The following is a 1153433-nucleotide window of genomic DNA, read 5'->3' on the forward strand; positions in this document are numbered from 1 at the left end:
TCCTCCTTTGAATGTGGGCTGGACTTAGTGACTGACTTGGGATGGTGGGCAGACTTCCAAGACTAGGGGCATAAAAGATGCGGCCTCTTGCTGTGCTCTCACTAGTGGAATCCAGCTGCCAAGTCACTTGGACACTCAGGAAGCCCTTGGGGGAGGCCTGCATGACAAAGAACTGAGGCCTCCTGCCAACAGCCATGTGGGAGAGTCATCTTAGGAGCAGATTCTCCAGCCTCAGACCGGCCTTTAGATGACTTCAATGCTTACCGACATTTTATTGCAACTACATGAGATACCCTGAGCCAAAACCACCCACATACACTGTTCTCAAATTGCTGGCCTACAGAATAACACAGTTGATTCTTGTTATTAATGGCAGTTATGCTCTATAAAATCACCAAGAACACTGACTTTTTGATTACTGAACCATTGCTCCCAGAGGAAAGATAGGGTTCCTGTGAGCCTCACATTTTCAACTTATCAATACATAACCTTGTTTTACATGTGTTTCTGTTTAAGCCACCTTATTTAATATATACTGTTGATTAAGTAACAATGAACTCATGGCCAACAGCAATATAACTCACATCTGAAAAAAGCTTATCTAACATATTTTCTCCATAAGGCATATCATAAGGCCTTCTGGTGCTTAAGAACACTAGACATCACTTAAACCCTACACTTAGGGCCATTTTAAACAGATCACCAACAAAATTTCCCAAAATGTGAAGAACAGGATGCTAAAGAGACTGCAAAAAGAATATTTGTTTAGAGTATGAGAGCTGAAAGAAGGCAGAGCGTCACTTTGTTCAGCCTTGCTGAGAATGTGCGCATAGGGCAACTCTCAAGCTCTCACTTTTCACTGCCATGCACTTATCTGCAAATGATCACGACAGCACTCCAAGTATTGATTTGGGGATTAAAATGAATTTTAATGAGTAGGTAAGTTCACAAAAACAATGTATGAATAATGAGGAGTCACTGTAAATATCTGTTGGTTTAGGCTGTAAGAATTGGGGTAATTTGCTCTGCAGCAGGAGAGAAGTAATACACATATCCTAATATGCATAATATGATGCCAGTTTTTGCAGAATAATGATTTAATGTATAGCAAAAGTTCTGTAACCAAAAAAACCAGTATAAGTGACTTGGGGTAGGTGGAATTATGGGTGTTCTTTAAGGGCCTTACTTTGATGGCATTTCCTGATTTTTACTGAAATAAGTATGTATTACTTTGTGATAAGAAAATACAACAAAAGTAAACATTTAAAATTTTATTGTTAGAGGTTTTGTTCCAATTAGTTCTCACTAGACAATTATTTTGCAGTAAATCCTATATTGTTAGACATTTATTTGACCTAATCAACCCCTTTTTGGACATTTAAATAATCCATCTCATGACAAAGTAGATTAGTTTTAGCCAAATGGTTTGGGTCACATGTCATAATAGGTACTCTATCACCCCCTCTTGTCCTTTATTTTCAACTTCCCCTACCTGATTCCTTCCCAGATGCGCTCAGATCTCTCATTAAAACAAACAACACCCTCTTTCCCCAAGAATGCCTACATTCATTGCTTCCCCTTCCTCACTCTCAAACTCTGGGTCTGCTGTAGTCCACCTTCAGCCTGCATCATTTCAGAAATACTGTGCCCCAGTTTCCTGTGGCCAAGTCCAGTAGGTCTTCTCAGGCCCTTGACTACCCTAGGCCTTCCTCTTCTTGCCTGCTCCCTCCCTCCTGACGCCCTCTGCCTGGATTTCCCTGTCCACACACTTTCTCCCTGTCTGCCTAATCCTCTGTGGCCTCTTTCGCAGGCTCTTCACAGCCAGTGATCTTGGGGCTGTAGATGCTCTTCTGTCCTCACTCTACACCCCCTCTCCAGAAACCTCTCACCCTACCGCTTTGGTTATGTCGGTCTGCTCAGGGCTCCTCCCACCAGGTCCCAGCAGCTCCCTGATGCTGCACCCCATCCCCAGCCTGCATGTCAGCCATCTGCTGGGCCTTTCACTTGGATGTCTCAGTGCACCACATGCTCAGCTTGTCCACACAGGGCCTGTCATCTCCCTTCCCTAGCCTCTCTAGTCTGTTCTTCCCAGTCCCCATTTCAGTTTCTCATGCTAGGATTTTGGAAGCTACTTCCCTGTCTTCCTCAGACTCCACACAGTGCCCAGCACTCAGAAGCATTCAGTTAATGTTAATTTAATGAGTTTAATCAACCACCAAGTCCAGCTGATTCCACCTTCTGAATGACACTAAAACCAGTTTACCGGCCCCCACTATCTTCTGTTTGTCTGTTACTCCATTAGACTAAGGAACATCTCAGGGGCAGTAGAGCTGTGAGCCCAGGACACCTTAATTAGATGCTACTGGAGAATGAAATCCAGCCTGCTCTTAGGGCACCAAGAGGTGGGACCTGGCGCAGGGCTTCCCCTCCCGCCTCCCCAGACCCCACCCTCCATACTAGGGTAGAGGCACCTATGAAGCCGTAGATCCTCAAGACTGCATCAGAAGGGGTCACCTGTTACTACACATTAAGGCAAGATGAGGTCCATTCGAGCTGAGTCTGGTCCAGCAGGCTGCATGTTCAGCCTTCTCTTGGCACAGACTGGCTGAGCCCAAGGGAGATGCACGGAGGCTCTTGCCTCCGGGAGGCACCCCGACCCCGCATCCGCTGTGCTACCACCCATCCCGGGCTGTGAGCTAGGAGAGGAGGACCAACGAGGGGAAGGAGCGGAGGGGCGGTGTGCATCACAGAGCTGTGGGGCCAGTGAATACGGCTAGGGCCTGGGGGAGGAGGGGATGGCCGGTTTTCTCACTGCTCGTAGACTGCCCTGGGGGCCGCCTTGCTGGCTGGGGCAAAGCAATCTTACTCGGTGGAGACCCGAGGGAAAAAAGCCCTGTTGTGGCTCTCGACGCTTGGGAGCCCAGCAGCTCTAAGGAATTGTAGTTCCTAAAGCCACCAGCAGAGGGCGCCTCCAGCCTACCTCTGCTCCGTGTGGGGAGCGGGGAGTAAAACAAGATGGGAAGGTTCTGACAAGCTACTGAGTGTGGGGAGCAGGAGTAAGGGAGAGTGAGCCGACTTCCACGTTTCTCTCAAGCATGACATCCAAAACTCAGGAATACAGGAGAGGAGCAGTGTGTTGGTAGTCACGGTGAGCGAGCGAGGTTTGAAGCCATGGAATGTGAGGTCCTGAGGGACATCCTCTGGCAGATGTGCACTGGGCAGTTAGTATACAATTCTGGAGCTGTGGGGAGAGGTGAGGTTAAAGATGTAGATTTGGGGTCATCATTGTGTATGCTGAGATAGCCCAGGGAGCATGAGAAAGGAACAGGCCAAAGGCGGAGCCTCCAGCGCATGAATATTTAAGGGCCATGGAAGAGAGGGGTGAGCTATCAGGTAGGTGCCTATAATAACCAAAGGAGAGTGCTGTGGGCGCAAGGAAGAGAGTTTAAATGTGAATGAGTGACCCTTACTATGCTGATGGACAGTGACTGTAATGGGGTCTGTGGTGGGGGCTTGATAATGGGGGGAGTCTAGTAACCACAGTGTTGCTCATGTGATTGTATATTAATGATACCACAATAATAAAAAAAAAAGTGGATGAGTGTCCCCATTGCCAGCACCCTAAAGAAGAAACTTTGCCAGCTGGGTCCCATGGTCTTTTATGAAGCATGGTCAGAGAGCAGGAACAGAGAAAACCAAGAGGCTGGAGGGAAGGTGAGGCCTTTAGCTAGAGATGCCAAGTACCTAACAGAAACAGTACATAATGAAAAATAGAGAAAGAAAATCCATGGGCTGAAGGGAGGTCACTGTACTGGGGCTTACAAAAAACTGTGGGGCTGGGAGTGTGAAGGTTCCAGAGTTGCTCCAGAGTAAAAGAAAATTGAGGTGGGGAGAGAAAAAGAGGCTCTTGGAAAGTACATTCTAAAAGAGTACAAATAGAAATTTTGTTTTGATTTCTATTTGGAGGCCAGATAACACATCTGTCTGGAACACACCTTTGAACTACATAGGACCTCAGCTTTTATTACAATTAATTAAGCTTTAGAAAACTAGAAATAGAAAAATCTTCCTTAACCATGACTAAGGAAAACTCCTAGAAATCAATAGCATACTTAATGGTAAAATGTTGAAAGCTTCCCCATTAAATGTAACACTGAGATACAAATGTCCACTTTTGTTACCATTAATTCAACATTGTATAGAGGGTCCTACTTTGACAAGACAAAAAGAAAGTACAATATTTGGAAAGGAAGAAACCAAAAAAATATCCCTATTTGCAGATGTTGTTCTTATGTACCTAGAAAAGAGTTAACTGAAAAACTGTTATAACAAGAGAATCAAGTAGCCAATACAAGATCAACATACAAAATCAATAGTTTTCCTATGTATCAGTAATAAGTGATTTAAAAACACGAAAGTCAAAAGATACCATTTCCAATAGCAACTAAAAACTACAAAATGCTATACATATACATTTAAAAATAAAAGGGTAAATTTATATTTTACACAATAAAAATGAAAAATATTAAACTTAGGATTTAAATTAATAAAAAAGTACACCACCTACACGAAGAAAATTGTAAAACCGTTTTCTCATTACCTAAGAGAAAAGAAGAAAAGCTAAACAAATGGAGAGACACACCATGTTCCTAGGTGCTGTTGTCTAGTATTTTGATTCTGTTTTTAAGCACCATGAATTAGGCACTATTAGAATTATTTTATACAGACAACATTTGTTTACCTACATGTTAACCATTTTCTTTGCTCACCATTCCTTCTTGAATCTCAGACCTTCCTTCTAGGATCATTTTCCTTTTACCTGAAAGAAAGAACATTCTTTAGCCATTCTTCAGTATGGATTTATTGGTGCTAAACTCAGTTTTTATTTATCTAGATATGTCCCTAATTCACCTCATTCTTCAAAGATAGTTTTGCTGAATATATAACATTAGCATGACAGTTTTTTCCCCTTAATCCTTTGAGTATATTATTCTGTCTTGTTTTCCACTCTTGCTGTTGAGAGGTCTTTGTCACTTTGTTTCTTTGTAGGTGACAGGACTTTTCTTTCTGATTGCCTTTTAAAAATCTTTTATCAAGGAAAATTTCAAATGTATCTCAAAATAAAGAGAAGATTTTAATGAACTTCCACATTCCTAACACCTGGGTTTAACAGTTAACATTTTGTTATTACTGTTTCCTCTCTTCTGCCTACCCTTGCCTGGGTATTGTTTTGTTTCTGCTGGAGCATTTAAAGCAAATTCCAGATATATATGGACCAGATTGTCTTTGATAGGTAAGGATTTTTTGCTTTATTTTTGTTAATTGCTTAATATCTTTGAATTCCTCATGCATGTTCAAATTTCCCTGATTGTTCCAGAAACGTCTTTTTATAGTTGGTTGATTTGACTCAGCACACAAAGTGCTGTCTCTGCATTTGGCTGATATGGCTATTAAGTCTCTCTCCATCCGTTAAGCCTCACTCCACCTCCTTTTTTATGCCACTTATTTTTTATAAAAACAGGCCATTTGTCTTACAGAATATTCCACAATCAGGATTTAAGCTGATTGCTTCCTCATGGTGTCATCTCATTTGTTCCTCTAGCTCCTGTATTTCCCATAAATTGAGTTATAGCTACAGCCTTGATTAGATTCAGGTTAAATTATTTTGGCAAAACCCTGTGATAGGTGGCACTGTGTATCTCTTATTGCATCATGCCAGGTGGCACACTGTGTTTGGCTATTAAACTTTGATATTAAATTCATCCATTACCGAATTAAGAGGCACAAAATTGTGACTTCCCAAAGATATCATTCCTTCTCCATTTATTAGCTGGAATTTATCTATTAAGGACCTTTCTTCAACTCCTCGACTGAGAGGCAGTTAATGTCCTATCAAGGTGCCTGATGGGTGTGTGCGTGTGTCATTATCAAATTATGGAAGTTTATATATTACATGTGCTTCAATAAAATGTCATTATTATTATTATTATTGATGCTGAAATTAGTCCCTCTTTAGCCAATGTCCCTTCAAGTTGGCTCCTGTGTCCTTTTCCCCTAGTAGCTGTTGGCAACTTCCTTACTTTATGACTTGGTGAGAGCTCCCTGGTTCATCTTGTAGATTTCCTGCCCTAGAACTGGGATCAGCTATTTCTTCAGAGAGGCCTGATCTCTGTTAGTGGGAAATGGTGTTTACAGAGAACAATTTGGTCCCTCACGGTGCTATTGCTATTGGGTTGTCATTTCTTCAGAGGAGAGAGCTGGAAAATACACATTGTTTAAAAAGAAAAGTAAGACACAAGTTCATATCAATATTTCCAATTCAATTTTAAGATCACAAGAATTTTAACTAAATTTAACAAATGCTAATTCCTGGCTGCTTTTACCACTCTCTGTCCTTAGTATTCTTCAGTTTCCTTATAAGCATCTGGGTGGATTTTTTTCTATTTATCTTGCTTCATATTATATTGGGCATCCTGTATCTGCAGGTTCATATATTTCATTGGTTCTGGAAGAGTCTTCCTTTACCTCTTCATGTATTGCTTTTCCATGTATTGCTCTTTCCATAATGACCTTCTGGGATATCAGTTCAACAAATGACAGGCCTTTTTATTTTATACCCCATAGCTCCTAAGCCCTCTTTCTCATTTTCCATCTTCTGTTTCTCTTTGTTGCATTTTAAGTAATTTCTTCAGCTCTTTCTTCACTATTTCTCTTTTCAGCTGTGTCTAATTTTTGATGTATTTAGGCTTTTTTATTGTGGTATTGTTTATTGGTGAAAAACTGGAAGATTAATTTTATCATTAGGTGAATAGTTAAGTAAATTATTGTATGTATGTAAGTGAATATTATGAAGTAATTTACATGGTATTTATAAAGTTTTAAAAGTAGTGTACAAAGAAAAACAAAAAAAGAGGGATTGTGACAGACTAAGAGAAATTTAAGAGACACAATTACTAAGCGTACTCTGTGGGCCCTAATGCCAACAGATTAACTATAAAAAGGCATTTTTGAGATGGTTGGGGAAATTTAAATATGATCTAGTGTTAGAGAATTCCAAGGAATTACTATTAATTTTGTTAAATGTGATAATAGCATCATGTCTATGTAAGAAAATATCCATGTTGTAGAGATGTATTAAGTCTAGAATTTATTTCAAAATACTTAAGCAGCAACACACACACACACACACACACACACTGAGGAAAAGATGAAGTAAATGTGACAAAATTTTGGTAATTGTTGAATATGGGTAACAGGTTTATGGCAATTCATTAAACTGTTCTCAGGTTTTAAGATGTTTGAAATTGTCCATAATAAATTATTTAAAAATCTCAAGGATAGTATTCTCTACTGTTAACATTTATAAACTCTCCCAAGTCTTACTGTTAGAAAGTGCTTTTATAAATTCTACCTGAACAGTTTTTGCTTAGTCATTCTTATTCATCTCTCACACTAATAATACTTACTAATTAATACTCTGTAAGATTCTCAAAATATCATCACTTTCAGATTATTGCAATAAAACCTTGCAAGGTAGATATTACTGCCATCATGCAAAAACAAAAACAAAACAAAACAAACTATGTTCTCGCTTTCTTCCACGTGAAGACCAGTAAAACATCTCACCTAAATGTTCTTTTTTTTTTTTTACTTTCCAGTGTAAGGCTCATGTCTGAAAACATTAATCCTTTTGCTGCCAGCTTTCCAACTTAGCTAGGGTTTTTGTTTCTTTGGCTGTAAAAGTCATACATGCCCACTGTACAAAATTTTTATGACTCATAAAAATATACAAGAGGGAAAAAAATCACACTTAATCAAAATGCCCAGACTATCAGCATTGACTATCATTGTAATATATTTCCTTCACTCTTCAAAACATATGGTCTTATTAAATAATATTTATTACATGTGTAAAATATAAGGAATAAAAACAAAGCAAATGTTAGTGGATCCACCACCCAGTCAGTAAACCCAAATTTTTGAAATCCCTGCTGTCCTTCCCAGATACCAGCACCCCACATCCTTGATATTTAGATGTTTTGAATTTTGTGTCACATCTTTTCTTTATGGTTTTCCCACATACATGTTAAGCAGTTTCATACAGGTCAACCGTGTACCCATTCCTAAACTATATATTGTTTTATTTAGTTTTGACTTTTCTATAAATCATACTGCATGTATTTTTGTGCAGTTTGCTTTTTCGCAGTCATGAGATTTGTTTGTGTTGATTTGTGTAACTATATGGCATTTGTTTTTCACTGCTTGAATATGTTGATGGACCACAGTCTTAACTATTTCACTTAGAAGGTATTATACTTTTATTTCTGTGCATAATTTATATGTAACTGAGATAAAACTGTGTTTATAATTGATACTTTTATTTTTTTCTTGCTTTTATTTTATTTTTGAGAGTTTCTTGTTTCCAGTGAGCCCAGCAGAGTCATGCTTTGTGTGGCTTCTAGTTGTTTTGTAGGAAGGCCCTTCATAAGTACCTAGTAGGCCACACTCCTGGAAGTAGGAGCCTACAGCACAATTTGGTAGAATTAAAACGTGGAAACAACTTGCATGTCCATCATTAGGGTGACAGTGTAATACATTATGGATCATCACTACTATGGAATAGTTTTAATCAAGAAGAGATGGATTTATGTGTGATGATGTGGAAAATTTCTAATATATGTTGGTTAAATGAAAAAGCATGTGTGGCATGATCCAATTTATAAAAATAGTCCAGGTCAATGTATATGGAGGTAAATGAATAGAAAAAGGCCTTGCAGCATCCCCAGCAATCTGCTGATAATAACTACCTCTGGGGCAAAAGGAAGCTGAAGTAGAGGTGGGGCTGAGGGTGAGTTTTACTCTTTATACACATCGATATGGTGTGATTTCTTCTTCCTTTGGGCATGATGAGACTGTACTTACATATCACTTGTGTAAATTCTCTTTTAAGAAGGAAATTGCATGCAGGGTCAATTGCCTCAGAAGGGCCAAGGAAGGAAGGCAAGAGTCCACCGATGTGGCAAGACGGAGCCTAGCGGTGCTTCAGGAAGAGCTGCTGGACAGGTGCAGGCCAAACTGCAGGGGTGAGGTGAGCTGGACAGGGGCCTACAGCAACCCCACCACCAAGTCCTGGGCTCTTGCGGCCCTTCTCTCAGGTTGGGATGCTAAGGTTCGTCTCTCCGCACTCTTACGTTTCCAGAAAGACTGACAGCTTCCAAAACTTACCTACTTCCTTTACCCCCAACCCTGACCCAAGATGCGCCCTGTCCTTGGTGGGGCTATTCCCAGAGTTGGAGATTACTGCTGGGCACAGCCTCTCCAAACAGCCCCACACACTCGTGCTGGCATGGCCAGTGCAGCTCTCGGGGGTCTCCACTCTGAAGAGGAGATTTGTCTGGAGTCTTTTGTCTGCCTCCCGGCCCTCCTCCCAGTTTCCTGTGGGCAACCTCTTAGGCTGGGCTATTCCCACATCCTTGCCCAAAACATGGGCAAGGAGATTGGTCTGAATCCAATTCGTTAAAAAGAAACATTATCCTAATCCATAAATAATTATCGATTGCCCTCAGAAGAAAATCCCAAATCTTTAAATGGCCCATAGGTCCTGGCAGGGTGGAGACGGCCTTTCCCTCTGGGCATCCCACTCTGTCCTAGGGCCACATCAGCCTTTTCTTATTGTCGTTGGTGCTCCCAGCAATTCCCTACCTCAGGCTTTGCACAAGCCCTTCCCTCTTTCCGTCCACTGTTCTGGGATTCCTTTCCACTTCTCATCTTTCTGTGGTCTTGCCTAATGTAATTTCTTAAGGGAAACCTTCCCTGTCCTCCCTAGGGAAATGGAAGCCCCCCTGAATTCCCTATATGTGTCCCCATTGTAAAAGCCCTATGATACAGGCTCCTATAATCTATATTTTTGGGTATTTGCTGTCTGTCTCCCTCCTGAGAGTTCCTCCGCTCATGGAGAAGGCTTCTTGAGAGACTGTCTTGTCCCACATTGAGTGAATCAGTGAATGAAAGAGAACCATTTACAAAGATACTTCTTCCCCTTTTTCCCCAACGATCCAAAATATGCAGAGCATCTTCCAGTTTTATACCCTTTTATTTTAAAATAGTATATTGACTGTATCTTCACAATTTGCTTAACCAAAAGGCCCAAAACTTTAGTGTTTTTCTCAAAATAAACAATGTCAGTCACCAAAGATGAAGTCTGGCGACACAAAGAAGCCCTGAAGCTTGGAGACCATAGCTGGTCCTGGACAGGACTGATGGCCAGAGGGCCTTGGGGCCACCATCCCCCAGTCTCTGCAGAAGCCAGTTTTCCTCAGCAGAGGGCCAGTGGGGAGGCCAGCTCTGACAGGAGGGAAGCCCAGGCTACAGCCCCTTTCCTCAGTGGCCTGCTGGGCTCACGGCCTTTCTTCTGACCTGCTGGGACTGCTTTGTCCCTGTTAATGGATCTTCAGACTCCACCCCAAGGGATTTGCTGTTTTAAATCATGCAGAAACCCTTATACACAGTTTGAACACTTGTGTGAGGATTTCCACAGGGTAAATCCCTAGAAATAGAATTGCCAGGTTAAAGGGATGACCCATTTTGAATTGCTGATCTCTCCAAATAGGCTGTGCAGGCTCATACCCACATGCAGGTGTCCTTCGTCCCCCACACTGGGGATTGCTGCTCTATTAATTTACAGTTTTAAACTAGTAGTGAGGTAAAGCATTTTTCATATTTAATTGCCCTTTGTACTTACCCTGTGAACTGTTTGCTCAAATTCTTTGAGCAATTAAGATACAAAAAATAAATATAATAAATATACTCCTGTATTTTATTCTAGTACTTGAGTGGGGATTTTATGTTTAGATCTTTAAGCTATCTAACATCATTTTTTTAAGAGTTGGAACTCTAACTTTATATTGAATATTTATTATTATTATTTTTTTATAAATGGAGAGTAAAGTTGTCCTTTTCCTACATATTTGCAATACCATCTTTATCACAGATTAATTCTTATGCATGTGTAAGGCTATTCCCAGACTTCCTCTCAGTTCTTCCTGATGCTATTTGCCTATTTCTCCCTCTATTCCACATCATTTTAATTATTGCAGCTTTATAACATATGCGTGGTACCTTAGGCATTTAACAAATACTTATTACTCTCTAAATCTATTCTTTTGAATATACTTTATAGTCAATTTGTCAAGTTATTTTAAAACCCATTGAGATTTTCATTTCTTCTACTTCCAAATTATTTAAGAAATTTTGTTTTAGGCATACCTTTTATTGATTGCATATGTTTGCATTTTTTGAAACCATATCTGAAAGTATTTCCTTTTAATTGACAAGTTTCTCCTATTCAATTATTGTCCTATAGTTTGATTTAGTCTTGTCATCCTATATAATTTCAGATTGCTTTTTATAGTCCCTTGTTTTTCATCATTTGCTTTCTGGTCTGTGCTTTCTTTGTTGTTTCTCCTCACCCCCAAGAATTTGAAAAATGTCTAATTTTTAGGTATTAACCTTTATCTTTTTACTCTTAAATAAATATCCTTAAGCCTGTGTAAATCCAAAGTCATTCCTCTTAGAAAGCAGAAGAGCAAGCAGACAGAAAATAGAGATACTGAAGAGCTAAACAATACAACTAGTAAATTTGATCTGTTAGACATAATAGAACTTAACACTCGAGAATTCACATTCTTTTAAAGCACAGAACATTTAAATTGGCCATAAAAGGAGCTGTAATACATTTCACAGAATCAATATCATATAGACCATATCATTAGCTCATAATGCACTAAAAGTAGAAATTAATGACAAAAGTAAGGCTTAATAGCACATGCCTCTTGCAATTTTGCTGGCTCTGCCAACCACTCTAATCTTCTCTACATGCCCCTCCCTCATGGAGTGCTTGATGGCTCCAGGAAACTCAAAATCCTCACTCTGCACAGTAATTCAAGCTTTCCTGGGAGCAGGCTCAGCAGCCAAACTTTCTTCATCCAGAACCTATCCAGGTGCCCAGCAAATACAAAAGTGTCATCTTCTGATTTACCAGGATCTGCCTTCTGAGTAAGTTTTGGATGGCATCTTCACAAACAACCAGTATTTACTGGTTTTCTATTGTCCCCATCGCTGTGAAAAATGAAAAAAGAAGCAACAAACACTGTGGTAATTCCCTCCTCTTCTCTACTTTCCTCCCCCACTTTTTGAGCAAAATTTATGATTTTTGTTCATTTTTTAAATCAACAAATATTATTGAGCACCTGCCACATGCCAGGCATTGTAGGGGAAGCAGATGATAAAGGTCAGCCAGGCAGATGTGGTGCCTGCTCTCATGAACCTTACAGTCTAGCCGGGAGAAAGACATAAAAACAAATAGTTACCCAAATCAGTGTAGTGTTACCCCAGTGGACAGCACTGAGAGACTGTGGGTAAGGAAATTCTACCCAGCTAGGGAGTTCAGGCAGGACTGGACTGCCAGAGGAATATCAGAAGAGTAGTAGAAATTGTCTTGGCAAAGAGGAGGGAAGAGTGCCAGGCAGAGGAAATCGCAAGTGCAAAGGCCCTGTGGCAGAAGAGAGCAAAAGTAAAATACAAGTTATTGAAAGGAGGCCAGCTTCACTAGGCCATGTGAGACAAGGAGAGGTTGCAGAGGTGAGTTGGAATCAGGTCATTTTAGCCTTGCTGGCCAGGCCAAGGATGACTGACCTTGTTCTAAAAGCAATGAGAAGCCATTACAATTTTTAAAGTTTTGTTACTGTTAAATATAACACAAATTCATAAAATCATATAAAGCAAATATACCAATGAAATCTATCAAGTAAACAACACAGATGGGAAGAAACTAAGAAGACTTGATGATTAAATGCAATGTGGGATTCTGGTTTAGATCTTGGAACAGAAAAAATTATGTTAATAGGAAAACTGGTGAAATCTGAATAATGTGTGCAGTCTAGTTAATGATATTTTACCAATGTTTGTTTCTTAGCTTGGACAAATGTACCTGTAAAATGTTATCATTAATGGCAGCAGGGTGAAGGCTATGTGGGAACTGTCTGTACAATCTTTACAACTTTCCTATAAGTGTAAAATTACCCCAAAATAGAGAACAATTAAAGCTGACAAGTACCAAAAACATCTTCAAATCCAGAAAATAATGTGATTTTTAAACTAACTATTCTATATGCTTCTGTAATAATTTTCCCCTACTTTTTTAGTTTCACTTGACCATGCCTTCATATAATAATGATTTTGTAATATATTCTAAAGATTAAAAAAGGTAATTTAGTCTTTTCTTAAAAATAACAGGTAAGCCAACATCATACTTAACAGCAAAAAGCTGAAAGCTTTTCCTCTAAGATTGGGAACAAGACAAGGATGCCTACTCTCACCATTTTTACTCAGCATAGTTCTGGAAGTTCTAGCCACGGCAATCAGACAACACAAACAAATAAAAGGCATCCAAATTGGTAAGGAAGAAGTTAAACTGTCACTGTTTGCAGATGACATGATATTATACATAGAAAACCCTAAAGACTCCACCAAAAAACTATTAGAACTAATAACTGAATTCAGCAAAGTTGCAGGATATAAAATTAATACACAGAAATCTGTTGCATTCCTCTACACTAACAATGAACCGATAGAAAGAGAAATCAGGAAAACAAATCCATTCACAATTGCATCAAAAAAATACCTAGGAATAAACCTAATCAAGGAAGTGAAAGGCCTATACTCTGAAAACTTCAAGACACTCATGAGAGAAATTAGATACCAATAAATGGAAGTACATCCCATGCTCATGGAAAGGAAGAATTAATATTGTCAAAATGGCCATCCTACCTAAAGCAATCTACAGATTCAATGCAATCCCTATCAAAATACCAACAGCATTCTTCAATGAACTAGATCAAATAGTTCTAAAATTCATATGGAACCACAAAAGACCCCGAATAGCCAAAGCAATCCTGAGAAGGAAGAATAAAGCTGGGGTGATATACTCCCTGACTTCAAGCTCTACTACAAAACCACAGTAATCAAGACAATTTGGTACTGGCACAAGAACAGACCCATAGACCAATGGAACAGACTAGAGAGGCCACATATAAACCCAAGCATATATGGTCAGTTAATGTACAATAAAGGAGCCATGAACATACAGTGGGGAAATGTCAGCCTCTTCAACAACTGCTGTTGGCAAAATTGGACAGCTACATGCAAGAGAATGAAACTGGATTATTGTCTAACTCCATACACAAAAATAAACTCAAAATGGATCAAAGACCTGAATGTAAGTCATGAAACCATAAAAGTCTTAGAAGAAAACACAGGCAAAATTCTCTTGGACATAAACATGAGCAACTTCTTCATGAACATATCTCCCTGGGCAAGGGAAACAAAAGCAAAAATGAACAAGTGAGACTATATCAAACTAAAAAGCTTCTGTACAGTGGGGAGGGCTGTACAACACAGAGAAGACGAGTAGGGATTCTGCAGCATCTTACTATGCTGATGGACAGTGACTGTAATGGGGTTTGTTGGGGGGACTTGGTGAAGGGGGGAGCCTAGTAAACATAATGTTCTTCATGTAATTGTAGATTAATGATACAAAAAAAAATGTGTCCTTCTGCACACATGGGAATAGTATCCAGCCTTAAAAGGGAAGGACATGCTCACACCTGCTACAGTGTGGTTGGACTTTGAGGATGTGGTGCTCAGTGAAGTCCCGTCTGATCCCACTTCCAGGAGGTCCCCAGAGGAGCTGCATCCACAGAGACAGAAAGTGGACGGTGGGGCCGGGGGCTGGGGGAGGGGGTGGGGGTTAATGTTTCATGGGGACAGAGCTTCCATTTGGGAGGATGGGACGTTCTGCAAATGGAGGGTGGGGATGGCTGACGACATGTGACTATGCTTGACACCCCCTGCTGTGCACTCAGAAATGGTTATGATGTGAATCTTACGCTATGTGTATTTTGCCAAGACTAATAAATAAATAAATGAATGAATGAATGAATACAAAAAAAAAGCTTTTGTACAGCAAAGACACCATCAGTAGAACACAAAGGCATCCTACAGTATGGGAGAATATATTCATAAATGACATCTGATAAGGGGTTAACATTCAAAATATATAAAGAGCTCACATGTCTCAACAACCAAAAAACAAATAATCTCATTAAAAATTTGGTAGAGGATCTGAACAGACACTTCTCCAAAGAAATCAGATGGCCTATAGGCACATGAAGAGATGTACCACATTGCTAATCATCAGGGAAATGCAAATTAAAACCACAATGAGATATCACCTCACACCAGTTAGGATGGTCAACATCCAAAAGACAAGAAACAACAAATGATGATGAGTATGCAGAGAAAGGGGAACCCTCACGTGCTGTTGGTGGGAATTAGTTCAATCACTGTGGAAAGCAATATGGAGGTTCCTCAAAAACCTAAAAATAGAAATACCATTTGACCTAGTTTTTCCACTCCAGGAATCTACCTGAAGAAAACAAGATCCCTGATTCAAAAAGACATATGCACCCCTATGTTTATTGCTGCACTATTTACAATAGTCAAGATATGGAAGTAACCTAAGTGTCTGTCAATAGATGATGGATAAAGAAGATGTGTTAAATATACACAATAGAATATTATTCAGCCATAAAAAGAAAACAAATCCTACTATTTGCAACAACATGGATGGAGCTAGAGGGTATTTTGATCAGTGAAATAAGGCAGGCAGAGAAAGCTAAGTACCAAATGACTTCACTCATTTGTGGAGTATAAAAACAAAACAAAACTAAAGGGAAAAAATAGCACAGGCACACTGACTATGAAGGACTAGTGGTTACCAAAGGGAGGGGTTGGGGAGGAAGAAGGTGACTAAGGGGCACTATAATTCACAATCACAATATAGGTATATCGTGGGGAAAGCAGTACAACATGGAGAAGACAAGTAATGACTCTACAGCATCTTACTACACTGGTAAACATTGACTGCAATTGGCTGGGGAACGGTCAGGACTTGATAATATGGGTGATGTTGAAACCATAAGGTTGTTCATGTGAAAACTTTGTAAGATTGTGTATCAATGATACTGTAATAAAAAATAAAGTAAGGTGTACTGTTTAGGGATCACACTTGGGAATGTGTTAGACAGACATACACAGCTCAGGTCCCCTTATGGACATGTCTCCTGAATTTCCTCCCATCTGTGATGGTTATCATGACCTTGACACTTTTGTAGGGTACTACTCAGGTTTTTTAAGGATGTCCCTCAATCTGGATTTATCTGCTGTTCTTCTCTTGGTTAGAAAGCAGCCATGAGTATTCAGAAAGACACAGAGGTGAAGCACCCACCTCACTGCATCATGTTGGGGGTGCATGCTAATAACTATGACTTATCACTGGGGACGTTAATCTAGATCTCTTGATTAAGGTAGTGTCTGCCAAATTTTTTCATGGTAAAATTACCATTTTTCATACTCTGTTCTTTGAAAGTGAGTCTCTGAGTGCAGTGACACTTAAGGAGAAAGGAATTAAGCTCCATTTCTTGGTGGGGACAGTGTATGTATTATTTAGAACTCTTCTGTAAGGAAGATTTTTCACTCTTCATTTACCTTAATTCACTCAACCGTTTATTGATAACACTATAAATTCATGGATTTTTATTTTATGGGTTATAATCCAATATGCCTATGATTATTGGATTGATCCTGGATTTATTTTGTGGCTCAAATTGTTCCAGCTCAGGCCATTGGGAGTTCTTTCAAGCTGGTTCCTGTGTTGTTTTAACATTACCCTCCCCAAACTTTTTCTTTTCCCTGAGGACTTCCCTATTGTCTGGTGTTACAAAATGATCCAGGCTAATCTTGTATTTCCCCTGCCTTAGTCCTAGAACCAGCCATGTTCCAAGAAGCCTGGCTTTTTACTTACCATACTTAGAAAGCATGATCTGGGTGCTGGATGTGCTTATTGCTATTGGTATGTTTACTGTTTTTTTAAAATGTGTTTTTCAAGTTTTTAGGTGCTCTTCCAGCTCTTTTTTCCTTGCTTGCAATTTACTTTTTGAAAGAATTGGATTATTTATTCTATAGTTTCCACAGCCTGGATTTTGCTGGTTACATCCTTGAGCTGTTAACTTTCTCTGTCCTATGTAGTTCCTATAAATTTATAGTTGTTTCTAGAGGCTTGATTGGATTCGACTACTTGATAGGTAGTCTTGTTCTTAGGAGGCATGTTCTTCCATCAGGAGGCACATAATTCCTGGTTATCTCTTTTTTGGTATGATGTAAGCAGCCATTGATAATCACTGCCTACATCCATTCATTCATTAAGGGCTGTGAAATGATGATACTCCAGTTCAATTCAGTTATTCCTCTTTCATTCATTTGTTGGAACACTTCTATAAAAAGATAACACAGACCGAGGGTTAACCATGTGAGGATGCAATAAGAAGACGGCCACCTGCAAGCCCAGGAGAAAGGCCTCAGAAAAAAACAACTTTGCCAACACCTTGTTCTTGGACTTCTAGCCTCCAGAACTGTGAGAAAATAAATTTGTGTTGTTGAAGTCTGTGGTATTTTGTTATGGCAGGCTTAGCAAACTAATACAAACTTGCTGAGTGGGAGGTGTCTATGGGAGGTTTCATGGCATTTGTAAGTGTGGATCTGGGTTCAGGAAAGAGGACTGAGCTGGAAGTAGACACAGGGGAGTTGGGGACATACACAGGGTGTATACTATGTGTGTAAAAGTGAATCTTGGGGAGAATCTGAGAAGTGAAGAGAGAAGAGGGCTGAGAAATAGACCAATGTTAGAAATAGGAGAAGAGGAGCCCCTGAAGGAGACCCAGAAGAATCCCAGAGGCAAGGAGTGGGTTTAGGGGAGCTTGGAGAAGGGAATGCTTACTACTAAATGCCAAAGAGGTCAAGTAAGATAAGGAGTGAAGGAGGGCATAGGGATTTTCAATTTTTAATGGGGTGACAGCAGGGAAAGCCAGGCTGCAGTGGTTTGGGGTGAATGGAGAAGTGAGAGTATCAAGACTAGGTGGCAAATCATGTTCAGAAAAGCTGACAGAAAGGAGAACATGGTGTAGGCTGCTAGCAAGAGGGAGTTTGATGTTTCCTGCTTTTATTGGGAGTGACTTGAACATATTTATATGATGAGAGGAAGGAGCCAGTGTATGAAAAATAACAGAAATGAAGGGAATGGCAGCCTGGACTATCCCAAGGCATAGATAGGGAAGTTAAGCACACAGGGACATGTCTTCCACCGTAGGCGGTGATTGGTTTGTTGGTTTGGTATAGGAATCTGGACATGAATATGCATGTACATCTTTTTATGAGGATGCAGTTTTAAATTTCCCCTGGGTATATTTCTTTCTAGGAGTGAAATTGCTAGGTCATATGGTAACTCCCATTTTTAATAATTTGAGGAACTGTCAAACTGTTCTCCAAAGCAGTGGCACCATTTTACATTTCTACCAGTAACTTATGAGGATTCCAATGTCTCCACACTCCTGACAACTCATTATCTTTTTCATTATACCCATTCTAGAGGGTGTGAAGTGGTGTCTCACTGTGGTTTTGATTCGTATTTCCCTAATGGCTAAAGTTTTGGGTTTCTATTTAATGAGCATACTGGCCATTTGTATATCTTCTATAGGGAAATATCTATTCAAATCATTTGCCCATTTTTAAGTTGGGTTATTTGAATTTTTATTCTTGAGTTGTAAAAGTTCTTTATATATTCTGAATACTAATACCTTATCAGGTACATGATTTGCAAATATTTTCTCCCATCCTTCAAGTGGTCTTTTCACTTTCTTGGTTGTGTCTTTGAAGGAAAAAAATTTTAATTTCGATGAGCTATAGTTTACTTTTTCTCTGGTTGTGCTTTTGGTATCATATCTATGAAGGCTTTGCCTACCTCAAGGTCATGAAGATTTACCCCTATAGTTTCTTCTGAGTTTTATTGTTATAGTGCTTACATTTAGGTCTGTGATCTATTTTGAGTTAACTTTTGTGTATGGTCCTTGTGAAATATCCAACCCAGCACCTATTGTTTGCTGGCAACCCTTCATCTTCGGTATAATTTTGAAAGTTGGCTCAGGGCCCTTAGATGTTTAAAAAACATACATCTGAGCTAGTTCCTGGTCAAATTGAATTGTGGATTCCTGCACTTTTGGAACTTTAGATATTTTGAATCACTTCTGGTGGTTGGGACCCTTAAATCCATTGGATTCAAGTGGTCTGTTGGTATTTTATTTACCATAGCACCATGCCTCAGTGGAATTCCACAAGAGTTTTCAATGGGCCATAGAAAAGAAGACATGTCAATCAGGAATTTTCCTTCTCATCTTTAAATGGATTTTTCTTTTTGTCAGCTTGTTCGCAGTAGATCCCAGTGGTTCCCAGAGGACAGTAACAGATGTACCCATGAGGCAATGAAACACAAGTTGCTCTTTTGCTACAGTGGTGGGGAAGGTCATGTTTAGGGTCACAGGTGGAAACTATCTCTGTGAAGAATGCTCCTTACCACCCCCTATATATAGTATACAGTAGATCCACCCTCTATGCTTGTCCCACCATTGCCACATTTCATTAAACTACAAGGAGAAGCATCACACTGGCCAATGGTGCTCCCAGCATTGGGGTGGCTCTCAGGATACCCCAGGCTTCTGAAATGGCCATGCTTCTTAGTCCACACCTGAATAGTGACAATACAACTTAGACAGTTACTGAGTACCACATTGAATCCCTTTGTGTTTGTCAAAATGTCAGGCAGTCCAATCCAGGGAGATCTCCCTGTGCGCTAGCTGAGACCTCAACCTGCGGGAGGGTTCTTGACTCTGATCAAGAAAGAACTCACGAGCAGGTCGAGCAGGTACAAGCAAAGAGTAGTTAAACAAAGCAAATTATACACTCTAGAAAGGAGTGTATGCATGCTCCAGAGGTGAGCAGCCAGCAGCTAGGTTTTGATAGGAAATGTGTTGAATATGTAGAGGCAATGTGTTGAATATGATCAATCTGGGGAGTATTGTCATCTTAACAATATTGTCTTTCCATCTGCTAACCTAGAATGTCTTTCCATTTATTTAGGTCTTTGTTAATTTCTTTCAATGATGTTTTCAGTGCACAAAGTTTTATACTTCTTTTGTTCTATTCATTTCTAGGTATTTTTTGGTGTTCTCATAAAATGGAATTATTTTCAATTGTTTATTGCTAGTATGTAGAAATACAATTGATTTTAGTATATTGATCTTATATCATGTAGCCTTGCTGAACCCATTTATTAGTTCTAATAGTTTCTTAATGGATGCCTTAGGATATTCTATTTTGAAGATCATGCAATCTGCAGGCAGAAATGGTTTTACTCTTCCTTTCCAATCTGGATGGCTTTTATTTATTTTTCTTGACTAATTTTCTTGGCTAGAGTAGCACAATGTTGAACAGAAGACATCCTCATCTTATTCCTAATTTTAGGGAGTATAGCATGATTTTAAATGGCTGTTGTTTGTAATGATGTCAGTTTTTCTCACAATTTCTCTCATAATTCCAAAAAGAATTAGAGTTCATGTGGATGAATGCACAGGTGAGAGTAGGTATAAAATCTTTGAAAAAAAGAAATGAGCGAAGATTTGCTCTTCCATTGTAATGAAGCATTTAAAAGGCACTGACAAAATTTAGATCTCAGTGGACTAGAATACAAAGTTCAGACTGTCTACAGTATATATAAGAATTTATATGTGAAAACCATTGGCAAAGGGATAGAGGTTTGCAATAACTATAGGGACACTTGGATAGCTGTTGGAGGACAGAAGGTTAGGTTTTCACCTCAACTCATTCGCTAAAATAGTTTCTAGAAGAATTTAAAGGGAATAAAAGAACAAAGAAAAAGCCAAACAACTTAAAAACTAGAAAAAATATGAGTATTATTGGACCTGTGAGTGTGGAAGAACTTAAGCTTAAAACAACGGAAGAAATTTAAGGATTTGACAACATAACTTACGTCAAAACATATTTGCAATAGATATAAAACATAAAGTGTCACTATTCTTAACATAGGGTTAATATAAATAAGAAATTAAGGCTTCAAAGAAAAATGGGTATAGAAAGCAGACAATTCAGAAAATAGACAACTCATTAAAAGAGGAAATACAAATGACTGACAACTGAAAAAGAAGTTCCATCTCATTGGCAATCAAAGAATTACAAATGAGGCCAGAAGGCATAAGCTTTTGCTTTCAGCAAAGAATTCTAAGATAATACTCATTACTGCTTAGTGTGTCTTAGGTCAGCTCTCACACTAACCGTGTGAGGCGACTTCCTATTTTTAGGCTCATTTTATAGATGAGGAAGCTGAGACTCAGTGGGGTTCAGTAATTTACCCAGGCTTATAACACTGGTAATGGCTGGCATCAGGATTTGAACCTAGGCCTGTGCAACTCTGGTTGGGGTCTAGAGTTGGTGAGGGGTCTAGAGAACAGACTCAGGAAGGAGAGGTGAAGCACCAGGGAAGGTAGGTTGAAGAGCCCGACAAATATATTTGAAGTGCCTGTGTGTAAGGGTAAGCGGGCTTTCATGGTATCGTGGAGAGAAGCAACGGGTGGAGATTACACAAAGGACTACTCTTTACAGCAAGAACTGTTTCCAACGGGCTAGACGCCCAGGAAGGCATGAGCATATCCAGCCCTGGAGGACAGAGGAATCTCAGGGTTCTTCGTTTAACCCTCAAGGCAGGCTGTAGGGGGTGGGGGGCTTAGGTGGCCTCATCTTTTAAAGGCGGAAATACCTCTAGGTGGCCAAGAACTCCGTGTCTTCAGTTTCTGCTCTCTTATCAACCAGGAACAGCTAGTGGATCTGCCCTTCTCTTCTAGGGCCCAGTGATCTGCAGGGGGCCAGGTCTGGCTTCCCTGCCCTCTTACAGCTGCTATCCTGGGACACAGCAAGAAGCCTGAGCTTGCCACACTGCATGGGCCAGGGCAGGAGGAAGGAGAGAGTAGTCCTGCTGAATTTTCTTTTGCCCTTCCCTGAAGACTTGTTACTCTGTTGGGAGGGGGAGGTAGGTAGGTGGGAACAGGCAGTCCAGGCATGTTGGGGGGCTAGGAAACAGAAGAGAATCATTAAAGGAGAGTGAGTGGTAAAGATACCTTCATTTCCCAAGTCCTTGGGGAATCTCTTCTTAACGTGGGGGCATCCTGATTCTATAACCTTAGGTAAGCCTTCAGTGATGACTTCAGTGATGTAGTGCTTAGATAACCAACAAGCTAGTGAGAGAGCAGAGTGTCATAGGTGGTTACTCAGACCTGAATTCAAGTCTAGTGAGAGAGCAGAGTGTCATAGGTGGTTACTCAGACCTGAATTCAAGTCCAGTCTCTGCAATTTTCCAGTCAGAAACTGGGAGAAAATTACTCAGGCTCTCTCTACTTTAATTCCTCATCAGTGAAACTGAGGATAGCAAGTAGCACTTGCCTTAAATGGTTGTCTGCAGGGGTAAATGAGGTAGGACACATAAAGTAAATGGTAGAAACACAATTCCAAAGCCTACTGGTTTAACCATTATACTAAAGTTGCCTCACAACCACAATGCATATAAAACAATAACATATAGTGCTAAGACTGGAAAGAAAAACAGCAACTTGTAACAGTGGTTATTTCTGGATGGTGAGATTATGATCTATTTTTATTTTCTTTATATTTTTTCAAATTACTTTTATAATCAGAAAAAAGTTGTATATGTTCATATTTCTTGAGATCATTTGTGATGGTCTCCACTGCATTAAAATCTTTGACAAAATTTTAGCATGTAATCTCAACAACTGTTGAAGTAGGAATCATTATTCCCATTTTCTAGATGAGGAAATGAGGCTGAGAGAGGTTAGAGAGCTGGTTTAATCATCAGGTCTTATTGCTGCTCCATGGCAGAAAGCCAAGATCCATAGGCAGATCCATTGGCTGTCTCCACAGCCAGGTGCTGTCCACACAGATGGTGACCATGGGGCTCAGTGGCTGGGCTGCCTCCACCAGTCTGCTATCACAGAGTTAAGGTGAGAGGCTGTCAGGATTGGGGCCCATGGTGGGTGTGTACCCTGGGTTTCCTGGGCTTGGTGTACTGCATTCCTACATCCATATTCCTGCGGGGGATGCCCTGGAGAGTGAAGGTTTTGGCATAGCCCTCTCACAGCATAGGAAGCCAAGTCTCTCCTAAAAGAAATGAAGGTTTCTACTATGAAGGTATCCAACAGAGGAGCTAAAAATAGTAGGATAACCACACCAGATTAAGGGAGGGAACTGGGTGTGAAATACATTATTTATCATAGCAGGAAGACAGATAATGGCTAGGCCGGGTAAATCCAGATATAGGTATGTAAGCATTTATGTAGAGGTACGAAAGACACAGCAGGCCTGAAAAGACAAGTGACAATTCGTGGTTATTTCTGCATAGAGGGGAGGAGAGTGAGTTTTTTACTTTGAATCATAAGGGCTTCTGTCCTATTTTATTTTTTTAGCTGTGTGTTATGTTTTATTTTTAAATTATTATTTTAAAAGTACAGGCTCTGAAAGTTAAGAAAAAAAAAAAAGCACAGGCTTTGGGGTCATCTCTGTTGATTCAAATCCTGCCTCTGCCAGCTACGGATCTTGGGCAGGTTAACCTCTCTAAGCTGCAACTTTATCTTCCGGAAAATAGGAATAAAAACCATACTCACCCCACAGCTTTGCTCTGAGGATGAAATGAGGTAATGCATATTAAGCACATGGAGCAGCACTGGTCGAAATCCAGAATCTATAATTATTAACCATTGTTATCATTATTAATAAAAAACAAAGCGTTCAAGTAATACCCTGGGCTTTGCCCACAGCACACAGTAGGCACTTACTGGGTGGAAATAATTGTTTAAACCCCTCACCAGTGCCTATAACGTCCCCCAATCCGTGACGCATGAGCCCCAGCGCTCCGAGGGAACACTTAAATATTGATGTAGTTACTCATTATTTATCATCTGCTTTCCGCTGCAGGGCCGGCTGAGGCCTTCCGCACCGCGGTCTCCCGCATCAGGGGAGCGGCATCTTACCCGCTTCCCGGTCGCCGATGCGGGAGAATCGCTCCGGGTTCCCGCAGGCACCTTCCCCGGCAGTGACCTGCTGGAGATAGGGGAGCGCGGTGGGCGAGGCGCGCAGCGGGAATCTGCATCACCCTCACCTGTCCGCGCCGAAGGGATGGCAATCCCAGGAGGGGCGGCTGGATCAGTTTTAGGGCAAGGGCTTTCGGCAGCAGGGACTTTGGGGATGGGGCGGAGCACGCGGAGCGGGCTTCTCACCCCGGGCGGAGGATGTAGCGCAGCCTGCGGCAAGGTGGGGTTTGGAAGGCCCGCAGCCCGGGGCGGGGCCAAGGCGGAAGCCCCGCCCACCCCGCTGCAGAGGCCGCGCGCCCACCCCCGCCCCGTCTCCAGCTCCAGGCCGGCCTGCGGCCGCGGGACAAGAGAACGGCGGTCCGCGGCCGCAGCATTGCTGCGCGGCCGCGCGGGTCCGGTCGCGGGTCGCCGGCCGCTGGGCGGAGCGAAGGGCGGGGCGCTGACGTAGCGGCCGGCGGCCGGCGGCCTGGGAGGCGGGGAGGCGGGGAGGCGGCTGCCGGCTCGGCCCAGCCCAGCCCAGCGCGCAGCTGCGCCGGCCGGTAAGGCAGGCGGCGGCGGCGGCGACGCTCAGAGTTGGCGCCTGACCGCCCTCCGCCGCTGCTCAGTTTCTCACTTGGTCCGGTGTCGGCGGCCCGTTCGGCCAGCCTTCCCCTGCCGCCGCTTTCCCCACCATGGCCCTGGTGCGGGGTGCCGAGCCGGCGGCGGGGCCCTCCCGCTGGCTACCCACGCACGTCCAGGTGACCGTGCTACGGGCCCGCGGGCTCCGGGGCAAGAGCTCCGGCGCGGGCAGTACCAGCGACGCGTACACGGTGATCCAGGTGGGCCGCGAGAAGTACAGCACGTCGGTGGTGGAGAAGACGCCAGGCTGCCCAGAGTGGTGCGAGGAATGCTCCTTCGAGCTGCCACCCGGCGCCCTGGACGGCCTGCTGCGGGCTCAGGAGGCTGACGCGGGCCCGGCGCCCTGGGCTGCGGGCTCGGCCGCCGCCTGCGAGCTGGTGCTCACCACCATGCACCGCTCGCTCATCGGCGTCGACAAGTTCCTGGGCCAGGCCACCGTGGCACTGGACGAGGTCTTCGGCGCAGGCCGCGCCCAGCACGCACAGTGAGTGAGGGGCGCCGCGGGCGCGTCAACGGTTGAAAGCCTCGCCGGGCGGGGCTGATAGGAAAGCAGGACCCCGAAGGCTGGCGGGGCGGGGCGCCAAGCCCTTTGCCTCGTGCTCAAGGGCGTAAACCGACAAGTTGGTTCTTCACATTTGGGGTCCCCTCTAATCCCTGCCGGTGCGCAGTTCTGTGCTTGGCCGCTGGTGGGTCCTTGGTGGCCTCGCCTTAGAGGTCGATTGTCAAGTAAACTTAGGAATGGGATCCAGACGTTCTTGGACTGTGTGCAACCTCAGGAAGGAAAATCTTTGGGCCATTCTTTCGGCCCCGGGCGTCTCTCCTTTTCCTGGAAGGGGAGCGGAACTGCAGGCGCTTGCCCCAAGCTGGGCCCACAGGGGGAAAGAGGGTACAGTGTTAGCCTTGAGGGCAAGATTGCACAGAGGTGCCCCACCAAATCTAGAGACTATGGAGGGCATCAGCTTCTTTCCTGGTACTCGAATGCCCTGTGCTGCCTGGAGAGGACCCTGCCCCTCTGAATCCCTGGTCTAAGAACAGGAGAACCTCCTAACTAAAGGAGGGAAACAAATTCGCCTTTAATTGTCCTGTGTGTACTGCTGAGGTGAAAGCTGCAGCTTGGTTAAAACAGCAGGAGATAATCTAGTCACTTCTATCTAGAAGGGCCAGTGGTTTTTTTTTTTAATAGTTTATTTTGGCAGCTTTTAACCTTTCTTATGTTTGAGATCAAGGCTTCAAACTTGAGCCCAGTTTCCTGTTTGGGGCTTGGGCAGGATCTGAAAGCCCAGGGCTGACAACCTGCTGTGGATCACTGGAGAGGTGGACTGGATGCCTCCCCTGGACCCCGTGGGCCCTGTTTGGGGAGCGGAAGGGTATGAAGGCAGGGGTGTGCCCTTGGTGGGGACAGGTATGAAAAGGTTTGTCCTAGTGGAAATGGCATCCAACTGAGTAAATCTAGGAAGGCTTGCTGGAGGAGAAGGATGAACCTGGTACAGATCCAAATGAAAGCAGGATTTGGATAGAAAAGGATCTGACCTTGAACATTTTCAAAAATGTGGGTAGGGAAGGGCCTTCATGGCTTTTTGTGGTCTGGGATAGAGGGTGGGTTAGCACAGGTGGGTTTCTGGGCAGGGCTGTGACCTGGCTTCATCTCCCCTCTCCTGGCCTTCTCCCCTTTCCTCATGACTAGCTGTTTGGTTCCTGTGGTATCATGTGGTAGAGCTTGGCCCTTGTTTTGTTTTTTTCCTCCCCTTTTCTGTCCTCTTCCTCCTTCCTGGCTCAGGGAACCCGAGGGGCTGGGGTGGAGTGGGAAGTCTCCTGTGGCTCCCTTAGCCCTTTCTTTTTCCAAAAAGGCTGCTGCCCCAAATGCAGTCCACTCTTTTCTTCCCTAATTCTTCAGCCTCCACCAGCTAATCTGAGTAGTGCCTGAGTAGATAACACATCTCAGGGACTTCTAAAAAGTCTCCCCGCTTATGGGGAGGGGTTTCTGTGAGCTCATCGACTTGGGGGTGGGGGGTGGGGAGGGAACATTCATGTTGTTCTGCCCTTGCTTTCTTCCTGGCCCCAGGATCATCCTTAGCTATGCATGTAGGCCCAGTTGGGCCTGTTTTCAGCCAAGGACAGCCCCTCTTGGAGAATTTGACTTGCCATCCTTGATCTGAATAGGAGCCTTAATTTACTTTATAGAAGTCATCTTTTCCACCAGGATCTTTCCACACCCGCCTGGCTGCCTTTCCTCTGATGCACTGACCTGGGTTATTTATAGAATCTGAAGGGGGCAGGAGAGGAGAGGGGACTTGTGGTAGGCAGAGGAAGTTGGTGAAATTCGCTTAATCCTCTAGTACCTGGATGTAAAAGCATGTCCACTGACAGAGGGCTAGGGCTGCTGCTCCCACCCCAGTCCCCAGTTCCCACTTCTGGCTCTAATGGCCACTCCGGGTGGCATTTCCTGGAGCACACTGGTGTGGGCTGCTAAGAGAGTGAGTCTGCACATTTCTTAGTGTGGAGAGGGCAAGACAGAGAAGACCGGGGTGTACCGTCCTCAGCTCTGGATAATGGTAGGGAAGAACAGTATCTGCTCTTTAACTCTAGGATCCAGCTGTGGTGGTCCCAAGGAGGACAGATGGCAGCCCTGTGTCACCAAGACAGAACCTGATGGAGGAAGGGCAGCCTCATAGTTAAGAGGAGAGGGCTGTGGTGTTGCATGGAACAGATCCCAGCCCCAGACCTTCTACTGTATGGCAAGTCAGGGAAACTCTTGGTGCCTCAGTTTTCTCATGTGTAAAATGGAGCTAATTCACACCTTTACAAGGCTGATCTAAGGGATGAAATGAGGATGCAGTAAAGGTACCTGTTGCAGTTTCTGGACACAGTTGCTGGTCAGTGAACGGCAGTGATGCTAGAAGGAGGTCCTGGTAACAGTGTCTGGTAGTTCTGAGCTGGGAGATGTACCTTACCCTTGAAGAGCCTCTCATGTGATAAGGAGAGACGATACTGAACTTAGAGCCTGGGAAAGCCCAGGACTATGAGTAGCAGGGCACACACAGAAGTATGAGAGCTCCTGACGAAATGGCCTGGCCCTTTGCAGCCCTCCACCATTCTCTTTGCTGCTAGGGGGTTAAGAGCTAGGGCTGGGCTTGGGAGGCCTCTGCAGTCCTGAAGCCAAGCTTGCAGCTTTGCAGCTCTCCTGCCCGGCAGCCTCCAGGAGCTGCCCTGGACCTCTCAGGGAGGCATGGCAGCATGGTGTTTAAGAACCTGGAGACTGGAGGTTCACCCCTAGTCCTGTGACCTACTAGCAGGAAAGTTACTTACCTTGTTTGCTCAGTTCTACAGAGGTGACAATAATAATCATAAGACTTGTGAGATTAAATAATACAGTGTCTATAAAAGCCTCAGTATAGGTCCAGACCCATAGCAAGCTTGCAAAATGTTTGCTGGGGTCACCCTCAGGGCCTTAACTGTGTGTGGTGAAGGTGCTGGTTGGCGCTGGGTGTGAGGCTCCTCAGTAGCGCCTGAAACTCCTTTGTCAGGGAGGCTCTGTGAGGTAAGGGATTTCACGGGAGGCTTCCAAATAATTGAAGAAACATTATAACCCGCTCCCCTCTGTGTACATAACTGTATAAAGCCATACCTGGATCACCATGGGTCTGGAAATGCTGAGATACTTCTCCACTATTTTTTTTCTGACTTTTACTTCCAGCACCCTTCCTAGTACTCCCCAGTGGGTGTCTGTGCAGAGCAAAACAGTTCCTGCTATAAAGAACCCCTTCCCTGGGCCTGTTGGATTGATGGTTAGAGGCTGGCCCATTGGGAAGGCCAAGTCTGTGGGTTTGATTTGAGCGGGGTCCAGTTTGGTCTTTTTTCATCACAAAAAGTAACGCTGTTGTGACCATGGACAGGCTACTAATTTGGCCGTCTGAGAGGCTGTATTGGCCCTGGTCAGACCTGTGCTGTTGATTTTATGGGGGAGTCTCCAGGGGGCTTGTGGCCAAGGAGGACTTATGTTTGAGTCCAGAGCCTTCTGCATGTCTGCCGGCCTGAGACCTTCTTGAGGAGGATGGGTTTGGGGAACCTGGGAGAGGCACCTGAGGGAAAAGGTGGCCTGCTGGCCTAAGGTTGGGATGGTCTTTGAGGATTTCCACCCACCCCTTAGCCACCAGATGGCTTGCATGTTCCTGTTGTAGGCAAGTGATGCATGGCCCCACAACTTTCTTCCCACTGGTTTCCAGATGTGATGGCTTTTCAGACAGCAGCTAAGGCCACAAGAGTCCTTGGCTTCAGCTCCTGGTCCAATCCCAGTCCTGGAGTTGGAGGCCTGTGGGGCTGCTAGGGAAGTCAGTTTTGGCTGCCAGGAAGGGTGTGGCCATACTTAGAAACCACTCATTAGCACAGGGAGGGTCCATATTCCTTAGTTATGGGGCTGTTTTATTTGGGGTTGCTGGAGCAGCAGTGTCGTGGGGAGTGGGGAGGGGTAGGACGTGACTCCTCCATCAGACTGGGCGGCTCCTGGCTGGCACAGCAGCTTCCCCTTCCCTCTGTATCTGGTCCTGGGTGGGAACCTCCAGTTCTCCTCTCCCTGTAGGCAGCCCAGAACAGGTAGAGCTCAGTAGGTCCTCCATTCTGGGTGACCTTGAGGGTTGTCCCTTTCCTCTGATGGGTGCTGCCCAACCTACTTGTTGCTGCTCCTCTGGTGCCATCACGCTCTCGCTGACACTAAATGACTGCTCTGTCCTTGTCCAGATGTTTCCCCTGCCCTTTCCACCCTGTACCGGGACAGATAATTAACACAATGACAGCAACTCTCTGCTCTCTGGGAATTAGTACTCTGTTTTTCCCTTGGGAAGAGCCAGGCCTCTGCAGAAATGTGTAGTCCTGAAGAAGCTTTGCCCTTTCCCGCAGCCAAGAAATAAAAACAAGACCCCAGTGTGGCTCCTTTATGCCCCTGGCAGTCGGTCAGGGAAGAGTCTGATGGCTTTGCTCTTACTGAGCTGGCCCATGACCCCTCAGGTTATTTCTTCCCTCAAAGGATGGCAGCCTTGAGGAAAGCTGGGCTTGGCAGCTCATGGGTGAGGGGCCGGGGCCAGGCCTCTGCTCCGTGAGCAGGGAGCAAGCAGGGGCTCTGTGAGTTCAGCTCCCAGGAGGCAGCTCTTCAGAGGAGCTGCGTGGAAGAGGGGTTTTGTCAAGGCTTTCTCTACCTTCAGCTGACCCTGGGGGTGAGGAGGGGAAGCACATGGAATACTAATGTCAGAGCTAGAAGAGCACTTAGACATGTGGAAGTTGAGGCTGGGGTGTGTGTGTGTGAGGCATGCTCTTAGCTACTCAGCAATTAGCAGAGGGTGGGGCTCTGTGTGGTTTCTGCTGGGCCCTAGCAGCCCACGGAGCTGTAGGATTTAGGGTAAGGAAGAGATGGCATTTGGGGCCCTGTGTGCATTGGAGTTTCTGTGGGGTTTTAGTGAGAGTGGGACATTTCATCTGGGATGGGGTGGGGGCCTTAGGGCTAACCTGCAGACCTCTGGGCAGTCTAATCCAGTACATCCTGGGCAGAGGCTGAGAGGGGCCACTGGGGGTGGGTGTTCAAAGGAGGGGAGGACATGGGCACCCCAGCCCACATGCCTGGAGGGTGCAGTCTTTTTTGGAGGATGGACCCCCACATGTGGAGGAAGGGCCAGAGCCAGTGCTGTGCTTGGGGGCCTAGCCAGGGAACACGAGATGTTCGGAGCAAACAGAGCTGCTGGGCTGAGCTGTGGTCAGAGAAGGCTTCCTAGAAGAGGGGACACCAAAGACCTGTCAGGCTGGCCCTCAGAGAGCCCATCTGCTACCCCACCTTCTCTGAGTTCCCGCGACAGCATGTAACACTGTTTTTGAGGATTGTTATGGCCTTGTTGGTATCATTTATTAAGCCTTTTCTAGGTGCTACTGCCGTCCTAAGGACTGGACTTACATTAGGTCACAGTAACCCCTTGAGGTATATGTACTGTTGGTGTGTTTAACAGATGGGGAACTGAGGCACGGGGGGGTGAAGTGACTTTTCTAAAGGCACACAGTACATGGCAGAGTCAGGATTTGGATCGAGGTAGCCTGGCTTCAGGTCTCGTGCCCTTTGCCCCCACTCCAAACTGCCATCTCTGTTTTCCCCTGTGTCTTCTACGATTCAGTGCTGGCATAGGACCAAGTACTCAGCAGCTGCCCTCCTGAGGGTTCTTTTCTCCTCCCCAAGCCAGAGATGGTTAGGCTTAGGGGCTCTGGAAGCCTGACCTTCTTAGACTCCTGTATGAGACCTTGGCTGACTGGGGTCAGGGCATTTGGTCTGCAGCTCCGTCTGGACCTGTCTGTCTCAGGGTGGGCATGTTGCCTCATTCTTTGGGAGGGAGGGTGTTACTGTCACCAGAGTGTCTCTCAGGAGTGGGGGAAGGCCTGTCAAGCCCTGCCTTGGCTGTGGCCCTGCCCCCACCCTAGGATTCGCTCCCATTGGCTTGTGTAGTAGAGCAAGACTTGGGAGCATCAGCAGATACAAGACTTCCTGAACTTCCCTAAGACATCATGCTTGTCTTTCTGTGACAGACACCCTGAGCCACCCAGCTCCTCCTGTGGCAATATAGCCATTTGCCTTTTGCCTTTCCTTTTCCCTTTTGTTCAACACATAGGAAGCAATTACTGGGCAACCACAGTGCCTAGGTCAGAGCTTTGGAGGAAATGAGAAAGAAGTGTATAGCCCCTTTCCTAAAAGGGTGAAAATACGTTTGCAGTAAGACTTAACAAAGGAAGCATAATTAACCAACAAAGCGGCATCTAAGTGTGAGAGAAGGAAAGGGGCAGAAGACAGATGGACTCATCAGGGTTGGAGTGATGGGGGGGAGGAGGGACCTTGAATAACAGTGATGGGGGCTGGGTGGGTGTCAGGAAAAGGAGACTGCCCCTCTAGAAGGGCAGGTGAGTATGTAAGGCTGAGCTGGGAGATGGAGTAGAAGGGAGACTGGCTTAGTTTCCATGTGTCTTTCTCAGCAAAACAGCCTGACTTCCTTTACTTCTTTTTTTGATTAGTACACAATAAAAAATCTCCCTTGCCCCCACCTTGAACCACCCATTCCTCTCTTCAGAGGCAACTGCAATATCAGGTCTTATGTGGCCTTCCCAAATTATTCCATGCATTCAAAAGCCAGAGTGTTATGTGTTTTCTTCTCTCCCTCCCCTTTTGTTTGCACAGGTGCTGCATTCTCCACAGGGGTCTGTACCTGTGACCAGCTTGTACCTACTTTTGCACATAGGGAACAAAGTTGCCTGCTGTGACTGAGACTCTGGCAGCGGGGATGGGCCATACTCAGCTCTGTCCTCCACAACCGAAGGCTTCTGTTTGCGGTGACTGGAGTTGGGAGCAAACCTGGGAGGGGTTCCATAGAATTTCTCCCTTGTCCTGCCCCACTGTCCACTGAAGCCCCCCTGGAAGAGGTCATCCTGCTGGTCTCTCCTTCCGCCTGAGGAGGGTCATTGCTGTCGGTCCTGGGCCACCTTCCTCCCATGGGGCCAGTAACAGCTGTAACATCCCCTGATGGACAGTAAAGCCACGTCTTTGTGTGTGGTTTAACCTACTTTTCAGAGTGCTTTCCTGGTGTCACAGCATTTGGTCACCTTCCCCGAGGGCAGGCAGGGCCTCCCCCATTTGCACAGATGTGGACTGGTCTCAGGAGGTAGAATGACCTGTCACGTGACTTGTTAGTGGCAGCCAGATTTCTGACTTCCAAGCCCCATCGTTTTTCCCGTGTTTTGCTTACATACTTTTGGTCGTTATCTGTGGTGGTTAGACTTGTTTTCAGGCATTTTTATAGATACTACTCTGCGAGGTGAGTGTCTGAGGCAAGCTGATGGTGATGGACCTTTGGAGCCCACAGCAGCAGGAGGAATGAGGACTAGCTTAGATGTTTGTGCCCAGGAGGAAGGGAGGCTGGCCCAGGCTGGGGTCCGAGGTGGGTTGAGCCAGCCATGCCCATGGAGATGGGTAACTAATGAAGTGCTGGTTCTGGAGGACTGTTGGTGCCAGGCACAGGGCCAGAGTAGGTGATAAGAATCATCTTCTGGCCTGCTAAGAGGCAGAATCCTGTCCTACAATTGTGTCTGGCTTGCAGTTTTACTATAGGTAACAGTCAAAGGGTGGGTTAGGTTGTGGGTTTGGGGAGCAGGAGAGGATTAGCTCCAGGCCGCACACCCCCTGTCTGATAGCATAAGGGGGACTGCACAAGCCAGGGATTCAAGAGGAGGGAAGGCGTCTGGGTGGAGGAGACTCTGGAGAAAAGGTTCTCCACCTGTTTCTCCAAACTCTGAGCAATAACAGCTTTAGTTGGCACTTGTCCCTGCCCGGAACTGGCGTATTTTATCAGGTCTGTGTTGTGTTGTCCTCTCCTTCCCTGCTTTTACAGAGGTGAAGTGGCTGGATGAAAGCTGTTTAATGAGTCAGATCCAGGACTAGAACCTGGGTCTCCTGCCTTCCAGTCCACTGGGCTTTTCCCACTATGCCCTTAAAATGTTTATTCAGCTTATTTTGGGGACTAGCAGAGCCCTGCCAGTTCCATCTCGTTTATCCAGCAGGTGTTAGAAGGTGTCCACGTATCAGACCCTGTCCCTGGGCCGTGGGCGACAGAAGGTGAGTAGCGGTCCCTGCTGTCAATAAGGAGTGAGCACGCAGGGTGGAGGGGCTCTGCAGGGGCTACCGGGAGACTGAAGGGGCCTCGCCCTTCCCCACTGCTTCTGCCCTAGTTTAGAAATTTTTTTTTTACCTCTTATAGCTTCTGCTGCCCTTTTTTTTTTGATATCGTTAATGTACAATTGCTTGAACAACATTATGGTTACTAGACTCCCCCTATTATCAAGTCCCCCCCACAGACCCCATTACAGTCACTGTCCATCACTTCTGCTGCCTTTTTATAAACTAAAAGGCCAGTTTGTTGATTTATAACGGGAAATAGCTGCCAAGGCATAAGGAGTTGCTCAGGTCAGCCGGCCCCAGGACCTACCCTGGGTGGTTGGAGCCAGCTTGCAGTGGTCTCCCTGCCTGGCTTCTCTGCTGTCCCATGCTTTCCTACAGCACAGTCTCCATTGGGTCCTGTCCTTGTTTTGTACCCTGTAGCACTCTTCTGGGCCCAGAATAAAGGTACAGTTCTTCAGCTGATATGTGGGGCAGTTTCCTATCTGCCCTGCTGCCTGCCCAGCCCTAAATCCGCATCCTTCCACCTGGAATGCCTCCCTGCCTATCCTTGCTTCTTTCCTACCCAGTTCAAAGCCCAGTATAAAGGCCACATCCTTCACCATGCCTCCCCTGAATCATCTTTCCACTACCCTTTAACGTCCTGTGCATTTTTGTGGTGTTGATCACTTGCCTTTATTTATGTGGCTATCTTATGTCCCCACCAAGATGCATCTCAAGGACACTCTCTTGTCTCTGACAAATAGTTGAGAAATGTTTTGAGTGGAGGCCTGGCTGAGGCCTTCTGCTTGGGTGGGATTTCACTGGTGAGATCCCTGTGTCTCTATGAGAATGGTGTTGTCATTGTGAGTGCCGGGATCCCAGTGCCAGGCCCTGTGTGGGGCTGTGGCCATGAGCAGGTGGGGCTGAGCTCACAGGTCAGCACAAGGCTCAGAGCCCAGGAGCAGGGCTCCATCACAGGACAAGGAGAAACAAGCCTACGTCCTCCCCTAGGTCTACCACCTGCCTCTGCAGGGATCTAATAGAACCACGCTGTTAGGCCCAGGTGGGCCCAAAAGGAGACTGTAAGTGAGTCAGTGCCCCTCAAATGCTTCGATATTTACTTCCAACCATCTCCAGCAGATTCTGGTGCTTTTTAAAAAACATAACCTGATGCCCTTTTGCACACACACACACAGTCCACAGTTCCTTAATACTCATCCAGTAGGCAGTCTGCTTTCAAATTTCCCTGGTATCAGAACCATCTCTTCAAAGGTGGTTTGTTGAGTTGGAATCCAGGTAGGACCCCATACTGAGCCTGGTTGTTAGGTCTCCAGTGTATCGGTTCCCACTCTCTTTGTCTAAGACCCTTACCTGATGGAGGAGCTGGGTCACTTGTCATTGAAAATACCCCACATTGTGCTCTGGCTGATGCGTCCTCCCCCATGGAGTGGCTGACCCACTACATGGCCACACCATCTGCAACTCACTGTCAGTGAGGCCCAGATTAGCCATGGGTTCTGGGTCGTTAACCTGACCCAGCCACCACGAAGTTCCTCTCACCCTTTCTCCCAGTGCTTTTAGTATCCGTTGATGACCCCAGTTTCTAGAGTTCCTAGGTCTCCAATTCTGTCTTTTCTCCCGTATCTGTCAGGATTCTAGCGTAAGGAAGAGCTTCTTGCCCTCTCAACTGTTCGGTTGCTATACCCAGAATTTGCAGGATGGCACCGTTCCCTCAGGAATAGCAGCAACGGCCCATTACTTTTCAGTTAGAGATGACTTTCAAATTTAAGATCATGGTAGTGTGCATGATACTAGTCATTTACATGGCAGGAGCTTCCTGCAAATGCAGAGATGGGGCAGGGCCTCCTGAGCCTGGGGGGTGGGGGTGGAGGTGGAGTGGCAGGTCTCTGAAGGCTGCAGGCCTTTTGAGGGCAAATGATTTGATCTATACAGCATCGTTTGAAATGGCCAGTGGCAGGCCTGGGGGCAGAGAGTGCTATGGACAGATATTTTGGTGTTTTCTCCTACAGTTTTCCCCAACATTTGTGTTTTGAGTTGCGTGTCTTCTCCACTATGGATCCCTGCAACCCTCCATTTCTACTAACCCTAGGGAAGCTGGAAAGGAGAGGCCAGGAAAGGAGAACTGGATCCGTCTGTCTTCCTCTGCATCAGTTGGCTCTCACTTTCCCTTCTGGATCCTCCAGCCAGTATATTGGGCAGCAAATTGTGTCATCTAAGGGCCTCTTGGCTTCATTTGTCTCAGGGGGTGGGGTTTGATCCTACCACGTCAACTTTGCAGGCCCCTCCTGCCTAGCGTGGTGGTAGCTGTTTACCAGCCTGAGGTGAGGCCCATCTCTGTAGAGGTGGGGGCGGTAGCCCCAGCCCCAGCCAGAAGGAGAAGCTGCAGATCTGGTGTGTTGCCACTTCAGCAGGTGAGGACCAGCCCAGGGAAGTTGGAGATTATGGTACTGGGGGCATGATCAAAACTAGCTCTGGGAGCAGCCTGCTCCCTCGCTGGCAGGTGCACTTGGCTGTTTTTGTTTCTCTGGAATCACCTTCATTGGCATGCAGGGTATCTGAGGGTCAGACTGAGCATTGTAGCATGACGCTGGGAGTCTCAGGACCTTTGGCCAGCTTCTTCCCAGCCACCAGGCCCCCACATGCCCCTGAATGGGAGGCGGGGAGCAGGGCCTGCCCTCTGCCTTGAGATCTCAGCCTGGGTGCCCTGCAGTGGAGCAAGAGGGAAAGACCTGCTTTTCTGTTGCCATTGTGCCCCCTCTACTCCAGAGCAGGTGTGCTTGGCCCTTTTTGTGCCATGGACCCCTTAGGTATCTGGTGAAGCCTGGGGACCCCTTCTCAGAACAAGATCCTCAGATATATAGGATTACAAAGTACACCAATGGCTTTAAAGTACATTTATCAATATATTAAAACGTGCTAAACTAACATCTGCCTTATCACTGTATTAAGTAATGTGATCCAGTGGTGGTATAATAACTTTATCACTGGTCTTGTGAGGAGAGCAGATGTCTATTATCCCATATTATAGAAAGGTGTGGTAACTGAGGGGTTGAGAGAGTACGTGACCTGCCCAAGGTCATCAGCTGTAAATGGTGGGACTGGGACTTAAACCCAGGCAGCTTGGCTCCAAAGTCCATGTTGGGAGCCACGCTCAAAGTGTGCCTCCCACATGCACCTGTTAAGAGGGCTAGAGAGATAGAATTTGGTGTGTTGAGTGCTGAGTATAGTGCCCAGCGCACCGTAAGTGCTCAGTGAAAGGTGTACTTGTTAATGGTGATAAGATCAGTGGCCTAGTGATAGGCTAGAGTGGGGTCAGCACCAGACTTCCATTCACAAGGTTGGGCACCTTCTCTCAGGGGAGTTAATGAGACTCTTAGCTCAGAGATAGGTGATGAGGGTCTCAAAGTTAAAGAAGGCACCCTTTTGGGACTGGTACTGTGGCTCCTGCCCTGGTACCAGGAGGCTCCTGTAGAGAGTGGTAGGCAGGGAGAGCCTTCTTGGCTCTTTGGAAGCTCCTGGTCTCATGGGTAAGACTCACAGGTTTGTAATGCTGGAAATGCTACAAGATTGTTCAGATGTGATCAGGGACAAATAAGTTCTAAATCAATTCATAGATTAATTTAATTCATTGAATAAATATTTGAGAGTCCTAATCACTATTTCAAATGCTGGGGAAGCAGAGATGAGCAGCATAAGTTGCTGACTGTATAACTGGGGAACACAGATGTTAACCAGCCGTGTACACATACTTCCTTTTACTATGTGGAAAACACACACACACATAGTCAGGTAGTGTTAAGTACACTGAAGAAATAAAAGGGGCAGTTGCAGATGGGATGCACGGGCAGGACTGAGATCTGGTGTGAGTGAGTGGGTGCACCACAGCCTGGAGATCTGGGCCTGTGTCTTGGTCAGAGGGGAAAGCAAGTGCAGTGACCTTGGATGGGGACAAGACTGATGGGTTCAGAGCAGCCAGGACCGAAAAGATGGGACATTTCTGCCATGCTGAGGAACAGGTGTAATGTGCTCTGTTGTCCCCTGTTCGCTGGTGGAGCATGGATGGCAGGGAGGCAGGTAAGCAGGGACAACAGTGTGCAGCAGGGAGGTGGGGGTGGGCTAGGCTAGAGTGACAGCGGTGAGGGGGTTGAGTGCTGGATATAAGTTTCGGGTAGACCTAATGGAGTTCAACGTTGAGATGTGGCGTGAATGAGAAAAGCAGCAAAGATGGCTCCTGGGCTTGGTGTCTGAAATCAGTGATGTGTGGGTGCTCAGCAAGGGGCACTGTTCTTTGGGTCACAAGCCAGGGTTTGGACTGATGAGATTTCCACACAAGGTGAGAGTGCCTGGGTCTGTGGGGGGGTCTGCTGAGTGTCTAGCCCTGTCACATGCCTCCCCAACTCTGAGGGGGCCTGTGGGCCTGCAGAAGCATGGGCTTCTCCTGGGGCTCCCATGGCATCAGATCCACATGTTAACCAAACCCAGGGATTGTTTTGCACTTGGAGAAGCGCTGATGTATGTCACTCCTAAAGAGCAGTGTCTATAGCTGTGCATTTCTCTTCAGGGGCAAGGAATTTTCTCCTACTCTTCTTTTCCTAATGGTGCCCATCATGTCTTAGCTGCAGGCACATCTGGGACAAGTCCCAGATAATGATGTTCTTTGTCCAAACCTTGTCTCCCGAGCACGTGCTGCCTGGGCCTCAGGGAGTTCGGGTGCCACAGATGGTGCGAGTGCCGAGGTAGGTGCGGGGCGGGAGCTGCAGAGAAGGGAGTGCAGGTGGGCAGTGGACCTGCTGCAGCTGAGGAACCTGGACTTGGAATGAACAGGTGTCAGGGGGTTTGGGGCCAAATCACTATTTCTCCTTTTTTCTGGGGGAGAGTGCTGTCAGAAGTGGTTTTGTGGCAAGGAGGTCTCATTCATTTTAGCCCTTTCTATTTCTAGGATGAACTTCATGGTGCCTGCCCCTCCCCTCTGTGGGGGTTCCTCCAGTAAATAGTCTCCTCCTGGGGGAGGGATGAGCATTTCAGGGTCAGTCCTCAGAAGAAGTGGGTCCTCCGGACTTTGGAAGGCAAGCCTTCGTGCGGCAGGGGAGAGGCGCAGGTTTCTCCTGGGTACTACTTGTCCTTGAGGGTGAACCCGGGTGCAGGGAAAGTTGTTCTCTGATCTATGAAGCAATGAGCAGTCAGGGGACCATCCCACTGTGGTTCTCACATGGGGTCTGATGAACTCAGTCACCTGAGGAGGGTCCCCTCCACTTAAAAATGAAGATTCCCAGGCCTGGGGCTTCCATTTCAGTAGCTTTCACATCATATCGTGGTATGAGTGGATATGAAAGAGGTCCCACACTGGTATCCGGTAGGTTTAGGTGCCTCAGCCCAGAGCTCTGAAGATGAGCTTGTGTCCTGAGCTACCATCTAGCTGGGTTGGGGCCTTGGTCAAGTCCTGATGGAACTGGCAGGGTCCCAGGCATGGAGGGGAGTGACAGGTCAGGCCTTAGTGGGGGCCTCGGAGTTGGTGTTCCTAGGGCTTGCAGCAGCCCACCCAGGAAGGCTGAGCGTGTGGACTGTCCTTACATGTTCTCTCTCATTGCAGTGAGAGAAAGACTGGGGTGGGACGGGGGTGGCTGCAGGAAGAACCCAAACTCCAAAACCAGAGGCCAGGGCTGGAGGCTCTGCTGCTGCTCCTTGGGGCGTCTCTCCAGAGTTGGCCCGGGGCAACTGAGGGTGGATATTTGTTAAAAGAGCCAGCAGATTCTCTTCAAGGTCAGGCACAGTGCTTGGCATTAGAAATTTCAGAACAAGAGTCCCTGGAGCTGGCAGCTGGGGGAGGGAATGATGAGACTAAACGGGAAGTGTTGGCTCTGTGCTGACCAGGCTCCACAGGTCGTCATCATCTCAGCAGCCCCCAGGGTGGTCTCGCCACAGGATGGCTGAGGAAACAGAGGCTTAGGGAAGTGACCTGCTGAGTGGAGGTCACGTGCCAGGTAGTGGTGGGGCCAGGGTGTGTGCCCAGGTTGCAGAGCCAGCTCTCAGCCACCATGCATCCAGTGAGAGATCTGAGCAAGGGTGGGCAGAGCAAGGGGCAATCGAGAGGGAGTGTGGGCAGTGGGTACCTGAGGGCTTGTAATGTCAGCTCTCCCTACAGGCATTATTTCTTTACTTTGCAGCTGTATGTCATCGGGTTACTCAGCATCTACAGAGAACACAGTCCACCTGGAGAGACCCCAGGCACCTGGGAATGACAGTGCCAGGTGGTTATGGAGCAGAGTGTGGCCAGATCTGGTTTTAGGGTTGGTTTGGTTTGGAGTTTGTATGCCTGGTCAGGAAGAGGAGGCTTTGCACAGGCCATGAGGGTGGCAGTTGCGAGGAGGTGGGACTTGAACTGGGTCACAGGACCCTGCTATTATGTTCCCTGTGGAAGCCTCAGTTTGTAGGGATGAGGTGCTCAGAGCCTGTTTGCTCTGGGGTTTGCTGACTGTGAGGCTCTATAAAGAAAAAGCCTCCATGGTTTCACTGAGGGATCGTTAGCCCCCATGGGGTATGTTTGTTGGCAGTGTTCAGCTGGGGGTGAGGGCTCCTGGCCTCCATGCCCCAGCAAAAGCTGCCTATACTCACCCATTCCAGTTCCTTAGGGTGGGTTTGGGCCCGGAGTCCATATGCTTCTCTCTTGTAGCCCCTCCCAGGATCTTCCTGGGCTAAATGGGGCCCAGTTCAAATGGGGAAAGTGACCAGAGTTTGTCTTAGTCACTGTAACACCGTGCTTGGCAAGTCCAAGGTCTCGGGGGCCGTCCAGACAAGCAGGAGGCGGGAGGAGGCAGGAGTAAGGGGTAGAAGGGAGGGGTGCGGCTTTTGTCCAGGAGCTGGTGGTTTTGTGGCTTTGCCACCATCTCAGCCTGTGTGGGCAGCACTCCAGGGAGGAGGCCTGCTCTGGCCGAGCCTTAGGGACACCTGAGGTGCCTGGACTGCTAGGGAGATGGATGGCTGACAGCAGCTAGGGGTCCAGAGGCAGGTGCTGACCATTCCAAACCTCACTCTGCTCTGGTTGGGGGAGTTGCCAAAAATGGTGAGCAAAGTCTTTTCTTTCCTCTTCTGGCCTCCCTGAAAAGCAGCCCCAGAGAGAGGGCCCCAACTGCCCTGGGGAAGAGCAGGAGAAGCAAAGGTGACCTTCTGGGGAAGGGGGCTGGGGAGGGCAGAGGACCTGAGCCTCACCTTGGCTGGCGACTCGTCCTCCCTTCATCCAGGAGGTAGGAGGGAGAGGCGAGCAGCTGGTTCTGTGGCTCACGCCACTCAGGAGGTAACACGGGAATGGGCACTTTCTTGTCTCTTTTTCCTATAATGACAGTAATATATGCCCTTTATAAAAAATTCAAACAGGACAAAAATAGCATAGGCAGTGATAGTCCCCTGCAGCCTCACCCCCCCAGAGATAACCACTACCAGTGCTGTGGCATGTGGAGCATGACCAGCTCGGGCCAAGGGCCCCTGACCTTCACGCCCCAGCAAAGGCTGTCTGCTTACTGATTCTGGTTATGGAGGGTTTGTTTGGGGCTGGAGTCCCTACACTTCTTTCTTGCCCTGACCCTGCCAGGATCTTCCTGGGCTAAATGGGGCCTAGTCCAAAAGGGGAAAGTGACTAGGGCTTGGCCTTTTAAGAGTTGAAGGGTCAGGCCCATGGTGAGCATTAGGTTGGGAAGGTAGGTATATGAAGATGACGCTAGCTGATCTGTCTTTCTAGTAAACCTCCTCTTCTCCTTCTAGACTCATTCTCACACACATCTCTTCAGTCTGTCAGTCTCTTTCAGCTCCTGGCCCCACGCTTTTCCCTCCCTGCCCCTGCTTATTTTAAGAACAGGGAGATGGGCACACACTCTCCGAGCATGGCCCTGCATCCCTTTCTTGTGCCACCGTCTGTCCTGACCCAGCCTGCCCAGGGGGTGGTCTCAGTTTAGGAAGGAAAACCCTCAGTCCAGGCTCACTCTGCTCAGGCCGTCTAGTGGGTCACCAAGGAAAGGCCAGGTGCACAGCCATGATGGGTACACAGGGGTTTAGTCATGACTGACTCTTCCAAAGGGATGCAATTGGAGGTGCCCCTGGGGAGATCTTTTTTTTTTTTTTTTTTAGTTGCAACATTAAAAACCAGCACCACCACCACTGCCAAGCCCTTAACAATGATGTCCTTCTGGATATTTGGGACTTTTCATACAGAAGATCTCCCCACTTCCAACCCTTTTATGCCATGAGATACTCAGGGAGCTGGTGCTGTGGAGTTGGCAGGTCTCAGGTAGGGGATGACTGTCATAGGGTGACTGAGGCATGTGGGGTGTGGTGTAGTGTGTAGTGTATGTATGGTGTGGGGGGCTGTTTTTGTGTGGGGTGTGTGTATGCACCCAGTGTGTGTATGTAAGAGTCCTACAGTGACCAGTCCAGCTATATCCACTGGGCTTGCTTCCACTTATATGCCCAGTTGGCTGGGTCTAGACTTCTAGGCTGGAAAGCTTTTCCCTCAGAATTCTGAAGGCATGACTCTATGTGGTGTGCAGTGCTACTAGTGAGGACCTAATGCTCTTCTAATTTGTGAATGTATGAACCTGTTTCCCTTCTTTGGAAACCTTCAAGGTCTCTTTTTTATACCTGGCTTTCTGAAACCTTGCAGTAATACCTGCTGGCTGTGTCTTTGTTCATTGTGTTGCATATTTGTGAGCCTTTCTGTGCTAGTACTCACGTCCTTCAGTTCAGCAAAACTTTCTTGTATTACTTCTTCCATAGTTTCTTGTTCTTTGTGTTCTCTGCATTCTCTCCTACTCCCCACCCCTCTCCTTTTAAAAAAAAAATTAGTAGAGTTTATTTTTTATAAGAAAAGTTTTCAGTTTACAGAAAAATGAGTGGAAGGTACAGAGAGTTCCCATTTACTCCTTAACTGCTCCCCAGTTTCCTCTATTGTTAGCATTTGCATTAATCTGATACATTTGTTAAAACTGATGAGCTAATATTGATACATCATTAGAGCCTATAGTTTATACTGTAGTTGACTCTTTGTGTTTTATGTTCTATGGTTCTGACAAATATGTGATGACATGTATCCACTGTTACAGTCTAAGACAGAAGAGTTTCACTGCCTCAGAATGCCCTATGAGTTACTGACTTTCAGGTTGCTTAGGTTTTTTTCTTGTTTTGTGAATGGAGAGCTTCCTAAGCTCCTCACATGGGAGCAAACTCCTCTCTTTTTCTTTTCCAGTTATTTGGGGTAAATCTCCTTGGATTGACCTCTACTAATTGTCTCAGCATTGTCCTTCTATCTTATGGGAGATTTCCTGCAATATGTGGAACACATCCTTTGAATGTTTTATTTCAGCTCTTATATGCTAGGTGGTTATGCATTCTGGGTGCTGGTGTGAGAAAGGGGGCTAGTTTTGAGTCACTCCTGTGTTCAGCCCTGCAGCTGACCCCATCATTTGGGCTTGGTGTCCCTAAGTCCAGAATCTCTCTGGTTCCGTTTCTTTGTGGAATCTCTGCCCACATCTGCCAGAGATGGGGTAGAATGTAATCTGGCTGAAAGGAGTGGGAAGGGGACCAGGGGGTATCTGGCTGCCTTACAGATGCTGTACAGTGTGCTCAGCCAGGCAAAATCAGATCAGTCATCCCTGCCTTCTCAGGCCTCCTAGGAGTCTGAGTGGTTAGGGAGGAGGATTTAAGAAGCGGAGGAAGGAAGAGCTCTGAGCACACCCCTCCCCGAGGGTTCAATGGTCAGGATTTTTGTTTTGTTTTGTTTCCACTTTATCGCTCACGTGCAGAACTTGAGGTGAGCCTGGACCTTCAGCTATGTGCAGAGGAGAGGCTCAGAGGGGTGGGGACTCAGCCTGACTGAGAAGGACAAACAACTGATACTAGGGGTCTCTCTGGGGGTGTATAAGGGGAAGCACGTGGGCTTTGGAATAGTGCAGACCTCGCTGTCAGTCTTCCCTCCTACAGGCTGCTTGCTCTTGGATGAGTTACTTTACCTCTGAACCTCAACCTCCTCATCTGTGAAATGTGGGTAGTGTCTCTGACCTCCCAGGCTTGTTGCGAGGCGTACATGGGAGTGAGATGAGAGCCCCTGCACTCCGCCGCAGCACACACAACATACTCAGCAGCCATGAGTGCTCTTTCCTTTCCCTGGGCCTTCTGCTGAAGGCCCATTTGTGCCATTCTCAGCTGCTCCTCCATCTTGCAGAGGTGTTCCTGGTGGGGCTTCGGGTGAGTCAGTGTGTGGGTGAGGTGTACATGTCAGTGTGTATGTGCACTAGTGTTCCTGTGTTCCTGGCCCTGGGCCTCTGGACCTCTGGACATGCTGTTCTGTCCTGGGCTTACTGGCAGCTCAGAGCAGAGCTTTGGCTAGAACTGTCAGAGGAGGTGATGTAAGGGAAAATGTGGATATCTGCCTATACCAGGGGCCTGGAGATGTAAGGGTCCCTCCCGGACCCAGCCTCACCCATCTGGGCCTCAGGGTTTCAGATATAGGGGGTATCGGGCAGGGGGAGGTCTCTGGGCTCCTGGGAAGGTGCTGGGGTGAGTGGGTGGCACAGTGTGGCAGCTGCGCCAAGGAGCTTCCCCTCCTCAGGATGTGATTTTCTCCATCATGGGAAAGTTGAGGATAGTGTCTCAGCTGTGCCTGTGGCTTGGAAGGCATGGCCTATGTGTCAGAGCAGGAGCCTTGGGGAGGGGCTGCTGTGGCCGCCAGTGTAGGGAGGGGCTCTGTGGTGCCTGGCTGCCTGTGAGGCCAGGCCCCCTGTGCTTGTGACCAGAGCACTGCCCGCTCCCCCTCTTCTTTTTATTTTTTTTAATTAAGGTATCATTGATATACATTCTTATGGAGGTTTCACATGAGCAACATTGTGGTTACTACATTCACCCATATTATCAAGTTCCCCGTCACACCCCTCTGAAGTCACTGTCCATCAGTGTAGTAGGATGTCACAGAGTCACTATTTGTCTTCTCTGTGCTACACTATCTTCCCCATGATCCCCCCACATGATGTGTACTAATCATAATACCCCTCACTCCCCTTCTCCCTCCCTCCCCACCCCTCCCCTTTGGTAACCGCTTGTCCCTTCTTGGAGTCTGTGATTCTGCTGCTGTTTTTTTCCTTCAGTTTTGCTTTGTTGTTATACTCCACAGATGAGTGAAATCATTTGGTACTTGTCTTTCTCTGCCTGGCTCATTTCACTGCTGCTCCCCCTCTTCTTGCAGGTGGTACAAGCTGCACTCCAAGCCCGGCAAGAAGGAGAAGGAACGTGGGGAGATCCAAGTCACCATCCAGTTCACTCGCAACACCTTGAGCGCCAGCATGTTTGACCTGTCTGTGAAGGATAAGCCAAGGTCCCCCTTCAGCAAGATCAAGGACAAGATGAAGGGCAAGAAGAAGTTTGAGCTGGAATCCGCCTCCGCCATCCTCCCAAGCAGCGCCCTGGAGGACCCTGAGCTGGGCAACCTGAGCAAGATGGGCAAAGCCAAAGGCTTCTTCCTCCGCAACAAGCTGCGCAAGTCGTCCCTGACCCAGTCCAGCACCTCGCTGGGCTCGGACAGTACCCTGTCCTCCACCAGCGGGAGCCTGGCCTACCAGGGCCCTGGCGCCGAGCTCCTCACCCGCTCGCCAAGCCGCACCAGCTGGCTCTCCACTGAAGGGGGTGAGCGACCAATAGGCTGTGCCTCCCTGAGGGGCTGAGGAGGGCAGACTGACCCCTCAGGGCAGCAGGGGAGGCCCAGCCTGGGCTTCTCTGTCCTGTGCTCACCCTGCTTGTGCTTCTTTCTCAGGCAGGGACTCTACACAGTCCCCCAAGCTGCTCACCCACAAAAGGACCCACAGCGATGAGGCCAGCCAGATGCGAGCGGCTCTTCCCCGGGCCCTTGTCGACCTTCAGGGCCATGTCGAAACTGCCTCCCGCTCTTCTCTCTGCGTCAACGGGAGCCACATTTACAATGAGGAGCCCCAGGGCCCCTTGCGGCACCGCAGCTCCATCTCAGGCCCGTTCCCACCCTCCAGCTCCCTGCATTGTGTCTCTTCCCGGCCCTCTGAGGAGGGGCCTCGGTCTGCCGATGACTCCTGGGGCAGAGGCAGCCGCAGCACTGTCAGCTCGGAGCTGGTGCCTGGACAGGAGGGGCTGAGCTCTCAGGCCAAAGCATTGGCCACTGGAGCCAGCTGCCCCACAGACGAGGAGGGGACCCGGCTCCCAGAGGGGAAGCCAGTGCAGGTCGCCATGCCCATGGTGGCCTCCTCTGAGGCGCTGGCGGAGAAGGAGGGAGCCCGGAAGGAGGAGCGGAAGCCCCGGATGGGCCTCTTCCACCATCACCACCAGGGGCTGAGTCGGAGTGAGTCGGGGCGCCGCAGCTCCCTGGGGGAGAAAGGGGGTCTCACCCTAGGGGCCTCCCCCCACCACTCGTCCAGCGGGGAGGAAAAGGCCAAGAGTAGCTGGTTTGGCTTGAGAGAAGCCAAGGAACCAACTCAGAAGCCCAGGTACGTCCTTGGATAGACAGCTTTGCTCCTTGGGGAGAGTGCTGGGGTGTTTGCCGCCTGGACCCCGGGGCAGGGAGGACAGGGCAGGTGGGGTCCTTGGGCAGGCTGCTGGGGCTCTGGCTTTGCATGGTTGAGCGGGGGAATGCTGTCTCCCTAAGTCGAGGCTCATTGCTGGCACGCGGACACAGGTGAGTTGCAAGGGCACAGCACTTGAGGGCCTTGCAGACGGGAAAGTCCAGCTCCTCAGGCATGTGTCTTGCTTCATGAGTTGGCACACCCACCCCTGAGGGAGGTGGAGGAGCAGGAGGAAGGCAGGGAAGGCCATCTGTATGAATTCTTTGCTTCGCTACATGCACCTCTCGCCTTGACTTCAGGAAGCCCGGCCAAGGGGAGAGGTGGGAACTGCACCTCAGCCTTCTTGCACCCTCTTAGCTGCCCCCTCCAACCCTGTGATTGCGTCTCTGAGAGATGGCAGTCAAGTAATTGGTGTTCCCACCCATCTCCTCATACACTCACCCCCAGTTGCTCTCCTGACCTGGCAAAGGGCTGTGGACAGCCTCCCTGAAATCTGTGGCCCACCCTCTGTCCTTGGAGACCCCTGGAGCTCTGACCATCTCTGTAGTCTCTTGGTCTTGGAATATGGCAGGTGCTGATGACAGCTGCTGTTTTGAATGTACTGAATCCTACCAAGAGAGGGATGCAGGAGTCTTTCAGCTCAGCCTAGGTAGAGGACCTAAGAGGGTTTTCATACCATTTAGGATTCTGCACCCAGTTCCATTGTGGTGGTTGGGGGTTCCCCACACATCCAAGGAATTCTTCACACCAGCTGGATATCCTACAGCTCAGCTCTATTCTGACACTACCTTACAAGATCACAGCATCAGATTCCATATGGGCTCAGTCCTGCAGAACTGCCCAACTGCTTCTGATGCCAATTACAAGTCCAGGTCATCACCTATGCTACCCCAGCCAGTTCTTACTCGGAGGTTCCAGTGACCCCCCCTTCCTTTGTTCATTTAGCTTGCTAGAGCAGCTCACAGAACTCAAGAGAAACATTTTACTTACTAGATTATAGGTTTATTATAAAAGGATATAACTCAGAAACAGCCAGATGGAAGAGACACATAGGGCAACGTATGGGGAAGGGCGAGGCGTTTCCATGACTCTTCCTGTCATGTCCCTCAATATCCATGTGTTTACCAACCTGGAAGCTCTTCTAACCCTGTCCTTCTGGGTTTTTAAGGAGGCTTCATTACATAGGCAGGAGTGATTAAATTGCTGGCCACTGGGGACTGATTCAGACTCCAGCCCCTCCCCAATCCCAAGAACTCTGGGAGTGGGACTGAAAGTTCCAACCCAGTACTCATGCTTGGCTGCCTGGCTGCCAGCCTGACGCTTCCAAAAGTCATCTCATGAACATAAACCCAGTTGTGGTGGAAAGGGGCTGGTTATGAATAAGAAAGTACCTATTTTACCTTTAAGGCTCCAAATTGATTTTAGGAACTGAGGATAAGAGATGAAATATTATGATTAAAAGATGCTCCCATTGCTCTTATTACTCAGGAGATTCGAAGGGTTTTGGAAGCTGTGAGCCAGGAACTGTGGGCAAAGACCATCATCTGAATGAGCAAATATGTTTCTTACAATCACAGTATCACAGCCCCTGCCTCCTGCTTGGCCCTTTTGCCTTCTCCTAATCCTGAGTCAGAGAGGCTGCTGAATTGTCCAGCGGTGCCCAGGGAGGGGATCCAGGCATGGGCCGTAGGAGCAGGTGTCCTCCCTTCCCAAGAGCCTGGGGCCAGCCCTGGGCAGGCAGCATCTGTGTCAATCCCAGCAGGTGTGGCAAGCCTGCTGCTCCTGTTCTTTCAGCAAGTCTGCCCCTCCTGCTTTGCTGGAAATACGGGCAGGACATGGGGTAGGAAGCCTGGGCACAGTGGTAACGGGTCAAGAGATAGGCAGATGGTCCCTGAACCTATTCCCTTGCAGAGGGGAGGGGACTCCTGAAGTCCTTGTTCTTCTCTTCCCTTGTGACACTGTGAGTCTGGGGAAGGAGTGGAAGGAGTGGGGAAATGCAGGGCCTCTATAGATTGGGCCCTGTATGGCTGGCAGCCCTCTGTGTGCCTCATGGACAGGTGTGTGGGGTGCATCAGCCCTTTGCCTCCCCTGCTTAGTATATCAGCTTCTGTTCCTACTCCCCAGCCCCTACTCACCAGTACCCAGAGAAACTGCTGGTCACCTGCAGCCCAGGGGAAGCTTGGGAAGAAGAGGATGGGCCTTCCTCAGATGCTCAGACTGAGCCTGGTGGCCCTTTGACAACTCAGAGATATTTGTAGATGGTGGGGCAGGGAAGGTGGCAGGAGACCCGAACAGGGCATTTGCTGGGAGGAGCTGGGGGCCTAGGTCAGCACGGGCGCAGACTCCAGGCTCAGTGCTGCTGCCTGCGGGGTGTCTCTGGGCCTTTTCCGGGTAGAGTAGATACTGGGGAACATGTCCATTAAGTCATTGCTGGGTGGATGCCCAGGCTTTGGGCTCTGAGCCCTGTAGGCCGTGACTTTGTCACTGTCTGCTGTCACCCTCCGTTTTCCTTCTCCTCTTTCTCCATGTCTCCTAATGGCCTTCAGAGTCAATAGCCTTTCAGGTCACTTGCGGACAAAAGGGAGCTGAAGTTTTTGTCCTTCTCATAGTTGAATTCTAAGTTTGTCCTCAGAAGGATGGAAGGCATCCAGGGCATTCCTGCCCTCCCTGGGGCCCTTCGCTGGTGCAGGTTGCAGGGGCAGTTTCTGTGGCCTTGTATCCAGGCAGAAGGGGGGTGGCTGATCTTTGGGGAGGTGGCCTGGTGAGGTGTGAGACCTGGTCAGCATCACCCTGGCCCTGTGTGCCTTGAAGGTTGGGATGGCTGGCCTGAAAGAAACAAACTACCCTTGGTGCTTACCCAGAAGGCTTGCTTTAGGGCTTTTGAGGAGAGAATGGGACCTGAGCTAATTGAGGCAGGAAGCTGTAGACTAAACATCCTGAAATGGAGTGACTGAATGTAGCTGCAGGATCCCCATCTGGAGTTTTCAGATGCCTGTCCACTGGCCCAGAGGTTTGGGGTGCCTTTGCCCTGGGGCCGCAGTTGCAGATGGCTGGGCATTCCTCACTAGGAAGGGCAGGGGCGCCCTCTAGTGCTCCCCCACGGCACTGATGCCCCTAGGAGAGGCCCGAAGCAGTCAGGATGTATTAGGTGGGTGCAGAGTATCTCGAAAAAAGCTGCTCTTCTTTGAAAAGGTAGTGGATGGATAAGAAGGAGTGAGGGTTGAGAAGATGGTCCCCCTGTTCCTCCTGACCTGGCCCCCGTCTGCCAGGTCTCGTAGCTGTTTTCCTAGGGCCCTACAGTATATGTGCGTGGTGGGAGTTGGGGAATTGAGACTAAGGTTTGGGCCACGGACGCCTCCCTGCTCACCAGCCCTGCTCTGAGCCATTCATCCTAGGCTGCGGCACAGCCTACCTCATGTGTTTGAGGACTGTCAAGACCATGTGTGTGTGATTATCTTTGTGTGTATTTAGGGTATAAGCTTCCTGAGGGCAGGTCACCCTTGAGCTCCCCTGCCCCCACCCCTCACACTAACCAGAGAACCCTGTGCACAGTAGGGGATCCAGTATTGGAGGCAACCATTGTTTTAATTGGGGGTAAGTGTGGTACAACATACAGGTGAGTGTATCGTGATGGCCATTAGCAATCTCTTCTCAGCCCCTCACCAGGCGTGGTAGATGAGGAGATAACAGTGAGCCTGGGTGTGTGGTGGCTCCTGGAAGGGCTTGGAATCTCAGTGGAGTAAATGAGCTATGATGGGGGTCCAGTGACTTAGAGTTAGGCCATTTGTCCTATTTGTGCCTGTTTTCCTGGCATAGTTAATACTGCCTCTTTACTATATTGAACATATTCTGATTGGGAAGATAAGCTATGTGGTCTCCCTGCTACAGCTTCCAAGGCCCTGTGTGTCACCTCCTGGGCCCAGATGATGGGAGAGGATATGTCCAGTCTCCTGGACACGTTTCCTGGACGTCGGGCACATCTCAAGGACACGAGGAGATGGTACCTTAGGAGAGATGACTGAAGGGCATATTGGCTGGTGGCATATGCCTCAAAGGCTGGCTTTGATGTTTTGGGGGACAGCTGGTAGAGGGCCTTTTCAGATTCACATGCCATCTCTGGGACCAATAAGTGGAAATTACAAGGATGCAGCTCATCTAAACCTAAGGAAGAGCTGTCCACCAGTTCAACCTGGCCTCCAGCTCCAGAGGTGGTCTCATGGTGCACCGAGTTGCCCAGCAACAGTAGTGTTTAAGCAGAGGGCAGCTTCAGAGTGAACTTGTGATTCCTGCTGAAGAGGCAGGTTCATCCAGTTGTAAGGTTCCTGCAGGCCCAGAAATTTTATTCCCTGGGGTACAAGGGGCAGAGACACTGGACTTTTTATTTCTTTACCCAACTTTTTGTCCTAAGGAGAAGTCAGCATATGTTGAAGCTCCCACTGCGTGGAGGGGGGAATGGCACTGTGCTACGCCAGCACAGTGGGCTCTGTCCTCAGAGCATAACCAGCAGAGATAACCACACATGGGAATGTGTCTCTGATCTGTGCTGGGTGGAATGGTAGGGAGGGGACATTTTTAAAGTGAGAAACCTTCAGAATGTGCACCTGGTATGGACAAGGGCAAGGGAGGCATTGAGGGGAGGGAACTCTGGGGAGTCCTACTGGGTAGGAGGGATGGACAGAGTACTCTTAGAGGTGCTGCCAGCTCTGGGGAGCTTGCCAGGCCTGACACCTTGGAGTCTCCTCCTCCAGGGAGAGCTCTTTGCTGGTTCCATACCAACGGTTTGTGTGTACCTCTGGGGAGCTGGTGGGGGTGGGGTTGCCAGCCTAGCCTGGGGTTCCCAGCCGCCTTCCCTGCCATTGTCCTGCCCTGCAGTTCTGACCAGCTAGGCTGCTGCGAGGCTGCAAGGGTGAGTGGGGCCAGGCCAAGGCTGAGGGGTACAGAGCTGAGCTAGGTGCTTTTTAATGTTGATGGAGCTCTCTTCCCTCAGACCCCTCTGGCTACTTGTCATAAAGGCAACTGCAGAGAGAGGTGACTCAGAGTACCCAGCCCTGTTCCTGAGGGCTGAGTGCTTGGCAGGGCTGGGCTGGGTCTGGTGTGGGTGCTTCAGTGGTTGGTTGGGGGCTGAGTGTAGGGTCGTGACCTCCACCATGTGGTACATTGCTCTCCTTGGTCCCCAAGGTAGGCATGTGTTCCTGGGCCCTGGGGCCTGTTTGGAGGGATGGGGGAAGGGATGTTTGCAGGGCTTTGGACTCTGGGCCCAGGATTCTCCCTCTTACATACCTTCACCATGTTGTGACCATAGTGGCAGAGTGGTACTGGGCAGCCAGGTGGGGTGTGAGTAGATAGGACTCTTTATCTCCCTCTCCCTCATCTCTAGGTGGTTGTGTGGGGCTGAGAACCCACCTGTGGATGAGGAATTATTGTAGGGCAAAAATAGGGTCAGGAGAGTGTCTGGAAGCTAGATTCTCGAGAGAAACCCAGGGGTTTGGTACTCAGCTGTGTCCTACCTCTGAGGCTGGGCTCAGTCTTGTAGCCTGTCTTTGGAAGCCACCTTTGCTGCAGGCTGAAGTGGACTCCTTCCCACTGACTGTCCCCAGTGTTTGTGGACAAGCTGGTTTTGCCTCTGCCCAGCTCCTGCTGGGCCCTGGGTTCCTGGAAGAGTCCCAGCAAGCTCCAGACTTCTCAGCCTCGCCAAAGGGCACATGCCCCAACCTGTATTCCTTGTGGGCTTCCTGGTGAAGCCTGGCTTCTTCCACCTCAGGGCTCACCCCCGGTATTTTCCCACGGGAAGAGCAGCATGAGCACAGGAATTCCCTGCGATGTTTCCACTGGACCGGGGTCAAGGGATGAAGGTCTTTGGGCGCCCAGATCAGGGGCTGGGAGACGGCGTGGAGAGCAGGCTGCCAAGGTCTGGGTCTGATGGGTGGGCTCAGTTGCGAGGTGGCTGCAGACCACTGTCAGGCTGTTGAACATGGGTGCAGAGCCCCACTTTTCTCCTGTGCTGGCTTTCTGGCCTTCTGTTTGTATCCCACAGTTGTCCTGGGGAAGCCCAGAGCTCTAGTTTCAGAGTCTGCCCTTGTCCACACCCCCTGGCGTCAGGTGCGCCATAGAAGAGGTGCAAGCACAGGGGCCGCTGGCGCCTGGAGGGACAGGAGGCATCCACTGTGTTCTCACCCAGAGTGTTCTCCAGCATCTGTGGGAGAGTGGGGTGTCTGCGTGGATGGGTTTCCTGGGGGAGCCGGGGACCTGTCGGGGGGACCCAGGAGGCCCCTGGTGACATCCAGAGTTCCGGCTGCTGCCTCTGCTCCCATATTCCAGCCTTTGCCTCCCCAGCAGGGGCTGCTTTCAAGGCTGGCCCACAGCTGCCCTTGGTCAGGGCCACCGTGGTGGCTACTGGGCTGTGGGGACTCCTGACAGTCGACGTCCAGCAGTGTCTTTCTGTCTATCTTGGCTGGTTTTAGTACCCCTCCAAGAAATGAGGGGGCGTCTCTTTAATTGACACCTTGTACCTGATGACAACCCCACCGTTAACTCCTGTTTCTGCAAGGGATCACAGAACCCAGTCTGTTTCAGGAGTCAGAATGCCAGGCACCCTGGTGGGTCCTGTTAGTGCTGGCTTGGTCCAGCCAGACACCTAGGCCTGGCCTTTCTCTGGTCTTTCTATCCCCTCCAGGCCAGCTGCTATTTTCAGTCCCGTCTCTCAGTCTGTAAGGGCACGTGAGGCCCTTCTGAGTGGTACTTCAGGTATAAGTCTGGCATCGAGTAGAAACCTCAGTGTGGAGAAGTGGGAAGCACACTTAGTTTAGGTCGGGATCCTGCCTGTAAAATGGGATCATTGCTCTCTTGGGCTGGTGTGGGGTTAAATGAGCTCTGTCCGGCATCCTCCTCCTTGGGTAGGGCCTAATGATGTTACGTGCTTCTCTCTGCCTCCTGGCGCACATGCCCGAACTCAGCCTGGAGGTGTGTGGCACCTGTCCCAAGGCACGGGGTGGGAGGGTATGGTATTCAGCAGGGGCGTTTCCAGTCTCCGCGTTAACCAGGAGGCTCATGGTTTTGTCTCCCTCCACAGCCTGGACGTGTCTCCTCAGGTAGAACCTGGCCCAGCTGCTCTTCCTCACCACCTCCCTTGCCCCCCCTGTGCTCCAGCCCCCCCTACTCCTGCTCCCAGCGCTGCTCCCATGCTAAGCACTAACCTTTTTGCAGCCGCCTCCCCTGCTGCAGCCACGGCCGCCGCCCCTGAAGCCACCCCGTCTGGATTCTTGGGTCTCACCAACCCGTTCCTCACCTCCTTGCAGAGCAACCCTTTCTTCGAGGAACTCTTAGCAGACATAGCACTAAACTCTCCTTCACCTGCTCCCTCTCTCCCCAGTGCCTCGAGGGCCAGCCCCACCCCCCTGGCCTCCCCTGGGAAAGCCCTGCCTGAGTGGGACGACGCCTTCAACATCTTTACAGCCAGCAGGCTGCATCCAGAGGCCAGGAGCGAGATCTTGGCCCCTGCAGGAGTGGGGCTGGAGGCGACTGGGCTGCAAGACCCAGGCCCTGGAGCCATGACAGTGAAGGCAGCTGAGCCCCAGGGGGGGCCTGGGGGAGGAGGAAGAGGTGTGAGCAGCATGTGGCTGGAGCTCAGGGTTCCTTTGGACTCAGGACTGGACTACCAGAGCACGAGTGCGGCCGATGCGGGGTCCCTCAATTCAGTAGGGGCCGACCTGCCCTCCACACCAACCCAGCTGTACCCGAGAGCCTCAGATTCTGAGGTGGACAGAGAGCCACCGGCCCCAGGAGAGGAAGCAGGGCAGAGTCCAGTGGACAGTGCGACATCTCTGTTTAGCTCTCCAGAAGTGATCAGTGTGCGCGAGAGGTTGCCTGGCCCAGAGGACGCCCCTGAAGGCCAGGACCAGGGGGTCTCCCAAGGCGAAAGCCAGCTTTTGCATGAGCTCAATACAGTTGGCGATGCCTGGCCTTGGGATGTGGTCACCATTTCTCCTGCAGCTGAGATGTCCTCACCAGTCCGTCCGGGAGAGTCTGATGAACCGCCTCCTCCCCAGGTGCAGCCAGGGTCATCAGAACCTGTGAGCCCCAAGGGCAGTGAGGGGCTCCCCCACCTGGAGCTGGAACCAGGGCCCAAACCCAAGCTGCTGTTGGACAAGGGACTGCAGCCCAGCAGCCCACCTCCTAAGCCACCGCGCCTCTTCACACCTTCAGATTCCAAGGAGGAGGAGGAGGAGGAAAAGGCCGAAGGGCTGAGTGGCAGGGGGGCAGAGACAGGAGGAGAAGACACCTTCCCAAGTGTGCTGGCTGCTGGTCCCCAGGAGACCAAGGAGGAGGGCCGGAAGCCGGGGCGGCAGTCTGATAGCTGTCCTTTCGGAGCCGCGCTGAGTGGGCCAGGCCTGGAAGACCTAGTGGAGGATGCCAGCCCTCCTGCGTCTGGGTCCTACCTGTCCATGCCCACCAGCTTCCCTGAGGGGCCTGCCCCCGGACCCTGTCACTCAGAGAGCTTGGCTCTTCAGAGTCAGCAGACCCGGGGGACTCCAGAGAAGGGAGAAGGTCCTGAGACTCTGGAGGCCCAGAGCCAGGGGCCAGCAGGACAGGGGCTTGAGCTCCTGTCAGGCAGCTCCCAGCAGGCTGATGTGTGGGCCTCGGAGGGGGATGCCTCCTACCCCTTCTTGTTTCAGGGGAGCCAAGATCCCCCCAGCCTCCCGTCCACATCCCCACCAGGGTCCAGGGAATCTTCCATCTACTCTGGTCCAGAAGAACTACCCACCCCCCCAGAGCCTGCCTTCCCACCACCCCCTCTCCCGTCCTGGGCCAGCCACCACCACGGGGCACCCAGTCCACAGTGCTCTCCCCTGCCTGGAGCCCAGCCCCTGACCTCTTTCTCCCCACCTCCTGGGGAGCCAGCCACCCCCACTGGGAGCTCCCCTGCCCCACCTGGGGAGGATCGCGCTGCAGCCACCCCAGCCTCCCCGCTTGTGCTTCTGCCCTTGGAGACACGACCAGCTGAGGAGCCACAGCCCAGCGCCAGGTGAGCAACCACCTCAAGAAGAGGAGGAAGGGTAAAGGGGGGCAGGGCAGCCCAGGGGCTGAGGTATTCACAGTCCAGCCTCAGCCTCTCTGGGGGCGGATGAGGGGCTCCTTCACGCTGCGGCAGGATGGAGCGGGCTTTGAAGACATGAGCATTCTGTGAGACTTTTCTGAAGCCACCTCTTTCTTGGGACCTTGGACAAGTAGAATATCCCTACAAGCCAGGGTTTTGGGGGATAACACTGATGAGGTGCAGGGAGTGAGGAATGGGGTGGAGAGAGGTGATGTCGGCTGGCAAGGTAAGGGGAATGGGCACTCGGACACTCAGCTGCCAGGGGCTGGGTGCCATTGGCAGTGATGCTTGTCAAATGGGGACCTTGTCGTCCATGGCAGGTCTCTGGGGGACAGGCTGTGGGCAGAGAGCCAGAGGAGGAACCAATACTATGGTAGGAGAGGAAAGCCAGAGCCACGATTTGAAGACAAAAAGAAAAATGAAAATGTTCCTCATGAATATGACCCTCAGAAGAAAGGGTCTGTAGCTCCACTCGTGGTGGAGCCTCATGGATTGGCGCTTGTGACCATCAGGGGCGGTCCTGATGTACTTAGTACTGTGCTGAGTGGACAGTGGACGCCTGTGTGGCCAGGATCACTGTGGCGGTGGTCTGTTATGGAAGAAGTATGAGGCCAGGTGGCTGGGGAGGGCTGACCAGGACTGAGGTCTCTGGGGGGTGATGGACTATGACTTAGCAGGGACTGTGAAGTCCAAAGGGATGCTAGTGTACTTGGAGGCCTGAGTGAAGAAGTGGCGTGGAAGGGGCTGATGCCTCTGATTGGCAGGGCAGAGTAAGGGCCTGGGGAGCAGGACCGGCTCCAGTGCTGGAGCCTTGAGTCAGTTGGCTCATGCATTCAGTCACCCAGATTCACTGAGCATCCACTGTGTGTCAGACACTGAACAGAGATGGAAGACACCCCCCAAGATATCCCCAAGGAGTTCCCAATCCAGTGAGGAAGATCCAAGTGAACCCCGGGCTGATGTATGGGAAGGGGGTGGGGATGTATGCGAAGCCCAGGCTGGTCCGGCTGCTCCTCCAGTGGTAGCCGTGAGCTGCTCCCAGAGGGGAGAGGAGGCGGTTACAGCTGCCCTGCTCTGCTGGCAGCGTGCTGAGCTGGCCCCACTGTATCTCAGCACCAGCTCTAGTTGCACCACTCTGGGGAAGTTTTATTCTCTTCACAGTTGGCCTCATGTCTGTACTTGACATGTTCCTTACATCTGAAGTGGGTGGGCCAGATAGAGTAATCCCCATTTCTCAGAGGAGGAAGTGGAGTCCACCAGAGCTGCAGAATCCAGGGCCCTCCGATGTATGGGAGCAATCAGACTGAGAACCCAGGACTCCCATCTCCTCAGGCAGGCTGTTTACATGCACACTGGTACTCCTCCCTCCACAGGCATAGCCCGTGGCATTAGAACTGCTCTTAACGTACCCCCATCCCGAATGCAGAATCCTAGGTGGAAAGGAAGGACTGACATGCATTCTTCTCCCTGCTGCCTGCCTCTGCCTGGGCTCTCTGCTGCTCTTCTTTGGTTATAAAACTGAACCCACGGCATTATCCTGAGTAGTAGAGCTGGGGCAGTGGAATTCAGGGCTTCCGGCTAAGCCATTTTGCTTCCTGCTTCTGAACGGTCCAAATCCTCTGTGAAGTAAGCATGAATTTTAAGAGGCCCCCTAAGGACAGGTTAGTTGATTTGGGGGCCTAATGCTTGCAGTTTGGATATGTATGTTATAGGTACTGCGTGCTGGGGGATCCCAGAGGAAGGTCACCTTAGCTTGAGAGAATCAGGAAAATTTCCCAGAGGAAGTGGCTTTGAAGCATGAGTTAGTAGGCCAGCGGGTGAAGGGCAGTGTTCCAGTCAGAGGAACAACTTTGTAAGAGCCTGGAGATGAGAGTGAGCAGTTTCCATTGGTTAGGGTGTATGGGGGAGTGGAGGGCCAGGGGGAAGGGCGGGGGCCAGATTGTGCTAGAGATTGTGTTTTCTTACCCAGTGAAGGCTGTTTAAGTGTTGGAGGGTTGAGAGTATTATCCCACGACAAAATGGAGGAGTGTTAGAGGTGGGCAGGACCCCACAGGACTCCACTGGAGCCGCTGTGGCCAGAGGGAAGGTTAGCTAGCATCTGCTTGGAGAAGGGGTTTGGTCACAGGAGAGAAGGTGAGACGGTAGCAGGGCTTGGTGTTTGCTAAGGTGGAAATTGAGTTGGGGATTTGGAGGGGTTCCCTGCTTTCTGACTGGGGTCGTGGGAGGCCGATGGTGCCACTCACACTGGGAGAATGCAGGAAAGAGCCAGCGTGGAGGGGAGTGCAACCTGTCAGAGGTGCCCCCAAGTGGAGCAAGGCAGCCTGCAGCTGTCTTCTGGGTCTAGAGTACTGGTGAGGTCCAGGCTGCAGGGAGCTGAGAAGCTGGAGGGGAGAGAGCCCATGGGCAAACTAGCAGTTCAGACTGAGAAGGGGCTGTCAGTCAGAGAACCAGACAGAGGTCTTGGGGGGAAATAGGGAGGAGAGCAGCCCAAAGAAAGAAGGAATCCCAGTGTCACCTCCACAGAGAGGTCAGCGTGTACAGAATGGGGTTGGTGGTCTCCACAGGAACAGGTGATGGGCTGGTGGGACCAATGTCCTGTTCTAATTGGGTTGAGAAGTCAACAGAAGGTGAGCCCTCTAGAGGCAGAATGTAGTCTGTCTGTCCTGGAGAGGCGGGGTGAGAAGGAAAATGTGGGGCATGACTGAGGGTGATAGCTGGGCAAGACAAGGCCAAGGGAGGGTCTTAGGCCTGTAAATGAGGATGGAGGCAAGCAAGCAGCAGGGAGGGGAGGGGTAACCAAGCATCCCAGTTTGCCCAAGTCTTTCCTGATGTTAGCACTGAAAGTCCTGCATCCTGAGAATCCCCAGTCCTGGGGAAATGGAGAACCTGGGAGGTTTGGTAACCCCTGTAGAGAATGATTACAGCATAGAAGAGGGTTTAGGGACAATGGACCAGGGGATGTGGCCCTGGCACAGACTGGGCATAAGTGCAGAGAAGTTTGTAGGACAGCCCTTTGCTGTCCCTGCAGAGGGGTGAGGTCATCTGAGGGAATAAAATGGGGGAGGGGGCAGGTGCTGGGGTAGGAGCAAGGAGGAGAGAAAGGCTGCTGAGGAATGCTGGGTGTAGCTGCCCTAGGGCCTTGGCTGTGTGGTGGCTTTCTGTCCAGCAGACCTCTTGGCCCCATAGAGAAGGTGGCCCCACCATTCCCTTGTGTCGCTCATCCTTCCCTATAATGCTTCTTCCATCTGTCTCTTCAGTCCCCACCCTGTGAAGCCCCTCAGTGCTGCTCCCGTGGAGAACAGCCCGGACAGGAAGCAGCCCCGCTCCAGTCTGAGCACAGCCCTGAGCAGCGGGCTGGAGAAGCTCAAGACGGTTACATCTGGCAGTGTTCAGCCTGTGGCTCTGGCTCCTCATGTTGGCCAGGCCGTGGACACCAAAAGACTGAAGGTGAGGCCCAGCAGGTGCCAGGGGGCATCTGACCAGATATGTGGTACTGTGTAGAGAGGTCAGGAGCAGGGTGCTGGGCAGGGCGGAGCAAGGAGCAAGGAGCAGGCCTGGCCCCGGATCCCAGAGCCCTTCAAGGCCATCTCTGGCATTGAACACAGGCAGCTCCAGGGGCAGTTGAAACCCGGCTGCTGGAGGGCAGTAATCCTGAGGCTGTCCTGCCCTGCTCACTGTCGTTCCATCTGGCTGCAGGACTCAGGTGTGCTGGACCAGTCAGCCAAGTACTACCACCTAACCCACGATGAACTCATCAGCCTGCTACTGCAGCGGGAGCGGGAGCTGAGCCAGCGGGAGGAACACGTGCAGGAGCTGGAGAGCTACATTGACCGGCTGCTGGTGCGGATCATGGAGACCTCACCCACACTGCTGCAAATCTCCCCTGGGCCCCCTAAGTAGCCCTCCTTATCCCCACCCCGAGAGGGTCGGTGTGGACCTGTGGCTCAAACAGACTTGAGCCCTCCATCCCTCCCATTGAGCTGTCTTGCCTGGGGTGGGGTGCAGTCTGTCCTCTGCCCTCACTCCTTGCTCTCCTTCCCTCCTGCCTCAACCAGGGCTGCTGGAAGGGGGGCCCTTTGGAGTCCCACTGGAGGCATCAGGTTTCGTATGCAACTTGTATGTCTTTGGGAGCCCTAGGTCCTTCCCACCTACCTATTTTCATGTCCCTTAGCTTTGGGGGCTCTGGGGAACTGGAACAAAGAGTTTAGCCTTCAAGTCAAAGCATAGGAGATATGCTGCACTTTTAGGTGGTATCTGGAACATACTTAATTACCCACAAGAATGATCAGCCGTTTCTTCCATGGCTACACTCTTGCCCTCTTCGTCTCCTTCCAGCCCTGGAGGGCCCCTAGTATTACTGGGGCTGAGGCAGGAACCATGCTGCCCATCTGTGCATTTTTGACAACCTGGGCACCTACCATTTAGCCTTGTGTATGTTCCCCTGAGAGCAAGGAGCCCAAATGGTCTAGTCTCCTCTTGGCCGTGTCCCAAGTCTGTCTGTCTCCACCTGTTTGTGGAACAAATGCGGTGTGGATGGGGGGAGTGGTGTGCACTTGCTAGGCCCCTCCCTGCCCTCTTCTGACCTTTCCATGACTGTCCTGTGTGAATGTGGGAGAGCTGGGATAGGTGGGGGAGAGTGCCTCCCCATGCACCCCAAGGGTATGGGCCCCTCCAGCCTCAGGGCTTTGTACTGCTTATGTTTGGGGATTAAGCCTCCATCTCTGTTCTCTTTGCTTGTCCAGATGCCAAAACTCCAAGCTGCTGGAGAGTTTGAATTTTTGGAAACCCATTAAAATGTGCCTTTTGTGGGTGGGGTCAAGAGCCTCTGGATATAGACCTCTCCCCTGTTCGGTGTCTGTCCCTTCCTCCCTGTTGGGCACAGGGGGCTGGATCTGTCAGGGCTCTGGAATGGAAAAGGAGGATGTGGGCAGCCTGCTGCGCCCTCTGCCCTTCCCCTAGAGTTAATTTCAGTTAAGGGTCTAGCCAAGCTCAACTGGCTCCTTAACCTCCCTGCCATCTTCTCTTCCCTCAACCCCAACTGAGGAGGATCCTAGGATTAAATAAAAACCACATTCTGGAAGTGGGAGGTCCCACTCCACCTGTACTTAGGAAAAAGGCTTTGTTGCCCTCCCATCCATCCACAAGCTTGTCCCTTCTGCCCCATGGCCTTGCTTGGCTTGGCTGTAGTGCACTTTGAACCAAAGTGTCTGTCCTTTGGCCCAGCCCCTGGTTTGCTTGCAGAAAACAAGGCAGCTTCCGCACAGCATCTGCAGGGAACCTTTGGTGGCTTGGGGCACCCTCCTTCTTTAGCAAAAGTTGTAGGGCTATAAGCTGCTGAAGGAGGATACTTTTGGCCCAATGAGGAGGTGAGAGCTCCTCTGAGATCACCTCTTCTCCATGAGAGGCCTGTGGGGTCATTCAGAAGGCCTCACAAGGCATCATGTCTGTGTGCTGTTACCTGCCAGGACGAAGCAGAGGAACCCCACATATGGGTCAAAGCCCCTGTAACGTTAACCTACCTTAAGGTCCATTAAAGCTGAGGAAAGTATCCATGGGGTTCTAGGACTTCGGGTATACTTTTTGGGGGTCATTGGGGATTGGATAGGTATCTCTTCTCAGGGAAGGGGGTCACTCTACTTGGTATTTCTCTGGGCTCTAAGCAGTCCCAGCCCTGACCCTATTCTTCCACTTATCATCCTTGGTGGCGGCCTCCAAAATGCTCAGAGCAGGGATGTCCTCAGAAGAGGTTTGAGTTGAAGCCCAAGGTTCTTGTTAGATGTTTCCTGCTCCTGGCCACACGTTTGGAGGAGACATAAGGTGGGGCGGGCAGGAAGCAGTCACAGTTCTGCTTTGCTGTTTGTCTTCCTAGTTGTAACTCCTGTTTATAAAAAGCTTGTTCTTCGTGTTTTGAACACTTCATAAAGAATAAAATGTTCACATACTGCAGGTGGCTCTGTTGTGTTGTTTTGATGAGCATATAAAGGAAGTGTCCTGGGGGAGAAGGCAGGTGATGGGCTCTTGGACAACACTGCCTCTGTGCTGATATCAGGGACAACAACACAGGCTGGACCCAGTCTTTCCTCATTCCCAGGATACCCGCATTTATTGAGTACTGTGGGAGAATACCGAGGGTCAAAGACTTGAATCCTGTTCTCAACCTACTTAGTCTAGTAGGGAAAGAAAGGGAAGATCAGGATACAGATGATTTTTCATAGCTAGCTAGAATCTCTAGATGTAAGAAAGATGTTTCTTGTGGCTCAACTATTGAACTGACTGTAAAGAAAGACATGGGCGGACTTGAGCCAATCCTATGTCTGGCCACCAGATTAAGGAGACCAAAGTGGGGTTCCGTAAGGTCAAAAGCAAGTATTTCTGCTGTCCTCTTGGGTGAAGTAGGCAGCTTCCCTTACCTCTAGTCTGGCTTGCTGACCAGGCAATTCAGCTGGGAATTTTCTACTCTGTTCTGCAGTTGAGTGTGTTTATTATCCCTGCTGGTGCCTTGCTTTACAATCTGCAGTACTCCCCTTCACCTAAGGCCCTTGTGTTTGATAAACTACTGAACCCGACTCCCCACTGCCTAGGAATTAGGCTGGGAAGGGATCTTGCCTGGTTGGCCGAAGGACATGGAGGCTGCTAAGGCCTTAAGTCCCTGTTAATTACACAGGCAACAAATAAAAGAGTCCCTGCTCTGAGTCCTCCCATGCCTGGCACTGAGGACTTAGCAGTGAATCAAAAAGTCACAACCTCCTGTACTGTGGACCTTACAGTAGGAAAGACAGATAATCAAGACCGTGGATAATTGCAAGGGCTGCAAAAGATAAGTGCTGGGCGCTACAAGAAGCATTAAGTGGATTTTGTGGAAGTAGGGCGATGGATTGGGAGGGGCACTGCTTAGGCTGAGGCCAGAAAGAGAGCCACTTTAAGGCGAAAGAAGCCTGGGTACAGAAAATGTTGAAGGGTTGGGGAGGGCCCAGCATGCTACAGGAATCGAGTGTCAGAGTGGCTGGAGAGCACAAGGGGAAGGGCAGAGGGGGGACAGAAGAAACTGCAAGATTCCTCAGCGCAGCTCCTTGCAGAATGCCTTTCGAGATTAACCCGCTCCGCCTGGAGTCCTATTCCATCTCGTCCCATCTGGTGGGACCCGCTTGAGTAGGGCTCTTCTGGGCTGCAGCTCCAGGAGCGACGCCCTCCACAGAAACTCAAACTTCTAGGGGCAGGTAACCAGAGAGGGGTCCACCCCGTGGCCCGTCGGGACCTGACAGTCGTACACGCACACTCTTCCCGGACTGCAGATCCCTGCAAAACGGGAGGCGGGAACCGAGACGCGGTCTGAGTCCGTGCAACTCTCCGCAGTCCAGGGTTGTCAAGCGCTGTAAGGAGAAAAACTACACTCCCCACAACCCCTTGCGCCTCCGGCTCGCTGCGGTTGCTTATGGCCAATCGGGAGAAGCAGCTGTGGCGGGGGCTGAGGAGGGACATTTTAAAAGGGCCGGAGATTGCGGGCGTCAGTGGCCATGGCGGATACAGCGACTACAGCAGCGGCGGCGGCTAGTACCGCTAACGTCTCGACTGATGCACCTCCTTTCCAGCTGGGAAAACCCCGCTTCCAGCAGGTGAGAACCGGGCTGTGGTCTGAGGGCCGACGGGTGGTACAGGGAGGGCAGGCAGATTCCTCTCCAAAATTTCCTTTAGCCCTGAGGTCTGCGACCCGCGGCCACCAGGGAACCTGCAGCTACTGCCTCAGGAACTGCGGCCATTCCCATTGGTCAGCGGAGTGGGAGAGGACTCCCACCCTGGCTTCTTATTGGGCGTCTGTGCCGTCACCTCCCGGCTGCCGGAGCCCTCCAGCCTTTCCCGCCCGCGGCGCTCTGCGATTGGCCACCACGGCCGCGGCCGGGGATCCTGGGCACCCGGGTCCAAGCAGCATCTGCGGGGTTCCTTTGGGCGGTGCAGCCCGCCACTCTGGGCGGAAAGTTCGAGTCCGGCCCTGGATGGGAAGTTGGCGTGGCCGAGATGCCTTCCAACTTTTTACCCCGGTGGGCACTGATATTGTTTCCGAGCTGCTGGCAGAGCCTCCGGGCAGCATCCGCATCCCGTGGTCACGCTCCCGAAGCCGGGCCCACGATGCACTAGGGGTTAGGGCCGCGAGCCGAGTGTTGCCTGCGGCCCGGCGACCCCTGTCCTCTCCGCCGGGGGATTCGCTGACGCAGCGGGTCGACCGGCTGGGGTCCTGCCGGGGATGGAGTGAGAATGTGCAGGGAGAGCCGTGGAGCGGAGGAAACGCTGTGTCATCCCATGGGGCCGCGGGTCGCTCGGAGGGTCTTCGTTGCCGAGAACCCTCCCCAGCCCCCTCCCACGGAGGTACTAGCCGCCGCCGCTGCTGTAGTCGCTGCGACCTCCGCGGAGGCTCTCCCGCACCCGGGTCCTGGGGCCGCCGAAGGCTGCGCTCTGTCCGACCCGGTCGGGCTCCTCCGGGCACGGTAACAGTGGTCCTTTAGTCCCGGGACCCCCGACAGGGCATCACTAACTCGCCCTCGGCGGCGGAGCCGGAGATCGAACCCGCAATCCGGATCCAGGCAGGGAGGGGCGGTTCCCACGCCGCGGGCCGCCGCATTTCCTCCGTACTCTGCCTCCAGCGCTGAGGAAACCGAGTTTTATTAGGGAAGCGGCAGAGACTTGGCTGAAGTTAACTGAGCTTGTTTTGGGCGGGGGGCAGCAGAGCCAGACAGAAAGAAGTTTGCAAGAAGAAGGGAAATTGCACGAAGGTCGGTGTTGTGAGGGTTTTTTGTTTTTGTTTTTTGGTGGTGGTAGGAGAGGGACTGGTTGCAGCAAAGTGGTGCATCGAGCTTCGCTGGTAATTAAGGAACTGTGCTCCACACCCTCCTGAGAAAATGTTCCCACTGTTTTTAAACAGGACTTTGATCTCTAAAAAATAAGCCATCTCAGCATGTAGGTGTCTGAGTCGACACTGACTGGCGTCTTCCTGCCAGTGTCCGGTGCCACTCCAGGGCGATACCATCAGGGGTGCCTTCGCCTAGACTTGAGTGACCCTTCATTGGCTGTCCCCCTGTACCGGCTCTCCATACACATTCTACTCATCCTTCAAGGCTCCGTCAGGCCCACCTCCTTGGGAAACACGTCTGTCCTTCTTCCCCTGGACCAGATCACTGACTTCCTCCTTCCACCTCTTTGGCCACCCTGAACGGGATCCTCATAGGTCAGCCTTTACTGACAGTCTGCTCTGTGGTCCTTGGCATTCTATGTGGTTACTTGGTGTGCAGTACACCTTTGGATGAAAGGTTGACCTTGCCCTCCCTTGTTTCCATCTTGCCCTGAGGTGGAGCCAAACAAACAGTGATGTGCTAAATTAAGAGTTGTGGGTTGGTTTTCTTCCTGTAGCTCTTCAGGACATTTTGTCACACAGCAAACACTTATTGAGAACTTTATTGACTGAGTCCTTTGCTCAGATCACCTCTGGGAGCCATAAATGCACACCTGAGACTACTCCACCCAGGCAGCCGTTGCTGGTATCTGGCACCATCCCTGAGGGCAATAAAAGTGTGGTGCTTGCTTTTGAAGTGCCCCTCCTCCAGCACGGTGACCTTCATAAAGCACAGTGTGTGTGATTCATCCACCTTAAGGAACTTCTCCTTTTCCCTCCAAACCATCCTCTCCCACACACTTCTCTCCTGTGCAGGCAGCCCAACATGCCATCCAGTTGACTGTGTCCAAAGAGACCTGGCAGTCACCTGTACACTTCCCTTCCTCTCCCTCAACTTCTCAATACAACCAGAGGCTCCGAGTTCTCATCTCTTAAAACAGCTCTCAAGTCCACCGGTCTCCACGGCTGAAATTCTAGACCAGTTCCCCATGATCTCTCTCCTGAGCTGCGAGGGAAGCCTGAGAGTGCTCTCTGCATTCACGCTGGCCCCATTCCAGGCCCTCCCTTTTCTGGAGGCAGTCCTCAGGAGGTGACTCCTGCCTCCAACGCAGGTCTGATCAGGTGACTCCCTGCCACCCACACACACTTAAACACCCTCCAGTAGCTTCCCCTGCTTCAGAGACAAAGACTTCACTTTTGAAAGGGCCCCAAAGGCCTGTATGGCCCATCCCTACTGACCGTTTCTTCCTTGAATCCAACCTCCACCCACCATCTCAAACCATCATACTGGTTGCTTTCAGCCCCTCAGACCCTGAGTGGTTCATAATCCAGGATCCATTTCTGGAGCTCACACCAGGGATGCCACCAAAGTCTCTCGATCCTCACTGAGTCTCACCACTTTTGTGAGACTGGGTGCCAAGGTCTTTCCGTACTCCTTGGAGTCGCCCCAGGGCCCTGCTTCCTTTCACCCTTCAAAGATCTCCCTGTGCAGCAGGGCAGGGGGAGAAAGGACACCACACAGCATCAGAGGGTGGACAAAGATGACTTGCCTTCATGTGCTTTGGTCTGTGACCATCTTTCTCTGCATAGGATGGTGATGATAGCCAAACATTGTTCCAGGCTTTTTGTGTATTAACCTATTTAGTTTCCACAACTGCCCTGTGAGACATGCACAGTTATAGGGGAGAAAACTGCAGCACACAGATTAACTTTCTAGGCAGTCTGCCTCTGGAGTCCATGTTTGTTTGCTTATTTGCTTATTGTCAACTCTTATTATGGAGGTTTTCAAACATACAAAAGTGGAGACAATTGTCAGTGAACTCCTAGGCACCCATCATTCAGCTTCAACAATTACCAATGTAAAGTCAATCTCAATTCAGCTACATACCCCGCACCCCCAACCAGTGAGTTATTTTAAAACCCAGCCCAGATATCCCATCATTTCATTGTACCTGTTAGTAGGTATCTCTAAAAAATAAAGGACTTTTTTGTTTAGTGTTTTTTAGTAATTATTTTTTTATTTTGGAATGATTTTAGATTTATAGAATTCAAATGATCCAGAAAGCCTGTGAAGCCCTGACAGTTTCCGCTAATATTACCATCTCATGTTACCAAGGTACACTTGTGCAAACTAAGAAACCAACTTGGAACATTATTATTAACCACACTCCAGACTTACTGGATTTCACTATTTTTTATACTAGTGTCCTTTTTCTTTTCCAGGATCCCACATTACATATAGTCATCATGGCTCCTAAGGTTCCTCTGGTCTGTAACAGTTTCTCAAACTTACCTTGCTTTTTATGACTAACGGTTTTGAGAGGTACTGGTTAAATATTTTGTAGAATGTCCCTTAATTTGGGTTTGGTGTCCTACTCATGGTTAGACTGGAGTTATGGCTTTGGGGGAAGAATATCACAGAGGTGAAGTATCTTCTTTTTCACTGATATCAGAAGGTTTTTTGATAGTTTTAACATAACCACAATACCATTAACACACCTGAAATAATTATTTCTTAATATCATCAAAGGTGATCAAATCAGTCACTATTTGTCTTAGTCCATTCGGGCTGCTGTAACAAAATACCAGAGACTGAGCGGCTTAGAAGCGACAGAAATTTATTTCTCATAGTTCTGGAAGCTGAAAGTCCAAGATCACGGTGCTAGCAGATTCGGTGTCTGATAAGAGCCAGCTTTCTGGTTTCGAGCTGGAACCTCATGTGGCAGAGAATGGAGGGATCTTTCTGGGGTCTCTTTAATAAGGGCACTAATTCCATTCATGACCTTATCACCTTCCAAAGGCCCCATCCCCCAATACCATCCCCTTGGGAGTTAGGATTTCAACATACAACTTTTGGAGGGGACACAATCATTTAGTCCATTGCATTAGTCATATTTCCCTGATTGTCACATCATTTTTTAAAATAATTGGTTTGTTTAAACCAGGATCTCAGAAGGTTCACATATTATATTTCACTGATATGTCTCCTTTATGGCTTCTAATCTATTGATTCTCTTTCCCTCTTTTTTTCTATTTGTTGGATTATTTGGTGTGTAGAATTTCCCTCATTCTGAATGTGGCTAGATGGTATTTCTGTGGTATTGTTCAGCATGTTCTTCTGTCCCCTGTCATACCTGTAAACATGAAGGCCATGCTTGTAATCACTGCCTTATATTGCCTCACTGAGGGGAGGAGAACAGCAGGACAGAACCCTGGGAAGCTCTCTTTCCTCCTCCTCTGCTTATTTCCTCTCCTGAACTTGTTCTTTTTTTCTCTTCAGTTCTCAGACACCATTTTTGGCAAGCCAGGGCCCCAGGGTAGGAAACAAACACACATGCTTCTTCCCATTTGTGTTCAGTCTGTCTAGAAATAAGTTTTATTTTGTTTTGTTTTTGAACTCCCTTGCTCCTTTGGCAAACTCACTCATCAGCTAAGATGATTGGAGTTATGGGTACGCTGTGTGTGCTGGGTCCAAATTGACCGAGGCCTGTTGTGGCAGAGCAGGTGGGTTGCACAGGGCTCTCTCGGGGGCATGGGGAGCTTGCTGGTCAGGAAAGGGCATTCTGCACTTCAAGGTTGAGAAGACTGTGTGGGCTGATAGTGGGCAGGCAATGGGGAAATTTCTCTTATAGTTTACTGGAAATAAAGTTGTAAAATGAAAGTGCCTTGCAGGTAGTTATGTGTTTTAATCATTTACATCCTAATGGCCAGAGAGTGACTGTTTCCCAGGACTCGGCCTGGGGCTGGCTTATGGTTTGGACAGGGTCAACACTGTCTAGTCCAGTGGCACCCAACCCCTCCTGCACGTTTAGAATCACCTGGGCAGGTTTTCAATCAGACACTGATGCCTGGAGCCCATCCCAGGCCAATAAGCATCAAATCCATGGGTGTACAGTCTCTTTTTTGGAATACCCAGGTGATTCAATGTATAGCCTGGTTGAGGACTATCAAGATGGTCCAGCCTTTCTGCATCTGAGCTGTAGGTACAGTGAATATTTTATTCCTGACCCAGAAGAGCAGTGATTTCGATGTCTGGGGATAGGAGGGTTGTCAGGTTCTTCTTGGGACTTTGCCTTCAGCGGCTGCTCCCAAGGTCTGTTCTCCCCAGGAGCTGCAGAGGTGTGGAGGCTGCAGTCTTCTGCAGGCCCCGAGCCCCTCTGAGAACTAGCTGACTCACCTTTCTTGTGAAGGGGAAGACAGAGTCATTTGGCTGATTCATTCTTCTGGTAAAGAACAAGGGAAGGAAAAACATCCACTTACCGATCAGGTAAAGAAAGAGGCTAAATTTTGGAGGGGGGATAAAAGGCCATACATTTAAAACTATTGAGAAAATAAAAATGAACTCAGACTGAGAAAGTAATTTATCAGGCTGGGTGGACAGACACATAAAGTCACCTCCCTACAAAGAAACGGAGTTTCTCACAGGGACCATCAGTGGCCATGAAGTATCTCAAGGACTTCCTTCTCTGAGTTGACCAGTCATTCATACTCACTGAGAAAGCATTCTCCAAGGTCAGAGAGTGCCAGTAACTTTGCTATTTAAACTTATTAGTAGGAATGAAACATCCCTCTCTCAACTGGTGGGTCTAAGTCACTTTGACTCAGAATTAACCCAAGTGCAGAGCTTGAAATGAGGAGTTTCTGGACACATTTATCTTGATTTTGTAGATCCCAAGAAAATCCTGTTTATACTTCTCAGTCCAGACCCATGTGGATCCCTTTCTTCTTTGCTTTGCTTTGCTTTGAGCCTATTAAAGTACCACTTGATTTAAACTTTACTCCACCTTTCCCCAGAATTCTATATTAAGTCGGTTTTTCTCTTTGTTTGGTGAAGTGTCCCATACTTCCTCTGCTGTGTGCCTCCCTCATCACTGAAAGTCAGTAAACCTGAGTGTCACACACACATTTGTCCTGGGGGGGTCTTAGGTTGATTGGATTAGGGCACTGTCATTGGTGCTTAGCATTTCCAGTTCAGAACCCCCTTCTTTAAATCTTACTGTTTCCAAGTGTTTATTGAAAAGTTACTTCTGGAGGACCCTTTAAATATCTCAAACTTACATGACCAATAAAGAACTTTTATTTTTCCCTTCATGAAATCAGTACGCTTCTTGCTTTCCTTAGCCTGGTTAATAAGCGTCAGTGTCTAACTGGAAATCCAGACACTGTCCATGACTCTGTTCTTCCTTGTTTCCCCAGCCAGTCAGCTGTGCTGTACTCCCAGGACCTAACACAGTGCTAGGCACACAGTAGGTCCTCAGGAGCAATTTGGTGAATGAATGAATAAACTACACAAATCTGGTAGTTTTCTCCTCTTTTCCTTCCTCCTTTCTTCTCTTTTTTTCTACTACCTTATAAGATTGTTTAGGGCTTGGGATGGATCTTTATTTCTGTATACCTTGCATTTCTCAGCACAGTTATTTGTACATAATAGGTACTTACGCATACAAATTGAATAAATACAATAATATAATTCCCCAGGGAACTACAGTGCTCATTCTAAAAAATTATCAAAACATTCTAGGCAAATCTTATCTGTTGCTGGCCTTGCCCTGTTTTTCTAAAATGTCTTATTTCTGACTCCAGCCTTCATGCCTGTGAGCTCTTGCTGATACCTTCTCTGCTTGGTAAATCGTCCATTTGCTTGTCACAGCCCCTCTGGGAAGCCTAGAGGTTCTGAAAGAAATAACCTGTGTCTTCACTGCACTTTCTGATACCTCATTTAAGCACTGATCGTAGTATTTTGTAGTTATTTATTTATTTTTTGTCTCTCTCAATGTACCAGGCTTCTTGAGGGCTTGTTCATGGTGGTGTTCCCTGAGCCTAGCCCAGAAGGGGTTATATATAGATGTCTATGGAGCAAAATGTGACTCTTTCCCAGTGGCAGTGGTGGAGAGTGACACAAGAGGGCCAGAGGGCCGGGACAGTATGAAGACAATGCCAGACCACAGGGGAAGTCAAAGCTAGAAGATTCCACTGGACTGTCTTCAAGAAGTTGCTTCACCCAGGCCCTCACCTGCCCCTTGCTCATCCTCTTTCCTCCTTGAGGTGCGGCCATACTGTTGTCCCTTTTACATCCTACTCTTCCTTCAAAGCCCAGCCTGCTCCATTCCCTCTAAGCAGCCTCCAGGCCATAGGCTGCTTCTCCACCCACTCATTCATTACTGAGGCAGTGTTTGTGGAGCCCCTTCTAGGTGTGGGACCCTAGACCAGGAGCCAAGGAAGGCACAGGAAGAATGAGCCTATAATCAAGAAATATATTCATTTTTATTTTAAGTTTAATATATATTTTAAAAATAGAATATTGCTTCTATATATTATAGATAATGCTGATTTTTTTCATTTTACAAGCAATTTAAAAAGAGATAAAAATCATACCTATTCCTATTACTCAGAGGCAATCTCTGTTAACATTTTAATATATTTTCTTCTAATTTTTAAAAAAACCTAGTTTTATGCTTTTTATTTTGAAACAGTTTCAGTCTTATAGAAAAGTTGCGAGAAGAATTGAGAGAACTTCCATATGTACCCTTTGCCTAGATCCATCAGTTTTTAACATTTGTCACATTTCCTTTATTATTCTCCTTGTCTAAAAGTGATCATAAAGTCCTGGAGCATAGCAAATATACATGATATCATCAAGGACATCTTCAATCTGTAAATAAAATAATAGTACCTACATTTCCAGATTTTACTGCTGCCCTGTATATGTTACGCGTTATGTTTTCTCACCCATGTGAGAGTAGGTTATATTCATTTATCCCTTAATACTTCAGTGTATCATAAGAACAAGAACATTCACTTACTTTTCTGTGTAGACCACTTAGGCCTTTATAACAAAAATACTTCAGACTGGGTGGCTTATGAACAGCAGAAATTAATTTCTCAAGGTTGTGGAAGTTTGGCAGTCCAAGCTCAAGGTACTGGCTGGTCCATAGATAGCCATCTTCTCTCCAGGGTCCTTGCATGGCGGGAGGGGCAGGAGCTCTCTGGGGTCTCATTCATAGGGGCACTAACGCCATTCATGAGGGTTTTACTTTCATACCTAATGACCTCCCAAGGCCCCACCTCCTAATACTATTGAATTGGGTGTTAGGATAACATGAATTTTGAGGGGGACACAAATATTCAGTCTACAGCAATAACCTTAGTATAGTTATTATAGCCAGGAAATTTAATATGGATACAGTCCTTTTATTAATCCATGATTCCTATTCCAGTTCTGTCCATTGTCTCAGTAATGTCCTTGAGAGCATTTTTCTAGGATTCAAACCAGAATCACACGTTGCATTTAGTGTTCCTCGGTCTTCCTTTGTCTTTGTGACACTGACGCGATGCAGAAGGCTGATTAGTGTATGGGATGCTCCTCAGTTTGGGTTGGTCTGAATTTTCTCACGATTAGATTCAGTCCCTGCAGAATACTGTGTGAGTGATACTGCAAACTTCTCAGGGTACCTGGAGCACATGGTGTCCATCCACCCCTCATCAGTCTGTTGAGCATGTCCTCATCATTTTGTGGGATAGCTCTTCATTACTTTACAGCACAGTGAAACGTACTGGTCTCATTCCGTGCCTTCCCTGCCTCAGCTTGGGAATCAGCCACTTTTCCAAGAAACCCTGGTCTATTAAAGACCAGGATCTGGATGTCACTGTGTCTCTTTGCTATTCACTTAGTATCCACCTAAGTCTATGTTATCTACTTGTCAATATATTAAGTTGGAATCATCCTGTTTATGTGCATTTCACCAAATCATAAGCTTTTTTCCATGTCATAAATGTATGAAAACATGATTTTAAATAGATGCATTGTGTTCAGTAATATGTATGAACCATCATTTATTTAACCACCCACCTTTTAAAATAATGCCTCGTTGAGCATCCTCAGCATATACCTATGACATCAGCCTTGAACGTCTCTGATTATTTCCTTAGACTAGATTCTTAGAGGTGAAATTTTGTCAGGACCAGAGTAGATTGTGTATAAGTGAAGAAATGGTTTAGGCCATCTGAGTTACAAGAGGTTAGAAGGAACTATTTTAATTAGGAATGGTGCTGATGCTTGATCTGGTGTGTGAGGGGCAGCATGTGATGGATGGAGTAGGCGGGGAGAGATGGAGGTGGCTCTGGGCCAGTGTGTAGAGGCGACTTTGAGGAGACCTGGGACCTGGTGTAGGGTATTTTTTGGGAGTGGAAAGGAGCAGAAGTTGGCTCCAGGGTCTGGTGTCCTAGTGAGCAGGAGGAGGGAGTGTGGAGGCTCAGTTTCTTCCATGGTGCGGGGGGTGGGGTGGGGGGGGGGCGCGGGGCGGCGGAGGGAGCTGCGAGGCTCCAGGGAGAATCTGGGGCAGAGCCTGGAGGGTAGCAGGCATGAGCCCTCAGTGTTTGCAGCTTTCCCCTTTGTTCTCCAGCTTGGCGCCCTCTCTCTTCCCCTTGAGCTTGGCTCTGCCTGACTGGCTTTGCCCCTAGGGCAGAGGGCCCAGCATTGCTCCATTTCCTTTCATTGTGCTCTAATGCCTGTGGCCTGCTTTGCACAAAGCCCTCCTTTTCCAGGGCCCCTGCTCTGGGCAAAGCTACGGGAAGTTGGCCCCTAGTTCTGGGCCTTGCAGCAGCTCCAGGGCTAAGGATGAAGGGGGAGCCATGGTGCTGGAGCTCTGCCTGTGGAGTCGGGGGGCTTCCCCTGGGGGCAGAGCCTGAAGAAGGCAGGGAGGCCATCTTGGGAGAGTGTTGGGAACCAGAGCTCACCTCAGCCTGCGTGCTCCGTGGTGCTTGGCAGCTGCATAAAGGATCTCAGGGTACTGGGGCAAGAGGGGGAAGAATGGGAGGCACCTCAAAGAAAAGCTGGGACGGTCACTGTCTTCATGGTTTTCATGAGTTACTTTAGAAGCTCTCAGACTTGGGAAAGCTGCCCTTGGGTCATGAAACGCAAACCTTATGGGCATTCATTCCCCACATGGGGAGTCTGGGGACTGTGGGACCCTAATAGTAAGGGTGGGTTGCAGGGCGGGCCCCCCAGTTTCTGGAGGATGGGGCACTGCAGCTGATCTCTTCTCTCCCACCCCTCCTGCAGACCTCCTTCTATGGCCGCTTCAGGCACTTCCTGGACATCATTGACCCTCGTACGCTCTTTGTCACTGAGGTAAGTCATGGCTGTCCCTCTCAGTGGAGGCCCCTTGGCCTTTATACCTCTTGTCACTTCAGAAGATCCATGGATCATCAGTGTGTATGCTTTGTACATATTATCTCATTTAATTTGGATCTCACAGCATCCCTTCAAGGTAGATATATATCATTATTACTATTCACATTTTAATGAAGTTATTACCTGGTACATGAATGACATGCTCATTACAACAGTTCAAACAGTACAGAAGTGTTTAAGTTGAACAATAAAGTATCTTTTATATACTCTCTCTACCCATTTCCTTCCTCTCATAGGTAATGTTAGGTTTATTAAGGTATAATTTCCTTTTGTATGTAGACCATTCTATGAGTTTTGACAAACATATTCAGCCATATACCCACCACCACAATGAAAATGTGGAACATTTCTAACACTCTAAAATGTTCCCTCATACCTATTTATAATTGATCTGCCCTGCCCCCACCCAACCTCTGACAACCACTTGTTTTCTGTCCTTATTGTTTTCCTGTTTCTAGAATATTATATAAATAGAATCCTACAGTAGTTAATTTTGTGTGTCTGACTTCTTACCCTTAGCGTAATGCTTCTGAGATTCATATATATTGTTCTGTGTACCAATAGTTCATGACTTCTTGTTGCTGAGTAATATTCCATTGAAAGGATGTTCCAGAATTTGTTTATCCATCCACTTGTTGATGAACAGCTGGGCTGTTTACAATTTTGGGCAATTGTAAATAAAACTGCTATGAGCATTTTGTGTGTGGATGTATGCTTTCATTTCTCTCTAGTAAATAACTAGGAACAGATCACTAACTCACACAGTAAGTATGGAAAGTGTATGTTTAACTTAATAGGAAACTGCCAAACTGTTGTTCAGAGTGGCTCTACATTTTACATTCCCATTGGCAATGTTCCAGTTGCTCTACATCCTCACCAATACCTAATATTGTCAAATTTAAATTTATGTCGTTTATTTCAGCCATTATAAGAAGTGTATCTATAGCCTTTGTATGCATATTTACAAATGTGTGTAGGAATGCATGCATATATAAAATAGCAAATATTTATTAAGCATTTACTGTGAGCAAGGCAGTGTTGTAAGCATTTTATATGCATAGGTCATCAGATTAACTCAAAGCAACCCTCTGAGGTAGATACTGTTATAAGTTCCATTTTACAGATGAGGAAACAAAGAGACAGAAGTTAAGGCTCATGCACATGGTGCTAGCCAGTGGTGGAGCCAGCATATGAACCCAGGTAAGCTTGTTTCCAGAACCTTTATTCTTAGCCAGTTTGTGTCCTATTCAGGTAACTCTCCCAACATTACTCAGCTGGCAGAAGGCCAGAGCTCCTGCCCTGGGCCCCCCCTATCCCAAGGAAAGTCACTGAACCTCCAAGTCAGCTGCCTGAGTTGACAGCACTTCTCTGCACATCTCCATGTTGAGCATTGGCTTGTTTCAGCCCTGGAACTATCAGCTCTGGGAGGGAAAAGCCATGATGGAAAGAGACAACAAGGACCTACACCCATCCCCACTGTGCCTGAGGCAGCAGCCCAGTAACATGAAATGTCGGAATTACCCTGATAACGTGATTTCCTACTGCATCTAAGCAGGACAAAGGGCCCAGGTTGCACCTGTATCTAGTTTTGCACCACTCTGTAACTTTCCAGAAAGGTGCAAAACTAGATACAGTTGCAACATAAACCCCAACATAAATCGCAGGGAAAGGAGGAAGTGGAGATCCATGTTTAACTCAAAGGATAGAGGTGCTACTGGAAGACTGGGGCACATTGAGAGATAGGGGAGGAAGACTTAGGCAGTGAGGAAGCATTTCAGTGCTCCCCAGTTACCATGAACAGGCAGGAGCTTTGAGGATGGGTTGGCAATATAGGGCAGCATGTTACCTATGCCAGGGGGCTCACACCTTCTCTCTTCTCCAGCCCACCCTCCTCTTCATTCCCAGACCATTTCATTCTGCTGCTTTCCTCCGGTATCACATCTTTCTTCTTCAGGTCTTGCATTTTGAAAGACCCTAACATTCTTGTACATTTCTCAACCCTTTTTGGCCTGTTATCAGTAATTGAAATGTCAAAGCAACTTGACTATTCACTGACTAGGAAATAACCAATCAACAGCCAACAGCAATTTTAGCATGTTTTTCAAATTTTGCATGTTCCCTCCTTTTATCAAAGATTCTGATAGGCTTCCCAGAATGATCCATACCTCCCCTCCTTGCTGCACCCCAGTCAAGGACTATTCCCAGCACTACCTGCTGGCCTTTCAGAGTTTCTGCCCACTGAAGCTCTTCTAGGCTCCTCAAACTGTGGAACAGCCATGGGTGGTGGAAGAGCCGTGAGTGGGGCCTTCAGGCCCTCACTGGTTCTAAGCATTTTACATGCATTGGTTCTAGTCCACGCTTAAGCCACCTGCGTGGAAGCACCGAGAAATAAAGCACCAAGGAATTAGAAGCACTGAAAGGGAAGAATCTGTTACCTGAGCCCCTCCCCCATGAACTGGGGCACTGCCAGGAGGCCCAGGCTCCCTGTTCCACTGGGCTCAGTCCACAGACCATGGTTCACGTTTACAGAACACTCTTTGTCTCCCATGGTCTTTGGATGGTGTTCTGGGAGGGAGTGTGGGGAGATAGCTGCACAGTTGGAGGGGATCGGGACAGGCCTGTCAGCCTGTGAGGGTGGGAAGACAGTCGAACACATGGAGCGATTGTTCTGGAAGCTGGAGGTTCCCCAGATGGAAAGATCCTGAGCAGGTTGAGCTGTCCAATGACCTGCTTCTGAGGGGCATTAGCTGAGTCGATGGATAGACTCGTCTTAAGAGAATTTTGCAGCTACTTGTTTATAATTTATAACTGACCAGGCTTTAAAAAGATTCCAATCCTTCTTTGTGTAATGAGGCAGAGGAAATTTTATTCACTATTATTTCTCTCAGGAAGAAGGCTGTCTTTGTTCTAAGAATGTCTTGAGCAAGGCTTCAGAGTAGGAGGAAGTTGGTCTGCTTGACAGAAGGGAAGAACTGTGCTCTTTGATCCTACAAGAGAGAGGAGAGAGAAGGCAGAATAGGGAAAAAGCAGTGGGAAGGAGAGCAAGGAACCAGGCTGAGCTGAAAAGCCAGTGGCTGGGGCTCTTTTGAGATTGGTCAGGCCTCTGTGCAGTGGAAGTTGTTGCCATGTCACACTAATGTCCCCTCCACTGTCATTCCAGGGAAGCTGTCAGTAAAGTCTGCCTAGCTCACAAAATTTCTGCAAGAGTAGATTATTTGGTAGCAGGTCTTGAGTGGCTGTGAGTCTCCTGAGGGTGCCATGTGTGCAGGATCAGGCTCAAGGAAGGAAACCACCAGGAGCTGGCAGAAGGCCCAGCTTTGACTTTCCTCATAGGTCGTGGAATTCCATCTCTATCTCTAAGGTCAAGGCTGAACCAGCTGACATCTAAGTTACTGTTACTTGTGGAGAAGATGAAAGGGCTTTGCTATTCTGAAGTCAATAATATTTAAGGGAATGAATGGTTGACAGATTACAATTTTGAAGGGCATAGAAAACTAACTGAAATAGTGTTAATAACACTAAGTCATTACTAGTATAGGTGTAGTAGTCTAAAACTTATTGGGGTGTATTGTAGGGTAGAATAAATAAGTACTTATATTTATGAACCAGGGTTCTTATCATGGGAGTAGGGAGATACAAATATAGTGTAGGGGAAAGATTCATGTGGTGTATTTGAACTGGAGGTATCAGTGTGAACTCATGATTCACACACACACACATTTACCAATTCTGTATTTCCCAGTTTCCTGGCTTTCTTCACTGAATGGGCCTAGAAATGATGATGCCCTGGTAATAATGAACACAGCACTCAGATGCTGGTTTCTAAACACTGCTACCCACTAAGAGGAACCAGGGCTTCTTGGAAAGATGGCCAGATCCACATCTGGGTCAAGGGAGATTGCTCTGGAAAGTGAGAAAGTTCTTGAGAATGATGGAGACACGAAAACTGGCTTGAAGGGAAACCCACTGGCCACATTTGGGACAGTTTGAGCATTAAAAAGAATAAAAGCAATGGATTATAATACATTGAATAATAATGATGATGATAAATCCATGAGTCCATAGTAATACTAAAAATGTAGGACGGCGAAGCTCCCCTTCCCAGAAGAATGCCAGCTAATAAATGTAGAAGGAAATAGCCATAGTGTAACCCTCAGTGAAATAACTGAATCCATCCAGGATCACTAATGGATAATGCAATTTCCATAAAATGAAAGGTTTGGGGAAGCAGGATATTCATATGCTCTCAAGTAAGTACCACCCTGAAGATTACTTAGCAGTTACAAAGGGGAAGAGGTACCTTTACACTTGAGAGCTTGGAAGCCACCCATTTAATAGGTGACCAAGCTTCAGCATCACCAACAATGAGGTCAACGGGCTATGCCTCCTGATGTGATGTGGCTCTGTTAGTATCCCTAAAGACTGGTGTCTGTGGAAGTCTAAAGAAGAAAATAAAAGCTATTCATACTCCCACCTGCCAGAAATGATCAACATTAACATTTCGGTGCATGTGTATGTACAAAATAAGGGTGATTTATATTATATATTATATGTAGAGAAAAGCATATATGATATATATGTTTACATAATATGTATACATGATATATACTTTTTTGGTATAGCATATCATGAGCATTTTTCCTTGTTATTAAATGTTGTTTCAAAATGTGTTTAATTACTGCATAGTGATCTATTATGTGATTATTTTATAATTTAATTCCTAATTTTCTCTACTGTTGACCATTTGGGTGGTTTAAAGTTTTTTGCCATTATAATATTATAATAAATATCCTTATATATAAGTCTTCCCATATTTCTCTTTTTTGCCTTTGGATAAATTCCTAGAATTGGGATTTCTAAATGAAAGACATTTGAAGTCTTTTGATATGTACTGTCAGATTGCCCTGCAGATTGTTGCAACCTGTACCAAGATTATATCCGTGTATACTCTCAATCGTAGTGAGTGAGGGTGTCTACTTACATGCATTCCAGACAAAATTTAAATATATTTAATAAAATTTTTCGTTTAAAAATACCCAATGTTAGTACCTTTATACACTTCAAGTTCTTGCCCACTTGTATACATTTTTGGCTTATTATATTGAAGATGGATTTTTTATTTGCGTTTTTCCTTCATTTCCTAGTCTTTGTAATTTTTCAAAATCAAGTGCTATTATATAGTATAAACAGCCATCCCCATTAGACTTCTAGATCTAACAGGTTGTTTCTTCTCTTTTGCTTTCCTTCAAAAAACAGTCTTGGCCATATCACTTTTCACTTCTGCTGAATTAAGTTGTTAGAATAAATTCCCAAAAGTAGGGTTTCCAGGCTAGAAGCCATGATTGTTTTTGAAGTTCTTAGGATAGTTGGACAGATTTATTTTCTAAAGGGGTGTACCACTTGGCATGCTTACAGAATTCTACTGATTTACCTCACACAGGCCCCCTGAAGGTGATCAGAGGTCAGCCGCAGGGAGAGCAGAACTTCTCCCCATGTGTCCCTGCTTTCTCCTCCCCTTGGGCCACCCAGAGAGTGGCTTGTGGTTGGTGGGAGCCAAAGACCAAACTCAGTACAAATAACCATAACCATGACGGGGGGTCGCAGGACTGCTAGTAGGGGACAAGAAAGGAGTTAGGAAGGCTTGGGAAGACAAGAGAAGGGCTTGGGACTCTGCCTGAACATAAATCATTAACTTTGGGCCCCAAGTCACACTGCTTGGGGGCCAGTATAGGAATAGTTCAAGCCCTGGGTGCAGACAAGGTGAGAATGCATGACTCTGACCTTGACAGATGCAAGACTTGCCAGGTGAGAACAATTGGATGGTGAATAGTCAAGGTATGATGTGACATTACCTGCTGGCCCCTGCCAGCCATTCCTGCACTGTCTTCTCATGCATACCCCAATGCCAAGCCATTCTCCCCAACCCTTGACACTACTTTTTTCCCCTTTTTTAGTTCTGCAAGCTTTGCAACTCCCAAACTCCCCACTTTGCCTGATATGCCCATGTTTCAATCGTACCCGCTTTGTCTGAACATGCTGCTCAATTTCTCTGTGTCAGGCCCGGCCTGACTTGAATGAGAGTAAAGAAGACCCTTCCTTTTCTTACCTGGGGTGCCCTGCCCCAGTCGGTATCAGCTTTGAGGGGATGCGGGCATTGATGTGGTTTCTTTGGGAGACCACCCTTCCCTCAGTTGCTGTCAAGAGGACAGGAGGTTCTTCCATGCTGACCTTGTAGAAATGGCTCAGGACTGGGATTGAAGGAACTGAGTGTTTCTAAGTGCCACCCACTCGGTCTGTGGCCCTGGACATGGAAATGCCCTTCCCTCTCTGGCCCCAGTTGTCTCAAGGAAGGGATAGCCTACATGGCTCTACGATAGACATATGCAAAGGGGTGTTCTTATCCCCTGTGAGCAGGACACAGTCTCTTGGAATCCTGGGATTCTGTAAAACCAGCTTCACCATCAAGGGGCCTTGGCCAACTGCTTAGAAACCTGGTTTCCGAACCTGACCATATCCTTCACCTCTACCCCCAGCAGCCTCAATCATTCATTTTTGTTAAATCCCCATTTTGCAGGGGTCCTGTGTTGGTGATGGGCTTGGGGTGAGCTGGTCCCAAGGACCTGCAAAGGTGCCCAAACTCAGTCCTCTGCTCCTCACACTTTGCAGTCTCTGCCAGGTAACCCGGGCACGCAGGTGGCAAGTGGCAGGGTCTTGGGAGAGGAGCAACCTAAATGCTCTCTGTTCAGAGGAGGGAGGGAACATTTCTGGAAGATTCCTGGCAAAGGTGGCATTGTGCCTTGAAGGACAGATGGGATGGTGATGAGCTGATGGGGAGGAAGGGTGTCCTGTGAAGTGAGCAGTGTGAGCAGGGTCAGGAGGTGGAACACAGGTGGGCCTGGTGGGGGGGTGCTCCCTTTATTAGAAGGGTGTGACATATTTCTGGCACCACCCACATCCTTGCCTGGTGCTGTTACTCCCATCATATATGTAATATATTCGATATTATTATAACAAGTTAAATGTTTAAATCAGTTTGACCTCCCTCCTTAGCCAACCAGGGGTTACACTCAGTCTGCATTTAGCTGAGGGGTAGGGCTACGGCGCCCTCCTCCCTCACAGGAAAGATTAGTTGTGCTTCTGATGGCTCTTTCCCCAGCTTTCCCTTTTGTGCCCTTCTCTCCCTGTGTCTCTCTGTCCCCATTCCTGTCCTGCCTGGCCTCCTGCCCCCTCTGGCCACCACCCTAGCTCTCCATGCATGTCCCTTGGCTTCCTTCTCCTTCCCCTCAGGGCCTTGTGGCAGGACTCTTGGGGCCAGGTTTCTCCTCCATTCAAATTACCTCTCTAGGGTCAGCTTTTCCAGAGGGACTTTCTGGAGATCATGCCTCCTCCATATAAGGAGACACCCTCCTGGTGACACTTTTCTGGCAGGCAAGCTAGAGGCAGGCAGGCCAGTGATGGAGTCTGAGAAGCAGTGACCTGCACCATCCCTCCCCCTGTCCCAGGCCTGTAGAGAAGAGCCCACAGCCTTGTCTCTGGGCCTGGCAGGACCCCTCACCATCTTTGCATTCAAGGTCTGGCTGCCTGTTTGTTCCTGGTCAAAAGACTTCCTGCAAACTTCACCCTGCCCCCACCCCTCAAGGGCCCAGGGCTCTTCCACCAAGCCTCACAGTGCGTCCTGCTGAGAGGAGGGTTTAAAGCAGGGAGGCCCTCCTCCCAGCCCTCAAGTCTCCCTGAAGATGGCCCCCTTCTCTGCAGTGAGAAGACCAGCCCCCAAGCAGCCAGCCTTCCCGGCCTCTCAAGACAGCAGCCTGGGCCTTGGCTGCACCACAGAGGGGCCTGGAGCCCCAGCCCCTCAGCCTCTGACAGAGGCCCTGACTGAGGGTCAGTAAGGCCCCGAGGCGGAGAGCGTTCTAGCTTCCCTCAGTCCTGCCTTCTCAGACTTGTCTTGAGGAACTTGGGTTCTAGTTCTCCCTCAACGCACGCCAGGATCAGGGCTCTTTGGAACTTACTTTGTGGCAGGAGGCCTCCCTTTGATGACCGTGTAAAATGAGATGGAATCTGGCCACGTTGTTATAGGAACTCAGGAGAATCCCTGGAGTGGGAAAATAATGAGAACACGGGGCCATTCAGTGCTCGGCACTGAAAAGTAGGGCATTCATTGTCCAGGTGCGGAGGCTGGGCCTGGATGGGGAGCTGGCGGCATCACTAGGAGCTTTTGAGGGGCGTGGGGGCTGAGCAAGGGTCTGTAAACTCTGGGTTCAAATACTAAACTGCACACTTTCTATCAGTGTGATCTTAAGCAAGTTAAACAATCAACATGATCTCATTTTGCTGCAAAGCAAATTTATTCTATTTAGAAGGAAAAACATCCTCACTTTTGCAGGAGTCACCTCCATGGTATGTTTACAGGTGACTTAAAATAATTTTTTGTGCTTTTCTATATTTTTCTCAAATATTCTCTGAACACCGTGGATTAACTGGTGGGGTGGGGAACCCTGAAAACACAAAGCTGTCTCCACTTTGGAAGCAGATTCTGGGAACTGGACTCTGGAATTTTGGAACTGATATGCATACATTTGAAAGGGGAGGAGCAGTACTTCCCAGCAGTTAGTCTGCTCCCAAGAAAAGTTTTCCAGGCTCCTTAATGCCCCTGGTTAGACCAGCTCTGGCCATAGGTACTTCCCACAGAGCCCTAAAGGGTCAGGGTGGCCTGGCTGGCTTGTCCAGGCTGTTACAGTACCTGAGGTGGCTGATCATTTCCCATAGGCTACAAGGCTGTGCTGCCAGCTGGCTCAGCGGATGCCTGTCACCCCACTGGGTGCCCTTCCTGCTGCTGCATCCTGCCTTCAAACCAAGGGCTTATGGGTGGTCTCTCCAAGGTCCCATGCTCAGCCAGCTTCGTCCTTCTATTGCAAGGGGAGGAGGGTGGCTTCATTGGATTTCTTCCCCCACACTGGGCATCCCTTATATCTGGGTTTTTCATCTAACCTTGGCATGGCTGCCTTCTAGGACTGCTGTTTCTTGTTAATTTTTTGAGGTACATCATACCTGTGGTGAAATGCACAAATCCTAAATTTATGGTTTAATGGATTTTGACATATGTTTATACCCATGTAACCACCACTCAGATATGGACACATTACCCCAGATTGTTCCCTCATGCCCTTTCCAAACCAATACTCACCCCAACAAAGGTAACAGTATAATGACCTCTACCACCATAAGTTAGTTTTGCCTGTTTTTGAACTTGATAGACATTCTTTTGCTTCTGGCTTCTCTTGCTTATCATTAATGTATATCAGCCTTCTATTACTATGTAACAAATCATCCTAAAATGCAGTGCCTTAAAATAACCATTATTTTGCTCACTGATCTTCAGTTTGGGCAAGGCTTAGAGGGGATGGTTTGTCTGTGCTCCATGCAGCATCAGCTAGGGTTGCTTGACTGGGAGCAGGAGGGCCCATTTCTAGCTCCTTTCCATGGTGGACAAGTTGGTGCTGACCATCAACTGGTGGCTCAGCCAGAGTTGTGGGCTGTGGCCTCAGTTCCTACCCACATGTGTCACTCCAGAGACTGCTTGGGCTTCCTTACAGCATGGTGGCTGAGTTCCAAAAGAGCTACCAATCCCAGAGAACAAGGTGACCTAGCCTTACCTCAGCTGTACTCATCTGTTGAGGCTGTCGCAAAGGCCTGCCCAGGATCAACAGGAAGGGACATAGACTCTATCTCTTGATGGGGATGTCGGAAGGTTCTAGAGGAGCACAGGGGATGGGAGATATCGGGGTGGCCATCTCTGGAATACATTCTGCCACATTACATCTGTGAGATTTACCCACATTGTGACATGTGTTTGTAGTGTGCTTTTACAATTGCTGTATCATGTTTCATTGTGTGCATATCCTGTCTATTTACTTATCCTGTCTATGATTGACATTTGAACTGTTGGCAGTTTGCGGCCTTTGGAATAGTGCTGCTATGAATATTCCTATACAAATATTTTGGTGGACAAAGGCTGCCATTTATTACTGTGGCAGTCCCTTAGTTTTTGATATTTTTAAAACAGTACAATTCTATCCTCTTTTTTTCCTTCTCTTCTCATCAGTTACTGTAGCTGTGTGTACTTTAGGTATGTAAATCTCTGCTAGTGTCTTTAAAATGTTGAAAAGAAATTAGATAATTTTTACATAAATATGTTCTCTTTGTGAAAACTTTCAATGTTACAATAAAAATTAAATTTTCTTCTGACACCCCTTGCCAAATTTGGGCCCATTCCTCCTACCTACACTGAGGCACCTCTTGTCACCAATTTTTTTGGGTTCTTCATCTAGAGGTTTTTTTGGTGTTTTTTTTAATGCATTTACACATATAAATATTCCCATAGAAAATAGTGTTTTCTAAGTGTGTGTGTGTTTTGTTTGGTATAACAAATGGCATCATACGGCTCTGCAATTCATTTTCTCATTCAACAAAATATGTTGGCGATATGGTTATGAAATCACAGGTAAATCTATTTCACTTTCTACATTGCCAAATAATGTTCCATGGTATTATTATACCACTGTCAGCCATTTCCCTATGGAAGGACATGTAGGTGGTATCCCTGATTGTTTTGCAAGGGAAAAGAGTTACAGGGCCCTTAGATCTATGCCACTCAATGTCCCTTTTCTTTCCCCTGCAGAGGCGTCTCAGAGAGGCTGTGCAGCTGCTAGAGGACTACAAGCATGGGACCCTGCGCCCAGGGGTCACCAATGAACAGGTAACTCTGCTGGAGGCTGGGAGGGGAAAGAAGGTGACAAATTCACAACCTTTTCCCTGCAGCCAGAACCACTTCCTTACCCTTCATTATCCACTTCTCCTCTGCTTCATACCCCTGTGGACTTCTGGCTTTTGGAGGAGATGGTCAGGTCTCTCCCATGTGTTGGGTCTGGGGAGAATCATGGAGGCAAATAAGGCTGGAGAGGCCCAAAGGCAGAAGTTTGGTGGAGCTGACATGTGTGTCTCTTCCCAGTTCCACATTCAGTGACATCACAGTGGTAGCTTGAAATAAGCCATGTGGGGGTATTTACACATGGAAATTGGCTGTGCTACAAACCAGGACTTCTTCCCCCAGAGAACCAATTTTAAACATTTCCCAGCATATCCACTACCAAAAGTTCAAGTTGAAAGTGGGAAAGATGGGGGAGGATAGTGGGGATTAGGCTAGGACACTGTAATTCCATTTTTGTTTATAGCGTGTAGGAACTTGTACTAGAGCTAATTGAAATGTTGATGGTTGTGTTTGGTTTTGAAGAAAGGTAGAGGGATGTAGTTTAGGGCACTTTAATGATTATAGAGACTGATGGTTAATGTGCCAACATTTTTCTCTCTGTTCATAAACTTTATTTCAAAAACTTAACATTTAATTTCACTTTTTTTCCAAAGTAATATGTGTGCACAGTTCAAAAGGCCAAATAGTACGAAAACTCTTCAAGGAAGAATAGTATGCTGCCCAACCCTCTCCAATTCCCATTCCTGTTCCCCAGAAATAAATATTTTTAGCTGTTACTTCATGTAGAAGTCTGTATTTCAAACTAATATGCTTACCTATACTGCTATTTCTCAACTTGTTCTTTTGTGTTATCTATCACAGTAGGTGAGGATTCAACTCTCTTATTCACCTCCATAACCACACTTCTCTCCCCAGACTCGTCATCCTTCCCTATGATTTTCATGGTTTTGGGGGTCTTTGGTTATTCAGTATTCATAGTTAAGGCCTCTTTTTTTTTTTTCTCACTGGCATAGTTTTCTTTGCACCATCTCTAATTCTTATTACAACCTCTACTAGCTTTTTGATATTTTCAGTGCTTTCTTTCAATATGAAGACTCCTGTCCTTCAGTTCCTTCAATTTTTTTTTTCTTGAAATTTTCCTTTCTGGAGCCCACCTCTTCCAGCTCCAGGCCTTCCCTTGGTGTATACCTTCATTTTGGTGGAACGCCTCTTCCAGTAGCTTCCTGAATATGGAGTAAATGGAAAGAAAATTTGAGTCCTTTTGTACCTGGGTGTAATTCTGCACTCGGCCTTAATTGATAGTTTGAAGATAATTGATAGGTTGAAGAGAAAATTCTGGGTTGATGATCATTTTCCTTCAGAGTTTTGAAGACATTGCTCTATTGTATTCTGGCTTCTATTATGGCTGTTGAAAATTTCATGATATTTCATTCCTGTTTCTTTGTAGGTAATCTGTTTTCTATCTTTGGAAATGTTTAGGATCTTCTCTATAAAATTTATTTCTGAAATTGCAGAATACTGTGTCTTTTAAAATTCATTATTTTGGGTTCCTGGTGACCCTGTTCAATCTGAAGACACCTATCTCACAGTTCTGGCAAATTTCTTACACTGTTTCTTTGACAATTTCTTCTCATTCTGGAACTCCTCTATTAGTCAAATATTTGACATCTTCTATTGACATTCACATCACTCACATTTTCTTATCTTTTTTTTCCTTCTATTCCATCTGTCCTGTCTGGCTTTGCAGGAAATGCTCTTGAGTTTATTTTCAACAAGTCTATTGAATGTTTAACTCCAGTTGGTATAATTTTAATTTTTAAGAGCTCTTTGATTGTTTCTTTTCTTTACTCTTTTTCATAGAATCTGATTCCTGTTTTGTATATACAGTATCATCTCATCTCTCTGCATTCGGCAAGCCAAGTGTGGGAAGGAGGCTGGAATCCCAGTTTACCTCACATACTTTCATTAGTTTCCCTGCTTTTAGCCTCATCTACTCCCTCCTTCCACTGTCTTAGTGTTTCCAAGGCCGGAATCACTTGGATTCAGTTTCTCCAGAAGGATGATAAGCCTCCAGCACCAGGGGGATGCAGCTGAGAGCAGTGAGAGTGGTCTTGCTGTGTGGGGAGGCATGGGGTTCTGACGGCTTTCAGGAGAGGCTTTCAACCAACCCCTATGTTTAGCCCTATGATTAGTTCTTTTTTTCCTGGGATGCCTGATCTTTCCAAGTTTTGAACTTTGCTGGTGTCCTGGGGGCAATGGGCTAGCTTCTTAAGCATGCCCTCTGCAGGCATTTAGGGGATGGCTTCCTTCTCTCTGTTTGGAAGAAAATTAGGTGTGAGAGGGGTGGATAGAGAATAAGACCAGTAAAGCCCACTAAAAGAGACTCAGAGAGTTAACCAGATAAAAAGAGAGAGCCAGAAAAGACTCACAGAGTTAATGACTTAATCAGTTGAAGCTCCAAAGGCCAGGAGTAACTTCGAATGTCCAAATATTCCCCAGGTAAAGAAATGTATCGGAGTGCAGCCTATGTCTTCATTGTGTCCATTAGATCATGCCATTGTAAGGTTTACTTTAGCCTGCTAAAAGGCTCAGTTTATTCTTTAACTTAACCTACATGCTCTTTTTTTCCTCCTCCAGCCCCTAATCAAGTAATTTGCAACCTGGGCAGGAGACAAGCATCATGATGAATTTTTCCAAACAAGCCCAGATATAAACAGCATAGTAAGAGCAGGAGAGAGTTCATCTTAAAGCTAAGATTCCATTTCAAGAGCCAGAAAGTTAGGAGGTAAGATTCCTAACATATTCTTCAGCAAACAGACAACAACTCAGCCCACCATGGGGGCAGGACAGGCGGTCTTGATTGATATGGTCCCAGAGGGAAGCTGCTGTCCTGGGGAGGAACCAGATCAGTAAATTTCTTGTGTTAATTTTGAAGAATTACCTAGAAGACTGATAATGGAAGAGAAGACACTTAATTTCTCTCATGAAAGATAAACATCTTGAGACCACTTAACAAGTCTATACCCCCTAGCCCTTTGTCACATTCTTGAAAAATCCTTAAAGAGGGGAGCCCCCACCTTTCAGGGCGCTTCCTCTTTGAGGATGCCCGCACTTGCTAAGTGCATAACTTCAAATAAAATTTTTATTCTGCTTTACCACTGTGTTTCTGCCCTTCAATTCTTTGTTGTAGCAGGGGCAAGAACCAAGGAAAATAAAGAACTGCTCCCTAACATCTCTACTGTCAGTTACTAAAACTCATTTTCCATCCAAACACATGTTGCTGTCCCTCCTCTGCTGTGGTTTCCTCTTCTGTTCTTTTGGTAACTCTGTGAGGCACTGTTCCTGCTTTCTTCCAGCACCTATAGGCACAAGCCCATGCTGAGGCCCTGTGCTGCCAACGGGCTGAAGTTCCCCCCCTCCCCAGTCCAGTTTGGTTCACTATGTGTTCATGGAGCACCTACAGGCCGGTTTTGGTGCTAGAGCCTGGGGCAAGGAGGAAGCTGGGTGAGAGTCTTGCCTCATGGACCCCCCAGAACAGTGAAGACACATAGTATTTTGGGAGAGCAGAGGAAAGAGTAACCAACTCTGACTAGGGGTGTCTGGGAGAGATTTCTTGCCTGAGATTTGAGGGGTGAGATGGGCCGGTGAGGAGCAGGCACTGGGTCGGAGCAATCCAACGAGGAGGCACATCGTGAGTATAGAGAGAACAAGTCCCTCCACGGGAAGTGACAGGCGGGTGTGCCCACCACCTGCAGCCTAGCAAGGTGAGGGGAAGGCAAATGCATGAGCGGATGCGTACCGCAGCCAGATGTCCTTGTGCAGGGCCCAGGGGAGTGACGTGAGATGGCGTAGTGCTTGGTAGGCAGGGTCTTCTCCAGGCGTCTGCGCTGCTGGCTGAGTTGGGGGAAACCATCAAGCAGGGAGAGCAGGCTGTGACCTCGTCTCAGCTGTGGGCCCTGAGGTGCCTGGGTAGCATGACCTGACATGCCCCTCTCTAGGCCAAACTGGTCCTCAGACCCTTGCAGTTCCTCTTGGATCTGTCAGGAGTGGGTCACCTCCAGGCCCTTCCTGACGCTGTATCTGCTCCCCCTCAAGCTCCGCTCTGTCCTTGCTGAGGTTGGCCTCTGGCACTCCTTCCAGCATCCAGAGTTTGGGGAATGAGGCCAGATTTCTCCTCTTTCCTCCCTTCAGTAGCTTAAAGCTGCCTGTCCTGTTTTCTGGGCCTCTTTGTTTTCTGTCCTGAAGCCCCCATATGCCTCTAGGGAGCTGGCAGGAGAGGCTGAGGGCCTTGGGGGGCAGAGGGCTTGGCACTAGCTGTGCTTCACAATTCTGGCTCATGCCAGTGATGCCTGCAGTGTCCATTGGGGTAGCATAGTGCTCTAGGTGTCAGCCTGCTGCTGGGTCTGATAATAGGCAGATCCACCCCCTCCCTCCCTTTCTTGCCCTCCTGGCTCCCAGAGCAAACAGCAGCTCTCACGGCTTCCCTCTGTGGCCCTCATCTGCAAAGCCACACCCTGCTCTGGTCTCCACAGACACAGGGGCAGAGCAGGTAGCTGATGACATTCCAGCCCAGGGCTTGAGGAAGCCTCAGCAATCTGGAGTTAAGGACAGTCCCCCATTCCTGGTCCAGGCTGGTGTGCTCCTCAAGGGTCATGTGTGTACCACCAAGAGGCCCATGGAGTTCTTGATCTGAGTCTGGACAGCAGCCTCATCTGCTCCTGGGGCCTGTGCCTGCTCTGCTGTCCTGTTTTAGGCATGTCGGTCAGCAGCCGTGGCTGCGTTCTGACACTTGCAGGCTGTCCTGATGTCATAGGCAGTGCTGGATAACCTGAGCACCAGTTTTGTTATCTAACCTGCCTCTGGTTATGAAATCTCCTTAGGGGATTTGCTAGTTTTTCATTCACACTTGATGGCTATCTTTTGGTCTCCTGTTAGTGAGTGACTGATGTCTCCTTTGGAGACTGTTAATGCCTTAAAAGGTTGCTGCCCCAGTGAAAAATTAGTCCTGAGGATAAAATACAAATAAGCATAATTTACCCTTTGAGCTTGACAGGTTAGAAATTTGATGTGTGGTCTCCTGTTCTGTTCTTTTGGTAACTCTGTGAGGCACTGTTCCTGCTTTCTAAATCCTAATAAAGATTGTAGCTATTAGCTAAACGACAAAGCCATAGGTAAGAGCAAAAATATCAACAGAGGCAGGTAAGATCCCACACTGTGCTGTGTGGACTTCATGGGCCAGGGATTTGTTGGAATGGTTTGGCATAGATGGAGATGGATGGGGTTAAATATTGAAGACCTCCATGGTGATGAGCCACCACTCACTACACGCTCACTAAGAACCAGGCACCATGCTCAGTATTAGCACTTCACACATATTATTTCAATTAATCTTCACAAAAACCTTATTTGGTAGGTACCTGTATTAACTCCATTTACAGGCCAGAAAACTGAGGCTCAGAGAGCTTGCATTACTTTTGTAAGGTCACAGAGCTAGTATGCAAATGGTGGAGAGTGAAATCGTGAGAGGCAGGGTGTGGTCAGAGGAAGTTGGCATTTGTGAAGGTCTTGCAGCCCAGTTACCCCTGTGTGGTTCATGCTGTCAGTCCAGACTGTGAGCATCTGCTGAGCACTCAGGATGTAAAAGGTGCTGCGGCAGGTGGGCACTGAAGGGGAAATAAGCGTATGCCCTGGTTCCTGCCCTCACACAGCCAGCTCCCAGCACAGGCGAGGTGACCGCACAGAGGCAGATGGCTAGAGGCCAGGCTGGTGGCTAAGCCATGTGGACTTAATGCTAATGGAGGTAGGGGTGCAGCTGGGGGAGAGGCCTGGGGATGGAGGTGATGAGGAAAGGCCTGTGGAGGGGGAGCACAAGAGGTTGGAGGTAGAATGGCAGGAGACAGCAGTGGCCCAGGGAGGGACATGCACTTTAAGTCACAGATCAAAGCCAAGATGCAGAGTGGAGTGGAGAGAGAGATGAGAGAGCAAGGAGAGACGGAAAGAGAGGGATGGAGAGAGGGATTGAAAGAGGGAGGGAGGAATGATGGGGAGACATGAGATTATTAGAGAATGTTGGGGAGGCTGGCAAGTTGCAAACCAGATTGTGAAAGTGTTTGAAACCCAGGTGGAGATGCTAGGTTTGTTGTGTGAGGCAAGAGGAAGCTACTGGAAGCTCTTGAGCAAGGGAGTAGCATGAATGTGCGCTGTGCTAGGATCAGTCTGGTAGAATGCCAGGCTGATTGGGGAGGGGCGTGTGAGGTTAGGGAAGCCAGCTTGGAAGCTCCTGGCATGGACAGGAGTGAGGTGAGCAGTCTCTGGGAGCCGCTGTGGGCTTCTGATGGTGGTTCTTGCCCATCATTCCACATTCCACAGAGGCTGGGGACAAGTCTGCCTTATTAAGTGCCTACCCTGCTGTGCTTGGCCTGACACACGCGTACAGGCCCTGTGCAGGATGGATTCTGCCTGTAACCTGCCGAGGAGAAGGGCCAGCCTGGATGCAAGAGATATCCTGCAAGGCTTCTCCTCTGGCTGAGCAGAGATGGGCTCAGCCGTGTTTGGCTTTGCCAAAAAATAGCAGAGAAAATACCAGAGTTAAAAATACTTGCACCCCCAAATCTCTAGGTATTAGCAGGGGCGTCAGAAGCTGGCTGAAAGAAAGACTTAGCTAATATTCCCTCTCCTTAGCCTGACTCCTAGCCTTAGACTTCTGGATCCTGATTACCTTGCCCCTCTGGGCTGGCCCCCAGGTTGGTCCATATCATTAGCACAGAACAGGCAAGTGATCAGTATTAGTTGAGGCATTTATATGATGCGCCAGGTGTTGTACTGGGTATTATAGATGCATCTCTGGGCTGGGCCACTGAGGTGGCCTCCTGGGTGGTCTCCTCATTCTACCCTGACCCCTCTCTTCATGCCCAATGCCGCACTTAGAGGGACCTGTGAAAAGACGTTACATCATTTGTTCCTCTATTCAGGGCTTCTCAGCCTCAGCACTGTTGGCACTAGGGGCTGGCTTGTCCTTCCATGTGGGGCTGCCCTGGGTGCTGCAGGGTGTTTAACAACCTCCCTGCCTTCTACCAACTAGATGCCAGGAGCACCCCCTCACAAGTCATGACCACCAAACATTGCCAGCTACTCCCTGGGTACAGAAGCACCATGTTAAGAACCACTGCTCCAGTAGAACCTCTCTGCTCAGAGTAAAATTCACAGTCCTTGGCACAACCCACAGATCCTCCTTTCCTCTCTGACCTTGTCTCCTACTACTCACCTGCTGATTCAGTCTACTCCAGACACACTGGCCTCCTTTGCTGTCCCTCAAACATGCCAGGCAGGCCCACTTCTGCGTCAGGGCCTTTGCACTGTCTGCGCTGTCTGCCAGAACAGTCTCCCACCAGATATCTGCATGGCTTGCCTCCTCCAAGTATTTCCTCCAAAGTGACCTCAATAAAAACTAGCTTGACCACCTTACGTATCTCTGTAAACTCATCGCCGCTGCTAGCATGCACTCTCTGTCCTACCTTGTTTTACTTTGCCATGTTTCTTGAAGCACCTATCCTTCTAACGGATCAGAGAAAATTTATTTATTTATTACTTACATTGCTTTGTCTCCATTAGCATGTAAGTTCCATGAAAGTTGAGATCTGGGTCTTCATTGATGTATTCCTGGTGCCTAGAACAGTACCCAGCACATAATTGGTGCTCAATAAATATTTGTTGAATAGATGAATTTTCTCTGATATTCTTTGATCTTCAGTAACCTTGAAAGTAAATATTCATATCCCCATATTGCAAATGAGGAAGTGGAGGCTCAAAAAGATTAAGTAAATTGCCCCAAATCTCATGGCCAGTGAGTGGCAGATCTGGAATTCAAATCTGGGTTTGCCTCCAGGGTCCATCCTCTTAATGGAGAGAAGCTGCTGTCGGAAGTCCCGACTGTCCCGACTGCTGCTGTGTGCGATGCCACAGGATGAGGGACAAGTTCTCTCTCCTTTCGTATGTCTATAGAACTGGGGGGTACCTTCACCCTACATAGACTTGCATATGTACAAATTACCTGGGGGTAACCATAGCAACAAAATTAATGGTGAGGAATAATGGGATTGGCCCGAATTATAAATTAGGAAGATTTTTCTGTACGTTTTATGGAGACATCCTTTGCCTTACAGAAGGATCCCCTTCAGGCGCTCTGTTTAATTACCTTCTGGATGTTGTTTTAAATAGGCTCTGTCTTCGCTGCCTTCGGAGGTTTGGAGAAGCAGCTTGGAAGGAGGCAGAGGGGAAGGGGAGAGAGCCAGGTGGGGGGGCGGGGCCCAGGCAGTTACTTCCCCGTCTGGGGTCTGGGCACTGGGGTATGCCCTACTCCGCTGCCCACAACCCCCGAAGGCCGGGCTTCTCCTGAATCACGTCTGGGCCACCCCCGCCCCTCCCTTGGTCTCCACTGGGGTTCTAGTAGGTTCATATGGCAGCTCAGTTGAGACAGAGGCTATTTCTGCAATCAGCTAACTTCTGCATTGTTCTAGCCACCTCTCACCCACACTGCTTCCCTCACGCTGCTTTTGTCCTCATTCCCCAAGTTGAGAAATCAAGCAAGTCTCATACCCACACTAGTTTGTGGCTGTAGCCAGAAAGTTCCAAGGGATTAGGACTGCACATTTTTATGTTCAGTCAGGGGTGCAGAGGGAGATGGGTGAGCATAAAGGAAACAGGTCACGCCAAGAATTGTAGCTTAAAGTACAGTGGCTTCAGGGGGCTGACAAGAACATGCCAGAAGCTCTCTGTCCTAAATGTTCAGTGTGGACAGACTGTCCATGCATCCCTTACGGCCTGCCAGGTGCCATGCTGGGTGTTGTAGATGTATCCCTGGGCTGGGTCACAGAAGTGGTCTCCTGGGTGGTCTTTTCACCCAGTGTGGTCCTCACCAGTAAACTGTTTGCAGGATTGATTTGTGAGACTTCAAACTAACAACCAGCTCTTGGTTTCTGGGTAGTACCTGCTGCTGTTTCTGCATCCAGCATCTGACTCATGAGTTCAGCAGGTCCCAGAGAAAGACCCAGGCCCAGGGACTCAGACCCAGGTCCTCATCCTGCTCTCTCTACAGGCTCAGCCAGGCAACATCAGACAGGAAAGGACCCTGGAGAGACTTGTTTCTACCTCCTGCCCCTTCTCTTGCCTGATTAGTTTACAAAAATGAGGTAAGGCTAAGATGTGTGGTGACTTGTCCAGTAAGACCGGTGAGTTAGAGGCTGAGCCAGGGCCCCAAATGTATGACCTGACTATTGTTATTGCAGCCTGCAGATGGGATGAACCCAAATGAGATCAGGCCACGACTAGGAATTTTAATTTACAATGGCGAGGTTCCTCTCACTTCACCCAAACACCTCTTGAGGCAGGAGCAATTCCAAATGTCACGAGAAGAGCCTCAAACACAGTTTTAGCTCTCATTCCTTCCTCTCTCCTCTGGGAAGGCTTCCCCAGTATTATGGGAGGCAATTTCCTACAACCCCACATGGGTTACCTTAGTTAGGTCATCCTAACTGCTATAATGAAAAGATCAACAAATGTACTAGTTCCGTTTATTTCTCACCTATGTAACAGTTTAGGTTCCAGGTGGGCTGGGGTCTCTGCTCCACAGGATCATTCAAGGACTCACGTTCCTTGTATAATGTTTCTCCGCCATCTCCTTGGGGCGTCCTCTCTGCAAGGCCCAGGTTGGGCTCTAGCCACATCCTTGCTCTGGCTCACAGGAAGGGGACAGAAAGCATGGAGGGGCCTCAGGTGCTGGCTGAGAGAGGCACAACTCAATTCCCCTCAGCTGCCCCTGGGGGACTCAGTCACATGGATTAGCCTACTGCAAAGGAGCCTGGGAAATGTAGTACAATAATCAGCTCCCTGCACAGGGCTGTTCTATTCCTATAGAAGAAGGAGCATAGATTTTGTCGGACAATTAGCAGTCTGTGCCACAGAGGTCAGTAAAGAGCTTAGAAGTTGTATACCCTATTTCTGTTCTAGTGGTTATTCTTAAATTTTTTACAATTGTTTTTGAATAGGTAACATATGAACAGTCTACAGAATTCTAAAGATATTTAAAAAGTAGAGAACAAAAGCCAAATTTCCCTTTTCCTGTCCCCCGACTGCCCACTTCTTCCTAGAGTAACGGTTAGCTTCTTCTGTATGCTGCCAGAGATGTCTGCTATATTTATCCTTCTCCTTTAAATGCTAATGATATAATAATGACAACTCTAGGGAAATTCACTGGAGCATCATGATTGTAACAGTAAAGATGGGACAGTCACAAAAGGACAAACAGTGTATGATTTCACTTATAGGAAATATCTAGAGTGGTCAAGTTCACAGAGACAGAATGGTGATTGCCAGGAGCTGGAAGAAGGGAGATTGGGGAGTTAGTACTTATTAGGTATAGAGTTTCAGTTGGGGAAGATGAAAATGTTCTGGAGATGGATGGTGGTGATGGCTGTACAGTGGTGTGAATGTACGTAAAGCCACTGAACTGCCACTTAAAAAATGATTAAGCAGTAAGTTTTATGTTATATATGTATATTTTACCACAGTAAAAAAAGGGTGGGAAATAGCCTGAAAGTCCATAAACAAGGTACAGTTTACAATACATGAATTCAGGGTTTCTGTTAGGAAGAGTAAGGCTGCTCTCTCTGTGTTAATATGGAAAGATCCCCAAAATATATTAGATGCCTCAAGGGGCAGAATGGTGTGCACTGGTATGCTAGCATTTAGGAGTGGGTACATGTGGTGGTTAAGAGTAGGGCCTCCAGAGCCAGACTGCTTGGGTTCAAATCCCAGTGCTACTGTGGGGTTTGGAGCAAGCCACTTAACCTCTCAGTGCCTCAGTTTCTACATCTATAAAATGGGGGATACACTAGTCCCTGCTTCACAGGGTTTTTGAGGAGATTAAATGAATGAATGATGTGCAAAGCCTTTAGAAGGGTGTCTGGCACATGGTGCTTGTCACTAAAGTGACTGAGTGAATGGGATGAATGGAAATCTGAGTCAGAAGTCCAGCTGTAGTTCTGGCTGCACCTGAGAGCTTGGGCATGGCTCTGAGCTTTGGTTTTCACATCTGTCCTATAGAATCAGGTTTCTTAGTGTGAGAATCAAATAGTTAATGAGAGGGAATGTGCTCAGCAAGATAGAATAGCATGGAGTTATCAGGCGAGGCTTTATCTTTGCCCCTTATTGTGGTGCTAGCCAGCCTGGGCCATGCGTGTAGCACTTGGGAACATGTCTGTAAGGAATGGGTTCCTGGCCATGCCTGCTGACACCGTGCTGACCTTCTGCCTTTGCTGATGAGCCAGCATCTGCCTGACTCTTCCACTCCCTGGGAGTGGAAAAGGCAGTCCTTGAACCTGAGGGACACGGACATGGCCGTGGATTACAATGTGGTGCTGTTTAGCTGGACTTCAGGATATCTCAATTAAACATCTGTATTAGTCAGGGTAAGCCAAGTGCTATAGTAAACAGCCCCCAGATTCCAGGGATGCCCACAGCAAGGCCGGCCTCTCGCTCCTGTCAGAGTGCAGTGTGACTCAGGGACCTGGTGCATCCAGGGATGGGGCTCTCTTCACCTCATGGCCTTGCCTCTTCTAGGGCCTTCCTGGGCTTCCCTGGCCTCCACGGGTCCTCCATGGGACGCTTGGGGGCCAGGCCTGGAAGTGTCAGACATCACGTCTACCCCCTGTCCCTTAGCCGGCTCCCAGTCACATGAGCCCACCTGCCCGTGGGGGAGGCTGGTACGTACTGGCCTAGCTGTGCATACTCCAAGGCAAACGCCAGCTGTCGGGGGGCACCGAGCACCGAGGTCCCTGCCCTACCTTTATAACAAACCATTTCCTGAGGCACAGAGAGAAAGTAATTTGCCCAGCACCACACATTCTGTAAGGGATTTGGACACAGGCCTCCCTGGTTCTAACACCTGTTCTGATTGGCCAGTTTTTCCTGCTCAGGCTGTTCAGCAGAATCATGGGGGATTTTTTCTTTTCTTTTTTTCTTTCTAAGAATTATAAGAAGAGATCTTGAGGTTTTTTAAATAAAATTTTAATTTTAGATGAGGCTTAGATTTGCTGCATACCTGGTGCTGTGGGAGATGCTGGGGGTAGGCCTCTAGGAGCTGGACTGTGAATCCACAGGGTCAGGGGACCTGGAAATGGAAGATTCTGATTTGGGATGTCAAGAGTCATGCCCAGGGCCTGGAGTCACACCTCTGACAGTGATGGGACTTGGGGGTGCACTTCAGGAAAGCACCTTCTGAGAAAAGAAAGACCAGCCTGTTGTATTTTTACCTCTTGGCTGCTATGCTCTCTCCTACCTTCTGTGGCTAATAGTCATTCTGCATTCAGCTCCCTCTGTTCCCCGATTATTATTTTTTTAAAAATCTACTGCTTCTAGATATGTCAAAGAAATAACCAATCTTCCCATGTTTTCTTCTGCCTGCTACTTCTATAGCTTTTCTTCTTCCTTCCTAATTACAACCCTTCAATAGAATTCGTGCCTCATAACGAAATTACCAAGTATCATAATTCTTCCAAGTGGTAAAGATACCTCAAGACAAATGCTGGGCATAAAAGACACAGGGCATAAATCTCCAAAGAAGGAAAAAAGCTAACCTTTTCAAACAATATTGCTTCTCTCTCACTTACCAACTTTACATTTCCCTGTATGGCCCCGGAAGATGACTGGTTAGCCAGAGACGGGTAAGATTCCTCAAGGGAGGAACAACCTAAGACAGGCACAGTCGCAGGGGGGCCATCAGGTGAGAAATTGGGGATCAACAGAGGGGAGGCTTAGAACCTCACCCCCCCTGTTTTGAGAGAAATCTTCTGCATCCGTGGATGTTTTGTTGCCCTTGTCTAGCTTGGATTAATACTTAGTCTATAGGCACACACCTGATCATCTACATTTGCCCTCTTACAGCACTAAACTATGTTTTCTACCTTTATCTTGCATCTACCTACTACTTCAGCATTTTATTAAATAATAGTAATAATAAAAAGGGAAAAATGTGGGATTCACATATAAATCAAGTATAAAAATCAAACAGATATTCATATTTGACCTGATTGTTTATAGTTCATAATGCATGATCAAAACCGAAAGTTTCTGTGATGACTGCCCTTGTACTGTTCACCATGTAAGAACTTATTCACTATGTAGAGAATTTGTTCACCATGTAAGAACTTGTTCGTTATGCTTCAGAAGATTGGAGACTGTTGAGAACTAGGCTTGGGGTTGATTAATGATTGTGCATTGAGTCCCCTATACAGAATTTTATTGTTGTTAACAACCATTTGATCAATAAATATGAGAGATGCCCTCTCAAAAAAAAAATCTACTGCTTCTAATCTAACTGGGTCTGGAATAGCAGACAATCAAATATATTTGGAATCTATCTAAAATAATAATTAGTCTGCAAATTAAGGCTTGAGGGACTCTGCTATGAGTAAAATGCATATGCTATTATATATCAATTTTAAGTTCCTATTTTTGTTACCTTCTGAAGCTTAATTTATATTCCAGATAACAACTTTGTCATATAAATGAAGCATAACTGAACTATTCTGTTAGAAAACTTTAAACCTCCACTGCTGGTCTCATCCTCCCTCTTCCTCACACCTTTCTTTCTCCATTAAAAATGCACTGGCCTCTGCCCACAGTGTAAATTTTTATTTACCATGTGTTTTTGATTCTAAAAGTCCTATTTTATCACATTTTGACATCTCTTAAATAGGATGAATCTTTTCATTGATGGGGGTCTTGGCATATACCATAGTTTTCTTTCTTACTGGTACAGAATAGTGTGTCTTAGGATTAAGGATGTCTTAGATTCAGTGAAATACAGTATTTATATCATTTGAAGGAATTGACAAATTGTTCTGTGTCTCCAGCCTGTCCCCCTTGCTGTGCTGGAAAGAGACAGTTTCACCACTCATTCTAAGCAACTTTCTTCTCTACAACCTTCTTAAATGACAGAAACAACAAGAATAAAATGCCATTGACAATAGTAAGCAGTTATAAAGTGCTTGCTGTGTGCCCAGCCCTGCTCCAGGCACTTTTCATACATTCAGCACTGTTACAGACACAACTATTATCCCCATTTTACAGAAGAGGAAACTGAGGTCCAAAGGGAGAAGTGGCGAAGCCAGAAAGCCAGGCGGTGTGTCTAGCTCTGAAACAATCATGCAGCACTGCCTCTAGCGATTCTGGGAGACAATTGAAATATCTTCATTTAAATCATGGCTTCTTCTGTGAATCCTTAGAATCAACTGTGGGGTGGGGGTGGGGTGGCTTTAGAAAAAGCTGGAAGAATGCTTAAAGTAATTTTACAGTGCAGCCAGAGCTGAGAACCCTTGGTTTAAATGGTCTGTGTGAGATTCCCAAGCTCCACTGTCCTGGGGTCCCTGATGCCACACCCCCAGGTAGCTGCCAGACCTGAGATGGCCAGGACAGTTACACCCTTTGGGGCTGGAAGTCTTGGATAAATCATGTGGCTTTGAGACCTTAACTTGATATGTGCTTATAATTTTTGTTCTTTTTTTTCTCTCTCTCTCTCCCTTCCTTCCAGCTCTGGAGTGCACAGAAAATCAAGCAGGTAATTCAGTTTTGGATTCTTTTCCTTTCCTGCATGATCTCTTGGACCCTGCCCTGCTCTGTCCCAGGATCCAGGGCTGTCCTGTGCTCAGTCTCTCCCCTCCCGTTTGCTCCCAGCCTACTCATCTCGTCCTTCCTCCCCAGAACTCGGGGCCTGAGTTTCTGAAGACTAGAGCTCAGGCCAGCTTGCCTTTCCCAGGGCCCCTAGACACCTTCCCTATGGGCTCCTGTCACAAAATCCTTATTACGGGCCGACTGTCTGCCGGCATGGGGCACAGAGGGCCTGCAGGGCAGACACGGTCCGCTCTCCCCTCTGTTCATCCTTGAGCATTAGTTAGGAGGCGCGCTGTTTGTGGCCCATTGTTTGTTTTTTTCTTGCCCTGAAAGGTGAGAAAAGACTGACCAGCCAAAAGGCAAGATAACAGCCACTGGTGGTCTGAGTCTTCCTGGAGACCTGTCCTTTCCCTCTGCCTTCCCTGCCCTTGTCCCATCACCCGTGTGCCCATCCTGTGCTCTGTTCTTGGCTCTTGCCAGGCTATTTTACACCCGGACACCAATGAGAAGATCTTCATGCCCTTTAGAATGTCAGGTAAGCCCCTGGGACCCTTCGGGTTCTGCCCAGCCTCGAGCACTTTCTGTGGGTGGGGCTCCCAGAGCGTAGGGGTGTGCTGGCCTGAGGAGGCGAGGGGCTTGTTGCACACACAGCCACACCTGCGCATGCGCAATCACCTAGGCTTAGCCATTCAAGTCTGGCCAGGCCTCAGAATCACCGACGAGCCATCCGCCTTTTCTGCCTGAGCAGTTGTGGTGGAGTGGAGGTCTCTGCAGGTGAATCTGGTGCCCCTGCCCGCAGTGGCAGTTAATCCCAAGGTAACTCCCTGGTCTTTGATCAGGCTATTAACCTGCCCTAAAGAGAGAATGCACTGCATTTGCTCTGCCTTACACACTGGGAAGGAGAATCCCCCTTCTGTGGAGACCAGTGGGTGGGCGTAGGGTGGCAGAATGGATATAAGATTTCTGCCCCCGGGAAGCCCCGCCCTGTGGTCATGGAGGCACAGCTCTGTAGGAGCTTCATATCCTAGAAAGCACTTGGCACACTGCCTGGGGTAGGTGGTTACCCTGCCTACAGTTCCACAAGGCTGCAGGCCCTGCCCGGAGTCACACACAGAGGTCAGACTCACAAGGGTGTTGATGCCTCCTCTGTGCCATTTCTCAGTGCACCGCCCCTGAGTTACAGGGTACATGGAGGGCTGCTGCCTGCCTCCTCCACAGGTCCTCAGACATCCAGACAAAGTGTCTCTACCAGTGGGTCTCCATCATTTGAGTGGGCCAGTCAGGGTCCCCACCCCCAGAGAGCCTGATATCATGGCAGAGAGAGAATAAACAACCATGCGGCATGGTTGTGCTGAGCGGGGCAGGTAGTGAGCCCTGTGACCCCCGGCTTTGCCGTGAGCAGCTCCAAGGCATCGAATGCTCCAAGCATCTTACAGCTGTGGCCGTAGGTGCTCCCCAGCCCTGCACAGGCCATATCAGGCCCTCACCTCAAGCCTGGCTTTTCTTGTAATTCTCCAGTCAAACTTTAGACCTCTTCCCAGAGGGATGCAGATAGGAGAGTGATGCATTATGTGCACACTCTAATGCACACACTCAATGTGAACCACCTCTCTAGGAGTAACTCAGATGAGCATGGTTCTCTGTTGTCTGGCCACCAGCTGACCGGCTGCCATAAGTCAGAGGTTGGGGACAGGAGGTTGCCCATTGACAGTAGTGGGAGCAGTGGAGGGAGCCTTGCCATGGTCCATGACCGTGAGCAGTGAGCCCACGCTGCCCAGGGCCTGGCTGCACTTCACACCAGCTCTCTCTTGCTCTACAGAGGACATCTAGACAGGAAACAAGAGATTTAAAGAGCTCTGGCACTTAGAGGTACACATCTGGGGTGGGTAAAGATTTCCCTTCCCAGAAACGGTCATGATGCTGAGGAAGTGAGGGTATGTGTTAGAAAAACGAGCTGTGAGAACTGTCTGGCTAAAGGGGAACAGAGAGACAGAGGCTGGGGGACACAGAGGAGCCCTCTGTCCTGGGGAGAGCTGAGCGGAAGATGTCTGGGGGCTGGAGGTGCCTCCTGCTAACTGATCTGAGCCCCCTCATCAGGGCCATTAACAAAACAAGCATAGAAGTCTCTTCCGGTATCTCATTTGAGGGGTGCGTGGGATGCAGTTGGGTGGGATTATGAGTTGACCCTTTTCTCTCCTCTCTCGCAGGTTACATTCCTTTTGGGACACCAATTGTAAGTAGTACCCTATAATTTTAAATGTATAACTTTATGTCATTTCTAAAATTCTAGAAAAAATTTAATTGTATAATTTTTCTAAAAAAATTTTAATGTATAAAACTTTACATCATTGTTCGTAAATATTTGACTGAGATGTTGATTTAGGATAAATTCTTGGAGGGGAATTATTGGATAAAATGTCATATCAAATAGCATAATTTTTTTAAAATTCCCTTGATGTGTATTGCCAGACTTCTTTTTATAAGGCGTGCCAATGGTGTCCACCCAGCACACAGCTTCTAACTGCTTTCATCCCTATGTATTATCCATCCAGAGTATTATCGCTAGGACTTGCTAATTAAAGTTTTCCCAAAAGCTTGGGAAATCAGGAAGTAAGAGTGCCTTCTCAAAACTAAAGCTTAAATTAAACTCAGAAAGGATTCAGTATTCTTTTTGTTCACTTTTGGAATCAGGGTTAAGTTTACTCTTAATGTTTTTTATATTAGAGTAAAAGAGATGTACAGAAAGTTGCATTCATCATAAATGTACAGCTTGATGAGTTTTCACAAGGTGTGCATATCCAAATAAATGCCACTTAGAAAAAGATTTAAGCATATCAGCATCTCAGACACCTCTTATGCACACTTCTCGGTCACCACCCCCGAGGGAATCTTCCCTGACTTTTCTGACTTCTTTTGATATATCCTGGGTTTGCTTATTATTGAACTTTAATATAAATGGAATCATCAGGATGAATTTTTTTTTTGTTCTGGCTTCTTTGGCTCAAAATTATTTGTTTTAGAGATTCATCCTTGTTCTCATATGTAGTCTTTCTTTCTTTGTTCTTTTCTCGTTGCTGCATCTTATTCCATTGTTATAACTGTATCATGATCTCTTCATCCCTCCCTCCTATTGTTTGGTGGTGACCATTTGGTTTTTCTCCAGTTTGGAGTTCACAACATAGTGCTGCTTTGAACATGACTGTACAAGTCTTTTAGAGCATGTATACCTCATTTCTCTTGGCTTATACCTAGAAGGCTAGAGAGAACAACTGATGCAGTGATACTAGCTTTAGAAGGGAACTTTGTTAATTTAATAGAGGGTCTATCAAAAAAAATCCCAACTTTATAGCAAGCACTATTCTTTTTTATTATTATTAAGATATCATTGATATACACTCTTATGAAGGTTTCACATGAGCAACATTGTGGTTACTAGATTCCCCCATTATCAAGTCCCCACCACATACCCCATTATAGTCACTGTCCATCAGCATAATAAGATGCTATAAAGTCACTGCTTGTCTTCTCTGTGCTATACTTCCTTCCCTGGGGGGCATGGGGAATATAATATATTATGGCAAGTACCATTCTTAAAGATGAAACAGATGAAGATAAACTCTGAATGTCTGGGACAGGGTAAGAATGCCTGATAATATTTCTAGGCAACATTTTCCTAGGGTACTAGAAAGTACAGTAAGACATGAAAAATAAATAACTAGTATTAGAATGGGAAAGGAAGAAACAAGATCATTCATGAGAATAGACAAACTATTAGAACTACTGTTTTAAAAAGATTTCTGGATGTAAGACAAATATATAAGGAAAATTGTGTGTCTATGAGCCTATAACAGACATCTAGAATTTTTTTTTTTAAAGAGAGCATTTACAATAGCACTTCAGACTGTAAGGTACCTAAAAATAAATTCAAGAAAGGATATGCAAGGCCTTTATGGAAATACTTACAAAAAGTTATTGAAGGACATTGGAGATTTAAATAAATAAACATACATTATCTTGGATAGGAATACTCATGATCATCAAGATATCAATTTTCTTAAAATTAAAATCTGTATTCAGTATAATTCTAATCAAAATCCTATTTTGCTGGAACTTGATAAGTTGGTACTAAAAATTATATGAGCAAGCTATGGGCCAAGACAGCTTTCAAGAAAAAGATATGGGAGAGAACTCATCCGATCAAATAGTATAAGACAGTTTGGTTTTGGTATAGGGATAAGCAAATAGACCCCATGGAACAGAGTAGAAACCCTGGAAACATGCCCATGTCCATATGGAAACTTGATCTTTGAGAAAGGCAGCATTACAAATCAGTGGGAAAAAAAGGATGGATCGTTTAATAAATGGAGCTAAGATAGTCGGCTACTTACATGGAAAGAAAGTTAGATCTCACTTCATACACAAAACACATTTAAGTATGAAAAGAATATATTTTCAGCATTGTTTATAAAAGCAAAAAATTGGACTGAAACGTCCATTAACAAGAAGATGGATAAGGAAGTCATGGTTTAGTCATACAATGAAATACTTAACACAGAAAAGAAAATAATGAACAAGGGCTACATTTTTCAATATGGATAAATCTCAAAAACAATGTTGAATGAAAAAAAAAGGAGGAGAGTAATAATGCTGTTTGACATCATTTATATAATGTTTGAAAATATGCAAAGCAATATCATATAGTTTGTGGGTGCATTTTTCATGTATCTATAAAAACATTTATGGAAACTATTAGCAACATATTCATGGTACTATTTGCTTCTGGAGAGAGAGAAGGCAATGGAGTCTAGAAGGAGAACAGGAGGTGCTTCATTTGTATTTGTCATGTTTCATTTTTTTGAAAGACAGAATTTTCAGAAAAAATTCCACAAAATGATAGATTTGACAATAATGGATGCTCATTATATTTTTCTCTAGGCTTTCTGTATGCTTGAAATATTTCATTTTATACATATATTTTAAATATATATTAACATGTAGAAAATTATTTACATCTCTATCCTTACATAGTTTCCTCCAAACCATTACATTGTTCTGAAATAGGAGAAAGGGTTAGAAATTTCCCTCCATTATTGTGTGTGTTGAATTTTCTTGCATTTCTTGTAGCGTAGATGTATGTATTTCAGTGTAGTGTGTTCATGACAGTTTTATCTTCCTGATGTTACAATCTCTCTCTCTCTTATGCAAACACAAATGCATACATGTGTGCATGCACACACACACACACACACACACACACGAGTATCCCTGTTTCAATTAATATTGTTGCCTTGAATTCTGCTCTCATATTTATATTTCTGCTATTTCTACTCTTGTTTTACTTGCCTTGTAAATCATTGCTTATGCCTTTTATATGAGTGATATTTAATTACTTTGTCGTTTTGTATTATATGTCTCTTGTAGACAGTCTATAGCAGAATTTCACTTTTTTACCCAGTTGGTGAAACCCTGTCTTTACTTTTAATAATAAATAGAGCCAATTCACACTTGTGCCAATTCACACCTAGTTACTGTGACCACTTAGCCCGGTCATCAAGTTGTTTCTTGGTTTGTTTATTAAGCTTTTTTATTGTTTCTCTTTCTTCTCCTGATTTGAACTAGAGTGATCATTTTCATTGGTCCTTTGGTTTCTTAAGTAGTTTGAAAGAAGAACATCTTAATTCTCTTTAATTACCATTCTCATCTATAATATTTTACTGAGAGGTTCTATTATATTTATCTTATCAATATCAATAGTTGAATAATAATTATGACCTTCCCATCTCTTCCCACGTAGGAAGAGACTTTAAACATACCATTTTACTCTACTCCGTGTTTTACTGTTTCACCTGTACAGGCCTGCCAAGATTTTGAAAATAATCTGAAATCTCATCAGATTTTGGAATCCTTGCTTAACACCTGCATTAAACTTCACAATTATTTAGGGTGTGTGTTCTTTGTTTGGTTAGAGTACTTCTTTAAATAATATTCAGAGTCTGGGCAACACATGTTCTTACTCCTCGCATATCTGGAAATGTCTTTTTTTCCCCTCTCACACATTTACCATAGTTGGCCTGATTTTCTTTACTGGTGAACCTCCCTACTCCCCTTGAGATCCTTTGGTATTTTTTCTCTTTATCTTTGGAGTTCAGAAATATCCTAAGGATTAAAACAAAATCTCAGTATATTTTATAAAATTATACAAGTAATACATGAATATGTTCTTTGGAATTCAAAAATACCACCAAGAGCCTTTTAAAGACTATTTTAAAAGGTATACAAATAATACTGAATATGTTCTCTGCACTCAGAACTCAAACAATACAAAAAAAAAAGTAAAGATTCCTCTGATAACCCCTCAATCCAAAATCTGTTCCCAGAAGTAACCTCTGTTAAAAGTCTGAGGTGAACTTTCAGCTTTTTTTCTAGGCATTTTCATACATATGAATCACCAATTTAATTTTTTGCTGTTGTTTTGTATCTTTTCCATTACAAATAAAACAATATACTTACCTACAATTAGCTTCTTATATACTTAGCAGTTTACCTACAGAAAGATCCATTTCATTCATTCATTCATTCCTTTTTAGGAAGCAGCATTCTTTCCCCTAGTGATGGATCTAGGCTATTCTATTTGCTATTAGAAATAACAGTGCTGTGAAAAATCCTTGTAAAGCTCTTTCTGCACAAGCATGAGGATTTCTCAAGGGCCCACTCTAGGAAGTGAATTTGCTGTGTAAATGGCTATGTGCATTTAAATTTTTCATAGCTATTGCCAAATTTCCCTTTGATTGAGTTATATTTTAGCACACCTTTGTTAACAGTTATTCATATTTTTAGTGTTTTTGGCCAATCTGCTGGGAGAGGGAAAGGTAGCATCTCATTATGGTTTTAATTTTTATTTTCCTGAACACCAAAAAGATTGTGCTTCTTTTCATCTATTTATTGGCCATTTATATTTCCTCCTTGGTGAATTACCTGTTCACATCCTTTGTCCATTCTTCCACTGGCTGTATTTTCCTAATTGACTTGTAAGATTTCTTTATATATTTTGAATTCTAATCTTTTGTATATATATTACCTATCTCTTCTCCCAGCTATTTTCTCTTTACTCTCTGGTGTCTTTGTTGTAGAAAACTTTTAAATACTGATGTTTTTAAATATAATGAGCTTTCCCTGGATTGATTTTGACTATTTTCCCCACTCTCGCCTCCAGCTCTCTTACTAAAATAACTGGATTTGTGAGATTTTTGTCTAAGAATGAGCTCTTGGTTGTATTTATCAATTCTTCTGATTTCATTTTCTAATTAATTCATTTCTACTTTTGTTTTTATAATATCTTTTTTTCCTCTTTGGTTTATTTGTGGTTGGGTTTTTTTTTTTACTTTTTGCCTTGAATGCTTAATTTATTTATTATCATTCTTTCCTCCTATTAAAAGGCTTAGGGCTGTGAATTTGCTTCTGAGTATATCTAATATCTGGCTATATTTAATACATTTTCATATGTAGTGATTTATGTTTTTATGTTCTAAATAAGTTTGAAATTATAGTTTCAAATCCTCTTTAATCAATTAGATAGTCAGAAGAACACATTTTAAGTCCCAAGTGACTGGGTTTTAGAAAATGTATTCTTTTGTTATTACTTTCTAGTTTATCTTATTTTCAGAGAAAGTGACCTCTACAGTTCTGCCATTTGGAATGAATTATGGTTTTTTTTGTAACATACTATGTGATTATATCAATTAGGATTAGGACCATCTGCATATAAAAAAAGGTCAAAATAACAGTGGCTTAAACAAAATGATTTGCTTCTCTCATGTCAAGGAAATTTGGAGGTAGGCAGATGCTATCAGGAACCTCGAGTTCAATTTTTCTATACCATTCTCAGTGCTGGCTTCTATCATCAAAATTGCTTCATGGCCCAGGGTGGCTGTTGGAATTCTAGCCATCACATCCACATTACAAGGAGGAGTAAAAGGATGTACCTCCAAAGTGAGTCAGTTTCCTTTAGGAGCCTTCCTCAAACCCTTCTTCAAAGTTCTGTTTACATTTCATATAGAATTTAGCTGGATATATAGTCAATTCCCACCCTTAGGGATTCTGTCCATAAAAAAGAAGGGAAGAATCTGCCATAGTAATTTTTATAAATATTCCATCAACACTTGGAAAAAAGAAGATATATCATTTATATAGTAGTATCATCTCTTTGCTGCACCAGAGAATTTAAAGTTGGGGCTCATTTCCCCATAAGAGGCCAACTAAACCCTTATTAAATTAATGGCTGTCATCAGCTGGGATGAACTAGCTGATCCAAGGGATGATAGCCTGTTTCTAGTTCATGAGATGTTACTGAGGACACCCCAAACTTTGCCACTCTCCTCTTCCTACCCAAGACCAAGTCTATTTTTTGAGGGTCACGTGGCATCCTGGGAACATGAGTGCTGACACACTCCATGCTGTTCGGGCTTCACTGCTGAAAACCAGGTGCTGACAGTGTCCTGTTGGGGTGGATCCTCTCCCTGCCTGGAGCCAACACCCCTCTGAGTAAATGTGCAGGTATAAGGCGAGGATGCCCCAGCCTCTGAGATCATGTATGGACACTTGACTGAGGAGAATGCATAACATGACTTGGGACATCTCCCAGCAGGCTTCAGCGGTAGCCCAAAATGACAATGCTCACCTAGCCCCAAACATTCTTATCCCAGGACTCAGGACAAGTGGCCCAGGTGAGAGACTCATTGGTCCCACTCCCTTGCTGGCCACTGCCTTGCCTTGAGTAGAAGGAGCACTGTGGCCATTTCAGCACCTCCACTGAGGTCTGCTGTGGGGAAAACAGAAGTTCCTGTGATCAGAATCCTCACCTGACCCTAAACTACTTGATGATGTAATCTGCCTACTGCTGGGCTACTGCTCCCACACCCATAGGCAATGAACTATTACTGACTGAGTCACTATATAAAGAGCTCTGCTCAGTGCTCTGGGTGGAGGCAGAGATGGAGGAGGAGTGCAGACCTGCAGACTGCTGGATGCAGACATGATTCTAGTGCTCGACCTACTGCTGTGAGAATAAAGCCAGGCAGAAACACTTTTACCCTCAAAACGTCCCACTGTCATCTCTCTGTCTCACTGAATCCATAGTGAACTTACCTGGGCCTGAAACCCTCAGGCGAGACACCTGCTCCCACCAGTCACATCAGCTCCCTGAAGGCCTTGCTTTCACTTGGAACATCTCAGCAAACACCTGGTCTGAAAGAGTGTGAAAGTTTCAGTCCATACCTTAGGGGAGCCCCTGGTGTGATATAATGCATAAGAAATAAAGACATGCAGAAGCCACTAAAATGCTTACCAAAATAGAAAGGGGGTGCCGGCGAATGTGCAAGTAACTGGGTCCCTGAGTGATGAAAGGAAGGGGTGAGGGAGGCTGGCAGGTGCCTCTACTGCAGTGCTTCTGGAAGCAACATCCAAGCTGCCTCCTGCCCAGGTGAGCATCCTGGCTCCACGCTCACCTCCAAGGCTGCCGCTCCCACCTTGCCTGCGAGTAACCCTGTCCCTGCCCTGCTCACTCCCCAGAGCTCAGGAGAAATAAGCTGGTTTTCTCCCAGAGGCTGGTGCCAGTTTAGTCAGCAGATTTCACAGATCCACTGGCACCCATGTAGTGTCTTATTTTAAGCTTAACATTTGAAGATGGGAACTTTTCCCCCTTTGGTGTGTGGCAAAGAGATCCCAATTTATATATAAGCATGGTAGCTAAGCGAGTACATCAAGGCTGTTCCCCAGGCGAGGGGAGTTCATGGCTGCCCTTCATTGGGAACCTTCCCAGAAGAACCTCACCAGCTGTGGTAGCTTTTTACAATTGGCAGCTCTGTTTCCAGGTGTGCAGCGCTGGCCTTTATAGGCATGTGTGGCTGGGGAGAGGCAGGGCCAGTGTTCTGGCACCTGTCCTAGCCTCTCTGAATTTCCTCATCTGCCAGCCTATATCCTGCACCCTTGGTTACCATAACATCTCAGAGGCCAGGACCTGGGCTTCTCTCGTGGCCCTGAGGCTCTCCCAGGTAGCATCTGGGCTTCACTGTTCAGCCCAAGCTCTCCATGACTCTGCTGTCCTCCCACCCGCCCCCCCCTCATTCTGGAACTGTGAGAACTCCAGGCCCCAATCCCCCATACCCAGCTAGGAGACTGAAGGAGGGCAGGCTGGCAGAACACAGTCAGTGAGTCCCAGGCCTTGGGTTACGTCCAAACCAGATTTCTGCCTTGGGACATTCAGAGCTTGGACTCTGTACTCTGAACCCTCTATTTTAATACTGTGGATCATCACGTGGACTTAGAACCCTCATTTTTCAGAAGGTGCTGGGGTAGGTCACTTCGTCTCAGGGAGGAGAGGGTGGACCGGAGATAGCTCCTTTCGCTTGCCAATTTGGTTGTGTCCCGGGGCCTCTGACATCTCCAGCCCCTCCGCATCCCAAACTCTGCTTTTTCACACATTTAAATCCCAGTCCCACTTTTCTTCCTGGCCTACCTCCATTGTAATTGGCCACTAGTCATTTTGGCCTAGTTTATACCATATAAGAAGGGTTGCTCAGTTAAGCTAGAATTGACCAGTCAGGGACATACATTCATTTGAAGAAAGACATTTTCTTTGGTTGAGATCTTTTAAATAGCAGCACCCCTGAAGTGTTACTTTTCAGATCATTAGCCACTTAAGTCAGAAGATGGAGACAAAGTAGAAGGAAAAAGCAGGCAAATTGTTGTGTATGGGGGCCTGTGGCAGCCTTTCAAAAATGCGGAGGAATATTTTAGACTTGAGCAGGTCAGTGGAAATGGTATGATGCCCGGGGACTGTTGCTGTGCCAGTGAGGACTCCCAGTTACGTGGGGAGTGAGTGTCACATGTCACACCCATCTGACAAGAGCAAGCCCGAGCAAGACAGGCTTTAAAGGGATGGACAACAGGCTTTTAACTGAGATGGATACTGCAGAGAAGGTAGGCAGGGTGCTGGGGGAGCCTGTGACAGGGAACTTTCACCTAACCTCATCTTAAGGGTCAGGGAAGGCTTCCTGGAGGAGGTGACAGCTTAGCTGAAACCTGGTGGAGGAGGAGGGATTAACCAAAGAGAGATGGCGCAGTGGGCAACAGGGACAGTTATTTTTACCATTGTGTTGCCGGGCAAGATTGTTCTGCACCCAGCAGTCTTCGCCCTGTTTCATCACCAGTGGCTCTGACACACACTCTGTTTTCTCTCTGAATTTCCTATACTTTTAAAAAGTCTTTTTTTCTACTATCACTTGAGTCAGTTTTGTATGGACAGCAACCAAGGGGTGGTGGGGTTGCTCAGTTCTTTCTGAGTCCCAGCATCACAGCTTACAGCATGGTGACCTGTGGCCTTGCTCCCCTGTCCTTGTCTTCAGCTGTTCACATCCCACTTCTGGCCAAGCAGACTGGGGTATATGGGGGCACCTCTCTCCCAGATCGAGATCTCATCTCTGCTGACATTAGATAGAATACTTTGAAGGAGGAGGACCGAAGTGAAGATGTGATTTTTCTTGTGAGCTAGTTGCCATCGGCCCCATTCTTGATTCTGTTGTGAGCCAAGCAAGACTCAAACACAAACTTCCCTTCTTCCTGGACTGGCCAGGGTGGCCCCAGAGTTGGACTAACGATCACTAGGTGGAGTGGGTTGATAAGCTAGGCTTCTCAGGAGCTAGTGTCACTAGCAAAGACATAATTCATGATGCATTAGTAATGCCTTCACTCTTTATGTGGTAATCCCTGTCTTAAGCAGCTATTGTTACTGTAGTGCTATGTAACAAACATCCACAAAATTTCAGGGGCAGCCATAAACATTTCTTGTTAGGAATCTGCAGTTGCCTGGGGTTTGGCTGACCTAGACTGGGCTTGGACTGAGGCAGTTCTGTTTCTTATTGCAGGTCAGGGGTCAGTGGTAAATCAGCTCCTCATATCTCTCCTTCTTCTTGGGCCAGGTCAGCAGTCAGGGTGTGCCTCCTTCCGGCAACAGTAGAAGCACAAGAGGGCCAGCAGACACACACTAGACCTCTGTGGCCTTGGCTCAGACCTGGCACACGGCCACTGCCTCCCACAGGCTATTGGCCAAGCAATGCCGAGAGCTTGGAAATGCATTCCTCCCGTGACGAGGGTATGGATGCTGGGAGGAATGAAGAATCTGGGCCAAAACTCAATCTGCCCCCTCTCCAAAGGCCGACACCCCCTGCAATTTTATCTTCATAAAAGGAGTAAGAAAGAGCCATCATAGGTTTTTTCCCTGGTCAACAATTAATCAATGTTCTTAATAACAAATAAGTAATGTTCTTCTGGTGTGTAGTGTGGGCCCAGCTTTGTGCTGAGTGCTTTGGGGGACATCAGAGAGAAAAGCTCTGATTCTACCTTCAGGGCTCACTACCCTTTGATGGATAAGGCTTGTGTTCAAAGACAAGATGGGGCAAGGTGAAGCTCAACTGTATAATGCAGACTGGAGTTCAGGGAAAGGGAAGACCAGCAGAGACGAGAAAAGAATGGGCCACGAGGAGAGGAGCAATGCCAGTAACTGAACACCATGCAAGCACTTTCTGCATGCCAGGCACTGTGCCAGTTTCTTCCCATGCCTGCTTCCTCTCATGGCCATCCAGAGAAGTACTAGGATTGTCCCCATTTAACAGATGAAAAAATGGAGGCACAAAGAGCTCAACTAACTTGCGTGTGGTCACACTGCTGATAAATTCTAGAACCAGGATTCTCTCTTCCTGCAAGCAGAGACTCTTAGTCGCCAGGGCTCCTGGCCAGACACCTGAGGGGAAGGGGAACAGCAATAGCAGACAGATGTGTGAAGAGGACAACCGCTAGGGGCAGGAGCTGTGAAGGGGTCCCAGACGTGTTCTGAACTATAAATGGGAGCAAAGATAGGATGTGCGATTTGGCCAAGGTCCTGCAGCAAGATAGGATGGCGGCTGGGCTGGAAATTCTGGCTGTTGGCTCTCCCTCCACTTTCCCTGGTATCAGCCACATTCTGGGCTCTCTCCTCCCGTCTGCGCGGACACGCCTGAAGCTTTTCCCTCTTGGAAGAGGTGCAATCCACTGGCAATGAAGCCGGGTGGACTGGCTCCCTCTCTCTATCCATCTCTTTCCTCCATTCCCCTGCATGTTCTGGAAAGGGCAGCGTGGGGGAATGTGGGCAGGTTGCACCAGAGATATACATCTGAGAACTGAAGGAACATTTATTTTTAATTTAGACTTAAAAAGAAAAAAGGAAGTTATAAAATATCTGCTCCTGCTCCTGGGATTGTGCAGATGGTGCTGCGTGTTGCCTAATAGGGAATGGGGCTGGCACCCGCGTGCTCCTGCCCCGCCAGGCTGACTGCAGGACCTGAGAAGTGGGATCCCTGTTCCCCTGCCTCAGCCTCAGATGGCTCCCCTGGGCCCTTTGTAACCAATGTAGCATGTTCCCCTGCCTTCTAACCTCACCCTCCCTGGACTCCTGTCTGCTGAGTTCACAAACCCCCTCCTTCAATGGGGCTGGTCTCTCTGCTCTTCCTACTCCTGTGAACACACACACACACACACACACACACACACACATACACACACGCATGCACATCTCAGCTCCATCCTACCTCTGCCTTCAGACAGATAGACCGAGCACACTAAGCTCTCCCTTCTTGAACTCCTCTTTGGATGTTAGGATTTGTCAGCTTTACACACACACAAGTATCTGATCAAAACATCTTGTAATTTTCATGTCCAGGTGCTATAAAGGACAGTCCCATACATTTTACCATTTGGTCTCTGTGTTTATCATGGTTGAGTATCATATTCCTCTTTCCCTGTATTCTCCTCTGCATGGAACTTGGTGCATAGATGCTTGAAAAATAGGCATGGGTGTGACTCTTTCTTTGCACTAAGGGGAATGAGCTAGAGAATGAGCCCCTAAAATCAGAGTCGGAGCCCCCAAGCTAAGAAAGGGAGACCTGACTCTTTCTCTAGCTTTTTGTGAAGGCTTGGGCAGATCATGGAATTTCTCTAAGCCTCCATTTCCCCATTTGCCAAATACAGAAAGTAATCTTTATTTTGTCTAAACCCAAGTTATAATAAGGATCATGGTAAATGACATAAGGGGAAATGTTTAGCAAAATCTGTCAATTAATCAGTCTCCTTTAGACATAAACATAAGGAGTCAGAAGTGCTCAGCATGGACATCAGACCTATAATAGGGCAGGAAGTTGGGACAGAAGCTGTTGGGGTCAGCTAATAAGGTGAAAAGCTCCCTGGTTACAAGCTGTGTGTATGTGTGTGTGTAGAACATGGTGGCCTGGGTACTATGGTTTGTTCAGAAAAAACTTGATATCACTTCTTAAAAATGCATGCCACCAGAAAGAACAAGAGAAGATGAAAATGAAACAAGAAAGCTTAGGGAAGGGAAGAAGCCAAGAGTAAAGTTAGGGCATGAAATCCGTGCAGTGAGGATCTATACACTTGGCAGATGTGGGCCATGGAGATCCAGCTTGAGCTTGACAGTCAGTGCAAAGAGAGACACAGCCAAATGCCCAGTGTCTTCAAGACAGATTCAAATCAGATGCTCAGAAGCATAAATTTATAACCTGAGACCAGAAAAAGTTCCCCCAAGAGGATTCATAAAGGGGACTCTGTGGTGTCATGAGCAGTGAGTGTCCTGGACAACAGCTATCTGGTAAATACAGTGAGTCCTATGGAGCTGTACCTTATGATGCTTCTGGTGGCCCAAGTTCAGTTCAGGGGGTGCAGTGGGGGAAGACAAGACATTGCTCAAACACACCCATGTTATATAAGCTGACTCAGGGGGTGCAGTGGGGGAAGACAAGACATTGCTCAAACACACCCATGTTATATAAGCTGACAAATTAGGGGGAATAATATGCTGAGTTCCCAACAGTGAAGAATGGCTTTGTTCCTCTGGCTTTGGGAGGCAGCCAGACATACACATGTGTACACATACATCCCCATGTGCACATACACACACACACACACACACACTCCCCGGCTCATGCTGTTCCCAGTTTCAGGCCTCTCTAAACTCAGCTTCTTCTCTGTGGCCTGCTCCCTGCTCCTAACTAGGGGTGCAACTCGGAGGAGGTCCTAGGTCCCCAGGGATATTTCTCAGCTGGGCTGGGGATGGAATTCTCTTTATAGGCAATGGGGCTATCTCTATTGACTTTACACCAACTACTTGGAACTGAGAAAAGAATTTTAAACCAAGATAGAACCTCCAAGGTCAACCCCTTCACTCTATAGGTAAGAAAGGAGGGCCCCAAAGGGAACTGTCTTCTGCTGGAGATCACAGAGAGGTGGAGACTAAGATCCAAGGTCTCCTGATTCTCACTCCAGTGCCCTATGCTGTCATTGCAAAGAAAATGCAAATTGAGATCTCATTTCAGGGAGACGAATCTCCTAAGATAATCCTCAATAGAGCTGTGGAATGGCTTTACATTACATGATTTTATTCAAACTGATATGGGCCAATAAATATAAATGTGTGTGTGTGTTCACTGTTTTAAAACATTTTAATGTTTAAAACATGATTTACTAATGCTGCTGAGGATGTCTAGAATTTGATTTACTGCATAGTATTGAATGTTTATACTTGCTCCTTACAGAAATTCTTGCCAAAGAGCCATTTTATCTACAGGAATAATAAATAAGTCAATATGTGCACATTTTTTCCATATGCAGCGGTATTTGGTAAATGTTTTTTGCACACAAGCACTCAGAAGGGAAACTTGAGAGATACACATGGACCCCGGAAGTCCAGAGTTTGGCCAGTGTCAAGGTCAGAGGTAATCTTGACTCAAACCAAAAAAAGCAGAGTCAGTGAATCTAGCTCTCCGGGGTGCTTGGGCCTTGGGGATGATGGAGGTGATGTGACCAGACTTAGCTTCTGTGTGTATTTGTTCATACAATGGTTCATAACTCATTCAACAAATATTTAATGAGACATCTATGTTTTATTCGATAGCTTAAACATGAGGGAGGTTTTGCTTCATGGGGCTCACAGAGAACATACATAAAGCCCCCCGATTGTATTTGTAAAGTACTTAAGGCCACTGAAATGGTTTTTATGTAATCCTCACAAAAATCCTATCAGATGGCTCAGGTGTGAGGGAGCTGAGTTTGAGTGGAAGTGAGGAAGTTCCTTGTGTTGACTTGTTTTCATTGTTCTCCTAACCCCAGTTATGGAAATAATGCATGTCCATTGTTAAAAAGAATATAGAAATATTCACAAGGAATGTGCGGAAGTACCATGTTCTCCGCCCTCCAGAGACATGTCCATGCTATGCTATAGACTTTTTCATGTTTGGAGATACGTATTTTTACATATCTGGGCTTATGGTTCTACCTACAGTGAGATCTTTTCATTTACGACAACGAGATTATGCTGTCATGTAATTCCACAACCTGGTTCATTTCCACCCTGCACTGTCTCTCTGTGGGCAGCAGAGAGATCTGGCTCATTTGTTTGTGGTGGTGTCATTTTTTTATTGAAAAGCTAAAGCCATTTCTTCTGCCTTCTCCAGCTTTTCCTCTCTCTCTCTCATAGGTGGTTGGTCTTCTCTTGCCCAACCAGACACTGGCATCCACTGTATTCTGGCAGGTAACAGTCTCCCGGCAAACAGGGGGCTCCTCAAGGAAGGCCCCAACAGGTGCTGGTTAGAACTCCCTGCCCAGGTCTACTCTTTCATCCAGGCCCCTCTGGGAAAGTCATCCCACTTCCCACCCCTCCACTGGGAGAAACCCAGGACTCTGGGCTGTACTGAGCAAGTGCCAGCAGCCCCTGTCTCAGGCCATTATGTGCCATTCTCACCTTTGCACAGAGGTGATGAGGGCTGGGCCAGAGCCCTTGTCTGGATAGCTCGTTGGTGACTGCCCACTCTGCCCCTTGGCTGCTTGTCCCATGGCCAGGGGCCCCCAAGGCCCACAGCCTCATCCAGATCTGTGGGGAAGGTAAATCCACCCAACCCCAAGGGAGAGAGCTGGGTGAAAAAGTATCACGTATCACAGACCCTGGGGTCTGCTCTTGGAGACAGTCTGAGATGAGGCTCTGCATGTGTGTGTGTCCATGCAGAGAAAGTGGGGCCTTTGCGAGAAAATGTTAGTCTTCCCTGAACAGAGCTCCTATCAGTGTCCGTGTCTGGGTGCTGCCAGGGGTGCAGGACACTGGGCTGGGATATGTTTGAAACAGGTGCAGGGCTGTCAGTCATTCCAGGGGCCTAAATGTCTACCTTCTGTTAGTATCACGGGGACTACACTGGATGATGTGGCCAAGGCAGGAGTGGGTGGGACCAGTGTCCTGGTTTGCCAGAAACTGAGGGCTTTCCCAGGTTTTCAGTGCTAAAGCCAGCACAGTCCCAGGCAAACTGGAATGGTTGGCCTTGCTAACTTGAGGGATGGGTGGAACCACTTGTGAGCCAGAGACAGCCTTCCACATCTTCTGGATGGGTCCAGGCCTGGCTTCCACACCTTCCCTGACTTCTCCCCTCCATTGCCTTTCAGTGGCTGAACCAGAGTCACAACGCTTGTGTCAACTATGCAAACCGCAATGCTACCAAGGTGAGCTGGGCCCCTCCTTCGCTGGCAAAGCTGCCTCTCCCCTTCTGGATTCTCCCACACTTCATCCAAAGGCAGTGAGAGGGGAGGGGGATTCTAGCTCCCCTTTGGGGAGGAGAAGGTCTGGACATTTTTCACCTTGGGGAAGCTGGCTTGCATGGTAGTAACCTGAGGGTCTGATACTCTGAGGATGCAAGGTAGTTAAAGGCAAGTTCCTCAGCAGTTTCTTAATTTTCTACATTGTGACTTGGGATATATTTCTATAGAAATGTTGAGCAACTCTCATCTACTGGCATGATCCTGTGGCTGAATGGGTAGACAAGGCCTGTGAGAGGCAGCCTGGCTGCGGCCAGCCTTGTCACTGCCATTTCCACCCAGGAGTGTTTCAGCTGCCACGCAGCCCCCTGTGACGTTTAGTCTCCCTAAACCATATCACCACTCCAGCCCTTGCTGTTCCGTGCCTCCAGACAGCCATGTCTGCCAGTGACCATTCTAGAACAGAACAGAAGTGTAGTGGGTCCTTCTGTGTCTTCCTGGACATTGCTGCCTTGTGTTGCCATGTATAGAACTGCACTGGGGGAGTCCAGGACCCCTTTGGCTTCCAGAAGGACCTCTTCCTTCTCACCTGCCCCTCTGGGCTGCTGGGCAGGAATGACTCCTGCTGGCTGGGGCTGTTTGCAAGTGTGGAAGCTTTGGCACCTGGTGGGCCTGAAATTCTGTCTCTGTCTTCCAGCCTTCACCTGTGTCCAAGTTCATCCAGGGCTACCTGGGAGCTGTCATCAGTGCTGTCTCCATCGCTGTGAGTACCCCCCCTTCCTCTCAGTTCTGCTGTTCTGTAGCTGCCCCACTCAACATCTTGGGCCAGACCTTCCCTGAGGGTCAGGGTCAGGTGAGGAGCGTGGCAGACAGGAGTTTCTGTGGGTGAGCTGTGGGGTCAGGCTCTCTACACAGAGAGGAGAGTAGACCCTGGTGACATGTTAATAGAGCATCAGTTGGAGAAGAGGTTCAAAGGTGAGGCAGGGCCCCTAGGCAATGTGCAGGGGTACTCACTCCGGCTGAGGGCAGGATGTCTGTGTCTACAGGGGCCCATGTTTTCCCAGCACTCTCCTGGGAGGAGCTGGTCTTCATGCTTTGTCACACAGCTGATGTGGGAGGTGAGGGGCTCAGGAATGAGTGCACAGTTGGCCCAAATGCTGGCTCCCCTTGGCTCTTTGCCTTCGCTCCTGGGGCACATGATCTTAGCTATGTATTCACATATCCAGTCCCTCCTAGAGTCTTGTATGCTCCTCAAGACGGTGGTGACAGGCCCATTTTGAGTCCCACAGGACTTTGAGATTAGAATAGCTATTAAGTAGGGGAGGTTTGTAGACTGTGTGACTGTAAGCCTGGATCTCAGATGAGGGCAGAGGGCAGGTGGACAGCAGGGGGCCTGGGCCAGAGCCAAGGTGGCAGCTCAAGCTCCCAGAACCTTGGCTATGCTCATCCCACCCTTGAGCCCACCCTTGCCCCGTCCATCTGGTCTTTCAGAGAGTGAGAGATTCTGGCTAGGAGGTGTTCTATAGCTGACCCCAGAGGGCGAGGCGCTTTACCATTTTGTTATTTTATTCATTGCAAAATAATTACATGTAACTGGTAAGAAAAAAATAAGAAATTGCAAATTTTTAAATTTCACATGTAGTGGAAGAATTCACATATAACAAAGCTTTTGTAAAACCCACTTTCCTCATCTTTCCTGTGTCATTAAATAAATATAGTAACTGCCCACAACTATGTACTAACCCATTGTGCCATCATTGATTCACTTATTTATACAACACCATTTAGTTCAGTGTTCCTCAAAAGTAGGAATTTGGGATTATTCTGAGATGACCTCATGTACTCTGTTCCCATGCAGCCTGGGTCATCTCCAAAGAGCTGTTTGGAGACTGGGGTCCCCACTGCATGCCCAAGATTGCTCTCTTTCCTTGAATCCTTGTCTTACTCCAAGCAAGAAATCAGACATTGCTTAATCTATTTAGATGGCTGGCCAAGAGATTGTTAACCCCATCCTGGTGGTCTGCAACCCAGCATGAGATTGCATTTGGGATCACACTGATTGGAATCCCTGATTCTGGGGGGTTGCTGGCCAAGGTCAGGGGTTCTTGTGAGAGACAGGAGAAGACTCTGTCACCTCGTCCTCACACCTTATGACAAGAGGAGCCAATGGCTCTGCCTAGTTTGGCAGCTTGAAAATTCCATTTTCCTTCTTTGTGATTTAAGGGTGAACCAGAGAATACCTGGGAGGAGGATCCACACTGAGGGACATAGTGAGTGGCCCTGACTGGAAAGGGATCATTGTCTTCAAGGGAAGGCCACCTTCTGCAGGCCTTGGGCTCCGGGAATGGGAACACGGCTTCTTCCCAGGGCTCTGGGCTCTGTGTCCCTGGTCTGCAGTGTCCCACCTAGGGGCCCCCAGTCATTCCATCCCAATTGCTTCCTAGGACCAGGCTAGCTTGGATTGTGGGGTGGGGGGTTCTGATGCCCAAGCCTTGGTTACTGGGGACCTGGGGTCCTCCAGGGCTCTCAGAGCCAGGGTCTTACCTGCCGGGACTGGGGGCCTCATGCTGGCCTGTCGTGGCCCCCAGGTGTGCCTGTGCTGGGGACATCTACCTTCCTCCTCTTGCTTAGCTGCAGAGCCCTGGAAAAGGCTTTCCCCTGACCATGCTGCCCATACTAGACACCTCTGTCCTTCCCATGCACTCACTCAGATATGCCGTGTTCTGTCCTGTCATTGTTCACTGGAGTACAAGTTAACCAGCGACAGGCCCCATGTCATCTCCCCCACAGAAGGGGGCGAGGAGCACTGCTCCATAAATACTTGTTAATTAGGTTGCTGATTGATTGCTGGCCTCTGGAGGCCCCTCTCACTCCCATCCATGAGTCTCAGTGGTGGCGGCGGCATCCCTCTGCCTGACATCTTCACACAGTGAGGGTCTAACTCCGGCAGATGGAGAGGAGCTTCTGACTTGGAAAATCTGCAGCTTTCTTGCTTTTCTTTTGTGTGTATAAATCACAAAACCTCCATAGAAAGGGGCTTTATTTTATTTCCCTTTCCCTTGTTCTCTGAAACCCCAGGCCCTGAGGCCTCATTAACTGATCTCTGCTTCAATTAGTGACAAATCCCCTCCCAGGGAGAGCCTGTTAGGAGGAGATGACCTGTGAACAAGTGTCCTGGCCCCAGTGGTTGGCCCGGCTCTGGCATTAATTAAAACGAGTCCCTACAAGCAGGCGGTGGGGTGGGGGCTGACAGGCCAAGGGCAGATCCCAGGGACTGAGGATGAGCTGGGGTAGAGGCCGGGCCCTGGGAGCCCAGCCTCCTCTCCGGACTTCTCCCTTCCCTCAGAAGAGCCAGAGCTCTGACCTTGGCCAGCAACCCCTAGAATCAGGGATCCCTAGTTTGCATGGCCCCTGAAACAGTCTCATGCTGGTTCCAGGACCATCAGTGTGGGGTGAGCAGTCTTTTGGTGAACCCTCTAAATAGATTTGGCAATGTCTGGCTTCTCACTTGAGAATAAAAAAGAAATTTTGTCTTTAGTTATTTTTGAAATCTAACAGTTTGCTGTCTTTTAACAAAGGAAGCCCCTGTCAGTCCTCACTGCGTCTTAGTCTGGGAGGTGGTGATGTGTACTCTTGGGGTCAGCTCCTGCCAGGCACTGGTGGGCTGACCCATTCACTCCCTGCAGGGGTATGTGCATACCTGGCACTTTGCAGGCGCTGGGGTGGCACAGGTTGGTGTGTCCTCCCAGATGCTGAAAGGGGAAGCTCAGGATGTTCTGTGGCATAACCAGAATTATGATAAGGTGACCCTTGGGTGTGGTGGGAGCCAGTAGAGGGGTCCCTAACTCACAGAGGGCTGACTCCTACAGGACAGACCAAAAGAGCTGAAGGCAGGGTTGGCTGTTCCAGACAGAAGCACAGCATGCAGAGGCACACAGGAGAAGGAGAGCATGACAGATTCCAGAAGCTATCGGAACATGAGTGTGCCTGCCATGGAAGGAGTGATGGAGATGAGGTGGTGATAATGCAGGGGAGGAGCAGGGCCAGTGGAGAAGCACTATGGGTGCCTGCTCAGGAGTCGGGGGCTGTGTCAGGAACCCTGCCTGGGCTCAGGGACCTGGGTGTGCAGGTAGAGGGGGCTGGAGGAGAGTTCGTGGGGCTTGGCAGGCCTGGCAGATGGACTGCCCTCTGGGACACAGGGCCTGCATGGGAGCAGGCCTGGAACTGGAGAGGAAGGCTCAGGGCTGAAGTCCTGCATGGCTGGTCAGGGGCTGGTGAGTGGGGCCGGGTATGAAAGCCGCCTCATGCCTTGGCCTCACACGCCTCACCTGTAGCCAGGCTTTAGCTTAGTCTTCCCCTCTTGGGGCAATGATGACCTCCATTCCCAAAAGTTCTAGGCCCTGGGAGTGGTTGAGGGGCGGGGGGGCCTTTCTATATAGGATATAGTTAATGTTAACTTTTACTAGACACTGGAGTGCAAGGAGTTATCCCAGGGGATCCCTGGGCAGAACCCCAACACCTCCCAGTTGCATACTGGAAGCTCCATGTGCCCATGTCAGTAAGAGTGGCAAATAACCACAGTAATCATAATGGCTAACACTTACAGAGTGCCTACCATGTGCCAGGTACCGTTCAGGTGCTCACCTCCATTTACAGAAGAGGAAATTGAGGCATGCTGGTACAGCCAGTGGCAGAGCTGGGATTCAAGACCGGGCTGAATCACACCCTATTCTGCTAACGCAAGCACTGCTTAGCCTTCCTGCTCCCGCTGTGACAGAGGAGGCAGGAAGAGCCAGTGTTCTTGACTTCCAGGCTGGAGGAACTGTTACCATGGTAGACAAGCCCCTCCCCAGGTTCCTCAAGAACAGTGGGGACTGGAAGAAAGTCTGAGAAGCTCTTTAGGTATAAAGGGGTTGGACCCTTCGTCTACCTTCATGCTTGGTTCTTGGGCCTGAGCTTTCTGGTCAGAGTCAAGTTAGCAGCATATATTTGTCCCTGGTCCAGAGTGTGCCTCACCTCATGTAAGAACACATCTGGCAGGCTCTGTGATCCAGGTTGCAGCTCAGTCCCTGCTGTTCTTCTCTGGGCCTCATGGAGGTAGGAGGCCAACAGCCTGAAACCCCAAACCAGACTGTTGTCTCACTGCCTTCACTATGAGTGCCCTCGGGGTTGAGGAACCCACTGCGTGGACACTGTGGCAGAATCGGAAGTTTTTCAGAAGGCTGCAGGTGGTGATGTTGGCAGTGGTGAGTCCAGCATGAATGTCAGCTCTGCATCTGCTCTGGGGAGGACAAGTTGACTCCTCTAACATGGAAAGACTCTGATACAATTGGTTTTCCAGCAGGCCTCTGGGGGGCATAGTTCAGAGGTCAGGGTTGGTCACTGTGGCTAGCAAACAAGCCATGCAGCCACAGCTGGAGCTGACCGGTGTTTTAGCTTATGTATGGCTCTGTTCCAACCACCCTTTGCTCCTGAGCCTGTTGCCAAGCAACAGGCTGGCTGGGGTTGCAGGACAATTGACCTCCACAGAGGGTCATGGGTCCCCTTCGTTAAGAATTTATGATACAATGGTCGCCCTCTGGTGGGCAATTTTGGTACATCAGAGATACCTTTACTTGCCCCTGCCCTTAGCCCTCCAGGGACTCCACAAACAAACCCCTGACCATTTGGTTGCATCATTATCCACCACCCAAGAGCAGATCTGAGTTCTGACCTCATGCCAGCTCTCCTTCCAGGCATGTTCCCTCCATTGTCCTCCAGGGTGCCTCGGCCCCCGTATGGCAAGTGCAAATAGAACCCACAAGCTGCTTCCTAAGCTCTGCTGAGCCCTCTTTCCTTCTCACCTGGCTGTCTCCTACTCAGCCTTCAGGGCTCAGTCAGGCATCCCCTTTCTCAGAAGTCTTCATGCCCCGGTAGCCACTCCCTCAAGGCCCCTCATCCTGGCAGGGGGGTGAGCCATCTCTCAGGTGGACAGCATCAAGCACCATAGGGCTGTGCTTGCCAAGATGGACAGGAGTGACTGCACAAGACAGGTCTCCTCTGCAGCTCTTCTCCTCCTGCCTCAGAAATCATTCACTTGGTTTAGTCTAGAGACACTGATTAAGCATCAACTCATTTCACCAGGCACCAGCAATTCAGTGAGGAATAAGAGAGACACGGGACCTGCACCCAGCACTTAGGGCCTACAGGAGAGAGAGATACTTAGTAAAGTAAAAATAGTTCTGTGCAACTCAATTTTTAAATTATATACACGTATTACTTAAATTCCTAACATTTAAGAGGGTAAGTAAATATATACTTAGAGACTGTGATAGGTCCACAGAAGGAAGAATTCCAGGCTATCTGAGAGACTGTAAAAGGGAGCCCTAGGTTGAGAGGAGGTGACTCTGAGGGCCTGACGTTTAAGCTGAAAAGTGAGGAAGCCAAGGGACCTAGCTTGAGGGAGATGAGAGAAATGGAGGGAGGGAGGGAAAGAGAGAATTTGCTCACAGGAGGAGCGAGGCCCGGAGTCACATGGGGTATGTGGGTCTTTAAGTGCAGTGAGAAGCCATTGAAAAGCAAAAGTCAGTTATACCCATTTTTAGAAGATCATTCTGTCTGCTGTGTAGAGTGGATTGGAGGGGGTCAGAGTTAGGAGGTAGGCAGCTGTCCAGAGAGGAGAGGTGGGGGCTTAAGGCAAGAGGTAGGAGCAAAGAGAGAAGTGGCTGCATTCAAGATACCCAGGAGCTAGAACAGGTGGCTCTGCACAGTGGGCAGTATATGGGGTGGGGAGGCTCCTGTCCAGGTAGACTCAGGTTTGTAGCATGAGGAGCTGAGCTGGGGAAGGGAGAGCACAGGGCATGGGTGAGAAAGAACAAAGGTCTGCCTTTGCAGTACATGCCAGGTAGAGTGCCTGAAGCCACTCGAAAGAGAAGGCCATGCAGGGGACTTGATGCAAGATATGGTCTAGAGTTGAGGACACAGCCTGGGTGAGAGAGGGCTGCAGGGACTGCTCAAGCTCCATCCAAGGTCTCCTTGCTGGCTTGGCAGAAATTGGGTTGCTGTTGGCCTGGGAAGGACTTCAATGCTTAATGGGACAACTACCAGCCGCATACTCATGATGCTGAACTTCAGGGATCTCCCCGCCCAACCCAGTCCTTGGTGCTGGTCAACATGTTATCCGCACTACGGACAGTTCTCAGGAAGCTAGTCTTCCCTCCTCTTGGCAAATTCACAGGCCTGGGGGCTGGAGCTTGGTGAGAAGTGGCCAGAAAAGGGCCACTGCTTTCTTAGACCAGTACTGGTGCCCCACACGTCCTGGGCTCTTGCTTCTCCCAGGACCCCCACCTGCAGGCCACATGGGGAATTCTTGTGCAAAACCCACACCCTGTTTGTTTTCCCCTCCGTCAAAATGGAGCCCCTGTTTGGTTAATTTCTATTTTGTGGCTTATTTGGAAGCTGTTAAGACAGACCCTGGGGGACCCTCAGCAGTAATTGTTCCATATCTCATTATCTTTCCCGAACCTGATTATTAGCTCAGATTTTTCTGATTGCTAGCTGCTGTTCATGATGAGTTGTGTGCCATTAATGCCAGCTGGTTCCCTTAAATAGGACCCACCATGCCAGGGAAAACGAGCTGGCATTCAGAGCCACCAGCCACTTGGCTTTTTAATTGTAATGGGTTTCACCAAATGTTCCAGGCCAAAGGGCCCCTGAGGAATCGAACAGACAGCCTCCCAACCCTGCTCTGCAGCCCACCCTGGCTCCTCACGGGCTGCGGCCATCCTTGCTCCTGGGACAGTAAGGCCTGGGCTGGGGGCTGAGGGAGGAGCTGGGGTCAGTGGCCAGTTGCCTCTCCTGTACGGGCACCTTCCTGCTACCAGGCATCTCATCAGTGGGTGAGGGGGTAACCTCACTGGCTCCTAGCCTTCTACCTGCTCTGCTGGTCCCCAGCCCCTTTCTGGGCTTGTGCATTTTGGCCTTGCTCTCAGAAATGTAAGTGTACCTCACTAAATCTCACCCCGTCCAGGCTGGGGTGGCCTTGCTCTCAGAAATGTGAATGTACCTCACTAAATCTCACCCCGTCCAGGCTGGGGAGACCTGGTGTGCTTTGGGAAAGGGAAGACCAGAAGAGACCAGGGACCTTCACATTTTCTCTCCTCTTTCCTCCTCCCTGCCCTGGGCTCCCGCCTGGAGTGGGTCAGACAGGCTGGGACACTCACTCGGGGCTGTGCTAGTCTGAGTGTTCCCCACAAGCCAAGCTGTGGCTACAATTCCTCCTGGCTTCCTACCCCAGTGTAGCCCTGCCCACCCCAGGATGCTGCCAGGGGAAGGGGCCCAGCTGCCCTCTGCTTCTGTAAGGCTCCCACTCCCCACCTCCTCCAGCACTTCCTGCATCTTTCCAAATGTGAGGGGTTTTGAACCCAGACTTTCTAGTGCCGGGGCTGGGGAGCATCAGTTAAGGTCAGTTCAAGGACCCTATCTTCCCTGACAAGAGTTGCCTTCCACTGATCTGGGCCCCAGCCCCTCACTGGTCTTTTAAGGGAGGCTTTTACTATGTAGACCGCCAGTTTTAAATAGCACATTAGATATTAAAGCACCCCTCACTAAGCTGAAGCTTGAATTGGAAAATAAACAGCTCAACAGCTAAGAACAAGGCTTTGGAATTAGCAGACTCCTGGGTTTAAAACCTAGCTATTCCCACTTCGTAATAGCTGTGTGTCGTTGGGCAAAGTTGGCTGACTTCTCTGAACCTGTCTGACCTTCTCCGAATCTGTAAAAAGGGGCAACATGCACTATCTAAAAGCCTTGTAGTGGGGATTTAATTAAGACATTTCATGTGATGTGCTCAGCACATGGCTTTGCGGCTCCCCCTTCCCTCTCCTCCTCCTCCATGACTAAAGCCCTCCTGCAGGTCCTCTGGCCTCCCTCCATACTTGCCCTCTCTGCACTCTGTAGGAACACATTCACTGGTATTTTGGGGGCAGGTAGGGACAAAATTTCTGAGTCACAGAAACAGTCACTCACTGCTGAGAGGTGGAGAGACCTGGTCTTGATGAGCTCCATCTGCGTGGCAGGGGCAGCCTGGCAGCAGGGTGCTGTGTAGGCTGGCAGCTCCCCAGCCTGCCCTGTCATACCACGAAGTGTGTCCAAGTGGCCATGCGTCTCCCTGCCTCCTAGTCTTCCCCTGAACAAGCAGAAAGGTCAAAGATTGGATTCTGAGCATCAGCTTGTGGCCTCAAATACAGACCAGAAGCCCAAGAGTCCAGCTGGATTTGCCTGGCAGCACTCTGGCTCTGTGGGGTCTGGGGCTGCCCAGGGATTGATGGGCAGGCGCTTCCTGTCTTCCCAGTCACTGGACCATTGCTGCCACCCTGTGCCCTCTTTCTAAGTGCCATTAGAGGCCTTCCCAGCTCTGCACCTTCCCCACAACCCAGAAGAGCCAGGGCTGCAGGTGCAGGGTGGCCTGCCCTCCACCAGGTATACCGGAGATGAGGGCAGGCTGCCCAGGCTCCCTTAGGCCAGGAGTCCTGTGGCAGCCCCTGTGCCCCTCTTCCCAGGAGAGGTCTACAGGGCAGAGGCTGGCTCTGTCCTCCCGTCTTCTGGTCTGACCACATGCATCTTCTCTTTTCTCTTTCCATGCCTGTGCTCATGCTGCTTTCCCCACAAAATCCCATTTCCTCTGTGTAGCCTAATCCTTCCATCCCCTCCTCCAAGAAGCCCCTTTCCAGCCTTTGCTGGTCTCCGTCCATTCATTTATTGGTTCCTGTATTTATTCCTGTCATGAGGTTACTGAGCATGTGCCATGTGCCTCCATGCCCTGAGTGCTGGGCACACAAAGATGAAACAGGTATGGTCCCCCCCTCCCAGTCCAGCAGGGCCACCAGACCCATGGATGGTGTACTGAGTGCTGGGAAGGAGGGACTGGCCATGTGTGAGGGGATGACTTTCTGCCTGAGAGAGGGGGCATCAGTCTCATATAGCTTCATTTATTGAGGCCTCACATGTGCCAACCTCATGCTAAACACTTCACATACCTTCTATTAACAGAGCCCTGAGATGCTGTAGACATCACTATCCCTTTTACAGGCAAGGAAACTGAGGCAAAGAAAGGTTAAATGACTCCCACTGTTTGTAAGTGATCCTGGAGGTGGAGCTCAGAGGTGGGCCTTAAAGAACAGGTGTGGACTGAGTAGAGAAAGGAAGGCATTCCTAGCATAGGGAACAGCATGGGCAAAGGCCCTGAGGCCAGGAGCTCATGTATCATCTGAAGAGCTGCAAACTGGACTCATGGAAGGAGAACATGGGGTGTCAGGGGAGCAGGGAAGTGAGGTAACAGAGGCCAGGACTACTACATGAAGGGAACTTCACCTTCTCACACCTGTGTTGGAGGAACTGGTGGTGGCGGACAGGACTGGACGTATTCTAGAAAGACCAGGACAACATGGGGCATGGGCCGGTGTCTGGGGCCTGGTGAGGGGAGCGTGGTCTGAGTGAAGGTGGGAGGTGGGCCCAGGATGTACACTGCATCCCTGTCCTGCTCTGGGCTGCCCTGCTGAACCCCATGGTCACCTGTGGGCAGGCATGTGCAGCTTGCTCTCCTGAGCCATTATGGCCTGGCCAGGCTCGTCCCCAGGCCTACAGAGGGGCCTCAGAAAGGCTGGAGTGGGAATGAGGGGTTCTTACACATCACTTATTTGCAGATTATGTATTCTAACAGCAACCACCCACCATTCCTTTTCCCCTCCCCAGAGGGTGTGTGTGTGTGTAGCTGATGCTTTCCCCTCTCCCTGTCCCTTACTAACGGGGCTGGCTGGGCATGGGGCTTTGAATAGCCACACTGGAGCTCCGAAGCATCAGGCAAGGATGATGCTGAGGATTTGGGCCTGGGGTGCAGTTGTGGGAGAAGACGGCGCTGGTTCTCTCTGCTCCGGCTCTGGCCTGCCCCTTCCTCCCTCAGGCGGCCACAGCACCACCATGTGCTCTGTTTTCTCTTTCGAAGGTGGGCCTTAACGTCCTGGTTCAGAAAGCCAACAAGTTCACTCCAGCCACCCGCCTTCTTGTCCAGAGATTCGTGCCATTCCCCGCCGTAGGTAAGACATGGGGCACAGGGATGCATGTGGCCCACCCAGGTGTGTGGGGCTGTGGGGCTCCTGGGAAACTCGACTGCCCCTCCACACCTGCTGAGCTGGAGGGGCTTCTGGCTGGGGCAACTGGAATGAAACGTGTGTAGATAGAAAAGAAGAAAGGAGGACTGGGGCCCCACTGACCAGCTCTGTGCCCGAGATTCTTGTTTAGCAATGGAATTCTTCACCTGGAGCCCCCAGAACCCAAGGGTCAGTAGATAGAGTGCAGTGAATCCTGTGAACGTGGCTGGGGAAAATATTTATGCTGATCTCTATCTAAAATGTAGCCCTTCCTCCCATTATGAATGTAGATAGGAAACCAGAGTAATAAGGAGGACCCGTGACTTTGTCCCCAAAAGAAATCACAGTTATTTTCATGTCCCATTACCGTTGTTACAGAGAACTTAAAATATCGTTTAATGCCCAACACTAATTCAGAATTATGATATTCATTGAATCCACTGGTAGGACTTTGTTCTTAATCCACTAGTTAAAAAGCACATCTATTTCTTACTTTATCACCATGGAAAAACTATTTTGATAAATTATTTCAGTATAATCCCTTTGTCATCCTGTGTATTTTGTTTTATGCATTTAGTTGGAAAGGGGTACGTAGACCTCACCAGACTGTCACAGGGGTTCCCAGCACAAAAGGAGGTCCAAAGCTCCTTCTTGGTCAAGCTCCCAAGCCCACACCTTGTTGGAGGAGAGGGTGCCCCAGTGGGAAGTTTTGTAAAAGCAATACCTTTGAAAGAAGCATGAGGCAGTGTGTGATTAGGTGTCAGAGAAGGATAAGCCAGGGCTTGAACCATTCCCTGAGCTCCCCATCCAATGCCATCCCAGGAGGGTCATGAGGTTCTGTGACCACCCTGCTGCCAGGGCTCAATCTAAAGAGCCAGGAGGCACACCCAGGCTCATGGTCCCCATTCTTCACTCCCAGTCTCAGCTTCCTTATCTGTAAAATGGGGACACAATACCTACTTTTCTACAACCCAGAGCTGTGGAAGATCAAGTGAGACCACAGACAAGCTTCCATTCCTAGGAAAGGGCTTTTTGAAGTCCCCGTGAGACAGTGGGAGACCATTACCAGGCAGCCCCACCTCCTCTGTGGCCCAGAGGCTAATGAACTCCCAGGACCAACCACCCAGCTGAGCCTCAGCCAATCCAGATAATTGCTATAGCAACTCCACACTTTTAATGAACTCTCAGCTATTTCTGGCATGGGCCACTAATGGAATAATTCTTTAGATCTGACTTTGTTAAGGGGCCTAATTGAGTGAACACGGCTGCCGGTACCGAGTTCCTCACCATCCGGGGCTAGAGAGTTAGGTGCAGCCTGAGAAGAGGACAGCTCCCAGCTGCATTGGACTGGATCTGGGACTTGGCCGAGCTGTAATCTGTCCTTGAGCCAAGCTTCAGACAAGGACCTTGCCAGGGGCCCATTCCAGTCCTGCTCTGTGACCATCTGGCTGTGTGACCTTGGGGGTGGTCTTAACCTCTCCAGGCCTCCTTCAGGAGGAGACTCCCTGCTTTTAGGTTTGACCCTTTCTTCCAACCCCACCTGAGACTTTCTGATCTGTCCGTCTTTGGGCTCCAACCTGAGTCCCCTCCTGTGCTCTTGTAGGGGAGGAACCTGAAGCCACCTTGTACTGGTCCAGCCACTGTTGTGTCTTGAGATCCTGTGTACCCATAGCCAGTTGTACACGTTGAACACAGCATGGTTCACAGCCCTGGTGGTTTAGCTCACCAGCATCCTGAGAGGAGCAGACCCTTTCTGGCTGCTTCCTCAGGCCCCCTGCCTGCGTCCTGGCTGTGTGGCTGCCTGTGACACCCAGCCCCAGTCTGTCCTCCTCTACTTGCAGGTTTCCGTCTCTCTCACCTACAGTGTCCATCCAGGCCCGTCCATGAACGGGCACTTACTAATGCCCCTGGTCGATGCTGACCCGGTGGTCAAGATAAACAGGCATGCCCCTCATATTGCAGGGGCTAAAAAAGCCTCTCAGGCCATCGTGTAGACCCCGCTGTTTGCCTCCCTCCACCTTAGCCCCAGGCTTACAGCACCTACAGGCCGCACTGCATGCTGGCATGGCCTGGGTCACACCGGGCATTCACCGCTGCTTTCCACTGCAGGCTAGGCCAGACCGGGCCGAGCCACCATGAGGGGACCAGGAAACTTGCTCAGGACTTGCTTCCCTCACCCCTTCGGACCCCTGGCCTGATGTGGAGATAGGACTTATGGAGCCATGAGTGTACATGGGAAGTAGGTTGAGGCAAGTGGACGTGATCAGATTAAGCGTTGGTTGCTGGGATGTATGTATGTGTGTGTGTGTGTTGTGGGGGAAGCAGAAAGGGGTCTTCAGGGTGAGGGAGGGTCCTGAAGGGGCCTGTGTGCCCCGTGCTGAGAGGCCCTATCCCCACTCTCCATCCTAGACAGACTGGGAGCCCAGATGCCAGGGAACAAGGAGGCTCCCGGAAGTCAGCCACTTCTCCCCGCAGCTCTGCCCACCTCCCACCTCCTCCTGCCCTGCCCCAGGCTGAAGTCTGGGAGGTCGGCCCCTTCTGCTGTCCAAAAGCGAGGCCTGAGGCTCTGGGAGCAGGAGCCAGGCTCCCCTTCCCAACCCCACTGCCCCGACCCCTGGCGTCAGACCTGACTCTGCTGCAGCCCTTTCCCACTAGGACCTCCGAGCAGCCATGGAGGGACCCCTGGGTTTGTAGGGCCCAGTACTGCCTGAGGCTCCTCTGCTTTCCACATCTCTCCCTACAGGCCTCTGTCCCCTCAATTCTCTGAATTCTCTCTGTGAGGACTCTAAGGCAGAGTGCGTCATCCCCATTTTACAGACAAGTAAACAAATTCAGACTCACTGAAAGTTATCCTGAGCTGGCCAGCGCCCAGGCCTCAGAGGCCCAGCCCAAGGCCATTCCAAGACCACCCGGGACATCCCTCAGCCCTGCAGCCGAGAAGCTGAGGGATGTGGTCTGGAGGTCCCAGAGCCACTCGGCAGCCCCCTGGGAGCACTCCGCCTCCAGGCTCACCCTGGCTTGCCAGCCAATCTGTATGCACGTGTGGGCACTCAGTGCGTGGGAAGCCCCGAGGACGCTCACTGCAGCCACTTCTCTCCCTCGAGGCAGTTTCAGAGCCTGGCTGTGGCCTGGTCTAAAACCGCAATCATGTGGGAAATCTCAGTTTCTATTTATACGTGGAGATGTTAAGGAAGACGGTGAGCCCAGGAGCATGTGTGCTGGCATCAGAATCGATTGGGGACTGGTAATTAATTTGTTTAGACCTTAATTAATTTTCCAGTTCTTTCTTATTTGTGGATTGTCACGCTTAATTGTGTTCAGGAGCTCAAGCTTGGAGCAGGCCCTCCATTAATTGACGTGCAGTTGCTGTGAGGTGGAAGTTAATGGTTTGGGGAGCTGGGCAAACAGTGTAATTAAAGGTCAATCGAGGAGGCATTGGAAAAATACACACACCCCAGGTCCAACCACCAGTCTCCACGAGCAGAGTCCATTCCATGGGAGGCAGGCCCATAAACAGCCTTCCTGCAAGCCCCTGGGCTGGGTCTGGGGAGTGACCAGCAGGAGGGAGTGGCAGGTCCCAGGTGCCCCAACGGGTACTGGAGAGATGAATAGACACACCTTGTCAGGAATGAGTGGGATAGGGGCTTCAGCAGGGAGCTGAGAGGTAGAGAGCCTAGGTGTCACCTGGCCAGCACAGCTGTGGCTCTGTGTGTGTATGTGTAGGGTGTGTGCGTAGGGAAGGAGGCCTGAAGGGTACCCCAGGATGCCTGGCTGAATCCACACAGAGCAGGGGACAAACACTGTCATGTGTTCATAAAGACCGCCATCTGGGCTTTGAGCTTCTGGTGGGAGAGGCCGGAGCCTCAGAACCAGCCAGCCAACTCCTTGCTCAGGGTATGGGCTGCCTGCATGGGCCAAAATGCCAGCCTCATCAGCCCTTTGCAGGGAAATGACTTCTTCCTGCACTATCCACAGCAGTCCCTTACATTAAATGTCACAGGTGATTTCATCGCCTTGAAAAAACATCATCTGCATTCACCAGCAAGTCCGTGAATTTGGGAGGCGGTCTGCTATTCATTCACACCGATGTGCCCCATGTCTGTGCCACACCACATTCCCCTTCACCCCCAGGATCCTGGTGCCATTGATTTCCCTTTTGTTTCACTGCTCCTCCCCTGGTGCACAACCCACATTGCTTGCCTGATCTGGGAGGTGGCTCCAGCGGCGTGCCCAGGTCCCAGAGGCCTGTCCCCAGGCCTGCTCCTCTGCCATCCTTTGGCCCCTGTGATTAGGAGACAGAGGGGTGCACCACTGTCACCTGTGTCCTGGGCCTCATGACTTACACTCCCTCCAACCAGGTCTATGGTAATGTGTCTCCTCTGATGGCCCACGAGTCCTTTCCTTGACCTGGCCCCTGCTCACACCCCACTGCAGCTGTTGTGAATCTTGTGACCTGCCTCCTATCTCTCTCACTGGGCCTTCACACATGGCCCCGCTTGCCTGGAGTCCCCACTCTTCTGTGATACCTCAGCCCCACTGCCTGCCTTCCCTTAGCTGTGAGGCCTTTGTTTCTTGGCTCAGACACCACCTCCTGCAGGAAGCTCTCCCTGGTAGCCCCAGGCAGGGTTAGACTACAGCACCTGTGGGTGTGCCTCTGTCTATCCCAGAACTGCCTTGTGCCAGTTCCAAGTCTGCCTCCCTCATCAGACTGTGCTCCCCAAGATAGAGAGTGGATCTCCTTCATCACCAGCCCCCAGAGCCTCCCCCTGTGCCTAGCACACAGTCAGGTGTTCAGTGTGGGTTTGTTAAGTGATCAGATGAGTGTTTTGACAGAAAAGTTTTGAAATTGGGTACCTGCAGTGGAGCCTCACCCTGGTGATATTGGTGACCATATTCTGTGGCTGCTTGGACATTTATTCTGTTTTTTGTGGGTTTTTTTTTTCATTTAAAAATTGTTTTATGAACATTCTGTTTTCTTACATGTTTTCGCTAGCACTGTCAGCTACTCTTTGAGTTGGTAGGCCTGGGCTGGATAACCAATGGGCCGCCTTGACAGGTCATCCTGGGTGCATGCTCCAGCCTTTCTCATATGGGTCTGGAAGTTGGGGTGGCTGGGCTGGTGGGCAGAACTTGGGGCAGCTTTGGAGCTCCTATGGGCCCTGGTGTGTGTCAGGCCCCGAGAGGACCTGAGCAGTGGGGCCAGTCTGCGGGTTGTGTCCTGGGCTCTGCCTTCGGTCTCATCCCAGTCAGTTATTTTATTACTGCCTTGGCCACATGTAACTGCTGGTCATATTCAAGGAACAGGCACAGCAACATCACAGAGTTTGTGAATTCACAGGCAAGAGTCCCAGGATCCCAGATCCCACAAGGTTTGGTATAAGGCTTGCAGCTGCCCAGGTATAGGGGTGCCCCAGACCTGACTTGGCCAGAGCCCTTAGGATAAAGACCCAGGGGTGTCGGAGGCTGTATGCTCAGAGCGGTGCATAGTGTGGTGTGTGGCTCTGATGAGGCTCACTCACACCTCATATACATTACTAGAGACAGTGACCAGACCAATGGAGTGTTAGTACCGGATTCCACACGTTAAGAATAGCCCTGCTAAATGGAGGCCCCATCAGAGTAGAAGGATCTTCTGAAAAACTGACAGTCTGTTACTGGAATGAGCTGCTTGACCCCTCAGTTAGGAAAGTGTCCAAGGAACACTTCCAAAAACAGCCTGGCTCAAAAGTTGTGAGGGGCACTTGTGTGTGACCGAGCCACCTGTTGCTGGCCGACTTGCACAGGACCTGGCATACAGTAAGCACTCAGTGAATACTGACTGAATGAGTGGCCTTTCAATTCAGAGATTTTATAATTCCTGAAATCCAGAAGGCAGAGAAATCCAGAGGTAGAGAAGGTGGGGAAGCACAAGGGGTTGTGGGGGGGATCCGAATCCTGGACGGCAGGGCCCGTTGGGGGAGAAGAGGGGCACAGGAAGGGGAGAGCGCACGCTGGGGTCTCAGGTATTGGCTTAGAGGCTGCACTTTATCTTATGGCTTATGGAACCACTGAAGGATTCCAAGCGTCAAGGGAGAAGCTGTGATTAAAGGGAGCTTTCTAGAAGTTGAATGTGTTAGCAGGAATCTTTTATTAAGAAGAGATCCTGAATTTCAGAGTCAGACCACACCTAAATTTACAGATTGATTTTTCAATCCAGAAATTCCCAGTCCTGAGTCTATGACACTTCAAAATAGGTTGTGAAACCCTCCCAAAATTCTCAAGTTATTTAAAAGAAAATCTGTGCCACATAGCACTGCCTCTCAGGTGGAATAATGGGGAAGCAAATATTAGGGTGTCCATCCTCTTTTCATAACCATCATTTCTCTAAAGGCAGAGGGGCTATATTCTAGTGCAATTCACAGGTGTGAGTATACATGGATGTGTGAGTGTGTGTTTAAAGAGGTGATGTGATACACATACATGTCCACTTATAAATATCTAGAGAATGTCTGGATGAGACATGAGAACTTGGCTACAGTAGTTATCTCTGGGGATGGGAGTAAAGATAAGGGTCAAGGGTGGTAAGGAGACTTAGTTCTTTTTATTTATCCTTTTACATGATTTGAATTATTTATTATGTGCACATGTTACCTACAAAATAGAAGAAAGAAAGAGAAAGTAGAGTCAGAAGAACTTTGTCCAATGTCAATCTGGAGCCAGGATGTGAGCTCAAGTCTCTTGGTTGCCACTAGAGTGTTTTTTAGTTTTGTTTTAATAAAAAGGGTTTTTTAGATTATTATAGAAAGATAAACAATTTTAATTCTCTCTCCAGAAGTAAGTTGGGTACATATCCCTCCAAATTCAAGTAAACATCTAAAAGTGTAGGAATTTCTGCCTATTTATTGTATCTATATATAATATAAAAAAGCCTATACAAATATATATTTAATATGAATGAGATCATACTGCCTATACTCTTCTGTAAACTACTTTTTAACATCACAAAAAATTTTGGATGTCTTTCCATGGCAGTCATAAAATTCCAACTGATCCTTTTTGACAGCCACAATAATTCATTCCATGGCTGTTTCTTAAAAATTATGAAATATTATTTCAAACACATGGAATATTATAGGAAATAAATAAAATTTTAGATTCAACCAAAGCCTTCTGTGGCTTCCATCTTTTTTGATTCTTGTCTCCTCCTCTCCCAGGGAAAGGCTGTTGACTCACATCCTCCCCATTTGTATTTTTATATTATATCATGTGTGTATACACCATTAACTATAAATTGTGTTCTTTATGTGTTTTTTAAGTTTACATTAACTGTATCATACTGTACTTATCCTCTTAAAACTTGCTTTTCATTGTAGTTTGGAGATTTACCCATGTTCATATGTATTCATTCATTTCAGCTGCTATAGGCATTCTACTGCATGTCTACTCCACAGTTGATTCATTGGGGACATTTCAGTTGTTTCTAGTTTCTTCCTATTATACATAGTATTGCCCTGAACAACCTCATGCATGTGTCCATGTGTACATGAGTAGGAGCTTTTTCAGGGCAGAGGTTTTCAAACAACCATCTCAGGAACTTTAAAATAAATGCAGAGAACTGGACCCCTCAGATGATGTTTCAACTGTGCAGCCAATGTTGACAATCACCAGTCTAGGGCCTGTACCTAGGAATGGAATGGCGATGTCAGAGGACATGCACATATTTAGCTTTACTAGATATTGTCAGATAAGCATACTGGCTTTTACTCCTCTTGCAAGGTTCGAACTTATTTCTCTACATCCTCTTCAACATTTGGTATTATCAACCTTAAAAATTTTTGTTCATCTGAAATTGTTCCTCATTTTAATTTCATTTTTCCAATTCTTTATATGAGAACCTTTTCTTAACTTTACTAGGCATTTGGGTTTCCAAATAGGAGAGGAAGAAAGAGAAAAAGAGATTCCTACTTCATACAAAAAAATAAATTCCAGATAGATTAAAAACCTAAATGTAAACAGGAGGCTCTACTTGCCACCTCTTCCTATATGAGGGGGGAGCCTTTCCAGAAGTCCCTTACAGGCATCACTCATTGGCTAGGATTGGTCACATGCCCTTCTTAAATCAATCTCTGGCAATGGAGGGATTAGTACAATTAGTTAAGACTAATCTTTTGGGGATAAAATAGCTGTTGAGAGTCAAGTCACCATAGATTAATGTTAGTAACCCTTTGTCTTGTATAATGAATATATTTTCTGAGTTTGCTATTTCTTTTATTCTTTTTACTTTTTTATTTTGGTATCATTAATCTACAATTACTTGAGCAACATTATGTTTACTAGACTCCCCCCATCATCAAGTCCCCCTCACATACCCCATTACAGTCACTGTCCATCAGCATAGTAAGATGCTATAGAATCACTACTTATCTTCTCTGTGTTATATGGCCCTCCCCGTGCCCCCCCTGCATTATGTCTGCTAATAGTAATGCCCCCTTTTTCCCCCTTATCCCTCCCTTCCCACCCATCCTCCCCAGCCCCTTTCCCTTTGGTAACTGTTAGTCCATTCTTGGGTTCTGTGAATCTGCTGCTGTTTTGTTCCTTCAGTTTTTTTTTTCTTTGTTTGTATATTCCACAGATGAGTGAAATCATCTGATACTTGTCTTTCTCCACCTGGCTTTTTCACTGAGCATAATACCCTCTAGCCTCATCCATGTTACAAATGGTAGGATTTGTTTTCTTCTTATGGCTGAATAATATTCCATTGTGTATATGTACCACATCTTCTTTATCCATTCATCTACCAATGGACTTAGGTTGCTTCCATTTCTTGGTTATTGTAAATAGTGCTGTGATAAACATAGGGGTGCATATGTCTTTTCCAAACTGGGCTGCTGCATTCTTAGGGTAAATTCCTAGGAGTGGAATTCCTGGGTCAAATGGTATTTCTATTTTTAGTTTTTTAAGGAACCTCCATACTGCTTTCCACAATGGTTGAACTAATTTACATTTCCACCAGCAGTGTAGGAGAGGTCCCCTTTCTCCACAACCTCTCCAACATTTGTTGTTGTTTGTCTTTTAGATGGTAGCCATCCTAACTAGTGTGAGGTGATATCTCATTGTGGTTTTAATTTGCATTTCTCTGATGATTAGTGATGAGGAGCATCTTTTCATATCCCCTTTGGCCATCTGAATTTCTTCTTGGGAGAAGTGTCTGTTCAGATCCTCTGCCCATTTTTTAATTGGATTATTTGCTTTTTGTTTGTTGAGGTACATGAACTCTTTATATATTTTGGATGTCAACCCTTTATCAGATATGTTGTTTATGAATATATTCTCCCATATTGTAGGATGCCTTTTTTGTTCTATTGATGGTGTCCTTTGCAGTACAGAAGCTTTTCAGCTTGATATAGTCTCACTTGTTTATTTTTGCTTTTGTTTCCCTTGCCCAGGGAGATATGTTCATGAAGAAGTTGCTCATGAGTTTGCTATTTCTTGTATGGTTCATAAATAGATATCAAATGCCATTATTTCTCAATTCTAAGATTGCCGCAGTATAAGAGGCATTCATATAATAGCCTTTCAGAAGAGGAAAGGACTAGAGTTCATGTTCATTTGAAGGAATAAAAAAGCCTGAAGTACACCTTCAATTCAAGTCACTTTCTTTAATGCCAGAGTCTGAGTCTGAGCCTTCTTCACATTTCCATTTCTCTTCTGGGCATTGGCCGTTAGGCACAGCCACACAGGCACCACTGCTTTTTGGCATCCCTGCTTCTAATCTTGACCTTTTAGCCCCTTTAAAATTGACAGTATAATTTCAAAGCATGTAAAAGGATATTGGGAATTTTTTGTCTGTATTTCCTGTTTGGCTATACTTAGGGCTTCATTTTTTTTTTCCTTCACTCAGAGGAAGAAATATTCCTTTAGTTAATCAGCTTCTTTAGGAAGTTTCTGACATATTGATGCCGAAGTGTAGGATCCAGGATGAGGTTACACCATTTCCTACTGACTTTAAATTTTTTCTGATCTAATCTAAAGAGTTTGGTAATTTCTTTTCACTTTCTAGACAAGTAAAGCATGGTTATATTCTCACTGTAAAAATTTAAACATAGAAAAATTTATGGTAAAAAAGTGGAAGTCCTTCAACAGCCCCTCACTCTCCTATTTAGTCCCCTTCCTACAGGATCACTGTGAGGTGTGAACCTTCCAGAACATTACCTGTGCATTTATGGGCACACGGATGTGTGACTACCAATTATGGGGTTTTGCAAACATACTGTACATACTCAGTAGCTTTTTTCATACAAGTTTGTTTTGGAGATCTTCCCATGTAAGTCCCTAATGGTGGACATTTAGGTTGTTTCTAATTATTTGCTCTTACAAACAGTGCTATAATTAACAGCCTTGTAAATGTCTCTTTGTGCATATGGGCAAGCATTTCTTTAGGGTAGCTATCTATGGTTTGGCAATTTCTGCTGCCTTTAATTGCATTGCCTGGTATCTGGCAGACGATCTTCTGCATGTACAATAACTTTTCATGTCCGTACTCCATTATAGCGTAAGTTCTAAAAAGATGTTTTAGGCAACAATTAGGAATCTAAGTTTAAGTTCAAATTCTGTGTGGATTGCCATGGGTAGCTGGTGACACTTGAGTGAACCGCTATGCATGGCTCAGTTCACATGCACATGCCATTGTGGTGGGGGGAGAAGGCAAGGTTTCCTCCCCCCCAACATCTGTTGTATGACACATCACAATTTCTAAAATATTAAAATATGAGAAAGTGCATCTTAGAACCAAGGAGTTACAGTATTTTGTTTCCCCACCTGAATTCCTCATTTCTTTCCCCCACCCTTCCATGTTTGAATGATCTTTTTCCCTGCATTTTGATACAACTACTTAACCACAAACTCATTTCACCTATAGTGGGTATGTTTCTGGACTAATAGCTCCTTGATCCTCTTGCCTTTTCCTGAGCTAGTCCAAGCTCCCCTGTCTCTTCCTTTGGAGACCTTTTTTGCGCATTTGTCTTTCCGTCTACTGCTCTTTCTTCCTCCCCACCGCTGTCCCTCTTACACAGGGTGCTTCATTAGCTGTTCACAATCTGCATGACTTTGCATCACGATGGGTCTGATGTGAGAACATCTGTAGCAGTCAAGAGCATATTTTTCTGAGGACTTGACACTGAGCTTGCCATCCGTGTGAAGCAATCTCTCTCTCTTACATTCTCTCTCTCATCCCGTGACATCTCCCAGCATAGCTGCTCCAACATCAGTTATGCCTGAGTCTTGAATGGTGTCAATCTGAGCTGAAAATGTGCCAGCTTTCTTAACATTACCACTAACAAACTGCTTAATTAACCTGCTGATACTGTCAATAATAGATCTTGCTGGTGTGCTAGAAAGGAGACCCATGGCCCACATTTGTGCTCTCTCTCTTTTTTCATTTGCTTAGCTTCTCAGTGTCCATGCCTGGGGAGCTGGACTTGCCAAGAGTGGGATGGGAGGGACCTGGGAGGGTTTGAAAAGAATACCACAGAAGTTCTGGATGAGATCATGGAAATGAAATCATGGAAACAGGTTGGTCTTCTCATGGCTCAGAGGCAGAGATGGCTAGTAACCTGTGCATATGGCAGGTGCTCAGCAAATGAACAACCAGTGTACACAGTCAACGGAAGAGATTATAAGGCTTGCAATCTGAGTAGGCAGTAAGAACTGTGGGTGTTCTGACGGAGGAGCCTGGAGGGTGCGGTCATTACTAGGGCAGCTTTTAGGGTATTCTCTTTTTTCCATCTGGGGCCTTAGTTAAGAGGGGGCTGTTGTCACCCCCAAATGTGTCTGGAAGAGCTGAGGGGAAGGAGGCTGGACTTTCACTTTCTTCCATTCTTTATGTTTTGTCCCAAGTGGTTTTGTATTTGAACCAAAGCCCTGCTCTGTCCTGCTGTGGGTATTCGGAGATTGCAGAGAGCAAACAAGATGCCAGGAACCTGGGGCTGGCTGGTCACCACCTCTGAATCTGTGCCTTCTCTTCTCTTTGTCTGTCTCACACACACACACACACTAGGGGCTAGAGATACCTCAGCCATCCTGGCTTCTCCTGCTCTGATGTGGGCATGGGTGCAGAGGCTGACATTCCCTGTGAACTCAGCCAGGGTCTAGAGATCCCACAGAGATGCTAAATGCAGCCCCTTCTTTTCCACCCAGGAAGCTGGGTGAGGGCAGGGGTGGTGGCTGCTTGGAGCCACAGTGTGAGCTGGCAGCTTCTGACTTTAAAGCAGATGCTCACCCCTGAACCACATCCCTGAGCCTTGCTTTGCCTGCATCAGTGACGGTGGTGTGGTGGTGGGGTCAGGGGTTCTCAGAGGTCAGAAATGGACTCCTTTCCGGGCAGAAAGCCCCAGAGTTCTCTCCAATGGTTTGGTTTGGTCTCCTGGAAACTGAGGGCCTGGCAAGCCCCAAGGGTTCTAGTGATGCAGAGCATTCCTGCTGCCACTAGAGGGCGTGTCACTAACGTCCAGGCCTGGCGCTAGCTTCTCAGGCCATTCTGGGGCCCTTGCGAGTCCTGAACCATGGGGGTCCCCAGGGCTGGCAGGAGACGACCTCTGGAGGTGAAGGAGGGGGAGAAAGGTGCAGAGCCAGGATTGGAACCAAGCCCAGCCGGCTGCAAACCCAGGCTCCCAACCTCTCATTCACCTCAGATTCACCTTCTGACAGTGCCCGGATGCATGAGGCAGGTGTTTCTCAGTGTCAGCACTAATGACATTTTAGAACAGATAATCCTTTGTTGTGGGGCTGTCCTGTGCATTGTAGGGTGTTAGCAGCATCCCTGGCCTCTACCCATTAGATGCCAATTGTGACCCCTCATCCCAGGTCATGATAATCAAAATGTCTTCAAACGTTGCCCTATGTCTCACAGAATCACCCCCCGGGGGGTGTAAGACATGTGAGCATACCTGCTGTGGGGACACAAGGGTCCCGATGCAGAAGAGGGCTGCCCATGGTTACCACTGCAGTTGAATGTCGTGTGGAAACATGAGAGCTCCTCAAAGATGGCATATGTGCTGTAAATACATGTTAAGACTGTATTTGGTCTCCTGCTTTTCTTCTCCAAAGACTGCTGAGCCTTTCAGTCTTCCCCTCTGTTTAATCCACCTCCCCACTCTGTTGAAGCAGGAGACTGAGGCTCAGACTCCTCAAGGGTCTCCGACCACCTCTAACCCACAGAAACTGGGACCCCAGCTGCGAGCACCCTGGATGGCTATGCTCCCTGGTGTTGCTCAGGCACCAGGATTATCTGTGTCCCCCTCCCACTCCACCTGCCTGCTAAGCCCTGCAGCCCTGCAGCTCCCCAAACCCTTTTGCTCCCCCCCCCACTGGAGGGAGTGGGGAAGCAGCAGGTGTTGATGCTAATCAGCGTTCACAGCCCAGAACTGCAGTCGCTCCCAGGCTCACACACTCCCCAAAATTAAACACTCATTATACAAAATTAATTGACATTAATTAGCAAAAATTAAAACTTTAAACACAGCAAGGCGCTTTTGGGGGAGGAGTGAGGCAGGCAGGCCCCACATTTGTCACCCCCCACTCCCCACCTGCCCACCATCCAAAGTCCCCCAATTTCCATCCTGAAGCAGGGCTGGTGGAGTTCAGGCGAGGTCAGCGCCTGCACTCAGCCCCGGCCCAAGCCCAGCCATGTGAGTACCAAGCAAGAGGAGCAGAGGAAGGCTCCTGATGCTAGTCAACAGCTGATGGGGTGCCCCCCAAACTCTGGTATCCAGTGTTTAACTAAGGAGCCAGGAACCCTTTCATCAGCTCAGGTTGCTATGATCTCAGGTGACATGGGAGGCACGGCCAAAGGAGGGAACCCACCATCTGAACCAAGAATGTAGAAGGTCTGCTTGTAGCTTTGCCTGACACCCTCATCTCAGAACTCTCCTATCCCCTGGATCCCCATAGAATTAGGCACTGTAGCCTTTCAGCTCTGTTCCACTTTGCTGTGTGACCTCAGATAAGTCACTCCCTCTCTGAGCTTCAGTTTTCCATCCATATGATGAGGGGAAGGTGCTGGGTGAGCACTGAGGTTCCTGCCTGCTCTGGCACCTGCTGTCAGAGAAGCAGATCTCAGGGAACTCGATTCACTCTGAGGCATGAAGGGCTGAATGCAGGGGGCTGGCATTTCAAGAGGTTGCCCAGAAAGGCAGCCCAAGGGATTACATCAGGCACCTGGGGGTGTCTTCAGACCAGAGAGCCCTCCCAGTGGGCATCTACTTCTACCTGTGTGGCTTTTCCCCAAGGAGAGGAAGCCCCTTTGATAACTGGTCACTTTCTAAGCCCTGAATAGTTTTTCTCCCTCCCTAACACCTCTTATTTTCCTTTGCTCAGGACCCCCAAATCCCTCACCAGGCAGATAGGCAGATGTGCAGCAGAACCACACCTTCATCTACTGCATTTGAACTTGGCATTTACCCAGAATCTTTGTTGCTTGGGGCAGGGAAACTTGGGTGGGGCCCAGTCACCTTCTCCACCAGGTCCAGCGCCATCCTCCCCCCTCACTCCTGCTCCCTGCTCCCCCCTCTCTCTCCAGCCAGTGCCAATATCTGCAATGTGGTCCTAATGCGCTACGGGGAGCTGGAGGAAGGGATCGATGTCCTGGATGGTGATGGCAACCTCGTGGGCTCCTCCAAGATCGCAGCCAGACACGTGGGTCATCTGGGGGCTCAGGGGGCTGGTGGGGAGGCCGGCAACAGGGATGGGGTTTCATTCATTGGGGGCTTCTGTACCCTTGATCTCTCCTCCTCACCTGGCCTCACCTCCTATTTCTGAGCCTTGGGCCTGGGAATGTGGCCCAGCCATGCCTGTCCCCTGGGGCAGTCTCTGACCTCTCTCTAGTTGTCATCTCATCACCACTGTAAAATGTCCCTTCTCTTGTCCCAGCCCCTCAGGACCTGACTTCTGTGATCTGCTAATTGGTGAGGGCAGAGGGGACCCTCAGAGCTTTCTTTACCCCTCCACAGGGCCTAGGGCCCTGCTCTCTGCCTTCGCTGTCTCTGGGGTGAGAGGAGAAGGCTGGGGGGTGGCTTGTGGCTCTGAGCTAATAGGCACTCTCTGCAGCTGGTACCTCACCAGGGAGCGAGAGCGGTGGAGGCGGAGGGTGCAGGCTCTGGGAGGCCCCAGCGCAGCTTGGGAGGAAAATCTTCTTCCAAGAAGGGCCTCTTCCACCTCTGGTTTCAAAAGAGGCTCCCACTCCAGCAACTTAATTTTTAAAAAATCCCAGTCTGTTTGTACATCTGTGCTTTCTCACCCTTCATCCTAGAGTTGATAAATGGCTCATTCTTGTCTGGCTTCAGGGTGCCCGAGCCTCACCTCTGTCAGGACAGCCTCCTCTATAGCCCTCTGACATCCCCGTCCTCCCTGCCCCGCTGATCTCAGGGGGAAGGACACGGCCTGTCCCAGGCTTGTGAGGGGCCAGAGGCCGGTGACAGCCTCGCTCCTCTGTGTCCTGTGCTGGTCTGGAGCCTGCGCTATTCCCACACTACTCGGGAGACTGGAGGGACCCTCTCCCAGGACTTCCCAAGCTGATCATGAAGGACCCACGTTCCTGAGAGAAAGTTTCAGCCCTGACCCACCCATCATCAAGGGAATTTGGCCTCCATTTCCTACCTGGCTCCACCCTCCTACCCAGCCTTAGACTTTCCCAAGTTGCTGAGAGGGAGCAACCACGATAGCTCCTCCTCGCGGTCCAAACTACAGCAGAGCCCACGCTCTTCTGCGGCCCTGGGCTGGCCTCGGCCCGGCTGGGTCAGCCCCTCACTGTCTGGGAAAGACGCCAGGGACCTGTGGGCTGTGCGCATTCCTGCAGCCTTCTCTGGGGACAGGGGACCCTGGAGTTAAAGGAATGCCCCTAATGATTATCAGAGTGCTGGCCTGCCACCGAGAGCGCCTAGACTGTGCACCACCAGCCAGGAATCCCAAGGAGCCCCTGAGCAAGGCCCACAGACGCCTCTGGAGAAACTGAAGACACTCAGCCAAAGCATGACCCCTCACACAGCTGCCCTCTGGTCACTAAGAAAGACTCTCATCCACAGCCCGGAGACTCAAGTTCTTCCAAATCTTTGTCTTTAAGGGATGTGAAAAAAGAGAAAAGTATATCCCAGAATCTCTGTCCTCCTTTGGCACCCTGAGCCTCCCTGGGCTTGGCAGGCCCCAGCTATATTTGCTCTGGCCCTTCAGTGCCTGCTTTGTCTTTAGAGCATCTCAAGTCTTCTGTATGCGTCCTCCCCCACCCCTGTGCCTGCCCCCTGGGTCACCTCCCTGGGCACAGACCCCTTACTGGCACCGCTGCTCTACTGCCACCCCTCCCCCACACATGGCAGGTGAGGGGGATCTGCTCTTTTCAAATGAGCATGCTGGGAAGATGGGAGTAGCTTTTTCCTGCTGTTTGGAAAAGGGATTCATGAATAGTTTCATGAATTATTCCACTCAGCCAGATGTGCTTAGCAGCTGTAGGCACACTTAGCGGCTCCGGGGTGGGGTCTGCTGCTAGGCAGCTATCCCCCAACCGGGACCCTGCTCACCACAGCCTCTGCCTGCCCCTCAGGCCCTGCTGGAGACGGCGCTGACACGAGTGGTCCTCCCCATGCCTATCCTGGTGCTACCCCCGATCGTCATGTCCATGCTGGAGAAGTGAGTTGAGAGAGCCGGGAGAGAGGGGTCTCCTAGCTGGAGGTGGGCGAGAGGGAAGGGCCTTGTCCTGGCCCAAGACAAGGGACAGGGGAGCAGCTGGCAGCCCGCCCCACCCCAGTTTGTTCACTCTCCCAGCTAGAGCTCTGGAGTCATTCCCTGAGAATGTGTGGGCTTTTACTGCACAGGACCCTGTGGTAGGTGCGGGAAGGGGTGGACAAGGCTGGCCCAGCCCAGAGTAGCTGCTGGTTCTCGGGCACGCATGCCAGTGAGTGTGTGCATGTGCTCTTATCAGTGTGAGACCTTTGTGAAGAGAGAGGCTGGGGCGTGTGGCAGGAGGACCAGATCTGGGGCTCAGGCATCCACCAGGGGGCAAGTCACTCCCTCACTTGAGCCTCAGTTTCTCCATCGATAAAATACAAATTGTACTACTCAGTGGGATCTACTGAGAATACATATTTGTCATGACTGTAATGACGTAAGGGAATGCAATATTAAGAACAATGATAGAGTGATTCTATTAATTAATGAGTGTGAGATTGAACCGTGGAGCTGGAAATGCTGCTCAAAGGACCAGCCGAGGGGAGACTGAGGAAGCAGGGCTGGTCTTCCTGTAGGTTTGGGCAGGACCTGAGGATTACAGTCAGTCTAGGAGGATGACAAGGAGCAGGAAAGTGTTCTAGGGGCAGGCAGCTAGATGAAGTATGGTGGGAAGAGCAGATTTGGGCGGGCAGACCTCTGGCTCATGTAGGTGAAGGTGAGGAGGGGACCTCTCCCTCCCTCCTGGAGGTCCAGCCTGGGAGAGGCTCCTCAAGGGAGCAGCTGGGCTTCGGGACAGTGTGGGTAAGGACAGGATTGGGGGCACTCCATCTGGAGCCTTGGGGAGGGACTTTTCCCCAGTTTGAGGACCTTATTATTCCCACAATACGAATTATAGTAACAGCTAACATTAAGCACTTACTGCACCCCAGTCATCTCTCAGTCAAGTCTTTGCCCAAATACCACCTCCTTAACCACCCCATTGAGGAGATAACAGCCACCATCATGCCCTCTCCCCTCACACTGCCTTATTTTTATTCCCAGCAGTTATCAATATCTGAGATTCTTTATCTCATTGTTTAATATCTGACTACTCCTCTAGAATGTTATCTCCTTGAAAGCAAAAGTAAATTCCTTTTGTTTACTGCCCTGCACAGCATCTAGCACAGTTCCTGGCACACAATAATGCTTAGTAAGGTTTGTCGAATGAATAAATGATCTCATTCAACCATCCCAACAGTGCAATGAAGTAAGTATGATGTTGCCATTTTAGTGATGAAGAAAGGAAGGCAAAGAGAGGGTATATCATCTGCCTACACTCATACACTAGGAAGTACCAGAGCCAGGAATGCTCCAGGAATACCACTGCAAAACTGGGCTCTCGCTACCACACTGGCTGCCTCTTGGGTCTTCAGATCATATCATATAACTGGTGTGCCTTTGGGTCTTTCCCTGTGTGGAGATAGGGGAGGAACAGATCTGGAGCCTGGCCTCAGGCAGCCTGTATCTTGATAAAGGAGTTGGGCATGCCACACAGATGTCAGCTGCAGGTAGGGCTGGGCAGTGTGTGAATGGGCCCAAGCGACCTTGAGGAGAGGGAGCATTGTATCATGAGCCCATCACCAGGGAGGGCTGGTCCAGAGTGGAGGAGCTGCTGCTGTCTCTGAAAGCAGGATAGGACTTCTAGGCAGGTTGCGAGCTGGTTGTGTGGACATGGAGCAGTCCCACCCAGTGGAAGCAAAGCACGCTGGTTGGGACCAGCTGATGAGGGGCTCCGTGTCCCGCCGAGGAGATGATCCCTTCCTCAACCTAGAAGAGTGGAGAGCTGTGGCGGGGAAGGTACCTGAGCAGGGGCGTGGCATGTTGAGTCCTGGGATTTAAGAAAATTAATCTTGTATTGAAGTTGCAAAAATAAACAGATCCTGGGAGAACAATTGCTTATGTGTAGCTGCCTTATGAACTGAGTGACTTCAAGTACACACAAGGGGACCACTCAGCAAGTGATCTGTGATGGCTTCCCAGTTGGCATCTGAGTTGGGTTTGCAGAAAGTGGAGTGATGGTTAGTGTCTCCTTGGCTTAGGGACTTAAACTACTTCGGGGGGAATGGGAGGTGGTGTAGGACTGTTTTAGTCCTGAACCTCTCCAGCCTGGGATCTGCTCAAAATCCAGGCCACCATATGTCCGGCTCAACTCAGGACCTGAGGGAGCCCCCGGGGGTGGGCAGTTAGGTTGGCCACATGGTTCTCCTGACAGTCCTGAACTTGGTTGGTCCATCCCTGACATTCCTCAGAGGCTCTCCAGGAAGGATGAAAAGGCCAGCCTGGCTCCCCCAGTAATGTCAAGATGAGCAAGACCCAGTTTGTGCCCTTAAAGACTTACTAACCTTGCATGTCTCTGCGGAACCACAGGATGGTGTGTCGGGCAGGGAGGCTAGTGTAGCAGAGCGAGCTGAGACTCCTGGTAGGCAAATGAAATCTGGTTCCTGCTCCACCACTTTTGGACCAGATTGGCCAAAGACACTCCCTTAGCCTCAGTTTCCATATTCTCCATTATTGGAAAATAATGACACCGCCCTCCTTCGCCACATCGTCTGCTATGTATTTGCATTTTGCGCATCCAGCAGGCTCTTGGCTCTTTGCAGGGGCCCACCAGCACTGCATAGTCTTTCCACGCAGGGGCGCTAGTGGCAGGGCCCCTGCTGAGGGGAGCTAATGGAGGAGGCAGCTCCCCCAGCCTTGGGGAGCCCAGGTCGGGTGAGGGAGTCAGGACAGCCAGGGAAAAAAGACAAAAGAACACTTACAAAGCAGCCTGCTTGCAAATTAATGGAGTGCAAACTAAAGCTGTGCTCCAAGTGCTGAGGGAACGCACAGCAATGGGGAGACAAGCTGTTGTGTGGGGCTGGGCTGGGGCCCGGCTTGCTTCGCCCCTGGCCTCAGCTTACCTGCTCTGCGGAGCACAGCATGTTCAGGTGTCTCTGGCTCTGAGACCAAAAGGGAAAGAGTAGCAAGTCATAAACAGGGGGGCCTCTGCCCCTGGCCCAGAGCACCAGCCTTCCCCACACACTCACACACACACACACTCTCATACATACCATGCCCCCACTCTCTATTTCACCTTCCTGAGGGCTGAGGACTCACATCTAGCTTCAGTGGCCTGAGGAGGAATAGGGTTTTAGACCCAGGCTGGGAAATCCTCCCCCTTCCATATAATTCCCCCCCCCCCACTGCCCCCGGCTGATAGGCAGGGGCGGCAGCTCTCCCCTACCCCAGCGCAGCATCCTTGGCCCTGGAGTCTGCCTTCCCCCGAGGCTGGGCCTCAGCTGGGCTGGGGTTCAGGCCATGTCCTCCACAGTGGTTCCTAAGGCCGCTCCCCAGCCTCCCTCTTTCCCTGGGATCCGGGTCTTTCCTTTCTCCAGGCATTCGCACATCTCTCCATCTGCATATTTTAACTCCCCCAGCTGCCTTTCCAATCCCTCCCTGCCATTTCCCTTTCCTCCCCTCCCCCTGTCCTGCTGTGTTCACTCTTCTGCCTGCTCTGGGCTGGGACTTCAGCCGCTCCTCTTTGGCTGCAGTCTCGGCCTACCTCCTTCCTAATTAGGAGCACGGGCCTGCAGTTTCCTGGACCCCGTTCCCAGTGGGGGCTTCGCCCTGAGGGAGGAGCTGAGAGTGCAGTCCCATAGCCCCGGGGTCTGTCATCGTCCCACCAGGCCTGAGTCCATGGCCTACCCCTCACCTGCCAGGGATGGAGCATCCCTTTCTCCTAGTCACCTTCCTCGCCCTCAGTGACCCGAGGGCTGTGCTTGCAGGGATGAGGAGGTCCCAGTCACTGTTCCCTGTGCTGAGGCAAGAGGGCAGCTCTGCCCTCCACAGCCTGGTCAGAGCCTGGGCTCCAGGCCGAGTGTGCAAGGCTGGAGAGGGAGCCCGTGCGTCCCGGCTCTGTGTCCTATTGGACAAATCAATCTGCACTGGAAAGATCAGCTGAGGCTTGTCTCAACCTTACTGCCGGCCCCTCCGTGACTCCTGTGGAAGCCCAGGAGGCCATGGGCTAAGTCTTTGGAGGGTAGGAGGCTCACCTGAGGTGAAGGAGAGGATGGGGGGTGCTGGGGCAGAGGTCAGATAGGTTTGAGCTTGATTTAGGTACCTTTGTTCTGCTGCTCTTGGTCCAGTGGAAACTCCTCTCTCCAATAGCTCAGTTCAGGCTTAGTTCAACAGCTGGACAAATCTTGGGGTAGGCCAGTGGGAAGGGCTGGAGGACAGTACAGACGCCAGGAGCCTCCCTCCTTCTGTGCGTAACAAGAGCAGTAAGAACAGCAGTGTAATGTGCAATTACTGAGCATTTACAGTGTCCAGGTCTTTTACTTGCATACACTTGACAAGTATTTGGATCTTTATTGGTACCTTGGCAGGAACATCCTGGGCCAGGGTTTCTCAGAAGTGTGGTCTGGGGATCACCTGATTTAGACTTACAGAGGGTTATTTAACATGCAGATTCCCAGGTATAGTAGCAACCGAATTAGGATTTCGTAGGGGCAAGGGACACTTGGGGTGGGAGGACTGTATTTTTAAGCAGCTGCCTAGACACTAAAGTTTGAGAACTACCACTCCCAATTTTGCTGTTGACTCAAGACCAGGTGGCCAGGTGCTCTGGGTATTCCTGTCCTGGGAGGTAAAGGGTTTGCCTGCCCCCATACTGAGGCTGTTACCCCAGGAGGTCCTCTCCTCTGCCTGCAACCACAGCCAGCCCTGCTGCAATGGAGTAGGGGCAAGAACCCCAGTTATAACCTTTCCATACCAGGAGCCAGTCACAGTCACGTGCAGGCTGATGCAGTTACCAAGGTCTGATTTAATGTCCACTCAAAATCCCCTGGCAAGTAGTCCAAGCCTACATCCTGCTAGTGCATCTGCCCCAGGCTTCCCCAAGGAGTCTTGGTGGTCTTGGCGGTCTCCACTAAAGGCCCTGCTGGATTATACCCAAAAAAGTTCTGATAGACAAGGTATATCTGCCAGTGAGTATGGCCCTACTCTGTCTGGAGATCCCATTTTGTCATAGAGCTGGGAGGTCCAAGGCCTGGAGGGAGGTTTTTTGTACACCTCTCCTGCCTGGGAATCCTGCCGTGGAGGGTGGGTGCCAGCTGTGACATGCTGGTGATGAGCTGGCAAAGGGCTCCAAAGGCAGGATCTGGGAGCAGCATGGAGTTGTAGCACTCTGGGGGAGCCAGGTGTCCAAGCAGCAGCCCTGCCTGCCTCCTGCACACTTGGCCTTGGATAAGTCAGTGCCCCCTGGGGATCAAAGCTGGCCAGGCGGTCAGTAGGTTGTGCTCTGTTCCCATTCACAGAAGAGGATAACCCCTCCCAGCTTGTGTACATGAATGTACATGTGTATGTGTGTGTTTGCATGTGTGTGTGTAGCTTGTCTCCTCCCTTGGACTTGTCATCTACTCTGGTCTGTTCACTATTTCATTAAGAGCTGCTTCTGAGGACCATTTTACTCTGCTATGTGTTCCCCCAGAAGCAGGGGCTAACAATCTCCTCTATCATCTTCCCCACAGGTGGCCTTCTTTGCACAGGACTGGACACAAGGTGGGGTGGGTGCCCCACAAGTGTTCATTTATGATTTATGGTTGAAAGTTCAACCAGCAATGTCCTTCAGGGCAGGGCCTGGAAAGAGGGGTGCCCACCGGGGAAGGCCCCAGAGACGGAACTCCACCATAGGTAGCTGCAGGCAGGCTAGCACTGGCCCTGGGACTCTGAGTGGGACCCAAGGTGCTGCTACCAGCCAGCTCACCCTGACATCAGTCTTACGGAGCTCCCTCTTTCCCTCTCCCCAACAGGACAGCTCTCCTGCAGGCGCGCCCCCGGCTGCTCCTCCCTGTGCAAAGCCTCGTGTGCCTGGCGGCCTTTGGCCTGGCCCTGCCACTGGCCATCAGCCTCTTCCCACAGATGTCAGAGGTCAGTGTGGGGAAGGGCTCAAGGGCAGGACAGGGATGGGGGCAGTTTGGCCATTTATCAACAAATGCTTATTCAGTCACTGACTGCTTAGCACTGGGCTAGACGCTGGGATTAGAACTGTGAATGAGACTGGCCCTGGCTCTGACTTCTCAGAGCTGAAGGTCAAGCAGTGAACACAACAATTAAATAGGGACAAGCAAATGGTGAGCAGTGTTCGGTTGGGAGAAGTTCAGCTGGATGTGGAGGAGACAATAGGGGGACCAAACTGAACCTAGAGAGAAATGGCATTTCATGGGGCCTGGAGGATGGGCTGCAGTTGGCCAGGTGAGTGGGGACGAGGGGACACGTAGGCTAGGGTCACCTGGTGAGGAAGTTCTAAGGTGAGGCAGCACACAGCACCTTCTAGAGCTGAGAAAAGTCTGCATCGCAAGCTGAGAGTGGAACCAGGTGAGGTGGGCCAGGTCAGGGGGACCAGGGCCGTGTAGAACTGGGAAGTTGGAGCCAAAGCAGAGAGGAGAAATGTCATCAGAAGGCCTAGGCAAAGCAGGACCACAGCTCCTGATTGTGAATGATCCCCCATGGCTGCGTTGCGAAGCTGGGTTGGAGCTCTGGAGGAGAAGGAGCCATCAGGAGGCGGTGGCGGGCGTCCAGTAAGAGATGATGGCGGCTTGGACCAGGCTGTTAGCAGTGGGCTTCGAGAGAAGTGGGTCCTTTAAGAACATTAGGATATGATGAAGAACTGCATGTGGTGGGAGAGAAAGAAGCCTGCAGGATGTGTGCTTGGCTTTCTGGTTTTGAACACCCAGGCAGATGTAGGTACTAGTACTTAACAAATGGGGACACAAGGATGCACAGGTTTGAGGGAAGACAGTGGGTTGAGTTGGGTAGACGCATGGGGTTTGAGGAGCCTGGGGACCGTGTGAATGGGGGTATCCCATGGCAAGCTGGCTCTGGATCTGAAGTCCACGAGAGAGGCCTGGGTTGGAGGGACAGATGTAGGGTCATTAGCATTAAAACAGTAATGGAAGCAAGGGCAATGGGTGGGATCCAGGGGGGTGCTGGGGGAAGAGAGGTCCCCAGGGAGGGGCGGTGTCCGCGGACCCATGGCCAGGGCCGAGTGGGAGCAGAGGCTGGGGGACCCCCTCAGTGTCAGACCCTCCTGCGAAGTGAGGTTCCCTGAGGCTTGTGTCTGAGGCATGAGGGCAAACGCTGTTCTGGGGCAAGGCAATGGGGTAGACTGCTCAGTCCAGAGGCTTGGTGCCAAGAAAAAGAGAAAGAGATCCACAGTGCAACAAGATGTGGGAGCAAGAGACGCTTTTATTTCCCCCTTTTTTATATGGGAGAGACTGGAGCTTGCATAAATGCAAAAGGAGGCACCAGGAGAGAAGCAGAGGACACTGAGAGGTGGAGGAGGATGGGGAGAGCACGGTCCGTGAAGCGGGGCTGGGGCAGAGCACAGACCCAGGATGCCAGCCTTCACCCACTGCAGTTGAGAGGCGGCAGATGCAGTGGGGTGGGGCTCAGGTGTGGGGAGGTTAAAGAAACTGTTCTGATAGCCTCTGTTCTCAACAGCAGGCAGAGAGGAAGGAGGAGAACAGAGAAGGGGAGGGCAGAGGTCTGAGGACCGTGGAGGAGGTTCAGAAGGGACAGTAGGAGAAAAATCTGACCATGGAAGCCAGAGGCCTGGTAAGCATGCATTAGGGCAGTGGAGGGGACAGCTGAGGAGGACACCAGTGTGTGGCTGTGGCCAGGGCCTGTCTACCAGGGGTGCTAGAGGCCTGCTCCGGGTGCCACCGGGCTCACCTGGTATTTTTCATATGGCTGCATGGGGCATTTGGAAGGCCCATTAGCAGAGCCCAGAGCCCAGAATCTCAGCCAGGTGAGATGAAGGTGGGTGAGCAAGCTGAGTGGGAAAAGTGATGCTTGATGGGGAGACAAATCCCAGGGGGTCAAAGAATGAAGGTGGCATTTGGAGTCACTAAGCTCATGGGAAGGTGGACGCTGTGGCCACAGACTGGCACTTTGGAATTTGTGATTGCAGGGCTGAGCCTGCAAGTCCTCCAGAGGGGTGGTGGGAGGGATGTGGCTTCCTGGAGGGAAGTTGGGGGCAGTGAGAATAGGGCACTAGGGTGTCATACCTGGATGGGGAGGACTGGAGGCCCAAGGTCTTAGTGTAGGAAGGTAGTGACCCAGCCTCCAAGCCCCGAAGTCCTAGGAGGTGATGGCTGGAGTCACTTCCCTCCACTGAGCCCCTGAGTTTTAGGAGGAAACTATGATGGGGCAAGGCTCCTGTTTTCGGGGGCCAGGGCACACTGGCATGGGAAGCTGGGTGTGTGGTATGTGCCAGCAGTCCCCTCTGGCCCAGCCTTCTCCTGAAACTGAGGATATCCCTTGTGCCCTCTTCCCCACCCACCAGCGAAGGCTCAACAGCTTATTACCTGATGCCTGGGGATGCCAAGCTCCAGGTTGCCTGGAAGTTCTGAAGATGGGAGGGAGGTCCTGGCATCCCCATCCTGGAAGAGCTGGGCCTGGCGCTCCCCAAGGACACTGCATCTCTCTGTACAGTCGGGCTGAGTCCAAAGTTCTAGGCGAAGGTCAAAGTGCTTGTAGGCACCACTGTGTTTGGCTGCTTCAAGTTGCCCTTACAGCTCCACCTGTCTGCCTAGAGGAGGGACCCAGGGCTGGGAAACCCCGTGGACAGAATCAGAGACTGTCCCATTGGAAGGATTTTCAAGGCCATTCGGTTTGCAGCCTCCTGGCTCTGTGGGGGAGATGGAGGCCCAGAGCAGCCAAGGAAGCAACCCCAAGTCCCAGAAGCCAGGGGCTCATGGCCGAGGAGACCGCAGAGGCCCACTCCCAGTCCGGGGCTCCCAGGAAGTGCTGTGCTTGCTTGTTCTGGGAGATTTTCTCTTTGCCTGGGCAGGGGCAGTGGAGAGAGGAGAGAGCTGGGGGCCGTCCCCTGGTGAGGAGGAGGCTACGAGTACCATGGGTCTTGGGCTGCTATTCCTGTGGGGCCAGTGCTGGAGAGACAGCCACCATCCCCCCGCTGGGCCTCTAGCCTGGGCTGCAGGAGGTGGTCTGAGTGAGCGGCCCTAGCTTCCCAGAGGCTCCATGTCAAAGTCCAGGCTCTGCTAGTCCCCATGCCTGCCTCAAATAGGCAAGGAAGTTAGTTCTTCTGGGTGTCTGGCCAAAGTTCCTCTCCTTGCAACCCATGACTTTTTCTTGAGGTTGGGAAGAACATAGTCATTGCATATTAAGTCTATTCTCTGGGAAAGGAGGGTAGGGATGTGGTTTTCAGAGCTGCCTCCTCATCTGCATCAAACCCAACAGGATGCAGGTGGGCCTGGGCATTCTGAGGTGTTTTGAGGCCTGTCTGTGACCTATGGCACCAAGGCCATCAGCCAGTTGACTGAGAGGAACGTTGTTTCCCCCATTTCATCCTCCCAATTAATTCTAATGAGGTGCTGCTTCTGCGTATGAGGATCATGTCTCACATCTCAGAAGCCAGTGGGATTTGCCACAATAAGTCTGGACTTGCTTGGGCTGACCCACCTTGCCAAGAGCCACCAAAGTTGTCAACAGGAATAATAGCTGGAACACTAATTAATTAATTAAGGGACTTGGAGATAGAGTTTAGGAACTTGTTCCTAGAATTGCTGGCCTGCCGTGACTGGTGTGGGGTTTCCAACCCACTAACCCCAGAGGTTGAGGAAAGAACTTCAGTCCCCCCTTCAGTCCCTGGGAGAGAGTTTTGTCTGCTCTTTTCAAAGTAGTAATTCCACCTATTAAAATGTGCTAATTTTAAAGTTAAAATTGCAAGCAATAATAGCTACCATTTGCTAAGCACCTACTAGGCCAGGCAGCAGGCTGGAAACTCTACATGCCTGATTGTATTAAATCCTCCTAATGCCCTTCAAGTCCGAAGTATTATTGACTATCAAGGGATGTTACCTAGACAGTTAGATGTGCATGTCTCAGACACTGGGGAGAAATTTTGGTTGGAGACATGGACCCTTTGGTGCATGGTGGGGGACTGAAACCGTGAAAGGGGTGAAGTCACTTTGGGAGGAAGAAAAGGCATCAAGAAGGTACAGAAGCTGCCAGGGGCAGGGGGAATGGCTTCTGGGCAGTGAGTTCAGGGGCAGCCTGGAGATTGGGCCACAACATAGCCCAGGCCTTCGACCGGGTCTGTGGGTCCAATAAGTAGAAGGCCTAGTTGGCTATGGTGGGGAAATGGGGGCCCAGAAAATGATAGTCTATGAGGTAGGTACCAACATTATTGCATCTTTACGAGTGAGGAATCGGAGGCACACCACGATGGAGGGCCTCGCCCAAGGTCTGGGCCGGTGCTGACAGAGCCAGCTCTGTAGCCGTGAAGGATTCCACGGCCCTCCCTGGGCCACCCCCACCTCGCTAGAAAATGAGAGGCCAACTTTACGCTTTATCAGTGGGAATAGTCAGTAGTTCCCTGCTAATTTATCAGGCGGAACATTTCAGCACCTGAGCCGGCCCCCCTACCCTCTGTGGGAGTTCATGTCCACTGCACAGGGACCTTCTGCAGTAGGTTTGTGCTTTTGTTCTCTAACCCAGGCTGGCAAGGAGGGAGCAGAGGGGGTATCCAGGGAAGTTCTTTAGGAACCTGGTGTGGGAACAAGGACACAAGGCCTGGCCTCCCTTCTAGGCCCCAGTCCTGTTGCCCTGCAGGGAGCGTGGGGTCGGCCTTGGTAACCCTGTGACCTGCAGGTTAAGGCTGTGGGGCCGAGGCCCACGTGGGCCACAAGGATATGGGGAGCCCATCTGTACCCAGAATCTGTTCCTTACCCCACAGACACTGTGGAGCTTTCTTCTTATAACTGGGAGGGCCAAGTCCTGACCCCCTGGTCTCAAGGAGCCTCGGGTTTGGTGGGGAGGACAGAAACCCAGCAAACAAGAAATGTCAGGAGAAGGGTGTTTTGAAGAAAATAAAGCAGAGGGCCATGCCTGCGCAGGGGCGGCTCAGGGTCAAGCATTTGTGGAGGCCTATGGGGCATGTGGGACCTGGTTTATGGCCCTGCTCTCTCTGAGACTGGGGCTCTGAGTGTCCTCCCCCAGACACACACACACACTCTGGTGCCTTGGGTCCCTCAAGGGAGATGTCCAGGGTCCAGTCTCTGGCCCCGTGGGCTTGACTGCCACATGAGGCTAGACAAGGGGATGGTGACTGTCCCTCCAACTCTGACAGCCGGTGTTGCCCACCTGGAAGCGCTTCCAATCACATTTAATGAACCTCATGTCTCCCCCGGCAAGAAGTGGTACCTTGGCCAAGTCCCCTCCCCACGTCCCTGCCTGTCTCTGTCTTTGTACCTCCTTCTCCCTTCCTCGGTTCCTCTCAGGCTCTCCCCCACCCCACCCGCTCTCTTTTCCCTCACTATTCCCCCGGGAGCTCGGGGGCTGGGGAACGGGGCTGTACATACAAGCCGGAGCCATTGTTCGACAATCTGTTTTTGTCTTCATCCTGTTGGCAGGCGGCAGGAGAGGAGCAAAGGGTTAATGAGGCACTGTGCAGCGGATTACTGCGTGCAGGGCGAGCCGGTGTGGTAACAGGGAGCTAATTAGGAGCAGTTTAACAGGAGGAAAAAGTGAAATCTCCTCTTCACCAACTGTCAATAATTAGCTGATTTGGTGAGGTTGAAATATGTCCACAGGAAAGGTGGGGTTTTTCTGTGGATGAGTGAGGGGAGCAGGAGTGGGGGCCGCTGGGATTCTGCCTTGTCCTTAGGTCACCCACTTCCGCCAGGCCCACCCTCCTCCCCTCCTGCTGGCATCCCTCAGTCTCAGCTGTCAGTATGACCTTGGTCTTAACCTCAAAGACCACAGTTTCCCTAGCCAGAAGACAAGGCATTGGAACTACATTTTTTCCTGGCTCTGCCCTTTAGGATCCTGGAAATGAAACCATGAGACTGGGTACTGGTTCTAGAGTCAGAAGAGCTGACAGCAGGCTGTGTGACCTTCAGTCACATGCTGACCCTCGGGTGTCTTGTCTGCAGCACAGGTGTGCCCTCTGAGAGCTACCTTCTGGGGCCAGGCATGGCTGGACAATGGGGCCCAATGGTGATGGGGAAAACCTGGCCTTCCCTGGAAACAGCCTTGTAGCCCCAGGCCCTCAATGGGCTCCCTCTGGCCCCCAAGCAGCAGTAGGGGCTGGGGTGGGAGCACAGGAAAGATGGCACTGCAGACCTCCATGCAGTGGGGGGCTCCCTGAGTATGTGTCTCCTCCCTGCACCAGCTTTGCAGGGACAGAGTTGGAGCAGGGAGTCCACTTCACTGGCAGCCAGTTTGTAGCCTGTTGGGCCTGTTTGCTTTGTTGGCTTGCCCTGAGCTTGTGGGTTTCTTGGCTCCTGCCCTTTAGCCTTCCCTGACACCTCAGCAGGGGACCCCCAACCCACCCTCCCTCTGCCCTTCCCTTTGTCCCTCTAGCATCTGCCAAACACCTTGACTAGAAGAAAAGGCATCTTCAGAGTCCCCCAGGGCTTCCTGTTCAGAATCTCCTGTGTCAGCCCTGACAACCCCAACCCCTCCCTCTCTGCCCAGCCCCCCTTACTTCTGCCCCAGAGGGTCCAGAGCACCAGAAGGCAGATTCCAAGGAAGGTAAGGCCCTTGTCCTGTCCTCACACCATTCATAAACCACATTTTGCCCTGGCCGCAGAGAGTGTCTCCTAGAGGCCACACCCATGCTGTAGATGCACCTGAGGGTCAAGCTCAGCCACCCTCCTCACCCCCTAACTCCTAACCCTCCCCGCTCCCACTTCAGAATCAAGAGACAAAGAGGCACCCCCTCCCTGTATGGGAAAAGAATGTGGGTATCCCGAACCTCCACCATCACTCTCTCCATCACCAGTCCTAAGGAAAATCGTGGTTTTAATGAACTAGGTCAGCTGGGAGCGGTGACCCACCAGAAGCAAACGTTTCCTCCAGCTTGCCTCTTTCTCTGAGAAAGCATTTGAACTCCCTACCAAGAAAGGGAAAGAGTTGGGGAATGAGCTCAGGTCTACATTCAAGCTGTTCTAGAAACAACCACTCCTCCAGGAAGTCCTCCCTAATGAGCCCCACCAGGCTCTCTCACCTCACACATGTAGACTGTAGTGCTGTGGGTTTCCTGTGTCCCATCTTCCTCCCTGGGACAATAGTCCCTTCTCCCCTGCCTCGACACATCTACGACACATCAGGTGTCCCTAAGGCCAAGAACTGGCACTCTTTATGAACACCTAGTGGAGAGTGCTGCTCATCTGGACTCGCCGTGGCTTCATTAGTTCCTGCTTCTCCTGCTCTTCCAGGGCTGCTGTGAGGCCAGAGGCAAAGTCTAGAGGTCACTGCGTCCCTTCTGAGTCCACAGACATCTACCACCTCCCAGAGTAGGGGCCTTCTTCCCTCCAATCTCAAATCCATCTCCTACTTTGCTTGGAGATGTTTGTTTGGGGTTTTTCTCATTTACTGGTTTAATCAGTCCCTATCGAGCTCTGAAGTGGGCTATTTTTGCCGTCAGAAATCTGCTGCCTCCCCGCCCGCTGCTTTCTTGGCGTTTGCCCACAGGACCCCCCAGGAGGATGGATGGGAATGGCAAAGCCACTTGGAGCCCAGGAACGCCCACGCCACCTGTCATATTGCGTGTTCCCCACAGCCCCACCCCAAACCTGTGCATGCACATAGGCCCACGCACAAGCACACACACAAACATGCACACTTATGCCCCAGTGACAGGCCTCAGCTGGGCAGCTGCAGCCTGACCCTCCTTTGTTCTTTCTAGGACCTTCTAGAATGCCTAGCTGAATTCAGGACAGGGAAGGGGGAGGCTCAGTTGTGTAAAGCTTCTGCTGAGAGGATTAAAAGCATTGCTATGTATGAAGTGTTTAGAATATCCCAGGCCCACAGCAGGGGTTCAACCTTGTGACCTATGAGGAGACTCCAGCAGCAAGATGGGGCCTGGGTGCTGGAACAGCCACAGAGTTCTGTCTTCCTTACACAGCATCACGTATGTTTTCTAAGCCTCCAAAGGGCTCTCCATCTATTTCTTGATAATATCTTCATCCCACCCCCAGAAAGTAGAAACTTCTCACTGCACATGTGGGGAAACTGAGGCCTCAAGGCTGAAAAGATGGAGGACAGAGAATGATTCTGAGATTGATCCACCAGAGGGCACCCAGGAATAGTGCAGGCTCCACAATGGGAAGGGGGCCTGAGCATCCACTGGGTGCACACTGTGCAGGGGAGTTAGAAAAGTATAAGACAGGAACCCTGTACTTGGGGAGCCTTGGCCCAGATTGATTCAGCTTTTATGTAGGAGCTACTATACACAGGACACAGAGACACTGAGCTGCGTTCAGTGGCTCACACTGGGGTGAGGTAAGGGACTGCCACATTGACATACGGTCACTGTACAAATTGGCCCATGACTGGGATGTGATAGAGATGAAACTAAGTGCCATGGGCATTAGAGGTGGCAGCAATGGATTTAATCTGAGAAGATTGGGGTGGGGCAGTGGTTGCTCCCTGGAAGAGGCAGCCTTAGAGGCTTAGGATATAGCTAAACATACAAGGCACTAGAAATAGAAAACAGCCAATGAGTGAGGAACCTGGAGAAGGTCCCAGAATGCCTTGAGTGTCCAGCTAAGGAATCTGACATTCACTGGGAAGGCAGTGGGAGCTTAGCCAGAACCAGAAACCTGGCCCGGGGTGTCCAGGCTCAGGCCTCAGCTGCTCCCCAGCCACAATCCAACATCCCTGCCTTCCAGGACACTCAGGACAGCTTCCCCAAAGACGGGGTGTGGATGTGTGTGTGTATGAACAGAACCTGAGGCCTGCCCAGCCCTGGAGAGAGGGTGGGAAGTGCTGCCCTGTAGGTGAGCTGGTTCCAGGCTGGGCAGAGGCCTCAGGCCTAAAGGGTCAGCCAGGTGCCGGTGTTGGACCCTGTGTCAATGTTGCCACTGCCTGCAGACCTCAGAGGCCCAGAACCCTGGCCAGGAGCAGGACGCAGCTTTGAGCCGTGTCACAGGGTCATGCTGCACACCCCACCCCCTAGCCCTACGCCTTTCAAAAGGAGACAGAAAAGCAACCAGAAGAAAGGCCAGGAGGAGGAAGTTCTTTGTAGTGGGTAAAAGTCCCTAAGAATGGGGCACTGGCTGGGGATCCAGTTTCCTGTTTATGTCTCTCGGCACCTTAGCTCCAGGTTCAAATATGTAAACTATCTGCTGGCGGCCGGCTGCAGGTGTGTGGAGGCAGAGGTGGCCCCAAACGCATTCCTGACCCTGGCCCCTCACCCATGGAGGAGCCAGGAGACAGGCAGAGAGCTCAGGGTTAACCCTTCCTGCGCCACTGGGGAAGGCCCTGGGCTGCTGCAGCCAGCAGGCCTCAGGGTGCTCAGGAGGGGCTGTGGGTACTAGAACTGGTGCTTCATTCTTGCTGCCTCTGACCTTGGCTGCAACCAGAAGTCTGGGGCTGTCTGCGGTGAGGGGCAGCAGGGTCTGGCTGGGTCTAGAGGTTGGCACTGAGGCCCTATCATGGGGGACTTGGATGTGGGTAAGGCTGTCTGGGAGCCAGGGTGCAGGTTCTGTCTCAAAGTCAGGGAGTGCTAGCACGGCAATATCGCTTCTGTGCTGGCAGGATGGGCATGTTCCTAGGAGGCCCAGATCTCCTAGGTACCCCTAGTTCTTTGGGGTGGGGGGATCCTCAACCAGTGCTGATTGATAACTTCAGCTTCCTCACTGCTCTCTGCAGCCCCCACCTTCCTGGGCTCTGGCTCCACATCCCAGACACCCCCTTCCCTCAAGTGTGCCTGCTGACTGGTGGCCAGGTGCCTGGGGAGGAGTCCCAGGTGAATGAGGGACCCATGGGGCTGGCAGTCTGGGATGGGCCATCCCCGCTCCCTGTGGCCACTCCTTACCCTGCCCCCTTTCTCCTCCTCACCTCTCTCCAGAGGAGGCCCCTCAGAGCTTCTCTGTGGCCAGAGCCTCAGTCTACTACCCTGGGGCTGCTGCCTTGGCTGTAGTGTGCTGGTGACCGCTTCCTGCTACACCACTCCTCCCACAGGGCCTTGGCACCTCCCTCCCTTCACAGCCCGCCTGCAAGCCACTGTGGCCACCACATCATTTGTTCTGTTGATGGACCACATAAAGCTGACTTCTGTTCCTTACCTGTCAGCCTCCCAAGCAGCAAGGAGACCTCAAGGGAACAGCAGAGCCCCATGTCCCTGCAGGGCACTGGGTCACCCTCACCTAGTGCCTGAATCGCACTTACTTACCAGCAGGGCCCCGGATGTCCACATTTTTGTGGAGGAGCCTCAGCAACCCCACACCTCAGAGAGGTGATGTTCCTATGGCCCTACCAGGCACAGGGGTCCCGGCCCCAGCTTCCTGCTGAGACCAGTTGTGAGGGCCCCCAGTGGTCCCAACACCCATGAAACCTCAAACTGGTGGGCTATTAACTCAACCCCCAGCCATGGCCAGAGAGCTGGAGGGACTTAATGAACTGCCAGGTGAGTTGGCCGAGGATGGAAATGAGAGGCTGTGACCCAGGCCAGCACCCAATGGAGGTTCGCAAAACTGGACTCTGGAGGCACCCAATCCTGTTGCCAAGGTCAGAGCCTTCTGGACCTCATCAGGACCATTCAGAGAACGCAGCCTGGTGTCTGGCTCTGTCACTGCTTCCGCTCCTTGTGCTGGTCCCCCAAGGCTGCTGTCATGGGCCTGTTCCCTTCACCCACCCCTCAAACGTGTTTGTTTCCCAGGACTGGCACCCTCCCCTTCCATCTGCTCTCCTGGGTGAGCTCCCCCACTCTGGGGGCTCCAGCTGCACTCACATATCCCAGGCTTGCTATCCCGCCACGACCCCTGCCCAGAGCTCCAGAACCCCACCCTGTCTGCTTCTCAGGCCTCTCCACCCAGGGACTCCACATGGCCAAGCCTGAGCCCCCCCGCCCACCCTGACCCCCGCCTCCTGTATTCCCTGCCTCTGAGGATGGCGTCACCAGCCTCCCCAGCTCCTGAGCTAGAATTAGGAGTCATCCAACGCACAGTCATCCTCGACACCTCCCTCTCACCCCCACGTGGAATTGGTCATCATCTCCTGTGGTTTCATCTTCAGAAAGGATCCCCCGTGCCCACCCTCCTTGGAGCCCACTGGCAGCATCGTGGGGCAGGACCTGGTACCTCTCACTGGTTCCCATGGCTGTCCCTCACTAACCCTTCCAGGCCATCCTCCCACTCACCACCAGAGAGACCTTTCTAAACCAAAGTCAGGATCATGGCCCACCCCAGCTCAGAGTCCTTCCAGGGCTCCCTATTACCCGAGAAAAAATGCTGACACCTTCATGTGACAGTCTCTACAAGGGCCTGCCTGCCTGTGCCACCCCCACCTCCATTTCCTGCCACATTCCCTACATGCCCAACATTGCCCATGCCAAACAGGCCAGGCTGGCCAGCTAACACGTTTCCCTTCACCCGGCAAGGCAAGCTTTTCCTGCTTTCTCATATCAAAATCCTCCATCTTCTTCCTGCCCACCTCCTCTGAGAAGTCTTCCTTCCTGTTCTTCCATCAGTATATGGCAACCTTCACCCCCTCCCCAGTTTCCATGGCACTTCGACTCTCTGGGATCCATCTGCTTTCATATCTGACTCCTCCCCTAGACTTGGAGTTTTTCAAGGGCATGGGCTTGCCTTGTCCATCTCTATGTGCCCAGCCCTGGTGAATGGAGTTGGCAGCTATAAACATCTGCTGACTGGAGGGCAACTGAACTGAAATGAGAGGAAAGGCCTTGAGTGCCAGCTCTGTCCCCAAGCTTCTGCTCCTGAGAGCCTTAGCCACCTTGAGCCTTCCCACACCTGCGTCTCCCTTATGCATCCCTCCCACCTGCTGCCCTCAGCACAGTGGGGTGACTGGGGAAGCCCAGGGGTTGGGGCCTATGTCTGTGACAGCCTCCAGTGGGAGGGTGAGGCCTCCGTCTTCACCCAGGCCAGCACTCTTCAGGGAGTGGGCCGTGGCCCTGGCCCGTGGTCCTCCACCATGGTGGTGAGCAGCCTCTCCGATTTTAATGCGGGCCTCAGTGCTTCAGTGAAAGCCGGCATGGGAAGTTGCTAATAATGGCACTAAAATAAAATATGCTACATCTGTTATGGGTAGCAGAACAAAATTAGCTGCTCACACCTCTGACATCCAAGATGTCTTAACTTAAAATACTCCTTGGCTTACTTTACATCATTTACTGATTATATTTAAAAGAAATACAATTTTGCAATTACTGTTCTTACAGTGTGATATCTATGCATCATTTTCCTTTTATGTTTATATATTTCTCCTTCATTAGTGCAGTCTGAAGGGTGATTAGGATTCTTCAAACATTTTACAGAGGTTAAACGTTGATTAAGATTTAATTATTACTGTAAATAGCTTGGAATGACATATGGTGCAAAAGCCTGACATATGTGCATTTGAATAAATGAAGTGCTATTTCCCAGGATGCCTCAGTAGCTGTTTAACAGCTTTCCCGAAGGGTTATGTTACACCTCATGGTAAGATTGCTGGGATGTTATATTTTGTTGGTTTTTGCAGCTGAAAGCTAAGAACAGTTTTCCAGTTTTTTAAAAACATTGAATATTTTAAATACCTAAATTGTTTTGCACAAATTTTTGCTAATTTGTCTAACTAGGTTAAACATTTTCAAAAGCATTTAGATTTTTAAGCGTGGGCGCTGTGCATTGTGTCAGTGGCAGCGTGGGGACGAGGGGAGCTGAAGGGGTGGAGGGGACTTGGAGGCCAGCAGGGGTGGGGAGGGAGGAGGTGGTTTGAGGAGAGGGGGTGGGGAAGAGCCCTGGGCCCTGAGCCTAGCTCTTGTCTCTTTGGCCCTCTCCCATGGCTAGAGCCTGGGTATTGGGGTACCATGGACTACAGGGGAGGGTCCGCCTTCTCCAGAAACTCTACCATGCCCACCAGCTCTAGTCCACACTGAATTCCCTCTTGTCTGGCCTCTGACATGCATGGCTTTGGCATGACTGAGTTCTCTGAAGGCACAGCTAGTCTGTGGCACCTTCTGCCTTCTCCCAAGGGTTGCCATGTCTTGACATATAGCAGGTACCTGGCAAATTCAGCTGAGCTAAGTTACAAGGGCCTGGCATGTCCTTGACTCTGCCTAGGGTGGATATCAGGCTGAGTAACCCCAGGAGGTAGCACCTCTCTCCCCTCCTCCCTCAGGCTGGGGGCTTAGGCGTCCCACTGGCTCGGTTCCTGGAGCTGTGGACCAACATCTGGGCTGCTGTGGAGCCTCCAGGGAGGCCATCCTCCCAGTGCTTGTCTCTCTTCTTTCCACTCATTTATTCAGCACTTGCTGAATACCCACCAGGTGCTGGCTCTGGGCTTTAAGGGTGCAGGGATGAACAGGGTCACACACCCCATTCACTCCTCACAGAGCTGACGTGGAGATGGGGAGATGAGTGAACTGTCAACCTCTAAACCACGTGATACAACTCATATATAAGAAGTGCAGGGAGCTGGGGGGCCCTGAGAGGTGGCCACACCCAGCCTGGGTGATAGAAGATATCTAAAGCTGAGACAGATTTGGGGAAGTCTGAGGAAAGTGGGGTGGGAGGAAGAGAGGAAGTGGCAGGGGGGCCGGCTCAGGCAAAGACTCAGGGTGGAAAGAGCCCAGTGTTTCTGAGGCACTGAGGTAAGCAGGTGTGTCCCATGTCTCCAGTCCAAGGGGCAGGCAGGGGATGGGTTCCTGAGGGCAGTGGGGCCGCTGAGCCATTGTATAAGGAAGAGAGGCATGCCCGGACTCACGGCTGGGAGGGCTCACGCTGCCCGTGGTGGGGTGGTCTGGGTAGCTGAGACTTGAGGGCAGGGAAGGAAAAAGGTGTGGAGGCACCACAGCACCACTGGGTGGAGGTGTGGGGAGCTGGGTTGAGGCAGGGGGAGATGTTGACTTCAGTTTCTTTTTAGATGGGTTAAGTTCAAGTGCCTGTGAAACATGTATAAAAAGGTCTGGAAGGCACTCCCTGCAGGCCCAAAGCTCGGAAGCAGCATGGGGAAGAGGGCCCAGCCAGACCGAGCCCCAGGGACCCTGAGAAATGTCACCAAAAGGAGGGTGGCAGTGACCTTAGAGAGAAAGATTTTTGTGGAGTGTAGTAGGAACAGAAGCCAGATTTGCTGTGGGTTGAAAAGTCAATGTAGACAATGCCTTAGAGAAATCAGGTTGGTGGGGTGTAGAGAGGGCAAACAGTAGCTGGAGCATGACCTGGGGTTAAAGGGATGTGTTAGCCCTGGGAGGTTCTTGTCTGCGTTGAAATGCTGATGGTCAAGAGTCAGTGGACTGAAAAGGTGGGGAAGAGGGAGAACAACACCAGAGTCAACTCCCAGAGTCAGTGGCAGGGAGGTGGAGCCCAGGGGGCTGTGCCTTCTGAGGGTAGGGACAGCTGCAGTGGGGTGGCAAGTTGGCAGGTGAGACGCAGTGTGGACACAGGTGGGTCGTGGCTGTAGTGATGTGTCAGTGAGGTGTTCCTTCTGATGCCTTCAGCTTTTTCCCTTGAAGTAGGAAGAAGGCTCATCCGCTCAGGGTCAGTGGGGAGCTGTGGGGCTGGGGGTGGCTGAGAAAAGCAGAGAAAGCTTAAGGTGCCCTCTGTGGAGAATGGGAGAGGCAGTTGGCTGGGCAATGTGCCTGGGGTGGGGGTTCGCTGGCCACCTGATGGTCCCACCAAAATCAGTGACAGTGAGTGCTGAGTGGTTTTAGGTGTTCAGGCTCAAGTGGAGAGATGGTGGGTGCATGTTTGGGTTCCTCCAAAGTAGGACTGCCAGTTAGTCTGGAAGGACCTTTGGGCTGGCAACAGGCTGTGATGGGCCCTAGTGCCCAGATTGGTTGGGGGTATGTGGGGGCTGAGCTCTAGGGAGTCTGGGGCCTGAGGTCTCAGTGGTCCAAAAATAGGGTGAGTGAGTGGGGTGCGGGAAGGATAGGGCCCTGTGGTCTGCAAGAAGGTGGGGTTGGATTTAAGGAATCTGGGTGGAGCAGCCCTGGGTGGTGACCAGGTCGTGGCCCTGGGAGTGCGGTATGTGTGGTGCAGTGGACAGGGTCCTTGGAGTTGAGGGAGAACAATTCAGAGGCCAGGGTGTAGGATGTTCACTCACATGGATATGCTGTAGGAGGAACAGATTAGAGTTGGGTGGGAAGGGGTACTGAGAGCCTCTTGGCTGCAAGGCAGCAAAGAAGGAAGGTGTGTCAGTAGGCGGCACACCTGGGCGCTGGCTGGAGGTGCAGAGGCAGAGGGGGAGGACCATGGTCACCAGGATAGTCCTCACTGCTACTCCCTGCCTCCCCACTCCCCCTTCCCTCCCAGTCACCTCACCTCCCCGCTCTCTGTTCTTGCTCTTTCCTCAGATTGAAACCTCCCAGTTAGAGCCTGAGATTGCCCGGGCCACCAGCAGCCGGACAGTGGTGTACAACAAGGGGCTGTGAGTGGTGGCCGCCCAGCCTGGGGATGGAGCGCTGTCGGGCTGGGGAGTTGGGGGTGGGGACAGAGTCTCAGGGGACTTACCTGCAGGAAGGGGCAAGCTGACCCCACCAGTCCTGGGCCACCTGGGGGAGTACTGCACTGCAGTGTAGGTAAACTAATCTATTCACATGCTAACATAAGGGAGAGGAACGCTGACACATTTCCTGTAAAAAATAATCAAGTGCATTTCTGGGCCTTACCTGGGGTTGTTAAAACTCTACTCAGCACAATTGTGTATGAAGCTGAAAAATTGTAGTGCCCATGGGGTAGAATTAGGATCCTTTTATACTTTGTTTTCTTTTTTCTTTTTCTTTTTTATCAAAATCGAGTCTGAGCCTTGGTCACAGCTGCCCAGATGCAGCAGGTAGACCAGTGGTGGGAGTAGGATAGGCCTGGGAGCTGGTTGGTTTGGTTTGCTGGGCTGGCCTTGGGTGGGGCGGGTTGGTGGTCTGAACCTCACAGGATGAACCAACGATGACTAAGGCCCTCAGGAGGTGGCCCAGGGAATCAAGGAGCACTGGAGGCCTCCAGAAGTTTCTGTGGGCAGCTGGCTCTGTGTGGCTGGCCCTCATCCATGCCACACCTGCAGAACCAATCCCTCTGCACGAAGCCCAGGGCTATACTCCGGTTGGGGGCTACTCTTCATGGAGCCCTGATCGATTTGAGGCTCCTGAGATGACCCAGCCGCAGGCAGGAAGCCCCAGGAAGGAACAATGTTTGGCGGGAACTTTGGGCCTGCACGTCAGCCTCTGCAAGAAGATCCTTCTTCAAGTCATCAGGCTGAAATCTGCGCTGTGGGGCTAAGGGTGGGGCTGGAGCAAGGCTCCAGTTCCTGCCAATTCCTGAAAGGGAGGAGACCAGATTTCTAGGCACCCATTGGACAGGCAGCATGAACCCCGCAACTGCGGGCCCCAGCATGGGCACTGACAAGCTGGGTGACCTTAGATGAGTCCACTCCCTTCCTCTGAGCCTCTGTTCTCTATCCGGAACCAGAGGACTGGATCGAAGGGTTCCCATGAGCACTTCCAGCTAGATCTCGTCTCGGCCTGTCCTGCTCAGATGCTGATTATTCTGAGCACATCCCCAGTGTGCACACTGGACTGGGAAAGGGGCAGGCCCCTTTGGGAATGGCCAGCAGCTGGCCTTAGAACCTGGACATCGCCCTTCTGTATGTGAGCCCACATCCTGGAACACCTGACCTTTGCCAAACATTTTAGAGTTCTGAAGGAGATAGTACGGATGTCTGGGCCTGAGTGTGAGGCCAAACCTGCACGCCTCTCACCCTGCACTGGCCTCCAAAGATGCTGCTGCTGCTTCCTGCCCCACTGCCGCTTCCTGCCGGGCTCCCACCTGCTGGCCAGGGCAGAGAGCCCTGTGGGAGTTCTGCCCAGGAGAGCAGGGCCTTGCATCTGAAAGGCCCAAACAAAAAGGCAGCGTGGGCTTCAGTGCGCCCTCTGCCTGACCCCAGACAGAATGGACCCCTCCACACGCAGCCAGCCGCAGGGACTCCTTCCTTGGCAACTCCGCCTGGAGAGAGAAGGTGCCAGAGGGTAATGTGCACGTGCAGGAGGAGGCTGGTGCAGAGCAGCAAGGGCGCAGCCATGGGTGGCTCTCGCCATCCGCAGAGCAGGGGTAGTGTGGTGAGGCAGGTCTCCCACAGACATTGACACCATGTACCCCTCAGAAGCCCTGCTGCTCTCACCTCCCAGCCAGGCCCTATTACCCCAGTTAGGGTCTGCAGGATGCCGCCCTGAGGGCCCCCCTCTCATGAGGAGCAGCCCAACCTCTGCCCATCAAAGAAGGCAGAGCAAGCATGGAGGACAAAACAGCAGAGAGAAGGGGCCGTGGTGTTGGAGGGGCAGGTATTTTTGAGCTACTCCAATCATAATGGGACTGTGCCAATGACCAGGGCTGGGCATGTCTGGTTCCTCTTTTGAAAGCTCACTTCAAGCTCACCCTGCCCCACCTCTCATCAGGTCTTTTTCTTATGCACTTTACCTTGGGACCAAAACTGCCCACCCCAGCCCACTCCCACCCCCTCCAGAGGCCTGGCAGAGGTGGGCTGTCTCCATCTTCCCACTTTGTGCTGGCTTCTCCTGCCCAGCCCCAGCCCTGTGGCCTTGGCATCTCATAACCTACTTACTTTGTCTCCCGGGTGATTTCCGTTCATGTTCCCATACAATGTCAGGTTGAGCTAAGTGAGTTCCTCGGGGTGGGGATGGCAAGGATCCTTATAGCTCAGGGAGATGGTGACAGACATTCAACGGGCCATGCTGCTAAGCCCTGGAGTGGCTGCAGAAAAAAACATGAGGGGAAACTTGGCCAATGTCTATCCCCCACTCTGCTGAGGCCAGAGGAAGGGAGGCTGAGCCAGGACCCACAGTCAGGGTGGGGTTGGCCCAGCTGTGCCAGAATACAGGGCATAGCAGCAACTGGTTCTCCAGCTTTTGGTATACCTGCCCAGCCTTCCTCTGGTCACTTCAAACATCCCCTCAGGCTCAGGACCTCCTCCTATTTTCAGAGAGCAATCTGGAGGCGTAGGGACAAAAGCCCAGGATGTCAAGATGGCTGCTGGGTCAAGATAGCTGACAGCCCCCTTTCCACCTTCTGTCCTGGGCATCTGGCCTGAAAGAAGGGTGGGGTCCTGAGAGAAGGGTCCAGTGGGCAGAAGCAAGGTGATTTTCCAGCCCTGGGCCAGTGTGAGCAGGCACCAGCCCACATGCCTCACCCATGCCCAGGGGACTTTGCCGTGTCTTTTTAAACTTCTCAGAAAATTTCTCAGTCTCTGTGATTTATGTAATACTAATGAGCTGTGGACAATAAATGATGGATTTAAAGTATCAGGGCTTGGCTTTGTGAATTGTGAGTGGGAGAAGTGGGGGTCTGGAAACAGTGGGAATAAGCCAAGGGCTGCCTGAGGATTTTGTGGGGGACCCGCGGGTAAGGTACAGACCCAGGTTCCAGAAGGGATCAGGCCCACTGGGAGGCCCACAGGGAAGGGGAGAGGACTGGAGAGCATGCAGGCAGGAAGCTGGACAAAGGGGGCGCATTGAAACTCCACAGGAATCCCTGTACAGAGCAATTGCTGAACATTAAGGGCCCCACTGCAAGGAACTTGAGTAGGTAAGAGATTTTGGTAAAGTCTCATCCTATTTATATCCCGGGGACTGGGAGGGGCAGAGGGAGAGGTGAGGGTCATTCTGGGCTGCCTGGGGGCCAGCACAGGATTCACAGGCAGGAGACATTTGAGCCTAGTGGAAAGGGGGCTGATGCCCTGATGTCTGTGGTGTGCACGGCACCAACCCTGGGAATCCTGTCCCTTCCTAACTCCCCACAGTCCCTCAGGGCCAAGCCTTGGCTGCCTCCTTATAGCTCTGGCTTCTCTTCTTCCAGGTGTTCCTCAGAGTTCCTCAGGGTGTGGAGCCTGACCTCTTCTCTGGGACCTCCAAGCATCTTCTATCCCCACAGGGAGAAGCTGGTGGGTTCCCAATCCAGGGAGACCGTGCAGTACAGGTGGGGTCCATGGTTGACGTCAGGCAGACAGACCTAGGTTACAGTCCCAGACTGGCCCCAGCATAACTGTGACTTCTAGTCAGGCACTTCCTTTTTCCTCTCATTCAGTCAGTCAGATGCTTAAGGAGCATCTTCTCTAGCACACACAGCCTTGGTGTCCGTAGCTGTAAAATGTCAAGCACAGCATCATTCTCTGGGCTGGTGTAAGGATTGGAAAGACCAGTGAGGAACGCACCCAGACTCTTGTCTCACGCCTCCCAGGTGTCAGGAGGGCTGCTGCCTCCCCTCGCCTGGGCAATGGGCCTTCCTTGAAGGGGGGAGGAAGGAAAGGAATGGGGGAGGGGTCTGTTCTCAAAATGATACTTCTAGGTCAGTGGGCTTCTCGTCTCTAGGGAATTTCTTTGCTAAGAGCCCCACCAGCCACAGTCCCTATCCGGGCGGAAATCCTTGACTCTCAGGACAGACACAAATCCCTCCTGGGAGCTATTTGTTGTTTTTAGCTGGTTTGGGGGCTCAGCTCCTGCCCAGCCCAGAGATCATCAACACTCCAGGAATGTGGCTGCCCGGCCTCGTCCCCACCCACTGGCCCCTGGGGCCTCCCTGCTCCTTCTCAGGCTGTGACTAGAAGAACAGTCAAAATGCTAGAAGATGAGGGCGTGATGAGTGACCTCCCCTGAGGCCTGGGGGGACCTGGCCTCCTTTTGAGTGGAGCCTCCCTCAGTCACTGAGCTGCTACTGCTCCTGCCATTTCACCCATCCCCTGCCACCATTAGTCCCCACAACTGGAAAGCCTCAGCCTCTCCCCTCAGATTCTAAACCACACACACTTCCCTGCAGTATCAGGGACCTTGGGGAAGTGGCCAAGACGTATTTACTCTGCGCCGCATTCTGAGGCGGCTGCTGGCGGCCTTGTCCAAGCTCAGTGCCCAGCTCCTTCCCAACAAGAATGCCTCTTCAGCCAGAACAAGAATGTGAGCCCCCCCTTACCCCAGCACCCTGTGCTCTGTGGAGGGGTAGATAGAAGGAAGGGGAGAACCAAGAGGGAAAGAAAAGGTAGACAGATGGGCAGAGAGAGAGGCACCAAATGCCCGCCTGGATGACCCCGTGCAAATCCAGGGACGGAGCCAGCCCCTGGCCCCCTGAGCCACATGCAAGCATGGCAGAGGGAGCGACAGTGCAGCAGGGCCCTCACTCACTCCCGGGGTGAGCTGCCAGAGCTTGGCGCTAGAGATCAGGGTGGATGTAGGTGTGCAGCCGCCACAGGGCCAAGGACAGCTGGGAGCCCCAGAGGCTGTAAGTAGGGGAGTGGATTCATCTGGCAACAAAGGGGAGTGTGGCGTCGAAGTGGGCAAGACTGCTGAGGAAGCCAGGGAAGAGGCCCCTGTGGCAGCCACAGTGAGGGAAGATGGGGCCTGGACCAGGGGGCAGGACGGGGAGAAGGGAAGACAGTCAGGACTGCTCTGCTCTTGGTGCCTGAGCGTGGGGAGATGGCCTCGGGTTGCTGGTGCAGGCAGCTGAGGACACAATAGCAGTGCCATTTCTCAGAGCTAAGGACCAGAGAAGGAAGAACAAATCTGCAAAGAAGGGGATGTATTCTGTTTTACAAGTTGAGGTTCCCATGAGACAAGTCAAGATGTTGGGAGACAACTGGGTGTGCTTATCTGGAGTGCAGGAGGCAAGCTGGGACTGGGTATGTTGATTGGCATGTTATCCAATTATTGAGAGTGCCTGGAGCTAATGGGATGGAGGCAACCCCCAGTGTGAGGGTTGGGGGGCAATATATGCAGTAAAAAGAGGAAGACCTGGGATAGAACCTCGAGAAGTCCCCACTTCTAAGGCCTCAGCAGACAAGAGGTTGCTAAGCTCAGCCGTAAGAAAGGTGTTATGGGCTGCATTGTGTCCCCCAAATTCCTATATGGATGTGCTAACCTCCAGTACCTCGGAATGTGACTGTATTTGGAGGTAGCCTCTTTAAAGGGGTAAATAAAGTAACATGAAGTCATCTGGTGGGTCTTAATCCAGTAAGATTTGTATCCTTATAAGAAGAGGAAATTTGGGTGCAGACACCCAGAGGGAGGAATGCTGTGTGAACATGAAGACAGGCCAAGGAGAGAGGCCTTGAGGAAACTAACCCTTCTGGCACTTTAACCCCAGACTTCTAACCTCCAGAACTGTGAGAAAATTAATTCCTGTTGTTTAAGTGCCATTTTATCTGCAGTGCTTGGCAGGGCAGCCCTAGCAAACTAATATGAGAAGATGAGAGCGTGGCATCCCAGAGGACAAGCGATGGCAGTGCTCCAGGTAGGAGAGGTTGTCCATGTGCTTAGCAGCTGAGTGTTAAAGGAAGATGAAGTCCAAGGCCTGGCCCTTAGAAGGACCTAGAGAGAATGGTGTCAGTGGAGCATGATCAGCCCAAAAGCAAGACCGCCATGGGTTGAGAAGTTAGCAGGACTCCCACTGACTGCCAGTGTAGATAATTCTTTAAATAAATTTGGTTGTGAGTTGGGCAGAGAGTCACACAATGACTCAGGGAGGGCTTTAGAAGGGAGACTCTTGGGCAGGCTGGAGCTCTAATGGGCAGGAGTGGAAGAGATAGAAAAGCAGGAGAGAGGAAGAGCTGCCCAGAAGGGAGGTGCCCCAGGGGGTGGGGAGAATCCTTGGCCAGAGGGAGAGAGGGGTCTGGGTGGCGACAGGAGGCAGGTGGAGAGGATGGCTGGGATGCAGGCACTGTGGCTTTGAGGGTGGGGAAATGGGCCGGCTTCTCCGGCCCCTCCAGGTCCACTCTGGCCCCTCTCCCCCTGCTTGCTGTCCCAGCAGGCTCACTCATAAGGACTTGCCCTCTGGCTCCTGCCTTGGCTTCACCTTGGGGGTGGCTGAGAAGTGTTCATTCTCCATGCCACATTCTGGGGGTCACCAACAGGAAACTGGAGGATGAGACGAGAGTGAGACTGGGGGGTTTATCCCCCTGGCCTCTCCTGCAGTCTGTGGCCTCTAGGTACTGAAGGCCACGGCTCCTGTTTAGGACCCTCTCCATCCAGTTGCCCCCCGGGTTCCGGTAACTGCTCCTGCTGCTTGCCTCCTCAGGCCTAAGAGCCATATGGGATCCCCACTGTTGCTAGCCTTGGGGTGCTGCAACATTTTTTGTTGGTTTCCCAAAATTTGTTTCTTTATTCAACTCTCCTCAAAGTGCCCTGTTTGAAGGGACCATCTTTTTTGGCCTGGCCCCTGACTGATGTGAAGGCATTCTTTCCCAGGGCTGCTTTCCTCTCTCTGAAGATGGAATTAATGTCCTCCACTGAAGGCGAAGTAAGGAAGAGTTCTGGAGAGAAGGGCAAGTGTTTGAGACATCTCCTGCGGAGGGTGGAAGCAAACTTACCAGCAAGGATGAGGCCTCAGCTGAGGCTGGGACCTTGGACTTCAAGGGGTTCCTTTTATCCTCACCGGTTCAGCTGCAAGGGTAGATGGAAAAATGGGTTCAAGAGCACTTGTCATTTTGCCAGGCAGGTGTGACTAGGGAACTGTGGGACAAGGGGATGTCAGAGAGAGAACAGAGGATTTCATGAGGTCAAAGCACGGATGTAGAGGAAAACTGAGGGCGTGAGTGGGAAGAACATGCAGTCCGACAGGAAGGGACATGTGAATGTTGATTTGAGAGAAGGCACAATTCTGGGCTCTGAGAAGCCCTTGGGGTGGGTGGCGATGAGAGTAGAGAAGCGGGGCTGGGTGCTTGGTGGGTTGTCCATGCAGACACCAAGGTCTTGGGGAGACATGACCATAAGCTGGTAGCCACAGTCTTTGACAAATGAGGGGGCATGACTGGGACTTGCAGCCACACATGCACAGCCACACACCCACACCCGCCCACACAGTCACACTCTCACACACACGCCCACAGCCCTCCCAGACTCTCCCAGACACCCTCACATGCACTCACCCTCACACACACCCTAGACAGCAGATGGGGTGCTCGGGTAATTGGTTAAACCTGTTCCCGATGTCTGGCTCCGCATTGGCAGCGCCTGTCTGACAGGAAAGCTGGCTGGGCCTGCACCGCTCAGCCTGCTGGCCTCCCTGCCCCTCCCCCTGCATGGCTGCCCTGGAGCAGGGGCTCCAGAAGAGGCCTATGGGCCCTGGCCTGGCTCCCTTCTGGCAGAACCCAGTTCACTAGATGAGGGTTCCATGAAGCCCCACGGGAAGCCGTCACAGCACCCGGAGGGAGGAGCTGGTGTAAGTCAAGTGCAGAGATGCTGAGAGCATGAGCCGTGCTGCTGTGGAGCCACAGGGACTAATCCCGGAACGTCCCACAGGCAGGGGATGTGTAAAGGTGAGGCCCATGGCATAGGCCGGGAGCAGGAAGAACTCCCCTGTGTTCCTCCACTCCAGCCACATTCCAGCCAGGGCAGCTTGGGGTTCTGGCAGGTATCAGATTCCTGAGCCCACTGGGCTCTGTGGGGCAGGGAGGCCAGTCCAGCGGAGGGGATAGGACTGAGTCAGGGTCACTCAGGGGAAGCTTGGCGGGGCAGCTCCTGTGCACCTGCCCTCACCCTGCAGGGCCCTGATCTCAGGCAGGAGCAGTCGGGGGAGAGAAGGGGGCACCTTTCCACGGCTTTTCCCCTTCCCGGCTGCATCTGTGTCTCTTCAAGAGAAACTTTGGTTTGTTCCCTGGAGAGGGCCCAAAAACTCCCAAATTAGCAAACCTGGCAAGCCCTCAGCTCAAAAAATAGTTCATCCTGATTCCATGTTTTTCAGGCTCACAGAAGCCTTTATTAATGAAGTCACAACACCAATATTTACCGTCTGTGGGGAGAGGCACAACACGGGGGACGGCTGGGAGTGCAGCGGGAACTCCCGGTCCGCCCCTCGCAGGCCTGGCCCCGGGAAGACTGGCAGGTTTCCTTGGGTCCTTTCCAGCCCTTTATCTGGATGACAGGGGGTGCTCTGCTGTGATCTTCCTACACCCCCTCCCCCAGCAAGTGAGAGAATCTTGAGAGGAACAGCTCGCCCATTCCTCTGCCTGACCTGGTGCCACAAGGATGCCTCCTCGTCCTCACCCACTGCGTGTGCATGCTCCCCACAGGCTAGCCCACCTGTCCAGCAGTGAGAGAGTCCACCTCGACATTTAACTTGGACTTATCCAGGTTAGGACTTTCAAGATAGGAGGGACACAGTTTCCTGGCTGATGGGGGCTGGTGCAGGAAGAGAGCGTTGGGATCCAACAAAGCCCTTTGGTGCCTAGCATTGACTGGATCCAAGTGAGATGTTGACAGTCCCAGCAGAAGGACACTGTGCTTGGATCCCTGCCTGTGCCCCAGGCAACAAGGCTGGGCCTTTGACGGCTTTCCAGTGACTGCCACATTGATCAAGCCCCCAGGACATTCCAGGAGCCCAGAGCAGCATTAGGAGAGGCCAAGCACAGGCAAAGCCCCTGGCTCAATGGAGGACAGAGAAGACAAGGGCGAGACTGAAGCAAAGGGCACCAGGAGCAAAGCCAGAGAGGCCAAGGGCAGAGGGAAATGGGGGCGGAGAGGGAGGCCTAGGAAGGAGGTGACATGGTCCTATTTGGACTCAAGGACGAGAACCCTAGAAGGACTCCTAGAGAACCTTGAAGGGCTCCTTTCAAGTGGGCCTCATCCTTGACATCCACACAAACCTCATTATGCCTACCACCCTGCCCTCCCCCCCAGCCCCCAGAAGCCATGTACACTATTTCCCAAGGTAGAAGAAACCTTGCCCATTTTGCCAAGGTGGGCAATCCTGGAGGAGCTGAGTCAACTATGGATGTGTTGGGTTGTGGTGCCAAGGGACATGGAGGGCAGCAGACAGCTGGCAGTGGGCTTGGTTGGGCTGTGGCTCAGCAGAGGTTGGCTGGAAGTTTGGACCAGGGAGCCCAGAGAAGTCCTGGAAGTGGGTACAAAGCCCTAGGTGGAGGGCGCAGTGAGGAGGCAGGAGGAACAAGGACTGACCCTGGATGGACAGGGGAGATGAGTCATGGACAAGACTAGGGGGCACTCAGAGAAGCAGGAGGTGAAGGTGTCAGTTACTGGAATGAAGGCAGGTGGGGTGGGGCATCAAGGAGTGAATGGCGGGAAGATTGGGGTGCAGATGAAGCCAGGTGGGAAGCAGTTGAGTTTGGCTAGAGGGAGGTGGCCACAACTATGGTTGGTGACTACCATCGGCAGCAGCAGAGTGGTGAGGCAGAGGCCGAAGAGGAGAGGGCTGCAGAGCACTGGGGAGGTGAAGAAGTAGAGGCAGTCTGACATTGTGAGGGAAAGGATGTCAAGAAGACAGGTTTTGCTTTTTGGATGAGGGAATCCTTGATGTGTGACAGCGGGAAAGACACGTGGACAATTGAAGGGCAGGTGAACTGAAGGGTTGAGTGGGCCCTGCCTTGCAGCTCTTTCCCTGGCTGGGAGGCCCTGACCCTTGGGGACCTGTTGCAGGCTCAGCTCTGAAGCTTTAATCTGCACAAGGGGGTTCTCCATAAACAGAGTGAACATTCTGGTGTGACCAGGATTTGCGGCTGGGACTGTCAGCCTCTGTGAATGGTGCCCCTTCCACCCAGCCCCCAATATTCCTATTTTTCTGTTTTTTTTCTTTTCCTCAACTGGGGAAGCCACCAGACTCTGTAAGCATGCAGAGGTGCACACACTCTCTCACCTCTGACCCACCTGGCCTGATTCTCACTGATCAGTAAGTTTGGAAAGACCTGAGCATAGTCTTCAAGACACAGGTGGACCTTCCCTATGCCTAGCTGCTTTCTCTTGCTGTAGAGTTGGAACTAGAGACCATGGTGAAACACCAACAAAGAAAAGGAGTTAATGGATTGAGTCCCTAAAGGCCCACCCTAGGCTCCCAGACCTGGGGTTGGAGCTGAATGCCCATGTCATTAAGAGAGAGACTTTTATTATTCCCATAGGGAAGGGAGACACAAAGGGATCACTAAGAACTACAGTGGGTGCCTGTAAAATAAATTAACAGAAATGCATCAAAACAAAAAGGAGAGCAGAGAAATGGAGAGTGGCTGGGAGGCTGCAGTGTCTGGTGGCCTGCGCAGGCAGGCAGGCAGGCTCTCTGCGGAGAAGGCCAAGCAGTCCCGGGCCTCAGCCAGCCCATTTCTTGTCCCTCCATCGGTGGCAGCCCCAGGCTCCAAGCCCTGTGGGGCAGTGACTTGAGGCTCTCCCCGCAGCCTGGCCAGAGAATGGCCAGAGTCCAGCCGGGCCCACCCGAGGGGCCTGGCCAGCAGCGAACAGCATTCTGCCCTCGTGGATGTGTGGCAACTGCCCACCCTAGTCATTGGAGGTGACATCGATGTCCTCCCCGTTGGCCTGCTTCGTGGCGATGCGCCACCGATTGATGTGGTGGGAGCCCTTCTTCTTCTGCTCGGACTCGGGCCCCTCCTCCTCCAGCTTCTGCCGCTTGTACTTTGTCCTCCGGTTCTGGAACCACACCTTCACCTGGGCCAGGGAGGGAGGGGCACAGGTGAGAAACACCCAGGAAGCCCCCAGAGCAGCCACTGGGCCTCGGCACCCAGGCCGAGCTGGGAGCCAAATGGCGAAAGCGAGGCCAGGATCCTCTCCTCTGGCCAGGTGCCACCTGGGTCTGGAGGACCTGCTCTTCCTCATGCAAATGTGGGGTGCGGGACAGAGAAAGGACCCGGAGGGCCAGCAAGGGCAGTTTTTGATCCCTCTCAAGAGAGGGAAGGGAGGGGTATGGAGCTGCTGAGCATCCTGCAGCCACAGCAGAGGGGCTCCCAGGCTCTGGAGTCCATCTCTACCGGTTTCTACAGAAGAGCTAATAACTGGTCCTTCACAGCGCTGATGTGATCAGTAAATGAGAGAACATACAAAAGCCATTGCTTGGGTCCCAGTGCGTGCCCTGAGGGTCTGACATGGGCCCCACCCCCTGGGCTGCCCCAGGCATCATGCGGCACAAAGGCAGAGCCAAGTGGTGAGGGCCACACACGGAGGGCAGGCTCAGACAGCCAGGGCACTCCTGGGGCCACGGAGCCGGCTGCTCAAGGCTCTAGCTCACACGCCGCCCAGGTCAGGCTGTTTCACCCAGGGCCCCGTCCCGTGGCATCAGGTGAGGTACTCCCCAGCTGGCATCAGAGGCAGAGCAGGATGGGTGGGGAGCCCTAGTCCCTTGGGCACCAGCTCCTCAGGGTACTCAGAAACCCACCGATGAAGCTTCACCCTCCTTAGACACAGCAGTGTCTGCAGCCCTGCCTGGAGACAGCCCACTTAGATGTGGAAACAGTCACCCAAGGAACGACTGGGAGAAATCTCAGGCAACAGCAGTGAGCTCCTCTTTAAGCACAGAGACCCCCCAATTTCTGTGTCAGGCAGTGAGAACCCTGATGAGGAGAGGGTTCAAACAGAGACCAGACAGCCATCCTCTGTGATGAGTGGGCGGCGTTGCCATGCTAAGCCCACCCTCTCCAGAAAGCCTCTCTAGATTTAGTCCCATCTTTAATCATCCTCTCTTCTCTCTCTTCCTCCAGCATTTGCTCAATATCCAGAACACAGCACTTAATATCCTCAAGTGGGTTATCTGGGGGGTCGCCCTGGCTCCCTAGCTAGTCTTTGCACTTGAGGACTGGGGTGAAAGCCTCACTCCGTGAACTCCCCTGACTGACAGTCCTTTACTTGTCCTGGCAGAGTCAGGCCATCCACAGAGTTGGTGGGGTTGGATCTGGGTGCGGATCCTTTGCTAAGTTCTTCCTTTGGGCTTCAGTCTGTCATCAGCAGGAGAGATGCTTTCTGGGGCCTTGCAGCTCTAGGGCACCTCCTGGGCTTTTGCTCTAGAGGGTCCCTGGGGGAGGTGATGCAGAGGGAGGAGGGGCACGAGGCATGGATGCTTTCCTGGAAATGACAGCACATTTAAAAAGCAAGTAGGTACGTATTACCAACTGCAGCTGGGGCACCTGTGCTGCCCATGCCAGTGGTGAGTGGAGGGTTGTGAGTGGAATGACAGTGAGCACCTGGGTTTTGTTTGAGCACTTTGGCAGCAGTGACTGCTAAGGGAGATCCTTGAACCCTAGGTAGGGCCAAGGGCAACTCTCAGGAAGACTCCCCGGTCCAGCCCCTACTCCCTGAGAATGGGTGAAAAGCACAGGCCTCAGCCATAAAGCCAGCCGATGACAGCCAAAAGCAGGCCTGGCCTCTGAGCCCAGGGCAGTTTCCCACCCAGGATGGCCTACTCACGCAGTTCCCAGACACTCCCATCTGTCCCCTCCATGGAGCACAGCCCCTCCACAGGGTTTCCATGGCACCATCTGCCCTGCCCCTTGGTTTTAGAGCTCAAGGATGGAGTTGGGGGTGGCCAGTGCTCAGGGCTATGCCAAGCAGCCAGCAGGAAGGAAGAGATGAGGTACCCAGCCTCGGTGGATGCTGTGAGGAGTGGGTCTTCTTCCCTTATTTCCAGGGAAAGATTCAAACCTCAGGTAGACAAGGGAGGAGAGCAGATGCTGTGGGCATAGGGCTTCTGGATTCCATGCCCACCTTTCCTTGGGCACAGGACAGGCTGGGCCCTGGGTGGTTCTGGGCACAACCACTTGGCAGCCAGCCTGGCCCCTGCCCCCACTCTGGAGCCTGCTGTGACTCTGCCAGCTAGTAGGCGGATGAGCTTGCCTCACCTCCTATACAAGGCATGTGTGTGACTCAGGCCCAGATCCAGGGCTGGGGAGGTATTTCTGAGAGACCAAGGGGATGGCCAAGGGCACAGCATGGCCAGCCCGGTGATGGAGTGATCCAGGGACAACACCAGGGACAGAGGGCCCCTTTTCCACCTTCTCCCTACCTTCTAAGAAGAAGACTCTCCCATAGCGGTATGGGTCCAGCCTGCTACCCTTGCCCTGCAGTACCAGCCTGGAGAAGGAAAGCTTGGATGGTGGAACTTCAGCCAGGGCTAGCTTCCTAGCACACCAAGTGAAAGGCGATTCTGAATATTTTTACAGTGAAAATGACTGGGGTCAAAGAAGCAGCTCTCTAGAAAGAGGACCTAAACCCTCTGCCTAGGCAGCCTGGCAATTTTCTGAAGAACAGCTTTGGGCTGACTGTCCAGATGCTGTTTACAAAGGCTGTAATAATAGGGGGATGCTATGACTTAATATCAGTGAAAATGGCAGGCTGAACAATTTGGGCACGATGTGATTACAACCATGGAAAAACAAAATCTATGCATAGGGAAAAAAGACTAGAAGGAGATATACCCAAATCATAGGTGGCATTTCTATGTTCTTTCCACCTTTTTGACTTTTCTTTATTGTACTGCTAACAACAATTAAAAGTTATATTTTACTTGGAAAAAGAAAAGGAACTGGGCTCTGAGCATAGTAGGAGATAAGACTGACATCTCATGACCTCTCTAATTCACTCAGGAAATCTGGGGTCATCCCAGAGCCCCTTCCCTACAGGACAGAGGCCTGGGAGAGGAACCAGGTCACATGGTGTGGCTCCAGAGTGGGACCCGGCTTTTGGAGGCTGTACTTATTCTGCAACTGCCTCCCCATAATAGATGCACACTAGCCCCTAAGGCGCAGTCTGGGTGTCAGCCAGAGGAACTCCTCTCCCATCTTGGACCACTCTGGGTTTGGGGAGAGGTTCCTTGTGCTCTCCCAAGACCCCACCTCACCAAACATCTCTGTTTTTCAGATAAGCCAGATCTTTCCAAGATTCTCCACTTTGCCTGAGTTACCCTATCTGGAATGCTGTCACTTAGCCTTTAAAACCCTACTTAGATGTTCCTGGCCTGGACGGGCCCCATCACCTGTCTGTACTTCTTTAGTACTTCTCACGGTCTCAGTAACAGTCACCCCAGCAGTGTGTTAATTTATTTGCTTGAAACTCTGTCTCCTGACCAGACTATGGGAATCTGGAGAACCAAAGCAGTGGGTTAGTCCGTTTTGATGCCCCAGGGGCACGTTTCAGGTCTGGGCAGCCAGCTGGGCAGAGGTGAGGTGACCTATCCCTGTGTTCTCTGCAAGAGGTGCCTGGAAGTCAGGAGGCAATGGCAGAGGGATTGAGGTCTAATCAGAAAAAGGTTTGGGGAAGTAACTCCTGGAGAGATGGGGTCTTTTCTTGGTTCAGTTTAGTGGGCACTTCTACAAGAGGGTCAGTTCTTAATTCTCCATGTTGTATGTTGGATTAACCCCTCCTAGGGAACATCTGGGCAGGGAGATCCACTGTTGGTGGGAACAAGGATCAACATGAGTCAGGCAGGAGGAAGAAGGTGCTGTGTATGAATGAATGCATATTAATGTATTAGAGGAATGATAGATGAATGCATTAACAAATGAAGGTGTATGTGTATGAATGCATGAATGGATGAGATGAATGAACTAACAAACTACAGCCTTAGCCAACATTTCAGACTTTACTTTTGAATAACCCATTATTTGAATGAAACAGGTCTGTTCCCTTCTTTCTCACCATTCCTCAATATTAGCCCATCCCAAACAAAAGGGTCTGTGGTTCCTGACCCCTTTATACTATCTCTAAGGGATTCAAATACCCTATCAGGGAGTAGTCGAGTCTTGTAACTCTGACACAAGAAGTTCCCATAGCCTGCTGTTATCTTTTCTGCTTTAAGTCTGTGTCCTATTCTGTCATCCTTAGACACAGAGAAAGTCCTCAGAATAGAGACCTGAAGACATCAATCAAGCCAACCCTCAAACTTCTCCCTGCCCTGTCCACTGGGGATCCATTTCCTATTATTTGATCTTTTGAGCTGCTCCCACCCTCAGGTCAAGCCCAATGCCAGGCTAAATTCAACCCTTCCATAGTCTGGTAAACTCAGCCGAGGTCACCCCTGACTCCCCGCAATCACACAGCTCTAACTTCTCCTAAGCCCTTTGTTGCCTCCTCTCTCAGAGCATCCTGGATGCTTATGCTCACTCTCCACGAGACATCACAAGATTCACCTGCCTCCTCAGGACCATGCCCTTAGAGAATCACTGCAGTCTCCCTCATCTCCCCTGCCCTCTCCTGACTCCTGGGACTGCAGAGGTTAGGAATTCTTGGAGAAGAACCAAGACTTAGAGAAGGGTTGAGTCTATCTCAGAACACACAGTGGGCTAGTAACAAAGGTCTCTGGACCTTTCCTTAAAACTCAAGTCACTTGGATATCTCCCTCTTATCCATTCTCCAAAAAGCAGATCATTTCAGAGTGGGAAGGACCCAAGAAGTCCCCTTACCACGCCCCTGGGAGGAAAACCCATAGACAGGTGACCACACACTTCTTCCTTCTAAGACCTCCCTACCTGCTCTTGGGCCCCAAGATGGTAGACAGACTTGACAGCTCCTGCTCCATCTTAATCTGCCCCTCCTTTCCTTTTCACCAACCTAGAATCCTGTGCATCCCCCCAAGCCTTCCAGGCCCAAGGCCCCCTGGGAGCTCTCCACCTATGCAGGTCTCCCTTGACCTCCTCCAGCCCACAGCTGAGACTCCAAGGGGACTCCAGTCACAGATTCTGTTCATGTGCCACAAGTGTACACACTTTGCATTTAGCCCCCACCATCAAATGAGGAATTCCCAACACTAAGGACTACATTTCTGTACCTTTTTTCTCATAGCTCAGTCCAACTCAAAGCCAGGGAAGGTCAAGACACACCTCCTGAAGTGTTCAGAACTAGAAACATGGACCAGTCAACCAGCCTGCAGCAACCAATGCTCTCTATCACTGCCCTTAAAACTAACACATGCTCAGAATCATACAAGCTGTACCCCTGCCATATATACATGTGATATTACCTGTTGGGCATTAATCACATCAAGCTCATACGTGCCCACACTGTGAGCATATACATGTTACACATATCCATTACACACACACACACACGCATGCACACACGCACTCACGCTCATGGTTCTGACCTGACCCAGGCCTGGATCTGCCCCACCAGTCACCAGGACTGAAGTTTAGATGGGCATCACCCTGATCAGATTCCAGGGCTCTACCACAGCAATGAATAACAAGTCCCTAGAGCCAGAAGGGAGAAGTAACCCTTGCTCCGGGCTCCTCCCTCCACTTCCTGGATTGACTCGCAGCCATCCCAGCACAAATATCCTACTCCCAACCAAACACAGAGCCCCTGCGCCAACAAAGAAACTCCTGCTCACCTCTCAACACTCCCTGGTAAAGCTTGGAGTTCTGCATTAAGACCCACACACTGATTTGCTTAACCTTCCCAGAAGTTTTATCCATGAGGTGGTGGATAATACTAGATTATTTAGATCAACAATACAGATGAAAGTGTAAGGGAAAGAGAACAGAGGGTTAGGGAAGGAGCAGGGACTGCAGAGGGCAAGGGAAATGACTGATAAAATTACTGTATGGATATGTGTGCAATCAGGAGGAATTTGCCCACTGACTCAGTACATTTATAGAGCATCTACTGCTCGCTGGTCACTAAGCTGCCCTGGGTACAGTGAGAAATAGGGAGACTTGACCTCTGCCTCCCAGAGTGGAGATGCTCAGGCCTGTTCATCAGAATCACCCACTGAGCTGTTTTAAAAACTCTCCCTGGGTTCCTTTTCCTTTTCCTGGAACTGCTAAGAGACTTTTCAGAGTGGGGCCTGGGAATCTGTATTTAAAATTTTTTTTGCGAGACAGATACAGCCAGTCTGCAGAGTGACATTTGGACATGGCAGGCAATTAAACAACAGCAGAGTCTATGCATATTATGATATGTGGGAGATACACTGTGAACTCTGAGAACTTGGAAGGATTATATAGAAACACAGAGAAAAAGAACATAGATGAGCCAGAAACTCAGGACTGGAAAGAACCCTGAGTTCATTTCATTCAATCCTACCAGTACAGCAACTGAGGCCCAGAAAGAAGACAAAGCCAGAGCTGATGAGATGACAGACAACCATTGTCAGACATACAAACATACTGTCAGTTGAGAATCTTTAGAGATGGACATTTGAGGTGGATGGTAGATACACAGAAGATAAAAAGAGAATAGATGATGAAGAGATAATCAGCCGTTGTGTAAATAAGTTATTGTTAGGGAGAAGATTTCAATTAATAGAAAATAGGAGATACAAATTAACCAGCTTTGGGGAGGCAGTTTAATGAGAGCAGACAGAAATACATGGCTAGATATAAAACAGCTAGCCATGAAGGACAGATTAGAGAGCTCTGAGAGACAAATATAGACAGCAACAGTGGAAATAGATGGCAGTGGGCTGATGGGAGCCACTGATGTTCGACAAATAGCTGACAGCTGGAAATGACAGGTAAGCTGACCTGGTAAATACTGAAAGATGGATAGATAATTAGTTAATTATATAGCCCAGATAAAAATGATAAGTTATAAGAGGGCCAGAAAGATATTGCTGATGATGAAAGAAGGAGAGTGGATGTGGCAGAAAGAACACTGGACTAAATCAGGAAACCCAGGTTTGGATCTTATTGTAGCACTGACTTGACATAGGACTTTAAACAAAGGGAAAGGATGGACTGGGGATGAGAATTAACATTATTTGGATTCATATTATGTTCCTTTAATCCTTGCACAATGTGTTTTCTGGATGAGGAAACCAGAGCTCAGAAAGGTTGAGCAACTTGCCCAAGGTCACACAATATGTTCACAGGGAAGCAGATAATGAAACTGCATCTGCCCTCCTGCGGAGCTCTACCTGGTCCATCTCTGTCTCAGACTCCTCACCTGGAAAGACAGGCCTCTACAAGGAGGTTTCTCAGGCTCAGATCTTCCATAGTTCTATTGTTTTTTGTTCTATATACTAAAACCAGCTCACATATAGATAGAATATGAGTTTTGATGGTGACGCTGGGTACATTACATTATTCTATCTGGTTTGTTTTAAATATATGTTTGAAACATCTTACAATAAAAACTAAAGAAACAATCTTTACATTTACTAACACATTGTTAGGAGCAAATATCGACAGGCAGTTAAGTTCAGTTTGAAAGAAGATTAATTAAAAATGCTCTAACTGAGCTAAAAAATTGAATTAAAAAATGACATTATTTCAACAAGTGTTAATCTGTGGGTGGTTAGACTATAAAGTGTCTTGTTTTGTCGCAATTAAAATTTAATAACTTACTTTTTAAGTGAATATAGCTAATTACTGTTTAACTACAAACACCATTCTTAACCTGACACCTTGTTTTAGACAACAGTTTTAAAACACTGTTTGCCACTAAGGAATAGGGGGTATTATTTTATTAACTTGTTTTTTTAAACATATCTTTCTTAAAGACATTAAAAAAAAATTAACTCCGTTGTTTCGTAAGCTTTATCTCTGCAGTTAGAACAGCCCAGCTAACAAATCTGAATAAGCACGCGTCTTGCAACGGAGACGGGAGCAATGCATTGGTTAAACGGGGAATCAGACGACAAATAGGACAATAGATACCAAAATGACACGCGAAGAAGGGCGATGAGGTCGGCCACAGGGAGCTGGGGACGCTCTGAGAGTTTGGAAACCCCCACGAGGCCCCCTTCCAATCCAGACTGCCTTCCCGGAGACCCCAGGCTGGCCCGACTTCCCCAGCTGGGGGCCTTCTCACAGTCGGGGACTAGGGTGGAGAGTGGTGGTTTGGTCGGGGCTAAAACGGGGAACGGGAAATGGCGGGGCGCAGGAGTTGCTGGGATGGTGAACCGACCTCTTTCGCTTGCAAATCTGGGAGCTGTCAGGGCGGAAGGCAGTTAGGTCTCCCGAGGCCCAGACAGACCCTGAAAGTCGTCTCCAGGTCAGCAGCCAGCCCGTCCTCCTCCTGATGGACCAAGAGCTTAGGCGGTGCTTCCAGGCAGCTTTTATTTACGGCAAAGTCTTTACTTAAACAAACCCAAATCTGCCTCCCTAAAACTCCCATGTAGTTCTTTTAAAATCTTATCTTAATTATCAATTACAAAAATAACACCCGGTGATTGTATTTCATCTAGTTCAAACACCTCCAATACCACTGAAGTTTATTTCCTCCTCAACTCAACAGGCCTTTCAAGCGATAGAAACAGTCCCTGAGTCTCCAGAATCTACCTTCCCACCAGTCCAGGCCCCTCAGAAACCCGCGCGCACACACCACGGGGTCCAGAGCCCCGCCAGCCATCCCGGCGCAGAGATCAGTGCCTCCCTCCGACCCCAAGCGGGGCTGGCCCCTCCCTGGCTAATCCCCTCTGCCTCTGATGTTTATAGCCTGAGGACACGTGGGCTTCCGCCCCACACCACGGCCGCTGGTGGGCAGCCGAGGCCGCCGCCAGCTCTGCCCATCAACAGCAGCAACGCCAGTGCGGGTAAGGTCTGGTCATCCCACAAAACCGTGGACGCCCCGTTAGAGTGTTGGGAGAAGGGCCCAGTAATCACAGGACTGAGACTGCCCCAGGGCACTCTGTGCCACCGCGAGTGGCTGTGCGCGGACTCCACGCCAGGCTGCCCCCCCACCCCCCACCAGGCCACCCGCCGCCTCCTGATAACCGAGCTTTGGAAGAGGACTCGGGATAAGCTTTGATCACAGCCTCCTCGGTGCTTGATAAAAGTCTCGCGGCCTCTGCAAGTCTAAACACAGTTGAAGGGAAGGGTCTCTAAAGACCAGCTTTGCGGGAGCGCCTCAGGGGTGGCTTTTGGAACCGGGCTGAAGGGAGCCCCTGGGAAGGCTGGGGCAAGCCTCGGGCCGACTCGGCCCCCGCCCGCCCCCGCCTCCACCCGGGCTCCCCGGGCGGAGCGCGGGCGGGCGGGGGTGATTGTTACCTGCGTCTCGGAGAGGCTGAGACTGCCGGCCAACTGCTTCCGCTCGGCGCCCACCACGTAGTGGTTCTTCTCGAAGGCGCGCTCCAGCCGTAGCAGCTGCGAGGGCGAGAAGGCCGTGCGGATCCGCTTGGGTTTGCGCGCGAAGGGGCCGTGCAGCAGCAGCCCGTCCTGGGGCACGTCGCTCGCTGCGGCCGCGCCGCCGCCGGCAACACACGCAGGTGCAGACAGAGAGAAGGGCGCCGTGAGCCGCAGCCCGGCCGCCAGGCCGCCCCCGGAGCCCGTCGAGCTCAGCCCTCCCGACACGCTCGCAAGTCCTTGAGCTCTCCGGTACCCTCTCCTGTCCTTGACACCTCCTCCCCTCCCAACACACTTCTCCGCCTTTTTCTTTTTTGCCGTCCCTTAATTCTACTCCCCTCCCCAACACCTCCTTGTACTCGGAGAGCTACCCGGTCGCGGGAAGCGCAGAATCGCAGCGATGCGATCACTGTTGGGTGCAGAGGTGGGCCCAGGCCTAGTGAGGCACCGACCAACCCAAACCCACAGTGCCTGGAGCAACCTAAAGAAGCCAGGGGTGGGAAATCCCTTAACTCTCTTTGTCCACTTGTCCTGTCATATCTCCCTCACAGTGGACCAAGAGTGGAGACAGAGCTGGGTGTGAGGAAGGCAATAAGGGGAAGAAGGGAGGCTGTCCGGTCCTCCCATGCCAAACACAAATACAGGAACCAGGGGTGTACAGAAGGAACTCTCCACATCTTAAAACAGCCTGGCAACTAAATGATCAGGCTACTAGCCCTTTGAAAATTCCTGCCAACAGGCCCAGGTTCTGCCTTGCAAGTGGTAAGAACAGACCAGAGACTAGGTCAACAGCCAGGCAACACCTAGAGGTCTAAGAATCAGGCTTCTTTCTCCTTTTCCACCTGTCTCCCCCAAGGCCTTTTGGCAGAACCCTCTGCTCATAGGTGACTCTTACTACTCTGGTGGGAAAAGGTCTTGTTTCATCCCTGAATAGGCCCCTGCTGAAGAAATGTGTAAGTAATTAGATTTCATCTTTCTCTCTAATATAGATAGATATAGATATATTGGTTTCTGCATGGGCATGTGTAAATATATGCTCCTGCCACCCTACTGTCTTTTCCTCCTATCTACCATACACAAATTTCAAAGAGTGTGACTCTCTTGGTAAATGTTGACCATGATGTGGACTGACTCAACTCTTAACATTCAGGAGATTGGGCTGGATGAGGCTGGGATGGTGGGGTCAGGAACTACAATAGCCAAAGCATACTTCCACCCACAGTCCCAATCTTAATGAACCCCCCACTAAGCCCTCACACAATCTGGCTTGGCTGCACATGCTGAGAGATTTGAGACAGGCTCTGACATCACCCTGGGATTCTCGTGCAGTGGCACATAGCAGTCAGTCTCCTGCCACACCAGCAATGCAGAGCCCTAGATAAAATGTTTTGACATAGTCAGCTATTGAGATTGACTGATCCAATTAATTTCTTCAGAAATGGCCACTGGTTTGACTCAGTTTGACCTGTTGTTTTGTTCTTAAGATAATTGTTTGGATAATTCAGTTGAGATCTCCTATCTCTGGAAATATCTCTGTAAATGAAGCAAGGGCACATGAGTGAGATGCTGTTGCTAAAACTCTCCAGGTAATTGTTACTGTCCCTCTGCTGCTGGAAATTGCCTGACATGACTTTCTCTGAGTCCCTGGGCTTTGGACACCAACACAGAGGAACTTTATTGCTGAGGTTTTCTGCGAAACTGGGTTGCCTAGGAATAAGGGGCTTGTGCCTGGGGGAAGACAAAATCCCCTGACAGGGATAAGCCACTAACTCCCATCACTTTATCCATTTCAAGTGGTTGGATCTGTGCCTCTACACAAGGGAGTGGGATCACATTATAGGGAGATGGTGGGGCACCACCCTGCCCATAGGGCTTTTCAAGTTCAGGCTCTCAGGCCTGAATGAAGGAAGAAAAGTTTAATTTGTGGCAGAGGACACAGGTAGGTGGTGATCAGGGAGGTAGTCTGGCAAAGAGGGGTAAAAGGGGGAGAAAAGAGGAGCTTAATCCAGGTAGGAATAGAATTAAGGTCTTGAGTGGTGGCTGGTGTGTTAGAAAGGTGGTAGATGTGGGTGGGAAGCAAACACTTCTTGTTGATGTTAAAATAAATTGTTTCCCAAAACAACAACGTTCTGAGCCCAAGTGAGGTCCCAACAGTGTGGCAAATGAGCTGGAGAAGGAGAGAGAAAGCCTAGCTTGTCCTAGTATTCTCAGGGTTTGGCCTCAGCAGCTCAACTGGCCCCAGCTGGTCAGAAGTGACGGCAGCATGGAGAGGCCCCAATATGCGTGAGGTAGTCGGATCAAAGGTGTGGCCGGCATTGAGGGGCTGAGAAAGCAGGACAACAGTCTGCCTTAGTGGGTGTGATTTGGTGGCTGTTTTGTAATTCTGTGATGGTGGGGGATGTTTGTGTGGTAGAGTTCTCTGTATTTGTCTTTATAAATACAAAGTGGGGGATGGAAACAAGCTCTTCTGCCCTTCTGACAGACACATGCCCCTTTGCCTCAAGTCTAACTCTTTTAGCGGAAATAGGTTGTTTGGGGTCTGCCTCACTGAGAGAATGGCCTTGGTTCATCATTAGGTCCTGTTGGGGCAGACAGCATATGTCCTGCAATCTGTGTCCACAGTCATTTGCAGAAACAGGGGTCTTTCTGACCCAACCACAAAGATAAGAGGGCAGGAAAAAATAAGGTGCTAAAAAGTGATGACACATTTGATTTCAAAAGAAGCAGGGCTTTTCCTTGTAAGAAAGGACCTTTAGTACAAAACTAACCATCTAGAGAAACTGATCAATAGCTACATGTTTCTGTAGGGACAAGGGTGCTTGCTGCCTTTGGTGCCTCAGTGCCTCAGCCCCTCTCATTCTGACCTTTGTGGGGGAGAGCGGGGGGGCCTCAGCCAACTCTACTTGGCTTCAGTTTGGATTCAGTTTCACTTAACTGGCCCACAAAGGCAGAAAAAGCTTGAGGCTGGGATGCGGTGTGGCCTGTTTCCATGCAATAATTCTGTGAGAGTGGGCAGTCAGTTTCAGACAAGGCCAGGTGGAAAAGTGGAAAGGGGCTGGCTTAGCCTTCTCTGGAGCTAGGAACTGAACCCCACCCCGTTTTCCTGCAGCCTCTCACTTCGAAACTCTTCATGGCAATGGTTGGGAACTAGCAAATACAGACTCTCAGGAATGAGGTTGCTGGAGGTGGGAGTTAGAGATCTGAGACTCCCAGGACTCGAGCTGCCTTACTTTCTGGGGAGGCCGAGTTGAGCCAGGGGCTCTCGGTGGGATGGTGGGGCAGAGGAGCCCGGGGCTAAGAGGGGGAGAGGCTGGCCAGGCGGCGGAGACAACCTCATTCCCCCTCCTCCTGCCGGAACAAAGGCTCCCTTTGAAGCACCGGCCCATTACCTTCGCCTGTCCCAGAGGGCTGGGTCTCCAGCGGCCCCCACCCAAAGCTGCTCCCCGGCCTGGAAAGTTCTTGATGTCCGGGAAATAGCACCGAATTGCGGCCAACTCTTGGTCTCCACCGGCTCCTCCCCTTCAAAACCTAGAAAGCCGCCCCCGGCTTCAGGGTCCAGCCTCCTGGTCCGGACCATTACGCACTGGTTTTTCCTTGTCAACAGCCTTGCTCAGCGGAGCAGCCGCTTCCCGGCGCGCCGGGACTGCGCGGTCAGAGAGCGCTGTGCGCAGAGCGCAGACATGTTTCTTTTCGTTTGTGTAGGGTTTCGTTTCTTGCTTTAAAACGGGGCTGAAATGAGCATCGCAGAAACCCGGTTCTCTAGAAAACGCGGCGCCGGAGGGTCTGAGACAGCTCGGCTCGACTCGCAGCTTCCAGGCCCCGTTGGGACCTCAGGGCGCACAGCAGCCGGGACGTGCATGGATCTGCCACGACAATGACTGACCCCGAAGCCCAAACATCTCAAGGTTCGAAAAATCTTTGCGGTGCCCAGAGGATTTCCAAGTTCGAAAATGAGACCACATTTGGCTCCATTTCCGCGTCCAGACACGGTTCTTGGGAGAAAAATCCAACCGTTTTTGCAACTCGGCTACGTGCCCGCCGGCTCTGATGGCTCAGGAAGCGGCGGCAATTTCCGAGAGGATTTTGAGGAGGACTTATCCGGCCTTGCCTGGCTGGGAATGGCCAGAGTCTGAGCTGAATCTCTCTCGAGGCGCCCGCAGCCATGGGTGCCCCGAGCCGGCGCTGGCAAGGCAGGTAGCTCGAAAGGCTACGTGGAGGCCGTGGGGCTCGGGGTCCGAAGCCGAGGGCGCCGCCAGGGAGGCCATTTCCGTATGAGCAGGGACCACACAGCTTAGGACGGGCTCTGCCCTCTCCTTCGAGCCCCTGTCCCTGTGTCCTAACCTCAAAACTCTCCGCTGCCCAGGCCCGAAGGTTTACAAACAGCCGCGACTTTCAAATTGGCCGGTCGTTGCCAGGTTTCAAGATCCAGGCCAGGCACTGAGCCCATGGAGGACCAATGTGGTTTGATAGGTTTTGAATAAAACTTCATCAGCATACATGGATTTTGACTGATTTCTTGCCCAAAGCGGCTGACACCATAGGCTTTTTCCCCCCCAAATGATATGAGCTAATCTTTGAAATCCTCAAGGGAGACAAGTTTGCTCCACAAAAATTCTTGTTCAAATAATTAAATTCTCTTATTTTGTGGGATCTGCTGGGTCAGTATCTACTGGCCAGATGGGACTGAGAAAATTGTCTGACAAACTGGACCCGGGAAGGTCGCTTTCTGTCAAAGAGGTTAAGCAAGTATAGCTGACGCTTCAAGAGATCATCTATTACCTAGATAATTGTACCAAACATCCAATTTACTTTGTGTATAACCGCTTTACCCGTCAGATTTGCTCCAGGAGCTCAAGCTCTAATGCCGTGTCCTTCTCATTTGTTTCTCTAAAGCCTAGTTACCTAGGTCTTAGTCGTAGAACCTCATAAGGCTGTGGTCGGGTTAACACTAACAAAATAAAACCAGGAACTAAAGCAAATACAGCACAAATTAAGGTCACTCTTAAAAAAAAAAGGAAAAACAAAACTCCAACAAATTCAAGGAAGAAAATGAACTCAACAGATCTCTTTTTCTTTAGGAAAAGTAAGATAATTGAAACTTTGTGTGTGTGTGTGTGTGGCCAGTGGGCCAACTGCGTTAGCAAACTCATTGCCCTTGCAGACCCAGAGACCACGACTGCCTACTACCTCAAAAGCTCTCTGCCCCCGCACCTTGCCTGGGAGGAGGGCCGTTGGTCCCCCAACAGCCGGGTGGACTCCGAGAGTCGGCAAGCGGGCGGAGGAAGCCGGTTTGCTATTGCAAACCTTCTCAATCCTGTGTCCGAGAGGCCCGTGTGACTTGGAGAAGTCGGGCCGAGATTGCTGAGAAACATCGCAAGACGGCGGACCACTCTACACTCATTAACTCTCCAGTTTGGCCTCCCTACCGCCCTTTCTTCCCACAGACCCAGGGCACGGGGGTGGACTTTGCCCTCCTCCGAGGCACCAGGGAGGGTGGATCCCTGGGAATTGGTGGTGGACGTGCGAGCGAAGTATGGTCCCAGGTTCGCCCGGCGCTGCGCTCTCTGGGCTGGGACTGGCTCAGCCCGAGAGAGATCAAGACAGGCCGCGGGGAGGACCAGAAGAGGTTCCAAGGATGCGCCCGGGTTTGGCGTGCGGACCGGCATCATTCTGGGAAAGACTGGAGGTCCCAACCCGGCTCTTTAGGAGGGACCCCAATGTGGCAGAAGCGCGAGTGGATCCGGCACGGCTTTTCCCAGCTTTGGAATCGGCCTCTGCGGAGCCTCAGCCTTCACGCAACAACTTCTAAAACAGCCCCGCGCATCCCGAGCCTCCCCGGTGCCATGGCAGCGAGGGCGCCGACCGGCCGCTTAGGCGGGCACAGCGTGGGCACTCACCCTGGAAGCGGTGGCCGAAGAAGCGGTTCCGCAGGACCCAGGGATAGAAGTGCAGAGGGTCCCGGTGCTGGGCGCCGAAGAAGGAGTGAGGGGGCTGCAGCGGGGAAGCGCCCAGCTGGTGTGCCGGGTGCACGGTCAGCGCGGGATGGTTCATGGCCTCGGGGAACACGAGCTCGGGCCCACCGTAGAGCGAACGGCCGGCGCCCGCGGCGGCGGCGGGGAAGCCGCTCACGAAGGCTGCCTCGGCCGCGCCAGGGTGAGGGTAATTGAGTGCCGTGGGCCGGAGCGGCTCCTCTGAGGCGGCCGCCGCCAGGGGATGGGAGCCGGTGCCTCCGCCGCCAGTGCCCCCGCCGGTGCCGCCGTCCTTGGCCACCAAGGACTCGATGGTAAAGCCGCGCTTGGCTGTGGGCTGGAACATGGTCGCGGCCGGCAGAGCCGAGCGAAGCACCGGGCTCTGCGGAGCGCTCCGCGTCCTGGCGCCGCCGCGTGCGGGGTGTGCACCCAGCCAGGCACATGCACACACGCCAGCACCCCTCACCTCCCCCGCCCGCCCGCCCGCCCGCGCTCAGCCCCTGCCGGCGAGGCAGGCACGCAGTGGCGAGGGGAGTACTGGCGAGAGAGTGAATGCAGAGTCGGGCAACCGCGCACAACTAGGAGCGCCGGCCTCTGCGGCCGAGAGGGCAGCTCCCGGCGCGGGCTCTGGCGCGGGTTCCGTGCGAGGCAGCGAGCTGCTCTTGCGGGAAGCACACGGCTCCCTCCCTCCCGAGTCCAGCCAGGACAGACCCCCGCCCCCGGTCGTCCCAGCACAGCCCGGCCCGGCCTCAGTCGAAGCGCTGCGAGGCGCAAGTTAGCCGGCACCTGCCCGGTGCTCGCCCATTGGCCACCGCTCACCTGCCCCGAGGTGGGGGGCGGGGCGGGGCGGGGCGGGGCGAGGGACGGCGGGTGGGGATGGAGCCAGCAGTCGGAGGCAAAAACCGGAGTGGAGCCTTTGCGGGGCGATTTGGCCTCCCCCACCTCCCAGCACACAGGCACCCACCCCTCGCCGCTGCCTTCTAGCGTCTCCGCCCTTTAGCTGAGTCTGGCTGCCGCCTCAATCGCCTGTATCCACGCGGGAGCTGAAGAAGGCGTCCGAAGGTCCTGGGGCTTGAGAGAAACTCCAACCCCACTCCCCAGCGTGCAACTCAGTTGAACCCTCTGCAGTTCATCCCAGGATGTCGTTTCAGTTCTCAATGAACTGGAACTTGGATCTGAATGGAAGATGTGTGTTTGGGATCCAACAAATAGGTTCTCCCGAGAACCAGTTCCCTGCACCACTGGCCTCCAGGACCCTCCCATTCACCCACCATCCCTCTCCTGGGCCTCGGTCAGAAGCCAAGGCCTTGTTGATGAAGTTTCGAGTTTTCTTGGTGTTACCGGGAACAGCTCCAGAAAGGACACGCTTATTTCTTTTCACAAGGCGCCAGGCCGTGGACAGTGAGCAGAGTCGCCGGAGCGGTCACGCTGCAGCCCTCAAGCCACAGGCTGCGGGGGGTAGAAGCGCCTCTTTACGCCCAGTAACAGCAACCGCGGCCGGCTCGCACCAGGACGGCGGGTCTTGGAGTGGGCCAGTCTGCTTTCCTTGTCTTCTCTGGTCATGGGGCTCAGGTGCAGGCTGGCCGGGCCAGGCCGGGGCCTCGGGGACACTGACTTAAATTGGAGCTACCCGACCAGTCGACATGGTTCCCAAGAAGACACACCGGCCGTCTCGGAACGCCCGGTCGCCTGGCTTCCCCTGACCCTCACCCTCCTTCCACCCGAGGTGCAGCGGACACCCTGCTCTGGACAGTGTCCATTTTGTGCAATAATTCCCCCAGGCCATTGGCCCAGTACTTCCTAACTTTAACCCGGGCCTTCCGGGCCGCAGGACAACACGGCGCTGAGGCCTAGGAGGGCGGTGGGCGGTGGGCAGTGGGTGGTGGTGGGGAGGCTGGGACTGGGACCCAGCGCGGAGGGGACTGCCACGAGGGGACGGCAGCGCGTTCTGCTTCCAGGCCACAGCCGGCCGGGATCAGTCATAGCTGTCCGGCCGCGGCCTGGGTGCGCTGATCCGGGCTGGGTCTCCCAGTGCCCCAGGGCTAGGGGCTCCACGGAGCCGCGTGACTCTGCAGGGATTCCAGGCCGGGTCTTGGGAGCAGCCTGCCTGAGTGCCGGGAGCCCTGGTAGGGGAGAAAGCTCCCGGCGCCCTCGTAGTCACAAAGCGGGTTAAAGTCTATTTTCCACTCGACTGCTCCGAAAAGCCCCCGCGCGCCTATATCGCTCCGGCCCCATTGGGCTAGTTGGGGAGGGGGCGGCTAGAGAAAGGGAGGTGAGGTTACCGCACCCTGAAGTCCTTCGCATCCTGGGCAGCCCAGGGCCGAGCACTGAGAAGGCGCCCCAGAAATGCCTGAGGAAGAAATCGTTACCGAATCCGTGACGAGTGCCTATGCCTCTTTTGCTGGCCTGTCTAGATCTTCCTGGCTGTCAGTGCTGTTCGCTCTTTCTGTCCCCTTTCAGTCTCGGACTCTACTTCCCCTCTTTCCTGCTTCCCTGCTCCACTGCTCCCACCCCCGACTTTTCACTTATTTCGTTTTCCCTCCTTTGCCCTATCTTCACTCTTGGAAAAGGGGAAACTCCGCTGACTGGGGACAGGCCATATCACTCAGGGGGAAAGAGTGTGGACCTGGGCAAAGGCACAGGACAAGATTTTTGTTTGGAAGGCGATGGCAGGGGATTTTGTTGGAGCAAGATCTCCACAGGGACTTGGGTTCAGCTGGATAAGCATTGCCTGGGCCTGTGCTCTGCAGCGACAGACCAAGTGCTGGGGGCTGCGATGGAGGAGACTGGAGCCAGAGCAAGTTAAACCCGGCCCCAGGGCCTTGAGCCCATAGCCAGAGATGAACCCCACACGTCCAACAGCAGGCCTCCACCTCCTACCCCACCCCCAGCCTAGCCACGGCCACCAACTCGCTAAACTGGACAGGCGGAGGATCTTGGAATCTACCGGGCCATTCCTAGGCTTGCATCTACACTGGCCAAATCCACTTTAAATTAGCATGGCTCTGGGTATATATGTTCCTATCTCAATCGATGGGCTTTTATAATAGCAACACCTCCCTTTGTTGTGATGTTTTGGAAATGCTTTGACATCCAGCTGTCATTAATCCCATTTTACAGATGAAGAAACAGACCTCACAGTACCAGTAACTTGAGTCTGGTCACCGTCTGGGTTGTGCTGGGACAGCCCAGTGGTCCTGGCCTGGCTGGGGTTCCACCCCTAGCCCCCGCCACTGCAGGTGACTCTCCAGAGACCCCATGTTCACAGGGTCAGAGGTGGGAGGCTAGGGTGCTGGGTTATGGGAGTTCTGCCTTCATCTTGCCTCTCCTTTCCCTCTCCCAGCGCTCCTTCTCTCGCTATCCTCTCCTGTAATTCCCTAATGTCCCTCCTTCCTTTTCTTCCCTCTCCAGACATTTACCCTTTACCCGTTACCTCTATTTCCGCTCCTCCTAGGGTCTCTCTTCCTCTGTTGTTGTTTATGTGCAGAAGGTTAAGAGAAGAACTTGTCAGCCTCAGGGGGTCTCTAAGCCTGCCCGAGATCCAGCATCCATGCCCTCCACCCAATCCCAATCTCTTCCAGCGCCCTCTCCCCTGCCCAGTCTCTGCCAAGCTCTTGCACTCTCCCCTTCCCCACCCTAGCTGATTGCTACACGAATGTGTGCCCTCCTCAGTCTCAACCAAAACCTCTCCCCCCACCACCTTGGTTCCCCAACCCTCTTCTCCACCTTCCAGTCCTCCCTGCCAGGCTGCTGAGTTCTGCCCAGTCCTCAGAAGCAGCATGCCTTCCTCATGCTGGTGCTGCAGTCCCACACCGCTGTGGGCTGCTTACCTTTCACTCCGCACCACCTGCCCCCACCACCCTGGACCACCCATTCTAACTCTGGTTTATCATCATATCCCACCCCACCCCCCACTTTCTGGAATAACCTGTGTTCAAATCCTTACTCTGGCATATACTAATGGCAAAACCTGGGGCCAATAATCTTGCCTCAGCTTGCACATCTGTGAAATGGCAACTTCTGGGAGGATTAAATGAGATAAATAATTCACTTCTGCACAGGACCAATGCCTGACTCCAGAGAGGTACTCAGTAAATATTACGGTCTCTGCCTTTGCCCATGCAGGAAATTTGGGAATTGTCCACAAGTCCTCATGCTCTTTCATCCTCTGCATCCAACCAGCCACCAGGTCTTGTAGTCAGGCACTTCTGGAGTCTATTTCTGCCTCCCTTTCTGCTTCTTTGATGGCTAACTTTATTCTTCACGGCTCCGTTCAGCACCCCTCCCACCCCCATTCTTTCACCACTCTGTTGTTGCATTCACCTGCAGAATGGAATTGTCTGCATCTGTGTCTGTCTCTCTCACTAGACCACCCCCCCCACCCCCCACCCCCACCTCAGTTGGGAGGTTGCGGTGTACATCCTGACCGCCGGCACAGGCCAGGCAATGTTCATCCAACAGAGCCCTGCTCCTGTGGAGAGCCGTTCCAACAATATTCGCAGCCATCTCCCCACCTTCCTCTCCAGCCCAGGTTCATCTTCATGTCTCCCTGTCCTACAAAGTCTTCTGTCCTCATGTTTCCTCACTTGGTTGACATTGTCCTCTTCACCACCAAACTTCATGAATTAGTTTTAGCCTTTCCTCAACTTCCTCATTTCCCCTTGACTTAATAAGCCTTTGCAACCTGCCTTTCAGCCCCATCACGTTAAGGAAGTGGCTGGCAAAAGCTCCCAAACTTTTGTTATGGTGATAACACTTGTGATTACGAAGACAAGAGAAAGAATAAGCACCTTGCGGAGTTAATGTGCGATGAAGGAGTTGCAATCCCCACCCAATAGGGTGGAGGGGTGCTAGTGCACTGTAAGCACTTGATACACATCAGCTATGATTTTATGGAGCTGTGCTCACCAGTATGCAAGCCATGTGGCTATGAGGTGCTTGAAATATGGATGGCCCTCACTGAGATATTCTGTAAAAGTAAAATACACAGCAGATTTAGAAGGCTGAGTGTTAAAAATATATGTATCATTAGTATTTTCTGTGTTGATTACATGTTAAAATGATAATAGTTGGCCTATATTGGGGTTAAATCAAATCTATTAAAATAAGTTTTATCTGTTTCTTTTTACTTTTTAAGTGTGGCTACTAGAACTAGAATGTCTCTTACATTATAATTCTTTTGAACAGAATTGTTATAGAAAATACAGATAATCCAAAAGAGGAAAGTAAAGTAAATGGGTGTGGGGGAAGGGAAAACAGAGATCTTAACCACTATCACATTCTGCCACCCAGAAACAGTCATCACAAAATTCTTGCAGTATATCCTCCTACTTCTTTCTTCCTATTTGTGCCTATCTTAAAAGGGGTGGTGGGGGAAGATATCACAAGGTACATAGTTTTGTAACCTGCTTTTTTATCTTTATAACCAATCACAAGAATATTTTTATTCATTAAATATTCTCTCTTGTTGGACATTTATGCTATTTTATACATTTTAACTATTTTCAACAAAATTTCAGCCAAATGCCCCATAGCTGTATCTTGCTGCATGTCCATGAGTATAATTTTTCTATGTAAATTTCTAGAAGTATAATTTCCAAATATGCAATATTTTTATTCTTTTGATCCATATTGCCAGTTTGGCCTCTGGAAATGCTGTACCCATTTATTCTCTTACAAGCAGAGTTTAAGGGTTTCTCTTCATTCTCTAAAATGTTGCTCAGGATTCTTTATTTCCAAATTCCAGTCTTTTGTAGTCATAATTGTCCATGGGCTCTTCAGGATTTAGCTGCCTTCAACTCCCTGTTCTTTTGGAAACTCTCTGCCCTTCATTTTCCTAGCAAGGTACTTGCCTGGATTGGCTACTTCTGGAAATTGCTCCTTTGTGGGTTCCCCTTTCTTTTCTTAACTGCAGGGATCCACTAGTCATCCTTGTCTGTTCTATCATTATTTATTCCCACAGCCTCAACCCACACCTTGATGCAGACCCTTTATGGGATTGTAATACCAACTCTCCATTTTTCCCAGATCAAGTCACTAATTAAAAAATGCTTGTGAGATGCCTTCCTGGGGTTGGGGGTGAGGGGTGTCCCACAGGCTTCTTAGACATTCACTGTACCCAAAACTGAGCTCAACCTTCCCCACCAAATATGTGCCTCTCCCTGGCTCAGCCTCTCCTGATAACTGGCTCACCTTTCTCCAGAATGTACAGTCTCAGCTGTTGAGAAACATCTGTAATATCTTCCCCTTGTCACTGCCCTGAGGAGCCAGTCTTTTCATTCATTCCTTTCTTTCTGTAGCCTTTGCCACTGGCTTCCTGCTGGCTGTTGTTTCCTTTCCCTGGTGATTCTCTTACAGTAACCATTTGTGGTCTCTCTTCTCTACGGTTCATCTTACACAAAGCTGCCAGATTTCTGCAATACAACTCCACCCTGTTAAAATGTGTTCACTCAACTGTGGGATCCAGGGCAGTTTCTTTACCTCTCTGTGACTCAGCTTTGCATGGAGATAGTATTAGTACCTGGAGAATTGTTGAGAGAATTAAGATGAGGTAGTTCATATAGAGCTCTTAGCACATAGATCACGCCATCCTAAAGCCTTAACTATTAGTGTCATCATTTCCAGTAAAGTTCAAACTCCTTAGCTTGACATTTGAGACCCTCTGTGAGCAAGTCCTCACCTTTCTAGCCTCATGTCCTCTGTTCACCTTTGCAAGGCCTGCACTGTGGCAATACTGCCACCAATAGGGCATTCAATCAGATACTCCTTGTTCCCTGTGGCTCTCTGTGCATGCCCTACACATTTTCTCTCCAAGCCTTGCTCAAAAACGTTACTCCAGCATATCTGTCAACCCAGCTTCTAAGAGGAGGAAAATTTTAAGTGCATGAAGTCAATTAGATAGAATGCCAACTTCACGAGAACTTCATTTATTTTATTCACTGCTGTGTTCCCAACACCCAGCCCAATTGCCTGGTATATAATAGATGCTCATTAAGGATCTGTTGACTGAACATATGAATTTGAGAAACCTAATTTAAGGTTATGTTTGTTCTAAGACAGTGTAAAAATGTAAATTTTGATCACAATAGAATATAAAGAAGAGACTGTCCATGCCCTGTGAAGTTTGCTGTAAAAGCAGAGTTGGATCTGGGCCTCATCTTGGAAGATTTCTCCTGCAGAGCCTCCAGCTGATAGGAAATGAAACCCAGACACTTTGAACTTGAGCTTTGCCCAATAATTGGCTAAACTCTTGGATGGGGAGGACTATAAATAAAAAAGTCCAGTGTGTTTCTATATTGTAAGATGTATGAACTCAGAGCAAATATCTCTCTTTTCTGGGAAGACCATGCCATGTTTTTGCAAAGATAAGCCAAAGACTAAATTCTTAAATGGGGCAATTTGAGATCCCATGACTCAGTGTTTTGTATAATAATATAAATATCTTCTCTATAATGGGATGTTATCTTTGCAGATTATGGTTACTTCAGGGAAATGTTTATTTTCAACATATGGGTCTAGGCTGCTCTTTCCCTGAAAATTAGGGCCCTTGCTTGGGAGTGTGCATGTTTTTGATTGAAATAGCTCTCCACGGAACTGGAAAATGAGGAGCAGGCAGGCCTCTGTTTTCACTTTCCACTGGCAGAAGGGTCGTGACCAGAATTGCCAAAGCCACCCTGGGCTATTTATTCTGCAGAATGCCCATTCAGCACTTCAGTCCATCAGGGATTCCCAGGCTTTGGGAAACATACTCAAATCAGATGATTATGTAGTGGTAGATTGACTCAGTGGGGCCTGAGGCAAGGCTGGCCCCTGGAAGTTCTGGAAATGGACCCCCTTTGGCATCCAGTAAGACAGCAGAAGGGGCTAGAAGGGGGGCACTAAGAGAGCAGGTGAGATTTGGGCTGAAGCTGGGAGACAATCTCCCTTCCCTAAAACTAGAGAGGCTGAACCTGTGAAAGGGAAAACCTAGATCCTGCTATTGCATGGATGGGACTATCAACCAGCAGTCATCTGCGTCATGCAGTGAAAAACTAAGCCCTTTGATATAGCTCAATGTCAAGACACTTCAGCCAGCCCACCCCTACCTGACTTAAAAGCAGAGTTGACATAAAAATAGAGTTGGATCTAGGCCTCATCTCAGAAGATTTCTCCTGCAGAGCCTCCAACCGGTAAGAAATGAAAACCAGAGACTTTGAACTTGAGCTTTGCCCAGTTTCTACCAACCTGCTCATCTTCCTGCCTTCCCAGTTTTCCACTCATACAAATTTGTTTGTTCATATCTGAATTTAACAACTTTGCATTACTCAGTACATATGTCCTTATTCTCCTTCAGTTGTTCAACAATTTGTCCTGGGTCATTTGCATTTCTTTCTTTGTAAATGCAGTCATTAAATATGATACCAAATTTATTTCTAATAATACGGTAGACTAAATATCTAGAGAACCTTCCCAAGAATCCTTTTTATTACACTTCGGCTTTTTATTATAAATACTTCCAAACATACATAAAAGTGGACAAAATTGTATGATGAACACTCATATACCCTGTCACCTAATTATAACTTTACAATTATTAATCTTTTTCCATTTTGCTTCATCTCCTTTCCTCTGAAGTACTTTAAAGTAAATTACAGCCATCATGATGTTTCACTCCTAAATATCTCACTCTCTGGGCAACTCTTTTTAAAAAACCAAGACTTTATTATGGGAAATTTTGAACACACTTTGTAGAGAGAATGGTATAATGGATCTCTACACGTTTATCACTCAACTTCAAATATCAATCTTCGCTAGTCTTAAAAACATCTTTCTGAATGATGGCTGAGCTGGCACAAAAATAAGAAAAAATTCTCAATTGCCCAGAAATTATAGAAAGCTTGAATTGAGACAAGGAAGTGCAATTTGAAGTGCAATTGTGTTGGAACAAATTCCAATTCGCTGGTGGCCCAGAGAATAAAGGGCCACTAGTGAGAGGGACAGAGAAGAGAGAACAAAGCTTGGGACAGAAAATCAGATCAGAGACCCCTGAAAGGTGATGTCCTTATTGATTGAATGAAAAAAAATTCCACCCTCATAAAGGGAGGTGGTGGACTATGTGTCTGGCTTAGCTTTGGCTCTATGTGAAGGAAAAAAAAAAGAAAATATGTTTTCTTGAGCATTTCTAAACAAAGCCCACTTTACTTGAATTTGGGGCCCAAAATTTTAGGAGACCCTAAAGATTCCAAGCTTAAAATTTAGTATCCACTGGCAGAAGCAAACAAGTGTATTTATCCATCTTCTTTAGAGGAATATACTTGAAAGTTAAACTTCAAATAACTCCCCAGACAGAATTCCAAGGGGGATAAGCTCACAAACAAAAATCACAGAATACACAGGGAAATAAACTACCATGAGAGTTAGCAGAAACTACAAACTGCAGAATCAGACCTGCTGAGACAGTATATATTAGAATTAATTTATAGATATAGAATACAAAACATATTTATGAAATATGTAAACATATCAGATATAGATTATAAAATAATATTTAATGTTTTAAAAATAAACATATTTTTAAAAATCCTGAAAAATACCTAGCATGGATGAAAGATGGGACAACTTTGGAAAAGTATTTGGCAGTTTTAAATAAAGTTAAAATATACTCATTCAGCCATTCTACTCCTGGGTAGATATCCAAGAGAAATGAGTGCATATGCCCCCATAAAGGCTTTATTCATAATCATCAAAACCTTGAAACAATCCACATGCCCATCAACAGTAGGATGAATAAATAAATTATTAGATTCTTACAATGGAATGCAATACAAATGAATAAAGGATACATGCAATGACATGCATAGACCTCAGATATATTATTAAGTTTATAGAAAGGTAGAATAATGGTTATCTCTGAGGAATATTGACTGGAATGTTCTGAGATCCTACAAATGTTCTGTATTTTAACATTTTAGCATTTACATGGGTATACACATATGTAAAAATTCATTGTGATGTACACTTAAGATTTATGCATTTTAATATGTAAATTATACCTCAGTATAAACAAAAAAGACCCAACCAATTTGGAAAAGTACCAAAGAGAAATACAAACTGTAAACACTGAAGCTAGAAACTCAGTTTATAAGTTTCAATTTATAAGCAGGTTAGACATAGCAGGAAAGAGAATTCATGAACTGAAAGATCTGAAGAGTTGAAGAAATACAGTACAAAAAGAGGCAAAGATGTAAAAATTCCCAAGAGGCCAAGGGATACAGAGGGTTGTGTATGAAAGATTATATCTGATCAGCATTCTAAAAGTAGAGAATAGAGGTCATGCAGCAAAAGCTTCATTTGAAGAGCTAACGTCTAAGAATTTTTAAAAAGTGATGAATGATACAAATTCTTGGATTAGGGAAACCCATTGATTTCCAACATGATAAGTAAAAATAATAGCCACATGTGGACAATGTAATCATTGAACACCTAAGGAAAAGAGATCTCAAAAGTAGCCAGAGAGAAAAGACAGATTATTACACAGTGAAGACAAGTGACACTCAGCAATGAATGCCAAGGGAGTGGGATGTACCTTCAAAGCATGGAGAGAAAATAATTTACAACCCCAAATTGTAATTCTAACAAATTATAGTCTTTTAAGAACAAGAGTAATACAGAGACATATTCAGGCAAATAAAAAATGAAAAGTTCTACCAATTGACCCTCACTGAAAGAATTTCTGGCAGAACAAAAATTACTGCAGAAGGAAAGCCTGAGATGAAAGGTGATTGGTGAGTAAAGTTAATATAATAAATATTGGCTGATTTAAAAATGGGCAAAAGACTTGGATAGACATTTCTCTAAGAAGATATACAAACAGCCAATGAGCACATGAAAAGATGCTCAGTATCAGTAACCATTAGGGAAATGCAAATCAAAACTACAATGAAGTACTACCTCACACCCATTAGGATGGCTACTATTAACAAAACAGAAAATAATGAGTATTGACAAGAATGTGAAGAAATTGGAATTTTTGTGCACTATTGCTGAAAATGTAAAATGGTGTCACCACTGTGGAAAACAGAGCAGCAGTTCCTCAAAAACTTAAAAGTAAAAGTACCATATGATTCAGCAGTTTTCCTTTTGGATATAAATCCAACATAATTACAGGCAGAAGTTTTGAAGAGATATTTGTACACCCATATTTATTGCAGCATTATTCACAATAGCTAAAACGTGGCATCTGTCAGTGGATGAATGGATAAGCAAAATGTGGAATATACATACAGTGATATTATTCAGCCTTCAAAAGGAAGGAAATTTCACAATGTGCTACAACATGGGTGAGCCTTGAGGACATTATGCTAAATGAAATAAAGCAGTCACAAAAAGACAAATACTGTATGCTTGCATTTATGAGGTAGTTAGAATGGTCAAAAACATAGACAGTAAATGGAATGGTGGTGGTCAGGGACTCAGGAGAGGGAAGACTAAGGAGTTACTGTTTAATGTATATAAACTTTTAGTTTTGCAAGATGAAAAGGTTTCTGGGGAATGATGGTGGTGCTAGTTGTACAACAATATGAATGTACTTAATACTACTGAACTGTGCACTCAAAAATGGTTTAGATGGTACATTTTATGTTATGTGTCTTTTACCACAATAAAAATAAGTTAAAAATAAATATGTACACAAATAAATAAAAATTAAATAAAATGATGGCAACAGTAAATAGTCTGTGTCACTTAAAATATATCTTTACAACAAAAGAAAAACTTAGCAACACTGCCCCCAAAGATAAATATTAAATATATAAAGCCTTAATGTTCCTACAAATGTATGATTTGTAGGACTAAAAAAATGGAACTAAATATTCAATAATAGCACATAAGATGGGGTAGAGTGGTGACCAAAGTTAAAGCATATTTGGATCATGTATTTCTCTGAAGGAAGGTAAATGTAGTGATTAACTTTAGACTTTTGGAAGTTAAATATGCCTGACTAAATGTCTAGGGTTAATCACCAAAGGAATAGAAATAGGGTATTACTTTCAAATGAGTAAAAGTAGAAAAAAAGAGTTAAAAAAATCTATGATAGAAGATAATTCAATAACAATGAAAGTTTCTTAATAAAAACAATAATCAGTGGAAAAATCCTAAATCCATGGTTTCTAGGCCATAACAGTAGTACGCCACTAGGCTGAAAGAGCCCTGCTTTGGGACATTAATCTGGTTAGAAAATAACTGAGAAAACATGGAAAGTGTCATAACAAGAAGTGTTAGAGAATCTGTCATTGGCATTCTCTTCCTGGAGATGGAACACAATCACTGAGCAATTCTAAATAAATACTTAAATCACAGGAATTTAAAAAGTGATGTCAAAACAAAAGTTTGAGTTTCTATTTTTCACAAAAATTTCAAAGAGTTTGCCATCAAATTATGATGCCAATAGTATTGTGAGCAGTAATCAACTATTTTACCCTCAAGAGTTAACCAGGGTTGTCATGAGGACTGGTATAGACACATTTCAAGCCAAGATTCTGTACATGGTTTGAAATTTATGAAAGAAAATAGTAGGCCTTCTCAATCCAAAACTACCTTCAAAGTATCAAAACTTCAAGGCAAATTAAGATATTCTTTCAAAGCCTTTGTAATGAGATTGTTGGAACAGAGCCTTAAGAAAGATGTGCTATTCTTTTACCCATTCCAGTTTTTTGGCTAACAAAAATTCAGGGATAAAAGAGCAATTAAAACTTGAACATAATACTGGGAAATTTCAGAAAACCAGAAAAAATGTGAAGTGCATTTATATTGTTATAGTTTTATAGTAGACATTAATTTTTTTGGTGACATTGTTTCTATAAACTATTACCTGGTTAACTGAAATCTAGTGAGGAAAATAGAATGTATCTAATGTTGAAAATATTTTATTTTGGGAGAACTATGCCTATTAGGGTCATAAGGAATCTGTTTTGTTAACAAAGGCAAGTGTTTTGAGTTGGAAATCAGAGAAATACAAAGAGAACTTACACCTAATTTAAACTGCTTTCTACAAATTGTGCAAACACTAGGAAACTAGGGCAAGTTACTTAACCTTTGAGAGCCAGTTGCCTTTTCTGAAAAATGGGAATGTATCATGGGACCTGCCCTAGAGTCATTTGGGAGGATTCAATGAGTATATGAATGTAAAACACTTAGAAGAGTGCCTGGCACATAGCAAACATTTAGAATTATCAATAAAACAGTAAAGATGGACATTGTTTCCATAAATTACTCATGAGATACAATAAGACAACTGATGGTATAATGATACTAAGCTCAGAACCTGTGCAAGTTTCCTGCAGAAAATGTTCCAAGTCGTCCTAAGGAAGCATACATTCACAGGCATCATGCGAATGGGTCAGATTGTTGGGAGGCTCTTACACCGGATTGTTATAGAAGCTGATTTTAATAAAATACACATTTTAATAAAATACACGGCTATGTCTACACAGGAGCTGCTGACACAAGTGAAAGATTTAATGTTGTTGCTGCAGCGTTTACGGAGGATGAGCCAAGAGCTTCGTACACACATTGTCATGCATATCTTGGGGATTTAATGGTGTTGTTGGGATATGAAAGAACTCCGCAGTGATCTCAGTACTGTCAATTCTTTGTATGACACTATTCATGCATCTCTGAAAAGCTGGCAAATTTTCAAAACATTTGTAAGCGGAGTGAAGGCATAACATCCAGGAAGCTCCAAGGTTGTTGAAAACATGTTGGATGGGTTGGTTGTGACTGAGGGACTTCTGCAGATTTTTGAACATGGGAAGTTGTATCAACTTATTCCTGAAATGCGCAGGTGGCTGGTGCAGTGAGGCCTTGGCTGACTTTGGTTTCCAAATTGGAATTCACCTTTTGTTTACACATTTTCACAAATTTTAAACAATGGGCTAGGCTTTGCATGCAATTTTGTTTCTAAAGAGTTTCTAATTGAAGCTATAGACATTTTTCTCTTTGCTATCAAGTTAGAAGCAAAATTTCATAGTTTATCATCTGAGAGAAGTGATACATACTTCCAAACCATTTGGGACAGAACAGATAAATTATGCCAAAAAGTAATCCCCAAAGGTTTCAAAGTGGGAAAAAAAATTGTTTTAAGGGGAAAAAAATACATGGTAATTCAGGTAGGATATTTCCCCTACTACATTAGAAAATCAACTTATAATAAATGTTTGCTTCCAATAAGTAGCAGCCATATTACTAAAATTGTGCTTTCAAAAGCCAGTAACAGCAAAATGAAAGAAATTTGAAAAACACTGCTTCAAGCAACAGTATATTAAATGAAGGAGCTAAACCCGTGCAAGAATTTTTGGTGTGCTTGCCTGCCATGACCACACCTCCACGAATACCCTACTGTCCTGGGTGAACCACCTGGCCTTCCCTCTGGTCACAGTTGAGTGGACTGAGATGGTCACCATGAGCTTATTGGTGACCTTGATTTGGGGCTGGGTTCAAACAATGAGATTCTCTCTTGGGCATTTGGACTAAGTGACACAGAAGGAAATGACACTTGGTAATGGGCAGAGGGGCAGGGAGTGCACAAAGCAGGGAGGCAGGGACAGTACCTGGAGTCCCTGAGGGCAGGGGCTCAGTGGGAGCCCAGGGCAGCCATATGGAGAGGTCATCCTGGCTTTAATCCAAAGGTCTGTTGTACTTAAGGTTTGGAGCACAGCCTGTATCGTGGAACTGCCCCACCAGTGTCTGTCTCCCCTGAGCAGCTCTTAAGTCTTGTGTCTTGTTATGTCATGCCCCCTACAGTAGATGTTCACAGGCTCCTTGGGAAGTGGATTCATTAGCTTAAAGGACCGATAGGAAATCTGGCCAGGTGAGGGACATGGTGAGCATGGAAGGCAATGCAGGTGAGGACTCTTGGCCTCTTACCAGATCCCCTGGAGGTTGGCCAGAGTACTGGTGGCACCAGTGGCCGGGAAGGGGCCAGAAGGAAGGCCTTGAGACAGTCCGGGGAAGTTTCTGGACCCTGGTGTTAAGGAGAGTGCCTGATAATGTGGATAGTCATCTCCTGGAGAGTGGCTCATGTAAGCCCCAGGTCCTGGCCCGGTGCCTCAAAGACACCTGTCATTCTGGTCTCATCGACTCCTAAGAGAACATGGGCCACCCAGCTAATTGGTGGCCCTGCCTGCACTCACCAGGCCCATTCCCTGCTCAATGCTTTTGCCCACAAGATTCTGCCACCCAGCATGCCTTCTTCCTCCCCACCAGTGCCAACCCTGCACAATCTTCAAGGCCTGTTCTAATCTCACTTCTGCCAGGCAGTCCTCCCACCTTCCCTGCGCTGAAGGATGCCCTTTGGAGTCTTCAAGCCACCACTTACACTTGGATTTGTGTAGCTCAGGAAAGGCATGTGGCAGGGACCCAGGTCTCTCTGGAGCAATGCCTTGAAAAGAACAAGATGGGATGGGTTCTCCTTACCCCCTTTTGCTTCATTCCATGGCCCACCCCCAAAGACAAAGGAGAGTCAGAAGAGGCTCCTTTCCCCACCATCCTGTTGGGGTTTCCCGTGCTCCTCCACCCACATGCAGGAGCCCCTGGCCCAGCTGTTCTCACATCTGCCTCCAATAGGCTATGGCCAACCCACTCACCTCACCCAGCCCTGGACACCCCTGTCTCTGCCCCACGCTGCAGCATGGTCTCCTGGCCCCAGCACCTGGCAGCCAGCTGCCCATTAATGAGCACATTAATCTCAGGTGTGGTGAGCCCAGGACACTAGGTAAGCTGGGGTGAGCCTCTCCTCCTAATGAGCTGCCTAGGAGCTCTCCTGGAGACCCTCCTCTTTCTCCAAGGATCATAGAATTCGTCCTCTCTCAGCTGCACCACTCGGTTTGCCTTCCCTGGCCACCATGCTGCCAACCTTGCTGTTCCCGTGCCCTGTTGTCTGACTCTAGGTCCTGACCTGTCTGACGTCCTCAGTACTGGCACTGTGACTGGCAGCGTTTCTGGTTGCTCAGACAGGAACCACAAACAAGGCTAAGCCAAGTTTTCTCTGGCTGCAATGGAAGCCCCATCTTACTTCCTTCGGTGCAATTTGCTCTTTCTCCAGGAAGCCTTCCCTGACTACTCTAAATCTGACTCACCTGGATCTGCCAGTTCTCTCCAGAGAAGTCTGAAACCCAAAAATAATTGTATAACACATGTCCATCTTTTGCATCTCTGTGGATAAAAGTGAAGGTTCCTATGGCCAGGATTTTCACCTGACCCTGGTTGGCTTGCTTACTACACACATGTGGGCAATTACATTGTTACTGACTCTATATAAAGAGCTCTGCCCAGTGCTCCGGTTGACATGGTGGCATGGCCACAAGGCTGTGTGGCTGCAAGAGAGCAGAGACTGGAGTGGTGGCAGTGCCGAGGACAGAGACTGAGACTGCTGCAGGGGCAGAGACCAGCTTGCAGACTCTCTCTGAGTGGATGGGATTCTAGTGATTGACCTGCCACCGTGGGAATAAAGTTGGGTATAAACCCGTTTAGCCCAATAATGTTCCATTGTCATTCCTTGGCCTCACTGAATCTGTAGTGAACTTCCCCGGGGCTGAAACTCATTGACAAGACAATCTCTACAAGACCTTTATAAATATATAGAATGGTGTGATTATATGATGTACTTTTCTGATATTCAGCAGATGTTTACTGAGCACCTACTGTGTACCAAGCATTGTACTTGGTGCTGAGGAGAAAGCAGTGTGCAAGACAAAACATGGTTTCCCTTCTCCTGGACCTTAGCAGGTAGCATATTGAGGTGGAATAGACCAAGCAACCAGACATTGCTGTACAGTGTGAATGGCAGGCAGGAGGTGTTTTAGGACCACATGGCAGAAGCACAGTATCAAAGATGCCAACCATTTCTTATTCAAGCCAAACCCCCATGTGAGCCCAGTCACATTCTGTACTATGTGAATGCTGCCCACCATCCCACCTCTCCACAGTTCATCGGCCCAGGATGGACACATGGTCCTCAGGCGCCAGTCCATGGCCTGGCCTGTGATCTAGAAAGGGGCTCACTGCCAGAAATGTGAACTAAGAGACACAGAGGGAAGTTGCAGTCAAACATGGGCCTCGCCCTTGTAGACAGGGCTACATGCACGCTGAGGTCACAAGGGAACCAGGATGATGTGTTCAGGAGAGAGGGAGGGGAAGGAGCTGCCCGGCAGAGAGACCCGGTGGGCTCCATTCCCACTCACTGGGCATCCGGACAGCACATCACACAACCCCCAAACCAAGGTGACCAGCAAGGCAGACCCGTAGGCCAGGCTTGAGCAAAGAGCGGGATAGGCAAGAAAGGCTGCTTAGCTCCCCTGGAGAGGAGTGTGAGTGGGACAGGATTTCTAGGAGGTATGAATGTCAGTCACGGTGTAAGACCTCTGAAGGACATATAGCTGCAGCCAACCCAGCATGAGTGAAACTGTAGAAATTTAAAATTGCAGAACTACATTTGCTTTGAGCAGAGTGCCCTATGCTATGGGAATATTTCAAAATGCAGAAAAGCAAAAAGAGCTAAATAAAAATTCCTCAAAATCTAACTACTCAGATACCATTATTTTAAATGTTTATTCTTGATTGAGCTTTTTCTAGATACAAAACATTGCTTTATGACTTTCCAAGCACTGTTTTATTTAACGTTCTCAACCCTATGAGATGCATACTCTTTTTAACTCAACCTAACAGATGAGGAAACTGAGAGACAGTTTAAGTACATTGCAGAATAGCAGCTTGAATCCAGCCAGGTGATAACCAACTCAAGTGATAGCCAGTGTTATAATTTTTATGTCCATATTTATGGTCTTTTAAAAGAGAGCATAAATGAATGTGGACTCCTTTTCTGTTTCTTTTTACAAATATTTTGTGAAAAACTTTCAAGTCACATCTAGTCATACTTTATACATTTAATGTCACTCAAGTAACATACTTACATTAGAGAAAGTAAAAAATACAGATGATTTTAAAGAGAAAACCAAAAATCATTTGCAATCCGGCCACCTGAAAGACCACTGTTTATATACAGGAGTCTATCTTCTATTCCTGGAAGGAATTTAGGATTAGGAGTAAGGCTGCTGCTTCTAAACAGGCAATGTCACCCAGGGAGTATTTTAATGAGCTGGGAAACCATGTCAGCATTTGGCAGGTGAATTATGTTTGGAACCTTGAAGAACACTTCTGGCTGATGTAGGTGAGTATGTTCCAGATGGTAACATTAAATGTTGCACGGTCTCTATAAACACCCTGGTTGTAGCAGAGAGAACGAGGCAAGGGGTCAACAAAACTGGATTCTCCTCTGGAGATGCATGGGTTGGGGAAGTTATTTCCTGTCTGAGTCTCAGTTTCCTCATCTGTATAATGAGCTGCTACAATTCTAGGAGTGCGAGAATGTCAGTGGAGTTCCACTTCTGGGATGTCTGCTGCATTTGGGACGATTCCTGACACAGTTCCCACTCAGCTTTGGCATGAAGAACAGAGGGCCGGTATTATGAAAGGGTCTGGGGTCAGGGAACACCAAAGGCTTAAGGACACCCAAATGAGGGTGTGAGCTCTATTTTCCTGGAAGGCTGGGCCAGCCAAGCCGATTAGGGGCCTGGAGCAGCTGTGGGCCGAGGGAGGCCGCTGGGAGTGAGGGGATTCAAACTGCTCTTTCCCACCCTCTCCCCCACCAGCCTGTTCTGTGTAAAAATTCCAAACTCCCAATCAAACCCCCTTCTCTTTTCTCCTTTCATTCACCTGCCCATCTTCCTCTCCTCTTCTCTCCTTTTCTATCCAAACTCATAATTAATCGCTCAAGGCAAAAGTAATGAATGTTAATTGGCCATCTGTAGGAAGACTAATTAAAATCTACCACGCTGGGGTTTCAAACATACCTATAGCAACGGAGTGAATCGGGAATGAGGCGAGGAGGGACTGAGGTAACAGCTGAAAGACTGCAAAACACCATTGGGCTTAGGTGTGAGGGAGCGACGCCAGAGAGGGCCCGAGATGCTGCAGAGAGGGAGGGAGAGAGGGAGAGAAACTTCCTTGATTTACTCCCACCACTGCAGGACCTGGCATTTTGTTGCTGTTCCATTTTGTATTTAACAAACACACTGACACGTTTCCTTCTCACTGGACATGGCTTAAGGGGTGGCTGGAGTTTATCAATACACAATTGTTGTTCCTTAGTCATAGGCCTGAAGACACCCATTTATCCAGGAACAGCTGCACTATGTCAAAATCACACACACACACACACACACACACACACACACACACACACACACACACAGGCTAAACCTCATGCACAGCTTTGCATAGGTTCCTGCTTGCAAGGTAATGCCCTGTCACATGTGCACACTTGCGCACCAGTTATAAACTGAGAGCAACCCGGGGATATGACATGTGATCACACAATCACACATAATCCCATGTATACACACTGTTGTATGCACATGTGGTTTAAGCATATAAACCTAAAGTTATTCAAATATAAATGCAGAAATGTGCTTATAATAGTTTACACTTATATACATATTCAACACAATAGTCCTATAGGTAAGTGCATATTTACACACCCAAACCGTACTTGCATGCACACACTGTTATCTGGCAAGTTTTGCATTAAAACATGCATACACAAGTACACAATTACACAAACTCCTTCTCCGTGCATAAGTGAAGCCAAATACTCAGGTGCCTATATGACTAGTATCAATACTAAGGTAGCACAATTACACACACACTGAGACCCAGGCAGTCCCATGTGTGGTTCATATACTTCTGTTAGACGTACACACAGACTGGAGCCCCAGGAGAGAACATACCCCTGATGACGGCCTCTTTTCCTGAAAAACATAGGGCTAGAGCCACAGATACAAGGGGTTAGCCTCCTCTCCTCTCTCAGAACACTGGGTTTTGAGCAACATGAGCACCCGCAGCCTGCTCAGAATGTCCTGTCCAACCTTTGGGCAGAAAGGATTGTAAATCTGATGAAAGAGTAAGAGATGGCCTGGGAGTCAGGAAGGGCTTTGATGAGGCTGGTCAAGGGTGAGGCTGCCAGCCTGCGGGTTGGGTGGCAGGGCCTTTGACCCTATGTATCTTGAAAGGGTCAGTTCTGTGGGTCTGGGAAGGCTTGTACTGGGTGGACATGGCATTGTGGAAGAGCCCTGACACAGGGGCTGGGTCCCCTTGAACAGGGTCCCTGTTTCTCATACTTAGAGTGAAAAGGCTGCCCTCCTTTCTGGAGTTTCCAGGGTCTCCTCCTCATTGCTGTAAAATCCCTTTATGATGAACTTAGACTAAAGCAGGAGGGAGTGCAAATGCAAAGAAGAGCTTCCTGACACATGGGGGTGGGGGGTGAAAACCTGGAAAGGGTCACAGAGAGAAAGAGTGCAGGCTCCTACCCAGGAATGCTTGCAAGGAAGGGCTAAACAACTTAGTGTCCTCAATCTTTGTGCCAACCCTCTCTGCCCCTGGAGGCCCAGGGTCTGAGGTTCTTAGACCAGACAACCTGAAGCTCAGAGTTAGTGCCCAAGGCACATCCTTAGGTCCAGCAGGGAAAGCAGCTGTGAGAAGAGCAGGCAGAGGAGGGCAATGTCCTTGGTGCCCCGCAGGGACCTGTATGTTGGGTGCATCCCTGGAAGTTGGGAGTCAGCCACAGAAGGAATTTCCAGCTGTAATAAACGCGCTGAAAAGAATCTCTGATAACCCCAGGGGTCACATCACACATGAGGCCAGGTGCTCATCACCACCCCTCTGGGACCCAGGGGGATTGGCTACTTTACATCCTCACCTGCCACGTGAGGAGACCCAGCTGCTCCAGTTGTCCAGGGCCACACGATTGTTAGTGGCTGAGTCAGCCACAGAAGCCAAGTCCAGTGAGCTATCTTTTAGAGCTGGGTGGTCAGGGGCCTCTCCCTGTGTTGGAGGGGAGGAAGCAAGGCCTGCTTCTCAGAGCATGGACTTCCTGGAGAGCCTCTGGGCCCTCAGGAATCTCCCTGTGCCAGGCTAAGTCCTCAGAATTCTCTGGGAGGAATAGGAGCGTGTGCGCGCGCACACACACACACACACACACACACACACACACACACACACACTCTCACACTCACACACACATGCGCACACCCCTGTGACAGCTTCTACATTTGGAGCTGACAGATGTGCAAGGTAACAGCTCGGCACCGCCTGTGCAGCTGAGGCCCTGGCGTCGCGAGCGGGATTATTTCCAGTGAGGCTCAGGGCGACTGCGTGAGCGCACGCCTGGGTGTGTGTGAGTGTGCCTGTGAGAGAGAGTGTATGAGTGTGTGTGAGTGTGTAGCTTCTCTCGAGCTCTCTCCCTCCATCTAAATCTGTCTCACTGTATTTTCAGATCTTTCTGTCTCTGCCCATTTTCCTCCGTGTTTCTCCATCTTCCTCTCGCTGTCCTGCTCACCCTGTTTCAGCCTCGCTGGTCCTCACTATGTCTGTTTTTGTGTCTTGGCCTGGTTGCTCCAGAGAGGAGAGGAGACCTGCCTCCTCTCAACCCCCTCACTTTGCCCTGGTCCCTTTCCAGTCTCACGCAGGCAGGCCACAAGAATGGATCCTTAAAGGAAGCCCATTTTGTTCTAGGTAACGATGTAGCTGTCCCTGCCCTGTCCACAGGGCTCCTGGTCAGGGAGATGGGGTGGGGAACTCTGGAGCTCTTCTGGGCTAAGAGAACAGCCCCCCAGCTTTGGTCACCATCTTCAGGCCCGCCTTCTCCTAACGAGCCAGCTCACTCTGACACTCATCATTGTGGGCAAATGAACATTTTAGAAGTCAATAGCGCAGGTCTCCTTTGCCTCCCAAAATTTCCCATCTCCCTCTCCATTTGCCCAAATCTCACTGCAGACCAAGCCTAGCTATGGCCCCAAATCTGACCTCAAATCTGGACTCACAGTGACCCTGACCCTGGCCACATATCAATCCTTAATTTTGACCTCAGAGAACCCTAACCCCTAACCCTGACTCTGTCCCCTGAACTTCTCCTTCTCGGAGGAGCTGCCTCCTTTGATCTCTGCCAACATCTGTGCTCACAGCTCACTTTCAATACTCTAGTCCAAGTGGGGACACCCCTAGAGACACCAAACTGGATCTGGGTGAGGATGGGGCTGTGGGGAGTGATTTTTTTTAAACTTACCAGTTATTCTGGCACAGGTGAGCCCCGCCCTCTTCCTCAATACACACATTGAGGCTTTCCTTTAGTTTGAAACCCCACATAGAGATGCCTGAGCTGGGTAGAGGCTGTCTGCAGAGAGGAGACCTGATATCTAGGCAACAGTTAGCACAACCAAGCCCTTTGAAATGCTTCACGATACACCTGGCACTGGGCCACTACACCATTTTCACTCACTTGCTTGTGTACTATCTCATTCATTCATTCATTCATCAAACACTCAACAAAGCCTCAGTGGGTTAGGTCTGGGTAAGGTCTGTGGGATATATACAGCCTCTTGAGTCTGAGACCTTGGGTCCCTGGGGTCAAGCTGGGGCTTGGAAGGGCAGGGCCCAGGCAAAAGTCCTCTGTAGCGGCTAGACCAAGCCTTGAACCAGAGTATGGGCCAGACAGATGCTTGCAGCTGCAGGAGGAGGCCCCAGGTCTGGGCACGGGGAGTTCGGCCCCTTGCTTCCCTGCTCTGGTGTTGGGGATGGGAGACATGGGCCTGTGGGCTGACAGATCACTATACAGCTTCCAGGTCAGTCAGCTGGGGCATCACTCTGAGTCTCTGGGGGTGGGGCGGGGCACCTCAGGGGCAGATTCCCCAAAGGGAAAAAGGAACTTCTTCACCCTCCCTCCTCCTGTCCACCAGGCCCTCCAGGGCTCTCAGCGCTCACAGGCTCGCTCACAGGCTCACTCACAGGCTCACGTGAAGGGCAGTTAGGCCTGAGGGGAATGCACGAGAAAGGGAGAAATGGAGACAAAGGGCAAAGTAGGGGAGTCTTGCTGGGAATTAGCAATAATTCCAGGTGGGAATGGGGAGGTGGGTTCTCTCCTAAAGCCTGAGGGAAAATCCAGCACTCAGCTCTGCCTTCCAGCCCTGCCCGCAGAAGACCTCGGGATTGGCTCGGGGGAGCATGGATGGCTCACTCCCTCTTCTCCTCAGCTACACTGTAAATAACCCTCACCCGCTGGCCTGATCCTGGCCTGATGCTGCATGGTCCTCAGCTAACTTCTCTGCAAGCTGCCTAGTGGCTTCAGGTGCGCTCCCTCCTCCCAGACACCCCAGGTCACTGAGAGGTGCCACGGGGTCTAGAGAGGTGTCACCCCATGGGGTCCCCACTCTGGAAGTGCTCTTCACCTATCTTCTGGTTGCCCCAGGGGACCCCAGTGGTGAGGGAGCGCTGCCGGGCACTCCTGGGCATATTTGCATGGGGGTGTGTACATTTGCTACAGGAGTGGGCATTATACATACATACGGTAGCAGAGGAGGCCACGTGCTATGGGGAGACACTGCATGAAGGAGGCCAAAGGCAGTATCCCAGAGCCCAGCTCTCTGAGACGAGATGTGGGGAGATGCTAGCACAGAGTATGTCCCCGAGGAGTGGTTCTGAGCGGGGAGGCAGGAGCAGCTGGACACCTCTAGGCTTGGCTAATAATGGAACTCAAATACCAGCCTGCATTGTATTCACAAGATAAAGGACAGGAATTGGGGGGTGGGGAGGAGGCTTCTGCCCAGCTTAGTCCCAGCTAGTCATGCTCACAGACAGACGTGCTGGAGCTCCCTGGGATGGGTCTGCAATACTCCCCTCACTCCTCTGCCCCTCCCAGTTTGGCTGCTGGCCCTCAGCTCAGGGGTATTACACACAACCTAACTGCCCAGCTCGTTCACACCAAAGACAGCCTTGTTTGTCTTTTGGCTAATCTGAGGCCCAGCTCGACCTGGCAGCTGGGCATGTGCAGGCATGTATTGTGTATGTGCTTACATGTGCTCCTGTGTGTGCTAGCCAAGGCCAGGCCATGCATGCTGGGAACACAGATGGTTAGCCCCTGGAGGCTGGCAAGAGGGTCCCTGCACCTGTGGTGGGGGACACATGGGGAGGCTGAGTCCAGGCCAAGGGGCAAGGCCCGGGAAATCCCTGTGGCCAGAGCCCATATGTCACTAAGGGCACCACACGGGGCCCTTACTGCCCCAGGGGCCTCTAAGAGTCCAAAAGCCTACAGTACAGGGAGAAAGACAGGACTAGGGTCATTCTCAAGGCTCTTAAATCCCTGGGCTCAGAGGGGACGAGTGTCAGGCATGGGAGGGCCTCGCCACCTCGTGGGGACATGTGGTACTCCAAGCCCTGGCCAACCAGCCCGATGGGGAAGGAGGGAGCCCACCCCGACAGGGCAGCCAAAGGAGACTGTGTGCTGACGGCCCTCACTCTCCCATGGGAGCAGGAGGCAGGCTGAGGACATCTGTTCAACGCCCACCATGCAGAAGGGGCAGCCCAGGCTGGCGTAGCCCCTCCTGCAGAGGCAAACCTGATGCCATCAGATGCAGCCTGACCACGTTTGAAACACCTTGGGGAAAGGTTTGCAGAAAGGAATATTACAGCTCACCTGTTCTAAGGAAACTGAAGCCCACAGAGGCAGAGTTGCCCTGCTCAAGATCCTACAGTGTCTCTGTTACAGAAGGAACTGGGACTGAGGGTATATTTTCCGGTGGGTCTGGTGAGCCCAGGATGTGCTGTCCAAACTGAACCCCAGCCTCACGGAGGCCCAGAATAGGGGCAGCACAGTGAGAGTTCTTGCTGCAGGTCAGCAAGGGGGAGGGCATGTGGGCCACATGGAGGAGATGTGGATCCAGGTGGGGTTCCAGGATGACCTAGATCTTAATATTGAAAGGCAATAAGTGTAAGTATCTCTGGGGCATTTACTGCAATGTGAGCACTGTGCTAAATATTCCAAACATTAAATCATTTGAGGGAGGCACCATTATAATCTACATTTTCAGCCCAGAGAAGCACTTTGCCCTGGGTTACCAGCTGGTGAGTAGCAGAGCTGGGATCTGAACACAGTGAATTTGACTCCAGTGAGGGCAAAGTCTCTGCTGGGTGAAAAAATGCATGAGTTGCTCTTTTCCTCCTAGGGAACCTCGCTGGGCAGGGCCAGTTTGGGCACAGCACGGGCCTCCAGTAGCAGGAGCTACTGTGGCTTCTCCAGGAACGGCCTCAGTACGCCCTCTGCTGCACGCAAGGAGCGGAGAGCGTTCCCTGCTGCAGGATCGGATGAGGCACTGAGTCCGGGAGTTGGTAGGCAGGAACCATGGTGTCTCCTCCCACGTAAGGGCCAGGGGCTCCCAGCGGGCTGCTATAGACCGCCCCCACTGTGAGCGCCTATCTAATAACCCACAGGACAGGTTTGGTCAAACCCCTGGTTTCTCAGGGCTTTCCTGTTGGAATCTTGCCCACTTCTCCCAAAGGCCACCCCACTGAGGACCAGGACCAAGGGCCAGATGGACATTGCCAGGAGGGCCCACGACAATCGCTCCCGAGGAGCTGGGATCCATTCAGAACATACCGTGTGGGCAAGGGGTAGAACTGGGAATCAAAGAGAGCGAGGGAAAGGACCCCTCCCTCTGGCTGAGTCAGGGCCCGAAGGCTGGATACCACACATAGGTCTAGGGTGGGGAAAGGGTAGTACAGACCAGGGTCAGTATAGGCAGAAGCATGAAGAAGGGACAGGCGCCTGGGCACTGTCCATCTTGGCCAACTATGAACCTGGCTTGCCGCTGCGTGGGGCTCAGTGAGAAGAGGCAGGCAGCCCAAGCCAAGTTCCCAGGAAATAAGGACAGCACCCCATGTCTGGGTTAACTGCCCCAGGTATGCCCCCAGGGCCAGCAAATGATGGAGTTAGACATGGGTCCTCTAGTAGAGGAGAAAAGATGCACAGAGAGAGGACAATCCATATTTTATTTGTATCTGCCTTTAACATAAACTCTCGGGGGTTCCTTCTCCACATCTACGGAATGGCAGTATGTTCTGGAGGGAGGAAGCATCAGAATGAGGACATGAAATTCTATAGAAGGTCCTGCTACCCCGGGAGAGGGGCATCTCTGTGGGCAGGAACTTGCACTGTGCTCCGTCCCCTTCAGGCCATCTGTGAGTCTATATCAGCCTTCTGATTTAACGCTAACGGACCCCATGGACTGGCCATGGGCAGGAGACCCAACCTCCTCTCTTCAGTGTTTCAGCTTCTTGTCCTGCTCTTCCCATCCCTCAAATTCTATTTCTGGTGAGACAGAACACCACAATCATACTTCTCTCTCCCCAGCCTCCTCTCAGCTCAGAGCGGTCACACAGACTTGTGAGAACTGGGAACTCCAGTGACCCACGGCCCTCACAGCTGGCGGATCTGAGGGCAGGATAGTAAACATGAGTGCTTAACTGGGTGAGGCAGAGCTGGCAGTGCCACTGGCAAGATGTGGGGAGGCACAGGGCTCCTGGGTGTGCCTGGAAGAAGGCGAGGAAAGCTCCAGGAAGCCGAGGATGTGGGCTTATTTGTCATAGAAGTCAACATGGGCTCCAGACTTGAACACATCCTCTTGCAGCAAGCTTAGCAGTTTCTGGGCTGATGCCCTACAATCCACAAGCTGTCCCTTTGTCTTCAGCTCCTGCAGACTTTTCCGTAAGTCTGGGTCCACGGAGGTCTCCCGGGCCAACTGCTGCATGTCTGTGTCCAGAGGACCTAGGGGATGAAGAGCAGGTGAGAGGACCAGGCTGAGGCAGGGGCCCCTGCTATGTGTATGGAGTTGGGTAGAGTCAGGTCTGGCCAGAGAGAGAACCTCATCTTGTCTGACAAGTGTGGTCAGAGTCACCAAAGGCTCCACGGTCACTAGCGAACTCCAGACTCAAATTCCAATGCCCACTGACAATGGTCTTTCCAGACCTCCATGTCTAAAACCAAGCTTATCGTCTCCTGTCCAACCTGTACGTCCTCCTGACTTTTCCATTTCTACTGATGAAGCACTCTTATGTAATCAAAACTTCTCTTACCTTTTCTTCCTCCCTCCTCTGCTCCCAGAGCCAACCGGTTACCAGGTAGGACCCTTCTACTTCTACACACCCTGATGATCAGGCCCTTAGACAGCCCTATATCCCTGCTTCAGGTCCTCTGTAACCCTGTTAAATTCACCTTGCTAAAACATCAATGGGGTAAGCAAAATGGTGGCATAGGAATTTCTGGCACTTTCCTCACCACAGGAACATCAGTTTGAACAACCAACTGCTCACAAAATTACAATTATAATAGCCAAGTATTCTAGGTTGAGAGATTACACTACTTAGGTAAGGCATAGATATAAGAAAGGATATATTGAGGAGTGTAGGAAAGATAGTCACACTACGCCCATGACCACCCTCTCAAGCCAGGCAGCCTAGTGCAGAGACACCCTCCTTGTGGAAGAGAGTAAAGTGAGTACCCAACTTTCCTGGGAGCCGAGAGCCAGCACACCCCAGCACCAGGCCCAAGGGGGCTCCCAGACTCAACTAAGCAGAAGAATCACTGAACTAGACAGGTCATTAGAAATCATCCATCAGAGGAACAAGAAGAAAAAAAGAATGAAGAGTGAAAAAAGTGAAGAAAGCCTATGTGAATAAAGGGGTACCACTAAAAGAAACAATCTATGCATTATTAGGGTCCCAGATAGAAAAAGGAGCAGAAAGAGTTTAAAGAAATAATGGCTAAGAACTTCCTAAATCTGGGCCCCTGGCTCCCATGAACCCAGGCCCCTAGTTTACCTGATGCCAGCCAGCTCAAACAGCCCCAGCACTCCCAAGTGTCTTCCACAGCACCAGGTAGCTCCTGCGGTACTAGGCTCCCATGAATCCAGGCCAACTCACCCTGGTGCCTGCTGGTCCTAGCTGCTCCAGCAGGCCCAGGCTCCCAGAGGGTCCCAGTGAATGCAGGCCCCTGATCCACTTCAGCACCAGCTGGCTCCCATGGCCTCAGGTGGCCCCCAATGCACAAGGCTTCAGTCAGGCTCCCATGAACCCAGGCTCCTGCATATCCCAGCACCAGCCAGCTTCCATGGCTCTACATGTCTCCTGTGGGCCCAGGCTCCTAGCCAAGCCCAATGTCAGAATGACCACAATGGACCATGAATCCAGGCTTTCGAACCATCCCAGCAATGGGCTGTCCAAAGACTCTGGTTGGGTCTGCAGCAGACATCACCAGACAGTCTACCCAGCATCACTGCAAGGGATGACTGGTAAGGGGTTTCGCCTACCAAGGTCAGCCTGTAAAGACTGGAAGAGGTGCCTGCTTCTTCGAATACACAGACACCAACACAAGGCCAGAAGGATCATGAATAATCAAGAAAAAATGATACCATAAAAGGAAACTAATAAAACTACAATGACTGGCTTGAAAGAAATGAAATCTATGAACTGTCTGACAAAGAATTTGGAATAATCCTCTTAAATAAGGTCAGTGAACTATAAGAAAACATTTAAGACAACTAAAGCAATTAGGAAAATAATGCATGAACAAAATGAGAAGTTCAACAAAGAAATACAAACCACTTAAAAAAAACCAACCAACCAAAATACTAGAGTTGAAGAACAGAATAACTGAAGTAAAGAATACTCAGTAAGAGAGTTCAATAGCAGACTCAACTAAGCAGAAGAATCACTGAACTAGACAGGTCATTAGAAATCATTCATCAGAGGAACAAGAAAAAAAGAATAAAGAGTGAAAAAAGTGAAGAAAGCCTATGTGAATAAAGGGGTACCATTAAAAGAAACAATCTATGCATTATTAGGGTCCCAGGTGGAAAAAGGAGCAGGAAGAGTTTAAAGAAATAATGGCTAAGAACTTCCTAAATCTGGGGAAAAACTTGTACACCTAAGTTTTGAAGCAAGTAAGGCACCCCAAAATTTCAGCCCCAAATGATCTTTTTTCCCAAGACAACAGAAGTAGAGAGTTTCATTGATGAATTCGTCTGTTTTTATGTTGATACCATACTGTTCTGATTACTATTGCTTTGTAATATAGTTTGAAATTAGAGGGCATAATACCTCATTTCACTTTTCTTTCTCAAGATTGCTTTGGCTGTTTGGGGTTTTTTTGTAGCTCCACACAGATTTTAGGGTTGTTTGTCCTACTTCTGTAAAAAATGCCACTGGAATTTTGATAAGAATCACATTGAATCTGTAGATCGCTCTGGAAAGTGTGGAATTTTAATATTAATTTTTGCAATCCATGAAAATTTTTCCAAATTTATTTTTATCTCCACTTTTTAAAATTTTTATTATCTTTTTATTTTTATCTTCTTCAATTTCTTTCATCAATATCAATGTCTTACAGTTTTCAGAACACAGGTCTCTTAACTCCTTGGCTACATTTATTCTTAGGTATTTTCTTCTTTATGATGCAATTGTAAATGGGACTGTTTTCTTAATTTCTCTTTCTGCTAGCTCACTAGTGTATAAAAAGGCAACTGATATTTGTGTATTGATTTTGTATCCTGCAACTCTACTGTATTCCTTTATTAGTTGGTAGTTTTGGGGTGGAACTTACGGTTTCCTATATATAATACTGTCATCTTCAAATAGAGACAGTTTTCTTTCTTTCCAGTTTGGATGCTTTTTATTTTTTCTTGCTTAGTTGCTCTGGCTTTGACTTCCAAAACTGTATTGAATAAAAATGGTAAGAATGACTCCCATGTTGTTTCTGATCTTAGAGGAAAAGCTTTCAGCTTTTTACTATTGAGTATGATGTTATGTGTGGGCTTGTCATAGACAACCTTTATTATGTTGAGTACATTCCCTCTACACCCACTTTATTGAGAGGTCTTTTTTTTTTTATCACAAATGAGTGTTGAATTTTATTAGATATTTTTTCTGATTATCTATTGAGATAATCATATGGTTTTTAGCCTTCATTTTGTTGATATGGTATATTGTATTGATTGATTTACCATCTTTGCATTCCTGGAATAAATCCCATTTGATCATGTTGATGATGGTGCATGGTCCTTTTAATATATTATTATATTTGTTTTGCTAATAATTTTGTTGAGGATTTCTGCATCTATGTTCATTAAGGATACTAGCCTATAATTTTCTTTTCTTATAATGTCCTTGTCTGGTTTTGGTATCAGGGTAATGCTGGCATCCTAATATAAGTTTGGAGAGTTTTCCCACCTTTACATGCATTCATTGGGAATGCCTTCCAACTGCTGATATGGAAGCAGCCCTCAAGGTCAATGTCCAGGTCAGCCACATCAAATAAAGTCATTTCTGGCACGCCACCAGAAAGGAATTGCTCCCTTCTTGAACTCTTTCAGGCACTTTCTGTTCTTGCTACAGGAACCACAGTACCTTTAATTTGGGAGTTAATGGGCCTCAGGGACAAAAAGTCAAGGAACCTCAGGATTGGAAAGAGAACCACCTCCTGATCCTCGAATTTTTTCAGCCATCTGTGCATTCCTGGTTAAGTGGAGACTTGCTACTTTTCCAAACAGCCCATTCCAGCTTTGGAAACCTGTTAGAACATTCTTCCAGAGAGTAAAATGAAAACCCAGCTGGTCACAGGGTTCATTTGGGTCCCAGGGACCTTGAAGAAAGTTCAATTTCCTCTTGATGCCTAGGGTAGCCCCATGAGTACTAACCAGTCACATGACATTCTGGAATCTGTTCCATTCCTGGTTGTGGTTTTCATTTTCTCACTTTTTTTTTTTTTTTGGTATCACTAATCTATAATTACATGAGCAACATTATGGTTACTAGACTCCCCCCATCATCAAGTCCCCACCACATACCCTACATTTTCTCACTCTTGACTTAGTCCTAGTCTGAACTCAGAGTTGGGTGCTGAGTTGAATGTTAGCTGCAAGAATAACTGTGTATATGTTAGGGAGAAAGGGAGCACTGGGTGAGCATGAAGAAGTAGAAAGAATGCCGAACATGAACTTGGGAGGCAAGGTTTGATACTGGCTTTGCCACATCTGGGCTTTGGCCAAGTCATTCTACCTCTGTGCCTCCCGAGTTCCAAGGGGAATAGAATATTGGATCTACTGTTAAGTTGCTCAGACATTATACAATGGCTATGGCAACACCTTCTAATCGCAGCAGCTTCAAGCCTAGAATAGAAAGAAGTCTCACTTTAAAGAAAGGGACATATGACACCATGGCAGAGTGATGAGAAACCATACCAAGTGTCACAAGCCCTCTACCCTTTACCTTTCGTGTGGACAGGGGCCCTGTATTATCTATCCCAGCACTGCGCAGTATTCTAGCACAGTTTAGCAAGGGATGGTCAGCATTCAACAATGTCTGTCTGCTCTTCATTCAACTATCATTCACTGCAGACTGACTCTGCAGTAGGGCACTTTACTAGGTGCTGTGGACATACAGGTGAATAGCGCATAGTCTCTGCCCTCAAAGCTTTCCTATCAAGAGAGGGAAGTAGAAAAGTGTACATATGAAGATAACACAGTGTGGCAAGTACTATATAACAACTGGAAGTGATAGCAATTGGACAATAGTTAGGGATCATTTTCACATATATTACTCATTCAGTCTGCCAGACTGCCCTGTTGAGACAGGTAACATCTTCTCTATTTCACATGAGGAAATAGGCAGACAGGCCTGGAATTCAAACCCTAATCATCTCTCAAACTAGTATCTCTGACTTCTAGCCCCATCCTCCAGTCAAGGCAGCTCCCCACTCTCTCCTTACCCTCTAACTACAAGTCCCTGCCCCTGCCAGCTCTAACTTCCTTGGAACCTGTATGTCCCTTAAGGAGTGATGGGTTATGATTTAGGGACAATATACTCTGTGGGTTCTTTCCTGGAGGGAACAGACTATGTCCCACCAGTTGGGGGACAGGATTGGCAGTAATGCAATTGCCACCTACCTGGGGCATAGCTCAGCACCCTCACACTAGGTTCCTCTGCGGCCAGGACCTGGAACATCATGTCCCGGGCAGCCTTCCCTGCACAATATAGTACCCATCCCTTGAAGGGCTGCAGGGCACACAGGGATGAGATGTTAACCACAGTCCTGCTGAGGCCAGGACTGTCTGGGAAGGTCTTCAGGATGCTGGAGGTCAGGCATAGCGTGGAGGTCAAGTTCAGAGCCCAATAGTTGTTCACTTCAGCTGGGTCATCCAGGTTCACGAAGCCTTTGGACACATCCCCAAGAGTGCCTGAAAAACCAGACCTTAGGAATCACACAGTGCAGTCAGGGCTTTCTCAGCCTCCTACCCTCTCCAAATTCCTCCAGACACCCCCTTCCCATCCAGACCTAGAGGGTGCTCCTTCTAGTGGTTCTGAAGATGCCTCCCTCTTCCCAGCACTATAGACAAAAAGACACATCTGGGGAACCACTCACCCAGCCTGCGGACAGCGAAGGCAAACGTCCTGCTTGTAACTGGGGGAGAACACTGGGGACCATTTCAGAAGAATTTACTTCTGCGGGGAGACTCCATGCCCTGACTCAGGCCGCCAGAGGGCGCCGAGTAAGGCGATCAGGAAAGTTCTACGAGCGTGTGGAAAACCTGCAGTGGGTGGCAGGCTTGAGCTGCCCCAACGACACCGGCTCTTCCTCCACATCTCAGATAAACAACCAGGTCTTTCGGGTGCCTTTTCTAACTCCTAGGGGTCAGCTTTACAGTTCTCAGCGATGGAGGAAATAAGAGGGTGGAAGAAAGGGGCGCTGGGCGGTATTCGAAACGCTCAAACCAAGTGTCCGCCCTCGCCTCCGTAAGTCTTACCCGCGTTGTTGATGAGCAGCAGTCGCTGCAGCCCCTCGGGCCCGGGTAACCCTCGCAGGGTGCCGAGCAGCTGCTGCACTCCGGCGTCGGTGCCTAGATCGACGGGCACTCGCACAACGCGCAGGCCAGACTGCTCGGCGCCCACCTCGGCCTCCAGCTGCCGCAGCGCCTCATCGTTGCGGGCGGTTAAGACCAGCAGGGAGCCGGGCGACAGCAGCCGAGCCAGGAGCGGAGCCAGGGCCCGGCCGAAGCCGCGGGAGGCCCCGGTCAGCACGCACACGGTGCGCCCCAAGACGCCCTCCTTGCGGCTGCCAGCCTCCATGCCTCAGCCAGCGGCCGGTGGGCGGGCGGACCCGAGGGCGGAAAGCGGACCCGGCCGCCAGGGGGCGGAGCAGTCCCGGCGGGAGGGGCTGCGGGGGGGAGCAGGCGGAAGCCCCGGCCCGCGGAGAGGCTTCCGGCCACGGCCGCCCGGGACTGGTTGCTTGGCGGCTGGTGGCGGAAGTGGAGGCGCGTAGCTGTCGGAGTGCACGCTAGGGCGCTAAACCGGAGGAGCTGGTATAGCCGCCCCCGCGGGAAAGCCTTTCCCCGGCCTGAGCCTGGCCTCATTCCTTGTCCCGCAGTCTCGCACCTTCAGTCCCCGGCGGGGACGTATTTTCCCAAGTTGTGCCCTCCTCCAGGTCAGGCCATCTTACTCCGTGCTGGATATTCCTGTACGTGGCCTGCAAAAGCCCCGAATGAAGGCCCTGTCATTATAGGGCTTGGGGAACTCACCGCCCTCTAGTTAACATGAGCTACCTCCCAGGGAACTACAGTCGTCCCTCCAAGTGATGTAAAAACCTCTTTTACCTTACTAGGCTCTGGGCAGCTTGGTGCGCGCCCTATTCCCTACCGCTCTGAGATTAATGTCTATTCCCGCCCCTGCAGGTGTGTGTGCCCAGGATTCTGCACCCACTCAAGCTACACTCTTCCTAGTTGGCAGTACCATCTACCCCCAGCTTCAAGTTTATGCAGACTATCACCTAAGTGTGTACTTCCAGCCTGTGCTTCAGAAAACCCACATTTCCATTTTTTTTCAAGGAGAGAGGAAAGATGGGAACGTTGGCAGACAGTTACAAATCTTTAAAAGCAGTGTCTTCAGACTTTAGCAAGGGCGGTAAGTAACCTCTGAACAGAATAACTCCTCACAGGGCTGTTCTCTCCCTTTGAGGGTAGAGAGCAAACTGGCCTTTCAAGGTGCCTGGAAAACTGCGTTTTGCCTCCTTGTGCTGTGGGCTATTATTACTTGCACAAAAACAATTTGGGAGGAAACTTTTATTTTGTCAGTATAAGTGCCTTTACCACAAACTTTTTGTAAAAGGTACAGTTCAGACTATACATCACTGTGGAACATAGTATAAGAACAAATCAAATTATCCTAATGTTGTTACAAGCTAAGACATTCAGTGCTATAGAGATGAAGTGTACATTCAAGGAAATTAAGGGGAAAGTATAAAATTGAATTTGAGTTGGAAGCCAGAAAATTGTAGAATTTATTGCAATTTCATTTATACAGTAACACCAAAAACATATTTTTCTCTTCTGAGTGCATTAGTTCTCCAGCACCCATAACTGACCTTTTTAAGAGTTTTCCTGCCACAATGGCAGAGATTAAAGTAGTACCCAGATAAAGTTTACAGTTGTGTTTTGTTTGGTCCAAATAGGGCTGTTTTTTTCCTTTTAAATTTGGGAGATTTTACATAGTATCACAATTTCCAGCTTCTTTTGAATAATGGAAAGGTCTGGCAAACTGGGTTCTGAATGAGTTAAGCAGCATCACCTCTTGGGAAGGAGGCTGGCTGGGTACTCCAGTTTGCCAAGACCCTTACCACCCACAGGTGTAGGCACTGCATTTCCTACTCTTGATGCAAAGCTGAATTCTCACCCAGTGGCGATGGTCAGAACATTTAATGGCCAGGGCTTTGTGCTGGAGAGGTGGGCCTGGGGAGGGGTGAGGAGAGTTTTGATATTTTAACACAGATAGGGTTCTTGTGTATGTGTACATGATTTAAGCTGCCCTGCTTTTTACTAACAATGGAAGATGAAGATTTATTTTTTAATTTTTTATTAAAGTATTATTGATATACACACTTAAGAAGGTTTCACATGAAAAATCAATGTGGTTACTACATTTACCCATATTATCAAGTCCCCACCCATATTCCAATGCAGTCACTGTCCATCAGTGTAGTAAGATGCCACAGATTCACTATTTGCCTTCTCTTTGCTACACTGTTTTCCCAGTGATCCCCCACATCAAGTGTACTAAATATAATACCCCTCATTCCCCTTCTCCCTCCCTCCCCACCCACCCTCCCACACCCCTCCCACACCCCTCCCCTTTCGTAACCACTAGTTCCTTCTTGGAGTCTCTGAGGCTGCTGCTATTTTGTTCCTTGAGTTTAGCTTCGTTTTTATAGTCCACAAATGAGGGAATCATTTGGCACTTGTCTTTCTCTGCCTGACTTATTTCACTGAGCATAATGTCCTCCAGCTCCATCTGTGTTGTTGCAAATGGTAGGATTTGTTTCTTTCTTATGGCTGAATAGTATTCCATTGTGTATATGTACCACCTCTTCTTTATCCATTCATCTACTGATGGACACTTAGGTTGCTTCCGTATCTTGGCTATTGTAAATAGTGCTGCAATAAACATAGGGGTGCATATGTCTTTTTGAATCTGAGAAGTTGTATTCTTCAGGTAAATTCCAAGGAGTGGGATTCTTGGGTCAAATGGTATTTCTGTTTTTAGTTTTTGAGGAATCTCCATATTGCTTTCCACCATGGTTGAACTAGCTTACATTCCCACCAGCAGTGTAGGAGGGTTCCCCTTTCTCTGCATCCTCACCGGCATTTGTTGTTCCTAGTCTTTTTGGTGTTGGCCATCCTTACTGGTGTGAGGTGATGTCTCATTGTGGTTTTAATTTGCATTTCCCTGATGATTAGTGATGTGGAGCATCTTTTCATGTGTCTGTTGGCCATCTGAATTTCTTCTTTGGAGAAGTGTCTGTTCAGCTCCTCTGCCCATTTGTTAATTGGGTTATTTGCTTTTTGGGTGTTGAGGCATGTGAGTTCTTTAAATATTTTGGATGTTAACTCCTTGTCAGATATGTCATTTACAAATATATTCTACCATACTGTAGGATGCCTTGTTGTTCTCTTGATGGTATCCTTTGCCATACAGAAACTTTTTAGTTTGATGTAGTCCCATTAATTCATTTTTGCTTTTGTTTCCCTTGCTCAAGGAGATGCGTTCAGGAAGAAGTTGCTCATGCTTATATTCAGGAGATGTTTGCCAATGTTGCTTCTAAGAGTTTCATGGTTTCATGACTTATATTCAGGTCTTTGATCCATTTCGAGTTTACTTTTATGTATGGCATTAAACAATAATCCGGTTTCATTCTCTTGCATGTAGCTGTCCAGTTTTGCCAACACCGGCTGTTGAAGAGGCTGTCATTTCCCCATTGTATGTCCATAGCTCCTTTATCATTTATTAATTGACCATATATGGTTGGGTTTATATCAGGGCTCTCTAGTCTGTTCCAGTGGTCTATGTGTCTGTTCTTTTGCCAGTACCAAATTGTCTTGATTACTGTGGCTTTGTAGTAGAGCTTGAAGTTGGGGAGCATAATCCCCCCAGCTTTATTCTTCCTTCTCAGGATTGCTTTGGCTATTCAGGGTCTTTGGTGGTTCCATATGAATTTTAGAATGATTTCTTCCAGTTCATTGAAGAATGCTGTTGGTATTTTGATAGGAATTGCATTGAATCTGTAGATTGCTTTAGGCAGGATGGCCATTTTGACAATATTAATTCTTCCTATCCATGAGCATGGGATGTATTTCCATTTATTGGTATCTTCTTTAATTTCTCTCATGAGTGTCTTGTAGTTCTCAGAGTATAGGTCTTTCACTTCCTTGGTTAGGTTTATTCCTAGGTATTTTATTTTTTTTTGATGCAACTGTGAATGGAATTGTTTTCCTGACTTCTCTCTCTGCTAGTTCATCATTAGTGTATAGGAATGCCACAGATTTCTGCATATTAATTTTGTATCCTGTAACTTTGCAGAATTCAGATATTAGATCTAGTAGTTTTGGAGTGAATTCTTTAGGGTTTTTTATATACAATATCATGTCATCTACAAACAGGGAGTTTAATTTCTTCCTTGTCAATCTGGATGCCTTTTATTTCTAGCGTGCCATGGCTAGGACCTCTAGTACTATGTTGAATAGAATTGGGGAGAGTAGGCATCCTTGTCTTGTTCCCGATCTTATAGGAAAAGCTTTTAGCTTCTCACTGTTAAGTATAATGTTGGCTGTGGGTTTGTCATATATGGCCTTTCTTATGTTGAGCTACTTTCCCTCTATACCCATTTTGTTGAGAGTTTTTTTTTATCATGAATGGATGTTGAATTTTGTCAAATGCTTTTTCAGCATCTATGGAGATGATCATGTGTTTTTTGTCCTTCTTTTTGATGTGGTGGATGATGTTGATGGATTTTCGAATGTTGTATCATCCTTGCATCCCTGGAATAAATCCTGCTTGATCATGACGGATGATCTTTTTTGAGGTATTTTTGAATTCTGTTTGCTAATATTTTGTTGAGTATTTTTGCATCTATGTTCATCAGGGATATTGGTCTGTAATTTTCTTTTTTTGTGGATTCTTTGCCTGGTTTTGGTATTAGAGTGATGCTGGCCTCATAGAATGAGTTTGGAAGTATTCTCTCTTCTTCTACTCTTTGGAAAACTTTAAGGAGAATGAGTATTAAGTCTTCACTAAATGCTTGATAAAATTCACCAGTGAAGTCATCTGGACCAGGGATTTTTTTCTTAGGTAGGTTTTTGATTACTAGTTCAATTTTGTTGCTGGTAATTCATCTGTTCAGATTTTCTGTTTCTTTCTGAATCAGCCTTGGAAGGTTGTATTTTTCTAGAAAGTTGTCCATTTCTTCTAGGTTATCTAGTTTGTTAGCATATAATTTTTCATAGTATTCTCTAATAATTCTTTGTATTTCTGTGGTGTCTGTAGTGATTTTTCCTTTCTCATTTCTGATTCCGTTTGTGTGAGTAGACTCTCTTTATTTCTTGATAAGTCTGGCCAGGGGTTTATCTATTTTATTTATTTTCTCAAAGAAGTAGCTCCTGCTTTCATTGATTCTTTCTATTGTTTTATTCTTCTCAATTTTATTTATTTCTTGTCTAATCTTTATTATGTCCCACCTTCTACTGACTTTGGGCCTCATGTGTTCTTCTTTTTCTAGTTTCAATTAATTGTGAGTTTGGACTGCTCATATGGGATTGTTCTTCTTTCCTCAGTGTTGACGGCTGCTGACTGATCAGGATGATCAGTTTGCTGAAGATTGGGGTGGCAGTGGCAATTTCTTAGCTTTAGATGACAGTGAAGTTTGCCTGATTGATCGACTTTTCCTTTCATGGACGATTTCTCTGTTGTATATGATGGCATTGGTGGCATTTTACCAACATGATAACTTCTTTCAAAATTGGAGTCAGTCTTCAAACCCTGCTGCTGCTTTATCTTAAGTTTATGTAATAATTTAAAAAATCCTTTGTTGTCATTTCAGCAATCTTCACAGCATCTTCACGGGGAAGTTTCCACCTATAGAAGCCATTTTATTAGTTCATCCATATGAAGCAGCTCCTTATCCATTCAAGTTTTATCATGAGATTGCAGCAATTCAGTCACATCTTCAGGCCCCTCTTCTAATTCTAGTTCTCTTGATATTTCCACCACATCTGCAGTTACTTCTTCCATGGAAGCTTTGAACACCTCAAAGGGTTGGAATCAACCTTTTGCAAACTTCTGTTAATGCTGATATTTTGACCTCTTCCCATGGATCATGAATGTTCTTAATGACATCTAGAATGCTGAATCCTTACCAGAAGGTTTTCGATTTTCATTGCCTAGTTATATCAGGGGAATCACTTTCTAAGGCAGCTATAGCCTTATGAAATGTGTTTCCTAAATAATAAGACTTCAAAATCAAAATAACTCCTTGATCCATGGGCTGCAGAATGGATGTTCTGTTAGCAGTCATGAAAATAACATTAATCTCATTGTACATCTCCATCAGAGCTCTTGGGTGACCAGGTGCATTGTCAGTGAGCAGTAATATTTTGAAAGGAATCTTTTTCTGAGCAGTAGGTTTCACCAGTGGGCTTAAAATATTTAGTAGATCATGTTGTAAACAGATGTACTGTCATCCAAGCTTTATTATTCCATTTATAGAGCACAGGCAGAGTAGATTTATAGCATAATTCTTTAGGGCCCTAGGCTTTTTGGAATGGTAAATGACCACTGGCTTCAACTTAAAGTCACAAGCTGCATTAGTCCCACACAAAGTCTTGGGTAGAGACACCCAGAGAATCAGATGGATTAGTGGAAGAACAGAGGGATGACTAGGTGACTAGATACATGCTAAAGCAGTTATAATAAATTGTTAACAGTAAAATATAGCAATTCCATTCCTAGATATCTACCCAAGAGAAATGAAAACATATGTCCACAATGAGTCATTTGAAAATGTTCACAATAGCCCAAAGTTGGTAATAATTTAAATGTCCATCAACTGGTGAGTGGATAAACAAAATGTGGTATATATTCATATGATGGAATGTACTCAGCAATAAAAAGGAACAAAATCCTGATGCATGCTACAACATAGGCAAACCTCATGGAAGAAACCAAATACAAATAACTACATATTGTATGATTCCATTTATATGAAGTTTCTATAAAGAGCAAAACAATAGGGACAGAAACCAAATCAATAGTTATCCAAGACTGAGGGTGGAAGCAAGAATTAGCTGCAAATGGCATGAAGGAACTTTTGGGGGATGAGAGAAATGTTCTAAAACTGGATTGTGGTGATGGTTGCATAGCTGTAAGAGTGTTACAGTTTTAGATCTTAAGTTTAAGTTAATTCATTTTGAATTAATTTTCTGAATTATTTTTTGTATATGGTGTGAGGTAAAAGTCCAACTTAATTTTTTTTTTCTTTTTTGGCCTGTAGATATCCTGTTTTCCTAAAATACTTTGTTGAAGAGACTGACCTTTCTCCCATTGAGTGATCTTGGCCACCCTTGTCAAAAATCAACTGGCCATAGATGGGAGGATTTATTCTGGCCTCTCAAGTTTATTCCTTTGGTCTATATATCTATCCTATGCTAGTACCACACTGTTCTGACAACTGTAGCTTTATAGTAACTTCCTTTAATTTGTTCCTTTTCAAACTTGTTTTGGCTATTCAGGGTCCTTTGAAATTCCATGTTAATCTTAGGATGGGGTTTTCCATTTTTGAAAAAAAAAAAAAAAAAGGCAAAAAAATGCCATTGGGCTTTTGATATGGATTACATTGAATCTGTATATAAGTTTTCCAGCCCATGAACATGGCATGTTTTTCCAATTTTTTAGGTCTTCTTTACTTTCTTTCAGCAATGTTTTGTAGTTTTCAGTGTGTATCCTTACTTAACTTTATTTCTAAGTATTTTCTTTTTGATACTATTTTAAATGGAATTGTTTTCTTAATTTCCTTTTTGGACTGTTCATTGCTAGTATATGAAAATGCAGATTAGTTTTATGCATTGATTTTGTATCCTGCAACTTGGCTCACTTCATTTATTAGCCCAAGTGTGTGTGTGTGTGTGTGTGTGTATGTGTCTGTCTGTCTGTATTCTTAGGGTTTTCTACAGATAAGATAATGTCTTTGTATAGAGATTAACTTTACTTCTTCCTTTCCAATTTGGATATCTTTTATTTCATTTTCTTGCCTAATTGCTCTGGCTAAAACTTCCAGTACCATATTAAAGAGAAGTGGTGAAAACAGGCATCCGTGTCTTTTTCCTGATGTTAGGGAAGAAGCTTTCAGTCTTATACCATTAAACATGGTGTTAGCTGTGGGGCTTTTTTTGTATATGGCCTTTATCATGTTGAGGAAATTCCCCTCTATTCTTATTTTGTTGAGTGTTTTTATCATGAAAGAATGTTGGGTTTTGTCAGATAATTTTTCCATACCAGTTAAAATGGTCATGTGGGTTTTTCCCCTTCATTCTATTAATGTGGTATCTTACATTGATTAATTTTCATATGTTGAACTAACCTTTTATTCCTGAGACAATTCCAGTTGGGCATGGTTATAATCCTTTTAATGTGCTGCTGAATTTCGTTTGCTAGTATTTTGATGAGATACTTGCATCTATATTCATAAGGGATATTGGTCTACAATTTTCTTCTAGTGTCTTTGCCTAGCTTTGGTATCAAAGTAATAGTAGAACAACACAATTCCAAGGTAATAGGAGAGTAACACAATTCCAAGTTTGACTTAAAAGATAAATACTCTTTGTGTTGTATGCAGAGAAAGACAGAATATTTTATATTCACAATTAGAGAATACCTGTTTTTTAATTACCCAAAGAGCATTTATAAAAGTGCATCATATATGTAAAGATCTCTGTAAATTACCCAAATTCTCTTAAGAAAATGTAACAAAATAAAAAAAGTCCTAAAATGATTTTTAAAAAATCACTTGAAATTCTAAAACCACCTTTCCAAGACACTCATTTCAAAGAAGAAATAAAAATCTATTCATAAAATAGTAAGTGAAAACACTACTTAGTATGCTAACAAAACTCTTTCTTAGAGGAAAATTTATATAATTAAATATTTTTTATTAGAAACCAAAAAAGAAAAACTAAATATTCACTTTATATTAGTTAAGGATCTTTGCAAAAACACAGAAATTAACTCAGATAAAACAGAAAAAAATAAAATTTTGGTCCAGTTCACAGCATTGAAAGAGAAAGCGGAAAAACCAGTTCCAAAAGGGGCAGGAAACCCACGTGGCTCTGGGGTTGCTTCCTGAACCATATAACAGAAAGCAGTGAATCAGCTATAGGATGAATCAGCTACTAGATGAATCAGCTACAGCTGTTTCCAGTCTTATCATTTTGCTTAAGATTTTGTTGCCATGGAGAGAACATAAAATTGGCCTAGGTCAGGTTTCATGTCTATTTTTTAATCTAGAAAACTTCAGTGAATCTTCATTCATCTTTCACCAAATAGTTTCCAGTAGGGAAAGGTTAGTTCCTCAAGAAAAATTAGGGTAGTTTATCAGAAGAAGGGGCAATTGATATGGAATAGCAAAAACAAGAAATTGTCCATTACTCATTTTCAGGAGCTAGATTTTTGCTAGAATGTTCACTATAGCACTTATTTATAGTACCAAAAAGCTATGAGTTCTCAGTGTTAACTGAATGGCTAAATAAAATATAGCACAGTTAAGATGGTCTATGATGCAGCCATTACATAATCATGTTTTGGATTAATATTTAAAGATTGAAAAAACTCACTGTGGAAAAATAGAATAAAATGTTTATGTAAAGACACTATGAATTAAGTTTAGTTTCAAAGTTTTATTTATGTATGTAACCAATACCTGAACAAAATGCACCAAAATACAAATTCTTTGTGTGTGCGTGTGCCACATCCTAATACCCGAACCTATGAAAATAACTATATTTGGAAAAAAGATCTTTGTAGATGTAAATGTAATTAAACTAATGATTTTGAGATGAGATTTTCCTGGATCATCCTCAGAGGCCCTAAATTCAATGACCAGTGTTGTTAGAAGAGAAGAAGAGAAGACACAGAGAAGGCCGTGGCCATGTGAGGACAGAGATCAGATGATGCAGCCACAAGCCAAGGAATGCCTGGAGCTACCAGAAGCTGGAAGAGGAAAGAAATCATTCTCTCCTGAAGCCTCTGAAGGGAGTGCAGCCCTGCTAACACCTTGATTTTAGAATTTTTCTCGCTAAGTTGTTTTAAGCCACCCAGTTTGTAATTTGTTACAGTAGCCTTAGGAAACATATATATGTGTGTGTGTGTGTGTGTGTATATATATATATATATATATATATATAACAGTAATCTCTCTATATATAGGTAGATAAGGTATATTTCCCTAAAATTTCTATTGAAAAGTATACTGTTTTAAAATGTGGATACAGTGTCCTCCCTTATCCACGGTTTTGCTTTCATGGCTTCAACTATCTGTGGCCACCTGCAGCCTGGAAGCAGATATCTGCCTTCTGACAAAATGTTATAAGGTCAATAGCAGCCTAAGGCTAAGTCACAATGCCTAGGTCATTCATGTCACTTTATCACGCAGGTATTTTATCATCTCACATAATCACAAGAAGGGTGAGTCCAGTACAATAAGATATTCTGAGAGAGAGAGACCACATTCACACAACTTTTATTATAATATATTGTTATAATTGCTCTGTTTTATTATTAGTTATTGTTAATTTTCTACTCTGCCTAATTTATAAATTAAACTATCATAGATGTGTATGTGTAGAGAAAAAACAGTATATATAGGGTTCAACACTATCAAGTTTTCAGGCAACTAAAACTTGCCTGGAAGTTTTAGGGGGTCCTGAAACACATCCCCTGCAGATCACGGTATAAAGAAGGCTCGCAAATTTAATGTCAGACGAAATAAGACTTAAGCAAAAACATTAAATGTGCCTATATTCTCATGGGCAAATTCTCTGTAAGAATGCTGACCACTGTGACTCAGGGAACCCCTCCAGCCCATTGTCCAGTTCACTGTTTTGAACGCCTAGGCCCTTGTGCTGTCTTCGCACATCCTTTGGGCATCTATTTATGGCTCCTTCCCACCTCCTTCCTTTTGCTTGGGTGTTGGGCTTGGCTGGGTGGACTGGTTTCTGGTTGCATCTCGCTGGTCTCTAACACAGCCTTGGTTTCTGCCCTCTCTGACCCTAGCATTCAGCATCCTGGATCCCCACTTCTCTGGGTAGGGGGAATCAAACATTCACAAACAACGGCTATATCCGCCTTTCAAGTGCTCATAGTACACGTGGAGAGATAATGAGTAAAAACCGACAGTAACACCCGCGTCACGTGTGAATTCCGATACAGCGTTAGCGCAATGATTGTTTTCTACTCTCTTAAGGGCTACGATAGGGATTAAAGTTATCTTTTAGCCTGATTACCCAACAGAGCAGACGCCATCTAACCGGGCAGATGCGGCGAAGATGAGCTCTCTTGAGAGTACCAGGCAGGGAGAGGACCTCTTGCAACAGTATCATCATCCAAAACCACCAGCAGGTGGCGCCAATTTGCCACCGAGACTTGGCGGCTCCAGTCCGTGCAGCTTCAAGGCGAGCACCAGGATTAGACGCTGCGTGGCTCCCTGGAGAAGGGCTCTGCCTTCTGCTTTCTGCTGACAGGGTAGAAACTCCCCAGGAGTTGGGGTATGATACCCCCAACCCCACCCCTCCTTAAGGATGTGAGATCTCAAAGTAGAGATTCTCTGGGAAGTTCGGAGAGGCAGCAAGCTTTGCAGAAGTCAGCCCACAGCAGCCTAGGTGGTGTCAAGACTGTCAAGGGACTAGGGGACCTGAGTATGCAAAGGTGGCTGGACGAGGGCTGGCAGAGTGGAGGCGCCTTTGAGGTCTGGGCCAGAAGTGCATGTACCAAAACTGGGAAGTGTGGGAAACAGGCCATTAAACTAATGTCGGCTTCGTCTATGGCAGGTGACAGGCCTGGGAGGGGAAGATGATGTATATCTCAAGGGATGTCAAAGTGGGCAGATATTGGCCACAGAACATTCAGATGAACCTCCCTTAATGCTACAAAGGTTCCCCCTTACTTAGATGCAGGCACCTGCCAGAGGGTGGGAAGGGAGAAAACCATAACTGAAAATCTTGAAAAGCTAGAAATGAGTTTGCCTCGAAGTGACTAATATTTGTGTGGTTGGAGGATTTAAATTTTTAATAGCTGGTAGGAGTAATAGTCAAAATACAGGAAAAATTTTGTAATAGAAAAGGAAGGTTATATTTTGTTCTAGCAAACCTGAATCTGTGGCCCATGAAATGCTTGTCAGATACAAATATTGATAAAAATTGATTGTATATAAGAAATCTTAAAAATTTCCCAAAGCAGAAATTGTGCCTTTTGTAGCCCCATTGTAAAAAATAAATATGTCAAAGCAAAACAAGAAAGCTTAGGCATTTGGAAATCATAAAAGGGGGGAAATTATCCTAAATAACCCTAGAGTCATGGAGAAGTCAGGATTATAATATCAAATTATTTAGAGAAAGAATAAGTAAGAAAATACAACATACCAAGTCTAAGATATATGGACAAAGCTGTGGTTTCAGATATAAATTCACAGCTTTAAATGCTTTTGTTAGCTAAAAGAAAGAATTAACTAAATATTCTACTTAGAACTTCAGAAAAACAAACAGTTCTTTAAAAAGGAATAAAATAACTATGAAAACAAACTAATTAGAAAAAAGAACAGAGTTATTTTTTAAAAACTAGGGGACAAACTATGAATTAAAGAGAAAATGCAAAATTCACACCTCTTAGCACTTAGTCATCTGTCTCAGCAGAAGGTCCCTTCCTCCCTCCAGTTTGCCCACTGTGCCCCTCCAAGGAGAGTCACAATATACCCTTCCTTGAAGGTGCTAGCTCATCGCACAAGATCTAAAGTAACTTTTAAAATCCTGAAGTGCCCATACCTACAGAGCCCAGAAGAGATAGGGGAACGGTCCTCCTTGAGGATGAGAGCAAGACGATGTGAGTGACTCTGACCCATGGAAAATGCTTACACCTGTGTGTGTGTGTGTCTGTACAAGGGAGGATGTGTGTTGTTTTCTTTCAATCTAAGAAATATTCTCAACTGTTGAATCTTAGTCTCAGAATCCAATCCCAACAGAGGAGTACATATTTTATGCATTCCACATACATTATAAACCAAAGTGATGGGTGCATTATAAACAAAAGATTTTGAATAATTCAAATTGTGCTCCCAACATTTCAAAAAGAAGAAAAGGCTTCCAGGAGGGAACTACCCCGATTTCAATCCTCTTTGTCCACCTCTTTCATTCATCTGTAATAACTGACCACCATATACCAGGGATTCAGGGACAGTCATTATTTCAGTCAACTTCTCACTGTGTGGGAGGTACCATTACTATTCCCACTCAGTCGTAGGATTACAGCGGATTACACAGATGGATTACAGCGACTTGTCTTGCACTACACAGCTAGCCCAATGCAGAGCCTAAATCAGCTTAGTGTAGCTTCCAAGACACTGTTCTTATCATTATGCTATGAAAAGCATTACAAATACTTTTATAATGAAAGTATTTTTAAGTATTTCTAAAGTACTTCTTTCTCCCATGCTTTTAAAAGTATCTTTTCTCTGTTCTGGTTGTATGCACGTAAAAAATAATACGTATGCCTGCCTTGGTCTTTTTTGGCCCTAGGTATGACCTGAATCAGAAGCCCAGTGTAACCCAGGACCTGGGACACTGTGTGTGGTATGACTGCCATAAGGTGGTAGCAGAATCTGAGGCTTTTCTACTGAAATAAAGTCCAGACTCCTTGCCTTGCAAGAATCTGCCCAGGTCAAGGAGCCCTCCTTATTCTCATAACCTTTTGGTCTCTAGTCTGGCCTCAGAATCTGCTTTTCATCATTCTGCAATGCTGCTTCTCATAAGTGAGCACACAACATGGGCTTGCCTTAAAACACCACTTTTGTTAACACACAGATAATTTTCTGTACTTGAACCCTATTCAGGCTATAACTTACATGAAACAACTACCCTTATACTAAGTGTTGTAGAAATTTAGTTTTGCAAAGTGTTTATTTTGACTTGTTAATACCGTAAGATTTTCCTGATTTGCCATCACATCGTGTTTCCTAAACTTTGGCATCTAGCCTCAAGCAAAATCCATGGACTCTCAGATCTAGCTAAATCTGAGGGTCGGAAGAACCTCCCAAGTGTGAGAAGGCTGAAGGACTCCTGGAGCTGCCCTGGCTTTGCTGAGGTTTGGTAGACTTGACTCTATCCACTGTTATCATCTGCTCTTCTGAGACCTGGCATGAGTTTGTAGTGGTATATGCCTTTTCTTTTCTTTCTTTTTTTTTTTTATTAAGCTTTCATTAATATACACTCTTATGAAGGTTTCACATGAATAACATTGTGGTTACTACATTCACCCATACTATCAAGTCCCCCATGTAGTCACTGTCCATCCATGTAGTAAGATGCCAGAGTCACTACTTGTCTTCTCTGTGCTACACTGTCTTCCCCATGAACCCCCCACACCATGAGTGCCAATCATAATGCCCCCCAATCCCCTTCTCCCTCCCTCCCCACCTGCCCTTCCCCACTCCTCCCCTTTGGTAACCGCTAGTCCCTTCTTGGAGGCTGTGAGTCAGCTGCTGTTCTGTTCCTTCTGTTTTGCTTTCTTTTTATACTCCACAAGTAAGTGAAATAATATGGTATTTGTCTTATTCCAACTGATTTATTTCAATGAGCATAATACCCTCTAGCTTTATCCATGTTGTTGCAAATGGTACAATTTGTTTTCTCCTATGGCGGAATAATATTTCACTGTGTATATGTACCACATCTTCTTCTCCATTCATCTACTGATGGACACTTAGGTTGCCTCCATGTCTTGGCTATTGTAAATAGTGCTGCAATAAACATAGGGGTGCATATGTCTTTTTGAATCTGGGATCTTGTTTTCTTTGGATAAATTCCTAGGAGGGGAATTTCTGGGTCAAATGGTATTCCTATTTGTAGTTTTTTGAGGAATCTCCATATTGCTTTCCACATGGTTGAGCTAATTTACATTGCCACCAAAAGTGTAAGAGGGTTCCCCTTTCTTCACATACTCAGCAACATTTGTTGTTCCTTGTGTTTTCCTAACTGGTTTTCCCAACTGGTACCATCCTAACTGGTGTGAGGTGATATCTCATTGTGGTTTTAATTTGCATTTCCCTGATAATTAGCGATGTGGAGCATCTTTTCCTGTGCTTGCTGGCCATCTGAATTTCTTCTTTGGAGAAGTGTCTGTTCATATCCTCTGCCCATTTTTTAATAGGGCTATTTGCTTTTTGGGTGTTGAGGCATGTGAGTTCTTTATATATTTTGGATGTTAACCCCTTGTCAGATAGGTCATTTACAAATATATTCTTTCATACTGTAGGATGCCTTTTTGTTCTGCTGATGGTGTCCTTTGCTGTACAGAAGCTTTTTAGTTTGATGTAGTCCCATTTGTTCATTTTTGCTTTTGTTTCCATTGCCCAAGATGTGTTCAGGAAAAAGTTGCTCATGTTTATATTCAAGAGATTTTTGCCTACTTTTCTTCTAAGAATTTTATGGTTTCATGACTTACATTCAGGTCTTTGATTCATTTCAAGTTTACTTTTGAGTATGGAGTAGCCAATAATCCAGTTTCATTCTCTTGCATGTAGCTGTCCAGTTTTGCCAACACCAGTGTTGAAGAGGATGTCATTTCCCCATTGTATATACATGGCTCCTTTATCGTATATTAATTGACCATATATGTTTGGGTTAATATCTGGGCTCTCTATTCTGTTCCATTGATCTATAGGTCTGTTCTTATGCCAGTATCAAATTGTCTTGACTACTGTGGCTTTGTAGTAGAACTTCAAGTCAGAGAGCGTACTCCCCCCAGCTTTATTTTTCCTTCTCAGGATTGCTTTGGCTACTTGGGGCCTTTTGTGGTTCCGCATGAACTTTAGAACTATTTGTTCTAGTTCGTTGAAGAATGCTGTTGGTATTTTGATAGGGATTGCACTGAATCTGTAGACTGCTTTAGGCAGGATGGCCATTTTGACAATATTAATTCCTCCTGTCCTTGAGCATGGGATGTATTTCCATTTATTGGTATCTTACTTAATTTCTCTCATGGGTGTCTTGCAGTTTTCAGGGTATAGGTCTTTCACCTCCTTGGTTAGGCTTATTCCTAGATATTTTATTTTGTCTTCCTGATTTATCTTTCTGCTGCTTCATCATTAGTATATAGGAGTGCAACAGATTTATGTGTATTAATTTTGTATCCTGCTACTTTGCTGAATTTAGTTATTAGTTCTGGTAGTTTTGGGTTGATTTTTTAGGGTTTCTTATGTACAATATCGTGTCATCTGCAAACAGTGGCAGTTTGACTTCTTCCTTACCAATCTGGATACCTTTTATTTCTTTGTGTTGTGTGATTGTTGGGGCTAGGACCTCCAGTACTATGTTGAATATAAGTGGGGAGAGTGGGCATCCTTGTCTTGTCCCCAATCTTAAAGGAAAAGCTTTCAGCATCTCACTGTTAAGTATGATGTTGCCTGTGGGTCTGTCATATATGGCCTTTGTTATGTTGAGGTACTTTCCCTCTATACCCATTTTGTTGAGAGTTTTTATCATGAATGGATGTTGAATTTTGTCAAATGCTTTTTCAGTATCTATGGAGATGAAAATGTGTTTTTTGTCCTTCTTTTTGTTGATGTGGTGTATGATGTTGATGAATTTTTGAATATTGTATCATCCTTGCATCCCTGGAATAAATCCTACTTGATCATGACAGATGATCTTTTTGAGGTATTTTTGAACTCTGTTTGCTAATATTTTGTTGAGTATTTTTGCATCTATGTTCATCAGGGATATTGGTCTGTAATTTTCTTTTTTTGTGGATTCTTTGCCTGGTTTTGGTATTAGAGTGATGCTGGCCTCATAGAATGAGTTTGGAAGTATTCCTTCCTCTTCTACTTCTTGGAAAACTTTAAGGAGGATGGGTGTTAGGTCTTCATTAAATGTTTGAAAAAATTCAGCAGTGAAACCATCTGGTCCAGGAGTTTGTTCTTAGGTAGTTTTTTGATTACCAGTTCAATTTCCTTGCTGGTCATTGGTCTATTCAGATTTTCTGTTTCTTTCTGGATCAGCCTTGGAAAGTTGTATTTTTCTAGAAAGTTGTCCATTTCTTCTAGGTTATCCAGTTTGTTAGCATATAGTTTTTCATAGTATTCTCTCTTAATTCTTTGTATTTCTGTGGTGTCCATAGTGATTTTTCCTTTCTCATTTCTGATTCTGTTTATGTTTGTAGCCTCTCTTTTTTTCTTGATAATTCTGGCTAGAGCTTTATCTATTTTGTTTGTTTTCTCAAAGAATCAGCTCCTGCTTTCATTGACTCTTTCTATTGTTTTATTCTTCTTGATTTTATTTATTTCTTCTCTAATCTTTATTATGTCCCTCCTTCTACTGATTTTAGGCCTCATTTGTTCTTTTTCTAGTTTCATTAATTGTGAGTTTAGACTGCTTATATGGGATTGTTCTTCTTTCCTGAAGTAAGCCTGTATTGCAACATATTTCCCTCTTAGCACGGCCTAGTGTTGAGTTGTTTTCATTTGTCTCTATATATTGCTTGATCTGCTTTTATTTGGTCATTGATCCACTGATTATTTAGGAGCATGTTGTAAAGCCTCCATGTGTTTGTGGGCTTTTTTTTTCTTTGGATAATTTATTTCTAGTTTCATACATTTGTGGTCTGAGAAGCTGGTTGGTACAATTTCAGTCCTTCTGAGTTTACTGAGGCTCTCTTTGTGGCCTAGCATATGATCTATTCTTGAATATATTCCATGTGCACTTGAGAAGAATGTGTATCCTGCTGCTTTTGGATGGAGGGTTCTGAAGATGTCTGTTAGGCCCATCTGTTCTAATGTGTTGTTCAGAGCCTCTGTGTCCTTACTTATTTTCTGTCTGGTTGATCTGTCCTTTGGAGTGAGTGGTGTGTTGAAGTCTCCTAAAATGAGTACATGGCATTCTATTTCCCCCTTTAATTCTGATAGTATTTGTTTCACATATGTAGGTGCTCCTATGTTGGGTGCATTCATATTTATAATGGTCATATCCTCTTCATGGACTGACCCCTTTATCATTATGTAATGTTCTTCTTTGTCTCTTGTTACTTTCTTTGTTTTGAAGTCTATTTTGTCTGATAAAGGTACTGCAACACCTGCTTTTTTCTCCCTATTATTTGCATGAACTTTTTTTTTCTGTCCCTTCACTTTTAGTCTGTGTGTATCTTTGGGTTTAAGGTGAGTCTTTTGTAGGCAACATATAGACGGGTCTTGTTTTCTTATCCATTCAATAACTCTATGTACTTTTTGCCACTGCAGGCTTTAGATTTGTGGTTACCAAAGGTTTAAGGGTAGCTTCTTTACTATCTAACAGTCTAACTTAACTTACTTAGTACACTATTTCAAACACAATCTAAAGGTTTTTTTTTCCTCCCTTCTTTTTCTTCCTCCTCCCTTCTTTATATATATTAGGTGTCATATTCTGTACTCTTTGTGTATCCCTTCACTGACTTTGGGTGCAGTTGATTTAATTTTGCATTTGCTTAGTAATTAATTAGTCTGCTTCTTTTAGTGTGGTTTTATTTTTTCTGGTGACAGCTATTTAGCCTTAGGAACACTTCCATCTATATCAGTCCTTCCAAAATACACTGTAGAGATAGTTTGTGGGAGGTAAATTCTCTCAAATTTTTCTTATTTGGAAATTGTTTAATCCTCCTTAAAATTTAAATGATAAGCTTACAGGGTAGACTATTCTTGGTTCAAGGCCCTTCTGTTTCATTGCATTATATATCATGCCACTCCCTTCTGGTCTGTAATGTTTCTGCTGAGAAGTCTGATGATACCCTGGTGGGTTTTTCTTTGTATGTGATCTTTTTTCACTCTCTGGCTGCTTTTAATGCTCTGCCCTTATCCTTGGTCTTTGTCGTTTTAATTATATGTCTTGGTGTTATCTTCCTTGGGTCCCTTGTGTTGGGAGATCTGTGCACCTCCATGGCCTGAGAGATTATCTCCTTCCCCAGACTGGGGAAGTTTTCAGCAATTACCTCCTCAAAGATACTTTATATCCCTTTTTCTCTCTTCTTCTCCTTCTGGTACCCCTATAATGTAAATATTATTCCGTTTGGATTGGTCACACACTTTTCTCAACATTCTTTCATTCCTAGAGATCCTTTTTTCTCTCTGTGCCTCAGCTTCTCTATATTCCTGTTCTCTAATTTCTATTTCACTTACCATCTCCTCTACCTCATCCAATCTGCTTTTAAATTCCTCCATTGTATATTTCATTTCATATACTGTATTTTTCAAAGTTTTTCTCTCTTTCTTGAATTCCTCTGTGAGGCCTTGAATATTTTTCTGTAGCTCTGTTAGCATGTTCATGATTTTTAGTTTGAAATCTCTTTCAGGGAGATTAGTGATTTCAGTTTCACTTGGCCCCCTTTTTGGTGTTTGTGGGATTTTGGTTTGTACCAGGTTCTTTTGATGTTTCATATTTGTAATGAATAATATGGAATAATAACTTTGTGTAGGCAGTGCCCTCTAGTGCCCAGAAGCTCCACTCTCTGGAGTTGCTCAGCCCCTGGAATGATGTTGGTGGTTGCAACCAGATGGCACTGGTGCCTGCTGGGATGAAAGCGCTCTTTCCTACCTCCTGGCTGCAGTGCCAGCCTCCACTGCCAGGGCCCATAGGCTGAGCACACAGGGAGGAGCCTCAGTGCTACTCCTCTGTAGCTGCCATAGGTTGGGCCACCCTCTGGCTGGCCTGGTGCAATGGCATGGGTAGCAGGTTTGCCAGCTGATGCTGCCTGGGAGGAAGGAGAGGCAGGCTGCGTATCATCATGGGGGGCTTCAGGGCTGGGTCATCAGCCAGGAGGATGGAGTGCCTGAAGCTTCCTAGAGTTCCCAACGTGCTGGGCTGAGTGCATAGGGACAATTTTGTCCACCTGTGCTTTCTCCTGAGCAGCAAGCTCTATGTTATCCTTCCACCTTTAGCAGCGTTCTCTCTGTTGGGATGTCTCTCAGAATGCCTACCTTTCTTTTGTCCCTGAGTGGCTGGTTGTGGGTACCTTTTCTCTACAAGCAGCTGGAATCTCAATCTCTCAGAGTATTCCTCCTGTCCTAGCTTTGCAACCCCACTAATCTCCAGAGCACCATGTAATGTAGGTTCATGCACCCAGAGCAGATCTCCAGGGCTGGGCATTCAGTAGTCCTAGGCCTGCATCCCCTCCCTGCTTTGTTTCTCTTCCTCCTGCTGGTGAGTTGGGGTGAGGGAAGGGCTTGGGTCCCCCTGGATCGCAGCTTTGCCACTTTACCCTTTTCTGTGAGGTCTTCTCTTTTCCCCAGATGTAGGCAATCTGTTGCAGCCTTCTTTCCTGTTGCTTTTTCAGGATTAGTTGTATTTGCTATATTTTCATATTATATGTGGTTTGGATAGGAGGTTTCTAGCTCACTTCTCAAGCTACCATCTTTAATCCTCTGCCTGTGCCTTTTCTTTTGTTCTGTGTTTTATGAACACTTTACTGGGAAGTTGAAAGAAGCTGCACTGAGGACTGCTAGCCAGAACATCCTTTCGAAACACACTTGGGCTAAATTTTTTACTGATACTGAATCTGAAGCTTGGCCTGCCTAAGCATGCTAGGAAGATAGAGCTACAGTCAAAGAAGCCTCCCCTCTCCTTTCACTGTTCCCCATAATGCTCACTCTCACTGCCTTCAGGAAGGCTAGTGAGGTCTGTCTAAAAACAAGTGTTTATGGCTCTGGAAAAGACTATCAGGAGGGTAGTCTTAGAAGGAAAAAAAAGCCAGAAGGGTTATCTAGCATTGTTCAAAAATAATCCTGCCTGCTTCCCCTATGTTCATTCATGGCCGAGGATGAATGCCCTTGTGGCCCCTTCTTTTCCGTGATGCAAGGGCTCCCTTTGGTCTCTGCCCCTGACCATGATGCTCTTCCATGACAGCTAGTGAGTCACCCACCCACAAAGGTCCTTGTCCTCCCTGTAGCCCTCTCATGAGGTCTCAGAAAAACATCTGGGAGCTTTTGCTCTTGCAGTGTGGGATTCACAGAAAGGGGGTGACCTGCCTTAGCAGTGGAGACCCCACTCTAAAGGTTGGGGGCCACAACTGTGGCAGTCCCTCCCACTACTTCATCTCCCCATACCCATTGTCCCAGCTCCTGACAAGCCTGTAGGCATTTTTGCCTGTCTGTATTTGGCAGTTGAAGCAAGTGACCCCAAAGTGTTACAGTTATTCAACAGACCCCTTATAGGTGTGAAGGATGAGGGGGAGTAAAGAGATGGGGATTGCAGTAGATGGAGGTGTACCCCAGGGTCAGGGACCATGTGAGGGACAGCAGAGGTGGCTGGAACTTGGACAGTGAGGAGGGAATGGCATAAGGTAAGGTTAAGAGGTCAGTGAGGTTAAAAGTTTTGGCTTTTATCACAGTAGCAAAGGGGAGTCATCCATTCAAGGGTTTAAAACAGATTAGTGATATAATATGATTCATATTCTAAAAGATGAGCTGTCCATAAAGTGATTTAGAGCAGGAAAGCATGGTAGGAGGATATAGCTATGATCAAAGTGAGAGATTATGGTGACATGAGGATGATGGCAGTGGAGAGGGAGAGAAGATCTATTTAGGATCTTGGGGTAAGGAATGAAAGATGCATTTCTAGCACTAGGATATTTTTCTGTGCTCATGCTCATCCTCCCATACAAACTCACACCTGCATTTTCTTTCATGCCACCTTCCCCATTCACTCCATGTGCTGCTGCTTTGCACAAATGCTTGGTTTCCAACAGATGCCACATCTCTATTGTTCTTTTCCTGTCAGTCCTTAGAGGGAAAGTTTTCTCTGTTAGTCATCTCAGAGGGAAAGCCAGCTGGTTCTGGGTAAGGAGATCAACATAGGATAGAGGAGAGTGAGATAGTAGGGTGTGGTCACTGTAGCTCAACAAACCTGTGATCTCATCTAGCCAGGCCCTGCCTGAAAGCCCTGGAGAAAAGCTAGCCAGCTGCTCCCCTGTAGACCTGGCTCCCTGGGTCCTGGTCCCTAGAGAAGTTGCACCAGAGTGCCACAGCAACGGTGGTCATGTGACAGACATAGGCCCCTCCTCCATGCCCCAAGGTCTCAGTGCACCACAGGTGTAGGGAGGTTTGGGAGCAGGACCCCTGAGCTTTCAAGCCAGGGCTCTTAATCAGGTGGTGACAGACACAGAGGAGGTGTGGTGTTTTTTTGACTCCAGCCCTTCACAAAGGGCTAGTCTAGCTCAGCCCAAGGGAAAGGATAGGGGGCTATGGTTGAGAAGGGAGGAAATGTCTCAGGCCACAGAAGAAGGAGCCAGGTGCCAAGAGTGGGGGGTAGCCCCTGGCCTCCAGGCAACAATCAAATTAAGGACGTGCCCAAAAATCAACAGGGCGGGGGGATGGGGACATATCAGAAGGACACAGGAACCAACCTAAAGGAGCTCCCAATAGCCAACGCTGGCAGAATTTGAGCAATAAAATAAATGATGTAGTATTTATTACTTAATAAATTACTTATTCAAAACATGAAAAGTACTCAAAACATAAAATAAATACACATGCATCCATAGTGATAAAAATACATGTTTGAATACATAAGTAAATGATGGGGGGAATCTTCCTTTCCCAATAATTTTATTTAACATATATAGATATTTCTACCTCTGAGAGGCAGAGCCTAGTTCCCCTTCAAAACATTGGGGTAGACTTAACGCAGTGTTTTGGGAAAATCCAATCCAGGGAGACCTCCCAGTGCACTAGGTGAGACCTCAACTAAAGGGGGGGCTCCTGACTCTGATTGAGAAAGAATTCATGAGCAGGTCAAGCAAAAGTACAAAAGTACACTCTCAAAAAGGGATGTGGGCATGCTCAAGGGGTGAATAGCACAGTGGGGTTCAGGTTGGGTGGTCTTACAGCTGGAGTTTAAGCAGAAGGTGGAATATTCATCAGTATAGGTAGGGTTTTCTTGGAATAGGAAGGGGATTTCTGGGAAATGGGGTGATGTTCTCTTTTTGTCCTTATATGGTCTGCCTTGGAGCTGTCATGGTGCCAAGGGGTGTGATTTTTAGAATGCTAATGAGCATATAATGTGTTTTGAGGTGAAATCAAGGTCAGCTTTTCTTCCACGTTGGAACCAGTCAGCTTTAGCCACTCTACTATCTATATTCTTACTCCCCACATCTCTTGAGAGCAGTTTAATGGAATGTTTAGAATGTAAACAAGCATCCAGCTGAATGTAAACACCAGCCAAAGTCCCCAACCCCCTCCTTGCTCATGTCTGGCTATCTACCTCCTATAACAAATGGATTCCAAAGAACAGAGTTTGGAAAGGGAAAAATAGTACCATTACAGAGGAGGGACGCTGTCTTAACCCACGTGAGATTGAGGCACACATCACCAGTGATGTGGTGTGGATTTATGTGCCAACCACTGTGATGCAATGGGAAGCCCCTTCACCTCTGTGGTATCCTTTCCAGAGACTCATAACCCTGGTCTATCCAAACTGATGGGTATCCTGTGAAATACCTGGCCAGTATTGCTCAGAACTATCGAGGTAGTGAAAAACAAGGAAAGCCTGAAAAGCTGTCACAGATGGGAAAAGTCTAAGTAACATGATGACTGAATGCAATGTGGTATCCTGGATTAGCCTGGGGCAGAAGGAGGGCATTACTGGGAAAAACCAGTGAAATCCTAGTTAACAGAAATATGCCAATAATGGTTTCTTAGTTTTGACAATGTACTGTGTCACCCCAAATAAAGAGGGAAACTGAGGCAAGATCAAATGACCGGAAATTTAGTTTGTTTGGAAAGAATTGCAATTTGGGAAACACATGCTGTAGCAAGCTATAGGAAAGTCCACTGATGGTTTGGGATGGGCTATATTTATAGGCAAGGAGTGCAAAGAGGGGAAAGTCTAGCCAGAGTCCAAGTTGATTGGCTTACAGATGAGGAGAAATTCTTGGCAGGTGTTCATCTAACAGGAGATAAGTCTCAGTCTTCTGGAAATCAGGCACTTACAGGAACTCAGTCTTTCAGTTTTTAAGTTCCATTCTTCTGAGAGCATATGCATGATATTCTGTGTTCATATCCTCTCATTCCATTTTAGGTGGAAATCCTTTCACACATGGAATGTAAAATGATAAATTATGAGAAACTGAAACTGACTGAGGAGTAAGTAGGAACTCTGTATATTTTAACAATTTTTCTCTAAATCTAGAATTCCAAAATAAAAAGTTTATTACAAATATGTATTTAGGGGGCTATTGATTCAGTATATAGTGAGCTTTCTCTTTCATTTTTACTGCTGCATAGTACTCCACTGTATGGATTTAGTGTAGTTTATTTAACCAATTTTCTACTGATGGACATTGAAGTTGTTTCCAGTCTTTTTGCTATTACAAACATTTATACCTGAATTATGTCATTTACATATATGCAAGGATAGCTGTAGATTAATTCCTAGAAGTGCAGTTGTTGGATTAAAAAATATTGGCACTTGTCATTCTAATCAATACAGCCAAATTGCCTTTCCTAGAGGTTGAACCAATTTATGCTTCCACCAACAATGTGGGAAATGCCTCTTCCCCTACCCCCTTCCAATATTGGTTATAATCATAGAAGTTGTATAGATTGGAGGTTCCCATGACCCTCTCCTTGGGTTTCATTAATTTGCTAGAGCAGCTTACAGAACTCAAGAGACCAGTTTACCTACTAGATTACTAGTTTATTACAAAGGGTACAAATGAACAGCCAGATGAAGAGATAAATCACTTAGCCTGGAAGGGTCCTGAACACAGGAGCTCTCATCCCAGTGGAGTCTGGGGTGCATCACCCTCCTGTCCCATGGATGCTTTCTGGTTCATGAAACTGGAAGCTCTCCAAACTTCATAGTTCAGGTATTTTTCTAATAATTCATTATGTAGGTACACATTGATTAAATCATTGGCCATTGGTGCTTGAACTCACTCTCCAGCCCCCACCTCTCCCTGGATGATGGAGGTTGGGATGGAAAGATCCTAATTGGTTGGTTGGTTCCCCTGGAGCCTCCATCCTTAGGTTGCTGAGGGGCTTTCCAAAAGTCACCTTATTAACATAAACACTGATGTGGTTGAAGGCTTGTTATGAATAACAACATACCCATTTCACCTTTATGGTTCAGGAATAGAAGACAAAAGATCAAATATAACAAAAGATAATCACATTGCTCTAATTCCTTAGGAAATTCCAAGGGTTGTGGGAGCTGTGAGCCAGGAACCATATACAAAGACCAAAATGTGTATTTATTATAAATCACAAATTATTGTTGGGCAGCTGCGTTTGGGGAGGTCTCTGCCTGCACACTAGGTGAAACTTCAACCTGGACAGAGGAGGGTTCTTGACTCTGATAGAGAAAGAATTCTTGAACATACTTAATGAGGTGAGGAAGGAATTCATTAGAGCTAGAGCGGTAGTGAATGGCAGCAGCTGTGCAGGCAGTAGAGCGCAAGGAAGAGCAGAGGGAGGAAAGGGAAGTTCACTGAACTGCTCGGCATAGGGCTGGTCCCCTGCCAACTCCAGAAGCCAGAGTCACCTGGCATCCAGTATCGCTTGAATCTGCATGGCATGGGACCTAAGCCCCTGCCATCCCAGCATTTTGGGGAGCTGCAGAGCACTGAATGGAATGAGATTATGTTTTGAAATTCCCAAAGCAAAGAAAGGAGGTTTTAGTGCAGGTTAGTGAAGAGCATGATTGTACAGCTGCAGTCCTGTCTGGGTCACCTCCCAAGAGGCTTGAAAGAGACAAAACAGTAAGTTGAGCAGCAGTAAGTCTTTATTTAAGACAAAGTACACACTCGAAGAAAGGGGAGTGCAGTCAACTCAGAGAGGAAGGGTGCTTAAAGGCTTAGAATTCTTATTTTTTAAGGATTTCAAGAATGGGGCAAATGGCCCAGGGAACATAGCCTAATATGTGCTCTCATGATGTCTCTCTCTAGTGAGAGAGATATTCTGTCCTAAATATTCTATAAGATAAGCTTAACACAAGGAATCTGTTGATCCTGTTCTTCAAGACAGTGGTTACCCTCAAGCAGTAGAAACATACCATTTAGGACAGCTCGCCCTGCCTTAAGATGGGGTCAGTTGGCTAAATACCATGAAGTATGTTAGGAATATTACCTACTAACTCCCTGGTTTTTTTTTTTTTTGGTCTAATTAATCTACTGTTACATGAGGAACATTATGTTTACTAGACTTCCCCCATCACCAAGTCCCCCCCCCACAAACCTCATTACAGTCACTGTCCATCAGCGTAGTAAGATGCTGTAGAATCACTATTTGTCTTCTCTGTGTTGCACAGCCCTCCCCATGCCCCACCCACATTATACATGCTATACATGTTATTCGTAATGTCCCCTTTCCTCCCCCCTCCTTTGTCCCTCCCTTCCCACCCATCCTCCCCAGTCCCTTTCCCTTTGGTAACTGTTAGTCCATTCTTGGATTCTGTGTTTCTGCTGTTGTTTTGGTCCTTCAGTTTTTTCTTTGTTCTTATACTCCACATATGAGTGAAATCATTTGGTAATTGTCTTTTTCTGCCTGGCTTATTTCACTGAGATAATATCCTCTAGTTCCATCCATGTTGTTGCAAATGGTAGGATTTGCTTTCTTCTTCTGGCTGAATAATATTACATTGTGTATATGTACCACATCTTCTTTATCCATTCATTTGCTGATGGACACTTAGGTTGCTTCCATATCTTGGCTATTGTAAATAGTGCTGCAATAAACATAGGGGTGAATCTGTCTTTTTCAAACTGGGCTGCTGCATTCTTAGGGTAAATTCCTAGAAGTGGAATTCCTGGATCAAATGGTATTTCTCTTTTGAGCTTTTTGAGGAACCTCCATACTGCTTTCCACAATGGTTGAACTAATTTACATTCCCACCAGCAGTGTAGGAGGGTTCCCCTTTTCCACAACCTCACCAACATTTGTTGTTGTTTGTCTTTTGGATGGTGGTGATCCTTACTCGTGTGAGGTGGTATCTCATTGTGGCTTTAATTTGTATTTCTCTGATGACTAGTGATGTGGAGCATCTTTTCATGTGTCTGTTGGCCATCTGAATTTCTTTTTTGAAGAACTGTCTGTTCATCTCCTATGCCCATTAAAAAAATTTTTGTTACCATTAATCTACAATTACATGCAGAACATTATGTTTACCAGGCTCCCCCCTTCACCAAGTCCCCCCCACAATCCCCATTACAGTCACTGGCCATCAGCGTAGTAAGAGGCTGTAGAATCACTATTTGTCTTCTCTGTGTTGCACAGCCCTCCCTAAGCCACCCCCCCCCCACATTATACATGCTAATCGTAATGCCCCCTTTCTTTTTCCCTGCCCTTATCCCTCCCTTCCCACCCATCCTCCCCAGTCCCTTTCCCTTTGGTAACTCTTAGTCCATTCTTGGGTTCTGTAATTCTGCTGCTGTTTTGTTCCTTCAGTTTTTCTTTGTTCTTATAATCCACAGATGAGTGAAATCATTTGGTACTTGTCTTTCTCCACCTGGCTTACTTCACTGCGCATAATACCCTCAGGCTACCTCTGCCCATTTTTTAATTGGATTATTTGCTTTTCATTTGTTGAGGTATGTGAGCTCTTTATATATTTTGGATGTCAACCCCTTATCAGATATGTCATTTATGAATATATTTTCCTATACTCTAGGATACCTTTTTTGTTCTACTGATGGTGTCTTTGCTGTATAGAAGCTTTTCAGCATGATATAGTCCCACTTGTTCATTTTTGCTTTTGTTTCCCTTGCCCAGGGAGATATGTTCATGAAGAAGTCACTCATGTTTATGTTCAAGAGATTTTTGCCTATGTTTTTTTCCAAGAGTTTTATGGTTTCATGACTTACATTCAGGTCTTTGATCCATTTTGAATTCACTTTTGTGTATGGGGTTAGACAGTGATCCAATTTCATTCTCTTACATGTAGCTGTCCAGTTTTTCCAACACCAACTGTTGAAGAGGCTGTCATTTCCCCATTGTATGTCCATGGCTCCTTTATCATATATTAATTGGACATATATGTTTGGGTTAATGTCTGGAGTCTATTATGTTCCACTGGTCTTTGGGTCTGTTCTTGTGCCAGTACCAAATTATCTTGATTAATATGGCTTTGTAGTAGAGCTTGAAGTTGGGGAGCCAGACCTCCCCCACTTTATTCTTCCTTCTCAGGATTACTTTGGATTTTCAGGGTCTTTGGTGGTTCCATATGAATTTTTGAACTATTTGCTCCTGTTTGTTGAAGAATGCTGTTGGTAATTTGATAGGGATTGCACTAAATCTGTAGATTGCTTTAGGCAGAATGGTCATTTTGACAATATTAATTCTTCCTATCCTTGAGAATGGGATGTATTTCCATTTATTGGTATCTTACTTAATTTCTCTCATGGGTGTCTTGCAGTTTTCAGGGTATAGGTCTTTTACCTCCTTGGTTAGGCTTATTCCTAGGTATTTTATTTTGTCTTCCTGATTTTTCTTTCTGCTGCTTCATCATTAGTATATAGGAGTGCAACAGATTTATGTGTATTAATTTTGTATCCTGCTACTTTGCTGAATTTAGTTATTAGTTCTGGTAGTTTTGGGTTGATTTTTTAGGGTTTCTTATGTACAATATCATGTCATCTGCAAACAGAGGCAGTTTGACTTTTTCCTTACCAATCTGGATACCTTTTATTTCTTTGTGTTGTGTGATTGTTGGGGCTAGGACCTCCAGTACTATGTTGAATATAAGTGGGGAGAGTGGGCATCCTTGTCTTGTCCCCAATCTTAAAGGAAAAGCTTTCAGCATCTCACTGTTAAGTATGATGTTGCCTGTGGGTTTGTCATATATGGCCTTTGTTATGTTGAGATACTTTCCCTCTATACCCATTTTGTTGAGAGTTTTTATCATGAATGGGTGTTGAATTTTGTCAAATGCTTTTTCATCATCTATGGAGATGAAATGTGTTTCTTAATTTTTGTATTTTTGTACATTAATCTACAATTACATGAAGAACATTATGTTTACTAGGCTCTCCCCTTCACCAAGTCCCCCCCCCACATACCCCTTCACAGTCACTGTCCATCAGTGTAGTAAGCTGCTGTAAAATCACTACTTGTCTTCTCTGTGTTGCACAGCCCTCCCCGTGCCCCCCCCACACTATACATGCTAATCATAATGACCCCTTTCTTTTTCCCTGTCCTTATCCCTCCCTTCCCACTCATTCTCCCCTCCCACCCATCCTCCCCAGTCCCTTTCCCTTTGGTAACTGTTAGTCCATTCTTGGGTTCTGTGATTCTGCTGCTGTTTTTTTCCTTCAGTTTTCCTTTGTTCTTATACTCCACATATGAGTGAAATCATTTGGTACTTGTCTTTCTCCACCTGGCTTATTTCACTGAGCATAATACCCTCTAGCTCCATCCATGTTGTTGCAAATGGTAGAATTTGTTTTCTTCGTCTGGCTGAATAATATTTCATTGTGTATATGTACCACATCTTCTTTATCCATTCATCTACTTATGGACACTTAGGTTGCTTCCATATCTTGGCTATTGTAAATAGTGCAGTGATAAACATAGGAGTTCATATATCTTTTTCAAACTGGAGTGCTGCATTCTTAGGGTAAATTCCTAGAAGTGGAATTCCTGGGTCAAATGGTATTTCTCTTTTGAGCATTCTGAGGAACCTCCATACTGCTTTCCACAATGGTTGAACTAATTTACATTCCCCCCAGCAGTGTAGGAGGGTTCCCCTTTCTCCACAACCTTACCAACATTTGTTGTTGTTTGCCTTTTTGATGATGGCGATCCTTACTGGTATGAGGTGATATCTCATTGTGGTTTTAATTTGCATTTCTCTGATGACAAGCAATGTGGGGCATCTTTTCATGTGTGTTTTGGCCATCTGAATTTCTTCTTTAGAGAACTGTCTATTCAGGTACTCTGCCCATTTTTTAATTGAATTATTTGCTTTTTGTTTGTTGTGGTGTGTGAGCTCTTTATATATTTGGATGTCAACCCTTTTTTGAATCCGTCATTTATGAATATATTCTCCCATACTTTAGGATACCTTTTTGTTCTATTGATGGTGTCCTTTGCTGTACAGAAGCTTTTTAGCTTGATATAGTCCCACTTGTTCATTTTTGCTGTTGTTTTCCTTGCCCAGGGAGATATGTTTAAGAAGAGGTCACTCATGTTTATGTCTAAGAGATTTTTGCCTATGTTTTTTTCTAAGAGTTTTATGGTTTCATGACTTACATTCAGGTCTTTGATCCATTTCGAATTTACTTTTGTGTATGGTGTTAGACAGTGATCCGGTTTCATTAGATTACATATAGCTGTCCAGTTTTGCCAGCACTATCTGTTGAAGAGACTGTCATTTCCCCATTGTATGTCCATGGCTCCTTTATCGAATATTAATTGACCATATATGTTTGGGTTAATGTTTGGGGTCTCTATTCTGTTCCACTGGTCTGTGGGTCTGTTCTTGTGCCAGTACCAAATTATCTTGATTACTGTGGCTTTGCAGTAGAGCTTGAAGTTGGGGACCGAGATCCCCCCCACTTTATTCTTCTTTCTCAGGATTGCTTTGGCTTTTCGGGGTCTTTGGTGGTTCCATATGAATTTTTGAACTATTTGTTTCAGTTCATTGAAGAATGCTGTTGGTAATTTGATAGGGATTGCATTGAATCTGTATATTACTTTGGGCAGAATGGCCATTCCAACTATATTAATTCTTCCTAGCCAAGAGCATGGGATGAGTTTCCATTTGTTAGTGTCCTCTTTAATTTCTCTTAAGAGTGTCTTATAGTTTACAGGGTATAGATCTTTCACTTCCTTGGTTAGGTTTATTCCTAGGTATTTTATTCTTTTTGATGCTATTGTGAATGGAATTGTTTTCCTGATTTCTCTTTTTGTTAGTTCATTGTTAGTGTACAAGAAAGCCACAGACTTGTGTGTATTAATTTTGTTTCCTGCAACTTTGCTGAATTCCAATATTAGTTCTAGTAGTTTTGGTGTGGAGTCTTTAGGATTTTTTATGTACAATATCATGTCATCTGCAAATAGTGACAGTTTGACTTCTTCTTTACCAATCTGGATTCCTTGTATTTCTTTGTTTTGTCTAATTGCCGTGGCTAGGACCTCTAGTACTATGTTGAATAACAGCGGGGAGAGTGGGCTTCCCAGTCTTGTTCCCGATCTCAGAGGAAAAGCTTTCAGCTTCTTGCTGTTCAGTATGATGTTAGCTGTGGGTTTATCATACATGGCCTTTATTATGTTGAGGTACTTGCCCTCTATGTCCATTTTGTTGAGAGTTTTTATCATGAATGGATGTTGAATTCTGTCAAATGCTTTTTCAGCATCTATGGAGATGATCATGTGGTTTTGTCCTTCTTTTTGTTGATGTGGTGGATGATGTTGATGAATTTTCGAATGTTGTACCATCCTTGCATCCCTGGGATGAATCCCACTTGGTCATGGTGTATGATCCTCTTGATGTATTTTTGAATTTGGTTTGCTAATATTTTGTTGTGTATTTTTGCATCTGTGTTCATCAGGGATTTTGGTCTGTAGTTTTCTTTTTTGGTGGGGTCTTTGCCTGGTTTTGGTATTAGAGTGATGTTGGCTTCATATAATGAGTTTGGGAGTATTCCATCCTCTTATATTTTTTGGAGAACTTTAAGGAGAATGTGTATTATGTCTTCTCTGTATGTCTGATAAAATTCCAAGGTTAATCTGTCTGGCTCGGGGGTTTTGTTCTTGGGTAGTTTTTTGATTACCACTTCAATTTCTTTGCTCGCAATTGGTTTGTTTAAATTTTGTGTTTCTTCCTTGGTCAGTCTTGGAAGGTTGTATTTTTCTAGGAAGTTGTCCATTTCTTCTAGGTTTGCCAATTTGTTAGCATATAGGTTTTCATAGAATTCTGTAATCATTCTTTGTATTTCTGTGGGGTCCGTCGTGATTTTTCCTTTCTCGTTTCTGATTCTGTTGATGTGTGTTGATTCTCTTTTTCTCTTAATAAGTCTGGCTAGAGGCTTATCTATTTTGTTTATTTTCTCAAAGAACCAGCTCTTGGTTTCATTGATTTTTTCTATTGCTTTATTCTTCTCAATTTTATTTATTTCTTCTGTGATCTTTATTATGTCCCTCCTTCTGCTGACTTTAGGCCTCATTTGTTCTTCTTTTTCCAATTTTGATAATTGTGACATTAGACTATTCATTGGGGATTGTTCTTCCTTCTTTAAATATGCCTGGATTGCTATATACTTTCCTTTTAAGACTGCTTTTGCTGTGTCCCAAAGAAATTGGGTCTTTGTGTTGTTCTTGTCGTTTGTTTCCACATATTGCTTGATCTCCATTTTAATTTGGTCATTGATCCATTGATAATTTAGGAGCATGTTGTTAAGCCTCCATGTATTTGTGAGCCTTTTTTGCTTTCTTTGTGCAATTTATTTGTACTTTTATACCTTTGTGGTCTGAAAAGTTGGTTGGTAGGATTTCAATGTTTTTTTTGAATTTACTGAGGCTCTTTTTGTGGCCTAGCATGTGGTCTATTCTGGAGAATGTTCCATGTGCAGTTGAGAAGAATGTGTATCCTTTTGCTTTTTGGATGTAGAGTTCTATAGATGTCTATTAGGTCCATCTGTTCTATTGTGCTATTCAGGGCCTCTGTGTCCTTACTTATTTCCTGTTTTGTGGATCTATCCTTTAAAGTGAGTGGTGTGTTGAAGTCTCCCAAAATGAATGCATTTCATTCTATTTCCTCGTTTAATTCTGTTGGTATTTGTTTAACATATTCTGGTGCTTCTGTATTGGGTGCATATATAACAGTTATATTCTCTTGTTGGACTGACCCCTTTATCATTATGTAATGTTCTTCTTTATCTCTTGTTACTTTCTTTGTTTTGAAGTCTATTTTGTCTGATACTAGTAATGCAACATCTGCTTTTTTCTCCCTGTTGTTTGCATGAAATATCTTTTTCCATCCCTTCACTTTTAGTCTGTGCATGTCTTTGGGTTTGAGTTGAGTCTCTTATAAGGAGCATATAGATGGGTCTTGCTTTTTTATCCATTCTATTACTCTGTGTCTTTTGATTGGTGCATTCAGTCCATTTACATTTAGGGTGATTATTGAAAGATATGTACTTATTGCCATTGCAGTCTTTAGGTTCGTGGTTACCAAAGGTTCAAGGTTACCTTCTTTACTATCTTACTGTCCAACTTAACTCACTTATTGAGCTATGATAAACACTGTCCGGTGATTCTTTCTCTCCCTTCTTATTCCTCCTCCTCCATTCTTCATATTTTGGGTGTTTTGTTCTGTGCTCTTTTGTGTTTCCTTTGCCTGCTTTTGTGGGTAGTTGATTTTATTTTTGTCTTTAGTTAGTATATGGTTGGTCTGCTTTCCTTGCTGTGATTTTATTTTCTCTGGTTACATCTATTTAGCCTTAAGAGTGTTCCCATCTAGAGCAGTCCCTCTAAAATACCCTGTAGAAGTTGTGTGTGGAGGCGAATTCCCTCAACTTTTGCTTGTCTGGGAATTGTTTAATTCCTCCTTCATATTTAAATGATAATCATGCTGGATACAATATTCTTGGTTCAAGGTCCTTCTGTTTCATTGCATTAAATATATTATGCCATTCTCTTCTGGCCTGTAAGATTTCTGTTGAGAAGTCTGATGATAGCCTGATGGGTTTTCTTTTGTAGGTGACCTTTTTCCTCTTTTTGGCTGCCTTTAATACTCTGTCCTTGCCCTTGATCTTTGCCAATTTAATTATTATGTGTCTCAGTGTTGTCCTCATTGGGTCCCTTCTGTTGGGAGTTCTGTGTGCTTCTGTGGCCTGAACAGCTATTTTCTCCCCTTGTTTGGGGAACTTTTCCACAATTATTTCTTCAAAGACACTTTCTATCCCTTTTCCTCTCTCTTCTTCTTCTGGTACCCCTATAATGTGAATATTGTTCCATTTGGATTGGTCACACAGTTCTCTTAATACTGCTTCATTCCTGGAGATCTTTTTATTTCTCTCTGCATCAGTTTCCTTGCATTCCTGTTCTCTGATTTCTATTCCATTAATGGTCTCTTGCACCTCATCCAGTCTGCTCTTAAATCCTTCCAGCTATTGTTTCATTTCTGTAATCTCCCTCCGGACTTCATCTCTTAGCTCTTGCCTACTTCTCTGAGAATCCATCAGCATGGTTATGACCTTTATTTTGAATTCTTTTTCAGGGAGATTGGCTAGGTCTATCTCCCCGGCTCTCTCTCAGAGGTTGTCTGGACTAAATTCTTCTGCCTTTTCACAGTGATAGAGGTAGCTGTAGGATGGTAGTGCATATGTCAGCTGGGAGAACAAAGTTCTTTCCTGCTTACTGGTCCCCTTTCCCTTCTCCACTGCCTGGTAGGTTACCCACAATCCTGGAGCAGGTTCTGGGTTAATCCTGTAAGCTGCTGTGGGCAGGGTCTCTGTCAGAGTAGCACAGAGCCCTGCGGGGAGTGGCAGGTTCGCCAGGTGCACTCTTCTGTGAAAGCGGCACCCTTGCCAAGCAGCTGTGTACCAACAACGGCCTTTGGGTTTGGCCCGGGAGGTTGTGTGAGTGGCTGCTGGGGGTGCAGGTGCTCCCGGGCTGGTCCTCTGCTGCTGCCACCAGCTCCCACGAGCCACTTCCGGGCCCCTCTGGCACCACCACAGGCTCGTGCAGGCCGCTCTTGTCCCCCTCCGCCGCCGCTGCTGTGGGCTCATGTGGGCCGGTCTGTCGCCGCTGCTTGATGCCTTGACTTTAACCCTGTGAGACCCATTTCAGACTTCTGACTTTCAGAACCATAAGACAATCCGTTTGGGTTGTTTCAAGCCACTGAATTTGTGATAACTTGTTGTAGCAGCACAACAAGACATAGTAATTGTGGTATGATTTTTATGTTTTAGGAAGTTGACTCCATCACCTCTCCACTACTGAAGCCTCAAAGCACTTGCATCTATACCCCACTCCCTGTTTGAATGGATGACTATCCCTGCCCCCATGAGAAGCCAGTGGTAACTTCTAAAATGATCGTCAGAAAAACCTGTTTGTCAAGTTGAGCTGAGATTTTGACTCCCTGCAGTAAAGGAGAGCACACTCCTACTGCACTCTTAGTAGTGTCTCAGAATGGGGACATGAAGACAGGATATTTCTAGAATTGTAGGCTTGGGGGATTTCAAGGTGGGTTTTGCAAGGAGAACTGGCTAGGACTGAACAGAGTGCCCAGCAGATTTGGAATGGTGGGCATGTGGTGAAGTAGTCAGTGAGGAATGGTATGAAGCAGTCTTGATGAACAAGCCATGTTAGTTGGTCCACAAACTTCTCTCCCAGGAGCAGGTATTCCTGGATTACCTGATAAATTATTTTACCAGATTTCAGTATTGTGTTATATGAGGACAGGAAAGTATTATGTGTGTAAAATTGTAATATTTCCAGAATATCTCACCTGTCTTTAGTATATCTGCATATCAGTAGGTGTAGAGAGGTGAAAAGAAATATGACTTTAGTGCATTTGCATCATTCCTCAGGTGTGGAGAGAAGCTCATCTCCATATCAATGGGCAATTACCTGGGCAACAGAGGGCTTATCTGTACCCGAGAGGTGAGGGGAGGGCCAGTTTTGCTTCTGCTGGAGCAGGAAAGAGAGAAGGGCCTGGACTTCAGTTTATAAGCAATTTACGGATTTTAAACTTTATTTTTTCCTTTGACTGATTTCGGTTGTAGAGGTATTTTGCCCCAGGATTTCTTTTCCCTAGACTTAACAATTGTTAAATATAGGAACATGGAATTATGTTCTTTAAAAAAAAGAAACATGCCCAACCATGGTGTCACTTTCTCTAGGCCAACTCACTAAACTGGGGATTAATACCAAACCTAATTGCAGTTGCAGTCTCCCCAGAAAGGTAGTCAGTCAGGAATTTTCTGGTTAGCATTGATAAGATAATGTCACAAGTATCTTCTCCATCCTCCAAGGGAATCTACCTAACAAGTAAGAAGCTTTTGTCCCCAGATAAAGGTGACCTCACCCCAAATAATCCTTTTCTCCCCCTATTTATGACTTCCTTGTCTTGCCCTTAAAATCTTCTCCCTTACTGTTGCCCTTTAGGAGCATCTCTCTACTTGCTGGGGGTGGATTCTGGTGGGCTTCCCAATTCATGAGTCACTGTAACTCCAGGGGTAAATTCCAGGGCAAAATACTTTTGAAACCAAAATCAGTGAAAGGGAGAAATAAAGTGGGAGACACCCAATTATTGTTTACAAACCCATCATCCACTTCTGCTCTCCCGTGTCTCTCATGACACAGCTGCAGGAAAAGGGAGCCCACCCAACCTCTCTGGTTCAGATACGCCCTCACTTGCCCTTATAATTACCTACTGATATGGAGATGGACTACTTCTCTCCACCCCTTGAAACACCTATTGATATGGAGATGCACTAAGGCCAGGTGAGAGATTTCTGGAAATACTGCAATTTTACCCACAGTCACTTAATAAAGCCAATTAGATCTTCTCATTTACGTGGACCAATTTTGGTTTTTAGCAGCATCAATTCTCACCAGAATCTCCACTTGTGGTCTGGATCTCATTCCTTCTTTTTATTCAAGGACTTCAGTCCTTCAACATTGTCTTTCTCTTTAGCATTGTCAATTTTCCCTCTCCAGTGGCTCATTCCCATCTTGAAAACTAAACTAAACTAAAATTCTCCCCACAGGCCCCTTTGACATCTGCCCCATTTCTGTTTCCCTTTATAGAAAAATCTCTTGAAAGAGTTGTCTGTGGTTATTGTATTCACCTCACCTTCCATTCCAGCTGTTTTCCCACCTTTGCCTTAGAGGCTCCCACCACCTTAGCCTCTCTAGGTCCCCAGAATACTTTGAACATGTGTCTGCTTCAGTGCTGTGCCCTGCACCCTTTGCCCTTACTTCTTCCCCTCGCCCACCGTCTTTACACAGCTGCTCCTCCCTGTCCTTCAAAGCTCAGCTTACATGTCACTTTCTCAGAGATACCTCCTCTGGCGTTCAATCAAGAAATTACCTGTGCAGGATTTATTATGTCACTCCACTTAAAAAAATATTTATTTTTACTGTGGCCAAATATAGATAACACAAAATTTATCATTTTAACCGTTTTTAAGTGTGCATGGCCATGGCATTAAATGCACAAATATTGTTTGTAACATCACCACCATCCCTTTCTGGAATGTTTTCATCTTCCCAGACTTAAAACTCTGTTCAAGAGTTTCAACTTCCCAGACTTAAACAATAGCTTCCCATTCTCCCTACACCCCCAGCCTCAGGCAACCACTATTTAATTTCTGTTTCTATTATTTGCCTATCCTAGGTACCTTATGTAAGTGGAATCAAGCAACATTTGTCTTTTTGTACTGAGCTTATTTCATTTAGCATAATGTCTTCAAGTTTCAGCATATGTTGGAACAAGCTGTGTCCATCTGTTGATGGAAATTTGGGTTGTTTCTACCTCTCGGCTGCTTTGAATAATGCTGCTGTGTGCAAGGTACATGGTGTGTGCAAGTATCTTGAGTTCCTGCTTTCAATTCTTTTGGGTGTATACCCAGAAGTGGTATTTCTGGACCATAAGGTAATTCTGCTTTTTGAGAACTTCCATAATGGTTCCCATAGTGGCTACCATTTCCAATCCCACCAATAGTCCCAAAGGTTCCAATTTCTCCACATCCACACCAATACTTGTTATTCTCTGTTTCTTTGATAATAGCCATCCAATGGGTGTGTAGTGCTATATCACTCCATTTTAATTCTCTGAATAGCCCTTGTAACTTTTCTCCCCCAGTTATATTGTAAATACCATAAGAACAGGGATCTTGTCTCTCTGGTTTACTATTGTATGTCCAGCACCTCTTATGAGTGTGGCAAGTAATATCAACAACAGTGATAATGACAATAGCTGCAACCAACGCAATAGTCAACACCAGCAACTCATTTGTATGTGCCAGGCATTGTGTTATGCCAAGAGAACAATCCTATAGGAGAGGTATTACTAGTATTATTACTCTGGTTTTACAGATAGTAAAACTGAGGCACAGGGAATTAAGTAACTTGCCTAAGGTTACACAGTTAGTGTCACTGTGCTTGCTTGAAAATATTTTTTGAATAGAAGCAAACGAATGAGTGATGGGGGAGGAGGATCATAAAGAAATGACTTGTTAGACTATTGTAAAAGTCCTGGCACAAGATGGTAAACCTAAATCTCTGGTAGTAGCAGAAGTGATGGACAAAGGGTTGGGGGTGGATCCCAGCCACTGTGGAAGTAGAATCATTGATAAGATTTTGTGGTGTAAGTGTGTATTCAGGGATGTCTCTCTAATGTATAAGAGAATGAGATTTAGCAGGTTGAGTGCATAGGCTATGAGAGGGGGCTTAGAGATTGACTTGAGGAGATGATGGATGGACGAATCCAGAACACTCCTGATCACACTGTACATTATGGTACTTGATTATTTTCAACTTAGCACATTATTGTATTCTGTCTTTGTCATGTTTTGTATTTGGCGGAGGGCAGAATAATGTATTGAGCCGCCACTTTGCCTTTCTTTTCCTTGATTTCCTTTTTCCATTCCAGGGAGGCAGTCTGGATTTGAATGCTGTTTCCTCAGAGCCATTTGCATGGCAAGATACAAATCAAGGTAGTCAGCTGGAAGTGTAAGTTCCATGAGGGGTTGATACTAAGCTACAGGGAAAGGGAATGTGCAGTGTCTGAAGGCATAAGGCTGAAATGGAGAGAGGGTAGAGGGGAAGGAAAAGTTCTCCAAGATCTGGGGTACCAACATATGGGAACCGTGGCCTTTTCCCTGGGTACACCCTGCAGAGGTGATAAGACAGGAGAAAGGAATGGCTGCCCAGTACACTCCAGGCGCCAGATTACCAACTCCACAATGCTTCCTAAGGGGAAAGGTGGTTTGGAGGCTGGGAGCTACTTCATAGCCCCCCCCGAGGGCTGGGTCAATGAGCAGGTCAGTTGAGGGGCTCCCTGAATGTTCTGCTCCAGAAAAACCTTTCCTTCCCCTTGGGCCTTTGCTCAAACCTGGGCTGAGACTAAATTTCCACTAACCAGAAAGTTGAGGGTTTGAAGGTAGATCTATATGATTGAAGGGAATTAAAGTAATGTACCCTTTCTTGTATAGTGGGGAAGGGTGTTCCCATTCTGGGGCAATTCCTCTATAAATCTGGTGAAACCAAAGTAAGTCAAGGAAAGGGCAGGTTGGGAGAAAGGCTTTTATTTCTTACAGCTTACTTGGGATTGCTGTCCAGGTTCCCGTCAGTCCCCTCTGGCCACAGCGCATACTCTCCTTTCCTACCCACCTCTTTGGCAAACACCAGACCAATTGCATACCAGGAACAGAGGGGAGGAGAGAATGGCTGTTTCCTCTCCACCCCTTACCCTGCATCCACCAGAGGCTCTGTGTGGTAAGCATCCGCTGATATGTAAATGATAAGGCTGGGTGGGAGATTCTAGAAATTCTGCCATTTACTCCACACTCAGTTTGTATAGCAAAATTTAGAAATGCTTTGTGTGTGCTAGTCAGCTTACCCAAACAGATGAGATGCTCCCTAAATGCAGGGATCACTTTTATTGTTGATTTGGTCAACAAAAATTTAAGCTTTTATGATGTGCCAGGTACTAAGTATACATTCAACAAATCAGACATGGTCCCTGCTGACTTGGATTTACAGCCCAGTGAGGGAGAAGGAAAATTAAAAAAAGAAACAAACAAATCTATAATTATAAATTGGGATGAACTCTATGAAGGAAAAGAATGTGGCATTTGACTTAGCAGCAGAAGAGCTGGTCCCTAAGCCAGTGCTGTCACCAACAGAGGGTCGCAGGCACAGCGATGCAGGTGTCAGCCCCTCTACTGGGGCAGCACCTTGACCAAGCCCCGAGTCCCTGGGCCTGATGCAGCTTTCTGTAATGGCCAGGCTGGCCAGATATTTCCAATTTGGACTTTGAATACTTCAAACCCCATGCTCAAATTGTCAGTCACATTCTGTTTGTTACAGTTTCTGAGGAGATAACTAAGCTAAGTCCTACTACTTTTGACTCATCCTCCGGGTCTCAACATAAACATAAATTGCAAAGCCAAAGTGATCAAGATTTTGGTGTGTCTTAGGGACTGAAAGAAATGTGGCAGGCCGGGGTGGAAGAGGAAGAGCAGTGCAACATGAAGCTGAGGGTGGTCAGAAGGAAAGTGCAAAGGGCCTTGGTTTGAGTTTGGATTTTGTTCTAAGAGCAATAGCAACCACGTGAGGATGTTAAGCTGAGGGGTGCCTGTTTAATTTTTGTTTTAAACCATATCCCATAGTGCCAGGTATTCAGGTAAATGACTGTCTATTCTGTTGTTTGATGATTACTTGCCAAATTGAATTAAACTAGGGGTTGATGGATGGAAGAAGAGAATTCCTCTATAGGGATGGTTTCCTTATGGCTAACAAATACTAGCAAGTTAAAAATCCTAAAGTTCAGGATTGAAGCCCTTTTAAATTTCCAAGCACTTAAAAGTAGAGCAACCCTGTGACAGTCAGATCCTGGAAAAGATGACAAGTTGCCCTAATTTCTTCTTGCTCAACTTCTCCCTTTTTTGGTAATTCCTTGTGTTTCCTGGTGTATCTTGGTGTGTCAGAGATTCTGGGCTGTGTATGTATGTGTAGAGCAAAGTACTAAGTGAAGCTTATGATTATAGGGGACAGGGAACTTAGGGTGAGTGACAGGAAGGAAAGCTGCTCACACTTGAAATGAGACCTCTAGGCAGGGAGAAGGACCCTCACAGCTATGATAATGATCACACAAGTTGTTTCAGGAAGGAACATGTGGATGAGGTCTGAGTCCCTTACTAAACCCCATGGGGACATGGGTTATGTCAGTATGGTTGTGGCCTTAAGGGCCTGGCAGAGCAGGGGCCTAGCATCACTGCCCAGGGGACCCAGTGAGCTCAGACTCTAGGGAGGCCTCCTCATAGCCTCCGAAGATGCTGGAGCAGCAAACATGACCAAGAGAGCCCTGGAGGCTGAGCTGTTTGCATCTGTTGTTCAGTTATTGCTCTTTTCCTCCCCCCTTTTGCCAGCATAGAATCCTACCCTAGCACTGTGGAGGGTGATGGAAGGAGCATTGATGCTCTGCACCCAGGAAGCCTTAGGCCTAGTGGGGAGATATTTCTTCCCCTGAGAGCCATCTGCTGGGACAGGCCCCTGCCCAAGGAGCTTGTGGTATAGTTGGAGAGACAGATTTGAAAACTAATAAAAGCCATAAAACATAGTGTATGAGCTTTGAGGTTAGGTTTGTCTACTAACCTCAATTGCTTACTTATTAGCCATCTGACCTTGGGCAAGTTATTTAACCACACTGGGCCTCAGTTTTTTCATAAAACAAATGGAGACAACAATTTTTGTCTTGTAGCAGGATGATTGTGAAGATTAAATGAGAGAAATCATATTATATTCCTGGAACCTAGTACACAATAATAACAAGGTCACACAGTGTGACAGGGACAATGCAGACTCATGCATTAATAAGAAATAGAGATATTGACAAAGGATCCATCATCAACTGCCTGTATTAAGGAAGGGAAGGCTTCTCTTCACAGAGGAAGGTGATAGAAGCTGTATCTTAAAGAACAACTTCACCAAGTAAGCAAGGAGGGGGAAGTGGAAGAGTATTCCATACAGAAGGACCAGAATAGTATAAACAAAGACTGAAAAAAGGGACAAGCAGTTCAGTTCAGCTCATTTCAGCTCAAGGTACATGAACTAAATGCTTTCTATTCCAGTTCCTTTGCTAAATGGCTGGGGCCCCAGAGGTAAACAATAGTATCAACATTTATACTTATTTTAAGTGCTTTGTTTCCATTAATTCAATTCAACCCTATGAGATAGGTACTATTATCATCCCCATTCTATGGATGGGGAAACTGAGGCATAGAGAGATGAATAGTTTGCCAATCACACAGCCAGAAACAGGTAGAGTCAGGATTTTAATTTATACTGTCTGACTCTAGAATGTCCTAATTACTCTGCTATAAGAGACTGAGCTATCCTGAGGGAAAAACAGTGGTAAAATCATGTGGTAACTTTTGGGACAGATGTATACACAGGAGGCTGAAAGCCCAGTGGGGAATGAGATCATACAGCAAAGACTCCCCATAGGAGAGGGTGACTTTGCAGTTGAGTCTTAAGGAGTGAGTGTGTTGTTCCAGGTAGAATGAACAATATTAGCAAGAATGGCAAGTAGGCTGGTTATCATAGTACTGTTATGAGTTATGAGATTGTTTACATGTCCTGGCTATTGTGAATGATGCTGCAGTGAAATGGGAGTGCAGGTATGGTCAGGGAAGTACACTCCACTCGTAGTAGGAGGAATGGCAAAGTTACGTGGAAGAGTGAAGAATTGAGAATAATGAACTTCGTTCATCTAGGCCTGCCTCCTAACAGTTAATGAAGACTTGGGATAAGGGTATGAAAGGAAGCCTGCTCCCCTTTTCTTCCTATTTCCTGGCTCCATTCAGCACCTGGGGTCAACACTGTCAAATAATGGATAGAGGTGAGGTAGGATGAAGGCTGGAAAATGCCTTTGGATTCAGCAATTAGAAAGTTTAGGACCTCCTTTGAAAAGTTGTTTCCTTGGAATGCTTTGAGTTAAGACATTAAGGAACAAGTGGAAGGTGAAGAGAGAGAATGCATGTAAAATACATTTCCAAGTGGTGAAGGGAATGGAGGAACTGGAATAGCTCAGGGAAGCAAGGTTGAAGAGAGGGATTTTTTTTAATTTTAATTTTTTCTAACTTTGTTGAGCTCTAATTGACATATAACATTGTATACATTTAAAGTATACAAAGTGATGACTTGATACACTCATGTACTGCAAAATGATTACCACCATAACTTTAACTAATATCTATATTACGTCATATAATTACTATTTCTTTTTTGTGATGAGGACATTTAAGACCTACTTTCTTAGCAAGTTTCAAGTATATAATACAGTATTATGAATTATAATCACCATGCTGTACATCCTCAGGACTTACTCATCTTATAAATGGAAGTTGTATCCTTTGACCAACATTTTCCCATTTCCCCATTGCTCATTCCCTGATAACCACCACTCTACTCTCTCTTTCTGTGAGTTCAGCTTTTATAGATTCCATAGGTAAGTGATATTATACAGTGTTTGTCTTTCTCTGACTTATTACCCTTAGCATAACACCCTCAGTATCATCCATGCCATTGCAAACGGCAGGATTTCCTTCTTTCTCATGGCTGAATAATATTCCATTATGTATATATATATATCTCACACCTTCTTTATCCATTCACCCGTTGCCAGACACTTGAACTGTTTCCATGTCCTGGCTATTGTGAATGATGCTGCAATGAACGTGGGAGTGCATACATCTCTTTGGGGTCTTGCTTTCATTTCGTTTAGATAAATACTCAGAAGTGGGATTGCTGGATCATACGTTAGCTCTATTTTTAGTTCTTTGAGGAACCTTCATATTCTTTTCCATAGTGGCTGTAACAGCTTCCATTCTGACCAACAGTGCACAAGAGTTTCCTTTTCTCCTCTTTTCCAACACTTGTCTCTTGTCTTTTTGATGATAGCCATCCTAACAGGTGTACAGTTATTTCTTGTTGTGGTTTTGATTTGCAGCTCCCTGATGATTAGTGATGTTAAGTGCCTTTCATGTACCTGCTGACCATTTGTATGTCTTCTATAAAAAAATGTTTATTTAGTTCTTCTGCCCATTTCTTGACTGAATTGTTTGTTTGTTTGATTTTTGCTATTGAGTTCTGTAAGTTCTTTATATGTTTTTGGATATCAACCCCCTTATCAAATATATGATTTGCAAATATTTTCTCTCATTTGGTAGGTTGCCTTTTCATTTCTTAGTTTGATATAGTCCCTCATGTGTATTTAAGGAGCTTTGTTCTGGTGTTTTCTTCTAGGTAGTTTTATAGTTTCAGGTCTTACATTTATGTCTTTAATCCATTTTGAGTTAATTTTTGTGTGTGGTATAAGATAGGGATCCAATTTCATTCTTCTGCATGTGGATATCCAGTTTGAAGGGAAAGATTTTTAGTTGGAAAGACTCAGGCATGCATTTACTGACCAGAGTAAAACAGAGAAGGGAAGATTGAAGGTATAAGATAGAAGAGAGATAATTGTGTGAAATTTTCCCACAGGAGAAGTTGACTTTGGAAAGTGATATAGGTCCATGTTCCTCTTACATAGAAGATGAGGCGTTGGATGTAAAGATGGTGAAAGAGAGGGAAGGTAAAGTTTGATAGTGGATGGTGGTCTTTCCAATGAAGTGGGAGGCAAAGACATCTTCTAAGAGTGAGAAGGCTGGGAGCAGGGCTAGGATTTTAAGAACAGAGGAAAGGATTGTAAACATGCTGTGCACAGAAACAGATGTCAAAGGATGGGTGAACAGCCCTAAGGGCCCAAATGATCTGAAGCAACACAAATGTGCAGTTTTACTAGTTGCCACACTCACAGTTTTTTTTCCATTATAATAGAAGGGGGAGAAATTGGCAATGTGGGTACGGTGAAGATTAAGATGTTAAAAGAAACTAAAATATAATCAGAGAAGGCTTAGTCAAATTGATGGCTCACAGGACTACTTGCGGTGGGTAGCTATTAACATTTATTCTGCCAAGCCTATGCTAGGCTCCTTACATTATTTTTGATTCTTACAAACTTCTGAGTATATATTATAAACTCCATTTTATATATGAAAAAACTGCAGCTTAAGGAAGCCAAGTAATATACTCATATCCACCTGCTGATTAATGGAGAAACCAAGGGTGATACTCTGATCTCTCTAAATTGGACACTTGGATAGAAGGAAATCCAGGATAGAAAGGAAGAGATGCCAATAGATGATATAGAAATCAGAGATGAAGATCAGGATTAGAATAATTTGAGTCCCCTAGAATTAGGCAGATGAAGAGGTGGATGGAAAAAAAGGCACAGAGAGAAATTTGGGAGTTTGTAGTCTTGTGGGTTACAGCAGTGTTTTATAGAATAGGGAAAAATACATAAATGTATTGCCTATGTGGCCTGAGGAGCATGGCTGTGATAGTTGGGATCCCTGAGGCCAGAGCACTGGGTGGGTTATCCATGTTGATATTGAAATGCCTCCTCATGATGGTGGAGAGGAAAACTGTGAGCCAAGTGGTAAAATTACTGAGCAATATGGACATTAGTAGTTGACCATAGAACAACTTGATGCCCTAGACTTCAAAGGAGAGTTGAGGATTTAGGGTGTTGCAGCAGGAGTTTAGAAGTGGCGGTGGGGAGTAGTGAGAATGTTGATAAGGTAAATTTACTGATGCAGGAGAGGAAGGAACAGTTTATTTAATGTGAGTAAGTGGAAAATGGTGGTTTTGTGAAGATATTTTCAAGGTAAATTGTAAGGGGTCTAAGACACGATACAATCCATTAGACTAATGTGGAAGCAGATGTAGAGAACCAAAATGGTTTACGTAAGCTCACACAATAAACTCCTGGCAGTGGAGGATGTGGGTGGGACAGTATGGCTAAATGGTTAGTAAATGGGCCTTCGAATCAGATGGACCTTGGTTTGAATACCAGTTCCATCATTTACTAGTTGTGAGATTTGACATATTACCTAATCTCTCAGGTTTCTCATCCATAAAATTGACATAATATTTACTGCAAAGGATTTGTTGTAAGGATTTAATGATGCATGTGAAGTGTTTACTTTGTGTATTGTGCCTGGCACCCAGAAAGTGCTCAGTACTAATGCCGGAAAGAAATCAAAGGCCCTCTGACTCAGTCTAGTGCTTTTCTGGTCCTTTCACACAGATGTGACATTCTCTCTATTTAGAGAGCATTCACATTAGGCAGGCCATCTTCACTGGAGCTTTACTACACCAGTCACTCCAGACTCACACATACTTGTTGGTAACATGTGAGATTTCTGGCCTCTGCGGGTGCTCAAAAAAACTGCTGACAGGAGCAGAAGCTACTTTACTACTGTACATACCTGGTCTACATACCAATCTGCTTCTTGTGATGGATAAAAAGTTCTTTGCTGAGTGAAATGCTAAAATAGGTGCCTGAAAGGACCTGCTATCATGTATTTCAAGAGATCTTCACAAATATGAAAGCCCCCATACTCTCACTACTCCTGCATCTGTCTGGAATTGTTTAAGCATGAGTAATGGAATAAAATGAGGACAGCTAGAGATTATCTGGAAAGAGACAGGTTTAGCAACTTGCTCAGTTCCTAGCAAACCAGGACTTGTAATCCATTCTTCTAACTATTGGTTTGTTTATTTTTAAAATGTGTTTTAAGGAAATAACTACTCTTTTTATTGAAAAAGTAATACATGCACAAGGGTAAGAATTCCAAAATATATACATAATTAAAAATTTTTCTTCCTATTTTAGGTCCCTTCCTACCAATCCCTCTCCTGGCTGCCACTACCTATTAACAGTTCCTTGGGTATCTTTTCAGAAATATTCTATGTAATATTTTATGTATATATAAGCATATATGTGAATATTTATTCTTAAAAAAATCCAGAAAACATATATATATACTGTTTCAGTCAACACTATAATTTAGAGACAGTTTCATATTTGAATATATAGAGTCTTTTCTCTTTCTCTTTAACAACTGCATAATAATCCATGGTATGGCTGTAATAGAAATTATTTAGCTTCACCTTCCAGTTTGGTTCTTCTTACATACTTTTCATTTGTTGATGGCAACGCCATTCTCCCAGTCACTCTGCTCCAAACCTTAGAGTAATAGCCAAGGTCTTTCTTCTCCATATCTAGTAAATCATGCCAATCCTGCTTTTACATTTGTCCAAAATTTTTCATCCTCATTGCCATTTCTCTGGTTTAGGCCTTAAAATACCCTATAGTGTTTTGCCATCTCCAAATTTTCTATCTCTGCCCACCTTGCACACTTAGTCTTGATCAAGTTTTCTAATACCAAGATTCTGATTGTGTTGCTTTTCTTAAAAGCCTTCAGTAGATTCCCATTTATTGTGTTGTGTTAAAACTAAAGCAATGATCAATAAATATGATTTTAAAATTTTAATCTGGGGAGTTTATGAAATGAAGATGCCTGGATCAGAATGCCCAGATGTAGGACCTTTAAAAAAATCTTTATTAAAACAAAAGTTTCAAGGTGCTTCTGATGCAGTTGGTGGTTGGAAGCAGCCCACTAGAGTAAAGTACAACTTTCTCAGCCCAGTATTTTTCTCAAAGGTATCTTTACAGACCCATCTTACTACTCTTACTACTACTTCTCTACACACCAGTGCAAATGACATTCTCGCTGGCTTTCTGGGTGCTCCTTACACCTTCCAGTCACACCTTTTAACCTATGAGGCCAGTCTATGTATCTGCAGCCTGAAGTGATCCTTGAACTCAATTCTCTGAACCGGTTTACACCACATTCTGCCTTATCTCTTACTTTTGGGATTTTCCAGCATTTTCTCCCTGATAGCTTGTAAGATCATTGTCTGCCCCAACCTAGTTCAATCTTTTTTATTATCCTTGCATACAGAGCCTTGACACTTTGTAGCAAGGATTCTAAACAAGAATTTGTAGGATTAGTGCCATTGCCTGACTTGATCACCATTACCTGTGTTGCACAGTAACAGTGTCGTTACCTGCTCCTGGCTTACAGCCGGTCTGTCAACACGTACGTACGGACTCAATGAATAAATCAGCGGGACCCGGCCCATCAGTGCCCGGACAACTACAAGCCCCAGCGGGCATTGCGCATAGCGTAGGCAGTCGGGATGACACAGAGGGCGTGCCGAGACTGAGGGAGGGGTCGTCCTGCGGGTGTCCGGGCTGGCGAGGCTCGGAACCTGCGGTGTGCGAGGGAGAGAAAGGTGAGCAGGGCCGAAGGAGCGGACGCGCTGCAGGCGCCTCCAGTTTATGGATCGGGGTAAGATGGCGGAGGCGGAGAGCCTGGAGACAGCGGCGGAGCACGAGCGGATCCTGCGAGAGATCGAGAGCACCGACACGGCCTGCATCGGGCCCACGCTCAGGTACCCTGGTGCTGGGGCCCCGACGGGCGGGACGGGAGGCTGGCTCCGTTCGCGCTGTGCGGCGGCGGGCCGCCCGCGGGGCCAGCGCCGACCCCTCCCTTCGGAGATCCTGGCGAGCGACCTCCACCTTCGGCGAGGCGGGTTCCCCTCCGCATCCCGGGCGTGGGGGCCCCTTCCCGACCGCCGGCGCCCACGGCTGATTCTCTGGAGGCCCCCTTTGCCTCCCTCGGGGCTGGGGCAGCCTTCGTTTATCCGAGGCTGGCCCCGCACCGGACCACCAGATCGCGCCCACAGATGGTGGCTTCTCATCAGATCTTCCCCCTCTGGACATCACCCTTCTCCTGCTCACACCCCGTGCTGCCCTGGACAGAAGTCCTGCTCTGTAGACAAGGCAGAAATTGACCCCGAGATCTGTTGGTCGGAAATTAAGCTCTGGCCTCCTTAAAATCACAACTACTTCTCAGAAAGGAGTTCCTGAAAAAAATCTTAGGCCTGGGAGGAAGTTTCCCTCAACCCGCGCCCCTCCCAAGGGAGCGGGTGCTCGCTGAACCCTTGCCAGTAGGGCGACCTCTCCCAAAGGTACAGCTTTAACGCTGTGGAAAAGTAACCTTCCCTCCCCCACCCCCATTACCATTACTTTGTCCACACAACCCCATTTTTTTCGTAGATGCCAAAACAAGTTCCCACCTACCTCAATTTATTGTAGTTAACAAAAGTTAGGTACTACTTACCTTGTACAGTGCAAGACATTGAGCGATTTACGAATGTAACTTATTCAAACCGCAAAACAATCATATTAGGCAGGTACTGTCATTACCCTCATTTTACAAATGAGGCACAGAGAAGTTAAGTGATTTGCCCAAGGTCACGGAGAAATTAAAGCGGGGGAGTCGCAATTACTATTCATTCAGTCTGGATCCAGGGTCTGCGTTCTGTTGTTCTGCCTCAACTGGGGATTACTGTATACCGGTACTTCCTGTCACTAACCAAGCCCAATTTCGAGCTGCTTTTCCCTTTCTTGGCCGTTTAATAGTGCCCTAGAACTAACTCATCTGCATCTGTCCTGTAGTACCTTCTGATCTCCACGCAGAATAAATAGGTGATACTTCACCCACCTTCTGCTGTACTGGGTCACTACTCTTGCCGTCAAGAAGAGTTGTTACTCGCTGCTTTTTTTCCCCCCTTTGGGGGAAGTTGCCTCGTCAGTGTTTGAAGGAGGCGCAGGCTGGACTCTACTCCTTATCGCCACCTGCACAGCCTCCTTCTCCAGGGCACATTGTTAGCACGGTTCTCCCAGTGCCACCCCTGGAATTGACCATCCTTAGTAGTTTGCCTTTTGTCCCTTATTACATTATGATTGTGACCATCATGTTCCTCTGTTTTCCCGTTTTTTTGAGCTCTTAAAGGTGAATGATCCTTTCATTATCTCACTTTTATAGAAACTAAGGACTACCAAGTATTCCAAGTGCACTGTTAGTAGTTACTAATATTTGGTTTTCATAAACACACTGTTACTATAGTTACTGAGGCTGTTATTTCAACGTCTGCTAGGAAATGTGGCTGCTGAGCTGTAGTTGGCAGCCACACAGGGCTCTCACTGGAGCAGTTGGGATTACCACAGTTTTTATGAAGGATTCTTTATCAGAACACCATCAGTGTTATCTTGAGTTGGTTGTGGTCTTCAACTGCTATCATTCTTGGTTTATATAATACATAACTTTAATTCAGTATTATTGATTTAGTTTTTGTGATTTATTATTATGTTAGTCCTCCATTGAATGGCAATGCTATTTATTCAACTGATTTTCTGTAGTTTTCTAGTATCTTGATTTAAGAATAGTTACATTTTGGTTACCTATTCTCCCTTAATTTACTTCATGGTTATCACTGAGTTCTTTTCCCACTGGAAAGTGGGATTTTGTGGGGGTAGATAAAGGGGTCTTTTGCCCTAAAGGGAATATGGTTAAAAAAAAAAAAGGGTCTGAGAACAACTGCACTTTTCTACCAGTTATAGTTGCTTTTCCTGATTCCCTGTATCATTATTAAAGGCTTTTCATTTTGGATCCACGCTGTCTTAGAAAGATAACCCTAAATCTTTCTATCAGATTCAAGATCAATCACCTGAACATCCTGTAATGCAAGTAGTACCCACTGTCATTGTCTTTAGTCTAGCTTGTTCTAGCCCATAATCATAGGGGATGATCTCACCTTTTTTCCTTATCTCATTCAGAGGCAGCAGCATGCACAGACTAGATGTTTCAGATCCCCTGCCTTAGCCTATATCACCTCCACCATCATCATATGTTTTCCCATCAGCGTCATTAGGCAGGTTTGATTAAGGCAGTAGTCTCTCTTCCCTAACTTTACCCTCAACTGTAAATCTCAAACTACTCTACCCCTCTTCATAGGCTTTCCTATTTCTTTCATCTTTTAATGGAAGTCACCAGATTTTTCATTTTTAAGTCACCAGATTCTAGGTGTTCCTGAGATAGGTTTTGTAACTAAAGAGGAACTAAAAAAACAGAGAGTAATACAGTAAATAGATAGCAGATTATAAGATTAGTATACCCATCCCTAAAATTCCTGCCCTTCACAAAAATCCAGTTAGCTACATTGCCTAACCAGACCCTTTCCTTTGCCAATGAATCATTACTTGCTTTCTTTCCCTGCCTTGGTACCAGATCATTTGTCCAGTGTTACCCTTTTTTGTTTGAGGAGCCATAGTGGCTTGACTTTTTCATTATATAACTATGCTTATTTTAGTCTTAAACAGATGCAATGCCTGTCAATTCTCATCTATCATAAGGGAGTGCCTTTCCTTTCTGCACTGTAGTTCTGAAAGGCCCAAGCATATCCACACATATAGAGGCTGTTGCCTAGCAAATTCTTTTGGGAAGGCAGCCATCTCTTCCTTTGTCTTCATCTGGAAAATTATTTTGTTAGCTTCAAGACCTCATTTTGATGAAGAAAGAGGCCCATAGGATATTAGGGCTTGTCTTGTTTTTAAAATAATATTGATTCCTTCTTTTTAGTGCTTATGTTAAAATATTGATCACCAGTCACTCATGAACAATAGCTCTGTATTTTCAGTTTCAAATCCTATTTCTGTATCTCTAGTTTTCTTTCATATCACTTAGTAGAAGTCATTTCTTCACTTCACTCTCTAGGTACTAGCAATTAACATTCAGTCTTAATTGCTATGTAAGATTTTGTTTTTAAACTTTTTAATTTAACAGTGAAACACATTATCTTTAAAAAATAGCTTTGTTGAGTGTAACTCATAATATCAGCCACTTCACCATTTAAGTACGCATATTAGTGGTTTTTAGTATAATCACAGAGTTGTGCAACAATAAACACAATTTAATTTTAGAACATTTGTATCACCCCAAAAAGAAACCCCATTCCTATTTAGCAGTTACTCTTCATTTTGTCCCCTTTTTCCAGGCAGTCACTACTTTCTGTCTTTGTGGGTTTAGACATTTTGTATAAACGGAACCATCCTCTCTGTCTCTGTCTCTGTCTCTGTCTCTGACTCTCTCTCTCTCTCTCTATAGTGTGTGTGTGTGTGTGTGTGTGTGTGTGTGTGTGTGTGTGTGTGTGTGTGAGACGTAACATAATGTTTTCAGGGTTCATCCATGTGGTAGCGTGTATCAGTACTTCATTTCTTTTTATTAATAAATGGTATTCCATTATATAGATATACCACATTTTATGAAGTTGCATTTCACTGTAGTTTTGATTTGCATTTTTCTGATAGCTAATATTTTCATGTACTTATTAGTCATTTGTTTATATTCTTTGGAGAAATGTCTATTCAGATCCTTTGCTCAGTTTTTAATTGAGTTATTTATCTTTTTTATTGTTGAGTTATAAGAGTTCCTTATATATTCTTGGTATGTCTTATAAGGTATGTAATTTGCAAATACTTTTTCCATTCTGTGAATTGTCTTTTTATTTTCTGGATGGTATCATTTGCTGCACAAAAGTTGTAATTTTGAATTAGCCCAGTTTATCTTTTCAAAATTTTTTTTTTGTGCTTTTGGTATCATGTCTAGGAAGCCTTTGCTTAACTAACCCACAATCACGATTTGCTCCTATGTTTTTTCTAAGAGATTTGTAATTCTGTCTTTTACATTAAGGTATGTGATCCATTTTGGGTTAATTTTTACATGTAGTGTAAGGAAGGATGTCCAGTATCACTCTCTTACATGCTGATATCCAGTTGTTCTAGTACCATTTGTTGAGTACTGTCTTTTCTTAACCCAGTTATATTCTTGGTTGATTTATCTTGACCTTTTTACCATAACATTTATATTCCTTGTTTGTGGCAGAAATGTAACAATCAAGACCCTGTCATTGTGTTTGACTCTGCTATTCAGCTTGATCTCCTTTATTGAGTGTTCTCATCTGGGAAGTTTACTCTGAGGTTTTCAGCTAAAGGTTTTCTCTTTTTAGCTCAATTGCTGCCTTCCATTTCTGAGGTTCCTGTGTCATAAGAATGATGTGATTGCTTGATTTATCTTGGTAAATCAAATCACTTTACTTTAGGGACTGATTCTTGTCTTACCTTAATGGAATTGTTTGTGTCATATTACCCAGTCTTAAGATTACCATAAAGTGTATTAATGATAGAATCTTATTTGTTTTAACTTTTTCACTGTTAAAACATTATAAAAAATTTGGAAATCATATTAAAAATTACCTATAATCCCATAACACCACTGCTGTTGTTTTGGTGCATTTCCTTGTAGACCTTTACTTTATATATTTTGTTGTTAGCTGTACTCTTGGTGTAGGAACAATTTTCTGTCTTATTTAATTGTTTGTGAAGCTGGCTCTTACAGAAAGCAAGTTGGGGGCTATTTTCAAAAGCTCAATGTCATTTGATGATTAAATATGGGGCCTTTTTTCCCCATTTACTATTCTGTGCCTTTGGCCACATGGCTTTGTTTTCTGTCCTTCTCCCTCCACTGTTATCTAAATTGTACATAAACCAGGTAATCATGCCCTTTGGTTCATGACACCTTCTCATTATTTGTCTGTGCATGGACCTCTTTAAGCAATTAATTAGTTAATTTTTATAAGCAACTTACCACCAGAGTGGCAAATTTTTCTCATCTATAACATGGGGAAGATACCACCTACATTGTTCTTCACAGTACCTGTTAGGTAGTAGTCAGTCAGGTAATGTGAGTCATCTTCTGTCTTTTATCCTGGAGTTTGCTTTGTGGACTTAGTTATTCCTGTTTTTGAAGTTATGTTAGTTAGTGGTTCTTGGCCTTTTTTTTGGCCTCTACTCACATGTCTGAGGGATATGATATTTATCAATAATAAGACCCCAGGTGTGCTTATTTTAGGATAGAGAATGGAGGAGATGATAGGAAATAAATTTATAAAAGCTGTTTTGGTGAGTCTGTTATACTCCCGACTTGACAATCAATGAGGAGAAAGAAATTATCTCCCATTGTTGATTGCTTGTTTTTTAGTAGTAGCTCCCTTTTAAAAGTAACACCTTTAAAGTCAATTATAAATATAATGTAATGACTTTTAAAAAGATAGAAAAAGCCATCAACAAAAAACTTAATTCTACCACCCTGTTACAATTCTTATGTTTGTATATTTCTTTTAATGTCTTTCCATATGTACTTTATTACATTAGGTATTATGTTGTGTCTTGTTTTTTCAGTTAACATATTATATATAGTTTGATATGTTGCTATGTATTATATAGCTATATCATTTTACTGGCTTCATTCATGAATTTAATTATTCATTCAACACGTATTTATTGAGCAGCTTTTATCTGCCAAATACTCTTTTAGGCTCTGGGATACAGCAGAGAACAAAATGGACAAGTGCCTATCCTTGTGGACCTTACGTTCTAGATAGAACACTCCTAGAATAAACAAATATATAAAGTAATGCTGTTTAGTGCTTAGTGTTAAATATGAGGGGGTATTGTTTTCAATTAGGTGGTTAGAAAAAGTTGTTTTTGTAAAGCTTTGGCTAGAGCCAAGGAACAAGCCATGTGGCTCTCTCAGGGAAGCCCCTTCCAGACAGAGGGCACAGTTAAGTAAGTGTGCAGACGCTCTGGAGAAGTGTGATGGTGGGAGTTCATGGTAGGAGATTAGTCAGGGTCCAGATAATGTGGACTAAGAAGAATAATTTGATTTTATTCTGTTGTGGGAAGTTACCAGAGAATTTTGAGTAGGAAACCGACATACTCTAATTTAGGTTAAACAAAGAACATTGTGGCTGCTGAATGGAGGTGGATTAAGAGAGGAAATAGGGAAACCAGTCAAGTCATATTTGCAGTAATAGGACTCAGGAAATGGTAGTAGACGCAATAAAGTATTGGCAAGGAGGTGATGGAAAATAGTTGTATTTAGAATATATTTGGAAAGTAGAACCAAAATGATGGATTTATTTTGAGGGTAAAAGAAAGAGAGGAATCAGGGTTATTCTATAAGACTCTTGTAACTGGGTCTTACCTAAGTGAGATTACCTAAGTAATACCGAAGTAACTTTGTGAATGGTGTTGCCATTTATTGGGATAGGGAATAAAGGGGGAGGAACTTTATTTTTATTTGCAGCACTTACTTGTCTAACATAATTTTTGATTGTTTTCTCTACTAGAATGTGTATTCTAGGAGAAAAGGAATTTTGTTTCTTTTTTTGTTACTGTATCCTGGGAATCTAAAGGTGGTCCTTAATAAATATAATCCTGAATACAGGTGGTGCTCAATAAATATTTATTGAAGAAATAGAAGAATAAAAGAATTGTACCACCAATTGTCAATTATCTGGGAGCTTATTTGCAGATTAGCTGTCTTAAAAATATCACTGGGGTTTTGAGAAAAAGTAAAAATGAAAATCTTGAGACCTTCAACATATCAGTATTTAGTTTTTGGAAGTATGTATAATTTTATAGTTCCTCATTCTTTTCTTCAATCAAAAGTATAATCTAAAATAATTACCCCCTAAAACCTCATTCTTCAGTATTTTGTGAAGTGTCGCTAAATCTGCAAATTTATGATAACTGTAGTGATTAAGATGTTATAATCCAAGTGCACAGTGTATAAACAAAGCTTAGCATTGGGCAAAAAGTTAAAATTGTACATTTGGGAAAAAAGAGGTTGGTAGCATTAAATAGCATTATAATATGGAATAGGAGAATGAATTTTTTGTTGTTTGATAAAGAGAAGTTAGGTTTTGTTTTAATAAACTCATTGAATTTTCAGGCAAATTGGAAAAAATGAAAAAAGAAAAAGCCCTCTTGTAGCTGATAAGACAGTGCTGACTTGGATCAGTCAGCAATGGGCTCTCTGATTTTATTTGAGTTAAATAAATAAAAATATTCATTGAAGCTCTTTCAGTGGAAGGTTTTTCTGATGTGTTATCTGATAATTAGATTTAAATCTCAGAAATAGTAGTAGTCACAGAAAGAAGTTAAATGGGAGTATGGCATTTGGCAATTATCTCTGTGTTGAATATCAACGGTTTATTATCATCCGATCAAATACATCATGCTATTGAAAATGATCTGGAAATCTTACCTACTATAACTTTGGAAATAAGCAAATAGGCAAATTCTCTTTATTTCTCTGGGTTTAAAATATTTTACTTAAAAAATTGAAAGAAAAGGATAGGAACCATAGATCTAATAAATATTTTTCACTTCTATTCCATTTCCCCATTTTTTAGTTTGTTTATTCTTCCATTGCATTTTTAGTGCAAATGTAGCATATATGCTTTTATTTTCTTCCCCCTTTTATAAAATAAGTAGTATAGTATATATTCAGTTCTGAAGCTTAGGTTTTTACTTATCAGTATACTTCTGACATCTGTCCATATGAGTATGCACAGACAGTCCTTGTTTTTTTTTTTTTTACATCTGCATAGTATTCCATTATGTGACTGTACTGTGTGTGGTTTATTCAGCCATTTCCCTATTTCTGTATGTTTGGTTTATTTCCAGTCCTTTGCTGGACCAGCAATGAATAATCTTGAATATTTGTCATTTCTTATTGTACATCTCATATTGTATCTATACGATAGATTCCCAGAAGTGGGATTGCTGGATGAAATGGTGAATATATCTGTAATTTGGTAGGTATTACTCTCTGTAGAGATTGTGCCATTTTGCTCTCCCTCTCACAATCAATAAGAGTGCTCACTTCTCCATAGCTTTTTCTTTTTTTTTTTTTTTTCTGGCCCTGCAGGCTTGCCTTGGGGGCAGCCCTGGCTTTACAACTCTCTTTCCTTTCCCTCCCTCAACTCCATTCCCTGGTTTAAGATGATCAGGGCACCTCCCCTAAGTCTGGCTAATCAGAATCCCTTCCTTAAGAATTTGGGTCTGAGACTGGTGCCTGTGAATGCTTAAGCCCTTCTGCCATTTCGAAGGAGCCTTGAAGTGGAAGAAGAAAGAAGCAGGCATGCAGATGGGAAGCAGTACTTTGAGTACCTGCTTCTGCTGGCCATTTGCCCTTGAGGCTTGTCTGGGGACGCTGAGAAGTACACCTGTATTGTTACCTACATTCCTCTGGCATTTTTTACTTTATCACAGTTGGTACTTGTTACTTGCTACCAACATAGTCCTAACTAAACATTCCCTTAGCAAAGCTCCCTCTGCCCACACCACTTCTTTTCTATAACTAGTTAAGTCAGAAACCGTAATGTGCACAAGCTGCATACTTAACTTTTTTAAAGCAATCCATAGCTTTTTCAGCAAAGTGTGTTAGGCTTGATTTTTTGCCAGTATGATAAATGATGAACGGTAATTCAGTACAATTTTCATTTGCACTTTTCTTATTGTGAGAGTGAACATTTCTTCATAAGTGTAAAAGGGCTTTTGTATATCTATGGGTATGTGTGTGAGTACTGTCTGTTCATGGCCTTTGCTTATATTTCTATAAGGTTGGTATTTTTTTTTTTAATTTGGGAGCACACTAAAGAAACTTTGATAGTTACACTTTGCTTAAATACATTGGGAGTATATAAACTTAAGCTATAAAACAGGAAACATTTTTTTTTTAAGGAATGAAAGCTTCAAACCTGCCTTTTCATTATTTTAATCATAAAGGGATATGAAATATTTGAATTAAGAAGAGTTCAGCTAACAAATAGCAATAATGAAATACTTTAAAATCTTGGCTATTTTTAAAAAGCAATTTGTGATGTATATCTGTAAATTATATTTATATTATATTTTACATTTCTAGATATCTGCAGAATGGTTAAGTATTTTTCTTTAAATTGCAGGTAACTTAAAATTAATATTTCTACCACATTTTGACTTTTTTTGAGGAGTAATTTAGTCTTAACTGGGTTTTTGAGTTATTCTCAATTTTCTTCCCCTCTTATTCTAATTGACAATTGACTTCTTTCTCCTCTTTTTCTTGTATAGCCTCTTGCTTTGTTTTAGAAAGGAATTGATGGTTTCCAAAAATCTACATGGTTTAAAAAATACACCATAATAGATACATCAATGGTGGTGAGGAAATTGGGGCAAGGGAAAACAAAGGTAGGAAGGAGAATATGAAGTCCAGAATGAGAACAGTTAAAAGATTCATATTTGAAGGCCTGTATATTTTGTAAAGGTAGGCCATCAGTTTGGCTATAGGCATTCCAGCAACTACTACAAAAAAGAGACGTGCTGTCTTACTTGAGTTATGGTGTTATAACATTAAAAAGTAGTTACATAGGAGAAGTGTGGCTATTCTTGGTTTTTGAATAAGACCAGAGAACTGTTTCTCCCATATGTCCTCCAAAGAAGGCTCTGTATAATGTTAACTTTAATATCCATATAGTAAATGCAGCAATATGTGACAGGCTGTTTCTTATATTGTCCTTTAGTGAAAGCATATAGTGTAACCAAAGCACAATTTAGTAAAAGCAGTTCTGCAAGGGAGCCAAAAGAATGCAGTTTTCTGCTGGTTTTAGCTTAATCAAGGCATAGGTTTTATAATACCTACAGTGGAAGTTGAAAGTGCATTATCTACCCCCAGTCCCAGCTTTTGGATCATAGAACTTGGAGAAACTCATGAATTCTATAGACCCTTTCCTTAGTAAAATGCATGTGTCCAGTCTCCATGATTTCTAATCTGGAAGGGAGCATGTACACATTGGTTAATTCTTCTTAAGTATTACTTTTAGTAGTAAAATATTTTTTTCTGTGGAGAAACCTCAGAGAAATTTATTTCAAGTGATGAATTTTGTTAAGAAATGAGGAGGACAATTTCTGAGCTCTTCAGAATCCATCCAGGCATTGAGGTAGCTCAGTATGTTGATGGAGGACTGTGCCAGTCCCAAGGTGAAATCCATTTGGCGTGTTAACAGTTGACTCCTCTTCCTGCCTGGCCTCCAACCAACCAGCCAAAACCACAAGGCAACAACAGTCTACCCAGAGAACGTTCTTGCACAACGCTCCTCCCTGACTGGGAGATGGGGAGAGGTAGCCATTTTGCGTAAGGACAATTATTTGAATGGTTTTTGACTTTTCATCAGAAACCATCAAGGCCAGAAGACATTTTCGAAGTGTTAGAGGTTTGTCTCGGGCTTTTGCAAGTTGAGTAGCTCTCCACCAGTAGTCAAGGCTTTAGGTAGGTAACAGCTATCAGTGGGTTAAAGGAATTTTTTTTTTGCCTTTTCCCCTGACTATATCACTGTCTGTATGATTAGTTAAGTACAGAGTTGTACGTGTAAAAGTAAGTCAGCTGTGGGTTGGATTGGTATCTTATGAAAGTTGAGGAACGTTAATGAGCCACCTGTTCCTCCAAAGGCAGTGGAGTGCGAGAGAACACCCGAGCTGAGGGCCAAGATTCTTCCCTAGAAGTAACTGGAGGGACCTTCTAACACTGAAAGAACTGCCATTAAAGCCACAATAATTTTATTTGGAACAATCTTACATTTGATGTTAAAAAGAAAAACTGACCTTGGCCTTTCAAAAAATTTGCCAGCAAAGTAATTGTTGATATTTTGCCTTAAACTATATAATTTGGAATATAATGCCTGGAAGATGTATGCCTTATTAAAAGGTTATTTATGTGAAATGTCTGGAACCTACTCAGAGGTTCTAGATTTATTATTTTAAAAAAGTTGAGATATGTAAAAAAGTTTGATGTAGTCTGATGTGTTCATCTTTTATTTTGTTTCCCTCGCCTGAGGAGATGTGTTCAGGAAAAAATTGCTCATGTTTATATTCAAGAGATCTTGTCTGTGTTTTCTTTTATGAGGTTTATGGTTTCATGACTTACATTCAGGTCTTTGACCCATTTTGAGTTTGCTTTTGTGTATGGAGTTAGTCAATAATCCAGTTTCATTCTCTTACATGTGGCTGTCCAGTTTTACCAACACTGGTTTTTGAAGAGGCTGTCATTTCACCATTGTATATCCATGGTTCCTTTATCATATATTAATTGACCATATATACTTGGGTTTGTATCTGGGCTCTTTATTCTGTTGCATTGATCTATGGATCAATCTATGGTGTTCCAGCACCAAATTGTCTTGATAACTATGGCTTTGTAGTAGAGCTTGAAGTTAGGGAGTGTAATCCCCACAGGTTTGTTCTTCCTTCTCAAAATTGCTATGGCTATTTGGGGTCTTTTGTGGTTCCAAATGAATTTTAGAACTATTTGTTCTAGTTCATTGAAGAATGCTGCTGGTATTTTGATAGGGATTGCATTGAATCTGTAAATTGCTTTAGACAGGATGGCCATTTTAACAATGTTAATTCTTCCTGTCCATGAGCCTGGGATGTATTTCCATTTATTGGTGTCTTCTTTAATTTCTCTCATGAGTGTCTTGCAGTTTTCTGCTAGTTCATTGTTAGTTTATAGGAATGCAACAAATTTGTAATTAATCTTGTATACTGCAACTTTGCTGAATTCAGTTATTCTGATAGTTTTTTGGTGGAGTCATTAGGATTTTCTATGTATAATATGATTTCATCTGCAAACAATGACAGTTTAACTTCTTCCTTACCAATTTGGATGCTTTTTATCTTGTGTTGTCTGATTGTTGTGGCTAGGCCCTCTAGTATTATGTTGAATAAAAGTGGTGAGATTGGGCATCCTTGTCTTGTTCCCGAACTTAGAGGAAAAGCTTTCAGCTTTTCACTGTTAAGTGTGATGTTGTCTGTGGGTTTGTTGTATATGGCCTTTATTATGTTGAGGTACTTGCCCTCAATACCCATTTTGTTGAGAGTTTGTCTCATGAATGGATGTTGAATTTCGTTGAATGCTTTTTCAGCATCTATTGAGATGATCATGTAATTTTTGTCATTTTTGTTGTGGTGTATGATGTTGATGGATTTTCGAATATTGTAACATCCTTGCATCCCTGGAATAAATCCCAATTTGTCATGATGGATAATCTTTTTGAATTATTTTTGAATTCAGTTTGCTCATTTTTTTGAGTATTTTTGAATATATGTTCATCAGGGATATTGGTTTGTAATTTTCTTTTCTGTGGTGTCTTTGTCTTGTTTTGGTATTAGAGTGGTGCTGGCCTCATAGAATGAGTTTGGAAATATTCTCTCCTCTTCTACTTTTTGGACTACTTTAAGGAGGATGAGTATTAGCTCTTCTTTAAATGTTTGATGAAATTCAGCCTTGAAGCCATCCAGTCTGGCACTTTTGTTGTTAGGTGATTTTTTGATTACCAGTTTGATTTCATTGCTGGTAACTGTTCTGTTCAGATTTTCTCTTTCTTCCTGGGTCAGTCTTGGAAGGTTGTATTTTTATAGAAAGTTCTTCTTTTCTTCTAGGTTGTCCAATTTGTTGGATATAATTTTTCATAGTATTCTCTCATAAGTATGCCTGTTTCCATTTCTGTGGTGTCTGTCCTGATTTTTCCTTTTTCATTTCTGATTCTGTTTATGTGTTGTAAACTCTCTTTTTTTCTTGATAAGTCTGACTAGGTGTTTATCTATTTTGTTTATTTTCTCAGAGAACCAGCTCCTGGTTTCATTGATTCTTTCTATTGTTTCATTCTTCTCAATTTTATTTATTTCTCCTCTGATCTTTATTATGTCTGCCCTTCTACTGACTTTGGGCCTCATTTTGTTTTTCTTTTTCCGGTTTCATTTATTGGGAGTTTAGACTGTTAATTTGGGGCTGTTCTTCTTTCTTGAGGTAATCCTGTATTGCTACATACTTTCCTCTTAGAACTGCCTTAGCTACAACCCACAGGTTTTGGGGTGTTGAGTTGTTATTTTCATTTGTCTTCATATATTGCTTGATCTCTGTTTTTATTTGTTCATTGATCCATTGATTATTTAGGAGCATGTTGTTAAGCCTCCATGTGCTTGTGGGCTTTTTTGTTTTCTTTGCATAATTTAATTTATTTCTCATTTCATACCTTTGTAGTCTGAGAAACTGGTTGGCACCATTTCAGTCCTTCTGAATTTACTGAGGTTCTTTTTGTGGCCCTGTATCTGATCTATTTTGGAAAATGTTCCATGTGCACTTGAGGAATTTGTATCCTGCTGCTTTTGAGTAGAGTGCTCTGTAGATGTCTGTTAGGTCCATCTGTTCTGATGTGTTGTTCAGTGCCTCTGTCTCCTTATTTTGTGTCTGGTTGTACTGTCTTTTGGTGTGAGTGCTATGTTGCAGTTGCCTAAAATAATTGTATTGCATTTTATTTCCCTCTTTAATTCTGTTAGTATTTATTTCACATATGTAGGTGCTCCTATATTGGGTGCTTAGATATTAATAATGGTTATATCCTCTTGTTGGACTGACCCTTTTATTATTATGTAATGTCCTTCTTTGTCTCTCGTTATTTTCTTTGTTTTGAAATCTGTTTTATCTTATATAAGTACTGCTACTCCTGCTTTTTTCTCTCTATTATTTGCATGAGGTATCTTTTTCCATCCCTTCACTTTCAGTCTGTGTATGTATTTGGGTTTGAATGCGTCTCTTATAGGCAGCCTATAGATGGGTTTTGTTTTTTGTTTTTTTTTAAGTAAAATTTTATTTTATTCTTTCATACAATTATTCTTAAAAATTTTTTTTGATTTTAATATCACTAATGTACAATTACATGAACAACACTATGGTTACTAGACTCCCCGTATTATCATGTCTCCCCCAAATGCCCCATTACAGTCACTGTCCATCAGCGTAGTAAGCTGCTATAGAATCATTACTTGTCTTCTCTGTATATACTGCCTTCCCCATGTCCCCACCCCACTACATTATGTGTGTTAATCATAATGCCCCATTTTTCCCCTTATCTCTCCCTTCCACACATCCTCCCCAGTCCCTTTACCTTTGGTAACTTTTAGTCCATTCTTGGGTTCTGTGAGACTGCTGCTGTTTTGTTCCTTCAGTTTTTTGAAAAAATTTTGTTATCATTAATCTACAATTACATGAAGAACATTATGTTTAATTGGCTCCCCCCTTCACCAAGTCCCCCCATCAACCCCATTACAGTCACTGTCCATCAGCGTAGTAAGATGCTGTAGAATCACTACTTGTCTTCTCTGTGTTGTACAGTCCTACCCATGCACCCCCGCCCACATTATACATGCTAATCGTAATGCCCCCTTTCTTTTCCCCTGCCCTTATCCCTCCCTTCCCACCCATCCTCCCCAGTCCCTTTCCCTTTGGTAACTGTTAGTCCATTCTTGGTTTCTGTGATTCTGCTGCTGTTTTGTTCCTTCAGTTTTTCTTTGTTCTTATACTCCACATATGAGTGAAATCATTTGGTACTTGAAATATGCCTGGCATATTTCACTGAGCATAATACCCTCTAGCTCCATCCATGTTGTTGCAAACGGTAGGATTTGTTTTCTTCTTATGGCTGAATAGTATTCCATTGTGTATATGTACCACATGTTCTATATCCATTCATCTACTGATGGACACTTAGGCTGCTTCCATTTCTTGGCTATTGTAAATAGTGCTGCGATAAACATAGGGTTGCATCTGTCTTTTTCAAACTGGGTTGCTGCATTCTTAGGGTAAAATCCTAGAAGTGGAATTCCTGGGTCAAATGTTATGTCTATTTTGAGCATTTTGAGGAACCTCCATACTGCTTTCCACAATGGTGGAACTAATTTACATTCCCACCAGCAGTGTAGGAGGGTTCCCTTTTCTCCACAACCTCGCCAACATTTGTTGTTGTTTGTCTTTTGGATGGTGGCCATCCTAACTGGTGTGAGGTGATATCTCATTGTGGTTTTAATTTGCATTTCTCTGATGACTAGTGATGTGGAGCATCTTTTCATGTGTGTTTTGGCCATCTGAATTTCTTCTTTGGAGAACTGTCTATTCAGCTCCTCTGCCCATTTTTTAATTGGATTATTTGCTTTTTGTTTGTTGAGGTGCGTGAGCTCTTTATATATTTTGGATGTCAACCCTTTATCGGATCTGTCATTTATGAATATATTCTCCCATACTGTAGGATACCTTTTTGTTCTATTCCTGGTGTCCTTTGCTGTACAGAAGCTTTTCAGCATGATATAGTCCCACTTGTTCATTTTTGCTTTTGTTTCCCTTGCATGGGGAGATATGTTCATGAAGAAGTTACTCATGTTTATGTCCAAGAGATTTTTGCCTATGTTTTTTTCTAAGAGTTTTATGGCTTCATGACTTACATTCAGGTTTTTGATCCATTTCGAATTTACTTTTTTGTATGGTGTTAGACAGTGATCCAGATTCATTCTCTTACATGTAGCTGTCCAGTTTTGCCAGCACCATCTGTTGAAGAGACTGTCATTTCCCCATTGTATGTCCATGGCTCCTTTGTCATATATTAATTGACCATATATGTTTGGATTAATGTCTGGAGTCTCTATTCTGTTCCACTGGTCTGTGGCTCTGTTCTTGTGCCAGTACCAAATTGTCTTGATTACTGTGGCTTTGTAGTAGATCTTGAAGTTGGGCAGTGAGATCCCCCCCACTTTATTCTTCCTTCTCAGGATTGCTTTGGCTATTCAGGGTCTTTGGTGTTTCCATATGAATTTTTGAACTATTTGTTCCAGTTCATTGAAGAATGCTGTTGGTAATTTGATAGGGATTGATCAAATCTGATATTGCTTTGGGCAGGATGGCCATTTTGATGATATTAATTCTTCCTAGCCAGGAACATGGGATGAGTTTCCATTTGTTAGTGTCCTCTTTAATTTCTCTTAAGAGTGTCTTATAGTTTTCAGGGTATATGTCTTTCACTTCCTTGGTTAGGTTTATTCCTAGGTATTTTATTCTTTTTTATGCAATTGTGAATGGAATTGTTTTCCTTATTTCTGCTTCTATGAGTTCATTTTTAGTGTATAGGAAAGCCACAGAGTTCTGTGTATTAATTTTGTATCCTGCAACTTTGCTGAATTCTGATATTAGTTCTGGTAGTTTTGGTGTGGAGTCTTTAGGGTTTTTTACATAGGATATCATGTCATCTGCAAATAGTGACAGTTTAACTTCTTCATTACCAATCTGGATTCCTTGTATTTCTTTGTTTTTTCTAATTGCCATGGCTAGGACCTCCAGTACTATATTGAATAACAGTGGGGAGAGTGGGCATCCCTGTCTTATACCCAATCTCATAGGAAAAGCTTTCAGCTTCTTGCTGTTTCCTTCAGTTTTCTTTGTTGTTATACTCCACAGATCTTTTCTTCTTTCTGTTCCTTGGCTTCTTTGTTTTCCTGTTCTGTAATTTCTGTTTCATTTACTATCTCCTCCACCTCATCTAATCTACTTTTAAATCCCTCCATTGTATGTTTTAATTTCAGATACTGTATTTTCCAAAATTTCTCTCTTTCTTGAAGTCCTCCCTGAGATCTTGAATCTTTTTCTGTGGCTCCATGAGCATGTTTATGACTTTTATTTTGAAATCTATCAGGAAGATTGGTGATTTCAGTTTCACTAAACACTCTTCCTGGCATTTTTCTTGAATTTTTGTTTGTACCAAATTCCTGTCTCTTCATTTTTTTTTTTGTTTCTTATGGGATAATAGATTTGTGTAGGAGGCACCACTAGTACTCAGAAACTCAATTTCCAGTGTGGGAGCAGCACCTGTCTGCCTTGCTTGTGGTATTCTGCTCCGGCCTGCCTCAGTGGTGGGGGTGCAGGTCAGAGGGATCAGCGCCTGCCAGGAGGAAAGAGCTACCTGTGCTGGGTTGTGCACGCAGCTCCCTGGCTGGCCCAAAATAGTTCTGAGAAGGCTGGGAGTTCTCCCCCTGCCTACCTGGGAGTAAAGTTTGATTTTACTGCCAGCCAGGAGGCTGTGCACTACTGTGGGGAGTCTCTGGGTTGTGTTGCCAGCAAGGGGTATGGAGTGTCTGAAGCTCCTGAGGGCTCCCAAACTGTTGGGCTGGCGGTGGGATAGGGAGGTATTGTCCACCTAACTTTTTTCCCAAACAGAGAACATTGTGCACTACTTGGCCCTGTGACTCCCCTCTCACTGCTGGGAAGTCTTTCAAACTGTCCACTCTGCTTCTTTACTAGGGGGCTTATAGAGCATGCCTGATCTCCACAGGTGACTGGGATCTCAGCTTCCCTGAATGTTCTGCTGGTCTCTGTTGTCCAGCCCCACCAATCACTGGGGCACTGTGGAGTGTGGGCTTGTGTTCGCAGTATAGATTTCTAGGGCCATGTGTTCAGGGTCCTGGGCTTCTACTGTCTCCTGACTCTGTTCCACCTCCTCCCCACTGTGGGCTGGGTTGGTCATGTTCTATGTGATCCTGGGAGGAGGTTTTTTGCCTTGCCTTCCTATACTGCCATCTTTTTTTCCCAGAATGTTTTGTATATTTTTATATACCTCTGAATTGTGTTTGCCAATACAGATCTTCATTGACTTACAGTGGGGTTATGTTCTGATAAACATATCATAAGTTGAAATACCCTAGCTTGAAAATGCTTTATTACACCTAACCTACCAAACGTTGTAGTTTCACCTAGCCTACCTTACACATGCTCAGAACACCTGCATTTCCCTACAATTGGGAAAAATCATCTAACACAGAGCCTATTTTATAATAAAATGTTGAACATCTCATTGTAATACTGTACTGAAAGTAACTGAATGTTTGTCAGTGTATATAGGTTGTTTGCCCTGGGGATAGTGTGGCTGACTGGGAGCTGTGGCTTCCTGCTGCTGCCCAGCAGCATGAGAGTATCATACTGAATATTGCTAGCCTGGAAAAAAAATCAAAATTCAAAATTTGAAGTATGGTTTCTACTGAATGCGTATGTGTTTGTCACCATCATAAGGTAAAAATTTGTTAAGTCAAATGATTGTAAGTCAGGGAACATCTGTAGTTTCCTAGGGATGTTTGTGTTTATATTTATGAGGAATGCTGGTTTGTAGTTTTATGAATTTATTTTTTATTGTCCTTGCTTTTGATGATAAGGTAATACTAACTTCATGAAATGAATTGGGAAGTGTTCCCATACTCCTGTTTTCTGGAAGAGATTGTGGAATTGATCTTAATTCTGCTTTAAATATTTTGTAGAATTCTCCAATGAGAACATTTAGGGTCAGATTTCCTTTATGGGAGATTTAAAATTACAAATTTAATTTTCTTTGTAGAAATTACTATTTCATATTGCGTGAATTGTGATAGTTTGTGATTTTCTAGGAATTGTTTATTTTATTTAAGTTGTCAAATTTATGTCAAATGGGTTTATATTTTATATTATCCTTTTGATGGCTGTAGGTTGTATAGTGATAGCCCTCATTTTATTTCTTATATTGGTAATTTGTATCTTTTATTTCTTTGTTACATATTTTTCAATTTTATTGATTATTTCAAAGAATCAGACTTGGTTCTTTTTTCTTAATAGAGAAATCCTCTATTTCTGTTTTCAATTTTATTGATTTCTGTCTTTGTCTTTATTATTTCCTTCCTGCTGCTTGTTTTTTATTTTTTATTTTTGCTCATTAGGTTCTTGAAATATAGAAGCTTAGATTCCTGATTTGAGATTTTTCCTCTCTTCTAATGTATACTTTAGTGCCATAAATTTTCCTCCCAGTCCTGTTTTACCTTTGTTCTATAAATTTTGACATGTTGTATTTTGATTTTCATTCAGTTTAGTGTAGTCATTTATTTATCTTTTGACTGCTGTTTGTCCCATGGATTATTTAGATGTGTGTTGTTTCGTTTCCAAATTTTGAACATTTTCTGTTATCAATTTCTAATTTGATTTCCATTGTGGTTGGGGAACAAAGTGTGTATGATTTCAGTTCTTTTGAATTTACTGAGGTTTGTTTTATGGCCCACAGTACAGTTTTTCTTGCTATACATTCTGTGGACATTTGAAAAGAATGTGTGTTCTGCTGCTGATGGTAGAGTGTTTTGCAAATGTTAGCTAGATTTCATTGGTTGATGGTGTTCTATTCTTTGTCCTTGCTGATTTTCTGTCTGTTTCTATCAGTTATTGAAAGGGGTGTTGAAGTGTCTAAGAATAGTTGTGGAATTGTGTCTGTTTCTCCTTTAAGATCTGTTGTCAGTTTTTACTTCACATGTAATAGCAGTTATGTTGTTTGGTACATACATACTTAGGATTGCTCTAGCTTCTTAGTGGATTGTCTATTTCATTGTATAATGCCTTTCTCTGTATTTGGTAATTTTCTTTGCTATGAAGTCTACTTTATCTGTTGATAATATAGTTACTCCTACTTTCCTTTGTTTAATATTTTCATGGTATCATTTTCCACCCTTTTATATTTAACCTGTCTATATTATTATATTTGAAGTGAATTTCTTGAGAACACACAGTTGTGTTGTGTATTTTAATCCACTCTGTCAGTTTCTGGCATATTTAGAACATTTTCATTTAATGTAATTATTGATATTTAAGGCTTAACTCTTTTGCTTTATTTGTTGTTGTCTGTTTATTCTCTCCTTTGTTGTCTCTTTGTTTTCTTTTTCATGCCTTACTATGAATTACTTGAATATTTTTATAGAATTCAGTTTTGGTTTGTTTATAGTATTTTTGAATATACCTTTTTATATAGCTTTTTTGTTTTTTTTCCTGTGTGTTAGTTATTTCTATATAACTTATCAGTGTTTATTAGTGTCATCATTTTACTAGTTTGAGTGAAGTATATAGAAATCTTACCTTCCTTGATTTCCCTTTCCTCTCCTATTTGTAATTGTCTTAAATATTTCAGCTATGAACATTTAGAAGCATATTAGACAGCAAACCTAATTTAGAAAACTCAAGAGAAATAAAGTGTATTGTATTTACCCATATTTTTTGCTTTCTATGTTTGTTTTTCCTCTTTGATGTTCCAAGAGTCCTATTTTTTTTAAAAATTCCTTTCTGTTTCGAGAACTTCCTATAGCCGTTCTTTTAGAGTGGGCCTGGTGGGAACAAATTCTCTTTAGATGAAAATGTGTTAGTTTTTCCTTCACATGAGAATTTATTGATTTCCCTTTTGTTCTTGAAGGATATTTCTGTTGGGTGTAGGATTCTGGTTGGACAGTTCTTTTCTTTCAGTACTTGAAAAACTTCTTTCTGGCCTCCATGGTTTTTGATGAGAAATTTGCTGTCACACAAGTTGTTTTTCCCCTGTAGGAAAGGTGTCATTTTTCTGAGGCTAATTCAAGATTTTTTTCTTTGTCTTTAGTTTTCATAAATTTAAGTATGATGTGTCTTGGCATGGACTTCTTTAGGTTTATCCTATGTGGCATTTGCTGAGCTTCTGGAATCTGTAGGTTTATGTTCCTTGCCAAATTTGGGAAGTTTTCAGCCACTATTTCTTCAAGTAGTTTATCACCTCACCACCAGTCTACTACCCCTCTGGCACTCTGGTGACATGAACGTTAGATCTTTTATATATAGTCCCAGTATCCCTGAGGCTCTATTCATTTGTTTCAGTTTATTTTCTCATACTGTTCAGATAATATAATTTCAATTGTTCTATCTTTCAGTTCACTGATTCTTTCCTTTGTCCCTTTCATGTTGCTTTTGAGCCCACCCACTGAGTTTTTTTTTATTTCAGCTATAAACTTTCTCAGTTCCAAACTCTCTGGTTATCTTTTCTTCAATCTTTTTTTTTTTTTTTTGCTGAAGCTCTTACTCTTTTTGTTTGAAGTGTGTTCATAATTGTTTTGAACGATTTTTATCATGACAGTTTAAAGTCTTCAGATAATTCTAACATCTTTGTCATCTTGGTTTTGGGATCTAATGATTGTTCTTTTTTGTTAGTTTGACAACTTTCTGGTTCTTGGTATGAAGACTGATTTTCAGTTGAAACCTGTACATTTTCATACTGCATTTTGAGACTCTGGCTGTCATTTAAACCTACTCTCTTACCTGGCTTTCTTTGACACTGCTCTGGCAGGAGAAGGTGTGGCTAACTCCTTCACTACTGTTAGGTGGAAGTAGATGTCCATGTTCCCTACTTGGCCTCTGTTGACACCTGAGAGGGGCTCCTTATTACTGCTGGAGATGGGAATTTTTGCTCCATACACTGTCTCTACTGACACCATGGTGTGGGAGAGAGGTTTTAACCATCTGGCAGGGATGAGAATCCCAGTTTTTTTCTTCTGTGACAGAGATTTCTGACACCCTGACTGTGGCATTGGGTGCTTTGTTAATCACCTTGTGAGAGTTGAAGTCTAGGTTCCCTCTCCACTTGCTGTGGGTGTGGATAGGGCTGGACCACTGCTTTTTCTGTGGTTTACCTGGAATAGAACAGTTATTGTATCAGTGTTTTCTGTCTTGGTAGACTTTCTCTTTAGTCATCTTTAGGTTAGAGAGAGCAGGCATTTTTTGGGGCTTTTTTTTTGTTTTTGCTTGCACTAGTTTGGGTTTCTGGGTTGCCATTCTTTTAAGTTCCAAATCTGAAATAAGAGGCAAAAAGAAAAACCGGGAAACTTACACCATGTAGTTGTTTTGGTCCCAAGGTCCCATGCCAGGCTGCCGTCTTTCTACCTCTCAGATTTTCTTATTTTATTTTATATATAGTGTCTAGAGTTTTTAGTTATATTTAGGGGGAGGAATAGGAAAAACTATGTCTGTTCCATCTTCCTGTAAGTGGAAGTTCCATTCAATTCCCTTTCATTTCAGATTATTTTTCTTTTTATAAATATGGTACATGCATATTAGTAATAATAAAATCAAGCAGTACAGAAGAGTCTAAAGATGACACAGATACGTATGAGGCAAAAATCTGTTCCTGAAAAATAACCATAGTTAACTTTAGGTGATCATCATTTCAGATGAACATCACTTCACACAGTTATACAAATAGGAGGGTGAGTAGAAGAAAATAATTTTCATAAAAATTGAATATACTATAATGCTGTAGTATGCTCTAACAAAAGTATTAAATTTAATCTTGAAGAGGAAACTGAAATGAAACTCATAGAATTACTGAATTCAGGTCATTGTTTTTTCATCACAAGTGATACTTGTTTTTTAAAGATCTCTTACACATATGAAAATAAAAAGTCAGTCTCCATATTTATAATAAAAGAACTCACATTCAATTATAGGCAGTATCAATTGATTTGTCACCATGGAAGAAAAGAAAAATTGGTGATTTTTTTTCTCAAAACTGTTTTATTGAGATATAACTTACATACCATACAATTCACCCATTTAAAGTGTACAATTCAATAGCTTTACTATATTATCAGGCTGTATAATTTCTCAAGAGAAAAGTCCCATGATGTGTTGCTAGAGTAAGGCGTTTGGCTGCTGGAGTATCCATGTATGGATTGAATATGTAGGGGTTTAACTGTCTGTATTCAGTCTTTCAGTTACTCTCTTCCTTTCCACTGCTTCCATTATTCTTCTGAACCTGTTAGCCTTCTGAATCCTGACATTGGCCATGGTTATGGCTGGTACTCTGATTCCATTTTGGTGGATGGCATTCCCTTGGCAAATACTCCAGGCTCACTTTTGTATTACTCTGCTTCATTCTCAACTTGTTTATCAGCTTTTGTCTTTCAGAAATTTGTTGGTATTTCTTGTAGCTGCAAGCTCTTTTCTTGTTCTTTTTGGAGTAATGGGCTTATATCTTTCCTTTAATGGGGTCTCAGGAGGGAGAAAGATAAATGTCTTTGTTTGTGTCATCACATTGAAGTGGAATTATGGAAGCCAGAGTTACTCCTGCTGCCTCAAGTTGTTACCCTCTAAAGTGAAGCCAGTATACATTAAATGGTAGATATTCACTAGGTTTTTAAGAAGTGTAATTCTGAAGAAGACTTTCCATAGCCACTAACTGCCCTGTCCCACCCCACATCCCCTAGCCCCCATTTTTCAATTCTGTTTTCATGTAATGTGATGACTTTCTTCCATTTATGTAGCTTTTTCACATCTGCCTAATTTTCCTCCCACATACTTTCTCTCAGTCTTTTCTCTCCTCCCTGTCTTACACTGCTAATCATTTCTTACCCAGTTGGCCTCAGGTCTCTCTGTCCATACTATCCTGTAGGAGTTTAGCAAACTTATTCATATATGGGCCCCAATATTTGCATTTCTTCTTTTTCTTTCATGTTTTGTGAAAAGTATATTCGTTTATGTGGTTGTCATTTAAACTTTATTATTTCCTATTTTATGTCATACCTATGAGTGTGTGACAATTCCTAGCCTCACTTAAAATTGCCTTTTGTCAGTTGAATAACCTTTATGTAACAGGTACTTTATTTGTAAACAGTAATGGCTTTTAAGTATTTTTTGTTTGTATCATTAATCTACAATTACATGAAGAACATTATGTTGTCTTCTCTCTGTTGTATGGACCTCCCTGTGCCCCCATCCCCACATTATACATGCTAATCATAATACCCCCTTTCTTCTTTCCCGCCCTTACCCCGCCCTTCCCTCCCATTCTCCTCAGTCCCTTTCCCTTTGGTAAGTGTTAGTCCATTCTTGGGTTCTGTGATACTGTTGCTGTTTTGTTCCTTCAGTTTTTCTTTGTTCTTGTACTCCACATATGAGTGAAATCATTTGGTACTTGTCTTTCTCCGCCTGGCTTATTTCACTGAGCATAATACCCTCTAGCTCCATCCATGTTGTTGCAAATGGTAGGATTTGTTTTCTTCTTATGGCTGAATAATATTCCATTCTGAGTATGTACCACCTCTTCTTTATCCATTCATCTACTGATGGACACTTAGGTTGTTTCCATTTCTTGGAATAGTATTATAGTAATAGTGCTGCGATAAACATAGGGGTGCATCTGTCTTTTTCAAACTGGGCTGCCGCATTCTTAGAGTAAATTCCTAGAAGTGGAATTCCTGGGTCAAATGGTATTTCTATTTTGAGCTTTTTGAGGAACCACTCTATTGCTTCCCACAATGGTTGAACTAATTTACATTCCCACCAGCAGTGTAGGAGGGTTCCCCTTTCCCCACATCCTCGCTAACATTTGTTGTTGTTTGTCTTTTGGATGGTAGCCATCCTTACTTGTGTGAGGTGATATCTCACTGCGGTTTTAATTTGCATTTCTCTGATGACTAGCGATGCGGAGCATCTTTTCATGTGTCTGTTGGCCATCTGAATTTCTTCTTTGGAGAGCTGTCTGTTCAGCTCCTCTGCCCATTTTTTAATTGGAGTATTTGCTTTTTGTTTGTTGTGGTATGTGAGCTCTTTATATATTTTGGATGTCAATCCTTTATTGGATCTGTCATTTATGAATATATTCTCCCATACTGTAGGATACCTTTTTGTTCTGTTGATGGTGTCCTTTGCTGTACAGAAGCTTTTCAGCTTGATGTAGTACCACTTGTTCATTTTTGCTTTTGTTTCCCTTGCCTGGGGAGATATGTTCATGAAGAAATCGCTCATGTTTATGTCCAGGAGATTTTGCCTATGTTTTTTTCTAAGAGTTTTATGGTTTCATGACTTACATGCAGGTCTTTGATCCATTTCAAATTTACTTTTTTGTATGATGTTAGACAGTGATCCAGTTTCATTCTCTTACATGTAGCTCTCCAGTTTTGCCAGCACTATCTGTTGAAGAGACTGTCATTTCTCCATTGTATGTCCATGGCTCCTTTATCAAATATTAATTGACCATGTATGTTTGAGTTAATGTTTGGGGTCTCTATTCTGTTCCACTGGTCTGTGGCTCTGTTATCATTTGTCTTGATTACTGTGACTTTGCAGTAGAGCTTGAAGTTGGGGAGCAAGATCCCCCCACTTTATTCTTCCTTCTCAGGATTGCTTTGGCTATTCGGAATCTTTGTGGCTTTCCATATGGCTTTCCATATGGATTTTTTAACTATTTGTTCCAGTTCGTTGAAGAATGCTGTTGGTAATTTGATAGGAATTGCATCAAATCTGTATATTGCTTTGGGCCGGATGGCCATTTTGATGATATTAGTTCTTCCTAGCCAGGAGCATGGGATGAGTTTCCATTTGTTAGTGTCCTCTTTAATTTCTCTTCAGAGTGTCTCATAGTTTTCAGGGTAGAGGTCTTTTACTTCCTTGGTTAGGTTTATTCCTAGGTATTTTATTCTTTTTGATGCAATTGTGAATGGGATTTTCTTCCTGATTTCTCTTTCTACTAGTTCATTGTTAATGTATAGAAAAGCCACAGATTTCTGTGTATTAATTTTGTATCCTGCAACTTTGCTGAATTCTGATACTAGTTCTGGTAGTTTTGGTGTGGAGTCTTTAGAGTTTTTTTTACATACAATGTCATGTCATCTGCAAATAGTGACAGTTTAACTTCTTCTTTACCAATCTGGATTCCTTGTATTTCTTTGTTTTGTCTAATTGCCGTGGCTAGGACCTCCAGTACTATGTTGAATAACAGTGGGAGAGTGGGCATCCCTGTCTTGTTCCCGATCTCAGAGGAAAAGCTTTCAGCTTCTCGCTGTTCAGTATGATGTTGGCTGTGGGTATCATATATGGCCTTTATTATGTTGAGGTACTTGCCCTCTGTACCCATTTTGTGGAGAGTTTTTATCATGAATGGATATTGAATTTTGTTGAATGCTTTTTCAGCATCTATGGAGATGATCATGTGGTTTTTGTCCTTTTTGTTGATGTGGTGGATGATGTTGATGGACTTTCGAATGTTATACCATCCTTGCATCCCTGGGATGAATCCCACTTGGTCATGGTGTATGATCCTTTTGATGTATTTTTGAATTCTGTTTGCTAATATTTTGTTGAGTATTTTTGCATCTGTGTTGATCAGGGATATTGGTCTGTAGTTTTCGTTTTTGGTGGGGTCTTTGCCTAGTTTTGGTATTAGGGTGATGTTGGCTTGATAGAATGAGTTTGAGAGTATTCCCTCCTCTTCTATTTTTTGGAAAACTTTAAGGAGAATGGCTATTATGTCTTCTCTGTATGTCTGATAAAATTCTGAGGTAAATCCATCTGGTCCGGGGTTTTGTTCTTGGTTAGTTTTTTGATTACCGCTTCAGTTTCATTGGTGGTAATTGGTCTGTTTAGATTTTCTGTTTCTTCCTTGGTTAGTCTTGGAAGGTTGTATTTTCCTAGGAAGTTGTCCATTTCTCCCAGGTTTACCAGCTTGTTAGCATATAGGTTTTCATAGTATTCTCTAATAATTCTTTGTATTTCTGTGGGGTCCATCATGATTTTTCCTTTCTCATTTCTGATTCTGTTGATGTGTGTTGATTCTCTTTTTCTCTTAATAAGTCTGGCTAGAGGCTTATCTATTTTGTTTATTTTCTCAAAGAACCAGCTCTTGGTTTCATTGATTTTTTCTATTGTTTTATTCTTCTCAATTTTATTTATTTCTTCTGTGATCTTTATTATGTCCCTCCTTCTGCTGACTTTAGGTCTCATTTTTTCTTGTTTTTCCAATTTTGATAATTGTGATGTTAGACTATTCATTTAGGATCATTCTTCCTTCTTTAAATATGCCTGGATTACTATATACTTTACTCTTAAGACGGCTTTCGCTGTGTCCCACAGAAGTTGGGTCTTTGTGTTGTTCTTGTCATTTGTTTCCACATATTGCTTGATCTTCATTTTAATTTGGTCATTGATCCATTGATTATTTAGGAGCATGTTGTTAAGCCTCCATATATTTGCGAGCCTTTTTGCTTTCTTTGTACAATTTATTTGTAGTTTTATACCTTTGTGGTCTGAAAAGTTCGTTGGTAGGATTTTAATCTTTTTGAATTTACTGAAGCTCTTTTTGTGGCCTAGTATGTAGTCTATTCTGGAGAATGTTCCCTGTGCACTTGAAAAGAATGTGTATCCTGTTGCTTTTGGATGTAGAGTTCTATAGATGTCTATTAAGTCCATCTGTTCTAGTGTGTTGTTCAGTGCCTCTGTGTCCTTACTTATTTTCTGTCTGGTGGATCTATCCATTGGAGTAAGTGGTGTGTTGAAGTCTCCCAAAATGAATGCATTGAATTCTATTTCCTCCTTTAAATCTGTTAGTATTTGCTTCACATATGCTGGTGCTCCCTTATTGGGTGCATGTGTATTTACAATGGTTATAGCCTCTTGTTGGACTGACCCCTTTATCATTATGTAATGTCCTTCTTTATCTCTTGTTACTTTCTTTGTTTTGAAGTCTGTTTTGTCTGATACTAGTACTGCCACACCTGCTTTTTTCTTCTTGTTGTTTGTATGAAATATCTTTCTCCATCCCTTGACTTTTAGTCCGTTCATGTCTTTGGGTTTGAGGTGAGTCTCTTGTAAGCAGAATATAGATGGGTCTTGCTTTTTTATCCATTCTATTGCTCTGTGTCTTTTGATTGGGTGCATTCCGTCCATTTACATTTAGGATGATTATTGAAAGATATGTACTTATTGCCATTGCAGGCTTTAGATTCATGGTTACCAAAGGTTCAAGGTTAGCTTCTTTACCATCTTACTGTCTAACTTAACTCTCTTATTGAGCTATTTATAAACACAGTCTGATGATTCTTTATTTCTCTCCCTTTTTATTCCTCCTCTATTCTTCACATTTTGGGTGTTTTGTTCTGTGCTCTTTTGTGTTTCCTTTGACTGCTTTTGTGGGTAGTTGATTTTATTTTTTGCCTTTAGTTATTATTTGGTTGGTCTGCTTTTTTTGCTGTTATTTTATTTTCTCTGGTGACATCTATTTAGCCTTAGGAGTGCTCCCATCTAGAGCAGTCCCTCCAAAATGCCCTGTAGAGGTGGTTTGAGGGAGGCAAATTCCCTCAACTTTTGCTTGTCTGGGAATCGTTTAATCCCTCCTTCATATTTAAATGATAATCATGCTGGATACAGTATTCTTGGTTCAAGGCCCTTCTGTTTCATTGCATTAAATATATCATGCCATTTTCTTCTGGCCTGTAAGGTTTCTGTTGAGAAGTGTGATGATAGCCTGATGGGTTTTCCTTTGTAGGTCATCTTTTTTCTCTTTCTGGCTGCCTTTAATACTCTGTGCTTGTCCTTGATCTATGCCATTTTAATTATTATGTGTCTTGGTGTTGTCCTTTTGGGGTCCCTTCTGTTGGGATTTCTGCGTGCTTCTATGGTTTGACCAACTATTACCCCCTCCCCTCAGTTGGAGAAGTTTTCAGCAATTATTTCTTCAAATACACTTTTTATCCCTTTTTCTCTCTCTTCTTCTTCTGGTACCCCTGTAATGTGAATATTTTTCCTTTTGTATTGGTCATACAGTTCTCTTAATATACTTACATTCCTAGGGATCCTTTTATTTCTCTCTGCATCAGCTTCCTTGTGTTCCTGTTCTCTGATTTCTATTCCATTAACAGCTTCTTGCACCTTGTCTGGTCTGCTCTTAAGTCCTTCTAGAGATTGTTTTATTTCTATATTCTCCCTCTGTACTTGCTCCTTTAGCTCTTGCATATTTCTCTGCAGCTCCATCAGCATGGTTATAACCTTTATTTTGAATTCTTTTTCGGGGAGATTGGTTAGGGCTATCTCCCCAAGCCCTCTCCCAGGGTTTGTCTGGACTATTTTGGACTGGACTAAATTCTTCTGCCTTTTCATGGTGATAGAGGTAGCTGTAGGCAGGTAGCATGTGTGTCAGCTCAGAGAACAAAGTTCTTTTCTGCTTGCTGGTTGCCCTGCCCTTCTCTGCTACCTGTGTCAGTTACCCGCACTCCTGGAGCAGCCTCCGGGTTAATCCCCTAAGTTGCTGTGGTTGGGGTCTGTGTCAGAGTACCGCAGAGCCCTGTGGGGAGTGGCAGACGTTCCAGGTGTGCTCTCCTGTGAAAGTAGTGACCCTGCCGGGCAGCTGTGTGCCGGCAGCGGCCTTTGGGTCTGGCCTGGGTGCCTATGCGCCGGGCTGATATTCTGGGCAGCTGCTGGGGGCACGGCTGCTCCTGGGTTGCTCTGCCACTGCCGCCACTGGCTCCCGTGTGCTGCTCCTGGACCCCTCTGGCGCCACCACCACTGGTGCACGCGGGCCACACTCAGACTCCTCTGGTGCCACCGCAGGTGCACATGGGCTGCTCCCATGCCCCTTTGGTGCTGCCGTCGCTGGCGCGCACAGGCCACTCCCACACTGCTCGGTTCCCGCCACCACGGGCTTTCATGGGCCACTCCCGGGCCCCTGTGGCACTGCTGTCCCCAGTGCGCGCTGCCACTCTCCCACTACTGGGCCAGTGTGTCGTGGTCCGCTCCAGTTGGGCAAATGACTGGCAAGCTGCTTATTGCTGTGAGGGGCTTCATAGCAGAGCTGCCGCCCAGGGCATTACATCTCCCAGAGTTCCCGGGATTCCCAGCCTGCTGGGCTCAATGTGCCGGGACGACTTCGTCCAGCTGTTGGGTCCCTGTCCCTTTAAGACTTGCAAAAAGCACTTGCTTTTCTTTTGTCTCAGGGGTGCTGGTTGTGGGGACCTGCTCACAGGTTTTGCTTTTCTGTTTCTTTAATATCCAGCACCCCGTGCACTGTGTGTCTGTGCTCCCAGTGTGGATTTCTAGAGCTGGTTGTTTAGCAGTCCTGGGCTTTCACTTCCTCCCCGCTCCAACTCCTTTCTTCCTGCAGGGGTCTGGGGCAGGGGGACATTTGGATCCTGCTGGGCCATGGCTTGTATCTTACCCCCTTCGTGTGATGCTGAGTTCTTGCAGATGTAGATGTAGCCTGGCTGTTGTACTGTATCCACTGGTGTCTCCTTTAGGAATAGTTGTATTTGTTGTATTTTCAAAAATATATATGTTTTTTGGGAGGAGATTTCCACTGAACTACTCACGCTGCCATCTTGGCTCCCCTCTCAGCTTTTAAGTATTTTAAAGTTTTATAAATTCATTGTAGAAAAGGAAACAATTTAGAAATATATAAGTAAAATTCCCTTTCTTCCCCTCTAAAATCATCCCTTAAAAGCATTATTAGTAGTTTGATGTGTAGTTTTCTAGACTTTTTTCTATGCATATATAAGAATGTGTATATATGTACTCACATTCTCATGTACATACAGCCTTACAGTTTTTCTTTTTAAATGGGAAGTACATATACATTTTGATACACATCTATTTTTCTACTTAATATAGAGACATATCTGACATCTCTATATAAGTTGAAACTTTTAGGTCTACTTTATTCTTCTTAATGACTGCAAAGTATTCTGTTGTGTGGAGTTACATACTCCTCTGTTGATGGACACTTAGATGGTCTCCTTCTTTTCCCTTCCCACATTTTTTTTATAAACAATGCTGTATTCTTATAAGTACTTTTTACATATTGATACTGGTATTTCTGTAGGATAGATTTCTAAAATGTGGGTTTGCTAAGTATAAGCTTTGTAAATTTAAAACTGATAGGTACAACCAATTCCTGCCCCATTCTTTTTTCTTCCCAAATATCTTACTGCGGAAAATTAAAAACACATAAAACTCAAGAAAATAGTATAATAAATCCTTATATGTCCTTCTCACCATCTTAAGAATTATCAACACGCAACAAATCTTGTATTGTCTAATTATCTCACTGCCTACCCTTTCCGTACATGCCTACCTTGGCTAATTTTGAAGTAACTCCTAGACATCAGATCATTTGACCCCAAATGCTTCTTTATTAACTGCATTACTTCTGGGAAATTTTGCTGTGATTTACAAATATTTGCTTTATATGTAGGCTTCAAGAAACTTATTTATTGAGTGAATCAAAACTGAGTGTAGTGGGTCTGATCATTCTTTTTGTCAATAATTAGGCAGCAAGACCAGTTTTCTAAGGTCATATGTGAAACTGTGTGGTCAGCATATAAGATACAGTTTTTCTTTCCATTCTCTGTGGGGACAGTGGGAGGGAGGGAAACAGAAGAGGAAGAAGGGTAAACATTCAGCTCAACAAAAAGTTATCAAATGCTTAGGGTCTAAGACTAAATAACAACAAAAATGCTTGATTCTCTCATTGAAAATTATCATTTAATCTTTCAGAAGATTTTGCCTACAGTTCCCAATTCCTGTGCCAAATTTAAGGAATAGGCTTTAAGTATCAGGGAAACAACTTTTTTTTTAACTCATAAATAATTTTTAACCAGAGTATTAAGCTTGGTAATGGTCAGTAAAAGCCTGATGAATCAATATTCTCATTATTTTTTTGATCAGTATTAGCATAACTTTGCCTCAAGTTTCCCAGTTCCTTGCATAATGTTGACTGGAGAAGCCCAATATTGTATTTATTGAGGATGCTGGTCTATAATTATAATGGATTATTTAATAAGGTACTACATTTTTTACTGAGGATGAGCAAAATGTTGTCCTTAAAAATAATGATTCAGGCTACTCTTCAGTCAGAAAAGACCATTCATATGGAGTAGGTAAATTGAAAAAGTGGTTCTTGAATAATTCTGGAGGAAGAAATTCTTTCTAAGGGCTTTATTAAATAGCTTGACCTTGTATATTAGTTGTACAATATGGGAGCCTGTGACCAGTACTTAGTTGTCTCTTTTCAATATACAGAGTTATGGCAGTTTATGAAGCTGGGAAAACTGTAGCCCAAAGATATAGCAGATTTAAATTATCATTGTCCCAATTATCAAATTTGAACAGCATGACCTAAAATTTGCCCTTGTTAACCAGCCTTATTTAGGAAAGTCATAAATTTATAATAAATTAATTCTAAAAAAAAATTCTCAGGTGTCCTTTTTGCTGTTTTATTTCCCATGTCACTGTACAAATTTGGTCAGGAGTTTTATTTTTCACTACCTGGCAGTCTTTGACAAAGTAGGAGGACAAGTCCCATATTGCTTAGAATCGGTTTTAAATTATAACAGTTTGTTGATAGGAGAAATAGAAATTTCTGAAGGTACTTGAGGCAGAGTTGAAAAGGTTTCATTTCATTACAGAAAATTACAAGAAAGAATTTGAAACTCCCTTGCTCCTCTTTGTTTTCCTAAGTTTACTAGTCTTCTAAGGACATTCATGCATGGAGATGGCTTCTGGAATAACTCTTTTAAGAGTTAAATGGAGGAGAAATTATTTATCTGGTCCAGAAGTGAAGAGAGGCTGCAAAATCCAGTTTGCTCTGTACCTGAGTGATTTATTTATGGGGCTGCCATTTTCCACTGTTAGATTCTGTTCATCAAATAAAAAATTTAAAGAATATTTCATTCAAGTTTAGTATGTTGTCACTAAAGTAATTATTTGGTAGTATTCAGACCACTCATTTCTCCACAGCTTTAGGATGGACTGCACCAGACCGTTTCTATAGCATTCCTGTTCTCAGAGATAGACATAATAGAGAGCCAGACCTATTAAAAACAAGTAAATAAAAATTAAATTGACCCAGAAACAAATGAAAAGAATGAGTGCAGCAAAATTCTTGAATGAGTTTTGCTTTCTTTTATAGGATCCCTAAGCCAAAGCAGTGTCATCCTGTGTGATGGAAAGCCAGTGTCAGAGAACAAACTGCTGTTTATTATCTCCTTGAAGCTGGAACTGTGTAGCTGTATAGCTTTATCATTAGTTACTTGGGAAAATGAGGTTATAGGTTATGTACACAGCTGAGAGGCTTCTGTTAGCCTAACCTATGTGAACTTTATAGTGAGATGTCTTTAAGATTACTGATTCACTATGGAGGTTCCCATATGGTCTAAATTAGATTAATTCTTCAAGTATGGTTTCTTTGTAAATTTATACAGGTTGTGTAGTGCATAGCTGGGCCATATCTAATGTAGTGCCATTTATAGCTTAGATAATGTAGATTTATGTATTCATTAGGACAGTTTTCCAGCTGATGGTAGACAAGTATCTTTAAGAGGGGAAAGATACCATACTAGCAAGTGTAATCCTTATTTTTAAGTATTTAAAAATTTCTTACAAAATGATAAGTAAAAAGTCTTTCTTTAAGTTGTATTTATAGGTGTAATAATAATTTATTATGAAATAATAATTTTAGGCGCACTGCCTGTATATTTGATCACTCTTCCTGTATTTATTATTTCTTCCATATTATCCTGAATACTGCCAGGTTTTTTCTTTCATTCCCTGGAGAAATTTGTTCTTCTTAAGTGAATTTGCTGTGAAAGTGTTTCTGACTTTTATTTTTGATGTGTTTTGTTTGTTTACAATTTAGCAACTCTGAAGTCATAATATGGATGTTTGTGCCATGTTGAATGACTCAATGCTTGGATCCAGTTAATAGCTCCATTGTATATTGAATAAACCTCACATCTTTGCCAGAGGTTTGGGTATTACTCAGTTGTGATTCTGTCAGTATGTGGTCAGCTAGGATTCCAAGTTCATTTGTTATTGTTCAGAGTTTCCAGAAAGTTACCCTGGGTAGCACCAGGCTTTTGATAGTATTCATCATCTGGAGCTTCTGTTTCTAAGTTGGGTTTGGAAGTTTTATTATTTGTGCTTTTTTTGCATCAAGATTAGTCACTGTCAAGTTTTATTATTTGTTCTTTTTGCATCAAGATTAGGTGGGGTTGCTCTTTCACTTTTGATACTTCAAGTCTTTTTGAGGTCTTTATCCCCAGAGTTTATCAGCAAGCAGGCTCTCCTAATGGGGACATCACCTATGTTTGTTTGGATTTATATGGCACTTACAATACCAAAAGGAGTTTAAATTGGCCTTCTAGATTACCAGGTTCTGAGGTCATCTTTAGCAGTGATTCTCAAACTGGAATGTGGATCAGAAACATCTGGATGGCTTGTTAATACAGATTGTGGGCTTTACCCACCCCTGTTTCTAATTCAGTAGGTATGGAGTGGGGCTGATATTGCTGGCTTGGGTACCACACTTTGAGAAGCATTGCTCGAAGATAACATTACCTCATTCTCTAATTATTCTCTATAATTAGAGAAATTATTCCCTAATTTATAGTACTTAGTGTCTGGCATGAAAGGAGGTAGGTTCGGGTCTTAAGAAAACTATCAGAATGTAGAATTCCCTTTTTTCCAAGATGAAAAGCATTTTGAAAATAACATATTATATAGTAAAAAATCCTAACTGTAAGGAAAAGCTTAAAGGTAAAAGTAAAAACTACGTAAAAATCACATTATTAATGCAAAAAATTAATTTTGGCAAACTTCAATCCAGATTTTTTTCTATGCATTTATATAATTTCATGTTCTTATTTAAAATGAGTCCATTTACACCTGATATTGTGTAACCTATTTCTAAAATTCAGAAATATACAATTGGCATAGATACATACCAAATTACTATTAGGTAGATTCCATAATTTATTTAACCAATGATAGCATAAACATTTAGATTGATAGCAATTTTCTAGCAGTTATAGGTTCTTATACTGCATCTTTGTACATATGTCTGATCATCTTATTATGAATCCCAAGAAATGATGCTGCTAAGTCAAAGGAGAGGTACATTTAAAATACTGACACATATTGCCAAATTGTCCTCCAGAAAGGTAGCATAAATTAATACTTCCACTGACAGTGCCTAAGCTTCGCCTGTACACGGAAGTGCTTTTAGAGATAGTAACTTCCTTTTATCTTATGGTAGAAAATGCTTTCTCTAAGATGGACCATGATTCTTATTGGAGCAAATAAAAATTCTGATAGTTCTGGGATAGATAGAGGCCTTAGCTACAGCCCCTTAAATTTCATCATAGTTCTGGTAAGGTTATTTAATTGGTGAGGCTCAAAACATTGTCCCACACTACCAATAGAACAAAAAGGCATCCTACAGGATGGGAGAATATATTCATAAATGATAGATCCGATTAAAGGGTTGACATCCAAAATATATAAAGAGCTCACAGACCTCAACAAACAAAAAGCAAATACTCCAATTAAAAAATGGGCAGAGGAGCTGAACAGACAGCTCTCCAAAGAAGAAATTCAGATGGCCAACAGACACATGAAAAGATGCTCCGCATCGCTAGTCATCAGAGAAATGCAAATTAAAACCGCAGTGAGATATCACCTCACACAAGTAAGGATCACCACCATCCAAAGACAAACAACAACAAATGTTGGTGAGGTTGCGGAGAAAGGGGAACCCTCCTACACTGCTGGTGGGTATGTAAATTAGTTCAACCATTGTGGGAAGCAATAGAGTGGTTCCTCAAAAAGCTCAAAATAGAAATACCATTTGACCCAGGAATTCCACTTCTAGGAATTTACTCTAAGAATGCGGCAGCCCAGTTTGAAAAAGACAGATGCACCCCTATGTTTATCGCAGCACTATTACTATATTACTATTCCAAGAAATGGAAACAACCTAAGTGTCCATCAGTAGATGAATGGATAAAGAAGAGGTAGTACATATACACAATGGAATATTCAGCCATAAGAAGAAAACAAATCCTACCATTTGCAACAACATGGATGGAGCTAGAGGGTATTATGCTCAGTGAAATAAGCCAGGCGGAGAAAGACAAGTACCAAATGATTTCACTCATCTGTGGAGTATAAGAATAAAGAAAAAACTGAAGGAACAAAACAGCAGCAGAATCACAGAACCCAAGAATGGACTAACAGTTACCAAAGGGCAAGGGACTGGGGATGATGGGTGGGAAGGGAGGGATAAGGGGGGGTAAAAAAGGGGGCATTATGATTAGCATGTATAATAGGGGGGTCATGGGGAGGGCTGTGCAACACAGAGAAGACAAGTAATGATTCTACAGCATCTTACTACGCTGATGGACAGTGACTGTAATGGGATTTGTGGGGGGGACTTGGTGAAGGGAGGAGTCTAGTAAACATAATGTTCTTCATGTAATTGTAGATTAATGATATGAAAAAACAAAAAACAAAAAAAACCCAAAAACCTTGTCCCAGACATACCTTTCTAGTCATGATACAGAAAGGACCTTCTCAGATGACAATTGCAGTACTTGTCCTTAAGTTTTGTTGGAAGTTTCTGAAAAGGGCCTTAAACGCAGGATAGACTGTTAACTTTTGGAGTCATCTGGTCACCAGCTGCTGGATAACTAAACTATTTTGAAACTTTAGGGATTTTGTAAAAGAAAACATTTAAAATTAAAGTCATTAAAACCTATACATGCTTAAGTTACTCTACAAGAAGATATGTCAAAGTAATAATCAATCTTCCCATGTTTTCTTCCGTCTGCTACCTCTAGCTTTTCTTCTTCCTTCCTAATTACAACCCTTAAATAGAATTCGTGCCTCATATCGAATTCACTGAGTATCATAACTCCTCCAAGTGGTAAAGATACCTCAAGAGAAATGCTGGGCATAGAAGCCACAGGTCATAAATCTGCAAAGAAGTAAAAAGCTAACCTTTTCGAACAATATGGCTTCTCTCTCACTTACCAACTTTACATTTCCCTGTATGGCGCCGGAAGATGACTGATTAGCCAGAGACGGGTAAGATTCCTCAAGGGAGGAACAACCTAAGACAGGCACAGTCGCAGGGGGGCCATCAGGTGAGAAATTGGGGATCAACAGAGATGAGGCTTAGAACCTCACCCCCCCTGTTTTGAGAGAAATCTTCTGCATCCGTGGATGTATTATTGCCCTTGTCTAGCTTGGATTAACACTTAGTCTACAGGCACACACCTGATCATCTACAATTGCTCTCTTACAACACTAAACTATGTTTTCTACCTTTATCTTGCATCTACCTACCACTTCAGCATTTTATTAAAAAATAATAATAATAATAATAAAGGGAGAAATGTGGGATCCACATATAAATCAAGTATAAAAATCAAACGAATATTCATATTTGACCTGATTGTTTATAGTTCATAATGCGTGATCAAAACCGAAAGTTTCTGTGATGACTGCCCTTGTACTGTTCACCATGTAAGAACTTATTCACTATGTAAGAATTTGTTCACCATGTAAGAACTTGTTCGTTATGCTTCAGAAGATTGGAGACTGACGAGAATTAGGCTTGGGGTGGATTAATGATTGTGCATTGAGCATTGACCCCCCTATACAGAATTTTATTGTTGTTAACAACCATTTGATCAATAAATATGAGAGATGCTCTCTCTCAAAAAAATAATTAAAGTCAAACTGTCTTTGTAGGGATGTAATTTTTTTTTTTGCTAATTGTCTATGTTTTGATCATGTATTCCTATCATTAAACAGCATACTCACCCTCTTTGAGTGTATTTATTTATGAATTATATGCATGTACTAAAATATATGTATTATAAAACATAGGCAGTTAAAATGGAAATTTAGAAGGATTCGATTAGGATATACATAGTAAAATGTTAAATCTTTTCTTTCTATAACAATAGAAACTGCTAGTGAATGCAGGGTTTATTTCTTAAGCACCATTTCCTATAGAGTACAAGGGGCTTCTTGATTTGAGACATATATCTGAACTGAACATTTTTACCTACTAAAGCTTTAACAAGCCCAAATACGTATTTTGATAATTTGTTCCTGAACCTTATAATAATGCACTTGGTTTTCTTAGCAATGACTTGTAATGAGAGTAATGGAGAATGAGAAAGAAGTGGTTATCATTTGCTCCTTAAGGTAGATTCTATTATTTAACATCATTGGTAGAGCATATATTACATATGTTCAGAACCATGGAATTTATAAAAGGTTTCATAGAAATCATATTGTCTCATTTCTCTTTTTTACCTAGATTTCAGTATATTCTAGTGGTTAGGAGCTTAATTCCAGACTAGAATTAGACTACTTGGATTCACTGGCTCTGTTACTTATTCACTGTGTGATCCTGGGTGCGTTACTTTACCTTTCTGTGCCTTACTTTCCTCATCTAAATTAGTAGCATTTGTCTAATGAGGTTATTGTGAGAAGTGGTGTCTGTCTTGTAGGTAGTGCTTTAACTAAATGTTTGTCATTATTACTACTATTCATCCATTATTACTAAATTAACTACAAAGTGATATAGAAAGGAAAATTTAAGTTAAAACTTAAAAATCTAAAAATTAATTTATAAACTCACCACCAGATATTTTGATATTTTATGGCAGGCAGAATGGCCTATCTTCATGGAGTTCTACTACTTGGGTTTGAACAATTGGGCTTTATTGCTTAGTAGCTATGTCACCTTGATCAAATCAACTTATATTTGCCCAGTTTACCCATCATTTAAATGAGTGATACTAATAGTGCCTATCTCATAAAATTGTTTTTAAAATGAAATAAATCATTACATGTATAGAGCTTAGAAGAATGCCTGGGTGTAATAAGTGATCAATAAAAACTATCTATATTTTATTCTTTACAGGTATTCAAAAATGCATTTAATTTTTAAAATACATTATTTTGTAAATTCTTTTCATGTTCTTCTTTGGTTATATTTATAATTTTTAATGTCTTTGTTGTATTCTGTTATTTTGAGATTCTGTGAACCCTGAACAATTACTGCACCTCTGTTTTATAAATAGGGTGTTTTGTTCTGCTTGTCCCATTTTTGCTCAAAAAGAAAAGGTTATTCTTTTTGCAAACATTTCAAAATTACAGTTTCTTTTGCATACATTTTGACTATAAAATACTTAAGTGTGGAACACATTTCAAGTGATGATGATGAACTTTAGTTCAAATGACCACATAAAATAATACCCAGAAATGAATTCATTGTTAACTATTATCTCATACAACTGTCAGCTTTTTTTTGTCAGGACCACACGAAGAGATAGCAAGAAACTGAGATAAATTTGTAAATATGTCTTCATTTGTCTCTTCAGAAAGTCTCCCTTACTAAGAGGACCAGACCAATGCCGCTTATTTAGCATGGGGAAGGATGAACCAGAGAAAATGGTGGAGTGGTCAGTGGTGCCATTAGCCTCAGGCATGATGACTCCAGTCTGGGGATTTCCAGGGGAAGCTATTCCTTTGACATTCTTGCTTCACCTTCCCATTCTTCTGAAGTCCCCATCCTCAGTTAGAAGTCTCCCAGAAGCTTATTTGCCCTGTGCCTCTCTGAGAAGTACTGTAGCCTGAAGTATATATGTACAGTACTAATTATGCCCTTTTGGGAAGTTCACTTTGCAATATAACCTTATTCCCTCTTGATAAACTATCTTTTATGGGTGCTCTCCTCCTGTGGTCTAAGTGAAAATTGCCTCTGTTTGCAAATTGGGCTAGTTGTCTCCTATGGCAATAGGGACCAGGGGATGCCTGGGAGATCTCTTCCTTTAGATCTTGACTCTGTAGAATTGCATATGGGTTGTGCCAGATGGAGGGCCTGTGTATACTGGTAATATTAAGATTTCCTGGATAGTAAGGTTTTTTTTTTTTTTAAATTAGGACTTTGAGCAAGTGCTAGGGAGAAGGGAGAAGAATAAAGGAAGTATATTAATTTTCTATGACTTCTATAACAAATTACCACAGATTTATTGGCTTAAAATGACAGAAATTTATTACCTTATTAAGAGTTCTATACTTCAGCAGTCTAACATGTGTCCCTCTGAGCTGAAATCAAAGTGTCAGCAGACATATGTTCCTTTCTAGAGGTTCTAGGGGAGAATCCTTTCCATTGTCTTTTCCAGCTTTTGGAGGCCACCAGCATTCCTTGACTTTGGCTCCCTTCCTTCTTAGGAATAGGATGCCATCTGAACAGGCTTGTTTAACATTCACTTTGGGGAGCTCTGGGGGGAGGGTCTCTGCAAAGCTGGGTAGTTAACATTTCAGAGTAAGTAGCTGATGCTGACTTAGGTTAATTGGTCCTGTGACTGCCAGTTTGGAGAGGTAGGCCATATATATTTACAGTGCCATAGGTGGAGAAACAGTGGTTTCAAATATAAGCTCCAAATCAAAAGTCAAATGGTACATTATTTGTGTTGGATCAAAATTGAGCTGCTTCTAGCAAGGTCAGGTCTATATGGGATTTCTTTGTTTATATTATGATTAATGCGTTTACTGAGCAACATGGCAGTGGTTAGTGGGAGGACAGTTGGCTCATCAACTTGTACTCATCTCTCATCCTTAATACCAAGGAACAGTCTTTACCAGGGGACACTTCCCTTTTGCAGTGAGATATAGAGCAGCTTCTGCTGGCACACCATGGCTGTAGTGGAGAGACTGAGGCTGAGTTTTAGTTTCCTCACATTCCCTTCTCTTCCGTTTTGTAAATATGTCTTACGTACTATCTGTCAACTTTTTGCCCAATGTCATATTTGTTATTCTAGGTACAATTATACTGGTATCTTGTTATATATCTTATAATTTCTAGTTCAAATCTTTACCTTCCCAGTGGCGAAAGGGGCTTATCTCCCGGTTGAATTATCCCCCTTTAATAGTTCTTCCTGAAGCTCTATGTAATGATTTCTCTTTCATCTCATTGACTTGTTTGCAAGGGTTGTCCTTTCAGCCATTTCCACCTGACAACCACACCCACTCTCCAAGGTCCCACTTCAAATATCTGTCATCTCTTTTCCTCTAACTCCTCTGGGTGGATAAGTGGTTTGTTTTTTGGCTTCTAAAGAACATTTTTCATACCTATGTTACAGAAGTTAACAAACGATTCTTATTTGTTAGTTCTTCCTTCCCCTTAAGACTAAGCATTTTACCCTTCTGTGAGTTTTATATTCAGAACCATTGCATCTTAGTAGTATTTGAGATGGGTGAGGAGTAGGCCTTCATTTTCTAAAGTTATTGTGTTATAAATGCAGCCTGTTTTATTATAAATGAGGATCAGTTTTAGGAAAGAGTATTTATGGAACTTAAGGGTCTGAAATTGGACTCTTGAGAAGCTATATACTGTCCACTTAACATTTGGAAAGTCTTTATGTATTCTTTTTTTTTAAATTTAAGTATAATTGATATACACTCTTATGAAGGTTTCACATGAAAAACAATGTGGTTACTATATTTACCCATATTATTGAGACCCCCCATACAACATTGAAGTCATTGCCCATCAGTGTAGTAAGATGCCACAGAGTTACTACTTTTCTTCTTTGTGCTGCACTGTCTTCCCCATGACCCCTCCCACCCCCCACACCATGTGTACTAATCATAATACCCCTCAATCCCTTTCTCCCTCCCTCCCCACCTGCCTTCCCCTACCCCTCCGGTTTGGTAACTGTTAGTCCCTTCTTGGAGTTTGGGAGTCTGCTGCTGTTTTGTTCCTTCAGTTTTGCTTCATTGTTATACTCCACAAATGAGGGAAATCATTTGGTACATGTTTTCTTTGCCTGGCTTATTTCACTGAGCGTAATACCCTCTAACTCCACCCATGTTGTTGCAAATGATAGGATTTGTTTCTTTTTAATGGCTGAATAGTATTCCATTGTGTATATGTACCACCTCTTCTTTATCCATTCATCTACCGATGGACACTTAGGTTGCTTCCATTTCTTGGCTATTGTCAATAGTGCTGCAATAAACATATGGGTGCATATGTCTTTTTGAATCTGACAATTTGTAATCTTTGGGTAAATTCCTAGGAGTGGAATACCCGGGTCAAATGGCATTTCTGTTTTTAGTTTGTTGAGGAACCTCCATACTGCTTTCCACAATGGTTGGACTAGTTTACATTCCCACCAGCAGTGTAGAAGGGTTCACCTTTCTCCACATCCTTGTCAGCATTTGTTGTTTTTAGTCTTTTTGATGCTGGCCATCCTAACTGGTGTGAGGTGATATCTCATTGTAGTTTTAATTTGCATTTCCCTGATAATTAGTGATGTGGAGCATCTTTTCATGTGCTTACTGGCCATCTGAATTTCTCTGGAGAAGTGTCTGTTCATATCCTTCACCCATTTTTTAATCTAGTTATTTGCTTTTTGGGTGTTGAGGTGTACGAGTTCTTTTGTATTATTTTATTTTGGTATCATTAATCTACAATTACATGAAAAACATTATGTTTACTAGCCTCCCCCCTTCGCCAAGTCCCTCCCACAAACCACATTACAGTCACTGTCCATTAGCATAGTAAGATGCTGTAGAGTCACTACTTGTCTTCTCTGTGTTGCACAGCCCTCCCTGTGCCTCCCCCCACATTATACATGCTATTCGTAATGCCCCCTTTCTTTCTCCCCCTCCTTATTCCTCACTTCCCACCCATCCTCCCCAGTCCCTTTCCCTTTGGTAACTGTTAGTCCACTCTTGGGTTCTGTGTTTCTGCTGCTATTTCGTTCCTTCAGTTTTTTCTTTGTTCTTATACTCCACAGATGAGTGAAATCATTTGGTACTTGTCTTTCTCCGCCTGGCTTATTTCACTGAGCATAATACCCTCTAGCTCCATCCATGTTGTTGCAAATGGTAGGATTTGTTTTTTTCCTATGGCTGAATAATATTCCATTGTGTATATGTACCACCTCTTCTTTATCCATCATCTACTGATGGACACCTAGGTTGCTTCCATTTCTTGGCTATTGTAAATAGTGCTGCGATAAACATAGGGGTGCATCTGTCTTTTTCAAACTGGGCTGCTGTATTCTTTCCTAGAAGTGGAATTTCTGGGTCAAATGGTATTTCTATTTTGAGCTTTTTGAGGAATCTCCATATTGCTTTCCACAATGGTTGAACTAGTTTACATTCCCATCAGCAGTGTAGAAGGGTTCCCCTTTCTCCGCATTCTTGCCAGCATTTGTTGTTCTTAGTCTTTTTGTTGCTGGCCATCCTGACTGGTGTTAGGTGCTGTCTCATTGTGGTTTTAATTTGCATTTCCCTGATAATTAGTGATGTGGAGCATCTTTTCATGTACCTACTGGCCATCTGAATTTCTCTGGAGAAGTGTCTGTTCATATCCTCCACCCATTTTTTAATCTGATTATTTGCTTTTTGGGTGTTGAGGTGTATGAGTTCTTTAAGTATTTTGGATGTTAACCCCTTGTCAGATATGTCGTTTACAAATATATTCTCCCATACTGTAGGAGCCCTTTTGTTCTGCTGATAGTATCCTTTGCTGTACAGAAGCTTTTTAGTTTGATGTAGTCCCATTTGTTCATTTTTGCTTTTGTTTCCCTTGCCTGAGGAGTTGTGTTCAGGACAAAGTTGCTCATGTTTATATTCAAGGGACTTTTGCCTGTGTTTTCTTCCAAGAGTTTTATGGTTTCATGACTTACATTCAGGTCTTTGATCCATTTTGAGTTTACTTTTGTGTATGGGATTAGCCAATAATCCAGTTTCATTCTCTTACATGTAGCTGTCCAGTTTTGCCAATACCAGCTGTGGAAGAGGCTGTCATTTCCCCACTGTGTGTCCATGGCTCCTTTATCATGTATTAATTGACCATATATGCTTGGGTTTATATCTGGGCTCTCTATTCTGTTCCATTGATGTATGGGTCTGTTCTTGTTCCAGTACCAAATTGTCTTGATTACTGTGGCTTTGTAGTAGAGCTTGAAGTCAGGGAGTGTAATCCACCCAGCTTTATTTTTCCTTCTCAGATTGCTTTGGCTATTTGGGGTCTTTGGTGGTTCCATATGAATTTTAGAACTATTTGTTCCAATTTGTTGAGGAATGCTGTTGGTATTTTGATAGGAATTGCACTGAATCTGTAGATTGCTTTAGGCAGGATGGCCATTTTGACAATATTAATTCTTCCTATCCATGAACATATGATGTATTTCCATTTATTGGTATCTTCTTTATAATTTGTCTCATGAGTGTCTTGTTGTTTTCAGAGTATAGGTCTTTTCACCTCCTTTGTTAGGTTTTTCCTAGGTACTTTATTCTTTTTGATGCAACTGTGAATGAAATTCTTTTCCTGATTTTTCTGCTATTTCATTGTTAGTATATGGGAATGCAACAGATTTCTGTCTATTAGTTTTGCATCCTGCAACTTTGCTGAATTCAGATACTAGTTCTAGTAGTTTTGGAGTGGATTCTTTAAGGTTTTTTATGTACAATATCATGTAATCTGCAAACAGTGACAGTTTAACTTTTTCATTACCAATCTGGATGCCTTTATTTCTTTGTGATGTCTGATTGCCATGGCTAGGACCTCCAGAACTTGTTAAATAAAAGTGGGCAGAGCGGGCATCCTTGTTTTGTCCCCGATCTTAAAGGCAGCTTCTCACTGTTAGGTATGTTGTTGGCTGTGGGTTTGTCATATATGGCCTTTATTATGTTGAGGTACTTGCCATTTATACCCATTTCGTTGAGAGTTTTTATCATGAATGGATGTTGAATTTTGCCATATGGTTTTTCAGCATCTATGTAGATGATCATGTGGTTTTTGTCCTTCTTTTTGTTGAGGTGATGTATGATGTTGATGAATTTTTGAATATTGTACCATCCTTGCATCCCTGGAATAAATCCTACTTGATCATGATAGATGATCTTTTTTGATGTATTTTTGAATTCAGTTTGCTAATATTTTGTTGAGTATTTTTGCATCTATGTTCATCAAGGATATTTATCTGTAATTTTCTTTTTTTGTGGTGTCTTTGTCTGTTTTTGGTATTAGAGTGATGTTGGACTCATAGGATGAGTTTGGGAGAATTCCCTCCTTTTCTACTTTTTGGAAAACTTTAAGGAGGGTGGGTATTAGGTCTTCAGTAAATGTTTGGTAAAATTCAGTGGTGAAGCCACCTGGTCCAGAGATTTTGTTCTTAGGTAGTTTTTTGATTACCAATTCAATTTTGCTGCTGGTAATTGGTCTGGTCAGATTTTCTGTTTCTTCTGGGTCAGCCTTGGAATGTTATATTTTTCTAAAAGTTGTCCATTTCTTCTAGGTTATCCAGTTTGTTAGCATATAATTTTTCATAGTATTCTCTAATAATTATTTATATTTCTTTGGTGTCTGTAGTGATTTTTCCTTCCTCATTTCTGATTCTGTTTATGTGTGTAGACTCTTTTTTTCTTGATAAGTCTGGGCTTGGGGTCTTTCTATTTTGTTTCTTTTCTCAAGGAACCAGCTCCTGCTTTCATTAATGTTTTTGCTGATAAGTCTGCTGATAGCTTGATAGGGTTTCCCTTATAAGAAATTTTTTGTTTCTCTCTAGCTTCTTTCAATACCTGTCTTTATCCTTAATCTTTGTCATTTTAATTATATGTCTTGGTGTTGTTCTCCTGGGGTTCCTTTTGTTAGGGTATCTCTGAACTTCTGGGACCTGGGTGTCTATTTTGTTTTCCAGATTGTGGAAGTTTTCAGCAATTATTTCTTCAAAGAGTCTTTCTTCTCCTTTGTCTCTTCTCCTTGTGATACCCCTCTTATTCAAATATGTTTTGTTAGGAGTTGTCACATGGCTTGCTTAGCATCTTTGTTTCTAGAAATTTTTTTCCGTGTTCCTGAGTTCCACTGTTTTCCTGTTCTCTAAATTTCTCTCTCATTGTCTTCTCTACTTGCAACAATCTATTATTTATTGCCTCCATTGTATTTTTCATTTCAGATACTGTATTCAGCTCTGAGTGGCTCTTTTTCAGTGCTTCTTTCTCTTTGTTGAAGTCCTCCCTGAGATATTTAATATTTTCCCACAGATCAGTGAGCATATTTATTACTCTTGCTTTGAAATCTTTGTTAAGAAGATTGGTGGCCTTCATTTCATTTAGCCCTCTTTCTTGTGGTTTATCCTGTGGTTTTGTTTGGAACATAATCTTCGGCTTCCTCCTTTGTCAGGATTTCTGTGTTTCTTCCTTTGTATAAGATACACTATGCCTCCTGGTCTAGAGTGTAATGTTTTTATGAAGAAGTTGTCCTGTGGTGCTCAGAAGCTCAAGACTCTTTACTTACCAGTGCCTAGTTCTTCTTTGTGGTGCAGCCCCAGTTGTTATTGGTGGGCTATGGGCTGGGTTGCCTTCCTGCCAGCAGTGGCTGATCTCTTTCAACAGAGGGTGGCAGGTTGTCTCAGCTGGCCCTTAGTGAGCCAAATAGCTGTGCTTGTGCTTGGATCATTGTGGGTGGGGCTGCCTGCCCTGCAGTGATGGCAGTGCTGATAAGGTAGGTTGGGTGGGTGGCAAGGGGAGTGCAGTGTAGGGCTGGGCCACTAGTGAGGAGAAAAGAGTGTTTGAAGCTGGCTCCAACAGGTGCCTCCCCAGTTGGGCTTTGAAGGAGCTGAGAAATCTGGGAAAGCCTTCCTTTGCCTGCCAGGCAGCAAAGTCTGACTGCTTCTGGGCCCAGGGACAAGTGGGTAAAGAAGGAAGTACCTTGGAGATGAGCTGCCAGTTAGGGGATAGAGTGTTTGGGCCTCCTACAAGTGCCGAACCAGTTGGGTTGAGGGAGGGCTGGGGAAGTGTTGTCTGCTTGCTCTTTTCTTGCAGAGATAGCTGTATCCAACCCTCACCCTTCTGACACTCCTCACACTGCTGGTGATTCCCTCAAACTGCCACGTCTGCTTTGGGTCCCCGCAGGACTGGTGGATCATGCCTGTCCTCCACAAGCAGCTGGAGTCTCAGCCTCCCAGAGTGTTCCAGCTCTCTCTGTGTTGGCCTTACTAATCATCAAAGCCCAATGCAATGTGGATTCATTTTCCCAGCAGATCTTCAGGGCCAGGTGTGCAGAGTTCCTGAGCTCTTCCTCCTGCCTCCGCCCTGCAGTCTGTTCCTCTTACTCCTGCCTGTGGGCTGGGATGGGTGAAGGGCTGGGTCCTGATCTATCATGACTCTTCCACTTTACCCTTCTCTGTGTGGTCCTCTCTTCTACCCCAGGTGTAAATGACCTCTTCTCTGCAATCTTCAGGTCATTTTCAGGACTTGTTGTATTTGTGGTAGTTCCTTTACGGTGTGTGTGGGAGGAGGTTTCTGCTTTGCCTTCCTACTCCACTATCTTTTCTTCCCTCTGCCTAATAAGGATTTTTTTTTACTGTGCTGTTATTAATTATTAAATTTGACCTGTAAGTTGAGAGAAAATACCTGTTAGTCTATATTCATTATACATGTAAGTGGTCTGAGATGTATTTAGTCGAGGTATATCCTGAGAAAGTTGTACTGAAGAACATTACATTATATACATTTCCAGGGAGGGATTTCAGTTTACATGGCTATGCAGTAGAATCTGGTTGAACTACTTTATTCCAGGCTTCCAGGATTAATTTTAACAGGGTTTAGTCTGAAGTGCGGAAACTGGAATTTTGGGAAATTATTTGGAATCTAAATTTTAGTGAATTCAAGAAAACAGGCAGAAACATACAAGGTTGGTTGCTGATGTGCATCTCCTGTTGGTTTCTTGTGTGCACTACCTTTGGTGCTCACTGTGGCCAGGCCACGTTTGGTAGTTTTTAGGCAGATTTGCAGTATACGGTCAAGGATTGAAAAGATGGCTTCATGAAGGATTGCTTATCTGCTAGGTATTGAAGATATGTATCCTTTGGGTACTAACTCCTTCCCAGCTGTACTGGTTCTCTCATCTTTATCATTTGTTAATAATCATTTATGTAGCCCTTGGTTTAAAAACTTTTTATATGTTTATTTTCATTTCAGAAAGTATAGTAGTATTGCTTTCAATTTATTCATACAGAAAAAGTTTAGTGACTTTTAAAAACCAACCCAGAGAGGTTATAGTGCTATCAAGGTGCATATTCTTAGCTCTTAAATTGCTTGTTAGTGCTAATAGTAATCCTCTAGTTTAATTTTCTAGACTCTATTTTGTTTTCTACTTCAATTAAAATTGCCTTTTGTCTCGCCTCTTACATTACTTAAGGAAGGAGATATGAACAGTTTGTACACTATATTTAGCTTTCAATTTTTAGGAGGCCAGAGTAAGCTGAAAGCATAGCTTTTTGTGGGACTGCTTTAGGTTTTAGAAGGGATTTGAGAGTCATCTTAATAAATTAATTATTGAGCTTTAAAAAAAGTCCTCATTTTCACTGTAAATTTATTCCCTATTAAAGAGCATATTGTAGATTAGGTCACCTCTGCAACTGAAGTATTGATGGGATACTAAAAACAATTCTTATTTCTGTGTAGGTGAAAAAAAAACCCTGTTTTGCTGCTTAGGTCACAGAAACTCACTACTTATTGATTCTGCCTTATTGTTTTTTTTTTTCTTTGACTTATTTGATTGTACTCAGTATTCTCCTTCTTGGATGTAAAATTAAAAGAAATGATCACATTAAACTTTTTAATGCTCCCTTGGAGTGGAGTTGTTGTTATTCATGGTGAAGTCTGGGATATACTCAACAGATCAGTGTATTTTAACTGACCATGTTAGAGAGCAAAGGGACTTATGGCTGCCAGATGAAACTCCTTTTCCAAATTAGCCCTGTGACATTTCTTTGAGTGTGCCATTCTTAATGGAGTTTATAGACATTTGGGAAGATTGCTATAGCACTTGATAAAATTTATAGAGGAAAACAAATCACAGAGACTTCACTTTCTGTTAATTAGGTGGTATAAACAGTAATTTTTTTCCTGAACTCTGGGAGTATTAATGTATGAGTTAAGTTCTACCACCCTGCCTTCTGTTGCCCCAACTTTTTATTTAGCAAAATTCCTAATTTATGGAAAAATGGAAAGAACAACAATACAGCTTCAGTAATTATTAACATTTGCCATATTTACTTTATCTGTACACATTTTCTTCTTTGGGCACTGTAGGGTAAATGGAGGTTTTCACTCAGAGGTTCCAGAATCTCCCACCTGGCCTTAGTCTACTTATAAACTAATGAATATTTCAGAGCCTCTGGTCAATCTGGGGCAATGGGTGGAGAGAAAACGGCCATTCTCTCTTCCCCTCTGTTCCTGATACCTACTTGGTCTTGTGCCAATCAATCACCACAGACCCGCCCATGGAGTTTCTCCTGGAAGGGATGGTTGGGGGAGGAGAGCATGGGCTGAGGCTGCAGGGGAATGGAGCTGGTTTTGCTAGCAGGGACAGGGGAGAAAGGACTTGGGAAGCAAACTTACACCAAACGCCATGACCAGAGGAGAAGGATAAGAGAAAACTGTGAGAAATAAAACTCCTTAACCCAAACTGTTTTTCCCTTGCCTTACTTTGGTTTTATCAGATTCACAGGGGGGACTTGCCCTGGCTTGGAACACCCTTCCCTGTGGTTACAGGCATCAAGTTGACTCTTTAAATATATGGCTGGAAGAAAAGTAAGATTTGTGTCTTCAATTGGTAGTTCTGATTTTCATATTCTGCCTGAAAGATAGACTATTTTGACTTCTGAGTCATAAAATAAAGCAATTTTCTTTCTGATATTAATGTTAATCATGATATAAATGTTAAACATGTAATTGTACCCACCTTATAGGAAGTTGGGAAACCTAGCAAAAATTAAGAACTAGGAAACTGATACTGTTAATTCACATTAAGCTCGGAAGATCTTGAGTTGTTGTCAAGAACTCCAGGATCTCCAAGCTGTGCCCCAGCAAGCTAACTACACACACCCATCCTAATCTTTCTCCCAAACTTTTCATCATGTATTCTCTGGAGTTAGGGATGAAGTAGGGAGAGGAAAGGTAGAAAGTAACTAGCATTTTTTGATTGGAGCTAGAAGTGTTACATATGTTAGCTCATTTAATAATAATAATATTGTTACAGATATTAGTATCCACATTTTATAGCCAAGAAAACTGAGGTTCAGGTAAGTTAATTTGCCCAAAGTCACTCACTGGTAGTAAGTAGAGGAGTATTTTTGGATTTAAAAAAAATCGTGTACAGGTCACTGTGATGACAGTACATCAGATACATTTTAATTAGGGATCTCAAGTGAAAAATGGCTCCTCCTAACATTTTATAGTTGGATAAGTTATTTAAGTCTTACATGATTGGCAGTCTGGGTAGGATTTGTCAATAGTGCTTTTTAGAAGATAGTTGATAAAAATCCTAGTTCCTTTGAGATTTCAGGGGGCTTGGTAGTGCTGAGTACAAAACTTGCAGTCATGTTTTGTGCTTTTGCTCATCCTCATAAATAAACAGTGGAAAATTATAAAGTAGACCACCTTAAATACAGCTGAATTCTACTATATGAGCATTCTCAAAAGAGATGGTGCCAAACATGGTACCACACCCAGAATCAGCCAGGCACAACCTAAAAGAGTCTAAGTAATCAGGAATTCCATGGAGAGGTTGGGACTCATCCCAGGATCTGGAGAAAAAGCTGATATGAAGATCTAAGAGGAAACTTAAGTGAAGAATGGGGTCATAACTAGCTGGTGGTAGCACTAGAAATACAGGACATTCTTCATATTCCTGAAAGACATATATTGTTAAGACCTTCCAGTTCCTGAATGTTGCTAGTTGAAATGTTGATGCAGGTAGTTTGTTATGCTCATGCCCAGGCCAAATGACTAGACTTCACATTCAACTTAACTGTATTTGTACTACCTATTTTTAATAAAACAGCTAACATTTATTATTTACTTTGTGCTGGCCCTTATTCTAAGCAGTTATAAACATATTAACACATTTAGTACTCACAACAACCTTCTGAAGTATATGAGGAAACCAGCTCAGATAGGTTGAATAATGCAGAGATCAAGGCTAGGCAATGGAACTGAAATTTGAATGTAGGGAATCTGGGTCTAGTGTTTCTGTTCTTGACTGCTGTATCAAAACTATTATCTATATTAGAAAAACACTGAAAGGTTGGTATTATCTCATCCCTTTTGTTCATAACTTCTTAAAAGTCATGCTTGAGTAGGAAGAAAGTGAATATTAATTATTAGAAAGCTGTTTTAGTCATTTCTCTTATCTAGCCCTGATGGCTTGATGAGTCTTCCTTTTAGGCTTTTGAATTTGTAGTGCTGTGTCTCAGAAAATAGACCAGTACTCTCATTCTGTGTCGTAAGTAGAAATTTCTTGAGATTTATGTTAACAATTAAAAGGAAATTATAATCTTAAGATTTACTTAGAACTCTCTGATGGAAAATAAGAAAAAAACCCCCTGGAGATTGAGGCTTATGGGCTTTAAAAGTTTATTTATTTATTTATTTATTTTGGTATCATTAATGTACAATTAAATGAGCAACATTACGGTTACTAGATTCCCCCTATTATAAAGTCCAAACCACATACCCCATTACAAGTCACTGTCCATCAGTGTAGTAAGATGCTATAGAATCACTACTTGTCTCGTCTGTGTTATACTGCCTTCTCCATGCCCGCCCCCTCTACATTATGTGTGCTAATCGTAATGCCCCCTTTTCCCCTTATGCCTCCCTTCCCACCCATCTTCCTCAGTCTCTTTCCCTTTGGTAACTGTTAGTCCATTCTTGGGTTTTGTGAGTCTGTTGCTGTTTTGTTCCTTCAGTTTTTTCTTTGTTCTTATACACCACAGATGAGTGAAATCATTTGATACTTGTCTTTTTCCACCTGGCTTATTTCACTGAGCATAATACCCTCTAGCTCCATCCATGTTGTTGCAAATGGTAGGTTTGTTTTCTTATGGCTGAATAATATTCCATTCTGAATATGTACCACATCTTCTTTATCCATTCATCTACTGATGGACACTTAGGTTGCTTCCATTTCTTGGCTATTGTAAATAGTGCTGTGATAAACATAGGGGAGCATATGTCTTTTTGAAACTGGGCTACTGCATTCTTAGGGTAAATTCCTAGGAGTGGAATTCCTGGGTCAAAAGGTATTTCTATTTTTAGTTTATTGAGGAACCTCCATACTGCTTTCCACAATGGTTGAACTAATTTACATTCCCACCAGCAGTGTAGGAGGGCTCCCCTTTCTCAACATCCTCACCAACATTTGTTGTTGTTTGTCTTTTGAATGTTGGCCATTCTAACTGGTGTGAGGTGATGTTTCATTGTGGTTTTAATTTCCATTTCTCTGATGATTATTGATGTGGAGCATCTTTTCATGTGTCTGTTGGTCATCTGAATTTCTTCATTGGAGCAGTGTCTGTTCAGATCTTCTGCCCATTTTTTAATTGGATTATTTGCTTTTTGTTTGTTGAGGTGTATGAGTTCTTTAAGTATTTTGGATGTCATTTATGAATATTCATATATTGGATATGTCATTTATGAATATATTCTCCCATACTGTAGGATGTCTTTTTGTTCTACTGATGATGTCCTTTGGTGTACAGAAGCTTTTTTGTTTGATATAGTCCCACTTGTTCATTTTTGCTTTTGTTTCCATTGCCCAGGGAGATATGTTCATGAAGAAGTTGCTCATGTTTATGTCCAAGAGATTTATGCCTATGTTTTTTCTAAGAGTTTTATGGTTTCATGGCTTACATTGAGGTCTTTGATCCATTTTGAGTTTACTTTTGTGTATGGGGTTAGACAGTGATCCAGTTTTGGTCTCTTAACATGTAGCTGTCCAGTTTTGCCAATACCAGCTGTGCAAGAGGCTGTCATTTCCGCATTGTATATCCATGGCTCCTTTATTGTATATCAATTGACCATATATGTTTGCATTTATATCTGGACTCTCTATTCTGTTTCACTGGTCTGTGCATCTGTTCTTGTGCCAGTACCATATTGTCTTAATTACTGTGGCTTTGTAGTAGAGCTTGAAGTTGGGAAGCGAGATCCCCCCTGCTTTATTCTTCCTTCTCAGGATTGCTTTAGCTATTTGGGGTCTTTTGTGCTTCCATATGAATTTTAGAACTATTTGTTCCAGTTCGTTGAAGAATGCTGTTGGTATTTTGATAGGGATTGTATTGAATATGTATATTGCTTTAGGCAGGATGGCCATTTGACAATATTAATTCTTCTTATCCAAGAGCATGGGATGAATTTCCATTTATTAATGTCATCTTTAATTTCTCTTTAAAGTGTCTTGTATTTTTTAGGGTATTAAGTCTTTCACTTCCTTGGTTAGGCTTTTTCCTAGATATTTTATTCTTTTTGATGCAATTGTGAATGAAATTGTTTTCCTGATTTCTCTTTCTGCTAGTTCATCATTAGTGTATAAGAACGCAACAGATTTCTGTGTATTAATTTTGTATCCCGGAACTTTGCTGAATTCACATATTAGTTCTTGTAGTTTTGGAGTGGGGTCTTTAGGGTTTTTTATGTACAATATCATGTCATCTGCAAACAATGACAGTTTGACTTCTTCCTTGCCAATCTGGATGCTTTTTATTTCTTTGTGTTGTTTGATTGCCATGGCTAGGACCTACAGTACTATGTTGAATAAAGGTGGGGTGAGTGGGCATCCTTGTCTTTTTCCTGATCTTAGGGGAAAAGCTTTCAGCTTCTCAGTGTCAAGTATAATGTTGGCTGTTGGTTTGTCATATATAGCCTTTATTATGTTGAGGTGTTTGCCCTCTATACCCATTTTGTTGAGAGTTTTTTTCATGAATGGATGTTGAATTTTGTTGAATGCTTTTTCAGCATCTATGGAGATGATCATGTGGTTTTTTTGTCCTACTTTTTTTGATGTGGTGGATGATGTTGATGGATTTTCAAATCTTGTACCACCCTTGCATCCCTGAGATGAATTCCACTTGATCATGGTGTATGATTCTCTTGATGTATTTTTAAATTCAGCTTGCTAATATTTTGTTGAGTATTTTTACATCTATGTTCATCAGGGATATTGGTCTGTAATTTTCTTTTTTTGTGGTGTCTTTGCCTCATTTTGGTATTAGAGTGATGCTGGCTGGCTTCATAGAATGAGTTTGCGAGTATTCCCTCCTCTTCTGTTTTTAGAAAAACTTTAAGAATGGGTATTATGTCTTCTCTAAATGTCTGAAAAAATTCAGCGGTGAATCCATCTGGTCCAGGGATTTTGTTCTTAGGTAGTTTTTTGATTATCAGTTCAATTTCATTGCTGGTAATTGGTCTGTTTAGATTTTCTGTTTCTTCCTTGGTCAGTCTTAGAAGGTTGTATTTTTCTATAATGTTGTACATTTCTTCCAGGCTATCCAGTTTGTTAGCATATAGATTTTTGTAGTATTCTCTCATAATTCTTTCTATTTCTGTGGTGTCTGTAGTGATTTTTCAGTTTTCACTTCTGATTCTGTTTATGTGTGTAGATTCTCTTAAGTCTGGCTAGGGGTTTATCTATTTTGTTTATTTTCTCAAAGAACCAGCTCTTGATTTCATTAATTTTTTCTAATGTTTTATTCTTTTCAATTTTATTTATTTCTTCTCTGATCTTTGTTATTTCCCTCCTTCTCCTGACTTTGGGCCTCATTTGTTCTTCTTTTTCCAGTTTCAATAATAGTGAATTTACACTATTCATTTGGGATTGTTCTTCCTTCTTTAAATAGACCTGGATTGCTATATACTTTCCTCTTAAACTGCCTTTGCTGCATCCCTCAGAAGTCGGGACATTGTGCTGTTGTTGTCATTTGTCTCCATATATTGCTTGATCTCTGTTTTAATTTGGTCATTGATCCATTGATTATTTAGGAGCATGTTCTTAAGCCTCCACGTGTTTGTGAGCCTTTTTGTTTTCTTTGTAGAATTTATTTCTAGTTTTATACCTTCGTGATCTGAGAAGTTGGTTGGTAGAATTTCAATCTTTTTGAATTTACTGAGGCTCTTTTTGTGACCTAGAATGTATGTGGTCTATTCTGGAAAATGTTCCATGTGCACTTGAGAAGAATGTGTACCCTGCTGCTTTTGGGTGTAGAGTTCTGTAGATGTCTGTTAAGTCTCTGTTCTAGAGTGTTCAGTGCCTCTGTGTCCTTGCTTATTTTCTATCTGGTTGATCTGTCCTTTGGAGTGAGTGGTGTGTTGAAGTCTCCTAAAATGGATGCATTGCATTCTGTTTCCTCCTTTTATTCTGTTAGTATTTGTTTCACATATGTAAGTGCTTCTCTGTTGGATGCATAGATATTTATAATTGTTATAGCCTCTTCATGGACTGTCCCCATTATCATTATGTAATGTCCTTCTTTATCTCTTATTACTTTCTTTGTTTTGAAATCTTTTGTCTCATACAAGTACTGCAACACCTGCTTTTTTCTCCCTATTCTTTGCATATTTTTCCATCCCTTCACTTTTAGTCTGTGTATGTCTTTGGGTTTGAGGTGAGTCTCATATAGGCAGCATATTCTGTTTTTTTATCCATTCTGTTACTCTTTGTCTTTTGATTGGTACATTCAGTCCATTTACATTTAGGGTGATTATTGATAGATATGTACTTATTGCCATTGCAGGCTTTAGATTCTTGGTTACCAAAGGTTCAAGGGTAGGTTCTTTACTATCTAACTATCTAACTTAACTCACTTATTATGCTATTATAAACACAGTCTGATGATTCTTTATTTCTCTCCCTTCTTTTTCTTCCTCCTTCAGTGTTTGTATGTTAGGTGTTTTAGTGTGTTCTCTTTTGTGTTTCCTTTGACTGATTTTGTGGGTAGCTGCTTTTATTTTGCATTTAGTTCATATTTGGTTGATCTACTTTCTTTGCTGTGGTTTTATTTTCTCAGGTGACATCTGTTTAGCCTTAGTAGCACTTCCATCTAGAGCAGTCCCTTTAAAATACACTGTAGAGATGGTTTGTGGGAGGTAAATTCCGTCAACTTTTGCTTATCTTGAAATGTTTAACCCCTCCTTCAAATTTAAATGATAATCTCGCTGGATACAGTATTCTTGGTTCAAGGCCCTTCTGTCTCATTGCATTGAATATATCATGCCATTCTCTTCTGGCCTGTAATGTTTCTGTTGAGAAGTCTGATGATAGCCTGATGGGTTTTCCTTTGTAGGTCATCTTTTTTCTCTCTTGCTGCTTTTAATACTCTGTGCTTGTCTTTGATCTTTGCCATTTTAATTATTATATGTCTTGGTGTTGTCCTCCTTGGGCCCCTTGTGTTGGGAGATCTGTGGGCTTCTGTGGTCTGAGAGACTATTTCCTTCCCCAGCTTTGAGAAGTTTTCAGCAATGACTTCTTGAAAGACACTTTCTATCCATTTTTTTTCTGTCTTCTTCTTCTGGTACCCCTATAATGTGAATATTGTTCCATTTGGATTGGTCACACAGTTCTCTTAATATTCTTTCATTCCTAGATATCCTTTTATCTCTCTCTGCCTCAGCTTCTCTGTATTCCTGTTCTCTGATTTCCATTCCATTAACATCTCTTTCACCTCATCCAGTCTGCTCTTAAATCCTTCCATTGTTTGTTTCATTTCTGTTATCTCCCTACGGAGTTCATCCCTTAGCTCTTGCATATTTCTCTGTATATCCAGCAGCATGCTTATGACTTTTATTTTGAATTCTTTTTCTGGAAGATTTGGATTTCGGTCTCCCCAGGCCCTCTCTCAGAGTTTTGAGGGATTTTGAACTAAACATGTTTCTTTTGCCTTTTCATGGTGATGAAAGTGATCACTGGCGAGTGGTGCGTGTGTCAGCTGGAGAACAAAGTCCCTTCCTGCTTGCTGGTTGCCTTGGCCGTCTCTGCTGCTTGTGTTGGTCAACCACACATAGGATGTAGCCTCTGGGTTAATCCCCTGAGCTGCTGTGGGCGGGGCTGCCCCTTGGATGTCCTAGGGCACTGGCAGTGGTTGAAGGGGATCAGTGCATTTTCACTGCAAGAACAGAGCTCTTACATGCTTTCCGGCTCTGCGCTGACTTCCTCTGTCTGTGCCGGTTGGCCCTGTGCAGGGGTCAGCCTCTGGGTTGATTCCCTGAGCTGCCGTGCATGGGGCAGCCCTTGGGATGGCCTAGGACACTGGTGGTGGTTGCAGGTGATGAGTGTGTGTTCGCTGTAAGAACAGAGCTCCTAGCTGCTTTTCAGGCTCCGCTCCAGCTTCCTGTGCCTATGCTGGTCAGTTGCATGCAGGGGGCAGCCTCTGGGTTAATCCCCTGAGCTGCCATGGGCTGGGCGGCCTTCTGAATGGCCTAGGGCATTGGTGGGGGTTGCAGGTGAGCAGCGCTTGTTCGCCATGAGAATAAAGCCCGTTTGTGCCTTCTGGACTCTGCCCCGGTCTCTGCTGTCTGTGTCGGTTGACTGAGGGCAGGGAGCAGCCTCTGGCTCTGGCCTGGTATGCCACTGCTGGGAGAAGCCTCTGTGTGGTTGCTGTGGTCAGGGCTGCTCCCTGGTTGCTCCGCAGCAATGACAGATCAGCTGGTTCGTTTTCAGTGCCGGTGGTTGGGGGAATGAATGGCTGCCTGCTTATCACTGTGAGGGGCTTCGATGCTGCGTTGCCACCCAGAGGGTTAGGGCGCCTGAAGTTCTGGTTATTTAGCAGTCCTGTGCTTCCACTCCTTCCCCACTCTGATTCTTTTCCTCCTCCAAGTGAGCTGGGGTGGGGGGAGTACTCGGGTCCCGTCGGGTCACAGCTTTGTATCTTACCCTTTTTGTGAGATGCTGAGTTCTCGCAGATGTACATGAAGCCTGGCTGGTGTACTATATCTTCTGGTCACTCTTTTAGGAATAGTTGTATTCCCTGTATTTTCAAAGCATAGATGGTTTTGGGAGGAGATTTCTGCCACCCTACTCATGCCTCCGTCTTGAGAATCCCCCTGGCTTACGGGCTTTTAAAAGACCTTCTGAGATGAATTCAGTCAGTACTAGTTTAGAGAATCACTTTCTCAAAATATATAATGCATTTAAGGTTGTCAAGTAGTTGTTCAAAGAGATCTTTGTTTCTTTGTGGACAAATTACTTCTCTAGTCTCTACAGCTGTTTTTTCTAATTTCTGTAGTTCATAAGACACAAAATTTACTTAGCATTTAAATAAAGATGTACCACCTCCCTCTCATTGATCTAATTCTGGCCCTTATGTTTTACTTGGAGAACAGTTTCTTTACTGGTGTCTCTTTCATTCTTTCCAATTTTTTTCAAGAAATATGTATGTAATGAGGTCTATCAGCACTGAGTGTATCAGCAGTAAACAAGACAGACATAGTCTTGCCCTAGCAGAGTGTGTTGTCTACTGGTCAGTGCCTATTCTATGCCACTGCCATAAACTTTTTCTAAAACCAGATCAGATCTTTGCTGGTTGTCTTTTGCCTACTGTAGTTTCTTCATAGTCAAGTTGTAGCTTACCTTAACAGTTCAAATGACTTCTCCAGTGCAGCCATCCTTGATCTCTCCTTAGAAGCAGAAATAATTATTTCTTATCCTGGTTCCCATAGCACTTTATACAAATCTTTATCAGAATATTCATTATATTGTAGTGTGGTTGTTTGTGTCAGTCATATCTGATAGCTGTGACTTCTTGAACTCAGAAATAGTATTTTATTCATTATTGTTTTATCCTCAGTGTCAGATACAGGGTCTGGAATATCAGTGCTCCATGAATGATTGATTTATGGTATAATCTTAGTACTCACTGTCATATCATGTATGTATGTCTTGATTTTCCAACTACTAGATTATAAACTGTCTTATAATTTCTTTGTATTCCCTCTTACATCCAAGCTTGTGCAAAGGATATAATATATCCTTAAACAAATACTGATAGATTATTACCATTCTTTTAGTATCTTCTCAATGATAGCTCTGTTCTTTGGAAGAACATTTATTGGTCTGTTGTTTTAATGAATATCTTTAATTTTTAAATTCAAACATTTTATTTAAAGGACCTTATTTAATTTATGCTGACCCTAAACAACTGTTTATCTTATTGATACTATGACTCATAAGATGAATCTTGCTTTCTTCTGTTTGGCTGCTAGAATACTTAAGAGCTAAATTTGTGGCTCAGCTTCAAAATAGATATACATATGATTTCTGATATGCATCTTGTGCATCATTTTCACTTCTGATCTTAGGTTGCTGTCCTTTGTACTGATTGTTCTCCTATTTTCAACTTTATTTAATGCTGTGTTCTTTTATGTAATACATAATATCTATCCAAATGAGATTGAATTTGTTAATGGAGAAAACATTGATATAAGAAAGGTTAGACAAGACTGGGAGCTGATGAGAGGCATAGGCTTTGGAGACTCAGAGGGTGCCTCTGGAGAAGGCAGCATTGGAACTGAATATTTAGAGATGGCTAGGATTTGGATTTGTAGAGAAAGGAGAATTTGGGTGTTCTAGTAGGCAGAAACAGCAAGTGTCCAAGAACATACAGTTCATGGTATTCATTAGGATTATCTACCCAGTATTTTTCTTTTTCCTCCCAGGTACATGTTATGATTGCATGTCCTTGCCCTTTCAAAGTTAGACATGGCATGAGAGTTGCTTTAACCAATGATATAATGTGGGTTGAAGTGACATGGGTCACATTCAAGTGGAACTTTCAAGAGTCCATGCATTTACTATGCTTTCTTTTCCTCTGCCCCAGTGCAGTTCTCTGATTGATTGGCATGAGAGTCAAATATGGTCTGTGGCTTGTGTTTGTAAATAAAAGTTTTATTGGACCATTTGTTTATGTATTGGCTATGGCTGCTTTTGCATACAACAGTGAAGTTGAATAGTTGTGACAGAGACCTTGTGTCCCATAAAGCTGAAAATATTTGCTATCTGGTCATTTACAGAAAAATCTTGGAGAAAAGTGCTCTAGATATTGGCTGCTTGTTGAGTGAGGATATTGTAGAGCAGAGCCTCCAGCTGACCAATAATGGACTTATACTGTGGGAAAGAAAGAAATCTAGTTTTAAGCCACTGTTTTTTTTGAGGTTGTTTGTTATAGTAGCATAATCCTGCCCATCCTGACAGGCTGTTAATAGGAAAAAAAATTCAGTTTGCTCGGATAGGAGGAAACTGATGAAGAGCTGTGGAGAAAAGATGGATCAGAATGTTTGGGTAATACTGTGAAAGTACTAGACTATTAAGCTCAGTTGTTTTGATTTTATTTAGAATCCTCAATGTGGAAGCAGGACTTGGGATTTTTTTCAAGGGACAAAAGAACAGTTTCTTGTCTTGTTTAATGCTTAATAGTAACCTTAGATTTTCTGTAACTTGAGCTGTTAAACAGGTGAGGAAATAGATGAGTGTGGGAATCTGTATCAGTATACTTAAACCTTAATCATGGCTCTGTAACTTGGTAAATAATTTATGTTATCTGTGACTCAGTTTCTTTGTGTATAAGATGAGGGTAATACTACCCTGTACTACCCTGTTGTGAGGTTAAGCAAGATAATAAATAAACATAGTTTAAGATAGTCCTTCATAAGTAGTAAACATGGAATAAAAGTTATTATAAATACTGTAGTGTTTATAAAATTTATGTTCATATACACTTTATATGTTTATGTTGTGTTAATATATGGATAGGTGCACTTGGATTTTATATCCTGCTTTTATCACAAAACTGTTTTCTGTATTGTATTTTTTAACTTTAACACTTTTTTGCTCAATGTACAATCATTAATCCATCTCAAGCCTAATTCTCGTCAGTCTCCAATCTTCTGAAGCATAACGAACAAGTTCTTACATGGTGAACGAATTCTTACAGAGTGAATAAATTCTTACATGGTGAACAGTACAAGGGCATTCATCACAGAAACTTTCGGTTTTGATCATGCAATATGACCTATAAACCATCAGGTCAAATATGAATATTCATTTGATTTTTGTACTTGATTTATATGTTGATCCCACATTTCTCCTATTATTATTATTATTTTTATTTTTAATAAAATGCTGAAGTGGTAGGTAGATGCAAGATAAAGGTAGAAAACATAGTTTAGTGCTGTAAGAAGGCAGATGTAGATGATCAGATGATCAGGTGTGTGCCTATGGACTAAGTATTAATCCAGGCTAGACAAGGGCAGCAAGACATCCACGGATGCAGAAGATTTCTCTCAAAGCAGGGGGGGTGAGGTTCTGAGCCTCACCTCTGTTGATCCCCAAATTCTCACCTGATGGCCCCCCTGCGACTGTGCCTGTCTTAGGTTGTTCCTCCCTTGAGGAATCTTACCCGTCTCTGGCTAACCAGTCATCTTCCGGGGCCATACAGGGAAATGTAAAGTTGGTAAGTGAGAGAGAAGCCATATTGTTTGCAAAGGTTAGCTTTTTACTTCTTTGCAGATTTATGCCCTGTGGCTTCTATGCCCAGCACTTGTCTCGAGGTATCTTTACCACCTGGAGGAATTATGATACTCGGTAAATTCGATATGAGGCACGAATTCTATTTAAGGTTTGTAATTAGGAAGGAAGAAGAAAAGCTATAGATGTAGCATATGAAGGAAACTTGGGAGGATTGATTATTTCTTTGACATATCTTCTTGTATAGTACCTTAAGTATGTATAGGTTTTAAACTACTAACTAATTTGCACACACATATTAACATAATAGGAATACGGTGACATAAACAAAGCAAATCTATAATTACCAGCCATCTCCAGTGAAGCCAAGAAAACCATTTAGGCACCCTAGGCATTTGTGAAAATTTATCTATAATATGATGGATATTTTCCAACTGTACTTGAACCATCAGACAAATTAAAGCAGCCCATTTCTGGGATCTGTTCACATCCCATATGTTCTTTTAACCATAGATAGTCTATAGTCATGAGATTTTGGGGTGCTACAACTTGCACCCCTCCCAACTCCTGGTTGAGTTCCAACAGTACAGATCCAGTCAAATTCGTTGTCTCACTGTATGCACATGCCAGCCTAGACATCTCCCTCCTCCTTCTTATGGCAAGTCCAGGAGACGGTGGGCTGGATGCAGCCACAACCGCAGCATCGTCCGGATCCCTGTGGAGGCTTTTTGATGATCATCCCCCGGCACGAGTCCTCCAGAGAGTGCTGATGCCGGAAGCTCCTCCTCATATCGTATCTTAGTTCATTTTCTGGGTATCCAAGCTAGGCCTTGATCTTCTGCCTAGAAACAAACAGACCCTTTGCCCACACTTTGACATGCCCTCTATACCACTGTGCAGAACTCATTGGAGGTCAGCACACAGTAACTGCTTTTTTTTTTTTTTTTTTTTTAATTAAGAGAAAGGAATATTATCAGAAAAGAGTACCTCCATAGCTGATCATCTGACACCCTTTAAGTGATCAACATTAAGGATATTTAAAGCATGCGTTGATCTTTGATTTACCAATAGTTTTATCCTGTTAACGAGTAATCCCCTTTTCTTTCTTTCTTTCTTTCTTTCTTTTTTTTTTTTTTAAAATTTTTAATCTACCCTTACATGAAGAATACTATGTTTACTATGCTCTCCCCTATATCAGGTCCCCCCTAACAACCCCATTACGGTTACTGTCCATCAGCTTAGCAAAATGTGGTAGAGTCACTACTTGTCCTCTCTGTGTTGTGCAGCCCACCCTCCCCTTTCTCCCTCCCCCCCATGCATGCTAATCTTAATACCCCCCTTCTTCTTCCCCCCCCTTATCCCTCCCTGCCCACCCATCCTCCCCAGTTCCTTTCCCTTTGGTACCTGTTAGTCCATTTTTGGGTTCTGTAATTCTGCTGCTGTTTTGTTCCTTCAGTTTTTCCTTTGTTCCTATACTCCTCAGATGAGTGAAATCATTTGGTATTTCTCTTTCTCCGCTTGGCTTATTTCACTGAGCATAATACTCTCCAGCTCCATCCATGTTGCTGCAAATGGTTGGATTTTTCCACTTCTTATGGCTGAGTAGTATTCCATTGTGTATATGTACCACATCTTCTTTATCCATTCATCTACAGATGGACATTTAGGTTGCTTCCAATTCTTGGCTATTGTAAATAGTGCTGCGATAAACATAGGAGTGCATCTGTCTTTCTCAAACTTGATTGCTGCGTTCTTAGGGTAAATTCCTAGGAGTGGAATTCCTGGGTCAAATGGTAGGTCTGTTTTGAGCATTTTGATGCACCTCCATACTGCTTTCCACAATGGTTGAACTAATTTACATTCCCACCAGCAGTGTAGGAGGGTTCCCCTTTCTCTACAGCCTCGCCAACATTTGTTGTTGTTTGTCTTTTGGATGGCAGCTATCCTTACTGGTGTGAGGTGATACCTCATTGTAGTTTTAATTTGCATTTCTCTGATAATTAGCGATGTGGAGCATCTTTTCATGTGTCTCTTGGCCATCTGTATTTCTTTTTTGGAGAACTGTCTGTTCAGTTCCTCTGCCCATTTTTTTTTTAATTTTTTTATTTTTTTTTTTTTTTTTTTTTTTTTTTTTTTTTTTCACTTTTTTTTAATCCAGTTATAATTTTTTTTTTTTTTTTTTTTTTTTTTTTTTTTTTTGAGAGGGCATCTCTCATATTTATTGATCAAATGGTTGTTAACAACAATAAAATTCAGTATAGGGGGGTCAATGCTCAATGTACAATCATTAATCCATCTCAAGCCTAATTCTCGTCAGTCTCCAATCTTCTGAAGCATAACGAACAAGTTCTTACATGGTGAACGAATTCTTACAGAGTGAATAAATTCTTACATGGTGAACAGTACAAGGGCAGTCATCACAGAAACTTTCGGTTTTGATCATGCAATATGACCTATAAACCATCAGGTCAAATATGAATATTCATTTGATTTTTGTACTTGATTTATATGTTGATCCCACATTTCTCCTATTATTATTATTATTTTTATTTTTAATAAAATGCTGAAGTGGTAGGTAGATGCAAGATAAAGGTAGAAAACATAGTTTAGTGCTGTAAGAAGGCAAATGTAGATGATCAGATGATCAGGTGTGTGCCTATGGACTAAGTATTAATCCAGGCTAGACAAGGGCAGCAAGACATCCACGGATGCAGAAGATTTCTCTCAAAGCAGGGGGGGTGAGGTTCTGAGCCTCACCTCTGTTGATCCCCAAATTCTCACCTGATGGCCCCCCTGCGACTGTGCCTGTCTTAGGTTGTTCCTCCCTTGAGGAATCTTACCCGTCTCTGGCTAACCAGTCATCTTCCGGGGCCATACAGGGAAATGTAAAGTTGGTAAGTGAGAGAGAAGCCATATTGTTTGCAAAGGTTAGCTTTTTACTTCTTTGCAGATTTATGCCCTGTGGCTTCTATGCCCAGCACTTGTCTCGAGGTATCTTTACCACCTGGAGGAATTATGATACTCGGTAAATTCGATATGAGGCACGAATTCTATTTAAAGTTTGTAATTAGGAAGGAAGAAGAAAAGCTATAGATGTAGCATATGAAGGAAACTTGGGAGGATTGATTATTTCTTTGACATATCTTCTTGTATAGTACCTTAAGTATGTATAGGTTTTAAACTACTAACTAATTTGCACACACATATTAACATAATAGGAATACGGTGACATAAACAAAGCAAATCTATAATTACCAGCCATCTCCAGTGAAGCCAAGAAAACCATTTAGGCACCCTAGGCATTTGTGAAAATTTATCTATGATATGATGGATATTTTCCAATTGTACTTGAACCATCAGACAAATTAAAGCAGCCCATTTCTGGGATCTGTTCACATCCCATATGTTCTTTTAACCATAGATAGTCTATAGTCATGAGATTTTGGGGTGCTACAACTTGCACCCCTCCCAACTCCTGGTTGAGTTCCAACAGTACAGATCCAGTCAAATTCGTTGTCTCACTGTATGCACATGCCAGCCTAGACATCTCCCTCCTCCTTCTCATGGCAAGTCCAGGAGATGGTGGGCTGGATGCAGCCACAACCGCAGCATCGTCCGGATCCCTGTGGAGGCTTTTTGATGATCATCCCCCGGCACGAGTCCTCCAGAGAGTGCTGATGCCGGAAGCTCCTCCTCATATCGTATCTTAGTTCATTTTCTGGGTATCCAAGCTAGGCCTTGATCTTCTGCGTAGAAACAAACAGACCCTTTGCCCACACTTTGACATGCCCTCTATACCACTGTGCAGAACTCATTGGAGGTCAGCACACAGTAACTGCTTTTTTTTTTTTTTTAATTAAGAGAAAGGAATATTATCAGAAAAGAGTACCTCCATAGCTGATCATCTGACACCCTTTAAGTGATCAACATTAAGGATATTTAAAGCATGCGTTGATCTTTGATTTACCAATAGTTTTATCCTGTTAAGGAGTAATCCCCCTTTTCTTTCTTTCTTTCTTTTTTTTTTTTAAATTTTTAATCTACACTTACCTGAAGAATACTATGTTTACTATGCTCTCCCCTATATCAGGTCCCCCCTAACAACCACATTACGGTTACTGTCCATCAGCTTGGCAAAATGTTGTAGAGTCACTACTTGTCCTCTCTGTGTTGTGCAGCCCACCCTCCCCTATCTCCCTCCCCCCCATGCATGCTAATCTTAATACCCCCCTTCTTCTTCCCCCCCCTTATCCCTCCCTGCCCACCCATCCTCCCCAGTTCCTTTCCCTTTGGTACCTGTTAGTCCATTTTTGGGTTCTGTAATTCTGCTGCTGTTTTGTTCCTTCAGTTTTTCCTTTGTTCCTATACTCCTCAGATGAGTGAAATCATTTGGTATTTCTCTTTCTCCGCTTGGCTTATTTCACTGAGCATAATACTGTCCAGCTCCATCCATGTTGCTACAAATGGTTGGATTTTTCCACTTCTTATGGCTGAGTAGTATTCCATTGTGTATATGTACCACATCTTCTTTATCCATTCATCTACAGATGGACATTTAGGTTGCTTCCAATTCTTGGCTATTGTAAATAGTGCTGCGATAAACATAGGAGTGCATCTGTCTTTCTCAAACTTGATTGCTGCGTTCTTAGGGTAAATTCCTAGGAGTGGAATTCCTGGGTCAAATGGTAGGTCTGTTTTGAGCATTTTGATGCACCTCTATACTGCTTTCCACAATGGTTGAACTAATTTACATTCCCACCAGCAGTGTAGGAGGGTTCCCCTTTCTCCACAGCCTCGCCAACATTTGTTGTTGTTTGTCTTTTGGATGGCAGCTATCCTTACTGGTGTGAGGTGATACCTCATTGTAGTTTTAATTTGCATTTCTTTGATAATTAGCGATGTGGAGCATCTTTTCATGTGTCTCTTGGCCATCTGTATTTCTTTTTTGGAGAACTGTCTGTTCAGTTCCTCTGCCCATTTTTTAATTGGGTTATTTGTTTTTTGTTTGTTGAGGCGTGTGAGCTCTTTATATATTCTGGACGTCAAGCCTTTATCAGATCTGTCATTTTCAAATATATTCTCCCATACTGTAGGGTTCCTTTTTGTTCTATTGATGGTGTCTTTCGCTGTACAGAAGCTTTTCAGCTTAATGTAGTCCCACTTGCTCATTTTTGCTGTTGTTTTCCTTGCCCGGGGAGATATGTTCAAGAAGAGATCACTCATGTTTATGTCTAAGAGGTTTTTGCCTATGTTTTTTTCCAAGAGTTTAATGGTTTCGTGACTTACATTCAGGTCTTTGATCCATTTTGAGTTTACCTTTGTATATGGGGTTAGACAATGGTCCAGTTTCATTCTCCTACATGTAGCTGTCCAGTTTTGCCAGCACCATCTGTTGAAGAGACTGTCATTTTGCCATTGTATGTCCATGGCTCCTTTATCAAATATTAATTGACCATATATGTTTGGGTTAATTTCTGGGGTCTCTAATCTGTTCCACTGGTCTGTGGCTCTGTTCTTGTGCCAGTACCAAATTGTCTTGATTACTATGGCTTTGTAGTAGAGCTTGAAGTTGGGGAGTGAGATCCCCCCTACTTTATTCTTCTTTTTCAGGATTGCTTTGGCTATTCGGGGTCTTTGGTGTTTCCATATGAATTTTTGAATTATTTGTTCCAATTCATTGAAGAATGTTGCTGGTAATTTGAGAGGGATTGCATCAAATTTGTATATTGCTTTCGGCAGGATGGCCATTTTGACGATATTAATTCTTCCTAGCCATGAGCATGGGATGAGTTTCCATTTATTAGTGTCCCCTTTAATTTCTCTTAAGAGTGACTTGTAGTTTTCAGAGTATAAGTCTTTCACTTCCTTGGTTAGGTTTATTCCTAGGTATTTTATTCTTTTTGATGCAATGGTGAATGGAATTGTTTTCCTGATTTCTCTTTCTATTGATTCGTTGTTAGTGTATAGGAAAGCTACAGATTTCTGTGTGTTGATTTTGTATCCTGCAACTTTGCTGTATTCCGATATCAGTTCTAGTAGTTTTGGAGTGGAGTCTTTAGGGTTTTTTATGTACAGTATCATATCATCTGCAAATAGTGACAGTTTAACTTCTTCTTTACCAATCTGGATTCCTTGTATTTCTTTGTTTTGTCTGATTGCCGTGGCTAGGACCTCCAGTACTATGTTAAATAACAGTGGGGAGAGTGGGCATCCCTGTCTGGTTCCCGATCTCAGTGGAAATGCTTTCAGCTTCTCGCTGTTCAGTATAATGCTGGCTGTGGGTTTATCATATATGGCCTTTATTATGTTGAGGTACTTGCCCTCTATTCCCATTTTGCTGAGAGTTTTTATCATGAATGGATGTTGAATTTTGTCAAATGCTTTTTCAGCATCTATGGAGATGATCATGTGGTTTTTGTCTTTCTTTTTGTTGATGTGGTGGATGATGTTGATGGATTTTCGAATGTTGTACCATCCTTGCATCCCTGGGATGAACCCCACTTGGTCATGGTGTATGATCCTTTTGATATACTGTTGAATTCTGTTTGCTAGTATTTTATTGAGTATTTTTGCATCTACATTCATCAGGGATATTGGTCTGTAATTTTCTTTTTTGGTGGGGTCTTTTCCTGGTTTTGGTATTAGGGTGATGTTGGCTTCATAGAATGAGTTTGGGAGTATTCCCTCTTCTTCTATTTTGTGGAACACTTTAAGGAGAATGGGTATTATGTCTTCTCTGTGTGTCTGATAAAATTCCGAGGTAAATCCGTCCGGCCCCGGGGTTTTGTTCTTGGGTAGTTTTTTGATTAGTGTTTCAATTTCTTTGCTTGTAATTGGTTTGTTTAACTTTTGTGTTTCTTCCTTGGTCAGTCTTGGGAGGTTGTATTTTTCTAGGAAGTTGTCCATTTCTTCTAGGTTTTCCAGCTTGTTGGCATATAGGTTTTCATAGTAGTCTTTAATAATTCTTTGTATTTCTGTGGAGTCTGTCGTGATTTTTCCATTCTCATTTCTGATTATGTTGATTTGTGTTGACTCTCTTTTTCTCTTAATAAGTTGGGCTAGAGGCTTATCTATTTTGTTTATTTTCTCAAAGAACCAGCTCTTGGTTTCGTTGATTTTTGCTATTGTTTTATTCTTCTCAATTTTGTTTATTTCTTCTCTGATCTTTATGTCCCTCCTTCTGCTGACTTTAGGCCTCATTTGTTCTTCTTTTTCCAGTTTTAATAATTGTGATGTTAGACTATTCATTTGGGATTGTTCTTCCTTCTTCAAGTGTGCCTGGATTGCTATATACTTTCCTCTTAAGACTGCTTTCGCTGCATCCCACAGAAGTTGGGGCTTAGTGTTGTTGTTGTCATTTGTTTCTATATATTCCTTGATCTCTATTTTGATTTGTTCATTGATCCATTGATTATTTAGTAGCATGTTGTTAAGCCTCCATGTGTTTGTGAGCCTTTTTGTTTTCTTTGTAGAATTTATTTCTACTTTCATACCTTTGTGGTCTGAAAAATTGGTTGGTAGAATTTCAATATTGTGGAATTTACTGAGGCTCTTTTTGTGAGCTAGTATGTGGTCTATTCTGGAGAATGTTCCATGTGCACTTGAGAAGAATGTATATCCTGTTGCTTTTGGATGTAAAGTTCTATAGATGTCTATTAGGTCCATCTGTTCTAGTGTGTTGTTCAGTGCCTGTGTGTCTTTACTTATTTTCTGCCCGGTGGATCTATCCTTTGGGGTGAGTGGTGTGTTGAAGTCTCCTACAATGAATGCATTGCAGTCTATTTCCCTCTTTAGTTCTGTTAGTATTTGCTTCACATATGCTGGTGCTCCTGTATTGGGTGCATATATATTTAGAATGGTTATATCCTCTTGTTGGACTAAGCCCTTTATCATTATGTAGTGGCCTTCTTTATCTCTTGTTACTTTCTTTGTTTTTAAGTCTATTTTGTCTGATATTAGTACTGCAACCCCTGCTTTCTTCTCACTGTTGTTTGCCTGAAATATGTTTTTCCATCCCTTGACTTTTAGTCTATGCTTATCTTTGGGTTTAAGGTGAGTTTCTTGTAAGCAGCATATAGATGGGTCTTGCTTTTTTATCCATTCTATTACTCTATGTCTTTTGATTGGTGCATTAAGTCCATTTACATTTAGGGTGACTATTGAAAGATATGTACTTATTGCCATTGCAGGCTTTAGATTCGTGGTTACCAAAGGTTCAAGGTTAGCTTCTTTAGTATCTTACTGCCTAACTTAGCTCGCTTATTGAGCTGTTATATACACTGTCTGGAGAGTCTTTTCTTCTCTCCCTTCTTATTCCTCCTCCTCCATTCTTCATATGTTGTGTGTTTTGTTCTGTGCTCTTTTTAGGGGTGCTCCCATCTAGAGCAGTCCCTGTAGGATGCCCTGTAGAGGTGGTTTGTGGGAAGCAAATTCCCTCAGCTTTTGCTTGTCTGGGAATTGTTTGATCCCACCATCATATTTAAATGATAGTCGTGCTGGATACAGTATCCTTGGTTCAAGGCCCTTCTGTTTCATTGCATTAAGTATATCATGCCATTCTCTTCTGGCCTGTAGGGTTTCTGTTGAGAAGTCTGATGTTAGCCTGATTGGTTTTCCTTTATAGGTGACCTTTTTCTCTCTAGCTGCCTTTAAAACTCTTTCCTTGTCCTTGATCCTTGCCATTTTAATTATTATGTGTCTTGGTGTTGTCCTCCTTGGATCCTTTCTGTTGGGGGTTCTGTATAATTCCATGGTCTGTTCGATTATTTCCTCCCCCAGTTTGGGGAAGTTTTCAGCAATTATTTCTTCAAAGACACTTTCTATCCCTTTTCCTCTTTCTTCCTCTTCTGGTATCCCTATAATACGAATGTTTTTCCTTTTGTATTGGTCACATATTTCTCTTAGTGTTGTTTCATTCCTGGAGATCCTTTTATCTCTCTCTCTGTCAGCTTCTATACGTTCCTGTTCTCTGGCTTCTATTCCTTCAATGGCCTCTTGCATCTTATCCATTCTGCTTATAAATCCTTCCAGGGATTGTTTCACTTCTGTGATCTCTTTCCTGACATCTGTGATCTCCTTCCGGACTTCATCCCACTGCTCTTGCATTTTTCTCTGCATCTCATCCCACTGCTCTTGCATTTTTCTCTGCATCTCATCCCATTGCTCTTGCATTTTTTTCTGCATCTCTGTCAGCATGTTCATGATTTTTATTTTGAATTCTTTTTCAGGAGGACTAGTTAGGTCTGTCTCCTTCTCAGGTGTTGTCTCTGTGATCTTTGTCTGCCTGTAGTTTTGCCTTTTCATGGTGATAGAGATAGTTTGCAGAGCTGGTACAAGTGACCGCTGGAAGAGCTTCCCTTCTTGTTGGTTTGTAGCCTTTTCCTGGGAGAATAGCGACCTCTAGTGGCTTGTGCTGGGCAGCTGTGCGCAGACAGGGCTTCTGCTTCCTGCCCAGTTGCTTTGGGGTTTATCTCCGCTGTTGCTGTGGGCTTGGCCTGGCTGGGGCTGTTCCTCCAAAATGGTGGAGCCCCGTTGGAGGGGGAGCAGCCAGGAGACTATTTATCTCCGTAAGGGGCCTCTGTGCTCCCTGCTGCCCAGGGGGTTAGAGTGCCCAGAGATCCCCAGATTCCCTGCTTCTGGTCTAAGTGACCTGTCCTGCCCCTTTAAGATTTCCAAAAAGCACTCTCCAAACCAAAACAACAACAGCAACAATGAGAGAGGGAACAGAAAGAAAGAGAAAAAAAAAAAAGGAAAAAAAAAGGAAAAAACAAGCGATTTTTTTTTTTTTTGTCCTCAGGTGCCTGTCCCAGGCACCCGCTCTCTGGTCCTGCTGCCCTGTCTCCCTAGCACCAGGGTCCCTGTCCTTTCAAGGCTTCCAAAAAGCACCCACCCACCGGTCCCGCAGGGAAGGAATGCTCAATATTCTTTGTCCTCAGGCACTGGTCCCACGCACCCGCTCACCAGTCCCGCCGCCCTGCCTCCCTAGCACCGGGGTCCCTGTCCCTTCAAGGCTTCCAAAAAGCACTTGGCAAAAAGAGAGAAAAAAAAGGGGAAAAACGCGCGATTTCTTCCGTCCTCAGGTGCTGGTCTCAGGCACCCACCCACCGGTCCCACAGGGAAAAATGCGGGATATTCTTTGTCCTCAGGTGCCGGTCCCAGGCACCCGCTCACCAGTCCCGCCGCCCTGCCTCCCTAGCACCGGGGTCCCTGTCCCTTTTAGGCTTCCAAAAAGCACTCGCAGAAAAGAGAAAAAAAAAAGGGGAAAAACGCGCGATTTCCTCTGTCCTCAAGTGCCGGTCTCAGGCACCCGCCCACCGGTCCCGCAGGGAAAAACGGGGGATATTCTTTGTCCTCAGGCGCCGGTCCCAGCCACCCCCTCACCAGTCCCGCCACCGTGCCTCCCTAGCACTGGGGTCCCCGTCCCTTCAAGGCTTCCAAAAAGCGCTCGCCCAAAAGAGAAAAAAAAAAAAAAAAAAGGGGAAAAACGCGCGACCTCCTCCGTCCTCAGGCACCGGTCTCAGGCACCCGCCCCCAGGTCTCGCAGGGAGAAACGCGGGATATTCTTTGTCCTCCGGCGCCGTTCCCAGGCACCTCCTCACCGGTCCCGCCACCCTGCCTCCCCAGCAACGGGGGCCCGTCCCTCTAAGGCTTCCAAAAAGCGCTCGCCAAAAAAAAAACCGCTCCGGTTTCTCTCCACCCGCCGGGAGCCGGGGGGAGGGGCGCTCGGGTCCCGCCGGGCTGGGGCTTGTATCTTACCCCCTTCACAAGGCGCTGGGTTCTTGCAGGTGTGGATGTGGTCTGGATGTTGTCCTGTGTCCTGTGGTCTCTATTTTAGGAAGATTTTTCTTTATTATATTTTCATAGCTCTATGTGTTTTTGGGAGGAGATTTCCACTGCTCTACTCACGCCGCCATCTTGGCTCCGCCCTTAACTTTAACACTTTTTAGAAAACTCACAAACCCGAAGAAAGTAAAGTTTGGTGTTCACTGGTGACCTTTTCTCTGAAAAATGGCATTTTGGGAAAAATATTGCTTGAGTATGATAGCCTTTAACTCAAAGACATGTTTAGAAGGAATGGAAGATGACTAATAGCAAATCTTAGTCATGATTTACAGTTCTTGGCTTGAATGTATTGGTTAGTGAGATTAGTATATACCTTTCCTGAACTGGTATAAATTCAGGACTGTTTGGCATAAACATGCTAAAGATCAAACAGGGACTCTTCATCAGTATGTAAAATGACAGTTTTTTCATTACTAATATAACATGTTAGTTCCTATTAAGGTACTGAAGAGTTGATTCTGTTTCTACTGTAGACAGTACATTATGGAAGTAAGAGCAGTCTAGAGACTAGGGTTTGAATATTAATGTTCTTAGCATCTAAAATAGACATGATCCTAAATACTACTATTATGCTGTTAATCTCATTGTTATCCAACATCTTGATGGATTGGCCATTTTATCATAATATAATGTCCTTTTTCTTATGCAGTTATTTTTATCTTGAAATCTATTTTGTCCAAATTTAACTCTTTTGGTTTGTCCCATTAATCTTTTGGTTACTGTTTGCCTGGAATATCCTTTTGCATTCTTTCATTTTCAACCTATTTGTGTCTTTGGATCTGAAGTGAATCTCTTTTAGACAGCATATGGTTGGATCATTTTTGTTTCTGTTTTTTGTTTTTAATAAATTCTATTAATCTGCCTTTTAATTTGAGAGTTTGGTCAATTTTCATTTATTGTAATTACTGATATGGAAGGACTTTCTTTTTCCATATTTCTATTCTTTTTATATGTCTCATTTCCCTCAATTTCTCCAATATTTCTTCTTTTGTGTTAGATAGATATTTTCTAGTTTAATAGTTTGATTCCCTTCTCTTTTCTTTTACTATATATTTTACAGTTACTTTCTTAATGGTTATTCTGGGGATTACAATTAACAGTTTAATTTATGACAGTCTAGTTCGAATTATAGTTGGCCATTGAACAACACAGGGGCTTGGGGTGCCAATCCCCTGTGCAGTTGAAAATCCACATATAATTTCTGATTTCCCAAAGACTTAACTACTGATAAGCTATTGATAAGCTACTGATGATTGGAAAGCCTTATGGATAACATAAATAGTTGTTTAACACATATTTTATGTTGTATGTATTATATACTGTGTTCTTAAAAGGTATATAAAAGTTAGAAAAAAGAAAATGTTTTTTCAAATTGTTGCAAATCTCCAAAAAATTTTACAGTATATTAATTGAAAAAATTTCATGTCTAAGTGGACCTATACATTTCCAACCTGTATTGTGTGTCAGCTGTAAAACTAACTTAAATTCTATAGTATACAGAATCTTTGCCCCCCCCATATAGTTCCATCCTGCCTTTTTGTTTTCATAAATTACATCTTTATACATTGTGTGCCTATAAACATAGATTAGTTATTGTTTTGTGCAGCTGTCTTTTAAGTCATAGGGAAAAAAGAGGAGCTACAAATCAGGAGTTACAAAATGTGCATTTGTACTGATTTATATTTACCTGTGTAGTAACATATAGTTCTTGTAGGGCAGGTTTACTGGTTTACTAGCAATCAACTCTTTCAGTTTTTACTTATACAGAAATGTCATAAGTTCATTCATTTTGAAGAATAGCTTTACCAGATAATGAATTTTGGTTAACATTTTTTTTCTCTCAGCACTTTGAATATGCCATGTCACTACCTTCTGGCCTCTATGCTTTCTAAAGAGAAATCAGCTTTTAATCTTACTGAAAATCCTTAGTATATGACAAATTGCTTCTCTCTTGCTGCTTTCAAGATTCTGTATTTTGACTGATTGTAGTGTGCTTTGGTATGGGTATCTTTGAGTTTAATCCTCTTTGGAATTTGTCGAACTTCTTAGATATGTGTACTCATGTATTTCATCAAGTTAAAAAAATTTTTGGCTGTTATTTCTTCAAATAGTCCATCTGCTCTCCTTTCTTCTTTCCTTCTGGGACTTCCATAATGTGTATGTGGGTACTTTTGATGGTGTTCTATAGGTCTTTGAGGCTATTTCCTTTTTCTTTTTACTTTATGCTCCTCAGAATTTTTTTTCCTGCTCCTCAGACAGGGTAATGTCAATTGACCTGTCACCAAGTTAGTTGATTATTTTTCTACTTAAATCTGCTGTTAAACCTCTCTAGTGAAGTTACTTCATTATTGTACTTTCAACTCTGTAATCTCTATTTTGTTCCTTTTTGTAATTTTCATCTCTATTGATAGTCTCTATTTGGTGAGACATCTTTCTCATGATTTCCTTTAGGTCTCTGTACATGGTTTCCTTTAGCTCTTTGAGTATATTTAAAACTATTGATTAAAATCTGCCTAGTAAATCCATTGTCTTAGTTTCCTTATAGACAGTGTCTATTAATTTCTTTTAAGTGTGGGTATATATGGTCCATACTTTATTGTTTTTTTTATGTCTCATAATTTTTGTTGAAAATCAGGCATTTCAAATATTCTCAGTTCTAGTAATAATTCTGAAAAATTAGATGATCTATCTTCCTTTTCTAGGATTTGTGTTTGTAGCTTGTTGTAGCTGTTTGTTCAGTGAAGTTCCTAAACTAATTTGAAGTCTGTATTTTTTTGTTGTATGTGGCCACTGGAGCCTCTGTTCCATTAATTTAGTGGTCAGCTAATGATTTAATAGAGATTTTCTTAAACGCTGAGACTCAGCTTTTCTTTATGATTTAATCATTCCTTTGGTCACTGCAGGCTTTTGATTTTTTTTTTGCCAGTATATTCATTGTGTCTGTGGAGGGATGGATTTTAAGTTTCTATCCTTCTATTTTCACCCCTGACTTTTGAGGAACCCACATTCATTTGTTCATCCAGTAAGTATTAATTGAGTTCCTGCTGTGTTCCAGGCACGGCTGGGGCTTGCACGTATGCAGCATTAAAAATATTGAGCTTCCTGACAAAGCCTGAAGTCAAGAGAGATGGGAAGCTAACATTCATTGGTGCCTGTGACCACTATTATATAATACCTGATTTTTGTTCTCAATCACAATTCCCTGATCAGAGGAGTTGAGTATCCTTTATCATGTATACTGACCAGTTTTATTTCTTCTGCTATAAATTAGAAACTCATAAACATTTTTTCTTTCGGGTTGCTTGCTTTTTACTTACTGATTTGTAAGAATTTTTATATATCATGTATATTATTAATCTTTTATTATACATTTCACAAATACATTTCTACTTTTTTTTTTTTTTTTACCTAATTCATGTTGTAAGTTCTTTTAGTCTGTGTATGTCTTTGGGTTTAAAGTGAGTCTCTTGTAGGCAGCATATAGATGGGTATTGTTTTTTTATCCATTCAGTTACTCTGTCTTTTGATTGGTACATTCAGTCCATTTACATTTAGGGTGAATATCAATAGGTATGTGCTTATTGCCATTGCAGGCTTTAGATTCGTGGTTACCAAAGGTTCAAGGTTAATTTCTTTACTATCTAAGAGTCTAACTTAACTTACTTAATATGCTGTTACAAACACAATCTAAAGGTTCTTTTCTTTCTCTCCTCTTTTTTCTTCCTCCTCCATTCTTTGTATATTAGGTATCATATTGTGAATTCTTTGTCTATCCCTTGATTGACTTTGGGGATAGTTAATTTAATTTTGCATTTGCTTAGTAATTAACTGTTCTACTTTCTTTACTGTGGTTTTATTACCTCTGGTGACAGCTATTAAAACTTAGGAACACTTCCATCTATAGCAGTCCCTCCAAAATAGACTGTAGAGATGGTTTGTGGGAGGTAAATTCTCCCAGCTTTTGCTAATCTGGAAATTGTTTAATCCCTCCTTCAAATTTAAATGATAATCTTGCCAGTTAAAGTAATCTTGGTTCCAGGCCCTTCTGCTTCATTGCATCATGCCACTTCCTTCTGGCCTGTAAGGTTTCTGCTGAGAAGTCTGATGTTAGCCTGATGGGCTTTCCTTTGTGTGTAATCTTATTTCTCTCTCTGGCTGCTTTTAATAGTCTGTCCTTATCCTTGATCTTTGCCAATTTTATTACTATATGTCTTGTTGTTGTCTTCCTCGGCTCTCTTGTGTTGGGAGATCTGTGGATCTCCATGGCCTGAGAGACTATGTCCTTCCCCAGATTGGGGAAGTTTTTGGCAATTACCTCCTCAAAGACACTTTCTATCCCTTTCACTCTCTTCTTCTTCTGGTATCCCTATAATGCAAATATTGTTCTGTTTGGATTGGTCACACAGTTCTCTCAATATTCTTTTATTCTTAGAGATCCTTTTTTCTCTCTGTGCCTCAGCTTCTTTGTACCTCTTCTCTAGTTTCTATTTCATTTATTGTCTCCTCCACCGTATCCAACCTGCTTTTAATAGCCTCCATTGTGCTCTTCAACAATTGGATCTCTGACCGAAATTCATTCCTGAGTTCTTGGATATCTTTCATTACCTCCATTAGCATGTTGATGATTTTTATTTTGAACTCCCTTTCAGGAAGAGTCATAAGGTCCATGTCATTTAAATCTTTCTCTGGAGTTATATTGATTTTACTCTGAACCAGGTTCCTTTGGCATTTCATATTTGTATATGGCACCCTCTAGTGTCCAGAAGCTCTACTCTCTGGAGCTGCTCAGCCCTTGAAGCAATGTGGGGGGTTGCAAGGGAGTGGTATTGGTGCTTGGGGGAAGGAAAGAGCTGTTTCCTGTTTCCTGGCGGCTATGCCTGTCTCCACTGCCTGAACCAGTGTGCCAAGCACACAGGTATAAGCTTTTGTCCCAGAGCAGCTGGATATAGATCCCTGCTTTACACAAGTGGCTGGGATCTCAGTCTCTGCAGGAATTCTGCCTGTATTAGCTTTTCAAGCCCGTAATCACAGGAGTATCACAAAGCACCATGAAATGTAGGTTTGTGCTCCCAGAGCAGATCTCTGGAGCTAGATATTCATCAGTCCCAGGCCTTCCACTCCCTCCCTGCTCTGTTTCTCTTCCTCCCACGAGTGAGCTGGGGTGGGGAAAGGACTTGGGTCCCTCCAGGCCACAGCTTTGGTACGTTTCACTGTTCCATGAGGTCTGCTCTTTTCTCCAGGTGTATGCAGTCTGGCGCAGCCCTCTTTCCTGTTGCTCTCTCAAGATTAGTTGCACCAACTATATTTTCTAATTGTATACAGTTTTAGAAGGAAGCCTCTGTCTCTCCTCTCATGTCGCCATCTTTAATCCTCCCATGTTGTAAGTTCTTATATAAAACTTCAACACATCATTGTAGTAAAATCTACCAGTCTTTTCTTTTGTGGCTTCTGTTTTAAAAAGGCCTTCTTTACCTCAAAATCATAAAACAATATTCTGAAATTTCTTTAGATATATGGTATTGATTTTTTAATAGAAATTTCTATTGAGGTCATTGTAGGTTCACATACAGTTGTAAGAAATAATGGAGACCAGTTTCCCCCTGTAGTAACATTCTATAAAACAATAGTACAATATCATAACCAAGATGTTGACACGATACAATCTACCAGTGTTATTCAGATTTTTGTTTTATTGTAGTCATTTGTGTGTGTACATTTAGTTCTATATAGTTTTATCTCATGTAAGTTGATGTATTCATCACCCTAGTCAATATACCGAACAGTTTCATCACCATAAGGATCCTTTGTATTGCCCTTTTATAATGACACCCACGTCCCTGTTGCCCCATCCTCTGCCCTTGGTAACCATTAATCTCTCTCCAGTTTTGAAATTTTCTCATTTCAAAAATGTTATATAAATGGAATCACTCAGTATATAACTTTTTTTTTTTGAGAGGGCATCTCTCATATTTATTGATCAAATGGTTGTTAACAACAATAAAATTCAGTATAGGGGGGTCAATGCTCAATGTACAATCATTAATCCATCTCAAGCCTAATTCTCGTCAGTCTCCAATCTTCTGAAGCATAACGAACAAGTTCTTACATGGTGAACGAATTCTTACAGAGTGAATAAATTCTTACATGGTGAACAGTACAAGGGCATTCATCACAGAAACTTTCGGTTTTGATCATGCAATATGACCTATAAACCATCAGGTCAAATATGAATATTCATTTGATTTTTGTACTTGATTTATATGTTGATCCCACATTTCTCCTATTATTATTATTATTTTTATTTTTAATAAAATGCTGAAGTGGTAGGTAGATGCAAGATAAAGGTAGAAAACATAGTTTAGTGCTGTAAGAAGGCAAATATAGATGATCAGATGATCAGGTGTGTGCCTATGGACTAAGTATTAATCCAGGCTAGACAAGGGCAGCAAGACATCCACGGATGCAGAAGATTTCTCTCAAAGCAGGGGGGGTGAGGTTCTGAGCCTCACCTCTGTTGATCCCCAAATTCTCACCTGATGGCCCCCCTGCGACTGTGCCTGTCTTAGGTTGTTCCTCCCTTGAGGAATCTTACCCGTCTCTGGCTAACCAGTCATCTTCCGGGGCCATACAGGGAAATGTAAAGTTGGTAAGTGAGAGAGAAGCCATATTGTTTGCAAAGGTTAGCTTTTTACTTCTTTGCAGATTTATGCCCTGTGGCTTCTATGCCCAGCACTTGTCTCGAGGTATCTTTACCACCTGGAGGAATTATGATACTCGGTAAATTCGATATGAGGCACGAATTCTATTTAAGGTTTGTAATTAGGAAGGAAGAAGAAAAGCTATAGATGTAGCATATGAAGGAAACTTGGGAGGATTGATTATTTCTTTGACATATCTTCTTGTATAGTACCTTAAGTATGTATAGGTTTTAAACTACTAACTAATTTGCACACACATATTAACATAATAGGAATACGGTGACATAAACAAAGCAAATCTATAATTACCATCCATCTCCAGTGAAGCCAAGAAAACCATTTAGGCACCCTAGGCATTTGTGAAAATTTATCTATGATATGATGGATATTGTCCAACTGTACTTGAACCATCAGACAAATTAAAGCAGCCCATTTCTGGGATCTGTTCACTTCCCATATGTTCTTTTAACCATAGATAGTCTATAGTCATGAGATTTTGGGGTGCTACAACTTGCACCCCTCCCAACTCCTGGTTGAGTTCCAACAGTACAGATCCAGTCAAATTCGTTGTCTCACTGTATGCACATGCCAGCCTAGACATCTCCCTCCTCCTTCTTATGGCAAGTCCAGGAGACGGTGGGCTGGATGCAGCCACAACCGCAGCATCGTCCGGATCCCTGTGGAGGCTTTTTGATGATCATCCCCCGGCACGAGTCCTCCAGAGAGTGCTGATGCCGGAAGCTCCTCCTCATATCGTATCTTAGTTCATTTTCTGGGTATCCAAGCTAGGCCTTGATCTTCTGCCTAGAAACAAACAGACCCTTTGCCCACACTTTGACATGCCCTCTATACCACTGTGCAGAACTCATTGGAGGTCAGCACACAGTAACTGCTTTTTTTTTTTTTTTTTAATTAAGAGAAAGGAATATTATCAGAAAAGAGTACCTCCATAGCTGATCATCTGACACCCTTTAAGTGATCAACATTAAGGATATTTAAAGCATGCGTTGATCTTTGATTTACCAATAGTTTTATCCTGTTAAGGAGTAATCCCCCTTTTCTTTCTTTCTTTCTTTTTTTTTTAAATTTTTAATCTACACTTACCTGAAGAATACTATGTTTACTATGCTCTCCCCTATATCAGGTCCCCCCTAACAACCCCATTACGGTTACTGTCCATCAGCTTAGCAAAATGTGGTAGAGTCACTACTTGTCCTCTCTGTGTTGTGCAGCCCACCCTCCCCTTTCTCCCTCCCCCCCATGCATGCTAATCTTAATACCCCCCTTCTTCTTCCCGCCCCTTATCCCTCCCTGCCCACCCATCCTCCCCAGTTCCTTTCCCTTTGGTACCTGTTAGTCCATTTTTGGGTTCTGTAATTCTGCTGCTGTTTTGTTCCTTCAGTTTTTCCTTTGTTCCTATACTCCTCAGATGAGTGAAATCATTTGGTATTTCTCTTTCTCCGCTTGGCTTATTTCACTGAGCATAATACTCTCCAGCTCCATCCATGTTGCTGCAAATGGTTGGATTTTTCCACTTCTTATGGCTGAGTAGTATTCCATTGTGTATATGTACCACATCTTCTTTATCCATTCATCTACAGATGGACATTTAGGTTGCTTCCAATTCTTGGCTATTGTAAATAGTGCTGCGATAAACATAGGAGTGCATCTGTCTTTCTCAAACTTGATTGCTGCGTTCTTAGGGTAAATTCCTAGGAGTGGAATTCCTGGGTCAAATGGTAGGTCTGTTTTGAGCATTTTGATGCACCTCCATACTGCTTTCCACAATGGTTGAACTAATTTACATTCCCACCAGCAGTGTAGGAGGGTTCCCCTTTCTCCACAGCCTCGCCAACATTTGTTGTTGTTTGTCTTTTGGATGGCAGCTATCCTTACTGGTGTGAGGTGATACCTCATTGTAGTTTTAATTTGCATTTCTCTGATAATTAGCGATGTGGAGCATCTTTTCATGTGTCTCTTGGCCATCTGTATTTCTTTTTTGGAGAACTGTCTGTTCAGTTCCTCTGCCCATTTTTTAATTGGGTTATTTGTTTTTTGTTTGTTGAGGCGTGTGAGCTCTTTATATATTCTGGACGTCAAGCCTTTATCAGATCTGTCATTTTCAAATATATTCTCCCATACTGTAGGGTTCCTTTTTGTTCTATTGATGGTGTCTTTCGCTGTACAGAAGCTTTTCAGCTTAATGTAGTCCCACTTGCTCATTTTTGCTGTTGTTTTCCTTGCCCGGGGAGATATGTTCAAGAGGAGATCACTCATGTTTATATCTAAGAGGTTTTTGCCTATGTTTTTTTCCAAGAGTTTAATGGTTTCGTGACTTACATTCAGGTCTTTGATCCATTTTGAGTTTACCTTTGTATATGGGGTTAGACAATGGTCCAGTTTCATTCTCCTACATGTAGCTGTCCAGTTTTGCCAGCACCATCTGTTGAAGAGACTGTCATTTTGCCATTGTATGTCCATGGCTCCTTTATCAAATATTAATTGACCATATATGTTTGGGTTAATTTCTGGGGTCTCTAATCTGTTCCACTGGTCTGTGGCTCTGTTCTTGTGCCAGTACCAAATTGTCTTGATTACTATGGCTTTGTAGTAGAGCTTGAAGTTGGGGAGTGAGATCCCCCCTACTTTATTCTTCTTTTTCAGGATTGCTTTGGCTATTCGGGGTCTTTGGTGTTTCCATATGAATTTTTGAATTATTTGTTCCAATTCATTGAAGAATGTTGCTGGTAATTTGAGAGGGATTGCATCAAATTTGTATATTGTTTTCGGCAGGATGGCCATTTTGACGATATTAATTCTTCCTAGCCATGAGCATGGGATGAGTTTCCATTTATTAGTGTCCCCTTTAATTTCTCTTAAGAGTGACTTGTAGTTTTCAGAGTATAAGTCTTTCACTTCCTTGGTTAGGTTTATTCCTAGGTATTTTATTCTTTTTGATGCAATGGTGAATGGAATTGTTTTCCTGATTTCTCTTTCTATTGATTCGTTGTTAGTGTATAGGAAAGCTACAGATTTCTGTGTGTTGATTTTGTATCCTGCAACTTTGCTGTATTCCAATATCAGTTCTAGTAGTTTTGGAGTGGAGTCTTTAGGGTTTTTTATGTACAGTATCATATCATCTGCAAATAGTGACAGTTTAACTTCTTCTTTACCAATCTGGATTCCTTGTATTTCTTTGTTTTGTCTGATTGCCGTGGCTAGGACCTCCAGTACTATGTTAAATAACAGTGGGGAGAGTGGGCATCCCTGTCTGGTTCCCGATCTCAGTGGAAATGCTTTCAGCTTCTCGCTGTTCAGTATAATGCTGGCTGTGGGTTTATCATATATGGCCTTTATTATGTTGAGGTACTTGCCCTCTATTCCCATTTTGCTGAGAGTTTTTATCATGAATGGATGTTGAATTTTGTCAAATGCTTTTTCAGCATCTATGGAGATGATCATGTGGTTTTTGTCTTTCTTTTTGTTGATGTGGTGGATGATGTTGATGGTTTTTCGAATGTTGTACCATCCTTGCATCCCTGGGATGAACCCCACTTGGTCATGGTGTATGATCCTTTTGATATACTGTTGAATTCTGTTTGCTAATATTTTATTGAGTATTTTTGCATCTACATTCATCAGGGATATTGGTCTGTTATTTTCTTTTTTGGTGGGGTCTTTTCCTGGTTTTGGTATTAGGGTGATGTTGGCTTCATAGAATGAGTTTGGGAGTATTCCCTCTTCTTCTATTTTGTGGAACACTTTAAGGAGAATGGGTATTATGTCTTCTCTGTGTGTCTGATAAAATTCTGAGGTAAATCCGTCCGGCCCCGGGGTTTTGTTCTTGGGTAGTTTTTTGATTACTGTTTCAATTTCTTTGCTTGTAATTGGTTTGTTTAACTTTTGTGTTTCTTCCTTGGTCAGTCTTGGGAGGTTGTATTTTTCTTGGAAGTTGTCCATTTCTTCTAGGTTTTCCAGCTTGTTGGCATATAGGTTTTCATAGTAGTCTTTAATAATTCTTTGTATTTCTGTGGAGTCTGTCGTGATTTTTCCATTCTCATTTTTGATTATGTTGATTTGTGTTGACTCTCTTTTTCTCTTAATAAGTTGAGCTAGAGGCTTATCTATTTTGTTTATTTTCTCAAAGAACTAGCTCTTGGTTTCGTTGATTTTTGCTATTGTTTTATTCTTCTCAATTTTGTTTATTTCTTCTCTGATCTTTATTATGTCCCTCCTTCTGCTGACTTTAGGCCTCATTTGTTCTTCTTTTTCCAGTTTTAATAGTTGTGATGTTAGACTATTCATTTGGGATTGTTCTTCCTTCTTCAAGTGTGCCTGGATTGCTATATACTTTCCTCTTAAGACTGCTTTCGTGCATCCCACAGAAGTTGGGGCTTAGTGTTGTTGTTGTCATTTGTTTCTATATATTCCTTGATCTCTATTTTGATTTGTTCATTGATCCATTGATTATTTAGTAGCATGTTGTTAAGCCTCCATGTGTTTGTGAGCCTTTTTGTTTTCTTTGTAGAATTTATTTCTACTTTCATACCTTTGTGGTCTGAAAAATTGGTTGGTAGAATTTCAATATTGTGGAATTTACTGAGGCTCTTTTTGTGAGCTAGTATGTGGTCTATTCTGGAGAATGTTCCATGTGCACTTGAGAAGAATGTATATCCTGTTGCTTTTGGATGTAAAGTTCTATAGATGTCTATTAGGTCCATCTGTTCTAGTGTGTTGTTCAGTGCCTGTGTGTCTTTACTTATTTTCTGCCCGGTGGATCTATCCTTTGGGGTGAGTGGTGTGTTGAAGTCTCCTACAATGAATGCATTGCAGTCTATTTCCCTCTTTAGTTCTGTTAGTATTTGCTTCACATATGCTGGTGCTCCTGTATTGGGTGCATATATATTTAGAATGGTTATATCCTCTTGTTGGACTAAGCCCTTTATCATTATGTAGTGGCCTTCTTTATCTCTTGTTACTTTCTTTGTTTTTAAGTCTATTTTGTCTGATATTAGTACTGCAACCCCTGCTTTCTTCTCACTGTTGTTTGCCTGAAATATGTTTTTCCATCCCTTGACTTTTAGTCTATGCTTATCTTTGGGTTTAAGGTGAGTTTCTTGTAAGCAGCATATAGATGGGTCTTGCTTTTTTATCCATTCTATTACTCTATGTCTTTTGATTGGTGCATTAAGTCCATTTACATTTAGGGTGACTATTGAAAGATATGTACTTATTGCCATTGCAGGCTTTAGATTCGTGGTTACCAAAGGTTCAAGGTTAGCTTCTTTAGTATCTTACTGCCTAACTTAGCTCGCTTATTGAGCTGTTATATACACTGTCTGGAGAGTCTTTTCTTCTCTCCCTTCTTATTCCTCCTCCTCCATTCTTCATATGTTGTGTGTTTTGTTCTGTGCTCTTTTTAGGGGTGCTCCCATCTAGAGCAGTCCCTGTAGGATGCCCTGTAGAGGTGGTTTGTGGGAAGCAAATTCCCTCAGCTTTTGCTTGTCTGGGAATTGTTTGATCCCACCATCATATTTAAATGATAGTCGTGCTGGATACAGTATCCTTGGTTCAAGGCCCTTCTGTTTCATTGCATTAAGTATATCATACCATTCTCTTCTGGCCTGTAGGGTTTCTGTTGAGAAGTCTGATGTTAGCCTGATTGGTTTTCCTTTATAGGTGACCTTTTTCTCTCTAGCTGCCTTTAAAACTCTTTCCTTGTCCTTGATCCTTGCCATTTTAATTATTATGTGTCTTGGTGTTGTCCTCCTTGGATCCTTTCTGTTGGGGGTTCTGTATAATTCCATGGTCTGTTCGATTATTTCCTCCCCCAGTTTGGGGAAGTTTTCAGCAATTATTTCTTCAAAGACACTTTCTATTCCTTTTCCTCTTTCTTCCTCTTCTGGTATCCCTATAATACGAATGTTTTTCCTTTTGTATTGGTCACATATTTCTCTTAGTGTTGTTTCATTCCTGGAGATCCTTTTATCTCTCTCTATGTCAGCTTCTATACGTTCCTGTTCTCTGGCTTCTATTCCTTCAATGGCCTCTTGCATCTTATCCATTCTGCTTATAAATCCTTCCAGGGATTGTTTCACTTCTGTGATCTCTTTCCTGACATCCGTGATCTCCTTCCGGACTTCATCCCACTGCTCTTGCATTTTTCTCTGCATCTCATCCCATTGCTCTTGCATTTTTTTCTGCATCTCTGTCAGCATGTTCATGATTTTTATTTTGAATTCTTTTTCAGGAAGACTAGTTAGGTCTGTCTCCTTCTCAGGTGTTGTCTCTGTGATCTTTGTGTGCCTGTAGTTTTGCCTTTTCATGGTGATAGAGATAGTTTGCAGAGCTGGTACAAGTGACCGCTGGAAGAGCTTCCCTTCTTGTTGGTTTGTAGCCTTTTCCTGGGAGAATTGCGACCTCTAGTGGCTTGTGCTGGGTAGCTGTGCGCAGACAGGGCTTCTGCTTCCTGCCCAGTTGCTTTGGGTTTTATCTCCGCTGTTGCTGTGGGCTTGGCCTGGCTGGGGCTGTTCCTCCAAAATGGTGGAGCCCCGTTGGAGGGGGAGCAGCCAGGAGACTATTTATCTCCGTAAGGGGCCTCTGTGCTCCCTGCTGCCCAGGGGGTTAGAGTGCCCAGAGATCCCCAGATTCCCTGCTTCTGGTCTAAGTGACCTGTCCTGCCCGTTTAAGATTTCCAAAAAGCACTCCCCTTCACAAGGCGCTGGGTTCTTGCAGGTGTGGATGTGGTCTGGATGTTGTCCTGTGTCCTGTGGTCTCTATTTTAGGAAGATTTTTCTTTGTTATATTTTCATAGCTCTATGTGTTTTTGGGAGGAGATTTCCACTGCTCTACTCACGCCGCCATCTTGGCTCCGCCTTCCTTTCTTGCATGTTTTTAAGCAATTTGTGAATACCATCAGGAATGGCACGGCCGGACCCCCAGTAACAGCCGCCTCTGGCCCAGCGTCGGGGAGCCCGGCCCCAGGCCGCATGCGGGGCAGCATCCGCGCGGGAAGAGCGAAGCCGCCCGGCCGCCGCACTCGCTCCGGCGGGTCTCAGTATATAACTTTTTGAGAATTTCTTTTCACTCAGCATAATTCTCCAGAAAGTCATCCAAGTTATTGTGTGTATTAATAGTGTACTCTTTTTTATTGCTGAGTAGTATTCCAAGATAGTGATATGCTACGGTTTAACCACTTACCTATTGGAAGACATCCAAGTTGTTTCCAGATTTTGACTGTGGTATAATAAGAAATATGTATTTGAACTTGCCCTAGTTCCTGGCTCAGCACTCCTGAAACTCTTGAATTTCTTGAGTGATAGGAGAGTGACAGGAGCATCTCTTCTTATTCCTAACAAGCCCCTTAACCATACCTGAATTTTTGCTGATGAGGTGACTTTTGGTGGGGCCTTAATAACTTAGGGATGTTGGCTGTCACCTGAAAGACCAAGCCTTGATTAGAGGGTTTGAACTTTTAGTCCTATCCCTCAACCTTTGGCGGGTGGAGAGGCTGGGGATTGAGTGAGTCCATTCACCAATGATGAGTGGTTTAATTAATCATGCTTAATGACACCATCATAAAATTTCCTGAATGATAGAGTTTGGAGAGTTTGTGAGTTGGTGAACACATACTGAGAAGTTGCCATGCCTGGAGAGGGCATGGATGTTCCACACACACCCTTACTTCCATACCTGCCCTATGAGTTTTTTCCATTTGGATGTTCCTGAATTATAGCCTTTATAATAAACGAGTAATAAAAGTAAAGCACTTTCCTGAATTCTGTGAGTTGTTCTGGTAAAGTATTGAGACTGACATGAAGGATGGGCATGGAAACTTCTGAATTTGTAGTTGTCCAGGCAGAAATGTGAGTCACTAGGATATCCTGTTTTTGGCTGGCATCTGAAGTGGGGGCAGTTATGTGGGACTAAGCCCTTAACTTTTGGGGTCTTACATTAACTGCTATTATTTGCACTACTTATGTGGGATTTACTGTTGCTGCCTGTTCATATTTTTGCAGATGTGGCTTGTTGCCCTCTTAAAGACTGCCAATACTTATAAACTTTCCTTATGAGATTGAGTGTTGATATTAATGAGCATGAGTTTTTGATATTATATAATGAAATATGTCAACATTTAGAAGACCTGCAAGACCTGGTGCACTAGTATTTTTCTAATGGCTAATGCCTGATGTTACAAAATCATACATGGGTAAGAGACTCATTAAGAGTTTAAGGTAGATCCATTAATTTTAATCTAAAAATCATAAAGTTTTGAGGTTGTATCATAAATTTGTGTGAAAAGGTTTTAAAAATACTTTGTACTTTTCCCACGCATGAAGCTAGGTTTTCGATTGGATGCAGAAGTGGTTACAGAATACAGATGTCTTCTGTTAAGCCAGATATGAAAGAGATGTAAAACAAACTCTTTTGTTTTTTTGTAATATGTACTTCTTTTTCATAAAATACACTCTTTAACATGTAATGGGGTTGTTAGTTTTAAATGAATTAATATTTTCTAATTTATCAATTTTAATATTTAATATAGTAAATATATGATACATATAAACAAAATAAAATGTAAGTAATAATATAAATTTATAATCCATATAAACAAAAGTTATTTAGCACCTTCAATGATTTTTAATAGTGTAAAGCAGTTCTGTGTCTACCAAGTTTGAGAACTACTAGTTTAAGTGAAAGGAAACTTAAGAGGCATAGCAGCTGAAAGTAATATGTGATCCTGGACTGGAAAATTCCAGGCGGAAATGAAAATGCTCTAAAGAACATTGTTGGGACAGTTGACAGAATTGGACTATGGAGTGTGGATTAGATTAACCGGTATCAATAAAGTTTCTTTGATAACTGCACTGTAGTTACAGAGGAAGTACAGACTGCAGTTTTAAAGGTATGTAACTGATTCAACATATTTTCAAATGGTTTAGAAAAATAAACATACATAAAAAGCGAGAATGATAAATGTGGCAAAAATGTACAGATTGGTGAATTTTGTAGGAATGATATATAGCAGTTCTCTATTATCTGTGCAATGTGAAATTCATGTACTTGGCAGTTTTCACCCCTTTTCAGAGGGCACTTTTTGTGCTCTGCTGCCCCCTAGTGACTTTTATGCTCATCAGCAATTCACTCTGCAAGTACAGTAATTTGGGAATGTATATAACATCCTTTAAAAATAACTTATTATCAGGTAAAAGAATTTTTTTTTTGATAGGGAAGGGAGATACTACTGTGAAGCCATATTTCATGGTCTCTTTTTCTTCAAATTAAAAAAATAGTATCCATCTGTGGATCTTAGTTTTTAGTCATGTAATCTGTGGCATGCCAGGTAATTTTGACTGAAGGGGGATAAAAATAATTGTGGAAGTTCTGGATAACCTTCTCTTTCCTAAGAGAAGGTTTGTTACTCCTCTTCCTCCTTTTTTGTTGTAAGTCAGAAGGAATGACAGTAATTTCTTTAATGCAGTCAGGGTCAGAGCTGGCTTAATCAAGGGTTTGGCTTTGACAAGGCTGTGGCTTGCCTCTGGTTCAGTACTGCCTATGGTACTCCACGTGTTCCAAAGAGCCTTGGAATGATTATTCGGCTCTCTTCCTGGATACTGAATTCTCATCTCTATTTCCTCCATACCTTATGAATACCTAGAACTGTTCTGCTTCTCAGAGTCTTGTCTTCTTAACTAGTTGCCCAGTGTAGCTTACGAATTCAGCAAATGTGTTTAGGGAAAAACGAAAGTGTGTTCTTTTTTCTTACCATTTTTCTTCTCCAGGATCTTTACCTCTTAAGTCTTATGTCACCAGCTCCACAAAACTATCAAAAACTGATTTCTCTACCTCAGTAATGGCCTTCTGCTTGGTCCCTTTGCTAGAAGCTTAGCTTCTTTTTGTGTGTGTGCAGATTTGGCACATGCTTTCAGGGGAAAAAGTGATTAAAGAATGTTGGCTCATCCCTTCTCATTCTCCCCTGATCTCTAGCATATTGTTGCCTTAATTTCTGATGACCTTAATGGTATATGTATATTGAGAGGAGAGGGAGAGGAATGGTATGGTATGATGAGGTAAGTCTGATATAACTGATGACAGCAGTAAGGAGACAATATTTAAAACTGATAGAAAGCAGCAGTATTGTCACCCCCCCTTTTTTTCTTTTTATACAGATAATGGGCTTAGCTTCAGAAAACTAAAAGCAGAAACATAAAATTAAACAAAAAAGTAGAAAAATAAATTGAAAGAATAACAACATAAAAGCAGAGAAATAAAAAGCAGGAAAAGTTCGAAATAGTTTTCTCTGGGAAATTTGATTGGAAATCTGAGAAGTTTAAGTATCCTCAAGTAGGATAAATATAAGCAACAAAACTATACCAAGCCACTATAGAAAGGAATGAGAACAATAGCTCAGAGGATAAAAAGGGAGAAATGGAAGTATGCTCAATTAATTAAAAAGAAATCAGGAAAAGAGAGGAAACCACTTATATTAATTTGATTACCTATTTCACTAGGTTTAAATCTGTTATCTTGCTATTTATTTTTTAATTTGTCCCATCTGTTCTTTGTCCCTTGTTTTTTCTTTTCTTACTCTCCTTAATGGGATAGATTAACTGAACACATTTTAGAATTCTGTTTTATTACGTTACGGGTTTATTAGGCATCCTTTTTTTTTTAAGTGATTGCTGTAGAGTTTGTAATATACATCTTTTAACTTACCACAGTTGCTGTGGCCTGAATATTTTGTGTCCCTTCAAAATTCATATGTTGATATCCTAACCCCATGTAATGATATTAGGAGGTGGGACCTTTGGGATTAGTTCTTGAGAGTGGAGCCTTCATGAATGGGATTTGTACCCTAATAAGACACATGGAAGCTTGCTCTCTCTCTGTTCTACAACATGAAGATGCAATGAGAAGACAGTCTCGTAAACCAGCAAGTGGGCCTCAACAAACACTGGATTTGCCAACACCTTGATGTTGAATTTCTCAGTCTTCTGTACTGTGAGACTGTTGTTTATGCCACCCATTATATGGTAACTTTTTATAGCAGCCCAGAATGATTAAGACAACACTCTACCTTCCAATGACAGCATGCCTATCATGTATAACATAAAATCCTTATAACAGTTTACTTTCATTTCCCCATAGGCCTTTGTGTAATTGTTAACGCATATTTTACTTCTACATATGTCATAATTTATTGCCAGAATTCATTGGTATTGTTCTTTGGTTTAAATACTGTTATCTTTTAAAGAAATTAAAAAATAAAAAATTTTTATATATGCCATTTCTTATGCTCTTATTCCTTTGTTGGATATAGAATTCTACGTCTACAATTTTTTTTTGAGAGGGCATCTCTCATATTTATTGATCAAATGGTTGTTAACAACAATAAAATTCTGTATAGGGGGGTCGATGCTCAATGCACAATCATTAATCTATCTCAAGCCTAATTCTCATCAGTCTCCAATCTTCTGAAGCATAACGAACAAGTTCTTACATTGTGAACGAATTCTTACATAGTGAATAAATTCTTACATGGTGAACAGTACAAGGGCAGTCATCACAGAAACTTTTGGTTTTGATCACGCATTATGAACTATAAACAATCAGGTCAAATATGAATATTCATTTGATTTTTATACTTGATTTATATGTGGATCCCACATTTCTCCCTTTATTATTATTATTATTTTTATTTTTAATAAAATGCTGAAGTGGTAGGTAGATGCAAGATAAAGGTAGAAAACATAGTTTTCTATGGCTAACCAGTCATCTTCCGGGGCCATACAGGGAAATGTAAAGTTGGTAAGTGAGAGAGAAGCCATATTGTTTGAAAAGGTTAGCTTTTTACTTCTTTGCAGATTTATGCCCTGTGGTTTCTATGCCCAGCACTTGTCTCGAGGTATCTTTACCACCTGGAGGAATTATGATACTTGGTAAATTCGATATGAGGCACGAATTCTATTTAAGGGTTGTAATTAGGAAGGAAGAAGAAAAGCTATAGAGGTAGCATATGGAAGAAAACATGGGAGGATTGATTATTTCTTTGACATATCTTCTTGTAGAGTACCTTAAGCATGTATAGGTTTTAAACTACTAACTAACTTGCACTCACATATTAACATAATAGGAATACAGTGACATAAACAAAGCAAATCTATAATTACAATCCATCTCCAGTGAAGCCAAGAAAACCATTTAGGCACCCTAGGCATTTGTGAAAATTTGTCTATGATATGATGCATATTGTCCAACTGTACTTCAACAGTCTGAGAGAAATCAGACAAATTAAAGCAACCCATTTCTGGGATCTGTTCACATCCCATATGTTCTTTTAACCATAGATAGTCTATAGTCATAAGATTTTGGAGTGCTACAACTTGCACCCCTCCCAACTCCTGGTTGAGTTCCAACAGTACAGATCCGGTCAAATTCGTTGTCTCACTGTATGCACATGCCAGCTAGACGTCTCCCTCCTCATTCCAATGGCAAGTCCAGGAAACGGTGGGGTGGATGCAGCCACAACCGCAGCATCATCTGGATCCCTGTGGAGGCTTTTTGATGATCGTCCCCCGGCACAAGTCCTCCAGAGAGTGCTGATGCTGGAAGCTCCTCCTCATATCGTATCTTATATTTTTCTGGGTGGCCAAGCTAGGTCTTGATCTTCTGCATAGAAACAAACAGACCCTTTGCCCACACTTGGACATGCCCTCTATACCACTGTGTAGAACTCATTGGAGGTCAGCACACAGGAACTGCTTTTTTTTTTTTATTAAGCGAAAGGAATATTATCAGAAAAGAGCTGATAGCTGATCATCTGACACCCTTTAAGTGATCAACATTAAGGATGATTAAAGCATGCGTTGATCTTTGATTTACCAATAGTTTTATCCTATCAAGGAGTAATCTGCCTTTTCTTTCTTTCTTTCTTTCTTTTTTTTTTTAATCTTTAATCTACACGTACATGAAGAATACTATGTTTACTATGCTCTCCCCTATATCAGGTCCCCCCTAAAACCACATTACGGTTACTGTCCATCAGCTTAGCAAAATGTTGTAGAATCACTACTTGTCCTCTCTGTGTTGTACAGCCCTCCCTCCCCTTTCTCCCTCCCCCCATGCATGCTAATCTTAATACCCCCCTTTTTCTTCCCCCCCCTTATCCCTCCCTGCCCACCCATCCTCCCCAGTTCCTTTCCCTTTGGTACCTGTTAGTCCATTTTTGGGTTCTGTAATTCCACTGCTGTTTTGTTCCTTCAGTTTTTCCTTTGTTCTTATACTCCTCAGATGAGTGAAATCATTTGGTATTTCTCTTTCTCCGCTTGGCTTATTTCACTGAGCATAATACTCTCCAGCTCCATCCATGTTGCTGCAAATGGTTGGATTTTTCCACTTCTTATGGCTGAGTAGTATTCCGTTGTGTATATGTACCACATCTTCTTTATCCATTCATCTACCGATGGACATTTAGGTCGCTTCCAATTCTTGGCTATTGTAAATAGTGCTGCGATAAACGTAGGGGTGCATCTGTCTTTCTCAAACTTGATTGCTGCGTTCTTAGGGTAAATTCCTAGGAGTGGAATTCCTGGGTCAAATGGTAGGTCTGTTTTGAGCATTTTGATGAACCTCCATACTGCTTTCCACAATGGTTGAACTAATTTACATTCCCACCAGCAGTGTAGGAGGGTTCCCCTTTCTCCACAGCCTCGCCAACATTTCTTGTTGTTTGTCTTTTGGATGGCAGCCATCCTTGCTGGTGAGAGGTGATACCTCATTGTAGTTTTAATTTGCATTTCTCTGATAATTAGCGATGTGGAGCATCTTTTCATGTGTCTGTTGGCCATCTGTATTTCTTTTTTAGAGAACTGTCTGTTCAGTTCCTCTGCCCATTTTTTAATTGGGTTATTTGTTTTTTGTTTGTTGAGGCATGTGAGCTCTTTATATATTCTGGACGTCAAGCCTTTATCGGATCTGTCATTTTCAAATATATTCTCCCATACTGTAGGGTTCCTTTTTGTTCTATTGATGGTGTCTTTCTCTGTACAGAAGCTTTTCAGCTTAATGTAGTCCCACTTGCTCATTTTTGCTGTTGTTTTCCTTGCCCGGGGAGATATGTTCAAGAAGAGGTCACTCATGTTTATGTCTAAGAGGTTTTTGCCTATTTTTTTTCCAAGAGTTTAATGGTTTCATGACTTACATTCAGGTCTTTGATCCATTTTGAGTTTACCTTTGTATGTGGGGTGAGACAATGGTCCAGTTTCATTCTCCTACATGTAGCTGTCCAGTTTTGCCACCACCATCTGCTGAAGAGACTGTCATTTTTCCATTGTATGTCCATGGCTCCTTTATCAAATATTAATTGACCACATATGTTTGGGTTAATTTCTAGAGTCTCTAATCTGTTCCACTGGTCTGTGGCTCTGTTCTTGTGCCAGTACCAAATTGTCTTGATTACTATGGCTTTGTAGTAGAGCTTGAAGTTGGGGAGTGAGATCCCCCCTACTTTATTCTTCTTTTTCAGGATTGCTTTGGCTATTCGGGGTCTTTGGTGTTTCCATATGAATTTTTGAATTATTTGTTCCAATTCATTGAAGAATGTTGCTGGTAATTTGAGAGGGACTGCATCAAATCTGTATATTGCTTTGGGCAGGATGGCCATTTTGACGATATTAATTCTTCCTAGCCATGAGCATGGGATGAGTTTCCATTTATTAGTGTCCCCTTTAATTTCTCTTAAGAGTGACTTGTAGTTTTCAGAGTATAAGTCTTTCACTTCTTTGGTTAGGTTTATTCCTAGGTATTTTATTCTTTTTGATGCAATGGTGAATGAAATTGTTTTCCTGATTTCTCTTTCTATTGATTCATTGTCAGTGTATAGGAAAGCTACAGATTTCTGTGTGTTAATTTTGTATCCTGCAACTTTGCTGTATTCCGATATCAGTTCTAGTAGTTTTGGAGTGGAGTCTTTAGGGTTTTTTATGTACAGTATCATATCATCTGCAAATAGTGACAGTTTAACTTCTTCTTTACCAATCTGGATTCCTTGTATTTCTTTGTTTTGTCTGATTGCTGTGGCTAGGACCTCCAGTACTATGTTAAATAACAGTGGGGAGAGTGGGCATCCTGTCTGGTTCCCGATCTCAGAGGAAATGCTTTCAGCTTCTTGCTGTTCAGTGTAATGCTGCCTGTGGGTTTATCATATATGGCCTTTATTATGTTGAGGTACTTGCCCTCTATTCCCATTTTGCTGAGAGTTTTTATCATGAATGGATGTTGAATTTTGTCAAATGCTTTTTCAGCATCTATGGAGATGATCATGTGGTTTTTGTCTTTCTCTTTGTTGATGTGGTGGATGATGTTGATGGATTTTTGAATGTTGTACCATCCTTGCATCCCTGGGATGAATCCCACTTGGTCATGGTATATGATCCTTTTGATATACTGTTGAATTCTGTTTGCTAATATTTTATTGAGTATTTTTGCATCTACATTCATCAGTGATATTGGTCTGTAATTTTCTTTTTTGGTGGGGTCTTTGCCTGGTTTTGGTATTAGGGTGATGTTGGCTTCATAGAATGAGTTTGGGAGTATTGCCTCTTCTTCTATTTTTTGGAACACTTTAAGGAGAATGGGTATTATGTCTTCTCTGTGTGTCTGATAAAATTCCGAGGTAAATCCGTCCGGCCCCGGGGTTTTGTTCTTGGGTAGTTTTTTGATTACCGTTTCAATTTCTTTGCTCGTAATTGGTTTGTTTAACTTTTGTGTTTCTTCCTTTGTCAGTCTTGGGAGGTTGTATTTTTCTAGGAAGTTGTCCGTTTCTTCTAGGTTTCCCAGCTTGTTGGCATATAGGTTTTCATAGTAGTCTTTAATAATTCTTTGTATTTCTGTGGAGTCTGTCGTGATTTTTCCATTCTCATTTCTGATTCTGTTGATGTGTGTTGATTCTCTTTTTCTCTTAATAAGTTTGGCTAGAGGCTTATCTATTTTGTTTATTTTCTCAAAGCACCAGCTCTTGGTTTCGTTGATTTTTGCTATTGTTTTATTCTTCTCAATTTTTTTTATTTCTTCTCTGATCTTTATTATGTCCCTCCTTCTGCTGACTTTAGGCCGCATTTGTTCTTCTTTTTCCAGTTTTGATAATTGTGATGTTAGACTATTCATTTGGATTGTTCTTCCTTCTTCAAGTGTGCCTGGATTGCTATATGCTTTCCTCTTAAGACTGCTTTTGCTGTGTCCCACAGAAGTTGGGGCTTTGTGTTGTTGTTGTCATTTGTTTCTATATATTCCTTGATCTCTATTTTGATTTGTTCATTTATCCATTGATTATTTAGTAGCATGTTGTTAAGCCTCCATGTGTTTGTGAGGCTTTTTGTTTTCTTTGTAGAATTTATTTCTAATTTTATACCTTTGTGGTCTGAAAAATTGGTTGGTAGAATTTCAATATTTTGGAATTTACTGAGGTTCTTTTTGTGAGCTAGTATGTGGTCTATTCTGGAGAATGTTCCATGTGCACTTGAGAAGGATGTATATCCTGTTGCTTTTGGATGTAGAGTTCTGTAGATGTCTATTAGGTCCATCTGTTCTAGTGTTGTTCAGTGCCTCTGTGTCCTTACTTATTTTCTGCCCAGTGGATCTATCCTTTGGGGTGAGTGGTGTGTTGAAGTCTCCTAAAATGAATGCATTGCAGTCTATTTCCCTCTTTAGTTTTGTTAGTATTTGTTTCACATATGCTGGTGCTCCTGTATTGGGTGCATATGTATTTAGAATGGTTATATCCTCTTGTTGGACTGAGCCCTTTATCATTATGTAGTGTCCTTCTTTATCTTTTATTACTTTCTTTGTTTTGAAGGCCATTTTGTCTGATATTAGTACTGCAACCCCTGCTTTCTTCTCACTGTTGTTTGCCTGAAATATCTTTTTCCATCCCTTGACTTTTAGTCTGTGCTTGTCTTTGGGTTTAAGGTGAGTTTCTTGTAAGCAGTATATAGATGGGTCTTGCTTTTTATCCATTCTATTACTCTGTGTCTTTTGATTGGTGCATTAAGTCCATTTACATTTAGGGTGACTATTGGGAGATATGTACTTATTGCTATTGCAGGCTTTAGATTCGTGGTTACCAAAGGTTCAAGGTTAGCCTCTTTAGTATCTTACTGCCTAACTTAGCTCACTTATTGAGCTGCTATATACACTGTCTCGAGATTCTTTTCTTCTCTCCCTTCTTATTCCTCCTCCTCCATTCTTCATATGTTGTGTGTTTTGTTCTGTGCTCTTTTTAGGAGTGCTCCCATCTAGAACAGTCCTTGTAGGATGCCCTGTAGAGGTGGTTTGTGGGAAGCAAATTCCCTCAGCTTTTGCTTGTCTGGGAATTGTTTAATCCCGCCATCATATTTAAATGATAGTCGTGCTGGATACAGTATCCTTGGTTCAAGGCCCTTGTGTTTCATTGCATTAAATATGTCATCCCATTGTCTTCTGGCCTGTAGGGTTTCTGTCAAGAAGTCTGATTTTAGCCTGATGGGTTTTCCTTTATAGGTGACCTTTTTCTCTCTAGCTGCCTTTAAAACTCTTTCCTTGTCCTTGATCCTTGCCATTTTAATTATTATGTGTCTTGGTGTTGTCCTCCTTGGATCCTTTCTGTTGGGGGTTCTGTGTAATTCTGTGGTCTGTTCGATTATTTCTTTCCCCAGTTTGGGGAAGTTTTCAGCAATTATTTCTTCAAAGAGACTTTCTATCCCTTTTCCTCTTTCTTCTTCTGGTACCCCTATAATACAAATATTATTCATTTTGGATTGGTCACATAGTTCTCTTAGTGTTGTTTCATTCCTGGAGATCCTTTTATCTCTCTCTATGTCAGCTTCTATACGTTCCTGTTCTCTGGCTTCTATTCCTTCAATGGCCTCTTGCATCTTATCCATTCTGCTTATAAATCCTTCCAGGGATTGTTTCACTTCTGTGATCTCCTTCCTGACATCTGTGATCTCCCTCCGGACTTCATCCCATTCTCTTGCATTTTTCTCTGCATCTCTGTCAGCATGTTCATGATTTTTATTTTGAATTCTTTTTCAGGAGGACTGGTTAGGTCTGTCTCCTTCTCAGGTGTTTTCTCTGTGATCTTTGTCTGCCTGTAGTTTTGCCTTTTCATAGTGATAGAGATAGTTTGCAGAGCTGGTATGAATGACCGCTGGAAGAGCTTCCCTTCTTGTTGGTTTGTGGCCTTCCTCTCCTGGGAGAATAGCGACCTCTAGTGGCTTATGCTTGTCAGCTGTGCGCAGACAGGGCTTCTGCTACCTGCCCATTTGCTATGGAGTTTATCTCTGCTTTCGCTGTGGGCGTGACCTGGCTGGGGCTGGTCCTCCAATATGTTGGAGCCCTGTTGGAGGGGTAGCGGCCAGGAGGCTATTTATCTCTGTAAGGGGCCTCTGTGCTCCCTGTTGCCCAGGGGGTTAGAGTGCCCAGACATCCCCAGATTCCCTGCCTCTGGTCTAAGTGTCCTGTCCTGCTCCTTTAAGACTTCCAAAAAGCACTCTCCAAACCAAAACAACAACAGCAACAACGAAAGAGGAAAAAGAGAAAAAAAAAAAAGGAAAAAAACGCTCGATTTTCTTTGTCCTCAGGTGCCAGTCTCAGGCACCCGCTCACCGGTCCTGCTGCCCTGCCTCCCTAGCACCGGGGTCCCTGTCCCTTCAAGGCTTCCAAAAAGCACCCCCTTCGCAAGGCGCTGGGTTCTTGCAGGTGTGGATGTGGTCTGGATGTTGCCCTGTGTCCTCTGGTCTCTATTTTAGGAAGAGTTTTCTTTGTTATATTTTAATAGATCTATGTGTTTTGGAGAGGAGATTTCCACTGCTCTACTCACGGTGCCATCCTGGCTCCGCCCTCTATGTCTACAATTTTACCTTTAGCACTTTAGATATATCTTTCCACCATCATCTTGCTTTCATAATTTAGATGACAAGTCGGTAGTAATTTTTTTTCTTTGCATGTAATGTGTCCTTTTTTTCCTCTTATGTTTGTTTTTAAGATTTTTTCCCCTTTGTTTCTGGTTTTCAGCAACTCCTAGAAGCCTTTTCTGATTAAATTACACACTGAACGTTATTTTACATTGCTGCAACAAAGTGTGCAGATTTAAACCTAATATTAACTTCTTTACAGGTTCATCATTACCTTTTATTTTGTTTCCTGTGTCTTTCAAATTACAGCATGGGCTCCCTCAAAGAGAAGTACTTTTGTCTTTTCCTTTTTAGTAAATTCTCAGTAATTTCTTATTAAGTGAGCCTCTGATGGAAAAATGTTCAAACCACATAGCCAATTTTTTTACATTGCTGAGAACACTGTTTCTTTTTAACTTGCTGTGGTCATTTCATTTTATTATTTGCTTATTTTATTATTTAATAGTCAAATCTGCCCCACCTTTTAAAAGTTTAATTTCTCTAGTGTATTTTGAACACTTAAAAAAAATTGCCCCATTTTCATTCATTAAGTAATCAACTAATTGAACTAGAGCATGATAGTGATATTTTGTAGCTTTGGGAAAAGCCCAAAATATAGGCCTTTGGGGAATTGGTTTACTGGTAAGCAATCTTTGTTTCTTCAGTAGTGTTTGAGGCCATATTAGAGCATCATTTTGTTGACTTCCGAGTTGAGCTATGTAGGGTACCTGATTCTCCAAAGACATTGCATGATCCAGACCAGATTGATTGATAATAGGTAATTGGTAATAGATGAGCAATGAAAATATGCACTAGGCCTCAGGTAGATATCCAACAAATTTTAATCATAAGGTTATTTCTGTAAGGATGGCAATTTATTTTCCCATTCTAATTTCTTAATTCCTTATATTGAACCAATCATGCAGTTTTGGTGACCTCTCTTTTCAGAAAATTGTCTCTTAACATGTTAAGCTAGGCTTTTCCCAACCTTTATTTTATGGCTTGAATTTTGATAACACTCATTCTGTTAGATTTTATTTTGCTTATTTTAGGGCCATTTTTTCTAAATAAATCTGTGTAGATCAAGGTTGTTTCAGATTTTACTTTTTCAGAGTATTAAAAATAAAATCATTTTAGTGTCATTTATATAGTTGAACATATATTTGATTTCTTGGTCTAGGTATCAAGTAAAATAATTGGGTAGAGTGAACTCTAAGATGACTCCATGTAGAAACAGTTAATGACAGAAGTGAGGTCTTAATTGAAGACTGGCCATCGCTAAACTAACTATCTTAGAACACAAAGGGCTTTATAGCGAGGGTGACCGTGATATGCCAGGGCAGTGCTTTGGGCGTATGATCCAGATTATTGATTCTGGATGCTAATGTTTGAAAATGATTTCTTGATGGAGAATATGTGACCTTGGAATTATGAATTACCTTAAATTTCTTTCAAGGAGCATATGAGAGGGTGGGTAAACAAAATATTTTGTTTATAATTTGCTGTAAAGATGATTTATTACAGTTTAATATTAAATATTTTAGGCTCAGGAGGCCTAAAATTTATCTCACTTGGTTGTAACTGGTATTTCTGTCTGACACATGGTGTGAATCAACTGTCCTTCCAACTTGAAAGAGCAGAGTCTGCTGACGCAACTCCTTTGTTCTGGGAACTGTTTTCCACTGTGCCTTCAAAAGGGAGGGACTTTAAAGGTTTGGTTCATAGCAAGTTCTCTCCAACTTGATGCACTTGGGGGGCTGAATGTTGACTAAATGAAGTGGGGTTGGTGCCTTCTTCTATATCCTGTATATCCTGGACATTTTTTTTTTTAAGACTGAATGTTAACTTTTTTAAGCTCTTTGCTTGACTTCATGTGATTAACAGTCCCTCCTCCCCCCAGAAAAATCTCACAGTTGTGTATGTTGATGTTTTCTAGAGTTTTTCTTTCTTAGATCCTACAGGTGCTTGGGTTTCTGTCCTCCCTGCTACTGAGTTTTTTTTTCTTTGTATTGTGATTTTAAAAAAATTTTTTATTTATTTTTATTTTTTTAATTTTGTTATCATTAATCTACAATCACCGAGTTTTCTTTTGTGAAAATTTTCATGTGCCTACTTAACAAAGGGAAACATGGAAATAGAAAGTTGAATGACAAAATCATCATTTCAAAAGATCTCAGAAGACAGGAAAAATGGACTGTAATTGTAATAGATAGTAAGCTGTAGATTCAGAATACCAACTGAGTAAGTATAGCAATATACAAAAACAAGTTAAAAGGTTTTATATACCTTTAAGCTTAATATTCAACATATGATTGCCAAAACCGCTAAAGCATTATTGTTAGACTGTTTTAATAGAAGCTGAGGAACAAAATTAAAGGAGATGTGTCTTATTTTCCTCATTTGACCATGCTTGATTTTAAATTTCTAATATTTATAGAATGCTTTCCATGTGCCAGGCACTGTTTTGAATGCTTTACTCACATTATGCATTTAATCTTCAGACAACAACTAAATGATGTGGTTGCTATTATCATCTGCATTTTGAGATGTGGAAACTGAAATATAGAGACATTTAATTACCTTGTCCAAGATCACACAATCAGTAGCAGAACCAGGACTTGAGTCCCGGAAGTCTGGCTTTGAAGCCTGTGCTCTTGACCACTGTGCTATACTGCCTGTTTTGTTACACTTTCAGAAGAATGTTGACTACTGGAACATGGCCAGAGGGATAAAAACCTGAACTGAAAAGCTGTTTATATGTGGAATAGTTGAATAATTTGAGATTGTTTAGTCTGGAGAAGGAAAGGGAGGGATCAGGACTTGTTCTTAGTGGTCTTATGGGGACAAAAGTAAGATAAATGGTGAAAATATTACGATGCAAATTTTACTTTTGTATAAGACCATTGCAACAGCTTTTGAAATAGGATTGGTTGCCTTATAATAAACTTTGTTTTATTAGAGATGCTTTAGCAGAAGCTGGGCAAGTATGTGATAGATACCTAGAAAAAATGGAACTTGTGTCTGTGAGTTTGGACTGGATCATCTCTCATGTTATTTTTTACTATACATTTTTATATTAAAGAGAACTCTTTAAAATGGTCTGTTCTATATTGTTCTTGAACAAATGCTTCTTTGAAAAAAGGATGTTGATTCCTAATGGCAACACGACAGCTCATAGTGTGAGAGGAGGGTTGCATCCTGATTTATTTTTGTCTAAAACATGAAGGTTTTTTATAAATAATTTTATGTTATTGGTGGGGAGTTCTTTGTGTACCATGTTAGTAGAATAGGAAACAATATAAAGTGGCCTACTTTCCCAGTTCACAAATCAAGTGACTTAGTAATAGATCTGAGGTTCCATCATAATAATCAGTGAGGCTCCCCGTTTCCCTCCCTTTGGAAGGATCATGACAGAACATTAATTGATGAGCTTCATAGTTGCAGTGGAAGGGCCCTAGGGAACAGCTACATTGGTTTTCAAATTAAGAATTTCAGGGTATCAAATAAATGCATGCTTTAAATACATTTTGAGATTATGGTCAATAACAAGAGAAGGTTAGAATATAGAAGATACTGAATTAAAAAAAATTCTGATCAGTGGAGAGCTTGCTTCTTGGGTCTGCGGGGGATTGACTATGAGGAGAAATCATCATTCTATTCTTTACATTTATTTGATTTTGGATAATCATTAGAAACCAAGTTACATTGAAGTGTTCTTGTTTGGTTTTAATTTCAATTAATATTTTATCGAGCATCTACTGTGAACTGGGTACTAAACTTTTAAAAATGCATTTTCCTTTTTTCAGTGATAAAAGCAATATATGTTTATTTAAAGGAAATAGAAAATTAAAGAAAAGTACAAAGAAAAAAGTCACAATTGTATTGTCCAAACAGCACCATTTGTATTATTTTGGTGCTTTGTTCCTCTGCCTCCCTTTAGTCCTCATATTCCTCTGTTTCATCTTCTTCTTCTTACTCTCTTCCTTTTTCTTTCATTTTATCATTGATGTAATTGTAGCAACCTGGGGAGGATGTTTCTGTTTACTGCCAATGTCAGAAAGGTTGCTTTGTGTGTGAAACGATGATAATGTTAATTCCTTCAGTAGGACTCCTTTGAGCAAGAATTAAGTTAGTGTATGTAAAATGTTCAACAGAGTGCTTGCTACATATTTTTAAAATGCTTTTTTCTCTTTTTACTTTTACAAGTAAAAATAATAGTAAACAGTATTTTACTTAATGTTTAAAATTTACTACATATTTAAATTTATTTAATTTACTGTTTACCTAATATTTACTTAACTATTATTAAAAAATATTTACTCTTTACTATTTAATAGTAAAAAATGTTTACTATTATTTTATAATTTTGAGCTGGATTTTCTCCTTTAATGTTCTGGGTGATACTGGTAGATTAAATTGCTGGGTGGTTGAATGACTGGCCTCTGAATTCTTTCTGCTTTTCTTATGAGTTGGTACTATAAGTAACTATCCCCTCTCATGTTCTTGAGCCATCATAACATGCTTACACATACAACTCAGACTTTTTTCAGAACCATAGTCAGGTATAAGTCAACTTAGTTGTCCCACATGATGTGTGACAGGATCTCTCTGCATTACCCCCATTATAACCATTGAATAGAATACTTAATTTGGGTCAAAATAATGAAAAGTTGCTTAGTCACAGACATTTAGCTTTGCCCTTGGTTTAGCTCTCCATGACTGTATATTACAGTGTCTAGTTTTGGTATGAGACTGATGTTTATCATTATGATACAGAGTTCTTGAGTACTTTTATGTTCTACCAAATACAAATCTTTAACAGACTACAACCCGCCTCCCCCTTAAATAAAAAAAAAAGACCTTTGCCAACAAGTTTTTTCTCTCCTTTGAGAGTTAGCTTAGTAATTTAGAGCATATAAACGTAATGTTTGGGAGCTATCTAACTGTTTCCATTGTTGCAGCCTGATTGTCCATGGTTTAATCATCAGTAGTTAAGAAGGAAACCAAAAATGGCTCCAGACTGCACAGTACCATAAAAAATTTCCACCTGGAAGCAATTTTTTGTAAAAGCCCTTGGGGACTGCTGTCACCCTCCCCCTTCTCTTGGCAACAGGGCCAGAAACACCAGCTTCTTTCAGAGCCACGTCTTACTGCAGTTTAATCATCTTCCTTCTCCAGCTTCTAGAGGAGGTTAGAGGAGAGCTAGGGAAATCACAAATTATTCCCAGACACTTCTCTTCTTCTCCAGTAGATTTCCTTGAACCCTCTTAAATTCCTCCTTTTCTTCCTCTGATTCTTTTTCTATTTAGCATTTTAGCTGGAATACAAATTGTTTGCACTGCTGGAACATAAATTTACTTTTTAAGTAAGAATGTTTATTATTAACACTAGTGTTTATCTTTGGAGAAAGTTTAAATGTTGAAACATTTCTGGGCACTGCTTTAGGCCCTTTGTCGCTTTGTAATGCCTTCTCTGTGGGATGCAGGCATTGTTCCAGATGTAAGCCCTAAGGAACTCATGGTCCCATCGTGCAGATAGACATGTAAAGAAATCATTACTGTGTAGAGTGCTCACTGTAGTACCCTTTCAAAAATAGGAACAAATAAAACATTTCAAAACAAGGCTATTGGCTCAGCTTTCCATCAGTGAAAGTCACTTGTGATGGTGCCCATTCATTTCTAGGGTAATACCAGGCTTTGTTCAAGAACTTCAAGGCAAAACAGGATGATAGTACTTCTGGTGAAATTCACCTCAAACCACACAAGGTCTCGAAGTCCAAGGCTAGTTCAAATTTGCACAATGTCAAAATGAGGGCCAGGAGGCAAATGAGGATACTGTACATGTTAAGGAATACCGTTTATCCTGTATCACTTGTCTAAGACAAGACTAAGTTCTTCAGACTTTATTTCTTCATTAAAAAAAACATTTTAAACATATTCCTTTAAAAATTAGACTATCACATGCTGCAACAAATTATTATTGTAGGTGAAATTGGCCTCTTTTCTAAAAAAGATTCCTAATTTCGGCACATCAGTAAGGAGGAGAAAAGTAACCTTCCACATGAATCTTCAAAGAATGGACTCAACAATCCTTTGGTGTAAATGCCTGCAGACAGCATAAGCTTAAAATCTCACTGGTTTAACCAACATTTTCTTAGGTTCTACCTAGTTCGTAAGCAGGGAAACTTCTATATCAGGTTACAATAGTTGTAGTAGGGAGGCAGGTTTAAAAAATATATCAATTTTTTTATTGGAATATATTTAATATACAATATTATATTGGTTTCACATGTTCAGCAGTATGACTCGATTGTTATATATGATAGTGCCCACCATGGTAAGTGTAGTTATTCCTTTACCCATACCAAGATATTACAGTATTATTAGTTATATTTTCTAAGGAGGGAGGCTTTATTGAAGGAATGAGTTTTGAGCTGAATCTTCACAGATGACTAGGAATTTGTCAAATAAAGTGATAGTAAGGAGATTTGGGCAGAGAGACTGTAGTACACTCAGGGAACTTCAAAAGAGTTGTAGAGTGAATGTGGGGCTTACTCAGAGAGAAATCTGTACATGGAAGGATCTTATATATTATGCTAGAGACTTTGGACTTGATCCTGAGGCAGCTTAATCCTACAGGTGTGTGTGTGTGTGTGTGTGTGTGTGTGTGTGTATGTATGTTTCACGATCATATTTCTTTTAAAGAAGATTACTATGAATGAAATATTGAAGATAGATCATTAGGGAAATAAGAAGGGCAAGATGGAAACAGTTGTTCAGAAGAGAGATAATGAGGACATGAGCCAAGACAGTTGTTGCAGGGGAGGAAAGGTAGTTAAAAGCATAGACGAGATGCTATGGTATGAGAATTTGTAGGTCTTGGTGATTGATTAGTTGGAGGGAGATGTGACGTGGTGTGAGGGTTCAAGGTTTACTTACATATTTATAGTAGGGGAAACTGGGTGGCTGGTGGTACCTTCAGCTGAGATGGTGAATGTAGGAGGAAAGTGTAGGTTTGGGTAGAGAACTAATGATTGCAACTTTAGACACATGGTTTGAGATGTTTTTGAGGATGAATGGTGGTTGAATATTCATGTTTATAGGATTTGACAGATATTAAATTTATTTGAGAATCAAAGATGTTAACTGATAGTGAAAGCTGAAGTATTGATAATATTTCTGAGGGAAAATATATGAAGAGTGAGAAGAGGTGAAGGCCAGAAGGAAGAATTCTTGGAGACTGAGAAGGAGAATGTAATGGAAACCCTGGGAGTAGATATTTAAGAAAGGGGGAATGGTTAGCTGTGGCACATAAAAAAGGGGAGTCAAATAAATGATGAACTGAAAAATGAGTATTTGATTTGCTGGTCAGCAGGCTTTTATTGACCTTAGCAAGAATAGGTTCATTGGGGTGATGTGGATAAGAAGCAGCTTATACTGAGTTGAAGAGCAAGTTCAATTTGAGGAAATGGAGGCAGTGAGTATAGACTGTTCTTTTAAGAATCTTAACTATGAAAGGAGAAAGAAAAAGAGAAGGATACCAGAAGGAAAATTATCAGGAGAGATATTTTAATTTAAGAGTATCTTTAAAAAAAGCAGGAGCCATGTTGTTGTATTAAAAGGGGAGCATGTTTTATTAAGAAAAAGAGGTCAGTAAAGATGAAACATTTGAAAGTACATAACAAAGTATTGATGGAGTAACATTTGGAGTAGAGGAGAAATGAGATTTTTAGAATGTAGGATTAGTCCTATTTTGAGGTGGGATATCATTGAGATGGAAAGGCACAAGTATAAAGGTAGATAGAGAGATAGATAGATTTCTGTATTGGAATACAGGCAATTAAGATTCATGCCTGATAACCTTGAATTGTTTTTATGAAACAGGTGGCAGTCATTTGTTATGAAAGAAAGGTGCAGGATCGAGGTTGGAATTTTAAAGAGAATGCCAACAGTTTGGAATAGTTGCTGTAGGTAGTGGAAGAATAAGTTGATAAAAGACACACCAAATGTGTGGATGATGCTAAGGGTGGTGTATTTGTATAATTTGCACCATCCGAGTAAGGTTCTATATGCTAATGAAGTTGAGCCATGAAGGGAATGGATAAATAGGCAGCCAGGTCTAAATGTTGCTAGATAAAACTCAACAGAGAGGAGTGCCCTTCCTCTGTTGGGGGACTACTTTTGGTAAGGTCTGTGGGTCTGTCTTTTTATTTTGAGGATAACAAGTTCCTTGTATCTTTTATCAGCTGTGGGAAATTCTTAGCTAGTTTTTGAATGTTAGCTATTCATTATTTCTTATTAGAGGATCCATTAAACCCATTCTGTTCTACATGTTCTTAACCTCTCTTTAATGTTTTCTGATGTAGGTTGAGTGTCTGTGTCCCCTCAAAATTGTATGCTGAAATCCTAATCCCCAAGGTGATGGCCTTGGGAGGTGGGACCTGTGGTAGATGATTAGGTCTTAAGGGCAGAACCTTCATGAATAGGATGGTTCCCTTATAAAGAGGCCCTAGAGAGCTTGCTCGCCCCTTCTGCCAATGGAGGGTACAAGTCAGCTACCCAGAAGAGGGCTCACTCTTGACCTTGCTAGCACCCTGATCTCAGACTTCTGTCCTCCAGAATTGTAAAAAATAAATTTCTGTTGTTTATAAGCTGCCCAGTTTGTGGTATTTTGTTACAGCAGCTGGAATGGACTGAGACATTTTCCTTCTTTCATCTTTCTCTGCTTCATTCTGTATTAGTTTCATATGTACCTCCCAATTAGTGGTCATATCTTCCCACCTGTTAAGTTTCAAATATCAATTACTATTGTTTTTATTCTAAAAGTTCTACATACATATTTTCCAGTTTGTCTATTTATCTTTTTGGTAATCCCTTCTTATTTCTTTAAGCATGTTACACATTTATTTTTAAGCCTTTCCAAATCTGATTCGGTTGTTTCTTCTTTATGTGCTTTGTTTCCCTGTGTGCTTTATAGTTTTTTGGTACTTGAGTTCCAGCTCAAAGGAATGTTATTTTTGAGAATTCTTGGAAGTATGGGTTAAGTGGTATTCCTCTAGAGAAGACTGCCTTTGCTTCAGTCAGTTTTCTGGGGACATTAGCAACCAGACTGGGGCTACTTTTAAAATACATTTTCAATTTGAGGTGGAACAAACAGATAGCATTAATAATATGAATGTGGGCCTCCTTTCTATGAGAAGGCCAGCTGTGACTTCAGATTATCTGGGCATCTTGCCTCTATTCTCATCCCCCAAAGCCAAGTACCAGGCAGGTAAGTTTCCCTGCAGTCTCCTCTTACGGGAGGGAGTTTTTTCTAACTTACCTTTCATTAAAGGTGTAGTCCTTGGATATCTTGGCTTTATTCATTTGGAAGCCCCTGATTGGACTCCTCACCTTTTGTGGACTCTAGGCTTTGTCTCATTTTCTGTGTGCTATAAAATAGAAGGGTTAGGTTATAAAGAATAGTTAGAATCTGGGTTTCTGTTCCAGTGTTGTTTTAGCATCTGGAGATTTTCTGTGTTTTCTTTTTTTAGCTTAGTGTGCACTAAAAATGATTTAGAAACTTAATCCAGTAGTTTTAGTGGTTGAGAAAGGCTTTTCACAGTATATCCAGTTTTCTACATTTTTTATGGAACTTCATTCTATTTTGCCTACTTTGTTCTCTATCATTTTTTTTTAGGAAGGAAACTGGTCTGATACCTTTTATTCATCCCCCTTTCAAGTTTTCATTACTTATAGACTTAAAGAGTAAATTGTGGTCACATTTGGCTGTAGGGTGTCAGAAACAACCACTTGTGGTGAGATTGGAAATTTAATATTTGCCAGTTTGGTTCTTTCTCAGAAAATCAGAAATGTATATGTATGTGTATGTGTTTAGTGCTTATGTGAGTGTATATCATACATTCACATGCATGTAGCACATACAGTGTACAACACATAACGTGTGCACATGTGCATATATACATATATGTTATACATAACATACACCTCTACAAAGGACATCACTTAAATTTATTATACATTTGACCCTTGAAAACAGAGGTTTGAACTTGCACAGGTCCACTTACACATGGATTTTTTTTCAATAAAAATTTTTTTTTTGAGATAAACATCTCCATTTTGAAAAAATATTTTCTTTTCTGTAGCTTACTTTATTGTAAGAATATGAAATATAATATATATAACATGAAATATGTGTTGATTGCTATTTATGTTATTGGTAAGGCTTCCTGTCAATACTAGGTTATTAGTAGTTAAGTTTTTGGGAAGTCAAAAGTTAGATACCATTTTTGATTGAAAGAGTTAGTGCCCATAAATCCTGTGTTGTTCAGGGTTCAAATGTAGTTTGATTCAGTGATTCTGGGAAACTTGCTTGGTCTAATTTTGTAAGCCCACATTAAATCTATGTGCATAAAGAGAACAGGACTGTTTATGCAAGTGTTTCCAATACCTACCCCCATTGGTTTGTTTTTTTGTATTAATAGGTTTATGATCTCTGTCATTGGAGCTGTAATAATAATTTTAAGTTTGGAAACTCTGAAGCATTTCTTCAATTAATATATGTTCTTTTAAAATATTTACATAGCTCTTCAGAGTAATTCATTAAATACTTAATTTTTTTTGTAAAGGATCTTGAAGAGTTTTACCAACATAACCTCAACTCAAACTCATCATGATGGTGGTAGATATTAAGTGAATCAGTAATTTCATTTAGCTACAACTTTGCATGTTTAAGTGTTAATAAATTCAACACTTTGAATTACATGCAATGACTGGAGCTAATCTACCAAAGTTAATTATATCCCTGTGTATACCAACTATATTACTCTTCTGGTTTCAGCAGTTTCCCAGGTTAGATTCAATGGATATCGCCAGGTGGAGATGGATTATTTATTTTATTTGGCAGCAACATCTCAAATCCAACTTTTAGCTGCCAGATTTTAAGACCAACACTGAAAGCTGCAATGGAATAAATCTTTTTGCACTTAACACAAATGATACAGAGGCCAAAATGAAGCTACTAGTGTTCCTTGTAGTGCCTTTGTGTCTTCAGTTACTTAGGGTGATTAATTGTTCTAGCAGAGTGACATTATTCTGGTAGTAGTTATGGCAGTCTCTGTATCCTTAATTTGGAGTTTCCTTGCCTTCATTAACTTATTTCCTAGTAGTCTGTTGTTTTGACTGATGATTTGTGACAAGTTCTCCTTCACTTTCCTGTGCTGTTGTAACCAACACCAGGTTTTTAGTAGGCTCTTTGGCTTGTGTCAGTTGAAACTTCTCCACCCTGTTTTTGTCCCTCTGAAAATAGCCATCATGGAAGTGTGGGGTTCCCTTCTTGCCTTGACAGAGATCTCCATCACAATGTCTTTTGTTTGCATTTGCTATCTTGGTGAAGCCACTTGGTATCTGCAAGGGTGGAAACAGATTTGAATGTATTTGATCTCCTGTGGCAGTACAGGAATATTTGGGTGTAGTCTTCAACTTCGACTTAATTAGCTAGCATATGCTTCCCCATCATTGATGATGATATCCATGATCTGCTTTCACCTTTACGCACTCAGAATATCCAAATTACCATAGTGAGGTCTGAATGGATTAAACTGATAGACAAACTGAAGTAAGGAGGGCAAGCAAGGTACTTTAAACTCCTCGTGACCTGCAGTTTCTCTTTCAACATCATGCTCAAGTTAGTTTTTCCACTTTATTTTTAACTTCTGGAATAAACAAAAATACTAATGATGCTTTTATGGAGCTTAATGAGAAGAAAATGTTTCAGGACTAAAACCATGACAGAAGTTAAAAAACATATACATGAAAAAAAAAAGACCAAAATAAACCATGGAATATTTTCTTGAATTAATCAGAAACAAAAGCAAAATGTTCAGTTCTTTGTATCTGTCTTGAAGTTCTTGGTTCTGAAAACATCTCAACAGATTAACTTTATTTGATGTAGTAGTCTTTTGCATCCATCTTTAAAACATTCAGAAACCCACAGCTAGTGTCCTACCCTTCCTTCTCTTTCTCCGTCTTCAGCATAAATGGAGGGTCTTCTCTGTGCCAGGCAAGACACAATTCCTACCCACTAGGAGATTAATGTTCTACTAGAGGGAAATTCACAAGTGAGTGGGCAATCAGAATATAGTTTAATAAATCTTGTGATGGCATTAATAACAAAGAAGGAACACATAACAGAGTCTATGGAATAAAGAAGTTTACCTAGAAAAACTAAGGTGCAAGCTGAGATTTGAAGAGTACATGGGAGTTGACTCTTAAGTAACCTGAAAGCAAAGGGGGACGAGCAGTGGGGTCCTGGCAATAGGATGTTCTAGCTCATTGACTTGGTTGTCCTTTGATTTGCCTGCAGCTTTTGAAGACTGAACGATGTTGTGCATTTAGGATACTCTGCTTTGCAAGTAGCAGAATATCAAGGAAAAGTGGAAATAGGAAATTTCCCTTAAAATTTTATTAACTCACTTAACGTAAAGTCTGGAGATAGGATTGTTTCAGGGTTGGGTCATCATCAAGAACACAGGTGTTCCCATCTTTTTACTCTTTGCCATCCTCAGATTATTGGCAATATTCCTCTCATCCCAGATTGGTTTGCTGCATCCCCAAGGATCACACAGGACAATGTCCAAAATTGAAAGAGCAGTTCTTTTCCTGAATTCTTCAGGAAAGAAAACCTTCTCTTGGATCCTTACTGCCAGACTTCCCTTTACCTTGCATGGATGAAGGTTGTCTCATCTGTTAGTCAGTCACTGCCAAGGGAAATGGAATTACCACGACTGGTTTACAGATTAGCTGGTATTTACCCCTTGCAGTAGGGTGGAAGAACAGGTTGGGTCTCTTCCAATAGGAAGAATGGATTAACTTTTCTGTAGGCACAACTAATAGGGCAACTGACTCATCTTGAAGTAGAAGTGTGTGTGTTTTTCTTAAACCACAGCTTTGTATCAGGCTTCATGTTTCTTAGCTTTTTCTAGTTGTGTTTTCTTTGGGAGTCAGGCGCCAATGTATCAGTAACAAGCAATGTAATTTTGATTAAGGCACTTAACTTTCTTGGCCTCAGTTTCCTCTGTTACACAGAGTTTTGTATTCCATCTCCAAGAACTCTTTTAACTCTGACATTTTAGGGGTCTATGTGACTTTGTTGCTTTCCTTGTTTGAAAAGGAAAAAGACAGATCCCACAGAGGACTTTCTAGCGGTGTGAGTTTGGTACGTCACTTGGTCTTCTTGGGTTTCAGGTCCCTCATTTGCAAAATGCGGACAATAACTAACCAATAAGGTGCACAGGATTTAAATGAGATAACATGCTCATGACATTATATGTTTATTTTTCTCTTTTAAAAGGTTTGAGCTGATGTGGGCTCTTGCAAGTGCTAGGATAACCCTGTAATGATTCTGTATAGGCAAGTGATAAATATTTGTTGAATAGAATTCCTGATGTGCCATTTTATGTGGGCTCTAGCAAGTGCTAGGATAACCCTGTAATGGTTCTGTATAGGCAAGTGATAAATATTTGTTGAATAGAATTCCTGACGTGCCATTTTATAAGTTAAAATACCACTCTAGTATGCACATGAAATTTAAGTGGTGGGATGTTTAAAAGTATGGCTCAGCTATAGATGCTAGGATAAACATTTTACTTTTTGCAAAGACTTGTGTTTTTTTTTAAATTAGACTGCAAAGGCAGCATTTCTATAACTGTGTCAAAATTTAGGCTATGAAAGGTTGTTAATTTCCAAACATTTCTTCTTGTTTACCTTTTATTAGAATATTCTTTGGATTATCACAGATAATTAAGCAGTGGTACAGTTTATTTCACAGATAGTCTTATTTAACTGTGGCATATTTGTGATACATTTATGTCAAAAGCATGATTTTGTTCTCAAGATCTGTTTATTTAATTTATATAAGTATTAGAGTATTTATAAAATATCATTTAATAACAAGTTATAATATAGTTTTTAGATTTATAAACCAGTTACTTAACTGGCCATCTCGTTTGGTTCAAGGAATGTTAGAATGGGCTATCACTAGATGGCAGTCTTTCTCTAGTTTAAGTCATTTATTTCAGAGCGGGAGAAATCCTACTCTGTTCAGGTACAACGTTGACTACCAATAGTAGGTTAAACAGCAGGTCTGTTACCTTTCCAGATTTAAGACTTGCTTATTATTGTTCTTACACCTGATAGGTATGTTGTTTAGCACTGAGTAAGACTGAGATACACATAAAATGGTGATACAAGTTGAACTGTTTGTTAGTGATCTATAACTGCCTTTTTCTATGGTAGGCAATATGAAACAAACAAAACCTTTAAATCAGTGATTTTTAACCTCTTTGATAACCAGATGGTAACTATGGTTCAGTTTCCCTAAAATTACGTATTTGTGCTTCTCCCTTTACACACAAAATCCCCATAAAATCTGAAATTGTGGATTTCCTGATGCAACCGATGGAATACAAATTTATTAAAATATAGCCCCATACCCCTGGCTTACAAATTAGTTAGTATTTACCCCTTGCAGTAGGGTGGAAGAACAGGTTGGGTCTCTTCCAACAGGAAGAATGGATTAGCTTTTCTGTAGGCAAAACTAATAGGGCAACTGACTCATCTTGAAGTAGAAGTGTGGGCTTTACATTTTATTCCAACTTTTTTAACTCTCAAGATACTGAGGGGATCCACTGTAAGTCTTTCATATTGTTCATTATTTTTTATAATTAGAATATTAGAATCATAAATATCCTAAGATAGGAGAAACAGGTGGGGGCTAGTGATAAGAATAGAAAATTCATTAACTTGTTTTGAACTACCTGTTTACAGTATTCTGAAAACATATAATCTTTACATTATTAATGACTTGAACTTGAAAGTGGAAGTGAATTGTAGAAATTTCAAGCTAGGCTGATACTTCAGAGAATTTACAATTAATTGCTTCCTATTTTTTATGAGAAAGTTGAGGGTCAGAGAGATGAACTGAGTTGGTTAAGGACTCATAGCTAGTTAATTATATTTCTAAAACCAAGGCTAAGCAATCAGGCAGGTAAAATTCACCTTTCCTTTCTCCGATTTGTAGTTGTTTTGTAGGAAGCTTAGGGAGCTAGGGAGATATTATTAACATAAGCTATGAATTTCTTAACTTTGGGTTTTTCCTCTCCTTGATGTTGTCTTTTGTGTTATTAATGTGGAGGGAAAAAAATGAAAAGTTTTACATAATAGAAGGAAGCAGATTTGCTACTTAGAAGTGTTACTGCATCAAGATATAACTGAATTTCAAACCAAGAGGTTTTCTAACATAAAATATTTGTATATGCCATTTAGATAGATGGATTTTCAGTGGTTACCCCTTTTCTTCAAATGGCAAGGAATATTGGTGTCTTGACATGGAAATGTTTCTTTTCCTTGTCTTTGGAAGGGGAAAAGTGAGGTTAGTTGAAATGTCAGTGGTAGATTCTGCCTTGTATATTCAAATAGCTCTTCAGGCAAGTGGTTATTCTCTGCTGTATTTTAATTGTCAAAGCAGTGATTGTTCATAATTTATTTGAAGATCTCCTCCCTTTATTTCAGAGGAAGGAGAGTGAATTTAGATTGTTGTGGTTTTCTAGAAGTGAGTTCAAAATTTTTATTGGAAGTAAAACTTGTATATATGTAGTCTTTGTTTACTGCTGAATTTTGGGCAGTGGAACTGATCGGAGGAAAGTATGCTTTCTTATCCACAGGATCAGGGTACTGATCTGATACCTAGGAATGATTATAAAATCAGAATTTTTTTGGTAATGAGCAAATGTACATTTATTGAACAAAAGTCAGAGATCACAAAGATCTTAGGGATAATGTTAGTCATTCGTTTAGTCAATGAATGTTTACTCACTGCCTACTACCTGTCTGGCACTGTTCTAGAGGTACAGTGGTGAATGTGGTAGACAAAGTTCTTGCCCAGGCTTACAGTCTAATTGAGATGGGTTAGGGGGAGAGAGACACAGCAAATCTTGCATGATAAGGAGAAGAAAGTTGTTTGAAGATGTAGGGGATGAGCATTACTAGCAGAAGAAGAACAAAAACAAAATTTTTGAGGCAGGAAGAGGCTTTTATAAGAAGTGTATGCAGTATATAGCTGGAGCATAGAGGGTCAAGGGAGGCTAGGAGTGGGAACTAGTGAGAAATGAGGTAAGAGAGATAATCAGAGGCTAGATTATGTAGGATCATAAGGGCTATGGTAAGTATTTAAGATTTCTTTTCCCTTTGCAAAGAGAAGCCATTAGATTTAAGCAGGAGGATAACGTCTGAGTTATCACTTTATAAAGATCATTTTAACTGCTATATGGAGAGTGTCTGCATTTGGATGGAGAGTGGAGGAGATAGGGAGTGCAGAATGGAGCCTTTTAGGAGGCTATTGCATTGTTCAAGTGTGCAATGATACAGATTTGGACTAGGGTTTTAGTGGAAATGGTGGGATGTGGTCAGTTTTAAGAGACGCTTTGGAAGTTGAGTTGTCAAGACTTATTAATGGATTGGATGGGATGTATGAAGGAAAGAAGTGGGTTAGGAGTGATTTCCTGGATTTGGATTTTTGACTTGGGTAACTGGATCGTGCCCTTGGCTGTGGTGAGGTATGTGAGTGGTGGGGAGATAACGTGAAGAACAGGTTTGGGAGTGGAGATAGTTTGGTGATAGAGGAACCCATGTTAAGTTGGAGATGGCTTTTAAACATCCATTTTGGAGTTGTTAAATAGTAGCTAGAATCTAGTGTTCAGGGATGTGCTCTGAATTGTAGGTGTAGATTATGAAATCATCACTATATAGATTCTTTTAAAAGCCATGGGATTAAGTGGCATTGCATGGTGAGAGAGTATAGGTAGAAAAAAGAAGAGGTTCTAGGAATATTTATAAAAAGAATAGAGGAGGAGGAGCCCAGAAAGGAGATTGAGAAGGCATGTCCGTGAAAGGATAAAAACCACATCAGTGTGGTATCATTCAAGTCTGGAGGAAAGAGTGTTTCACGATGGAGGGTGTATCAAACCATAGCAAGTGCTGTTTTTAGGTGGAGTAAGATGAATGCTAACTATTGGGAGGTGAGGAAGTAGAAAGGAGTTTTGCTGGAAAGGGGAGCAGAGAAATAAGATGATGGCTGGAGGGAAGTGTGCAAGTAAGGACAGGTTTCTGAAAGTCATGGTTATCTACTCATGAAAATGATTTAATAGAGTAGGGGAAATAGATATTATTCAGGTGAGCAGTAAAAGGATTAAAGGTCTTGAGCCAACAAGGACTGACTGTGCCCTTGGCTGTGGTGAGGTATGTGAGTGGTGGGGAGATAAAGAGCTTGAAACATTTTTTCCGTTGATTCAGGAAAGTGGACAGAGTAGAAGTTACAGATGTAAGTAGGTTGACTGATTTTAATGGGAGAAGAGGCAATATTTGTTTTTTCTGTGAAGTATGTGGTAGGATCAGAAGCTGAGAATGAAGGGATGGACATTTGAGCAGAGGAGGAAGTAAGAATCTCACATATAGTTATTTTGGAGAACAGAGTGAATTTTGGGTGGTGGTGGTGGGGGTAGTTTTGGTGGTATTATCTAGTGGTATTCATTGAGTGCCCAATTTAGATTTGTAGTTAAATAGCTGAACAGTCAGTCTAGCTGGCATACCATGTAACTTTTCTCCAGCCGTGTTAATTTTTTGGAGCATAGAGTAGTTGGATGGTTTATCCAAAATTGAGTTTTTCTGGATTAGTTTGAGAGAAAAAGGTGCAAAGTTGTAATTCAGACCTTTGATTTTATAATAAAATTTTTATGATGAATACTAATATTTTTGAATGAATAAGGAAGCAAAATTTTGGGTTTTCCTAAGGAAATCCTCATTTGACATTGGGGCAATAGTAATACAGTTGGAATACTCTGTGGTCTATATACCTGAAATATCTAATTTCCAAATAAATTTGCTTCTGGGTTTGTAATTCTGCTTCTGTTTCTTACAACTAGATCTGGTGTAATCTTCATGCCATTTTTTTTAAAGGTCCGTCTATGATGGTGAGGAACATGGACGTTTCATGGAGAAGCTTGAAACTCGTATCCGCAATCATGACCGAGAAATTGAGAAAATGTGCAACTTTCATTACCAGGGCTTTGTGGACTCTATAACTGAACTGCTGAAAGTGAGAGGAGAAGCCCAGAAACTCAAAGTAAGGAGACTCAAGGAGAGACTTGTTTCTCTGTCTGGTGCTGGGGATTTGGTTAGCATTAAAGAGTAGGAATACATTGCAGGTTATGTATTTGTAGTGAAGATTTTTGTGTAGTAAGGAATTTGTATTTAAGCATAGATAATTGGGATTATGGCTTTTAGGTAAAAAGAATACTTTTTATTTGGGATAACTACATGTGGATGAGAACCAGTAACAGAATCAATAACAGTTTTTTTCAAACAGAAACTCAGTTAACTGACTCTTCATGTCATTCATCTGTATCCTTGCTAGGTAGAAGCTGTCACTGTAGGATGATGGCGTTGCAGGGCATAGCTGTAGAAGTCTTTGCAGCATGGCAATCTAAATCAAAGGAAAATGAATCAATAGTTGTTGTGGATTGTGTTCTACCAAAGCATGAAGGTTCTTTCTTGATATGACAGATTAGAATCTAGGAAGCAGGGGAGTCATATTGGTCTGGTACCAGCATAGCATATTTACTTATCTTTGATAACAGATTTTGCTTATTGGTCTTAAATCTAACCACTTCACTAAACTCTTCTATTATTTCTAATAGTTTGTGTATAGTTTTTTTTGACTTTTCTATTGTAAACAGTCATACGATCTGTAATAACAACTTGACTTCTTCTTTCCAGTCTTTATGCTTCTGATTCATTTTTTTTTCATTGCATCTCCCTCTTCTCTTTCCTCTTCTCTTCTCCTCTTCTCCCCTCCTCTCCCTCTCTGCTCCACTCCCCTTCCCTCTCATCTTTTCTTTTCTTTATTTTTTGTCTTAATACAATTTGAATTAAAATCCCAAAAGGATTTTCCTGAGGCATGGGGTGAATTTGGCAGTGAGTGTAAAATTCACAGAAAAGAAATACATTGGTTAAGAACAGCAAAGAAACAATTTTATTGAGGAGAGAAGTAGGCTATTAGATATTAAATTATAGTTTAAACTAACAGTGATTTAAAAGCTAATTTGAATGCAAAACCTGACCTGAGTGGACATGAAGCTGTCAAACTTCTTAATATATTTAATTTAATACAAAGTTTTGTTTTTTGCTGCAGAAAAATTAATGTGCTTGATTATGGGCTACTGTCCTACCACTATGAGGGGTGTTATATAATACACACTATGTACCATATTATCTTTACAAAATTCTGAAGTCTTAAACAGTGCCAAGGTTTCAAATAAGAGTTTATGAACATATACAACAACTATACAGTCTTCCTAAGCAATCTAATATTGCCAACATAGTTAAATCTCTTTGGTACTCTTCTGAGTCTCTTCCTTCACTCTCTCCTCTAAAAGAAACAACTCTACTGATTTGTTGTTAATGTTCTTTAATGCTTAACCATTTTAAAGGAAATTTTGATCCTTTTCTCTTATATATACCAAAGTTAATTTCAGATGGACTAAATAATTAAATGTAAAAAATGAAACCACATAGGAACTAGTAGAAAATATAGATGAATGTTTATGCTATCTTGGCTAGTACTCCCTAAGCCAGAAAGAAAAAAATTGATAGATAAAACAGTAGAATGAAACAACCTCTTCTACATACAAATTAAAAGGTAATACATTAAAAACACTTACAAATACATATGACAAATTCCTGACCTCCTTAACATAGAAAAAGTCTTTACAAATTAAAAGGAAAAATTTGAACATTTTAATAGAAAACTGAGAAATACACAGTAATATGGTTTACATAAGAAGAAATATAAGGGAATTCTACAATTTAGAAAATTTAAAGGAATGCAGATTTAAACAATAAAATGCCATCTAATAAAATGACAAAAAAATTTTTTAAATTGGAGGTGATGCCACACAACCAGGGAATGCCTGGAGTATAGATTGTTAGAGGGTCTGAGGAGAGCACTTTTATTGATATTTAAAACTTCACATATTCTTAAGACGTATTCTCAGACTATAGGTGCATGTACAAGGATGTTCATATAATTTTTTTTTTAAGCAGTAGAACTTAAAAATGTCCCTACAAGTCATTTGGCAAAGGATTAGTAAAATAGATCATGGTACATCCATTTAAAAATGATAAACTACAGTATATTGTAGAAGGATATCTAACATGGGAAAGTATTAGAAATGTTTGCCTAATGCATAAAGCAGATTAAAAAGTATGAGCAATTTTATCCTATTAAAAATAAAAAGTTATGCTGACTCTTTGGGGACTGAACAGCCTCAGATGGACAAAAGTATCTGAAATGTGTGAGAACAAAGATATGGGGCTCCTGCCAGGAGCTATGTGTCCTCATGCAGCCATCCCAGCTTCCCATTCTCACCTTGGGCTGTTCTTCTCTGTGTTCCTTGGACACCTGTGTTCCATACTCCTCCCTTTGCTACCCAGGTCCCTGTCCATGATGGGCAGCAGGGTGCTCTGTCTTTGGTTACTGAAGTAGTTAGGTTGGAGAGTAACTAGCTCCTTGGCATGTTGTACTGAGTATTTCCCATAATGCTCACCAATTATTGATACCACTTGCTGGCACCCATCTCTGCCTCTTCCTTGTTTCAAATTGTTTCAAGCTGCAAATTCCTTCACCTTGAGGAAAAATATGAACTGGAGAATACCCGTTCAGGGTTTTGGCTGCTTCAGGCTCCACTCACTCCAGAGCTGACTGGATTAAAGCCTAGCAGCACATCTGGGAGGCTTTGCTCTCGGGGACTCCATTCAACATGGGTTAGGAACCTGTGAAATTTAGAGTTTCTTCAATTCTAGGAAAGGATTTAGAAAATGGAAAGGTAAAGTATTAACTACTGTCAGCACTATTTTAACATAACAATGGGAAGAAACCTCACTCTCCAGGACGCCCACTATTTCTTTTTCTTTATTCACTGGTGTGTGTGTGTGTGTATCTATATTTATGTTCTCAGAATCAAGAGAAGTAACATGGTAAACAGGCAGTATACTTTCTTTTCATTGTTATATTTAAAAAGTATTGTAATGTATTGTTAATATGTTACATTAAAAAAGTACTGTGAAAGAGAAGAGTAATTTTATTTCTTAACGTAAGCATTGGTTAGGTTCCTCTAGATATGTTTTAGAACTGCAATTTGCATGAATTTAATTTAGTGGACCATAATTAGTATTTGTAACAGAAATTGAACTGAAATAGAATAGAATAGAATAGAATAGAATAGAATAGAATAGCGAAGAATAGCAAAGAATATAATAAAGTGTATTACATATAGTAAGGATTAACATTGTTTCTTGAAAATTTTGTTTTAGGTGTGTGTGTGTGTGTGTGTGTGTGTGTGTGTGTGTGTGTGTATTCCCTGTACATGTGTACTGGGTTGCAGTGTAAGATGTATTTCTTAAAATGAGTTTGAGATAAAAAAAAGTTGCAGAAATGGGGTCTTTATAACATAGATAATTTTATAAAGTATTCTGGTAGAGACAGTGCTGCTGAATTTAGTAATATTTATGAAAGGTTTAATTTTATGAGATCTCCAGTTTAGGAAAAAAAAATTATTCTTGAATAACTATTGTGAAGGGGATTCCACTATTGTGAGAGGCCCTACTGCTCAAGGCAACCCATCCCATTTTTATTCATATTGCTTGAAAGTATTTCCTTATATTGAACTGATATTAATCCTGTTTTCTAGTAACATACATTTATTGGTTTGAGTAATAAGTACTGTTTTTATGGCAGTACCTTTTCTTCTGATAGCGCTTCAGTTATTTGAAGGATAGCTCTCTTTCAGGTATGGTGTATAGTATAGTATCCAGGTATAGTATATGGTGTCTCCAAATGAGTATATGCCTCTTCAGGCTAAAATTCCTGTATCTGTTTTTTGTGTGGTGTAGCCTTGAGTCCCTTTCCAATGTATTCCTATCTAATCATGCTTCACTTTGCAAATGGTCTTCTTAAAACATGGCATCTGAGTGTAATTCTCATATAGTGTGGTCTTACGACTTTACCATCTCACTTATTTTAGACCAAGAATCAGCAAACTGTGTCTCTCACATTACAAATCCAGTTTGTCTCCTGTTTTTATAAAGTTTTACTGGACTCAGCGATGTCCATTCATTTATGTTATGTTTATGGCTGCATTTTTTTTAATTAAAAATTTTTTTTTCTATTTTGGTATCATTGATCTACAATTACATGAGGAACATTATGTTTACTAGACTCCCCCCATCACCAAGTCCTCCCCTCCACACCCCACTAGTCACTGTCCATCAGCATAGTATGACTATAGAATCACTACTTGTCTTCTCTGTGTGCCTCCCCCATACATTATGTCTGCTAATAGTAATGCCCCCCCTTTTTTTCCCCCTTATCCCTCCCTTATGGCTGCATTTTTGCTACAATGGCAGCATTGAATGCTTGCAGCAAAGACTATCTACCTGGCTTTTTACAATAACAGTTAGCTGATGCCTGTTTTAGGCAATGCTTCTATTAATGTTGTCTTAGATCAGCATTTTGGACAGCTCCATTACACTCTTAATTCGTACTGAGCTCACAGTCCCATAAAACCAAGTGTTTCACATGTGGGGCTATTAAATAAATGTAAAGAGGAATTTACAGGTTTCTTGCTTCTCTGTCTGATATTTAACAAAAGTCTTTTTGAAAGAGGCCAGATTTCATGTTATCTTTGAAAGGGGGTGCATGTGGTAATCTGCTTTGAAATTAGTCCAGATAGAGTGTATAGTTTAGGGCAAAATTTTCAAAGGTGTGTTCCTAAGAAACTAGATTCTTGAAATGATCCTCAACCGAAGGGTGTTGTGTTAAATAGATTTGGAAAGCACTCTCTGTGCTATATATGCTTCTTGGGCATTCACAGTTCATGTACAATATTAAAGACTTCAGGAAGTCCTGAATAAACTAAACTGTTTAGTTGTGTTTTCCATATGTGTGTGTGTATTTGTGCATTTATACACCTTTGTGTGCATGTGTAGAGTACCTGTTAACTGGCATTTCTTGTTGTTCTAAGGGACCTAATAGGAAGTGCTGGGTAAAGGAAATTCATTAAAAGTGTAAGAAGTGGCAGGAGTGGCAGTTATGGTGGAAGGGTAGAAAACCTCTGTTAAAGAAAGCTTTAGAAGTTAATGTTGCTCATGTTTTGCTAATGTCTGAGATGGCGAGGAAATTACTATTCTATATACTAATATTTTTTATATCAATTAAGCCTCCAAAATATGGTCAGTGGTTCTTAACATCTTTCTATGTTGACAGATAATAACTGCACTAGTTATGGTGAGGATATAATAATGTGTGTAACTGTTGAATCACTGTGCTGTATACTTGAAACCAATATAATATTGTGTATTAACTATACCTCTGTAAAAAAAGTTCACTTAAAAAATCAAGTCTCCAAAAGTAGATACCAAAAAAAGTGGTGCCCGTTCTTTTAAATTATGAACTCTAGATAATTTTAGGGTTTGTTCATACAGCTTTGACTGTCAGATGGAGAAATTAATTTAGATAAAGGGGAACATGGAAGTATTAGGAACTATTAAGAATTAGTGATCCAAAAAGAATTAAGATACAGTGTTTTCTAAAATTGGGATCATAAAAAGGAAAAATTTGACCTAAGTTAAGAAGTTCAATTTATATACAAGTTTTCCTGGAATACATTGGTGAAGTGAAGAATGTCTATGATAAAATTTGTTGTTTCTATATATAGTAGAGATGGTCATGTTCTCTGAGCTTTGTTTTTTCTTTGCTTTTTTTTCTTCTCTGTCCAAAATTAAAGTGCATTCTTTAGTTGCTATAGTACCTTAGTTTGGGATATTCCAAGCTGAATATATCTTTCATAAATTTTTCTTTTCATTGTTCAAAAGGTCATGTAAACATTGAAAAGTTGATATAATTTAAACTGAAGAGAATGCCACTAAACCAAAATACACTGTCTTTTCATTTAAAATTTTGATTATCCAAGTATTGTCTAAATGTTTGTTTTTTATGAGTTTAAATTGTCTTCTCTCCACAGAATCAAGTGACGGATACTAATAGAAAACTACAACATGAGGGAAAGGAAGTAAGACCAGTTTACCTTTTGAAAAAATCTTTTCTGTTTCCTGTCATTCTCTTTTGATGACTGACTTCTTGATTTAGTGGCCTGTAAGACCATAAGCGGCATGTTGGAGAACATGGGAATTATTGTTGCTTCTCCTAACGTTTGTCTGAGTTAAATGAATATAGCCATACAAAAGCTTTGAGAGAAGATATAGCCTTCCTTAGTGTGTTTTTAAACACTCGAGTGGTCATAATACAGCCATGCTGTTCCCTCTGCCTGGAATACTCTTTCCTTAATATTCACCTACTTCAGACCTTTACTCAAATGTTACCTCCTTAGGGAGGCCTTTCTAACCATCTTATTTGAAATTATAGTCTCACTCTCACCCCTCATATTATTTTTACCTTTGTTGCTTTACTTTTCTCCATTGCACCTATAATACTCTGATATTACGAGTTTTACTTATATATTTGTATTTTGTCTGTCTCCTTACTTTAGTAACTAAGCTCCATAAGGCCAGGAATTTTTGTTTGCTTTATTCATTGCTGTATCTCCTCTACATGCTTAAACAGTGACTGGCACAAAGTGGGTGCTCTATAAATATTTGTTTAAAAAAATGAATCACGGATTCTGTTAATTGATATGCTCACTATTTAAATCATCACAGTTTACTAAATCATTTTGCATCCATTTCTCACTTGGTCCTCATGGTGGAACTCTGGCAGAGTCAGGGCAGGTATTATCACTATTGTATTGCTAAAACACTAAAATTATTTGCTAAAGTTTATATACTAATTGGCAAGACTGGGACTAAAACTCAGGTTTTGTCACTGGTAGTTCATTTCTGTTATCTGTATGATGTACCTTCCTTATCACCTTATGATGTATTAAATGATTCATTTTAATAATCTTTAAAAAGGTTTAGCTTTTGATTGTTTTATCACTGACTTAGTTGGGGCCATTCTCTTTTCTTTTTTGCATGTTATCTAAGCAGATACTGTTTTTAGGTGTGGGTATGGGATAAATCCTGCAAGAGGCTCTGCAGATTATTACTTTTTGAAAGTTTGACTCATTTTAAATTTTATGTAGAGAGCACAGTTTCTTATAGTTATATTGTGATATGATTTCACATGAAGCTTTAAAACGGTTACAGGAAGAAAAGTGAGTTACTCTTCATTAAACTGGTGCTCTTGGAAAAGCCACAACTTCTAAGAATGTAATTTATATGTTGACATAGAGATTTAGGTGGAGGTTATTTTCAAGACTCATCTGAAGCTGTATACGAAGGACTGTTTTCCTCTCAGAGTCTAGCAGATGAAAGAAATACAGGGTCTTGATAGATCACACAGAGTTTGAATAGGGTTTGGAGAAAATCTACACATTTTTTCTTTTCTTCTGGATAGCCCCTGAATTTTAAGGTTTCATTTTACCTAGACTTTTTCTAGTATAGGATGTTTCTTGGGGAGAAGGGGGGAAACCATGCAGGAATGTTTTACTGGTTGAGAAAGGCAGTTCCTTAGTCTATCTATCTGGCAGGTCTTTCTATGAAACTGGAATTTTCTGATGAATTGAGCACAAGGTAGAAAAATGTGACTGAAAGCCTTTTATTTATCACTATTGGCATAATTCAGTTTTTTCCCCTTTTGCCAAGCTGGTAATAGCAATGGAAGAGCTGAAGCAGTGTCGACTACAACAGAGAAATATTTCAGCCACTGTTGATAAATTAATGCTGTGTCTTCCAGGTGAGGAACTGGAAATGGAGTAGGATTCTTGATGCAATTCCTTTGGTTTATAGTATTTCACTTTTTCTGAATACTTGTGTGTTCTTTTTTCCTTTTTCAAGTCCTAGAGATGTATAGTAAACTGAGGGACCAGATGAAAACTAAAAGGTAAGGTTTTTTTTTTACTGAGTACTTTTATTGTCTTAAGTTTCTGTTATTTAGGACATTTTTATGGTCTATATTTAGCATAACCTTTCAAAAAATAATTAAGTCCATATAACATCTTCTGTAGCCTTTTGTATATCTGTTGATTCATTCTGGTACTTATTTACATAAGCAAATGGTATACTGGTGTGTTTTTATCATGTATTATGTTTAAAAAACACTTTGATTTGTAGAACACCTAGTCATTTAGCTGTAACTCTTTTAGTGACAGCTGATTTGAGAAACATGCTTTGCTTTAGTAGTGTAGGAGAAAAAACAGGTGCACGAGTGAATTATCCAGCGTTCTTTGAATCAACCAATACTCTGTGGTTGCAGAGAGAGAATTAATTTATTTGAAGGAGTTGGTTCACATGATTAGAGAGGGCTGACAAGTCCAAAATCTGCGAAGTATGCCAGGAGGCTGGGGTGTCAGTGGAGACTACTAAATATCGGAGCCTGAGTCCAAAGGCAGTCTGCTGTCAGAATTCCATCTTTCTTGGGGGAGGTCAAAACTTTTTTCTGTTAAGGTCTTCAACTGATTGAGTGAAGCCTACATTATAGAGAGTAATCTTTACTTAGAGTCTACTAATTTAAATGTTACTCATCTCATCTTAAAAATGCCTTCACAGAAATATCTAGAATAATATTTGACCAAATATCTGGATACCATGGCCTAGCCAAATTGACACATAAAATTAACTGTCCCAAGGGACAACATCAAGGTGAAGTTCAGGGGATTAAGTGTTGTTTTCTTCTGGTTTTATTCCAGAGGAAATTCCAAAATGACTGTTTGACTGTTCTTCCCAAACTAGAGTAAGCACTCGTACCCTCCCTGCCTGTGATATCCTGCAGTATGGTGGGGGTATGTGAAGCTATAGGAATAGGACACATCATCCTGGAATGTTAATTTTACCTAGGTTTTGAGGGAAAAAGTATGGAATTAAAATGTATTATTAAAATAAGGTTAGAAATATTGTTGATAAAAACTGTAAATTCTCAAGAGTTTTAAAGCTAAAGCATGAGGCATCAAAAAATTTTAAATATCTTAGGATTGTTTCCCAGACTCCGTTCTCCCCGAGAGGACACATTCACATAAGAGAACAAATAATATGAGAAGTTCTGTTCAGTGAGATATGAAAGTAGTGTTATTTTCCTGATAACTTTTTTGTAAAGTTCTAAAATTACAGAAAATTCCAGTGACTAAAAGAACACTCATGTACCAACTACTCTGAATTAAGAGGTATTAATAATTTTCCAGTTTTAATTCATATGTACAGTTGACCCTTGAACAATGCAGGTATCAGGGGTGCCAACTCCCCTTACAGTTGAAAATCTGGGTGTAACTTTTGATTCTACAAAAACTCAACAACTGGTAGTCTATGGTTGAACAGAAGCCTTACCAATATCACAAACAGTTGATTAATGCATAATTGGCATCTTAAATGTATTATATACTGTATTGCTACAATAAAGTAAGGTAGAGAAAATAAAAATTTTTTTTCAAATTGTTGCAGATCTCCAGAAAACTTTCTGATGTTTTTTGAAAAAATCCTGTGTGTAAATAGACCTGTATAGTTCAAACCCATGTTGTTAAAGGGTCATCTGCAAATGTAAATATGTATAGCATATTTAAAAACATATATATGGAAAGAAAGAGGTAAAGATAAACATTTTTAAAGATTACAGATAAAACTTGATGTCCCCTTCCTCAGTTATATTCCTTTCCCCTACCCCTCTGAGGAAATTAGTATCCTAAATTTGGTGAGTGTCCGTTTAGTCCATGTTTGTATTATATTATTTTGTGTTTTCAAAAACATTACATGAATGCCCTTATTTTTTGAGATTCTTTCAATTCACATTCTACAAAAATGAACAGAGTACCTACTATATGCTAGGCATTTGTTGGTTCTTGGGATACAACTGTGAACAAACCAGAAAAAATTATCTGCTCTTATGAGGCTTAGATACTAGTGGAAAGTTTATTTTCCTTATGTAAATAGATATAATTCACTAATTTTAATTGCTCTATAATAGTCCTTGTATGAATAATCCACGTTTCCCCCTCTCAATTCCAGGGGTTTGTATAAGTTCAATTCACCAATATTTGTAGCTGAACCTTCTTTTGGCATATAGTAGGATTGTATTTCCTGGCTCCTTTGGTCTGTGTGACTGATTCTGGCTGATAAGTGTGAGAAATGATATGTTACATTTGGACTTAATAGTTAATTTCCAGTCACGTCCCTTTGGAGCTCTGTGTTCCCTTAGTCATGACAAATGGTGACTTCCAAGATTTTGATTGAATCCCTGTAACTGCATTGAGCAGAACTTCACTGCCAACTGTTACAGATGTATAGCGTGAGTTAAGTTATAAATCTTTGTTTTAAGCCTTGGTGACTTTTGGGTTTGTTGTCACTACAGGGTAAGTATCCAAACTGATTTTATGAAGGACATTTGGTATATTTCTAGTTGTTTGCTATGCAGACAATAGTGCAGTAAATATGCTTGCTCATGTCTTTTGGGCGCACATTCAAGGTTTCTTGAGAACAGTGCTCTTCAAATGTTGTTATATATATATATACAAGTCAGATAGAAATTTGTTTAAATGTAGATTCTGATTCAATGGGTCTGGATTAATTCCTGAGATTCTGGATTTTCTACCAAGCTTCCAGGTGATGTCATTCTGCAGGTCTAGGGCTTATACCTAGAAGGAGATTAGGAGGATCAAAGAAAGGGTATGCATGTCTTGATCTTACTAGATAGTACTCTCCAAAGTGATTTGCTGATTTAGACTCCGACAGCATTTTATACTAGGTCCTGTTACTCCACTCTTTGGTAACATCCATATGGTCACGCTTTTTCGTTTTTGCCAGTATGATGATTGTGAAATAATAGATAATTGTATTGATATTTCATTTCTTTGATTACTGGTGAGATTGGGTTTTGGATATTTGGGTTTTCTTTCATGTATTTTGACCATTTTTCTCTTAGGTTGTCTGTTGGTCTTTCATTTATAAGAATTCATTATATACTTTGAATACCTTTTCCTGCTATGTCCTGCAAATATTTTCTTCCAATGCATGGCTTATCTGTTAACTTTGTACAGTTAGTATTTTTTGTTGTATAGTGGTTCAGATGTTATAATAGTCAGATTTATTTTGTGGTCTTTAAAAATTTTTAGATATTCTCAAGTTCAGTATACATAACTGTCTCTTTCTTGACCTAGTAGAAAGAAGGTTGTGAATATGATGCCCCATCATCCCCATATACTGAAGTGTGATTTTCTGCAAATAAAGACACCCTCCTGTGCAGCCACAATGCAATAGAGAATAAAATTTAACATAGTAGATTAGTTAGCAACTAAATATCATACCCAATTCAGATTTTGCCAATTGTTCTCAATCATATTCTTTATAGCAAAAGAATCCACTTTAAGTAAAGTGCTGTATTTAGTGGTCATGTCTCTTTAGTCTTCTTCAATCTGGAACCATCCTCAGCCTTTTCCTTGACTTTCATAACCATGTTACTTTCAAAGTTTACAGGCCAGTTATTATGTAGAATGCCCCTCTATTTGGCTTTGTTGGATATTTTCTCATTATTAGATTGTTATGTTTCTTTGGCTGAAATATCACAAAAGAGGTGCTCTGTTCTCATTGCATCATATGAGGTGGCAAATAAATTGGATTTGTCCTATCACTGTACTCACTTTGAAGACTTGATTAAGATGTGTTTTTCAGATTTTTCCATTGTGAAGTTGCTCTTTTTCCCTTTGTCGTTAAAATTTTTGTGGTTAAGTATTTCATAGTTATGTAAACTAGTCATTTTTCATCAAGTTTTCAATTTATTTTTTTATGTCAGAATGGACTCATGGTTTCTTGTTTTTCTTTATGCATCATCATCCATTAGTATCATTTATTTGCTCAAATTATCCTGACTGGTGCCAATGGAGCTCCTTCATTTTGGCTTCTGTGTCTTCTTAACATATCTCTGTAATTCTTTTGAGTACTTTCTTACTAGCAGAAAGAATCATTTTTCAGGTTTATCTTGTACTTGACTGCTACAACCTTGAAATCAGCCATTTCTCTAATAAGAAATGATGGTTCTTTTGGTGGTGAATGTTATTTAGAAGCCAAGATCTGTGTGTCTGGTGTGCTCATTACTGTTTAGTCACTTGGATCCCATTACTCTTAGTATATTTACTTATTGGATCAATTCCCCTCGTGAAGCTAATCACTTATCATTGCTGTCTTGTAACTCTTTACCCTGCTAATGTGCCAATACCACACACAGAGTTGCCCTCCTCTGTGTCACCCTCCTTATTCCACTTGGCTCTAATACTCTGCGGCATGTTTCTGTCCTTTGATGCCCTCCTCATCCCTGCTTGGCTCTGACACTCCCTGTGAAGCTGCCCTCCTATAAGACATCTTATTTCACTGTGCCCCTTGCACCCTGTGCTGGTCCATCTTTTCCTCCACCAACCAATATGGATACTCTTGTTTTTTTAGGTCTTTTTAAATTTTGTTGTTTTTAGTGAACAAGTTTTACATATTTTTTGTTATATTTAACCCTAAATCACTTTATTTATTATTATTTTTTTAGATTAATTTTATTTTTTTAATTTTTAATTTTGATATAGTTAATGTACAATTACTTGAACATTATGGTTACTAGACTCCCCCCATTATCAAGTCCCCCCCACATACCCCATTACAGTCACTGTCCATCAGTGTAGTAAGATGCTATAGAATCATTACTTGTCTTCTCTTATATATTGCCTTTCCCGTGTACCCCTGCCTCTAGCTACATTATGTGTGCTAATCGTAATGCCCTGTTTTCCGCCTTATCCCTCCCTTCCCACCCATCCTCCCCAGTCCCTTTCCCTTTGATAACTGTTAGTCCATTCTTGGGTTCTGTGAGTCTGCTGCTATTCTGGTCCAGAGTTTTTCTTTGTTCTTATACTCCACAGATGAGTGAAATCATTTGATACTTGTCTTTTTCTGCCTGACTATTTCACTGAGCATAATACCCTCTAGCTCCATCCATGTTGTTGCAAATGGTAGGATTTGTTTTCTTCTTATGGCTGAATAATATTCCATTGTGTGTATGTACCACATCTGTATCCATTCATCTACTGATGGATACTTAGGTTGCTTCCATATCTTGACTATTGTAAATAGTGCTGCGCTAAACATAGGGGTCCATATGTCTCTTTCAAACTGGGCTCCTGCATTCTTAGGGTAAATTCCTAGGAGTGGAATTTCTGGGTCAAATGGTATTTCTATTTTGAGTTTTTTGAGGAACCTCCACACTTCTTTCTACAAAGGTTCACATTCCCAATAGCAGTGTAGGAGGGTTCCCCTTTCTCCACATCCTCGCCAACATTTGTTGTTGTTTGTCTTTTGGATGTTGGCCATCCTAACTGGTGTGAGGTGGTATCTCATTGTGGGTTTAATTTGCATTTCTCAGATTAGCGATATGGAGCATCTTTTCATGTGCCTGTTGGTCATCTGCATTTCTTCTTTTGGATAAGTGTCTGTTCAGCTCCTCTGTCCATTTTTTAATTGGATTGTTTGCTTTTTGTTTGTTGAGGTGCGTGAGCTCTTTATATAATTTGGATGTCAACCCCTTATCGGATATGTCATTTATGAATATATTCTCCCATACTGTAGGATGCCTTTTGTTCTACTGATGGTATCCTTTGCTGTACAGAAGCTTTTTAGTTTGATATAGTCCCACTTGTTCATTTTTGCTTTTGTTTCCCTTACCCAGGGAGATATGTTCATGAACCTTAAATTATTTTTTGATGCTTATTTTAAATGGTATTGATTTTCAAAGTTCAATTTTCAGTCATTTATTACTAGTACTATTACATTTATTAATACTAAAAATAGTAAATTTTTGTATATTTATTTTGTATTCTGAAACCCTACTAATGTCACTTACTAATTCTAGTACCTTTTTAATATATTCTGTTTGATTTTGTATGTATATGATCATCTTATTTTCAAATAAAGGAGTTATATTTCCTTCTCTCCAATTGAGGAGCTTTCTTTTTTCTTTTTTTCTTTTTTTTCTTAATTGAACTGGCTAGAACCTTCAAATACAATGTTAAATAAAGTCATGAGTGGATATCCTGTTCTCCTGTTTCTGATCTTAGGTAGAAAAACTTTCACCATTAAGTAAGATGTTAAATTTAGTTCTTTTGTACATGCCATTTATAAGTTTGAGGAAGTTCCCTTCTATTTCTAGTTCTTGAAAGTTTCTGTCAGGAATGAATATTGTTTTTGTCAAATGCTTTATTTCCTATGTCAGTTGAGATGCTAATGTGGTTTTCTTTTTTAGTTTATTAATATGATAAACTATATTGATTGATTATCAAATGTTAAAGCGAAGTTGGATAATTAATTCCCACTTGGTCATGGTATATTATCCTTTTTATATGATGCAGTATTTGATTTGCCAAAACTTTGTTGAGGATTTTTACATCTAAGTTCATGAGGAATATTTTTCTATAGTTTTCATGTTTTGTAAAGTCTGTGTCTGATTTGTGGCACATTAATGCTGGCCTCATAAAATGAGTTGGCAAGTATTCCCTCTTTGATTTTCTGGAAAAATTTGTATGATGTTGGCATTATCTTCCTTAAATATTTGATATAATCTGCCATTGGGTCAGGAGATTTTCTTGTTTCTGGTGAGGAGGTTTTTAACTACAAATTTAATTAAAAAATCAATACAGGGCTGTTTGTGTTTTGTATTTCTTGAGTAAATTTTGCTTATTTGTGTCTTTCAAATAATTTGTTCATGTCATCCAAGTTGTTGAACTCATTAGCAAAAACTGTTTAATATTCCCTTATTATTTTAACACATGTAGGATCTCTAATGATGCTTTCTTTTTCATCTTATGTTGATAATTTGTGTTTTCTTTGCGTCTGTCTGTTTATGCATTTTTCTCTGCCTCTGATTGTTCTGGCTAGAAGTTATCAATTCTATACAATTTTTTTCAAAAAAGCATCCTCAGATTTATTGAGTTTTTTCACTGTTTTTTTCTATTGTCTGTTTTACTGTTTTCATTTATCCTGCTTTTACTTGGGGTTTAATTTGCTCTTTTTTTTTACTTTGTAAGGTGGGAGCCTAGAGTATTGATTTTTGGCTCTTTATTTTCTGCTGGAGACATTTAAAGCTGTACATTCACTCTCAGTGCTTTAGCTGTATCTTTGTTTTATGATGATGTGGTTTTTTACCCATTTATTTCGTATATTTTCTAATTTTCCTTGTGATTAAAAAAAATTAATCCATGATTAATTTTAATGATTATTTACAAGTGAATTGGCTAATTTCAAAATTTTAGGGGATTTTCCAGATTTTTCAAAATTGATTCATATTTTAATTCACTGTGTCCCTAAATATGAAATGTGTGATTTCAACCTTTTATGCTTATTGAGAATTGTTTTCTAGCCCAGATTATGGTCTATTTTGGTGAAAATTCCATGTACACTTCACAATAATGTGTATCTTTTGTTGAGTAGAACATTCTTTAAATAAGTTGACATTTAAAGTATTGTTTAGGTTTTCTACATCCTAATGTTTTTGTATTTATTTGTCAATTGAAAGAGAAGTGTCGAAATTGCTTGTTATGATTGTGGATTTGCATATGTCTTCTTTCTGTTCTTTCAGTTCTTGCTATGTATATTTTGAAGCTCTCTTATTAGGTGCATACGCAGCATTACTGTATCTTGATGAAATGACACGTTTATTATTATGGAAGTTTCTATTTTATCCCTGATAATAGTCTTTTTTCTGAAATATATGTTGTTTGGTATTAATATTGCCACTGCTGCTTTCTTTCTGTTTAAGCTTTGCATTGCCTATTTTTTAATATCCTTTTGTCTAAAATACTTTAATAGTTGAATTGGGATATAATTTATATACTATTCAATTCATCCATTTAAAAAGTACAGTTCATAGTTTTTAGTGTATTCACAGAGTTGTGCAACCATCACCACAATCAATTTTACAATCTTTTATTCTTCCCAAAAGAAACTTTGAGCCTCCTAGCCAACACTACTCAATCTTCTGTCCCCTATACCTTCTTGCCAATTACTGGAAACTACTAATTTACTTTACGTTTCTATAGATTTGCCTTTTCTGGATATTTCTTATAAGTGGAATCATACAGTATGTGGTTCTTTGTGATTGGCTTCTTTCATTTAACTAATGTTTTCAACGTTTAGCCAACATATATCAGTAGTTCATTTCTTGTTATTGCTGAATAATATTCCGTTGTATGGTTGTACGACATTTTATTTATCCTTCAGTTGATAAACATTTGATTAACTTTTTGGCTTTTATGAATAGTACTGCTATGAATTGATGTTTACAGTTTTTGTGTGGATCTATGTTTTCATTTCTATTGACTATATACCTAGGAAGGGGATTGCTGGATCATGTGGTAACTCTGTTTAATCATTTGAGGAAGTACCAGACTGTTCCAAAGCAGCTGTGCCATTTTACCTTTCTACTAGCAGCAATTGGGGATTCTAATTTCTGCACATCCTCATCAATACTTATTATTATCTGTCTTTTTGATTATGGCCATCTTGGCGGGTATGAAATGGTATGTCATTTGTTCACCTTTAGTTATGAAAAACATTTTTGATAGGTATAGAATTCTAGGTTTATAGTTTCATTAGTTCTTAAGATGTCATTTCTTAGTTTTCTGGCTTATGTAGCTTCTGAGGGACATATATGTGAACAGGTGTGCTTTTGTTCCTCTGTACTTAGTATGTCTTTTCTCTAGCTGTTTTAAAACTTTTGTCCATCATTTGTTGTCAACATTTGATTTTGATGCACTTGAGTGTAAATATGTGTGTATGCATGAATGCATGTATGTGTGTATTTATGCTGCTTGTGGTTTGTTTAGCTTCTTGGATTTGTGGGTTTATAATTTTCACAAAATCTGGAACATTTCAGATACTATTTTTCCAAACTTTTTTTGTTCTTTTCTCATCCTCATTCTGGGACTTCAATTATATTTTTGTTGGACAAGTTCATATAATCCCTTAGGTGACTTGAGGATCTATTTTTTTTTCTTTCCTAGCCTTTTTTTCCCTCTGTGCTATGTATGGGATAGATTTTATTGCTGTGTTCAGGTACACTGATCTTTTCCTTTTGTATTGTCTAATCTTTTAATTCCATCCAGTGAAATTTTCATTTCATATAATAAATTTTTCTTGTTCCGTTTGTTTTTTTAATGTTTAATTTCTCTTGTTATTTTTGTGTCTTTAAATACCTGTCTGTAGTTCTAATGTCTGTTTTCATGTACTTCTTTTCTATCACTTCTGGCATATTGGATCTCTTTCTGCAGGCTGATATTGTTTTTCCTAGTCAATTATTTAGTTCTTATGATATGTACTATAATTTTTGAGTGGGTAGTGGACATTATGTTTCTGACTATCTGGATTTTTGAGGGCTCTTTTAGAGTGTTGGTCTTTCTTTTGGCCAATAGTTTAGTTGTTTGCAGATCTGTTTGATCTCTTCAAACACCATTATAAGCTTTGATAGGTCTGCTTTCATTCCAGAGGTAGCCACAGTAGTATATACATCTACACTGAAAAACTCAGGAATCCCCAAGTACTCTTCACTTTGTCTGTTCCAAGTTTAAATGTTTCTTTGACTTGTCTAAGTTCCTTGAAATATTTATTTTACATGTTCCTCGTGTCTGTCTGTCTCTCCTTCCCTCCTTGTCCTTTCTTCCCTCCCCTTTTGTGCCTGTCCATGTGGAATTTCACTTTTCATATGCCTGGTCTAGTACTCAGCAAAGACTCAAGGGAAACTGTGTGAATGTCTGCAGTTCTTTTTATGCATTTCTCTCATTTTTTAAAATTCTATACAACCTCAAGATGCAACAGCTTTGTTGAACTCATTCCTCTCACTATAACTCTGCTAAGCTGCTGAGCTCTGTTTAGGTTTTCTCTGGCTGTCCATGATGTAGAAATCACCTTCAGGTAGATAACCTGAATAATTCTTAACCTCACCATTTTTGTTTCCCTTGTTTCAGAGATCACAGATCTGTTTTACCTGATATCCACTATCTGAAAGCAGCTTTTAAAAAATATGTATTTTAGCCAGTGTTTTACTTTTTAAGAGTGGAAGTTCATGTCTGTTCCTTGTTACTCCTTCATGGCTAGCTAGCTGGGGTTTTTTTTTTTTTTTTTTAAGCTGTAAATACTGATTATACTGCTAGGTTTTATACTCCCTAAGGAAAGCTATCTGACCATCTTTCTCACTCTAGCACACAGAAGGGATTAAGTATTTGTTAATGATGCTGTTTGATTAGGAAAGGCATTAGTATTCCTGTGGTGAAAACTTTCATTTCATGTTTTTATTATACTCTGAAATCTAGAAATTTTCTTATGGTTAGCTCTGTTCTCCTTTAAAAGATCACTTAGGAGTACTTTAAGAAAATCATTGTGAAAGAGTTCCATACCATGGCAAGAAAGTACCAAAATTTAATTTGCCTAGAATTAACATTCCTCTTCTCATGATAGCAGTCAACCTTGTCTAAGTTATTCTGACCTTAATTATCCCATTTATGGGATTATTTAGACCTTTTTTCCAATTTTATTCTTTTTTCATCGTTACTTTTATTTCATATACTTTCTTTCTGCTCACATCTCTGTTAGGGAGCCTGCATGACAGGAAGAGGAGAAGACCTAGCACACACAAATAAAACTTAGAAATTTGACTTTTGATTCAGTTTTAATAATGTTTAGAGGCTGTCAAAAGTAATGTCAAAATTTTACAGATTTCCATCGCCACTGGAAATAGATTTTTTTCTTTTGGTCTGCCACACAGGCTTTTAACTGGCTATCATTCTTTAACTTGCCTCTGATATTAAAATACACTAGAAATTTGAATACTCTTATTGATCTGTTACATGTCACAGTTAGAACATGAACATGCTAGAGAAAGGACAGTGGAGAAATAAGGTGACATACTTGGTTGCCAGGAATCACTGGGTTTTGTACTAATTAGCCTTGAAAAATGTGGAGTTATTTGATAGACCAGATGTTTTCTGCATGCAGCCATGTGTCTCATCAGTGAATGTGCCTTGTCTCCGCAGGCCACATTGTTAGATTTTTCTCATTCTATAAACAATGTTCCAAAATATAACTAAACCCCAAAGTGTGTTTATCTTTTTGGCTTAATTTCTGGCTTTCTATCCATTCTAAAGTTTCTCTCTAGAGGAATTGCATTTTATTGCACATAGCTCTTCGTACCTAATTGTAGTATAAACACTATTCTGTTTACACTAAACCATGTGAATTGTACTGTTTTTGAGTCTGTAAAATTTTAATAAGAACAACCATCTCAGATTAAACTATATTTGTACTTTTATTTCTAAACTTAAGGGAAATAAACCTTTCTTCCTTCCATTTATTTGGACTAAAACTTTGATTTTTGGAACAAATGAGGGAAAAAAAAAATAAAGCACACCTAAACAAGTAAAAGCCATCCCTACTCTTCAGTGTTTGGAACTAAGTTCATTGGAGTAAGAAGAGCTTAAGTATCTACTGGTGAAATTCATTCTTAAAATCTAAAATAAGAGCTGTAAGTCTTATTTATAAGATCAAAACTGAGTTTTTCCTCTACTGAATATATCATGAGAAATGGGGAAGTTAAGAAATTAAAAACATGAAGAAGAAAATTTTCACCCAAAATGTTGCTATCCAAAGGAAAGAAAGATCATGGTTAGTGTTTTTATGTATATATTCTTGAGTCATTTTCTACATACTTAATGCATGTTTGTTTATGTCCATTTAGTGATACATATATACACATAGGTCACAGCACATAACTTATGTATCTGTACATATCTTTAATTTTGAAAAACATACTGATTATACTTGTAAGTTCTATTTTTTGAAAAAATTTTACTCAACAATACTGTAAACATCTTGCTATTTTATTAGTCTTTTACTACATGGGTATATCGTAATGTGTTTACTAATTCCTTGTTACCAGGAAGCTAGATTACTTTAATTTGCTAGAATAAATAACTGCAGTTCAAGAGGCTTATACATGTTTTTGTACATCTAATATTTTTTTTGGAAATACAACTGTGTACTTATTTTGGTACAGTTCTTCATCAAAAATGTATATTATTAATGTAAATTTGTTTATTAGCAGGCTGTTTATTCTCATTTATTGAAACCACCGATAATAATACCCATTATCTCTTAAGAAAGTGTTTGCAGTTTGAGTGACAAAAGTATGTTTTTGATTTACATTTCTTCACCTATCAGTTTACCTCTTTTTCTTATTATGTTGGTCTTTTTTTTGGTTCTTTTGTGACTTCTTTGTTCTTTGCTTTCAGGAAAAAAACCTCAAGTTTATATATAATGTTTACCAGGTTTTTTTTTTTTTATGTTCTTTTTAGGTATAACTTATTTTGTGTTTACCTACTTAGCCTTATCAATGTTAGTTTTATTTGTTCTGTACTTATGGAAGCTTTCCTACGTATCAGGTAAGTATTGTCCCTTTTATTATTAAAAATGTCCTTTCATTACCAGCAGTATTTGTTATCTTAATATCTATTGTATCTGATATGTTAATATAGCCATTCCAGCCCTTTTATGGTTACTTTTTGCCTGGTGTATCTTATTTTATCTTTTGTTTTTAACCTGTTTGTGTCTTTGAATCTAAAGTATGTTTAACATATAGTTGGATAATGCTTTTTAAAATCCTGTATGACAGGTTTACTTATCTGATATGTAGGAAAGCTTCCATAAGCACAGAACAAATGCTTACTATTTACATTTAATGCAATTATTGGTACAGTTAGATTTGGTGTCTGTTTTTTGTTTTTCATGTCTTTGTTGTTCTTATTCATCCTTTACTCCCTTTTTTGTGTTAAGTATTTCATAGTGTAGTACTTTAATTCCTCTGTTGATTTTTTTTTTTTTTTCTTGAGAGGGCATCTCTCATATTTATTAATCAAATGGTTGTTAACAACAATAAAATTCTGTATAGGGGGGTCAATGCTCAATGTACAATCATTAATCCACCCCAAGCCTAATTCTCGTCAGTCTCCAATCTTCTGAAGCATAACGAAAAAGTTCTTACATGGTGAACGAATTCTTACATAGTGAAGAAATTCTTACATGGTGAACAGTACAAGGGCATTCACCTCTGTTGATTTTTTTTAAACATAGTTTACAGTTATTAGAGGTTGCTCTATGTGTTATAATATAAATCTTCTTTACATAGTAAATCATATAGTTTTGATATAATATTTAGTAGTTGTTTTGCTTCAACTTAGTTCCATTTCTTTCCTTCTCTTTTGTGCTGTTATTGTCATACATATCTACATATTTATAAATCTAGCAGTTCAGTGTTATATTCATTGTTTTTAAAAATCTGATCTTTTAACAAAATTAAAAGAAGAGAAAAATGTATTTATTCATTCTTTTATATTTAGCTTGTGTTTTATTTCCAATGTGCTTCATTTTATTCCTGTGAATTCAAGTTTCTGTCTACTCTCTCTCATTTCCTTTCTCCTTTTTTACTTCTTGTAAGGCAGATCTGCTAGCAAGAAATTCTCTGTCTTTGTTTATCTGGGAATGTATTTTATTTTTATTTTTAAAAGCTAGTCATGAGCTAATGACTGGTTGGAGGTTATGCTGCAGCAAAGTTGAGTCAGTAAGATTTCTGCCCTTTGTCAGTGGAATTGTTTGGGGGCACTGGGTGCATTAAAAATGCAGGTAGTTTTCAAGTTTGGCCTACCTTTTACTTTCCTCCAGGCCTTTAGTGTATGTACTGGTAGCCTCATAGTCAGCCAGGGATGTATGGAATGCTTAGGCCCTTTTGAATGTCCCTTCATGTGTGCATAGCCTCCCATTCAGCTAGGAATGTGCAGAGAACTGTCAGGCCCTTCCGTGGGTCTCCTGTTTCCAGGACTTACTTGTTAACTCTTTGGTTAGCCCTCCAATCTGCCTTTTGTCCCAATGCAGACTAACTGTAGGCCAATGAGTAGAGCTGGAGGTTTTCCCTATTTTATTTTGATTTAATTTTTTGCTGAGTTTGCTTCTTTTCCTAACAGCACCACTCCAAATCATGTCAGCTCCTAATGGCAGGGAGGCTGCTGGTTTTCATGACAAGCCATGACCGGTGACTGGGGGTAGCGGGTAGGGGGCTGGGAAGGAATGGAAATGGAGTGGGTGATGGAGGTAACCCCAGCAAGAACACCACAGAGTTCCACTGTTCTGCAGTTTTTGTGAATAAACACTTCTCAATTTGTTGTTCTCCTTTGGTCAGTTTCCAGAGCTCTGAAATGTTTTTTTGGGACAGTTTTGTCTAGTTAACATTTATTTTTTGGGTAGAAGATTTGCTGAGCTCTTACTGTGCCATAGTTGGAAGTTTAGCTATGGTTGCTTTATTTTATAGTATGACTGATTTTTTTTGGCATTGATGTGATGATCATTTTGTATCCTCTTATTCTTTATGTAATGAATTTCATTGATAGATTTTCTGTTTACTGTATTCTTGGGATAAAGTCTTTTTGATTATAATCAAATCCTTTAATGCCTATATTAATTTTTAATAATTTGACATTTTCCCATTGATGTTTTTATTGAAATATAATACTGGATTTGTCTTAATGTACAGTTAAAACTAAATTCAGGCAAGAAATTTTACCTGAAGAGTATATCTGTGGCTGTAAAGGAGGCTGAGTTGAGCTAAAGGTGATATAATTCCTTTTATAGGCATTATCCAGCACTGAAAACTCTGGAACATCTAGAGCATACCTATCTGCCTCAAGTAAGCCACTACCGATTCTGCAAGGTGATGGTGGACAACATCCCGAAGCTTCGAGAAGAAATTAAGGATGTTTCTATGTCTGATCTCAAAGACTTTCTGGAGAGTATTCGCAAACATTCAGACAAAATTGGAGAGACTGCCATGAAGCAAGTAGGTCTTGGGTTTATAATAGGTGACCACTGACTGCAAGAATTCTGTTAAGCATAGGTTTCTTTTTGCTAAGTATCTGAATTGTTCCTTGTCATTTTAGGGAAGTCCTTCATCTTTATGGGAACACATGATTCAAAAGTGTTTTATTTTCTCAGCAGAGCAATGCATTATTTATTAGTATGTTGTTTTTCTCTGTGAATGTTCAGTAAATATTGATTGTGATGCTTTATTTTGGGGCTTTGAAGAGGTTTTTTTAATTTCTCGACTACTTTCTTGGCTTTGGATATGATTTGAAGTCCAAGATTTTTAAAAGGTCTGTTTCTACTTCATGAGCTTAATTATGCTGCAGGTACCTTTGTTGATTATTTACTGTGTAAGCAAGATGTCATGTTATATATGAGTATTTATTTCTGTAATTGTCATTTCTGATATCAATGGGTGTCAACAAAAAAAGGCATATTGGGAAATGCTGTGAGTTATGATCCCCGAAAGGGATTTATTTACAGCTTACAAGTTAACAAACTTGTTGGAAGTATTCGGATTTTTTTCCTTTCAGTATCTTCATCTCTAAGTAATGAAATCATACTGAATGTCCAGATTTCTTTTGTCATTATGAATAAAGGCAGTAGTGATTTGCAGTACTACTTGCTTTTTTGAAATTTAAGTCACATTGATTTTATTAAAATTTCTCAGTATACAGTATAATATTGTAGCTTACAACAGTAAATAGAAGATTCAGTTGCTTGTGGAAAGTGTTGTTTGGTTCTGTGGACAACTGTGTTATTGAATAAGTGATTTGTAGTTCTCAGTCTTTGGGGAAGAAGGGAGTAGGCCGTATTTTGGGTCTCAGCTATCCTTGGTCATCTTTTAGATGTCTGGTTCTGCCAAACAGATCTGCCTGTTGGGAATCCCTTTCCTAAGAGAATATAGATAGTCTTTTCCCTTTCTTTTAAATTGTGTCAGTGTTATACTTTACAAAGTGGAAAGTTTAAAACTAGTTGATGATAAGCCTGATGGAAAGAATTAAGTTATTTTTTTTCAGTGGTAAAGAAACAAAATTAATAATTGAAAATATACCTTTGTGCTGCTGAGCATATGTTTTGAGTTTAGGAATGAAGGTATTTTATAAGACATGTCTTTATTGTGGTTGATGAATTTATCCTAAACTTCCAAAATAAAAGAGAGTTAAGTACAAATCCTCTGTGGAGGCTTCCTTTTTTTAAGTTGTTTTTCTAGAGCTTTGCTTGAGAGATTAATTTTACTTCCTTTTGGTCAAAGAAGAGTCCATGAAGAATATTACCTCACTTAATATGAAATTATCTGGTCTCATCCCTTAATTACCTGAAGAAATTAAGGCCCATAACATGAAGTAACTTGCTCAAGTTCAGACAGCTTGTAAAGGTCAGTTCCTATTTTTGAGATTTGAGGATAGATTGAGGTGAATTTGTCTAGAATGATACTCAATCTGTGTAAACTATTAGCTGTTTGCTATATTTTTGTCATATAAAGAAATGATGAAGATACCTTTTGTGAAATCAGGACTTTTAATTAACCAATAACCTTCATTCTTCCTATACAAATTTGCATCTCAGGTATAGCTCTTTTTGCATGTATTGTTATCCTGTGCTATGTTATATATAAGATTCTTGAATAAAGGGGTCTTACACCTTTTTGAATCTTCTGTAGTACCTAACAAGTAAGGAAAGTAGGAGGGAGAGAAACTATCACATACTTTGGAATGGTAGGTGTTCAAGAAATATTTGTTTGAATTCATGGGTATTGGAAAAAGCGGGAGAGGAGATGGTTTTTTCTTGTGTCAAGCCCAGAATGATGTTTCTTCACTATGGTGATTTAAGGGACTCTTTCCATTATGTGGCCCTGACAATTTTAATATGGTTCTGAAGATGGCTACAGAAGGGGAAAGACCAAAGAGTATTCCATGTGGGAGGGTTTTTAAGAGCTAGGCATGGACATAACGCATTATTACTTCCTCTCACATTTCATTGGCCAGAACTTAATTATAAGGCCATACTGACCTGAAAGGGAGGCTGGGAAATATAATTTTGCTTTATCCCTAGGAGGCAAAGGGCACAGGTTTAGTGAACAGTAACCAGTTTCTGGCACTGTCTACCTTTCTGGTCATCAAAATGTCTTTCACTCTTCCTCTCATACATAAAACACACTTGCCCCTCCCCTGTGGAGCGCAGCCCAATATCCCATCTAGTCACTACATCCACCTCAAAGTCTAGTTAGTTGTCTTCCCAACACTGTCCATTAGATCCTGATGTGTCTCTTCACGGGCTGGTGACCAGGTACTAAGATGACAAGTTATCTGCACCTGTGTCCTCTCCCATCCCCAATGTACAATGAGGAAGCTTCCATTTAGAAAGAACTCCTATTTAGAATAAAACTTCCATTTAGAAAAGGGAAGAACGGGAGATGCGCCGTCTTTCCTGCTTCATGGCAAATCTTGTAATCGTTCTGGGCCGTCCCTGGGAAATCCTTGTGCCCTTGGTTGTGGGGGAACCTCCCTGCTTAGATGTTGACTCTCCAGAAGGAACTCCTTTGCCCATTGTTCTTTGGGGCTCCTGGCTGAGTTTTTTTTTGTTGTTGTTGTTGTGTAGGCTTCTGAAGTGGTTTCTGGGGAATATACCTTCCTTAGAAAAATCTCTCTCTCGATATAGATATCTGTCTGTCTATCTACTTCTACATTTATACCTATAGCCATTTATTTCTCTATACACATTTCACTGCCTGCCTTCTGTAAGTTTAGGGGCCCACAGGTTGTTTTAAGGCTCTGAACAATCAAAGGTTTATTTAGTCCAGTTTTGTAGTTTTTTTGGCATTATAGTTACCTCAAAATTTAGTAGACCTCTGATACGTTTGTTTCAGTAGGTTCTATGTGGGTGCTTACCCAATGCTCTTTTCTAAATATAATTTTCAGGAATGGTTTTTTTTCTTTTCCCATTTGGGGCGGTGGTGATGTTGGGGGAACATTGCCCTTGTCTCGTGCCTCTTTCCTACTTCAGTGGCCCTACTCTGACGTTACATGAAATAATGGGTAGGAAAACCATACCTGAATCTGAATTTTTGCCTAAGGATTAACTCACTTTATTCAACTTGAAGTTTTTAGACCTTATTGCTCAAACCTTTACCATTCCTTTCTCTTACTGTTTGGGATCTTTTTGTGTGTGGTTTGCTAACCTCCTGAGGCCCAAATTTCCGGACTTTTTTCTACTCCCTATAATTTCAGTTTGCAAATCAGCAAATTCTTTTCTGTGCTCATCTCTTTTATGTAATACCTTGCTAAAAGCAGAAAGTAAATGCCAATAATATGTGCTGTAACTCTGACTCTCCGTTCACTTACATATTTACATGCTTCAGGCCCACTAGGCATGTGATATGCCTTCTCACTTATTACAGGTTCCAGTTTTACCAGTTATTTTGCCACAGTATTACAGGGCTCTCCAGGCTTTTGACTTGTTAAGTATATATTCTTGTTGCTGACCACCTGACCTTAAACCAGTGCCATTTATTTTAGTCTTTTTTGTTGTTGTTACAGCAACACCATTCTTCCAATACCACTTTCTATTCTCCTTCAATAATGCTGCCTGTTATAATAGCTAAGCTACGAAGTCTCACCATAGAAGTTTTATTTTTGCCCATGCAGAGTCCAAAATGAATGTTCCTGGTGGGGTAGGTGTTTTTCAAGTGACCACCAAGGGGTCCAGGACTCTTCCAACTTGTGGTTCAGTCACTTCAACATGTGGTTTTTAATGTTACAATAGTAGATCCAGTGCGGTTGTCCAGGGGTGGACAACAGGTGGTCAGACTGATAGGCTTGGGTTGAGGGGTAGGGGGCACAGGAATTGTGTGCAGCCCCCTAAATCCTTGGGCACCTGCTGGGGGAGGGCTTATGCGGAAGTAATTCCTGGACAGTCTCATAAGTGATACATATAGCTGCCAACATGATGCTGGCCATAACTCAGACACTGCAAGCTGGAAATACAGTCTATCTTTTTAACCAGGAGAAAGAGGAAGTAGGCTTGGTGAATAGCAAGCTAGTCTCTGCTACAACCTGATATTATACAGTTTAGAAAAATACATATCTATAATGTCTGTTGCCTTTTTTCTTCCCAATATTGTCTTTTTGATATTCTGCCCTTCATATGTCTGTCTTCTAATATTTTTAGCATTGTCAATTCTGCTCTTCAGAACCTTATCATCATTACTATTTTTAGTTCAGCAACCATGGTTTGGTTTTAAGATTGTTTTCTTGCCTTTTAAAATTCTAAGTAGGCTTCTTTAGAATCAAATGAGAAAACAGATTTGAAAGTCTTAGTTAATATTGATAGTTGGTCTGGGCTCATCTAGAAATGATATAGGTGATTGTGCTTTTTCTTGGTGGACATCTCCATTTTTCTTCTTCCACTCACCATACCTGAGTTGTTGCATTGATCTGTGGGTGGGCCCTGTCTTTGCTCCAGTGAAATAATGGAGGCATTGGTAAATTGGCATCTCTTTGGGATATGCCAGCCAAAACAAACTGCCAGAAGGGCTCCACCCTATTTAAGCTTTAAGGAGCAATTTAAGCTCTGAACTTTTATCTGAGTTTATAATCTCAAACTGTCTGATGTCCGATTTTATCAGAAGAATACATTTCTGTTTTTGAGGGTGATCTGAAAGGTATGTAGTTTATCCATTCCTGGGTGTTCGGAGTGTTACATTGTTTCTGGATAAAGCTTCATGAGTAGGAACCTCTTTGTTTTGATTGCTTGTAGTGCGAAGAATTCTAAGATGGCCCCCAGGATTCCTGCCCTCTAGTGTGTTCATACTGTAAAATCTCCTTGCCTTGAGTGTGTGGCCTGATCTAATCAGGTCAACTTTAAAAGAAAGTCTGGAGGTCAGATATAGAAATTAGGTTCAAAGCTGCAGCAGATACTTTACTGTTGGTCTCAAAGAAACAACTGCCATGTTTTGGAGAGGGCCAGGTGGCAGGGAACTGTAGGCAACCTCTAGTTACTGAGAGCTGTCCTTGGCTGATAGCCAGCAGGAAAATGGGGATTTGAGTCCTTTAACCACAAGGAACTGAATTCTGTGTACAACGTGAATGAACTTAGAAGAGAACTGTGAGCTCAAGATGAGACCATGGCCCTGACACCATGACTTAATCTTGGTGAGACCCTGAGCAGACCCATCAAAAATACTCAAACTCCTGACCCTTGAAAACTAAGATAATAGCTGGGTGATTTTTAAGCCACTAAGTTTGTAGTAATTTGTTGCACAGCAATAAAAACTCTAGTATTTTGGTCTTGAATAGAAATTGCTTTTTACTAAATTGTACATTTTTGTTTTGCCTTTAAATCTAGGAAAAAATGGTATGGTCTGGTTTAAAATGGTGTCAACTTACAAGTCTCTCAGTCTCTCACCTGTCTTCCAGTATACCTGGGAAGCTGCAGCAAAGCAAGAAAATGTACAAGTATGGAAACTAGGATAGTTCAATTATTCAGCAAAACTTGAGGAGGAATTTTTCAAACTTGTCCATTCTACTGTTTATTACCATAAGTTAAGCCATCTTGTTTTTATTTTCAAAAAAATCTTTCATGTTCTCATATATATTTTTTTAATATGGTATTTGATTGAAAGCATTTAGTGAACACAACCGTGGGTTCTGCTGTGGGAAATAGAACCATCTTTAAAAACAGGTAGAAAAACTCCCTTTTATCCTATTCCATATTCTATGTTGATCTTGCAGAAAGCTTCCAAAGTACTGTGCATATCTTATTTTGGAATTGTCATTTTTAGCTTGAAGTGACTTTATAAAAAATGTCTAAAAGAAACTTTTTGTTAATTGTCTACTGTTTTCTAGTTTTCCTTTTGAAATTGATATCTGTAATTCATTTGTTATGGAATTGATTTGTGCAGGAGGGAAGTTCTCTATTTCTTATTTTGATTAGTTTGCCTTAGGCTTTGTGGGGCTAAATAACATTTCTAATGTAAACATTCTCGGTTAGGTTGATTTCTATGTGAGGCCCTGTAACAAAGGGAAGGATTTATTTACTTTTAAAATTCTAACTTAGCTTTACCAAATTGTGTGGGTTATACAACTGATAGTTAGAAAAGGAACTGGTTGCCCATAAAAGAAATTAAAGGCTCCCAGGCATTCTTCCTTTAGTAACTGATTTTAAAGAAACTGACCCTTGGTGAGATGAGTTGTTACCATGGTCCTTTCAACCCTTGACTTTCTTAGGTTAAGTATTGACTAGAGCAAAACGTCCTCTTTCATTTATTGTGTAGAGCATGTTTTGATTTAGGTCTGGCACAGTACTATCAACTGAGTTCACACAGGCCATGCCATGACTGTCAAGTAAAAGTGATATTGCTGTCGAAACCTGTTTTGTGTTGGATGCTATGCAAAACTTCCACAGAATATGGCTTTTGGAGTCAAAAAACTTGTGCTCATTTGAGGTGTTAACGGGTTGACTTTATATTCTCTCTTTTTTTTAATTTTGGTATTAACGTATTTGTACTACTTTTTGCTCCTTGTACTTTGATAGTATAGAAGGCCTGGGGATAAGGTGGGGGAGTGTGAGAGCTATTTTATAGAGATTCTTGAAGTCTGTAGCTATCAGAATAGTTCATGATAGAGTACAATTTCAGAAAGAATCTGAAAAGGATAGTAAGAATTTAGTTTATTGTTAAGTAGTATGGTAGTTAACAGAATAGACATTGGAGTTTGGATTAGACTCCTGGATTTGCCATTTGCTAGCTATATGACAATGAGCAAATTACTAAACATCACGTTTAATCTTTACAACTCTATAAAGTTGGAATTTTTAATCTTCTTTTCAAAGGTGTGAAAACATTTAGGGAAATCAAGTACTTAGCTCAGCCTCAGGCATATAATAAATGTTAAATTAAAAAAAAGGACTATTCTAGGTGAATAGTAAGTGTGAAAGGGCTCTAAGAATGTGAAGAAGATAATTAGGGGTTAAACTTGAGGTACTTAAATACTTTTTTTAAAAAAATCCCTAGAATTAAATTCCCTGTGGCAATATTCAACCTTGAATTAGATCTAATTTTTAAATAATTTTTTGTCCTTGCCTTAAAAAATTATTTCTATTAATATATACTTTCAAGATATTTTGAACCTGATTTCTGTTAAAAAGTACACATATATATATATTTTAGATGACCATTAAGTTTAAAAGATCAATATCCCTTTACTGGATTGAATTGGGGTCAGAGAAGAAAGACAAGTTGTTATTCCTTAAATCTAATTTGAGGACAGTATTACAGTTTGGTTTTGAGCTTTCTGGTTTTTAAAAAATGTTATTTATTTATGTATGTATGTATCATTGATCTACAGTTACATGAGGAATGTTATGTTTACTAGGTTCTCCCCTTCACCAAGTCCCCCTGACAACCCCCATTACAGTCGCTGTCCATCAGCATAGTAAGATGCTGTAGAATCACTACTTGTCTTCTCTGTGTTGCAAAGCCCTCCCCGTGTCTCCCCCCACATTATACATGCTGCTCATAATGCCCCCTTTCTTTTCCCCCCCTTTATCCCTCCCTTCCCACCCATCCTTCCCAGTCCCTTTCCCTTTGGTAACTATTAGTCCATTCTTGGGTTCTGTGATTCTGCTGCTGTTTTGTTCCTTCAGTTTTTTCTTTGTTCTTATACTCCACATATGAGTGAAATCATTTGGGACTTGTCTTTCTCTGCCTGGTTATTTCACTGAGCATAATACCCTCTAGGTCCATCCGTGTTATTGCACATGGTAGAATTTGTTTTCTTCTTATGGCTGAATAATATTCCATTGTGTATATGTGAGCTTTCTGTTTTTAAGGGTAAAAAGGAGACTATGGTGTATGTACATGTGTGTATATATAAGTACACTGCTTGACTAAGTAAAGCATACCAGCTTCTAAGGAGAAATTTTCCTTTTATTAAACTTGAAGAGAAAATTCACATATGGATTCTCAATATGGTTTGTGAACGTGGTTTTGTGGTATGCTCATCCTGAAATAGACCATTGCTTAGAAAAATCTAGAAAACAGTACAACACCTAGACCATCTCTTACAAAAATACATACATACATGTTTCAGTTACTTTAAATTCTTTTGAGAATATTCCATTTACTTAGCCTTGGCTTGTACTAAAGTACAATAATACTTAATTAAAAACAATGCAGTATTATAAGAATAAATTGATGAGTGGAACAGAATATAAGTAGACAAATTGACTCAAATATATATATTAGAATTTAATAAGTGGTAAATGTGGTGTCATGCAAGAGGCATACTCACACACATATTACCATCACATATCACACACATATCACACACATATTACATCACATCAGGTGTAAAGTAAGTTTTCCCTCAGGCAACTTTGTAGGCAGAAAGGTCAGCACAGTGCATGGGAACACTGTCCTCTTGTCATTCTGTGGAAGGAATCTCATGGGTTTGGCTTTCCTATGCAAACAGTGGGGCTTGCCTCTGGAGAGGGACCCCTGCTCTTGTACGTTTACAGAGAAGTTGGAAGGAGGGCAGAGAACATGTAGTTACTATATACTAGGTGAATTCTTGCTGCTCAGAGAAATAACTTGGCAAGGGGGATTCTCATATCAATGCCACGTATATTGGCTAGAGACCTAGTATGTTTCAGATGACCAGCTCAGTCTTACTGAACCAGCTTGTTGCTAAGATATGAAGATGGGGAAGGTGGAGAGCCACTAGGGCCCTTCAAGGTGACATCTCATAGCAGTGGGGAATTCTGTTAATGTGATTGCTGCTTTCTTTCTTTCTCTCCCAACCAGTTTGTGGTCTCTGTAATGACAGAGGTAATGGTTTTTATACTTTTATCTTTAGCACCCTAGTAACATGGTAAGTAGTAGCATTGGTGTTAGTAGGTAGTTAATAAATAGCTAATAAATCAATTAATGACTATTAATTGTGTATTTAATTAAATTAATATACCTACACCTTAATCTTTTTCAGGAAAAGCCATCTTATTTTTTTTATATATATATGTGTGTTCTAGAGTATATTTTCTTAGTCTCCAGTTACTTTCTTAAGTATAAGAAAATATCTAAAATTGCTCTTTGGATGGGTTTTGACCCTCTCTGAAAGTACTGTGGAGGTGCTATGATCAAACTGACTTAAAGATGGTGGGCTGGACCATACTTTATATTTTCTCCCTCATTAAACTCTTAAAAACAACAGCGAAAGGAAATTTTAAAAAGCACCAGCTCCCAAACATAAAGAATACAGGGGAATAGATGATAGCAATAATTTTTGGAAGCTGGAAAATAGAAAAATATGAGATAATTGTCCTAGCATACCCAAGAAAACTCAGTCATAAAACAGTAGTAGATAAAGCTGAGAAGAACCCAATTTCTAGGATCCCCATGTTTTATAGAAACTCCCCCTCCCCTTGGAGCACCAGGTTCCTTTGGGAAAGGGGGTAAAATTTAACAGAAGGGATGGTTGAATGTCTATGTCAAAAGGAGTTTGACAAACAGATTTCTTCCCTAGCTTTTCCCCCAGTTTACTGCCCTATCCCAACTCCAGCAGACCAAGGGCAATAGACACAGGTTGAAGGTAGGGTTACTAAACTGAAAACAGTGGAATTTTATATACAAAATACCGAGATTCAACCTGCGTCTAATGCTTAATAGCCAGGCTTTTACCCTTCAGGTGTGTATTTGGAAGACACTCTGAATAATATGATTAGCCTAAGAAAAATGTCTTAAAGATATATCCATTGGGTAGTTCCCAACAAAATGGGCAAGTCAGAACACTTTCAAGTCTACAGTTGACTAGACTTGATAGACATGCACATATCTTTCAATTAGCTTTTTAGTTTCCCTATTTAAAATATGAGCAGAGAACTAAGGATCATGAGACATATGAGAAAAGCTGGTATCATAAAAGCTGGAGATCAGAACAAACACATATAAAGAAGCAACTTGAAGAAGACAGAGACTGTGCAAGAAGAGGAAAACCTAAAAGGCAAAGCAAACAATCATCAATAGCATCAGAAAGATAAGAAAAAATAAGTTACCTGTAAAAAGCCAGATTGGAATGCTACATAAAAGGGGTGTTTCAGATAACACAAAGAATGTTTAGAAACTAAAAATATGGTATCAGAAACCACTTAAAGGAGGATTTGCAAAGTAAAGTTGAGAAAATCAGAGAACAGAGTAAAAAGAAAATGAGATGAAACACAGGACATAGAATAGATGTAAGAATATTAAGAGGTTAGTTCAGGAGAGCAAGCATTTGAATACTAGGCATTCTAGAAAAAGAAAGCGGAGAAAAGGAAGGGAAGGAATTCGTCATAGAAATAATGGGGAAAGTTCCCCAAATTCAAAGATATGAAGTTGCAGATTAAAAGACATACCAAGTGCCCAACAGAAGGGATGAAGACAGACTTACATCATGACATGTTTTGAAATTTCATAAGCCAGAGGACAAAGAGAACATCCTAAATACCTCTAGAGATAAAAAACAGGCCATATATAATAAAAATTTAGAGTTGAAATGATTTTGTGCTTAACTACAGTGATACTGGAAGCTAAACTGAAATGGAGCAGTGTTTTTAAAGTTCTAAGGGAAGATGAGTACCCATCCATATTTCCATATCTAGCCACAATGCCATGCTAGTGTGAGGGTAGAATAAAGATGTTCTCAGTGATGGAAGATTTCAAAAATTTACTTTCTGTGAACCAAAAAAAAAAAAAAAAAGATATTCAGGATGTAGATAGTCTAATAGAGGAGAGAGGAAAATAGAGTTTTTAAGGTGATGGTTAAGGGAGGTAGGTGGTTGATAGTGGGTAGCAGGCAGAAAGTACAACTGCAAAGCCAGGAGCATTTTAGAAAATTTAGGAGGTATGTTCCTAAAAAGATGAAAGTGATATAATACTGGATATATTTGTGCATAGTGAGAGGAAATTAAGATTCTTGGAGCAAAGTAATACTAAGTATGTAGAAAAGTAAGCAAACATAAAAATAAGAGAATTACTATATCCAGAAAACAGAGGTTGTATAAGAAAGGAAAAATGATTATAGTATCTTACATGGCATGTCTGTGAATTGCATTTACGGAGTTATAATAATCAGATGCTAAAAGTTAATTGTTTCATTGATCTCTGTTTCAGAGGAATAAGCAAATGAATACTGTGTGCAGATATGTGGTGCTGGTCTGGTATGTTACATATGAGAAAGAAACCTAGATTCTCATCCTCCATGGAGAAAAGTCAATAACTAATACATAAAGCTAAAAAAAAGCCCACAATAGCCAAAAGGCAGAAGCAGCCCAAGTGTTCACTGACAGATAACTGAATAGACAAAATGTGCTGTATCCATACAGTGGTGCATTATTCAGCCTTAAAACAGAAGGATATTTTGACACGTGCTAAAACATGAATCTTGAAGATACTATGCTAGTAAAATAAGCTGCACAAAAGGATATTATATGGGTTCCATTTATGTGAGGTTCCCAAAGTAGTCAAATTCATAAATACAGAAAGAAGAAGAATGGTTTCAGGGGTTGGAATAAAAAAGATGTAGAGTTACTGTTTAATGGGTACAGAGTTTCAGTTGGGGAAGATGAAGTTGTGAAGATGGTGATGACGGTTGTACAACAATGTCATTGTACCTAGTGCCATAGAGGTGTACGCTTAGAAATGGTTAAAATGGAAAATTCTGTGTTGCGTGTTGTTTATCACAAAAAAACCCTTAAAAAAACAGGCAGTTAGTACACATAAGCATGCTATGTAGAGATAAAGAGGTAAGCATCAAAAGAGTGGTTGCCTCAGGAAAGCAGGATTTGGCAGGAGGAGGAGAGGAGGAAACTTGTTTCTCACAATGTACCTTGTAGAACTAGTTGGCTATGCACAGCTTAAGTATGCATAGCTTTGCATGTATAACTGAGATAAAACATATTGGGGAAAAAAGAGAAAAGGAATGTAAGTTGTCAGATTTGGTATATATGTATAGCAGATAGGATTTGTTGATGGACTGGATAAGAGGTAGGAAAAATCTCAACTCTCAGGGTACAAAGGAAGAGTTCCCCTTATTTAAGGGTCTTTTTATACTTATCTATGGCATTATGGATTTTCTTTTCTTCTTTATTTAATTAGGGAGTCTCCAGTCCTCAGATTCATAGCTGTAACAAGATGGGATTGGAATTAAATGCCAGATGTAAATTAAATTAAGGTCCATTCAGTTTTTTGTGAACCTTACTAAAGAGAACAGGTAAATTTGATACAATGGGTAACAAAGCAAATACTGGTTTGTAATGGAAAAACCTTGAAGGTGATGATAAAGGTTGAAAATTCATGATAATCAGAATGATCTCTTTCCCTCGCCTTGAATTCTTAAGATAAATATTTACCTGTGTTCAGAAGAGAATGAGTTCTTCAACACCCTCTTTTGGTTGCAAAATAAATGTTACACTACCCCACCCCTGCCATTACTGCAGGCCCACAAACTCATTTCGTACTTGGGCATGTGTTCTGGTGAGCAAGTGAGTGGTTCCTGTGCTGCTGCAGAAGATGGGGAAGGAGGGAATGAGAATTCTACTGGCTTGGCCTGAATCTTGTGGGAGACAGCCAGTGGCCTCATTATTATTTCATTGGGAAACTTAACTTTCTGTTAAATTTAAAATAAAGGAACATGACCCATACTGTGAAGTTTTTCTTGGGTGGTTTGTACAATAACTGAATTTTATTCTGTTACAATACTCCTGGGATTTCCTGCTGTCCCCAAGTATCACGTATAAGTCCACCACACTAATGTGGAAATGGGGTTCAGTTCACTGAACTCACTTTTGACTTGAACTTGAGATCTTAATTTTAGGATGGAAATGAATTGATCCATAAATAAGATGCTGTCTGGTTGTGTTTTGTTATATAATTTAACCGGAAATATGCAAGGATATGAAAGAGGTTATTTAAAATGATGCCTTTAATATAATGTTTAAGTCTATAGCTTAAGTGCTGCAAATATAGCCTAATATTACTACATGGGGGCCGAAAACAACCACTTTATTGTCTTTATTATCAAGTAAAGTTTAGATCTGGTCAGGCATAGCCTCTGTCTTCCTTTTTAAAAGATGAAAGGAAGCAAGATGTATTTTTCAACTCATCATTGGAATGAACTATTAAAGCTTATATTTAATAGGTAGTGATCTTTCATTACAGAACTGAATGAGCTAGTGTTTCTGTTATATCTATTTATAAAGTTATTATCTTACTTTGTTTATATATGGGTGGTATTTTCAGATATAACAACTGCATGATTGTATAGAATAAATATTTTAAAACAAAAACTTGCTTCTCTTTTACTTCTCACCTCTATACATGTTTTTTTCTCTTACTTATTTTTTTTCTCTTCTTTCCCCCTCTCTTCTCTCTCTTTTTTCTTTCTCTTTTTCTTTCTCCTTTTCTCTCTCTCTTAGTTCTAGAAATCCTGCTTGCAAGACCTGAGGATTCACCTTGATCCTGGGCATGCTTACATGCTGACTACCCCAACTGGGAATCTTAATTTTTTAAAATCATTCATTAGATCTAAAACTGTAATAAAGTTTAATCAAGTTTGAGAGTCATAATCCTTGCTCTCTATTATATATATATGTTTAGCTGCATTGGTAATGGTTCTTTGGTCTAAAGAATAATTCGAAGTATGACTTTTTGGAAAGATTTAAATTCAAGGAAAAAGACTAATCAGTCTGGTTCTCCCCAGATCTCAGACTTTCTTGATACTCTGAGATATCTTCACTATAAATCTGATTAAATTAGATAGGTTGTAATATCTGATGTCAATATGGGGAAAAGTGTACAAAGCAAACAAGAATGCCAACGACATGTTTTAAAATGGTTGTAAATCTTGCCCATTTTTTACTTAAATGTAATTAATCCTTGGACCCTAGTATTGTGTTTCTATTACTAGATTGAGCTGTACACTGAACTCAGTGTGTTTTCTCATCTCCTGTGTTGATACTTCTTGGTCTGAACAAGTCAGTTTACTGGTGTGCTGTGATTTCTTTTTAACCACCCTAGAACCCTGCCATGTGTGCAGAATGTAGTGGAGCCAAGTTTGAGGTTTGGATCCAGAGTGCTCCCCGAATCCTCATGATCTGCACTTCGACCTGGGGGATAGCTCATATTGGCCCTGGGGAAACCCAGTTGAGAAAAACTTGGATTGTTGTGTTCTCAATGAGTACTTTATTCTTTTCCTCTGCCAGATGTTCTCTTTATTGAGCACAAAAACTCCATCAGAATAATACTAAGTGAACTGGTAAGTGAGAAAAGAAAAATAAATACATAGACACATTCAGGAAGATCAGAGATACAGACCAGAGGACATTCTAGAACAGGAGGAATCTGACTTAGTTGTATTTCTCACATCCTTCTAGATCTTCCTTACAAAATATTTTAGCAGGTAACCCCAAAGTAGTATAAAAAGTTGACATACAATTAAAAAATTATATTTTTGTGTGTACATGGATTTTCAAAATATGTAAATTTGTGTAACCACTGCCACAAACAGGATATAGAACAATTCCATCACATCTCCAGATTCCCTTGTGACCATTCATCATTAAGTGTATTGAAAATATAGGAAGAGAAGCACATTGAACAGATAATAATGAGTACTACCAGAAACTTGAGTTAATTAATTATTGCCAGGCTACTTACTGATGGGGACTGTATCATTTTTCTTACTATCTCTTGTTTAGGATCTCAGGAAAATGAACCTCACACCCGAAATACAGAAAAGTTAAATTTTTGCAGTTGAATTGCAACAGATGACCACCTAAGTTGGTGCTTTTTCTAGGTCTATGTGATTCTAAGCTTTAGAGGCTTTATGACCTTTGAACCTGGTGCTCCTGGGGTGGATCCTTTCTGTATTCATTAGAAAGTGGATGGATAAATGACTACACCAAGATGTGTGGGAATGTAACAGTTCGAACTGGGAAGTTCGGGAAGTGGTCAGATCAGCAGAGATGAATTTTTCACTCATAGACTCCTTTCTTTGTTCACTGTGAGCGGCTACTGAACAAAGCAATGTCAAGAGTTTATACTGGAGCTAAGAGTTTAGTTTTCAGCTGACTACAGTTTGTTCTGAAAGCATGCAAAAAAGTTGTTTTGTTGACAAGTTCAGGCTACTTTATCTTCCTGACATACTCTTCTAATTGCACATCTAAAACAAATTTAGAACAGCTTTCAATTTGTGTGCCTGTGGAGGAGAAAATTCTCTGCAGATTAGGACAGTTTGGGGAGAAAGAAAAGGCTTTATCAGGTTGTGGTGCCTACTTGCACATGTGTTTGCTTAAACTTAGAAATTGGCCAACCATTGAGGCCTCTGAGTGTGTTTAGCCATTAAAGCAGACCAGTGATGGATCTTTATATACATTTTTAAGTGTTTGAAAACTTTTAAAAATTGAGACAATACTGTTTTAGAAATCAGAGTGGTCAGGGGAGCTAATTGTACTCTATACCTGGAGTTGTTAATGAGAGTGGGAGGGAATCTAAGAGCCCATATGATGTGTTGTCTTGTGGCACACCACCGTGAAGAAAGTGGACTTGAAATCACAGGGAACCCCCTGCAGAATAATAGGTAATAAAAAGGGTCTGGGGAAGGTGTTTGGAGGAGGGGAACCTCTAGCTAGGATAGAGGCCAGGAAGTGGAACCAAGATGGTAATCATTTATGGGGCATTTTCTCCAGGGCATGTGTCTGAATTGGTTTCATCTTTTTGTTTCTACAGACCTAGCATACTGCTTTGTACAAACTAGGCATTCAGCAGATTCTTGTTATATTATGCATATATTTTTTTTCTTTTGGCAGAACACTTGTGCATTTAAGACAGGGAATTGCCATGGATACTGTATGAGTTTTAATATTTTCCTGTTCTTTTTAGGCTATTAATTTCCTGATGAAGTCTATGATATGGTGATATTTCAAGATGCAATTTATCTTTGAAGTCCCCGGCAAAGTTTTTTTATTTAGGTATAATTTTACCTTGGCTCTCCTCCAGTGAACCTTTCTCACTTCTATATACCAGTGAATTTTTTTTTATTGTGGCAAAAGATACATAACATAAAATTCACTTTTTAAATCATTTTTAAATGTACAGTTTTGTAGCATTAATAAGCATATTCATGTTGTTGTGCAACCATGGTCATCATGTATCTCTGGGGCTCTTTTTCATCTTCCAAAATGGAAACTCTGTACCTGGTGAATTTTGAGCTTGTAATTTGTGCTGCGATACTGATTGAACAAATAGAGTCTTTTATGTGTTCATTGAGGAACTCATGATCTGTTTGTAGGGAAGAAAAAGAGGCAAAGAGCAAAACTGGAATTCACATTACAGGCTTTTCATTTAATAAGTACTAGATTTTAATTCTCAAATTTTATAGATAGGCTTTTTCTGCTCTTCAGTTTCCTAAAGAAATTAATTCAGTTCAGTATCAACAAGGAGTAGTTAGTTCTTTTAAGTCTTTCCCGTCTGTGTGTATTTCTATTGTGTTTGTATCTAGCAAGATATGTAGAAAGCTGTATTTGTACCTTAGGTTTTGTGTTTAGTGCCATTACTGGCTGGCTTAAACCATGATGGTCTTAATTTGAGGGCCCCTGATTGTGGTGATTTTACCATGGTGTCAGAGAATGTACGGACAAGGAATATATATTGTTTCAGTATTATGATGTTATTTTTTGACCCAGGCTAAAGTCTGTTATTAATGTACCTTTCCTTTACTCCTGAATAAACTATGTCAGAAAATAAGCAAATGCCAAACAATAGCACAGCCTTCTTCCCAAGAGAACGACTTCAGCAATTCTTAGCCTTCTTAACATATGGGTCTCCGAGCTCCCCTGAGGAAGAGGCTGTGGCCTAACTGGGGCCTGTTCTGTTTGTCTTTCTTGGTAAGTCTTCAAGCAGAGTTGGTCTTTTAACATTGGAGAGCATCTTTTAACATCTAGAGCAGTAGTTCATAAACATTTTTGGGACATAAACTTTTTGAGATTTTAATGAAAGTCATGAACCCTATACTTAGTAAAATTATCATGTAAATACAGATTTTTTCATACCATGTCAGGGAATTTAGGCACTCTGTGAAATATATCCAGTTACATATCCCTTGTATGAGTGATCTGGATTATTAAAGTCCAGTATCAGTATCAGATTCAGTAGTATATTCTGGGATGCTCTTTTTCATCATGATTTATGGAAAGTACATAGTAGAAAAGGTTGAATGAAGTAGTAACTGACTCAGAGTTTAATTTTACAGTATTAGTGCAAATAGATTTTCACCAACACATTTTCACTAACACATCAACAAGAAGGTTCAAGATATTGGTAACTTTTCTGAGTAGCCCAGTTTAGATAGTAGATTGGTGTCCGAGAATTAGTTGACCTATATTATGTTTTGATTTGAAAGTTGGATAAGGTTGTATTTCCAAACTTTGGTTTGGCTATGACTTCTCATGTGTTTTTGTCACTTATTTTTTTTCTCCTATTTCTGTTGTATGGGTAGTTCAGAAGAAATGGAGTGCAAAATAACAATGGAAAAAATGTCCTAATCTAGACTTGAAATAACCAGAGATTACATAGGAGTAAACTTAAAATTGTTGTCCCTTTAAATATTCAGTATGATATAAAAAGGCATTTTTCTTTGGTGCAAACTTTTTTTCTTTATGATGATCTTCTCTCTTAACCAGTCATAGAGAAACTGAGGACTACTGGGCAGAACCTTTCCTGGCCTTCAGCACTTTTGTTCCTTAACTATCTATGCCTTCACCATTCTTTGTGGCTTCAACTCCAGGCTCAGGGGAAGGGCTGTTTCTCCTGGTAATGGCTCTTTCTTCCACTCGTGCTCAGTCTCATTTCTGTCAGGTCTGCTTTGATCATCATATTTGCCACATGATACATTTGACACCAGGTGTATTAGTTTATACGTTGCTGTTTAACAAACCACCCCAAAACTTCATGGCTTAGAGTAGTACTGATTCATGACTTCTTATGATTCCATGGATGAGCACTTAAGGCTGGGCACAGCCAGAGAGTTTGTCTGCTGGCCTCACCCAGAATCACCTGTGGTTGGCTGGCAGTTGGTGTCAACAGTTGTGTTTGTCCTCTTCATGGCCTCTCACATCCTAGTAGGCTGATCTGTGCTTCCCCATAGCATGGTGGTCTCAGGGTTTAGACCGAGAGAGAAATGAAGCTGCTTGATCTCTTTGGACCTCAACTCCAGAATTTTACAATGCCATCACATTCTGTTAGTGAAAGCGACTCACAAAGCCAGTCCAGATTCAAGAGGCTGGAGAACTGGTCTGTGCCAGGTGGTAGGAGAAGCAGCAGCGCCATGTTGCTAAGGGGCATGATTCACTAGGGGCCAATATTATAATTGTCTTACCACACTAGGATGGAGATAAATATCAACCCTGTAATTTTCTTGTCATTTTAATGTGCTAGCAATATCAGTAGTATTTCAAACCATAGTTTCTTTCTAGGAATATGTTAAAACAGTTTGTCCATTTTCTGCAAGTTTAACTAAAACTATATAATCCAGTTTTATTTAACTGAGCACATGTAACCTATGGTACATTACAGGAAACCAACAAATGAGGGTATTTCTATCAACCACTCTGTACTATCTTTCCTCAATATAGTATATTTGAATTGCATATATGGTGCATGATTCTCCTTGACAGTGAGAGTGTCAGTGTCATTTCTTAAATCCAATGTTAGTAAAGCTTAGTTTATTTCTTCTTTTTAAAAAAATGAAAACATATATAAGTACACATGAATTACTTTTGCATAACCTTGGGGGTAGGCACGCCCCTCTTTGGAGACCATCACTTTAGCTGATATGGGTCAGTATGGGCTGCAAGTCTGTGGAATTGGTATGCCCATTAGTGTCAACCCTGACCAAAGTCAGTGATTATCATGCACTAGAGATGGCCTTAGAGTCCTTCTTGATGTAGTGTTGTAGGCCAGCAGGTGGTTTGCTCACAAGTAGATCATAGTTGGCATGTGAGATAAAATGTGTTTGTGACTCTGGTTATAAGAGATTAATTTTACTTGCAGAAGAGGTAGTGTATGGCCTTCCATTTCTGCTTTAGTAATTGTCATTTTAAAAAAATCACCAATGATAACTTTCCTTTAGTTTCTCTATTCAAACAAAAAGCTTTGAGAATATTTTCATATATTTTTAACTTGTGTTTAGATGGGAGGTGAAAACAAGTGTTTATTTCCAGTGTATGAGGTTTGTTTTAATCCTCTTCTCTACAAAACTCAGTTCACAGTTGCAGTTTTCTGATGTATGCGTATTTGCTGACCTAAATTCTTTAGCTTCTGGTACATAGGTGTCCTAGTGTACTGCTGGAGCAATGAGCTTTTACTAAGGAGTTTACTACTTGAAAAGCCTTGATAAAATTCTAGTGTCTTCACAGCTACTTCTCTTATAGCTGTGCATTTTTGTGTGTTCTGGTGACTATAGGGAATGCTTCTTCCATGCAGCCAGCAGGATTAACAAATAGCCAAGGTGAACCCCAAAGCATTCAGCCGTCTTTCCTGCTTTGACCCCATAACCTCCTTTGGTTGGCAGTGTGCTGGCGTTGACAGTTCTCCTGGTTCAGCCAAAGGTGAAAGATAATTGCTTGTGGAGTAGTGGCTGGGATGGTATGTGTTTTTGCAGCAAGCACCCCCACCCCCATCCTGAGGCAAAGCTTTGGATCTGGTGCACATTTCAAAGCATGTGTTAAACTTTATGTGATACTGATTGAAATGGAGGGCTCCAGGGTGAATTGGCAGAACCTCACAACTGCATCTGCCAAATGACATACAGAGAAATGTCTTGCTACAAATGCAAGGGCTAAATTCTGTCTATCTTAGCAATATGCAAGCCTGCAAAAGGAAAGGTGACTGGGCATATGTACATGTGCAGCCTGTGGAGCATCCAGGATTCTTTAGCAACCCGTTTGTTCCTATGGCATTTTAACAGGAAAGAAAGCCTTTTCCTTTTTCCTTCTTCTTTAAACAACAACAGCAAAACCCATATGGAAATAATAGTTTGCATTACCATGTCCTTTGGTTCGCCATTCCCACTGAACATTTATTAAAAACCTAACTTGGACCAAAGACGTGGAGGTGGAAGAAGTATCTACCGTTTGAAGCTAGATTTATGGGTCATTTTGATGAGATCTATGAAGCTCATTCTTGAAGGAAACAAGCTTTTCTAAAGCAGATAAGTTTGTATCCAGAGCTTTCTAGGTTCTCAAGGTCTCCTCAGGATTTCATTTTAAATAATAATGTGTATTTTTATCACACACATAGGTCAGCACTTTCTCAAAGACAGTATAGACAACATTAGTATCTCAGGTCACATTTCTTTAGACATCTTGCCTTACTTTTATGATGGGGTTTGGATGGAGAGACCATTTCTTCTTTTAGGGATTTAGACATTTTGTTAGGAAAAGGTAAAGAATTTAGAGAGGTAAAGAGGGTCAGTGGCACACATGTGGCAAAAAAAAGAGAAGAAAGAAAGGTTGAATAAATTGGTGGAAAGAGGAGGATTAATAGAAAGATCAGCCAGTCTTCTAATTCGTGGGTGAACCAGAGATCAGATAGAAGACTAGGGGTTACAAAATGTGGAATGGGTATGAAAAAGTAATAAAGAGCAGCCACAATTATATTGATTGATGGTTTTAAGTAATTCCACCAAGCACTGATATATTTCATCACATTCATTCCATGCTCCGCAGAATGAAGAGTTGTTTGATCCTTTTCAATATATTTGTATTCTTTTGAAAGGCCAAAAGATGGCTTTGGGGACTCACTATAGGACTTTGTTATCATCCAGGTTATACCTGAGTGGGGAGGCATGACTTGAACAACTTCACAGGCAAAGAAAAGTAGTATGTGCAGCAGATCCTGGATTGGGAAAGCAAATACATTTTATTGTTCAGAATTTGCTTTTATAAACTACATGTTAAAAAAAAAAGCAAGGCTTATACATACAGATGGATCCCAGTTTTCCAGGTGAGAGCATCAGATCTGTTCTGCTTTTAAGTGCTTTCTATAATGTGTGATATTTATTTGTTAAATTAGATTTATTCCTCCCGTCCTCTCCCTGCCCCTGACTTCCTCCATTCCCACCTCTCTGTCTTTACTCTCTTGAAACAAGGATGGACAATGTGCAGGGAATGGAGGGAAAATGCTGTCTGTTTTGCTTACCATTTTGGAGCTTTATTGAATTTCAAACATTTTTTTTCCCCCTCTGGTTTTAAAGCTCATTGTTCCAGTCATGAAGATATTTTTTCTAGAGTATTTTTGACTAAACTTTTGTTTAGAGTAGTTTGGGGTGGGAGATTGATAATCTGTTTTTCTCTCTCCTCCAGTCTTGATTAGGTCAAATAGGATTTGCCCTAAGGCTATTACTGTTGATGTCATATATAAAAAAAGCTTGGAATTTAAGATTCCATCAGTTTCCTCCACTGGGCTTTTGTAGAATATTTTGCACAGAGAGAAAAATGCAACTGGAATATAGTCAGCCACTAAATCTTAGTGAATGCTGCCTCTTTCCAAGGATACTCTTAGAGTTTGAGACAGGTTAGCTACTAAATGGAAGCCTTATGTTATGTAACACAATTTTAATTGATAAAGAATTCTATGGAAATGGAGGAGGAAGAGTGTACACGCTTCTTTGTGTAGCGAAAGTTATAAAAGAGAAGGAATAATAGAGAAGGAACTGGGAACCAGACCAGCAGTCACATAGTTCTTCTTGTAGAATGCTTTCGTCTGATTAATTTATTTTGTGTGTGAAAGATTATCTTTGTTTAGTAATGTCTCAGAATTTGAATACAGTGATTAAAAGCTGTCAAGATCAGTATCTTTATATTTTACACTTCACTCATTATTTCAATCAACAAACACCTACTGAGTGTTAAAAAGTCAGAACACAGTATGTCAGATGGTGATATTTGCTGTGGAGAGAAATAAAGCAGGAAATGGGGAAGGTTTAGGGAGGTGGGTAAGTTGTTCAGTCCTTTGGTGTTCTGTAGTTAGACACTTAAAAATTAATCTTATATTTTTACGGTTCACTGTGTCTTCACATCAGCCAAAACTCATCATTTTATTGGAGTTTGGGTGGTAGCACTTAATGCTTCTGCTTCTTCAGTAGCCCAGATTTTGACTATAACCAATTGTTAGTAAGTAAATGGGTATAACATTTTGTATTTGTCTTTGCTTTTCATAGTATTTTTGGCTAGTGCAAAGCCAAATATTGAACAGCAGGTCACCAAATAATAATACCCAATTTTTAAGTGCTTGAAACGTCAAGATTAGAGAAGCTTTTATGCATTGTAAATTTATCTGTTAAGTCAAAAAGCAGATTTTGATGCATTTTCTGTCATTGCAGTTGACATCTTAGATAAGTTAACTCATTCTTAGTCAGATTGGTAGATACATTTGTGTTTTACTATTTTATTTCAAGAGTGGAAAGTTTAAAACTATTCAGTCTTTTGGTCAACACTTGAAATTTTTACTTATTTTACTCAAATAGGGTTTGTGAGATGGACTTGTTGAAATTTTTCGAATTGTGTATGTGCGTTTTCTTGGTTCGTAACTTTCAGGCACTCTCAAAGCAGTCTGTGTATTAGTCCAGGGTTTGCCAGAGGAGTAGAATCACTGGAGGGTGATCACCCACAATTGCAGAAGGCAAATTGCTAGGCAGGGCTGTGATCCTTGTGTGTGATTCTGGAGTTTGAAGTCTGTAGGTTAGGTAGTCAGGAAGGGGAAGTAGATATCAATTAGGGGAGAGCAAGGACAAGCTGGAACCCACAAGCATGAGCTGGAACCCAGGAGAATGGACTGAAACTCATATTAATTTTTGCTGCCTCTGCTCTTGATGATATGTGTATACTGCAGGAGAAACTGGTGCCCTTCCTCTTAGAGCTAAACACACACCCGCTGCAGGAGAACCTGAAGGTGGATCCACGGGAAACTGGAGTAATTGCAAGCCTAGCTGCTGCCTCATGCCAACAAGTTTAACTAGCACATAAGTGCAACATGTGTGAACTACAAAATGACTGCTGCTTCATTTCCACTCTCTAAATCTTACACAGGAATATCTCTTGTGTCTCATCCTAACTAGAAATATACAGGGAAGGGAATTGTGGGAAATGTAGTTCAGTTTAGCTGAGTTGATACATTTACAACTGTATGTCTGTTAACGATCTCAAGACAATGAGGAACCATTACTCTAAAGCAGGGGTTAGAACTGTGTTTGTGCATGAACCACCTATTTTTTTGTAAATAAAGTTTAATTGAAACACAGCCATACTAATTTGTTCACAGATTGTCTATTTTTGTGCTTCCAAGGCAAAGTTGAGTCGTTGCAATAGCCACTCTATGACCTATAAAGCATAAGCTATTTACTGTCTGGCCCTTTAAGAGCAAGTTTACTGACCCTTATTCTGCAGGAACTAAGAGATTCTTTGGATCCCAGAGGACTCATACCTAGAAACATTTCTCAGAAGCCCTAGAACATTATGTTTATCCCTAGGAAGCCTTGCTAGTTTATATTGGAGTTTATATTGGAGTTCTTCTTGCAAGCATTTCTGTTAAAATTTCCTTTTCCTTTTCCTCATATATTTTTAAGTTTTCTGAAACTAACCAGAAATAGAATAAAATTTATTAATGAAGTATTCTTGATTGACTTTCTTTTTAGAACGCCACAAATTCAGCTGCATATTCATGATGGTTTTTCCTATTAGCTTTATTGCTAAACTATATTGTATGTTAATTTTTTTTCTTTTATATTTGGTCCCTGAGTTTATAGTGAAATTTCTTAAGTTAGATGCATTAGTTTCCCATGGCTGCTATAACAAAGAATCACGAGTAAGGTGGCTTAAAAAAAACACAAAACAAATTCACTGTCTCACAATACTAGAGGCTAGAAATCGGACAATAAGGTGGAGGCAGGACTGATTCTTTCTTGGGGCCCAGTGAGGGAATCTGTTTCATGCCTGTCTTCTAGCTTCTGCGAGTTGCCAGCAGTCCTTGGCATCCTTTGGCTTGTGGTAGCATAACACCAGTTTCGGTCTCCTTTACATAGCATTCTCCCTGTATCTGTGTCCCTTCTTTTAATACAAGGACACTAGTCATATTGGATTAATGATCTCATCTTAACTTGATTACATCTTCAAAGACATGATTTCCAAATCAGGTCACATACAGGTTCTGAGGGTTGGAACAACAGCATATCTTTTGAGGGATATAATTTAATTCATGGCAGTAGAATTTAAGTTGACTGAGTGCTTGCCATACCCTTCTTAGCAGCTTTCTCTGTTTTGTCACGCCACAAGGAAAATGTAGAAATGAGCTCTAAACACCCCAGAAACCTTTAGTGTAAGAAAATTTATACTTAATGAAAAATGAGTTAAAACTAAATGTAACAGTCTCTATATTCAGAAACTCAGATTAATACTGCATACACAAAGTTGTCAACTTGATTAGGAAGACTGATCCATGATTTGTTACTAGTGTTTGTCAACAAGTTGTGCCTAATAGTAGCAAGTCACACTAGTGGTTAGTCAGTGACATTTTTCATATAACCATTAAGTACAAGGACTTAGATTAGATGCTATCAAAAAACTCTAAAGAAAGAGCCCCTTGAGAGCCTCTTTAGGAAAGATGAATTAACATATGATCAATTGATATTACAACTATTGAAGCAACTTAGTATAAAAGAGTGATTAAGTTAAATTTAGAAAATAAGATACTTCTCTTTTTTTATTTCTTGTCTCATGGAAAAGAAATGATTAGAATATGCACAGGGCCATGGGAATATGAAGAAGGCCATCAGTCACTTGATAATTATGATATTGCTCTTCTTGGTTATCATGTACCCAGATGGTATTTAAGTGATAGAAAAATTATTGATGATAGAAAACATCTGTCCAGAGGTTTTGTAGTTGTAATTGGCATTTTTGTGAAGTAGCTCACTGTTTTTTCCTCTATGCCTTACAGACTAGAAAAGTAGGTGTTGCAAGAAAGCAACTTCTTTGGGCAGGCTGGCTATAGAAACTTGATAAACTGCTTTGAACAGAAGGTTTGATTCCTGGGCTTTAAAAAACCATCTTTGCTGTCCTGCTGTGAAGACTTCAAACTTTATTAACATGTTGTCTTGGCAGAGTCAGAGCTGGAACAAGAAGTTAAGCAGTACTCCAGAGGATGTCTTATATATGTTTTGGGTGAACGGTCTCCTTAACTGGCCCAGAAATCTCAGGGACACTTAAGCAGCACCCCATTATGTCCCCTAGTTGTCTGGCACGTTATGGACCGCATGGGAAAGAAGGGAAACACTGTGCGCAGTTGTGCATACCTAAACCGGGATAAGGTGATCAGTTTGTGGGAGAAACAGTGGAACCCCTAGGAGAAACAAGCATGTAAGAATCCTGTTACAGTGATCCAGACTTTGCCACAGGATCCGAATATTAGAAACATTGATTCAACCATTCTAACCTTTTGCCTGCCAGCATTTTAAGGAGTCTAAGAGGGAGAAAAATATTGGGGATCTCAACCTTCACTAAGTAAACTCTCATGCTTACTCCCTCATTTTCAGAATGATACTCATCTCCTCAGTGGTGACAGTTATCTCCCAGTCCAATGACCTTCTATTTTATCTTCTCTGTAGAATAAATCCCTAGCCTTTGTGTGGTCAGGGAGGAATAGGTGCTTGGCTAGATGAAGTTAGAACAGGGATAAGGTGAGCATCTAATTGCTGCTTCAGTAGACTTTCAGCCAAGTCTGTTGAAAGCTCCCTTGTGTAACATCCCTTCCAGAGATACCGAGCGCTGCCAGCACAGTGCAAGCTGCACTGCCCCTCGGCTTTCCCCACGCCTTCCTTTGTCTGGATGCCAGTAGGGCCCTCTACTTCCCAGCTTCTAGCATTTTGTTGCTGTTGGTTCTTCTGTGTTCTTTGTTTATGTTATGGGTTTATGCATTTTCTAAAAGCCTGTTTAGTCTTGTTTCAGTGGATCTTTGAGGAAGGAGTTTAGCCCAGTGTACATGCTCAGTCTGCCATCTTTAACTTGAAATCATAGAATTTAGTTTTCACTGAAGAAAACATAATAAAAGAAGGCCGGGTATTGTGTTTTGACTTCCTGTCTCTCCTCCCCAGTCTTAACTGGCATTCAGTCTAGTATGTGTGTTTAATCTTCGTACATCCCCTTTTCCACCAGGTATGCCTGCTCATGTCCCATGGCTTTGCATTATCATCAGAACAAAATCCAGATATCCCAGTTGGTCATTTAAATGCTGCCACAGTACGGCCCCAACCTTCTCTTCTAGCGTCACCCACAAGCACTCCTCTCCATGACCCTCCTCAGATTGGTCTGCTCAGTCATCCAAACATATCCTGTACTGTTTCTTTTTTATCACATTAAAAAAATAAAGAAGATTGTGCAGCCAGCAGTATTGAATAAAATGGTAGGTTGAGTGAAGTATTGAAATAGTTAACAGTCTATATATTTCTGAGCATCTTAGGAAGAACATTTCAAGCATCCATTTCTTTACAGACTACTAATAAAATACTATTGATAGTAGTAAGAAAAACATAGAAGTGAAAGTTGGGGAAGAAACTAAGATGACTGTAGTGTGCATGGGGCATGTATTCTCAATTTGTGTAGAATACTTTTGCTGAGTATCATCTTTTGAAATGTAAATACTATTTATACATATTGTACAGGGTCTCTTTATAGTGGGATGAAATAAGACTAACAACAATACTTATTTACTATAACATATGAGAAGTTAAAAGTTTTGAACATAAATAATTTTTGTTTAATTTTATTGAGAGGGTAAAGAATTCAGAATCTTGCTTATTGTTACACAGGAGTCTCAAAAGAGAACATTAATACTTCATTTCTGAAAGTTGGACTTTTCCAGATATAGCTCGTTGGCAAAAAGTCTGTGCCTTATTCACAAATGGTTTTGCTTCAGTAAGATTATCAAATCATAACCATACATTCTAAGATACCTATTGGAAATAGTAAATCTTCTCTAAGAGAATATTTCTCTAAGAGAAAGATATTCTTTCTCCTACCACCCATGGTATTGTCTGTTTTATTCTTTTTTAAACTTTATTAACTCAGTGAACTTTGTGTGTGACATATTTGCTAAGTTATAGAATTCTGTGTATGGTTTTTCTATCATGGCTCTTTTGCCTTTTAGACTTAAAAACCTGAGCCTACTAAGGAAATCCACTTTCCAGAACTACAGACGTCATGTGTGATGGAACTTAAAAGAAAAGCTCCTGGCTGAACTTGAATGCTGAGAATCAGCTAAGTGGTTTTCTCTGTCTGGAGAAAATTGGAAAAAGGGAATCATTAAGCCCAGCAAATGTAGCTGTTGATGGAAATGCTGACAGACTGGTTCTGCTTGTTGCCACTGTTGTGAGAAGCCAATCAATATTAGATGTATTGTAAGAGCTGCTGCTTAGGTACAAGTTGTGTTTTGTAGACCGTGTCACATGTAAATAAAACACTCCAAAAAATGTTAAGTGATTTCCACAAAAAACATTTAGTTTGTTCTCCTCCTTAAGCCAAATTCTTGTTGTTTATGGCTTCCTGTACCCAACAGTTTCTGATTTTCTCAAAAAGCAAAACATGTCCTGCGTGGATTAAGCTGCTGAAAAGCCTCTTAGGCATTGTTTATGAGTCCGCACTCTCTATTTTCAGAGAGAAAGCGAGTACTTTAATGTCTTCCATATCCCATAAATCTGTCCCATGCTACAATTCGAAGCTGTGTGTGTTTTTGTTAGAAGGTACTTCTGGTTGTACTTAGGGAAGAAAAGCTGCCTAAGAACGTTAGTGAATATTTGGGTGGTGATGGCAGACTCCCCTACAGGGATTTTGTACTGGTCGAAAGTCCTGTTGGTTTGTCAGCTTGAGAGTCATCGCCAACGGTGCTGTTACAGTTAGTAGTAGCTCAGTCTCTCTTTGATTGCTTTGTACCACTGAGTTTCCTGTTTGGCTCCTCCTGTGGGGCCAGTTTCCCCTCCAGGCGAGCCTGCTATACTACTGCTAAGGAGTGTGCTGAGTGTGCCTGACTGGTGGTCTCCCTGAAGAGGGGAAATTTGATTTTGCTTGCCACAAAGTGAGGCTGTCTTATCTCTGGATACTGAGCGAAAAGTAATTTGACTTGAGGATTGCAGTTTACTTTTTTCTTCTTAATATTTTACTTTGAAAAATTTTAAACTTAGAGAAAGGTTGAAAGAATTGTACAATTGACACCAGCATTTACCCACCACTTAGATTGTACTATTAACATTCCACAATACTTGCTGTGCAATAGTCGCTTTATTGTATATACACCTCTCATCCATCAACTTGTAACAATCTTTTTTATGTGTTTCAAAGTGAGTTTGAGCATCACTACTCTTCTTCACCTCTAAACACCTCAGCATGTATAACTTAAGCTAGAGTTCAGTATTTGATTACTTTTTCGAGGTAAATTTTAAATAACATGATACGCATAGTGAGTTTTTGACAAATGTATACAACTGTTTAATCTAAACCTCTTTCAAGATGTAGAACATTACCTTCACCCCAGAAAGTTCTCCCATTCTCTTTTCCACTCAGTTTTCTACTCTTCCCTCCCCAGAGACAACCATTTTTTTCCACCACAGTTTTCCCTGTTGTAGAACTGCATATAACTTCATATATACAGTATGTACTCTCTTATATAAGGCTTTTTTCACTCAGTACAATGATTTTGAGATGCATCTATATTGTTCTTTTTAATAAATAGTTGAATAGGATCAACTATTTTGAGTAGTTCATTCCTTTTCATTGCTGAATGCTGTCCTCTTTTATGAATTTAACAGAATTTGTTCATTCATTCTCTTATTGATGGGCACTTGATGTTTCAGTTTTTGGCTATTATGAATAAAGCTGCTGTGAGCATTCTTTTGTGAGTCTTTTTGTGGACATATATTTCATTTCTCTTGGATAAATATACCTGGGAGTAGAATTCTGGGTCAGAATTATATGAGATACTTGTCAAACCTTTTTCCAAAGTGACTGTACCATTTTATATTACCACTGGTAATATATGAAAGTTTCAAATGGGCTACCTTTCTTGACAACATTTGTTGTTGTCTGTCTTCTTAATTTTAGTCATTCTTTTGAGTAGGTAGTGATATCTTATTATATAGTCAGCATTTATTTTTGGTATGGGAAACCAGGAAGAAGTGATGGAAGGGAAATAAAAACAAATTGTAATAGCCCAGATAGTGAATTTTCTGCCCTACTGTTGGATTGGATGAAGCAGTGAGTGAAGAATACAAAGAAAAGTAACCAAAAGGTGGAGTGGTAGGGCAAGTGACAAAGGAGCAATATCTGAGGAATCACTTCAGGATTTGGGAAGAAGAAGAATAGTAGTTGGCTTAGAGAGTTAAATTATTTGACTTTTTTTTCAACATGAAAACATTGTTACTGTTTTAATATCTATGAGAGGGGTTCATATTTAGAAATTTCATATACTATATATAGGTTTATGTAAGCGTGAATATGAGAATCATTCAAAAATCTCACTGCTCACAGATAACCTTTTGTTGAAAAGATATTAGCTTTTATCTGTAGATAAATGAAAGTCATTAATATATATATACACATGCCAGTATATATATATATATATTTGCAAAAATGGGCTTGAGCTATACATACAAACTATAGCCTTTTTATTCACTTCTTAGACATCATATCTGTAAATACAAATCTAGTAAATCATTTTTTAATTTTATACACACATATATATCCATATATATAAACAATATAATTTAACTATATTCCTCTACTTCTGGACATTGTATTATTTCTAATGTCCATTGTATAATTTCTAACAAATTATTTCTAATAATTTAAAATAAGTTTACCTTTTGTAAAGTTCTGTTTTAGGCCCTGGTTGGGCAGGGTTGAAGATGGAAGAGAGTCAAAAATGAAAAGACTGTAGTTCTGCCTTCTAAGAACTCACAATCCAGTGAAACTGAATGAGATGTTAAAAGCTTTCAAAGTAAGTCTTTTTCTTTGCAGGGTGTGCAGAGAGGGTGGTTGGTGGTTTGTGCAAGAACTCTTCAAGTCAGGCTTAATATGACTCTATTGCTGGTCAGTCTTTGGCATCAAGATCACCAATTTGATAGAGTTTGGTATTCTGAGATGTATACTAAGCTAGTAGCAGTTGAGAACAGAAAACTGTTCCTATGGTTTTCAGATCTTCTACAGAACCCTAATACTGCCTGAGAACTTTATGGGGGCTTACTGAAAGGAAGAATAATCACAGAGAGTATGTCTCTTCCAGTGTTTGTATGTAATCTCACAGTAGGATTTTAAGGTCTAGATTATAAAATAATACTACAGAATAGTTTTATAGCATTTCCACCTTAACTATACATGGAATCAAGATGGATTTCTCCCTAGTTTTCTTCTTAGTCATGTTTATAAAGTCAGAACCAAATCAGTTCAAATATTAATACTTGGCGACTTTGTCACCAGATAACATGAATCTTTAAAAATTATTGAATGAGTGAATAGTTGACTTTCTCCTGTGCTTTCTCCTTATATCTTATAGTTCCCTGTGCTTTGTATTTGAGCCCGTCATCTCTACTTTCAAAATTACTCTAAAACATATTTTTTTCCAAGAAGCTTCTTACAGAAGGGATAGCAAAGGAGGTGGAGAATATAATATACTGTCTGAATTTTATCTGAATTGCTTACTGTCTGAATTTTATCTGGTTTAAATTGTGGGGATCTTGTTTCTTGAATGGGGATCTTGTTTCTTGAATGGAATAAATAACCAGTCGGTCTATCCATTTGTGAAAAAAGAATCTTAGGAAGAAAGAGCAGATGGTTGGAGCCATGGTGTTTTGTACCCAGCTGGGAAGGATACAATTTTCAAATGTTATTTCCATTGTGTTTAATACAGCTCAAGGGCATGTTTCCAGCACCTTTTTTATTTGGCCATGTGTTTTGCCCAACTCATGGTGTGGAAGGGAAGTCTGGTCAAGATTTTGATTATTGGAATTAACCAGACCTTGTGACTAGCAAGATTAAAAGCCTTCTCAGACAGATAGTATTAGTTGTTTTTTTTTAGATAACTCTGGTTAGAAATACCTTTATGACCTGAAATTAGTCCATCATACTTCTTGGGTAGTAGAGAGAAGGGATTTGGAAGGATTGTCCTTTATGGTCTATGTCTCTGGCAGTAAAAGCATCTTCACTGTTTTTAACAAATTGAAACCACAATATTGTTGTGACTTGTATCTTTAGGAAATCCATGAACTGTGTTCAGGGGAATCTTACCAAACTTCACTGCCATCTACTTTTTCTGAGCTCTTGAGGCATGGAGCTAGTCTTTTGATCAAAACTTGCATGGCTAACATTTTATAAATTTGGTTGAAAGTACAGATTTGATTGAAGCATAAGCCTTCTACATTTGACAAATGCTTTCATTTTCTACTCAATAGATTATCCTATGTGTATACACATTTGGAATTTCTTGTTAAGAGAGTCTTGTTGAAGGGCTCTCAATCATTGAACACCTATATTGTATCAGGTTTTGTGCTTGGAATTCAGAGACTTATAAGACATAGCTCTTGCCTTTGAGAAGTTAGAACTTAATGAGTATGACAGACTAATCAGTGATTATAATAGGATACCATGGTGGAGCTGTGCATAGGTTTTTATGTGCTCAGAGAGGCATCTGCATCATGCTGAAATAAGTTTTGAGGGCAAATATGAGTTGGCTGGATGAGTAAAGGTGACATTCTGTTACAGGCAGAGAGAATATTCTGTTTCAGGGATTGAAGGGATTGAGAACTACAAGAAGCTCATTAAGGGCTGAGTGAAGGGTATTTTGTGCAAGTGTGTTGAGAGATGAGAACAAAAGATATGCTGCTGTAACCAAAAAAATCATGGTGGACTTGATGGAGGGCATCAACTTAACCAAAGTTGTGTGTATAGATTTGTAAGTATTGAAACTGCCCTGACAGCAATCAGAGAATGTGTTAAAGGACGATCGATCAGCCTGGAGGCAGGGAGCCCACACAGTGGATCAATAACCTTGAAGCTAAAGATGAAAACCATGATGTTTTTCATTGTTTGTTTCTGTCTTTTTTGCTAAATTGGCTCAGTCTAGCAGAGTGATGGGATGGAAGGGGCAGGGAATAGGAATGATATTTAGAAAGGAAGAAAAACAATAATGACTATGATTTGAGTGCGTGCTGCTCATTGGCAGACACTGTTCAAATAAACACTTTATGTGATCATCTCATTATCATTTTTTCTTTACAACAACTTGAGGTAGTACTGTATTATCCCTGTTTTACAAGTGAGAAGATGGAGGCAAAGAGAGGTTAAAAATCCTATTTGCCTGAGGTTATACAGCTAATTAGTGGCAGAGCCAGGATTGGAACCTACATAGCCATGTTCCAGAGCACATAATTAAAAAAATTTTTTTGAAAAAACTTCAGACTTGTAAGTTGGAGAAATAGTACAAATATACCCATATGCCCTTTATCCAGATTGCCCAAATGTTAGCATTTTACCATATTTGCTTTATCCTTCTTTCTCTACAGATAATTGCAACCAATTGATAATAACTATCAATTTTTTCCAGTTGGTTTTAGAGTTAGTCAGACATAATACCCCCTTAAAAAATTCCATTCTCTGTGTAATCTTATCAGAATCAGTAAATGAATATTCAGATTATCCAAACTTTGAATTTGTATTCAAATTTTATGAAAGTAGAAACATTGCTTTGGTCCAGGCTCTATTCCAGGACCACCTTTTCAGAGTTTGTGCTCCTGAGCTCTGTGCTGCACAGTCTTCCCAGGGGCTGGCCATCATTGCTAGGACTCCCAGAATCATCGTCTCCAGCTAAACATTGATTATATTCCATTTTTCTTTTGAAATTGTTGGTTGCCATCTCTGTCAGCTTCAAAGATTTAATAATTTCAAGGTTCCTTTTTCTCTTTTTCAGAATTTTTCTCTATTTATATATGTACGCTTTTTCTGTCACTTCCTTCCATTTTGCAACTTTTATGCCATCAATGAAGTCCCATGAAATTATCAGTTTTTTTGTTAGAAATGTTATTCTTTCTCCACAACTTCTTTTTTCTCCAAAAAGATACACTTCTGAAAACATAATCTTGAAAGATTACAAGAGACCCACACATTTCCTTTATGTACCTTAAAATATATGTATTTTTAGAATTGGAGGTCTTAACCTGTGGCCCGTGATCTATAGGTCCAGGAGGTACATTAACCCTCTGAAATGATATGCAATATTTTCTGTATTTGCATGTATTTTTGGAGAAGGGATCCATACCTTTCTTTAGGGCTTAAAAGTAGTTGATAGTCCAGAATAATTTTAAGAATTAGCTTGTTAGTTTGTTAACCTCTAGAGATGAACAAATTGATCTAGGGATTGTGTCTTAAGATTTTTTTTTGTGTGTGTGTGTCTTAACGAGATCCTAGTAGACAACAAAAGAGTTGGTCCTAGCAAATTTAAATCAAGTTCACTCACTGAAAATTTACATTGCACACCAATTTTATGTGCACACATGCACGTTAATATATCCATGTTCCTAATTTAAATAGACTGCTGTGTGTATGTTTTAGCTATTAGTCTGCCTCAGTTCCTAATAAGCAGCCCTATGTCCTTCCCATTTTGTCACCTCTTCCAGGGAAGCAGTTTCAATCCAGCCAGTTTCACTGTTGGGCAGTGAAATCATACTGTATGCTAGTGGCAGCAGCATTTATAATCATTGAAACAGAAATTGGTAATCATGTTACAGATGTTGAGCAAGCCACATTTCATGACCATCTTTCCAAGAAAAATTGAAGGTGTAAACAGCTGTTGGTACATTGCATTTGCATTTCTGAAATTTCAAGTGAAGATAAAACATTCCCAGCTGTGATAGATAGATTCCTGCGTTTGACCTAGTGCCTCAGGGTGTGCAATGCATGGATGTCTGTCGTCAGGATGTCAGGGGCCTTGTGAGAACTGTGGAAGAGGGAGAATCCAAGAGATGAAAATAGGTTTGCTATTCTTTTAAGGTTTTGCTCTGTTTTTTTTTTTAAATCTAGATAATCCTGGGATTTTAGCAATTCCCATAGTCCCTAAAAGAGCTTTTGCTGTATGAATTCCAGTGGTTGATTGTTTTTAGACCGTGTATGCCTTGAAAATACCAAAATAGTTAACTCTCTCATGGACTGCCTATCTTCTTTTTCTTTTTCTTTTCAGAATTGTATGCCTGTATGAGATTTTAGTTCCCTCTTTGAATGTGTTTGGGTTTCCTCCTCTGTCTTCACTTAAGCCACTACTGAAGAACTCTTTTATGAGATCCAAATGCTTGAGGGCAGCCCTAAACTTTATTGATGAAATTATGTTAAGCCCATTTCTCATAATATTTATTAATAAATTATATTTCTGTCTTGGAGTTATAAAGTAAACTGTCAAGGAATATATCACTGTATGACTTTCTGGTCCACTGAAGTTCAACGTATAATGCTTTAGAGAGAGTCCAGATAAAAGTATGAAGCAGTATTAGACGTGTGACTTACAGACTTGAAGGGGCTGAGTGTCTGAAGATGTAGAAGAAAGAGGTTGGGAGGGGCCAGAAAGGCCCCTTTAGTGTTTTGAGCAACTATTTCTTACAAATTTGAAACTACTTAGTTACTCTTTACTGTTGGGCACCCATTCTCTTGACCTTGTCCAGCTACTGGAAGGACACTAAAGGATTTGGGTTCTGATAGCTGAAAATCAGATAAGAGATTAGGGTTTTATGGATTCTAAAACACTGAAATATATTCCAAGAGTTAGTAGATTTTTGGCCCACTAATCTTATTAAAAAAGATAAATTAATGTTTTGTCTGGAATGACTTTATTTTAGAAGATCATTGAATGAAGAATCTTTTAGTTCAAGATTCTATGCATTTTGACATCCTAGTACTAAGACTTAGTGGGACTTACAATAAAAATGATAAGTCATTTGGGTTTTTTGTTTTTGGCTCATTCGCATCCAGAGTATCACTCTGATGTGCCATAAAGTGGTTTCACCCAGAACCTCTTTGTTTTTGTTTTTTTTTGTTTTTATATCAATACTTTCCTTGTTTGAGAACCAGAACACTTGCATCCATGGTGGTATCCTCTTCAGCAGCCTTGGTGGTAGGAAGATCTTGTGATCTGAGTCATTTCTCAAGAGTACAGTTGACATCTGATTAGATAGGGATGATTTTTCCTGGCTTCATTCATTTAGGGCTGTTGCCAGTGTTTTGGAAATGGTATTTGGTGGTACCCCCTCCATTCTCAGCCACTAGACCTGTTAATCTTATTGAAGACTTCAGATTTTATATGCAGTCTGTGCAGGTAGCCAGATGCCATATGCTGTTAATTTCTGATTCCATGAAGGCCAGATCGTACAGCTGGAAATGATTGAAAGGAAAAGCATGTTCTTTTGTTTAACAAGACAAAGCCTAGTGTGTACTCTGCTTCTGATGCTTAAAAGATGTATTTTTTTTTCATGCTGCATAGTATGTAGGGCTAAAAGTTTTGAACTCTTCACTTCAGAAATTACTTTTCCAGACAAAAGAGCAAAACAATGTTTGTTTAAATTGTTCTCTGGAACATGACTGATAGTGTTTACAACATTTCTATGACATTTTGATCCAGTGGGGAGTACTTGGAGAGGTATTTAAAGTGCTTTTCACTAAATCAGATGCTTTGTAGTGTTTGAACCTTTTAAAAAAATCATTTGAAAGGGTGAGTTGAGAGACAGAAAATGGCCAGGGCATTCTCTAAAGACTAAGAACGACTTATCATAAGCAAAACTGATTTTTTCCCACTCAAAAATTGAAAACGTACTTCTCTTTTAACTAGAATGAGGTGCACACATACTGGCTCAGAGCTCTGTCTATTCATGTCAGCCCTTTCATGAGGGCTGTTTTCCAGAGTCTACCTCCTATTCAAAGTGAATTTCTTTGGAAGAAGCCTTTGAGGGGGTGTGTATGTAGTGTGTGTGTGTGTATGTGTGTGTGTATGTGTATGTGTATGTATGTATTTGGCTTTTCTTTTTTTAAAATTCTACTACAGACGAAGCAATAGCTTGATTCAGGTGCCAGGGGCATATTAGTAGATCATAGAGAAAAGCACCACATAAATGTCTGTATGAAGCCAAAGAAAGAGTATACACAGAGGACTTTGTGTTTTGTACATTGTTTTTGTAATCATGATGTTTGACATGTGAGTTCAAGGCATTTAGCTGCTTGAGGCTGCCAGAGGGGATCTTAGGAGCCATACAGATTCCACAGCTAAGTATTCAATAACTGACCGTTTGTACCATCAGTTACTTATAGTGAATGCCAGCTTTTAATGGTAGAGTTTTTAGAAGAGTCTGTTTAATGACATCAAACTAATAGAATGTTTAAATGCTATCTTTAAATTGGGAGAGATCTTCTTCAGCTTTTTATGCATTTTTAAAAAATATCAACTCTGGAAGTTATGCATTTCAGAATTCTAAATATGAAAATCATTTGAAAGTTTAAAGAACCAGTTAACGATATGCCCTGATCATCTAATTTATCAACGACTCTCCTCTGGATGGTACTGTGTTGGGTACATACCTGTGTAAATCATGGAGGAGCAAGATATTTTAGTTGTGCTTATTTTGGGTAGTATATATGGGTAGAAACATGTCAACCTGATTTTGTAGAAGGGATATGCAACTGAGGTTGATACTAATTTAAAGAAATGAAAGGAATGTATTTAAGAAGTATTCGAGCATCATTTGAAAACACATTTATAGTTATGCATTGGGCAACTTAGATTGACACTATCTACTCTTGACCTCTGTAAGCTAATACAAAAAAACATTGTCTGTTTAATGTTGTTTTTGAGTCCATTGTGCAACCTGTGAAAAGGCATGTGAATCATTACTACTGGATAGATATAAATGGCTGAAATAAATGGGCATTTGTATAAATGTGTGTGCAAGAGTATGAAGAAGAAGCAAAGAACATTGAAAGTTGACATAGCACTGGTTCCAAGACTGTTAATTAACAAAATGCTTTGTATAAGAGATGGCACTCTGGATTTGAAAGAATATTGAAGGTGGGGACCTTGATCATCTGTAAAAGACCGAGCTTTCTTAATTATGCAGCAAGGAGACCTGCGAGAAATCTCAGAAGGGTAGTGTCATTGAAGGGTGATTGCGAATATGCTTGATTTGCAGAGATAGAAAGGGCCAAACTGTGGAGATAGCATAAATGGGAAGTGGGATAACTGGGACTTCCTAGTGAAATTTACTGAAATAAAGAAATAATAGATTCATAAAATCAAAGTGGTAAAAGAAACATTTAAAGTCACAAAATCCAACTTTTCTGCCAATGCAAAAGTCCTCCTCTAGGGTTATTTCTAATTGAAAGGAAGTTTTGAATGTTAAAAAAGGTCTTTTGGTCAGTCAGTAAATATTTATTGAGTATCTGTTACGCATCAGACCCTGTGCTGTTAATGCTGTAGATGCAGGTGTGAAGGAAATAGATACAGTCTTTCTGCTCATGGGTTTCACTGTCTAATTGGAGGTTGATAGTGAAGAAAGAATGATCTTAAGGGATTTTTAAAACTAAGTACATGCTTAAAATTGTGGTAAGATTTGCTTTCTCTCCAGTGATAGAAACCCAATTCTAATTACTTATGCCAAAAAGGGGAAGTTACTGGTGCACATAATTGAAAGTTCCAGGAATGGATCCACAGATGGATCTAATGTGTTAGTTATGTGCTTTTCTTTGTGATGACTTCATTCTTTTTTTTTTCCCCTTTTTTTTTTATTGAAGGGTAGTTCACACACAGTATTACATTAGTTTCAGGTGTACAACACAGTGATTTAACATTTATATACATGATAATTCTAGGTACCAGCTATCACCATACCAAGTTGTTACAATATTTTGACTATATTCCTTATACTATACATTACATCCCGGTTACTTATTTATTTTACAATTGGAAGTGTGTACTTTTTTTTTTGTGTGTGTGTGGGCATCTCTCATATTTATTTATCAAGTGGTTGTTAACCACAATAAAATTCTGTATAGGGGGGTCAATGCTCACTGCACAACCATTAATCCACCCCAAGCCTAATTCTTGTCAGTCTCCAATCTTCTGAAGCATAACGAACAAGTTCTTACATGGAGAACAAATTCTTACATAGTGAATAAGTTACATGGTGAACATTACAAGGGCAGTCATCACAGAGGCTTTTGGTTTTGATCATGCATTATGAACTATAAACAGTTCAAATATGAATATTCATTTGATTTTTATACTTGATTTATATGTGGATACCACATTTCTCTCTTTATTATTATTTTTAATAAAATGCTGAAGTAGTAGGTAGATACAAGATAAAGGTAGAAAACATAGTTTAGTGTTGTAAGAGAGCAAATGTACATGATCAGGTGTGTGCCTGTAGACTGTGTTAATCCAAGCTAGACAAGGGCAATAAAACATCCACATATGCAGAAGATTTCTCTCAGAATGGGGGGGGGGAGGTTCTAAGCCTCACCTCTGTTGATCCCCATTTTCTCACCTGATGGCCCCCCTGCGACTGTGATGACTTCATTCTTAAGGAGACTTTTCAACAGGGTAGTGAAGGTAACCTCCAGCAACTCTAGCCTTACATAATATTAAATGTTAGCCATCTACTTCTCCAGAGAACTTCAACAGAAGTCCAGGAAGTGACTCAGCTTGAGCCACATGTTCAATCCTGCCTAAGCTAAACCAGAAGAATGGAGTACATTTGCCAACCAGCTTCGTATGGGTACTCGAGGGATAGGGAAGGCAGAGCATGGTACTGCATTATATTAATGCCAGTACCCTAAACTTCAGACCATTGAATCTGAACCACTGAACATGGGACTTGGGCAGTGGTATATTTTAAAAGCTTCCCAACTGATTCCAGTGTACATCAGAGCTTGATAAATGCTGATACAGGCCTTAGGAGTTAGTGTAAAGACTTACTTTTGAGTGAAAATGAAGCCATTGGAGGATTTTGACTGTGAAAGAAAAGAGCACTTGTTTTTGATACTCACTGCTATGTGGAATATAGACAAAGAGGGTGAAAGAGGAATAAGAATGTCAGGAAGGAGGCAATTTTAATAATACAGGCATGAAAGGACTGTAGCTTAGGTAGACTATAGTGTTAGAGATGTTGAGAAGGATTATCTGAGTTTAGTATGTTTTGAATATAGAACCAATGGATGGATTAAAGGGGTTGTAGGATAAAGAGATATCAAGAATGTCTCCAAGGCTATTGGTGTGCAGAGCTGAAAGAATAGAATTGCTCTTTGCTAAGATGGAGAAGAATGTGGGTGGGGTAGGTTTTGGTGAGGGAGGAGGGCCTGGGACTGGGAGTCAAGAATTTGATTTTGGATAGTTAAGTTTGAGATGCCTGTAAGGCATCCAAATAGAGATGTTGAATAGGGTGATTGGATTTATGGTTCTGAAGGGAGAGTACTAAGCTGTAATATGATTCTGAGATTCAACACAGAACTGGATGGACTCACCTGAAGAGTGAGATCCGTGGACTAAGCACTAGAACCTCTCCAACACTGAGACGGTGAAGAAAGGAGGTATAGCCAGCAAAACAGATTAGGAAAAGCATTCAGTAAACAAGTAGGAAAGTTAGAAGAAAGGTGTTCCAGGTTCTTCCATAATGAAGAAAATTTTCAGTATGGGGGGAAGAGGAAGTTCCCGAAAAGAGATTGTTGGGAAAAGAATAGTATTTTACTACAGACAGTCTTGAATGCCATTTTGAGGAATTGGGCTTTTTCCTGTCAGCCCTGTCAAATGTGTATGAACAGCAGAGGGATGTGAACAGGTTCCTGTTTTATGAAGGCTTACTGATAAGCAGTGTGATGCCAGATTGAATGAAAAGGAATCTAATTGAGAGACTACTGCAGAATTTCAGGAGAGAGACTATTAGTTTAATATACTGGTTCAAGCCTGTTAGACCTTACACTGCCTTTTTTATAAGAAATATTTTCAATCCTGAATAAAATTCATAGATAAAGTAATTCAAAACAAATATGCTATCCTAACTAGTTAAGGAGAAAAAAAAAAGGAAAGTGTAAAGAAGTATTATCATAACAGAAGCTTTATTATGATATAATTTATTGCCATGCATAGTAATGTTATTACAACCCATTCAGGTGTGTATGAGTGAATCCAAAGCAGATACCATTCAAGACCAGTGCTGTATAATATAATTCCTATAGATGTGGGTCCAGAGGAAGAAAGCTTGTCTTTCAAAAAATGTTTATTAAGCAGCTTACCTCCAGTGGGGCTCCTACCTGATATCTCTCCATTTGGTCCCTTCTGACACTGCAGTCTTGAGGAAACAATTAGCGACTGCAAATTGAGTGTTCATAAAATGAGAGTAGGAGGTATTACTGTGGTGGATCTTGGCCTTCCCTCTATGAGATCTTTTTGCTTCAGGGGCAGAGATCTTATTTTATTCCTATAATCTGAAGCTGCTTCCTTTGATTAGGTCTGCTGTATTTTGTTTTTGTAAGGTATTATGAATTCTGGACATGTTGGTAAAATTGCTTGAGATTTGTATAAAATGCCCTTTATAGATTTTTGAATGAATAAATGCAAAAATCCCATAGATAAAAAGGATTATGTATTTCTATCTAAAAATGCTGGAAGACATGATGGAACATACTGAAGGCATAATGAAATAGCCAGATGCTTGTTGACCTGTGTATTACAGCTGTAATGCATACTCATACCATTGTGCTGTATCACCAACTTAAATACTACACGTGACATTACCACTGATGCTTAACTTTCTGAATTAGTGAACAACTCTTTGCAAACTTCTGAATAAACACAAAACACAGGTTTCCCTAAGTTTGAATAGTTACTGAATTTCTGTAGTTCCAGTGTATATTAAAGCTGTGCAAAAGCTTTAAGTTATAGGTTCAGAGTTCTTTTTGGCCAACATGAATGTGCATTGGGGCATCAGACTGTTGAGAGTGATGTGGGACATTTCCTCCTTTTGTATGATACTGCACACATTTCAGGATGTCTAGCATCCCTGCGACCCTGCCCACTAACTGCCAGTAATGCCTGGCTACCTACCAGTTATTGTGATAACCAAACCTCCTCCACAGTTTTCTTAAATGCCCTCCCTGCTCCCCAACAAACAGTGTGGAGGTCCCTAGTTAAAGGCATAATAGCACTTGCAGTCTCTTTGTTTCTGTGCCCCTGTTTTGAAAGAACTTTGAGGAGAACCTATGGTGGATTTTAGTGTCATGTTGGAACTTTTTATGAATCATCAGGAAATGATACTGTTTTGTTTTGTGTTTCTATAATTATATAGATGTACATTTAAATAGTTTGTGATCCCAGTGGTAATGATACATTTATTTGAGTGTTAATTTGTCATATTTTTGGAGCTCTGAAGCATATAAAAATAAATTGCTGAAAATGGTACCCATTCCCATTATAAACCAGAGTCATTTCTTTGCCTTTGTTTTTTTTCTTCCTATTTTATAAAAAATTGAATGGCTTTCATTAGCTTGGATTACAGTTACATTTTGGGTAAGGGAAGCTTCAGAGTGAACCCCTCACTTATTTCTTGAGCACTGTGAGCATTTCTTGGCCATTTTTAGTAGTTGGAACTTTCGACTGCTAAGTTGTTCTTGGTGACTAATCTTCCTAGGATTTATAACTATTTTTCCATAATTGAATAATGAGTGGCTTTTTTCTCTCTTTTTAAAATGAATAGACTATTTTTTAGAGCAGTTTTAAGTTTACTGAAAATTTGAGCAGAAAATAGAGAGTTCCCATTTACCTTTTCGCTCCATCTTGCATCGGTGTGGTACATTTTTTTACAATTGGTGAGCCAAAATTGATACATTATTATTAACTATAAAGTCCACAGTTTACAGCAGTCTTTGTGTTGTGTATTCTATGGATTTTTATAACAATATAAATAGCAAATATATACAATAATAAACATATAATGACATGTATCCACCATTGAGTATCACTTGGAATAGTTTCACTGCCCTAATAATCTCTTGTGCTCCATCTGTCCCCTTCATCCCTCCTCTACTCCCTGGTCCAAACCCTGGCACCCCCCCGAACTTTTAACTATCTCCATAATCCATAATGTCTTATTTTTAGAATCTATGTATAGCTATAAATTTCCATGTAAGCATTGCTTTTTCTGTGTCACAAATTTTGATAAATTGTATTTTCATTTAGTACAAAATATTTTTCAGTTTCTTTTGAGACTTCTTGTTTGACCAATGTGTTATTGAGAACTGTGTTTTTTAATTTCCAAGTATTTGGGGATTTTCCAGTTATCTTTCTGTTACTGATTTCTTAAACTTCCTCATGTATTCCTTTATAGTCCTCTGCTCACCCCTAACCTATGACAACCACTAATGTGTTCTCCAGTACCATAGCTCTGTTTTCTTTAAGAATATCATGTTAATGGTGTAATACATTTATACACTTTTGATGCTGGTTGATTTCATTCAGCATAATGCCTTTAATAAGCCATTATAATTGTTGCATGTATCAATAGTTCACTCCTGTTTATTGTTGAGTAGTATTCCATTGTATGGATGTACCACATACATAAATGATTGTTTATCCAAGCCACTGTTGAAGGGATTTGGGTTGCTTTCAGTTTTTTAATTGAGATGCTGTAAACAATTGTGTACAGGATTTTATGTGAACATAAGTTTACGTTTATCTTGGATAAATGTCATGGAGTGAGATTTCTGCGTTATAGGGTAGATATATGTTTAACTTTTTAAGACATGGCCACACTGTTTTCAGAATGCCCACCTAGCACATAGCACCTCTGCACCCATATTGTCAGCTTTCTTTTTTCTTTCCTGTAAGTCTTACATATGTAATGATATGTTATCATGGTTTTAATTTGCCTGTCTTTAATGGCTAATGATCTTGAGCACCTTTTCATGCCATCCAGGTGTTCTTTGTTGGTGAAATGTCTGCTCACATATTGTGGGTTAAATTGGGTTTTATTTTGAATTTGGGGAGTTCTTTATATATTCTGACTACAAGACCTTTGTCAGATATGTGATTTGCAGGTATCTTCTCCCAGTCTGTAGTTTGTGTAAAAATTTTTTTTAACAGTGTCATTTATACAGCAAAACTTTTTGATATTGATGAAGTTTAATTTATCAGATATTTAAAAACTGGATCATAATGTTGGGGTCATGTCTAAGAACTCTTTGCCTAATCTTGGTCATGAAGATTTTCTTCTATAAAACACTTTATAGTTTTGTTTGCAATTAGGACTAGAATCATTTTCAGTTACTTTTTTTTTTTTTTCTCTCATATTTATTGATCAAATGGTTGTTAACAACAATAAAATTCTGTATAGGGGACTCAATGCACAGTCATTAATCAACCCCAACCTATTTCTCAACAGTCTCCAATCTTCGGAAGCATAACGAACAAGTTCTTACATGGTGAACAAGTTCTTACATAGTGAATAAGTTCTTACATGGTGAACAGTGCAAGGGCAGTCATATCACAGAAACTTTCGGTTTTGATCACACATCATGAACTATAAACAATCAAGTCAGATATGATTATTCGTTTGATTTTTTTTTTCTTCCTACTCCTTTTTTATTTTATTTTTATTTTTTATTTTTGAGAGGGCATCTCTCATATTCATTGATCAAATGGTTGCCAACAACAATAAAATTCTGTATAGGGGGGTCAATGCTCAATGCACAATCATCAATCCATCCCAAGCCCAATTCTAGTCAGTCTCCAATCTTCTGAAGCATAACGAACAAGTTCTTATATGGTGAACGAATTCTTACATAGTGAATAAATTCTTACATGGTGAACAGTACAAGGGCATTCATCACAGAAACTTTCGGTTTTGATCACGCATTATGAACTATAAACAATCGGGTCAAATATGAATATTTGTTTGATTTTTATACTTGATTTATATGTGAATCCCACATTTCTCCCTTATTATTATTATTATTATTATTTTTAATAAAATGCTGAAGTGATAGGTAGATGCAAGATAAAGGTAGAAAACATAATTTAGTGCTGTAAGAGGGCAAATGTAGATGATCAGGTCTGTGCCTATAGACTAAGTATTAACCCAAGCTAGACAAGGGCAACAAAACATCCACGGATGTAGAAGATTTCTCTCAAAACAGGGGGGGTGAGGTTCTAAGCCTCCCCTCTGTTGATCCCCAATTTCTCTCCTGATGGCCCCCCTGCGACTGTGCCTGTCTTAGGTTGTTCCTCCCTTGAGGAATCTTACTGTCTCTGGCTAACCAGTCATCTTCTGGGGCCATACAGGGAAATGTAAAGTTGGTAAGTGAGAGAGAAGCAATATTGTTTGAAAAGATTAGCTCTTTACTTCTTTGCAGACTTATGCCCTGTGGCTTCTATGCCCAGCATTTGTCTTGAGGTATCTTTACCACTTGGAAGAATTATGATACTCGGTAGTTTTCGATATGAGGCACGAATTCTACTAAAGGGTTGTAATTAGGAAGGAAGAAGAAAAGCTATAGAAGTAGCAGACGGAAGAAAACATGGGAAGATTGATTATTTCTTTGAGTTCTTGTAGAGTAACATAAGCATGTATAGGTTTTAAACTACTAATTAAATTGTGCACACACATTAACATAATAAGAATACAGCTACATAACCAAAGCAGGCCTACAATTACCAGCCATATTCAGTGAAACCAAGAAAACCAGTTAGGTACCCTAGGCATTTGTGAAAACTTATCAATGATATGATGGATATTATCTAACTGAATTTGAATATTTTGAGAAAAATCAGACAAATTAAAACAACACATTCCTGGTAACTGTTCACATCCCATATGTTCTTTTAACAGTAGATAGTCTATAGTCGCACGATTTTGGAGCACTGCAACTGGCACTTCTCCTAATTCTTGGTTGAGTTCCGACAGTATAGATCCAGTCAAATTTGTTGTTTTACTGTATGCACAGGCCAGCTTAGATATCTCCTTCATTCCAATGGCAAGTCCAGGAACCAGTGGGATGACTGCAGCTACAACTGCAGCAATGCCAGGATCTTTGTTGAAGTTTTTTGATGATCATCTTCTGGAATGACTCTTCCAGAGGATGTTGATGTTGGAAGTTCTTCTTCATATTGTATCTTAATTCATTTTCTGTGTAGCCAAATTAGGCTTTGATCCTCTGTATAAACACAAACAAACCCTTTGCCCATACTTTGATATGATCTTTATACCATTGTGAAGACTTTATTGGAGATCACCACACAGGAACTGCTTTTTTTTTCTTAAGAGAAAGGAATATTATCAGAAAAATGTACTTCCATAGCTGATCATCTGACACCCTTTACAAGATCAAAATTTAGGATATGTAAAGCATGCATTAATCGTTCATTTGCAGTTAGTTTTATCATATCAGGGAGTAATCCCCCTTTTCTTTCTCTTTTTTTTTGTTATAATTAATCTACAATTACATGAAGAATATTATGTTTACTAGGCTCTCCCCTATACCAACTCCCCCACACAAACCTCATTACAGTCACTGTCCATTAGCATAGCAAAATGTTGTAGAATCACTACTTGTCTTCTCTGTGTTACACAGCCCTCCCCTTTCTCCCACCCCCCACATTATGCATGCTAATCATAATACCCCCTTACCCCCTTTCTTCTCCCCCCCCCTTTATCACTCCCTACCCATCCATCCTCCCCAGTCCCTTTCCCTTTGGTAACTGTTAGTCCATTCTTGGGTTCTGTGATTCTGCTGTTGTTTTGTTCCTTCAGTTTTTCCTTTGTTCTTATACTTCACAGATGAGTGAAATCATTTGGTATTTCTCTTTCTCCGCTTGGCTTATTTCACTGAGCATAATACCCTCTAGCTCCATCCATGTTGTTGCAAATAGTAGGATTTGTTTTCTTCTTATGGATGAATAATATTCTGTTGTGTATGTTCAACATCTTCTTTATCCAATTAGGTTGCTTCCAATTCTTGGCTATTGTAAATAGTGCTGCGATAAACATAGGGGTGCATCTGTCTTTTTCAAACTGGAGTGCTGCATTCTTAGGGTAAATTCCTAGGAGTGGAATTCCTGGGTCATATGGTAAGTCTATTTTGAGCATTTTGAGGAACCTCCATAGTGCTTTCTACAATGGTTGAACTAATTTACATTCCCACCAGCAGTGTAGGAGGGTACCCCTTTCTCTACAACCTAGCCAACATTTGTTGTTATTTGTCTTTTGGTGGTAGCCATCCTTACTGGTGTGAGGTGATATCTCATTGTGGTTTTAATTTGCATTTCTCTGATAATTAGCAATGTGGAGCATCTTTTCATGTGTCTGTTGGCCATCTGAATATATTTTTTGGAGAACTGTCTGTTCTGTTCCTCTGCCCATTTTTTAATTGGATTATTTGTTTTTTGTTTGTTGAGGTGGGTGAGCTCTTTATATATTTTGGATGTCAAGCCTTTATCGGATCTGTCTTTTACAAATATATTCTCCCATACTGTAGGGTACCGTTTTGTTCTATTGATAGTGTTTTTTGCTGTACAGAAGCTTTTCAGCTTAATATAGTCCCACTTGTTCATTTTTGCTTTTGTTTTCCTTGCCCGGGGAGATATGTTCAAGAAGAGTTCACTCATGCTTATGTCTAAGAGATTTTTGCCTATGTTTTTTTCTAAGAGTTTTATGGTTTCATGACTTATATTCAGGTCTTTGATCCATTTCGAATTTACTTTTGTGTATGGGGTTAGACAGTGGTCCAGTTTCATTCTCTTACATGTAGCTGTCCAGTTTTGCCAGCACCATCTGTTGAAGAGACTGTTATTTCCATGTATGTCCATGGCTCCTTTATCAAATATTAATTGACCATATATGTTTGGGTTAATGTCTAGAGTCTCTAATCTGTTCCACTGGTCTGTGGCTCTGTTCTTGTGCCAGTACCAAATTGTCTTGATTACTATGGCTTTGTAGTAGAGCTTGAAGTTGGGGAGTGAAATCCCCCCTACTTTATTCTTCTTTCTCAGTATTGCTTTGGCTATTCAGGTTCTTTGGTGTTTCCATATGAATTTTGTTCCAGTTCGTTGAAGAATGTTGCTGGTAATTTGATAGGGATTGCATCAAATCTGTATATTGCTTTGGGCAGGATGGCCATTTTGATGATATTAATTCTTCCTAGCCAAGAGCATGTGATGAGTTTCCATTTGTTAGTGTCTGCTTTAATTTCTCTTAAGAGTGTCTTGTAGTTTTCAGGGTATAGGTCAATCACTTCTTTGGTTAGGTTTATTCCTAGGTATTTTATTCTTTTTGATGCAATTGTGAATGGAGTTGTTTTCCTGATTTCTCTTTCTATTGGTTCATTGTTAGTGTATAGGAAAGCCACAGATTTCTGTGTGTTAATTTTGTATCCTGCAACTTTGCTGTATTCTGATATCAGTTCTAGTAGTTTGGAGTGGAGTCTTTAGGGTTATTTATGTACAATATCATGTCATCTGCAAATAGTGACAGTTTAACTTCTTCTTTACCAATCTGGATTCCTTGTATTTCTTTGTTTTGTCTGATTGCCATGGCTAGGACCTCCAGTACTATGTTAAATAACAGTGGGGAGAGTGGGCATCCCTCTCTTGTTTCTGATCTCAGAGGAAAAGCATTCAGCTTCTCGCTCGTTCAATATGATGTTGGCTGTTCAGTATGATGGATTTTCGAATGTTTTACCATCCTTGCATCCCTGGGATGCATTCCACTTGGTCATGGTATATGATCCTTTTGATATTTTTTTGAATTTGGTTAGCTAAAATTTTATTGAGTATTTTTGCATGTACATTCATCAGGGATATTGGTCTGTAATTTTCTTTTGTGGTGGGGTCTTTGCCTGGTTTTGGTATTAGGGTGATGTTGGCTTCATAGAATGAGTTTGGGAGTAGTCCCTTCTCTTCTATTTTTTGGAAAACTTTAAGGAGAATAGGCATTATGTCTTCTCTGTATGTCTGATAAAATTCTGAGGTAAATCTGTCTGGCCCAGGGGTTTTGTTCTTGAGTAGTTTTTTGATTATCCTTTCAATTTCTTTGCTCGTAATTGGTTTGTTTAACTTTTGTGTTTCTTCTTTGGTCAGTCTTGGGAGATTGTATTTTTCTAGGAAGTTGTCCATTTCTTCTAGGTTTCCCAGCTTGTTGGCATATAGGTTTTCATAGTAGTCTTTAATAATTCTTTGTATTTCTGTGGAGTCTGTCGTGATTTTTCCATTCTCATTTCTGATTCTGTTGATGTGTGTTGATTCTCTTTTTCTCTTAATAAGTTTGGCTAAAGGCTTATCTATTTTGTTTATTTTCTCAAATAACCAGCTCTTGGTTTCATTGATTTTTTTCTATTGTTTCATTCTTCTCAATTTTGTTTATTTCTTCTCTAATCTTTATTATGTCCCTCCTTTTGCTGACTTTAGCCTTCATTTGTTCTTCTTTTCCCAGGTTCGATGATTGTGATGTTAGACTATTCATTTGGGATTGTTCTTCCTTCTTTAAGTGTGCCTGGATCACTATATACTTTCCTCTTAAGACTGCTTTCACTGTGTCCCACAGAAATTGGGGCTTTGTGTTGTTATTGTCATTTGTTTCCATATATTCCTTGATCTCTATTTTAATTTGTTCGTTGATCCATTGATTTTTTAGGAGCATGTTGTTAAGCCTCCATGTGTTTGTGAGCCTTTTTGTTTTCTTTGTAGAATTTATTTCCAGTTTTATACCTTTGTGGTCTGAAAAGTTGGTTGGTAGAATTTCAATCGTTTGGAATTTATTGAGGCTCTTTTTGTGAGCTAGTATGTGGTCTATTCTGGAGAATGTTCCATGTGCACTTGAGAAGAATGTATATCCTTTTTCTTTTGAATGTAGAGTTCTGTAGATGTCTATTAGGTCCATCTGTTCTAGTGTGTTGTTCAGTGCCTCTGTGTCCTTACTTATTTTCTGCCCGGTGGATCTATCCTTTGGGGTGAGTGGTGTGTTGAAGTCTCCTAAAATGAATGCATTGCAGTCTAGTTCCCTCTTTAGTTCTGTTAGTATTTGTTTCACATATGCTGGTGCTACTGTGTTGGGTGCATATGTATTTAGAATGGTTATATCCTCTTGTTGGACTGAGCCCTTTATCATTAGGTAGTGTCCTTTTTTATCTCTTGTTACTTTCTTTGTCTTGAAGTCTATTTTGTCTGATACTAGTACTGTAACCCTTGACTTTTAGTCTATGCTTGTCTTTGGGTTTAAGGTGAGTTTCTTGTAAGCAGCATATAGATGGGTCTTGCTTTTTTATCCATTCTATTACTCTGTGTCTATTGATTGGTGCATTAAGTCCATTTACATTTAGGGTGACTATTGAGAGATATGTACTTATTGCCATTGCAGGCTTTAGATTCGTGGTTACCAAAGGTTCAAGGTTAGCTTCTTTAGTATCTTACTGCCTAACTTAGCTCGCTTAGTGAGCTGTTATATACACTGTCTCGAGATTCTTTTCTTCTCTCCCTTCTTATTCCTCCTCCTCCATTCTTCATATGTTGTGTGTTTTATTCTGTGCTCTTTTTAGGAGTGCTCCCATCTAGAGCAGTCCCTGTAGGATGCCCTGTAGAGGTGGTTTGTGGGAAGCAAATTCCCTCAGCTTTTGCTTGTCTGGGAATTGTTTAATCCTGCCATCATATTTAAATGATAGTCGTGCTGGATACAGTATCCTTGGTTCAAGGCCCTTCTGTTTCATTGCATTAAATATGTCATGCCATTCTCTTCTGGCCTGTAGGGTTTCTGTCGAGAAGTCTGATTTTAGCCTCATGGGTTTTCCTTTATAGGTGACCTTTTTCTCTCTAGCTGCCTTTAAGACTCTTTCCTTGTCCTTGATCCTTGCCATTTTAATTATTATGTGTCTTGGTGTTGTCCTCCTTGGATCCTTTCTGTTGGGGGTTCTGTGTAATTCCGTGGTCTGTTCGATTATTTCCTCCCCCAGTTTGGGGAAGTTTTCAGCAATTATTTCTTCAAAGAGACTTTCTATCCCTTTTCCTCTTTCTTCTTCTTCTGGTACCCCTATAATACGAATATTATTCCTTTTGGATTGGTCACATAGTTCTCTTAGTGTTGTTTCATTTCTGGAGATCCTTTTATCTCTCTCTATGTCAGCTTCTATACGTTCCTGTTCTCTGGCTTCTATTCCATCAATGGCCTTTTGCATCTTATCCATTTTGCTTATAAATCCTTCCAGAGTTTGTTTCACTTCTGTAATCTCCCTCCAGACGTCATCCCTTAGCTCTTGTATATTTCTCTGCATCTCCGTCAGCATGTTTATCAATTTTATTTTGAATTCTTTTTCCGGAAGACTGGTTAGGTCTGTCTCCTTCTCAGGTGTTGTCTCTGTTATCTTTGTTTGCCTATAATTTTGCCTTTTCATGGTGATAGAGATAGTTTGCAGAGCTGGCACGAGTGACAGCTGGAAGAACTTCCCTCCTTGTTGGTTTGTGGCCTTCCTCTCCTGGGAGAACAGTGACCTCTAGTGGCGTGTGCTGGGCAGCTGCGTGCAGAAAGGGCTTCTGATTCTTGCCTGGCTGCTGTGGAGTTTATCTCCGCTGTTGCTGTGGGTGTTGCCTGCCTTGGTCTGCTGCTCTGATATGGTGGAGCTGAGTTGGAGGAGGAACTGCCAGGAGGCTATTTATCTCCATGAGGGGCCTCTGTGCTCCCTGCTGCCCAGGGGGTTAGAGTGCCCAGTGTTCCCCAGATTCCCTGCTGCTGGACTAAGGGCCCCAGGATGCTTCCGTCCAGCTGTGAGGTCCCTGTCCCTTTAAGACTTCCAAAAGGCACTCACTTTTCTTTGTCCCGGGTGCGCTGTCTTCAGGGACACGCTCACAGGTCTTACTGTCCTGTTTCCCTAGTTTCCAGCACCCCATGCATGCACTGTGTCTGTGCTCTGGTGCGGATGGCTAGGGCTGGCTATTTAGCAGTCCTGGGCTCCCTCTCCATCCCCGCTCCGACTCTTCTCCTCCCACCCGGAGCTCGGGTGTGGGGCGCTAGGGTCCTGCTGGGCTGAGGCTTGTATCTTACCCACTTCGCGAGGTGCTGGGTTCTCGCAGGTGTGGATGTAGCCTGGCTGTTGTCCTGTGTCTTCTGGTCTCTCTTTTAGGAAGAGTTTTCTTTGTTGTATTTTCAAAAATATATGTGGGTCTGGGAGGAGATTTCCACTGCTCTACTCACACCGCCATCTTGGCCCCGCCCCATTTTCAGTTAATTTTTATGTAAGACAGAAGGTTAAGTTCAAAGATTTTTTTGTCTTCATTTTCTTTTGGCATATGGCATATCCAGTTGTTGAGCACCATTTGATGAAAAGACTATCTTTCTTCCATTGGATTGTTTTGTACCTTTGCTGAAAATCAAATGGCTGTATTTGTGTAAGTCAGTTTCTGTCATTTCTGTTCCATGTGTCTATACCTTCACCAATAATACAGTCTTGACTGTAGCTTTAAAGTAAGTCTTAAAATCAGGTAGCATAATGCTCACAGTTAATTATTCTTTTTCCAGAATAAAAAAATACATGAATTCCTTTGCCTTTCCATATAAATCTTAGAATCAGCTTGTTGATATCTACAAAAAATCTTGCTTGGATTTTTAATTGTAATTACATTTCATCTATGGTTCAGTTTGAGGAGAATCTTTATTATGTTGGATCTTCCAATCCATGAATATGTTATGTTTCTCCATTTATTTAGGTCTCCTTTGATTTCTTTCATTAACATTTCATATTTTTCAACATGTAGATTCTATATATGTTCTGTTAGTTTATGCCAAGTATTTCACATTTCTTTTAAGCCGTTGTAGATGATATTAGTATTTTTTGTTTCTCGTCATTTATCGATAGCTTATAGAAGTGTGGTTGACATTTGTGTGTTGATGTTTTATTCTGTAAGCTTGCCAAACTCACTTTTTTTGCAGTAGGTTTTTTTTTCTTTAAAGATTCTTTGGTATTTTCCAGGTAGATACCGTCATCTGTGAATAGTTTTATTTTTTATTTCTAATTTGTATTTAATTTCTCATTCTTGTCTTATTGCATTGACTAGGTACTTTTCAGTTCCCTGGCTTTTTTTTTTTTTTTTAAATTCTGTGGCTAGAAAGCTGGAGGTTTTGTTACTCCACTTTGTCATGGACTTCCTAAATGCCCTCTCATCCTGAGTCAAATAGTGGGGAGACAAACAGCAAGAAAAAAGGACTGGGGTTTGGCCCCACTTTCTTATAACCAGAGCTCTACTGTGTGGAGGGAAAGGTTCCTTTCCCTTGATAGTTTTAGCTCCTGTGGGATCCCATTAATAAACAGTGCCATTGTTGCTTGGAGATTGCTTATAGGCTCTGGTGGGATGGAGGAGAGAAAGAGGAAAAGGTGGAATATTTCTTACTCTGTGAGTCCCTTTCCTTCTCCTTGGGTCAAAACCAGAGGGCTGGTCCTGAAGCTTCATTGCCAACTTCCAGGGTTCTGGTACATTGAGTTTAGCCTAGGAGATACCAGAAAGAAGAAAACAAGGTAAATTTACTGTCAGTTTGGTGGTACTTGAAATTCTGGTCTTTTCCCCAGTCAGCTTGCTACTGTTTACCTTTTATTTATTTATTTATTTATTTATTTATTTATTTATTTATTTATTTATTTATTTATTTATTTTTATTTTGTTATCATTAATCTACAATTACATGAAGAACATAATGTTTTCTAGGCTCCCCCCATCGCCAAGTCCCCCCTACACACCTCACCACAGTCACTGTCCATCAGCACAGCAAGATGCTGTAGAATCACTACTTGTCTTCATCCTGCTGCACAGCCCTTCCCATGCCCCCCACTACATGCTAATCATAATACTCCCTTTCTTTTTCCCCACCCTCATCCCTCCCTTCCCACCCATCCTCCCTAGTCCCTTTCGCTTTGGTAACTATTAGTCCATTCTTGGGTTCTGTGATTCTGCTGCTGTTTTGTTCCTTCAGTGTTTCTTTATTCTTATACTCCACATATGAGTGAAATCATTTGATACTTGTCTTTCTCCACCTGGCTTATTTCACTAGCTCCATCCATATTGTTGCAAATGGTAGGATTTGTTTTCTTTTCATGGCTGAATAATATTCCATTGTGTATATGTACCACATCTTCTTTATCCATTCATCTACTGATGAACATTTAGGTTGCTTCCATTTCTTGGCTATTGTAAATGCTACTGTTTACTTTTCAAAGTGCTTTCATAGCTGTTCCATGCCTTCTGTCCACCTTTTATAGTCAAATTCAGTGGCAGAGATAGGTTTGAGTATGCTTACTCTATTTTTACCTAGAACTGGACTCCATTAATGGAATTTTACAGGGATTGAGCTAAACCATTTCTCTTGTGTGTAGACTAAGTGATCAAGAATGAATGAGCTAATGATATTGCCATAGTTATAATTGAAAATATTCTGTGATTGAGCAATTAATGGACAAATGCATTGATGAAGACAAAGTTGTTAGGAGGCATAGAATCAGGAAAGCATTTGTACACTGCTCCTGAAGGAAGTTCAGGGATACCATGGAGAATTCTTCTTTATCTGTGCTATTGGAAATAGCTACATTTCTATAATTTTGTAGAAAATAGAAAAAAGGCTAAGTTTTGTAAGGTGGGGAAAAGAGAGTAGTTTTTGAATACTATTCCACAAATGTCTCTGGAAATATGTGCAATATATATTTATTGTTAACTCTATTCAAGATACTTAAATTATTATAGACTTTATTTCTTTCAGCTTTTTGATTAGTAAGGTATAGTTTTAAATAGTTCAGATAGTACTGCCTATCTGTAGACTGAGTTTTAATAGCCAGTCCTTCACTCTTACTCTAAAAAAGTTTATTAAAAGGAGGGAGGTAGAGCAGTAAAGGGGGCTATTGTACCAGGTTATTCCATGATTTCATATTTTGGATTTTGTCCACTGATTTACAGGGGGTAGACCTTTTGCTGCTTTCAGATTGCCTGACCTTTTTGTAAGTCAAGGCTTTTAAGAGTTTAACATTACGAATACCTTAAGTTCATTGGCATATGCAGAACAAATGTGAATCAAACAGAAAATGATTTTTTCAAGAATTTATTTATTGATGTGGTAGCGAAATACTACACTGTTTACAATAGAGTTAAGTGGGATTTGGAGTGTGCTGAGATGTTGACAGGTTGTGGGTCCTGAACAAAATACTGTCTTTTGTGGGATAAGAGAAGAAAAGATACACATCTTTTGAAATTACTATTTATAAATTATTTGAAATTTTGTTCTACTTCCAGCTCAGGAGACATTTGCCAGCATTGTGGTCATTGCAGTCGGTATGTTTTGGATGTATAAAAGAAAAAAATCTTCACAGAACTCTGCATTTGAATAATAAGATAAAGAACCCTTATGTAGGCTTGGTGAAATAAAGTTGTACACAAATTCTTTCACTTTCTTCCTTAGGATCAAATAATTAGGAATTGGAATAAGAAATTGTAGGAATTCATTGAAAAGTGAATCATGGTAGATGGAAAGGATTTTGATTGTTGTTATACAGTGGGTAAGAGAGTAGCAGGCACTTCACTGAAGAATAGAGATCCCATGGAGAGATATTTGCTTCTTGTGTGACTTGTTTTCTTTAGATGGGAGGATAATATCTCATTTTAGGTTGTTTTTGGGAACTTGGGTGGTAGTCAAAAGACTGCATTGTTTTCATATTGTGTATATTCTAATTTGTTTATTAATTTATTTTATCTTTCTGCCTACATCCAAAAATAACTTGAGATGCTTCTGGGAAAAGACATAGACCTACAAACACTGGCATTAAATGAGCAGCAATACCCTAATGAAAATGATGGTGGATAAGAGGCATAACTGAAAGGAAGAAGAAATAACTATACCAGAAAACTGATCTATAGAAAGCTACTATAGTTCTATATGTAATCTTACTCTGAATTTTCTGTTAGCCAAGGTTAAAAAGTGACAACATGGGTTGTATACTTTTCATCATTATCTGATAAAAAGAAGTATGACTTTTTTCCTTTGGCAGTTTCTAAGAGAATACAGAGTTGGTTTTTAAAATCTAAAGATGACTCTTTATTATTTGGGGTGGGTGGGAGGGGGAACAGAACAATAACTATGGCTAAAAATAATAAAAGTACATTTGTGAAAATTACTAGCTCTCCATAAAAATATATACATTTATTAGAAAGTGGTTTTATATTTCTTGATCTTTTTCTTGCTTGCTTGCCAATCAGAATCGTAACCATCAAAAGGCCTGTCAAGTAGGAAAGGCAAGCAAAAGCTTTTCATTGGCTGTAGTACCACAGCATCCGAACTATGAAGGCAGAGGAATCAGGTGTTGGGAAAGGCAGTGCGAGGGAGGGGACACTGCCGCTGGACCCGAATCTTCGCTCCTCCCCTGATCCATTATAATATTTGAGAAAAGAGAGCTCAGCCATGAGTCTAACAATGATTACAAAGTATTTTAACAAACAGAAATGTTCAGTTCACTTTGTCATCAATAAATTTTTTTTGGTCCTCCTAAATTATTGAACTTCTTTTGGTTAAAATTTTTAAGTTGATTTTGTACCTATTTGAAAACTAGTTTTGTTTTTACTGTGATTTATAGTTATCTTTGATTTCCTCAGTCTCCTGCTTCTTACCTTCAATTATCTCAGAATAAACTGATCCTTTAAAGGTCAGGATTATATGTATATTTGTTCCTTTAAGATGTTTTTGTGTGACTTTCAGTATAGTTTTATTGAGAAAGTTAGAACTAAAGAACTGAACTGAATAGTTAATGTATTATAGGATTTTATTTTCCAATATTGCTTTATTTTAATAATACATGTATTTTTTTCAAATTACACAAGTAATACTTGCTTAGTGCAGGATATTTGGGAAACATAAAAATTGCATGTAATTAATATTTAGAGGTGACCACTAATAATATTTTGGTGAGTGTTCTTATGATTCTTTGTATGTCCAGCTTTTTCAATCTAGTAGTATATTGTGAACATTTTTTTAATGTGAGAAAATGTTCTTTAAGAATAATAATAGCTAATATTTATTGAATGCTTTATTTTTCTCTTATGTAACATTATCATGGCAGGCTTTCTAGACTAATACAATGAATGTCTTTATTCCATAAAATCATCAGATTAATTGAAACAACATCATAAAATCATACATGTATGTATTTGTGTATGTATAATATATGTATATATTAAAATACATGTGTGTATAAGCACACATATATTAAAGATGTCTGGAAGGACATACATAAAAGTGATAATAGTAGGCATCTCTGGTGGTAGTTTTACGGATTTAAAAATTTTTTGAAAACAGTTCTCTGATGAGCATCCTTGAATGAAGATTTTTTTGGTTTTACCAGTAGTGAATGACTGTGGCTTTGTATCCACATTGGTGGCAGCCTAGTTCTTTTATTTTTAATTTTTTTATTTTGTTATCATTAATGTACAATTACTTGAATAACATTATGGTTACTAGACTCCCCCATTATCAAGTCCCCCCAGCATACCCCATTACAGTCACTGTCCATCAGTATAGTAAGATGCTATAGAATCACTACTTGTCTCTCTGTGTTATACAGCCCTCCCTGTGCCCCCCTCCCACATTATGTGTGCTAATTGTAATGCCCCATTTTTCCCCTATCCTTCCCTTCCCACCCCCCTACCCAGTCCCTTTCCCTTTGGTAACTGTTAGTCCATTCTTGGGTTCTGTGAGTCTGCTGCTGTTTTGTTCCTTCAGTTTTTGCTTTGTTGTTATACTCCACATATGAGTGAAATCATTTGATACTTGTCTTTCTCTGCCCAGCTTATTTCACTGAGCATAATACCCTCTAGCTCCATCCTTGTTGTTGGAAATGGTAGGATTTGTTTTCTTCGTATGACTGAATAATATTCCATTGTGTATATGTACCACATGTTCTTTATTCATTCATCTACTGATGGACACTTAGGTTGCTTCCGTTTCTTGGCTATTGTAAATAGTGCTATGATAAACATAGGGGTGCATATTCTCTTTCAAACTGGGCTGCTGCATTCTTAGGGTAAATTCCTAGGAGTGGAATTCCTGGGTCAAATGGTATTTCTGTTAGTTTTCTGAGGAACCTCCATACTGCTTTCCACAATAGTTGAACTGGTTTACATTCCCACCAGCAGTGTAGGAGGGTTCCCCTTTCTCCACATCCTCACCAACATATGTTCTTGTTTGTCTTTTGGATGTTGGCCATCCTAACTGGTGTGAGGCGATATCTCATTGTGGTTTTAATTTGCATTTCTCTGATGATTAGCGATGTGGAACATGTTTTCATGTGCCTGTTGGCCATCTGAATTTCTTCTTTGGAGAAGTGTCTGTTCAGGTCTTCTGTCCATTTTTTAATTGGATTGTTTGCTTTTTGTTTGTTGATGTGCATGAGCTCTTTATGTATTTTGGATGTCAATCCTTTATCGGATATGTCATTTATGAATATATTCTCCCATACTGTAGGATGTCTTTTTGTTCTATTGATGGTGTCCTTTGCTGTACAGAAGCTTTTCAGCTTGATGTAGTCCCACTTGTTCATCTTTGCTTTTGTTTCCCTTGCTCAGGGGATGTGTTCATGAAGAAGTTGCTCATGTTTATGTCCAAGAGATTTTTGTCTATGTTTTTTTCTAAGAGTTTTATGGTTTCATGGCTTACATTCAGATCTTTGATCCATTTCGAATTTACTTTTGTGTATGAGGTTAGACAGTGATCCAGATTCATTCTCTTACATGTAGCTGTCCAGTTTTGCCAACACCAGCTGTTGAAGAGGCTGTCATTTCCCTAGCCTAGTTCTTTTAAAGATAAAAATATCATTTCTTAATATAAAAAGGAAAAGTTTTGAGATCTGTTTTGATTGGCAATTTCTTGACCATTTTTTCTTTTGCCCATTGCCTTTTCTTTGTCCCTTGCATTTACATGTAGGCATTCAGTTTTATGTGATCATGTCTGATGAGCCTTTCCTTTGTTTTCTGTAAGCAAATCTTTCTCTATTCCAGGATTAAGTAGTTATTCTCTTATTTTTTTAAAGTATCCTTACTTGGTTCTACACAGGCTATCAATTTTTGAAAGATAAATGTAGCATGAATGACTTAAATTTTTATTACTGTTTATGTATGGTGGTATTTGTTCTCATCAATAATCTTCTCTTTCTTAGCAAGTATTTAAGATAGTTCATGTAGAGAAAAACCCAAGAAAATTTGTTTAGTGTGTTTTCTGCTTAATTAACCTATAAAACGCAGCCTGCTAACTTGCTGAGAGATTTTTGTGGCTGGAGCATTTGTGTCAATGTTTTCTTTTTTTTTAAATTAAGATATCATTGATATACAATCTTATGAAGGTTTCACATGAGCAACATTGTGGTTTCAGCATTTACACATATTATCAAGTCCCCCTACACACTCCATTGCAGTTGCTGTCCATCAGCATAGTAAGATGCTGTTGAGTCACTATTTGTCCTCTCTGTGTGATACTACCTTCCCCATGTCCCCACCCACATTATGTATGCTGATCATAATGCCCCTTAATCCCCTTCTCCCTCCCTCCCCACCCACCCTCCCCAACCAGTAGTCCCTTTGGTAACTGCTAGTACCTTCTTGGAGTTAGTGAGTCTGCTGCTGTTTTGTTTCTTCAGTTTTTGCTTTGTTGTTATACTCCACAAATGAGTGAAATCATTTGGTACTTGTCTTTCTCCGCCTGGCGTATTTCACTGAGCATAATACCCTCCGGCTCCATCCATGTTGTTGCAAATGGTATGATTTGTTTTCTTCTTATAGCTGAATAATATTCCACTGTGTATATGTACCACATCTTCTTTATGCATTCATCTACTGATGGACACTTAGGTTGCTTCCATTTCTTGACTATTGTAAATAGTGCTGTGATAAACATAGGGGTACATCTTTCTTTTTCAGATTGGGTTGCTGCATTCTTTGGGTAAATTCCTAGGAGTGGAATTCCTGGGTCAAATGGTATTTCTATTTTCAGTTTTTTGAGGAACCTCCATATTTCTTTCATTTGTGTCAATCTTGAGTGTGGATAATGACAGCTACTGAGCATTGTATTTGGGGGCTTTGAGTGTAAAATGGTCTTGGCATAAAGTTGTGTGGTCAAGAAAGGCCTAGAGAGGAGACAGGAGAGAGGAGAAAGAGAGAGAGAGAGAGAGAAAGAGAGAGAGAGAGAGAGAGGGAGAGAGAGGAAGGAGGGAGAGGGGGGAGGAGGAGGAGGAGGATAAGGAGAAGAAGAAAGGAAGAAGAAGAAATTATTCACCTCTGTGTTCAGCATGTAAACATTTCATGTATTCAGAAAAGATAAAAAGCCACCTTTAATTTACATCTCTTGAAGAGCCAAAAATACGATAAACTTAGACTTAACCTCTGCAAGTCAGTTTTAAAATGTAGTCTTCTGCTTCACCTAAGTGATTGTTGTTAATTTCCTTTGGGTTTTTCTTGGTTAACCCAGCTAATCATAAACCTAAGAGAAATTAGAAAACTTACCTCAGGAATCACTATATACACCATTTGGAAATATGATAAGACTTGCTTAGAAAATAGTTGTTAAAGCTTCTATGTAGTTTGAGTTGTGGAAGAAAATCTAGAGTCTAAAAGTTTGTTTTTTAAAAATTAAATGTAGGATGTTGTACAATGGTATGTGATCCAAGATTTGTTATAAAGCAGTGTACTTTACTAGTCTACAGTCTTTTTGGTGTTAATAATACTTAACTGTTTAGATTCATTTATTGCTCTGCTATAGTCACTGCTTCTGGAAGTGTGATATATCCCATTGAAGCATATATGTCGGAAGATTTATATTTGATAAAGACTCTGCTAAATGTTAGACTAAGATATTACATTTCAAATTAATAACTTTGCTAGCCAATTCATATTCTCCCTTCTTTAGAACGTATTTATGTATTCAGTATTAGGGGGTAAAACTAGATGAGTTTTTTAAGTCTCTTTCAACTCAGTGTCAGTTGAAAGGTATTACGCTAATTGTCACTTCCTAGAAAATGGCAAAATGAGTATTAAGGAGTAATTTTTCCTTTTTTCTATAGAATTATATAAATACACATATATGAAATGTTTTATAATATATGATTAATACATAACACATAAAATATCTGTATATATATATATGTGGCCACATATGTATGCACATATGGGTATATATATATATATACATATATATAAGCCATAGGTGTGCATGCGTGTGTGTGTGTGTGTGTGTGTGTGTATGTGTGTGTGTATGTACACATATATATCTGTGGCTTGCTTTTATGGAAATTTTTTTCACTCAGGTAAGCAGTACAGACTGTATTTAGGTTGTAGCAAGAAATAAGAAGTTCCTTATCATTAGGTCATTTCTGACAATTGCAAAGTTTGACTTGATTAATCAGAAGAAATGATAGGAAGAATGCTTTTATTTAGAAATTGATACTCTGGTATGGGCTAGAAAAAGCAACATTATTTTGGTGAGTGATCTGAGTTACTGTTGAGGCAGTCTTTGACAAATTTTTGATGTGGTTTGCACTGTGACAACAAAATCTGTTGAAAAGTTAGGGTTTATGTGTCTTCTCAGCACAAAAGTTAATCAGCTTTTCCTCTACATAAAATGGTTATCACATTTACTTTTCCTTAGTTTTCTAACTTTAGTATTTTACAGAACAATGGGTACCCAAGGAGTTGGTAATGATTCTGTGGTCTCTGAATAAATGTAAATATGATACTACATTGAAGAGACTAGAAGATTCATCACTGGATAAAAGGTCTTAGATTTAGTATAAGTCAGAGCAAATGAGAAAGACACTTAAATGTCAACTTACTAAGAATAGAGAGAAAGGAACGTGTATAGGCTACAGATTAAGTTACAAGGGAGATATTAATTCAGTGATAATTTAATAGGTGATCTAATTATAACTCAGTAGGTTTTATTGTAGAATGCAAATCCTTAATACTATGAAATAAGACAATGTACTCTATTATTATCACTATTCAACATTTGATAGAAAGCCAGTCAGTGCAATAAAAGAATATGAAATGAATTGTGCAAAAATATGAAATGAATTTTTTTTTAACTTGCAGTGTAATGCCATTTATTGGATAAGTTCAACAAAATCAATAGGAAAATAATTTGAACTAATAAGATAGATTAGTGACTAGTTACAAATATATAAAACTCAGTGCTCAATTATATACAAGAAATTATAAATTGAGAAAATTATAAAATGGAGAAAAAGATCCCATGACAAGAGCACTGAAAACAACTACACATACTCAAATACCTGCATATTTCCAAGGAAAAAATAAGGCACAATTAAAGAATTAAACTAATAAAGAAAATGCAGGGATTATGTAGAGAACCAACATTATTAAGGGACACAAAATAAAATTTTAATAAATATAGAGGCCGAAGGTGTCTGGCTTTTGTGGTATGTGTGACTTGGTGCTAACATAAGAGAATATAAAACTATAACATACAACAATGACAGACAGAACAGTAGACTAGAAGAGAAAGCCCACAAACAAACCCTAGTACATATAAGAATTTGATATGTGAAAAAAGTAGCATCCTAAATTACTAGCAAGAAGACTAAAGGGTTCACCATGGCACACAAACATTGTAGGTGGATTAAAGAAGTAAATGTAAAAAACCATCAAAGTACTAGACATTATGATTTTTTATTAATCTTGTGATCAGGAGGGACTTTAAAACATGATGCTGGAAGTCTAACAATGGGAAAACCTTGGTAAATATCATTATAAAATTAAAAACCTGTGCTTGTTTATCAAAATCAAAAGTGAAGGGCAAATCACAGACTTGGAGAGAATACTTCATATCTGATTAAGAGCTTATATCCAAAATATACAAAGAACTCTGAAGAATAAACAACCCAATTAAAAAATTGGTCAAAAGTCTGCACAGATATCTCACCAAAGGTATCTGAAGATATTAACATGTGAAAATTAGCACATGAAATGATACTGTACATCCTATCTCATTAGGGAATTGCAAATTAAGCCAAGAATGAGATTCCACTACACCTGTTAGAATGGCTAAAATCCCAAACACTGACAACACCAAATGCTGGTAATGATGTGAAGCAATGGAAGCTCTCATTCATTGCTGGTAGGAACACAAAGTGGTACAGCCACAGCCACTTTGGAAGACAGTGTGGCAGTTTCTTACAAAGCTAAATATACCATTACCATACAATTCAGCATTTATGCTATTTACCCAAGTGAGATGAAAACTTGTGTTAACACACAAGTAATGTGCACATGAATGTTTGTAACAGCTTTATTCATCACTGTCAAAATTTGGAAGCAACTTGAATCTTCTATGAATAAACTATGGTAAGTCAGACAATGGACTACTACCCAGCACTGAAAAGAAATGAGCCATCAAGACATGAAAAGACGTGGAGAAACTCTAACTGCATATTGCTAAGGGAATGAAGCCAATCTGAGAAGGCTACATACAATATTGTTCCAACTATATGATATTCTGGAAAAGGCAAAATTATGGGAGGTAGTAAAAAGATCAGAGGTTAGGGGTTGGGGGAAAGGATGAGTAAGTGGAATTACAAGGGGATTTTTAGGATAATGAAACTATTCTTTATGATACTATAATGGTGGATGCACGTCATTATGCATTTGTCAAAACCCATAGAACTGTACAATGCAAAGAGCAAACCTTAATGTAATCTAGATATTGCATTAGTTGGTTAATAATAATTAGTTGATAATAATGAAATTTATAATAATTATCATTATTGTTTCCTCAGTTGTAACAAATGTACCACACCAATACAAAATTTTAGTTTAAAAAATCATGCCAAAAAAACCCATCACAACTGGAAAACATTTGTATTCTGGAATATAATTAATGTCTGTTTTTAGAGGACTTTAAAGACAAAGAACCTCATAAAAATGGGCAAAGAATATAAACAGATTGTTTACAAAAGAAGACAACAAAAGTTGAATAAAAACAATAGAACTGTACTTTTAAGCTCTTAAGATTTTGTTTGCCACCTATGAAATTGGCAGAGATCTTCAAAAAAGGATAATATACTGTGACCAAGAATGTAGAGAAACAGCAGTTTTGGAGGAGGTATTAGAGAGTGAAGGAAAATCTGAGAGCACACATCAAAGATATGTGCAAGTATCTAGTTATAAGGATATACACCACAGTATGTCAGTAGAAATTGTGTACCACGAAATATGTCCACCATTAAATAAATTGCTGTATGTTTACACAGTGGGGAAAATGTGCCCAAATAGTGTTCTAGAACAGGTTTTAAACTTGAATTTCAGAATTACTTGGACCCCATCTCCAGAAACTCTGATTTGCCAGGTCTGGTGTGGGGGCTTATGAGTTTGCACTTCATCAGCATCTGGTGACATTGATATTGCTGGTCTGGGAACCCTATTTTGAAAACCACTTTTTAAGAGAAATATTTAAGGAAAGAATGCAGATTATAGAACAGTGTTTATAATGTGGTTCTATTCTTGTAAGTGAAATAAATAACATGCATTTGTAAAAAAGATGAAATAATATACACCAAAATGTTTACAGTGGTTATTTTGTATAATGGAAATATGGGTGATTTTGGTTTTCTGCTTTTTGTTAATCTGTGTCATTAAAACTGTGCATGATGAAATTTTTAAATGGGGAACAAAATGAAACAATGTAAAAAACAAAAAGGTAAGGTAGAAGACAATTCTTTCAGGTTTCACATGAGAACTAAAAATCTCAAGCTAGCCATCCATGATTCCTTTCTACTCTATCATTTCACATGTTCACTCAGTTATAAAAATGCATTAATTTTACTTTGCAGATATTTCTTTAATCTTTCCTCAGCTTGCTATTCCTTCTGCCATTCCTTCAATTTCATCTGCCATAATCTCATTTTTGGGCTTCTGGAATAGACTCTTAATATCTGGCTCCCTTACCTACAGTTCTGTTCCTTTCCAATCCCTTTTACTAACAGAAGCCAGAAAAATATTTGTAAAATTCAAATTTGAAGCATTAAGCATTTAATGTGTCCTCAGCTGCCAGGATAAAATCCAGACTCTTACCTCTCTTGCTTATCTTTTATATTATAACTTCTGCTTTCCAGACATTCTGAACTCTTTTTATTTAATTCACGTAAGGTGTATTTTTGTTCCCCCTCACATTCAGGTCTGAACACTTCCCTCCTGCCCTCCCCCGACTCTTTGTGGGGCTTTTCCTCCCTCTTCATCCCTGACCTGGCTAACTCCTAATGACTTCAGTGTAACTGTTCCCTTTGGGCAGCTTTTTCTAAGGTACTTCTTCCCCACACTACCGTTTCTACATTAAGCACCCTTTGTGTGCACTTCCATGGCCATGACATTCTTTATTTTTCTTATCATAGGACCTTCCACGTTACATTTTCATTGCCTCTTTATTTGTCTGCATTATCCCTTTGACTACAAAATCTCAGAGGATATGGATCAGTGCCTGGTATAAAGTGGGAGCTTCAGAAATAATTGTTGGTCACTGAGTCAGTGAATGAACGGATGAGAAATGAAACATGAAGATGAGATACAGAGATGTGCTGATTTATGGGCCCAAAGTATAACTCACGTCACCTGCGTTCTTCTTTGTTCTACCAGAAGTTAAACTTGAAAAGGATTTGGAAGAAAATTACCTAATGATTAAAGAGCTAGAAATTAAAACTGGTGAGGCAAAGGTAAAGAAATTGAGAGGATTATGAGTAGCCTGAAAGTTAGCAGGATGATCTAATAACTGTCTTTAATTATGTGTACACACTGTTAATTTTCTAGGAATATTGATCAGTTATTCCCCCACAATTCACGAGGAAAAATAGTTTGGTTGATTCTATAGCAGAATTTAAATTCAATATATGAGGGGAATTTTAATGACTGAAAATAAATCCTAGAATTATTTACTATGTAAGACAATGGGAAGTGCCAATTTTTGTTTTGTTTTAACTTGTTAAAAAGCCTTGAAAGTACAGAAGTATTGAAAAGAAAACAGATAAAGATGGTTTCTGATGTTTATTTTGTCAGTCAATAAAGTAAAGATAATTATAGTGCCTCAGGTACTATGGGGATTTAAAACTAAAATTTCTCCTCCAAAAGAGCTGTTTGGAATTGAATATTGTTGATAGTGCAGTAGTTTTTTCACTAATCCCTAGGTAGCCTTGCCAATTTCCTCTCAGGATTTTAGAAATTTTGGCCTTAATCTATGGAGAAAATGCTGTCAAAATCTGAGATGTTAATAATCAATATACAGAGAGCTATTTTTGGGGTAACGTGAGCCTAGCAATGTTGACTTGAATGAGTGATGTGTATCCTATATAATCAGCAGAATATAAGGTTTAACTTTCTCTGCAGCTGCAGGAAACGTATTTAATTAATACTGAAGCAATTATCTTGACAAGTAAATCAAACTCAATTAGATCTCAATTAGAATGCTAACATTTTCTCAAATATTGTATGGTTGCCAGATGGTTACACTTTTTTTTTTACCCACCATTATCCTGCCCACTCTGACCCCCCTTTTAGAGATTGACTTTCCTACTACTGTGTTTAGTGGGTATAATCACTTGGTTTTGTTTTCATATTTTGGGGAGGAAATTTGAAATTTAACACATTAAATATAGAAATCCTCTTACCTGACAATGTGTGGCTTTGTTTTATAGAAATTTGGAAATGTAACAAATGTTGACTTATTTATAAAATTCCAAACTGAAGATTGTGGATCATTTAGGAAGAGACTTGTAGAAGGCATTTAATTCATATCCCTGTCAGAGGCATCCCAAATTACAACTCGATCTGTATATCACTGTGTCATATTTTGTCTGAAAGTAGAAAGGAGGCATAGATCTTTTTAAGTTTAATAAGTGTAGGTATTCCAATTACAAACTGTTGTGTGATGCTTACTAAATAAGCATTTATTGTAACATCATCTACTAACCATTTCTTTATATTTAGAACAACTGTGTTTTCCGAAGTTTTCCTTTCAAGTGCATTTACACAGATCAACTAAATGTATATTAATTCAGGTCCAGCTACTTCACCACAGTCTTATATTTAATTTCCTGCACCTTATTGGGTTCTTAACTCACAGATAAAGGTTAAGGACAATATAGTAGAGGCAGTACTGAGTCATGGATTGGAACTGCAGACTTTGTGGTCAGACTACCTGAAGTTTGAGTCTTGGCTCTACCACTTCCTAATAGTAGGCTTTGGGCAAGGAATTTAACTTCTGTAATCCACAGTTTAAGTTAATAAAGCTAACTGAAAGGGTGATTGAAGGTTTAAAGCAGATAAATCTTAGTTCGTGCTTAGTATTATTCCTGGTATATAGGAACATTTAGTAACTAAGTGGCTGTTGTTTTCTTGTTATTACTCATTTACTTATCATTGGTTTTCTTCATTCACTTTTTCAGTGAATAATTAAGTAATGCTAGTCTTTAGATAAACTAATTTCTGAAAATTAGGGATTCATGATTTTATTGCTTAGCACATGTATAAGATTTTCAAGAGAGATGAAATAGTCTTCTAAATTATTTCCTTGTTTCCATTTTGTCACTCCTTTAGCCATTCTGTAAATCATATGCTACACGTGATGCAGACGAAAGAACTGTTCCATTAACCACAAAGAACTTCATGCTACCCATTATAGGTTGTATCCACTTCCTCATCTCATCATCTCTAACTGCTGAAAACCACTTATCTGTTTCTATTTTTGTCATTTCAAGAATTTTATTAAAATAGAATTATACAGTATGTGACTTCTTGGGATTGACTTTTTTCATTTGTTCTTGTGATACATTGTTTGATGTTATGGATATACCACAGTTCCTTTATTGTGTGTAGTTTTTGAGGAATGGTCCATTTCATCTAATTTGTCACGTTTATGTGTGTAGAGATGTTTGTAGTATTCCCTATTTATTCTTTTCATGTCTGCACAGTCTGTGGTGGCACCCCTGGTTCACTCCTGATTTATGTCTTTTTTCTTTTTTTATTGTCAGTCTCATTAGAAGCTTGTCGATTTTACTGATATTTTCAAAGAACTACCTTTTTATTTCATTGATTTTTCTCTATTATTTTCCTATACTCAGTTTAATTGATTTGTGCATTTATCCTTATTATTTTCTTCCTTCTGCTTGTTTGGGTTTCTTTTGCTCTTCTTTGTCTTGTTGCCTGGAGTGGGAACTTATATTACGGATTTGACATTTTTCCTCTTCCCAATGTATACCCTTAGTGCTTTGGATTTCTCCTCTGCTTTAGCTGTGTCTCATACATTTTGATGTGCTTTAGTTATATTTTCATTCAGTTCCGTGTATTTTTAAATTTCCTTTGAGGCTTTCTCTTGACTCAGACATTGTTTAGAAGTGTTTTATTTAGTTTTCAAATGTGTGGGAGAATCATTTTCAGAGATCACACCCTATGATTTCAATTCTTTTATATTTGTTGACATGTGTTTTATGGCCCAGAATATGGTCGTAGTATATGTTCTGTGGATACTTGAAAAGATTGGATATTCTGCTGTCATTGTGAGGAATATTCTATGAATGTCAATTAGATCTTGTTGGCTGATGACATTATTGAGTTCTTTTCTAGCCTTGCTAATTTCTGTCTGCTTGTTCTGACAGTTGTTGAGATAGGGGTGTTGAATCTCCAGCTCTAACTGTGAATTTATCTATGTCTCCTTTCCATTCTGTCACATGATCTTACTGGTATCATGCAGGGGTTCCTTGTTACTGCCTAGTGGGGATTAAAGCCCAGGCGCCCTACTGTGCCATTTCTGACAGCATCTCTAAAGTGGGGAGGAATTAGAGCACCTCATTATAGTCTGGCTGGGATGGAAGTCTTCCTCCTCATTAGGCTTTTGATGAGGTAGTGCAGGGATTTCTGTGTAGTGTTGGCTGGGGTAGAGTAGTTACTGTGTCAGTTTCTGTCTTGGTAGACTGCCCCTTTCCTGGTCCTTTGGCTAAAGACAGGGAGCTTTTTGGACTTTTTTGGTCTGCTTTTGTTGGCCTTTCCAGGTTGCCGGCTTTCCCTAGTACCTTCTCTGGTATGTATGGGAAAAATAAAACCCAGGGAACTCACTGCCACATTGTTTGTTGGGTCTCGAGGTCCTGTGATGGTCTGTTGCCTTCTCTCCTCCTCTCAGAATCTGTATGTTAATGTCTAGAGATTTTAGCTGTGCTTAATGATGAGTAGGAAAAAGTACATCTATTCTATCTTTCTGGAGGTAGAAGTCTGTTTTTTGTTTTTTGTTAGTTTATTTTCTAAGACTTTATTTTTTTGGAGCAGTTTTAGGTTCACAACAAAATTGAGAGGCATAGACATTTCCCATATACACTCTGCCAGCACACACGTATAGCCACCCCGTGTCAGCACCCCTAGCAGAGTGGTACATTTGTTACCACTGATGAACATGACACATCATAATCACCCATGTCCATTGTTTATATTATGGTTTGCTTCTGGTGGTGTACCTTCTGTGGTATAATGACATGTATTCACCACTACAGTATCATACAGAGTATTTTCAACACCCTAGAAATCCTCTGTTCTTTATTCCTACCCATCCCTTCAACTCTCAGCAATCACTGATCTTCTTATACTCCATAGTATTGCCTTTTCTAAAATGCCTTATAGTTGTAATCATAAAGTACGTAGTCTTTTCAGATTGGTTTCTTTCATGTATTTGTTTACATTTAAAGTTTTTCTATATTTTTCATGGCTTGATAGATCATTTTGTTTTCAGTGCTGAATAATATTCCATTGTTTATATGTACCATGGTTTATCCATTCATCTACTGATGGACATCTTTGTTGATTACAAGTTTTGGCAATGCTGTAAACACATGCAGATTTTTGCTTGGACATAAATTTTCAGTTCCATTGGGTAGATGCCAAGGAATGCAATTGCTCGATTATATGGTAAGAATGTGTTAAGTTTTGCAGGAAACTGCCAAACTGTCTTCCAAAGAAGTTTGTGTGCTCCTGTGTTCAGCATTCCTGTGCCTCCACCTGCTGGCAGTCAGAGTACTTTTTGTTAAGGGCCTTAATGTTTGGTTGGAGGGACAAGTTTTGTGTTTTGTAATTTGCATTTGAGTCAATAAGCTAATGAGGTAAAAACTACAGTCTTGTATTCCTATCAGTTATCAATGAAAGTTCCTATTGCTCTACATCCTTATAAGGATTTGGTGCTGTCAATTTTTGGGATTTTGGCCATTCTAATAGGTGTGTAGTGGTATCCCATTGTTACTTTGTAGTGATTTTTTTTTTAACAAATCTTAAAAATGTTAAAAAAAAAATCTTACCCTGAGAACTGTACAAAATCAGTCTGTGAAGTGGATTTGGGTCATGGGCCCTGGTTTGCCAACATGATAGCTGCCTATATCTTTTTATTCTTATCTTGGGTCTTTCTCCTGGTTGGTCAGTGTACTGTAGCCACCAGCTTTTTTTTTTTTTTTAACTTGCCAACTCTTTCCTGTCTTTGTACCTTCACATATGCTCTTTCATCTGTATCATTCTTATATCCACTATCCCCTTAGATATATCCCACTTATCCTTTAGATTTCAGCTTAAATATCTTTTCAAAGGGACTATTCTTGACCCTTTGCCATCTAAGTTAAATGCCCTATACTATTTCACAACACTGTCAAGTTTCCTTTTATAGTACATATGACAATATCTTATTCTAAATTTAAAAGAGTGACTATTTGTTTAAAGTTTGTTTTTATTCATTACAAAATTGTAAGTTCTTTAATGAACAGACTGTTTTATTCACCAGCTTACAATGCCTGAAACAGTATTTCAATGCTTAACACATTAGTTAACACTTAAACAGTTTTATTAAGGGGAAGTTGAAACTTTCATTTGACTCAGCCCCAGGATATTGTTTGAGGTATTTTACCTATGTTTGCTAAGTTAATATTCATACAAACTTGTAAGGCAAATAGTTTTATAAGGTGAGGATGCTGAAGCTCTAAGAGCTCAAGTAATTTGTTTAAGTTGGAGAGTTAGAAAGGGCCAAGGTCAGGTTGTAGCCTGAATCCAGATTTTGTTTTAATTACACCAGTGGTGCTCACTGAGGCCGCAGTATGGTGATGGCCATAGGGGATGGGGAAATGATAGTAAAAGAACAACACTACCAAAAACAAACACTATATGATCCTCCCTACTTCCTTCCCCCATTCAGGGGCCAAAGACAGGAACGTGCTCCTGTGTTCAGCATTCCTGCGCCTCCACCTGCTGGCAGTCAGAGTACTTTTTGTTAAGGGCCTTAATGTTTGGTTGGAGGGACAAGTTTTGTGTTTTGTAATTGCATTTGAGTCAATAAGCTAATGAGGCAAAATTAAATAAATGCTGTAATATCAAATAAGAAAAGGCTGTATCAGTGGATATACTGAGGAGTTCCAGTATATTCATTCCAGCTGAAGAGTTTAAAAAAAGTTCATATTTCATTCCTTTCATTGGGAATTCAGAGTGTAAAGTAAGAAGCTGGTGTTTGGCCAGTTAGTGTCTTACCAGATGTAACGATCAGTACTAAAAGTAGAGGGTAAAGTAAGTAGAATGTAAAGACTACTATTACATTTTTGTTTATTTTCCTCTAGAAATTTTGTCTCCATGGCTGTGCTTTTAAAAGTACGTTCTTAATTATAGTGTATGTGCAATTGTATATCTTATTTTAAACATTTACTCATAAGTATTTTCATGTTATATATTCCACATAAACATTACCTTTAATGAATGTTTTGTATTCATCTACATAGAGTCATTATGCTGTATGTTAATTATTTTTATTAAATGATGGACAGTTAGATTATAACTTTCAGGTTTTTAAAAAATATTAAAGCACCAGCTACATGCCCATAGCCTTTCCATGTTAAGGTCATTTTTTAAAAGATAGATTCTGAGAAATGGCCTTATTTAGTTAAAGAATATAAATATCTTTAAGGCTTTTGCTACATATTAAAAACTTGTTTTCCAAATTGATTTTTCACAGTTTACTGATACTTTCAGAGAGTTTCTGTTTCACTGAACTCTTGCCAGCAGCATGTATTATTATTTTCTGCAGTCTTAAAACTTAATAGGCATTGTTTTACTTTTCATTTCTCTAATCACTAGTAAGACTAAACATTTTAACATGTGTTTATCCACTAGATATATTTCTCCTGTGAATTGTGTGTTCTTTTGTCCATTCTTCTATTCTATTGGGAGATAAAGCCAAGACTTCAAAATTAAAAAAAAAACCCATCAAGTTGTATCCACTCTCAGATAGAATCTTCTACTCTATTTTCTTTGTGATTTTTTTGTTGTTTTTATGTTTGAGTTACTTATATTTGATTCTGTTTTAAAAAATGGTTTGAGTATTTTTTCCGCCGTAATTTATTTAATCCAACTGAAATTTATTTTGGTGTATATAGTGTGATGCAAAAATCTAAGTTGCCTTCCAAGTTGGCATCATCATTTATTGGATAATCCTTATATGCTGTTATGATTTCAACTCCTGTGCATGCACATGTGTTTGTGTATTATCTATTACAAGTTTGATGCCATAGTTAAGCATTTTTGATTGGATTGAATGATGGGGTAGAGTAGTAGGGGTCCCCTATAATAGTGATGTGGGATTACAGATAATTTGTCTTTGATTTAGTTATGTTGTTTTACATATATACATATACATACATCTACACACAATTCTGTGCTTTAGAACTATGAACAAATATTAATTTTGCTATATTGCCTGCTCACACTGTGATAAATTTTCCTTTATAAATACAAGTTTGTTTTTGTAGGATGTTCTTATTAAGGTAGTAGTGCAAAGTCATGATGAATATGCTATTATGTAGTTTGCTGTGTTAGGACATCACTTTGGGATTATTTAGTTTAGTTTGGTGATTTGGTATGGTGCCAGTGTTTCTCCTGTTGGGTTTACTACTGTAGCATTATTACTCAATATTGCTGCTTCCTCCTGAGATTTGTACTTGAGCGTTAGACATTTTTTTCCAGGACAAAAATACAGTTAATATGCTTTATGATTGCCTTTTCTCCTACTGTAATTGTTTAATTAGCTAACTTGGGAATTCTTTTCTCTCTTACTTAGCTTGAGAAGTAATTCTATATTTCCTAACTTCTGGCAGCATTATTGCTTTAAAAAATGTGAAAAGTTTTATTTGTTTTCTCTTTAGGAAAGTATACACACATTTAGTGTAAAATATAGGAGGTCATAAGAGAGTTTGACGGTCTCAGAATGAGATTCTACAGGTCACAGTGGAAAGATTAGGGGAAGAGCTCTCACACATGGATAGGATGAAGTCATATTGGGACAGATGTTGCATATCCAGTTAACTCCAGGATTAAATAGGTATGTAAATGAGTGTAGTGAGGATAGTGCAGGTCTAAGGGGATTAGCTACTACTCAGCTCTAGCCAATTACTTCCATTTTTCTCATATTTTTCTTTATTTCTGTTATTACCAGACCTTAATTTCTTTCTCCAAGACATATTGGAAATCTGGAAGTTTGTGTGAATTCTCCTAATTTCAGTGTCTCACTCAGAGATCGAGAAAGTTGTAGGGATGATGTTCTGGAGGATGATGGATGATTAAAAATTTCACTCACTAAGGTAAATGGATGTGAGGCAGTTAGTCCCTGAACCCTATGAAATGATGGTGGATAACCACATCTCTTGCTGGGGTCCCAAATATTTCTTTCTGAATTTATTGACTTTTTGAGGCTTGGCCTGATGTAATGATACCCATGGCTAATGGTGCTTCCAAAGCCTTTTCACCTGCAGAGTATTAAAGACAAGTAAACCAGAAATTATAATAAAATGTAGTGAATGTTGTAATAGAGGAAGTACCTGAATCTCAGAAAAGGGATGTCTAATCCAGATTTGGGTGATCAGGGAAGGCTTTGTATAAAAAGTGGTTAATTAGCTAAGACAAAGGAGCTTGCTAATGGGTTGGTGGGCAGGATAAGTTGTGGGAAGAAGATGAAGTTATGAAGACCTAAAGGCTAGAGAAGATGGTGCATTGAGGAATTGGGAAATAATTCACTTCTTATAACTATTCCTCATTTTTAACACTGTTTTATATAATTGGCATCATAGTCACTGTTTACCCATGATGAACTATGAATTGAGTAGATTGCTGCTATTGTGTAGTAGGGTCCTTTGTTCTTCATCAGAATAAAGAAGTTAAGAATATGCTTACTATATTTCTGATTAGTTGCAACTTGAATAGGGTGAATGTCAGAATCAAGATTCTGAAAGGTCTTTCCAAGGGTGAAGAATCAGTTTTATCCAATAGGATTAAATTTTATCTTGAATTCAAATTTTATCTTGAGTACATTGCACTGCTCGTAAGCCTGAAATAACTAACTGTAAGTACAGGATGGGAAAAGTTCGTGAACTCTGTGTTAGTGTGTGTGTGTGTGTGTTGTGTTTGTATAGGAAGGCAGTGTAGAATGGTCATTCAGCAAAGTCAAGGTTGCACTAATAGTTCAGTCCTGGATGAGGGAGATGGTAATCCCATTCTGTTCTGTTTGGAATATTCCTGGAGTGTTACATTCAGCTTTTAGTGCCACACTTTATGTGCTTTAAGTGAAGCAAAACATCTTCAGGGGAAAGGAAATAGAGTAGCTGTCCAACAAATCACCACTGCATATGACAAGTAGTTGAAGGACTAAAAAATGTTTTTAATCTGCAGAACAGAGAACTTTTGGAGCCACTGATATTTAAAAGGGTTAAACATGGAAAATTGATTAGAATTGTAATGTTTTGGCATCCAGAGTAGCATTATATCAGATGGATAGTAGCCTTGGGGGTTGGGGAAAGATTAGAGAGGAGGAAGAAAGTGAAGGTCTAGGAACTAACATTTCATACTGTGCATGTAACTTTGTGTATATTACATCATATCATTCTTATTACACCCAATACATTAAATATTATATTTTAAAAGAATCTAACTTTTATGAAACATTGACTTTTCATAAAATAAAATATTTAAAAAATTTGCTTATTATATATTTGCTTAAAACTACATTTGAAAACCAATCCCCTGCTTGAAATGGCTTCTATATCTTGCTTTTACAAAACTAGAAAGAACAACAGCTGCATCTATGAGGATTCATGTACTACAAAATTATCACAAGAAGTAATGAGAAACAGGAACCTCAACCTTCTATACACTCCATATTTGTGTTTCTAGTGAGTAGATTTTCCAACCTTGGCATTTTCTGAACACAAGGACCTACGACATCGGGACACATTATATCATCTCCTCCCCAAACCCAAAAGACAAAAGCAAAACAAAAACTAGACATTGCATGGAAAAGATAGGCCTCTGCCAGACGTCTCCAGAGCACATGCTTCCAAGGTGGCCAAGTTATGCACAGCAATTAACATAAACAGAAACAACGCTTTTCATGAACAGCTCATGTTAAGAGCTGTCATTAGTACTTTTACTGATTTTTTTTCTTTGAATACAAAAATATATTTTCTACTTGAAGCTAACACCATCAAAAAGCTTATCTCAATAATGATTTCTGTGGATGGAACACTGGTTGCGTAAGAGTATACAGCATAGTTTGTTAAATTACGAAGGTTCTGCTCTGTGAGCGGCAAGTTATTATACAATTGGGCAGGGATCCCTGATGTGGCACTAGTGAAGGGGCACTGCTGAAATGGAGAGTGTTTTTAATATGTACATTTGCAGGGTCTCAGATTCAATTAGAGAAGGAATTTGGTTTGTAGTTTGCCTTAACTTTCAGTAACCTGAGAAGCAGGGATAAAGAAAGGAACAATTTTGCATGCAGAACAGCATTCAGAACAGCTAAAGGAAAACAATAAGACACTGATTTTTTCCATTTTGTTTACTGAAAGCCTGTGCATGAATTCCCCCCACTCTTCCCTATCTTCATAATAGTCCAGAGGGCAGCCTCTCCTTACTCAACTGTAAAACATAAGGTACTCATCTGAAACTGCTCTCTTCCTTGACTCTTCAACCAGTGCACCCTCTGCAGGAGAATCAGCCTCATTAAATACAAATGAAAATTGTTTCTGAATACCAATATCTATCCAATGAGGCATAGATCAGTCACCTTAATTAAGATCATTGCCCAGCAGGGGTCAGACTTTAGCCTACAACATAAGATTAATACACCTTAGATAGTAATAACCATTTAAAAATTATATCAAAGCAAAAAAGCTTTTTCTCCCATTTAAGTGGCTTATGTGGTATGGGGGAGGGAAAAACATACTTAGCAATGTTTAATAGTATGTGTAACATATTGGGCCAATTAGATGCTAAAAACTTATTGAAAGGTCATGATGTAGTTTTTAATACTTCTACAGCCTACATGGGAAGACAAAATTACTGCACCTAGAAAGAAACTAAAATGGTAGTATATAAATAGCAAATAAGGGGTGGGGAGAAGATGGCGGTGTGAGTAGAGCAGCAGAAATCTCCTCCCAAATCCACATTTATCTATGAAAATATAACAAAGACAACTCTTCCTAAAATAGAGATCAGAGGACACAGGACAACATCCAGACCACATCCACATCTGCGAGAACCCAGCGCCTCGCGAAGGGGGTAAGATACAAGCCCTGGCCCAGCGGGACCCGAGCGCCCCTCCCTCCGGCTCCCAGCGGGTGGAGAGGAGTCAGCAAGGAGGGCTAGGGAGCCCAAAACTGCTGAACACCCAGCCCCAGGATTCCGGACCAGAGCGCAGACACAGTGCATGCGCGGGGTCCTGGATACTAGGGAAACAGGGTGGCAGGACTGGTGAGCGGGTGCCTGAGGCCGACGCCAGAGAACAAAGAAACAGGAGCGGCTTTTTTTTTTTTTTTGGTGAGTGCTTTTTGGAAACCTTAAAGGGACAGGGACCCCAATACAAGGGAAACAGGGCAGCAAGACCCGTGAACGGGTGCCTGAGACCGGCGCCTGAGGACAAAGAAAATTGCGCTTTTTTCCTTTTTTAAATTAATTAATTAATTAATTAATTATTATTATTATTTTTCTTTCGTTGTTGCTGTTGTTGTTTTGGTTTGGAGAGTGCCTTTTGGAAGTCTTAAAGGGGCAGGGCAGGACACTTAGTCCAGAGGCAGGGAATCTGGGGATCTCTGGGCACTCTAACCCCCTGGGCAGCAGGGAGCACAGAGGCCCCTTACGGAGATAAATAACCTCCTGGTGGCTCCCCCTCCCACAGAGCTCCACCATTTTGGAGCAGCAGCCCGAGCCAGGCCATGCGCACAGCAACAGCAGAGATAAACTCCATACGAGCCCAGCAGGAAGCAGAAGCCCTGTCTGCGCACAGCTGCCCAGCACAAGCCACTAGAGGTCGCTGTTCTCCCAGGAGAAGAGGGCCACAAACCAACAAGAAGGAAAGCTCTTCCAGCTGTCACTTGTACCAGCTCTGCAAACTATCTCTATCACCATGAAAAGGCAAAACTACAGGCAGACAAAGATCACAGAGACAACACCTGAGAAGGAGACAGACCTAACCAGTCTTCCTGAAAAAGAATTCAAAATAAAAATCATGAACATGCTGACAGAGATGCAGAGAAAAATGCAAGAGCAATGGGATGAAGTCTGGAGGGAGATCACAGATGTCAGGAAGGAGATCACAGAAGTGAAACAAATCCTGGAAGGATTTATAAGCAGAATGGATAAGATGCAAGAGGCCATTGAAGGAATAGAAACCAGAGAACAGGAACGTATAGAAGCTGACATAGAGATAAAAGGATCTCCAGGAATGAAACAATACTAAGAGAACTATGTGACCAATCCAAAAGGAACAATATCCATATTATAGGGGTATCAGAAGAAGAGAGAGGAAAAGGGATAGAAAGTCTCTTTGAAGAAATAATTGCTGAAAACTTCCCCAAACTGGGGGAGGAAATAATCGAACAGACCACGGAAATGCACAGAACCCCCAACAGAAAGGATCCAAGGAGGACAACACCAAGACACATAATAATTAAAATGGCAAGGATCAAGGACAACGAAAGAGTCTTAAAGGCAGCTAGAGAGAAAAAGGTCACCTATAAAGGAAAACCGATCAGGCTAACATCAGACTTCTCGACAGAAATCCACAGGCCAGAAGAGAATGGGATGACATATTTAATGCAATGAAACAGAGGGTCCTTGAACCAAGGATACTGTATCCAGCATGACTATCATTTAAATAAGATGGCGGGATTAAACAATTCCCAGACAAGCAAAAGTTGAGGGAATTTGCTTCCCACAAACCACCTCTACAGGGCATCTTACAGGGACTGCTCTAGATGGGAGCACTCCTAAAAAGAGCACAGAACAAAACACACAACATATGAAGAATGGAGGAGGAGGAATAAGAAGGGAGAGAAGAAAAGAATCTCGAGACAGTGTATATAGCAGCTCAATAAGCGAGCTAAGTTAGGTAGTAAGATACTAAAGAGGCTAACCTTGAACCTTTGGTAACCACGAATCTAAAGCCTGCAATGGCAATAAGTACATATCTCTCAATAGTCACCCTAAATGTAAATGGACTGAATGCACCAATCAAAAGACACAGAGTAACAGATGGATAAAAAAGCAAGACCCATCTATATGCTGCTTACAAGAAACTCACCTCAAACCCAAAGACATGCACAGACTAAAAGTCAAGGGATGGAAAAACATATTTCAGGCAAACAACAGTGAGAAGAAAGCAGGGGTTGCAGTACTAATATCAGACAAAATGGCCTTCAAAACAAAGAAAGTAACAAGAGATAAAGAAGGACACTACATAATGATAAAGGGCTCAGTCCGACAAGAGGATATAACCATTCTAAATATATATGCACCCAACACAGTAGCACCAGCATATGTGAAACAAATACTAACAGAACTAAAGAGGGAACTAGACTGCAATGCATTCATTTTAGGAGACTTCAACACACCACTCACCTCAAAGGATAGATCCACTGGGCAGAAAATAAGTAAGGATACAGAGGCACTGAACAACACACTAGAACAGATGGACCTAATAGACATCTACAGAACTCTACATCCAAAAGCAACAGGATATACATTCTTCTCAAGTGCGCATGGAATATTCTCCAGAATAGACCACATACTAGGCCACAAAAAGAGCCTCAGTAAATTCAAAAAGATGGAAATCCTACCAACCAACTTTTCAGACCACAAAGGCATAAAACTAGAAATAAATAGTACAAAGAAAGCGAAAAGGCTCACAAACACATGGAGGCTTAACAACACGCTCCTAAATAATCAATGGATCAATGACCAAATCAAAATGGAGATCCAGCAATATATGGAAACAAATGACAACAGCAACACTAAGCCCCAACTACTGTGGGACACAGCAAAAGCAGTCTTAAGAGGAAAGTATATAGCAATCCAGGCATATTTAAAAAAGAAAGAACAATCCCAAATAAATGGTCCAACGGCACAAATATTGAAATTGGAAAAAGAAGAACAAATGAGGCCTAAGGTCAGCAGATGGAGGGACATAATAAAGATCAGATAATAAATAAATAAAATTGAGAAGAATAAAACAATAGCAAAAATCAATGAAACCAAGAGCTGGTTCTTCGAGAAAATAAACAAAATAGATAAGCCTCTAGCCAGACTTATTAAGAGGAAAAGAGAGTCAACACAAATCAACAGTATCAGAAATGAGAAAGGAAAAATCATGACAGACCCCACAGAAATACAAAGAATTAGTAGTGAGTACTATGAAAACCTATATGCTAACAAGCTTGGAAACCTAGGAGAAATGGACAACTTCCTAGAAAAATACAACCTTCCAAGACTGACTCAGAAAGAAACAGAAAATCTGAACAGACCAATTACCAGCAATGAAATTGAAGCGGTAATCAAAAAACTACCAAAGAACAAAACCCCCGGGCCAGATGGATTCACCTCAGAATTTTATCAGACATACAGGGAAGACATAATACCCATTCTCCTTAAAGTTTTCCAAAAAAGAGGAGGGGATACTCCCAAACTCATTCTATGAAGCTAACATCACCCTTATACCAAAACTAGGCAAAGACCCCACCAAAAAAGAAAACTACAGACCAATATCCCTGATGAACGTAGATGCAAAAATACTCAACAAAATATTAGCAAACAGAATTCAAAAATACATCAAAAGGATCACACACCATGACCAAGTGGAATTCATCCCAGGGATGCAAGGATGGTACAACATTCGAAAGTCCATCAACATCATCCACCACATCAACAAAAAGAAAGACAAAAATCACATGATCATCTCCATAGATGCTGAAAAAACATTTGACAAAGTTCAACATCCATTCATGATAAAAATTCTCAGCAGAATGGGAATAGAGGGCAAGTACCTCAACATAATAAAGGCCATCTATGATAAACCCACAGCCAACATTATATTGAACAGCGAGAAGCTGAAAGCGTTTCCTCTGAGATCGGGAACTAGACAGGGATGCCCACTCTCCCCACTGTTATTTAACATAGTACTGGAGGTCCTAGCCATGGCAATAAGACAAAACAAAGAAATACAAGGAATCCAGATTGGTAAAGAAGAAGTTAAACTGTCACTATTTGCAGATGACATGATACTATACATAAAAAACCCTAAAGACTCCACCCCAAAACTACTAGAACTGATATCGGAATACAGCAAAGTTGCAGGATACAAAATCAACATACAGAAATCTGTGGCTTTCCTATACACTATGAACCAACAGAAAGAGAAATCAGGAAAACAACTCCATTCACAATTGCATCAAAAAGAATAAAATATCTAGGAATAAACCTAACCAAAGAAGTGAAAGACTTATACTCTGAAAACTACAAGTCACTCTTAAGAGAAATTAAAGGGAACACTAACAGATGGAAACTCATCCCATGCTCGTGGCTAGGAAGAATTAATATAATCAAAATGGCCATCCTGCCCAAAGCAATATACAGATTTGATGCAATCCCTATGAAACTACCAGCAACATTCTTCAATGAACTGGAACAAATACTTCAAAAATTCATATGGAAACACCAAAGACCACGAATAGCCAAAGCAATCCTGAGAAAGAAGAATAAAGTAGGGGGGGATCTCACTCCCCAACTTCAAGCTCTACTATAAAGCCATAGTAATCAAGACAATTTGGTACTGGCACAAGAACAGAGCCACAGACCAATGGAACAGACTAGAGAATCCAGACATTAACCCAGACATATATGGTCAATTAATATTTGATAAAGGAGCCATGGACATACAATGGCAAAATGACAGTCTCTTCAGCAGATGGTGCTGGCAAAACTGGACAGCTACATGTAGGAGAATGAAACTGGACCATTGCCTAACCCCATATACAAAAGTAAACTCAAAATGGATCAAAGACCTGAATGTAAGTCATGAAACCATTAAACTCTTGGAAAAAAACAGGCAAAAACCTCTTAGACATAAACATGAGTGACCTCTTCTTGAACATATCTCCCCGGGCAAGGAAAACAAAAGCAAAAATGAGCAAGTGGGATTATATTAAGCTGAAAAGCTTCTGTACAGCAAAAGAAACCATCAATAGAACAAAAAGGAACCCTACAGTATGGGAGAATATATTTGAAAATGGCAGATCCGATAAAGGCTTGACGTCCAGAATATATAAAGAGCTCACACGCCTCAACAAACAAAAAACAAATAACCCAATTAAGAAATGGGCAGAGGAACTGAACAGACAGTTCTCTAAAAAAGAAATACAGATGCCCAACAGACACATGAAAAGATGCTCCACATTGCTAATTATCAAAGAAATGCAAATTAAAACTACAATGAGGTATCACCTCACACCAGTAAGGATAGCTGCCATCCAAAAGACAAACAACAACAAATGTTGGTGAGGCTGTGGAGAAAGGGGAACCCTCCTACACTGCTGGTGGGAATGTAAATTAGTTCAACCATTGTGGAAAGCAGTATGGAGGTTCATCAAAATGCTCAAAACAGACCTACCATTTGACCCAGGAATTCCACTCCTAGGAAGTTACCCTAAGAATGTAGCAATCAAGTTTGAGAAAGACAGATGCACCCCTATGTTTATTGCTGCACTATTTACAATAGCCAAGAATTGGAAGCAACCTAAATGTCCATCGATAGATGAATGGATAAAGAAGATGTGGTACATATATACACAATGGAATACTACTCAGCCCTAAGAAAAGGGAAAATCCTGCCATTTGCAGCAACATGGATGGAGCTGGAGGGTATTATGCTCCGCAAAATGAGCCAAGCAGAGAAAGAGAAATACCAAATGATTTGACTCATCTGTGGAGTATAAGAACAAAGGAAAAACTGAAGGAACAAAACAGCAGCAGAATCACAGAACTCAAGAATGGACTAACAGGTACCAAAGGGAAAGGGACTGGGGAGGATGAGTGGGTAGGGAGGGATAAGGGGTGGGGAAGAAGAAGGGTGGTATTAAGATTAGCATGCATGGGGGGTGGGAGAAAGGGGAGGGGTGTACAACACAGAGAAGACAAGTAGTGACTCTACAACACTTTGCTATGCTAATGGACAGTGACTGTAAAGGGGTTTATAGGGGGGCCTGGTATAGGGGAGAGCCTAGTAAACATAATATTCATCATGTAAGTGTAGATTAATGATAACAAAAAAAAAAGCAGTTCCTGTGTGGTGACCTCCAATGAGTTCTACACAATGGTATAAAGGGCATATAAAAGTGTAGTCAAAGGGTCTGTTTGTGTTTATACAGAGGATCAAAGCCTAATATGGCTATCCCGAAAATGAACTAAGATACGATATGAAAAAGAACTTCCAACATCAGCACTCTCTGGAAGACTCATGCCAGAAGATGCTCATCAAAAAACCCCAACAAAGATCCACGCACTACTACAGGTGTAGATGCACTCATCCCACCAGTTCCTGGACTTGCCATGGGAATGAAGAAGGAGATATCTAAGCTGGCCTGTGCATACAGTAAAACAACAAATTTGACTGGATCTACACTGTTAAAACTCAACCAAGAATTAGGAGAAGTGCAAATTGTAGCGCTCCAAAATCTTACAACTACAGACTATTTACTGTTAAAAGAACATATGGGATGTGAACAGTCCACAGGAATGGGTTGTTTTAATTTGTCTGATTTCTCTCAGACTATTGAAGTTCAGTTGGACAATATCCACCATATCATAGATAAGTTTTCACAAATGCCTAAGGTGCCTAACTGGTTTTCTTGGTTTCACTGGAGATGGCTGGTGTTTATAAGTATGCTTTGGTTATGTAACTGTATTCCTATTATGTTAATGTGTGTGTGCAATTTAATTAGTAGTTTAAAACCTATACATGCTGAAGTTACTATAGAAGAAGATATGTCAAAGAAATAATCAATCTTCCCATGTTTTCTTCCGCCTCCTACTTCTATAGCTTTTCTTCTTCCTTCCTAATTACAACCCATAAATAGAATTCGTGCCTCATATAGAATTTACCTTGTATCACAATTCTTCCAAGTGGTAAAGATACCTCAAGACAAATGCTGGGCATAGAAGCTACGGGCATAAATATGCAAACAAGTAAAAAACTAACCTTTTCAAACAATAAGGCTTCTCTCTCACTTACCAACTTTACATTTCCCTGTATGGCCCCGGAATATGACTGGTTAGCCAGAGATGGGTAAGATTCCTCAAGGGAGGAACAACCTAAGACAGGCACAGTCGCAGGGGGGCCATTAGGTGAGGAATTGGGGATCAAGAGAGGTGAACCTCCCCCTCCCCCTGTTCTGAGAGAAATCTGCTGCATCCGTGGATGTTTTATTGCCCTTGTCTAGCTTGGGTTAACACATAGTGTACAGGCACACACCTGATCATCTAATCTACATTTGCTCTCTTAAAACACTAAACTATGTTTTCTACCTTTATCTTGCATCTACCTACCACTTCAGCATTTTATTAAAAATAATAATAATAAAGAGAGAAATGTGGTATCCACATATAAATCAAGTATAAAAATCAAACAAATATTCATATTTGAACTGACTGTTTATAGTTCATAATGCATGATCAAAACTGAAAGTTTCTGTGATGACTGCCCTTGTACTATTCACCATGTAACTTATTCACTATGTAAGAATTTGTTCTCCATATAAGAACTTGTTCGTTATGCTTCAGAAGATTGGAGACTGACGAAAATTAGGCTTGGGGTGGATTAATGATTATACATTGAGCATTGAGTCCCCTATACAGAATTTTATTGTTGTTAACAACCATTTGGTCAAAAAAATAGAGATGCCCTCACAAAAAAAAAAAGAAATAAATAAATAAAATAAAGTACACACTTCCAATTGTAAAATAAGTAAGTAACCGAGATGTAATGTATAGCATAAGGAATATAGTCAAAATCTTGTAACAACTTGGTATGGTGATAGCTGGTACCTAGAATTATCTTGTATATAAATGTTCAATCACTGTGTTGTACACCTGAAACTAATGTAATACTGTATGTCAACTACCCTTCAATAAAAAATAATTATCTAATAAATAAATAAATAGCAAATAAGCATTATAGGCAGTGTATAGTAAAGGTTATCAGAACAGGGGGAGTTCACTGTTGGAGTGGTCAAGAAGAGCTAAGTAGGAGAATCCATAGAATCTCAGTTTGAAGGGACCCCAGAATCATCCTGTCTAGTAACCCATTTAGGGGTTGACTAGTCTGTGTCAGATACCTCTAAAATTTGTTTGAAAACTTACATCTTTGGATGAGGCTAAATCATAAAATATTCCTCAATTTAGATTTGGGAGCTGTTCTGCCAGCTATTCTTTGTCTAAGAAGAACTCTAAATTCTATAAAGAGTCCTTGGTGTTCTCTTCTTAATAACCATTTAATGTTTATTCTCTTTAGAAATACAAGTAGATGAATGCTGCAAGAGCCATTCATTTCTATTGTTGAATATGAGTTTGCAAGAATGAATTTAGGATAGTTTTATATTTCATCATTTCTTACTCTTCTTAGTGAAAAAAATGTGTGTTTTGGAACTTTTTATTATTTTTTCGAGATGTTCTGGGAGATGGGGAAAGCATAGCTTTAAGTGATTTGATTTGTGCAGTAGTCCTGCCATAGTGCAGGAAGGGCTACTGTTAAACTCTGAATGAGGGTGAATCCAGAAGAGTGGGATAGACTAGTAGGATCCTTGAAGGATCTCCAGAACTTACAGTCTGTTTTAAACTATTTGGAAAAGGTACAGTTTTTTAAAAACCACGGTAAATTCAGTTGAAAGCCATTGTTTATTGTACATGATGACCAAATGTGAATTGGAGGTGAGAGTATTCCTGAAGTTTGATTTGTAATGGATCTGCTGTGGCCGTCTTGTAGCAATGGGAAGAGAACAGGAATATCCTCTTACATTTGTACAATTCAGTAAAAGACCAAGAGTATCAAGAGAATGTATGACTTTTGGGATCTTGAAAAAGAGTGTAGGAATTTGGAGATAATTGGTATGGCCTGGAACCTTTCTTGGCATATGTTCGCAAATTTTGGGAAAAAAGTTCTCTTTCCAGACGTGTTACATGGGAGAGTCTCATGAGCAACTGGAATGAGGACAATAGGGGAAATAAGAAACTGGTATTTCCTTGTCCTTCTTATGGACAGGAGAAGGGGCCAGTCCCTCTCCAGAGTCTGGCAGTGAATTTTGTGTGAGAGAGAACTGAAAGCAGTGAACCTAGCAGAGCTGTCTTTAGGGTTCTGGACATGTACTGGACTATGAACTACAGACAAATGTGAAAAGACTCACTTGGAATTTCAGAAGTGAACAAATATTAAAAGTTTTAAGTCTTTGTTAATGTCTCTTCATATAAAAGAAAAAAAACTCTGTATGTTCTTGAGCGTGGAAAAACAAAAGGAAAGACACAGTACCCGGCTGTTATTGTTGATTAGGAGGTAGAAGAGGGTAGTAGTTAAGAGTTCACTCTGTGGACTCTGTAACTTGACAGTCTGTTTCAAATCTCAACTCTATTACATATAATATGTGTGACCTGGGGAAAGCAACCTAACCTCAAGGTATCTGTTTCTTCTTTCATAGGGGTTGAAAATTAAATAGGGTAATATGTGTAAAGTACTTAAAATGGCATGTGGCAATGGTAGGTAATAGATAAATGCTTTTTAAAATAACATACAGTAAAATAAGATCCTTTGATCTTGATCAGGAGGGAGAAAATATAGAGAGTTACTCTTTATATCTTCTTTCTTCATTTCTGCTGTTGATTAAACATAGTACAGAGATAAAATTTCTCTATTAGCACTTAGTTTTGGTTATCTGCTATAGAAGTATAACTGGAAAGGAGTGCCTTTCCTATATATTCAGAGTAGAATGTTAAAACATATTCCCATCAAAATTCTAATAAAAAACTGTAGTCAGTCATCAGTTCATTCAGCCTCATGTAATTAATTGTTGTTTGCTTGGTCTTGGGTTATCAATATCATGAGCCCATTTGCTTTCTGACTTGTGTTCTGGAAATCCTTACTCAGTCCACTAGTGTGGTCTCAAAGCTGTTGAGCTATGCATCATTATATTGTACCCAAAAGATTTGCTGTAGTCCTTTTCCATGTGGCTCTGAGATTTCTTTGTTCAAGATGGAAGCATTCTGGCCTGTAGCTAATTGCAGGTATTGTCAGGGAAGCATCAGAAAAATATCTTTTATATAATGGTAATATACTATAATTATATAATTATAATCATTATTGATAATATAATATAATATCTGTAGGTGACAAAAGGTTTAAATTAGCTGTGTTTAACTTACTACTAATAATTTTAAATGTGGAAGATCTAACTAGAATTTATTATGAGATTAATATAATTGAAATTTGGTTGTTTTTGTGTCATGGAAAACATAAAAGTCAATCCAAAATATTTATTAGGAATTTAGTCTACAAACCTACCAATTAACCTTATTTTCAAACAGTAATGTACATTACATCTAATTTGTTAGAATGGGCATAGTCTTTACAGATAAAAAATTCTTCAGATGTAACATAATAAGCTTCACATAATATACTGCAAGTATATCAAATATGTGAAGTAAGAAAATTCTGTAAATCTAGAATAGGTCCTAAACATCTATATATTAATAGAAAATTAATAGATAAGTGATGTGAATCCCTAGTTGAAAACCATTCATCTGGAAGATGCTAGATTCAGGTTCAAGAAGTCAAGTTGTTGCCAAGTTAACACTTCAAAAAAATAACTGAAATTATGATTGATCATACTGAACTGTTGTCAAAAATCAAGCAAAGCAGGCCCCAGTGCAACAATTTGTTTTTGTTGATCTTGCCAACTAAGTTGGGCTCTTTGAGGGTAGAGACCATGTCACATTGATGTTTGTACATGTGTGGCATTAGCTAATTGCCTGACACGCTAAAACTATTTAATGTTTTTAGGATTTCCTGAATTGTTACAGTTATCTTTACCTTTCTAGTATTAGCCATTGTATGTGTCATATAATTGTTGCTCTCTAAATATGTTAATGAATTCAGTTGTTGGTATGAAGCTGTATAGTTTTTTCACTCTACACAGAATAACCAGAAGGACATGGGAGAAAGTTCATTGGTAAAATAGCCCATCTTTGAAATGTTTCATTTAGTATTCTAAATATCTGGAATCAGTAATTATAGATAAGTAAAATACTTTTCATAGGGTTTCAGTGGAAACTGAAATGGTATTTTGTATGTGATGGTTCATGTCCTTTTTCTGCTTTTTTTTGCTGAGTGATGTTGGACCGTTTTACATAGATATCTTTGAATCTTGGTTGTCTTATCCAGAAATACCTGCCATTAACCCTAATAGTTTCCATAGGCTAGTATAAATGCACATGATGGGAAATTGCTAGGTCATCATCAATACTTGCATAAATGTGTATCTTTTGTCCTGATCCATTCTTTGTGTCTCCTCCCAAACTCTACTTTTATTTATAATGGCTGGTTCATAGCACTGGAATTCTTTAAGGTCTCTTGGGAATCTTTAGCCTATGTTTTCTGGTGATTCTATTTTCTAAGTAGGCTAATTCTTATGCCTGCCCTTGTATTGGTTTTGTGTCACTTTTCTCCCTGTGTCATCAATGACATCAGGGCTTCTTATTCCTGTCATCTGACAACACCCCCACCATATTTTGCCAAATCATGTTTTCCAACTCTTTGAACCTGGTCATAGAATATGTACTTTGTCATTTTGTTTCTGGACACTTGGCAAGTAAAGCCCTGGAAAAACCCTGCACAGTTGTTACACAGCTGTAGTCTACTCGTATTCCAACTGCTTTGCACTGACTGTTCAATTCCTGTCACATCTTTATGACTTATATTAGGTAGGATAAAAAAATTCAGAGGATTAGTTTTATGCTAATTTTGTTAATAAAATGAGAAAAAAAGTGTTTAGCTTTCCATTCTGTGCTTATTCTGCCTTCTTGAGAGTGGCAGTATCTAAGAGTGAAATTTTTACGGTATTGATTTTAACTGTTCCCATTTCCTGTCATTTCCATTTTTATACATATGAGAATATGTGTGAGTCAGTATATATTAGAGATTATATATATGAGCAGCTTGTTCTAGCACTAGCATGTGAAGAAGAATGTTGGGTGTGTTAGGTTCTAGTTTTGCCCTAGACTTGCCTGTGACTTTAACAAAGTCACTTAAAGGTCTTGAATGTGTTTTCCCAGCCATCACCTGAGGTGGCTACCTCCTAGAATAGACTGAAATGATGGAAACTATGAGCAGAATCAGCAATTCTGGGAGTACCTGCTAAATGCTTCGTGAGTGTGAGGAATTAACTGATCTTTTAGATTTTTTAACAGCAGATTCTGGTACAAACCTTTAGGCTGAGTCTTTACCCACAGGGAACTTTGTATTCTATTTGCATTTGTACCTTCTTCACACTTACCAGCTTTTTCTGTACTTTTTCTCAGCCCCACTCTTCTTATAGTTGTAGACACCAAAGTGATTGCTTCTGTGATTTCATCCACTTACATAATTTTGAGAGAATAAAATACTCCAAGGAATAAAGGGAAGAGAGACAGGATATCAACCTCTGTGTCACCTTTTGTCTCTTGAGAATACTTAAAGCTAAGTTGCCTACCTGTTTATTGACCTTTGGTGGTCTTGCATGGAAATGTTCAGTGCTTGTATATCTGTAGACAGTTAATTATCAATTCACGCAATCTGCTTTTTGGGGTCATATGTTTTTGGTTTTATCATGAACAGAAGTAAAAGTTGAGAACATATTTTTCTATATCCAGTTTCAGTTGTGGATATTGGAATAGTTTGTTACCCACATAGTTTGCTTTTTGATGGGGCTTCTGGCCTGAAAACACTGTAACCATTTCAGTATTCTGCTATTTTCTCAAGTGCCCTAAAGGCTGCATTATTGGGACTTCTTTATGTAAAACATGAAAGTGTTGTTATTGTTGTTTTTTAAATTGCAGCCACATCTTTTTATTAAAATCGATTGCAATTCCAGTGAACACTAAGGCAAACTTTTCCCAAACATTTGTCTTGAACTATTGTATCTATTTTTAATTTTATGGAAATGAACTTTTTTTCCTGATCATCAAAGTAATATATGTTCATTCTAGAGAACTTCGAAAATGCTAAGAGGTACTATGAAGAAACATACATCATTAATGATACATCATCCAGAAAGAATTTAACATTTTAATATATTTTATTTTTTAAAAGATATATAAGCACATATATTTATTTATTAAAAACATTGACATCATATTTATAAATGGATTATTAGGCATAGTTTAGTATTTGTATTTTTGTTATGAAGTATATAATGCAAATATAAATGTAAATGATAGACCATAAAAAAATGTCTTTCTACTACTACCCAGCTTAAGATAGATATTATCAACAACTTTGAAGCCCCCTGAGTTGCTCAGCTTTATCACAGCCCTTCTTCCTGCTCCACTAGAGATAATCAGTATGATACATCTTATGTATATCATTTACTTCTATTTTATGTAGTTATGTGTATAACTGTGTAAAATATTTAATTTGCTTTGTTGACTTTATAAAAAGGGTAACATACATTAGGTTTACATTTTATACTTTACATTATGTAGCTACAAATAATCCATTTCTTTGAGCTTATTTATTTTCATTGCTCTAGAAAAATATGATATACTTCACCATTCAACTAAAGAAGGATATTTGAAGATGACAAGTTTGGTGACTTGAAAGTAGTATAGTTTGATTTGGCATATGAAGTTATATAGGTAATGGTTATGTATGTGTAGGTTATTTTGTGCTTACTATCACTTCTTGCTTCCTTTATAGTTATACTTATAACTTATAACTTTATACTTATAGAAGCTGTGTTATTAGTTATTTGAATCTTATTATAAGATTATTTTTATCTCTTCTAATGCTTTTATGTGATATTTTGTGTAATAAATATTAAAAGAACTATGCTAACCATTTTTTCATTTTGGTTAATATTTTAATGGTTCAGTATTTCTTTTTAGTTTTTTTGAAAATGAGGTTTTAGATGTACCTCTTACAAATTGTGTATGGTTGGACCTTTAAAACGATCTAGTGTTTTTAACATGGGCATTCAGTCCATTGACATTTATTCTACTATGGATGTATTCAAATTATTATGTATTGTGATTTTGAGTTTTCTATTTATTATTTCTTTTCTGTTTCTCACCTTTTCTTACTTACTTTTGGATTGATTTTTAAAAATCATCCTATCCCCTATCCCCTTTCTTCTTTTGAAAGTTTAATCCAATTTCTGTTCTTTTAGTGGTCATCCTACAAATTACAACATAAACCCTTAATTTATGACAGTCTAAAATTAATCAAAGCTTTACTCTTGGACCTTAGAAGACGTCAATCCCATTTACTTTCCACTTGATTTGTGATATTACTCTTCTATATTTTAATACTCTTTAAAATTTTTCTAGCCATTATTAGTGTTTCATACAATTAATGTTAGTTCATATTTGTCTGCATTTTAACTCTTTATTCCTTCTTTCTCTTGATCTCAGCTCTTATATTTGAGATCACTTACCTTCTGCCTGGAGCATGTCAATATCCATTGATGGAAGTCTGACTGTAACTAACATTTTTTATTATTTTTTCCCTTTTTGGCTTAAAATTTCTTTGTTTTGCCCTTATTCTTAAAAGTATGTAGGTAACTGTGGACTTGCAGTTATTTTCCTTTAATACATCAACTATTATTTCACTGTCTTCTAATTTCTGTTTTTGATGGTTTTAAGTCAGCTGTCAGTCTGACTTGACACTTTGAATGTAATGCATCCTTTTTTCTTCCTTGTGTGCTTTAAAATTTTCTCCATGTCTTTGGTTTCAGCAGCTTCATTGTGATAAGTTTGTAAGCAGATTCCTTTTTATTTATACTACCTGAAATATGTTGTGCATCTTGCATCTATGGTTTGGTGTCTTTTATCAGTTCCAGAAAATTATCACCTGTTCTTTTTTTTAAATATTATCCTTACCTCAAATCTTTTTGCATTCTCTTTCTGGAACTTTAGTTAAATGCATATTAGATTAATTTCATTCTAAACTGCTTGTTTATTATTTCTTGCTTTGTATTTTTTGTTATTTCTCACTGGCTTCATTCTCTATAATTTCTTCTGTATATTTTCCACGTAGCTAATTCTTTTTTCTAATATATCAGTCCCATCTATCAGTGATATACATTGAATTGTAAATTGCAGGGTTTTTTTTTCATTTCTGGAGTTTCTTTTTCCCCCAAATCTGAAATCAGTTTTCTTTCCCACTTGCCTTCAATAGTTCACTGTTTCAAGAAAATGTTTCCAATAATTCTGTTTCTTAAAACAGAGTTAAGTATAGTTGGATTGTCTGTGCCTATTAATTACAAAACCTAAAGTCTTTATGAGTGTTTCTCTGCATGCTCATACTCATGGGTCTTGATGTTTCTTTTGTGTCTGCTTTTCTTTGACTCTGTCCTGGCAACTACCCTTGAAAAATTGTGTGTGTGTATATGTGTGTGCGTGTGGGATGAAAGTTCCTTTTTCCAGGGGTGAATTTTGTTTGCTTCTGTCAAGTACCTAGGAGCATTGCCAGTAAGGGACTTTCTTAAACCAAGTTCATGTGGTCCATTCAGGCCTGGGCACCAAATCTTTATGAGGCCATGTCTATGCCCACATCTTCTTTAGTATCTTGTTTTTGTTTTATTCCCATCTTTTTCTTTAAAAAAAATACTGTGTTTTCCACTGAACTGAGGCAGCCTTCCTTGGACTCCCCTCTGACTGTATCAGAAGATTTTAGTTATGTTGTATCCTAACCTCTAGGATGTAGTCCTTTGAAGCTTTATGTAGGAGATGATCTTCTATAACTAACTTCTCTTCTTGGAGGGACTTGAGTCTAACTTCTACCCTCTTTCTCCTTTCAGGCTTCCAAAATGAACCCAAAGTTTCAAATTTCTGGAATTGTAATTGGCAAATGCCCTCAGTTCGAAACTAGCTTTGGATCTGTGGTATTCTCACTTCTTTGGTTGTAAGTTTTCTTCTGGAATTTGTCTTGGTGGTTTCACAGTAGTTTATTAGCACTCCAGTGCTTTTGACTTGATGTTTTTCATATTTTAGCTAACATTTTTACTTGTTTTAAGTAGAAATGTTGGTTTGAGTAACCTAGCTCTCCATTATTAGAAATGGAATTTTTGTTGTGATTTTTTTTGTTGTTAGTGCTTAGTTTCCTTGGAACTTTACTTATGGATGCTGTAGTACTTCTGAGAAAATTTGTATTAGTTTCGGGCAGGTGCTTGTAGGGTGGGAGATACTGATTACTTAAATCCAATTTATATTAAATTCTCAACTTGATATTTTTTGAGCTCCAGATGGATATGCAGGCTGTTTAGAGACTTCTTATCCCCTGGTCCCCTGTACTATTTATGACACTGTGAACATGACACTTCATGAAGAGTCATTGTAGAAGCAGGCATATGTCTATGCAATATGATTTTGTGGTAGACATATTTCTCTAGTTCACTTTTAAGTGTCTAGCCCTTTGTTGTTACTGCCTTTTTACCACATCTCCATTTTGATTCCTTGCCCTGCATAAGCCGGAGGCTTTATTTCCTGTCTCCCTTGTGTATTCATTAAAAATAAAGTTCTAGGCCATGGGTTAGCAAATTTTTTCTGTAAAGGGCCAGATAGGAATATTTTAGAGTATGCAGGTTATACAGTCTCTGTTGCAACCACTTAACTTTGTTGTTGTAATATGAAAGCAGCTGTGGATAATACCTAATGAATAAGCATGGCTGTGTTGCAAAAAATTTGAATTTTTAGTGTCTATAAATGGACATAATTTTGATTTGTTAAGATTTCTTCTTTTTTATTTTCAAACATTTAAAAATTAAAAAGACAATCCTTAGCTTATGACTGTAGGCTGGATTTGGCTTGTGGACCATAGTTTTTAGACCCCTGTTTTAGGCCTTAAGATATCTTTCCTCTCTGCTGCTCTCATTTCTGGTCCTTTCAGAATTTTTCTCACTCCATGCACTCTCAAGAAAGCCTAATATTCATTTTAATATGAAATTAAGAGTATTTTTCTGTTTTATCCAGAATTTTAGGTGCTTTTGCAATGTTAAGATTTCAAGATATATACCTATATCTAAATATAGATATATATGTAGTGCTAGATTCCTAATTATTTCATCATTGAATATTAAATAATATATAGCAAAATATAAAAAAAGACAAAACATTCCCTATTTTAGATTTTATGATCCTTTCTGAACCTTATTTTAAATTCTTTGTTTTTACAAATCTATGATAGTGTATGCACGTTGTTTTTGCTCTGTGTTTTCATTTAATGTTCTTTGGGCTCTTTTCTGTACATATTCATAATCTTCATATTTATATTGTACTGAACAGATAACATTTTTTGTCTTACTGTACTACAGTTTACTTAGTTAACTTCCTTATTTGGAAATTGTGGTGTTTCCCCCAGGTTTCTGTTGTTGTTGGTTATAACTGAGTATAGCAATTTGGAAAAGGGGTATTTATGTACCAAATGTCAATGTCCCATTCTAGATCCATAAAACTCAAGAGTTCAGGGAAAAAATTGTTAAAATCTTATATATTGTGTTCTGTTTTCATTTATTTAGCACTGTACATTCAGGTCTAAATAACATTGTTTAGTTCATTTAAACTTTTTTTCAATGATGGCCTTCTTTCATATTTGCCAAATTCAAATATCCCATTTCTTTTTGGCTCTTTTCTGATAATTTCCTTAATGCCTTTGTTCGTTTAAATTGGGGTCTTTCTTTAAATTTAGCAACATTTTCATGCTTAGTCTTTTTATTCCATCATCCAAACGTATTGAATATTTCAGTCTTTGGCTTCTGACCACCTACTTGAAAATCATGCTAAAGTTCTATCTGGTGTCTTTAAAACTTGGATAAGAGTTGGGTGTGACCTGTCTGCTAGTAGGCTAGCTGTCTAACAGTATTGTACTCATATTGTTTCAGGTTGTCACATTGAGACTACAATCAAATATTTGAGTTATCATGTGTTGGCTCTTTTTTTAAAAACATATATATATCTTCACAAATTGGCTCTTTTTCAGCTTTATTGAGGTATAATTGATAAATAAAATTATAAGATATTTAAAGTATACAGAGTGATTTGATGTATATATACATGGTGAAAGGATTCCCCCCCAGTTGGGTTAATGAACACATCCATCACCTCACATATTTACTTTTTTTTGGGTGAGAATATTTAAGGTCTACTTTCCTAGCAAACCTCAATTATAAGAAGTAGTGTTATCAACTTTAATCACCATGTTATACATTAGATCCTCAGACTTTACTCATAACAGAAAGCTTGTTCCCTTCTAACAACCTCTTCCTATTAAGTCTATTCCCCACCCTCCAACCACTTTTCTACTCTTTGTTTCTGAGTCAGACTTTTTTGTTTTGTAGATTACACATATAAATGGTACCAACACATGGGCATTTAACTGACTCAGTGTTTCACAGAATCTTGGAAAGTTACATATATATGCATGTTTCTGAACTTAGAAGAATTTGTCATGTTATTGTCCAATTGCCATGTAAACCTCATTAAAAAGGAGGACTGATATTTTTCTGTCTGTGAAGCAGGGAATGGCTGGCTGGCTGGATTCTAGGGCAATAACATACATTTTTTAAAACGTTCACCTGAAGACCTGGATTGAGTATTATACAGTATTTGTAAAAATGTGATTTCTGGAGAATTTCTAAAACTTAAGATGATTTTTAAAAATTGGGTGCATATAGATATATCTTTAATAAGTTATGAGAAACAAGATTGTTCTAGTTACTTGGGGAAATAACTTGAGATTTAGACTTAGATTTGAACTAAGTCTATTTAGAAAATAGCTTTTTATATTATAATCTGTATTCACTCTCTTTTCTGCATGCTCTTCTGAGAATGGCAATATGTTGTAAGAAAATTATTTCACTGAAATAAATTTCTTGTTTTGTTGTGTTATATGCATTAGCCAAGAGGGTGATTTTGTTAAGTTTGACACTTAGAATATTTATTAGATTAAATCTTGATAACATTAGTTAAAAGATTGTGAGTATATTGCATTTATATTTCTTAGGTACGATTACCTTCTAAACTTTTTTACTAGAATCATAATTAATATCTGGTTTCTTATGGAAGGGGATGAGTGGAAGGTTTTACTATATGGAATAGATTTTTAATGTTTACTTCATAGGCCTACCCAATAGAGTGAGTGTGTGTGTGTGTGTGTGTGTGTGTATCTTAATAGCGAATTAAATTTGAATAAACTTAGTAAATGACCTAATTGGACCCTTCAAAGAATTAGCTTAAAATTTGAAATCATGTAGAATATTTTATTTGAAATGCATGTAGGTTAAAATGAGGCAAGCAATTATTATTGGTCCGTCTAGAAAATGAAATTAAAAGCATAACTGCATCTTAGAAATCATTTATTTCTCTCTGATTCATTCCACTGATGGCCTGTAGAGGGCATTATATGTATAGTAAATAAAGCTTTGTATTTTTAGTTTTCATTTAAAATCATTATATAAATCGAATAGGTTCTGGGTTATTCACATATTCTATGATATGCCATAAATATCAAGATTATTATCTTTAGTGATACTGGCTTGAGGTGAAAGGTATGAAATGAAATTCAATTACAATGAATTTTTTGTTACAATATTTTCTGTAATTCTGGTTTTAGCTTTTCTGAGGACTAAATGAAGAAAGTAGGCTTAAAGGGATTTTGAGAACATATAAATAAAGCTTTCTAAAAGTTGTTTGCTTAGCATGGATCAGTTAATGAATCAGGCAATTAGTTAACATGTTTTTGCTAATCTTCTATGAAATGCTGAAAGAGAGAAACTGTGCACTTAACAAAAAGAGAAGGGTTTCTTCTTTTTGCAGACATTTTGTGAGCTTAAAATGCAAAGAAAACAGTTCAGTTCTTTTTATCTTTGAGACTAGTTAATATGATGTAGTGACACAGTGCTTTTCCTGTGGGTTAAGAGGAAAATAATCAAGGTAAGAATGAGAAGAGACTATTAGATGGGACTGGAAGTTGTGAAGCCCTCCCCAGGTTCCCTGATGATTTTCAGGCCTTCTCATGCTGGGGTTTTAGTGTTCCTCTCTGTAAGCTGGAGATTCTTAATTGTAACCTTTATATGTAGTTGTTTTGCTTTCAGATTTTATGAGATTCCTAAGTGCATAAGAGATGCTTGTGTTTCTGTACACACACCATTCAATACTCAGACAGGGCTTTCACTATTTTATTTATGGTAATAGTGTCCAGTGATTGGGAAGCTGAGCAAATGAATGAATGAGTCTGAATAAATAATTTGTGTAAAAGCTGATCTTTACAGAATTGACTAGACTTTTTTTTTTGCCAAGAATATTTCAACCATTTCTCTCACTCTTTGGTATAATATAAGCCAGACTTGAGGTTAAATAGTTTTACATAAAAGATAGTCTGGTATGACGAGTAAGAGAAGTGCAATTGTTATGCACATAAGCATACAGTTGTAGCGATAGGCTACAACCACTGTGGTTAGTTGTGTCTTCCTATCTTGGTTCTGCCATTCTCTGGGATTTATAACCTGTGGTCACTTAAAGTACCTCTCAAAACTTTAGATTCCTCTTCTCTAAAGAGGGAATAACTAAACTATCTACTTTATAGAGTTTGTGATTTAAATAAAATAATTCAGATTATGTGCTTAGTATGGCATAAGAGCATAAACACATTTTTATTATTATTATAGTATTTCTCTTAGTAATTACTTCTTTAAAACTCAAAAAATTACAGGATTTTCCTCACTTCAAGGGTAAAGTGAAAATTTAAAAATAACTTTTGAAGAACTTGAGACCAGAGTTTATTGACACTTTTTTTTCTAGTGGGTTGAAGACTATGAATAACATTAACCCCCAGAGGGAAATCTCTAGGCATCTGTGAGACTTATTTCAGTAACACTGACTTTGGATTTTGTATTATACTTCTAAGGTAGTTAGAGCCACTAAATCATTTGGGGAATCTAGAAGATCAGTGTGACAGAAACTTCCATCAGCATCACATGAACAGAGACTAATAAATCTAAGATGATTTTTTTTTTTCTGGCACAGTTAATAATTGTTCAGAAGCTACCTTGATGGAACATATAAATGAAAAAACATTCCAAGAGATCACGATTCCAGTCTTGATATTAAGGGGAAAAAAACAGTCCAGGACCATAAGGGAAAAATGTGGTGGGTGGGGGAAGTCCTTGAAAAGTTGTTAACTTGGGTAAGGGAAATACCAGTATCTCTGTGGTCTTTCAGGAACAAAAAACATCTTTTGCAGAGGGCCTGGTGTTTGAGCCAAGATATAAAGTGACCTTCATGGCTGGCTGGCTCAATCTCAAGTTTTCCTAGGGAGAGTCAGTCAGCATTGCTTCAGTGCTTGACAGTGGGCAGCAGTTAACTTACCAGTGGGAAGCAAGGAAATGATGGTTGAAGCAAAGAATGGCTGTTATTTCTCACCAGCAGATATGTACACATTACTTGCTGAAATGATTCAGCAGTTTAAAGTTGAGAGCTGTGAGACTTCCTGAGTTACACATGGGGAACATTATACCCTGGAGGGTCAGCTCTGTTGGGATACTTCTGGGATTTCTCTATTCCCTTTGGCTTTGAGGTACAGTTGTAGGCTTTTTCTTTTTCTCCTAACCCTACCCCCAAGGTTCCTTGACTGTTTATAATTGAGTATTCTAGACAGCAGCAGGTAAAAGTTCTCAGGTGCTGGGGGCCAAGGGAGGGCTGAGAAGGGAAGGAAGGTGTTTCATCTATTCCATCAGTGTTTTTGGTACTACCATCTTTTAAAACTGACATTACTCTGTTCCACCCTCGCTCCCTGGAAAAAAACAGGCCTCTTGTCTGGATCTTTTCGTTTTAATGATTTCCATGAAAAGGCTTTTACCCAGGCTCTGACATGACTGTCAGAACACAGATTTAAATATGAGACTGCTTAAAAGGCTATTGATATTCCCTGGTGGAAAAGAAAGTGCTTTAAAAAAAAAAATCCATCTGTCCATACACAAGTTAACCCTGACTTCTTTATTTTTCTCTTTCTCTCTCCCCCCACCTCTTTCCCTCCCTGCACATTTCTTTCTCTTACTATTTTCTCCTCTTTTTTCCAACGGGTCAAAGACTCAGTTTAAAGCCAGATCCTTGGTCTCACAAAATTTGTGTGTCACCATCTCCTAGAAGCTGTCTTTTTTATGCATTGATGGCTCTGACTAATTTAATCCAGATCCCAGAATATTGAGCGGGAAGGAAGAATGCTTAATTTTTATCTAAGGCTGCTGCTGTTCAGTCTCAGCAGACTGTCCTTTTGAATCTAGGGCCCGTTTCTGTCTGTATGACAGGATATATTAGCAGAAGTCAATAATCTGTGTGATAAATTGATGCTATATACAACAGGAATTGTGTATAGTATTTATAATAAAAAATACATTTGTCATGAGTTTATTAACTGTTAGTGGGAATTAAAGTTCATACCAGATTCCTGTACTGTATAAGCAGTCTGTTATAGCAAATAGGTTCTGAAGTAATGATCAGATTTTTGATAAGATTTTCATTAATTGATAGGCATGTGAATATGGAGCTGTCAAGCATGTTGGTCTGTCTTCACATTGGTGACACAGTGTTCTATTAACTATTAACCACTATGTGCATTGTTGCTCCGTCTTCCTCATGTGAAGTATAATTGTTTCAGTGAACAAGCAAGAGACTTAGGCAGTAAAATCCATAACCAGAAAAAACAAACAAACTGCTGCTCTTGAGAAGTCATTCCTGAAACAAGTAATTTAATTATCCAGGTTTTATCCACTAAAATAATGCTAGCTGAATTCATCTAGACACTCATGGCTGCTTACAAATATTTATACTTATTTCATAAGTCCTGATTGCTTTCTCTGGGGTGACTATTAGAAACTTCTCTCACATTACTCAGTCCCACTTTACTTGTATCCTACTGTTCCACAGATGATATTTTACCTAGAAAAGGGACATCATAGGTAGAGGTTAAAAGAGATCCAGGTCATCCATTTAGAGTAACTTCCTCAAACTTTTTTTTTTTCTGTTTCAATTTTCTTCTGGGTCATCACCCTCCCTTTCTTATTTCAGAGAAAGTAGTACTGGCTTCCTTAATGAGGCTAATAGCTATAAGCTCTTTTTGATCGTGCTTCTTCCTGGTTTTTCTAAAATATTGTTTCAGTAGTAATTCCCTCCTTTCCTTCCGTTTTCAGGCCTTTGGTTGGCCCTTTTCCTTCCGCCCACAAACTTGGTCTTGTACTTTATAATAATAATAATTAAAGAATAAAAAAGAACCAACCACCCTTATAGCCATACTTACCCCTGGAAGGCAACTTCAGCTTTATGGTTCTTTTTAACGCTTTCAGGATACCTTTGATGTCTTTTAGTTCAGCTCGGTATTTACTGAGGCCTACCGTGTGCTCAGCACAAAGATAAACCAGTTGTGGCCCCTGCCTTCTTAGAGTTATTATGTGTATTTAAGTCTGGTGAAGAAGACTAGGTCTGGTTATAATACTGAGTGACGGATGCTTTACTGGAGATGTGTCCTCAGTGCTGTGGGAATTTACCCTGGCATTCGGTGTGCCCTCAAGTACCTTTTCACTCGCACCTCTTATTGCTGAATGTCTGATGACTCTCCCAATGATGAAGAAATTAATGGTCTTCTACCGTATGCTTTTTCTTTTCATCACTTTTCTTCTCCTCCTCCTCCTCCTTTATTCCTCCTCCTTTCTTCCTCCTTCCTTCTTCCTGTGTGAGTTCTGGTTATAACTGAGTCGTTCTTTACATATATATTTTGAATCTTTTAATGTAATTTTATGTAATATAAAGCATTTGCTAATTACAGCAGTTTCATCTTGTCTTGTCAATATGTGATACTGTTTCGAGCGAATTCAGTTTTAAAAGAGTTGGTGTTTCCTGATAATCCTTTCATAGCCAGCGTCCCCAGTCATGAGTATTTTATTTTGAATCACAATTAGTTGCACTTTGAACTGCAGATAGAGTTTTCAAGAAAGGTCCATAAAATGTGATTTTTTTTCCTCCCAGGGACTAAAGAAAATATGAATCTAGCTTCCTAATATTTATTATTTAAAAATACTTTCTTGGCTTTTAATTAATAGATTATTTTTTAGGAAAGTTTTAGGTTTACAGAAAACTGAGCAGATTGTCAAGTGTTTCCTTATACCCCTTCCCTTCCCATCACAGTTTCCCCTATTATTAATAACTTGCATTAGTGGGCTATATTTTTTTAAATTGATGAACCATTTTTGGTATTATTTTCAAAAATTGAGATGTAATTGTATATAACAAGTTTATATAACATTGCATAAACGTGTTGATTTGATGTATTTATATATTGCAGTATGATTGCCACCATAGCTTTAGCTAACACCTCTTATCATATCACGTAGTTATTTCTTTTTTGTGGTGAGAACATTTAAAATCGAGTCTTTTAGCAACTTTGAAGTTTATAATACAGTATTATTGACCATGATCTCTATGCTGTGCTCCCGGACTTACTTATTTACTAGTTGAAAGTTTGTACCCTTAAACAACATCTCCCCAATTACTCCATCCCCACCCAGTTCCTGGTAACCACCACTCTTCTCTCTGTTTTTATGAATTTGGCTTTTCTAGGTTCTACATATAAGTGATATCATACAGTATCTGTTTTTTTCTGCCTGGTTTATCTTGCATAGCTTGATACCCTAAAGTCCATCTATCTGTGTTGTTGCAAATGAATGGCAGGATTTATCTAAAGGAAAGGAAAATGGGATTATCAAAAAAGATCTGCATTCCTATGTTTATTGCAGGTTATTCTCAATAGCAAACATAGGAAAACAACCCAAGCGTCTATCAATGGCTGAATGGATAAAGAAGATATGTTATGTATATATGTACACATATATGTGTGTGTGTGTGTGTGTATAAAATGGAGTATTATTCTGCCATGAGAAGGAAGCAAATTCTGCCATTTGTGAAATACAATATATTACTGTTAACTATGTTCATAATTTACATTAGTTAATTCTTTGTGTTGTACAGTTCTATAAGTTTTGAGGAATGCGTAATATCATGTATTCCTCATTGTTAAATAATACAGAATAGTTTCACTGTGCTAAAAATCTTATTTTTCACAACTGTTTACCCCTTCCTGGACCCCTGATCTCCTTGGAACCAATAATCTTTTTACTGCCTCTAAAGTCTTGTTTTTTCTGGTGTGTCATATAGTATGTAGATTTTTAGACTGGCTTTTTTCACTTACCAGTATGCATTTAAGATTCCTCTATGTCTTTTTATGGCATGATAGCTCATTTCTTTTGATTTCAGAATAATATTCCATTGTATGGATATACCATGGTTTGTTTTCCATTCCCTCCTGAGAGACATCTTGATTGCTTCCTGTTGCTCCACATCCTTATTTGCATTTGGTATTGTCAATTTTTTGGATTTTAGCCATCTGCAGTGATATCTTGTTTTAATTAGTAATTCTCTAATGAGAATCTAATAGGTCTCTATTCAGAACTTGCCTTTTTTTTTAATTGGCTTGTTTGGTTTTTGTTGGGTATTGAGTTTTTTATATATTTTGAATACCCATCTTTTCATCAGATATGTGTTCTGGAAAGCTTCTTTCCCAGTTTATGGATTGTCTTTTTATTCTTTTACTCTTTCACAGAGAAGATGTTTTTAATTTTAATTAAAATTTCAGCTTATCAATTTTTTTTTCATGGATTATGCATTTGTCATTATTATCTAAAAAGTCTTCACTAAACCCAAGATAACATAGATTTTCTCTGATGTTATCTTACATTATTTTAACATTTTTGCATTTTATATTTAGATCTATGATCCATTTTGAATTTTTTTTATGGTATTAAGTTCTCCGTGGCATTTAGATGTCGAGTTGTTTTAGCACCATTTGCTGAAATGACTATCTGTTTTCAATTGAGTTGCCTTTGTTTTATTGTCAAAGATAAGTTGACTGTATTTGGTTGGGCGTATTTCTGTACTCCATATTCTGTTCCCATTGATGTATTTTTTTCCTCAATACCACTCTGTCTGGGGTTTTGTAGTTTTATACTAAGTTTTGAAGTTGGACCCTATCAGTCCTCTGATGTTGTTCTACATCTTCGGTATTATGTTGACTATTCTGTGTTTTCTGCCTTTCCATATCCACTTTAGAATGAGTTTGTTGATATCCACAAAATAACTTGCTGGGATTTTTATTTGTATTGTGTTGAGTCTATAGATCCAGTTGGGAAGAATGAATATCATAATAGTAGTGAGTCTTCCTATCAATGAATGTGGAGTATATCTCTATTTGTTTAGATCTTCTTTGATTTATTTCATCATAATGTTGTAGTTTACTCCTAAAGGTTTTATACATATTTCATCAGATTATATCTAAGTATTTCTTTTGGGTGCTAAATGTTAGTGTTATTTTTTAGGTTTCTAATACTAGTTATTCACTGAAGAAGTTTAAAATTTAGTGAAGCAATTGACTTTTGTATTTTCACTATCATCCTGCAACTATGTTATAATCACTTACTAGTTTGAGGAGGGCTTTTTAAAAATTTTTCTTTTGATTCTTTGGAAATTTCTGTATAAGCAATCATGTCATCTTCAAACAAAGACAGTTTTATTTCTTCATTCTCAATTTGTATATGGGTTTTATTTCCTTTTCTTACCATACTACATTTGCTAAGACTTCCATTTCAGTGTGATGCTGAATGGGGTGGTGGGAGTAAACATCTGTGCCTTCTTTCTGATGTTAGGAGGAAAACATCTATAGATTTTTTAATAGACATTATTCATCAACTTTAGGAATAATACAATTATGTAATATCTTATTTATCTCTGGTAATTTTCCTTGTTCTGAAGTCTCCTTTATCTGAAAATAATAGTTACTACATCTTTCTTTGGATTGTGTTAGCATGGTATATCTTTATCCCTTTTCTTTTAATATCTATCTGTGACTTTATATTTAAAGAGGGCTTCATGTAGATAATATATAGATGGGTCTTGTTTTTTAATCTACTCTTTTTGTCTCTTTTAATTGGTGTATTTAGACCATTGACATTTAAAGTGGTTATTGATACAGTTGGATTAATATATACCATATTAGTAATTTTCTGTTGATTGCATTTGTTTCATTTTTAAGTCTTCTCAACTGAGTTTTTCATGATTCCATGTTCTATTCTTTATAGTAATTATACTTTATTTGAAAATTATTTTTCTGGTTGCTCTAGCATTTCCATTATACATTTATAATTATTCTGACTCCAGTTTCAAATAACACCAGAATACATGACAGGAAGGGTAGATTATCTTAGAGTATTCCCAGTTCCCTCTTCTGATCCCTTATACCATTAATGTTAACCATAAGTTTTTATAACCCAATACGTTTAGCTATTACTATAAAAATTAATTTTTTTTTGTATTGAGGTGAAATTCAGATGACATAAAAGTAACCGTTTTAGAGTGAACAGTTCAGTGGCATTTAGTATATTCATGGTGTTTCCAACCACCACCTCTATTTACTTCTAAAACATTTCCATTATTCCAAAGGAAACCTTGTACCCATTTTCTTCCCCTTTCCACCATCTAGAAGACAGATGTATCAGACAATAGGAACTGATGTAAATAAGATTTTAATATGGGAGCTTTTGTTTAGGTGGGTAAGGGTGTATTTAATGTTTGCTGTAACTGTAGTTTTCAGAAGCTTCAATTTGCTCAAGTATTCTTGTTTTTGTTCACCATTTTGTCTTGGGTTTCCCTAGTCACTCTTTTTTAAATGGAGTCCTTTTGTCTTGTAGCTCTTAGTTGTAATTCCCTGTTTATTACGCTGGAGCCCTGTTGATGTGGTGGTGGGGTATTGGGATAGGGAAGCAGTCCGTAATGTTATGATTAAGTCTCCTTTTTTGTTTTGTTTTAAATTGAACAAAAGTCTTTAAGCTGTAACCTTCAGAGTATCTTAACCTTTCTTTTTTCTTTCCCTTATGTGATAAAGGAAGGCTAGAGGGGTCATATTTCAAAATGTCTACTTTTATATTTCTCCTGCTGGAAGCATGAGGGTATTTTTCTTGGATATTCTTCTTGAAAACCTTGGAAGGTCCTGAAGGTAAAACTTGTGGAAGTATAGGGCCCTCCTAAGACTGGGCCCCCAGGAGTTCCAACTTTCAAACTAGTTCAGACAGCCTACAGCCACTCACCAATTATCATTAAGTTTTTCTGCCAGTTACTGGATAGGCTCCAGGGACTTCTGCTTCTAGTAAGCTGTGATTCTCTGTATTCACCTGTCTCTCTCATTTTAGCATGGCAGTTTGCTCTGTGACTTCATTTTTCTAATGTACCTGAGACAAGTTGGTTTATTTTCTAGTTTTGTAGTTTTCCCTTACTCATACGTTGGCATTTCATTGTCATTCTTCCATATTTATAATAATTTCTCTAAATTGTTTCATATCTGTCTTTTTTCTTATTAAGTATATGTGTATTTTTTCTTAAATTTGTCAGATCTCTGCTTCCTGGCACTAACATGACTGCTTCTGTCTTCTCTCTGCTTCTGACTTCTAATGTGCTTTCAGTTCTGTAATGCTTTTTATTTTTTCCTCAATTCCTTGAATTAACTCTCATCACTCTTAAGAAAAATATTTATCTGACTTTTTTTTTTAGTATATAATTTCACTTCAGGGATGACCTGTTTTGTAGTACTCATGTTTTTTAAATTTCTGTTTTTATTTCTTTTCCTACATCAAATTATTTTTCTAAAAGTTTTCCTTTAAAAATTATATTATTAGCTTATTTAAAAATTTCATGTCTTTCCTTTTTGTTCTGTTCCCTCCCTCTCCAAGTGGTTTTCTCTCCACTTATTTTCTCTGATAGGGAATATTTATTTCTAGACCTGTAATTTCCTAAAGAATACTGTACATAGAGTCTCTTTGGCTTCTTTCTTCCTCTAACTGTATACTATTTGAATCATTCTTTTGAACTTTAGCTAAAGAACTTGAAAACTTTGGTTTCAAATTTTTGTGTAAACATTCAATTGTTCTTACAATCGATTTTTTATTGAGTGTCTTCTAAGTGCCAAGTTTTGTTGTGTGCACTGACTACATCAGTCAGCTAAAGAAATGGATATATTTGTCCTCAAGGAGTATGCATTGTAGTGGGTGGACATCTAACTTCTTTTCATTGTCAGGGTAATGAACAAGTTGCCAGTAATAGGAAGCCTGTAACACTGTGTGGGTAATTTGTATCAAAGCATTTTCTCAGAAAATATATATATATATCGACTTTCTTGGAGGTGCATATAATTCAAAGTACACATAAGTGGCCATTAACATTCATGTATAAACCTTTTTGTGGACACATAGTTTGTTGCTCTTTAGTAAGTATGTAAAAGTGGAATTGCTGTCATATGGCAAGTGTTTAACTTTTTAAGTTGTCCGAAGTAGCTAAACCATTTTGTATTCCTACTAGTAATGTATGAACATTAAAATTGATCCACTTCCTCACTTGGGATTGCTGGTCTTTTTTGTTGGTTTTTGTTTCTTTTAAAAAATTTTTGCACTTAATTTTAGAATTATATGAAAGTTGCAAAAATAATGTAGAGATTTCACATATACCTTTATTCGTCTTGCTCTTAACATCTTTCACAACTGTAGAACATCAACATTTACTAAAATTAAGAAACGAATCTTGGTATAGATCTATTAACTAATGTATACAACTTAATTAGATTTCACCAGTTTTGCTACTAATAATCTTTCTTTGTTCCAGGATCCAATGTAGGCTCCCATATTGCATTTTGTTCATGTCTCATTATTCCCCTTTAATCTGTGGCTGTTCCTATCTTTTCTTTTTTTTTTTAACCTTTATACTGATCAATTACTTTGCAGAATGCCCTTCAATTTGAGTTCATCTGATGTTTTCTCTAGATTAGACTGAATTTATGCATTATTAAGATGAATACCACATAGGCAATGTATCCTTAGTGCATCATGTTAGAGGTCACATGATATCAATATGTATTACTAACCTTGATCACTTGGTTGATATGATATCCGCCAGGGTTCTTCACTCTAAAGTTACTTATTTTCCCTTTGAAACTGCTAAATGTCAGTTGGCCATAAATGTCTGTTGGTTTGTTTTTGGACTCTGTATCTGTTGGAGATAGTCTCCATCTATCTTTACATCAATAGGTATACCACACTGACTTATTACTACAGTTTTATAATACATTTTGAAATCAGATTGTGTAAAATCTCTGTGCTTATTCTTCTGCAAAATTATTTTGGCTATTCTATTTCCTTTGCCTGTCCATAAAATTTAGAATCAGACTATTGGTTTCTTTAAAAATCCTGCTGGGAGTTTGACTGTAAGTTTATTGCATCTATAGATCAGTTTGGAGAGAATTAACATCTTAACAGTAATAATTCTTATCCATGGGGATAATGTACCTATGTTTCCATTTATTTTGGTCTTTGTTAATTTCTCTCATCTGTACTTGGCATTTTTCATTGTACAGGTATTGCACATCACTTCTTAAATATCTAAGGATTTAATATTTTTCATACTATTGTAAGTATTGTCTTTTCTAGATCATTTATTGCTAGATATAATGTAGAAATACAATTGATTTTTATATGTTGCCCGTATATCCTTACTAAATTTTCTTATCAGTTCTAGCAGATTTTTTTTTCCCCCACTTCCTAGGTGATTTTCTGCAGATAATTGTCTGCAAAGACGACTTCACTCTACCCACCCTCCAATCTGTATGCCTTTTATTTCTTGTATTTGCCCTTTTATTCTGGCTGGGACTTCCAGTACTGTGCTGAATGGAATTGGTGGAAGCAACTATTTTTGTTTTGTGTCCTATTTAAGAAGATAAGTAATTGTTTGCCCTTAAGTGTGATTCTATACACATAATCTTACTAGAAGCCCTTTATTAACTTGAGGAAGTTCCCTTCTATTTGTAGTTTTCTGAAAGTTTTCGTCCTGAAAGGGTGTTGAATTTTGTCAGTCACTTTTTTGTGGATCTGTTGAAGTGATTGTTAGTTTTTCATTTTTAGTCTTCTAATATAGTGAATTACATGGTTAATTTTTAAATGTGAGCTTATATGATATTGTGATAAAGTAAGAAATACATACTTGATTTTCACTGCTCGTTCCTGTCAGAGTTCCTAAAACCCTTGGAATTTCCTTGGAACGTCATAGCAGTAAGGGAGCATCTTTTGTTACACTTAACTAGCTTCTTTCAATCTTACCTGCATTTATGCTAATGACTCTTGGTGAATCCCTGCATAGCTTTGGGATGGGAGGTGGTTGCCCAGAGGAGCCAGCCATGTGATAAGAAGGTTGAAACTTTCAGTCCCACTCCCAGATCTGTGGGGAGGAGAGAGGAGAAGGGGGTGGAGACTTTGTTAAGCATCAGTAGTCAATGGTTTAATCAATTATGCCTATGTGATGGAACCTCCACAAAAATCCCTAAACCATCGTGTTTGGAGAGCTTCCAGGTTGGTAGGCACATCGGGGTGCTGGGAAGGTGGCACACTAGGAGAAGACATGGAAGCTTATCCCTCCTATTATGTGACCCCTTACATTACCCTGTACATATCTTCCATTTGGCTGTTCCTGGTTGTATCCTTTCACTAAGTTGATAATAGTAAATAAAGTACTTCTCTGAGTTCTATAAGCCATTCTAGCAAATTTTCAAACCTGAAGAGGGGGTTGTAGAAACTTCTGATTTGTAGCCAAGTTGGTCAGAAGTGTGGGTGCCCTGGGCAGCCAATACGTGAGGCTGTGTCTGAAGTGATGGCAATTTTGTGAGACTGAGATCTTAAACCCGTATAGTTTGATGATAGTTAGTATCAGAATCGAATTGAATTGTTGGACACCCAATTGGAGTCCAGAGAGTTGGAGAATGGGTTGGTATGTGAGAAAAAACCCACACATTTGGTGTGAGACTGTTGTGAGTAAAAACAGATCTTAGCTCAAAATTGCATTCCTAAGATGAGCCCCATCTAGTCAAGTATTAGCATCACACATACGTGCACACACGCTTCTGCAGTTCAGTTCAATTTTCTGAAAGCGTTATATATATTTATATCTATTTTAACAAGATATTTGTCAATAGTTTTCTGAAACAGTTTTTGTTTGGTTTTGGTATTAGGGTAATATGGGCCTCCTAAAAGGAGTTTGTATATATTCTGTTCTCTTCTATTTTCTAGAAGCATTGTATGGAATTGGATCTGTCTATCTATCTATCAATTATCTATCTATCTGTCTATCTGTCTCTATATATTCTTTAAATGTTTGACTGAATTTATTAGTGAACCACCTGTGTCTGCTGTTTTGTTTGTTGGAAGATTATTATCCACAAAATCCATTTCTTTAAAACAAACAGGGCTATTCAGGTTATCTTTTTCTTCTTTAGTGAGCTTTAATGGTTTACATATCTCAAGGAATTTGTCCAGTTTATCTAAGTTATTGAATATATAGGCATAAAGTTCATAATATTCCCAAACCTTTTAAATGTCTTTTCGGTTTGTAGTGATGTCCTGCTTTTGAATCTTTGAAGTCTATATCGAGTAATTACAAGTTTTAGAGCTTTTATATATTTTCCTCATCTCTCTTTTCCCCTTAATGGTTTTTGTTCACGTTGTCTTATCTTGTTTTGTGCCTGGTTACTTTTGCTTATGTGCTGGGCATTATAGTTTCAAAATTGTTTATAGAGACAATTTAAAGTCTAGGATGATGGTATCCTTTTTTGGAGAGCAGTCATGTTTGCTTTTATCAGGCACCGGTAATACTATCCTAGGATAGCTGACGGGGCAGGGAGTTGTGTGTGATCATAGTACGTGTGTGTAATCCTGTTTCAACCTTGTCATGGGGTGCACCTGTTCAAGGTTCCACCCCATATTGAATGGTACACCAAAGCCATGCCTTTTTGATGGAACTTGACTTTTATTTCCTAATCTCTTGACATGGTAAAAAGTGCCATTAGCTAGTTTGTTTCCCTTTCAGTGGTGTGGTAAATGCCCTCAAAGGAAGAATGGCTACAAGTGTTGGTATCTCTTCCCCATGCCACTTCCCTTTCCTGAATCCTGGCCTTTCAAGTTTTCACCATCTTGTTAGCTCTCTAAAGCCTTTAAGGAGATGGCTTTTATTTGTTACTCAGCTTTTCTTATCTAATTGTCTAGTTCATCATTGTCTAAAGTGGATATTCCTTTACAGTTGTTCATATCCACATCTGTTTAATAAAATTTTTATCATATTGTATATATGTTATATCTTGATTTTTAAACTTAATGTAATATTTCCATGTAACTAAATATTCTTTAAAGACATGTTCTTTTAATTTAATGACTTTAATGATTTAATTTCTTCACATTTATGTTGTATTATTTCCAATTCTTTTCTTCTGATATGATTCCCTATTAGTAGATATTTATATTCCCTCTTTTTATTTGCTGCATAATGACATTTCTAGATTCATAATTATTTACAGACCCTCTGTTTTATACATTTTATCAATGTAAACTCGGTCATCCTTACTAGACCAGATACCTGCTGTGATAACAAAATGGAATTTTATTAGGTGGGTGCATAGGAACCTTTAATATCTTGAGAAACACCTGGCTTTTAAGTTAAAACTGGAAACAGAAGCTTGTGTGAGTGTATAGTTTTACACCTAGCAATAAGAGAACACATGTCCATCTGATCTTAGAAAGATTTTATAAGTTTCAAATGGGTCTTGGGCTCTGAGCCATTCTTGCTGTCATTTTTTATTAACTTTGTACTCTTTTTCTTCTTACAGAAAGCCTGCTTTCTGTAATACTGGTTTTTAAAAATATGATTCCATTCAAAAGGATATTGTAAAACGGTATCTTAAAATTGTGCATCTCAGTCCATTAAAAAGACTCATAAAACATCTTAACAAAAAATATGCAGTAACTAGTCAGAACCACAGAGTTAACCTCAACTCACTTTTGTTCTACTTCATAGTAAATCAGCTTGCAGTGATCATCAGAAAACAGCAAGTTAATTTGTTTTTCTTTTTGAAACAAACAAAACTAGCTTTTTTGTGGATAAGAATGAGATGTTTAAAATCTCATTCGTAGATAAGGAGTCAAAACTGGAAATTTCAGTAATATCATTGAGATTAAATCAACTTAGTATTCAGGTTTTGTGTGACTTTTGTATCAGTCTTTGAATTTGTTTTCATAAAGTAGATCATATTTTTAATGTCTAGTCCTTCATAGAATGGCTAAATTGCAATTATTGCTATTCATTTTTCTATGGCACTTTTTTAGGGGTAGACAGTAAGAGTATGTCCTGTCTTCCATAACACTTTTCTTGTCTACTATGTTCATCAAAACTATTTTATGGGAAATTGGGTCCAGCTTTTTAATGCATTTGTATGAACTAGATCGTGGTTGTTATGTTTAGTCCTTCATAGTTGTTTAAATTGCAATTATGCTGTTCCTCTTCCTCTGGCACTTCTTAAAGGAGTGGGTGCTGGAAATGTGCTTCCCCTGTTCCAATACTCTTCTTACCCATCTAGTGCTGTTCATGAGAAACATATCTTCTGTGTTGATAGGAAGCTCTTGATAAAGGTAGGAAGCATTAGCTTATGGTAAGAAAAAAGAAACTGTCATTTTTCAGATGTGTTCTATGTGTTTACAATGCCAGGCACTCTCACATAAAATGAAGAGATCGGTTTGTTTAGACCTTTTGACACTTTAAAGAAACCTTCTCAAGGTAGTTGAAACTAAGCTTTGGAAACTTTAATTTTTTCCTTTTTTCCTTTTTTTCTTTATTATTTTTGCTATTTCCAGAGGATGTGAATCAAACATTATCTTATATAATTTTCTTATAAATATTACCATCCTGTATAGATTGGATCTCCTGGTAGATTTTCTTTAAGCACTCTGTGTTAGAATATGGACATATACTTAGTGTTTTCATAACTTTTCCATTTATATTTATTAATTACATTGTTATCCTATTTTTTTCCAGATTTGCTTTGGTACCAGTAGTTTAGACAGTGTATGAATTTTACTAGGACTAATCCAAGTTTTTCCTTGTATGGAGATTTTATTTATGGGAAGTTGTCTTAAGTACATTTGGACCCCCCCATTCTTTGTCTCATTAGCACTCTACGTAGCCAGTGACTTATATCCAACAACTTTACTGCAGTCCTCAGAGCATTCCCCAAAGTCAAGGTAATTTACAGGATAGGAGAAGCATACCCTTGCTTTCCCAGTAAACCACACTAAAGGTACAGATTTCTTCTGCTGAAACTTGGCTTTCTTCATCATTCTCCCCTCTTTAAAGGCAGCTTGGAATATTGCCCTTCACTTTGATGTGGTCTTTGCATTTTTTATCTTCATTGCACTTCTTACAGAAGCCTTTATTTGAAACAGAATGTTTAAATTCAACTGTGGCTATCTAACACATCATTTTTTTTTCCATTCAGTACCATCAAGTAAGTTATGTCGGATCTGTTACATCATTTTCTTAGTGCAAAAACATGAGGAGAAGAGAATAAGTAGGTAGGAATGGAGAAGTTGTTTTGGGGACTTAGTGCAAATACTTACAGGCACTTGGTTTTATCCTCTTAATTTTTCTGTAGGACAACTAATTTTTAGGTGGATAGTATGTCTCAGTGGGTCACTTGCATTCAAAGAAATTTTAGATATACATTAACATCCTGCTTCACTCTCAAATTTAAAACTTACGATTTTAACTAAAGAATAGGTTTATTTTTCTGGACTATGTTCTTCAGTGTTTTGAATATTAATTTTGTATTATTGAATATTTTCCATTTTGATAACATTTAATGCAACTCAGAGCACTTTGTAACATTTTATTGAAGAAGATGGAAGGGAGAAAAGAAATATGCTATTTACTTTGAACTACAGTTACTATTTTAATTCAGATTGTGTGGCTATTATTATAGGAGTTGTTAATGGTGTATCCTGTGTCTTGTTAGAAGGAGTTAGGATACTTAAGATAGTTGATCCCTTTATGTTTTTTTATTTTCAAAGTTTGAAAATGTTTCAGGTGCTGAAATAATAAGTGCATATAATTTTAAGTCTAGAATTATGATCAGAGTCTAAAATTCTTCATTTTTTTTTCAGAACAAACAAATCATACAAGGTCATACAACTATCAGCAGTTAGAACTACAAATTACATCTCATGAGTCTTTGTCCAGTGTATTTTCCACTTAATCATACTGCTTTGTTGTTTTGTCATAGCACTTCCTTTAATTTTAACTTCCTTGGGAAGAAATCTGTCAGGAAAAAATTTTTTTTCCAACAGACAACTCCAAGTTGGGGCTTAATTTGATTCCTTTTCTTATGATAGGTTATTGCAGAAACTTAACAGCACGTATTTGAAAGGAAATATACTGGATTGGAATCTTCAATATAATGTTGTTAGAACTGGAAGCATTTGCCCTTTGGGTCTCTTAGTAGCGATACTTGGTGGTTTTATTTTATTTTTTTAGATTTACATACCTTTATTTTTCCTCCTACTATCCTGTACCCCTCTCAGCTTTCTACCTGCCCTCACCAGCACTCAAAATATAGTCGCTTGAGTTTGCAAGGGATGAGGCAGTGCAGTAACAATACCTGCCTTGGGTAAAGTGACTTGTGTTTGAGACATTTTGGAAAGTTGGGTATCTATCTACTCTGCTTCTGAGAGCTCTCTCATGATTAAAGGCATGGGTGAAAAAGCAATAGTCACTTGTTTCCTTGAAGGAAGACAATGGATAAGTAAAGATTGACTTATTGAAATTTTTGTTTTGCCAAAATGGTGAATCAATAGAATAGGTAATTTTGTAATAATTTTTGCTGTTCAGGAATACACCCCAACATGCTCTAGATTTTACTTTTATTTTCTCTCAGTACAATTCTTCATTGTATCCTTCTGTTTTTGCTTTTGGTTTTTCTCACTTGGATTTTGATTGCAAGTCTTGTAAATGGAATAGAAAAAAGAAGATGCTTCTCCATAAGCTTCTTTTATATAGCAGAAATGTTAGGGACATGGAGAATAATAGCTTATATCTTATTTGGTTTATATACTATGACTGTGCTACCTAGCAACACATTTATTAGGTATTTACTTTTTAGATCTCGTTTAAGTTGAGTTGACTGAAAGGAGTGATTTTTAAAAGTTATGTGAGCTATCAAGCCTAACCACAGAATATGTGTAGTTGATGGATATATACTTACTCTCTCTTTTTTTAATTTAACAGTTGTCTTCTGAAAAAAACAATGGGTTGTATAAAAGTCTTAAGTTTTCTGTATAACTTTATCCTTTGTTACAATGAAAGCCAAGAAATAGGATGTTAAATTGGGATCTTTGTTGATAGTATAGTTATAGTTGAAACTATTGGTTTGGTTGAAATATTGACTGAACTGGTGGTTTTAATTAAAACTTTTTCTAACCCTTTTCAGGTGGATTGGGTTGTCCTTGGAGAAAACCTTGCTTATATAGGCCTTTTCTTTTCGCGAGGCTAGGGTCAAACAAAATATTAAACACCTAGAGCGGTAGTATTGTGAGGGTACTACCTAACCCTGATTGTTTTTCCTCTCAGATATACCTATATATTGGGGTCATTTTATCACCATGTGAAGATTGACAGTGATAAAGAATATAAAAATCAAACTGATATGTGGTAAAAATTTGTGAAGAGTTAACATTGTTGTCAAAAATAACATTAAGGATTATCTTGAGGTTTAGTTTATGAGCCAGTGAATATTAGAAAAGTACATAAATGATTTTGAGTGACCTATTAATTAATATGTTAGGCATAGGTAAGATCTACCATAGTGCTCTTGTCTTCAGGTAGCTGGCATTCTAAAAAAAGCTATATTTTAAAATGACTAAGAAATTCTTGAAATGTGATTAACACTGTGGGAATAGTTCTTCCAGATGTTAGAATATATTATAGTGTTTGTGATATAGCTTAAAATTTGTGAGAACTCAGGATTAAAGGATTGACCACCTGTATTTATCTCTCTTTTCTTGTATCCCTACCGACATTAAATAAATAAGCACTAAGATCTGAAACACAAATGCCACTTATGAGAGAGACTCTCCTTTATCATTCTATTTTAAAAAGGCAACCTCTCTTTCCTTCTTTTATTTTTGCTCAGCTCCTTTCTACTTCTGATGCTATTCATTCATTCCTGAGGCTCTAAGTTTCCATCTAAAATAATTTTTCTTCAATTATAGTACTTCCTTTAGCATTTTTATAGTGCAGATGTGCTGGTTTTAAATTCCCTTAGTTTTCTATTACCTGAAAGTTTTTTTCCTTTTTCTTTCATTTTTTCTATTAGTTTCCTAGGGTTGCCATAAGTACCACAAACTTGGGTGGCTTAAAAAAAAAAAAAGAAATTTACTGTCTTATAGTTCTGGAGGCTAGAAGTTCAAAATCAAAGTGTCAGCAATGCCATGCTTCCTCTGAAACCTGTAGTGGAGCATCCTCCCTTGCCTCTTCCTAGCTCCTGGTGAGTTGCCAGTAATCTTGGTGTTGCTTGGTTTGTAGTTGAGGCACTTCAATCCTGGTTCCCTCATAAACTCAAGTTCTCCTCCATGTCTTTTATCTTTGTCTTCTCCCCTTATTATGAGGACGCCAGTCATATTGGATTTAAAGACTCATCCTGCTGCAGTGTGATTTCATTTTAAATAATTTGCAGTGACCCTCTTTACAAATAAGGTCACATACTGAGGAGCCATGGCTTAAGATTTCAACATACCTTTCTAGGGGACACAATTCAACACATAACAATTCCTGAAGGGTATTTATTGCATGTAGAATTCTGGGTAGATAACTTTATTTTTCATTTCATTTTTTTTCTATTGCTTTTTGGCCTCTGTAATTTCTGATGGGAGGACAGTAGTCATCTATATTATTTTTTCCATTGTATATAATATGGTGTTCTTTTTGTAGCTTTCAAATTATTCTTTTGATCTTTGATTTTCAGTAGTTTGACTATGATGTGCCTCAGCATGGTTTTCTTTGTATTTATGTGTGTTGGAATTCACTGAGCTTGATTCTGTTCCTTAATATCCTTTATCAAGTGTGGGGAATTTTTATCCATTATTTATTTAAATATTTTTTTCTACACTATTTTATTTCTCATCTTCTTCTGGACTTCAGTTGTGCATACATTAGACCTTTCAGTATCATCCTGCGTGTTCCTCAGTATCTGTTCTTGATACTTTTTGTTTTAATCTTTCATTGCCCACTCTCTGTCTTTTTTCCCCCTGATTGGATAATTTCTGTTTATCTGTCTTCAAGTTTATGGACTCTTTTCTTTTGTTATCTCTATTTAGCTATTAAACCCATTAAATGATAAATTCTTTATTTCAGGTACTGTATCTTATAGTTCTAGAATTTACATTTGGCTCTTTTACATAGCTTCTATTTTTCTGCTGAGATTTACTATCTTTTCATTAATTGTGAGCGTATTTTTCATTACCTCCTTATGTATGGTTGTAATAAGTGCTTTACAATTCAACCAATGAATGAATTGAATGAAAATGGTAAAGAATTTGAAGAGGGTGTAATAAATCTTTAGAAGAACAAAAACAGGGGTGCACCCAACATTGGAGCTCCTAACTACATTAAGCAAGTATCAATGGATATGAAGGGAAAAATAGACAACAAACCATAGTAGTAGGGGAGTTAATTATCACACTTTCAACAATGGATATATCATCCATTTAGAAAATCAGTAAGGAAACATTGGACTTGTACTTTATCTTATACCAAATGGAGTTGACAAACATATACAGATTACTCCAACCAAGACCAGCAGAATACATACTCTTCTCAAGCACACATGGAACATTTTCTAGGATAGAACATATGTTAGGTCACAAAATGATTAGCAAATATGAGGATTGGAATCAAACCAAGTATCTTTTCTGACCATGAAGGTATGAAACTAGAAATCAATAACAGGAGAAAACTGAAACATTCATAAATGCATGGAAATTAAGCTACATACTCTTGAACAAGTAATAGGTAAAGGACAAAACCAAAAGGGAAATAGAAGTATATGTGGAAATAAATGAAAATGGAAGTACAGCATATCAAAACTTATGGAATGCAGCAAAAGCAGTTCTGAGAAGGAAGTTATGGCAATCAACACCTACATTAAGCAAATAGAAAGGTGACAAACAACTTAACTTTACACCTCAAAGAACTAGAAAAAAACAAACTAAGCCACATAAGCGAAGGAAAGAAACAACAAAAATCATGGCAGAAATAAAAGAGAGACCTAAAAAAGCAATAGTAAAAGATCAATGAAACTAAGAGCTGTTTTTTAAAACTGAAAACAAAATTGACACACCTTTAGCTAGATGAAGAAAAAAAATACAGAAGACTCAAATAAAATCAGAATTGAAAGAGGGACATTACAACTGACACTGCAGTACAAACGATTATGTGAGACCACTATGAATAATTGTCAACAATTGGATAACATAGAATAAACAGATAAATTCCTAGAAACATACAACCTACCAAGACTGATCAGAAAGTAATAGAAAATTTGAACATATCAGTAATGAGTAAAGAGCTTAAAAAAGCAATAAAAACACCTCTGAACAAAGAAAGGGCCAGGACCAGATGATTTCACTGGTGAATTCTACCAAACATCTAAAGAATCAACATCAGTCCTTCTCAAACTCTTCCTAAAATTTGAAGTGAAGGGACCCTCCGAAATTCATTTTACAAATCTAGCATTACTCTGATACCAAAGCCATTTAACGATACTACAAGAAAACTACAAGCCATTATCCCTGATATATATAGATGCAATGACTGTCAACAGTATACCAGCAAACAATTCAACAGCACGATAAATGGATCATACACCATGATCAAGTGTGATTCATACCTGTGATGTAAGGATGGTTCAACACACACAAACAAATAAATGTATTACATTGCATTAATAGAATGAAATATAAAAATTTTATGTTTATCTCTTTAAATGCACAAAAAGCACTTGACAAAATTCAACATTCTTTTCACCAGAAAAAAATCTCTCAACAAATTGTATATAGAAGAAATATACTTCGCCATAGTAAGGGCCAGATATGACAAATGCACATTTAACATCATACTCAACAGTGAAAGTCTGAAAGCTTTTCCCTTAAGATCATGAAGAATCCAAAATGTATAAAGAGCTCATGCACCTCAACAAACAAAAAGCAAATAATCCAATTAAAAAATGGGCAGAGCTGAATAGACAGTTCTCTAAAGAAGAAATTCAGATGGCCAACAGACACATGAAAAGATGCTCCACATCGCTTGTCATCAGAGAAATGCAAATTAAAACCACAATGAGATATCACCTCACACCAGTAAGGATGGCTACCATCCAAAAGACAAACAAAAACAAATGTTGGTGAGGTTGTGGAGAAAGGGGAACCCTCCTACACTGCTGGTGAGAATGTAAATTAGTTCAACCATTGTGGAAAGCAGTATGGAAGTTTCCTCAAAATGCTCAAAATAGAAATACCATTTGACCCAGGAATTCCACTTCTAGGAATTTACCCTAAGAATGCAGCACTCCAGTTTGAAAAAGACAGATGCACCCCTATGTTTATTGCTGCACTATTTACAATAGCCAAGATATGGAAGCAACCCAAATATGCATCAGTAGATGAATGGATAAAGAAGATGTGGTACATATACACAATGGAGTATTACTCAGCTATAAGAAAAAAACAGATCCTACCATTTGCAACAACATGGATGGAGCTAGAGAGTATTATGCTCAGTGAAATAAGCCAGGCAGAGAAAGACAAGTACCAAATGATTTCACTCATATGTGGAGTATAAGAAACAAGGAAAACTGAAGGAACAAAACAGCAGCAGAATCACAGAACCCAAGAATGGACTAACAATTACCAAAGGGAAAGGGACTGGGGAGGATGGGTAGGAAGGGAGGGATAAGGGCGGGGAAGGGAGGGATAAGGGCATTAAGATTAGTATGTATAGTGTTGGGGGGGGCACAGGGAGGACTGTGCAACACAGAGAAGACAAATAGTGATTTTACAGCATTTTACTACACTGATGGACAGTGACTGTGAAGGGGTATGTGGGGGGGACTTAGTGAAGCGGGGAGCCTAGTAAACATAATGTCTTTCATGTAGTTGTAGATTAATGATACCAAAATAAAAAACAATAAAATAAACCTTTGAAATAAGTAGGATTGAAAGAACAGTAAAAAAAAAGAACACTCATCACTACTATTCAACATAGTACTGGACAACCTAACCAAAGAAATTAGTCAAGGAAAAGAAAAAGTCATCCATATTGAAAAGGAAGAAGTAAAATAATCTGTTTGGAGATGATATGTTTTATATGTTAACTGCATGTAAAAGTATAGGTTGAGTAATGCTATGATGGCTATTAGTGTTGATAAAATAATTATAAATAATAAAATAATCCTATAGACTCCACCAAAAAACTGTTAGAAGTAATAAATTCAGTAAGTTGAAGGACACACAACACATAAAAATCAGTTGCTTTTCTATATACTAACAATGAACTATCTATAAAGGAAATAAATGAAACAATCCCATTTATAATAGCATCAAACACAACAAAACACTTAGGAATAAATGTAATCATGGAGGCAAAAGAACTGTACATTGAATTTTATAAGACACTGATGGAAAAATCGAAGACACAAATAAATGGAAAGATATCTGCTCTTTATGAATTAGAAAAATTAATATTGTTAAAATGTCCACACTACTCAAAGTGATCTACATATTCACTGTAATCCCTATCGAAATTCCAGTGGAATTTTTCAAAGACAAAAAAATCCTAAAATTTGTGTGGCACCGCAGAAGACCCTGAATAAGCCAAAGCAATTCTGCAGAAGAAGAAAGCTGAAGGCATTCTTCACAGTAGCCAAGACATGGAAAAAATCCAAGTGTCCATCAATGGAGAAATGGATAATGGGAATGTGGTGCATATATACTGTGGAATATTACTCACTCAGCAAAAGAAGGAAATCCTGCCTTTTGCGACAACATGGAATGAACATGAGGGCATTATGACAGGTTAAATCAGGTAGAGGAAGACAGAAATTGTATGATACCACTTTTTGGAATTTAAAAAGCCAAACTCAGAAACAGAGTAGAATGGTGGTTGCCAGGGCCTGGGAGATGGGGAGAATGGGGACATACTGGTCAACGGGCACAACTTCCAGCTGTAAGATGACTAAGTTCTGGGGATTTAATATACAACATGGTCACTATAATTAACATTTTTATATTCTTGAAAGTTAAGAGAGTAGATCATATGTTATCACCACAAACAAAAATGATAATTATGTGAGAGGATAGAGATATTAAGTAACCTGTTTTGGTAATTACTTCTCAATATATATATGTGTGTGTCAGATAAGCATGTCGCCTACCTTAAACTTAGATATGTTATGCGTCAAGAATATCTCAATAAAGCCAGAAGAAAAGTGTACGGAAGAGTGAAACTAATATGATAGCATATATGATGTCGTAGCTCAAAGTCTAAACAGAAGTACATATGGAATGGAGAAAACAAGTTGATACGCATAATTCCAGGCAAGCTGTGACTTTGGAGGTGTGAGTTATGATAGGTGATGGTGGTAAGATGAGGGGCTTAAAATGGTGTGATTTATTGAAAGTTAGTCTACTACTATTTACTCTTTTCTCCTGTCCCATGCGTGGAATATTTAGTCTTGTATTCTTAGGTGGAAGATTGGAAGTTTCTTTTCTAATGAAATTGATGAAAGACTGCCACAAAGTGCCATTTGGATTTCCTGAGCAAAGAGGTTATCTCCCTAAAATGAAGCTTGCTAGTTGACAAGTCTTCCTGTGCCCACAGACCTTTCTGTAAGCTCTTAAGTGATTTATTATTAAGTATGAATGACTGTCCAAGGATAAACAGGTATTTGAGGAAGATATCTTCAAAATCTAGCAATATGAGAGACCAAAAATTTAGCAATATGGGAAAACAAGCAGCAACAATAAAAAAAGTATCTGGAGGGAACAGATAATACAGAAAACAATATGTCAAAAAATAAGTTGTTTTCCTCAAACATTAAAAATTTGGTTCTTTATATAGAAATGTTATAAAGATTGTCAGGAGAAATTATAGGAGAATTCTGTATCCACAAGAAATTCTAGACGTAGGGAGAAAATTATCAGAGCAGTGATACAATAAAATTCCCTTTATTTTAAAGCACTCAAACTTGAAGATTCATGGATACATTAATTACTCAGCATAATGAACATAATTAAACAAAGACCTACACTAAGGTGCATCATTCTGAAATTTAGATTTTTTAGGGTAAGATTTGAAAAACTTGCAGAGGGAAAATGTAATACACAAAGGAATGAAGATCCAAATGACACTGCCTTTCTCATTAACAATAATGGATGCTAGTAGACAATGGCAAAATGCCTTCAATAATCCGAGCGAAAGGTTTTTTCAACCTTCAATTCTACACTCATTTACATATTTTATCAGTTTATGTGAAGAAAGATTTAAGTATGTTTAGATTTCAAGGACTCAATAAACTTAACTCTCTGGTTCCTTAATCCACGTGACCTTCAGAGAAGCATAAGGAACTAACTACCTGTGGGAGGAACCGAGTAGGGAGTCATTTATCTGTCAGTCCCCCTTGGTCAACGGCTGCCTCCCGTTGGGGCTGAGAATCATGAGTGCCAAGTAGTTCTTGTGGGATTCCACATTGCGGTGTCAGCGGAGCCCTAGGGCAGGGAGAGGCTTGTGCGTGCCAGAGCTGGTTTCAGGCTACACTGTGTCCCACTTCCAGCGCTGCCCAACGCAGCTTGCCGATGCTCTAGCTGGGGTAAGAGCTGGACCGAGAGGACGTGAGTTGATGCGCATGGGGTGTCCACTACAGATACCTAACGCTCGCAGTGCAGCACAGATGCAACACTGAACGGCCATGTGTAGTGGTATTAGATGCCATTAATGATTATGTGTCTAAAAATTGCTGGATCTCAGTTGTTCGTGGTAGACAGTGAAGCCATTGTCCCATCTCGTTTTCGGAGGTAGGACAGGTGGAGCTTATAATTTTTAGTGTTTGTCGTTGGCCTTATCTTTTAATTCAAAGTACTTTACGTGTATTACCTCATTTAATCCTCGCGGCTGTTCTGATTAATCTTCGCGGCTGCTCTGAGGTATATTCAATGAACCTTGTTTTATAGATGGGTGTGCTGCACAGAGAAGTAAAGAACCTACCCAAAGTTATAGATTAAGTTGTGGAGCTTAGACATAAAAACCTATCTTACTCCAAGAAGTGTTTTCCCCCGCTGCTATAGCACCTACAATTGAAGTCCATGTAATTATGTTAGGCCTCCAACCTGCTAGGCTAGATGTGTGATTTTAAAGGTCATTTGTATATTTCTTTCAGCCCACTAGAGGTCAGTATTGGGTTGATAAATACAGGAGCATTTGGTTTTTGATGCACAGAATTTTAACTCTTAAGAGTCTTATTGCTTGGTACACTTGGAACTTGTATATCACAATAAAACTTTATTTGGTAGCATATGTAGGATGCCTCATAGGCCCTTTCTGACAGTTGTAATAGTGTTCATAGTTACATGTTTAGGTTAATTGTCCAGATTAGATCATTCTTATGGGTTTTTCCCCTCTTCTAACAGGTAGGAGAACATCCAAATCCTGTCCTTTACAGATACCCTTGTCTTTTATTGGGCCAAATCTCATGATCACATCGACTTTTTTTTTTGTTATCTATTGCCATTATATAGTAAACATTTATCTAAATTTACTATGCATGTGCCACTGTATCTGGCCGTGGGGGATGCCAAGAATGGTAAAATGTGTTTTCTATCCTCAAAAAGAGAAGAGTAATATACTGATGAATTGTACTGTCATTTTTTCCCCCTGCATATCCAATAAGTTTACTGAATTCATCTTCTCCATTCTGCTTTTAACTTACTGTTTTCATGGTTCCTATTATTTGGAATGACCCCACCATCCTCTCATCAAGACCAGAATACTTGGAGTTATTTTTATTTCCTTTCTCTCTTGTACTTCATTCAAATCAGTAAATTCTGTTGTTTCTGCTTCTTGCATATCTGCTACTACCTTAATTCAAGTCCTCACTGTTGTTGGGACTGGTATATGATCTGGATTGGTTTTCCTGTTTTTAGTCTTTGTCTTTGCCTAGTTGACCACTCCTTTACAGTCTGCATAAGTTGTGAAGCTGGTCCTTTTTTTCTCCTGCTTACATTCTTTCATTGTTCCTCCACTGCCCATGCGCTAACCTTGAAACTACTTTGTATGGAATCTTTATCTCGTCAGTTCTTCATAACCTGTGTACTTACATAAAATAACTTAGTCCTTGGGTGAATTATGTTATTTCACACATGATGGTCTTTTCTCATGCTGTTTCCTTCCTCTGGAGTGGTTACTTTTTATATCTACTTTCCTTTGGAAAAATCATATTTATCTTTTAAGAGCAGTTTGCTCCCTCTTCCTCTGTGAAGCCTTTCCTTGAACCCCTTCAAGCAGATATGATTACTTTCTCTTTTGTGCAATCATTGCACCTGTGTTTATTTCTGTTATCATACTTACTGTACTGACTTTCAGCCACTTGTTTGCTTATCTTCTTCCCATGAAGTGTGATGTGAGGTTCGTGACTTGGGGACTCCACGTTATTCTCTGTAACCCAGAATGCAGCACAAAGCCTGGTACGAAGCAGACATTTCATACACGTTTGACTGGAAGTGCGGATACAGAGGGAAAGCACCGTGAGTTAGTGCAGTGAGAGGTGCATCCTAAAGGAAGAACTTTAGTTGGGTTTCAGAAGAAAGGTTGGATTCAGGTAGGTAGAGGTCATCAGTAGAGAAATGGCATAAGCAAAGATACACAAGTGTAAATATCCCTAGTATATTATGAGGTAGAGTCTGATCCGAGTGAAAAATGAGTGTTGGAGAGTGTGGGGTAAGTACATTGGAAAATCAGATTCAGCTTCCATTATGGTAGAGTCTAAGTGATAGATTGGAGTTTGGATTTGTACTTGTTTACAGTTTCCCCCAATTTCCCTCTTGCCTAATTGTGTGAGGAATGATGTGGTTTCAGAAGAACCTGGGCAGAATATGCAGGGGAATTGTAATGCGAAGGTGATGAGTTCCATTTTAGGTGTGTTGGAGGTGAGGTGCTTGTAGAGCACATGGTAGCAACAGGAAATGAGATACGCTGTTGGATCTTGGGAGAGTAGAAGGAATGGTAAGTGAAGAGATGGTCAGGAATAAGTCTTGTTAATTTCTATGTCTTTAGGAAAGCAGCGAAGAATGTCTATGAGGGGACCTTGAGGAAGATGTGGTTAAATGTGTAAAAATTACAGAGAGAATGAACAGCTAAGGAAAAGGAAGCACCTAAATGCTTTGTAAGGTCCACTTGTATGCTTGGTATCCTGCCCCCCTGACTCCATACAGGCAGCAGAAATCATTCAGCTGCTTCTTAAGTTCATGATTATAATGTTTATCTTTGGACGGATAGAATAAATAGTCCTGGTGAGATAGTTCGGCATGTTGGAAAAGAGCTCTGAAGGGCTTTTTTGGTTTCTTTTTCACGGATTTTAACTTTACCTTTCAGATTTGTAATCATTTCAAGTTTAGATGACAGTACTTAAGCATGCCTCCTCTTGATGGCTTAGGATACACTGGCAGTATTTTATTGATTATGAAAGAAAAATAATCAACTTGGGATTTTATAAAATAAGACCAATTTATGATAAGTTTTGGTTTTGTTATACTGAGAGGATGGAGTTAAGGGACAAGTGATCCCGTAAGTTGGACAAGTGATCCAACTTTCTGGATGAAGACTTGCTTCCTTAAGTATGAAAGCTTTAGGAAGTTCTCCTTTCCTTTGTGCCTCCCCAGAGTCATTGATCCCTTTTGTGTGGTTACTTTGGAAGTAACTGTGGACGAAATTCTTACTTTTGAGAGGAAAACAAAGAATATTCTATCTAACTTGGGGTTTCAAATACTTGGAGGACAAATATGTCTTACGTACAGACATAAATTAAATGTTGTTGGTTATGTTTTCTATCTCATTTTGTTATTGAAGCTGTGTATTTTATGTAAGTCAGACCGATATATCAATGAATACTATGCAGAGAAACAAGTTTGCCCATTGATTCAAATCTCTGGAATGTAGATTCTTTTCATTTTCTTGGCAGAAACTAGTTCACATACTTCAGGTTTTTCTCTGTCCTGTTATAATTGTCTCATTTAACCAGTGTCTGGACTAACACCTTATACTTAATATTTATCTTGAATTCATTAATTTCATTCAGAATATTTGGAGACTGGTTTTCTCCTGAAATAACCTCTACTTGTCACTGAGGAGAAATACCGTATATTGATTAAGGAATGTATATTCTTAAGAGGCCACATTTTTTTAAGCTTTGTATCTTGGGATGATCCTAAATACTATTTGAAAAAAGGGTTGTGGGGGCGGGGGGAGTTGTGTTGTGAAATACTTTTGGGACATGCTGTTAAAGAAGTTTCCTTAAAATAGGACTTCTCCCAGTTCTTACTCTGCTAATGTGCATTGTATATCTACAAGAAGTCTACATGACAGGCAGTATTTGCCATTTATTTGATTACAGAATCCTTTTTTTGGAAACATTGTCATGCTTTGAGGGATTATTAGTGTAGTGGAAAGATATCTGATCTGGAATTTAGGAGATTGCTCTTTGAGCTTCTGACTTACCACAAACCAGCCTTCTGACTGCAAACAAATCTTTTGTCTTCTGGCCTCAGTTTCCTGAGTGGTGACTAAGGTCACTTCCAGGGCTAATACTTTGTGATTTAATGCTTTTGTTGTTAACTCTGCCTAGTCACATTTTCCACCTCTTTGTATCTCTTGGAACTACACCATCATATGAATCTTTTGTTAAACAAGGGATTACACTTCCTTTTCTGTAAAAGTCAAAAGAAGAAACCTTTTAAAACTGTTTTCCATGGATTAAAGTCTGGAATCTTGTTGGATTAGTTATTCAAATTTTTCTTTTTAAGATACTTCATTCTCCCAGTTACATTTTACTTATAAAATATATCCACATAAGAGAGTTCCCTAAGCCTAAATGCTCCCGGCCCTTCTCCCTGCACCACAGTGGTTCCAATGTGGCATTTATCTTTTAAGAGATAAATATTTAGTTGTTTGCAGTAATTTCTTGACTATTCAGGTAAAAAATGGGTAGATTTCATTTTTGTGATGATTTAGTGTATGTATTTTAAAAAATCTTATGATAATACTGACTATCTTTTTTTTCTATGGAAACTGGGAAAATGAACCAAGATGTGTAACTTCAGGGTTAAAAATGTATACATGAATATGTTTGGTTTCATTTCTGGGACTAAAATTTTAGGTATTAAGGCATTTTGTGTTTTCGTTAAGATGCCATTTGTCCTTTGAATGCGTTATTTTGTTTCTTTTCTTTTCTTTTTTTAATATGTGTGTGTGCATCTCTATCCTAGGCCCAACAACAAAGAAATCTGGATAACATCATCTTGCAACAACCCAGGATAGGTAGCAAGAGAAAATATAAGAAAGATGCATACACGATTTTTGATACAGAGATAGAAAGCACTAGCCCCAAGTCTGAACAGGATTCAGGAATTCTGGATGTTGAAGACGAGGAAGATGATGAAGAGGTAAATAACATTTGAAGTGGGAAAATGAGACTATTGTGTTTGAGATGTGATGAAGAATTCATCCATATAAGATAGTTTATGTGATTTTCTGGATATTAAGTATCATTTTAAATGTACATGGGTTCCAGTTTAAGGAAACTGGGATGCATGAAGATATCTTAGATTCTAATTCTTTAGATTTTAAATGCAATCATCTTTTTTTCTTTCTTTTTTAAAAGCTTCAGGGTTTTTTGATTGTATACTGACTGGGCACTACATTAAGGGAAGAGTAGAGTTTACCTGACCTAGAGAAAGAGATCTAGGTGACCCCCATTGAAACTGAAACAAAGTTACTTGAGACAAAAGATGTTGCTCTAAATAGCTGGGAGTAAACAAAGGGATTTCTTAACCTTGAGAAATGGTTCCAAATGAAAATATAAAAAGGTACCAGGAAGTTGAGAATACATTTCTGAAGGAAATATGAGTGATTATAAGGGATCTGAGAATATTGTGAAATATCCATAATCTTAGATTAGTTCTGTGTCACCTTCAGGTAAAGAGTAAGATTAAGTGGTTTAGCTAATACATATTTTTGTATCTCCCTTGTTGTGGGACTGTATTTAATGTGTTTTTAAAAACGAAACTACTGTGACATTTGAGATTTCCTGTTAAAATATTTTCTAAATACTTGTCATTTGCTTAATTGGACCAGTTTCTTGGTGAGTATAGTGAATAGGAGATGGGCTTTGGAGCCATACAGACTGCATTCAAATTCTGGTTTTTCCATTTTATTTTATTTAAGAAGTTATCACAGATAATCATATCATACTTTTTAAATGTCTGTTGACATGTGCAAGGAACCACTTATCCTGCTACTTGGTAACCTGCTAGTCTCTTTTTCATTGTTTCATTTCTCCAGATAAAACAGGGGTTCCCATCTCTTCCCTATCCTTGTTTTTTGTTCTGCCCTTACTAGCCTTCTTATTCTCCTCTTCTGACAAAAACTACACTCCAAAGCTTGATACTGTCTAATGCTGTAATCTTAGGTGATTATTGAAACTGTCGGGACAAGTGGCTTCATCTATTGAGGGAAGACAGCAGTTTCTAACCTGTAGGATTGCACAAGTGCCTTCACCATAAAAAGTGGTCAGCAAATGCTGGTTTCTGTTCTATTTTTATTACTCTTCCTTGCTGACTTCTTTTATGACTCACAACTGTTGGTATGCTTGTCATTATTATTATTACTTTTTTACTTCAAAAATCAAGTTGGCCTTGTTTAAACTGGGCTGAAAAGCAAATAAACAAATTAGTTATGTCTAAAACAGAATTTACATTTGGATGAGAGACTATCATGTGTAAAACTCTACATTCTCTTATATAGTTTTCATTATTGAGGGAACACATTTCTAATGTAATTGTATTTATAATTTATACTTTATCAGGATATGTTTATTATGTAAATGAGGTACATTTATAGTTAACGATGTGTGAAAGTTTCATCATCTCTGTTATACTTGGATAAAAACAACTTTGAATAGCTCTAAGAAATAGAGCCAAGCAAAGAACCAGGCATTTTCTTAATGCTCGTGAATGTAGAAAGGGGCAGAGCAGACTTGATCTCCTTGATTTTATTTTCTAGCATCCGCTGCTCTTGCCTAGAATGACTGGTGTGGTAGGATATGAATCCACCCTGGAGATCAGACTGTCAGGCATTAGACCCATCACTGATGACAAGTTACAGTAGTAGTGAAGTTAAGCATCAGAATCAAGAAAGACCACTTAACACCTTTTATTTATATTTTGGGTGCTCCTCAAGGAAATGACATTCTATCAGGCACTATGGCTTAAGGAAACAGAAGTTAGAGATAGTCTATACCCCTAGATAACACCCCCACCCCAAAAAGATGGTTAGATAAGATGAAAGAATACAATATATACACAGTTCTCATATTTTAGTGAGACTCTTCTGGATATGAGCCATTCTTTATCATTAGCTCACTGAAAATCCTGGGCCAGTACCTCTTCATTTTTGTGCCATATTTCTTCTTTGTTTTGTTTTACAAGGTCCAGAGAAGATGACTAGTATTCTGTACTGGGGGTTCCTCACAAAGGAAGTATTATAGGAATGTAGTTGTAAGTTAACATTTTAAAATGGTCCTGAATTCCAAATAAAACAGAATTCATATTAGAGATTTGCTGATTGAGCTCTTAGAACAAGAATTCAGCACTTCACTGTCATCTAATGGCATCCTAGCTTTAAAAAAATCCTACCATATATTTATTTACTTCTCAGTTTGAATCTTCTTCAAGTGCACATTCTTAATCTCAAACCTCATGTAGAGAATTATTTATTTAGATGTCTCCAAACTGATTTCTTGGCATAGTTCTTGCATGGTGTGAATAAATTCTTCAGATAAGGTCTTTCGTGACCCACTGTGACGTTCTGACCTTCATTCCTGTCATTCTTCAGCAGACCTCATTGAGAGCAGCGTAAATAGTTTTTGAAATATTTTCACTTAAACTGTGGCATAAAATCCTGAGGGCAGTGGTTCTTAAATCTATTTGGGGTCATACATTCCTTGAGAGTTTGATAAAAGTTACATGGAATCTTTTCTCAGTAAAATGTACATATATTCACTCACAAAAAGTTGTGCATGAAATTTCAGGGAATTTGTGAAATTCATCTTGCCCTTAGGGCCCAGTTAAGAAGCCATGTTGTAGGGCAGTGCATCTTGAACTTTAATGTGCATAGGCATCACCTTTGGAGTCATTTTAAATGCAGATTATGATTCTGCAGGTTAGGGGTGAATCTGAGAAACTGCATTTTTTTCTGACAAGCTCTCAGATGAGGATGGCACTTCTGCTCCCAGAACACACTTTGAATTGAGGAAGCATTTTTAGTGAATAAAGAAAACCAACCCTGAATGTTTGGGTCTCCTATTGATTTATCATTATGTCTTAAAATTTTTCCAATGAGTGCAGTGCTTGAAAGTTGTATTTTGCTTTTTAAAATCCGTTGCTTATCAGTAGTGACTCTGTGGCATCTTACTACACTGATGGACACTGACTGCAATGGGGTATTGGGGGGACTTGATAATATGGGTAAATATAGTAATCACACTGTTTTTCTTGTGAAACCTTCATAAGAGTGTGTATCAATAATACCTTAATAAAAAAAATATGTTGCTTATAACAGATTACCAGCATTATTTTTTCAATGAAATTTCATGGTTCTGATTTAACATACTTCAATTTCTGTATTTTCTTATTTTCTGAAGTAAGGATTTTTTAACCTTTCATTTGCTTTTAATGGAGGCATACTCAATGCATTCTTTGAGTCAAGTGACATTTGTAGGCCATTTACTATGTCTTTGATTCTCAGTAGGACACCATAGAATGAGATGGGTAAAAAAGCCCAAACACCTAGAAAATAGCTTTGCACGTAGTAAGCAGATAGTTAATATATTGTTAAACTGAAATAATGTTTTTGCCAGAGAGAGGAAAAGCTTAATAGCCTGGGGGACTGAAAATGAAGTCACAGTAGTAAATTGTCATCTTGGATGAGAAACCAGCATGTGTTGAACTAGCTGAGAGAGCTAGTCTCTTGAATGCTGACAAGTGTTAGGAAAAATATCTCTCCATGAAATTCTCGATTTGTGTTTTATTTTTGTCTAATTAGTGAAAGGGTTACCTTAAATAAGGTAAGGTTTTTTTACTTGTTATAAACTGAAGTTGAACTGCCAATATTTGACCATTTTTGACCAACAGCTTAATTCAGTTGGTTTTCAGTGGAAATGTGTATGATTTGGGGAATTTATTTTGAATCTCTGTATCATCCTGTGGCATATTCAGATGTGACTGATTTTCTTTAAATGTTTAGATAGGACTTTGAAAAATTTTTTAGAAGTAGTGAACATTTTAGATTGTGAATGTATTTGTGGTCCTAGATTCATTAGGAATGTCATTTTTGAGATACTTGAAAATAAAATACAAAGAACTCTTAAGGTGATACACCATTTGTGAGAAGCCTACCAAGGGTAGGCTTGTTGTGAAGGTTGGCTGTGACAGAAATAATGAATATGGTGCTCTTGTGACAGTGCTTGGCACCCACAGTGCTGTCAGTATATAGTGGTCATTATTACGGCATTACAACTTGTGCTTTTTTGGGCACAGTATGATACATAAGTTGATACAGTTTTTGATAATGTATATTTGCTTGGATTGGTGAACACCACATACTTGTTAACAAAACGTCTGCTGAAATAAAGCAGTATTGAGTAAGAAATAGTTTGAAGAATCAGGGCCTATGATTTCATCTTTGTATCTAGGTTACTTCAGAGCTTCTGCATTTTTAGAACACTTTGTAGGTCCTATACTTAGAGCACAATTCATGTTAGGGAGCAGTGGTCACCATTTCATCTATATAGCTCTTCAGAGTGTTGGTTAAAGAGATGTTTGTTGACCAAATGATCCAGGTCAGGTTTAGCTGTCAAATTTGGTGTCTTTTTTGAAGTATGAAATTAATAGGATTGAGTTGATAATTTAAATACAAATGTCACTTAATATAAAGCTTTCTGAAGTGTCCTGAATTGTGGTACTGTAGTTATTTTGAGGTAACAAGATGTACTTGCTTTCTAGAGCAGCCATGACAAATTATCATAGATTGTGTGGCTGAAAGAATAGAACTTTGTTTTCTCACAGCTCTGGAGCCTGGAAGTCCCAAGGTCAAGGTGCCAGCAGGGTTGGTGTCTCCTTAGGCCTCTCTCCTTGGCTTACACATGGCCACCTTCTTGCTGTATCTTCCTGGCTTTTTCTCTGGGCTTCCCCTGGTGTGTCTCCTTTTCTTATAAGGACACCAGTTTTACTGTATTACAGCCCTACCTTATGACTTCATTTAACCTTAATTACCTTCTTAAAGTACCTGTTCCAAATACAGTCACATTGGGGGTTAGGGCTTCCACATATGAATCTGGGGGGAGATGATTTAGTCCATAGAACAGAATAATTGGAAAGAACGTAAGATTTGTGTTTAGAAAGTGTAAGTTTTTTCAGCTTTGTGCTATTGGAGCAAATCATGTAATTTCTCTAAGCATCTCTTTTCTTACCTATAAAATACTGACAGTAATTAATGTATGTTGTATTACTTGTGAAAAACTGTGGTTATGATTTTTGACCAAAATTTCAAATTGTGTATTGCAAAACTTCCTGTTGCATGCAGGCAACAAAATGAGGATTATTTCTCAGCAAATTAAAGTGACATGAAGGACGCCCTTAGGACTTCAGAATTTAAATCAGAGGTTACAGACTAGTAGCCCATGGGCCAGAAACAACTTGCAAAATGGTTGTTGGCTTGCACAGTGCTTAACATTTTTTATGTTAGTTGCCAACTTTTAAAATTCAGTCGAATTCACTTACCATTTGTGACAAAATGGACAGACCTTGAGGGCGTTATGCTCAGTGAACTAAGTCAGACAAAGACAAATACTGCACTATCTGTCTCACTTACATGTTGAATGTAAAAAACAAAACAAATAAACAAATGAAACTAAACCAAACCAAACCCAGACTCATAGATATAGAAAACAAATTGGTGGTTGCTAGAGGGGAGAGGGGTTTGTGCAGGAGGTAAAATCGGTGAAGTGTATTGAGAAGTACAAACGTCCAGTTATAAAATCAGTAAGTCATGGAGAAGTAATATACAGCATGGGGAATATAGTCAGTAATATTGTATTAACTTTGTAAGGTGACAGATGGTAACTAGACTTGTGGTGACCATTTCACAAAATTTACAAATGTCAAATCACTGTGTAGTATATTCGAAACTAATATATTATTGTGTGTGTGTGTATATATATCCCATATACAAATTTCTCCAGTTTTTCTAAATGTCCTTTATAGTACATACTTTTCATTCATTTTTTTACCTGCAGCCATATCTAGAAAAGTATCACACATTGCATTTATGTTTATACCTGTTTATTCTCCTTTAATATCTCTCTATTTAGATATATCTGGTACATCCTCATCATTAGGTTCAGGTCAATCATTTTTGGCAAGAGTATTAAAAAAGTATTAAAAAAGTATTCTTTTCAGGACATCATATAAGGAGGTTCACAATTGGTTAAGGAGGTGTCTATCAGATTTCTCCTTTCCCCCTTCATAATTAATAAGTAATCTGTGGAGTGATCGTTTTAGATCATCTGACTGTCCTGTTCCCTAACATTTTTTCACCCACTGGTTTTAGAATTTACTTACAATTCTTTCCTCAATTATGTTTTACTATGGTGATTATGAAAGAGTAATTTTTTTATTTTTATCATTTCTTTCACATTGATTAATTAGCATTCTTCTACAAAGAACTTTCTCCCTCTTTTTTTTTTTTTTTTTTTTTTTTTTTTGGTGTCAGTCAGTATTGGCTCATGGATTCTTATTTTCTATACAATGGATTATATTCTATTCTTGTCTTTCATTTTGATTCTTCAGTTGTTCCAGATTTGATCAGTGGCAGCCTTACCTACTGTCTTTGGACATGTCTCTATCAATTTTTGACCACTTACTTTTTTTCTTTTGGGGCATAAGACATTCTTAGTTCGCTCTAGGTTCTGCCCTACTCCCAGAGTCAGCTATTTTATTAAAGAGCTCTTGTTCCTTTTACTGGAGAATGATATTTAGAAACTGAGATGTGAGCATTCGTATGCTTCTTTGGTGGACAGAACTAAGAAATTCACAAGCCACACCAACACATTAGACATTTTTATAAATCATGAGTTAAAACCAATCCTTCTTATTTCAATCTGCTGCCATAGCTCTTCCTCTTCTCCTATGCCTTATTTGTATCTGAGAATTCCAGTTCCCAGAGGCAAATCTATGTATTTCTCATTTGCCTTAATCATATACATACACAAATAAAATGTTTTCAGAATTGCTATGCAAATGTCACTAGCAGCAGTAAACTTAATTTCAAGATTTCTTTGGAATTCTTTTTATCCTACAACATATCCCAATGGCTGTATAGTTCAGAATATTTTGTTCAAGTATTTCTTAGCTGTTTTTTTTCCCTCTGTGTGACTGTTACCAAATTGATATATAAGTAGGTTCATTGTTCCTTTTGGTATTATTTTTTACTGTTCTCTATTTGTATTAATTTAATTTTTTTAAATATGTAAAATACACCATGGTTCAAAAGGTAAAATTATATAAGAAGATATATTCAGTGAAATCTCATTTTCTTTTTTATCTTTCCACCCTGCTCTTTCTACCTCTTGTAAGCAGTCAGTACTATGAATTGGTGGTGTATGTGTGTATATGTACACTCCTTATGCCTTATACAACATGGCTATTAATAGCATATATAAATAACATTTGTACTTTGTCTTTTCACTTGAAAATGTGTCCTGAAAATTATTGCATATCAGTTTATAGACATCTTTCTCATCACTACATTATTTGAATGTACCATAGTTTGTTCAACCAGTCTCTTTTATTGGGCATTTAAGATTTCCAGTATTTTTCCTATTAAAATATAGTGTTTCAACTACACAGCTATTAGAATTAGCTGAAAAAAAATTACTGGTAATTCCCACTATTGGCAGGGTGCAGAGCAATTGGAACTCATATATTGCTGTGAAATGCAAAATGACAGTCTCTTTGGGGAAATGGTTAGTACTAGTGTGTTATAAAGCTGAACATATACTTACCAAAGGACCTAGCAATCTCACTCCTAGGTATTTACACAAAAAAACTTGTACATCAATGTTTATAGCAGCTTTATACATACGTTGCCAGAAAGGAGAAACAATCCAAGTGTACTTCAGTGGGTGAAGGAATTCGTGAAACATGGTATATCCATAAAAATCACTCTGAAATAAAAGGAAATGAACCATAAATACACGAAACAATACAGATAAACCTCAAATGCAGTGTGCTAACTGAAAGATGGCAGATTAAAAAAGCTGCTTACCCATCTGAGTCTATTTGTATGACATTCCTGAAAAGACAAAACTCTAGGGACATAAAATGGATCAATTTTGTCAAGGACTGGGCGTCAGGGAGCAATATGACTACAACAGAGCATAAGGGAATTTTTGGGGGTGGTGGAAGTTTTTTTAAAATCTAGATTGTGATGTTGATTACAGGACTGTATGGATTTGTCAGAGCTTACCGAATTGTTCACTAGAAAGGGTGAATTTTCTGTATGTAAAACATATTAAGACTTTAAAAAATAGTTTCAAAATAAATCTCAAAACCTGAGAATTGTTTTTCATATGTTAAGAAGTATATCCTCAGTGTAGGTTCTTAAAAACAAGATTGTTGATTCCAAGGGTAAATGCATGTGCAGTTTTGTTAGGTAATGTCAAATTCTGCTCCATAGAGGTTGTGCTGTTTTCTGTACCTTCCTGTTCTAGCAATGTGTTAGGTACCTTTTTTCTCTCACAGTTTGTTTAAAAGATTATTTTGTTAAGCTTTGAGTTTTTTTTTTTTTGCCAGACACATACATGACAAATGGTATTGCTGTATAGTTTTAATTTGTATTCCTATTACTATGAGTGAAATGTAATATCTTAGAAATTTGAGGGCTATTTGTATACCTTATTTTTTTAAGTTTTTTAAATACATTTTTTATTGAAATACAGTTGATATACATTAGTTTCAAGTATACAACACAGTGGGCCACTGGTTACCCATATTATTAAATCATCACCCCAACTAGTGCAGTTAGTATTTGACAACACAGAAAGATGTTACAGAATCATTGGCTAAATTCTCCATGCTGTACCAGCATCCCTGTGGACAATTTATATTGTGATCGACATTTTTTGTGTCCCTTTGTCTCCCACCCATCCACTCCACTCTCTCCCCCATGTTAACCACCAGGCACTTCTCTGTTGTCATTTTGTTCATTTTGTTTTGTTTTTAGATTCCACTAATAAGTGAAATCATATGCTATTTGTCTTTCTCCGCCTGGCTTATTTCACTTAGCATAGGTCCATCTATGTTGTCAAAAATGGCAGGATTTCTTTCTTTTTTTAGGCTGAATAGGATTCCATTGTGTATAAGTACTACATCTTCTTTATCCATTCATGGTTGCTTCCATATCTTGCCTATTGTAAATAATGTGGCAATAAAGATGAGGGGTGTATATGTCTTTTTGAATAAGGGGTTTTGTTTCCTTTGGACATTCCTAGAAGTAGAATTACTGGATTGTATTCTATTTCTATTTTTAGATTTTTGAGGAACTTTCATACTGCTTTCCACAGTGGCTGTACCAATTTACATTCCTATCAACAGTGCAGGAGGTTCCCTTTTCTCCACATCCTTGCTAACGTTTGCTGTTTTTTGTCTTTTGGATAGTGGCCATTCTAATTTGTGTGAGATGATACCTTATTGTGGTTTCGATTTGCATTTCTCTGATGATTAGTGATGTGGAGCATCTTTTCATGTGCCTGTGGCCATCTAATAAAGTCTGATTAGGTCCTCTGCCCCTTCTTTAATCTGGTTATGTGTTTTTTGGTATTGAGTCATATGAATTCATTATATATTTTGGATGTTAACCCTTTATTGGGTAAATCATTTTTGAATATATTCCCCTATACTATAAACTATATACTATAGGTTGCCTTTTTTTTTTTTTTTGAGAGGGCATCTCTCATATTTATTGATCAAATGGTTGTTAACAACAATAAAATTCAGTATAGGGGGGTCAATGCTCAATGTACAATCATTAATCCATCTCAAGCCTAATTCTCGTCAGTCTCCAATCTTCTGAAGCATAACGAACAAGTTCTTACATGGTGAACGAATTCTTACAGAGTGAATAAATTCTTACATGGTGAACAGTACAAGGGCATTCATCACAGAAACTTTCGGTTTTGATCATGCAATATGACCTATAAACCATCAGGTCAAATATGAATATTCATTTGATTTTTGTACTTGATTTATATGTTGATCCCACATTTCTCCTATTATTATTATTATTTTTATTTTTAATAAAATGCTGAAGTGGTAGGTAGATGCAAGATAAAGGTAGAAAACATAGTTTAGTGCTGTAAGAAGGCAAATGTAGATGATCAGATGATCAGGTGTGTGCCTATGGACTAAGTATTAATCCAGGCTAGACAAGGGCAGCAAGACATCCACGGATGCAGAAGATTTCTCTCAAAGCAGGGGGGGTGAGGTTCTGAGCCTCACCTCTGTTGATCCCCAAATTCTCACCTGATGGCCCCCCTGCGACTGTGCCTGTCTTAGGTTGTTCCTCCCTTGAGGAATCTTACCCGTCTCTGGCTAACCAGTCATCTTCCGGGGCCATACAGGGAAATGTAAAGTTGGTAAGTGAGAGAGAAGCCATATTGTTTGCAAAGGTTAGCTTTTTACTTCTTTGCAGATTTATGCCCTCTGGCTTCTATGCCCAGCACTTGTCTCGAGGTATCTTTACCACCTGGAGGAATTATGATACTCGGTAAATTCGATATGAGGCACGAATTCTATTTAAGGTTTGTAATTAGGAAGGAAGAAGAAAAGCTATAGATGTAGCATATGAAGGAAACTTGGGAGGATTGATTATTTCTTTGACATATCTTCTTGTATAGTACCTTAAGTATGTATAGGTTTTAAACTACTAACTAATTTGCACACACATATTAACATTATAGGAATACGGTGACATAAACAAAGCAAATCTATAATTACCAGCCATCTCCAGTGAAGCCAAGAAAACCATTTAGGCACCCTAGGCATTTGTGAAAATTTATCTATAATATGATGGATATTTTCCAACTGTACTTGAACCATCAGACAAATTAAAGCAGCCCATTTCTGGGATCTGTTCACATCCCATATGTTCTTTTAACCATAGATAGTCTATAGTCATGAGATTTTGGGGTGCTACAACTTGCACCCCTCCCAACTCCTGGTTGAGTTCCAACAGTACAGATCCAGTCAAATTCGTTGTCTCACTGTATGCACATGCCAGCCTAGACATCTCCCTCCTCCTTCTTATGGCAAGTCCAGGAGACGGTGGGCTGGATGCAGCCACAACCGCAGCATCGTCCGGATCCCTGGGGAGGCTTTTTGATGATCATCCCCCGGCACGAGTCCTCCAGAGAGTGCTGATGCCGGAAGCTCCTCCTCATATCGTATCTTATTTCATTTTCTGTGTATCCAAGCTAGGCCTTGATCTTCTGCGTAGAAACAAACAGACCCTTTGCCCACACTTTGACATGCCCTCTATACCACTGTGCAGAACTCATTGGAGGTCAGCACACAGTAACTGCTTTTTTTTTTTTTTTTTTTAATTAAGAGAAAGGAATATTATCAGAAAAGAGTACCTCCATAGCTGATCATCTGACACCCTTTAAGTGATCAACATTAAGGATATTTAAAGCATGCGTTGATCTTTGATTTACCAATAGTTTTATCCTGTTAACGAGTAATCCCCTTTTCTTTCTTTCTTTCTTTCTTTTTTTTTTTTTTTTTAATTTTTAATCTACCCTTACATGAAGAATACTATGTTTACTATGCTCTCCCCTATATCAGGTCCCCCCTAACAACCCCATTACGGTTACTGTCCATCAGCTTAGCAAAATGTGGTAGAGTCACTACTTGTCCTCTCTGTGTTGTGCAGCCCACCCTCCCCTTTCTACCTGCCCTCGATGCATGGTAATCTTAATAACCCCCTTCTTCTTCCCCCGACTTATCCCTCCCTGCCCACCCATCCTCCCCAGTTCCTTTCCCTTTGGTACCTGTTAGTCCATTTTTGGGTTCTGTAATTCTGCTGCTGTTTTGTTCCTTCAGTTTTTCCTTTGTTCCTATACTCCTCAGATGAGTGAAATCATTTGGTATTTCTCTTTCTCTGCTTGGCTTATTTCACTGAGCATAATACTCTCCAGCTCCATCCATGTTGCTGCAAATGGTTGGATTTTTCCACTTCTTATGGCTGAGTAGTATTCCATTGTGTATATGTACCACATCTTCTTTATCCATTCATCTACAGATGGACATTTAGGTTGCTTCCAATTCTTGGCTATTGTAAATAGTGCTGCGATAAACATAGGAGTGCATCTGTCTTTCTCAAACTTGATTGCTGCGTTCTTAGGGTAAATTCCTAGGAGTGGAATTCCTGGGTCAAATGGTAGGTCTGTTTTGAGCATTTTGATGCACCTCCATACTGCTTTCCACAATGGTTGAACTAATTTACATTCCCACCAGCAGTGTAGGAGGGTTCCCCTTTCTCCACAGCCTCGCCAACATTTGTTGTTGTTTGTCTTTTGGATGGCAGCTATCCTTACTGGTGTGAGGTGATACCTCATTGTAGTTTTAATTTGCATTTCTCTGATAATTAGCGATGTGGAGCATCTTTTCATGTGTCTCTTGGCCATCTGTATTTCTTTTTTGGAGAACTGTCTGTTCAGTTCCTCTGCCCATTTTTTAATTGGGTTATTTGTTTTTTGTTTGTTGAGGCGTGTGAGCTCTTTATATATTCTGGACGTCAAGCCTTTATCAGATCTGTCATTTTCAAATATATTCTCCCATACTGTAGGGTTCCTTTTTGTTCTATTGATGGTGTCTTTCGCTGTACAGAAGCTTTTCAGCTTAATGTAGTCCCACTTGCTCATTTTTGCTGTTGTTTTCCTTGCCCGGGGAGATATGTTCAAGAAGAGATCCCTCATGTTTATGTCTAAGAGGTTTTTGCCTATGTTTTTTTCCAAGAGTTTAATGGTTTCGTGACTTACATTCAGGTCTTTGATCCATTTTGAGTTTACCTTTGTATATGGGGTTAGACAATGGTCCAGTTTCATTCTCCTACATGTAGCTGTCCAGTTTTGCCAGCACCATCTGTTGAAGAGACTGTCATTTTGCCATTGTATGTCCATGGCTCCTTTATCAAATATTAATTGACCATATATGTTTGGGTTAATTTCTGGGGTCTCTAATCTGTTCCACTGGTCTGTGGCTCTGTTCTTGTGCCAGTACCAAATTGTCTTGATTACTATGGCTTTGTAGTAGAGCTTGAAGTTGGGGAGTGAGATCCCCCCTACTTTATTCTTCTTTTTCAGGATTGCTTTGGCTATTCGGGGTCTTTGGTGTTTCCATATGAATTTTTGAATTATTTGTTCCAATTCATTGAAGAATGTTGCTGGTAATTTGAGAGGGATTGCATCAAATTTGTATATTGCTTTCGGCAGGATGGCCATTTTGACGATATTAATTCTTCCTAGCCATGAGCATGGGATGAGTTTCCATTTATTAGTGTCCCCTTTAATTTCTCTTAAGAGTGACTTGTAGTTTTCAGAGTATAAGTCTTTCACTTCCTTGGTTAGGTTTATTCCTAGGTATTGTATTCTTTTTGATGCAATGGTGAATGGAATTGTTTTCCTGATTTCTCTTTCTATTGATTCGTTGTTAGTGTATAGGAAAGCTACAGATTTCTGTGTGTTGATTTTGTATCCTGCAACTTTGCTGTATTCCGATATCAGTTCTAGTAGTTTTGGAGTGGAGTCTTTAGGGTTTTTTATGTACAGTATCATATCATCTGCAAATAGTGACAGTTTAACTTCTTCTTTACCAATCTGGATTCCTTGTATTTCTTTGTTTTGTCTGATTGCCGTGGCTAGGACCTCCAGTACTATGTTAAATAACAGTGGGGAGAGTGGGCATCCCTGTCTGGTTCCCGATCTCAGTGGAAATGCTTTCAGCTTCTCGCTGTTCAGTATAATGCTGGCTGTGGGTTTATCATAGATGGCCTTTATTATGTTGAGGTACTTGCCCTCTATTCCCATTTTGCTGAGAGTTTTTATCATGAATGAATGTTGAATTTTGTCAAATGCTTTTTCAGCATCTATGGAGATGATCATGTGGTTTTTGTCTTTCTTTTTGTTGATGTGGTGGATGATGTTGATGGATTTTCGAATGTTGTACCATCCTTGCATCCCTGGGATGAACCCCACTTGGTCATGGTGTATGATCCTTTTGATATACTGTTGAATTCTGTTTGCTAATATTTTATTGAGTATTTTTGCATCTACATTCATCAGGGATATTGGTCTGTAATTTTCTTTTTTGGTGGGGTCTTTTCCTGGTTTTGGTATTAGGGTGATGTTGGCTTCATAGAATGAGTTTGGGAGTATTCCCTCTTCTTCTATTTTGTGGAACACTTTAAGGAGAATGGGTATTATGTCTTCTCTGTGTGTCTGATAAAATTCCGAGGTAAATCCGTCCGGCCCCGGGGTTTTGTTCTTGGGTAGTTTTTTGATTACTGTTTCAATTTCTTTGCTTGTAATTGGTTTGTTTAACTTTTGTGTTTCTTCCTTGGTCAGTCTTGGGAGGTTGTATTTTTCTAGGAAGTTGTCCATTTCTTCTAGGTTTTCCAGCTTGTTGGCATATAGGTTTTCATAGTAGTCTTTAATAATTCTTTGTATTTCTGTGGAGTCTGTCGTGATTTTTCCATTCTCATTTCTGATTATGTTGATTTGTGTTGACTCTCTTTTTCTCTTAATAAGTTGGGCTAGAGGCTTATCTATTTTGTTTATTTTCTCAAAGAACCAGCTCTTGGTTTCGTTGATTTTTGCTATTGTTTTATTCTTCTCAATTTTGTTTATTTCTTTTCTGATCTTTATTATGTCCCTCCTTCTGCTGACTTTAGGCCTCATTTGTTCTTCTTTTTCCAGTTTTAATAATTGTGATGTTAGACTATTCATTTGGGATTGTTCTTCCTTCTTCAAGTGTGCCTGGATTGCTATATACTTTCCTCTTAAGACTGCTTTCGCTGCATCCCACAGAAGTTGGGGCTTAGTGTTGTTGTTGTCATTTGTTTCTATATATTCCTTGATCTCTATTTTGATTTGTTCATTGATCCATTGATTATTTAGTAGCATGTTGTTAAGCCTCCATGTGTTTGTGAGCCTTTTTGTTTTCTTTGTAGAATTTATTTCTACTTTCATACCTTTGTGGTCTGAAAAATTGGTTGGTAGAATTTCAATATTGTGGAATTTACTGAGGCTCTTTTTGTGAGCTAGTATGTGGTCTATTCTGGAGAATGTTCCATGTGCACTTGAGAAGAATGTATATCCTGTTGCTTTTGGATGTAAAGTTCTATAGATGTCTATTAGGTCCATCTGTTCTAGTGTGTTGTTCAGTGCCTGTGTGTCTTTACTTATTTTCTGCCCGGTGGATCTATCCTTTGGGGTGAGTGGTGTGTTGAAGTCTCCTACAATGAATGCATTGCAGTCTATTTCCCTCTTTAGTTCTGTTAGTATTTGCTTCACATATGCTGGTGCTCCTGTATTGGGTGCATATATATTTAGAATGGTTATATCCTCTTGTTGGACTAAGCCCTTTATCATTATGTAGTGGCCTTCTTTATCTCTTGTTACTTTCTTTGTTTTGAAGTCTATTTTGTCTGATATTAGTACTGCAACCCCTGCTTTCTTCTCACTGTTGTTTGCCTGAAATATGTTTTTCCATCCCTTGACTTTTAGTCTATGCTTATCTTTGGGTTTAAGGTGAGTTTCTTGTAAGCAGCATATAGATGGGTCTTGCTTTTTTATCCATTCTATTACTCTATGTCTTTTGATTGGTGCATTAAGTCCATTTACATTTAGGGTGACTATTGAAAGATATGTACTTATTGCCATTGCAGGCTTTAGATTCGTGGTTACCAAAGGTTCAAGGTTAGCTTCTTTAGTATCTTACTGCCTAACTTAGCTCGCTTATTGAGCTGTTATATACACTGTCTGGAGAGTCTTTTCTTCTCTCCCTTCTTATTCCTCCTCCTCCATTCTTCATATGTTGTGTGTTTTGTTCTGTGCTCTTTTTAGGGATGCTCCCATCTAGAGCAGTCCCTGTAGGATGCCCTGTAGAGGTGGTTTGTGGGAAGCAAATTCCCTCAGCTTTTGCTTGTCTGGGAATTGTTTGATCCCACCATCATATTTAAATGATAGTCGTGCTGGATACAGTATCCTTGGTTCAAGGCCCTTCTGTTTCATTGCATTAAGTATATCATGCCATTCTCTTCTGGCCTGTAGGGTTTCTGTTGAGAAGTCTGATGTTAGCCTGATTGGTTTTCCTTTATAGGTGACCTTTTTCTCTCTAGCTGCCTTTAAAACTCTTTCCTTGTCCTTGATCCTTGCCATTTTAATTATTATGTGTCTTGGTGTTGTCCTCCTTGGATCCTTTCTGTTGGGGGTTCTGTATAATTCCATGGTCTGTTCGATTATTTCCTCCCCCAGTTTGGGGAAGTTTTCAGCAATTATTTCTTCAAAGACACTTTCTATCCCTTTTCCTCTTTCTTCCTCTTCTGGTATCCCTATAATACGAATGTTTTTCCTTTTGTATTGGTCACATATTTCTCTTAGTGTTGTTTCATTCCTGGAGATCCTTTTATCTCTCTCTCTGTCAGCTTCTATACGTTCCTGTTCTCTGGCTTCTATTCCTTCAATGGCCTCTTGCATCTTATCCATTCTGCTTATAAATCCTTCCAGGGATTGTTTCACTTCTGTGATCTCTTTCCTGACATCTGTGATCTCCTTCCGGACTTCATCCCACTGCTCTTGCATTTTTCTCTGCATCTCATCCCACTGCTCTTGCATTTTTCTCTGCATCTCATCCCATTGCTCTTGCATTTTTTTCTGCATCTCTGTCAGCATGTTCATGATTTTTATTTTGAATTCTTTTTCAGGAGGACTAGTTAGGTCTGTCTCCTTCTCAGGTGTTGTCTCTGTGATCTTTGTCTGCCTGTAGTTTTGCCTTTTCATGGTGATAGAGATAGTTTGCAGAGCTGGTACAAGTGACCGCTGGAAGAGCTTCCCTTCTTGTTGGTTTGTAGCCTTTTTCTGGGAGAATAGCGACCTCTAGTGGCTTGTGCTGGACAGCTGTGCGCAGACAGGGCTTCTGCTTCCTGCCCAGTTGCTTTGGGGTTTATCTCCGCTGTTGCTGTGGGCTTGGCCTGGCTGGGGCTGTTCCTCCAAAATGGTGGAGCCCCGTTGGAGGGGGAGCAGCCAGGAGACTATTTATCTCCGTAAGGGGCCTCTGTGCTCCCTGCTGCCCAGGGGGTTAGAGTGCCCAGAGATCCCCAGATTTCCTGCTTCTGGTCTAAGTGACCTGTCCTGCCCCTTTAAGATTTCCAAAAAGCACTCTCCAAACCAAAACAACAACAGCAACAATGAGAGAGGGAACAGAAAGAAAGAGAAAAAAAAAAAAGGAAAAAAAAGGAAAAAACAAGCGATTGTTTTTTTTTTTTTTTTTTTTTTTGTCCTCAGGTGCCGGTCCCAGGCACCCGCTCACTGGTCCTGCTGCCCTGTCTCCCTAGCACCAGGGTCCCTGTCCTTTCAAGGCTTCCAAAAAGCACCCACCCACCGGTCCCGCAGGGAAGGAACGCTCAATATTCTTTGTCCTCAGGCACTGGTCCCACGCACCCGCTCACCAGTCCCGCCGCCCTGCCTCCCTAGCACCGGGGTCCCTGTCCCTTCAAGGCTTCCAAAAAGCACTCGGCAAAAAGAGAGAAAAAAAAGGGGAAAAACGCGCGATTTCTTCCGTCCTCAGGTGCTGGTCTCAGGCACCCACCCACCGGTCCCACAGGGAAAAATGCGGGATATTCTTTGTCCTCAGGTGCCGGTCCCAGGCACCCGCTCACCAGTCCCGCCGCCCTGCCTCCCTAGCACCGGGGTCCCTGTCCCTTTTAGGCTTCCAAAAAGCACTCGCAGAAAAGAGAAAAAAAAAGGGGAAAAACGCGCGATTTCCTCTGTCCTCAAGTGCCGGTCTCAGGCACCCGCCCCCCGGTCCCGCAGGGAAAAACGGGGGATATTCTTTGTCCTCAGGCGCCGGTCCCAGCCACCCGCTCACCAGTCCCGCCACCGTGCCTCCCTAGCACTGGGGTCCCCGTCCCTTCAAGGCTTCCAAAAAGCGCTCGCCCAAAAGAGAAAAAAAAAAAAAGGGGAAAAACGCGCGACCTCCTCCGTCCTCAGGCACCGGTCTCAGGCACCCGCCCTCAGGTCTCGCAGGGAGAAACGCGGGATATTCTTTGTCCTCCGGCGCTGTTCCCAGGCACCTCCTCACCGGTCCCGCCACCCTGCCTCCCCAGCAACGGGGGCCCGTCCCTCTAAGGCTTCCAAAAAGTGCTCGCCAAAAAAAAAAACCGCTCAGGTTTCTCTCCACCCGCCGGGAGCCGGGGGGAGGGGCGCTCGGGTCCCGCCGGGCTGGGGCTTGTATCTTACCCCCTTCACAAGGCGCTGGGTTCTTGCAGGTGTGGATGTGGTCTGGATGTTGTCCTGTGTCCTGTGGTCTCTATTTTAGGAAGATTTTTCTTTGTTATATTTTCATAGCTCTATGTGTTTTTGGGAGGAGATTTCCACTGCTCTACTCACGCCGCCATCTTGGCTCCGCCCTCCTAGGTTGCCTTTTTATTCCTTTGATGGTGTCCTTTGCTGTACAGAGCTTTTTAGTTTGATATAGTCCCACTTGTTCATTTTTTATTTTGTTTCCCTTGCCTGAGGAGACATGTCCAGAAAAAAACGACTGACACTTATGTTCAAGAGGCTTTTATCTGTGTTTTCTTCTAAGGGTTTTATGGTTTCATGTATTACATTTAGTTCTTTAATCCATTTTGAGTTTATTTTTGTGTATGGAGTTAGACAGTAATCCAGTTTCATTCTCTTGATGTAGCTGTCCAGTTTTTCCAACTCCTTATTGAAGAGACTTTTTCCCATTGTGTATTCATGCTCCTTTGTTATATATTAACTGACCATATATGGGTGTGTTTATATTGGGGCTCTCTGTTCTGTTCCATTGAGCTTTGGGTCTGTTCTTGTGCCAGTACCATACTATTTTGATTACTGTAGCTTTATAGTATAACTTGAAGTCAGGAAGCATAATACCCCCAGCTTTGTTCTTCTTTCTCAGGATTGCTTTGGTAATTGGGGTCTTTTATGTTTCCTTATCAATTTTAGGATTATTTACTTTAGTTCATTGAAATATCCCATTGGTATACACTAGGGATTGCATTGAATCTGTAAATTGCTTTGGGCAGGATGGCCATTTTGACAGTATTAATTCTTCCAATCCATGAACATGGGATAGAGTTCTGCTTTCTTGTGTCTTCTTTACTTTCTCTCATGAGTGTCTTATACAAGACTTTTACCTCCTTGGTTAGGTTTATTTCTAGGTATTTATTCTTTTCAATGCAATTATAAATGGAATTGTTTCCCTGATTGCTCTTTCTGTGAGTTCATCATTAGTATATAGGAAAGCAACCAGTTTGTGTGTATTAATTTTGTATTCTGCAACTTTGCTGAATCCAGTTATTAGTTCTAACAGTTTTTTTGGTGGAATCTTTAGGGTTTTTTATGTATGGTATCATTCCTTCTGCAAACAGTGACAATTTTACTTCTTCCCTACCAATTTGGATGCCTTTTACCTCTGGGTCTTGTCTGATTGCCATGGTTAGGACCTCCAGTATTATGTTGATTGAAAGTGCTGAGAGTGGGCATCCTTGTCTTGTTCCTGATAATTGAGGAAAAGCTTTTAGCTTTTCACCATTGAGTATGATGTTAGCTGTGGGTTTGTCATATATGGCCTTTATTATTTTGAGGTAAGTACTCTCTATGCCCATTTTGTTGAGAGTTTTTGTCATCAATGGACATTGAATTGTATCAGATGCTTTTTCATTGGTTTCTGACCTTCCTAAAGTGATGTATCGCATTGATTGATTTATAAATATTGTCTCCTTCTTGCATCCCTGGAATAAATCCCACTTGGTTGTAATGGATGATCCTTTTGATGTATTTTTGAATTCAGTTGGGTAATATTTTGTTGAAGATTTTTGCAGCTATTTTCATCAGGGGTATTGGTCTATAATTTTCTTTTATTGTGGTATCTTTGGTTTTGTGTTGGAGTGATGCTGGCCTCATAGAATGAGTTTGGAAGTATTTCCTCTTGTTTTTTGGTATACCTTATGAAGGATGGGTATTAGCTCTTCTTTAAATGCTAGAATTCAGCTCTGAAGCCTTCTGGTATTGGACTTTTGTTTTTTGAGAGTTTTTTGATTACCAATTCAATTTGGTTATTATATATACCTTTTTTTTCTTTCATGAAGTGTCTGCTCATGTTTTTGCTATTTTTCTAATGATTTTGCTTTTTTCCCTTTTTTCAATTTTAATGAGTTCTTTATATATTAGGGATATTAGGTAGCCACCTATAATTTTATAACATTTTTTCTATATATATTGATAACCTTAATTTTTCCTCCCCTCAGAACATTTATTTTTAATACCATATTTAGTGCTAAATGTCCTTTTTTTGCCTAACAGTTTAGAATTTCTTAGCATATAATGGACCACTGTGAAATAAAGACCAGCTGAAGTTTTATTTCTGCAGTGTACAGATCCAAGCAGAGAATACTTGAAGGACTATCTTTTGATTTTGGCCACAAGGTTTATTGCAGTGCCTCTGTGAGGAGAAATGGTGTTTTTTTTCCTTTTCTTATGCCTATTGCAAACACTTGAGAACATTAAATGATTGTCTTAGGGATTTCTCAGGAAGAATCCTAATAATCTATTGGAAACTCAGTACCAAAATCCTGTACTTTTTCAGATAGGACTCTGGTTAGGTCATTATTATATGTTCAGAGGCTTGGAAAATTCTTCATACTTTTGAAATTCTACTCACTTCGAATTCTAGGCCTTATAGTTTGTTGGTGTGTTGGTGGTGTTCAGTCAGTGCTATGAAAGCTTATGTCCAAATGAGTTTTACCTTTCTTTCTCTGAAGTTTTAGAAGCAGAGCAGTACATAAAAGCACACTGGGAAAAAAGTGTTTGCCAGGTATTTCTTGGCTTTCAGACATGATAGGGGCAGTTGAAATTGATCCTCTGAATATAAAGGCAGTACCTCTTCAGCTAATCATTTGTAGTTTTCTCCTTTCAGGAAGATGCCTGGTACATTTTAATGACTTGAGATCCAACTAATGCTCAGAAATGGCCACCAAATCCCTGCATTCATTTATCAATACTAAGAAACTGTTTTTTTGTACAGTGGTAATCAAAAGTATTTTCAAGAAGGAGAATGACTCAAATAATTAGTGAAAAATATCTAAATTCTTGCAAACTTCTTTTGTTGTCCTTTTGGATGATCTACCTATTTGAAGGGTTTCGTAAGAGAAAAATGTCATGTCTGTGTGAATCTCCTGGGACACCTGTGCGAACAACAGGGCTGGTTTTCGTGTACTGTCTTTATCAGCAGCGTAGGTGAGTCTCCCATAGTACATTTGCCACTCTTCTTGAGGTAGGGTTTGTTTTCTTCTTATGGCTGAATACTATTGCATTGTGTATATGTACCACATGTTCTTTATCCATTCATCTACTGATGGACACTTAGGCTGCTTCCATTTCTTGACTATTGTAAATAGTGCTGTGATAACATCGGGGTGCATATGTCATTTTGAATCTGTGATCTTGTTTTTTTCAGGTAAATTCCTAGGAGTGGAATTCCTGGGTCAAGTGGTATTTCTATTTTTGGTTTTTTGAGGAAGTTCCATACTGCTTTCCACAATGGGTGAACTAATTTACATTCCCACCCACAGTGTAGGAGGGTTCCCCTTTCTCCACATCCTCACCATCATTTGTTGTTCCTTGTCTTTTTTTATGTTGGCCATCCTAACTGGTGTGAGGTGATATCTCATTGTGGCTTTAATTTGCATTTCCCTGATAATTAGCGATGTGGAGCATCTTTTCCTATGCTTGCTGGCCATCTGAATTTCTTCTTTGGATAAGTGTCTGTTCATATCTGCTGCCCATTTTTTAATAGGGCTATTTGCTTTTTGGGTGTTGAGGCATGTGCATTCTTTATATATTTTGGATGTTAACCCCTTGTCAGATATGTCATTTACAAATATATTCTCCCATACTGTAGGATGCCTTTTTGTTCTGCTGATGGTGTCCTTTGCTGTACAGAAGCTTTTTAGTTTGATGTAGTCCCATTTGTTCATTTTTGCTTTTGCTTCACTTACCTGCGGAGATGTTCAGGAAAAAATTGCTCATGTTTATATTCAAGAGATTTTCACCTATGTTTTCTTCTATGAGTTTTTGGTCTCTTATATTCAGGTCTTTGATCCATTTTGATTTTACTTTTGTGTATGGAGTTAGACAATAATCCTGTTTCATTCTCTTACATGTAGCTGTCCAATTTTGCCAACACCAGTTGTTGAAGTGGCTGTCATTTCCCCATTTTATGTCCATGGCTCCTTTATCATATATTAATTGGCCATATGTGTGTGTGGATTTATATCTGGACTCTCTGTTCTGTGCATTGATCTCTAGGGCTATTCTTATGCCATTACCAAATTGTTTTGGTTACTGTGGCTTTGTAGTAGAGTTTGAAGTTGGGGAGCATACATAATCCACTGAGCTTTTTTCTTCTTTCTCAGCATTTCTTTGGCTATTTGGGGTCTTTTGTGGTACCATATGAATTTTAGAACTATTTGTTCTAGTCCATTGAAGAATGCTGTTGGTATTTTGACAGGGATTGCACTGAATCTGTAGATTGCTTTAGGCACGATGACCATTTTGACAATATTAATTCTTCTTATCCACAAGCACGGGGTATATTTCCATTTATTGGTGTCTTCTTTAATTTCTCTCCTCAGTGTCTTGTAGTTTTCAGGGTATAGACCTTTCACCTTCTTGGCTAGGTTTATTCCTAGATATTTTATTCCCTTTGATGCCATTGTAAATGGAATTGTTTTCCTGATTGCTCTTTCTGCTAGTTCTTTGTTAGTATACAGGAATGCAGCAGATTTCTGTGTACTGATTTTGTATCCTGCATCTTTGCTGGAATCAGTTATTTGTTCTAGTAGTTTTGGGGTGGATTCTTTAGGGTTTTCTATGTACAATACTCTATCCTCTTCCTTGATGTTTGCCATTTTAATTATTATATGTCTTGGTGTTTTCTTCCTAGTGTCCCTTGTGTTGGGAGATCTCTGCTCTTTCATGACCCAAGAGACTATTTCCTTCCCCATATTGGGGAAGTTTTCAGCAATTATTTCCTCAAAGACACTTTCTATCCCTTTTTCTCTCTCTTCTTCTTTTGGTGCCCCTATAATGCGAATATTGTTTTGTTTATATTATTCACATAGCTCTCATAATACTCTTTTTCCTAGGGATTGTTTTCTTTCTGTGTCTCTGCATCTTTGTACTCCCTCTGGCGGGCCTGGTGCAATGGTAGGGGCAGCAGGTGTGCGAACTGGTGCCAGATCGGAGAAAGGAGCAGCAGGCTGCTTATTGTAGTGGGGGCCCTTGGTGCTGCATTGCTGGCCTTGGGAAATGGAGTGCCTGAAGCTTCTCAATGTCTCTAACCTGCTGGGGTGAGTGTGCCAGAACAATTTTTTCCACATGTCCTTTCTTCTGAGCAGTAAGCTTTGTGTAATCTTTGCTTCTTTATCACCCCTCTCGCTGTTGGGAAGTCTTTCAAAGTGCCTGCCTTTCTTTTGTCCTGGAGTGGCTGGTTGTGGGAACCTGTTCTCCACAAATAGCTGGAATCTTAGTCTCTCTGAGTATTCCCTGTCTTTGCTTTCCAACCCCTCTAATCTCCAGAGCACCATGTAATGTGGGTTCACCCTCCTGGAGCAGATCTTCAGGGGTGGATGTTTAGAAGTACTGGGCTTCTGCTCCATTTCCACCCCGTTTCTCTTCCTTCCTTCTGTGAGCTGGGTGGGGGAGGGCTTGGTCTGCTGGATTGCAGCTTTACTACTTTACCCTTTTCCATGAGGTCTTCTCTTTTCCCCAGATGTAGGCAGTCTGTCGTGGTCTCCTTTTGGGTTGCTCTTTCAGGATTAGTTGTAATTGCTGTATTTTTGTGTTACATGTAGTTTTGGGAGGAGGTTCTGCCTCACTTCTCATGTTGCCATATTGTTTAATCCTTGTCATTTATTTTATAGTTGAAGTTTCCTTTTCTGTTTAAGAAGTAAAATCTTTCTCCTTATTCTTTGTGAGAGAAACTTACCTATTCAGTTTTCCATTTTCAGAGGCTTTTTTTTGACCTGAACTCAGATGTATAAGAGAAGAAGGAAAACATGTCATAAAAGATCCTGATGTTTTCAAGAATTTTCATAAGCAGAAAAGTTCATGTTTCTTTTCTTCCTGACCACCTAGTATTACTTTTTCTATTCTGAGTCTTTATATCTTCCCCAACATACACTGTGTGCAGAGACTCATAGAACTTTTTTTCAAGGTGTCTTTCATTAATCCCATTTATAAATTCACTTTTCTTATTTTGTAACTTCCTCCTTTTCCAGACTTCTTTTTGTCATCTGTGTGGTTGCATCATGTGATAGGTGGTGTATTGATAGGATATACAGATAATAATTAGGACATGTTATCTTGATATGTATTGTATTTATCATACAATGTTGAATATTGAAATAGGTTAGCCATATATATTGATATCTAGTGATAACACCATTTCTAATTGGCATGTGAATATATAATTATAGAATGTAGTAGTTGCCTCCCTAATATCTATCCGTAAATGTTGTAGTCCAGTCACCTCCAAATTCCTTTAATGCCTTATTATTTATCTGTCATTTTGACATCTCAATTTATATGATGATATAACCTGCTGTGAGGCACAGATTTCTTAGTTACAGAATCTGAAATCTTAGCTGCTATTTGCTTCTCCCTGAAAATAGAGATTTGAGCTGACAGAAAGCACTAATGCTCTTCCTTCAGAAACCATATAGGGAATTAGGCAGCTGCTGTCCTTGGTGATGAAATTATTTCATATGAGTTCATAAGGAAAACAACTAGTTAAAAAAGCAGGATAATCTTGAGTATATTGTTTGTGGCTACTGTTGGGTATCTTCACAGACCTATTTGAACTAGAAAAATACAGACTTCAGTATCTTAATGTCTTGAGTTCCTGACTGCCAGGCAGAGGAAATGTTTAACTATTTTAATCATGTTTCTGTATCTCAGAAAGAAAGCCCTTATGAGAGGAAATGACAACGTCCTAACCACAAAGTTATCTCTTATCAGCTATAGTCTCAGTCGATAATGATTTGTCAAACTTGGACATGTGTAAAATGCAAGGGCTGTGTTATTTACTTTGGAAAAGGAAAAATTAGATGAAGCTGATAATGATGGAGTCATGGCTTTTGTTAGGAGACAGAAACCATTAGGGACAGTCATTGTTAACTGAGGAAAGTGTCTTTGGACCCCTCCCTCTGCCCCAGCTAAAACCTTAACCTGTTTGAATAATTCTTTGCAACTGGAGGGGAGAGAGAGGTGGAGGAAGGGAAGAAGAATGCAGGCAACTTTGACAGAGATTTAACATTTTAAGTGGAAAGCAAAATGTGGACCTTAAAACAGACCTATTTACGTGAGTCAGGAAAAACTGCTTTGTGTTCTCTTCTCATTTATTTAGAGTCTTGAAAGTTCATTTCTTATCCTTCCAAATGTGTAGCATTCCTTCACGTACAGGGTTTGCTACTCTCCTCCTTTCCCCTTTCGGTAGATGTGAGTGATTCTTTTTCATTAGTGGAGGCAGAGAAAACACATCTAGCTCAAAGCAACATGAGTCAGTGCATGCCTTACATACCTTTGTCTTCACAGCACTCCTCTCTGTTCCTCACAGTGTTCCTAGTTCCTCACAGAAGGGAGCATGGAGGAAAAATGATAGTAGGCTGTTTTGTGGGGGTGGTAAAGTTTGTAAACTGAAGCCCCATTTTGCTCTTTCTTTTCTGTGGATTTCTGTGTACCACCTTCAAAGCAGGTGGTCATGTGCTTAGGAGGACTTAATCAGATAATGGTTGCAGAGATTAAAAAATAGCAAAGATAGTATTTCCAGGTCGGGGCACTTGAAACAGTCTGAGCAGAGTATGATATCCATGTCAGACAGCCTCATAGAAAATAGGTTTGGTTGTAAATATTTGGTGGAGATGACAGGGAAGGCCTTTTTCTCCACTCTAAATGATCTATTTTTTAGTTGGTGCAAATAAACCAATCTTCTTAGCCGATTAGTAAGGGGCCCATTATTTATCACAGACTTCTAGGGAAACTGTCCCCTAATGTGGATGTTCATTCTGTAAGGATGGGTCTGACATGTCCAAGGGACAATGCTCTGTCTGAGGAATGGCAAAAGGCAGTTTCCTTTTGGATCTATGGCTTGAATCAAAGCAAAATAAAATAAATAAACTGAATGAAGAACATATAAAAAAAGTTGTGTTGAATTTATTTTTCCAAATTAGGGAAGAAAATTCCCTTAGATTTTTTGCACATAAATATTTATAATAATCAATTCTAAATAAAAGAAGTTTCATTTCCTATCAGATGAAAGTTTTTAAACACATTTTCCATATGCATGTATTAATTTTTATGAATACTGTTGTAAAAGTAATTAATCTTTTGAGATTGTGTTTCACTTAGCTGGTGTTTTCACTAGTAGATTGTGGTTTTCTGGAAAAATAAAATAAATTTCCTTCAAATCTCCACTTGGCAATCAAAGAGGAGACACTGCAGAGATGTTTTAATTTTGTGGTCATTTCAAGTAAGAGTGCCTTAAATGACCACCTGTTGCCTCTTTTTGTATTAGATGAAAATAAGTATCCATTTGAACTCTTCAAGTTCCATTTTTACGTGCTTTTGTATCTTACTTTTTCTTTAACTACATGGTGCCCATCAATCTATAAAATGTTCTCTCAGTAGTTTGGCAGTGCTCACTCACTATTCTAAAGGCTTTTTTTTTTTAAGTTTAACTACGCTTGGCCATTGTGTATGATCTCGAGCACCTTACTATCAATGTTTTGATTCCTTACAGAGTATATAGCACTATAAGGTTCTTAAACATAGAGATTTAATCTCTGCCCTCATGTATGCAAAACAAATGAATAGAATAGTCCATAAACTTGAACAAGTAAATAAGGAGATGTGATGATTTTAAAGGGAAAAGAAAGTAGATATTGTGCTGTTGAATTGTAGAATGAATAGATTTCATTAGGAAAAGCATCTTGGTGAAGAAGCTATGCCCCAAAAGAAGAAATAAGACTTACTTTCCAAAATAAGGGAAAGTGACTTTGTAATCACAAATCAGCTCAACTCAATTTAGATGTGTCTGCTGCTTATATTATGATGAATCGTAGAATTGCCAGTTGTTACAGTAAAAACTTCATCTTGGTCTTTATTGTTATTATTTCTTTATGTAATTTTGTCTTTTCTTTTTTGCTTTATTTTGTTTTGTTCAATGTTTACTTTCACTATCTCCTTTTATTCTTGTTAAATCCTGTGGGTCAACTGGTAGTTTCCTTTTTTGGTTGAAGAAATTGGGGCCAAAGTAAATTGTGTCTTACTCATTGTCAGGTCACATAACAAAATCAGTTTGAGCACTGTGACTATAATCCAGCTGTTACCTGATGTTTTTTGTTTTACCTTCATTTTGATGCCTAGGTTTAAGTTGTATGCATTATTCATATTATAGTTTTATGATATTACTTCTAGGTTTGGTTTTCCCATCCATTATCTTATTTTTTTACATGATCTCCCCTCTCTTTGTAGGTGGTCTCTATTTTGATTGCATGCTGATTTAAGTGTTCACTAATTCTTATGCTCCCTTCAGAAGTTAGCTGGCAGGCCATTTAATTCATCCTGCGGGCAAGTTTTGTTTTGACCACTGAAACTTAGTTTTTATATATAGATTACCATGTGTCTAAGAAGACAAAGTTATCGAAGTCATGTTCCCATTTTCTTCTTTTTCCTTAGAAACACCATGCACAAAATGTATCTCTGAAGGCTTCTATCCATCCTTTTGTTCTGTGTCCCAGCCTTGGTGATATCTTCAGTTTATTAATCCCATAGCTGAAATACCAAAACAACCAAAACATGCTTTGTTTGTTTATTTTGTGTTTCTTAGAAGCTAGAGTTGGTGTGTATCTCCCCTCCGCTCCCCCTCCAGCCCCCAGTTCTGGAGTAAAAATCAATGTAGACTCTTAATAGCTTTGTTTGAATATTTTGTGAAAATCGTTGTTGTTTTGCAGGTACCTGGGGCCCAAGATTTGGTGGATTTCTCTCCTGTTTATCGATGTCTACACATATATTCTGTCCTGGTGAGTTATTGTCCGGCTCTGCCTGATAAATATGTATACTAAATTCAGAATTCCACTTTCTCATTTTTGATAGTTTTTCTGTTGATTATTAAGAGTACGGAAAGAGAAACTATTACTTGAGGAGTATTATTTACAAGAAATAATCCTTTTCTTCTTGAATCTTTTATCTATGTTTGCCATGTAATATGCTATTGCTAATAACATTAATTTCTATCATCCATCAACAAATTATGAGATTATACCTGGAAATAGTCAAACACACACTCAGATTTCTGTTCTTAATTAAATAATGTTGTGACTTAAATAACAATAGCCTTTTTTACACACAAAAATAACTTTTGTAAGAACTGTTTACTTCTATTCCTGATGACAATTATTTTGTCATGCAAAGCACGGAGAGAGAAGAACCTCTCTGGAGAGAAAATAGTGTAGGTGTTAATAGTATTCTAAGAAATGGCCCTTTCTCCATGTTGGTAATATACCTATATGCAGACATACAGATACAAAGTCAATCAAAAAAATTAAACTACAAAGCTAAATTATCATCAAAGACAAATTGAGGAGAGAAGTCCATTTTTGAAATTTGTTATAGCAAAGTTCAATGAAGCTTCTGTCACGTTATTTTTAATGTATATGAGTATGTCTTATTGCCCAGTCATTTATCCATTTTTTTTCTTCATATGTTCAATGTAGTGCCACTTAGTCATTACTTTACACAATTTGGGACACTGATCTGTGTACTTACGGCCTGAAGTGTTTTGTGGTGATCTCGGTTAAACTGGGAAGAGATCTGGTAGCTTCCATTCCTCTCCTGTCATTCCTCTTCCCTCTTCTCCTTTTTCTTGGACTTGTGTGTAAGTTTCTATACCTACAAATAGAATTTTTGGGTCATAACGTATATGTATAATACTTAATTTCACTAATTTTTGGGTCATAACGTATATGTATAATACCTAATTTCACTAATTTCTAATATCTGCTAACCTAACAGACATTGAATGGTATTACTTTAATTTTCATTTCTGTGGATACTGGTAACATTGTGCTTCTCTTTATAAATTTACTAATCATTTAAGATTTTTCTTCTCTAAACTGCCTACTTTTAACCTTTGTTCAATTTTGTGTTGGATTTCTTGTTTTTGTTCTTTCCTTTCTGCTACAAAAGGAAATTTCAGAAATTCCTTATATAGTGTAGATATTGATAGTTTAGGATATTGCAAATGTCATTTTTCTAGTTTTCTGACAGACTCTAAACTATGTATTATCTTTCATGAATAGAACTCTTTAATTTTGATGTAATTAAGCCTATCAATTTTAACCTTATGGTTTGTACTTTTTGAGTTAAAAAAAAAAATCCTTCTCTGTTCCAAGGTCATGGAACCTTCCTCTTATTTACCTTTTGATCTTGATCTGTCCTGGGTTCCCCATTTTATATAGTGTAAGGGAGGCATCCAACTTAAATTTTTTCTATATGATGAATTCAGTTTTACCAATCTCATGTACTACATAATCTGTATATCACTCAGTGATTCCTGGTAATACTTCTGGCATATACTAAATATCCATATTTATGACTCTTGTTTGTCAACTCTAGTTTGTTTTTGTAATATATCTGTATATATGATGAGAGAAATCTCTTCACATTTCTCTTTTAAAATTGCCTTCTCTATTTATAGACATTTATTTTTCCATATATATTTTAGAATCAGTTTGAGTTTATTAAATCCTTTTAGAATGTTGGAATTGATTGGGAATTTTGGGAATTATTGACAACTTTATAATGCTAAGTCATTCCATTCATGGAAGAGTAAGATCTGTTTTTAAATTATTAAATTGAGCTTTTTTTCTATGTTAACATTCTTGAGCATTCTTTGTTAGGTTAATAGCAAAATACTTAGAGTTTTTGTTGCTATTTTGTACTTAATTTTCTAATTAGTTATTGCTTATACTGAGCATGCTATTGATTTTTGTTAAGTTGATCTTGCATATGGCCATCTTGCTCAACTCTTGTTATTATAGTTTGCTATTTGGTTTATGATAGGTGTTCTGTGTAGTCGATCATAATGTCTGTGGACATTAACTTTTGTTTTTCTTTCTATTTCCATATCTCATTGTTTTTTAATGTTTCATTGCACTACCCAGAGTCACCATTACTTTGTTGTTCAGTAAGGTGATAGTGGGCATTTTTGTCTGATTTCTGATCTCAAAGAGAGTGTTCCTAAAGGTTCTCCATTAATTGATGTTTGCAATAGATATATAGTAAATATTCTTTGTATTGTTATTCCTAGACTCCTGATAATTTTTTATAAAACATAAGTGAGTGCTGAATTTTATTTGTTTCCCCAATTTATTTATATAATCCTGTGGTTTTTATCCTTTAGTTGAATGTGGTGTATTTTTCCTTTAGCTCATGAATGTGGTGAATTTTATTGATAGATTTTTCTGATATTAAACTGTCCTTGCATTCTTTAGGTAAATCCAGCTTGTTGAGGATTTCTATTACTGCTTTTTAAAAAAATTTCCTGTAGAATTTAACTCCTTTGATTTATTTTTGTATTATTTTTTTATTCCTTTTTTATGTTTATATGCATGGTTATTTTACAAGACCTATCATTTTCTTTTATTTTTTTGTATGGTATTTAGATGGTTTGTAAGTCAATGTTATTTTATCCTCATTAAAATGGTTGAATATCCTTCCCTTTTCTCTGTTTCGTGGAATGATTTATATAAGATAGGAGTTATTTGTTCCTTGAAAGTTGAGTAGAAATCACAAATGCTGTAACATGCATTTTTCCTTTGCCACATTCTTCCTCCTTTCTCCTTTGTTACTTTGCTTCCATGCTCCATGATTTGGTTTAGTCTCGTCAGTGGTATGTATGATTATGGGACTTCACAGTTATGTTTAAGCCAAATGACCATAGAAAAATAACCATATTCACTCAATCAAGTTTAAGGTTTACTGTATGCATTATAATTGCAAAATCAAGTGAGTTTTTCCTTTCAAATAGTCTAAAGTCTATGAAAGTTGTTTGTTTAGTTTGATGTTACATCATCAGTAACAACAACAGTACTTGACATATAGTTAGATGTTCAGTAAATATTAATGTCATGAATAAATAAGTGGTGGCCAAGGATTGTCGTAAATTTGTTTGAACATAGTGCTGAAACCTTATTATTCACTTAGTCAGTAAATACTTAATAAATTTCTCTTCTGCATGAAATGGATTTAGAGAAGTCATATATAGTCAACCAGAAAGGAAATTACAATCTTGGAATGACTGTAATAGGACAGTAGTGTATCTCATCACTTGTGCATATGCTAGTTTTTTAAGCTTTATTAAGATTTGATGATAAAGAAAATGTAATAGATATTCCTCAACTGAGAATTCTATAGTGATTCATAAGAGTACTAAGGTAACATATTTGCACACTTACTAGATGTGTGGTGTTAAGCAAGTCATGTAAGCCAATGATTACCTACGTAGTGCAGTTACATATATTGTACAAATGGTGCCTTTACCAGTCTCTGGCACATAATTGGCATTTAATAAGTGGCAGTTAATGTGGCAAGAGTTATATATCTCTGATAGTGATTATTGACACATTATTTGTATTTTTAAAAGTATATGACATACAGATATGCAGACAGAGGTTCCAGTCTCTGTCATAAACATACAAAGTTAATCTTTTATTTAAAATCTGCACATTCTTAAATATATAAAGACTATATTATGTAGTCTTAAATTGTGAGGACTAAACATGAGGGTGTTAAGCTGCCCACTTAAAAATAAATTCTACCACTGTAATTCTACCCACTACAGTTCTGTAATGTTGAAATATTTGGTATTCATGAATTTTCTATAACAATTTGATAAGGCATTGTTGGTATGGCAGAAAGAGTCTTCCTCCCCTATTCATAATGTTTCCTAAGTTTGAAAAGGTACAGCTCGTGGTAAAAACGGAGCTCTTTTTTTTTCTGAAATACATGTTTATTGTTTAGACATTGCTGTTCCAGACCTCTATGGACTTTAAATAAGAACTTTGCTAAAGACAGGGCCAGAGTATGTAAAACTTCTAGGGCTGACTCTTTTTAAAGCTTCTGGTGGGCTGTAGTTTGTCACTTCTCTGTATTTGTTTCCCCATTCTCAAATCACTAGTTTGTATTACTGGATGGTGAAAGGTAGCTCCTCAGAATATCAATGACAGAGATATGTAAAAATGGACTGTTACTTATAAAGATTTGTAACATAAATATTTTCTTTTTTACTGATGTAGTTAATATTACCGTTAAGCTTTAAGAAAAGATTTGGGAGAAGAGAAATGAGGACTAAGGAGAAAATCAACCATTCCTACACATTCCAATGCATTTCTCTACTCTCTTCATTCTCTCATCAACCCAATGTATTTATTATCTTCTGTTCAAGCCACTACCCTCACTGTAGTGATAGTATTTTATTGATCATACCAATCTGACATAAAAGTTATTTCCTTAAAATTCTTCAGTTGGTCACCTGTGGAGTAAGATGTAGAAGTATAGAAGAAAATGAAGCATAGAGAAGTAGAGAAGGTTTTCCATGTCCTGTCTGCCATATTTCCTGCTGCTTACCATCTTGCTTTAATGATACGGAAATGCTTCCAGCTCTTCAAATGCATCATGCTGATTCACACTTCTCATCCTTTCCTCAGGTAGTCCTTCTGCTTGAATTACTAGTCTCATTTCTTTTTATTTTAATGATTCATACTTGTTCCATATTGTTTCCTCCAGCAAATTTTCCAGTAGACCTCCTTCCCCTTTGCACTATTATAGGACCCAGTGTGTATTTATATTATTGCTTGCTGTATCATATTATCACATTCTAAATATGTATTATTTTCTCTTAATAGACTATAAGCTCTTTTAGGGCAGGTATCATGATTTATTCATCTTTTTTAGCTCTAGTACTTAGCACTTAGTATAAGTATATAATACTCAATAAATGCTGTGTCTGATTTTTGAAAGATAACATTTGGCCTGCAAATGAATCCAGCACTCAAGTCTTAAGCCCTGTTGTACCATAGCAGGACTGGGACTTATTCGAGGAAAAACAGTTCTATTGGTGTCCAACGGAAGGATCATAACAGAAATAACAAAAAGTTCTAATATTTTGTCATTTACAATAGTGTTTATCTGAACTTTTGGCCTGGAGGATAACAAGGCACACTTTGAATAAACATGGCAATATTTATTATTTTTAGTGAAACCGACCTTCCATTCACCCCCCTTTTATGGCTGTGCTGCTTATAAATTCCCAAAGGATTATTTGAAAAATCCTACTTATATCTGCCAGCCTTATCAGTAGGGCAGGAGTTCATGTATTGTAACAGGAGGTCAGATTTCGGTCATGGTCTTATAGATGGGGCCAAGCACCTGTAAATTCTTCCTTTGGTGACTAAAGTGAAGTACAATATCAAACAGGCAGTGAGACTTTTCTAGGAAGTGCTGAACTTTGGCAGGAAGGGCAAACTTTGGCAGGAGGAGGGGAGGGAAGAAAGTGAGCCAGGGTCAGATACTGGTTAACTGAGACTTGGTCCTTGATGTAGTAATGCAATGGAAGTGTGCGGGGCAAAGTTAGGTATACTTTATAGAACTGTTTTAAAGGACTTATGCTGTTTAAATCTTCACATACCATTTAAAGATGGGTTGGTAAAGGGTAGGATATAAAACATCATCTTAAAGTCATTAAAGAAAATTTTTCAAGAAGGGAGAAAGAACAAACTAAAAGTAACAACTAGAAAGGAAACGATGAATAATAAAAATTTGAGATTCTTATACCTAGTATAGTAATAGCTAAAAAGGTGGATGGACTATCTGTCTAATGGAGACAGAAACCAGTTTATCTTTTTTTTTTTTTTTAATTTTCACCATGTTTTATTGACATGCTACAGGGTATATGCATATCTACAATTGTTATAGAGTATATGCATATCTACTTGCTGGACTGCTTTTCATAAGAATTGGACAAATTTACATTCACATTCCCACCAACAATCTTTAACACCTGAGAAACCAGTCTATCTTGCAGAGTTTTTGAAAATTCTATCAACAGTGATGTCTGCCATGGGCTCCAAGGTCTGAAACCAGCTCAGTTTGGACAAAGGTCTTTGTGTACTTGAAGCTCTTCTGTATACAGCAACATCTTCCTGACTCCTCCAGATCTACTGCTCATTCCCCCTTCTCTCACTGAACACTCCACAACCAACAGCTTGGGTGTCATTAAGAGACTAGGGGAGTAAAGCTGTAAATACAATCATACCCCTACTTTATAGGTCTTATTTATGATCTTATCTTCTTCTGGTATCTTGGTCTCCAATGATTCACATCATCTGCTCCTCAAAATTGTTTTTAAATTCCTAGATTAAAAAATGTTGAGAAATCTACACCTTTGGTTTATGTATTTTTCTGCATATGCGTTGTAATAAAAAGTTTACCTTGAAGACTTCTGACATCTTGGGTCCAGGGATAGCAGTTGTAGCAATATATAGATGTTTTGTAGTAAGCAGCAATCCGTCAGTATTACATGAATCATAAGAGCCTCAGTTTTACCTAATTCTCGTTCAGTCACTTTAAAGAAGACTGTAAAGCAGCCTGAGATACAAGGGAATGCAGAATGTCATTGTGCACTGAATTCATTGGTACAAAGGCTCCAAGTACAGCTCTTTTAAACTTTCGTGGGCAAGGAGCCTGTGAGAATTTGGTGAAAGCTGTGACCCTTTCCCCAGATAGGATGCATTTATGTACATGCATGTGTAGTTTGCTTAGAATTTCAGAGGCTTCCCCAACCTGAATCTTACCCGCAGACCTAGAAAGAATCTAAAGGGAACTATAGACTGAGTTAGATTTCAGGTATCTACTGACTACAGACCTGTGCCCCCTAATAGATTACCCCAATTCCATTTGAGTATAGTCTTTTTTAAGCCTCTTAAGGCCTCCCTCCCTACCACCTCGTCTTTTTCTTAGATTTGAAAGCCTTGTTAAAATCTAAATTTAAAAGCGTATTTCAAAGTGGCCTTATTTCTGTGTCATAAATCTTAATTCCCTGAGCAGCCATTATGCATGGCAAGCTGGTGACCTGTTTTCCTGATAAGAATAAGTTAGCCTTAGCACCCAAAGTAATAGTTTGTCCCCTTTGAAGGACTCAGAGCAGAGATTTAGAATTCTAACTGTAGTTAGTAATCCATCTCCCTGAACTTAAGTAATTGTGTTAAATTTCGAAATATTTTACTTCTTACTTGTTTTTAATAGTATTTCTCTTTAAATTCTGGCCTATAATCAGGAGAGGTGAATTAGCCTCAGAGCTAAAATTTAGCACCATCTCTTTACAATCCTTCATGATCATTGCTGGGGTAGGGGATAGGATGGGGTGAGGTGGGGTGGGCAGAAATCATCCTGGGACATGAGTCTCCTTTTCTGATTGAGGATTTCTGCTGGTCTGGTCTGCACTGGCCGCTGGCGGAAACTGCAGAACCCATGGTCGTGTAAGGACAGATGATGGCAGGGAAGGATTTGGAGAGCGGGAAAGGAACAGATAGAAGCAGTTCCAAGTGACCTGTTTCCTGAGGTGTTAAGGGAAGTACTTAATGAAATTACTTGAAGAACTTTTGTTGTAGTTGATTATTAAAGCACTTAGGAAATAAGTGCTTGAAAAGTCTGAGACACTACTGGAGTTTTCAATGAAAGAAAAACCAGTTTTGGCATTCTCAAGATTAGATTTCAAGATCCTTTTAAGAGTGGTAGATAGTGGTTGTTGTTTATCTATGCATTTAATAATAATATTATCTTGGATTTAATGTAACAGTTTGTTCAGCAGTCTCATAGTGCTTCCCCAGTTTGATCACTGTAAATAAGGGACTTACTCGCATAGTGGATATGAGGAAACTATCTCACTTGGTGGAGACTGGCCTCACTCTGAACGGTGCTGTGAAATAGTTCTTTTGTTGGCACCAGAAGTAAGATTTTGGGGTTCTTATTCCTGTGCTTTTCTATCAGAAGGCAGTGTTGTAATTTAATAACCAAGTAAATTTAGTAACAAGAATTAGCAGATAGACTTAAAGCAAATTTGAAGGATTTAGAGTACTTGATGGTCAGATTTTTTGTTGTTATTATTTTACAAAAATGAGACCCCCTCCTTTAATAAAGCAACAGCAAAATATTTCTGCTATATATTGATATTAAGACAGTTGATTGGCAAATGAAAATAAAGATATTTATCCATCAGTTTCACATAGGCTTTTCACAGACCATTGATCTGGCAGTTAAAGCTAATAAATATACAGAGCTCTGACTGGTTTTGTAGTTTTCATTAAAATTGATTGTACTTTCACCATAGCCTAGTTTTTACTATTTTTATCATTATTAATTAATTTATTTTTCACCACCTGCTCCAGCCTAGTTTTTTTTAAAGCTTTCCTGATTCTATAATAAACACCAAAACTGTTGACTTCTATTTTCTATAACTAGTAAAAATCCATTATTTAAACTCTTTCAATTTTTTACAAAGACATTTGAATGAACATTTAAATATTTGGTTTAGGAGTAAACACAAGCTGGGTCATCTACTACTCCTGTGGTAGGAATTAAGAAATTAACAAATAAGAAAGGCCTATATGCAAAATTCTATGTGCTTAGAGCTTGAGAATATGTTTTTTCCCCCTTATTTGACATTTCCAAAGATGGTATCAGAGAGGGAAAAATCACTTTAATTTGCCAGTCACATGGAATTAGAAATTATGGATATAGAAGTCCAGCATTGCCAGAGGCTAATGTATCTTAATGATCTAGATCTCCTTACAGTTGTTTCTGGAGCTGTATTTCTAGGGAGCACCAGTCTCATCAGTTGATCTCTTACAAATTAAAAAACGAAGGGGGGGATGTGTTCTGTTTCACATGTCATATGATACGCAGAGTATTGCTGTCAGGTTTTTTGTTCATGGTAGTATATGCAAGTATATTCTGAGAAGAACTACAGAAAATAAATACATTAAATTTAAACCAGCATTTCCTAATACAGTGAAAGACATAAAGATGATCAGGTCACTTTCTGCTTTGAAGAAGTTTATAATTTAATGGATTTAGGGAAAGCTGCTTTGGAAGAGACTCTGAAGAGGCCTGTTTTTAAAAAAAATTCATCATGTTTATTTGCTATATATATATATATGTTCTTTGGGAAATAAGGACATTGGACTTCTAATGGAAAAGCCTTTCTGAGAACAGTAATTTGAAATGAGTAGGTACCATTTACAAATCTTTTGAGACAGTGTGATGTTAGAAAGGAATCTGATGTTTACATACTTCAAGTTTATTTTTTAAGACTTTTAAGTGCCTAATATTTCAGGTGCTGGTATTTGGACACTATTCCTCTTGATCCTTTTTGTAATTGTTGTTTTATTTTCATTTTAAATGGACTTTAATTTCCCTCTCAGAAATATTCCTCTGCTTTCCCCCACTATCTAAGACAAATGCAAGTTGCACTGTTTGAGGAGCCAATTTATACTGTTAGAACAGAACTGGAAGCTTTCTGGTTTGTTTCCATGGTGATTTGAGTAGTTCTGAGCAGTAAGAACATATTTTAAGTATTTTCTTTAGAGATATTTTTTTAATGTGGAAAGTTTTGACCTGAAGTCTTTGGTGACTCCTAGTCCATCTCTGACACTTAACAGATTGTCTCATCACTCTGCTGCCATATCTCACTGCCTCCTACTTTTACTGACCCACCAGTGCCTGGTGAGGTTAGATAGGCATAAACACTACATAGATCATACAGAAAAGCTAAGGGTGAGATACTTTGTGCACTGCATTGATAAGGACACAGGAAAAGCCATTTGTAGTGATAACTTTCCTGTAGTATGGGCTAATGGGCCCTGGTTTGTAGTAGCTGTAATCTAACTTTTTGTAATTGTCATATTGCTCTTTTAACCTGGTGACCTTTTTACTCATGGATATACATATCATTTGGCTTTGAATAAAACAAGAGGCAAAAGAAGTGATTAAAAATTTTTTTCTAGATGTGTTTGTATTTGTTTTTCAGAATGCTTACTTTGGGAAGATTGGGCTTCTCAAGTGTGCTTATTTATTTATTTATTTCGAAAATAATTCAAACCGCTTTAGGCACCACAATAATATAACTTTTTTAAGCTCTGACAAAATGAACAGGAAATAATTCATTTTCCATAGAACACACAGTAATCCTAAAAACAATTAAAATCATTAAATCTGTGCTTCAGATACTTCAGTTTCTCATTGTTTTCAGGACAAAATAAACTTCTTAACTTGTTCTATTAAGCCTTGCATATTCTATCGTTGATGTAACTCTCTTGCCACATTTCTCCCTGTACTTTTCCTCTTGCCTCCTCATAGCCTCTGCTTCAGATATTGGGGCCCCCATGCTTTCTCATAAAGACGCCTGTGCATTGGTAATTCTCTTTCCTGAAACATACTTCATATTTTCTTCCGTTTGATGCTTTCATATTAATTATGCTGAATTTCTCTCCTATACTCCCCCTCATTTCATAGATCCATCTAGACCTCTTATATCTTTTTCTTCCTTTACTTTTCTATTCTATTTTTGACTGCCAGGCTTTGTTTGTTTTTCTTCAGTTCTTTAAATTTAAAATTGTTAGGTTTTTTTTTTTTTTTTTTGCTTTCCTAAAGTATCTTTTATACTGTATACTTAGTTTAATACATTGTCCCAATAGTTTTGGATATTATGGGAGCAACCGTAAATAACTAGCCAGAGCCTTGTGATCTAAACAAGAGGACATGTACGGGAGGAGTTTCCTTTTGTTTTATAGGGGAAATTTGGGCATTCAGACAGTTATGGAAGGTGCACATACCAAAATGATCTTCTAACCAGAAGCAAATGACATCAACTCATGTTTATCTATGGTTAGTTGTAGCAGATGTAATGAAGAGTTTGTTTTCAACTTATGAATGGAATTGATTTATTTTAAATTGGGTAGATTGGAAAAGCGGAGTTTGTGACCATAGTGGATTCTCTACTTTTTCAGATTCCTAAAACTCAAACCACCATCTACAGGTGAAGTAGTTTAGGACCTCAACACTGGAGTAGAAATTCAGACTCTTTGTCTGTCTACATCCCAGGTTTTCTCAGGGAAGTTAGGTAGAATACATCTTACTTTGTTACTTCACTGTCTTTAACTAGAGCTTCTGGAAATCTTAGAATACCATGTTATTACAACCACACAGTAGAAATTAACAAATAATTGTGGAATGAATGAATGAAAAAATAACTCAAGATCGTGCTGTGTAAAAAATTAATAGAGAACTATAAAAGGACTATTAAATAAGAAGATTTAGTTGTTCTGGTTGGGGTTAATATAGTTCATCGATCTATTACATAGAGTATTATTAATTAAGGTTTGGGATTTCTTCTGGCTGAGAAATGAAGTATAAAATGTGTTAACATACTTTTTTTTAGATATGAAAAATGAGGTCATTTATGATGTTTAATGGTCATGTTGTAGCAACTCCAATTGTATTTGACTACATGTAACTAAAACCCAACTATAATGGTTTAAACAAATATAGTTTTTATAATATGACAGGAAATCCAGACATAGGCAGCTCAGTGTTGGTATGTTAGCTCTAGTGTCATCAGGGACTTAGGCTCTTTTAGTTCTTCCAACCCCTCATTTTTAGTGTGTATTCTTGCTTTCATTCTTTCAAGATGGATGCTATGTCTTAAAGCGTCAGTTCCATATTTCAGAAACAAAACAGGTGGGAAGGTCACAGTACAAAAACTGCATTCCATCTGAGTCTGTTTCTGTTGACCAGGAAAATAGAGCATCAGTCAAAGAATAAAAGGTTTTGTAAAAATGCTGAATTCTTTGTCATATTAAAAACAATCAAAATTAGAAACCAACTGATTTCTAGTCAACATGGCCTTTTTTTTTTTCTAATTAGGGACAAAGCAGAAGCTTGAATCTAAACCTTGACCTAGATATATTATTTAACTTTTCATAGCCTCAATTTCCCCATTTTAAAAATGCAAATAATAACAAAGTATATTTTGTTTGTCTCACAGTGTTCCTGTGAGAATGAAATGAAAGAATAATTTTAAAAACACATGGCATAGGACCTGGAACATACTAAATCTTAAAGAAGTATTTCTCCTTTCAACTCTTGTATGTATTCTGCTCCCCTACTTACCAAATTTTCCTATTATAGAAAGGACTTTTTAAGAATGTAAGTGAGGAAGGAATAAGGGACTTCCTCCTATAATCCATCCCCATTTAATGTTACCTTTATAAACATTCAAATCTAAAGATTAAACACCATGAAATATTAGGGGGAAAAAGATTCTTGTATACCCTTTTCTTTTTAGCCATCTCTTTTCACAAAGGGGAAACCTTGGCCAAGGGCAGTTAAATCAGTCACCTAAAGTCACATAACTGGTAAATAGCAGAATTAGAACTAAAAACTAGATATAAATTCTGTCTTGTGTTCTTTCCTTCATCAATTGTTATCATCATTAAAGTGGGTATATGTAGCATGCTGTGTGTGACATCCTATTCTAAACACTAAGTTACTCAGTACATTGTATTGTACACTAATGTAGTATATAATAGATACATGAACGTTATAAACCTAGTCAACCCATGGCTTTTCTTCTCCTACAGTAAGAAGTAAAATGGTTTTCTGTCAATAATGACTGGAAATAGGGATGAAGGTAAGAAGGCCTTCTACATTTTTTAAATCTACCTTTTCAGAATGTCTTTTTTCCTTCAGAGTTTCCTTTGTTACACACTTTAACAATTCTATACTCTCAGATTTTATAAGACTATGTGAGAATTTTTGCTTGGGTTGTCCAGAACCATCGTATGGGGAAGCCTGATTGACTGTAATTGTTATGGGAAAAAATTGGGATTTTTTTTTTTTCTAATCAGAAAGATCAATTACTTTCCTTCTATGAAAATGGTGTGTTTCCTACTAGTTTTTTTCTTGTAACATAAAATGATGCTATTGAAACCAGGATCTATAAGAGAATCCATAGCCCATACCAGACCACATTTGGCTGCAACTATGTGGGCTTAAACAACCAACAGCAGCTATTTGTGAGTCTTTTAAGGCTCTTAGTCAATTAAAAGAGCTGGGTTTTAAAGTCGTAATGGAAATACAAAAGTAGGAGAGTTCGTAAGGGTGTTTTCATTGGGGAAAAATAGAAAACCATGGGTCTATACTGACAATAGATATATAAGTGGTTGAATGAATACATATATACATAAATACATACACACACAAATAGGGGAGATGGCTATGGTCTTACTTAGAGTAGAATGCAGAGTGTTGACTGTGGGGAGACAGTAATGTGTCCTTTGTATCTCTGTACATCCTGTGTGCAGAGACACTGACTGAGTTTGTTCCAGATCATCTTTTCAAGGGTATTTGTGTAGTCAGCAGCTTTGTAAGGTAGGGGTAATACCTCCTTCCAGATAATATCTCCTACTCAGACTCTTCATGGTTCTTCATTCTGCAGCCATTATAATAAAGATTTATTCAGGCAGGAGTCATTAGTAGACACTAAATCTAATGGGGAGGTTTTGGTAAGGAGTAGTATATTTGTGTGGTCTTAAAGTGTCTCAACAAGATTGCTTATTAATAATAAGATGAAATTGTATTTGGACACCCTCTTTACCAGCTTATTGAAGTTTATGTCACAATTGAAAATCATATACACATTGTATGCTTCTGAATGAGATGCCCTGAGAAGGATATAGAATTACTTAGGTAGTATTCTGACCTACAGTGCTTAACTTAAATCTGATTTATGAGGAAACATCTTAGAAATCCAAAATGAGGGGCCATATATTTTGAAAGAAAGAAAGGAAAGAAGAAGGGAAGGAAGAAAATAATTTTCAAAATCAGTCATAAAAGAGATAAAAAGCTGAGGCACTGTTTCATATTAAAAGAAGCTAAAGAGGTGTGACAACTAAATGCAAAACCTTGTTCTAGACCAGGGATTGGTAAGCATTTTCTCCAGAGGACCTGGTAGTAAATATTTTAGGCTTTGTGGGCCACAGAGTCTCCGTCACACCATGTAAGTTTATGTTATAGCTCAAAAGCAGCCAGAAACAATATGTAAATGAATGGCTGTGGATGTATTTCAATAACACTTTATTTACACAACAGATAATGAGATGGATTTGACTCATGGGCCATGATTTGCTGACCCCTGTCCTAAATTGAATCTTATACTTAAGGGGAAAATATGCTATAAAAGACATTTTTGGGTACTTTAGCAAAATTAGAAAATGAATAGTAGATTAGGAAAATTTAAAATTTTCTGAAATTGATTATTATTCTATTGTTATATAAGAGATTATTCTTATTCTAAGGCAATACACAATGAAATACTTGGCAGTAAAGAGATCTGATGTATATAGTGTACTTTCAAATGGCTAAGGAAAAAATAAATACATAGAAAGACAACAAATGATAAAGGATATAGTGCAAAATATTAACATTAGGTGAATCTGGGTAAAGAGTACATGGGTCTTTTTCATACTATTCTTAAAATTTTTCTGTAAATTGGAATTATTTCCAAATAAAAAGTTAAAATAGTATGTGTGCTAATGTATGTGAATTTATATGTATGTACATAGCCAAGATGGAGGGAAAATACTACAAATTTCATACTGTACACCTTTTTGATAGATACCTACAAAAAAAAGAGAGATTAACCAAAACTTGAATTGAAAATGAACATCTGTGATTGATGTAACAAGGGAATCCAGCAGACATCATCCTTGGCCTAATCTGAATGCACTTAGTTACCAAACGGCTGTAGTCTAGAGGCCAGAGGTTTAGTGCGGTCTGAAAATGATGGTGGGAGCCACGTTTTCCAAACCATGAAACACAGGGTACCTTGTTTAGTCAGCACAGTTTAGGTCAAATGTGGTTATGAAAAACAGATGAATTCTGGTGATCAAGTTGTATTTTGACAAATATTCCATTGTTTGAACATGCAGTAATTTCTGAAAAATGTGAAGCAGCCTGGACTGCAGAGATTGAGTTCTCTCTTCTCAACTCCCTTGACTGCTCACAAAGGTCTTGTCGTCGTGGGGAGTAGAAATAACAGGGCAAAAGAAGTATGTTAGATATTCCCCTCCCCCTTCTTTGTCTTCTTTTTTTTCCTTTGCTTTGCTTTACTGGCAAGTCAAGCAGTTCTGGACAGGCTGTTTTGTCAGCTGGAGGTCTTGCACTACTCTGGACTTCAGAGACAGGTTTTGTGCTTCCCTTTTGGGAATAGTGAGTGGTGTGTTCTAGTGAATTAGATACTCTTGAGTTTATCCCATTAATGGAAAGTGGTACTTGAGGTTTAGTGCAACATTGTTATATTTCACTGGCCTCCTCTGGCCATGACCTGTGAGTCATTATTTGATCCAACGACTATTCCTACCTCAAGAGGCTCGTCTATGGAGCTCTGTTCCTATAACTTAAGAACTATTGTAATAGCATAGCAGGCCAGAGATGCCTGATAGAGAGAGCTCTACATGGAGTCAAGTCCTCCTTGATGGCTTCTTTTTCCATTTGTATGCTTATGTTGTCCTTTTTTTTTTTTGGTTGCTTCAGGATTTTGTCTCATTTATTTACTTTGTTCATTCATCCATTCAATAAATATTTATTGCTTACTTACTGTATGCAAAGCACATAGTCCATCCTTCTGCTTGGAATGATTTAGATTTGTGCTGTCCAATATGTAGCCAGTAGCCACATGTGGCCTTTGAGCACTTGAAATGTGGGTAGTCTAAGTTGAGATGTGTTTATAAGTGTGAAATGCACACCAAATTTAAAAGGCTTGGTAAAAAAAAAAAGCACACAAAATTATTCATTAGTAATTTTTATATTGATTGCATATTGAAATGATACTAGCATATATTGGGTTAAATGAAATAATTTATGTGTATATATTTATATCACTTGTTTTTTACTTTTTTACTGTGGCTTCTAGAAAATTTTAAAATTGCATTTATGGCTCACATCTGTGACTTGTATTATATTTCTGTCAAACATTGTTGCTCATCAAATATGAATTAATATATATGAACCCTGAGTGTTGCCCCCCCAACCCCCATCTTTTATCTTGAAGAAATTCTGATCACTTCTAGTATTAGTACATTTAACATTTTTCTATAAAGGAATATCAGCTGCCGTTACTACACCTTCCTTTTTCTTTTAATTTTGATGATTGTCAGTACATCTAAAAAATACCATCAATTCTTGCCAAATTGGTATAGCATTTCTCAATAAATTTCGAGTCTTGGTGAATATCTCTGGGCAACTAGATTCGTTAATACCAAGGTGACATTTGTAAAAATGATGAATATTACCCAGAAATCCTGATAGAAGTGTTCTTACAAATTCTACTAGAACTTCTGTATAAGGTATTAAAACCTTAAGGGAAGTCCCCACAATTTTGTTAACTATTCCAGCTACAGGTAAGTGAGGTCATGGTAGTTATATAATATATGGTTATAAAATATAAAAGAAAGAATTCACCTGCAAGCTTGAACACTTAGTCACAAAATTATGAATAACTACAAAATGATATATTGCATGTTTAATATTTATTTGTAAAGAATACATTTTGTTGCTGAAATCTACATTGCATTCTGCTCTGAGGAGAATGGACTGGGAAGAAATTTTTGATGGCTGGCTGTGGCTGCCTGTGTATTTTGGAAGTATTGATTTTTTTCATGCCCTGGGAAGCATGGCTTTATTTTTTAGAAGCTTGAAGCTAAATCTTCATTGTAGGTATTACTATATATATATATATATATATATATATATATATATATATATATATATATATATATACACACACACTCACGTTGGACCTCAGCAAATGGTTGTGGCAATCTTACCATCTTTGTCATCATAGTGCCATGGCTTAGATTTAGTTTGTCTTTCATTATGTAGATCATATTTGCTATGAGTGTCATATACGAAGTTGGGACAGGTTTTAATCTAAGTTCCAACCATGGTATAGATGCTTTTCAGGGCTATAGGTGACTTGAAGCACCACCAGGAAGCAGTCCTGATAAGGAACAAAGTTACAGGCAACTTTAAGGGAGGGGAAAAACAGACTCCTGCTGTGGAGTTGCTTAAGTAGGAGGTGGAAGCTGATTTTTAGCCAAAAAGAATCATGCACATCTAGACAAGGCTAGCTTCATATTAGGAAACCAGAAGGAGAAATTATTATTTTTCTCTCATTTTTTTTTGTTACCAAATGTTGACATGTTTTTGCAATACGCTTGTTGGGGAAAGACTAGTCAGTCTGAGACTATTGTTTCTATTATGTCTTTGTATTGAGGAGAGACAAAAAAAGCATGGGACATATACTTACATTCAAGAAAAATTGATAAAGATACAAGATGACTGATAATATATATGGAAGTTTCTTAATGTGGTCAAGGGCATTTATGAAAATTTCCAGCAAAGATCATACTTATTGACTAAACTTCAGAAAGATTCCCAGTAAAGTCAGGAAAAAGACAAACACTTGGACAAAGGTGCCTACCACCATCGTGTTCATTATTCCCCAAAGTCCTAGGTTGCAAAAAGAAAAGAAAAGAAGATAGATTGAAGAAATTGTTCAACATACACAATAGTATTTCTCTAAGTCAATTATGTCCATCAAGCAAGTACAGTTGAAAATAAATAAGCCTTTTAATAAGTTACATAGAAATTAACATAAAAATATACAGGGTTTTTATTGTGAAAATTTCACATTTCAACTAAAGGACATACAGGAAATGCTGAATAAATGAAGAGAGAGAGAGAGTCTTTTAATAGGATGTCTGAACATTGTAAAAATGTCAGTTTCTCTCCATTTTAATTTGTAAAGCCAAAGAAATTCAAATAGTAATTCCAGTAGGAAGCTTGTGGAAACTTGGCAGCCCTTTTTCTAGTTCATCCAAGTTGCCATTCTACATAGGCTAGTGGCTTGCTGTCAAGACTTGATGCCGCATTGTGATGGCCTGTACCCCACAAGAAGCTCTCCTGTATTAACATAAGGATACAGTTATGTGGGTATTTGTTTTGACATTGTTTCTGGTGGCAAATAGTAGAAGCAATCTAGGTGTTCATTACTGGGGGACTGGATGAGAAAAATCAGTATTTATGAATGATTGAATGTAATATGAAACATATACCAAGACATTGTAAATGATGAACAATATTTACAATATTACAACATGTAAAGATTTCAAAAGTATGATGCCAGGGGATCAAAGTAAGAAGCAATACAATTGATAGCTCAATATCATTTACATAAATTAAAACAAACCCCTAAAATAACACTATTATATTTCAAAGACACATTTTTATACAAATAAATATAAAAGGTTCACTTGATTGACATGTCTTACATATACTAGAGTGGATGACTGTGTTGAAAAGGGGTGTTAGATTAGGAATTGGGCATAGAAGAGAGAAAATAAAAATGTGTAATACTACATCAACAATATATCTTGACCCCGGGTAGTAGTATAAAATCAATTGTTTGTAGGTGATGCCCTAATAAAATGCTCTCCATTGTTTCTACTTGAATATCACGTTATCAGAGAAGTCCCATTAGCATTTGTCAAAAGGCTTCAGATATTTCCTATAGCACTACTCTACTCTTACAATCTTGACTGAATTGCCACAAAACACTGGTGGAAGATTATATACATCTCTTTTCTTTCTTCTGTGCACCTTGAAAACCAGTTTTCTTTTTAAGGTCATGATGTACATGTCAGGTCACATAAAGTGTTTTCCTTATCTGTTTTGGAGAACCAAAATAGAAAAGACTGATGCTTACAGCAAGGACTATGTACATATCTAGTGTCCCTAGAGTGAGTGAGTCTTAGTCACCATACATTCTTTTAAAGTCACTCTTCCAAAGGAAAACAAAAGTGAGCAAATGCTTTATCATGACCATATTCATTCAACAAGTATTTATGGCAGATATATTTTATTCTATATGAGTGGGCTTCAAAACAATTAGTACACTAGACTCTGAAGAAGTCCATCAGAGTTCCTTGCTTTAAAAAAAAAAAGAAATTCCTTGCATTAAGTCTTAGCACCTTTGTAAACATGAATGACATTGAGAAGGTCCCTGTCAAAGAGGGAAGGATATGTAAATGATATGATTAGCAAGTTTCCCATTTTCATTTTAAGCTTTTCATCTCTGATCAATGAGTGGAACACATTCATTCATTAAAACAGTTTTGACGGAACTTTCCTGAAATCACACTAAACCTGTCTACCTCCCGTGAAGTTCCGTGTGACTTGCTCTTGAAAAGTTTGATTTGAGGGACAGGGGAGTTTCAGAAGGAGAGCTTCACCCATCCTTGAGAGAACAAAAGCAAAGCTACCCTTGTCAGGGTACAGGAAGTAGAGTCTATGGAACTAGACAGAGAAACCTGCATAGAAAAGGAGGGTAAAGTGGAAACCACATGAGCTGGTGTCATGGTGTCAGACATACTTGTCTTTTCTCAATGAACTTTGTAACTTTGGCTTTCAGTTTCCTTGCAGGCATAGGAAAATGTACTTTAAAGCGTCATTGAGAAGGATAAATGAGATACAAAGATTGTTTTCATAAAACACATAGTAGGTCTAATGATTGCACAATTTATATTAATTCTTTGTAATAAATATTTCTTCTTAATTATGTGTCAGCTTGCTTCTCCTGTTTCCTCAAATCTTAAATCCAGCCCCTACCTCATCAAGACTCTTAGGTAAAGTTTACTTTTACTAAGTATAGAGTAAAAATATCATCTTTAAGGGAGATTTTTACTATATGCTTTTTAAAACCTGAAGCATAAATCATTTCAGTTTTCTAGACTCTTTTTCAATATAACTAAAATTATTTGCTGCCTTGTGGCTTCTGTGAAATATCCTTTGTGAAAATGACAAGCACAGAGGATCCAGCTTGATTTTGGTGCTGTATCTATCTTCTCCAGCAGTTCTTGAAAACACAAAAATTGACAGGATCAAACTTTAATCCTCATTAGAAGGAAGGATAGTTTTTGTCTGTCTTCTTCATTTGACAGTAGTGGCTACAGCTCTAAGGTATTCTATAATCAACATCCCAAACTCCTGAATCCTTTTGCGTTTAGGAGTTTCGTGTTTTTTCCATATTCACACACACTGTATCTCATTTGACCCCCATGATACCTGCCTGACATAGGCAGGTTTTATAGTGAGCCTCTTATATTTACTTGGTGGTTGAGAGAATTGCAGCTCTGCATGATTAATTTATCTATCTGCCCAGGGGATCACAGAGCTAGTGACTAGCTGATCTAGGAATCAAGGCTGATTTTTTGAGTCATATTTGAAACCTCTTTTAACTTTCCTGTATCATTAATGTTTCTGTTGCAGGGACAAATGCTGTGCAGAAAGTAAAAAGACTTTTCCCATATTGATACATTTTGAAGGTATTACTGGAAAGTAAATACTTTGGCATTGTTTTGGGTTAATATCTGGTCTTTGAAAGAACTGTTTATAAAATTTTTAATTAAGAAAGCAATAGTCTTGGTAGTTTCTGGAAAAAGTTACATTGAAAATAACAGTCAAGCCCTATCTTCTAATACTGTAAGAGACCTGGAAATCAGATACAAGGCCTTGGAGAAAGACAGTCACATAAACCACATTGGTTTTGGCTTAGAAAAATGACTAGGGTAGAGAGAGAAGATGGGCAAAATGTGTTTAATAGTTTGCTCCTTAGATTGGGAGTGTTGCCTTATGAGGAACTTTAATAATGTGTTAGTGTCATCATACAAAGTCTGTTTGGGCCTCTCATGGTTCTGCAACTGCTATGTAAAATCTCAGCCTTGCTGGGATAGTTCTGTACAGTTGATTGTCAGGGTTTATTTTTAAGTAGAAATTACCTTGTGCTCTCTCTCTGCTCTTCACTCTAGACCTGGCTTGGGAAAACCAGGAGGGGAGGGGCAGGTGCTAATACTGCTGTTTTAAAAGGATCACTGCCAGCTCTAAGTCAGGCAGAGCCAAACTCATTCTGGATTAGTCCTAGGGTAGATGATCCCTCCTTGAGTTGCCAAATGATCCTTCCTAATGCCAGGCTGCTGTGCAGTCTGTTCCAGCATAAGGCTTCACTGGGCCCTCCCATTCAGAAAAGAGCAAAAGTTTCCTCTCTTCCCAGGCTTAGCTTAGTTTTATTACTCTCTTAAGGGTGACTTTCAGATATTTGGCTATTTCAAAAGACCTTTTGTTGAAAGGTTCGACTGTGCATGGTGTACTCTGTTGCCTGAAATCATCCCACACCGTTATTGTACAGTCACAGGTTTGATATTTACGAGGAGGAGTCATCAGATAACCAGTCATCTCGTCTGTAGTCAGCAGTGGTAGATGACAGGGTCAACCAAGTATTAGCTTTATGGTTACCTTATTGCTACCAGGACAGTGAGTGCCTTTCTAGGTGCCAGCACTGTTAATGCTAGCCCTGTCTAACTGTAGACACAGCACAGGACTGCTTTTATTCTCACCTATTAACTTTGGAGAGAGCACTTTTTGTTTCTCTTCTAGTGTTCTTTATCTTGGCATCTGTCAGTTTCTATACTAATTGTTCCACCACTGTCTGTAGGCTGTTTCTGCAATGACCTGGTAAGATCTGTCAGTGGGCACTGTAATGCCTTTGATGAAAGGGAACTAAGGAAATACCTTAATTTTTTTCCTAAACATCATTGTTCATTGTTTAGAAAAAAATAGAAGAATTTGAAGAAACCAAGTAACTCACAGTTCTACCACTATTTTGTCTGCTTCCTTGCAGACATTGTTTTCTGGACACATTGATATACTTTTTACAAAAATTTCATTATACTGTGTCCATTTCTTTATGATTTGCTCCTGCCCCATTAACATGTACCATATCATAAACATCTATTCATGTCAATAACTATAGACCCATAATTACAGTTTTGGTTTCCTCTGTGTAGGTTCACTTAGTCCAGTGTTGTTGTAATTAATCATGACAATGATTGTGATGATGATAGCAGACATTTATTGACTTACAACATGCTACGCATCATGTTATATAAATTGCATATATTGTCTTATTTAATCCTCATAGCAACTCTGAAAACTATATATATTAATCCCCCTATTTTGCAAGTGAGGCAGTTGAGACATAGATTAAATAGACTGCTTAAGTTTACAAAGTGAGGGTTCTAACTCCTTTTATTAGAATTTGAATTCAGTTCTTCCAGTTGCGCACATTTGTTTTTGTCACTGATCTGATTATTACTTTAGATAAAATTACTAAAGTGAATTAAAAGGCATGCATATTTTAAGCTTCCTGAATACCTAACCTCTCAGAAAAGTCATAATATTTTGCATTTTTTAGCAAAAGAATGCAGGAGTGTGGTTTTACATATTTTCAGCAATATTGGGTATTGTCTTTTTTCTTTGCGAATTTGGTAGGGGAAAATGGTATATTGTGAATTTCATTTGGGTTTTTAAAATTTTTTAAATGTGGACATTTTTCTAATGTTTAGTGATGACTCATTTCCTTTTTTAGTGTTCATGGAATGTTTATAATTTGTTTATTCAGATAAAGAGTGTTTTGTCTGATATGAGTGTTTAAGCTATTTTCTTAGTTTGCTTTTGATTTTTTAGTATTCTTTTGATTTGTAGAAATTTAAAAATTTCTTTGTGAACTACTCTGTTACTTTTCCTTACTATGTATTTTTAAAAAGTAACAATTTGCATATATTAAAATATGCAAATTTAAGCATACAACTTAATGGGTTATAACATATGTATACACTTGTGTAAGTACCTCCCAGATCAGGAAATAGAACGTTTCCACCTTCTAAGGAAGTTTCCTTCGCCCCTTTCCAGTTGTTATTAGTCTTCTTCTCTCTGCACAAAGTAAACTTTGCTGATTTCTATCACCATAGATTAGTTTTGCCTGTTCTTGAACTTCATATACATGCAGTCATATAGCATGTTGTCTTTTGTGTCTAGCTTCTTTTCCTCAACATAATGTTTTTGAGATTCATCCATGTTGTTGCATATAGTGGTAGTTTGTTTCTTTTAATTATGGAGTACTTTTCCATTTTATGAATATTAATAGACATTTGGGTTGTTTCTATTTAGGGCTTATAACGACTCAAGCTGCTGTGACATTTTTATACAGATATTCTTAATGGACTTTCATACTCTTTTCTCTTGAGAAAAAATAGGACTAGAATATTCTAGTTATCTTTTTGTTTTTGATTTTTAGATTTCCACTGGAGTCAGATAATATAATCCTATTATAGACTTCAACACTTTGAAATTTATGGGGATTTTCTCTGTGGTCCAGCATATAGGATAATTTGGTAAATATTAAATGTGCACTTGAAAAAATACGCATTCTGTAGTTGTTAGAGTGTTGATAGATGAAAATATGATTTGCTGTTGCTTTCTGATTTGGTTCTAACAGTATGTAGAAGAAATATTTAAGGTAATTATATTGCGAATGGAGAACAGTAAAGATGTACAAGGAAGTAAGGTTTCTGTACTTCCCTAGAATTGGTAAAATGATAATATATGTAACCTATGGTAAGTTATGTATATATAATATAATACCTAGAATAGCCACAAAAAATGTACAGATATCCACTCAAAAACACTACAGATAAAAAAAATGGAATTATAAATAATATTCAAGTAACCCACAGGAAGTCAGGAAAAAAGAAATTAAAAACAAGGAAAACAAACATAAAACAAAAAATAAAATGACAGACATAAGTTCTAATATCTAAATAATTTCATTGAATATAAGTTATCTAAATAAACCAATAAAAAGCAGATACTGACAGAGTGGATAAGAAACATGACCCAATTATATGCTGTCTATAAGAAAATCACTTCGAATGTATTGTTATAGGCAGGTTGAAAGAGAAAAAGGACACCATGATCAAAGAAAACATTGATCAAAGAAAGTGGAATAGGAAGTATTAATATCAATGAAGTGGACATCAGAACCAAGGAAACTACCAGAGACAGAGGTGCATTATATCATGATAACAGGATCATTCTATGAAGAGGACATAATTCTGGATGAGTATATCCCAAACACCAGAGCTGCTAATGGTGAAGCAAAAACTGATATAACTGAAAGGAGAAACATTTCAGTTTGGAGACAAATCCACTAGGTCGGAGATTTCAAAAACCCTTTCTCAGCAATTAATAGAACAACTAGGCGGAAAATCAAGGATATAGAAGAACTCAGCAACACTATCAACTAGCAAGATGACAAATAGACATCTATAGAATACTGTACATATTGATGGCAGAATACACATTCTTTTCATGTGTCCACAAAACATGTACCAAGTTAGACCATATGTGAGCCGTGAAATAGGCCCCAACAGGATTTGAAATCACACGTAGACCTCAAGAGAAACCAAATAAGAAGTCAAGAACAGAAGTATAACAAGAAAGTCTCCAAACATTTTGAAACTAATAAACTCACTTTTATATAATGCCTAGGTCAAAGAGGAAGTCTTAAAGGAAATAAAAATATATACTGAACTGAATGAACAGAAAATTTGTGGGACTCAGCTAGAGCAGTGTGGAGAGGGAAATTTATAGCATTAAATTTAATATAGTATAAAAGAAGAAGAGTCTCAAACCGTAACATAAGCTCTCACCTCAAACCTAGAAAAAGAAAGGCAAAATAAACCCAAAGCAAGCAGAATGAAATAATAACAGTAAGAGTGGAAATCAATGATAGTAAAAACAGGTAAACAATTGGGACAATCAATGAAAGAAAGTTAGCTTTTTAAATAATTGATAAAATGGGCAAACCTCTAGCAAGACTAATAAAGAAAAAAAAGAGAAGAAACAACAATTTCAGGAATAAAATGGCATATCAAGGATATCACTATAGACACTATAGATTTCAGAAGGATAGTAAGGGAATACAGTGAACAGCTCTAAACACATAAATTTGAGAACTTAGAAAATACAGACCAGTGCATTGCAAAATACAAACTGTCACAGTTCACCTAATATGAATTAATAATTTGAATTGTCCTGAGACTATGAAGGAAATTGAATTCATAATTTAAAAACTACCCCTGGCCCCCATTCCAGTTAAATTCTCCAGGGGGAATCCTATGAAACATTTTTAGAAAAATTAATACCAATTCTACACAGTCTCTTTCCTAATATAGAAGTAGATGGAGCACTTTTCAATTAATTTTATGAAGCTAGTGGTTCCTTGATACCAAAACCAGACAAAGATAGTACAAAAAATAAAACTACAGACCAATATCCCTCATGAATATAGATGTAAAACTTCTTAAGATATTATTAAGCAAAATTTAGTAATACAGAAATAGAATATATGACCAAGTAATTATATCAGGTATCTAAGGCTAGTTCAGTATTTAAAAATCAATTAATGTAATCCACCACATTAACAGGCTTAAGAAGAAAAATCACTTATATGTATCAATTAATGCAGAAGAAAAATTTGACAAAATTCAAGCCCATTCATGATTAAAAACAATAAAATCCCTCCTCAACTGGGTAAAGAACATGTGGAGAAACCTACAGCTAACTTTATACTTAAGGTAAAGGACTAACTCTTTTGCCCCTAAGATCAGGAACACAGCAAGGATATCTGCTCTTACCACTCATATTCAACATTGTGCTGGAAGTTCTAGCCTGTGCACTAAGGTAAGGAAAGGTGATAAAGGGCATACGGATTGGAAAGGAAGAAATATAACTGGCCTTATTTGCAAATAGCATGATTGCTTGTGTTGAAAATCCCGAAGAATCAAGGTAAAACCACCAAATACTAATACATGAATATAGCAAGGTGGCAGATACAAGATATACATAAAGCAATTGTACTCCTATATACTAGCAATGAATATATAGATAACAAAATTAATAGTACAGTGCTATTTATGATCATTTAAGAAAAGATATGCTTATGTGTAAATTAAAAAGAAAACATATGCAAGATTTATATGCTGGAAAGTACAAAATCCCAATGGGTGAAATTAACAAAGATGTAAATAAATGGAAAGACATACTGTGTTATTGGAAGACTTGGCACAGTTAAGATACTAATTTTTCCCAAGTTGATACAGCTATTAAATAAAACTATCAAAATCCCAGCAAGATTTTTGTTGATACAGACAAGATTATTCTAAAATTTGTATGGAAAAGCAAAGGAGCTAGAATAACTAAAACATTTTGTAAGAAATAAATTGGAAGGAATAAATGTACCCAATTTCAGTTATATAGGCAGAGTAATCAAGATATGTTGTATTGGCAGAGGGATAGACAGAAAGATCAGTGGGACAGAGTAGAGAATCCAGAAATAGATCCACAAAAATGTTTGACAAAGTTGCAAAAGCAATTCATCAAATTGTGTTAGAACATCATAGACCAAATTGGACATCCATTTACCAAAAAAGTGAACTTGGAGCTGCTTCTTACATTTATGCATTTTATTGAGTTAATACAAAAATTAACTTGAAATGAATCATGACTTAAGTTTAAAATGCCAAACTATAAAACCTTAAGGAAAAAAATACTCATAGTCTAGGAACAGGCAAAGAGTTCTTAGACTTCACTCCAAAAGCACTCACCATAAAAGAAAAAATTGATAAATTGGAGTTCATCAAAATTAAAGACCTTTGCTCTGCAAAAGACCTTGTTTATGAGTATGAAAAGACAAGCTGTAAGAGTGGGAGAAGATCTCTGTAAACCGTATATTCAGCAAAGGAGCAGTACCTAGAATATGCAAAACTTTTTCAAAACTTAACAATAAAAAAAATCTAATTAGGATATGGGCAAAAGACATGAAAAATTCACCAAGACAGATGAAAAGATATTCAAAATTGTAAGTCATTAGAGAAATTCAAATTAAAGCCACAATGAGCTATTACTACACTCCTATCAGAATAGCAGTGACACCAAATGTTATGGAGGATGTGCTGGTGGGAATGTAAATTGATGTAGTCACTCTGAAGAACAGTTTGACAGTTTCTTCAAAAACTAAACAATGTGACCCAGCATTTACACTCCTAGGCCTTTATCCCAGACAAATGAAAACTTAGTTCAGGTATTTTCTATATGTGAGTGTTGATAGTAGCATGATTCATAATAGCCCCAAACTGGGAGCAACCCTGATGTCCTTCAGTGGGTGCATGATTAAATAAACTGGTACATTTATATTTTAGTATGAAATATTAGTTAGCAACATAAAGAAAATAACTGATATATATGCAGCAACCTGGATGACTAGTGATTTATGCTGAGTTATGAAGCCAATCTTAAAGATTAATGTAAAAATTCCACTTATGTAACATTCTTAAAGGGACAAAATTAATAGAAATGGAGAACAAATTATTGCTTAAAAAGGGTAGGGATGGAGCTAAGTAGGATGCTTTAAGAAGGAAACTTCAAGATCCTTGTAGTTTGGGAAATCTGTACCTTGACTGTAACAATGTCAAAATCCTGGGTGTGATACTGTACGATACTTTTCTAAGATGTTTGCTAGTAGAGAAACTGGATAAACATACATAGGATCTTTCTCAATTATTTACAATAGTTGTATGTGAATCCACAATTCTCTCATAATAAATAGTTTAATTAAAAAATTGGTATTGAAGCACATTTTATTCAACTTTTTTTTTTCTCTTGACTTGGAATCTTTCATTTTTTTTAACCAAGTATCAGCCTAATATTTGTCCACTTTGTTTTTAGATATTCTGACTTTTTCTGAACATCTTAAGTTCAGCATGACAGATTTCTTTCTTTTCAGACACTGAATTTCTCTGTTTCTGGGGGAAAAAAGCATCTGTTAATGGGGGGAAGAAGCATAGATTAACTTATACAAAATTTCCCCAGTCTTTACTTAACTATGAAAGGACTGTTTTTGGGGTGTGTGTGTGTGGCAAATTTGATTTTGAAATGCAGGGAGCAGCCATGTGTCTTTAATAAAATAGCTATTACATACATTTATATGTCATAAAAATAACATGTATAGCTCATTCAGTTTATAAAGTACTTATACTGAGCCTCAGATTTTGGGCTTTTCCTGGCATGGACTTCCTTTATATACATGGGAAGTCACTTAAAAGCTATATGCCTAGTTCTTTCTGTATAAAACTTATACTGTACTTCTGTTAAGTCAGTATTTTCCATTGTGAAGACTATTAACAATGTTCCATCACCTCCAACTCCTTGAAGCGATTGTGTCAATCACCGTGACATGTTGGTATTTTTATTTACATTTTTAGATGCCTCTTAGCTCTTTAGCAATTGTTCAGAGACCCTATTTATTTTGGCAACATGAAACAGATTGAGAGATTTGTCTGGGAAATTTTAAACTTCAGCACAGTGAAGCACCTTAGCAGTTTAAAACATTGAGAGTTGTGAGTTAGAAAAGACTTTCCATAAAAATTGGCAAGTATGAAATTGGGCAGTTGAATAGTAACTTTTGAAAACTATGAACATTGGGAATAGTTCTTTGGAGAAAACCTCATTTCTTTCTCTCTAATTAAAGGAGTAAGTCCTTGCTTGTCATGTGTAGATACTCAATTCTGTAAGAATTTTTAGTGTCCCATTGTTGGGCAATTAATATGGTTTAATTCTTTGCTCACATAGTCTTACTAGTTGTTGGTATTTTAAACGGACCACTGAATAAAATAATGGGACTTGGGGGAGGTTTATAATTTACATCATAGTGCCTTTTTTCTTAACAGCAAAATAACTTGCATTTCAATTATTTTATATTAGAAGCTGTGTCATACTCAAAATTCTCTTGCTAATTGCCTCCAAATTGATTAAATCATATTATAATCATAGCATACAGTTAGCACATTAAGGTGTATAGTTATATGCAGATAATTCGAGTTTCCCTAACAGAAGGGGCACTTAAAAGTGAAATCCAAATCTTTGCCCTGATTAATTACCTTAATCATAGAGGAAGTCAGTGTTTTTGTTCTAGCCAGGTAGGTAGGTTGTAATTTTAAGTAGTTTGCTTTGGTAAGCATGATTAAGACACTGTTCCCTTTGAGGTCTACCCTTTTGCTTCTAAGGTACAACTGTTTATCATCCTGGGTCAAAGGTTCTAAAAAGTAGTCATCAATTAAAGCTTTATTGGTTGTAATTGGTAATGCAATGAAAGGAGCCAGCCAAACTGAATCTGATAATAAAAGACCCTTTGTTAAAATGTTTAATAAATTAACACTCTCTCTTGGAAGGGGGAAGCTAGTTACAAAGGCCCAGGATTGTTAATCATAATGTTTACTTTCTTCAAAAGCACAGACTCAACCACTCCATAATCTTTAGACATCAGATTTCTTTTTCTTTTTCTTAGTTCTGCAGACTCTGTCATTCCTGGAGGGGATGTTCTTTTCTATGGCTCAGTGCGGCTTGGGATATGCAGGAGGGAATGCCAAGAAGAACTAAATTATAAGGACCATCTTAAAAATAATCAGGACTCTATTAGAATGTTAGACTGCCTTTGCTGTCTTCAAAAGGGTCACAAATTTATATAGAGTTATTTCATAGGGTAATTGAGTGACATCAAGAACTGGCACATTTGGAAAGTATTTTTTTATAATAAATTAGCTTTATTATTATTTTTAAAAAGAAATTATCTACCAGTGCAATTATCCTCTACCATCCACATTTTTTTGAGGTGTCTTGACAATGTTGTGGCTCTTGAGTTTTAGACATTTTTCAAAGCTCTAATATAGTAGGTAAGTGCAGTGCAGCTGTGATATATACACCTCCATGACTTCTGAATGACCTTACCCTGGGAACTCTCTGACTGGGCTTTTACATCTGGGAATTGAATGTTTCTAGATTTAAGCAATAGGGGGCATCTTGGGTTTGGTTTTTATATATGTTTCTGTAGTCTGATCTTTAGGGCAGTGCTAATGAAAGAAAATCCTGCTTTGGGCCTGCTGTGCAAATTAGCCATGTGGTGAAGTGTAATATCCCGCTGAACATCATTATGGGGCCCTATGAAAAGTGCTCCCCTTTTCACATGGAAGCAAATTAAAATGGCCCTTTCAGGTTTTTTAAAAAAAAAATCTCTGAATAAACCTGTCTTCACTTGGAAGCCGGGTAAGTTAAAAGGGAGTTCTCCAGCTGCAGTTAGGGCGGTGAAATTATAGGCTTTGCCCAAGACCAAATGGAAATATTGCTTCCTGTAGGCAAAGCCGGAAGAACAATAGTGTGTGCTTCCCTCCTTCCATTTCCTCCCTTGTTCTTTGTGTACATGTCCTCAGTCACTTCTCAATCCAAGGGTTAATTTTCTGTTAATGTGATGGATGAGAAGGACTCAGCCCATTCTCCAGCAGACCCCCATAACAATCTCTTCCAGGAAAGACCCATTAGATGAAGAGCTATTTAGCCAAATAATGGCACAGTAAATATTTAACAAAGAGGATAGAATGTCCCTTTGCCTGTTGTGTAGACATAGTGCTCATAGAAAGTAGTGTTGTCCCAGCATAAGTTTTTTTTTTCTTCCACAAGACTAGACATGTAGATGCCACTAATGTTTGGAGGCATGGGGCTCAAATAATTGAATGCAACCTTCAGGGTGTCTGTGTGCATGGTATAGGTTGTCACCTTTTATGAGAGAAAAGAAATCCATGGGAAAAGTCTTTCATCTGGCTTTCTCTTTTCCAAGAGCAAGGATTACATGATTCTGACTTATTTGATCACTGGTACGTATTTGTAGCCTATAGCAGCTGAAATTTGGCTTTGAGCTTTGTTAGTAATGCATTTTACCATTTTTACAGACAAAAATAAAAAGCCTCACTAATTTGCCCACATTAAGAGGCAATACTGTGTGTTTTTTTTATATCCAGACAAGTGTCTAGACACATGGGGAACTCAGAGTTGTCACTTGTTTTTTTATTCTAATTTTTAAACATTTATTCAAAGCCCACATGGTTCTAGCATTTGTATGATGACACTTTTTAGCATGTGTTTGAAGGAAGGGTGTTGGAACAGTGTTGTGCAGTAAAAGTGGATCATACTAAATTATGATGTTTGAGAAAAGATTTTTGCATATAAAGCTCAGTGAGAAGAGTATATATAGTATCTGTTTACATGTGTCTGTACATATGTATGTATATGAAACACCTGTCTATTTAGAATAGAAAAATATATCTGTAAGGGAATATACCAAAAAGTAAACAGAAGTTATCTCCAGGTGATGGGATCATGAATGACTTATTTTTCTCTCTTTGCATTGTATTATCTGATTTTTTATGTCACATATGTTAGTTTTTGTAATTAATGATAATTAAAAAAGATATAGACAATATTGAAAACACAGTTAAAAGCAAAAGATTAAAAAAAAACCAATTATTTCCAGCATAGCATGAGGAAAAGTGAGTTATTTCCTGGTAAATTCCAGTGCTAGGATTAATGATTGGATTTAGGGAATTGGCAATGGCTTTTGGAGCATTTGACCAATAGTGCCTTTCTCCAAGTTTACCATATGATGTGATATAATATTCAGATCAAATATGAATTTAGAAAATAAAGCACCCAGTGAATTGAAGAAGAGATTACCAGGGCTTGGAGAGTATTTCTTTCTCTTGATTTAGCATTAAGTAAAAATAGAGTATGTTCTGTGATCATTTAGCCTTTCTTCCATAGCTGTTCTGTAAGAGAATACTAAGAAACTTACTGTGGAGAATTTTGTATAATAATATAAATGCTAGTGTTAAGGTTAAATTTCAGATGGAACTTAATATAGAAAATACTTAACAAACCCTTGCTAGGCTCCTAAGTCTTTGTTGACTTACACTAAAATATTTTAGATGCACAAAAATCTGAAAACTTAAAACACCTTTGATAAATAATGCTAATAAATAGGTATTACATTGTCTGAATTTGAATAAAATTTCTCTAACTTTAGGGCTTATTGAATGGATTGAGAAGTCCAGTTGTTGAGTGATATATGTTTTGCTGCCATAATCAGAGCAAGCCTTGAAAGTCAGAATACACTTTATTCCTTTTCCACTCTGTGCCTTCTGGCTTGAAATTACAATCCTGAGGTGATAAATACATTGGTTGTCCAACCTGGTACTGCATGGATTCTCCTTTTTAAGAGTGCTAAATGAGGGGTGAAGGGTCAAGGGGGACTTTTGGTGGCAGCACAGTTCACCCTGTGTTGGAGCATACTAAAATCATAGTGCTGTACAGGAGCACAGATAGGAAGAGACTATGTTATTATGGTTTTCATTCACTTTAAGAAGTTCAGGGAGTTAAACACAGGAAACTGTGCGGTAGGAGATTGTTCAGTCATACTTCATGTGAACTTCTTAGGCCAGTTGCTTGATAGAAACTGGAATTAATTTGTGGATTGCCTGAGAAACAGTTTTGGATGTGGGCACATCAGCCTGCTATGAATTGCTGCTTCCATAAAGATATTGGATCCATAGCCAGTTCCACAAACCAAGCCTGTAACAAGGTACTGGTCCAGAAAGAGCTCCTGTTATTCAACATAGAGCAACTGGGAAAATGAAACAATACAAGATAAAATATGGGGTCTGAAAAAACACACTGAATAAAATGGGACAAGTAGTATTATCCTAAAATTCAGAGGAAACATGATTTAAAAAATGATTTTTTACAGAAACCAAAAGGAGATTTTAGAACATTGTTTGGTGTGAGGAAAGTATAACCTCTGAAACAGGAGAAAAAAAATCTTAAAAGGATAGAGATAGAAAACACAGGATGAGATGAATAGAAATAATTATAAAAAAATGATAATTGTAATAGCAGATGAAGTGTAAACATAAAAATGGAGCCTTAAAAGAAAATGTCAATTAATATTTTATTCATACTTTTAGTCATTTTTTCAAGCAAATGTATGTTGAATGCTGTTTATGTACCAGACATTTTTCTAGAGGCTGAGAACACAATAAACAAGACTAACAAAAAACTTGTTTTTGTGGATTTTTCATCCTAATGAGATGAGACAGACAATAAACAGCATAATGTCACATGGAGATTTGTGCTATGCAAAGAATTAAAAGAGTGTTATGTATTAGGTAAGACACTGCATTTTAAATTGAGTAGTAGAAAGGTTTTCTCTAACGTGACATTAAAAGTTATATTTTAATTAAAAGAAAGCCAGACATTTCCTAACTGTTGATGTCACTTGAGGTTTTTGTGCTAGGTCCTTTTGTTCTTTCATTCTACAGATATTCCGTAGAACACCTTGTTTTCTCCTAGGGCTTTGATTACTGTCTCTCTCTAATGATTCGGAAAACTGCTATCTTTTAGTCTAGCTCTTTCTTCTGTGCTGTTGATCCCAGTATGCCTGCTTCTAATGGTTAGCACTTGGAAGTCACAAACTAAACATGTCTGATACAGTGGTCATTATCATCAATTTCCCCAAATACAGTCAATTCTTGTTATTCATGGTAGTTATGTTTTATAAAGTCACTATAAACACTGCATTAATGAATACTGAACCATTGCTCCTAGGGGAAATACAGGGTTAGGTTCCTATGAGCTTCTGGTCACAACATTTTCATCAACCACTCAATTCATAACTTTGTTTTATGTGTGTTTCTCTTTGAAGACACCTTATTTAATATATATTGCTCAATCATTAGCATTGAATTCATGACCAACAGCACTGTAACTCAAGTCTGAACACGTTTTCTTGGTAAGGCATATCTTGTTTTCTTGAGCTTAGGGACACTAGACAATACTTCAGTATTAGTTTCGGGTCCATGTTAAATAGCAAAATCACCAAAAGAAGTGCACAAATTCAAGACATGTAGGTAGCCACTAGGTGCATGCAAAAGTGCTTGACATCACTAATCATCAGGGAAATGCTAATCAAAACTACAGTGAGATACCATTTCACACTGGTTAGGATGGCTGTCATAAAAAAGACAAGAGATAAAAAGTGTTAGCAAGGATGTGGAGAAGGGGGAACTCTTGTGTTTGTGGGAATGTAAATTGGTGTATCCACTATAGAAAGGTTCCTCAAAAAATTCAAAGTAGAACTATCATATGATCTAGCAATTCTCCTTCTGGGCATTTATCCAAAGGAAACAAAAAAATATTAATTTGAAATAATATATGCACCCCCACGTTCATTGTAGCATTATTTTCAATAGCCAAGACAGAGAAACAACCTGTGTCCATCAATGGATGAATGGATAAAGAAAACATGCAAAGGAATATTATTTGGCTATAAAAAAGATGAAATCTCACCATTTGTGACAACATGGGTAGACCTTGAGGGCATTATGCTAAATGAAATATCATATTATCTCATTTATATGTGGAATCCAAACAAACAAACAAACAAACAAAAATATCATATGATCTCATTTATATATGGAATCTAAACAAACAAAAGACAACAAGCTCATGGAAACAGAGATCAGAATGGTCGTTGCCAGAAGTGGGGGACAGGCAGTGAATAGTTGGGGAATTGGAGGAAGGTGTTCAGAAGTTACAGATATCCTGTAATAAAAAAAAAAAGTCTGGGGATATAATGTACAGCATGATGAGTATTGTTAAGAATACTGTATTATATATTTGGAAGTTTCTAAGAGAGTAGATTTTAAAAGTTATCACAAGAAAAAAATTTGTACTACATGTGGTGATAGATGTTAACCAGGTTTACTGGGGTAATCATTTTGCAATATGCATAAATATTGAATCATTACATTGTACACCTGAAACTAATATAATGACATATCAGTTATATCTCAAGAAAAGAAGCACAAACATGCAGAAATCAGGTCATTAGATAGACTGTGGAAAGGATAATTGTTTTCAGTATGAGGCCTGAAATTAAGAAGCAGAAAGTTTCTTTGTTCAACCTTAGCTGGGAGCCTGTGCATGGGGCAACTCAAAATTTTCACCACTGTGCACACATCTGTGAATGACTGTGAACCACGAGTGCTGATTTTGTGGTTACAAATAAATTTTGGCAAGTAGGCAGATTTGCACATAAAGAGTCCATGAATAATAATCAGTTGTATATTCCTTCTCTTATGTTTGCTCTCATTAAATGACACCACCATCAAACCAGTTATCCAGGCAAGAAACCTCACACCAGCCTTCTTTCCTTCCTGTCCTTTGCCACCCATATCCCATCAATCGTCATCTTGTACCTCCTAAATGTATATCAGTTAGACTGATCTTTTTGTATCTCATTTTCCCTTTCTTCATTCTATTCATTACAACTTCCAAATGTCTAAAACTCTTAGCTGTCTTTAGAGTTGAAGTTCAAATATCTTAACATCATTTACAAAGCCCTCCAGCCTCACTTTTTGTCATCCCTCTCCTTTACACTATGAAGTTTCAGCCATGAACTTTGAATTCATGAGATGTGTGATGTGTTTTTTCTTTGAACCTCTGTGTTGCTACAAGGAACATTTTTTCCCTTTCTCTCTCTTTTATTTTTCTTACCTTGTGGGTACCATTTTTTTGTTAAGGTATAATTGATATACACTATTATGAAGGGTTCACATGAAAAACAATGTGGTTACTACATTCACCTGTATTATAGACTTCCCCCCCCCACCCCATACCCCATTGCAGTCACTGTCCATCGGTGTAGTAAGATGCCCTTTCTCTTTACCTTGCTTATTTTTCTGACTCATTCTTTAAGTGTGAGTATAAATGTCATATTTTTCTGGAGGTTTCCTCCTACAACCCTCCCACCCATTACACACACACACACACACACACACACACACACACACACACACACACACATGCCCCTCCGATCCATAGGATTCTGTCAGCTTTTGTTTGTTTCTTTAATTGCTAGTTTTCCACCACAGACTACAAGTTTAGTGAGGACAAGGACCATTCTCAGTATCTATCACAGAGTAAGCACTTTATATGTATAAGTGACTTGTTTTGCTGTGATATGTGTATATTAACTGATTAATTATTACAAAGCCTTTGGAGCATTGTAATACTAATGACCTAAAATGGAAAAAATAAACCCAAATAACTATTCACTTGCCTGCCTGTTATTTTATATCTGTTTGCTTATACCTTTAGTAGCTTTTGAGTTTCTTTTTCTTTTAAATATTAGTGATTAAATGAGCTAGAAGCTGAAGTGGCAAACCTTCCTAATTCATCTGTTGATTTATTTGTGAAAAGACAAGCACCTCATCAGTTTCTCAACTGGATTGGTCAGACATCTACTTCTCAAATGCCACCTGTAAGCACTGAGTTGACAAAATTGGCAGAGGAAATAGAATAATCAGAGGTGAATTTATTTAGCAGCCACTAGGGAAAATCTAACTCATTTTTGAAAATGAGGAAATCAGACCTCTTAGATAAATTGGTCTTTTCTTATGTTTTTATTTAATTGAATGAATATTCGAAAGGCAAACTGTATCTAGTTTAGAATTAAGTAGAAGTTCATGATTTGGTTTTTACATAGAATTTCATTGTTTATATTTTCTATCATTTACATCAGATAATTAAATTAGTATACTATGGTCTAATTAGAGAGAAGGCTTTCCCTAAATTATGAGCTAAGTGTATCTTGGCTCCAAAGCATGTTGAATATGTAACACCACACTAGAATAATAAAGGCCCTTTCGAGCTGTTAACCTTAAAATGAAAGCCCTTCAGTGTATACAGCATGTAATTGACATTTAATAATACCGCTATGCTGTGAAATGGTGACAAGTGGGGAATAACTTTCACAAACCAACAGGCAGTTTCCACTTATTATTTCTTAAATAGAATCATTTGATACCTCATTAACTTATGGACCAAGAGGGCCTTGAAATAGCTGTCTTAATGTTTGATTGCATTTTATAGTCAGAAAAACTCAGGTGTGTAACAGTTTTAATCAGTTCAGCATTTTAAAACTTTTGTTTTTAAGCTACACCAGGGGTCAGCAAACTATGATCCATGGGCCAGATCCAGCCTGCTACCTGTTTCTGTATGACCTGTGCACTAAAAATGGCTTGTACATTTTTATATAGTTGGTAAGAAATCAAAAGAAGAATATTGCATAACAAGTGAAAATTACATGACATTCTAATTTAAGTCTCCACAAATAAGTTTTTATTGGAACACAGCCATACTCATTTATGTATTGTCTGTGCCTGCTTTTGCATTATATTGGCAGAGTTGTGTAGCTGCTATAGAGATTGTATGGCTCACCATGCCTAAAAATATTTACTATCCTGCCCTTTACAGAAAACATTTGCCAACTCCTGTGCTACACTATTGAGTTTGGGTGATTTAGTACCTAAAATCAACTTTCTCAGTTTAGGGATCTAGCATAAAGGTCACGTTGAAAAAAATTCTTCAGGCTTTTGGAAGGTGAAGGAAACTCAACTGGGTACTGCATGAGTTTATCCTTTCTCACAGGGGCAGGGCTTTCACTTTCATTCCTATTTGATCTTATTTATTTTTTAAAATAAGCACTTGCATAGTGGTTATCGTTTATTAGACACTGTTCTAAAAGCTTTATAACTCTTCTAAATCTTCATAACAATAATATGAGGTTGGCATCTCTACAAATGAACCGACCACAGCACATCTCTTAGTGACTATTAAATAGTTAAATAGTGGAAGTTAGTGATGGGGAAGTTATTTAAGTAGTTGTAAGAGTTGAGCAGCTAGCAAGGGGCAGAACTGCAATGTGAATGAAATCATGTGGTTCCAAAATCAGTGGTTTAACCACTGTGCAGTGCTGTCTCTCCATTTCTCCTCTTACTTCTTCAGCAAAGTTTGGGTTTAGAGTAGAATTTAATAATAGGGAGATACTGTATTTTAAAAGTGTTGAGCTTATATTAGTTTCTTGGGCTTGTAACAAAGTACCACAAACTGGGTGGATTAAGATAACAAAAATTTATTCTGTCACAGTTTTAGAAGCTAGAAATCCGAAATCAAGGTGTCAGCAGGCCCTCTTCCCTCTGAAACTCTGCAACACTGGGTATAATCCTTCTGTGCCTCTTAGCTTCTGGTGGGGGCCTGCCCTCCTTGGTGGTCTTGGCTTGCAGCCCCACCTCTCCTGTTTCTGCCTATGCTGTCTGTGTGTTCTTCTGGTTCTCTATCACTGTGCCTGTTCTCCTCTTCTTTACAGAACACCAGTTATATTGGTTTAAGGGCCACACTATTCTACTGTGGCTGTATCTTAATTTAACAAATTATATATGCTGTGACCATATTGCTAAAATAAGTCACACTTTGAAGCCTTGGGAAGGACGTGAATTTTGAGAGGACACTATGTAACCCAGTTACAAAGCTTACTAGCCTGTTCTTGGTCTCTAGAGCTAGCACCTTTCTCGTTAGGCCTAGAAACTCTAAATGAGAAGTGAAAATTGTACATTAAGAATTTCCAGGGCTTTGTGTCTTCTATTGTGGTGTTAATCCTTTGTTAGATTATATGCTATCTGGGAAGGCTTATTTATCGTTCTCAGCTCCTGCCTTTTGACCTTTTGCCCATGATTCATTTGAGACTGGTTTTCATTCTGGCCTTCTGAAATGTTCTGTGAGTTTTTTAAAGAACATTCTATCAAATGTTATAAGCTGTGAGAATGTTGGTTTGTCTTTATTCTTGTGAATTTGTGATATTTGATTCAGAAACCAGCTTTGTATGGGTGGTTGAATTCTGGTTGTTTCCTTTTAAGAATCCTTTGTATCCATGCCTATGGGATTTGTAAGGTTCAATTAAGTGATCATAGTTATTTTTATTTTTTCTGTGATTTTTATCATTGTTAAAATATTGGATTTTGAGAAGTGTGGAGTTGCTTCAATTCTAGACCTGGGAGCTTCTCTTTTTCCTATGAAATACTAGAGTTATTAGTAAATTGTGTCAACCATTTCCTTTCATTTATTTTACAGGGTGCTCGGGAAACATTTGAGAACTATTACCGAAAACAGAGGCGAAAACAGGCCCGTTTGGTACTCCAGCCTCCATCTAACATGGTAGGATCACCAACTCACTTCTCTCATTTTTTCACTTTCTTTGCTGGCATCTTCGAATTATTTTACATGTGTACTTCTGTTTTTTTAAAGTGTGACTTACAGTAAGACAATAGCAATGAATATGTATTGATTATTAGGTTTTAGGCATTGTTCTACGTACTAGATATGTATTGTCTCATTTCATCCTTATTGTAACCCAATAAGGTAGGTATTATAAATTTACCTTTTAGTCTTGGGAACTGAGTCTCACTAAATTAAGTAACTAATTTTAACTTTGTCTTCATGTCTTAAAATAGAAATGGTGACTTTTTCCCTTTTTGCTTTGTTGCAGCATGAAACTTTAGATGGTTACAGGAAGTATTTTAATCAAATTGTAGGGTAAGTATATATCTGTGTGTGTGCCCTCTGTCTATATATTTAAATTTATATACTTTGAATACATAGATTAGTGAGACTTGGAAAAACAAATCAAGTTTTTCTTGGGAAGCTCTTTTTAAAAATTCTTAAGACGAGATTTATTTTTGACTTTCTGGTGATTTCAAAGGAGTGTCCTACTGGTTTCAATATTGTATTGTTGGAAAATACATTGTGGATAAAGGGAGAAAGGCATTGAATTTTAATCTTATTATATTTGATGTTTGTCTCTCTATTCTTGGTAAGAGGGAACCAAATAATCAGCAGAAGCTGGCAGTCTTTCTAAAAGGGCCATATAGTAAAGTATTTTAGGCTCAGTTAGCCATATGATTTCTGTCACAACTGTTCAGCTCTGACTTTGCAGTGTGAATGCAGCTAAGACACTATGTAGATGAGTGAGCTTGACTGTGTTCCAATAAAACAGTATTTATAAAAAGCAGTGGGCAACATTTGTCCCATGGGCTATGTAGTTTGCCATCCTCATCTAGAGTATATATACTAGTATGGATTTTTAGTTACCAAAAAAATATCCCAAATGTAGGCAACTTACTTTAATTGCAAAATAATGACATGTAGTTTAAAGAAAGGGAAGTTGGATTGTTTCTTGAAATTCTTTTTTTTTTCAGATTTAGATTGTTTTGATGTAATTGATAATTTTGATTAAAATATAGCATCAACATTCTCTAAAGAATTATTTTAATGAGTATGAACAGTCAGGCAAGACAGCTGACAATGCATTTTAAATGCATAATAATAAAAAAACAGCATTATGCTAAAGAGTAAGTTTGCATTTTGTTACTTTTGTAAAGATACCTTTCCAACACCTTGATGAGAACATCTGTATCAGGGGATTTCTGTGTGTGATATTTTGTGTGTTGGCTTCTTAAAATGTGTATTTTATCTTTCTTCATCTCTTTGAAGTCTTGTCAATTTAAAAAAATATATTAATGGCCTGGTATTTTTAATACAATGAAATTAGTCTCTTTTACCTATAAATACATTTTCTGCCTTTTTAATATCCTAAATGACATGATTAACATTCAGTGGAAAAGTTTCTGTAGAGGAGTTAACATTCAATGTCCCGTTTCTGTAGAGGTGGTTAAGAAAAAGAAAGATATCATGATCAGGGGCAAAACTTTAAGTCCAAAAATTCTGATTTCACTTAAAATAGCAAATAGCTTTCTTTAGGAAAAAAAATTACTGTTACTTCGAATTTGATGATAGCTCTCGATGTTTGTCTTATTCTGGAAATAGTAAAATTGTAATTTCTGACAGTTGTGCTCTCTTTTTTCCTCAATCTTAGCTTTTTTGTTGTGGAGGATCACATTTTGCACACAACCCAGGGCTTAGTCAATAGAGCCTACATTGATGAACTGTGGGAAATGGCACTGTCAAAAACCATTGCAGCCCTCCGTACCCACTCGGTAGGTAAGGTGCTCAGGAGATGTTTTTCTTAGAGCTGGTTATATATACTATTTAGTGTTCTATGGCTTTAAGATAATCTTTATCATTTGGATCACCTATTTGGAGCTACAACTCCTTCAAAGTTAAATGGAAGTAGCTACTTCAGATGGACATGTTCTTTAACACTGAATCTACTTTTGTGGATGCTCTCTGTAGTAAAAAAACAGCAGATAATATTTATGGATGCTGTCTAGGTGTCAGGCATTGTTTATTTTTATTTTATTTTATTTTATTTTATTTTTATTTTGGTATCATTAATAGCAACATTGTGGTTACTAGATTCCCCCCATTATCAAGTCCCCACCACACACTCCATTACAGTCACTGTCTATCAGCGTAGTAAGATGCTATAGAGTCACTACTTGTCTTTTCTGTGCTATACTGCCTTCCTCATGCCTCCCCCACTACATTATGTGTGCTAATCGCAATTCCCCTTATTCCCCTTCTCCTTCCTTTCCCCCTGCCACCCCCCCAGTCCCTTTCCCAATGGAAGCTGTTAGTCCATTCTTGGGTTCTGTGAGGCTGCTACTGTTTTGTTCCCTCAGTTTTTGCTTTGTTCTTATGCTCCACAGATGAGTGAAATCATTTGGTACATATCTTTCTCCACCTGGCTTTTTTCACTGAGCATAATACCCTCTAGCTCCGTCCATGTTGTTGCAAATGGTAGGATTTGTTTTCTTCTTATGGCTGAATAATATCCATTGTGTATATGTACCACATCTTCTTTATCCATTCATCTACTGATAGACACTTAGGTTGCTTCCATTTCTTGACTATTGTAAATAGTGCTGCGATAAACATAGGGGTGCATATGTCTTTTTCAAACTGGGTTTCTGCATTCTTAGGGTAAATTCCTAGGAGTGGAATTCCTGGGTCAAATGGTATTTCTATGTTTAGTGTTTTGAGGAACCTCCATACTGCTTTCCACAATGGTTGAACTAGTTTACATTCCCACCAGCAATGTAGGAGGGTTCCTCTTTCTCCGCATCCTTACCAGCATTTGTTGTTCCTATTCTTTTCCATGTTGGCCATCCTAACTGGTGTGAGGTGATATCTCATTGTTGTTTTAATTTGCACTTCCCTTATAATTAGTGATGTGAAGCATCATTTCATGTGCCTGTTGGACATCTGAATTTCCTCTTTGGAGAATTGTCTGTTCATATCCTCCACCCATTGTTTCATAGGGTTATTTGCTTTTTTGGGTGTTGAGGCATATGAGTTCTTTATGTGTCAGGCATTGTTATGTGTCATTCATACGTATTTCATCCTTACTGCAAACCTGTAAGGTCAGTATTATTATTATATTTACCAGATAGTCCAGGAAACTGAACCTCAGAGAAGTTAAGTAACTGGCCTAATGATTACACAATAAGTGGTAGAACTTTGACTCAAACCTAGACAGTGTGACACCAGAGCCCATGTCCTTACCACCACTCCATGTTGCCTTTTGTAATGGCATTTAATTCTGATTTGGAGTTCATGTTTTTTTTCTCAGTTTTCTAGAAAACTGTTTGCAACATATCATTGAGTTGTCTCATTATGAGTTCCCATGATCTATTGATAAATTTTATCATAGCATGAATTTTTGATGATAATCCAGTTTATGTCAGGTAGAGAATTTTGACTGAATTAATCACTAATTCATTCAGAATTTCTTGAGCACTATTTATGTGTTAGTGATGGGAATATAACCGTTACACAAGCCAGATAAAGTCTTTTCACTCAGAGAGTTAATATTTTAATTAGGGGAGATTACCAATAAACAAATAAATGAGATTAGCAGGAAATTATAATACAAAGCAAACAATTAAAGCAAAATGATAAATGAGGACAAGAGGGTGCCTGTCTTTGGTTGAGCAGAAGTGGCGTTCTGAAATCTGAATACCAAGGAGTCACTATTTATGCAAAGATCAGTTGAAAGACCATTCTAAGTATAAGGAACAGTAGTGCAAGGGCTTTGAGGTCTGAAAAGTCTGATGTGCTTAAGGAATAATAGTGAGGAGTTAAGAATAGAAGATAATGGTGTTGGAAGGAAAAAAGATGGCAGCATAAAAAGTGAGGCAGGAACCACCTCCCAAAACCACATGTAACATGAAAATACAGCAAATAAAACTAATTCTGAAAGAGCAACTGAAGAATGCAATAGACTGCCTACATCTGGAGAAAAGAGAAGGCCTCACAGAAAAGGGTAAAATAGCAAAATCGCCATCTAGTGGGACCAAGTATTCCCTTCACCCCAGCTCATAGGTGGGATGAAGAGAAATGGAGCTGTAAGGGAGTAGAAGCACAGGAGTGCTAAATAACCAGCCCTGGAGGTCTGCTTTGGGAGCACATAACCACATTACTTGGTGCTCTGGAGATTAGAGGGGTTGGAAAGAAAAGACAGGCAGAATACTTGGAGAGACTGAGATTCTAGCTGCTGTGGAGAACAGATATCCACAACTGGCTGCTCTGAGACAAAAGAAAGGCACTTTGAAAGACTTCCCAACAGTGAGAGGGGTGCTAAAGGGGCAAAAATTACACAGAGCTTGCTGCTCAGGAGAAAGGACAGGTAGAAAAAATCATCCTGGCACACTCAGCCCAGCAGGTTGGGAACTTTCAGGAGCTTCATGCACTCCATCCCCTGGCTGGCAATGCAGCCCTGAGACACCCCACTGTGAAACACAGCCTGCTGCTCCCTCGTCCCGGCAGGCACCTGTCTGCACAACTGCTGCCCCAGCCATTGCACCAGGCCAGCTGGAGAGCTTCCCTGCCTAGGCAGCTACAGGGGCATAATGCAGAGGCTCCTCCCTGCACACTCGGCCCACTGGACTTGGCAGTAGAGGCAGATAGTGCAGCTGGGAAGCAGGAAAGAGCTCTTTCCATTTAGCAGCTTACAGCATTGCGACCCGCTGCCATTGTGCCAGGTGCTGAGCAGCTCCAGAGAGTAGAGCTTCTGTGCTCTATACAAAGTTATTATTCCATAGGAATCATTAGAAATATAAAACGGCAAAAAATTTTGTATAAATGAGAATCCCACAAACACCAGAAAAGGGCTAAGTGAAACTGAAATCACCAGTCTTCTTGGTAAGATATAACAATAAAAATCATAAACATACTCACAAGGAGGACTTCCAGAAAGAGATAGAAACTTTGAAAAATGTGGTATCTGAAATGAAACATACAAAGGAGGGATTTAAAAACAGATTAGAGGAGGTAGAGGAGACAGTAAATGAAATGGAAATTAGAGAACAGGAAAACAAAGAAGATGAGGCACAGAGAGAAAACAGGATCTCTAGGATTGAAAGAATATTAAGAGAACTGTGTGACCAATCCATACCAATATTTGTATTATGGGGGTACTAGAAGAAGAGAGAGAAAAAGGAATATAAAGTCTCTATGAGGAAATAATTGCTGAAAATTTCTACTATCTGGGGAAGCAAATAGTTTCTCAGATCATGGAAGTGCACTAGGGAACTTCCCAACATTAGTGACCCTGGGAAGACAACACCAAGACATATAATAATTAAAATGGCAAAGATCGAAGACAAGGAGAATATATTATCCAGAGAACAAAAAAAGATCACATATACAGGAAAGTCCATCAGGCTATCAGCAGATTTCTCAGCAGAAACATTACAGGCCAGAAGGGAGTGGCATGATATATTTAATGCAATGAAACATAGGGGGGCTTCCAACCAAGAATACTCTACCTGGCAAGATTATCATTTAAATTTGGAGCAGGGATTAAACAATTTCCAGATAATCAAAAGTTGAGGGAATTTACCACCCACAAACCATCTCTACAATGTATTTAAAATGGCCTGCTATAGGTGGCCCCTAAGACTGAATAGCTACCACCAGAGAAAATAAAACTAGAGTAAAAGAAGTAGACTAATCAATTACTAAGCAAATGTAAAATTAAATCAGCTACCCACAAAGTCAGTCAAGGGATACAGAGAGAATACAGAATATGACACCTAATAAGAGTGGAGGAGGAAGAGAAAGAAGAGAAGTAGTAAGTCTAGGTGATTGGTTAATATAAGAGTTTGAAACTAAAGAGAATATATCACTGAATGTGTTGCAAATATTTTTCTTCTTTTATTTTTGTTCATGATTTCCTTTTTTGGTATCTAGAAATTTCAAATGTTCATGTATCTATATATTTACCTTATTTAAAAATTTTCCTTATTGCTTGTATGTGTTCAAGGAGTTGAGCTGAGATTTTCACCATTTTACTCTTTTGTCATAGTAAAGTCTAATAAATTTGAAAATATTTTTTAAAATTCTTGCTTGTTGTGAGATTAAAAAGCCATCCCTTACCTATTTTATGGCTTGATCTTTACACATTTATGTATTTACTACCACTTATTTATTTTCACTTAGAGTATGATTAAGGATCTCATTTAATTTTTTATTATTTGCAGTACTATATCCATTGTCCTAGGATCTAACATCTTCCTTTCTTCATTGTATGGTATATTTTTATATGTAAATATTTACTATACAAAAATAGCATCTTGAAGAGGAGCCAAGATGGCGGTGTGAGTAGGACAGCGGAAATCTCCTCCCAAAAACATATATATTTTTGAAAAATACAACAAATACAACTATTCCTAAAAGAGAGACCAGAAGATACAGGACAACAGCCAGGCTACATTTACACCTGTGAGAACCCAGCACCTCATGAAGGGGGTAAGATACAAGCTGCGGTCTGGCAGGACCCGAGCGACAACCCTACCTCAGCTCCCCGGCGGGAGGAGAAGAGTCAGAGGGGGAGGGAGAGGGAGCCCAGGACTGCTAAATACCCCGTCATAGTCATCTTCACTGGGAGCGCAGACATACAGTGTGTGGTGTGCTGGATACTAGGGAAATGGAACAATAAAACATGCGAGCAGGTTCCCACAGCTGGTGCCCCAGGGACAAAAGAAAAACGAGTGCTTTTTGAAAGTCTTAAAGGGACAGGAGCCTCATAGCTGGATGGAAGCATCCTGGCACACTCAGCCCAGCAGCTGGGAATTCTGGGTAACTCTGGGTGCACTAATGCCCTGGGTGGCAGGGCAGCTCCGAGGCCCCTCACTGCAATAAACAGCCTCCTACCTGTTCCCCCTCTGGCGCAGCCCCGCCATAGCAGAGCAGCAGCCTGAAAGCAGCCACAAGCACAGCAACCACACGGAGCTTCTCCACAGTGGCCCAGGCAAGAATCACAGACCTCGTCTGCATGCAACTGCCCAGCACAAGCCACTAGAGGTCACCATTCTCCCAGGAAAGGAATGCCAGAAGCAAGTGGAAAGGAACTTGGTTCTGCCAGCCGACACTCACGCCAACTGCCCATGACTATCTCTGTAGCCATGAAAAGACAGAAGAATTTGATTCAGACCAGAATAACCCAGACATCCTCCCCCTGAGAGGGAACCTGGGGAGATAGATTTAAACAATCTTCCTGAAAAAGAATTCAAAATAAAGGTCATAACCATGCTGATGGACTTGCAGAGAAATATGCAAGAGCTAAGGAGGGAGAATACAGAAGTAAAACAATCTCTGGAAGGACTTAAAAGCAGAATGGACGAGATGCAAGAGGCCACTGATGGAATAGAAATCAGAGAACAGGAACACAGAGAAGCTGATGCAGAGAGAGATAAAAGGGTCTCCAGTAATGAGAGATTATTAAGAGAACTGTGTGACCAATCAAAACAGAACAATATCCATGTTATAGGGGTACCAGAAGAAGAAGAGAGAGAAAAGGGGATAGAAAGTGTCTTTGAAGAAATAATTGCTGAAAATTTTCCCAAACTGGGGGAGGAAATGGCCTCTCAGACCACAGAAGCATACAGAACTCCCAACACAAGGGACCCAAGGAGAACAACATGAAGACACATAATAATTAAAATGGCAAAGATCAAAGACAAGGACAGAGTATTAAAGGCAACCAGAGAGAGAAAAAAGGTCACCTACAAAGGAAAACCCTTCAGGTTATCATCAGACTTCTCAACAGAAACCTTACAGGCCAGAAGAGAATGGCATGATATATTTAATGCAATGAAACAGAAGGGCCTTGAACCAAGAATACTGTATCCAGCATGGTTATCATTTAAATATGAAGGAGGGATTAAACAATTCCCAGACAAGCAAAAGTTGAGGGAATTTGCCTCCCACAAACCACCTCTACAGGGTATTTTAGAGGGACTGCTCTAGATGGAAGCACTCCTAAGGCTAAACAGATGTCACCAGAGAAAACAAAATCACAGCAAAGAGAGTGGAACAATAAAATACTAATTAAAGGCAAAAAATAAAATCAACTACCCACAAAAGCAGTCAAAGGAAACACAAAAGAGCACACACACACACACAAACACACACACACACACACACACACACACACACACAAAAACACCTACCATACAAAGAATGGAGGAGGAGGAATAAGAAGGGAGAGAAATAATGATCAGACTGGTTTATAATAGCTCAATAAGGGAGTTAGGTTAGACAGTAAGATAGTAAAGAAGCTAACCTTGAACCTTTGGCAACCACGAATCTAAAGCCTGCAATGGCAATAAGTACATATCTTTCAATAATCACCCTAAATATAAATGGACTGAATGCACCAATCAAAAGACACAGAGTAATAGAATGGATAAAAAAGCAAAACCTATCTATATGCCGCTTACAAGAGACTCACCTCAAACCCAAATACATGCACAGACTAAAAGTCAAGGGATGGAAAAAGATATTTCATGCAAACAACAAGGAGAAAAAAGCAGGTGTTGCAGTACTAGTATCATACAAAATAGACTTCAAAACAAAGAAAGTCACAAGAGATAAAGAAGGACATTATATAATGACAAAGGGGTCAGTCCAACAAGAGGATATAACCATTATAAATATATATGCACCCAATACAGGAGCACCAACATATGTGAAAAAAATACTAACAGAATTAAAGGAGAAAATAGAATGCTATGCATTTATTTTAGGAGATGTCAACACACCACTCACTCCAAAGGACAGATCCACCAGACAGAAAATAAGTAAGGACACAGAGGCACTGAACAACACACTAGAACAGATGGACCAAGTAGACATCTATAGAACTATACATCCTAAAGCAACAGGATACACATTCTTTTCAAGTGCACATGGAACATTCTCCAGAAGAGACCACATACTAGGCCACAAAAAGAGCCTCAGTAAATTCAAAAAGATTGAAATTCTACCAACCAACTTCTCAGACCACAAAGGTATAAAACTAGAAATAAATTGTACAAAGAAAGCAAGAAGGCTCACAAACACATGGAGGCTTAACAACATGCTCCTAAATAATCAATGGATCAACAACCAAATTAAAATAGAGATCAAGCAATATATGGAAACAAATAACAACAACAACACAAAGCCCCAACTTCTGTGGGGTGCAGCATAAGCATTTTTAAGAGGAAAGTATATAGCATTTCAGGAATATTTAAAGAAGGAAGAACAACCCCAAATGAATAGTCTAAAGATACAATTATTGAAATTGGAAAAAGAAGAACAAATGAGGCCTAAGGTCAGCAGAAGGAGGGACATAATAAAGATTAGAGAAGAAATAAATAATATTGAGAATAAAACAATAGAAAAAATCAATGAAACCAAGAGCTGGATCTTTAAGAAAATAAACAAAATAGATAATATTGAGAGAAAAAGAGAGGCAACACACATCAACAGAAGCAGAAATGAGAAAGGAAACATCACTATGGACCCCACAGAAATACAAAGAATGATTAGAGAATACTATGAAAACCTATATGCTAACAAGCTGGAAATCCAAGAAGAAATGGACAACTTTATAGAAAAATACAACCTTCCAAGACTGACCAAGGAAGAAACAGAAAATCTAAACAGACCAATTACCAGCAACGAAATTGAATCAGTAATCAAAAAACTACCCAAGAACAAAACCCCCTGGGCCAGATGGATTTACCTTGGAATTTTATCAGACATACAGAGAAGACATAACACCCATTCTCCTTAAAGTTTTCCAAAAAATAGAAGAGGAGGGAATACTCCCAAACTCATTCTATGAAGCCAACATCATCCTAATACCAAAACCAGGCAAAGACCCCACCAAAAAAGAAAACTACAGACCAATATCCCTGATGAACATAGATGCAAAAACACTCAACAAATATTAGCAAACCAAATTCAAAAATACATCAATAGGATCATACACCATGATCAAGTGGGATTCATCTGGTATGCAAGGATGGTACAACATTCGAAAACATATCAACATCATCCAAAACATAAACAAAAAGGACAAAAATCACATGATCTTCTCCATAGGTGCTGAAAAAGCATTCAACAAAATTAACATCCATTCATGATAACAACTCTCAACAAAATGGGTATAGAGGGCAAGGACCTCAACATAATAAAGGCCATATATGAAAAACCCACTGCAAACATCATACTGAACAGTGAGAAGCTGAAAGCATTTCCTCTAAGATTGGGAACAAGGCAGGGATGCCCACTCTCCCACTGTTGTTCAACATAGTACTGGAGGTCCTAGCCACGGCAATTAGACAAAACAAAGAAATACAAGGAATCCAGATTGGTAAAGAAGAAGTTAAACTGTCACTATTTTCAGATGACATGATATTGTACATAAAAAACCCTAAAGACTCCACTCCAAAACTACTAGAACTGATATTGGAATACAGAAAAGTTGCAGGATACAAAATTAATACACAGAAATCTGAGGCTTTCCTATACACTTACAATGAACTAATAGAAAGAGAAACCAGTAAAACAGTTCCATTCACAATTGCATCAAAAAGAATAAAATACCTCAGAATAAACCTAACCAAGGAAGTCAAAGACCTATAACCCAAAAACTACAAGACATTCTTAAGAGAAATTAAAGAGGACACTAATAAATGGAAACTCATCCCATGCTCTGGCTAGGAAGAATTAATATTGTCAAAATGGCCATCTCGTCAAAAGCAATCTACAGATTTAATGTAATCCATATCAAATTACCAACAGCATTCTTCAACAAACTGGAACAAATAGTTCTAAAATTCATATGGAACCACCAAAGACCCCGAATAGCCAAAGCAATCCTGAGAAGGAAGAATAAAGTGGGAGGTATCTTGCTCCCCAACTTTCAGCTCTACTACAAAGCCACGGTAATCAAGACAATTTGGTACTGACACAAGAACAAAGCCACAGACCAGTGGAATAGGATAGAGTCTCCAGACATTAACCCAAACATATATGGTCAATTAATATATGATAAAGGAGCCATGGACATACAATGGGGAAATGACAGCCTCTTCAACAGCTGATATTGGCAAAACTGGACAGCTACATGTAAGAGAATGAAAGTGGATCGTTGTCTAACACCATACACAAAAGTAAATTCAAAATGGATCAAAGACCTGAATGTAAGTCATGAAACCATACAATTCTTAGAGAAAATCATAGGCAATTGGACATAAACATGAGCAACTTCTTCATGAACATATCTTCCCGGGCAAGGGAAACAAAAGCAAAAACGAACAAGTGGGACTATATCAAGCTGAAAAGCTTCTGTACAGCAAAGGCACCATCAATAGAACAAAAAGGCATCCTTTAGTATGGGAGAATATATTCATAAATAACAGATCTGATAAGTTGACATCCAAAATATATGAAGAGCTCACACACCTCAACAAACAAAAAGCGAACAATCCAATTAAAAAATGGGGAGAGGAGCTGAACAGGCAGTTCTCCAAAGAAGAAATTCAGATGGCCAACAGACACATGAAAATATGCTCCACATCACTAGTCATTAGAGAAATGCAAATTAAAACCACAATGTGATATCACCTCACACCCATAAGAATTGCCACCATTCAAAAGACAAACAACAACAAATGTTGGTGAGAATGTGGAGAAAGGGGAACCCTCCTACACTGCTGGTGGGAATGTAAACTAGTTCAACCATTGTGGAAAGCAGTACAGAGGTTCCTCAAAAAGCTCAAAATAGAAATACCATTTGACCCAGGAATTCCACTTCTAGCAATTTACCCTAAGAATGCAGTAGCCCAGTTTGAAAAAGACATGCACCTCTATGTTTATCACAGCACTATTTACAATAGCCAGGTAATGGAAGCAACCTAAGTGTCCATCAGTAGATGAATGGATAAAAAAGATGTGGTACATTATACTCAATGGAGTATTATTCAGCTGTAAGAAGAAAACGTTTCATACCATTTGCAACAACATGGATGGCGCTGGAGGGGTTATGCTCAGTGAAATAAGCCAGGCAGAGAAAGACAATTACCAAATGATTTCACTCATCTGTGGTGTATAACAACAAAGAAAAAACTGAAGGAACAAAACAGCATCAGACTCACAAAACCCAAAAATGAACTAACAGTTACCAAAGGTAAAGGGACTGGGGAGGATGGGTGCGAAGGGAGGGAGAAGGGGAAAAAGGGGCATTACAATTAGCACACATAATGTACGTGGGCGGGGCACGGGGAAGGCAGTATAGCACAGAGAAGACAAGTAGTGACTCTACAGCATCTTCCTACGCTGATGGGCAGTGACTGTAATGGGGTATGTGGAGGGGACTTGATAATGGGGGGAATCTAGTAACCACAATGTTGCTCATTTAATTGTATATTAATGATACCAAAGTAAAACAAAGAAACAAACAAAAAGCTAAATACAATTAATGAATAAGCATAAAAAAAGGTAATATAATGTTTTGATGCTTCAGGATTATGAAAGGAGTTCCTAACTAGAATACAAAAAGCATAAACCGTAAAGGAAAGGATTTATACATTAACTATTAAACTACATAAAAGTGGATTAGTGTAAAAAATAAGCCAAATGGTGAGAAAAGATATTTATTTGCAACACATAAAATAAAAAAAAAATTAACATAGGATATATAACTATTCCTAAATACCGTTACAATAAAGACAGACATCTCAAAGAAAATATGAACAAAAGATTAAATAGATACTTCACCAAAGATGGAATCCATTTGCCTGAGAAACATGCGAGAGGTGCTCAACTTTGGTATATCAGTGAAGTGCAATTTAAAGTTAAATTAGGTAACAGTATACAAGAATTAACAATCCAAATGTTGCTAAAAATATGAAGCAATCAGATTATATGCTGCTAAGGGAATGAGTTTAAATTGGTAAAATACTTTGAAAAAATTTGGCTTTATCTCATAAAATTGAAGATCCCCATGAACCAGAAATTTTATTCCTTATTATTTTCCCTTGAGAATTTTCTATTAATGTATTATAAACACATGCAAGAATGTTCATCCAGCATTGTTGAAATTTCAAAATTAGAAATGATGTAGATATCTATCAGTAATAAAAAGAACAACCTGGTAACCAGAACATGAAGTATTATACAGCATGAAAATGACCACACTAGAGCTATATACAATGACATACATGAATTTTGCAAGTAAATGTTGTGATTGAAACATAGCAGAAAATTATATGTACAGTTTATTTCCATTTATAAAATGTTGAGAAAGAAAATAGTGCCAAAGGCTGAATATTTGGGTGGATACAAAGCAACAAAATTGAGAGCAGAAACTGACAAGCCACAGACTGGGAGAAAATACTTGCAAAACATAGTTTTCTGGTGAAAGACTGGTGTTGAAAATATACAAAGAACTTTAAAAACTCAGCAAAGGAAACAAAAGCTCAGTTAAAAAATGGGCAAAATTTCTGAACAGATTCCTCACCAAAGAAGATATACAAGATAGCAAGTAAGCATATAAAAAGGTGTTCAACATCAGATGTTATCAAGGAATTGCAAAATAACACTAAATTCAGTTAAACTCAATTAAACCGAGATGCCACTACACACCTATTGGCTGAACTCTAAAACACTGACAAAACCAAATGCTGGAGACCATGTGGAACAGCAGGAACTCTCATTCATTGCTGTTGGGAATGGGAATAGAACAGCTGGCTTAGAGGACAGTTTGGCAGTTTTTTACAAACATCCAACTGCGTTGTCATATGATCCAGCAAGTACACTCTAGATATTTGTCCAAATGAGTCAAAAACTTGTTTTAACAGAAAAAGCTGCACATGCATGTTTGTAGCAGCTTATTCATAATTGACAAAACTTGGAAGCAGCCAAGATATCCTTCAGTAGGTGAGTGGATAAACAAACTGTGGTACATCATATAATTGAATATTGTTCAGTGGTAAAAATAAATAAGCTATCGATTCATGAAAATACATGGAAGAAATTTAGATACATGTTGCTAGGTAAAAGAAGCCAATCTGAGAAGGATATATACTTTATGAGTCCAAGTATATGGAAATGACATTCTGGAAAGGCAAAATTATGGTGACAATAAAAGATGAGTTGCCAGGATTCAGGAGAGGGATGAATAAGTGGCACAGGATTTTTAGGGCGGTGAAACTATTCTCTATGATGTTGTAATGGTGGATACATGTCATTATACACATGTTAAAACCTACAGAATATGCAACATAAAGAGTAAACACCAATGAAACTATAAACTTTAGTTATAATATGTCAATATTGGCTCATTAATTTTGACAAATGTCCCACCGTACTGCGGGATGTTCTTACAAGGGAAACTGTGAGTGTGTGTTTGAAGGAGCATATGGGAACATTTTGTACTTTCTGCCCAATTTATCTGTAAACACAAAACTGTTCTAACAAAATAAAGTCTGTTAAGTTAAAAATGCAAAGAAACAAACATGGAAGTGATTATCATGAAAGTCATGATATTGTTTCCCTGAGTAGGGAGAGAAGCTATTGTGATTAGAGCATCTGGGAGCTTCTGGCAAGCTGGTGCTGTTCAGTTAGGTCTGCCTGGTAAAATTGTACATACAGGTTTTATTCATTAATGAAAATACTGTACTCACAATTTTTAAAAATGTAAGAAGGAAGAAAAGGAAGTAGCCGAGCCAAAGAAGGCTAGATATCAAAGATTACACATAGCTTTCTTGGAAATCTATGCTAACCAGACTAGAGAAATTTTTTTTTTTTTTTTTTTTTTTTGAGAGGGCATCTCTCATATTTATTGATCAAATGGTTGTTAACAACAATAAAATTCAGTATAGGGGGGTCAATGCTCAATGTACAATCATTAATCCATCTCAAGCCTAATTCTCGTCAGTCTCCAATCTTCTGAAGCATAACGAACAAGTTCTTACATGGTGAACGAATTCTTACAGAGTGAATAAATTCTTACATGGTGAACAGTACAAGGGCATTCATCACAGAAACTTTCGGTTTTGATCATGCAATATGACCTATAAACCATCAGGTCAAATATGAATATTCATTTGATTTTTGTACTTGATTTATATGTTGATCCCACATTTCTCCTATTATTATTATTATTTTTATTTTTAATAAAATGCTGAAGTGGTAGGTAGATGCAAGATAAAGGTAGAAAACATAGTTTAGTGCTGTAAGAAGGCAAATGTAGAAGATCAGATGATCAGGTGTGTGCCTATGGACTAAGTATTAATCCAGGCTAGACAAGGGCAGCAAGACATCCACGGATGCAGAAGATTTCTCTCAAAGCAGGGGGGGTGAGGTTCTGAGCCTCACCTCTGTTGATCCCCAAATTCTCACCTGATGGCCCCCCTGCGACTGTGCCTGTCTTAGGTTGTTCCTCCCTTGAGGAATCTTACCCGTCTCTGGCTAACCAGTCATCTTCCGGGGCCATACAGGGAAATGTAAAGTTGGTAAGTGAGAGAGAAGCCATATTGTTTGCAAGGTTAGCTTTTTACTTCTTTGCAGATTTATGCCCTGTGGCTTCTATGCCCAGCACTTGTCTCGAGGTATCTTTACCACCTGGAGGAATTATGATACTCGGTAAATTCGATATGAGGCACGAATTCTATTTAAGGTTTGTAATTAGGAAGGAAGAAGAAAAGCTATAGATGTAGCATATGAAGGAAACTTGGGAGGATTGATTATTTCTTTGACATATCTTCTTGTATAGTACCTTAAGTATGTATAGGTTTTAAACTACTAACTAATTTGCACACACATATTAACATAATAGGAATACGGTGACATAAACAAAGCAAATCTATAATTACCAGCCATCTCCAGTGAAGCCAAGAAAACCATTTAGGCACCCTAGGCATTTGTGAAAATTTATCTATGATATGATGGATATTGTCCAACTGTACTTGAACCATCAGACAAATTAAAGCAGCCCATTTCTGGGATCTGTTCACATCCCATATGTTCTTTTAACCATAGATAGTCTATAGTCATGAGATTTTGGGGTGCTACAACTTGCACCCCTCCCAACTCCTGGTTGAGTTCCAACAGTACAGATCCGGTCAAATTCGTTGTCTCACTGTATACACATGCCAGCCTAGACATCTCCCTCCTCATTCCTATGGCAAGTCCAGGAGATGGTGGGCTGGATGCAGCCACAACCGCAGCATCGTCCGGATCCCTGTGGAGGCTTTTTGATGATCATCCCCCGGCACGAGTCCTCCGGAGAGTGCTGATGCCGGAAGCTCCTCCTCATATCGTATCTTAGTTCATTTTCTGGGTATCCAAGCTAGGCCTTGATCTTCTGCGTAGAAACAAACAGACCCTTTGCCCACACTTTGACATGCCCTCTATACCACTGTGCAGAACTCATTGGAGGTCAGCACACAGTAACTGCTTTTTTTTTTTTAATTAAGAGAAAGGAATATTATCAGAAAAGAGTACCTCCATAGCTGATCATCTGACACCCTTTAAGTGATCAACATTAAGGATATTTAAAGCATGCGTTGATCTTTGATTTACCAATAGTTTTATCCTGTTAAGGAGTAATCCCCCTTTTCTTTCTTTCTTTCTTTTTTTTTTTTAAATTTTTAATCTACACTTACCTGAAGAATACTATGTTTACTATGCTCTCCCCTATATCAGGTCCCCCCTAACAACCACATTACGGTTACTGTCCATCAGCTTAGCAAAATGTGGTAGAGTCACTACTTGTCCTCTCTGTGTTGTGCAGCCCACCCTCCCCTTTCTCCCTCCCCCCCATGCATGCTAATCTTAATACCCCCCTTCTTCTTCCCCCCCCTTATCCCTCCCTGCCCACCCATCCTCCCCAGTTCCTTTCCCTTTGGTACCTGTTAGTCCATTTTTGGGTTCTGTAATTCTGCTGCTGTTTTGTTCCTTCAGTTTTTCCTTTGTTCCTATACTCCTCAGATGAGTGAAATCATTTGGTATTTCTCTTTCTCCGCTTGGCTTATTTCACTGAGCATAATACTCTCCAGCTCCATCCATGTTGCTGCAAATGGTTGGATTTTTCCACTTCTTATGGCTGAGTAGTATTCCATTGTGTATATGTACCACATCTTCTTTATCCATTCATCTACAGATGGACATTTAGGTTGCTTCCAATTCTTGGCTATTGTAAATAGTGCTGCGATAAACATAGGAGTGCATCTGTCTTTCTCAAACTTGATTGCTGCGTTCTTAGGGTAAATTCCTAGGAGTGGAATTCCTGGGTCAAATGGTAGGTCTGTTTTGAGCATTTTGATGCACCTCCATACTGCTTTCCACAATGGTTGAACTAATTTACATTCCCACCAGCAGTGTAGGAGGGTTCCCCTTTCTCCACAGCCTCGCCAACATTTGTTGTTGTTTGTCTTTTGGATGGCAGCTATCCTTACTGGTGTGAGGTGATACCTCATTGTAGTTTTAATTTGCATTTCTCTGATAATTAGCGATGTGGAGCATCTTTTCATGTGTCTCTTGGCCATCTGTATTTCTTCTTTGGAGAACTGTCTGTTCAGTTCCTCTGCCCATTTTTTAATTGGGTTATTTGTTTTTTGTTTGTTGAGGCGTGTGAGCTCTTTATATATTCTGGACGTCAAGCCTTTATCAGATCTGTCATTTTCAAATATATTCTCCCATACTGTAGGGTTCCTTTTTGTTCTATTGATGGTGTCTTTCGCTGTACAGAAGCTTTTCAGCTTAATGTAGTCCCACTTGCTCATTTTTGCTGTTGTTTTCCTTGCCCGGGGAGATATGTTCAAGAAGAGATCACTCATGTTTATATCTAAGAGGTTTTTGCCTATGTTTTTTTCCAAGAGTTTAATGGTTTCGTGACTTACATTCAGGTCTTTGATCCATTTTGAGTTTACCTTTGTATATGGGGTTAGACAATGGTCCAGTTTCATTCTCCTACATGTAGCTGTCCAGTTTTGCCAGCACCATCTGTTGAAGAGACTGTCATTTTGCCATTGTATGTCCATGGCTCCTTTATCAAATATTAATTGACCATATATGTTTGGGTTAATTTCTGGGGTCTCTAATCTGTTCCACTGGTCTGTGGCTCTGTTCTTGTGCCAGTACCAAATTGTCTTGATTACTATGGCTTTGTAGTAGAGCTTGAAGTTGGGGAGTGAGATCCCCCCTACTTTATTCTTCTTTTTCAGGATTGCTTTGGCTATTCGGGGTCTTTGGTGTTTCCATATGAATTTTTGAATTATTTGTTCCAATTCATTGAAGAATGCTGCTGGTAATTTGAGAGGGATTGCATCAAATTTGTATATTGCTTTCGGCAGGATGGCCATTTTGATGATATTAATTCTTCCTAGCCATGAGCATGGGATGAGTTTCCATTTATTAGTGTCCCCTTTAATTTCTCTTAAGAGTGACTTGTAGTTTTCAGAGTATAAGTCTTTCACTTCCTTGGTTAGGTTTATTCCTAGGTATTTTATTCTTTTTGATGCAATGGTGAATGGAATTGTTTTCCTGATTTCTCTTTCTATTGATTCGTTGTTAGTGTATAGGAAAGCTACAGATTTCTGTGTGTTGATTTTGTATCCTGCAACTTTGCTGTATTCCGATATCAGTTCTAGTAGTTTTGGAGTGGAGTCTTTAGGGTTTTTTATGTACAGTATCATATCATCTGCAAATAGTGACAGTTTAACTTCTTCTTTACCAATCTGGATTCCTTGTATTTCTTTGTTTTGTCTGATTGCCGTGGCTAGGACCTCCAGTACTATGTTAAATAACAGTGGGGAGAGTGGGCATCCCTGTCTGGTTCCCGATCTCAGTGGAAATGCTTTCAGCTTCTCGCTGTTCAGTATAATGCTGGCTGTGGGTTTATCATATATGGCCTTTATTATGTTGAGGTACTTGCCCTCTATTCCCATTTTGCTGAGAGTTTTTATCATGAATGGATGTTGAATTTTGTCAAATGCTTTTTCAGCATCTATGGAGATGATCATGTGGTTTTTGTCTTTCTTTTTGTTGATGTGGTGGATGATGTTGATGGATTTTCGAATGTTGTACCATCCTTGCATCCCTGGGATGAACCCCACTTGGTCATGGTGTATGATCCTTTTGATATACTGTTGAATTCTGTTTGCTAATATTTTATTGAGTATTTTTGCATCTACATTCATCAGGGATATTGGTCTGTAAATTTCTTTTTTGGTGGGGTCTTTTCCTGGTTTTGGTATTAGGGTGATGTTGGCTTCATAGAATGAGTTTGGGAGTATTCCCTCTTCTTCTATTTTGTGGAACACTTTAAGGAGAATGGGTATTATGTCTTCTCTGTGTGTCTGATAAAATTCCGAGGTAAATCCGTCCGGCCCCGGGGTTTTGTTCTTGGGTAGTTTTTTGATTACTGTTTCAATTTCTTTGCTTGTAATTGGTTTGTTTAACTTTTGTGTTTCTTCCTTGGTCAGTCTTGGGAGGTTGTATTTTTCTAGGAAGTTGTCCATTTCTTCTAGGTTTTCCAGCTTGTTGGCATATAGGTTTTCATAGTAGTCTTTAATAATTCTTTGTATTTCTGTGGAGTCTGTCGTGATTTTTCCATTCTCATTTCTGATTATGTTGATTTGTGTTGACTCTCTTTTTCTCTTAATAAGTTGGGCTAGAGGCTTATCTATTTTGTTTATTTTCTCAAAGAACCAGCTCTTGGTTTCGTTGATTTTTGCTATTGTTTTATTCTTCTCAATTTTGTTTATTTCTTCTCTGATCTTTATTATGTCCCTCCTTCTGCTGACTTTAGGCCTCATTTGTTCTTCTTTTTCCAGTTTTAATAGTTGTGATGGTAGACTATTCATTTGGGATTGTTCTTCCTTCTTCAAGTGTGCCTGGATTGCTATATACTTTCCTCTTAAGACTGCTTTCGCTGCATCCCACAGAAGTTGGGGCTTAGTGTTGTTGTTGTCATTTGTTTCTATATATTCCTTGATCTCTATTTTGATTTGTTCATTGATCCATTGATTATTTAGTAGCATGTTGTTAAGCCTCCATGTGTTTGTGAGCCTTTTTGTTTTCTTTGTAGAATTTATTTCTACTTTCATACCTTTGTGGTCTGAAAAATTGGTTGGTAGAATTTCAATATTGTGGAATTTACTGAGGCTCTTTTTGTGAGCTAGTATGTGGTCTATTCTGGAGAATGTTCCATGTGCACTTGAGAAGAATGTATATCCTGTTGCTTTTGGATGTAAAGTTCTATAGATGTCTATTAGGTCCATCTGTTCTAGTGTGTTGTTCAGTGCCTGTGTGTCTTTACTTATTTTCTGCCCGGTGGATCTATCCTTTGGGGTGAGTGGTGTGTTGAAGTCTCCTACAATGAATGCATTGCAGTCTATTTCCCTCTTTAGTTCTGTTAGTATTTGCTTCACATATGCTGGTGCTCCTGTATTGGGTGCATATATATTTAGAATGGTTATATCCTCTTGTTGGACTAAGCCCTTTATCATTATGTAGTGGCCTTCTTTATCTCTTGTTACTTTCTTTGTTTTGAAGTCTATTTTGTCTGATATTAGTACTGCAACCCCTGCTTTCTTCTCACTGTTGTTTGCCTGAAATATGTTTTTCCATCCCTTGACTTTTAGTCTGTGCTTATCTTTGGGTTTAAGGTGAGTTTCTTGTAAGCAGCATATAGATGGGTCTTGCTTTTTTATCCATTCTATTACTCTATGTCTTTTGATTGGTGCATTAAGTCCATTTACATTTAGGGTGACTATTGAAAGATATGTACTTATTGCCATTGCAATAAGGGGAAAAACGCGCGATTTCTTCCGTCCTCAGGTGCTGGTCTCAGGCACCCACCCACCGGTCCCACAGGGAAAAATGCGGGATATTCTTTTTCCTCAGGTGCCGGTCCCAGGCACCCGCTCACCAGTCCCGCCGCCCTGCCTCCCTAGCACCGGGGTCCCTGTCCCTTTTAGGCTTCCAAAAAGCACTCGCAGAAAAGAGAAAAAAAAAAAGGGGAAAAACGCGCGATTTCCTCTGTCCTCAAGTGCCGGTCTCAGGCACCCGCCCACCGGTCCCGCAGGGAAAAACGGGGGATATTCTTTGTCCTCAGGCGCCGGTCCCAGCCACCCGCTCACCAGTCCCGCCACCGTGCCTCCCTAACACTGGGGTCCCCGTCCCTTCAAGGCTTCCAAAAAGCGCTCGCCAAAAAGAGAAAAAAAAAAAAAAAAGGGGAAAAACGCGCGACCTCCTCCGTCCTCAGGCACCGGTCTCAGGCACCCGCCCCCCGGTCTCGCAGGGAGAAACGCGGGATATTCTTTGTCCTCCGGCACCGTTCCCAGTTACCTCCTCACCTGTCCCGCCACCCTGCCTCCCCAGCAACGGGGGCCCGTCCCTCTAAGGCTTCCAAAAAGCGCTCGCCAAAAAAAAAAAAAAAAAAAAAAGCGCTCCGGTTTCTCTCCACCCGCCGGGAGCCGGGGGGAGGGGCGCTCAGGTCCCGCCGGGCTGGGGCTTGTATCTTACCCCCTTCACAAGGCGCTGGGTTCTTGCAGGTGTGGATGTGGTCTGGATGTTATCCTGTGTCCTGTGGTCTCTATTTTAGGAAGATTTTTCTTTGTTATATTTTCATAGCTCTATGTGTTTTTGGGAGGAGATTTCCACTGCTCTACTCACGCCGCCATCTTGGCTCCGCCCATCCAGACTAGAGAAATTTAATTCAAAGATTAAACAGACAAAACTGCATGTGATTTTGTGATCAAGGAGTTAAAATTAAATATATATTCCAAAATGTGGAGCAAAGGCACAAGAGATGGGGAATATTAAAGGAACGTTAAGAAACATGGATAATTGACTTAGATTTTTGGTTGTGTCTAATAGAGATTTAGAAAGAAAAGGCAGTCACAAAGGAGAGGACTTAAAAATTAAAGAAATAAAAGAAGGATGTTTCCTTCTATGAAGAAAGACTAGATTAAAGTTGAAAGGCTGCATTGAATATCAAGGTAAATGATGGGTGACAATTTTCCACTTCTGAAATTTATTATTTCAGTTTGAGGGCAAAAGGCATTTTCAAACACATGAAGATTCAAAGTTCATTTTATTGGTGTTCTATAAAACATGAAAAATCCAAAATATAAGATGGGATAGAATTAAATCAAATGTGGGCAAAAATGAGCAGAATTCATAGATAAATCCAAATAACAGATTATTTGATTGTTAAATTTAATGCTATTAAGAATCTGTACAAGAGACTTAATGTTTAAAAAGTTTTTTAATGAACATTTCAGATTATTTCAAGTAAACAGTGGGAAAATGTATATAAATTATAAATAACCATTATAAGGTAATTAAAAAGAACTATCTAATAAAAAACATGAAATGAAATAAAAAAAGAAAGAAGAAATCACTGTAAATAGGAAACTAAAAATAAGATGGCTGGAATAGATCCAAATATGTCAGTAATCACAGAAAATGTCAGAATAAGAAAGTTTTATAGTCTGGTTACCTAAAGATACTCATATATTAAGATGACCTAAAAAAATTGAAAATAAAGAGGAATGCGATATGCCATATTTTCTAAGGCAAATGGAATTAAAGTTGAACATTAAATGGGAGAAGAGAAGAACATTTGCACTGGTATTAGTTTTAGCACCAAAAAGACAATAGCCTTTTTATAGGGGACAAGCAAGCATCAATATGTATAAAATAAGAACTGTTAGGAATAAGAGAAACCAATGAACCACACCATTATGGAATAGTTCAACATACCACTTTCAGAAATTGAGAGACCAGATAGGGAACAAGTAACCAAAATATAATTAAGAGTTTTAACGACATATGCATCTTTGTATCTGGCCCACTGAGGCTATCTTCCATGTTATTTCAGTCTTCAGATTCATTGATAAGAGATTATGCATAGACTTTATGTGTAATTTTATTTACCCTGTATATTTTCTGTTGTGTTCCTTGTATTGTTCAGTTTTGTTTTCTCTTTGTTGTTTAAACAGACTTGTCTAAGATTTGTCTATTTTAGTGACTTTATTTTTAATTTGAGCTTTTGGTTTAATTGATTATCTTTCATGTCTTCTCTATGTCATTAATTTCTGCTTAAAATTTTTATTTTTAAAATATGAGATTTTGTTCCCTCACTCACTTATGGTTTATTTTGGCTCTTTCTGGCTTAGTTTCCTTTGTTGACTGCTTAGTTTATTTTTCAATTTTTTGTGTTTTCTAATGTTTGCATGTAACAAATTTATTTTGAAAATGGCTTTAGCCACAGTCCAGAGGTTTTGATATGAATTATTTCACTGTTGTTTATTTCAAAATAATCTGCAATACCAATTTTGATTGCTTCTTTAACCAAAGAGTCATTTAAAAGTATGTTTTCAAATTTTCAAGTGTTAGAAATGTAGATCATGGCTTATTGAATCTCTATTCAGCAGTTCTGTGGCTGAATCTGGTATTACCTTAAATCAGGAAAGGGTTGGTTGGACCTTTTCTATTTTCTAGAGATCCTTCACCAGGTGAAGTATTAAAACAATTAAATATATTAAACTTTAGTTTTAATTTTGATAATTAAGATGTTTTCCTTCATTGTCTTTTATTTCCTTTAGTCTTACTGCTCTGATCCAAACCTCGTGTTAGATTTGAAGAACCTCATTGTGCTTTTTGCTGATACACTTCAGGTTTGTGACTTCTGTTTACATAAACTTTACCTAGATGAGTATTTCATCAGCTCCTAGTCTTTTCATTGTCTGTATCTAAGTTTTTAATTGTTTCTTCCTTTCCTGGATCTAGAGCTTTTTATCTCTTTATTGCATTTCTTGGTCAGCACCCTGGCCAGTCATGCTCTCATAAATAGTTTCCACCTCCTTTTTTTCCCACAGAGCAAGTAAATTAACTGAAGCACTCATTATCTTAGTTTTTCAAAACATCCTTAATCCAATTATAGTTCCTGAGTGATTTTGGAGTTTCTTAACTTCCATCTTGAATAATGATTATTCATTGGAATTACATCTTCTGGCCAATAGAATGACATTAGAAGTGGGTGTCATTGGTAGCATTATAAATTTCTTTCCCTACTTCTGAAGGTTGTTAAGGGGACTTGTAGGTAGAACTTAGCTGGTAGTATACCTAATACAAATTGATTTTAATGTTTATCTTTTTATTTTTTTTCTGACTGGCTTAGATATTTTGGTCTGTATCTTTTAATTTTTGAGAGATAAATACTAGATATTAGGTGGCAATGAATGATTCTTCCGTCATGGTTTCACTGAAATTGTTGCCTAAGAACAAAAAACATTTTTCAGTGCTAATCCCTCTCATGTTGCTAAAAAATTACCTTAGAGAATGAAGCTGTTTCTTATTTTGTTTCAGGTGTATGGTTTTCCTGTAAATCAGCTTTTTGACATGCTGTTAGAAATCAGAGACCAGTATAGTGAAACTCTGCTAAAGAAGTGGGCAAGTATTTTCAGGTGAGAAACTATCTGTAGTTAGTGTGACTGGTGCATGTGCACACGGGTTCATGCATGTGTTTATGCTTAAGGTTTCTATATGTAATAAGCAATGAGTATATGTGGCTTATATTTTCTAGCTGTGAATCCAGGATTTGATTTAAAATTCAAATATGTTTTAGTGATATCCCAAATAAAGTTCTCATGATATTGGGTCTTTGTATACTAGTGTCTACTATGTGGGGAGAGTCCCTGAGCCCCATTTTGTCTTTTTGTTCCTTTGAGTAAGTATCAAATATCTTGGTTCATACCATCCAGATCATCTTGTGTCTTCTTATTCTATTTTTTGTTTTTTTCTTTTCATGACCTTGCCTAATCTGCTAAAGGTAGTAAGTAGCTCAGTTATAAGATAGCCTTTTTGGAACATTTTTTGAAGTCTTACTCATGTGATTCCTGTCCTTTTTCCTCTTCCACGCACAAAGAAGGGGCCTATTACAATCCAGTGTTTGAAGCATATTACTTAAGTAGTTTTTGCCACATGCATACAATAATAAGAAAGTGAAACAGTAAGAAAACACCTCTCACTCATATTGTCTCCTTGGAGTGTTTTCCTGGTGCACACCACTTGTCAATTCCCTTGAGTTTCCTCTCTTGAACCTTTACCCTTTTCTTAAAGTACACTTCCTGCCTCTTGCAAGACCTCTTCCCCAGATCTGCTTACCCCATTTTCAAATTCTTATAGCTTCAAGATCTTACCTTGTTCCTTTAATCTTTTTTATTTTTATTGCAGTATAATTGGCATATGATATCCTATTACTTTCAGGTGTACACTGTAGTGATTCAGTATTTTCATACATTATGAAATGATTCTTAGAAGTCTAATTCCCATCTGTCACCCTACAAAGTTAGTACAATATTAGTGACTATTCCTCTTCACAGTTGAAGAACATATCTCTGATCATCACTTAGCCCCACTTATTTGTATTAATGTAAACATTCGTGTTTCTAAAAACCAGGTTTATAGTGCTAGTGGTACAACTATGAAATAGGGGAGGATTATCTCTATAAAAACCTTAAAAATTAATAACATGATATTTCCATGGTCTTAAAGCTCCTCCTATCTGATGCCTCCACTAAGTTTCTATTTTGGTTTTGGTAGTATGGTCTCTGCTTTTAGAGATCCTCCAGTCTAGGTAAGGAGCCAAAGCCTATCAAAGAAAATGAAGTCATGATTAATACAGAGCAATAAATGAAGTAAATGACATTATTTGGATTTATTATAGAAGTTAATTTTCCTCATCTGCCAGAAAGTTAGAATAGGATATTTAGTACAGGTTTAAAGAACATAATCAAATATACCTTACTTAAATAAATGCAAAACACCTCTTGCTTTTTCCAGAACGCACATTGTTTTGTTACTTCTCACTTACCTTAAGGCTTCAACAGGATGCCTTCAAATTTTCTGTCTCATCCATAAATCTCAAATACTATAAGGCCATCTTTATATTTGTTTTCCAAATGTTTCAAGAGTATAGTTTTCTTGCTGTCTTGTTTTAAAGATGTCCTTACCTGAAATCAAATAGTTGTATTGTAGAAGGAATAGAATAGGGATGAGGAAACATTCATTTAGTGTTGTGGTATGTATATAACCATTGACTTCACCTGAAAATTACTTGTGGTCACTACAATGATTAACCCTCCCTCCATTCCCTGTCTCCCTCCTTCCCTCTATTCCTTCTTTCCTTATTCTTTACAGAAACATACTTGATTCTGACAACTACAGTCCTATACCAGTAACAAGCGAGGAGATGTATAAAAAGGTGGTAGGACAATTCCCATTCCAAGACATAGAGCTGGAAAAGGTAGGGAATACTTTAAAATAAACTTCTCTGTTTGATATGGCATTCTCTAAAAGCTTTCACTGTATCAGCCTCATTAAAGGCATTATCTCCAACTCGATGGGTTAGAACTCCAGAATACCTTCAAAGGATGCTTTTTGGTCCTAGAACAGAAAGTCCTGTTTGGAGGATCAGTAGATGGTTTTGGGGGCCTGTCACCTCTCAAGTGTTTTGGAGATTGCTGAGAGTGTTCCAGTTTGACACTTGGAAGTATGGTTTCTATTTTACTCTTAGGCCATTTTCTCACTTAAAACATACAGTTAAATTTACCCTGTGTACTATATAATTCTGTTGGTTTTGACAATGCATTGAGTCATGTTTCTCCTATAATAATGTAGAAAAGTTCCACCATCCCCCCAAATTCCCTCATGCTTCCTTTTTAATCATTCCCTCTCCTCACCCCCAGCCTTTGTCAGCTGCCAATCTGGCTGTCCATCTACTTTTGCCTTTTCCTGAGTGCATGTAACTGGAATCATACAGTATATCATCTTTTGAGACAGGCTTCTTTCACTCAGCATAATGCTTTTGAGATTTATCCAAGTTGTATGTATCAATAGTTCATAACTTTTTATTGCTGAATATGTATCAATTTATTTATCCCTGTGTGTGTTGAAGGACATTTGAATTATTGTTTTTTTTAAATTTGCTTCTTATAGTATCAGGACCCTTTTGGAGATACTTTCTTCAATTTGAGGTCATTAAACAGTTCACAATGTGGAAGACAATTCCTTTTGTGTTTAAACTAGCTTATAAGTATAAATGTATGTCAGTTTGTGACTGGCTTTCATTAATTCTTGCATTTACAGCAATCATTTCCAAAAAAGTTTCCTTTCTCTGAATTTGTGCCAAAAGTTTACAACCAAATTAAAGAATTTATCTACGCCTGTCTGAAGTTTTCAGAAGATCTTCATTTAAGGTATAGTGTGAACTGTTGAAATGCAACAGATACTGAGACTGTGACTCTATATGCAGAAATATTCTCAAAAGCTTTTGGTGTTCCCATTGGCTCTTCTTTTGAAAGTCTTCATATTATCCCTCTATAGCATGGCACTGCTATATTGATATAGCATGGCGAAAGGGGAAGTTCAAAATTTTTGCATTATTTTTGTTTATTTATTGGCTTATTCTCGACTATTTTCTTTACAGATTTGTATTTCAACACTTTCTATTAGTGACACTCCACTAGGAAAGAGTAGTATAATATTAATTTTTACCTTCTACTTGATGAAATGTTAAGGCCAGTAGGGGAGTAACAAGTAAAATCCTTTGGAAATACTCTTTTTCCAAATATTTTCTGGTCTTGTTTAAAGTATCCATATCTCCTTTAATTTAAGGTTAATTATTTAGTCAACATATTTTGAGCCTATTTGTATACCAGATTCATCCTACTTATTGGGAATGCAGAAGTAGAAAGCAGGTTTTTTTGTCATCAGGTATTGTCAGTATCCACTAAGGAAATAGACAATTAAAATAGGCCATGGTAAGCGTTGTAATATGTATAGTATACTTACAAAACACCTAGAAGAATACGTAACTCCTCTTAAAGAATTTGAGAGAGAACAGTCAACATGATTGGCTTTCTGAAAGAATATTCTCCTTTCAGTGAATGATACCACCATTCAGCCAAACCAGGATCTGAGAGTCCTTTGCTACTCCTTATTTTCTGTAATAGTTATTTTTCCTGAAAACAAAATTTCAGGTATTAGTCAGAATTCTTGTAAACACTTTACAAATGTAACATCTGTATAACTCAAAACAGCACTTACGTATGAGGGACTAGGAAGCACACTCCATTTTTACAGAAGAGGAAAGTGAGGCAGAGAAAAGTTTAAGTAACTTCCATCAAGGTCACACAGGAGTAAGTGCTTAAGCGGGATTCAAATCTGATCGGCATCAGCATCAGTCTCATGCATGAGTAGAGACTTTTAACAGAAAGATGGAAATTATTGGAAAGTGTCAAATGGAAATGATCAAAGGTGATAAATCATTTTAGAGATGAAGAATTCCTTTGAGTGGCTCATCAATGAACTTGACAAAGCTGAAGTAAGAATTCAGTGAATTTGAACATAGGTCACTAGAAGTTAACCAAACTGAGACACAAATTTAAAAAGATGAAAGAAAGGAAATAAAATATCTAAGATTTGTGGAACAATTTCAGACAGTGCGATTGAGGGTTCAAGAAGGAAGATAAAGAGATCAGGAAACAAGAAATATTTCAAGAGATAATGGCTGAGAGTGTTCCAAAAATAATATAAGACATCAAACCAGAGATCAAGATTTTGGAAACCCCATCAAGATACACAACAAGACAACAGTACCACAATAAGCAATGAAAAATACTTAGACATATTGTATTCAAACTGGTAAAAAGGAAAGATAAGGTAATTCCTTGATGGTGTCTAGGAAAAAAAATTACATGCAGGTATAATGGGGCAAATTAGGGCGGACTTCTCTTCAGAAACTATGCAAGTCAGAGACAAGTGGAGTGACATCCTTAAAGTACTTAGAGAAAAAAACAATCAAGCCAGAATTCTATAGACTTCTAGAAGCAAAATAACTTCTAGAAATGAAGGCAAAATGAAATTTTTTGCCAAACAATAGCTAAGATAATTCATTTCAGTAAACTTGCAGTATGTGAAATAAAAGAGAATTCTTTACACAGAAGAAATGTATGAGGTAGAAGCTCACATAAATACATAAACAGACTTTTGAGAATGGGTAAAAATTAAACTGATTGTAAAATAATTTTCCCTTCACTTTTAATTGCTATTTTTTTTAGATTGTACAATGTGATTTTTTAAGTGTGTTGATTTAATATAATATACATTAAGAAATTATTATAGCAAGTTAATTTACATATCTATTACTCACATAGTTACCATTTTTGTGTGTTGTGTGCTTTATTCTTCCCTTCCTCTTCCCCTCTTTCTCTCTCTCTCTGCTCTTTTTATGCTCTTCCTCCATCCCTCCTCCTTCCTTAGTTTTCTGTCTCTCTGTACATATATCTGTGTGTATGTAGTATTATAAACCTTTATGGTTTATGCTAGTTTTGATTAGTTAACATATAGTCTGTTTTCTCTGTGTAATTATCATTACCATTTTCCTTCTGCAATAAGTAATATTTGTGTTTATGTTGAAATACTTTGACACTGTGGATTCTATCAGATTTCCTTTACTGAGTAGATGTCCTTATTGATCACTTTTGTGTTAATAAGGATTAAAAAACATTTATGCAGAATTAAACTCCTTGCTTGAAACATTGATTTCAGAATGAGAGCAAAAGAAGCATTATGTAAAAAATGGTGAGAAAGGAGCAGAGATATCTTTCTTTATGGACCTTTATTAACTAATTGTGCAGGCAGACTATAGAGAGGCCAGGTTAGAAAATGATAAAAATTAACAGTCTGTGAAGAAACTTGGAAGTATGGGAGAAATAATGGTTTCAGAATGAGGAATCATACCTACCCTGGGAGACAGTGCAGCATAGTGTTTAAATGCCATGGGCTTTAAACCTAGATTGCCTGTGTTAAAATCCATTTTTTGCTCTGTATTACTTACTATGTGACCTGAAAAAAGTTGCTTAACTTCCTTTTGCCTTCATTTCCTCATCTGTAAAGTAGAAATACCAATAAAAACTACTTCATATTTACCCTGTGTACCCTGTGAAGGTTAAATGAATTTTAATACATTAAAGTACTTAAAATAATTTCTGGCACACAGTAAATGTTATTTGCTGCTATGATGATGATGATGGTGATGATGATGATGGTGATTTTATAAGTACCACTGACACCTTGTTGGTTTGCAAAAACTCTGCCATCTGGTGTGACTGACTCCTGGTACTTCTTTTCAGCTCAACTGAAGTTGATGACATGATTCGTAAATCTACAAACCTGTTGCTAACGAGGACTCTGAGCAACTCTCTGCAGAATGTCATTAAAAGGAAGAATATTGGATTAACTGAGGTAAAGCTATTCTTAATGGAAGCAGCCAAGGCCTTATGTGAATAGTCATTGTAAGCTCTGGGGCTTGTTTGTGAATTAATTATAACGTTCTATTTGATCCATCATATTCTTCCTGATGGACTCCTAATGGCGAAAGAGCAAAACAAATTCCTTGTTGTCTTTGGTCACCTCAGAGAAATCCAGTATTTGTCTTGGAAAGTCATTTTTTCCCCCCTCTCTCATTGTTTTCACTAGCTTAACCAGTTTTTCTTTCTGAGGTTGTTGGAATTAGTTTGTATTATTTGCCATTGATTATATACAAACAAACAAACAAACAAACAAATATATATATATATATATATATATATATATAATTTAATCCTTGGTTGGAGAATATAGTCAACATCAGGTTCTTATCCAAATGAATGGCAGTTCAAATACAACATACATTATGAAATCGCATTTTGCCTGCATAAATCGTTGATGCCAAGGATATTGGCACTCATGGTCCTTGTTAGTGATAGACTAAGCTTTTGTTCTTGAGATACCTCACATATATGAATAATTACTTATAGCATATAAGTTTGGGGATTTGGGATTGTGGAAATGTGAGAGAAAGGCAGTCACCACATTTGTATGGAAGTTTACGCAATCTCACAAAGGGAGGTGAGATATTGTACATATATTCAGAAGAGTATTTTGGCAAACTGAAGATTCAGTGTGTGCTCCTAAAATTTAGAAAGATGTGAAGTTTCCTGTCTTTTGGAAACCCAGGATTGCATGGGAGCCTCAACCTGTCATTTTATGGAAATTATAGTGCCAAAAGTGAGCTGTTGGAGGAATTTTTTTCATAGGAAAAGGGAAAAGCTGTTGGCCATCTGTTTTACCTGTAAAGGTGGCATAATTTGAAAGTCAGTTGCTCGAGGAAAAGTAGACATTTTCAGATATAAACCATCAGAGACTATGATCAAAGTCAGCAAATGGCTAATGATATTGACTCATAGACCAAGACAGCTGGGAGCCAGGTGAACTTCTACTTCTGATTTTAGAGTGATTGTTTCTTTCCCTGTGTTAAGATTTTAAAACATTATAATGTGGGACATAGGCAGTATTTGAGTTCTACTTTAAACTAACTTTTTTTACAGTTGAAAGTCACATTTGACATTATTTAGGGTAGTCCCCTTATTTTGCAGAACTCCCTTTCTATTGCCTATATAGAAATACTAGGCATTGTTTTTGTGTGTCTGAGAATAGGATAACTTCTTTTCATAATCAGGACAGCTACAGAAAAGGAAAGGTGGAGTGAAAATTAGGAAGTCCTCCTTGTTATATTGTACTCTTCTCCTTTTCTGAATCCCTAGTAGGACAGGAAGTTTGTTATATATTTTGTGAATTATCTCTACATTAGAACTCTTGATATAATTCTTTTTAGGCCACTCAGTTTAGCAGTCTCTTAGAAAAACCATTTTAAACAAGTAGTATAGCAAGAACTTAACGTAATAGAAACATATTTGGCCTAAAAGAGCTCTTGAGTTCACTTGTGGCAATGCCATTGATTTAGTGTGACATCTTCAGAGAAAGACTTTAATCCTTTGGTTTTCCTGACTCCATTATTCATTTAAGGTAGTGATAAGAAGCAGCAGTAGGAGCTTATCAAAGAAGAACTTTATCATAATTCTTGGCAATATTTCAATATTACTGTTAAACTTTTGGATCTTTTTAGAAAAATGTACTTTCATTATCAATAACTGCATATGAATGAAGGAACATCACACCCATTTATATATTTTGGCTATCATGGTGGTATGTACATGTATAGATGCATACATACCCAGTGCTTCCTTTTTCATCACCAACCAGTGAATCTTTGAATAATTGTATTACTCACTTTTGGAAAGAGAGGACATTATATCCTTATTCACAGGTAACTAAAATGAATTCACAGCTGGAATCATCATCATCATAATAGGAAACATTTGTGGAATAATTTATATTCTTCAAAGCCCATTCACAAATACCATCTCACCTAGTACAATAACATTTGAAGCAAGCTAGGCATTGTTATCATTCCCATCTTATAGAAGGCATAATTAAGGTTCAGGGGGATTGCACAATGTCACACAACTAGCAAAATTATGGAAATGAGACATGAGTCCAGGTGGTTTTTTCCTAAACTTAAGTATTTTTATTATAATATACTGCCTTTCCATATTGACTTAATTATTTTTGATAATATTTTATAACTTTTTTTGATAATTGATTTAATTATTGTAATTACTTCATCTTAACAAAGAGGTCCATAGTAACATGGAAATTGTTCTAGAGAAGATTTTGTTTGGGTGACAGCGACCAGATATCAACTCAAACAATAGCAGTGTTATAAGCACACAAAACTAAAAGAATCCTATTCCAGTTTGTCAGTTCTCTTAGGACTTAAAAGGTCCGATAAGCTAATGTCTGTCTGTCTGCCTGTCTTATTTTGAGGTCACATGATAAGTCTTCTTTTTTCTGTGCATCTGCTCTATCCTTTCATCTTTTTCTATGGACTGTCTTTCTTGCTTTTCTCATAGCTTCTTTTCTTCTCTGTGCTGAGCCAACTCAACATCATTTTTCAGTTCTAGCATCTGCTGTAACTTGAATGCCTTGCTCCCTCAGACCTTAAATGACTATCCTTAGTTCAGTCAACAGGTACAGCTGTTTTTCTACGGCTGCTTCTGGCAAATTGGTAGAAAGAAGGGTAGCTGGCAGTGGTTAAGAATGTATGTCCAAAAGCACACTGCCTAGGCTTCAGTTCTGCTCTCTCCTTGAGAGATGTGTTCTTGAGCATGTTACTTGGCTCTGTGTATAAACTGGGGACAATAATAGTATGCATTTCATAGGACTGTTGTGAGGACTAAATGAACATGTAAAGGCCTTAGAACAGTACCTAGTACATAGTATACAATGCATATTACCAGCTACTATTTAAAAAGAGAGATTTAGAAAAGACAACAGTGATGGTCAGGTCCTGTATAGAGATGGAGATTTTCAGTTAAGAGAAGTTAGATTAGAACAAGATGTCATGTTAAGATAAATAATTTGTGGGAGGGGGGAAAAAGATGGCAGTGTGAGAAGTGAGGCAGAAATGTCCTCCCAAAACCACATATAACATGAAAATATAGCAAATACAACCAATCCTAAAAAAGTGACCCAAAGAAAGCAGAACAGACTGCCTACATCTGGGGAAAAGAGAAGACTTCAGAAAAAAGGGTAATGTAGCAAAGCCACCATCTGGCAAGACCCAAGCCCTCCCGCCACGCCAGCTTATAGATGAGAGGAAGAGAAATGGAGAGGGGAGGGAGTAGAAGCACAGGAGTGCTAAACAACCAGCTCTGGAGGTCTCCTCTGGGAGCATAAACCCCATATTACATGGTGCTCTGGAGATTAGTGGGGATGGAAAGCAAAGATGGGCAGAATACTCAGAGAGACTGAGATTCTAGCCTCTTGTGGAGAACAGATACCCACAACCTGCGGCTCCAGGACAAAAGAAAGGCAGGCACCTTCACAGACTTCCCAACAGCGAAAAGGGTGATAAAGGGGCAAATATTACACAGAGCATGCTGCTCAGGAGAAAGGGCAGGTGGACAAACTTGTCCTCGCATGCTCAGCCAAACAGGATGGGAGCTTCACATGTTCCATCACCCTGGCTGGCACCACAGTGCTAAGGCACCCACTGTGAAATGTAGCCTGCCACTCCTTCCTTCTGGCAGGCACAGGTCTGCACACTTGCTACCCCTACCATCATGCCAGGCCAGCTGGAGGGTGGCCCTGCCTATGGCAGCTACTGGGGTATAATGCAGAGACTCCTCCTTGTGCATACAGCCACTGGACCTGGCAGTGGAGGAGGGCACTGCACCAGGAAGCAGGAAAGAGCTGTTTCCTCCCAGCAGGCCCTGGCACTGCTGGTCTGTGACCCCTGCCAGAGCACCAGGTTCTGGGTAGCTCCACAGAATAGAACTTCTGGGCACTAGAGGGCACTGCCTACACAAAGTTGTTGTTTCATAGGAATCAGTAGATTGAAATGGCAAAAAAGTTTTGTACAAAAATTCAAATGTCAGAAGGAGGACTAAGTGAAACTGAAATCACCAAACTTCTTGATAAAGATTTCAAAATAAAACTCATAAACATGCTCACCAAGCTACAGAAAAATAGTCAAGATCTCAGGGAGGACTTCAAAAAAAAGATAAAAACTTTGAAAAATACAGTATCTGAAAAGAAACATACAATGGAGGTATTTAAAAGCAGATTTGTTGAGGTAGAGGAGATGGTTAATGAAATAGAGAACAGGAAAACAAAGAAGATGAGGCACAGAGAGAAAAAAAGATCTCTAGGAATGAAAGAATATTAAGAGAACTGTGGACCATACCAAACAGAACAGTATTTGTATTATAGGGGTAGTACCAGAAAAAAAAGAAGAGAGAGAAAAGGGGGTAGAAAATTTCTTAGAGGAAATAATTGCTGAAAACTTCCCCTATATGGGGAAGGAAATAGTCTCTCAGGTCATGGAAGTGCAGAGATCTCCCAACACAAGGGATCCTAGGAAGACAACGCCAAGACATATAATAATTAAAATGACAAACATCAAGGAAAAGAGGAGAATATTAAAAGCAGCCAGAAAGTAAAAAAAATAGCACATATAAGGGAAAGCCCATCAGGCTTTCAACATATTTCTCAGCAGAAACCATACAGGCCAGAAGGGAGTGCCATGATATATTTAATGCAATGAAACAAAAGGGCCTTGAACTAAGAATACTCTATCTGGCAAGATTATCATTCAAATTTGAAGCAGGGGATTAAGTAATTTCCAGGTAAACAAAAGTTGAGGGAATTCATCACCAGCAAATCGTCTCTACAGTATATTTAAAATGGACTGCTATAGATGAAAGTGCCCCTAAGGCTGAAGAGCTGCTACCAGAGAAAATAATACCACAGTAAAGGAAGTACACCAATTCATTACTAAGCAAATGCAAAATTAAATCAGCTACCCACAAAGGCAGTCAAGGGATAAACAAAGAATACAGGATATGACACTTAATATATAAAGAGTGGAGGAGGAAGAGAAAGAAGGGAGAAAAAAAATAATCTTTAGATCATGCTTGAATAGCGTAATAAGCTAGTTAAGTTAGACTGTTAGATAATAAGGAAGCTGCCCTTGAACTTTTGGTAACCACAAATCTAAAGCCTTCAATAGCAATAAGTACATATCTATCGATAATTACCCTGAATGTTAATGGACTGAATGCACCAATCAAAAGACATAGAGTTGCAGAATGTATAAAAAACAAGACCCATCTATATGCTGCCTACAAGAGACTCACTTTAAAATCAAAGATATACACAGACTAAAAGTGAAGGGATGGAAAAAGATATTTCATGGAAATAATAGGGAGAAAAAAGGAGGAGTTGCAGTATTTGTATCAGACTAAATAGACTTCAAAACAAAGTAAAAAGAGACAAAGAATGACATTACATAATAAATAAGGAGTCAGCCTAACAAGATGATATAACCATTATAAATATATTTGCACCCAATATAGGAGCACCTAAAAATGTGAAACAAGTACTAACAGAATTAAAGGGGGAAATAGAATGTAATGCATTCATTTTAGGAAACTTTAACACACCACTCACTTCAAAGGACAGATCAGCCAGACAGAAAATAAGTAAGGACACAGAGGCACTGAAAAATGTATTACAATAGGTGGGTCTAACAGACATCTATAGCACACTCCACCCCAAAACAGCAGGATGCACATTCTTTGAAAGTGCACATGGAACGTTTCCCAGAATAGATCTCATCCTAGGCCACAAAAAGAGCCCCAGTAAATTAATAAAGATTGAAATTGTGTTAACCAACTTTTGATACCACATAGTATGAAACTAGAAATAAATTATGCAAAGAAAACAAAAAAGCCCGCAAACACATGGAGGCTTAACAACATGCTCCTAATAATAATCAGTGGATCAATAACCAAATAAAAACAGAAATCAAGCAATATATGGAGACAAATGAAAACAACTCAACACTCCAAAACCTGTGGGATGCAGCAAAGGCAGTCATAAGGTAAAGTATATTGCAATGCTGCCTTACCTCAAGAAAGAACAATCCCCTATGAACATTCTAAACTCACTATTAATGAAACTAGAAAAAGAAGAACAAATGAGGCCCAAAGTCAGTAGAAGGAGGGACATAATAAAGATGAGAGCAGAAATAAATAAAATTCAGAAGAATAAAACAATACAACAAATCAATGAAAGCAGGAGATGGTTATTTGAGAAAATAAAAAAACCAGATAAACCCCTAGCTAGACTTATCAAAGATAAAAGAGAGTGTACACACATAAAGAAATCAGAACTGAGAAAGGAAATATCACTACAGACACCACAGAAATACAAAGAGTTATTTGAGAAAACTATGAAAAATTATATGCTAACAAATTGGATAATCTAGAAGAAATGGACAATTTTTCTAGGAAATGCAACTTTCTAAGTCTGACCCAGAAACAGAAAATATGAACAGACCAATTACCAGCAATGAAACTGATTGACAATCAGAAAACTACATAAGAACAAACCCCTGGACCAGATGGCTTCACCACTGAATTTTATCAAACATTTAGAGAAGACCTGATACCCATCCTCCTTAAATTTCCCAGAAAGTAGAAGAGGAGGGAATACTTCCAAACTCATTCTTTGAGACCAGCTTCACTCTAATACAAAAACCACACAAAGACATCACAAAAAAAGAAAATAGAGACCATTATCCCTGATGAACAAAGATGCAAAAATCCTCAACAAAACATTAGCAAACTGAATTAAAAAATACATAAAAAATAATACATCATGACAAAGTGGGATCTATTCCAGGGATGCTCGGATGGTAGAATATTATAAAAGTCATCAACATCCCACACAACATCAACAAAAAGAAGGAAAAAAAATCACATGATCATCTCAATAAATGCTGAAAAGGTATGTGAGAAAATTCAAAATCTATTCATAATGAAAACTGTCAACAAAATGGGTATAAAGAGCAAGTACCTCAACATAAATAAAATCCATATATGACAAACCCACAGTCAACATCATACTTAACAGTGAAAAGCTGAAAGCTTTTCCTCTAAGATTGGGAACAAGACAAGGATGCCCAATCTGCCCACTTTTATTCAACATAGTACTGGACATCTTAGCTAGGACAATCAAGACAACACAAAGAAATAAAAGGCATCCAGACTGGTAAGAAAGAAGTTAAACTGTCACTGTTTACAGATGACATGATATTGTACATAGAAAACCTTAAAGAATCCACCCAAAAACTATTAGAAGTAATAACTAAATTCAGCAAAATTGCAGGATGCAAAATCAATACACAGAAATCTGTTGCATTCCTATATACTAACAATGAACTGGCAGAAAGAGAAATCAGGAAATCAACTTCGTTTATAATTGCATCAGAGAGAATAAAATACCTAGGAATAGACCTAACCACGGAGGTGAAAGACCTATGTTCTCAAAACTAAGACACTCATGAGGGAAATTATAGAAGACACCAATAAATGGAAAGGTGTCTTCCATTTATGAATAGGAAGAATTAATATTGTCAAAATGGCCATCCTACCTGAAGCAGTCTATAGATTCAATGTAATCCCTATCAAAATACCAACAGCATTCTTCAACAAATTGGAACAAATAGTTTAAAATTAATATAGAACCACAAATGAGCCCAAAGAGCCAAAGCAGTCCTGAGAACAAAGAACAAAGCTCAGAGGATTATGCTGCCTATCTTCAAGCTCTACTACAAAGCCACAGTAATCATAAGAATTTGGTACTGGCACATGAACAGCCCATAGATTAATGGAACAGTATAGAGAACCCAGATATAAACCCACACATATATAGCCAAATCATATATGATAAAGGAGCCATGGATTACAATGGGGAAATGACAGTCTCTTCAGCAACTGGTGTTGGCAAAACTGGACAACTACATGTAAGAGAATGAATCTGGATCATTGTCTTATCTCCATACACAAAAGTAAACTATAAATGGATCAAAGACCTGAATGGAAGTCATGAAACCATAAAACTCATAGAAAAAATAGGCAAGAATCTCTTGAATATAAACATGAGCAATTTTTTCCTGAACGCATCTCCTCAGAGAAATGAAAAAAAACAAAATGAATGCATGGGATTACCTCAAACTAAAGAGCTTCTGTACAGCAATGGACACCATCAGCAAAACAAAAGGGTATCATACAGTATGGGGGAATATTTTCTTGAACAACTTATCCAATAAGGGGTTAACATCCAAAATACATAAAGAGCTCACATGCCTCCACACCGAAAAAACAAATAACCTGATTAAAAAATGGGTGGAGGCCTGAACAGACACATCTCCAAAAAAGAAATTTATAGGCCAACAGATGAAAAGATGCTCCACATCACTAATCATCAGGGAAATGCAAATTAAAGCCACATGATGTATCACCTCACACCAGTTAGGGTGGCCAACATCCCAAAGACAAGGAACAATAAATGCTGGTGAAGATGCGCACAAAGGGGAACCCTCCTACATGTTTGTTGGAATGTAAATTACTTCAGCCATTGTGGAAAGCAATATGGAGGTTCCTCAAAAAACTAAAAATAGAAATACTATTTGATCCAGGAATTCCACTCCTTGGAATTTACTTGGAGAAATCACCATCCCTGATTTAAAAAGACTTATGCACCTCCTATATTTATTGCAGCACTATTTACAATAGCCAAGATATGGAAGCAACCTAAGTGTCCATCAGATGAGTGCATAAAGATGTCATACATAAACACAATGGAATATTATTCAGCTATAAGAAGAAAACAAATCCTACCTTTTGCAACAACATGGATGGAGTTAGAGGGTATTAATGCTCAGTGACATAAGCCAAGTGGAGAAAGATATGTACCAAATGATTTCACTCATTTGTGGATTTTAGCAAGTAAACAAAAGTGAAGGAATGAAACAGCAACAGACTCGCAGACTCCAAGAAGGGACTAGCGGTTACCAAAGGGATGGAGTTTGGGATGGGGCTTGGGGAGGGAGGGATTAAGGGGTATTACAATTAGCACACAATATAGTAGGTTATGGGGAAGTCAGTATGCAGGGAGAAGTGAAGTAATGACTCTCTGTCATTTTACTATTGTGATGGACAGTGATTGCAATGGGTTTTGGGGGGTACTTGATAATATGGGTGAATGTTGAAACTACAGTATTTCTCATGTGAAGTATTCATAAGATTTTAGATCTATAATACCTTAATTAAAAAATGATAATTTATTTATTAACTTTAAAATATTTATGAAATACTTTGTATCTGAAAGGCACTGATCCAAGCCTTAAAGATAAATAAGTAAACAACAAGAATAAGAACAAAGGTGATCCTTGCTTACATTCTAGTGGTAGAAAACAGATAGTAAAGGTTAAACAAACAAGTAAATCATCTAGTATAGTATAATAAAAGGTGATGAAACTATGGAGAAAAGAAGAAGAACCTGGGCTAAGGAAATCAGGAATGTGTTGAAATTTCAAGGTTCAATGTATTAAAAATAATAGCATCTTGGTGGTAAGTTATCTTTGAAAGGAAAACATTCTTGGCAGAGTTTGGAACTTGGCACAGGCCTGAAGTCAATAGTTAAGTTACTGGCAAATTTAGGGAATAATAAGGAAACTAGAGAGCTGGATTGGAGTGGGCAAGAGAAGAAGCAGGAGATTAGATCAGAGAGGTACCCAGGATTTGTGCTCGGCCGTTGTAAAGTGTTTGGCTTTTATTTTGAGTGAAATAGGAAGCCATTGCTGGAGTTCCATTAGTGACATGATCTGACATACTTCAGAAGGATCACATTGACTGTTGTATTGAGAATATACTGTTGGGGCTAAACAGGGATCAGTTAGGAACCTATGACAACAATCTAGTGAGATTTGATGGCAGCTTGGGTGGTAGCCATGGAGGGAGTGAGACGCGATCCAATTTGCAGTGTAGAGCCAGCGTATTTTCCTGATGATTGGATATGAAGGAGGTGAGAAAGGGGTTGAAGATCACTCTGATATTTTTTGGTTTGAGAAAGTAGAATGTTATATATCTCATGAAATTTGATGGCTAAAACTTACGGTTGAGCTAAGTTTGGGGTACGGTATATTGAGAATTTGGTTTGGGATCTATTAAATTTGTAGTATTTATTAGATATATGAGTTTGGAGTTTGAGAAACAGGTTTTGTCTGGAGATAAAATTTGGAAGCATATAAACAATATTTATTACCACCTGACTGGATACTGTTACTGAGGGAATTTGTAAAGATGGAGAAGAGAAGCGTAGGAAGAATGAAGGACCCTTGGGCACTCCAGTGTTAGGAAGTTGGGAGAAAAGAGGAACTTGCCAAGGAGGTTGGGAAGGAGCCATTAGGAAAGTAGAAGAAACCAAACAAAAACAAAAACAGAAACAGGAGAGTGTGGTGCTCTCGAAGACAAGCAAGAAAGTATGTAAGAAGAAGGAAATATTCAACTATGACAAATACTGCTGGTAGATCAGGTAAGATAAAGATTAAGAATTATCATTGGCCTTAGCAACCTGTTGCCAGTTTGGCAACTTTAGTAGGAGCACTTTTAATAGAATGATGGTAAGAAACTCCTAATAAAGTAGGTTTAAAAGAGAATGAGTCCAAGCATAAGATTGTGTATCAATGATACTTTAATAAAAATAAAAAATAAAAAATAAAAAAGAGAATGGGTCTTGCACAGAAGAGTTTCAAATAATTTATGTTGTTGTTACCCCTGAAGGAGGTGGTTATGACTTGCTGCCTAAAAACAGTATGGAAGGAGGGAAAAAAAAAATCACATTACTGTGAAGAAACCTGACAAACACTACCTCTGTCAGGCAATCGGGGTTAACACCATCAGTCATAAGTTATATTGATGGCATGTGCCTTTGGTATGATGTAGTGAGAAGGCATTTGACCTCTGTGATCTTCCTTCCAAAACCCATGACCCTAGTCTAACCATTAGGAAAATAGTAAACACGCCCAAATTGAGTGACATTGTACAAAATACCTGACCAGTGCTCCTCAAAACTGTCGGGGTTGTCAAAGATGGGAAAGTATGAGAAACTGCAACAGGAAAGAGGAGGCTAAGGAAAAATGACAACTAGATGTAACATGGTATCTGAGATGGGTCCTCAAAAAGGTAAAGACTATTAGGGAGCAAGCAGAGAAATCTGAGTGATGTGTTCATCCGTTAGTAGTAATGTACAGATGTTGGTTCCTTTGTTGTGGCAACTGTATCATAGTAATGTAAGAGGTTAGCAGTAGGAGGAACTGGGTGTGGAGTATCTGCTGACTCTTTGTAACTGTTTTGTGAATATAAAACGATCCTAAAGTAAAACGCTAATTTAAATGAAAAAATTTTAGAAATGGGAAGAGAAGAATTAGAGGCAGCAAGTACAAGACAGCTCAGGGAATTTTGTTACAAAGGCAAGCAAAGAAAAGAGGTGATAGCTGGCAGGGAAGTGGATAAAGCAAAGGTTTTTCGTTTTATTTTTCAGTAGAAGTAACCATTCTTATTTCTGTTGAGAATAATGTAATAGAAAGCAAAAAGTGGATGATGCAGGAGAACAGGGGAAATCTCTGAAGTAATGTCCTTGTGTAGGACAGAGAGTTTAGAATCTAATGCACAATGAAAGGGATTAGCTTTAGGTAATGAACACCTCATCTGTTCGTCTGTAAACGAAGATGAAAGTTAGAGTCTGTGGATCAGATGGCAGTGGTTGGGTATATGGCACGGTGCAGGCTCCAAATGCTGTTTTCCCAGTGAAAGAAAAGTCTTCAGATGAAGGTGGGGACTGAGTGCAAGTGTTGGTGTTGAAGCAGAGAAAAATTATCTCTGGGCATAAGGAAATGACAATTGGCTCATGCTTGATAATATGGTTATTTTACAGTGTTAATTGCCCACTTTGGCTAATGGATATGAATTAAAGTGAGATTAGCTAGCATCGTGTATTTTCTTAAGCCACATTTAGCTGGAGATACAATAAGCAAGTTCATATCAATTATAGCTGTCAGAAATGTGGTATATATTATACTTGTACTTTAATGTTATATTAGTATTTAGACTTAATTTTTCATAATATATCATTTCTTTGGTATGACATTGATGTTATCTCAATTATAAGATGAGGAAAGATGTAACTTTGTCTAAGGCCACACAACCAGTAAGTAGTTTGAAAATAAGATTTGAGATAAGTTTTAAAATACATTTCCTTTTAAAAATAAGATTTAAAGTAAGTTTTGAAATAAGATTTTCTTTGTTCTAAACCTTTGCTCTTTCACTAGGCTAACTTAAAACATCAATATCATGGAGGAAAGGAAATATACCACCAGTTTATTAATCTCAGAACATATCAGAATTAATTAAGTTTGAAAGAAAATTTTAGATGAATTAAAGGACACACTACTTGTTTGTGAGGAATGTATTGATAGAAAGGCTTAAGATAGAACTTGGATTTAAATTATTTATTATAGATGATAGAAATATTATATTTCACTTCAAGTGCCTACTCAGATGTCACTTCCTTAAAGAGGCCTTCCATGACCACCCTATCTTAAAATAGCTCAGACTTCCCATCACCATGCAACTCCTTATCCTCACTTTGATTCCCAGTCCTATTAACATCTGATCTCATACTATGTTTATAGGTGTATGTGTTTACTATAATATCCATGAAGCCAGGGACTTTCTCTTTTGTGTATAAGAGTGTACAGCTTTATCCCAATTCCTTGGCACATAGAAGTTCTTAATTGATGAAAGAAGAAAGAAAGAAAAAAGATAGGTTCTTAAAGTGAAAGAAATTCAGAGTTCCTATTAGTTGTACCATGTTGAATATTTGTATTTTTATGATCAGAATTGTCTCTCAGGAGACCTAAATAAATGGCCAATTCTTTGCACTGACCTTTTGTTTTTAATATAATTTAAACTGTTGACCACATTGTTGCCAGGCAGCTGCATCTGAAGAAGTCTCTTCCTGCACACTAGGTGAAACCTCAGCCCGGATGGGGGAGGGTTCTTGACTCTGACTGGGAAAGAAGTCTGGATCAGGTTGAACAAGTGCCAGCAAGAAAGGAATTATTAAAGCAAGAGTAGAAGTGAATGTCAGCAGCTATGCAGGCTGTAGAGAGCAAGGAAGAAGAGGAGAAAAGGGAAGTTCATTAAACTGCTTGGTGTAGGGCAAGTCCCTCGCCAACTCCTAAAGCCAGGGTCACCTGGCATCCAGTGTCCGCTTGATCTGCACAGCATGGGAACTAAGCCCCTACCACCTAATATTTGGGGAATCCGAGGAGCACTGGGTGGAGTGAGATTATGTTCTGAGAACTTCCCCAAAGCAAAGAAAGGAGATTTTGGGGCAGACTGTTAAAGAGTTTGATCATACAGCTGCAGTCCTTTCCGCGTCACCCAGGCGACAGGAACTTGCAAACCCAAATCACAGAGATCTTAGTAACCCTTCCCTAGGGTCTGAAGTAGGACAGAGAGAGAGAGAGACTTGTACTTAAGTCTAGAAAACTGAGTGAAGTAGTAAAGTAGCTTATGTCTGGGAAAGGGGGTTTCTTATTAATTTCCCTACAGGCTTGGAAGAGAGCATGAAGATAAAATGCATTAAGTTGAGCAGCAAGAGGGCTTTGTTTAAGGCAAGTACACAATTGAAGAAAGGGGAGTGTGGGCAGCCTCAGAGACAAGGTGTGCTTACAGGCTTAAGGTTTGTGTTTTTAAGGAGTTCAAGTATGGGATAAAGAGACAAGGGAACATAAGCTTGACATGTGGTCTCATGATGTCTCTCTCTGGTGAGGGACATTATGTCACCATCCATAGTTCTCTAGATATTCTGTAACATAAACTTAGCACAAGGAATTTATTGACCCTATTCTTCTCCAGGATAATGGTTACCCTCTAAGATAGTGGTTACTCTCAAGCAATAGAGACATAGTTAGAACCGTTTGCCCTGCCTTGAGATAGGGTTGGCTGGCTAATCACCATAAAATATGTTAGGAATCTCACCTCCTAACTCCATGGTTTTAAAAATGGAATCTTAGCCTTAAGAAGGAGTCCCTCCTGTTCTTACTATTTATACCTCTGCATTTTTCATCAAAGGCAGGAAAAATTTATCATGATGCTTGTCCCATGTGCCTGCTCTACCTCAACATGGCTGTGTACTGTGTTACTTGTCTCTCACAAACTATTTGTATACATCCCCTGTTGTTAACAGAAATGATATTGCTAATATTATATTAAACATTTTATACTTAAGTCTTGTCAGATGGAAGCCTTGAACTAGACCTTTGAATTTGGAACTGGTAGTTCCAAGTATTTTAACATTCTGGGTATTTGCCTTGGAGATATTGTACAATGAATAGTTGACATAGCTTTTGTATATTCTTTTTGCATCTCCATGCTGGGCTGAAATGGAGATAAAATTCCTTGAAGTCTTAGGGATCGCTTATTTTTATGTTTGGGAAGCAAGGCTGCTGTTTAGTTCTTGATCTTCAGCAGCTCTAAGAGTTGAGATGTATTAGTAGCATGGAGCAGAGTGTGACTTCTGTTCTTGCTTTCTGTGAGTCCTTTTGAAACTTCAGTGTACTAAATTCTCTGCTTTGGGGAACAAGATAATATATACTCTAAATTTAAGTAGATGTGTTTATTTTTCAGGAGTAGTTTATAATTGAGAGTAGAAACCTCTTCTTGAAATTTAGGGCTTAGTTTTGAACTATTGAAGATGATGAAGACATTTTCTTTTCTGGAGTTTGTCAAGAGTATGAACATCTTTCCGTCATCATGGCTCAAGCTCTGTTGGGGCTTTGAAGCAGGGTTGGAGAAGTGGCTTCCACCTTCTTCTGTATGCCTTCTGCATCAGACTCTCTCTCTAATACTGGGAAAGAGAGAGAGAAAATTTCTCTGCTTCTTAATGGTTTTTAACTTAGATCATTCAGTTGTGAGAGGTGATTGTTTGCTTTTTGCATTTTCTTTTTTTGGACAGTTCTCAAAGAACTTTCCTTTATCTAAGATATATCCCATATCTAATCGTTGTTAGTTCTATATCCTTGAAACACTGTTAAGGACAGTTTGGATTGCTGCAGTGATATATTTTTATAAGAGAGTGGGAAGTGGGGGTTAAAAATATCAAAGGAGCTCAAATTCTGATGGAAGTTGAAAGTGCTTCATTTCATCCTTAAATTCAAAATTACCCCTAAAGCCTCGGGCTTTACATTGTAAATGCCCTTGTTAAGGATGTTGGTTAGCTGTCATTCATGAGTAGAGATCACTTAGACCTCATTAACAGACAATATTCCCTTTGAAAATGACATGGTATCTACTGTAATCCTGGAGTGTTTTAATAGTCTATTCTATGCTCAGCAGTGAAATATTTCAAAAGTGACTGACAGCCAATTGACGTAATTCATAGTGATCTTTTGTGTTGACAGATCTTTAAAAAGTCATGGGAAATTACTACTTTACCTAGTGAAGCCGCCTCCTTTTTTTTTTCTAACTGCCAATATCTTGCAAAACAGGACAATTTTCTCTTTGACTGCCACTATTTTTTATTTCAATAACATGACATGATTTCTCCTTATTATTAGGATTTCTTTTGATAGATAGAGTGTGTTCCCTGTAGGTAATGCTGATTTTAAAACAGAAATGCTTCAGTTCTCCAAATTAACTCTCTTACTTTTCTGACTTCTACATCAAGACAACCTTGCCAGTAGCACCTTCTCACTCAGGAAGAAGAGTGATTTAATTTAGACAATTAAAAAATGTTTAAATGATTTTAGTCTTCTGAGGGGGAAGCAGGTTGAAAGGAAGAGGGTGATGAATTGCTGATTTTGGTGGGTGTTTTTTCCTGGAGCACTCTAAAGTTGAAAGGCTTATGTTTTGGGTAACTTCATAGAAATAGTGTCTCTCTATCAGTAGTGTCCACAACTCAAAGTCTCCAAACTCAAACTGTAGAATGAATAGAAAGTGTCTAGTGATGAATATAAACTTGTCTGATGAGTTGTGGGGACTAATACAGAGATCTAGCCCCAGTATTACTCTAACTTTTCACTTTTGTTTGAAGGGCATCTCAGGGTCAGTGCCCCTTGTCATGTTTTACAGTAGCTGTTTTCCTCAGATCTTCTGGCTGAACCTTAGGGCAGTAGATGGTACCTTCTCCTTCATCCAGTCTATTGCTAAAGCCTTGTCATGATGAGTTGATATGTATTTTTGAGAATGACATGTATGTTTTAGCCCTGTGCTGCGTGCTGTTGAGGAGGTAAGAACGTACTTTCTGATTATAGTCCTACCAATATTTTTGTTTAATAGTCCACAGTATAATACAATGACTTCTATTGAAGTACAACTCTGACTTTGAAACATTGTTCTGAAATATCATTTGATTGTGAAAATGTGTAGTACGTTTGTTTATCTTTAATTTCAATGTCCCCTTTGTGTCATCTTCCCACTCTCCCATTTCACAACCTCATTGGAAGAAAAGAAGACCTAAGTTCCTCCATAGTCTTATACACCAAAACTCCCCCTACCTGTCACAACCCCACCAGCAGACATATTCTTATGAAAATGAAAAGTTAAAGATGTAGAAAAGTGAGACAAAAACAAAGGTTCTATTCCATTTTTTTCCTTTATATTGTTTTTAGACTCTGGGGACTATGAATAGCTTTCATAGTTCAAATAGTAGTAGGTACTGCTCCTTTTTTCTTTTGTTTTCTTTTCTTTTTTTTAACATAGAGAAGAATCAAGGTGTAGAAACGTATAACTAATGGCAGGCCCAGAATCTGATACTTCAGCCTGAGGCACATCAACGTGCAGTGCTCCAGGGCTGGCATCTCATGCTTATCCTTAAAAGCACTGTCAGAAGGCATTTAAATGAGTCCATAATTCAAAAGTAAATGACTTGGATTTGAGTCCTTAGTTCCATTCAGACTATGTGATGTAGAAAAAATAGCTTCATTTTTTTTCTGTTACAGTAAACTGGAAGTAATAATTATACTCAACTTAATTCTCCAGGTTGTGGAAAGACAATGTCAGAAAATGAACTGGGAAATGCTTTATAAACATTAATTCTATACAGTAAGAGTTATTTTTCCTCATCCTCCTCTCAAAATAATTTATAGATGACTGTCTTCTTTAAGGGTCTCTTCTGGAAGCAAAGGGAAATAAGTATCAAGTATTAATCTCCATGATAACCCTGTGAGTTAGAAATTATTAACATTTTACAGATAGAGAAACAGGCTTTGAAAAATTAAGAGACTTTTCCAGGATCAATTTGTAAGTAGTTAATCCCTTGAGTTTTTCTGATTTCAGTGTCCATGTTTTTTCTTCCATAAACTAATAAAGTTTGTTAATATACTGCAGTCTATTCTAATATCTCTCTGTTCATCATGCCTCATTTTTAAGCTTTTTTTTGCCATTTCAATTATTTGTGTTCTTTTAATGAGAGCTCAATTATTTAATTCATTCATCTATTATTTATTGCCAGGCTCTATGTTAAACACTAGCAGTTTTTGTTCTTAGCCTGGTTTTTTTAAACAGAAGAAGGCATATATTTAAAATAGAGTGACAGGTGCTCCTGTAGTGGGGGAAACACAGCTGCTTTGGGAAGTCAGAGGAGGCTTCATAGAGGAAGTCATAGGTAAGCCCATGCTTTTACACACCCTTTTGTAGAATATGGATGGCCTCTGCCATCAGGCCTTTTTTTTCTTTACCAGGAGGCTCATATTGAGCTGTTCATCTTGGGGTAAATAGTCAGATGACTCTTGCATGTGCTTGTTGTTTTCTAGCTTGTCCAGATTATTATCAATACAACACACTTGGAGAAATCCTGCAAGTACTTGGAAGAATTCATCACCAATATCACTAATGTGCTTCCAGAAACAGTCCACACCACCAAGCTCTATGGCACCACAACCTTTAAGGTGAGAAGGCCCTCCAAGACCGTAGAACTGCTTCTGGTGTGTGTAGTCTGGGGCATTCTACCCAAGGTGGCTTTGTTTCTTCCACAATGCATGGTAGTATGACTCCTAACATGCTCTTGAGAATAAGCGCTTATGATTTCCTTAGAAAAGCCAATATTAATGCTAATTTTGAGTATTGACATTAAAAAATACCTATAATTGTGTCCACTGAGTCTTCCTTATATTTTGTACATGAAAATGGCTATTTCTTCAGTTGGCCCCCATCAGAATCAAAAGTTCTTAGTATAGTCTGTGTAGTAGTGGTTATAGTTAAAATCAACATCAGTTACAAGTTTTCAATTACTTGTCCTCTCTTCTCGGTGTCCTTTGTGCAATTTTTTTTAAATGTTACTTTTTAGGGAAGAATTTTTGTACCTTACTATGGTAGTTAGCAAGTTTGTAATCATTTCACAAGGCCACATCACTGGTTTTGATCCAGTATTGGATCAAATGAGAAAAATGACAGTCCTGTAGAGCAAAAGAAGGATCGATGGTAGCTGTGTTTCTGGAGAGTAAATGCCTTAATTTAAAAGACTTACTGCCTTAAGAAACTCCTTTGTTTGCCACATGAGCTTTAAATAAATATTGAGCATAATTAAATAAATATTGAGCATAAAAGTAACAGGGCAGTATCTTAAGCATTAGAATAGTAGATCCTGACGTAAAGGTCAACATATGTGTTTTGAATTTTTGTTATTGTTACTATTTGATTATTTTAGTATTGAAACCAATCTGTGTCACCCTTTTGAAATCCAGAAGTTGGTGTTAACCAGGTATAAAATTATAGAGTTGAGATCATTATTTATGTCCAGTGGTGTCTACTTTTTCCTATCTTTTTTTTCCTACTTACTGGTACCTTTCCTTGAGGGTAGATTTAAGAGAATAAATCAAATTTGATCCATATTGCTTATTACATTTTATGAGAGATAAAATATATACAGTATGTTCTGCTCTTTTTCTGTTTTAAGAAAAAGAAATGAGAAACATCCAAATAGCCAGAACAACCTTGAGAAAGATGAACAAAGCTGGAGGCATCAGGTTTCCTGAGTTCAAATTATATTACAAAGCTATAGCAATCAAAACAGTATAGTTTTGGCTTAAAAACAGACTCATAGATCAAGGTAACAGAATAGAGAGTCCAGAAATAAACCCATGCATATATGGTCAACCGTTTTACAACAAAGGAGCCAAGAATGTACAATGGGGAAGGATAGTCCTTCAATAAGTGGTATTGGGAAAACTGGACTTCATGTGTGAAAGAATGAAACTGGACCACTCTGTTCATCATACACACAAGTCAACTCAAAATGGATTAAAGTCTTGAATGTAAGACCTGAAATCATTAAACTTGTAGAAGAAAACATAGGGAATATACTCCTTGACATCAGTCTTGATAGTGATTTGCTTTGTTTTGTTTGGATTTGACACCAAAGCAAATGCAACAGAAGCAAAAATCAACAAGTGGGACTACTATTAATCAAAACTGTATATACTATTGATCTGAAAAGTTTCTGGATAGCAAAGGAAATCATCAACAAAATGAAAAGGAAACTGATGGAACTGGAGACAATACTTGCAAATTATATATCTGATAAGGGGTTAATATCCAAAATATATAAAGAACCCATACAACTGAATAGCAAAAAACTAAACAATCTGATTAAAAAATAATCAAAGGATATGAATAGGCATTTTTCTAAAGAAAATACACAAATGTCCCATAGATAAATGAAAAGATACTCAATCACTAATCATCAGGGACATGCAAATCAAAACCACAGGGAGATATCACCTCATACCTGTTAGAATGGCTGTCATAAAAAAGACAATAGATAGAAAATGCTGGCAAGGATATGGAGAAAAAGGAACCCTTGTGTACTGTTGGTGGGAATGTAAAATGGTACAGCAACTATGGAAAATAATGTGTAGATTGCTCATGAAACTAAAATTAGAACTATCATATGTCCTAGCATTCCCACTTCTAGGTGTGTATCCAAAGAAATGGAAATCATTAATATGAAGAGATATCTATCTATACTTCCATGTTCATTGTGGCATTATTCACAACAGCCTAGATACAGAAATAACCTAAGTGTCCATCAACAGATGAATGGGTAAAAAAAATGGGATATATGTATGTGTATATTTATATGTAACACACAGACACAGAGACACACACACACATACATATATACATGTACATATATAATAGTATATCATTTAGCCATGAAAAATAAGGAAATCCTGTCATTTGTGGCAACATGGATAGACCTTCATGGGCATTTTTTAAATAAAATAAACCAGACAGAGAAGCTTATATGTAGAACCTTTAACACAAAAAAAAGTTGAACTACAAACAGAGTAGAAAAGTAGTTGCCAGGAGCTGGGGGATAAGGGAAATAGAAGTTGGTAAAAGGGTATAAACTTTCAACTGTAAGATGATTAAGGTCTGAGAATCCAATGTAAACCATGGTGACTATAGTTGACAATACTGTATTGTATAATTCAAAGTTGTTAAGAGAATAGAACTTATATGTTCTCATCAAATATGTGTGAAGTGAAGACTGTATTAAATAACTAGAATGGTTGGAATCCTTTCACAATATGTATGTGAAATCACCACAATGTACATTTCAAATATCTTAAAATTTTATTTTCAATTATGCCTCAGTAAGGCTGAAAAAATGAGAAAAAAAGGAAAAAAAACCCCACAAATATTCTTTATGTGCATATGATTAATTGAGCTGCTATTATGTGTTACACATTCATGATGTAACCATGGATTGTTTGTTTCAAATTACCTGTAAAATTACTTTAAAAAATTCATTATATATTATATTATATTGGCATCATTACTTGTAAACTCTTCAATAATGTCTCATTATGTTAATATTGGTACTTTTTGGTGAAGAAAAGACTTTTTAAATTAAGAGATCCCCAAGAATAATAATATGACATAAAAAAATATGACATATGAGCATAAAAATATGACAAGAGCTTTAAGAACTTCAGGATGACCTTAGGCAGTTTAATAGGGATTTTAATAATTTCTCTTAAATGTTAGTATGAGTAATAATTTTATAAAAAATGTATTTCCACTTGATTTATTGTAGAAGTTAACATTAACATTTTTCCAGGGAAGAAATGTAGGAGGGATTATAAATTGAGTGGTCAACAGAGAATAAGGAGTTAGAGAGTCAGAACATGAGGTTCATTTATGTTTGTCTCTAATAAGGGGAAAATGGAATATGTATTGCTATTCTTCCCCTAACTCACCTCAATTTTCTCATTTCAAGGGCTTTTCAAAGTGTGGTCAGAAAGCTTCCCGGAGTATGTTTTGTGTACTTTGTTGTTGCTCCAGCATTAAAATTGCTGAGGGAAAATTAAAGGCAGACAGGAAGCCATAGGGGTTGAGCAGCCAGTTAAATACTTGGTAAAGGAGAAGTTGTGGAGACGGCTAAAGGTCATGTTGATGGTGCTTTATTGGAAACACTGATTGCTTAAAACACATTGAAAGTTTATTTTTACCAGGACGTTTCAGACCAGCTAATCCAGAACTCAGTATAAACATGGCAATTGTAACAGTTACACAGTGTGTATTTTCCTAAGCTACTGTTTCCAGAAAACTTTCCCTTACAGATGGAAACCTTTAGGCTGAAAAAAGGGCAAAAATAATCAGAAGGTCTTTAAGGTATTTTCTTGCAGAGTTCCCTCTTGTTTCTACCCTATGTGACATAATCAAGCTGGCATTCTTAGCTTTCCTTGTTCATGAGAATTTCCTATCTCTTACAAAAATAGAACTAAGGTACTTACTAACTTACCAAATCACAAATATTGTTTGTGTTCCTACTATGTGACAATCTGTTAGATTCTTGGTTGTAGAGGGAAAAAATACATAGTCATTCAATTTAGACTTTTTATAGAGGAAGACAGACACTGTAGGTTGTATATAAAGAGCTACCCAAAAAGCACTAGAATAATACAATAAATACATTCAATCCCTCACTGATTTTATATATTTTTATAAAGCATCTACTACATACCAGCAATTTACACTTATGAGCTAAAGAAACAAGTCTCCTGACTTTCTGTCTGTAGCTTATATTCTAGTGGGGATGACATGATAAACAAAAAACCTAGGTTAATGTCAGGTAGTAGTAAGAACTAGAAAGAAGAATACATGACCTCAATGAAATGAGGAATGGAATCATTTGGATATCTGGTAGACAAGCATTCCAGTCAAAGGCAACTGTGCAATAGTAGGTATTGGTATGGTCAAGGACTTAGCAAGGGGGTCAGTCTGGCAGTGATGTATCTGTCATTGGTGGTAGGAGTGGTGAAAGATGACAGGAGTCAGAAGATTTCTGGCCTTGTATGCCATAGTATTTTGGATTTTATTCTAAAATGAAGTGTGAGGCCATTAGAAAATTGGGAGTGGTGATGATAATCTGATTTATCTATTAATGGGTAACATGGTAGCTGTGTGGAAAATTATATATACACTATAAATCAGTGATGGTGGAAGTTATTGCAGAAGTCTAGGTAACATAATAGTCAGTTGAACTATGGTAATGGGGTAGAAGTGGTAAGAAATATTTTTGACAGTGGGGAAGGCAAGTTTTACTGCTGGATTTGGTATGGGATTATAGGAGAGCAAGTGGAATCAACTATAATTACAAGATTTTTGAAGTAAGCAAACTTGATGAATATTAGTGAGAGGAAAAACTGATCTGGGGAGGGGAAGTAGTGTCGAGACTTCCATTTCTTACATGTTAAGCTTGAGATATGCAGTAATCTCCATAGAGATATTGACGGTAAAGTCATTGCCAGAGATAAAAATGTAGAAATCAGTGTAAAGAAGGTATTTGATGCCATGGGGCTGGCTTTCTTCTGTGAATTGAATATAGATAGAGAAAAGATTTGAGTAGTGAGCTCCAAGGGAAATAAACATTGACAAATCCAGAGGAAGAGAAGAATTCCAGAATGAATGGTAGTTATCTCAGCTTTAAGATCTTCAAGGAGAGCTTCCCAGAAAAGGCACAAGTTGGAATAGATCTTAGGACCAGTAGGAGAATGAAGAAAGGATGAGGAAGAAGTAAGGGGCATTTTTAGGAGAAGCAACTTCATGTACAGAGATGAAAGAATAGGATAAGGCCAGACAGATTCTATATGAAGTAAGGGTAGCAGTGAAGTATAAAAGTAGGTAAATGTTAACTTGTGAAGTGCTTTTTTAAATAGGCAGGTAATTTGATCTTTATCCTACTAAAGTCTTCGAGAGACTTCAATTCAAGGGTATATTGCATTTAAAAAAAAAATTATTTTACTTTTTCTAATTAGAAGGACAGAAAAAGTATGGAAGGATTGAAAGCTGATAATAGGTAAGGAAGGGAAGAGAAAAAGAGGGAGGCAAAAGCAAATGAATCCCAATTACTTGAAATTCATAATCAGAGGAGGTTAAATATCTAGGATACTTTATGTAACTGTGCTAATAAATTTGAGGCTCTATAGGAAAATAGATGATTGAAAGTGATTCAGGAAGATACAGAAAAATGACTTGATAAATATGAAAGAAAGAAAAAAGTTATTAAAGACTTCTTAATATTGGGCAAGATACACATGATTTCACCCGTGAATTCATTTATGCTTTCATGAAGCATATGATTTCTGTATAATTGAAACTATTCCAGATCATTGAGAAAAAAGAATATCTCAGTTCATTTTTGTAAAGTCAAAAAAATCATGACTCAGAAAATGGAAAAAGCACACAAAGAAATCTGAACAATTAAATGTAAATATAGATATAAAAATAATAAATCATAAAATATCAAACAAAATCCAGAAGTACATAGAAAGTATATATAAAAATAAGTTTAAGAATACAAGGATACTAGCCAGACTTATAAAGAAAAAAAGAGTGTACACACATAAGCACACTCAGAAATGAAAAAGGAAAAATCACTACAGACACCATGGAAATACAAAGAATTATTAGAGAATACAATGAAAAATTATATGCCAACAAATTGGATGACCTAGAAGAAATGGACGACTTTCTAGAAAAATGCAACCTTCCAAGACTGATCAAGAGAGAAACAGAAAATCTGAACGACCTACCCATACTCCTTAAAGTTTTCCAAAAAGTAGAAGAGGAGGGAATACTTCCAAACTCATTCTATGAGGCCAGCATCACTCTAATACAAAAACCAGACAAAGACACCCCAAGAAAAGAAAATTACAGACCAATACCCCTGATGAACACACATGCAAAAATACTCAGCAAAATATTGGCAAAACAAATTCAAAAATATGTCAAAAAGATCATCCATCATGACCAAGTGGGATTTATTTGAGGGATGCAAGGAATGTACAATATTTGAAAATCATTCAACATAATACACCACATCAAAAGAAAGGGAAAAAATGACATGATCATCTCAATAGATGCTGAAAGGGCATTTGATGAAATTCAACATTCATTCATGATAAAAACTGTCAACAAAATGGGTATAGACGGCAAGTACCTCAACATAATAAAATCCACATACAACAAACCTACAGCCAACATCATACTTAAAAGCAAAAAGCTGAAAGCTTTTCCTCTAAGATCAGGAACAAGACAAGGATGCCCACTCTCCCCACTTTTATTCAACATAGTACTGGAGGTCCTAGCCACGGCAATCAGACAACAAAAAGAAATGAAAGGCATCCATATTGAAAGGCATCCATATTGGTAAGGAAGAATTTAAACTGTCACTGTTTGCAGAGGACATGATATTGTACATATAAAACCCTAAAGAATCTACCCGCAAACTACTAGAACTAATAACTGAATTCAGCAAAGTTGCAGGATACAAAATCAGCACACAGAAATTTGTTGCATTCCTATCTATATGTGAACAACGAACTAGCAGAAAAGAGAAATCAGGAAACAGCTCATTTACAATTGCATCTAAAAGAATAAAATACCTAGGAATAAACCTAACCAAGGAGGTGAAAGACCTATAACCCTGAAAACTACAAGACACTCATGAGAGAAATTAAAGAAGATACCAGTAAATGGAAATGCATCCCTTGCTCATGGATAGGAAGAATTACTGTTGTCAAAATGGCCATCCTGCCCAAAGCAATCTACAGATTCAGTGTAATCTGTATCAAAATAGCAACAGCATTCTTCAACAAACTAGAACAAATAGTTCTAAAATTCATATTGAACCACAAAAGACACTGAATAGCAAAAGCAATCTTGAGAACAAAGAACAAAGCTGGGGGGATTATGCTCCCTAACTTCAAGCTCTACTACAAAGCCACAGTAATCAAAACAATTCGGTGGTAGCACAAGAATAGCTTCATAGATGAATGGAACAGAATAAAGAGCCCAAATATAAATCCACACATATATGGCCAATTAATATATGATAAAGGAGCCATGAATATACAGTGGGGAAAAGACAGCCTCTTCAAACAGCTGGTGTTGGCAAAACTGGACAGCCACCTGTAAGAGATTGAAACTGGATTATTGTCTATCTCCATACACAAAAGTAAATTCAAAATGGATCAATGACCTGAATGTAAGTCATGAAACCATAAAACTCTTAGAATAAAACATAGGCAAAATCTCTTGAATATAAACATGGGTAACTTTTTCATGAACACATCTCCTCAGGCAAGGGAAACACAATAAAAAAATGAATAAATGGAACTACAGAACTACATCAAACTTAAAAGCTTCTGTACAGCAAAGGACACCATCACCAGAACAAAAAGGCATCCTACAATATGGGAGAATATATTCTGAAACGACATATCTGGCAAGGGGTTGACATACATAAATAGCAAATAACCCAATTAAAAAATGGGCGTAGGATCTGAACAGACAGTTCTCCAAAAAAGAAATTCAGATGGCCAACAGGCACATGAGAAGATGCTCCACATCACTAGTCATCAGGCAAATGCAAATTAAAAGCACAATGAGATACCTCACACCAGTTTGGATGGCCAACATCCAAAACACAAACAACAAATGCTGGCGAGGATGTAGAGAAAGGGAAACCCTTCTACAGTGATGGTGGGAATGTAAATTCGTTCAACCAATGTGGAAAAAATATGGAGGTTCCTCAAGAAAGTTAAAATAGAAATACTATTTGATGCAGTAATTCCACTCCTAGCAATTTACCCGAAGAAAACAAGATCCCTGATTCTGAAAGACCTATGCACCCCTATGTTTATTGCAGCACCTTTTAAAATAGCCAAGAGATAGAGGCAACCTAAATTTCCATCAATAGATGAATAGATTAAGAAGATGTGGTACATAGTCACAGTGGAATATTATTCAGCCATAAAAAGAAAACAAATCCTACCATTTGCAACAACATGAATTGAGTTAGAGGGTATTATACTCAGTGAAATGAGTCAGGCGGAGAAAGACAAGTACCCAATGATTTCACTCATTTGTGGAGTATAACAACAAAGCAAAACCGAAGGAACCGAACAGCAGCAGACTCACAGACTCCAAGAAGGAACTAGTGATTACCAAAGGGAAGAGGTTGGGGAGGGTGGGTGGGATTAAGTGGCACTATAATTAGCAATCACAATATATTTAGATCATGGGGAAGGTATAATAGCACAGAGAAGACAAATAATGACTCTATAGCATCTTACTATGCTGACAGACAGCAACTGCAATGGTTGGGGGGTGGTGAGGACTTGATAGTATGGATGAATGTTGAAAAACCATAGTGTTGTTCATGTGGAACCTTCATAAGATTGTATATCAATGATACTTTTATAAAAAAATACAACGATTTGTATTAAAAATAGCTTAAAATTATTCAGTACTTTAGTTGATAAAATGAGAAAAAAGACATGAGTACTTTAAAAGATGCTAAGAAGGTATTTTATATGAGATATAATATCTTATTGCCAAAATCTATTAATAAACCCTCTATCAGTAATTGACAGATCCAGGAGGCAGAAAAATCTGTAAGGGTATAGTTAAACTGAATAGCACTATCAATCAACTGTATCAAATTGATATTTATTAAATATTTCATCCAATAATAGCAGAATATACATTATTCTCAAGCTCATAAGAACATTCACTAAGACAGACTGTGTTCTGAGTAATAAACAACAAATTTTACAGAAATCATGCAAAACTTGTTTTCAGACCACATGGAATTAAACTATGAAATTTCTGTTAGAAAGGTAAGTAGAAAATCCCCACATATTTGAGATTAACCAATACACTTCAAAATAACATGAGTCCAAAAAAAAGTCTTAAGAGAAATAAAAAAATACTTTAACTAAATGAAAATAAAATATGACTTAAACAGTTCTTGCAACAGTGAAAGCAGTGCTTAGGGGGAAACACATTAATTGCATATATTAGAAAAAAGAAATCAGTAATCTAAGTTTTGACCTTAAGAAATTAGAGAAGGAAAAGCAAATTAAATCCAAAGTAATCAGAAAAAATAAAAATAAGAGTTAGAGCAGAAATGAGTGAAAAACTCTACACCTACAGTTTGATAACCTACCAATTCTTTGAAAGATAGAATTTACCAAAAGCCACATAAGGAGAAATAGGTAATCTGAATAGCCTTATGTCTAATGAAAGAATTGGATCAATAATTCATAACCTTCCAAAATAGTAAACATCAGGCCTAGTTGAAAGAAATTGAAGAATACACAAATAAATGGAAAGAAATTCCATGTTTATGGATTGGAAAAATTAATATTGTTAAAATGTCTGTACTACCCAAAGTGATCTGTTGTTAATTTATAAGTGGATCATTGCAATCCCTATCAAAAGTCCAGTGGAATTTTTAATTTTTGGAAGAAGAACAAAACTAGCGGCATCCTGTTTCCTGAATTCAAATTATATTACAAAGCTGTAATAAGCAAAACAGTATGATATTGGCATAAAAGTATACACATATATCAATGGAATAGAATAGAGAGCCCATAAAGAAACCCATGCATATATGGCCAATTAATTTACAATAAAATTACCAAGATTAAAAATGGGGAAAGGGTAGTGTCTTCAATCAATGGTGTTGTGGAAACTGCACAGCTATGTGCAAAAGAATGAAACCGGACCACTGTTATACATAAAAAATTAAGTCAAAATGGATTAAAAGAATTAACAGAAGACAAACTATAAAATTCCTAGAAGGAAACCTAGGTTGTAAGCTCCTTGACATTAGTCTTGGCAGTTATTTTTTGGAGTTGACAGCAATGCAAAGGCAACAGAGGAAAACATAAACAAGTGGAACTTTATCAAACTAAAAAGCTTCATAGCAAAAGAAACCATTACTGAGATGAGATGACAACTGAGAAAATGTAAGAAAATATTTGCAAACAATATATCCAGTAGGGAGTTAATATCCAAACTATTGAAGGAACTCTTGCAACTCAATAGCAAAAAAAAATAATCCAATTTAAAAAATAGGTAAAAGATGTTAATAGACATTTTTCCAAAGACATACAAATCACTAAGAGGTATGTGAGATGGTGCTCAAAATCACTAATCATCAAGGGCAAATCAAATCCACAATGATATATTACCTCACACCTGTGAGAATGGCTGTCATCATAATGACAAGAAATAAGTGCTGGCAAAGATGGGAAGACAAAGAAACCTTAGTGCACTGTTGGTGGGAATGTAAACTCATACAGCCACTCTGGAAACCATTGTGGAGATCCCTCATGAAATTAAAATTAGAACTACCATATGATCTGCATCCCACCTCTGGGTGTGTATCCAAAGAAATGGAAATCATTATCTTGAGGAGATTTGTATACTTCCATGTTCATTACAGCATTATTCATAATAGCCAAGATATGGAAACCACGCAAGAGTCCATCTGTGGATGAATGGATAAAGAAATTATAAATGCACACAGACATATCATACACAAACTGGAGTGTCATGCAGCCTTAAAAGAGAAGAAAATGCTGTTATTTGCAACAACATGGATCAACCCAGAAGGCATTATGCTGAGTGATATAAGAAAAGAGAGAATGACAAATACTACATGGTATCACTTATGTGGGATGTGAAAAAAAAATAGTTTAACTAATAGAAAGAAGAAAGTAGAAACTTTGCTGCTGTAGACTGGGGAGATGAGGTGAATAGTGGAAGTCTGATGAAAGAGTACAAACTTTCAGTTACAAAATGAATAGGTGTGAGGATCTAATATGTAACATGGTGATTACGAATAATAACTTATGTAATTGAAATTTGGTAATAGAGTAGAAATTAAATATTCTTACAAAAATACATAATACATAAACAAACAAGATGGATGTGTTAATTAACTCAATGTGTGGAATCCTTTTGCAGTTTATATGTAGTCATTACATAGTACATTTTCAGTATCCTACACTTTGTCAATTCTATCATAATGAAACTGAAAAAACCTTCTCCCAAATATTTGAGGAAGAAATTACACCACTTCTCTATAATGTTTTCCAGAAAATAGAAGCAGAGGGAATATTTCCTGACTCATTGTATGAGGCCACCATTACCTTAATATCAACAAAACATTACAAGAGGCACAAAATCTCAATCATAATATGTTATGATATTATATCATAATATAGTCATGGGGATAAAAGAACAGCGTAGTGAATATTATCAATGGTTCTCTAACATCTTCTATGTTGACAGTAACTGCACTAGTCAGGGTCCGAATTTAATAATGTATGTAACTCTTGAATCGCTATGTTGTATGCTTGGAACTAGTATAATATTGTATATCAAATATACTTCAGTAAAATAAATGAAAGTAAAATTACAGACAAACATCTCACATCAACATGGATTCAGAAATCCTCAACAAAACGTTAGCAAACTGAATCCAACAATATATAAGATGTATACACTACAACCAAGTGGGATTTATTCTAGATCTGCAAAGCTAATTCAACATTCAAAAATCAGTTAATGTAATCTTCACATCAGTGGGCTAAAGAAGAAAAATTAGTCATATCAGTAGATGCAGAAAAATCATTTGACAAATATCCCACATCTGTTAATGATAAAACCTCTCAGCAAACTAGAATAGAACAGTAACTTCCTTAAATTGATAAAGAATATCTACAAAAGTCCTATAGTTAACATCGTACTTGGTGGTGAGAAACTGGAAGCTTTCCTGCTAAAATCAGGAAAAACGCAGTGATGGTCCCTCAGACCACTCTTACTTAACACCCAATAAGACAGGAAAGGAAAGATTTACGGATTGGGAAGATAGAAATCAACCTGACTTTGTTTACAGATGACATGGCTGTCTAAGTAGAAACTATGAAGATAGTAAAAAAAAGTTACTGGAAGTGATAAGTTAATATAGCAAGGTTTAGGATATAAAATTAATATACAAAAGTCATTTGTTTTCTTATTATACCAGTAATGAACAACTGGAATTTGCAATTAAATTTGTTTTGTTTACAGTACCACTTACATTAATATAAAAAAAGAAATTGGCATAAATGTAAAAAAATAAGATCTATGTGAGGAAACTATAAAATTCTAGTGAAAAGAAATCAAAGAAGTAAGATCTAAATATATGGAGATATGCACCATATTCATAAACAGGAAAACCCGATATTTTATCAAGATATCAGTTCTTTCCAGCTGCATTTATAGAATCACTGTTAATTCAAGATTATCAGTGAAAAGACATGTTAAAGAGAATGAAAAGACAAGCCATAGACTGGGAGAAAATATTTGCAAAATACATATCTTATAAAGGACTCACATCCAAAGTATACAGAGAACTGGTAAAACTCAACAATAAGAAAACAACCCATTTTAAGAATGGACAAAAGATCTGAACAGAACCTCACCAAAGAATAGAGAGGGAATTGTAAATTAAAACGAGATACCACAATACAGCTATTACAATGGCTAAATCCAAAACACTAACACCAAATGCTGTAGTAACAGCAGGGCTCTCTCATTGCAGTTGCTACTGCAAAATGATAATGCCATTTAAAAGACAGTTTGTCAGTCTCTTACAAGGTAAAGACTTATAGTTTTACTAGTCGTGCTCCTTGGTGTTAAGCCAAGTGAGTCAAAAACTTAAGCCACACAAAAATTCACATATGAATGTTTAGAGCAGTTGTATTCTTAATTTACAAAACTTGGAAGCTACCAAGATGTCCTTCAATAGGTGAAGAGGAAAACTGTGGTATATCCAGACAATGGAATATTATTCAGTGATGAAAAGGAATGAGTTATCAAATCACAGAAAGACATGGAGGAAGCTTAAATACATACTGCTATGTAAAAGAAGCCAATCTGAAAGCTACATACTGTATGATCACAAGTATATGACTTTCTGGAAGAGGTAAATTTATGGAGGAAGTAAAAAGATCCATGGTTGCCAGGATTCAGGGGATGAGTGAGGGAAGGATTACTAGAGTACAAGAGGATTTTTGGGCAGTGAAACTGTTCTGTATGATACTCTAATAGTGAATGCAAGACATTATGCATTTGTCAGAACCCACAGAACTGTATGACACAGAGTGAACCCTAATGCAAACTGTGGACTTTAATTAATAATAAAATGCCATTATTGGTTCATCAATTACAACAAATGTACCATACTAATGAAAGTTTTAGTAAGGGAAACTATAGGAGGGCTATGGGGGACAGTACATATGAACTCTGCACTTTCTACTCAATTTTTCTTTAAGTGTAAATTTCTAAAAAATATAGGAAACTCCTAGTAAAATGGGAATTCAAGGAGAGCATTAGGTTATCATGTAAATATGTGAAGTTGTAAGCACAGAAGAGCCCATTGAAACATTGTTCATATAGTTAAACATTCTATGACTATGTTATAGTATTTACATACATTGCAAAAGTGTGCAACCATTAAAAAGGTGAAAATGGAGACAAGGGTATGAGTTAAGAGAGAAATTTAGGAATTAGAATTTATAAGACACAGTGACTATGAAGGAAAGAATGGATTCAAATATGTAGATCTCTGCCTTGGACTAAACTGAACAGGGGAGGAATGGGGATTATCATCAACCAAGTTCTGTACCCACTGTGTGCAAAGTTTCTGTGGGTCATAATGCCCAAGAAGCAGATGTACGGGTCTTTAACAAGAGTGGTTAGTGTAAGCCATAGGAATTAATTAAATCATCCCATGAAAGTGAGAGGATTGGAGGCCAGAAAAGTAAAAGTAAAACCAGGTGAAAATCATGTCATATAAGCTGAAGAACAGAGTTCTTAGAAGAGAATGTTTAATAGAAATCAAGTAAGATCAGACTGAACAATGAATATTGGATGTGGTAGCATAGAAGTCATGGGTTGCCCTGGACCCATCAATAGTGATGGGTTGTCAGCATTGGAATCCTGATTGCCCTGGTGCAATGCAAAGACCCTTTTGTCCTGAAAATATATTTTTTGGAACATTAGTGCCATAACAATTATTAAAGCCTATTGTATACTAGCATACATTATAAATCTCTTAAGTAGGTGTTCTCAAACTTACTTGATATAGGAACTCTTTTGGTGGTGTTTTAGCATATTTCAGGACTAGTGTTACCTAGAAGACACTTTAGGAAACATCAGAGTATACCAATCTTGAAGAGGCTTGATGACAAAGAAACTAAGGAGGTAGGATAGTAACTAGTAGGAGTACAGAGCATTAAGTTGAAACTTCAGGATATTTATAATAAAGTGAAGAGACCAGGTAATATAGAGAGATTGGTATTACAGGGACAGTGGGTCTTGCAGTCCCAGAAAAGACGAAAAGGAATAGGATCCTGAGAGCGAGTAATTTTGAACAGATGGGAACGTAAGAAAGGATGCAGAGAGCTGAGGCCAGTGAAGGCAAATTCTCTATTTGGTGAGTCAAAAATAATAGATTGTCTTGCAAATGCAAAATATACTCTATGGTGCTTTTGAAAAAAGAAAAATTAATGAACCATAATGTTCCCAATTCTTAATAGATATAAGTGTGAGATGTCTCCAAGCAGAAATTTCTGCATTGCTTATCCCAGAAGTCTGAATGCTTTTTAAAATTCCGTGTTTCACAGGATGCCAGACATGCTGCTGAAGAAGAGATTTATACCAACTTAAACCAGAAGATTGACCAGTTTCTACAACTGGCCGATTATGACTGGATGACAGGAGACTCGGGCAACAAAGCTAGTGACTACCTAGTAGACCTCATTGCCTTTCTACGTAGCACCTTTGCTGTATTCACGCATCTTCCTGTAAGTGACAGTTGCACTAACTTTGCCCGTTTTACAGAAAAAAGTGCTCTTAAAATATAGTTTGGCGAACGATGTTTGTTTCTGATTTTACCAGCCAGGAAGCTCTGCCGGATGATCCTCTCTTGGCAAGATTTAGAGACTTTTTCCATCATTTTTCATTGACTTTTGTGTTTTGTTTATTCTGAAACTGGTCTCTAATATTATGTCTATTTATATCTACCTAACTTTAAGTTAATTAGTGCAAACACATATTGAGTGCCTTGGTAGAAATAGGAGAGAAACTTAGGAGTCAGAATTTCAGATTTGTATCTTTTACTTCTAGAATATGCATTTAATTTTTTTTACACCTCAAATTCTCTGGTGAAATTCTCCATCTTTTTATCTAATTTGTTTATCTCTTCTCTATTTCCTTTAGTGTATTAACCACAGTCATTTTAAAGTCATTGTTTACTAATGCCAATATGTAGTTCACCCACATGTAGGCAGATTTGTTTGATTTTTTTGATTATTGCTTATATGGTTCTACCTCTTCCTACTATTTTTTGGTTGACATCAGATAGTGTGTTTAAAATATGTCGAGGTTCCAGGTAATATCCTCTCTACTAGAAAGGATTCACGCTTTCCCTTTTCAAGTAGGTGGAATGAGTATGGAGATTGTGCTTTGAGTCTCATCACATTATTCCAATTATGGACTGATCTGGGTCAAGCTTGGCCTGCTGTTGTGGTGTACATTGGGTTTGCCCCTGTTGCTAGGATGTGTTCCTTCAGAGATTTTAATGCTAGCCTGGCACATCATTGTCTCTTCAGCACCAAGAGGACTTTTGAACACTCTACTTTTCAGAGAAACCTTCTCTTCAGCCTCTTGCCCTTATCAATTCTAAACTTTGGCTAATGTCTTGAGAAGGAGTCTTACCCAGATCAGTGGTTGCGAGCCGGAAGAAAAGTGGTTGGAGGTTGTCAGTGTCAGTTTACCACTCCCTCACAAGCTTTCAGCTCCCACCTGAGAGTTGCATGAATCCTCCCACCGGTGAGTCTTTTTCTGAAACACTGTGAGACTGCAGGAAATCTTAGTTTGCTTTTCAAAGGTTTTGGCTCACACCCTTATTTTCCTCAGCTGGGTAGCTTTAGAATTCAGAAAATGTCTTGAGGAGAAAACTGGCCCAGTTTTGGCATTTCAGACCCATGGAAGCATCAAATATTCAATGATTTCTTTTGCCCCAGTAACTAGTCTCTGCCTGGACCTAACCCATATTCTCAGTCTGTTCCTATGCCTAAGTTTGGCCGATGCCTTCAGGAAAACAGTTGCAGATCCTTAGCTCACCTTAAAATGTCTACCCTCTTTGCAGTTTTATTTCTTTTAGTCCTTATTACTTCACAGCCTTCTGGTGCCTTTATATATACATTTTCTCTAAGTTTTATACTGTCTTTCCTATAGTGCTTAGTTAGAGGAAGTATTGGCCTGCAGAAAACTAGATCATTTCATCTAGTTTCATCTTGATACCAAAGCTAGACAAAAAGTAGCACAAAAGAGAAAACTGTGAACTAATCTCACAATTATGGATAAAAAAATAAAATGAATAAATGTTAGCAAGTCAATTCACAAGTGTTTTAAGAAAAAAATTCAGCACTTCTATGTAGGATTTACTGTAGAAATGCAAGGATAGTTTAATATTTTAAAATCTATTAATATAATTTATATATTACTAGGTGAGGGAGATAAAGTAAAATGATTATTCATACATATTTTCAAGAGACATTATATAACTTCCAGCCTACATTCCTGATTTTAAAAAAAACATACTAAAACACAAGCAATAAAGTATTTCAATAACATGAAATGAGAATCTATATGAAATTCAGTAGCCATCATAGATATAACAGTGGAATGCTAGAAAAACTTTCATTAACATCAGAAATATGGTCTTAATGCTTTTCACCACTGCTTTAGAAGTTCTGTCAAATAAATAAGGTAAAAAAGGAAATAAATTATGTTTTGAAATGAGCCATGCTTAATTATCACTGTTCATAGATTAGTATTGTTTAGTTGGATAATCTAAGAAAACCAACTGAAAAATAATTAGGTCCAATAAGACTTTTGATTGGTTAGATGGTCCACTTAGAAAACAAACCAGCTCCTTTTATGTTAGCTTAGAAAATTTATTGCAAAAAAATTCCCTATTCACTATTGGGGCATGAGTCTAAAGAGCTCTATGAGCATGCTTAATAATATATAGCACTCATGTGAAGAACATGTGACAGAGTAATTTAAAAGAGACTTCATTATTTATAAATACATAGAGTATTCTAGGATGGGAATATTTATATTGTAGAGAGTTTTTCCAAAATTAATCTAATGGCAATGAATACCAAGTGAATCTGGTAGTGGTAGGGTAAATTAACGAAGTAAATCTCAGATTCATTTGGAGACAAAAATGGGCAGTGTTTGCCAAAAGACATGAAAAAGGAAATGAGTGTTTTTCTCCTATCAAATATAGAAGTGTTACTATAAACCAAAAGTAATTTAGTCAATACCCTTCTCACACTGGCATAGATTGATAGATTAAAGAAATAGAACATAAAATCCATAGATAGTTTCAAGTGTATGTAAGAATTTGGTATATGATAAAGGTGACATTTAGCAATTGCTGTTGCCACTACGGTCTGCTCATTTGGGTAAAAACAATGTTAATTTCATACTTAATACAGCAAAAGAAATTCTAGATCAAATCCATGTTTAAATTTTTTAAAAGAAACAAAAATATTAGCAAATATTTTTATAATCTGAAAGAAAGTCATCATCATAGAAATGACACCAATGATTGACATCATTAAGAAGGTTAGTAGTTGAACTGCATAAAATATTTTTTAAAGTACCTGAAAGAATTTAACAAGGAAAATAGAATTATAAACTTTTCAAAAAACATAATTATAGTAAATATTCCCAAAGGTTGATATGTATAATATACAACAGTATTATGCATCATTTCAAATCTCATGGGAACACACACCATTTAAGGGAAAAATTTGCAGAAGAAATATTTAGGCAGTCAGAAAAGAAGAAAAATAGGAGACCAATGATAACATGAACAAAATGTATGATTCTAGTTATAAGGCATATATACTAATATTGTAGGATTTTCTTGCCTCTACACTTGCCAAAAGTAAGAAAATGACCACACGTAAAATTTGTGAGAAATATTTCGGGAACTAGGTATAGACTGCTCATAGACATATAAATTAGTATAGTCTTACTGGCAGTCAGTTTTTCAATATACCTCAAAATTTGTTTTTATCTTGTAATCTCACTTCTAGAAATCTCTTAAAATTTGTTTTTATCCTGTAATCTCACTTTTAGAAATCTCATTTAATGAAGTAATCGTGGCTGTATTATAAAATTAAGATGTAAGTATGTTCAACACAGTATTGTCTTTTGTAAAGATTCGGATTTAAATGAAAAGGCCAGAAACAGATGTGTTAGCTAAATAAATTATTATATGTTCACATAATATGGTATCAGTCATGCATTAAATTAATGTAGATGCATATTTATTTATTTAAGTATGTTGATTATCTCTATTGGAAAAGCAGATTGCAAAATAGTATAAGCAACATAATTTCATTTTTGTTAATACAGATATAGGCATGTTAATCATATATATTTTATATATTAAAAATCTAGATCTACATACTCCCTAGTTTAACTGTATTTATCTCTCTGTAGCTTTTAATTTTTCCTTTTTATCTGTGTTTTTAAAAATTACTTTTCTGTCACAAAACATTCACTGCTTTTGTAATCCTGGGGGTAGGAGAAGGTAATATTTAGAATGATTGTTCTCTATCTCGTTTATTCTGTCTTTAATAATTAATTTATGTATTTTAAAAATCTCTTATTTGAAAATTTTTTTTGAACTGTATTTCGTTTTTTGGAAGGAAAATGGCCAATAGTATTTTGTCTTTTATATCTCTCCCAGCATTGTGCAGTTACTTGAGTGAGTAAGGTTTTGCAGAATCATAGGAAATAAAGCAATAGTTCAAAGTCAAAGCCATTTTGTAGGGGTGTCCCCTATACTCATCTTCCTTGTTTTTTTAATTTTTCTGTTCTTTAAAATAAAAATGATACCTTAGTGTTACTGTTTATAAATGTCATATAATATAGTGGTTCCTATATATACAATAACGATCATATGTCAACTTAACTTTAATATCCAGGCTGTTTAGAAATAGTACTGTGATTCAATCTCATGCGTGAATCTAAAAAAGCTCATGCATCTCTAGAAAAAGTACATGCATGCTATTGCTAACTGTATAGTTACGACGTTTCTTACAGGGCTTTACTTGGAAGTATTAGTTGAGAATTTTTTCTTTTTTTCTTTATTCTGATGCTCTAACCTCTCAGTATTACTTGAGATGATCCCACCATGCAGATTCAAAGCCAGAGGTAATTCATAGCCCTAAATCCTCAATATTGCTTCCACAAATGCTACGTTTCTATCTTGCGTAATATACAGATCTGTTTCTGAAGCCATGCTTTCAAAAAGTAGTTGTATTTACCAATCATCATATTCTCTATAATCAAATTTGTATGACTTCTAGAAGTTCTTCTGGTTTTCCACAGACACGTAGCATTTCTGTTCATGCTCCCCCACAGGCCAGATAACTTCTTCATGGAATCTCATATTAGTGAAATGTTGTATTAAAAAATAGAAAACATACAGAACTGTGTCTAAGATTTGCTCTTGAGCAATAGTACCAAAATATAAGAGAAGAAGGAGCTATTTCTGAGAAAGAACCAAAATCATTTGCCTTTTAATTAATATGAATATTTCTTTTCATATTTTAAATTGAGTGACTTTCTGTCAAAGAGGGATTGAATGATAGGAAATAAATATATGAAAAGAACTGCAAAAAAAAAGGCAAAGACTGTCTTGTTCTCCTGAATTTTGAAATCCCCAGTTTTTCTTAGTTCTTAGGGATGTTTTGTCACCACAATAGCAACATAGCCAAGGGGATAATGTCTAGGTGTGTGTGAGTGTGTGTTTGGGTGAGAGAGGATATCCTAGATCACACCTTACTAGATAGTGAATGGCCAGGGGAAAATTATTGAAACTTAAACAACTATTTTCCTTTTTGGTGACCAAGGTGGCCTACCTACATGAGGCACCCAGAAACGTTTGTAATAAGGTTTTCCACAATTAGAGTTCTACAGTGTTGCCATGTCCTTGAGTTAACAGACAAAGTAAGCACACAAGCGTTTGTTCAGGCTCCAAACATATAATTTACAATGGAATACCCAGCTACCCATTTTGCATGCTCAGCATAAGAACATGCTTTTGAGAATTTACCCTTGTTATCCTGATAATTATCTTTCAGAAATGCTTGAGAGAGAGGAAATGCTTTCTCAAGTAACAGACCCAGAGGAGGGAATCCTGTATTTGTTTTCTCTGTCTTCTGCTGTTCATGTTAATTTATATAACCCGGGACAAGAGCTCTCTTTACCCACCTTGGTTTGCCTTAGTTTCTCTGTCTAAAATACAGTAATATCTGTTGTTGGCTTCTTCCTGCCCGGGCAGTTACTTGTTAGGTCATCTTTTAGGGAAAGTTATTTCCTGAAATTGTTCCTGTCAAAACCCCTGTTAAAACTGACATTTCTCCTGGCACTCCATTTAATTCTGCTGCCATCTCAGGACTAAATGATTCTGCTATTTAGAAACTGTTATTGCCTCCCATTAAACACAAAACCTTCTCTCTGACTGCCAAGACTTGCCGTAATGTGACCCCAAACCACCTTTTTGTCTTTATCTTGCTTTATTTTCTATTTGCCTGAGATATTCCTTCCAGACTGAAGTAATGCTCTTCAGTTTTATTCATCTCTATCTCTTTAGACTGTGCAGCACTTTGTATAAGTTGCAATAAGTTTTTGTGGAGGTAACTTGTTTTAAATAATTAACTACATTCCTACCTGGGAATTGAACACCATTTTTGGATCACATGCATCATTAAAAGTAATCATTTAATTATTAAAAAGAAAAATTATTCTGAGACAAGGACCAAGTTTGTTCAGGTTAAAACTCTAAATTGGTCTTTCTCCCTCTACATCCTGTCAAGCTTACCCAAATAAAGATCATTGTTTTTAAAGTGGCAGAATTAAAAAAGAAAAGATATAAGAATATATAAAAGGATTTCAATATTATTAAAATGATATTTTAATGCAAGCCATTTGTATAATTAAAACAACCTCTATGATATATGGGCAGTTATTATTTTCCCCATTTGACAAATGTGGACCTGAGGCTTAAAGCAGTCTTGCTGAAGGTCAGAAAATAATTCAATAATGGGAATAGATCCTAGTGTTTTTACTTGGGGTTATGTTTTTCCCACTACATAAAAATGTCTCTCAATATTTAATACTAGCTACCATCTCTTGAGTGTATACCATGTACCAGGTACTGTGTTAAGCACTTTCTCTTTCTCTCTCTCTCTCTGTGATTTTTATTACAAGGAATAAATGATTATATATATTATATATTAAATGATTCTATATATATATTATATATTAAATGATTATATATATAATTCATATATTATACAAATCATTATTTTTATATATGTAATCATTTATTCCTTGCAACAAATTTGCAAAATAGTATTATCATCATCCCATTTTACACATGAAAAAGCAAAGCATAGAGAGGTTCACTAAATTTGTCAAGAGGTAATCATCTAGAGGCAGTGGATCTTAGGTGGGAGCTGCCCCTAAAGCTCCTGTTCTCTTCTCACTGGGCTGTAATACCTCTAAGCTATGCATGAGGAACACTAGGCTATATTTCATGGAGCCATCATTTAAATTCCATTTCCTCTGTGAGATTCTTACTCCATATTTTTTGTTTGCATAAATTTTTTTGCTTGTATAAAATCTTAGTCATTATGACCAGAACAATTCTCAATAGGAGAGGTAAATTGTGGTAATGTGCTCATAAAATGGAAACTCTATTTAGCAATAGGAAAGATACCAGTAAGTGGGTTGCCTGTTTTTAACCTAACCTAGTTCCCTTAGCTGATACCTCATGTGAAAATCCTCTCATCTGCTGGTAATAACGATTCTCTGAGTCAGCCCAATGCTTATGGTTGTCTTTGGAACAAAATAAGGAAGTTTCAGGCGTCCTCAGTGGAGTACAGCATTAGAGCCTTCAGGATATTAATTGAATTTTTCTTCAAATAAATTGCGTAGGTAGAGCCAGTATCTAAGAATTTTTGTTTTGTTTTGTTTTTCCTCGGTTGGAGCAAAAATTACAGATTTCTTAATGATTTCTCTGCTACCGAGAAATTAATAAGGTTCCCAAAGTGTTATTTGTGTTCTATGCTGTTAAGATTTGGTTATTTGAGCTACATATTTTGAAATCAACAAATTAGCTTAGCTCCTTGGGATAGTAGTCTTGGGGTTGTGAGTTAGTGACATTCTTCAGGAGTTTTGTCTTTCTTCAGAGTTATCTTTGTACGTTGGGCTATCACTTAATATTTCCCCACTAAAGCTGCTATTACCAGCCACCACAGCCATTCTTTCTGGTGGTATTCAGCCAGCAGTCCACTTGACTGTTTATTAATGATCTTCGGATTGTCTCCTCTCTTATAGTTATTAAATAAAAGATTAAGAATGTTTGATTCTAAATACTAAGAGCCATTTACCTGTAATTTTGTTTTTGGAGTTGAGATAAGGTAGAAAATATAGAGAACCTAGGGCTTAAAGGACTACAAAATCCTATAACTGTAACTTTTTATATCTGATGTGCTGTTGAAGAGTCAGAGAGAGGGAGAACACCTTGGATATGCTATATCTGGCTACCTTAATATCTCAGATGTCTTTATAAAATGGAAAGGAAACTACTCTTTCTCACTGGTGTTGGGGTAGTGGGAAGCTGAGTGTTTTCTGAGGACAAAATAATTATGTCAACATTGCTTATAAGAGCAAATAATTACAAACAACTTTAACTTTGTAATAAGAGGTAATGGTTATATAAAGTATAATACTGTTGTTCAGTGAACTGTTACACATTTATTAAAACTAATTTTATGAAAATTAATAACATTGCACAGACTTTATACTACCATGTTAAATGAAGGAAGCAGAATAAAAATTTTATAAACACAGTGATTACAAGTATGTAAAAACTCTAAAAACATGTTAGTATTGGAGTAAAAAGTCAGCAGGAAATACATTAAATGTAAATTTAACTTAAAAATATTCATTATTGGCATTTTAAAAATATTTAAGCATTTGCTTTATTAAAAAGTTTTAGGTTTTTATAGCTTCTCTTCCATTTCAGATTTACCTTTGCTCATAAATTACAATAATGAAAAGAAAAAAAACCCCAAATTTCTGTGTTCTTTTAGGTGCCTTTCTCCTTCATGGAACTTATTTCTGTGTACAAAGTAACTTGTTTTTATAGATTAAACTTAGGGATAAGTAGGTAAATCATTGCCCAAGATCATACAAGTAACATACGGTGGAACAGGGATTTATATTGAGACGTCTCATGCCAAAGCCCATGATCTTTTTGCTTTAGTAAACTAAACTAGTTGCTTTTCCCCAAAGATTTCAAAGACTAAAGGAAGATGTTTGGAGTATGTGTGGGTGCTTTGAAATTGAGATGTCCTGGTTAGAACAGGGATAATAAATCATAATAAGAGGACAATTGAGGATGTGTAATGATTAAAGGAAGAACATAACACAGTCTTCTTATGTCAATTTATATTCAGATGTGTATTCCAAAAAAACTGGTGTGTCAGCAACACCCTCTGTTTAGAAACTTTTAGTGATTCTGACTTCTTCTAGTGTAACTCTTGTCCACATTATATGTATTTCATGTAATTCCTTTACGTAAATGTTTGACTACAGCCAAGTGTATGTATTCATTGTTTCCAAACATAATATACTTATTCCTGGCTGTAGACTTTTGTTTGTGGTTTTCTTTTTCCTTGGAAGGATGTCTCATTTCACTTTAAAATCTTTTCTTCCTTTAAAATACAATTTAAAACCTATTTTCCCCGTGAAGTCTTTTAGGACTAGTTGCCTTCCTCCCCACAAGTCATATCCCAAGGGTTTGACTTTCTAGTAAACTCCTATAGATCTTATTGTTTCCTTTCTCTAGTTGAAAGTTAAGATACATTATCTAAAATTATATTTTTTCTGTATATTCCCTTTATCATCAACTCAGGTTACAAGTTCTTTGAAGGAAAATGTCTTAGACTTTTTAATATATCCAATACCGAGTAAGTATGCAGTGAATGTCATGATGAGATGGAATATTTTTAACAGGGAAATTGTGCAAGGAACAGTGACCTCCAACTTGGATGACTGTTTGCCATCTCATGACATCTCCTCTGATTACAGCTATTTATTATGAATTTATTTTGCTTTACAATTCCATTTCATTAAGAATGAGGTTGGGAAAACACCAAAAAGATATTTATCCAAGTTCCCAAGGAAGAAAATGCTGCTGCAGGGGAATATTGCAGTCAGGTCATTCTAAACTGTGTTTTAACTTATTGGACAAGATGGCATACTTGAGCCTACTGATTGGTGCCAGCATACTTCAGAACATCTAGTGCACATGTTGTGGGGTGAGGAGTTCACAGTTAAATGAGCAGGAATCTGGTACATGCCACTGTTCTGCAATACTTTCATGGTGGTTTATAGCCACAGTTTTAATATGGTTTAGTAAGTGCTTGAACTTCTCCAAACAATAACACACATTATTGGAAATCAGACACAGTGCATACTTGCCTCTGGGGACTCCTCCTACCTTGAATTAGCAACTGCAGGCCTGTTACTCTTCAGCTGCCTGACTATAGATGAGGTTCAAGCTCTTCTTAAGGAAAAACTACCTTCTTAAAAAAAATTAGAGTGACACACACAGAGAGACAGAGCCAAAAAATTAATTTGCTTCCCTGAATGTATTATATCTTTAAAAAGGGCTTTGACTAAGAACATCTACTTGTTATTTCTATTTCATTTAGGATAATTTGATTGCTATTATTATATTCCTACAAACAAATATTTTTCTGTCTTTAACCGTTCCAAGAGGAGACCTTCATCAACACTTACAGTGACTGTCAAATTAATGAAATGAGGACATTTTATGTTGTGTGTTTGCCTGTGTGTGTTTTGTTGGGTTGAAGGATTAAATTTCCTGTAATCATTGTGTATCTTAATAATTCCTTTGGAAGATGGTCTTTGGATCAGGATGTGATGAGGACCTGAAAACGGGAAGCTGCCTTCCAATAGACAACAGGTCCTAACTCCAGAGTCTTAAGTCTAACATGAGCCCTTTGTAAAGATAGTTTTCTTCTGTGCTTGTTTTTCCTACGTGTAAACATAGATTCCAACTGGATCTGTGTGAAATCCAAGGATTGTTCTCTAGAACTGTGTTTTTGATGCCATGTTGACCACATCAGTATTTTTGCTGTTGTAAAACAGACACAGTGACCCCTATAGCTCATTGTTTTAGTTAAAAGCCCCCTGAAATGACATATTTGTAAATAGTCTATCCTTTAGAAAAGGAACTAACTTCATCTGCTGTTTTTTTAATTGAGGAATATAACATATAGAAAAGTGACCAAATTGTAAATATATAGTTCGATGAATTATTGCCAAGCAGACACACCTTTGTGATCAGTTGATCAGTGCAAAGATCAAGAAACAGAACATCACAAGTTTACCAGAAGACCCTTCTAGCCTTTTTTCTGTCAAATCTTTACCTTTCTCCCTGAGGTTAAGCATTATCAGTACCTCTAATACTGTAGGGTGGCTTTGCCTGTTTGTAAAGTGATAGTATGTACTCTTCTGTGTCATTTCTTAATTCAGCATAACATTTGTGAGAGTCATCCATTGCAGGTAGAACTAGTTCATTCATTCTTATTCCTATATAATATTCCATTATATGAATAAATCACAATTTGTTATCTGTTATAAAGTTGTTGGACATTTGAATTGTTTCTAGTTTTCAGTTATTAGATAGTACTGCTTTGAAACTTCTTGTTTATGTTTTGGTGGACATATTTCTTTTGAGTACATACCTAAGAGTGGAATTGCTGTGTCACAGGGTATTCAGCATCCTCCCCATCAATTTCACAAAGGATTATACCAAGCTGTATTCAGGGTTTATCTCTCTTTTATCATTTTAATCCTTTTCTTGGATTACATTGCTCTTTCAGTTTCCATTTTTCTGAGGACTCATGAAACTGAGCAACATTTCTTATGCTTATTGGCCATTTGTATGTACTTTTTGGTGAAGTATTTATTCAAGTCTGTTGCCCATTTTTTGAAAATTAGATTATCTTTTTATTAATGATTTTAAGGAGTTAAGCATATATTAGTTTAGCAGTGTGGTAGACAGAGAACTGGTCTCCCAAAGATGTTAATATCCTAACTCCCAGAACCTATGAGAATGTTAATCGCAAAATGAACTTTGCAGCTATGATTAAATTAAAGGTCTTGAGATAGGGAGATTATTTTGTATTTTCTGAATGGACCCAGTATAATCTCAAATCCTTATAGGAGGGAGATAAGGGTGTAATAGTCTGAAAGGGAGATGTAATGATGGAAGCAAAGGTCAGAGTGATGTAAACAGGAGCCAAGGAATGTAGACAGCCTCCAGACGCTGAAAAAAAGAAGGAACAGATTCTCCACTAGTGCCTTGAGAAGAAATATTGCTGTAAGTTTAGCCCTGGACTTCTCACCCCTAGAACCATAAGTTAATACATTTGTATTGTTTGTAAGCCACTAAATTTGTGGTAATATGCTACAGGAGCAATGGGAAGCTAATACAGCTGTACAAATATTTTGGACTTCAGACTCCTCAGATGTTCTGAGAAGTTGTTGAGGAATTCAATGAGTGTTGGTACTCCTTATATATATATCAATGTTTATTTTATTTGAAATTAATATTGAGAAATTTAAAAATATTTATGTATTTAAAAATAATAATACACCCATTATTTGTTAACATGAATAATATATACTTCAAAAAAAATAACTACATTTTCCAAAGCAAGATAAATTTAGTAAGAATGGTACTGTTTTATATTTGTAAATATAGCCTTTATGTTTGGTTCCAAAGAAGATAATTGGGTATCTCAATTCTGCTTCTGCATCAGACTGCGGGATACATTGCTCTGGCTGAAGTTTATGAGAAAATCTGGCCTCATAGATATGCTGAATGAAAGAGGAGTACTTTCATAGCCTTTTCAGATAATTGTTGGTATTTTTTGATACTCTAGCAATACTCAACACATAAATTTCTTAAAGGTTAGTTGGAAATTAGAATCTGAAGCTTATCAGTGAATTTTTCATGCTATGTTACCTTAAAGTTCATTGTACTGTTTTGTACTTTGGATAGATCTTTTTACCAATGAATGAGTTTTAGCATCATACATTGGTCATCTAAAAAATATTGGCTCACTGAATTATGCAAGTCGTCCGAATGTTGACATTTTATTATGTAATATTAAAAAATCGCAGCCCATAATATTACCACCAGTCTCATTTAAAAAGTCTTTAAGAACCTGTATCATAGTAACTGATATAGCTTTCCAAAATTCAAAAATCTTGCTTATAAGCTTGAATAATCTGTGGCAACTAATACCATCAATTATTTTCTTTAAAGTGGCAGACCTATTTTGATGATTTTTAAAAAAATACTTACCAAAAACCCAAGTCTGAATAACCATAATTTGTCAGTTGATCGTTCAAGTGAATGGGCATTCTGTGAAAAAAAGCAGCTAGTTGAGCTTGCAGCTCAATCACACACACGCTTTTCCTTGAGACAGTTATCGTATTTTGGTATACAACATAAATGTCTTATGCATGCTTCCAAGTTGGTCACACAAAATAGAAAAAAAAGACATACTCAGTGGCTGAGATTTAATAAAATTAATAATTTCTGTTGCTTCATCAGGACGTTCTTACATGAAACTGGCATTTGTTTTATTGTGAATTCCTGGCAGTAAAGAATATAAGGATTACAAGTACAGTTTGGTGCTATGGCATTAATTTGTGCTAAGTCACCAGTGGTTTTGTCCATCTTGCTTTTGTAAATGTCAACACAAGTGAAATGTCATCAGTGCAAATTTCAACACAACAAAAAAGGCAAGTAACATCTTAGTGTTACTATGAGAATTGTTTTGACTCGATGGACTCCTTGAGAGGGTCTGAAAGACCCCCAGGCATCTGCAGACTACACTTTGAGAACTACTAATCTGACTGTGACCCCTTTGTAGCATGTATGTATTATAAATATTTCCTCCCAGGTTTTTAGCTTGCCTTTTCACTCTCTTAATGGTGTCTTTTGATGATGCATATTACCCACTGAGAAGTATAAATTTATTTTCTAATATCTTATTCAAAATTAAACCTTTTTTCTCTCCAAGAAATTGAAATGCTGGTCATGGCAAGTGGGTCACATTATCCTTCCCTATTTTACTTTTCTGTCTGATTCCCGGACCCTCTATTTGCTTTCCTAGCAAGGTGCAGTCTTCCATTCTGCAGTGTAGATGTGTATGATCTCTCTGCTTCTTACAGGTCTGCATTCTTTAATTATATGTATTTAGTAGACTTTGCTTTATGGTTCAAACACCACAGTAGCTTGAAGCATTCGTGATATTGATTAGTAGCTTGAAGAGGAAAAGAGAAAGATTATAAAAGTAAATTTCAAATATTTACATGAAGTTAGATTCCTCCTGATTACAGATATTTTTCATTAACAATTATAAGCCTAGAAGAGTTTTTTTTCAGGAAGAGAGCTATTCAGTATAATCCTAAAACCATGAAAACTTTATAGGTAGTAGATAATAACATTGCCTAATATGTAGTAAGCATTTAATACATATTAGCTCTAATATTTATAATAGATAATAAAATAGTAATAGATGTAATACATATTATTAAAATTTAAAGATCCTTCTATAATATATTGAGAGACATTACTTATTTTGAGATCATTAGAAGAATGGTGTTGATAGGCCACCTTTTGGTGGCAAAGGAAATACGAGATTTAATTGACTGAGAAGACATGTAATTGTGATTTTTCTTTAGGGTTTCCCTTTTATTTTAACAGTAGTCCCTGGGGATCTTTCCAGTGTATTTGTTTATCTCTGTACTTTCCTGGTGGAACCTGGCTCCCAAGTGTAAGGCAGGGACTGAGTCTAATGAGCATAAACTTTATAGCATGTCGAGTTTTCAATAGCAGTGCTTAAAACTTCAGTCTTAGTTCTGCTCTGATGTTAGTTCATGGCCCCATTCTATTAGGGATGATTTAACTATGATTAGCTCTAATCATACCTGTTCTGTGCTACTGAGGGAAAATTGCTAGACCTGGCACAATTGTATTAGTGATGCTAACTGTAGAAAGTCATGAGGAATGTCTTGTGACCTGTCCAATTCAGTGAACTTCTCTAATTATGTTATATAGCATTCGATCTGCTTTTGATTAAAAACTACCACTACCCTAGACTACCAAACCATAATGTCTTTATGGATAACTCACAAATATTTACTTGTCTCATGACTCACCTTGACTCTGTTTTGCCAGGAGTTAACACGTAACCTCTTTCATTGTTTAATTCCTTTCCTTTTTTTATCATTTCAAAGTTATGTGATTAACCTTCTACCATATATGACCTCTGCCTTTCAGGGCCCTCTGGTAAGCTTGCTAGGCTGTCTCTGATTTCGTGGAGACGGAACAGATATTTGGCTCAAGTGCTTCTAACCCAAAAGCCTGGGAGGCAGTCTGAGAAAGTGATCTTGTCCAAATACCAGAGTTTAGCTTCTTTTTTCCTCTTCCTTTCAGATTTCCTTGCAGTCCATTTTATCCTCTCTACTTTAACTGGGTATGTGAATACTGGGGAGCCTGCCACAACTTTCTGGACTGCTGTCTATTTATTACTTTTTCCAAGGATAGACTTTCAAGTTGTTATGAAAAGAAAACAATTTGTAGCTGGCTTCAATGAGTATTATTCCTGACTTTTACCATTAATTTGCTGCTTTTAATTTAGAGCAAAATTTGGATACCCAATGGCCCTCTGTTTCCTCTTCTAGAAATGGAAAAGCCAAATGCTGGAAAAAGTGATTGTATGGAAGATGGATTAGACCTATTTTGGATATAATAAGTGGAAGTTAGGAAGAAGTTAAATTAAATAGAGCATGAACTAGTTAATTCATGGTCAGCATTGGAACAAAGGGTGGGTGATTATTGTGGGATGTTGCAAAGGCAATACATACATATAACAGACTGTTAGACTAGGACTCTGAGTCTTCCTACACTGAGATTCCCAAGCTTTTTCTGATATGTGCTGGAACCGCATATGAGGAATAACTTGGTGTATAATTTGATGCAGTTTCTGTATAATTAGAGGACATGTAACCCGATAGCTTATTAGAAATTATGCTTATAATAATGATGATAAATATAATAATTTTAGATCAAGGCCTAAATGTGGAGTAATTTTCACTTTATCTTTCTTACGTTACTCTTATTTAGTTTGTAGATACTCATGTTTGATCCAACATAGTTATAGAGCTTCATTGGGAGGAATCTCTTCAAAAACTTCCTTATAACTATCCTCCAGTAACAGGGAAAAAGAAAAGAAAAGAAAAGTGCTATAAGACAAGTTGGAAAATGAAATGTGGAACATAAATACCAAAGGTAAAGGATTTAGAACATAATTAATGGTTTACTGCTCTGGTAATATTCCCAAAATCTATATAATAGGGGTTTAGGATTCTTTTCATTATAGGCTTAGTATGAGTGAAACAATAGACTTGAAATATGTGCTTTCCTTTTATTTCACCATCTGACACTATGGAGTCTCTTATGACCCTTTTTAATTTGTGAATACAGGAAAGAATTCCAATGACACTCCATTGCTCCTCACAGCCCTTAGCTGTCTTCTGAGATGCAACAGTGACAATTACAGTGTTCTTATCCCAAACTGGGCAGAATGTATACTCAAGCGAACTGATTGATGGTTATTCTCCTGTCCATACATTCTAAGAAAGTCCTGCACATAGTGTTTATAAAGAACTTAGATTTGAGCAGTTTAGGTTTGAAAATATTATTGATTTAATTAGTTGCTATAAACCAAGGGACTTGTTTTTACAGCATAACATATAGTTATTTTTGTTAATTTTTATATTCTGCTTTCAAGCAATATACAGCCCATTAGGTGGTATGTTTGGTTTAATATTTAGTTCATTCATTCTGTGTTATCACAATAAAATACTTTTGTTAACTGAGAGATGAGGATGATAGATATCTAAACTTTTCTTCCACAGATTATTGTTTTAAATATACCTCAACCGAGAATGCATGAGATAAATATTGAAACCATTTTATTTGCTTCTATGTAGGCTGTTACCTTTTTCTTAAGTTGATTCTGCAGTTACCTACTCACCTAATTTGAATACTAGTTACTTAAATTAATAGAGAATGGGGTTTATTTCTCTGTAGCAAGAGATAGACAGACATAACTATGTTTTTCAAACATATAAGGATGACTCCAAAAACTTTATAACAGTTTGATATATTGTATAATCAGGTAGAAGAGAAAGGAAAAGGCAACTTTGACTGTGTGCTAGGCATTGAGATTACAGCAAACATAATAGTCTTTGCCCATGTAGCAGACTCTGTCTTCTTATATTACAGTGGTGTCTAGCCTGATGTCTAACATATTTCATTCCACACAGATTAGGAAAATGAATTTCAAAGGCCTTAAGTGACGTATCTAAGCTTACTACAGTTACTTAATGGCAAAACAAGTAAACAAAAAAAACCCAGATCTCCTGATTTCTAGTCCAGCATTCTTTTTAGATACCACACTGCTTTTAAGATTCTTTTTGGCTATAATAACATGTATTTATCACACATATGTGTGTATGCATGTGTGTGCATATACCTATACATGTAGATAATATATACATAATGTTTGTATATGTGTATATGTAGGTATGTATATAAATGTTTGATAGGTAGAGTCTAAGTGAAAGGAAATTGATTGAAAAGTTAATCCCCATTTTAGTCAATGCTCAGTGTGGTCTTGGGGGTGGTAACTTCAAAACCTTTTACTCATATTTCCTTATATAAAAGTAGAGGTTATGTTCAGCAATCATTCATATGAGTTCATTGAAGTCCTACTATGTGAAAGGAACAAGACAGCTATTTTAATAATGATAAATGATATAAGATGTGGTCAGTGCCTTAAGAGTGATATAGATAAACACAGTAGAAGTCCAAGGAGAAGTGCTAAGAGAAAGGAAGTTTCGGGATGATTTAGAAAGAAAACATCATATGCAGTGGGTTTTGAAGAATATGTGGGAAAGGTCTTTTTAAGACAGAAGTAATCCTATAAAAGCCCCATAAGGAAAGCAGTAAAAGCTATATGTGGGAAATAATGAGTACTTTGATAGTTTCTGAGCTTTGGATATATAAAGAAAAATAGCAGAGAAAAACAAATAGAAAAGGCAGTGTCTGGAGCCATTCTATTACAGGCCTCCAGCTAGCCAGTAAAGGGAAAACAAAATCACTGATAGGTTTTAAACAAGGAAGTGTTAATATTATAGCTTTGTTTCTGAAAAATTAATTTGATAGCAGGAAATTGGATTGGAGATGAAACAAATTTGGATAGAACTAATTGGGAGTTGCAGAAATTCCTCCTCATGCATCTAAGTCAGATGAAAGAATATCTGAATTGACAGAATAGAGATGAAGAGAGATATCATGGAGGTAGAATCAATATAAGTGGACAATGGGTGGATGTGTGGAGTAAGGGGAGAGTTACATAGATGACTGAAAGCTTTGAACCAGGGGTTGGGAGGCTGGTAGTATCAATAAACAGAAACCTATAAAGAAGAGCAGTTTTAGGAGGAAGTTAATGAATTTAGCTTTGGACATGACTGTGAAGTCATTTAGTATTTACTTATTTTTAGAACTGCAGTGTTATGCCCATGGCATTGTGTAAGTTATTTAGAATAGATGGACCTACACGGTTCCTTATATGATTCTGTGTCTTTCAATTTTGTCCTTTTACAGAAAGGTTAGTTATTGCCCTGTTCTTAATGAAAATGTATATCTGATAATGCATTTTCTTGGATGTGTTAATTATGTGGGATGTGTGTAGCTTCTGTATTTTACATATTGTTGGTGCTAGATTATAGAGCAGGAAATACTACCTTTGTCAGTGTTCTGGGGATTTTTTTCACTACAAGAGACAAAATAGGATCCCAGATCAGAATAGCCCTCAATAGCATTTTTTAAAATGGTAATGCATTACTTTATTTACTCCATCCATTAATAGCTAATATTTGAGTATAGTCATGATATTAATGGAACTTAATCTAAAAGACATTCAGCTCACATTTTTTTTGCATTTCAATATCTGGTATTAAGAGAGAGTTCAAAGAATTATGGTTAAATTTAATGTCAAAAACATAGCAAATGTTTGATGTTAGTCTAAATACAATTCAGTTTTTGGTGTAAAGTTCTCTGGTTGCAAGAAAGAACATTTGGTTTACCTCACTAATTGGGGTATCTCTTTTTTTAAATTTTTTAATTTTAATATCATTAATGTACAATTACTTGAACATTATGGTTACTAGACTCCCCCCATTATCAAGTCCCCCCCACATGCCCTATTACAGTCACTGTCCATCAGCGTAGTAAGATGCTATAGAATCACTACTTGTCTTCTCTGTATATACTGCCTTCCCTGTGTTCCCCCACCCCCCAACATTACATGTGCTAATCATAATGCCCCTTATTCCCCCTCATCTCTCCCTTCCCACCCACCCTCCCCAGTCCCTTACCCTTTGGTAATGGTTAGTCCATTCTTGGGTTCTGTAAGTCTGCTGCTGTTTTGTTCCTTCAGTTTTTGCTTTGTTCTTATACTCCACAGATAAGTGAAATCATATGATACTTGTCTTTCTCTGCCTGGCTTATTTCACTGAGCATAATACCCTCTTGCTCCATCTATGTTGTTGCAAATGGTAGGATTTGTTTCTTTCTTATGGCTGAATAGTTTTCCATTATGTATATGTACCACATCTTCTTTATCCATTCATCTACTGGTGGACAATTAGGTTGCTTCCATTTGTTGGCTATTGTAAATAGTGCTGCAATAAACATAGGGGTGCATATGTCTTTGTTAAACTGGGTTTCTGCATTCTTAGGGTAAATTCCTAGGAGTGGAATTCCTGGGTCAAATGGTATTTCTATTTTTAGTTTTTTGAGGAACCTCCATACTGCTTTCCACAATGGTTGAACTAGTTTACATTCCCAACAGCAGTGTGGGAGGGTCCCCCTTTCTCCACGTCCTCGCCAACATTTGTTGTTGCTTGTCTTTTGGATGGTGGCCATCCTAACTGGTGTGAGGTGATATCTCATTGTGGTTTTAATTTGCATTTCTCTGATGATTAGCAATGTGGAGCATCTTTTCATGTGCCTTTATTCTTTGGAGAAGTGTCTTTTCAGCGACTCTGCCCATTTTTTAATTGGCTTATTGGCTTTTTGTTTTGTTGAGGTGCATGAGCTCTTTATATAATTTGGATGTGAATCCCTTATCAGATATGTCATTTATGAATATATTCTCCCATATTGTAGCATGCCTTTTTGTTCTACTGATGGTATCCTTTGCTGTACAGAAGCTTTTTAGTTTGATATAGTCCCACTTGTTCATTTTTGCTTTTGTTTCCCTTGCCTGGGGAGATATGTTCATAAAGAAGTTGCTCATGTTTATGTCCAATAGATTTTTACCTATATTTTTTTCTAAGAGTTTTATGGTTTCATGACTTACATTCAGGTATTTGATCCATTTTGAGTTTACTTTTGTTTATGGGGTTAGACAGTAATCCAGTTTCATTCTCTTACATGTAGCTGTCCAGTTTTGCCAACACCAGCTGTTGAAGAGCCTGTCATTTCCCCATTGTATATCCATGGCTCCTTTATCATATATTAATTGACCATATATGCTTGAGTTTATATCTGGACTCTCTATTCTGTTCCACTGGTCTATGGGTCTGTTCTTGTGTCAGTACCAAATTGTCTTGATCATTGTGGCTTTGTATTAGAGCTTGATGTCAGGGAGTGTAATTCCGCCTGCTTTATTCTTCCTTCTCAGGATTGCTTTGGCTATTCGGGGTCTTTTGTCATTCTATATGAATTTTAGAATTATTTGCTCTAGTTCATTGAAGAATGCTGTTGGTATTTTGATAGGGATTGCATTGAATCTGTAGATTGCTTTAGGCAGGATGGCCATTTTGACAATATTAATTCTTCCTAGCCAAGAGCGTGGGATTAATTTCCATTTATTAGTGTCCTCTTTAATTTGTCTTAAGAGTGTCTTGTAGTTTTCAGGGTATAGGTCTTTCACTTCTTTGGTTAGGTTTATTCCTAGGTATTTTATTCTTTTTGATGCTATTGTGAATGGAATTGTTTTCCTGATTTCTCTTTCTGCTAGTTCATTGTTAGTGTATAGGAATGCAACAGATTTCTGTGTATTAATTTTGTATCCCGCAACTTTGCTGAATTCAGATATTAGATCTAGTAGTTTTGGAGTGGATTCTTTAGGGTTTTTTATGTACAATATCATGTCATCTGCAAACAGCAACAGTTCAACTTCTTCCTTGCCTAACTGGATGCCTTTTATTTCTTTGTGTTGTCTGATTGCCATGGCTAGGCCCTCCAGAACTATGTTGAATAAAAGTGGGAGAGTGGGCATCCTTGTCTTGTTCCCAATCTTAAAGGAATAGCTTTCAGCTTCTCGCTGTTAAGTATAATGTTGGTTGTGGGTTTGTCTTATATGGCCTTTATTATGTTGAGGTATTTGCCCTCTATACCCATTTTGCCCTCAATAGCATTTTTGTTTTAGAAAAATAATTGTCTTAAATGCAGTCAAATGTAAAAATATAAAGATTTAAGTCAAAGTATCTTAATTTATAGAATTTACAATAATCTTTGTATTTCTGTATCTGGGAAATATGTTTTTTGAGGTTGTTTCTCCCAAAGTACATAGATCTTGTTCATTTAACAAAAACTTACACACTCAGAATGTACATCAACTGTTCTAAGTTACTTTACAAATATTACTTGCTTAGGAATCCTGTGAGATTGGTAGTGTCTTACTCATTTAATAGATGAGGAAACTCAAATACAGGGTAGTCAGGTTGCCCAGAGTCACATAGCTGGTAAGTGGCAGAGGAAGGATTTTGCTGACTTTTTGTTTCTGAATATAAGCATCATCAACCTTTTACAGAATCAACCTAGTTTTTATTAATAGCCAGTATTTCTCTGGACAATACAATAGAAGTTAAATAAAATTAGGCCTTAGAAAACATTTCAAAAGAAGTTTCTGGTCCATTGCCTCATGTTTATACTTCATGCTTCAGACATCTGTGTAGCAAAAGTCTAAACTGGGATCTGGAGTGTTAATGAAAAGAGAATGCATTAAATATGAATTGAAGGTGACTTCTAAAAAGAGTGAGGAAACACATACTCTGGCCTATAAGAGTGTTTCTTTATAAAGATTGGTAACTAGAGGCCCAAGTTTCAGAATCACCATATTTTTTTTTCTCTTTGGTGTTTTTCCGATAAAGTTTTAATGTATCTTCATGGTCTGTTGCCTTAGGTAAATTGGTAATAATGCAGTTCTAATTCAATTATCTTTGCATTGTTTAGTCTATTTTATTATTATGTGCATAACTTTAGAACAACATGAGCTCTGAGAATCTGAGGTTCATTGCTTTCAATTCAGTTCCACAAATATTTATTGAGCACCTAATATGTGCTCAGTGATGTGCTATGTTGCTTTATAAGATTATAAAGATGAAATTTCTTCTCTGAGAAAAAAGTACAGTGTAATGCTTTGAAGTATTGCTGATTTAATTACATGGGATGCGTTTGGAATCCAGCTGTCCTAAAGATGCCCTTCAAGAATAATTCGTCACTGAAATAAGCTGACAGCAGTAAATACAGAGATTTGCTCCAGGTCTGATTCTCTGTTTTCACTACAGATCTAGGCGAGAGCGTAACTTGATCCTGTTTCTGTTCTTATAGCCACATCAGAAAAGAGCAAATCCTTCATTCAGTGCCCAATATTGGTGGAGGTTATATGCAGCATAATTAAAATGAATAAGCTAGTTTTCAAAATTATTGTTTAAAATTCATTATGAAGTTGTTGGTGAATCTTATTTGAAGTCAAGATACTAATTTTGGAAAAATATGTGCAAAATGAGAGTTTCTGCACTAGGTAAGAGTACTGTAATAATTTAAAAATATACTGTGGTCTTTTAGTTCAGTTATATCAGGAAAGTTAATATCTGATCTTTTGGTCTCCACTTTGATTTATGATAGTAATAGTACAGAACACCTGAAAAGACAGATTTTCACATCCCTATTTTACAGTGAAGGAACTTAGGCCCCTTATGGTTAAGTAACTTGTCTGCATTCCCTTTGCCGTGAATTGATTGGCCTTCACATTGGTCTCAAATCTCTGGCTCCAAAGTTCCATTCTCTCTACTGTACAGTGTGTTACAGTTCAGTTCTCACCGACAAGATTTGATTGGCAGTGTTGACTTCTCAGTGTTTTCAAATAGTGTAACAAAAAGAGAGAAATTCAGGATTTCTTCTGCCTTTTATTTCCCTTTGGTCAAGGTTATTCATTTCTTTCGGTTGACCTTGGTTGCTAGTGAAATGATTTCTTAAGTGAGTTATAAAGTTACATTTTCCTACCAGCATGATTTTTCAAGATACTAAGGAATTTTTATAGGTTTTATTTTTCATTGACATATATTTTTTTCCTCAAACTTTATCATAAACTGTCTTTAAGACTTGTAGGGAGAAACATCTATTCCACCCATATACTTGGAAGCAAAGGCCAATTTTATAGATGAACAGAAGCTGTTGGCTACAATAGCAGTTTATTTCTGCTTTCTGTCAAAACCCTGCAGATGATGAGATGAAGTATAACCTCAGTTACCTATTGTGTCTTCAGCTGTGTGTATGGTTTTTAAAGCAACCATATCATAACACACTTCTAAATAAATTTTGTCCTTTAATATAGTCTATTTGGAAAGCTATTTCCCCCAAATCAGTAGATTGAGAGCCACTTTGTGGATCTTGTTTGTAATTATTATGTTTTTATCCCAAAGAGTATCATTCAATTTGATTATGCGTACGGAATAGAAGAAACCATGCTTAGACAGTCTGCCATCTTATCCCTCAGTTTAGGTTCTAATGCAAGGATTCTCAGCCATGGCACTGTTGGCATTTTGGGTTGAAGAATTCTTTCTGCTGGGGTGCTAAACATCTTCCTTAGGCTGTTTAGCAGCATCCCTGAGCTCTATCCATTTGATGCTGGTAGTCCACCTGCCAGAATTATGACAAAGTGTTTCCAGACATTGCCAAGTGTCCCCTGAAAAGTAACCATTGCTCTAATGTCTGAATTAAAAACTTCAAAAAAAAAAAAAAAAGAGAGAAGAAAAACATACCGAGATGGTGAATAAGTGCTACTATAGAAGATAGTTAAAGTAATGGCCATGAAAGTTGTTCTAGAAGAGGAGTTTCAAGAGTATTCAGAGAATGACTAGCATTATTGTATAACCTCCTGTGGTTATCTCAGTTCTGAGGTATTTATTTAAAAAAATTAAACCATTTTATGCTTATATATCATATCATTACTTAGGCTTGTTGCTTTATTTATTACTCGCAATTTAAAAAGCCTGTTTGCTTTTAACCAGATTTGTTTAATCATCTAAATAATTCTTGACTTAGAAAGTGTTTGTTTTCTTCCAGTGTCTTCCTCTTTTTACCTACCTTTTCTTTTTGAGTAAGGGCAAAAATACCTTTACTGAAAACAATTGGGTGCTCATTTAACATAGTGCCAGAATATTTTTGAGGCATTAAATACGAACATCAGGATATTTGATTCCATAATTTTCAGAGAAGTTATTGAAACATTGACAGTGTCATTGGAACCAAACAAAAGCTAAATGTAATCTTTTTTGTTAGCTTATCTCTTAAAGGGACTCAATTAATGAAGTTATCATAGAACAGTCTTATGTTCAACATAAAATTCAAATTCAAATATAATTATTACTAATTACAAAGGCCTATTATTTGATATCCTTAAATTTGGTTTCATTGCTTTTATGTGAAATCACCTTAAATTTATGTGAAAATTTTAATTTGCAAGTTCTAGGGAAGTTGGCTAAATGAGCTGAGTGCCCTACCTGAAATACTATCTGAAATGGCTATAAACAAGCAAAAATAGGAATATAACTTTCAGCCATAAGCAAAATTATAGGAGTTGGCCTTACACCTGTGCCGTTATTGCAAAGACTGTTCTCTAGACATTAATAAAAATTGAACTAAGTCAAAGTTTGATGTCAAAAGCTGATATGTATATCCCCAATTTCAAGCAGGTTGTAGGTTTTGCCAAGTGAGAAAGATCAGAAAGACCTTCCCAATAACATTTAAATTAGAGTAAGATCCCTAAAGATATGAGTGGCAAATACTGAACAGGGGCTAATTTTCATACTTCAGTATATAGATGGCAGGAGTGGTGAGGTTGATAGAGGGTCATGTTACACTATTTTCATTTTCCTCAACTTCCTGTTGTGAAGAAATCCTGCCAGTTGTGTTACTGGCTCTGAAGTGGATAAATTAAGACAACCACCCTCATGGGACTTAAACTCAGGACAGAAGGGTCATCTAATTTGATAGCAAAGTATTTGGAGAAAATATATTTGAGTTTAGGTCATCTCAGCTAGATTAATTGTTCTCTACTAAACTCTTCCCACTTTCCAGAGTATCTATGAAGGAATGAAAAGACATTACATCCGGTCAATTTCCAGCTTTCAGTTCAGATTCTAATGTATGTTTAAATAAGTGACTGAAAAACAGAAGAATCCAACCATACTCATCAGCAAATAGCAGATATAACCAAATTGTTCCTCTTCTGAGCCAAATGACAAGCATAACCTAGAACTTCTATATGAGTATGACCAAAAATAAATAAAATAAATAAGAGCACTAAAGGCAAAAGAAGAGTATATTTTGAAAGAAGAAATACTTCAGGAAACTGAAGAACATTTTAAGAAAAAATAATTCTCAGCATTCTTAGGGAGATTAAAGTGACCATAGACTCAATGATAAGAGATCAAAGAAGAAATTTAAGGGATTAAAAAATAGATAAAAGGACACCAAAGTAAGATTAAAAGAGAGCTGGTAGAGGAGCATGAGTAAAGCTATCAAAATAATTAAGACCACATTAGATATAGGAAGATATAGAATAAGTGATGCAGCAGATGGACTTAATGACTTAGAGGAGATTCTTGAGGAAAATCACACTAATGCAATGAGAATGAAATTAAAAACTGTTATTGGAAATTTATTGGTACAGAGGGGAAAATTCATGCCTGAATTGAAAGTCCTCAATCTAGCGATTGAAAGAATTTATTAAGGAAAGAGTGTACCAGGAAAAAGCAATGAATACTTAGACTTTACTTGGTGACTTTTAAGACTAAAACATCCACAAGTATTACTAGAATAAGAAAAAAGTCACCTACAAAGTATTAAAAATTAAATTACCCTCATATTTTTTCTTGGACTCCAAATAACACTGTAAAAAAAATCTATAGAATGTTAAAGAAAAAAAATAGGCGACTTAATTTAAAAAGTAATCAATTACAGCCTTCATGAACCCCTCCTAAAAACGTACTTAAGATGAGTTAAAAGAAGTCCATAAATGGTAAAATTACTGTCTAGAAAGATTAGTGATGAATAAATGAAGCACAGAATCAAACAGACTAGGAAAAAGGGATATATAATGTTTGAATTCTTAAATAGGATATGTATGATTTAGAAATAATAATTTGATGTTAGTTAGCTGAGATAAAAAGTTCAGAAAGTCAGGAAAATGAAAGTTTTTAGGGGTTGGGGTTAAGAGGGAAGGTCATTTTAACGTGCTGATTGCTCTGTCATTCCTAGGGGAGTTTACTTTTTAAGTACATAAATGGAAAAATGTGACTTCAACTTACTAATGTACTTCACCAATTGTAAAGAACATTTCTTTTCACATTTAACATCTCAGGAATTGGAATATGTCTCCTAATTGATAATGACCTACACTTATAATTGGCACCCTATTTCCTTTCATGATCATTTTAAAGTAACAATGAATCTTAATAGTTACTGACATTTTAGAGTGCATTAAATATAGAGTTTAAACATTTAAAGTTGTCACTAACAGAACTAAAACAGACTATTTTATGTATTTTTTAAATTAATGATGAAAGAGAAGAAGGGAAATCAAAAAAATTTGTAGAATACAGACTATAAAGCAAAAGATTGAAAACAAAAGAAATGCTGGGGAAAGGAGGCAATAGAAAATAGTAATAGCTGAGAATTCAAACTATGGAGTCAGAGTGACTTAGATTCAAATCGCAATGCCAGCAAATGTAGAGATACAGTCACTCAAATTATCTGTGTTATAAAAACACTAAAAAACAAAACCAGTGAATAACCAAACAAAAAGCAGAAACAGATTTACAAAACAGAAAAAACAGTGGTTGCCAGGGTGGAGGGGAGTGGCAGGGTAGGGAAAATAGGTAAATGGATAAAGCAGTACAAACTTCTCATTAAAAATAAATTCGTCACAGGGATGAAAGTACAATATGGGGAATATAGTCATAATATTGTAATAACTTTATATGGTAACAGATGATAACTATACTTACAGTGGTGTGCATTTTGTAATGTATATAAATGTCTAATCACTGTTGTATATCTGAAACTTATAATATCTCAACTATACTTCAATAAAAAATAGAAAATTTTCTATTTAAATACTTCTAATTATCATAGAAGAAGTCAAAAGTATATCTTCAGAATATTTTAAAAATAATGATAAAAGCAAAAAATTTCATAGCCTAGGACTACAATTAAAAGCATACTTCAAGGAAAATTTATAACTTGCTAGACTAGCAAGAATGAAAAACAAATAAGCTTTGTAAAAAAATTAGCAACAACAAAAACAAAAAAGAACTAATTAATAATGATAAAACCATTAATCAATGAATTAAATATCAATTTAATTGATAGGTTTAAGAGCTTTTTCTTGGATAATGTAAAAGTCTTCAGTCTAAAGTTGAGGAAATGAGGAAAGCCAAAAGTATACAAAATTAAAGATAAGAATTAGGAGATGACCTAAGATACAGAGAAAATTGCTGCAACTTTGCACAAATCTATCCTACAAATTTGAAATTTTAGATGAAATCGACGATTTTCTGGGAAATTTAGAGGTTTAAAATGAGATAGAAAACTAAACAGAAAAAAAAATGTATTGGAAGGAATAAAACTGTTCCTAAGAGTTTATTACCTACCTCTTAATTAAAAGGACTTCTAGGTGGCTTTGTGGGTGATTTCTGCTTAACTATCGAAGAATAGGTAATAGTAATGCTATTAAAATTGTTGTTGATCATAGAGATAGAAGGCATAATGAACAATTACTTTCTTGAGACAACATAATATTGATAAAAAAAAACCTGACGTGAAAAAGTAAAAAATTATTTGCAAGTCAGTCTTACACAATATTGATAAAAATCATCTAAAAAATTTAACAAATGCAATACAACAGTGTATTAAAAGAAAATAAGCCATGGCCAAATGAGATTCATTCTAGAAATGCAGAGTTGAATATCATTCTCAGATTATATTGAAAAAAAAATAAATTTTGGATACCCCAAAAACATACAATGTAATTGAATATTTATTCCTATATAAATATCTTTAAATAACCATTAATGGACAAACAAATCCTTAAAATGAGTGTATCTGTGTGTGTGTGTGTGTGTGTGTAAAACAAAGGTTGTTTCCTATTGCCATTATTTAATGTTTTTTCTCTGAAGGTGCTAACTAAAGCAATTATGTAATAGTAACAAATTATAAATATTGGGAAAAAAAGAGGTAAAATTATTATTACTTGCTGATTATATGGTCCAATATCTGGAATACCATGAGACTTAAACTAAGGAACAATTGATGGGAAAAAAAATTACAGAATTTAAGAAATACATTAATTTGTAGTTTTCCTATACATAAACCAGCATCCCCAAAGCATAATGGATGAAAAGATCACATTCATAACAACAACAAAAAGATTAGAACACTTAGGAATAAATAAGAAATACATGAATGCTACATCAGAGAATTTATAAAACTCTACCTAGTCTCATAAAATAATCTGATTATATGTGGTGATATGTTTGTAAAAATGTCAGTTACCATTAACTAAAGGCAGCTTTATAAGAATTTAAGTTGACTTTGCATTGGAACTTACTACAACTACATAAAATTTATCTGAAAGAAGGAATATGTGAAAAAGAATGATCAGACAATTCTAAGGAAGAGAGAATACACTTTTCTTACCTAATTTGGAAGGTTAGATTCATACAAACCATTTGGCACTTGCAAGGATACAAATACATAGTTCCAGGGAGTAGAGTAGATGTTCTGGAAATAGAACCAACACTATTTGGGAATTTAATATATGAAAAAGATACTTCAGATCACTGGGAACAAGGATAGATTATGGAATAAGTGTTATAATAACAGAGCTAAGGGGGGGGGGATAATGAATTCCTTGTTTGCCTTTATAAACCCAAAATTTAAATATATGATTTAAAAAAGTCACAATAGTGCTAGAAGACAATGGAGTGGAGATTTGTTTCAGCATGGTACAAAACTCAGTGGCCATAAAAGAAAAGTGTTAAATTTGATTGTGAGAACTCTAAACATTTCTCTGTCAAAATCACTATAAACAGTCAAAAGTCTAGTAGTGACAGGGCTGATTTCTTAATAAATAAGATACACTTATATATTAAAAACATAATATTAAAAGCATATAAGATGCTCTTACATATTAAATTAAAATTTTACCAGTAAAAATGTATATAATCAAGATAGACTAGGCACACGTCCAAATATCCTTTAACCCTCTAAGTCCCTAAAATAGAGCAAATATATTTTTAAATGGAAATAAGTTAATAGCAATGCAAGAAAACAAGAAGGAATGTCATTGGCATACCAGATACTAAGAGATTTATGAAATACAAAACATAAAATATATGAGATTATTTGGAGAAAGATACTGGAGTAAATCATCCTCTGAAAGCCGAGTAGATTTCTCTGGTTCCAGTGTACCAAGGTTAGAACCAGCATGCTGACTCTTTATTCCCTTATTTCACTGCCGACTAACTCAATTCTAGGGCAGTCAGCAAGGGTACTGAGGGCTCCCTGGGTTTCCCCAGACTCTAGCCTATTTCGTAGTGCTCCAAGAGGGAGTCCGTGGTTCTTCCTGTGCACAGACCAGGCCAGACAACGTGCTGGGTATGAAACTTCATGACATCCATGGTAGCACTTACCAGAAGCTTCCTTGAGTTACCAAGATAACCTTACCCCTTTTTACAGATAAATCATGTTCTTTCCTTTCATGTCCTTTTCTTTTCAATGTTGTGACCCCCTCTCATACTCTTCCCCAACACTCAAGGTATGGTTAACAAGAGCACATTTGGCCCAGTTTCTACTTACTGTTAACTTCACATAAAAAAAATTTTTTTTCTCATTGCCATGGTTTGGGGTCCTACCACCATGGCAATTAGGAATTGATTATGTGACATGCATCTTTTACAAACACTTTTAACTCCTCTTTGTGTGATTATTTCTGTTCCCCAGCTATCCTCATACATGTGACTAAAAGGGTTTAAATCATTCCAAAGTTCTGATTGGCTTTTCTAGTAGTTATACTCGTACCTATCTCCAGAAGGTCTGACTTTCCACAAGGTTTGTCTCACAGCTACAGAATTCTTCTGAATTTACTGATGATTTCTCAATGTCTTTACCTTTTCCCATGACAGATACCATTTTGATTAATTCTTCCTACTCTAGTTCCCTTCCCTGTGCCAGGCGTGACCACGTGGCTCGCTTTGGCTGATGAAGTGCAAGTGCTTCATGTGCCATTCTGTGTTTCTTCATCACCCTTTCCCTCTGCCATATGCATAGAATGTTACAAAGAGTAGATGGCCCAATTTCCAACTTGGTTCTAGAATAAAAATGACGTGAGCTAGAGCACCTGATCTCTAGCCAACATAGTTTGAGTGAGGGATTAAGCCTTGGTTGTAAACCACTGAGATTTACGGGTGGTTTGTTGTTGTATCATAATTGAGTATAAGCAGACTGATACAGAAATTCATAACTGCATCGGATACTGCTGTAATAATCACACATTAAAAAAAAAAACACCTAAAATACATGACACTGTAAGTAGAGGGCATCCCCATTGTAAAACTTTTGATGAAATTGTCATCTGAAGTAATCAGTAATCAGATAATGTTCCAGATGGATATGTGGTATTAGGCAAACAGTTTGAGAAACAAAATGGGACCAATATTATTTGGTTGCTACTGTCTTCATTTGATTACAAAATAGAGATGAGCTCAGGAAAGAATTGGCCTGTTTTCAAGCAAGGTATAAAGGGAAAGAGGAGAATATAAAAATTCTAGGAATTGAAATGTCAAAATATGTGATCTCTCATTTTCAACTGGTAAAATATGTAATTGAAAAATTATTTGAATGGACAGAAGCCCATTATATTTCAGCCACCTATAAAAGACCATATCAGGGCTAAAGCCAGCACAGTTTTGTTTAAACCTCAGGTTCAATTAAAGTGGGCAAATCCCTTCGTTTTGATGAAATGGCTCACAGGGAAAAAAGTAGTAAGAGTGTGGCTCTCCTGCAGAAACTTGCTTGCCTCAAGGAACTTGTAATTAAGTCTAGAGAAAGAGGCATATTCCCAAAAGATAGGTGGACATGGGTATTGGCATAACAAGATAACAGTAATTAAATACACTAATTTTTTGAGACATGTACTGCCAAATGGGCTAGTACATCCAACTAAGAGGCTGTGATTGCTCATAACTTTCATTCTCCTACCTTCTATGAATGGAAGCCACCCTGAAAAAACTACTCAGGTGATCGTGGTGGGGCATATTCTTCAATACCTTATTTATAGATCCAAGGAAGACTGGGAAAACGAATGACCTCCAAGAGGGCAGAGTCAGCAGCCTCAGGGAACAGTGAGCTAGGAAGCAACTCCAAGAGAGCAGAACCAGGACTCAATTAGGGAATGTTCCCCAGACCCAGAGCAAGTGTCCCTCACAACTCCTGTCTAGCAAAGTTTCAGAATTCATACGGCCAAGAGACTCCTCTGTGTTTCCCATTCCCCCCTTTCCAAATTGGAGATTTATTCCAGTTGTATTCCTGTTCTACAATTATACATTGCATTTTTGAGGGGCAGCTAACTTTTTAGTTTATTGGTCTTCAGAGTAAAAGATGCCACATCTGGATTTTAAATAGACTCTTGTCACCAGATCCTGGCTTTGCTGAGTTTCTTCCTATGGTTGGAAAGAACTTTAGGGTTTTATCCCTCCTGGAGGGTTGGGTGTGTGTGTTGTGTGCAGAAGGAAAAAGTAAATATATATGTGATGAGTTGCAAATTGTAGTATTATTATTTTCCCCAATTATTTGCTGCCTCTCCCTGTGAGAAAATTAAAATGCTCCCTCCTACTGACATCTAGGTTGGCAGTGTGACTTCCTGTGTTCAGTAGAATGTGAACAGAAGGGATGGATGTCCTTAAGAAACATTACACTGTTCTACCATAGCTGTCTTTCCTCTGCCTTGAAGGTAGCATGTCCCAGAAAGGGGCTGCTTCTTCAGCCCAACCTTAGCTAACATGTAAACTGAGTAAGAAATAAATCTTTGTAGTTATAAGCCACAAAGGTTTGGAAATTATTATTTATTGCAGCATAACTTAGTTTAAGTTGTCTGACAAATCGATACTGGTTAATGATTCTGTGTTCACCTCTAGAATCTTGAAGATGATAAGCCTACAAAATCTCCTAGAAATAATTTTTTCTCTCTACTTTACTAATGAGAGATATTGAGTAAAAGCTATTAGGCACTATTCTATGTAGACCATATATATCACTGTTATTTTTCACAGTTCTTGGGTTCACAGGTCCTAACTGCTTTGTCCTAAGTTGGGAACAATAGTCAGAAATTTCACTTTGTACTACCTATTCCTCCTCATTAGTGGAGTGAAGCAGTGTTCTGCAATGTTTTATTCAGTTGGCTTTTACATTGGCATGGTTAATTCTAGAACCTGTGATATAAATTGGTTTATCACACTTTGGACACAGAAACAGTGAGTTTTAGCATCTGTTTGTGATTGAATAAAGTCAGAAAACACATGGAAAGGGTGCCATGTATTTCAAACTACAGGGTCAGTACATTTTTAAGAGTTTTCAGGATGCTTTCCAAATACAGGTTTTTGTGTTTTGTTTTAACCTGAGAAGCTTTTGCTTCTTCCTCCACTGCTTTTTTGCCACAGCCACAGATTGGGCCTTTGATTGGTGTATTCTCTGGAGGACCCAGGGTCAGCGTCTTTTCCTTTGTGTTTGTTCTTTGATTTGTAAGCTTCCAGAACTCCATAGCTAAGTCTGGTAGATCAGGGCAAAAGCTGCATTTGGAAGATTTGGCTTCTTAAATTTAGCTGCAAGTAGAGCTGTAAAGCTCATTATCTCTTTCCTGACCTGAAAATGTGAATGAGTACTTGAGTCTTAAGAATCCCTCAGGGTTGCTATAGCAATTGATTATGTTTCATAGAAGAAAGATACATAAAAATTAAGCATGTTCATATTCTTTACAAAAGTGTTTTTACCAAGTCAGTGACAGAAGAGTATTTATTATCAGGTTAGTTCAGCCCAGGCACTGGGAATAGAGTCCTAAATTAGGCAAGGAAAAAAAGAACCATCATAGAAGTTATGTTATAATCCAATAATTCTCTGACTATTGATACTCTGTAAACCAAACCATCTTGAATTGGGGTAAGTATGAGCACAGCTGGGCAATTTTATTGAGCTGATACATTTTTATAGACTTGAAAATTGTATTCATGGGATTTGTCTTAAGTTTGTCAAACTGACTTTAATCAAACTTTGGAATCCAAAAGTTGGCATAAAAAATAACTGAGCAAAACTAATGAAGGTCATTGATTTCTAAAATTAGCCAGTTGACACTGAATGTATGTATTCCTTGAAAGGCGGCATATCTGAGCATATTGATATCCCTGCACTGAGGGCCTCCACCTATGTCATGTAGAAATGGCAGAGTTCTTTGTCTTCTTGTAACATTAGCTAACTGGAGTCAAGAACTCAGATTTGAAAGTAACTTTTTTTTTTTAGTTTTGGATTAGTATTTATAAAACTGGTTTTTTGGACAACTAGTAATTGGATAGTTAGATAAACAATTCATATAGTTGAGAAGGAGCCAACAGTTATTTTTCAAGAGTTTTGTAAAGCGCTGTGTAGTTGATTCATTGTTTTTTTGACTTCCCTAGCAATTCTGCTATGAGATTTAAAAAAAATTGTAGAATATTCATTACAGAGCCTTCAAGTTCTCTTAATGTCAGGGAAAGGACAAGAGATCTCCAAAATTGGCTCATTTATAAATTAGAAATGACTGAAGTCTGGAATTCCTTTTAGCTTGATGAACTAAAGCTGAAATAGAAAGAATAATATACTCTTTTTCATATATGAGTGTCATTTAATGATCTACTGTCTGTAACATGATTTTTGTTGATTTTCTCAGAGATAGAAAACAAGAAATGGGAGCATTATTCAAATCAGTTGTGTGTATAAAAAAGATTTGAGAATTTTAATTAACCACAAATTCAAGTTAAGTAAGCAAAATGATATAGGTCTACCAAAAAGCTAAATTGATCTAAGATTGTACTTTAGAAGAGTATAATCTAACAGTTGCCAAAGTGTGATACCTGGAACAACAATGTCAATATCATCACAGAACTTGTTAAAAAATGCAAAATATCTGGCCCTGTCCCAGACCTACTGAATTAGAAACTCAGCTTTTGTACTAGGAATTGGTGTTTTAACAAATCATCCAGGGAATTCTGATATATGCTAGTTTAAGAAATACTGATCTAGATCCTCTTGTACTTGATGCTGGTCTCTAAGAACAATGTCAGAAAAATGGTGGAGTAACCAGTTCTAAACTCTCATCTCTCTACAGAAACATTGACCAATGAATGCTGAATCAGGGGAAAGGCAGTCTAAAAACAGTAGGAAATCTCTGTGGTATTTTTATTTGTCCTTCTTCACTCTGCCATCAGCAGGTTGGCAGTCTTGAAACAGCATCAGCCTTTGTTCCTAGTGTGGGATCCTGTTCACTCCTTGCAGAGATATCAGAGCATGTCTTATACACAAATTATTGTGTGTGTATCTTCCAATCTATTTAAGTTCTACTTCATGTCAGATACTCATCTCCATTTTGTGGAACTAGGAACTCAGGCTAGAACAGTGGTGAGCACTATTCAAAAATGATGTACAGTGAAGTAACAATCCACAGGTGCCTGAAGTAAAAAATTATAGTGTAGACAGACAATACACCACTTAAGGCCTAGAAGGGAAACCTAAAAGAAATGCTTCGGGAAATAAGTACATTCAAAAGCACCATGTAAACAAGGAATTTTAGAAAGCCACATGTATACCTGGGGAAAGATGCCCAGAAATGACTTAAGAAGACCCTAAGCTTTCACTTTAGGCTAATATGTAGGCTCAGTACAGATCTATTAGTATAGGCTTGCTCATTTGTTTTGCTTTGTGCGGTATGTGTATGTGTTTGTTGTTTTGGTTTGGTTTGGTTTTTATTCCATCATTCAAGAAAATCTTTGTCAAAAGTTTAGCTCAACAGAAGCTAAAGGAACAGAGAGTTAATGACCATGCATGATAAAGAATATAGTCTTTAAAAAAAAAGCTTGGAAAGGTTACTAGAGAAAGAGACTACTTTAGCCTTCAACAATCAAAAAATGGCATGTGGATGGGGCATAATCTGATCTCCAAGTTATAACATTACTATATTCAAATATGTTGTTTTCAAATACAAATAAAAAATGAGAGGCATACAAAGAAACAGATAAGTGTGACCTATTCAAGGGAACAAAATACATTGATAGAACCTGTCCCTGAGAAAGTCCAACAACTTTAAAACAACTGTCTTAAATAAGTTAAAAGAGCTGCAGGAAAATGTGGACTAAATGAAATAACTAAATGAAATTGAGGGATGTATGAACAAAATTAGATTATCAATAATGAGATAGAAATTATAGAAAGGAACCAAACGAATTCTGGAGCCGAAAAATACAATATCATTTCAGATAAAAATTCACTAGATGGATTCAACAACAAAAGGTTTGAGTGGGCTTGAAAAAAAATCAGAAATTTGAAGGTAGAAAAAATGAAATATTGAGTCTTAAGAACAGAGAGAAAAAAGAATGAAGAAAAATATAAAAAGCCTGAAGAGCCTGTGAGATATCATAAAGCTGACCAACATCTGCATTATGGGATTCCAGAAAGGGAGTAAAAAGAGAAAGGTGCAGGAAGAATATTCGAAGATATTATGGCTGAAAACTTTCTGAATTTGAATCATATATCTACAAATCCAAGACATTCAATGAACTCTAAGTAGGATAAAGACCATTTCTGAGATGCATCATAAGGAAACTATACAGAGAGAATCTTGAAAACCATTAAGTGAGAAGTGACTTGTTACAAGGTAACCTCAATAAAATTATTCCACAGTTTTCTCATCAGAAACCTTGGGGAACAGACTTCAGAGGGTTGATGTATTCTAAGTGCTGAAAGAAAGAAAAACTCAATCAAGAATTCTATATTTGACAAAGCTATCCTTCAAAAATGAAATGGAAATTAATAAAATTAAGACATTTACATAAACAAAAGCTGGTGAAATTTGTTACCACTAGACCATCCCTACAAGAAATATTAAAGGGATTCCTTTAGGTTGAAATGAAAGGATGCTAACAGTAACTTAAAGCTGTATGAAGAAATCAAGGTCTCTGTTAAAGGGAAATAGCAGTAATATTGTATTCTCAGATTGTATCTCTACTTTGTGTACCTACTTAAAAGACAAAAGAATAAGAAGAATTACAAATCTGTGTTATTGGACACACAATGTATAGAAATGTAATTTATAGTAACAACATAAAAATGACCTAGATGAAATGTCCAAAATCCTAGAAATACACATTACCTAAATGGATTCAAGAAAATATAGAAAATTTTAACAGGTCTGTAACAAATAAAGAGATTGTACTCAGTAATCAAAAACCTCCCAACAAAAGTCCAACACCAGATGGCTTTATGAGTGAGTTCTATCAAACATTTAAAAATAATAACAATTCTTCTTAAAACTCTTTCAAAAAAATAGAAGAGTAGAGAGCACCTCCTAATTCATTCTATGAGGCTAGCATTACCCTAATATCGAAGCTAGATAAAGGCATCACAAGAAAAGATAATAACAGACTAGTATTCCACATAAATACAGAAGCATAAATCACCAACAAAATACTAGCAAAGTGAATCCAACAGAATATTGAAAGTATTGTACATCCTGACCAACTGGGATTTCACCTAGGAATGCAATAGTGGTTCAACATAAGATTGTCAATCAATTTAATACACTGTATTAATAGAATGAGGGAAAAATACCATATGATCATTCCAATTCTTGCAGAGAAGTGATTTGGCAAAATCAACACTCTTTTCTGCTAAAAAGATTAAGAAACTAGGAACATTCTCAATATGAAAATTCCATGCTAACATCATATTCAGTGGTGGATGACTGAAAACTTTCTCCCTAAGATCGAGATCAAGACAAGGAACCCTACTGCTATTCAAAATTGTTCTGGAAGTTCTAGACTGATTAGCTAGACAAGAGTAAGAAATAAAAGGTACCCAGATTGTAAAGGAAGAAATTCAAGTATCGCTATTGAGAGATGGCATGGTGCTATGTATATAGAAAAACCAAAGAATTCACAAGTTACTACAGGTAAAAGACAAATTCAGCAAAATTTCAGTGTCTTTGATCAACACACAAAAACCAATTTTGTTATTGTACACTCACAATGAACAATCCAAAAAGGAAAGAGAAAACATTTCCATTTATAATATCTTTAAATTTTTAACCTTTAGTATATTTCCTATATTTTTGCTGTTGGTTAGTTGGTTTTTGGTAGATAACCTCTATCAGATTAAGAAATTTCCCTGGTATTCCTAGATCATGAATTATTTAGTATCTGAGTTGTTATTGAATTCTTCACATTGTTTTCTTACATTTATTAAAAAGATTATTTAATTTTCACCTTTTTTTCTGTTATATTATGAATCACAATGAATGACTAACATTCTTGGAATAAATCTGGTTGTAATGTACTTTTTTATAAAACTGGATTCCATTTGCTAATATTGTATGTAGAATTTTGTTTCTATATTCATGTGAGTTGCCTATGTTTCTTTCTTGCAATGTCCTTATTTTTGGTACTAGAGTTCTTCTGCCTCGTAGAACAAGTTGGAAAATGTTTATCCTCTGAAACTATTTATATAATATTGGTGTTATTTGTTTCCTAACTGTTGGTAGATTCAGTGAAGGCATCTGGGCCTTTCCTTTGTGGGGAAAATTTTAATTACAGCATCAATGCATTTTATACTTTAGGGCTATTCAGATTTTCTGCTTCTTGTGTCACTTCTGATAAGTTACCTGTCAATTTTTTCTATTCTATGATTTTATTGATGTATATTTGTTAATAATATACTCTTTTCTCTTTAATGTCAGTAGTATTTATAGTGATGTCCTGTTTTTTAATCCCCCTGGCATTATTTATGCCACCCCTTCTTTAACAATTTTTTAAATCATTTCTCATTATTTGTTTATGACTGTGCTTTTAAAACCAAGTTACGGTTTTGTCAGTTTTCTCAGTTGTATATTTTTCCCATCTCAATGATTTTTGCTCTTTTTTCATTACTTCCTATTTATATATTTTAAAATATTTCTTATTTTTTATCTTTTTGAGATGAATACTTAATCAAGTTTTAGCCTTTTCACTCTTTAGTATATATGTTTATGCTATAAATCTCATAAGCATATCTACCTACTTTCCCCAAATTTTGATGCATTACATATTTAACGTGGTACAGTTCAAAGTATTTTTTAGTTTACATTCTGATTTATTTCTTGGCCAATAGATTATTTAAAAGTATGTAGCTTGATTTTGGGGGAGGGGATTTCTGCTGTCTTTTCAAAATTAATTTCTATCTTAATTCCATAATGACCAGAGGCCAAAATCTGCATTAAATTTTTTTTTCTTTTGATATTGTTAATATACAATTACTTGAACAATATTATGGTTACTAGATCCCCTGTTATTAAGTGCCCCCCCACATACCTCATTATAGTCACTGTCCATCAGCGTAGTAAGATGCTATAGAATCATTACTTGTCTTCTCCGTATATACTGCCTTCCCTGTGTCCCCACTGCTACATTGTGTGTGCTAATCGTAATGCCCCTTTTCCCACCTTATCCCTCCCTTCCCACCATTCTCCACAACCCCTTTCCCTTTGGTAACTGTTAGTCCATTCCTGGGTTCTGTGATTCTGCTGCTGTTTTGTTCCTTTAGTTTTTGCTTTGTTCTTATACTTCACAGATGAGTGAAATTATTTGATACTTGTCTTTCTCCTCCTGGCTTATTTCACTGAGCATAATACCCTCTAGCTTCATCCATGTTGTTGCAAATGGTAGGATTTGTTTTCTTCTTATGGCTGAGTAGTATTCCATTGTGTATATGTACCACATCTTCTTTATCCATTCATCTACTGATGAACACTTAGGTTGCTTCCATTTGTTGGCTATTGTAAATAGTGCTGTGATAAACATAGGGGTGCATCTGTCTTTTTCAAACTGGACTGCTGCATTCTTAGGGTAAATTCCTAGGAGTGGAATTCCTGGGTCAAATTAAATTTTGATACTATCAGATTTGTAGGAACTTACTGTGTGACCCATCAGTTACATGAGCATTTGGAAACACATATGTATTCTGCAGTTGTTAGTTGCTGCATTATTTTATAGTCAATTAGGTTCAGTTTATTCATTGTGACATTTAAATATTCAATATCCTCTGATCTGTTTGGATTAGTCTGTTTCTTTTAATTCTCTTATTTTTGCCTAATGTTTTTGAAGCTGGTTAAGTACATACAAATTCAGATACATTATATCTTTCCATTGGATTAACCCTTTTATCTCTAGGTATGTTTTCTTATTTTTAATTGAAGTATAGTTGATGTACAATATTGTATGGGTTTCAGGTATACAGCATAGTGATTTGACAGCTTACTTATATTATTAAATGTTAATCCCCAAAACTATAGTTACTATCTGTCAACATACAAAGATACTACAATATTATTGGCTATATTCCCTGTGGTATACTTTGATCTCCATGACTAATTTACATTATAATGGAAATTTGGGGCCTCTTTATTCCCGATCACACTATAATCCTTCCCCATGGCAACCACTGTCCTCCATTGCAACCACAAGTCTTCTCTAAGAATATTTTCATACCTTAAATTTTTTTTCTAATGTTTGCTAAGGTACGGAAACTTTTGATTTTTACTAGTTTGTATTTTTCCATCTCTGTGTCCAATTTAAAGGTGCATCTCTTTCAAGTAGCATATAATTATGCATGTTTAAAAAGTAGTTTGATAATTTTTCCTTTAATTGCATTATTCATTCTACATACAGCTAGTATAATTACTGTAGCATTTCTTTTTAAAGCTGCATCTTTCTTCTTAACTTTCCATTTGTCTTTATCTATTGTTTGTTCCTTTATCTGTTTTTGCTTTTCTTTTGATTTAATCAATTATATTTCATTGTCCTATATCTGACATTAGTTTATCATTTTTAGTTTTTCCTCAAGAGATCACAACATCAGTTTTAAAAATTGTTTAAAAGTATTACAAGTAACAGATAGTGCCTGAATAGTGCAAGAACCTTATAATACTACAAACTATTACCACCCATCTGCTCTTTGTGCTACTGTTGTCATCTATATTGATTTTACATTTATTTCAAATCTTTAAAAACCTTATTATTGCTATTTTTACATTCTTTTTCAATTCTCTTTGCATTACCGTGCTTACATTTGGGTATTATTTTTGTTCTGTCTAGGAAATTCCCTCTTTTTTTTTTGAGTGTGGGTTTACTGGTTGTAAAACCTCTCAAATTTTATGTGTCTGAAAGCATTTCCTTCATTTTTCAAGAATTTTTTAAAATTTAAGGTCCCGGTAATTCTCAGCCTCACTCCTATCCTCAGCAATTTGAAAGTTGTAATCCAATTATCTTCTTAAATCTATCATTTCTACTGAAAAGTTAGTTTTCAATACTATTGTTGGTATAATTTTTTTCCTGTAGCTACTTTTATGACTTTCTTTTTCCCTTTAATTTTCTGCATTTATACTAAAATGTTTATAGATGTGGGGTCCTTCTTATTTATTTTATTTGGCCTTCATAGAACTTCTTAGATCTAGAGCTTAATGTCCATCAGTTTTGGAAAATTCCAGTCCATATCTCAACTATTTATTCTGCTCCACTCTCTCTCTCTTTAGCCTCTTTCTATGGCTTTAGTCACATGTATATTAGATTTTGTGTGTGTGTCATATATTTTTTATAATATTTTATGTGTCTTTTACATCTGTTTTCCTTTCTGTGCTTAAATTGGAATATTAAGAAAAATCAGTGTACTAATTTTCTCTTCTGCTCTGTCTAATATGTCATTAAAAACATCTTTTGGTTTCTTAATTTCAGAAGTTGTTTTTCAGTTCTAGAATTTTTAATGATTTTCTATTTTTACACATCAGGTCTCTAGTGAAATTCTCTTTTTACCCATCTTGTAAACATATTAAATTATTTTGTATGATAATTACAATATCAATCACCTAAGTGTTTTGTTTGGTTTCTACTTTTTATCATTTTTTGCCTTATCCACTCCTATGATGTATTTCTATCTTTGTCACTTTTGATAATTTTTCTATGGAATGCAGAACATCATGATTTTTTTTTGGAAGTTCTGGATCATTTAATCTCTGTCTGCAGAATAACGTCTGTCATTCCTCCCCATAATCCTGAAGCTCGTTCTGGCCACTGCCCTCATGTCAGAGTCGGATCAGAACTCTGTCATTCAATCTTCCGCATACTCCTTACCTTACAAGTAAGGTAACCCTATCCCTGGTGCCAGGATCTGACACTTCACCTTCATCATTGATGTCACCCTCTCTTCACGTTAAAACTTAAACTTATTCTTGCACTCACACTCAAATCAGAGGCGGATCCGAATTGTAACGGCAACCCTATCTCTCCCGTACTCCCTATTGAACACATAACCCTAACCCTAGATCTCACCCTTGAACCAGATTCTTCACGTTCACCATTGCTATCAACTATAACTCCCTTAATCCTCTGACTCGATCTCACACTCGCCCTCACATCTGAATTGCACCCTAATTCTGTCCATAACCATATTTTCTGCATAGACCTTTCCTTACAGAAAACCCTAATCCTACCCCAGGTTCCTTAACCTGAATGCTCACCGTCCGCATTGATGTCACCAATGCCATGCCTTAATGATGAGTCAAAACTGGCTTTCGCCCACACGTCTGAGTAGGATCCTAAATCTAAACATAACCCCATCCACCGCATACACTTTAACAATTACCTAACACTAACCCTAGCACATACCTGTGGCCTGGCCCTCCACCATCACCATGGATGTCACCCTTGCCTCACTGAAATCCTGTGACTGAATTGGACAGTTGCCCTGACCTTGGAGAAGGACCCTCAGTCTAAACGTACCAATACCCTGCCCTTACAGCTTTCCAAAAACCTAACCCTAACCCTAGACCTGGCTCGTGGTCCTGACACCTCACCTTGAACATTGAAGTCAACCATGCCTCACCATAAACCTGATCCACCATCTTGCGCTCCCCGTCACATCAGACCCAGAATTTAACTCTATCCATAATGCGAATGTCTCTGTATACCAGAGAGAACACAAAATTTTAACCCTAAGACTGATGCCTGGACCTATACGCAAAGCATCAGCATCAGAGACACCCAGGGATCTCCTCAACACGGAAACGCAATTTCACACACGCACTCACATCAGAGCTAGACCCTAACCCTAATTATTAACTAATCCTTTCTGTACAACAACCCAAATCAGTAATTCTAACCCTAGCCATGACTCTTGGACCTGCCCCTTCACCGTAACCATTGGCATCATCCGCGCTTCATCGTAATCGATAACCTCAATCCCACACTTGCCCTCCCATCAGAGACAAACCCGAAATCTTTCCATAACCCTATCCTTCCTGTACACCTTACAGAACACAATACACTTACTCTAGCCCTGGGCACTTTACCTGAACCGACACCATCAGCTTCAACGTCTGTCATGCCGCACCATAAGCCTGAAGCTCAAGGCAGCCCTCGCCCTCACGTCAGGGTCAGGTGCGAACTCTAAATGTAACTCCATATTCCTGTAAATCTTACTGAACATCTAACCCTAAACCTAGCGCCAAGCCCTGGACTAGATTCTTCACCTGCAACATTGATGTCAACTACGACACATCTTAACACTGAGCTTGAATCTCACACTCGCACTCACATCAGAAGAGATTAATCATTAATCTGCAAAGTAGGCTGTTCTTAAGGCTTTGTAAGGATTGATCTATTTCTGGTTTACACTTAGTAATAGGGTGTAGTTCTGCTGGGTTCTCAGCTTGAATCCTAGTGTTTACCAGGGCCCTCCCCTTTGATGAACTCTGAACTCTAATTTTCTGCCAAGCTCCTTGAAACTGCTTAAGCTCTGCTTAGCCTTCTCACCTCTTAGCAGGTCCTTCCTGATTGTTCTTTCTGTTTCATACCTCCTATAATGTTTAGGATTTAAGTAAAGGCAAACAATATTAATAACGTCAGTCTCATTTCTCTGCATGCATTTCACTCTAGCATCTTATTATCTAATTTTGATTGCTTTTGCTGGTGGAGGAGCAAAAGATGAGAATGGTGAAACTCCATTATTCTTTGACTACACATTTTTGAGATGCTCCTATTTTCTTAGCCTCCATGCTCTGTGTTGACATAAACAAATTCCCTGAGGGAACATTGGTGAAATCCCAGGTCACCTTAATATTTAACTTCTCTTTAATTTCCCTAAATCCTTGTGTCCTTGATTGCTCCTTGATGCCTTCAAACAGCTGTTTTTGTTGTTTTGTTTTTGTTATTTTATCAAGTTTTACAGTGGGTCTTGGTGGGAGGATTGGTTTTATAGAAGCTATAATGTCATTGGAAAGATCAAGTTTCTTTCAGTTGGAGGTATTCTACCTTTTGCTATACTTTGCCAGTTATTTGTTAAATAAAAAGATGCCCCAGTTTTATAGATTTCCCATGGTTCATCCCTGTGATATTACTTAATATGTTCTACTCTGCTCTGTATTACCTTTAAACAGGTAAGTAGATATAGATATAATTTTGACAAAGTATTTTATAGATAAGTTGTGTGTTTTCCAATTGCACTGAACTGGGAGACTTATAATATATGTTTTTCTGTATTTTTTTAATGTTAAAAATCCATGGCTTCAATTTTATTTTAATTTACATTTGTGTCAAATGGTAAATGCAAATGTAAGCCATGAAACCATAAAACTCTTAGAAAAGAACATAGGCAAAAATCTCTTGGACATAAACACGAGCAACTTCTTCATGAACATATCTCCCCGGGCAAGGGTAACAAAAGCAAAAATGAACAAGTAGGACTATATCAAGCTGAAAAGCTTCTGTACAGGAAAGGATACCATCAACAGAACAAAAAGGCATCCTACAGTATCAGAGAATATATTCATAAATGACAGATCTGATAAAGGGTTGACATCCAAAATATATAAAGAGCTCACGCACCTCAACAAACAAAAAGTGAACAATCCAATTAAAAAATGGGCAGAGGAGCTGAATAGACAGTTCTCCAAAGAAGAAATTCAGATGGCAAACAGACACATGAAAAGATGCTCCACATTGCTAGTCATCAGAGGAATGCAAATTAAAACCACAATGAGATATCACCTCACACCAGTAAGGATGGCTACCATCCAAAAGACAAACAACAAATGCTGGCAAGGTTGTTGAGAAAGGAATCCTCCTACACTGCTGGTGGGAATGTAAATTAGTTCAACCATTGTGGAAAGCAATACAGAGGTTCCTCTAAAAGCTCAAAATAGAAATACCATTTGATGCAGGAATTCCACTTCTAGGAATTTACCCTAAGAATGCAGCAGCCCAGTTTGAAAAAGACATATGCACCCCTATGTTTATTGCAGCACTATTTACAATAGCCAAGAAATGGAAGCAACCTAAGTGTCCATCAGTAGATCAATGGGTAAAGAAGATGTGGTACATATGCACAATGGAATATTATTCAGCCATAAGAAGAAAACAAATCCTACCATTTGCAACAACATGGATGGAGCTAGAGGTTATTATGCTCAGTGAAATAAGTCATGCAGAGAAAGACAAGTACCAAATGATTTCACTCATATGTGGAATATAAGAACAAAGGAAAAACTGAAGGAACAAAACAGCAGCGGAATCACAGAACCCAAGAATGGATTAACAGTTACCAAAGGGAAAGGGGCTGGGGAGGCTGGGTGGGAAGGGAGAGAGAAGTGGGGGGAAGAAGAAAGGGGGCCTTACGATTAGCATATATAATGTGGGGGGTCACGGGGAGGGCTGTGCAACACAGAGAAGAAGTGATTTTACAGCATCTTACTATGCTGATGGACAGTGACTAATGGGGTATGTGGGGGGGACTTGGTGAAGAGGGTTGTCTAGTAAACATAATGTTCCTCATGTAATTGTAGATTAATGATACTAAAATTTTAAAAAAATTGGTAAATGCATATTTTTAACTTTTTAAGAAACTGACAAGTGGTTTTTCATAGTAGCTATACCATTTTTATGTTCTCATAACCAATGTATGAGAGTTGCAGTTGTTCAAAATTCTTGTGAATGTTTGGTATTGTCAGATTTTTTGCTGATTTTAGTCACTCTAATTTGTCACTCTAAATGCCAGTGTACTGGCAGTTCCTTGTGTTTAGTTTATCATTTCCCTAACACCTAATAATGCTGAACACTTTTCATGTGCTTATTGGCTATTCGTTTATCTCCTTTTATCAATTACCTGTTCAAATCTTTTCCCCATATTTTAAATTGGGTTAGTTTCTTATTAGTGAGTTGTAGGAGTATTCTAGTATATATTCTAGATACCAGTTCTATTTTGCACACACACACACATATATGGCAAGCCCTTGCCTTTTCATTATGTTCTAAGAAATGTACAATTTCTATAATTTTTCTCTTTTTTTCTATAATATTTATAACTAACTTCTTTTGTTCAGATACATGATATATTTAGATATTTTCTTTTGTATAACAGTGATAAAACAGTTGAGGTTTATGTTTAGCTATATAAATGTCCACTTTTTCAAGCACTAATAATGAAAAGTCTTTAAGGATTTCATTGGATATTACCCCATTTTTCTGATTAGAAGATATATTTCCTGATCATAACATATATCTTTTAAATCCATGTTAGTGCATTATTATTCAGACCTTACTTTTATTGTAATTTACCCTACTTGATCTGTCAAAGTCTCAATTTATTCTGTTTTGATCTCTTACCCTCATTTCGCTGCCTGTGTTTTTGGTATTTTACTTTTTGTTTAATTTTTTCTTTATGTATTTTCATACATTACAATATGTTGTATTAGGCTCATGACAGGCAGATCCCTATTTTAGAATGCTAATAGGAAAATACTCTTGTTTAGTAACTTTTACCTTAAATTCGAACTTATCTCTTATTAATACATTACCTTCTTTTCCTTTACAATTGCTTTTTCCTTATATGCCTTTAACATTGTCAGTTTCATGCATTTTTTTGTCTTGCCTTTGTCTTTTAATAGGATAATTTAAACAGCGTACAATAATTGATGCTATTTATTTGGTACAACTGTGTAACATTCTTATTCTTTCTCTTTTTAAAATATCTTTGATTTTCCTTGGTTTGGTGCATATGCCGTAGTTTTTAGCTTTGCACATCTCCAGAGTTTTGAAGAGTCCCCAGGCCTTTCATTTTTTTCAAAATGTTCTTCAACTTGTAATTCTCTGGGTGTTGAAATTGGGAAAAGTTTTGTGACCTATTTAGGTGGTTTATTACTTATTTTTATTTTCACACTTGTTCTCTATATGTTAAAATATATTCCATTGTTTTAGATGAGGAGTTATTATTATTAGAGCATTGTTTTCTATTTTCTATGTTTTTTTCAACAGAAAACACTGAAATTTGCATTTAATTTTAGGACAATCAGTAAACTTATGTCACTTTTAACTAGTTGCCATGCTTTAGACTGTGACTTTCACAATGTATATCTTCAGGTAAAGATACTTGTTTCATATTTTATGAAGCTGTCTTTGACATATTTCACAATTTTCTCTTCTCACTTTTTAGTTTATTTAAAAAAACTTTTTATGCCACATTTTTCCCCTCAATACTCTGTACATGTTGTTCTATTACCATCTAGCTTTTAATGTTGCAGTAAAGAAATCTGATCTTTGTTCTTTGGTTACAACTCAATTTTTCTGCCTGAATGCTTGTAAATTTTTTTCTCTCATATATTGATATTTCTTGGTGTTTCATTTTTTTTCTTGCCTCCACTTTACAAACGTCAGTTGACCTGATGTTAACTTTATCTTCTGCATTCGAGTTGATCATCTTCTCTATTATAGTCTTTAGCTCCATACTAGTTTTCTAAGCTCTGGGAGGAAGTCTTTTGTTTGTTTTCCACATAACTTCTCGGTAATTTTCCAAAGCATAAATCCCGCACCTATTACCTCTCATATAGATTTTAATTTAGTTAGTACTTTTACAGCATTATTGTAACCCTTTTATCTTATCCATCTCCCTTTATATTTCCTGTTGACTTTTTGATTTATCATGTTATTATTTCACCTCACACTATTTTCTCCTCATTGTTTTATGCTTTTCTTTTATTGGAAATAATTTAATTTATATTCTAGATGTTGATACCAGAGAGTTTCTTGAAAATTTCCTGTCAAGCCTGTACATGATTTTCTGGTACTTGATAATTCTCTAAGTCTTTTAGATTCGGTATTAGTCAGGATTCTACAGATAAACAAAGCCAATAAGATATGTGTAAGTATATATGTTAAGGAATGTATTATAAAGAATTGGCTCATGTGATTATGGAGGCTGAGTAGTCCCAAGATCTGCAGTTGGCAAGCTGGAGACCCAGAAATGTAATATAAGTTCTGGTTTTAAAGTTGATAGGCTCAAGACCTAGTTAAGCGATGTGTTTCAGTTTGAGTGTGAAGGTTCTCAAAGACTGATGTCCCAGTTCAAGGTAATTAGGCAGGAGGAGTTCTCACTTACTCACAGGAGGATCAGCTTTTTTGTACTGTTCAGACCTTTAACTGATTGGGTGAGGCCCATCTACAATCAGGCAGGGAATCTGCTTTACTCAGTCTATTGATTGAAATGTTAATGACATCCAAAAATACTCTGACAGCACACCCAGTGTAATGTTTGATCAAATATTTGGGCACATAACCCACTGAAGTCGACACATAAAAGTAACCATCACAGATGCTGTACCCTTTCCTTTGTTTTGCAGTGTTTTTACTTGGACCATGTGTGAGTAGTTTACTCTCCTCCTTACTTCACCTTAGAGATAGAGGTTCTTTGCACACTGTGATAGCCTTTCATCCTTTTCTTTGCCCTATGTAATGCCCCTTTATTCAGACCATTTATGTGTGTAATGATATGCATGTCTTTCTGGCTTCCTTAGTCTACTGACTTTCATGTAGGTATCAGTTATCAATAATAACAGCTAATCAACCTCAGTGGCTGGAATACCTATGCATGTCTTTTCTCACATAGTAACAACTCCAGAAATAATAACTCATAGACTCAGGAATATCAGGGTTAAGGTCTTTATCATTCTCTTGACCTTACCTCAGGGTTCCAAAGTAGCTGCTAGAATTCTACTTATTGCATCCATATTTAGATAGCAGAAAGAAGGAAGAACCAAGCAAAAGGACTTCTGAAAACATTTCTACTTTCAAGTCATTTGCCTTCCATATCTGACAAGAGGCTGAGAAATGTATTCTTTTTATTGTTGCCAAAGATTATTTTGTTAAGGTAGAAGGGAGCATGGGTAATGAGTAGACAACTAACATACTCTATGAGCATATTGTTTTCAGCAGAGGTGGCATCTTTTTCCTATCACAAATGTCTGGGTCTCTGAACATTTTCTGAACTTGTGGAGTGCAATGTAAATGATCAGTTTCTAGCATGTCCTACTGCAGATATCCTTCAGTTCTTGTTCTTTGCTCAAGGGTCTGTATCTTTGAGATTATATTTTATTCCCCAGTTTTCTTTCAACTATAACTTTACACCATCTCTCTAAGATTTGCGGCCTCTGCTTAAATAAAAAGAAGCTAGATGGCACGAAGTAGGTGAGGGATTCACCGGGAATAGAGAGAACCACATTCTAACATAACGGGTAGGAGTAGAAGCTATTGAGATGAACAACTGCCTGCTTATGTATTATGTTACACTCAAAGGGATAAATGGTAGAGGGCTTTTCAAGAATGTTTGATGTCCCATTATTCTTAATTCAGTTTCTACCTTCCACTTAGGATAACTTCATCTCTGATATTGTCAATCTTGGTTTTAACATTATTGTGGTTTTTCTTCTTTTTCTGGGTCTTTACTATTGGAAGAGTTTGTAAAGAGCTATACTGAGGGACTGTTACCAAGGCAACCTTTATTCAGTGGGTATTTATTTTAATAGCCATTTGGTTTCATTACCTTTTAATGAGTTCTTTGATAACAAGTTCCTTAATTAACGAGGCAGTCTTTCAGGTTTCCTCTTCTCTAATTGTTAACATGTTTTGGTGCTTTCACACAGATATACTATGATGAAAAGTGTCCTTCCTACAGCTCCTGGAGGCCACTCTTGGAAAGACAGGGATGGGGACAATATGCAGCATGTTTCCTTGAGATATAAGTGGTTTAAGAGCACGTGTCCTCTCAAACTGAGACTGAGTGAAATGTTCATATTTCATGCTCAGTTTCCTGCAAATTGATGAACTCAGTGCCAAGTTCTGTGCATGAAAGTTGATTGAGTCCAACCTTCACTAGAATTTATAAGTTGAATTTTTCTATAATCACTTTTTAAGAAATGTGCAATATTTAATTCTACCTGAGACCCAAAAAAATTTTCATTTAAAATTTTCCTTGAGCTATAGGCAGTACTCCTCAAAAAGACAAAACAACTTTATAATAAAGTACCTACCATTCATTGAGCCTCACTACATGCCAGACACTGTTCAGGGTTCTATATTAATGTCACTTATTGCATACAGCTTCTGCAAGGTTGGTACCATTACCTTCATTCTACTGATGAGGAAGCTGAGTCTAACCAAGATTAAATAACTTGTCTGAAGGTCACATAAGTGGTAGGGCTGGACTTGAACCTCAGGTACTGTGAACTAAAGTCCTTGCTTTCTCTGTGTATCACTTCTACTTTAGTACTATCTTGTTCTCACTACCACTGCCCATAAAATAGACATGATGGTGCACATACTGCTGTCCCATTGTGATATTAATTAGAGCTAATTAAATTCCTGTAAAGAAGATCTTAAATGATTTCCCTTGGAGAAATCTGAGGTTTTAAATATTCTAGAATGAAGCATTTGTTATTGGCAGAAAATAACGAACCAAAGCACCTACAGGATACATTAGCTCAAAAAAACAAAAAAGAAACTCAGGCTAATGAGGTGTTTGGGAGGAGGAATACTCTTATTTAGGGTACTGACCAGTTAGGAATCAGTAATAAGTTGTATGTGGAAGTTAAAAGTGAGTGGCTGGCAGACAGTCAGGCGTCTGTAGCATTGTGTTTTGTAAACTTTCTCCTATGGCTGTGGTGTGTTTTTTCCAAGCCCACTTAATTTTTTATGAGTTTGTAAAGGTCTTCAATAAACAATGGCGATTATAGAGGTTTTCCTGGAAGCTTTGGTTAATATTTTAATAAGCTTTGCTTTGTCACATTATTAAATAGCTTATTGGAAAGTTTGAAAGAGAGGGTTTCATTTTCTGATTTTTCTTTTTCTTTTTTTTTCTGTTCTAGTGGTTAAATATCAAAATTGGATGTAGTTCTTAGTGATTCCCTCTCTTCTTTTTATTTAACTTTATACCTCTAAGGGATCACCCTTGGATTGGGGGTCCAGCATCTGGGAGGCCTCCACTTAAAATGTACTTCAAGTAAAATTACAGTTTAGAGGGTATATCTTGAAACTAAGCCAGTGACTGTAAATGTATGTAGTAAGAGAGGCGTGGAGAAAGGGAAAGAGAATTGGATAGGGTAAGAAAACAGGAACTTTGGCGATTACCTCATTTATGACCTTATGCTCATTAATATTTGAATCTGGTTCATTGGCATCTTGGTTACAGTCTGGTGAAATGTCAAGCATGGCAAAGCCTGGATACCTTCAAAGACATTTCTGTGTTAATGAGATGACTTGATGAAGTTGACCTTTAACCTGAACAGGAGTTGAGGAAAGAGAAAGGAAGAGTTTTATTTCTCATTATAAGGACTTCTTATTCTATGGAGGTTTGTGTTGTAGTAATTGTTATTTGTGGAGTACTTTATATTACCGCATTTTGAATTTGAAGCCACTTGAAAACATTTCCATGCTGTTGTTGGGATGTAATGAAGGTCACCTACAACTTTGGGGAAGCCTTCTTTATTTTGGCTTTATAACCTTTTCTTCTAAAATCATATAGTGCTTAGAATTTATTCTGCTCAATTTAGCACTTAATTGCATGTTCTCCTTGATTTGCTTCAGAACAGGAAGTACACTTTCCACTCTTTTGCATGACAGAATTTTTTGGTTTAAAAGAAGAAAATCATACAACTCTATAAAAGGCAGCGATGATTAGTAAAATTTGATGCACTCATAAAATACTTACATTTTAAGTAAATACATCCACTGTCTTTTTCAACTGTTTTTCATATTCAGGGTCATAGGAATAAAAATTTTGATAATCTTAAGACATTTATTGAGTACTTAATATAAGCCAGGTACTGTGGTAAATACTACATAGGAACTATTTTTATTTAGTAATAAAATAAATTTTATTAAACAATTCTGTTTTGCAGATGACAAAGCTGAAACAAGTTTAAGTCAGTGTTCTAGGGCAGTCATTGTATTTAATGTGTATGTTGGTTTTCATTAAATAACACTAATTTCTCTATTTGCCTTTCTATTTTTTTCTTTGTTGTTTTTGCTTTGACACTGTTTCAGTCTATGGCAGTGGAACATATAAGTTCAGATATTTGCTGATGGTGTTACTGTTGTTTTGTAATTGGCATATGCTGATTAATTGTATACATACTTTATCCTTTATTATAAATTTGAATTTAAAAGACTCATATATGCCTGCATTCTCTTTATAAAGCAAAAATGTTTGCCAAGCTGATAATGGAAATAAGTCTAGGGCATGTAAGATTATGTGATATAGAAATTTCCAGGGAGAAATTATGTGAAAAATAAATTTCCAAGGAGAAATTCCAAATGGCTATTGTATTTTCTCTGGTTGATGTAAATTGGTAAACTACAAAGGTTATTTTTGGGTTCTAGTTGTCCTGCCATAACTGGCATCAGACTTATCCTCTGTTATAAACAACTATAAAAACTGGAAAAAAAGTATAATCAGAGTATTGTCAAAAGAAGGAAGAGATCAATGCTTAGGATTTAAAGAAAAATAGGTTTTAGAGGAACAGGATATCAAAGAAAGAAACAAAAAAATTGTCTTTATAAAATTCCCCTTCTGTTTTTGGCTAATATTTAAGCTGCAAATAAAATAAGGCATGTTGGGCCTTTAGAAGACATCAGCTGCTGGAATATTGATAGCTGAACAAATATTCTAGAAGTTGTACAGCAGAGAAACTGAGGATTGGACCCATAAAGAGACCAGATGAACACCATGACCTTTCAGTTTAAGTATCAGTAAAGCCATTTGCTGGGGATTAAGGACAAGGTCTTAAGAGTAAGAGCAAAACTAAAATGGATCCACTGCAATTCTTAAAACAAGCCTGACAAAATTAAGACGATACACTAATCATTTTACTGCCTACTCAAACAAAACTCAAAACTCCATTAATGAAGATAAGATAATCTAGAGCCTCAATAGAAGCTCATCTGTAATGTATGACATATAAAACAAGTTTCTTAACATGATAGTAAACAGAAAAAAACTGACCTTTAGTCAAAAGTTAAAACAGTCAATAGAAGCAGATTATCAGGTAATCCAGATATTTAGGCTAGCAAAAAAAGATTTCAAAATAACTGCTTAATGTGTTGACATAGGATTAATATGTTAAAGAAAACAGAGGAAGAATGTTCATAATAGAAAAGAGATTGAGCAGATATTAAAGGATCAAATGTACATTCTAGAATAACAAATACAAAATCTGTGATGAAAAGCTCATTAGGTGAAGTTTTAATAATGCCTCAAATGGGTTTAACAACAGACTTGACAAAGCAGAAGTCAAGATTTGTGAACTCAGAAGACAGTTCTATAGAAAACACCTAAACACATAGAAAGAAAAAAAGAATGAAATTTTAAAAAATGGAATGGGGCATACAAAACGATGGAACATAGTTGAAAGGTGTAACCTGTATGTCCTTGGAATCCCAGAGTAGAGGAAAAAATGAGAATGGTACATAAGTACTACCTAAAGAAATAATGCTTGAGGGTTTTTTATATCTGTGAAAATGCACCAATCCATGGATTTTGGAAGCTCAGTAAGTCCATGCAGGATAGGTAAAAAAAAAACTCTACCAAGGACATGGTGTTTAGATTGGTGAATATTAAATATAAAGAAAAATCTTAAAAGCAGTTACAAAAACACATTCAAGGGAAAAATAGTAAGAATCATAGTTGACTTCTTATAGAACAATGGAGGTCAGAGGACAATAAAATTAAACTTAAGATTCCAAAAGTAAAAGAAATCTATCATTATATAAGTTAGTACCTAGCAAGATATATTTCAAAAGTAAAGTGAGATGGGCACTGCTGGCAATGTTGAAATAACTTGTACTAGATTTACTCTTGACCATTAAACATTTGGAATATTAGGTAAAATAAATGAAAATAACTGTTTTCAGATATTAGACAGCAGACAGTGCAGGGCAATGATCTCTGAAGGAAGGGAAGCAAATGATATTTAGTGCCAGCAATCTGTCTACAGATAACTGGTAAACTGTGGCACAGTGAGGGGGCAATCCAACTAGAGCATGGCAGTGTTATTGAGTTAGAAATACAGAGATTGGGGTTTGGGAAAGAATGCTAATATTTGCTTGAAACAGTTTCAAGATGAGGGAAGTATTCCTAGGAATAGCACTAGAAATCTGCATTGGGGTCCCCTTGAGGTTTTGGCTGAATACTAAGAGATGTTCATGTGAAGGGAGAAAAATCCATGAGGTCAGGCAATAAACAATTGCCAGGGCACAGAAGCTGAGCACAATTGCCAGAACTCACACAAGGAAGGGAGATGTTCAAATTCCACCCTGTAAGAAGGGAAGGACCCCACTGAACTCTTGAAGCATTCAGTAGAGCTGCCAGAAGAGTAACTTGTAGTGGGTCCAAGTGGCATTTGTATTGGGACTAAAGTAACCCTAGAGAAAATATTATTCTCATACCTACATTCAAGTGCAGAGCAAGAAACATCAAAATTTCAAACTAATCCAAAAGAAACTGAACTGTTTGCCATAACAAAATCAACACTCTTTAAAGAAATTCAACAACCTAACATTCACAACATCTAGTGTTCACTAAAAATTTACTAGATATGACAAGAAGCAGGGAATTGTGATCCACAACAAGGAAAACAATCAGCCCATGGAAAAAGATGCAGAAATGAAAGAGATGATAGAATTAGCTGACAAATGTTTTAAAATTGCTCACATACACACATGCTCAATATGTTTAATATTTAAAAGTAAATATAAATATAGAGAAATAGATATAAAAATGAAGCAACTGGAAATTCTAAAGATAAAAAATAATCAGAAATCAAAAGTACTTAACTGGATTTGCAGCTGCAGTCAGCAACTGTAGAAAGTAAGATTGGGAACCTTTAAAGACTGAGCAATGGAGGCTATCCAAACAGAAGTGCAGGAGGGAAAATGATGGAGAGAAAATTTCACAGTCTCAAATGCCTGTGGGACAATATCAAGCAGTGTCACATATGTCTAAGTGGCTTCCTGAGAGAGGAAGGAAGAATAGGAAATGTGTTTGAAGAAACAGTGAATGAAAACTTTTAAAGTTGATGAAAATATAAACCCACATTTCCAAGAAACTGAAGACTGAATAAATACCAAGCAGGACACCACACACACCCCCACCCACACCCCCAGCGCATATCATAACCCCAACCAGCACATATCATAATCAAATTGCTGAAAAACTATGACAGAGAAAATCACAGAAGCAACGAGGGGTGGGGGAGGTGGGGGAAGAGACACATTGCATATAGAGAAACTGTGGTGAAATGACTGCATGTTTCTTTTTCATCAGAAACTATGCAAGCTAGGAGATAATGAAACAACACATTTAATGTGCTGTAAGAATAAACTGTCACCACGGAATCTTCTGCATAGCAAACCATGAAGGTGAAATAAACACTTTTTCAGACAATCAAAAGTTGAGAGAATTTGTTGCCAGAAGACCCGAATTTCAAGACATGTTAAAGCGTTTAACAAAACTTGAACATCTTTTCATTGAAAATAACCTCTCAGCACACTAATCTGGTTTTATTTACTCTGATAAAGGGTATCTGAAAAAGCCAAAGCCATAGCTAACATTTTACTTAATGGTGAAAGACTAAATGTTTTACCCCTAAGATCAGGAGCAAAGCAAATATGTCTTCCCTCAAGTTCCAATTCAGCATCCTATTGGAGCTGTTAGTGCAAAATGACAGGTTAAACGAATAAAAAGCCTGCTTATTGAACGGGGGGAAGACTGAAACTTTTTTCTTTTTTTAATAAAAAGAATGCTATTGTCTATGTAGAAAACCCTTAGGGATGTGCAGAAAAAGATATTAGAACTAACAGTTTAGCAGGATCACAGGATACAGGGTCACTATGCAAGAAGCAATTCTACTTCTTTGTATCAATAATGAACAATTAGAATCTGAAATTTTAAAGTCAATGTAATTTCAATAACATCAAAAAACAAATACTTTCAAACAAACAAAATATGTGGAAAACTAGTACACTAAAACTACAAAACACTGCCAAACAAAATTAAAGAAGAGGTCACTAAATGGAGAGGTATACCATATTTATGGACTCAATATTGTTGAAATGTCAATTTTCCCAGTCTGTAACAGCTCCTTTCCACCAGACTTCCGGATGAGAATCAAGCCCTAATGCCTAAGGCATCCATTATATATAATGAATTGACATTTCTTCTGTGCATGCAGTCACACTAGCTATACTAATTACTCGAGGGAAATAAGTGTAAATGTTAACAAGCTGATTTTAAGATTTATATGAAAATTCAAAGGACTTAAAATAAAATAGTGAAGACTACCATGAAAAAGAAGAAGAATGCTGGAGAACTTTATATGGCCTGATTTTTATATTTACTATAAAGCTTCAGTAATTAAGACAGTGAAGTATCGGCATACAGCTACACAAAAAGATCAGAAACCAAAGAGGGAGTCTCAAAATAGACTCACATGTATTTTCAACAAAGATGCCTTTGCAAGTCAGTGGGCGAATGATAGGTCTTTTCAGTAAGTGTGTGGCCAAGCAATCCCATATTTGAACTGAAAAGAAAAATTAGTCTTGGCACCTATACCATACCATAAATTGAGATGGATTGTAGAGCTAAATGTGAAAGCTAAGACAATAAGATGGCTAAAAAAACCTATGAGAATATTTTCAAGACTTTGAGTTAGGCATAGATTTCTTAGGCAAGTCACAAAGGGTGTTAGCTATAAAAGAAAAAGCTGGTAAGTTGGACTTCCTCAAAATTATAAGTTTCTGATCATCAAGAGACACCCTGAAGAAAGTGAAAGGCAAGCATGGACTGTGTGAAAATATATGTAATACATCTGTCTGTCATCCCAGATATCTCACCATGCCTTGTAGTTTTCAGAGTATAGGTCTTTCACTTCCTTGGTTAGGTTTATTCCTAGGTATTTTATTCTTTTTGATGCAGTTATGAATGGAATTGTTTTCCTGATTTCTCTTTCTGCTAGTTCATCATTAGTACATATAAATGCAACAGATTTCTGTGTATGAATTTTGTATCCCACAACTTTGCTGAATTCAGTCATTAGTTCTAGTAATTTGGGGGTGGATTCTTTAAGGTTTCTATGTGCAGTATTGTATCATCTGCAAACAGTGACAGTTTAACTTCTTCCCTACCAATCTGGATGCCTTTTATTTCTTTGTGCTGCCTGATTGCTGTGGCTAGGACCTTCAGTACTATGTTGAATAAAAGTGGGGAGAGTGGGCATCCTTGTCTTGTTCCTGATCTTAGAGGAAAAGCTTTCAGCTTTTTGCTATTAAGTATGATATTGGCTGTGGGTTTGTCATATATGGACTTTATTATGTTGAGGTACTTGTCCTCTATACCCATTTTGTTGAGAACTTTTATCATGAATGGATGTTGAATTTTGTCAAATGCCTTTTCAGCATCTATGGAGATGATCATGTCATTTTTGTCCTTTTTGTTGATGTGGTGTGTATGCTGATGGATTTTCAAATATTGTACCATCTTTGCATACCTGGAATAAATTATGCTTGATCTTGATGGATGATTTTTTTAAATTCGATTTGTGAATATTTTGTTGAGAATTTTTGCATCTATGTTCATCACGGATATTGGTCTGTAATTTTATTTTTTTTTGTGCTGGCTTCATCTGGTTTTGTTATTAGAATGACGCCTGCCTCATGAAATGAGTTTGGGATTATTCCCTCCTCTTCTACTTTTTGGAAAACTTTAAGGATTTTGGGTATTAAGTTTTTTCTAAATGTTTGATAAAATTCATTGGTGAAGCCATGTGGTCCAGGATTTGTTATCAGGTAGTGTTTTGATTATCAATTCAATTTCATTGCTGGTAATTGGTCTGTTCAGATTTTCTGTTTCTTCCTGGGTCAGTCTTGGAAGGTTGCATTTTTCTAGAAAATTATCCATTTCTTCTAGGTTATCCAATTTGTTAGCATATAATTTTTCATAGTATTCTCTAATAATTCTTTGTATTTCCATGGTGTCTGTAGTGATATTATCTTTCTCATTTATGATTTTGTTTATGTGTGTAGACTCTCTTTTTTTCTTGATCAGTCTGGCTAGGGGTTTATCTATTTTGTTTATTTTCTTGAAGAATAGCTTCTGGTTTCATTGATTTGTTGTGTTGTTTTATTCTTCTCAATTTTATTTAATTCTGCTCTCATCTTTATTATGTCCCTCCTCTACTGACTTTGGGCTCTTTTGTTCTTCTTCTAGTCTGATTAATTGTTAGTTTAGACTGTTCATTTTGGATTGTTCTTCTTTCATGAGGTAAGCCTGTATTGCAATATACTTTCCTCTTAGAGCTGCCTCTTAGAGCACCCCACAGGCTTTGGGGTGTTGAGTTGTTGTTTTCATTTGTCTCCATATATTGCTTGATTTCTGTTTTTATTTGGTCATTGATCCATTTATTATTTAGGAGCATGTTATTAAGCCTCCATGTGTTTGTGGGCTTTTTTGTTTTCTTTGCATAATTTATTTCTAGTTTAATACCTTTGTGGTCTGAAAACTTGGCTTGCACAATTTCAATCTTTTTGAATTTACTGAGGCCCTTTTTATGGCCTAGTATATGATCTATTCTTGAAAATGTTCCATGTGCACTTGAGAAGAATGTGTACCCTGCTGCTTTTGGGTTGAGACTTCTGTAGATGTCTGTTAGGTCCATCAGATCTAATGTGTTATTCAGAGTCTCTGTCTCCTTACTTATTTCCTGTCTGGCTGATCTATCTTTTGGATTGAGTGGTTTGTTGAAGTCTCCTAAAATGAATGCATTGCATTCTGTTACCCCCTGTAATTCCTTTATTATTTGTTTCTCATATTTAGGTGCTCCTATATTGGGTGATTGATATTTATAATGATTATATCCCCTTGTTGTCCTAATCCCTTTATCATTATGTAATGTCCTTCTTTGTCTCTTGTTATTTTCTTTGTTTTGAAATCTATTTTGTCTGATACAAATACTGCAACTCCTGCTTTTTTCTCCCTGTTAGTTGCATGAAATATCTTTTTCCATCCCTTTACTTTTAGTCTGTGTATGTCTTTGGGTTTGAAGTGAGTCTCTTGTAGGCAGCATATAGATGAGTCTTGTTTTTTTATCCATTCTTGAAGTCTGTGTCTTTTGATTGGTGCATTCAGTCTGTTTACGTTTAGTGTGATCATTGATAAATATGTAGTTATTGCCATTGCAAGCTTTAGATTCGTGGTTACCAAAGGTTCAAACACAGCTTCCTTACTATCTAACAGTCTAACTTAACTCACTTGTTATGTTATTTGAAGCACAATCTACAGGCTATTTTTTTTTCTCCCTTCTCTTTCTTCCTCTTCCATTCTTTATATATTAGGTTTCATATCTGTACTCTTTGTCTAGCTCTTGACAGACTTTGTGGTTAACTGATTTGATTTTGCATTTGCTTAGTAATTAAATGTTGTACGTCCTTTACTGTCATTTTATATTCTCTGGTGACAGTTTAGTCTTTTGGGCACATCTATCTATAGCAGTCCCTTTAGAAACACTGTAGAGATGGTTTGTAGGAGGTAAATTCTCTCAACTGTTTGCTTATCTGGAATTTGTTTAATCCCTGCTTCAAATCTAAATGATAATCTTGCCAGGTAGAGTATTTTTGGTTCAAGGCCATTCTGTTTCATTGCCTTAAATTTATCATACCACTCCCTTCTGGCCTGTAAGGTTTCTGCTCAGAAGTCTGATGATAGCCTGATGGGTTTTCGTCTGTAGATGATCTTTTTTCTCTCTCTGGCTGCTTTTAGCACTCTCTCCTTGTCCTTGATCTTTGCCTTGGTTTTGTCTTCCTCGGGTCCCTTGTGTTGGGAGATGTCTGTACTGCCATGACCTGAGAGACTGTTTGTTTTCCCAGATTGGGAAAGTACCAGCAATTATTTCCTCAAAGAGAATTTCTATCCCTTATTCCCTCTCTTCTTCTGGTTCCCCTATAATGCAAATATTTTTCTGTTTGGATTGGTCACACAGTTCTTTTATTATTATTTCATTCTTGGAGATGCTTTTTTCTCTCTGTGCCTCAGCTTCTTTTTCTTTCCTGTCCTCTAATTTATCATCTCCTCTACCTCTTCTAATCTACTTTTAAATCCCTCTCATGTATGTTTCATTTCAGATACTGTGTTTTTCAAAGTTTCTATCTCTTTCTTGAAGTCCTCCCTGAGATCTTAAATATTTTTCTTTAGCTCCATGAGCATGTTTATGACTTTTTATTTTGAAATCTTTATCAGGAAGATTGGTGATTTCAGTTTCACTTAGCCCTAGTTCTGGTGTCCATTTCTTGTTTGTACAAATTTTTTTTGCCATTTCATAATCCTTATGATTCCTATGAAATAATAACTTTGTGTAGAAGGCACCCTCTAGTTCCTAGAAGCTCCACTCTTTGGAGCTGCCTAGCACCTGGTTTTATGGCAGGCATCGTAGGCACTCAGGGGTGGCATCTGTTGGGAGGAAAGAGCTCTTTCCTACTTCCCAGCTGCAGTGCCAGGATCAGTGAGCCGAGCATGCAGAGAAGGGGCTCTGCATTATACCCCTGTAGCTGCTGTAGGTGGGTCCACCCTCCAGCTGGCTTGGTGTGATGGGGGGCAGCAGGCTGCACTTTTTGGTGTGGGGGGCCTCAGTGCTGCATTGCCAGCTAGGGGGATGTAGCACGTGAAGCTCCCATCCTGCTGGGCTGAGTGTGCCAGGACAATTTTGTTATCTTGCTCCTTCTCCTGAGCAGCATGCTCTGTGTAATCTTTGCTCCTTTAGCATCCCTCTCACTGTTGGGAAGTCTTTCAAAGTGCCTGCCTTTCTTTTGTCCTGGAGAGGCCAGTTGTGTGTATCTCTTTTCCATAAGTGGCTGGAATCTCAGTCTGTCCATGTAGTCTGCCTGTCTTTGCTTTCCAACCCCACTAATCTCTAGAGCACCATGTAATTTGGGGTGCGTGCTCCTGGAGCAAATCTCCAGGGCTGGGTGTTTTGCAGTCCTGGGCTTCTACTCCCTCCCAGCTTTGTTTCTCTTCCTCCCTTCTATGAGCTGGGGTATGAGGAGGGCTTGGGTCCCACCAGATCGGGGCTTTACTACTTCATCCTTTTCTGTGAGGTCTTCTCTGTTCCCCATATGTAGGCAGTCTGTTCTGCAGTCTTTGGGTTACTCTTTCAGGATTAGTTGTATTTGGTGTATTTTCATGTTATATGTGGTTTTGGATGGCGGTTTCTGCCTCACTTCTCACTCTGCCATCTCACTTTTCCCCCTCATCCACATGTACATTTGTAGTTATATTTCAATAAAAGCGTGCATAGCAAAAAAGTGTTTTAAAAAAGATTTCTTTTGTTTCTTGAAAGATGACTGAGAAAACAAAGTGAAACAAGGGGACAAGTCTTAGAACCAGGTTTATAGCATCTTTGCATCCCTCCTCTGCTTCTCCTTTCATCTACATCCTGGTCATATACTCCCAGTTTTCTTTTGACCATGCTTTTTCCTTCCAACTTCCTAAATTTTTCATGACAAATTAGGTAGACAGTGTTTTCCTTTGTGGGAAATCCACTTGGGGAGGATGTGTGATTTTATGGTGATTTAGATGTAAAGGTCAATTAAGTTTTTGTCACAGGATTTCTGCAGCAAATGGAAGCTAAAATTATAGGCATAGGCCCCAGAAAAGAGAAACATATGGGAAGATCCAGAACTCTATCCTGCAATTGTAATTTATTGAATGTCTATCTAAAGCAAATAGGAGGCTTAGTGCTCTGGAATGATATAACCTCACCTATAGTATGTGTTATTGAGGAAAAAAGGTCAAGACAGCTTCCTTGATCAATAAAGAAAGGGAACTTAGAGTGGCAATCCAAAAAATCAATTTCCAGGGGGCAGGCAGAAGTTAGACAAGACTCTGTAATAAAGGAAATATCTACAGGAACAGGCAGGGTAGCAGTTTAAGGAAGTAGAGACACAGGTGTGCAGAAAGAAGGAGCAATTTACAGGGTAGCTTAATGTTCTCTCCGGGTATTTCTTGCCTTGCCAGATCATTTTCTGCATTTGAACTTGTCTCTGTTCCACAGTGAAGTAGTTCATTAACTAAATTGAGAAAGATAAAATTTGTCACACAAAAGTGTAAGCAATGGAGTATTACTCAGGGAGCAAAGCAAAAAAAAAAAAAAAAGGTGGTGTGAGGACTGCTGTCTTTCAGAGAAAGATGTTGTTCCCTCTGCATATTTCTGACTTTGAAACTTGATAAGATTGTCCAGAGAAAGAGACATTTGGCTTTGGCCACTTGGTCATCTAGATAAGCTCTTTGATCATCTGAAACTCAGGATTTGATTCCATTAGGTTAATAGATAGCTGTGGTTGGATCCATTTTAAATATCTGCTGTGAGTTCAGCATTGTTTTGATGCCTCCTTAGATGGGGAAGGGAGAAAAAATCTCTTAGTATCCTTTTGGATTTGTGTGATTTCTATCTTTTGTCCTCTTTTTATCCCTTTAAGTCACAGATCAGCAGAAAGGCTGAGCTGTTATCACAAGGATGTATACTGGGAGACAGGATCAAATGATTGTTGAATGTTTGGAGTCTGACAGGACTGAATTCACATCCTAACTCCCCTACTTACATGATATATTTGAAGAGTTGAACATCTCTGTCCTTACTTATAAATTGAGGGTTAAATATCTCATAGTGTTCTTTTAAGAATTATGTGAGAAAATATTTTCAAAATGTTTGGCACATAGACAGTGCTCAGTAAATGGAAGTAGTCGTTCTAGCAATGATGGTCAAGATAGGAATGGTGTTGGTGATGGTGATGCCTTCTCTAAACTCTTTAGCACTACTCACTTATATTTAGTACTATGACATAGACTTAATATTGTGTATTGAAGTATATAGAAATGGAAAGTAATGAATACTGAGCTTTTATATTCCTTTGAAGGAGTTGTGAGATTTCTACACATTTGTCTTAATTATGTTTGTCTTTGTGTAAGAAACAATGGATAATATCTCCCTTTTTATAGGAGAGAATTAGAAAGCTCTGTGGCATAACGTTAGGTATCAATGAATACCTACTTTTCACAGTCTTGAACTACTTTTTAATTAGATATACCAAAGGAAAAAGTCCAGAGTTTCTTTCCTTGCAATCCATGTACTTTTCAAGGAAATATACAGACATGAAATGACAGTGCCATATATAATCCAGTTCAAAATATTATGGTAAAAGTAAGTATTGCAGCAAATAGAGACTAGGAGGCACAGGGGATAATTTGAATTAGAAAATAGGAATCTGAGTATATTTTTTAAGTAAGTTCACTAGATTACTACAGAGCTATAATATAGGGTCATATATTATATATATATATATTCATACCAAAGATTTACAAAATACAAGTGACTGGAAGTGAAGAGCTTAGAGAAAGCATCACCATTATCAATACCAGTACTGTCTCTGCCACTGTTACCCAAGCAGCTGCTTCCGTGTATGTAAAGGTAAAAATCAAAAAAATATTTTCATGGACCATGCCTAAAGCTCAGTGATGGTTCTCACTATGGTCATAAGTCTGACTTTGAATTAACATCATGAATTTTCTCAGCAATTTACTCTTTTCCCCTTCCCAAAACTTAAAAAAAAAAAAGTATTGCAAGTGGATTGAGAAATAATATGAAGTATTTAACTTGTTGTCTTTGATATGAAGTATTAGTAGTTGACTTCCAGTTTGTTTCACTGATATTTGACTGTCTTGGAGAACATAAACATTGTAGCTTCATTGAGAGGCAGCTTGATGATGATTGTAAGACATTGTGATTCAAATCTCACTGCATCTCAGGTTCCTTGTACATTCAAAATATGATGATGATGCTTAGCTGATTTTTCATCTTGTCTGGCATTCCATCTCTATTCTATTGCAGTATCTGTATACCAGCACTACCATAACTTCATACGGTGTAGCCTAGATGTCATTATGGTGATTTGAAACTATTTCTGGAAGTATCCGAAGGCAGTTTTATTGGAATTTTGGTCAGTTTAGGTTTTCTTAAGTTGAAAATTCTTACCCAGTCCTACAGATTTTGGCTGTTTGTTCCCAGCGTCTGCTTCATAAAAAGATTACTTTATGAAAAGAGTGAAATCACGAATTTTAAAAATATTTTTAATTTTAATTTAATTTTAATTCAAGTATGGTTGGCATACAATATTATATTAGTTTCCAGTACACAACATATAATTACCACAATAAGTATAGTTACCATCTGTCACCATACAAAGTTATAGCATTATTGACTATATTCCCTGTGTTGTACTTTTTTTCCCCATGATTAGTTATTTTATAACAGGAAATTTGTATTTCTCAATCCCCTTCACCTGTTTTGCCCCTCCTTTTATCCCCTCCCCTCTGACAGCCATCAGATTGTTTTCTGTATTTATGAGTCTATTTCTGTTCCTTTTTTGTTTGTTCATTTGTTTTATTTTTTAGATTTCACATATACATGAAATCATATGATATTTGCCTTTTTCTGTCTGACTTATTTCACACAGCAAAATACCCTGTAGTTCAACCCATGTTGTCACAAATGGCAAGATTTCATTCTTTTTTTAAGCTGAGTAATATTCCATTGTATTTATGTGCCACATCTTCTTTATCAATTTATTTATTGATGGATGCTTACATTGCTTCCATATCTTGGCTATTTAAAAAATGCTGCAGTGAACATAAAGGCACATATATCTGTTTGAATTAGTGGTTTGTTTTCTCTGGGTAAATGCCCAGAAATGGAATTACCAGGTCACATGGTATTTCTATTTATAAATTTTTGAGGAACTTCCATACTGCTTTCCATCGGGGCTACACAAATTCACATTCCTACCAACAGTGAATGAGGGTTCCCTTTTCTATACATCCTCTTCAACATTTTTTATTTGTTGTGTTTTGTAAATTAGCCATTCTGATTGTTGTGAGGTGACATCACACTATGGTTTTGATTTGCACTTCTCTGATTATTAGTGATGTTAAACATCTTTTTCATGCATCTGTTGGTCATTTGCATGTCTTTTTTGGAAAAATGTCTATTCAGGTCTTTTGTCCATATTCTAATTGGATTGTTTTCTGGTATTGACTTGTGTGAGTTCTTTATATATTTTAGATGTCAAACCCTTTTTGGTTATATGATTTGCAAATATCTTCTCCGATTCACTAGGATGTCTTCATTTTGTTGATGGTTTCCTTTGCTATGCAAAAGCATTTGAGTTTGATGGAGTTCCAATTGTTTATTTTTGCTTTTCTTTCCATTGCCTGAGGAGACAGATCCAGAAAAATATTGCTAAGACTAATGTCCAACATATTACTGCCTATGTTTTCTCTTAGGAGCTTTATGGTTTCAGGTCTTACATTTAGGTCTTTGGTGCATTTTGAGTTTATTTTTATATATGATTTAAGAAAGTGGTTCAGTTTCATTCTTTTGCATGTACCTCTCTAGTTTTCCCAGCACCATTTATTGAAGATACTGTCTTAGTCATTTATATTCTTGCCTTCTTTGTTGTAGATTAATTGACCATATAAGCATGGTTTTCTTTCTGGGCTCTCTATTCTGTTCCATTGATTGATGTATCTATTTTTATGCCAGTACCATACTGTTTTAATTACTATAGCTTTGTAGTATAGTTCAAAACCTGAAATTTTGATACCTCCAGCTTTGTTCTTTCTCAAGATTGCTTTGGCTATTTGGAGTCTTTTGTGGTTTCATACAAATTTTGGATATTCATTGTAGTTCTGTGAAAAATGCCAACAGTATTTCAATAGGGATTGCATTGAATCTGTAGACTGCTTTGGGTAGTGTGGACATTTTAACAATATTCTTCCAATCCATGAGCATGGTATATCTTTACATTTATTGTGTTGTCTTCAGTTTCTTTCACTATGTCCTACTGTTTTTCAGGTACAGGTCTTTCACCTGCTTGATTAAATTTATTCCTAGGTATTTTATTCTTTTAGATGCAATCATAAGTAACTGTAAAAAGAATTGTTTCCTTAATTTCTTTTTCTGCTATTTCATTGTTAGTGTATAGATATGGCAACATATTTCTGTATATTAACTTTGTATCCTGAAACTTTCCTGAATTCATTTATTATCTCTAATAGTTTTTTGGTAGAGTCTTTTAGGGTTTTATATATACAGTATCATTCCATCTGCAAAGAGTGATAGTTTTACTTCCTTTTTTTTCTTCTTCTTGTTTTAGGAGAACAAGGAACAGGCTTTTATTTAGAAGTAAAGTGAAGTGACAGAACTCCTGGCTTATGCCAGGAGGGGACAAGAGAGTCCCCAGTTTTACTTTTTTCTTACCAAATCGGATGCTTTAGTTCTTTTTCTTGTCTGATTGCTGTGGCTATGTCTTCCAGTACTATACTGAGTACAAATGGTAAGAATGGACATCCTTGTCTTGTTTCTGATGTTAGAGGAAAAGCTGTCAGTTTTCATTATTGATTATGATGTTAGCTCTGGGCTTGTCATGTATGGCCTTTATTATGTAGGCCGTCTAAACCCATTTTGTTGAGAGTTTTTATCATAAGTAGATGTTAAATTTGGTCAAATGCTTTTTCTGCATCTAGGTGATTATATGATTTTTGGCCTTCATTTTGTTAATGTGGTATATCACACTGATTGATTAGGAATATTGAATCATCATTGTATCCTGGAATAACTCCCACTTGACTATAGTGAATGATCCTTTTAATGTATTGCTGAATGAAACCACTAGTTTTTATTGTTTAGTGTGTTGGTTATTATTGCCTGAGTCTGTGTTTATCCTTCCTTAGAAAACTTACATACACCATGGTAGTAATGGAAACTGGAAGTCAAAATGAGAAAGGATAGTGTACTGTGAGTAGCAAAGCTCCAAAATGCTTTCTAGAGTTGAAAAATATTTAACAATGAAATCATACATTTCTGCAATTAATTCTTTGTTTGGAAATAAAAAACTAACTAACTTGAGGAGAAGTAAGATGAAAAGTGATGGAAGGCAGTTAAATAACTCAGTGTGTTTTGTGCATTTGGCTCTACTGATTGATATGTATTGATATAGATTTGAAAGCTAACTGTTATGTTTCATGTTAATGTTAAAGTTAGTAAACTATTTAATACTTTGAAATGCATAATGAGTCATAAGTGTCAACTACCTTACCCCAAATTACACAGCAAATAAGTAGTGGAGATAAAAATTAAAACTTGGGACTTTCTGACTCTGAGCAATCTTCAGTTTACTATGCCAGCCTTGCTTCTCCTGGCAATATTACAGACACTGAAACAAGCCTTGTGAATGCTGTCTTCTCAGTCTCCAGATTAATTGGGCTTTATTTTCACAACACATTTGATTGTTACAGCATCTCCATGTTCAGCTTGTTGGGTCCTCTAAGTATCTATCTTGGCCTAGTTAGTTATACTGGGCCACAAGTTAAAAAGTATGCCCCAGCAGATACCCAGTATTTGAAGATTTCTTTCCTGAACTACCACTATTTTACCTATTTGGACCTAGTCTATGTCTCAGATGACCTGTTAATCCTGTTACTATTTTGATCTGTTTTTGCCCAACCATCCCAGTGTAAGATAATGTAAGATTTTACTGCCTCTTTGTAGGTGATGGTTTAGTAGAAAGGTATAGAATTAGGACTGGGCAGAAATAATAGCTGTATGAGTTTGTCTGAATTTTCTTAACCTCACAGCCTTAGTTTATTCATCTAAAAGAAAGGAATAATACCATCTTTTATGGTTGATTCAGAGAATTATATAAAATAGTAAGATGTCAGCTGCCTAAACATAGCACATGTTGGGCATATACTTGTGCCTAAGAGATGACAGTTTCTTTCCCTTTTCTCTGGCTTCTGATCTGTAGAGCTATCTTTGGGCATCTTCTTTGGTCTTATTCTCATTCCTTCACTCCACTCCCACTCTCACTATTGAAAAGCCAGAGGGCTTCTCACAACTTAGATCTGTTCCCCTCTGACTGCTCACATAGGGCATAGCCTGAAACTGTTAATATCTCCTGGGCAGTGCCTATTCAAGGTCTCCAGTGGCTTTAATAGAAAGCAAGCCATTTAATATGGGTTTCTTTTATAATGTGACTTTTCTCTTAGGATTCTTTATGCTTCTGTTGCCTTTATCCCACTTGGTATCTATAATATTACTTAACTTAAGTGTTTGTTTTTGTTGTCTTAAATAAATCAGAATCTGGCATTTTCATGAATTCTTACTAGACTTACATTACTCTATGACCTGTTCTCTTTATAACAGAAAAGAAAAGAAAGACAGACCTAAGTCTACAACAGTCAAAGAATGGAAAAATAAATTGTGGTACTCCTAAAGTTGGATATTGTGGAATAATTAAAGGAATAAACTAGAGCCACATTCATTGCATTTAAAAAAATTCACATTCATTGAACCAAAAAAGCAAGTTGAGAAGACATACTTTATGATATTATAGAAAGTTTCAAAATACATAAAATAATACAATATATTGTTTCTTGTTACATACTTGTCATAATAATACTTTAAACATTCAACTTCTATGCCTGTATACAACACTATATACAACACAGTGGTTCAACAGTTGCACATATTATTGAATCCTCATCCCAACTAGTACAGTTAGATACTATCTATCAACATAGAAAGTCATTATAGAACCCTTGACTATATTCTCCATGCTGCATTTCCATCCTGTGAGCAACTTATACTATGAGGTTTTTGTGCCTCTTCATCCCCTTCATCTACTCTACCCACCCACCCCAAACCCTCCCCCATGGTAACCACCAGTCACTTCTTAGTGTCTGTGAGTCTACTGATGTTTTGTTCATTTGTTTTGTTTTGTTTTCACACATATAAATGAAATGAGATGGTATTCGTCTTTCTCCACCTGGCTGTTTCACTTAGCATAATACCCTCTAAGTCCATCCAGGTTATTGCATATGGTGGAATTTTTTTATGGCTGAATAATATGCCATTGTGTATATGTACCACATCTTCTTTATCCATTCATCTATTGATGGATGCTTTGGCTGCTTCCATATCTTGGCTATTGTAAACAATGTGGCAATAAACTTAGGGTTGCATGTATTTTTTCAAACCAGATATTTTGTTTTCTTTGGGTAAGTTCTTCAAAGTGCAGTTACTAGATCATGTGCTATTGCTATTTTAAGTCTTTGAGTAACATCTATACTACTTTCCACAGTGGCTTCCCCAATTTACATTCCCACCAACAGTGTAGGAGAGTTCCATTTTCTCCATATCTTTGCCAACACTTGTTATTTCTGTCTTTTGGATAGTGGCCATTCTGATTGGTGTGAAGTAATATCTCATTATGGTTTTGATTTGCATTTCCATGATGTAGAGCATGTTTTCATATGCCTGTTTGCCATCTGTATTTCTTCTTTGGAGAAATGTTTGTTTAGGTCCTCTGCTCATTTTCTAAATGGGTAATTTGTTTTTTGGTGTTGAGACCTATGAGTTCTTTATATATTTTGGATGTTAGTCCCTTATTGGATAGATCACTTATGAATATATTCTCCTATACTGTAGGTTGCCTTTTTAGTCTGTTGATGGTGTCCTTTGTGTACAGAAGCTTTTTAGTTTGATGTAGTCCTACTTGTTCATTTTTTATTTTCTTTTCCTTATGGATCCAGTATCATCTGTTAACTGACTGTATATGCATGAGTTTATTTCTGGGCTCTCTATTCTGTTCCATTGACCTATGAGTCTGTTTTTATGCCAGTACTATACTGTTTTCATTACTGTAGCTTTGTAGTATAGCTTGAAGTCAGGAAATGTAATACCACCCACCTTGTTCTTCTTTTTCAAGATTGCTTTGGCTATTTGGGGTCTTTTGTGATTCCATATGAATTTTAGGATTATTTTCCCAAGTTCATTGAAAAATGCCTTGGTATTTTGAGAGGGATTGCATTGAATCTGTAAATTTCTTTGGGCAGAATGGCCATTTTGGTGAACTCAGACTTTTCAAAACATGTATCATCCTATTTTTCAGAACAGATGATAAATAACAGGAATTAATGGATATATATCTGAAAAAAGTGGATATATATATGCTATAGTGTATAACTTAGACCTTGGACTGAGATGTAGTTCACTAGATACAAAGTGAATTCTTTAAAAAATAGTAAAATACTGATTTTAATACCAATAATTTAAAAAGTAACTTAGAGTAATTATGCACATAAATTTCAGTGTTCATTTTTAAAGAAAACAAAATTCATCCTTTCAGTTACTTTTTCCAGGAAACATTTGTTTTAAACCATTCTTTTCACTTCATAGGTATTAAGTCATAAAGCTATAAACATTTTGGTTCTTAGAGAACTTAGGGATTGCCATTTACATTTCATTTTTAAGAATTATGGTAGTTTTAGAGGGAACTTCTTGAAACTTACTCTCTGTGGAAAAATTCCTTCTCAGTTTAATTAACATTTTGAATATTTATGTATTGTTGATTAAGGAAAAAATATTTCTTGAACAAATATCTGGTATTTATGAATTTTAGCTTAGTGTTAGAGCTACATGACTTGATGGTGACGGAGCTAATATTTAGGATGACTGCCATCAGGTGCTATTAATTCCAAGATTATTTGAATGCAAGGGTACCATGATGAAGAAAACCTTAAATTCCTTATTGAAAAGTAAATGACTTTAATTTTGTTGCAATTTCATTTTAATCCATTAATGTTATGGTTTACACTCTTGTATTTCAGGGAAAGGTGGCCCAGACAGCATGTATGTCAGCTTGCAAGCATTTAGCCACATCTTTGATGCAGCTTCTGCTGGAAGCTGAAGTAAGACAGCTCACCTTGGGAGCCTTACAGCAGTTCAACTTGGATGTCAGAGAATGTGAACGTAAGACAGTGAACCATCACTTTTGCTTGTTTGTTTTACCTGCATATTTACTTTTGCGAAAAAAACGTTTAGGTTTATGGGGTCATTGTTCCTGATGGAGTCAAAGAATACCTAGATGACAGAGGTATCCTATAGGATATCTAGATAGAGAGTCTATCAGCGAGCTAATTTGAGCACCCAAAAGCGCCTAGGCCCATATGTAGGACTGAGAAGATCCCTGTTCACAAGGAAGTTTGCAATCTAGAGGGATGCCAATGAAAACCTGATTAGTCCTAAGACTTCAAAAGAATGCAGTTCCCAATCATCTCCTATTTATATTTTAAGACTATTCTTACCTCTTATCTGTAAGTCTTCTTAATCTAATGAAAAAAAGTTTGCATTTATCAGTCAAAACTGCTTTCTGTTATAGGTAGAAACAAAATACCTTTGATAATAGTTTAAACAAATAGGTTCTTTCCATTTAGATGCAGTAAGTTGCTGTGGCAGTGTAGTTTCTCAGTACTATCATCAAGGACGCAGGGTCATTTTTTTCATCTCCTCTGCCGTACTTAGGGTGTGGACTTTTCCTCCTTATACATATTATAGTCACATGACAGTCCTATACAAGACAGAAAAAGGGGCCCGTGTCACCTGTTCCTTTTATTAAGAAAATAAAAATCTTTTTAGACACCCTCCTAACCAACTTCTCTTTATGCCTCACCGATCAGAATACAATTATATGGTCACCTTCAGCTTCAAGGGAGGCTAGGAGATAAACTATCTGCCAAAGTGAAAGAGGAGCATCATTCCTGACATAGTTCATTCATTAAGAATTGTCCACTTGGAGCTGAACACAAAATTAGACTTGGGTTAGAAAGGAAGATAGGAGGAATGTAGAATACTGTGGTATTCATTGCGCTGTCAGTGAGAAATGAAAAATGACAAAAATGGTCTGATACCTGGAAGGCTTTTTTCTGGTTCTAAGAAAATGAGCAGAAATTTCCATGAGTCTGCTAATGTTTCTTCCCCACCTTTTAATTTTTACTACTTACTGGTTTCCATTGCTTGACTTTTTGATGGCTGGAAAGTAAGGTTTTATCGGCTATACTATTTTTATTAATTAATTAATAGAGATTGCCAGTTTCAGGTATCAAAGTTGCCCTTCTGCCATTAAACACATAAAACTGGGTAAACTCTATGGAGCCATTCTTTTTATGCATTGAAATCAGACAGCACAAGGCTACCATCATTCAGAGAGGGAAAAACAGAAGATAAGCTTGACATTCACTCTTGTTTTCTGTCTGGGGACACTGTTCAAACAGCAGCACAGGAAAGTAGAGCCCAAATAAAAAACAGTATTTCACACAAAAACAAACAAACCTTAAATTGGCATAAAGAGCTAATGAGGCTTCTGGGATTTGTGGAACAAAGGTTATTTAGAGAAGTAGCTCTAAATTCTGCATTGGCGAGCCCTTGAGTCTTTGGCCAAAAATTAAATTGCCTTGTGCAGGGTTGAAACTCTATGAAATTTGGTAGAAACAAGATACTGAGATCTGTTAGCTGAAGAGAGGTCACAGAGTTCTGAGAGACATTGGCATCTCAATCAACCAGAGTGAAGAGACCAGCTAAACAATTTATGCGTTCAGTAAGACTCCAGAAGGTTAGTTCTTAAGGGTGCTGTGCAAGCTCTAGAGTAAGAGCTAATTTTGATGTAGTCTAACAAGAGTGGACAAGATAACCTGCCAATAAAATAACTGTCTGACTACATAAAACTCTAGTCTTTGATGGAAGAGAAACACACATACAGCACATAGCATCTGTAGTTGCACAGTAAAAAATAAAATTTGACAGTGCAAAGAAGCAGGAAAATGTGACCCATAACGGAATGAAAAATAGTCAATAGAAATAGAATCACTGATAATACAATGTTAAAAATAGCAGACAGGGCCTTTAGAAAACAAAATAAAAATAATTCAGTACTTTAAAGGAAAAAATGTACAACAGTGCATGACTGTAGCTAAATTTTTTCCAAGTTGGATAACCCAACTGATTGAAAAAGCTCAATGAATCTTTAGTAGGATGAACACAAAGCCATACCCAGGCACCTTGTGATCATATTGCTAAAAAAAAAAAAAAAAAGATAAAAGAGACAATTTTAAAAGAAGAAAAGTTACATTACATAACAAAGCATAATGATAAGAATTACTAACTTCTTATCAAGAAATGGTAACAAGCAGAAGGCAGTGGAACATCTTTGAAGTACTGAAGAAAAAAGAAACCTGTCAACCCTAAAGCTCTCTATCTTTTGAAAAATATCCTTTGAAAATAAAGGTAAGTAAAGATATTTTCAAATAAATGGAAGTTGAGAGAATTTGTCACCTGGGGTCTGTATTCAACACATGTAATGGATAGTTTTTCAAGTTGAAGGGAAATGATAATAGAAGTCAACTCAGACCTACAGTGCAGATTACATTGTTTAAAGATGTCGACAACAATATCTTCTTTCGCACATCTCTTTTGAGAACCTTGATAATCCCCTATTAAGAAGGGATATCTAATTCCTGTGCCTTTGAATCTGGGCAAGCCTGCAACTTGATGGTAACCAACAGAATGTGGCAGAAGTGGCCTTTGTGCCTTTGGTGGCAAGGCCATACGAGACAGCGTAGCCTCCATGTCCTGAGTTAGCAGGCACCTTAGGGGTACGACTACCCTGAGGTGTCCATGCTGTGAAGAGACCGAAACCAGCTCATGGGACGAGGCCACATGAGAAGCTGTGATGCCTGGTGTTTTGAAATCTGTATTGTTGCTGCTGTCTTTTGTTACATTTCCTTTAAATAGTGTAGGTTTTGTTCTGACCTGCGTTTCCTTTGCTTGGCATAGTTGGACCCTTTTGAGGCTTCCTTTTAAGTTTCTAATGGGTCCAGAGCAGCTTTTTGTTTAGGTCTTATTTAACTCCAAATCCAAAGTGATGCCCTTTGAAGGATTTAACCCCATTCCCCAGGTATCTAGAGACCTTTCAGCTCTGGCTGGTGGGAATACAGAGTATGTCCAGCTCTGTAAGAGCTCCACAAGTTATTCTGCCTATTCTTTGCGGGTGATTCTTTCCCTAGTTTTGGGTGTTTCTTCTCACATACACACAGATTGGAAATCAGCCATATAGTCAATGTTTTCCTGAGTGTTTAGTTTTCCTGAGTGCCAACTTTGCAACTTCCTCCACTCTGGTACTTGGCCCTGCGATTACTAGTTGCTGTGCCATTGTTGACTACAGTCTCTGACTTTCATTTGCCTGCTTTGCGTCACAGCCTACGAACTGCCTCTAGGTGTGCTCCCTGTTTGGTTTTCCTTCTTACAGGAATTACAGGTCTGCATTGACTGTTCAATATCAAAACCATCCTCTTAGATGTTTTGGCCATTTTCCCAGTTTCTTTGTTTGTTTTGCAGTGGAAAGATGAGTCCTCTTCCTATTACTCCATCCTGATTAGTAGTGGAATCAAGTGTATATCTTTTCAAGGGGTTTTAAAACTTTTTATATTTCATAGAAGTAATAGCTGCTCTCTGTGGGAACTTTCAGGAAAGAAAGAAAAGTACAGAAAGAAAATAAAAATCACCATAATCTCATTATTCAAAAATGAGTACAATTCCAGGCATTACATCCAGATATGATAATAGCCAGCAGCCACAGAATTGTTTCTAGAAGCCATCCACCACCTAGTTAGCCAAAATTGTTTTGCATGCCTCTGTCTTAACCAATCATTTACCAACATAATGAAAACATGATTGGCTAGACCACTCAGGATTAATTCTTGATGTTGAGCATGAAGTCATCCTTTTCTGAGTTGTGAGAAAATAGTAGAGCCTCACTCTGATCTAAATGGGGAAAAGGGCTTTGCAGTAGCAATCAACCAATACCAACAGTCAAACTGAAAAGGCTGATGACTGATTAGGAATGACTAAATGGCTACATTTGTGATGGGGCTAAAAGATAAAGAGGAATAAAAGAAAGGGATGGAGGGCACTAAAGCTAAAATATATGAGCCTTGGGGAGGAGGAATGGTGCTCTGGGAGAGAAGCTCAGGAGAGCAAAGAAAACGGCCACCTTATGGCCTGATTCTGAGGCACGTTACATAGAAGAATGAGCAGTATCTACTTAGGAGAAATAATAGGCAAATTGGTATCCTTCGCAGAAAGCTAGCTTTCAGTTGAGACCCGGAGATGGAGAGATCATTTAACGAAAACATAATAGAGTTTGTTAAGTGTGTAAATGGGTTTCCAGAGAGCCAGTATCTTATCTGAAAAGCCATTCAATATTTGTAACAGCCTTTTAGGCTTAAGGTCAGCTTGAAGCTAACGTTTGTAGGACATGGCAGTGCCTCCAGTAACCATGTCACGACTGAAATTTTTCCCATGTATTGTGGAGCCACTAAAGTTCATTGATTTAGAATTTAACGTTTCATTTCTGATTGGCAGTGATTTGTCTGTCAAGAAACTTTCCATGGACATTTGTTTTACTTTAAAAGAAAGAACTCTATTCTATGCCTTTTGCTATACCATCCCCCTCATTTTTTTTCTTTAGATGCTCAGTGGTCTATAAAAAATCTTAAAGAAATAATACATAAGATTCAAGTAACTATACAGAGGCGTATAAAAGCAGCCCCAACTGACAAGATAATTAATACTTACATCTTTCTACCCAGTGGTGTGTGCATGAGGTATTTTCCCTATTGTCTGTGAGTCCTAGGAGGAACTGTATAGGCCCTGAAAGAAATCAAGCTCTGGACAAGGTAGAATATGAATATACCTTAAGTGTTTGACTCTGAGGCCTGAGCTACCATTTTCTTAGATCCCAAATAAGTAAGGGAATTATGTGTATTACCCCTAGCCTACAATATTTAACTACTATAGTGTAGTCATTAAAAACACAGATTTTTAGAGGCAGCTCAACCAGATGGATTCAAGTCATTGCTTAGTTTTAGGGTGACCAGGTATAAATTATTTAACCCTCACAGGCCCATTTATGAAATAAGAATAATAGTAGTACCTAATATCACAGGGATGGGTCAGAATTAAATGAGATAATGCATGAAAGGGTTTAGCTTACGACCAGCAAAACACTAACAATGCAATAAGTAATAGCTTCTCTGGTTGTTAACCATGAGCAGCAGTAGCCACAGCAGTTAATAAATACCCAGCAACTCCTAGCAGGTCTTTTGCAGACCACTCATACCTTGGCATATAGTTTGTGAATAAGGAAGGTTTGAAGATGCCTGTTTATTTGGCATACCAAATTAAGTTTTGCTTCTTGGTAGCTGTCTGTCAAACTTCTCTGGTTGCCCTGAAAGGTAGGATCCAGAACTGATCATTTTGATTCTCAGCTTGATGCTTTTATAAGAAATTGATCAGTTACCTCAGCTGTTCACTGGAGATAGTAGCTACTCCTTAGGGCAACTTTATCTTTGTTATAGGCAGTTCTTACTGACAGGATAACAAATCAGGCACCTTTAAAGTGGAAGTTATTAGGAATTTAGGAGATAGGAAAAAAAAATTACTTTCCTATTAAAAATTGACAATGGCTTCTGGGTATTTCTGCTTTGTATGGATTTCATCTTACATCTCCATATGTTTATGTGTCTTATATTTGGTTTTGGATATTGGAGCACTGGATCCTGGCAGAGAAACTGGATTTTAAACACTAGCTGGTTTTGATAGCCTAGTACTTCCCTCCTTAATCAAACTTGGGCTACTGTATCGTTTGTGCACTAGGATGTTCAGTCTGTGTTTGGATTAGGAATTTCTTCAACTTTCTCTTTGTATATTCTAAGTAAGGAAGTCTGGGTTCATAGTTCAGCTCAATTACTTGTTAACAGCATTAATTCAGTAATCTGTTCATTTATTCAATAAATATGTATGGAGCCCCTGCTCTGTGCAAAGTACCATGCAAGAAGCTGGAGGTAAAGTAAGAGACCATGGATTTTAAATAGGAGAGTGACTTGATGAGATTTGTATCTTTAGAAGAAACTCTGCAATTTGTCAGGAGCCTCAGAGACCAGTTATAAGGCTGTTGCCCAAATCCATGGTAGAGATGAATTGGGAGTTTCAGCACATTTCTGCATGATAACTCAAGCTGTGGGAGTGAATGAGCCAACTTCATGTGACCTCCCTGAGTCCATCAATAAACTAAAAAGACTAATCTCCACTGTGTTTGTCTCATAGTCTTGTTAGGAAGTCATATGAGATAATACATACAAAATAGTTTGTAAGCAGCCTTGGAAATGTTATTTATTACAATTATCACTTCTTCATGTGCTTTTATGCTTTTTTCTTCTTTCCCACTTCCACTGTTCTATGGTTTATAATGTTAAATATTTTCAGTTTTTAGTTACCTGCTCAGGTCCCTCAGTTATTCAAAAGATTGGCATATTAAAAATATAACATAATTAGGCCAAATCAGGGCACATTTGGTTGCAAGGAAATGCAGCAGCAGTTGCATCTTTTTCAATTTAGTGTGATCCATCAGGTCCAGGACCCGATCATCTTTTGCACAGAATAAACTGCGTCTTTGGACAGGAAGATAATTGAATGCATTCTTGCCAAATTCAGTTTTTTGATGGTTGAGTTAATCTGTCTTGGAAAAGAGCAAGGGCTCCAAAGAACCATTCTTACTGCTTTATAGGTCAGGAAACCAATGTGGAGAAGCTACCTAAACTCAGGATGTAGGGAAACAACTTGAGAGTAAAATTCATGGTCTCACTGAGCCTGCTCTGATATAAAACAGTGGCAGAACGCCGTATGTCTTTTAACCTCTGTAAGTCCCTGCTCTGACTGAAACATCAGATAGCTTTCTGCATCCCAGAAAAAATTCATTTTAGCTCAGTGTCAGGATCCAATAGTTCCTCAAAAGTCTGAACATTTACATCTCTTGTATATAGTCACTAAATGGCTGCAAGACTCCTTATGATACAGACTCAGATGTGAGATGTTTTAGTGAATGTTAATCAGGCAAACCTTCATTGGCCTGCTTGTGGCTTTGCCACTGGGGCTCCTGAACCAAAGAATCTTCAGAAAGTGATCTCTCTGAACCCTCAGTACTAGGCCCAAACAATTGAGATAAATGTCCTTACTTACTTTGATTTTCTGCACTACTTGAGCCTAGCTGTCTTTGACTCTCCAGTTCCATATAGGTAATTATCCACCTTTGGTTACTCCCCACAGGAGTCTCCCTTAGGGCGTTAGGCATTCCTTTACCAGTGCCTCCCTGATGTGAGGGAGGGGAGGAGAGGCAAGTCCTCGGGACCTGGTAAGAAACATAAGGAAAGCATATGTGACGGATCCACACAATCATTCCTCTCTTGCAGCCTTTGAAGTTTATATTATGTAACAGGAGTTCTGGCCCTTCAGTAACAACTAAGCCAGTGCTAAACCCAAATCTACATCAGCCAACTAAGCAAACTTAAAATAACTACTCGCTAGTACATTAAATCAAGCCTCTCCAGCGAGATGCCCTATAGTAATTAATTTGTCAGTCAAGATTATGTTTAGTCGTCCTTGAATAAGTAGTGCAAAATGCATATCCACACAGTTTTACCTGTTTTTGCTGAGATGCCCTAGAAAATTCTTAACATTTCATACCAGATACAATTCTCTTCTTCCCTTCTCTTATTTTACATATCACCCTTGGGCCCAATGTGTGTTTAGATCCTAGTCAGAAGACAAAATTTAATAATGGACAGAGCAGAGTTCTGCTTTTCTCTGGCACGGGGGATATAATGGAAAATATTCTGGAAAAGGCTGAGGGATCAAGATACACGGTTTGTCCCAGTCCCCTTGCATTTATCAAGGAAATGTGGTGAGATTATGAAGACAGCTGGTATATCAGTTCATAACTTGAAAGATCAGTTTATACACTTGATTTTCAAATCACTCAGCTGTCCAGCTGCAGACAGAGGGAAATTACTGCAAGAGAGTATCACGATCATCCTGATTTGTTTTCTGGAGCTGCACATTCTATCAAGGACCAGAGTTTGCCCTGTTTTCTTCGTGAGGTGCCCAGTGTTTCACATGACTCATATTCTTCAGTTTCTTAAAATTAATCAATGGTAGCACAACTTAGTCCTGCAAAGCTTCACCCTCAGTGGAACCTGTTCACAGGGGACTTAAGGTAATACCTTAATTATGAGCTTGGCTGCCACATTCCACAGACTCTTGACTTCCCATCCTGGGAAATGAAGGGAAATCTCAGTGCCCTTGCCCCTGCTCTCACCTGCTAACCAATTTCAAGCAGTCTGCTTTTTCTCTAAAGTCTTTTGTTTGCCAGTTAGATCCAGATCCCTAATAATCTGTCTTAATTAAAATATGTTTATTTTCAAACAACAAAAATCTATTCAAACCTGTTTCAGAATAAAGGAAGTCAGTCTTATTTTAAAAACAGATTTCATGGACTACCAGAAAAAGGTAAACAGTAGCTTAGTCAGGTTAGGAATCATCTCTCTCTCACTTTAGTTTCCTCAGCACCTTGCACAGTGTCTGACACATGGTACTTGCTTAATAAATATTTGATGAATGAATAAAAATGACTCAAATAGCAAGTACCTCAGTTTCTGGATCTCTGCAGTCAGCTCTGAGGATGGGAGGGAAGAGAATAAGAAGGAGCTTGGGGCAGATGTCATGTGATGCGAAAGACAACCTGGGATGCAGCTGGAATCATGAGGGATATTCTCTTAGGAGGATGTACAACTGGCAACTCAATGATTGGCAACTTTAGTGCACATATCCTACCACCAACTTCTATGGACTATTAAGCCATCTTTACCAGCAACAGTCAGTTCTTAATACATATGGTGTATAATACATAATAATTAAAATTGTAGGTAATAGAAATAAACACATTGGCCTTTGAAACCTGGATCTTCATTTTAGCAGTTTGGGAATATTAAACTTCTCCTCTAAATCTTATGTTCTTTATTTGTAAAATGAAGTTACAATTGCACCTATCTCACAGATGTCTTGTGATGATTAAGTGAGTAATTACACACAGTAAGTGCTCAGTAATTGTTGACAACCATCCTCATTGTAACTGTCATTGTCACCATCAGCAGGAGTACCGGGCTGGAAGTCAGGAAACTAAAACCTCACTTTGCCACCAACTAGCTGTATGGTCTTAGGAATTAAATGTTTGGACTTTAGGTTCTTAACTTATAAAATGAGAATGTTGGGCTACATAATTTCTGAATTTCTACTTAGTTCCAAGATATTAAGATTACATTGGGAGGGAAGATTGTGTGGATATTTTTATGCCTCTGGTGAGTGTTGTAACAGTTAAATGAGATAATACATACAAAATGCTTTACGGATCCTCCTGCATACATAAATATTTGTAAGTACTAGTAACTACTGAATATGTTTTTGGGGCTTTCATTTAGTTATGTCCAATGCCCTGTTCCCCAGGGGACTTAAGCTCAGAGTATATGGAAGCCGAGTGATTGCTATCACGGGCTCTTATAAATTTAAGGACCATTGAAATAAAGTCAATATTTTCTTCCTCAGAAACTTTCTATATAATTGTTTAAGGCAAGACTGTCTCAGAGTCTCCTTTATGGTATTTACTTTTGATAATATTGAACAAATTCAAGACCAGAAGCACTGGAGTATCATGTAGAGATGTCAGTGTGGTTGTGGGTAAAATCAGAGTTGCTGTGATGAAGCATGTGAGTTAAGCAGTCCTGAATTTCAGGAGAGACAAAAGAGTGGGAATATATTTCTTTTGGAAACTTGTTTTTTCAGGACATGAGTACTGATAGAAATAGATTTAAAGAAGACAAGTTGGCTCTCTATGAAATTAAGTAAGTCTTGGAAATATTCAATCATTGTGGTAAATGGCACCATTTCATACTAAGGGATCCTTGTGAAAAGTTTGGAATTTACTTACTTTCCAATTAAAGTATATTTTTTATACTTTATCCAAAGGACACTTTCCAGATTGTATCTTAAGCATTTGGTACCTCTTCAAGCCTTAAAAAGAGAGCCATCTTAAGAATGTAAGATTTGAAAAGAAACAAATGGAGTAAATTTGAACCTAGTAAAATTTTAAACCTGATCTCCCTAGGTTAAATGAAAACAACAGATGCCTCTTTTATGAGAGGATATATAGTTCTTGAAGATGCAAATTTCCTGGGGGTTAGACTACTGAAGGGCATTTTTGTGTGTTTCAGTATCATTAATTTCAGATTCCTTAGCTTCTATCCTCAGCCTCATCTTTCTGAATTATAATTTTAAAATAAGCTCTCCCTTTCTGCCCTCTTCCATCTGAGAAACATTAAGGTAAAAAGATTGATGATAGACTGAGTTCATATGCAGAAAAACAAACTTGTTTCCCTTTAATTTGCAGTGTTCTGCACATGCAAGTATCTAAGGATAATTAGTTGTTATTGCTTTAGTATGAGGGAGACAATAACTTGTTCCATGAGACAAGCTCCATGGCTAATGAATTTTGTCATTGGGTTTATCAACTGGTTAATGGAATTGGAAAAGTATTTTATATCTCTTCTTTACAATAATGCTTTCATTCTCTATTGGAAATATATAGGGATTTGGGTAGGCAGACTTTGTTAGAGCAAATTTTTAAAATACTTTTTAGCATTTGTTTTCCCCTTTTCCCAGTTAAGTTCTGTATTCTTGTTTCTGATTCTCTTTTTGATTCAATAGTTGGATTTGCAAGGGAGAATCATTAAATTGGCAGTTGTATGTATACATATACAGTAGTCAACAGTTCACTCAGTCTCTGCATTCCTTGTTTTCTCTGCAAGACCTGGAACACTGTAGATATTCTATAAAAGAAATCAGATGTAAAACCCAAGTGCATTGGGAATTTGTAGGATGAAGATAGAGACATAGTCTGGTATCATTTTCTCAAGCACACAACTCTCAATTCACCTATGCAAAAGCTTCTCTGGAAACTTATGGATTGCATGACTTTGAATCTCCCCCACTTCCCAGAACATCACTTTTTAAAAGCAAGTTTGAGCTTGGATTGTCAGATCTAAAATGGTGTGGGAAGAGCACAAACTGCAGATATCTTCCTTCCATCAAGTATAGGCAGTGCTACAGCCCTCCTTTGTTTGCTGTTGTCTTCCCACGCCTCTGAGGGTGGTCAGGCTATGTGCTATGCTATTATGATGTGCCTTTTCTAAGCTGTGGAGAATCCAGATAGAAGTCTTCATGCCATTGAAATGGCAATGTCACTTCTCTTTGACTATGGATCATGGACCCTGTACCTTCTGGGAGGGCTTTTCTTAAACATGGGTCAGTGAGTGTGCCCACTCAGCAGTTATTGTGACTCATGGGCTGAAGTTCCTTGAATTCCAGGAGGTAAGGCAGTCATTGTCTCTTTGAGCCTATTGCCAGACACCCAGTCATTTGACAGTAGGTGCTGCCAACCTGAGCAGCAAGGGCAGGCAACCTGCTCTTCCTCACCATGGCCTAAGGTGCCGTCCTTGTCAAGCAAATGGAGATGGATTGTGCTGCTCTAACCTTGCTATACATCACTGTCAGGCCCTACTGTTGGCTTCCAGAGATTGGCCAACACAGACAAAGTACTTTTTCTGGTAGCAAATGTTACCTTGGATTGTCTGTGGGGCATTATTAATGATGAGAGAGTACAAAGGGCCTGCGATGTGAAGGATCATATCTTCCAATTAAGCCTTTTCTGCAGCAAACTTTTCAATACCCTAAATTCTGTCTTCCTGTTTAGTAAATGTGGTACTTATGCCATCTCCACATAAGGACAGTGACTAATTTCTCTTTGAAATTGTTTACATTTTTCTTCCTGCTTTTAGTTCAAGGAATATCTGGGGGAAGTGAGGATGGCTGCAGGAGTTGAACTTAAATGGCTGGTAGTTTCCAAAAGGCTATTTCCCTGCTGTGTGATTCTGAAAAGCAGAGGGTGGATTTTTTTTTTAAGGTGATGTTCCAAACTCTGCTCCTTCCCTCTTTCTGTTCATTTACTGTTTTAGGTATTTCGAGTTTTACTCTTTTTTTCTCAGCTTTGAGAATGTACACACTTTGGGAAATTTCAGGGATCAGAAAGATTAAGAAATGACATTTCAAAGAATAAAAAGCAAAAAAAAATATATTGTGGTTATTGCTAGCTTCCTGTCACTTGACTCTGGTTCCAGATATGGTAAAACAGGTTTTCTTATAGTTAAAGGAGTGTATCATAGCAATTTCTTAATTTCCAAAGTCCTTTACTGTTTATTAGAAACTTAAAAAAACAATTATCTAAAAAATTTCCTTAGTCCCCATAATTTGCTTGAGAACACCCAGAAGCATTTTCAAGGAGAAATGAGCCAGTAGAAATAACGGCTCATCTTAAACATTGCAAAGCAGAATCCTCACCATCAGCCCCAGAACAGTGTATGGCCGTCTCTTTTTGCTGTATCAACTAGCTTCATATATCACCTCAGCTGAAATTATTTTCTTTCTTCAGCATTGCTGCCTCCCTCCATCAGGCCATCTGTACCTCCCTTTCACTCACAGAAGCCCAAATCTGATGTTTGTAATAAGCCAAAGTCTCCCAAGAATATCTGATGCATTCACCACTACTGATTGTCTCCAAGTGTTTATACTGGAGCATTTTATACATTTCATATTTTCTTTAGCCCTGACTTCATGTCTTTGGGGCTAAGGCCAGTAAACTGTTTAACTGGGTCATTTTATAGGGTGCAAACCAGGAGGCTATATTAAATACCATGTTTATTTAAAAATTATTTTAATTGTTGAAAATTGACAGATTTCTACCCACATCTACAAGAAATTCCCCTAACATTCTAATCTACCTACTGCCTTTCGCTGAAACAATTTATGCATCTAAAAAAATTTATGAGTCCTAATTTTACAAGCCATTTTAAAAGAAAGAGTTTCATGCTTTTCCATCGTAACCTGCTCTAGCATTCCTGCATTTAACAGATTCTGATTTGAGTTCTGCTTAATTAAACCATCTATTTAGTCTACTTTTAGCATTAAAATTTTTAAAAATTTATCCTTTCTCTCTTCTGTTTTATCTATTTGTGTGTGTTTATATGTGTGAGAGAGAGAGAGAGAGAGAGAGAGAGAGAGAGAGAGAGAGAGAAATTGAGGAGACCTAAGTTTCTCCAGAAAATTACCTTAGCAAATTTCATATTTCTAAGATTGGAATTTGGAAAATGTGAGAAAATTACTATTGCCAGTACTTCCATTTAGAAAAGCTGATGTTTCCAGACACTAGTGAGTCAATGTTTAGAATTTTTAAAGTCTTGCCTATATTGTTCTGTAAAGGAGGTTCATCTGTAGTTTACTCTGTTTTTCACTCTTCTCCTGGGAGAAGGTGATGTGCTACGATCACTGGTGGGACAGCATATACTTGGAGGGGTGAACTGAGGCCTGTTCTGTCTTTATGTGATCACTAAGTAGCTGTGAATTTGGACAATGCACTTGATCTCTTTCAAAATCTTTATACTCATTTGGTATATGTGAGTGGGTTGAACTGAGATCTCTAATTGAAAAACATGGCTAGGAGTTAGCTGTTCAAGTGGGATGAGGTGGGTTGGGGAGGGTGTTCTGACAAAGTCAGGTATTTATATAAATTCTGGGAGGAAAAATCAACATAGCATATTAACTAAAACTAGTTCATTTTGATTAGAGAACAGGGAGAAATGAAGTGGGGCAGCCAAAGGAAATGATAGAAATAGAATCATTGTTACATCTTGTAGGACTTAGTAGGAAACATATACTTTATTCTAAGTACATGCATAGGGGGCTTGTTTGTATGTCTTAAACATAAAAGTGACATGGTCATTTTCTGCTTTAGAAAAATCACTGTGGCATAAGTGTGAAAAATGCCTAGGAGAGGGGCAAGACTAGATACAGAAACTAGTTAGGAGTAGGGTTGCCAGCTAAAAAATAGGATGCCCAGCTAAATCTGAATTTCAAGGGAAAAATTGAATTTCAAATAAGCAACAAATATTTTATGTAATACTACATGGTACCTGCAAATGTTGGGTAAAATAAGGACTGAAAAAATGTCGCTTGAGTAAGAAGGAAGCCAAAGCCAATTTTAGAGAACTTTCAGTGGAAGTAGGGTGGTAGAAACCAGATTGCAGAGAGTTGAGGCATGAAGTTGAGTCTGCCTGTGAACAGTTCTTTGAGATATTGACTTTGAAGGAGAGCAAGTCAGGGGTTGTTGATTTCACTGCCTATGAGAACTTCAGTGGTTATTTTTCTTCATGTTGTGCATTAAGTCTAATGATTTGTGACTGTTTAACTGCAAATGACACCAAGCATTTTATATAACATAACCAAGAATAAAAGTAAAATAATTCTTACTTTAAACTCCATACACAAAAGTAAATTCGAAATGGATCAAAGACTTGAACGTAAGTCATGAAACCATAAAACTCTTAGAAAAAAACATAGGCAAAAAATCTCTTAGACATAAACATGAGTGACCTCTTCTTGAACATATCTCTCTGGGCAAGGGAAACAAAAGCAAAAATGAACAAGTGGTACTATATCAAGCTGAAAAACTTCTGTACAGCAAAGGACACCATCAACAGAACAAAAAGGTATCCTACAGTATGGGAGAATATATTCATAAATGACAGATCCGATAAAGGGTTGACATCCAAAATATATAAAGAGCTCACGCACCTCAACAAACAAAAAGCAAATAATCCAATTAAAAAATGGGCAGAGGAGCTGAATAGACAGTTCTCTAAAGAAGAAATTCAGCTGGCCAACAGACACATGAAAAGATGCTCCACATCGCTTGTCATCAGAGAAATGCAAATTAAAACCATGATGAGATATCATCTCACACCAGTAAGGATGGCTACCATCCAAAAGACAAACAACAACAAATGTTAGCGAGGTTGTGGAGAAAGGGGAACCCTCCTACACTGCTGGTGGGAATGTAAATTAGTTCAACCATTGTGGAAAGCAGTATGGAGGTTCCTCAAAATGCTCAAAATAGAAATACCATTTGACCCAGGAATTCCACTTCTAGGAATTTACCCTAAGAATGCAGCACTCCAGTTTGAAAAAGACAGATGCACCCCTATGTTTATCGTTGCACTATTTACAATAGCCAAGATATGGAAGCAACCTAAATGTCCATCAGTAGATGAATGGATAAAGAAGATGTGATACATATATACAATGGAATATTATCCAGCCATAAGAAAAAAACAGATCCTACCATTTGCAACAGCATGGATCGAGCTAGAGGGTATTATGCTCAGTGAAATAAGCCAGGTGGAGAAAGACAAGTACCAAATGATTTCACTCATATGTGGAGTATAAGAACAAAGGAAAACTGAAGGAACAAAACAGCAGCAGGAAGGAACAAAACTGAAGGAACAAAACAGAACCCAAGAATGGACTAACAGTTACCAAAGGGAAAGGGACTGGGAAGGATGGGTGGGAAGGGAGGGATAAGGGTGGGGAAAAAGAAAGAGGGCATTACGATTAGCATGTGTAGTGCGTGGGGGTCACAGGGAGGGCTGTGCAACACAGAGAAGACAAGTAGTGATTTTACAGCATCTTACTAGGCTGATGGACAGTGACTGTGAAGGGGTATGTGGGAGGGACTTGGTGAAGGGGGGAGCGTAGTAAACACAATGTTCTTCATGTAACTGTAGATTAATGATACCAAAAATTTTAAAAATCATTAAAAAAAAGAATTCGCACTTTATTTTCTTGTAGGTATACTAAAGTTTGCCTGATAATCCTTCTCTTGTTTGCCATTTCTTTCTGAATGAGGTGCCTTTCTGGAGAAATCCAAGTCTCTTCCGTTTTTCACCAAATTGCAGCAGTCAGACTGCTTGAGGCTTGCTCTTCCCCTCTGATTCTCTGGAATCTCCTTATCAGCTATCTGCCTGTCATGGATGGAAACAAGGTGTAGCATAAGACTCTGCCCAGGCAGTTAACCAAGAAAAAGAGTGAGGTTCCCTACCCTTGTCTAGAAAAGCATTTTGAGGCCTTTCAACAAGAACTGTTTTAAAGACAGGAGTGCTTTTAATATTTGAAATGCTCATTTATCTCCTATATCTCCTAGCACTGAATATGTTCCTTGGAAAACACCAGTTTACAATGGAATGAAGTTACTTAGTTACCCTGAGAAACAATTATTTTCATTTCCTTTTCCTCCGACTATCCTAAATTCTCTAAAACACTAATCTCCTTCTTTCCTAGCAGTGTCTAGGAGTTAAAATCCCTAATGCTTCCTCTAGAGCTCCTGTTGTGTCTGAAGTCAATTCCCTGATCCCTTACCTAATAACTACCAGCTTAAGGTCTCAGCTTTCACTGAAGGAGTTCTCTTCTACTTCTTTTGTTTTAGTTTGTTTGTTTTAGGGGGGGAAAAAAGGGAAACACACCCTAAACAGAGCTCTTAGTGGCAAAGTGTATAATCTCTAAGTAGGACATATCTTAAATTTAGATATTAATCTCTGAAAAGAAATTTCTTTAGTCTACGTAACCAGAATAGCAGATTAGCATTTATATTGATAGTGATCTAATGCAATCATTTTACGTGGATGTTGAATCACTGTTTTAGTACTTTATGTTAAAATTCCATTTTTGGGTAAAAAAATTCCCAACTAATACTAGAACAATTCCTTTATGCAAAGAAGCAAAGCTAGAAAAATGTTAATGTTCTCTGGGCAACATATCCAGGATTCTTTACTTTGCCATATTGAAAATGATCTCTAATAATAAAGACTTGTTTTAGTTTAATATCTTTAAAGTTTGATTCATTGGAGAAATGGACATGTAGGCAAAAAAAGCATATTATTTTATTGTTTACATTGCCAATAATTTTCCCATTTATTATGTGAAATATGGACCTAATATATTACATTACAGTTGATTTAGATCAGACTTCAGTTCAAAACTACTTTGGAGTTAATGCAGACTCTACACTTTAAGGGATCAGTCAGCCCCACAGGATTGCCCCTCTTCGAACAACAGCTGTAAGTCTCAGATGTCCTCAAGCCACTCACACTTCATCCTGGTAGATTACAGATTTGGGGCTCCCCACCACCCATTTGGGTCAATAATTTACAAAAACACCTCTCAGAACTCACTGAAAGCTCTGTACTTATGGTTACAATTTTATTATAAAGGCTGTAACTCAGGAACAGCCAAATGGAAGATATGCATAAGGCAGAGTCCTGGGGAGGATGGGGCAGCAGGGTTTTCACGTCCTCTCCTCATGGAATCTGGGCACGTCACCTCCCTAGCACATCAATAAGGAAGGTTCACTGAGCTTTAGTGTCCATAGTTTTTATATGGGATTTCATTACATAGGCATGACTGAATAAATAATTGGCCACATGATGAAACACTCTCTAGCCCCTCTCCTCTCCCTGGAGATTGGGGCTGGGGTTGAAAATTCCAGACCTCTAACCACCAGCTTGGTCTTTCTGGCCTGTCCAGCCCCTCCTTTAAAACCATCCATCGGCCCTGTTGAGTCACCTTGTCAGCGTAACTTCGGTATGGTCTAAAGGAGCTCATTTGTTCTAAGAAAAGGCATTCCAGTTTCTCAGGAACATCCAAGGTATTTGAAACTGTGCCTGGAGCTGGAAACAGAGGCCAGTTATATTCTTTATTATATCACAGACCTCAAGAGTATATTTCATTGAGTCCCATAAGTTTTTTTTTTTTTTTAGTTGAGATTTTGTGCCTCTTTATCTCCTTTACCTATTTCACCCACCCGCCCTAGGCCTTTCCACATGGTAAATACTAGTCACTTCTCAGAGTTTATGAGTCTGTTTCTGTTTTGTTCATTTGTTTTGTTTTGTTTTGTTTAGATTCTACATGTAAGTAATATCATATGGTGTTTGTGTGTCTCTGCCTGGCTTATTTCACTAAGGATAGTTAGCCTTTAGGTCCATCCATGTTGTCTGTCCAGTCCCATAGCTTTAAGTAAGTGAAATGTTATTACCTTCATTTTACAGTGGAGGCATCTGGCACTAAGAACTTACATGATTGGCCCAAGGTTAAACTTACGTACATTTTAGAAAGAACTGGAATCCCAGTTATCTTAGCTAATGATATGCCCATTTCCTGTGGACATCAGCTTAGACTATGAGACTCAGTTTTCTAGCAAATTTTGACACCATCCATGAAATGTATACCAAAGAAATGTTAAATATCTACTCTTAGTTTGGAAAGAATTACATTAAATTTTTAACTTGAGAAGCAACCCATGGCATTTTTCATAGTGTAGCCTTCCACCCTGTTCAAGAGTCCTGAAAGTGAATCTTGATACTCTTCCTTTTATATGCATTTAATTTATATTGTATACTTATAAAAATTTTTACAGTTATAAATCTGGATTATTACTGTCATTGGCTAAGGAAACTGAGGTGAAGAGCCTTTTCCAGAAGCCTATATGCTGATTAACTATCCTCATTAAAAAAATTATACCATACTGCTGTCCAAAAATGATTTGAGACCACTTTCAACAGGGTAAATTGAAAAAATAAGTGAATTAGGTACAGTAATCTCCCCCTTATCTGCAGATTTGCTTTCTTCTGTCTCCTTTACCCTCAGTGAACTATGGTCCAGAAGCAGATGATCCTATCCTCCTGACATTAAGTCAGAAGGTCAGTAGTGGTCTGTATCTACTAATGCCATATCACATATCTACTAAGTCTATATATACTAATGCCTTTTCACAATGTCTGTGTCATTCATCTCACTTCATTTCATCATGTAGGGATTTAATCATCTCACATCATCACAAGGAGGGTGCGTATAGTACAATAAGGTATTTTAAGAAAGAGACCATATTCACATAACTTTTATTATAGTATATTGTCATAGTTGTTCTATTTTATTATTGGTTATTGTTGTTCATCTCTTACTTGCCTAATTGATAAATTAAGCTTTATCATAGGTACCTATGTACAAGAAAAAGCATAGTATGTAGAGGGTTCAGTACTACCTGTGGTTTCAGGCAGCCAGGGGGTCTTGGGACATTTCCCCTGCAGATCAGGGAGGGCTACTATTTAAGAAAGAGAAAATGGGAATGAAGAGAAGAAAGGTAAGAATACAAGCATAAAGATTAATACAGAGATATAAAAACTTACTGACACACATGGTGAATAATATACAAAGCATATAGTTCTTTTAGAGGGGGACATATTTTTAAAATGTGGGCTGAATAGAAGCTGTTGCATAGCATCATGGACATTTGCTTCAATTCTGATTTCATAGTCAATGTAAAAATAGACTTGGTATTCCTCTGAATTTTTGAAGTGTTCTTTCCCTGTCATTTCAAAATCTGAAGTCATTGTTCCCACATTTCATTTTAGTTTACATCACCTAAAGCTGTGCTGTCCTGTCCTATACTACCAGCCGTAAGTGACTATTTGAGCATTTCAAATGCAGCTAGTCAGAAATGAGATGCTCTGGAAGTGTAAAATACATCCTAGATTTGAAAAAAAAAAAAAAACCTCATGAGTAACTTTAAAAATATTAGTTTCATGTTGAAATATACTACTATTCATTTTAAAATTAATTTTTCTTGTTTCTTTTTTTAACGTGTCTACTACAAATTCTAAATAATGCACGTGACTCAAATTTCTATTTGGATGGAGCTTTTCTAGAGAACTGATTTTCACTGTTAGGTTAAAGGATCCTTCTCACTGAAAAATTTCAGATAGCCAGAGCTTTGTGTATATGTTCACACAACAGAATAGTCAGTGCTGAACAAACACATGGATAAAATTAAGTCCTTAAAAGCATAGTAAAAATATCAAGGATATAAAGTTACTACTTCAGAACACTAGTTTTTCTTATCCCCCAGGAAGCCTACCGTGTCCATGGCAGGCAGATCCTCAGCCTTTCAAGAGGAAAATATGCAGAATCTGATTGCTAACTGGGAGAATCTTCTTTTCATCATAGTTATTCTGCAGTTATGTAGCATTTGGGAACTTAAGAGGAAAGTTACTACTTAACACAGATCTATTTTTTATAATTTTATTGTTCCTAATTAAATGGAAAAGAATAATGTGTATAATAAGAGAACAAGTAAAGTGAATATTTGTTTTTAGACATTCTAGGTGAGGGAGTCATATTAAGTTGATAGAAAGACTTAGATCAAATTTTAACTGGTTCACTGACTTAACATTTTTTCATCTGTATTTACAAATGTTCCTTTCAGTTGTAGGATTCTGGGTGTAGACAGGAGTCCTAGGCCATCTTTTGCTATTTTTTGGCAATTATTTTTCTGTGGAATATTAAGGTTAAGTCCAATGTCATGTGGCATGACATTTGTTCTACTGTGAAGTGATGGTCTTGATTTGCCACCACAAAGTTAAGGTAACTTTGCAAAGAATCACACAATGCAAAAATTACTCTGTTTAGTTGAGTGAATGCTAAAGTATCCTTATCCATTTAGAATATTATTTCTTTAGATAAAGAACAGCACTTTGTTTCTATAAAGGTACCCAGTGGCCCCTGGACTTTATGAACCCGTAGGAACTTAAGTATTATCTCCATCTTGTAAATCTTGAACAGAATTGTTTTCTAGTTTGCTTTGCCAGATTCAACCAATTTCATTAAACTCTTCACTGATTCTTCTTATATGTTAGACAAGACACAGAAATCAGCTTCTTCACTTTTCTAGGTTTCTTCATCATGAATGGCTTCCTCTCCAGGGGAGTGTGTGCTGTCGCTGCCTGCCTTTCCTCTCACCAGTGAAGTATATGGAGACTGAGCCAGATGGAGGCTGATTGGCCTGTTTACTTAGCAGCAGCATAAAAGCTCCTTCATTTCTTAGCTTACAGAAGATTAGTTCCTTATTAATTAAAAAGCCATGTCTTATCTGTCCTAATTTTGAATTGTCTTTCAGAGCAAAAGGAGCTTAGAGAATTTAACTTGAAGTATTAAACCTTAAAAGTAATTTATAAATCTTTTTGAAGTACTGGTTTGGCATTTGCATTGGATTTTATTATCAGTTTGAATCAGATTTCTGTCACAAAAACTTTGAGAGTAAGTTAGAATTAGCCTGTACTCTCCTCAGACCTTGCCGAGGTATGAGATCTAGTAAGTTATATTTTTAAGATATGTAAAAGCAAAGAATAGTTTACATTACAGCGAAATACCCTAGTAATTAAAGTTAGCTGTTTTTTATGATCACATGTCCATACAAGCACACTTATGCAAGTATCATCAGTTGACTCTCCAAGGAACAATTCCCTCCCAACCCCCTTTCTGTTCCCTTGTTATCTCTCTACCTAGTTCTTCCTTATGTTCTGTCTGATCTTTCTCTGACCAGCAGGGCCTTGTGTGGATTCCCTGTAGAGTCCATCAACTCCTCTCTGTAATTAGCTTAGTGGAGCCACTGTGAAGTGATGCAAGGAGGCCTTAGCTTCCCCAGAGCCGCACTTCGTAGTCTCGCACACTCCTTATCTATTACTCTAGGGAGCCAGATACCAGGAAACCATTATGTGAATACAGCAACAGCAGCTCTTATTTTTTCAAACCGACAAAAATCACATGTGACCTCATATGATCTTAAGATATAAACAAGTACCCAACATACTTTGGGTTCAAGGGTGCTAAATTTCTTTTCTCACCTGGCATTGTGGCCAAAACCAAACCCCTAATCCACTCAGTGAGGGCTCGTGGTGCCTTCTTATCCGTTGTCTGACCTGGAAGTTCAATGGGGGCAATAGTATACAATCTTATCCAGGGGCCTGTGGTTAAGTTTTTGTCCACTGTCTTTTCAACTTCCATTTGAACAAATTATGGTTCCCTCCAACAATTTTTATTTTACCTTTTTGCCAGATTGTACTCATTTTGCTTTTCTGAAATAAATATTACCTTGCTGTTCATCTTCCTCTGATAATTATTCTTGTTCTATGGACAATTTGCAAAGATTCAGAAGAATTAGTTTGATATTCTGTTTCTCACAACCTGCTTTTGGTAAACTCCCAAATGTCTTATCTGGATTTATAGCCTAAGGCAGTCATTTTGACTTTGCAAAGACCCTTCTAACTCTGACTAACTATTTTATTTTAATTAGGGTTCTATGCTCTTAAAAAAATATGTTTTGTTTTCCTCAGCCAAATGTGAATGTATCAGGTAAATTTAAAATGTGTTTATAAAGTTGTTTTTTCCTCCCACCTCTAAATTAATTTTTAATTAATTTACTTAATTTTAAGATCAGCTTCAAGAAGTCTAGAAAGCATTTTGAAATTGATAGAATCCCTCCTTTTTCTCCTTTGGTAATATCATTTCATTATAATGTGAAGATTAGAAATGCAAACCTACATGGTATTTGTGAGGAATTACTATTGTTTTTAAAAGTGATTGCCATACTTTATAGATTTAAGTGGATATGAGGATGTGAGGCAATGTTGGATATTTGGTAAGTAAAATACAGTTTTTAAAAAAATTTTCTTTACCCACTTATACCTTCACTTAACAATATGCCTTCTTTACTGTACCTTTTCCATCTCCTTTTTATTTTTCAAATGAAGAAATTTCCTGCATAAACTTCAATAAGTTGACAGTTTCTGCATTTTTCACCTTTGCAAGTTGGATCTTGGAGTCAGGCCCTGGTACTAGCTTCGACTCTGAGAGTTCATACTATGATTGGACAAGGACAGGGAAGAGCTGCTAGGGAAGCCAAGCTCTCTGAAGGATGGGCCTGTGCTGGTGAGGGGCTCCGCTAACCTGAACAAGTTTCCAGGAGGAAGCTTTCTTGCCAGCACCTCTGGAGCCCTTGACTCAGTCCCCAAGTAACACAAGATGATCAGAGGTAGAGTTTGGTTCTGTGTTAAATGGAGCAAGCACCTTGATATTCTTTTTTTTCTTTTAAGTAAAGTATCACTGATATACAATCTTATGTTGGTTTCAAATATGCAGCACTGTGGTTCAACAGTTACCCATATTATTAAATCCTCACCCCCTCCAGTGTGGTTACTATCTATCAACATAGTAAGATGTTAGTAAAGGACCATTAACTGTATACTCCGTGCTGTACTACCATCCCCATGACCAATGTATATTGTGATTATGTATTATTAGCACCTTGATGTTCTTGCAATGTTGAGAACTCAGGCTTTAGAACTCTGCAGAACTCCAGGCTTTGGAAACTTTCATGTTGGCTTAGGCCACTTAGAGACCGAAAACATACTACAGATCTTAGACTCAAGAAAGGAACTTGTCCATTGTGCCCATGTATCTGTTGGTTCTACCTGCCCACAATTGCATACATGTACCCCTTTTTGTGATACAAAAGAAGGAAGATTTTCATTCATGATTCTAAGAGAGGTTCCTTGTGTGTACATATAATCAATTTGTGTATGCATCCCAGTCCTACAGCAGCCCCCTCCCATGTGTGGTTTTCCTCCTCTTTCTGTAAAGCAACCTCTAGGAATTTGGGTGTGCATAGCAATAGCAGTTGCATATAATATTAAAACTTGAACAAGTTATATCTCTTGTTACCAGAGAAAGTACTACTAAATTAGCACAACTAAATTATTTTGGGATGTGACAATGTGTGTTTGTTCTTCTATGTCCTTTTCTCTGATTATAGAACTGGTCTGTATTTAGGTTAAAAGTTTAGAAAATATGAAGAATAAAACCCTCTTGTAATCTTCCTTTCTGTAATAGCTCCAGTTAACACTAAAATGAGTACTTACTATGATATTTTCTGCATATTGTATTTTATATTGTTGAAGCCAGCTTTATGCAAATTTATTTTTTTCAATATTCACACTTTATTATGCTATTAGTATTTTTCATATATCTAAAAAATTTACTCTAGGAGAACAATCATGTTTTTAAGGGTATATTGAGGCACAAAATTGCAGATCTATTTTATGCACTTAAGGAATTTTTAAAATAATACCAATGAAAATTATTGTGCTGTGGTTAATACAACAGTAATTAATCACATCACTTCCTCCAAGTGAAGAGTTTAAATATTTGCCTATAAATAAATTTGCAATGTCAACTCACCGACTCATTGCAGAATGGTAGCTGAATTTTTTCTAATATTTTATCCTAGATATAGAACAGTGTTTCTTAACCTTTGTTTGGTCCCCAACCCTCTGAGAATTCAGTAAAAGCTATGGACCTTCTTCCCAGAGAAATGCATATTCACACAAAAAACAAACTGTAATGATAATCAGTTATGATATGCCAGGCACTCTGCCAACTGCTTTACATGTGTTATTTAATTTAATCCTCATAGTAGCATTATAAGGAATGTATTGTTATCCTCACTTTTGAGATAAAGACATCAAAGCTTTAAAGAAATGAAGTAATTTTCCCATGCCCACAGAGCTAGAAACTGGGGTTCAAACATTGATTTTTCTGACTCCAAACCAAAGTCCATTCCCTCAGTCATTATTCACCTAATTTTAGGTAGCTCATAAATTCCTAAAGCCTGCTTATTGATACTGACATTAAGGACACCTTAATCTATCACAGCCCAAAGATTTTTATTGGTAGTAAAGAGTATGTGTGATTAATGAACTTGGTATTTTCAAAACTTATTTAATTAGTATATGAGTATTTGTTGAACATCTACTATTTTGAATACTTGTTAAGTTTGATAATATGTTTTTTTATCCCTAAAGAGTTTACTGTCTACATGGGAAAACAAGAATTACATATGTAAAACAATTTTAAAAAATACAAATGTGACTTTAAATATACAGTAATCATACATTTCCATAAGTTATACATGAGGATTAATGTTTTTGTCATACTTTGATGCAATTGCCATTCTTTGATTCCCTAATTTATAAAAAGGCAAATCAAATCTTAAAGGGCCACCATGTCCTCTGGGAACCTGGAATATTCAATGTGTCATAAAAATAAGGTCTATAAAATGAGACACTGAGAACTAAGCATATGTCACATCCAAATACCTGAGCGGTTTTGTCCACATCATCAGTTAGCCCTAGGGAGCATGCCCAATAAGGAGATTCAAGAATGTGTAACCAGCTCTTAAGCATTCAAACCAATGTTGAGTTGGACATGTGTAGGGCAGCAAAAAACCAGGATAACTCCTCACTGCATTTTGACTCAAATAAGGTTCCTACTGACAGGACTTCAGTACTTCAAATGGTGCAACATAGCCTTGAGTCATGAAGGATAATCTACCAACCTTGGATGAAATCATCAGGCATGGAAAGCTTATTTAAGCTGACCACCTGACAATCAAGGCTGTCAAAAAGAGTGGCTATGGCTATAATTCAAAGACCGGCTTTCTATAGGAGTGTAGTATGGGAAAGTTGTACATGTGACTCAAGCAGCTGCCGTATACAGAGTTATCACAAATAATGGCTATTGTAAATATGAAGGGTGGATTATATCAAACTTTCTATTAACATGATCCTTATCAAGTGTTTGTACAGTTTTAGAATTTTACTTTTAAAACTCAAATCATTTGGACTATATGATGGAATTAATTTATAAATGGCACTTGAATTTTCTTTTGAAAAGAAACAGTGTTGCTAATCATGCTATATAGTTTATCACCTTCCACTTATGATACTCATTTTTAGTTTAAATGTCTAAAATAAGAATATTTTGAGTATGGTTGTAAAAATACATTCTGCTGTACTTTAATTAGTTTAATAAATTGTAGTAAGTTTCATTTCACATAATGTTTCTGTAATACCTGCAACTTAAATTGTTAACATTACTTTTTAAAGCAAGGCAAGGATTTTATGAAAAAACTATGTTTAAGCCTAGATGGAAAATATTTTTAAAGAACAGAAATTCCTATCATTGTTCAGCAATCATCATTTGAATCTATGCAGCTACCAGACATATAGGCAAATATCTGAATGGATTTAATTTAATTTTAAAAGAGAAATGATGATACCAACTCAATAATTTCTTAATTCCATTCCTGGATAAAAATATAATTGAAAGAAAAACATTCCTTTTCATATTTGCTTTGAGCAGATACTTGAGTTCTTTTGGGGGTAAGTAGTAGATTGATGTTAAATGTCCATCATACTTTGGCTTCACAGAGAAAGTTCAAGATACAGTAATTTTTATCCAAACTTTTGAATTTGCTGTGTGCACGTGTGTGTGTATATGTCGGGGGCTCACACAAGACCTTTTGATTTCATAATAAGCAGAGCTTAGGGACAATAAAACTTGACATTCTTAACTGTTACTAGTATTTGTCCCTACAGCCCTGTGTAGTTACCTTCTTCTTAATGATGTAGAAGCCGGAGTCATAAACTGAGCATGTACCCAAGGCGCTACCATAAATTGCAAATAGCATTAATGTGGTCTTTTCCGCCTAGGACTAAATTGGGGTAGAAGAAAGAGAAAAAAAGAATTTTTGAAAGTGAAATAGAAGTCAAGGACAAAGAACACAGTAGAAGGATGGACATGTGCAAATGTTCCCTAAGCTTTCACAGTGAAATTTATTTAGATGGGCCTTTTCATATCTGCAAATACTCGTTTGCTGAAGAGGCAAACACTGGATCGGGCAGCCTCTGCTGCCGGTGTGTGTGTCTGTGTGTGTGTGTGTTGGCAATAATGCGCTCATGAGATAATACAAATAATCAGTGAAGGAATAATTAATGATGTGGCAGGGAATATTTTTTGATAAATGCTTGGGGAATGAGGTGACAGGCGTGAAATTAGAAAATTCCTTCAGCGATCTAAAATATAAATAGCTCTCGGAACTGAAAAGAGTTTCACAGCTGAAGATTTTATTGTGTTGAGAGGAAAAACTTTTTTCTCTCCCCCACTCCCTCCTCCTTTGCAAGTTGTTTGTCCATTCACAAAACAAATACTCTGAAGCCCAGCGCAGCTCATGGGAATAAATTTCAGGTCGAATTAGTACAGTTTCCTTGCTGTCAGGATGCTGGAATTAATGGTGTTTTGATGACACGAATTTTGAAGGGCAAACAAAGAGGCTGAAGGGAGAGAGACATGACTCCTTAGAAGCCTGGTCCTCCTCTCCCCCAGCCTCTCTTGTCTTCCCTGTCATCCGTCTGCCAATCTCCCTGTCCATGGTTAGTTAAAGGCGCTTTTTATCCTCTTTTCTTTCCCACAGAGTTTGCCAGATCCGGCCCGGTGCCTGGGTTCCAGGAGGACACGCTGCAGTTGGCCTTCATCGACTTGAGACAAGTAAGTCTTTGTGTTTTTGTTTTTTGTTTTTCTTTTAAGATGTGTGACTGAAGACCATCAGGTCTTAAGGAAAAGGAGAGGGGAGGGGGGTTGGTGTTGGCGATTCACACTGGAGACCTAAGGGTTTTCCCCTGTGTTTGAGGCCACCTCTTTTATTTAGTTATCTGGGATCCTTAGCTATGGTGGAGTTAAAGGTTTTGTGGGTGGAAGGGAGGGCAGGAGGTGGGAGGAGGGACCCTGAGAGTACAGGGACTCAAGTGACCCTCAAGTGATGTGACCCATTGTGTTGTAGTTGGCTTCTGCAGACACAGCAAAAAGATAACTCAGCAAACCCATGCTAAGCAGGTGCACTGAGGCAGAGCCTGCCTGCCTGGACGACTTTTGTTTGCAGATAATGAGGGCAGCAGCATTTGAGAAAAATGGAATGTTTTACATTCTGGGTTGTTGGTTTGGCTTGTTGACTTTTTCTGTTGCCTTTGGTCTTCCCATCCCTTCCTCTGTAGAATGTGGTCAGCCATGAGTGGCTAAGTGGTCATTGCAGAAGATGATTTGCAAAGGCCCTGACCAGTCGGGCTGATGGGCAACCCTATGAAAGTGATGTGACGGAAGTCAGTACTTAGGCATACCTGGGCTTCGCAAGCCCATCCGATAGAAAGAGGCATTCTGTAGGGCTGTTGCTTGCAGATTGAAATGGGTGGGTTGGTAGGCCTTGATGGTTTGGGTATAGAGAGGTAGGATGGGCGGGGGCCCAAAGAGGGAGAGAGTTAACTGGGCTCTGTCATCTCTTCACTCTGAAGATGGATGGGGTTGGATAGAAAGTGTGAATGAAATACGAATCAATGACTGATGCTTCTCTCCTATTAAAACAATCTTTTTTTTTTTGTCTGTTTTAAAAAGGGGGCTGGCTTTGTTTCTCCTGCCATAATGATTCAGTGCCTCTTGTTTTCAGAGCTGACATAGTTTGCATTCTGAAAACTTCTAGATGCCTAGGGTATTTCTTAAAGCTGTAGGACCCCTTGTATCAGTAGTCTCCTTACCACTGGGATTTGATTCATGCTGAACAGCTTTTAACCCATAATGGATGGCCTGAGCTACCCCTGAATCCTTGTGGATGGGTGGTGTAATCTGTCATCTGATGACAATTCTGGAAAGCCCTTTTAAGCAGAAAACAGAAAATTGTGTCTCTATAGACCCGCCAAAGTTTGAGGATTCAGACCGTGTCCCAGAAACGTGTGTCAACTTAATATTTGGGGGCCGAGGTGGGCGTTCTTTTATACATAAAGGCTTTCCCAGTGTGGTCGCAAATGGAGCTGGGTATCTCTTTCCTCACTTAAGACCTTTCACCTATGGATTTAGCAACTCAACTGAGACATTCAGGTTTTAACCCCTTGGCTGAAGTAAGGATGAAAGATCGGGATTTGGCTTTAGAGTTTTTGAAGCCGTATCAGTTGGACTTTTGTCCCCTGTTTCTTCTCAGAAACTTCTGAGCCAATTGGCTTTTCTTGGAAAGCAGAAATTGAATTTCACTGGAGAAATACATCCAAGGAAAAAATTTTCCTTTCCCACTATTCAGGAGAAAGAAGTGTGGTCATTCTCTCTAGTTTGTGGTTTTGGTCCCTATGGAAAGCAACTGGTGTTCACAGAAAATGTTAACTAAGGGAGTAAGTTAGAAAGCTCAGCCAGAATAAGGTGGATCTGAGCCGGGGATGAATGCTCAAGTGCTTGTGAGCTCTCAGGGAGCTGTGTTGTTTATACTCAAGTTCCTATTTTCTATCACATTTCTGTTCTCAGAGTTTCTTTTATGATGTTTTATCAGTAGAAACCAAAACTCCAAAATTTTACTAGTAATGAAAGAGTATGCCTCTTCCTATTGAATCTATCACCTAATTTCTATTTATATCTGTCTCTGTTAGAGCAGCTTAAATTTTACTAACTTAGATCCTTTGAAAAACTTTCCCAGCTATCAGGCTGTAGCTCCTTATTAGTAGGCCTCAGGTAGGTTGAATAATTGTAAGGAAAATTATCCTTCCCTATGCCATGCTGAAAATACTGATCTCTTTGCAGTTCATCTTAGTCATTTTCATAACTTACTTAAAGTGAGCATCTTTTCAAAAGGAGATTTCTCCTGAACTGTGGAGATGTTCAGACTATAAAAAGAAAGACTGGGAGTTTGCTTCCAAAGGAGATATCTTGACCTCAAATAAGGCATAATTAAGTGTCCCTGAATCTGTTGTCTCTTTGCATATCCTCTTCTGAACGCTGTAATTTTGGGGTTGGAGGCTAATCTTAACAATCATGTGGTATAACCTTTGGCTTGATATTTGAAGCCCTGTACCTCACCTTAGACTGTGCTTTTGAATACCCCTCTTGAAGAGAACTCACTGCTGCAAAGCAGCAAGGTCCACTTTAGGACAGTCTTATTATTAGAAAGATGTTTCTTTAGTTGGCTAAAGTCTGTCTCACTTCACTTTGACCCTTTTTAAAAATTTTTCATTAACACACGCCAAATTTGGGGCTGGGCTTTCTATCCTGATTTCTTGAGCTTCCTATCTGCTTGTAATTGAGTCTTTTTTTACAAGTAGTATTGTTCCCCATTCCCCATCTAGTCCTTGTATGGTTGATTTCATGGGCCAAAATCAGAGACTTTACTCTCTTTGGTCTACGTTTTTCTCTTAGACGTATTATTAACAACATAGATTTTTATGATTCTAGCCTATCTAAGCCTTTTAGGTCCTAATTCAGTTATCCAGCTTATTAACTGATTTAATCATTGTGCCTGTTATTAGTCAAAGAAATAGTCAAAGATAACAGAATTAAACAGCAATAGCAAAAGTTAAAGAAGCAGTTCAAGTTAAGGCAAGTTAGGGTATGTCCCCAGTACAGCAAGTACTTACATAGTAAAGCAAGGACATCCTTTTGCTGTCATTGACTGTCTTGGCCTCACTGGTTCCTGAAGATATTCATTCTGATCATGCTTTCAGGTTCTGTTGCTTTAGAATGTTGCAGACACTATCAGTTGAATGATAATTTTTCAGATATCATGGAATATTTAATGAAACCATCTCTGTATAGACTATATAATAGCAGAGTGTCATTTAAAGCTATAGAATTTCGTTAGGAAGCAAATTAGATGTGGGTAGTGAAGCTATTCATCCTTTTGCACCTGTCCTGGTTATTCTGTTTCCTACTTAAGGGAAAGAGTGAATGACATATTGAATATACAAGCTTTCATGATATTTCACATTTGTATAGCACTTCAAAGTTAAAGTACATTTACATACATATCTCATTTGTCAGATTTCTGAGTTTAGAAAATCAGTGTTGTTAATAGTGAGTTAGATAGTACAAATCCAAATCTCCTTCTTTCCCATTTTATACTTTCTAAATTTCCAAGTTCGTAAAAGTAGGGTTACAGTACAACTTCACATTCATATACGAAATATTGAAGTTTGGGTTAATGCTAGATATTGAGGACAACTTACGAGCTAGCTTATTACCTGTCTTGAAGTGTCATGTACACACCAAGTAATAGAAATTGCTTGTCTTTTATGATTCTTAATTGGGAATTACAACACAAGGCCAATAGATTCTCAGTAGTTATTTGATACTTTAATAGTACTAGGGTATATATTTTTCTTCTGTTGTCAAACATTAGTAGATAATACTGATGAACACCAGGATTGACTTCAATTGATTATCATTTCAGTTAATTTTATCAAACTCTTGAGTGTCTACTGTGAACAAAGCACATCCTAGGTGCTGGGGGGGAATACACAAAAGAATATAATACAGTCTCTGTCCACCAGGTGATCAGAAATTGTTAGTTCTAATATAAGACATATTGTGATAAGTACTGCATTGTAAGGATAAAACCAATGCGTATGTTTGGATTATTTCAGTAACCTTTGCTGCATAACAAATCACCCCAAAGCATATTGGCTTAAAACAAGAATCATTTGTTTAGCTCAGCTTTCTACAGATGGGCAATTTAGGATAGGTTCAGTGGGCTCACTCATCCTTTGAGATCAGCTGCCAGACTGATTAGGGACTGCATGGTCTAGGATGCCTTAGCTAGGCCGACTCCTCTCTCTGCTCTATGTGCTCTCTCATTCACTAGCCACCTAACCCAGGCTTATTCACATGGCATCTTGGCAGGTTCCAAGACAGCAAGAAGAAATGTGCAAACCCCTTAACGTCTACACTTGGAACTAGTAAACCATCATTCCCACCACATTCTAGAGCTGGTCACAAGGTCAAACTGAATTCAAGGAATGAAGAAATAGACTCCAGCTTATACTCTATTTGTGATACAAGACTTTTATATAAATGATACAAAATAAATCAAATCAAGAGCAAGATTGTATCTTTAAGTCCAAGAAGAGGCTTAAGTGGAGAGGCTTCTGTGAGCCTAAGTAGTGTAAATGGCCAACATAGAAAAGACTAGGAACAACAAATGCTGGTGAGGATGCCAAGAAAGGGGAACCCTCCTACACTGTTGGTGGGAATATAAACTAGTTCAGCCATTGTGGAAAGCAGTATGGAAGTTCCTCAAAAAACTAAAAATAGAAATACCATTTGACCCAGGAATTCCACCTCTAGGAATCTTCCCTAAGAATGCAGGATTCCCGATTCAAAAAGACATATGCACCCCTATGTTTATCACAGTGCTATTTACAATAGCCAAGAAATGGAAGCAACCTAAGTGTCCATCAGTAGATGAATGGATAAAGAAGAGGTGGTACATACTCAGAATGGAATATTATTCAGCCATAAGAAGAAAACAAATCCTATCATTTGCAACAACATGGATGGAGCTAGAGGGTATTATGCTCAGTGAAATAAGCCAGGCGGAGAAAGACAAGTACCAAATGGTTTCACTCATTTGGGGAGTATAACACCAAAGCAGAAACTGAAGGAACAAACAGCAGCAGACTCACAGAACCCAAGAATGAACTAACAGTTGCCAAAGGAAAAGGGATTGGGGAGGGTGGGTGGGAAGGGAAGGAGAAGGGGAATAAGGGGCGTTACGATTAGCACACATAATATAAGGGGGAAGCACGGGGAAGGCAGCATAGCACAGAGAAGACAAGTAGTGACTCTATAGCATCTTACTATGCTGATGGACAGTGACTGTAATGGGGTATGTGGTGGGGACTTGAGAATGGGAGGAATCTAGTAACCACAGTGTTGCTCATGTGATTGTATATTAATGATACCAAAATAATAAAGAAAAAGCAAGTTAGGCATTGAAGAGGAAAAAAGATCATTCAAACATAGAAGATAGCTCATTTTAAGTTTTGTTTAAAAATGTGTGTTTATGTGTGTTGATTTAACTGCATTCTAGATGACCTTTCCTCCTTTAGGGATTAGGCTAATCTCTTTAAACCTACATTTCTTAATTTCTCTTCTTTATTCCTTGTTTTACTGTGGAGCTTCCTCATAGACCTTTTCTTTTATGTCCTGTACTTCTCATCAAATGCTGCTCATTATGGGCTACCCCTGACATGCCACATTTCTGTCGTTCACATTCATTGTGAGGGTATCTTAACTTCCTCAGGTAATTATTAATCATTTAATTTATGGCTGTTCACCTTATATACTTGACCAACAGGAAAGGGTTTGAGTGGGTTCTTTTCTTTAGTAACATCACATTATTTTCTGTTCCTTGGCCTCCACTGTTATTTACTTCCAATATACATATGTTTTATAAAGCTGAATGAACTAGGTTGAGACGTTGCATCAGATCTTCTGAATGGAGCTTGTTGGCAACAACTATTGTGCAGCAAAGCCATCCCAAGATATCTGCGGCTTTTTTTAGATTGAGCTGGTGACATTCCCTCTAGGCCAGTTATTCCCCAATTTCTAAACCTTTAGTCTAAAGTAAACACAGTGCATTTCCATTGCAGGCACTTAATGTGCCTTAAAAACAGCTATAGGACCTAAGAGAAATAACTGTATATTCCTTTGGAGATGCTGAACAAATTCTGGTACTATTCCTGTATGAGGGGTTTAGGTAAAATCAGGTACTGTCAGTTACCAGCAGGTAGGTAGGGAAACTTGAGAACAGCTCAAGGACCTAATTAGTTAGAACTGCCCCTCCTATTGCCCACCCTATCTTGATCCTATTCAGTAAAATTTGGAGTTTTGCATCAAACTGCCTTCCTTTCTCTTTTGTCCTGCCCCCAAGTCTAATGAACAACAATTCCTGCAAAGAGGAACACCCGCCCCCCCCCCCTTTTCTTGACTACTCTTGGCTCATATGGAAAAATCTTTGCTTAATAATCACTTATATTTTATCCTCAGTAGAACGCCAGTTTATCTATTTTTTGAAAATCTGATTTTGTATGTTACAGCATGTAACAAAGTAATAGTCAATAGAATTTCTTTTTTGATGGTTCACCCTAACAAACCCTAGGAGCCTAAAGTAGGAGGCTGGGTAGGGAAGGGCAGACCCACATCTTAAAAGACCTCAGGTGGCAGTCTTCTATTTTTCATCACAACTGGTAAGATGTACTTAACAGGAAGAAAGTCATGTACCACATGTACTTCTTAGTACTGGTCCTTAACCTGCTAAAGTGTAAATTGGAGGTGTTTTCTGGGTGTCCGGTAGTTTTCCCAAGTGTTTACTGAGAAGTTGCTGAGGAGTCATGGTGGAGAAGATGAGAGGTATGGGGGTAGGTAGGAGAATGTTTTTATGAAAGGATATTCTTGGTGGAGGAAAATAGAATTGTGTGCATTACCCTGTAGTAGTGAAGCATATGGACCAGTAATGTCAGCAGAAATACTCTCCAAGTGCTCACTTGAGAATTCTTTTGACCTTCATATTTTATATGACCTTGAATAATGGCCTGCAACTCTGGGAGTCATCTACACCAGAGTCAGAAATCAAACAGCTTGGTAACTTACGGATTTGGAAGATGGCATTACTGTGACTGATGCGGATGATGGGGTTGAAAGGAATAGTTTAATACATAAAGCACATTATCTTTGAAAAGACTGTCGACTCTACCTGTGTGATAGCTTGAGTCTGTAAAAAAACTACAAATAGGGAAATTTCTGGGAATAGATACTTCAGAGCCAGACCTTTGACCTCATATAAGCCAACACTGGATCAGCATACACAGGATGGGGCACAGATAATGTCTTCAGCCACCAGGATGCTGCTGTGGCCTCTGCAAACCAGATATCTCTCTTTACCTTGCTTGGGGCATTAGTAACTACACCCATCATGGAAAATTTATAGAAAGAATTGCCAGTAATATGTGACACATTCTGGGATTTATTGGATGTCCTTGGTTGATTGGAGCAAAGTCTATTCTAGAACTGCTGAGACTTTGTCTCACCTCATACCAACCTCTGAACCAGGGAGGAGGTGAGCTCAGAAATTCTGTCTCAGGGCTTTTTTTGATTTAACACAGAATCCATTTTTTCCAGACCAAGATCTCATGAAATAATATCCAAGCAGAGTACAATTCTGTGTTATAGAAAATCATGTAAGATGTCATTTAAGTGCTAGGAAAAGACCCAGACATTTAATAGGCCAAATGACATCATACCATGTTAGAAAGGCTATTTTCTATTCATTATCGTCTCACATTAGAAATAATTTTAGCAGCTCACAAGTCTAATTTCTTAAAATCTCACAGAGTTGTTTCAGGATGGTGGGAATCAGAAGAGAGGGAATAAGTATTAATAGTGGATGTTAACCACATTAAGACCCTTGTCTTTTAAGACTTACATGATTTTAGACTCCTCATTGATTTTTTTTTTTTTAATAAAGAGCAGTTGGGTTCCTTGAAGGGAAGGTTCAAAGTCTGATGAATTCTACTGTGTATTTCCCAGGGTCTCCACCTTTCCTCAGAGGGGAAGCACCACAGCCAGAAATGTGGGCTGCAGACCCTTGGTTCTTTGCATAGTTGTGCTAGGTTAAGAGGTAGCTTCTGAGCCTCTTTGAGGGGCCTCCTTTTTAGGGAGGTTGTGTGTCTGGAAATGCTGACTCATGAATGTAGATACTATGGGCCCTGTCACAGAACTTAAGCTATATTAATAGTAGATATGTGGAGACAAGCAGTAGGTGAAAGACCTTCTCTCTGTGAGGAAGAGTTGTGAATGACCTTTTGGGTAGCAGGAGACACACCACCAGGTTTTTGATACATTTTTCCCATGAATGATACACTGAGCTTAACCTTTGACTCATGGGTCTCCCAGGCTCACATTATCCATTGTTGCTGTCAACCCATATTGCACAGTCTTGGGTTGGATGGGAAGTCTAATCTAAAACTTGGTTGGCAGAGTTGTCCAGCATTTCCTACTTTAACCCAGAGACAGAACTCTGCCTCTTAGAGGTTCCACCAGAGTATAGAACAGCCTTACCAATAGATGCTAGAAGGACCTTGCCCCCAAGTGTGAGTCCAACAGTCTGTGACAACCCTCCTACCCCTTTGTTACAATAGAATGAAATGTGGGCATGGTTCTAGCAATACTCCAAGCTTCATAGCAAAGGCTGTCAGTTCAGAGACTAGAGTTTCATTCCATGTCAGCTCTTGTGTGAAGACCTAATTACTATAGTTTATAATAAGTCAGCCGACAATTTCTTCCTTAGCTCATAGACAGCAGTGGTGATTCTCTGTTGCTCCATCAGAAGAAACCTAGGTAATCTGTGAGCAAGCATGCCAGACTAGCCGGAAGCACTGTACCGCCCACTCTCTGCTTCTCCTCCTGTGGTTTCTCCCTTACCTGCAACACAAAGCATGAATATAAACCTGGAATTGGTGAATTTCTGAGACAGTCACATCTTCGGTAGAAAGAACAGGAGAGCTGTCACCAATGAAGTTGCCTGGGAGTAGCAGTGGTATCAGAGGCTGTTGTGGTAGTACTGGCTGAATTAGAGCCTACTAGGTTCTGAACACAAAGTTCATCTCCATTAACTGCCCAGTGTCCTGCTCGTGGCCACTCATAGGCCAAGGAAAGGGCAGCAGAGCCAGTGGGAACGCTTTCTAACTACTGCATCCTACTGATGGCCGCTGGAGGGCAGCAGAGAGTGACAACAAAGGGCTAGATTTAGGGAATTGGGGCATATTTCAGTTTGCATAGAAAGAAGCCCCCTTAGTATAAGAGAATTAGCTATGTGGGAGCCACAGTTAGTGATAAGCATGGGCCCCTGGGCAATAAAGACCAAAAAAAGCATCCAGAACCCTGATCTGAAGGCAATTCAGGAACCAGGAATGGGTAAAGAAATGAGGCAGGACTGACTGGAAAAGGGGAACCAGAAAGTAAGGGGAGGGGACCAAAAATCAAGTATCAAGTCCCAAGGGGACAAGCAAAGATGGAACAGGAGCCAAATGAAAGAAAGAACTACAATGGTAGACAAGCCAAAGTGAGTGATTTGAGAAGACGAAGGTACCGTCAGGAAAGGCTGCTTCTCTGAGGCCACCATACCAGGAAGGGTCCGTATCAGTAAGCCGAGCACTGCGAAGGGGCCAGTTTCAGACACAGCCAAGCAGCCAAGTTACTCTTATAGTAACTCCTCCTTGATTAGCCAGGATAGTTTCTTCTTGGTCATTTCAAGAGCAAAATAACTCATTGAGAATGTGGAGAAAGAGATGCTTATGACTTTTAAGATGTGACTAAGGGATTCTATGCATAGAATGAAATTGAACTTGGGCATGTAGCCCATCTGGATAGCATTGGTGTGAAAGGACAGCTCACTTTCCTAGATTAGCTTCTGATGTTTCCTTTTCATATTTTATACTAAAACATTTGCTAAGAATATCCAGTGGAAAAGAAAAACTGGCTCTCTCAACTAGTTATATAGGCAAAATCCCAATCAATCCAGGGACTTAGGATCTGTTCCCAGTAGGTTAGCAGAGAGCTGTTTGGAGTCTGTTCTAAATGCTGAGCACTTAGTAGTTTTTCCAACCCCTTAAGTATGGAGAAAGAAAATTTTTGCTTGACCTATTAACCTTCCAGTGTCTCCCTTCCATATTTCAACCCCTTAAACATCAGGAAAATGGACTCCTGTACCCACAAATTTCAGGAGCCCTGCACTGGTGTTAGGACAGCATAGTGGTTAAGAAGTTGGGAATTGGGCAGACCTAGGTTTCTTGCGGTGATGTTTGGGCAATCCTTTGACCTCTCTTAAGATGTAGTTTCCTACTATCTTTGACTGTATGCTTACCAAACAATAAGTAACATGATTACTTTATGTTATTTCATACTTACTCCAGCATTATAAGACTTAAAAGTTATAAAAATCTTAAGTAGGTTAGTTCATAAATATAACAAATGAATGACTAAATAAATTATAATATACCCATATAAAGAAATGTCACTTATCAGTAAAAAGGAAAAAGCTATTGATATATCCAATTCTAGATTGTTATAGTACATTCTAGGATTTAATGTTCTTTTTATACCCTTAGTGTTTGTTTTCTTTCAGCATAATGTTTTAGGATTCATTGAAAGTATTGGATGTATCAATAGTTCATTTATTTATTGGTAAGTGCTATTCTTGCTATGTTTAGGAACAGCTTGGAACATTAGGAACATTTTACTGTTTCCAGTTTTGGACTATTATGAATAAGGCTGCTCTGGACATTCATATACAAGTATGTATGTGGATATATGTTTTTCTTTCTCTTGAGTAGTACTAAGAGTGGGATTGTTGGGTCTATGGTAAATGGATATTTAACGTTTCTTTTAAATGTAAACTGTTTTTCCAAAGCAGTTGTACCATTTTCCATACCCATCAGCAGTGAATGAGAGTTCCAGGTATTCCACATTCTCTTTAATACTTGCTTTGACAGTCTTGCATTTGTTAGTTTATTGAGGGTTATATTACATATAGTAAACTTCATCCTTCCTACATATACAGCTCTATAAATTTTTATAAACTTATAGGAATTGTGAAACCACTACCAAAATGAAGATGCAGAATATTTCCATTCCTCAAAAAATTCTTTTATTCCTCTCTTCAGTGAGTCTCCTCTTTCCACTCCTAGTTCCTGGTAATGACTGTTATGATCGCTGATGGTATAATTTTGTCAGAAAAATAAAATTTCACATATACATGGAATCATACTTTTAATTTTGTTCTTTTTCATCTGGCAGGATGCTGTTGAAATTCATTCATATTGTTGCATGTATTAGTAGTCTGTTCATTTTTATGGCAGAATAATATTCCATTATAGGGATTGTTTACTCTTACTCCCAGTTTGGGGATATCATGAATTAAGCCACAAAAAACATTTGTATAAAGCTTCTTATATTTTTATTTCTCTAGAGTAAATACATAGCAGTTAGATTACAAGGTCATATAGTAAGTATATATTTAACTTTATAAGAAACTATTCAGAAGATTGGAGACTGTTGAGAATTAGGCTTGGGATTGATTAATGATTGTGCATTGAGTCCCCTATACAGAATTTTATTGTTGTTAACAACCATATGATCAATAAATATGAGAGATGCCCTCTCAAAAAAAAAAAAAAAGAAACTATCAAGCTGTTTTCTAAAGTGGCTTTGCCATTTTGCCTTTCTACCAGCAATATATTAGAGTTTCAGTTCTCTGCACCCTTCCTAATATTTTTAATATTGTCAGTTTTTTATTTGAACATTCCAATAACTATGTTGTGGTTTTAATTTGCATTCCTGTAATAATTCTTGATGCTGTACATTTGGTGTGATTATTTGGTATCCATAATCTCTTCTTTCGTAAAGTGTTTGTTCAAATCTTTTGTCCGGTTTTTAAAATAATTCTTGTGATTGAATTGTAAAAGATCTTTATATACTCTGGTTAACCACCCATTATCAATTATGTGTTTGGCAACTTCTTCTAATCTGTAACTTTTAATTTTCTTAACAATATTTTTCAAAAAGTTTGAGTTTCTTATTTTAATAACATAATTCATAAAGATGACATTTTTTTCTTTTATGGCTGATGTTCTGTATGTCCTTTCTTAGGAAAGCTTTGCCTAACTTAAAGTCCCAAATTATCTCCCATGTTTTCTTCTAGGAGTTTTGCAATGTTAGGTTCTACATTTGGATCTCTGGTGATTTAATTTTGAGTTAATTTTTCAGTATGCTGTAAAACATGATCAAGGTTCATATTTTTGTATAGAACGTTCATTTGTTCAGCACTGTTGGTTAAAATGATTATCCTTTCTCATTGAGTTGCCCTGATACCTTTATCAAAAATCAATTGACCATATATGTACTGTTTTATTTCCAGACTTTCTATATACTATTCCATTGATCAGTGCTATCCTCTTGTTCCATCCTGATCTTACTTTTATATTAAGTCTTTGTGCTTCTTCAAACACAACAAAAGTATTACCCACAGCAGTATAACTCCTTTTGAGTTCCCAGACCTGATTCCAGTGTATGTGGGAGGGAGTCTTCCCCCACACACAACACCAAGCAATTCTTGAACACCAGCAATCCTTGGACAACTCAACTCTGTTCTGATGTTCTCTGCCTGGAGACAGCAACAGATTCCCCAGGTTTAGGGCTCCATCCTGTAATACTGCCTCCACCCCCTACTTCAGACATTGGGTCGCAAACTCCAGGTAGTTACCAGTGCTTCCGATCTACTGGCTACAGATTGGAGGTTCCAACCACCTCACACTTCAGTTCAATTAATTTGCTAGAGTGGTGCACAGAACTCAGGAAAATACTTACATTTACCAGTTTAATAAAGGATACTATGAAGGATACAGGTTAACAGTCAGATGAAGAGATACATAGGGGAAGGTCCCAAATAAAGGAACTTTTATCCTTGTGGACCTTGGGGCTTGGCTCAGTGGCACATGGAAGCTCTCTGGTTCCCTAAGTGTAGAAGCTCTCTTCAGGTTCTTCTCATGGATTTTGGGAGGGCTTCATTGAATAGTCATGATTGACTAAATCACTGGCCATTGGTTGATTCAACCTTTAGCCCCTGCCCTTGGGTGGGGTCCAAAAGTCATTAACACAACCAGGCACCCATTTCACCTTTAAGGCTCCACAGTGTTTTCAGGAACTATGGGTGAAAATGAGATATACCTGGAAATATATGTTTGGTCATAAAAGGGATCAAATATGTATTTCTTAATACTCATACTCAGTCTTGAAATCAGATCATATGGTATGAGTTCTCTAACTTTTTTGTCTTTTTCAAAGTTGTTTTGTTTATTCTAGGTCCTTTACATGTATATATATAAGCCTCATCTTATTGATTCCTACAAAAAAGCCTGCTGGGATTTTGACTAGGGTTTTGCTGAATTCTTAGGTCAATTTGGAGAAAATTGACAGGCTGACAATATTGAATCTTCTAATTCATATGTATACTCTATCTTTCCATTTATGTATGCCTTTGATTAATCACACCAGTACTTTATAGTCTGACAAATATTGCACATATTTTGTTAGATTTATTTCAAAATATTTTATGTTCATTATAAATGGTGTTTTTCTTTTATGTCACTTTTTAATTATTCATTGCTACTGTATAGAAACACAATTGGTTTTTGTATGTTGACCTTAAATCTCAAACTTGTAAAACTCACTTATTAGATCTAGTACTATTTTATACATTCTTTGGGATTTCCTAGGTAGACAATAATGGAGTCTGTGAATACAGACAGCTTTACTTCTTCCTTTCCAGTCTAGAAGCCTTTTATTTCTTGGCCTTATTGCAGTAGGACCTCCAGTACAATGTTAAATAGAAGTACTGAGAGCAGATAATCTTGCTTTGTTCCTGATCTCAGTGAGGAAGTATTCAGTGTTCACCATTAAATAAAATGATGTAAATTTTTTTTTGCCATGAAATCCAGTGATGTAAATACAAGGGTGTAAGTTTTTTATACCCTGCATTAGTTGAGGAACTTTTAATTCTTAATTTGCTTAGAGTTTTTATTATGAATGGTACACTAGTTTTACATTCCATCATTATATAATATTATATCTGAACTTATAAATTAGCCATTATTATATCTGAACTTATAAATTATGTCCAGTGGTTTTTTATTATTTAAATTGTAAAGTATACTTAAAGGTTTTTTTTGTCTGAATTGCTTCTTGAAGTAGTTTCTTTATGCAAGAGTTATAAAAACATATTTATGACTTTTAAATGTATTGCACGTTCCTATAACAAAAGGTTATACCAATTTAAAGTACAGGCATTAGTGTATTAATGCATTAGTTTTATGTCAGCCTCCCTAACACTGAGTCTGTGAGTTATAAATTTTAAGTGTTTGGGTTAATTTAATAGATGGAAGAAGGTACTTTTATTTTTTTATTCCACATTTTTTTTCTTTGCTGCACATAAGAAATATTGAGTGATCCGTGAACATCAGTAAGGGTATGAATTTACTAATGTCCAATTTTCAATTCTCACTGCCCTGTCCTGTGATAGTTTGAAATCTGATTTGATGCATCTCTAATTTAACTTTAGCTTATTACAATCTTATAAGAAAGGCAAAACTGATTATTGTAGGACATTAACTATCAGTAACAATCAGCATATGATTTAAGTGCCAAATTAGGTAGGATGAAAGCACTGCATGAGTTTGAAGGAGGGAGATAGCGCTCTGCCATTTGAAGTGATGATTCTAGCCTTTTTGGTTATGGGCATAGAGGTGGATATATTGATGGTTCTTTCTGTTATGTATGAAATAATTCTATTTTATGCTTACTTCTTCTTTCTATCTGATTTATGTCACTGCCATCAAGGATCTTTTATTTCTTTTCTTCCATTCCGCTACCTACTATTTTTTAAAACACAATTATGATCATGTCATTTGCCTGCTAAAAAGTTTGAGATCTCTCTTGCGTAAAGAACAAAAGACTCCTAACAAAACAAGTCTGGTTCCTAGCTTATGTGTCTAGTCTCCTTTTCTTGTCCCCCTTTCCCATGTAACCTCTACCAGGACCATTCTTCACACCGACCTGACCATAAAACTGGGTAAGCTTTAAGGCCCCTCTGCTTATCACAGAGCTTCCTTGGTAGAGTGGCAAACTCCTTCCCTTCCTTCACACCTTGGCTGAAATATCATATCCTTTATAAATCATTCCCAACTTCCTCAGGCAGATTTAATTGTTCCCCTTTTGGGTCCCTGACATTTTGTATGTCCCTTCATTACTAATTCTCTTGTAATTACTTATTTAATTGTCTGCCTTTTCCATTAGGTTCTGGGTTCATCAAAGGCAGGAACTGTGCTTTATTTATTCTGGAATTCCTCCTCTCCAGAGGGTAACACAGTCCCTATTACACATTATGCTTTCATAACTACTTCCTGAATTCATTGACTTAATACTGTTTTGTGATATAGAATTAGATTGAATTTCTGAGTAATATTTGTCACCAAACACTCTTGAATAAGTAGTAGTCATAATTTTTCTCCCACTCCATGCTCTTCATTTTCACTTGAATCTCATTAAGTGAAGTGTAGAGGTCACAGTGCTGGGGAAGGCAGGACCAAATATAAGGAAAGGGCACTTAGCAGGTGGCCCCAGCACTTGAGGACTTTCTCTAGTGAGAGCTATGATGGAAGACTACATATGAAGAGTACTGTGCAGCTAGATGGTGCATGCTGGAAAAGAAAATACCTTCTCATCTGACATATAATTCTTACTGCTTCGTAGGAGATGACTTTTGAGATGAAACACTTAATGATACTCTTCCATCTCTGGTGAGCACTTGGGTCAAGTGTCAGGTGTTGCCTTTTCATTTCTGTTCCCAAATGGTAACCATTTTTCTCAGTGCAAATGCACCCTTGGAGTTCAACCAGAATTTCATCCTTGTTATATTTCTCTGAGACGTATGTAGCCCATTGACTGAGCTCCACAATTAGTCCAGAATGTCAATCCAAACTCTGTAACCAATCTAAGATGTTGAAATCTTTCTTAGAATGACTTCTATAGTAGTTTACAAATAATTCCTACAGTGAGTGAAAGTGATTAATGTGTAGAACATGCAACATGGCCTTTTTCTCCATGCCAAAAATATATACTTGTCTTCATCACATTTGATAATAAAAAACTCAGTATGTTATGTTCTATTATAGCTTAAAATGTTCTAACTTTGAACTATTATTACAAAGCTGTAGTAATCAAAGCAGTATGGTTTTGGCATAAAAGCAGACACATAGATCTGTGGAACAGGATAGAAAGCCCAGAAATAAACCCATTCATATATAGTTAATTAATTAATGACAAAGGAGCCAAGAATCTACAATGGGGAAAGGATAGCCTCTGTAACAAATGGTGCTGGGACAACTGGAGAGCCACATGTGAAAGAATAAAAGTGGCTCCCTGTCTTACATCATACACAAAAATTAACTCAAAATAAATTAAAGATTTGAATGTAAGACTTGAAACCATGAAAGTCCTAGAAATAAGCATTGATGGTAAGCTCCTTAACATCAGTCCTCACAATGATTTTTTGATTTAACACCAAAAGCAAAGGTAACAACAACAAAAAACAAGTAGAACTACATTAAACTAAAAAGCTTTTAGAGAACAAAGGAAACCATTAACAGAATGAAAAGTCAACCTACTGAATGGGAAAGAATATTTGCAAATCACGTATCTATAAGGGGTTAATATCCAGGATATATAAATTATTCAAACAACTCAATAGCAAAATAATAGAACAATCCAATTAAAGAAATAGGCCAAGAGTCTGAATAGACATTTTTCCAAAGAAGACATACAGTCAATGGTACAAAAAGAGTTGACCAACATCACTAATTATTAAGGAAAAGCAAATCAAAACCACAGTAAGGTATTACCTCATACCTGTTAGAATGGCTATTATCAAAGAGACAAGAGATAACAAATTCTGACAAGGATGTAGAGAAAAGGGAGCCCTTGTGCACCATATGTGGTACTATAAATTGCTGCAGCCACTGTGAAAAACACTATGGAGACGTCTCAGAAAGTAAAAAATAGAACTGTCATATAATTCAGCAATTCCACTTCTGAGTATTTATCAAAGGAAAATAAAACACTCAACTGAAAATGTATATGCACTCCCATGGTCATTGCAGCATTATTTACAATAGCCATGACATGGAAACAACCTAAATGTCCATTGATGGATTAGTGGATCAAGAAAATGTGGTGTATTTACAGTGGAGTATTACTCAGCTGTCAAAAGGATGAAGAACGAAATCTTGCCATCTGCAAAACATGGATGGACCTTGAGGGCATTATGCTAAGTGAAATATGCCAAACAGAAAGACAAAGATCATATGATTTCATTTATATGTAGAATCTAAAAATAAAAATCAAGCTCAAGGTACAGAGAACAGATTAGTGGTTGCCAGATTGGTGGGGGTAAATAAGTCATGGGGATATAACATACAGCATAGAGGCTGTCATTAATAATACTGTCTTGCACATTTGAAAGTTGCTTAGAGAGTGTATCTTTAAAGTTCTCATCACAAGAAAAAAATTCTGTGATAACCATTTCACAATATTTATAAATTATTATATTATAAATTATTATAAATTATTATATTATAAATATTGAGTCATTGACATTATGTGTATGTCAATTATATCTTAATTTTTTTATTGTTCTAAAACTAAGTTCCTGGTTTCTCCATTCGCCCCATAGAAACCTAGTCCTTCTGCAGTCCTCCTCATCTCAGCGGCAATTCTGGCCTTTCATCTGAGAATAGAAACTTTAGAGTCATCCTTGACTCCTTTCTCTCATATCCCATATCCAGTCTGTCAGCAAGTCATGTTTTCTCTCCCTTCAAAATATATCCAAAAACAATCACTTATAATTATCACTTCTCTTATCCTGATGGAAGTAATAATTATTTCTCACTGTGTTCTTGCAATGAATTCTTAACTGGTCTCCATGATTATGCTTTTGTCCCTCTGCAGAACATTCTTAATATGGCAGCCAGCATGAAACAGTTAATATAAAAGAGAGATCATGCCACCCCTCTGTCCAAAAACCTCATAATGGCTTTGCATTTTCCTCTAAGTGAAAGCCAAAGTCCTTTTAATGATCCTACAAGGTCCTATAGAATCTTTACACATATGCCCCTTAACTCTCTGGCCTCATCTGCTGTTTTTCTCTTCACTCTGCTCTCACTCTGACAGCCTCCTTATTGTTTCTTAAACATGACACTCCCATCTCCAGGCCTTTGCACTAGATATCAGCTCTTCCTAGAAGGCTCTTTTCAAGATATCTGTATTGCTTGCTTCTTTATCTTCCTCAGGTCTTTATTCAAGGCATTTAAAGTTTACCTTCTCATTGAGGCCTTACATATTTAGGACTGTATTTCCACCTCCCACCCCAGCACCAAGCCAAAACTAAAGCAAACTCTCAGACCTCTTCCCAGCTTTATTTTTTTCTGAAGAATTTATCATCTTCTAGTATATTATGGATCTTACATATCTTGTTTACTTTGTATTCCCCTCACTAGAAAGTGTTTCTCATGATGGTAAGGATTTTACCCATTTTGTGAACAACTTTAGTCTTCATGACTAGAACAATCCCTAACAGAATAGGCCTTCAATAAGTACTAGAGGAAAAGAGTGTAATCTCTCTGTATTTGCCTTGGTTTTAAGTACTGAGAGGTTGATAGCTTCTTAGATATGAATTGTTCTAAAGGCAACCTGAGGCACCATTAAAAGTAGGGATTTCAGAGAGTTTTTGATCAGTGGTTTATAAGTATGTTGTACGTGTTGGATATAAATTCTAGACTTTTTAATGAAGTAAAGAAAAGATATTCCCAAAAGTATTCTTGGTTGTAGATTTCTTTGCTTTACAGTGTAGATTGACATATACCTACTGATAAATGTTCCTCCCTAACAGCTTGTCACCCAGGATGATGATGATGGTGATATGATGGGATTAAAAGTATGGAGAGGAACACTGAGCCAGGTCCAAAAGTCTCTGGTCACAAGTTAGTAGTTATACTTGTCAAGAAATGCAGAAATCAATTGAAATGGTCAAAGGAACAACAGAACACGTGGGGGGGGGCAATGTTGTCGTAAATAGAAAATTGCCTCTTCCTTGGAAAAGTGTGTTGACTTTTGCAGAGGACTTTTAATGCAATATAGGGTCAAAGTAACCTCTTATTCCAGCAAAGTACAATGGAGTATAATGATATATGGAAAGTTTGGGAAATCAGAGAATACTGGGTGAATGTGACAACCTGGGCTAAGGAGTGTCAGTATACCAAGAAGAAAGAGGTAAGAGAAGTCCTCCCTTCAATTGTGATAGTTCAAATACAGTATTTTGGATTAAAAAGAAAAAGGTGATTGAACTGCATACCCTAAAGTTAGAGTCTACATACTCAGTAGCCCATCCTGAGAAGTGGCAGAGAAATCTGGGGTTAATCAGGTACCCTCTGTTGCTTTCTTCATGTCCTTTCCTTTATTCCCTTTCCTTCATTTCCCTTTCGTTTAATGCAGCTGTTAGTGGCTTGGCGGGCGTGAGGCCCACAGAAACCCAGAGGATGCAGGATGACCTGTGGAGGGTCTAGCCTGCCAAAATCTCCCACTGGTGACAGCTCAGTATCTTTAAGTAGCAAATTGCCTGGACAGGGATCATAGGATTTAATCGCTAAAGCTGGCTAGTTGCATAGATGCTAGGGTTGGGACACCTACATTGGTCAACTGACTCCTTGAAATGTGTAATTTTTAAAAATTTCCTAGTCTGGAACAGAATAGAATAGCTGGGGTTTTATGTTAAATGTATCCTGTAATGTGTTGGTCAGGATAGGTTTCAGAGATTTCCTTATTGTGGCTCCCACTTTTTATGAGTTATGGCAATAGAATTTAAAAAGTCTTGGCAGACTGTCAGATACCACAGAGGTGAAACCATTATCCTTTTTTTCTACTTTTCTCTTTTCCTCTTTCTCGCCCCAGAATCCAGTGGTAATTGATGTACACGCACCTCTGAAATCTCTTACACACAGCTAGTGAGACTTACGTTGTGTCCTGCTGTCTTATGATCCTTTAGGTGTACTGGCCCCTGGTGGGGAACTAAAGTTTATTGCTTTTCATAACTCATTCCCTATTACTTCTGAAAGATGTTCTTTAGGCTCACAGATATTAGAACTAATTTTCCAATAGAGCTAAGGCTAGAATTGCTTATAGTGTTAAAGACTGACATTGCTTCACCCACGTTTTGTTCCTTCTCATTGAGGCCTCAGAATAAAGTGGCTGAAAGACTAGCATCCATTTAGCATCTAATAGTAGAGCTACCTCCAATGGACCATCCCTGATATAGAACATTGAAATCAGGATAACCTGTGGTGGGGCCAATATCTAGGTTATCTTGGGAAAGTCCCTTCCTTGTATTTTAATTTCCCCAAGGTAAAATGAAAAGGTTAGGCTAGATAACCTGAATGTTCCAATTGATGTCTTGTGATCTATGATCCTGGATCATCCTTACTAGTTTTAGACTTGTCCTCTCTGAAAATGGTTTCTTCCTTAGCTTCTTACATGTACTTGCTTACAATTTCTGTATTTCCGTTTTAGAAGATAGCATCTATTTAATGGGAAGCTTTTAAGCTTTCCTATCACTGATGATCCTCAGCTTATAGCACAGGATCTGCTCAATGCCCAAATCTTTTATTTAAATTAATACTTATCAGTCCACATGTCTGTATCTCATAAAATAGAGACTCACTTGGAGAAAAGAGCATTGACAATAGGGGACTCCCTACCTGCTTTCTCCTTTTGAAAACCTGAGGTCAGGATCTTGCTTGCCAGCAATGGAATTTGCCATCCAGGTATTGCAGCCTTCCACAGCTACCTTGCTTTAGGGAGTTCAAGCAATGATCTCTTATTCTATTGCCTGGAGCAAGATGTTCTGGAAAAGAGGTCTCCAAATGTTCAGCCAATTTAGCAATTCATTGGCTGAATGTTCTGAGATATTTCTGAATATTATGTGCAAAATTGAAATTTGTGTAGTTACTGCTCAAGAATCAGGACCATTCATGGTGACTGGATTAGGAAGTGTAAAACTGGACAAGAGAGTTTTGAGAAAATACTCCAAGTTAAAAAAGGAAATCAGTAGGTCATGAACAGGTAAACTTTGCACAAGAATCTTTAAGATCAGTGTCCTTTGGATCCCTGTCTCTGGGTATTCCTTCTCACGTTGTTTTATTATTTGTTTGTTTTGATGTGGAGGTGCCCGTCTTCTCTGCCCGTTCCTTGATACCATATTTAGGATTCTATTAGTCTTCTGTTCTATTGGTTCTATCAGATTTGCCATCTTTTTAAGTTAGTAGAAATTTTTTTTCTCAATAAAACCAATTTGGTTTAAGTTCTTGCCTTATACATTTATAGTCATCATCTTCAATTAACATAGAAAACACCTTTCTTTTCCTACTAATAAAATATAAAAGAAGTAGATAAAAAAATTTTTATTCAACCTACTTTGATATTACGATGAACTGCCTGTCTGTTATAATGGGGGAAAGTAGTAATGTTGGGATATCAGGAACTTTAGAAATGTATGTATATGGAGACTGTTATCAACTGTGAATCAACGAGGAGGTCTCTTCTTGACCCAGAATGCTGGCCCATTGTTTTTACTTACTTAAAGCCTTAAGTTTCAGCTGCCTAGTGGGAAATAAAAAAAGGAAAATGTTAATAGTGCCAGGCACTAAGCACTTTATGTGCAATCACTCATTTAATACTTACAACACCTCTGTGAGGTAGATACTACTGTTACTTTCATTTTACAGACATCTCAGCAGCAGAAGTCAATCTGTTAGAAATATTGTTTTACCTCAGCTTAATGTGTTCCTTCTTATTTACCTATGCCATACCTATTCCATTACTTACTTATTTCATAGTTGTCCCCATTCTATAAGACCTCTTGGTTTAGGTTTTCAGTATATCTACAGTAAACGAGAGTTGATTTTGAAAATTAATAATGACATAAAATATGAGAATCTGGGGCTGAGTTGTTTGAAGAGATGATCCACTGTTGTGGAAAGGAGGTAATGTATGGGATCAGTAGGTCTGGTTGGACATTTCCTAGACTTCAGAATTATTTGCACTTAATGGAGTAAATAGAAAAAGCAGAAAATACAAAAGTGTTGTAGTCTTTGCTGAGTTTTCCTTCTTTGAGGTCTCTGCAGAGGAGGTTTTTTCACTTCAAAGTATTTAAAGGACTTTACCTATTCAGTTATATAAGGCTCTCAATGAGTCAACTATGTTAGCAATTCTGATGAATTTGTCAGCAGTGAATTCTGGAAATCAGTGTGGCTATGTCTTTGTGTAAGTTGATTGTCTCTTCTCATTTATGTTCTATTTTGTAAACATATAATGTTTTATGTTTAAATATTAAGAAGTATTTGCCAGATGCAGACTTTGTTGTTTGCTCTTTTTATTACTCCTTCAGAGTATATTTGATATAAATCCATTGAACTTTTAATTAAATGCAAGTTTGCTAGACTTCGGTGGAAGAGATAGGTAAGAATCGGTCCTTATCTTTGGTGTATACTCTTTTTTTGAGAGGGCATCTCTCGTATTTATTGATCAAATGGTTGTTAACAACAATAAAATTCTGTATAGGGGACTCAATGCACAATCATTAATCAACCCCAAGCCTAATTCTCAACATTCTCCAATCTTCTGAAGCATAAGGAACAAGTTCTTACATAGCGAATAAGTTCTTACATGGTGAACAGTGCAAGGGCAGTCATATCACAGAAACTTTCGGTTTTGATCATGCATCATGAACTATAAACAATCAAGTCAGATATGATTATTCATTTGATTTTTATACTTGATTTATATGTGAATCCCACATTTCTCCCTTACTTTTTTATTTAAATAAAATGCTGAAGTGGTAGGTAGATGCAAGATAAAGGTAGAAAACATAATTTAGTGCTGTAAGAGGGCAAATGTAGATGATCAGGTGTGTGCCTGTAGCCTAAGTATTAATCCAAGCTAGACAAGGGCAACAAAACATCCACGGATGCAGAAGATTTCTCTCAAAACAGTGGGGGTAAGGTTCTAAGCCTCACAAGGGTATCACATTCTTAAACTGCCAAGATAAAGAATGCCTACTTACTGCTGTCCTGAAAATAAAGAAGAGTCTGTTCTTACAGAGTTTTCTACAGTTTACCAGAGAGATCAGACACTGAATAAGTAGTTTTGAATAAGGTGAGCTTGATAGTAACGGAGCTTTAACCTAGTGACTCTTAAGTTGTCAGTGACACTTAAGAGTAGCTTAGGATTGAGCTGGGAGAGTGGAACTCCCACGGTGAGTGACTTCAAGACCCTAAAGCAGGAGAGGGTGAGACATGCATGGCCATATAGACTGAGTTAGGATTTCAGACTATATCATAAAAGTAATGGGAAGCCACTGAAGATTTTAAGTAAGAAATGAGAAGAGACTTGACTTTTTAAAAGGTTATTCTAATTGTAATGTGGAGGGATTGAAGGAGGGTTATAACAGATTCAGGAAAATAAACTTGGAGGATCCTTAGTTTATTATATGAGATAAATTAAATATGGTCCTGGCCCTAAAATGTATACTACAGAGAGCACCTAAAATAACATGATGGTAATCTCATTTTTAAACACAGATGCAAATATCATAAATAAAATAGAATTCAACTTTAATAGAGTTATCTAGAAATTCATGACTAGTAATTAGGAACTTTTATTATCATGTTTTCCCAAAATTGTAGAGATTGAGAGCATATGAAACTCACTACCAATTATAAGAGACGAGGACTTTTATTTTTGAAGATGTAGATTTAGAAATAAATGATTGAGTAAATTTCCAGTCTTTTTGGAGAAGAGTTTAGCACTGTACAGTGATCATAAAACTGACTATTATTTTTTACCTGAAAATAACTTAATCTTTATAAAATTATCCAAAGGGGATAAAAAAGAAATAGTACATAAGATATTTGGAACTGCACAATCGCTATTTTTAATAAAGAAAAATGAGAAACAGTAGAAATACCTAACAGTTGAGAAGAGTTAAGCTATTGAATGTTTATCATAATTGAATATAATAATTAAAATTCCAAATTTGTGAACCAGGTTAATGTATGTAAAGGGCACAATGCATATAAGGTGTATAACAGAGTAATGTTAAAAAAGAGACCAGAAAATGTCATATCCACAATGATAGAATTACTTTAAATGTATTTTTATAATGGTAAAGACAGGGAACATTTGTAGAGTTTGGGGAGTTGTTTTAGGTAAAGTCATATGTCTCTTGGACTCAGTTTTCTCAGCTGTGAAGTGAGGATATTTGGTTATAACGTATACATTTTCTTTTCAGTTCTTATCTATGAATTAATCACTTCATTTTTCAAAAATATGATTAAGTGGGCAATATGTATGAATATATCTTGAAAGATGCCTTAATCTAAATCAGCCTTTTCAGGGTGGGAAGTGTTCCTCCTTACCTTCAACTGGGCCTGCTCTCCCGAAAATGGAAAATGTGTTCAAGAGTTTTAGGACTCTGGGACCATGCTGCTTGCTCCCCCTTTTGGAGTAGGAGAACAAGACAGGAGGCCCCAGTTGTGTTCTGTATATACAAACAAGAACAAAATGTCTGAGCCCAAGAATCATAATCCCTTTATTTCACTGACTTCTTCTTGGGATAGCTTGTATCTAATCAACTAGTGTTAAAAAATTAGTATAAATTAATCTGAAGAATTGGTAGAGATTAGTTTTCTTAAAATTTGGAGTGTGTAGTATGTTGAAACTTGCTATGTATTAGAGCCGACATGGAATTTGGTAGAGTACATTTTAGGGAAACTGTACAACTGTATACTACAAGTATATTCTTATAGCTCCTTTATGTTGAACACAGTATATATTTTGTAATTGTAATCCACTTACTCTGCAGTCAGAGGTGGATAATTTGACTGTATAATTTTAGTATTCACATATACCAGTTAACTTTCCATGAGGTAAAACCTCCAACTCTCCTTCACAGGGTTCAGAAGGAACAACTGGATAAGCATATAATTGATAAAATGTTAGAGAATAACAAAAAACATCATACATGCACACAAAAACACACTCACAAACTCACACACTCACTCTTACACCATATATTTTTTTCAACTTCATTATTTTAGGCATTCTCATGAAATCATTTTCCTACTAGTCTCAGAGTCAAGGCTAATCTGTCATTCACCTACATAAATTTAGCAGTAGAACCAGGAGAAGTTCATAACCTTTCTGTGCCTCAGTTTCTTCACCTGTAAAATATAGATAATAATAGCAGTTACTTCATATGCTTGTTATGGTTAAATAAGCTAATCCATACAGAGTGCTTAACATACTACTTGTCATATCAGACAAATTCAGTTCATGTTTGTGACTTGTAATTGTTCTGATTTGCTGTAGCTCTCAGGAAATTCTTCATCCTTTAGACATATGCTCACTTTAGGTATAGAAATGTATGATACAGCTGCTCCCAGGCCCTCTACCAGGTGCCTCTGGACTCCCACATTTCTCAAGAAACCTTGTTCTCAATCTCAACTGCCTGATATCGACCCAAATAACCTAGCCCCAGCCTTACTGAATTTTTTTTTTAATTGTCTAGAGGCCCTTGCAACTTCAAAGCTGTCAGGTTCCCAAATAGTTTACCATTTTTGGTAAGGGAAATTAATAATAATAGAACTGATATGACCAAAAATGAGGGCTCTACTGAATGCAGAGTTGACTAACCTCATATCTCAAAAAGTATATTTTGTATTAGAGGGTTGATCTTTGAGTTGGCTTTCTGCTATGTCCAGTTCACCACATCTACTCCAAAGTCTATTTAGTTTAGCATGACTTTTAAGAGCCCTACTTACTGATAGGCCAGAAAGAGGTGGGTGGTAGGGAACAAATAGATCAACTAACACTGAAAGATATGTGTTTGTTCAATTTTATTGTACGAAAAAATGAGAAGTTACCTGGTTTGTTCTAGTATGGATGAGCAGAATTTAGCTCTTCTACATCTCTTGGAAGTAGCAGTGTAGAACCCAGGCAGTGCTATAGCAGATTAGAGAATGATGCACTAATAATGCCTTCGCCCATGATAAAATGGGGAAGAACTGTTCTAGAAGCCATGGTAGGTATTTAATTTTGTTTTGGTATTTTATTTTAACCTGCATATTTTAATTTGGAGATAAAGGATCAGTTTCTGGGTTACTGTACCTGATATTTCCACTACACATTTTATCATAAGTATTTCCCCAAAATTATCACTCTGAAACCTCTCCACCTTTGCCCAATACTCAGTTATATACTTGAACTAAAAAGAAAATGCCCTTGGGTGGAGGAGTGACTATGTCTTTGTCCTCTGCCAACTGGAGGACCAGTACACAGGTGACTGGCTTTTGATATCTCGTTTGGTGGTTTGATATTTTCTTACTATTTTGCTTGTTTTCTCTTTTGCCATTATGTTTTCTTTGTTTTTTTATTTTATTAGTAAAATGAAGATGTGTGTTATATTTTTATTCCTACTGGTATTTAAATTAATCATACTTCAATTTTATTTTCTTTCATTATGAAACATTATTTTTATAGCTTCCCATGTTAGTATGAGGTCTATAAGCATGATTTTTCCTCTCCTGACCTTTTCCCTCAACCTTGCCTTTGTTTCAGATGCTATGATACTTGGATATGTACTACAGTAATAAATAGTTATTTATATTATATCACTTAGAAACCTGGAAAAGGGGAGGGGCATGTGGCAAAAAGCTTAGCTGGAGAACTAGAAAGTTAAATGGGCAATGGCAATGTTAAGTGGTATAAAAGGAAACTGCAGGGTACACAGGACACACCTAATCTTAGGTAAGGGTGAGATTCATTTTAGGAAGTAGTTTGGCGGTTGTATTTGTTTCCTGTTCTGTAGTTATATTTATAGCAATTTTTTAGATTCAGCATGTTTGACTGATTTCTGTGTTCTCTAAGTCTTCGGCAACATGTTTTTTCAATTCTTGGTAGACTGGTAGGTGTCTGGGTAATTATTTTTCAGGAGTAGTTTGATGTAAACTTTGTAAGTCTTTATCATATATCTGAAAATATGTTTCTTCTAGTGTCAAATGGAAATGGCAGCCCGAAGAGTATAAAATTCTTTGGTCATATCCTTTTCTCCTCCTAGACTTTGCTCTGTGGCCAATCTGATTTTTGTTTCATGGTAATTTACCCCTTTTGCTGCCTACATATTTGTAAAACCATTTCTTTACTGTTGAAATTAACTAAGTCCCCAAGATTTATATCCAGATACTGTTCTTTTTTCATTGTTTGCTAGTTGTATGATGAATCTTTCCAATATTTATACTTCGTTCTTTCCACTGCTCATAATTTTTTTGTACTTAAAAAAATTACTTTTCTATGATCTTTTCTTCTTCACACATTGAATAGTCTACATGTCATAACCACTTTATACTCACTATTATGTTCTTCTCTCTGTCCTTTGCTTTCAGGCGAAGCATCTCAAACCAAATGGCTAATCTGTTGTTTTTTTTTTTCCCAATATTGATTCTGTACTTCACTTTATAGGACATATTATAAATTTAGTGTTGCATTTTTTACTTCTTAGCATTTCTTATATCATTTACCTCATTTTAAAATTCCATGCAACTGACACTCTCTTTGTGTTTTCTTATTTTTATATTTCAACTTTTTTTCAAGAATCTATCATTACTTGAAATAAATTGAGAACATTAAAATTGTCTTCTTTTCTGAATTTTTTTCTATAGTTTAATTTTTCTTTATTATAAACCCCATATATAGTCTTATAGATTAAATTTTTCCCATACCCTCCATGTTTCTTATTTTCAAAACTATAAACTTAATCCTGAAAAGAAAAATCTATCCAGAGCTATTATTTGCCTGTGAACAGTTGTCACATCACCAATCAAAGTGTGGTTCTGCACATTTCTCATCCAGGAACTTAATTAGTAATGCAAAATCTCATGACCCATTCTGGACTTAATGAATCAGGATCTGCATTTGAACAAGATACTCAGGTGACTGATGTACAAATTAAAGTTTTAAAAACACTGATCTACACTAGTGCTTAGGAAACTTACAGTCTCAAGTTTGAGGGATAATTGATGCAACCTGTCCCCCAAATTGGAGTAATTAATCTTACTGTCTGAGGAAGCATCTCCTTAGACACATGTGATTAACTGCTTGGTTTTCTTTCTATAAGGAAGCAATCTGCAGTTCTCCTTTTGCCTATAAAATGGGGGAGGCAGGGGAATCAGTAACCCACAGAATATCATATTCCTATGGATTTTCTAGGCTCATCTTCCTGTTGACAACTTCTCGCTCTGGGCGAGGTAAAGCCTCACCCCCTCGCTACTTCAACCTCAAGCCATGTATTATTCCTAGTGTAGAGGAAGAAAAACTTTTCCTCTACCCACTTAGGTTCAATTTTTGAGGCCTACAAATTAAACTGACAGAAGAGAGAGGAACAGTAGAAAAGACATATACATTTTAATATTTTTATGTTCATGGGAGCTCCATGGAAAAGAAGAGAAACCCAAAGAAGCAGTTAGACTCTGGGCTTATGTAAAACTTTAATAAAGAGTGGTAAATTGTGGAGAAATGACTAGACAAAGGAAAGGAGAGTTGGGCTTCTAGGGGTGGTAAATAATGGGAAGGTGTCAAGGAGATGTATGTTCCATGAGGCTTGTTTAGGAAGGTTTGTTTTGTAGACTCATTTGGTATCACTTCAGGTCTTCCTAGTATGGAAGAGGGGAGCATTTTTACAAATGGAAATTTATGTCATCTTTACAAAGTGAAATGTATGCCCTCCCCTCAGGCAGAAAAGGGGAAAACAGAGAGCTCGGTCTTGTGTCTGCTGTTTCTCATTTGTTTTTACCTCAAAATAATCTTTATGCCAAAGTGGCATATTTTGGGGTGGCATATCTGATCCCCTTTATTGGGAATAATAGTCCTGCAATATCCTAATCTTTCCTTTGAACATTGTGGATTCCTCCTGATATCTAACAGATAAGTTTCTTAGTTTCTAGTAAGGTTGAAACTTATCACTCACCGTATTTTCATGAGAATTTTCATGGGAAAGCAAGGAAGAGCAAATCAGGCATTGCCCACTTCCTCATTTTTATAGCAAGAAGTCCTCACTACAAACTGCCGAGCTGGATGGCCATTTTTGAGAACACTACATGAAGAATTCCTAACTGAGTGGAAGACTGCATGGATGAGTTATCCTCCCATCCCATATGATGCAGTGGCCCTTTGGTTGTATCTAATCCAGTTTATATACTTCTCCCTAACGTGGAATCAAGTAAAGATTTATAAAAAGCATACATCTTACAGAGTGTTTAGTTATAAATACTGTTTTACTCTAAGATTGTGACTTTCTTAGAAAGATTGGTCTTAGTCCTTTTTAAAGTCATTTGAAATATCAAATCATTCTTAATATTTAGTTTATAATTTATACACAATACAGCGGTCCCCCCTTATCTGCAGGAGATATGTTCTAAGACCTCCAGTGGATGCACAAAACCACAGATAACACCAGACCCTATACATACAATGTTTTTTCCTATATGTACATATCTATGATAAAGTTTAATTTATGAATTAGGCACAGTACAATATTAAGAACCATAATAATAATACAATGATAATAATATACTATAATAAACGTTATGTGAACATGGTCTGTCACTTTCCCAAAACATCTCATAAAACTGTACTCACCCTTCTTCTTGTGATGATGTGAGATGACAAAATGCCTGTGTGATGAGATGAAATAGATAAACGACTTAGGTGTTGTAATGTAGCATTAGGCTGTGATTGACCTTCTGTAGATATGTCAAAAAATCGACAGCTAACTGAAACCGTGGAAAGTGAAACCACAAATAAGGGAGGACTACTGTTCATTAGTTTATAACTCCATGAGGTTAGTCTTTTGATTCACATTTCATAGGAACTAACATGTGACCAAAGAGATTAAGCAACTTGTTTAACATAATTTAGCTGATAATTGTAGAACCTCAATTACTTACTGGCAGTGTAACCTTCTCAAGTGACTAACCTCTTTGTGTTTCAGTTTCCTCATTTATAAATAGTGTGTTATTATACCTTACCACAAATAGTCCTCATGAGATTTATATTTCAATTTTTAAAAAAAGTTCTTGTGAGGATTGAACATGTCAATGTGTGTCAAAGCATCTAGCATAGTGTCTGGTAAATAGTAAATACTCAGTAACTGTTTATTTTCTCCCTTTTTCCCAGTTGTGGTTTCTCAGGCACACTTTGTGCCATCCCAATTTCATGTCTCTGCTACCTTTGCTCTTTGTCACTAATCTGAATCTGTTTAAAAGGTACCTGTTTAATTTAGACCAGTGAAGTAATCACACAACTGCACAAAGGCATATGTACTAACAAGTTTGTCACACCATTGTTTCCAATGACAAAACTTTGGAGTAATTTGATTAAAATTTCAATTCAGTTCAATTTAAATTTGATTTATTTAATCAAAATTCAAGTTAAGTTATATATTAAAATTTGGTTTATTTATCTAATTAAATAAGTTGTGGTACATGCATGCCGTATGGTATGGTATGTACCTCAGATGTAATATGTATTAAGTTGATATTCATAAAGCACTTGGAACAATGCCTGTTACATAGTAATCACTGTGCTTTCTTAAAATGGCATATTAAAACCACAGAATATGATGCACTTGTTAAAAATGATAATATAAATCTATGCCTATTTGCATTTGAGTTGGTCAGAATGTATCGTTAAGACAAAGTAAGTCATAACACATTATATATGATACCACTACAAAAGTCTGGAAGGGTATATTTAAAATATTTTTAAAATTAAAATTGTAAATGGTACAGAGCCAGAAATACAAGCTGATTTTTCTAAAACCTGACTTCCCTAGCATTAAGTCAGAATTGGATTATATATGGCCTTGAGAGATTTATTTAATGGTGAGGATTTTCAAGGATTTCCCCTCAACTCCTCTTGGTCCATGTGGCTGTGCAAGTCAAAGTAGATTCTTATGGAACTTGTTTTTATACTGATTAAGAGTGAAATTTTAGAGCTCAAACTGATTAGGCCTGCCTACTTAGACATTAAGAAGTTCTGGGGTTATAAGACAAGTGGCATGGCAACTTGCTTAACTTACCTTGGGTGGATGGGATATTTAGATATAACTCACAGATTACAAAGTTCCTTAAAGGGAAAACTGTCAGAATCTCTTTCAATGAAAATACTATTCGGGGAGATTAAGTCCAGTTACACTTCATGGGTTGTTGTGAGGATTAAGTGAGTTAATATATTTAAAAGCCCTTAGAAGAGTACCTAGCATATAGTTAGCACTATATATGTTTCTTGCTGTTTCTTTTGTGTTTTGTTTGAGCCATGCAGTATTTAAATGGATCAGAAGTCCTAGTAAAGTATCTATTCACTACCTCTTTGGAAAAAAACTTTACATTAGATCCCTGCTTTATACCATGCCCCTAAATAAATTCCAAATGTATTAAAGTCCTAAACATAAAAAGTATTGAAAGAAAAATAGGAGAATATTTTTATACTGTGAGGGTGGGAAAAGACTTTCTAATTAAAATACAAAATCTAAAACCATAAAATAAAAGATTAACAAGATTTAAGGCTTTAATATGATGGAAGATAGCATAAACAAAGTTAAATCATAGTCTGAGAGAAAACTAGCAGTTTCTATAATGAAATGATGATTAATATCCATAATATATTAAAAAACTCTAAGGACTTGATAAGAAAAAAGGCCAACAACCCAGTAGAAAAATGATCAAGAGACAGTTGGTAAAACAGGAGCTAAGCATGCTGCCCCAAAAATGAAAACATAATTACCTTCATTACTTTTCAACTATCAGATTAATCAAAACATTTTTTAATATATGATATCTTATGTTGGGAAAAGGAGTGAAGAAACCAATTCTTTGAAGCTATAAATTAGGATGTAAATTGGTACAGTAGGGGTAGTAACAATTTTTTAACTTGGTTATTATACATCTCACAACTATACAAGAATATAAGCATAATAAATTCATTATAGTATTGTGTTTAAGAATAAGAAATTAGAACATATCTAAATAACCATTAGTAGAGGAATGGCTAAGTTATGAAGCATTCATACTTGGGATATTATACATCCCGTAGAAAATGTTGAGACAGTCATATATACTGGCAAAGATCTCCAAGACATACTAAGTTTAAAAAGGTCAGTCACAAAACAGTACTTAGAGTAAAATTCCACCTACACCTAAAAATCTGTCTATATTGTACATATGTTAACAGGTGAATTATCCTTTCATTGTGAAGAAGAAAGGGGGTTTGAGAAGAGAGGAAAGGAAGAATTTCAATTTTTACTTGGCAGCCTTCTTTAAACTTTAAAAAATGTGTTTACATATTACTTGCATATTTTTAAAAAATACAATTAATTATCAAGGATAAATTTAGAGGTAGAAAATCACTGTTAGATAATTCTATTCATCTCTTGGCTTTCTTTCTGCAGGTTTATTCTCTGTAGAACAGTACAAAAAGAATAGTCTTTTCATTGGACTGCAAACAATCTTTCTCAGGGAATTTAATTCACAAGTAGAAACCTAAGAAAAATCAGAAAAACGTTCTGTTTATTCCTGAATTTTCCTTTGCCTAACTTCATCCCATTGCATCTAGTTAGTTTAAGTCTCTTGAGATGTTTTACCCTTCTCTCCTCGATAGTCACGTTCTTTAAACACCTGGAGAATAGTCATATGATTGTGTCTTTTCTATTTCCATTTTTAAACTATTATTGTGCACATACCTTTTTTCATTAAAACACTAAGATACTTTTGGGGACCAGGCAAAATAAGAGTATAATCATAGTAAATCTTGTTATTTTCATTTATCTGCTCTACTCTCATCTACCATTACAATGTACGCTATACATAGAAGAGGCCCTCAATAAGTAGTGAATGAATTATCTTCATCTAAGTATTTAGGGGATTCTTTAGAACTCCCCTTGTTCCTTGTCCATGTGTGCTATAAAGGGAACAGTGGTCTTGTCATTAGAAAGGCCAAGGAAATTTTTTCCATTAGAATAATCTGAAAGGCCCATGTTTCTTCTCCCCGTATAACAGAAACTTCCTGTTTTATATTAGAAACTGCCAGAATGAATATAATCTTAAATTCAACACTTTAGGATTACATGCTAATTTACTCAGAAGCAAATCTATTGTTTTTATTGTTTAATATAATTTAAAATTGAGACAGACATGTTCAGAATTCTGTTAAATTCTCTTTTTGTGTACCCTGGAGAAACCCATGACCACTCGAATCCTTCAGCTCTCTGTCTTTTTTATTAAGGGGATGTCTTTGTTTTTATTTTAGAGAGAAATTATGAAGTATGATTCATACTGGAAAGTCTCCTTATAAATATTTAATTCCTATCTCCTCTTCTGTACACTCTTTCACTATATTCTGAAAAAAGTAACACTGTAAATCTGCTTTTATCTTCTTAAATTATTTTATTATAATCATATAACCTGTTTAAAATAGGTACATTAGAAGAGACTTCAAAATGTCATCTGGCCTAGTAATCAGCCTTAGGCAAGGAAATGCTTCAAGAACTCAGGACAGAGTTGTCTTTTCTCTGCTTGAAAGGCTTAGGAAGATGCAGATTTCACATATCCCTTTTTTCAGTCATTCAACATGAGACCCCTGATATTCACAAAGTAGTAATTTTATAGTGTTCAAGCCCTGTTTCACTTCTGTTTTAATAAACTCTAACTGGTACTCCTTGACCATAGAAAATAGCTCAGTGTCTACAAATATGAACACTCCTTAGACTTATGGACAATTTTAACTTAACCATTAATCATTTGCTTTACAACAATCTGCTGCTGCATAGCAAATTACTCTAAAACTTGGTGGCATAAAATAACACACATTACTTAAAGTTTCTGTGGGTCAAGAATGACTTTGGCTTAGCTGGGTTCTGTGGTACAGGGTCTGCCACAAAGCTGCAGCCACTGCAGAGATCCATTTCCTTGCTTACTCAGTGGTTCCATAGGTTGGTGGACTGAGGCCTTTGCCTCTCCCTAGGGCATCTCACAAGGTGGTAGCTTGCTTCATCAGAGTGAACAAGTAAATGGGAAAGAAAGAGTATGGTAGTGAGATGGAAGTCCACAGTCTTTTGGAACCTAATCACCAAAGTAAAATCCCATCACCTTTGCGGTATTTTATCTTTTCCTTCTAATCTCTATTTAAGAAACATGTCCTGACACATAATAGCAAATATCCAATTGTTCCTTATCAAGATAAAAATTTTCACTTACAGGAAGCTGTAGAGATTTAAAGATCTACAACCATTTGTCAGCTGACTTCACACCTAGGACTAGGCTTCAAACTAGGCATCCACTCAGCAGATCACCTGACAGAATCTTGAAAATAAATGTTATCCATGTCCTCCTTTTTTTCTCTGCATTCCTAAAAGGTTGGGATAAAAGATGATTTGAGGCATGTGTGTCTGAGAAGTTCTGGCATACACAAATGGTGAAACATCTTCAGTTAAGACTAGAGCAATACATGTTTAAGCTAGGCTTGTTTCTCTCCTGCAGAAATTATCGCCTATAATGATTAACCAGCCAGTGACCAGGCAATTACCATTTGAACACTAATACCGTTGGAAGATGTACATATGAAACAAGGCAGCAATCAGTTTGGGTAAGGAAAGGGTTCGTGAGGTAATAAAGCAAGGGAGTCTCTTTCTCTCTAGGTCATACCAAAGCTTAACCATCTTAGGAAATTAGGGTGGCAGTTAGTTGGCAGGAGAAATGAATAGTCTTCACTGTCTTTGAGAAAAGAGCTTTTGCATTTCCTGATAACTTCATTCCAGTTGCTTTCAACCCTTCACTTGAAACCTTTTCATTTATGTATGTTTCAGCCTTGATTGAGCTCACAAGCCATTCAAAACCACTGTTGTATTAATTTTGAATCACAACTGGAAGTGGATGCACATACCACTTATTTGCATATACAAGTACATACACTAAGGGACTTCTCTTCTCATCTTTTCTTCTCAAGGTTCAAATCTTCCCGATTTTATTAGTCTCTTCTAGAACCTCTGTTCCATCTCTTTAAACCTTGTGATTTAATGCACTCTTTGAAATTTTGTTGCTTTTTTTCTTTCTCTGTTGTTCTAATAGCCTTAATGTGGGGTGTTTTTACAGACAATTCATATAAAAGTGAGTCTTGGTGTTCGTTTGCAAACCTGTTAATCCAGTCCTTCACTCCAGTCTTTTTTTATTTTTATTTTTTTGCAAATAGAATAAGGATTACAGGATTATATTTTTATGATATAAGTCCTAGAGATCATCCCCTCAAACGTACAGATTAAGAGAGAGAGAAATTTATAGACAGATATATTTGAGAGCATTTATTTTCCCCAAGAAACCTAACCACCCCTTTCTAGTATATATACTTTTTAAAGTTTGTAGGATTCAAATAGAAAAAAAAAGACCATTAATACGTAACGAGCATGCTCATTCTAGGAAATCTGCAGTAAATTTAAGAGATTAAAAAGAGGTAAGCCAAAGATCTCTGCTCTGATATTAAGAGAGTTTCCTTGTTCCTATTTTAAATGGTAACCTGAAGCTCAGAGGTTTGTGGGTTTGTCCTGGCTCTGCCTGAGGTTACAGTGAACTCTGGTCCCACCAGATTATGCTGCTTCTTTGTCTGGATTCATTAGAAGCCCCATAGCTTGACTTTCCTGGTAACTGACCTTCTTTCTCTCCTCCTTTTGCCTCCTGCTGCTTGGAAGACACACATCTCCCCATATTTCTCTCCCAGTTTGAATTTGGTGAGAAGGAGAGCTCTGCCCATTAGAATCCCTGAAGGCCTCATCCATGTCATTATGTTAGAAGGTGCCCTCAGATCTTTCTGTATTCCTTTTTCAGTCAAGCTCATCAAGCAGACATGATTGAAGTTATCGCTCTTCATTCTGCACACCAGTCTGGGGTTGTCATACGACAAGTCACAGAACCTTTAGAATTTATCTTAAAATAAGGCTCTGTTGGACACATGAAAAGATGCTCCACATTGCTAGTCATCAGAGAAATGCAAATTAAAACCACAATGAGATATCACCTCACACCAGTAAGGATCACCACCATCCAAAAAACAAACAACAACAAATGTTGGCGAGGTTGTGGAGAAAGGGGAACCCTCCTACACTGCTGGTGGGAATGTAAGTTCATTCAACCATTGTGGAAAGCAGTATGGAGGTTCCCCAAAAAACTCAAAGTAGAAATACCATTTGACCCAGGAATTCCACTTCTAGGAATTTACCCTACGAATGCAGCAGCCCAGTTTGAAAAAGACAGATGCACCCCTATGTTTATCACAGCACTATTTACAATAACCAAGAAATGGAAGCAACCTAAATGTCCATCAGTAGATGAATGGATAAAGAAGAGGTGGTACATATACACAATGGAATATTATCCAGCCATAAGAAGAAAACAAATCCTACCATTTGCAACAACATTTATGGAGCTAGAGGGTATTATGCTCAGTGAAATAAGCCAGGCAGAGAAAGACAAGTATCAAATGATTTCACTCATATGTGGAGTATAAGAATAAAGAAAAACTGAAGGAACAAAACAGCAGCAGAATCACAGAACCCAAGGATGGACTAACAGTTACCAAAGGGAAAGGGACTAGGGAGGATGGGTGGGAAGGGAGGGATAAGGGCGGGGAAAAAGGGGTATTACGATTAGCATGTATAATTAGCATGTAGCGGGGGGCATGGGGAGGGCTGTGCGACACAGTTAAGTCAAGTAGTGATTCTACAGCATCTTACTACAGTGATAGACAGTGACTCTAATGGGGTGTTGGGGGGGACTTGGTGAAGGGGGAAACCTAGTAAACATAATGTTCTTCATGTAATTGTAGATTAATGATAACAAAAAAAATGTAATTTACAAAAAAATAAAAAATAAAAAAATAAGGCTCTGTTGTTGCTACATTCATCGGAGCCCCCATGGTACATGGGACAGGTGCTTAGGCTTGCTTTTATATTACCAAAAAATAAGTTTTCTACTGGATTGAGCCTGTCAAAGGAAATTAAGCAGACTCAGAGATTATGCTATTCAATGAGAACATACTTGGGTCATTACAGTTTTATAATACACACTGAAGCTCTAGTTTTAATTTTTTTTTAATCATAATAAATAATGACTATCTTAGATTTATGTTCCAGTCACTTAAAAAAGGAATATGAGAATAGAGAACACGGAGCTGTGCCTTTCATTTTGTGTAGCGTCATCTAATATTAGAGAAGGACTTAACTCAATTAAGCTGGCCCCAGACCTCTTTTCTCCAGCAAGAGTCAAAAAACTGTGGCCACTGCCTATTTTCTATAGATATAGTTTTATGGGGCATAGCCATGTCCACTCATTTGCCTCTTGCCTGTGGCTGCTTTTGCGCTACAGTGGCAAAGTTGAATAGTTGACACAGAGAATAAATTTATGGCCTCCAAAAAAGGGAAAATTTGGCCCTTTTCAGAAAAGATTTGCCAACCTCTACTATATAGTATAAAATACAAAAAAGTGAAAACATTTACAAACCTTTAAGGGAAAAAAGTCTCCATAATACAACCAAGTTACTCATGTTTTTAATCAATAGAAATATGGTTTGTTTTTTAAATAAAAGGATGTCATTGTATAAATGGACTGATAGGGAACATTAACTTTTTTTAAACATATTAAAGTTTGAATAATTTTTGAGAGACTTTTAAAATATTTAAGATATTTTTATGTGTAAATACTTAAGAATAAGGAACTCAGTATGAAATCCTTCATAATGTCAGTCATATTGGGGGGTGAAAGAAATACAGAGAAAATAGATGCTCTTTTACTCTTGTTGTTGATAATTGTATAAATTCGTATTTTAAAAATTGAACTAAGACTAGACATTCTAAATCATTAGCAAAAACTAAAACAAGATTTCTGTGTAGCAAAGGAAACAACAAAGTCGAAAGCATAAAACTAGGTAATACAGGACCAAACACAATCATTACAATAATAAATGCAAATGGATGTGTTCCTACTAAAAGGCTCAGATTGGCTTGAAAAAAAGAAATCCAGATACCAAAAAATGATTCCAAGATGTTAAAAGACAAATAAAAGGCAAAAGTTGAAGCAAATACAATTTGAGAGGAAATAGAGGCTCTAGTGCTAATATTGGTGAGCATGTTAGGAGTGAGTATATTGACTTTTAGTTGAAGAAACTATTTAATTTCATTGAACATTATGTTATTGAGTTATTGACGAAGCAAAATCATTCAGTGCTTATCATTACAGAAACACTTAAATACTCCCTGGAAGTTATAGTCTTACCCTTTGGATAGGTGCACATATGTGTGGAAGAAGAAGGAAATATGGTTAAAAGCAACAATATATCCACGTTTCTGAGGAAAGAAAGACAGATGGAGGTGATCATTGCTTGTTCTCAACGTGTGCCTTTCTTATTCTAAATGTCTTGAAATTAGAGCCATATTGGTCAAACTCTAGACCTAAGCAATTGTATCAGATTCTGAGTGGTCTGTTTCTGTTATGAAGAGTCAAATTAAGGACAGAGAATAGAAGGGATTATAATAAATGCTTACTTTGGGGAGTAAATAATAAACATTGATACAGTTCTTAGATCTTATCTCCCCATACAAATCATCTTCTCTTTCTGTTTACCTATGTTTTTTTACCATCCCACTACTCTTATGAAAGTTATTCAGGCTTGTCCTTCATATCTGTTGTTTAAATTGCCGAAGTTGTGGTCATTACTACCTTTAATATTTATTGAAATTCTACTATTCCATTTTTTTGCATTGTTTCCACTATCTCCCTTATCATGACTACTTCTTTCATTGTGGACTTCTTCTTTGCACCAGATTCGGAATAAAATCAGTTTTTATTTTTTAATCTCCTTCTGCTTTCTATATTAAATCTTTTTCAGAAGTATGCTTTCCCTCTTGAACTTTAAGGATGATAGCCCCTTGTAATGATCCTAGAGTATTTTTCCATGGGCTTTTTTTCCTGATTACTCTCTATAGAAGGAATATTTAGATGCATTGTATATTTGAACAGACAGAATATGTAGTTCACCATAGTCTTGTTTCCTTGGGTTTGTTTGCCATATAGCATCCACAGAAATAACGGAAAAGAAAGCTGTTGTGTCCAAGTTAGGACTCAGCACAGTAGCATGTATTATAATCCTAGAGCAAGAATGTTGGCTCATAAGCCACATCACAGTATGTATTTATTTCTAGGCCAAAATCTCAAATACCAGATTTTCATTGTAAAAATCAGATACCTGTTAACCCTATTCTTGAGTAGGTTTAGCTCTAACTCAGATCCATAGCTGGAGAGCACATCAATATGCACAATTCTCATCCAAGTGTCCTACCTTTAGTAATTGTTTATCTAATGCAATATTAATGGCTTACTATTTAGCATAAGCCCACCACCACTGTCTCTTTCTCTAACATTAACCAGTAAGGATGAATGGAAACTATTGCCCCAGCATGTCCTCCTCCTGGGATCTTCTACTCTGTGCTCACATTGTGACTCCATAATGCATTGTATCACTCAAATCCTTGTGCCTTCTGCCATATTATAAAAGCATAAGTACTAGGTAGGGGCTGAGAGAAAAGAATATGCAGCTTTGTGCACCTCAGAAAGCAGCAACTGATAAACCAACTGCTGGTGAGCATGCAGGACAGCTGGGTCTCTCATGCATACATTACTGGCAGAGTTATAAAATGGTACTGTCACTGGAAAAGAGCTTAGCAGTTTCTTATAAAATTAAATATACACTTAATCATATAAACCAGCAATCACACCCCTAGGCATTTACCCTAAAGAAAGGAAAACATATGTTTACACAAAAACGTGTACATGAATGTTCATAGCAGTTTTATTTGTAATAACCAAAAACTGTAAATGTACTTCAAATGCACAATCCAAATGTATTTCAGAGGATGAATGGCTAAACAGTCTGTGATACATCTGTGCAACAGAATACTACTTAAAAATAAAAAAGTTTGAGCTATTGATATATGCAAACTCTTACATGGCTCTCAAGGGCATTATGCTGAGTGAGAAATAAAGCCAACCTTAAAGCATTGTATATAGTATGATTCCACTTATATAACTCTCTGAGTCACAAAACTGTGGTAATGGAGGATAAATCAGTGGTTGACAGAGGTTAGGGTTCTCAGTTGGGAGAGGTGGACTTGTAAGAAGTAAACAAGGTCTTTTATGGGAATGGAAAAGTCCTGCAATCTTATTGTACTGACTGTTACACAGATCTGCATGTGATAAAATTTTGTACAACTGTATACAACACACACATACAAACACACATGAGTGCGTATAAAATACACATTAACAACAATGCATGTAAAAACTGGTGGACTCCAAATAAGTTCTACATCTGAATTCGTAGTATTGTGTCAACATCAAACCAGTTTCCTGGTTTTGACAATTTACTCTGATTATATAAGGTGATATAATTGGGGGCAACTGGTTGAAGGGTTTATGGAACTCTTCATACTACTTTTGTAACTTCTCATGAGTCTATTTCAAAATTTTAAAATTATGTTTGAAAGAAAGCAGCAGCTGTGTCAGAGAGAAGTGGATACCCCATTTTCCTGATTGGTATAGACCAGTCATTTTCAAACTTTGGAGATCATCAGATTCACTTTATATGAAAATTAGTCACTTCTGGACACTCTCTGTCCCTTTCCTCCCCAACACACCAAACCTATGAAAACAGGATCTCTGGGGAGCCAAGGAACCTGTGTTTGTAGAAAATCGCCCAGGGTTGGGAAACAATATTACAAAGCCTGGTTTCTGAGCCACAGGTAGGAGTGGAGAAGACTTGTGGGTCTGTTCTATATGAGCCCTGGGTTGTGGATCTCAATTCTGCTACTTGTTAGTGTGAAAATCCTTCTGAATTCTCCAGTAGCTTAATCATTTGTTTTAGATTTTAGCATTGTTAAGAGTTCCTACTCTTTTCAGAGTTTTCATAGCTATCTCAGCGGGAAGTTTCTTGAGGCCCTGTCATTAGCTCTTAATCAGTTGCCAATTAGAGGCAGAAGAAGGGTTATAGTACTTTATAGATGGACCTTGTCTTTGCCTTACCCACATGTGAATGGCCACTTGCTTCCAGCTTCCCCCAGTGAGGCTGCAGAGATCTACTTCATTTACTTGGTCAGATTTTCACATTGATATGGCATCAGCATAAATCACATTTCCCCCCAGATTGGCTAGTGAGTGGAAGACAGCCAAGGTGCACCACAGTGAGGACATCAGCGAGGGAAATTACACCTAAAACCTGAAAGCAGCTGTCACTGCAGTTTTTGTTTATGAAAATTGGAGAAGTTCTCCCCTCTCAGCCACTGACATCCCTGATTTATTGTTTCTCTGCTGAAAATTATCCAAAGATGTTTTCAGACATTAGTTGGTGAAAGCCAAATTTATTGAAGGTGGAGGAGAACATAAAGAGCCTTTATTTTTGTGATTTTTGCAGTCAGACATGGCAACCTTTTACTAGTTAGAATTGACCATATCCTTTTTGTGCATATAAGAAATCAGTTGAGGAACTAGTATGACCCATAGTGCTAGAAGTGACAGAGCAGTATGTGGTGACCCAAAGAACTTTGAACCAAAAAACAGGACCTGTGAGTGTTTACTGTGACTCTGCCACTAACTAAAATGTATCTTTAGTCAAATTGCTGTGGGTCTCGGTTTCCTTATCTGTAAAAGTTAGGGGTAAATATTAGACTAAACTAGCATTTTCAAACATTTATGAGTGTGGAATTTATACTAAACATAATCATAACGATCGCCCCTCCTTTGAAGTTTACAAATAATGTCATTTTTTTTCATTGCGTATGATAAAGAAGCAAATTAACAATGCAAATTTTGCATATTGTTAAAGATTCCAAAGTTAATTTCAATGTAATATTCATAAGTATCAATTAAATACATGTCACCTTTTCCCATATAAAAACTATGCATAGTATTTAATTATTTTAAATTATGTGAGAGAAAGCATAATTTATTTAGTAATCTAATTGTAATATTTTATCAAATTGTTTAGAGATCAAATATAAAAAGTTATGTTTATTAAAATATAATCCAAAGAACTAAATCCACTTCTATAATTTGTTGTTTGAAGGTTTTTATTTTGAATAATTTTTTTTTCTAGTTTTCAAGTTGTGTTTCTAAGTAAAATAAGAAAAGGCATTTTGTGCTAGTCAAATGCAAGTACATCTCTGAAACTGTCAATATGACTAATCTTAAGTCCTAAAGACTGCAAAGTCAAATTAAATAGAAATAAATTTCTTCTTTTTTAAATATCACTTTTTAAATGTCTAAGAATATTTTTATGTCCATTATAAGGAATTTCTGATCAATGAAGTTAATTACAAATGTAAAATCACCTTTGAAACTTATTTGCAAAATATATTTTCATGGTTTTCATTTATTTTTTCCAATGCTTTTTTTGTTTTCTGCCTTTAACAAACAATCTATTATGGGCAAAAATTAAGCAATATATGAAGTATTAATCAGAGTTCTCCAGATAAACAGAACCAATAACACATGTGTGTGTATTTATTAATATATTATAAGGAATTGGATCATGTGATTATGGAGCTGACAAGTTTGCCAAGATCTGCTGTCAAGCAAGCTGGAGACACAAGAGAGCCTGTCGTATAGTTTCAGTCTCAGTGTTAGTAAAGACCCCAAAGGAGCTGATGTTTCAGTTCCAGTCCAAAGGCCAGAAAAGACTGATGTCCCAGCTCAAGGCAGTGCGGCAGAGGTCAGCCTTTTTGTTCCATTGATTTCTTCAGCTGATTGGATAGGGCCCACTGACACTGAGGAGAGCAATCTGCTGTACTCAGTCTGTTGACTCAAATGTTAATATGATCCAGAAACAGTCCTGCAGGCACACCCAGAGCAATGTTTGACTTAGTGCCCAAGAACCCTGGCCCTGTCTCTCTCTCTCTCTCTCCTCCTCTCTTCCTCCTCCTTCCTTCCCTCTCTGCTTCCCCCCTTTTTTCTCTCTCTCCGTGCCTCTCCCCCTCCCTCCCTCTCTCACATCACAGCACCTAGCTGTGTTCAGCGAGTGGAAAACTAACCAAGTGACTGGATCATGAACACACTTCTGAATTCCACTGGCTGCTACTCACAACTTTACTCTCAGAGGATCCCAAACAGTACAGATTTGAAGGGGGAAAGTAAGTATTCCACAAATTGACGTTTTAAAATAAACATTATTGTAGAACTGAAATCTATTGTAGATCTATAAATCATAATTATGCAGCTTGATGCATTTTCCCAAAGTGAGTGCGTCCACAAAACCCATATAAAAAAAATGAAACATTACCAACATCCTTCAAAGTTCTCTTCTACCTGCTCCCAGTCCCTAATGCCTCCCACAATAGTAATTCCTATGCTTACTTCTATCAGCATTCATTAGTTTGGCCTGTTTCCAACTTTAAATGATTGGCATCTTACAGTGTGTGCTTCTGTATGTCTAGCTTCTTTCATGAAACATCCTTTTTATGAGATTCATCCAAACTGTTGCATGAAAGCAGTAGTTTATTCTTTCTCATTGCTGTAAAATACTCCATTTTATGAATATGCCACAATTTATTAATTTCAATTTGATTGCTGATGGACATTTGGGATATTTCTTGGATGGGATTTTTACAAATAGGGCTGCCTTGAACAATCTTGCATATGCCTTTTGATGTACCCATTTCTGTTGGTTGTATACCTATGGTTAGAATTGCTGGTCATAGGATAGGATTATATGTATGTCAGCTTAAGTAGATACTACCAGTTTTTCAAAATGATTATAATCAATTTATGCCAAGAATGATGATAATGCAACTTGCTTTACATCCTCAGCAGCAATAGTATTGTAGTCTTTTTAATTTTAGCCATTCCTGTAGGTGTATGCTGGTATCCTATTGTGAAGTCATTTTGTACAATATAATAATAAATTGTATAATAGTACTAATGATATTAGCAACCTCTTCCTATGTCAGTTAGTCATTTTGATATGTTCTTTGGTGAAGTGCTAGTTCAAGTGTGTTGCCCAGTTTTCTACTGGATTTCCTTTTTTATATTAGACTTCAGGTTTTAGTGTCAAGGTTATGCCAGCCTAATAAAAATCATTTGGAAAGTAATCCCTCATTTGTTTTTCTCACGAAGGATTGTATAAGATTAGTGTTATTTCATTGTTATAAAGATTTCACCAGTGTTATAAAGATTTCATCATCAATGAAATCATGCAGACCCGGAAGTTTCTTTCCAGGAAACTTATAGGCTCAGTTTCTTTAATGCACAAGTGACCAGTTAGGTCTCCTGTTCATACTTGTGTCAATTTTGGTAAATTGTTCTTTTCTGGGAATTTGTTTCATCTAAATTTCCTAATCTGTTAGCATAAAGTTGTTAATAATTCTCCTGTATTTTTAATTGTCTGTAGGGTCTAAAGTTACGTGCCCTTTTCATTCCTAATATTGGTAATTTGTGCCGTCTTTTTCTTTGGATCATTGTTGAAAGAGGTCTATCATTTTTACCAGCCTTTTCAAAGAACCATTTTGAGCTTTGCTGATCCCACTTTGCATTTGTAAAGTCTGCTTTTCTGATTCTGTTCTGAGCGGGAGCAGGAGCAGTAAGTTTGCCTTCTTTAACTTGAGAGGAATACCTGGACCCACCTTTTTCCTTATTTTCTAATATGTGCATTTTGGGCAACAAAGTTCCCTTGAGGCACAGTTACACATTCCTCTCAGAGATCTTGGTATGTCATATTTTCATTAATAATTCAACTCAAAATACTTTTTAATTTCCATTTTTATTTCTTCTTGACACATGAGCTATTTAGTAAGGCATCATTTTACATTTCTGGATTTCCTAACTGTCTTTTTGTTATTGCTACCTAGCTTGACTGCATTATGGTCAGAGAAGGATTTCTAGTCCTTTGAAATTTGTTGAGACTTGTCATTTGCTTCAGTCTGTGGTCAATTTTGGTAAATATTCTATGTGCCTTTTAAAAATGTGTTTTCTGCAGTTAGTGGCTGCATCATTCCATAGACATCAATTAAATCAAGTTTGTTCATCAAAATGAGTAAATCTTCCATATCTCTACTGATTTTTGGTTGTCCTAAATTGTTCTGTCAGTTATTGAGGGACTTGCAACTCTTCAAATACAATTGTGGATTTGTTTATTTCTCCTGTTAGTTCTGTTTTTTCTTTACATATATTAAAGTATAAGTTACTAGGTGCAGATAAATTTAGGACTGTTGCATCTTCTTGGTAGACTGACTCTTTGAACATTGTGGTATGTCCCCCTGTATCTCTAATAATGCTTCTTACCTAAAATCTACTTTGCCGAATACTAATATAGCTACGTCAACTTTCTTTTCGGCTAATATTTGCATGGCATATATCTTTTCATCATTTTATTTTCTTGTTTTCAATATTGTTATATTTAAGTTATGCCTTTATAAGTGGCATGCCAGGTATTTGCTTCTTTGTTCCAACAAATTCTTCTGTTTAATTATTTAGTTAATTCCAATTACTAATGTATTGAGATTTATATATGCCATTATATTTTTGGTTCTAGATTTTTGCCCCCTTTTTTAAAAAACCTTTTCCTTCCTTCTCATCTTCTAAAAATTAATTGTATTTTATTATTGTACTTTTTTTCTCTATTTACTGCTTCTTATACAGTCTTTGAGTGGTTGCCCTAAATGCTGCAAGCATCTTTAACTTTAACTAGAGTCTAGTATAACTTAACAAGTCCTACAAAATGCTAGAACTTTAGACTATTTTAATTTAGATTTTCTGTTTCTCCATTTTTATTATTGCTATCATGCATTTTAACTTCATAATTATTTTAAATCCAAAGGAACACTAGTATTATTATTGCCAACAATATTTATATGTGTCTACATATTTACCCTATTGTTTCTTTCCACATTCTTCTTAATATTTCTTTTAGTGTAGTCATCTGCTGATAATAAGTTATCTCAGCTTTTGTTTGCCTCCAAATGTCTCTTTTGTTTTGTTTTGTTTTGTTTTGTCTAGTCTTCATTACAGAAGGATATTTTTCATTGGGTATTGAATTCTAAGTTGCCAGTTACTTTCTTTGAGCACATGAATGTGTAGTTCCATTGTTCCCTGATTTCCATTACTTTTCTTGATGAAGTCAGGTGTCAGGTTTGTTGCTGCTTCTTTGAAGGTTTGGCTTTGGCTTTGGCAGTTTTACTATAATGTACTTCGGTGCGATTTTCTTTGTGTTTCTCCTTCATGGCGTTTATTCCTTTTGAACCTGTGACTTGATGCCTTTTATCAGTTTAGAAAATTTGTAACAATTATCTCTTCAAATTTTCTTTTCTCCCATTCTCTAACTCTCCCTTTCTGGACTCCAAATATACATATTTGGGCTCTTTTCACTATGCCCATATGTGCTGCCTTTTTGCTTCAGTCTAGATATTTGCTTTAGTCTAGATATTTTTATGTACTCACCAGTGTTCCAATTTGTTAATCTTCTCTTCATCTGTGTACAATATTCTTAAACTCTTCTACTCTATTCTCAATTTTAGCTATTGTATTTTTCAGTGCTAGAATGTCCTCTTTTAAAAAAAGTATTTCAATTATGTGATGAAATTCTGCATCTTGTCCTTTATTTTATTGTACATGTTGGTCATACTTATTTTAAAGTTCATTTGTGATTTTGTTTGCCTCTAGGACTAGGTCTATTGTTTGTTTTTCTCTTACTCCTGTTCTTGGCAAGTCTGTATTTTTATTGAATCCTAATTATTGTGCACAAAAAATTTTAGTGGCCTTGGATGATGATTTTCTCCTTAAGAGATTCATTATGTCCTTTGGCAGGTATTTAGAGTGAGGGGGACATCACCTCAGTTCCTTCAAGAATTTTGCAGACTTGTGACTGGGATACAGTTTTTATAAAATTCAGTCTACGCTTTGTTCATATCCACTATTATAGGTATCCCTCCATGTGTCTGTCCTACATGAAAGCCTAGGGCATTTTGGTAAGGCTCCTCCTTGGTGGGACCTAAATTCTCATTTTTTTTCCCCAGCACCAAGTGTCTGCAGAAAACTCTGCTCTAATTTTCAGCCATTTTCTGCTTGGCTTCTCAGCCCCCTTCCTTTAACAGTTTAGCATCAGCACATGCCAGTAGGCTCACTTTCCAGTCCCTCTTTTCTCTCTGCAATCTTGATTACTTAAATTATTTCTCCTTGGGTAACACCAAACTCTAATTTTTGTCTCTCTAGCCCTATGAGTTTGCCAGAAGTTCTCCTGGCTTCTCTGCCTCTATCCCAACACCAAGAATCTGGTTTGCAGAATTTTGGCTTCATCTCAAAGACCTTCTCTTTTCTTCCAGGTCTTGTCTTCTCAAATCCTGGATCCTTCAGCAGCTCTCTGAGGCTTTCAAGTAGCTTTTTATTTTTTAATTTTGTTTCTGACTTTTCTAATTCTTCTTGGCAGATGTGTTGGTCTGCTGCAAGTTACTCCATCAACCTGAGAACCTGTGTATTGATTTAAAATATAAATTCTTATTGATGCCATTACCGCCTTTAATGCTTTGAAGCCTCAGGGTTTCCTAGCCATTTCTAGACTAAATGATCTCTGAAGGTATGTTTAATTTTAACTTCCAATGATTCTTTCAAGTTAATATCATAGACTTTTATATCCATATTGGTGCATGGGAAATGGTAATTTCTTTTTGCTTAATTCTAATATCTGTTTTATCTCAGGGTGCTTTACTAGAACAGGGGTTATGAACACAAGTGTGAAAAGGAGAAAAAAGAGTGAGCTACTACAGGTGAAACATACCTGAATTAATTTGTGAAGCAGTCATAAACAATGCAGGCAATAGAGACTCCCAAAAAAGAATGTAAGAATGAAACAGGGAAATAAAAGTACAGAAAGGAATGTCAGGACAAGCTATTTGAGTTTATCTCATAAATTAAATGGTTTGTTGTAATGCCATTTTTTTTAAGTACAGAAAGGAGAAAATGACAAAATAGAACCAGAATGATGAGATGAGATTAATGAAGACTAGAGATTGTAATGGCTGAGATACTACACAGATTAAATACTCAATACGTGCTTGCTGTGAGACAAATGAAAACTGTATTTTTAGGAAGCATTATTTGGTTCATGAAAGCAGGTTTTTGTTGTTACTGTTGCCATTGATGATGGTGGTGATGTTGTTCCTCAGTCATCTATTTCTAAATGACTCAATAGCTTTAGAAAACTTACCTACACTTATTCTGCTGGTCTACCAATGTTGATCTAAAAAGGAAGGGTAAGTTTAACAAAGTGCCTCTGTCGTCATAAATTTGAGAGGCGTTAAAAAAATGGTTTCTAACTCAGAATTACATTTTATCACATACAAAAAGCAATTATTTAACATTTGGACCCTTACACATTTTTGTGTGGACCAAGGTCCAAATTTTCTAGGCTTTCTAGTCCCATACCTTAGCTATTTGATTCTAATCAAAGGACTAATTAAAGACTGGGCCAAATTATCCCTGAGGGATATCTAGAACGTGACTTTGTAATTCCAGAAGGTTTGGCAGAGGAATAATTAGCTAAAGGAACAGATCTTAACACTGGTAAACAGGTCTAGGAACATAGGATTCTTCAATTCTGAGGCTATCCAATCTCTATTCTAGTTCTAGTTCAGCCCTGATTTAGGTATAAACAAGAGAGAAAGTATGACAGGGAAGAGGTAGTGATGGGAAAGGTATGATTGAAATGAAAATCATTTTTGTGTCATGGAGCAACTGTAAGTACGAATGCCCTACAAATCAAATGTAGCTCTGACTCAATCTTAGTAGTGTTCTGAACCCAGTTCAGTTTGACATACTCTGAAGCTTACTTTGCAAACCAGAGTGCTGGGTTCCTCCCACCCCTATACCACAGCTTTAATCCTCTAGTGCTAAACTTGTGCCTGTGGACATTAAAATACTCATTGTCTGGGTATTTACCCTATGAGAGTTGATTTACAATTCACAATGCATTTCTTTTGTTAACTTTCTTTTGACTCTTTATTAGATCCCCTTACCTAGGATCTCTTACAGGATCCTGAGTCAAATATGCACCAGCAACAGTGCTAGATATTATCATTAATATTATCTCTTTATCTCAAAAATAATCTTGTATGGTGGCGATGATTGTTCCATTCATAATGATGAGGAAGCAGATACTCAAGGTGCTCTCGAGCAATATTAAACTGCTCTCAAGTAGCGATCCTAAACCTGGGCTCCAGTGTTCTGACTTCAAGTTCAGTGCTTTTTTAGGAACCCCCCTCCCTAACGAATATCAATAAATACTTGTTGATTGTTACTGAGAAGGAACAATTTTCCTAAAATGAAGGGCAGACTTTCAAATGACTTCTTTGCCTTGGTTTAACACCCGCCACCTCCTTTTGAATGCCAGACAAGAGAAATGATCAGTTTGGTTGTTGCCTTTTATAAGTGGGAAAATGGAGATCACATAAGCTTTATTCAAGGCCTCAACTTGAAAATGTCATCCTACATTTCTCATTAAGGAAAGTTGAGATGCATAGAGGTTGTCAACTTGTTTGAAGGTCAGATGGAGCTTTTCTATGATGAATTGAGTCAATACTATGAGCAATACTAGGGCTGGTCTCTTGTGATCCCTGTGATGACTAGGGATTTCTGGGTGAACGTGGACTGAGGGAGGAGGGAGATATCATTCCTGCCCCCTTAAAACAGCATGTCCACACAGAAAATAATTTTTTCCAATCTGAGACAAGGTAGTATAATGTAACATTTATTGAACAATTAGGATGAGCAAGGTATTGTGGGTAGTATAATATAAATAAACCAAAGCTCCTGCCTTCAAGAGATGATAATTTAATGGGGAAAAAATTCTAACATGATCATTCATATACTTCTGAGTTAATTAAGCTTGGGGACATGATTTGTTACTTACAAATACCTACTTTCTAATTACTACCAGTATCTATGTCTTAGTAGCTTTTAAGCTATGTTTTGTGGCAGCTGGTGGTTGTGTTGAGCTCCCCAGGTATGATACTGTGCTGTGGCTGTAGAAGCTGGGGAGGTAGGAGGACTGAGCTGATAGGCCCCTGACTAGTTTATCGTAAATTTGCCTAAGGAGCTTTAATATTACATGTTTTATATATTGGGCTTCTAATAAGATCCACTTTGGGGAAGAAAACAGGCTCTGCAACTGAAAAACTTAAATCCCTAAATTATGCAACAATAACAAAACATTGAGGCTTTATGGTGGGGCACTCAACTAAATGCTTTGTGGTCCTGCAGCAACCAGAAATTACCTCCCTCTTTTGAAAAGCAGTATTGACATAATCTGCAGTTAAGTTTTGAGAGTGAAAAAGGTTGTTACACCACCCACTTGTTTGCCAAGAAAAGAATCCACTGAAGAGAAAATGAGTGAGCATTATAGAAATTGCCATTCCATTTTTTCAAAGAGGATTGACAAAGCAGATCAGGCTGTATGAAATCAGGTGCAGCCCAAGCCAGGTGGTGATCCAAGTGCTAGAGAAGACTTCTCTGAAGCAACTTAAGGCCAAGTCCCATGCAGCTAGTAATTATTTCAAGGGGAATAGATGGCCAAGAATGAAATATGCAAGTAGGGTCTATACTTATTTTGGTCTCTTCAGCCTACAACATGAACAATACTATGAGGAATTTTTTGGGTCATTTAGATAGTTTGGAAAAAAACAAAAGAATCAAAACAAAACCAACAAAAAACAGCTAAGCTCTGTGAAATGGAAAATGAAATTTCTTATAGGACGAGTGTTGATTTATGTAGAAACGTTCCTGAGCAAAAGCTTTGAGACCACTTGTTTTGGTTTTGTTTTTAAATGGGAAAATGGGTCCATTGGTCCTTTGCAGAATTCCCACAAAGCTTGTCGTTCTGACCTGTGATACAGTATGGGTAGCAGGGGATGAGAAGAATCACTTCTGAAGTGACTCCTCTCATTCAGGTTACCTGGGCACTTCCGGCCTAATTGATAGAAGGAGCCCTTGTCTGCAAAAAACGTTTGCCTCTCTGAGAAAGTCCTTTTCTGTTCCCTACCCATAGAAAGCAGAAGGAAGTCAGCATTTGTCCCAGTTGCCTTTAATACAAAATCAAGCTTCCGCTATTGTGATGACTTCAGAATGTAGCACAAGGCTGCTTCTGAGCCAGCTGTGCTTCTGGCAGTGATGCAATCATCCAATAAGTATGTAGAAACTCCTCTAAGTCTCCACCCAAAAACTGCAGGGCCTTCCCCCATGAGCCAGAATCGGCTCACTAAGACGGCCATTCGGACTGAGGGCCTCAGAACTCCAGTCAGGAGCTGTAGCCCTCATTCCCTTCTGACCCTATCCCTTCCCCATGCCCCGCTCCCTACTTCCTTCATAGCTGCTAAGTGCTCTCTCTGGAATGTTTGAAGGTGAGGATTTAGGTCTGGGCAACCTGTTAAAAATATGAATTGTAACCATGAACTCCGAGTGGCCTTTCAGCTTTGCTGACAGAAATTTACTCCATGTAGACCAAAAAAAAAAAAAAAAAATTAAGCAGGTAAGGTCATTTGGAGTTGAAACAAGCATGCAGTCGGTGTGTTTGAAAATGAAATTATAATTAACCTGCTGATGGCTATGAGGTGTTACCTTGAACTCTGTGTGGCCTCTTGGCACAGTGGCTGAACTTGCTTTATTGAATACCCAGAGACCTGAACAGGTGAAATCAGGATATGTCCAGGGCCAATAGTACTTTTAGAAAGAAGATGATGTCTCTTTTAGTGCAGACTGTTAGAGAGTTGAGGATTAACTGAGCAGCACTAATCAGAAAATAAAAATGGGTTTTGACTATCTATGTCTATGTGAAGAATAAAATTTTTTAAAACGGCAGAAGAAAATGACTTTACATGCCCACTTTGTGAATTGATTCCTGAAGTGTTGAGAGGTTACTAGGCCTGATAGTGGCATAGGAAGATTACTGTGGTTTGGGTACCATATATCAACTACATGTTTAGGAAAACATTCTAATTATCAACTGAGAGCTGTGAAGTGTTGCTTGAACTCCAAGTGGTCTGTTGACAAGTGGGTTGGACAACTTTATGGAACTATTGAAAATGAGGTAGGTAAAATCATACAGCAGTAACTTAGCATTGTTAGTGACAAGGACAGGTGGTAAGGTCGTTTATGGTGTAGAATGGGTCTAAGATAAACTTTAACTCTCTCTTATCCATGAAATATTATTTTAAAGTAAGTACTGGCTTACTGCTTATATAATCCACAAAATCGAATAATGAGGCTGCACTTATCGATGTGTACTAGGTTAAGGGGATGCCATAAACAATTGATTGCCAGAGTCAGTCATGAGCTACACACCCTGTCACACTGTATGTTTTAAACTGGCAAGAAATCTGTTTCATCCCATGTCACCTGAATAAAAAAGAATTACATTATCCCCATGACCCCTTTTCACATCTCTTCCCTCTAATTATGTAATATCATTCCACGGTAAAGTCACATTTTATTTTGGGATCCTCCTTCTTTGGCTGAGAGCATCTATTGTTAGACTAAACAGACTTTAGTTCACTTGGTGCTTTTGACAGACTGGCTGGAATGAATACTCTTATTGGTTTAATAAACAAAGAACAATAATGCAAAATGGATTTATTACTGAGTGGAATTACTCCATTCACAGGATTGGAATGACCTAATTGTTCATATCTTTGCCTTGTTTAAGCATTAAATATATAAGTAATATAGAGGTTTTCCTATTTCAAAAGAAATTTCAGTTAGGACACAAGTATGGACACTCCTTGCCTTCTCAACTCCTCTTTTAGTAGCAGCCTGTGTTATGTACTCGTGTATTTCTTGTAGACACTTAAAGGAAGAGGAAACTTCACAAGGTAACCAGCCAGTAAGCCAGAGTCATCTTATTTCACTCAGTTGGTGATTAAGGTTCAGCATTGCTAATAGACTAGAGGAATCTGTCTTTTTGAAAGAAAATGCTTCGTATTTGCCTAGCTTATTTCATCCCTATCAAATACACAAACTTGGAAATGGATTAAACCCTCTACAGCAGTTACAGGCATGATCAAGTCAGCTCAGTGTCCACAGAGATTAATGGACTAGTCCCACTTTGGGGGCCATTTAGATTTTGGTGGACTTCCGTGTAACTTGGAATACCTGTGTAAGACTTCAGATAATGTTATTTCTCTTGTTTCCCCATCAGTTTGACAGGTGTTCTTCAATTCACAGACATACCATATTGCTCTTCTGCAGTTAGAAGCATTGCGCTTTGTTCTATCTCGACAATCCAGGATGCTCAGCCCATTCTAGCTTCAGTTGTTGCCCAGCTCCTGCCTGGCTTCTCCATGAAGCCTTCCCTCATAGTTCCAGTCCAATCTCTGAACTCCTATTATATTGCTTTTCTATAACACTCATTTGGTGGCAGATAAGTGACAAAACTTACACAAGTATCCACGATGGTATCAGCACTTATAAATTTTATCATAGTTATATTGCGCACTTGTAATGTACCCATTGTTTTTGCGTGGAAGAGCCCACCCTCCCCAGCTCCCGATTCCCAGAGTGCCCTTTCAAAAATACACACTTGATTGATCATTGTTCTGCCAAAAACCCTTTAGGTTTTGCCCCATCATCTCCAGGGAACAACCAAAAAAAGCCCTTGCATATAAGAACCTTCTCAGGCCAGCCCCTCCCTGCCTTTACAGCTGTGTCTTCTACCATTCCCATGATATCTATACAAAATTTGTTACTATTCACTAAACATGACATAGCAAAGTTTATTCCTTTTAGCCAGGCAATTATTCCCCTGGCAAACATTTGCTCAACTTTTAGGAATCAGTCAGATGTTTCCTCCCTTGGGAAACTCCCTGACTCTCTCAGCAGGGACTGGCTGGCGCTCTGCACCTCCTTAACACCTTACACAAAGCTCTGTTATAGCCTATCTTACTGTACTGTATTTACTTTCCTGTATGTCTCCTCTACTGTGAACTATTTAAGACAGAGACTTTTACCTTACCCATTTGTATATCCTTATCTCAGCTCCTCACACATAGCAGCTGTTCAATAAATGTTTGTCAAGTGAATGCATGACTGAACGAACAAATGAACATCTTTTTTAATGTAATTAAAGGAGACCAAATAGTTTCCAATGACAGAGATGCTTAGAAACTAAAGTATTTTATATCTGTAGATATCCTGCTTTCATGATCACAAATGAGCTACGTCTAAGGGGCCTGGGTGCATACCCTCTGCATATTTCAGCAGACTATCCTGCCTCTTGAAATGTGTCTTGACCATACCTTGATTTGAGAAAGTTTTTTAGTTTCAGTGGAAGTGATTTTTGCCATCATTGTTGATTACACCTAGATTCCAAAGTAGGTCAGATAGGTATAAAGACAATTTGGCTTAACAAAAGGATAGAGTCTTCAGTCTCAACTCTTACCTTCTTTCTTTAGTGTTCTGCAGTATTTTTGACGAGGACTCTAATAGAATTAGAATTTCCACCTACTTTGTATTATTCTCTAGCAGTACCCAAGCAATGGCCAATTCTATCTAAAATTAGCATAAAAGAACAATGCCACCAACATCCTATTCACAGCCAGCCATAGGGCTCCCTGTCAGCAAACCCTCAGGCCCCAAATCCAGAAGCACAAACTCTTGAAATTTGATCTTTCCCTGTCACTGAGACTTAGTTGTTCTGCTCTTCAGGGCTCTCTAAGTAGGTAATAGAACCAGTTTAGGAATAAGTAGTGAGGACTGCCATTTTATAGAAGAGTAAAACAAGACACACCAAAGTTACATGGTTTCAGTAATCAAGCCAATTTGGTATTGGCACAAGAACAGACCCATAGACCAGTGGAACATAATAGAGAGTCCAGATATTAACCCAAGCACATACGGTCAATTAATATATAGTAAAGGAGCCATGGATATATAATGGGGTAATGACAGCCTCTTCAACAGCTGGTGTTGACAAAAGTGGACAGCTACATGTAAGAGAATGAAACTGGATTACTATCTAACTCCATACAAAAAAGTAAACTCGAAATGGATCACAGACCTGAATGTAAGTCACGAAACCATTAAACTCATAGAAGAAAACACAGATAAAACTCTCTTGAATATAAACATGAGCAACTTTTTCGTGAGTGTATCTCCCCAGGCAAGGGAAACAAAAGCAAAAATGAACAAGTGGGACTACTTCAAGCTAAAAAGCTTCTGTACAGCAAAGGACACCATCAGTAGAACAAAAAGGCATCCTACAGTATGTGATAATATATTCATAAATGACATATCTCATAAGGGGTTGACATCCAAAATATATAAAGAGCTTACACATCTCAAAAAACAAAAACCAGACAATCTGATTGAAAAATGGGCAGAGGATCTGAACAGACACTTCTCCAAAGAAGAAATTCAGATGGCCAACAGGTACATGAAAAGATGCTCCACATCGTTAATCATCAGAAAAATGCAAATTAAAACCACAATGAGATACCACCTCACACCAGTTAGGATGGCCAACATCCAAAAGACAAACAACAACAAATGGTGGCGAGGCTGTGGAGAAAGGGGAACCCTCCTACGCTGCTGGCGGGAATGTAAGTTAGTTCAACCAATGTGTAAAGCAGTATGGAGGTTCCTCAACAAACTCAAAATAGAAATATCATTTGACCCAGGAATTCCACTCCTAGCAATCTTCCCTAAGAATACAGGATCCCAAATTCAAAAAGACATATGCACCCCTATGTTTATCGTAGCACTATTTACAATAGCCAAGAAATGGAAGCGACCTAAGTATCCATCAGTAGATGAATGGATAAAGAAGATGTGGTACATGTACACAATGGAATATTATTCAGCCATAAGAAGAAAACAAATCCTACCATTTGCAACAACATGGATGGAGCTAGAGGGTATTATGCTCAGTGAAATAAGCCAGGCAGAGAAAGACAAGTACCAAATGGTTTCACTCATTTGTGGAGTATAACACCAAAGCAAAAACTGAAGGAACAAAACAGCAGCAGACTCACAGAACCCAAGAATGGACTAACAGTTACCAAAGGGAAAGGGATCGGGGAGGGTGGGTGGGAAGGGAGAGAGAAGGGGAATAAGGGGCATTATGATTAGCACACATAATGTAGGGGGGTGGCACAGGGAAGGCAGTATAAAACAGAGAAGACAAGTAGTGACTCTATAGCATCTTACTATGCTGATGGACAGTGACTGTAATGGGGTATGTGGTGGGACTTGCTAACAGGGGGAATCTAGTAACCACAATGTTACTCATGTGATTGTATATTGATGACACCATAATAAAAAAATTTTTTTTTTAAACTTTTTGTGGTTTGTGAGATGACGTTGGCTAGGTTCAGATACTGGTCAGTGCCATGGCGGGGAAAGCACCCAGGTATCCTTGACAGATAGTCCCCTGGCTAAACACCCACCTCCACCACCCTTGGTAGTTTAACCTATGCGAGTGATGCTAGGGATTTTCTGAATGAATTACCATAATTGGACTTAATTCAGGAAGGGTATGTTTCCTGTACACACCAAACAAGCTGCATACTGGATTATTTTGCCTAGATGGCAGGGAGGAAGAAACCCAACAGGAAATACATCTTTGCAAATTAGAAAAGTTGATGAGCTAAGTCCTGCAAACATCGGGCAGTTACCCAAAGTGAACTCCTAGTGACCCCCTGGCAGCTTGGCTCACCTCACTGCACTTCACAGCCAGAAGCATACCAGGTGGATTCACTTACTCACCTCCCTGATAAGGCCACAGGACTGGCCACACCCAGACTCACATCCAGTCTCCTATCCCGCTTACCCTGACCCAAGGCCTGATAACAATCCTGGGCAATAATGCTATTGAGGTACAAGTTGTAAACCATATCAGTATGTACGTAAGTGGAGGGAGGGGAAAGCGGAGGACAAAGCAAAAAAAAGGCCAAATGGAGAGTTTGGCTTCACCTCTAGATGACCTTGGCAACATGTAGAGTAGAAGGGAAATTGCCAGGAACTTGCAGCCTTTTTTTGAGCATTGTTTTGACTTGGCTTCGTTACAGAGCAACTCTGGGGGACTGGGGCAAAAAAGAGGTCATTGTGAACCACCGGTGCAGTTTTTGATCTTGAGCTATAATCTGCTATGGTAGATGTGCAAACCCAGAAGTATTTATCAAGATGGAAATGAAGCTTTTCCTCATAGGTCCACAGACCACCTTACATCATATCAGCACCAGCATCACACTTTTTCCCAAAAAAGGAAGGATAGAGTGGAGTCCTCTCCCTCTGTCCTCCAGCCCCTCACTCTTCCTCCCTGCTTTCTTCCCTACATCCCCTATGCCGCTCCCTTCCTCTCTTAGTCTCTGTGTCCCTTTCTCTCACTCACTCCTTCCTTTACCCCTTCCTTCCATAGATCCTCTCTGCTGGGACAAACTTCATTTGACAAATACTGGCTCTCAAGGCACCCTCCTCAGGAGATGCTGATTAATGTAGGCAGACTCACTCAAGGATTCAGTGACAGACAAAGTGTCCAAGAGCTGGGATTTAACTGTTTCCCTCCAGTAGTCAGAGCAGGCACCATGGTCACTGCCTACTTACACTCTTGAGAGAACGCTGGCCAGAGTGCAGAAAGAGTATAGCCCACCACATGAAAGAGGGAGAGTTTTAGAACCCTTACTTTTGGCCTGAAACATGTCACTTAATCCCTCCCACCATCTGTTTCCTCATTTTCTAAACGTAATGGGAAACATGACAAGGCATCTGGCTGCTAAAATGATAGGCACTGTCTCTGGGCTGAGAAGAAAATCGGGAGAGTATATTGCTTGAGTGATTTTACACTTGAGAACTGCTAAAGAACATTGTTTTGGTTGCTGATGTCTCCTTTCCAAGCTCTTCTGTACACACAAAGAAGATTAAGAGAGCAGAGGTTTAAATTTCTGCAAGAAACCTTTAGATTATAGGTTAGGCTTAATACAAAGGAAAATTAGTTGTATTCATTTTCTGATCATTGTGATTTTTTAAGGTAAATAGAGAAAAAAATAATGAGGAAAATTGGTTTCTGTTAGTGATACTTTTGGGGTATATTAGATTAGTTCACAAAAAATGGTGAGACACATGAACAGCTAACAAGAGCAGTTTTATTGTGTTTTCAGTTGTGATGTGGCCTGGGTAGTGTGGGTAGTGGGTGTGGCAAGGCGGGAAAGGTAGGATGGGAGGGCAGATGGAATGGACTCCATTTGAGGTTTCTTCAAAGTTTGTGATTTAATATGTTTGAAAAGTTCAAACTTCTTGTTTTTTTTCAGAATGCCTACTGTTAGTTGGAGGAAAGGGACATAACATTGTGTCTCTTTAGGAGGGAGGTAAGACTTGGAGTAGACAGACAGATATCTTAGGACAACCTGTTGGCCTTCACTTGGCATTCCTGCCCTCTGATTCAGGGTGGGGTCCCCTGAGATCACTCATGTTGATTCCAGGCTGCTTAGAATGATTACCAGCCACCATCCCCTTCTGCTGCCCCAGGAGTTTGTCCACTTAGGGGTTTCAGCTGCTGCCTACAGGAAACCTCACATTTCTGTGATCTCTGGAACCCAGGTTCTCAGAGGAAGCAGCGATCCAGAGTTGGCCACCATCTGCACCTCTACAGTTCTAGGAGCCTGAAATACCCAGCCTAGGTTCTGCTAGACTAGAACAGATTCTCAGTGATGAAGGGAATGCATGGGGTTTGGGGCATATCTTAAAAGGCTTCCTGTCCCTGGTCACCACCTTACATCCTGTACTTGTTTACCCCTCCATATCCCCCACTATTATGATGGAATGTCCCATATTCATCACATACGTAGAATTAACAAATAATGGTTAATTGTAAAAACCCTCAATAAATGATTCCTCATCCCTTTCATTTTCCCTGACCATTTGAATATTTCCTCTGTGCTAGGCAAAAATAAGCAGTATATTCACATAGTATCTCAGGTAACTTCCCAAAGATTACATGAGATAAGAATTATTTCTACTTTATACATAAGGAAACTGATGTTCAAAGAGGTGAAGCAGCTTAGCCAAAGTCACACTAAGTGGCTGAACCAGGGCTGAACCCAGATGTGTCTCATGCTAAAGCTACTTAGTCGTTGCACTCTTCTGCCTCCTCTCTCCAGCGACCTTGCCCAGAACTAGCATGGCTAAAGGGCAGGCCCATGTCTGAAGTAGTTCATTCGGATAGCCGTGAACTCTCTGCCTTTGTGTCAGAGGAAGCCTTAAATAGTACTAAGTCTTTGCTTAGGTTTAGAATTCCTAACATCCGACAGATGCATTTTTTCCATACCTCAAAATAAATATAGTCAAGTGATTGGTGCCTTTGAGGCAAATTTTTTTTAGAAATTTCAATATAACAAATACTATATCCCCTCTATCTGGACTTGAAAATTAACTTTTTTTTTCTGTTTTTTTTTTTGTCTGTTTCATCTATATTTTTATGTAAAAATCTATATAATTGGTAAGAAGAAATATTAAAAGGAAGGAAAAATAAGTTAAATGAAAAGAAGCAAATTTTGAAACACCTTTGATCCCTAGGCCTTGTCAGGTCCATACTTTACCATAAATATTTGGTATTTATCCTTTTAATTTTTTTAATGCTTTTGATCTGCCTTTGAACAATATGTAATGTAGCATCTTATTGGCACATCTTATTATCCTTTGTCCTATTGGTGAATATTTAAGTTGTTTCCACTTTTGTTGGTTATTACCAAAAAAAGGCATCATCTCATGAAGCATCCTTATGCTTGTTTCCTTGTGCATATATGACTGTTTCCTGAGAGTTTTTGCCTTAAAGTATACCTAGAATATACCAAAATGACTGGCTCTTTGAGTCTCATCTTGATACACATGAGATTTTTATTTCGTGAGATAATTCCAAGTGAAATAGTTGATGTGTGTGTTTATAGTAAGGGTGGGAGAGTGTCAGTGTGGGGCCCAGAAATGAGAGACGCTGGGTCCCATGACCGTCCAAAGCACTGCTCCCATTCCGCAGCCAGAACGTCAGGCTTTGGCTCCACAGGCAGGTTTAGATGATTATATATATGTAGCATCTGCTGTTCATTGGTACATTATCCTTTTCTTTTACACTCTGGGATAGGCCTGTTCGTTAATTCAGGAAAGGAAATTATACCCCAAATTCAAACATCAGCCAGCTCTATGGTTGTTCTAAGCAAACTGCTTTCAAATCTTCACAATGTTGTGACTGTCAGAGTGCTTTATTGTGGTGCCTGCAGCAGAACCTGAGAGAGAAAATTTCCCTTTGCAGGAGTGGCTGAGAACAGCGAGACTGTGCATTGTCTGGGCATTCTGCTGTATGGATAAAGTATTTATTTACTTTATTTAGCTGCTGTGGCTATGACTTTACCTTCTTCTAGCTCATTTTCCAGCGTAACAGGATAAGACCACTCCTGCCATTATGATTTGCCACGCAGTAAACAATGAAGGCTTTTGGATTGCATTTTATAGAATTGCTTTATTCAGCCTTTCCTTCCAACCCCTTTGGGAAAGAATTGAGAATTGATATTTCTCTTTTGGATTTCTCCATGAATTCAGCATTCCTAGATTTGGTTTCTATTTGTTATTTGGCCTGTTAAATCCACCACTTTGGGGGATAAGAATGGCTGTGTCCAGCTTAATATTTTTTGCTTACTAGTCTACTCAGTGTTGGGAGAGGAAGGGCAACATGACCCAGCCTTATCTCAGTAGTTCTTCTCATACTCTGTTCCAAACATAGCAGTGCTTCCCTCCCAAACAAACAAGGATTCGCTCTTCCCAGCACCCCTCTTCAGTAGTGGATGTTCAGGTATATCAGAGTCAAAGTACTGCACGGCTGACCACATTGGCATGTGCAGGCCAAGTCTGGCACTGGCTGCCATCCTCCTTCTAACCTGCTCTGGCAGCCTGTTACATACAGACGCTCATCAAGGGGCCAGGTAATTTCATAGGGCAGCTTTATTCCCCTGACAAAGTTGTTCCTGGGTCTTTGGTAATACGACACTTTCATAAAATTTTCTGTCTGATGTCAAATGTAAATCAATTCCAATTCTAAATTATCCCCCAACTTTGAATCTTGCTTTCAGAGGAAAAACTTTGGTCTGGGATGTTTATATCCTGTGCATTTCATATCACTGTAGCTTGTTTACAGCCTGCATGTTTGTCTTTTTAACATCAGTTGCTGAGTTCCTCTAAGGCAGGACTTGGTCTCTTTTTTGTGAACTTCAATTCTCAGTGTCTCGATGTCTTGTTGATTTGCAGTAAGTATATACTGAATTAATTCCATATGTATTCTGAGGACTGAATTCAGAACTTGTGGAGGTAGGACAGATGCAAAGAAGGCACGTAGGCCAAATCCCAACCAGCGTGTGCCAGAATGCTGTTTGCCTAGTGCACTCAAACTGAATTTTAGCCACTGTCCCAGGGGTAATATATGTCTTCATTCTTTATCTTTGTTCTTGCTATGTATTTTATATTCAAAATTCTGATTAAAAGGTGAGTATATCTTACATGCCAGTGCTTCCCTCACATCACTACCACCACCCAGGCCAATATTTAATTGCTTTGAATTTCTTTATGATTTAAAAGCTGCCTTCAATGTGAGGTGATACTACTGCCTGACTAAGTGTTAGAATTTCAGTTGGGTGGTGCAGGGAACCTGTCTGGACGGCACTGGATCTCTTAAAAGACCAGAGGTATTCATATGCTTTGATCCTCTGCTACTACAGCCTTAAAGACCTTTACCCAGAGGGGTTACCTAAGAGTGCATCTCATTTTCTCCTGTAGACTGGAGTGGAGACCCAAGTAGGGAATTAAGCTGGCCTAGGAGAAGAAAGTTTGAGATCCTAAGACTCATTATTTTCCATTCATTCCATTTGTCATAATAACAACTCTGTTATTCATGTTGACAAAACATATTTTTTCCATCCAACAAGTTATTTTCAATGTGATGTAGGGGAAGAATACTGAACTGAGAATCAGGAGATCCATTTCCTGTTTCTACCTCTGCTACTACCTGTTTGGATGGCTATGAGCAGGTATCTAACCTTTCCTATCAGTTGTAATTAGAGGCAGTTTGCTATAATAATAAGCCTATACCAAGGCACTGCATCTGATTTGGAGCACTGCATTTGGTGGGATACTGATGAAGTACATTTAGGAGAAAAAGTTAACCAGGCTACCAAGGGATCTGAAAACCCTACTTAAAGAACTATCAGTATTTCAGCCTGGAAAAGAGGATTCAGGAGATTCATGATATCTTCAACTATATGAAGACCTGATTTGTAGAGAATTCTGAGTAGACTTACTTCTGTTTTGCTCACTATGACCTGTGATCGGAAGTTAAAGGGAAGCAGATTGCCTCAATATAAGAGAAAAACTTGTCAACAGCTAGAGCTCTCAAAAATTGGAGCAGACTACATTTCCTTTAACTAGAGGCATGCAAGCAGAAAACAGACTCACATTTATAAGGAATGTTTTGTATTGGATAGCCAGTTATTCTAAATGACTCCCGAGGTCCCTTCCAAAGCTAGAAGTCTGTGATTTTTGTGCATTGACAAACTCCAACTCCTTCCAGCCTTCATTCTATGACCCTAAAAGATCTGTAAGTTTTAGCAAACTTTTCTTAAAAATCCTAAGCAGGAGAAGAATAGACAATGCATATTGTTCCATTGCTTTCCAATGTGGCAGAACTCAGGCTCTGATATGATGGCAAGTTCCCTGGAGGGGGTGCTCCAAGCATGTTCTTCCTCTGCTTCTTTTCCCTCCCTCCAAGCACATCTGCCGCTTTTTTTTCCTTATTATTCATAGTAATTGTTGTATTTCTTGGAATCTTTACAGGTGGTAGCAATTTTGGTTCATCTGACTTGATGGTATGAAATTCTAAATAGTTGGGGGTCATTTGGAGTGATTACTTTTTTCTTTGTATTCTGGGAGCCTGAGGGAGTGTGTTTGGAGCTGCTTAGTTTATAGTCCTTGTCAACGTAAACTCTTTATTCATCTTCCCATCTCTGTAAAGAAGAGAGGAGGCTTATAATAATACAGATGTCATGCAGCAGACACATACAGAATCAGGAAGAATTATAGTAGTCTCTAAACTGGAGACATTTAGTAACTTTTATATTTCTAAGTTAATGGTTTAGGGAAAAGAAATTCTATAGATGATCACCAGATAGAAAATAAGACCTCAGTTTTGGTGGACATTGTCTTTAATAGGAAATCTACTGGAATATGCTCTTGCATGTGGGAATATGTTCACTTCACCATCCCCCTCAAGGATTAAGTTACCGAGAATTGCAGCTATTACGAGGAAATTGCCAAGATCTTCTCTGTTCTCTTATCAAATTATCTGGATGGCTGGGGGTTTTTTTTTTTCTTCCCCCAGTCTGAAATCTGCTGAAGCCCACATTTTACATTAAATTCTTTTCCATTACACTTTCAGGGTATTTGAAATGCTGTCTAGATTATTAGCCATGGGGCAGGGAACGAGAATCTTTGGACTTGATCTGGTTGGCAACATTTTAAAGCAATCCCTTCAACTTAACAGAGGTAGGGCTAGCGCTCCTCTGTTCATAATTGTTGCCTCACGTCATCAAAACTGGATATGACTTTGTTATCCTACCGGCTAGCTCCAAAGCATGACTTTGTAAAAGTAGATTGCCATTCCTTTTTTTATGCCCCAGTGAACCTCACTTCACTCAATACCGATGAAAGCCCAACAGTCTCCATGGCCATGGACAGTTCAATGTCCCTTCATATAAACTTGAGGTGGGACTTCAACCACTGCGGCTCTTCCAAGGCAAGGGAATACAGAATGACTGGCTGGTGTGAGGCCACCTGTTGCTAAACTGTCCAGTCAAAATCAGGCTGATTATAGCAACCAGAGACCTTATACCTTGTTGATGGGAGTGGAAAATGGTTTGGCAGTTTCTTATAAAAGTAAACATGTACATACCTCGTAACCCAGTAATTCCAATCCTGGATATTTATCCAAGATGAAAATGTATGTCCACAAAATGACTTTTAAAAGAATGTTCATAGCAACTGTATTCATAATTATAAAAGCCTCAAATATCCCAAGTGTCACCATCAAGAGGAGAATGGATAAATTATGGTATTTTCATACAATGAAATATTATTCTTCAGTAAAAAGCAACAATATTGACACATACAGCAACATGGATGCATCTCCAAAACATTATACAACTGAAAGAAATCTTATGCAAAAGAGAACAGATTATATGCTGTCATTTATGTGAAATTTTAGAATAGGTGACTGTCTACTTTACAGTAATCATGGACCAAGCAAAACTAATCTGAGGTAGAAAAAAATCAAAACAGTGTCTCTGAGGGTAGGGATTAAGTGATGACAATATTTTATTTTAATAGGGGTTTGGGTTACACCAGTTGTGTGCATTTGTCAGAACTCACCTAAACTGTATACTTACAATTTGTACATTTCCTTATATGTAAGTTTTACCTTAAAAGAAAATGTAGAGCTGTAAACAATATCAAACTTTAGTTAATGATATGCATCATGAAATTGTCTGTAACTTACTTTGGAGCACATCAAAAAAGAATAATGAAAAAATGTGTGATAAAACAAATATAGAAAATGGAAACTACAAAATTTAAGGGGTAGATATATGGGTCTTCACTGTTAAATTGTTTCAATTTTTCCTGTATGTCTGAATTTTTCCATAAAATGTTGGGGGGTAGTTGGGAAGCAGTAACAGCCACAATGATGAGAAAAGCCAAGCTTAAAATTTTCAGTGGAGTGATTTCTGTCTCAGTGTGTGTATTATATTAGGGCCTTCCAAGACCATCATCATCATCATCATTATTATTATTATTACTACTATTAATTATTCACTTTTTCATTTATTCAACAAGCACTGGCAGTGTACCCTCTCTGTCTTGAGCCCTGGTCCAAATGCTGGGAACACAGGATAAAAAAAAACATAAATCCTGCCCATAAGTAGCTCTCAGTCTAATGGGGGAGATAAGAGATGCTTGATGTTCCATAAAGAAAGACAGCCCTGTTTCCTTGCTGTCTTTGTTTTAGTAGTCTGAGAATTTAAAAAGAAATAATTGAAAGAATGCTACGCCAGTTAGGTTTAAAGAATGCATAAGAATCTAATCACATATACAAGCATTTAGCTTTAAATTACTTAAAGACACAAACTGTGAAATTTAGTGAGTGAGCCAGCCTCCTCCTAAACATCTCAGAACGGTGATTCCCAAAAGGTGTCCTTTTCTGCAGGACTTTGCACTGAACTGTGGGAAGAGGCCCTACTGCCGGGTTGAGGTATTTCTGTGCCTTTTAACTTCAACTCTTCAAAGTATCTTCAAAGAGACTGGAGTTGTAGGAATCAGAACGCTGACTGAGACCATGTGATTCCTCCCCATCAGCCTCAATCTGTCCTGTGGCTGTGTAGATTGAGGTGACTAGCCCAGCCCTGGGAAATGTGGGAAACAGGGTGGTTTGGAATGAACAGGAGAAATACCTCCTGCTCTGATCTTCCTCAAGATAAGGAGGCATCAGTGTTTCATTGATCTTTCTAGGTCTTCCTAATTCTGCAGAATCCACAAATCCTGTCTCCTTAAGGGTCTTCTGGTAGCTGACAGACATGTAATTCAGTCTCTGCGTGTTAACAGGCCTTGTTAGCACACTGTATTCAGCTAATGGTAAACATCAGAATAATGCATTTCCTTCAGTATTGATTTAGGGACCAGAGATTGATAGCGATTTTTCATTCTGCTAAGATTGGGTTTACTCAGGATCAACTGCTTCTAGTGAATAAACTTAGGCTCTAATACAAATGGAATTTTTCCAACCCTAATATTGCAGTTAGCAATTAAATTTAGGAGAAAAACAAATTGAAGAGAAAATTTAAAAACTATAAAGCCAAGAGTCAAATCTGGGTTTAAAGACAAACAAAGAACCATATTTAGTCAAACTAGGACTTTTCTAACAAGGAAGATGTATTTTTTTTTTTAGATGTGTGACTTCTGAAAGATGGAAAAGATTTTGTGAATATTATTCTCAGATGTGACAAATCCATGTTGGCAAGACTAGCTTATACTCAGATACAATGAACAATACCTGTTTCATTTTGCCTGTGTCATGTCACATACGTGCTTTCCCTTTGTGGAGAAAAAAACACTTTGCACAGTCATTTTGTTCCCAGAACATGATGAGATGGGACAGGAGGAAGTCAGCCTAGGGACAGTGACTAATTATGCAAAACAAAGGATATTAAGCATTACTTTAGGCCCAAATTCTATGCCCTGGAACCTGGAATAAATAGGTTCCAGATACTTGATTTTACATTCAGCCTCTTCATGTTCACAGATATGCACGGTCTAGGCCATGCAAATAATTAAGTGCTGAAAACTGTAGGAATAGGTCTCTGATTCTATATAAAATTTATCACTAGAAGGGATTTGAGAATCATCTAGTCCTATAATTCCCAAACGTGGATGATCTTGAATTTCCTAAGAGCTTTTTAAAAATAGACAGGTTTCAGGGCTACAGAGACTCTGGGTTAGTAGGTTGCTCAGGGGGGATGTGCGGTGAGTGCTGGGAACCTATAGTTTTAAGTAAGCTTCCCATGTGATTGAGTTGATAACCAGTTTTGGACTAACTCATCATTCCCACTCACAGATTTACAAGTGAGGCAAGTGATGCCCAGAAAACTTGTGAGGTACCCGTAGTCACAGCTAAAGCCAGAGCTTGAACTCCAGTATTTTAATTTTCATTCCAGTGCCTTTTCACTCTACCATGAAAGAACAGTTACAAAGACCATCTGTTTAACGCATCTTCTCTTTCACTAAAATCACTTAAATTCTTTTAACTTTAGTTACCTTATCCGCAAAATAGATGATAGTATCTTAGTTATTGTATTAGTTTCCTGTGGCTGCTGTAACAAATCACCACAAACTTGGTGGCTTAAAACAACAGAAATTATTTTCTAACATTTCTGGAGGCCAAAATAAAATGTCAGAAGGGCCTTGCTCCCTCCAAAGCCTAGAAGGGGCAACACTTCCTTGCTTCTTCCAGCTTCTGGTGGGTCCAGCTCCAGTAGCTTGCATAGCTCCAGTCTTTGTCTCCATATTAACTTGGCCTTCTCCTCTTCTCCCCATGTCTTCTATTCTGTCTCTTATAGAATAATTGCCATGAGATTGAAGGCTCACCTGTAAAATCCAGAAATGATCTCATCTTAAGATCCATTTACAGATACTGGAGGTTAGGACCTGGACATATTTAAACCCACTGTATTCAACTTTTAGACCCCAAAAATTCATGTCTTTTGGACCTCAAAAATTCATATTCAGAGATGTAGGGACAGTCACCCTATCCCTATATCTCTGAAAGTTCAACCCATTATAGTATTTACTGTAAGTTTATAAAGTCTTTCTAAATATCATCAGTCATCAGCTCAAAAGCCCCACATTTCATCATCTAAATCATCTGTATTAAATGTGAGTGAGTCTCCAGGTATGATCTATTATGGAGAAAAATTCCTCTTTATCTGTGGATCTAAGAATCTAGAAAGCAAGTTATCTGTTTCCAAAATGCTATTGTGGGACAGGCATAGGATAGACATGTCCAAAAAGGACGAATTGAGGAAATAAAGGGGACACCAATCCCAAGAAACTTGAAAATCCAGCAAGGCAAATTCCATAAGGTTTCAAGGCCTGGGACTAATCCTCTGTGGCTCAGCCCTGCTCTTTGATCCCATAACTCTGCCCTCCAGGCCCGTGGCATCGCTTCCTGTGTTTGCTTCTGCATCTGAATCTCTGTCCAGAAGTCATTATTTCCCTTCCTTGAATAGTAGCTCATGTTTGCAGCTGAGTAGTTCTGTTAGTGCATTTCCTGCATGTCAGTTGTGGAAATCCAACAGCCTTCCTTCACTTCATCCTGTCTTTGTTCCCTTCACTTCAAGCTAACAGTGTCTCTGCTGGTACAACATTCCTAAAAGCCCTGTGGGTCTCCTGTGTATATCACAGGGATCCATACCATAGGATAAGAGGGCTCTCCATAGATCTCTCCTGGATAACCCATCTATATTTCTGGCTTCTGCTGAGATGGTTGGGTTGATCAATGAGTCACACACAGAATCTCTTCACCAAAGGGGTGTCCAGGCACACCCTTGGCTTTCTCCCAGAGCACACTTTCTTAACAGTACATTTCCTAAATTTGGCATTCTCTATATTGGAAATAGACCAAGAACCTCCCAAATCATCAAACACTGGTTCCTTTCTCCTTTACAATTCCTTCTTCCTTTTAATTTTTAATACTTTTTCTTTAGCTCTGTTCTCTCACATTTTACCATAAGCAGCAATGAGGAATCAGGCTGTACCTTCAACACTTTGTTTATAAATCTCCTCAGCTAAATATCCAAATTAATCACTTAAAATTTATACCCAGCTGTAGAACACAATTCAGCCAACTTTTCTGCCACTGTATAACCAAGATCATCTTTCCTTTAGTTTGCAATAACATATTCATCATTTTCTGAAGATATCACCAGAAGGACCTTTAATGCTTACATTTCTACCACCCATTCTGTTATGATGTTATATGCATTTAAGATGATAGCTGTCTCTACCATTCTTCACACTTCTTTCTGAGCCCTCACCAGAATTGCCTTTAACATTAATATAACTTCCTACAGTCTCTCCAAGATAATCTATGCTTCTTCTATCATTTGCCTTTCTATCGTATGCATTACTGTCATTTGCCTCAAAAATTGTCCAGCATTTTTACATTTTTAGATATTTGTTATAACAGCACTCCTCTTCCAGATATGAAAGTCTGTACTAGTTCCTTAGGGTTATTGTGACAATATTACCATAAATGTGGGGGTTTACGAAAGAAATTTATTCTTTCACAGCCCTGGAGGCCAGAAATCTGAAATCAAGGTGTTAAGATTGCTGTGCTCCCTCTGAAGGTTCTAGCAGAGAACGCTTCCTTGCTTTTCCAGCTTCTAGTGGTTCCAAACATTCTTGCCTTTTGTTTTATATAATTCCAATCTCTGGCTTTGTCTTCTCCCATGTCTTCTCCTCTTCTGTCTTTTATAAGGATACTTGTCATTGGATTTACAATTCATCCAGTTAATCATGGATAACCTCATTTTGTGAACCTTAACTTAATAACATCTACAAAGTCCCTGTTTCCACACAAGGTCTCATTCATAGGAAAAGGGGGTTAAGACCCTCTTTTTTAGGGTCACCATTCAACCTACTAGAGTGGCCAAATGTATGGGAAACACATTATTTCTATAGCTTCCTTCCAGAATTGCAATCTATGATGGTCTAATAAACTATAATAGTTTATCAATGAAATTAATAGTATTATTAATTAAACTATATAGTATTATTAATTCTGTATCAGTGTACTTTATGTGTATTATTCATTCAACCCTCATGAAAATTATAAAGCAGGTATTATTATTGCCATTGTACAGTTAAGAAACTGAGGCTCAGAAGTGTGAAATGACTTTGTCAGGATCACAAAGTATATGGCAGCAGAACCTAGATTTTGAACCCAAATCTCTCAGGTAACAAAGGTAAAGGTTTTACTCTATATTATATTGCTTCCTTTTTTTCCCCCAGAATAAAGCTTATAAGGAGCAGTATATCATTCTTATGATAAGTGCAGACAGTAGGGATGTATATTCTACCAGCTACCCAACCACATACACACACATGATTGAGAAAGAAGAATGTCCACCTAAGGCAATAGTGGTACACATTTCACCCTTGTTTATATCAATGCAATTAAATAAAATTATATAACTCCCCCAAAATAGCTATAACCCCTTCTGTGGGTCCAGTACTCATCTTCCCTTTCCTCTGCCCTCATATTATTCAGCAGTTATCAGATTGGGAGATAATACAACATGTTTATGTGGTGATGGGCTCAATAAAGAGGGAAGAGTTGGTTCTATAGAGAAAGGGGGTAACTGCAGGAACGAAGAAAGCCTGTGAGTAGACAAGAGTGGGACTAGTACACAAGTGAAGGAGCAAGGATAGTTCACTCATTATAACAGAGGAAGAAGCAGAAGGAAGATGAGAGTACAGGTGCAGGGATGTTAGTAGACTTGGTGATGACAGCATGGTGCAAACAGAAAATGATCTAATGTTGATGTTAACTAGGTGGGAAGTTATTTAAGCTTTACGTGTTCTAAATGTTAAATTAAAAGTCTCTTAAATTTGTTTCATTTATAGCTGTGCTATTTATATTTATGCTTAATGGATAAAGTTACAAAAGAGTGGAACTGAGGAAATGCAAAGGCAACTGTATCTGTCCCAGTGACCCCTATTACGCATATCTCTGTATGGAGTATCACAGCTTGGGTAAATGGACACTTGCCTGAGACCCACTTGTCTCAAGACCTTTTGAAGTTATGGTTTCAGACCTCATCTATCTGTCCTATTTAGGAATATAAAAATTAAGATGCTATCTTCAACTCACACACGTAGCTGTCTCATTAAGAGGTTATTCTTAGTACTTCTAGCCATTTTACAAATGCATACCTTTGGTTTCAAATGAGTAACAGTGCAAATGGATTTAGTTCCTATCTGTTCCTACTCCTGGGGAAGTAACCAAGGTGGCATTTGACAGCAGGTGTGTCACTCTGTCACACCCATTCCTTTCACATGAGACACGTAAATTAACTCTTTAGATCAGTGGACTCTGATGAAAAGCAAATTGTGTTACCCAAACATAAATTCCCGTGTATACTTTGAACTATTCTGTGTGCCTAGAAACCTATCCTAAGTGGTTGGCTTATGATGAAAGGCTTGAAATCCAAGTAGAAGAATTTCATCAGAGAATAAGATCAGGAACAAGCATGCAAATGAATGAATTAGAAGGGGCAGCTGAGGAAAGAGGGCAGCTGTGGAGATACTGCCAATATCATAAAGAAAGTAAGCAAGTGAAATCATGAAGAGCGGTGCCTATTTTATCTTCAGGAAACAAACTGAAATTGAGTTTTCAATAACTGATAAGAGGAAAAGGAGTCATAAATTTTCCAAAAATTATAGTAAATTTGAAACCGAATTAATTTATTAGCTTACAAAAATCTGACTTTTACAGAGTATGCTCAGATCTAGACAGAGTTGTCAGGCTCAAAAAGGTACTGGTCAGTTTGGTCCAAAATAATAGGCACTGTGCAGGGGTAACACATCATGACTTTGATTGCCATGATTGTGCAAGTATTTGGAAGCTGTTTTTATGCCCCAAATTATAAAAAGGATTGAAACTTGATCATGGATGCCTTACTATGTGTCAGACACTAAGGATTCAGCAGTGAACAAGCTAGGCCAAATCACTATTTTTAGCAAGTTTACATTTTAATAGTTCTAAATAAAATCAATCAAAATTGATCTTACTCACCCTTGATATTTAACCTTGAGGTTGAACCATATAAAACTATCAATATGCAACAAAAATAGCAATTTCATGCAATTCAACCAGCTATTAATTGGGCAAGTGGCTACCTGCTATACCAAAGAAGAAGATAGGTAATTTTTTCACAGCTTTTTTTATTTATTTAAATAGCTTTATTTGTATAAACCAAAATGACTCTAAGAAACAAAGCCATCAGCTAATAGTTCATCCACTTCAATTTATTTGTGTATTCAGCAAGCATTTATTGAACCAGGTATTCTCCTGTGAGTCGGGGATACAATATTGAACAAAACAGACAAGGTTTCCAGTATGTGTACAAGCTGACAGAGGCAGACAGTAAATAAATGGCCATACAAATAAATAATAAATTATGAGGTAGTGATAAGTTTTATGGCAAAAATAAACCATATACATTTTCCTTCTGTAGACACTGACAAAGAAATAGCCATTTAGAAGAAATTTTACAAATCTCTCATAAAGTTCAAGATAAAAACCTTGTATACTTTTTTGTCAACCATTCCTCATATAAGGATCCATGCAAAAAAAAAAATTCTTTCCTAGAATTTAATGCCAGGAAAATACTTGCCTCTTCAGATGAATTCTATTGAGAGTAGAAATTTAGTGTGTTTCTCTTTGTTTGGTGGCCAGTAAGAACTGTTTAGTATTCCATTACAGTGATAAATTTGCTCAAATTTCCAGTTCATCTTTCTTTTTCTCTTACCATTTTGGTTTTTTAATAGAACTTTTTCTATTTATCATATGTCTATTTTTAAATTTTACTCTATTTCTATTATTCTATTATGCATTTATTATATTATATATAGCTATAATATACTTTTTGTTTTTTATATATTTCTTATTTCTACTTTTTATTTTATGGTGTTTTTTAAATCTTTTTTCTATCTATCTTTATTTTGTAGATGTTTTAATATTGCAGGCAACCTTATGTTCTTTTTTGTAGTAGATAGGTATGAATAACAATTAGCTGTTAATACCCAACACTTTTTCATTTATTCTACAAATATTTTTTGGCCATTTACTGTGCTGGGCTTAAGAGAGATAACAATGGAAAAGATAGATAAGGTCTATACAAAGAAATTGCAGGTGAAAATGGGCTTTTGGTGTTCTCAAAGAAATGCACAATTAGAGCTGGGCATTTTGGTGGAAGACTGTGGACACTCAGGAAGCTGAGTCACCTACGCTGCATATGGCCATGGTGAAGTGGTGACAGTTGGGCCAAGTTTTAGCTAAAATGCTTTTGCCTGAAAAGAGTTTAAAGTTCAACAAATCCAGATGTAACTATTATTTCTGAAGTGTTAAGTGCGGTTTACAATGAATGGTTAGTCAAACCTGGATCCTACCTTCAAAGACTATCAATTTGTGTGGCATATAAGAACAGAAATCTAAGATTAAAGGAACTGAAGTATAGTACCTGTACCTGCCGTGGGACATGGATTACAATAATGAAAAAGTTCTAACACATTTTTAATCGTTGTTATTACTATTTTTGTGTTATCTGAGTAGTTCAGGTTCTGGCAGAGGGAGTCAGGTAATATGGAGAAATGTTTCCAAGAGGACTAAAGAAGAGGCCAGTATTCAAGAGCCACTGGCAAGCGTAGCCGTCAATGGAATCACTCTGAAATGTGCTTGTATATTATTATTGAATCTTTGGTGAAAGGCTCTTTAATGACAGCTGGTCCATCTCCCCTTCTTCAGGCATCCTCCAATTATGCCATATAAAGATAGATGACAGCCTTCCTAAGTCCCCAAGGTTCTTAGGAGATCCAAGTTCAGTTTCAGCACATATGCCTTCCAAACTTCTTCATAAGATGAATCAAAACTAATCATTAAATGGTCAAAATTATCAACTTTGAAAAAACTACCAACCATCTTTCCCCTCTTACCCCCAAAAGAATCTTATCCACAAGCCAATCATGATGTTCTGATAAATCTGCAAATTTCCCATATTTGCCTTCCAAGGCAGCTGTAGAAAAGGAGCTAGGAGTTTACATGAGTAGTTACAGTCACCAACGTTAGCCTGCCAAAAAGTGTCTTAATTTCATAGCTGATCTAAGAGGGAGGACTTTTGACATCTGGATGGAGCTGGAAGAGCCAGAGGCACACCATCAGGTCAACACAGTATATTATCCTTGGGAAACCCTGAAAGGAGAGCTCGAGGAAGATTAAAAACTTTTAAAAGGCCCTAAGCAAACAGCAGCATCTGTGTGATACTGACAGCACCCCAAATGTCCTTTTCCTCTCAGGCAGTAGTCTCCGCTGAATGTTGTCCCTGCTACTGCCGGCATCCTATCGCTCTACCTTCAAAGACTTCTGGCTTCTCATAATGGAGGTCACAATTTCCAGTCTTGTACACATAGTGGTATCAGCAGTTCAGTTCCTGGGGCCTGTCCATGTCTTGCCTCTCCACTTCTTCATTCCTGAGACAGGAATAAGATTGACCAAACAACTGCTACCCCACAGAACAGAATCTGTGATTCATGAAATAAAACGTTTATCAGAAAAATTCTCTTGGTCCTCTTGATGACATCTCAATGTTTGCCTTACAGTAGAGTTCTTCTACCTGCTACATTTCTAGGTAGCAGATTTTGTTACCCTTTTCCAGAAATCTTTGTTTGGTACCACGTGGGCCACTTTCCTCTGTAAGCAAATAGCTGTTGTTAAATTTGAATCACACTGTAGGGAACTATATTGTGGAAACTCAAAAACCTCAACTGAACAGGTTCTTGGAAGGGTCATCCCTTTTGGCTCCCTGCTTTCATAGATTTGCAATGGAAAATGATCTCAGAGAAATGTCATCCAGTCTCTTAACCAGTATTCCAGATGTATTTAGCTCTGGCTCAGGGATGGGTAACAACTGGTTGCTAAATTAAGCTATTCCAGAACATCAATTAGTCAGTCAGTCAGTCAGTCAGTCAGTCAGTCAGTCAGTCAGTCAGTCAACTTATTCTGAGTACCTACCATATGCCAGACTTTGCAGATACGACAATGAAAGCTACAGGCTACCCTTAACGGAGTTTGTATCCTAGAAAACGAAACAGGTGGTATGTGATGAGTATGGCAGATGCTCTGAAAAGGCAAGTATACATTTGTAGAAACATAATTTACAGGGACCCAGCCTAATGTTAAATTGTTGAGGATCACCTTTGTGAAAAAGTAGGGCTTGAAGATGAAGTATGACAAAAACTGGTGCATTTGAAAGAATGCATTATCTTTAGAGCTTAGTGAGGTAAGATAGAGGATGAGGTTGAAGACAGCAGATAGGTCATGGCGTTGTTGATAATATTAAATTCTTTAAATGTAGAAATTTTATGTGAAAAGCAGTAAGCCATTGATGGGTTTTAAGCAAGGCACTGATATAATCAGATTGTTAAAAAAAAAATCATTCTGACTACAGATTGGGGAAATAAAGTATCAATGTAAGAGACCAATCTGGGGGTTTTTGCAGTAGTTCAGAGGTAAGGAAAGGAGGGAGGGAAGGAAACTTGAACTGGTGTAATACCAATGGAGATAAAGAAAAGTGGATTAGAAAGAAGTATAATTTCCAATATTTGGCAAAAGATTGAGAAGCAGGGAAGAAGAAAGTTAAGGGTGATATGTAGCATGTAAACCATGCATTCTGAGAAGGCTCTGTTTTTGTTAAGTAGGTTTAGTTTTTGTTGTATCCTTAGTATGTAGCATATATGAGGTATTTAATTTTTGAATGAGTATATGATAATACATCCACATTTCTAGCTTGAGTGACTGGATTGAGGGTGATGTTATTTGTTTAAATACAGAACAGAAAAGGAGGAAAATATTAAAGGGGAATGTGAGTTCAATTCCTTTATTATTCATGTCTATTTTAAAGAACTATGGTAGGTATAAAACAGACATAGCTCACCTTTTAAAAAATTAAGGCTTGTTTTTGGAGAAGTTTTTGGTTTATAGGAAGATCAATCTGAAAGTGCAGAGAGTTCCCACGTGCCTCCTTCCCTCCTCTCCCTGCCCTTGTTTACATCTTGTGTTAGTAGGGTACATTTGTTAAAATTGATGGGCAAATACTGATACATTATTAGTAACTAAAATCCACAGTTTGTGTTGGGGTTCTCTCTGTATTGTACATTCTATGTGTTTTGGCAAGTGTATAACAATAGCATGGATGCATCATTATGTATCATACAGAATAGTTTCTCTGCCCTAAAAATCCTCTTGTCCCCACCTATTTTTTCCTTCCCTCCCCCACACCCTCGGCAACCACGGGTCTACTATCTTCATAGTTTTGCCTATTCCAGAATGTCATACAGTTAGATACCTACTGTATGTGGACTTTTCAGGTCAGCTTTCTTTATTTAACAATATGCTTTATCCATGTCTTGAGGCTTGACAGCTTATTTATTCTTATTGCTGAATAATATGCACTGTTTGTATGTACCACTGTTTGTTTTGTCCATTCACCTATTGAAGGACATCTAAGTTGCTTCCAGGTTTGGGCAATTATGATAAAGATGCCATAAACATTCATATACAGGGTTTTGTGTGGATATAAATTTTCAACTCATTGAGTAAATATCAAGGAGCACAATTACTGGATTATATGCTAAGAGTATGTTTAGTTTGGTAAGAAACCGACAAACTGTCTCCGAAGTGGCTATACAATTTTGTGTTCCCACCAGCCATGAATGAGTTCTTGTTGCTCCACATTGTCACCACCTTTTCATGTTGTCAGAGTTTTGGATTTTAGCCATTATAATAGGTGTATGTTGGTACTCAGTGTTTTAATTTGAAATTCTCTATTGACATTTTCAAATGCTAATTTGGTCAGGTGTCTGTAATATATTTTGTCCATTTTTAAATTAGGTTATTTTTTTTATTGTTGAGTTTTAAGAGTTCTTCATATATTTTAGATACAAATTCCTCATCAGATGTAAGTTTTGCAGATATGTTTCTCCCAGTCTTTAGCTTATCTTTTCATTTTCTTAACAGTGACTTTTTGCAGAGCTGAAGCTTTTAAGAAACTGCAACTTATCAATCATGCTTTTGGTGTTGTATCTAGAGAGCCATTGCCAAATCCAAGGTCCCCTAGATTTCTCCTGTTATCTTTCAGGGGTTATATAGTTTTGTGTTTCAAATTCATTTTTATAGAGGTATAAGATTTGTATGTAGAGAGTTTTTTCAGTGTATTTTTAGTTGTTCTAGCAACATCTGTTAAAAAGATAATCCTTTCTTAAACTGCTTTTGCTTCTTTCTCAAAGATCAGATTACTGTATTTGTGTGGGTATATTTCTAGACTATTTTGTTTCATTGATCTATTTGTGTTTTCTTTTACTGATAATCACACTGCTATGTTTACTGTAGTATTATAGCAAGTTTTTTGGTCAAGTTTTTTGGTCAGTCCTCTGACTTTGTTCTTCTTTATTATTTTGTTGGTTCTTTTGGGTCTTTTGCCTGTCCATATAAATTTTAGAATCAGTTTGTTGATATCTACAAAATAAGTTACTAAGAATTTGCATCTATAGACCGACTTGGAGAGAACTGCCACCTTGGCAATATTGAGTCTTTCTATCTGTGAACATAGAATCTCTCCATTTATTAACATCTTCTTTGCTTTCAGCAACATTTCATAGTTTTTCTTATATAAATCTTGTTTTTACTATATTCTTATGTATTTCACTTTTTTTGGAGTGCCAATATAAGTATGATGTACTACATTTTTTATTTCAAATTCTAGTTCTTCATTTTTGGTATATAGAAATTCACTTTTGTACATTAGCCCCTGTACCTGCAACTTTTCTATAATTTCTTATTAGTTTTTATAATATTGCTTTATTACTCATTTTTTCCAGCTTTATTTTGATATAATTGACATATAACACTGTGTAAGTTAAGTGTACAATTGATGATTTTATACTCATATATTGTGAAATGATCACCACAGTAAGGTTAGTTAACACATCCATTGCCTCACATAGTTTACTTTGTGTGTGTGTGTGTGTGTGTGTGTGTGTGTGTGTGTGTGTGTGTATGTGTGTGTGTGTGATGAGAACATTTAAGATCTACTCTGTTAGCAACCTCAGAGTATACAATACAGTACTGTTTACTTTAGGCACCATGCTGTACATTATATCCCCAGAACTCATTTTGTTATGACTGGAAGTCTGTGCCCATGACAAACGTGTTCCCATTTCCCTCACCACCCAGCACCTGGCAACTACCAATCTACTCTTTATTTCTATGAGTTAAGCTTTTCTAGATTCCACATGTAAGTGAGATCATATATTATTTTTTTTCTTTCTCTGTATGACTCATTTCACTTACCATAATGCCCTCAGGGCCCATCCATGTTATCACAGATGGTAGGATTTCCTTTTTTGTGGTTAAATAATATTCTGGTGCAGGTATATGTGTGTGTGTATAATATTTTCTTTATCCATTCATCAGTTGACACTTAGGTTATTTCCATGTTTTGGCCTTAGCAAATAATGCTACAGTGAACATTGGGGTGCAGATATCTCTTTGAGATACTGATTTCATTTCCTTTAGATGTATACCCAGAGTGAATTGCAAGATTGTATGGTAGTTCTATTTTTAATTTTTTGAGGAAAATCCATACTATTTTCCATAGTGGCTATACCAATTTCCATTGGCACCAGTGGTACAAAAGGGTTCCCTTTTCCAAACATCCTTGCCAGCACTTTTATCCCTTATCTTTTTGATAATAGCCATTGCAACATATGTGAGATGATACCTCATTATGGTTTTGATTTGTATTTCTCTGATGATCAGTGATGTTGAACACATTTTCATATACCTGTTTTTCTTTTTTTTTTAACTTTCTTTGTATTTCTTCTTTAGATAAATGTCTGCTCAGGTCATTTGCCCATTTTTTAATGAAATTATTTGTTTTGTTTTGTTTTTTGCCATTGAGTTGTATGAGTTTCTTATGTATATTTTTATATGTATGTATCAGATAGATGGTATGTAAATATGTTCTCCCATTCTATAGGTGAAATGCCTTTTAATTTTATTGATTGTTTCTTGTGCTGTACAGAAACTTTTTATATGATGTTGTCCCACTTGTTTACATTGCTTTTATTCTTTGTGATTTTTGTGTCATTTCCAGAAAAGCATTGTCAAGACCCATGTCCAGGAGCTTTTCCATGGGTCTTTTCTAGGAGTTTTATGTTTTCAGACTTATATTAAGTCTTCAATAATTTTCAAGTTAAGTTTTGTGAGTGGTGGAAGATAGGAGTCCAATTTTTTTTCTTCTGCATGTGGATGTCTTTACCCAGCACCACTTACTGAAGGGTCTTCCCTTTAACCAATGAGTATTTTTTGCTCCCTTGCCAAATGTTAGTTGTCAATTCTGTTCCATTCATTTATGTCATTATGTCTGTCTTAATGTCAATACCATACTTTTTTGATTGCTATAGCTTTGTAACAGCATTTGAAGTCAGGACGTGTGATTTGAAGTCAGAAAGTGTGATGCCCAGGCTTTTTTTCTTCTTTATGAAGATTGCTTTGGCTACAGGTCTTCTGTGGTTTCATACAAATTTTAGGATATTTTTTCTAATTCTGTGAAAAGTGCCATTGGAATTTTGATAGGAATTGTATTGAGTCTATTGATGGCTATGTTATAATATGGACATTTTCATAATATTAATTCTTCAAATCCAAGAACATGGGGTATTTTTCCATTTATTTTTGTCATTTTCAGTTTCTTTCATCAATGTCTCCTAGTTTTTAGTGTGCAGGTCTTTCATTTCCTTGGTTAAATTTATATCTGTTTATTTAGTGATCTAATTTATCTATATTTACATAATCTATCTAAATTTATATCTAAGAATACTTATATTGCTTTTAATGCTATTGTAAATGGGATTGTTTTCTTTATTTCTTTTTCAGCTACTCTGTTGGTATATAGAAACACAACTGAATTTTGTATGTTGCTTTTGTATCTTGCATATTCACTTACTTGAATTCATTTATTTGTTCTACCAGTCTTTTGGTGAACTCTAGGATTTTCTATACATAAGATCATGTCATCTGTAAACATAATTTTACTTCTCCCTTTCCAATTTGGGTGCCTTTTATTTCTTTTTCTTGCCCAATTTCTCTGGCTAGGACTTCTAGCTCTATGTGGAATAGGGTGATGAGAATGGGACAGTGACTTATTCCTGATCTTAGCAGTAAAGATTCAACTTTCCATTGTTGAGTATGATGTTAGCTGTTGGCTTGTTACATATGGTCCTTATTATGTTAAGGAATTTTATACCTAATTTATTGAGAATTTTTATCATGAAAGGGTATTGAATTTAGTCAAGTGCTTTTCTGCACCTATTGAGATGATCATATGATTTTATCTTTTATTCTATTAAAGTGTTTTATCACTTATTGATTTGCATATTTTGAACCATCCTTATATCCTAGGAATAAAGCCCATTTGATAATGGTTTATGATCCATTTAATGTATTGTTGAATTCAGTTTGCTAGCATTTTGTTGAGAATATTTACATCTGTTATTATCAGAGATACTGACCTGTAGTTTTCTTTTCTTATAGTTTCCTTTCTGACTTTGGTGTCAGAGTTATGCTGACCTCATGAAATGAGCTCAGGAATGTTTCCTCCTCTTCAATTCTTTGGAAGTGTTTGAGAAGGATTGGTGTTAATTCTTATTCAAGTGTTGGTAGAATTCACCATTGAAGCCCGCTGATCCTGGCATTTTCCTTACTGGGATATTTTGATTACAATTCAGTCTCCTTAATTGCTACTGGTCTATTCAGATTTTCTATTTCTTCATTATTCATTCTTGATGTGTAGTCTGTTTATAGGAATGTATCAATTGTCCAGTGTAATGGCATGTAATTGTACATGGCAGTCTCTTATGATCCTACTTTGTATTTTTGTGGTATCAGTTGTAATGTCTCCTCTTTCAGTTATAATTTATTTAAATTCTCATAAATTCTCTCCCTTTTTTCTGAATTAGTCTACCTACAGGTTTGTCAACTTGGGTTGTCTCTTAGGAAAACAAACTTTTAGTTTCATTGATCTTTTCTAGATTTTTCATACTCTCTTATTTCATGTATTTATGCTCTAATATTTGTTATTTCCTTCTTTCTGCTAACTTTGAACTTGTTTGTTCTTCTTATCTACTTCCTTCATGTATAATGTTTTGTTGTTTATTTGAAATATTTCTTTTTTCTTAACATAAGCATTTTTAACTGTAAACTTTACTTTCTTCGAACTGCTTTTGCTACATTCCATAAGTTTTGGTATTTTATATTTTCATTTGTCTCAAGATATTCTCTGATTTCACCTTTGACTTCTTTGATCCATTGACTGTTGAGGAGTGTGTTGTTTAATTTCTATGCATTTGTGAATTTTCCAGTTTTCTTCTTGTTACTGATGTCTAGTTTCATACCATTGTGTTTGGAAAGGATACTTGATATAATTTCTGTCCTTTTAAATTTGTTGAGACTTGGTATATGGCCTAAATTATGATCTAAGCTGGATACTGTTCCATGTGCACTTAAAAAGAATGTGTATTCTACTCCTGTTGGATAAAATGTTCTGTATATGTCTGTTAGGTCCATTTGGTTGTAGTGTTGTTCAAACCCACTCTTTGCTTATGGATTTTCCATCTGGATGATTTATCCATCATTAAGATTTGGAAATCAGAACTCCATACTCTTACTGTATTACTTTTTATTTCTGCTTTTAGGTCTGTTAGTATTTGCTTTTTTAAAATAAATTGAAATATAGTTAGCATACAACATCATATTAGTTTCAGATATGCAACATAATGATTCAATACTTGTATATATTGCAAAATGATCACCACAGTTAAGTCCAGCCATCATCATATATATTTAAGGACTACTCTCAGCAACTTTCAAGTATGCAAATGTATATACTATTTGTTTATACTATTATGTATATACTACATGTGTATACTATAGTTGCTGTACATTACATCCTGTGACATTTATTTTATAATCAGAAGTTTGTACCTTTTGACTGCCTTCACCCATTTTGCCCTCTGTTCAGCCCCTGCCTTTGGCAACCGCCAATCTTTTCTCTGTATCTATGAGCTTCTGTTTTTGTTTTGGGTTTTTTGTTTGTTTGGTTTGTTTTTGTTTTTAGATTCCAAATATAAGTGAGTTCATATGGCATTTGACTTGCTATGACTTATTTCACTGAGCATAATGCCCTCTAGGTCCATCCATGTAGTCACAAATGACAAGATTTCATTCTTCTTTAGGGTTGAGTAAAGATGGCTAAAAAAATCTGTTGTTCCATATATGGAACAATAAAGTAGATAGATAGATGATAGATAGATAGATAGATAGATAGATAGATAGATAGATAGATAGATACACATACACATGTAAATATAATATACCATAATTTCTTTATCCAGTCATCCATCAGTAGACAAATTTAGTAAAAGAAAACCCTAAAGAACTTTTCTTATAGAAATTGAACGTATTTTTAGACTTTACATACATGCTAATGGGCACATATACATAAAGTTTCTTTATAACAATTAAAACTTTCAAAATTCTTTCTTTATCTTGACTTTTGACAATTTAATTATGTGTCACACTATAACGTTTTTCCAGTTCACCCTCTTTGGAGACCTTTGGGCCTCATGGATCTAGATGTCCATTTCTTTCCCCAAGTTTGGAAATTTTCTACATATTATTTATTAATAGACTTTCTGTCCCTTTCTCTCTTCTTCTAGGACTCTCATAATGTGTGTATAATTTCTTTCAATAGTATTCTGTAAGTCTAGGCTCCACCTTCTCCATTCTGTCATTTCTTTTTGTTTTTGTTCTGACTATAAGTTCAAGTGATATGGCTTCAAGTTTACTGATTCTTTCTTCTGCTTGGATGAGTGTGCTAGTAAAGCTTTGTATTGAATTCTTCATTAAATCATTGTATTCTTCAGTTCTAGGATTTCTGGGTTTTTTATTGTTTCTATTTCTTTGTTGAACTTCTCATTTTGTTCATACATTGTTTTCCAACTTTTGTTTAGTTGTCTGTGTTCCTGTAAGTCACTGGATTTAAGAAGATTATTCTGAAATCTTTGTTAATTCATAGATCTTCATTTCTTTAAGGTCTGCTATTGAAGCTTCATTATTTTTCTTTGATGATGTCATGTTGTTTAACTGATTCTTGGGGATCATTGTGTTGTTGTCTGCACATTTGAGAAGGCTGTCTCCTTTTCCAGACTTTACATGTTCACTTTAGCATGGAAAGAGCTTCATCAGTCAGCTCAACTTGATATTCTGTACAGGTCATTTAATAGCATCTGTGAGCAGACAAGGCTTGATGTTGGGGTCTATAGTTGAGTGAGGCTACTATCCATGCTCTCTGATTTTAGGGAGGAGGGCACTGCTTGAGTTCCATGACTGAGTAGGCCTGTTGGCTTGCTCCACATTCAATTGGAGCTACTATCCGTTCTCACTGGCCAGGTAGAGCTGAGCTGTGTGGTCAGGTGAGGCCAGAGGCTGGACTCTGCAATCATCTGTAGTTGAACAGGGAAGCAGGCTATGGTCCCTGGCAATGCAGCAAAACTAGCTGGACTCTGTGATTGGTCAGTGCTGCAAGCTGTGCTCTGCAATCACTCCTGGTCAGACAGAGCCTCAGGCTATGCTCTCCATCCAGATGGTGCCACTAGTTAGATTCTCTATTCATTCAATGCCACAGCAGTGCTTCACAATAAGGCAATGCTTCAGGCTACACTCCATGATTAGGTTGGCTGCAGGCTGGGTTCTACCATTGGACAGGTTGCTGGCTGTGCTCTGCTCTTGGACAAGGTTGCAGGCTATACCCTCTGGTTAGAAATGACCTCCTGCTTTATTATGCAGTTGGGTGAGGATAGAGGCTATGACCAAATATCAGGCAGTCACTGTCCAGGCTTTCTGGTCAGGTGGGACAGGCTATTCACAATTGGGTGGGGTCACTGGCTGGTCTCCCTGTCTGGGTAAGGCTGTAGGCTGTGCTCAGAAGTTGGGTGGGGCCAGCAGCTGGGCTCCAAACTGTTTAGGCTCCCTGGTCAGGCAGGGCTAGAGTTTTTTCTCTTCAGCTGGGCAAGGTTGCTGGCTTGGCTCTTTCCCCATGTACAACTATAGGATTTGCTCTGTGACTGTCTGGAGTCTTTAGGCAGGCTTCCTGGTCAGGCAGGGCTTGGGCTTTGATCTGAAGTTGAGTGGGACTGTTGACTTGCTGCTTTGAGCAGTTCTGTCAAAGGTTCCACAGCTAGTATGATCCGTTTACTGGGGACCCTAACCAGGCAGAATTGCCAATTGAGCTTTCTGGACAGACAGTACCACTGGTGCATCTATGCATGGCAGAGCCACTGGCTGGGATCTCTGTTGAGTGCTGCTGCTTCCAGCAAGCACACAGTCTGCCAAGATCTATCCACTGGCTTCTTTAAGCTCCACTCTCTTACTCATCTTTGAGCTCCCATGATCCAACCCACTGATTCCCTAAGTGATTCCCCTAAGGCGAGACCCAAGTGGGCTTCCTCAGAATCATCCATTAGTGCTAGGGAAGTTGGATGTCTACCTTGAGCTCTCTTTTTCCCACTGAAGAAACTGAAGGTCCAGGTGGGGTCCCTCTCGGTGCAGCACTGTTCTGGTCTGTAGGAGGAGTGTTGCAGTCAAAGGGAAACTGCTGCTCTTACACCTCTATGCAGTCCTTATTGGTCGCTTTTTCCAAGGGAGCACTTCAGCCTTACCTCTGGTTCTGGGATTTTCACTAAAGGTATCTTCTCTATGGGTAGTTGCCAGTTGGTTTTTGTGTGAGAGTAATTCAAATCTGGACCACCTATTCTGCCTTTTGCTGACCTTTTATTATCCTTTTAATGTCAATGGTATCAATAGTTGTAGAACCACTTCATTCCTGATATTAACAATATGTGTCTTCAGTCTGTCTTTTCAAGGAACCAAGTTTTCATTGATTTTGTTTATTAATTTCCTGTTTTTAATTTTATTGGCTTCTTTTCTAATTTTTATTATTTCTTTTTTATGCTTACTTTAGATTTAATTTGTTCTTGTGTTTCCAGCTTCCACTGGTGGAAGCTTTGATTACTGATTTTAGATCTTTCTTCTTTTCTAATGTAATTAATTCGGTGCTATAAATTTTCCTCTGAGAGCTGCTTTTACTGTATCCCACAAATTTGTGTAAGTTGTATTTTCCCTTAATTCAAACTATTTAATTTCTCTTGAGACTTCTTTGACTCATATGTTATTTAAAAATGTGTTGTTTAATCTCAAGGTATTTGGGAATTTTTCTGCCATCTTTTCTGTTTTTATTATATCATTTTTGATATCTGTGTGGTCTTAGAGCATTCTTCATGTGATTTCTATTCTTTTAAATTTATTAAGATGTCTTTTATGACCCAGAATGTGGTAAATATTAGTGAATGTTCAATATGACCTTGAGAAGATGTGTATTTTGCTCTTGTGGATGAATTTTTCTATAAATACCAATTAGGTCAATTTGATTGGTGGTGTTGGTCAGTTCAGTATTTCCTTACTGATTATCTGACTGCTGATTCTGTCAATTACTGATAGAGATGTGTTGAAGTCTTCAGTTATGATAATAGATTTGTCTATTTCTCCTTATAGTTCTATCAGTTTCTGCCAAAATATTTTTCTGCTCTGTTGTTTAATATATATACATATTAGGGATTGTTATATCTTTTTGGAGAATTAACCCCCTCATCATTATGTAATGCTAATATTTTATCCCTGATAATTTTCCTTGCTCTGAAGTATGCATTCCATCCTGATAATTGGTATCTTTTAATTGGTATTTTGACTATTTATGTTTGAAGCGATTATTGATATAGTTGGGTTAATATCTACCATATTTGTTAATGTTTTCTAATGATTGCCCACATGGAAGGCTGGAACAGTCCAGAGCTGACTGTTCTCCCCAGGTTTGTTAGGCTCTGTGAAAACCCCATTTAGGCTCTTGTAAAATAGTCTTTGTTGAGAGCAAGCTTTGCAAAGAACAGAATGCCCTGTGTGTATTTCAAAATGACTGCTGAAAATAGGTACAGGGTTTCTTTTTGGAGTGATGAAAATGTTCTAAAAATTATTGTGATGCTGGTTGCACAATTCTGTGAACATCCTAAAGAACACTGACTTGTACACTTTAAGAGGATGAATTTTATGGTGAATTGTATCTTAGGTAAAGTGCTCAAAAAAAAAGAACAAATGCTTCCCTAAGTCCAAAAGTGAGAAAAAATTTTGTTTCCTTCTTTCTTTGGCCTTGGCTCTCTCCTGCCTCTTCTCCACCCACACTTCGAGTCAGTAGCCTCCAAGGAGCACTCGGTTTACAGCCCCTGCTGCCACAGTGTCAGACTCCATAGAAATATGTTATACAGAGCAGAAATCAAGAACTCATAGTATGTGAAGTCCGACACAAACTGGCAATTGCACAGAGATTCAGAGGTCAGGTAGGGGGCGAGGGTAAGGAGAAGGACAAAGTTGACTCTGGAACATGTTTAAATTCTCTTCACCCTATAGCTTACTTTACATTGTCAGCTAGAGGCTTTTCATTTATAGTAAGCTTTTTGGTTTTCTTTGTGCTTTATGCATAATCTTTGTGTTTGGGGTTTTGCATATTTTTATTATGTATATCTATTGACTGTTCCTCTGTAGTATTTGCCCTCTATTTCTATCAAACATGTTTGATTTGAAATTTGCATATGTACATCTTCAACTTCCTGATTATATTCTCAGAAAGAAAGGTGTATTTGTCCAATGATAAAAATCACTGATCACAAGTAAAGGAGATAGCATCGCAATTATTAGAAACCTGTCACACAACACATATATTTTCCTAGCTTGGACAAATACCCATCTTAATAATATATTGAACTTTAGGAATTTAACAGTTTGCATTCCTACTGCCTAACATAATGCCTAATCTCTCATAGTTGCTCCATAAATATTTATGCAGGAATCAATCAGTGAATGAACTACCTGGATAGCCTCTCCTAGCATTGGAGCTTCCCCTCTCTTCTCTTCTGCATGAGCCACTATGCCTTTTTCTTTTACAAACCTACCTTTCTGCCTTTAAGTCTCAGGAAGTATTGACTCTAATATTTAGAGTTTATAGCCATGTCATCTTTCTACCTAGAAAGTAGAAAATCATGCAAGAAGAAAAATATGAGTACCACTCTTCTTTGTTTAAATATGGGACTAGTAATCTTCTGTTGATAGTGATTAGAAACAGCATTGACTTTGCCAAAGAGCAGTGGATCACCTGAAATCATGTAAAAGAAATGGAGACTGCCTGTGGTCCTCTGCATTTTGATGTCCCTCCTTGACTGCTTGGACTAGATGTGGCTAAATAATGGTTAAGTCAAAAGTTGCCAGGAAAATAATCACATCTTTCAAGACTTATGCTGAGTCACAGAAATCCCAGTCACTTTGCCTGTGGAATAGCATTTCTAGTTGATTGAGTCATTATGGGCCAAACATGTCAAAACAATTCAGAGACAGGGACAGTATGGATTAGAAGTTTCCAGGGGTTTCTGTACAACCTAAGAGTACTTGAATTTATTTGGTAGCTATGTTGCAGGAATGTATGTTGAAAGTTACATTGTATTTGAAAAACAAATAGTGATTTTAAATCTCTGAGTTCTAGACAGTACTGACAAATCAGTGCCAGGACATGATTACTTCCCATTGCCCTCAGGATAGTGTATCCAAAAAGGTTATTTTCCAAGCTCAGAAAAAAATAGGACTCCAAATATTTCAAGCCATTTAATCTCTTGTGTATATAGTAGCCTAATATTACAGCCCTGTTCTCCAACTGCCGTGAGCCTACAAATAGAAATCAGTACCAAATATGCTAGTAAGCAAGCAATGTTACCAAAGGGGTTGTGTACTTTGATTTGCCAAGAGGCTGCCTGCTCTGGTCAGGAAAGGAGCATTCTTGGTCCATTTTGTTTCAGCTCAAGAATTTAATAAGAGAAATTAACATTTGTAGTCATTAGTTTTCATTTCCATAAAATGTGAGTAGGGATACCTTTCTTCTCAGGAATGGTCAAATTGGTTAATATAGTATGTGTTAGATGTTTTAAGCTCTATCATCAACTGCTATCTGCTAAGCACTTTTGTATGGCCGTGTTAGCTTTGAAGGGTTTACAGTCCTCTTGAAGGGGAAGCAAATACACCTATAAAAACAAAAGCCACAATACACAGTGGTGTACAATAAACACCATTAAGTGGTAGAAGCAGTGGAAAGAATCGGTGATGGCACGGGCTGTAGTGGTGTGGAGAGGCTGCCTGGAGAGACCAAGGGACTTAACAATGGGGAGGGGCAGAGACTGCGCTGCATGACGGAGCACAGCATATCCAGAGCATAGCTGGGAAGGAGGCTAGAGGAAAGGAAGACACCTTCTGAGAGCCTTGTACACACCTGTGTGGTGAGATGATTCTCAAGTTTCACTCAGTTAATATTTCTAAGTAGCACCATTTAGAAGTTATTTTTATGAATTCTACCAAATTTCCTAGTCCCTTTTGTTTAATAAAGAAAATATGGTTCCCAAGGCATACCATCTTTTTATTTTGGTCCTGTTGTAGCTTCTCAAAGGATTTCATAGTATGGTTTCTTTCCCTGATTATAAAAGTAGTACATGTTATTATAGGAAATTTGAAAAATAAGGGAAATATTAATTTATTTACATAGACTTGTGTCTTGCATTTTTCACTTAATATCTTTTTAGCTATTTTTAACTATATAATTTTTTACTACAATTTTTACTTTTTCTGTGGTTAGACATTTATATTGTTTCCAGTTTTAGCCTAGGGTAAGTAAAACTATGATGAATATCCTGTACATATATCTCGTCTAGGTTTTTAGGTTAGTTCCCAGAAGTAGAATTACTAGGTTAAACATTGTGAACCTTTATGGCTCCGGATGTACATTAACAAATTGCTTTCTAGAATAGTTTTACTGATTTATCCCCCTGTATATTATATGAGAAGGCCCATTTCAATCTCATTATGACCAGTATTAAATGTTCTCAGTTTTTAAAAATCTTTACCAATTTGATAGGTGAAAGGTATTGTTTCAATATACATTTCTTTGATTGCTTTTAAAGCTAAACATTCTTTAATCTTTATTAGCCATGTATGTTTCTTTATCTGTAAAGTTATTTAATAATGTTCATTGTCTTTTGCCCATGTTTTATAGGAGCATTCCATTCTTATCAATTATAACTCTTCATATAGTAGTTACTCCTTTGTCGTATTTACCAAAGACATTTTCCCTGGTTTGCCTTTTATTGTATTTTTGACATACTAAAGCTTTAAATTTATATGTAGTCAAATCTATAACTTTCCTATGTAATTTCTCATTGCTTTTATTCTTCAAAAGTCCTTCTACAATCAGAAATAAAATTAGTATCTCCATTTCTTTATTGTTCCATCTTTAAAAGTTAGATTATAGATACATCTAGAATTTAGTTTGGAGGAAGATCTGAAATAAGGATTTAATGTATTTTTGTGTCATGCAATGAATTTTCTTATCACTGTTGTTGATTAATTAATCCATTTCCCCAGATTCAACAATCAGGTCTTTTAAATTTACAGAGCTGTTACTATTTTTTAAAGAGTGTGTGTGTGTGTGTGTGTGTGTGTGATTTTCATAGGAAACAGGAAGTTGGGAATCTTGGGTAAATCTTCCACCATGTTAAATCAAAACTGATTCTATTCTCAGGGAGAACTTCTAAATCAAACATTCGCAATGAGCTTGATTTTATTAAATCAATGTTAACTACCTTGTTCTTTATTTCCAGCTGTTCTCATTTATGGGAGAAGCATCTTAATTGCTCCTTTATTGACTCCTCTTTTTTTTCCCCTCAACCGCTATTCTCTGACACATACCTGTAAGGCCTGTTTCTTCACTCTTAGGAATATGTTATTTTTATTCCTTTTTTCATTCGTATTGTTTTTTGCCTAAAATGCTATCTTTCTAACCATCTCCTACAAGTACTTCAAGAACCAGATCAAATCCTAATTCTTTCAGCTAGCTTTGTTAGGTCCTCTGAATTCCAGTAGGACTGGTAATCTATACAAAGCGATTGAGCACTTAAGTTCCATTTATCCTGTGTGTAAATCTTATTTTACCAGATATTGTAAGTTTCTTTAAGAGACTTTTTGTTCTCTTCCTAAGTACCTAGCACTAACAATTTATTTAAGAATCCCTAGAAACTAATTATCTTAAACATTAGAATGCCGAGGATCCATTCCTATGTATTTATAACCCTCTCTGCCTGAATCTCATGCAACTAGTATTAGGGTCTCTATAAGACAGAGGCGAAATAATTTATTATTCCCATTTGGCAGAAGAAGGAATTGTAATGCAGAAAGATAAAATGGTATGCCTTCAATTATTTCACAAGACATCTCCCAGAAGTGAGACCTCCCAAATTCAGTCTTTTTACTAGTACTCTTTTCAAAGCTATGTTGTTCACAAATATTTTTAAATTTAGCTCATATTTCTCGAAGTATGTTCAACAGAACAGAACCATAGTGCCGCAGCATGCTAATAAGTGTCTTGCAGTGAAAGAGTTCCATAGTAAATCTGGGACATGCTGAGTTAAACAAATTTAAGTGGATTTCTTTACAACAGACTTTCTCAGACTCTTAATATGATACTTACCAAAGTTAATCAAACCTACTGCCTGTAGAAGTTTTTTTTTTTTTTCTCATGGAAGATCTGTGAACATACTTCCCCTCTGCACTCTCCCCTTTCTTCTATGCTTCTTCTATATACATGCTCATTTTTTGGCTTTTATCTGGGGTATGTTGTACAGCAAAGTGATCCTGCCTTTGTAAGATGCTTTGAGATGGGAATGGAATGCCTGTCCGAAAGAATCCCCCGTCTTGATATAATTACATCCAATACCACAAAAATTGTCAGAGCTTCATTGTAAGGAATGTTTTTAGGTAGCATGTGGTATCTATTTCTCTGAACACAGCAGTTTTTCTAACAAATATTTTGAGTTAATGTGCTGTAATTTACCAACCAACTTGAATCTTTTTTTTGAACCTAAGTTTTTCTGTTTCCAGTTTTTATTCATCTGCTTTTACATTCACAGACTTGTATTTTACAAACTTTCCTTGAATGATATGTCTTTTCCCTTAGAGCAATAACTATTTATTACTAAGGAAATAATGACTATCCCAATAATCAAAGAGATGATTTTACATAACTTGGTTTCACATTTATTTCAAACAGGACTGATATACTCTGTGTCTCCTCAGGTGCAAGGAGGCAAGCATCCTACATGTTCTTCACCCTCGCCCCATCCCTGTCCCTGAGCCCACCCAAAATCCTTTTTTTTTCTTTTTGTTATCATTAATCTAAAATTACATGAGCAATATGATGTTTACTAGACTCCCCCAATCATCAAGTCCCCCCCACATACCCCATTACAGTCACTGTCTATCAGCATAGTAAGATGCTATAGAATCACTACTTGTCTTCTCTGTGTTGTACAACCCTCCCCGTGATCCCCCCCCAACATTATGTCTGCTAATAGTAATGCCCCTTTCCCCCCCTTATCCCTCCCTTCCCACCCATCGTCCCCAGTCCCTTTCCCTTTGGTAACTGTTAGTCCATTCTTGGGTTCTGTGATTCTGCTGCTGTTATGTTCCTTCAGTTTTTTCTTTGTTCTTATACTCCACAGATGAGTGAAATCATTTGATACTTGTCTTTTTCTGCCTGGCATATTTCACTGAGCATAATACCCTCTAGCTCCATCCATGTTGTTGCAAATGGTAGGATTTGCTTTCTTCTTATGGCTGAACAATATTCCATTGTGTATATGTACCACATCTTCTTCATTCATTCATCTACTGATGGACATTTAGGTTGTTTCCACTTCTTGGCTATTGTAAATAGTGCTGCAGTAAACATGGGGGGCATCTGTCTTTTTGAATCTGTCATCTTTGTTGGGAATTTAGATGGTTTCTAACTTTTGCTATTAGAACCAACTCCCTAATGCACATATTCGTGCAATGTTAACTGTAGAAGAATGAAAATGGAGAAGAGATTTGAATCTGTGGATTGTCTCCTTCTCCAGTCTCCCTTTTGTGGGATGCTCTACAGCTTCCACTGGGGAGCTCCTGCCTTGTCACCCTCTAAATAATACCTGATTTCTTCCAGATCTGGAATGACAGATCTTGTTTATTGTTATTGTACTAAACTTGTCCTGTTATCATAAAGACTGTGCTTTTGTAGCAAAGGCAGACTGATTCTGGTTGCTAAATTCCTGACAACTTGAATCTTTCTAGAAAGTCTCAAATCTCTCTACCTGCTTCCCCTTTGTGTCGTAATTCTTGCTCCAAACTCTCTCATCGATGTCAGAAGTAGATCTTAAGGATGTCCCACCAATACTTCCAATGCAGCATGCCCTAAATTCAGTCCTTTTTTTTTCTCCACTCCTGCCTGCCACTCCTACCTGCTTTTCCTTTTTTCTCCATTCCTTCTCCCCATTAATGATATCACCACCCAGTTATTCAAACTAAGAAATCTTAGATTTATCTTTGCTTCCTATTTTCCTTCCACTTACTCATTCCCCTGAATATAGGGTAAATTATTAGGTGACGTCAAATCATTGCCCTTACCACATCTCAAAACAATTTGTTGCTCTGTATCTCCGTTGTCTACCTCAGCTGAAGCTCTCTGAACTTATCCCTTCCTCCATTGTTTCTGCAGTGTTTCTCCATGGTTTCCACAGTGCAGTAGAGTGATCAAATTTATCAGCCCCATATGCAGACACCTGACCACTTCCCTTTGCCTAAATGAGGAAATCCCAACTTGCTGACTTCTGGCAACCTTAACAGTCTCTTTTCTGCTTTTTCCTTCTCATCCTATGCTTCAATTATACTTTCCCCCTGAAGGCCTTTCTATCTTTTTACCTTTACAAACACTATTCCTCCACGAGCAATACTGTTCTTCTTGGCCTGATGATTAACATTAGTGAGCGACATTAGTTATGTAGTGCTCAAATAGAGGTATCGCCTCCTTAGCTTTTTTGGCCCACCACATTATTTTTCTAAGCTGAGTAAAGTTATAAGCTTCCTGGAGAAAGACTGTCTTGTTAAAAAAATAAATAAGGAAGAAGAAAGCATGCAGATTTAAGTTATTTATTTGTAATTTTATTGCAGTGATTCAAAGGCTGTGGTATTTTTTGAGGTTTGCTTTATACCACCTTTATAACTAATTTTTATAAATGCTTCACTGTTGTGAAAATAATATGTATTATCTAGTAAATGAATGCAAGGTCCATTGAATCAAACTTAATAATTATGCTACTCAAATCTTCTACATCTTTAATAATTTTTTTAAATCTGCTTTATCAATTACTAAAAGAAGAGTAATAAAATCTCCCTCTACTATTCCGGTATGTCAATTTATCCTTATAATGGTGCCAGTTTTTGCTTTGTTTTGTTGTATATTTTGAGACTATGCTATTGGGTATACGAAAACTTAAAAATTTTATGTCTTGGTGAATTATTCTTTTATCAGCATATAGTGACCCTCTTTATTCCTAATATTGCTTTGTTGTCTTACAGTCTTTACTGTACCTACATGTTTTTAAGTATTTGCTCAATATTTCTTTTTCTGTTGCTTGACTTTTAATTAGATCATCATACCATCACCAAAGCACTGTCATTCTGATAGGAATTGTGAAGGGACTTCATTCATTAAGTCAGTAGGCTGAATACATCAGTGAATTGGTGTTCAAGCTGCATGAACAGCCAAGCGGTGGTAATTATATTAAATCTGACATCTAGGTGAAATAATGGCGAAAGCAAAAATGAATGCTTTGAAATTAGGGACAGTATGTTTTCTTCCCTCTTAACCAGATGCAAACTGTCTGCATATTTATCAGGTAAATAGGAAGCAGTGGAATTGACAACCTCATAGTTATATTATAGATTTATCTCTTATAAGTACCTAAGAACCTCTGTCTTTTAACTGATTTAGACCTTTGCTATCATTTTTATTTCTAACATTTTATTTGTGCTATTTGCCATGCCTTCTCTTTTGCTTCTTTTTGTTTTTATCTTTTCCTGCCTTCTGTTTTTTATATTTTGGTTCTAAAATGTTAGTATTACAAATATGAATGTGTAGAATGCAGATATTTTCTAAAACGACTTTACACCTAAAATTGCTTTCAGTCTTTGACACACATCAAGGATTATATCTTTTTTTGTTTTATATAGTGGTTGTCAATTCCACTGCTTCCTATTTACCTGATAAATATGCAGACAGTTTGCATCTGGTTAAGAGGGAAGAAAACATACTGTCCCTAATTTCAAAGCATTCATTTTTGCTTTCGCCATTATTTCACCTAGATGTCAGATTTAATATAATTACCACCGCTTGGCTGTTCATGCAGCTTGAACACCAATTCACTGATGTATTCAGCCTACTGACTTAATGAATGAAGTCCCTTCACAATTCCTATCAGAATGACAGTGCTTTGGTGATGGTATGATGATCTAATTAAAATTCATGTAATGTATGAGATTTGTTTAAAGATGTTGGAGAAAAGGAATGATTAAGCAACTCGTACTGAGTTGGATGCAACTTTACTTGCCAGCAACACCCAGCTGTGCGTCACCCCTTGCACGGATGGTGCCATTTTTACCCCTGCATGTCTTTAGTTACACTACTCTCCTTCCCTGTTGGGATGGCCTTCTCTTTTTTTAAAAATAAAATTTGAGGGGGGTATAATTTTAGATCTGCAGAAAAGTTACAAAGCTAGTACAGAGTTCCTGGATGCCCTTCATCCAGTTTCCCCTAATGCTAACGTCTTTTACATTACTGCAGGACATCTGTCACAACTAATAAATTCACATTGTTACATTATTATTAAATAAACTATAAGCTTTTAAAATTTCACCAGTTTTTCTACTAACTTCCTTTTTCTATTTCAGGATACTACATTGAATTTAGTCATCATATCTCCCTAGTCTCTCTGCCTTCTATTTGACTGATTTTTCCAAAAATCTCTTCTCTCCTTTTTTCCCTTTAGTTTGGTGGTTTTACATTCTATTTCTATTCTTTTAGAAATTGTCGACGCATTATGTTTCCTAAGACATGGAGAGATTGTCACTTATGCTACTGTGATAGTATGTGTAATACGATACTAATGAAGAAGTTTATATGCTGATATGAAATGATGCCCAATATATTGTTCAATGAGGGTGGGGGAAGCAGAATTCAGAACAGTGTATTTAGAAGGTTCTGATAAATTAATTTTCTTATCCCTACTATACCAAAGGGTATATTGTTTTCTGGTTTGCCCTTTCTCTAGGGTTCAGCCCTTGAAGTGTTTTATTTTTACATTTCAGTTCTAACCTGGCTCCATAGACAGGACCAAGACATTGTCTCCAGTCCCCATGTGGACTTGACAACGCATTTCAGACACTTGCCTACCCTCTAGGAAACCAAATGAATTTTTCATTTACTTCCTGGTTATGATAGTAATTGTTTACAGCAATGTACAATGTTTCAGCTTTCTACCACCTAGTGATATGAAAATTAAATAAAGAATATTGTCTGCAGAGAACTTAGCTTAATACCTGACACATAGAGCACTCAAGAAACATTAACTATTGAGTTGCTTTTCTAATTTTCTGTCTCTTCCTAGACTTGCTATTAATACTTAAATTGAGATTCATCAAACTTTCTTTAAGACTCATGTCTCTTTTTAATGACCATAAAAACATCATATCCTGTTTAGTATTACTTAATATTATAAAATAAAGCAATTTTATGTCTAACAGAAAATAAAAGCAATGGTAAGTATCAATATGCTTTCCAAACTATACATGTATTTGTTTCCTTACTCTTCTCCCATGGGGAGATTCTGATATACTTCCCTCCCCCGTGAAAGGGTACTGGCACCCTAGTTGAGATCCTTTGAGTTAGCTTGTTTCCAATTTTATGTAGTTTGTATTCTTTTCTTTCCTGAGAATTCTGTAATATACATCTTCATACCTGTCCCATTTTTAATCTAGTAAATTATTCCCTCTGGTAAATTTCTAAGAGTAGAGTCATTGTGCCAGAGGGTAGAAATATTTTTGATTCTCAAAATAAAAGGTAATATTTCCTCCTAAATGTGCCATATTATAGTGCTGTTTGCAATACACAAGTGTACTAATTTTATCAAATCAAACCTTGAAAGCATCAAAAGTTGAGATTTTTAATACATTTGCTAATTCTTAGGTGTAAAGTGGTAACTTCTCATTGCTTTAATGTCCATTTCCTTGCTTACTAGTGAGTATAAACTAGGTGTTTGTGTAAGTGCATTTTTGCTGTCTTTTATTACTTTAATGCCCACCACCAGGTTATTAACCTTAAAAATCCTCATTTAGGCTTTTGCATTCTGAAAAGATTTGGAGTTTAAACAAACTGAAAAAAGAAATTAAACTAGGAAGTGGCTGTGTTTATAAACAAGCAGTTTTGAAACACAAGATCGCTGTGGTAATTGGAATGATCTGTATCCCCGAATGTCCTGCTTATTAGACGCCAAGTTCACCAACTAGCTGGAAAGAGGCAGAGAGCAGTGTGCTTATCCCTGAGATGGTCAGATGAGGCAAATCTGAATTCCAAAGTCCACCAGTACTCTCTGCCCAAAAACTTAGCATGGCCCACTCCATCTGAGTGTTTATATTAAGGATTCTGTTTTCCTGGAGTGTTATAGGATTGCTGCTTTAAAAAAAAACATGAAAAACAAAAAACAGGCATCTACTAGGTCTGAGAACATTTTCTCTCATTATAAAGGTATTTATTAATAAAACAGAAACACATGTTCTTTTTCTAAATACCACGTTCATTCAAAAGAGGCCTTTTCATTAGATGATATAAACACAAGGGCTAAAGATTACAAAGGCAAAAAATTAAATTGTAAACTACCCAAGGATGCTTAGCAGAAAACCTTAACAGGGTCATAACCAGAGATGCTATATCCCTTCTACTTGCTCTGTTTGCAGTCTAACATTCATGGGGAATACTGTCTGGGGAGAGCCTGAATTGGTTTCATAATCTGAAACCACAGAGGGATGACTCTGATCTTTATCTTTTATAAACTGCACTCATAACTTGGTGCCTTACTCACTTTCCAAAACACTAAATCTGTTTGGTTTAATGATTTAAAACAAGTTAAAGGAATCTTTGTGTTTTGTTTTGCTCCCACTGCATTTTCTGAATAGTGGCCTCTCAATGGCAATTAGCTATTGAAATCAGTTACCCCTCAACTTTACCTGCCTTTGGGGCTCTTTGTACCTTCTTACCAAATTCGAGTAGAGCCTGGTGACCAAGGAAAAACCAAGTTCTTTGGGTGGGGCTTGGGGGAGGTGTGAAGAGGGGAGGAGATGGACCTCAGACACACTGAACCCAGATGCTGTTGCTGCCACACATTCTCAGTGCGGGTGACTCACATATAAGGCAGCTAGTCTCTGAAGAGAGGGAGTGTACTGCAAGCCCTCACATGGAAGTAAGTGGCTCCTCTCCTCCTCTTAGGGCTTAGCCATCAGCCTCACCTTATTGGCTCAGTTACTAAGGAATGATAAATACAGGTGAGGACCCTTCGCATGAAAGTTCCCTCTCTGCCCATTTAGGTTCAGAATAGCTTGTGATGAGTTACCTGAGGTGCTGGGGATATGGTAAGTGATATATACAGCTCATTGTGCAATAATAGCATTTTCCAGAGTTACTCATCTGGCCAGCCACATGACCTGTCTCCAATGTAGGTCAGTATCAGATATTTCCTGAGAAAAGGTACTAGTGCCTGCATAAAGACCCAATTATGAAACACTTTATCACAAGAAGAAAGACTGTGTGCTCTCCCCAGCTGATAGTCAGCTTAGTTTCTAGCCAGGGCTGTTTGTTTTTCAGATTTTGTAATTAGGTACAATGACACTTAAATATATAATAAAGTTTTTATATTAAAAAATGATTAAGAAGCTTTGAATGAATAGTCCTATGTCTTCAGCCCTGCCTACAAAAAATATGTAATTACTATATTACTTGTTCTTATGTCTATGCAAAAGTATTTCCTTTTGTACTTTAAGGCCTACCTTGCCTGTAGAAAAGTTTCTCAGATAAATTCTGGACACAAAGACATCTTGGTGAACTTTTCTCATACGTGGCATTTCCCTACTGCAATGAGTGGGTGTTAATCAGCTAGTGTAGCGCTTGCCTCTCTTTTTTTTAGATCTGATTCTGTTTTTCAGTGGCAATCAGTATTCCCTATATTTTATGGGACTCATTATTCAAGTGTCTAGAACACACCAGGTAGTGGGGTTCAGCCAACGAAAGGACAGAAGTTGTAAATGTTTGAAAAAACCTCCATCTTCTCTGGCTACTCCATTAGTGAGTCCCCCAGGTTCTGTGAAGCTCTTAATGACTTGTCTTACTGTTGTGAGTCTCTCACTCTTTCTCAGTTATTCTGGACCTCTGCTCAGGCATCCCTTACCTTCCCCTTTATGTCCCTTGCCTTTACCCAGCTTTACCTCCCCAGCTTGGTCCTCTTACCTGATTTCCGGAGATAAGGATTCCCCAAACCAAGAAGACAGATAAAAGAAGGCAGTCACAGAGTATTTATTTTCAGATACATATGTTAGTCTAATAGAAGGTGTTTTTGAATATCTTCTGGGCCCAAACCCCAAGTTGACTATAGTGACTATTCAAAAGACATTAGCCTCTGCTCTCAAGTAATTTAAAAATAAATTATTCTTTGAGGTTCATTCACTCATTTAATACATGTTTGATGAGCCTCTGCTATGTGCCAGGCACTTGAGATACATCAGTGAACAAAACAGACCAAGATTTCTGACCTCTTGGAACTTAGGAAGGAGCTTTAGGAAGAAAAAATGAAAAAAATAGATAAATTATAGGAATAATTAATAAACTGCATAGTTGTAGGTAGGTAATAAGTACTGTGGAAAAAATAAAGTAGAACAGGAAAAAAGGGTTGAGTGTAGGGACTTGTGGGGACAGGGTTACAGTATCAGTGAGACCGGGCAGGCCTTGTGGAGGTGAAGTTTGAGCAGTGCTTCAAGGGAGGTGACATAACTAGTCAAGCATACGTCTGAGAGAAGAACAGCTTTCCAGGTGATGGAGAGCCATGATTTATCATTGAAAATTTGCAGGCTTTGTTAAATTTAATAATTCAATATAGATAGTTTTTTCCTTCCTTTTCGAATGAAGAAACTGGATATACCAGCTGAATATCAGTCCAGGCTTAAAGTGACTTTGAATTGACGCAGATTTTAGACAAAAGCCTTCATCTTTGTTTTACAGAATGGGGAAAGACACAGAAAGGAAAGGGGAACTAACTTCCATAGAGTCATGACACTAAGCAATGGCCACAACTGTGATAGTGTATCATCACACAGCCTGTTTTCTTTGGGCCTTAGAGATTTCTTTTCTTGTAAAAGGCACATTGCATTAAGATACTTTCTTTGATAGGATTTAAATTGTCACCAATTTCCCTGTGCAATATAACGAACTTATTATAAAGCAAGTTCAATGAATTTCAATGAAGAGAGGGAAACTATAAAATGGAGACCCTAGATATAAGTCTGGGTCATTTCTTAGTACATTGTCACAACTGAACATGCTTTGAGTTCCCTGGAAATTATTGGGGATGTTTTCTTTGAGGTCAGAGTACCCCCCTGGAAGGTCTTGGAGGAAGTCTGCTGGTGATCATCTCTGCTGCCCCAAAAGGCATGTGGAGCCAGCCCTCCTCCAGTATTTTCTCACTGCCTTGGCTGGATAGCAAGCAAACCAGCCTCTTGGGTTCAAGTGGAGGAGGGCCAGCGGAGACAGCACTTGGAAGTAGTAGGGCCAGCACCCAGGAGCCGTTTAGAACGAGCTGTTCATATTCTCCAAACCAACTCAATCCAGTTTATATGCTTTGCAGACCTTGAAAAATAGGAGCACTCACAGATAAATTCACCTCATTTCCACCCACAGATACCTAATGGAGCCTTAACATTAAAAGCTTATTAAAACATTTATGTAACATTTGGAATCTCCAAATCCCTTTACAATTGTTTATTGGCTAATTAATCCCTGCAGCTTCCCTGGGAGCAAGTTGGTATACTTTCATCCCCAAGTTAGAGATTAGACACAAATAGGTTAAGTGGTTTACCTGAGGCTGTACCATGAGTCAGTAGCTTCACAGTTCGGAACCAGGGTTCATCCATGGCTGCCCCAGAATGAATCACTTACCTTCTGAGCCTTCGGTTTTCATATATATGAGGTACTAATGTTCGTGGTCCTACCTATTCTGAAGAATGATTGTGAAAATGAACTGAGGCAAACTGTAAATGCTGTACTGCGAGTTATAGTTCAGTGATGGACTAAGGCAGAAAGAATCAGCAGCCTCGTTATTTAATATTTAGGGAGTGCTACTTACTTGGGGCCAGAATGGAAAAAATGAAAAGAGACAACCTGTGGCTGACCCTCTAACCAAGTCCTCTCCCCCATGTGACTCAGCTTAGAGTAAGGTTGGGAAGAGAAGGAGAATAAGAGCAGTAAACTAAAAATTAAGAATGAGTAATGCTAGGAGGAGAAAAATGGAAGAGGTACAACTGTGAGCCTTCAGTATTAGTATAACAATGCCATAAACTGCTCATCTTGGCAAGAGAATCATTGTCTGAGCTCAAGCAGTATTGCAGCATAGAGGGAAAAGCTTAAGATTCAAGAGCAGAGGACGCTTTAGTAGCTGGATTCTGCTGTCCAATCCATTGGTCTGTGTCCCAGATCTGGTAATGGTCTCTCAGTGTCATGTAGCCCCTGCACTGTTTCCCTCTTTGCTCCCTTCTGCCTAAGCAAGGCTTCAGGAAATAAGACCAGTAAAGTGGTTGTCCGTCTCCACACACTGGCTAACCACTTGATGACTGAAGCTGATATTCCCCGCAACTTTCTCTTCTATGGCCTTAGGAACTGCAGACCAACCCTGTCTCTCAGTTTCATCATTGGTGAACACCAGGGCCTCCTGCTTCCTACAGAATGCCGGGAACAAACACTTGGACGACACTCAAGTTGCTAAAACATTGATCCTTCTCTTCATTCTCTCTGGTTTTTTTTCTTCCTCTGATTTTGTTTAGTTGGACATATAAGAGTAGACTTGAAGGCTTAAGGAAACATAAAAACTGGAGTGAGTAGTGAGGGATAGATGTAAAAGAAAAGGTCTTGGGAACAAATGAAAACTCAGCAAGTAAGGACCAGTCAGTGTTGGAGGACAGTGGACAAATGCATCATTACTGATCAGGTTAATTTGGTTAATTAACATGGTTAGGAATTGTTTATAGATATGAACACATGTGAATGTGTACATACACTTACACATCCACGTGCACACGCGCACTCATTCTCACACACCCCTTGCTCTGAGACCCTTCTTGGGTAGTCTCCTTATTCTGTCTAGATTGAGTCCCTAGAAATTAAGACAGGATCAAGTAATTCATGCATATGCATATTTTAAATTGTTAAATGTCTTTATGCTTAGGATTGCAGCTAACTTCTAGGGCAGGAAGCAACCTGAAACATTTACCGTCCTTAGAAGCTGAACACGAAGTAGCCACTCTACAGGTCTTACAGCACACATCCACAAATAGCACATTTGTGAGGTATTCTCTTGGTTGTCAGAAGGTGAGTAATATTTTTCCTCTGAGTACGGTGTTCTTATAAACTGACAAAATCTTCTCCCTTGATCGCTCCTCATAGCTTGCATTCTCCTTTTTCCAGGCCTTCAGTGATTTGGAACAAGTGACTTAAACTTTTTGGTCTTACTCTTTTCATCTGTAAAGTGGGCTTATTAGTAAAGCCTACCTCTTAGGGTTCTTTTGAGCATCAGTAAAATGATGTATAAAAACGCTCAGCACCATTTCTCATACATAGTAACCAGATTAGCCCCTGTTACTTATTGAATACCTGTTGTATGCTAGGTCCTGTTCAAGACAGTCAAGGCACAAAGAAAATAAAGCGTAATCAAAGAACCTTCTAAGATGCTCATCCTCTCTTAAATTCCTGGAAATTCCTAACAAAATGCCAGGTAGCACTCCCTGAAGCAGACCCCGATGTGCCTAAGCACTCAGCCATCCACATTCTTACTGTGATTGTCTTATGTCTTTTTCCCGGACCTCCGCTCTCTCTCTCTGGTCCCTTGAAAGCAAGCTCCCTCTCTCTTACCTTGCACAAGGAATGCCTCGGTGGTGGAACACCATATCTTGACAACTAGCTCAGAAGCTCCCCAGTTAGGGGACTTTTCCCTCCTCCTCTTCTGGTAGGCACTTGATGCATAGTGAGTCTTACAAGAGTTAGTGCTTTGAATGCATCCACTCCTTTTATGCCTGCTGCTTTTTTGCTGCTGAGAGACCATATGAGCAGAGCTGGTCAATACCCTTACTCTATGTCCCTGAGTTTGGAAGTCTGACTTGGGTACCCATGCTGTACCAACTCAGGAAATCCCGCTCCTTGATTCTCTTCTGTGTTTGCTATGTGTGTTCATTCCTTATCCTAATTTAAGTAAAGGGGAGAGAAAGTAGCTAAGAGGAAAAGATTGTGAGATTTAGGTACCAGAATTGCATAATATATTTTAATCCTCAACTTCTCCTGACCTGCAAATATTGGTATTATCCAGGGCGGGTCTGGATGGGAAAATAAGGTGTAACACTGGGAGTTCATGAGAAGCACACAGTGTAAATCTTTAATCCATAAAGCTAGGCCTTTAGGAGAAGAGAGAAACACCTTAGTTCAGGCCACCTTCTTCTCTTACCTTGATCGCTACAATTTTCCTTAATTGGTCTCCCTGCTGCCAGTCTTACTGTCTGCTGAATTATTCTCCAGTTGCTGTCAGGTGGAAGTTGTCTCTCCCTCTCAGAAATCCCATAACCTTAGCTTAGGACAATCAGTACTTTCTACCCCATACACAGAACTGCATGTGCACATCCTGTAGTTGCCAGATTAGATGCAAGGCCTTGTGCTGCAGTATCTCTAGCCTGCTGGTTAGTAGGGTTCATTCTTTTATAACTGCCTGGTCTGTACTAGTCTATGAAATCAGTTGCCTATATTCAAATCATACTAGCTGTCTGATCGTGAGTAAGTTAACCTTTCAGTGCCTCAGTTTCCTCATTTGTAAAAAGAAGATAATAAGAGAATCTCACAGAACTACTGGTTTAAATAAGGAGATAGACAATACTTGCATATGTTAATACTCAGTAAGTATCAGCCACTGCTACCACCATGTCAGATGACAGGTCCTTCCTTCCCTGTGACTCTGAGGGTCTGTGCTTGCTTCAAAGGCAATGACCTTCCTGTAAAGAAGAGACTCGTTCTTTGGTCATGAGTAGCTGCTAAAAGCAGAATCTTACTTAACTTTGTATTCTTTACAGTGCTGTGGAGCAGATGCTAATTAATGTCTTGAAGTTTGTTTTTCCCATTTTACAACTAATGAATTCTCACTAAATAGATTTAGAGAATATAAAAAGGACAGTACAGAAGGAGAAACATATTACCTGTTGTCATACTACCAAAGATAATCTCTGTAAATATTTTTGTCATGGCTGCACTATAAATTACATTAGCATTCTTCTGTTGTTGGATGTTTTAATTTTCAGTTATAGAAATAAATTGGTTCTGATCATTTTCTTTTTTGTAGCATGTCAGATGGTTCAGTATAAATGATCAGGAATAAAATTACTGTGTCAAAGAAAATCAGTGACAGTACATGACATACCTGTTTTATGAATACATAGCATTCATTTTCTTGCCTTTCATGAAAATTAAGACAACACTTGGTCAACTCAAAGCCCCCATCATGCTTTTTATTTTCCAGTAGTCCTCAAGCATTTATGTATTCAAAAATACAAACTAAGGGTGCAGATATATCTCTGCAGAAGAATGGCCCGGCATGGAATGTCAGAGTCTGAGCAGGATGAGGAGGGTGTCTGTGTGTGTGAGGTTGACCGGAGCCCAGCAGGGTGCAAAAGCCGCCCCACAGAGAAGCAGTCTGGCGTGGGCTGTCAGAGCCCACCCAGGTAAGGCTGGCGTGCGTCCGCCCCCGGATGTCAGAGCCCGTGCAGGCGAGGCAAGGGCACTCTCAGAGGGGCAGCGTGGCGTGGGCATCGGCATGGGGCAAGTGTAAGGCTTGCTCATGGGAGAGCTGTCCTGAAAAGGGACTCAGAGCCAGACAGGAAAAGCAGGGCATCCACATGAAGGAGAAGGTAGCACTTGAGATAGGAGACTCATTACATAAAGGAAGATTGATTTAAAAACTTAATATATTAAGGATAATGGAGGCCACTTTCTAACTGTCCGAGAAAGGGTTTACAGGTGTGGACAGGGAAAATATTCAAATGAGCTGTAAGGTGTGAGCTCATTTATTGTCGATAAATATGGAAATACACAAGTAAATATATATATATATATATATTAGTATACACATGGTACATGTATACATAGGAACATATGTAATGCATGTATTCCCTAAGTTTATCTGGGAGCAGTAAATACCCCATTCGCAGTAAACAAGCATGCCTAGTGCTCTATCCTAAGTTCTCAATATAATTTTCCATGAAAAGGAAACCAGGGCACTTTGGACAAATGACTGTTTCCAGGGAAAGTGCAAGATGAGCCTGGAACATCTTTTTCTGCCAGAAATCAAGTGCTCAAAGAATGAGGGGAGCATGTCAAAAGGATATAGAAGCCAGCCAGTGTGAACCGCCTCTTTCACTGGCTAAATTGGAGATAATTTGAGCACCAAAATAAATTATTACAGCAACAAATTATATTGAAAAAATGAGAAACCACAAGTCCACACAGATAAATAACTGAATACATTGAAAGTTTGATGAAGAATGAGATACTTAAAAAATTTTGAAGTACCTCCCTACAAATACTTACTAAGAAATGGAGAAATACACATTTATAGCAGAGAAGCCTGACAGACACCACCTTAGTCAAGGGATCAAAGCGAGTATCATCAGTAACAGGGCAATTTGAAATCACGGCCCATTAGATAGGAGGAAGTGAGGGAAAATGCAGCATCACTCGTATAATACTCTTGTCAAAAATGAATCATCTGAATCTAATCATAGGAGAACATCAGACAAATCCATACCAAGAGGCATTCTATGAAATAGCTGATCTGTAATTTTCAAAAGTGTCAAGGTCATAAAAGTCAAGGAAAGCCAAGGAACTGGTTCAGATTCAGGGGAACTAAAGTAACGACAACTAAATGCAACTCATAATTCTTAACTAGACCCTTTGATTCTAAGACACAGTGAGATAATTGGTGAAACTTGGGTGGGCTTTGAGGGTTAGATGATAGTAATATATCAGTGTTGATCTCCTGACTATAGTTGTATTGTGCTAAGAAGAATATTGCCCACACTAAAGCATTTACTAAAGATAAGCATCAGATTGGTGATATATTCACAAAGTGGTTCAGGAAAATTTTTTTTTTGAATTAATTGTACTGTTCTCCCAACTTTTCTGTAACCTTATGATTATTTCAAAATTTAAATTTTTAACAAAAAGGGGAAAAAAGCAGACTCAATAATTGCATAAAAACAAATTAACCTAATTGTGTATTAAATTGATAACATAGCCATGCAGAACAAATAATAATTTCAAGTTACTTTTGAAAATAGTTGTTTTCTTTCCATGAAAGAACTGCAAAAGAGTTTTAAATTTTATTCATAGGTTCATTATAGTTGGTAATATCTGTGTTATACTTTGAATCAATTTTATGCAATGCATATTGTAGAGAAAATAAGCAGCTAAATATATTAATGTTATTAGGGACAAATATTTTTTTACTGAAAGAGAAAAGCCAATTTAAAATAAGTAGAAGAGGCTTGAGGGCTGAACAGCACTCTGACAAAGGTTTTTTTCTCACATATTTAGTGAATAATATGATTTAATTCGTTACTGTACAATGCTATTTAAATTGTATCAGAACTTCGGGAAAAAATAGAACATTTTTCCAGTTCACTTTATGAAATTAGCCTAATTCTGAAAGTTGCATTTCCAAAACCATAAAATAGTAAACTACAGATCATTTTTAGTTAGTACATGGATTTTAAAATCTTAAATAAAATACTAGTAGATAAGCTCAACAGCATATTAAAAGAATAACGTGTCCAGATAGGGCTTATCTGAGAAATGCAAGGATATTTCACATTATCAGTAGATGAAAAAAGAAAAATCACTCAAGTAAGAAACAAGAATGCCCTCTGTCACCAGTACTATGCCACTATATGTTCTGGTTAATGAATAAGACAAAGCAGAAATAAGAGGCAAGGAAAAGTTTGTCATTTATTATAAATAACTGTCTGCTAGGAAAATATCTAAGAACAAATTGAAAACTAAGTGTGATGAGAATTTATCAGAGTTAAAATACAAGTGACAGACTGGAAGAAAATATGCTCAATATCTTTATTGACAGAAGATTAATATCCAGGATATATAAAAAGTTCTGACTATATATAAAAAGACCATAGAATAGTGGACAACAGATGTGAACAGAAAATTCACAAAATAATCAAGAAAGTAAATCCCCTCATAATCAAGAAAGTAAAAATAAAAACAATGATAAAGTAACATTCCTCTCTGTCAGATTAACAAATATTTTCTTAAAGACAAATACTGAAAAAGGCCTAGAGACAGACTTTCACATTCACTGCTACTTGGAATATAAATTGTCACAACTGTTTTCTTGTTCTTTTTTAAACTATTGAGATACAACTGAGAATACATTAAACTATTGAGAATACATCAAAATTTATTCTATGTACGGTACTGTTCTGACAAGTCCATGGAGTCATATAACCACAATCATAATCAAGATACAGAACAATTCCATCACTCCAAAGAATTCCTTTATCTTCTTTATCATCACACCCTTCCTGTACTTCCAGCCACTAAAAAATCACTGATTTATTTTCTGTGCCTTTTCCAGAGTGTTATCTAAGTGGAATCATACAATATGGAGCTTTTTCAGTTTGGCTTCTTTCACTTTACATATGCATTTGAGATTCATCCATACTGTAGCTTTATCTGTAGTTTATGCCTTTTTACTGCTGGATAATATTCCACTATATGGTTGTACCACTCTTTGTTTATCCATTACCAGTTAAAAGACATCTGAGTAATTTCCATTTTTTCGTAGCTATAAATAAAGCTTTTTTAAGCATTTGTGTATAGGTTTTGCTGTAAACATAAGTTTTCGTTTAGCTTTTATACATACCTAGGAGTGGGTTGCTGAGTTGTTTGTTAAGCTTTAATGAAAAATTCCCAACTACTCTCCAAAATGGATATATAATTTTGTTTTTAATTTAAGTAATTCTAATGGATGTGTAGTAATTTTATTGTGGTTTTAATTTGTATTTCCTAAATGACTAATGATGCTAAGCATCTTTTCATGTGCTTATTTGTTATCTATGTATCTTCTTAGATGAAGTGTCTATATAAATCTTTTCTCCATTTGTACAATTGGGTTGCTTTTCTTATTCATGAGTTTTAAAAGTTGTTCTTATATTGTGGATGCAAGTCCTTTATCATATATGTGATTCGAAAATATTTTCTCCTAGTTGGTGATTTTTTTTTTCATTCTCCTTTAAAGAGCAGAGGTTCTTAATGAAATCTTAATTTCATCAAAATTTGATGAAATCTAATTTTGCCATTTAAAAAATTTTATGCATTGTGTACTTTGTGTTATATCTAAGAAATTGTTGCCTAAACCAAGTTGACAAAATTTTCTTCCATGTTTTCTTCTAGAGTTTTATAGTTTTAGATTTTACTTAAGTATATGATCCATATTTAGTTCATTTTTGTATATGATATAATGTATGGATTGGAATTAGTTTTTTTACGTGGCTGTAGTGAGCTGAATGGTGGCCCCTAAAAAGATACATATCTGTGTTCTAATATCCAGAACTTGTGAATATACTACTTTATGAGACAAAAGCTGTGATTAAGTTAAGAATCTTGAGAGGAGGCATTTATGTGGTATTATCCAAGTGGGCCCTAAATACAATCATGTGGATTTTTATAAGAGAGAGTCAGAGTGATTTTTGGAATACACCGAAGATGGGAAGGCAATATGACCACAGCAGCAGAGATTGGAGTGATATGTCTTCAGAGGGAATGCAGCTCTGCCAACACCCTAATTTTGGACTTCTGGTTTATAGAACTAAGAGAGAATAAATTTCCATTGTTTTGAGCTACCCAGTTTATGGTAATTTTTTACAATAGTCACAGGAAATTAATACAATGGTTATCCAGTTCTTCCAGCACCAGTTGAGAAAACTGTCCTTTCTTGCCTAATTGCATTGCCTGAAATCACCTCTACAATGTTGGGGAGAATGATGAGAGTGGACATCCTTGCTTTAGGTCTTTTCTCTGTGCTTCATCTCAAAATGTCTCTCCTCCAGCAGCTTACTGCTGACATTGGTTATTCGTTGCTGGCCAACGTGGTGGTAGGGGTGGAGGTTTTCATGTTTTCTATCCTCAGTGATCCTTCTCAGCAGTAAGGGATCTCTTACGATCTGAACCCGCTCCTTTTTCTGTCTCCTCCATAGATATGGGGAAAGGGGTGTTCTTATTCCCTTTCCCCAGATGCACTAGATCTTGCCCTGTGCCCTGAATGCTGCCCTTTCTTTCCTAAGTAGCTTAATGAGGTTTTTTTTTTTTTTGTAATGGAGAAAAAGTAGAAGCATCCAGGGCAGGGCTTTGTCCTGTCCTCAAGTGGCTACTGTACATCTCTTCCGGGTCCCCACCATGGAGGAAACGTTCTCTGGTCTCCTGTTCTGTTCCCTGTCTCTCTTGAATAGTGAAGTGTGTGAAGAAAAGTCTCCCAGTGGGTGCAAATTTCCTCTGTATATGTTGCTCCCAGAGATTGTCTACTCTCACACTACTTCACACTCAGCCTTTAGCAATTTGTTAACAATTTTATCTGACTCCTTACCAGCTTGGCTGGCACCCAGCATCTGCCTCAGGTGAACAAGTGCTCATGTCCCGTGCCTGCCTGAAGATGCCTGTCTTTCTTTAGGTGTCAAGCTAGTTGGTCTTGCAGGCTCTCTGACAGGTTCAAGAGCTGTTACTTCCTTCAAGATTTTTACTCCACTTTGATTTCCTTGGTCATTTTTGTGTATAAAAATGGTTTCTTTCTTGAAAGTTAAGTTTAGCTAAGAAGTATTGTGTTAGGTAGGGGAGTGAGATGTGTTTAAGAGGTAACATGAGGCAGAAGATGCATCTGCTTTGGCCTTCTTGGTTACAGGATGATGGTAGGACAGTAAGTCAAAGAGATGTGTCAGAACTGGTGCCTGGCCCATGGCGATCCCAGGACAAAACAAGATTTCTTCTCACTAACATCTTACCTCAGAGGAGAGACATGAAACAGTAAGATTTAATTGGAATGTCCATCTTTCTCTCTATGCTCAGCCTGCCCAGAGAGGTGTTCCTGTAGGCAAGTGGGAAGAAGATGAGATTATTTGGCCCTCTGTCACTATTCAGCAAGAGGAGAGATGTGATGGCCTCATGAATAGCTCTTGCTCCCCATTTCCAATGTAAGCTAGACTCTTATGATTAATGAGATAGGCCATTTGCTAGTGCTTTTGAAAGATAGATCATTGTGAAAAGGCCCAACCCTGTTTGCTGCATTTCCTCCCTAAATGCAGCCTTGACAGAAGCTATGCGAGTCATCCTGTCTCCCATTAACAATGACCTCAACTGTTTGTTTAAAAGAGTTCACAACCCCAAAGCAAAATTTCACATACAAAACATAGTATCAACTAAACCTTTTTGGGAAAGCTTCTCCCAAGCCCTCAGCCTGTACATCTGTTCATTTAATCAAATCCGTCCCTTTATGGTAGACGGGAACCTCCCATTGGTGGCACTGATGTGGTCTTAAAGGAAGAAGTCTGTGTGTGGCCACCTTTCCAGATACCTGATGCATTCTGTCTGCACATAAGCTGATGAGTGGCAAGCAAGGAAGGAAACAGAAGAGAGAATTCCATGGAAGCTGGCTTGATCAGTTGAAGAATCCTAGCCAGGTACAGACACTGCAAACAGGCTTGGATTACCACAGTGGTGTGTGGTAACAAACAGTCATCATGGAGGATATGTTAGAGCACATCCTGTGTCCCAGGCACCAGTAACAATTCTCAATAATAGCAAATGACAATATGAACAGAAATAACTCACTCTTGACTAGTTTTCCACAGCAGGAGGGGCCCCAAGGAGTAGTGGGCAAAAGAGCATCATTGGAGCCCCTTCTAGAGAGAAAATGATGAGTTCCTATTTCAAGAGCTGCCAGCCTAGAGAAAAAAAACAATTTCCCTTTGAAGGCTTTCTATCAGGAAGTCCCAGCAGGAAGTCCTAAAAGAACTCACTATAGAGACTCTAAGAAAATGTGTTCCTCCTCTTTCCCCATGTTCAGTGGATTGCTGAAACCAGACAGGTAAATTTAAGGCCTCACCTCACCTGAATTCCCAAAACAAATGACTATGTAACCCTTTCCTAATTAATGTAGCGGGGAGATTTCCACCTGCTTTGATTCTGTTTGCTCCATTAACAAGCTACCCCAAAATTTAGTGACTTGAATCAACAACCATTTTATTTGTTCTATGGGTTAGGAACAAATGGCCAGGGGTCAGCTGGCAGTTCTTCTGCTTGACGGGCATAAGCTGGCATCTTTCATGAGGCTGCAGTCAGATGGTGGCTGGGGTTGGAGTACCAGGATGGCTTCGCCCACAAGCGTGATACATTGTCAGGTTGGCGAGGAGGCTGGGATCACTCTACTTCACCTGGCTCTCTTGGCCTTTTTTACTCGGCAGCTGGATTCCAAGAATGAGTATTCCAAGTGGTGAAGCTCTCTTAAGGCCCGGTCTCAGAAGATATATAACATCACTTATCATATTCTTTTGATGAAAACAAGTCCTGGGGCTAACCCAGATGCAAAGGGAGAGGAAATAAGCTCCACCTCTTGCTTGGGGAATGGAAAGCTTGCTTTGCAAAAGAGCACATGAGATGGAAATACGGTCGCAACCATCTTTTGGAACACAATCTACTATTCCACCTAAGGATCTCCTCCCAGTGCCTCAAACTCTGCGCTGGTGAGAACTGTTTCGTATTTACCCCAAGCGCTGAGTACTGCAATTAGCATCCATGCCTTTTTGTTCACTTTATAGTGGAACTGGAGAATATGGGAGTCATCACCCTCTGTACACCCCCAGAGGCTGCTGATCCAATGGACTTGAACTCTGCTTCTCTCTTAAGTACTATTATAAGTTGTGAGGAAAAGTTGGAAGGAAACAAGATGCAAATTCTTAGTTCATTTCCCCCAGATTATTATCTGAGTCAAATGCATTTTTATTATTATTAAGTTGAAGGTGTTTTATTATCCACACAGGGATTTTCAGTTCCATTAATATGCTTGATACTGACATTTAATTTTTTTTTATTACTCTATTCTTTTATCCCTTCTCAGTACCAGCAACACCAAGTTCTCTTTTATAGGACTATTATTTTCTAGGGCTATTCTATTCCTGTGTGTGCTGGAAACTTGGGTTTATCTCTATGATATGTTAGTAATTAAAGCAAATCTCTGCAGCAAGCCGTTAAACAGCCTGCCCTGCCCCAAGAAACCAAACTATGGAGAGGACTACGAGCTGAATCAGACAAAGATAAAAAGCTTTGTTGGCAGCTTGATAGTCACTGTTATCCCCTTTGAAATGCTGTTTTTGCTTGCTACATCGAGGCTTGCTTCAGGTCGCCTGAAGGGAAGATGCCACCTTTCTACAAAGGGAGGCACCTGGGCTAGACAACCACCTTTGAAACAGCTCCTCCTGGCACAGCATTCTTGGGCCAGAGGGAGAAGCTCCCTGAGCATATTCCAAAGCAGTGCAGCCTCTTTTTTGTTTTTCCACCTCAACACACCTAAGGGATTCCACACCACCTGAGGGCTCTGTGGTTTGGGAAAAGTCCACCATTAAGAATCGCTGGGATACAACTCTAAACAGCATAAGGTAGTACTGGATGGCAGAGAAAGCCAAGCCAAAGGAACAGGTAAATCACACCGATACACACCTAATCCCTCACACAGCCTCTGAGGTTAACAAAACAAAACACACTTTCATCCAAAAGCACTTTGGCTTCATAGTAATCCCCGAGTATGCTACTGGACCAGACACTAAATTCAGTGAAGACTGGGGAGTCATATGATTAAAAGTCATTCAGAAGTCTGCACATTACCTTCTAGTAACGTCACCATTCCTGGTGTGCCTTGTTAAAATCTCCATAAAACCTGGCCTATGGAGGGTGTCCATCTTAAGCTGGGACAAAGTTTTTGTTTCTACTACAGTTTTGCGCTCTTTAGGGAGTGGTAGGCATTCATTATAGGCCTTCATTAATGAATAGGTGAGAAAACAAAGTCACGTGCATGTAACTGCACCAGCCTTAGTCCTGACCTGGCCTTTCTATGACAGTACAGGTGTAGCAGAAGAGAGCTCGTTTTCCTATCCCAGCCTCTCATTGGAGAATATGGCACATTTCCAGACTACATTTCAAGCTAGAAAAGGGCCCTTAGAAATCAATTAGCCCCAAAACTTCATTTTATAGGTGGGGAAATTGAGTCCAGAAGCCTTATGACTTTTCCCAGCGTCATCTGTCGGTATATCTGTAAGCCAGTCTCCACGAGGGGGCATGTAAACTGGTCCTCTGAGGGATGAATGAGTCTTAGAGGTTGCAGGTGCCCAGGCAGTTAATGCGGGCAGGACGCATTTCAGGCGGAGAGAGGAGAGTGAAATGGCGGGCCCTTGCCTGGATCAGTTCTGGCAGAGAAGGCTGTTGCTGCCTGGGGAAGGTGGGAGGGATATTTCTGCCTTCTGCCGATACCATTTGACCCAGGCTGTGACTTTCTTAATCAGCACCTTCAAAAAAGTGCTAAGTGAAAACACTTTGAGGAAATGCCTCTGTAAACAAGTGCTGCTCTCTTGTAACCCAGCCGTACTATCGAAGATTGCACAGCTGCGTGGCCTCTCCTGAGCAGTAGACTGCCAGTAGAGGTGAGAGCCACAGTGTGTCTGCAGGGGACGTGTGCTGCCTTGCTGAGGAGGCAGGCCTGACTGCCGCACACCTGCATCACCACCTCGCTGCTTCCCACTACCCACCCGAACCCCAGTCTCATTAGAAGTGCAAACCAAGCTCCTGTGGGTACTGTCCCCAGAGAAACAACACACACTGACTTGTTAGATGAGGCATAGCCCCCTCTGGGATGGCTGCCAGAAAACTGCACAACTTTATGGAAATTGTAATGACTCAGGGGCCCTTTGGGGAGGGTAGATGTCCTGGAAAACACCTGGTCCTGTGGCTTTGAAATAGATGGCAGGTGAGGAGAAAGGAGAATTCATTCTATAAATATTTATTAGGTGCCTATTACATGTCAGGCGCTGCTCTAGGAAATGGGTATCCACTATGAACAAAATATCATTGTCCACCTCTCTTTATTTTAAACTTCTATGTGATCCATACTTTACTGCACATGGATGTGCTCATTTTATTGATCACTAGTGGAAAGTTAGCAATATGCCATCAATAAAAATGGCACTTTTATTGACTAAAATATGTTAATCAGGATCCCCAGCTAAATTGCAGACTCCTTGAAGGCAGAGGTGGTATCTTCTCCTTTCTTTGTGGTCCTTATAGCATTTCACATGGTAGTGAATGCAGAGAAAATACTCAATTAAGGGTGATTGATTAGATGCCAAAAAAATAATATCTAAAGGCAAACCAGAGAGTACTAGGGAGGAGGCTGACACCAAGCAAAGGTCTAGGACCCAAAAGAAGAGTACACCCTGGAGATGGTCACTACAGGTACCCACCAAAAGAAAGTCTTACTATTTCAAGTAGATTTTAAAAATTTATGTCTGCGTATGGGTATGCAGATTATAGCATTCATTTAATATAACATTCATTGAAAGCAACAATATAAAAATGTCATCACTGAAGACCAAAATCAAAGACCATATATTTAAAGAAACAAGGACTGCCTTGATTATGGCCATTGGTAATTAGGTAAGAGCAGATTCAGATGCCCACAGTTGTATTTTTGGTGCACTCATCTTGCTTTTAAGACTTCAGAGCACGGGATCTAGCACTCTGATGTAGACATAAGCCAATGCTGTAGTGAAAGGTAACAACAGCCCAGTTTTTTAAGTAAGCCACTTGTTCTTTTCTGCTCTGAGAATGTGTCTGCATTGGGTCTTCGACTGAAACACATAGAGCTTCCAGTGGAGTGGAATTCTCACACCTCCAACATTATCAGCAGGGGAGGGTGCCAATGAGGAGAATTTTAGGGAGGTCCTGAAGACGCCAGGCCGTTTTGCTCCTAAGAATCCTGAAACATTAAAAAAAGGAGGTTTAATTTTGGGGGTTTGGGGTTTTGGTTTTGGTTTGGTTTGGTTTTGTGGAGCAGGGAGCAGCAGACTAGAAACAGCTAAGGACCTTTTTCTAGTAAATGCTCATGGTTGATGAAGTGAAAGACAAGGAAGCTAAAATATTTTAAGCTACTTAAGGTAACAAGATTGTATCTTTAACTCTTTGCCTTTGTGTTCCTTTGCTATACAAAATTTACTAGAGAGCACAGAGAAGTAGCTGTGTTTGCAAGGTTGAAATCCAAAGAGAAGAAGCTTCTGAGTGTTTGGGAGGTGACAGTGGGAGATAAGAGGACCTGAGAGAGCTTTTGATGTGGGAGGGGGGAGGTGAAGGGTACAGGCACCCTGGGCCTATTTCATTCTGAGGTGCAGGGTTGCTGGGTCTTTGGATCTAAAACTGGGTTAAAATGAGACCTGGCATCCTTTTGGTTATTTTGTAACCTAATCATCCCTCACTTGTCCCAGTTGGAAAGTATAGTCAATAAGTTAATACCACTAAATGAGGATATATTTGAAAACATTTTGTAAATTATAAAGCACTATCTAAATGCAGGTTATTACTGTCCTTTCAAAGTGTTCCAGGTATTTTCAGCATGTTTTCTTGATTTCCATTGCATTTGTATGAAGGCAAGGAAGCATGGGATTTTATGGTAGAAAGGGATAGTCAGGATCATAAACTAAACCTTTTTGTTCAGTGAGAGAGCCCCACTAGCAAGCCTGAGAAACATTCATCCAGACTCTAAATTGTCTGATACCTGCTCATGAGAAGATAATTGATGCTGGAAGGCAGTTTTTCAGTGAACATACAAAGCTTTCACCTAGAATTCTGCTTCCAGGAACTTATCGAGCATCATCCGTGTCTTCAGGGCTAACATTTGCTGTGCATTTACTGTGTGAAAGGCACTGTTCTAAGTGCTTTGCATGAATTAACTCATTCAGTACACATGACGACCCTGTGATATATGTACGATTATTATCCCTATTATATAGATGACGAAACTGGATTATAGGGAAGTTAGGTAACTTGCCCAGGGTCACAAAGCGGTAAGTAGAAGAGCTAGGAAGGTAACGTAAGCTGTCTACATCCAGAGTCAACACTTTTAACCACTGTACTATATGAAAACTTGTGTTACTTCCTAAGGAAACAATTGAAAAAAGGCACAAAGATGTACATCAAGTATTTCATCAAGGCATTGGGTAATATAGGAAAAGACACTGGATAATATAGGAAAAGATTGGGAGAAAAAACTCAAAATATCCACCAGTAAGGAATTTCTTCAACTTAGTGTGGTATGTAGCCATTAAAAATAGATACTATTGAGTCTTTAAAAATGGTTAAGTTCATCTATAGATATTTACATGTCAAAGATGTCTGTGCTGTGTTAGTGGAAAAAAAACACCTTTTGAAAATATGTATAATGTGTCCTATTTTGGGTGAGAAAAATATCTTGCAGGCTCAATACCAAATTGTTAACAATTATTTTTCCTAGGAGATGAGATTATGGTTGATACTTTGCCAGTTACTTTTTTAAGTTAAAGATGTTTTTACTAAGATGTTTTTACTTATTTTTCTTTGCAAAGATTATATATTGTTTTTATAAAGGAAATACACAATAAGGCTACATCATTTGGGGAAAAAATATACACAAAAGAAATAGAGCACATTCTACTCTCACATGCATATCCCTTATGCCATCACTGCAGCACATTCCAGTAATGAACAGCTTTCCTCATTATGAAATGTTTCCTTGTTTTGTACATTGAGAACTTTTGTTGGTTGCTGGGGGCTTAGTCACAAATGTTTTGAGGTCACACTGTGGGTCCCTTACCATATTAGTCATTGTGGATCTCAGACCTCAAAGAATTGCCTTCACTACCCTAGGATATACAAACTTAGGTTTCTCTCTGTACAAACATCTGGTTTACTGATATACTCAACTATTTAGTTGTGAGGGACAAACAGAAGAATAGAAAAACCTGTGATACAGTGCTTCCTGTGCACCACAAACAATAAGTGCAAATGGAGTTCAGAGAAGGGATAAGTCTAAGAAGCTGATAGTAGTATTCCAAGCTTCCTCCAGGAGATAAGGATTTAAGCAAGGTCTTGAAGAATAGTAGGCAAACTTCATTCAGTCTGACTGATAGGAACTTTTGTAGATTTCCTTAATTCTATGGTTCTAAGATTCTACTCTCATATCTAAAGAACTGGAGAGGCCTTGGTTCAAATTACGACTTCCTTGCTTATGATTACTAGTATATTTTCAAACAGTGGCTGTATTGCTCTGTGCCTCAATTTCCTTATCTTTACAATGGGCATAGTAACTGAATCTTTTTCTTAGACTAATAGTAATTGTATCTTTTTCTTAGACTAACACTAAATAAGATGGTACCAGTAAAACATTTATGATTGTGCTTGGTGACCTTTTAGCTTTCAAGAGAAGTAACTTCTATTGTGCCCTCCCCCTCCCCAAGTTTCCACCCAAGAGTATAACCTCGTGTTTCCTAGCTGTGGACTCAGATTTGCCTGCCTTCCTCTTGGGTACGCCTTGTTGGTTCTTCAAAGCCCTGTTTAGTCTGCCCCTTTGCCTTTGGCTGGTACCTATGTGTTGGGTGGTTGTTACCTGATTTCAGGCTGTTGGCCTCAGTGCAGACCCCCACCCACCTCTTAGCTTTCCCATGATTCTCATATCCCAGCCTCCCTATGTTCAGACTCCTGACCTCACCACCAAACACAGAACTCACACTGAGAGGCAGGAAGCCATTCTTTCTTCTCCAAGTCCAGCCCAGAGCTTTGAACACAGGCTATCCCTGGGACCAGAGGTTGACTTCAGATCTCCCATGTCAAACTTAAGCATCCCCCAGACGTGCTGGCTCCGGGGTCATTTCACTTCCCGGCTCAGTTCTGTGTGTCAGAGGCAGTGCCTGAGTATTTCCATTTCCAAAGGCCTGTTTTCTGACTCCTGGCTGATTCTTACAAGTGATCTTGCCGAGAGCAGAAGCTAAGCTAAGCCATCAGCTGCTTTCCCTGTGTGATGGGCCCTGGGCTTTGTTGCTTTTATGGACAGAGCCTTGCAACTGTAGGAACAATGAGCTCTTTCGCACCCCTGTCACTGCCACAGGGTAACCAGAGACAGAATGACTCCTTTCCAAAGGTGCCTTTGCTGGCCAGAGCCTATCACTTCAGTCTGGGCTTCCTGACCACTTTTTACAATTCTTTTGGATCAAATAGAACACTCCATGGCCTTTTCTGGTTATAGACATCTCATTGTTTGATGGTCAGCACAGGTCTTTTGAGGGCCTATCTTGGCACTGGAATCCTAGAGGATTTAGCAAACTTTCCTTCAGTAAAATATCCATTTTTTAAAATTTCTTTAAGCATTAAACAGTGAATCATAGCAATAAATGTTTTTAGGTCATCTGGTCAGTCTCCTGGGCACAGCTACAGGGTGTTTCCTTGAGAATATGGTCTAGTCTATGTCCAGTCTCTATTTAAATGTCCCAGATGTTAAGGCATCCTCGTCTCTCATAGCAGCCTAGAGAACAGTATGAACTGTGTTCTCTCGCAGGCTTCTTTCCCCTGCCTGCTGCCCTGTCCGTTTGCCCCACACTGTGTAGCAAACCCCAGCGAGAGCATCTCCCTCTCTCAGGCAGCACTCCTGCAGGCGCACCCTTTCTGACAGGCCAGGAGCAGGGGTAGAACAGGTTGGTGTTGCCTGTGAACTTTCAGATTGCCCGGAAATGGGACCAGGAGCAGCTCAGCTATTCTGTTGAGTTTGGGGCTTGAATTTCTCTCACATGGTCACATTTCTTTCCTCTTCTTTCTGGGACACCTATGCAATGTTTTCTCTTTTGTTCAGAGCTGTGAAAAGGAACTGTTTGTTTGACTACGAGTTTCCCCTTTTTTAACTCCCCCCACCCTGAACCCATTGCTCTCTTCCTCTCCCAAAGAAGAAAGAGGAAAGCAGGCCACAATAATACTTCTGTAAATTTATGGCCACTCTGTAATGTTTAATCACAGCTACGTGACTGGGGGCTTCAGAGCAGGCGTACAAGTTCAGCGCAAGGTGAATCTTGTCTGAGATAATCTGAAAGTTCATTCAGAGGTGAGGGCAGCAGCCTCTTGCAGACGGGTGAGGTTAACAGGAGGTCACCTGTTTTTTTTTTTTCTTCTGGTCTTCTCCCCTTTTTATGTGTAAACAAAGGGAAAATGTAACTTCCAATGAACTTGGCATATGTTGTGCTCACGCTAATCTTGGCCCGGCCAACTGTAAACAGTCCAGTATCCTGTGGCTGAGCCTTTCCACCCATTCTCTGCCTTTTGGAGAGCATGCAGAAGCACCAGCAGAAAGCAGAGGCCAGCATCTTATGCCCCAGAGAAGCACAAGGACTCCAAGGGGATGCATTCAGGCCTCCTGGGGCACTGGCCTCCTGCCTTGCTTTCTCACAACCATCAGTCAGCACGCATTTATTGCGCTCCTTTTCTGCCCCACCACACAGTGCTAAACAGTAAGAAAACAGCTGTGGAAAGGCCTGTGAGGTGCTTATAGACTGAGAAGCAAAAGCACCCGTGATCTGGCCTTACAGGTAGGAGGATGGAGGTGAGGGACTTTGCTGTGAAACAGAAAATGGATTCCAGACAGGAACTGGTCAGAAGTCGTCTCCCCCTCCCCCCAGGCATTGTAGGGCTGTGCTTTGGCTTCCATCCCTCTTGCAGAGACACCTCCAGGCCAGAGAAGTCCAGAAGCTTATAGAGGCAGTGTGTATGTGCAGTAAGGTGCTCCATAGCTAGGGCATCAACAGTTTACAGAAGAGCAGTAGCCACTTGATGATTTTTGACCAACTCTCATTTGCCACAAACCCAATTCCTTGGCAGCCCAGAGCCTCTGGGCCAGTGTGGGCATGTTTGGGGAGCATTGTGCTACTGCACCTCGGCAGCCATCTCGGGAAAGGGAGAGTATAATTAGGACTCCAATATCCAGAGCAGTAATAATTGCTTAGTGAATAACCTGTGTCAAGTGTTAAATCTCAAACCAGCTTACTCATCTGAGGAAGAACCCCTTACTCATTTGAGTATTTGGGGAATGTGGGCTTTCCCCCACTTGAGCCAGCAGGAGACCGTTTTAGTAGTAGGAAGTGGTGAAGAAAGCCCAGCGGTGTTGAGCATCTAGGAAGACCCACCTTCAGCTGTGCGATTCCCTTTGTACTGTGCTTGGTGCCACTCTGGGACCAGAAAGAAACCTCCTTGACAATACGAAGCGTTTCGTAGCTAACATGGGCCCAGACCTGTGCTGGGTAGAAGTAGAGAAAAAGATAGACCCCTCCCCTTAAGGAGTTTATAATTTCCCTGAGAAGGCAACCCAAAAGAAATAATAAGGAGTTTAAGAGAGGCTACAGCACTACCAAAGGAGACAGTGTGCCTGGAGCTGATTGAGGAAGGCTTCTTAAGGGTCTGTTTAGAAGGAAAGAATCTGGATTAAACAAAGAGGAAGGCGGGGAGGGTTCCAAATTGGAGAACAGGGTGTCTGGAGTGGCGAATGCAGGAATGAGTCGGCCAGCTTCCTTGTCAACTTCTCCCCTCCTCCTCCTTCTTATCAACATCATAATCATCACTAATACTTGCTGAGCATCTGCTGTGTGCCAGTCTCTATGCCAAGTACTTTACCAAGGTAGGTGTTATTATTTCCAGGCTAAAGAGGGATGTGTTTCTTGCCCAGGGGCACAGACATCAGAAACAAGGAACTCCTGAACTGACGGTGGCTTCTCAGCAGAAAGACTTGGATTTGCCTCAACACTACTCCCATTTTTAACTTTGAAGATTTCCTAACACTGCCCTCAGTTCAGTGTTGTGTGTTTGACTTTGAGACCCATAAAAGGGACAAGGAAGGTGTTGGGAAAATTTAACTACTAAAGAGGGCACCTTGAAGTCAGGAATGAGGCTTGTCACCAATTGGAGAAGACTAGTCAAGGGATGAAAAGACGATGGTGATGTGCCAGCTCACTGTGGTGTCTGCTTTTGAGTGATTTTCTTGTAGAAATGGGGCAGCCCTCAGGTAAAAGAATAGATTGTTCTTCTCACAGCTTGCTTGTGGTATTTTAACTGTGGGTGGTCCCTTCCAAAAAACCATTGCTTATGATCTGGCCCTTGTTAAGGTCCTTGAAGGAGCTCTGCTCCCAGGGAACAAGCCACATGGACAAATGCTAATCTGGAGAATATCCATCTGCCCCTGGCTCACAGAGTATACAGACTTGATGGCACTGGGGCCAGGAGAAGGGAATTGTAGCTTGGATGAGAGCCAGGGGCTCCAGTCTACATTACATTGAAGCAAAAGTCAGGCAATTTTGGTTGCTTTACAGTTCACAAAGGATAATTTTTAGTTGCTTTTTAAAAATCTCTTTGAGAAATAATGATACCCTGTGACAGTGGTGTTAACTACATTAACAATATGAAGTTTTCAAGTGCTGTCACTTACTATACATCTCTTCATACTCTCATGCAATAAATTAGAGCAGGCAGGTTTTTAAACAAACTCACATAACTGATATTGAGAAACTGAGTCAGAAGACTATAATGATTTGAGACTCACAACAACCCATTCTATAACCCACAGATAATAAACACAAAAACCAGCCAGTGTTGGACAAGGCTCCCATGCCATCAAAGACTGAAGACCTTATTGCCCTCACCCTACAGGAAATGGGAAGATTGAGCTTCTCTGTGCAGAGTAAGAGAAGAAACCTTTCCATCCTTGGGTCTCTGAGAATGATACTGAACTCTTCCACAGGCAGGCTTTCTTCTCCTAATTTCTCCTTTCTACCCAACTCAAACACTAACTAGTGACTATTTAGAAAATTATTGGAAATTTTCAGAGACAATCTATTCAGGTTCAAGGAAATAGAGGGTAATGACTATGGAAGCAGAACTTGCCCTTGTCTGCTCTCCCAGGTCAACTTCAAATACCTTTGAAAATCCTGTGTAGACTTCCTGTGCCATGAGAAGTCTGAGACTTCCCAAAGGCTCAGAAATGGGGACATAACTTCTTGACATTACTGTTCAGCGAAGAAATATTTTGTGTTTATCTTAATTCTGGTCAGAGTAGGCTTAAGGACCTCAGTTTTACTATGCTGCCTTCTTTATTCCTCTGCTGAATTTTCTTTCCCAAGAAGGATGGATTTCCTTTCAGTTGTCTTGTTAAGAGCCTTGCCCTGGACTACTCATCATCTGAGTTTTCTCTATCCACTTACTATGGTATAAAATTCAGGGGTTATTTAATTTGGCCCACTAAGTAATCTGACATTTTCTACATCCTTTCATATATGTGTGGTGGTAAAGATTGATACCTTTTTCTCATCATACTCACCCAGCAGCTGCCTCTTCCTGGATATCGGCAAGCACTCTGGAGATTCCCCTCTCAGCCGGAAACACAGCTGTACAAATTCCCATCACTGAATGAATTGATAAATACATTGTTGTATATTTAAGTATACCTATACGGGAGAATAGTGTTCAGTAGTTAAACTCAGTGAGCTAGGTTTACATGGATCAACATGGGTAGGTCTTGAAAACATGATACTGAATGTAAAAAGCAAGTTGTAGAATGTAGTGTACAATACTACAGTATGTATGTAAATGAAAACACAAAACATTACCATATATTGTTTCTCTAGTAGAAGCACATAGGGATGCATGACATCTTCATGACAGCAGTCTCTTCCAGGAAGGCAAAAGGAACAGACAAAGGGGAGGGGATTTCACCTTTACTTATAATGTTTTATTCCTTTAAAACAAAGGGAGAATCTGAAGTAAATTAGACAAATCATCAATGTTTGTTTGCTAGGAAAGGATGGATTTTATATCCTTTTTTACTTTATCTTCTAATTAAAAAATAAAAATAAAAACCTCTCTGTCCTTCTCCTTCACCTCTCTAGGCATCTAACCTGTATTCTCCTCTCATGGCCGATATTTGGTTCTCCACCAGCTGATTAAATTGCACCATGTAGTAGAAGGAAAAGTGGACTAGAAGTCAAGGGCTTCAGTTTGGCAATTGAATCTGAGTTGCAGTATTATGCAGTCTCCAGCCCCTCAAACCCAGAGCAAAATAGATTTTAACTGCATATCTGACTGGGCTAAGGGTCTTAAGAAGTTGGCGGTCTGGTGCTGCCCTTTGTCCAGCGCCATCTGCAGCAGCTTTGCATATGACCATTATCTTTCCGGACCTCAGCTTCCTCCTCTCGAAGGTGAAGTGGTGCTGTTCTCTGCGATTACTCACGGTCTGCCATGTTAGCAGCCTCATTCCTGCTAAGTGACGAGAACTACTCTGTCCCAAAGGTGTTACCTTCCTAATAAGGAATTCTGTAGAATAGAATCTTAGAGCTGGGAAGGACATCAATGTTACCAGTTGTCAGTAAAAGTGGTTTTTAGAGAAGTCCTGCTTGCTGGTAGGGCTGACTGCTAAGGGCAGACCCAAAGCTGTGATGCCAGTTCTGTCTTCTGTTTCGGGGATCCGAAAACCAAATTCAAAAGCCAAAGGAATACATCCAAAGCTTGCAAAGGAAAGCAGGTATGTTTACTAAGAAACAGATAATATAGAACAAATTGAACAGGTTTGGGATCCAGAGTTTTTTAAATGCCAAGCAGAATTCAAGCAAAAATTGTTCCTCCCTTAGAGGAGAATTCTAAAAAAGTAATACTGTGACATTTTCTGCCATGAGGAAGATTTCAGAAGGAGATTCTGATAGAAAAGGAAGGGTATTTATGGGGATGGGGGTAGGGTTGGAAATGGAGGCAGAGAAGAAGTTCCTAGGGCTTAGGTAATTTCTAAGATTTCACCATTTCCTTGAGCCTTAAGTGACTTTGGTCAGACTGAAACCTGCCACAGGCCCTTGGCCAGCCTTAACTGGGCTTATAAAATTCACAGTGAGCAAAGACAGAGGAAAAAAGCAAGACATATGTATCCCACTCCTCCACAGCTTAAGCAAAGGCAGGTGTGAGAACTCAAGAAGACGTACTGATTCATCGGCTTTGTTTAGAATAAGAACAATTATGGGCAATTCCTGTCTGATTCATGCATTTGTATTATATGCTTGGTCCCTGGGAGAAACTGATTTTGAAAACTCTGCCTTGTGATCACTTTTTTGTCTTCCTGTCCCCCTCCAACATTCAGGCAGCTGTCCGTCCTTCAGCTGGGCCTGAAACAGTGGCAATCCTTCCCTCTGCCGTCCTGGTCCCCATTTTTATTACCTCAGATTTTCCCATCTGGAAATTTTCTCAAGTCCATTTATCTTATTAATAAATTGCTACTGAAATGTTACTGCTCTCCATGGTATATACAATTTTTACAAAATCTCTGAATGGCGGTCAGTACTCTTCCTAGTCAAACTCAACTACTGCTTCCTTGATCTTCCCACTGTTCTTCCTTTATGTGCCACCCCTGCTCATGCAAGGGTATTCCTGGTGTCCCTTGAGAAAGGCCCAAAAGGGAATAGAGGGAAAAGCCCAGTCTTGGGAGTCAGACTCTCCTGGGTCCACGCCTGGACTCTCTCACTTAGTGGATATGTTCCTTCCAGTCCATTCCTGTAACCTTTTTGTGCCTTCATTTCTTCATCTGTAAAATGGAGATAACCTGCCTCATAGGCTGTTGATTTTCCTGAGAATTAAATGAAATAGATGAATAAGATGCCCTAGCTCAGGCTCTACCATGAATGTCTACTTTCTTCTTCCCTTGAACACATCTTAGCTACTCCTATTCCGGTACCTTGGCTTCTGCTAGTCTGTTTGAAATTCCCTCCATTCTCTTCTCTGTTTAACCTCAGTTGTGCCCGTCTTTGTGAAGCACTGGGACTCCAAATCTTTTGGGCCTCTTCCGCCTTCCCTCAGTGAACACATACCCTGCTCACTGCTAGGTCCCTTCATTTGGCTCTCACGGGCAGGGCACATTAGTACTTTTTATCAAATTTGTTTAAGCCCACCTATTTCCAAAATGACCTAGAGGTGACTCACTAAAATGATACATAATATATAATTAAGAAAATAGAATTGGAAGGAAGGAAAATTTAATGAGAAGAGAAACAGCAAACACACCAACCCCATGGGGCTGACACTGGCCTTCCTAGAAACTATCCTTTACTTCACGCAATCTTTGGGAGGCAGAACCCTTTTGAAATTTGGAGTTTACAGTGGGAAAACAAACAGAAAGGATTCCTGGGTAGTTGAGAACCACCTATCATCTAATACCTCTTTAATTGATGTATTGATCAGTTCCAAAATTTGGCCATGGAATCTGAGTTGCAGTTTTATTCAGTCTCCAGCCCCTCAAACCCACAACAAAATAGATTTTAATTGCATATCTGCCTGGTCTTAAGAAGTTAGCTGTCTAGTGCTGAGACCTTTGTCCAGACCCAAGCATGTCTCTCAGGTTAGTGAGATTCTAGAATGTTCTAAAGTTGTCCAGCATCTGACGACATTCAGTGCTACACTATCCTTTAATGTTAGGTATGTTTTCTCATGCGTATCATAAAGCTCCTGGTCTGTAATTTGTAATGACTCATTTAAGTAATTTTCTACAACTCATGTTTCTTAATTTATCTGTTAATAAATGAGAACCCAAACCATTTTCATTATGAATTTGTTACAGCTTTTCTTGAAGGTTATCTAAATAGTTGTCAAAGGTTTTTTTTTGGTTTTTTTTTTGGATTTTTTGTGGTATCTTAATCTACAATTAAATTAAAAACATTGTAGTTACTGGACTCCCCCTATCATCACATACTCCATTGCAGTCACTGTCCATCAGCATAGTAAGATGCTATAGAATCACTACTTGTCTTCTCTGTGTTGTACAGCCCTCCCCGTGTGCACCCCCACATTATGTCTGCTAATCATAATGCCCCTTTTCCCCTTTTGTCCCTCCCTTCCCACCCATCCTCCCCAGTCCCTTTCCCTCTGGTAACTGTTAGTCCATTCTTGGGTTCTGTTAGTCTGCTCCTGTTTTGTTCCTTCAGTTTTTGCTTTGTTCTTATACTCCACAGATGAGTGAAATCATTTGATACTTGTCTTTTTCTGCCTGGCTTATTTCACTAAGCATAATACCCTCTAGCTCCATCCGTGTTGTTGCAAATGGTAGGATTTGTTTTCTTCTTATGGCTGAATAATATTGCATTGTGTATATGTACCATATCTTCTTTATCCATTCATCTATTGATGGACACTTAGGTTGCTTCCATTTCTTGGCTATTGTAAATAGTGCTGTGATAAACATAGAGGTGCATATGTCTTTTTCAAACTGGGCTACTGCATTCTTAGGGTAAATTCCTAGAAGTGGAATTCCTGGGTCAAATGGTATTTCTATGTTCAGTTTTTTGAGGAACCTCCATACTGCTTTCACAATGGTTGACCTAATTTACATTCCCACCAGCAGTGTAGGAGAGTTCCCCTTTCTCCACATCCTCGCCAACATTTGTTGTTGTTTGTCTTTTGGATGGTGGCTATCCTTACTGGTGTTAGATGATATCTCATTGTGGTTTTAATTTGCATTTCTCTGATGACTAGCAATGTGGAGCATCTTTTCATGTGTCTGTTGGCCATCTGAATTTCTTCTTTGGAGAAGTGTCTATTCAGATCCTCTGCCCATTTTTTAATTGGATTATTTGCTTTTTGTTTGTGGAGGTGCATGAGCTCTTTATGTATTTTAGATGTCAATCCTTTATCAGATATGTCATTTATGAATATATTCTCTCATACTGTAGGATGTCTTTTTGTTCTATTGATGATGTCCTTTGCTTTTCAGCTTGATATAGTCCCACTTGTTCATTTTTGCTTTTGTTTCCCTTGCCCAGGGAGATATGTTCATGAAGAAGTTGCTCATGTTTATGTCCAAGGGATTTTTGCCTATGTTTTTTTCTAAGAGTTTTATGGTTTCATGACTCACATTCACGTCTTTGATCCATTTTGAATTTACTTTTGTGTATGGGGTTAGACAATGATCCAGTGTCATTCTCTTACATGTAGCTGTCCAGTTTTGTCAACACCAGCTGTCATTTCCCCATTGTATATCCATGGCTCCTTTATTGTATATTAATTGACCATATATGTTTGGGTTAATATCCGGACTCTCTATTCTGTTCCATTGGTCTGTTGGTCTGTTCTTGTGCCAGTACCAAATTGTCTTGATTACTGTGGCTTTGTAGTAGAGTTTGAAGTTGGGAAGCAAGATCCTTCCTGCTTTATTCTTCCTTCTCAGGATTGCTTTGGCTATTCGGGGTCTTTTGTGGTTCCAGATGAATTTTAGAACTATTTGCTCCAGTTTGTTGAAGAATGCTGTTGGTATTTTGATAGGGATTGCATCGAATCTATAGATTGCTTTAGGCAGGATGGCCATTTTGACAATATTAATTCTTCCTAGCCAAGAGCATGGGAGTTGTCAAAGTTTTCTGATTGACCGCTACTCTTTGCAAAAAATGTCTTAAGTCACTCCTAATATATTGTGTGTATAACAATTTATTAACAAATTCTAATTCATACTAAACAGCTACAAAAGGTAGTCACACACATACTCTCCTCCCCACTGCAGTATAAGAGACAGAACATTTCATTACCTTTGAAAGACTGCTTGTGTGTATGCCCAGGTGAATGTAGACACACACACATTACTAGCATTACTATTTCAAGGCACAGTATGTACTCGGGCTAAGTAAAGTTCATTATTCACAATAGTGGATACAAATTACATCTTAAATAGCATTTTGATAGTTTCAAATTTGAAGGACTGCTTTATCAAATCTGATTAACTCATTATTTTTACTTTATAATGTGTAGGATAAGGAGCTTGCAAATGAGAGAGATTATGATCTCTGCCATTTTCTTGAGATTTGCTTATGCTTTACATTGTTACCATTATCTTCCATGGTATCATTGCAGGGGTGTTTTTAAACCACCTATTCATGTTGGCCAGAAAGAAAGGGTAGTTTAGTTAAAAAGTCAACAGTATGGTCCCTAATCTACCTCGCTAGGATCCCTTAACAGATCACAGTATGTTGAAAGAAAATGAGCACAGCTCGTGGCTCCTACATCTGTGGCAGCAGCTCCATCCAAAACCCACACCTGTCTGCCTTTCCCACCCCAACAAGGGCAACTTGGTCGGCCCACGGTAGGGACCTCCCAGCCTGCCCTTGCACATGTATGTACAGTACGGTTATTATTGCCCAGTGTGATAATCAGTTTTCCTCCTGCTCCCTGCAGCAGGAGAGATGCTGTCATCAATGAGAAATGGCCTTACAGGACAGTCTCTGACAAAGGAGCGCTTGGTGTTGGCATTTTTATTTGGGTGTCTCTGTGCAGGCACCAGCTGATGACAATGGGAGAGCCTTACCATTCCCTGTCTTTCCTTTTCTCTTTACCAAGGTAGTCTCAGGGGTGAAAAGTTTAGATAGCAAACCAATAAACCCACCTTTATGAGGCAAATAAATATTTCTTAGAGTGACGTTCCCTTTCAGGGGAAGCTGCTGATGTGCAATTGGTCTCTAATAAAGAGCTTAATGAAGGCTCCGTCCATCTGGCAGCTGGGCTGGAGGGAAAGCAGGGAACTGCATGGCCACCTTTTGCCCATTCCCTTGCTCTCACTCGACCAGGGAAAAAGAAGGGGAGACCAGACCTTTCTGGGCAGCCCAGGAGCCAGCCTACTGAGTAGCCACCATTGTAAAACTCAGGTATAAGCCAAATCCCTTACGTCTATAGAGATCCAGGGAGACTTGGAACTGTTCCCCACCCCAGTTCCATAGCCTGTGGAAAACCCAGAGGTCTTCTGCAGAGTTCTGTGAATCCCTAGTTATCTCGTGTTTTTGTTTCCTGGGCTCCCATTTCCACAGTGTAGTTCTACAGCTTTCTAGGTGTGAAATTCAGTGTCTCTAAGTTCAAATAATAAATAAATTTTAATTAATTAACTCACCCAAGCAATTGAGAGCAGAGTAGATCTGTCTAAAGACTGGGATTGCAGGGGTAGATTCCTAGGGGAGATTTCTGTCACACACTACACAGCAAGCTTTGAAAAAGTCCCTCACCAGCCATCCCAGGTCTCCAAAGTTATTTGGGGCCATAATACCAATAGGAATTTCCTTCTGAGCCCTTCTCACACATAGTCCTTCTTAAGTCCTCTCTCTTTAAATTAGCTCCCTGCCTCTCAAGAACCAGAGTAACAAAATCTCTTCCCTTTTCTAGGACATGTCTTAGCCCCTTGGGAATCTTAACAAAGCAAATTATTTCTCCCAAACATACTTCTCTGCCCTTAGAAAAGAATTCTGATGCCAAATGTTAAGATAATGAAGTTTTTGCCACTCATCACAATTTATCTGAAGCCACTTTCTTTCTTGTTTTCTTTAGTGGGTGTTACACACCTTAGTCTGAGGGAATTTCAGAACAGACTGCCCTCCCTGGCTTGCATCTAGAGGCAGAGTTTTTTTGTAAAGAACTAGACAGCAAAAGTTTTAGGATTTTCAGGCCATATGGTCTCTGTCACAACCACTTAACTCAGCTGTTATAGCACATGTGCATAGACAGTATGTTAGTCAACGAGCATGGCTGTATTCCAATAAAACTTTATTTACAAAAAATAAGTGGTGGCTGTAGTTTTCATCCCATTATCTAGAAGAAAGCAGATAGCAGCTTTGATGAAAACAAGTCGAGAACCCTCCAGCTACCATTCAGTCTCCTTAGTTTAGCATTTGAGGTCCTTTATCTCTTGCCTCCTTTGTCCTTATTCCTAAGACGACCCCTTATCTATCTGGCTCAGGCTTAGATACCCTTCTTCTGAGCTTCCTTTGCACCCTGTTTGGACTGCTTAGAGTGCTCACATCATTCTCTATCTGTTATTTACCAGACTGAGTTCCTCAAGACTAAAGATGTCTTATTCATCTTCCCTGTGCCTAGAAGATGCCTGATACATTGTTGGTAACTCAATTTATGATTGTTAAAATAATTCCTGTTTTCTGTTTCCTGTGTTTGCCCAGATTTGGGTGTCAGCAATCACTCCTAAGAATATGTGGGAGGCAGGCAGGTGCTCTTCTTTGAAAGATAGTGAACCAACATCAGGGATGAGGAGCTGGGGGAGATCTTGAGCAATAAACACAAATGCATTAGTCAATTCTATGCTTTTTAGGAAAATTTTTGCAATCGTTCTTCTGACCTGCTCTCCGCTGTTGATAGGAGCTGTTATGATTCCATATTTGAATGAGAAAAACAGATTTTGTGGCTTATCCAGGGTCATGCCATCAGTCAGGGGACTCCCCACCCCCAGGCTGAGTATCTTTTGGCTGTGCTAAACTGCTTCCCAAAAGGCACCTGTGCATCAGTGATTATAAAGAATATGTTACAGTGATATGATTGGTTCCATCCTGTCAAAAGTAGAGAGTGGACAAAAGAAACTTCTTCTGGCTTAGTGTCTGTATATTAACTGTTCTCTTGACACTATGTATAGTAGCCATGTTCTGAAGATGTAGCACATTTAGAATTTGCCAGAATATATGTTTAGTATCACAGAGGAGCATATTATTTGAAATTATTTTGTAGTCTATCTTGTTTAACATGAATTACCTGGAATGTATATAAAGTATAAATTCAGGTGTTTGTGCATCAAACTTACTTCAAGGACACACCTACTTTGGGAGCACAGTTCTCTACAGGATTCAGTAAAAGTGTGCCTGTTCAACAGAAAATATGTAGGAAAAATCACCCCACAAAACAGAGGTGTGCCTGTTGTTCATGTGTCTTTGCATCTTTGTCTGTGTGTACCTTCTATGATCCTTTGCTCCCCATGGAATCTTTGCAGGCATTTGGGGAAGTAGAGGCTTTCCCTAACATGCGGCAGGCCCATACTGCCCACTAGGAGCCAGCCTAGATGTCCCCTTGGAGCCAAGCAGCTGCTAAGTTCCACTCACCAGTCATAGTTCCCATTCTTCTGGAGCCTTGGGACCAAATACCCAGGGCTGGGTTCCCACTCGCCTGTCATAGGTATTCTCTCTCCTGTTTGACGTTTTCTTCTTTCTCACACAACTTCCTTCTATTGCTGGTCAGGCGGACCTTAAGTTTGGTCCATTTGGAAACTTTCTTGTGAAAAACAGATTGTAAGCCTGTCCTACCATTTAGTCAATACTATTCCTATAAAATGTCAGTTTACCTATTTTAATTACATTTAATGTGTTGTGCTGCCTACTTGCTAGAAAGCTACCCTTATGCCGTTCCGGGATGTGGGGCAGTCAGGAGAAAACATGACCCCCATCCTTGGGGAGCTCCCAGTCCACAAGGTAGGTGAGGATCATCGCACAGGGATTAGTGATGGAGGCAAGATGCGTAAAACAGTTCTCCTCACCAAGGACAGGCATGGTACAAATTGGTTTGGTAACGCCTGTCCAGTAGTAGGCACAAGCAGGGCATTCTTCAACAGTATCTTCGTTTTTACTTCCTGAGTTTTTTGGTTAATCCTTTCTGCCTAAGATCGTTTGCTTGAGTATTAGCCTATAATTTTTACTTGAAGATTTTCTTCTACTCCTATAACCATGAACAACTCATCTGTTTGGATTACTTCTACATTTTCTGTTGGAGAAGTGTGTATGTTGGTATGCACCAACACAGGTCAACAGAGTCTGACTTTATCTTAATATTATCTCATTTTGAAAGTCTTTCCTGGAAGTTTGTGTCTGTTCTGCTATTATAATGCTGTGTGTACTCTGTCCAGTTAAGTCATTCTATGGCTTTGGACTAGTGTTCGCTTTGACTCATCAATGAGCATTTTAAAAAATAGACAGCTATGGCATCTTGGGGAGTGTAAGCTGTCCAGCCATCTCTACCACTCCTGTATCTTGCAGTTTCAGCAACTTATCCTTTCTGGGTCTTGATTCTCCCCCAACCCCCTCATTCCCATGAAATCAGAATTATAATTTGAGTCCTGTTAATCATTGGGAATGTTATGAAATAACAAAGAAATACAATAGAGATAGCTTTAAAAATTGCCAAAGCTGTCAATTGTGGTTCATTACTAGAGGTGCAAATAAAGTTGTGCCCTTTTATTTAAAAAAAAAAATTGCCAAAGCTCTAGTTAAAGTCGTATAAGTAAAAGTCATAGAGGAAGCAAAAAAAAGAAAAGATTCCATCTTAGTAGCTTGATTCGTGTAAACTTATTCAAATGGCTTCCCTTGTCCTACGCTGTCCCATTCATACATGTTTTTGCATAATAACCAGTAATCAGATAATTTATAATTTTTATTAACCTGTGTAGCTTATAAGGTATCCCACAACTACTATAAAAATTTAGTTTTCCTGTTCTGATAATAAACAAATAATTCTGTGTTTGAGGTCAAAGCACCATTAATCATTGTTCAGGTTTGATTTTGATTCAAGTAGCCATAACATTTATTGGTATGTCCTACTGTGTAAATACCTAACACTCCCCTGTTCCACTGGTTTAATGATAAAATGCCCCTAAAAGTAATGTCTGGTCTGTCCCTTGAAAATGACTTATCTAGTTGTTAAAAATAGCGTTTATATGTCTAAATCAAGAATATGATCATCAATGAGAAATTATTCATTTCTCATTAATAGTTACAGGATATACCATTAAGTGAAAAAAGCAAAGTACAAAATACCATCAATAGTCTGCTATCCTGCAAGTGAGAAAGAAGAGAATATAAGAAAATGTACATGTATCTTTTCATCTGTGCAAAAGAGAAACTGAGAAACTAGGGTGGTCACCTTCGAGGGGTGGAGAGGAACGAGTTGTGGGGAGTGAGACAGGTAAGTTGGGATGAGGAAGGCAAGATGCTTATGAGTATACATTTTATATAGCTCTGGCTCAGTCCCCAAAATAAATAATTAAAACCAACCAGAATGTGGGGGCATCCAAAATGGGACACAAGCAGTGAAAAATAAATCTAACTGAATTATGAAAGAGTAATATAACCATGCTGAAAGGGGTGAGGAAGAAAAGAAGAAACACACCTAAGTTAAAAGCCAGTATTTGACTGGAAGTTGAAAGGCTAGGACAAAAAGAACTGTATACAAATATTATACTCTAATTGGTAAATGTGTTTCTCACAAGGGTGTGCATTAGCAATTCTAAACTATAGTAGAATTGAACAAATGAGAAAAGTTTAGGTAATGAGATTTAGGTCAGAGAAAGAAGTGGTAAATAGAAAAAGAGGGAAGGCAAGAATGAATCCCATGCTGTTGGTTTGGAATCAGAGACATCAAATATGAAGTCATTATTTTAATAGATATATACACAAATAGATACAGAAATAACATAAATGTGTTTGTATGTGCGAGTTAGTAAACAAGCACTGTTTCTTGACTCTGTCCACAAGAAGCAGTAGCGCCCTAGTAGAATGGGCGTGCTAAGTGTCCAGATCTTGGTTTCTAAAACCATTCTCCAATAAGAGAGACCCTTGGAAAAGTGACTGATTCCAGAGCGGGGGCAGGGGAAGTACAAGAAGAGCTTGGAACATCTTATGCTGGGAATATCTTATAGTGCCAAAAAGTAAGGAATTATTGAAAAAAGGGCAGGGGCAGGTCAAAAACACACAGGAGAGCCAACCTGAAGGGGTCCCTAATGCCCAAAGGTGGAACAAGTTGAAAAACAAAATAAAAAATAATTGTGTTATATTATCACCCATGAAATAAAATAAATATCCATGAGGTCATACTGATACAAGTAATTGGACAAATAAATAAATGAGAAGGGACAGAACTTTTCCTCATGGAAAAATTCCAACTAATATCTACAGAAAGAACGAGAGAAATGATGAAACACCATAGTAAATATTATTGCAGGCAGGATCCACCCATGGATGTTAAAGTTCGTGGACAGAAGTTTGAGGAGTAACAGGGTATTTGCATAGTCTCAAAGTATATTTCCACAAGAAATTTATTAAATTAAAAAGGTAAAAACAGTACCTATGCAGTGGAGAAATTCATCAGCCACCACCTTAATCAAGTGATTGAGGCCAGTATCACCAATAATAAGATATGTGGACATCATGCACATCTGATACAATGCACTTAGGACACAATGGCACTTCTGTAGTGTTTTTGCAAAAACAAAAAAATGCATAACCTCAATCCAGAGTTTCTTAACTTAGACATTACTGACATTTTTTGTTGGATAATTCTTTGTTGTGGGGGCTGCTGTGAGCACTGTAGGATGTCCTACAGCATCCCTGGCTTCTACCCACTAGATGCCAGTAGCATCACCACTACCTGCCCCACACCCAGCCTTGTTACAACCAAAAATGTCTCCAAACATGGCCAGGCATCTCCTGAGAGGCAAGATCTACCCTGATTGGCAACTACTGCCTCAGTATAATCATAAGGAATATTAGGCAGGCCCAAATTGAGAGGCATTCTACAAAATCAATGACTAAAATAAACTTCATAAGTATTGAAGGTCTCAATTCTTCCTTGATGTGGAACTATAACTGTAAGATTGGAAGAGACTAAGGAGATATGATGACTGTACAGTGTGGAATCCTGGGTTGAATCAGAAAAAAGAGTACTAGTGAAAAATGTGGTGGAAATTGGAATAGTCATGGTTCAGTAAATAGTTTTGTACTGATGTTAATTTCTTGGTTCTTCTCATTGTACTATGGTAATGCAATATGTGAACATTAGAGAAGCTGGGTGAAGGGTATAGAAGAACTGTCTAAATGATTTTTGCAACTCCTATGCAAGTCTAAAATTGTTTCAAAGTAAAAAATTTTTTTTTAATCTGCCGCTGATGTTAATAAAATGCTGGCATATTTCCATATTGAACTCTCTGACAAAGGTGCAAACATAACTGATATTTGGTATCGCTAACATGATTCCCATCGCCTTGATGGCATTATCTGATAACCAGAATAAACCTAAAGTACACCGTGTGTGTGTGTGTGTGTGTGTAGTCTGCACCACAATTTATATTTGCTGTTTAACTTTTGTTATGTTTTTTGTAAGTGGAAAACTTTGCAAAATGTTCAGTTAATAGTTCAAAAAAGGAGGATAGCCAGTATATCACTAGCATTTCACTTATTTGGCTTGGATTATAGTTATTCATGTTTTTCTTTTATTCTCCCTATAGGAGGGGAAACCACTTATTTAATAGCACTTGAAAGTCCCAGACCTGTTCCTTGCACATATTAAATGCTTTAAAAACATTTGCTGGATTTAGAGGGTCGACATCTTCATTAATAAAATTTGAGACAAGCAAATATGTTTTATTATCATGTTTCAAATCCTGTGAATAAATGTTAGAAGTTACTTCACTTGAATCTTTTAAAGTTCAGAAGGTTATCATTTTTATGCAACTCATAAGAAATATAAATAGACTGAACACAGTGCAGGCCCCAAGTGTGGTTCCTTAATTTCTGTTGGAAGTCATCACATGCAGAATCAGGAATGTTAACAGGGTTCTGATGCAGAAGTAAGAATTAATCAAAAACCAACTACAAAGAAACCTACTAACTAATGAGGATACCTGGTTATGAGAAAAATGAACTCCCCCCCTCTGGCTGTGTTAGCAAGTTGCCCAGCCCAGCCAGGCTCCCCAGGCCTCAGCAGCCAAACCACATCCTTGTCTATGGAGCCTCTTGACCAGCCCAGGGCCCATCTCTACACTGATCGTCTCTCAATGAGACTGATACTTGGCTGAAATTTCTGTTATAAGCACTGCTTTGTACACATGGACCACTTAACTCTATTCCAGGCACACAGTCACCACTCAACTCTTGGCTGAAGTCAGAAACTAATCCCAAAACATAGGGTGGGTGGAATACAGAAGGCCATATAAAGTGGTACTCAAGACACAGATTTAGATAGTGTGCCCAGATGCATGATTAAACACTAAATAATGGTGTAAGAAAGCTTTTTCTTTTTAGTCCTTGTGATGACAAAGAGAACATCATTATGGTGTTAGTATTTGAGTTATCTTCTATTTATAGCAAATAAGAATGGTTTCCCATTTATGACAGTGATATAAAATGTTCTTTTAGATTTTTCTTATGAGCAATAAGAATCTAAGAAATTAAGAAAAATGTTAAGTAAACAATAACACATGTAACATCAATATGGCAGAGGTGATCGAATAATGAAGCCTGCAGCATAGTGACGTTAAGGCCAGTCCCTCGCCTCTGCCGTCCTCATCGTTCTTCTCCATCCACCATCCACTTTAAAGCGTCATGAAGTAAGATGCCTTAAAATGTATATGTAGTAAGCTACTTTCTGTGAAAGAAAGAAAGAGAATAAGAAGGCATATGTTTACCTGCTTATCTCCACAAGGAGAACAGGAAGGACAAATCAAAAAACAATGGAGTTGGTTACTTATAAGGCAAGGAAGGAGTTGGGGTAAAACACATGCAACAAGGGAAGCAGTGACACCTCTCTGGGTTAACTTTTCTGTATAGTTTTGATTTTTGGAAGCATGTAATGTGTAATGTCCTACATATTTAAAAAGTTAAATTATCAAGAGTGGGATGGAGGAGCCTGAAAGCAAATGGAAGCAATGAACCTGATTGCATTTAGATGAATACCATAACTAAACTGAGAAGAAAATAACAAAGAACTAATCCAAGTGACTTAGGGACACACTATCTGCTTATACACACTCAGTCTTTACGTTAGGAGGGAGAACTGCAAACAAATCTTGAACTCTTATTTTAGCAGGGTTTTTTTTGTAGTGGTATATACAAACATTTCTGAACCTATCTTAGACACAGGACTGAGCATATTAGTAAATGAGATGATGTTGTTGAGAGCCAGGATTCTCTCTGTGGAAGAAAACACATGGAATAGAGGAAGGCAAGAAAGAACTCTGTGAGAATGATTCAAATTGGAGTTATTGCTATAAACTCATGATTCCTAAAATCTGTATGGGTACATGATTGTGTAAGTACACATGCATGTATGGATATGCATGCATGTGTATATATATATATGCCTATATTTCCTGCTTTTGTCTGCTGAAAGGGTTTAACTCCTCACATATTTTCCCCCCAGTAGCAGTGGACAAAAACACTCTAGTAGCAGTGAGACCACCTAGTACCCAAATCTTGATCTTTAATAACATTTGCACTAAAAGAAACCAGGGGTCCTCAGAGAAATGGCTAATTTCAGAGCTGCACAGTAGCTGGAAGATAAGCCTGCAACACCTTATTATGATAGAAAGTAAGAAAGCACTCAAAAATTGTGGGGGCATGTCGCAAGGACAAGACTCCAGCTTGAAGGGGCTCCCACTTGCCAAGTCTTGGATGTTTGAGCACCAAAACAATTAGGTATAGTAGTGAATATAAGCCATTGAAAAAAAATGGGAACCCATGAATCCATACCAATAATAAAGATAAATTAATGAGAAGAAGGGAGAGCACTTGCTTTTGGTAGAATGTTGAGTGGCAACTGATAAATGTGGATGGGAGGATGGAATTGGAATGCCATCAGTTGGCAGCCATCATAGTAAAGACTGACAGAGAAGAGCCCTCAATGGATGCTAAATCTAAGGGAAATTCTAATCAGAAGCAGTATATTTGCATGTCTTAAATTGTCCCTTTAGTCTTAAATTGTCTCCTCAATTGCCTGCTAGTTACAAAAGAAAACCTAATACCTAGACAATAAAGAAATTGTACATCTTGACTGGATGATCAAAATGTGTATCACCAGCAAGAGACAAATGAACATTGTATACCTCCAGGTACAATAATCTGGGAAGAATACAGCATCACTTAAGTAATATTCTCGCCAAAAATGCAAGTCTTAAATCTTATTATGAGAAAGCATTAGAAAAACCAAAATGGGGTAGGAGCAGGGGAACCATATTCTTCAAAAATGTCAATATCATATAAGAAAGAGAAAGGCTGTGGAAACAGTCCAGATTAAAGAGGACTATATAGACAACTAAATATAATAGACAACCTAATCTATATGATATGGTAGAACAGGGAAAAAAAGGCTATATAAAACATTATCGGGTCAATTTATAAAGTTAAAATATGGACAGTATATATATTAAATTTACTGTAGTTGAAAACCATTCTGAGGTTATGTAAAAGAAGATCCCTAATTCATAGGAACACTGAAGTATTTGAGAATAAAGGGCCATGGTGTATCCAGTTTACTATGAAGCAGCTTAGAAAAGAAATTCCGTGTGTGCACATGTATGTAAAAAGAGAGAGAGAACCCAAATGGTGAAGCATATGGGGTAAAATGTTTACAGTGAATGGATCTGGGTGGAGGGTATGTGCTATTCTTTATATTATGCTTAATATACAACTTCCTGGTAAGTTTGAAATTATTTCTAAATGAAAAATAAATTAAAAAGAATGTGATCCTTAGTGATGACTGAATGTTCTATATCCTTGGGACAGACTTTATTGAGCTCTAACAGGCCATTGTATGCGGAGAACCAGGCTGGAGGAGCCTGCTTCACCTTTCAGAGTCAGAGTCTGGAAATCAAAGTGCCATATTGATAAGTAAGCCTACTGGTTTTCTTGGCCTCATATTCTAACATTGTTCTATACCATCCAGTAGAAGTGTGCCCCCAGACAGGTAACTCAGTTAAGTACCCCAGGAATCCAGTCTCCATTCATCTTTCTCAGAGGAGGCCATAAGACTAAAGTTTAGGTCCCCTATGGACTGTGGAAAGCAACATGGGCACATAGTGATCTACAGGCTCATACGGTTGAGCTGAGTAGAGTTTTGTAACTTTCATGCCTAGAGTGGGATAAAGTAGGCAGCTTGTCATCCCAGATCTCTTAGGCTCAGCACTGGCACTGAAAGACTTTGGCAGGAAGATAAAAATAGTAAACCTTAGAGCTATAATATAAATATAAAACCCTCCACACGCCAGTGGTGATTTACCCATGTTTCATCAGCCAGAGAGACACAGTGTTCTTTGCAAGAACATCTTTGCAAGAATCAGAAAATACTGATATCACTAATTCTATCACAAAAATTAGAAATTCACTAATCGAGAAGATTGTTTTATTAAGCTCATGTATATATATCCACATGTGAAAAGTAATACCTCAAATAGCTTTAAGAAATTAGGTTTTCACATTTTTTTAATTAAACTTACTTTCTATTCATTCAGATTTCTTTTATTAGCTCCCTGTTGTGCAAACAACAAGTTCCCCAAGGTTTTTAAAATCTTACTGAGAAAAAACTTTAATTAAGAAAATGGGGGATTGCATAATCATATCTGTAAAGCACAGTACTGTAAGAACTTTACAAAGGACACTGTGCACGTCCATCATGCTCCCTAGGAGCACGTGAAGAGGAGCCATCTCACATGGTCTTTGGACGCTGTTGGACAGAAATACCAACATTAGCGTAGGAAGTCAGGAAATTCTCTTCTAAAGAAGAGCTCTGTGAGGCCTTGGGGCATCCAAAGGAAGTGGTAGAAGCCCTCTTTCTTGCCAACTAAAATAGGCATGGCCCGAGAGGGCCCTTTGGGACCATGCTGGCACAGACCAACCAATGTGTCTGTTTGTCTCTCTCTACCTCCGCTCTTCTTAGCATCCCTTTGTTGGCTAAGGGTGTAGGGGCTTTTTCGGATTTAGGCTTGGGACTTCAGCCAATTCCCATCCTGCCTGAGGAAGTTCATAACAGCTATTCTAAAAGAATGGATGGAAGAGGAGGGTTGGCCAAGCAGCGCACAGCCCCACTGCCTGCTTGCCTGGCTGCACAGTGAAGACAGGCAGGGGAGGAAGGTGTGCAAGAGCCTAGGTGCTGGCACTGGATTTGACTCTCGACCTCTCTGCCTTTGCTCTGCACACAGAGACAACTATCTGCTTGTCGCCATCAGCAGTTATCACTTGGAAAAGGAGAGGTAGGGAAATATCTTGAGACAAAAAGCACTATTATGTATCTCACCACTAGAAAAAAGGCTTCAAGGGCTCTCCGTCTATGCAATGGTATGAGTCTGGGACTGTCCCCTCTACAAGCTTGTAGAGAAGAGATCACAGCTTCCCTTTCATCATACATACCTTTGAAATGCACTGATTTTTTTTTTTTAGCTCTACTCAGTTACAATTTTTAGATATTTGTTAGATGATACCTGGGGCTAAAACTGGCTGAGAAGGAAAGCCTTTGACAAAAATCTGTTTAGTTTCACTAAGTCAGAAATCTCCCTCAGGCTCAGAACTCATTTTACCCTCAGAAAGCTCTCATTATCTGCTTATAAATACACATCTAGTTCTTGGCACGCCTCCTTAACACTCCTAACCCCAATTCCAGACTGTGTCCTCCGTCATGGACTGAGCCTGTTGTTCAGACCTGACCTTGCACGGCCCTGGTCTTCATCCTAGAGCCCTGCCTGGCCAGTGTCCTCCTAGGTATAGCACACATAGCCTCATGTAAATGGCATGTGATCCATTTATGCCTTGGTTCAGTGTTGCTGTGTTGTCCCTGTGTCCTGTTTGTATATAAGCATGTGTGTGTATCTGTGTCTGTAAAGGAAAAACTCAGTTTTGTCCTTGCTGTGTAAGGAGAAACCCCGGTCTCCCTATTGTTTATCTCCTGTGAGTCTCCTTTACTCCTTACACAAAACACTTCGCTTCTCACACTTCTGGTCACCAAATGTATGGACATTTTTCCCCACACCAAGCAATTCTTCGCAACACCAACTGGGTGTCCTACAATTTAACTCGATTCTGCCACTGTCTACCCAGAGATAGCATCAGACCCCATAGGTTAAGAGCTCAGTCCCACAAGACTGCTTTCCCCTCTGGTGTCCACTTCAGATGCCAGTCACAAGTCCAGGTTGCCCTCTGGGTTTCTGACCAACTAGCTAGAGATTGGAGGTTCCCTTGGCCCCCTCCTCAGGTTCAATTAGAATGGTGGTTGGCACATGGAAAGCAGTCCATAAGTATTTATTAAATGAATAAGTGGTTGTTTATTATGATAGTCTTGGGTTTTGATTCAATCCAGTGTTAGTTTCTTTACAGACCTGCCACTGAGAGCTAAGTCCTGGCATGTAGTCTTAGCAACATTACAGTACTTAGAGCAGAGATGACTGCCTTCTAATGATTATTCATTTATTTTCTTAGTTGCATTATAGTGTTTAGCCATTCTTTCTCTTAGTGTGCTCATATTTTTATTTTTCAGACCTACTTACTATTAGCTGATAGTGAAGGATGATAGAGTTGCTGAGATCCTGATATGTCTTGTCTAATTAATTCCTGGGGTGGGGGTTTGGATATTTTACAGCTTTTGGATCTCTTCATCCAGTGGGATTGGTCAACCTACCTTGCAGACTATGGTCAACCCAACTGCAAGTACCTCCGAGTAAATCCAGTGACAGCTCTGACCCTGCTTGAGAAGTGAGTACCCAGTCCAGTGATCTGTGTTGGCAAATGGGGAAATGGAGTTGGGAGTTGGTATAGAGGATCAATTTCTCTTTGCCAATACCTTGAACAGACAGCAGAGAGGCCCTGTGCTTGAAGGTGCCATAAGGCTACTAGTAGTCTCCATCACTGGCCAGTCTCCTTGCAGCTTCTTAATTCCTGGGCCCAACAAGCTAGGCCAACTGTGGGTCAGTAAGACTCTAACATTACCTTGGAGCTGGATGGGGCAGCATAGCTTTAACCAGAGATGACAGGAGAAGAAAGGAGGACATCTTAGTTTGGGGCTCAGGCCAGCCCAGTGAACAGTGAGGCTGGCCCCACTCATCTGGGACATGATGATAGATAGAACAGCCCCACAGAACAGACGACTTCTGTGGTTCCTAGCAGAGAAGCTCTTGCAATCACTAAAACCTTCACCAGCCCGCTCCCAGCTCCCTGACAGCTGACTGTCCCAAGAAAGCAGAGATGGGGAGGGTTTCAAGTTCCTGCTTTAGGTAGTCACTAGCCAGCAAAGGTTGCTGCTAGCCCCGGGGTCTCTCATGGCTGCCCGGTATTCAGCCGGGTGCTGGGGTCTGCCGTGTGTTGCAGCCTGGCTCTGACTTTTGCTAGCCTAGCTGGGAGCTGGCAGGCCAGAGAGCAAGACCCATGTGAAAGAGAAGCTTTTTCTTATCATCAAGCCAGCTAGCCCCCAGCTTCTTAGACGAGTGTCCTATATCTAAGTGTGTGGCAAATTTCTGTAGATGCCCAGTCAAACAGGTCTCAAATCCTAGAAAGGCAAGGATCAGAGACTAGGAGGTCTGAGAGGAGCCTTAAGCAGAAGGAGCTGCTGAAATGTAGTGTTCCTACTCTGTGGTTATGGTAGGGGAAGCAGGAGAAGAGATGGAAAGGGGGAAAGAGTGGATGCAGAGGTATGCGTTAGCAGCCAAGAAACTAGAGCCCAGAGTACTGCTTTCTCCAGACCAGGACAGAGACTGATGGTTCCATTTTAACTTTATTTCCCATAATTCTCTCTCCCAATGACCTTCCTCCCTAGGATATCTAGAGAGTAAGTATATTATTCACTTGGGCTTTTTCCATCACTTTGAGGCAAGTCTTCCTGGTTTCCTTATTGATACTAATGACTACACTAAAATTCGTACCCTGTGAGTTGTCCCCACCCTGACATACTAATCTACTAAACCAGCCTGTTGCCAGCTGGCTAGCTGCCTCCTCTGTCCTTGGTCCTTAGAGTGACCCTTGGCTTAACCAATTCCTTTGGGGCTGGGAGTGGTGGCTGGGATTTTCCCCCACCGGTGCCAGGGGTGTTCCCGCTCAGTGTCCTGGCACACTCGGCATTGTGAGTGCAGGGCCTTGAACTTCAGCCCTGATGGAAGGGGAGCCCTCAGCAGTCTCTCCTGCCTCTTGGGTGAGGCCAATGGCTTTAAAGTCTGGAACCTTCATCTCCTATGGAAAACTCTCTATTAGAGGCAAGACCTAAGCCCAACATTCTCAGTGCCCAACTGAAATGGAGCACATTCTTGCCTTCTAGTTGGTGCCAAGCGAGCTCTGGGATTGCCTTAAGCCAGTTCCCTCTCCCAATAGTCCTTTACTCCTCCGTTCCTGAGACTCTTCAGATCTAAGAGGTCCTGGCTCGTCCCCTTCCTGTGCATCAACAGCGGGCTGAAATAACCAACCTCTCTGTAGTGTTCTGGAGGCCTAGCCAGTAACTAAGCCATGTGCTTAGCCCTGGCAAGCAGCAGGGTTTAAAAGCTTCCTTCCAAGCACAGTAGGGCCAAAGGCCATCCAGATCATTAAAATCCAAATTTCCCAGCCTCATAGGAATCAGTCCCTGTACCTGACCCATTCCTGCTTCTCCCACAGCCAGCTATACCACTAATACTTGACACTCTCTCCTTTTCACCCTGGCACTTCTTAGGGTGATGCATGGAAACCCCAAAGGCCTTCTGAGGATGTTCAGGAAAGAGAAGAGGCCCCTGTGTCATTGGGAGATGGCCATAGCCAAAGTAGATCAGGATCTTGGGCTTACAGATGGGATGGGAGGTGAGCAGGGCTCTCCTTTGGTTTTGGAGCATCAGCCCTCCGGGCACTTGAGTTTATCTTTTGAGTAATCCTAACTCCAGGCCCTAAGGGCCAAGAAGTCCTAGAGATTCCTCAAAGAGTACCCTCTCCTTCCCTTTCTCCTGTCTTATTACAGAGCTTCCCGATGAGTGCTGAAAGCCCCCTCTGAATTCCTGTCTCTGGGCTGTGTCAAGGAGTCATGAGACTGATACTCACATAGGATGTCAGATTAAATATCCTATAATGTAGGATGTGTTTTTCTTCTTTCTTCTTGTTGGTTTTGGTTTGTGTTGTACTGTTTAAATTTATAGCGTGTCCAGTAAAAGAAAAGGAGTGCTTCTCTGAGAGAAATAGTCTAAAACCAGGTCAGTTCCACAAACAATTGTGCGATTAATGTGTAAGGGACCAAATAGAGTAGCCATCGTAGCCTCGAGGCCCCACTGTCACCTACCCGTCCCCCTCACTTCCCAGCACAGGCCTCTGCATGGGGGCAGTTGCACTTTATATTCAGGGCTGAGTTTGTTTGGTGAGTAATTGCAGCCTAAAGGCCCACAGCTTAGATCAGAGAGAGAAGTCTCAGTTCGTCAGTGGCTGTCACTGTTGGCCAGAACCCTACAGCTGTGGCACTCATCAGCATCTCCTTACCACATGGATATAAATGCCCTTGTGGGCTCTCTGGCCTTTTGACCCACCAGCCTCTAATCTGCCCCGCTGTACAGGGCCACTCCACAGAAAAAAATGGGCCAGGATTGGCCAAAGGCTCTTGGGAAGTATACCTGGGAGTTAGTACTCCCCAGTGCCGGTTCCTTCCCTGCCCTCTTCTAGCCTGTCTCCGTGCAGCCCAGGAAGCGGTAAAGTCAGAGAGCGGACCCAGCTCCCCCGGGGTAGTGGTGAAGACCTGCTGGGCTCACCCCAGGGAGAACTGAGTCTGGGCAGTGGCCTTAATCTCTAACGCTAGAACTAGCTGGAGGGCCAGTGTGCAGAGGCTGGGGCCAGAGGTAACAGTCACCAGCGGATGTCAAGCCCTCTGCAGGGATTAGCAGATCCTGCGTTCTGTCACAGTGGCCTAGTCAGACTTGGGGTTTCCGTGACCACCTCAGCCTGGCTTTGACTCTTTGTTTGTGCTTCCCAGTTAGGTCTCTCCATCTGACCAGAAGCACTGGCCAGAACTGCCCATGGTTTGTGCTCTAAGAGTATGCCCTCTCTGGAACTTTAGCATGACCCAGTAACAGAAAGTTCTCCAAAGGCTAAAGGTCTGAGGATACAGACAGACCATTGAGAACTCAGGGGCTTCTCTTGCCTAAAGACCTGGTTTATCAAGTGAGAGGATGGCCCAGGCTTGTGTCACCTGCTTTTCTCAGCACCGTGTGCTCTTAGCCGCCTAGTGGCCCCTGGGTCCTTACTCTGAGACAAAGAAAATAGATGAGTCAAGCCCTTAGTTTTGTTAGGGATGGTGTGGAGTAACCAGCTAGAGTGAGGTTTTGAAACACACCATGGCTTTCAGTTATTCATGTCTTCTTGAAATTGCTAGTTAAGAGTGTTTTTCTGTTTTATCTTTCAAACATTCTGTAAAAACCTGTTGACCAATAGGGCTGTAGCATGTCCCAGATACCTAGAACAGTTGCATACCTGGGCATAGAAGGAAAGGAAGTAGGTGGGGTAGGTGTGGGCAATGAGGGGCCTGGCCCCTCCATAGCTGGCTCTTGACTGTTTTCCAAAGGCGACTAAAGTTGGGAAGGCTATAGGGCCAGCAGGACACTTCCTGAATATTAGGTAAGTATCGGCCTGACGAAGGAAATATTCTGGATTCTCTCAGCTCTGGGTGACAGTTTAGATACACTGTGCTATCCCACCTCCTGACCGTTCTCCTTGCACTGTTGTCTCCTCAAACACTTTGTTCTCTTTCTTTTCTCTTCTGTTTAGGATGAAGGACACTAGCCGCAAGAACAACATGTTCGCACAGTTTCGAAAAAATGAGCGAGACAAGCAGAAACTGATTGACACTGTGGCCAAGCAGCTCCGGGCACTCATCAGCAGCCACCACTCATGAAGGCCGGCCTCGGTCTCACAGAAGCTGCTGGCTGCGGTCCACAGTCTGGGACCTGGCCCCAGCTGGCCCTGCATCTGTGCATTCTTCTTCAAAGAGAACAAATGTATTTTTTTAATAACTATGTACAGTATTCACATAACCTTTCCCTATAGTACAAGAGGCACAAGAAGAAGCAAGGACATAAGGTGTTGAGAGGCAGGGACTTGGGGACAGTTACACTGTGCTCTCTGTGTTGTCCTGGAGATGTTGGTGTCAATCCCCGTAAGCTGGGCTGCCTTCCCTCCACGGCTTTGGAGCTTAGGTCCGGGGCTCAGAAACACAACAAAATGGGCACTTGGCACAGGGAGGTAAGATGCGCAGGCAACACAATAATAAGGTATATCCTGTTCACTCCTGGATGCCCCCTCACCACACAGGTGAGGCTGAAGCTTCGTGATGTGAGGGAAGAACTGGGAAAGCCATACTAGTTAGTGTGTGAAAGACGAGCGCCCAGTCCTGGAGGTTCATCTCCTCAGCCCACTGACGTTCGCTGGCTGGTAAGCAGAATGACAGCTCACTCCAGGCCCCCAGGGGTGGCAGTTTCTTTAGCTACATCTGGCCCAGAGCTTTCACTGCTGACTCCTCTGGGACAGGATGGAGCCAAGCGTGCATGGGTAAGACCAGCCTTCGTGACTAACAAGTCTGCCTCCATGCCAGGAGGAACATTGCCGCATCTCAAAAGCCAGTGTGAGTCGAATCAGAACCTCCCTTCCCAGTTCATCTCATTTCCTTCCTTCGGGGTCAGGACGCTTAGCTCAGGGCACAGGTCAACACTTATTTCCTTAGGTCTTCACAGAGAGTCTCAGAACTGGCCCCTGACAGCAGTGTCGTGGCGACAGGCTGGATTCCAAAAGCCTGATAATGGCCCTGATTTTACCCTTAGGTAAAACCTGAAGATTGCGTAGGATGGTTCCTTTGTTTTCAAACCAGCTTTCTCGCCACCATCTTTAAAGGCAGTGTCACCGGCTCTGCACTGTGGGGACAGCCATAGCCGCACGGTTGCCTGTAGGGCCGGAGCCACTGTCACTGTGAGGTAGACAGGGCCCAGGCCCAGGGCCAGTGGCTTGTTGCCTCTGGCACAGCTGTCCCTTGCTACGTTGCATCCTGGGTGTGAAGCTCTTCTTGTTCAGACTGGCTTCTACCCTCTGTTGAAATCCACACAGCAGTTTTCAGGCTTCATCTGAGATAGTTTGTCTATAATCCTATCCCACAAACTCTGGAGTTTGCAAAGTGGATGGATCCTGGACCATCTAGCACAGGGGCTGTGTCTGCTGTCCCAGGTGGGCCCCAGATACCAACTGCAAGGTCAGTCAGAGGAGCCTGAACTTGAAGACACTTGAGGAAGATGCTGCTGTAGCTACTCGCAAGAGTGTAATTGTGCACCACCAAACAATGACAAATAAGCCACACAGGCCTTTCCAGCTTGGATTAGTGGGAGAGGAGGCCCATCAAACAGAATTCCTCACCACCCCTGTCAACCACAGAGCTGCTCGGTGGGGGAGTGCTTCCTTGTTCATTTTCTACCTCCTACCAGCCCCTGCCACCATGACCCATCACAACCTGAAAACCAAGGGGAAGAGATTAGCACACAGACACACAGCTTCCCTCAGAGCTGGAGAGACCAATCCATGCGTGCGCTCCGCGGAACCTCTCTGAGGAGCATCCTCAGGGCCAGGTGGCTGGCCGGGTCTAAGGATGAGTGCTGCCACCTAGAACTGCAGAAGCCAAGGGAAGGCAGGGGGCCTGTGGAGATGACACCCAAGATGCCGTCTCCCAAGCCCTGGACTTCACTGAAAGTGAGCGAGAAATGATTACTTTGACCTCAAGTTCCCTCCACCAGTCCCACATTTGCAGCCTGACCTCGTCAGCTTTGAGCGCTGATACTTTTGAAGTGGATTGCAGAAAACCTTAAGAAAGTCACAGTTTTTTGTCTCTACCAAGAGTGATCCTTGCTGGTTGGGCTGGGAGAACTATGCTGTACAGGAAAAAGTGAGCTGGGTGGGGGAATGGGGGTTACTCTGGACCTTGCATACACCTTTCTTTAGAAGTCCCTTTAAAGAAAAAGCCTATTCAGCCCAAGACTCATGAGGGCAGCCCCTTTGGTGGGTCTCTTCTTCCCACTCAGCCTGCTTTCAGTCTCCCTAGCAAAACCGTGTGCTGTCCTGAGTGGTCTGGGGAGACATGTTCTTGGTGGGTGGAGAAAAATGGACCAGCAACATCCAAGGTGTTTGAACTGGTGAAGTCGGGTTCTGTAGTTTTGTCTATAGGCCTCTGGCTTGAGGAGACTTACACACAGCATATATACCCACCAGAGTTCTAAGATCTGGCCTCAGATGCCCATAGATGTAGAAGTGCCCTAGGGGGCCTCAATAAGAGTATAAGCACATGGGTGGCTTGAAGCCTCTTGGCTCTATTGTTGGTATGAACCCTTGGCCAAGTTCTTGGGGAAACCAGGTCCATATTTCTGAAGGCACAGCCTGGTTTGGGATCCTAGTTAATACATTAATATAGGCAGCTTTCTTAGTTTTCACATTCATAGGAAAATCTTTGAGTAAACTATAAATGAAGCTGTTGGGAGTAGGGAAGAACAGGAGCTGGAAATTGGAACTAGCAGTCTCTGTTGACAAAGGGAATATACAACCTCCAGGAAGTGTTCCCCAGAGTTTTCACTCATATCAGGCCTAACAGTCTCCGGCCTCAAAGCCAGCCTAGCTGCAGTGCACGCTTGACAAGTGCTTGCTCAGCAAGTCCCAGACCCGGGGCCCTTTATCCCCAAGATTGGCACTGGCCATTACCTTCCTCATAAGGCCTGTGAGCCACACTTCCTGGGTTCTGCTGCAGAAATCCCCCTACCTTAGCCTCCCTTCTCCCAGGACTCTTCCTGGCTTCAGTTGCCTCTTTTTCTTTCTTTCTTTCTTCTTCCTTCCTTCCTTCCTTCCTTTCTTCCTTCCTTCCTTCCTTCCTTCCTTCCTTCCTTCCTTCCTTCCTTCCTTCCTTCCTTCCTTCCTTCCTTCCTTCCTTCCTTCCTTCCTTCCTTCCTTTCGTTCTTCTTTCCTTTCTTCCTTCCTTCCTTCCTTCCTTCCTTCCTTCCTTCCTTCCTTCCTTCCTTCCTTCCTTCCTTCCTTCCTTCCTTCCTTCCTTCCTTCCTTCCTTCCTTCCTTCCTTCCTTCCTTCCTTCCTTCCTTTCCTTCCTTTCCTTCCTTCCTTCCTTTCTTTCTTTCTTTCTTTTTTTTTGTTTGCCTGCATTTGCAATTACTTTACACTACTGTGATGGCAATGGCTTTTTTTTTTCACAAATAGTTGCACATTTGTGGAGGAAATTTAGGAGAGTCCATTTTTTTTAACTCTAAAGGGAACTTTTTTCTTTAAAACTCACTAGGAAAGCTACTGATACATAGTCGGGCCTCATGATTAGTGGAAAACCTCTTATGTAGAAAGAGCATGTTTATTCCTCCTGTACATTTCCCTCTTTTAACTGCTATTAAACAAGAGAGCCTATATACCTATTTCAAAAGGCATGGTGTCGTCTCATGGTTTTTTTGTTCTTCCGCCCCTTTTGCGCAGTGCAGCTCTGGTTGGTGAACTGGATGGCAGACATTGCACCCCCTCAACGGGTCTGAGGACTAGAGCAGGCAGAAACCTGGTGGGGAGGAGAAAGCCTGCCTGCCAGACAAGGCAAGGGGCCCTTGGAAACATCTGGAACTCCTGGGTTATTAGCTTCTCTTATCTATACCCTCAACACTGACATCATCATCATCACTTAAGAGGAATAACTTTTGAAATTCCTGAACCATGCTAGACAAATTAGGGCCTAATATGTTTTGAGCACCAGCCCTGCCGTGGAAAGGCCCCCAGGCAAATGAGTGATGTGGGACTGTGCAGAATGAAGCCAGACTAGGGGAAGGGGAGAGATGAACCTACTTTAGACCTCAGTGTGGAAGAGGGACAGGCATCATGACCTAAGACAGGAACGGGTCTGGGCAGGGAAGACAGCACAGAGAACGCAGGATGTTAATCAGCTGGAATTTAATTCAATCTTTGTTAAGCTATAGGAGTATTTTAGGTGCAGACCACACTGGAGTGAAAAGCTGGCATAAGGCTGGTATGTGCTGGCAAGGCAAGTGAAGAACCTGGTAGGCACATCTGAACTGTGGTGAGTAGGCCAGAAACGATGTTAACGGCATCAAGCCTGCTTGCCCCTAGGCTGGCATGGAAGTCATGGTAATAGGATGGAAAGAATTTCTTCAGTAACAAGTCTGACTACTGCAGCTGGGCTTTGATGCCTGAGAAAAATGGCTTCAGTCCCTGCTGTGGCATCTACTAGCTGGATGACCTTGAATAATTACCCCCCTAAACCCCATAGTCCTCATCAGTGAAAGCAGAATAGTGGTCCTGATAGACAGGGTTGCAGTGAAGTGTCCATGAGCAAGGCATGGTCAGAATCCTTAGCCAGGTCCTGGCTTTCCCTTCCCTCCCTCCTCCCCAAGCCCAGTGCAGGGGTGATGGTAGGGAGGTCTTTCCAACATCTGTGCATGAAACAGGAACAAGCCCTTCAAATCAGCCAGCTGTCTTAGAGGGGAGCCAGCCCTTCACGTGGAATCTGCTCCTCAGTCACCACGTGGAACTTTTTCTGCTCCCATTTTAGTGCCAAAACTTACACCTCCTTCCAGAATCAGGAATACTTAACAAGGGGTCCCTGAACCCTTGGAATACACATGTGTGGATGAGTGTACCTGTGGCTAGCAGCCACATGGCTTTCATCAATGTCTAAGACAGATGAATGACTAAAATAGAGAATAATAGCCAAATTCCTTTGGAAATGTAGATCTCCCCCTGAGGGAAGGCCAGCAGCTCTAGGCAGTCACCCCCTCTCCCTGCCTCATGTATAGTTCTAGCAGGAGACTTCTCAAGCCCTGCAGCTCTGCCACCCACTTTGCCAAGAAGCCCTGATGAACCCCAAGTCACACCTAAAAACCCACATAGCTACCATACTTAGCTTCCTCTCTCCATACAGGCTAGGGTCCTGCAGGGGCATGAGGACCCTCCACTTCTGAGAATGCAGACTTCCCACAGGTTGGGAAGATCGCAGCCCAGAGGGTCCAGTGCAGAGGCAGCCTGTCAAAGCCAAACTGAGCACAACTTACCCCAGAACATTTCCCATAGCTTCTGAGCACTGACTGGAGCAAGGTCTCACCTAGGGCCTTACCCAGTGACAGACCACCAGCCCTTGTTGGGGTGCTTTGAGGGGGAAAAATCACGACAAAACCTGCAATGGATGTGAAGCAGTCACCAGCTTGCCCTTTTTCTCCTAACCAGGCTCCTGATCCGCTCACCAGACAGAGGAGGGTGGGAATAGCTAGCGAGAGATAAGGGGAGGGAGGGAGAGAGAGTGCCAGACCCATTCCCCAGCGGCCTCAGTTTTAAATTTAATGGGCAGTGTTTGCCGGGAATGAGAGAGCCTCCAGGCCCAAGAGGCCAGAAGACAAAGGCTTTTGAGGAAGTGCAAGAAGGAGGAGGAAAGCGTGAGGGCCAGCATTGTGTGGGAGAGCTACCCCTCTATCTGTTTCGATCAGCGGGTGGGGTTAGGGTTACCCTGCATTTGGGGCTCCAACTGCCTTGTGGGGTCTGTGACAGCCCTTGTAATGGTAATGGAGGGGCCTCTCACAGGGGCCACCCCTTCGTGGGCCAGCAGAGAGAACTGAAGCTCCCATTCCCTCAGGGTGGGGGCAGGCTGTGGGCCCTGCTAAGGGTACCTTCCAAGCCCAAGCTATGACCTTCCGTCTCTCCAGATTTCCAGAAAAGGAATGGAATCTGAACATTGAGATGCTTTTCTGGCTCTAAACAATCCTTCCATTCTCTAGGCTCAATGATGGGTCTATTTCTTCCTGTAAATGGGTCTCGTAATCTTCAACTTTTACCTTTACTTCTAAGGGTAATTAGTTGTTCTCCCCACACACTCCCCTCTCTGTTACAAGGCTCAGGTTAAGCGGGATGGATGGCTTTTCTTTCTCTCTATTCCACGGAGTGCTTGTTTTAAGCCGCTGGAGCAAGGCCCTGCCCTCTCCCATGAACCTCTTCTTCAGAGAAGCCTGATGGGGATACACCATTTTGGTGGACACAGGAAAGGGGCCTCTGGCTATGCAGCTAAAAGCTTTTCAGATAGCCATTTCTGTGCAACCATTTCCCTTTTTTCCCCCAGGTATGTCTCCACGGTTTGGGGGAAGGTGCCAGGGAAGGAGTTTTCAGGTAACTCCCAGGAGCAAAATGGAGGGCTAGGTGTCAGTGATCTGGACCCTGGAGACAAAGGGAGGCAAAGATGGGCAGGGAAGAAGCAAGAGCACAGAACCAGAGTCTCTTTTATTCCCCCACGGAGTGAGGAGAAACAGTGAGGCCTCAGGCACAGGGCAGCATGAGGTCACTGAGGAAGGAGTGGGAATAGAGCCGGTGGGGGCAGCGGGAGGAGAGGCAGGCTGTGCAGCAGTAAGTTGAGCCCCAGAGAGACTGATGACTTCTAGTACCTGTTACTTGTCTGATGCTTCTTCTTGATAATGAGCTCTTCGACGACAGGGCATCACACACCTGTCTGAAGCCCCTGCAGCACCTGGCCCAGCAAATGGCACATGGGGACTCGTGACCAACTGCATCACCCTTAACAGTGGGGACCGTCTCTCCCAGGGAGGGGCTCTGAGAGGGGCACTCCCTGTCGGCAGGAATATCTTATCACTGACATTGTTTAGAAAGTGTATGGTGATAATAAAAGCAAACCAACTTTTAGTCAGTTCTGTTACGGTTTTAAAGTTCTCTATAAGCATGTACCGCCCCACTCTTGGTTCGCCAGTGGAGCAGGAAATAGGCTAAAAACAGATGGAATGAAATGGGGAACCAGTGAAGCAGTTTAATTCCTGATGGGCAGGATGTGGTCCTGGTCGGCGAGGTAATACTTGAGTACAGTGTATGTGTGTATGTATGTGCATGTGTATGTGGGTATCTAACAGAGTGGGGGCTTCTCCCACTGAGCCCTAATCCCAGTTCCCACTTGAAACCACTGTTAACAGTATAATAAGCTTCTTTCAGGTCATTTTAATATGTATACACTTTTTCACAAAAAAATTATAATCATAGTGTATTATATTACAGGTTTCTTTTCCACTTGTATCTTAAACCTCTTTCATGACAACAAACAGGATTTCTTCATACTTTATGAAGCCCATGAGTATTTCCATTGCATGGATGTACCTTGAGTTTATTTAACTAATTCTGAGTCAGTGTATGGGACATTTCAGACATTTCACTATTATAGACAATATTGCAAGATACTGGTGTACATCTTTGCCTTCTCGCTTAGGTATTTCTATAGCATAAAATTTCAGGAATAGAATTGAATGCTTAAAGGCTATAAATATTATAAATAGAAATTGTGTATAACTGGTTTGAAAATCACCAATTTTCAATAGTATATGAGTCTGTTTCTCTGTATATCCTCAGCTCTAAGCAATACCAATATTTTCATTCTTGCGAATCTTTTAAGTAAAAAATGAGTCCCCTTTATTTTCTCTCCATTTCTTTATAGTGAGCATAAGCATCTGCTTGTATTGTTTGGTGGTCATTTGTATTTCCTCTTAGATGAAGTAGCTATCCATACATTCTGCCTCTTACAAAAATTAGGTTGTTTTCTTTTTCTGTTGATATGTAGCTCTGTGTATTTTTAGGACATTTAATTATTTGGCATTTGCACTGCAAATATCTTTCCCAGTTTGTCTTTGGAGTTTGTTCATAGCCCACAGCATTTAGAACTCCTTATTTTGTAAGTAACAATAACAAAAAAAAAACCAACTTAGAAAAATTGACTGAAAACTTTCATTGAAAATCAAAGGTAGCTCAGGATTGGGTTGATTCAGTGACTAACAAATGTGAAGGTCCTGTTTCTTTCCTTCTCTCTGCTCTGCCTTGCATAGCAGCAAGGCCACCTTGAATGTCACTTCCCTTCTAGTGGCTAAATGGCTGTCGTTTTTCCAAGTTTCACATCTTCACACCATGTTGTGCAGACACTGACTTCCAATAGCCCTCTTCGGAGAGTCTGTAACATAAGCCTTAGGCCCTAACTTGGTTTGTATGTCATTATTTTTAATGAGGACCATGCCGTGGGCTTATTGCTTAGACCAGAGTTGCTTGAACTAATCTCTGTAGCAAGGGCAACAAGATGGCCCTGGCAGGTTAAAACAATCAGTTCTCCTCCCTGGAATTTGGAGGAAAGAGATGAACATACTCCATCCCTCAACAAACCACAGGGCAGCTACACATGGGGAAATGATGGAAGGAATAGTGAAGAAATAGGCCATAGTACTCACTACTTGGTGTTTTTTGCCATATGGAAGGTTTTTCATTGTTGAAACATAAATTTATCAGACTTTTCCTTTATGCTGTTCAGACTTCACATCAGGCTTTTCTCTCTTCAAAATTATAAGAATATTGACCCAGGTTTTCTTCTGATAGTTGATGTTTAATATATTAATCCTTTATCAATTTGAAATTGATTTTGAGGTAGACAATGTGGCAAGAATCTGGCATTTTATTTTTTCCAAAAGGTTAACCAGTTGCCCCACATCACTGATTCATTTTTAAATGTCATCTTTCCATTTATCCTAGGGTCTGTTTCTGGACTTTCTTCACTGTTCCGTGATCATTCTGTTTCTGAGCCATTGCCATATTGTTTTAATAACCAAATCTGTGTAATCTGTTTTAATCACTTCCTACATCTTGCTTTCTCTTTGAGAATGCTCCTGAATATTTGAATATTTATTCTTCTAGGGTAATTTTATAATTGTTTTTCAAGTTTAAAAAGCTTTATTGGAATTTTGATAGAATTGTATTGAATTTTTGTAATTTATAGGTAAATAACTCAAAGCCTGTCTATGCCAAGATAAAAGAAGTCTGTCCATTTATGCATCACATTTATATTCCTCCAACAGTTTTAACATTTTCTGAACCTAGATTCTTCACATTTCTTATTTAACAGTACAATTACGAATGTTCTACATTCTAGTTCTCATTACTATTGTAAGTGAGATCTCTCCTTCCATGTTCTATATTTTCTCTTTTTTTGTTTTAATTACAGAAGTAATATGTAAACACCTATCAGATTGGCAAAAGTCCTGAAATCTGATATTAACAAATATTAATGAGGGTGGTAGGAAGATATATTAGTACAAATACTTTAGAAAGCAGTTGGATGGTACATATCTAAATCTCTTATCTGCAATTCAGAAATCCAGAAAGCTCTGAAAACGGAAAGTTCTGTCTTAACTCATTTGGTGGCAAAGTCTGACCTGATGTCAAGCTATTTCTCATCTTCATTTATCCCACTTAATGTGGATATTTATACTTTTTACCACAGAAAAAATAATATATTTGGTTATGGAATACTTCCTTAAACCCTGCTGAGAGTGTTAAGTATGGCACATACACCATACTGCCTTTCTGAAATGCAAGAAATTCTTGCTCTGAAACACCTGGCCCCAAGGGTTTTGAACAATGTACTGTGTGCTTCTATCTGATAAAGCTAAAGATGTGCATGTCCTAAGAACCAACAATTCCACTTTGAAGAATATTCCCTAGAGAAATCTACCTACATGTGCACAAGCTAACATGTATAACATTGTTCATCCTAGCATTGTTTATAATGATGAAGAACTTAAAATAACCTAAATTTCCATCAATGGGAGAATAGATTAATTGCGATATATTCATCTACTAGAATAATATACAGCAGTGTAGCTGTACTATATATAGTATAGCTACATGTCAACATGAAGAAATCCCTAAAAAGTTTAATTTAAAAAGTTGAAGAATGACAACAGTACAATACAATTTAAAGTTTGGAAACATGTATAAGAGTAGTATACATCAAGTTCAGTATACTAACTCTCTCTGCAGAGGGAGGAAAAAATGAGTTCTCCCTTCCCCCCAAGGTACAGAGTAGATTTTTAAAAATTCATCTATAAAGTCTAAATTTCTTTTTAAAAAATCTGAAATGAATATGGCATAATGTTGAAATGTTTTTACAAGTAGATTTATATTGTACATCATGGGCTCCATCTTTTTAATGGCTGTATAGTATTCCAAATTGTGCCTCTACCTTGATTAAGCCATTTCCTTTATATTTAACTTGCTTTCACTTGCTAATTATTATAAAACTACTAAAGCAAACATATTTTTGATATCTTTTTTTGCACTTGTAAAAACGTTTCTATAAGATTCCTAGTAATTCCTAAGAGCAGAATTACTAGGTAAAGGATATACATTTTACATTTGATAGATAATGTCAATTATCTTTCAAGTGGATATACTACTTTATACCCTTGACAATTACATAGGACAGTGCCCATTTACCCCCACCCTCAATAAGACTGTCAGAATGGAGTGGGGAGAAATGATATATTAAATTGCAACTGCCAGTTTCTGTTAAGCTGAATCATCTTTTTGTATCTCATTAGCCATTTACAGTTATTCTCAAGAAAATGCCTGTTGATGTCTTCATCAGTTAGAAGTGTCCAGCTACTAAATGAAAATGTTCTGTGAGTGCAGTAAAGAATAAGGTAGGAATTTTTTGTTTTTTTGCTTGTTGGACATAAGAATTCTGGAAGTTTAAGCATAAGCAATACAGGACTAGAGCAGCTGAGCCCAGACACCCAGGCCCTTTCTCTTTTATCATGCTTAGCACGCTTATCATCTCATAGGCACAGGACAGCTGCTTCACCTCCAGGCATTATACCTACTTTCCAGGCAGAAGGAAGGAGGAAAGGCAAAGAGATAAAGGCCTGGGCAGGCTGACTCGGTCCCTTTCTTAGAAGCAATGATTACCATCTTTCTTTAGGTTTATAGAATTATTTCCCTAAAATTATGTAGTCTCAAAATTATTTAAATCTAAATTGCTATTTAAAATTAACTTTTTATATTACTTCCTCTTACATCTTATTGGCCAGAACTGAATCACAAGTCCACCTTCAAACCAGTCATGGCCAAGGGAGGAAGATTGTCATGTCTAGTTTCAATCAATTTTGGTTCATTCCCTGTAAACTCCATGAGAGTGGGTATTTTGTCCACAGCTTTATCCTCAGTGCCTAGAAGAGTTTCTGCCACATAAGATATGCTCACTACCTTTTGTTCAGAGTATGCATGAATGAAGAGAGAAACAGAGCTGGAATAGGGCAAAGGATCTGCACCACTGTTTGAGCCAACATGAGTCATATTGACATGTAGCTATACTATATATAATAGAGCTACACTTCCAGAATTCTTCCAGAATTCTTATGTCCAGCAGGGAAATCAGGGGGAAATGAATGTTGTCAGGAGATGGGGTCACAATAGCCTTGGCCCATTGATCCAATTAATGCTAACTACATAATTTATTATGTATGAACAAAGTTCTCTTAGTCTTTTACTTATTTTTTAAATAAACATTTTATTTTCAAATAATTTTAGGTTTACAGGAAAGTTGCAAAGTGGTACTGATTTCTCACATACCCCTCAACCATTTTCCTCTATTGTCAACATCTTGCATTACTATGTACATTTGTGAAAAAACTTAAAAACCAACATGGGCACATTAACACTAACTTAACTCAGACTTCATTAGGAAATAACCAGATTTTCCATTAACAGCCTCTTTGTATTCTGGGATTCAGTCTAGATACCACACTGCATTTTGTTGTGATGGCTTCGTAGTCTTCTTTGGTCTGTGACAGTTTCTCCTTCTTTCCTTTTCATGATCTTAACAGTTTTGAGGAGTATTGGTCAGGTATTTTGTAGAATGTCCTTCAGTTTGCATTTATCTCGTGCTTTTCCCTTGATTAGACTAGGGTTATAGATTTTTTGAAAGAACACCACACAAGTGAAGTGTCCTTCTCATTATATATCTGAGGCTACATGAGCCCATGTGACATCACTCATGATGTGAATATTGAACCAGGATATGGCAGCGTCTGCCAGTTTTCTCCACTGTAAGCCTACTATGCACATTCTGTTTATTAGAAGCAAATCACAAATTGAAGCTCACACTTAAGATGGTGACAAGGGGAGCTACGGAGCTAAGCTATACCTCCAAAAAGGGTATCATAATAAATTATTGAAAATTCTCCTATAAAGAATTTTTGTCTCTTCTTCCTAGCATATCTTTTAAATCATTTATTTGTATCAGTATGAACTCAACTATATGTTTTTGCACCATTTTTGTAGTTTTTTGTTGCAATGTAACTCTACAGCATAAAATCCATCATTTCAAAATGTACAATTCAGTGGATTTTTGTATGTTCATAATGTGCACCCATCACTATCTAACTTCAGAATATTTGCATCACCCCAAAGGGAACTCTGTACTCATTACAATCACTGCAGATTCCTCTCGCTGTCTCCTGAATCTACTTCCTGTCTCCATTTATTCACCTATTCTAGACATTTCATATAAGTGAAATCACATGCGTCATTTTGTGTCTGGCTTCTTTCACTTAGCACATTGTTTTCAAGGTTTATCCGTATTTGTAGCAGATAGACTTCTTTCTTTTTATGGCTGTATAATATTCCATTATTTGGATATGCCATATTTTGTTTATCCATTCAGCTGTTGATGGACCTTTGTGTTGTTTCCACTTTGGGGGTAAATAATGCTGCTATAAACATTGGTGTACAAGATTTTGTTTGAACTTGTGTTTTCAGCTCTCTTAGGTACATAGAAGTGGAATTGCTAGGTCATATTGTAACTCTATGTTTAACCTTTTGAGGAATTGCTAAACTGTTTTTCCAAAGTGACTGCATCGTTTTATATCCCCATCAGCAATGTACAAAGGTTTGTCACATCTTTGACAACACTTGTTTTTTTGTTCTTGACTTTGTTTTTTGTTTTTTAATAATTTGCCATCCTAGTAGGTATGAAGTGATATCTCATTATAGTTTTGATGTGTATTTCCCTAATCACTAATGATACTGAGAATCTTTCCATGTGCTTCGTGGTCATTTGCATATCACCTTTTGAGAAAATTGTTGCTTTTTTAAAAATTGGGTTGTCTTTTTATTGTTGAGTTATAAGAGGTCTTTATATATTCTGGATACTAGATCCTTATCAATTATGATTTGCAAATATTTTCTCCCATTCTGTGAATCTTTTCATTTTCTGACAGTGCCCTTTCATACACAAAAGCTTTAAATTTTGATGCTGTACAAATTTATCTTCTTTTTGTTGTTGCTTTTGCTTTTGGCACAATAGCTAAGTAGGAAACTCTTGCTTAATCCAAAACCATGAAGATTTATACCTTTATTTCCTTCAAAAATTTTTATTGTTTTAGCTCTTATATTAAGTCTTTGATCCATTTTGGGTTGGCTTTTGTATTGGTATGAATTAGGGGTCCAAATTCATTCTTTTACATGTGGAGATCTAATTATCCCAACACCACAAAGAATATTATTTTTTCCCTATTGAATGGTCTTGCTACCTTTGTTGAAATCAATTGACTGTAGATGTATGGGTTTATTTCTGGACCTAAGTTTTATTCCATTGATCTACATGTTTATCCTTTGGACTTACATATTTATCTTACACTTTGGGTTATAATCCAATACCATGTTTTTTCTTTTGTTGCTCAAATCATTCCAGGTTTGGTCATTGTAAGGTCTTTCAGGTTGGCTTTTTGACAAGTCCCCATCCTTTTGTTTATTTCAACATTTTCTTTATTTATGGAACTATAGGATGCTCCAGGTTCATCTTGTACTTTCCCTGTTCCATTCTTAGAATTAACCAATTCTTTGTGGAGCCCTGGTTCCTTTATTAGAGAATGATATTTAGAAACCAAGATCTGGTTGCTTGGTATGCTCATTACTCTAGTGTGTCATTTTTTAAGCTCCTAGCAGACAGAGCTAAACACTTTATTATATATAATAAGCCACATATACACACATATCTGTAATTGTTTGTATCTAAACATCTGTGTATGTTGGTATGAGATATATAAACATGAGTTCATACAAATATCTCAACTCTAACCTAGGACCACAGGGATAATTCTAGCCTTTACTTTTGCTCATCTCTCTCCAACAAAGAGAACCTGGCTCCCACCATCTACCAGCCATGTACTTATTTATTTAAGTCCAGTATATAGTTTCAGAATTGTTAACTCATAACCTTACTTTCATCTACTTTTAATTGTTATTTATAATAACTTTCATCATCAGAATTTTGAAATTTAATGTAGTTTAATTATCAGTCCTTTCATTTAAGCTTCCAAGTTTTGTATCTTGATTAGAAAGGCTTTCCCACCCACCAACCACCCCCAGACTACAAAAGTATTTTAGTTTTGTTTTACATTTAGATATTCAGTCTATCTGGATTTTATTTTGGGGTTATGTAAGATGGGAATCTAACCTTTTTTTATTTTTTATTTTTTTGCAAATGGCTGACTGAGGATCCTAAATACTTAATATTGTTAGTCAATCCTTTCCTCACTGATTTGCAGTTCACAAGTCTGTTTCTAGAATTATTCTACTAGCCTTTTTGTGTATTGCTGTGCCAAAATGAGACTATTTTAATTTTCATTACTTTAAGATATAATCTGATATCTAATAGGGAAAGTCTTTCATCACTGATCTTTTCAATAGTTTCTTGGCTTTTCTTGTATGTTTAGTCTCACAGATGAGCTTTAGCATTAATTTGTATAAGTTTCATTTTAAAAACTCCATGGGGATTTTGATTGGAATAACATTGACTTTATTCAGTTTTGGAGAAACTGACATCCCAACATGGTATATATCTCTATGTAGGTCTTCTTTTATGGCTTTCATAAAGTTTTATGTTTTCTTCCCGTAAGTCTTGCATTATTCATGAATTCACATTATTCACATTACTCACATAAACTCACATGAGTATTCACATTTTAAATTGCAATATCAAATTTATTAATGCTAAACTATAAGCAAGCTATTGATTATATGTTTGTCATGTATCTGCACAACTTACTGCATGCTTCTGTGAAATCTAATAGGTTTTCAGTTGATTCCCTGGGATATTCTTTTGTAGGCAGCCCTAATATCTGTAGCTAATGACAATTTCTTATGCCTTTTTAAGTCAAAGAGCTGTTCACTGGTGGGAACATGAAATAGACATATCACTAAACAAACGTAATCTAGGAAAAACAATGTAAAAAAGTACAAATACTTTTCCTGATTCCTAAACAAAATTAAGATTCAGAAAATGGAAATAACCACAGACTTAAGGAAATTTAAATAAGAATTTAAATGTAAGTCATGTTGAGAATACCTTATGTAATTTTATGAAAATAAGTCTGTAAACCTAAAGAAAGATGGTTCATTCATCTAAAAAATTATATATTCTCAATATTGACGCAGGAAGGGAGAGAAAGCCCAAAGATCAATAATCATTAAAGAAGTGAGAAAATTGTCTAAGGCTATTAATTGTCCAAGGCTAATATTTGTATTCTTATACTTTTGATTTTTCCTTGATTTCTGATTTTTTTTTCTTGTCTAATTAGCTAAGACAAGTGTTGAATAATAGTGGTAATGGTAATAAATTGTCTCTTTCTTCACTGTAATTGAAGTGCTTCTAATGTTTAGTTCTTAATTATGAATTTAAAGGAGTTTTCTTCTACTCCTACCTCACTGTAAGCTTTTTTAAAAAACCAGTGTTGAATTTTTATCAAATGCTTTTTTCAGCATAGACTGGAATGATTAGTGTTATTCCTTTACCTGTTAATATAATAAAATCCTAATGCTGGGACACCTTTTGGCTCATTTATGGGTTCAGCCCCACTTGTTTATGATATCTTATTACCTTTGTGAACTTCTGAAACTTATTAGTAGCATTTGATTTAGGATTTTGTATATTCATAATTAAGATTTGTCTGTACTAACACTATTTTTGTTCTGTCTCAAGAAAAGTTTGTTTTGTTCTGTATTGTACACAGGAAGAATTTTTTGGAGAAATCTTATCTTTCCTCTCTTTGCTTTGGTTTATCAATGGTTATCTGTTCCTTGACATAACTGATAAAATTAGCTTCTTCTGGGGCAGGCTAAGATAGCTAGAGTGCTGGTCATTGATGATTTGTGAATCCTATAAGGCATCAGATAAGTGAAGATGGGGGAGAAAGAGCTAGGATGGAAAATAACCTGAGAAAATAGGTTGTAACAGTGGACTTAATTGTATATATTGTCACTAAAACTCCAAGCAAACCTGAAGTTTCCTCAACTCTGAGACAGTGGAAATGGGGGTGGAGATGAGGGGTAGTTTCAAGAATCAACATGAAAGATGAATCAACTGACTTTTGGTTAACTAAGTAGCCAGGGAGGTGGGAGATATCATTCTAATGTCCCCTTGGTTTATTGGGAAAATAACAGGATTGCTAGAAACAGGGTCACTAGGTTCTAGAGGAAGGCTGGTTTGAGAGAGAATGAAGAGTTCATTTTTAAACATGTGTAGAAGATATCTTTTAGAAGCTTGATGAAGTAAAGGATTGGATACAGACTGCTGCCAAAGGGTGAATACAATACACACAACTAACCTGTGTCCAATGTGCAGATCAGTACACTGTAGGCCCAGAAAGGTTAAGCTCTCCAAGGTCTTTTCATTCTAACAATTTTGCTGTTTCCATTGCATCCTTAATGAGGCTTTAGGGACTGATTAATCCTTAATCAGCCCAGAGTTGACTGGCATTAAGGGAAGTCTTTTCAGGCTAAGAGAGATATTGGCTTGGTTATACACAGAAGGGAAGAAACATTTAGAAATGGCTAGAATAGAGTGGCTTGAGAGAACTGAGTGAGGTTATAGATATATGAGAGAATTTATTCATAAAAAAAACTGAGAACATAAGACACTGGGACTGTAAAGAGAAAGAATGCAATTTCTGTACTTGGTATCATTTTAATCCATCAAGACAAAGGTGCATATAATGGATTGCCTGATTTCCCTGTTCTCACTAACACAATCCACCTCAGCCCTTTGCTCTTCTCCTTCCTCCTCCCACGATTTCCAGAGGCAGGAACCATATCTGCCTTAATCGCCAAGGGAGAGGATAGTGTGTGAATGAGAAAGAGAGAAATAATGTAAGTTCTAGGATGGAATGTACAGAATGTTCTGGAGCACCAAGGAAAGGGGTGACAAACTAAGAAACACAAAAAATATGGTATTTGGACTGGGTTTTGAAAGATACATAGGAGTTTATCAGCCAAAGAAAAAGGGATATTTAAAGCAGAAGGATATTTATTATAAAGGGGAATATAGAAAGGAAGGATAATCAGCGTAGTGGTAACTGGTATGTTTAGAGGCTTAGATCACTTTACAACTATCAGACTGGCAAAATTAGAAAGTGGAATAATACAAGTGCTGACAGGGGAAGCAGGTGCCTCTGTGTGTTGCTGATGAGTGTGGACTACTGCATCCTCTCTGGAGTCACACAGCAGAACTTAAGTTAAAGTATGCACATCTCTTAGGACCCTGTAGGCTCATTCCCAGTTACACACCCAGAGAAATGGATGTTCACTGAATAATGTAACAGTAGGGAGTTAGAGGAAATCTAGGTGTCTATTACTAGGGTAAATTGTGGTAAATACATATTTTGGAATATTTTGCAGCAGTCAGAAGTAAAAAACTAGAAATACATAAACAGCATGAATAGATTTCAAAAACCGTGTTAATTCTTTTCAAAATCTGAAACAAGATCTATAGTGCAAGATCATTTATGTAAGTTGAAAATACACACATACATAAGATAACACTTAAGCTGACTCATGATCAACACAGACCACCCCCTATCATGCAATCAAAAATCTGTGCATAACGTTTGACTTCCCAAAAACTTAAGGACCAATAGCCTACTGTTGACCAGAAGCCATACTGATAGCATAAACTGTCAATTAACACATATTTAATATGTTATGTGTATTATATACTGTATTCTTACACTAAAGCAAGCCAGAGAAAAGAAATGGTTTTTTAATTGTTGCAAATCCTTCCCCCAATTTTTCCAATATATTTATTGAAAAAAATTCTGTGTACAAGTGGGCCCATGCAGTTCAAACCCGAGTTGTTCAAGGATCAACTGTATTTTCAAAGATACATACACATGACCAGGAGCATATGCCAGCACAATGGAGTGTAAGTCTGGGGGATCATGCGTAGGGCTGGGGGTCAAAGGGGAAAAAGAAATGAGAGTGGAGTAACCAGGAACTGAAGAGTGTGATGATGGCTTCTCACCACTGAGGTCTGGTGAAGAGCCCAGAAGTGTGAAAGCGTGTGGCACGGTTTTGCCACACGACAGCCTGGGTGAGCCAGAAGGAGTCCAGTGTTGAGGCTGGGAGAGAGGCTGCAGTCACAGTGCCAGCGTGGGCGCTGACCCTGAGGACGGTGGAGATTAGTTGACCGCTTTTAAGTATGAAAGAACATTTCGTTTTAAAAGATCTCTTCCAGTGACCTTGAGGATAAGAAAAGACAGGAGAGAGTGTTGTGTTCAGGAGACTACTTTACAATGACCAGAGTGAGACACAGAGATCAGAACCAATGTGGATAGGTGGGGGTAGCAGAACTGTGGTGGTGGGAGTGGGGGCTGTGTCGGACCAGCCTAGGACTCTGCAGCAGACCACCTCCTTTTCAAGAGAAGCAGTCATTGGCCTCACACATGTCAGTAGATCTCCTGAGGAGTGTAAAGGCTCCCAGCAACAGAGAGGCCAGAGTGACCTTGTTTCTCCTTTTCCAATGCCATTTCTTCTGTCAGCCCTGCTCACTCTGGCACAGGAAGCAGGGGACTTAAGTGCCAGTTGCAGCTCTTCCTTTGGGTTCCAGCAGTGACCTTGGACAGGTCGCACCTTCTCTCTGGGCCGTACTCCCTCTCTCTTCCCTTTCTAGCTTGCACTTTCTCTGCCTCCATATTATTTCCCTAGTAATAGCCTCCAACAGGGAAATTTTGTCCCCTTCTCAAATCCCCCCAGGTGTTTCCAAAGTCTTGACATCCTCCTTAATCTTCCAACTCCCTGCCCCACCCTGGTGAGGAGGAGCAAAAAATTGGTGTCGTAATGGCCCTGCTGATTGCATTATGGGTGTCTAATGTAATATGCCCTCATGAGGGCCATCCATCAGGGCAGAGCCCCTCCCCAGGTCCCTGCCACCCACATCACATTAGTCAGGCAGCCCATTCATCACTACCACACACCTCCATGGAGACGGGCCTAGACAGATGAGGGGCCAAATCAGATTTATGGGGAAGAATCTTGGAAAAAATCAGCCCCATCCATCTCCCAGACACTGAAGAGGAAGCCCTGTGTCTCCACTCCCTCCAAGGCTCCTTAGGGAAAGGGGTGCTAATGGAGAAGGCAGCCAGGTTGCTTTTGTTTTCCTGAAGGCCCATTCCTGAGCCCCGGTGTCGCCAGCACAGCCCTATAACTGGCTTCTCTCAGAGTTCATAATGTTTGGAACAAAGCCCTTGCTAGGACTGGAACACAGTAGCCAGAGTCAGCCACAACTTCTGGGAATCCAGGAAATTCATTTAACAGCGTCCCCTGGGTCGGACCTGTGACTGGGAGCCGAGGATGGGGAGGAGCAGGCACAGAGCCTAGGTCATGGGGAGGGCAGTCCTTGGGCAGCCTTTTCAGCAAAGGTGACTTCTGTTTCAGATGAAGCCTCGCTCAGGGCCCATTTTCCTTCTGTGCATGGAAGAGACTTTGGGAGAATTGAGCATGGAGTCGAATGGCAAGGGGAAAAACTACCTTTCAGGTCCCAAGGCTTGTGAAACCTGAAACGTGTATAATTCAGGGGATCCTCTTTAAGAAAATAATGTGAAATATGAACTGCTAGGGGCACTCCCAGGGCTTCAGAAGAAGCCTGCACAAATGAGAGACCCCAAAGCTTGAGCTTCCTCAGCTTCACCCAGAATCTGTCCCTGCTATAAGCCTGCCACTGTGTCAAGTTCTTTACATGAATTACTTTTTTAAATCCTTACAACCGCCAATTGCTTGGTAAGACAAATGGATTCTCCCCATTTTAACAAGAATATTGAGCCTCAGAGAGGTGAAGGGACTTGGCCAAGATGCCATAGCTGGTGAGTGCAGAACTGACTTCCAGTTTGTGCCTGAGTTGAGTTGGCTGGTCATGTTGGGCTGGGAGGAACCTCTGGCTCAAATGTCCTCTTTTGAGACAACCTGCAAACTGTGGACAGGACGTCCCCTCTCTCCACAGTTGCTCTATAACCAAGTGCTGCAGCTGTCCTGAGGGGCCTGAGAGGGACACATCAGAGTTACAGGGAAAGGAGAGTGGGAGAAATACTGCTGACATAGAGCCCTGGGGCATTAGTGATGGGGCTGCTCCTGCCCTAAACAGTTAATCTCACTTCCCCCAAACTGACCATGGTCCCACCTGGGTTGGGTCCTGGTGGAAGGAGCTCGGGCTGAGCAGAGCTGGAAGCCCATATCTGGGGCACAGGCAGAGAGCCATGCAGGGTCCCTTTTATGTTAGTGTGGCCTTTGCTGAGAAGCCTGTCCTATCCCTACCCCAACTCTCATCCTGAGCAGGCCATCCTCCACTCATCACACAGCAAGCCAAGCCAGTCACTGCTCGTCTGGGTACTAAGGTGCTGAGTATGTAGGTGGCCCTCCTCCTGCTAGTTCCGGAGGCTCCAGGGCTATGAAATGCAGCACCTCCTCCCTCAAGTAGCTGTGGAGAGTGGGGAGGGGGCTGGGCATGTGTAGTTTGGGCAAAGAGTGTGCGAATCCCCCAAGCATGTGTGAGTGCGATGGGAGCATCTGTGAGGATAAGAATGTGTGCATTCACCCAGGAGAGGAAGCATTGCAAACTTCTCCCCACTCTCTTGCTCTCCATGTGATGGTTATGACAGGTGTCCTCCCCACAGTTGCCACTTGCCCCTGAGGACAATGCCTTGTCTCCCCTCTGATGGCCTGCCCAGCCTGGGGCTGTCTGCCCAGGCACCATGTTAACTAGCATCCTGGTGTCAAAACCTTACCTAAGCACCTCCCCTCCTCCAGCTTCCCTCACCTGTTTCCCTCCCTTCTATCCTGCCTTCCCTAGGGCCCAGGCCCTTCTAGGCCAGCTCTGCCCCACTGCTGGCCCCTCCAGCACATGGGCGCTCCTGTGGTGGGCCAGGGGGGTGCCTGGGAAGGGGTTCCATCCCTCTAGTCAGTGCCTGCCTTTCTTTCCATATTTTCTCCATCCCACTTCCCACAGGGTCTTTGTGTGTGGCCACTACATCTATTAGGTTCTGGTTCTTCTTTCTGATCTCACTGGATCCCCATACCCACTGGGCCCATGGAGGCTGCCTTCTGGCCTCGCCCTGAGCACAGAGCAGAAGACTATGGGATCAGGCTGTATTCTCCAGGAAGCCCCAGTCTGGTGGAGGATGTAGTGCAATAGGGAATCTCTACCCCATTAGAGACAGGCAGCCTAACAGAGTCTTATTCTGGGGGCAAACAAGATGCACACCCATTTAGGAGGAGCCCCTAAGAGAGTTTCATTCACATGTGGTGAACCGCTTCAGTGAGACAAATACTTTCATACACAATTATAAGATGCCAACATTAACTCCTAAAAAAGCATCTGGACAGAGACTCCTACTAAAGGGAAGCTCTGTGTGCACAAGAGTACATGTGCTTGTGTCTCTAGGTTGAGTAGAGGGGAATCGCTGAGCAGAGCTTGTGGATAAGCCTGAGGTTCTAAGTGCTGAGAGGATAATCGGATCTCAAGTGAAGTTAACTAGGACATGAGTTTGGGGCAAAGAAAAAAAATGTCTTTCTTTCCCAGACCCCTTTTCCTCTACTTGGACTTTAAAGTCTGAGTTCCTTGAGTTCCTGGGGCTCTATCCCAGGGCCACTTCTCCTCTTGTAAGCTTCTCTATTCCCACGTCTTCCATCAGCATCCATATGCAGACAATGTTCAGATCTCTCCAGCCCAGATCTCTCTTTTGTGCTCCAGATACTATACTCAGCGTCCCACCAGACAGCTCCACTTGAATAACCTTTAATCACCTGGAAGCTTCCAGAGCAAAACAAAACTCAGCGTCTTGTTCTCCAAGCCTCACCCTTCTCCTGAGCTCCCTAGCTCAGCAGACACCATGACCATGAACCCAGTTCCCCATCTGAGATCCTTCGTCCCCTTTCCTTCATCTTTTCACACCTAACCAGTTGCCTAATCTGTCCACTCTTAGGTGGGAAGTCTAATATGTTTGAAATCCACCCACTCTTCTCCATCCTCGCTGCTGTCAGCTTGGGTTAGTTCGTAGCATGTAATAGCTCAGACTTTAATCCAGTCTCCCTGGGTCTGAATGCTAGAGGAGATTAAATCTAACCCCCAAAGTGCAGCAGGATTCCCTTAGGTAAGTGGTCAAACCACTTGGTACCTCGGATTCTTCCTCTGAAAAGTGGGGATAATAGTATCTACCTCCTGGGGTCACAGTAAGGATTAAATGAAATAATACATGTGAAGCACTTTAAAAGAGGCCAGGCACACAAGAAATGCTAAGGAAGTGTTAGCTATTATTATTGTACTATTATCATCACTATTGTTATGACTGTTATTATCATCTAAGTTACTCCTGGCCTCCTAATTGCTCTCCCTGCCTCAAATCTCATTCCCTTCTTATCCACTGCTACACTGGAGAAGCACCTGAGGCTGGGCAACTACTATACTGAGAAAGTACAGTGCTCTGCTGATGAGTGGCTGCGCAGATTTGGGGCCTAGGTCTAAAGGACTCTGGAGCCCTTGTTCTTAGCTGCTAAGCCACTCTGCCAATTGGCAAGTGTGAAGAATGAGTGGACTGGGAAAGCAGGACAATGAGGAAGGAATGAAACCAATGGAGAGAAAACTAAAAAAGAGGGTCAAAGGCAAGTAGTGACTCTAAAGCATCTTACTACACTGATGGACAGTAACTGTAATGGGGTATGTGGTGGGGACTTGATAATGGGGGGAATCTAGTAACCACAATGTTGCTCATGTAATTGTATATTAATGATACCAAAATAAGATAAATAAATAAAAATCAAATAAAATAACATAAAAATAAAGTAGGAAAAAAAAGAGGGTCAGAGGTGCTCCAGATTTTCCATATAGGAATATTTCAGGGTGGCAATCTAGTTGCAGGGGGTAGGAATGAGGGGCTTTGTATTGAAGCTTGATTTGAAGAGGAAGCATAGAGTTTTGGTGGGGATGCTGATGGACAGAATGCATTAGAGGACCTAGGTCCTCCCGAGAAGCTGATGGTGCCTCCAGAATGGTCAGGTCCAGGCAGTGGAGACCAGGTGAAATCCTGGGGGGATCATAGACGTGTACTAGGATAGCCTTGGCCATCAAAACAATCCAGACCAAAGGGCATCTTGCTGGGAATTGATCCTCTTATCTTCGGCCACCACATCATTGTCAGGGGAGAAAATCTGTTAAGGCTGCAGCATCTGGGAGCCCAGGTCAGCTTGCAGCTGGGGTGAGATGGTGGTGGTGTATGAGATGAGAGGTGGGGGATGTCCCGGTGGGACCCATGTAGCCTCCCTGTCCTGCCTCTCCATATCCTCCTTCTGAGTGAAAGTCAGCTGGAGCCATGGCCTCATGCAAGAGGAAGTGATGTGGGGTTTGGGAGCTCTGCCAACTAGCTCAGGTTAGCTCTGCCCTCTGAGCTCTCTGGGCTAGGCTGCTGGCCAGTCAGACTGCCTGCCTGCTGGGTGCCTTCTGGACGAAAGCTGGCTGGGAATGGGAAGGCTAGGGAGGGGTGGACTTGTTTCAGGTACCGTCTCCAAGCACTCGAGAAGGAGGTATTTTTCCTCCCAGGTTTGTTCTGTATCTGAGGCCTGTGACTTGGTTTGCTGCCCTCAAAGAATGGAAACCTTTGGGACAAGCAAGCCAATGTCCCCATGTACTCTACCTCAGGCCCCAAAGGGCCCTGAGAGTCCATCTTTCTCCATCCAGTGATCCTTGGAGTTCAGGTGCAAGACAGAACTTTGATTGGCAGGGAAAAGCCCACCCTGTCCCTGTCCCAACCAGAATCCTAAAGAGAAGCTGGCCACACAGGCTGAGACAGGGGGATGCAGAGGGCACTGCACCTCTGTGAGCAAACTCTCTGAAAAGGCTCCCCTGGCATGGGACGAGGGGGGGTGGCTGGGAAGGGGAGCCCTGGAGGGAGGAGGCTGCGCTCCAGCTTGTCTGACTCAGCCCATGTGGAAATGAAGTGTTCCTTTTAAAAATCAACAATCTTGCAATTTCTGCGATCCATGGGATTTTTGCAGTTTACGTTGAAGGTGGGGGAAGCAGTTTTTAACACCAAACCACATGAAGGCAAATTCACTGAGAGCCACCCAGCCACATCTCCAGCCTTTCATACCGGTGCTCTACCTTCCACAAAAGCTCTGGGTTCTCTGTCATGCCTTTCTTTTCTCTGCCTGGATCCCAGTTGTCAAGGCTTCAAGAAAATGCACTTCAGTCCTTTGTCACTGAGTGTAATTTGATAAACTGAGCAGAAACACCCTGCTCTCCCCATCCTTTCAAAAACTGTTACTGCCAGAGAAAGAGGCTGAGGGAAAGAGATCTGAGGTCTTTGAATGGACGTTTAAGCACGAACGCACGCGGGCGCGCGCGCATGCACACACACACACGAGTCTCATACACATACCAGGACATAGAGTTGCCTGGAATGGGAGGAGGTCAGATCACAGCTTCTTGTGTGTGGGGGCCTGGCCCTGGGGTCCTGGGGTGGATGCCCTCCCAGCTCCTAGCGACTCCCCTAGTCACAGGCCTCATTGCAAACGCCCAGTGGGCGGTGCCAGGGTAGGTTTCAGGCTATAAAGGGCTCTTGGCTCCCGGGCCTGAGGGAACGGCATTGCCGCGACAGTGTCCCTGCCAGCCACAGCCAGCTTGGGGCACCGCTGGTGTCCCACCGCCACCAGGCAGGCTACTCTTCCCCAGGCCGTGCTGCTTGGGGCACCACTGTCAGCTGCGTTCCTCGCGCCCACTCCATCCTCTCCACTGGCAAGTCCCTTTCTGAGTTGTTTTCATCTGGGTTGGGTGTGGGGTGGGAGGAAAAGGACTTGAGTATGGGGCTTTGACAGGGGAGGATGGGCTTATTTCCATTTCTTTTTAAAAAATTCCTTCCAGGACAAGTTTCTGAGGCTGAGATTCCAGAGATGAGGTTTTGGGTGAGGTTTGTTCCATATTCAGGCAAAGAAGAAAGCAGCGAAGTTCTTTCCTGAGGGCCACCCCCTTCCCAGGGCTGCAAGAGGGTAGATGGGGGGCTCTCTCCCACCCACTGGGCTCCAAGAGGCTGGGAGTGAGGGGCTAACTGTGCCTGCATCTGGCACGGACAGGTAGACAGTTGGACAGTAGTTGTTATCTGTAAAAACTAAAAAAAAACATCTAAATATCCAATGAAGGGAGGATACCTCAGGGTGGGGTGGGAACAAGTCACACAAGGGACAAAGAAAAGAAAGAAGGAAACCCTTGAGAAATAAATAAATAGAATCCAGAATCCAACTACAGCTTCGGCAGCATCACAAATAGCAGGATGGCAGCTCTGAAGAGGTGGGTGAGACTCCAGCCAGCTGTGGTGTTGAAGGGGTCAGTAATTGTTCCACACGACCGCTTCAGAGCTCCTGAAGCTGCATGGATAGGGGGAGGGATGGAGGAGAGTTTAGCTCCTGGGGACTCTAGAAAGGCAACATTCATGGCACTGTGCTGATTGTCAAGCCATGCATGGTTGACCCCCCCACTCCCAGCCAGCCTGGAAAGCAGGGGTCCCAGCCCTCTCAGAATAGCCAGGGCACAGCCAGGGAGTGTCCTCTAAACTGTCCTTGAGGATTGGGCACCAGAGGGCCACTTCCAGCCTTGCAGTACCCATTCTGAAGGAGGACATAGAATGGGACAGGGTGGGTAAACAGGCTTAAGGATATCTGGGGACACAGGCTGGAATCTCGGGGCCAAGGGCAACAGTTTGTCTGCTAGGGTAGCAGTTTCTGCTGCAAGTTCTGAGGAAACCCTGGAGGAACCTGCCTGAGCAGGAGCTGGTGACCCAGGGCAGACCCCCTCTCCTCCACGGTGCCTCAGAAGTTAACAGAATGTCGCTTCCCCACTGCACCTGACATTTTTCAGGCACGGGGCCCTGCCACATTGGCAGGCATGTACTGAGAGTCCTTAGAATGCAATGGGGACCAGCCCACGGCCTAGGGGGTGATGAAGAGCAGCAGAGAGCTGATTTCTAAGGGCCCCCTCAGCGCCAGCAGGACAGGCCAGGGCTAAGAGCATGGAGAACTCACTGAAGTTAAATTCTAAGTTTTCCCTCTTGAGCTAGACTACCACAGTCCAGGGGAGAGGCTGGGAAGGCCCTGCACAAGCTCCTGAATACCCGAATGCCACCCCTGCTTCCTGCCCACTGCCTCCTGGTTTCTGCTGTCTGGCCACCTTTATCCTGGATTTTTCTTCCTTTCCATTTGGATCTGGTTAGAGGAGGCAGAGATGGCTTAAGAAAAAGAAATAAATAGCACACATTTTAAAAATTCAGGGCCAGAACTATGCAAAATTGAGTGTAAAATTGACAGCTCCCTCTGTTGCCAACTTTAGCGATCAGAATGGACATTAAACAAAGAGACAGCTGCCATGTCCCCTTCAAGTCTGATGGGACTGTGTGCTTGCTTGCGGCAGGAGTAGATAGGACAATATAATGGTGAAGGAGAGGGGGGCTCTGGGCCTCAGTTTCTCATCACTGGGAAAGTAATATGTATGTCTAATATTTTTAAATAGTGTTATCACATGGGAGTGTGCAGAGATGGAATAAAGTAGTGCTAGAGCACAGGCCTGTTGGCTCTGCAGGACTAAGGCCCTACACATGTGAGGGACTTGGAAGGTACAGTGTCTCCACCCTTTTGGACATAGCAAGTCCAGGGCACTCCTGAGAATCTTTGTGTCTCAGTGAGGGGCAGGGCCTGAGATAAATCTGCCATTCTGCTTCCCGCCCACCACCTCCTGGTTTCTGCTGCCTGGCTGCCTTTATCCTGGACTTTATTTCCTCTTTTCCATTTGGCTCTGGTTAGAGGAGACAGAGATAGTTTAAGGTAAAGAAAGTAAATGGTATACATTTTTTAAAATTCAGGGCCAGAACTATGCAATATTGGTGTTTTCTGGGCTGAGGAAGGGGTACAGAGGCTGTGCTTAGCCCGCTGTCTGCATATTCCAGTCCCTCTGCCAAATACTGCGAACTTCATCCGCACAGAACTCCATTTGAAACAGCATTCCCATGACTGGTCCCTCCTCAGTCTGTTCTGATTTCAGGGTACCCAAAAGGCTGCAGGGCTGTGGAAGACAAGCTGTGAACCAAGGCAGTGAGTTGAAGGCAAGCTCTAACAGCAATGGCTGAAAGCCTGGGGTGGGGTGGGCACTGGGCCCCACAGAAAGGGTTGTAGGTGGGGGTGTCCAGGAGTTCCTGTGCTATTAGCTGCAGCTGGCCTGGAGGGAGAGAGATGCTCACTGGGGAATGGCCAGATCATTGAAAAATACTCTGTCTTATAGCCCACTCCTACTCTCAGAATCTCTTGGGTTGAGCTATGCTTACCTTTTGGACAGTCCACAAGGGGCCACTCACATTCTATGGCCAAAGGTGGTGGTGGGTGATGCTTGAAAGGACTGAGGTTCAGTCTAGGGTCAGGGGCAGGGTCAATCTGTGACCAGGATTAAAGGTCAATCCGGGATTAGGCTCAGGGTTCTGTTTTAGGTCAGGGTTATGGATTCAGGCTGAGGCCTGGCTCAGGACTCAGTCTGGGGCCAGGGGCAGAAGTCCGTCTGAGGCAGGTGAAAGGATGCCCTCTAATGGAGTTTGACTGGTGAAGATGGCTGCTGACCTTTCTCTATCCTAGCCCCTCCTAGGGAATTCCTCCTAGGCAGCCCCTCCTCGGCAAGTCCTAGGGAATTATACTATTACAGCTTTCTTTCTCTTTTTTCCTACGTGCTTTTTGGGATTTGAGGAGAGAGATGGTTCCAATTAGGAAATCCAGCAGCTATTGCTGTGGGGCTGTGCTGTCCCTGTAGACATTTCCCAGGCCCCCAGTTGGTAGACCGGCAATAAGGACTCAGAATGACTTCCCCAAGCCCCCTCCCACCTCCCACTGTACACCTGAACAGGAGAAGAGGATGAAAGTGCACAAAAGCCATTCCCCAGGAATAAGGGCAGGGGAGGAGAGGGCAGCTAGACTGGGGAGACTTCTGGGCTGTGATCCCCAGAGACACCTCCTATGGACTTTTGAGCTTGGTGGCTGGGATGCTGGTGTTGCACGAATTTATTGACAATGATTCCCTAAGTGTATATGCCTCAGTATGTGTGTGTGTGCACTCAGTATTTGCCTGTGCATTTATTTGCATTTCTATACAGCTGTGTGCCCATCCTTTCAGAGATGGATATCTCCGAGGGTGGGTTCCCCAGGGTCATCTTGCCCATTTCACCACCTCAGGGCCAATGCTGTTCCCAAGGGTCAGGCTAGGTTCTTAAGTCTCTTTAAAACAACAGACTTCAACGATCTTGCCCAGCCCCATTCTTGCCCAGCTTCATCCTGAGATGGGGAGCAAAGTAGTGCAGCCTCACCACTCTCGGGTACCCTATCCAGTTAACTGTTGCCTGAAACTTCCCTACTGTCAAAGTGTGCCCTGACTCTCTGTTTCTGGGCGCCACTCTTGGGGAGCTACAAGCAAGCCCTTAAAGGTTGAACTCCCACTGTGAAAGACTGGGGAAAAGGGGGGCAAGAATTGCTTCCCCGAGTATGTAGTACCCCAACTTCCCACCAGGTGGGGTTCCAAGGCTGAGAGTGAGAGTCGAGATGACAGAGAAGCAGCAAGCCACCAGCTTTTAAATCACCACCCGCCACATCAACCTCCCAAGCGCTCACACAGGGAGGTACAGCACATATGCTCGCACCTTAGACGCTCACACACATTCTCTTCTAGTGAGCTCCAAAACAGAACACGATTGGACTCAGGGGAGGTGTTAAAAGGGGAGGCTAGTTTCGTTTACGCACACCGTCCTTAACTGAAGGTGGGCTATCAAGTCCTCTGCCTTGGGAGTGCGAAAGTGAACGACAGAGACAAGGCCGGGGGAAACAGGACCTACGGGAAAGGGCGAGCCAGGCACTAGCCAGACCAAGTCGGGGTTGGCACGAAGAGCTCCGTATATCGCTGACACGAGGAGGAGAGGCCAGATGACAGAAGGATGCGCAGACCCACATACAGCTCCGGAGAGCACACACAAACCCGCAGACAGACCACACAGCTCCACAGACGTCGGGCCGACCCAGGGACACACACGCTCGCGCACACAGGTGCGGCCCCGGGCCACACGCACATCTCGCACAGGCACGCGCGCCGGGCTCTCTGCCGCCGGCTGGGAGAAGGTGGCCGCGTTCACACGGCATGTTTATTTACTCAATTGTATCAGTGAACGTTTGTACCCAACTCCTCCTGCCTCCGGGTACCAGGGCCGCCGCATTTGTTCTCGGCGAGGGACACTCACCGTGACCATCAACGGGGTTCCTCCGACGCTGCAGGGGACAGAGGGGATTACAAAGTTAGGAGATCTCGAAGTGTCCGAGTGGAGGGGCTGCAGTGTCAGCGGCCCGGGACGCTTACAGGAAGAGGGGAACATGGAGGGCTTGTAGGGTCAGAGACATACGGAGCGGGCACAGAGACCTTGGAATCCGAATTAGGGGATGTATGGATCGGGATGGGGGACGGCGACTAGGAGGCATTGGGAGAGGCATGTGGAAAGGCCGAGAGGTCCCAGTAGATAGTAGCCGGCGGGGTTCGGCGGAATAGGAGCTCGGGACCCTAAGCACAGGTTCAGGGCCTTTTGGTGCCCCTCAATCGCCGCCGGGGCGATAGCTCAGGTGGGACTGCCCGAGGCGAGAGGAGGGGGCCGGGAACCGAAGAGGGAGGGAAGAAGCTCAGCAGCCAAGCGGGCACCGTGCGAGTGTGCACCGTGTGTGTGTGTGTGTGATCTCGTTCATCTGTAGGTGCCGGATTCAGCGAGACGCCAAAGAAGGAAGAAGAGGCGAGAGGTGAACTGAGTTTGATCCTGCGGCGGCCACAAGTGGGTCCCGGGCGGGCGGCGGGCGGCGGGGCGGGGCGGGAGGCCGGCGGGCGCTCACACGCTCCGGCCGTCGGCCTCTCACCACGCCTCCAGCTTTGTAAGCGCTGGGGGGTGGGGGGCCGGGCTGCCTGAGCGCCCACGGCGCAGCCTCCCGCCTCTATATAAACACACGCATCGCCCCGCTTTGGACTCAAATTCAACATTGCGAGAAGCTTTTTAAGCCACCAGCCCTGAAATCCTGCCTCCCGCTTTTCCCCTCTTTCATTCCTTTTACCTTCCTTTCTTTTCCTCCCTTTCTTCCCCCAGCAGCAACTCCAGAGCCGAGAGACCGCGTCCCGGGACGGACTGCCTTTTCCTAATTGACAATAGCCCGGCTCGGGTTTTCACCTCCTCCCCCACCCCCACCGCCTCACCCCTCCCGCCGCCGCCGCCGCCCAGCGCCCGCCCGGGGCTCTGTCGCCGGCCGCGTCCCAGCCCGGCCGCGGTCCGTCGGCTCTGCACCCGCGCGCCCGCCGCCGCGCCCGCCGCGCCGCCTGGCCCGCCGCGCCCGCCTCGGCGGCGCAGCGGAGCTCTGGGCTCGGGTGCGCCGCCTGGGTAGCCCAGGGACCTGGGCTCGGGCCTCTCCGTCGCCTCAGCTGGGGAGCTTTGCCCTTCGTCCCCAAAGTTTTTGGGTTCGTTGGAATTTTTGGATTGAGGACTTTTCTTTTTTTTTCCACCTGGGAATTTGAGGGGGAAACTTGACAAGCGGATCGCACTTTCCTCTCCGCTAGTTCTCTGTCCCCCTTCTTTTTTTTTTTCGAGCAGGGAAAGGGGCTTACGAGAGAGGCTCCTGCTGGCCAAAATTTTTCAAAGTTTTCCGAGTGTGATGGTTGCGGGGAGATCTGATCCACCAGCTTGATTCACGGCTTCATCTAACCACCCCTCGGGAAGCCCCTAAGCCCGCTATAAGAGAACAAACAAACAAACAAACAAACAAAAAGTTACACTCCGAGTCGCCTCGTGTCTCCTCTCTCTCCTCCTTTAGGCAATTTTTTTTCTCCGTCTCTCCGCTCCCCTTGCAGCCTCCACTCCCCTTCCCTCGGCCCCTTCCTCCTCTGTTCGGCTGGAGGTGCCAGGACCCCGGCCTCAGCCTCCCCTCCCCCGCCGCTCGCGTCCCTTCTCGTCCGGCCCTCCCCTCCCCCGCCGCGGCCAGCACAGCCAATCCCCCGAGCGGCCGCCAACATGCTCTTTGAGGGCTTGGAGCTGGTGTCGGCGCTGGCCACCCTCGCCGCGTGCCTAGTGTCGGTGACGCTGCTGCTGGCCGTGTCGCAGCAGCTGTGGCAGCTGCGCTGGGCCGCCACCCGCGACAAGAGCTGCAAACTGCCCATCCCCAAGGGTTCCATGGGCTTCCCGCTCATCGGAGAGACCGGCCACTGGCTGCTACAGGTAAGGGCGCGCTCGCTCCGCTGCTCTCCGGGGTCCGCTATTGGCACGCGCCGGGCCGATGGAGCCGCGAGCAGGCCAGGGGGCGCCGGGAGCCTGGAAGTCCGGATCCCCGCCCCTCCCCTTCCCTCTTCTCTGCCGTCTTTGCCCGGGCTTCCCCTGCCTGCCTGCGGCGTGGTTCGGAGCCCGCTGGCGCCGGGTGCGCAGGTTCGGGGGGTTGATAAGAAAGATCCCCTGAACCCGAGAGGTCCCCAAGACTGACTTTTCTCAGTCTACGGCGACCCAGCAAGGGGGTGCGGACCATCCTGGGAGTTCCCCTTACGGCACCGAAAGGGCGTCGGGTGGTGAGCCACTTTTGCCTCTCCTGCGCGCTCCAGGCCCTAGTCGCCGTAGGCCTCTTGTGCTTTGGCGGTGTCATTGGATCCCGACCACAGAGTTGGGGAGAGTGGAGGGGGCCAGTGCCAGCCAGAATTGCGCCCTTTTAAGACCCGGGCTGTGTTCCCGCCGCGTCGTCGGCTGCTGCCCTAGGTCCGATAAGAGAGAGAGAGAGAGAGAGAGAGAGAGAGAGAGAGAGAGAGAGAGAGAGAGAGAGAGAGTGAGAGAGAGTGTGAGTGTGTGTGTGGTAGGGGAGGAAGGAGGTAACCCAGGGAAAAGGAGAAGCCTACACATGAGGGTCCTCGGCTTTTGGGGAAAAGGGTCTATTTACTTCTTGGATGGGGACAGTTTAGCAGGGGAGATAAATTTGGGATTGGTGTGTGTGTGAGATGCGTGGAGTGGGTATTTGTTAGCCACTGCACAAACCCCACACTGTTGGTGATAATGGGCATGGGCGAGTCAGGGACCAGACCCAGGTAGGTAATGGGGAGATTAACCTGGAATTAACCTCGTCAAGTGCTAGACATCACTTTGCAATTTGATACACACCAGGTTTTTTCCTGGGGCGGGAGAAGGGGGGTGCTTCTTGGCTAACAGCATAAGGTGTGTTGTGTGCGCATGTGAACGCGTGTTTGTCGGGCGGATGCTGATGGTAGTTAGAAGGCTGGATGTTCTCAAAGAACAACCTCCGCACCGGAGAGCTGAGGCTGGAGGTGAACCCAGAGACCTGTGGGATTAGAAGTGCAAAAACTTGGCTTGAAATTAACAGACGCGTGCAACCCTCGCGCACACACGGACTTGCGGCCCAGCCCCGCCCCACGCCAAGTGACCGCCGAGCGGGACTAGGAAGGGGGATGCTAAGGTGGTCTTCCCAAGTCCCGGAATCAGCCCCATCTCTTGTGGGGATTATTCGTGCAGCGGGGTGGAGTTCACTTCAACTAAAGGGATGCCCCCACCCACCCCACGCCGTAAAGAAATCCCCAGAGCCTCTCTCTCCGTGCCGCCACACTTACAGGGTTAACTGCAGCAGTGGTCTCGGCTTTGGGCCGAGGATTTAGGAAATAAAATAACTCACATGGGCTTTGGCTCCTGTCTTGTTAGAGCGAATCTGCGGAATTTGCCGTGCGTGCTCGACTCCATCTCCCCACCCCGCCTTTTCTGACCTTTCTTTGCTCCCCATCCCCACCATGCTCCCCCCATCCCCACTATGCTCCCTTGACCTTTTCTTCGAATCCCACAAGGGCGCCTGGGTCTCTGTGTCAAGTAAGCACAGAAGATGGGGACTGGAAGACAGTTTCCCATCCATACATCCCCTGGAGCCCTAGAATCCACGGTGGGAGAGAAATGGGGAATACGGGTAGAGGAGCGCTGAAGGGGTTAACGGGAGCTTTCTGAATCCCAGCTTTATTTTTTCGGAGTCATTTATCAGATTTTACGGGGAGACCTCCAAGGGCTCTCCGTTTCCACCGTGCGCCATCTAAACAGAGCCCAGGGCTAAAAATACAACATTTTTGTATAAATTGGACTCGCGGCCCGAGCGGCTGCCCCTATGAAAGTCCTCTTTGTGAAGACCGTGGAAACGGCGGACAAATAACTCTTTATTAATGCCACAAAAAACGCACTTTAATTATAGTTAGGCAGATCAGAGGCGGGAGGGGGGCAGCGGGAGAGAGGCGGCAGCGACCTCGGAAAATTCACAGCCCAACTTTTGTGTCGAAAGAAAAGAAAAACAGAGGAAAAGAAGGAGAGGAGAGACTGAGAGTCAGACAGCGAGGGAGACGGGTATAGCAGACGGAGGGAGGGGACCGCGCTCCTCACTCCTCACCCTTTGTCGCACCTCCACCCGCGCCTTGATTTCTCTTAAAGGGGTAGACGCGGTCCAGACCGGCTGCTTGGTTGCGGGGGTGTTCTCCCCGACCAACCAACCTGCAAGTGGGGCGGTGTCCGCCGCGGCCCAGCCCCCCTCCTGGAAGCAAGGGCAATGCGGGCTCGCTCCCTGTTGCGCGCCGGGGCCGGAGGCGCATTTGGGAAAATTATTAGGGCTCTGGGTTCTGTAGTCACTTTTCGGCAGTGCTGGAGTATGTACATACCTAGCTGGAAAATACTTTTCCATAGAAGGAGAGCGAGGAGGAGGACCAACCCGGAAAAAAGGGAAACCGAGTTGTCCTTGGGGGTGCAGGACCCCATTGGTCGGGAGCCCACATCCGCACGTCTGTTGACTAGCAGGCGGGACGGCCAGACAGGTGGTGTCCCTCCTCTTCTCACCCGGGGCCGCCCTGGCAGAAGAAGGGTTAATGTGGGGTGGGGTGGCGAGCGGGGAAGTCAAAGGTGAGCAGGACGCCCCTGCCCCCGCCCCTCGGAGATCCCCCCTATTTCCGGTACCCGTGCGGTTTAGGCTCAGCCCGCAGCTCTGAGCACCCTGCCGGGGCCCGGGCCTAACCGTCCAGGACTCGCACGGCCGCTGCAGCCGCCGGGGATCCGGTTACCTGCGACAGCCGCCCCGCCCTGCCCCGCCCCGCGGGAAGCGCTGTCTTTCGCGCTGGAGTTCCGAACTCCTGGGCGGCGACGAAAGTCCTCAGTTATTTCCAGAGCAAATTGGTTTAGGAAAATCGCGGCTCTCCTCCCGTGCCCTACCCTGCACAGCTCTCAGAGGGCCGCCGGGTCCCTTGGCGGCCCACACCCCCGAGCTCGGCGGAAACCCCAACCCCCCTCTGTAGCGACTGCCTCCGGGCACGAACCACTCACCGCTATAAATAATCTCTGGCCTGCGGCCACCCCGCGGGGTCTCGCCAGCCAGTGGCCCGGAGCCTGGAAATATTTATTCCGAGAGGCTCCGGAGCGCAGGACGTGGGGAGGATGGGCGGGGGAGAGCGGCGGGTAGGCTCCAGTTTAGAGTCCCGCGGTACGGGATACCTAGTCCCTCCCGCAAGTCTTAACAAAAAACGGCCTCCCGCGGGGTGCCCCTGGGCCTCCTGCCTCCTTGTATTATTTATTATTCTCTTAGGCCCTACTTCCCAGTTCTAGTGCACGGTATGAAAAATAAAACCTATGTGTGTGTTTGTGTGCGGAGGAGGTGGGGGCGCGGCGCAGCGCACCGGTGCCCGGGGTTGGTTCCTCCGCCCCTCCCCCATGGGCCCTCGAGGCTGGGCCTCCTGGGTGTCCAATTTGGAGATGTGTATCCTGAGAGAGCTCCTTTCTGTGGCTCCCGCAGGGTTCCGGTTTCCAGTCGTCGCGGAGGGAGAAGTATGGCAACGTGTTCAAGACGCACTTGCTGGGGCGGCCGCTGATCCGCGTAACCGGCGCAGAAAACGTGCGCAAGATCCTCATGGGAGAACACCACCTCGTGAGCACCGAGTGGCCGCGCAGCACACGCATGCTGCTGGGCCCGAACACGGTGGCCAACTCCATAGGAGACATCCACCGCAACAAGCGCAAGGTAAGATCTGGGCCACGAGCACTGTAACTGTGCTTTGACCCTCTTCTTCCGTGCACCTCCCTTGGGGTAAGGAGTTCGCTGAGCCCTGGAGACATCCCCAACGGAATCTGTCATCTCCATTTGCACACATGCTAGAGGATCTCGTAGTTCGACTAGACGGCAGCGATCCCGGATCCAGAGCCTGCACAGGCCTCCTTCCAGTCTGCCCTTTTGTTGACCCACTGTGCTTAATGCGCTACTAGGCCGAACGTGGGGCTGTTTTGGGGGAGTGATGGTTTGGACAGAGCTTGAATGTGCGGGAACTGGGGTGTCCAACGTTTGTCCCTGCAGTGCTTCACAAAACTGGAAAAGAAAGGGCGGACGGTGGTTGGCGCCCCCCTTTTCTCCACGTTTCCCCCAGGAATTCCTATGACTGGGGACGGACAACTCTAAAATCAAATCTAGCATTTCTGCCACAGGCTGCTTAAGGTCGACGTGGGCAGGCGCAGGGGTCCGGGGGGCACCCCAAGGATAGCGGTTGCGGGGCCTTGCCTGGGAGGGGTGCCGTGAAATTCAGGCCACTGCAGACATTCGTCTGTATGATGGGGGGACGGCCAGGGGTGGGAGAGCAGCCAAGGCGCGGCTGGCGATCAAAGTACACCTACCTCTTCCCATAAAGAGGAAGAAAAAGTGGGTGTTTATCCTGTGGATTTCCCGAGCGCCTGGAAGAGGCACGGAGGAGGTGAGCCAGAGCGCACGCAGCGAGCCTCCCCGCCCCCCTCCCAGGGCTGAGCTGCCGCCGGCGCGGCCTGCAGCGCGGGCGGCACGTGCTGTTTGAACTGCAGTAACCCGAAAGCTGAGCCGCCGGCGGGCGGGGCGCCGGCCTGCGGGTTTAAAGCGGCCGGAGCCGGGTCTGCGCGACCTCCCCACCCTCCATTTTTCCGCTGGGTCAGAGGACTCGCCCAGGTTTGAAACCTGCAGGAAAAAGAGAGACCGCCTGTGATCGCCAAAAGTGGCAGAGTACGGGAGAGGGGAGGGGCAACTCTGGGCAACCCCTGTGTGAGGTGGTCTTGGTGAATTTAGCGATTCATCTTACAGTATTTTGATGTCTTCTGAACTGCCTGCGACGAGTAGTTCCCCGCAGCAGACAAAAGGAGGAAAAATCAAATGGAGGAGATTGAATTTACCCTCCCTCCCTCACCCCACCCCCGCCCAATAAAACACGTATTTTGGGAACTGGAAAGGGACTTCTAAAATGGTCTCCGCATCTGTCTCACTAGAGCAGGAAGCAGCTAACACAGCCGGCCAGGGGCAGAGCAGGGGCTTCTAGGGAGTGGCTGTGGGCTGTAGGCTCAGGAATGGGGGCTTTTCAAAAATGTAAAACACTCCTTTCTTGCTTAGTCTTTGTGACCCCACCAAAAACCCATTCCAAAGTGAAGAGACAGCCTGAGACTCAGAAGTCCAGGTCCAAAGGATATGGCTTCTTCCTCATTTTACCTTTATACAGGCTTTGACAAGAAAGCAATTACCATCCGCTCCTCACAGAAGGGGACACTGAAAGCTTAGAGAGTTTGAGAGACAAAGAAAGGGCAGATCAGGGCGTGCAGCACAGGCATCCATAAAGAAAAGTTGTTTCTGGGCCACCAAGCAGAGCCCTACTCACCTGCCCACCCTGGGCTGCCAGCACCTGGGGGTGGGGGCAGGGAAGAAGGCTGGGTCTGGACCAGAGTGAGAGACCCTGGGGGTGCAGAGGGCTGTGGGGCAGGACTGTGGTTCCACCTACCCTCTGCCCTAACTAGGCCTTGGGCCTCCAGATGGGGAGGGGCCTGCCTGGAAAGCCCCAAGGTTTTGGCCTGTGTTGTCCATTGGGAGAGAGAAGGAGACAGCAGGCCCAGAGGAACAGAGGAATGCACAGAGAAGGAGGGAGAGAGAGGGAATGGGCTGGGGCCAGGGTGAGGACCATGGGTAAGGTATCGATGGTCTCCTTTGGGAGACCTCTAGCTCCTTGGGGGTGGGGAGCAGCCAGAAAGCAGCTCATCCTTTCTGGATAGAGGCCTGGGAACCTGATGCAGAGGCCCTCTCTGTATGTATTAACTGTGTGTCTCCTTTGTTGCATGTATATGGGTCTTGTGGTAAATCGGTGGACAAAGGGGTCCTTGCCTGCTTAATGTCCCTAATTGATGTTCCTTAAACTTGGGTTTATCTTAATTAAATAGACCTTGAGTTAGGTATAAACGTAGAAGCAGGAAACTTGGTCCTTGCCTTAAAAAGTGGAGTCTAGCTGAAGGGATGATAAGAGAATATTTAGGTGCACATTCTGGTCCTGAAGAGAATGGCCAGTCTGCTGGACCCAGTGCCCAGTGGACTCGGTGTGGCCAGGGTGGAGGCTGCTGTGTGCCACTCACACCATCCTACCCAGCCAGCACTGCAGTCAGGGACCTGGAGAACAGGCTCCTGGGCCAGGCCTCGGCCTGGTTAGGATGTTCTCTCAGGAAGTGGGGCCCAGGTGTGCTGGGCCTGGCTGGCAGGCAACTGGAAGCGTCACTGTTTCCACTGGGTCTGGAGGGCCACCCTTTCTCTGGGAGGTCTGACCAGATGTGCTGGGAAGGGCTCCCCACAGCCATCGCTACACTCCAGGTGTTTGCCCTCACTGCCCTGGTGGTCTAGGGCCAAGATGAGTGGGGTTGCCAGAGAAAATCCAAAAAGCCTTGCCCAATCTAACAGAATACTCTCTGGAGGCCAGGCTTGTATCCCTATAGCCACCAACTCAGAATCTGTCCCTCCTCCTTTGATACCCCTTACCCACAGGCCCTGGGTGTTTGATCTGTTGTGGTGGGGCAGTGGGGTGGGATGGGGCATGACTTCATCTCTCTTTGTATGCAGAGAGGCCAGGGTACTCCCCTAGAGGGTGGATTGACTCATAGGGAAGATGGGGGCAATGGTTGTCAGGGACATGGAGAAGGAGTTGGGGTAGTTCTAAAAGCTTCCAGTGCCTAGTCCCACACACCAGTATCAGACATATCCTCTTATCCTTTGGAGACAGGTCTGGGCTTCTTTGCACCAAAGGGCCAGAAGATTCAGGGTGCTTTAGCAGAGCCTTCCAAGAACTTGGAGAACATCTCAAGGGATGCACTTAGCCTTAGAGCCCTGGACTGAGGCAACCCCAGGCAGGGCCTTCTTGCCCTTTCACCCCTGACCCCTGGCTACAGGGACTCTGTGTCCAAGGCTGAGGTGGGGAAACAGCTCCCCAGGCTTTGGAGGTAGCAATTAAGGCTGCCTACCTGCCCACCCACTGCCCCTCATTGCCCTGGCCTTTGGGTCCCTTCCTGGATAGGGACTCAGGATCACTGCACTTCTCTCAGAAGTGCTATGCATCCTGGGGCTTATGTCAGATGGAGAGTCCAGGAGGTGCCTCAGAAGGCTGGCAGAGCCCATGGTTGCAGGGAGCTTGGGGGAGGCAATCCTACGTAGCCTTTGGACCAGTGCATGCCCTCTGGCTGCAAAGTGTGCCCAGGCTTAGCTCAGAGCAGAAATTCCCACCAGCATTAGATAGGAAGGTGGGTGTCTCAGCCAGGCAGCCCTGCTACTGGAAGCTCTGCGCCAGCCCCCTGTCATAGGCATAGAGCCTTTGTTCTGCCAGCCAAAGAAGTCCTTCACCAAAAGTTACTGTAGCATCAGCTGGTGGATGCATGGGCCTCTGAGGGGGCTGGTGGCAGGAGCGGATGCCTGTGAAGGTCAGCGGGGGAGGGAGCCCACGGCCAGCGGCCAGGCGCCTGAGAGTGGGCACCTCCCTCCACATACCCTGTGCCCCACAGCAGGGTGGGTGGGCTGGTTGGGCCTAGGGCACCTCCTCCCTTTGCCCTCCTTTCTTTCCTCCTCCCAGGGTGGGGTGGGGTCCAAGACTGTGATGCTGATGTGTTGGCTCACTCTCCCAGCCTTGGGAGACAGTTCTCGCCTTGGTAGGGAGTGGGGAGGCTTGCTCTGGCCCTGAGCCCCCAATGCCAGCCATTGTATCCACTCCACGTTCACCAGGCTGAAGGGCAGGGGTTAGGGGGTGTGCCTCCAGGGGCTGAGAAATGCTGAGAGCAATCCAGAGTAGCCAGAAGAGATGGCCTTCCCCTTAGAATAAACTTGGGCCATAGTGGAGGGAACCCTTCAGGGCTCTGAGATAAATTCAGAGCCCCCCACCCTGGACTGGTAGAAAGCAGCTTGGTGGGGTTTGGAGTGGTGGGAGGCAGGGAGTTCAGGGACCCTGGTAGGTGTGGCTAGTCATGCTTTGGACTGTAACCATGGGAATGCCCTTCCACTTTGGGCCTCTGCTGTTGGGGGGTTTAGCTATGGCTGGAGGAGAGATGAGTGTCTGGGCAAACCTTTTCAGATTCTGAGACTCAAAGGTATCTACCAATTACTGCCCTCCCATTCCCCACCAGCTTTTGTTGTATGTGGAAGTTAGGGGAGAGCACTGGAGTCAAATGGGGGACAGATACTCTGTTCCCACAGATGCTGGGAACCCAGAGAGGACATTCACCATCTGGGTGGGTGTGGGGCGGCCTCTCCCAGTGAGAGGGGCCAAATGGGCACTGGCTCAGGAGGCAGCCAGGGTGAAGTTGAGGCCCAGTGGAAATGCCAGGCAGTGGGAAGATGACGTCCTCTCTTGTCCTCCCCCTTACTTGAGTATAAAACACACACCTTGGCGTCACCCCTGTGCTGTGCGGGCGGCTGCCTGCCCTCTGTTATTCTTTCCACTCCAAAGGCCTCAGCTTTGGTCGCTTGGCGGGGTGGCCTGCCCGGGCCCCCACCCTCCTGGGCGGTCACTTCCATTCCTCCCAGTCTGAGTCACTGGCCCAAAGAGTGGGTTCCTGCTCACTCCTGAGGCTCTTCCCAAGCCCCCGAGGCTGCCTGTCCATCTGTCCTTCCATCCACAGCCACCAGCTGAGAAGGGGGAGGTTATCCGGCTGAGCCGGTCTGCATGCAGGACCATGAGGGTCCAGTGCATGACTCTACTCCCAGGTGCACCAGGTGAGAGGTAGGAGAGGGGAGAGAGGCCTAGAGGAGGAGGGAGAAGCACTTGTAGAAACAATTACGGGGAATTTGAGCCTTGACAAGCCCCTTGGAGTGGCCCCCCCAGACCCTCCCACTCCAGCTCTCACTGTGGGAAGGAAACCAGGGACCTGGGCTGAGCTCACTGCATCACTGGGGAAAACGATGTAGGTGGGAAGGCTTCTAAACACATCTTTCAAGGTGGGGACCCCACTCTGCCTTGCTTCTGTGTCTGGGTGTACCCTGGGTCTCCTGTGACTCCTGCCCTCACTCTGGGCACCAACACTGGTGTGAAGTCCATACCTGCTGCTGCCTCGGCAGGACTTTGCCTGGGCTGGAGATGGTTTCTGATGACCTTTGTCCAACATTCTTGGCTCACTTTTGGGAATTCTAGGGTAGCCCCAGAGGGAAACAAAGCAGGCCTGGGTCCTGTTACAACTGTGATCAGGGCAGTCGGCTCTGGGGGCTAGGAGCCCTTCCCCTCTGCACACAGAGCCGCTCTGCTGGGCACCTGCCCATGTGCCTGAGTCCTGACCCCACCCGCTCCATGTGGCCCAGGCCTCCCCTGCCCTGGCCAGCACCTCCACCTCCTTCTGGCCTTTGTGGTGGGCGGTGGTTTCTGGGCTGCCCCGGCTGTGGGAAGTGCCCACATTGTTAATCCTGGGCATGGACCCAGGGATTAGGCTCTGGAGTTCTCCCAGTGCCTAGGAGGCCCCAGTTCCTATGGAACAGCTGGGCTGAAAGCATGGGCATGGACCGGGTGCCCGCTGAGCTAAGCCCCGAGGGCCCAGAGGGCCTGCAGTCTGCTTTGCATGGCTGCTTATTTGGGTAATTTCTGTACCTCAGTGGGACTCTGAGGAGAATCATGGGATAGTCAGGTGGCAAGGGACCCCAGAACATCCAGTCAGACCCCTCAGGAAAGAAGTAGGCAAACTGATCCCCAGAGGGGGCAGTGACCTGCCGGCTGCCCCTGGCAAGTCCGGAAAAGAATGCTGCGCCTGGGTGTATTGTTTCTCCAAAAGGCACAGCCCAGGGCCAGGAGGCACAGGGTGGCTTGGGCTTCCTGAGATTATCCCAGCTCTTGGCCTTGCTCAGGACCCCTTTCTGTCTAGAGGTGAGGTGGATGTGGATCCCTGCCCTTGGAGTCCCCCTGCTCAGTCCCAGGTTCCCCGACATCCTGCCTGCCCTCCTAGGACCCCAAGGCTTGAGAAGGAGCGATTCGGCTGGCCATCACTAGGGGGCGCAGGGAATGTAACCTTTGGGGCAGGGCAGGACCCGCCTTGCCAGGGCTTGTCTGAGGGTCCCCTCTGGCCATCCCTCAGGATGTAGTGAGGGCCCTAAGAGGTCCCACTCTGGTAACCCAGGGATGGTCTATCCTGGGCTACTGTATCCAGTGTGGGTTGTGTGAGGGGAGGGGAGGGGCTGGCAGGCACTTAGCAGGTGACTTGTGCAATATGATTCTGGGCTTCTTTCCAGGATAACATCTACTTAGGGACTCATACATATTGGCATTTGTAAGCTCTGTACATTGAAAGGAAACACAGGTTCAACCTCACCATTTTTGCAGATGAGGAAACTGAGGCGGAGGGGTCCGGTGAGTGGCCGTGGTGGCACAGTAAGTTGGTAGATGATCCTAAGTTAAAAGTTAGGTCTCCGGGTACCCAGCCTGCCCTTCCCACCACCCTAGTGCATCTTAGAGCCAAGCTGGTGAGGCTGGCAGGTACTGGTCAGCCCTATTTCCCCCTCCATATGCCCACTTTTGGGTCCAGGTCTCCTGTGTTCTGGGGGCCCTGGCCAGTCCCTGCCCCTCTGCCCTTCATGACAGTGTCCTTTATTCTGCTCTGTGGCCTCCCTGTGCCTGCCTGCCTCCATGTCCAGCCCTTCCACTGAGCCTGGTAGCCACAAAGTTATCTTTCTGCCTCCCTGATGAACCTGCTTGGCCCCCATGCACCCCTTTCTTCTCATCCCATGAGCCCTTTACTGTTTGGTAAGGGCCTTACTGGGCTCTGGGGCTAGGACTAATACTCTTTGACTAAGAGCTGATCCTGGAATCCGAAGGACACCACGGTGAGGGCTGAGGCAGAGAGTGCTGTCTTCATCCACGACCCTCTGAAGGAAGGTGGCAGCTGAAGTTCCCCTAGAAATTCCTGGGACCCCTAACCAAGCAAGGTATGAGTGACCCGCCCAGGCTTCGGCTGCCCTTGGCCACCTCCCATTATCCTCCCACCCTTCAGCTGTCCCTTAGTAGCAGAAGCAGCTCCAAACAGTGCTGGCTTCTCTGCCCCTCACTGGCCTCCTTCCCTCCCTCCCTCTGCCCACCGGGAATTTCGGAATGAAAGTGCTATTGTGAATGCCTGGCTGGGCCACTGAAGGGCCAGCACTGTTATTTCTGCAAACCAGCCCTCCCATTAGCCATGCAGGGCTGAGGCCAGGAAAATGTTACCTTTTCCTCCATGAGCTGACTGCAGGGGAAATTCTCACATTTACAGTTTGTGTGGTGGTTGTGTTTGGGGGGCAGGAGGGGAGGCTGGGCACGTGTGTGTGGTTTGTGTGGGGCAGGGTGCGGGGTGTGTTGGGGGAGGCGAGAGGAATATTTTTATCCTTCCTTTGCTCTACCTGTTCTCTGCCTTCCCTGACTGACTTTTCCCTGGTGCCGGTGGGGGTACCCCCTCGTGCCCTAGACTCTGGAGGAGACGGTCACTGGCTGTGATGAGACCCACAAGCCACCGTCGATAAATGAGCAACATCCTGCCATCTGCTACACACCATGAAACTCCCGTACACAGCATGGAAACTCTGTGCAGGGCTGTCTTGGGAGCAGGAGGCAGTTGTTGAGGAATCAGAAGGACAGAAAGCGGGGGAGGTGGAAGCAGGGACTCACTGGTTACTTAAAATGGACCAGAAAGATACAAGGAATAGAAGGGCTTCTTTTAAGCCCTTTGTGATTTTGGTTTTATGATTTTTGGGGGTGGAAAGCCTTGCCCTAAATCCCCTGCCTCCAGACCTGGGCACGCTGAAGACATTTTGATGGCACAGCTGTGAACAAATTCCTTAGCATCTCTACCTGGTAGGTGTTCCCCAGGGAGTGAGAGCAATTTGGGGTCTCCAGAAGTCCTGTGTGCAGTCTAGCCGCAGACTCTTGTTCTCCCATCAGTGGGGAAGAAGAGCTCCCTACTGACTTCCACCTCTTCCTTGTCCATTCCATTCACCTTTGTTCCACTTGTCCAGGGCACTTCTGCCCTGTGGCCTGGATGTTCGGGAATGGGTCCTGCAGTGGAGGGCTGGCTTCCCCTCCAGCCCAACCCAGCCCCCCAGAGTATAGGCCCCACTGCTGGTATGACCACACTGCCCACAGACCAGTTGGCAGGTAGACTGCCCAGTCACCAGGGCTTTGTCATTGTTATAAGTACAAGTACTTATAAACTCTGTCTTCATCCCGTCCCTTTCCTGCCTCCCCACTAAGACACAGACAGTAGGAGGGGGTTCAGACTAGGGGAGTCAGCAAGGGGCTGTGTCTGGATATGGAAAGGGGGAGCTCAGTTGGGGGTGAGGACCTGGAGTCTTCCCTGTCCACAGTCATGGGATCCACTGTTCAGCCAGGCCATGTGGGTGCCATGTGGGCAGGCTTGAGCCCATGTGACCAGCTCACCCGTCTGCCTTCTAGGTCTTCTCCAAGATCTTTAGCCACGAGGCCCTGGAGAGCTACCTGCCCAAGATTCAGCTGGTGATCCAGGACACACTGCGTGCCTGGAGCAGCTACCCCGAGGCCATCAACGTGTACCAGGAGGCACAGAAGCTCACCTTCCGCATGGCCATCCGTGTGCTGCTGGGCTTCAGCATCCCTGAAGAGGACCTCGGGCACCTCTTCGAGGTCTACCAGCAGTTTGTGGAGAATGTCTTCTCCCTGCCTGTCGACCTGCCCTTTAGTGGCTACCGGCGGGTGAGTGCCCAGGGCCTGGGAGGAGAGGAGGTGGGCATCCGTGAGCCCATCCTGTGGGAGGAGGCAGCTGACCTCTAAGAGGATCACTGGCTGCACAGACAGAGGGGAGGTGATAGTGGGAGGGTGGGAGAGCCTTCTTCCAGTGGTCTCTGCAACTCACTTGGGAAGTTCTCAGGAGAGGCCCTCAGTGACCCTGCCCTTCCCCTTGGGTGACCAGGCGGCCCCTTCTCCCCTCAGGGCATTCAGGCACGGCAAATCCTCCAGAAGGGCCTGGAAAAGGCGATCCGGGAGAAGCTGCAGTGCACCCAGGGCAAAGACTACTCGGACGCCCTGGACATCCTCATTGAGAGCAGCAAAGAGCACGGGAAGGAGATGACCATGCAGGAGCTGAAGGTGGGCTGGCCTCCCCAGTGGGCAGCTCAGCGCCCAGCACTCCAGTTCTGCATGCTCTGGTCCCCTTCCGCAGGGGCTTTCCAGGGTGGCTGTCACTGCCTGGGGCTGGGTGCTAAACTAGAAAAATGTCCATGTCCCTGCCTGCCCAGTGTGCAAGACCTGGTGGGAAGGACAGGTAGCCCCGTGATGGTGGGCCTGCCCCTCAGCTTGCTGTGCACCCAGTGCTGGTGTGGAGCAGGTCCCCACAGCAGTTGAGCCCCGCACTTTCCATCCCACTTACAGTCCCATCTACAGTCTTGGAAGAGATGCTGAAAACTGGCCCTTAGAAACCTCTGACCGAGCTCAGTGTCAGTGGCTATGTCGACCCCCTGACCTCCCTGCAGTATTCACTATTCCAGTGCATTTCATGGTCCCAGTAGCCCAGGAAGGTCACCACAGGCCCAGATGGGGAAGCCACTTGCTTGAAGGCAGCCTTAGCCCCTGGGGAAGGATGGGGAGATTCAGACCTCTCTCAAGCCTCCTTCCAGCCCGCCAGCCTTTTAGTGTTGGGGGCACTTGACACTCGCCCAGTCTACCTGGCACTGGCCACACCCCATTGGGCTGCTGACACCAGGACTGTATTCCTCCTGAGGAGGGATTCATTCCCTCTTCCTCGTCTAGACCCTGCCGCCTACACGTCTGCCGGGCGCCCCCGGAGGCTTCCCACTGACTTCTCCAGTCTCTGCTTCCCCCACAGTCTAGCGCCAGCTTTTTCCCTGGCCAGTCAGGAAGGAGCCCAAGTGACTTTCCCATTGCACAGGCATTTTTGCAACTTGTAGGTGGTACCATGGCAAGTAAGGGACCCAGGTTCCTTCACTCCCCACTCTGGGCCCAGCATCCACATTTGTAAAATTCAGGGCTTGGAACGAGATGATCTGCTGGGACCTTTCCATGGCGCGCCTATGGCCCTGTGTCTTGCCAGAGAACACTGGTGGGGTCTTTAAATCTTCAGGGGCCACCCCCCTTCACCCTTCTCACTGCAGTCCCATCTCTTAGGTATGACCACAACTTCCTCCCCAACCCTCTCAACTCTCCTGCCCACCTACCAGATGTCCTGAGATGGAGGAAAGAGTAGGAGGCCCAGGTTTAGACCCCACACTCCCCCAACTCGTACAGTGCCTGCCTTCCAGGGACTTCTGGGCTCGTGCCTCTGTCCTGGGTCACAGCAGTTGTATCTCTGGGCCAGCCAGGGGAAAGGCCCTGGGACCCATGTCCTTCGTGGCTCCAGTGTCCCAGCAATGTGAGGCTCAGAGGACGTGGGCAGGGCCCCTCTAAATGACCCAAGACACTGGCAGAGCATGACTGCTCCTGCCAGGGCTGTACCTGCCCGGCTGAACCTAGATTGCAGCAGTGCCTGTCCTCTGTGTTGTGCAGGACGGGACCCTAGAGCTGATCTTCGCAGCCTACGCCACCACGGCCAGTGCCAGCACCTCGCTCATCATGCAGCTGCTGAAGCACCCCGCCGTGCTGGAGAAGCTGCGGGAGGAGCTGCGGGCCCAGGGCATCCTGCACAGTGGTGGCTGCCCCTGCGAGGGCACCCTGCGCCTCGACACGCTCAGTGGGCTGCACTACCTGGACTGTGTCATCAAGGAGGTCATGCGCCTTTTCACACCCATTTCTGGTGGCTACCGCACAGTGCTGCAGACCTTTGAGCTCGATGTAAGGTTGGGCCCATAGGGCTGGGGCTCCAGGGACCAGTGGACCATTGCCATGGGGACAGGGAGGCTGGCTGATGGGAGTGACCAGCCTCCCTGTCAGGGTACCTCAGTCTGATGGGAGAGACCCCGCCCCAAATGCTGGGCGGGTCAGATGAAGCCAACCTGTGTGTTACAGATGTAGATATCTGTAAATGAAAGAGTGGACTGACATGCCCAGGGGGAAGGCTGGGAGGACCAGTGGGGCGTCCCTAGGAACATCTGCAGGGGCAGCTGGCAGGCAGTCCTGGGCCCTCTCAGATGTCTTCTGGCTCTCACCACACCCTATCCTACCCATCTTGCCTCCAGGGTTTTCAGATCCCCAAAGGCTGGAGTGTCATGTACAGCATCCGGGACACCCACGACACGGCGCCTGTGTTCAAAGATGTAAATGTATTTGACCCTGACCGCTTCAGTCAGGCTCGGAGTGAAGACAAGGACGGCCGCTTCCATTACCTCCCATTTGGCGGCGGTGTCCGGACCTGCCTGGGCAAGCACCTGGCCAAGCTGTTCCTGAAGGTGCTGGCGGTGGAGCTGGCCAGCACAAGCCGCTTTGAGCTGGCCACCCGGACCTTCCCTCGCATCACCCTGGTCCCTGTCCTACACCCCGTGGACGGCCTCAGCGTCAAGTTTTTTGGCCTGGACTCCAACCAGAACAAGATTCTGCCAGAGACGGAGGCCATGCTGAGCGCCACAGTCTAACCATGTCAAGCCCACACCCCCAGCCTCAGCCCAGCCAGGCCCTGGCTGTGGTGGGTGATGGAAGGGTAGAAACCTGTGTGTGCTGGAACCCAGGGAAGGGGGAGCAGCCCCCATACCTTGCCCTCCCCCCTTCCCCTCCCTGGCAAACCCTACCCAAAGCCCAGAGGGCCCCATCCTTCCAAGGAACAGGGGCCCTTCTGGCTCCTGCTTCTTTCCAGTCTCCCCAGCTCCCACAGGCTTAGCCCCTGGGAAAGGGCAGGGCCAGGGGCCCCGCGCTCCCACCACAGGGTTAAACGTCAGCTGGCTTGTGCTCAGCACTGGCTTAGGATCTTCTGACCCTGTCCGTCCCCTCCCTGTTCTTCTGGGCCTTCTTACTTAAAGATCAGGTGGTTGACATGGGGAAAGGAGCACAGAGATGCCCCCTTTGGCACTCTCTCAGTGCTCCCTCCCCTCCTGTCTTGGCTCAGACTGGCCAGTGTCCCTCCTGGTGTGGCCACTGAGGAACAGCATCCTGGGTAACAGAACATAGTCACCCCTGGCAGGGCAGGGGCTGCAGCCAGCCTGAAGGGACCCCACCCCTTTGCCAGTTTGGACATTTAAAATTACCTGTTGCTGCTACTTTTTCTCTTCTGACCTTGGGGCAAAGGAACCCCAGGCTCTGTCCTCCCAGCATCGCCCCTGGTGGCCCTGGGCACAAGCACTGACATCCCCACCTGCCCACCAGGCAGCCTTGAGCCCACCCTGTTCCCCACCACACACACATCCCCAAGGCCCTTGACTCATGGGCTGCCCCCTGCACACCCTGTCCCCCATATTTATTCACTGATATAACTGAATCTTGGCTAAACAGGGGGGGCGGGTTTGAACAAGCATCTCTCTGTTCCCTAGCCCCTGCCTGGGACAGGACTTCTGAGAGTGATGCAGTCCCCAGCCTAGGACTGAGCAGCTTCCCCAGGCTCCAGACCTTTTGTGGTTCAAACTCAGAGCCTCCCTCCTAGGGCGAAATCCAGCACCTCTGCCTTTATACCCTGGTGGAGATGGGGAAATGGCCCACTGCCTGCCTCCCTGCTCTGTCAGAAACCCTGATCACATGGGAATCTGGAGGCTGCCGCGATCTGCTTGGTCCCTGGTCTCCCCTGTGCCCCCTACTCCGGCTAGTGAGTATGGGGAAGGATACGGGTTCTTTCTTCTGATGGGGAGTGAGGGTCTCCGTCATCCCTCCCTTGACCCTCATCTTTTGTTCTTTGCCTTTGGAAAGGTGTCTTTGAAGTCCCTTCCCACCTGTATGCCACTGTCTACTTAGCCCAGCTCAGGGGGGTGGGGACGAGATGGAAGCAAGGGAGGTGAGTGTAGAAGGCAGCCCTTCCTCTGAGCTGGTTCGGGCCCTCCACGGGGCTGTCAGGGGCAGCTGTGGGGGAGGCTGCAGGGAGAGCTGAGGAGGAGGGTATGTGTGATTGGTCAGAAGTGATTTTGTTGAAAACTGGCCGGTCAGGACGACTGGGGGAAAGAGGAGTAGTTCCTGCCACTGGCATTTTGACTGTTGACGATTTGGGATGCCTCTGGGGACGGCTTGGGGTCTTTGGTGAGTCTCTAAGTGATTGTGACTGTTTTCAGATTTTTCTGTGCTTTCCATGGTTCTCTATTGGCTTTTGATGTTGTAAAAGCAATGAATTCCCTTTACAAGAAAATTTAAAACACACAGAAGTAGGACGCAAGATGTCTATCCCCCTAATTGCCTCTCTGTAGCAGCGACCACTGTGAGGTGCTCAGAGGCTCCTCCTGGGGTGTGCAGCAGGGAGAGGGAGAACCCCGCTCTCGCCCGCATCACAATACCTCGTGGTACACTTTACAGGAATGGGCTCATGCCTAATGGATTGTCCTATTTACCCCGTTCTCCAGTGTCTCATTTGGTTCCCATTTTTTCACTATTAAAACAAAAGTGCAGAACAGACATTGTTGGTAAAAGTACACATTTTAAAAAATTAGTAAAATCTCTCAATTGCCCCACATTCCACATTCTGAAAAACAGGCAAAAAACGTGTGAAGACTCATCAAAGCTTGTGAAACAGCTGCATGGTGCACCAGAATTTGTTATCTACAAAAAAAGCCCTGTGTCTAGAAGGTTCATGCTCCTTTAAGCTGACCCAGCTTGCCCTGAACCAATCATTTTTGAGTATCTAGGAATGCAGTCAATGCAGCTCAGACAGGAAGCCCACAGGCCTGGCCCTGCCCTGGGAGGCCTCAGTGGCCTTCCTTTGGGGTGGCCAGCCTGGGAGGGGCAGAGGGAAGGGCTGAGGGAGTCCCTGTGAGGAGGAAAGAAGTGTGGTTTGCCCTGCTGGGTCTCAAAGGCAACACGAAGAGAACTGAAGAAAGCTCCTGACTGGCTGACGGAGGGGTTCCGGTGTCAACACGCATCCGTCCCTGCTCTGTACGTCGTCTGTGTCCGCGTGTGTAGGTTTTATCGTGGTAGCAGTAGATGGGTGACGTTTTCTCACCATTCCTAACGTTGTAACGTGACATAAACACAGAAAGAAGACAAAACCCCACAAAACTCTTCCTGCCATGGGCTTGCAGATTGAAGCACTTTTGATGTCGGGCGCTGGCGTTTGTGTTCTGGGCACCATCCCGACCCTGCCCAGATCGCTATAATATTATTTTATACACAGAACTTTTTTTTCATAAATGGTTTAATTTTGTGTCTGTCTTTATAAACTATTATAAGTACTATTTTTGTTATAATTCAAAATAGATATTTAGTATAAAGTTTTTGCTGTTAAATATTTGTTATTTAGTAAAATATGAATTTTTTTCTCTATTGTAAACATGGTTCAAATAATGTTTTTATCACAGTTGTTTTAATATTGAAAAAGCACTTGTGTGTTCTGTTTCGATATGAAACTGGTGCCGTATGTGTGTTTTTGCTGTCATGTGGTTTTAATCTGTATATAATACTCCATCTTGCATATTAAAAAAATGAATGTTGTGCATTTTGTGATTTTGGAGATACTCGGCATTGCTCTTTCATAGGCTTCCATAATAAACCATGGGGATGCACCCTCGTTTGGCCCTCTAGTCTCTGCCTTCTCAGCCTCAGTGCAGGGATCCTGCTGGCCAGCTGCATTCCCTTCAGCAGTGCCTAGTCCCACCTGTCAGGTGGGAAGTTTTTCCCTGAAATGTTGGTCCTGTGAGGCCAGCTTACCATTCCTGTGGGTAGGCACAGAGACGTCCATGGCAGTCTGCAAGAGGTAGTAGGGTCCGCTGGTGAGGGAAAGCTATAGCCAGACAGCCACTGCCCTAGAGGCCTGTCGGGGGTGCAGCAGCAGGGAGCCAGCTCTCCGGGACCAGGGCGGCTGCCATGGTGGAGACACTTGCCTCAGTCCTGCGCCTGGCCTCAGAATCCATCTTCTTACACTTGAGTGAGGACACTGGTATCCACAGCCACGTGGCAAACTGGAGAGCAGAATTCAGTTCTGTTAGCCTCATGCCCCACAAGGCATTTCTCAAAGCCTGTTTCATGGGTGCTGCAGGAGCAAATAGATGCCTTGATCAAATAAATTTGAGGAAGGGGTTAAACAGCGGGCAGATTCCTTTCCTGCAGGACTTACCAGGACGTTGAGCCTGAGGAAGGAGAACGCTAAGGGGCTGTACAGTGTAGCATGGACACAAGTTGCAAGGCTCACCAACCCATCTGATGACTGACACTGTCCTCTTCATCAGGTATCACACTTTTTTGAGAAAAGCCTTTCCACAGCCTGCCCCAGAGCCTGGAGGTAAGGCTGGCAAAGGGTGTGACGTCCAAGGAATGTCCAGGGCAGGTCCCAGGACAGAGGGGCTGTGCGTGGAGAGGGAGAGGGAGAGGGAAGGAAGCCAGGGCCTTGAGCCCCAGAGTCACACCAGGAACCAGGAAGGGCGCAGCCCCAGCAAGCGCAAGGCCTCAGAGCATCCCAGGTGGTGCGAGCTGCTGCCACCCCCACCCTGCCCTGAGCTGGCCTGAGCAAGGCCTTTCTGTGGCTGTGGTGTTTCTTCCCAATGCAGTCAGACTTGGCTCAGAGGCCCTGAGCCCAGACACACTGGAGGTGGGGCACAGGACCTCCTCACACCTGGGTCATGGAGCCTGGCCACCCAGAAGAGAATCCCCAACACCTTCTGAATGACGCCCCCAGGGCAGGATTCCCAGCAATCCCTGACCACCCTGTCCTTGGCCCCGGCCTCCTTCCTGCTTCACCTGCCCAGCCCTCTGCTGCCAGGGCTGCTCTGCCGGAGGCCTAACCTACGCTTCTGTGACAAGGAGTTCTGTGAGATAAAGCAGAGTCTCAGAGTGGCAGGGACTTTTCCAAGGACACACAGAAGTGCAGGTTAGTCCCCAGACCAGAGCTGTCCCTCCAGCACATGCCCACTGGGAGGGGTTCCTTCAGACAGGCCTCCACGCTGAGGAAGAAACAGTCACCCCCAGCTTCTATGGGGAAACATTCCAGTGGAAGGTAGTAGTTTTTCAGAGTGTAAATTCCGTCTCTCCCGGTGGAATGTCCTCTGTGGGAGCAGAGGTGAAGGAAGCGTGGTCTTTGGGCTGCCCGCAGTCTGACCGCCCTGCCGCGGGGTGGGAGGGCCCAGCTGGGCGGATGGCTGCCTGTCATCACGCAGTCTGTCCTTGCCTCTCCCCTTGGGCCTGGCCGGTCGGTGACATCCCCCACAGGCTGCTTGCCCTTAGGATCTTCTGGCCTGGAAGGAGAACACAGGCTGTTGTGGACAGGCAAACACGGCCGCTGTTTGTCTAGGGATTGGGGCGCCAGTGTGGAGGCAACTCACAGACCACACATTCTACCACCTCCCAGCGCTTTTCCAAAACAGCCTGGCTTTGGCTGGGCCTGGCTGCCTGGGGTGGCCGGGGGCTGGGAGCCAGGAACAGGGCAGGGGCAAGCAGGGCCTTGGGGCCAGCAGGGTGAGGTAACCAGGTGAGGGCTGAGATAGCCCTTTGCCAGAGCCAGCCTGCTCGGCTTTGACGTGCCTTGGAGGGGAAAGAGAGAGAGGGGGAGAATGACTCTGTGCGTCTGTGCTAGGGGCTAAAGGAAAAATAAACTTGACTTGCCTGAGTCTTCAGGCTGAGCCAGCTAGGCCCCATGCCGCGTAGAAGCTCTAGGGCACCAAGTATGGTGCAGATGAACTGATGGTGGAACAGCGGGCAGGGACTTGGGTTCAGGTCTGCATCTCCCACCTGACTTACTTTCACTAGAAGAGATTGGTCTGGGCCAGGGTTTGGCCTCCACTGGCCTTGCCCATCACCCCCTAAGGACTCTGGCTTCCCAGGAGACACTACCCAACCTCTTGAGCCTTGGCCTCCTCCTAATAATGAGAATGCTCACCCTCTAACCCCCAGCCTTATTGCTCTAAGACTCTGGTCTTTCCAACTGATCCCCAATTCTGCCTAGCAGATGAGTGACAGATGACTTCCATGGGAGTGTGGCACTCTGTTACCACCCCTGGAGCCTACTGTGATACAGCTCTGGATGCTGGCTGAGGCATGGCGGAATTCCTTGGCTGCCAGTAGCCATATGCCCCGGTTGCTGGCCCTACCTGAAGGCATCCAGCTCCGTGGAAGGGAAAGTTGGTGGTCTGGGAGGCAGATGTGCCTGGGCAGTACCTACCTGCTTGATTTAGAAGTGCTCCCTCCTCTTCAATTTTTGGGAAAGATTTGAAGAGGATTGGTATTAATATTCTCTAAGTATGTGGAAGGAATGACCAATGAAGTCATCTGGTCATGGGATTTTCTTTGTTGTAAGGTGACTTGCTAATATTTTGTTGATGATTTTTGCATCTATGTTTATGAGAGATAATATTCAGTTGTTTTCTTTTTTTGTACCATCTTTTTCTGGTTTTGGTATCAGAGTAATGGCCTTACAAAATGTATTAGGAGGTATTCTCTCCTTTTCTATTTTTTGGAAGAGGCTCTGTAAAATTGGTGTTCATTCTTCTTTAAATATTTGGTAGAGTTCTCCAGTAAAATCACGTATGGCTGGACATTTCTGTTTTGGGAGCTTTTCAATAATAAATCCAATTTCTTTAATGGTTGTAGGACTACTTTAGATTATTTATTTCATCTTTGTTGAGTTTTAGTAGTTTATGGTTTGGGTGGATTTGGTTCTTAATTGTTGAATTTGTGAGTGTAAAGTTTTAGTGTTCCCTTATCATTTTTATAATGGCTGTAGTATCTGCAGTGATACTCCCTGTTTCATTCCTGATATTAATGATTTATGCCTTCTCTCTTTTTATTTTTGTCAATCTTGTTAGAATTTTATCAATTTTATTGAGTTTTTTGAAGAGGGAGCTTTTTTTTCATTGATTTTATTATCTTCCTGTTTCCAATTTTACTGATTTCTACTTTTATCTTTATTATTTTCTTCTTTTTGCTTGGTTTGGGTTTCTTTTGCTCTTTTTTTTTCTAGTTTCTTGGAGTAGGAATTTAGATTATTGATTTGAGGACTTCTTTTCTAATGTATTCAGTTAGTGGTATGATTTTTTCCTCTCAGTGCTGTTTTAGCAGCATTCTACATATTTTGATAGGTCATATTTTTATTTTCATGCAGTCTTCTGTATTTTTAATTTCCTTGATATTTTCCCTTTGACCCTTGGATTATTTAGAAGTATGTTGTTTGATTGCCCAGTGATTAGAGATTTTTCTGTTATCTTTTCTTAATGTTTGTTAGTTTGATTCCATTATGGCTAGAGAACATATTTTGTATGATTTCAATCCTCTTAAAATTGTTGAGGTTTGTTTTATGGCCAAGGATATCAACTATCTTGGTTAAAAGTATGTGTAGTCTGCTATTTTTGAGTGCAGTATTCTATATATCTCAATTAGAATTTGTTCAGATCTTCTATATCTTCTGTAGACTGTGCCACCTGATGCTTTTAGGTAGGAGAAGGGAGTCTCTGACCTGCAGGGTAAAGAGCTCTTTCAGGGTTGGACCCTTACTGTGGCAGGATAGTCCCCTTCTGTGAGCAAAAGAGAGAGCTTCCCAGGCCAGGTGGCCAGCTGTGGCAAAATCACTCAATCTGGTGCCACTTGGACTCCTGGTGTCTCTGGGTGGGGGAGGGGAATATCAGGCCTGCAGGATGAAGATACTTCCCAGGCTGGGTGCTTGTCTTGATTATTACAAATACATAAGTCTTAAAATTGGGTGGAATTATTCCTTCCACATTATTACTCTTTTTCAACATTGTCTTAGCTAATCTCATTCTTTTGCTTTTTGATATACATTTTAGAATGAGGTTGTCTATATCTACAAAAGCTCTTGCTGGGATTTTGATAGTGCCATATAATGATTTATAAGGAATCTATATTTGGTCATTCAGATGACCAAAACATATTTCTCAGATATATTTGGTCATCTTCCACAATTCCTGAAAATGCCTCAGAGACATAAAGTGAAACAAGTGTCCTGTTTTATCAGTGAGGAGCCTTGGACCCACTCAAGGATGGGCTGGCTGCCGGTGGGCCCAGCTGTGTGATTAGATGGTGGGAGCTTTCAGCCCCCTGCCCCCAGCCCCTTAGTAAGTCATGACCATTCAATGAAGCCTTAACAAAAACCCTTGAGGAAAGCATTTCTCCCTCTCTTGTACCCTGCTCTCCTGCCTGAGAGAGCGCTTCCACACTTGGGAACCAGAACGCTTCTATGTGCTGCTGAGACAAGCCCCCGGGGTCTGAGGCTAGAAGCTCCTTCACTTGGGACCTTGCCCTGTGCATCCCTTCATCTGGCTATTGACCCGCATCCCTTACAGTATCCTTTATTAAATTTATAAATAGTGTTTTCCTGAGTTCTGTGATCTGCTCCAGCAAATTAATCGAGCCTAAGGGGGAAATCGTTGGAACCTCTTATCTGTAGCCAATGGGTCAGAAGCACAAATAATAGCCTGGGTCTTGTGACCAGCAACCGGAGTAGGGGGAGGAAGACAGTCTTGTAGAACAGAGCTCTTCACCTGGGGAATCTGCTGCCATCTCCAGACAGTGTCAAAATTGAGTTGAGTTGAATTCTCAGACATCCTGCTGGTATTTGAAAATTGCTTGGTGTGGTTCGTGGGGACCACCCCCCTACCAAAATGGGTTCTAGGAACTCCAAGAGAGTTGGTGTCAGAGTAGTAAGATTTGCTAGAAGGGCCCTGACTCAGAGAAATATGTGTTTTTTGAAGAAAAAGGATGAAAGGACAGGAATCTCTGATGCTGGGATGGTTACTAATCACCCACAGTGTGAAATAGCAGCTGTGCTGCGATTAGTTACTAAAGGTAAAAGTTACCAGTGGAATTAAAAATGGCAGCGGACCCAATTTCAAAGGAATTGGCTCATCGGATATGTAAGGAAAAGCAAAATAATAAGAATCAGGTTAAATATACCATTCCTGGTTATTATCTGTAATGGCCAAATTGAAAATAAAAGAGAATGCTGGGTCAGGCCTTGATGCTAAACCAGGCTTGGATTCTGGACCATGCTGGGCTTTGGCCATTAGCCCTAAAGCCGCCTAGAAAGGAGAAATTATGCTGCAGCAACAGAAAGTGTCTCTAAGACTTCTGGTCACCAAGAAGGTAGTTAATGTAGGGGAGGTAAAAAACAGGAAATGACTGAAACCAGGGCATACAGTGTGAAGGAACTGGATCGTTTCGTGGATCAGTATCACCAAATTTCAGAAGAACCATCACTAAAGTGGATTGTGAAAGTACCCAGCTTGGGGGCTGTGTCTTTGGTTTTGAATCCTGCAGAGTGAAGGGGCGTGTTTGGGTTGAGGCAGGACCCACAGCCCCCTGCTGAACAATCACAGATGGTGTCTGTGACCCAGACACGAGAGTTTATTCCTAAGGGAACAGCTAGCCTGGTGGACTGGATAAAAGCCATTGTGAGGTCTGTTTATCCTAAGAAGGGGGATTGCCCAACTCCCTCTGTAAATGCCAAATGGAGCACCCCAGATGAAACAGCTGATGTACTTCATGCCCAAGCCATGTGGAATTGGCTTTTGGTGACTGAGATATTTACCTGCTGAATATTCCCTTTACGCAGGTTATGGTGAATGCTGTGCTTACAGGGGCCTTTGTTACGTGGGCACCCTGTGTAACTTTACTCCTACAAAATCCAACAACAGTTCAAGAAAACTTATCAGATTTGCTATCTTAGCTTCCCCTTATGGGTCTTACTGATACCAAGAAGATAAGTAATTAAGAAAATGGGGAGGGACAAGTAGAGTGAAAGTCTTCAGAAGGTCATTGAGAAATAGGATGGGGTAGAAACAAAGGTGTCAATAGTGGGCCAATGGGACCTCCTGTTGTTCCCTCAGCATTAAAGGGGCTCAAACAAGTGAGCTCTATTTACCCCAGTTTTGAGGAATTTAGAAAGCCCAAAGGCAAAGATTACAGTGAGAAACCCAACCAGAAATCCCCTGGGGCTGTGGTCAGGCACGTTCATCAAGTTAAAGACTGAAAAAAGAGCCAGTCTGCTGGCCACACCCCCAGCTGAGGACTGAAGGCCATTTGCACATGTATGGGTAAAATGGCTTGGGGGAGGAGAAATTTTCTGGGACTTCGATGCACCATGATTCCACAACCTGTTGGTGAAATCTTAATGGGGGCTAAAGTTAGATTGGGAGGATATGGAGATGCAGCGGTTGGTAGGATTAAGGTGAAAGTTTGGATGAAAATTGGAATATTTAAGCAGATTTTGTGTGAGGTGGTTGTATCTCCTTTACCTGAATGTATTATTGGGATGGATATTATATCTGACTGGAGATTGCTTCCCCTACCTAATGGTGTAAAGCAGAAGGCAGGAAGCCTGCCCTCAGGTCAGTTTAAAATGGGCATACTGAATGGGAACTGCTACAACTGCCTGAGCCACACAGGTGGTTGATTTGAAGCAATAGAGAATATCTGGTGCACAAAAGGAGATCACCACCCTCATTAGTGACATGTTAGAAGCTGCAGGGTGGGTGCCCAAGAATTCACTGTAGCCTAGTCCTGTGTGGCCTGTGAAAATGGTAGGTGGCTCGTGGAGACCAACAGTAGACTATAGAGGCTTAAATAAAGTTGCACTGCCTGTAGCCTCAGCCCCAGACATGATCTCAACAATACAGAAAATACAGCAGGCTGCAGGAGGCTGGCACTCAGTGATTGACCCTGCAAATGCTTTCTTCTCCATCTTGATCTCTGAGAAGAGCTAACCACAGTTTGCCTTCATCTGGGAAGGACCCCAATTTATTTTTACTGTGTTTCCACAGGGGGATCTGAACTCACCAGCTATTGTCACAACTTGTCAGGTGGAATTTGGACTTGGTGCAGATCTTGAGTGTAGTAATACACTATACTGTGTATAGCATAATATACATGATGTTATGTTAATATCAGAAACAGAAGAGCAGGCTAGGACTGATTTGAACATAGTAGTGACCCATATGACCAACTGGGGCTGGTTAATAAATCCAGCAAAGGTCCAAGGGCCTGCTCCAACAGTGAGATTCTTAGGGATAACGTGGGCAGGAGCCACCCAGGATATTCCACATGTGACTAAGAATAAACTGCTGTCACTACCCAGCCCTAGAGCCAAACAAGAAGCTCAGCATTTGGTTGGTCTGTTTGGATTTTGGGGAATGCATATTCTACATCTGGGAATATTGCCAGCTCCCGTCTATAAGATTACACAAAAGAAAGCTATATTTGAGTGGGGACCTGAACAAACGCAGGCCATGTCTGAATTACAAAAGACAGCTGCACTTGCCACACCTTTGGGCCTTTATGATGCCCACTCAGATATGCTTTTGGAAGTGTCTGCCACTATACTCACCCAGATGGGAGCCTGGGACAAAAGTCCATGAGCGCCTCCCAGCAGTGGCGGCTGGGATGTTGGACCAGAAAACTCCCAGATGCTGCTGCCCGGTACATACCATTTGAGACAAATATTAGCCTGCTATTGGGCATCAATTTAGAGTGCCTTAGTGAATAAAGGATGTAATATAATCTTGAAACCTGAGATGCCCATAATGTCTTGGTTGATGTCAGAGAAGCAGTCTAATAAGGAAGGCAATGTGTGGAAGACTTTCATAATAAAATGGAAATGGTTCATACAGGAGCAGGCTGCTAGGGGAATGCAAGGAGGCCTCAACCATATCCATGAGCTGCCAGAACCGATTGCCATGTGGACAGTACCCTAAGAATAGCGCTCAACTGAACAGCAAAGAGCTGCTTGATTTACAGGTGGAAGTTCCAAGATGAATGGATAATGTCCTGTTTGGAAAGCTTCTGCATTAAGTCCAGTGGATGGCAAGACTCTGGTTGAAGAAGGTGAGAATAAATCAGCTTGGTGGTCTGAACTGCATGCTGTTTTTCTAGAAGTGATGGAAGAATTGAACAATGATAAATGCCACCATGTTTGGATTTTTACTGACCTGTAGGCTGTAGCCAATGGCCTGGCTGTATGGTAGGTAGCAGGACAATGGAAAACAGCTATTAAAGGGATGCCTGTGTGGAGTGCAGCTGTATGGAAATCACTCTGGGAATTTCAGGGGTGCATTGGAGTAGAACATGTCAATGCCCATCAGAAGAACCCCTTCCCAGGATCAGAAGGTGACTGGAACCACGAAGTGGTGTGTTCCCTTGAGGTGGCCACCTGGGTCCATGAAATGAGTGGACATGGTGGGGCTGCAGCAATGCAGAGATGGGCTGAATCTACACATATTCCTCTTGCACCATGTGAGGTGCCCAATGCCAACAAGAACTGTTTTATCTATCAATAAGAGAGACAAAGACTGCAGCTTGCCATGGGGAAAATTACCCCAAGGAAAAGCCCTGCCCACAGCTGGCAAGTGGATTACATTGGACCAATGCCAGAAGCCCCTGGAGCCTGTAAACGGGTCCTAAACAGAATAGACACTTACTCTGGACTGGACTTTGCATACGGTGGCAGATACAAACACTCAAAATATCATTAAAGGATTGGAACAGAAGATATTGTACCAATTTGGACCACCAAGTTACATCTGTTCAGACCAAGGGACACATTTTACAGCCTATAGCATCCAACAGTGGGCTGAGAGACAGCACGTTGTTTGGGCACACCATGTTGCATATCATCCTCAGAACAACGGTTTAATAGAAAATTAGAAAGGACAGTTGAAACATTTGCTGTCTGAAACAAGGGGGAGATAAAGGCATGAGAGGTTGGCTTACACACCTTCAACAGTGTGGGCAGCTCAGTATGAGGGGGCTAGGGGAGGGTCTCCACTGGACAGATTCCTCTGCTTTTCTGGGGGATCTGGGTAAAAAGGGGTGGGGGTGGAGGCTAGTGTGACTATACAGTTCTTCCCCACATCACCGCAACTGTCTTTTTCCCTACTGGATACAGTGGTCCTAGGACCAGGGCTGCAACTATGGGTGCTGGGACCGGGGAAGATTCCTAAGCAAGAAACTGTAATCTTACCCTTAAGTCTTTATGTCAGAATTCCTAAGGGCTGATGGGGTGGACTGTGCCTTCACCCCGTGTGGCCAAGCTGGGACTGACGGAGTGCAGCTGGGCTACCTAGTGGCCTGGACGGCCCACTAGCTCTGCACCTGTGTACCCCTCCCTTCCATGAGGGGAGTGAACAGGGGTAGCCACTTGCCAGACTGGTGTTGCTGCCAGCCACCTAGACCAGCATAGTAGCTGAACCTAATGTCCCTCCAAAGGTGGAAAAGTCTGGGTAAAGATAAATGACAAATGGAGAGAAGGAGAAATTTTGGCTGAGGGTAAAGGGATGAATAAATGGGTTATGCAGGGAGGGAAATCTAACACTTTATCAATACCTTTATCAGAAAGGCTCAGAGCAAGAGAATATCAATACCTCAGAAAGGCTCAGAGCAAGGCCCTAGCAGAGGCAGCCCAGATGCTCAGAAGGGTAAAGCTGTATGTTTGCTGAGACCACCTCTGCTTTGGGAACCTGATAGGTTGAATGGCAGCCTGCAAACCTGAGTGATGTCACTCTGAGAGATGCTCTGGCCATAAGATAGGTTGAGGAACTGGACCAATGTAAGAATGTTTGTAATGGCTTTGAAGGACAAGTCAGTTGTCTCTTTAAATCTGTCCCCACCCCACACTGGCTTCTCCAAAGGTGGGCCTCTTGTGCTGGCACCGTTGATGTGCCTGTTGTATAGATGCTATGCCAGATATAAGTGCTCTGACAGGCATGATCGTTTTGCTGTAAGGGATCTTTGTTTGAAGACCAGGCGGTGGACTGCATTATAATGCACTAAGGAATGTATATTTGGTCATTTAGATGACCGAAACATATTTCTCAGATATATTTGGTCATCATCCACACTTTCAGAAAACACTTTGGAGCCATAAAGGTAAAAAGGGAGTCTTGTTATGATGAGGAGATTTTTGGACCTCACCCAAGGGCAGGGGCTGTTTGCCAGGGGGACTAACCACGTGATCAGGGCACTCTCAGCTGCCAGCCCCCAACCCCTGGCTATGAAATGAAGCCTTCACAAAACCCAGGAGACGAGAATTTTGTTCTCTTTTTATGTCCTGCTTCCCTGTCTGAGAGAGCCTCCACGAGCCTTGGTGCCAGGCCCCAAGTGCCACGAGGACAGAAGCTCCTTCACGCGGAAACTTGTCCTATGTATCTCTTCATCTGACTATTGACTTACATCCTTTACAATACCCTTTGTTAAGCTGATAAACATAAGTGTTTTCCTGAGTTCTGTGAGCCACTCTAGCAAACTAATAGAACCTCCAGGAGAGGCAGTTGGAACCTCCAATCTGCAGCAGCTCTGCAGAAGCACAGGTAACAGCCTGGGATTTGCGCCTGGCGTCTGTAGTTGGAGGCAGAGGGCAGTCTTGTAGGATGGAGTCTTTAATCTGGGAAATCTGCTAAATGCTGTCTCTGGGCAGATAGTGTCAGACTTGAGTTGAGTTGAATTCTCAGACACTGTGCTGGTGTTGGGTGGTGTTGTCAAGTGGGACGGGGATCTGGGAACCTGTAAGAGATAGGAATTGCATTAAATCTGCATATCAACTTGGGGATCATTGACATCTTGACAGCTCTAGGTTCAGATGGAGAGGAATGGGGGAGGGGACAAATGGAAACTAGTATTATCTGGAGGAAGCAGAAAAAGCTCCCAAGAGAGTGAGTTGGGGCTGGGCATGGTAGGAAATGACGTTAAGAGTGGAGAAGCTCTTAAGATGTAGCAGCTGCTGCTCTGTGTGAAGCTGTTTGAATTCTCAAGGTGTTAAATCTTCCTCCAAGAAAATTAAGTCTATCATTTGCCAAGGAGTTTGTGTCACTATGTGTGTATTTAAAAAAAAACAAAGCAGGGCTGAGTTTCACATGTGGGACCTGAATCCAGAGGTGTCAAGATGCACAGAAACAAGAGCCCCGAGACCAGGATCTGAGGTCAGAAGTAGGCGGAAGGCACACCCCCAGGGAACTCAGGGCTTGTCGCTTGTGCAGCCAGTAGAAGTGAGAGATACTGAGACTTTTTAACCTACCTCTTGAGGGCAGAGGAACCTAGTTGACATTCATGGGTTGCTCCTATTCTGCTCGAGAAACAACAGTAATTAGACATTCCCCCAGTGGTTGTCTACCAGTTTGCAAAGTAGGTGGGGGACAGAGGGTGAAATGAAGTCGTGTGTGGTAAAGTGATTTCTGTTAGGGACAGAAAAGGCCTGAGGATGGGTGTGTGACTTGTGTAGAAGCCCTAGTCTTCGCATCTTTTCTCAGAGAGGCAATGTCAACCCATCCTGGAGGGAGGGCAGGGGTTGGTTATAAAAAGGATTACTAACATCTGAGTACAAACATGTAGCCCATGCTCATTTAACTGTCACAAGTCCCCCCAGATCTCCCACCCATCATGTCCCTTTCCTTTTCCTGATCCACCAAGAACCGTCTGCTGGGAAGGAGCCTGGTGCTGGTGGCCCCGCTGTGTCACCAGAGGTGATGCTGTGCCCAGGGGCAGAGAGACCGGCACCGAGTCCTGGTCTGATCCCTGCCACCCAACACTGCAAGATGCCGGGGGCTGCTGGCCTCCCCACTGTGGGCCTCTGCTCTCCTGTCTGAGAAGCTAAGAGTTGGAAGCCGAGCTTCCTCCTTGTTCCCATGTTGGATTAGTTCCGATTCTTCTGATCACAGATAACGAGACTAAGTTGAAGTAACTTCAGTACAAAGGAAGATTTATTGGGAGAACACTGCATTATCTCAGGGACACCAAGGGAGACCTGAACCCCAAGCCTCTGGCAGAGCAAAGAAAGGCTGCCCTGGAGATACCCACCGTGGGAGACTGCGGAGTTACCCTTTCCCCAATGTGACTCAGCTCCAGGAGCTGCCAGTCTAACCTCTCAGCTTCTCCAAAGAGAAAATTTGGTTGGGATGGACTCCTAGCCACGACTTAGTTGCCTGCCTCTGGGCCAGTGAACTAAGTCCAGGGGGGCAGGGTTACCTAGCACAGGCAGCTGCAAAGTAGGGTGGCCCTAGAATCAGACAAGGCCTCAAGAGGTCACTCCAGGTATGAATGGTATTTATAAAACTTGATCTAAATGGTTTTGTAATGAACTGAGTGCTAAGGAAGGGCCTAACCAGAGAAGGAAAAACAGAAAAATTACTGACAGGGAATGGAGTAAATCAGAGATGGCTTCCTGTAAGAAGAGGTTCCATTTTTTTCCCCCAAGGGGTCTGTTGGAAAGAACACCAGCCCTGGCTTCTTCAAGCCACCCCAGTCCTTGCCACTCCTGAGTACTCTGCCAAGGCCTGGCATCTAATGGGTGGTCTCTAGTTCTCTTGTTGCAAGTATGTACTTGGTGTCTGATGTGACCTCAAAGCTCATTTCCTCGACTGAGCAAAGACCTTGGTGTATCTCTGCTTCACTTTTCTTATCTACAGAACATATAGACAGGATCTTATCAGTACTGAAGGCACTAGAGTGGGGTTACACGAGACAGTGTAAGTGACAGTGTGGGCTACCAAGCAGACCTTCATCAGAGAGTGGGTCAGCTCCAGAGGAAGGCTCAAGGAGCTGGCACAGGGCTTTGCCCTCTCTTTCTTGGGATGGACTCCTAGCCACGACGTGTGGGGCTGCAGATTCATCCTTGGCCCTTGGTGAGAATAGCATGGGAATGTAGGAGAGGGCAGAAGTTCAAAGTGTGGCAATATCAAGTGTTGGTGAGAAATGGAGCAACAGGAATTCTCACACAGTGGGGAGGGGAGTGTAAATGGTGAACCACTCTGGAAAATGGGTTGGCAGAAGGTTCTCATCCAGCTACTCCATCCTGGGATTACCTTGGAGCTGCTCTGCATGTGTGCCTTGGGGACAGACGCCAGAGTCTAACAGATTCAGTGGGCTAGAAGCCTAGGCATTGCTCCAGCTGAGTTCCCTGCCAGGGTCCCATTAGGCGGCATTTTCCCTGGGAGCTTGGGGTTTACTTCCAAGCTCACTGGTTGTTGGCAGAATTCAGAATCTAGCAGCTGTAGAATTGAAACCCTCAGCTCCTAATGGCCACCTGCTCTTCCTGCCACATAGCCCCCTGATATCTTGGTGGTTTGCTTGTTCAAGGCTGATGGGCATGCATCTCTGCCACTGCTTCTGACTCTGACCCCTACCCCTGATTAAGTCAGGCCCACCAGGATCACCATTTGCTTAATGTCAATTAATTAGAAGCTTTAATTACATTTGCAAAATCTCTTCTCCTTTGATGTATAATATAGCCCTGTCACTAAGGTGACATTCCATCATAGTTTCGAGTCCCACTTATACTCAAGAAGGGAAATTATCATAGTAGATAGAGCAGGGGCAGGAATCTGGGGACCATCTGAGAACTCTGCCCATACAAGCCTGCAGCACTGCAGATCCACCTACTGCAGGCACAAATGGGATGGAGTCATCTCACCAATAAAAAGCTGGTCAAAATAAGCCATATATATATATATATATTTAAACAGATAGATTTAAGTACATTGTTATGGGTACATATAGAGGTAGGTAAAACTATAATGAAAAGCATGGCAGTGATTAGCATGAGGGCCGGTCCCTCTAGGGCAGAGTGTTCTCTTTCTTGACCCTCATATGGGCAGTAGTTACACTAGTGTTTGCTGTATAAATGTTTCCTATACTGTACATCTATATCTTTCTATGCACTGTTTCCATAGGTCTCTTTTATTTCACATCCTCAGAGCTTAAAAATAAAAATGAACATGAGATGTGTCTTAGGCAAGGATATAAGGCTGCTGAGGTGCATGGCATGGGACCACAACCCTCTGCGGATACCCACAGTGCTGGGAGGCACCTGTGCCAAGGGGCTGCAGGGTGGCAGGTGGCCTGCTGGGAAACCCCAGCCTGAGGGGTGGTGAAAGGGAGCTGCACTCCCACAGGCCTCCTCTGGCATCTCTGGGCCCTGGTTAGATTGGAGACCAAAGCTGCATGGGCCCTCCTTTCTGCCTGGCACAAACCTGACTGTACTGCTCCTGGATAAGCAGGCGGTGGAGCAGACCAAGTGCTTTGTTGCAGTTCCAGAGTGACCACAGATGTGGGCCTCAGACTGAGCCCTGAGCCTGCTTTCAGACTGCATCTCTGGAACAGGTTTGTATCTAGGGATCCATGGAAGGCTGCGGGGGTCTTGACACCGTTAGTCTTGCATTTACACTGTGTGATGTGCCTTCCTGGACGTGAGAGTGCATAGCTTCCAGAGCTTTTCAAAGGGGAGGAGGACCATGGAGAGAGGCTAAGAATCAGTGCTCTACGCTAGATCAGGAAGAGCAAAACAAAGAGAGATCATCTTTGTTCATCTTCTGCCATGTCCGAGGCCCTGCTATCCCTTTTTACAGATGAGGAAACACACTCAGAGTGCTGAGTAATTAATCCAGGTTCCCACAGCTAGAAAGTTGGAATCCTCACAGAGGCTGTTTCTTGGAGTTTTCTCCTGGTTGAGGGCAGGAGCAGGGAAGGCCCCAGTGTGCAGCTTGTAGGGAGGCCTGGGCCTCTCCTGGCTCCTGGCTCAGCTCACGGACAGCAGAGGGTGTGGGTGGGCTGGCTGCCCAGTGGGCTGGGGCGCTGGTGCAGAAGCTGTCAGGTGTGGTCTCCGTGGTTCCTTCCTGCAGGGTGGCGGAGAGGTTGCTGAAAAAGGGACAGGCAGTGCCCTCCTAGGGCTCTGAAGGCTGCTCTGGAAGAGCAGGTCCATGTGCCCCTTCTCTGGCCTTCAGGCGTCCCTGGGGCTGGGAGTGACCCTGGGGGCTCCTGGGCAGCAGCAGGCTGGGATTTGCGCCTGGGAGGCTGGGAGGAGTGACGTGAGCACAGCGAAGAGTCAGGGCATGTGTGGGCTCAAACTGGAGAAGTGAGCATTAGGTGTGTCCTGAAGGGCCAAACCGGCAGCATTAATAGAGGGTGGGAGAAGCACATGAGGCACATACGCTTAAGAAAACGACCTGGGGGTCAGGGCTGGCCCCAACCCGGCAATGAACAGCACTTACAAAAATGGTTGTGGGGTGGGGCCCATGGCAGGGTGTGGAAGGGTTGAGGGCTGGGAAGTGCTCTTTCCTCAGCCTTCGGCCCTCAGCAGCAGCCCCACCCCTACTGGAGTGTCCTGTCCCCTAAAGGGCAGGCTGTTGTCTGTCCTAGAGTTGGGGAACACTGGGAAGGTGGTGTCTTCCATGTGCCTCAGCTTTCACGCATGCTTTCGGCCTGTCAGGTGGAGGAGGGCTGTGAGGAGAGGGGGTGAGATAAGGCCAGCCCTGGAGGCCCCGTAGGGCTGGGCTCTGGAGCGTGCCTCATCGGGCTTTCTGGGGAAGCTGAGAGTGCAGACTGCCCTCAGTGCCGCCCTTTCCCGGCACTTTCACTGCCTCTTGTCTGTCGGTCCCCTGTCTGTCAGTCAGCGGGCTGAGTCAGAAAGGCCCTGGGGCTGGGGGCCTCCTGCCAAAGTCCTGACTCACTGAGAATGGCTGACTGGTTTCCCCAGCCTCTGTCCCTCCCTGTCACAACACGCTGAAGGCGCAAGGGCTGGGGAACCACACGGGCATCTCTCTCCTGGGCAGCTCCTCCCACAAGGGGCATCTGTGCTTCTGGCCTGGACAGGCTGACCCCTGTGACCAGGCCCCAGACCGCCTGCAAGGCCTTCCAGTGTAGGCTTTGCTGTACTCCTGAACCTAACACAAATCATGTCTGTGCTCAGTACACACGTGGTGACTGAATAAATGAATTCCTTCCTCACTGCCGGTTGAAAATTACCCTCCAGCCCTCCTCAGCCATGTAGGACTGTGTAGACCACTAGCTTCCCAGTTCCACAAGGTTGAAAATGCTATGCTAATTTTTGTGCCATGATTCAAAAAGTCATTTTTGTAACACCTCACTTAGCCCATCATTAGCTCTGATTCACATTTTATTTGAATGAGAAGTAACTCACACACCTCCAAGCTAAGGAAGTGAGCCTTTGGGCCTTTGAGCTATGGAGCAGCTCTTCAGAGAGACCTGCATTCCCTAGGTGGGGACCTGGGGCTCCCAGCTGAGGCCAGGCAGCTGTGCTCAAAGCCATCCAGCCCTGGGGGATGGAAGGCGCTGCAACCTGGCATTGCGCCTCTGTTTCTGAGCTGCAGGATGGCCCGTGTAGGATCCAGGTCCTCATGATGGTGAAGGGCCATGTGTGCTGCGTGGTGGACCGAGAGAAGTGAGGCTTTGGGGCGGTCAGGCTGCAGTGACAGCTGTGGGAATGAAGGTCCAGATGGTGCATGGTTTCCTGGGTTTAGGGCTTGTGTCAGTAAAGACTTGTTTACAAGTAACAGGAAACAATCTCCTGGCTCCCAGAGTGGCCAAGTGCCACTGGAGTTTTAGGTACTGCATGTTCCTGGGGTTCATATGGGACCCTCCCGTGTTTTCCAGCTTTATCTCCTGGTCCTTGACTGTCTGTCTGGCTCCATTCTGAGTGGGTAGGAAGTAGAATGGCCATGGGCCACCCCAGTCTATGCAACCCCAGAAGAAAGAGAAAATTCTCTCCAGTGGTTCATACGACAATCCCAGGAAGGTCTGGCTATGGGCAGGGACTGAGTACCTGACTGGCTGGAGACTGTGTACCTGCCCCCACAGGGTGATGGTGGGGCGGTATGCCTGGCAGCCCTACCATGGGGACCTGGAGCAGGAGAGGAACTTCCCGACAACCAGAAAGAGGGCGGGACAGCACGCCACCCCCAGCAGCCTTCTGGGGTGCTCTGCTGGCTGTGCACGTGGGCCTCTGCAGCCCTGCCCCTCCCTAGCTGTGTGACTCAGTCTTGACCTGTTGTGAGGCTAAAGGTTCGGGGAGATAATAGACCTGGGGGGCTTGGATGTGCGATGGCAGCAGAACTGGTGTCTCAATGACAGAGGATCTCCATCCAAGTCGGAGTGGACAGTGGCCTGCAGGAAATTGCTGTTCTCCTTGGGGCCGGCAACCAAAGACACTTGACCAGGTGGCACGTACCTGCTGGGCCTTCTGGGGCAGTTGATTGTGGGAAACTGATAGCCACGGAGCCAGCAGGTTTGTGGATCCCTGCAGCCCATCTCATTCAGGGGCAGCAGTGAGGTACCTGGCAAGGCAATATGTGATCTGGGAGAAGGACGGAGGGCTGTGGGGCTCTTAGGGTGCATGGTTAGGATAGCACCTATCTTCCCCACTGGATACTGCAGCCTGGGCTGAGGTTAGTTTTGAGGGGCCCTAAAAGAGGCCAGTGAACTTTTTGGGAGGTCAGGCTGCAGGGAATCCATTTTGAACAAGTTAACACTTACCTCCCACCACCCTCCCTTGGCCCAGCCACAAACCACCAGTTCTTGCACGATCATCTTCCAAACACCGTGGCAGCTGCCAGGTGCAGAGGGGCAGAAGGCACAGAGCCCTGGTGCTCCCTGCCATGGGCTGTCAGTCACTGGCTGGGGTCAAGCCCAGCATAGCTTCCGGAGGCCTTTTGGGGGTGTCTGATGGGGAACTGACCTCCTGCATCCAGAAAGAGAGCCTCATGCCCACACTGTGGACTTGGCACACCCTCCAGAAAACTGGCATGCTTCATGAGCTCCTGTACCCCACAGCTCCACACATTTCCCCATTCCCCGCTGGACTGATTCAAAAGTCAGCCTGCCCATATTCTTCCAGATCTGAACACATGAGTCTCACCTCTTCCCCAATCCAACATTGCTTCTAATTGAGCTTTCAGACCTGTGCCAGGCACAGCCTGGGGAAATTCTCCTCTGACCCTACAGGGCACTTGGCTCTAGGGCACATCACCTGCTCCCACCTCCTCCCAGGGCAACTTCTCCAGGGCCTGTGTCTGGTGGTCTGTGCTGGAGAACTTGACCCTTGAGGATCTCCATCCAAGTCGTAGAAGGATCTCATCCAAGACATAGAAATACTATTCTGTGTCACTTGCCATTTTGAAAATGTCATTCTTTTATTTGCTTCTTTTGCTCCACATTATGAATTCTGATATTCCAAAAAATTATATTGATGTGTAGAGTTGTAGTTCATTTTTCCCTATGCATAATGACCCATTATATATAATAAACATACTTTTATGTATCTTTCCATTCTGAAGTAGATGAACATTCGGTTATTTTTCGGCCATAAGCAGTGCTGCTATGACCTTCTTGTGTCCTGATGAACAAATTCCAGGGTTTCTTTAGAAGTAGGCGTAGGTCATGTGTGTGAGTGTTCAGCTTTACGAGATGATTGCAGACCATTTCCCAGATTTTGTTCTCCCTGTGTGGTTATTTGCTCCTGATATTGCTCTAATGCTTTAATTGAGAACATCATCTCAACTCAGGGGGATGCAGAGTTGATCTGATGAAGGTTGATGGGTTTCATGGCAGGAAAGTGGACACTTGGCCCTTGAATGCCCTGCGATATGAACTTACTGGGGTCTGCAGCAGTCCCTGGAAAATCTGACACAGGTGCAGGGAGACCTCTGCAATCAAGAAAGAAGACCAGCACTGTGGTCCTGTGGCTGGCAGAGGTGGAGAAAAGGAGGGGGGGATCTTGCTGGCTCTAATGGTTGAGAGCAAGGAGAGGCCCCTGCTACTCCCCATATTCAAATATACCCATATAGAAATCCCTTCCACACAGCAAGAAAACATCTGGCACCAGACTTCCTAAGCCATAGAAACTTCTGTGCTCATCATGAACAAAGGGGCCTCTGGACAGGATAAGAAAAGGTCAGCACAGCTCAGCCTTTCTCTTCTCCTTTCCCTAGGAAGCTCTACATGCTCTCTGGCAGAATGTATCTCAAATTCCAGGAGTGAGTAAACAGAGGGAAAGAAACATTTACTGAAATGACCAAGTAGTTTGAAAGAAGAGCACCAATTACTAATCTATTTCTGCTTAATAAATTATCCCAACATTTAGTGGTCCAAAACAATAATAAACACTTACGATCTGTCACAGTTTCTGTGGCTCAGGAATTTGGGAGCAGCACAGCAAGATGGTTTGGGCCCTAGGACTCGTGAGGGTGGTCCTCCAACATATTGGTCAGGCTGCTATCAGCTGAAGGCTTGCTGGGTTGGGATAATCTGCTTCCAAGGTGGCTCACTCACACAGCTGGAAAACTGAGATTGGCTGTTAGCAAGGCCCTTATTTCCAACCCAGGAGGGCTTTTCCGCAGGGTGGCTTCAGCATCCTCATGACGTGACAGTTGGCCTTCCCCAGAGTGAGACCCCAGAGCACAAGGAGGAAGCCACAACATCTCTTAATGCCTAGCCTCAGAGTCATACACCATTATGTCTGTATGCTGGGAAGACCCCACTCATGGATGGTAGCCCTGGTTCCCTGTGGGAGAGGAACACCGAGGAGCAGGAAGAGTAGGAGGTATGGCTGTTTGGGGGACACTGGGGAGGCTGGCCACAGCAGGGACTGTGCCGAGGAAACTAAACAAACGTTCCCTTGCGGAACAGCGTTGCTGCAAGAAATTAAGAGAAAACAAAACAAAAGGAAGTGAAATGAAATATCTTATCTCTCTTTATAGTTTCTATGATTTTCATTGCACCTATGAGAAAAGATTAATCTCAATTGCAAAAATTCCTTCTACACAAAAACTCACCATTATAAAATGTAAAAAGCATAAGCCATGAATAGCATAAAAACAGATGATATTAGAACACCAGCTTGAAAATTCTGGATATCAGGGGAAAAGGCTAGAGATGAGAGAAAACAGAGAGACAGAGAATCCAGGTGATGCGGCATTTGTACAATAGGACAATGAAGAGAACAAAGAAGGAGAAAAAAAGATTCCTTCCTTTGTTTTTCATTCAACATACACTTACTGAGCCTAGTGTGAGCCAACCACTAATGGAGATTTTATGCACTCATTTAAAGTTTCTAGTCAATACAGAGAAAGACAAATACTGTATGATCTAAGTGGAATCTAAAGAAACAAACAAACAAACTCATGGAAAAAGCCGTCAGATTTGTGGTTACCAGAGGCGGGGAGCGGGGCAGTGGGGGAATTAGACGAAGGCAGTCAAAAGGAACAAGCTTCCCGTTATAAGATATTTAAGTGCTGGGATGTAACATACAACACGGTGACTGTAACAATGTGGTCTATTTGAGAGTTGAGAAGAGAATAGGTCTTAAAAGTTCTCATAAGGAAAAAACCATTTTTTTCTCTTTCTGTTTTTTTTTTTGTTGTTAACTATATGAGGTGATGGATGTTAAGTAAATCTACTATGGTAATCATTTTGCAATATATTTAAACCAAGTCATTATACTATACATTTTAAAATTCTATAGTGCTGCATATCAATTATGTTGCATTAAAACTGAGTAAAAAAGGTTTCAGTTAAAGATTCTGTTTTATTATTTTTCTGTAATTTTACTGTAATTCCCAAAATCAAAGGAATGATAAAAGAATGTCCCTCTGAGGTAAAGGAAGTTGTGATCCATCAGAGTTAAGGGGTAAAATGAATATAAAGGGATCCCATGCATACTCATTTTTATAAAATCTCAAGTTTGAAAGGCAAAGGAAAAATATTTTCAGTATCTGGGTAGGAAAGAAACAAAGAGAAGAAAAGCAAGCTGTCCCAGATTTTACTATTGTAACTGAAATTCTAGCAGACAATGAAACAATGTTTGCCGGATTCTGACAAGCAATAATTATGAAGAGTTCTGTACGTAGTTACAATGTCATTCACATATGGGTCAAGAGAAATACATTCTTAGACATGTAAGGACTCATGTAATCTGCCTGAAAAACAATGCCCCAAAAAGTCCACCAATCAACTAAGAAATGAGTCAAAATAAGGGAGCCAAGAATGGAAGAAGTGGTACAAAAGAAACATCCATGAGTAATTAAGCCTGTAAAGAATAGCTAATGTCTAAATCATTGTTTAGAACATGGTTATGAAACCAAATGCAAATGTCAAAGATAATTCTTGAAGGAAAAGAAATGTAAACTCCAAATATATAATTATTCTAACAAAAGTTTAAGATGAGGGAGGTAAAGAAGAAAATAAGAAAGTGTCTTAAATTTCTCACCTAACATGAGTGCAACTAGAGATATTATTTAATTGTTGAAATTGGTAGGAACTTTTGCTTGAAATGTTTTGTTTTATCCTATAGGCACATACCTTTCACATTTTTACAGGAAAGGGAACCAAGGAAAATTGATCAATTAAGCAAAATTCACAAAAAGAAACCTCTAGGAAGCATAAAAGAGAGCACAAAGTAATATTACAAAAACAATCCAAACATGTAAGTTGCATTCAGATATCAATGTATGAAATTCTATTAATAGGTGAAACTTTAAGATTGTGAAAAAAAAGATCAAAGTATATTCTGTTTACCAGAGCTATACAGTTAGTTGTGAAAGAGTGAAAAATAAACAAATGGGAAAATATTATACTCAGAAAATGCAAACAAAAAGAAAGCAGAAGTAGCAATAGGAAAAGTATATGAGGTGGAATTCAAGGGAAAATGCAAATGAGAGAGTGTTATTTTGTACTGATGAAATTGTCAATCCACAATGAAAATACATCGTTAATTTTTATGAACCAATAACATCTTATTGAAAACAGAAAGCAAAGACTATTATAAAGAAAAGAAGACATTTACAAATTCCATTTTGTTAGTGGAGATTTTAAACATACGAATCCCTGTATTTGACAGATTAAGGAAACTAAAACAGCCATAAAGACATTGAATAACATGGGTATAACAGTTAAGGGGGAAAGTGGAGACCCCCGAGGTTCCATCTGAACAGGGCAGAACCACCCTGTGAGGCTGCCCTCCTCCCTTCAGAGTTTCCAGGGCGAGAAAGGAGCACAGACACTTTATCCTCAGTCCAGTTTAGATTTTTTTCTGGGATTAAATAACACTCTCACCTCAGGGCCTTTGTACCAGCTTTCCCTTAGCTTGGAACAACCTGGCCTCTGCCTTACCCATATTTGCCTGACTCAGCCTCACTTCATTTTCCTGAAAGCTCAAAAGTCACCTCCTCACAGAGGCCTTCCTTGCCTCTTCACGATAGTATTTTCCCTTCTGGCTTGCGCCTGCTCCAGGCCATCACTATTCCCTTATCCTGCTTTATTTATTTACTTACTTGTTTACACATAATTATCACCACTTGATATTATTATAGAATCATTTGATTTGTTCACCTTTGTATTCCTAATACTCATTTGGCACACAATAGTATTGGCTCAATGGTATAATTCACAAATGCATGAGATTTTGAATATAAAAAAATGTAAATGGTGGCAATTTCTTTATGTTGCTATAAATCAGTGGTTCTCGGCTGGTAGCGGGTGTGTGTGGGAGTGGGGGCGTGGGGAGGTGATCTGGGTCCCTTGGGAACATTCAGTAATGTCTAGAGACATTTTTGGTTGCCACAGCTTGGCAGGGGACTGCTACCAGCAGCCAGTGGCATGTACAGGAGAAGCCCACAACAAAGGAATATCTGGCCCCAAATAATAATGCCGAGACCAGGCAACTCTGCTGTAGAACCATTATTTACCTCTTTGTTTAGGAAGACACAGTCTTGGGATTTTAAAAGTTGTAAATATACAATAAGATGTTAAAAATCAAAGTTTTAAATGGTAGTGAGGGGTTGAGGGCTGGGAGGGATGAATAGGTGGAGAACACAGGATTCTCAGGGCAATGAATCTACTCTGTATGATACTGAAATAGTGGGTACACATTACGTTTGTCAAACCCAGAGTGCAAACACTACGAGTGAACTGTAATGTGGACTTTGAGTGATAACATGCCAATGTAGATTCATCAGTTGTGGGGGATGCTGATAATGGGGGGCTTTGCATGTGTGGGGACAGGGGGTATAGAGGAAATATCTGTACTTTCTGTTCAACTTTTCTGTGAACCTAAATCTGCTCTAAAAAAATAAAGCTTATTAAAAAAAAAAGAAGCAGGGTTTTACCAAGGCACATAGATGTTCTAGCTCTCTGAAGCTCAGTGTGGTCCTTGGATCAGACGCATTGACATTACTGGGAGCTTGTTAGAATGGAGACTCGTGTCCCCATGTGAGACCTGCTGAACAAGAACCTGAGGTTTAATAGCATCTTGAGTGCCTCAGAAGCACGTTCAAGTTTAAGAGGCACTGGGCTAGGACAAGGGTTCTCATTCATGGCTGCTTATTGGAATCGCCTGGGAAGTTTTTAAAAATCTTAATGCACAGCCCATATCCTAGGCCAGTTAAATGAGAATCCGGGGAGGCAGCCCCCGTATTTCAGTGTGCACCCAAGTCATGAACCGCTGTTTGAGACCATAGGCAGAAGTTACAAAAAACTTGGTAAAGATGTGCTGTTTTGAGTGTTGGGCCCTTTACCCACACAAAGGACAGACTGTTTTGAGGGGGCCAGGCTGTTGGGGGCAGAGAGGATTGCGAGGAAGGGTCCCTTTGTAGTACGAGTGTGAGCAAGCCTCGGTCTTCCCCTAACTTCACGGCCCTTGAACAGGGCCCTGGGCGAGCCTGGCCTACATGGCCTACATTTGGGGACACAGTAGATGGGGTCCAACACCTGCCTGAGAAGAGGCTGAGGGCAGAGGGAGGCTGTCTGCACGGGGCCCACGGCTGCTGCCATCAAGGGATGGCCTGGGGGCCAAAGTGAGCAGGGGAAGTAAGAACTCATCAACCAGCCTAAAGCTGTTTAAAATCTTGCCTTGAAGAGCTGAAAAGGCTATGGGACCCCAGCAGTGACAGGAAAATGGGAGGGGCCACGGGAGAAAATGCCCCTCCCCCTTCATAGCAAATGCAGCCAGATGTTCCCTGTGAGGCCTCTGAAGTCTCCATGGAAACGCACCCTAAAAAAGTCATCTTTAAGTCACAGAGCATCAGGCTATCTTGTTAACAGTTACCTGTCAGGTTAGAACTCATCTGTCTCCTACTGTTGACTGGGGGAGGCAGAGAAATGCTAGGCAACAAAAGAGAGAAAAAGACTTATGCCAACCTCTCCCCACACCGACCCCCGGGCTTTGGCCTCTACGGCCCCCCTCCCCCCAATGTAGGCAGCTGCCCTTGCTCCAGCAGGGAAGAAATTCAAAACCGGGTTTGAGGCTTTTATTATCACACACACATGGACACTCTCAGTGACTGAATGAGTCAGTATTTGGGACTTGAAGCAATTTTCATTATCTACAAGTGAGACAAAGAAAGCAGTGCTCCAAATTTTGACTCCAGGCGTTGAAGTCCTACAAGGGGACTAAATAACATCTCTCATTAAGTAAAACTTAAAGGGTTGATGATGGGGGACAGAAGCAAAGGAGGCTTCTGGCGCCATCCCAGGAGCCACACCCAAAGCACGGGGTACAGAAGAAAGGCCTGGGCTCAGGCTGGAGCAGGATCTCCAAGGAGAGCCGATCCTTCCGCACATCAAGTGATGGAGAAGAGAGAGGAGGGGGCCTGGGATGAGGGACAGAGGAAGAGAGAATGGGAGAGGGGACTCCGAGTGACAGGACAAGAGTGGGAAGCGGCTCCCAGAGAGGCACAGAGCAGGGACAGGGGGCCCGCGGCAGCGTGAGAGCCATGGCTGGGAATAGGCTGGAGGCGCTGCTCTGAGGTTAACGTGATGATTTGGTACTGGCCACCCAGTTTGGTTTCGGGAACTGTGTCACTGCACTTCGTGGTTCTCAAAGCAAGGCAAAGCGATTGAGCTGTCGGTAACTTGGTTCTCTTTTAGTATTAAATGATGCCCTGCCTTACTGTCCCCCCCAACAATGCTAACGTCACACTTGGGAGAGGAGGAGCAGGCCTGTTTTCCCCTAGTGTGGCTGCTTCAGATGACACTCTGAGATCCCACTTGTGTCCTTTGCCTTTTCCTGTTCAATAAACAGACAACACTGGGACCCCGAGCAGCCAAACGGTGGTGCTCTTGGAGGGGTCTCTGCACCCAACCCAGTGCCTGCCACAAGTGTACCCAGGAGAACTTCCAGGCCACCTTGAGATGTACTTCAACACAGGCAAGAGGACAGGGCAAGCTGGCCTTACCGTTCCCTCGGGGGCCTTCACCATCCACAGAACCTCGCCCTTTGCCTCTTTTTCTCTCTGTGGTGTTAAAAGAGCTAGGTTTGACTGGCCCTTTGGGATGGTTCAAAGTCGCATTGTCTTCCATCCTTCCGGCTTGCTCAGGGGTCATCGGAGGGACTTCAACAACTGAGGATGTGCATTCTCTTTAATCACTCTTGAGAGCATTTTCCAAAGTTATTCTTATGCCGGGTCACAAAGACGTTATCAATAATCTTTAAAATGTACAAATTGTACAGGTCATATTCTCTGGCTGGACTTCAAGAAAACTGGAAATTAAAAACCAAAGCATAAGCAAAGAATGAAAACACTGACACACTTGGGAAATTAAAAATCGCTTGTCTGACTCACTCCTGGGTCTAAGAGGGAGTGTGAACATCAGTAACAGGTGTATAGAACATAATGATAACGATGGCAACACAGGAAGATGGATGAGCCGAGCATTTATTTCCAGATGCCAGAAAAAAAGAAAAGCGAACCACCATCAACACAACCCAAGGAAACAAGGAGGAGCTAATAACGGAAACTCCAGAAATTAATGGATTAGAAAATGGGAAATGTAAATTGACCAGTACATCCAGAATCTGGCTCTTTAAAAAGACCAATGACTTAGAGAAACCACTGGCAAGCCTAATAAGGAGAAAGAAAATGTGAGTGTGCAGACATGAGAAGTGATATGGAGTCTACGAAAAATGTAAAGGAATAGGTTTTATAACTTTAGGCTAATAAACTTGAAAATTTTAATGAAGTGGATAATTTTCTGGGGAACTATAAATTACCAAGTTTGATGGAAGAAGGGGTAGAAAATATGAATAGATTAATAACCCTGAATGAAGCTGAAGAGGTTGTCAGAAAAACGTATTAAGCTCTTAAAACTAATTTGCTCAGGGGCAAAATTCTTTCAGACCTTTAAGGAACAGATCATCCCTGTGCTGTTTAAATAGGGTTTGCACATGGGAAAAGATGGGCAGCTTCCCAGGTCATTTTACTAAGCTAGCATTGCCCCACACAAAAGCCAACCAACCAGATGGGCAAAAGAGAAACTGAAGCCCAATTTCACAAATACGGACACAAAAGATCAGAAAATTGAATGCAGCTGTATGTGTAAAATGACAACACATTATATAAAACAATACACTATATACCAGTACTGATGCCAGTAATGCATCTGTTCAATATCAGGAAATTTCTTAATGCAATCAATTATGTTAATAGGTCAAGGTGAGAAACCACATTACCACAGCCTAAAAAACTTAGGTTTTGAAGTCACAAATCCTGCCTTTTTCTGATTTCCTAACTGTGGGCCGTTGGACATTTTCCCTATCTTCAAATTTGGAAAATAACGTCTAAAGTCAGTCATGTGTGGATTAAATTAAATAATGGATATAAAACTTTTGACAGAGAGCTGGGTATGTAATCAGAGCTCAGTAAATGAGAGTTTTAGAAGAATTCCAAGATATTGCCATACGTCCTGGTGATGTTTTTGTAACTAAAACAAGAACTGAAGAACATTTCAATATTACAAAGATAATCTCTCTTGAACCAAAGCAATCTCATAATTAACTGTGAAAACATTAGTGACATCCCAATTAAGTTTAGGAACAAGATAAGGATGGCTCCATCTCTCCACTATTACTCATTATTGTTTCAAAAGATTGAGCAAAGGAATTAAACAAGAAGATAAAATAAGGGTCATAAATATTTCCAAGGAGGAAATATTATCATCGCCATTTTCAGGGGATATGTTTTTTTTGTAATTTGAACATCTCAAAAAAAAATCAATTGAAAAAGTCACAGAGTTAACAGTAGGATAGCAGTCACAAAATATAGAAACACAGATGTAAAAATGAATTCCTTTCCTGTGAAAATGAACAAGCTGTGAGAACACATCTTGGAAATATATTGCATTTACAACAAAAAAATTCATAGGAATCAACAAGAAATGGGCAAGATTGATGTAAAGAAAGCAAAAAGACTTTACAGAGAAATTCAAAATGAGACCTAAGCAAAAGGAGAGACCAACATGGTTTTCTAAGAAGAATCAACTACATAAATTCTCACTTGTCCCTATTAATCTGCACATGAACACACTCCAATCACAATGTTCATGAGATTATTTTTTCTTAAGGAAATCTTGACAAAATTCCTGTAAATTTCTCTGGAAGACTAATTGTGTGGGGAGGAATATGTTGAATAGTGTGGATAGACTTGCCCTACCAGGTATTAAATATAATTAAAGACTCTAACAATTAAAACAGATTCACTGGTACGTAAGAACAGACAGATGGATTCATGGGACAGACGAGGAAAGCAGGAACAGATCCAAGTGTGTGTGAGAACTTAGTACTGGTTATGGAAGTAATTCATGGAACAGTCAATGAATAATGGAGGATTAGGTTATCAAAATACAATAAAAACAAATCTCAGCTCCTAATTATGCATATTTTTATTTTAAAATGATTTCAAAATTTGAGGAAAGGTATAAGACTTGTACAGTAAATTCCATCATCTCCTTCATAATGATTCTCCAATTGTTAATATTTTACAGCTGCTTTATTTTATATGTATGTATATTTCTTTATTGTATTTTATTTTATATATACTTATTTAATATATTATTTTATAGATACTTATTTTTATTTATATATACTCATGTATATAAAACCCCCAAACCCTGGCTTCTTTTTTCATTTCCTAAATGTGGGGGAAAAAAAAAAAAAATATATATATATATATATATATAGAGAGAGAGAGAGAGAGAGAGAGAGAGAGAGAGAGAGAGAAAGAAACATTATTTCTTCTGTGATAATTAGGAGAAAGTTTCAAGCAATTTGTACCTTTTATCCCTAAATACTTCAATGAAATTCTGCTAAGAACAAGGGTATTCTCTAATGTAACCACAATACAATGATCAAATTCAAAATATTTAACATTGATACAATACTATTATATAATGCTTAGTCCATATTCAAATTTTGCCAAGTGTCCCAATAATGTCCTTTGTAGGCATTCCCCCTCCTCCATCCAGTATCCAAACAAGGATCATTCATTGTAATTAGCTGTCACGTCTTTAGTTTCCTTTAATCTAGAATAATTCCTCAGCCTTCCTTTGTCTTTCAAGTTACTGATTTTTTTTTGAGATATACAAGCGAGTGGTTTTGAAGAATCTCCCTCCATTTGTGTGTATCTGGTATTACTTCTTAATTAGAATCAGGTTATATATTCTTGTAGGAATATTGTACAGGATACGTGTCCTCCTTGGTGCATCACTTTAGGAGGTACATGATATAGGTGTTTTTTATTATTAGTGATGTCCACTTTGATTAATCATTGGATTAAATAACACTTGATGGATTTGTGCACCATATAGTTATTCTATTTCCTTTTGTGATTAATACAGTGTCTATCTGTGGGGGGATACTTTGAGGCAGTGTGAATGAATACCTGTTACCCATCTTTGCCTAAATTAATTATTACTAGGATTGCTATAAGGTGATGATTTTCTAACTCTATCATTCCTTCTATAATTTATTAGTTGACATTTTATTGTAAGGAAGAACTTTCTCTAACTCTTTCTTCCCTCCCTCTCTTCTTCCTTCCTTCTTTTCTTTTCCGTTAGTATAGCCTCATGGATTCTTACATTATTCAGTGGGCCGTCACCCATTACTGCCATTATGCATTTTGATGCTCAAATTGTCCTAGATTTGGCCAGTGAGTCTGTGTCCTTTTGACATGTTCCTGTCTTTTTTTGAGCACCTCTTTGCTTTCTGGCACAAGGTGTTCTGGGCTCATTTCATACTTTCTCTGCTCGAGACTTGGAATAACCCACTTCTCTATGGAATTCTGGTTCTTTTGATTGGGAAATGGTGTTGAGAAATAAAGATCAGGGCATAATTAAATATAAAAAGTTAAATGATGAAAGAATGATAGATAAATAGTTACATAATCTTTGGCTGAGAAAACATCTTAATATAATATCAAGGGCAAACCCATAGATTTAACTATATACAAATTTAGGAACTTCTCTAGGAAATCATAAACAAAAATGTTGAAAAGTCTCAAAGCTCATTGTTTGGATTTCTTCTTTGTCCACCCTCCTTCCTCTGGAGATCTCATTCAATATTACGGCTTTAAAGACTGTCTATGATCTGATGATTAGCAAATTTACATTTCTATCCTGGACCTCTCTTCTGGACCCTAGACTTGTATGCTCAACTGCTCTTTCATCTTCACTTAGACATCCACTATGAATCCCAAATCTCTCTCCCTTCCCAGCTTACTCAGGTTGCATCATTCCTCCATCAGACTCACCCCAGGGCTCTTACGCCTCTTGGAAAAGAAGCCCAAGTCCTAGTAACAGCCTCCATGTCTCAACATCATTAGTTCTTAACTCTCCTTGCACATTAGAATCTGGAAACTTTAAAATAAGTAGAGATTCCTGGAACTGGGCCAAATAAATGAGAATCTCTGGGAGTAGGGGCCTTTATGCTGTTCTTGAGCACACCAGGAATGCTCTTACCTGAGGGCCTTTGCACATGCTGTTCCTCCTGCCTGGAACCTCTTTTATCTGCATGGCTTGGCTCCCTCACTTCCTTCAAGTCCTGCTCTAATGGGCCTTTCTCAGTGATGCTTTTCTTGTTTAGTGTTACAATCCCTATGTCCCTACCAGCACTCTTTCAGTAGTACCTCAATAATCTGACATTGTGTGCATGTATGTATTTGTTATTTATTTTATGTCTCACTCTAGAGCACAGGTTGGCAAACTATAGCACGAGGGTCAGATCCAGCCTGTAGGGTTTGCACTGCAGGCGAAGGTACCCAGCTGGTGTGCCTTCCTGTGTCCCTGTTTTCGCTTTGCTCCCAATGCCTGCCTCCACTGTTCTACCTACCAGCCACCCAGAAACCTGTTGGGTGCCACCTTCATGCTGTTGGCAGCCGCCAGGAACTGGGTGGTGGCATCTCAGTCTAGGAGACAGCAACTTAGTAAGTGCCCCCCTCGAACCAGCTTCTCTAGTTGCAATGGCCAGGCTCTCCTGGAAGAGGAAAGTGTGTTGGATTCTGGTTGTCACTGGGGCAGAGAGAGAAACTGACCGCTGGCTGCACCCTCTCCTGCTTGCCAACCCCTCCTTGGGAAGGTCACTCCTTTTCCCAAGGATGGCTGTAGTGGACACTCACCAGCGCAAGTTGTGCCTACCATCCCGGCAACTGGGGTAGGAAAGAGAGGAGCTGGAGTTTTCTCTCTTGTCACATAAGTACCTATCTCAAGCTTGCCTAAAGCATTTATTATCTGATCCTTTTACAGAAAAAGTTTATGGACTCTTGCTTAAGAGTAAAACTTCACGAGGCCATGTTTCTTTAGCCTTATTATGTTCACTGATGATTTTCTGCATCTGGTAGGGTATCCGGCATATAGGAGGTGCTCAACAATGATTTAATAGCTGAATAAAAGCAAATGATAAACTAGACAAATATTTGCTTCATATATAACAAATGTCCTTAAAATACAGAGCCAGCACACATCATTAAGGAAAATATGAATATACTAACAGAAAAATACTTAAAGACAAGAAGATACCACAAAGTAGAAATACAATGATTAGTAAAATTAGAAAAACATTAATACCAATCAAATAAATCCAAAATCCAAATAAAACCTGCACATTTCACTTAGCAGGTTGGGAAAGATTAAAATGAGAATACCTGGTTTTAGGGGGGCTATCTGAAATGGAGCCTCATAAACTCCTGGTTAGTTTATAAGATTTTAGTGAGATTATGGGTGATGAGCTTTTTTGTCTCATATGAATTACTGAATTTTTCTATACTGAGCACATAATACCTAAGTAATGATTTAGAAAGTTCTTTAAGAATAAGGGGAGGTACTGGAATGACTGGATATCTATATGGAAAGGATAAATCTCAACCCTTACCTCTCATCGCAGATAAAAATTACCTTTAGTGGGTCATGGACTTAAATGTTAGAAGTAAAATGATAAAGCTTCTAGAAAAAAACATAGAAGAAAATCTTTATGACATTGCTTAGGTAAAGATTTCTGAAACAGAACACAATAATGTGAACCATAGAAGAAAAAACTGATAAAATGAACTTTATCAAAATGAAAAGTCTGCTTTTAAGAAAATGAAAAGGCAAGCCACAGAGGAGGCATCTATTTACTAAACATATGTTTGACCAGAACATACATACATACATACATACATATATATATATATATATATACACACACACACACACACACACACACAAGTATACATATATATATGGGCCTCTCATACATACATATATATGTAAACAGCATTTACATACAGAACATTTATGGAATTCTTAAAATTCATTAATAAGACATACATCCCAATTTAAAAATGAACAAAATATTTGAAGAGACACTTCAGTAAAGAAGACACATGAATGGCCACTAAGGCCATGAAAAGGTATTTGACATCACTAATCTTCCCTGAAATGCAACTTAAACCTACAGTGAGATATCCCTACATGCCCACTAGAATTAAATTGAAAAGACTGACAATACTAAGCATTATTGAGGACAATCAACTAGAAAACTGATTCATGATTTGGGAACATAATATAGTTCAACCCACTTTGGAAAGCAGCATGGCTCCCACTTACCATACCACCCAGTGAGTCCACTCCCAGAGAGCTACTCAATGGAAAAAACATTCATCCATTCAAATGCTTGTAGGTAATGTGCATAGCAGGTTTACTCATAAATGGCTCAAACTGGAAACAGCCCAAGTGTTCGTCAACTGGCAAATGAATAAAAAAATTACAGAATTTTATGCAATACTACTCAGCAATGAAAAAGAACAAAATATTGATACACACAATCACATGGACAAATCTCAAAAGCATTGTGCTAAGTGCAAGAAGCAAAGCATAAAAGACTATATACTGTATGATTCCACTTACACAAAGTTGTAGAAAAGGCAAAGTTACAGGGACAGAAAGTAGATCAGTGGCTGCCTGGAGTGGTTGGGCTAGACGAGGGGAGTGATAAAAAGAAACACAGGGAAACTGTTTAGGCTGATGGAAATGCTTTATATCTTGATTGTGATAGTTGGTTATATGACTATACAATTGACCAAACTCATCAAACTGTACACTTAAAATGAGTATTCATGTGTATAAATTTGACCCCAATAACAATGATTTTAAATATGATGGAAAAAAAGTAGAGAAATAATAGGAAGGGCAATTCAAAGAAAAGGAAACTGCCAAAAGATTTCCTGCTCATCCTCAGGGTGAGAGGGGGTCACCAGAATCTGGAGGATGTTGTGGCCCTAGACAGAAAAATTTCTTTTGTCTAAAAAGTGGTCTGGATTAATACCTAAAATGAAGCTGTGAGCTACCTTGGCCCACACCCTGTTTGACCCCAACACAATTCTCAAGGAAAATGTTGGCCAAGACCGAACTTTCCCTGCTTAATGATGAGTGAAAAACAGAAAGAATTCATCAAGAACACTGTTACAAAGTGGAGAAACAAGAATGTTACAAGTAAAAAGCTTTGTCTAAGGCATATCAGGAAAAGAATTACTTCAGGAAACAGGACAATTTTGGAAAAATACTCTGCCCATGATCTTACACAAAATTATTGAGAACATGAACTCTTACAGCGGAAATGGAAGAACTCAGAGAACAGATAAGAGATTGAAGAAGCAACATTAAGACAATGGAGGGAGATAAAAAAACAAGCTAAAGATGAAAAAACAGAAATGTAAGATAATAATAAATGTGTTAGAAAGACAAAAACCTTTTGACAATCACAATAATGGAGAAGATTTTTAAAAGTAGGGTAAGATGCATAGTAGATAAGTCTGGGAAAAATCTCCGAAAATGAAATGGGAGGAGGATAGAAAAAATAGGGAGTGTTCAAGATAGATAAAGAACTCAAGCATATATGGCAGTACAAGCAGACAAAATAAATGGAGGAGAAAAAAAATCAAAAACAGAAAACTGTCTTTAAAGGAAGACCTGAATGTACAGTTTGAAAGAGCATATTGTGTTCCAGAAAGAAAACATCCTAGTAAAGTAATTAAGTATTAAAGCTAAAGAAAGAATCTTAAGGGCATCCAGGCAGAAAAAGCAAGTCACTAACAAGGGAGGAAAGAGTATCATCTGGCCTGAGGCTTATCCCCATCAACATTCAGGAGCAAAAGGTAGTAGAGTATCCTTTACAGAGAGTTCTGAGAGAAGTATGACCAACAGCCAAACTGTCATTCAAGTCTAAGGCAACAGTCACTCACAAAGATGGAAATCTGCTGAGATTGTTGTACCCATAAGTATTTCTTGAAAAACTACCTGGTGATGGAATCTAGTTAATCAAGAAATGAATCTAAATAAAGTACTCTGGAATGGAGAAACCATTATATTAAGTGATAAATCTTGAATAAATTTACATGCAGAACCATGATGTTTATATTATCAATTCAATACTGAAACTATAAAAACCCTTGTTGTTATAAGCCACTGAGATTTTGGGACTGCTTGTTACTACAGGCTGAACTAGCACAAGCTAACAGATACACCAATACAGGTCTGATAAACCACAGTCTATTTGAATGAAGGACTGAGGGGCTTTCTGGGAAAGAATGTGAAAACATCAGAAAGATCTTGGTTGGTGTTGGAGGTGCTAAGGAAGTCTAATATAGAGTGCTTTCTGTTACTTAAATATGTCCTTGGCCATGCTGCACGAACTCACATCTTGTCTGTCAGAGAGAGAGCCGCAATGCAAGTAAAAGCAAAATATCTGGTTCACCAAAACTCTGGAGATACTGTGGCCAGAGCAATGAGCTTTGAGATCCTCTCCCAGAGTATAACGCAGGGGACAGAGAGATTCTATCTCCCTTTGCCCCAGCCCCTCTGATGGCTTTGCACCATGAGGGTTCCAGGACATTGGTAGCAGTGCCCATGGAGAAGAAACACACATAGGAGCCAGCTTTGGATGGAGATGAGAGCCCAGTGGGAAATGGCAGTAGCAACCAGTGACTGTCCAGGGTCCTGGATTAAATTGTGGATCTGGCCTGAGTAGACAATGTAGCAATGATGGTTTCAGTTCCAAGTAAACAGTATAAACAGTAAAAGGAATTTATGGGCTTATTATATGGAAATGTCCAGCAATGCAGTGAGCTGCAGGCAGTCTGATCTGGAGGTCCAAGGATGTCATCAGGACGTGACTTCTTTTCCTCTCTCTATTTTGTTTGCACGAGATCAGCTTCATCCTACCGTGGAATCCCTTATATGCAAGATGGCTGCTTCTGATTCCTAGGTTGACATCAAACAGGTGAGAACTGAACATAGTTCTTGAACTTCATTCTAGTTAGACCAATTTAAGCTGTATATCCAGACCAGTAACCATGGAAAGGAATGACCTTATGTAATTAGACCAGTGGTTCTCAGCTAGGGGGAATTTTGTTCCTCAAGGGGACATATGGTAATGCCTGAAGACATTTTATAACAAGGGGCATGTGTGTGTATGTGTGTGTGTGTGCGTGCGTGTGCACACTTGTGTGTGACTGGCGTCTAGTGGGAAAAGGCCAGAGATGCCGCTAGACATCCTTCCCACCCCAACAAACTATGATCTGGCCTAAAATGTCAAAAGCACTAAAGTTGAGAAACCCTGGCTTGGACCAATCAGGGTTCCCCTCAGAGCTGAGATGGGTTTGGGACCATTCACACTGCTTGGTTGTTACACATGCAGGAAGGGGGAAATGGATGCTGAGAAGGCAGTGTAATAGCTTCTCAAGTGCCCAGGAGACCACTACGTGGCAACTAGACTTGTGTGAGGACATAAGGGAGACACTTTTGGGGACCCTCAGACATATTTGGAGTGGCGACTGTAAGATGCCAAATTCTTGCGTGACATGGACCAGAGAAACTAGGGTTATTACCAAGAAGTGATCTTATTTGTTCCCAGAGGCTAGTGAGCCTTGGCCCAGTGTTATACAGTTGCAGGGTTTGGGGGTAAGACCCAGAGGCTTGGATACTATTACCTGCTTGAGTTGGGGAGGATGGACTAGGATAGAGACCTGGTGAAAGACAGGAGCTGTAGAGGAGGGTAGCTTTAGAATGTGAGGGCTGTGGGCTGGGCCAGGAATGGCATCTCCTCCCAGAGGTGATAAGGATCCCTTAAGAGATGTCAAAAAGAGGATGGCATCATCAAATTTTCATTTTATAAAAGTCATGCCTTGTGAGGAGGATGAGTTGGAGTGAGGGTGAAAGGGAGGTAGGTAGGGGTGGGATGGTCCGCAAGACCAGTGAGGGGATGATGGCAGTGTCCTGGGGAAGATGAGGTGACACCTGGAGGTGGAGAGGAAGACATAGGTCTGGGAGCAACTCAGGAGGAGGTGGCTGATTTGGAGATGGGTTGAGTGAGAGGGGTAAGGGAAAGGGGTGAGTCAAGAGCATCTCCACATTTCTGGCCCAGCCTGCTGATTGGGAAGTGGAGCCACCAACAGAGATGAACTGTGGGGGACGGGGTAGGGTGGTGGGGCTGGGGAGGAGACAACAGGGTGTTGTTGGGTTTGAGGGGTTTGTGGGATTTGGATCTAGAGCTCAGGAGGGTCATCTAATCAGTGGAATTCGTGGGAGGGGATTTGCACGTGAAGGGAAAAGAAAAGGCATTCAGGCAAGAAAGCTGGGGCTTGCCAACATTTCAGAGCAGGCTAGGGAGAGAGCCTGAAGGAGTGTAAGAGGAAAACCAGAGGAGCCTGGGAGAAACAGGGAGTCGCCCAGTATCAGCCAGTACTGAGAAATCATGTACAGTAAGACCTGAAAGTGTCTATTGACTTTACCACCAGGAGGATGCTGGTGACCTTGGGGAACAGTTGTTCTGCAGTGATAGAGGCGGAAGTCAGATTGCAAAGCACCCGGGGAGTGGATGGGTGGTGAGGAGATGAGGCAGTGAGCCCAGGTCCCTCTGTTGAGAAGCTTATCTGGAAAGGGAGCAAAGAAGATGGGGGCAGAGGGAGGGGAAAACTGGACAGACAGCAGGTTCCCTGAAGCTACTTCTACTATATTTAAAAACCAAATAAGCAAAAAGATTAACAGATGGTGCACTAAACAATATCCTTCATAAAAGACTTCCACTGAAGGAAAAGCAAGTGAGCATTAATACTTAAAAACTCAATGCTTTTAAACCACAACTTTCAGCTTTTGTGTAATACTGTGATATTTTCTTAATGTGAAACCAATAGAAGATACTTAAAATTTTAATTTTAATTTTAATACCAGAATAATATTATGTCATCTTACATTAAATATAATTTATAGCTACATTAAATTTCTACTAGTGAAGTTTGTTTTGTTTATTAAGATGGTCAGAACTTTCATGCTGAGGGAAAGCGTTAGTGGAGGGGAGAAGTTGAGGATCAGGAGAGGATGCCCTGGGCCAAGTTCATGGTCCCCCTAGGACCCTGAAGTCTCCTGCTTCCAGCTCAGGGACCCTTTAACTTCCCATATATTTGGAGGAAAAGATGATTAGGGCCAAAGGATGAGCAAACCCTCCAGCTGCAGTCACTAGTCTTCTCCAAGCCCAAGGCCTCCCTCTCGTCTTTCACATTAAATCATTTTCTGGAATCATATCACAGCTGCTTTACATTCATGTTTCACAATGTGCAGTAGCCATACATTGAGAAGCCAGGGCCTATAGTAGAATCATTTCCGCATATGAGACTGAGTTTAGACTTGATCTTGCAAAAAGAGAAACCGGCTCTTAAACTAACCACCCCCTGGTGTGTAAGCAGGCCTCCTCCTATTGCCCATGACCTGAGTTTTCTCTTCCCTTTGGTGAATAATGCAGATGCTCAGTTCCATCACTGCCCTTTTGAACCTGATTACTCAGACAATACCCAACCATTGCCCCAGGTTAATCAATGATGTGCTGATATCCTGTTGGCAAACTGCAGGTCATGACTGCCAGGTCTGGAGACAACTGTGCATTGCACAATTCCAAGTAATCACAGAATGTGGGAGAGGATCAGGAAACCTGGGCAGATGTCACCCTTGGTTTAAAACCTGGAGAGAAGATGGATCATGGCAGAAGGTATGCCCAGGTAGGATGGGTAAAAACACAGTTTGCAAATCAAATCTGAAGACAGGGAAGTGGTCACCAGGGACTTCCCTGGCTCTGCTTGAAAGACTTGTGAAACTCCTTCATGTTCATTTTTGATGAGTTATGAATTAGGAGGAGGTGGGGGGAGAGATGTGTTTATCTCACCCAGTCTCTCAAGTCACTCCTGTGGGGCCAGATGAGGACTTCTCTCACCCCGGCTCTTCCCTCTCTTAGAGAGATCAGGTAGATAGATGTCCAGCTACCTGGAAGGTTGATTCAGGAATAAATCCCAGCCAGGCTTTTGGGAAACGTAAGGTCTGGAATTAGAAAAGACAGCACGATTATCTCATTTTCAACCTTGCTCTGACCTAAAGCTCCAGATCAAGAGATCAGGGCTTGCCTTGAACCCAGTCTAATGTAGGGTCCCTCTTGCCCCTGAGCCTTTTCAGGAACTCCAGACCATCTGTGTGTTGGGTCTACATCTTGTCCTTACCAGTCTGCTGCATGCCCTCTACCTAGAGAACCCGAGCTGTGCGGGCTGGCCTGTCAAAGCTGCCACAGATGTCTGCTGTTCCTGTCTCTGCCCCATCTTGCTGGGCCTCTCCCAGGCTACCCTGCCTTGGCGGCATCCGTTGCCAGTCTGCACTTTTTCTACTGGCCCAACTGCACTTCCCACCCCTGATGACAGCCAGCATGTCCCTAGCAAACAGCTGTTCCGGAGTCATGTCTAGTTCTAGATCCCAGCTCTCCCACAGCCTACAAACCTCCAATTCCTGTTTGCACAGGTTGGGGTCAGAAACACTGGTCTGTGGAATTCCACGTGCCTGCCATCCCCCATGCTCCCTTCTGAGGAAAGTGGCCTTGGACAGCTCCTTGCAAGTAAATGCTGGGTATATGGTCTGGGACCCCACTCTTCTTTGACCCTAGCGGGTTGGCACAGGAATCAGAACTTGAGCTCACTGAGGCCATCTACTGCCTGGATACTGGGACACATAAGCTGCCCACAAACCACCCTGGTGGTAAGATTTTGCCCACAGTTTGCCACAAAATACTGGACAGTGACGAGCTGGCCCAATCAATCAGACCTTCTCTTTTGGGAATTTTAAAAGTGCAGTAACACATACAAGTCAGGCAGTATAAAGGAGAAGCAAAGGCAGAGGAAGACCCAAGGGACACCTGATTCTGAGATGAGGAAGACACAACCCTGCAGCCCTGCTAAGCCTTCCTGGCATCGGGTATCATTCTGGCTCCCTGCCCCTCCCCCAGACCTGGCTGAGCCCCAGCTGGGGCAGGTTTTTCTCATTTCCCCATCTCTCAGAATGTACTGAGCCCGGCTTTGTTCCTACCCAGCCTCTCCAGGGGCCAATGGCCACACCCGAAGGGTGTTGATTGAGGTCAGATGGAGGGAGTTTTCAGCAGAATGTCTTGGCTTGTTTAATGATTCTAGTAGCTAAGGTGTTGAAGACATAGATGACATGCTTATCAAATAAGGGTGTGACCCGAGATTGAGAGGGATAGCAAAAGGGTGCCAGGGTCAAAGGTCAAAGAGACCTAGTGTCAGACTGGAGGAATGAGCCAAATTCAATGTAATGGCACTCAAAGGATGAAGGGAAATGCTCCCTCTACCCAGATTGTAGCACTACAGCTCTTTTTAAAAATACTTGGGTGTCTCATTGGCTGCAGGAAAAAGAGCCCATGGGGTGAGGGAGTTGCCCCAATGGGAAAAAGCCAAAATTCTTGAATCCATAATAATGAGGATATGTTTTTTAGTTCAACCTCCACTAATGGCCAGGGACAGAATGTCATACTCCGTCGCTCCAGCAGTGGGGTAGGGCTGATGGTACCTGGGGCATCATCCTAACCCTTCTTTAGCCTTCTTTCCTTCTTAATCCTTCCTGATTTTTTCTCCCTCCCTCCTTGGATCTCTCCTTTCCTCCTTCCTTCCCTTCTTCGACCTTCCTTTATCACACACCGATTGAACACTCTGGTCTGGCACCACTGTAGGCATTTGGCCCAAGGAGAACAAGGAGAACAAGGAGGCCGGCTAAGTTTCCCAGAGAAGCTGGCGTCGGAGGAATGAGTAGGGTTGGGTTCTGCCGGGCAGAGTTAGGAGGGAGTGGGGAGGGGCGAGGGCATCCCAGTTTCAGAGAGTCATGAGAAATGTGAACCGGCTGGAGGCTGAGGAATGGCAGGGAGAGAAGTCATCACACAGTGGAAGACATCACATATGCCATGCCAAGCAGGGACTGTAGCTTTTAGCCTGAGGTCAATTATTAAATTGTTTTAGCTGGGACAGTGCAACCAGACCTGAGATCCGATAGATCTCTCTGGTGGCACGATGGAGGGTAGACTGAAAAGGAGAAACTCAAAGGCTGGCAATCCAGCTAATCAGAATGGCAGCCTCCCTTCTCCTTGTTGGCAGAAGTCTCCAAGCCACGCTCTGCGTAAAGGGCTGAAATGTCAGACGCTCACTTTCCCAGCCCATTTTGCTGCTTTATAGGGGCGTGTGACCTGCATTGGCCAATGGAACCCAAGCGAATTCCTCTGGGGAAGGGGATTCCAGGAAACAATTCTTCCCTGATAAAAGAGGAAAATGCCTTCTTATTTGCCTCTAGACTTTGGCTTGTGAGAATGTGCTGTTGGGACCCATGGCAGCTGTCCTACATACTCCAGGGAAGGCCAGAGAGTCAAGGTGAGGCTGATCCCCCGCCCCGACGTCATTGGGTGCCTGAGTTAGCCAGCCCTGGGGGTGCCTGCCATGCCGGCTAACTTAATTGAGGGCTGTCCCAAGAATTTTACATGTATTGATTCTTTAACTCTTCCTAATACTCTCATAAAGAAACTAAGAATGAATACATGATTATTATCTACACCTGTAATACACATAGGTTATTACTTATACCTTACAGATGAGGAAATGGATGCACAGAGAATCCAAGTGACTCGGGCACAGAGAATACTCAAGTCCACACAGCTAGTAAATGAGAGAGCCATTATTTAACACCCTACCTGGCTCAGTCCTTAGTGGTTGGGCATCCCATGACTGATGGCTGGAGGCACCCAGGATGATGAGGAAGCTATTGCTGTGGTTCAGGAGATCGCAGATCAGGCCCAGAGCTGGGGCTTTGGCCTTGGAATGGGAAGAAGACATGGATTCGAAAGACATTTGAGGGGCAGCCAGCCAGTCCTGGTACCCTGGTGGGTGTGAGCGGTGAGGGAGGGGAAGGACTAAATGACAGTTCCTGAGTGTGTGATGAAGCTGTGGGGTGACAGGCAAGGAGCAGGTCTCAGGAGGAAGACAAGTTTGGTTTGGGATGGCTGAGTAGGGCATTCTCTTGGAGTTGTTGGGTAGCAGTGGGGGTCCAGTGGGCCCTTGGAAACTCTTGTGTGGGAGAAAGGCTGGTGCTCTGGGGCTGGGGACTGTTGACCCAGAGAGGGAGCTAAAGCTGTGCAATCAGATGACGTGACCCAGTGCCTGGTGAATGGGGAGAGGAAAGGGGACCCCCAAGGGATGCCTGGGAAGCAGCCAACATTCAAGGGGAGCAGGGGACCCAGGAGTAGCCCCAGAATCAAGAGAGAGGACCAGAGGGAGCCAATGGCAGAGGGAGCTCTGAAGGAAGGGCACGCTCACAGGCTACCCTGAGGCCACTGGTGGCTTCCCAGCGGGGGTCGTGAGGCAGCTGGGAAGTGAGCATGAAGGAACAGGACTTAGTGTAGACCATTTTTCTCAAGATGTGTCACAGGAAGCAGAAGAATTTAAGGCAGAAGGAAAGGGTTCGTGAAGAAGGAAAGTTTCAGAAGGAGGAGCTTTGAGTATGTTTGCAGGCTGTGGGGAAGGAGCCAGAAGCAGAGGTGAAGTGGAAGGCGGAGCAGAGGATAACAGAGGTGGCCACACTGTGAGAGGCAGCTGGAAGCACCATGGAGGCTTGCAAGATGCCCACCCCAGGGTGGCAGGAAGCTGGCAGGTCTGGCCCTTTGTCCCCGTTCTCTTTGCATTTGGCAAGGCCAGCTGCTAGGTAAGAGCTGGGTGGGAGTAAGGCTGTGGTCACAGAGGGGCTACAGAACTGAAGGTGTGGAGGTGGCACAGTTCCTGGGGATGACCTGTTCTCGCCTCCTCCCCGGCTCATTACCTTCTCCCCTCTCCTCCTCCTGGCCCTGCCAGGGTGGGTGGCAGACGCATGAAGGGGCCAGCCAGTCCATGGTGTTCTGGAAGTTAGTAGACCCTGGGAATGGACCACTGGGGACACCTAGCAGCACTCAAAAGGTGGCTTCCTCCAGGCAGCCTTCCCAGGGTGGGGGCTGGTGGGTTCCTACACCTAACTGCTTGCCGGGGAGCCTCACTTCCCAGTACGTGGCATGGCTACCTCACACCATCACTGCTATGGATCCTCTCCCTGACCTTGGCATTTCTGGAGCAGGTGTCTGTCCATGATGATGGCTTCCTCCCCCAGTGGTTTGTTGGACCTCCAGTGTAGAGTCCTTATGAGGAGGAAGCAAGAGGGGATTGCAGGCAGGTGAGATGTCCTTCCTGGGCTGTTGGAATCCTGAGTCCTGCCTTCTGCCTCCAACCTGGAGGCCTGACTGAGCTGCACCCCCCTGCCCCCCTCAACTGCTATGGCCTTGGAGAGACAAGGTGATGCCTGGTCAGAACCCTGGCTGTGGCAGCCTCTCAGGCACCTGCCTGGGAGAGCCATCATGGGACGCCCCAGCAAGCCACCGCCAAGTGCCGGGGCTGCCGGCACCTTCTGCCTCTCAGTCCTCATCTCTTTCAAGGCGGGATGAGGCCCTTGGGGCCACATCCCTCTGCAGGTGGCGGTACTTCATGTGGAATGGAGACTATCTGTTCAGGGTAGGTCCTGGAGCTGGACTGCTCAGGTTCCTGGGTTCAAATCCTAGTCCAGCATTTGACAGCAGAGCAACTTACGGGAGTGTTTCTAAACCTCTCTGAACTGCAGTTTCAACTTGTGAAATAGGGCTAAAAATTTTATCTACTGCATGACCTTGCTATAAGGATTTAAAAGAGCCGGGTGTGTTGGGTGCCTCCCTAATGGTGTGGTATTTTATACCTTGATTTTCCTGTGGGGGCAGCTTCTGTCTCCTGCCAGCTCAGGGCGCCCTACAACCTGGGGCTTCGGGGGGAGCAGACAGACGGGAGACAGCACAGTCTGAGGATGGAATGTGCGTGTGTTCAAACGGCGCTGATCCGTGAAGCAGACCCTGGAATTCACTACACTCATCTGCCGAATCCCAAGTGGAAACAAATACAAATGTTTTTTATAAACGAAGACAGTGTCTTAAAAAGAGAACAAACCAATGAGCTGGTCTAAACTGGAACTGAAGCTCTGGGTTTTCTGATGATTCTATCTAAATATAAACTCCCCCAGCCCCAACCCAACTTCCCTCTAGGCTTGGTGGCAGCCTGCATCTCCCTCTCCTGAAGCCCAGCCACGTGCTGGGGGCTCTCCAGCTGTGGGGAGTTCTTCCAGCCGCCAGCAGCTTCTCTTACAGTGCCAACCATTGCCAGAGGAGAGATGTGGCCCTTGCCACTGGGGGGACTGAGGTTAGACGACTGTTCCCCCCAGACCCTGCACACATGTGCAACCTAGTGGTGAAGCTGAGGGTTCCCACAGTCTACCCTCCCCTTGACCCCATTGTCTTGGAGACAGAGGTCATCCTGGAAGAGCAATGTTATCACTTCTGACCTAACTCTGGCTCCTGAATTATCCATCTAGTCCTGGCGTCACCTCTCTCCCACCCTCCCTGAGGCTACTGCCCACCTCTCTCCACTCCAAGGCTCCCACAGCCTGGCTCCCACCTTCGCAACCTGTGTCGCCATGTGTCCCTGCCCTTTTGCTCCTTCCAGCGCAGGCCTGCCCCTCTCACACCAGCAGCTGCAGGAGCCTTCACAGGCAGTGATTCACTAGACCCACAAACATTTATTGGCTGCTGCTGAGGGCCAGGTGCCAAGCAGTACCTGGGAAAACCATGGTCCCTTCTCCCTGTCTCATCCCCAGGCTATCCCCACCTCCCGAACGACTCTTCATGCCTGTCCCCACACCACTCCCCATTTCCAAGGGCTGACAATCAGTGTCCTCAGCACCAATTCAAGCTCTTCACAATCCAGTTTTAACATCTAGTTTCTGCTTCTCCATATGCTACCCACCTTCTGAGTTCAGCACACACCCAACCACCACGTTCCCCTGGCCCTCTCAAGGGACAGCAGGGGACAGGCTGGCCATTTATGTCCAGGCCTCAGCTCACATTTCTCAGAGTGTGGTCTCCTCCAACTGCTGTTATTGGACTCTCCTGGAGACTCAATAGGTTGCAGGTCTCCGGGGCCCCATAGACTCAGCCAGCTGCCCCAGTGGTGGTCCGGCTCTTGCTGACTTTTGAGGAGCCCTGTGGGATACTGGGGAGATGGAAGGGTGGTAGGTGACTGTCTCTCTTGTCTTCGCCCCTCCCACAAAGTCAAGTATAAATGGAGCTCAAGGAAAACCATGTTCTGAGGCCTGACCCAGAGCAGGGTGGGCCTGCCGGCAGACGGGAACACTCACTTCACCAGGGACTGTGGAGTGGCCACACACCGGGGAAATCTCAAAGCACCAATGTCCTTCATCAAAGGGAGGCGAGAAGGTAAACGAGAGACCTCGGGGGAGGCTCCATTCTGGGGACCCATACTCTTGTGCTGTTTCAACCTAAAGAGTACGGGACACAGTCCCCAATTCTGTGGGTGTAAACTGGAGAACATGCCTATGAGAAGGTGACAAATGTGTGGCCTCAGAAGGACCAGACCAGCTGCATAGCAATTGCTGATGATAGCCCATTCATCCTCCAGGCCAGCCATCATTTTGTGTGAGCAGGTGAAACTGCACAGCCTCCTGCACACTGCACAGAGGTGCTGAAGAGAGGCTGCGCCAACAGGTCAGGCCCAGGCAGGCAGAAGGTGGCTTGGCAGATGCCTTCATCTCTCTGCCCATCAGGGCTGATATGAGTGCAACGCTGGCCTCTGGCCTCCGACCAGTTTCTGATGTCCAGTAGCCCCAGCTCGGGAGGCCACCACTCTCCATAGCCCCTCTCCCCTGAGGCCTGGCTCGCTCTAAACCTGTTGAAAACACTCCGTTAGAACCAGAACCGCTGCGGTTACCAGAGGCACTCAGAGCAGCCGAAGAACAATGCATGACTCAGAATTCCGTGCCTCTGTTGTGGGTTCTAATTTTAGTCTATTGTTCCATTCTTCTCTTTGCCTTTCCCAGAATTCTAATGGGTGGGGGCAGGCCAGCTTGCCAAGATGGAGACCAACAGGGGTGGCTGGGAGTGGTGGGTTGGTCCGGCTTTGGTACTCTGAGAAAGATGACCCTTATGACAAGGGTCCCACTGCCCCAGTGGCCTGAGGGTCGGGAAACTATTGCTATGACTCCAACAACTGCTCTAATTACTCAGTTATGCCATTTGAGCCACAGGACGGGAAATCTGGAAACCCCATAGCTCTGAGTCACTGAAGTTTGCAGGCGAGCGAAAAGCCCCACAAACCTCAGAGAGAGAGAAGGCACGTGAGCTGGTGTCTGAGTGCTAGTGTGCCTGTGGTTTCCGCGCTCAGTGGCTGTAGTGAGGGGTGCAGAATGGCTGCATGGCCCCTGGCTTACCCTCACCTCATCCGTAGAGGGACCTGTACCACCCTCCGCCACAAGTGGTCCAGGCATGAGAGGGGACACTGAGGGAGGCTCCTCACTGCAGAAATCCATCCCAGGCCCTACTTCCTTCCTGGATTCTCAGGCACCAGTTCTGATTCTCACAGGTGGAAAGCGAGCTGTGTTTGGAGTCTGACTGCTTGTATCTCCATGCTCCCACGTCTCTGAAAATCTCTTCAGAGCCCACTTTTCTGCAGAGAAGAGTATGGTATGTGACTTGTAGCTCCTTGTAGTCTGTACCTCTGTGTGTGTGTATAAATGCTCATGCATGCTAGTACATTAAATTCCCACCCTGAATTGTGAACAACCATGGACCTTCCTGGAAATCACCTCCATTCACCTTTCCTCCCCTTACTTCCTCTGAAGTGGTTACTCAGGTGGAAAGACAAGGGGGGAGCCCAAGGACCCTGATGTCCAGTTGTGCCCACGGCCTGGTGTGTGGCCCTGGGCAGTTTCTTATTCATTCTGGAGCCTTGCCTGCCTTCCCTGTGCTCTTCAGAGACCTTGGGGGTGCAGAAGAGAGCTGAAGGGGGTCATAGACCCTGCTGCATGTGGCTCTTGCCCTGGGAGGGTTTCCCTGGAAAATGAAGGTGGCACCTCTCTTCTCTTGCTGAGCTAGGTGGAGAAATACAGTAGGCTGGGTGCCCAGAATTCCATGAGGGCTGTGGTGCCCCCTTCCACATCTTTCCCGCTCTCCTTCCTAGGGTACCCTCTTCCCCTGAGCACCCACTTCACTGTCTCATTCAGGGATGCTGGATTGGCCCCTGTGCCTTCTAGACTCCTCCACAACTGCCCCCTCAACCTTTTTCATCAATCTTGGGGCTCATCTCTCAACCCAGTGCCCCCTTTTCCCTTACTTTATTTTTTTTCTTTCAAGATCCAAAACGTTTACTCTGTCTCTTTCCATACAAATGCCCTGTTAACTAATGTTAGCACAAACCATATCGTCATTTGTTTCAGTACACAAAGTCTTTTTGCACTATCCTGGCCCTGCATGGTCTGCATCAGTTATCTATTGCTGTGTAGCAAGCTACCCTCAGATTTTAGGTGTTTAAAACAATGCTTCTGCCCCTCATAATGTTGAATAAAATCACTCAGTGGGCTTCAGCAGGTGAAAGAGCTGGTCTGGACAGTCGAGGATGCTTCACTCACATGTCCCGCATGCCCAGCTGACTTCCACAAAGCACGTGTTCCAAGAGGCCTGACTAGAAGCCGCCAGGCTGAGTCCAGCTAGGGCTGCCAACCAGTGAGCTTACAGGTGACGTCTCCAGCATGGCAGTCTCCAAGGCAGGCATCCTGCGTGATAGCCTCAACTGAGCCAGCCCACGTTCAGGAGAAGGGAATCAGATTCCCCTCTCAGTGCGAGGACTAGCAAGGACTTTCAAGCCACCTTCCATCTATGCACCTTATTTCAAGCAAGATGAGGCCTCTCATTTTTCCCTTGCAGATGAGCTGTTACTTTGTAACTTTCCTAGGTCCTTGATGGCCTTGGCTTTCCCAGCTCCATGTGCCCTCTCCCAGGAAGGGAGGCATGAGAGGTTTTGGTGAGGTACTGCAGGCAGAGGCTATACCTGGCAGATGTTTAATAAAGATAGTAGGAGAGGCCCCCAAAAGCTGGAACAGATGTTGCATAGGTCAAGCAGTATGCTGATGACACATATGATCTATGATCTGTCCTTCAAACACCAGTTATGAGCAAGGGACTGTGAAATCCCTGCTCAGGTTTCAGTTAGAGGCAGCGATGTGGGGCCCCAGGAAGACGAGGTAACAAGCACCTGGTCAAGGTGGGTAAGGTGTGTGCTGTTTTGATAGTGGTCCTCCTCACAGACTCTTGGCTGCTGCTGATTTGAAGCTGGTGGACTAAAGTCAGACTGAAGCTTCTGACGTTTGCCTGCTTCAGTAGCAGGGAGCTGCATGACCTGAAGTGTTAGTGCACAGGCTCTGGGGTCACGAGGTGTACATTCAAAACCCTGATCCACCACCTGCTGTTTTGCAACCTGGATGAAGTTGCTGCATCTCCCGGAACTTCAGGTTCCTTTCCTTAAAGACAGAACAGGAAGCAGCAGCTATGTCATCATGCTGTTGCAAGGTTTAATAAGAGAATGAAGATTAACAGCTGTTATTATTATCAGTATTACCCTCAATCATTAGGCTGTAAGCAGAAGGAGAAGGAAAGAAGAGGAAAAATAAGAACTTCAGGAAAACTAATAATTGTTGAGTGAAACAGCACTAAGTAAAACATAAAGAGAAAATAATTTATGACAATTTATATGGCTGCAGTACAAGTCAATTTACAAACGCCTTCACAAACTTCAGCACCTTACTTAGACGTGTTTTATTTTGACACAGTTTTATATGTACATGGTTAACAAAGCCTAGAAGTTCTATACCTCCCCAGTGGAGTCCCATTTCCCAGAGGCAGCCATTTTTAGCTTCTTCAGGGACATCACTCTCCATGTTTTAAAACATGCCTACGTGTGATTCAGCTTTTGAGTGTGTGTGTAGATTTAAATATTATCTAGGGTTTTTTTACTATAGCAAATGAGATTTGAGCCACCACCACCTCCCCAATATATAGGTATACTTGCCCTTTTTCCAGGCTTCCAGCAGAATTCTATCTTTAAATATCTTTTTAGTTGGACTAATGTTGAGTCTTGACATTATGACCATATAATCCATTCTTCATAGCTGCTCTAGGGAGTATATCATGATCACATTTCTTTGTACAAGTGTTTGTTTTTCCCTGGGGTTTATAGTTTGGTCGCTTAGTTTCCATACCAGTCACTCACGTTAACCCCTTAACCCACCAACAGAATTGAAAAACCTCACCATATTCAGACATAAACACATTGTAATTGACATTGGTGATCACTCAATCCCATTTGACTCTTATCATTGTCAACATCCTTCATCATATGTTGGCAATCCTTGGCTGTCTGCTCATGTTTAGGAGTGGAGTGCTAAAAATCTGCTTGGTAACTATGTGCCTTGGTGAGCTTTTTGACCATAGGTAAGTCAGGGGCAATTTGTCTGGGCTGATTTGTTGGGGGTACCACTGAGTGGCAGTATCTGGAGGTCCTTCCTCCTGGACTAGTTGGTTTAATCAGAGAGGGATATAACCTCTCATGCCTAGGGTGGGAGTGATTCATAAATCCTGCTGCAGGAGTGTAAGAGCTGAACTCGGGGAGTGGACTGAATGCCCCCTTCACTTAATTCCTCCATTTACAGCCTGAAATCCTCCTCACAGTGCTTCTCAATTCAGAGCTTCTCTATTTCAGTCTCTCAAGGAGAACCTCTAGTTTTTGCCAGGATGACAGAGGGCACTGGGGGTCTAATTACCTTCATAAAGACTTTTAATCACACTCTTATTTTCAGCCTTACCTGCATTCTCACTGGCAGGGATACTTGGAACTTCCAATCCTTAGATTTTCAGGGGCCACTGAAGCCCAGTTAACTTATCCCTACTCTTCCCCAATAATTCATTTGTGTTTCACCTTTCCTTGGTCTATCGTCCGTTACCACTTGGCTATCCACTTTCCATCTTCCTATATTTTGTGACTGTTTACTCCTGTTTGTCCTATGGATTTGTACATAAAATAATTATTTTTCTTTTGTTTTAGTGGGACTTCCAGGGAGAGTAGCGCAGTCTATCATGTTTCATTGGAAGCCCCAGGGGCTATTATTTAGTCACTTCATGGTGAACTCATCTCAAGCTCACAAAGGGTGTGAGCTGTGAAAAGACACATAAGTAGTGAAAAGATTTGACCCCAGACCTGGTTCTAAATCTTGTGCTGTTTCTACTACACCATGTTGGTCTGACCCACACTTCAGTCATTCCTCCAAAGATGATTTATCATAAGACAGTTTGTGCCACAGGATTTTCTCAGCACATTTCAAGCGACCTCATTCTCCCTTTTCATTTCTCCCAGCTCATTCTCAAGCTGCCCATGAAAACTCAAAATTTTTATTACAGTTTTCTTCAGATCGATCAAGCTGTTTCTTCTGTATTTAAAAAAGTCAGTTATAAGAATATTTAAACCTTAAGATAGTCAAGGATAAATATAACACTTATGTGAAGGACATGTACACTGAAAATTATAAATTACTGACAAGAAATTAAATAGAACTGAAATTAAAAATGAGAGACCATGTTCATGAATTGGAGGACTCAATATTATTAATATTTCAATTATCCCCCAAATTATCTATAAATTCGAAATAATCAAAATCAAAATCCTAGCAGACTTTTGTTGTTGAGGAGGGTTATAAATTGACAAAGTGATTTTAAAATTTATATGGAAATGCAAAAGATCTGGAATAACCAAAATAGTTTTGTAAAAGAGGACAAAGAGGACTTAATTAAGCTATTTGATTTCATGGTTGTAAAGCCACAGTAATAAGACAGTGTGAGAATAGATACACAGATCAGTGTAACACACGTGGTCAGCTGACTTTCTACAAAGGTGCCAAGGTAATCCAATGGGAATGTTTCTTTCAAAGTATGGGAGTGGAACAATTGGATATCTATACATAAAAAAAAAAATGAACCTTGATCTTTACCTCTAATTAGCCATAAAATAATTAACATGGAATAGATCATAAGCCTAAATGTAAGAGTTAAAAGTAGAAAGCTTCTAAAAGAAAACAGAAGAAAACCTTGTGATGTTGGGTTAGACAGATTTCTTAGGACACAAAAGCACAGAGTAAAAAAGAAAAAAAGTGTTAAATTAGACTTTATCAAATGGGTTATTTGAAAGATATGGTTAATAAACTGCAAATACCTGCTACAAATTGGGAGAATATAATTGCAAATTTATCTGTTATATAAAGAATTCTTACACCTTCTTATTAAAAAGGGAAACAACTAAGTAAAAAGTGGATAAAAGATTAGAATAAATACTTCACCAAATAAGCACATGAAAAGATGTTGAGTCATCAGGAATATATAATTTATAACCACGAGCTATCTCTATGCATATACTAACATTAAAAAGACTGATCATATCAAGAGTTGGCAATGATGTGGAACAACAGGAACTTTCCTACATCGTGGATGGGAACACAAAATGGTAGAGCCACTTTGGAAGACAGTTTCTTATTAATTTAAACATGTATTCCAACCATCCTATTCTATTTACCCAAGAGAAACAATGTGTCCACACATAGACTTATACACAGAGGTTTTACATAGCAGCTTCATTTGTAGACCCTGAACTCGTTTCCTGAGGTTGCCTGTAACAAATTACCACAAACTTGATGGCTTAAAACCACACAATTTTTTTCTTTCACAGCTTTGCAGTCTAGATGTGCAATTTCACTGGGATGAAGTCAAAGTGTGGGCATGGCCACGCCCCTCTGCAGGCTCCAGGGGACACCCATTTCTCACCTCTACCAGCTTCTCGAGGTTCTGGAGTTCCTTGGCTGTGGCTGCATCACTCCCGCATCTTGACACATCTTCCTGCTGGGTCTTCACCTCTCCTTCTCCACCGTGTGTGTCAGATCTTCCTCTGCCTCCCTCTTCTAAGGACGCATGTGTCTTTAGAATCAGTTCATCAATTTCTACCCCTCCTCAGCAACAACACAAACCTGCTAGGATTTTGATTTGGATTATTTTGAATTTATAGATAATTTGGGCATTTAGGGCCCATCCTGACAATCTAGGATAAATCTGCCAATCTCAAGAGCCTTAATTTAATCACATCTGCAAAGATGTTTTTTCCATATAAAACAACACTTACAGGTTCCAGGAATTAGTGTGTGAATACCTTTTGGGAGGTTGAATCTCTTGGGCTGCCATAGCCACAGACTGGAAATAATCCCAATTTTTTATCAACTGATGAGTGAATAAAGACATTTTGGTATATTTATACAATAGAATACTAATCAGGAATAAAAAGGACTGACACATGTCTGTGTGAGTCTCAAAACACTGTGCCGAGCAGAAGTCAGATACAAAACAAATTCTGATTCAATTTCTACAAATGCTAGGAAACTCACAGCTATCGTGATAGAGAGCAGACCAGTAGTTGGCCTGGGCCAGGGTGAGAGGAGGGTATTGATTGCAAAGGGCTAGAAGGGAACTTTTTGCCATATCAGAAATACTCTATTTTTGGTGGAGATTACAAGAATGCATTAAGTTGTTAAAATGCAGTGAGCTGTACTCTTAAAATGGGTGACGTTTTGGTGTCCTCCCACCTGCCCAGGCTGGGCTCTGTGAGGTCAGACCAAGGAACTAAACAGTGTGTGGAGGGGCACTGACATGTTGGAAGGGAAGTGAGAACATATACAATAATGAAGGAGTAACACTGTGTTTAAAGTTTGGGGGAAGAAAAAATACGGAAGAAGACTGGTTCAAAAATGTTAACTGAGGAGAAAAGGACAGGGGAAGCCAACAAAGACCCAGATGATAGTATTTTGGCTAATTCAAAGGCTCTCCAGGAGAAGCTTCAGGGAAGATGGATTTGAGACACTACGAAATCCAGTAAAAGAGTCAAAAGTGATGTTTCAAACCTACAAAAAGAAGGACATGGAGAAGAGAAGCAGAAGCCTTGGTAGCAATCCTTTGAAAGAATTTTGAGATTTTAATTCTTCTGATGGTTTTCTAATTGCCACCAGGAAGTTCCTGTCATTTTCTGTTCAGAGTATGTTGCTTGGAAATAATCAGAATTGCCGTGATGAAATTTCTCAGTCAGGGTTGGGTTACCACTTAGGTTATGTATATCGTTGAAATTACATGATTAAAATGGCTTGAGAACCTTATTTGTGGGTAGCAGACAAAAAATAGATGGTATTTGTCAGGCAAACCATAAGGTATTGAATTTTGACATCACTGAACCAAGTTTACCATTATTTTAAAGGGAATTCTTATACAGAGCACATGCTAACTATCCATCCTGAGGGAGGACTGTTACTCAGTTAAGGACTTACTTTAGCTCAGACTGTAAATATATTTTTGTTTCTAAAACTTGCTAGCAAACTTATTATTCAAAAATGTTCACTGTGAATGCCAAAGTATATTTATTAATTTATTAATTTATTATTTTGGTATCCTTAATATACAATCACATGAGCAACATTGTGGTTACTAGATTCCCCCCATTATCAAGTCTCCACCACATACCCCATTACAGTCACTGTCCATCAGCATAGTAAGATGCTATATAGAGAGTCACTACTTGTCTTCTCTGTGTTGTACTGCCTTCCCTGTGCCCCCCCCTATGTTATGTGTGCTAATTGTAATGTCCCTTATTCCCCTTATAGCCTCCCTTCCCACCCATCCTCCCCAGTCCCTTTCCCTTTGGTAACTGTTAGTCCATTCTTGGATTCTGTGAGTCTGCTGCTGTTTTGTTCCTTCAGTTTTTGCTATGTTCTTATACTCCATAGATGAGTGAAATCATTTGGTATTTATCTTTCTCTTCCTGGCTTATTTCACTGATTATAATACCCTCTAGCTCCATCCATGTTGTTGCAAATGGTAGGATTTGTTTTCTTCTTACGACTGAATAATATTCCATTGTGCATATATACCTCCTCTTTTTTATCCATTCATCTACTGATGGACACTTAGGTTGCTTCCATGTCTTGGCTATTGTAAATAGTGCTGCAATAAACATAGGGGTGCATATGTCTTTTTCAAACTGGGCTGCTGCATTCTTGGGGCAAATTCCTAGGAGTAGAATTCCTGGGTTATATGGTACTTCTATTTTGAGTTTTTTGAGGAACCTCCATACTGCTTTCCACAAAGATTGAACTAATTTACATTCCCACCAGCAGTATAGAAGGGTTCCCCTTTCTCCACATCCTCACCAACATTTGTTGTTGTTTGTCAATTGGATGGTGGCAATCCTAACTGGTGTGAGGTGATAGCTCATTGTGGTTTTAATTTGCATTTCCAAAAGTATATTCTTAACTATTTTATACCTAATTGTGAACTTTTCATCTTGTTTTGTGATTGTTAAACTGAACATAATTTTTGGCTAATGTTTAAACATTACTTTTCATACTTGATATAAATATTTTTTTTAAAAGGGTGAATTTTTTAATGTGAATTATACTTCAGCAGAGCTTATATTGAAAAGGAAAAGGCTATAAAACTCATTTAAATTGGAAAATCTGGATGAAGTGTTTGAGTTTTGAGGAAAATAGAATCAAAATACAGCCAAAAAGAAAAAGAAGTCTGAATAGAACAATAAGCATGGGATAAATCAAGAAGTTTGGTGAAGAACTTTGTCCCTTTTCCCCACCTCCTCCAAACTGTACCACAGGGACAGAAGGTAGTTCTACTTGCAGATGATTTATTTCAAACCTGAGAATTTCTATGCAACTTTAATTGCTATAGTGAATAAAGAAGGAAAGGTTTCCAATTTATTTAATGAAATTTATTTCACCCTAATGTGAAAACTTTATTAAACAGCAACAAACAGAAAGCTACTGAATAATATGCTCATGAATAAAACATCAAGAAAATATTAGCAAATTCAGTGCATTCCTATGTGAAAAGAATAACACATTCTGCTAAAATAGGGCACATTCCAGAAAGGCAAGTTTGAGAAACTAAGAAAAACAGGTAGAAATATGAATTACCTCTGGACTTTTGCTACCCACACGCCCCAACACCCCCCACACCCCCACCTCCAAGGGCAGGTGAGTTATATTTGGGAAGTGGGAGCGTCTCCTCACAGTGCTGCTCTCTTTTGGGATGTAAAGAGGTGAATAAAGCCTAATCACAAAGAATTGTTTCCTGGGATGAGAAATGATTGAGATGGATTTTGGCACCTGTCCCTTCACCGGAGGACTCTTCCACCTTCCCCTTCAGCTCATGGGACTCACACAGACGGGGCTGGCCTCCCTGCTGTTCTAACAGAGAAGGCAGTATCCCCAGCAGAAAGGGATCTCAGGGCCAAACAAAACAGTTTATAATCTTAAATAAGACACAAGAATGTCAACTATAAGGAGAAGATTGCTAGATTTGCCTATTTTAAAATTAAGAAGTTAGTGCTGGAACAAACTGGACATCCTTTTCAAAAATTAATGCAAAGTGAATCACAGATCTAAATGTGAACTATAAAGCTATTGAACACCTAGAAGCCTGTATCACAATTGGATCAGTTCTCCCTAAATTAATCTAGTAATTTGATATGATTCTCATCAAAAGTTGATGTTCTAAAATTTGTGCTAAGACTCAATATGAAAGATGTTCTAAATTTTATGCAAAAATTCAGTATGAAAGAACAGGCAGTAAGGAAAATGAAAAGTAATGAGAAGATACTTTTCCTACAAGGTAGTAAAATATATTTAAAAACTATAGTAAATAAAAGAGTATAACACCAGTATCAGAATAGAGAAGTGTGGAAGTGGAAGTAAATACAAAGTCCAAACCCAGACAAGTATTTGTAAGGATTCAGTATAAGGTAAAGATAAGATTTCTTATCAGTAAGGGAAGTATAGGCTACCTGATAAATGGTATTTGCATAACTGGCTTCTTTTGTAGGAAAAAATATGGTTGGATTCCCTTGTATATCCCTTACATTAAAATAATTCCATATCGATTACATATTCAAATTAAAAAATTAAGAGAGAATATAGGATATTATTGTTACTGTGTCAGGATGAGGAAATTTTTCTACTCCTGACAGCAAAGCAATAAAATAAGATACTGATAGATCTGATTACATACAATTCATGCCATAAAAGTTATTATTATGAAAACCAAAAAGGTAACAACGTGATATGTTTTTGCAATAAAAATATAGGAGTTAATATTTTCCACATAAAGAACTCTTAAAAGCCTAATTGCAGAAATCAACAAAGTACACAAGCAGGCAATTCACAAAAGTAAAAGCCAATAAACACATGAAAAACGTTGATATTCAGTAGTTTTAAAAAATGTGAAATGAGGTATCTTTTTTCCCCCTTAACAGACTGGCAAAGATTAAGAGGAGTAACACTGTGGAATGCGTGTCAGACTATAGAGAAATCGGCATTTTCATACCCCATTGGTTTGAGTATAAATTAGTTCAACTTTCCTGGAGGGCAATATGACCATCTCTACCAAAAGCCTTAAAATGCAAGCAAGCTCTTTAACATGGCTTTAATAAATTTAAAGGGAAGGAATTTACCCTTAAAAAAATAATTGGAGAGCTTCAATCTAAACACAGTGGATTGAATGCATGGATTTATCTCTGTTTCCTCCTGAAGCCCCACTAGACTGACATAAACTTAAAAGAAAAGTGTAAAATAACAAGGAGATGACAGTAGAATATAGTTGTCAACATCGCTTTGGAAGTTGAAAGTGGATAGATGAGCAGAGAATGGCAAATTGAACACATGCATTTAATTTTGCTCTCTTCCAAAACCCACTACAGCTACAGTAAATGGATTGTTTAAAAAGGCTTGAACTGCTAGGGCAGGGAGAATGGGAGAGGAGTGAGGAGGAACACAATTTTGTAAATTAAAAAGTCAGATGCATAATTTATTTGGTGAGCCTGAGAAAGCTGAGAGGACTCACCTGGTTTAAACCACAGAATCTTCAAAAGACCCCAGAATTAGAGGCACCCTTTACCTCTGGAAGGAAGTAAGGGAAAGAATGTATGTGGCTGATGTAGGGCAGATTGTTTGAAAGTTGTTTAAGAGACAATACTATCTCCAGGCCCCTTCTTTTCCAGTGTCACTGAGTGCCTGCCTCTTTCCCACTCCAGTGGAAGACTGGAAGTTTATTCTCTGGTGTAAGTCTGGGGAAAGGAAATCCTGGGGAAAATACCTCTAAAAACCGAAATCAGTCGAAGGGAGAAATACAAACTGCAGTCCAGCCCCATTTCTTTCCCCTGCTCTGGAAGAAAGCAAACAAGCAAGCAAGCCAACCCCTCCCTTTAAACTCTCAGGTTCAGCCATGCCCTCGGTTGCCCAGGTAATTACCCATTAACATGGAGAAGAACTTCTCTCTACCCCTGAGGATATGCAAATGCACTAAAGCCAGGTGAGATATTCTGGAAGTGTTACAATTTTACCTACAGGCCACCCACCCATCCAGAAATCTCACCTTACAATCTACTTGTTCCCTTCTTCCGCAATGGTCTGTGGGCAAGAACTCTGGAGCATTGTGACCAGACTAATAACATAACAATAGCAACAGCAATAAAATTATGACAATCCTCAAGCCAGAGGATTCAGCTAGCTTCAAAGTCTTACTTACATTAACTCCATAGCTCATCCGTTCCATAGGCAGGCAGTAGCCAAGGGTATAGAGCACTCATCACGCGGCAGCTGCAGCCAGGGGGTGCATTAAGGCCACAAGGACTGTAGGAGAAAATAACGTTAAGGGCGATAAGATACATGTTTTAGTGACACCAGCATAAGGCAAATGTTGTCCATCAGGTAGGATACATGCAAGAGAGTGATCTTGTGATAAAACAGTGGCAGGAATGGGATCTCGTCTTAGTCTCGTATACCAGACTTTCACCCCACTCCCTGTGGGAGTTACAGATGGGTCAATATATAGGGCTATGGAGGTACATGCACTGGCCATAAAGATAAAACAAAACTTCCCCACAAGATACTCTTACTTCCTGGACATTTTGGGTACACTACCATGACCTTTAGGGGGCCATTCAGCTGTTATTCCAGGAATACACAGGAGGCCAGCTTCCAGGCCTTTCCCCCAAGGTGCCAGAGGGCCAGCCATCGCTGGTCCATGTGTCAAAATGTCCAGGGCCAGATCCATTCAACAGTGTCTCCAGGGCTTAATGCAGTAGGGACTGGCAGTGGGATGTCGCTCTGATGGCCATATTCTGGCTTCATTAACTCTTCTTTGATTTGGACATACAGTTGTATAGGAGAGGCAGCAAGGTGTGTGAGCGTATCCACAGGGCTCAAAGTTCCTTTACGTGGCTCTCATTCAAATGCCACAGGACTGTCCATAGATGAACTGACCAACCCCATAGACTACTGGTGTCTGACTTCAGGCCAGATTTCAACAAACCATTGTACGTCTCTATCATGCCTGCCCCAGTAGGATTATATGGTACATGAAATTTCTACTTTATTCCTAATTGCTGCACCCATTCTTGTAACGCATGTGTGGGTGCCTTGATCCCTTTCAATCACTGGCAGTGGGCCATAGGCTGCAAAGAGATGCTCCAGGCCCCTCTTAGTGGTTTGCTGATCTGCACGACATGCAGGAAAAGCAACCAATAGACCAGTAGTCATGTCCACACAAGTCATGGCATACTGATATCCTTCTAAAATGGGCAGAGGTCCAATATAGTCTATTTGCCACCTCACAAGGGGTATTGGCCCCCTTACTATTGTTCCATGTTGCTGCGGGACTCGGTGTAAGTCCCTCTTAGAGCACGCAAGGCACTCCTTCCAGGCTCTGCTGACTTCTTCAAAGGTCAATGGCAAGCCCCACTTATGGCCCACATTGTCTTTTGCCCCAAGTGCAACAAAAGCTGATGTAGTCATTGGGCCAGATCAGAGGCAGGCTTCCTTCTGCCAGCGCGCCTGAGCCAGTGTGTCTGCTTCATCATCCCCTGGGGATTCCAAAGGCAAATGGACAGTCACATGATACACAGTAACAGCCTTAGTCTGACCAGAGGCCCATAGGTCTTGCCACAACTCTTGCCCCCAAAGGGGCTGGTGACCAACCATCCAGTTGGCATGATACCATGTCGGTACCCACAGAGATGAAGCCCTGATAGAACGGCCCAGCTGTCAGTGCAGACAACTATGGAGGAAGGCTCCTGGGTGATCACAAGCCATACTGCCTGCAACTCAGCCCATTGGCTGCTCTTCCCCTCTCCATCTTCCATTCACATTGTCTCAGTCTTAGGATGGAAAGCCACAGCCCTCCACTTCAGGGGCTGCCCATGACTGGAGCTGTCTGTGTACCAAGCATCTTCAGGTATAGGGGCTTTTCCCTCCTGATAAGGAGTCTTGGCTACCAATGGCTCAAAAGCAAGTTCTTCCTGCTTTCCATTAGTATAGGTCACTGGCCGCAATAAGCGTTGGAGTTCTCCACTTAAGGGGCTAGTAGAGAGGGCATTGCACTACTGTAAATATGCACCCTATTTGGCCAGTTTAGGTGTCTGTGCCACACCACTCTGTGGCCTTTGAGTCCAGTCTTGCACCCACCCCACGATGGAATAAATGGTTATCACCTTGGTCGGAGGTGTGCTGGTGATGGGCTCTGTAGCCAGTAGGGTGTGGTACACAGCAGCCAGTTGCTTCTCTGTCAAGGTGTACTGGATCTCTGCCCCTTTCCATAGTTGTGACCAGAATCCAATAGGTTGGTGTGTCCATTCAAGCCACTGCCAAAGACCCCATCCACAACCATCTTCAGTTACATGAACATCTAGTTCACAGGGTCTTGATGAGTCCATTATATTCAAGGCCTGTATGGCCTTGACTGCCCACTTGGCAGCAGTAACAGCAGCTGCGCATGTCTCATCCCAGTCTCATGTGATGCCCTTTCATACCAACTGGTATAAGGGCTTCAGAATTTGTGCCAAGGGTGGGATAAACACTCTCCAGTAGCCCAAAAGATCAAAAAACTCTTGTAATACTGCCACAGTGGTAGGGGTGGGAAAAGCCTGGACCTTATCTATAACTGTTTCAGGAACAACATTAATCTTACCCGACCAGACAACCCTCAAGAATTTCACAGACAAACCAGGTGCCTAAATCTTGGTGCTGTTCATAGCCCATCCTTTTTCCTGTAGATGTTGCAATAGTCTAGGAACTGCCCCTTCTAAATCTGAAAGAGAATCAGATGTGAGTACAATATCATCAATGTAGTGATACAACCACACTGTTTGCAGTTTCCTCCATGTGGCCAAGTCCTGGGCTACAAGTCCATGACAGATGGTGGGACTGTGGAGGTATCCCTGTGGAAGGACAGTGAATGTCCACTATTGGCCTTCCCATGTGAAGGCAAAATATTCCTGGCTTTCCTCTGCTATGTCAATAGAGAAGAAAGCATTAGCAAGGCCTACTACATGATACATTCCCAGTTCATGGCTGGGGGTGTCCAGAATGTCTGCTATAGAGGAGACAGCAGCATGCAAAGGGGGTGTGACTTTATTCAATTCTCTGTAGTCTACAGTCATACGCCAGGAGCCATCTGGCTTTCTTACTGGCCACACTGGGGAATTACAAGGACTATGAATGGGTTTTATGATGCTCACCCTCTCCAACTCCTGTAGAGTTTCTCCAATTTCTTTGTGCCCCCCCAGGCAATTTATACTGCTTAGTATTTGTCACCCACCGAGGTACAGGCAGAGCTACAGGTGGGTGCTTAGTATGTCCCCTCAGAACTGCCTTTACCATACATACCCTCAGTCTGACCTCACCTGCAGTGGTCTGTAACCACAGGCCCTGCAGGATATCTACCCCCAGAATATATTTAGGAATGGGAAAAATGTACATGGTATACTCCTTTTGGGGTTAATGCCCTATCCCCAATTGGATTTGGGCTTCCTTCACTTTAATTGCCTTACCCCCATAGCCATCTATCACAGCAGGGATCCTGGGAAAATGCTCTGGGTTGCCATGAATCAAAGAACACTCAGCTTCTGTGTCCACCAGCACCAGGACACATTGTACATTCACAGGGGACCAACGAATTGCTAATTCTACATGTGGCCTCCGGTCCCCACCATGTCCCCCAAGGTGGGGACTTTGAGCACCCTCTCAGTCGAATCGCGATGCCCAATCATCCTCCTGTGGAGGTGAGGGCTCAGGCAAATCCCAAGTAGTGTCTTCCATAAAGTTTTGCAGGGACACAAGCCGGGCATGAGGCCTTGACTCTGGTCTCCATGTCCTGAACCTCAGTGGCTGGAACTGATGCTCTGGCTTTAATTGGTGCCACAGTTCTAACAATAGTCTATTGGACCGCCCATCAATTTTTTCTTTCACTTCCCCAGCCTTTATCAAATTAACCCACATCTGGGTCCTCGAGACCTTCATGGGGCCTTTTGCACCTGTCCTTTCAGTCATGGCCCATACTTCCCTCCATGCCCTTATTGTTTCAACCTCCCCCAGATCTGCTAAAGTACGAGTAGCCTCACTTATGGGTTGCCCCAGGTGGGGGGCAAGAGTATTCACTAGGGACCCAAAGAGAGATGTGGGAGCTGTAGGCAGCACCAGATTTCTCATTACTATAGTGAACACCTCCTCATCAGGGCCCTGGGGGTCCATATTACAGATGATATTTTTCATACCCAATTCCCGCAGTACCTGTTGGAGCTCTGCATATGTTTTCCAACTACTGAGAAAATATGGTAAATCACCCTGATTAGGCCAAACTACCCTGATGGCAGCTGTCAGCCATTCCAGGAGTGTCTGATTACCTGAGCCATCATGGGCATTTTGCAATTGCTGCCGGAGGGAAGGGCGAGTCGTCAGGAAAGCCATTCTACTCATCCCAATACCAAACATAACAATGTGTTACATCCCCATATCCAAGAGATGTAAAAGCCATGTAAGCAGAGTTTCTGATGGCCTCTGCCTATACTGGAGCTACTGGAGCTGCTCGGTGTCCACCAGCTCATCCTGGGTATAGGGGCAGAGCATGGAATGCTCTATAACCTGGGGAGGGGGCTGCTCCTCCCCCTGAGGATCCTGCGGTTGTTCCATTTTTATTTTCTTAATTACAGCTGGGCAGACTTTTAAAACAGGAGAAGATGGTACCTCTGGCAGTGGCCTGGGTAGCAGATCCACCAATGGCCCTGTGTCCTCTTCTTCCTCGGGCTCCTCCACCAACAGCTCCTCCTCCGTCATTTCTGGGGCTGAATTTCCCCCTCCCCCACGGCCTCCTGCAATGGGGCTTCTTTTCCTGCCCTCTCCCCCCTTGCCACTGCTAAGGAGTCTTCTAGGAGCATGACCTGTCCTTTCAGTAACTGTCTCTCTTCTTTAACAGCATCCCATAGGTTATCACCCAGCTCCTCTAAGCAATGCTGAAGTGTGTCTCTCTCCGGCCTAAGAACCTCTCTCTCCTCGCTAACCCTCTCGGTAATCCTCTCGTTCTCCTGTATAACATTTTCCACTATCTTGATGAAAGAGTCCCTACACTGCCAGCTGCTACTCTCCCCCTAAGGTCTCCAAGCAGTCTTCCAACTCACGGAGGGCTAATTCTGCAGCTCCTGGTGTTTCCACCCTTCCCCAGTTAGAGGCCCCACCCCTCTAAGAGTTACTTTACCCTAGTCCAGTTCCCCACTAGGGGTTCCCAAATTGGAAGCCCCACACCTGGGGGCATAACAATAGGTGAAGTAGCACCCTCTGCCGCTGCATCTGCTGGGGCCTCCCCACCATCCACAGGAGCAGCCCTCCCAAAGGTCACACCCATCATGACAGATTTCGGTTTCAGAGGCACCCCGTTGACTGCTGCCAGATGTAAGTCTGGGGAGAGGAAATCCCGGGGCAAATACCTCTAAAAACCAAAATCAGTCGAAGGGAGAAATAAAGTTTAAAACCTGTTTATTGCTTACAAACTGCAGTCCAGCACCATCTCTTTCCCCTGCTCCAGAAGGAAGCAAAGGAGCAAGCCAGCCAGCCCCTCCCTTTAAACTCTCAGGTTTAGGCACACCCTCAGGTAATTACCCATTAACATGGAGATGAACTTCTCTCCACCCCTGAGGATATGCAAATGCACTAAAGCCAGGTGAGATATCTGGAAATGTTACAATTTTAGCCACATAGGGCAAAAGTTGTTGGCATTACTTGGCTTGTGGCCATATCCTGCCAGACTCTGCCTCTGTGGTCACATTGCCTCCTCCTCTTCTGTGTTAATCTCCTTCTGTGAAAGGGCACTTAAGGTGGCATTTGGGGCTGACCCGAATAATCCAGAATTATCACTTCATCTCTAAATCCTTCATTCAAGCTCATCTGCAAAGACCCTTTTTCCAAATAAGGTAAGATCCATAGGTTCTAGGAATTAAGATATGAATATCTTTTGGGGGACCATTTTTCAGCCTGTCAAATATGCTGAATTAAACTGATTGATTTTTGAATGTTAAACCAACCTTACATTCCTGGGATAAATGGCATTTGATTGTGCTGTATTACCCTTTCTGAAAATATATTACTAGATACAATTTACTAAAAATTTAAAAAGATGTTTTCTAGGGCAAATGTCATGAATGCCATGAAAGACATTGGTCTGAAACTTCTTGTGCTCCATCATATTTAGATATCAAGGTTGTGATGTCAGTTTTCACTTCATGTATTTTAAAGAATTAGTTTTTGGTTTCATTGATTTTTCTTTATTGTTCTTATGTTTACTTTTTAAAAATTTATTTTCATCCTTTATTATTTCCTTCCCTTTTCTTACTTTAGGCTTATTTTATTTTTAGTTTCCTAAGGTAGAAGCTTAAACCATTAGTTTGCAACAATTCCCCCACTCCATATATAAGCATTTAATGCTACAAATTTTCCTCAAAGTACTCTTTTATCTGTATTCCATAATTTTTATTGTGTTTTTACTTTTATTTAATTCAAAATATGTTTTTATTTCAATTGTGGATTTTCTGAAGTATAGATTATTTAGAAGTGTGTTGTTTAATTTCCAGATATTTGGTGATTTTCCAGTATTTTTGTCATGGATTTATAATTTACTTCTGTACAGTAAGAGAGTTTGCATTAATTTCAATGCTTTAAATTTATTGAGACTTTATTTTATGGCCCAGGATATAGTCAACTTAGTAAATGCTACAAATGCACTTGACAAGAATTTGTATTTTATTGTAACTGGATGGTGTGATCTGTAAATGTCAATTAAGTTAGTTGATAGTGTTGTTCACCTTCTATATTCTTGATTTTCTGTATACTTGTATCAATTACTGAAAGAGAAGTGTTGAACAAATTAGAATTATTTCTTCTTTCAGAAATATTTTTACCTCATTTATTTTGAATCTCTACTGTTAGGTGCATACACATTTAATATTGTTATGTCCTCTTGATGAATTTACTCTTTTATTTTGTCTTTATCCCTGGTAATATTCCTTGCTCTGAAGTCTACTGTATATGATATTAAGATAGCTGCTCTAGCTTTCTTATGAATAATGTTGCAAGATACATCTTTCTCATTATTTCACTTTTAACCTATCTGTATCTTTATATTTAAAGTGGGTTTCTTGTACAGAATATACAGCTGAGTCTTGCTTTTTAAAAAAAAATCTAATCTGATATTCTCTGCCTTTTAATTTGTCTTGCTTAGTCCATTTATATTTCTTAGTACATTTAAATACTTAGTACATTTAAATACTTTTAAGCTTAAATCTTCTGTCTTCCTATTTGTTTTCTTTTCAGTCCATCTTCTCTTTGTTCCTTTTTTCTTTCCTTCCTTCTTTTTGGATTAATTTAAAAAAAAATAATTACATTTTATGTATACTCTTGGCTTATTAGCTATAGCTCATTAATTTTTAAGTTATTGCTCTATTGTTTGCTACATCTTTTAAGTTATAGTCTAATTTAAAATAATATATAATATCACATGTAGTTGTAATAAAATAGTACATTTCCATATCCTCTTTCATCCTACTGTGCTTTCAGGGATAAAAATTCGAGGTTGACAGACTTTTTGTTGTTCGGTACTTTAATATCTCTCTTTGGTTTTCTGTCTTGCACAGTTTCTGATAAGAAGTCAGTAAGCTGGTGAAATTTTGTTTCCCTTCTCTCAGTTATTAAAGTCCTGTGCTAATTATTGTCCAGTGTCTGAAAACCACTGCTGTATATATCTGTCTGGCTTTTCTTTTTTTGGAGGTTTTTTTTTATTAAGGTATCATTGATATACAATGTTATAAAGGTTTCACATGAGCAACATTGTGGTTATTACATTCACCCATATTATTAAGTCTCCCCCCCCCCCCATACTCCATTGCAGTCACTGTCCATCAGCATAGTAAAATGCTATAGAGTCACTACTTGTCTTCTCTGGGCTATACTGCCTTCCCTGTGCCCCCTGCCTACATTATGTGTGCTAATCATAATGCCCCTTAATCTCCTTTTCCCTCCCTCCCTACCCACCCTCCCAAGGCCCTTCCCTTTAGTAACCTCTAGTCCCTTCTTGGAGTCTGTGAGTCTGCTGTGGTTTTGTTCCTTCAGTTTTGCTTTGTTGTTATACTCCACAAATAAGTTAAATCATTTAGTACTTGTGTTTCTCTGCCTGGCTTATTTCACTGAGCATAATACCCTCTAGCTCCATCCAAGTTGTTGTAAATGGTAGGATTTGTTTTCTTCTTATGGCTGAATAATATTCCATTGTGCATATGTACCACCTCTTCTTTATCCATTCATGTACTGATGGACACTTAGGTTGCTTCCATGTCTTGGCTATTGTAAATAGTGCTGTGATAAACAGGAGTGCATATGTCTTTTTGAATCTGGGATCTTGTTTTCTTTGGGTAAATTTCTAGGAGTGGAATTTCTGGATCAAATAGTATTTCTATTTTTAGTTTTTGAGGAACCTCCATATTGCTTTCCACAATGATTGAGCTAATTTACATTCCCACCAGCAGTGTAGGAGGGTTTCCCTTTCTCCACATCTTCACTAGCATTTGTTGTTGTTTGACTTTTGGATGTTGGCCATCCTAACTGGTATGAGGTGATATCTCATTGTGGTTTTAATTTGCATTTCCATCATAATTAGTGATGAGGAGCATCTTTTCATGTGCCTGTTGGCCATCTGAATTTCTTCTTTGGAGAACTGTCTGTTCAGATCCTCTGCCCATTTTTCAATCAGGTTATTTGCTTTTTGGGTGTTGAGATGTGTGAGTTCTTTATGTATTTTGGATGTTAACTCCTTATCAGATATGTCATTTATGAATATAATCTCTCATACTGTAGGATGCCTTTTTGTTCTGCTGATGGTGTCCTTTGCTGTACAAAAACTTTTTAGTTTGATGTAGTCCCATGAGTTCATTTTTGCTTTTGTTTCCCTTTCTCGAGGAGATGGGTTCAGGAAGAAGTTCCTCATGCTTATATTCAGGAGATGTTCACCTATGTTGTCTTCTAAGAGTTTTATGGTTTCATGACTTACATTCAGGTCTTTGATCCATTTTGAGTTTATTTTTGTGTATGGAGTTAGACAATAATCCAGTTTCATTCTCTTACATGCAGGTGTCCAGTTTTTCCAACACCAGCTGTTGAAGAGGCCATCATTTCCCCATTGTATGTCCATGGCTCCTTTATTGTATATAAATTGGCCACATATGGTTGGGTTTATATCATGGCTCCTAGTCTGTTCCATTGTTCTGTGGCTCTGTTCTTGTGCCAGTACCAAATTGTTTTGACTACTGTGGCTTTGTAGTAGAGCTTGAAGTTGGGGAGTGTAGTCCTGCTGTATTCTTCCTTCTCAGGATTGCTTTGGCTATTCAGGGTCTTCTGTGGTTCCATACAAATTTTAGGACTATTTGTTCTAGTTTGTTGAAGACTGCTGTTGGAATTTTTATAGGGATTGCATTGAATCTGTAGATTGCTTTAGGCAGGATGGCCATTTTGACAATATTAATTCTTCCTGTCCATGAGCACGAGGTGTGTTTCCATTTATTGGTGTCTCCTTTAATTTATGTCAGGAGTGTCTTGTAGTTTTCATGGTATAGGTCTTTGCCCCCCTTGCTTAGGTTTATTCCTAGGTATTTTATTCTTTTTGATGCAACTGTGAATGGAGTTGTTTTCCTGATTTCTCATTCTGCTAGTTCATTATTAGTGTATAGGTATGCAACAGATTTCTGTGTATTAATTCTATATCCTGAAACTTTGCTGAATTCAGTTATTAGTTGTAGGAATTTTTGGGTGGGTTCTTCAGGGTTTTTTATGCACAGTATTATGTCATCTGCAGTGACAGTATAACTTCTTCCTTACAATCTGGATGCCTTTTATTTCTTTGTGTTGCCTGATTGCTGTGTCTAAGACCTCCAGTACTATGTTGAATAAAAGTAGGGAGAGTGGGCATCATTGTCTTGTTCCTGATCTTAGAGGAAAAGCCTTCAGCTTTTCACTGTTAAGTACGGTGTTGGCTGTGGGTTTGTCATATATGTTGAAGTACTTGCCCTCTATACCCATTTTGTTGAGAGATTTTATCATGAGTGGATGTTGAATTTTGTTGAATGCTTTTACAGCATCTATGGAGATGATCATATCATTTTTGTCCTTTTTTTAATGTGGTGTATGATGTTGATGAATTTTCAAATATTGTACCATCCTTTAAAATATTGTACCATAAATCCTACATGATCATGATGGATGATCTTTTTGTTGTATATTTAAATTTAGTTTGCTAATATTTTGGTGAGTATTTTTGCATCTGTCTTCATCAGGGATATTGGTCTATAATTTTCTTTTTTTGTGGTGTTTTTGTCTGGTTTTGGTATTAGAGTGATGCTGGCCTCATAGAATGAGTTTAGAAGTATTCCCTCTTCTTCTACTTGTTGGAAAACGTTAAGGAGTATGTGTATTAGGTCTTTTCTAAATGCTTGCTAAAATTCAGTGAAGCCATCTGGTCCAGAGGTTTTGTTCTTAGGTAGTTTTTTGACCAATTCAATTTGATTGCTGGCAAATGGTCTGTTCAGATTTTCTGTTTCTTCCAAGGTCAGTCTTGGAAGGTTGTATTTTTCTAGAAATGTGTCCATTTATTTCTTCTAGGTTATCCAACTTATTAGCATATAATTTTTCACAGTATTCTTAATAATTCTTTGTATTTCTGTAGTATCCATAGTAATTTTTTTCCTTTCTCATTTCTGATTCTGTTTATGTGTATACACTCTCTTTTTTTCTTGATAAGTCTCACTAAGGATTTATCTATTTTATTTATTTTCTCAAAGAACCATCTCCTGTCTGGCTTTTTGACTGCATTCGGTGAAAGAGCATCTTGTCATTGTTACTAACTGTGGGCTAGAAGCTGAACTTTACTATTCTGAGCATTTTCAAAATTATACTTTGATTTTTAAAAACATTATTTAGAAATGTGTTTCTACAATAATCATTTTTGTTATTAAGTTTTAGTTTTATTGCATTGTGGACAGATTGTAGCTTGAAATGATACAAATTCTTTGAGTTTTAATTTTATTGCATTGTGGTCAGAGATTGTAGTTTGGAATGCTACTAATTCTTTGAAATGTGTTAAAGCTTGCTTTACATACTAGCGTGTAGTCAATTTTTGTAAATTATTCATGTATGCTTAACAAGAATGTATATTTTCTGATTGCAGGTTACTGAGTTCTAAAAATATCCATTAAATCAAGTTGTTCAAATCCTATGTATCTTCATTGATTTTTATTCTCCTTCAGCCATAAATAATTGAGTGAATTGTGTTGAAATTGCTCATTATGATGGTGTATTTGTCCATTTTCACTGGATCTATTACTATTCTTACAAGTATAAACAAGTTTGTAATTATTATATATTCCCAGTAAATTAAACTTTTTCTCATTATATAGTAACTTTTTGTCCTAGATAGTGCTTCTCATTTTAATACTGCCTTTTTTTGATACGAGTGCCTAGCTATTTTTATTTAGTAAATATCTACTCACAATATCTTTTTTCATACTTCTACTTTCAACCCCTCTATCTTAATGTTTTATGTGCATCATTTTAAATAGTACGTCCTCTAATCAGCATGTGAAGCAACTAATAAAGATGTTTTCAGGTTTCACTTACTTTAATGGAAAATTAAAGAACATGGACTCTTTGTTTCCATAGTCTTTTTAAATTACAAAAACAGAAAACAGAAAAACAAGCTCTGCTTGGATTGGAAAACTTAAAATTGTTAAGATGTTACAGCATCTTATGATTTACAGATTCAATAAATCCCTATCAAAATCCCAGTGATGTTTCTTGCAGAAAGAGAAAAACCCATCCTAAAATGTATATAGAATCACAAGAGACCCCGAGTTGCCAACAATTTTGAAAAACAGAATTGGAGGTCTCACACTTTCTGATTTCAAAACTTACTACAAAGCTACAGTATTCAAAACAGCATGAATCTGCTATAAAGACAGATGTATACATCAATGGAATAGAATGGACAGCCCCCAAATAAACCTTTGCTCATATATGGTCAAATCATTTCTGACTAGGCTGCCAAGAACATTCACTTGGGAAAGGACAGTGTTTTCAACAAATCCTATTGAGAAACAAAAGAATGAAGTTGGACTCTTTCCTTACATGTTATACACAAATTAACTTAAAATGGATCAAAGACCTGAATGTAAGGGCTAACCCTATGACATTCTGAGAAGAAAACATAGGGTAAAAGCTAAGACATTAGTTTTTACAATGATTTCTAGAATATGACACCAAAAGCACAGGTAACAAAAGAAAAAATAGATCATTTGGACTTCATAAAAATTAAAAACTTGAAAAATTCAAACTAACTTTAATGAATCAAAGAACACTACAAATAGAGTGAAAAGGCAACCCATGGAATGAGAAAAAATATTTATAAAACATATATATGATAAGGGATTAAAATATAGAATATATAAAGAACTACAATTCAAAAATAAGAAAACAACTTAACTAAAAAACAGGCAAAGGACTTAGCAGATATTTCTCCAAAGAGTATACAAATGGCCAATAAGCACATGAAGAGATGCTTAGATCACTAGTCATTAGCAAAAGGCAAATCAGAACTATGATGAGATGCCATCTCACATTTGTTAGAGTGGCTATTATTAAAAAGGCAAGATACAACAAGTGCTGGCAAAGATGTGGAGAAAGGGGAACCCTTGTGCACTCTTGGTGAGAATGGAAATTGGTGTTTCCACTATAGAAAATGGTAGGGTGGTTCCTCAAAAAATTATACATAGAGTCAGCATATGATCTAGCAATTCTGTTCATGGGTATATAACCAAAATAATTGAAAGCAGGAACTCAAACAGGTATTTGTACACCTACATTCATAGCATCTATTCACAATTGCCCAAAGATAAAGTAACCCAAGTATCCATCAACAGATGAATAGATAAACAAAATGTGTGTATATACATACATGGAATATTATTCTGCCTTGAAGGGGAAGGAGATTCTGACACATGCCACAACATGGATGCACCTGGAAGATATTATGCTAAATGAAATAAGCCAATCACAAAAGGACAATACTGCATGATCTCACTTATATGAGGTACTTAGTGGGGTGAAATTCATATAGACAGAAAGCAGAATGGTGACACCTGGGGACTGGGGGAAGGGAAGGGAGGAATTGGGAGTTGTTTAATAGATACTGAGTTTCAGTTTCAGAAGATGGAAAGAATTCTGGATTGGATGGTGGTGGTGGTTGCACAGCTATGTGAATGTACCTAATGATGCTGAACTATACATTTAAAATAGTTAAGTGGTAAATTTTGTTATGTATATTTTACCACAATAAAAAAAATACAGCATTATTCATCTAACCAGAAGAAACATCTTGGTAAAAAAAAAAAATCTATGCTCATCCCTAATTCAATCATATTCTGCAGTATCAGTAGTTTATTTGAAAGCTGTACTGGTAATTTTAATATAAAGCCAGTGTTGAGAACATCTGACCTAATATAGATCTCAGGAATGGAAAAATAGTTTCCTGACCTTGTTATTTTTATTTATGTCTTTTGAGAATGGCTATTAAATAGAAATTTTGTTTAAGGTAATTTTTCTAGAATCTGGCTGTATTTTAGTGGGGGGGACCTTTAAAATATAAATTTTGCATTTTATACCCAGCCAAATCATCAATCAATCTTAAGGATGGAATAGAAGCATTTCAGATACCTAATTTCTTAAAAAATTTTACCTCTCATTTTTCTCAAGAAATGACATGATGTTGTGTTCCAAGAAAATTAAGGAATAAATGAAGAAAATTAGAACAGGAGAGCCAGGAAATAAGATAGCCAACACAGACAGTAGCAAAGTGAATTTACAAGGTGATAATGAAAGAAGCACTAGAAGAACAGTGGTGGGGAGTGCTAGGAACCATACCAGATGGAACAGCATGAGGAAATTTTCAAAAGAAAAATGGAAGATGACTGGAGGTGTTGACCTTATTTAGAGAGGTTTTATGACGTTGTCAAGAGTTTGAAAAGGACTAGCCATAAGTATTGAGAAAGAGAGGTGAATAAAAAACCAAGGCAGTTATTAACTCCAGGAAGAACTGAAAGTTTTACTGGAAAGAAAATGTAATCAGAATACATTGTATAGCTCAGATTTGGGAATGTTGTAATTTGACTCTTAGGATATCTAGGAAAAGGAAAATATTTGTGTATGGCTGTATAGGAGTGCTTTCTTTTCATTTTCCATGGTAGGAAGCAAAGAGATGATGCTGAAACTTGGTTAATTAAGAAAGCAGAATTTAAACAAATGATTTACATGCTTGCAGTTAAATGTCAGAAAAAGCACTAAAGGAACTGTGTGTGTCTCACGCAAAGGGGAGGAGTGAGACAGGGCACTGTTAGTTTTCATCATGAGTTTTGACTTCTAAAATTATCTTCAGGGTATTACTCTGTTTGAAGATATGTTTTTCAAGTATACAAATGCATAAAGATGTACTGTAAGGATGTTCAACTCAGCATTGTTGGTGATGGTGGAAAATTTACTATCTAGTTGGGGAGATAATTTGTGTATATGCATTCAGTCTGCCAATGATAACAACAGTAGAAGACAATAGAAGGAATGTTTGTGATTAGCAGCCAGATGGATTATTAAGTCACATTCCTGCAGGAATTCAGGGACGGGAGAAGGCTTTCTAGCTGGGATTGGTTTGGGAAAGAAGATGAAGGCTGTGCTTGGCTGCTAAGATGGGACTCAGGGGGCTCTGAAGCTGAAATAGGGCATTGGTAAGGGTCCCAAGGTAGTCGGGAGCCCAGGGTAAAGGAAGAGTGAGTACACTTGCCTGGCAGGCTGGGAGAGAGGGGATGGTGGGGAGGTAAAAGGGATGGTGAAGAAATCAAGTAGTGGAGGGCATTAATGGCTATGCCAGAGCACAAGGGCTTCAATGGCTGGCGTAGTTGATCCCAATGTGTGGCCAAATGCCATTCCCACCAAGCCCTGCAGCCATGTGCTTTGTGGCATTTCTCCAGAAACATGAACATGCCCTTTTCCTGTATGTTTGAGATCTAAAGATGCACTTCAGAGGTGGCCAGTAGCCAAGATTAGGCTCAGTGAAGCTGGAGGTGTTGGAATTAGGGTAAGTGTGAGGACAGGTTTAGCAGTGAGTCTGTCGCCAGGGTTAAAGTTCAGTCTGAGGCCAGGTTTAGGGTTCAGCATGAGAGCAGGGTTAGGGTTTGTCTTCAGATGTGGTTTCTGATTGGATCCCATTTTTCCTGTGTCAATAAATGTTGCTTAAGTGCACAGATGAATTGCAAATTTTCACCAGCTATTCTTCTCAAAATCCTTTAGCATTTGTCTTTCTTGGTCCCTTGTCTTGGCCTCCTGTCTCCCTCTTACTACAACACAAATGGAGGCACCTCTTCCAGACCTCCCTAGGCTCTGCCTTCCTGGGTCTCAGTCCACTGCCTTACCCTGTTCCCATCAGCTGGGGTCCAGGCCCTCAGGCAGTGGGCGCATGGCCTGCCTTGTGAGGAAGGACCTGTGTGGTGGGAAGTGGTGGTGGGATGCCTACCTCATCCTGACCAGCAGCCAGTGCCCCTTTCCCCTCATCCAGGCTGGGATGGCCACCTTACTCAATGCCCAGGAATCCTGGCACGCATAATGTCTGGGTGCTTTTAAGGCAGGTTACTGAAACTTTAATCCCAGCTTTCCTTCCATTCCTGACCCCCGTAACTGCCATGGTCCCAGCTGGGCCACTCCCTTTTCCTGTCCCAGAAAACACCTGAGTCAGGCCTTGGAGGACTCCCTATCCATCCCAGCTCATCTGGCTGTAAGTGGGAGCTGTCCTTTGGCTAGGTCAGGGTGGGGTGGAGGTATGATGGTGGGGGCCACAGGACAGAGCAGTGCCTCCTCGTCCCACCGCCACCCTCCTGCATGTGCTCCTCCCAGCATCTGGTCCTCGGCTGCCTTCCAGTTTGGCTGCCTTTTCCTGGCCTTCATGCTCCAACATGCAGGAGTTTCAGGAGTGGTTTTGAGGATGCAGAGCGCAGCCTGGCACTGAGGCAGCCAGGGAGGGAGGGGCCCATGTTACCACTGCCCTTCTGCCCTCTCAGCTTTCGTTGGCCTACCTCACGCTCTCTGTCTTCTTTGTCTGCTCTCTCTGGGCGCCAGCCCACCCAGTCCCCGGCCCCTTCCTGTCTCCACTTGCCCCTCTCCTCCTCTTTCCCTGACCCCATTTCTGTCTGTCCCTGTCACTGTCTTGCTCCTGCATCATGTTTCTGCCTCTCATCCGGCCTGTCTCCAGCCCATGTCCTATTGCTGTTCCCTTTTTCTGTCTGCATCTGTCTGTGCCTGCAGACTTCTCATTCCATCATCTCAGATTGGAGGGGAAAATTTCATCCCCAGTTACTTGAGAACAGAGACATGGCAAATACCTGCTGGTGAGGCTAATAACTTGGGGCAGGAACCTTTCCCTCAACCCTCTCCCACCCAGTTATCCCTGCAGAGGAACCTTCATCACCAAGTTGTTCTCTGAGATGAGGCAATTCAAAACCATAGAACATTCTCAGAGCTCCTGCCAGGCTGGTGCCAGCACTGTGTTGGGGGCTGAAATGTGTGAGTAAGACCCATCTCCATCCCCCAGAGTTTACAATGGGGTGGAGGTGGTGGTGGGGTAAGAACACACATGCTGAAAAGGGGAATAACAGTATAAGATGAAAGTCACAAAATAGGATGAAAGGCAATAATTGGAAGCTGTAATGGAGTGTTAAGTCCCATCTCCTCTCCTGTTTTGAGGACTAAGGAGTCATTGTGGCTGAAGAAGCTGTACAGATCCTTACAGAGACTGTGAGAGAACAAGCTGCTGAGAGCTGGTTGTAGCTGAAGTATAGCATGGGGGGAGCAGGGCAGCTTTTCCAGGCTGGGGACACATAAACAATGGTGTGGAGGTGGGAATGTGCATAGAGCCAGGGTCTTGGGAGGTCAGCCTGCTGGGACCTCGGTGTTGGTGTTTGTGAACAAAGGGAAAGGTGGAGAGGCCACTTAGTTAGTAGACTTGGACTTGACTCTTTGGGTAATAGGGAGCTGAGATAGCTTCTTGAGCATGGGGATGGTGGCCTGAAGTGACACAGCCGGAAGCAACTCCAGGTTGCAGTGCATCCTTCCTCCTCCTAAAGACCGAAGCACCAGAGGCTCGAACCAGCGACATTGTCCATGTCCATGAAGGCAGTTGTGCAGATCCGGACCCTCACTGAGGCCCAAGCTCAAAGCCACAGCATCTGTCTGCAGCGGGAGGTTTGCAGGGATGAGGGCCACTGGGCATGTTCCCAGGCAGGTGAGCGAAAAGGACTTGTGAAGGCTGTGTCACCCTGTGCTTAAACCCTTCAGTGGCTTCTCACGTGCCAGGGATAAGCTTAGAATCTGCACTGGGGTCTGCAGGCCCTACATGGCTTGGAGCCTGTGTCCAGTTGTGTCTCCCCAAAGTGGGGTCTCCCCACACACTGTCTCTCAGCCTGCTCCTTCCCACTCGGGGGCTTTCCCAGGAGTCTTGCACTGCCCTGTACGGATGAGCTGTGGTCCTGCCTCTGTGTCGTACCAGAGCCCTGGTTCCTCAGGAGGCACCCTTGGGTGGGGCGCTTGGCTGCTAATTGGTGCCTGTAAAGCACTTGGAAGCATAAAGGATGACACCAGCAAGGAACGCAGCTGCTAATCCCAGTGTCTCCTGAGTCAGAGGAGGAACAGGGGAGGGGGCAGACCCAGAGCTCCTGGACTGGTCTCCTTCACATCCCCAGATCTGCTCCTTCAGGGTCTGCACTCCCTGGGAGGGCCCCTGTCTAGCCCCTGTCTAGAAAGCAACCTCTGAGCAGTGCCCTGGTCCTGCTTGCATCTGTGAGCTAGAGGGGACCCAGCGGAAGGCCAGAAGACCCGGGCTTCGATTTCCAGAATGGTTGTGAGGTCGGAAAATATTACTTCTTGTATCTGAACAACCACTGTGACAAGTACCTAAAGGCCCATCTCAAAGCAGCTTGAACAAGAGGGCTTGTCTTCTCACACAGCAGGGAGGCCCTGATGTGCGGTGATGCAGGGCTGTGGAGGCAGCAGGCCAATGATGCCCTGGAGCCTGCGGAACCTCGAGGCCTTCCACCCTTCCCCTGCCTACTGCAGCAGTTGGCAGTAACTCCCTCGGGGTGGCAAGTGTCAAAACGGCATCTGGTGAGCAAGCGGGGAGTTCCTTTCAATAGTGAGAACACTTTCCCTTATGGCCCCTGACCAAGACTGGGAGACACTCAGGCCAGGGGAGCAGGGCCCTGTCATCAGCTTGTGTCACTGGCTCTAAGAGAACTGTGAGCACGTTGCGATTATCCTGGTGATGGGGGTGCTGTGGCATTTGGAAGTGGGGGATAGAGGTGTCCTGCAATGCGTGGAATGGTTTGCATCCTACAGGGATTTTGAAAGTCACACCAGCCATTCATTCATGGAGATGAAAAACCTGCTTTTTATTATCCAAGCTTAGGACCTAACTCTATTTTATAGATATTCTCTTGCCTAAGACCTACTAGGTAAATTGAGGGAAAATTCTCTGTGACTTAGAGCTGCCCACCAGTTCTGAAGGTACCAAAACGTGGGCAGTGTGGCTTCAGTGTGTGCCTTGGGTCACCGTGCATTTGCTCCTGCTGTGGCACATCCTTTGGGGTGGACGCTTGACCTTGTAACATATTGAAACACAATTACCATCATAGAAATGGCTTTTCTTATATTCTTCCTTTACATTAGGTATGGCATTGTGTTGTTTTTTTTTCTTTGAAACTATGGATTTCACTTCAGGATAGAAAAGAGGGTGGCTCAGATTTTATCAAAGAGGGTATTGGGTTTGAGAGGGTCGTTGCCTACTGGTTTAGGCTGATGGACTTCATCTGAGGGGAGAAGGGAGGCATCCTCCTTGAGCTCCTGGGATGATAAACTTCAGGACAAAATTGGGGCTTGTCAGCAACAGAGGAGGGGGTGGGGGTGGAATGTCAGCTGGGAAGCTACCCACGCATCTGCTTGACTTATCCCTTCGGGGACCTCAGTTGCTCTTCTGTGAAATCAGTTGATAGTCTCCTTCCTTGTAAGACCCTAATGCAAGGAACTGGAAAGTGCCTGCACAGAGTTAAGTGCTGCTCAAATGCTGTGCAAGGGTGGGAGCATGGCTGTGCCCCTGGGGCCCTGTATACCTGTAGCTCTCTTTATTGATCCCTGTTCATGCCCTCAGGAGCCCATGTCCTCACAGTTCGGTATTTTAGCCCCAGATTCATTAATGCCATTAAAACCAAATAGAAATGCTGTTACCAAGCTTCCTGCACCGAAGTATGGCGCTTCTTAACCTACTTTTCCAGGAAGCCAGCACCTCCTATTGGGCTACCCTCCCAGGGCCAGCTGCTTGCTGGCAGGCCCTGTGTACAATAGAAAAGAAACAAATGGAGATACTGAAGTTCGTGGTATCCGGGAAAGTGGAGAGGATGTAAACGCTGCCTTAAGTGCACCCTGCTCCAAGGGCCCACCTTTCTCTCCCTGGAATTCCACCCCTAGAGATTTAGTTGTTGGCTTTAAGCTTCTTTCAGGAGGACATGGGATGGGGGGTGGGGAGAGCTTTGGCAATGCTGTAGCTTGTGTGCGTGGAATGGGGTGGGGTCAGACATGGTCTTGATCTTAAATCATACAGTGGTTAAGAATGAGGCCGACCACCTGTGTTTAAAACCAGGTGCCTGGATTTAAATGCAGGAGCCACTTATTTAACCACTCTGTACCTTGGTTTCCTCATCTATACATGGGGTAATAACACATCATTGGATTAAAAGAAACAATGCATATAAAGCTTTAGAACTGTGCCTGGCACAGTATGATATAGCCATTAGCTGACTCTTGGTTGCTGACGCATGCGGTGCTGCGGCTGGGAGCAGTGTGCTGCCGGGGTACCCCCATCCTTTGCTGGACCCACAGCTGTAGTCCTAGGGATCATGACTCACAGGTACTCTGGGGGAGCCGCCTTGGAAGCTCTGCTTCCCCTCCCAGGCCTGGGGTGGCTGGGCCCATGGAATGACTTCAATCAGGAGGAATGAGGGGCGCGGAGTCCATAAGGCTGGGTGTCAGCCCTTGCCTACCCCTGGGGCCCTCCCAGCCCTACCTTGTTCCTGCTCTCTAGCAGGTGGCCCACCTGCTAAGACCCCGGGGGTCACCCCAGTGACTCCATGTGGCTTCTTGATCCAGACCCAGTGCCTGGGTCCCTTCAGCTACTCCCCTATGCAGCCTACTGCCTATAGGCTCATCCCAACCCCAGCTTCAAATGCACCATTGATTCTGACTTCTAGCTGACACCTCAAGCTGGCTTCTGACTGATTCGTGACCCTGACCTTTGACTCTCTGACTCTGGCCATAGACTGACTCACAGACAGAGTCCCAGTTCTGGGCTCTGGCTGAGGTCTGGCCCAGGTTACAGACTGACCCATCCCCGAGACATGGCAGGCAGTCAGGGAGCTTGTGGGGTCTGCCCCCCTCTGCTCTATTTGTCACTGCCCTCTGATCCCTGGGCTCTGAGCAGGGTGCTCCAATTGTCTGGCAGCCTGCTTCCCTGAAGGTGGGGAGTGCCTTCCCGCCCCCCACCATATCCCTTGCTGGCGGTGGTCACCTGGAGAGAGTCTCGGCCTAGGAGGAGAAGATAATGACTTTGTCCCATTAGTCCACTTCTCAGGGATGCCCACTGAGGGACATGCTTGCTTCTGCCCTTCTGATACAGCTCCCAGAAGGGAGGGACTGACCTCCCCATTAGCCCAGGGGCCCCCTAGAGCAGAGACAGAGTTCCTCAACAGGACCAGGGTTCTTAAGGACAGAAATGTGTCTCTTCCATCAGACTGGGAGACCCCCAAGAGCTAGAGTTGTATCTCAATCACTTGAGGGGGTTTCCCGAAGGAGGGGTAAGAGCAACTTCAGTGATGGAGTTGTACAAACTTGGATTCAAAGCTTGACTCCATTGTTTATTAGCTGTGTGTTCTTGGCCAGTCTCTTGACCTCTCTGAGCACAGCTTCCTCAACCAGAAAATGGGGCCAGTGACATCACTTACCTCATAGAGCTGTGAGAATTACGTGGGATGAGCTTTGGGAAGCACTGAGCATAGTGTCTGGCACCTGTTAAGTGCTCAGCAGAGGTCAGAGGCCATGGATATTGTGTCACCTCATGTCAGGGGTTCCACAAGGACAGAGGAACTCAGGGAGGCCAGATCTTCACTACCACCCCAGCACCAGGTTTCTCTCACCGAGTTGGGATCAGAGGGCAGTGTCTAAGGCGGCCTCCTTGCTGCCCTCGCTCCTGGTGCTTTCTTGGGGGCTGTGGGCCTGCAGGGTGTGGTCCAGCCTCTCCACAGAGTTCCTCTCTGCCCTTCATGCTAAGAAGGTCTCTCCTCTCTGGCCTCCCCTCCCTACATCTCCCTGTCTTTCCTGAGTTGCCTGACTCAGCCCACCTGGGCTGACATACGCCAGAAACTGGCTCTGTAAGGCTAAGTCACAAAAGCCAGGGCTGCTCCTCCACGGCTGAGGTCCTTGCCATGATTCCTGGCTGCCTGTTTCTCCAGAGACAGTGAGGATCTGGGGCCCAGCCTGCCCCTCCCACTGAGGACATTAGAATGGGGCTTGGGGAGGGGGTGGGGGAGTCCCCTGAGCCACAGCCACTGGGCTGGGGGGACTTCTCTGTCCCATTTGTGACCCAACAGGTACCAAAACTGCCTTCAGGATGGTTTGGTTTCTTTTTCTCTCTTTTCACTTATATAAATGAAGTAAGTCATCATTTTGAATCACTCCAGTTGGCCACTTGGGGCTGTCTTAGTGAGGCCTGATTCATTAAGACGATGGGCAGATGCCAAGGCCAGCCGTGGCCTCATGTGCTGGGGTGCAGTTCCTGTGGGCAGGCCGGGCGGTGCTGCTCGTGGACCAACAGCAGCAGGCGAGAGGAAGACCAAGTCGGGCCCGTGTGCCGACTCCGGGGTGGGGGAGTGGGATGATCAGAACAGGGGCGTGATGTGCCGTGGGGGCACGTGGCTAAAGCAAGGTGTGTGCTCAGGCTGCCCAGACACGGGGGCATCCATTTTCTTAGTCAGTCACAGACATTTCTCAAGGGTCTTCTAGATGTTGGGGGACAATGAAAAAGATGGTTCTGTGACTCCTGGAGACTCCGTTTTCACTAGGCTGCTGGGGAGCTCAGATGTGAATTTCATCCTTCATCCCAATGATCTGTGTCAACCTCTATGTTTGACACATTTGTGTTTTTCTCATCTTACATTTTTATTTGTAACTTTTTGTTAGTAGCAGCTTTATACATATGATTATTATTTTTTTTTGTAAGCTACCTCATGTCCTCTCTGGAAGTAAGTAGAGTATAAATTTAAAATATCAAATAGTGGGGTCCAGAGGAGCTCACATACCATTAAAGCAGATTCCTGGGAACACCCCGTATCTTTCCTTCCTGGTTGGAGGACACTACAAGCTACAGGGTGTGGAAACAGTGAACTTTCTGGGGTCTAATGACCTCAACATGAATTGCAGCTATAGCATCTGGCTGGGGTAAGGATCTGCAAGGCCTTGGCCTGACCTATGGCTTCTGTGGAAGGAAAGCTGTCTGGGTTTAAGGCTACAATGCCTGACTTTTGGCCCCAGCTCCACCTTTCCCTGGCAGTGGGGTTGTGGGCTGATCCTCTTGCCCCAGTGGGCCTCTGTTTATCTGGGTGCTAATACGTATGATGAGCGGTCTGACCTTGGCTTTCGCAGAACTGCCTGGAGGCTCCCCTAAGCTGATGGGTGGACTTTAATGATTTCTCTGATCAGGGCTGGTTTGTACACTGCTCTTGCTGCTCAAGGAACTAGATAGGCCCCCTATCCCAGCTCCCAGAAGAGGAATTCACATTTTATAGGAATGGCTGCTCCCTGAACCCAGAGAGACCCACTCCCAACCTCGGTGCCCTCTGGCCACTGCCTCTCTCACTGGCCTGGGTTCCTCCAGGTCACACTCCCGTATTCCAGGGTGATCAGCACATGTGTCAGAGCCACCTGATTCCCTTGCGGCAGGAGCCTCCTTCTCAGAGCAGGGGTTCCCTCCCTAGGCTCTGAGCAAGAGGACCCTGCTGAGTGACCTGAAGGGAGTTTCCGGGAGTATTTCCCGACCTGGAAATGGGGTCAGTGAGCCTGACCGACCCATCTACCTCCCAGTTATACTGTGCAGATGGCACATGTCACATGACACCCACTGAGCTAAACACCTAATTTAATCCACACAACAGCCCATGAGTCAGGTACCATTCTTAGCTTACTGTTACAAACAGGGAAACTGAGGCACAAAGAGGTTGTATCACACAGTTAAGAAATGGTGGATTACCAAAGTTCCCTCAACCATTACAATCTATGGACTCTCATTCATTCACTCATTCCACAAGTGTTTATTGAGTGCATACCTTGTGCCAGGTGTTATGAAACAGACTAAAAATTTGTTATGAATGAAATAGACTTAAAGCCCTGCCCACCTGGAACTGACATTCCCGAGGGAGGAGGAAGATCATAAACAGTACACACAGTAGACAAGTAAATTACATAGTGTGTTAGAAGTAACAAGAGGTATGGAGGAAAAATAAAGGAGAGTAAAGGGACGTGGGGAAGGGGAGTGCTGCAGAGTAAGTGGGATGGCCAAGGTCAGGCGAGACTGCAGGGGCACAGGGAGGGGGCTGTGGGCTGCCTGGGAGAGGGGAGCAGCCTGGAGGGTGTAACAACAGCAGGGGGCCAGCGTGGCTGGGAGACTGAAGGGCACCAGAAGGAGAGGGAGTGGGGGTACAGAGTGTGCAGGGCTCTGGAGGCCACTGTAAGGCCTTTGGGGTTCTTTCTAAAACTAAGTTGGTTTTAGAGGACAGCTGTCTCCATGGGGCTTTGGCTCCTGCCAAGACCACCTGGCTGTCCTTTCAGAGTTCTCAGCGCAGAAGGACCTGATCTGACTTTATGTTCACAAAGGACCCTGGGGAGACCGGACGGGGCGGGGGAGCCAGGGGTGGGCTCCTGCAGCACCTTGGGGAGACCATGGAGCCTGCACTAGCCAGGAGGAGAGGGGTGGTGAAAAACAGTGGGACCCTGGGTCTGTTCCACAGGTGCAGCCGAAGGATTTGCTACTAGATTGGATGTGGGAATGGGAGAGGAGAGGAGGCAAAATCTGTGGCCTGAACAACAAGGATGGGTTACCATTTTCTGAGATATCGATGGAAGTGGTTCTTCTTTGGTGTTTGGAAGCTGATCAAAGTTCAGTCTTGGGTGTGTTGAGTGTGAGCTGCCTGCATCCCAGGCAGAGCTGTTAAGCTGGCAGCTGGACCCACGCGTCTGCAGCACAGGGAGAGGTCTTGAGTGGCAGGGCTGGGACTCACTCCTGTGAACTGCATCCACTACCTCCCAGTGACAGCCAGGCCAGGAAGCGGGGGTGGGGGTGCTGGCTGGGTCCACCATGCCCTATACCAGGGAAGGGGACTGGGGCCCATGTGACCTGCCTGGGCTGGTGAGGACAAGTAGCAGAGCTGGAACCCAGGTCTCCATGATGCGGGGTTCAGAGATTTGTGCATGACAAGATAGCACTCGTGCAAGCGCCCTGGCAGGTCTGGAATGTGGGAGTGAGTGCAGTAGGATTATTGCTGTGCCCCATTGGCTGGCCAGGGGCACATTGCGGCAGGATTGCCCTCTTACCCAGTGAGCTCTGTGGACCAGCTCATGCTCTTCCTGCTGGGAGAGGCTTGGGCCCCTGGGTGGGGGCCACGCGCTCAGTCCCTGCCTCCCTGATTCATTCCAGCTCTCCTGGCGGCCTGAGTCACTTTCTTTCCAGGTGAGAGCTGCCTGTTTGGCAAATCCCTGGATCCTGGGGGGAGGAATGGGAACTTGAGTTCTGTGTATAGGTGAGGCAGGTAACCACCCACTTCTGTCCCAGATCCCTGCCCCAGCCTGGAATTCACTCACTTGTCTATCTATCCATCCAGCCAACAATTCCCAAGTAACCACCTCCATTCAGGTGCTCAGTATTATGCAGGTTGCAAACCTTTTTCAAATAGTACTATTTTGTGGATGAGAAGACCAAGGTTCAGAAAAAGAAAACAGCTGACTCAGAGGTGTCCAGCTAATTAATAGGAGAGCCAGGGTATAGACTCTCAGTTTGTGTGATTCCATGTGCTCTTTATAATCACTCCTACCCCTAAGCCTGGCTGCCATTTTCCAATTCTTGGCCTTGATTTTCTGCTCTAGGGAGGCAAGCTGTGACCTTGGGGAAATCTGTCAGTTTGCCTTGTTCTTTGGGTGATGGGAGGAGGAGGAGACAGGGGTCATGGAGGACAACCTAATGGAAGACTACAGCAAGGGCCAAACAGTGGCTGGGGGAGAAGTCTTGCTGGGTGGGTGCTTGGCAGCAGTTCCATGGAAGCAATCAGAAGAAAATCAAATAAGCAAGCTGGATAGAAGGCATTCTGGGTGGGGAAATAGCCAGAGGAATGGAATAAACTTGTATTCAGGGTCCTGGATCATAAGATGCGTATATGGCATGGGCGAGGGTCAGACTGCAGAAGTTTCCAAATGCCTGTGGAATGTTCTGGGAAGAACTGGTGAGGGGCTGAGGTGCCTCTTCCCACAGGAAGCCTTTGGGCTAACTTGCTGGTTCCTCAGCTCCAGCCGGCTCTCCTCCCTTCCCTGCATAGCTTGTAATTCAGAAGGAAAGCACGAGACTTCCTGGGTCATGCCCTCTCTCGCAGGGAACAGGGCACGCAGCAGCTCTTAGGATGTCTACACTACTGATAGAGACTGGGGGAAGTCAGGAACCCAGAGACTCTCCCAAGACAGATCAAAGCAAGGAGGGCTGACTCCACAGACAGGTAGATTGTGTTTTATTAGAGGCATATCCAAAAATATTTTCTCCAAATAGCCCCAAACAAATGCAGTGGTGCCCAGATTTCGACTGTGGAGGTTCAGCCTTTTGGACTAAGGCACATTCCCCTCTCATAGGCAGATTTCCTTGGGAGGGAGAGCATGTTCCCGTCACTATGAAGTCCATAATGTATTACTCTCCTCCCTGGGTGGGTGCTGGGGGTGGGATGCGGGCTCAGAGAAGAGGAGGGCAACCCACAGGAAGAGAGGTAGCGGGGGCATCTCGGGCAACTCTGCACCTGTGTGGTGGGAGGACTGGATCCATTTGGACGCTTCACAACCCCAGGCCCACATTTCACAAATGCCCCCAAAGCTGAGTGGGTGTAGGGCTGCCTTAGGGGGGCTGTTGGGGAAGTCTTGGAGCCCAGTTCCCTTTAGCAAAAGGAGCCTAATACAGGGAAAGGAAAATCTGGGTGTCTGTGAAGTAGCCAATCTGTAGAGACAGAAAAGATTCAAAACGGTCCCCTCTAACTCAGGTTTCCAACTTTGATGCTATCCGTAACTGATGAATTGCAGGTTCACTCGACTGTCACTGAAATAGTGCCCTTCTGTAGAATTAAGAAAACTTTATCCCAACCTATCTGTGTATGTTTTTACAATAAGCATGTTCATGTTGAATGACATAGGGACATGACATGCCTCTCACCTAGGACCCATTCAAAGCTGCAATCAACTGAAATTTTGCAACTCATAATTCATGGTACATTCGACATTATTTATTGGGAAGGAGGGAATTGTTTTAGTATATAAAATTTTAAGTCATTGATACAAAAACACTCCAGTTTAGAAAAAGGAACACTGAGAACTTGAGAATGTGATCAGTGGATGACCATGAACCAGAATAAAAATAGTGCTTAAATATATTGTGAATAAGACTTAGTGATGATATACATATAAAGTAGAGGGTATAGCTAATGGTAGCCAGTTATCAATAAGGGGAAAATTACGAAATAAAGACAATTCCAAGTAAATTAAAATATATTATATTTACTGCAAGTAGTTGATGCCTTGTTATGAACATAAAGAAAAAAGTATGTAACCTATATTAATTGAAAATCTGTTACCTCGTTTCCACTAGAGCTGAACACAAAATTTTAACAGTTTAGTGAGACACTGAATTATTAGCTTTCTTTGGTTGACTGAGTGCCTTGTTCTTCCCTGTTAGGAATGTCTGGTGGCATAGGGGCTGCCTGTGAAAAACTGGAAAGCCATCAGCTGGGAATGAGGCAGCTCCAAATTTATGATATAATAATATATGCACTTCTTATTAGTGCTTTAAATAACAAGATCTGGTGGCAAATCTAATAATTATTGCAATTCTGGGGTAGTGATGAATATTTGTGATATTTCAGCGCATCTTTCCAACTATAATGTGCAGTGAAAATATCTGATTTCTATTGTGGTGTTTTGGGCACTTCTGTGGTTTGTGCCTACCTGTAGAATTGAAAGAGAATTCTGTTAGAGATTAGTGGAAATAAAGGTGTCATTTCTTTCTTCGATCCAATTCCCAAACCTCTATGTTCTATCCACAGACTCCCAAGATGTCTAGGGACTGCAGGGTAAGGATCCTGGTCTCTGAAGCTCCATCTCAAACCCAGTCCATGGGGCAAATGCCTGGAGAATGAGACTCTGGGGCTGCATTCTCGCTGGGCCCGTCCTCAGGGCCGTCTGTCTGCACCTGTGTCCTGCCTCTGCACACACTACCCTGGTGGCTGCCACTCATGGCTTCCAGTTCTGCCCAGTCTGCCTGCCTCCACACACCCTCCTAGTTGGGGCCTCCTGATTGGCCCCCTGCTCCTCTCTGCTGGCCTCCTGTTGGTTCCCCACATGGCAGCCAAGATGCAAAGTTCATCAAGTCACTGCTTAAATTCTTGAGCAGCTTCCGAGTAGACTTAGGATAAGAACAAGAGGCAGACCTCAATACCCAGGATGCAGCCCCACTGGCCCCTCTGTACCCACCCTAGCCGCCTTTCATTTCCTTTCATGCCATGAGCCCACCCGCCTGGACTTGACACTAGCAGTTCCTTCTACTGGGGACACTCCTTGCTTAGCAAAGCACCTTGTGGAGCCCTCAGCTCTGGTTCTTTCTCCAGGATCCTCTCCTGGTCTCTGCGGCAACCCTGCTCCACACTGACTGCTCTGCTCAAGGTTGGTTAGTACAACACGCATTTTACCTCTCTTACGACGGGGGCACTGTGGGCCTCCTGCCATGCGCAGGGACCGAGTGGCACTGGGACAGCTCTGGCTTGAGGCTTGTTCTGACATCAGGGGCTGATAACGCTTGCAGAGAAGTAGGGCCTGGGCAGGCTGCCCTCCTCAGTGGGGCACGATACCCAGGCCGGCTCTCCTGGCACCATGAACCTTTGGTCCAAAGCCCCTTATGCAGTGGTACTTCTGCCTTTCTCTGATCTGCCCACCTACACCTCAAGTCCTGAGGATCAGTGCCCAGCACCTCTCATGTGTCTGGCACTCAGCGGGGGTGATGGGATTGTTGAGTTCCTCAGGAAGAGCCCTGTGTCCCCTCTCGTCACCTCCCCTGGCCCCTTCAGAGTCTGCACACCCTCAGCTGGCCTTTGGCGGATAGTCCCCACTCGCAGCTAAGTCGCGGCCTTACTCGTTTGACAGGAGGGTTGCCAGTGACTCAGACCCGGTGTGGCTGGGCCTGGCTCTGAGGGAGCTCCCTGGAGACTGAGTAGGTGCTCAACAAACATGTGCCGAGTTGAGCATCAGCCAAGCTTGGAGGCAGCAGGTGGACAGGATGACCTGGTTGGAGGAGGGTGGGCCCTTGGAGGAAGGAACAGACAGGCTGGGTGCCTGAGGTCAAGGTTCAATTTGGGGTCAGACGGCGGGGCCCAGGCCCAGGGGAAGGTGCTGGGCAGTCTGGGGAGTTCCACACCCCGTCGTCTGGGCTGGGTGCTCCAGATAGGATCTTGGCACACCCCCGGTGGCCCGCTCCCACCTGCTCCTGGGGCGGGGGTAGCAGGTGGGGCCCACTTATCACCAACCAGGCCAGTGGGCGGAGCTGGCCTGGCTCTGGGGAGATGGCAATCAAGCAGGCACTCCTTAGTGGAAAATCACTTCATTGCACGGCCCCTTCCTGGGAATGGGAACAGAAAGGGCCTCAGAGACATGGGGCCAGAGGGCTGACACCAAGTATCTGGGTCTGTAGGAGATGCTGAGGCTCCCCTCAACCTGGAAGCAGGCAGGCCTTCTTTCTTCAGGACCCCCACGTGGGCAGCACTTAAACTAGGTAGAGGGAGTCAAAGGTCAGTCCTGGGCCATGTAGATCTTGGCTGTCCAGGGTCTTAGGAAGCAGCTGCAGCCTCCTCCTAGGCCCTGGGGGTAGGGTCTCTAAAATCACCTCTAATCAGACCCAGCTGGCCTGGACGAGCTCCAGTCATGGTCCTCTGAGGTTTGCTAGGCCTCCACTTGGGTGTGATAATGTCCATGGCCAGGGCCAGCTCTGGAGCTTAGTGCTCTGGACCCTTTTCTATGGGGGCTGTGACTACTGACTCCTTTGGTCAGGGTGTGCAGGCTGAGGAATACCTGTATCACTTGCTAATTAATTTGCTTAATGCAAAGACTTGTACATAAGACATACATGTACATATATGCTTAGAGCATCCCATAGGATGTGCTTTCCTGGCCACGTCCACAAAGGAAGACACTCTCTCACACGGCCATAGACATAGCCGGGCGCCTGGGCACCCATGCTCAGAGGTCTCCATGCAGGGTAGACGCACATGCCTCAGACACAGAACAGTGTCCAGGGGCGGGCTCAGTTCCCCAGTCCTGTCTGGGAATGTGGGCAGGCCTGCTATTTCCTTCCAGTCTCTTTTCTATGCACTGAAAACCATACTTGGCAATTGAACAGTTTGTACAATTTTGTACTTCATGTCGCAAAACCCTTTCTGTAAACATCATTTTAAATCATTGCATAATCTGCTGTCATATGGGTGGACCATAATTTATTAAACCAATCCCCTATTATTGAACATGTAAGGTGTTTTCGGTTTTCACAAGACTGCATAAATCTTTATCCTCCTAACAGATGATTTCCTTGGGCTAAATTCCCAGGAGTCACAAAAGTGTCAAAGGGTAAGACTCCCCCTACCCCATTTTTATTGAGATATAATTGACATATAAAAAGGAAAAACTTTTTAAAAGGCCTTTGATACATATTGCCAAATTTACCAAGATGATCTGTTCAAATGCCCACCAGTAGTTTCCTTGGAAAACCTAGATAGCCTTATTTTAAAAACTATTAATTAATTTCATGTGCAAAATTTCTTTTTGCCATTCTTTTAATTTATGTGTTTGCTAGCTGTTTATATTTCTATTTTTTCTAATTTAAGTTCTTTTACATTTTATCTATTTTTGCCCTAGCTTTTTTTTCATATTGATTTTTAAGAACTCTTTTATAACATTGGCTCTCCCTGTACTGGCCATATTTGCTTCAAATACTGTTTTCATGTTTCCTACTTGACTTCATATTCTGCTTTTTAAATTTTTTGACATGGAGAAGACTTACATTCTGAACAATTAAAAAAAATTTTTTTCAAAGCAGAGAGAGTTTTATCTGAATTCATTCCAAAAGGAGGAGTGGGCAGCATCAAGGTGGCCAAAGGCACCAAAATTTGCGGGGGGGGGTGGTCTATTTATCATGTCCTAGCTGGGAGGTGCCTCTTTGACAGGGTGAGGTCATTTGACTGATCATTCTAGTTATACACCCATTTCTTTTGGTGAGCTTATCTTTTCCCAAAATGCCCACGGAAAAACCCAGGGAAGATAAATAATCAAATTTAAAATGTTTTCCTTCAAACCTGCTCCATACACTTTTAAGTTAAGAATGCTCTTGCCTATTCCAGATGTTCAATATCACTTCTGTTTTCTTTGTGTGTGTGTGTGTGTGTGTGTGTGTGTGTGTAAGGCTTCATTTTACACTCAGTTCTGCAATCATCTGGAAATAAGGAAAGGAAGACTATCCCTGCCCTCCAGGAGCTTGCCGGGAGCAGAGCAGAGGGAGTACAGCTGTGTGTTATCACTGCTCTCCTTGTGTGCCGGAGATGCACTACGCAGATAGGGGTTCAGTGAAAGGAGGAGGAAGCTGCGAGGAGGAGCTGGACTTCAATGGCACGTTCAAAGTTGCACTGGGCTAGCAGCGGCTTTGTTTATTTATCAAACACATACATAAGCTCATTATATGCCAGGCATTATTTTAGCGCTTTATAAATATTACCTGATTCAATCTTCATAATAACTTACTGAATTATTATCATACTCTTACCATCCCCATTTTACAGACAAGGAAACTGAGGCCCAAAGAGTATAAATAGCCCACCCGAACTGGTATATGGAAGGGCCAGGATTTGAACCCAAGAAGTCTGCTTGTGTTGAGGGGAAGCAGGGGGAGTTATGGCTAAGGCACTTGAATATGCAATGAAAGGATTTAGATTAGCAGTTGGCAAATTTTCCTGTCAAGGGCCCAATAGTAAATATTTTAGACTTTGCAGGTGAAGAGGAAAAATTGAGGATATCGTCAGTACTTATATAACAAGAGGAAAAACAAATATCCACTAATTTTTGTATTGATGAAATTTAAGATGTAGCAATAATGGAATACAATTTTGTTTTAGTAATACAGGTCAAGCAGTGTGAAGAATGGAAAATTTTTGGAGGGTTTAAAGTTAGTGGCCCCTGTCTTCTAACTGATAGGAAATACTCATCTGTAGAAGCTACTCTCAGTTTGTGGGGCCTTGGGGATCAAGTGAGGGGCTGGATTTGGCCAGCTGCCCAGTGTAGTCTCCGACCCCTACTGTTGCGGAGCAGACCTGCCTTGGGGAATGATGCCCTCGAGGAACTTCGCACCAGACAGGCAGAGGTAGAAATCTACTGCTGAGGTCCAAGGAGAGGCGAGGCAGTCCACCTCAGGGCCAGAGCAGTGTAGCTGGAGAGGCAGGACAAATTTGCTAGACTTTTCTGAGTGGGCTCCCAGGGCTGGTGATTAGCTGTGGGGAGAGGTGGAGGGCCCTGCGGACATGTGGGTGGTGGGCATGGCGGGCACGGGGAAGCACAGTCCTGTCACTGGGTCTGCGGCACTCAAGCACCAGCATTCCTCTTAGACAGCTCAGGGGAGCCCATTCCAAAGACTTGGCTAAGAAAAAATAAGCTGCTGCCGCCGTAGTTTGGGGGTGAGCTTGCTGTTATGGGGCACTAGGAAGGCCCCCCAAACAGAAATAGTCTCCTCATTTGCTGGCCACAGGGCCAGCCATCCACCAGCTTTATTGTCCTTTCCCAGGGTGGCAAGACACCCAGACCTTCCCTTTCTGGGTGAACAAAGAGAGGGATGGGCAGTGTGGTGGATGGAGAGAAGATTGCCGAAATGGGGGAATGAGTGGCAATCTGAGAAAATGTCACCACCACGGCCACAGTTTCCACCAGGGCTGATCATACTACTGGGAAAGGCTCCTTGATTTCTCTCCCTGATACCTCCAGTTGGAGCACAAACCTGCCCCTTCCTCTGTCCCATGTGGGGGTGGAAGGTGGACACTGACTGTGGCCGGGCTCTGTAATTAAGTCTGTAGCAATGGGCGGGGGATTGGACGCATCTCATCCCAAAGCTGTTCTTGCTGTCAATGGGCTTAGAGGCAGGCAGGTCGCTTACGAAATGTTCCTGAGAAATTGTCCCAGTTGAGCCCCAGGTGAGCCCCAGGTGCGACAGATGCAAATGGGCCTCAGGGACAAACAGAGGGCACCTATGTTTTAGGTGTGGTCACCCTTCCTGTCTGCAGTTCCAAGGGGACTGGGAAGAGCAGGGCTAGAAGGCTGAGGGCCCGGCCAGCTGGGGGTGACCCTCACCTACAGCAGCTGTGCTGAGCATGTGTCTCTCCTTAGCTCTGACCTCAGAGTGACCCTGTTCTAGCCTCGGACAGAGCTTCAGCTGCCCCTCCCAGCCCCTCACCTTTGAATGCTACCTATCTTATAAGGCAGGCATTTTTCACTCCGAGGGAGGTTAGGCACAGTGGTGTGGGTGCTCACACCCTGAGTCTTAATGCCTGGAGGGGGTGTACCATGGAAGGGCCAGGGAAGGTCACCAAACAGATACGGGCCAGTCTTCTGCCCCAGCTCTCACTCAGCTTGATGACTCTGGATAACTCTCTTAACCAAAGTGAGGTAGGGGTCCTCAGCGAGGTGGACTCATCTGTCCAGTGGGTAAGAGGACAACCCAGGCTCTGCCTTGCCATCCGCTGAAGCAGGTGTGAGGGTTCAATGGGGCGGAGCGGAAGTGATTTGGACCCCATGAAGCCTTACAATACAGACCTGGAGTACTGAGACCAGGCGGATTGCCTGCATCAGTCAGCCTGTGCTCTGCTTCCAAATGCTGCTGCATGCGCTAACTTGGTTGTATTTTCTCCTTCCCTAGAATTTTCTGCTCTCTCGTTCTTTTTTTCTTTTAATATTCATTGAGGAGGGTTTCAAAGACACTCCAAAGCAGAGAGAAGAGTTTAATGAACTTTTAATGTGCCCACCAGGAGAGCACATTTTGCACAGCTCCTGCTGCTGGGGCACCCAAACTGACCTGGGGTCCAACACCAGGGCTTTGAATCTTGTTCTGATGGGGCAGAGGCCAAAACCCCCAGGGCTAGACACCACCAGTGAAGCCCAGGATACTAAGGCAGCCCCATTCTGGGAAGTGTGGGCTCCTCTCCTTGTGACATCCACTCCGGGACTCATCCACGGCTTTGCATGACTGTCCTTAGACTCCAAGATGGCACTGCTGTCTCAGATGCATCTACTCAGCCTTCTCTTCCCCCCTTGTTTCAAGGGTAGACTCTAATTTAGAATGACAGCTCTCCCAGCCTTTCTGGCTCCTTCTCCTTTCTCACAAGCATTTCCTCTAATAAAATAAAGCCTTTAATCCCGTCTTGGTGTCTGCTCCTGGGAGGACCTGGACTGACAGGCCCCATCCCCCGCCGGCCCATCTTCTAGGGTCAGCAGTTATCAATGTATTCCCACATTTGCTTCATTTGTATTCTCCTCACCCTCCACCCTGCAAAGTGATTTAAAACAAATCCTAGACACCATGCCATTTCACTCTTATAACAGTAGTTCCTCATTATTTATGGATTCTGTATTTGTGAATTTGTCTACTGCTGAAATGTATTTATAATGCCAAAATCAACACCAGCGGCGTTTTTCGTGGTCATCCACAGACATGCCCAGAGTAGTGAAAAATTTGAGTCACCAGCTGCTCTCAGCTGAGGTCAAACAAGCCAGTGTTCTCCCTTTTTGTTTATTCCAGCCGTATTGAGGTATAATTGACATATAACATTGTGTAAGTTTAAGGTGTACAAGGTGTTGATTTGATATGCTTCTATATTGCAAAATGATTACCACTGTAGTGTTAGCTAATACGTCTATCACATCACATAATTACTGCATCTTTTTGTGTGGAGAACATTTAGATCTACAGTCTTAACAACTTTGCTCTGCCTTTCTGTTTTGGCTCTCCTACCACAACAAGTGTCCTTACTGTGGTCTATCTGGTGCCACAATTTTTTGCATTTCTATGCTTTTTGTTGGTGGTTTTTCTTTTGAAAATGGCCTCCAAGTGTAATGCAGAATGCTGTCTAGAGTTCCTGAAATCAAGAGGGAAGTGATGTGGCTTGCAGGTAAATATGAACTATCCACTTTCATGAATTACAGTGCTATTGGCCAAATTCAATGCTAATGAATAAACAACTATATTAAACAGTGTGTCTTCAAACAGAAATACACATAGAACCAGGCTATGTTTTGATCAGTTGACAAAAATGTGACCAGAGGCTCACAGGAACCTAACCCTGTATTTCCCCTGGGAGCAGTGGTTCAGTATTTGATAAGTCAGTGTTTTGATGACTATATAATATAACTTCCAAAAATAATGAGAGTCATTATTTCAGTATAATGAACATTTCCATACAGTACTACAAGGCCGTTATCACACCTGACAAAACTAACACTGATTCCCTGTTATCATTCTGTATTTAGCCCCTTATCAAACGACTTTCCTCGACCTCAAAAATATATGTTCAAGGTTGATTTCTTCAACGGAGCAAGATCCAAACAAAAGCCACATTTCATATTTGGTTATTATGATTCTTAAGTTTCTGACTCTAAAGCATTTCTCACTCTCCTTGTTATATTTTTTTCATGCCATTGCCTTGTTGCGGAAACCAGGTCAGCTGTGTCATGAAACGTCCCACATTCTGTATTTTGTCAATATGCCTCCTTCTGGTACCATTTACATTGTTCCTCCATTCCTCGTATTTTTGGACAATGGAACTGATCGCTAGAGGATTCTTTTACTGGTGAGGCAGGGCATAAAGGGTGAATGAGGGGTGAGAGTTTGGGATGGGGTTAGGGTAATATTGGGGGGGGTGACATTAGGGTTGGGTTGGGTGGGGTTCAAATTCAGGGCAAAGCTGTATGTTGCAGGATGATCTAGTAGTTAAGAGCAAAGACTTGGGATCCAGGATTTCTGGGTATAAACTGTGACTCTACCACTTATTAGCTATTGACCTTGAGCAAGTTATGTGACCTCTCTGTGTCTTATTTTCCTCATTTGTAAAGTGAGGATCACAAGAACCTTTACCTCATAGGGTTGTTGTGGTGTTTAAATGAGCTAATATATATGTAAAGCACTTGGACTGTGACGGTTACATGGTTGTGGCTAAGTAGGTGTTTGCTTTTCTGTTGGTATTGGGGTTGGACTAGGGGTGGGGGCTGAGTTTATGGCAGGGTAAGTGCTACTCTAGTTCATTGTTCCACCCATTACCGGAGGTTCTGCCTCCCGGCCTGAGGGGGTGGGGATGGGGATTGCCAGAATCACCCTCCCTTGGGACGGCCTTCCCTCCCTCTCCCTCTCCCTCTGGAGACAAGGTCGGGATTGAATGGGGGCAGGCGGGGCTACATCTCATTTTCCTTTAGCAACCTTCCCATTCCTCAACCAGTTCTGACTCTGACCCTCTCCTTCCCTGCCCTTGTGCCAACAAGACTGGAAGTTCTCTGATACAACCACAATCATGCTTGGAGTTTTAGAAGGTTGGATGGGGAAAATAGGTCTTGGCCTCTAACTCACTTCTGAGAAGGAATTTGCAGGGTGAAGACATCTGTGTGGATGTTGAGATCAGTTGCCTGGAGCAACAATGGAAAAGGGCTGATACAACTTCAACCCAATCATAAAGTAAATCAGACAGTGGCCACGAGGGGTGCTGGCAGATGTGGGTGCAGGATTCATACCATCCATCCATTCATCCATCCATCCATCCATCTGTCCATCTTTACATTCATCTGCTTATTCATTTATATATTCCTCCATCACCACGACAAATACTGGGCACCCACTCTGAGTTAGGTATACCATCCCTGTGCATAGAAGCCCATTGTCTAGTGAAGGAAGTGCATGTGTAATTGCTATATATAGTGCTAGTAGAGGAATGTACAATATGTGGGGAGTGTTCTGGAGAGGGTGGAACAGGGCCTTTATGGCTGGGGTCAGGGTCAAGAAAGGAGGCCTCTTCTTTCCTTCCTTTGGTCAACTCTTCTGCCCCGGTGGCCCCTCTGTCTTATGGCTGGGTCCAGTGGCACGCTAATTTTTCAGTTTCCTGGTTCTCAATCTCTGAGTTCAACTTGAGAAGAGAACTGTTCCTTCTGGGGAGCAATTCTGCAGTTATCAAATCACTGTACCATGCCTGGAGAGGTGTCCTGAGGCCATAGCCAAATTCTCTGGGAGAGGCTCTTCCTCATGAGGACCCTCTTGGGGAAATGTGGATGCAGAGCCCAGGCCACCTCCACCCACCCGAGTGGCAAGACCCTGGATACAGTCCTGCTGTCCCCAGTTTGCTGCTCTCTCCATTACCCTCTCGTACCCTCCTACTCGGCTATCCCACTGCCACCCCATCTCCTGGCCCTGGTTTAGGTCTCTCAGGGATGGATCTTGATCTCAGGTGTCTAATGGGGATTATCTGGCTTCTAACTAATTGCAGGTTCCAAGGGTCAGCGGGCAGGGAGTGTAACTCACCCAGACAAGACCAAGTCCCCCACCACTGCTTCGTGGCTGGGGCTGTCTTTGCCACTGGCCTAAGGGTCAGCTGGCAGGGACTGGGTCTGGCCCATCAGCTGGGGGCAGGGCCAGGGTCTTGCCCTTCATTTCTCCCCAGCTCCAGAGCAGGAACAGGCCCATGGAGCCTTGCAGACTGGCCTGTTTATGGGGAGAACCCAGCCAGGGCCTGAGGTGGTTTCAGCATGCTCTCCCTCCCTCTGTCTGACTGACTAATGTTCCCATCTGCAAGCCCAGGTGAGAGATGGCAGCGTCTCCTGCTGCTGCCCCAAGAGCAGTTTGCGGTGTAACTGCCTGATGGTATCTTGGATGGTGGTTTGGGTGAGCTGTCTCCTGGGAGTGTCTGCTTGTTTTCTGCCTCAGCCCCCACCCGGCCCCCACCCCAGCTTCTGCCTGAGCTCATTGCATTATTCATAGAACCACAGGAGCAGCACCCTGCCCCAAGCACTGAGACACCTGCCTGGCTGATACTGATACGTGTGTGAGAGTGTTTCAGGGAGGGGGTTGTTTCTGTACCTCCTCTGGAACTGGCCCTCAGAATCTCTCCTAAGTAGAAGCTATGGGGACATCATTGCCGTCGGGCTGTTTCTGGAAATAGGAGGCCCAGTTCCATCCCCCAGCTCACAAAGAATCCAAGCTATGGGCCTTGAGGTCTGGCTCTGAGTTCCTGAATGGCCCTTAAATACCCTCTCCTGCACCAATGGGCTCCCAGCTCATTACTCTGGGAGATTTCCTCTCTGCTCCCCTCCACTCCCTCCAGCTGCCTCTTCCTGGCCCCAAATCTCTCCTACAATAGGAGAAGACTAGGAACAAAGCCATCACCAAAACTTGGTGCCCAGCCCGGCTTGACGGCCACGACCAGCTGTGTGGACCACTACCACTGACCCACCCTTGCTGCTGCTCCTTAGTTTCCTAAACTGTGAAACTAGAGTAACAGTGAAGAGTCCCTTTGGGGTGAAATGAGATCACATCTGCAGAAGCACTGGAAGACAGGAGCACAGCGCCCGAATGTCCTCCTCCTGCTGCCTGTCCTCTCAGTCCTGCAGTCCCCAAGGACTGTCTCTGGGACAGCAGCCGTCAGGATGGGAGAGATCCATTCTCTGCCTGGGGAGCTACCAGTGTGTGTGGGGGGTGGCGGGGGGAGCTACCAGTGTGTGTGTGTGTGTGTGTGTAGTAGGGTGCTGGGGGAGTTGCCCAGCAGGGGAAGGGAGCCCAGATATGTGTATCCAAGCTAGCCAGAGAACTACTGTAATGTCTTTTTCACAGGCAAGAGCAATCAACAAATTCATTAAGTTCTTGTTTACACATCTATTGTCAAAGCTAATAATTTGTTTTAACTAAACTGATTGCCTTCATTAAAAACCATTAGTTCCCACAAGCAAATGTTCCTGTGCTTGCATTTTCATAATTATGTTGACATTTCACAACTTGCATTTCAAGAGAGGCCTGTGCCCAGACTCAGCATCATGCACCCCAGCCCTCTGGGCTCTCTGTGTTGACCCCCTCAGCCTGGGTGCTATGCGGGGTGCTGGGGGCAGTGGAGGACAGACAGGCCTGGCCACCCTTTGCCTGCAGCCCATGCTTTACTGCTTCGGGTGTCCCATATGGTTCCTGTCCTTGTGCTTTGGTGGCACTACAAGCTGTCTGTGGGCAGGGCTAAGGCCAGCCTTACAGCCAGTCTCGGGCAGCTCTGGGTACCCAGGTGCCTAACCGATCATCCTGCACATGAGACGGCCCTCAACCCAGCCTTTCAAGGTCACCATTTATTGACACATCCACCTCCCTGGGCAAAGGGAGTTACCCAGGATCCCCCTCAAGGGAAGGGGAAGGAACCAGTGTTTTCTGAGCACCCATAGTTGCCAGGTGCTGGCACTGTGATTCCTTGGTGTCTTTTTAATCCCTCCAGGAATGTCTCAGCATCTCAGTGTTACTGATGATGGAACTGAGACTCAGAGACATTAAATAACTTACAAATTCACCCAGGAAGAGGGTTGGTACCAGGTCTGTACCCCGAGTCTGTGCCATTTCCATGATATCAAACCTTCTTTCCTAAGAGAAAAATAGACAAGGCCCCAAGCCAGGTGCTCCCCGCCGGGTCCATGTGCTGGCTTTCCCTGTCTCCATCAGAGAGGAATGCACCTCGATGAGGGCTATTCTCAAGGACGCCAGCCTTCCTTGACCACCCTGCGTGACCTTCCTTTGTACTCTGGGTCCTGGACTGGCCCCAGGAGGCACTGAGTCCTAACGAGTCTTGTGATATGTGCATTGTGGGGCCTGGGCAGAAAAGCATCCCACCCTCCTTTCTCCCCTGTGGCCTATATTCCTGGAGCCCCTGAAACCTCAGCTGAGGCCCCACAGGCAAACTATGCCTTATCCAGGCAGCAAGGGCCTACTGTCTGCCCTCCCTCCTCTCCCAGGGTGCACCAGGTTTTCCTGGATTCCCATTCCCCTGGAGCAAGGGCCAGGGTCTGAGCCAGGGAAATGTGGAGAAAGCACACCCTGGGAGGGCTTCAAACATGACAGGAGTCTGAGCTCTGTATTAACAACGACCAGAGCTGTCAGTGGTGAAAAGCAGCAGTGTGCCCAGGCCCTTTCTAAGCTCTTGACAGGTGAGAAGACGAGCCTCTTAGAGCCTCAGTCTTCCCATCTATAGAATGGGTAGAAGAATCTGTGCTGGGAAAGGGTGCCTGTGGGATCATGGGGAGGCCCCGCCACAGAGGGCTTTGTCCCTGGGTTTCTGGCACTGGGGACACTCCCTCCCTTCCTCTTGGACTGTGATGGAAGGAAGGCTGTGTCTGCCAGGTTCTCCAGAGCTGCCCGTGGGGATGGAGGGATGCCCCAACCTAGACTGGCGGCAGGCCCTTCACGAAGGTGGCACAAGGAGGTCTCCTGGGCCACAGGGCCTAGATGGGTCCTGACACATTCTCCCCTGCTTGGGCCTTCTTCCCTTCCTCCCATGCCCTGCTGCCTTCCACCCTGTGTCCTGACTTCTGGTGGGGGCCAGCTCCCACCTCTGTCTCTCCTCACTCACTGTCCAGTTAGCTTTTACCAGGACACACTCCAGGTAGCCCAGCTCTGGGTGCTGCTCCAAGGACAACCCTGGGGGCCCCGGGGCACAGGAAGTGAGTCCCACTCCCCGCCTTGCACAGCACTGTTGCCTCCTGGGACCCTGTGGCTCCCCACCCACTGACCCTCCCCTTCCCTCTCTCCCCCTCCGGCCCCATCCGCCTTCCTATCCCATGGGCGGTCTTCCAGACTGTGAATACCTCCCACACCTGTGCTGTCCCCCTCCCCTACCATCTCCTGGTCCTAGCCCTGCCCCCTCCCCTTCCTCCTCTGGCCCTTCGCCCTGTCCTGGACTCCTCTTCACCTCCACCCCCAGACCCAGGGTGGGAGCAGCCTGTACACCAGCAGAAAACAGAAGCTTCTAGCTCCACGTGAGAGGAAGCCATGGGCCTGGACGGAGTAGTCAGCAGCCCCTGGTCTTGGCCCCTCGGAGGAGCCAGGTGAGCCCAGCAGAGGACACAAATGTCGCTCAAAATCTGAGACAGCCTGTGGTGTTTTCTTTCGGTATGAGTTCCTAAGGTGGGCCTCCTGCCCCATTGTGAGGCCAGAATTGACCTTAAAAAGAAAAAGCCTGACGTTCTTATGCCCCTGATGGTGAATGAGATGAGTTAGATAGGAAACCGGGCATGGCCCTACAAGAAGACTGTGCGTTTGCATTCCCTGTCAGCTCTGCTCTGGGAGCATCACCACTGGCAAGAGGCCTTGCCAGGCTCTGGGAAGTCAAGAACCCGGCCAACCCTGGCCAGACTCCAGAGCCTGCTCCCAGCGGACCAGTTCCCGGGGACTATGAAGAGTGCTTCTGGGTGTGAGGGGAGTAATTCAGTTCCCACCAGGGGGAAGGGAGTTCAAGAGGTGGGAAGTCTCGAAAGTGTTGTTTGCTGCTGGGACATGAAGAATTGGGAACTATAGTGTCAGGAGTGAGCCTGGGGTCCATTGGACTTTCTTCCCAGCCCCACCACATTCCAGTTGTGAAACCCTGAACATATGACTCTCTGGAGCTTGGTTTTCTCACCTTTAAACTAGGAATAGTTTTCATACCAATCTCATAGTGTTTGTATGAGGCTAAATGACTGAATCCAAAATGGCTTGATACGTTTTGACTTTAAAAATGGACTTTTGTAAAAACTGACCCATTTCAAAAACATTTTTAAAAGAAGCATGAACAGACTCCTAAGCAATTACACAGGAGTCCAACCATCTTTTGGTGTTACCAGAATGGAAATGCTGGTTTCCACTTTGTCTCTGCCCCTTGCCTACTGTGTGCCCACCTGTAAGCTGAGGACCCTATCATTGGTGTTTCTAAAGTTCCTGCAGGTTTGACATTATTTCCTCAAGGATCCAGTGCCACTGTTTTTTGTCTCTCGTCTGTGAAGTGAGGACCATCAAATGGGGGTGAAGGTGTGGGTGGGGAGAAGACCTCCTTCTCCCAAGAGCTTGGATCCTTGAAAAAGAGTCCCATATAGAACTCTAGTCTTGAGTCAACTTCTAGAAGGAAATAGGTCTGAGCGTGCCCCGCAGCCCCAAACCCAAATAACTGGAGGCTTTTGCATCTGGGGTGCAGTAGAGTTGAGTCACCCAGCGGGGGAAAATTTTTGGGAAAACTTTCCCCTTGTCCTCCTCCCTTCCACCTCCTGGCACTCCTGAGCAGTGACGCTGCCAGGATCAAGGCTGTACACATCTCATGAGACTAGAGGTTGGCATGTTTAGTCACCTGGGTGAGCTGGGGGTCGGGCAGAAGGGGGACTCTGTCCTGGGATGAAACAATGAAAGCATGCACCACACACTCCTTCCCCACCACCTGGCTTTAATGAGCTCCTTACAAATCTAGGCCCTTTACACAGATCACATCCATCCAGGTCAGAAAGAAAGCATTATTAACAAGCTGCCCTGGGCGCCCCGTAATGATTGTGAGCGACTGTGAGCCAGGGTACACGAGGGCACAGCAACTTGAAAGGGAACATTTCCCAAAGGGAGGTGATAGGTCTTGATAATTGTTATAATAACAGCTCAGCGGGCCTGGGTTGGATCCTTTCATCCTGTGAGGTCATAAATGGCTTTCTCCACTGGAGAAAGGACAGGGCCTACGCCCACCACAAACACCCTCTTGCTTGCCCTCACCCAGCTGGGGAAACTTTGGGATTGTTAAAACAAGGTGAGCTAATCGTGCCTGTGTGTGCCATTCTCCCAGGATGGGAGTGGAAATTCCACTTGTCAGTTAGCTTCCTGAGTCCTGCGCCAGGAGGCCTGTTCCATTATATGGACCCACTGTCCCCTCCACCTTTCACACGGACTGTCTGTCGTGTTCAGGACAGCTGATGCTTTGTTGGCTGTGTGAGTGATCACAAATGCATGGTGGCTCTACTTTTCTCTGCTCTTCAAGTCTGTTTGCGCCTGGAAAGTTGACAGTGGTGTCCTGAGGATGAAAGAGACAACACGACTCTGACTTTTCTCTTTGTTGGGCTCAGGCCATTTTTTTAGGGCTCTGACACTGAGCACCTAGCAGGGCCAGCAGCCGAGGGGCAGGCTGGCAATCAGAGTGCTAGTGACCGACTGCATGCAGGTGGCCCAGATCACGTGTAAGTTAAGGCTCCTTGTCTCTTACCTGTCTGCTTTCCTTCATGTTGGTTTGAGATGGTGAGATCACAAAAGTGTGGGCTAGTGTGTGCCAACCTGAGCCCTGGTATCGTGGTCCCTGCCCTCACCCACTAATTGTCCTGCAGAGGTGGTGGCCACACACAGGATCCTTGGGCTTGAAAGATGATGGTGTTCATCTCCATTTGCTCTGCTTCTGCCCGGGTTTAAAGCTGCCTGCCCTACATCTAGCTTCTGGCCAGATGCCCTCGCCTGCCCTCCACAGTGGCCCCTCTGGGGTCTTCAGCCCCAAGATTGCTGCTTGCTGAGCAGCCGTGGCCTTCCCTTTGAACCTAGTGGAAACTCCCCTGCCACACCCCCACTCGCCTGCTTTCCTGTAAATCTCAGTTCAGTGTTCAGCCCTTCATCACATGCTGAACTCACATTTATAATTTGGAAGAATGATCCCTTGATTTTATTCCACACCAAACTTCATCCCACACACAGATGCCCTCAGGTGTTCCCAAGATGGCTATAGACTTGATTTTTTCATGTTAAATTCTATTCTCCTGTCTAGCTACATAGACCTGTGCACACAGAAGACTCCTGGGAAAAGCTGCTAAAACCAAAGGGGAGCATATATGAAGATGGGCAGGTTTGCGGAGAGTTAGGAGCATGTGTTCTAATTCGAACCTTGCCACTTAGGCAAGTTACTTGCTTTTGCTGCTTAGTTTGTTCAACTGCAGAATGGGGGTAACAGCCTGTACCTTGCAGGACTGTGCAGAGAAGAGTTAATGCATGAGCATTTGGAACAGGGGCTGGGATGTGGAATGTCAGCTGCTGTAGTAATTATTATTTTACTATTGTGAAAGCAGTGGAGGGGCTAAGCCCTGACTTTTCCCAGAACAAGGGCTTTGTGGCTCTCAGGTGTGAAGTGGGGGACCAGCAGCTAGTGGACAGGGATTTTGTTAAAAGCCTTCAGGGAAAAGGGTTAGAAGACCATCTTTAACTCTTAGAAGCTTCAAATTTTCCCTGTCAGGAAGTCCCCCCTCAGGCCAGGCTTCTAGCCTATATCCCCCCAACTTGCTTCATGCAGTGCAGCAGAAAGGCTACGAGGTATCCCAGCGAGCAGAGCCCAGAGGATGGGGATGATACCCAGGTAGCGTCTGCACATGCCAGGCTGCTAGCCCTGTACTTGTCCTAGGTCCTTGGGCCCAGCCCTTGGAACAAGAGCAGCCACTCAAAACCCAAATGGAGTCCCCATACAAGTGTACACATCCTTGCTGTCTACCCCCCACCCCAGAGCAGTCTCTTTCTGCAAGGGAGGGCCACACAGATTGGCTTTCATCCAATCGCCTATGGCTGGAGTGGTATGTTCTCCTAACCACCAATTCACAGCCCATGTGGATGCCACTGCAAAGGGTGTCTTCCTTCTGTGCTCTCCACCACCCACTATCCATTCTTCACAGCTCAGCTCATATGACACCTCCACCAGGCAGCCTCTTCTTCAGCCCACACCATGCCCTTCATCTCTGAGTTCCTCTGGTCCTTGGCATTAACAGAAGTAAGCCGGAGGTTTATTACACACTCACCCTGTGTATTATCCCCCTGTGATGGCCAGGGCAAGGTGACAGAGCATGATGAAGTTTCTTCAGAAACCAAGAGATAGACCTGCATTCCTGTTTTGGGGAGCTCAGGGTCCTCCCTTGTACAAGGCTGTGATGGAGCCCCGGCCACAACTGCTTCTGGAGAAAAGGGAAGTCATGGACCTTGCTTTGACCTTGCCATGGGCTGCTTATAGGATTCAAAGTTAAAGGATGGGACAGGAGTAGAAAGGCTGGCTCAGTGTTAGATCTGGAGGCTAAATACCAAGAGAAGCTGTTTGGGAAAGCCTGGTGTCTCAGTAAAGACGCTCTGCAGCTAATGTGCATTCTGCCTGCCTCCCCAAATCTCTGTGGACCTCTCCTTGCCTCTGCTTCTGTCTCCTGGCCTCTGTGCCACTGTTTCTCTGCCTTCCACTTAAGGCAGCTCACAAAGGGGCCTGGAGTGACTTTTCTCCCACATCAGCCAGGTGAGTGGGTAGACCCAGCCTTGGCATAAAGCAGAACAAAGAGCGTTCTGCTACTCTGTGTCGCCAGACCCCTGTCTAAGGCAGCATTAGCACAGGCTGAGGGCAAAAGATAGGCCATCTGACCCCTAGAGCTGTTTTCCAACCTGACCTGACGTGCCAAACTGCTGCTATCCCCCCGCACTCTGGATCATGCTGGGATGAAACACCCCTGGCTGAGATGTTATTTTTTTTATCTGAGATTATCTCCATCACAAATTAAAAAGAGAAAATAACTGCCTTTCAGAAGAGGGAAATCAGGGGGTCCAGACAGCAAGTGACTGTGTCAGCCTCAGGAGTGGCCAAACCCAGCCAGGGGTGCCTGCCCTCTGATCCCTGCTCCTCTGACCAAGGCTCTGGAATGGCAGGCAGTGCAGGGAGCAAAGGAACCAAGGTGGATGGTCAGGGAGAGTGCTGGGGCAGTAGGCAGCTGCTTTGCCCTCTCCCAGGATCCCCCAAGGTCTCAGCCCAAGGTACCCCAAAGGTCAGAGGTCAGGAGAGGTGTGTCCAGGAAGAGATGGCCATGGCTGTGGGAGGACGCTGTTCCCATATCCAGGCATCCCGTCTTTGCTTCCTGGCTGGACACACCTTGCCTCTCTGGGATTGTCCTGCCAGAGGAGCTTTCACACACAATGGTTGGCAGACTTTGGCATTTATTTTCATCACCGGTTTTAAGGTGAATGGCATTTGTCACATTCCTTCCTGGCTGGCTTTGATGTGGGCCGATTTCCCACTGCCTAATGACAGGTGAGGAGCCGGCCAGCTAACACCCAGTCCCCTGGGCGGCAGGGCTATCCCTGCCAGATCTGGTTCCCACAGCAGCTGCTTGTTTTTGGTATCTATTTCGGGGACCTTAATTAAGATCCTCTTTAATGATGGAGAGGAACTTCTCTAGTGATTACCTCCTCACTTTTACAGCTCTCTCAGGCTCTCTCAGTCCCTCCTCCCGCTCCCACACAGGCTCTACTCCACACCCTGATAAAAAAGACTGAGGACACAGCTTCTCTGCAGGGCTTTGGGGGTTCAAGGGGAGCCTTTCCCCCAGATATTCCCATAATGCTTGAGCACACCCGACTAATAACATGCAGTATTGTTTTACTGCCTGTACCCTAAACCACCTGTCAAACTATGCACCAGCACAAAAGGAACTCAATAAATGCTGGCTTGAGGTATGAAATGAAATCAAAGATTACCATATGGGTGAGTTTAGTATTGAACACAAAATATTGATATTTGGGGCAGGACACTTTTGATTTCCTGACTGGAAGCAGTCTGATTGCGAACTTTTTATGAGAGAAGTGTTTGTATCTAGTTCAGCGATGTGGGGATCTGGTCATGAGGTGGTGTGTGTTGGCTCTGCGGGCCACACATGGGGAGAGCACTGGTCCAGGCCCTGCCACCCCTGCTTCTGCCCTGGTTCTGCCCTGACCTCACTTTCCTGGCCACAGTTTTCTTGTCTGCCAACTGGGGTCATCAATCCCAATTGCACAGGTGAGCTGTGAAGCAACGATGAGACCCTGCATATAAAAATGTCTGCAAGAATCATTCCAGGTTAATTCAAGTTAAAGGTGGACCTTGGCTTTTCCATCTGGTGGAAGAAGGGACTGGACATTCTAGGACTTCAGGGTCTTGGGCTGGGCTACAGCCTTGTGGAGCCCTGAATGGGCATGGACCTGCTCTCAGTCTTCCTCCTGGCCTGTGGGGTCCTGCTCTTCTTCCTCCTGGGTGTCTCACCTTCTCCTAAAAGCAGCCCTCCTGTCTCAGCTCTTCCCACAGTCTGACACTCCCCCCTGTCTGTTCTGACTTTCCATGGCATCCCACCTCACTCAGCCCCATTTTACCTCTCCAAGGAGATTACTTCTTTCTTGAAGGAAGTCCTGGAATCCTAGAATTAGCACTGAAGCCAGAAAGACCTGGATCAACTCCTTTGGGGGGAAAGGCTGAGAACAGACTCTCAAAGGTTTAAAGGACAGCCCAAGGCCACCCAGAAGTGCAGCTGCCAACTAGGGCTGGAAAGAAGAGTTGTTGTTGCCCACCTCCATGCTTTTTCCAGAAGACCTCATGAGCAGGACGCATACAGGGTGGCTCAGACCTACAAGAGGTGGAGGGGGAGATGCATGCATAAGTGTGCAATGGTGAACAAGAATCTGACCCCAGCTCTCAAGGCACTCAGCCACCCTCCAGTCCTGACTGAGCCCTGCAGTTTTCCCAGCTCTGATCATGGAGTGGGCACTTTACATCGGAGCTCTGAGCTTGTAACCCCTCCCTCTCTCCAAGCGTCAGTTTCCCCATCTGTGAAGGGTGACAGTGGGGAAACACTTGGGCTGCCTCTGGCTGAGTCATTCCCCGTCCCATTAAGTGAAGCAGGACATCCTTGCCTCTCTCCTGCAGGAGAATGTATTCCAGAGAACCCCCTGCCTCCTGGCCTGCAGCCCCCTCACACACACCTGTCCACCGTGTTCTCTGCTCCTCCTTCAGCAAGGCTGACCTGTCCTGATAAGGTGGCTGCTTCAGAGATGGGTGGGCGTGGTGACTCACAAGCTGGAAACCTGAAGTTTAGGGTTCTGCTCCCTGTGTGACCATTTACCTGCAGCCTGGCTGTGGGAAAACCATAGAATGATCCTGAGCCAGTTCCCTTTTTTGGTAAAATTGCCATAACAGTTAGCCTCTAACCAGCTCCCTCCTTGGGGTTGTGGGGTAGATGTAAGAGATCTCCTGCCCTGCTAATACAAAGGGTTGTTGTAACTAACCCCAAAGAGTCAGTGAGAGAGTGAGAAAGGAGGGAAGAGTGCCGCCCACCGTGGAGGTGGGTGTGCAGCAGGAGGGTGCAGGGCTGAGCCCGCAGGAGGCCGGCTCTGCTGCAGGTCAGTTGGGAGGAGAAACAGCCTCAAGGGGCTGGGGAGGCCACTGGCGGTTGAGACTCTGTTGTATAAAAGCCAGGAGGCTGAGAGGTGGTCATGAGTGACGCTGGGGGCTTCTGAGTGCTTTGCATGCCCTGAACCTCGGTGGTTAAATGTGCTCAATATTTGTGGATATGACAGGATATTTTATTCTGTGTTAAGAAAAATTTAGGAAAAATACCCAGAAGGACCACCAAACCATTTCTTTAACCAGGTTCATGGAACTGTGCACCCAGTTTTCAAGAGCTGGTCATGGAGGGGCTGACAGGCCTGGGGCCCGCCGTGCACTTCAAGTCTTCCCAGCCCTTCGTTCCGGCCTTGGTTTTTATTTGCCTAGCACCTTCCTTCCCAGGAACTCACAGGAGGGGCACTTTGTTATCTCAGAGGCTTTCAACACCAGGAGGTAGGGAGGCACTGGGATCCTTATCAGGGGTGGGGCCCCCCATCTCCGCTGCACCTCCCAGCAGCCTGCAGTCTAGATTTTCTGGGGCAGCTTGATTTCAGCATCTGGGCCCAGGAGACAGCTGGCCCTGCTATCTAATTATTGCCAGAAAGAAAGACTTCAGACCAAATACTCTGTCAGCAAAGCCATTATTTTTGGTAGCTGTCCCTCAGCTTTTAACAGCAGTGAGTCATCCCATGCAGGCCTCCTCACAGCTACCTTAGTTTGCATTTCACAAATGGTTTATCTTGGAAGCTACAGCAGGAAGGAGACCGCTCAAAACTAGGCAACCTGGGAGACTTCACTGACATGTAAAAAAAAATGTGGGTTGCTATTTGGCTGGCTCTGCTTTACAATATTCACAGGCTCAAGTCACTGGCAACATATTCCATTGGGTCCACTGGGTCATTATTTTCCAGGAAGAATCTTGGTCTTGGTTAGTGTAAATCCAGGGAGAGGAAATCCTGGGACAAAATACCTCTGAAAACAAAAATCAGTCAAAGGGAGAAATTAAGTTTAAAACCCCTTAATTGCTCACAAACTGCAGTCCCAGGCTGTCTCTCTTTCCTGCTCCAGCAGAAGCAAAACCAGCCCTCCCCTCACCTCTCCGGTACAGACAAGCCCTCCTTGCCCAGGTAATTATCCATTGATATGGAGATGAACTTCTCTCCACCCCTGAGGAATGATGCAAATGTACTAAAGCTATACTTCTCTCCACCCCTGAACGTCTATTGACATGCAGATGTACTAAAGCCAGGTGAGATATTCTGGAAATGTTATAATTTTACACACAGTTAGGCTCTTGGAGTTTCAAAAGAGGATGTCCTGTCTCTACCCACTCAACATCTTACAAGTCATTGGGTCTCATGAACAGCTTTCTCACCTAGAAGAGTTTCAAGACACCAGTCATAAGAACCTACAGCCCCGCTGCCGTCTGCCTGAAAATGGTGACTGGAGATGCTCTCCTTTGAAAGCATTAATTTATGGGCCTGCAGCCAACACCATCCACCATTTGCTTTAACATCTACTGCCAGACAAATGCAGATAATCAGATGCTCTTGAGCTGCACTGAACCTCACATCTCTAGCCCTACAGCTAACTACATTTCCCATCAGGCCGACTCCCATGTGCCTCACTGTCACTGCAGGAAACAAAGCTCACAACTATGCCTGCTGCATGGCCCCCTCTGAACGCTTAGCTCATTGTCTTAGCGATGTCCTCTCTGGGAGGGGTTAAGAAGCCATTTCTGTCTGTTCTCTGGGACTTGAGGATGCTGGTGTCCCTCCTAGGCAAGTGGTTTGCTTTAATCTTAAGGATCCTGGGAATTGCGTGGCTGATCGTGTTTCATCTTGGCTCTAGCTCTTAGAAGTTTTAGAGCCAAATTTGTGGCCCACCCCTTGCAGATGGATTGAAGTTTATAGTATGTTTATTTTGTGTTAGGCCCATCCTTGGCTCATTTTACGGCTTTACTCTTGCTTTTATATTTCTTCCCTTCTCACCTGCTTCTAATTTGTCATCTTGCTCATGCATCTTTGTAAGCTGCTTTAAATCCTCTTATGAAACAAAGAGGGGTATACACAGACAGACAGACAGACAGACAAATGCACATTCTGTCTCATTACCAGATAACATATTGTAATTTTTGGCATGGGCAGTAGGGTCCATATAGCTCCCGCTGTCCCCAGGCCTGCTGATCTTCCATGAGACCCGCCAAACAGACAAAGTGTGAACAAAGACATGCATCTACCCTCCAAGGGGTGGGGAGACAAAGCAAATAAATAAATGCACAAAAAGTCAGGTGATGTTAAGGGCTGTGATGACAATAAAGCAGGGTAGGCAGATGGGGAGGCAGATGGGGCACAGACATCCCCGTCAGGGGTGATCCACTGAGAGAGGTTATTTGAGCAGAGCCCAAGGAAGAGAGGGACGTAGTCGGGGAAGAGTGGTCCAGGCAGAGGGGCTGGCTGCAGGGCCTGGAGGCAAGCTGGGAATGTTGGGGGAAATGAAGGAGGCTGGTGTGGCTGGGCAGAGGGAGGAGAAGAGTGGTGGCTGATGGGAGCAGGGGCTCCATCCCACAGGGCCTCCTAGGCCTCAGTAAAGACTTGATATTCTGAGATGAGAAGGTTTTGTTGTATCTACAAGGCATGACATGATCTGACTTAAGTTTCAGCACAATTACCATGAACTTCAGGGGTGAGGACGAAGGAAGGAGGTAAGTTAGGAGGATACTGCAGTCATCCAGGCAAAGGCTGGTGAGGGTTTGAACAACAGTGGCACCAGAAGAGGTAAGAAGCAGTCAGATTCTGGAGCTTTCTCCATCCTGTACCCCCAAAATGAAAGTCTGTTTTGTGTGCTCTTCTTGTCTATGTCCTGCCCTTTTCATACCACAAACAGTATGACCTGGCTGCTGCCCCCATTCTCCCACAGGTCATCAGCAACTCTTCTGCATGACCTGGCGCTCCTAGAACCTTGGCTTCCTTCACTTCCATGACCTACTGCTCCTGCATCTCCTCCCACTTTGCACAGAGCTCTGTCATAGCCTCACCATGCTTCTCTCATACCACCCACCCTTTTCAGCTTGGTGCTTCAGAGCAGTTTGTCTTTGTCCTTCTTGACCTCAAAAACTGCTGCATAATTTGCAGGGCCATGTGCAAAATGAAAAGATAGGGTGCCTAGTTTTATAATTATTAAGAAATTCAAGACGGCAACAGTCAAGCATTATTATACTAAGCAGGAAGCCCCTCTGAGCATAGGGCCCTGTGGGGTTACACACCCATGAAGCTGGTCTTGTTCACCCTACATGAACCCAGGACAACCTCGTCCATGTTGGCATTAACTACCACATACATTAAGGACTCTCAGATGCATCTTCTTTTTTGGGCCTCAGACCCAACTGTTGGTCCAACTTATTGAAATCAATACTTTGTCATTTTGCAGGCAACTTAAAAGTAGTAAGTGAAAGTAGCAACTAAACCTGTTTCTCATCCTGTATTCTCTATCTTGATGAATAGCAACATAATCCTGAGCTGCATGAGAAACCTCTGCCATGTTTCTCCTTGATTCTCTGCCTTGATTCTCCCTCTGCCATGTCGCCCATATCCACTAGGTCCCCAGGCCTGAGTGTTTAGAGCTCTCTGTGATCTCTGGGATCCATCTCCTCTTCTCAGTGTCCGAGGCCAGGTACTCAGCAGCTTGTGCTTTCTTCGGGGCAGCTGTCTTTTCCCTGCCTATTGTTTCCTAGCACCCATCCACCCTTCTCCACCCTGTCGCCTCAGGGATATTTCCAAAACACAAAAGTCAATGCCTTCAGTCACATGTCTACAACTCCCAGAGTCTGCAGAACAAAGTTCAAACTCTTTGACGTTGTATGCCAGCTCTTCATGATCTGACCCTGACCCTGGCCACACCCCTCCAACCTGCAAATGATGCCCACCATCCAGCTGTCCATGTTCCTCGCCCCCAGCAGGCCATGCATCTTCATGCCACTTACCTTTGGACATCCTGTCTCCCAGCCCAGGGCCCACTCCCTAGCCCCCCTAGTTACCTTACTACCACCCTTCTTTTGAACCTTCATGATGTAGCTCCAGGATGGCAAATCAAGTCTTCTACCTCCCAAAGATGCACTAAAATGACCAATGAGAATGAGAGTCAGAAAACATCCATAGCCGCACTGACAAACAGAGGAAGCTGCCATGAAATGAGAAGGCATCTGCAGGGATTTCTGAGAAGAGGATGCCCCTGAAAGTGAGGGCAGGGGCCTCCCCCACAAAACTTCAAAGGACCCAATGATTGTATTAACAGGAAAGGGTTAACAGGGGTGTGCAGTGGAGCAGTTGGCAAATTGAAAGGTTATGAACTGGATATCAGCTCACTTCCCTGCAGTGAGGTTCACACTGGATGCATTCCTTACCAAGTCTCAGTGTGGCTGAAGAATGAAGTTGGGTATGGCAGGGCCCCAGCTGACTCTGAGCAGTACCAGCAATATGGAGAATTAAGAGGAATCCGAAGGATGCTAAAATACCCCAAGGCCCTCAGTACCTAGAGCAGCTGCAGCTCCTTCTTCCTATTGACACTGTCCTGTCGGCAGCTGCAGCTTTGCTAGAGAGGCACATATACTGAAGGTCTCCCAGTAGGAGACCAGGAAGCCATCAGCAGCAGTCCTAATGGTTTCCTAAGACTTGGCCTGCACTCCTCGCTCCAGAGGTTGGCTAAAGTGCTCTCCAGCCCCCGGGCTACTGCTAGAAGCAGAACACATAGCACTTGAGGATGCAAACAGGAGCCCTTATAGTCATAAGCCTTTGCTGATCTCTCTGGCCTGCTGCCCTGTGCCCAGAAGGAAGCCCCATCAGTGTGGTCTAAGACTCACTCCCCACCCCTCCAGACCCTGCCTTGGAATTTGGCTACTATCACTCAACTATTTTTCTAGGAGAAATGATGGTGACCTGGAAATCTGTCAAGCCGATATCATGTGTGAGAGACAGAGAAATGTATTTCTGAAGAAGTGGTTGGAGGGGTTGAAGAAGAACAAATTAAAAAATGAATCAGAGAAAATAAAGCAAGGTAAAGGGACAACCCACGATATAAGAAACACTTTAATCGAAATAAGTGTGTTAGTAATGGGATTTGGAAATTTAATGCAAGTATTAAGGAGGGATTATAAAAAGAAGAAAAATGTAAATGTAAAAATATGGAAAGTAGGAAGACCTGGAGGAAGATGATCAGAAAAGCATATTAAAATTTCCATTTTGCTTTTTGACTTAGTATTTATTAATTGATGTGCATATTTTATTCAGATTTATTTGTTAAAATTTAGAGAGAACCAATGGTAGGATAGAAATAGGATGCAGGACTTTGAATCTACTGGAGAATAAAAGGAACCAAAAAATTATCCAGTTAAAACTTAAGAAAGGGTAAATTAATAAATAGAAGCCAGAAGATAAAATATCAGGGATGAGCTCAAACATAAAAGTGACAACACTAAGTGTGGACTAAATTAAATTCTCTATTAAAAAAAAAACTCAGATTGACTATAAAAACCAAATCAAGTATTGTGCTATCTTTAAGAGAAACGCATAAACCAAATAAATACAATTTGTGGAAAATAATGATACGAACAAAGATATATTGGCAAATGCTTGTACAAGAAAGAGAGGTCGGGGGAGAGAGAGAAAAAGGGACAGGGAGAAGGAGAATTAGGGGGAAAGAAGCTGGGATAGCAATATTGACATTAGATTAAGTAAAACTAAAGGCAAAAGTTAGGTTGGAAAATGGAATAATTTATATTTATAAAAGTTATAGTCAATAAAAATACAATATTAACAAATTTCAACTTTATGCATTGAAAGTGAGGTATAAAAAGGTATAAACTGTTAGAAATGCAAGGACTTAATGGAACCAGGATCAGAATGGGAGGCTCTAGCCTACCTCTGTCAGGATGGGACAGACACACAGAAGGATTTAGTTTGAGTTAGTGAATGTTATAGAACTTTATACCCATGCATAGCAAAACATCTCCTTTTCAATTACCTGTGAATCTCCAACAAAAATTAACCATATACAAGTTCATAAACAAATCCCCAATTTCCAAAACTGACCACAGTGCAATGAAACTAGGAATAATAAATTTTAAAAAATGTTTTCTAAAAATTGAATCACTTCAGAAACAATTTAAAAAATTATTTCTTACCTAAAAGTTAATAACAAAGCAGAATATATTAAAACTTAAGAGGTGATGCCAAAACTGTGCTCAGAGTAAAATTGATTCTTTTAATTACTTTATTAAAAATAAAAGATTGAAAGAAACTGGCTGAGAGTTTGGTTTCAGATAATAAAAAGGCAACAAAAGATCAAACCAGGCAGGAAGAAGAAATGCATTGGAAAGAAAAAAAAGAATTGATACAGAAAATCAAAAGCAGGCTCTTGATTTACCCTGTTGGTAAATATTTATTGCACTCTGAGTATGAACCAGGTACTGCACAGAGCCCCTGGGGAATCCTGAGATGAGCATAGCAGACAGGACCACTGTTCTTGGGGCTTCCTTGAAAACAGTTTTTAAAAGAGACAAACCTCTTTCAGGACTGGCAAGAGAAAAGAAAGGAGTGACAAAGGATATAAATGCTGAATTTTATAAATAGGAACATGGATATAATTACAAATATGAAGAGGAGTTTTAAAAAATTAAAATCATCTATAGATTCATGTCCATAAATCTGGAATTCTAGATGAAACGGGCACTTTTCATGACAAATGTAAATAGCAAAATTGGCTCACGAGAAGGCCAAAGACCTAAAAAGATCAATGACTACCGAAGAAAGTGTAAACGTAATAAAATATTTAACACTCAAAAGACCCCAGGCCAGATGTTTTTTCAAGGGAGTTCTATCGGATTGTAAAAGGCAAATCTTCCTTATCTATACCTAGAGATAAAGTTCTTCTGGAATAATTTTTTGAGACTCCCTTAGCCCTGATATTAAAATCTGACAAAAATAGCATCAAAATATGGACTGATTTGTGAAAGTGTAAAAATCCCATATAAACCATTAGAAATTTCAATGTAAGCAATGTAAAGGATAAAAATACTATGATTAAAGGCTGAAATTCAAGGCTGATTAAATAGTAGACAATTCATTAATTTACATTAATAGACTAAAGAAAAAAATTATCAACTCAATGGATACCAGAAAGTTATTTAACAAAATTTAAATTCTGTACTTCGTAAAACTCCTAGTAAGCCAGGAAAATAAGGAAAGTTTATTAACTTGATAAAAATTATTTATAAAAAAATGATTGTAACCATTATCCTTAATGGTGAAACACCAGAAATGCCACTACAATCAAGAAGGAGACAAAGATGCTCAACATTGCTGGTAATATTTATACTTGTTCTGAAGGTTCTAACCAAAATGACGAGATAAGAAAACCAAATAAAGAACTACGTATAGTAAATAGAAAGGGAAAACTTGTCATTATTGTGGCTGATGTGAGTAACCGAAATAGCAAGAGAATCAACGATCAAGTATGTAGACAAGTGAGTTCTGTGTGGCAGCCAGATCAAATCTATATAAAAAACCAAAAATCTATAGACTTCCTAAACACCAACGACAATCTTTTAGAAAATAAAATGCAAAAAAATGTCATTCAATGAGCAAACTACTTTTTGCTTCACTACACAAGTAGTAACAAATAGCTAGTAACAAATTTAACATGCAACGTATAAGATGTATATGAGAAAAACTATATAATTTAAAAAAGGATATAGAAGAGTATTTGAATTAGTAAGTGGAGAGACATGAGTTCTTGGATGGGTAGATTTAATTGTGTAAAAATGTCAATTCTTCCTAGATTGCTGTGTTAATTTAATTTAATTCCAATGAAAAATCCAATGGGATTTTAACATTTGAACATTGCAAGTCAGTTTTAATTTTCTTAAAGAAAATAATAAAAGGCAATTTGTTAGGAGCTATACAAAAGTACTCTAAAGATACAGTATTGAAAATTTTATGACAGATATAAAAAAAGAAAACTTGATAAATGGAAGAGAATAGTATAAAATTAGATGTAATGTACATACACATAGAAAAGAACTGCAATTGGTTGAATGTAATAGGTTGCAGTGATATTAACAAGGGAAGGATTTTTAAAATAAATCAGGCCTGCAGCATATGTGGATATCCATTTGAAAGAAACATGGTGTCTGTAGTTCCTTGACACCATATGTGAAAATAAACTTCACACTAATTAAGTAATTAAATGTAAAACATCTTATGATACAAGTGTTGGAGAATACCTGCATAATATTTTCATTTGAAACACCTTTCTAAGCATAACCTAAAGCCTGAAACCTATAGAATAAAAAAACCTCAGATTTGATTAAATCTGATTTCATTAATAATTTCTGTCCAGCAAAAGACCTAAGTTGACTCAAAAAGACAAACACAAAACTGGAAATATCTGTAATACATATAGCACAATATCCACACTATATAAAGAATTATACAAAATAATGATAATTCACAGAAAAATAGGCAAAGATTATGACGAATAATTCATAGGCATCAATAAACATGAGAAAATATGCTCAACCTTACTAATAGAGAAACTCAAATTAAAACACAAATTTATCAGGTTGACAGAAATGATTAAGAGTGTTATTGGCCTGTACTGGTGTGGGTACAAGTATAAATTGATATAAATCATTAAAAAAGACTAAGTGTGCAGTGTCTCCTTTATTCAGCAATTCCATTCCTTAAAATGGAACTTAGCCTATAAAAACATTTATAAGTGCTCCAAAGTTACATATATGGGTGTTTATTGCAATATGGTATGCAATAATGAAAACTGGGAAACAACTGGAGGGTCTATCAACTGAGGACTGATTGGATTAATTATGGTAAATTCAAGCACCAAATTGTGCAAATGTGTACAAGGAGAGTGAGGAATTGGGAGGAAAAACTTGACAGCCACATAGTGCTATATTTGCATATCACACCGCTAATTTGTAGCCCAGACACCATACAACACTTGGATACTAGGAAAGAACTTGGAGATCTAGACAACTCTTTTGCTTTATACAGGAGGCATCTGAGCCCTGACAAATGTTGGTCCATCTTCTGTTTGAAATCCTTGACTGGGAACTCTGGTTGTAAGATCTTCTTCCTTATGTAAAGCAAATCTGACTCTCTGAACCCCCCTTGTCATCAGAGAGCAGCTGAGGAGACTGGGAATGATGGATGGGAGTCAAAGGTGACAGTGTTCAATGTAATGAAAAAAACCTTTAGGACTGACTGCAGGTGCCCCAGCAGGATGACTACTGGGAAGCCCTGTGGAAGGAATGTAGACCTAGGGGTTGATTAATTGACCATCAAGGTCACTTGCAGCCTTGAAATCTCATGATCCCATTGGATCCCATTTTGCCCTTTGGAGAAACAGAAATTCAGACTGACTGTTTCCCCTTAACACCTTTGGATATTTATAGAGAACTTCCCAGTTCACTACTAGTGTTATCTTCTTCAAGCTCTGTATCTCCCTTTCCTTTTTTTAAAAAAAATTACTTCCCATATTGTGACATCTTGACTTTTCCTCCTCTGATCCAGTTTCCTTTGGTCTCTTTTTTATCTTGCTATGGAACCAAGAATTTACCCAAACATTCCAGCTGTGGCCTAATATAGAATATAGTGAGACTTTTTTACTTTTTCTACTTGGCACCTGCAGTTCCTGTCTGCAAAGTCCTAAGCTACTTCTCTCACCACCGTTTTACATTATGAATCCCATTAGACTCACAGAAGGGTCGTTTTAAACTATTATGAGATTATGTACTGCACAACTCTAGGGGGCTCTCTCTAGTTACAACATAATGTAGATTTATATGTTTCTTATAATAATTTTCCAGTAGATGGCAGTAAAGTGTCTGAGGAAGGGGGTGAATTTTCTAATTCATACAAAGACCTTCTATGGGTAGTAATGAGCCTGGCTCATAGTCAACAAAAGTAATAGATATTTTTAACATGGGTGTGCTGCCTTTATAGTGGACTGTCCAATATTTATTTTTTCTATTCTTCTTTCCTAAAAAACCCCAGTTTTGTTCAGATATCCACCCCTCCCTCATGTGATGTTGAGGTAGGTGATCCCTTCACACACACAAACACACACCCCACTCCTTGGTAGACCTGGATTACTCTGAATCAGGGTTTCTTAGCACTATTGCCATTTGGGGCTGGGCAATTCTTTGCTGTGGAAGCTGCTCTGCACTTTGTAAGGTGTTTCTCAGCTTCCCTGGCTTCTCTGTACTCACTAGATGCCAGTAGCATACCCTCTTTCCCAGCTGTGACAACCCAAACTTTCTCCAGACATTGCCAAATGTCTTCTGGGGCAAATCTGTCCCCCATCCCGGCTGAGAACCATTAGCCTAGAGTGGCTTGGGAGAAGCAACGCTTTCACACCTGAGGCTTCTTTTCCTCTGTTTTTGTTGCTCTTGTTATAGGAGATGATAATTTGTCTTATCCATCTTGAATCAGGCATTTTTGTTACTTGCAGCCAAAAGCATCCCTTTCTAGTACAAGGAATTACTGCTGACTCATGCTTACCTATGCTGTGCTTGTACTATTGCTTTTTTTTGGTACTGAATGAAAAACTTTACACTACCTCCATTCACTTTGTTATTGCTAGCTTTAGGCCAAGTTCTGGTCTATCGAGAGACTTTGGAATCCCAGTTTTGTCATCCAAATTATTAGTTATCCCTTCCAGCTTGGCATTGTTTGCAAATCTGATAATCATGTCATAAATATTCTCTGATCTTCTGGAAAAAATATTTTATCAATGTTCTTTAGGTATAGCTGTCCAGCCCCTCAGAAATTCATCTAATTTATCAATAGTCAACTCAGATTTCTTCATCTTGCCTACTAAAATTTCCAGAGAGACTTTGTCAAATGGTTCACTAAAGCCAGGAGGAGCCGTGCCTGTAGTGATAACTGACCCATGAGTCAGACTACCAAATGGAAACAGAGTAGGGTACTTGGCATGAGATAGTTCTTGGGAACCCTTGTTTATGCATAATGATTGAGTGTGCAGAAACCATCTGCTTACTAGTCCATTCTAGTGTTGTGCCGCTAAGAGGTGTCACACGTATCAGTCTGCAGTTCCCACATGCCACCATCTTGCTGACATGAAAAATATTCAACATTTGTCAGTCTCCTGTTTTGTTGTCTGTCTGTAGTTCTCTATGAATTCTCAAACATTATGAAAATGGTTCAGTAATCATATTTGCAATGATATTTGGTGGTCTGAGACTTAATTCATCCAAAACATGAATTCATTTAAAGTCATCTCTTGTGTAAAAGAATTTAGATAAAGGAGCCTATGTGCACTTATTCAACCAAATACCAGAGATGTAAAAGGAGTGTCTGCTAATCACAGGGTTTGATTAAGAAACATCATGAAGAGTTGCCAGGCTCCATCTATGCAACTAAAACAAATAGCCAGGATATTTGGTAAACTAAGGGAAAAAGAACCCTTGGACATCCCATGGTCATAAGAAGGGATTCTGTTGAGAAAGAAAAATAGAAATGAGTTAAGCTGGTGACTTCCACTGAGTTGGACTGAGTTCCAGTCTCCCCTTCCCAGTGACCAATCCTTTCTCCCAACTTACTCCTGCAGCTTCCCGTCAGAGAAGTTTTATTGAGACGGAATGCAAGGCCCAGGGCACTGTTGGAAGTGAGCATTTGCAGCAGATGCTAGCCCCAGGGGATGAACTAGCACCAGTGGAAATAACATTAGGAAGAGGACGGAAGGGACCACAGTGGTTCTCCTTGATAGCAGGGAGCTGAATAGTACATTACAGAGCTGGATATATGCACCATGGAGGGATATTGATTGACTTGTCAGTCTGCACCAGGAAAATGTCAAGGTAACCTCGTTCTGCTGTGGAGTGGGACAGATCCACAGTGGCTCTCCTCCCCCCAGCTGGCCTCTCATCCCCTGCCTGAAGATTGCAGCCAGAAGGGCTGGAACCAGACTGGGTTCAAAAGATGGCTCTCACATCTTTTTCAACAAGACCTCCTTGAGTTTCACTCTCTGTGTGGAAAATGACAGTGTGCTCAGTGAGGTGCCTGGCACACAGCACACAGGGATGTTAGCTACTGTCATGACACACCCTGGAAACTTCCTCCATGCTGAGGCTGTTGAGGGAAGAGAAAGTCATGACATTCTGAGCTTGATCCTCGATTCAAGAATTGGTCCTGGGGTTTATATAATCCTGGTAGAGAAGGATGGAAATTGGAACAGAACCAAGATTTCAAAGGTTCAGGTGCTTTTCTTTGTTGCTGGAAGGGGGTTCTTTGGGTTCATTCTTGGAGAATGGCCCTTCTGATTAAGCAAAGACAATGGATTCCCAAAGAGCCAAGCCTTTCTGCATAACAATGTTAACAAGTTATCTTGAATGAGGGTGATGGAAATGGAGAGGGGTGGACAGAGTTGCACCTCTACAGAAACACTTCCTTTGAAGAAAAGCCTAATCCAGTAGGCTTTTAATATTGCTTGTTCTCAGGGGGTATTTGTATGTTACTCTTCAAGCATTTGGTCACAGATCTTGGAGGAGACCCTGAAGATGACAGAAAGCCTGTGCAGATCTGGTCTTGACTGTTGCTGGAGGAAGGAGGGGGGGAAAATGATTTTGGCTTAGCTGTTGACAGCTCACAGAAGTTATTTTTCAAGACTAAATAAGCTAGAGTATGGGAAATGTCTTGATTTGTAACTTTGGGTTCATATATATCTTAAGGGCCAAAGGGCAAGACCCTTTTCCTGTGGGTTGGGGTTAGCATTTTCTTGAAGGAAGCTGATTACTCATTGTCATTCATGCTTGCAAAAGGTTAATGATAGGACTGGAAAATTAGAACTTGGAAAATGGGCCCTAGAGTTAAGTGAGGGAAAACTAGCTCCTCTCTCTAGGCCTTTGGATGACTCAGGCAGATCTTAGGCTGGGCTGTCATGCTCAAGTGCACTTCCTAGTAGACTTAGTGACAGATCAGGGTAAGGCAGGAAGGCCCGCCTACTTCCAGTGAGGTGGACCAGAGTTGAGGGAAAGAGGAGGGCAGGAGTGGGTCTCTGTGAAGGATCTGGGGCTGAGAACTCAAGGCAGCCATCACTAATATTCAGTGAAAACCCTTTGTGCAGTAATCCTGCCTGTCATATAGCCTCCCTGTCAGCCAGCTTGTGTTAAGTTCTGTATCAGCAGAGGAATTGCAGGAGAGTGTTATTCTCACACTTGAGGAAGAGTTAGTACAAGGAAAGCTGGAACATCTCAAAAGGAAGCTAATCTTAAGTCCACAAAGGCAGCATGCAGAAGAGTAAGCAGTGTCCAGAGCCAGAGGATACCCTGAGGTAGGAGGAACACACGAGACACTTGGTGAGCACCCCAGTTCTCCCCAGGAAGTCAAGATGGAGCTGGGAAAGGACAGACGCAGACTGCTATGAATCAGGGATTAAGGGGAAACATTGTTTCTGAAATTGGTAAATACTGGGATGTCATCCAGGTATGCAACTGTGTCACCTTCTGGCTGCATGGTTTTGTGCAAGATACTTATCCTTCCAAGTCTCAGTTTCTCCACCTGGAAAATGGGGACAATAATACTGACTATTTCATAGGATTCATAGGAACAAGCCACAGGGATGATCCAATTGGCAGTACTTGGTATTATAATTACTCCCCCAGGAGTGCTGGGAGGGGGATTAGTACACTGAGCAAATAACCATTATAACTAGTTGCCAGGAGAACTCACACCAGGTACAGAGATTGAACTGCTGCATAGAGGAGTTCTTAGCTCATCACTGACTCAGAAATGAGAAAACAGTCTTGATGGAAGTCTGATGCTCCAGTGGGCCCCCAGAAGCTCTCGGGCTGCCTCTTCACACAAACAGGACTGGGTCCTCAGCAGCATCTCAAGGCCTCGAATCTCACCTTCCCTAAGCAGAGTCCCATCGCAGAAATCCACCTGGAGAGGCCCAGAGATGATTCAAAAGAGGGTGCCAGCTCAGCAAACTCCACCAGAAATGGGTTGTTGAGGATTTTGTACAAAACTGCCTCAGTGCATCCTCCTCAATGCTGGCAGAGGCAATAGGACGAGGTGTGTACTTTCCACATCTCTCAGGAGCCAGCTCCATCTAGCCACACTTCCTGTCGTATTCCTCTGGACTCCCTGGCTGCGGTCATGGGGCCCTGCTCACTGCCTCCAGAATGGTTCCTTTCCGAGCTTTGATAACCCCCCTCTTGGGGTTACTGCCTTCTGGGAGCTTCCCCACACCTGCACCCCCCAAATAAGCTGAGTCAGGAGTGCTGGTCCTCAGCACTCCATTAGTGCATAGTGCTTACTTCTGTCACAGTGCCCTGTTTAATCACCAGCTCTCTGGTTTCTTCTCCCTCTGGAATGCGTGCTGTTTGGGAAGAATGGGCCATGCTGTCTTCCTTTGTTTGCTCCTATTTCTAGCTCAGTGTTTGTTCCTTTTTCTGCCGTGTAGGCATTCTTTAAACATGTGCTAAATACATTCACGAGTAAGTGAAATGTTCTCAAGTATCAAAAGTCAAAATAGAAAAGTTACTCATTCATAAATTCATTCAAGCCTTGACTGGGCACCTACTAACTTCCAGACACTCCTTCAGTCCCTGGAGATGCAGCAGTGCCCGCTGGGCCCAGGCCTGCCTCAACATCTGTGTACTCCATGCGGAGGACAGGAGATAGATGAGCAGCTGGGACCCTCTCGGTTGGCAGCGTGTGTTACAATGAAAGTTAAGCAAGTAAAGGTAAGATGAGCCATAATTATTGCATAGAGCATTTTTAAGGCAAAATTTTCAAGTAAAAATGTTATAAATCTTAGATTAAAAACACAAAAGGTGGAAAAATGGCTCAATTACATTTTAGAAGCAAATAATGGGGTTCATAACCCTGGTTTAAATTTTTAAAGTGCCTGAAATGATTAGAAAAATGCAAGACTCAAAGGAACTTATTTATTTACACTTCCATAAAATAACTACAAAGTTATTATTTGGTCTTTGTCTTTTAAAGTTGTTATTTTCTTTATGCACATACACAGGTAATTTTACCTAAAGGCATGAATGTGTTGCTTTTGTCTCCCAATTTTTGGCATCTCTTTTTTCCTCCTCATCTCCCTTCCCTCTATAACAGCACCGCAACCCATGTTGGTGAACTAGTAGATAACTGTCCATATTTTTCTCTATGCTAATGTGCTCATTTATACATGCATGTGCGTGCGCGCACACACACACACACTCATACACAGAATAAGAGGTTTTGTTTCTCTGTCACTTTTTATGAAACTGTAAAGAGGTGATATTATTTGCCCTTTTCCACACTTGCCCAATAAAACTTCATGGAAATCCCTCTAGGGCAAAAAGTATATTTCTAGTCTCTTTTTAAAAACCAGCTCTGTAATATTCCATGTTATGGCCAAGTCGTATTTTCTCAGCCATTCCCTTATTTACAGACATTAATTTTGCTCCCAGTTTTCCCCCCATAATAACAATGCTGCAATAAATATGCTGAATATATGCCCTTATATACTAGTACTCTTAATGTTATGTTAGCTTCCCTGCAGTGAAACCATTAGGTTATAGGTACATACACACATATATATGTAAGTTTTATAGGTACTTGCAGGTTGCTTTTCATAACAGCTGTAACATTTCATGTTGCCATCGATAATATGTTAGAGTTCTTTTTCCTATACCTGTCCTCTAGAAATAGATGTTGAATGAAGTGACATTTCATTATTACATTAATCTGGATTTCTCTGTGTACAAGTGATTTAGATTTTGTATTTGGGTTTTAGTAACTTGGTGAATATAATTTTTAAGTAAGCTTTTCATAGAGGCTTAACATGTATGCAGAAAAGCACACAAATCCTAAGTGTGCAGCTCAATGAACAAACCCCTGTAATCAGATCAAGAAACAGAACATTGTCAACTCCTCAGAATTCCCTTCATGACCCGTACCAATCACTGGCCCGTCTGCCCCCAAGAAAGACCACTATTCTGATTTCTCTTACCATAGGTTAGTTTTGTCTATTTTGGGAGTTTATATAAGTGAATCACACCTTCTGTACTCTTTTCCGTATTATTTTGTGAGAGTCATCCACCCATCCATTACTGTTGATGAAGCAATAATTTTACTTGCTTTGCTATATGGATTTACATTATGAAAGTACACTACCATTTATCTATTCAATTGTTGTGAACATTTGAGTTGTTTCCAGTTTTGACTATTATGAATAGTGCTTCTGTAAGCATTTTGGTACATGTCACTCCTGTTGCATATACATCTAGCAATGGAATTGCTGGACCACAGGATATCCATGTGTTTGCTTGCAGTGAACACTGGCAAAGATCTACTGCCAAAGACCACTGCCAAAAATGATTCTTACCAATTTACACCACCCTAGCAGTGTCTGAGAGCTCTAATTGCTCTATATCATGCAAACATTTTCATCTTTATAATTTCAGCCTGTTGGGTATGTTTTTAATTTGAATTTCCCTGGTGATTAATGATATAGCACAACTTTCCATATGTTTATTGGCCATTTAGATATCTTCTGTCATGGCATGACTATTCAAGTCTTTTGCCCATTTCTCTAGTGGTTGATCTGTCTTTCATGATTTATATGAGTTCTGTATGTGTTCTGGCTACATGCTCTCTGTCACTTTTGTCAGATATATGTATTTCAAATGTCTCCTCCCACTTTGTTGCTTGTCTTGTATTTCTCTTAATGGGCATTTTTTTTTATGAGTAGGAGTTCTTTGTGCTAATGTAGTCTGATTTATCATTTTTCCCCATTGTGCTTAGGGCTTTTTGAGTACTGTTTAGTATATCTTTTCCTACCCCAGATCATGAAGATATTCTCCTGTGTTATCCTCTAGAATAGTGTTTCTCCACATTTCACTCACTATCACTTGGGATGGACAGACCCTAAGGTGTTCCCCATCATCCCCATCTCCTGGTATTCACACCCTTGTGTGATCCTGTCTCCTTGTGCATGGGAGGGACTTGTGACCTGCTTCTAGCCAATGTGATACAGGAAGGGTGATGGAAGTGATGTCATTTCTGCTATTGTGTTACCTAAGACTGTAGCAGCTGTTTTGCTAAGGGATGCTCTCCTTTGCTGGTTTTGAAGAGGTGAACTTCCATATTGTAAGCTTCCCAATGAGGAAAGCCATGTAGCAAGGAACTGAGGATAGCCTCTGGATGACACCCAGGAAGAAAGTGCTGTCTTTAGTCCCAAAGCCTGTGATAAACGGAGTGCTGCCAATAACCATGTAAGCTTGGATGTGGACCCCTCCTCAGGCAAATCTTCAGGTGATTCAGCCCCAGCCAATACCTTGTTTATAGTCTTCTAGGAAATCGGCTAAGCTGGTCCACAAAAGACTGTAGTATATTAGATGTGTTTCTTTAAGCCAGTAAATTTGTGATAATATTGTTATGCAGCACTAGGTCATGAAAATATCACATATCCAAAGGAGACTTCTTTAGAAATTTTTTCCTAATCATTACAACACTCATTGTGAAATATTAACATCCACTGTGAAAAGAGTACATATATACTACCTGTTTGTGTTCTATGTATACCGCTGTGTTTTATACATAAAGAGAATAGGATTTTATTTGCCCCCTCAAGAATGAATTTTCAACCCCTGGAGGCAAATATAGCCTCTTTTGAGAAAGCATAAATAGCACTGGCAAATTAAAGCATATCTCCTGTTTTTGTAAATACACTTTTATTGGAATACAGCCAGACTTATTCATGAACATACTGTTAATGGCTGCTTTTATACTACCACAGTAGAGTTGAGTAGTTGCAAGGGAGACCATATAAGCCTGCAAAGCATTAAGTATTTACCACCTGACCCTTTATAGAAAATATTTGCCAACCACTGTTCTAGAAGTTGTAGAGTCTTACTTTTCACATTTAGATCTACAAACCACCTGTAATAGGTTGGTTTTTGCCTGTGACAGTAGGTGAGGTCAAGACTCTTTATTTTCCTCATGGATTTCTAACTTACCCAACATTATTTGCAGAAAAGGCCATCCTTTCTGCACTGCTTTGTAGTGTCATCTCTGTCTAAATCAATAACTGTGTAGGTGTGGGTCTCTATTGTATGTGGGACATAATTTGAAGACAACTGATATTTTCACAATATTGAGTTTTCTAATTCTTGACATAATATATACTTCCACTTAGTTAAATCTTTCAAAATTCTCTCAGTGCTATTTGGATATAGATGTCGTATACATGTTTTATTAGATTAAATCGTAGCTATATGATTTTAGATAAATCATAAATAAAGCATATAATAGTTTCTATTATTTAATTGTATACTGCTAGTATATAGAGGTTACAATGGATCTTCCTATATTAATTTTGTTCCCAGTGACTTTGTTAAATCGATTATTGATGGCAATAGTTTACTGCTAGATTGTCCTGGATTTTCTATGAGCACAAGTAAGTTGCCTGTAAATGACATTTTCATATTTTTTTAATTTTTATTTTCTTGCCTTAATACACTGACTGAAATCTCTAATAAACATTGAATAAGAGTAATAGCAGATACCTGTATTATTCCTGATCCTAGGGGGAAATTTTCAATATTTCATCATTAAGAATGATGTTTGCTCATACACCACATCAACAAAAAGTAGGACAAAAATCACATGATCATCTCAATAGATGCTGAAAAAGCATTTGACAAAATTCTACATCCATTATAATAAAAACTCTTAACAAAATGGGTACAGAAGGCAAGTATTTCAAGGTAATAAAGGCCATATATGACAAACCCACAGCCAACATAACACTTGACAGTGAAAAGCTGAAAGATTTTCCTCTAAGATCAGGAACAAGACAAGGATGCCCACTCTCCCCACTTCTATTCAACATAGTACTGGAGGTCCTAGCCACAGCAATCAGACAACACAAAGAAATAAAAAGCATCCAGATTGATAAGGAAGAAATTAAACTGTTACTGCAGATGACATGAAACTGTACATAAAAACCCCTAAAGAATCCACCCAAAAACTACTACAGCTAATAACTGAATTCAGCAAAGTTGCAGGATACAAAATTAATACACAGAAATCTATTGCATTCCTATACACTAACAGTGAACTAGCAGAAAGAGAAACCAGGAAAACAATTCCATTCACAACTGCATCAGTAAGAATAAAATACCTAGGAATAAACCTAACCAAGGAAGTGAAAGACCTATATGCTGAAAACTACAAGACGCTCTGAAGAGAAATTAAAGGAGACATCAACAGGTGGAAACACATCCCATGCTCATGGGAAGGAAGAGTTAATATTGTCAAAATGGCCATCCTACCTAAAGCAATCTACAGGTTCAATGCAATCCCTATAAAAATTCCAAAAGCATTCAACAAACTAGAGAAAGTAGTTCTAAAATTCATATGGAAATACAAAAGACCCCAAATAGCCAAAGCAATCCTGAGAAGGAAGAATAAAGTGGGCAGGGGGCAGAAGGGGGGGAAGTGGAATTACACTTCTCAACTTAAGCTCTACTATAAAGCCATAGTAGTCAAAACAATTTGGTACTGGCACAAGAACAGACCAACAGAACAATGGAACAGAATAGAGAGCCCTGATATAAACCCAAACATATGTGGCCAATTTATATACAATAAAGGAGCCATGGATATACAATGGGGGAAATGATGGCCTCTTCAATAGCTGGTATTGGCAAAACTGGACACCTACATGTAAGAGAATGAAACTGGATTATTGTCCAACTCCATACACAAAAGTAAACTCTAAATGGATCAAAGACCTGAATGTTAAGTCATAAAACCATAAAACTCTTAGAAGAAAACATAGACAAAATACTCTTGAAATAAACATGGGCAATTTTTTCCTAAACACATCTCCTCAGGCAAGGGAAACAAAAGCAAAAATGAACAAGTGGGACTACATCAAATTAAAAAGCTTTTGTACAGCAAAGGACACCATCAGCAGAACAAAAAGGCATCCTACAGTACGAGGAAATATATTTGTAAATGACATATCTGGTAAAGAGTTAACATCCAAAATATATAAAGAATTCACACATCTCAACACCCAAAAAGCAAATAACCAAATTAAAAAATGGGCAGAGGATCTGAACAGACACTTCTCCAAAGAAGAAATTCAAATGGCCAACAGGCACATGAAAAGGTGCTCCACATTACTAATTATCAGGGAAATGCAAATTAAAACCACAATGAGATATCACCTCATACCAGTTAGGATGGCGAACGTCCAAAAGACAAGAAACAACAAATGCTGGCAAGGATACGGAGAAAGGAAAAGCCTCCTACACTTTTGGTGGGAATGTAAATTAGTTCAGTCACTGTGGAAAGCAATATGGAGGTTCCTCAAAAGCTAAAAATAGAAATACCATTTGACGCAGAAATTCCACTCCTAGGAATTTACCCGAAGAAAACAAGATCCCAGATTCAAAAAGATATATGCACCCCTGTTTATCACAGCACTATTTATGATAGCTAAGACTTGGAATAACTTAAGTGTCCATCAGTATATGAATGGATAAAGAAGAGGTGGTACATATACACAATGGAATATTATTCAGCCATAAGAAGAAAACAAATCCTACCATTTGCAACAACCTGAATGGAGCTGGAGGGTATTATACTCAGTGAAATAAGCCAGGTGGAGAAACACAAGTACCAAATGATTTCTCTCATTTGTGGAGTATAACAATAAAGCAAAACTGAAGAAACAAAACAGCAGCAGGCTCACAGATTCCAAGAAGGGACTAACAGTTACCAAAGGGAAAGCAGGTGGGGAGGATGGGTGGAAAGGGAGGGACAAGGGGATTAAGGGAAATTATGATAGGCACACATAATGTGGGGAGGCAGGACACAGGGAAGGCAGTACAGCACAGAGAAGACCAGTAGTGACTCCTTAACATCTTACTAAGCTGATGGACAGCGACTGCAATGGGGTATGTGGGGGCGGGGGGGGCTTGAGAATATGGGTGAATGTAGTAACTACAGTGTTGCTCATGTGAAACCTTCGTAAGATTGTGTATCAATGATATCTTAATTTAAAAAAAAGAATGATGTTTACTGTAATATGAGTAGATACTACTCATCAGATTAAGGAAGTTCCCTGTTACTTCTAATTGCTAGCAGTTATTTAGTTTATTATGAACATATATTGAGCTTTATATATGAGTTTTCCTACATCTACAAAGATAGTCATTTGATTCTTCTCAATTTTAATTAGTGTAGTGAATTATATTTCCTGAATTTTTGAATGTTAAACTAACCTTTCATCTTGCATTCTTGGAATAAACCCAGCCTGTTTTTTTAGACACATCACTGGATCACTTTGCTCATTATTTATTTATTTATTTATTTTGCACCTATCTTCATGAACAAGTTGGAAAGTGCTTACTCTTTTTTCAGTCTTTGGAACAGTTTGTATAACATTGATGTTATTTCTTCCTTAAGCATTTGGTGAAAACTTCTGGACTAGAACTTTCTTTGTGGGATGCTTTTAAATTACTGATTCTGTATTTAAAATACATACAGTGTTGGGGAGGTTCAAGATGGCAGTATAAGAGGACCCTGAGCTCACTTCCTCCCACAGACACACCAAATCTACAGCTATACATAGATCAATTTCCTCTGAAAAAGACCTGAAAACTAGTTGAAGAGCTCCTCCACAACAAAAGATAAAAAGATACCTTCCATACTGAAATGGGTAGGAGAGGCAGAGATGTGTTCTTGCCAAAATCCCACCCGTGGTGTGGCAGTCCACAGCCAGGAGGAATCTCACAAATATGAAGTTTCTCCCCAAGAACCAGTGTGCCCCACATCAGGCACTCCAGCCCTTGGGACATACACTGAAGGGCTGAACTCCCAAAATATCCAACTCTAAATCCAACAGGGCTTATATACAGGAGACCCAAAAGGCTGTGGGAAATGGAAAGTCTGCTCTTAAAGAGCCCGCATGCAGACTCACTCGGCCTGGGACACAGGGCAAGAGCAAAAGTTTGAGAAGTGCCTAGACTATACTCAAAGGAGATTCATTAGCTAATCTTCAAGGATTTGTTGGACATGCAGGAGTTTGATAGGACTTTCCTTAGGGAAGGAGGCACTGGTGGGTGCCATTTTGGTGTATCTACTCTACTTTGCCAGCAGCAGCTCTGACAGGTGCCATTTTTGTGCTCACTATGCGTCACCAGCACCAGCAGATTTGTCCTGCTCATGCACTTTCCTGTGACTCCACTGCATCTGGTAGGCTTACCCATCCATAAGCTCTTTTGCAGTCCTGTAGCTGGTGGACCTGTTCCATCCCTGGAAGCCCCCGCAGCCTCAGAGCAGCCAGGCTTAACCCTGTCCATTGCTATTACAAAGCCCTGGACTCTCCTAAGTCTCCACTATTGCCTGTAGGGATAGAAGTGTATAAGCCCACAGAGGAGATGCCCCTTTAGTATCTGGCTCTCATGGCTAGGGTGGAGGCAACATTGTTGTGTTCCATGGAATGGAAACAATCAGAAAGACAGTTCTTGGCAAGCTACTAACCTTAGGGCATGACACAGACACACCTCTAGTCTTCCTGTGAAAAAGGCCTATTTACTTGTCTTGGAACTTCAGCCTGAGAGACAGGCTTCAGGTTTTCCACACATCTGGAGGCTACCGAGGAGGTCTCAGGAAACATAACCTGGGGACTCCAGCTTTGTGCTCTCTCTTGGACTTACTACAGTTTACCAGTACCTCCCAGAAAAGAGCTTATACACTTTTCTGGGGCTCTAATTTGTGCAATTCTTGCCAAAGGGTCACCTCCAAATCTCCTGATCTGGAGTCCAGTAGGGGTTATAACTGCAGTCACACATGATTGTATATATTTGCATATGTATTTATTTGCATACTTTAAAAAGCTGCTTCCTGAGGGTGTGGCTTCAAATCAGCCTGAAACCAGGTGCTAACAGAGATCCCTCCTTTTGGAACACTAAGAGGGTTTGGCACAACCTCAATGACCAAGACCTATCAAGAATAAATCAAGCTGCTTAGACAATCACAAAGGTTTGAGAGACAACCAAGAACTAGGGCAAGAGTGAATGATGAGGTTCATTGCCTATACAAGGCCACTCCTTTGAGACTGTGGGAGGTAGATGGTTTTCCTAATACATAGAAACAAATACAGGGAGAAAATAAAAATGAGGAAACAGAGGAATATGTTCCAAATGAAAGAACAAGCTAAAACCCCAGCAAAAAAGCCTTAATGAAACACAGATAAGTAATTTATCTGATAGAGTTCAAAGTGGTGGTCATAAAGATATTCACCAACTCAGGAGACAACTGGATGAACACAGTAAGAACTTCAAAAAGAAATAGAAAACATAAAAAGTACCAAACAGAAGTCATAAAACTGAAGAATGCAATGACTGAATTGAAAAACACCACAAAGGGGTTCAACAGCACATAGATGAAGTAGAATAATGAATCAGGAACCTAGAAGATGAGGCAGTGGACCTCACTGAAACAGAGCAGAAAAAGAAAAAGGAATTTTAAGAAGTGAAGACAATTTAAGGGACCTTAAGCTATGGAACAACATCAAGTGGAATAACATTCACATTACAGAGGTCTCAGGAGAACAGACAGAGAAAGGGGCAGAAAACTTATTTGAAGAAATAATGGCTGAAAACTTCCTAACTTAGGGAAGAAAACAGACATCCAGATCCTTGAAGCAGACAGTTTCAAATAAGATGAACTCAAAGTAAACCACACCAAGACATATTATAATTAAAATGTCAAAAGCTAAAGATAAGAGAATCTTAAAGTAATAAGAAGAACAACTGGTTATGTACAAGGGAACCCATATGATACTATCAGCTGATTTCTCAGCATAAGCTTTGCAAGTAAAAAAGGAGTGGCATGATATATTCAAAGTGCTGAAGGAAAAAAAAAACAAAAACAAACTTTCAACCAAGAATACTCTACCCAAAAAGATTATCATTCAGAATTGAAGGAGCAATAAGAGTTTCCCAGAAAAACAAAAGTTAAACGAGTTCATCACCACTATAAATAACAGCATTATAAGAAATGTTAAGGGATTTCTTTAAGCTGAAAAGAAAAGGCACTAACTAGTTACAAGAAAACAAGTGAAAGCAAAAATCTCACTAGAAAAGGCAAAATGTAGTAAAGGTAGTGAATTAATCACTTATAAAGCTAGAAGCTATAACATTATAGAAAATTAAAAGACAAATTAGTAAAATTAACCTCTAACTACAATAATTAGTTAAGGGATACAAAAATAAGAAGGCATACAATATGATATCAAAAATGTAAAACATGGAAAGGGAAGAAAATACTGAGTATTTAGAATGTGTTCAAACTTAAGTTATCAATTTAAAATAGACTGCTACATAAATGTATATATATACATATACTGTTATATGTGAATCTTATGGTAACCACAAAGCAAAAACCTGTAGTAGATACACATAAGATAATGAGAAAGGAACTTAAATATAACACTAAAGAAAGTCATCAAACTACAGGGGAAGAGAGCATGAAAAGAATAAAGAGGAACTACATAGGAATCAAGAAAACAATTAAAATGGCAATAAGTATATGTCTATCAATAATTGCTTTAAATATAAATAGATGAAATTTTCCAATCAAAAGCCATAGAGTGACTGAATGGATTTAAAAAAAACAAGATGTATCTATTTGCTGCCTACAAGAGACTCAGTTCAGATCTAAGGATACATACAGACAGAAAATGAAGGGATGGACAAAATACTCTAAACAAACAGAAACAAAAATAGACCTGGTATGACTATATTTATATCAAACAAAATAGACTGTAAAGCAAAGACTACTAAAATATAAAGTAGGGTATTATGTAGTGAAAAAAGTTCAATTCAACAAGAGGATATAACACTTGTAAGTAGATATGCACCCTATATTGGCGTACCTAAATACATAAAGCAAAAATATTAACAGACCTACAGGAAGAAAATTGCCAGCAATACAAAAAAAAAATAATAGTAGGGGACATTAACACCATACTGATGAAAAAAACATGCAGACAGAAAATCAATAAGGAAACATTGGCCTTAAATGACACATTAAGCCAGATGGACTTAATGTGTATACATAGAACATTCCATCCAAAAGCAGCAGAATACACATTCTTCTCAAGTGCACATGGAATATTCTCTAGGATAGATCACATATTAGGCCACAAAGCAAGGCTTAGTAAATTTAAGAAGATTAAAATCATACCAAACATCTTTTCCAACCAGAATGGTATGAAACTAGAAATCAAGTAAAAGAAGAAGACTGGAAAAATCGCAAGTACAGGGGGATTAGAAAACATGTTACTGGACAGTCAATGGACCAATGAAGAAATAAAAGGGGAAATTAAAAAAATACCTCAAGACAAATGAAAATAGGAATACAGCATTCCAAAATCTAAGATGCAGCAAAAGCAGTTCTAAGAGGGATGTTCATAAAGATACAGTCTTATCTCAAGAAACAAAATATCTCAAATAGTCTAACTTTACACCTAAAGGAACTAGAAGAAGAACAAAGCCCAAAGTTAGTAAAAGGAGCAAAATAATAAATATGAGAGGAAATAAATCAAATAGAGATTAAGAAAATAGAAAAGATCAACGAAACTAAGAACTAGTTCTGTGTAAAGCTAAAATAGACAGACCTCTAGCTAGATTTGCCAAGAAAAAAAAGAGTAAGGGCTCAAATAAATTAAATCAGAGATGAAAGAGAAGTCACAACAGAGAAGATGCCACAGAAATACAAAGCATCTTAAGAAACTACTATGAACAATTATTGCCAACAAATTGGATGACCTAGAAGAAATGGATAATTTTCTTGAAACCTACAATGTTCTAAGACTGAATCAAGAAGAAATAAAATCTGAATATATTGATTAAGCAATAAGGAGGTTGAATCAGTAATCAAAAACTCCCGACAAATAAAAGTCGAAGAGCAGATGGCTTTGCTGGTGAATTCTAGCAAACATTCAAAAATTTAATACTTATTCTTCTAAAATTCTTCCAAAAAATTAAAGAGGAGGGAATGCTTCCAAACTTATTTTATGAGATCAGTATCACCCAGATGCCAAAACCAGACGAGGGCAACACACACACAAAAAGAAAATCACAGGCCAATATTCCTGATGAACATAGGTACAAAAATCCTTAACAATATTAGCAAACTGAATTTAACAATGCATTAAAAAGATCATACTCCGTAATGAAATAGGATGTATTTGAGGGATGCAAGGATGTTTCAATATCCACAAATCAATCAACATGATACACCACATTAATAAAAATGAAAGATAAGAATCATATGATCATCTCAATGTATGCAGAAAAATCATTTGACAAAATTCAGCATCCATTTATGATAATAACTCACAAAAAGTGGGTATAGAAGAATGCCTCAACATAATAAAGGCCATGTATGACAAACCCACAGCTAACATCATACTCATGATGAAAAGCTGAAAGTCTCTCCTTTAAGGTCATAAACAAGACAAGGATGCCCACTTTTGCCACTTTTATTCAACATAGTATTTGAAGCCCTAGTCAGAGTAACTATACAAGAAAAGAAATAAAAGGCATCCAATTAGAAAAGAAGTAAAACTCTCAGTATTTTCTGATGACATGATACTTTATTTATAAAGCCCTTAAGATTCCACCAAAAAATTGTTAGAGTAAATGAATTCATTAAAGTAGCAGGATAAAGATCAACATACAGACATCTGTTGCATTTCTATACATTAATAGTCAGAAAGAAATTAAGAAGTCAATCCCATTTAACACTGCATCAAAAAAGAATGAATATCTAGGAATAAATTTAACTAAGTGGGTGAAAGACTTGTGTACTGAAAATTATAAGACATTGATGAAAGAAATTGAAAGAGCACAAGTAAATTCTGTGCTCATGTACTGGAAGAATTATTATTATTAAAATTTCCATACTATCCAAAGCAATCTACATATTCAATGCAATCCCTATCAAAATACCAACAGCATTTTTCACAGACCTAGAACAAATCAATCTAAAATTTCTATGGAATCACAGAAGAACCCAAATAACCAAAGCTGTCTTGAGAAAAAGAAGAAAGTTGGAAATGTCATACTCCTTGATTTCAAATTATACTACAAAGCTGTAGTAATCAAAACAGTATAGTATTGACATAAAAACAGACACATCAATGGAACAGAATAAAGAGCCTAGAAGTAAACCCACACATAAGTGGTCAAGTAATTTACAAGAGAAGAGCTAAGACTATACAATGGGTAGAGGACAGTCTCTTCAATAAATGGTGGTGGGAAAACTGGATAGCCACATGCAAAAGAATGAGACTAGACCATTATCTTATAATATACACAAACATTAACTCAAAGTGGATTAAAGACTTGAATGTAAGACCTGAAAACATAAAATTCCTAAGAAAAAACATAGGTGGTGAGCTCCTTGATATCAGTCTTTGTGTTGAATTTTTGGATATGATTACAAAAGCAAAGGCAATTAAAGCAAAAACAAACAAGTGGGATGACAGCAAACTAAAAAGCTTCTGCAGAGCAAAGGAAACCATCAACAAAATATAAAGCAAACCTATTGAAGGGGACAAAGTATTTTTAAATCATATATATATCTGATAAAGTGTTAATATCTAAAATATGTAAAAATATATTTTAAAATGGGCAAAGGATCCAAATAGACATTTTTCCAAAGAATACCTAGATAGCCAACAGCTATATGAAAAGATGCTCAACATCACTAATCATCAGGGAAACACAAATGAAAACCACAATGAGATTCCATATCACATCTTTTAAAATTATATATAATTTTAATAATTATATTATTATAATTTTTAAATAATATTATAATAAAGAAAAGAAACAACAAGTATTGGAGACAATGTGGAGAAAAAGAGAACCTTCATACACTGTTGGTGGGAATGTAAATTGGTGCAGCAATATGGAAACATTATGGGAGTTGCTGAAAAAGTTAAAAATAGAACTACTGTATGATCTAGCCATTCCATTTTTACCCAAAGAAAATGAAAGTGCTAACGCAAAAAGATAGATGCATACTTATGTTCATTGAAGCATTATTTACAATAGCCAAGACATGGAAACAATGTAAGTGTCCAGTGACGGAAGAATGGATAAAGAAGATGTGGCACACACACACACACACACACACACACACACACACACACACAGTGGAATCTACTAAGACCCCACCTCCACCAAAAAAAAAAAAAAGAAATCTCGCCATTTGTGACAACATGGATGGACCTTGAGGGTGTTATGCTAAGTGAAATAAGTCAGACAGAGAAAGACAAATACCATATGATTTCACTCACATGTGGAATCTAAAAACAAAACAAATGAACAAACAAAACAAAACAGAACTCACCCCGAAAGGAAACACTGCCCCTATTAAGCAGTCATACCCCATTTCCCTCTGCCCCCAGCCCCTGGCAACCACTAATCTGATTTCTGTCTCTATGGATTTGTCTGTTCTGGCTATTTTATATAAATGGAATCATATATGGATTTTTGTGTCTGGATTCATTTACTTAGCATAATGTTTTCAAGGTTTATCCATGTTATAGCATGAATAAGTACTTTATTTGTTTTTATGCCTAAATAATAAAGCATTATATAGATATACCATATTTTGTTTATCCTTTTATCACTTAATGGATATTTGCATTGTTTTCACCTTGTTGCCATGAATCTTTGTGTATAGATTTTTCTTTGAACACCTGTTTTCAATTCTTTTGAGTATACACCTAAAATGGAATTTCTGGGTCATATGGTAATTCTATGTTAATTATTGAGGACCTGCCAAACTGTTTTCCACAGCCTCTGCGCCATCTTACATTCCCATCAGCAATGTACAAAGGTTCCAATTTCTCCACATTCTCTTCAACACTTGGAATTTTCTGTTTTTGTTTTGTTTTATTATGACCATCCTAATGAGTATGAAGTAGTATTTCTTTGTTGTTTTGATTTACCTTTCCCTAATGATTAGTGATGTTGAACACATTTTTATTTGCTTGTTGCCCATGTGTATATCTTCTTCAGAGAAATATCTTTGGAGAAATGTCCTTAGCTTGTTTTTTTAATTGGTTGGTTGTCTTTTTGTTAATTTCTAAGAGCTTTTATATATTCCAGATATTAGACTCTTATCAGATATATGATTTGCAAACTTTTTCTCCTATTCTGTGGCTTGTCTTTTCACTTTTTTGATAGTGTCCTTTGATGGATAAGTTTTTAATTTTGTTGCAGTTCAATTTATCTATTTTTGTAGTTGTTCTATTGTTCATGTGTTTGTTGTCATATCTATAAAACAAAGGTTATAAAGATTTATACCCATCTTCCAAGAAATCTATATTTTAATTGTTACATTCATATTTATATTTAGGTCTTTGGTCCATTTTGAGGTGATTTTTTGTATATAGTGTGAAGTTGATGAATTGATTTTTGACGAAGTTGCAAAAGCACTTTAATGAGGAAAGGATAGTCTTTTCAACTAATGGTCTTGTAACAGTTGGATATTCATATGCAAAAAAATGAACCTCAGCCTATACCTTACACCTAAATCTTAGAAGAGAAGTCCATAAGTTAGTTTAAAGAGAAAGGTGGAGGGAACACCAGCATCCAGAGTTGTTTTAAGCCAGTTGGCAAAGAGATAGAGAAGGTATGATCCTCTTTCTTTTTAGAAACCATAAAATCTTTGTTCTCTCCAAAGACTGGGAACATCAGCAGCACACAGAATATGCATCTTGGCATGGATAATGGGGGCTTGTGTTAGATGGTAGCAGTGACAGCTTGATGTTTTTTAGAGATGAGCTGACTTCACAGTGCACCCCAGAAAGTGCTCCGGCAAAGCAGCCCTCTGAAAGAGAGCCCAGGAGAGTACCAATGTTGAGCCTTCATTAGGTTATAACGACAACCCAGTGATACCCAGGGACTAGACACATTCCCTAAACCCAACTCATTTTCTTACTATTCTTGAGAAGTATAAAAACCATCCAAAGTGTCTGTGATTCTCCTCTCCCTTTGCCTGCCATCGGTATTTAAGTAGGAGAAATGGGAATCCCATTGAGGAGTGTCATTTCCTCTGAATCAAGAGAGTTGCTAGGATGGTTCTAGCAATGGCCTGTGAGTTATGAATGTCTTTGACTGTGCCTGGTGTATCTTAGTCTTCCAAGGCCTCTCTCTTTGACAGCAGGAGGCTGGAGGTCTTACCTTTCTTCTTACTCACAAATCCCTGGAGCTGAGGGCTCCTCACCATTTCTCAGAGCTGAAGAATGAATTCCCGTTGTAAACAACAGTTGCAATGATGATGAGGAGATACAGTTGATCTATTTCCCCAAAGCACACTGGCTCTAGAGGATATGAGGCAATCAAGGCCTGAACCCAAGTTCTCTGTTGGCCCAGTTGGGAGTCTCTTTTCTGTTCTCTCATCTTTAGGAGATCAATACGGAGGGAAGTAGGATTTTAGAATCAGGTAAATATGCCCTGGTTCAAATTCCAGTCTAGGTTTTAGCTGTTGTGACTGTGAGCAAATGTCTTAAGCTAACTGAACCTCAGTCTCCTCGTGAGTAACAATGCTGATAATAGCTCCCATTTTGGGGTTTTTGGGAGGATTAAGTATAATAATATAGGAGAAAGTATATAGTGGGTACCCAGAAAATGTTGACCTCCATTCTCTTTTCTTCTTTAAATGGATGGCTGAAATTCTGCTCCTTGATATCTGTCACAGTTAGGAATGAGGCTTTTCTTAGTGTAATACACAAACAATAGTGACTGAAATGAGAAGTTTGTATTTTTCCCATCCAGTGTCTGGTGATAAGCAATCCAGGGGGTCCAGGGACCCACATCACTCCAGCATCCATATGGTCCAGGGTGACTCTCCACCACATCCACACTCCACACAGTGGGGTGGAGGAAGGGGAAGAAAGGCTTGTGCTCCGTCCTTCAGGGAAATGACCAATATGGCCTACAACCCTTCCCTGCACATCCTATTGGCCAGATCTTAGTCCTACTGCCGTCCCAGATGTAAGAAACGCTGGGAAATGTAGTCTTTGTTCTGAGAAGCCATGTGCCTACATGATAGCTGAGCTGTATTACTATTGAGGAGAGGGAAATGAATATAAGGGGACAGCTTGCATCCTCTTTCCAGGGTCTGCATTTTCCCCTTTCTCTTAGGTCACAGTTAACATTTTCAAGCCTAAGTGCAAATTATGTAGATAATAAATAAAATCACATCAATCTTACACCATTAAAAAATGCATAGGTTAAGTTACATTAGAAAGACATGTAAACAAGGAATCAAAAAAACAGAATTAAAGACTAAGATCACAAAAGGTCAGTTTTTATTGATGAGAGTTAAAATGCATAGGGACTTTTTAATGGTAAGAAGTCTTTGTGCTGGACACCTTCCATGTTCCCCTGGTCCTCCACATCCTGGCTGTTCCGGGACCCAGGAGGCTGGCCTGTAGGGGCCACATCAATAGATCCCTTGCCTTCTGCTTCCTCTTGGGTTTGGCCAATGGAGAGAACCAGCAGGAGATTGAAGGGAGATTGGAGTGTGGGGCTGGGCATTCAGTTCCCCAGCAGCCTTCCCACAAAGGTACCCCAGGTTGGCTCTGTCCCTTCCCTGAGGTCGTAGTACTGGCAGGGGGCACCCTTTCCACATGGCCCTCCTTGTTTCCAAGTTTCCACGTCTGCTCTTACTCTTGCCCTTTGCAGCCTAAGGGAGAAGTTGGTCCTTTGCTCTTTCTAGTCCTCGGGTACTGTACTACCACCGTGGTCTCACTGCTCTAGAACCACAGCTGCATGTAGGGTCCCTTTACTAAGCCCTCCTCAAGTCACCCTCTTAGAGTGGGCTGCCTGTTTCCTTTCAGAGCCTGATCAATGCTTAATGCTCTCCAGACACTCTAGAATCAAAAGGCACAAAGTAAAACCTATTAGAGTTGTAAGAAGAGATTTATAAAAGCAAACTTTCTAAGACACTTCTAACCAACCGTTATTCATCTAAACAGTCTAAGCAGTATTGTGAAATTTGCTTCCTAGATAAAAGGAGTATATACTGTTTTCAAACAGCCATGGACAATGTAAAACATTGAACTCTATCTCCAATATCTCCAGCAAATATGGCAAAAAGATAATGTTCTTAAAGTACAAAGAGCTATGAAATAAAGTTATGAAAGGTTAATAAATACATTAAAAAATTTTAACATGGCTGGTAATCAAAAATGCAAATTAAAGCAATAAGATGTCTTTTTTTAGCCTATCAAATTTACAAAGATTGAAAAATAACAGTGCTAGCAGAGGTGTGATATTACAGTGTTATTCACAGTGGGAGTACGAACTAAAATAAAGATTTCTTAGATAGAAATTTATCATCTATGTGTCAAGAGCCTTATAAAGATTTTTACTCTTTCAACCAGTAATTCCACTTCTAGGAATTTATAGAAAGAAATAATAAATAGTGCACATAGCATTTATGAGAGCAAATTGGGAATAGTCTAGATAATCGATAATAGTTGATGGTCACATTATGTTACAACTATGGAAAGGCAGCCAGACATTAAAATAGGGTTTTCAAAAAAATGAAACAGAACAATAATCCCAAAATAATATTAACTTACCACAGCAGGATTTAAAGCTGTAGAAACAGTTTGAGTCTTAATCAAGTTAAAAATATGCATAGAAAAATATTAACAGCATTCATGCAAGTAGTGACATACAGATGATTTTTATGTTTTTCTCTACTTCCCTGTATGTTCCAGGTGCTGTCCGCTGAGTGTGTAATACTTTTACCACACTATGTATTTTAGAAAGAGTAGCAACCTTCTGAAAGGCCTGAGAAGCAAGAACTTACTGCCTTCAAAGTAAGCCATTTCCCAAAACCATAGAAGATCCTGAGGAGGACATACCCTTCCCACTCCCCACCTCCAGTCCTATGCATCCCCTTGGGAAGGAGCACTCTTTTCCTTGGAAGAGATCTTGAACTATCTCTGCACAGTTGGATGAGGCACATTAGCTGCCCAGGTGATTTGTCAGGGGAAAGCCCCTGGGGGAAGGGAGACAGTAAGAGAGCCCTGAGGGACCACTGTGGTCACTGGCGGTGGGGCTCAGAGCAGTAGGGGGCAGCTTAAGTATCGCTTCCCGCCACCTAGGGCGACGGCAGGAGAACGATCACCAAAGGCCTGGTTCGTTAGGAATCTTTATTATGGGCGTCTGAGCATCCATCTAGCGAAACGCAAAAGCAAAAAACAACCACCACCACCACTTCCTCCAGGGCAGCAGCTTATATAGCATATCCCAACCAATCAGCTGACTGATCACGCGCCAGGTTCAGTCTTATTGGAAACATGTGAAAAGCATGCTATGAGCATGAGCACGGAAATGGGGACAAGCCAATCATGGAGACTTCCTTATGCGCTGAGCTGTAGGGCCAGGAAGGGTGGTGTCTAGGAAGCAGGTGCCATCTTTAGGGTGTTGTCCAGCTAGAGTGGGGCTCAGCCTCAGCCGTAGGCCGGGCCCCCACACTTAAGCAGCATGGTTATTAATTTAAGGAGTTAAAATATTAACAGATAGTGATTTCAAGACTTACTATTAAGTAACAATAATTAAGACAGTGTCCTGTTAGCCTAAGGGTAGCCATGTAGGTCAATGGAACATAACAGAGAGCTCAGGAGGAGACCCACGCATACACGACCAACTGATTTCCAACAAAGCAGCAAGCCAGTTCAATGGGGGAAAGGACAGTGTTTTCAAGGAAAGGTGCTGGATCAAATGGAGATTCACGTGGAAAAAATATATCTCAATCCTTACCTCACAATATACCAAACATCGCTCAACATGGATCAGACACTTAAATGTTAAGTTGAAACTACAAAACTCCTGGAAGAGATCATAGAAGATAATCTTCATGATTTGGGGACAAGCAAATATTTCTTAGTTTGGACAGAGAAAGCATGAACCATAGAAAAACTGAAATATTAAATTTTGCCAAAATGAAACACTGCTGCTATTTTCAAAATATCATTAAGAAAATGAAAATATAAACCACAGACTGGGAAAATATTTGTAAGACACATCTGACAAAGTACTTGTTAAGAATATGTAAAGACCTTTTAGAATCTCCTGATTAGAAGAAAAATAACCCAATAAAAACCTACAAAATATTTTTTTTCTTTATCCCTCATCTGGCTCCCAAATATTTGAACAGGGACCCTTATAATAGACTCTCAATACTAAATAAATGTAATATTTTTACTAGTAGCAGCTGGAAAGTAACAATGCTAGCAAAATAACAAAGAAATCAGCCACTTATTTACCACCAATGAGAATGTAAAGTGCCACAACTTTTGAATGGCAATTTTGGTTTTAGATTATTTTCCAAGAAATTGTATGTCTAGGAATTTGTTCTGAATCCTAAGTTAAAAGATCATGTGCATGAAGATTTAGGTATAGAAAATTATAAGGAATTGGATATTGCCTAAATGGCCCCAGTAGGGAATTAATCAATAAATGATGTATACACACACAAGAGAATTATATGCAGCCTCCCAAATTGTAGAAATATAAGTGTTGACAATGAAAAGATATTTATATCATATTGTTAAGTGAAAAGGCAAGTTTTAAAAGAGTATGTACAGTAAGATTCAATTTTTGCAAAAAAGAGATTTATGGAAAGAAATATATGAAATTCCATAGTATTACCTCTGGGAATTATAATTACAGCTTATTTTTCCTTTTGCACCTCTGGTTTCCACATGCTTCTAAATTGAAGCCTGGTACCCTATCAAAGAGGGATCCATATTTTTATGGGTCATAATAATTACTGCTTATTTTCGAGAGAACATAATCTAGGGGATGTCTCTTCTGGCTCCTTCCCCTGACTCACCTGGCCTTTCTGTCTGCCCATCTAGCCCATCATGGTTCCCTCTCTACATCCTTCTATCCTTGAGGAAAGAGCCCTTTCTGGTTCTTTTTTAGGCACAGCTCCTGGATTTAGTGTGACCTCAATTCCAAGAGGTGCTTGACACACTGTCTGTATTCTCTACTCATCCATCTTACTCTGCTCTCCTAATTCCTTCCTATTTTCCTTCCCTCATACACCCTCCCTTTGCAGACAGATACGTCCTTTGGCTCACAGACACTCAACTCACAAATTGCCTGATTTGTACCCTGAGCCTTCCCTCATTCATCTCTTTTACGTTGCTTCTCCCTTGATGCTTAGGCTTTTGGGTCTGTATCAAAGCTTTTGTTGAATACATTAAAGGGGCTGTTGATTCTATCTTCCCAGCATTCTTTCCCCATCTCACCTCTTCCAATTAGAAACAATTTCCTGCTCATAGTCATGTGATGTCTTGTGGACCACAGCATCTTAGTCAGGTATTAGGATGTGATGTAAGCTTGCCAATCAAAGCCTCTCCCCGGGCAAGACCTTGTCCCTCTCAGGCCAAAGGCTATTAGAAGAGTCTGGAGCATGCTTGTGGCCATGTCCGCCATAATGTGTGAAAGCCAGTCTAAGAGAATCAAGCTCATATACAGAAGAGAGATGCCTGAAAGAAACAGTCCAGGTGGTAGTGGTCCCTTGATCCAGCTGTCCCTGAAATCCAGTTCCATTCCTATTCTCACTATGAGTTAGTTACATGGATTTCCTCTTTCATGCTTTGAGTTGGTTTGAAATGCATTTATGTCACTTCCAACCAAGTATTCTAACATAATCGTTTCAGACCTCTCAGAGTCACCGTGATTTAACATTGCAATAGCCCTTCGTGCTCCTTCCCCAGGAAGCTGTCTTACCCATCTTCCTACTCTCATCACCCATCTCTTTGCAGGTGACAGAAGTTCTGGATTGGGAATAGACAGACTAGGGTTCTACTTCTGGTTCTGCTAGCAAAAGCTATGTGAGCTTGAGGAGAGCTGTTAGCCTGTCTGGGTTATTGGTGGTGAATCTAAAGAAAATCAGATTTCAGAATGAACTCAAGCTTGAAAAAAAATGCAAAATGTTAGTGTTGGCAGATCAGGCTCCTAACTGATTTTTCTCATCCCTCCTCCCTCCTATAGTGAGGATGCTCAGGGTCAAAGACGGGCCCACAGTGCCAGAGGCACAGTCTGCTTTCTCTCCTGGATTCAGGAGTGACTCATTTTCACTGGGCTGTCAAGTAGGGAACCCAGGTGATGTTCCCACTGCTGTGGGGGCCTCCCAGATCACTGCTTCTCTAGGCCCTCTAGGGCTAACACACTCTTCGTCGTGCACCCCCTCTTCTCCTCTGAGCAGGGGTGCTCAGAATTGCCCTTCCCCTAATGATGGCAACTCCAGGATCTGAGGCTGGGCTCGCCTGGAGAGAAGGGGGTCACATGTGGTCGAGGGAGACCTGGCTCAGCTCTGCACTGGGGTTTGGGAAAAAGTCACCTCTAGGTGACTTTATTTCCTAGAGAACATATTCCTCTGCCTTATTCTGTCTTCTGTGCTTATAGTCCTTTGGAGATTCTGGGGGAAGGCTTGTTATTGAAAGCCAGATTTGAGGGCCAACACCTGGGCTGTTTATGTCTCTATAATATCCATTAGTGTGCTGTTCTGATACAACTCAAAACCCCCATGATTACTTTTAGTCATATAAAGCAAGAAGAATCATGAAGGGATGCAACACGTTTCCTGGCAGATGGTATCTGGGAATAGATGACAGAGAGAAGACAGGTCACTCAGCTCCTTCTGAAAGGGAAATTGGGCTTTCTCGGCCCAAGGAAGAGATCTACATTCTTGGAATTATAGAACAAATGTGCTTAGGAAGGAATGTGAATATAAAAATAGAAGTAGGTGGTAAGAGAGCAATTTATTGCTTTGGAGAAATATTTAAAGGTGATTTTTTAAAAAAATACAGAACAGTTTGAAGCTGAAAGAAGAAAAGTCACCATAGCCTCACCACCCAGAGGTAGGCCTTTCTGAAGAATTACATCTTGTTCCTTTCAACCCTTTTTTATTTTAACTACTTATCTTTCTTCTATTTATTCGATTAGCACAAAATTTATGAGAACTGCTTTTTATGAGAACATGGCAGAACCATCGTCTTTATTTTTTGTTGTACAGCTCTTGCAAACCTTTGTTAATTGGACAACTATTTAACGAACATCTATAATGTCCAGACATGGCCTGGTCACAGAGAGGCCTCTCTCATAGTCTGCACAGTCAGGTAGGCATGGAGACAAAGCAAGCTTGCAGGTACCCGGATGTGAAACAGGAATCAAGAGAGGGACAGCCAGGACCAGGGGGGTCATACAGGAAGGACCCAGATATCTGTGGGGCGGGTGTCACAGAAGCTCCATGGCGGAGGTGTGTGCAGGCATGTGAGGGAAAAGTGTCCTGGGGTCTGGAAGACAGTGAGAGTGCAAGAAAATGAAGGAATGAAGGAATGGAGAAAGTTTTTCCCAGTGAGGATCTGGAGAGCTGGGGTGAGCATGTGGGGTGGGCAAGAGGGAGAAGCAAGAGCACGGGCCCAGTGCGGTGGCTCGTCATGATGGGCCCTGTGGGCCAGCCAAGGAGTCTGGCCGCTCTCTGGAAGGGAAGGGGCTCAGGGAGTGACAGGTTAGCATTGCATTTTAGGAAGACTGTTTAGTCCGGGTGAGATAAAAAATAGCACTGGGGAGAGAGATTAGGAATTTTGGCAGTAATCCAGGTGAGAGCTGATGGATCTTTGAACCAGCCTTTCTACTTCCAGCCTTGCTCTCCACCAGGGGTAGAGGAAATAGCCTTCCACAGACTCTTCCACCAGCTTTCCTCAGGGCCCACTCCTGGCTGGGCATGCCTGGCTTCAGGCACTGGTTGGTGACTTTATTCTGCTCTTCCAGCTTCAGAACTTCTGCTTCCCCAGCTTTCCCCACAATGTTGTAATGCCCTATTCCCATAATATATCCACCATCTCTTAATCCTCACCACGTCTCTACCTCCTGACTTAACCCCGATGGGTGCAGGTCCTGGAGCCCAGTCACACTGGCCCATTACTCTGCAAGCTCTGACACCCTGCAAGGAGTGACCTGCTGCCTTGCATACTGTTTGCCTCGACTACACTGGGAACCCCCAGAGGCAACTATTCTTTTTTGTTCCTGAGCACAGTGCCCGGCACATGGCAGGTGCTCAGTCTGTTGAATGAGGGAGGGAGGGAGTGAATAAATGAATGAATATGCAGGTCCACAGCTCAGAGAAAGCTCTGGCTGAAGGTCAAGACTCTAGAATCACTGAAGCCACAAAAGTGGATGAGATCACCCAGGCAGGTGCGTTATGAGAAGGAAAAAATGAGTAGAGCCAAAGACAGAATTCTGGAGGGCCCACACTACAGAACCAGAGGGTGCAGCCAGAGGGTAGGAGTGACACAGGCATGCCCTGGTGAGGAAGACAAGGCAGAGGAGCACTGTAGGGGGGACATACAGGGCCGTGAGCTGCTGAAATTAGATTTAGCAACAAGGGAGCCTCGGGGTGCTTGGACAGAGCAGTTTCAGGAAAGTGAGAGAACGAGCCACACTACTCTGGACTGAGGAGAAACTAAGGGCCAGGAAGGAAAGACAGCAAGAGTGTGTAAGTCCAGAAGTTGGCTGGAGGAAGGAGTTAGAAGCAGCAGGAGCTGTGTGGTTGTAACATGGCAGACATTCGAGTATCATAAATGCTGACGGGAGGGGCAGATATTCATGGAGAGATTAAATCATGGGTTGGGGCAGAGGCTTGGAACAGACAGCTGCCCACATTAATCTGGGGGGAGGGACTGAAGTCAGGATGCGCTGAGCACAGGGAGGCCCCCTTGTCTGGGGACAGGACACCCAGAGACCACCATCCCACTGCATCCCCTCCCTGGGAGGTGGGAGGAAAGGCCATCGGCTCAGAGGGCTGGGGAGTAGAGGGATGAATGGTTTCAGCTTGGCCAATGTCAGTCCCTTTAGTACCCTGAAATTCCTACTAAAGAGAGTGCTGCCCAGGGCTAGAACACCTCTGGTCCCTCAACTAGGCAGGCCCTGGAACGTTAGTTCCCATCTGTAGTCTTTGGCATGAGGAGTTTCCCTCTCTCCAGGAAAATACCATTTCTTAAGCTCTCTGGACCTCCTCTCTGCCCTTCCTCTGGGAGCAGCTGAGGGGCCTGGCGCCCACCCTTCCCTGCCTGGCTCAGTCCCTGAAGAGGGCAGTATTTTCACAGGTGGGCCCTGCACCGAGGAACCCCATTATAAGAAGACTCTGGCTTTTTAAACTGGGGCCAATAATGGAATTTGCCAAGAGGATCTCTGAAGTAATGATCTCTGTAGTTAGTGCCTTGAAACATATTTTTACATCTTGGAGGAGGGATTATGATCTGGAGGGGGCCGAGAGCTGTGCGAGGTGAGAGACCGAGGGTGGCGGAGTCCTGGCTCCTGTCCAGAGGCCCCACCAGGGGAGCCAGGGCTGCTTGCTGCTCCAGGAGGGACCTGGGGTCTGGGGAAATCAGATTCACATAATTCTACATGTCTGAGCCCAGTTCCTGGGTGAACTGAGGCTCTTCTGGATTAGAGCTGTTTATTCGCTACAAGCCCAAGTGCAGCTGGACTCAGTGTGAGGTCCAGGCCAGCTGAAACCATGTGGAGTGGCCCCTTCCCAGTGTCCAGTCAGGATGAGCAGGGTGAGGGCAGAGGGTGTAGATGTGGTTATGGATAATGGGCCTGGAGGGTGGTCAGCCCCGGTGGGACTAAAGATCTTCTGAAGGATTAAAAAACTGTCTCATCTTTCATATCCATATATTCACACATTCATTCATTCCCCAAATCTTTATTTAGCACCTACTATATGCCAGCCCTATTGGTGGGGCTTCAATAGTGAGTGAAATAGGCCTGGTACTGGCCCTGCAGAGATGACATTCTAGTAGGGGAGACAGACATTAAACAAATAGCATTCCAACATGTAATTATAAACTGTGGAAGAGCTACAGAGAGGACCATGAGTCAAGAAAGCATATAAACACAAGCCCCAAATATGGGGGTTGGGGGTTGGGTGCAGTGGTTGGGTTTTGGGGAAGCCGCCTTTGTGCAGGACTTGATGTCTTGATGGGCATTAGCAGGTCGTGTAGCATCCCAGGCTGAGGAAAGAGCATATGCAAGGGCCCTCAGGAGCGAGAGCAGGCCATTCCAGGAAGCAGAAGACTGCCAGGACGGTGGGACTCCGAGAGTGAGGGCGGGGGTGGTGGTGGTGGGGCGTGAGGCTAGGGAGGGCGGCAGGGGACAGGTCACGTGCAGCCTCAGTGGTGCCAGGAAAAGGTTTTTATTCAGGGTGTAAATGGGAAGATCTAGGCGGCCATTGGGTGGACAGCAGAGGTTTGGGTACAGCGGCCCCTCCTGGCAATAACCAGGTGGTGCTTCTAATCAGGAAGTAGAAACAGGTCCATGCCACTCACTTCCAATCCCTGTTCATTTGACTTCTCTCAGCCTAGGAACGCTTCCCAGGCAACAGCTAGAAACAGGAACTCCCCAGCTTCTCCCTGTTGTGGCTCTCAGGCTTCCCTGAGGGGCCCTGCTGCTCGCTACTCTGAGTCCTGCAAGGAGAACATCAGGTGCAGCATCAGGACCACCCTCCCTGGAGGCCCCTCGGAGTCCTCTGAGTTCCACCCTCCCACTTTAGGGATGAGCAGCCCGAGACAGGAGGGAGAAGTGAGCTCTGCAGCTTCCACAGAACATTCCATATGCCAGAAATGCTTCACCTAAGAGGCTTCAACTGCTTCCCATCTGCCGTCCCTGGTAAGTCCTTGCAAACTAGATGCTTCCAGAGGGAAAGAAGGCAAGATGTGTGCATGAAAAGAGGCTCAGAAGTGTAACATGATCCCTCCCATCTGAGTATTGTTTTACGGTTTCCACTGTAGTTTCCCAGACTTTAGCTATTGTGTGAAGTGCGTACTGTCTTCACTTTGCAATTGAGAAGACTGAGGTTCAGAGCTTAAGTGATTTGCCTAAGGTCACACAGCCAGCAAGTAGAGGCCCTCAGACCCTTTATGCCCCTCTGAACCTTTCTACAGTGGCAGTAGGAGAAATGTGAGATGACAGGACAAAAGGACCATCAAGAAGAGCTTCGTGGGGCAGAAGGAGTCTGATGGGAATAGGGGGCAGAGGCAGCAGTGAGGGGATCAGCCTGGCACAGGTGGGGCTGTGGAGGAAGCACTAAGCAGCTGAATGTGTGTTTCACCCAGCAAGTGGCAGGTTTTGAATCCTGGCTAGAGAGGCTTGATTTCTTTGGACAGCTCTGAAGGCTTTTGAGCAGAGGCATGACCCAGCTAAATACGGGGAATCTTGTTTGGTGCTGGAATGCAGGATGGGATGGAGGGAGTGGAGAGACAGGACATAGGGCCAGTAGTGCTGAGGCCGCTGTGGTTGAGAAAACCAGTCAGGTGTGACTATGGGGGAGGCAGAGAGGTTGGGGTAGAGTCGAGGCTGGGGCACTGCTGGCAGAGGCCCCTGCAGGACTTGGTGAGAGATGTGCAGAGTGCTCATGTGCCAGCATGCGTGGTGGTGATGGCAGTGGTGTGAACCCCAGGGGATTCCACGGCCACGACCTGGGCTTGGCTTGCCATGATGTTTGGTGCCAGGCTGGGCTGTGGGGGCTGTGGATCCCTGTGGTCAGGCTGAGGCTGAGGTGTTGAGTGGACACAGCTGGGCAAGCCAAGTAGCACGTTGGAAAATTGAGCCTAGAACTCAGAAGGGAGGATCTCTGGGACTAACTAGCTTCTTGTGTGAATTAATCACCCATTAACAATTATTCCATAAACAAAAGGCTGCCTCTGTGAATTCCTATACTTCCTAGTCAAACTTTACAACCCCAGTTACTGAATTCTGGTCTGTCATTCCTGAGGCCAACCCTTCCTTTGACTATCAATAACTACATGAGTTCATCCTTCATTCCCTACATGCTCTAGCCCCTACTCTTGGCTAACTCCAGGTGGAAACATGCAGAAAACTCACCTCTCAATTCCCATCTGACCTCTTTCCTAAGCTGCTCAGAGCTCTCTTGCAACCTGAGGAAAATCTGCATGGCCCAGGCCTTTTATGTTCTCACTGACATTTGTGCTCATGTGTTTTGCTTATCCCTGTGCCCCCACTGGGATTCCTGCCCTTCTCCTTGTCTATCCAGCTTTCCTTGGTGGGCAGCCAAAAATTCCTGTAGATTAAAAACCACAAGCCTATGTGAACCCTGCCCATTTCCCAAGGCCCATCCCTGTTTCACCTCCTCCAGGTGTTCACCCGTGATTATGCTTCAGCCAGCTCCCTCTAGAAGGCAGCAAGGTGTCGACTTTGTATTTCATGGATTGCTTAGGTTGCATATGGTATTTGCCCAGGAAGCTAGAACTTGGTCTTCTTCTGCCTGTTTTTGCTTCTGTTCATTTCTTGCAGGTAGGCTGGGTGAGTCAGGGTGGGCAGAGCTCTGTGGGAGCAGCAGCTCCACTCTGGAACTTCAGTGGCTTCACATGTGGTTTATTTCTTGCTCATGCTACATGTCCACTGTGGGTTGGTGAGAGTCCCTGCTCCTTTCTTGCTTGAGGACCCAGGCTGATGGTGATGTGACATCTTGTAGCTTCACCTCCTGAAATAGCATTGTCCAGGAGAACTTCCTGCAAGTATAGAGATATCCTATACATGCTGTGTGATGCAATCTCTGCTTGCCACATGTGCCTACCAAGAACTGGAAATGTGATAATGAGACTGAGAAATGGAATTTTAAATTTCATCTAATTTTAACTAATTTATATTGGCATAGTGGCTAATTGCTACCACATTCAGCAGTACAGATCTGTAACATGAGGTCTCTGTGTTCATCTCCCAGGTGTCAGAAGAGAGTATGCAGAGAATCTTGCCTGCTTTTCTATGCTTTATTGGTCAGAGTTTGTGCACCTAATTACAAAGAGGCTGGAGAATGTGGAGGAAGCCTTGAGTATTCAGAGAACAAGAAACACGTTTGCTTTGAAACTCTTCTAAGTGCAGACAAACCTTCCTGAGGCTAAGACCCGTGGGATTTGAGGGCACAGATTGAGATGGTCTGGATGGCAAGGAAGGTCAGGGATGGACTGAGTCACAGAGGAGAGACTGTAGCTTGGAGATGCAGACATGGGTCAGAGAGAGCAAAGAGTGCAGCCACCACCTCACAGCCAGGCGAAGCCCAGGGTCCTGAGGTCCCAGCTCAGACTGGGGAGTAGGGGAAGGCGATATGCTGTCCCTGCCCCGGGGAACACCAGCTCCGGCTGGGACACCGCTAGCCTTTCATCCTGGGTCCCTGGGAAGGGGAGAGCTGAGAGCTGCCAAGGGCCTGTTCTAAGAGCCCTTGGAAGAGAAGGGCCCCAAAGGGCTTTCAGTTTTCAAATGGATCTTGGCTCTCCCCCTTTGAGGTGAGTCACCAAGCTGCCTGCCTGCCGAGGGATGAACAGCAGGGCAAGAACCCAGCATGAGGTCATCTGGGCCGCACTTCCCGCCTGACCCCAGCCCTGGGGCCAAGTTTGGGGAGTTTCCCAAGGCCAGTGAGGAAGGGGGTCATGCCCTGACTACTGCAGAGCTCCAGCTGCTGCGGGGGGGGGGGGGCGGCGGTGGAGGTGGCGGGGGTGCTGTCGGGGTCAGGGCCCAGGAGCTGTGGCAGGAACCTCAGAGTGACCTTGTCAGGGGAGGCCCAGAGGCCCAGGGTGAGGCCCCAAGGCCACGCAGGGAGTCACAGCTGAACGGTGACCAGGGCCCACGGCTCCTGCACAAGGTCCTCTGGACCGCACATGAAGGAGTCCCTGTGGCAGCACTGCCCTGATTTCATCCTCCCCAATCCAGGTTGGTTACTGCTCCAGATGTTTTTATTTTTCCTTGAGACTCACAGGCTCTGTCCACTTCAGATTTAAATCCTTGCTGCTATTGGAACCCATTTCTTTTCCTCTCATCGCCCCAGGATGGACAGTGTCTTTCTCCAGATGGCAGAGGAAGACCAAAATGAGCAAAGGAAAGGTTTTTATCTGAGTCTAGAGCCTGGGAAGGGAGCCTCTGCTTCCTCCAACCAGGCTAACACAAATCTGTATTTTGAAAGAAACTGGAGTGGGAGAAATTCTTCACTTTACAAAGTACTCTTCATTTTAGAGAAGACTTTACCGTAGGATTCCATCAAGGCAAGGCATTTCCTGGTATATTTCACATGGAATCTGATTCACAAAACTTCTAACTTCATCAGCAAAATTTTATTAGCAATTACCATCTGTAAGTCACCAAAGTGACTTACCTGTAGGTACCTCAGGCTTCAGGGAACCTAAAATGGGTTTGGTCTATGCTGGCCTCCAGGCTGCCCAGGCTGGGAGAATGTAAACCCCATTTTACAGAGGGAAAACTAATCCTGCAGTAAGGAATTGGTACCAAGACTTGGGAAACTGTCAGCCCTCACTGATGTGCAGGGGAGAATGTGTTGGAACCTGGTCTATTCCAAAGCTGCTTCGATCCTGGGTCTCCCACCCAGCCCCTAGTATGTTCTTCCAGCTTGGGGCTGCCCAGTTAAGTGATTAGCTCACTAACCACTAGTGGGGGTAGGGGAAGGGTGGCAGAGTGCATTCCAGAACACACTCTTTTCCTCTCTTCCTAATGCTTTTCAGGGATGGACCCCTTACCACAGCCCAAACTGACCTGCCTTCTGCTGGTGTCTGGGGCAGATGGTATTTTCCAGAGATTTCCCAATATCTCCAGTCCATGTGTTCTACAGTATGACCACACCACCTTTGGGTAGGGGGCAGAGTCTAATTCCCCTTCCCTTGTCTTGGGTAGGCATTGATTACTTGAACAATAGAGCACAGTGGAAGTGATACTCATGATTTCTGAGGGTCACTGAAAATAATGCAGCTTCTGCCTGTTCCCCTTAACAGGTGTGGACACCCTGAGGCCGCCGTGCTGTGAGGAAGCCCAGCCACACGGAAAGGCCACATGGAGGTGCCCCGGGTCATTGGTCTTGGCCTAGGTGCCACTGTGTGAATGAGGAACCTTCAGGTGATTCCAGTCCCCAGCTATTGAGCCATTCCCAGCCTTTGTGTCTATCCTGGAGCCACAGACAGTGCAGAGCAGAGACGAGCCATCTCCTCTGTGCTCTTTCCAATTCCCAACCCCCAGATTCTGTGAGCATAACAAATGGTTGTTTTCAGCTACGAAGTTGTGAGGTCAACTGCTACATGGTCATAGTAACTGGAATAACACCCAGCTCTGAGGCCTCGGGGCACCTGGCACCCTCCTCCACAGCATTTGTTGCAATGGTAATTAATGAGCTAACTCTTCAGGCAATTCCTTCTTTAATGACAGTCTTTCCCATTGAACTCTAAGTTCCAGGAAGGCAAGGGATGCTGTCAGGCCCATCACTGTACTCACAGGGAATCAGCCAGGAAGATGCTGAGTGAACATTTAATAAATGGCTGCTCCTAACAGTGTCCTCAGATTGACCCCTAAACTTGACCTTAGGATGACTCTGGCCCTGGATTCAAACTAATTCTAACCCTGGCCACAGACCAACCCCTAGTTCTGGCATCCAAGACTGAACCCTGGCTGCAGCCTGAGCACATCCTCTCATTCTGGTGCTGGAGCACCAAGTCCAGCTTCAGATTGATCCCTAAACTTGACCTCAGAATGACCCCTGGCCCTGACCTCAGGCTGAGTTCTGGCTCCACCATGGCCCCTGCCTACCGCCCCTGCCACACTGCCCAGCTTTCAGCTGCTTGCAGGAGCAAAGCCCTTTTAGGGGGCAGCACCTCAGTACACACTTGCCTCCATCAGGAACACTCTCTACTAACTCCTACTCTTTCAATCTTGCTTAAACATCACTTCCTTAAGGATCACCTAATTTAAATGAGACCCCTTTATAATTGCTACTAGCATTTCACACTGTGTAACTATAACTATGTATGTATTGTCACCAGTTTGATGTCCTTTTCTTCCTAGAGACCAGAAGCTCCTTCTGTGAGTACAGGAACCGCATTTGTTTAATTCACCACTCTATACACAGTATGAACAGCACAGGGCTGGGCACCTACAGGGGGCTAATAAATACCCAAAGACTGGGCAACGGATCCCCCTGGAAGCCTTCTCCAGCCCCTTCCCTGCCACAGTGGAGTTCCCTTCTCCGCCTGTTCTCTCCTCGGGTCCTGCGGACGCCCAGCCATGACCTGGGGAATGTGTGTGCCTCCGTGTGCCTCCCACCAGAGTGGCCTCCTGCAGCCCTGAGCTCAGCCTCTCCCCTCTGCAGCTCTAGCTCTCCAGTTCCTACCCTCCAGCCTCCTCGCTGTCCTCCACGCTCAGCTGATTCATGTGAGGGGCCATCAGGAGCAGCAACTCAAACAGAGAAGAAACAGATGAAGAAGCCGAGAAATCAGCAGTAGGAGTCAGGCGGAGACATCCCTCTCCTCCTGCCCTCTGTCCTCATCGCCAGCCCCGAGTGTTGCAGGCAGTCAAAAGTTCAGGCTCCACGTTTTCTGGAAGAGGGAGGGAAATCTGTGTGGGGGGGATAAAAAAGTCCCCAAACTCAAATCACGCACACAGAACAACAAGCCATAAAACAGAACACCATTGGGAGAAGATGGGGTCACATGGTGGGAATCTGGATTGCAAGGGGAGGAGGCACTTGAGAAAACGCAGCCTCCTCAATGGGAACCAGATGGGCTGCATGCTCTTAAATAGAATCCCAGACTTGCAGCGCAGGGTGGGAGCCGGGATGGGAGCACTCTCCCTTTGGCCCCTGCATGTGCAGAGGGGACGTGGAGGCACAGGGAGGTGGTGGCAGGCCCTGATTCTGCAACAGAGAGGCTTCTAGATCCCAGGCTCCTGGCTCTGGGTCAGTGCTCCACTCACCCTGCCACGCTGTCTCCCAGCCCTTTGCCAGGAGCTCCAAATTAGAAGCATATCCAGAAGCATTGCTGTCATTTCCCCCTTTTCTGTTCTTTCTTCTAATTCCTTTTCTTTGCAGTGTAATTTTAGAGGTGCCAGGAAGTCCTCCTTATTCCAAAATCCCCACTCCTGCCTGCCACCCCATCAAGAGAACACAGAGCAGTACCTGTGATAGGCACTGGGCTCCAGGCCTTCCAGCTATTTGCTTACATAACTGTCCATGCCCTGTGATGGTCCACAGGACGGGTGTAGGATGGGAGGTGAGGCTGTGTGCGCTGGGGAGATGGGGATCAGATATTGTCATTTTGCTTATTAACCCCTTAGACTTAGTATCCTAACTGGAGACCCTTGTAGCAGTAAAAGCATGAAATGAAGCTGACCCTTAGGGAATCAGGGAGATCTCTTGAGATGCTGAAATCCAAGCAGCCTCCACTTTCCCAGCAGTGCCTATCACTCACCCTGCAGAAATGTTGTATGAAACCATGGACACACATTGCTCTCTCTCACTGTAGAGAAGAACATCAAGTAAAGGGACTACTTCAAGGGTCCAGGTGAGTGAAGAAGCTGGCTGGGCCAAGGGCAGTGTCAGTTTGATGAAGAGATGAGGATGCACTTGAGTATATGTTGGAGGAAGACTTGCCCAGACTTCCTGCTGGATTGGATGTCGGAGTGAGGGGAAAGGAAGGTCCCCAGTCTGGGGCCTGGATAAGCAGGGCAGCTGGTGGGGTGAAGTGGGGAGGTTCAGGGGGACAGGAAGGTCAGTCTCCTTCCCTGATTCCTATCCCTGACTGCCTCAGCCTGAGACTTCAGCAAGTGAGTAACATGTGCTGTGGCCTCTCTCTGCTCCCTTTCTTGCAAAGCAGATGGCAGGAGAAGGAAGAGGGCCAAGCCTCCTAGGCTGGGATTGTACTTTCTACTTTTAGCCCAGCAGTTGGGAGCCCATGGCCTTGCCGTTCCTTGCCTCCCACTCCTGGTTCTCTCTGCTCTGCTCGAAATCAAAGTCAGCTCGGTACTATCTACTGAGTACCTGCTGTGGTCCAGCCATATGAAGGCCACTACAGGCCACACAGGAGAAGGAGCACATGCGGTCCAGCCTTTGTGGCCTGGGGAGAGCCAGGGAGCGTGCTAGAGAGAGAGGCCTTCCTCTTGATGTGCTCTGCTCCACAGTGAGGAAAAGGAATGTTTGTCCACCCTCGTGTTTTGTACAAGGTTTCTGCAGGGTGGGTGATGGGCACTGCTGGGGAAAAGTGGAGGCTGCTTGGACTTCAAGGGCTCAAGCAGCCAGGGAGTGTGGTAGAAAGGAAGAGTCCTAGAAAGTTGTGTATACTTATTTGAGGTCAAACAGTGGGAACTGGGGGCAAAGTCAGCAGCTGTGATGAATGCTGGAGTCAATTGCATCTCCCCAGCACCCTCGGGCATGCGCATGCACACACGCCCCTCTGGGAGGCCTCACCTGGCCACTCCTAAGGTCTCATCTCAGCCCATGTCTCCCTCTTCCCTGATGAGGTGGAAAGAAGAAGACGGAGAGATCATTTGTTCACTTCCCTGCCTTACCATCCCTGACTGCCCCCAGAGAGCCAGCTAAGAGGAAGGCAGCCATTTGCTGACCCTCTGGTTCTGAACTTCCCCCCACAGCAGGTCAACTTGCCCAGGCCTCTAGAAATCTCCAGTGGGTCTCAGGATGTGGTCCCAAACCTACAACATCAGCATCACCTGGGAACTTGATAGAAATGCACATTCTGGGCCCCTACCCCAGACCAGCTGAACCAGAAACTCTAAGGTGGGGGGGCTCAGAATCTGTGTTTTCATGTGACTCCTCCACTTCCCTAGGGATTCAGTTGCACACTCAAGTTTGAGAACCTGGGCTGTCCTGGGACAAATCTTCACCACAAAAAGGAGACGTTTCTCTTCTGCTGCTCTTCCTGAGAGGAAGCTCCCGTGGCCCCTCTAGGGCTGAACCCTCCCTCCTCCCCAGGAGTTGTTTCCGCCCATATGGACTCTTTAGCTCTTCAAGTTTATTGCCCACTCCCACCCCACGCAGGGCTGTGGGAGTGAAAGCCAGGTGGCTACATCTGCTGCCTTCTCCCCCTTTCCTCCAAACCCCCCGTCTCCTCCACCCCACTGCCTCCCAGTCTGGCCCACCACATGCATACTGTGTCCTCAGAGGAGCCAGTGTCACCCATGAAGAACATTCTGGACTGTGGGTCAGCTTGTGACCAGGGAACAGGGGTACCCAGTGCACCATCCCGGTTCAGTTCCTGTGGCTCCCATTTCTGCCCCAGAATCCTGTCCCTAGCAGTGCAGGGGGGCTACATGAAGCCATTGGCCTTGTACTCGGCTCCTTTAGGTTGAGATGAAAGGGCTGGTATGCATTGTAGACAAATTCGGTTGTGTGCTGGCTGCCTCCTGGGATGGGACAGCTTCTTTACTCCTAGGGAGCTCATATGACAATGTTACATCCAGAGTCCGTTTTCTTTAAAACTACAAGCAACAGCCACCCACTGAACATCCCCAACTTACAGCAGAGAGCCAGCTAAGAGGTTGTCAAAGGCAGCCTTTTGCTGACCCTCTGGTTCTGAACTCCCCCCGACAGCAGGTCAAGGTACTCCTTGGTGGAACTCTTGCTTCATGGGGCTCTGGGCAGAGTCCTTTGGGAGGCACTGAGAGGGGTGTAGGTTGTTCCTGCCAGTTACGCGCCCTCCTCTCTTGTGAGCATTTGGCTAAATACCAAATTTTTTCATGTCAGGTTTTTCGTTGCTTTTTAGCATTTTGCCTTCATCTCCAGTGAGTGATGAAGTTATGTTTGCTCCAACTGTCCACATTGGGTGGGGGTGGAATGCTCGGGGCTATAGTGGCCGGGGCCAGAGAGAAGGGGGTCACAGTCCAAGCCCTCAGACTAGCAGGCCGAGCAGGCTGTGTGTGAGCATGTGCACGGCTAACTGCCTGCTGCTGGCAAGTTCAGAAAACTGGGGATTCTTGCCCAAGTGCCATCACTGAAAGACCGTGTCTCTGAGGGAGTCAGTTAGTCTCTTTGGGGCTCAGTTTACTTGTCTGACAAATGAGACAATACTAGCTCTGCCTCCCCTCAGGACCAGTGTAGATATCAAAATGAGCTGGAATCTGAAAATATTGATGGTTACATAAAACAAGTTACAAAAGGGTCATTGCCTCGTTCTTGAAGGAGCCAGCTGTGGCTTTCTCATGTTTTGTATTCCCCAAAGCACCTGGCACAGCCCAGGACAGGTGGTCAATCAGTACTTACTGAATGGATGAAATAGAAGACATGGTCCCTGTCTCCAAGGAACTGAAGATCTAGCTGGCGGATGGTGGTAAGGATGAGAAACATGCAATGGAAGAAACTTAAGAAGAGCAGAGAGCCGCCCTTCTTCACTCAGACACCTCTGATTTTGAATTTGTGTGCTTTCACAAGGCCAGAGAGGAATTGGACCCTGCTGATGGGCGCATGTGCTGAGCAAACTCCTGGTGGGAACAAGATAATAATAATAGGTCCTCCCAGCCTCTGAGTGCAGTTGTGTCCCAGCTGGCAGACGGAGCGCTGTACTCTTTGGCAATACCCAATTGCATGGGGGCAGTTTGCGTGCCAATCACAAGTGAACTCTGACCTCATCACTGAAGCAGCCAGTATCTTTCTTTGACCATGCTTTGTTAAGGGATGATGTTCAGGGTGACTTCATGTATTTAAGGAACATAAAGTTTTATTTCATTAAGACGAGACCTCTACTGGCCTCCCTCTGCCTCCTCCCAAGCAGCTCAGAGCCACTCCATTTTCTAATAGACTTGGGGACAAAGAGCATGCAACCAACCCAATCTCATCATGCCCAGAGGAGGGAACTTGGGCTCCCTTGACAGCAATCAGGGGGCCCTTGGGCCTGGCAGAGAGCTGCTCGCTGTTGGGGACCTGGGCTAGCCACTGGCCCTTCCTGGGCCACAGTTGCCCTGACAAGATGAAGGGGTGGGCTAAATGAGCTTCCGAGTAGATGCCTACCACACAACCCTCCTGGCCCTTGGCTGAGGAGGGCCTCAGCCCGGGACAGTGTAAGAGCAGGCTGCTGCCTCCCCTGCCCAGAGCTCTGGCTTGGAGGGGACATGGGCTCCACAGGCTGGAGGCAGAGGTGGTTCGGGTTGTTTTGTCCCTCTCTCCCAGCCTCAGACACTTGGGCCAGACTCCCTGGGGGACTGGCCTCAGGCAGAAGGGGTGTCCAGTTGAGCCCCGCAAGCAGGGGTGGGCAAGAGTGATCTAGACACAGGCAAACGCCGAGCCTTGGTGTGGTGGCTGGGAGGCGAGAGCCCAGGTCCCTGCTGGAGAGAGGATGACAGTGGGCAGTGTGGGGATGCAGTGGAGGGACAGGTGTAAAGGCTTTCAGGTCCAGGGAGAGGGGCTCAGTCTTAACTGGTAGGAGGGAGTCACTGCAGGCTGGCAGCAAAGGCAGGCTGTGATGAAGGTTCTTCCCCCCACTGATCTGCAGCCACTCAGGTGAGGTGGGCTGAGGGTGGCAGAGTCTCCAGGTGGGAGCCCTGCCAGGGCTGACTGCAGTGGCTCAGGGCTGCAGGCAGGAGGGTGGAAGGCCAGAGCTGTGAGTCCCACTAAAAGTCAGAATTGCTAACAGGGTGCAGCAAGAAGGTCCCTGGGGAGACCCCTCTGCCCTGAAATATCCCAGGTAATTGACATTCAAGAGCCCACCCTCCTAGAGTTCCTAAAAGGCCCTGGGGACTGCGTGAGACATCCACATCTAGTTTCCTTACGTATCTTCAGACAGCCCCACAGTGCTGGTCTTGCTGTCCTCATCTCATGGGCGAGGAAACCAGGACTGGAACTGGCAAAGTAGCTGCAGCTTGTATGCTGGGAAGCATTTGAGGCAGGTTCTGAACGCCTACCCGTCTAACTCAAGCCCCCGCCCTTTCCAGGGCCCTGATGCCTGCAGTGACCCACACCCCACCCTGGCCTCCCCCTGTCTCCAGGCCCAGAGGTGGCATGGGCATAGGCTCCCAGGGAGCGTTTGGGCACACACTGGGCAGATGGCCTTGTGCTGGACCCCAGCTCCAGAGGGAAACTGGCCTCGTTAAGGGGGAGGGGTGGGCCTGGGCCTGGCAACGGCCCTGCTGAGTTTCCGGGTCTGGGAGGAAGGGGAGAACGGATATGCTCAGCCCCAAACCCACACGTGCTCCGTCCTCCACACCCTTGCTCAGACTCTGCCTTCCACCAGAGCTGCTGTTTTCTGGCTGAGCTTCTGGGCAAGTCTCCTCACATATCTTCACACCTGTTTCCTCTAGTTCAAAGTGGGGTGAAGAACAACTGAGTGCGGTTGCAAGCAAATAAGATAATACGGGCTAAGTGCGTATCATAGTGGAGTTATTATTATCTGCAGTTCTCACCATTTCCCCTTGTCCACCTGATACACATTCCACACATCATTTAAAGCCCAGGGTAAACACCTTCTCATCCCTCTTGGCAGACTCTGTTTTCTTTGATTTCTGTCCTGCTAGAAGCATGGTAATGGCTTCATGGCATGATTTAAGATGGCCTGGCTGTAGCCAGCAGAGGATATGTCTGTCCTAGACAGTGAGCCCCTGAGGGCGGGGGCCGTACTGGTCTCCCAGGCTTGGGAGGGAACAGTCCCAGATTCAGGCACTCAGGCCAATGTCACCCTGGCTCCTCTTCTCTCTCAAAGGAAAGGCCTCTAGTCTCAGGCTTCCTTTCTTCAAGATCGCCTGCTTCCTCACCTCTGAGATGGGCCACCTGTGGCCCCAGTTACTATTCTTTATTTTGCTGGCTCTCTCTCACTGCCTGATAATGCAGACCACTCCCTTCTCCTAGAGAGTAATTTCTCCTTTTGTGTGTGTCACCACTTTCCCAGTGGGAAATGAGCAGAAGTGATGGGGGTGGGGGGCACTCTAGGCCCGGCCCTGAGAACCTCCCCCATGATCTTCCATCCTGGCTGTGTCTTCAGTCCAGCAGAGAGCTCTGCAATCATGAAGTCGGCAGATTCTAGAACCCTGAATCACGCTAGGAGGAGATGCGCTCATTCGGCAATGCTTGCATTGCACTGCTATAGCAGAGAGAATAAACTCTTATTTCTGTTAAGTCATTTCAACTTGGGGGTAGTTTATTACCACAGTACTCTACCCTGATTACTACAATCCCAAGGGCACTTATGCAGCTTATATAGATATATGTTGCAGGAATATAAATATAAATAGCTAAGGAAATCCAGCAGGGGCAAAACAGATTAGGGAGGCAGGATGAAGTCAGGGGTATAGAAGTCGACAGATCTCACAAATCTTATAGAAGTCAGTGAGAGAAAGCATAATATTCCAATAGAAAAAAAGAGACAACAGCTCTGAACAGGTAGCTTGCAAATGAGTTAACCTCAAGGCTAATATATATATATATATATATATATATATATATGAAAACATGCTCCTGAGGTAATCAGGGAAATGCACTTTAAAGAAACAATGAGATACTGCTTCACACTCTTTGGCTTGGCAAAAACTAAACATTATGATGATATACAGCATTGGTGAGGAGAAGGAGAAACAGGAACCGTGGGGTACCTTATGGTAGTGTAAATAGCTACAACCTCCTTGGACAATAATATGAGAATATCTAGTAAAGTTGAAGACGGACATTCCCTCTATCCAACTATTCTATAGAAACTCTTACACTTATGCATAACTGCTACAGATAGGATGCTAATTTGAGCCTAGGCTCCCTGCAGCCAAAACAAAGAGGAGCAGATGATTAATTAAAGGTTCTCAATGCCTATATAATAAGAAAGTAGACCCACAGCTCTGACTTTTTGGCTGTAAGGTCAGAGAGAAAACTTTGACTCCTGGAAGCAAGGTGTCCTTTAATAGACATGATCTTAGGCAACATCCCCATAATACTAAATTGTATACAACTTTCTAAGTTTCAAAGCATGTATAACAATTATATGGAACTTACTATTGATTATAGGGATGAAATACAAACTGAGACCCAAAAGGCAATTCAGGAACAGCAATTATAGGAGAGCCCAACGTCATGTGATCCGAGTATGTGCTCTCCCAGGGCGTAGGACAGCCTGGCCTGATTCGGGGATGAGATTTTTTAATACCACCAGGACCTCTGTCCCCTTCCCACCCATAATGACTATTTCTCCAAATCAAGCTTTTCAATAGAGTTGAGTAGCAGAGAGTCCAGGTTACAATTTCAAACAAGCAACCAGAGTAAAAATAGCCTCTGCTGTTGACTTGAGACAAAACCATGAACTTTGCTGATGACATAGACAAGAAGATTGCTGTCTTTTTGTGAAAATTAAGGAGTCCTTACCAGGAACACCCCTAATCCAGAGGTGTGTGGAGAGAGTCTAGGTAAACAGAAGAAAATAACGTCAAGAAATGCACGTAAATGCAGCTATGGTTAGTTCCTGATCACAAAATTTTGGCAGGTGCCTTTTTGTAGTCAAAAGGGAAATGGACAATGCCTACAGAGTTCTACTTTATAATGTTTCCCTGTGGGGGCTCCCTGACTTAGTCCTGATAGGTCCAGGCCACTTCCAGGGGCACGGCTTTGGTGGCTCCTGAGGAAAGCTTAGAGCTCCTAGAGAGCACATCCTGTGTCACCAGTCTTTCTGGTGATCGTGACTAAAGCTACGCACCTGACCCAAATTCCTCCTATTCCAGAGGGTGAGGAGGGGCCCGGAAATCAGTCCTCCTTTATCCCATTTCAAAAAGGGGTTCTCTGTCGGATGGCCACGTCTGTTATACCCAGAGTGGTGGGGCAGCCATGGTAGTTCTCAGGACACACCGGAGTCATACCAGCACTACGCGGTCAGCTCCCAAGTAGTTTTTGCCTCAGAGTCAAAGGCCAGGACAGTGATACCCATTCTGGGGAGAGGGAGGAGAGTGTGTAGCTGCTGCTTCTGTTGGGTGGAATGGTGTGACAGGGATCAGTGTGGGGAATTGTCGTCATCCCAGGTATGAAGCTTGTAGAGGAGGAAGCTGCCGCTTCTTGCTTAACTTGGAAACGGCAGGCTGGTGGGTCTGATACTTAGAGCAGAGGAGTTGCCTCTTCAACGGGAACCAGAGACTCCACTTTGGGTTCAACCTGTGGGTACCCACCCAGGAAATGGAATAGACAGTTTGCAGAAATTTGGGCCTACCACTTAGGGTAAGACCTCTGGGTTGCAAAGAGGTCCTCTAGTACCTTTCCTCAGTTCTAGGAGACAATCTTTAATCAGGGGCATCCCCAGGTAGAAAGATGTGTTGGGCTCCACTCAGGGCTCTGTGCCAGTTCTGTGTGCCCATCCCTCAGCTTTCAGGAGTCTCACTCCTTAGAGTTTGCACCTTTGAAGGCTACTCTTGGGTCACTGGTGCCACTTCACCCAGACTCCTAGAGATCTGTAAATGCCGAGTTTCTATCCCCATGGGCAGACTGAAGCTAAAGCCTGACTGGTGGAAAAATATAGAAGCCTGGTTTTCTTTTCTCCAGGAGGATAAGCTCTGTGGTGTAATTTAGGCTCCTGAGCTCCCTGCAGGATCAGGTAGGGCTGGTCCTTCACCTGAAATCGCACCATTCCTTAGCTTCCCCTGTCCCTGTCCCAGTGCCCCAGTACCTTCACTGCTTTCTCCAGGGAGCACTGTCTTGATGAGCTGCTTCCCCAGGAATCCCCTCTCTGGGGCCTGGTGTAGGATGGAGGAGGAGACCTGGGCTTGCACCAACTTTCCCCGACTCCAGTCCTCTCACTGTACTTGGGTCAAGCACAGCAGGATCTGGGGGGTCTTTATTCATCAGCAGCCCTTCATGATGAAGCCACAGACCTCCTCTGAAATCTGGGACAACTGGCTGGGGGTTTGGGCTTTGGAGAACTGAGTAGCTCATAGAGTGACTGAGATGCAATGCATCCTGGCAACGGGGCTTCCTTTGCTGTATTCCTCCAGTGCTGCCGTAGTCGGATTTCCAGGGGAGTTTTGGCTTCCCAGAGAACCTCGTAAAACAAGAATGTTATAGCCAGAGTATCTGCTGCCCAGATAGGAGAAATCAGGCTGAGATCAAGTGGTCCCCATCAGTGGCATGCAGCCACAGGGAAAGCACTCCAGGAGAGGGGCAGCAGTGACAATCTGTTCCCCCCTCAGGCTGTAGGATGGTCCCAGCTCCCTCCAGTGTCTTCACAAGCACCTGACCGTCCTGCCCAGGTCGCCCAGCATGGATGCGAGGTTGCCTATGGGCAGAGGGAATTCATGGATGGAAGGGCCCCCTCTGAACCCTCTGGAAGCCCATGTCACAGATTCAGCGGCTATTGCATCATTGAAGACATCAGCCCTTTGGCTGAACTGCGAGCCAATTTCCCGTCAACATATACCATGGACTGCTGTTGAGCAATCAAGTGTCATTTGGATCGGATGGCCCCCTTCAGTCACAGTGACTTTCCCAGAGGTGTGGCCCATAGGGAAGCAGACTTTGAAGGCAGCTTGCCCACAGATGGGGTCCAGCCAGAGCCTTCCTGAGAAGGCATCAGCATTCCCGGCAGCCAGGTCATTTCCAATTAGTATGGTAAACGGGTGTGCTGGATAGGAGAGCTCAAAGGGGTCTCTAGCTGCGACCCTGCAATGAAGGAACCTCTCTTGAGCAGAAACAAAGGAAAGTAGGCACTTAAACTGGTCCTGTTGGGTTGAGTCAAGTACCCAGCATGCTCCAGTGGCAGGGTGACTTGTCAGTTAGTGACCAGTAAAAGCTGAAAATCCAAGGATCTTACAGAGTGCTGGCTTGGAAAGGAAGAGCTGGACCTGGGGATCCACATGCAGCTCCCCCACATTCTAATCCTGCCCTTTCCCTGCCCTTCTCTGAGCTGGGCACAGCCCTCCCCCTCACATCCAGAACCACTTCCTCCCTCACCTCAGAGGAAAAAGCCCTGCATGCTTCCCAAGGCTACAGTGGCCTTCTGTTCCAAGAACTAGCACCTCAGTGCCTCCATGGAGCCCCCATGCCAGCGCTTGGTCTGTGAGCTCGTGTCAGTTAGTGTTTTAAGCCTGTAAGGGTAATTTTATTCTTGGGGCAACACACAGGTCCTTGCTCCCCACCTCCCCCTGCTGAGGTCTGGCCTCTGCCCTGTCCCCTCACTTCACCAAAAGGGCTCACACTGAGGTCCTCGGTGTCCTCTGCCATCAGTGGTGGAGGCCTCTCAGTCATTAGTGCATTGGCCTATCTCAGCCTTAGATGCTACTGGACATGTCTTCTTCTTGACACTGTCTTCTCTGTGCCCCTCTCCCTCTGGCCATTCCTCCCCCAATCCTTTGCAGGCCCTGTGTCCTCTGCTTTTGGCCTGCGCCCCTCTCTCACTCCTCTCACTCTCCAAGGACAGGTGTGGCTGGGCTGTGGCCTCTCATCCATGACTATCTCTGTGCCATGGACTCCTAGTACTCCCTTCTGAATGCCCAGCTATGTCCCTACTAGACATCTCCTCAGGAATGTGGCAAAGTCTTGGCCAACTCTTTTACCCAAAACTGTACCATCCTATTCCCTTTTCCCCCAAACACGCTGTTCCCCAGGTGAACCCATCATGACCTGGCTCTTTCTCCCCAGCACTCCCAGGGTAGTGGACAGCATCACTGGTCATGAAGGTGCTCACACCAACCAACCTGGCAGCTGCTCCCACCGCTTTGCCCTACACAGAGCCCTGTCAGTTTTTCCTACACCCTACTTGTTTTGTCTGCCCTTTGTTTCTGTAGCCAGGGCCTGGGCTCTGCTCAGACCTCATCATCACCTTCCAGCCCCCTGCCCAGACTTTTGCCTGATTCTCAGAAGTGGGATGGCTGTTCCTTGAGGGAGAACAAGGCAGAGCTGAGATGGGCCCTGAGCCTAACTGCTCATAAGGCTGGGCCTAAGTTAAGGTCCCACAGTCCACCTGGAGCAGCGTGAGGCTCCCCTTGATGGCTGTGTGCATCCAGAAGCCTTTCTCCCAGGCACTCAGTACTAGAGCATCTCAGCCTGGTGGCTACACAGCGCTACATCCTTAGGGACCTGTCTGGAGGCTGCAGGAGGAAAATGGGGGTTTCCCAATTGGAAGATGCATATGGCCCTACACAGAGCTCTAGGCAGCTGCAGTGCCTGCTCGGGGAACGGAAAGCCTCGCCCTGCCTGTCCCCCTCACAGGCTTCCCCCTGCAGGAACACCGACCCCACCAGACCGCTGCTCCAGCCACTCCAGATTCTCCACATTGATGGTTTTAAAATTCCTGAACTGCTGGCCCAACTACCAAATGGCCAACTTCCTGGGAAAAGAGCACATCCTCCCCTGTATCTCGCTCTGAAACAGATGAAGCTGTGGCCTCTGGAGGGAAGTGAGTCAGTCCTCTGGGCATTGAGAGAGGCTGCCTGTGTGGTTTATCTCGGGGAGTGGCCTTGCCCCCAAATACCCCGACTTGGTGCAGAGGCACTAGCACCCCCAGTAATTCTTGATTTCTCTGGGGAAAACACCCCACAGGATAAGAAGCCTCACAGTCTCATTTTCTCCCATGACTAGCTCAGGGGAGAAACGGAGGGTGGCCTGAGGGTAAACAGGAGGGTGGAGAGGCAGGGTAAGCACCCCCAGGGACCTGCAGGCTAAGGGGAACGCAATGTGGACATGCCCTGGACCCCTGGGAAACAGCGCTGGAGAGAAGCCCTGGGGCCTGCAGGCGTGGTGAACCAGCACGGTGGCCTGGGGGAGGGGTGGGAGGCCAGTGGGAGACAGGCTTTCAGACTTTCAGGGAACGTAAATTTTACCCCCGGCTACTTTCTCTGGGATTTATTTCTCGGTGAACTTGAGACTTTGCCTAATTACGTTTGGGTCTCTTTCAAAGCACATAAATTGCATCCAGTTCTTCTGCCTCCTTCTTAGGAATAAATTGTCCTTGTGCATGGAGAGATCTGGGGGAGAGAGTGAGACTTTATTAATTCAACACAGAACTCTGTTCCCCTGCCCTCCCCTCTGCCCCCATTGAATAATAAAATAATGAAGATTTGACTTGGACAAGGATGTGTGGATAAATATATTGGTGACATGAATGGAAATGGATTTATTACATAAACAGGAGACTTCATCAATTTAAACCTGGCCTCCTTTCAATACGCATAAATTACATTTTCTTTTCCTACCAGTTTGCTGTTTTTTAAAAAAAAATTAAAAACCGGATTTATCGGAATTGAGATTTCGCTAATTTATTTCACGGAGCCTCGTGCTTCCTCCTTCTGCCCAACTCATTAAGACAGGTTTCCTTCCAGCTACTTCTCTTGAGTCTCCCCGACCTCAGTCACCCTGAGCTCTGAGGCCTGAGGAAGGTTGGGGGTGTTTGGGTGTTGTGGAGTGTGTGCTGTCTCCTTGGCCCCTGAAAGAACATCAGGCCTCTACTCCATGTAGAAAGATCCCATCTATGCAAGGGACTGTGTCCAGCCAGAAGCAGATGAAGATTCCTCTCCAGGCCTCCAGGAGGACTGAGGAATGATCCAGAGCAGAGTGTGACCTTGGCTGGTTTTAGCAGGCAAGTGGCAGAGAAATTCTGTGAACAGGATTGCTAGAAGAGGTTCAAATATGTGTGGCCAGGAGTCCCAGGTGAGGTGGGGTGGGAAGGGTGCAGGGAGTGCTAGAAAGTCCCATCAAAGACGAATGGCAGAATGCTTGCAGCACAAGAACTGATTTCTTAGGAGTTCAGGGCCCCATTTATATAGGGCCTCTTCCTCCTCCTTCTTACCTTCTCTTGCTGTTTTTTTCTTAGCAAAATGGGGATTTAGATTGGCACCAGCCAAAAAGTTTGATTGGAGCAAGAAAGATGGCTCAAAACTACCTTAGAGGAGAAGATATGCTCTTTGGACTCTGACTTTGCCTTTACTGCATCTTTGCTGGCATGCCAAGGTTGCTTCCAGCCTGGGAATCTATATAGGGAGGCTCCCATCTGCCTCTCCCCGGGTATCCCTGAACTTGGCCAGTGCTGAAATGAATATTCTCATTCATTGACAGTGGTAAGGAACCCAGTATGTCGGCACTCCTGGGGACGTGTGGATGACAAAGAGGAAGCATGGCTGCCATCTGGCTCAGAGAACCTGGAGAGGACAATGATAACACAGAGAGGTCACTAATGGGGGGATTTGGGGTACCACAAGGACCTGCTAATGAGAAATTCCTGTTTACTGAGTCCTCCGAACTGCCCCCAACCCGAGGGTCTCACGCCGCAATAGGGAGGGTGTTGCCTCAGCAATACCGGCCCTAAGGGGGTGCAGGGAGGAGAGGCAAGGGAGGGAAGAGACTGCACCCACCCAAGCCCTCACCTCCACCTCCCTTCCCACGCGGCTCACCAGCCCCAGGACTGGCAGCGGGGCAGTGGCAGCTCTGCAAGCTGTCATTCACCAGGCCTGTCGTCTGGGGCAGGTGTTTCTAATAAGGGCCCCTTCGGGCTTGCTTCATCCAGGAGGATGTTTACAAGAAGGTCTGATGAGAAATTGTCTCCAAATGCTGTCTTGTAAGCAAGACATTAAGAAGGGGGAGTGAGTGCCTTGGGCTGTAAGCAAGCAGGGCTCCTGGAATGGGGCCTGGCCAGTGCTCCCTCCACCCCCCAGTCCTCTTGGCCAGGACTGGCAGGCTGGGGCCTGGGCAGGTCTGGGCCCACTGCCAAGGGTGGTGAGTGCCATGGGTGTTTGGTTTCAATAAACAAAAGCAATAATGCTGGAAGAACCTCCACAATAAACAGAGACACTGGGGCATCCCAAGCCCTAAAGGCCTTTTCTCTGACTGTGATCTTTCTTCAGTCCCTCTTCTGCAGGTTGGGGCCCAACAATCGCACGTTTTATTATCACCTAATGAACAATCCACACATCATAAGGGCCATCTTCCAGGAGAAGCCCATAGAAGGAAGGGAGGTATCCTGTCTCCAGACCTTCACACAGAGTTCTCCAGTGTGATTAAACCCTCTGGGAGGAAGGCAGGGGATGCGCAGTAGAAGTGGCAAACTTTTTCTGTAAGGGCTAAACAGTAAATATTTTTAGTTTTGAGGCGCGCGAAGTCACTGTTGCAACTACTCATGCCTGCCATTGTTGCAGGAAGGCAGCCACAGGCAATAGGCAGACGAGAGGGCATGGGCAGATTGGATCTGCCAGTCATTTGCTGACTCTTTATGAATAGAATCACATGAGTCCCAGAGAGGCGAAGTGACTGACTGAAATCATGCAGCCTGTGGGCAAGTGAGCAGGACCCACGTTCCTGATCCCTCTGCCCAGCAGGTGGCACAGATCAGGGTGACCCAACTCAGTGTAGCTGACCGAGGTGGTTTCCTGGAGACTTGAACTTGGTGCAAGGGAATTGTACCCCATGGAAGAGGTCAGTATGCTCAAAGTTGGAGAGGAATTTGACACTTAGTCAGGTTAGACACACAAATAATAGGAGGAATGTAGCTGGTTGGCATGTCCCTGCTGGGCCAGGACTTCTGGTACCCCCCCTGTGCTGTGGGGCTAGGACATAAAGGAAGTGAGGAGCCAGGTCAAGGCGCTGCTGCAGCCCCAAGATGATCTCTCCTTGACTACTGTCCCTGCGTGTGCCAGCTTGCGCAGGGTCATAGGCGCTGAGGTGGGAGAAAATGAGGGTGCAGTTGAACTTGGGTAGCTTCTGTGTGGATGGGATTGCAGGTCCCTTTGGGTGGAGGTGAGGCTGAAAGAGACAGAGTGAGACTGGGTTGGGAAAGTTTTGTGGTGGGTTGGTGTGAGTTCAGGATTTGAAGACCCAGTATAGCCAGGGGTTCAGTGGGGCTGAGGGAATCAGAGAACATTGGTGGGCTTGGGGCTACCATCAGAGCACCCCTTCTCTGTGAAGGGCAGTATAGGTCGGCATGGGGTGTTGAGCTTGCAGTCAGGTTGGGGTTAGTGGGGTGTTTGGTTTGGGGTCGCTTCTCTTTGGGCTGGGGTGGGGCTTGAGGGTCAGTGTATGCTGAGACAGGGACACTCTGAGGGCAAGTTTGGCGATCACTCTTTGTTGGAGCTGAGGCTGAGGTGAGGTTCTGAGATTAAGAGTATGGCCTTGTTTTGGGGGTCAGAGTGCCTGGTTTGGGGGTAGCTGGGATTGAGGTCATTTGCCAAGGCTCACAAGGTCTGTGAGTGTTCAGCAAGGGGTGTCTATGCCAGTAGCTCCATTTAGGTGGTGGGCACCCATGTGAGGCGTGAGATGGGAGTGATGGACAGCGAGTGGGATTGGGGGTCGGTGCACAGTCGGAAAGCTGGCGGCCTCTGTGCTCTGGTGGATTGGTGTCTTGCTGAGTTGAGAGTGTTAGTATGTGTGCTGTTCCAGGCTGGGGAACAGTACCTATCAGGGGTTGGGCATCACCATATGTGACTGAGTTCAGAGTGAAATGTGTGGCTGGGCTACAAATTCCAGTGTGGTTGTTTCTGTGGATAGGGATGGAATGGAGGCACTGGTGTGTGGTTGGCTTTGGGGTGGTCGGTGTGATTTGGGGTCACCTGTGGTTAAGGCTTCAAGATAGAGCTAGACTTGCAGTGTGTGGGTCCTTAGAGTTGTGGTGTTAGATTGGAGGGCCTGAGGGTCAGTAGGTTTGGGCTGTCACAGTCACCGCCAGGACGGATGAAGCTGGGGAGGAGTGTGAGGAGTCCCAGGGAGGACTCCAGAGAAAGGGAGCCTTGTAATCAGAGACTCCAAGGCCGAATGGGGTTCAGCCTGCAACTTGGGCTGTGGGCTCCATGTGCAGTGGGGTTTACAGGCTAGCAGGCCCGCAGGCCAGCATGTGACTGTGAGGTGACACATGGTCACAGGGGTTGGGGATCAGTACCTTGTTTGGGGTGGATAGTTCTGGGTGTGAGGGGTGAAGTTTACTTGAATATTTGAGCGAAAACACCACCCTAAAAGCTACTGTTGTGCTGCCAGCATCCCTGGGTATGCGCTGTCCTGATACTCCAATAGCTTTCTGCTACAGCCCCTGCGACTCTGCTTAGCAATGTTGTTTGGCTGTGGGACCAGGTTCCATCGTCACCAGACAGGCCAGAAAGGCCTGGTGTCACTGCCCTCAGTGACAGCCCAGCACTGGTGGATAAATACCCCAGCTTTGGGTCCTAGCAGGAATGAGCCCCTTTCTTACGGTAGTTCCATGTCCATTAATACACCCCGTGTGGGCTTCCTTCCCATCCCCCTTCACGCCCCCATTCCTCTACAGTGCTTCTTGGGATCACAGCCCAAGTAAACGACTTGCCCTCAAGTCCTTGTCTCAGGTTTGCTTCTGGGGAAACTGACCTAAGAGAAACATTTTTATAATAAAGCTAACAAAGATACATTATGCAGCACAAATTCCACATGACTTTTCAAGATAAAGCAAAATCCACGATAGAGGGTGCATGCCTCTGGCAGAGAGGGTACCCTCCCTCACCACCAAAAGGGCTGTAATTTTGGAACCTGGCTCAAAGCCCCAGGGCACAGGAGGCAGGAGGCAGCCCCTAGGTCAGCACCCCAGGCCCAGGCAGGGTGGAGCATGGACCTGAGAGATGGGGGAGCGAACAGGAGGTGCTGAGCACAGCTGGGCACTTGAGTCGGGGGTCGGCACGTGGCCAGAGTGGAATAAGTGTGCTGCTGGGATTTGGGCTCCTTATGCTGTGTCTTCAGTTGTAGGGTCAGTGGAGGATTGAGGGGTCTTGGCTTAGGGCTCAGTGATATTAGGGTGGTCCCTATCCTGATGACTTTGTGGGGGCCAATATTCAGCTGCTGTGGGGTGGCCCAGTTTGGGTCATTATGTGATGAGTGGGACAACTGAAGCCTGCTGATTGGGGGGATTGGCAAGTAACTGATCTCCAGAGGCCACAGTCATCATGGATTTCCCTGGCAGGTGGGCTGTGTAATTGATATGGGGGTGCATTGATTCAATGGATTTGGGGGTCAATATTTGAAGCAGTCAGGATCAAAATTTATCCAAGGGGACTGTGAGCATGGCTGCCCATCCATACAGCACCTTCCTGTGGATTTTTTATGCCCATCTCTGGGCAGATGCTGCCCTGCAGGGATACAGGGGGTAGGCATGGTGAACAGAGCACAGGCTGGATCTCAGCCTTCACCTGCCCTCTAGTTGGGGTGCCTTTGGCAGTGACCAACCTGCATAGCTCCATGTAGCAGCCCTGGGTGTGGTTGGGGTCTTTGAGCAGGGGGTTCCCATAACCGAGCCTTGGCAGTGGCCGTCTCCTCCAGCCCCCTCCCCAGCAGTCTCCTCCAGCTGTCCTGCTCTTCCCAGAGGAAGTGGGGTGGGTTTCTGCAGTGTGAGCCCCTGCCCCCTGTGAGGCTTGGGAGCTGGCTTCCTGGAGTGAGGGTCAGGGTCAGGGTTCGAGTCCTGGCCACGTCGTATATGTGTCAGAATGAGCAATGCCTTTTTAGGTCACATATACTTTGGACTTCAACACTGCTTTATGTAGGCCGTAAAATTAATAGGTGGGAACGAGATTTATGGGCCCCACTGGGCTGTTCTTTGCTTGTTAGGTTAAACACACTGATTTCCTGGTACAAAAGTGCTTGTTAAAATAATCTCCCCCAGCATGTTCAGAGGGGATGTATCTGTCTTGTTTGGAGGATGGGGAGAAGGCCATCCCTGCCTCCCTGGCCAGCCCACCTGTCCTAGCTGGCCCCAGCCCCAGCTGTAGACAGGATGGATGAACAATGATGTTTCTGGGTGGGGGACTGTCTGGGGAAGGAATGTGCCTCTGTGCAGATAACGCAGAGCCAGATGCGCACCCCCATCACCCCCACCCGCCCCGAAGGGCCACCAGCCTTTGTTCCTGACATACCGTAAGAAGACAGACTGGGAGCATATCAGGGAATGTATGGGGGAGGCATGGTGTTGTTGGAGCAGAGCAGGGGAATGTCCTCTCAGCCGCTTTTGAAGACTTGAAAGTGAGGAATGGAGGTGAGGGGAGAGGTGGGCCCTGCTGCTGAGGGCCTCTCCACTTCTTCCAGTTCAGTCAGCCTCAGGTGGCCCTGTACTTGCAGGCCTACAGGGCTCCACTCCACATCCCTGCCCACTTTCCCTCACCTCCTACAAGGCCCCAGGGCTCATGCCCTCTCTGAATGACTCAACCACCCCAGGGGATGGAGACTGTCTTGCCACCCCCTGTCCTAGTGGGGTACCCTCTTCTCCTGGGGTGTGATTGATGGGGTCACAGGTGGAGAGGAATAGCAGATGTAGAGAACTTCTGGAGCCAGATTGCTCACAGAGGTGCTGGCCTGGGTAGGGCTTGAGTGGGCTTGATCCAGCAGACAGCAAGACAGTGCTGTGAGCAGCCCAGAGACACAGACAGTGCTGTGAGCAGCCCCAGGATACAGACAGTGCTGTGAGCAGCCCCAGGGACACAGACAGTACTGTGAGCAGCCCCAGGACACAGACAGTGCTGTGAGCAGCCCCAGGGACATGGACAGTGCTGTGAGCAGCCCCAGGGACACGGACTGTGCTGTGAGCAGCCCTGGGACACGGACAGTGCTGTGAACAGCCCCAGGGACACAGACAGTGCTGTGAGCAGCCCCAGGGACACAGACAGTGCTGTGAGCAGCTCCAGGACACAGACAGTGCTGTGAGCAGCCCCAGGACACAGACAGTGCTGTGAGCAGCCCCAGGGGCACAGACAGTGCTGTGAGCAGCCCCAGGGACACAGACAGTGCTGTGAGCAGCCCCAGGACACAGACAGTGCTGTGAGCAGCCCCAGGACACAGACAGTGCTGTGAGCAGCCCCAGGGACACGGACAGTGCTGTGAGCAGCCCCAGGGACACGGACAGTGCTGTGAGCAGCCCCAGGGACACGGACTGTGCTGTGAGCAGCCCCGGGACACATCTACAGGGCAGGAAGAAAGGCTCAGACTAAGCCAACTCCCGACTGGTGCTCAGCCCTTAGTAGGGTCATGAGATGCTTACTGAATGACAGCATGCTCACTGGGGTCTTTCAAGTCCTGTACCTCTACTTCTTTGTTTAAATCTAGCTCATGTTCACCTTCAAAGATTGTATTTACCCTCCTCTAACATACCCCAGGGCCCTGGTTCCATGGAATGTTGGGGTGCTCACTGAGCTCCATTACTCAGCCCTTCCTCATGCCTTCTGTCCATGTCAGTGCTCCTCTCCTGGACTGGAATCCTCACTGTCCTGTCAGCCAACTGCTCAGCTTTGGAAGCTCATTTCAACAGTCCTTCCTCTGAGCTCCCAGTACCTTTTGTGTATGATATTTATGGTCATTTCGGTAAAGCACATGACTGACTCCAGGTCTGCTTCTTTTCTCATTTAATTATCACGTGGTCAAATAAACAAAATATATAAACCCCTAGCCAAACTTATTAAGAAAAAAAAAGAGAATCTACACACATAAACAGAATCAGAAATGAGAAAGGAAAAATCACAACAGATGCCACAGAAATACAAAGAATTATTAGAGAATACTATGAAAATCTATATGCTAACAAACTGGATAACCTAGAAGAAATGGACAACTTTCTAGAAAAATACAACCTTCCAAGACAGACCCAAGAAGAAACAGAAAATCTAAACAGACCAATTACCAGCAACAAAATTGAAGCAGTAATCAAAAAACTACCCAAGAAAAAAAAACTCTGGACCAGATGGATTCACCGCTGAATTTTATCAGACATATAGAGAACACATAATACCCATTCTCCTTAAAGTTTTCCAAAAAATAGAAGAGGAGAGAGTACTTCCAAACTCATTCTATGAGGCCAGCATCACTCTAATACCAAAACCAGGCAAAGACACCACAAAAAAAGAAAACTACAGACCAATATCCCTGATATTCATAGATGCAAAAATACTGAACAAAATATTAGCAAACCACATTCAAAAATACATCAAGAGGATCATACACCATGATCAAGTGGGATTCATCTCAGGGATACAAGGATGGTACAACATTCAAAAATCCATCAGCATCATACACCACATCAACAAAAAGAACAAAAAACACATGATCATCTCTATAGAGGCGGAAAAGCATCCAACAAAATTCAACATCCATTCATGATAAAAACTCTCAATAAAATGGGTACAGAGAGCAAGTACCTCAACATAATAAAGTCCATATATGACAAACTCACAGCCAACATCATACTTAACAGTGAGAAGCTGAAAGCTTTTCCCTTAAGATCTGGAACAAGATAAGGATGCCCACTCACCGCATTTTTATTCAACATAGTACTAGAGGTCCTAGCCATGGCAATCAGACAACACAAAGAAATAAAAGGCATCTAGATTGATAAGGAAAAAGTCAAACTGTCACTGTTTGCAGATGACATGATATTGTACATAAAAAACCCTAAAGAATCCACTCCAAAACTGCTAGAACTGATATCTGAATTCAGCAAAGTTGCAGGATACAAAATTAATACACAGAAATCTGTTGCTTTCCTATACACTAATGATGGACTAGCAGAAAGAGAAATCAGGAAAACAATTCCATTCACAATTGCATCAAAAAGAATAAAATACCTGGGAATAAACCTAACCAAGGAAGTGAAAGCCCTATACCCTGAAAACTACAAGACACTCTTAAGAGAAATTAAAGAGGACACTAATTAATGGAAATTCATCCCTTGCTCTTGGGTAAGAAGAATTAATATTGTCAACATGGCCATCCTGCCTAAAGCAATCTACAGATTCAATGCAATCCCTATCAAAATACCAACAGCATTCTTCAACAAACTACAACAAATAGTTGTAAAATTCATGTGGAAGCACAAAAGACCCCAAAAAGCCAAAACAATCCTGAGAAGGAAGAATAAAGCAGGGGGGATCTCACTTCCCAACTTCAAGCTCTACTACAAAGCCACAGTAATCAAGACAATTTGGTTCTGGCACAAGAACAGACCCATTGACCAGTGGAACAGAATAGAGAGTCCAGATATTAACCCAAACATACATGGTCAATTAATATATGATAAAGGAGCCATGGATATACAATGGGGAAATGACAGCCTCTTCAACAGCTGGTATTGGCAAAACTGGACAGCTACATGTAAGAGAATAAAACTGGCTTACTGTCTAACTCCATACACAAAAGTAAACTCAAAAGGGATCAAAGACCTGAATGTAAGTGAAGAAACCATAAAACTCTTAAAAGGAAACATAGGCAAAACTCTCTTGAATATAAACATGAACAACTTCTTCATGAACATATCTCCATGGGCAAGGGAAACAAAAACAAAAATGAACAAGTGAGACTATATCAAACAAAAAAGTTTCTGTACAGCAAAGAACACCACCAGTAGAACAAAAAGGCATTCTACAGTATGGGAGAATATATTCATAAATGACAGATCCGATAAATGGTTGACATCCAAAATATATAAAGAGCTCATGCACCTCAACAAACAAAAAGCAAATAACCCGATTAAAAAGTGGGCAGAGGATCTGAACAGACACTTCTCCAAAGAGGAAATTCAGATGGTCAACAGACACATGTAAAGATGGGCCACATTACTAATCATCAGAGAAATGCAAATTAAAACCACAATAAGATATCACCTCACACCAGTTAGGATGGCCACCACCCAAAAGACAAACAACAACAAATGTTGGCAAGGATTTGGAGAAAGGGGAACCCTCCTACACTGCTGGTGGGAATGTAAATTAGTTCAACAATTGTGGAAAGCAGTATGGAGGTTCCTCAAAAAACTAAACATAGAAATGCCATTTGACCCAGAAATTCCACTCCTAGGAATTTACCCTAAGAATGCAGGATCCCAGTTTGAAAAAGACAGATGCACCCCTATGTTTATCGCAGCACTATTTACAATAGCCAAGAAATGAAAACAACCTAAGTGTCCATCAGTAGATGAATGAATAAAGAAGATGTGGTACATGTACACAATGGAATATTATTCAGCCATAAGAAGAAAACAAATCCTTCCATTTACAACAACATGGATGGAGCTAGAGCGTATTATGCTCAGTGAAATAAGCCAGGTGGAGAAAGACAAGTATCAAATGATTTCCCTCATCTGTGGAATATAAGAGCAAAGAAAAAACTGAAGGAACAAAACAGCAGCAGAATCACAAAACCCAAGAATGGACTAAGAGTTACCAAAGGGAAAGGGACTGGGGCAGATGTGTGGGAAGGGAGTGATAAGGGGAAAAGGGGGCATTATGATTAGCACACATAATGTAGTGGGGTGGGGCACAGAGAAGGCATTATAACACAGAGAAGACAAGTAGTGATTCTATAGCATCTTACTATGCTGATGGACAGTGACTGTAATGGGGTATGGGTGGGGACTTGATAATGGGGGCAATCTAGTAACCACAATGTTGCTCATGTAATTGTATATTAATGATACTAAAATAAAAAAATTATCACATAGTCAGTATTATATCCAACCATAGACAGATGAAAAACCTGATGCCCTGAGACATCTATGAACATCTCCAAGGCCAGCCAGCAGTGAGTGAAGGAGCCAGGTATGAGCACATAGTCAGCGCCAGCTCCACTCCTGCTGCCTGTGTGAACCTGCCTCCATTGTCTCAGGGCATCAGAACCTTCAGCTGGTGGAACACCTGGAGCAGGGCTGCTGTCTAGATCACCTGGAGTATCTAGCACCCAGCAGAATGCTAAATGCATAGCAGAAACTCAGCATATGCTTGCAGACTGAGGCGTGGTGTTACATCTGTACAGAGTTTAGAAGCTTGAGTTAGGCTGCCTGGGTTAGAATCTTTGTTTCAGTACTTACTGACTCTGTGGCCTTTGAGCAAGTTACTAAGCCCCTCTCATATGTAAAATGAGACTAATAATATATTTACCTCATGGAGTTGTTGTGAAGTTTCAGTGAGATGCTCTAAATTGTTTATGACATCACGTGGCACATACTACAGGCTCAGTAACTCATTTTACCACCATCCCAACTTACTTGACTCACCTTCTTGTTCTGAAATACTGCCACCTGCTGGTAGGTTCCAGGTGCAACCACTACATACCAGTGGTGCCCAGAACAAAACAGCCCCTCTGGCACTCAACTTGTTTCCTCCATTTGGGCCATCCTCCCCTCAGCAATAAGCCATGCTCCTCTCCTTCCAGACTCTGCTCAACAACACCTCCTTCTGGGAGCTTCCTTGATTATCAGCCCTGCAAACCAGGGAGCACAGAGTCATATCTAGCTTTTCCCCTTCGTCCTCCCACCCCCTAAATCATTTCTTGAGTTGCATGGATTTTAGAGCCAGGCAGATGTGGATTTGGACCCTGGTGTCAACAGTTAGTAGCTGTGCAACATGGAACACATAACTGAACCTCTCTGAGCTTCATGATGAAGGATTATGCCCATAAATGGTCACTACTGTCATTACTCATCTTCTGCCCCTTGTCTCAGCCAGCCCCTGGAATCCCCTCTCACACCCAACAGGGTCCTGCTGGCCCTTCTGGTCCCCAGTTGCACATATGCTCATGGCAGGGTCAGAATAATTTTCCCCACTAGCAAGCACAGGCAAGAGGGAGCCACCTGCAGCAGGGAGGGGTGCACCATGAATGTTGAAGCCCACTGTGATGGAGATGCCCAAGAACCCAGCTCCCTGCTCCCTTGGTTCCATTTTTGCTCCCCATGTGTTTCACTGTAGGCCTTGCTTGGGAGTGGACAGTCTTCCTCGTTTCTCCTGACCACACCCCGTGCTCTCCCCAAGCAGCACGCTGGAGGAGCTTGCCTTACTCCAAATCCTCCTGAAGGCGGTCTCATGGGGACTGATCTGGTAACGTGGGGGTTGAACCACAAAGTTCTCTAAGGTCTTTTCTAGCTCTGGCATGCTTTGTGTCTGAGTCAACCAGTTTTGACTTAATGACTTCCAAATGTCTGCTTGGAAGAACTCCCATTTGTGCTACAAGTTGATGCTAAGCACCACCCCACAATGACCCAAGAAAATCTGCTGTGCTCCAAAGATGGTAACTAGGTGCCTTGCTCTTGAAGGAAGACTGGCCCTTTGTTCAAATCCAATCCCAGAAGATCTGAGGCTGAGCATGAGGTTCAGACTCTGGGTGTGAGGAACAAGCCTGGGCAGCAAGTCACATGGCTTGCTCTGAGGTGACGCAGGACCCCACTGTGGTGGGGGGCCTGAGTGGGCCTCTTTGCCCTGAAATGCATTCTCTGGGCCTGAGACCTCACTAGGAGTTTCTTTCCTTTGGGTTTTCTTTTACAGGTTCATCTCAAATCATGCCTTGCCCCAGGAAGGGTGGCACGTTCCGTGCCTCTCTGTGGGGCTGTGTCCCAGGCCCTCAGCAGTCTGGGAGATCCCAAAGAGGCAGTGGGGACGGGCTCCAAGGGGGGTCATGGCTGGGGAGCAGACACGGAGACAGACTTCACCGTGAGGCAGGCCTGCACCCAGGCCTGGTGGATTAGAAGGGGTATTCGGTGAGTCCACGACCAGCCCACAACAGCAGGGAGCTTTGCTCAGACTTTGTAGACCATCCAATGGCCTCTTTCAAAACAGGATTTTGATGAGTTAAGTGTAAATGAATCAGAAACACATGGTTTGGCTTTCCCTCCAAATGCAACGGGGTTTGAATACAGCTCAGGGAGGTAAGGGGGAGTCTGAGGAGGAGAGATGTGGCTTCATCAAACAGGCCATTTCTTCCTTCTGTTGACATTTCCGCCACTGCCCCATGGCTCCCTATCCTTTATCGTCTGCCTGCACCCCACCCCTGGGGCAGGGGGAGACCTGGGTCTTTGCTGCCTGTGCTCAGCTGAGGGGGAGCTGGACGCATCCAGCCTCCCTCCGGCTGCCGGCCAGGATGCCTGGCAGCAGCTGCTGGAAGCCTTTTCTCCGGAGACAGTGTCTAGCTGCTCATCCTAGACTTCTGAGGTGGGGCGACCCAGAGGGGGAGGGCAGAGCCAGGGAGGGTACAGGGCCCTCCGCAGGCACACTTGGATTTATAGGTACTAGACTCCAGTCTCAGAACATAGTGTCTCATGACCACGCAACTTTTCAGACAATACTGTGTCTTCATCATCTATTTAAATCACATGCATTACTTACATTTATTATAAACATCATACTCTTTTTTTTTTAGTATATATCTTAAGAGCACAGTGAAGCAAAATAAAAATAATAAAAGCTACCTATCACCCCCACCCAGAGGTGTGTTTGTTAACATTTTTGACAAAAATACAGATTCAGAGACAATAAAGTACAGTGGTTAGAATTTTGAGTCTAGAGTCGACTACCGGGCTCAAATCCCAGCTGCATCACTTGCTGCATGTTACATGAATTTTTCTAAACTTCAGATCCTACATCTCAGACTGATAACAACAGCAATATGGCATTTGCCAGGCCTGAGTGGGATAACATACATAAAGCACCTAGGGGAGTATATGGTGCACTGTAGCCACCCAACAGTTGTTAGCTATCAGGTTTCGATTTTGTATCCTGTCTTTTCCTCTTATATCTATATGACATCATCTCCCTATGTCATTAATATTCTCCAGAACATGATTAAGTGGCTGCATTATAGGTCATTCATTCAACCTTTTCCTTTAAATAATGTTAGAAATAACACTATAATGAACATCTTTTTTCATTCGAAGAGGGTACAAACCTGAGTCTGAGTTTTTCCCACATAAGCTTTTTTTCTCATAAGCTGATTTGCATGGAGAAAATGATCTTGGAGAATATTTATGCCTATGAACTTTGGGGATATATAAGGGATTTCCATCCCTGTAGTTTGGCCTTTTCCAGGATGTCAAATAAATGGTATCATACAGCATACAGTGTTTCGTGACTGGCTTCTTTCACTTTGCATAATGCTTTTGACAGTCATTCATGTTGCTGCCTGTATCAGCACTGCATTCCTTTTTGTTGTTGTGCAGTATTCCATTATTTGGATATAGCATCATTTTCTCATCTACTTACTAGTTAATAAACTTTTGGATTATTTCCAATTTGGACCTATTATGAATAAAGTTCCTAAAATTAACATACCAATCATTGATGAGCATATGTTTTCATTCTTTTTGGGTAAATTCCTAGGAATAGAATTACTGAGTCATGAATGTATATATATATATATAGTAACTGTCACACTGTTCTCTGAAGAGGCTCTCCTGTGTTGCATTTCCAGCAATGTTTGAGAGTTCCAATTAATTTCATCTCTTGGCACTTGGTATTATCAGTTTTTTAAATTTTAGCCATTCTAAGAGAGGTGTAGTGGTATCACATTGTGGTTTTAATTCACATTTTCCTAATGATTAATGACATTGAGGCTCTTTTCATGTGCTTGTTTGCTATCCATACATCTTCTTTGCTTAAGTGCCTGATATCATTTGCACATCTTTAAATTGGGTTAGTTGTCTTCCTATTATTAAGTTATAAGGATTCCTTATGTATTCTGGATAAAAATTCTTTATTATATAATGTATTTTGTAAATACGCATTTTCTCCGAACCTGTGTCTTATCATTCACTTTAACTGTGTCTTCAGAAAAGCAGAATTTTTTAATTTGATGCAGTCCAGTTTATCAATTTTTTTCTTTCATGGATTGTATTTTTTAGGTCAAAGCTCTTTTTGGAAGTTTTACAGTTTTAGAATTTACATTTAGGCCTAAAGTACATTTTGAATTAATTTTTATATGGCGTGAAGTATGGGTTGAAGTTCACTGTTACGCGTATGAATGTACAATTGTTTCAGTACCATTTGTTCTAAGATTATCCTTTTTCTAATAAATTTTCTTTGGTCCTTTGTCAAAATTCAGTCAACCATATTGTGAAGGGTCTGTTTTGGACTCTGTTCCATTGATCTAAGTGTCTATCTTTTCACCATCTTGATTATTAAAGCTTTATATTATGTCTTGAAATCAGATAGTATGAGTCTTTCAACTTTCTTTTTCAAAATTATTTTGGCTCTTCTATTTCCTTTGCTTTTCCATATAAATCTTAGGGTTAGCTTGTCAAATTCTACCAAAATCCCTACCCCAGGATTTTTACTAGGATTTCACTGAAACTATAAATCAATATAGGGAACATTTTCAATAGTCTGAATAAAATAGGTTTAGATTTTATTTTGTTTCTTTTTTTATATTTTTCATCTTCTGAGTTTCTGTCATTTGCTGTCCTTCAATAATTTTGGAAAAGTTATCAGCCATTATATCTCTCAAATTTCTTCTTCCAAGTTCTTTCTCTCTTTTTCTGGGACTCTAATTTGATATTTTCCTATAGTTTTTGGTTCTTTTTGATTTTTAATTTTTTTTCTTTTTGCTTCAACTTGAAAAATGTCTGTTGAGCTACCTTTAAGTCCAATGATTCTTTCCTCTTCTGCATCTTATCTGCTGATAAACCTGTCAAAGGAATTCTTCCCTATCTCTGATATCCTGCCTCCTCCTCCCTCTAGTACTTATACTTGATTTTTTTATAGTTTCCACCTCAGTGTTGTAATTCCTCATCTGTTTAAGCATATTGGCCACTTTTCCCACTAGGTCTTTTAACATATTAATCACAGGTATTTAAAGGTTCCCATTTGATCATTTCAACATCTAGCTCACCTCTGCGTGTGGTTTTGTTGACTGCCTTATCTCTTGACAATTTTGTATTGCTTTTTTGTGTATCTTGTAATTTTTTTGTTGAATGTTGGACACAGTGTGAAAAAAGCAGAAACTGAGATAAATAGTACTTTTGCCCTAAAGTGGACATAACTCTTTCTGTGACACCATGGATGTGTGTGTGCGTGTGTGTGTGTGTATGTGTGTGTGTGGTGGTGGTGGTGGTGGCAGGGGTCTTGAGTTAATCTAGGGAATATTTGAACTGGGTTTGGGTACGGTTGTTACCACTGTTAACTTCACAATATCACATCTTGCAAATTCGTTCTGTAAGAAATTGGCTACTGCTGCCATGTATGACTACCTGTTTCTTTTGTGCTCTTCCAAAGGGAAATCACATGTTCCATAGTTCCTCAAATGGGCTTTGCACACTTCGAAATCTGGCTCACCTGGCAACTTTGTGACCAACTTTCTGATGGGTTCAGGAAAACTTTTGAGATTGTCTGGCCCTTTAAAAACTTCGTTATGTTAAATAGCAAGTGATGTTTCCTTATGATGTTTCTACATCCTAAGAGGAAGCAGATTCTCCTTGTTTTTTCACATCTGTCTAATGATCATATGTTTTTCTCCTTTGACCTAAAGATGTAGTGAATTATATTAATGACTTTCGTATTAAACCATATTTACATTATTTTAGTAATGCCCATTGTCTCACGTTGTATTATTCTTTTACTTGGGTGCTAAATTTGATTTTCTAACATTGGTTGGTAGTTTTGTTTTGTTACTAAATATGCTTTTGTATCATTAATCTAGGTTTATAAAACCAACTATAATTTTTATATCTTTTTCTGTTCTCTGTCAAAGTTTATGTATCATGGAAATCCTCAATTCCATGAACATTTGAGTGATAAAACTGATCATTGCAACATTTTTGTGGGTAATTCTGTGTCAATGTTCTCAATTTATTCCTCAGTTATTGGTCTTTTAAGGCTTTATATTTTTTAAATTCTTTGTGGCAATTTGTATTTCTCAAGAAAATACTTTATCTTTGTTAGTGCTTTAAAATGTAGTCTTGACTGAGTTTGTAACTCTTGGCATAGCATGAGAAGGAAGGAGAACCAAGGAACAGCCTCTTAGAACACCGATATTCAAGAGCAGAGGAGAAGAACTGTTCCAAAGGAGTGTGAGAAGGAACATACCAAGAAACAGGGAGGACCAGGAGACTGCAAGAGCCTAGAACCAATGAAAGAGATTTTTCAAGATTGAAAGTAATTTAACTGGGCTCATATTTCTTTGTCACCTTAGCTAGTTTAAAAAAAAAACTAGAAATGGAAAAGTTGAGATACAAAAATTCTACATTCAAAGTAAGGTGCCATTTGTGTATGAAGGCAACAGAAAGAAATTCTTCATTGTATACATATTCAGGAAAAATACCACACATCTATCCTTTCTGAAAGCACTTACTTAAAAATATAATCCAACTAAGAAGGAGAAAAACAAAAGAGTTCACAAATGGGGGAGTCATGGTATAGAAAAAACTGTGGTGAGTAATTAAGCAATGTGGACACAGACCTAAGTCTAAATGATTATCATCATTGTTTTGAAGCAGACTGCTTTTGGTTGTATTTATTAAATATGTTGCTGTATTCTACAAATATAGAAATGTAAAAGCAAGAATGATTTGACCATGATAAAACTGGGGTAAAAATATTAAATCATTTTGACAAAAATTGAGAGGAATAACTTAGGAGAAGTATGGAGTAAATATATACCAATTCTTTATCTTACATAAGGGTACCTGAATACATACTCTTTTTAAAGATACATTTTATTGGAGTATAATTTACTACAATAAAATGCACACATTTGAAGTGTATGGGCCAATGATGTTTGACAAATATACACAACCTTGTAATTAGCACAACAGTCAAGCTATGGAATATTTAATTGTGGCACTTGCCAGTTATCTTTGTCCTCCACCCCAACCCCTGACCTCAAGAAACTGTTCTTTTTTTTTCTACCTCTTTAGATGAGTTTTCTTAGAATTTAATATAAATGGAATCATGTAGCACATGGTCTTTTGGGCCTGGCTTCTTTTCTTCAGTACAATATAGCAAGTCTTGAAATCAAGTATTGTAAGTCTCCAACTTCAGTCTTTCCAAAATCACTTAACTATCTTGGTCCTTTGCTTTTCCACATAAATTTTAGACTCAGCTTGTCAACTCTTGTTAAAAAGCCTACAGGAATTTTGACTGAGTTTGCAGCTGATCTGTAGATTAATTTGTGCAGAATATGCATCTTAATGATCCTGAGTCTTCTAATAAAAGAATATGACCTCTTTTTCTCCATTTACTTAAATTTCCTTAATGTTTCTCAACAGTGTTTTATGTAGCTTGATTTTATCCCAAAATGATCCTTTTTTATGTTACTGTAAATGGTATTTTTAAGGGTTTAACTTCTACTTGTTCATTGCTAGTATATAAATATACAATGCATATTTTTATGGATTTTTTTTTGTAACTTTTCTAAATTAATTTATTCCTTCTAGTAGGGTTTTGGTAGATTGATTCCCAATGATGTTTTGTGGACCTGATCATGTCATTGGTAAACAGAGTTTTACTAAACTTATCCAAACTGTATTCCTTTCTTAAAATTTCTCTTGCCTTCAACATGGATGGAGCTAGAGGGTTTTATGCTCAGTGAAATAAGCCAGGCGGAGAAAGACAAGTACCAAATGATTTCCCTCATTTGTGGAGTATAAGAACAAAGCAAAAGCTGAAGGAACAAAACAGCAGCAGACTCACAGAACCCAAGAATGGACTAACAGTTACCAAAGGGAAAGGGACTGGGGAGAATGGGTGGGAAAGGAGGGATAAGGGGAATAAGGGGGTATTACGATTAGCACACATAATGTATTGGGGGGCACGGGGAAGGCAGTATAACACAGAGAATACAAGTAATGATTCTATAGTGTCTTACTACGCTGATGGACAGTGACTATAATGGAGTATGTGGTGGGGACTTGATAATGGGGGGAGTCTAGTAATCATAATGTTGCTCATGTAATTGTACATCAATAATACAAAAAAAAAATTTCTCTTGCTCGACTCTCCAGTAAAATACTGAATAGAAGAGGTAAGAGTGAATATCTTTGTCTATTTCTCATTTCAGAGAAAAGTATTGTTTGTCATCATTAAGTATTACATAAGGTATAGGTTGATTTTAAATAGAGACATATTTTAAATACAGGCATTTAAAAAAATACTAAAAGACTTCAATTTTTTACAGTAGTTTTAGATGCACAAAAAAGTTAAGACGAAGGTAAAGAGATTTCCCATATACCCCTTACCAGACACATGCTTAGACTCCCCCATTTTCAACATCCCACCAAGTGATTCAGATGTTATAATTGATGAACCTACATTAACATAACATAAGCACCCAAAGTCCATAGTTTACATAAGCGTTCATTTGTTGTATTGTACTTAAAAGTTTGGACAAATGTGTACTGACATGTACCCATCATTATACTACCATACAGAATATTTTCTCTCATTCTGTAGGGGCCTTTTCCATGTGTTGATCACTTCCTTTGCTGTGCAGAAGCTCTTTAGTCTGGTGTAGACCCACTTGTCTATTTTAGCTTCTGTTGCCTAAATTTTGGTGTCTTATCCAAGAAATCATTGCCACGACCAATGTCAGGATCTTTTTCTTCATGTTTTCTTCTAAGAGTTTTATTGTTTTGGGTCTTACATTTAAGTCTTTGACCCATTTTAAGTTAACTTTCCTGAGTGGTGTAAGATAGGGATCCAGTTACATTGTTTTGCATGTGGCTGTCCAGTTTCCCCAACACAACTTTCTGAAGAGACTGTCCTTTCCCCACTGTGTGCTCTTGGTGCCTTTGTCAAAAACTTAATTGCTTGTGCATGGGTTTATGACTGGCTCTGTCCACAGGTCTTATGCAGCACCATACTGTCTTAATAACTACAGTTTGTAATATAGCTTGAAATCAGGAAATATAATGACTTCATTGTTGTTCTTTCTCAGGATTGCTTTGGCTATTCATGGTCTTTTGTGGTTCCATACAAATTTTAGATGTTTTTTACTATTTCTGTGATAAATACCCTTGGAATTTTGATAGAGATTGCATTGAATCTGTAGATTGCCTTAGGTAGAATTGACATTTTCACAGTATTAATTCTTCTAATCCACTTAATTCAAATCTTTGTTTTTAATGAAAAAATGTACTTTATCCACATATTTACCCTCTCCAGTGCTCTTCATTCCTTTATATAGATCCTTATTTCCATCTGGTATCATTTTCTTTCCACTTGAGCTTCCTCCTTCAACATTTCCTGTAGAGAAGTTATAAGTGATGAATTATCTCAGCTTTTGTCTGGAAAAGATTTCATTGTATTTACAATTTAAAAATAAATATTTACTGGATTTAAAATTTTAATTTGATGCCTTGTCTCAGCACTTTAAAGATGTCATTTCATTGTTTTCTGGCTTGCATAGTCTTTGATGAGAAGATTGTGACTATATGCTTATCTTTGTTTATCTATATATGATGTATATTTTTCACTGGATGCCTTTAAGATTTTTCTCTTTAACATGGGTTTTCAGAAATTTTATACTGGTTTTCTCTGTGCACTAATCTTTCCTGGAGTTTGTTGACCCCCCTCAGATTTGTGGGTTTATAATTTTCATCAAATTTGGAAATTTTTCAGTCACAATTTCTTCAAAAACTTTTCTGCCCCTTGCTTTTTTCCTTCTGAGGTCCCAGTAACATGTGAGCATGTTTTGCCCTTGATACCTTTTATTACCTCACATATCACCAAGGCTCCGTCCCCCTGGCCCAGTCTTCTTTTGCTCTTTTTCACCCATATAGTTTGCATTGCTTATCCACCTAGGAGTTCTTCCCCTCATAGCTCAGCTGCCTCAGACTCCCTGAGCCCCAGTCTCTGTTTCCTCAACCCAGTGAGAGTGAGACTGCCAGGACATGTTGGCCCAGAAGGTGCCACCAGGCAGACAGCCAATGCAGTCATAGGGGTCTTCACAATCCCCACCCCACCCCAGAGCCGCAGTCCTGAGCTGCCTTTGTCCAATATCTGGAAGAAGTTATTTCATGCATTTTTCTAGTTTCTAGTTGTTTAAGCTCTATCCCTGTTAGCCCATCATCACTGGGAGTGAAAGCATAAATATTCTTTTCCTTCTCATCTTGGATAATTGTAGAAATATAGATTTTTAAAAAGTTGCAGAAAGTAGCTTTGTTGATTTTACTGATGTTTACTGCAAATATTACCAAAATACAGAAATCATGACAAAGAAACTAATCACGGTTAACAGTTCATCATGTCTTCACAACTTTTGTCTATACTTGGTGATGTGCATAGATGAGGGTTTACCTGGTAGTGGATGGTGAAGCTTTGGTAACTAAACAAGCAACAGTAAATAAAATATAAGTAGTATAAGTCTTGGAATAGAATTATTAATGTTATCGTCACTTACAGAAAATAGGATCACCTATTAGGAAGCCCAAGAAAATAAATCCAAAATGCCTGGAAAAAGTATGATTTTTTTTCAAAAAGAAGACTTTTTGTATGCTAATACTAACTAGTTAGAAAACATAATGGGGAAAGATCTTAATTATAAAAGCAACAAATATATGCCTGTCACATATATGTGTAATTGGGTTTAAAGAAATGCATGGAAATAAATTGTATGAAGAAAATTACAAAGCTATGTGAATTTTTAGAAAACCTAGTTCTGATTTGGGAACATTTAATACTGGAAAGTTGTCCATACTATAAATTGTTTGCAATCCTCATCAAAATCTACATGGGATTTTTTTAAGAAGTCAAAATGATTTTTTAAATCACTGAAAAAATGATCCAGAGAATTTTTGGAAGAGCAGAGTAGTGAAATGGGAGTTCCCTACCAGATATTAAAATGTACAATAAAGTTACAATAATCACAATCAGATGGAAGTAGTGCAGGAATAGACAAAACAGATCAGTGGAGCAAAAGACAAAGCCCAAAGAAGTCCAAAAATATTCAAGAATGTATTGCAAGATAAAAATAGCATTTTAAGACAGTGGGGAATGGGGGAATTTATTCATAAATAAATTTGAATTTACTACCTAATATATTTGGGTGCAGGGGACATGTGAGGAGTTGAAACATAATTTGTGTCAGAATAAATCCAGGTAGATTAAAGGCTTAAATGTAAAATCTGAAGCTTACCGAAGGGGTGGGTAATAGGCACTCTCATATATTTTTGGTTCAGGATAATTTGCATAACTCTTTGGAGGACAGTTTGGCAATAGCTATTAAAATAAAGAGATGCTCATATACTTTGGCTCCATGATTTCTCTTTTGTTAATTCATCTGGTAATTCATGTAGATATAGTGGTCCATGTGCACAAATAAATATCCTTAGACAAGGATATTACTGGCAGCATTATTTATGGTAGAATAACAAAATATTAGAACTGAGCTCTTCTTTGCTCAGACACCACAGTGAGTGGGCCATAGACCTCTCTCTCTCTCTCTCTGTAGATTGACAAAGGAATTTGGCCGAGAATCTATCACTGATTCTGGGACTGCTCAGCCACACCAAGGATGACAAGGTTTGAGACTACAAAGGAGAGGGCTTTGGGGAAGGGATTTTTAGAGAGAGCTGTTGCCTTTCTGGGTCCTCACCCAACCTTTGGGTGAGCAACTAGTTGGGGGATGATGTAAGGAAGAGAGGCAGACAGACCAAGGCCCTTCCCTCTGCTGGCTTTCGACTGGTAGCTGGTCAGACTCGGGAAGGGAAAAGATTCAGCAACACCAAGTCAAATTCAGGGGTTTGGTTTATTACTTGGAAATAAAGATTATGATTTCCAAATTAAGGCTACATTTTTTGCTGAAAATGGAAATCCAGAAAAAAGAAGAATGAAATGAAATGAGAACAGCCAGTGTTTTCAAACAAAAGCAGAAAGTAGTATCCTAAAGAAATATTTTTAAAGGCATGAGGGAAGAAAAAAATGAAGTTTTACTTTGATTATGTTATGAGGCATGCTTGTTCAACATACCACTTATAGTAGGAAAACGCTGGGAAAACTTACAGGCCCACCAAAAAAAAGACTGGATATATATGCTGATGTGTCCATATAATAAAATATTATGCTACTGTTAAAAATAACAAGGAAGATATTTATGCAGTGGTAAGGAATGATCTCCAAATAATGTGTTCAGTGGGGACACAAGCAAGGTATGGAGCACTTTATGTAGTATGCTGCTCTATAGGGAAAAAAAGGTGGGGTGTGGGGAATGTGCAGTATGCATATGGTTTATACTGGAATATCTGTGGATCCCTAAGAAATGGTCACATGATCTGCCTCTGAAAAAGACAAGTTGGAGACTGTGGAACAGGTATGGAAGAGGCATCTGCTTTCTACCATGTGCATTTATTACTTATGAAAATAGGTTGTGGAATTATGAAAGTACTAGAAAAAAACAGGTTGTTATTTATTTATTCAAATAAAACCTGAGTAGTTCCATAGTTCAACCAAACATGGAATAATAGTTAAATAGAATTCATAGAGAAAAATAGAATTGGAAGGTGTATAAATTTTTTGTCTCTTGAGTAAACACCACGGGCTATAGTGACAGTGCACACATGTGTGAGAGAAGCACATTTTTTAATGAACCACAAAACTCCCCATTTCTGCCATTCTCTATCCTCCACATGTACAACAGCTGGTAGTTACAAAATTTGGTATTTCTCCCACTCATAAACTCCCAATCAAAGTTCATTCTGAAACTGAGAATGCATGGCTCAATTCCTCCACTCCTTTCCTTCTGTGGCTCTACCTTTTTCTTTTCCTAGAATTATTTCTCTTTCCCAAGTGGAAGTCTCTGGCCCCTCTTCTTGCTTTTTCTCACTCTGCAGCTATTTCTACCAATTACTTAAAAACCTAACAGAAAACATCCGGGGTCTAAGCAAACAAACAGAGTATTCTTCGGCATGGAGGAAGGTGGGGAAGCTATCAAATGCACATTGTCCCTCTGACATTTATGCAATCTTGGCTGGGGCACCTTTCCAAACATGAAATGGTAAAGGGAAAAATTGTTATATTAAACTGCATTTAAAAACAAATTTTAAGAAAAGCTGGTACAGAGACTTTTTTGATTGTGTATCAAGACATTATAAAGGTAAAATTAATATATGTCTTGTTGCTGGAGGGTCTAACAAGGAGACCAGCGGACAGAACAGAGAACACAGAAACATGCTCATAAACAGAAAGTTCATATGACAGGGCAATAACAAAACAGTGGGAAAACAATGAACTATTTAATAAATGGTGCTGGGATTGCAGGTTACCCATATGGAAAAAAAATTAGATCCCTACCTCATGCCATATAAAAAATAAACTCCAGGTAGATTGAAGATCTAAATATAAAAAGCAAATGTTTTTAGCTTTTAGGAGAAAATATAGGGACTATCTTCATGATCTTCAGATAGAGAAAGACATAGTAAAAAACACACACAGAGCCAAACTCTGAAGAAAAAGGTTGATAAGTGAGATTACATTAAAGTTTAAGGTATTTCTCAGTAAAGACACCATACAAATTTACTAAGTCAACCAGAGACTGTAAAACAATCTGCAGCATGTGTAACTACAGAGGAATACTACAATTTGATTAGAAAAATAAAGAATGGGCAAAGGGTGAGGATTAACCAAAGAGGGAATACCAATGGCCAATAAATGGGTGAAGAGACAACCAAACTGACTTGGAGTCAGGAAAATGTAAAAATAAAGCAATGAGATAACACTTGTTACCAATCATATTGACAAAAAGTATAAGTTTGATAATACTATGAGTTGGAGTAGAGAAACAATACTCAGGAGAGAGTAAAATAGTGCCACTGATTGGGTGAGCTATTTGGCACCATCTAGAAAATCTAATAATGTGCGCGCTAGTTACCCAGATAGTCCGCATCTCTGCATGTACCTGGAAAAACTCTTGCACATGCACATAAAGACTCATGTACAATAACATCACTAAATGTTGTCCTTATAATGAAAATTTAGAGGAATAAAAATCCTAAGTGCCCAAAAACAGGAAAATGGGTAAGCTATGGTGGGTTTATAAAATACCACGCCTCTGTTAAAATGAATGAATTACAGCTGTCTATTTCAATATGAATACATTTCCAAAACATAATGTTGATCAAAAACAGATTATAGGACACTTACAATATGTTTCCATTCGTGTAAAGATTCAGGACATAATGTGTAAAATAGTATCATATACATCATTTATGGACTCACACATAGTGTCACTATTAAAACATGCCTGGGAATGATATACAAAAAAAATTCACATACAAATTAGGTTTGGAAAGAGAGGAAGCAGAATGTGCTGTGCAGAGGAGCAGAGGACATCAAGTGTGATGGAAGTGTTTTGTTGCTTTAAAAAGTAGAAAGCAAGTTGACAAGTTGTTGATATTTCACAAGGCCCTGGAAAGAATACTCAGATATTTTACCATATATATCTGTATATCCTAATGCAAACTGTAAAAAATATTTGTAAAATATATGACAAAAAGGGGTTAAATATTGTTTTGATATATAGAATACTTGAAATTCAAAAACAAAATCATACAATGATTCCTCTCAAAATCTAAATCTAGACAAACTATGTAAAAAGGCAGGTCTCAAAGGAATGTTATTTCTAATTGTTTGAGCAATCAAAGAAACATTGAATTGAGATGTTACTGTCTTTTTTTCTTTTCAGATTGATAAAGATGAAAAGGAATGATAAAATCAGCATTGGTGAGAAGACAGAGACACTAATGAAATGAACAGGATGATAAATCCCTTATAACCATTGGTAGGACAAAAGCATAAGTCAAATATTTTTTAAGAACATGCATCATTTGTCTAGGGATTTGTTTCTATTCCATTTCTAGGGATTTATTCTAATGGATAGTGGACAAGAATCAGCCTATCCTAAAAAGGATGCTTACTGAAAGACAATTTAGAACATCAAAAACTGGAGATAAATTAGATATCCTTAAATACAAACTTGAATTAATAAATTATGATACAAAGATATAATGCAATATAAAATTATGATATATTCTTTCCTGAAAATGCTTTCATGATATAGAAAGTTTAAAATTCACATTACAAATAGTGCCTATTTTTACAATATCTATAGATTCATATGTGGTTTTATACATGCACACACATACACATACATTTCCACGGAAAACAGTCTAAAAACACTAAACAATATGGGTGTGTTAAGTAGAAGCTGCATTTCAGATGTTAAATTTTTTTTAAAAATTTGTAACATTTGTACTATGCTTATATACTACTTGTGTGTGAAAAGAAAATAAAGCTAGCGCAAGGCAGGAATGCGTTCTTCCTCTAAACCCTGAGGGTCAGGCTTTCCTCCTTGGGGGTCTAAATATTGGAGATGAAGAGAAAATTATCATTATTTGAAGATAGTACTATTTGCCTAAGAAAACCAAAGCAAATCAATTAGAAAAGTATTAGAAACAGGGAAAGTGGACAGTGGCTTGTTAAAAAATGGATATACAGATCTCAGTGTCTGTCATATACACCAAAAATAGCCAACTAGGAAACACAGTGAAGAAAAAAATATTACCAGGAGCAACAAAAACTGTTCTGTGAATAAGCTTTATAAGACTAGTGAAGCCTGTGGGAACATACACACACACACACAACCTCCTCATATTCATACATACACATACTTCCCCACATATACCCTCTACACACATAGCCATACTCAGAAAGAACTTTGAGATATTTAATAAATAGATGTATTTATTGGGAAGTTTTAATATTGTAAAGATATTTTGGAAGAATGGACATTAACACATTCCAATCAAAATCTCAGTGTGATTGTGGGAGGTGAAGCAATTGTCAAATTTACTGTGAAATTATCCTGAAAAAATTAATTCATGACAATATCAATGAAGAAAGGACAGGACAAATGACTTGTACAGTCAAACATTAGAATCTACTTCAGAAATATAATCATCAAAATAATGTGGCTAGGGAATAGAATAAAACAGAATAGAATAAAATGCTCCGAAACCAATCCATTTACGTGTTAGAATTTAGCACATGGGTAAAGGTGTTATTTCAAATTAGTAGAAATAATGATTCTTTTTTTAATTCGCATTAAGACTATTGAAACATTGGAGGAAAGTGAAAGATCCCTGTCTCACAAGGTATGTTAAAATAAACTCCAATTATGTTAAATAAGAGTTTGAAATCATAGATAACCCAGAACAAAATCTAGGTATTTATCTCATCTCAGGATTAGAGGGTCTTTCTAAAAAAACACACACAAGTGGACTCCACAAAGAGATAGATAGGTTTAACATGTAGGAAAATACTAGTGTATTAACAGAAAAATACGATTCTCACAGGTGGGTTCCCTGGGACTCTGAGATTAAGAGTGTATGGGGTTTATTAGGGGTGTTCTTGGGAATGTCACACATGTGAGTGGGAATTCACAGGGAAAAGCTGGGCTGTGTTACATCTCAGCAAAGGCTGGGCTGACCCAGCCCAGCAAAGGAGCAAGGGAACCTTCAGTGTTGTCCCAAGTTGGGAGAAGGGTCCTGGCCTTTGCATCCTTAGATGTGGGCTCCTCCAGGAATGTGGCATTGTGGTGGTTTAAAAATACATCCATGAATTATTTAACAGACATTCATCCCTTCAAAAGGTGGGGCCTACCTTCCCTCCCTGCAAATGAAGGCTGGACTCAGTGAGATGTTTCTGACCCACAGGATACGGCAGCAGTGATTAAGTCATACCAGGCATCGTGGCCTCTTGGGCTTCTCTCTTGGGAAAAGAAAAGCTACTATATTGTGAGGACACTCAAGCAGCCCCATGGAGAGGCTCACATGTGTGAAACCAAGGCCGCCTGGCCCACAGCCATTCTAGAGTCACGTTTAAAAGCCGATCCTCAAGCCCTAGTCAGGGATTCAGATGACTGCAGCCTTGGCTGACATCTTGACTGCAACCTCATGAGAGACCCCACACCAGGAACCACCCAGCTAAGTGGCCCCCAGTTCCTAACTCACAGATTCAGCAAGATAATGAGTGTTGTTTTAAGCTCCCGTATTTTGGAGCAATCCATTTGTGGATAAAATGAGAGTTCCTGTGACCAGGATTCTCACCTGGCTGTTGTTGACTAGCTCACTGCACACCTGTGGGCACTACATGGCTGCTGACTCCATAAAAAGAGCTTTGCCCAGTGCTCGGGGCACAACTCAGTGGCAGGGCTGCAAGACTGCAGGAGAGCAGAGCAGAGACTGGAGTGGTGGCAGCACCGAGGACAGAGGCCCAGAGGATGGCTGTGTGGGACGACTGTGCAGAGAGGCCCAGAGGACAGCTGTGCAGGCAGAGAGGTCCAAAGAACGTCTGTGTGGGATGGCTGTACAGAGATGCCCAGAGGGACAACTGTGCAGAGAAGGCCAGAAGACAGCTGTGCAGACAGAGGAGCCCAGAGGCAGAGACTGGCTTGCTGCATACAGACTTGCTCTGACTGAATGGGATTCTAGTGACTGACCTGCCACCTGGAAATAAAGTTGGGTATAACCCTTTCACCCCAAAGAGTGTTCTGCTGTCAATTTTCTTTGGTCACATTGAATCCATAGCGAACTTGCCCGTGGCTGAAACCTATTGGCAAGACACCATTCCAGAGCATCAGATAACTATTATACTTCTGGTCTTAGGCAAGGTTGCTCTGAGAGCTGACAGCTGAGGGGTTTTGCTGGCAGCCTTCTCTGCAGCTGGGAGATCAAGCCCTACAGTCCTAAAAAGAGACCGGAATGGGGCATCACACTGTCCATTCCAACCGTAAAGAAGCATATAGCCACATGATAAACTGGGTTTTAAAAGATGCGTGTAATCCAAATATCAACCTTTGGTGCTCCCGGGTATCAGCGGTTTGTGTTTGCCAGTTTGGGGAGCAAGGGGGTCACTGGTGCTGATGTCCCCTGACTTCCTGGCCTAAGACAGCCATTTCATGTCAGCTGGGATGCAGAATCAGACCAAATGAACCACCTTTACACCCAAGCACTACCCTAGTGGACTTCTCTGAGGGTCTGAGGGTCATGGGGAAGGGTCATGTTCTGGAACCCACCACGCTGTTCTTACACCTGCAGTCCATCTTCTCTTATACCCACCTCTCCATCTCACAATATGTCCCAGAATTCCTCCAACTCCAAACTCTCCCTCTGTCCTGCAGAGCAGTTCAGCACTTCTTGCTATGTCTTATCTTAATAAAAAATACCCCAATCCTTACAGAAACTCGGCAAAACTGAGAGCCCACCATCTAACAGGACCCTCCAATCTTAGAAAGTCATTGATTTTTATTAAGTTTGTAACAAGTGGGAGCCAAAGGCTCATTACTTTTAATATTAAAATAATAGTTCTCACTTGAATGTTTATTATGCATCAGACATTATTCTAAACACTTGACATAGATTTTTGCACTTAATCCTCTTAATTACACTGTGAAGGAAGTACTACGATCATCCCATTGTATGTATGCAGAAACTGAGGCACAAAGAGGTTAAATAACTCACCCAAGATTACAAGGCTAATGAATAGTGGAGATGGGATTTGAATCCAAGCAGAGTAACTACAGAGAACATTCTCTTAACTGCTATGCAGCATAATCTCCTAAATATACTTGCTGCTCAGGATTTATACTTAAACTGCAAGAATGAGAATCTTGTACCAAGAGGCAACAATCATGAAAAGTTTGCAAATATGAGAGTACTTTTATCAATCAGTGCCAAACAATGAAATACTTCAAAAGGAAAAAATAAACAGAAAATATAAACAGGTGATTTATAAAAGAAAAATATAATGACACACCTATTCTTTGAGAATAAAGCAGCAAGCAATAGGAGGGGTTCAGGAAAAGGATTCAAGTGTCCGAGAAAGCTTTGCAAGGACCTGCAGATGAGTCAGCCATTCTGTGTTTTAAGAGAAGTGCTGTCAAGGGTCTGAAGTGAAGATTACTGGGCCAGTCAGAAGTAGGGTAGCTCTTAAAATGAGGTCCAGCTCTGTGAGTGCCAGGGGACACCCCAGCTGCCCCTCCTCACCAGCAAGAGGCCATGGAAGTTTTTCTGTCCTTGGGGGCCAGCTGGGTCTGCAGAAACCAGAAGACAGGGCACCGAGGGCTGTCAGGGCTCTGTGAGGTCCTGGTCAGCAGGGTAGCCTGCTCCACTTGAATCCTTGCCCCACCACTTGCCAGCTGTGTGACCTTGGTCAAGCCACTTCCCTCTCTGTGCCTCAGTTTCTACATTGGTAAAGCAGGCTAGTAATAGTAGTGTCTATCTCAGAGAACTATTGTGAGGGTTCAATGTGGTAATTCATATGAAACATTTAAAGTAGTTCTTGGCACACACTAAAGATCCCCAAATGTTAATTATTATTTGAAATTCTACTTTATGCTTCACTCATTTAAAAACTGTTCTGGAAAAAGACACAAAGCATCATTCCTGTCCCCAACAGTCCTTCTCCTGAGCTCAGGTACCAGTTGAGAAGCTGACCAATGTCTAGCCATTCTGGGCCTCTCTGCTATCGTTTCCTTTTCTCAGAGAAGAGGCCGGTTTAATCTGAGACACCTGAGCTGCGCTTTGGCCAGTGACTGGTTGGCCTGAGGTGTCAGTGGAGCCTCTGTTTGCAGGCTGCACGTCCTCCTCCAAGTCCACAGGGCCTGCTACATGCCAGGGGTGTGGAGTGAAGAGACTGGCTCTCCCAGGCACAGAAACAGCTAGGCACAGCTCCTGGTACCAGGGAGGGGGATGGGCTGAGAGGGCTTAGTCCCTAAGGGGAGCAAGGCCTTCTTGGGAGGGCCACACAAAGCAGTTGTCCCAGTGGCCGCTGAATATCTGAATTGGTTATCCCATTCTGCCTGGACTGCCTGGACTCTGTGAGACCTCATTCTACCAGCCCACAGCTCTTTGACCTTGGGCCGTGAATGGGACATCCGAGTTCATTTCCTCACAACTGAAATGAATGTAAATACCTGTATCTCCAAACTGTTCTGAGGATATGATGACATATCACTGAAAATTTGCTACACAGTACCAGCTAGCAGGTCTCAGTGAGCTTTCAGTAGACAGTATCTGTCTCTCTTCTCTTCAGAACTGTCTGAGCTGTGGTCTCATCTCAGAAACACAACTCTGTCCTTCTGTGTCTAGCCCAGGCCAGTTCCCCAGTAGGTTGCCCACCTCACTGTGTCTGGTCTTGCGTTAGCATCTATTTAATGGTCCTCTAGCAGTTTTTCCCCAGCACAGCTTCCTAGAGCAAGATGAGCTTTTTCAACTCCTTCATTTTACAGAAATGTTGAGGACCAGAGAGGAAAAGGGCCAGCACAAGACCATGCTACAGAGCCAAGGTCAGATCCTAGACCTTGGGCCTCCCATGCCACAGCTCCCTCTCCTGGGGGTCTTGGGTACATTCCTGATTGCTTTGCCTTCCATTCTGTGCCCCTTGTCAGCACCGGCTTCAGCAACACCAAGCTTGCTCAGGAGAGGGGATTCTTGAACACAGCCAAAAGGCATAACCACAACGAGCATGACATGGGGAGGGGAGCAGGTAGGGGATCAGTCGGGAGGCCAAGGCCAGGTCGCTGAGCCAGCTGCCAGGGCAGAGAAGTGGGCGGCAGCCAGTCCCAAACCATCAAAGCAAGATAATTATTGTCCGAGGTCAGTGTCCTGGCCAGGAAAGGCTGACATGTGGGCACAGTGCCAAGGTAAGTGTGACCTGGGGCTGTGGGGCATCCTTCCTGGGCCCAGAACCAGATGTGGCTGTGTTCTGCTTCCAAGGGCTGGCTTCATCTGCACTCTAACCCTGACAAAGGGACTTAGAAGATAGAAGTGGAATCAGAATTCAGAATTTAGGGCTTACCTAGATATTTGAAATTTAGATCCAACCTTTCGTAGAGTGCATTCTTTCTTCT

At 41.2% G+C, this 1153433-nt stretch overlaps 7 protein-coding genes and 3 long non-coding RNA genes across 25 annotated transcripts; 6 read left to right on the forward strand and 4 right to left on the reverse strand.

Annotated features, from left to right (window-relative positions):
- Positions 1-1256: 1256 nt before the first annotated feature.
- Positions 1257-25143, reverse strand: LOC118974112 (uncharacterized). Its single transcript, XM_073216417.1, has 9 exons — positions 25123-25143; positions 24847-24984; positions 24306-24796; positions 24060-24129; positions 23694-23770; positions 22137-22253; positions 11829-12117; positions 4746-4819; positions 1257-3241 (listed from the first exon to the last, which is right to left on the reverse strand). The coding sequence occupies exons 1-6, from the start codon at positions 25141-25143 to the stop codon at positions 22238-22240; spliced, it is 813 nt and encodes a 270-aa protein (XP_073072518.1). The 3' UTR covers positions 1257-3241; positions 4746-4819; positions 11829-12117; positions 22137-22237.
- Positions 24611-61030, forward strand: RAB11FIP5 (RAB11 family interacting protein 5). Of its 5 annotated transcripts, none has more exons than XM_073211524.1 (8): positions 25086-25221; positions 31936-32087; positions 33309-33366; positions 44654-45090; positions 45218-45917; positions 53362-55014; positions 58344-58533; positions 58783-61030. In XM_073211524.1, the coding sequence occupies exons 2-8, from the start codon at positions 32039-32041 to the stop codon at positions 58984-58986; spliced, it is 3291 nt and encodes a 1096-aa protein (XP_073067625.1). In that variant the 5' UTR covers positions 25086-25221; positions 31936-32038; the 3' UTR covers positions 58987-61030. The 5 variants fall into 5 exon arrangements, with proteins under 5 accessions (XP_073067615.1, XP_073067618.1, XP_073067630.1 ...); XM_073211528.1 differs by having other exon boundaries at positions 33312-33366; XM_073211514.1 differs by lacking the exons at positions 31936-32087; positions 33309-33366 and having other exon boundaries at positions 24611-25221; positions 53062-55014.
- A 1495-nt stretch (positions 61031-62525) lies between these two features.
- SFXN5 (sideroflexin 5) lies at positions 62526-168324 on the forward strand. Of its 7 annotated transcripts, none has more exons than XM_037027235.2 (14): positions 62544-62699; positions 73029-73097; positions 83839-83916; positions 98516-98542; positions 99076-99130; positions 100803-100828; positions 115172-115225; positions 116125-116181; positions 116912-116977; positions 127196-127286; positions 141895-142010; positions 143908-143993; positions 149861-149978; positions 165370-168324. In XM_037027235.2, exons 1-14 carry the CDS (start codon positions 62601-62603, stop codon positions 165445-165447), a joined length of 1020 nt encoding a protein of 339 aa, XP_036883130.1. In that variant the 5' UTR covers positions 62544-62600; the 3' UTR covers positions 165448-168324. The 7 variants fall into 7 exon arrangements, with proteins under 7 accessions (XP_036883134.1, XP_036883133.1, XP_036883130.1 ...); XM_037027236.2 differs by lacking the exon at positions 62544-62699 and adding an exon at positions 62713-63122; XM_037027234.2 differs by lacking the exon at positions 62544-62699 and adding an exon at positions 63135-63447.
- Positions 168325-174706: 6382 nt separating this feature from the next.
- EMX1 (empty spiracles homeobox 1) lies at positions 174707-198583 on the reverse strand. The gene is made up of 3 exons (XM_017644989.3): positions 191690-198583; positions 185718-185902; positions 174707-176451 (listed from the first exon to the last, which is right to left on the reverse strand). Exons 1-3 carry the CDS (start codon positions 192105-192107, stop codon positions 176284-176286), a joined length of 771 nt encoding a protein of 256 aa, XP_017500478.1. The 5' UTR covers positions 192108-198583; the 3' UTR covers positions 174707-176283.
- A 19067-nt stretch (positions 198584-217650) lies between these two features.
- SPR (sepiapterin reductase) lies at positions 217651-224880 on the reverse strand. Its single transcript, XM_037027246.2, has 3 exons — positions 224476-224880; positions 223618-223908; positions 217651-218444 (listed from the first exon to the last, which is right to left on the reverse strand). Exons 1-3 carry the CDS (start codon positions 224795-224797, stop codon positions 218254-218256), a joined length of 804 nt encoding a protein of 267 aa, XP_036883141.1. The 5' UTR covers positions 224798-224880; the 3' UTR covers positions 217651-218253.
- Positions 224881-224908: 28 nt separating this feature from the next.
- LOC108386898 (uncharacterized) lies at positions 224909-236732 on the forward strand. 2 transcript variants are annotated; one of them, XR_005063712.2, is made up of 3 exons: positions 224909-225030; positions 225400-225628; positions 234125-236732. It is a non-coding gene; the product is annotated as an uncharacterized lncRNA (long non-coding RNA). The 2 variants fall into 2 exon arrangements; XR_005063711.2 differs by lacking the exon at positions 234125-236732 and adding an exon at positions 231543-232437 and having other exon boundaries at positions 224910-225030.
- Positions 236733-272090: 35358 nt separating this feature from the next.
- EXOC6B (exocyst complex component 6B) lies at positions 272091-912425 on the forward strand. Of its 5 annotated transcripts, XM_037027188.2 has the most exons (22): positions 272091-272342; positions 387711-387876; positions 393833-393880; positions 395511-395601; positions 395703-395748; positions 410547-410751; positions 536064-536240; positions 564229-564297; positions 603197-603280; positions 603612-603658; positions 604998-605118; positions 626977-627048; positions 627740-627837; positions 629573-629678; positions 630521-630630; positions 633568-633679; positions 651546-651680; positions 666768-666947; positions 737129-737270; positions 764326-764399; positions 904636-904748; positions 908754-912425. In XM_037027188.2, the coding sequence occupies exons 1-22, from the start codon at positions 272230-272232 to the stop codon at positions 908878-908880; spliced, it is 2436 nt and encodes an 811-aa protein (XP_036883083.1). In that variant the 5' UTR covers positions 272091-272229; the 3' UTR covers positions 908881-912425. The 5 variants fall into 5 exon arrangements, with proteins under 5 accessions (XP_036883083.1, XP_073067666.1, XP_036883085.1 ...); XM_073211565.1 differs by lacking the exon at positions 904636-904748; XM_037027190.2 differs by lacking the exon at positions 651546-651680.
- A 27277-nt stretch (positions 912426-939702) lies between these two features.
- CYP26B1 (cytochrome P450 family 26 subfamily B member 1) lies at positions 939703-959096 on the forward strand. Its single transcript, XM_017668669.3, has 6 exons — positions 939703-940442; positions 944026-944250; positions 952934-953209; positions 953447-953602; positions 955016-955300; positions 955645-959096. Exons 1-6 carry the CDS (start codon positions 940239-940241, stop codon positions 956035-956037), a joined length of 1539 nt encoding a protein of 512 aa, XP_017524158.1. The 5' UTR covers positions 939703-940238; the 3' UTR covers positions 956038-959096.
- LOC118974105 (uncharacterized) lies at positions 940450-943839 on the reverse strand. Its single transcript, XR_005063703.2, has 4 exons — positions 943301-943839; positions 942905-943090; positions 941364-941541; positions 940450-940963 (listed from the first exon to the last, which is right to left on the reverse strand). It is a non-coding gene; the product is annotated as an uncharacterized lncRNA (long non-coding RNA).
- Positions 959097-1103479: 144383 nt separating the features above from the next.
- Positions 1103480-1113544, forward strand: LOC140849746 (uncharacterized). Its single transcript, XR_012131944.1, has 3 exons — positions 1103480-1103785; positions 1107913-1108033; positions 1108973-1113544. It is a non-coding gene; the product is annotated as an uncharacterized lncRNA (long non-coding RNA).
- The last annotated feature ends 39889 nt before the right edge of the window (positions 1113545-1153433 follow it).

This window comes from Manis javanica, chromosome 1, assembly GCF_040802235.1.
Source record: "Manis javanica isolate MJ-LG chromosome 1, MJ_LKY, whole genome shotgun sequence".
NCBI classification, from domain to species: Eukaryota; Metazoa; Chordata; class Mammalia; order Pholidota; family Manidae; genus Manis; species Manis javanica.

Excerpts from the sequence above, each read along its gene's own strand:
- RAB11FIP5 (XM_073211514.1), top strand. The coding sequence starts at position 24,791 with ATGGCCCTGGTGCGGGGTGCCGAGCCGGCGGCGGGGCCCTCCCGCTGG. Across the intron at positions 55,015-58,343 it reads GAGCCACAGCCCAGCGCCAG|TCCCCACCCTGTGAAGCCCC; the intron begins GTGAGCAACCAC and ends CTGTCTCTTCAG. Across the intron at positions 58,534-58,782 it reads TGGACACCAAAAGACTGAAG|GACTCAGGTGTGCTGGACCA; the intron begins GTGAGGCCCAGC and ends ATCTGGCTGCAG.
- LOC118974112 (XM_073216417.1), bottom strand. The coding sequence starts at position 25,143 with ATGAGCGAGCGGTGCATGGTG. Across the intron at positions 24,130-24,305 it reads CGCTACATCCTCCGCCCGGG|CAGGTCACTGCCGGGGAAGG; the intron begins GTGAGAAGCCCG and ends CCCTATCTCCAG. Across the intron at positions 23,771-24,059 it reads CATCGGCGACCGGGAAGCGG|ATTCTGGATTTCGACCAGTG; the intron begins GTAAGATGCCGC and ends TAATAATTATAG.
- SFXN5 (XM_037027234.2), top strand. The coding sequence starts at position 63,337 with ATGTGCAGGGAGAGCCGTGGAGCGGAGGAAACGCTGTGTCATCCCATG. Across the intron at positions 99,131-100,802 it reads CATGCCCTTTAGAATGTCAG|GTTACATTCCTTTTGGGACA; the intron begins GTAAGCCCCTGG and ends CCTCTCTCGCAG. Across the intron at positions 116,182-116,911 it reads CAAACCGCAATGCTACCAAG|CCTTCACCTGTGTCCAAGTT; the intron begins GTGAGCTGGGCC and ends TCTGTCTTCCAG.
- EMX1 (XM_017644989.3), bottom strand. The coding sequence starts at position 192,107 with ATGTTCCAGCCCACAGCCAAGCGCGGCTTTACCATCGAGTCCTTGGTG. Across the intron at positions 185,903-191,689 it reads CTTCGGCCACCGCTTCCAGG|CGAGCGACGTGCCCCAGGAC; the intron begins GTGAGTGCCCAC and ends GCGCGGCCGCAG. Across the intron at positions 176,452-185,717 it reads TCAGCCTCTCCGAGACGCAG|GTGAAGGTGTGGTTCCAGAA; the intron begins GTAACAATCACC and ends TCCCTGGCCCAG.
- SPR (XM_037027246.2), bottom strand. The coding sequence starts at position 224,797 with ATGGAGGCTGGCAGCCGCAAGGAGGGCGTCTTGGGGCGCACCGTGTGC. Across the intron at positions 223,909-224,475 it reads GCTGCTCATCAACAACGCGG|GCACTCTTGGGGATGTGTCC; the intron begins GTAAGACTTACG and ends CTGGTTTTTCAG. Across the intron at positions 218,445-223,617 it reads GGTGCTGAGCTATGCCCCAG|GTCCTCTGGACACAGACATG; the intron begins GTAGGTGGCAAT and ends TTCATCCCCTAG.
- EXOC6B (XM_037027188.2), top strand. The coding sequence starts at position 272,230 with ATGGATCGGGGTAAGATGGCGGAGGCGGAGAGCCTGGAGACAGCGGCG. Across the intron at positions 603,281-603,611 it reads TCCAGCCTCCATCTAACATG|CATGAAACTTTAGATGGTTA; the intron begins GTAGGATCACCA and ends GCTTTGTTGCAG. Across the intron at positions 605,119-626,976 it reads CAGCCCTCCGTACCCACTCG|TCTTACTGCTCTGATCCAAA; the intron begins GTAGGTAAGGTG and ends TATTTCCTTTAG.
- CYP26B1 (XM_017668669.3), top strand. The coding sequence starts at position 940,239 with ATGCTCTTTGAGGGCTTGGAGCTGGTGTCGGCGCTGGCCACCCTCGCC. Across the intron at positions 944,251-952,933 it reads TCCACCGCAACAAGCGCAAG|GTCTTCTCCAAGATCTTTAG; the intron begins GTAAGATCTGGG and ends TCTGCCTTCTAG. Across the intron at positions 955,301-955,644 it reads TGCAGACCTTTGAGCTCGAT|GGTTTTCAGATCCCCAAAGG; the intron begins GTAAGGTTGGGC and ends TCTTGCCTCCAG.